The sequence below is a fragment of the Rousettus aegyptiacus genome, unplaced genomic scaffold (genome assembly GCF_014176215.1).
Source record: "Rousettus aegyptiacus isolate mRouAeg1 unplaced genomic scaffold, mRouAeg1.p scaffold_m13_p_14, whole genome shotgun sequence".
NCBI lineage: Eukaryota > Metazoa > Chordata > Mammalia > Chiroptera > Pteropodidae > Rousettus > Rousettus aegyptiacus.
Genome location: NW_023416289.1, coordinates 55,239,553 through 56,231,743, shown reverse-complemented (window position 1 = coordinate 56,231,743; position 992,191 = coordinate 55,239,553). Strand labels below are relative to the sequence as shown.

The 992,191-nt window shown below is 44.6% G+C and overlaps 4 protein-coding genes, 1 long non-coding RNA gene and 1 other non-coding gene across 33 annotated transcripts; 2 read left to right on the top strand and 4 right to left on the bottom strand.

The window, feature by feature from the left end:
• Window positions 1-36,198: 36,198 nt before the first annotated feature.
• Window positions 36,199-563,064, bottom strand: MCTP2 (multiple C2 and transmembrane domain containing 2). Of its 13 annotated transcripts, XM_036232007.1 has the most exons (27): window positions 562,872-563,064; window positions 482,201-482,310; window positions 461,542-461,768; window positions 458,586-458,624; window positions 263,692-263,776; window positions 216,925-217,017; window positions 169,425-169,963; window positions 157,728-157,790; window positions 156,460-156,568; window positions 140,948-141,090; window positions 140,070-140,146; window positions 139,433-139,544; window positions 135,620-135,655; window positions 124,686-124,850; window positions 122,361-122,491; window positions 112,918-113,104; window positions 110,566-110,659; window positions 101,969-102,071; window positions 100,459-100,561; window positions 87,155-87,256; window positions 85,053-85,127; window positions 83,055-83,174; window positions 63,040-63,162; window positions 60,481-60,522; window positions 51,553-51,662; window positions 46,709-46,818; window positions 40,572-42,833 (listed from the first exon to the last, which is right to left on the bottom strand). In XM_036232007.1, the coding sequence occupies exons 7-27, from the start codon at window positions 169,893-169,895 to the stop codon at window positions 42,646-42,648; spliced, it is 2,664 nt and encodes an 887-aa protein (XP_036087900.1). In that variant the 5' UTR covers window positions 169,896-169,963; window positions 216,925-217,017; window positions 263,692-263,776; window positions 458,586-458,624; window positions 461,542-461,768; window positions 482,201-482,310; window positions 562,872-563,064; the 3' UTR covers window positions 40,572-42,645. The 13 variants fall into 13 exon arrangements, 11 of the variants coding, with proteins under 11 accessions (XP_015978922.2, XP_015978925.2, XP_036087902.1 ...); XR_001594232.2 differs by lacking the exons at window positions 216,925-217,017; window positions 263,692-263,776; window positions 458,586-458,624; ... (1 more) ...; window positions 482,201-482,310; window positions 562,872-563,064 and adding exons at window positions 36,199-37,032; window positions 38,280-40,562; window positions 201,914-202,059 and having other exon boundaries at window positions 42,736-42,833; XM_016123436.2 differs by lacking the exons at window positions 216,925-217,017; window positions 263,692-263,776; window positions 458,586-458,624; ... (1 more) ...; window positions 482,201-482,310; window positions 562,872-563,064 and adding exons at window positions 36,199-40,562; window positions 201,914-202,059 and having other exon boundaries at window positions 42,736-42,833.
• An 82,989-nt stretch (window positions 563,065-646,053) lies between these two features.
• Window positions 646,054-672,935, top strand: RGMA (repulsive guidance molecule BMP co-receptor a). Its single transcript, XM_016123441.2, has 4 exons — window positions 646,054-646,333; window positions 655,390-655,505; window positions 665,990-666,504; window positions 670,650-672,935. The coding sequence occupies exons 1-4, from the start codon at window positions 646,320-646,322 to the stop codon at window positions 671,358-671,360; spliced, it is 1,356 nt and encodes a 451-aa protein (XP_015978927.1). The 5' UTR covers window positions 646,054-646,319; the 3' UTR covers window positions 671,361-672,935.
• Window positions 649,494-653,645, bottom strand: LOC118611405. The gene is made up of 2 exons (XR_004954346.1): window positions 652,617-653,645; window positions 649,494-650,653 (listed from the first exon to the last, which is right to left on the bottom strand). It is a non-coding gene; the product is annotated as an uncharacterized LOC118611405 (long non-coding RNA).
• Window positions 672,936-680,750: 7,815 nt separating the features above from the next.
• On the bottom strand, window positions 680,751-779,128 carry CHD2 (chromodomain helicase DNA binding protein 2). Of its 11 annotated transcripts, XM_036232003.1 has the most exons (42): window positions 777,013-779,127; window positions 776,376-776,459; window positions 771,540-771,608; window positions 763,912-767,043; window positions 763,441-763,573; window positions 747,905-748,136; window positions 744,428-744,514; window positions 742,836-742,897; window positions 738,216-738,323; window positions 736,087-736,227; window positions 734,753-734,886; window positions 733,634-733,859; window positions 732,829-732,929; window positions 731,826-731,870; window positions 731,495-731,673; window positions 729,622-729,746; window positions 727,251-727,467; window positions 725,144-725,233; window positions 724,070-724,260; window positions 719,206-719,394; window positions 718,863-719,025; window positions 718,374-718,526; window positions 716,966-717,037; window positions 714,090-714,239; window positions 713,233-713,381; window positions 712,150-712,246; window positions 711,582-711,674; window positions 708,428-708,598; window positions 707,378-707,553; window positions 706,165-706,206; window positions 705,492-705,631; window positions 701,115-701,253; window positions 700,791-700,941; window positions 699,534-699,656; window positions 698,057-698,185; window positions 697,037-697,177; window positions 695,328-695,462; window positions 693,077-693,255; window positions 691,158-691,257; window positions 688,745-688,958; window positions 684,855-685,101; window positions 681,416-681,749 (listed from the first exon to the last, which is right to left on the bottom strand). In XM_036232003.1, the coding sequence occupies exons 5-42, from the start codon at window positions 763,500-763,502 to the stop codon at window positions 681,416-681,418; spliced, it is 5,487 nt and encodes a 1,828-aa protein (XP_036087896.1). In that variant the 5' UTR covers window positions 763,503-763,573; window positions 763,912-767,043; window positions 771,540-771,608; window positions 776,376-776,459; window positions 777,013-779,127. The 11 variants fall into 11 exon arrangements, with proteins under 11 accessions (XP_036087892.1, XP_036087898.1, XP_036087896.1 ...); XM_036232002.1 differs by lacking the exon at window positions 763,912-767,043 and having other exon boundaries at window positions 759,752-763,573; window positions 777,013-779,128; XM_016123423.2 differs by lacking the exon at window positions 763,912-767,043 and having other exon boundaries at window positions 771,540-776,459.
• LOC118611553 lies at window positions 689,489-689,616 on the bottom strand. Its single transcript, XR_004954512.1, has one exon. It is a non-coding gene; the product is annotated as a small nucleolar RNA SNORA30/SNORA37 family (small nucleolar RNA).
• Window positions 779,129-780,108: 980 nt separating the features above from the next.
• On the top strand, window positions 780,109-885,578 carry FAM174B (family with sequence similarity 174 member B). Of its 6 annotated transcripts, XM_036231994.1 has the most exons (11): window positions 780,109-780,385; window positions 783,416-783,499; window positions 821,491-821,877; window positions 824,139-824,278; window positions 830,694-830,950; window positions 831,438-831,562; window positions 836,726-836,850; window positions 859,012-859,186; window positions 860,168-860,738; window positions 876,376-876,507; window positions 883,796-885,578. In XM_036231994.1, the coding sequence occupies exons 9-11, from the start codon at window positions 860,269-860,271 to the stop codon at window positions 883,797-883,799; spliced, it is 606 nt and encodes a 201-aa protein (XP_036087887.1). In that variant the 5' UTR covers window positions 780,109-780,385; window positions 783,416-783,499; window positions 821,491-821,877; window positions 824,139-824,278; window positions 830,694-830,950; window positions 831,438-831,562; window positions 836,726-836,850; window positions 859,012-859,186; window positions 860,168-860,268; the 3' UTR covers window positions 883,800-885,578. The 6 variants fall into 6 exon arrangements, with proteins under 6 accessions (XP_036087887.1, XP_036087886.1, XP_036087888.1 ...); XM_036231993.1 differs by lacking the exon at window positions 824,139-824,278; XM_036231995.1 differs by lacking the exons at window positions 821,491-821,877; window positions 824,139-824,278.
• Window positions 885,579-992,191: the final 106,613 nt, after the last annotated feature.

Sequence of the window (992,191 nt, the reverse complement as noted above, 5' to 3'; positions counted from 1 at the left end):
ACACGGGCCACACTTTGATAAACGCTGAAGCATGGAAGAAAACGTGAACTGTGATTTGGGCTTCTGCACGAAAGCTGTACAGTCATGGGTGAGTCACGTTTCCTCCCTAAATTCAAGTATTCTCATGCATGCAACTGAGGGGTATTTTAGTTAGGGATAGGATACCTGTCTCATCACAGAAAACCCCAGACCACCTTATCTGAGAGCTTCGGGGTTGATGTGGTAGATTTATGAGCAGAAGACCCAAACGCCTCCATCCTTCTGTACAGCCCTCACAGCTGAATTGAATTCCAAAAGAATCAGAACGCAGAGCAGACTAAAAACAAGAAAAAAGAAAAAAAAAAATCTATGCTCCCTTCTAAGAAGCCTTTCTAAAGTTCGCCACCGTGCATCACAAGTACATTCTTTACTGGAAGAACCAGATGCGAAGACGCGGCCAGGAAATAGAGACATTATTATTTCCGACGGTAACAGAACCAGTTAAGAGTCTAAATTCTTCTACTAAGAAAGAATCAAAACTGGATATTGGGAAGCTGGTCATACCTGCCTCATGGGTGTGATACCTACTGTATTAGTTGGCGAAGGCTGCAGTAACAAAATCTCTTAAACAAGGGAAATGTATTGTCTCGCAATTCAGGAGGCTAGAAGTCTGAGATCAAGGTGTTGGAAAGCTTGGCTTGTTCTATGCTTCTTCCTAGCTTCTGGCGGTTTGCTGGCCATTTTGGCGTGCTTCGGCTTGTAGACACATCACCCTACTCTCTTATTGTCACACGGCTTTCTCTTTGCGCTGATCTCTGTGTTTAAACATCCTATTTTCATAAGGACAGAGCCATATTGGGTTAGGGTCCACCCTGATGACATTATCTTAACCATCTACAAAGACCCTATTGCCAAGAAAGAGCATTTCGACATCTTTCAAGAGGACACGACTCAGCCCCTCGCACCTCCTCAGCCACATCTGCAATGCTCTGCCACTCCACCTCTCCGGCCTGTGCTCTCTGAGCCCCATTCCTTAGGCTCCTTCAATTCCAGAGCTACACTTTCATCTTTGCTGGTTTGTCGTCATCCTTGATTCGCGGCCTTCAAAACTAGAAGCGCGGGGTCCACCTGTTCATTTCATGGACTCAGACCCAGACTGTCTGCAGATCCAGCTCCCCACCTGCTCCTTGTCCTTCCACACACCCCCGGGTCCTCGACCCTGAGAGCTCCCCTGCATTGACTAGTCTTCCATCGTTAACTAACCTCCTGGCTGGGAACCCTGATTGCTCAGAACTTCCGGATCCCCGGATAACTCTGGCCTCATGGCACGCTGCCGCGTAGCTGGCCCTATTCAACTCCTGCCCGACTCGGCTCAGAAAATGAGAATGTAAGATCGTCGTTGCTAGGCAGGATCCTTTTGGGGTTTGTTGTTGTTGTTGTCGTTGCTGTTGTTTTGTGTCTTTGGGGTTTTGTGGGGTTTTTGTTTTTGCTTTTGATAAAATAGATACCACTTGAAATACACATATATATATTTAAGCCATGGCTCTCCAAATGGGCTGTGGGGGTAGACTATTGCTTCCAACAGCAGAGGATGGCATCAGGTAGGATTAAGAAACTGATGCACTCCTCAGAAGCCCATATCCAGCTTCGAGTCACAGTTTCTGGAAATCAGGGATTGAGAGGGAAGCAGGGCCTCCGAGAGGACCCACGAAAAAAGAGGTGGCTCTAAATCAAATATTTTTCAACGTATTGGAATTGGTGGCAGTAGCTGGTTAAATATTAAGCAGAGAAATCTCCATCTGACTGTCACGGGAGTATGAAGATGAGAGAAAAGGCTGGTTTTACAATCTCTGACATGGTGGGAGGCGGATAAGGGGCCAGCCACAGAGCTGGGATAATTTATCAGGGGGTGGAAAAAAACCCAAAAAACAAACAAACAAAAAAACAGTGGCTTCCAGAAAAAGGTTCACAGATGCTGCCTTCTAATTAATTTTTTTTTTAATTTTAGAATACAATTTTACAGATTCCCTACCTGCAAATGAACACCTCACACCCAGCGTGGTATGAGCGGAAAACCCGGGGAGGCTTTTTCCGTGGCTTACGACTCGCTCCGGGCCTCTGGTTTGCTGCTGCTGTGGGTTGCCAGAAACCAAGGGAGGAGAAATTAAATTAAAACAAAACACAAGGTGTCCTGTATGGGTTTCCGCGTGGTCTGGGCCAGGAAATGAGATTGCGTTCTTCGGAATGGCACAAGTAAGTTTCACAGGCTGTCTCTGTTGTGTCTGAGAAATAAGGAGTCTGTAAAAATTCAGAGAGACCCCGGGGCCACGAGTCCAGGGACCTGTCAAGCACGGTGTTGTCGACTTCATCCAAAGGGAGGTTGTTTGGAAAAAGAACAAGGAGAAGTGTGCGAAATTTATAGCGGCTTTTCATGCTCGCTCCGGCTGCGCTGCTGGAAATGGGCTGTGGGAGGGTGGAGGTATGCAGACCAGTCAGTGTGGCCGCGAGGCGGGCATAGTGGACAGTGAGATGCTCGTTACAGGAGGTGGTGACAGTCCCCGCTCACGGCATGGATGTGGGCACGTCCCGCCCCCTGGTAGGCCTGGTGTTCTGGAAATCTGTGAGCACGAGGGAACAAGGAAGTCCAGGAAGAAGTCACCTGATGGGAGAGGGAACCAGGATGCGGTGGTCATACCTCCATGGGGACCCCACCCCCACGAATCGCACCCGTGAATGGTCCACTGCCCTGAGTGCGAGCAGACATGTGCCTTGCTTCTAGCCAATAGAATAGGGTAAAATTCGTGGATCCCATGCCCATGGGATAACGTTACGTTATGTAAGACTCCATCGGAGCAGACTAGGGGAACAGAGCCTCCTGTGGGCCTTGAAGAAGCAAAGAGCCACCCGGCAGAGAACTGTGGACAGCCTTTAGCATCTGAGGCTGCCTACAACATGGAGCATCCCCCGAAAGAAATGATGATCCTTTAATTTTAATTTTACTGATCAGGTGAAGATGTGCATTTCAGTTTGTTTTGACTCAACATATCCGGTAGTAAAGAGTGTTACATTTTCCCGTAACAATCAGAGGTAAGGCTCGAGTGAATTCCTGGAGGCAAATCTATATAACAAAGTGTTTCAAAGCAATCTCATCATAAGCTCAGATATCTCTTTACTTTTATAATTTCTTTAATGTTTATTTTTCATCATTCTACCCTTGAGGATTCCAATAGTTTCACTGAGATAACACAAGGAAAACTATTGGGATCAACTTCTACTCCCTTTTCAATAAAAACAAGATGCAAAATCCTAGAGAACAATAATCTATCATCTATCTATCTATCATCCATTTATCTACCTACCTACCTACCTACCTACCTATCTTTTGATGTTTTTGGCTTATCACCATAGGACAGCAGAATTAGTTTGTTGGGATGAATGAAAATTTCAAGGGAGAGGTGAACATAATGAGACCACAATTCAAACTCAAAACGCTCTAGCGGGCAATTCCAATTGTGTTGAATTTCTATAAAAATAATTTTCTTTCACAAAGGTTGAAGGTTTGGTCCAAATCGTTCCACGAATATTCTGTATTCAGAGTCAGCTGTTTTTTGAGCAACTGCACTTAAAAATTACATTGCTGTTATTGATACGGCTTATCACAAAGGCCCTAGAATAGATCTATCAGAATAGATACTATGGTTAAATGGACTATAAAATATGTAACACCTGGTAAACAAAAAAACAATTCCATTGGCTTCAGACAGCACCAGGAACTAAATTCCTTCTTGTAAATCTTCTACTTAATTGAAAGGACCACATATCCATTCGTTTCACATGTCCAAAAGAAAAAGTTGGAAAAATCATCATTAAAAAATGTTAGGTACATTTTTTTTTAAAAAAAAAATCAGTTCTAGGAAAATCAACAAAATTAAGAAGGGTCCACACCTCCTTCGAATCAGTGAAACGGCAGCACCACTGGGAATTGAGTGGTGCTTTAGGGGAACCTGACTGTCGGATCTGTTGCTGGCTGTGGCACACCAGGCCCTTCCGGTTCACCTATCGCACCCTCCCACAGAGGGGATCTAATGGAAATTCTGGACCAACTTCACCTGAAATGTCAAGTCTGACCTAATAAGCCTGAACGGAAGGGCTAAGGAAGACATGGGAAGGGTACAGATCGATGCGTTAGGGTCGATCTCTCGACATCCTCCCAAATTGCCGGAAAGGCAGCAATTTGAAGTGTGGCCAGGGCATGGCCATTTCCACTTCCCCTCCACAAAGGAAGCACAAGGCAAAACGTCAACGAAAGCGTCCCGATACGGTAATGGTATTCCACATTAAGTCGCTCAAACAAGAACTTGTTTGTAGCAAGTCATATTCAGAAAAGACTAAACCTTTCATGTTCCTTTTTATTCTTGGTGACGGCAGTTCCTTCTTCCTGAAGGCACTGACTCGAGGTCTCATTTTCTCTCTGTGCTTTCCACAGAAAGACCCTGTATAAAGAATTCCCCCATTAAAAATAAGTAAATGAAACATTTCTAGCCATGGAACTTAATTTCCCCTCAATAGACCCTCCACATAGGAAAATTTAAAAATGAGAAGGAAGGAAGGAAGGAAGGAAGGAAGGAAGGAAGGAAGGAAGGAAGGAAGGAAGGAAAGAAGAAAGAAAGAAAGAAAGAAAGAAAGAAAGAAAGAAAGAAAGAAAGAAAGAAAGAAAGAAAGAAGCTGCCTTTTAAAAACTTCTCCAAGTATTTATACCACTTTGTTTTTCATTCACACGAGGGAAATAACAAGAGGTCCTCTGATGAATGTTGCAGATCGCCATGGTTACGGTTCAGAGATGCGGCAAAAGCAATTATGGTGGAACAGAAGAAATGCACCTCTTTGTCAGAATTTCATAACAGCTGTAATAACACTAGAGCACCCAAATGAATGTAAAATAACTGAAATATTGTGGCATGTTAAATGCCAGCACATTAAAAAATTGTATTTCAATGTCACATTATTTAAAACGACAGGAAGCATTAATTCCAGCTGCACCAAGGAGCTTGTTAAGAGATACGGGGTGGGGGATGTAACCCAGCATTCACACAAGCAGGAGACTTCCACGCGATGTATGAAATACAATACTGTTTGGGGGGAAAAAAAATGGAATGTACAAGAGCAATTTAATCTGATATTTAGAATTAGTTCCTTTATACATTATTAAGGGGAACCCTCAACCCCCAAGGCTTTTAGAGTACTAGAGTAATCACCTAATTCTTTCCTTGCACTGTGAACTCCTAATATTTACAATAATTAAAAGTTTTCCTATTGAGGAGTGTTATTCCCATTTTATAAGAGAACCCAATGTGGCAACGATGCCATATTGTTCATCATGATATACTGGATTTGAGGAGAAAGACTTCTGTGCCCACAGGAGAGTTTGCAGATGCCTTTAGTTTTCAGTGAGAGAAAATTCTCTCTTTCAACTCGAATAGCTCAAAGCTCCTGGCTTTTAAAAGTTAGTGGCTGAAGATGTAGGATCTAACGGTTATGAAAAACCACCTTTTTGTATGGAATTCTTCAAATATCATTCCCTTTAGAGTAAAAAAGAAAAAAAAAATGAAGTAGATGAGTTGTTCCTCAGCCACCAATGCAGACTGTATTATTCTAACACAGTCTGCCATTCCTCTAACTAGAACCTGTGCTCTAACTAGAACCAGCTCATCCACTGTCACAAGAACTGATTAAAAATGGACTGTATGGACCATATATTTCAATGGCCAATATGATGAGTCTTTTTAATGGTCCAGTTATTCCAGATCTGCCTGTGATTTCTTACACTGGGCTAGAAGAGAAGCAGTCGTTGATAGGATCAGTATGAAATAGTCTTCACCACGGAGAAAACGTAATTTTTAAGAATAGCTACTACTTCTTAATGAGTTATCATTTGGGAAGATAATGCGTTTACACGCCCTATCGTGATTCCTGTGACAATCCCGGGACTGTGTCAGGAGAGACACTGACATTCTCCTGGCAAATGACACAGCTAAAGCTCAGCGTCGACAGCCATGTTCGGTGTCTATACACATCTCTCTCTGATATCCACCCCTCGAGACTTCACCATTCCACATCTCAACTGGCCAGGACTCATCCTTGCACAGACAGAGAGTTGAGTCTCTCCAGAAGAATCACACTGGCTAAAGCGAACTAACATTTTAGATTTCTTTAGGTTCCTATCCCAGTTGCTGTTGCTGCATAATGAACCACCCCCAAACTTAAGATAACTTAAAATAACCATTATGTTATGCTCAGGGGTTCTGTGGGCCAGGAATTCAGTGAGGGTGCGGTCAGGATGGCTTGAAGGCTGGGATGGAGGTGGCGGGTAACTAACTGCATGGCCAGGGCTCCTTCTGAAGGCTCCTTCGCTTACTGTCTAGTGTTTGGCCTGGAATGACATACACTGATTCCTCTTCATGTGGATCTCTGCCGGGCTTGGCTTCCTCACAGCATGGCAGCCTCCCACACAGCAGCTCGAAACTCTAACCCCAAGCATTTCGACAACACAAAAGCGGTATTGCTATTTATGGCTCAGCGCTGGCACTCACACGGCACCCTGTGGGTCTAAAGTTTCTAGCCCTCTCCTCGTCAAGGATGGGAGAAGAGATGTAACCCCTCCATGGGAGGAAACGTTCAGGGACTTTGCAGCCATGTTTTAAAGCCGCCTCTGCTCCAAAACAAAACCGATCCTCACCTCTGGATACCTGGCTTTAACGAAAAGGCTAGAGAGAAATCCAAAGTAATGATTTGCCTTTGAATAATTAAACCAAAGACTGTATGGTGCATGGTGGATAAAGATGTTTACCTTTGCTTCCAACATGAGTAGAATGATTTTAGAAGAAGTATAGAGCACTAGGGGTGATTCAGTATTGGGGCTTCTACAGTCATGTAAGGACAAGGGGGGTGCAGGGTCCTGTTTGCTCTAAGCTGGTCCCAGCTGTTCACCATGCCACCATCACCCCGTCCTAACAGAAAATCCTTCAGCAACCCTTCCACACAGCCCCTAGTCTTCAAGGAAGCAAATGTCTTATTATCCCCCTTTTATAGATAAACCCACCCAGAGAGATAAGTGAGGGGTGATAGAATCTGGGTATACCCCTAAATTTAGGTCATTAATCTTATTTTCAAAGGTTTTTTCCAAGACTACTTCTTCTCCTTAAAGTTTTAAAAGTATAGATTAAGACTCAGCCACATGACGTTTGAAATTCAGGGAAGGATAGTCTACTAAGGAAAAAATGTGTATATAAACTTTTAATTGAGATGCAGGAAAAGGTTTTGAGATGTACTATAGGTGAACAGTTTGAAGCTTTTTTCACCCAATGAATAGATATGTAACCAGCACTCAAATCAAGACATAGAACTTGGCCACTATCCATGACCATCTTCCAGACACCCCTCACCCCAAGTGGTTCAATAGTATGAGAACTATTGGGCTTAGATTCTTTGTAGATCATAATTTTTTTTACGAGATTCATCAAATTTCCTAATTTCCACCCCCTTCTAAAATTCCTTAACCTTTTTCTATTTGATGTTTATTACATCTCATTGCTTGCCAAGATGCTGTGATTACTGAGCATGCATTCGTGTGTACTTAATAATTCAATATTGTGTTTTGTTTGTTTGACTTTGTAAAGGCGATACGTCTGCAGAAAATGGAACAAAATGGAAGGTCTGAGGTTCTTGTCTCAAATAAGTCCCTAATTGTCTACATGACCTTGAGCGAGTCAGTTGGCTTTACTGTCCCTTAATATTTTTTCTTCAAAAAAGTTGGTGTAGAAATACATAATCCCCAAGATTATGTCCATCACTGAAACCCTCCGTTTTAAGCCATTCACACTAATTCTATGTTATCGTATTTTTATAGCTTTCTATGAAAGAAAACCATATACATAAACTTTCCATAAGGCCCTGTCCTCCAAGAGATGACCATCCTAGGGGAAAAATAAAAATAAATAAACATAAAAATGAAGAAAGTCAGAATATTTTCAAATTGCAATGTTTAAAATGTGCTTGTTTGCCTGTTTACTGTCACATAAACGAGTGCCACTTGATGGCCGGGTAACTGCAAAAATAAAAATGCTATTAATCTGGGCAAACGTGGGCACTTACTGGAGTGATTTCCCTTCTGCCTTCGGCAGAACAGACTGGGCGGAAGAAGCGATTTGAGCAACTGCTGCTGTGGCGTCTCTTGGAGCCAGGGGTAGGACTGGGCTGGCTTGTTCTGTGCTCTAGACAACTGGAGTATGAAGAGCGAGGAGGCAAAAAAAAAAAAAGCCTGGATTTTAAAGCGAAGGTTTCGTTTCAGAGTGCGGGAGCCTCGTCTCTTATTGTGTGCTCTGTGTTCCTGTCAGGTAAATGTGCTTGCAAAGCGCCTCGATTAGAATTGAGGGTTGTCCTGGGCCAGAATCCACACAGCCACAGGCCTTTTTGTGAGAATAGAAAGGACAGCCTCGACTCATCGAAATACTGGACACACGTGTGGGTTTGGCTGGGAAAAGGACCTTCCAGCAGCACAAACTTCTCCTGCGTCTTTCTCCTACTTCCAGGATCCATTAATAATTCTTCCATACTTCTATAGTAGAAGGGGAGTGAATCAGCACTGGTTTCCTATCAAGAAGAAATTCAAAGACCTTGGAAGACAGCACAAGTATCCTAGGATTGATTCCAGAGGCAGGAAGTTAAAGCAACAAAAGGAAGTATTTGTTAGTTGGATACTGGATTGCCAGTATCATTTGGAATTTTCTACAAATCTTAGGGGTTCTTTTTAGTGGCACTGGAATTAGTTATTTTTTTTCTACTGTCTCTATTTTCCTAATCAAAATACAGGCTTCATGGGAGAAGAACTAGGTCTCTCTCATTCTCTGCCAGACACGCAGCATCATTAACGGCAAATGCGATCTTCACCTGGGAGCCACTTTATACTTTAATAACTAATTATTTATATTGGTTGATACCAATCTTACAGGGATAAAGGAAAGTGTGCTCTAATTTCCTTAACGACAAGATTGTCATGTGGTTAAGTGAACAAAAGTGTTTTACAGGGACAATGTCTGAGGATGTTCTGTTGAGGAATATTGCTGGATAAACCAAAATATGTGGTCGATACCTCATTTTAGGATGATTCCTAAAAAATAATCTTTGAAAAGTCACCGATAGATTCTGCTTCCAATGTAACTCGGTCGTCTGGCTCTAATGTTGAACAGTAAAGTTTCCAAGGTCTTAACATATTGATCGGTTGTTGCCTCTGGGTCGTAGTTATTAATGAGGAAGAGAGAATTGGGAAGCAAGCGGTCAGGTTAAGCAGGCTTCATTCGCAGCAGCAGTGACGGCTTGCGGCAAGAGGAGGAAATTGAGTTGAAACACTGGGGGCTTGGACCTGCCTTCCTGTCAGTTTAGGGGAGAGAAACAGAGCTGTGGACGAGGGTCCGTGGGCCCTTCAGAGAGCTCTTCAGCCCCTCGTTCTGCCCTGGACAGAGGTGAAGGGATTCTTGGGGTGCTCTGAGGCTAGTGGGTTTGCATGCATTTCTCTCTCTCTCTTTCTCCCACCCTCCCTCTATTTTCTCTTCTCTTTCTTTCCTTCCTTCTCACTGATCACACTCATATTGTCACGTTTTTCCTATTTCCATCTAAAGCTGGACATAAAGTCCATGAAGGAAGGGATCATTCTGTATGCAGCGCTAGATCCTACACTAGACTCTGACATAGAAAAGAACCTAATAATACTTTGTGGGCGGGCGAATTCCACAGAAAGCAAGGTGGCTGGTCAATGTGATGTAAGGAAATTAAATCTCAAAGAACAGAGGCCACCCCATCTTATATTAAAAGCAAAGAATCTCATTAATACCTACTCCCATGAGATATATAAACTTGCCTAAAACCCACAAAGTATGAACAAGTTAACTGTTCCCTCTAGTCCTAGACTTAATCACATAATTGTTCCTTAGGTTGGACAAGCATCCATCATTAGGGACAGACAGGATGTCCTGTCCTGTGGCTATAGACCACTGCAGTTTCTTCCTTCCATGGAAAAGTACAAAAAGGAAAAAGAAAAAAGAAATTATCAGGCCACTAGGCGAAAACATTGTTGAAATACCACACTCAATGATACCTCTAAAAATGTTGAGTAAAGGAGGCTCTTCCTGCCTCAAGCTTTTGGTTGTTAATTCTCTGGCCAAGGTTTAGCGTTTTGGCAAAGATAATTATTTACTTACCAAAAATCCCCTTCCCCACAAAAGAGAGCAATTTAACAAAGCAAAACTGGATCTCTAATGCTGCTCTTGGCCCACAGCACACACAAGAACCGAACTGAACTCAACAGTCCCTGATAACCACACCAGTTGATTTTAACAACGTTGGCTTGACGGACCTCTAGCCAAAGGGGCACTATTAATATCAACATCAAACTCTTCTCTTTTTTTTTTTCTTAAATTTTCTTTTACTCTTATACTACCATTACTTTGGCTGTGAGAGGGCTAAGAAAATTCGGACAGTGATAATAGACTGGTCAATTTCGCTTGTATTTCTGAATAAAATGTTGTCTCTAAAACCATTTTCAAACCTTATGCTAATATTTTGCTCATGCTGCAAAGCTAATATTTTGAGGCTATATCACCGCCGAAGACATCCGTGTCTCATCATGTGTAATTGTCACAGTTTTAAAAGTAACATTCATAATCGGACGTTTTGACTATCTCCACTGTTCAGCCTTCACTGTAATCCTCACAAGGCAGTTTCGACGTTGTGCTTGAAGCCATGTGATGGATTCTGTCTTCTGCTTCAGCATCAACTATGAAATAGCAATGCTCATCCCTTACGAGTAGTCTTGAAAGAGACACATGGCAGAGACATAAGACAAAATTGAATTTAGAAAAGAAAATGTGGGCAATGCTGAAATCAACTGGATGATATACTCTTTGAGTAAGACAATGAATTTCTACCCCTTGTTAACAATAAGTCGTTTTTCTAATTCTGCCTACACAAATCCCACATTCCACCGCGCTCTCTCTGGGATCCCAGTATCCCACAAAGCTAGGACATGTGTGATTGTCATTGAAATGTCTCTTTTTAAACAGGATGTATTTGACGTCTAGAAGAGAGAGAGAAAAAAATGTTTTCAAAAAATTCAAAGGCTGAGACAGTAAAAGATAAAGAGAACTAATAAATGAGGGGCAGTAATTTCAAGGGAATGAGAAATTGACAACGAGAAACCTGCTGATTCCTGACATGACATGGAGATTGTCTCACTTCCCAGTCGCGTAGAGGATGGCTGTGTCTGGTGTTGGCTGAGTGCATGTCGCTCACGAGGACTCAGTCTGCCTCCGTGATTGACAGCAGAACCAGGGGAGACACTGTGATGCCCCTGTCACCGACATCCCTCCGCTGTCTCCGTTATGGGACATGCCAATGACAACCGACCCCAAGCCTCTATATCCAAGATTTTCTCAGGGGTTTTCTCTTGGCCGGAAGTTCTGGGAATGTAACATGTTCTGAAAGTAGTTCTCAGCCAACGAGCAGTGGGAATTAGAGTATAAATACCCCCAATTTCCTCCTCGCCCATCTCCCAAGTTTCCCGGGCAAGATGGAGCTCGTGTTGCCTGGCAGTAACTTGCTCATACGGGGGACCCACTGGCCTCACTCTCCTCCATTCTCTCACTTCCCCGTGACTCTACTGAGATGCTTCTTGGGAAACCACTCGATCCTTGTCTCGAGGTCTGTTCCTAGGGGAACTGAGCCCAACAAGACAGGGACGCTAGTCAAAGGCAATGACCGAGTTGCTCCCCCAGCTTTCATAATACTCCCTTTACTAAGTGAGTTCTTTGCCTGAGTAGACCACCCCCCCCCCCCCATAGCTCTGAGGTCATGGTAATGGACTGAGTTGATTTCTTCCCACATCAGCTCTCCCACTCAGCTTTTAAAGTCACAGGTATAAGCCTTGAAACAGGCAGAATCATAAAATCGCATTTTCCCTCTTACCTTCGTCCTTGCCTTTTTTTTTTTTTCCCAAAGGAGGTTAATTAAGGACTAAGAAACATAGAGAAATCTGCATGAGCACCAAAATCAAATGAATGAGTCAGTGTATAATTTCTATGTTAGAAGAAATGGTGCTGTAAACGGAATGTTCTTTGCCCCTCAGTTCATATGCTGAAATCTACCCCCCCCCAAAGGGGTGGTGACAGGAGGTGGAGCCTTTGGGTGGTGATTAGGTCATGAGGCTGGAGCCTTCGGGAATGGGATTATTGCCGTTTTAGAAAGACCCCCCCAGAGCTCTCTAGCCCCTTCTGCTATGTGAGGACACAGTAAAAGACACTAAGGAACCAAAAAGTGGGCCCTCGTCAGACACCGGACGCTTCCAGGGTCTAGATCTTGGTCTTTCTAGAACTGGATGAAATACGTGTTCTGTTGTTGTTAAGCCGCCTGGTGTACGACGTTTCGTTGTAAAAACCCAACGGACTAAGACAAATGACAAACTTCACGAAAGGTGGCGCAAGGCATGTCGTGCGTGAAGTCTGCCTTTCGTGAGCCAGAAATCGGAGAGGCAAGAACAGAAACGGACGGACGAGCCCGCGACCGTGTGCGGTGGCAGCCTTGTGGTCGCGCAGCCCTGACCTGTGTCCCCACGGGCCACTCTTGGCTCCCAAGGGTCAACGACGCCAACTATCAAAACCAAGTATCGTCTTTTCTTTACTAACTTACAGAAAAAAAAAATTATGCCTCTGGATAAGACTTTTTTCTTTCTTTTTTTTTTTTAGTTTTGCTCCCTTATTTCTTCTAATACCTTTGCTACCTACTACCACCTGTCCTTTCTAGAATCAAGCATAACAAGGATTCTTATTCAGCGTTTTTACTTTACCCAAAAACTCTTTATACAGTGATTACTACTCGGGAGGCACCGCCGAAGGCGCTGGCTGTCGTGGCAAACAAAACAACGAAGTCCCATCTCCCGTGTGCTACTCATGCTGCGGTTCATTCCCATCTACCCGTCACGTCTCGACCTCAACTTCGCTTCTCCCGAAAAGCCCTCCCTGACTCCTGGATGCCACAGGTGGGCTTCTGTGATGTCCCCGTCGGCACGGCGATCAACTCCCACAGCATCTCTTTGGCTATGGTGTGTTCGTCTCTGCGCGAGCAAGGAGGGTGCCCATCCTCCTCGCTACTCCATTTGATCACCGAGCAGAGTTTCCGGTACACGCTGATAATGTCATTTTCATGCCGGGGTCGGCATTTGTTTTGTGCTCATTATGTGCCTGACGTTCTTCTAAATATAGTATATAAACTAACTAACTCATTTAACCTCACAAGTAGCCCTTCCATAGTTACCGGTATTATCCCTATTTACAGAAAGGTAAACGGAGAAACAGAGAGGCTAAGCAACACATACAAACAGCGAGTAAGGGACGGAGCCAGCATTCACATCTAGACCATCTGGCTCCAGAGACCATGCTCTCGACACCGTTTCTTGGCTAAATGAATCAGAATAAGGGAAGGCAAGGGGGTCTGAATAAAGCTGATGAAAGTCAAAACCATTTCCCCACGCCACACACAACCGGCAGAGGCTGGGGCTGGGGATTCACTCTGCATCTTCTGACTCCAAATTTTATGTGCTGAGTGACTGTTCTGCACTGCCCCTTCTATTTTAAATTGTCTTAAAAGCAAATGCATTTGTGTTCTCTGCGGACACAGTTTTAATAAGTCTATTTAAATATTCATAATCCGAACGCAAAACTCCCCTGCTGCAGTCTTCTGTGATTCACGGACTTCAGTAAGTGGCCTCTGCTCTTTGTGGGGAGGACCTGACGAACTCACTGGCCCCATATTGATCCCACTTCCTATATGATCGGACTCTCGGAGCGGACTGCTGAGCCACAGGGTTAGAAGAGTCTGTCATCGCTTCCAAAATATTAATTGGATGATAACATTTTTGCTCGACGGGCAGCTGGTTCATAACCTCATTGGGAAAGTACAAAATGGTGATAAAAAAAAAAAAGTGTCTCAATTCTGGGAGAAATGATAATGTTGCAGGATATCTCAGGAGTTAACTGACCTGGTCGTTTTTTTCTCCCTTAATCCTCCCAAATTCACATTCACTGAACATCGTTAAACCTTGTGATGTTTTAAAAAATCCAAACCTTTGATTCCCTGGCATTTCTAAATCTCCTGTATTCCTGTCGAAATCAAATACTGAGTTCAGGTCTTAAACTTTAATCAGAATTTTCCTTAATTACCTGAGGTTAGGAAAATTGTATTAAATTTATATTCTTAGTGCCTAAATTACCACTATTTACACATATTTTCTGAATAAACTCATTGAATGAATGAGTGACTAAACGAAAAAGTTATACTAACCCTTCATTGCCCTCTACGTTCTTCGAAGCAGAGATCAATAAACATTTGGTCTGGAGCACAACATTTTCTACCACGATTCTGACATTTATTTGCACGGCACACCAGCAGAAAGCATGGTTCCCTCTCTGAAACACCATGAAATGCAAAATATTTAAGGTCACGTAGTTTTCAAACATACGCATTATCACCCCAAATGAATAGCCACTCCACTCCCCTTCACCCTCTTTGGCTGGTTCTTTTCTCTTTGCTTTGCCTGCTTCTAAAGGTGGGAGTGTCCCTATTACCTTCTCTTTCTCTTCGTTTATCCAGTCCCATCGTTAAAACCTCCTTTACATATTGATAACTTGCAAATTTTCACCTTCATCTCTGACTTGTCCTAGTAGTATGCAATTCATTTATCTAACTCCCTGCAATGTATTCCTTTCCAGAGTCGTTCCCACCTCAGTAAGTGACTATTTCTTGGGTCATAATCCCAGGAGTAAGGTTGCCAAGTAAAACACAGGAAAATAGGTATTCTGCAAGTTTATAGATGGTAGTTTCAGCCAGAGTGTTGTATGCAGGGAAGGCAAATCCACACACACACACACGCGCACAGAGAGGGAGAGAGAGAGAGAATGAGAATGAGAATGAAATTGATCGATTGAGATTGAACGATTGGCTAGCACAATTATAGAGGTTGTCAAGTCCAAAATCTGCAGGATGGGCCATCGGGCTAGAGACCTAGGGAAGAGCCAGTGCTACAGTTCAAATCTGAAGGCAGTCAGCTGGCAGAGTTCCGTTCTGCTTGGGGGAGCTTAGTCTTTGTTCTATTAAGGCCCTCAACTGATTGGATGTGGCCCACCTACATGATGGATGGCCATCTGCTCTACTCAAAATCCACCAATGCGAATGTTAACCTCATCCAAAGACACCCTCACAGAGACATCCAGGATACTACGTGACCACATATCTGAGCACCACGGCTCAGTCGAGGTGACACACCAAATTAACCATCGAGGACAGTGCTCCAGAAATTCATCTCCTCCCCAGAACCTCGAAATGTGACCATGTTTTGGAAATAGGGTTGCCATGAATGCAGCTAGTTAAGAGGAGGTCACAGAGAAGTAGAAGGGGTGAGAGACAGCGAGGCACTGGGAGGAGGTCACGTGACGATGGAGGCAGAGAGGGAGGTGGTGCGTCTACAAGCCAAGGAAAGCAAGGGATATCCGGCCACACAGCACGGTTCTGCCAGCCTTGATTTCAGACTTCCGGCCTCCAGAACGGAGGGAATAAATTTGTTGTTTTAAGGTGCCATGTTTGTGGTGCCTGGCACCCCTGGGGAACTAATACAATTCCTACGTTGCCATCGGGTTTAGCGTAGAGGAAACAGAAATCTTTTTGGCTAAAAAATACATGACTAGTCAGAATTTCTCTCCTAAGGGTGGGGAAGCTGGGGCAAGACCACCGACTCCGACGTGCTCATGACCTGTAGTGTGGAGAGAGAGAGAAAGAGAAAGAGAGACCAAGCAAGGGACTGAGCAAAAAGCCCTGACCAATGAGGAAAGAGTGTAAGATGGACCACGACCAGTTGGGGGCATCTTTAAAAGGAAGGGTGCCTGCCACTCGAAGACCCAGGGCGCGAGGGTCAGACATGTCTTTGTCGTTTTCCTCTTTGGGTTCATTCTGGAGAGCTTTTCAGAGAGGTGCCTAAGAGTCACGCGGAGCACCCCGGCCTTGCCTCCTGCAAACGCAGGAGTAGGAAGGAGGAGGGGAGAGGAGGATTTGCTGCTGCCCTGAAGGGAAGAGAAGGCGTCAGATCTCAGCTGGTGAATGAGACCTTACGGGGAAGCTCGGGAAGCTCGCAGGGCCGGGTTCCTTCTCCTCTGTAAAGAGTCTACCTGCAGGACACGAAGGGGCTCAGTGACAGACACATCAAAACGCCATTAAACTGTGAAATGGAACACAGTGTGAAAATGGATTTCACCTTCTTGGCGGATCAATCTCTGCCCCGCGCCGGGCTCGAGTTCTTGGACAACTGTTTTATAATGGGTTTTACTTATTTTCCTGTTGCCGTTCTGACTTCCTTGGAGGAGGGTGTTATTTCAAAACGCTCCTTGACGGCAGGGAGAGAAGCGGGCTGGGTTCCCAGGGAGCGCCTGGCCCTGGGGTGCCCCTGCCGGCTGCTCCACAAACAGAAATCGGTTTTGTGCAAGGGAGGAGTGGCTGTGTGGTGACTGCTGGGACGCCAGACGCCCAAGGACGAGGAGGACATTTCCAGCTTCCCTGGGAAGGGGGAGAAGTGAACATCGGGTCCATACAACTACAGACAACAGCAAGCGTTGGGGGCCCGCACCTCTCATGACTTAATTTAGGCACCGAGGGCAATAAGAGGTTGCTGCCTTGTGGACTGGCTCTTATGTTTTATTTCTTTTTCCTTCAAAGAGTGTGTGTGAACTTTTGTATGTCAGACTTAATAGTAATGAGCTCGAGTGTCTCTTGTTTGTGGGACTTACAACACTCTATTTTTCTCTTCAGCCATCTTATTTGCACAATATTCTAAGAAGCGGACCCTTCCAAAACTGTAGCAAAATCAGAGAAAAATCATGATGAAAAGACCAGTGTGGGCCCAGCATCCAATAAGCCAGAGGGACCTGCGTTGTAGGACAGGCAAAGCCAATGAAGTCGATGCTTGATGGTGTTTTGTGTGGCCCCCTAAGACCACAGTCCATCAACTGTGGAAAATGTGCTTTTGAGGATGTTCAGATTTGAGCTTTCACAACTGCGTTCCCCAAATCACATTCCTTATAAGTCGTCAAATTAGGAATTCAAATATATTTGATATATCATTTTAGATAAAATCTTGTTGTAAAAAAAAAAAAGGCAAAAATGCCTTTTTAACACAAAAATAAGTCTATACCAGAAGTAGTTACTGTATCATGCTTAATGGTGATCAAGTAAGTTCTCTTTGAGTTTAGAAACGTGACAAAGTTACCCCATTTATCTAGTGTTATTTAAAATTATTGTGTAAATAATAATGATGAAATTAAATACAAAATGGAATAGCTGTGATAAGAAAAGAGATAAAGAAAAGTTGCCTGTAGATGATGATTGCCTACCTAAGAAAATTCAGTAAGATCGACTGAAGTGATTAAAATACAAAACTGATGATTTAAAACTACATGTAAAATGCCAGTAATTTTCTGTATTAAAAATATGCCTACTTTTGAAAATAGAAAAAAAATAATTCTTCCCCTCTAAAAATTTTGTACCTAGTTCCAATCATAAACATAAAGTGAGAATAATAATCCTTACAGGAAATGTGTTGAGTTCCTATGAATAAAACTATAAAATATCATTGTCATGTTCGCACGTTGAGATTAATATTGCAAAGACTGTAAATCATTCCAAAATAACTTATGAATGTCATGAAAGTCCAGGAGGAGATTTTAGAGCATGAAAAAAGTCTTCCAAAAGTTTATGTAGAAAAATAAACTGGAGTAGTTCAACTGGCACTTTTTAAGAGGAAGAGTGATAAGGAATGACATGACCAATTGTATGTTAATCATTCAATAAGGAAAGACTTTGAGGACCTACTGTGTGCGCTTTGCTTGTGGGAGAGGGAGAACAGGCATGGTTCTTGCCTTCAAGGGGCTTACAACCTATAGGAAGAGAGAGAGAGTAAATAAAATGATGACACAGATACTGTAAATATCGAATTACAAATTATAATAAGTGCTTTAAGAGATTGCAGAGGAAACGAGCCTGGTGGTACAGTTATCCTCTGCCCAGATTAGAAGGCACCTCTCTGACTGGCACGGAAATGGTGTCAGCAGTCTGCCGTAGACCACACCTCACGCCATCAATATTGATCTTCCCAGGGAGCGACGTTTGACATGCTCAGGGGTGGAAAGAGCAAGAGAGTCCTCAGAAGAAGGAAAACAGGTGCGAAGGCCCTGCAATGGGAAGATCTTGGTACAGTCAGGACACAAAAGGTCGGCATAGCCGAAAAACGCAACTCCCCGGAGAGACGTGGGGTGAGTAAGGATGGAGGGAGAAGTTGGTGGGGGCCGCAGGCAGACCGTGGAAAATGGAACAGATTTTATTTGAGGGCAGTGAAAGTCTTCCTAAGGAATTAAAATTAATGTTTTAAAGAGTTTTTTTGTTGTTGTTTTTGTTTTTGTTTTTTCCTATTGCCTGTAAGAATGCATGTAGGGAGACTAAGTCACGTGAGAGGCAGTACTCCGGGAGAAAGACGGTGGTGTAATTAACCAGGTTGGGGGCGGGGGCAACGGAAAGTGGAAGAGTCTCACAAATAGTTAGAAAGGAGAACTAATAATATGAGATTGGGCGACTGAGAGGATAGGAAGTCGAAAGATTGACATAAAGCTGATGTATTTTGAAGTTTTTTCACTGCTAGAGGACAGGCTGATCATTGACACAGAACAAAAACACGGAAACAGATCCATGTGCTATTATCATAAAAGAGACTTGGCATTGTCGGATACTGAAAAAGGGGGATTATCCATAAAAGATATTTAGGCGATTGACTAGAAATTATTAGTAGGAGGAGAGAGAGCTGCATAAGGCCAACACCTTTCTCACGATCGCCACCAAATAAAAAACTTTAAACGTGGTCAAAGACAATGCGGGTTTGTATTTCTGCTGTTTTATTTCACGGCGTTTCTTCTTTGCTTTTTGATCTCAGGAGCAAACGTTACATAAAAATACCCCTGCGTGGGGCTCATCTCATCATCCCCATTCGACTCCTCTGGCTTCGTACTTCCCAAACCCATCCAGCGTCCACACGAATGTTCTTGAAATATGACTACGCAGTTAGGGTTAGCGAGTGGTTGAAATACTAATATACGAGAAGCCCTTCAGAAAATCCCTACCATTTTGTGACCTCTCAAAGAATAGTAAGTAATATTAAGCTCACTATTAAGTTGTTCCATCAAACATATTTTTATGTCCTTTTTTTTTTTTTTTTCAAGATTGTCTCCATACATTAGGGTTCATTTTTCGTTAGGTTGAACCCTAGTCACTTTACAGCTTTTGTTGTTATTTTAAAATATATCTTATTTTCTGTTTCTTTCTTTCTGTCTTTTTCCTAAAGGGTTATTCCAAGTCTAGAAGAATGCTATTGATTTTTAAATTTTATTTTGTATGCTAAATTTGAAAAAAAAATCTTGGATTATGGAGGGTTTTTTAAAGCATAATGTCAAAGCCAGAACACATGAGAAAAACATTTTTTTTTTTTTTTTGGCCAAGAAAACCTATCAAAGTCAAAAAAACATGAAAATTCAGGAAAAACATATTTGCTATATATATATTAGAAAAGAAGCTAATACTCTATATGAAACATTACAAAACAAAAAGGAAATTTTCAAACATGGGCAAAGAGCATAAAGAAACAATTGGAGAAGAATGAGAAATATCCAACAAACATGAATTAATGTTCGGTCTTAATATGCAGTCAAAGACCTGCAAATTAGTAGAGGTAGGCGGCTTTGCATTAGTCGAGACTCATGTCACGGTGACAGAATCCCAAGGCAACGCGGATTACGCAAGAAGGGGAGTCACTGAACCAGCTCACTAGGGCACTTGGGGATGGTTCTTGCTTGAGTCCCAGGCGGACCCAGGAGCTCACATCTCACAGTTGTTGTCTCTATTGGACGTTATGCTACAGGCTGATTTCTGTCCACCTGGCAGATGAAAGAGCTGCCGGTCACTCGCCCCTTCCAGCCTAGTGAACTGAGCTAAAAATCTAACCGCTCTCTTCACTGCCTCTCTGTGAAACCTAGAATAGATTTCAGTCCCAACTGGGTCACTCGCCTGTCCTGAAGAGAGAATACGATTCCACCGGCGGAAGACAAAACTTGCAAGGGTAGTTCTCGATTCACCAAAATTTAACAACCACGGATGATTATAAATGAACAAACAAAAACCAATCCACGGACTGACCACGGAGCGAGTCAGACATGGCGCTGGGAGGTTGACAAGGACGGACTCCACTTCGTAATTTTCTTTCGGGCCCCGGTGGCAGCAAGACCTCATTACACCGAAAGGCAGCTCCCCAACCACTTCTGGGGACTGCAGAAAGACGCAGCTCCCTCTTGAGGGACAAGAGCAAGCACTGGAAGCATCTGAGACAAGGGACAGTTGATCTAAACTCCGAAAGAGCAGGTTTCTTGGTGAACGATGTGGTTTACGCCGAAGGTTACTTACAAATGCAGTCTCACTAGCTTTTTTTTTTTTTTTTTTTTTTTTTGGTCTCCCCACTAAATTGACATGTTGGCAGGTTTGAGGCCTGTGTCCTTTAGAAAGCCCGCTGCACAGCCTGGAGGTTTAATTCAGCCAGAGAAGCAATAAACAGCCCGAAGGTCACTGGGAGCCTCTGCTTCGAAGGGAAAATATTTTGTTTCCTAAAAGAAAAAAAAAAAACGCAAAACGCAGAGAAAACTGAGCCTACAAAGGGATGACGTGAAGACTGCAGAGAGCGAATAATGAAATTCCATATTCCCTGGGAACTTTTCAGAAAACCCGAGTTCCCTGTGGCAACAGATCCGCCACCTTCTACATGTAAATGCCTACAAATGGTGGATGCCCCTTGCAGTCTGCATGGAGGGGTGAGAGAAGTCATTCCGGCCGGAGGGTTCTGGACCCCCCTCTGTGGTCGTGGGGACACCTGAGCACCCAGGCAGAGAGAGGAAAGGTAGGGAAGTGCCCGCCAGGCACGAAACGCGTGGAGCCATGGGGCCGCCTCCTCTCCGCTTCTTTGCCCGGACTTGGGGTTCCACGCGGGGTGTCATACTCCCTTAACATCAAGAAATTTAAATGCTAAATGTCAGCAGCGGGGAAGATTGCGAAGTACTGGGTGTTATTCTCAATTTTCCTACTTAAAAGGCTTTTTGTTTTCATAACACCCAGCAGCAAGACCTGGCACATAGCGGACTCTCCCAAGTGTCGACCGACTAACCCGACGAATGAACAGAAAGAAATCTAGGCCACGCTCACCTCCCATTTAGCTTATTTTCGTTTAACTTCACGCTCCTTCTGTACGTGCCCCTGCAAAGCCCCTGAAGTAGATGCCAGGAGACGTTTAGGGAGGAGGGTGTGCATTCTCACGGTATGATACGGAAGGTTACGGCTGCCGTCAGAGAGGAACGAAGGGGTATATAAAGCTGAAAGCAGGAAAGGTTGTGGGGATAAGAGAGAAAATGCTTCTTAAAGAGTTGAAATATGGGAAAAGCAATACAAAATGAAGGGTTGCCATGGGCAGGGGGAAAGAGGGAGGAAGGGAAGGAGAGAGGGAAGGAGGGAGAGAGGGAGAGAGAGAGAGGAAGAAGGAGAGAGAGAGAGAGAAGCTATTCAAGATCAAGGCAAGGGCATGCACTTAGGATGGAAGAGTAGAGCAATTTGAGTGGAACTGACCGCATTCCTGGGAATGCACTGTTACACGGGGCTGGAAAACGAGGTTGGGCCCAGCTCCTTCCTAAGCGGGCCAGCGTGCTCCCTTTGCCGGAAGAGAAAGCTGCTGCCTGTTGCCCGTGTTATGTCTGTGCATTGCTCTGTGTCCGCCACCAGACTGTAAACACGGGGAACTACGTGCGAGTGTGTCTCCTAGTCCACAGAGTTGCTCCCGAGGGGAGGGGTCCCTTGCTCTAGGCCGCTGCTCAGGAGACTTGTAAGGAGAGAGCCGTGTTAGAGCTACACTCCCCCCCGGCCTCCCTCCAGCGACTCCATCGACACACCTTCCCAGGGAAGCGGAGGAGGCCGCGAGCTCTCAGACCCACTCTCTCTTGGGAGTCCTCCTGTCCGGGGACGGTGGGGATGTGGCTTGGCTCCTTTCTGCCCCAGGTCTTACGGGAGCCGGCCTCGGCCCTGTGGAGGGAGGCCTCTGGTACCCGACGCCCGCTGTGCCTGGCTCGGTAAGTCTGTTTGATTCTGGGGCTCAGTGTTAAATGGGAGCCCGCTTGTCCTCATCGGCCTACAGCAGGAACAAAGAGGTATTTTCTAGCCCGTTCGCTGACACCTGCACCTGTCTCTCGGTTGTTTCTGAACTCGGGTTGGGAAGAGGGATACCGCGGCCCCCTTAAATGCCATACAGCTCTAAGAGGGGGCCCTCAGAACGTGCGTGTTGACTGAAAGAACGAACTCATGATTCAGTTATTAAAGACGAGTGGACGCAAGGAGCATTCCAGGCGCCGCCCTGTCTCTCTGCTGCTCTGCCCAGGCCCTGCTGTGACCACGAGCACCTGACCATGGATTCTTATCACGAGGTCATTTGGGGTCACGATGAATATATATATATATCACTTTCTCTTTCCCGTTTTAGAACATTCAGTAGTCCTTTTTATGTTCTCCTCTTGTGCGTGAAACCTGTTTCTCAGTTCCTGAAATACTTCTCGTCACCTTTTCTTCTTTGAATACCTCTCTTGCCCCACCACGAGCATCTCCTGCAGCTGCCGCCTCGCTAACTTCCTGCCTCCGCTTCCGCGGCCAGGGATTTTAGTAAGTCAGGGATGCGGGTGCTCTTATAGTTAGAGTCCCCACCTGCGCAGAGACATGCTTCTGACAGGACGTAATGTTTGCGGTGGGGAAACTGAGTCTTTGAGTTCCTCCGGGTTCTTTCGCATAGTTTACTGGCCAGGAGGATGTTCTACAAAGCGGACCGAAAGCTAAGATTTTTTTTTTCTTTAATTCACATTCGATTTGCATTTCGCTTCATTTTAAAAAGCACAGATCCTTCTAGAAACTGGATATCGCATTTTATCCAGAAGGGCACGCCAACTCAAACAAGAAATCCTCCTGAGATCACTAGGACGACCCCGAGTTGCAGCGTGGGGATAGGACTGAAAAGTGGAAGAGATTAAGAGCTCAGTTTCTACAGATCTCTGGGCAGAAGTGTCAGTGTAGAAGTGGAAAAAAAAAAAAAAGAAAGAAAGAAAGAAAAAGAAAAAGAAAGAGGGTGGGAGAGCCCATTGAAAATGAAAAAAAAAAACAATTAAAAATACATTGAAAGTAGAAAGAAAGAGAGAAATCATTCCTAATTAATTCTGGAGCCCTGCTCAACCCCAGCCTCTTTGTAATCCTACTGGGAACATCTTTATTGATCTGGGGTCCTGCAGTAGGCTTCTGACGCTTATCTCAGCATAAAAACAGACTCTTGTGATGAGCGGTGATTTAATTACATGGCAATCACGGTTAACAATGCGCGGCGAATACCAAAAAAAAAAAAAAAAATGCAGAGCAGACTGGCAGTGAGCTTTGACTTCCTGCAAAGTTTCTGGCTAAAACTCCACTGCTACTTTTCTGATAGGAAAAAAAGGAGAAAAAAAAATTCAGTGACATGAAATGTCAAAGAACTGACTTCATTGATCCAATCAGAAAGCATAAATTTTAAACTAATGATTTGTATTACATTAGTAGAACATGTTTCTGAAACCTGAGAAACAGATCTAGAGTTAAGCTTCTCCACAGAATCACGTAGCTTTAAAAGGCAGAGAATATCTCTTGTCTTAGATCCCCAAGGCTCACTTCATGCTTAGACCATCGTCAGTATTCAAAAATCATCTAAAGGAACTCATGGGAATTGAATACATTTTCACAGCAAGATCCTTTCAGAATAAAATTTCAAGAGTCTTCAGATATGTTATTATACATAAGCTGTTATATATGTCAAAGCACATATTTAAGTCTAGGAATCTTGAAAACAATAAAGTGCCTTCCTGTCTTTACCACCAGACTAAGTTCGATTAATCAAAGCTAATTACTAGGTTAGAAAAATTATGTCACAGTGTTGTCACCGGTTGTTTTAAAACATTTCAGCAGATAAATATGTAAGCGAGGGGCAAAAATTTGTGTTTGACTTAGTGCCATGAAACCTGGCTAACTGAACGGGGTAGAATGGCTCTTCTACCATTAGCATGAGATGCTAATAACGCGAAAGCATAGCATAAAAAAGAATAAATCTGTAAGAGTGAAGAGAGTGGAGGGAGAGACATCCCGGACAAGAGCTACTGAGAAATGTGTGGACGGGCGGAGCACGGTGCCGTCGGGGAGGCGGCCGTGCCGAGGAGAAGATGAGACTGGGGGAGCCGCCCACACCAGTGGAGTGGAGAAGGGAGCGACCTGGCTCTGAGCAGCCCTCAGAGAGCTCAGCTTGGAGCTGGCAGGGTCTACGAGGGCACAGAGGAGAGGAGGGTCTGGGAAGAGGCGGGGTCGACGGGCATACAATAGTCCCAGCCCGTAACACCGGAGGTTTCTTCTTTGGAGAACAAGAACGCACTTTCTAACGAGAGTTAAGGCAGAGCTCGGAAGAGTCAGAGGCACAGGGTCCAGAGCCGGACTGGCTGGATTCAAAGCTTGGCTCTGTCAGACTTTAAACACTTCCCTTAACCAGCTGTGCCTCAGTTTCGTCATGTGTAAAGTGCGGGACGACAGCGGTCCTACTTTGTAAAGTCGCTTTCCTTATTCTGGCATTAAAGAGGACTCTGCCCAATCCACCGCAAGCACATGCTGCTGGTGGGCACGCCCTTCGCGGATTGACAGAGACCTCCTTCCAAAAACGGGCTTATCAGGAAAGGGACCTGCAGACACTGGAGTGGAGGAAACCTACGGCTCTTGCCTACACCAGTCAATCCCGTTCTTCATTCCAAAATGAGAAGAATCAGCAATGTCTGCAGAGACCTGTGAGGAAAACGGGCAACGGGAAAGAACGGACATGGGAGAAATAGATGATTCTGCAAGACAGATGAAAACTCAGAGAAGCTAATAGAAAAAAGAACATGGAAAAATGATTTAGAAATTAAAAAACACGATTGGTCAAATTAAGTAATTAATTAAAGGATTGAAGGAGAAAAGCAAAGAGGTTTCCCAGACTGCCAAGCAAAAGAGAAAATACGAAAGAAAAAGACATAAAAGATGATTCCGATCTTTTCGAATATACTGTCTATACTTAACTCAGTAAAGAAGAAAAAAATGGGGGGGGGGGGTGGGGGAAACTCCTGCATATATTATAGATAACAATTTTCTAGGCCTGAATTGGACAACAAGGTTTGGTTTGAAAGAGTTCACTTCAGCTTGGGTGCCAACAGTCATGAATTGAAAAATGACACAGATCTGTGTAAGTGTCAAGGGTGGAAAATCTTCAAAGTGAGCCAACTAGCTAAGTCAGCTACAGGGAAGAAATATCTTTAGATACCAGAAGTTGTCCTACTTGCTTGGGTGTGGGTTTAGGAAATGTATTGTATAGGATATGAAGATGGCCAGTGTCTGCTTCTGTAAGCTGCTCACTTACTAACCAGAGTGCAGTACGAGGTGATGTATTTGTATTGCATTAATGGTCGACTTCTGCTTTTTGTAAACTGCTCACTTGTTCAATGTAATTTAGGGCTTTGTGAGCTGCCTCTTTTGAAATTGTGAGAGTGAAGACTTCCCAGTAAATCAGTAACAAGGAAGTGATTCCTTGAGGCACCAAAGTCCCAGGAAGAGGCACAACATTCCAAGATATAGATGACAAGACTGTCTACCAGGCTATGTTTGATCTAGCAATTCCCCAGATACATTTATCTTTGTAAAGGACATTACCGGTTAACTTCTGCTTTCTGTAATTTCCTTACTCTCTCTTTGTTCTAAGGTGTGAGGCTTTATAAAACTGCCTCAAACAAAGACCTGGGGCTGATCTCCTCTAACCCTGCGTGGTAGAGAGTCAGTCACCGGCCGGCTAATAAAGGCTCATGATTAATCTCGATTGGCTCCGTGGGTCTTAGATTTGAACACACCACAACATAAGTTGCTATAAAATTTCAAGAAAAGACAGAGAAAATTCTTTAAAAGGCTGACGAGAGAGGAAAAATTTTGCCCACAAAGCAGAATCAGATGGCAACCAACCTTGTGTCACCCGCTTGACGCAATTCTTTCAGAATTCCAAGGGAAAACTATTGGGGACCTAGCACTGAACTGAAACCTGTGAACTGTGGACAAGTGTAAGTGCTAAATAAATACATTTTCAGACAGTAAAGAGCTCAGATACTTCCCTTGCTATCTATTCTTCATTAGAAGGATGTTTCTGCATGCACTGCAGCATAACCATAGCGGAAAATCAAGAAAGAGGGGACGTGGGGCCCAGGAATGTATAGATATGACCCAAGAGTAAGGAACAGAGAGCCCCAATATGAGGGAGTGGTGGGGGGGGGGGGCGGATGAGGTACAGTGGAGGCAGGCGGGTCAGTGGTATCCTGATCTCAGATACGGAGGAGCTGAAACACCGACTGAAGTTAACGGAACAAGAAGGAAAGGCATGTGGTTTAAAGAATTAAAGAAAATTCTTAGATGGCCTGGATTCACTTCACGATATAGACATCTAGGTATTGAACAACACGGATCATCTTGTATCAGAACAAAAAGGCATCATTTCCAATAACTATAAAAACGCCTTGCACTTTTCCAAAGAGCTCGACCATTTGCTGGCTCCCTCTTCTCCCTTTCTCACATCTTTTTATCCTCATAAAATTGCGAGATTTTACCCACACGAAAATCCCCACCTGACGAATTTAAAAAAAAAAAAAAAACAAGGCACAGTTAGATTTAACTGACTTAAGTTCACATAGCTAAGCAATTAACTTTTCTTGTGGTCGCGTGTGAAAAAAATTCCCTAGAGAACAAAACCCAACCACGTTCCTGTCCTCGTTGATAGCCGGTGGAGGGCGTGGATGCCAACGGTGGAATGTGTGTGCGTTGAGTATTAAAATGCCAAACTGGTGCACACAGCAGGGACTCACCTTTGTAGCAAATGACAGCGCACATGTCAAAATGACAAACCTATTAAAACGTGATGGATTCCTCAGGCGAACGCTTCTCATTAGCCTGACCTGTGTTGTCTGTTTGCTGAAAAGCATATGTGTGTCCCCAAATGTGCACGCCTAACGTCGCCTCAGCAGACCGAGTTCGAGGAAGCTACCGGAGAGTGGCGGAAAACAGAATCAGAAAGGGGCGGGGGAGGTGGTGGAGCCTTTAGTGGTTGTTTTCGGATTTGAGCTAAGATTCAGTTCTGCCTCCGCAATGCCCAGCGTAACTGGCACTTCTATCATTATACGGTTTCTAGCTTTGTGGTTTCTGGTTGTGACATAATCATTTCCTAGTGTGAGTTAAAGGTGATGAAACGTTACGGTTAACATTTAAGTACACTATTATCAGTTACTTCGATTCGTTTATGATGGCCCAAATGCACAGAAAAAAAATTTCCCCAAAGTAATCAATCTAAAGGACTTGAATTTTTAGTTTAAAGCCTCTATTTTTGACAGCTTGTTCAAAAAAAAAAAAATTATGTGATTATGATTGCCAATTTGCGATTTTCTGAAATGACAGGATACAAGTATAACGTGGCTAATCGAAACCGAGATTTGGGGAAATGATAAGCCCCAACTGTATTTGAAAACCAATTTCAAGGTCCACTTTCGTTGAGCATGGTTACGGAATATTATTATACGGAATAGTGTTATAGTATTACTGTTACAGAATAAAACCGACTAGTCCAATGTCGAGGTCTTAAAAAACGCAAACATTCTTGCACTATAATGGTGTTTATAGTTCTAGTCATATATCATTCTATTTCTTATTGGAGAAACTGAGTTAGGGTGTATTGCAATTATGTTTCAACAGTTAACATTAGTGCTCGGCATGAAGAATAAGTGTTTTGGATCCTGGCTTTTGTTCAGCTGACTGAGGCTGCCCCTGCTATAGGAAAGCATTTTCTTCTCTGTCACATTTAGAGTAGGATTATCCTCCTTTCATCCTTTACCTCTGGAGCTGACAATTATTTGGTTGTAAGGCTCCCCAGCAGAATTTTAATGACGCGGAAGACCTTTGAGATAAATAAATGCCTATAACTCTCATAACAACTCTTTCGAGCATTACCGCTAACATTTAAATTAAAGTTTGTAAAAGGGCAGATTCAGGTCAAGAACCTGGATTTTCTGATTCCTGGTCTGATGTTCTTTATATCATCCCGTGCTACATTTGGATCCTGGCTTTTGTTCAGCTAACTGAGGGAAGCCTCCTAACTTGTCTCTGTTATATAAAAGCATTTTTTCTGTCCTTTAATAAGGAAATTTTCCCATTATAAATAGAATGTATCTTTCACATACTATTGCTTTTAGTGATGTTCCGATTAAATAAGGAATGTTTTTGGGTGTGAATGTGTGCATGTGCACACACATGTGAATGTATGAGTGTAACCCATACAAGAAATTCTTCTTTGAAAGTAAATATGGATGACAGAATTTCTTAAGAAAAAAAAAAAAAGATAAAAATGCGCTCCTGGCAAAACCGGCAATAAAAACCAATAACATAGGATCCTCTTGAATGTATCCTATTGTTTTGGGTCTAAAAATTTAACCTCATCAAAATTAAACCTCACTGAGTAGTTCTGATTATCAATCTGACTTTCGGTTTTTAATAAGTCTAGGAGGCTTCATACTTTCAGACATTCTCACTGTTCTTTATTATACTTTTAACCAACGGTGAAGGAAGGGGAGGGGGGTCTGGTGTGTAGTGTTTAGCGAATATCCATCAAATGCTTCTCTTTCTAAATAGTTTTTTTTCCTCCAATTTAGTTACTGTGATATGAAACTTCAGTAGTTTGTATTTTCTGTTGCTTATGAAATTTGAATATCTATAGACAGCATCAGAATCCACAATATAAAAACAGTCGTTTAAAATTTCTCATATGTTTTCATTGTCTTCCCTCACATTATAACAACTCTTATAAAGAAGATGGAAATGAATCTTCGTTTTCTAGAATGCTTATTTTCTCTCATTATAACAGGTACTCAAACTTCTCGCTTTTACATAATTTAATGTACAGGGATTGAGTTACGAGATCTTTACATTTTTGAAAAAGTGAATACTGAGCAGTTAAAGTATTTTAAACGGTTCTCAATATTCGTAGTCTTATTTATTTATAAATGATATACGTATATGAGTATTAAAATAGTATATACATCATAAAGCATGTCAGAAGGGGAAGTTTATTAAATTAGATACAAATAAATATAAATAGGCTGTAGAATATAGTAGAAGTAAAATAGTGTTAGGCTACAGAATATAGTAGAAGTGAAATAATTTTAGCCTTGTTGGAGTTCATAGATATAGGCTTGAGTCCCATTTCCACCCATTATCATTATCTGGCATCTATATATACTTCTATATTCTGTAATTTTTCCCAAATAAGTTCATAAAGACAAGCAGAGAAACTATAATAGCATAACCCAAACTCATTTACAGCATGTCACCCAGACTGCATGGCCTGACATCACCATGAACCCTGAAATACAAGTGGAACAGGACAAACTGTTGATGGTTTCAAAACCTACATGTTATCAGCAGAGAAGGCACGGGGCATCTGATGGGCCTGATGCAAAGAACCCCCGGTTTCCAGGAGGTCCTTGGAGACATGGCAGGCAACTTGAGAACAGCACCTGCCCAGTAGATGGCCCACGGTAAGGTCTGAGGGAGCCGGAGCTCTCTGGGCACGATGAACGCCTCAGGCTTCAAAACCGAAAGACCAAAGCCTCCTTCTAGGCCGAAGTGCCCCGGCGAGCTAACGCTGCCATGAACGGAAACGTAATTGAGCAGGACGGGGGCGACGGAGCCAAGACAAGGCCTGGGAACCCGCGGTGGAGACAAGGAGAGGGGAGCAGAGCCACGTCTCCGAATCGCCTTGCGGTGACGACGGCTACGAAGTTACCCGGCTCCCGTCTGCAGGCCAAAACTTGGGGGAAACTAATTTTAGGTAAGAATACATACCAACATGTCAAGTGGATAGCCATTTGGAAAATAAATAAATAAATTACCGCGTACGGCACACCAAATGCGACGGGGGATCGACGTTAGGCCTGAATGTGAATGCGACACCGCGTCGTGGCGCCGTCCACTCACCCTCGGGAGACACATTCCACGTCCCCCCAGGGGACCCCGGAAACCGCGGAGAGCCCGCACCCGACATACGCCGTTCATGTTTCCTAGACGTACGAACCTATGATAAAGTTCCACTTATAAATTCGGCATAGCAAGAGATTAACAATAACAACTAATAACCGAATAATTATGATATAGTGTCATAACGGCCACGTGACTGTGCTCTAAGCATTTTCTTGCACTGTACCTTCGCCACGTTCCTGCGAGGCCGTGAGGTGATTCGACGCCCCCGAGGTCCGCGAACGCCGCGGTCGTAGGCCCCCGCGGACCTTCTGGCCCGACGAGCACTTCGCAGCTTCCCTCCGGCACTCCTGAGCAGCCGGCACCGCGGCCCTTGCGCTCTGAGGCCATTATGAAATAAAATGGGGTTCACCTGGTAAACACCCGGCCGGCTTCTAAATCAACGCTCCCCTAGGCCGCTTCTCGGTTAACTTACAGGCAGGGAGCAATGGCGTGGCGGCCGAGGCCTCGGAAAAGAATGCGTCACGTCTCTCGTGGAGCACGTCACGCGAGAGTTCGTCCCGCATCATTTGGAGGGCAAGGTTCGTGTCACGCGAGAGTTCGTCACGCAGTCTTTCCGCAGGTGAGAGCTCACCACCTGCGATGTCGTCTCGCAAGATTCCCGGCACGTGAGACTCCGCCGCGCGGGATTTCGTCTCGCGAGATTTCGTCCCCCATCGTTTGGACGGGCGAGATTGCGTCGTGGAACATTCCAGCAGGCGAGGTTCCGACACGCGAGACTTCCTTACGCGTCATCGCGACAGGCGCGAGTCCGTCACGTGGCATGTCTCAAACGAGGATTCTCGAGTGAGGTTTCATCACACTGCTCAGAAGCGTGCATCTTAAAACTTATAAATTGTGCATCTAAGTGCTTATTTCTGCAATTTTCCATTTAATGCTTTCAGACCTCAGCTGGCCGTAGGTAACTGACACCGGAGAAAGCCAAACCGCGGATGGTGGGGCGGGGGGCGGGGGGCTACAGTAAAACTTTTAGGTGTGCACACAGGAGAACATTGAGGTGGACAAAAATTTCTTAGGCCAAGATGTAAAAAAGCATAGATAATTTTAAAAAGAATAAGTTATACTTCTTTAAATGTAAAACTTCATTAAAAGATAGCATTGACACATCGAAAAAAGTGACAAGTCAGAAAATGGGGAAAAAAAGGGTTGTAAAACCTCCATAATTGGGGTTCTCGTATTCCCATTCGAGAAGCAAAGGAACTCAGGTTCCAGGAAGGTAAGTGTGTTGCCCAAAGGCACACAAGAAATTAGCACCATCGTGCCAAATCTTGGACTTGAACCCGCCATGTTTTTGGCTCCAGACCATTGAGCTCACCCAGCTCCAAGCCAGCAATAATCAGATGCTAACGAATGGCAGCTGGAGAGCGGATAACTGGTTTTCATGTCCGTATAGTCCCAATGTGGGGTCAAGCAGTCCTCTGAGTTTTTTCCCTTTAAAAAAAAAAAAAAAAAAAAAGACCTGTCCTGTATTGGGGCATGCCTTGGAACCAGATAGAGAAGGACAGCTATAAAGGACAGGTGGAGAAACAGAATAAGGTGGCAGTTTTACAGAGGATCAGGACATTGGGAGAGAAGTGAGAAACTATGTTTAAAAACTTAATGGGACATTAAGTTTTGGAAGTGGAAGGTGATTATCATGTATACTCCCACAGGACAATGAATAATCAAAATCTAGGCTAAAAACTGACATTAGGAGAAAAGGGGGCATTAATTACTAAATAAATGTGACACTGTTTATTTGGAAATCTTATAAAGGAACAGCCAGTATGAATACTCAATAGAAATGGATGGTTTGACCAAGCAGCAAGGGAACGGACTGTCAGGAGGAAATCTCATCATTCACAAGTCGATAGTTCTAAAATTGCTCAGACCCCATAGTATTCGCCCCCACCCCCTGGCTCCCTGACTCTTTTGAAGTGGTCCATGCCAAATCAAGAATTGGAGCACCAATCAAAACCTTAAGCCCAGACAGAACCCGTTAATTATGCAAAATATCTTTGTAACTGACTAAAACTATGATTTCAAAGTACCTTGAATATAATTGACAATCAATAAATAGTAGCTACTGGTGTAATTGTAACCAGGCCTATTGTCTTATAAGCAAATATACTGCTACAAACTATGAAGCTTAAACGTGAGAATAGGGAGTGGAAGGTGATTATCAAGAAATAATCACAAGATCCATCTGCTATTAAAAATAAGTAGTAGAAGATTCAGTGGGACCTCACGAAGCTCCGATTTTAAGTTTAATTCGCTGGGGGAAAAAAAAACCAAATTCGTAGGTTGAAAATGACATATTTCTTAAGGCGGTAATAATGATAAACACAACTAGATCTAGTTAAAGAGAGGTGTCTGGTCAGTGGGTGGAAGAAATCGAGGTGACGTGCTGTCCTGTTTTTAGCACCTTTATTAATGATTTGGAAAAGAGACTATACATCGCAAACATTTCAGGTAATTTTTTTTAACGAACTATCTATCACACAGATAACAGGAAAGAGAAGAAATATTATTCTTGCATGATAAGGGGCTTTTTCTCTAACCAGTGCCATATGTTAGGTAGCACTTCTAAACCTCCTGGAGCAAACGTTTCCGCACCCGAGAGTGACAGTAAGCACAGCGAGTGTAAGACTTTCGGAGTTTGAGAGGCATGCCTGTGCCTCTGCCCTAGCAAGCTCGGCTCGGCCCAGAAGTGCGGCTCTGCTCGGCGGGAGACCCTGCCCCTCGGCACTGCTGTCTGACCTCCTCTCAACGTCAGAGACTGTCTCCTAGCCGTTGCTCCCCGAGCTCAACTCAGCGTGCAGCGCATACACAGCGCGGGCGAGTCAGGCCGCGATTAGAAAAAAAAAGAAAAAATCAGTCTGCTGCCTCCCTTCACCGTGCGAGGCACATGCCACTCGACTCCGTTACCCGTTCTCTGCCGGACCACTTCAGCTCGGGCGGGCCCTTTAAGGGGTAAAGACACGAAGATAAAAACAAACTCATGACGAGCGTGGACCACTGTGCAGGTCACGATCACCGCATACCGAATCAGTGCTGCCAGCTGTTTACCAAGCAGTTAAACAAATGAGTTCATGCGTTTTTACCTTTCCAACCACTTGTTTTGATCTAACGAAAATACATGCAGAAGAGAAGGGTGTAGGCAACCTAATGAATTAAGGGAACGGAAAACAAACTGAAACCTCAGGGCGTCTCAGCTCTAAAGACTGGCCTCATAAAACATTTCCCAGAGAAAAGCTGGATTAAATAATAAATGAGTTTGAATTCTGGCATTTAGCAGGCTACTCGCATTGGGCTCCAAAAACACCCATTCTTCATCCTGAGCTTTCCAATGCAGCAAGAGGCAATCTTTGAACGTTTGCCTGCAAACACAGGTCCTTGGGTTCTTAATTGAAGCCTGTGAATCAATTTTTGGAGAGAGATGTAATTTCATAAAAACTGAGGAATATATGTGGCATATGTGTACGCACGCATATTGAAGGGGTCCAGAATTTGCCCCGGTGGCAGGATAGTATTTCTAGCTGAAGGCGTTTAAGAGTCAACAGATAAAAGAAAAAAAAAAATTTTTTTTTTCCTGAATACCTTTATCTGAACAAAAGCAGAGCCTCCCCCCTCCCCCCAATAAAAAAAAACAACTCAGCTGTTTTCAATGCCCTTCCCAGCCGGGAAGATCGACGCTTATCCCTGGAAACAAGGAGAAGATGCTGCACCTGAAGAGATGTGGCCACGGAACTACTGCGTCTCTGCTCTAAGGACCCGTCTATGTTCCCTAAAGGTCATTTGGCTTCCCGCAGGCCACTTCTCCCTTCTCCCTCTTCTAAGTCACCTGCCTTCCCATCTCAAGGGCTCTTTTCCTTCTCTTCACCTGTTAATACAGCGTATAAGCCTCTTTTTTAATGCTTTAGTAGGAAGTCATTTTCAGTACTTCTGACAACACGCAACTTTACAAACTGATGACTGATCGGTGCTAAAAATAAAGTTGGATTTCAAATGCAGTAAGACTATGTGGAAATCATCTGTTTGGGGTTTATTGTTCAAAACGACTCCCAATCTTACACAGTCTTGAATGTTTATTTGAATTGGTTCTCTCTTTTCATGTTTAAAACGCTTAACAGTGATTGGCCTCGGTTTAATTCTAAATTAGGCATAAAATTATTATGCCTCCTAGTTTTTCTTTTCTTTTAAGTAAACGTGCAGAAAAGTACACAAGGCATAAGTTTACGGCTCAGTGAATTTCACAAAGTGAACAAGTTCACGTTAACCAGAGTCCGGACCAAAACCCCCGAACATACTCCGTCATTACTCTCCCAGCCTCCTGGCTTCTAACATCACAGACTGTATGTATTTTGCTTGCTTGTGAACGTCACGTAAATGAGAGCACACACTGAAATTATGTGCTTTTGTCTTGTTTCTTTTGCTTAACATGGTTTGTGAAGTGTGCCCATGTTTTCGCATGTCATATTAGTTAGCTCTTCATTTCATATCTATGTGTAGTATTCTGTGTTAGAGTCGTATCTTTCCCATCAACTCGGGTATTGATGGACACACACTGCGAAGTTTAGAATAATACAAATAGTGCTGCTATGAATAGTCTTGGGCATGTCTTTTCCAGAACTTATATACATATCCGTTGCATGTATACCCCAGACTGAGACGGGGAGGGGGGTAGGGGGGAAGCTCAGAAGGCATGCATATGGTTGGCTTTCACAGATGCTGCCAGACAGTTTTGCGAAGTAGTCATACCAGTTTACGTTTGCACCACCAGGAGCATGTGAGAATTGTTTTCCCATATCTTTAAAAACACTTGATAATGACGTTCTCATCTTATATGCACTTGTATCATTTTGTGGGTTCAATTTGCATTTGGCTGATAACTAATGATGTTCGGACCTTTCGGATAGGCTCTTTTGTAAAGGGCCTGTTCAAATCTTTAGCCTATTTTCTTCTGGGTTATCTGCCTTTTCTTTGTAGAAATTCTATGTGTATTCTGGATAAAAATCCTTTTTCAGATTATGTATAGAGATTGCATATCTTCTCCAGCTTTGTGGCTTATAATTTCACACCCTTAATCATTCTTTGAGGGAAAAATTAATTTTAATTATCTCCAATTTATTAATATTTTTCCTTTAAAGGTTAGCATCTTGACTCTAGTGTAAGAAATCTTTGTGCTCATCACATAGATGTGAAAACATTTTCCTATGTCTCTTTTCGAAACCTTTATTTCACCTTCCACTTTTGAATCTGCAAATTTATATGGAATTGATTTCTTTGAATAGTAGAGGGAATAGGTCAAGATTCATTTTATGTGCATGGATACTAAAGTGATCCAGCATTATTTTCCAAAAATGTCTTTTTCTTATGCGCTGCAGCTACGTTACTTTTGACATAAATTACGCCACAGGTTACCGGAATGCACGTGAGTCTGCTTCTGGTCTTTGCTACTTCTTGTCCAACACCACACTGTCTTAGTTACAATAGCTTTATAACACATCTTCGTCTCTGCTAGTGTTAATAACCTGCAAGATGGCTTTGGCTAGTCTTGAACTCTTGCTGTGTCTCCAGATGCATTTTAAAATCAGCTGATTCTTTTCTGCAAAAGGCTTATAATTTTTATTGGGTTTACATTCAATCTATTGACATCTTAATATAGTGAATCTTCTAATCCATGAATTCCTTTATTTATTTTCTTCCTCTCATTATTTTTTCAGTGTAGAGGTTTATGTAGCTCTCATCTACATTCATAAGGAATTTTGTAAAGTAATTTTCCATTCTTGTACCACCTTGTTTGCATTTGGGAATGAGGATTATGCTGGCCTCATAAAATGTGTAGAAAACTGTTTTTTTGTTTGTTTGTTTGTCTTTTTTTTTGCGATTTCAGAGTTGGTGGGGCTTTTTTTCCTATTGTATTTAGAGAAATTTTGTATTTTTTTTTTTAGTATTAAAAGAGCTATTACATTTACAGTACTTAGAAAGCACCTGGCATTTGGTGTTATAAAATGTTAACTATTCTTATATGCTTGACGATCTATTTTCCCCAAGTAAATCATTACATTAAAATGCCAGAACAAAATGGCAGGCTTTATTAAAAAAAAAAAAAGAAACCTATATAAAGAAGTAGCAAGCTTAAAATAAAGCCATTCTTTAGAAGTGACCCTTCAATTTTCAATCATCAATTGACTACTCATAATATTTTCAGAAGATATTCTATTTCAATTTTTCAACCATTCGGCTGCCATAAAAGTTAAGATGAATACCACATAAAGGAGAGGTGGGTTTCGACAGTGCATAGTTTTAAATAATAAATATGGTTAACTCCATCTCACGCACATGAAGGATTTTCTTGTAGCTAATAGGCGTACACTGAGCTCATGACTCGACTACTTTTTTTCCTTAGTAATTTTCTCCCACAGACTTCCTCTCCTCCTAGCTTCTGCACTGTCTCCTCTCCTCCTAGTGGAACTTTGTCTCCTCTCTAATTCTACTTCCAGTTACACTCTCAGCTGACTCATCTTTACTCACCCGACTTTGAGTGCCGAGTTCAAACTCCTGAAACATGTAGCCTCCATCGACTTCTGTGAATGTCGGCCCTTAAGTATCTCTCTCTCGAGCACGGTGCATTTATTCTCTTTGCTACCTATCCATCCACATGTTCATTTACCTCTTTGACGTCCCCAGTTAGAGGCTTCTCGGGCACTGCAAGTTCAACACCATCGAAAACCGTGACCATGCGGTTCCCCCCATGGCGGCTCCCACAACTCCCGCCCTCAGCGAACGGCAACGCCGTGTTCCTAGGCCCGGGGATGAGAGGACTGGCAGTCGCCCGTGACTCTCCTCCCTCCTCTACCCCAGTCAAGTGCCTGTTGCGTCCTGCTCACTTTATCCCGTAACCATCTCCCGGTTTCACTTATGTACATTTTTTTTTTCTCTTTTTCCAGTGCCACTATTTGAAAGCCCAGGCCACCGTCAACTGATCAGCAGTTCTACAACTGGCTCTTCGCTGAACATTCATAATCGCTCGCCTACCCACTGCAGCCGGAATGTGCTTTTTAAAACTCGAGAATGTTATACCACTACTCGAAAGCATCTGTTTAATGTCTGGCTCTATCAAAAGAATGTAGCCGGTTTTGTTCAGCTAGACTACCAATGATAAATGACAAGAAAAAGAATCAAAAATCGTTCTACGGCTCACAGATATTATTACCAGAGCTTATAAATAATATCACACAATATAAGCTTTGCATTTCATGCAAGAAATCATTTCCTAGGCTAGACCACACTAATCTACAGAGCTCAGCCTTCGGTTCTGAGAGTCACACATGACAGGGTAGGGAAAGAAAAGTCATCTGTGACTCGGTCACTTAAACACATGTTGACAGGGTGTCTATTAGATGCCAGACAGGATGGGCTATCCTGCGGAGGAGAGCAGGGGGTCGAGGCCTCTGATAACTATGAGCGATAGCAGAAAATGGCAGATGCTGGAAAGATACACAAGATGTGGGAACGAAAAGGGACAGAATCTCATCCAGCCAAAGAACTAAGAAAGCCAGCCGGGGGCAGGACACTTTTGAAAGTTCTGAAGGAGAGTCGGATACACAGAAACTGAGAAGGAAGTATTCTCAGTGAAAAGAACAGTCTAAGTGAGGATTAGCCTGGCATGATGGAACTGGCGCCACGGCCATGATTCGCGAGAGGGTCCCGAGGCCTCAGCGACTAGGGTGGGGGCAACCGGAAATGGGCAAGATACCTCGTCAGCACTGGATCCGCCACGTTTCGTGGATTGTGAGATGGGGGAAAGGGCATGAGGAACCAAAAGGGGGGCGGCCAGGGCCCCCCAGCCCGGAAGATGCCAGTGCTGACGAGGAGAATAAAGAAGCTGGAAGGAGACGAGGGCGTCGGGAGCCTTGAAGACACGGAGGGCGGGGGAAGGGTGAGTTTCTGACCTGCCGAGGTACAGACGCCTGCAGTCGTCCAGGCAGGGCCGGAAACGGGCGTGTGACGTTTGAGAAGAGAAGCACGAGAGTTTGGCGAAACTTCGATCTTCCTAAATTATCTTTAATTATCGCAGTGTGGGTCCGTAATGCACACATTTTACCTAAAGCGTTCTGGACTCTTTCATACAAGTTTCTGATGACCTGTATAAGTCTTCACATTCCACAACTAACATTCGTTTTTGGCATCCGGTGTCCACTTTATCAATTAATTGTTTTCCACACGCAGCTTATTAAAGGTTGACTTGGTCCCGTCATTGCATCCCGGAGGCTGTTTGTGGCCTAAACTTAACACAGAGAACTTCAGTTGGGCTACAGAGAAAATAAGTCTAACTAATGACGCCTGCCTTGTCAGGCAAATTATTTCATTTTGAGATTCTATAGAAAGAGAACAACAATAAAGTATTGGTTCCACTTTTAAATAAATAAGGGGTTATTTTGCTGCTGAAAGTTTTCATTCAAATGACTGATCAGATCTCACATGTCTGTTTAAAAATGTCTGACTTGGGTCGTTACAAAATGACAGACTATGATAAACTAGATGATAGTTGGGAGTGAGACAATGAGCCATTGTTTACACAGAAGATTGAGTAACTGGTTTAACAAAAGAGGTTCCTGGGTATCTATTGTATGTACAACTAAGAGATTTACTGGAGCTTTTATAATTTCTGCAAGACTCCTTTCTAGCCAGCTTCATTAACTTGAAGTAAATCAAATCATGCAGAAATCTGGCTCAGCCAGAAAGCAACCCGGGAAGATATAATATGAAGAAAAACAGACACGGGATGATAAGGTTTAGAATCTTTGGCATTTTTCATAAACATTTTGTTTGAAGATTATTAAATTACAACCCAAAGAGGGAGGGGGAAAAAAAAAAAGCCTCGCTATTAAATCAGGTCTCTTTACCTCAACTTTTCTTTACAATACATACATATATTATATACATACACACATATATAACTGCACATACAAAGTATGTGTCAACAAAATATAGTCTTTACAACTCACATGTCATTTCAACAGAAAGAAATGTGCATACATCATATATATGCGCAAAGTTGGGATTTCTGCTTGGAGGGTGCATTGCTGTGAAATGGTGGGGTTTGCTAGGATGGGGCTCTGAGTTATATTTTTATTATGGGTGACTTCATATGCCGGTAAGAGGAACAAGAGATCGATTTGGGCCGCTGAAGTATTTTTACTTTCTGTTCAAAAATGCAGGCAAAGGAAGTGGTTGTGATGATCAGGGAAGAGGCCTCGGTTTTCAGTCCCTTGCCCCTCAGACTTTAGCTTTCTAAACAGCCTCAGAATTCATTCGTTCCTTCCTTCCCCCTTCCTCCTGAAGCCATAACATTGACATTTTATTTTGAAAACTGACAAAAAGTAAAATAGGAAAAAACGGTGTTTTAAGGCAACCAAATACTTTCGTGAAACCTTCGCTTTTTGGGTGAGGGCTCCCTTTGGCCCTTCCCGGGGCAGCCGCTGCCAGCACCAGACCGTGATGGAGGCTGGGGTCCAGCACCGACTAGTTCACTGAAATTCTGTATATATGTCTTCGGTAACCATGACTGGGCGATTCGCAGAGACTTGGGCTAATCGGTCCTGGTGATTACTTAAAACTCCGTTTGTAATATAGATTATCTGAGTATGTAGTGGCTATCAAAGACTCGTTAGCTCAGAGGGAAAATAGAAAGAAAAGCTGACTCACAGGAACAATCGTCCGAGAGGCGTGTGGGGCTGGGGAGTGAAAACAAGCGAATCGTCACGAGAATCTGCCGGAGGCGTGAAAACGAGTCCCAAGTCACTTTCGGACCCAAGTGGCCTGCCGGCTGTTTCCGAGGATGCTCAGACCCCCGGCGGCCCTGCTCCGTCTCCTGGACGAGGAGGGATGCTCGTCTTTCGGTCTCTCTTTGCCGGGCTGACCCGCTGTGCAACGAGGACACCCATGCATGTGGGTGCACCCGCGCGCGCGTGTGTGTGTGTGCGCGCATATGTGTGTGAGTGTGCACGTGTGTGTACACCTGTGCACTTGAAGGAGGGGTGGGGTACAGACAGGGCGCCACGCGACACGCATTTCACAATGACACCACGGGTACCACTGAGGGAGCGATGGTATTGGTCTAATCACCCGCACACAGAGGAGGCGCCGGCGTCCGAAGCCGTGCCCTAGAGCCCGCTGCGCTTCTTGCGAAGGGGGCTCTGGCTGCCGCAGGGTCTCAGCTCCGCGTACTGCACCTGTGAAAACAAACAGGCGTGACGCGGGCGGGATGGTAACCCTAGCTGGCCGCGGTGTGCGTTAATGGCTCCCTCAGGACCCGCCGAGGCAAAGGAAGGAAGGTTCAAAGGTAATGAATCATTTTCTAAACACAGGAACATGGAGGGATTAATTACAGGAAGGATTTGAGAAGTCATGCATCATTTCTCGAAACCAAAATATTAAAAGCAGATTTTTCTAATGAGATGCATGGGGTTCTACCTGCTCTCCGCGCGGCTAGAGGGTTTCAGTTCTGTGTGCCCGTTTCCACCATAAGTAAGCTTAATGCGCCCTCTTGGGAATGTTTATCTTAGGATATGATACAGCAACTGACTCAGAATTATCCATTTAAAGGTATCTAAAATGTTGGGGAGAAAAATCTCTGCAAATTATACACATTTATTTTGCCAGGGAGGGAAATAATGCTGAAATTGATACTGGCCCCAGACTTATATAGATTTCTCTTGAAAATGAATTTCATTTCTAAAGTAATGGCTAAAACATCTGTGATAAATACGAGAGTGGGGGAGTCCCCCGCGGCACAGACAGTGCTCCTGGCGACACACGGAGGGTCTCGCTGGATTCTCGCACAAGCTCCCCCCAGTGCTCTGTGGCCGCGTGTCCCCTTGCTCCCCCAGCTCCCGCTGGAGGACGGCGCTGCAGGCTGGTGGCTACACTGGGCACAGACAGTCCTCGAGGCGAAGGGGCTCAGTGGCAATTTGCACTCTGGAAGGACCCAGGCAGAACCTCGCACCGCCACTCAAGTGATGCTGCGTTGCAATCCTATTTATTGCTTTGGTGTGTGAGCTTTGATGGGCTGATGGTGGAATGGCTTTGTTAAAGGATTGGGGAGCAGATCACATGCATTCAGGACTTTGAGCATTTATGCCACACTCCCTAAGGACACCTGGCCCATCACATAAGCTGAGCTGCACTTGGTAGAAAGCATATAGGTAAAAAAAAAAAAAAAAGGGGAAAAAAAAGAAAAAAAAGCACGCTTTCCTTAAGAGTGTTTTGTGATGGCCCCGTGGGGGAGCAGGGGATGAGATGCCTGTCAGTCTTCAATGCAGAACAAGCAAGGGCCAGGTGACTACTTTATAACCGTGCAGTGCAAATGTTAAGGAGGGACTCGCACTTACAGAATGCACTTTAATAGATAATCATATCGTAAAATGACGGTTAAAGGAATATAGCATCATGGAGTCTATTTTAATCTCTAGGACTTGGGACGAAGGGGAAAGAAACTCTCGGGCCCTTCAGCCCGATGTCCCCGTAAGCCGCCCAGAGCTTCCAGGGAGCCAATTACGTCACAGTGGCTCAGAGACGAAAATCGGTATCTGATTCGGGGCTCTCTCCGATAACGAGGGATCGCGTCTCCGGCCGTCACGCTATCTCGTGCTATGGTCTCCCATCGACTGCATCCCAGATACTGCTGCCCGACCCCCCTTCCTCTGGGTTCACGGCGGCCTGATGTGCGGGGCTCGGATCGAGCCGCCGAATGGGGCTTCCTGGCATTGTTGCCATGGCTAATCTCCCCGCAGCCACAGAAACTGGACGCCGCTGGACTAAGTGACCATTACCTGTGAATAATACCTCTGATTGATCTCAAATCATTTCACGCCGCCTTGGCCTCTCTGTGTATTAACGTAAGTGGGGGCTTTGCCCTAAGCATCTCTAAGTCTTCAGAGGGAAAGAGATAGAAGGAAGGCTGGGGAGATAATCGGGGCAAACAAGAATGAAAAGATTAATCCTTTTGTCCCTTACTTCCCATAAAACGCCTGCCATGCGGAAGAGAAGAAAAATAAGCGGGCGCCCCCCGGCTGTGGCTCGCACCGGCTCCCACTCGCCGAGCCCCTCTCATTCCCTTTGGGGGGGGCAGGCAGTCAGCACAGGGACAACCACCACCACATTATCGCCGCGCGGCGTGAGTCCCCGGTCATTCTTAAGTAGCTCTTTTTCGGGATAATTTTCCCCAATCATCTCATGCTTGGGACAAAGGTTCTCTCGCCACCTCCCTGCAAGCCGGTCCTCTTTAAGGATTTCCTGATTCTTTATCTCAGTTAATCACAGGCACAGCCTCGTGGTCCCCGGGCTCTGAGGCTGGCCACGCTTCCGTGCTGGGGCCGCCGCTGGTGGCGACCGCTCATTACATACCTTCTGAACATCAGACGGAACCCTGGAGAGGAAGTCCAGGAGTTCGTTATTGTCGATGGCGTAGGGGTTTCGAAGCTTCTTAGTAAATTTATTTATGCCTGAAAAACAGAAACGTGGGAGATCTTTTTATCTGTCTGTCCGTCCGTCTGTCTGTCTATCGTCTATCATCTCTTTAAAAACTCACCTAACTGGGGGTCGGGGGGTGGGGGAGCAGCGTTCACAAGTAAAAATTAGTGTGAAAACAATTACTGGACCTCGAGCCATGCCCACGCTGCTGTCATGCGGAATCATGACAAATGCCTGTTCTTGGAGGGAGGAAGGGGGGATGCCGGGGAGCGGCTCTGCCTTCTTCAGCTGTGAAAACCCCATTACGGTCCCAGCGGCGGGGCGGCAGAAACACACACCCAAACCGTGGAGCTCGCTGCGTTTGTGGGCCACACTGATTAACAGCCTCCTCTGCTAGGGACACAGACGTCCCAGGTGGGAAGAGGCCTTCATTAGCCCAAACAAGCCTCTGCTTGGGGGCTCTGGACCAGATGTGGCAGTGGGGGGTGTGGGGCGGGAGTTGTTTTTCTGCTGTTAAAGAGAAGCTGCAGAAATCTATCTTCCCCCCCTCCGACTCGTTTTCACAGGTTTCTCTTGGCTCACTGCAGAACAGAACTTGACATGTTGACTGTACTTTGAGGCTGCAGGAAACTGTGAAGAGTTATTATTGGAAAATTATCTTACTATGGTTGCTAACTTAATTTATGGGCCACAACACTGGTGCGTGGGTTTGTCTAGGCAATGGCGTTCGGGCTAATTTTGGCCGGGACAAGGATGACGAGAAGAGAGTTCAACGTCTCAGATGTCTCTGGTGGCTGCGCCTTGGGAGCTTGGGGACATCCAGGACGAGCTCTGCCCGTGGTTTCCTTATCAGAGGGGACCTCCTCTAACCACCCTTTGTCCATTACTCTGCTCCTTGCCTGTACCCAGAGCTCACGAACTAGGGTATTTTCACCATATGTCAGCCCTTTTTTGTGCTGAGTTTCAGAAGCTGGAAGACTGAGCAGCCTTCCGAAGTTTCGCCACAGAGCGCTCGTTTACCAAGGAGCATGTCTGAAGACCTTGCCAGTCCGGGTAATGCGGAATGCAGCCTCACCTGAGGTGTTAGCCCTGAGTGGCTCCTACTCTGAAGCCAAGGTAACGTTTAGCCGTTCGACTGCCCCCAACCCGTGCAAGGTCTGATGTTTTTTCTTATCTCATTAACTATCATTTTGCTTTCATCTAAAGATGGGACTTCCTGCATGGCATTGTACCTGACACAATGCCAACCTCCAGACGTTTCTTTAGAGGGGGTCGACTTTGCATCTGCTTCGCAAACGGCAGCCAGCCATTGCCCACGAGTAAACGGTAGCTTGGTGGTCGGTCTGGGAAGACTTCTTGCCAACGATCCTGTGCTCTCAAGTCAAAGCCGTACTGTCTTTCTTCCCTCTACCCCAAAGCGAGCTTCATGTTTCAGCTCAAATTTCTCCCAGGCTTCCTTTAAACTAAAATCTCACTGTGTTATTCTAAAGACATTAATTGTAGCATGGGCTTTTTGGCAAAAGAAAGCAGACGAGGCAAAATGATAAAGGGAGACAAAGACATATTGAGGAAAGATATAGCTTCTATTGTTAATTATATATAGTGTGCGCATCTGGAGTCTTTACAATGAACAGCAAGGCAGGGATAATATCGCAGCCGATCAAAACACTGCATTCTTAGTTACTGAGAAGATTATAAACCTGCACAGTAGCTCGAATGCACCAATAAGGGCAGAAGTAGTCCACAATGCACTGAGACTGTCTATGCTCGAAAAACTGAGTTAGAATAAAAATTATAAGGCACTCGGAGTGCATGCTTCAAAAGCTTATCTTACTTTTTCTAAGGCGTTGCAGGCTCCAATGTCAGTAACTGCGTGAGATCGCGTGTCAACAGGGCGCCATGCACGTGCCTGGTCGTCTTCACGGGGCCAGAGGGTCAAGGACAAAGGCTATGGGGCAGGAAGAATACTGAGCCCTGGTTCTGGCTTCGCCGTGTATTGGCCGTGTGGCTTCAGGCACATCACCTACCACTCCTGTGCCTCGGCTTTCTCACGTTAAAATCTGAATAATAAAGACCTGCCCTAGGTTCCAGGAGAATCACACTGGACCACGCAGGCAAGAGGATTCTGTAACCTGAAATCGCACCATCATCACTGCAGATGTGAATAAGCCAAGACAACGGAGGTGGTGACAGAGGGGACTTTGCACTAATTACTAGGCACGTGATCACGCATATGAGCTCGGAAGTTGTGGCCTTATCCAGTAGCGTATGTTCAGATTTTTAACCTACACAACACAGAGAGACAGAGGGCACATCTGCAGTGGGTTTTTAGTTATAGCCCCCCCCCAAAAAAAAGTAAGTGGGGTCCAAATACCAAGGGATTACTTAATGGTCTCAGGTCATAGATAGAATATATTGGTGGAGCAGAATGAGCCCGTCAGTCAAAAAAAAAAAAAAAATCACCTGGAGAAAGTCAGAGAGGAAAAATTGAATGGCTGCTTTATACATATGGCCTCTGGAGAATAACCACTTGAAACAGAATCATAGCACAGTTTTTCAGGTATTTATATGAGTACCTTCCATGTAAGAGGTACTGTGCTATCGAGAGATGCAAAGTTGACTAAGTCATGGTTTCTTCTCCTGGACAAAACAGAGAACCAATGGATTGTGCTCTCCTAAGATGGTCTACTTCTTAGATTTTAGAAGTTACTCAACATCCCTATGACGTTTCCCATTTCTGAATATCTAGGTCTAGCTTTGTTTGACATCGGGATTCTACTTTCGTGGGTTCCCTGTGACAAGATCCACACGTAATGGTTTTAGAAAGGTGGTAGCTTTTACCCTACATTTTCACACTCTCAGCTTTTACTTAACGGTGAATGCACCCATTTCTAATTTTTTGAGACACCTCCAGACTGTTTTCTATCGTGGCTAACCAATAATGTACTATAATATACTTAAAACTAATAAAATAAAACTAGGAAAAAAAAAAAGTTGAATGCACGTCATCACGGTGCCTCCTCTTAGTAACCTCTTGGAACACCTTCACCTCTCAAGATCCCTGATAGTGACGATGGCTGAAGACTCAGCACTTGTCACAGGAGCCGAGTAATAAAAACCCGACTGACGCGAGCTCCCGTGAAGAAGGGGAAGACGTGCCGACGGCTTCTCCGGCAACCGCTTTGCCGCGGCGGGCTCTCCTCGGATCGGCCCCCAGCCCGCCCGGCAACAGATGCGAACGTTCGCAAAGCACGGAGCTGCTCGAGTTTTGTCCAGTTGCTGGCCGGCATAGTAAATTGAGTCACAAAACTTATTTCCAGTTCGCTGTTTTTGTTCCTGCCTTTTAAAAGCGGCCGGACTTTACACGGGCACGCCATTGCCCTGGGTACAGGGTGGCTTCCTCTCCTTTGCAGCCCCGGTTACGTGACCACTGAGGGCCCCTTCCTCTCCCCTGACTGCTTCTGCATTTCGGCACTGGGTCGGGTTAGTTTCTCCTCCAGGAGAGATGACGTGTCAGGAGCAACCTGGCTACTTTTACGAAATATAAAGAGCAAGGTACGGGTGTTTGCTCCCTGCCTGAAGAACAGTGTTTCCTCAAAATCACCGGGCCGCGCAATCTATCATTCAAGAGAACTTGTGACTGTGACAGCCAAAGGGAAATCCCACGCACGATCCCACTGTTGCTCCATCGCAGTCACGCGAGAGCCCTACGAACGGCCGTGCCGCCTGATCACACCACGGGCCTTTCCGGGGCGGTCCTGCGAGTTCCGGTCCCCCGTGCGCGCTCTTTAATTCCACGCTTAGTCGCCAACAGGAGCGCATTCAAAGTTCATGGCCGCCCTTTAAGAAGGAGTGAGCGGGCCTTACCTGAGACGGACTGCTAGCCAAACGGCCGAGCGGGACTTACCCCAGACCAGAACGATGCACCGAAGCGGGACGAGGTACAGCGTGGCGGCGGCGGCCGCCAGGACCAGGCAGGCCAGGAGGGAGAGGAACGGCACCGTCCAGTTGAACGTGCTGCGGACAGACCACACCGGCGTCAGGCTCCGGAGGCCGCAGCGGCCGCCCACACGCATTCACCCTGCCACGCCCATTTCTCAGTCACACAAGGGGGAACGATCCACCGGACACGTCTCTCTACAAACCTGGAGACGAAAGTTGGCCAGAATGCTTGGGTGCTGGAAACCCTCCTTCGGGGGGTCACCGGACCAAACGCCACTGAACTTCTTGGAACTGGCTGTTCCCAAGAGGAGGCTTTGGCTCTCAACAGTGATTAGACGCTGCAATATTGTCGTGATGGCTTATGCACAAAGATCTTCAAAACCAGGGGTCACTTTAGGTCACTTGAGAGTCGATACTTCCCTCTCAACTAACGTGCAGATGCCAGTAAATATTTAGGAAAGGAAGGCCGTTATCACAGTGTTTTAGCGCTTTTGTGTTTTCTAGCAACATATTTCGGATTTCCAGACTCATTTCCCGCAGAAGATGAACAGTGCCCTGAAATGGGGGTGGCGGGGGCGGGGGGCGCATGTGACTATAGACCAAGCCACGGATCACGCTGGTGCTGCTGCCGCACAGGCTCACGGGGCCCGGGCTCCTTTAGCTGCATCTAACACCTACGCTGACTCGTGTGGAAATGGAGATCCAGAACACGGGATGCGGAACTGAACAACGCACCGTGGGAAGTTTGCGCGGTCCCAGAACGTGATCTGTAAACCCGTGACCTTGGAAGGGCCCTGTGAGTGCCGAGACTCTTCCTCCTTCCTGGTCTCCACCCTCACGCACACGCTTGTCTATTGACCCGTGCTTAAGGGTGACGTGCTGAAGGCCCTCTGTCGAAGAGCCTGGGAGAGAGAAGGGTGCTCGCCAGCACCGTCCCGTGCTGCCTGGGAGCCCCCGGCCTGGACGCCACATCTAACTCCTCCACCACGCCAGGCCTCGCCAGGCCCTCTCTCCCCTTTACCGCGGAGCAGCGCACAGGGCCAACGCTCTTCATCCTGAAGGCAAACGATTTCTTACATGTGTTCGCAGACTTTTCCCATCATCCTGACTTGAGAACTCCCTTAATTCTAAGAAGGGAATCCCTGATTTGGACAGTAGTGAGACAAATGAGCCAAACCTTTCCATCGATGGGAAAAAAAGATCGATGAACTCCTTCCGTTCATGCAACGATTCAAGTTCACTATCATGTCCTAAGAATAGCATTTTCAAAATTTTAGAGCACGAGACCAAACTGGTTGTGACCAAGTGTGGTGAGGGGGAGGGCGGTCCTCCTCTAGGCCGTCCCCCTAGGTGACCACTGCGCGTCGATGGAACCGTCACCTTCCTCACCCCCCAGGCTGGGACGAATGGAGTCCTCCGACGCCTCTGCCCGAAAACGGAGACGACCGGATCTCCGCGGCTGCGCATTGTTCTCCTGTAACGCACGGCGGTGCGTCCTCTCTTCCACGCGGGCGCGGTCGCCACACCCACTTGTGAGCCCTCGCCCCACACCTGGCCCCTGGCCCTCTGCTGAGGTTTTCCGCCTGCGTTCTGGGCCCCTTCCGACTTGTCTCTCTTAGATTAAACACACGACACGTGGATCTGCCCTTCCCAGGGCCTCGCCGTGATCGAAGCTGCATGTCACCTGCTTTCTCAGTGCTCAGTATCTCTTAACGCCGCTTTCTAGCCAGAGAGGCACGACTTCCCGTGGATGTGCCGTCGAAGCCCTGAGCCGGAACGCTTGAGGGGGTGACTTTGCTGTCGTGCGTCTACGTTAGTTTCAGCATCTGCCCTGTGGAGGTCTCTCTACCCCTTCAAGGTCACAGTGTTGGAGCCACCGCTCCACAGTGATAGGACGGATAATATAAATCGCCCTTCTGCTCCGTCCTGCCTGCTGCCTCGGGTAACAGAGATGCTACCTCTTGATTAATGTTTTAGCCTGATGTGTATGTGCCTTTGAAATCTGTATGGCATTTTAGCAGGTAGAAGAAAGCAAGCAGTTTATTCCATGCACATGCAATATGGTGGGGTGCCCCCGGCAGCAACTGGGAGGCCTCGCGCCCCTAGTTGTATGTAAGTCTATTCATTTGCTCATTGCCAATAGCTGGGTGAAGGTTTTCCTGGTCCTTAAGCTCTGCGTTACAATGGAATTCCAACAGAGTTACATATGACGCCCGCCTGAATGTCCAGCAGGAACTGTAAGGTCACTGCGGCGATGAATGGCCAAAGAATTAATGGGAGCCGAGCCTTCCTGTGCGGCAGCTGGGCAGAACAGTGCCCTGTTCATGGCTGGGAACGCGTCTCGGACACGGCCGCCGCAGCTGCGCCGGGCACAGCTGGCCCTCAGAAGCTCCGTGGAGCGGGGGCCTGTTTAAATCACGCTGCCCTCTCCTCCCGTCAGACACATTTCCTTGACCATTGTCGCTGCACAACGGCCGCGTTTGTCTGTGCGAGACGGCCAGGCACTGGGGCGGCTTGACCAAACAGCCGGGTCCTCGCTTCCTCCGTCCGGCCCCTCTCCGCAGCCTCTTACCCCCTGCTGCCGGCACGCCCCTCGCCTTTTTTTTTTTTTTTTCATTGCTATTTTCCATCCGCAAAGGCCCTGGACGATCTGCCTCAGCGTAAGGCACTGCGGCGGCCACCGCCCGTGGCATAGCCGCGCTGGACCTCCCACCTCTCCCTGGATCTCGCACGGTCTTGGGCGTTGAGCCTGGGCAACGGGCTCCCACCTGCTGGGGCCCCGATTCGTCAGCTCTGGCCCAGCCATCTCTTCCAGTCCTCAGAGATGCTGATAAGTTGTTGCCACTTCGGAAATGCCCTCTGTCCGTCTGTCCCTCTTCTACGGCTCTTTCCAGGCTGGTCAGAGCTCCCCCCGGCAGCCCGTCTGACCTCCGTCCAGCGTCGATGCTACTGAATTCTAATCGTCTTATTATTGTCCTTCTCCCTCATGAGAAAATGGATCTCTAGAATATGAAGATGTCATAGTGTGGCAGTGAGGAGCCCAGGTTCGAATCCGAGCTCCGTGGCTCAGCAGTTGTGCGGCCTTGGGCCACAATAGTCAATCACATTGTGCCTCAGTTCCCTCATCTGTAAACTGGGGATACTAACAATCCTTACTCCACAGCTGTCGGAATCATCTAACCCAATTCTTTCAAGTAACTTCTTTAAGAGGTTACCATGCGTGACGGGCTCATGACAGTGTCTGGCTGGTACACGACATCAGTTGATATTGCTATCATCCTTGTTATGGACACGTTTCTCATTCTTAGACCAAGTCGGTGCCGGAACCTCAATAACTGATCGTTGAATGAGTGAATGAATTAAAACCTATAATGTCCTCACTACTTCACAATTTTCTACCGTGACTTCTGCTTTTGTTAAATGATTCTGAGGGTAAATTCAGGAATCATCTGCCAATTTACATGAAACAAAGAGGAACAAAGCAGATAGATAGATACACGTAAGCAAAAATGGTACTACTGTGTAATAGTTTCTTCTCTTAGGACCTAGATAATGGGAATAATAATGTGTAATTTCGGTAAAAACTCACCGAATTTGTGTAAAGATGGTTTTTAACCTATTTTTTAAACAAAACAATGTCGATAATTAAAGAGTATTCAAGGGCAATTTCATTTGATAAGGAACTGAGAAAGAAGATATTTCCTGATGTTAATTATCATTTATAGATTTTCCTGTATCTTGATAGACAGAACTTTCACTTGGCTTTTAGTATTTTTTTTCTCTTCTTTACTCATGCAATTTCTAAACATTATCTTCTTGGCTTAAAGAAACTAGATTGGTCAATAAGATAACAAATAGTATTAACGAATCTTTAGAAAAAGAACGTGGCCAACACAATTCTGTATTTAAAGGGGGAAAGAAATAAGTTTACAATTCAAAGAAAAAAATTAAAAACTGCTCTAGTCATTGGTACCAAATGAAGACCAACTTATACACAGTTTAATTATACATAAAAACACAAAACGTAGGGAGTCTTTCTCAACCGGAACTTCTTCAGAGAACTGAGACCTTCTGCTCTGCGGTAGGGAGTGGCAAGCTATGGGTTAGATTTGAGCCAAATCTAGCCTGCCACCTGTGTTTGTAAAGAAAGTTTTACTGGAACACATCTCACACCCATTCATTTATGTATAAACTATGACACCTTTTAGAGGTAAACAACAGAGTTGAATAATTGTAACAAAGACCAGAGAGCCCACAAAGCCAAAAATATTTCTGCTCTGGCCCTTTACAGAGAAAGTCCATTGACCTCTGCCCTGAGGTCCTCACGCGCGTGTTAAATTAACTTCACATCTTTGCATCTATGATGCTACTAGTTATGCACCGTTGTTTGGAGACGTGAGAAAACATTTCACGCAAGGCATTGCCGTGCTCGGTGGTTCTCAGGAGAAGACTCCTTTAAAGCATATTGGCTTCCCTTTCCATTTGTCAGTAGAACGATCTAATTTTTACTCTAGTTTATCACCCAAGCCAGGATCTTTTCGAGCGTGCAAGGGGGCAACATTAATAATTACAATGGGATGACGTGTGTAAATTGGGCCATATGGTCACCCCAGTTCTGAGGCACTGCCCCGCTGTGGAATCGACAAGCACAAAGAAGAACCCAACCAAAGTTAACAGCATTTGCTGGACACCAAAGCATTTGCTTTCGGTTTCGGTTTCTGTATTTTCTGACCCCGCCCTCCCCACCCCCACCTGTCCTTGTGGATGACAATTCTAATTCAAACGCCACAACCCAAATGTCCAACTTACTTTTTAATTCTTTCTCCAAAAGAAGCGATTTCCTCCAAGACGTTTTGCACTGTTGAAACAATATCCTGCACCATATAGATCCTTTCAATTAAGCCTTTTTTCTCGGATTCCTACGGGACATAAAAGCAAGACTCACCTCAGTTCCTTTACTTTAATTGCCCTGCTACGAAAATTCTCATACCATGGTATAATAGCATGGTTATCATCGACAGAGTGACTCTAAGAGATGAGTTACATTTTTCACAACTTAAATATTTACTGATTCCAAAAGGTCCCTGCCCACTCATTCAGATGCCACCACCCGGGGTGAGCGAGCCTCAGATGCCGCCTCAGCGTCATGAGGTACTGCGTGCAAGTCCCAAGAGCTTCCAGGAGCTTCGCTTCCCTGGGAGCTCAGGCTCATGTCGGGGAGCTCTGCAGTTCCTCTATTTGGCTGACCCCCATTTCCTCTCTGTCTTCAGGCTCTGTCTTCAGGCTCTCTGCCAGCTCATCCTCCCCACCTCCTATCAGATACTTCAGAAGTGATTCTAGCAGGTAACAATGTTCATGTTGGACGACATGTTCCCTGGTGATGTGGCTTCTTCGCCAAATACTGCTGCATTTCCCTTGTGTTTTAAGCCCACTGAAGCGGGCCTAATGAAGACTCCAGTCATCCTCTGGCAACCACCTTAAACTGGAGTGAGCAGCCAGAGAGAGGCGACAGTGCTCCGGACAGTGCCTTGCAGGGGACCGCATCCTACCCAGGCGATTTCCAAGGAGGATGCCCAACGACCGACCACTTTGTCCTCATGGAATTTTATGCAAATGTAAGTCCATGTTCTTCTGTCTCTAATTCTTCATGTGATGTGGAATTCAGCTTTCTGAGAACATCATCTTTATTTTGAATATAGAAAATCTTAAATATGTCTTACCATGTTAGGTAGCAAATGCTTATAAAAAAAAATAAGAATAACTTAGAAATTACTCAAATGGAGAAAAGAAGGTTCACAAACAGTGGGATTTTTACACTATGTCTCATATTCTGCTACCATTCTAGCTCCCTTAGAAAATCTGTCACAACTTTTTCCTATCTAGAATTTTCCTTGGGTTAGATCTGTACTAAGTTATTGAGCAAAAGTTTCTGAATTTAAGAGACCATTTCTATAACCTTCTGCGCAGCAAAAGAAGAACAAGTTTCACTCTCGTCTTGTATCTTCCATTCCATCAAAGCAGACCCACGGATGGAGTGAGAGGGAACCCGGCAACTACACCACAGTGACTGTTGGTAAAGGCGCCAGTACGGGAAATACGTCAAGGAGCACAGACTTCCCTTCTTGTGTCTGCCCTTGTTTAGGAAGATGCTTGGCTGAGACAGACCAAAGAGAGGGGCAGAGGTGAGGATGGACTGCTGCGACCCCCTCTCCAGTTCAGCGTGCGGGACGGTTTGAGTAACCTCTTACCGTCTGGTCTGCAGTCCGGTACCCAGCCATTAACCACAGAAGGGAAAGTCAGGCTCACTGTGTCCCTCTGGCAATGCAAACTGACAAGACCTTTTTACCTTTTCCCCTACTTCTAAATCCCTTGTTCCCCTTTCTCTCCTGCCAGCTTTACTTCTTCAAGCAGTTGGCATTATAAATGAGATATGCTGCCAGAGGACTCAGCTCATACTCAGCAATCCGCCAACGTCCATTAATGGGCGTGATGGTAAAAACTCTTCTCTGTCAGCCAGGGCAGGATTCATGTTTATAAAAGGGGATTTGGAAGCAGAGGGCGAACGTGGCTTCCTCTTTTCAGCAGCATAGAGTTTAGCCCAGAACAATTTCTTGGTAAATGCCTCAAATTTCCATGTGGCTCAACTTCATAAAAATTCCCTATTTCGGTTAACTCATTTTTTTTTCCCCCAATGAAACACCCAAATGCTGATGCTCTGGTTGTAAAGAAAATAGGAGTTCATACACGAATATAATAAACGATTCTCACAATATTCTCTCCCTTTTTAATGAAATTTATATTAGAAGGAAAAAAAAAAAAACGTAAGCTGTACCAACTCCACAGGCCCACGTGTTTTGCAAATAACAGGCTATGGAGTCAGAAAGAGCAGGGCTCAACGGGGACCTCGTCTTCTACTAATTTTGTGATCACGGCACGTCCCCCGCCCTTCCTGAGTTCCAACTTCGTTATGTGGGAAGGAGCATTAAACATCATAACCCATGTAAAGCACACGTCAGTCCCTCCCCTGCGAGGACGCAGAGACGTCAAAGGATGAAGGACCTTTGGTCTAGTTTTGAAAAGACGGAGGTTAATTCGAGTTTCAAAAGCAACGATCTTCCCAGACAAGTCCACTCACGTTGACTTTGTCACACGAGAGCTCATCTGGCAGTTCTGGCTGCGTCATGCTGGCTTTATTTACACGTTTCAGATTGAACCAGGGAATGTGGCGGTAACACAGTTTAGCAAACACAACGTTACATCTGCTGCCGCCACCGGATTTCCACGGAAGAGTAACAGAGATTCATTCAGAAAGACAGAGGTGCTGTCGCGTGTGCTTACATTTTTTCTTAACACATGAGGCTTCCAATTTATAGAGGGAAATGAATAATAAACATAGTAATGCCCACTGGTATGACTAGACAAACAATAGAATTGTAGCTAAACATATATTTGTAGATGCTAGATTTGAGAAGGAATGGATTTTACTTTTCGTTACAAACTTGAAAAAACACAGGGTATGCAGGATTCCCGAAAAGGATCAATGCAAAATTTCTATCTCAGAATCTTCCCAGTAATTTCAGCTATCTAGAATAGAGGCGCAAAAAATATATAACTTTAGACTTCAAACGGGAGTATGTTTGGTCTGTTTCATCCTACTGAATATTAGAAGCCTACAATTTGAAAGCTTGAAAAATTATAAAGATCGGAAATAGATTGAGCAGCATTTAGCATGGAAAAAAAAAAAAAAACCTCTCCACATCTGTCATAACAAAGAATGAAAAGCAGTATTTCTGATATACAAGATTAAAAATTGCTCTCTGGGAATCCTGGCTTACTGCGCTGGGAACTGTCTTTAGGGAGCCTTCCCATGAGACGTGTTGTGTGTGCACACGCACACACACACACACACGCACAGAGTCAACTCCATGCATAGTGGATATTATTAAAAAGAGGGGGGAAAATCACTACTCTTTCAGGAGAGTACTTATCTCTCAAGCAGTATTTTTGCTTTGGGAAATGAGTATAGAGCAGACTGTTTAGACTTTGAATCGGTATCATTCTGTAAGCGGTTTCAAACTGCTCTCTCTCTCCGTTCATTACGCAGCGCACGTCCACACGGACTGGTATTTATCAACGCGGCTTTTGCCCGCGACAGGAATCTTATCTGGTATCGAATGGGAGGGCTGAGAAAGTAAAAGCCATGAAAATCAGTATCAAGAGGAAGATGTTGATAAACTACAACTGAAAATTGGGAATCATTTAAAAAAAAAAATACATGTTTGGAATTTAGACTCTCGGTCTGGGAAGACTGATTTCATTACAAGTTTCTCCAGGCCAACTGACAGGGGCCAGGTCGCCGCAAGGCGATGGATGGGACTAATGGTCTTCTCGAAGTTCACACGACTGTCCTTAAGCACACAATGAGCCGCAGTTGCTGGTTTAGCTGTGTGTGTCCTTTGACGACCTTCGAGGTGGGCAAGTGAGGAGGGTAGGAGAAAAATCATGTCTGCGACCGAGCAATGCAACGAGTACTTTTTATGACGCTGAGACGGGGCTCAAACACTACTTCCTGTCACCCAGCCACTTCCTGTGCAGCGCCCAGGGCCGCGTACCAGCTCTGACAGAAGCGGCAATCGCACTTCACTCTGGGCACTCACTCTGGGCACCTCGTTTACAGTTGCCGGTGGTTTCCCTCATGCAGAGAAAACACTCTATAAACGTATAACGATGCAGAAAAATGAACCGATAAATTAATGACAGGTCTCCTCCATAATAATGTGATATGGTAAAAAAATAAATGTAATTTAGGTCAGAAGAGCTGGATTTGAGCCTTGCTACTATGCTATCAAGTTAAATTCTCTTAATTTGGGTTTGTTCATTTGCAGATGGGGAAAATAATATCTAATTTAATGGTTTATTTTGAGTGCTGAATGAGCTAAAGCACATAAAAACAGCCTGCAAATTGCAAATACTCTATAAATATCAGTATTTGTATAACTCTAACTACTTACGTAACTTACTCAAAATGATCTTGTTTTAAATTATTACTTTTGTGTCATTTATTACTTATATTATTACTTTTTCCTTCAGGAAAAAAAGCAGTGTCCCCTACCTTTCTATCAATTATCTTGTAAATTATTTATTAATTATCTGTTCACTTATTGGATAATTAGGACTTAAGGCGAGCCACACTGAAACAGAGGGAATTCCATTAAGAAAGACAAGAGAAACAGCTACAATCTTCAGAAAAACAATGACTTGTGGGCAATTAAGATATAATAGCCAATGTAGCCTACAGTAGCACGATGTAAAAATTTAGGCAATGGGAAATCAAACATCTAGATGCGTTACGGTCTGTACAATCAGAGTCTCTGATTACATTCTGTTAGACAGTTCACATTAGCTAATAGAAAGAGAGATAATCCATCCAATTTCCACTCTACTATATCATATTTCATAATATTTGGGAGTACCTTACCAAGTATAATCTTTAAAGTAGAAATGTCAAAGAAAATCCACAAGTACTAGGAATATTAGTGAGCCTGACAGTAAGCAGGATAAATAATGCCTCGAAAGGTCAGATTGCTAGATCGCTTCTGGATTAATTCTGGATTACTTCTAAAGGTAATGAAACCAAAATATTTTTAAGAACGGGGGTTTCATATTTAAAAGGAAAACTTGATCTAGTTGATGTGTCAGAGAAAAGGCTGCAGGAAATAAGGAAACCAATCCCTTCTCATTCGAACATGCATAAACTGATCATTAAGAATTGGCTCCACTCCATTTTAATATTAAAATCTTGAAACTAAGATGGTATGGTAGAAATGTTAGCAATTAAATTGCTTCGGCACTAAAAAAAATCATATTTAATCAAATTAAAAGCAGTTAAATCAGAATGGCCATTTACTTTATTCCCCTGAAAATTATCCATAAGCAGGTCCTCTGCAATATGCCCTATATATACAGATTGCATAGGCTCTAAAAATGTGTGCGTATTCAATTATTGTTAATCTTTCAGAGATATTCTTTGATTTTTTTTTTTATCTTCTTAAAAATACCACACCTTATCATCTTAACATACCACTGCTTAGGCAATATCAAGAGCTTAAAAAAAAATCACTAATCGTACTGACTTGCTGTTTTGGATATTCCTAAGAAGTCACAAAGGAATCGTACGCAAAGCTACTGTCACTGTTGGATTGTGAGGAGACGTCCTCTGAGAATGACGGTCTCCCCTGGGTGAGGCATTACAGGCCAGGTTCTCTCTCTGGAGACATGAGGCATGATGGGCCCATCCAGCTCACCCGAAGGACTATGCGCATGAATCTACAGCAAACTCCTTCTGAGAAGGCTCTGCCCGGGAGTGGGGAGGGGGCTGATCGGTCTGGATGATGGAAACTATCTTCAAATACTGAGACTGACGGTTTAAAAAGTACGCAAATTTTAACAATGACATCCTAACTTGTGAAAAGAGGATATGCTATAATATTTATTGGCGTCATTTCATGATAACATGTTCCACGACCGATCAGAAAAAGTGTATTAGATATTCTGCATTTTTTTAAAAGAAAATCTATGTGTTTTTTTTTTTACCCATAATTAATATAAAAGGGTAACTTCCCCCCGCCCCATTGTGAACTCACTGATCATCCTAAAAGAACAGCTCATTCGAGCCCTGTTTCTGAGAGCTGAGCTAAAAACCAACCAACCCGCAATGCAGTCATCACTGTGAAGTTTTTTATGATAGCAGTAGGCAGGTTTATTATTATTGCATGCCCTTATGATTTCTTCTTCCTGATGTTAATAGTAAATGCTGAAATAGTCTATGTAAGTAATTGTGGGGCTGGAAAAAGAAAGAAACTCTAATGCAAGTATTTATACCTTCCACAATGAAAACAAGATATTATTGCTTTGCATGACCTTTCTTAAGTAGGAACACAGCATTTTGCACAATACTTTCTTGGTTCATGCTTCAATTACTGACCTTTACTGTGTAGAAAATTAATGCAATTTTCATTGTAATCCATCCGTACAAATAAGGTCCACGTAGAAGAATTCCACGTATGGAATCTAATACAAATAGGAAATGTCAGCTGATTGCTGTTGGCTGAACCCTAGCCATTATCTGTGTTCTGGGGTCCCCAGCAAACTATACTCGTAACGAGCAATTTCTTGTGTGGCCTATCAGGTATAAGAAAGAAAGAAAGAAAGAAAAATCTCCTCTCTTCAAAGTTTTGTTTGTACTTTTAGTTCTCCAAAAGCCAAAAACTGGTTCCTGGAAATTTTACGTTATTAACTGAAAGCACACAAAAGGCAGGCGGGCGAAACTGCGGAGTCTAATTTGGTTTCTAACGCAGGTCGCTGCCGCGGACCCCCGACAATGAGAAGGGGCGAGAGGCTGCAGTCGCGTCGTTTTGCAGCGAGCCCTGCGCCAGACAGCGAGGGTGTGACAGAGCCCAGACCGTGCCCTGGTCTGTGCATCGGAGACAGGCCGAACACGGGAACGCGTCCGTCTCCCGCGGAGGCTGTGCCGAGGGCTGCAGCCCGCTTTCATCTCCACAGTCGCCTGTGATGGTATTCGGCAGGAAGGGGCCGCTGGCAATTAGGGAGTGTCACTTTCAAGACGGATCGTTTGGATAGAAAGGAGTTTACTCTCTTCTGGCTTGGAAGGAAATGGCTGTGTGTTTATAATTTGTAAACAGTTCGTCTCTCACTGGGCGTGTAACAGTTCCCAGAAGCAGGGTCTGTCATGTCTAACATGCACCAGAAGCCAGAGGGGCTGCGTGGGGAAGCCCTTCGACGCTGCACGTGGGGGAGGGGCGCGGCCCGGTGCCCGTGTGTGCAGGCCAGTGAGGCGCACGTCTCAGCGGTGGAGGCTGCTGCACGTGGAGGAGAAATGATAGATTGCAGTACGGATGTGGGCGATGTGTGCTCCGGAAGTCTAAAGTTGAAAATCCCTGCAGCTTCCCAGTGTCTTAGGGAAGTAAGAGAGGAAAGACAGGGATGAGGACAGCGAGGTTCGCCAGCGTCCTCTGTCAATAGGAGGCTCGTGCCAAACAGGAGAGGCGTGAACAGGAGTCAAAGTCCCATTTTAGGCTTATTCCTCTACAAGACTTCATGCAAATAGAAAATCAAGGAAGCAGAAAAACATGACCACGCTGCGGCTATTAAAGAGCTTATGAAAATAAATATTACAATCGAAGCATCTCAGGAACAAAACTGCCCGGCGAAAGTGAGGAGGGTCTTGTTCCTGACACCCCCGGGGCGGGGCTGCGTGGAGGGCCCCATCTGCCTCAACGCAGTAGCTCCAAGGCTCATCCTCGGAGACGCTGCGGTTCCAACTCAGCGTCCTTGCCCAGAGAGGCTTAAGCTCAGCCCAAAGAGCTCCACCTCCAGACGCGGGGCCCCCAGGCCGCCCACGAAGCACCTCGGTGTCAGGTTAGACCTTGACAGCCACTGGTCTCGATCTGTTGCCCGCTGATTTCCTGAACCCCACTTTGCCGTCATTGTCTTCCTGTTGGATGCTGACCTTATCGGATGGGCAGATATATGTGGGTTTATTCTATGAGTTGAGCCTTTAAAAATGTTTGGCCCAAAGGAAAGAAATCTTTTTTACTTCTAAGCCTTTGCTACTAAAATTTAGAATTTTTCCTAGTGTAGGTTTAAAATAATTTCATTAAGACTTGTGTTTCCTTCGGTAAAACATCCCATTAGCTCAGCTAGGACTGTTTCTAATGTTCATGGAGTGATGACATCGCCCAGAAGCCACTCACATAAATTCATCAAGAAAAAAGTTGCATCTGTGTGCCCTTTATTCTGAGTCAATTCACATTTAAGAAATATTTTACTGCTTTATTTTATTATTTTGCTATTAATGATCATTTTAGCACAACAAATAAGATTTACTTTGTAATTCACCCAATTTGCTGTAAATGGGCAAAACCATCTGGCTCTCTTGATTAATTTTAAGGCTGTTCATGTCACGGAGCCAGTGTTTTCAAATTCCTTTTTATTTCCTGGGAATTCTAGATTGGATACTTAACTCTCGAGATTCCCCCCTTTTGACCTTTTCCTCCCCCTCAAGCCTCCTCTAACGAGCCCCGCAAACCCACAGGTTCAAGGGGACTGGAAGTCCATTGAGCGAGTAGCATCTCATCTGGCATTTCTTTCTTTCTTTTTTTTTTTTTCTTTTTTCATTTTATTCCAGAAGGTCTGTCTGAAAGCATAATGACAACAAAAGCAGCAGATCTGAGAGACTCTCCCAGGAGAAGGGAAAGGACAGATGTACACAGACGTACAGCTGAGAGCGGTGCCGGCGGCAGCCGGGGAAGTGACAGGCCCTGGCGTGGGCGGCCGCCCCGCGGCGCGTGGGCGGCCGCCCCGCGGCGCGCGGGCGGGAACCCGCAGGGGGCGCGGCCTCGCTCCCTCACTTTCCTGGTGGCTGCCGCGGCCACGGCTCACCTGCGTTTCGCATGCCAGGGAGAGGGCGCGTCTTCCGCCGCGCCTCGAGGCAGGCCTCCTATGGGTACGCTTTTTAGAATGGTTAGATCTCTCGTCACATTTTACCCCTTTTCATCCTCATTTTTTTTTAATTCTTAGAATTAAATTACGAGAATATTAATAGACACGTCACTCTAGAGTACTAAGAAAAAAGTCGGAGTTTGACTCAAGCTGGAGGAATGCTACCTGCTGAAAATGTCAATGTCCCTGTGCACATTCTTCCGTGAGCACACCCACCTTGTCATCTTCCTCGTCCTCATCCTCCAGGTCGGTGCTCTCCTGAAAGGAAAGAGCACAGTTGGTTAATACAACACCAACTGAAATGACCAAATGCACATTTTTTTTTAAGTTTTCCTACATAATTTAAGCACTAATATTTTTAAAATGCCTTATGAGCTCTCTAAAAAAATAACACTTTTAAAGTTCAGGGACACCGTGGCAAAGCTATCAACAATATGCTTAATCTACATAAAACTTAACTATAAATAAAGCTATTAGGAGACTGCCCTTTGAAAGCATCCAGCTTTAAAAATGCATCGCCGAGTCATACTTTCTGCAAACAGTTTTGTTCTCATTCTGACAAATGAACCAACTGCTACGTTAAGGCCGAGAATACCATACTCCGTTTGTGCTAAACTCATTGTTACAATGATTCCTCTTTTCCTTTGGGGCCATTACTGAAACATTAGACAGTAGCAAATGCATTAGTCTGAATATAATCAATCGCAAGAATAAGTTACAGGTTTCTGTACGGTGTCATTACTTTCCTTGGGCTTCGGGTTCGGGGCAGGGGGCAGGTGAGGGAAGGAAACTCAGGCTCTGATCTGGACTAACGGGTGCCTGGCTTCAGTTCAGGGGTCACAGCACCAGCTGTGATGCGAATGGACTGGTTTAGAAATCTCGACTATTTAATAGGCAAATTTCAATCAAATCACAGCAATACGTATAAGCCAGCGCATGTCGGTTCACGATGAAATGGGTTCAGCAGCTCAGAAATGCTGGGTGGTGGACAAGCAGGGTTTCTTCTCAGCTTGAACACTTACCTTTCTGCTTAACCTGGCAGAGGTCAGGCACACTGTTTAGAATTCATTGTTCCCATAGAAAAAGGATTTGTCAATATCATGCTCTTAAAAGGGAAGAACTCCGAAGTACCCAGAGAGAGTTCCACTCGACTCCACCTCACCACTGGGCACCTCACCACTGGGCAGTCGTCAAGCAGTTTCTCGGGGGCTGGCACCACGCTGGCCCCCAGAACACCCACGCGCTCCGACCAGCAGCTTGTGCCACATGCACTGATGCCGGAGAGCTAACCTGTGCACTGTCGGCGGCAGACACGTTTCATGAAAGCAAACGGATAGAAACGAATACAGTGGAAACATGGTATGGGAGAAAAAATGCCGATTGTGAGTTAGAAGTCTTCAGCTCGAGACAAAGTCTTGCTGTGTGACTTTGGGCAAATCGCTGTGCCAATCGGAGCCTAATTTTATCGAGCATAAAATGAAAATAGTATTTCTTGCCTCCTTCATGGGTGCGTTGTCAGGATTAAATCAGGTAATGAACTGGAACTGTTTTGTAAATTAAAAAGTTTCATATACACATATGCATTTACAGGCATATGTGCACAAGCATAATTGTGTGCCCATGTATATGTTTATATATACTATGAAGACATGCACATACGCACATATGTGCACACATATGTGCTGTAAGTATATACATCATACATATAACTTAAAATCTGATTTAAAACTGTAAAAATGTTAGCTGACAGCATTTTTATTACAGATGTTTCTCTGTAAAAATTTCTTTCATTTATATCTCTGTGAAACTTAATCTTTAAATGAATCTGTACTTTAAAGATATTTATTAGGTGGTTCTAGTATCTTTAGCACCCTCATTATTGAAATATGCCCATGCCTACTGCATTAAACAATCAAAAATTCAACAAAATGAAATTTTAAACTTGCTTGAGGTTTTACTCCCTGATAAAACACTCATTTCCCCCGCCTCCCCTATATCCCAAAAGACACGACAAATATCCCTTTAAAATATCCATTATGTCAGAGATTTTTCAAAAAATAATGAGACTATTATAAGGAAAAATAGGTGAGGATGATCAGCTTTTGAGTCTTGAAAAACCCACGTGAGGCTGATCTGCTATCAAGTCTCAAAACCTCAGATTAAAAAACACAGCCATGGTTCTTGGATCCGGAATGCCAGCACTGCAGCGTGAAGCAAGTCGAGAGCTCGTGTCCCCGCTCACGCAGAGTGGAGGGCCCCGCAGGCTGGGAGGGGAGGGCGGGGGAAGGCAGCAGGAGAGGAGCTGAAGCAAGCAGATGCTGTGGCGTCCTGAGAGGAGGCCTTTCCAGTGCTTCCCTCAAGGCCACGGCGAATCCGAGATTGACAACGAAAACTCAGGCACTCGAGAGCACAGGGACCCAGGCCCGCCCGCTCTCAGCGAGCCACCAGGGGCTTCTCCCTGGTGGCTGAGAAGGTCCCTCACAGTGACCACATGGAGAGCCAGACGTGCTCTGGTTCTGCTAGCGTGGAAACGATGCCCGCGAGCCGGAGGGCTCTCCTCGAGCTAAGACCGTGGACCGAGCCTCGGACACCTACGATGCCACGGGAGGCAGGCTCCGGATCGCGCCAGACGGGAGAGTCTCCCTGCAGCGCGGATCCGCGTGCGGGGCGGCCCCGCGAGTCTCAGGCCACACGGACCTGGTGCTGCTGGTGGTTCGGCATTGTTACCACACTCTTCCCCCGGCACGCGCCACAATCACTGGAATCGCTGCTCACCTGGCTGTCCTGCATGCCGCCGACCTTCCCTTTCACGGGTCTGATGAAATTGTAGACGAAAAGCAGCAGTAATGCCAGGGGGATCATGTACAGCTCAAAATTCCAGACGGTGACCAGAAATACCTGGAGAGAAGACACGACCAGATCACTGCCTGAGGAAACGGTATGGGGCCATCGTAAGTCCTGGTTACCGAGTCGAAAAAAGTCACCCGGGGGCTCTCTCCCAGGATACAGCATCTTTTAGAAACCATCAGGTGAACACACACACACACTCAAACACACATACTCACTCACTCACCGACATTCAACAATTAATGTAATTTTAGAACTCGCAGTAGAATAAGGAGGGCATAGAAATGAGTTACAGTCACATTCTAGAATGGAAAGATACAGCAGTACAAATACAAAAATACATGGTCATTATTTTATGGAGCGAGAGTGAACTCGTGGGCAGATTATTTCAAAATTTAAGCCTCACTTCCGTTTCAAACTCGCAGGTAGTCCAGAAGATGAAATAAGATAATTTGCAATTATCAGCTGTCCACTCATAAGTGCTGAAAAAAGTCACACTTATACCAACTTAGAAGAGGTAAATTATTGTATCTCGAATACTCAGCTATATTGAGCAGTATTGCTTTACCTATTACTAAAAACTTTATCTACCGTTTCAAATTTTTTCTCTTTGTAGATATATGTTTCTGGTTTACTTTTTAGGTGCTATTATAAATTTAATCATTTCTTCCACTATGTTTTCAAACAGGTAATTGTTTGCATATAAAAGCTAATATTTCGTATATATTACTTTGTTTAATTAGGAACTTTACCGAACTTTTTATTGTTCCAAATAGCTTTTCATTTCATTTCATTCTTTAGGGGTTTCCAAAAATATAGTTCCATAATCTACAATAAAAAATTGTTTGTTTCCTCTTTTCTAATATCCACAAGTTACTGTTTTCATTCTTAATTTTATTACTACTAACAAAGCAATGTTAAATAAATGAAAAGCATATCATTGTCCCTGAATTTAATTAAAATGCTTCTAGTGCCCATTTTGAATAGACACATACTTTCTTATTAATAAGCGTAATATGTCACAAAGTGCAGTGATGTGAGTATTTCCCCCCAATACTTCGGCATCTCCTCATTTGAAATTATTTTAAAATTCTGTCTCTCTGCCCTTTGTGAGTGGATTTAAGACTAGAAAATAGCCAAATTCCATGAAGCTAAGTCTCTGAATAACTCTCAAAAGCCCTATTAAAAAACAAAGAAACAAACAAAACGATGTCAAGTCCTATCACTTGATACATTATTTCCTCAACTAATCTGAGAAGTAGACACAGTTCATTTTCTTGTGTCATATATAGGAGCCTGTGAAACGCTGCTAAGTGTACATCAGTTTCAGATTGTTAACCACTGTCAAGGGTTACAAACCCAAATGCCCACACAGGTCAAGCAGGTAAAACGTAAGGAAGTACAGGAAGGAAAGGGTCACTATCATGATCATGCTTCTTGCAGCAGGTGGATGACTATGTCTAAGTCGAATGGACAGTGATACATAAACATGAAGAAAACTACTTAGAAGGTAAGGTTTGTTCGGTCTCCACCAATTACTTCTGTAGAAAAGCGCTTGGGTCCTTCGTTGGTTCAGTAAGAAGACACTTGCTCAGGTGTCACTTTATGCTTGGCCTCGTGCTGGACAGTGGCGGTGCTTAGGTGAGGCCAACAGGTCGGTAGGGGAGAGACGGCGTACCCACAGAGACATGACGGCAGTAAACCCTTTCAAGGGCTTCGCGTGCCTGGAGGCGGTAAGGATATCCAGCGGGGCTAGATCCTGGAAGGATGGGGCTGGAGACGAGGTCAGGGAACGAAGCAGGGGTCGGTTAGTGCAAAGACCTGTACGTCATGGTACTCGGTTGAAGATGTGATCGTACACTACATGGGAAGTCATTTATGGATTTTTAAGTAGAGAAATAATAGGATTTAATATTTAACTAGGTAATTCTGTTAGCAAAGTACCCTTAATTATGGGAATGGGGTGAGGAAATGAGAAACTGAGAAAATTTTTAGGAAGAAATTGCCCAGAAGAAAGGATAAGGGATATTTTTTTTTAAATATATATAGGCTTTTGTGGGTTCCTTAAACATGGCTTGGCATGTGACTAACTGCGGGAAGTCATGTGGAGAAAGGCCATGGGTTTTATGCCCCGGTACACTCGCCCACTCAGGAAGCGCCTGAGTCCCGGACAGCCCTTCGCGTCGTTCCTGCTCCCCTCACCCCTTTTGACTGGCCCCTGGAAGAGGCCCCTCTCTTCTGCCCCCCACCCCTGGGATTGCACACGCGATCGGCAGGGTTGACAGGCACCTAGCTCCCTCTTCAACCTCCACGTACCAGCAGCCACGGAGCGAGCAGGTGGAGCAAGCCAAATACCCAAATCATTCGAGTTGCTGTCAACATGTGACTCTGGTGTGTTTGTAACCGCAGTCCTCCCAGCCACCCTCAGGTTAAAATGTCCACAGTCCGAAACCTCTCCCTTTATCCCAAATTTATTCCTTTCACTAAATTTCTTCCTATGCGAGGAACCAGCACTGACTTCAGAAATCCTGATCTGTCAGAAAGCAACATGAACAAAAGGCAGTTATGAAGGACCTAGTTGTAGGAAAAATAATGGTCCCCTACGGATGCCATGCCCTCTTCCCCAGAACCTGTGAAGATGTCACATAGCAAAGGGGAATGATGGTTACAAACGGAGTTAAGGTTGCTAATTGTCTGACCTTAGCATGGCAAGAGCGTCCTGGATTATCTGGTTGAATCCAATGTAACCGTAAGAGGCCTTAAAGGCGGAAAACGGAGGCAGAAAAAGACAGAAAATGTGAGGGCAGAGTGAGGCCATGTGAAGTCCCTTTGCTGGGATCTGGAGATGGAGGAAGGAGCCATGAGCCGAGGAATGTGGGCGGCGTCTCAGAGTTGGAAAATGAAAGAAAACAGAGTCTCTAGAATCACCAGAACAAAGCACAGCCCTTTCGACACCTTGACGTTAGCCCAGCGAGACCGGCGGTAGACTCCCGACTGCTGCTGTAACTGTGAGATAATGAGTGTGTGTTGTCTCAGTCCCTTTCTTGTGTGGTAATTTGTTAAAGGACCAGTAGAAAATTAATATAGTAGTATAATGTAAAAGGGGTGAACACACACAGGGGAATTAGGAAAGGTCCAGTCTCCACTCAGAAAGAGGCGAGAAAAAATACACCCCAGTAATGCGAGAACCTAAACTCAGATCAGATCCAGAACTGAAATGCCCATTCCTGTCCTAACCCTCACTGTTCTCCTCTGTTCTCTAATAAGAGCTTCATATTTCAACCTGCATCTCTAAGTCAAGTTCTGGTTGCCATAATATGTAGAAAGTTCGCCGAATCAATATTAAGTGTGTTTTCTTGAGATCCAGGTGCATTGAAATATACCGCCTTCTGGTGCTTGCTTGGCATGTCCTCGGCCATTTCTACATGATATAGAATGACCAGGTCAGTCCCCTGGGGTTAGGCAGGGACTTGTCTTGCCTTGTCTCTTGGAGACAAAACTCCATCCACTTGTTCTAGTTTTCTGTGGCAATAATGCAAAGGGTAGTTTATTCCTAGTGCTTTTGCAGAAAGATACCTGGATTATGTATTTTTCACTTTCATTATCCATTTATGACGATTTAAATAAACAAGGTATACAATTTTCAAAGTGGCAGTTTCACAATTACATTATAGTAAATATTTCTATGAAGAATGTAGGTAATTCTATTCTTATTTTAGAGACATTCTATCATAAAATTCTATGTAATTCTAATATTAAATATAAATTGGAGATCTTCAGACTGTACTTTTCTAGACATCAAACTTTACTGACTTTTATTTTACCCTTTTAAATGTACTATGGGATTTTTTTAAACAGAAATTAAAATGCTTCTAACCTGTATTGATACATACGTTTCTTACTAAACACGTCATCTTTTTCTCTTTTAAATATGAAACATTTATTAAAATCCCATTGTTTGCACCATGCTACTGGGCACTCTATACTTTATGTTTCTTGATGATTTTATGTAAATAGAAAAACTGACGGCCCAATAAAAATGCCCACAACACTCATAAAGGCAGAGCAGCTAGTTTGAAAAGTAGAAAAGCACTAAACTAAAAGAAAGACAGAAAGCTTATATTGTGCTGCGACTACTGGCTTTTTTTTCCGCCTAAAATGATCTTAATTTCAGGTCTAGAATCAGACAATAAATTTCTCATGCGTTTTTGCAGAAGCTGGTAATTAATTGAGCAGTTGAAAGTCTGATTTTGGTAAAGACATCTTTCAAAGCCATCAGCAAATTCTCTGGTCTGATTAAGGGAAAAGAGGGGAAAAGAAAATCCCTACACATTTATTTATTCCCCATGAAGCTGGGTATCTTGAAGAGGTCAAGAAAAAAATTCCATTAAATGGACCGATAAGTGTCTCACTCATTGCAGAGGCGTAATTGTTGGCAGCCTCCGTGGTGGAAGTCCGATGGGGCCCTAATTGTACTCTAAGTGGACACAGCATCCTCTGAAAGTGTTCTCTGACTTTGGGCACACGAGCATGAGGCTGCAGTTGCTACTCAAACCTTAAATTTAACACGACTTTCTCCTGCGTGTTCGTAGGAAGATTGGATCAGAATGAACACAGGAAAAAAAAAAAAAAAGGCTCTGGGTAATAAAGCGAGTGAATCTAATTAGCATTAGTGCAGTGAGAGCAGAGCAGTTCTCTGTATGAAGTTCACCACTTGCAGCTCTATTTCTGGCTCTCAATGAAGGAGGGTTGCAGGAAGTTCACGGTAAGCCTGCTATATAGCTCGGTACATACTCGGTGTGCTTAAAACAGACAAAGGTGCCTTAATTCGGGAGCCCTCCAACAGTGATGAACAGGCAGTGCTATTTACGGCAAAGTACAATTCTTTTAGGAATCATTATCAAGAATGTCTTAGATGGTTAATCAGATAGACTGCCTATTTGCTTAATCAAAAAGAAAATTGTGTTTGTATCATACTTGCCACTAAAAACAAAAACGATGCCAAAGTTTGGATCTTCCTTTCCTGAGTTAATGTTTTTAGGAGTCTCGGATTTATTGTGAGCGGGAGTCCAAGAAGCTTTCCCACAACACTGAGACAGCACTGTGAACCAGGAAGAAACCCAAAACACAGTCTGTAAGCATGCATGTGCGCGCACACGCACATACTCACGCACACACACACACTCCTCCACTTAAACCGCCATTAGCTCACCAAAATAAAAGTTCGAATTAAAACCCAACAATTGTTGGCCTGTTATGTTCAAAATCTGTTGCGCCGTATAAATAAATGAGCTCGAAACAACCACCAGAAAGAAAAGAAAAAAGAAAAACCGAAACAACAACAATCCCATTTAAAGATGCTATTGGAATTTTCAAATCTCTAACTTCAAACAAAAAAAAAAACAGTAAGTCTGATGACATGAAAAGAAAATAAAGTCTTCATCGGCTTTTTTAGGATCTGATCCACTTAAGCACAGAAAAAAAAATATTTGAAAAGGTGCTTAAAAAAATAATAAGGCAGATGTTCAGGTCACAGCAAAGCCAGGAGGTTGTTTATTTTACTAAAGCTATGACATGCGCAGCCCCGAATTAGGGGTGGCACTGAGGCTGGGGCCTATCTCAACTATCGCCACCTGTTCGCCCTGAAAAATCAATCGAAGTCCCACTTTCATCGCACGCTCCTTCTCTCCAGGAAAACTGAGCTGCATCCTGAGACCTGGGTTGCTCAGAAGAGATGGACTTGAAACCTAAATCCGAGGTCTCGCATTCCTACCCTGCTCGCATTCATATAAATGGAGCACAGTAAGACTAGGCTTCGGGGGCACTGGTAGAAATGGGAGGGAGAAGGGGGGGAAAAGCCGAAAGGAAAAGAGAAAGAGAAAAATTCCTCCTTCTGTTGGTGTCGTACTGAGCATCGTACCTCCTTCTGGTGAATTCCAATAATTTCTTCAAAGGCTCTTTTTTTTATTTCCTTTCCTTTCCTTTCTCCCACCCCCTCCTTCAGAACCGAATCCTGTGCTACATTTTCTGTGCAATAAGGAGCGATCCAACTCTGCAAGTTGAAAGCGAGGGCAGGAAAGCCGTCCCAAGTGTTCTAGTAATTAAACGAACGTGCATAATGAACCATATGCCCAAAGGGCCTGTGCTTCGTGTGGGCCAGATTTTTGTTTGAATTTTTAATTTTTATATACAGATGAAACGTTCGCTGTAATCTGCCGAGGGTGCGGGAGAACCCGCAGCCAGGAAGAGTGCGAGGGCCGGCCCGTGCACGAGCAGGAGACGCTGGAGAAATGCTTCTCCGAGGACGCCGGTCCAAATGTGTTTTCCCCCCTCGAGCGATTGTTCCCGTCATCTGCTCAGAGTCGTCAGGAGACGCGCACGACCGATACACTGACAGCTTTATACAGTATGAATAAAATGCAGCGCCGTCAGCTGAAAAGTGTGAAAATCCCATGGGACAAACAAGGATTTCTCTTTAAAAAAAAAAAAAATGCCTTCTACACCCATCACTCAGACTACCATCTTGAATTACAGGAAATCCTCCCAAGGAAGCTACGTCAATGTGATATTGCAGGCTCTGGGCCACATGTATGAGCGATCTGAACTGATCTTAGAGGAATTCCTACCTCTCACTGATGCCACTGCACAGGGGGGTAGAAAATGCTCAGGGCCAAGCGCGGGCCCGCCCTCCCCCCGCCCCCCACAGCAGCGCACACTGTGAACCTGAGGAGTTCAACGTGCTCCCTCTAACATACAGATCCCCAGTACTCCCTAAACTACTGTGGTGGAAGAGCTGCTAAAACCTTCCTTGAAGCTTTTCCGTGTCATTGAGAAAATACTGAGCTATAATCAACAGAATGTACGAGACACAGAGTCTGATAAAATGACTGTGTCAGCTCCGGGACACGCGGCCAGCTGCCATGAGAGCGAGCATTCTCTAGTGCGGGGAGGAGAGCTTTTTAAAAACGTGCCCGGACGTTTGAAGCGTAAAATGACGGTCTGGACAAAGTTATCAGGTGCCATGCGTGGGTCGGTCTTGTACACACCTAATTCAGGATAAATATTTTGGAATGGAGTGACTGTGTGTGTGTGTGTGTGTGTGTGCACGAGTGTGCGTGTGTGTGTGTGTGCACGAGTGTGCGTGTGCATGTGTTGTGTTGGTAGGAGAAGAGGCACAGAGGAAGATCTGAAGTTCACTCTTCTCCAAATCTTAAACTGAAATAACCTAAATGCAAAATGCCACCCTGGGCCTCGCGGCACTGAGAAAAGACGGAAAGACGCCTAATGGGAAGTCAGTGTGAAACCTTGGACTCTCTTCACCAAACACCCCCCTTTTCCGAACACAGATATGCTGCCGTTTTCACAATGTAAACACCAGAATGGAATGCAAAGCATTTAAAAAGAGCGAGTAATAATGGAGCTGTAAATAACATCTCTCGTTGCTTTCCCTCTCAATTCGGAGTTTCTGCCTTTGACACTGGCTAGGTTACTTGATCTAGTGGTCTCGGTGGAAAGACAGATAAACTTCAACTGCAGGCAGAAGACAAAAATTGACAAGGAGTGTCACCTTTCCTGACTGTTTAAATCCTTTAAGGAAGTGTCTGAGCAATTAGAGAGGGAGTGTAATCTTTGCAGAGTGCATTAACACTCTCCGACCTCCCAGACAATAGATCAGACCTCAGACACATAATGCTTCCCTAAGGCTTTTTAGCCCTGGTGTTTGATCTCTTAGTCACTCTGCCTGTGATACTACAGGTATCACCCGGTACAAGGCATTATTCATGAGCACTGCTGTCCACTAGCTGACACTGACCGCAATCAAGCAAAAAGCAGGAAAATCACCATAATCCTCAGCAGTATTTCCTGTATCTTTAAGAAGGGGGTGCGGTGCGGGTGAGTCCAAATTTCCAGAAAATAGTCTTTCACGAGTCTCTTATTTTTTTTTTTCAAGCCACAAAGTCCATTCTGTAAAAGTGCGTCAGTTACATTAATATGCATAGGTTGCTTGATGAGCACGGGGTGTGCGGGGCAGGGTTGGGGTGACCTCCTAAACATTAGATGCTTTTCATCGATAAGCTGAACTTCATAATAGATTCATTGAGGAAAACATCATGTGTGATAAACAACACTGTGATATGCAAAAAAAGAAGAAGAAAAAAAAAAGCAAAAAAGGGGGACTCAAATAAACTCCTTGCACTGCAAGCTTTTACATCTTCATTTATCCTGCAGGGTACGCGGCAGGGCGCACTGGGCTGGCTATAACCTGCTTCCTGATGAACACATCCTGTTCCAACTGCTAATCTCACAGTGGAAGCCTGGCTTTTACCATTTATTATAAACATTTTCAAGAACTGCTTACCACGATACATTTTTTTTTTTTTTAACGGATTAGATTCTGGTCAGCTGCTAACAGAGCAGAGAACTGAACATTCTCTACACGGAGAGTGAGAAAGAGGTTTTCCGAGGCTCTGACTTGCTTTCTTTCCACTGTTCTCCCTCATGAGTAATTGGAATAGCAATTGAAACAGAATATAACAAGGCTGGGAGGTTTCTTTTCTTTTCTTTTTTTTTTCTTTTCCCCCCTGTTCTATTATAAGAAATTCTGTATCCAATCGTATAGCTTTATAAGACCTTACTGGTCTTGAACTTCACTGTAAGACCGAGTGAAATGTTCAGAAGAGAGAGACTGAAATCATTTGCTCAAGACTCACCACAGTGGTCCGTTGATGACACTCAATATCTAAAGCCTAGAGCATTTAAACCAAAATAATTACATTTTCTTAGGATCAAGGCAGTTCCCCCTTGCAAATGTGCACTGTAAAGGTTGTTTAAACGAAACTACAAGAAAAGAGCGCTGAAAATTAGCTTTATGTCTAAGTGAGTCACTTTAGTGTTAGTGTTTTCAGACCCGAACTTACAAAAAAATGGCAAATGAAAATATATATTCGCAAAAAGCGATTTAAGAACTTTTGAACCTTAACTAGCAAGAAAGAATGATCTACTGAGTGTTTTCACTTTGCTTTGAGAATGCCTAATGTCCAAAATGAAATAAATAAAATAATTGAAGAACAATGTTCTCATATCCACTCTATATTTTCTAATGTTTTAAAAGAAATCGTTTATGTTGTATTTTTATCCCTGGGTAAAATAGCTTCCATGAAATCAGGGATCCCACTCTGATTACATCTAAGCTTCGACAATTAGCTAAGGAAGGAGATGTCCTCTGGAGGCAACTGGATTTGATATTCTGGTTTCGATACGCATCCATAGCACTACGCCTAAACTCTGAAAACTCAAAGGGAAAGGATTTTATGAAGCTCACCGATAGAATAGGCATCAAATTTTAGCTACAGGTCAAGAAAGAAAGAAAGTTTTAAAAAATGGCTTAATATGGTTCTTCGCCATAGCAAATCCGTACCAATTTAGCAGTAATCTGGATCTCGCCCCCCGTGCATGAAGACGGCACGCCATAGCACACCTGAGAAGCTTATTATAAAAACAGAGTTTACGCGACATGAAAGTTTCCTTTTTCCCTAATGTAATGATTTCTGTTTGTAGATGATTCTATTAAATTAAAAATAAATTGCTGAATTTAAATTCCCCCAGAAAGCAGTCCACAGAAATTTACCGTTGGGATTTTCATCATTTATGAGTTTCTATCGCCACCTGCAGGATGTCTTGAAATGAACTTGAGCAACAGTGAGGCTATTTTGCTATTCTTTTTCTTTTCCCTTTTCCTTTCTTCTCTTCTCCCCCCCCACGTGTGTGTGTGTGTGTGTGTGTGTGTGTGTGTATGCGTGCGCACGCGTGCATGTGCTAAATTTCCAGGAATCGACTGCTTTTCTTTTGAAAACATTTACATTACTGAACTTTTAAAAATCACGAATGAAATGTAAAATTAAACTTAGTGAAAGAGATGTGTAGTTGATCGAAGCCACAGGCGGCTAATTTGTTAACACATCGCATTGTCTATTCTGCAAAATAAAAACCTGAGGGGGAAACCAGCCTTACCAACAAATGTGAGGTCTTCAATGGTTTCCAAGTAAAGCAAGCTTTGGCTATGGCATAGTTTACAGGAAAGTTTATAGCTGCATGTACCTGGCTTATACCAGAGAGGAAGAATGTTGCTTTCAGCAAGTTCATGTTCGGTATGCTGTTGCTCTTTAAATGGAAAACAAACGTAAGATAATATTTCACTGTAAGGGTTATAGTAGCCCAATAATGTAAGAGTAAGTATTAATAGCAGAAGTCCGAAATTAAACCCCTCCAACACACAAAAACACAGATCGTCATCATTATTGTCATTGTCATTGTCATCGTCATCACCATCACCATCACCATAAAGTATTGATGGGGAAGATCCATCTGCAGGAGGAGATGGGTCAGGCACCCGATGTAACAACACCAATTTCTGTTCCTCCGGGGAATGTTATTCCTCTAGGGCAGCAACTCTTCAGACTTATAAAATATTTTCCAAACATAAGACTTGAGGGAAAATGGATTTTTAAAAATTTTTTAATAAAAAAAAGTCCATAGCTACTTTGTCGATGCGTTTCATGTTCAGGAACTGAAACCACGATTACAAAGTTCATGAGTGCAAAGGTCAAACACTGCCAATATGGTGTAGAGGCCGGAAACAAGTCATGAAGCCTTGGGAAAAAATCACTTTACCAAGCCTTTGATTTCTGCCTCAATGGATGAACCCGAAAGACCCCACAATTTAACATTCTGTGGTCCCATGCTTTTCTAGGCTTAAAACAGCAGTTGTGGGGGTCTGGTTTAAACACTAATGGACCTAAGAAGTCCATTCTTTCTTTTTGTTTTTCCTTGACAAAATGAAGCATCCTTAGCAATTAGTTGAAACAAAAACCATTTTAAAGGTTGGGCATAAATAGAAAAATCACTTCGAAGGGCCCAAAACATATGGATTTAGGGTTGAAGAACATCCCAGTGAGATTAAAACAGCATACACTGCACAGAAACACGGCTTGATGATGACATAGTGAATCGGATTTTGATTTAATTGTCTCTGTGTCTTTTTTTTTTTTTCATAGAAGTGAAATCCAGGATATCAGGCCAAAGAAAATCTTCCCCCCCAAATTAGCTGTTATTTAAAAAGCCAGTGACACAACTGCAGGATTGGGGGAGAGACAGCAAAACACACCTTCCTAAATCATAAATCAAATGGCAAGTGTACACTACAGCTGCGTAAACTCTAACCAGACCACAAAGAAGGCCTCTCTCCATAAATATCAGATCAGGCAGCTAGAATGATTACCAGGCGCTCTCGTAACTGTCACCTGTGGTGGGTCTAATTACAGGCTACCTCGGCGAGCACGCCTGCATCTCACGGCAATAAAAGGGCCATCGGCTCGCCAAGCCCAGCCAGGCAAGGAGAACACAGGCCACCTGATGGGGAGCCCCGAAGACCAGCCAGAGGGACTAATAAAAATGACAGCTTAGGAACAAATGACAAAGCTTGGACTACAAAAAAGGCAATATTAAATTAGCCAGAAATATGAGAGCTGAGCACGGTTCTTCAACAGGTCCAAAGCGAAGCAGAAGATTGGTGTTAACTGTTTTCACGCACACCAGGCCTCTATATTCCCCTCCTCTTCCTCCGACTCTCTCCTTTCCCTCTCTCTCTCTCCCCCCATCCCTCTACCCTCCATCCCTCCCTCTCTTTCATCTCTAAATATTCTTTTCCATTTTTGCATCATACAATATGTTTGCACATCCATGTGTCACATATGGAAACGGATGAGGGTGGGGGAGCACTCAGGTCTGTAAGAATCAAAAATACCCTGGCCCCCTCCCCCGAATCAGGGCCTGTTGGTCAGGGTAAGAGATTCGCCAGCTTCCTTCCTCCTCCTCTAGTTCTCCCAGTACTGCCTGCCTTTTGGCCATTTTGCTAATTAGCACCATCCTCTGGATGAGCAGGGTCAAGAAAAAGCTAGGGAAACGCACCTCGGCCACGGTTATAATGAAGTTGGTAGGCTGTCTACGGATTGTGCCCTCTGACGGGGTCGCGGGCTGTACGGTCGGAGGGGGAGCTGGAATAAAGGGAAAGCAGTATCTGGGAGCAGGTGGCCTGCACTGCTCCCAGAGGGCTTCCAAGAAGCACTGCTTAGATGCCTGCTGTGTACCCAACACTGCAGTCAGCAGTGAGGACATTCACAAAGATAAAAGACTGGGCTTTGGCGATTCTGCAGCTCACGATGTCCTAAAACAATCTTTCAATCGTTTGGCTGTGTTACACGGAATAATTTTTTAGCGTATGACATTAACCTGAATCTCTCCTCTTTAAATTTTTTTTATTTTTCAATTACAGTTGACATACAATATTATATTATTTTCAGGTATACAACATGGCGATTAGACATTTATATACCTTCCGAAGTGATCATCCCGATAAGTCTAGTATCCATCCGACGACACCTCACATAGTTATCACAATATTACCGACTATATTCCCTGTGCTGTATTGACATCCTCATGACTGTTTCTATAACTGGCCTATTTTTGACGTGATGAACTTAGATTATCAGGCCAAACGTGAGAAGGACTATCGTAGCCTTAAAGGTGGACCCACGTGCTTTGGCACTTGGAGGCTCCATGTGCTTTTATTAGACTTAGGACCAGATTGAACATTAATTACAAGGCACGTAATCCGAGGGTTTGCATTCCTACCTTGTCCTCCACCCGGACCCTCGGCAAGTCCTCACGTCACACGCCCTCTGCCTCAGAACGGCAGCTCTGTGGGCGCGTGCGCTCAGGCCCGCCGACTGAGGCCTTTCTCTGAGCTAGAAGCGTCGCCTACGGCAGTCACAGCGGACCATAATTCCCGCCCCCACCTGTGGCTCGTGCCGTGTGCTTAAAATATTTCCATGCTCGTGATCTCTAATTTATCTCCAAAGGGCACATTTAATTTTTCGTACGGTGTGCTTTAATCATGGAAAGGTTACTGCTTTGATTTTAAATATGAGAGGCGGATGGTAGAGGAAAGGTAGAGGAGAGAAAATAGAGGGGCAGCAAAGGATGTGGGAGAGTCTGGGAGGAGGGGAAGATGGGGTGAGACGGAGGAAGAGAGGGGAGGAAGACAGACGGACAGAGAGATGGACCGGTGACTGCCTGGGAGGAGCAGCCCACCTTCGTATCTCCGCACGTGACAGTGTGTGCGCAGGGGGCGGGCGGTGCTTACGGAAACAGGGAGGGAGGGACGGGCCGAGCAGGAAGGTGGCCGTCAAGCCCTGGCTGGCTCGGAGGGTAACAGGATCTCCAGTCTTCTCTTTCTCCACGATTTAAGATCCCGAAATCAGGATCCTGTTCAAATCAGTGGGGTTTCTCCGCGCAGGAGAGTGAAGCAGAATGAATCCACTGAAACCTGTGAAAAACCACGGCTCCTAACCAGAAAGGGCAGAGAAGGCAGAAGATGTGCTCACAGGCGCAGCCCCACAGAAAGCGCGGGGCGGCGGCAGGTAGTGGCAGCAGGTTCCATACGGGGCCCGGCCCTACAACACAGACGGGGGAGTCAACCGTTCACTGATCATCTAACGGGGCCGTGTGAAGACTGGCAGCGTGTGATGCTCTAAGACTGACAGAATAAAAGTCTCCTGCTCACTAGTCAAAACTGGGATGCTCCCAAAACACCAGCTGATTTCAGTCTGCGTAGCTGTGATTCTGTCTGGAAGCATAATTCAATTATTAAGTTGAAAATATAAACATGAAAATATGCTAAAATAGTTAAGGTTGTCCTTTTAAATTTTCAACAGATAATCTTTTAATGCAATTACTGTAATTTTATTAAATGGCATAATTAGTTAATGCCTGAGAAGCTGTCAATACAAGGGGCAATTATGTTGTAAAAATTATAATCGCAATTTGCAATAATGGATTGTTCTTATGAAAAAAAAATGCTGAAGAAACTTTAACATATTTTTGAAAGTATATTATGCAGGTCTCAGTGAAAAGATTTGGGAAATCATCTTATAAACATTAAATAAATCAAATATAACCTGCCAAATATTTTAGCATATTATATATTTATACATTTTGCGTGTGTGTGTGTGTGTGTATATCCTCTCCCTCTCTATTATATATATACATACACACACACACACACACACACACATATATATATACACACACATATATAATAGAGAGAGAAAGAGATAGAGAGAGGAGCATTTAAGATGTCTAAACACTATCTGTTCCTCCAGACAAAATCATTATTGTAACTATGGTATTTTTTTAGCTTTACAAAGTGTTGCTAATCTTTGAGTCCCAAATACACAAACACCTGCCGAACAGGCAGTGATGTCTGCTTTGCACACCAGTTGTGACTTTTGGTGGAAACAGCCACCGAAAGTTTAACCAAAGGCAGGTACATCTAGTTGTGAATAAATTGATGGAACTTACAGGAAAAGTAAATCGTTTAGACACAGTTAACACATTAATATCTAAAGCATCAAAAAGACATCTGAGCAGCGTATGTTAATACCGCATCTGAAAACAAAATTAACACTGTAGTTGTCATTTGCATCAAAGTAAATTCCATGTGAATATTCTCTGGGCCACAGAAGGAATGAATCATGGATAGAAACAATCCTCGAGGTCTCACACAAAATTTTTACTAAACCGTTCTCACAAAATATGCAACAGAAAAATTTTTTTGTTTCCAAAACGTCCTGTGCTTCTTTGTGTGTGTGTGTGTGAGAGACGAGTTGGTTCTGTCACTGCGGCTATTGTTTTAAGTGTAATGTGAAATGACTTCTCAAAATTCTAGGACCTAAATGCTAAGAATTTTGTATATGGTGACTATCAGTAAGAAAGTGAAGAATTGTATTTTTAACCTTATTGGGGTGGGGAAGGTTGATTGATGCTTTAAATTATGTATCATATTGCAGGCCCTGTCAACTCTGAAGAATAAATTCTTCATTTTTCTACACTCAAAAAATTCAGGGGGAAAAAAAAAGTCACAGATGTTAAAATCATGGCTTTATGAAGATTCCCATTGATATATGGTAGATTTAGATTACTTTTAACATCAGATGTCCAAGAAAAAAAATTTAATAAAATAAGGAATCCATCAATGCCCTGCAGACTTGCCTCCCTTAATGTAATAGGTGTGTGCCTGAGAGATTGGTAGAAACACAAAACCACGCAAACGCAGCCCTTTCTTATGGCTTCAGGAGATCGTTGCTACTTAAAGTAATCTGAGGGTTTATTATCATATGGAAAAATAATGCGCGTGGGCCATGAGATAACTTCGAGTCTTTCAATAGATCTACTGCGGTTCGTAATATATAAGTACCCAATAAAAACAAAAAACAAAAAAGCCACAGATGTAATTGGTTCTACAGTACAAACATCACAGTGCAAAATTATCTTTCAGGAACGAATTCAATTCTTCTTAACTATCATCAAATAATGTATTCTCTCTGCGACGTGGGGATATACTATTTAGCGCGCGCACACACACACACACACACTAGAAATAGGGGTCTAGCTCTCTGATCACTACTGTTTTAAGATGTTTTGAAGGAATGTACTGGTGGAGATAGTTAACTCTTCTCTACTCTAATCCCTTGTTCTGAACAACCTGGCATTCTTTAAGAGAAACTAAAAAGCACAGATTCCTTCCATGGCCCCTTCGTTTACTTGTTTTTAGCCTTTACGCTCTCCCTGAAAACCATGTTATGTCATCTAAAAGCTTTCCCAAAAAGTGGAGAAAAAATAACTCAGACTCCAATTTCGGCCTCAGCCGAGGGCCAGACACTGAGGTTTTCCAGACCATCACGCGGGGCTCCAGGGGCGCCGCATGCATGTGATTCCCAGGCTCTGGGCTGTGCCCCAAAGATATCACAGACGTTTCCACCTTTGGCTTCTCTAATTCTGGCTCCACCTCTTGTGAGCATAATGACTATGACTGAGGATCACGTCCACTCACACGAGAGCTCCTTTACCCCAACGCACCGTGGAACAGGCTTCCCTCTCATTCACGACATCTAAATACACATCTCAAATGACCACTGCGGTGGGCCCTAGAGTCGTCATCATCTGCGTAAATACAAGGACCACAATCACTGCATCCTGGCATCAGTGAGAGGCAGTATACTCAATAGCTGTCGTGAGAACGAAACAAGTTAACGTGTGTAACATGCTTAGCAAGCACTGAAACATTAGCTGTAAGATATTCCTAGACTTTGAAGTCTGGGCATATCTATAAAATACCATGTATATTTACAAAGATATTCGTAGGGAGATATACAGATGTCTTTCTTGTAGGCATTGTATTTTAGTTACACTTGGCCTCTCTCAATAAACTAACACCTCATCCTAATTTACCTTTCAATTGGAAAACTTGAGAGTGTGACTTTTTGAGCATATATATATATATATATATATACATACACATACATACATACATACACACACACACACACACAAATAAGCAAAGATCACAAGAAAATATCTAGAAAACTTAGAGGAAGGAGAAAGACTCAAAGATACAATGAACAAAATTTTCCATAATTATCCTAGAAAAAACTGTCTGTAAAAGTGTGATTTGGAATTGTTTAACCACTCTAAAAAAAAAAAAAGCCTAAATTTAATTTCTTGCAAGAATAATGGATTCGACAGCACACAGAAACATTCACACTGCAGGGGTCAGTGACTTGAGGAGAACTCTCCTGTCTTCGTACTGGAGCTACGACCCCCACGTACGTGAAGAGGGGAGGCTTAAGCTTGAACCGTCTAACAAGATAAATTCTCCCGTGTTTGTCCATCTCCTCTGACTGGCCGCTGTGTGGACCTAGACCTTAGCAGGCTGCTGTCCTTTAACTCCTGCTTTCAACAAGATATGATATATTCCTATAGGCAGCCAAAGGAATTCTTAGAAAAATATTTGGTTTGCTTTCATGAAGTCCTAAAACTAAGAGCCAGAATATACCGAACAAAATCCTACAGCATTCTTGCTTTGTGTCATCTGGAAATACAGACGTCTCCGTGATGTGAAGAGGCCGTTTTATGTTATCTGACAACACAGAATGAGAACGAAATTCCTCCACTTCTGCCCTTAGCTTGTGATGCTGGTGCCGCTTCCTGTACCTTGAGGAGAAGGCAAAGCTCCACCCGGGACGCTTCAGCCAAAACGGTTCATTTCACACCTGCGCAGTGAACCCTGCGCCATCACTGATCCTAATTTCTAAGGCAGAAGGCCTTCAAGCCCAGTCCCGCTGGTTAGTAAATTCCTGCCTTAAGACTTTGCTTCACATCACCACGAAACTGCTCTCCCCCTGTAATGCCAGGGCAAGCGGCTGAAGCATGAACCAGTGATCACACTGATGAGTAAAGACTGGGCAGAGCGTCCCGAGCTCAGCAGACCACAGGGCATCGGTGTGCACCGCCGATGACAAGCACGGCGCCCTCGAGAGCGGAACGGGAAAGAGGAGCAGCCAGACTTCGGTGTCACGGCCTCCCTTCCTCTCTGGCCCAGGTCACCTGAGGAGTCAACATTCTGCAGAGGGACAGCCCTTAGCGGAGTCACGCAGTGTCAGGGGCACAGCGCCATAGCCGGCCGCAGCACGGCCCGACAGCTCTCTACGGGCAGCTAAGTCCGGTCTGCAGGTGAGATCCATGAAAGCAAAGTGTTCTCCGAAAAAATGAAGGCTACCCATAATCCTATTAAAAATAACAATAAGCGAGACCAGAATATATTTTTTAGTTTATCCTAAAAAATGCATTTTTTATATGCTCTTGCTTTAAGAGCAGAAACAGTTCTGCAGAATGACCCGCCATGCCAGTAGCAACAAAAACATTCTCTAATAAAATTACGCTTTGCCAGTGTAGGGAAGGGAGATGGAGTATCCACCAAAGTAAATGGTCAAGGTAAGTGCAAGATAAACGCAGAGTTTCAAATGAAAACTGAACACCAAGCGTGGTTAAGTGAGCACTCTTCACCCAGCACCTTCGGGACAACCCGGGGAGAGCGTTTACACGTGCACCATTGCTAAGTGACTCGGCATCTTTTCAGTGATGTGCGATGGAAAATGTCCCCCACACAGTGGGGCTTCCCACGGTCTCATGAAGCCACGCGTCCCCACAAAAGCACACTTTTTGGCAGACCGGCAAGATGAGCTCCATCTTTACCTTTCTTTCTCGGGGCCTCGGATTTGAAAGGCCGACGTGGTGGCCTGGGCCTGCCGGCCTGGCAGACGGAGGGACCAGGCAGTGCGGAAGTGGCCCCACTGCCAGAGCTCCTTTCCCGCTTGGAAGTCCCCACATTAGACGACCTATTGCTATTCATTTGCTGTAATCTTTCTTCAGATCGGGCCGGCAGCCCATTAATCATTCCTGTCATGCCACTACGGAACGCAGTGCAATGGATCTGTTTTTCTAAAAATCACAGTGCCAGAGACTACGCTCGAGAAAAAGGAAACCCTCTCCTTGCAGAGGCTGGGGACTGACTGGAAGGAGCCACCAATTGCGTTGCTTTGCCCACTTTTGCCCAGAACCACACGGAACATTCTGTGGAAAGTTCTTACGAGAACTAAGGTAGAAAGGGGAGGTAGAGAGGATGAAGAGGGTCCCAACACATGAAGCCCCGAGCTGAGGATAACCTGAGAAAGAGAAGTAGACGAATAAATGCCAAGAGAAAGACAGATATGAATTAATAAGGTCCTTATTCATGATCCTTATTAAAGCCAACTGTTTTAGCATACTTCAGACCGAAAAAAAGCATATTAATGGTCAAGGCTGAAGCCATCATAGGGTCTCTATATCCTGAAGCACTGAAAACACTAAAATTAAGTAGACCAACAGAATGCTCACCAATGACGAGGAAAAAGTCTCTTAAGGAGCTGGCATACTTGCTCCGTAAGGTGGACGTGGCCTTGAGCTCACTGACGTCTTGGGCTAATTTTTTTCTTTTAATGAGGGGTATACCTTTGGGATAAGCGAGAGCACTGGCAACGGAAAACAGGAGACAGAGGGACCGTGATCACGGCCCACATGTCATATCAAGCCCTACTGTGATCTTTGCACAGGACGGAAGTTAATGGCAGGATACAAAATGTACAAGATAAGCCACTGAGAGGCTTGGCTTCTCCGCCCACGTTTAATCCTACCAATCTGATCGAGGGCAAGACCCTTTACAAATGAGGGAGAATCCCAGAGATGTAAAAGGAGGACATGGTGCCAACCCTCATGTCCTTGTAAGATCCTTGGGCTCTCCGCGGTTGGCTTAGGTGGTGTTAAGATCTCTTGCAGTTCTGAGACTGCGATTTCATTACCCTTACGAGGCCGGGCCGACGTTATCAGCGAGAAGTGTATGCATTTCACATATATTACTGTTCTCGTGTGTGGTGTCGAGTCAACGTGTGACGTGTAGCAATCAGTTATGTCTCAAGGGGTGTGATATAAATAAATGTTTTTCATGTCAAAGTTAGTGAATGGTTTACTTAAAACATAAATTAGAGCAATTTCATCTTAATTTAGTCATGTGATTTTTTTTTTAACTTTCGTTTTTCAAAAAACACTGGCATTCACTGGAACAGAAGGAGAGAAATATGCACAATGTAGGGACTACGCAGACATAGTTACAACACTACCACAAAAACATTTAAAACCATATAGAATATTGACTCTCTTAAACTTGCCAAGAGGTAGTATATGAGTACGGTTTGGGTAATTTAAGAAATTTCCGAGGGTAAATCTGACATAAGTACTATCTTAGAAAGACATCTACACAATCACCTATGTTATAATATATTTTCGAAAGATGAGGAGATAGCATTTTACATTTTAAAGTTTCCTTACAGGTGTGAACCTCAGCAAGGTTGAATGTATATTATTCTGCTTCATGTCAGTAAAATGAAACCTACCCGCATTTGGATTGGGGACTGAGAAACAAATAATTTGAACATAAAAAAAAAGGAGCTTACCACGAATGCTATTGCACTTCTCCATGTGGACTCCCACTGGAAGCAGCTTTTAAGGAACTGTATTGTATTCCATATTGCCATGGTGATTCTTTTCACACGGTCTACATCTCTTGATAAAATCTGATAAAAAAAAATGGAAAATAGGGAACTAGATTTGAATACTCCAAATATTATCTTTAGAGCGGGCATCTTGGTCATTTAAATTGTATTTTGTATAGCTGCCAATGTAAAAAAAAAAAATAGAAAGAAAAATTCCTAATGTTTTTTTTCTAATATTCTTTTTAAAATATGAGCATCTGCAGAGGAAAGGAAAACCCAATGCATTTGATAGTTTCTTTAATGAACAATACCTGCTTCAATAATGTTCATCAGAAAATGAGCTGGCAAAAGCTAGAGAAGCCAGACACCGTGTGTGTGTGTGTGTGTGAGAAAGAGAGAGAGAGAGAGAGAATAACAACAGGTTTCTCTCTTGTCCAGCTTAGAAAGAAACGGATAGACTTAAAGAAATGTACAAGTATTCTAACCCACAGAGTGGAGAAGCAAAAGCCTACGGAAAAGTGTAATTCTGGGAAGGGATTCAGCTCTCTCACCTTCTAGCTTGTCTGACCCCGGGCCAGTTTCTTACTCTCTCTCTCTCTTATACAACAGGGCTGATATTAGTGCTAACCTTGAAGACTATAGAGAGAACTAAAAGGCTTACACATGTGCCTGTCACATAGTATTTGCATGATAAGCACAAACTTCAATTCTATGAAAATTTTGGGACGCCTAGTGTTGGGGGACACCTAGTGGCGAGAACCACGCAGGGGGACTCTAATACATCCCAGGATCTCAGTCCCGGGCCCCCTGGCGCTCTCAGGTCCTGAAGCCACCCCAAGTGGAGGTCTGTGTTTGGCAAAGGAAATATCGTTTCTCCCGGCCGTAGACAGATTCATTTCAACTTTCTTGCAAAGCAGCTACCCCACCTACCTCAACTCGGGTTTTAACTTTCAAGTAAACAGACAGAAAGGCAGCAACAATAATAACGAAATAAGAGGCTGACTCAGATTACACAAAATAAATATTACACTCGATGCTATGGCAGACCAAAGCAAAACATTTGGATGCTCCCTCAGAAGACAGTTAAGGCCTTTTCCAAGTGTTTTCAGTTCACGGGAAGCAAAAGGATGATAAGATGCCTTTCTATTTAGCTGCTTTATGGCATCCACAGCTGCTCACCCCACAGGAAGTGGTGGAAGTAATAAACACTTTTAAAGGGGACACTTTGTTCTTTGTTACACAACTGAAGAGGGACAATACGTACAGAGTGAAATCCTGAACTGAGTCTGAACAGGACAGGGAGGTACACTGAGAAGAAATGTAAAGGTCATGCTAAAAAAAAAAAAATGTGAAACTTCCCCGGCGGGGCCCGGAGCTTCACTTTTGGTTGAGCTAATGAAAGAGGAATTGAGGCAATGGGCAGAGGGGGAGACAGGTAATTTGAAATGAGGTACGACACCCACACATCTCAAATTTAGACCATCCAAAATTAGTAAGAGCTGCTGTGGGTGAATCTGAGGCTGGGTTCACTAAATACCTTCTGCATGAATTTCTTTATGAACTCCACGGGCAGGATACCTCCCCGAAACTTCGAAAGACGGAGGTAAAAATGCCCGTGATGGAAGGGGGAGCGCAGGGCAAACAAGGCCAGCAGAGTGTTTACGGAGGCTGACGCTGGGAATTTTTGTTTACAGGATGATTCGGGACATCAATGGAGGGCCGACGCCTTCTGTTTCACCCGATAGATCTGGTTTAAGACCTTTCTTATTAGGCCGACTGAGGCCCTTGTTTTAGAAGGGAAGGGGAGATCAGGAGAAAGGAGGGGAGAGGTGGGGACTGAGAGGGGGGAGGAGGAGAAGGAGGAGGAAGAGAGGGGGAGGAACAAGCAGGCAAGGACAAACAGTACTTGGGTGCTGGACGCTGAGGGCACCACCAGGCCGGTTTACTGCAGGCACCGACCTTTTTGGACAGCTTGCGACTATCCTCAACGAAGCGCTTTTCTCTGGGACTGAAGGTCCTAATACTTGCTTTGACCTAGAAAGACATCATTAAAAGGTATAACGTCTCTGTGGACTTCGTTCTTCTCCTTTCTTCTTCATGGCTGAGAAGAATTTAGAATCCAACACCGTCTGAGCCCAAGGCCTTTGGCAGGGAGCGGAGAAAAATGGTGGCCCCCCCATGATCTGCATGTGTTTCTGGGGATCATTTCATGAGCATCATGTCACTGGGGTGGGGCAGACTGCATCTTGGGGACTCCAGAATGTTTGCAAATCAGTAGAGGTATTTTAAACTACTGCAGATTGGGATCTCAAACCGAAGTCTCTAGAAAGTAAAACTTCCTTTCACATCGATGTTTTGAACTAATGCTTTCACCAACAAAATCTTGCATGCGAAAATCAGCTTCCAGCTTATAAAAACATCTTTTCCACAATCTCATTTCTTCTCAATGATGTGGAAAAATAAGTAGATGAGCCATTTTAGCCCCACTGGATAGGGAATGAACTGAGGCTCAGAAGGGTGTTAGTGGTTTGTCCTCATCAACACACTGAGGAAAATTTCAAAGAACAAAACTCATGTCCCTCTCCTCTACATCAGATGGGCGACTAAAAAATTACTTAATTAACATATTTTCTATTTAGGACTTTTCCCCCTAAAACAGGTTTTACGTGTGTGCGTTGCAAAGGTCAAAGAAATAGGGGGAAAGAGGAAGTAACAACCAAGGGCATACTGGAAATGGTGCCCAGAATTCTAGCATTACTGGAAATAAAATATGCAATTTCCCTGACATTGATTTTAAGAATAATTTCTTAAAGATACCAAACAAGAAGCATAGGAATAACTTCAGAGTCAAAAGATCTGAAATTGGATCCCGATTCACTCATTTATGAGCAAATTGGCTCTCCTGTTTAATTCCATTTGCTCGTGGTAAAAAGGCATTAATGATACTGATTTACCAGGTTTATTGTGAGGGGTAAGTGAAGTAATGGCAGGGCCTGGCACATTGCAGGTGGCCAATGTTACCCTACGCTCCTTTACACCGCCAACTGGATTAACCTGGGCTCTCCTTTCCCTTTCTAGAACCTTCTGCTCGCGGCTAAGTAGACCACTCCCCTGCCCGTATAGGAATCTCACCTCACATCGTACTCCCATCAGGAATCCACTGTGCCAAGTCCCAAAACTATTTATGCCAGTTTTACTCATTATCATTATTATCATTCTATATTTTAATTATTATACAAATCATTGAAAGACAAGCAGGGATTATAAAGAGTTGAAATTTATGTTGTTCTAGAAAGATTTAATAAAGGTCAGTTGCTAAAAATATACTGTTATTGAGGTAGAGATTTTATGAAAAAACAATCTGGAAGAATTATAGATTCAGATAATTCTCTAAGTGTCTTTAAAATATATCTCTACTGTAAAGAAACTGAAAGTAGAAATTATTATAGATGTTATAAGTATATTTATGCAAGTAATATGTTTTAGAACTAAAAATAATAAATCCATGTTTCAAAAAAAAGGTTTCAGGCCCACACCCTCAAAATTGGCACACGAATGTGTATTTATATATTTTACATTAAACTAAAGATTCAAGAGACATTAAAAACTTTTTCCTCCTTTCACAGTAGTTTCCAACTGAGTAAGTACTTGTTTTGATAGTGTTGGATAACAAGACATTCACTATAATTATTAAATGCTATGTCAAAGGCTTGAAAATATCTCTGTCCAACAACCAACTAGAAGATTTCAGGTAACAGCACTAAAAAAAATAATTTTCTAATTTATTTTTAAATTTTTTTTCCTTGACACTTAGATAGATAGATTGAGAATTAAATACCACCAACTGTACTGGCTCAATAAGATTAACACCGGTTGAAAACTGGAGTGTCCAGCATTGATTTCATGGCTGAGTTTTAAAACACTGTTCTCTCTCCCTCTTCCTCTTCCTTCTCTCACTGTAATAATTCTGAAACATTTTACATTGATTTGAGTCTCTCCATGCTGGTCACCTTTCGCTTTAGGTATACAGAAGCTGGGAGGTATGGGCCAGTCAGACTTACCGGATTATATATGAAGTCCATTTCCAAATAAATAAGTCCTTTAAAAGCTTGTTCTAAATCTTTATTCTTCAATACGTAACAATTTGTTTGTCCATCTCGAATCTGTCATAAGTAATAGATAAAATACAAACTTTCTATGAGGTTTAAATGAAACAAACTGGGTCAAAGTTAAGAATGTAGACTGCATACACAGATGAAGCAAACATTAAGCAAATATCACATCCATCATAAATCAACTTATGAATCTAGAATGTTGTTATGACTGTTAAGACGATAGAGTTAAAATTACCAGGCTGAAACTAATATGTTAATGGGAAATTAGTGGTACAAATTATTACGACATTTACATGGGCTTTTCTTCAAAAATTCCAGAGGTTATACATTTTTATTTATTAAGAAAATGATATCCTACAAAATCCCTGGCCAGTACTCAAGATTGCCAAGGTCATGGGAAGAAAGAAGACTTGGAAACTGTCACAAATCAGAAGACTGAGGAGATAAGACTAAATGCAGTGTGGTACCCGAGGTTGGATCCCGGAGCAGAAAAAGGACATTAGTGGAAAAGCTGGCGAAATTCAAATAAAGACCAGACTTTAGTTAACAGGAATGTACGATGTCAGTTTTTAGTTCTGACACATCTTAGTATGGCAGTATAAGATGTTAACAATACAGGAAACTAGCTGAGGTGTATATGGAAACTCTGAATTATCTTTGCAACTTTTCTGTAAATCCAAAATAATTCCAAAATAAAGAAGTTATTAAAATATTTTTAAGGAACAAATAAACTACTTTTAATAAAACAATTAGTGTCTCACAGCCATGGGATAAATGCAAATTAAATAAATCAGGATAGCTAAAGTTTAGGTCCAATCCAAAAACATTTGAAACGCACAAAACGCTGACGACCCTTTAAAATAAACAAGTCCCTCTGATATCCTCTGTTGGCCAGCATATCACACCAGTTCCATACAGTAATCTAGCTGTGGACCCCAGCATGTAAGGCGTCTAAGAAGAATGTTTCCTATATCATTTGGGAAACAATTTGGCTCCAATTAAGGCATTCTCTTTTCGGAGCTGATAATCAGCAACGCTTTATTATACATAGTAGTCGTGTATGTATTAAACTTCGGGCTTGTAGGAGGCATACCTGTTAACTCCAAAGGAACACCAGAAAAATTTGAGCTGACCAAAAGCTCCATTTGAGGTTGTAATGGTCAAGGATTTGCAATAACAGAGGAAATGTGTAGCCATGAAATCTGAGCCATATTTTAAATGACTATTGCTGTCACTACAAACATTCTGCACAAGTGTTCTCATAAACAGTGGTGGAAATGAGTTGAATCAGTCACGGGGGGGCAGGGTGGTGGGGAACAGAGCCATTTCACTTTACAAGGGAGAGGTCACCTTCCTTCCCAAAGTCACCCCACCTCTCTAGATTGAATAGATTCTAAACAGAAAGATGGTTTTCCTGGCCAGTGGCTGAGAGGAAGGGGGTGCCCCATAAAGACCTGGTTTCCTTCCTAAACGGTGTCCAAACAGGATTCTGAGCTTCCTCTTTTAGCCACAGTCTCACTTAATAAATTGTGGGTGTTAAAGTTGAAAGAAATAAATACAGCAACAGCATGACAATTTGCCAAGCTGACTTTCGTCCAATTTAGCTTTGCTTCGACTCACAGGCATTGTACTGTTATCTTAAAGTTTCCATGATTTCTTAAGGGTTAGGGAAGGTCAACAGAAGAACAAGAGGTATCAGTACAAAAAGAAATATTTTATAGTAAAAGAAGTTTCTAGGGTTCTGTTTTTTTGTTTTTTTTTTTTTTGTTTTTTGATTTGGTAAATCATCGTTTCCGCTTTCTCAATGTCCTAGTATTGTGTCAGCAAAGCAAAAATCCACCTGGGGACATTGAAGCAGTTATTAAAGAGAGAAATGTAATCAAGGCTATCCATGCTTGGATAATATATATTATCTTAATATACTATCATATAATATTAATATAATATTTTATTTAATATTAATATATTATCTTAAAATATATAAATAATAGGTTTAAAAGTGTGTAAAAAGTTTAAAAAATGACAAAAAAAAATTAAAGGCCCTTTGAACTTCCATGAATACCCTAGTAGCTCCCTCCAAATGGAAACTAGATGGAAATTTGGCATGTATCTTTCCGAAACTTTTATTGAGAATTTATGTTCACAAATATATCCTAGAAAAAAGTATTTAAAAGTTTTTGCCTAAGTGTCAAACTGTAAATATTTCATTACTTCATTTTGTATCTATCAAAATAATTTCATAAATTGTCTGTATGAATATATAGATCTGCCTCATTTCTTTAAAGTGACATATAATATTAAAAATATAAATAAACTACGATTTAATAATTCTCCTATTGATGAATATTTGGTCATTTCACTTTGTCAGGTTGTTTGTTATAAGGAATATCTTTTGGGGAAAGGTAAAGAATAAGGAAAAGGGACCATACACTACTTTGTGGCATATATTTGGGTTAAGAACAGATCAATGCATTTGAATATTTAGTATTATAATTAAACATTGGAATGGTAATCAAAGAGAAATTTTTTTTTAATATTTTCATTATCTACAGTCTGTATATAATTGAACTTCCAACACAAGAATACAGGATAAAAAGCTCTGTAACAACCCAACTTGCCAAATTCCTATAAGTGAACATTACAGGAAATGAAAGCAAAACATATTTTTCCTATCAAGAACTGTATTATTTATAGTTAGAACTCAAAAAAATTATTTCTAGCAGTTTGTAATTTTAAAATCTCTATTAAGTAGGACAATTAAAGCACGGCTAAAAGAAAACTCAGAGCAGAGAATCTACATATGCTTTCATCTTCGGGTATGAGACAGTCACTTTATTTAAGGACTAAGTTTAATTGTGAGATCTCTGCCAGCCGAGGCAAAAAAAAAAAAAAAAAAAAAAAAAAAAAAAATGACAGTTTTCAATGTATGACAACAGGAAGTCTCTAAGTTCATCTGGAGAGTCTTCGTGGGCTGACATCTGGAAGGATTTCATTTCACTCAAATATAAGGGTCACTGGATAGAATAATAGATACTATCTTTAAATTCAGTATTACCAGAAAACTCTTCAAATTGACTCATCGCACATCTCTGCACACCTGCCTCTTCACAGGTGAAGAGCGCAGATGCTAGGCAATAATTTTAGGACAGCATCTTTGCGGGACGGTAATGTATATTTAACCTAATTAGGGAAACAACTTCCACAAAAATGGGTCTTTTCACGTCCCTTTACGTTGTTTCCAGAAATAACTGATCTATCAGAAAGTTTCATTAAAAGTATGCTAACAGTTAATTCCTAGTTAAATTAGCCAGTAAATGAAAGAGGGCAGGAAGTCTGTTTCTGAGTAATAAATTAGAATTTTGGAGCCAGAAGACAAGTTACAGAGAAGAGAGTCTGCTTTAGATTTTCATCTGACCTGAAATCATCTTTAAACTATTCACGCTTTCCTTGAATTTTAAATCTGCTTAAACAAGCCTTAAGTAAATATAAAAAAACTTCTTTTAAGTTAGGTGATACAACTAATTTTTGAGTCAAACAGATACTATATTTATTGTATTAGGAAACTAAACTATTTTTAATCAGGGGTTGGTATGTGAAACAGAAAATTCTTTTTCTCACCTGAAACTCTTTTTAAAAAATTATTATTATTATTATTATTATTATTATTATTGTTATCATGTTTTACTATAAAGTTCTTTGATATGACAAGTTACCAACTGATTCAATAGCAAAGTTAATCAGAATCAATATGAAGAAATAAAACCACCAGGTGGTTTGGGAAATGAAAAATACACATGTAAGATCCAATCCTAAACTAAAGAGCCCTATCGATTGCTTTGGTTTGACTGTCACAAAAAAATGGAGAACATTTGGGCGTGAAGAAGCATTGTGCAATCACTCTTTTAATTCCACGCAGAAAGAAAAACACTTTAACGTGACACCACCACGATACACCAGTCGGCCCCAACTAATACACATGCAAAGTGACGCGGACAGACTTGTGGCTGGACGAGAGGTAAATAAACACACTTTTCTTGGTGGTGATTCACATTCATGTCCCCGCTCAGAATCGCGCCTGTTTCCAATGGCGTGAGTTACACACGGCACGAGATTAAAATGTCTGCAAGGTCACCGTGCGCCCCGACACAAAGTTGACCATCAGTCAGCAGAGGCAGCACTGAATTCATCACCACAAACCCTCTCCACTTAATCTCACCTCTTCTTTCTTCCAAGGCAATCCATCTCACCCACTGCCTGAGTCCTAAACCCAGCTCTAAACTTCGGAGGTGCCAGAGAACCTCGATGCACCAGTATCGGCCTCTCTTATCAGCTCCTTCCCCTAGGATATCCACTACCTCTCCAAAAGTAATGTGTATTAATTATAAGAACCATGTAAAATTTATAAAAATGATTTAAAAAAAACACGATTTTTACAATATTTCATTTTAAACATATAAACACATCACTACTTTTTAATGTATATTTATATTTATCTTAGAAAATAGGATCATGGTGTAGAGGCAGATGGGCTGAGTTTAAATTCTGGCTCTGCCCCAGACGGGTTGGACAACTTTGGCTAAGTTGCATAACTCCTCTGTTCTCCAGATTCCTAATCTGTAAAATGTGAATAAAAAGAAAAAATACACATCTCGAAGGTCGTTGTGAAATAATTAGCGAAAAACAGTAAAACCAGTAACAAGAACATAGAAGTTGCTTGTTAATAACATCGTTTTTATTCTTATTTTAACTTCTATACTTTGTAATCATTTGTCTATTAATTTTTTAAATGTATGGGAAACATTCCCCAATGTAATAATTGATTCTTCTACATTATTTAGAACAATACTTATGAATTTCTACACTAAACCAATCTCCATTGTAACTCACTGATATGGTTTGCAATTTTTAACAACTGTAAACACTGTGATAATTTTAAATATAGATATCTTTGATTCATTCCTAAAAATGAATTCCTGGGGGTGAAATTGCTGAGCCATAGGATGTGCCTGTTTTTATGGTTTTGCCCTCCTAAAATGCTGTATCCATTTATACCCTGAGCCTCAGTGAAAAAGCCGGTCCATTTTCCTTGCAACTTTGCCAATCATAGACATTTTTATTTAATATACAACAATTTCCTAGGAATAAAATGGCCTTGGGTTATTTTAATATGTGCTTTTTTTTACAACTAATGAGACTGAACATTTTCTTTCATATGTTTATTAACAGTGGGCCACGGTAGGACTGTGAAAACGGACAGACTTGGATTCAATTCCCATCCCTGGCATTTAGCATCTGTGTGACTGTGGGTAATTACTGCATCTCTCCAAGCCCCAGTTGCCTCTCTGAAATAGATACCTAGAATACAAATAGTCAAAGATATGTGTATATTAAATTTTTAATCCATTTTATTAAGGCTTGTTCCAAGTCATGCTCCCTTCGACAATGTTTGAGAGTCCTTTTTCTACACTTAATCATCACTGCTAATGAAAAATCTTTACTATATTTATCAGTCCGATTGCTTAAAACTAATTTGATAATTTCAGTTCCTAAAACAAGGATGACAAAGACGATAGCTTATACTGTAAGTGCCTATTGTGTGCTATACCGTAATCACTTTACGTTTGCCAAACCATTTATATTCTCACCACAGACCTCCAATACAGGTGTTATAATAATTAATCTTCATTTCATCAAGAAGGGAACAGAAACAGAGAGGTTAAGTAACTTGTCACAAATCACACAGCCAGTTAGGGGAGAAGACTGCGTGCCAGCCCAAGTGATCTGACTCTATCTTCTCTTCAACAACCATAATCGTAGCTGAACGAAGTCTGAGCCCTTCAGAGGCTGACTGCTTAGGCTATTCTGATCTCTACCTCTCTAACTTTTCTGCTAGGTTGACTTGTCCTCATTGATTGAAAAAGCACACAAAACTTTATGTTAGTGATATTATCCAATTGTTTTTATGCTGTAAGTATTTCTCACCAGTCTATCCTTTGTCTTTTAATTAACAATAGTAATTTTTGTTTTTGTCATATTGAGATCTTAAAATTATTTTCTTTTAGCATTCCTGTTTTTCAGTTTGCTTATATAGGACTTCCCATTATTCTAATAGTTTTATTTATGGAGTTAGCTTCGAGTGTTTGACTTTTAATTCATTTTGAAATAGTTATTGTCTTTGGTGTAACATATTGATGCATTTTTCCCTGATAGATAAGCAACCAATTTCCCCAGAATCACTTATATAATTATCACTTAGCTTATCCTTCTCTCAATGATTTCATGTTTCATGTTTATTATATATGAAATGATCCAATTACTTGGTCTTTTTTCGGGTCCTTCAAAAAAGTTCTAGAACTTCCTCCAATTAGTCTTAAGCATTATAATTGTTTTTGTTTTCTACTATTAGACTTTTGATGCTTTTTTTTAGGTTTTTAAAATATTTTTTATTGGATATGGTCATTGACTTTTGTTTTTAATTTTGATTGTATTTAAAACTTAGTGGCCTTTTTTATTCCAATATGCTATCTATTAATTTTCTTTATATTTATAAATAATATCTGATGTTATCATATAGTACCACAAATAGTTTTCTTCATTAAATATTTATTTTTACTTACATTTTTGTGTCAACCTGACTTAAGAGGCTTAATTTTTAATTGTTAATTTAATGATTTAATTTTAATGTTTATTAGCATATAAATTCATTAAATTCTTGCACAGGTTCTATTCTAGCATAAGTACTATTGTTATCTTTATTTTAAAGATGAGAAAATACAAGTATGATCTCTACTGTTTCAGCAATAAGTCTGATATTTGTAATATTTCTAATAGGTTTCCTTCATCATTTAAGGCGGTACTCATCAATTAATAACTTACTAGACAATTTTTTCATGATCAAGAATGAATATTAAATTTTATCAGTGTCCCTTCCACAAATATTAAGATTGTCACGTTTTTTCTTTTTTAATGTCAATGGCATAATTACACAATTAAGTTTGCTAATGTGTTGAATCTTACCGACATTCCATGAAAGATATATAATTTCCTTTTTGTAACTCTATGATTTGATATCAGGAAATAAATTCATAAATTTTCCATTTTCTTTCATGTTCTTAATAAATTTTGATAATGTAAGAATTGCCTGTACCTTTAAGGTTTCAAAAAACATTTGTTAAATAATTTGAAGCTGTTATTTTCTTATTTCAGGGAAGGAAGGACACACAGAGAAAATGATAGAATTATTTGATAACTTTTTCTGACATTTCCATACTTATTTTCAATAAATAATGCATTAAGTACCTAACATTCCAATTCCTCCCATTATATTAAGATAAGTTTCCTTGCCATTTTTTACATATTAATTTCTCCAAATGGGAAGTCGCATTATATTTATAATTAATTCAGGGAGACTTGACACCTTTACAATGCCCAAGTTCTCTCAAGGTATGTCTCTGTTTAAAATTTCTCTCATACCCCTCAGTAAAACTTAGCTGTGTTCTTCACAGTGACCCCCTGTATTTCTCAATGTTTCGTCATTCTTAATAGTGTACGTTTCTCTCTTTTTTTTATTAGTCTTTAAATTACTGGCCTGTTTAATTACTCTTTGCAGAACTAATACTTGAATTTATCAAATACAATGTTTACATATTTTCTACATTATTGCTCATTTTTTTATCTTCATCGATTCCTTTCTGATTTTCTTAGTTTTATTTATTTTAGCTCCTTTTGTTGAGATGCTTAATTGATTTTCAACTATTGTTGTTTAATTATAAAAACATTCAAGGTAAGAATTTCCTCTGAATGATACTTTTGGCCCTCATCCACAGTTTTATGTATACTATTTCATTGTTAATTTCTATCATTGCAGTTTTGGTATCTACATTAGCTACATGGGATTTTTTTTATAACAGGTGTTTTCATACTTGTTTCATTTTTTGTTATTAATTTCTATTTTTATTGCACTGTGATCACAATACAGTTTCTGCCTTTTGGGCATCTACTGCAGCACTTTGGACCCACAATGTGATCAATATTTGAACATGTTAAATGAATATATGAACAAAATATTTTATATATTCGCATATGTGTATATACACACACATACATTAATCAAGCGTATTGTTTATCTTCTGAAGTTTGAGAACGACCACTTTAGAATTGCCTAAAATGCATCTGAGAACTTGCTTTAAAAAAGAAAGAGGAGATTGCAGGGTCTCCTCCCTGTGGGATGATGTGCAGAGCCTTTCACTGTTAACAGACACTTTGTCCAAGACAGACTTCCACGTTCTACTTTACAAAAACATCACAGCCTTATTTATTTTGGGGTTCTGATATTTTTAAAGCTGGAGAGACCATATATATTATTATTCCGTAATTCTAACTTTGTATTTTTTCTTGTATTTTAAATAATTTTCACATATGTACACATTTGAATGGGAAAAAAATTCACATAAACATTCGTGTTTGTTATAACCTTATTGATAATTGATTCTTTTAACCCATAAACTAACTAACCTCTTGTATGTTTCTGACTTACCTTTTATTTACATTTACGTGTGGTACTTTTGCCCTTTGATTCACTGTAAAAGGTTTTCCCATTTAATAGAAAAGGTTAACCCATTCAGCATTCACCATCATGCGTGACAAGCTCAGATTCACACGTGCCACCTTGTTATAGGGCCGTGGAGGAATCTTATCGGTTATTCTTCTTCCTTAACCTGTCTGTCCTAACCAAATATCATCCACTCCATATACTGCATATGGTTCGTGATAATTCCAGCACGTCGAAGACTCCTTTCTGTCGTCTCCAGAGCTGATAGAGAAACTCGTCTTATTTTACTGTTCTTTCTTCATTTCAATGGACACAGTGGATCAGGTTTTGGTGGGGAGGAGAGCTGAATGACTGTGTTCAAAAATCACCATTTTGGCCCTGCATTGGGACTACTTTTAACTTTCTTAAAAATTTAGTTATACATTCATAAATATTAATACAAAGTAAAATATCAATATTATTCATTTTAATGGCCAAGATTTAAGCATTAACCTAAAAAATGTGATTGTGTAAGTGTGTCTATTATAACGTGCAAATCTCATCATAGGTGAAACTTGGGCAAATACTTAATTGGAAATGCAAATGAAGACTTGCGTGGACATTTATTTGGTACGAGCAATTATAGAAAATTTGTCCCATAAAACTAATTAAGTGAAGCTGTTATTGGTGCAGCTAGTTATTGTGCACATGGATTCATGGAGAAAGCTAAGGCCTGGGCTTCCGAAGATAGATTTGCATTTTGGCATGGCTTACACAAGAGGACTCAAATTTGTTTTGAAATACTAGAAAGATCTCAGCAAACTGAAGATGATTTCTTCTTGATACTAGAAAATAATAATAAATAAATGCTTTTCTTGTTTTACTAAAAGCTGATTTTCAGTCTTCCTCAATTGGTCTACTAGAAAAATCTGAGAAGATAAATATTTTTAAATTAAAAAAAAAAAGAATGACCTTAGATAGAAAAGAAGAACCTAGCCTGATTTTCAGGACAGAATTAAGATCACTTAATTGAGGATAGAAATGTTAAACAAATCTATTGAATCATAGAATTATTAGGCGATGATGTCTATACTGAAAATGTTTTAAAACTCTTAAAGGTGCTTTCTGTTTTCTGATGTACATGTACTACATTACTGATTGGCAGATTTAAGAAAGAGAGTGAAAATGGGCAAATAATAGAAATCTTTAGATTATAATCCATTCCAATCACACTTTTTTGATTTTTTAATCTTGTGTAAAAAGTTTCGCATATCTGTATAATCATTTAAAAAATAACTTTTACGAAAAGTTGAACGGAAATGAAATATATAAAAGGGTAGCTCACTGGCCTGGATTCCTTCCTTTCTCATGTATGTCTAAGCTCACATATATGGTTTGGACAATTTGCCACCATTTATAGACATAGTGATTCTAGAATATGTATTTTAAATGAGCCAATAGTCAGCCAGACAATTCACCCTGATTAAAAGATATAGTGAATTCAGAACATGCTCTTTATTTAACAAGCTTAAAGACACTTAGCAAATTACCATTTTGAGAAAGATTAAAAGATGAAGAACAGTCGATATTTCATACTTAAACATTTTAAAATGTAGTTTGCATTTCCTCTAAAAGCGTAAATCAAACTTTAGTTTATGACTTGGTTAAAGAAAATGTATTCTCACAGAAGTTATTCACACTCTTCTCCAAAAAATGCAATTTTTGTTTTTAAATATAAAATAAGATATAATCGGGTACTATTCCATATCCTATAGCTATAATAGTAAAGCACCGATGGATTCATTTTTGTGATTCTCTCTAATATTAAAAGAGCAGAGAAATAAATCCTTCTAAGAGGCACAAAACACAAAATCTAAGAGTTTTTTCTTCGATGCTTATTTCTGGAGTTTTAACCAATATTTAGCCAATATGGCAGTATAACACCCTCTTAGGAGCGCAGACTTTGATGTTAGCCTGCCTGATTCAAATCCAGCCTCTATTACTCATCAGCTACGGGAGCCTTTTGTGCCTCAGTTTCCTCATTTGCAATGATCATAATAATAAAGCATGCCTCACCAGATTGTCAGAGAATTCATGATTTAACAAATGATAATACACAGCACAGGGTTTGCTGTTAAGCATTACTCAATAGATATTAAATTAAAAAAATAAATAAAACCTAGATCTAAATAAATTTTAAAACATATCCTCTATATCAAAGGTTAGAATTATTTGAAAACCAAACAAGCAACAACATAATAATCAACTTAAAATTTACCTATTATAGATACTGAGGGTTTTGACCAATTTTCGTCACATTTAGGCCTACACTCTGGGTAGAGAATCAACTGGCCTGGAGAGTGCATGCTGCAGGTGGACCATCGGGAAAGCCCACATAGCTCCAGGTAGTGGTCAAGGAATTAGAAACGAATCTGAATTGAAACAGCCGCCCTGAAGCATCTTATTTCAGGGTGTGGGGAGCAGGCGTGGCGAAGTCCCTAACGGGAAACATGACTCAGGTCACGATGCCTTTAGGCAGTAGAGACCTTTCTCACCCGGGCTTCTTTCTGGACGGGCCACCGTCCTCTCGTGTGAGAAACAGACAGTGTAAACCAAAGGAAGCGCCCCACGGCGGGACGCCCTGCATCCGAGCGGCGTCCCCTCACCACCGCAAAGGAGCTGCAGTCCTTCAAGCTTTTAAGTGACCAGAGTCATACGCAGTCCTCCTCCAGGCCACCCTGCCCCTGTGTCTTTTCTTGCTCCCCATCTGCTGTTCTCCACCGGGCTCGCCCCGTTCCATCTACATCATCCGCCCTGCTATTTCTGGAATTTGACAGTCAAGGCCTTGACTCAGGGCCTTTGAACTTGAAGATTTCCTGCCTGGAAGAGTTTCCCCAGATCTCCTCCTCAAGTTCTCAAATGCCCCCTTCTCGGCGAGGCCCCTGCTGGCCAGCCCACGGAAAACTGTCCCCCTGCCCTCCACACGTGTCCCTGGCATCGCCGTCCCCTGCCTCACCGTCTACATAACGCCTTTCACTATCGTTGGTTTTGGGGTTTGTTTGGTTTTGGTTTTGGTTTGTACGTTGCCTCCTGCAAACAAAATATAAGTTCCAAGAGAGGAGACAGCTTCCCTGCTGTCCTTTTTAGTCATCGAAAACGATGACGGGCACAAACTGGGGACTTGGTCTGGAAAAAGTTAGGGGGTTAAGGGGCCGCGTGCACTGAAAACGAGTGTTCCACAAACCATTCTAGCATGTGTTTTGAAGGATATGGTTTGGAAACGTAATGAATTTAGGTCAGCGGTTCTCCACTGGGAGTGATACTTGCCCCGCCTCAGAACATTTGGCAATGTCTGCAGACACCTTTGATCGTCACAATCAAAGCCGAGTGGGCACGTGCCGCTGGCATCCGGGAGGCAGCAGCACCCTGCAGTGTTGCCAAAGATTCGTCTATATGAAAGAGGAAAATATATCGAGTGTGTGTGTGTGTGTGAATGAAAAGGGCAACTGAATTGCTCAGACGGCGCTAAAATTGTGCGTCGTGTTCCGCTTACATGTATTCTTTTAGGAATAACTGACAAAGTTGTGATTTTTAAAGAAAACGGGGGGGAAGGGAAATCCCAAATTACCATCCCGTCCTCAAGAGCTGGCGCGGCTGCGGGGCTCGGGGCGCTTGGCAGGTGCCGGTTCCGCGCGGCAGCCGCTGCGCCACTGCCGTCCGAGCCGCAGCCTCAGGGACATGGGAACTGGAGGGGCGGGGGGGATGAACCGAGCGATCCAGCTCAGAGGAGGGACAGAGCGGAGCAGCGTCTCCCCATCTGCGAGCACCGCGCGAGCTGGCCCCGTCGCGTGGTTGCATTACAGATGGCTCCGGCCATGGAAACGCGCTCACGGCTTTGGAACAATAAGTCTTTGGGAAGAAATAAATAAAACCTTATTGACGGACAAGGCTGCACCAAATTATAGTCATGGTTGGATGAAAAACTGGAATTCTGTCACGTAGAAGAGTACATTTCGTACAAATATTAACGTCCCATTAACAGGTGACCGGGTCCCAACGTTCCTTTGGCCATGAGGTCATTACGTGGTGCTTTCTCCTCTAAATTTTATGGGCTATTTTTCCACTCGGTTCTTAGCTTACTCTGGCAAGCTGTCTCTTAGCTGAGCTTTATAAACATCCCTCTTTTTCAAAAGAGGCTCTCTGCTTTCTTCCACAAAGCGTTTTTGGAGACGGAAAGCAAACATGGCTACTAAAAAGGCAATTAGAACTTTAGGAGAAAATAATCTTTTGTAGAAGTGAGAACAACTGTCCGGTTACCAGCGATTAATCATTGAAGAAATGGGCAGCGAGGAGGTAGTAAAGAAATACAAATATGTTTTTTTACTAATAAATAGAAAACCAGTCAGAGGTATGTATTCCTTGAAATCAAAGAAAAACTCCTGTCTTTAGATGGAAAGGTTGAGAGTGAACCGAAATGCTGGTCGAATGGATTTGTTGTTCACACAATATTCAACTGACGCACAGAGAAAATTGTGTTACTTTCTGCCTGAAATTACCGAAAATACTGGATAAGGATAAGGAATAAACCAGTTGTTTCCTGCTATGGCTGGGAGCGTATTTCCCCTCCCCCAGGCGGACAAAGACAATAGCTACTCCAAGCCATACAAACTTTTCCACTATAAAATGACTCACAAATTGTGTATGAACAAAAGAAACTTACGGACAGCAAAGGAATGGCAATTTTTCCAAGAAAATCGGGGGGTTTATCTCCATCTTCATCAAACACTGTCACTTCCAAAACATCATGGATATCTTTAACGGGGCTGAACAAGAAACACACCACGTATTACACACAAAAACACACAAAGTAAAGTCTGTTCTGTGAAGATCTGAAAACACGGTCTCACTAATTAAGTCTGTATGTCCTTAGAGTATAAAACTACCATTTAATTAAATTCCAAAAATTAAATCAAACTGACTATATTCCCAAACCTTCCATCATAGAAGATTCAGTCATCCATATTAAAAAAAAAAAAAAAAAGGCAACGTTTTTCCTATGACATGTTCCATGTGTACGTGCACTCGAGTAGGACTGTTAAAGAAACAGGACGAAGAAAGGGTGTGGGAGACGGAATGAGGAGGGGGAAAGGACAGTGATCTCAAAGTAGCTTCTAAGTGAGAAGAGGAAAAATGAGATTATTTTAAATTCATGAAAAATTAATTTCCTTAAAAAAATTTTTTTAAAAAAGGTGGTCAAAATCATTAGTCACTGAGATCCAACAAAAGCTTCCTACCGTTGAAACACAACATACCAAAAGCCCGACGTACATTTAGAAACAGTTTTTATGCTGACCAGAAGCCAGACAGCAGCTACAAGTTAAAACGGAGCTACGGTCACTGGCATTGTGTTCAGCTAACAACGGACTCTTACAGAAGGCAATTTGCAAACTCATTTAGCAAAGTTCATCCACTTCTCGTAGAGCCTCCGGAACTTTCTACTTGGGAATCATAAACACCATTCCAAAGAAAACGTTATCCTTTCAGTGATAAGTCCGAGACAGTCACAGCATCTCCTCAGCATTAGGAGGACAGGGTTCCACCATTTATTCTACCTGAGTTCATCGGGGCCGCCCCTTGATGGTTAGTTAGGTGCCTCGAAATCTAAAGCAAACTAGGAAATCTATCTGGCCTCCTAAATGCTTGAATTTAAAGTGTGGACAGGGCATCGCTATGGAGCAGGTCATCCAGAGTAGCTGGACCATAACGAGGCTTTCTGAGTCTTTGAGGAATCATAAATAACCCGTATTTTTTCTAAAGACTCTGGCAGAATACCAGCCTTCGGGCATTAAAATAATGCTGTCACACATAGCCCCTTGAATTTAAGGCAGGTGTACATTTGTAATTTTCTTTCACCCTGGAATAAACTTGTCTGGAAGCTTCCATCTAGTCACAGATTAATTTAATCACTAAAAGATCTACTTTACAAATGCCTCCTGTAACACTCCCTTGCAGTTCCAAATGGTCTCCTCTATTATTAACACTAAAGTCTATAAAACGAAAGGATAAAAGGTTTTCAGAAGAGGGGAAAAAAGCCAATAACATTCATTCTTGGCACGTAAAAATGGACAGAAAGTTCCACTCAAGAACCCCAGCCAGTCCCAAACATATCAGGAATAATTAGTCTCTAAGTTAAAGCCACCCCTTGATATTCCAAAGGCTAAAGCACTTACAATGTAAAAACTTTGTTCCACTCAGGGTTGAGGGTTTTGTAAATGGTATGCGTCTGAAGCCGGTCATTGCCCAACTCCAACAAGCAAAAAGGATCGCTCTTTCCTGAGAAGAGAACACAGACATCGGTCAGAGACAAATGAATCTCACAAGTGACAGAGACCAGGTGAACAAGAGCCATGTGCTTTTGTAACAATAAAACTGTGCTTGCCGAAAGAGTGACGGCGAGCCTGTTGCCAGCAAGCCCCGCGCAAGCCACGTGTGGGAATCTGGGAGATGAACAGAGCCTGCAAAGCGTCGTAACTTGAAAATCATTAATAGATGGAGGCTGACACAGAACCCAGATGCAGCCTCGAGAGCCCCTGGCCATACGGGTTTCGTAGGAGCAGGCGTCAATTTGTCATGTGAGAGAGTTCGCTTTTGTCTTTTGTTTTAAAACAGAAGCTCATCTCTGTTTCTGTCCTAAATTCCCTGAGTCAAGATAGATCACTGTTCTGTAACTGGAAGCCTCTGACAACATATAGGTTGGAAGGAAAATAAGAAAAGGTATAAACACGGCTACTTGGGAACTAAAACTGCTCTGGGGGGGGGCACAAAGAAATTGTCACCTTATATACTAAGTACATCATGAAAACACACATGTTAAATTTTTCGGTGCTCATAAATGTGAAAGTGTAATTCCATAAAGTCAGAGCAAAGTTTTACCTTAAAAAAAATAAAGCTCAACCCTTACTTTTCCTACCTTTTTCTTTTTTTTCCCACCCTACCTCCAGCCTCCATAAGAAAAAATATATGTGTGTATGTGTGTGTGTGTGTATATATATATTATATATATACATATATATATATGTATGTATATACATATATAATTAGAAAATCTCAAACCCAAAGCTGGACCAAGAGAGTTACCGTGTAACAATTCTCTCCCCTTGTGCTGTGGTTTGGCAGAAGGATCTAGAATGGGAACTGTCAGGGAAAGAATGAATGGCTCTGTAATGTCCCTAGGACGTGAACACATTGCCTGCCTTTGCAACACGTTAGCTATGTGCAAAGCAGTGCGTACCGAATTAATTGGGGGCATGAGGACAGAGGCTCCTCCAGCGAACGGCCAAGGAGACCCCGGCCAGGGCCCGATGCAGAGAGTGCTCAGGCCTCTTGACCTGCTGGCCTCCCACTCAGGTCACCAACCTTACATCTAATTCACTTAATAACCAGGAGCTCTGAGACACGCACAGAGAGAGAGAGACTGGCACGTGCTGGCGCCTGCACGAAGATTACATTTAAAAAGAAAAAAAGAAGAAGAAGAAGAAGAAGAAGAAGAAGAAGAACAGATGCACGGGTAAGGGTCATAATTAAACAGCAAATTCTGTACCAGTGATCAGTGGCCGGGACACTTAGATGCCTGGCCAAAGCTTCCAAGCCACTGCAATCATCTCAGTGGCCGTAGACAACGATCAAACCATGCACATAAACGAATGCGTTAGGATCGCCGGTAATAAACAATGGAGGTGATCGCTGTCTAAGTTTAGCAGAAAAATAATTTATTAAACTCATAACAAATGGTTCTCAGAATCATTGCAAACGTTGCAAAATCAGGCTTGAGAAATCGCTAGAAACCAAAAACTTGCTTAGGAATGCATAGGCACAGGAACCTCGGTCAGTGTCTCAGCCCAAGAGAAGTTCTGATGCGGCCCCCGCTTCCCAGGAAAGCCGGCCCCACGGGCCCTCTCGTCCCTCTCGTCCCTGGACCCTGAGAGCGGCTGTCTCCAACACGAAGTCTCCACTTCCGCTCCTTGGCCTCGCTTGATGTAGGTGTCAGGGCTTCAGATGAAGCATCTGAGGGCCAAGCACCCAGGCCCTCATTGCCAGGGCTCAGAAAGGGAATCCAGGCTTCTTTGTCTCCAGAACTGAAACTGGACTCTCACCCCTTCTCCAAAACATATGGTGGGCGATGCCCCCAAACTAGGAGGGATTTCAATCAAAATCGAGACACAAAAATGCATCGGCGCCTGTAAAGTCCTGGTTACTTACAGACCGCTTTACTCTGGGGACAGGTTTGGCGGGGCTCGGGGCAGGGGCTGGGCGGGGAGGTACCTGCCAACGCAGACGACAAGCCAAGGGCGTGAGGGGACAGGAGCTTTCGGCGCAGTGCTCAGGTGGCGGATGCTCTGGCTTCCTTAACCCGAGCCGGAGCAGCTACTTAACCGTTTGTCAGACTGTTAGTAGGTGTCAGCGCTGCTCCTCCAGAGACGACAGCATGACATTCCATCAGCGCTGGCTCTGGGGACGTCATCTGACACTTTTAATGAAGGCCCCGGGGCAACTCCGCACGGGGCAGAGACCGGCAGCCCCGTCCTGCGCAGACACAGGTGGCCCGGGCTGTGGCCCCCGCTCTCCGGAGCCAGCGCTCTCTTAGCTGCCCCAGCTAATGAGGAACAGACTTCCTCCCAGGAACGGGGAACTTCTGTTCCGTGTCTCCAAGGCATGCACCGCACCAACCCTCTGAAGATCACCCCGTCAAAGCTCATTAAAATGCTGCATTTATTAATATTACGTTATAAACAGGAATCGAGGAGGAAGAAGAAACAAAGACATCCAAACGTTTATAGAGTAATTTATGGACACTTTCTGGGTTGATTTCTTTCCTTTAAAAGGTTCCAGATATATGGGGACTTTCAATAAAATTTAAATAGCAAGTGTTTTTATTTGGGTTAAAAATAATTTTCCCATTAATAAGAGAAGTGTTCGAATGATTCCCAGCGGCACCAAGCGAACACCGCCAAGCGAGCTGACATATGTACGCTCGGGTCTGTACTTTTCCTCTTTGTTCCGCCTAATGTTACAGGGAAAACACCTCGATGACTTCTTCCACATCCAGGTGCCATGTCACCTTGACACGGTCACACCGCCGGCAATTCAGCTTCACGCTGTTTTAGCACCTTCTGCGCGATAGCCTCGGCTATTTTCAACACCGCTTTAAACTTCATTTATATTCCTTGAACGGCAAGTAGAGGTTTCTCATTTAAATAATTTTACCTTTAGATCGGTTACAGAAGTTGAGTGACAGGTGATAAATGTACTTTAGAGGTCACAGTCTCCGTCTGACAAATGTTTATTAAACACCCACTCTGCTCCTGGCACCGGCCCAGGCCCCGATGTACACAGGCCGCCACGTCATTACCTGCAAGGAACGCTCACGATGACCTCTGCTTCTCAGCAAATGTCGCCTTTCCTGAGAAAACTTCCCTCGCGCTCCCTGGCAACGGGCCGAGTGGCCCCCATCTCTGATCTCTGACTTCCCTTGTACCTCTTCTATTCCGCGTCTGTACATTCCTGTTCCAGATGTAGCCCCGTAAATCATTTAAGGGTCCTGATGCCACCCCTTCCAAAGGGTGCCACGGCCCAGTGCGAGGGGGCGGCTGGGACACGCGGGCTCCCGGCGATGGGCGCGGGCTCCTCCCACTCTGGGCGAGAGGCCGCACTTTGCGCACGTTCTCATTTAATCCTCTGTGAGGTAAGGAATGCCTGTGCCACGTCGCGGATGAGGAAACTAAAGTTCAGAGAAATTTAAGGTGGTTGGTGAAGGTCCGGGAAGAATTCATAGTGGAGGTGAATCTTAAGCATGGTTTAGGAGGGGACTGACTTAACTAGCTGAAATGTGTAGGTCCTTCTTAATGAGATACGGACAGACCACAGCCTTCAATTTGTTAACAAGAGAGATAGAGACAGACAGACAGACAGACACACACACACACACACACACACACACACACAAACATACATACACTAAATAGCAGAAATCAAGAAATGTAAGATAAGTAGATAAACTCAGAAACTGGCTTGAAGCCTTGCAGGCCATGCTCCTGACCTCAGCAGTATAATTCTCATTAGACACTATGGTTCATGCGAGGGCAGGGACCAAGTCCTATTCCTCCCCATGTCACCAGGGCCTACCACGGACTCTCAAACAAAGGAAGTGTATTTGCTGAATAAATTAAGATACTACTAAGAACCCAAGCGCCAAGATCGAAGTGGTTCCCCTGCTGATCCAGGGAACAGCAGACATGAACTGCATTCATTCGCTATCATGGTGACAGTAAGTTAGGGACCCCCGCGTCTTCTAACACTTCCAAACTTTACACTCACGGGAGTCCACGATCCTTGGCAGACCGTGGAAGCAGACGGCCTGTCGACGAGAGCTCTCCGTACCGAGAACTGGAAGCAGCTGAATAGCTATAAGTGATTAGCAATGCTTACATTTCCAAAATTAGGGAAATTATAAGCAAAATAGCAACAAGACAATAACTTGTGACATTCCTCGTAAGCAACTATACTCTAAGGAAATAAATTGAATGAAGACTGGCAATAGCGTTTATCGAGCATGTAACTGTGTGTCGGGCATGTTCATTTCGGTGTTAACCTTCAAAATACCCAGGAGGAAGAAGAGGCGTGGCGTGAACTCAAGGCCAGGCGGTGGTGGTAGAACCAAGGTATCTACACGACGGGTCTCTGTTTCTATGCACCTCCACCATAACCCAGAGATGAAAGTGAGGGGCAGTGCCACGAAAATGAAAGGCAAAGAAAAGGGGGACTAATCTTCACTGAACTGATTCGCTGACTCACTGAAGGCATGAGTCGCAGCGCACGGAAAGGGCTCGGGGACCAACGCGGGGATGGAGAATTTTACCAGTCATGACAGACCAATCCTGCGTGGAGAACAGACCGAGAGCTCCCCCTGAAGGCGCTGCCGGGGAACCGGCACACTGGAAACGCCACCCAGATTCTGAGCAAGGTCCAGGTCTGCGTTGGTGACACACACCAGCCACCTAACGTCCCTTAAGTTGAGGCGAACTTAAAACGCAGTTGGGACACTGGACCGGGGGGCACTCTGGAACTAGTAAAATACGTCGTTGTACTCCGGACCGGGCACTGTTGTGGACCCTATCTTGGTCATTTATCAAATAAGGCTTTTTCTTAATAACCTGCTTTTTTCCTTGGCTGAAAACACAGTGTCTTCTCCATTCCTCTGATATTTTCAGATGATGTTAATTCGGTAGTCATCTTATTAACACTGGAAAAAAGAGAAAGGGTCCAAGCGACAACCTGACCACCAATAAGCCAAGAAGATCCGGATATGTCTGAAAATTTCTTGCACTTGGATGGGTGGATTTTTATATGGCAAAAAGTGCCGAAAAGTCACAAGGAGGAAAGAAATGTCCATGGCAACGAGTAACTCCAAATTATGAGTAAAGATGGTATTTCCAGTTTTGCTCCTTCATTGCTTCCTGATAATTCTTCAGCTTCTCGTCATGGTATACGGATTACTGTAGTGATAGGAGCCTGAATATTGAGCTAGGACTATTGCAACCTATACCATATGCTGTGCTGGTCTCTTCCTGTCCCACACTTTGATGTTAAGAACATGAGAGAAGAGTCGCTGACGAGGCACTGAGTTCCGGCAGGCGCGTCACGCACTGGGTGGCCAGGACGGCTTCGATACCGAGATGCGGAGGTGACCCCTACACGTCACGATTCCAGCAGCTTCCTCGCAATAGTCTGTCAGTTCCGATAAGTTTCCCGTGAGTGTGTTGACCATCACGAACAGCGTCCTCCCTCCCGGGCTGCTCTCTCAACAGGCAAGATAAACGTCATCATTCGTACTGAGATACAGTTCTGATTGGAAAGCATTTCAGTATTCAAACAATTTTTCTATTTACCTACTGTCCTCTTTATTATCTTTTTTATAGTCTATGAAATAAGCTTTGCATTCTTCCCAGCGCTATTAATTCAAGAGTCTGATGATTCCTGGCCAAGTAGAAGAGGGCCCTCCGAGGGCCTCCGCTGTAGACAGGAGAGCCTCACATGCTCATCGTTCCTCAGCTTCGTCCTGGACAAAACGTTCCTCTCTCTCATTTAATCATTAGAACGTGGTCATTTTCTTTTCAGAACAGCTAAGTTTTTAGACTAGCAGCGGCTGAGTGAAGCACGTTGGTCTCATTAAACATTACAGCTATGCTCACCTTGAGTCTCAAAGCACAATTTATCATGTTTCGTGAATCAAGGCTGTGGCCTGGTTTACTTCAGGAATAATGACATCGGACTGGATGACCTACCGCTTAAAAAGTTTAGGTTACATGGGGCGCAAGGTGTTTGTGAGATGAGCTCTAATAGAAATATCTGACAGGCTCTTCTATTAGAATAACTATGTATGGCTATCTATATATAATACTGACTATGGAGAACATTAAAATATCTTTTACCAATTTTAGAGGGATGGACTGCAAAAGAAGATAGATTACTTGAGATTCTTTAAAATAAAAAGTCTTCTTACTTATATACAAACAAATGTCAGGCATGTAAAAAATGCCAAGCTATCTATAAATCTAAATGTATTAATACTGAACAGATTCTATCACACAATAAAATAGAATGTTTATAAAAGAATTTGAAAAAATCAATAAATATATCTTTTTTCTACATTAGAGCATTGAAGACTGTACTTATTGTAAATATCTTAATATTAGTAATAAACAAAGATTTTGTTTGAAAAGCTATACTAATTTTTTTCTTTATAGAAAAATATTTTTAATTTTTTAATGGGAAGTAAATTCCCCTTAGTACATGTGTGTATATATTATATATGTATTATGTATGTAATATATACATATATTACTCTAATGTTCTAAAATACTAGCAACATGATGAGGATTCAGTTTCTCCAGTTTAATTTCTGTTTATGACTATATAATCATAACATCGATAATCACTAATGAGGCATACCCTTCCACTTCGATCACAGTGGTATGAGTAATCGATTTTTTTTTTCTACTTGGTACTGGCAAAGATATAGAAAACTATAAAACTGGCAAACCGCTGACAGCAGAGTTTACCAAGTGCGTTCAATTCCTTCTCTAGGACTGTAAGCTTAAACTTCACATGGACCCCGGCCAGGATCTGCCCCCTTGGACTTCTGCTCTATCAAGTATTCTGACTCTCAGTGGAAACAAACTTGAAGTACCAGCTATTATGATGATTTGGTATTGTGGATTTTCTCATAAATAATACAGAGATAGGAAAGCACTGGGCATTTCGTCAGGGCCCGCGGTATCATCTGATTTCTAACTGCTTTGGTACTCATCCTTTGGGACTCTTCTCCATCCACTCTAGATCTATCTGCTGAACATCCCGAATCTAAAGAAAACAACGAAATGATGCCGGCATTGTCCCCCAAAATGATTCCTTATATTCGGGTCTTTACAAAGATCATGAAATACACAACTGCAGAAAGAATTTTTGGAAATATTGAGATTGAGACAATATTTCCTGAGATATCAACAATCGTAGGTTTAAAAAGTGCTGTATCTAAACGTTTAGATGGAAGTAAAAACAATTGGCTCTGGAAAACTGGAAGATAACTCTAAATGTGCTTTAGTGCTAGCAAAGCTACTAATATAATAAAGGCACTAGCGAAATATTTGAATTAAGTGTGTTCATAAACTGTATGTTTTGAAACAAAAGAAAAATTTTAAATCAATATAAGATCATAAATATTTGAAACTAAATTAATGATTATTAAAGGTAATCATTTGAGTATTTCATTTACAACCCTGAGATGTTTTATGTTTGTATTTGCCAAAAAGCATTTTTAGTTCTTCCCACTGGGCACTCCCTTAAGAGTGAGATGGCCTATCAGGAGTTTATACCTCAGTGAATTCTACTGGTTCATTTTTGGGGGAGGGGCAAGGGGGTGCAAAAGAACTTTTTTAAAACTAAGTTTAGATTTTCCATCATTTTTGTGATATAAAGTGCTTAAAATTAAAATTCTCTTTTCCAAAGTTTGAGTTTCCTCAAACTCAGCCTCAGAAGTTCGGAGGTTCAATTCAATGGATTGTTTCTGTCAGAAACAAAGGATAAGACCACATTCTAAAAATAGGAGATTTAAAAGAAAAAAAAAATGCATCACCATGGCAGTCAGTGGAGAGGCCCCCTCCAGGTAGAATGGAGCTTCTGGATTACTCTCCCCTCCATCAAGCGTAATTGAGCACAAAGCAAGTCTACTCTAGTGGATGTCTAAAATTTCAAGAGAAACTCTGAACAAAACAACATCCACTGCAAAGTGGTCCTGTGGCCAAGACTTGGGTCACTGTTACAGAGAAGAACCAGCCAGATCCACTTTCAAGCTCAGATTTGCAAACCACGGGCTCGTAATACTGTCAAGAAGGAAACCCTGAGCACGAACACTGCAAGGGGCCCAAGGAAGGATGCCGAATCTGTCTTCGAGGTACCATAGAAAAAAGGCTTATCGAAACATTAAAGAAGTCATGACACCAAGAATCCAGAAATAGCTCTGAAAACCACATGGACTAGAACACTATTGAATCACAGTAAAACCACCTGACGAGAAATAATTTTGTGAAAAACGTGCATTCAGTGAAAAATCGTTCGCCCGCGTTGTCGTCTTCCATGCTCTATTGGAAAGAACATGATTGCTGGGTGCATGCTTCTGTTTACTAAAACATATGCTCTTCTTCGATAAGATCATTTCAAAGCAGGAACCATTAAAAACAGTGAGTGCAGAATGCAAACAAACGTCCTATACCTGAGAAGTCTGCTGCCAGGAGATCCACCGCCTTTAACACCTTCACTTGCAAAAGGCCGATGTCCTTCATATCCCTCAGGGAGTTTCGGAGGCCCTGAGGGGGAGGAACGGAGATTGTCTGTGAAAATGGCTTTCTCATGCCCTGTGTGATGACACACAGTCCTACAGAAAGTGCGTTCTAGATTTACCGCCACCTTTCTCAGGCGGTGCTTGGGACGGTTCCGCAATGCATCCCATCAGTCGACAGGCATCAGCGGCAACCAGATTCAAACTGACTGAGAATTAATTACCGACAGCTTCAACAGGAACAGATTACAAACACGTAACGATCTACTTTCAACATCGCCCCCTGGTGAAAGCGCAGGCACCCCACCGGGAAAATGTGCGTGGAACTGCATTTACTCTCTTTTCCCCCTTCTTTCTCTCTAATGAAACTTTGAAATCACCCAGAAAGGCACCATTATCCCAGCCCAGTTAGTACGAACTTTATGCATACAAGAGGCCTGGACCTGGATCCTGCATAGATACTTATTACCATTGAAAAGAGCAAGGGATGGAAATAGAGTGAATTTGGTGGTCCAAGTTTCAACTGGCTCAATAAATTAGAAACTGAGCATTAAGTATCACCCTGGACTGACGTTAACTTTGGGTTTACATGAGCCAAAGCTTGTATGTACTGATAATTCTTAGGCACGCACAGCAATAGTTAGATGTCTATGTACATCACATCCTTCAGAAACTGTGCACGAGAGGGAGGAGGAAATACTGTCTCTTTGCACACCTCCAAAACACATCCATGGGAAAGAGATGCTGCTTTCAAACCTTTGGAGAAAGCATTCCCACCGTCATTAGATAACTAAAACCTGTGATAAGCGGACCTCGGGGATTTAGGGAAGGATAGAAAAATCCCTGTTATTGAAGCACTTCAGAGTAGAATAACAAAAGCTTAATAAGTTAAGGTTTCCCTAGCCTAATATGCACCATATCTAAGAATTTTAAAAGCTGTTTCTGCTCTGTATTTTCAACCTAAAACAAACAAACAAACAAACAAACAACAACAAAAACTAGTGTTTAAGCTAAGATGAAAACATTTTAAATAAAATACTTTTATGGCTTAGAGGTGGAAATGCCTTTAAAGACCATCTACTCTTATGACCTAAAAAATCCAGGATTCTTTCCCTCTGGCCAGCTCAGTACCTAAAAAAAAAACTAGATATTTTTATTTTGATTAGCCTCTTTCAACCTCTTTTCATTTAGTGCTTTGCAAATCCTGAAGGCATTATTCAAAGCGGTCATTATAATCTTATTCAGTGTCATACCATAAATCCATGACGCTCCTCAGGAATTTGGTAAATTTTGCAGTTTATCCATGGGAAAATATGGGGAAACATTTTATTTTTTACCAGCGAATTTCCATTTGCTTAACTAAAGTCATGAGAAAAACATATTAACGGTGGATTCTGTTGAAACATCCTTGGAGGATGCCAAACTCCCGTGCAGAATCTGTTCTGACAGTGAGATGGGTGGCGAGGTTTCATACTCCCGAAGATAAAGAATTTTTCGACTGATCAATACACCTGTCCGGCGAAGGGTTTTGGAGGCACTTAAAGTGCATGCCGAGGACAACACTCCCATTAAACAGGGATTCGTCTTCGCTTCCCGTTCGCGTCACTGTCGTAAAGCCCGCATTCTGTGCGTGGCAACAAAATAAATGTACCAATTTATGAAGAGGACGGGATAAAAACAGGATGCAGATAACACACGAAGGGGACAAAGCCACTTGATTTGAAAGTGCTGAGTCGGCTTTTAAGCACATGGCAACTACTTAGGCAAAAGTCTCACTGCCAATAATACGCAGCGTGGCACGGAACAGCCTGTCGTGCTTGCCTAGGGCTTTGCTTTGCTTTAAAGGCACGAGCACTCTCTCACTTGACTCTGAGGTTCTAGAGGAGTACCTGTCATACAGCGAACATTCATTCATGGTAGTTTAAAACAAGGCTACTTTTGTGAGCTTCTGTTAAAATTCCTATTTACCTATGCAGACATGCTAAACAACAGTTTGCCCCCTCGAGGAATTCCATTTTCTCCAAAGAGATCCTGAAAACTAAACATTCAAAATACTGTTGTTGGCTTTTCAAATAGCAAGAAGGCAGACTCTGATCTACGTTCACCTTCTCGCTAATGCAGTGACTTCTAGGTCTGATGTCTTGTTTTATGAGCAATGCCATTGAACTTTAGACAAAGATCTCTTTTTATGCAGTTTTTCATCTCAGAGAGTTTGGAGCAACTCAGAAGTGGTGGGGGGGGAGGGAGAGGAGGGGAGGGGAGCGTATAACAAGGCGAAGCACTCACGTATCGCTGGGCAATCTGCTTTCTTTCGCTGGGGTCTGCCAAGGGGCACACACACAGGTCCGAGATGGAGACTCCCGCGCAGGGAGTAAGTGTGACCAACATCAAGAGAACCCCAAGGCAGCTGTCCAGTGGCAGCTCCAAGCAATTGGCCTGCTTGAGTGGGAGGGCCGCGATGTCCACTTTACACCTGGAGAAGTTACAGGAAGCGGAGAGAGTGATTAACACGTGACCGCTGTGGAGGCTCCAAAGCATTTCTTTATTTCATCGTCTCTGAAACCTCGCTCGGTCTGGGCACGGGTTTATCAAGCAATGAAGGTTGCAGGGGCTCCCTGTCTTGCAAAACTCACTCCCAGCCTAGCACACTTTAAAATCAAGGCGAGGAAGAAGTAAAGAAAAAAAAAAATTAAAGAGAAGGCAGCATGGACAGAATGGCAAATGGAAGAGAAGAGTTGGATCTTTGCCAAATGAGATCTGCAGAAAGACAATGAGATCGGGAATGAGAGGGGAAAAAAGTTTCAAAGTTTAAGCGTTAGGGCTCTAAATGACTTCTCCGTGCTTTGTCTTTTGCCAACAAAGAGAATAAAGGCTCCGAAAAAAAAATGAGAAAAGACAAGAGACATGTAAGTGGGAGAGGGTTAATGAAAAAACCATTTTCTTCCAGATTAATGCCAACTGGCGAATTTTTATTTAAAGAAACGTGTTAAGGTGTTTTCCTAATAGGCACGGTTCCGCAGGGTTTCCCCGGGTGGCTTTCGTTTCTGGACAAATGGAGCATGAAGTGCTGTTGATTGATCCCATTTCGGCAGCGCTGCCAGGAAAGGCGGCCCCATCTGCTATAAATTGCATGTTTTCCACCCCTTAACAGCCAATGTTCGGGGATGTTGAAAACCTCAAATACATTTCGATACAGAAGCCAACACCAAAGAGGGCGGCCGAAGTGCTAAGCCACTTACTTGCTTTAGCACTGAACACTCTGGGTCTGCCTTGGACCGCAGGAGGGTGAAAGAGAGAGAGAGAGAGAGAGAGAGAGAGAGAGAGAGAGAGAGAGAGAGAGAGAGAGAGAGAGAGATTGATTCTCACTTGCCCTCCATATTTATTAAATAAGATGAATATTCAAGACTTTATGAAAAGCACTGCCTCTCATAATGTGTGACCAGGGTGGATTCTTACCCTAAATTTTCAGTGGACTCTGTATGCGTGCATATAATTAGAAGGAGTAGACTTGCCTAATACAATATAAAACAATGACACTTACTAGCCATGAAAATACATAAAAAGTTCCAATTTAATAAATTTGAAAGAAAGCTTGCGATCACCTTCCCAATTAAAAAGGAAAATATCAATAATGTTAAAAGTCTATACCAATTTTTGCTAGAGAATGAAAGCACTTTAATATTGACAGATACTGATAAAATTCAATATATGTTGGTGTTTATTTTCTGATTAACACGGTGACCCCAGTTATGAGAAGAGGTTTTGCATGTGATCAATTCATTTCATATTTCTACTAAAGATGTATTACAAAAAAAAAAAAGAATCCTCTATGATTTGAATCAAAACAAATTGTTTTTCTAGTGTAATAAGGGGCCTTTCAAAGTTTAAGCTTATTATTGTGAAAAGAGGGTTTACTAAATATTTTTATTCCATATGCAAGTATGTAAGTGGGGAATTAATTTTGCTTGGAAAAAAAATTTTTGCTTTAACTATAACATTTCTACAAAATGAAGTACCCTCAAATTTTTAACCAATATAGCAGTTTACTAAGCATTATTTTACATTGTTATATACACTTTCATTTAATAAAGCTCTTGTGGAAAGACAGAAGATGAAAATTTGTAAAAATTGCCTCTGGTGGTCACTTTCATTAGTCTAAATTAGCAGTAAACTATTTAGGGCACATTCGTTTTAATATCATTAATAATGGCCATTTATTTTTGTCCTTCAAAATTTGCCATTTTGTTGTGGTAGTAGTTTTGCTGTTTTTTTCACAACCAAAAGTTACTTAAACAAGAGCTCAAGAGCAACAAATGTGTGGGCGTCTAATAACGCATAATTAGGTAATAATAAAATTTTTCCTAGATTAATTCAAAATGGACAACATTAATTCTAAAAAGTCATCTAAAAGGACTGTGAATAATATTAGCATATTTACAATAACTTTACCAACTCCCTCGGTGACTATCTAAAGGTATAACGTACTCGAACAGAGCAGTTTATTTTTTTTAAACAAAAGATGAGTAATGTACCAGACGAAATGCAAAGCAAACAGTGGGTTTCTTCTCAGAAAATTACACATTTTCACAAACTTTCCGTCATTTGTCTACTGGGAAACTTCTGTACCTACCTCGTTTTTAAACATTACTTGGATAATGAAAAAGGAACACTTACATGGAAATAGCTCTGCCTATTTTAGATAAAAGAGCCCCGTAAACAACAGATTGAGGGTTTCACAGCACAAACTGAATGGATTTTACATTCTCAGTTAATTAATGAGAGAATTCAGCCAAATACTTACTTTTACTCTCTGGGGACTTGAAAGAGCAAATTAAACTGATGTGTCAGCATCATGTCAATCAAAACTAAACCTTGATCCTCCGCATGTGGGTTATGACCCAGCCTCTTAGGGTCCCTGACCCATCCTGTGGATTGATGTCTTAGGTCTTAAAGAATTCATTTAAAGCTACCTCCTCTGGACGGTTATCAACCAGCCTCCCTCCAAAGCTGACTTCCTATAAACCTTCTACAACTGAACTGCTCTCTCAATCTCTTCCATCCATCTGGCTTCCCCATTTATTCCCACATTCTGGGGAGGAAAAAAAAAAAAAGGAGAAAAGACAGGAGTAACAAGAAATGAATTTCATGCAAAACCCTGTCCTCCGGGCCACCATTTTACTCTATTTCAGTCTCGGTCCACATCGCTCCAGCCCATCCTCACGTGTGAAGGACAACCAGAACCTCTGGAGGTTAACGAGAGGCTGGAAGAACCCCAGGCTCGAAAGGGGTGACTGTATTTTCGGCAAAAGCAGTAGAACATTTTTTTTTTTTTTTTTACACAAGGACTTTTTCAGAATTTCAGACACTTTTACTACAATACTCATCAAACCTTCTACAGAGAGGTAAGTATCATGTGAACGAGTTTTATTTTTAGGCTCAAGTAAAGATAAGTACGCTAAAATCTGGAATCCTTACGATATAAACATTCTGAAATACATTCATTAAATACATGTTTGGGATAAAAATCTTGAAAGGAGAATCCGAGGCTGCTTCTTTCATTTTCTACAGTGTGCCAGACTCTACCCTGAGAAAATAGTAAATAGTTTGTTCGATCTCTTAACTCTTTTTAGGTGCTACTGAATGAAGCGCTACAGAATCGGCTCTTCTTTAAAAGGATTTCTTTGATCTGTAGTTAACTGTTGTGGGCAGAGTGCAGCATTAGCCTCCACTAATGCCCGGACGACAGACCCGCCCAGCCTCCCGGGCGTATCCAAACACAGGAATCCTTCCTTCTTTCTCATTTCTTTTAACACTACTCACTCACTGTGCTGTTCCAGAATTTTACAGATGTCATTATATATTCTTTTTCTTTCATCCCCTAAATTTCTTCCCAAACTCTACACAAACGGCGACCTTTTATGAGCATTTATGAAAACTTAGCTTACTAGTGTAGATGCGAATTTTCTTTGAAAAAGAAACTTAGTTTTCTGATATGTGGTGTAAAGGCTCTCATAATGAAGTTTTCAAGTATCATTAAAAAGTCACGCCAACTTTAATAAATGATGGGCACTTAGATCATTTTTCCTATGAAGGGTTAGAAAGTAATAGTTCTGGTTTGTGGGCCCATATGATCTCTGTTGCGACTGCTAAACTCTCCCCTTGTAGCATGAAAGCAGTAATAGACGATGTGAACAAATGAACGAGGCTGTCTTCCGATAAAACTTTACGCAAAAACCCCAGGCAGCCATCTGGGCATGGCCGAGCAGGCCTAGTTTGCTGATGCCCGCTGACCTAGAGAAATGCTAATAATTTAGAGGTGGTGAATTACACCAATGGAAGTATTTTAAAAATTTACAAGATCGACTGCTGACAGTATAAACACATTGGTAAAGGTCTCAGAGATGATGACCCAACAATAATTTTTTTAAAAATAACTTTTGACTCGCCATAGCCCAAGAAACCCTGGCCGATGTAGCCAACGATGTGTTTGTAAATAAAATATATGATAAAGCAATAAACCTCATGAAGCTGTTCTTCCATCTGCTAGACCGATGTGGAAGACACATGCTCAGGGCATCTATGTAAGCCATGTGACTGACGCGCATTAGCAAATCAGATCTGTGCCCGTGGCATCATGTGTGACCTCGTGTGCGAGGCAGGTGGCGATATTTGGATGGCCATTCCGAAGGTGCTGCACCCTGGCCCGTAGGTGACCGAGAAATTCTCCTTCCAAGACCAGACCATAAAACATTCCGTTAATAACAGCTCCACTATGATAACAAGCTTTACATTACAGAAACGAAAGAGCAGAGTCACCAATGAGTTTTTGCCTAGAGAGGAGGAGCTGCCATGGCTGATCTGCAGGCGGTGGAATCTGCAGGCTTTGTGACCTCACGCTGCTCGGCTCTCTCCCATCACGTCGCGGCCCCACCCACCCGTCTCGATCCCTTCCGAGCCTCTCAGAATGTGATCTCCCCTCCTCTCTAGGCCTTTGCCCATGTTGCCCACGTTTCTGGGAAGTTTCGTCTCCAACGTCCTTGTAGGGTTAACTACCTCCCATCTGACGGGGCTCAGCTCAGACCTCTGTTCTTCCAAGAAGCCACCCCCTCCCACCCCCGAGGCACCGCCTGCTGAATGGCTGTGGCCCAAAACTTACTAGTGCCTGGGATAGGACCCATGCCCATGCCATTTCCCCCTTAACCCTTGCACTTGGCAGACTGTCTGATACACGGTGTGCTCTATATCTGTTGAATAAGATGAACAAAGGATTACCTGCGATATAACAAAACTCAAGATCAAAATGTCCAAATTATAAAGCTAGTGCTTTTTAGCTAATGATCTAAATCTTTGGCTGTCTCTATTTCCCCCTCTACGTAAGACAGGAATGGAAATATATTTACTAGGTACCTCCCAGTTTGAAAAGTTCATGGTTCTATTCACACGAAGAAAACAAGGGCTAAATTACTTTTTTTTTCCTCTGCAACAGGCGTATATTAAAGCTATCCTCTTTAGTCCACAGGCAGTTAATGTGCTGACGTAGCATTCTTTCTGACCTCCTGTTCTTGTCTTTCTCCATTAATCCCACAGCATTTTAATGTTTTAATTCAACACATAATTTTACCATATCAGTCAGCCAAACCAGCTCAAGTTTCACTTGCCATGATAGCTTTTAACCTCTTATTCATTACCATAATTCTATGTTTTATATTACAGACTGGTCAGCTTTTAACTTAAATGCAAGGGGCAGAAAAGAGTGTTACAGTTTTAAAAGCTGTAAATCTTAGAGGCTAAGGAAGGAGGAGAACAGGAAGAAAACGGTGAACGTGTCAAGCCCGGTTGTAAAAGCAGATCGACGACATGGAGTGCAATTTGTCCAGAGAAAGAGCCCAGCCCTGAGTTTCCACAGCATCGGGGTCACTAATAAACGGGTAGAATGTCAGAGTCACTTTCTAAGGCACCCTGTGGGCCTGAGGGTTGAGACTCTGAGGCAGCCCCGTTAAAATGGGCTTGAGCGTTCTCATTCTTAAATTAAGTCTAGACTACAGTATAACAAATTAATCTCTAGCACCACCTTGAAATGTAATATATACTTCCAGAAAGTGATATGATTATTTTGAAAGGGTACCGGTTGACCATGGGGGAGTCTATAATTTATATTCTTGCCTTTTTTTTTTTTAACAGTTGGAACGGGTTAATCTTAGCTTTGTTTCTTACTCCCCTCACCAAAATTGCACTGTCTCTGGGTGACTGATAGACTCTAAGATCAGAGACGGTCTTTTTTTTTTTTTTTTTTTTTTTGCTCATTAATAAACTCTAGAGCTAATAGACCCCATTGTTCCAGGGGACGTTGGAACTGCTCGACCTCCTTCGTCTCACCAGCCCTGACGTCCTCAGAGGTTACCGGTGGACTCAGGTGCATCATGATGTGGGATTTCACAAAGCTCCAAATGACTCCGGAGAACCCAGACGCGGCTGGCTGCCAGGCAGGACCATGTCTAACTGCCACCAAGCTAGCAACCCACCAATGCCAATGTGATTTTTCTCACATAGCCGACCCGTGTTCCAGCTTTTGATCCACAGCTACAAAACCCAGCATTGTTCAGACTAACTTACACCGTTTGGTCCTTCAGTCAACAAACATCCTTCTCACTATGTCTTCAAAGAAATTCACTGGTCTCTTCAATTTAAAAATATTTAAAATGTCTATACTGTTTTGAAAAAAAAAAAGCTAAACTTAACTAGTCACATTTCATGTACTTAAATGGCATGATTTCAGTTGTAAATGTTGTGGGGATCTAAGGTAACCATTTGGAAAATTTTCACAATTCATCGTAATAATGACATCTACCAGTGGAGAGCTCAGAAATACGTAGGCATCAAATAGACATTGTTGCTGATAGTCACGGTGACTCTGCCGGTTGGCCAGAGACCCCATCGCTCAGGCAGGGAACCAGATTCCACAAGGAGTTCACTGCCCAAGGTCACACGGCTCACAGGCCATGTGGTTACCAGCAAGCTCAGGATGTCCAGCTCAGAGGCTGCTGTTCCTTCCTTCATGCCAAACCGCCTACGAGGGGAAGTATCACTGACAAGAATTTCCTCAGAGGCCATGCAGAGTTTTACATTCTTAGCATTGGTGTTACGCGACAGGACTTGGGAGACGGGTAAAACTCATTCGCACGGTAAGAAGTAATCCTGATACAAAAAGGTGTTTCCAACAGTTGGGAGATAAAACAACCGAGCCTTGGAATTATAACAACAAAAATTAGATAAAATGAGGGGGAAAAGTTTAAAATAAGAAGAAAGAGTAAGGAACTGGTCTGCAATATGCAAATGCTACAACAATCTCTCCTTTAACTCTGAGAAACAGTAAATATATTAGGGAGGTCTCAGCGCCCTGGAAGTTTGCTGCCGAGTACTGCTGTGTAATCAGCTCCCGAGAGATGCTTTTGTTACTTTTTGTACCTCAGGAGAGGAAAAAGGAAGAGGATACCGGCCCCCCTCAAAAAAAAAAAAAAAAAAAAAGTCCTTTAAAATCCACGAAGAGGAAGGACAGAATAGATACTAGGGCAGGTATACTTCTAAGTTACAAACAGGAAATGGTTAAAATAATAAATGAATACCCAAATGCCAAAACATGGAATGGCGGGGACATCTTAAATTAGTTTTTGTGTCTGTGCAGAAACTGAACACTCATTGGGAAAAGCGTTTCCTATCATGAGAAAGAAACACGACGGCGCAGTGGCTTGTGAAATGAAGAGGGCGTTGTGCTTGGTACCAGCTACAATCAAACGTGGGCCGTTCACCACCGGAGGTCCAAATGCTGCCCATTCCGATGACGCCTCGGGACGCGGAGTTCTCTGCGCGCGCACATTTACATAACCCATCCCTGCTCCGTGCGCTGGCACCAAGTTTCTCACCCTCCTACCAGCGGGTGTCGGCAGGGCACCGGTACGTCACAGAGGTGACAAGGGTCGGGGGTACTGACAAGCGTCTGAGGTGTCTCAGTGACCCTGTGTACGTGGAGGAGGGAGAGATGAGACCGAGCTAGAAATCTGACGGGTAACATCTGTGAACTGCTGGGCCACAGCCGGGCCTGTCGCGTGAGCTGGAGTGGCCCACGAGCTAGTTTGCTACCGGAGAGCAGGAAGCCGGTCCAGCAGACAGCCAGTGAAGCCATGACTGCTCCCTGCTAGACAAGCATGGAGCTGGGGAGCAGGGGGCTGCGCCAAGCAATGCGACCAGGCCTACGAGGCGTGGAGGACGAAGCGCCCGGGTCTCCACTGGAGCCAGCGCTGCCCTCCTGGGGGGTGTCTGCGCGTGCGTGATGCAGTCAGTGCGCATGTGCTGTGCTTCTTGGGGTGTGAGTATCTTCCACATGATAATTGGGGAAAGTCAGCAGGGTCGGGTTGGTGACAGCCAGATTTAGGGGACGTCCTGCAATATGCCAGACAGTCCCGGGTGACAGGCTTGTCGGTGAAGAAGCATTAGAGGGATGGCCCGTGGGTTCCGAACCCCCCACGCGTCTCCCTCTCTCGGGACGAGCCGCTGAGGTGGGATGGGGTGGCACCAGCAAGGAGGGCTCACGCTGTGTCAGGCGGGCACTGCGCGAAGTATTGCACATGGAAAAGGTTCTGCACCAGGTCCCGGGTTATTTGGGGCTCATCCCACTTCTGCCTCTAAATTCTATGTTTGTTTATATATATATATATATATATATCACTTTTCTAGGCCTCTGCATTTCCTCATCTATATATAAAAAAAAAAAAAGAGGTCTTTTTTTTTTTTTTAACCTGTAGTTTTCAGCAATAAAACTCTCCCTTCGCATGGAACTCTAAATAGGTAAAAGCTGAGATGCTCTGGCCCCAGGGTGGGTTTCAGGAGACCCCACGTTCTCCTAGGGGTGATCGGAGGCATCTCCCTGAATTCAGGCTTCCAGAGAACTTAGTTTGAGAAAAATGACAGGCGACTGTTGAAAGCCCTTTCACACACTTCTGTTCTAAACTTAAGATTGGTGGACAAATCATATACGGGAGGAATGAAAGGCAGAGAGACCTGGCGGAAAGGACTCCGAGCTTGCAAACACGGAATCCCGCTGCTCTGAAGTCGTCTGTAAACCTCCTGCACCCCACAAGGCTGCTGACTCGCAGGCTGCTCGGGTCAGAGAGGGTGTCCGCTCCCACCGGCACTTGCTTCGTGCTTGCTGGGAGCCCGCCACGGTGCAGCCACAATCTCATCTACTGGTTTTCTTACTGCAACCCCACAAGGAAGCCGTAATACTCATAGTACTGTCCGTGACATTTGAATTGATTACATTGGGAGGGTCCAAAGTAAAAGAAATAAAAGAAAAATAGATCCGGCCTCAGTAGATTTCATTATGGTTTGCCACAAAGTCCATCAACAACATTGAAAATTTGTCCATTATTTTGGGACACCTGGCTTCATATTGTTACTAAATTATATAGTATTTCGCTAAGTAGCAAAACCAAAATTACAGGGTACATTGGAAATGTATCTAAACACATACTATTTTCTTGCTTTAATCAATACTAAATGACGTTTGCCAATTAAAAAGCACACGTTTTCCCTAGGCTCAGGCCCAGCTTACTTCTAGCTCCTTGGGATGAAAACACGAGGTTTTCATCTAAGCCCAATTGACAAAGACCAGCCTGCTGCAGAAGCCGGTCGCTGACCCGGCTCCCGCCGCTTAGAAAGCAGAGTGGACTCACGTGCCCAGACGCTCCTCGTGCTTTTTGCTGTCCTTTCCCCACACTTCAATGTCCAAGATGCCCATCCTGTCAGAGAAGTAGTGAAAGTCAAACTCTTCCCGCCACTGCGGATTTGCACTCTTACACAGTGTCTAGAAAACATGCGGTTATAATGTTTATTTTCTTTAGATGCCATTCATCGCTACAGCAGCTACACACAATAATTTCATTTCTAAACTGCAGAAGACTGTGACGACGCGCCTGTCTGTCCCTTACAATGTTAAACTTTCCTTTTTGGAAAAAAAGGGACTTCCAAGTTTAGGGGACTGGCAAAACGTCACGAGTCTTTTAGCCGACCCCCAGATTTAATCATTCATCCACTAAGTTAAAAAAAGAAACCATAAATTACACATACATAAATACACATATAATATATATGACAAATCTCAGTAGACATTTTACAGTCATCCTATCACAGAAAATACTATTAATTGGTTAATCGAATGCAAGTAACATTTTTATTGGCACATTCATTCAGCACTGGCTTAAGAACTGTATAAATTAATAGTTTGGGGTCTTAACATCTGTCGGATGCATTACGCAAGAAACCCATAACTTATATATTGCTGTCTGTTTCTAAACCTGAGTGTACTGGGTCCAGTCTCTAGAGGGACAGAAAGATTAGGAAATTCCACTGCAGCCAAATTTAAAAATTAACGAGATGGTCTGAAAATTCCACAAGTGTTTTCGTGTTCTCCGAGAGTGATTCCAAACTGCTTATGCGTTTGATTCACTGTCGGGATTTTCATTTTTGTTTCATTTACACAGAGATTTAGATGGTGAATGACAAGTGAGCAGAAATGCGGGCCACCGAGGATCAGGCTCTCAGGGCACAGCATCCACTATTAAATCTTAGCGGCAGCTAGTACTGCCTGAGAAAAAAGGGACAAGTCGGACCTCAGCTGTAGCCAACATCACATAACATCATTTAAGCTGTTTTTCACATCGGGCTTAATATATCAGATCACAGAATTTAGAAACCACAAAGGAAAAAGAAACTATTAGACCACAAATTAAATGCAATATCCCCCAAGGGGGAATGTAGCAGACATTGGACTAATTCTACACTTCTCCTTAGTCCAGAGGGCTAAATGTGCCTGGCGATGAATAATTTTTCTATATATCCTTAGCCTGACCCCGGCTGGCTAAACGGATCTTAGTGGAGGGATGTGGTTACCCTGAGCTCACTCTCTGTGAGGTATGGCCCGAAACTACCTGGTTACAATAATTATCTGCCTCATATTTCTGCCGTAACTCACCCTCAATTTTTCACATTCTTTATAAACGGTTTGTCAGTGTGAGCTTCAATTCTCTAGTCCTTGTGTTAGAGTAAAAGACGGTCAATATTTGATTTTGCGCTAAAAATTGTACCGCAGAGACAACCTCTCAGCTCCCCTAAATCATCTTCCAACTCGTCTGCGTCTGTTATGTCGTCTACACGGGAAAGCCCGAAACTGCAACTATGCTTGGGTCTATTTTCAAAATCTTCCACTGATGTTTTTTTTATTATGTGGCTTTTGGCAAGTGACTTAACTTTCAAGTACCCTCGTTCCCTCGATCCATAAAACATAAGAAATATTCCTGTCTGACAGTTATGTAAAACTAATTAATTACCATGGTTTGGAGACTATGGTTTTTGAAATAAAAACCACACCAAATTACTAAGATTAAAAAATAATGGAATTTGGATCAGCAGAATAAGATGATTGATTCTTAAAGACAGCTAAAAATGCTATTACTTTTGTTCAAAACAAATCACTTTCAATACTTTAGTTTAGTTTTGTTTTTTTTTTTTATCAGCAAAAAACCAGGAACACTAGAAGTCTATTTTTGGTATAAATACTAACAAATAAGAAAAAGCAAACTATATAATTTTGAAAAGATTTTTAGTTACCTTAAATATTGCAATCTGAATATTACATACATATTACTTTTATTTTTGTTGGATTTAGAAAACATTTAGTTATCTTTTCCCACATTTTACAAAACAAAGTTTGCTTACTTATTTTCAAAATGAAAATAAATCATGCATTCAAATCTATTACTCAGTAAGCTTCCTCTAGCTCTAGTTCCTGCATTAAAGTACACTAAGCAATGGAATATCCATATTAATTGACTGCATCTGTACAATTATTTTGTTTTCTGGGATAATCCCAATATAGTTAGGAGGGCTAAAATAAATTACTTCCAGTCTTGTGAAAGTTAGAGTGGGAAATATTTTTCTTTTTTTTTTTTTTTTAGATTTATTTTGAAGGATATTGTCCTCCTTAAATTGACAGAACTTACCTTACTTTTATACCTCTGATCTCCCAGTTTTAACTGGACAAACATCTCTGCCATGTTTCCTCCTGAGACATTCTTTCCTTCCAACAAAGTTATGCTTATAATCCCGTTCCAGAGTTGGTTCTTTTTCAAGGAGTCTGAGAGTCGTAGGTGACGTATCAAAGAGGACTACACAGGGAATAAAGATGACAGATCAACTTGCTGATAATTCTCGAGTGCGACCTTGGTAATCACAGGCATTCCGGCTTTTGATATTTGATTATGAAGAGCCCTCCCTGCCTGGCGACAGTGCTATTATTCTTCATTGGCCGTGAAAACCTGCAATCACGGTTTATGCGATTTCCTTCTCAAGAGCTGGACGTGTAGCAATATAGGGGAGGATGAACGTGAGCACCTTGTGCGTTTGGCGCTGGCCTGTACTCCCACCCAGAGCTCTCCTAGAAACGCTTCGACTGGGCCTTTGGCTATTTTAATAGTAGGAAGGGAAGAAAGGCATTCTGGGAAATAGAGCTATAGGAACAAGGCACTGCTTTGGAGGGAGACGTTAAATACCTCTGGGCATTTAGAAAGAATGGTTTTGAATGTATCCTCCACACTCGACTCTGTCCCCACTTCCCTTCATTGCTGGGGCTACTACTAGAAAGCGCACACCACTGCGAGGTCCACAGCTCCAGAAAGAGCCTGCCTGAGGTCAGCTGGCCAGCCAGAGGAGCTCTGCGGGCCTCGGGGGTGGAAAGGCTGTTATGAAGTGCACGGCACAGGGCCTGGAACCCAGTAGGGGCTCAGTAGCTGTCAACTTGTTTTTTCCTTTTCTAAAGTATGTGACTCATGTCCACTCACACGCCCCTTAAACAGAATACAGAAAGAAAGGCAAACATCCCCGACTGTTAAATTATAGAGAGGATGAGCAGACTTTATTTTTCATTTCCACTTGTAACTTTCAAACACACACAAAGGCAGAGAGAATAGTCTAAGAAATCTCCACGCACTTATTCTCCAGATTCAACATTTTGCCAATCTTATTTCATCTATCCCTTTGCTGTTTTTTTTTTTCTTTCTTTCTTTTTTCTGGTTGAAATATCTAAAAGCAAAATCCGTACTTGTTTCTACGTAAGTGTCATGCCATGATCATAGTCAACCAAAGTAGCCATAATTCCCTAATACCGTTAAATACCCAGCACATGTTCACAGCTCCTTGACGGTCTCAACGATGTCTTTTTATGGTTAGTTTGTTTGACTGAGGATCCCAGTACGAGCCACACGCGCCGCGTGTAGTTGGAGGAGTTCATTTACGTCCTCCATTCAGTCAGCGAGACGGCACAAGCGTAGACTGCTTTATTGGAAGGAGAAATAAATGGACTGAAGAATGTAAATGGCGCCGAGCATCGCAGTAAAGCAATGAATTTCCAACACTATATATTCATTCCTATCACCTGCTCGATATATCTTTGAGATCGTTTAGACACCAATTTGCTTGGACACCAGTTAGTCACAATTCATCACATGAAGCGGTACGTCAGTGCCATATTAATTATATAGCAGCTTATCTCATCCAATACACGTCACTCTGCCACTCGGGGTAAATGATGCAACAATGCCACGCCAAGTATGTGGCTGATCATTTTATAACTACCTTAAATACGATACATTTAAGGAAATCTTTGCTCCCAAACTTCACACGCACACACGCGCGCGCGCACACACACACATATACACACACACACACAGGTTTTGGGTGAGCTGAGACAGAGAAGGGAGGGCAGATGAGAAAAAAATTTAATTTTAAAGAGAGAAAAAAAAAAAAAAAAACCCTCTCCTGTGCATAAGGTGAGAAATTCTTTCCCAGCTTCTATTTACAGGTAGGTTGTGGATCTGATCTATTCCATAATGAAAGTTTATGAAATAGTTAATGTCAAGCAATTTTGTACTTAAGAACAACACACGCATATATAAATACATATGCATAGGTATTTCTACATCTAAATGTGTACATGTAAGTGTAGATACACTTCATACATTTTATAGCTTTTTAAGCACGTGGGCTGAAAACTTCTATCTTTTAAAAGAAAATGAGATTTTGATTCATATGTCCTGCCGCAACTTCCTTTTTTTGTTTTTTTTCTTCTTAAAGTTTGACTTGCCAACCAACAAGCTAATGCATGACCTGTCCCATGGCCATGCTTCAAAGTTCCGACAGATATATTCCTCCCTAAACACTGAAACTATTTCAAAATCCTTTTTATAAAGAAGGAGTAATGTCCACAAGGGATCAAAGGGCATCCTACAGTCTGGCAAGTGCCTAAGAAAAATGGCAGTGCTTCCATGAAATATGCCCTAAAATAATTTTGCGGCTCGGTATGTCCTAATTTCAAATTGCATGTTTATCTTGGAAAGGCTTCTATCTAACTTGTCCATAAAACAGCCCCACTTAGCTCCATGAGCTCTGTGGAAATGGAATCCAAAGCTGGTTATTAAGGGGGCCGAGAGATAGGTTCCATATGGCGGAACAGCATGGGAGGGCAAGGCTCAGGCCTACGCCAGGCGCGGCTTGGCTGGGGCTCCCAATCTGTCCGTGGACACTCGCTGCATTACACCGTAACATCTGGATTATTGCTTGTAATGTCCCTGGGAAATATCCACTTCCCATCAAAGGCTTTATCTATCTCAGTCGGACTTTGAACATTTTAGTATTTAACGCACTCGTGTTTGATGTGACAGACTTGTTCTTTGCTGTCCAAGATTTTTCCCCCCCCTTACTAAATGCAGGGCTAGGAAAAAAGCAGTATTTTTTGCACAGTTCACAGACTGAAAAGAACACAAGACCTTTATTCTACTTATTTCACCCTGAATGTCTCGGCAAAGCTCACTGTAAGGTTATATCCAGATAAAGTCGCATCTGCTCACAACGCATTCTGGGATATGTGTATGGGCTTTAAAGGAGTTTCTTAATTAATTTAACATTTCTCTTCCACCCTAGAGACTTGTGGTGAGGCTTAAGGGCACGGTCTGGCTGGGAGCGGCACCTGGGCCATCCCATGCGAGCTTGGACGCAGAGCTAGGCTCTTGGAATCTTCTGTGCCCTTCAAATACTCCCTTCCTCCCCACAGTAAATCGACTGACTCCCCTGCACTCACTCTTGTTAGCTCAATAGCTCAGGGTTTCATGTCTGTGCTGGAGCCTGTAAGTGAAATTTGTCATCTTAATGCAGCTTGGAATGTGAAAGGAGAAAAGGAAATGACCCATCAAAGGAGAAGCCCACCCCACCTGAGCTGAAACAAACGGGGAGAGAGAGAGCAAAGTTTCTGGGTCCTGACCCTCATTTCTCAGCAGACATAACGGATAAAATATAGTCCATCAGGGTTTTGTTATTCTTCTCCTTCTCCCAGAGGATCGGAACCTTTTACTATTTCCATGTTGATTCATTCATAGCCTTTCTCTCCCTCCGCCCACACCCCACCATACCCACACCCATTCTTCTATACAGAAAGTAGTTTCCATTGGAAAGACACCAGTCCGTTATACCAGCAAAAACGAGGTGTGAGATTTCACTCAGTAATGCACAGACTTTCATAAAAAGTAAACAGCTTCAAAATCATGGCAGCCCCACAGACAAGAAAGGCAGGCGAGAAAGGAGATGAGGCTAGAAGGGCAAGCTGTGGGGCTTCTGCTTCCAGGCAGAGGAGCCTCAGAAGGTTTTGAACTACGGACAGACTCTCAAGACGGTGAGCAGATGGTCGTTCCCGGGACAGGGGATGACTCCATATGAAACGGATCACATTCTATGAGGATCGTGGCCAAGTGGCATGCTGGAGAGACAGCGACGTGGACTCCAGTATCCCACTGCCCTGGCATGACGAGGCAGGAAAACCCAGAGATGACGGACAGGTCAGCTCGGTGTCTCCTACTTGTCCTGCGCCAGGAAGAGGGGCAGAGAGGACAGGAGGAAAGGAAGATTCTGAAAGGGGGGCACGCAGACTCGAAGCTGGGGCCTCAGCCTGCGGTCATCAAAAGCAACATTACATTCAGCTCTGCTGTGGTCCAGGATTGATGGCGCTGACCGATTTCATGGGGTACTTGTGCAAAGTATTCCCTTGGGTATTACAAAATACGAAAAAAAAAGAGATAAAAATTTAAAAGAGAGGAGGTGAAAAAGTATTTTCACAAGATTTTCCTAGTAGGGCGTACCTGGCAGGTGCCAAATGCTCTACGGGTACTTTTGATACCGTTTCGGTTATGGAAGTACAACAGATATACCAAGGTTGCCAAGGCATCTTGTTTTGACCCTCACTCGTTATTTTTCCTATGTCATTGTAAGAAATTAGGGAGCCAGTGAAAATGAACGCATGGGAAAAAAATAAGTTTGTAAGTAAGTAAAATGAAGAATCAAACAAGACTATAACCATGTCGGCACTGCTTCGAGAAGCTAAGGGGGAACATTCGGCCCATGAAAGATTTCTCTGAAGTATTCATTTTGAGCGTTTTCAAATGTAAAACCACTGCTTATTGTCAACAGCTTTTACGGTGGGACGTGACAAGGTCCATACGTTCGTGCAACAGCATCCACGGAAAACCTCCCGCCAGGGAGCTTCCCTGTACCATCTGAGGAGGGTCCTGGAGGCATAAATTCTCCTGGAACTACGCAGAACTCTTTGCATAACGACGTAAAGAAAGCCTCTTAAATTTCCCACACGGACGTGGTCAGGGAAGATGAGGTTGAGATTCGTAGAAGACAACTGCATCACGGTCCCAAGGATGCAAATCATCTACATGTCCAAAGATATTAGCTAGAAAAGTTTTATACCTGCTTTAATAGTTTTTAATTGAGGGAATGCCATTGCTCAATTTTTGCACTTAAAAAATACAAATTAGGTTATGAGAAGATTTTTTTAAAAATTGATAAATTCTACAAATACCCAGTGACTCTCAGGGTTCAGAACAAAGAAAATGCTTCTATTAAAACATGAAGAAAAAAAAAGAAAAGAAAGGTCACGTGATAGATTTTTTTTTTTTTTGCCTTGACCTCTAGGAAACTCAAGTTCAGTGTTGTGTTCATAGGCAAAAACACTCATCGCCTAGTATTTCCGGATTCATGTAAGTCATCCTGCTGGCTCACCCTTCTGCCCACGTTTCTACGTCTCTTCTTCACTTAACATACTTTGGCGCCGTCCCGTCCGGGACTGGGGCTCCGGCGAGGCGCGTGAGGCCCCCCTCTCGGGTTTCTGCACCGACAGGGCTGGCAGCTGGGCCGGCAGGCCAGCTTACGTGTGCTCCCTGGGCACCCCGCCTGCCTCGCCCTCGTCCTGGCCCGACCTAAGCCTTGGCGTAGCAGTGCTAGCTCCTGGCCTACCGGGCCTGCTCTTCGTCCGTCTCTAGCTTTGCCTCCTACTCTTCCAAGCACCCCATTTTATACCCTGGTCTCACCAGAGACCCTCGAACATGAATGTGCTTCCGAACCACCTGGAAGGCTTGCTAAAAGATTTCTGATTCAGGAGGTCTGAAGTCTGCATTTGTAACCATTTTTGGGTGACATGAGTAGTGCTGTTTTAAGGGTCGCACTTTGAAAACCAAATTGTTTGGAGCTCAGTAATAAAATAGTTTGGAGCTCTCGCCACGTCCCACATTATCCTTCAATGCCACGTCTCGATTCACTTCCCCTCTTCCTCGTTCAATAAGGTTTCCTCCAGTTTTTTATGCCTGTCCTCAGCATTCAGGCCACCCGACCCAGCTTCAAGGACAGGATATGGGTCCAACTGTACCCTCTGAATACCTCTCGACCCTCATTGCCTTGCCCGAGAATGACTGAGGCCCCCCAGAAATGAGGAAAGCCTCTAGAGCTCATTCTGCCCAGGATAATGCTGCCCCCGACTTCATGACAAGGCAGCAGAAACACTGGGGTTAAAGTACTCAGCAGTGAGCCTGTGCTGCGCGAGAGAGAGAGAGAGAGAGAGAGAGAGAGAGAGAGAGAGAGAGAGAGAGAGAGAAAGGTATAGACAAACAGACAGACTGATAAATTAGATTAGAGATATATAGATAGATAGTACAAGCAGATATGTGGACAGACAAATAAATTAGGTAGGTTAGATTAGATATATAGACAGACAGAGAGAGACAGGTTTACAGATATATAGAGATAAAGACATATATGGCTGTTTGGGGGTATGCAATTCTCTAATCCTTTGCATTTAAGAAGATAAGGTAAAAGGTGTGACTGCGGGTGGGTATTCGAGTTAAGAATGTGTGAAAATGACAAAACAAATGAACGAACAAACAAACGAAAAGCAGTCTATTAATTGGGAAAGTATTCCAGGCACAATATCCTCCTTTTAGTTCCTCAAATGGGCTGTACTCATGCAAGAGGCTTTTGCCTGTACTACTTCCTGGCCCTACAAAGAAATAAGAGGTGCGAGATCAATTAGAGAACGGGGTGCGGTGACAGAGGACATTCCCTCAAAATTCTTGATTGTCTTCTTTCAATTTAAGAGTCACCACATTAAACTAGCTTTGTGGCAACGTACCTACCGGGGGCTAAGTATGTTAAAAGCACACAATGCCAGCCACTAAGCCAAACCCTTAGCAAAACAAAAATGCCTCGAAATATGCTGTCTGCCAAGTTCTTAAACCTGCGATGAGGTCTTAAGTGAACTAGTCTTTGCCGAGTGTTCGGAAACAAAATTGACATTGTCGAACTGTATGACTGGTCAAAAGCGAAAGCACACAGTGATGTGCTGAGACTTGCCAGCTTTCACTCATTTGGCCAGGCAGCTAACCCACAGAGTGGGTCACCCCAGGGACAGGAGGGGTCAGGACTGACAAGGGGTGCCACATCACCCCACGGCAAGAGAGCATGATCCACATAACATTCACAAGAGCCGACCAGCACCCTGTCACAGAAGTCGACTGTGTGACGAGTCTGAGGTCAGCAGACTTTAAAAAGTCAAAGTGGAAACTCATGGGTCTATGCAACAGGACAGCCGTCGGGGTTCAAGGCCAACCTAAGCACAACGTTCCCACCAATTCCACCTTGCGAGGCGCTTGCTGCCTGCCCTACGCCCCAAGCATCAGAGAGACAGAAACAGAGGGACAGACAAAGCAAAAGGAGTGAGAGAGAGAGAAAGGGGGAAGAAGCGAGGGAGGCCACGCTTCTTCCATGCAGAGCCCTTGCCATGCAATTCATGATTCTCATGCGGTACTCACACTTAAAAAGTGTGCAAAAAAAAAAAAAAAAAAAAAAGCCAATTAAAAAAGGGCTTACTTAGCCCTGTATTTTGTACTGGAATCCAACAGGAAAAGAAAAACATCCCAGGTGTTGACAACAGAAGGCACGTAATCCTGAGACCTGTTCTCACAGGTGAGACTGCACAGAGGGTACTGAGATAAGCCAGGGCAGGCGGCAGGAGGAGGTGTCTGATGCTCTTAGGCCAGGGTGGGGAAGGGCTACTCTTCCCTGTCAAGATCCAGAGAGTCAGCATTTAGGAAACTTACAGGCCACTAGGTCTCTATCCCAACTACTCTACTCTGACACTGTCCGCCAGAGACAATTTATACACCAATGGGCGAGCTGCGTTCCAGTAAAACTTTATTTGCAAAAACGTTATTTGCCTGATTTGGCCCTCAAGCTGAAGTTCAATGACCCCTGAGCTACAGACACAAAATGAGTAAATGCCAGGGTCAGGGTCACCTGATGGATAGAAGCTGACAAACCACGGCAGGTCTGGCTAACGGAAGATGCAAAATGCAGCCCATGTCCGAGACGCCGGGTGAAACAGGGAAAGGAGAGGCAGACACGCCCGGGCTTCTCCTCTCTCTCATCACCTAGTATCCTGTCAGTTCATTTCATTGCGTAAAGCCAGCTGGAGGCCAGAGGACAAGGGCACCCTGAAAATGCACCCTGCAGAGATCAGCCTCTTTAGTAACAGAGAGGAGTAGAAATAAAAGGGTGTGAAGCCAAACAAGCCAAAAATTGGCACCACTAGCCAACTAAGTTCATATGGAAAAAAAAAAATGTTATACTAGTAGAGGGTGTATCTCTTACCTTAGAGAGGTCCTGTGTCTTACCGCAATCACTGACATATAACTGCATAAAACCATGAATCAAAAGAGGGGCTATCTAAGAATATACACTTATCTCGGTGCAAATTAATCTAAAGTAATGGAAGGCCGTAACGAAAGGGGTATGTGCTCAGCCACAGCATCTATACCGACCCAAATAATAGCAGGTGTGAGCGCACGCGCATGTGTGTGTGTGCGCATGCACGCGTGACCATGCAGATTTCTGAATACAGGCAGTTATTCATCAGTTCCATTTTTATCATTATGTTTTCCCATAAGACCATTTGATGTAAAAGAACTAAGTACTGTTAATTTTCTATCTCTGTAACTGTTGGAACATTTGAAAGAGACAAGTATCCGAAACATATCTATTCAGAGCAAAGACTATGTATATATAATAAATATCCAAAAAGAACCAGTTATCTGAGTCAGCCCTATTGAATCAAATTCTCAAAGCTTATTTTAAAATGCTCATCACATAAACAAAGGCTTTGACATGAAACCTAGACCTAAATTTGAAGGCCATCTCTATTTACTCTATTAAAATCAAGGTCAGTGTCATAAGGGAACAGGTTAGAAGAGAGTTTAAAAAGACTGCTATTCTTGGCTCCTCCGGATGATGCAAAATTATAAACGTAAGGGTTTAAGAAGCAATTACCTAAATAAAGTTATTTTAAGAATATGATTAAGGTGAAAAAGCCAAGGGCATTTTATAGGTAACACATTACTTAGAACTGGCAAAATTTTAGAGAGTCATAACTAAGTAATAATCTTCTTCATGTTAAATTTCTGCTATCTAATTTTTAAATATAATATAGAAATCCTAGAAAAAGAAGCTTATAGTTTGAAAATACCAAGGTAGTTTGCTCAAGGTATTTTAACAACTTTTACAGAGGGTTAATCGCAGTGTCTACAGATTTTTTCACATGACTCATTTTCAAAAGCCACGTTAGAAGGCGTCCCACTTGCCTCTCCAAAACTGCAAATTCTAATAAGTAGCAAAGCGTCAACCTAACAGTTGAAATCCCTCACCAGTATATAAATTACGTCTCTCACATAAGATCATAAATAGCTTTCAACGAGCTCCATTCGGCTAAGGTTTTATTAAACATGGGTACAAAGTCTGGGCATTTATTAAGTCTCTGAGCCCAGTGCACCGAAGTCAAAATTCTAGAAACTACCGTGACAGGGAAGAAAGAAGACAACAGCTCAGCGGTAAGACACACTCTGCAATATAGATATAAATACTGCTCTCCAGGATCCTCTGTTCCTTTCATATTTTTGAGATCTTTACCCAGGCCGTCAGCATTTTTTCTCTCCCTCTTCATTCCTTTGGCCATTCTTCCATAACCTTTCCTGTCTTCCCTAGACTACAATATTCCCCAAGCTCACAATTTTTCTCTCCAGCCTTTATGTTCTTCCACAAACTGCCAGTGCTCTTCCACAGGCCAGAGCTCCCTAACTAAAGATGGTTATTGATGTACAGTACCGGTGTTTTAGTGCAGCAGCAGAATCAATAAAGGAGAAAATACTGCTTTGTCAGGCTTCACCAAAGCATGCTGGGAAACTTTACTGCTTCAGAGGGCTACAGAAACTCTTAACACAGGAGAGCGAGAGCTGGGCTCCCTTCCGTGGTGAGAAGTGATGTTCTTCTACCCCCTAGTGACTAGAAAGGAATAAGACAAAAGCTGGGGGGACTTTTGAGATAGAGAGCTTCCCATTATTATTTATTGTCTCTTAATTGTATTTCAAAAAAAAAAAAAAAAACCAGGAGTCTTGGAGACCAAGTGAATTGGGTGGATAACGGAATACCTTAACATAGTTCTTTTCAAAACGTTCAAAATGCAAAGGATGTACATTTAAGTAAGAGTCAGAACTTAGGTTTGGAAAGTTTGCCTTTCTTCCTAAATGACTAGCGCTAGTCAGATCACAAATCTCTCTGTCTCTCTTTTTCTCTCTCTTACACACACACACACACACACACACACACACACACACGCACAAGCTCTCTCTCTCTCTTTTACAAACTCACAAAATCTTTATTTTACAGAGAAGTAAGCCATGAAGTACAGCAGTGAGGTCAGAAACTAGAGGTGGTATATATTTGTGTACATGTGTGCATGTAAATAAATGCATAAACAGAGATTTCTGACACACACTCGCAAACACAAGCACACCACCATGCTGGTGATTTCTCCTTACAAAGTAGCCCAGCTGATGAATTACAATTTTTAAAGTTTTCTTTGATTATTTGTACACTAATTTCAACATGTAGTCACTTGAGTTATAATGTGCTAATTTAATAACCTGATAATGATGCATTTCTACCTTGGTATACCTACATTTTTTACAAATTAGACAGTGGTGAATAATCATCTAAAAAATACTAACAATGTAAAAATAAAAATCACTTGTAATTCATGAAGAAATACTTAAAGAAACTCTCACCGAAAAAAGCAATAAATGTTTTTTTTAGAAGGTATAAAATATATTTATAAAATATATGACATATTCCTTTCAATTAATCTTTTCATTGTCCTTATAACAGCATAGCTAGTTTCCATCTAATGGTAAATAACTTCTGAAAGGACTAAATCTAACCACACTACAGTGCAAATAATCTAAGCTTAATGAAGTGTAACACTCTAACATGGCTGGTACATACAAAATGTCACCACTAAAACAAGCGTGAGTTCAAACATCTGGCTATGCCCTTATGAAATGAAATTTTGAAAGGGAGGTTGTGTCCTTATTCATGACAGCAGCGAGAGAAAGAGAATACTGTTACATGTATAAGTGGCGGATAATACCGATCATGTATACATTTGTGTTCGCTACAAACATGAACTTTTAACCAAGTGAGGAAAAGAAAAAACAGCTGTATTTACCTTGCTGGCACTTAACCGTTTCCGATTTGACCAACGCTAAAGATCGTGTCCAGGGAATGGTGGGACGTGGCAAAATGAAAGAGAGAAACAGAATCATCAACAATATACTTATAGTATTCTGTTAGTTAAATGGTGCAGATTACAGTCAAACAACAAATGCCCAAGTTTCAAGGTTACAGAGGAAACATGTTTAAATGAGAAAACAGTTAAAAACAGAAAAATCATATTTCTGTAGTTGTTACATCTTTTCCTCACAGAATTTTCAACAATGGAAATACAAGGACATATAAACACTGCTCAATCCTTATATGTTTTTAATTGCCTTAAAACATTACAATTTTTCCCCTAAAAGCAAAATGGAAAGGCAGATTTCTCCTACCTGAAATATTCAGATGATATTACGAAGTTCATGGACACTGTCAATTCGTGTTTAGGTTTCTACAGTTTTAGATACTAGAAAAATAATTTCATTTAACTCCACTAATTAAATCTCAATGTTCAAAATAATAGGGGGAAAAAATCTGAGTCTTTCCTGCACAATTAAGAAAAATAAGATAATATAGCACTGAGAGAGGGAAGAAAAAATTTTCTGAACAGCAAGTAACTTCACCACTGTTCTCTTTTGATCCCTCATTTGTCATGCTAAGGCTGCTGAATTTCATCTACAATTAAAATTCTATCCTGGCAAAATCCTCTCATTATTCCTGTCACCGTCCAGTACTGCAAAGCTCTACTCTGGCTGGTTAACCAGCTAACTGGATGTTAAAACTTGGATAAATTTGGGAGATTACAACTCAATTATAAATCTAATCGAGCAGACCACATTTACTATTATGCTTAAGGAAAAAAATACCTTTAGGCAAATGACCTATCCACTTTGCCAATACGTCTTCCCAATAAATTAGAAACCAGAAAATAAATAGTCTTTGAGGGAAATCCGCTTACATTCCAGTGATCAGCAACTAGAAACGCTGATACAGGAATGACTTGAAAATATTCTTCATTAAAAAATACTTCCCCTGGTGAAATTGTGATTTTAACATTCAGCGCATGACACAGAGCTGTAATACTATACTTTGGGTATTAAAATCAGTTCTTTTTGGATTTTCCCAACAACACACTGACAATTATTTTCACCCAAAACAAACACCAAAATTAATTACCATCTTATAGGTACACACAAGGCTATTTAGGGCCTTCTGACATATAATTCATTTGTTTTTTATAACAATCATAAAAGATAAATAAAATAGATACGGAAATAGGAAATGACTAGTATTGCCCGCTTACTATAATACAAGGAGCTGCTGTATATCAAGTGTCTACCCCATGCCAAGCTCTAATTTGATAGTCTGAATTTTTACAATTCTGTAAAATAGATAACCTTTTTTTATCCCACTTCACACACAAGGAAACTGCAGCTGAGAGGGGTTAGGTTATTCTGTGAATTTGACCTGATCACTAACTTCTTAAAACTAGAAAATAGTAGAGCCGGGATTCAAGCCCAGGGGGTCTGATAAAATTGCCGATAATTCTAACTATAATCCTATTTTTGCCAAGAAAAAGAAAGAGATATCAGGTTTGTCGTCCTACCAACCAGCGCCATACCTTCTAACAGTACCCTGCCCCTATACACTTAAGTTCCTGAACACGAAGCTTAACTTATAGACATTTTACAACAGGAAGATTTTTTTCCAGTTTGGTTCTAAAGCAAAAAAAAAAAAAAAAATAGATGGCCTCAGTGACAACAAAAATAAACATGAGTACAAAACTGAGAATTCAAAGTGAAATCTCTCCATCAGGCTTTAAATCAAAACAGAAATTTATAAACAAATTATTCCCAATCAGAAAACTATTGTCCCCCCAGTCTCAAGTGTTAGTTATTTCTATTAAAAACCCCAATATAAAAATGTCTTTAAATATTAACTTAAACTCAATTTTAAAAAGCAAACGTTTTCTGATATCTATGATATCCAAAAGGCCCTGATATGCACTATCAGTTGAATAATCATACACAACCCAGGATAAATTACTCCTTGCCCAAGTGTACTTTGATTAAGTATATAAATGGCAAAATGAAACTACCAATTGAAATATATGAGAGCAGGCAGGGTTTCTGTATTATAATACCGGCGTAAAATATATACCAACTATAGTGTATGCTAGACCTCTGCCAGACAAGCAAAGAACAAAGAAAATAAGGAAGTGCGTGAGTGAGCAGATACACAGCCTGACAAACTCTCAAAAACAGGAGTGGGACCTGAGAGGACAGAAAGGCCAGACTAGGGAAGAAGACAAGAGTGGCTACTTATAAGACTCTGAAAAAAATATTCTTTGAGATGTTTTACAAAAACAAACTCAGGCTGCATCTGAAATTAATTTCTCTGCAATTTGAAATAGATTTTAACTAAAATAGCGCTGCATTAAAACTCTGAATTTTTGCAATATTTAAATATATTTTAAGTGTCAGGATGACTGCTAAACGTAACTCAATATTCTAGAGGAAAAAAATCACGAGGGGGAATAAATTGCAGCTATTATACAGCTTCAGCATGCAACCATTTCCATGGCAAATTATCCAACTTAACAAGCCCCACTTAAATAAGTAAGAAATTATTAGAACATATCAGCTGGCGATTACTCAGCCACGTGACAAATGACACTTATTTACACGGCATGTCATTTTAACCTGACATCCAGCTCACTTAACTAACTGGTCACCTGCTCCTCACACTGATACTGACTCCCACGGCAATACCGTCAAGAGTAAGGAAAGCTTAAGAAAATCCCTTCATCATTATGTTAGATAGAAAAATAAATTTATTTTCAACAGCAATTCAAGACATTTCAACATCGAAATACTAGCTTTATAGAGGTCTCAAAGTTTTAACAGTGCCACTTTTGAAAAAAATAAATAAATGGAGTTTTTTTTTTTGATTATCAAGTTATCATAAGCAAAGATTTCAAATTAAAAACAGCAAATATTTAGTTGACCCTCAGACAACTGAAAAGTCACTGTGCAGTTTTCCTTCTTTAAGCCATTTTCTACGAGTTTACTAGTAAATTGGCCATGATTTTCATTATGAAAACAAATTACAACTATAAGCAAAGGTGAGGTCAAAATGAAGGATCTTCTCCTCATCGACCCCACTGACTCGATTGAAGAAGTATTACTGGAGGCCTAATTTATAAACAGGCTTCAGATTTTAAAAATGCTATATTTTAACACATCTTAGTCCTTTTTCAGGTAAATGTTTTTAGCTGACTTTAAAAATGCCTCTCATAAAAGTTACAAAGATACTTTTTGTTCTTATTTTAATTCTTGGAATTATAAGGTATAATCTCTGAATATAAAACAAGATTATGATGTGTATTCACATATTTGCTCATAAGAACAGAATCCAAATCAATAATGTACAACACTATAATTAAATCAGCGAACGGCTTTTCATAACTGAATAATACCCAAGTCATCAAGGACCTAAGAAAATTGTAAATGAGAACCTTAACACTTGGTAAAATCATATTTCAGATGACCTGTTACAAGCCAACCATGAGCAGCATATGCATTTTAATAATAGCAAGACTATCCATATCCCTAGCCAAAAGAGACAGAATGCCTTAATAGATTTTCTTTCCAGAGATTCAAAAGAAAGGAGATATATATATATATCCACATATAGGTTCTTTAAGTCTCTATAAGATTATTTGTTTCTCCCTAAAAACAATTACAAAAGTATCAGTCATCTGGTAGCTCAGTAATCAAAGGAGAATTGCAATAAAGGATTTTTTTTTTTTTTAAATCACACTTACATGTCTCTTGAAATCACCCTGCTTTACTACTAGGTTCAGATTTAACACAATCACTCCCATGTCATCTTCTAAACTGTTTGGGTCTTCCAATTTTAAAATACGTTCAGTCGTTCTAGGAGGAAAAAACAACAAATACTGTTAGCCCTTATTGGCAGTACTATGCAGTCTTATAACGCATCAGGAATTTATGGTAAAAGCCTCCTACCTCTGAAGAAGGGTCAGACACAAGTTAAAAAAGCACCAAATTCAGTGAAAATAAACTAACATCTTCAGGGTAGAGAACTTGTTTGGCGTTGCCTAATTCAACGGCTGATTAACTGATTGTTCTCCCTTACACCCCAAAGAAAATTTAAATGCTTGTTTTAATATGAAGATACGCAGGTTAACAAACCCAAATATTAACAAATGGAAGTGCATCATTCAATACACATTTTACAACACATTATGGAGGATTTAATACCTGATGAGTACATTTGAGAGCTAAAACCCAAAAATTATAGAAAAATTTACATTTTAAAGCATGCTTTCAATTATTCAGATTTTTATGTCACCTGATCTTATAAAAACACTATTTTCACTTTATCTTGAGTTCCCACTAAAATTCATTAATAATAATTAGAAGGTAAAAATACAGTACCTGTTAAGTTCAAGATCACTGAGAATGACAAACGCAGATCCCATGAAATCAGACGTAGTCAAATCTCGATCATATACCTTAAGAGAGGGCCAGTAACACAATGAATATGGAAAACCGAATGAGTTTATCAAATTATTAATAAATGTAATAGGCTGGGAATTTTGCATTCAGTCTTCTAGATCTAAAAATAATTTGCACGGTGCAGTTAAAGAGGAATTTAGCCAAGCCGATGGTGAGAACAGAATTATTCGAACTTGCCCATTTTGCCCACCACAGCCAAAACAACAGCAGAAAATACTTTTAAGGCAGTATTCACGTGCATTAAAATGTCATGCACGATAGACCGCTCTCTGTAGTTTAAATGGTCTCTCATTAAAATTTAGTATTTTCCACAGTGAGCAGGTCTGCCAATTAAATAGAAATTTGCTAAATATTCTACAGCAATCCCATCCTGCTCAACTCATGCAGTATTCACCCAGATGTTAGAGCAATCGATGCTTACAACGGGTAGCTTAAAGCTCTATTAAGTATAAAGATATTCCTAATGAGAAAGGCTTCGGTACCCGTCACTACTGCACTAGCAGTAATAATTCTTCCACATTCAGTAAATTTAAATACAATCGATGGAGATATTATTTTCACTCCGATTTTCTGTGGAGTATACAGCATTGGTCTGGGCAAAAAAACAAACAAACAAACAAAAAAACGTAGTTTTGACAAAAGGGTGCAAAGAATTCTTTCCATACTAGTATTTTTAACCTAGAGCTTAAGAAGAAAAAAGAATGAATTTGGGGAAGTTCACTTGTAAGAAGGCAAAGATTGCTGAAATATAAATGTTTTTTCATAAAAGAGCAGCTTTGAAAGCCATTTGTGATTACCTTCACGCGCAGCTTTTGATCAAGGCTTTGTATTGGCAATACGACTATTTCATCCCAAACGGGGTTCAGATTCTTATATATGACTTTACTTTTGTACAGCGTCTTCCCGTTCAGCTTAAATTTCACGTAGGGATCACTTGTGCCTTTAAAGGGGAACAAGAGCAAGACAGGTTTTTTACAAACACACGTGAAAGCCTAGGATCCCCGTTAAGTAAAGATTCTTTCCACACTGGGCAGGCTCGGAGTGTCCGACTGCGCACACCCAGGACAAATCTCTCCGCGCGCAGGGACTGAAGGCCCCAGAGGCGGAGAGGAGGGAGCAGTGAAATAATTTGGGGTAAACGACTGATTCTTCTTTGCCTTCGGTGGCAGAATACAAATGGGCTTCTTGAGCTGCTTCTGTTTCGTTTCACTGTGGGTATGTCATCACTATACTGCCCACAAAAATTTAAGAAATCACACCCGCTGGCACCGGCCAGGGGTCCTGGGGAGAAGTCCACTCCCCTTAGGAACAGCGGTGAGTCAGTGTAAAGGGAAAGAAGCTGTTTTCAAACATTCGGCCAGATGGCTGACTCGACAGAACCCTGTACTTCAGAACATAATCATAATAAATACATCAATCTCTGGAACCACTGGCTCAAAAGATGGGGTGAGGGGACTAAGACTGGAAGCGGGGGCGTAGAGATTAAACGGACAAAGTTGCCATTCTTCGCTGCCTCCCGCACCTGCAGTAAAGCAGAGAGCGTTGCTTCACCCCGGCCAGCTGAACAGCACATCAGCCGGGCCCTCGGCTGGCCTCGGGGCGACACCCCTGACCCGCCGACTCCTCCTGGGGAGCTTTGAAACGAAGGCCAAAAGAAATGAATAATGTCCCTCCAGCCACTATGTCCAAAGCAGAAAAAAGGGCCGATGACGGCCCCTCCTCCACACTTTTCAGATCAATTGGGGGGGGGGGAAGCCTGCACATATAATATGTGGATTATGCGTTGTGCCTCTGTGTTACGCGCATGCGAGTGTGCCACCATACGTGGGACACGGACCAGGGACGGGCACGGCCGTGCTTCCACACCTAGTGAACGCCGAATAAAGAAAGCACAGTGAGCCATGGATGGCGGAATAAATGCAGGCCAGCTGATAGTGCGAGGGAAAGAGAAAAAACCTCATGGGGGGGGGGGGGCGTTTACAGTTCATTGTGAGACGCAGAACCGTGCATAAGTACGCGAAGACCCACGCTCTGTTCTGTTCAGCGGCTCCTCCCAGGTGCCTTGGACGGCACCCGCCGTGGGCCCCCGTGTGTTTGTTGACTGGAATTCCTGATGCGAAAGTAGAGCCAACACAGTCTAAGAATCTTAGATCAAAAATTAATTAGGCAACTCTGTCACATTTACCAAGTTGTTAATACCCATCATTACTTCAAGCTCTTTTTTTTTCAGCTCCTTTTCATGTTTCTATTTAAGCTGCAGAACTAAAAATTTGTGACAATGAAAGCCATACACTTCCCAACTCTTTAAACCGAAAGTCACATCTCTATAGAGTAAGACAACATGCATTTTTTAAAAATCGTAACTGATGGGCCAAGGTATAATTTTGACACGTTAGTCTTCCGGTAGTATCACGAGGCTACTACCCTTACGACAACACAAAAGTTTAAACTACTAATATGCACATGTACGCATTCGAGTCCCCCGTTTTCAGGTTGGCGGCACAGAGGCAGAACTTTCTTCTAAATGTGGACACACACACACACACACGCCGTGTAAGTGGCCGTTTGGTGGAACGCTCACTCGCGAGCGGATGGTCTGCCCGCTGCCCCCCGCCCCTTCTACAAGAGAACACCTCTGGCAAGTCAGACGTCAACAATCATTCTGAGATAGATAGATAGAGATATATATATATATATATATGTATATATATATCTATATATATAAGAAGCGGAGGAAGAACTATAATAAAAAGAGGCCTTTAATTAAATGAAATTGCCACTCTGGGATCAGGGCTTCATGCTTGTCAGCGCACGCTCAAAATAAACATCTCAGAGCCAGGGCCCCGTGGTGTCGCGTTCTCACAGGCAGAGCATGCTGGGTAATCCCCAGGCATCTTGACAGCTACATAATGTTCAAACTGTTTCACGGGTGAATGGCGGCAGTTGTGTGAAAGAAAATATTAATGTCTGGAATTAATAGAAAAAGGGACCGGGGTTTACAAAGCCAAACAAGGAAAGGGTGTCAAGTTAGTGCGGCGTTAATTGTTAGGGAAAATCTGAGAAAGGCGGGGGCACGGGGTGATTTTTCTCTCCGAGCATCAGTGCCTCACTGTCAGGGATGTGACATCTCAACTAGGCGGGCTCTGAAAAGGGGCTGGCCCTTCAGGAGTGCGACTCCCAGATTATACGAATGATGAGATGACACCTGAATGGGTGGACTTTAACCTTCCTGCACTGGGAGCTCCGGAAACAATGAGGCTCTCTGGAATAAAGAGGTGGCGTGGTACCCGGGGAGGAGAATGAGGCGAGGAGGCGGGACGGTGTCCCCCGGCTGGGCTGCCACCGTGCTGGGGCTGCCGCTGACTCTGCCGTGTGGACCCCGTGGAGTGACACGACCCCGAACTTAGAACATCGAGGTGTTGAGCGTCAGCGGCCCGAGCTTCCTGCTTCACCCCAAACACACTGTGGGGCTGCGTGTCCTGAGAGAAACTGACAGCCACTCATTGGTCCTCCAAAAACGCCGCGCCAGTTTACGCTCCTGTCAACAGGTGTGACAGTCCGTATTTCCGCTCCTGCTCAATGACACTATGGACTGTCGAGTCTCCCTTGACTCTGCTAACACCCTCATGTGTCACAGACTTGTACAGGTGACATGCATACATGGCTCAGTGCTAGGCACTGTGGGTGGGGGCAGGGGAGGGAGGGGCCGCAAAGGAAAGCTAATGCCAGATTCGGCTCTTCTGCACCTGGCAGGCAGCGGGCATACTGTAAACATAGCACGAGAGGTAAGTATCAAAACAGAAGTGAACTTGAGAGCCACGCCGGTCCACGGGCAGGGGAGGTTGGTCTGGCTGGGGTGTCAGTGGCGGCTGAAGTCGAGATGGAGCAGAACGCAGGGAAGGACGGAGGTCATGCAGGCAGGAGGGACTGGCACTGGAAGGGCGAGAGGGGAAGGGGACCAAAGCGACTCGATTTGAAGAGAGCCGAGGAAGCACCTCGATCGATCCAGAAGTTAAGGGGGGAAACATGTGATGAGAAATAAAGTGAAAAAGGCGGGTGTGAGTCAGAGGCCAAAGTACCCCAAAATAACAAAATAATTAGGAGTTTAGTTTTTGTTCTGTGAGAGGTTTATGGTGGTTTTGTTTTTTTCTGGTGTCTGTTTAATATTTTAACAAATGTTAGACATGCACTGAACTCCGAAAGGTATGAAATAAAAAGTAAAGGCCTCTATCCGCTTTACTTTTCCTCACCCCCATTCCTGTAGTATACCAATTTCTTGGGTGTTTTACAGGAAAAAATATGAGGATTGTTTTTACCTTGAATTGAATCACACTGTATGCACTGAGCTTCACGCTCTCACAATTAAAGCACCGTCGTTCGTATCACCAATTGGTTCTTTTATATCAACTGCAAGAATTTCCATTGCATTGTTGTGTCTTAACTTATGAAACTAGTCACCAAACAATGAACATTTATGTCACTTCCAAATTTTTTTTACTAGTACAGACAATACTGCCATAAGCATTCACGTATGACTATCTTAGATTTCGCAAGTAATTACGTTCAAAAGAAATTTTTAACATTGGAACTGCCAGGCAAATTAATATGTGCCTTTTCTGGTTCAGACAGACATTGTCACACTGTTCTTCCAAAATCTATTAAATTTACAGTCCCATCAAGAGTATATGTTTTGCATGTTTCTTTACATGCTGACCAGCATTGAATGTTGTTATGCACCTTTATTTTAAACCAATGGCAGATAAAAAATGCTATCTCCACTTTTCTGTACTTTTAACATTTGAGTAAATCATTTTTTGGTGACCTGCATTTGTACCTCTTTGTCAGGGAAATTCTTGTTCTCTATGGATTCCTGGTTTTTCATTTGCTTGTGAATTTGAATGCGTTCTTAAAATTATCAAAATCAACCATTGGCTATAAATCTGTCATAATTTGTTTAAACTTACATTATTTCTTGCAGTAAGTTATTTTGATTTTTCTTTAGCCAAATTTACCAAAGTTTTATTTATGGCTTTGTAGTTTAACATTCTGCTTGGAAGAAATTTTCTCACTGCAAGATTTTAAATTAGTTCATCTATGTTTTCTTCCACTGATTTTGTAGTTTTTCATTTTTTTACACTTAAGCCTATGGTCCATCTGGAATTATTTCAGTGTGAGGAGGGAAGGAAATCCAGGTTTGCTTACGAGCAGGAGAGTAAAATGATCAGAGCCAAGTTTTAGAAATATAAATCTGGCAGCAGCTTATAATTTAGAAGGCAGAAGATTCGGGATACAGCAGGAAAAACTGGCAATTGAGATAATACAGCACGGGCACCGAGGACCGGGGAGAAAGCTGTGTCCACACCGTAAGCGAAAACCCAGGGTTTTACAAGCGTAATCCACGGAATGTTCCTCCCCAGAGAGCCTCCATGGACTGAGAGGATTATGTCTTCAAAACCATCGGGAAAAGCTGTTCACCATTTCCTCACTTGGAACTTCACAATAGAAAGGAAAATATTAGGCTGTGCCAGGAACTGCATTAACAACAATCAACAACAATAAAACAGCTCAATACTTTCCTACTCTCTATTTCATAACATTATTTAAGCATAGAAAACATCTGACCTGGAGCACCTATGAACATGATGTTAAACTCTTCCAATTCAATACTCTGGAAGGTAAGATTTATGCCCAGAATTGCCTAATACACAGGGTAGATGTATTATAAATACGTGATAAATGAATGAACTTTGACGTGAGATAGGCCTGGGTGGACTGAAACCCCAGACTTTCCTTTTAACAAACTATATTACCTTGGGCAACTTAACACCCTTAAACCTACTGTTTTAACCTATAGGGTGGAAAGCGCCAACCTCACAGGATTATGCTGAGAACTGAATGAACCAGCCATTCACCGTGAGGAAGCCCCATGGCAAGGGCTGCTCCCTTCAGGACTGCTTTGCAGTTAGCAGTGTAAAAAGAAATACACAGCACCGATGAAACAATCATTGACTCGATTTCAGCTGTCCAAGACAACGCATGCTGATGATTTGTCTCCCTGACGCCCCTTCCACTGCCATCTCTACAGGTGTGAAATTTGCATCACCTTCTCTCTTCATAAGTTGAAGAGAAAATGCTTTATCTTATACACTTCTTATGAGGGTCCCATGCAGCTGGGGAAAATTGCCGTGAAACGATCTGAGCTGTCCTGGAAGAAAAGGGATGTATAAAAACTAAAAATCCCTAAGTATTCATGTTTACTGGCCGCCACCCTACCTACACGCCTATGGCTCTTCACTGAGGATTTCAGAGCACTCTGCACAATGAGCTAATGAAAATAACGGTGAGACAGACACATGAAAACACAAATCTTTCATCAGGAGAGTCATCGAGAGCCATAGTATTTGATGCTTCTGTTCTCCACTTGGCATTTTACTTATCATCTTAAGAGGCCGTTACTGCGTTGAGAGTGTTATGGAAAAAACAGCCAGTACCAGCAGGCAAAGCGGTAAACAAAACAGACAATATCACACAGGCTTGCTCAAGAACCATGCGAATGCGCAAACAAAATAAAACTGTAACGGAGCTCTAATTACAAATATATCCCTTTGCTTTTTTTCTAACATAACGATTTGCAGCCACGTTAGAAAAAGTAGAAAGCCAAGATGCACAAAGCAAAAATAAAAAAAAAAAAAATGGACATTACCACCATCCATAAATCTAGAAAAGCTTAATATGTTGATATATACTTAGACTTAACGCACACACACACACTTTTCACGAAAGAAATCAGCCTTGGTTTCATGTGTGGTACGTGCCTTCTTCAGTCAGTAGTGCATCGGCCTCCTTCCACGCCCGGAAGTGTATTGATGGTTGTTTATGCATATAAACGTGTATATTTGTGCATACATACATATATGAAAACTTACTACCTAATACTGTTTAAAAAAATAGCATTCTAATTTGAACTGAAACTTCCCTACAGTGAATGCAAAAGCAGTATTTGTAGGCAAACTTACTTATCTGCTATCAGCAAAGCTCATTTGCCAAATTAAAAACTTTAACCATATAATCTGTCCAAACAAAAGGTCATCTTAGGCTAGAAAAAGTTTTCTAATTAAATGCATTTCTCAGAATAGTTGTTTGTTCGTGAAAGGAAATTATCTCCACATGTTTACACTAAGTTCACATTTTGTAATATTTGATAACTCTTGTCGAGAGATCTTAAGAGTTCAGATTCAAGCCAACGATGATTTACCAAGACTTTAGGGAAAATGATCTACATATAGATGAATTCGCCCTGCATAGACAGTATTTGGAAACGTATAAAAGGTATAACCTTGACTTCTTTTTTTTCCTCTATCTGAAGAGTAGTAAGCCTCTATTTATGCACATACATTTAGAATCCTCTCAATACATACACGTATTTTGACTTGTTTCTTTTTGCCAGAAAAAGAACTAGAACTAAGCTGTTTTCACATGCAATCCACGAATTCTGACTTTCTGCGAGGCTGGCTAAAATCAAACGGCCAGACCTGACTTTTAAAAAGCTGCTCCACCCTTTAGCCGCTCAGCTGAGACTTCCAGATCAGCTCGTGTCCAGCTGCTGGTCGCATTCTCATCTGACCCCCTCCGAAACCACAAGGGGCTTCCTGGAAATGCAGGGGGCATTTTTCCCCAGTCGCGTGGGAAAAAAGACACAACTTTTTTTCCCTGTAGGGCAAAGTCTATATTACTTAAGAGAACAGTAGGTTCAAGTCTAGAGAATTCCAAGCCTGGTTTTATCCACTAAAATTGAATGAAGGGGTCATCACATCCCCTGGTTCAGCCTGGCCTGTCCTTCTACAGATGGTGACTGTGTGATTCTAGGAATTGTTTTTTTGTTGCCAATCATAGAAAAGTTTGTTTTGTTTTGTTTGTTTTTTGTTTTTTTTCCCCTAACCTTTGGCAGTCCTCTCACTCTCCATGTTTCGTCACTTAGCACAGCCTGGTTGAACTATTCCAGAACTTTCCTCCGGAGTATGACTGACCTCCCTCCTCCAAGGCAGCCCACCACGTGTAGAACCCCAACAGCATCCTGGGCAAGGTCTGCCCGTGGGCAGATGCTGTAATGTCAGCAACTGACCAAAATCCAGTTTCTGAAAGAAGTTCTGGGAAGTTCTTGATGCACTTACAGTAGGATGAGTGATTAGAAATTACATATTTTACCAAAATCTTGTTTAACCATGAAATGTATATGGAATAAATAATGGGACATAAGGGCACTATGGGGGTGAGGTCTTCCTGGGGCTTTCGGATTCAACCCCTGGCGCCAGGACCCCCCAAACCTCCTTCGGCCCTACCCACCCGCCCCACCCCAGGCTTCACCACCGTCCCCGACTGTCAGGCTCCTCCCACCTGTCTTTCCCCTAAAAGTGTCTCTTTTTCTCTCTCTTGTCAGCCCCCTTCCAGGCTCTGCAGCCTCGCCTATGACATATCCAGTCTCTTCTGCATTTTTTTTTGGCCCGAGACAAATTAAATATTTAAAATACTGTTTTGGTTTAGTCCTCATAATCGATTAACTAATATGACCCAGAGAGCTTCAAAGCTGTTTTTAAAAGTTCTGATCCAATAACTGCCTAAATGAAAATAGCTATAATTTTATAAATAGATGAAAGGAAAACACTGTCGAATATTGATGAATTCAGTAAAAAGGCCCATTTGGTGAGCAGATGATTGCACGAGTTGGCTTTGGGGGAAGTGGCCATCAAGAGGTGCCGGTGTCCCGTTCTTGACCCGGCGGTGAAGAGCGCGGGGGGCTGTGAGGTTCTGAGAGAGTCACGCGTGGCCGTGTCTGCACCACCAAACCCCGCAGGACCCAGGGACAGCTGGAAGGCGGCGGCGGCGGCACGGAGGAAGGGAGAGGCAATGCTGCGACGTGGAGTGACCGGACAGGGTTGCGGGGAAGGAACATGGGCAGGAGGGAGGCGGAGGGTCGATGGACGCGGCAGCTGCCTCCAGCCCGGCCTGCTCTCAGCGTTCGGGCCGCGACAGCTTCGCAGCACTCGCTGCCAACGCGACAGCCAAAATCGAAATTAAGCCACATGTCAACGACGGACACATGGAAGCACATGGCTGTGCCCTCTGCGTACGCCTCCCTCTGTGCGAGACACATACACACCCTCAAGCTGAACGCGCAGTATTGACATTACACACCATGAAACAAAGTAGGACTCCTGGGAACGCGGGCGCCATTATTCTGGTACGTGAACGAACGGCTGATGGAGGCGCCCGCTAGAGAGAAGTCCCACTCACCCATTTGGAAGACATGCTCAGTTAAATTCAAGTCAATAATCTTCTGCAGGCGGCAGGCATAGGTAACAACAGGCCAGCGCTGCTCCCGGGCGCTTCTCAGGAACTGGGGTAAACCCCACTGAAGGAAGGGGCAACCGACGGGGAAGCGGGGGAGCATCAGGACCGTCTGACCACCCCACGAGGACGCACAGTCCCGAAGCGACACCCGACCACAGGGTTCTCCCGAGGGAAGGGCTCAGGTGCAGGAATACGTCAAAGGCCATTAGGACAGACAAACGTCTGCATCATAGCGGGATAGGAGCAGACGGAAACAGCTTTGAAAATCCAGCCCCGCTTGCTTGCGGTGGGACCCGGGCAGCTCTCCGCACACGGCGGGGGGAGGAAAACCAGCCGCGGCCTGCGCCTCGGGATGAGCGTTTGCAGCTTTAAAAGTGTCATGTTTGCTCGTGAAGGACAGACAGTCTGATAAGCTGCCCAGATGTGGTTTTGGCTCCCACACGGCGCCCAAGGATCTCGCGCCATCTGCTGTCCGGAGCAGGGACTCCCGCGTAAAGCAAACCCAAGTTTTGCAGAATCAAAACTGCTGATGGTGACCTTTTGAGACAGCGAAACTGGGGTGCGGTGCTGGCTCCTGAGCACGATGACACATCTGTGGGCGTCAGAGGGACACCCGAGAAGCCGAGCCGACTACACACTGCATCTTCACACACGATTAAAGAGTGGCGATCACACCATCAGGGAAAGGAAAATTCAGTCCTGGTCCATTAAATAGCCATTTGGCAAAAAGTAACACCAAGTTCCTACTCTGGGGCAGAAATCAAAATAAACCTGAGACGGATCAAAGAGATGAATGAAAAAAGTAAGCCCAGCCAGAAAAGAGAATAATCATAGGTTAATGTGTTACCTCTGAAAACAAAACAAAAGGCCTTTCTAGGTACAAAAACAAAGGAAGTAACTCTCTAGAATATAATCATAAGGCTTGAAAATATTTTTTGCAACAAAAACTTTATAAACAAAATTAAAAGGCACCTGACAAGTTAGACAAATATACGTGAACATATCCAAGAAACAGAAGAATGAGGAACAGCAATAGCTGGAATAGGCTATTTATATCAAATAAAAAACAAAACAAAACAAAATAAAACGGAAGAAGAAGAAGCAAATATCTCTTAATCAAACATATCCAAGGAGTTCATCAACACAAATCAAAACAAAAATAAGGTCATGCTTTTTCTGGATCATATTAACCAAAATAGTGACACAGTTTAGGTGAGAAATGGAAAGTAGACCATTTATATGCTACCAGCAGGTGGGCAAAACGGAGAGGTGAATGCGGGAGTGAGCTGGAGAGTCTGTAATGAGAATCCGGAAATGCTCAGATCGTGAGACAGAAAACACTGCAAAGAAATAAAAGAAACTGCGCACACTGATTTAGGCACAAAAATGTTGGCCGCGGCATTATTATTAATAATAATACTGCTGAACAAACCTAAACCACAACATTGATTCAATGAAGAATGGTGTGCTATTAAGGTTTTGATCTCTTCTCAAAATAATTTTTTTTTTAATATGGAAAAAATATGTGTGGCGAAAGCCGGCAAGTTATCAAGCCATTTAAAGTCAAATGTTATTTTACTTTAGAAAAGAAAATAGATTTTTAAAAAATCGGATCACTATTGTACGGTCAGTAAACTAAAAAAAAAAAAAAAAAAAAAAAAAAAAACGGGTCAGATGCCTTCGTCCATGCCCAGCTTTGCCAGGTCAGTTGCCGTGAAATTTGAAGGGCACTTTCTAAGTCCTGATTCAAATAATAAACCTTTAGAAACTAGCTTCACCTTCCTTTCTCATCGTTGCTGTCGCGCAAACAGAAATTAGGAGCTGGTCTGAGAAAACACCCTCGACCACCACAACCCTTTGCCCTGGCTGGGCAGGAGAAGGAGACGATGAGGCAAAATTTATCTCCAAATAGAAAGAGAGAGATAGAGATAGAGATAGAGACAGAGACAGAGAGACAGAGACAGAGAAAGAAGCAAAAGATATCCAAAAGATAGAACAAATTATCAAAAATTGGGAAGAAAGGTCATTTGAAAACCAGCAGATGCCCCATGAGGCACCCTCTTTCCCAGAGGGGAAGTGGAGTAAAACACAAATGAGAATAACTATAACCAGACGTAGCAATAACAACAGCTGACGCCTACTGCATACCACGGCCACCCCCACCCCACACCCCCCCACAAGCTCACACACCAGGTTCACCCTGGTGATCACTGCCGGGTGGTACCAGAGCTAGCATTCCACATGGTCTGTGCCCAGAGTCCCTGACCCTTACCCGCTGTCTAGTGCTCCCCGACACTGCAGGTCACGGCACAAGAGAAAGCTATCGTTTTTGCCGGGCGCAGCAGGGAATGTGGAAGAGACTGCTGGGGGGCTGGGCCAGGCTCAACGGAGCTGCCCGAGGGCCGAGGGGATGACTCCCTCGGTGCACCCCATTGGGACACACCTCTTGGGATGCTGTGTGGCTGGTCCCCCATGTACTTCTGAGTTCTAGAAACACCCCCTGTCCCTCGATCACAGCTGTGTGGATAAGAAAGGGGCTATGTAATACACCCAACAGGCTCAGGGGGGCCACGTGGCAGCCCTGAAAAGCTCGGTGACCAAAACTAACCCCACAAAATGGTCCGATCATAAATTCTTCACTGGGCAGGCCATGCGGGTGGCCGCGGCCCAGGCATACAGCTTCCTTAGCAAACGCCAATCTTTCCCTAGGTGAGGCCTGCCCATTGTTCTGATGTACGTAGGAAAACATACCTTCGAAATGACGGGCGATTTTCCTTTCCAAAGGCCCTGGAGGCACAACGCAGGCACCAGGCCGCGAGAGCCCCAGGGCATGAGACTACAGAGCCCTTCGGTGCCACCTTATCCATCTCCACGGCTGTCGGTTAGTAACCACCCTGTCCCCGCCCACAGAAAAGAAGCATGTGTTTCTCCATTTCACCTCTTATGCCACTTTGTTTTCTGTCATCTTCGTAATCGACCACCAGTGGATTTCACGTACCTCCCTCCCTTTTCTCCTTCGATTCTCAACGCATGTAAGGAACGGCGAAACTGCCATTCTCCAGAGCATCTTCTCACTCTGTTGAGATTTTGCTTCTGGGTGTGTCCTCAAAATTTTGGCTCAGATAAACTCTTATAACAGCTTTCTACTGATTCAGACATTCTTTCATTGACAACTTCAAAGAAAGGATTATGTTTCTCTCCAGCTCTAATACAAGAGTATCTTTTCTTTTTTAAAAAAGAACTGAATAATTTTTAAAATGCCCTCAAAAAAATTAGCCTATTAAACAACAAAAAGGAAAACAAATCTGAAATCAGAGGTACTTGGCATTTGAATTTCCTAAACACTCATTAGATGGCAGACTTTTCACACTAATGGGAGATCTTTAAAACTTTTAGTCTATGGCCATGCTATATGGCTGAACCCTGAACAAGCCGTCCCATTCAATCTCAGAAGCTAAGCAGCATCAGGCCTGGTTAGTACTTGGATGGGAGACCACCTAGGAAGACCAGGTGCTGTAGGCGTAAAAAAATAAAAACATAAGGGATTGTAAGCTGACAAGGTCCTTGCAGTCTGTGAGGTCGACCAAGGGTTGCCTTGCTTAAAAAAATAAAAATATAAATATAATACAAAAAAAAAAAGAAGAAGAACCATCAGCCCTCAACCTTCCCACCTACAGCCAAGCAATTTCTGTGGTCCCTGGAATGTTACACTGAACTTCAAAGGACTTTTCCTCCCCTTTTGCAACACTGCGAAGTGGCCACCAGAGGGCACCAGCAACACAGCCTTTCACTGGTCCACAGCTGGACGTTGCAGCAACTGCCTTAACCCCAAGGGCGCACTGTAGGATTTTAAAGCAAGGGCTGTTGTCTTCCAGGAACGAATGCTTTAGGACGGAAGAGGAGCTGAACGTTTTCCCCAGGACGAGAGGCCTGCCCACGTCACACAGCAGAGCTCACGTCGGGCCTAGAACACAGGGCCGCGGGCACGAGTGAGTGTGGCTGGCTCTAAGATACCAAAGCGGCTCCTTGGCCACATTCCTCTCCCTGGGAAAGTAAGTCGGGGCTAACCTCCCACTATCGTCAAGCCAACAATGAAGCTGTTGAACTTAAAATCGATTGGCCATGTCACAGCCCTTCTGCTTTACCGAGGTCACAATCCAAGACCCCAGGAGTTATTAGGCAGCGGCAGATTGAGAACTTAAAGCAGGGACATGTCTGTCTTGCTTGGTCAAAAACAATTCATCTTTTAGAGCTTCCTAGGGGGAAGAATGGGAAGGAAATCGGGAACTTAATGGAGTAAAAGGAAGAAGTTAGGATGAAGAAAGGCAGAGTAGAGGGACCGAGCACAGGACTACAGCAGGGAAGCAGGAGACAGACCCACGGACAGCCACCAGACAGTAACTGGGACAGGCAGGGAGGGCTATGCTTTTTCTCCTAGCGGAGGCTCAAGAAGGTGGGCTCAAGGCAAAGCCTGGACACGTTACAGTATTCAGGTAAGGCTCCTTATTAGACCCTCAGCAACCCGAGCTACATTAGCATCAGCAGGGAATTTGTTAGAAATGCAAATTCTCGGGCCCCACCCTTGCCCTGCCAAATCAGGAACTTTGGGTGTGGACAACGTGTATTCTCCTAAACCCTCCGGCTCATTCTCGTGCTCGCTTGAGTTTGAGAACTGCGGGTCCAAACAGAACTGTATCAGATAAAATTGGGGGGTTAGGTTGGATTCCGTGGGAAATATTGCTGCATCCCAGACACAGGAGGGGGGGGGATGGGAGCGTATGTGACAATAATTAGGTCCTTGCCGTAATCCACAGTGGGAGCTGGAACTTACTCTGCTCCCTAACGTAGCACTTGCGAAAATCAGGCCAAAATTAATACAGTTACAGCATGAGAAGGCATGCCACACCCCAGAGTATAAAAAAAGAATTTGCTGGAGGGGAGGGTATTTTCTTAAGAATGATTAATCATTTCTCGATAATGATGACTCTTCCCAATGAAAGGAAGGAAAGGAAAGGAAAGGAAAGGAAAGGAAAGGAAAGGAAAGGAAAGGAAAGGAAGAGGAAGAGAGAGAGAGAGAGAGAGAGAGAGAGAGAGAGAGAGAGAGAGAGAGAGAGAGAGAGAGAGAGAAAGAGAGAAAGAAAGAGAAAGTCAACGGGAAGATCACCGCTGGGTATAAAGAAACAGGTGCTGGCATGATGCAGTTCATGACTAATCACCTTATAAAGTATTTACCCTTGGATTGTAGTAGGTTTACAGAAGATAAAGCCAAATCGTCACGTTTCAACCCTGATGGAGCTGGGCAGATGCAGATGGCAGTGGCCGGGGTTAGAACACAGACCGAGGTCTCTCCTCGGGCCCTGAAACAGCGAGCTACGGGGCAGTGTGCATAAACCGCGCTGTCGTCTTCTCACGTGTGCAATGGCTCCCTCAACATCTACTAAGCAGAAAGAACATCTCCTGAGGTCTTTCATGTCGATAACTGGGAAAGAAACAGAAAATATGGGGACACTGGCAAAGGGGCCACCAGCCCTGGAAGAGGTCCAGGGCCTGTGTACCTCCCAAAGTTATACACCATTGGAGATAGTTCAAAAATTTGAAACAGGCCAGTTTTTTAAAGGGTTGGGGCACTTTTTTCCCAATAAAGTTGAATGTACTCTCTATGGATCACACTTCTAATTTGCAGAATAAGTTGTCACAAAACAAGCTCGGTAGTGACCATGATTTGATGGAGGCCCCAGTGGACACTACGGGTTCAGAGCAGGACTCGGGATGTTCGTGGTTTATACATATAGAGACTTCACGCTGCTCTATGATTGTGCCCCTCGGATGCAGAGCACAGCACAAGGATGACTGAGGAGAACATGAGCGAGCTGGAAGAGCAAACTGAGGAATTCTTTCTGAAAGTGGAAAGTCATAGGAACACCTACTAAACAAAACAGATGAGAAAAGGCCACAGAGGAAAACAGATGTGTTTGCCTGTAGTGAAATGTGAAATCTCTGATTGGCAAAGGAGGCCATAAAAACGGGGGATAAATACTTGCGACGTAAAACTAATGAAAAACTATAAAGAATTACAAATATTTAGAAGAGAAAACTCAACTGAAAACTGGGCAGAGGCTACAGAGAGAAATTCACAGGAGAAATACAGATGACCATGTTCACACTGCTATTGAAGGAGTACACATTAAAAACGGACTTGGCACCTGACCACGAGATCGCCAAAAACTATGGAAAGTGATACAAGTAAATATTCAAATAGGGGGCATATTCGCGTATTATAGAGGAAGACGTACTACACATTTTGGAGGGAAATGTGCCAGTATTCCTAAAGCTGAAAAATACACATTCTCCTGGACCTTACACTTACATTTCTAGGTTCTGTCCTAGCCACTAACAACAGCTAACTTTTATTAAGTGCTAAAATAATATGAACATTTTTAGTATCATTTTAATTTTTTAAATGTGTGTGTAAATTCACAGAAACATGCAGAAAAGGTGAACGAGTCAATCACGTACAGATAACAGATGTTTTCCTGGGGTTTCAGGGCAGAAGGGGTGCAGTTCAAAGGGTACTTCCATCTCTGCGCATGTTTGATGACTACACTGAGAATGTATGCTCATCTTTCTCGTGGATAATTAAAGCAGGATGAAGGGAATGTTTTCTTGAGCAGTTGCTACGTGCCAGACATAAAGCTATTATAGTCATCTTAGCTCATTTAACACGACTTTATGTGAGGATGATTATAATTATTGTGACAACGAATTTAACAATAGTAAAGGACAGTAAGTTTCAATATGCTTAAATAACTTGCTGCAAATGCCTTGATGGGCAGAGAGGCACAGATGTGAGGCCCAGCCGGTCGCAAGCCATGCTGAGGCCGCTGAGAACATCGTCCGGGGGCACGGGAGGGGCAGAGGGAGCTCTCCCGGTGACAAACGGCACAACAGGGCCGGGCCTTACCGCAGCGGTCCCGGATGACCAGGTTCCGGCCCTCCTTCAGGTGTATGGTCAGCAGGTAGGCAAACGGGCTGGGGAGGTTACTCACGCCATCGCCAGCTTCCCCGAGAGCCTGCACGGACGGAGAAGCAAGTTAAGTCGGTTGTCTCGGGCCCCCGGGAGAGAATTTCCGAAACACTTCTACATTTGCGGGATTAGAACGGCTCATCTTAACGCGTCATCGCCCCCTCACTCTGATGACTTGGCCAGTCTGCTTGGCTGACCCGTTCCCTGTGTCTTTGCAGCGCGGTGGGGTTCCTACCAGAAGTCAAAGGCACTGTGATACCTCTGCAACAGTACCCCTCCTAGGAGCATTGGGTAAGCGGAAAGCCAGCATCAGAAACAGGCTCGGCGTCGCTCACGGATGGCAGGATTCTTTTCTCGGGCGCTCACGGCGGAGCGGCGAGAGAGGAGCGGGCAGGCGGCCGCCATGGGCACGTGCCCCGCTGCCAAGGCAGATGTGACGTGTCTCCCCCCGCTGCCCCCTCCTTCTCGCCAGCCCCCGCCGACGCGGGCGCGCCCCTCCACGGGTAATAAACACCGTCGGAACCGCTCCGCGGCCGGCCCACTGAGCCCACGCGTCCGCCCGACACGCACAGGGGACGGGTCTGTCGCCGTCCAGCGCTGCCCTGCGTCCTGCACGTCTCCCCATCCTCCCCCGCCCCCGCTGCGCTGTCTCCTACACTCGCCCTCACGCTCCCGCCCCCCACGCACACCTCAATGCCGTTCACTGCTCTCTCCGGGACGTAGCCCTCCGATGGGCCATGATGTCCAATCAAGTCTGGCTTTGAATATTTATTAAATGAATCCAATTAAAGTTTTAAGCTAGAGTTTTGCACAAGTTCAGTTGTTTGTCTTTCTGACGAGAAAGGACAGATGGAATAATGTCTTGTTCAATTCATCGATCCTGTGGCTCAGTCCCCTCTGACAGCCTTCTTTGGAAAGTTTCCTCATCCATGTTTCAAAGCGTTTCAGAATGGCTCTGTCTCCCCTACCATCTCACTCAATTTCATAGCTGCTCTGTATTTTTAGAAGAATCTATCCCAGACTGACGAATCAATAGACGCTGAATTAATCTTTTCCAGCTATAATTTGCAAGGCCTGTCTTTGTAGGTGGATACGGTCGAGCATTCTTAAGAAATAAATGAGGCAAAGAAACACAGACCTGAACATTTGATAATATGTATATTACAGACTTTAGTGTTTAGCTGTTTTAAAAGAATGTCACTCACTGATTGTTCTTCAAAATGCTGGGATGTCATAGAAGCACTGAGATCATCATTTCCACAGAGCTTCTGTAAACAAAAAGAAAAAAAAATCACCTTGCTTTAAAAAAGCAAAAGAATATGAACCTACAAGGACAGCCTTTGTCGGGGCTTCCCCTTCGGACATCTGCCCTGCGCATAAGCAATTTCATGAGGCACCTGACTTCCTGCGTGTGTGGCAAGTCTTGGCAATCAAAGGTTGACTCAGTGGAGTCCACCTGGCCACAGCCTCTGCCTTCTTAGTCACTGATCAGAGAGCAGATAAGGCCAGCTCTGCTCTCGGGTCGCCCAGCACCCCTAATTCATCCGATGCTTACTTAACATGAGGGCCAAGTCACCATGTCTCGCCCGCCTGGCCCCCAGCCACCAAGGGGAGATGGCAACTCAGGAACCAGAGAACCAAGCTCGTTAGTTAGGTGGGAGACATTTCCAAATGGGATCTTAAAGACCTTCCTCAAATCAGACCTTCACGGGCCTAGCCCTGTACAGTCATCAACCAAAATGCAGGCGATGCATATTCTAAACAAATGACCTCGGAATGGGAGGTCTCTATGCTTCCCGATCTAAATATTCCTCAGAGGCTCAGCAAACGATTCCCCAGGGCAAGTGAAATGTGTGATTCATTAGTTGCACGCGATACAGTAGACGTCTCCACCATATCAGGCTGAATTCTGAGGAGTTCTGGAAGTCTGTGAAGGCTTCCAAGCTGGACGTGAGGTGGGCGGCCGGCACGGATGGGCCGGGTAGAAGGGAAATGAGCAAGTGGCCGCCCGGCCTTTGGGCTGTTCTGGTCCGACTCTCACATTTAGCCAGGCCTGATGTCTTGTATGAAAAACAAGGGATTTCTTCCTCCAAAGAAACGAAGGCTGGGCAAACTTCAAAGAAATGGGCAAGTTTAGAGACAGGAAGCATCCAGCAGAGACTGCTTAGATGCCCATGGACCCCTGGAGGTAGAAGTGGGGACCAGAGGCATTGTGGTCACTGGCCCTTCCCGCCCATAGTGACCATCGGGGAGGTCCTGGCACAGGTCAGATCCTTCGTGGATGGCAGGCTGCCATCCAAGACAGACAGACAGACAGACAGACACACACACACACACACACACTTTCTGTCTCTCTCTCTCTTCTCTCTCTCTCTCTCTCTCTCTCTCTCTCTTTTTCTCTCTCTCTCTCTCATGGAGCTTCAGGCAGCACTAGAACCTGGGGTTCCCAGGCAAGAGGGCAATTCCTCTGCCCCCAAGGGGGATGGTGAGGAGCTGCAGACAGGCAGGGGCTCTCTGGTCTACCTCCTCTGCACATAGTGACATCAAGAAACGCTGCGGCTAGGCAGGAGCAGCAGCCCCTGTCCGCCAGTGGGCCTGGAGCCTCGCGAGCCCCCCCAGGAAGAGGGGAGGCCCTGCGGCGCGTCGCATCTGCCTCCTTCCCCAGCCCCAGGTCTAACGGCCCAGGCCTCACACACGTCGCCCGGTTCAGATGAACTTATGCAGGGTTACGGGTGGTTTCGGAGGCTTGGACGTTTTCTTCAGGCCCAGCTCGCCCGTCAGCAGAGCGCCCGCACTGGCCCGGCTCGCACTGTGCACGCGGGGCTCGGCCTGAGGGACGAAGACAGGAGGCGGCAGCGCCGTGGCTGAACGCCACCCCCGCCCCAGTCTTGGTGTCTCTGCGGAAAGACACCCAAGGGGGCCGGGCAGGACTGTCTCTGAAGACCATTTACGACAATTAGAACCTTATTCGGCTCGTCTAGTCTCAAAAGGGTTGTCCCTGTGCCTTTCACGCCGCGCACTGCCGCTTCCTGGAAGGGCGAGGTCGTTAGCGGAGGGAGGTGGTGGCCGGTACGTCTCGCTGTCAGAGAGAAGGGGGGGTGCTGTGAAAGCATGGCCCTCCCGCTGGCCCCCCTGCGCGCGCTGCCAGGTAGCCCCGCCGTCCGTGACGGCGTTCATCGAGTGGCCAAGCGAGGCCCGCATAGCCACCCTCATTGACGCGCCACCGAACACGGATGCAGGGCTTTTCCTCAAGTATGCGATGAGTCTTCACGACAGAGTGGAGATGAAACGCGAAGAACGGCACGAACTCCACATCACGCTGGTTTTCCTCACAGAGAAGTCACAGGACTCACAGTCGCGGTTCCCGCGGCCGCCGTGGCTGTCGCGCGCCATGCACACGTACCGAGGAAGCGCGGCGGTCACCGCGCGGCAGGGGAGAGCTGCCGGCGGGCACGGGAGGCCCGGGAAGCAGCTGCGGGGGGACCGCTCCCCCCACCCTGCACGGAGCCTCAGGCATCGTCTGCCGTCGAGGCCGCATCATCTCCACCTTCTCTGCAAACCGAGTAACCGCCTCGGTGAGTCTGCATTAAAAACGGCGCGCGGCTCCCCACCCACCATGGTTAGAACCTACGTTCTCGATGAGCACGATCGAGCATTCCGAGGGTTTTAAATGTTCACTTTAAAAATAACAGAGCAAAACCGACTCTGTCCGCGTGTCACTGTAGCGCTGTGACTGTCGGCACGGGGGCACACCTGTGTCACCGCCACCAGGGCCGCGGCAGAGCGCAGTCCGTCGCCCCCCGAGTGCCTCCGCCGCCTCGCCGAGGCCACGCCGTCCTCCCGCCCCTACCTGCCATCGCACAGCTTCCCCTTTTCCGGAACGTCGCCTGAACAGAGCCACGCAGCGCACGGGTGCAGGAAAGGCGCTGGCATCTTTCCCTCGCAGCCCTTCCGAGCCGGCATTGGTGCAAACAGCGCGCTCCCTGTCGCTGCGGCGTCACGGTCCAGTCACGCGGGCCCCCCATCTTTTATCTGCTAAGCGTTGGTTTTAACAGCCTTAAACAACGTGTTTCCAAAGACGTACTCAAGAAAAGACAAGTACTTCTGAACATCATCAATGCTTAAACGTGTTACTATGACAAACTGTCTACTTACATACAAATATTCAGAAATACTGCATTGACATCGTGGTGTGAAAACGAATGTAAGACGAGTCGTCTCACGCGTGACTCCCGCCACCACCTTCCAGATAAGTGGGTTTGGCGTTTGAGTCCTCAGTGGTATTTACATTCTATCTTGCGAACTTAAGATTTATGGGAAGGTGGTCCAGTTGACCTTAAACAACAGGGGAGAGTCAGGGGTGCTGCCCCCACAATGTGGTTGAAAATCCACGCATAACTTTTGACCTCCCCCAGATTTCACTACACCAGTTGCCCCTAAGTGTCCACAGGGGAGAGATTCCAGGTCCCCTTCTGGAGACCAAAATTCACAGACGCTCAAGTACCCTGTACAAAATGGCACCAACGCACACAGCCGGCCTCCCGCAGCCACAAACTCCCAACGCAGATGAAAACCAGTTCAGATATTTATTGAAAAAAAATCCTCATATAAGTGGATCCTGCACAGTTCAATTCCACATTGTTCAACGGTTCTTTGTATGTGCATTCTCTTTAGATAAGAATACCTTGTCTGCAAGAATGCAAATTTATTAAAATGCAGCAGGATATGGGTAGATGTAAGATTAGATGAGTCAATCAGTTAGAAAAGAAAATCTCTTCTGGTCACCGAGGATCTTAAGAGTAAGACACTGATGTGAATAAACAACGTGTTCCTTTTGTGTACACTAAACTTGTACAAATACGACCTTCCACGTGGCTGCAGGACCTTACCAGGAGGTATACACAGGAAGCCAAGTTATAAACAATCTAAGCCATTACTGGCTGTTTATACTTCAGTGGAGGGAGACATACACCCACATCCAGGGAAGTCGAAGGAGAGGGAAAAGCTGACTGGGATCGCTTATATACAGTCCCTGAAAAACACTCCATTAAAGTACATGAGTAAAGCAAACGATCTATATGATACATATTTACTTACTTACTTAACCCACATCTCAGTTATTGAGAATATGAATCCTCTGTGCCACACACACAAATACCTACAGGGCAAAGGAAGCAACAAAATAAGCGAAGGGAATCAGATGCATAGACAGACCATCCAGTGATCCCTGGACACAGCAATAGCATCAAAACCACCCCACGGCAATTCAAGGTCACGATTGAAGTGTCTGCTCAGAAAAAGTCAGGTCTACCAGATGGCCAGTCTGCTCATATTCTATTTTTGCACATCTTTTGGGGAGGTTATTGACCATAAAATCAAGGTATACATATTTAGTTTTCCCCTACCACAAGATTGTTCTCTAAAAGAGATTCCCCTGAAATACTATCTAAGATACAAAACACAGGTTGTGCGTGTGTGTGTGTGTGTGTGCGCGGATGTGCATGTGCATGTGGACATATACCCCACTCACCCAAGTAACGGCATAAAACAGTGCTCAGCAAATTACAAGCCAACACTAGGTTTTATAAAGTTCCAACTCTGAAACACAGCCGCAGCTATGCGTTTACATATTGTCCATGGCTGATTTCACGTCACAGGTTCCGTGGTTGTAACCAAGTCCATATGGCCCCACAAAGCTATACCTATTGGTTGTCTGGCCCTTTAAGAAAAAGTTTGCCACCCCTGATTCAATAAACTTTCCTTTCCATATCTGGTAATATTTATCCACTGATCTTCCACACATTTCTTTTTCACGTTTTCTTAGCAGTAGATACTTTAAAACAATAACGGCCCCCTTATATGTGTTTAGCAATTGATAACTTACAAACACATACTCCTATTAACTTCTCATAAGGAGTCCACGGGTGGTCATTAGCACCACCGTCTCACAAATGAAGAAGCCAGAGGTAAGAAGCTAAACGGTTGCCAAGGCGAAGCAAGAAAGCCGGCCCTTCACCCGAGCACCCTGGGCATCTGCTCCTTTCCCGGCGCCACAGGTGGACCCAGGACCAGGAGGAGCCAGAAACAGAGCTCCCCGCCTGGCTCGCTGGGCAGCCCTTCCGCGCGGGAGCAGCCGAGGCTCCGGCGTCCGAAGGGCTGGTAGTTGGTCCCCACTCCTGCTGCTTCCTAGCTCCGTGCCTCTGAAAAATCTACTTAAAGTTTATGACACGGGACAAGAAAGACGCTTAACCTCATAGATTGTTAGGAGGAAAAGTAATTCATTCGAGGAGATCTACCGAGTATCTTCTCCAGGCCACGCACTGTACAAGGCTCTTTACACACGGAATGAAGCTAATAGATGTCGTCCGCTGAGATAATATTTGTATTGTACTGAGCAGAGTTCTTTACACATAACCTCTCAGTAAGTGGCATTAGGTTGGTATTGCTATTCTATTATTATTATTATTATTATTATTATTATTATTATTTATTGATACTGGATGTGCTTGGGAAGACTGGAGGAAAGAAGGTCGGTGAAGGTGGTCAGTAACCCAAGTCCCTCCCTTAGTCCTGACCATCCCGCCACCACTGACAGACACTCTTCTCATGACGGAAAATGGAGAACTGGCTGACGAAGCCACAGGGCTGAGCCGTCTCCCCATCTACCCCCGCCCTTCAGCCAGCGCCTGCGTCCTCCCCAGCCTGCACGCTGCAGACCCCAGCCTGCCCTGCCCGTGGGCAACAGTGCACCGAGCCCGCGGGGTCTCTACGTATCCTGCTCATCCAGCGCCCCAGGTGGCCTTTATCGTCTAGCAGAGCTTCCTGGCAGGGTGGGAGCGCACACCTGAGAGCCGCAGAGGGAACTGCGACAGCCGCCGGCCCCGGCCCTCTGGCCCCGCACACTGTTCCCCTGCTCCTCCCGAAACAAGCCGGGGACTTCCCCGCCTCCCTGGGGCCTGCCCACTTGCCGTTTTCCTCTTCAGAGGTGCTTCTTTTGCCCGACAGGCACACTCACTTCCTCGCCTCCTCTAGGTCTTCGCATAAACGTTGGCGTCTTGGAAGAGGTTTCTCCTGAGCACTCTGTTCTAAACTGTGCCATCTGCCCCCCGCCCCAGCATTCCCAAGCACCTTTCTCTGCTTTGTTTTTCTCCGTTGCATTTATTGCTTTCTGAATGCGCCTGTAGCCTGCCACCACTAGGCAGGATCTTCACGAGGACGTGGATTTTCGTCTGCCTCGTTGACTGCTATGTTGCTAGAGCCCAGGACGGGATCGGCATGAAGTGAGTAGGTGCTCAGCAGATGGGCAGGAGGGAGGGACGTAGCAAGCCTCGTCCTCGACGGACCCTGGCATATGGCTGACGCACCTGTCCCAGTGACACCGTGAGGCTGAGTCATGATTGTTGAGATAAAACGAGAATAGCAAAGAACACGTAACTGACGTGGAGAGCCACTGACACGCTTGCTTCATTTTGTGAGCTGCAAGTTGCCTTTTCTCCTCAGCGATGTGTCATTCTGCTTCTCTGTGGTCACCAAACTGAAGCTCTGTGGTTGCCCAGCAGTTTCCAGAAAGATTCCCAACAGAGTTCTTTTCTAAACCTCTCTACTCACCCACACAGACCAGCACCAAAGGGAGTTGCTTAAAACTCCAACTGCCAAATAAAATGTTTGGGAGGGACATGCCCTTCTGTGAGATTGCACAGATCATGGGAAGATAATAATCCTTCTGTTCGGGATTACTTATTATTGACCACAATGAGAAGCCCAGTTGACCACTATCGTTACCCTTGATTTTTAAAGGTCACAGTAAATGCAGGAAAACAAATGTCTTCTTCTGATGACCGACTTTTTTTAGATCACCAGCTCTGAATTCTCCCAAGCTTCAGGACTGTATTTCCAAACTCTTGTTACACACACAGCTTTGCGCCTTGGATAAGGATCCTGGCTCTGATGCTTACTAGTTGGATGACATTAGACAAGTAATTAATGCTCCTTGGCTACCTACGTCATTCTGAAAACATGATGCTACAAATAACTAAAATAATGCTAGTAAGTACAATCATAATCACAGCAGTGAGTCCTTGTGGGGAACTTGTGACCGACGGCCAGGGACAAGGCTAAGAGCATTCTGTTTTTCTAGCCTCACAGACGTGGCATTTAACTACTCGGTTTTACTTTCCATCTATCCGAGTCTTATCCTCCTCGAGCCTCTCCTGGCCACCTTCCCAGAGCGACGGATCCCCAGCCACCCACCGGTTACCGAGCACTGACTAGGGCTGCCTGGCATCATCCGGCATTTTTCCCACTAGCTGGTCAGGTCTCAAGTCCGTCAGCAGTGCTGCGGACAGGAACCGGAAGCGACTTTCCGTTTTTTCTAAATACTTAACTGATTCTACAAGGCGTGAGAGAGCATGGTAGTCCCTTCTTCTTCTGTGGTTTCGCTTTCTGAGGTTTCAGTTCCCCGTGGTCAACCACGGTCCGACAATATTAAAGGGAAAATTCCAGAAATAGACGATTCAGATGTTTTACGCCGCGTGCCCTTCTAAGCCATGTGATGGAAGCAAACGCTGTCCCGCCCCGTCCTGCCCGGAACACGAGTGACCCCTCCATCCGACACACCTGCCTCGCCTCGTCTCGTCACGTGGGCGCTGTATCGTCTCACGCCGCCACAAGGAGAAGGGCGAGTACAGGGCGCTAAGATAGTTTGAGGGAGAGAGAACACATTCGCATAACCCTCATTACAGTGTATTGTTATAACTGCTTAATTTATTATTAGTTATTATAGTCTCTTATGACACCTAATTTATAAGTTACCCTTGATCGTAGGTACGTACGTATAGAAAAACACATAGTCTATATAGGGTTCAGTACCATCCGTGGTTTCGGGCACCCACTGGGGTCTTGGAGCATATCCCCATGGATAATGGGGCACCCTGTACCTTGTGAAACAGCTAGTGGGGTGAATGCTGACTGTGGAGAGAGGTGAGAAGAAAAAGCAAAATAAGAAGAAAAGAAGGAAAACTAAACTACTCTCCCTCTGAATCTCCTTAACTCTGCCTCTTTATATTTAGTGTAACGCTTGGGGATGGCTTTAGCCCCCCCCCCCCCAGGGCCCCCACATGTCACCACCTTCTCCAACCCAGCTGAATTTGCTACGGCCCCACAGCACCTAGCAGGGGACTGTGGCTTGAAGGTTGGCTGCAGAGATGACGTGGATCAATACATTTCACATAAGCAGCGCTTGCAGGAAGCCTGGGAGAAGAAAAAGAAGACATTCTTTCTACTTTGAGGACTTCCAACCTGACGAGAGAGGCCAGCTCCTAAATAATTAATACAAGGCGGTTGCGGAGTCTGCCATAGTGTCAGGCGCCCTTACCGCGTCCCAAGCCCCAGGTCTTGATGATGAAAGCAGTGAGATGAAGCCAAGAGGCCACCTTTCTCCCACCAGAAGGCCTGACACACAGTCTCCAAAGGAGACAAGCTGGTTGCCAGGCAACCATAACACACTATCGGCCTGGCTGAAAGTGATAACATAAAACCGAGACAGTAATGTCAATCAGAAAAAGGAGAAGCCACGCAAAGAAATCTAAGTAAGAGTTTGGACTTGCCTTTGAACTCTGTAGAGAGAAGAGAAAGTGTGTCATAAAGCTTTAATGAATCCTGGCTGCATTGGCCGGGCAAATCGGCATGTTGATTTGAGATGGATGTCGTCGGTCCATGGTCACATGGTCGTCATGAGTCAGTCTTCAGAGCCAGACAGTTAACATGCGTCTTGAAGCCTGGTGACTTTCTCGAGGCCTTACCCAGTGACGCCCTAGCCCACTGCCAATTTGCCTTCTCCACCTCCTCTGCCTGTTTCTGTCCCTTTCTCCCTCTACAGATTTCTACAGAAGGCAACCGTGCTACCCGCGTGCGGATGAAGATGGGGTGATTACACTGCTTGTAGAGTCAGGAAAGGCACCAAAGAGAAGGAAGGTTTCAGCTGGGGTGAAAGACGTGAGAAAGTTTTGGTAAGAGAAGAATGAAGTGGATATGGGAGGAGGCCGATGTGAGAGGGATAAATAAAGATTTTGTAGAACATGAAAAGTGAGAGAAGTGAAACGGTCTGACATTATTCACAGGGGCTTTGCTCGAGCAACTAGGTGATGCTGCCAAGAAATGATGGTCCGTTCAGGGGGACAGAGAATTCTGTCGACCGAAGCCGAGACAGGGTTTCCGCGGGACGCCCAGTGTGACGGGAACAGGGCTCAGGAGAGCCTGGCGCAGCCTTTTCTGCTGACATCTTTCTTACTCCGGACCTACTTCGCCCCGTTCTGATTTGTCGGCGGCTCTGAGCACGTGCACGGACACCTCCAGGCGCCGCCGGCCCCTGCGTTCTCACCGCCTTCCTCCGCTTCCCCCATCTCTAACGTCCTTCTGTGCCTCGTTATTCCATTTCCGCGTAACTGTAAGCCAACACTTCACGTCTTCTGCTGGCCCTGGCGGGACTGGAAAGTGACCGGAACATTCACACGATATCGATATTGGGGGTCGGACCTCAGAGCTGCAGGCTCAGCCAGAAATCAAGTCAGCATTGGGCACAAGGCAGGCGAGACAAACCCCAGGGGTGCCCTGGACCACGGGCACCGCGTCCCCTACCTAACCTTCTAGGAAGCTGCAGTCACAGTAAGTTACACCAAGAGTATTTGGCAAACGTGTGATTGTCCTTACAGGTGACTTCCTCAGCTTCCCGCCCCCCAAATTTACATAGCCTAGTGGAGAAGATAAGCGAGGGAGTGACTCCCTTCTGACCACCTGATAGACTTGACTCTCAGGTAGTGGGAGGGACCGGACAATGCAGATCCCCCCACCCCTCGATGCAGGGAGCGGGGCACGGGGACAGGGAGGAAGGGGCAGCAGAACAATGCACGGGACCCCACGTGGTCTTACGAGTCTGATTAGCTATAGCCCAGCCCCTCTTTCCTTTGCAAAGGGCCACCGAGCGGATCAATGACACTCAGGTGGCACGGGAAGAATCAGGCTTATTCTCTATCACGCCCTTCCTGGGGCAGGGAAAGAGAAGCAGAAAATTCTTTTGCAAAATGAAGGGTTCTTTAAAGAAAAAAAAAATGGCCAATTTAAAAGGAGAAATAAAATTTCCCAGAATAACCTATCCTTACAGAACTCCGCGTGTTCCAGCCTCTTCTGCATTTAGCCTGGAGAGAAAATAACCACCGCGCTCATCCCTCTGCCACCGCTGACCTGCGCCTCGGCACGGCCCGCCTCCCCAGACCGCCGTCGCTCCGGAAAACCCCCCAAGGCTCGCCCCCTCCCCCTCAACATGTTGGCCAAATCCCTTCACCTGTCAACTCCCGCCTCTCCGTGCCAGCTCGGACACTGCCTCGTGCCCCACGACCCGCTCTATCTACCGGGACACAAGGTCTGGATGTTTTGCACAGACAGTTCCAAATCCGTTTGCCTCTTATGCTACACTCAGCGCTGCGCAAAGCCGTCCCCCACCTGATCGCAGCTCCGAGGCAGGGTCTCTCTCACCCATCTCTGTTTCCAGTCATAACCAAGGATGCCTTTGTTAGAACAGACATTCAAATCTTTATATTCAGCCCAAACTATTGAAATGCTAATGGAGTTTAACAGCATTGACTTACAACAAATTCTTCTAACTTGAGATGGTCAGTATATCAAAGCCAAGAAGTCTACCCATTTTTTTTTCTCATTAGTTAATAAGTAATAAGAAGTAAAGATTAACCTTCCATTCATTATTTAACGTGTTACCTTCTTCATATTAAACTAGTTAATAATTCGCTTAATTTATATTTTGACTAGTAAAAATCTATATTTCAAATTTATAAATGCAGTAAAAAAAAATCATAAAATTCTTGCAAAAAGAATCTCATAAATATCAGTGGTAATGGGAAAAAAACAGGTAGTCGTTTAATGGGTAGTTTTGTTTCAACATAATAATGCTTCCAAAAGAATCTGACCACAAGAATCCTCCTCAATCCCATGCCCCAATAAAAATGAAATATATGACATATTTAATAGGCTTCGATTCTAAAAATAAAACCAAAAATCCCAGTTGAATAACCAGTGTTCTATGCAATTATCACTCTAACCTGAAACACAGAAAAATTAACCCGTTTCCTCAACACTGGAACCTACTTCATTGATGTAGAAATTTTTTTAAAAAAAATACGATTAAATAGATCATCAAATCACAATCTGGTAATTGAATTTAAATTAATCTCTTTCTAGAAATATAAGATTTTCTCATAATTATATTTGGCTGTTTTATCTTATGGAAATATTAACGCTTTGTAAAATTACGGAATTACTAAAAATTTGTTTCCTTTCCTTTTGGGCTATTTTTTTTTTTTTTTTAGAGAATGCAAGTGAAAGTCACCCACAGCTAAGTGTGCACACATGCACGTACATCCGAAGTAGGAGAAAATTCAGTCTTTGGCAGTCAAAAGGAGACATGCATCCATATACATTTCTTAGGACTGGAAATATAAATTTTTGCGTATTGTAGGCCTGGGCCATAGTGCAGAGAGATATAGAAACAGAGAGACAGATACATACTTAAGCCAACTCAGAGGAAAAGTTATGCTTTTAATTTCTTTGCCAGCAGATGGAAAAAGAAAAACTTATCCAATAGGGCTTTTAATGCCTTGAAGTCTCCTAGAAAGGCTATTTGTAAAAGTTTTTAAATACATAGAGGTCAACCCCAAAACTAATGGGAACACTGGGTGCAATCAATATTACCTTAATTTAAATTCTTGTAAATGACATTCTCTCCATCCAAGCTAACCACGAAAATAACTCCTAACCAAATTTCCCAAGGGCACCCAATGCACTTAAAAAAGAAAGACAAACAAAGAGAAACAAAGTGCCCAGCCCAGGCTCACCTCTGGCTCTTCCAGCACCTCGTCCCCGTGGGGCCTCTGCGGGAGCAGCTCGCACGCGCCATTGCTGGACGCCCTCCTGTCCTCGGCAGGGGACGCGAAGGTCTCCTCGGAGTCTGTGTCCGGCACGTGCAGGTGGCCCGCTTCCTCCTGGCTCCAGTCCAGGTCTTCTTCAGACTGCTTCAGGGAGCTGCTGCTGCTCTTGGGTAAGATCCCCGCTGTGGACAGGCTGCTGGGCACCGAGGTGTAGGACGACTGTGGCCCTGAGTAAGGCCGGCCCTCGGGGGCCATGGCCTTGGCCTCCAGCAGGTCAGGGACGGAGAGGCTGAGGCGCCGATCCAGGTGGTGATGCCTTCCCCGTACGTCCAGGGCTTTGTCTGGGTTCTTTTTCACCTTCTTCTTGCCCAGGTTGAGAAACAAGGGCCGTGTCTTCTGTTTGAATGAGCCCCAGACGGACGGTTTATCCAGATCCATGGCTGCATGAAGACTCCCGGAAGCCACTCTGGGAAAGAGTGCGTCTCTGCAGAAAACTTCAGGGAGTCCTAGGACACAGAGCATGAGACGACAGAACGTGAGACTTCACCGTGGCATCGGGACCCATCGCAGTGGGAAACGTGACTCGAAATCACAGTTTCCATCAAGGCATCACAATCGAAACACCCGATAGTTATGTCTACAAATATAAGGAAATGCTTATTCAAGGACTTTCACCTAGCATTTTATGTAGCTCTCATATTTGTGATTATCAGAGAATAAAGGATAAAGTGGTTTTATTCCATTTTTCTGGGAACCGGAATAAATTTTGCAAAATAAATTTTGCAAAAGCATTCTGACCATAATTCCCTCGTGTGTGTAAGCTGCACAGAACCAGGTATACAAACTTATAAATACAATAATATGTGCCCTCTCCCAAAAAGTGTTCTTAGACGTGCCCATAAACCTAACACACTGGTCTCTTTGATGCTTGAAAATATCACCACTCCAGTCAACAACAGTACAGCCTTCAGAATAAAAGAAACTTGAGAGAATAAATCCAAGGAACAGCTAGGTTTGAAGAAAGGGCTTGTGAGATAAACCCAACTACCTGAGAATTAAAATATCTTCAGTGTTCCTCACTCCAGAGGATATTTAAAAACAAACTTGAACGTATTTGTTCCATTTCCCAGCATAACATAAGTTCATGGATGATTGTCATAGACGTCCAAAGGGCTACGAGTTCAAGCCTAACCCAGGTTCTACAAGTCGTCAGTGCTAGAAGCTCATTCTCTTCACAAAACAAGACACCTATGCGCCTCTACTTGCTAAACTTCAGCTTTCATTTATTGGAAGAAAATAAGCTTTCTGCTTCTTCAGACCACTAAGAGCAGGACAAGCCTTTACAGGAAATGGCCCCTAGCCAAGGAGCTTAATGGAAGTTTCATTTATCATGGTTTTACCCGAGACATCCTCCCCGGCTGCCTGCTAGCGACTGGCCAAATGGAAAAAGAACAAACCTTTTGAATGTCAGCCCAAGAGGTTCTTTTCGAAACTGGACCACAACCACTATCTGAATAAGAAACACAACAAAGGAGAGAGGTTCTGGGAATGACAGCAACATAAGTCATCACTATGTGTATCGGAATTATTCAGCGACACAGACTCATCTGGTGCTTCTCAGAGTTCTCCCGTAGTGCAAATGTGATGAAAAGGCCTTGCTTTCGCACTCAAAATATCAACTCAAATGATAGTGCAGCAAGTAGTTATTACTAGACAGAACGTGTCATTACTGAGATATCATTTTAGTTAACCATCAAAGTTTTTTTTTTTCTCACCAGTAGAAAGAAAATTTCATACCACATCCTGTTAAAACGGGGAGGGGAGAGAGGAAAATCTAAACTAAATCTAATCAAAGTGAACATCTGATGGCGTATGCTTATGGGAAAAGATTAAGGCCGGTGGCATTCTACACGACTGGTCAGCATCCTGACAGAACTGGGGGAAGAATCCACGCTCCTGGGTATAGTTAAGTGTTCTCGTCACAGAAATGGCCTTGCCCATATTGTGCTAAATTATTTCCTAGGTATCTCCCAGTTGTGTAGTTATTAATATATTTCTTATATTTTCATTGTGAATTCCTAGTGTACAGAAAAACAATTAACTTTTTTATACATGAATTCTAATTCCAACCACCCTGTTGAGTTCATTTATTAACTCCAATGATTTGTCTCTGAATTATAATTAATTTTGGTTTTCAATGTAGACTTCTAAATTATTTTCAAATAAGGACAGTTTTGTTTCATCTTCTCCAAAACACCTATTTTTTTTTCTGCACCAATCAAGGCTTCCAAGTCAATATGTAACAGTGTATAGGTAATAATAGTTTGTATCTCTTATCTTCCTGATTAGTTTTGCAAGGGATTTATCAGTTTACAAATCTTTTTTAAAACTAACTTTTTCTTTGTTGATTTTATTTATTGACTTATATTCTTATTGTTTACTATTTCCTTCTTTCTGTACTCTTTGGGTTTGACTGACTAATCTTTTTAAAAATTTTTTACATGGAAAATTGGATATTGATTTTCAGACTATACTGTTTTCTTATTTATGCACCTAATGCTATAAAGCCCCCTCTAAGCACTGAGTTAGTTTAATCTTACACATTTTGATATTTCATATTTTCATTAAAATGCAATTACAAATATTTTCTAAGTTCCGTTTTGAATTCTCCTATGGCACATGGGATTTTTTTTTTAGAAGTATAGTGCTTACTTTCTAAAATATATAAGATGGTCTAGTTACCTTGCATTTTGATTTCTAACTAAATTTGTAAGGATTAAGTCAGAAAAGAATTCCTATGTTTCATTCATTTCTCTATGGCACAGTTTACGGTTAATTATGCAGTTGAAGGGTTCTACAGGAATCCTTTAGTTGAAGTTGGTTGACTGTGTTGTTTACACATATGTTCTTCTGATTCTTTTTCTATCAGTAAGGAAAAAAGGACAAACGTGGAGAAATGGTAATAATGTTGAGTTGACAGAACCCAATAAAGGGAATAAGGTTGAAGAAGGTCAGAATTGAGTCCAGCTCTATTAAAGAGTATGAGGGTCATTCACTCAGAAGTCCAGATGTCCAAGGGATATTCTAAGCTAAGTGTTTGAGAAGTTCAGGTGGAGAAGCCAAGTTGGCAGCTGGCCATGGATACTGGAGCTAAGAGAGGGGTCAGGTTTAGAGATAGACTTGAGAGAGCCCGGCATTCAGATGCTAATTGGAGGCATAGATATGGGTGGGATTGCCAAGAAAAAGTATAAGATGAAAAGATGGAATGAGCTTTAAGGAACTCCCGCACTTAACAGTCTGTTCAAGCAGGATAAACTTGCAAAGGAGAATTAAAACACACACACACACACACACACACACACCACCACCAACAACAACAACAACAGCCAGAGGGGTGGGGGAGGGGGAGTGTGGCATCACCTACGACAAACAGAACTCAGAACGGAGAAGACAGGAAGGGCGTTTTATAGAGGAAGTGGTCAAGCACATCGGTGCTGATGGCAGGTTAGTCTCCTCCAGCCCTGAAAGCACCCACGCGATGCCTTACAGATTATACGTAATCTTGGTATGGCTTGTTTTGGTGGCATCAGGGGAATAGGTTTGGAAGGAAGGGAGAAGCACCGATAATGGCACAGCTTCTCTGGCGACAGTGTTCCATCAATAATTATTTGTTGACTGAACTGCTACTCATCACTTGCCCCCCCCCACACACACACGCCCCACACTTTTCTTGACTCTTTTATCAGAATATTTATTATCTGCCATGCAACCACAGACCCAAGTTTTGAAAGTCAAGAGCTGTGCAATAAATAATGGCACAGCCTTCCCAGGACACACCAAGTGTAAGAAGGTAATTCACTTCTTCACATAATTGCGCTTAATGGCCCCTCATCAGACCACAAAGAGAGCTCTTAATCAGTTCCCGCATTAGAGAACAACCTCAAATGTCCTGCCTCAACCCATCAGCGCATCTCAAGGTTTCTTGATCTAGAAATTTACCTGCAGAAACAGAACCTCCAAGTGCCTTCAGGATATCACAGGCAGAGGGATATTTCGAGGGGGAGATGCTTAGGTCCAGTAAAATCCTTAAGCTACTTGAGTTACTGCAGACTTGCAGAAGCTATTTTGGGATATTAAATGTTATCAAAAGGCTAGGCTAAAAACAAATGTTCGTTTAGAACAAAGGAACCCGTATGCGTACCTCCCTACAGCATTTCTGGTGTGAAACAGAGCATGCGCAGTTGTGTGTATCCATAAGCCGTTAAATTAAGACACATTTTTGATAACACAAAGAAAAATCTTTCGGAGAAATGGCTGCACCTGCCAAAGCACGAAGGAAATTTTACATAGAAATACCTATCTTTTAAATAAGCACCATAGTTTATAACTTCTAGAATGCCAAGCCAATGGTTTCTTTTATAACATAACCTTTCGAAGCATTTCCCAAGTCCATGCCTATATCAACAGAGCAGCCGACACCTATTATCCAACTAAAGAATAATTACACCTCTTCCAAGCAGACAGGAAAACACAACAATTCCAACACGCTATGGATGATTTTATTGATGACCTCTGAAGATTTGCGACCAATTTCAAAACACATACTCAAAGATAATCACATCATTATACCATGAAGGCAGTCTCGTATCAAGATAAAGGGACCATGCTTTCCTCAATTAATAGCGATGGGAGAATCGGCTGGAAGAGACAGACCAGAAGAAGAAAAAAAAACTTAAATATACTGGGTGATGGAAAGGGAAAGAGCGAGAGCTGAGGGGAGGGGTGGCTGCGCAGAACCAGGCTGCCATTTTTCTCTTGTGCATCAGGAAAGCGCCCTCGGACGAGGGTGGCAGGGAACGGAAGGAAGTCGGGGAGAGAGGCACGTAGGGGTAGCACCGTCCACACAGAAGCCAGATGAGGTGCAGAAGGTCCAGAGCAGGGCCCATCTCTTGGGAGGGCCGCGAACAGCAAGGAGGCCAGTGTGCTGGGAGCAGAGACAGGAGGAAGGCTGGGCGGAGATGAGTTCAGAGGGAGCAGGAGGTCAGCCCAGACAGGTCCCTGCAGGCCACTGCGAGCGGACTGGGACGTCGCTGAAGGGTCCACAAGCATGCCAATGATTCCTTACCAGTCCCTACTACGCATCCGGCCCTGTGTCCACTGCTTCACATACATCATCGGCAATGTCCAAACTGGTCTCACACGATATGTATTTCTATCCAACTTTACAGATGAGGAAAATGCAACTTGTTCGTCCTGTGCATTGTAAGAGGGTAGTTATCAGCCCCAGCACCCGCCTCCAAACGCTAGCCATGTCTCTTGTCAATGCGACAACTGAAAGCATCACGTGCAATTTTCAAAAGTCCCCAGCAGGGACACCACCTCCGCCAGCTGGAACCGCTCGCGCGCGGTTCGTGCCCAGCCCGCCACGCCGCTTGGTCTCCCTCGCTTTACCCTGATGGCAGGAAGCGGGAGACTGGACCAGCATTTGTAAGAAAGATGGACGGATGAGCAAAACACTTTAGAGTTGGACTATTTTCTCCATCGAAACCGTTTGTTTTGGACATCCCTTCTTGTTCAAACTCTAAACAATATCACTATCAAACATACGAGTTGGAACAGAATTGTCCAGGCCAGAGAATAACAATATTCTGCAGGCAGAGCTGAGCCTTGAGAGCAAGATTACCTGTGGACTTGGAATATAACGGCCTCTGTGGAAAACACTCAGGTGAGAAGATATTCTTGAGCATTTAAGGTATATTAAATGTGCTTGGAGGAAAAACTAACATGAAATACTATGAAATTGTACATGGCAGGGCATAATCACATGCATGTGAGCCTTAAAAACTCAATCCATATAAAAGCTGCTATATTCACGAGACTGCTTACATAAGAAACACTGAAAATTAATTTCAAAACATCAGTTTTCGGTAAGTCCTTATAAGGCAATCATTGAAAAGACCTGACTCAAGAAACTCAAAGTTGTAGGGATAAATCTATATTATTATTGGCCTAAGATATTAATTATGCTTACAACTGAGTTTGATCAGAACTTGAAAATTAGTGAAATTTGAAATCAAGCCCAAATCTTTATAATGAGATTACTGAAAAGATACAACTCAGATAACCAAAGTTCTAGGGATAAATCTATATCATTATCTGCTTAAAACATTAATTATGTTTACAATTGAATTTGAAGGGAGCTTAAAAAATGGGCAGAATCTGAAATCAAGCCCAGCTAAGCCTAACTGCTTTAATAGGAGACATTTCAGTGGATGCTTTAGAAATGGCATTTGATTCTAAGAGAAGACAGTAATGTAGCTGGAGTAATTAAAAAGTCCCCATACTAATAGCTTAAATAACAATGTTAGTTGCAGAGTACCACTGACCGATCCCCAATCAGAACTAAAAACTGGCAGACATGCTTCTCTTAAGTCCTAAAAAGCTACCAAGAACATCTTATATACAAAAATATTACGGTACTGTATACTTGAAATAATAAAATTTTAAAAATGATACAGATCTGAAAAAAATTATGAATAAGAGCCTTTTAATAATAATAATAATAATAATAATAATAATAATTTTCTCAGGGCTGACTCTATTCTCTTATACCCTAAAAAGCAATTAATGCTGAGCCGTTACCTGAGTGACTACTGATTCTCATCAGAGAGGCACAAAAACTGCCCACTAGACATTTGTAATCTAATGGCGAGGATTCAGTGGAGAGCAAGACAATGTGTAACACATACTATAAATGCGCAGAAATAGAACCGAGGACAGTATTTCATAAGGTGTCAGTTCTACGGTCGACACAAACGGAGCCGGTGAAGGGGAGCGCAAGGTGCAGGGACTTCCTCAAGGGAGAGGGAAGTGGTGATGGCAAAAGTTACAGTTTCGAAAGAGGAAAATGAAAGTAAGGTCACATTCACGCCGTTATACTCAGAACCAGAACAACTCTTTTCTGCAGTGGCTGAAAACAAACAGACACACACAAAAACTGATGGCACAAACCGCTGGCATAAATGCGGAGCGACCGGCGCTCCCCAAAACAGCTGACGGTGATAGAAACTGGTGCAGACGCTTCGGGAAACAGTTTGACAGTTTCCTATAGAATGAAACATGTAATTACCACTGGGCCCATCAATCCCACCATTGGAATTTACTCAAGAGAAATTAAAACAGATGTCTACGCCATCACCTGTACATGAATGTTTATAAAAATTTTCTTCAGTGTCGTCAAAAACTTAAGACAACCCAGCTTTCCATTAGCTAGTGAGCGGATTTTACTGATAAGGTACTACAGGCAATGGAATACTACTCAGCCACAAAAAGGAATAAACTTCTAATACAAAACATTATGCTAAATGAAAGAAGCCAAATGCAAAAGGCTAAGTGTACTGCATGATACCACCTTTTATGACATTCTGGAAAAGGAAAAACTATATAAACGGAAATAAGATCAGTGGTCGCTAGGGGCAGGGGGAGGGCATTACCTACAAAAGAGGACAAGGGGACTTTAGATGGGTGATAAAAACTTTCTATATCATGACTGTGGTGGTCATTATAGGACTGTCTATGTCTCCCAAACTCAGTCAACTATATACCTAAAAAGGGTAAATTTTAGTCTATGTAAATTAACCACATTGAGCCTAATCTTTAAATTACATAAATGCATACATACGTAAACAAAAACAAACTGAATCAACTGGATTTCCATTAGGTTGCAAAGTAGTACTTCCAAACAAATCAAGATGACACAATCCACCTGAGTCTTGCCAATGTGGAAAAAGTCACATGTCACAATGACACTCCCCAAATCTTACAAATCCTTCGAACATTACCGGCAGCCCCTTTTGCACAATATTTCAAAAATGCCTTACATTGTTCTGAAAGAGGTATTACATTTACCTATTTCATATTCTAATTAAGCATTTTCATTCCTTCCCTTGCAGAAGTAAAGACTGGAAAGGTGGGTCTGACTCAAAGGTCAGATGCTGGAAGAGGGAGTCTGGTCCCTCGGTGGAAACACCCCCCGCCCACCGCCCCGTGGCCCTGGGCCTTCACCGACTCCACGCCTTTCAGGTCCTCCTCTGCCACTCACATCTCCCCCACCCCACCCACCCACAGGCGGTGGTCTCCAAAGCTGGGTATGAGCACCTCAGTGTGGGCAGGAGTTAAATAACAGAACTTCTACACATATTTATCTTTATTTTAAAATTGAAAGTACTTGTTGCTAAATCTAATACACAGATTGATTTGCCCTTTCGGTAATATCTCCTGAGTCAAGACTCTGTGCCAAGAATTAGTCCAAGTGCTGGTAATCCCACATGGATAAAACAAAGTCCCTGAACTCAGGGAGCATACATCCTGGCGGAGGAGACAGATAAAAAATAAATTATAACAACAAAAATACAAATAAATCACAAAACGTACACAAGCGGTTACCATAGTGAAAGGTACTGATGAAGAAACACAAAGCTAGGAAAGGGACGAGAACGAAAGTGGTCCCCTCACCTGATCCATTCGCCAGCCAATCCCGAGCCGCTTTTAGCTGCTCTGAGGGCAAAATGGATGTTCCATAGCACTGGGCGGGGATTACAAGCCACGCTCTCTCACGGTCAGCCAGGTGTGCTGCACACTGCGAGACTGGAGCGTGTGTGTGTGCATCTACACAGGGGCACACGTGCGTGTGTGTGCCTGCATGTCTGGCTAAAGAGATTTAAAGACGTCACCTAGTTTCACTGAAAGAGATCCTTGCAAAGAAACTATGCACTAAAGATAATCCTAATAATGAAAACCAGACAAAAGTGGTAATTATACTCCTAGAATGAACTTTTTAAAATCGAGTGATTAAAAATGTTAACGATGACATGCTTAATCCCATTGGTCTTAGTAAAAAACGAGTATTTATTTATTAATAAATTGAGTGAAAGCAAAAGGTTTTAACACAAGGTTTTAAATGTTTATATACTGCTAATTTCATCTCCATTTCATCCTTCCTTTTTAAAAATTGTCTATTAAGGCATAATTTATTAACATAAAATCTACCCATTCTAAGTGTATAATTGAACAATACTTAGTATGTTTTCTGGGTTATGCAGTTGTCTCCACAATCTGCTTTTACAAGTCATCCTTCCTTTGCAATGTTTCTTTTGTGCAAATTAAAATGTACATATTACATTAGCTCTGAACTATGTATACACGAGTCCCAGGTAAGTAAATACACACATACAAACGCATACAAATACATACAAATAGGGTATGTGTTTTACAATGTTTAAAAATAGAAGCACATGAACCCAAAGATGGGGACTACGACTTCAGGGCCCCAGCTACAATGTCCCCCAAGTCCATGTGTCCCCTTAAACGAGCCACACTAGACTCGGTTCCTTTCCCTGTGTCTCTTACGCTTTCACTATTTGTAGAGAATTCTCGGTGCCTTTTTCTGCACTTGAGTGCACGTGATCCCTGAGCAAATCGGAAGAAGGGCAAACACACAGCTCTTGTAGAGACGAGCGTTTTGACAATGGCATGGTCAGAAGCAGAGTTAGTGCCTCGTGGCTAACTGGAGATCTCAAGTCCAATGAGATCACACACAAGCTCCAAGATTCCAAGCTGAATGACAGACACATGCCATGAAAACAAGTTATACATCAGCGCTAATGGGCATCAAGGTACCCCAGGAAGAAATAAGAAAAAAATGACTCAGTTCTACAAATAGCTGCTCACTGCCTAAGCAGTTGCTTTTATCTAAAAGACAGTGAGAATCGGGCCTTTCTTTTCTGTGGCTGGTTAGAACTCAAGACCCAGCTGAGAGTTTCCTCTCCGTGACCTCATTTACCCTGACATCACCTCGGCTTCACCTTTTCACACTTGGGACGCTTTCACCTTGATTCTTTCCCTTAGCTTTTTTGGGGGGAGTTTACTTTTGTTTGTGGTGCATAACAAAATCCTTAAGGAAAATAAAAGGAAAGTCGAATATGGACAACTGAGTGAATTAATAGCTTACATTTGTGGGCTTTTGTGCCAACCCCTGTCTTAAAAACCTCTATTTAAATATAAAATAGAGTTTTCAGCCAAAAATAGAAATTTATACTGTGTCCTTCCCTGTTCAATAAACGGCTGATGGTCACAAAGATTGAAGTCAGGAGTCCATTTTGTACTACTACAAAGAAGAAATAATAATCTAGATTTTTTTTACCCATAGAGGAGTCATATACCCAATTCATTTTGCAACTAAAGTAATATAGTACAAACCTTTTTAAATATCCCTTGAGAAACAATAACTATTTTAAATGCATACTAAATGGAACATATAAACACTGCAGCTATGACTTCCATAAATCTTGCAGAGCGAATGCTGGATTTAACTTGCAGAATGAAGTTAAAATTGAAGTTAAAATTAAGAGTGACTTTATAGACCGTGGATCTTGATAAATGATGCTCGGCCACTATGCTAACCAGCGATTTCCTAGTCATCCCCCAAAAGCAAGAGTTCATGTTAGGAGTTTAAAATAACAGACTGGCAAACGTGCACACATGCACACACACAGACGCATGCACACACACCTACAAGCGTGCACATGAGAAGCACAAAGTAAAGCTGTGGCCTTCTCACGGTTCTTTTCAAACGCAGCTCAGCTGGTTGTGTGTACACAGCAAGGCTTTCCAGCCAAGCATGACCCTCAAAAAGTAGCCTCTTTTGCAAAATGGCCTTCTGGCAAGGACCTGAGCCCCGTGCAGTTCAAGCTTCAAAGTTCAAGTCGAAGTGGCACAGTTTACCTTCCCTTACGTGACCTGCGTGCGCCAGGGCTGTTTTGAAATTCAGAACCAAAGGTTTTAAAAAGGAAGTATTATACAATACACAACAACCTAAATAGTGTCTGTGTCAGCATCCCATAATCAAATGTGTCACAATTCACATTCAATGGGATAAACAGACCAACTAGTTTCATAAGAGTTCAAGTCCGAGTTTGCTACCAAATTAAAAAAGAAAAAAAAAAAGAAAACTTTCCATTTTTGGAAGCTTCTGAATACTGAAATTTCAGATGAGACTGAGGCAGCAGCAGTAACCACTGAAGTAACAGAACAGAACAGCAAGCGAGACAGACCGGCAACCCCCAGCACCTGAGCAGCACCTGAACAGGTGCTCTGCTCTGCAGGCGAAGGAGGAAGAGTTCAGTGGGCTTCTTTTGGGACGTTAGCCAATGATTCTCCTTCCAGCCCGCCTGTGCAGTTTGGGCACCTTTTCATGGTGCATTTTTATTGAGATCTTGCAAAGCTGGGATGTGCTCTAGGCAGGTGGGAAGGGAGGCATCCCCCAGAGTGGGCTGCACGTGCCCCAAACACAGTCCAGGATGGCCATGGGCCATATGAAGAAAATACTGGAACTTCCATGCAGACTGATCCAATGCGTCCTTTTAATTTCTATTTCTGCATACATTTAATAATATATGTAATATCAGTACCATAGTACATATGCATAATTTAGAAGTAAGTATGTAAACTTACTTTGGGTGTGCCTGCTGATAGGATGTATTATAAAAAAAATAAAAATAAAAAAAAAATGGAGAGAGCATTTCTAAAGCACCTGAGCAATTAAATCCTTTAATCTGTTGAAAAAAAAAAAAATAACTGGCAATACTAAGAAAAGAATTTGTTTCCCCCCTTTGGGCAACAACTATTTTCAGAACCGTGTCTCTTCTTTCAAAAAGAAGTATCAGGTGACGAACACAATACAAACCAGACAAGCTGAAACAGGCAAGATGCCTGTTAAAAAATTAAAAAAAAAAAAAATGCAAGTGTGACTTAAATAGGGTTTTCAGTAAATACCGCTGTCACCTCGGCTAAAGGGTGTTTCTCTTGGGAAATTCATTAGGCATTAATTTCAATAAATGATCTCATTCGTCTCCAGTTTTAGTCTAACGTTTGCAAACTACCTTATGCACTGCTTCCACTTGCTTCCTCCAGCCCATTCATGTAATTTGCATTTTCAACAGTGGACACAGATGCCTTTCTGTGCACCCAGGTGATGAGGCAAAGATAGGAAAAAAGATTTACATCTCCTTTGAGAGAGGAATCACTCATAACGAGAGCAGAGATTCAAACTCACAACATTAAAACAAATCCATTTATCAGGTGACCTGTAGCCTTGATTTAGCTGTGACATCATAAATTACACAGACGGAAAAGAAACGCTCATGAGATTGGAGAGCGATGAAAACTCAATATGCAGAAATGACCATAAACACGCTTTAAATGGCAATGTTGCCAAAAATGGCATGAGTTTCTTTGTGAGGCTCAGGTCATTGGAGTGATTGATTATACACTGCTGTTGCAGACGCAAAATGTATAGGAGATAGGTTGAATTTGGTCTGATTAATTGTAAACTCTGAAAGTTCCTCTTTCTAATAGACTCCTAGGATCAGCTTTCCAAGGCGGACCTGACCTCTTATACATTCGATTCAGTGGCCAGCTTGGACAGGGAAGCTGCTCTCTTGAAGCCTGTGTTCTGGTTGGAGTGTGTAAGTGTGGAGGGGGAGACGGAGCCATTTCCCAGAGAAAGGGGTGACCCACGAGAAGACACCCACATGACAGGAAGTAGAAACATTAGGTGTCTGGGTAAGAGGATTCTGTGCAGAGCCCCCCGCATCAGAGGAGGCGCTGGGAGCAGCCGAGACTTTAGATTTTAAGCAAGCTGGGAAGTCATGGCAGTGGGAGGGATACGGAGCCGAAGGTTGTATCGACTTGTTATATGTTTTAAGGGCCACACTGGCTGCTGTGGAGAATGTGTCCCCTGAGAAGCAGGGTAAGAAGAGTAAAACCAGCTAAGTGAAAGAAATGAAAAATGCTTCTCCAGTTTTAGCTTTCTACCTATTCAGATTTCGGTAACTTGGATCCTCAGCACTGCTGAAAATAACAAGCCCTACCCCACATCTTACATGACCCACTGCCTGCTGCATCCACACAGAAAATACGAATAAGAGAAAGCTATGCTTCTTTTCAAAAAGGCCCTTTTCTTCATTGAAAATCACGCTCACAGAAAAGACACCAATCCCTGAGATAGTCTGTCTTCCTGACATTCAGTAGGGACATTATAATGGCCTCCTGATCTAAACAAAGCCATGAACTTTGTGCAAGCATTTACTGGGACTTGCATTTCCAAGGGAAAGGAGCTCGCTGTGTGTAGGGAAGCAGCTAGGACGAAGTTAAGTATGTCAGCAATGAAAATTGTTACTCTGTCAGTGGACATGGGGCAAGGGTGTATTTTACTTCCGCCCTATGTCAAGAAGTATCCTGGACACTAGAACAGGACCAAGAGGAAAAGACAACCATCTTCATGAGATTTGAGAAAAGAAAATTCATCCTGCTAAAATTCGGACTGATATACTAACAGAGAGATCAGACCAGCTGCAAGGTTGACAGAAAACTTTCCCCCAAGATCACACTGTGGCTGCTAAACAACTAATACGCCTGCTGTTGGGCGATTGTTTCTTGCACGCCAGCTCCCCAGAGTCTACTTCATTCCTCCTGTCTCCTGAGCAAAGATTACTGAGCTACCCAACTGTGACACTGCCCTGGCTTCAGGCCAGAGCCCAGAGCTGGGCCCAGCTTCCCCTGATTCTCGCTTAAATCCATCCAGCATGAGCCCAGAGCCCTCCCCTTCCCCTCCTACAGAAACACCCCAGGATTCCTCAGGGGCACACTCTCCGTTTGCTATACTACACATATGTTCTTGGAAGTCTTATCTAAGTGAGATGGACCAATGTCAGGGAAATCAGGCACCAATAAATTACTACCAAAGCATTATTACATCGGACGGTGTGATAAGGGCTATGACCAACTACTTTAAAAAAAAAAATTAACAGTTAACTTTCCAGCCATCTATATCTATATCTAAATGATTATTCATACCAAAGATCTCAGTTGTACAGAAGAAAACCATCTCTCTATTACAAATAGTAACAAACCTAAAGAAAATTGTTAATCCTGTATCTCCCCTAGGTCTCCAAAGTACCTGGTGACCAAACTTGAAAGTCAGTAGTCTTCCCAAAAGACATATTTGAAATCATTTCTGCCAACGGTCGTGGCAAGACTGGTCATCTCACCAGAAAAGCAGGTATAACTGAGATCGAAAGGTGAAGGACTATTTTATTAGTCGGTGTTATCTACTGAATGTTGTCTTTAGAACAAGGAAGAAAAGCATGTCTGATCTCCCAACAGGTGACTTTGCCGAGCCTGGCTTCACAGTCATTGGCTTTTCCTAAGCATAATGTATCTTTTATAAAAATGGCAGATTAAATCCATTTGAAAACTTCACACTTTAGAGAAATAAAGCAGTGACATTGTTTAAATTGCAAGCAATGCAACAGAGTTGGAAAATTCTGTATGGTTAAGTCATTAGTTTCTAAATGAAGACATCAGTTACCTGAGGTTGTGGTTAATGACAAATGAATGGACAAGTATGACAGCTTAATTCATTCATTCACAAATATATCTGCAACTTAGTATTTATTCAAGTATGAAATCTGTTTTCATAACATTTCTATAGCTGAGTTTTGTTCATCTCGATTTTATCCACATATGAAATAATTACTTCAAAAAACACACACATTGGCCACATTTGTCAAATTTCTAAGCCCAGTGGGTAATTGGTGTGGGGACAATAAATAAGTGGCCCTTTATAATGCAGTGACTATGGGCAAGCATTGCACTGACTAGCTGTTGTCCAAGACTTTCGTGAATCCTCACAACCACAACAGAGGTGGGTAAAATGACTCTGATGAAACAAGACATCGAGAATCAGAATTAATATTAAGCAACCTGTCGGCTAGTAAGAGGCAGTGCCAGGACCCGAACCGGCTTCTCTCCAGCCACAAAATCCCTGCTTATCCCTTAAGCTACACTGCCATCCAGGACGGTGGATCCCCAAACCTCGATGCCAGATAAAGCAGGCATACTTTTAAAGTAAGAATTTTAAAAATTTGCATGGACATTGTGGATGACATTACAATTGTTGGTGCATTAGGGTGGGAAACAGTACAGAAGATTAGAGAGGCTAATTAAAAAGTGATGGGATTTAAATATCCGACGAAGTATAAGCAATCATAAAAGAAAGCAATGAGAAGGTAACTACACGAACATCCAAATACTACGACGGAAAAGCATTTGCGGCCACGGACCCGCCATCACAGCATTCGAAGCGTGCTGTGGGGTCACCCCCTGCACCCCTCCCTCTCTGTGCACACATGTGCGACCCTGACTTATCAGCTCAAACTTTGAGCCACTGAAGGCGGAAGCAAACGGCGAGCTGCAGAGCATACAGAGCCACGTTGTGAGCAGATGTTGGGCTCAACCCACCAATGCGCTGTGATATCACCAGACTTTTTTTCCAAACTACTGAGAAAACTCTCATTCTCCATCTGTGGACTTTAACGGTTACGATTGTACAAATATTGCAATAGAATTAGATCAGTGACACGGAAAGTCAAAGGCCTTTCGTACTGCTCATGTTTTTATGGGCTACAAAATACTGGAGTGCAACGGTAACGAAGCCATGGTTTTTTTTCCCAGTAGGCATTAGCTCAAGGAAAAACAGGCACACCATTCATTCTTCTGAGGCACTCGGACGTCGGTAGGAGATAAGAAAGCAGTCCCAATACAGGGCGATGTGATCTGCGACGTGTTAAGAACGAGATGCTAATAGAGGGCAGAGGAGATGCATCGACCCGTCATGGTGGGGCCTAGACCCGGGAAACAGCAATTAGAATGGAGGCGAGGGGACTGACCGAGAAGCTGAGTTATGTAATCTGGTGATGCTACGTGTTAGGAGGGCAAGGTGAGGTAGAGAAATAAGAGCAAAAGCCATTTACAGAAGGCGAGATGAATGCCGTGCTGAAAATGTTCGGCTGGAAGGACTCAGAAGTTGTCAAAGCTGAGACGGACTATAGTTCGACTGGATATTCAGGCTGAGAGTTTAGGAACAGGGTCTGGGATGGAAATGAGGAGGATAGGAAGCCTCTCCCCTTCCCAAGTGGTAAAGGGAAAAGAAAAATAGGATTAGGGAGAGAATCACAGGCATCACAAACTTTTAGCGGCAGCCCAAATGAAAGAGAACTCACAATGAAAACTAAAGACTGCCCAAGGAGTCACGGGGGAGCCAGGGAAGAAACGGGAGCAGGACCAAGGAAGCCGAGAGAGGAAGACGTTCCCAAGAGGGAGGGAGCGACCATTTCAATCGCCCTGGAGAAGTCGGCCGAGGGAGGCTGCGGCCCATCCGTTGTTTCTGGCTGCTGGGAGGGCAGTAGACACAGAAGCCAGAACGCAGAGAGCCGGGGAAGCAGGAAAACAAGGCGTGACAGGGACGCCCTCTCGAGAAGCTTTGCTGTGAAGACGAGAGAGACGTTATGTATTCTTATGCCCGTGAAGATACAACAAATACTATGATTTGATTAAGAAAGTTAACTTTTTAAAATCTAGTCGTAGCTATATATGAGTCGTATTTTAATCATAGGCCCTTCAAACAAATCTCACGATTGCCTTTTCCCCTATATTTCAGTTTTCATGTCTTATTTTGATGGCAGGTAATGCTACCTAGTGTGAAGAGACTGTGGGTTACGCTTACATTAGATTACAGATTTAACATTTTAGAATTAGAAAAGATTAAACATTTTTACATTCAGAGACAAGAAAACTAAATCAGAGACATGAATGAAAAAAACGAGGTTTCTGTTTCTCTTCTCAGTGGCACCAGCGTAGCGATCAGCACTTAGTGGAGGCCTAAGTCACATTTGTTAAGTGGAACTGACAGTCGAATGGCTAATTAGAATAGAAACATGTGTAGAACCCAGCTTTTTTGACTTTCCAGGTGATTTTTTCCAACGAGTCAAAAGCCTGTCTTGTACCTGCAGTAAACTTTTTTAAAAATTTGTGTTCGATGTCATTAATCATTAGGAAAATGCGAATGAAAACCACGAGATAACGCCTGACACCCTTTAGGATGGCCACTATTTAAAAACAATAACAAGTGTTGGTGAGGATCTAGAGAAACTGGAAGCCTTGTATACTGTTGCTGGGGTGGCGATGAAAAATTGTGCAGTCGTTATGGGAAACAGTATGATGGTTCCTCAAAATATTAAACGAAGAACTGCCATATGTCCAGCAATTCTGCTTCTGGGTATATATCCAAAAGAAGTGAAAGCGGGGACTCAGAAGAGGTATTCGTACACCTGTATTCATAGTCGCATTATTCTCAATAGCCAAAAAGTAGAAGCAACCTAAGTGTCCATCCACGGATCAATAGATAAAACACGGTATATAAATACAATAGAATATCGATCAGCCTTAAAGGAAGGAAATTCTGACACACGCTATACCATGGATGAGCCTTGCAGACATTACGCTAACTGAAGTAAGCCGTCGCGAAAAGATGAATACTGTATGATTCCACTTACATGAAGTGCCCTTCGACGCCATATTCACAGAGACAGAAAGCAGAACGGCGGCTGTCAGAGGCTGGGCAGAGTGGGGGCTGAGAAGGGGGTGTTTAACTGGTGCAGAGTCTCAGCCGTGCGAGATAAACCCAGTCTGAAGACGGACGGCGGCGACAGTTGCACAGCGATGCGAATGCGCGTAAATACCACTTAGAAACGGTTAGAATGGTAGATTTTTATGTTACGTACATTTGACCCCAATTTTTCTAAAAAAAAAAAAATTAAAAATAAGTTATAAAATTAATTTTTAAGCCAAGTCGGAGTGACTGTATCGATCTACATAAAGCGATGCCTTTCGAGAGGATGCGTTAGGTAAAATAAGACGTATGCTGCCATAGCAGGGTCACAACCTCAGGTGACCCTGGTGCCAGAGAAGAAGTGACAAGGACAGAGCCAGGCTGAAGCAGGGTGGACTGTGGCGAAGGCTGCGGCGAGCTAGAGAGGGCACAGGCTCCCACAGCAACGGTCCCTCCTCGCCGTCGTCAGGGCCTGTCCTGATCGATTTTTCAAGAGAGTCTCCCAGCCCGAATGTTTTGGTGAGATTTCCACATTTCTACACACTGTCAGTCAAACGAAAGTCATCCAGGGGGCACTAGTTTCAAATAATTTTCCATACCCTCTTATATCGTTATATTAATACCAACATATTGTTCTCATTTGGATATTTGCTAAAACTTGACTATGAGGACATTTTCTACTGCCTCTCACTCTATAAATACTCAACACCAATTCACATTAAATGAAATAACAGAGACAGCTTTTTTTCCCAGAAAAGATAATTTCTGTACTAAAACTGTTGGGCTATGCTGTCGATTTTGCTATCTTAGTCCCTTCATACTAAATTCTATAAATAAGCATACAAATCAAAATGGATTACTTCAGGCCTCTCTTCTATAATTTTTTTCTGATTTCATGATGCTTCTCTGAGTGACTTCACCTTGCAGAGCTCATGTCATTTAATGCAAATGAGACAGAAAGACCCTCACTGAGCTAATAAAAGGAAAACTACACAACACTCAGTCCCCATAGTAGGGTATAAATTCACTTAGCTAAATTTGTTTTGAAGGTTATGCCATAGTGTTAGTTCTTTGGAGAACCCACTGATTTGCCTTAATGTGTTTTTTAGATTTAGAGTGTATTAAAGAAAATCCATACAAAAATGCATGGTCCACAGGCTTCTACACTAACTCCCAATACATGCTCACCATGGGAAATTTTAAATTACTCCAGGATCACAGGTGACAAACAGAGCGTCTTGCACAGTTTGCACAAGGTGACAATCAAGTCCACGTAAAACAAATGAGTTATAAGCCTAGCAAATTTAGTATAGAACTCATCTCTTTTAGTGTTGTATTTGTAGATATACCCATGAACAGAAATAGAAACCACTAATTTCCATTACTGTAGCCATTAAAATTTAATTTTTGGTGCTATGCAACCACCTGCAAAATGATATGATATAATTTTAAATGGAAAACACAGAAATTACAAAATAGTACCTAAGCTATGTTTGTAGTTCTGTAAAATGATATATATATGTGGATTAGACTGGGCGGGAACACGGAAAAACATTTAATGGCTAGTTTTGTTTTTTTTGTCGAGGCAGAGAATATTTGCTTTCTTTCTAATTTTCTATATTTTTATTCTTAATTTTTATTCTACATTTTTATTCTTAATATTGATGTAATGCTGTTTGTGTAAAAAAGTAATGTGTGCAGTGATATTTTGTGCCTGTGTGTGTTTGTGTGTGTTCTACCCCAGCAGAAAGGAAAAATTCAGTCCAAAATAATCTTGGACGACAACTCGATTTCAGATGGCCAGCTCACAGCAACATGGCAGCTGCCTGAAGAGCTATTACTGCCAAGGACTCTGAGGCTCAGCGGGAAACACCATGTCACCAGCATGAGCATCCGCCCTGAGAGTTGGAAGAAGGGCTGTGGCTTCGTGCCAGGTATTTGCCGTCTCTACCTGGGCACTAATCTCCAAACACAGGTTCTGCTGAAGGGCCACGAGTATTCTAAGGCGTTCCTCAGAACAATCCACCCAAGAGGCCTTGGCAGCTCGAAAACATGACAGAGCTAATTACGCCTCATCCAACAGCCAGCGTAGAAAAACCCATGTAGACAGTTTTAGAATATTCTAAAAATAAAATCTTAACAATGAATGCAGTCACTTCCTTCACATGGTGCAGACATGTGTCAGGGAATCATGACAGGCATCTATTTAACCTGTTTTATTATTAAGTTGCTATAATTCCTACTCATTTTCAATAAACTGTCCTCATGTTTATGGTCTCTGTGCAGAACAGAGGCTTCCAGAGGGAGATTGGCCTTCACGAGCCTCTGGGCACACAACACACATCTTTAGCTAGCATGTAAGTTTGGGTTCTATATTTTACCTAATCAATGTCTGCTTTCCTATGAAGTTCTGTGCAACCACCTCTTTCTGCTTTGAAGGAGCTGAGTTGTACTGTTCTGTCCACAGAGTCAATCAACAAGAAATACAGAGAAACTGCTCAGGTGACTGTGAGCACGAAGACGGAGCATAGAGGTTCTTGGTAAGACACCTGCACCTTTGCAAAGCCTCGTCGGCTGCGTGCACCCCATTTCCATAAACACAAAACGATTCAGGCTTCACACGTGATTTTTAGAAAGCTAAAGCTAATCCATAGTTGGAAACGGTCAGACTGAAAGAAGCAGCCCTCATTCCCAGCAGGCGTCCCGGCATAGCCGGACAGCATCTCGACGGCGCGAGAATGTGACAAGCTCGTGTGTCCTCTGCAGAAAGCTGAAAGCACCAAGTGAGATTACACCGTTCAGGACGAAAAGGGAAGTAGAGCAAGCTCTAGGCTCACCTAACTGGCCCCTGTAATTGGGAAGTAAACACAGAGGGAGCTCTTGTTAGGGGCAAAGTTCAGTGGACTCCTTGTTTTGCGCGAGGAGGAAGGCTCGCAACCCCACAGCAAAGACGTCACCTGGGGGGGCTGGGCATCACTTCCAGGATGCTCAGACTCGCCAGGGACGACAGTCATGCCTGAGTGCAGAAGAAGGCTGCAGCCCCTGCAGGGGAAGCAAAGAGGCCCGGCAAACATTTGGGGTGAAGGTCTAGTGATTTTGTTCTTTTTTTGGCTCAGGGCTGTTAGTTATATAATCTGTTCTCCCCACAGATCAAACACCTGGCTCTTTCAGGTCCCAGATGAAGCCTTACCCTAAGCCCTAACTCCGACCCTGACTCTAACCCTGACCCTGACCCTGACCCCAACCCAAGCTCTGACCCTCTAGCATGAAGTGGCACTTCTGCACCATAATCCCTTTTCACCTCTGACATTCATTGTGGCTTTCATGATCGGAATCATCTCGCGTTTTTCACTTGTCTCTCCAATTCACTTCCTGCCGCCCACAATAACTAAGTCCTCTGAGGACACAGGACTGCACTCCTTATTCAGATCTGCATCTTAGGACTTAGAAGAATATCTGGCACATGGCGATTAAGTTTCGATGGGATGAATGAATGAATGAATGAATGAATTCAGAGGCCAATTCCTTCTACTACTATCATGATTAAGTGTTTACCAGAACTCCACGCCTGCCTAGAGACCAGTAAATTCTGTCAACCTAAAAAGTCTCACAGGTAAGCTCTTTACTAAATGTTTAATTATTAATTAAATAGTGTTGGGTAATGCACTTATTGCTCCACAATAAGGTGTGTGAACAGCTTCATGCACCGGATACAGAGCATTAAATAAGCAGTGACCAGGAGTCCTGACACGCCCTCCTTAGAGGCCCGGGTGTGACCATGGTGAGGACTGAGCATACTTTAGCTCCCCTCAGGTGTTACCTAATCCTTTCCTAAGAAAACAAACCACTCCTCTTATCTAAATCTTTACAAAACCATAGTCAACAAGTTGACAATGAAGCCCTTGACCTCCACCGCAGGGTGAAGACAGGGAACTGATCCCTCTATCGACAGAACTGAAGGATCCTGGAACCGGGCATGCCCGCCAGAGTCCACAGACCACCCCTTCCTCTCTCCCCCATTGACGTGTGAACTCCAGTAACCTGGGATGCCACTGACCCCTGAGGGTCCTGGGCAGAGCTGGTGTCCCTCCTCCAGCATGTCAGGATCAGGAAAGGGCAACAGGCGAGGCCTCCGGGGATGCGGAATCAATTTGCGTGCATCCGATCACCTCTAAACCCATCCAAATGTCTGAATGAGGCATCGCTGCAAACGAATTAAAATGAAACACGCACACACACACGCACACACGGTCTTACCTTGCCTGTGAGTTAAGAAAATACTCTTAAAAAATATAGATCAACGGATATTTCCTTCACTCATATAAAATAATGGTGTATTTGGAGACTATATTTCTAGAGCCCTGAGTGACCCATTCAAAAAACTTTGCTCAGCTCAAAGAACTTGTCGTCTGAAAATACCCACAGTGGTCACGCAGGGTCGCACAGTAGCCGGCGCACGTCAGCATCTCTAAGGCCTCCCCACGGCGGCACCTCTCAGACGAAAATGCTGAGGACGTTGGCGTCCGCGGCGCGGCCACCTACCCTGTGAAAAGGTCACACCGCCGTTTCCCACCCCTTTGGCTCCCTCGGTGCCGCTGGCAGCTCAGCGACGCTGACGGCGCCATAAGGCAGCCTACACCTGCGAGTCCCAAGGGACCGCCCCCAGGTTCCCACGGTCTCGCGAGACCGCCCCCAGGTTCCCACGGTCTCGCGAGACCGCCCCCAGGTTCCCACGGTCTCGCGAGACCGCCCCCAGGTTCCCAGGGTCTGGCGCGCCGCACTCTGCGGCTCGTTTTCGCAGGCCGCCGGCGGAGAGAGGGCTCCGCGCGACGGCGACCGTCGGAACGAGTCCGGCCGCCGAGCCGGGGCACCGCGAGCGCATGTTTAAATATGAGGCGGCATCGGGTTCTAGGAGGAGAGGCGAACCCGGCACCGCGCGGGTCAGTAAAAGCACAGGGAGTACGAAGCCGCGCCGAGATTCGGGTCAGGCCGCGCGAACTCCGTGCACGTCGCTGTCGCCTACTTTCCCGCTTCCCAGTCTCCAGTCCCGAGAAGTGCAGCCGCGGGTCGGGCCTTCGCTGAGTCCCGGAGGCCGCGCGACGTGCAGGAACAGACATGAACGGTGCCCGCCCCGCCCCGGGGACCTTGACGAGCCTCTCAGGGTCGCTTCCTCCCTGTCCTTCCCGATCGGGCCTTACGTTCCTCCCCTCTCACCCTGGACAGACCTTGCCAGCCTTTAAAATCCTCTCTGCTCCCAGGAGGAAACCACTAGTAATCTGTGAAGACGCAGCTTGACGCTCCAAGGAGATAAGATGTTGAAACAATGAACCACTTCTGTTTTCTCCACCGCCCCACGAAACACAGGAAGTCGTAATCCCTCCTTTTTGCTTTCCTTTTTTTTCTGAGGTGCAAGGGGCGATCAGAAATACAGGCAAGTGAAATGAACGCGGCCACTGGTTAGCTGTCACCTTCCGAAGCCAGCCCTCCGAGGCATCCTTTCGTCATTTAGGGAACAGTCAGGTTCCTCCCAGCGGGCCAGGCTTTCATCAAATTATACTGGAATCACCAAGAAAAAGCTAAAACCAGCACCATCGACAGAATGCATACATGTCCAATACCTGCTTTCTGACCTCAAGACTTACTTAAAAAGGGGAAAAATCCCTAAAGGTGAGAGTGAACATCCAAATTTTTATTAAAAAAAGGAAGGTTAATATCTCACATCTTAAAAAAAAAAAAACAAATGGCCCCAAGTTGCGTAAAATGGACTGAGTAACGTAATTTTTATTGTTCTCCAAGACGTGTCTATAGTTATTTTTTTAGATGCCGTAATTTAGTACGAGCTCCTGCTCAAGCTTTCTTTTTCGCCCTTTCTGATGCTTATTCTAGTTAGAAAAAAATGTGGAATGGCACCTCTACAGGGCGAGGTGTCTGATCTCTGCAGAAAAGCTACCACGAACTGGTGGGCGCTCACTTATCCGTACCTCTGCAGGTTTGCCGATCGCAGCCAGACTCCCTTTTTTCCCTGAATAAGAGGAATTTATGAAGTACCTAGTACATGGAGGGCACTCTGCAAGAATCATCACTACTATGCACAGCCCCCAAGGTATGTATTTTCATCCCCATTTTACAGACAAAAAACCTGAGCACTCTGGAGATGGTGAAGCCCGGCACATGGCAGCGCCGGTGGTGAGTTAAGGGAACCTAGCGTGGGCCTCCGCAGCTGGCTCCCTGGGGTGGGTGTTTCTCACGTGGCCCCACCCCACGCCTTCCTCATCAGGGGTGGCCTCCAGGAAGGCTTGCTGAGTGGAGAGAGGAACTCTGAAATTCCCTCTCCTCAGTCACTTCGGCTCCCACGAACTGTAGGGCTAGTTCTCCTGATCTCAAAAAAAGATATTTAGTTGATGAAATCAATCAGATAAGAAATACGAAAGTCTTTTTAAAAAGCTTTAAAATGTTTTTTAAAAATAAAGTATTTTTCATATTCTCATGTCCAAGGATAACTTTTTTTTTTTAATGACATTTTATAGACGACTATAAAGGTCTGTCATGTCACTGACCGATTAACCTTAGTGATGTTTTCTCGAGGTGTGCCTTTAGGAGATTATGATTGTGAGAGAGGCATGCAATGAAAAGTGACCCAGCCCAGACCAGACCACCTCCATAATAGAACTAGTAAGTTTCTATGCTCATTTTCAGAAAAAAAAACATTTATATGTTCATATACCAGCACAGAGTATACATATATTTGTGTATGTAAAGGGGTTTTGCTCTATACCGCTTCACACCACACTTTATCACATAATGTTAAAAGCAACAGTAAAATTGACGCTTTATAAGTGGTAACTAAGTGACCCACAGCCGCTAGCAAAAAATAACGTTTCACAGGCGGGGGCTGGTTTTCCAACTGGCAGATTTACCGAAGATAAGAGAAACTACTAAAATCACACCAACGAGACATGTAGAGTTGACCAAAATGTACAGAATTTACAACTAGAATTCACATGAGAAAAATACTTAGTTTCACCAGAGAAAACCCTTCATCGTTCACTACACGTGCTACGGTGACTGGCTTCTCACCGGAAGGAACGCGGACAGTGCTGAAGCGTATGCTGCGCGCAGGCACGTGAGGCCGTGCTTGGGGCTGGCAGGGGACTGCAGGGCGCGAGGGAGCTGCGCCTGCACCCCCCCCCCCCGCTCCCCCTGTCACCATGTCGGCTTCAGCATCCGCTGTCAGACCCTAAGAGGCCACACTCTCTGTCCAGACTAAGGGAGGGTTCACAGGCGTCTCAGAAGCCCTCTTGGAAATAAGGAGAACATTCAGCAGAAGTAACTCCAGCTTCTCCAAGGCTATTCCGACCACGAAATCCTTGTTTCTATACTGTGGACCCTTAAAAAATCTCATTTGATAAATGGGCCTTCTGCTTATAAATGAACAAATGAATGAATGATGAATGAATGAATAAGTAAGTGAGCAAATAAAAAAAAGCACCTAGATCAGATCAATAGCCCCACAGGAATTTTATCGGGGTTTTGACACATCGACATCTGTATGTATTTAAAAAGCTTACGTCAATTTAAAAACAGAATTGGTGAGGTCGCTCTCACGTGAACACTCAGGAACTGCGCGTGCTGTTTAGATGTGAGTGACGGCTTGCTTTGTTCCACAAATCTATTACAACAATTCTTTGTTTAAGGCCTCACTTGGGTCAGACGAAGGAGGGAGACCTTTCCAGAACATCCAACTTCAGAGAGTCCCAGCCTCGCGGCAGGAAACTGCCTGAGGGGACATATCCCTCCAGACCACCCCAAGCCCTCTGCAGAGGGTCCAGCAGGGCTCCGGGGCGTCGCTGGAGCAGCTGAGCAAGCAGCCTGTGTGGGGCAGGCCTTCGGCTCTGCATTTGCCCTGGGGAGCCAGAGCGGCTGCGCCTGAGGACGCAGAGATGTCTGGAATCCTAGTCTGGCTGAGGCTCTCCCCTTCGTGGGAAGCAAGGCAGGGTGGAAAGGCTGAAATCAGATGACAGAGCTGGCAATGGAATAGTGGGGTGCGGGGGCAGGGTGAGGTGTTAAGGTTCCATCCAGTCGAGTGACCCTGCCCGAGTTACTTGCCTTTTCTGAGCCTCAGTGTTTGCTTCTATGAAACGGGGAGGACTCTCACCAGTAAGGTTCCTGAGAGAATCAAAGTGAACAAGATCATGCTGCATCTAGCAGCTCAGCCATGTCAGGGAGCTGGCAGAGTATGTGAAATGTGGAAGCAAGTCTGTATACCGTGTAAACTGGAAGAAGCAAAAAACTTCCACTAAGGTAAAAAATAACTATCACTGAAAAGGCACATATTGGCGACTGAACCCCAAACCTAAGGAACAAATTAGTGATTTAGCATCTCGAGCTCATGGTGATAAAGGTAGATATTGACTCAAGGCCGGGAGTTGGAAAGGAAGTAGTTAATAAATGACTGAATGAGAATCTTATTAATGACCAGGCAGGATCGTGCCTATGTGTTCAAACTGTTTTGTTTTGTTTTGTTTGCGGGGGATGGGGGGGGGAGTGTCACATAAATAGTTTATAATATTTAAAAACAATTCATCCTGTATCTTCTCGATTCTGCCATGTTTCTGGTTCAATGTCAACACAAGAAACTTCCAGAGAACCTTCTTTCTCATTCCTGGCTAAGACTAAATGTCTCCGTGGCAGCTTACATGAGATTTAAGAGAATGAAAGAAAGACATGTCGGAGAAATCGTACCTGTTTAGACAGGCCCAAAATGCTAAAGGCAACTTCCACTGCGGACTCCTACAAGGTTCAAAACGCTCATCTGCGTGGGAAGAAAGTACTTGACAAACACGACAAAGAGAAGATAAGGAGGAAGGGAGGGGGCCTGCATGGAAGGAGACACTCAGGGGATGGAGAGTGGAAATTATGTGGCTTTTCCAGAAACAGACAGGCAGTGAGCCGGATAAGCGTGTCACCGTAGGACAGAGAACTACAGACGTGTTTAACTGGACAGACTCGGTTACCAGCTGACCACGTGAGGGTGGCAAGCTTGCAGCATCTCTAGAGCCAAGCTGGTTCAGGTGGGGACATCTGGAGGTGGAAGAGCTGACCCCAAAGGTCATGTCCAGACCACGACCCTAGAACACTAAGCTGATTTTCTGAATATGAAATCTTTCAAATTAGGCTGGACGATTCTAACAATAATGTGGATTATTTGGTCCAGGCACTATTGTGTCCTGATTTATACCTAAATTCTTGGGCTAAACCCTAACATCTCTCATAATGTTAAAAATAGTTCCCCAACCACCACCACCAAAAAGAAATATATTACACAATAATTATTTATATTTTTTTCTGGTTTGATTTGTGGCTTTTGTTTGTTTGTTGCACTGAACATGATCACACTGACACAGAGATGTTAAATACTTTCTTTTCGGTTTTCCTGATCAGTTCACAGATCTCTCATGAATATTCCTGTTTGTTAGCTGACTTTTAATGGACAAAGTTGAAACAGGCTATCCTAAATTTTCAGTTCCTCACAAGCACCCAGCCCTCAATTTCATAGGAGTAATTTACGACAAACATGCTATATATAAAAAAAATGGGTGAGTGTCTTTAAGAACAGACTATAAATTAAGAGGATGGGTGGTAACCATGTCGCCTTGTGACAATGGTGCGGGCTCAAATTCTGAAAACCGCTTTCAACAAACCCCTTGTGATTCTCCTGCTCTGCCAGCTCTGTTTGCTTTTGTACACTGAGGACCTCCCTACAGCAAACATATTAAACTTTTCCATCTTTCTCATCAAAAGAATTGGGGCTTGTTCCTACCCAGTCTAGCCAGAAGAAAGGTCCACAGTTCTTTCATGGCCTGCTTCTCACTGACCCACTCTCCTTGGAAGACAGCATCATTCAATTGTTCAATTGCATTATTCGGTTGTCACAGCAGCTGTATTCAATCGGTTGATAATTAGTCAATTATTCAACAGCACCTGAAGACCAGTTCTTCCAAATCTCTGTATTGCCAACCTCTTTCCTGGACTTCAGACCCTTGTCCTAGCCAACTGTCCATCCAAAACCTCTGCCGTGGAGTCATCCAGACACTTCAGACTCCCAATGTCCATAAAACTCATTTTGATTCTCTAAAAATAGTCTCCTCCTCTCGTCCTGACTTGTGTTACTGGCACCAGCCCAGGGGCCCGAGGCACAGACCTCAGCCTCGGCCCCTCCCTCTCCTCACCCGCATCCACCTGGCCACCTCTGTGAGGCTCCCAGGTGTCCCTCCGATCCTCCTGCACCTCCACTTCCCTCGTGCCTTAAGCCATGGCCTACGACCTTGTTTCCCAACTATGAGAACTTAACTCCTCCCCGGCCGACTCTGCCCCCACTCACCCAGAACACTGCAGGGCAACTTCTTTCCTGTCTGTACAAATCACGTCTGTCTGGTCACTGCTGTGTTTCCTTCCAGCAGCTAACACTAACACTTACACTTAGCACGACTGGTCAAGCAATAAACGACTATATGAATGAATGAATGAATGAATGCATGCATGCATGAGACAGCTGGTACTCTCAGAATTATGTTCTGCCTCCTGCCATAAACTCAATGCTTGTCTAAACACTCATCACTGGAAGAGAAGTAAAGACGCAGTCACCCGAGGTTCACACCCACAGGCAGACCATCATTCTGCACGCTCATACACGCGCATCTACAGCGGCATAGTCTTACGCTGCCTGACTTGATGGGGATGTTCCGTCATAAAGTACACAGAACTGTGGATATAACAATTATTTATGTCAAAAAAAAATGCTTTAAATGCAAGACACTGCTCTTCTAGACACTCTCCACGACATAACCACAAAACACACCGTCACCTTCGAGCTCTCTGTCGGCCTTCAGGAGAGAAGCCTCCACGCTGGTATCCAGATCCGGTCCCACGATCTGAAACAAGGCCACTTCCCACAGTCACGCACTGGGGAAATCCATGTGAGCGCACAGTCACGCAGTGCGGGGGTGGGGGGGCACTTCCACGTTGGGCAATCACGCACACACAGTCATGTCCATCTGTTTATGAAACTTCACAAATCTGCCGTAGGAGCGAATGACAACAACATTCTTCCTTTCTAACCTGGCATTTTGTCCCTAAAGGAAAACTTGCTAACCCCAAGTGATGAGCAAATGACTAAGGTTCTTAAATGAGGCCATTCCCAGAAGTCTCGGGCCTGCCCTCAGGCCTCCTCCCCAATACCCACCACATCAAAGACACGGGCAGCAAAGACTCCGCAGGGCGGGATGCAGCAGGAGGAGGCGGAAGGCGCTAGAACCACAAGGCCTGTGCTTAAATCCTTACAGCTGCTGGAAAGAAACCTCCCTCCCTTCTCTCTTGACTCAGGTTTCTCGCATTTAAATGGAGGTGATAATAGTCCCTCCTGGTAGGACTGTACTAATGATGAAAAGAGTTCATCATTCTTAGCGCAATGCCCAGCACAATCTGAGTGCCCAATAAATGAGAGTGATAGTGACATAAATTACAATTACCATAACGCTTTAGCAGCCCTAGAACTAACCTCTCTCCAGTCCTACCAGCTCTGCTGGGGGTCTTGTGCCCTCCCTCAAGGCTTCTTGAGGGAAGCTGGAAGGCTCCTTAAAACACAGATGGCTGTGTTTCAGACACAGAGCTTCCGGCGCGGGGCCTGAGGACACACGCTTCTGAGAATGTGTTAGAAATGGTCTGCAAGGACACGCTCAGAAACCAGGGGCTTCGCTGAATCGGTGGAGGAGAGTGCGGGGGTCCCGACCCGCAGGGCTTCCTGCGGCCTCCACATACCAGAGCGCCCTTTCCGGACTCCTCCACCTCGGCAGCCCCACCAGCAGTCCCAAACTCAGCTCAAGCGCCAGGGGCTCCAGGCCTCCCCACCCGCACCTACAACACTGGGCTGGCATCACTGAAATCACGCCGGAAGCTCCCTGGCAACTGGGACCTTGCCTTACTTGTGCCTGGGACATCGAAAACCAGGAGAGCTGACGGCCAAAAGCACCCCTGGAGAACCGACTGAACTGGAGGGTCCTGGCGACCACCGGCTCAGGGGCCTTCATCTCTGACTGCTCACTAGACATGAAGTGCCCCAGGCCCCCATGAGCCCAGGGCCCCTCCCAGCCCAGACAGCGGTCTCTCCTCTGTTCAGCGGGCCATGAGCCCTTGGCCTCCAACCACACTGCTCCTCTCAGTCTTTGAAGGTCATGGAGCTCTGCTTCTGGCCACTCAGTCGCATAGGCCCCTACTGAGTGTTCCGAGCTGCTGGAAGATGCTGCGTGTTCTCAGGGCGGGGTTGGGGAGCCAGGCTGCAATCAGGAAGCATCTCTTTGTAAGCATTTCTGGTAAATTGCCCAAAAGGATCTCAGCAGACCCAGAACTCTACAGCAAATCGCTGTACTTTCTCTTTCTCATTCAAAATCACTATTCATGTTCATAGCTAATTTTCTATTCTTTTTCTTCAAGAGGATTCCCAAATTGCTTACTGTTTAGGTCTCACAAAATCTGGATCTGCCCGTTGCACGCTCCCTATGTACCCTGCTCCTTGGCCCTTCAGTTTTCCTGGGAATTCCTCTACTTCGTCACCACTCCCTGCCCTCCCATGACAGCATCTTAACCAAGCCAAGCACACTTTCATAAACACCTCTAGGCAGGACCTGAACTGCTTCTAAAGAGAAGTTAGAGGTGTGTGGTCAATTTCACTGCCAAAAGCAGGATCCAGGGAGAATGTCCTACCTGATTTCCCAAACGCAGACAAAAAGACTTTCTTCAACAAAAAGCACTTTCTTCAACACTTTCAGCTAAATTATATATAAAACCCTTCAATTTCTGTGTGTAATTACTAACAATTATAAGGAAGGTTTTAAGCAAGCAAGTGTTCTCCATGTCAAGAAATACTATTTAAAATTCTAAGCACTGTTTTCATTCTCATCCTATACTGTATAATAATTTTAATTTGAAAATCACTTTTGTGGTTTACAAGCACTTAAAGAAATTGTCAGTTGAGTTGTTACGGTTCATTTACTCAAAGGCTAAAGTAGGCATTTCAGGGTTCTGAGTAAGCACACTGCCATACTCTGCATTTCCAGAGAAAATGTAAGAATAAAATCGATATATTTTTAAAAATAAATATTAGCTATAGTCATTCGTGTGTGATTTTAGATTTATACACAAACACAAAGACCTTTCGAGGTGACAACAGTGACTTCTATTTACCTGGAAGCTATGTAAAGAGTTCAAGCTAAAATCCGTTAAAGCATACAAATAAAAAAAGACTAGCTGTTACTTCAATGTACAAATACGCAAGGAATACATATACGGTTTTACTAATTTGCCTCACTTGGATGTATCAGGTGCTTAAAATATGTTAAGGAAGACACACAATAAGTTTCATATTTTGAAGTAACTGTATATCTTCTTGTCCCAGAATTTCATTCTACTTGTTTAACCACACAAGTAGAGTAAAAACAGTGCTCATTTTATTCATGATGGTTACTTTCACTGCCAGGAGGTGGATTGTTTTATGAATATAAATTCTTATTTCCATTAAATTAGATTTATACTATCTGTCTCCCAGCAGCATGGAATGGTGAAAAAACATGGGACCTGCACTCAGCGATATCCACATTCAGTTCCCAGGTCCACCAGGTACCTTGATCAGATCGCTGGATTGTTCCCCGCCTCAGTTTCCCATCTGTGCGGGGGTGGGGGAGTGAGATCTAGTTTGTACATTTCCTGCAACAAGATAAATTGCCTACCATGGTGCGTGGCAGACTTGATTCTTAAAGGCCTTATTTTAAGGACAGTTTTGATAATCCTTGTCACTGGGTGACAGACCCGGCTAATGACAGATGTTCTTCACAGATTCACATCCTCCCTGTGTTTAAGTGTTTATTACCAGAGGTTAAACAGGAGCCGAGAGAGCAAAAGCACAATGCACCCCTGGTCTCCCTCTAAACATCCACGTGAGGGAACCGGCGCCCTAAAACTCCCCTTTATGTCAACACCTGGGCTACCGAACAGGACACCAGCCCGGCTCTCCCGGATGCTCCCCCTTAACAGGTGTGAAGAAAACATCTGTGAAACTGGAAGGCTGCTGACCCAAGCAAAAAATAAACCCTAATGGGTGTCCTAAGGCACAGACCTGTCTGCGACTCCGTGTGTCACTGAGGCAGGTTGTCTGAGGTCCCCACGTTCCCAGGGAGGCTGTTTGGTGACTGTAAGAACCTGCTGCCGATGTCACATCTAGAGCACACTCACGGAAGCGTCGGATGCGGCTGAAACCCTCTGGCTCGCACACACGTTCATTCGGATGTTAGAACCCAGTTAGTACAAACGCGAGTATTTTTAAAGGCCACCAGCGGGCCATTTGCTACGCAAATGGACAGGGCGATGGGGAACTAACTGCGGAAGCAATTGCTTCTCAACTTCACCAACATCACTTTTTGTTTAACGTGACGAGACGCTGGAACCCACACAGCTGTAAGGCTTTCTGCAGCTGCACAGGGACGCACTGTGGGATCCCCGGGTCTGCACGACGCGAGCGCATCGAGTCCCACCGGAGCGCGGGACCGACCTCTGCAAGCGTCCGGGCGGTGGCGGCGACGGTGACGGTGACGGACCCCGCCGCGCCCCGAGGGGGCCCAGTGCGAGCCCTGCCGAGTGCAAAGTCCCGGGGCAGCCCGCGCCCCGTCCCCAGTGCGCTCTCCAGCACGTCACCCCCGGGTTTCCGCCTCCCGGCCTCGGCCCTCCTTTCTGACGCCTGAACTTTGTGACCCCGGAGGAGCAGCCGCACTGAATTCTTAGCCTGGTCCCTCACTCCCCTCTTGGGTCGAGGGCAGACGCCCCCACCCCGGGGAAGGGCGTTTAGCCGCCCCGGCACCCGCCCGCGCGCCCGGCCAGGTGCGCCCGGCCCCGCCCTCACCTGTCCGGGGCCGCCGCGCGCCCCTCACGAGCGCGGGACCTGCAGTCGGCCCGGCGTCGCCGCCGCTCGCCTGCGCAGGGAGCCGCTGGGACGCGCCGGGGGCCTCGGCGACCGCCGCGCGACTTCCTCGGCCCCGCGCGCCAGCCCCGCCTTCGGGGGAGGAGGCGCCGCGTCACCTGGGAGCCGCCGCCGAGAGCGCCCGCTGTTGCAAGGCCGGGCCGCCCGCTCCGGCACCTCGCCACCTCGCCACCTCGCCACCTCGCCACCTCCCACCCCGCCGGGCCAAGCGGAAGAGGCCGCCGGCCGCCCCCTCCTCTGCGTTGGCTCACAGGAAAAGGAAGACGTGTCCGAAAAGTATGCCAGTGACTGGGGAGTTCAGTGCACTCGCGTTTCAGTTCAAAGTCAGGAAAGAGGAAGAGTGTGTCTTGCCAACTTCAGCTTGCTTAATGACGTGTCTTCGGTGATCCTCGGCGGAGTGCACCTTGCACCATCTTCGCCACCGTGACCCTGACAAGAGGTTATACCCGAGCCAGGTGCATGCGTGGGGTAAAATGTGATCCTATTGAATTTTCAGAAATTTGTGACACACTTCATAGTACCCCTGGTTTAAAATGAGGAAAATCGGGCCTAGAAGCGTGAGATACCCCTCCTCCCACTCCCATCAAGTTAGTGGCAGAGTCAGAGCAACCCAAGGCTTGTGACAAATCTAGGCTTTTCCCACTGTGCTTTTCCCGCAGGCTGCGCCCCTACCTTGGAGAGCAGAAGTAACCGAGGGAAAATACATTAAAGGAAGAAGAGAAAGAGCAACGAGGAGAAACAGCAACCATACCTTTAAAGCTGACTAACAACTGAATTAAAATAGTAAGCCAACCCACAAAGAAAGCTTTTTCCTTCAGACTCCTGCTGCAGTGGAGTTTCTGTCCTGTGGTTCCAGCTGCCGAACCACAAGTCAAAATTGACTAACAGCATTTTTCAATCATTAAATGCTGTAGAAAGCGAAACATCTAAAGATGCAGAAATCTAAGGTCATACCTCCCCCGCCTCATCATAATACACTTCTCTGTCCAGATTCCTTGAGTTTTTTTAATTGTCCAAACATGTTACCTGCCTCTTTCTAATATGTTCTATCCAAGGAACAGTCTAATAATGCAGTTGCTTTAACCAGTTTAACTTCACTACAAACCCACAAGCAACACTTAACACAGCAGTTGGACTCATATGTAGCTGGAAAATGTTCAATACACAGTTGTTACACTGAATTTCTTAATTTCAACAAGTCTTGAACCAAGTTTTATATGAAGACACTGTCAACATGTCATAATTGTTACTTTTTGAAAATAAAATCTGCATTTATAATAGGCAGTCGCCTCTGTCGCGCCTGAGGAATTCACATGAGCAGCAAGATATCTGGCCTATGAAGAAACAACCGCATCATCAATGTGATGATTAAAATGGAGATTTCTCACTCTCCACACTCGTATTAGAGGCCTGCCAGAAATGATTGCTTTTACAGCTTAGGCAACATGCATGGCTGCATCGAAATCTATTTCACCAGGTCTTTAAAATTCTAAATGGCAGATGTGCCATCTGTGGGTCCGATGCGCTCCTTGCTGTCACAGCTGATGCTGTCTGTCATACATGTAGAAACACTGTGGCAGAGGTATGTTAGCAATGTCGCTGTGCCTGTTCGAATGAGCCAGAGCAATTTAAACAGGACGAGTTACAGTTGCTGTCGTCATCCATGAGGCTGAAGGACGCTTCTCTAAAACAGAGAAGACCCAGCCTGTAAATGCACAGGTGTGAGGGTTCCAACACTTCTGTGCCCCTGGGGGACCAGGACAGGCCTGTCATGTCACCCACCAGAGCTGGCCATGCAGCCAGTCCAGTCCGTCTCAAACCGGAGAACTCGAGGCGAACTTTAGGGATGGCAGTCCCCTGGCCGCCCAAGAGGACGGTTTCTGAGATCTGCTAACAGTGACGAGAGTGTCACACCCAGCATCCCTCACACCTTCCCCCGTTAGTGCTTCTTATCATTTCTGGACCAATACAAGCCGTGCTAAAAAACGGCTGAGATAAAAATGTACAGAGCTAGACCTACCAGGGTACAAAACCGATGTATGACTCAAGCAAAATTTTGTCCCTTATCTAAGTGGCGATGTTTACAGCGTGTTATAAAGAAACGTATGTACTTTGCTGATGGCACTGAGAGAATGACATTCCTTTTATCGTTAGTGCAAAGACGTTTTGTTATTATATTCATTCATACTTTTTCCTATCGTATAATTGCCATGACAAGTGATAGAAAGCATATTCCCTTTTTCAGAGAGGACAAATTTAGTGACTCATTTAAGACTAAATTCTGCCACTTAACCGTGTTTTTCTGCAGATGATCAGTATCAGCTTCTTGGACAAAGGAGTGGCCCTAACAGAAAAGAAGTCTACTTTCTAATTACTCAGAAAGAAGATTTATTACAAAGCCTTTCTTTAGAAACCAGCGCCAGTATTTAATTGTCTTATTAATAATAATCCTCTCTGGCAAATTATTTCAAATACCTAGACATACTCTGAACATAAGCTAATTAGCTTAAAATGTTCACAGATAGTAAGTCACTCAAAGTTTTACATTTATGTATATTATAGATCTTATGGGTAAGAATTTCCATGGCCAGGTAATAGTTGCTTTAAAAAAGTTAAAATTCTTAGAGACGTGGAGAGTGACTCTTAAGAGACATTGTCCCCCATTATTCAGATAGGTAAAGCCCAAGTTTCTTTTTTTCGGTGAGGCTTAATCTTGCTCAAGGGTATTCCCTGGCCACCACCACTTTTATGTCTGGTAGTGGGAACTCCACTTATTTCGCTAACCGCTAAATAGCCAGAGCAGAGGACCTCGCGTTCCACCCTTTCCAGCCTCGCCGTGGCCCCGCGTGGAACCGCCTTTGCTGGGTTTCTCGGGGTGTTGCCGCAGTGAGGAGCATCTCAGGCTCAGCTGTGGGAATGGCTTGTCGAACGTGAATGTGGAATGCTGGTCAGGTGTCATTGCTTTTAAAATTCTGGTGCCTGTGTTAAGACGATCCCAGGCAGATGTTTCCAATCATCTCAGGAATGCAAATCCAGGCTTCCCCGCAGCAACTGGTTTGTTTGCATCCTCTGGGTTCCACAAATAACACAAGTGAATTTGTTTTCATCTCTGACTTGACTACTGGGATGCTCGGAGTGGCCAACCTCTGTCTAACATGCAGAGATGCTTTTCTGTTCACTGTATGACAGAGGTATAGTTTTCTACCTCAGTTTCCTACGTCTGAGATGAAACTAAAGGAATTCTCAAGACGAGTATATTAGGATATTAATCAGTTCTCCATGCAATAAGATATGCATTCACTGATTCACATAACTAACGAGGATGAAGCCACTACAACTAAGGTCACAAAGTTAGATACCTGCAGGGGCCAGGATGGTGAAATAAACCCAAGACTGTGGCCACGCATTCATTTCAGGTGCTGTTCACTCTCAATGGGCCAAATAATGCACGTGGCCGGAAGTCAGGTGGCCATCTGTATCCCCTGAGCAACAACGCGTCAAGCTCAAAGGCAAACGCTGTAGATGTAAGACAAATAAGAAGTGACAGCTCCAGCCTCCAGGGGCTCCCCGTTTGGTGAAGGGAAACACACGGAAACAAATGAGCGCAACAGTGTGCCTGGGGGAGGAGGCTCCAACCGCAGCACCTGCAGGCCCAGCCTGGAAAGCACAGTCAGGTACCAGAGACCAGGATTAAATATAAAGGGCACTGGCAGGACCCGACTCCGCGCAGCCCCAGGAGCTGAGAAAAGAGAGCTCCGTGGGGACACGGCCCGCGTCACAGAGGAGCACACATCCCGCCAGCCGGAGGAGGGCAGTCCCGGGATCGGAGCCCGGCCTGCTTAGCAGTATTTCCATCATTGTTTATTCAAGTAGTCAGAAAATTAAAATATAGATGCATAAGGGGAAGTACTTACAACACTTTTGGATGAGGACATGAACGGATTTTGGACTTGAGATCTCCAGTCTATCTTTGTGACTGTTTGGGACATGTAATTTGAATAAGTTTTAATTCATCCAGCCTCCAATTACTAGCTATAATAATGACCTATGAAGAAAGTACTGAATCACTAATTAATGGACTGAAAAGTAGTCACAAAACACATGGGCTTTATTAAGTGCATAATGATAATATTTTCAAGCCAGCCTGTTATATAATTACCTGTTTTACAGAATTTTTATAATGCTTATTGTTGCCACTTCCTAAGAAAATTTGGACCAATAAGAAATAAAATAAAATACTAGTAAGAAATGTGACCTGAAAACTAAATGAATTTCTTAATTTCCAGTGTACAGGTGGCTCAGTCTTTTCTTTTTTCCTGAAAAGATTAGGAAATGCCTAACTATACTGAAGATTATACGTTCTATAAAAGGCTCGCGCTTAGAAAACAGCTTTGCTTAGGTTGAGATTCCTAAAAGCTAATTTTAAAATGAAAAATGGGAAGGATAAATCCCTATTCAGTGAAATACAAAATATATTTAGATCAATGAGAGTTTCCCAGTGGATTCTCTCAATGGCAGACATATCTGGGTGTGGCTTTGAACTTTTACAACGACCTTCGCACCCCCCTCAGCACGGCTTGTGACCTGTCTCCTGGCTCCTGGAGCTTTTCGGTGGACCCGGGCCCTACTTGATGAATTGCGAAACGCGGCTCCACTTTTTAGCACCTCTGTTTTGGAAACCCGGCCTTATATTTCAGACTGAGTCTGCTCCCCCACACACACTCACTCACACTATGCGCTCGAGAATTCCGTCAGCCTAGGGTGGGAATCCAAGTTAGCTGCTCACACGGGAGATGAACACACTGTGTGCCTGCATTGGGCTTTATGTCTGTAACGCCTCTAGACTGTCTCTCTTCCCCAGCAATGAAAACTACTCACTTCTCTCGAGAAGCAAGCAAACCCTAACACGCCGTTATTTGGCCTGAACAAACTGCATTTTAGTATGCTGCCTGAATTTCGGTTCTGTTAAGGAATCCTTCTCTGAGAGCCGAGAGTCAGCAGGAATGGGCCAACATTTAAAATGCTTGCGGGGACGTAGTCCTGCTGCGTGCCCATGTCTTGCGTGGCTCTCAAGTGCACGTTTTATCAAGATGTGCTCCGGGAGCCTGTGTTCCCAACAAGCTGGAAACTTCCACAGCCACTTTATGATGAAATGTGGCAGGAAAATAAAGGACAGAATTAGCAGCACCATGAAAAGTGTGACCAGACGCCTAAAGGGAGGAAATTAAAAATGAAAAAAGTAAGTGATCAATGAACAGCGTGGGGAAACGAGCTGGAATTTAAATTGGCAAAACTAAAAACCATCAGGACAAGAAAATCAGAAAGTGTGAAGACAGATAAGATGGACCATAAGTCAAATGGGCCCAGTACAATCAGAGTGCATGCACGCTGCGTGCAGCTGTAATGTAAGTCAGACAAGAAAATGGATTTTTCTTCTCTGCGATAACACCTCTCCCAAGATGTAGCCGTCGCTGCAGTTGCTGGAAATGCAATGACACTCTGCTTAATGAAGGCTCACCTTTGGGCAAAGCTTCCCTTTGCAGAGGCCTGTGGGGATAGCATGAGGCCTTTGAGCATCTGGGCAAGTGCGCATGTTTGCGTTAAGGATCGCGCCGCTCACGATGGCCCATCTGCAGCACAGACTCCTCAGCACCCTTCGACCAGCTGAGGTTGCTTCTGGCTCTGTAGCCACAGAGGAGCTGCACCCCATCCTAAGCGAACATTAGCTGGGTTCTGGGCCTTAATGGACAAGTCGCTACCCACAGGAAGACGCTGCTGACTTTACACTGGAAGTTTCATCCTTACCTACGGCTCTGCTAAGAAAAGCCGAAAAACACAAATTCTTACAGATGTTGGTTTGCAAAGTGGTCCCATTTCCCGGAGGGCAAGGAGAGACTTAAAGGCAGAGGCAGCCACTCCAGACTGGTAGGTGGCAGTTAACAAGCAAGGGAACTTATATATGAGGCTTGTGCCCTCCAGAACCTTACAAGTTTGTGTAGAAGCCTTAAAGGGGTTCAGTCACGTATACTGTCAGATGGTCTCTACAACCCATTGCTCTCACAAGGCTGCGTACTTGGAATTGGCCCCTGTTGTGGGAACTGTGGGCAGAAGGTGCATTCCAAGGATGGAGGAGGGGCGAGGGGCCTCAAACTGCCCAGGTCTAGCTCATGGGTCAACTGGTGGTCACGTCTTCTCCACGACTTCCTCCAACAGTGGAGTAAAAACAATGTTGAAATGAGCGCGCAGATGATGCAAAACCACCTCTCCCAATGGCAGAGGAGAGAACCGCCCCTCCGCGGGACAGAATTAATTTGTAAAACTACAAACAGGATTTATTTTGCATTGCTATTAATGGTCAAAAATTTACCAGAGTTGGCATACAGTTCAAGGCAGTGAAAGGCTAAAATCAGACAATCTGGAAGGATTTGCTATAGATATGCAACACAGTTTTCCATGGAAGAGCATATTTTTCCTACACCTTAATGAAAAAAAAAATATTAACATTTATTATCTATGTGTTGTCACAGTGCTAAATACTATGAAATCCTCCTAGCCACCTCAGAAGATTAGTTATTAGTACCTAATTGTGTTAAAGAGATGCTCTGAGTTCCTGCTAGTAAGATGGAAAACTGGGAATTATTTCTATTTCTATTTCTACTTCTACTTCTACTTTTATATTTATATTTATATGTATATTTAATGATTCCAAAGGCTACGACTCAACCTATAGAGTGTATTGCCTCCCAAGGAACCTAAGGCACAGCGAGGGGACAGATAACACACGGAGTATGGCCTTCATCCAGGTTCCTGCACTGGAAATGTCGTAAAATGCCGTGGTACATCTGTCACCATCTAGAAGCTGGCATTGGTATTTACTATCACCTAAAGTCCAGACTTTCTTTAGCTTTTGTCAGTTTTTCCATGAATGGGCTCTCTGTTCCTGGACCCAGTCCGGGGAACCAGGTTACACTGAGCAGCCACGTCTCTCTATTCTCCTCTGGTCTGACAGGTTCTTCGTTTTCCTGACCTTGACCGTGACAGATTCAAGGTCAGGTGGGCTGCAGACCGCTTTCCAGTCTGGGTTGCTCTGCTGTTTTCCTTTTGCTTAGACTGGGGTCTAATTCTGGGGTAGGTACACTAGGCAAAGTGCCTTTACTGTCACTTCCTATCAAGGGAGGGTGCAGAGTACAGAATATCCACGTGATATCCAACACACGGTAACTTCTCAGGAATTTTAAGAACACTTTCGGGTCTTGTTCGGGCGTTTTGTCATGGGGAGGGAGAGCTCAAAGTTTAGAAGGTGGGTACGGCCGTCTGCTCCGCGGCCTGGCTGTTTCCACGGTTTCCACGGTCCATGAGTCAGTGCCTGGCATGCTCTGCTGTCAAGGTCCTTCTCCAAACAGGAAGGGACCAGAAAAACCACCAGTCCCATTAATCGGCGCTTGGTTTATCACTGCGCCAGGCAAAGGGGAACGCCGGGGCTTCCCGTAATTTGCAGGGAAACTCTGCTAAGTCATGCCTCGCCCCTCCCACGGCGAGCCCAGTAGAGTGTGACAACACTTCCTGGGCAAATGCAGGGCCGCAGTGTCAAAATGAAGGACACCCAGCTGTGCCTCAGACGCCCGGGTTTTCCCAGTCCCTTTAGTTAACACTAGCTATGGGTAGGTTTTACAGAAGTCCCTGTTGCCCTCTTTTGCAGGATAAAAGGATCACACCTCAGACAGAACCTCCTACGTGAATCCACCGCGGCAGACGTGTTTTCTTTAAAAAAAAAAAAAAACAACAAAAAAAACCTACAGGTACGATGGACTAAAACTAACCTCTCTTAAGGTTTATTTTTTTCTTCACTTATGGAGCTGTACATAGGCAGTTTTTCTGTACAGGGATGGCAGATTTTAAAGAAATACATCTCTGCACACAGGGATCTTTTCATATGAAACAGAACCCATATGCTTAGGTGAGTTTGGGAGGGGCTAAGGAACAAAGGAAAGTGAAATCTGTTATTTGCTTATTTAATGAGCGGTTTAAAATAGGCTCTGCCTCCTTCCGTGTAGGGGGCCCTGGCAGAGACCGAGCGCTGTGCTACAGGGATGTGCTCCAATGCACAGTCTAAGCCGTACTCTGGCTTCTCAGGAGCTGGAGAGGAAGAAGGCGGGCCCACGGGTAATGCAGATGACAAGGATTTGCCACCTGGAATTACAACCGCGCTTACGGACACATTTCCCAGTGGTGTCTATGAATAGGCTTTTGCTCTGTTTTGGGTTTTAATTGGAGAGTAGGGAGACTAGCACAGATCAAACCATTTAACTAAATCTTAAAAACAAAAAAAAAAAAAATTTAGCGAGTCTATTAACTGGCTGAATTCCATTTCAGTTAGAGAGGCTAATTCGGAAAACATTATCAAAGCAATCTTTCACAGAACATTGTAAACCTGAAAATCTATTTTCTTGGGTTCAAGTATATTGAATATGTTCTTGGAAATAGATCCTACACTAGTATTTGTTGGAACGCTGACTTTCAAAAAAAAAAAGTTGAGGTATAAATTTTGCCAGAATTCCCCCATGAAGCCATTTGAGCTTAGAGTTTCTTTTGAAGGAAAGTTTTTAACTAAAATTTCAATTCGTTTAGTAGATTCAGAGCCACTCATATGGCCTATTTCCTCTTGCATGAGGTTTATTAGTTTGTCTTTCAAGAAATTTGATCAATCTACATTGTTAAATTCTCTTGATATTCACTAGTATCTGTGGAATTGTCTGTGATATAATTTTTTCCACATCTCATCTGACTAGTTTGTCTATATATTATCAATTTTCTCAAATAGCTTTAGTTTCATTTATTGTCTCTCTTGTTTCTTCTATTTCATTGATTTCCATTTTGATATTTATATGCTTTCTTCTACTGATTTTGGGTTAAATGTGCTCTTTCTCCAGATTCTTAAAGAAGAAACTTAAGTCACTGACTTGAGAAATTCATTATGTTTAATAAGATTGTTTAGTACTATACATACCACTAATGTTTTAGGCCATCAACAAATTTTAATGTTATATTTTTATTTTTGCGTGATGTTTAGTTTCTGTATTTTAGAAACTTTCAAAAGATCTTTTTTTGAATTCTAATTTAATTCTAAATTTATCATAGAACATACATTCTTTGCATGATGAGAATGTTTTCCAGTGTTTTGAGATTGCTTTCTGGCCCAAATTATATCTTTATAAATCTTCCTGTGTAATTGAAAATAATGGATTACTTTATACATGTCAAATAAATCGAGTTTGTTAATTTTGTTCAACTTTCCTATATTCTTGTTGATTTTGTATATGCTTATTCTATCAATTATTGAGGAAGGAGTATAAAATAAATCTCTGAAAATATCTGTAAATTCGTCTCTTTTTGTAGTTTCAGCAGATTTCGTTTCATAAACTGTAAAGCTCTGTTAGGTGCATAAATGTTTTGTCTTCTTGACTGACACTTTTTCATCATGAAATCACCTCATTTTTCACTATCATTATTCTTTGAAATAGCACTTTTTTTTTAGTGCTCACATGGTATATCTTTTCTATCCTTTTATTTTTATTTATTTACATCTTTATCAAGTTCATTTCTCCTCGGCAGCATGTGTATAGGTCTTGCTGTTTTAGCTAATCTGACATTTTGATTTTTAAGAGACGTGTTTGGGCTATTGGCTTTTATGTGATCATCGGTATGATTAGGTTTAAATCTATTATCTTGCTGTTTGTCTTCTACTTGTCCTGTGTGTTCTTTGCTCCCTCTTTCTCTTTTTCTACCTTCTTTGGGATTAAGTGAATATGTTTTCGTGATTCCAGATTGTCTCCTTTGGGCTCATTCGCTGTATTATTCGTTTTGTTATTTTAATCATTCCTTTATGGCGTGTCTTGGAACTTCATCTACTTTTAAGTGATATCACACACTTTATACGTGGTATAAAACCTGTAATAACACACGTGCACTTTCCCCTGCCTGACTTATGTGTTACTGTTATACATTTTACTTAATAAGAAAAATGGGCAAAGGTAGAGATAAAAAGAAAAGAAGGAGAGAAGGAAGAAGGGAGGGAAAAAACAGAAGGAAGGAAGGAAGGAAGGAAGGAAGGAAGGAAGGAAGGAAGGAAGGAAGGAAGGGAGGGAGCAAAGGAGTGTAAAATAGAGTTGTAATCCCTCATCTGCAATTGCAAAACCAAAGAATCTCTGAAAGCCATTTTCATGACGCATTTTACAGCAGCACCTGAGTCAATCTGGTGGCAAAGCCTGACCTGAGGGGCACAAGCTGGTTCCAGTCTTCCTCGCTGCTAATGTCATTATTCGCACCCTGGGCTGCAGCAAACTGTGTGGACAGAGTTACTACAGCAGGCCCCAGGCTGCTGCCCTTCCCAGGGACCACTTGCGAGGCCGTCGAATGGCATTTAGGGACTTGGATTTTGGCATGTACTCGGCAGGGGTTGTCGTGTGTCGAGTCCCCAATAAAAACCCTGGGCGCTGGGTGTCTGATGAGCTTCTGTGGCAGACGACGTGTCACAGGTGTTGACACGATTTGTAGCTGTAGGAACTAAACATCCCGGGTGGCCCCGCCGGGAAGGGACTCTTGGAAGCTTATTCCTGGTTTCCTCTGGACTTCGCCCCTTGAGCCTTTTATCTTTGCCGATTTTGCTTTGTGTCCTTCTGTTGTAATAAATCATAGACGTGAGCTCGACTACGTGCAAGTCTTGTGAGTCCTCCCAGCCAACCCCCAGACCGCAACGAGGTCTTGAGAACCCCCGACGCAAGTGTGAATGTGACTGATTGTGCAGCGTGCCACCCCGGAGCCAGCGGGACTGTTAGGGACACTGTGTGCAGTGGAGAGCTTGTCTGAAGATCCCGAAAGTTCTGAATTCCAAAACACATGTGGCCTGTGATTTTGGATAAAAGATTGTGTACCTATGCCCACAAGCACACATGTAATAAAATATAAATAGTTGGCATATATAATTAGTTTGGATGTCTTCATTAACTGCTGGTCCTTTCCAGGTGGGATGAATGGTGGCACCTTGAGCCAGGATGCGATGATGATGAAAAGTCCAGTGATGATAATAACTACAGCTAACATTTCTTAAGTTCTCAAGCCCAGCATCAGACACTGTTTACAAGCTCCACAGTAACTCAGCGGAGCACATATCATTATCATCACTTTTCCTGTTGAAAATAAACTAAGGCTCAGAGAGGTTATGCTGCTTGACCAGTGTTAAACCGTGCACAAGACTTGGAGACTGGCTCTCAACCCACGTTAACGTGGCGGGACCGCCCGAGCCCCAATCGCGGTGCCACAGGAAGCGACTCTTCCTGCGCAGAGCTCATTTCCCTGTTTTCTTTCATCAGCCTCTGTCTCCATCGCTCACAGATTCTCTTTTTGGATTTTCACCCGTCTGTTCCTCCGGCATATTTGCTGAACAGCACACAGACCACTGGCGTCTCTCAGTTGCTCAGGGCAGCAGGGTGGCCGCGGACGTGTGCTTTCCTGTTCCCTCGCGGGGCTTGTGTTCCTTTACCAGGTCTTCACCAGCGAGTGTTGACTCCTTCTCACACAAGTGACCTTGTATTGTAGTAATAATTTTCTGAGTGCTGATAAGGCAAACGTTACCAGTCTCAGGTGTAGTAAACAAAACTAAGTCGGAGAGAAGGAAAACGCAGGAGTCAGAACGGAAGCCGCGAGCCAGACCTCAGGCCAGACGAGGACCAGGCAGGCGAGGGAGTGGGTTTGAGGCGGGCGACTTCTCAGTGGCGTGTACTTCATGCCCCAGGCTCACAGCTTTCTGAGAAAGCTGTGAATGACTTTGGAAAGTCATTTTAAGTTGGCGGAAATTGGCTGCAGCTGGAGATTGCCTGGTGGGTTTCAAAGATACAGAAGCCTGGGCCACAGCCCTAGAGGTTCTGACTTCATTGGTCAGGGGTGGGGTCCGAATATCAGGAGTTTTAACAACTGCCCAGATGATACTAATGTGTAAACATTAAAAGTTAAAAACAACTTCCCTAGGAAATATCGGTTCTGCCATATTTTAGGAAGGAGGCATTTAATTATTCACTTGAGTTTCTACTATAACTCCAGCCCTGTGCTAAGTGCTGGGGATACAGATGTAAATCAGACAGAGGGAGGAAGATTCACATATTGATAATTAATGAAGTGACTAGCATATCGATAAACGTATGTGCGGAATGATGTTAACTGTGAGTGGAGGGCAATGAAGTACCAGCACAAAGGGCTTCATTAAGAAAACTGAAATCAGTTTTGAAGAACGAACATGTCTTCTCGGCAGAGACTGGGGGAGAGCATCTTAGGGAGAGGCGTGGGGCTGGGAAGGGCCGCAGTGCGTATTTCCAGGTGATTTCGGGCAGCTGGAGCCTGGCCTAGGTGGACGGCGTGTAAGGAGCTGGGAGAAGTGGGCTAGAATTGGGATTTTATGCTCAGACTTCAGCTTGCAGACCCTGGGGAGATACTTGAAGAATCTGGGAGGAAAGTGATACAAATGGATTCAATCAGCAGCTACATCATGAGGTAGGAAGCCCTGCCTGAGAAATGTTCTCTGAATAGAATAATCTGTAACTGGAGATTATATCTAGAATAGTCTCCAGATAGACATAATCAAGACACCAGAAAATAGAGCAATCAAGACGCTAGCTTCCTTCTCCTTAGCTAGTTCCTGATCTTCTAATTTAGTTTTCAAGGGAAACGATGGATGAATTCACCTCCATTCCAAGTCTACCTGTTTTGGACTTGGGAAATGTGGGTAGAAAAAGAGTGAATGGGGAGAAAGGAGACGCCAGATAGGACAAGGGAGGAAGGAAATGGGACAAGAGGACGCTGAGGTTTGAACCAGCGCAGAAACGGCGAATAAAAATTAAAGCCGTGAAAACAAGTTTCCCATCCGTTTCTTTCTGATTTTTCACCCCCATCTCCTCTAAAACCCACTTTCAGGGAAGGCCAAAGGCCACATCTAGTGGCCTGCACTGCCCCCTGCAGGTAGACGTCTGGAACAGCAACAATCAAAGCTCCACCTGGATTTTATCCTCAAGATGCAACATCAACTCGCCCTCAGGCTGGGCCATCATATTACTTCTTTGCTCTCTACATTTCAGCCTCGCTTTTCATGACTACATTTAATAATCTTTAAAGGTACTTTTCCCCCTACATTTTCCATCTCCGAACACAGAATGTATCTTGGAAGTGATCTTATCAGTTCACTTGGCGCATTTGATTTATTTTCCTTTGTGACGCGTGAAGGAGCATCTTACGATTGATGTCGGCTTACACGTGGAGAAACATGGCTATATTTATTTTGCATATGTCAGAGGTGTGGCCTGATGGGAAAGACGTCATACTTTGGGGTGTGAAAGATCTACCAGCGCCTCATGTCCCTTCTTTCTTAAATTCTGCATCTCCACTATTTACTAGTTTGATTTTGGGCAAGTTAATTATCTCTCTGAGCCTGGACTGCTTCATCCATAATACCACATATAGTTTTCTGAGAGTTAAATGAAGTTACATATCAAGTCCTCGACTGTTTCCTGACTAGTACATTAACGTGCTCGGTAAATAACTATTCTCACTTTCAAATTAAAGCCTCAAAAACTGAGAGCTGCCTCTGCTGTTACCTGAGTGAAAGGCCTCCAGACGAAAACACTCTCTGTTCTCAGAATGTGCCACTGAATCCCAGATGCGATCTGGGCGGCTCCTTCCTTGGAATTTACGAGAACTGGTGCTGAGCAGCTCGCTTTATGTAGGTAACAAAAGGCATGAGCATTCAGGTGGAGTCTATGAGGCATCCGTTTTAAAGGCACCTGTTTGGAGGTTTAAAGTCTTCAACAGAACCCAGCTAGCTTTACCCACATAATTCAAAGCCTCCTGTCACCAAGCTGTGCTTTTTTCCTGCGCCCCAAAAACTGCCCAGACTGGTTTCTGCTTTATTCTGATACACCCGGGGGTGCAGGGCCCGGCCTTTTAAGTCGAACCGCTTCGCCAGTATTTAAGGTGGCCGAACAGAAATGAAATGGAAAATGGCCATGATAACAGGTAACAGGAAGGCTGCCCGCTGCATGCGGTCCGTGGCTCTCCCTCGCAATCACGGGATAAAGTAAACCACGTGTAAGGCGGCTTCTCTAATTGCTGCCACAGGACATAAGCAGCCTGGGCTTGGAGCCCCCGTCAGCTCCGCAGGGAGGCAGCTCAGAGGGACCCCCCGAGGGGCATGGAGCTTTCATGTCTGCCAAGTGGCTTTCCCTCGAACGCCCTAATCTCCCTTCTTTCTTAAGTGGTGTGAAATTGTACAGTTCAAGTTCTTAGCACAAGTGCCAGGGATAAAAGTGCATCCACGGACGGGAGGACGTCGAAGCCCTTCCTGGTGGCGGCCCCGTGCCCCGGTCTCTCCCCTGAAGCAGCTTCGTGGTGTCATCCGACCCTGTTCCTGGCCGTTATCAGATGTCATGTTCGCAACGCGCTTTCCAGAGCTATTATGCTCACTTGATACCAGGCAGGTAATATTAATGAACGAAGCAAATGGACGATCGATCGATCAATCAATCGATCAATTGGTTCAATAGTGTCCTAAGCAGGATGACTTTGACGAGATTTGTCCCTGAAGGAATTGAGGGGACGCCTGCCCAACATTGCCCGATCTCCTAGCTTTTTAAGAGCTGTCGGTAGCCCACATATTGGTGTGAACTCTGTAGATGTTTAAACGCCGACGCAGGTGTTAGGAGGCCAGCACACTGTCCCCATGCTTCCTGGGACCCACTCAGGGTGTCTCACACCTCCCACCTCTGCCACGGTCGAGGCAAACCAACTGGTGAGTTTCCAGAGGGAAAACGATTCCTCCCGTCCCCCTAAAAGCAAGTTCATAGCATTCATTTAACAAAGAAGGTGCCGGATGGGAGTCTGCTTGTCCCTACCTTACAGCTGCGTGGACGGGAACCCTTGTTTCTTTGCCTGGCGCCATTGTCCCTAAGAGCGTAGCAGCAGACTGCTGCACGTTTAGGAGAAATCTGCAACGAGATGAGAGAAAGAGTTTTTACGTAAAGTCAACGGCTCATTTTTTGAAACCGTCTTTTATTCTGAGATTTTTGTTCTGAAATTAAAGCGATAGAGTAGATGGTAAAAGGTTTTAATGGGAGGGTAGGTCTGTATTTGACACTGTTTGAATGTGCATCTTAGTACTCTACTTAAAAAACATATTTTCTAAATATATAAACTTTTGGATTTTTATCAGTGAAATATATATCTTTTACTATATATGTTTCTACGGATAAAAATCCAAACATTGGGAGGAACTGACAAAAAAAAAATTGATGATCATTCTTTGTTCTCCCCTCAAGACACTAGAGCGAACTTCAACTATGAAATAAATTTTGCAGAAAGTCCAAAAACAAATTCAGCAGGATGAAAGATCAAGGAACACGCCGGAAAGTCCAACTGTAGCAGCGTGTCAGTCCGAGTTCAAGTCAGTTGACTTGCAGCCAGTGACATCGGCTCTGTTCCGCTGTGTCTATTTCGAGGGCGAGCTTGAAATTCACGGCTTAGCAGAAAAAGTAAAATATCTGCGGAGAAATGGTGGGGAATTTGTCATTGTTCAAATGCGGGACTCAGCCTGGAGTTGAATTTAATATCAATCTTGAGGGAGGCGTGTTTGCAGTGGGACAGAGAGTAAGAGAAATGCGCTGAGGATTTATTGAGCGTGCAGTAAAAAAATCCATTTTTGTTTGGCTATTTTTCTTCTGCAATAAGTGATTAGGGGAGGAAAAAAAGAAAAGCTTAAAATTGGTGTCAAGGTCTTTATTCCGCCCTTTGGGGATTAGCTGGAAGATGAATATGTTTGTAATGCATCGCTCCTGATGAAGTCAGAAAGATGGAGGGCAGAAAAGCCCCGAGCCGGCAGGCTCTGCGAGGAGTCAGCCGAAGTCCTTCCACGGGGCGATGTCCCATCAATGAATTTTTACCAACTGAGTTTGAGACGCAAGCTGACTACAGTCCTTAACCAATTCTATGAGGAAATGAATGTTACAAAATGAAAATATATGACTCTTTCCTGCCTAAGATTTACAGAGAAAGGCATTTTTTCTCATCTGTTATCAAAACTTACAATACTGGCAAACATCGATCTTTGTCAAATCGTGGGTTTTGTTCTAAACCGCATTTGAGCGATCGGACTGGCGGACTAATTCCCCCTGTTCCCACAGCAGCTAACGAAAGCTCATCCATCCTTCTGCGACACATGCGTTTTACAGACAATACGGCGCCTCGAAAACTGTCCATTGCTCTTCCCAGCACCGGGTGGAATCGAGAGGTGCAAAGACGGCAGGTTTCCTGAAAGTCCTCTCTTGTCACGCTCAGTTCTAAGCGTCCCAGGACGCTCCCCGTCCTGCTGCTGTTTGGGGCGCCGAGGGCTTCTCTCCTCTCTTCGCCTCAGGCAGAGCCGGGCCTTCGGTCTCGGTGACCGTCTGCGCCGAGGAGGGATGAGGCGACGGGAACGTCGCTCGGTGGGGAACGCTGAGTTCACGGTCCCCCGCGGTCCTGGGAGTTGCGGGGTCATTACCAGCAATGCTCCCCGCCCACGTGACGTCCTCCTGCTTACGACACATCAGTGGATCGCATTCGCGACGCTGGAGATGAGTGAGAGCCTGCTCGACCATCCTGAGCCCAGTTTCCGTAGTGGAATCTGCCCTCCCCACAAGGACGTTTTGGTCACCAGTTTCCTGCATCTTAGTCCTTCTCATTTCCACAGACGTTTCTGGCCTGCTCTCTCTTCTTACCAACCTGCACAGTGGCTGTAACAGCCCTTTGCATCCTTTAAGGCCCACCTTTCCGAGCTCGTACCTTTTCCCCACCAAGCCCCAGGGGTTTCCTGTTTGGTCCTTTCCATTCATGCTTAACCCGGTTGCCAGATTAGCCAGAACTCCTCCCTCCGGGGGTGGGGAGGACCCTATGACTTTCACCAGCGCTCTCCAAATCAAGTCTGGAAGCTGGAACTTCTGCTTAGAGGCCAGTTGCTACCTGAAGCCTGCGTTAAATAAGTCCGTCGCTTTTAAGGGCTTGGTCTGTCGCACATCTGTTCACTCCTGAGCTTCTGGTCCGGATGCCACCTGGTCACACAGAGCGATGACTTGGCGTGAAACGGGCTGGACCGCTGAACAGGGAGGCTCATCGGATCCCAGACCCTCGCCACTCTCAGGAGCCGTGGTTCAGAGCGCGGCAGTGTGTGGCCGACGCCTTCCTGAGCGGAACTATTCCAACCGAAACCGTGCCCGCCTCTTGCAGGACGTAACGTGTGATCCAGACAAGGGGGCTTGAGGGCCGGCGTCCAGCTGTTCCAGAACACGGGCTCCCCCGGTTTCTCCTGATTGTCGGCCCCGCTCCAATGGCAACTTTTCACAGGTTATCAGCCTTCAAGTCAAGAACCTGCTCCATTCATCTCCAAAGGCCTTCCACGACTCAGGTGTTTTATTAAACGATTTATTTATACGTGTGTACTAAATTTATATCTTAAGATTTAAAAGGCAGCAGGTAAATATTAATTTGCTCCTGGAAGTGAATATAAATAAAATTTTATAAAAATATATTTTTTAAAAGTGTTCATCGCAAACATGGATTTCTCGAAATACATCTCTTTTTTGGGCCCTTTCATCTCGCCTTCCTCTAACGTCTCTTTCTCTCATGTCGGCCTTCGCCTCCCCTCTCCAGCCCCCGACTGTCCTCGCCCAGGCAGCCAGGCTGGCATGACACATGCCCCTCTGTGGATTTATCATCCAGTGTCACGACATGCGTGCACACTTTCACAGATTCTTAAAATTGTACTCGCATGTCTGAATCTCACTTTCCTCACTTAATACCTTAAAATGAACCCTCGAGTCAAGCGGCTCAGCTGCTCGGTTTAAGGGCCGCACACGAGTTCGTGGCGTAGAGACCCCGTCATTCGCTCGGCCGTGACCCCATCGAAGGGCATCGCTCTGCCCTGAAACCTTTGCCCCGCTGGATGATGCTACTGCTGACGATCCCAGCACGCACCACGATAACACCCCAGAAAGGGAGAGATTATGACTCCCGTATGCAAATGAACGAACTATTGCTAAGACAGGTTGACCCGGTTTCCAAATGAGAAAACTGTAGCCAAGAAAACTGAAAACGGTCACAGCACTGAGCCAGTCGGAGCCAAATCCTGTCTGCTTCACCGCGCCACATGACACAAGGGTGTCCTCATTCTGCCTTCCCAAAGCTCATAGGCCACTCGATGGAAACACGCGTGACTCTAAGGCACCTAATAGATCAAGGACGTGGCAGGGGAGATCGAACGTAGCTTTGAAACATGAGAAGAAAAGATGGTTTTCCATTTACTTCTTACGACTGGGTCTCTTAGAGTGCCATGGTTTATTACAAATTTAGGCCCTGGCGGCGGGGGGGGGGGGCAATATGGCAAACGACAGTTTCAAAGAAATAGATTCCAACACAGGACACTTCACACTCGCCAGACGAAACGTAACGAGCATCGCAGATTTCTGGTTCCGGGGCGGATGGATTTGCTTGAATAGGACCAGACCTCCTGCTGACAACTACGTAAGAAGCGATTCTTGGAAGCTGTTGAAGAGAAGCTACGAGGCGAGACTCGCGTGACCGTGACCCCTGAGAAGGGAGAAGCACTTGAGGGGCTCCACATTTATCCTGGCTTTTCCTGTGAAGACGGTGCCCAAGAGGAGAAGAGAGGCCGAGCAGGAGATGGTGGTCTCCGTGGAATAATGTCTGGGAAGTTAGAATTCCAGATCAACGCACTGGCTGTCCATTCAAGGGCAAGACCCCAGAGACCAGGGAAGTACAGACAAGCTCCATTTCTAATGACCTCTCGTCAAGAGTTCACTGGGTGGTCCCTAACCTAAGTGTGGCAGGACAGTAGCCCAGAGTCCAGCAGATGACAGCGTCTGGGAGGCACGGATTCCAAGAGCGATGGCTTAGTCCCAGGGAGTCCTCTTAGGCACCGCGGACGCCTGCGCAGATTGTCACCTGCACAATCACAACGGCGTTATGCCCGCGTGAACGACACCCCTGCAGCACTGTGACCAATTGTGGCCGCACTTTGAGAACCACCATCTTAAAATTACTGACTCGATAACGATAGAATTTTGCGCAATCGCTATGATTTCTTTCCTCATTTGAAAATGTTGGCAGTCGTCGCGTTATTTTCTTTTGAGACAGCAGACTAAACGATGAATTCGGCTTATCATTGAGCCTTGTGACGATTCAGTAGTGACAACAACATTCTTGAAATTCATGCAGTTTCTGTCAAGATTCCCTCATGGGCAAGAAAAATGGCTGAATGGACAGATCAAAGTCAATTTATATATTTGTTGAGACCTTACCCTGAGCCGGGCTCTGTGCTATGAGCCTTACAAGCAGCAAGATGCTGCAATCTCTTAGGGAGACTTATAACACGGACCACAAGCCAGGGATCCTTCTAGAAGCCACGCTATAAAATCCTCACGCAACGGATGGGACTTACACCAGTCTTCGGAGAAAAGCAAGAGGCGGCTGATTATCAGGGGGCTGAAGAGTGTGAGAACGTTTGACCCTGTCTCGGTATCACATGGTAGTAAAGGGGACAGATTATGATACAGAAAGCGAAGCCCTAATCGGTCGCATCGCCCCGTTTGGAGGAAGAGCGCGTGGGTGGAATGAAGAGGTGCGGAGCAGATGCGACGAGATGGGCACCGATTCTCTGACTGCCCGCAGCAGCGTCTTCTCTGCTCCCGACGATGGAGCAGACGGAGGCAGACCCGTCTGGGCAGCGCACGCAACACTGGTGATTGTTTTCGTTCGTACACCGATGATCTCTCATTCCTCCCTTCGATGCGTGCAGACTTCTCACTACACCGAGCGTGCCAGTATTCTATTTCTTGTAAATCAATTTCTTGCCATTCAGTGCACTTTCTAAAACTTGATGGGATCAGTTAGCAGAGAAAGCCTCTCTAAGGACTATACACCTTCTGGAGTACTAGAAAGCTCCGTTTACAGGCCTGTGAGGCGGAGGGCCAGACTCCAGGATGTGCTCGTTTGGCTGGGTGTGCAGGAGTGGGAAGTGCGCTGGGAAGGTCACCTGGCCACCTGCCTGCAGACCGATCAGACCCCAACCCTACCTCATGCTTCTGTGAAAATGAAAACCTGTGTATGAACAGATAGCAAAGAAAAACAAAACACAGACACAAATAGTAATGGATGTTTACGAGTAAGGGATACAGGGCCTTGAAAGAGGAGAAGGTTCACTTGGTTCTGAGCGTCTGCAAGGACTTAGCGGAGACGTCTAGGCATTCATCCGAGAGGGACCTGGAGGGATGTGGCAGTGTGCCACAGGCAAAGATGGAGTGGCTGAGGTTTCGGGCAGAAGAAACGGCTGGGCTCTGTTAATTCCACTTGGTGACTGGCTATGTTCTGGAGGAGTGGGAAGCCTTCCACACGAGGGTTACTGGTTTTATCAGGGATTGCCAAGGGGTCTTTCCCAAAGCCTGTATCCTTCTGTGATCACTCCTCAAAGCGGTGTGGTTTGGGAGGAGCAGAGGAGAGTATACCAAGAAACGAAGAATTATACGACGCGACTGATTCATTCAGGAGATTGCAGCCACGGACCAGAAAGTAGATCAGGGAGAATTTTAACTAGTGGCAGAAGCAGATGTGACCTCCTTGTTATATTTCCATCTACAGAAGTCCAAGTACGGTGATAGATCTGAGGAAGTGTGGGTCGATTTAAGCATGTCACCAAGCAGTCTTCACCTAGTCACTGGAGAGTAAAAATACATATTTAGAGGATTTATGAGTTAGAATCCAAGGCACAGATTTCAAACAAGCCCCCTAGTGGATTGTAAGGCAGCCAGCGGGAGAGCTTATTCCTGATACCTGGTTCTCAACTGCCCAGGAGGCAAAAAATCTGCATTTGTTTTCAGCACCAAGTTTCTATGAAATCAGAGACATTGCAACGTTGCAACTATCTACAGATAATCAGCCACCGTTAGCAGTCATGCCTGCACAATTCGATGGGCATTTCAATAATTTGTTTATTTTCTGGGCCATTGAGCTCTTTTATGCACATCATGCATTCTCATGTTTTGCCACGAGATGACAGCAGAGCCCTACGAAATAACGTTGATGCTACTTCATGAATACAGACACGGGGTGGCAGCAGAGCCCTACGAAAGGACGTTGAGGTTAGTTCATGAACGTAGCCACAAGGTGGCGGCATAGCCTTACGAAATAACGCGGGGATCTTGAAAAGCCAATCCCTTGGTTTAAAACAAGCCTTTAGTTCTCAGGATGCCAAAGGTGATTGTTTAAGGGTAGAGTCCATTCTGTGTCTTGCTTTTTTTTCTCGTTTCAGGTAAAGCAGTATATCTCCTGACAGGTCACAACCAGGAATGTAGACAGAAACCTTTTATGGCTCGGCTTTCTTATAAAATGGACAATCTCCATTGAGCAAGATGGCACGGTCCATCTTCATCACACATTTGTGACATAAGGTGAAGGCTAGAAGCGGGTTTTGAATGGTTTTGCGAGGCGCAGGTTGTGGCAGAATCGGTTCCCCCAGGGTGATGCCACATGGACCTCAGGGGCTGGAGGCCAAGGCCTCCGCCCTACCGGGGCTCCGGGTTTTTCGGGTTTGGGTATTTTTATGTAGTTTATCAGTTCTCATTCAGATCATTTACTGCAGGATAAACAAAACACAACTATGAGCCAAATTCAACCTCTGCCTGCCAGCCGGTAGCTCCTGTCTTCCGGGGAGACTTAGGGAGGACAGAACGAGGCCCAAAGGGGTCAGTCAGGGACAACGGGGGGCCAGGCCACCACAACACTTACAGTTGGGTTTTCTCTCTTGAAAAGCCCATTTAAATCATCTCCAGAAGCTTTGTCACTATTATTTTCTTTAAAGAGCATCCCCCAAAGTGTTCACTATTTGGATCTTTAAATAATATTAAAACTGGTCCCTTATATTATTTTCTTTGGCTTTTTTCTGGCAAGGAAATCATGTTTCTACTTATGCCATAGAAGTATTTCCGTAAATAACAATTGCCATAACATTTCTGTGTGACTAATTTCATTTTTCTTTGTCCATATTGGAAATGTATTTATCTTTCCTGATTATAAAAGTAATACATGCCTTTTGGGGAAAGAAAGTAGGGGGACCTCAAATATTTTTGAGCCATAAAAACGTAGAAAATCAATGTACCTTAACACACCTCCCTCCTCTACATCATCATAGTAGCTTTGCTTCTGCTTTTAGAGGCTTTTTTTGGTCCATATGAAAACATCAATAGGAAATAAACAAGCAAATCTAATTATTCAGTTTATTTTATTAAAAAATTGGTAATATTGGTTTGTCGTCTGCTTTTTCACACAATAATATCATTTGGTGACTTGATTGATACATTGATTGGATTCCTCCTCTTCAAAGTTTCGATCTTCAGCAGAGCAAACCCGCATCCGAACTGCAGGCCCAGTATTCACAGGCAGATCGCTTTCAAATCTCGTTTCTGTCTTTAGTGATGATATTTCTTTCTTTCTTTTTTTTTTTCACAATTGTGTGTAAGGCTGGCTTTGGTTCGGTATATATAATATTTTTTTCCGTGCATTTTTTTTTTTTTCCAGTAGGATGTGAGATTAGACTGCAGGGTCACCCTATCACGGTTTTCATGTGGACTTTCTAAAATTTGATTTTGCCATTATGCCGCTCATACGGAAGTGATCGTGAATGCTTGTTCATTTTTCTCTGGGACATTAAAATGGTACAGCTATGTAATCTTTTCTTTGATGATGTGAAGTGAACTTTTATCCTTGGGCCTGGTGCTTTTCATGATGAAGCTTTTGAACAACTGTCGTATTCGGTTTGGCTTAGTTTTGATTTTGTTCTCAAGCCACCCCCGTAATTCTCTCCCACTCCCATAATTCTAATACACGGCCGGGTTTAAGAAATGTGTTTTACATTTTAATAAATTTAAGCATTTGTATCTGTTTTATACATGTATGTTATGTCTGTATATACATCTATGTTCATAGTTGCTTGTTTTAATACTGCTGAATATATATGTGTTCTGTTTCCGTTATAGATATCCCTTCCTACATTTCATGTAAGACTTTTGCCTTTAAAATCGTATCTGTTCCTCATTTTCTACACCCCAGTCTTTCTGCTTTGCCTAAACCAGGCAGAGGTTTCTGTATTCACAGAACCCGGCAAGTCTCAACCATGTTTACATTCTTTTCTGCATATTTCTTTACCAGGCAGCGCCTCGGCCCTGAAGAGTGTTCGAGAGTAAACACGCTTCTCTATGCGGGCTTGGAGAAGGGGTAACCCAAGCAAACAGCACGGGACTCCAAGCCTTTGAAAGCTAATATTTAGCAACCTCTTGTGTTCTTCACTTTCAAAATATTTGTCTCTGAAAATAATGTGAGAACGAGTCTGTCGAGGGGAAGTCAAAGAGGACAAAACCCCATAGTCGAATGTTTCTCTCTCTCGGTGTCTGAGGCCGGGACGGATCAAAGGGACACCGTGTCACCTGCCGTCATCTGCGGCAACAAAGCCTGTACCCTGAGGTGCCCACGCCACACCTCGGTCGCACTCAGAGGGAAAGGCCTCTCAGGGTTTTCGTTCAGAGAATCTCAAAAGTTATGTGGGATGGATACTATCATGCGGCATTGAGACGGGGCATGCCCTGTCACGCAGCTGTTTTTGGTGCTGGAGTTTCAAATGCGGTACTTTTAAAGAAAAAATAAACTCTTAGGTGACAACAAAAATGGATTTTGCTATCAGATTTGTGTTTTAGGGAATGAAATGTTGACTGATTGTGGTTTGGGTTGAATAAAGTGTAAACCCCACGTTTACATCAAGTTTTAAATAACTTTAAAAACTCCTGATAAAATAAAACGCATTCTTTGAAGCAAATTTAAAAGACTCCTTAAAAGAGTATTAAAGTCTGTCTAAGTGGTCGACAATTTTAAGATTACAACCAGATACAGACAGGTGGCCAGTTCTGTGCTTGGAAGGGCTAAGTGAACTCAAACCCATTTTTATCGTAATTCTTGAAAGTGAAGAACCAAATGTAACTCACATCTCCAAGGAAAGAATTAAAGTGATCTCCCCAAACTGGATGCAGGTTTAAAAATTGAAAGCGAACCTCATCTAAATACGTGCTTATTAATATTGCCACTGGAGATACGAGCTGTGAACTAGCACGCTGTGACCCGACCACCCGCCGCGACTCCTTCGTCCGACGGGTCCGTGGTGATCGTAAGGGCACCTTCTGCATGTCAGGCACAGCGCTAAGGCTCCGGGTAGAGTCCTGGACAAGGCGGAGCTCACCCCTTTGCTCGTGGACCTGAGAGTGTGGCTCGCGATGCGTAAACAAGCAGGACCCGTGAGACAAAGGGCGGAGATGAGAGGAGACGGGGCCCACGGCGGGGCCTGCGACCCGTTCTGGGGAGTCGGGAAGTGGTCCTGGTGGGTGATGCGGGCTGTGGGCCGCCAGGGGGGTCCACACTTTAGTCTCTTCTCCAGAGGGGCTGACGCCCACTTCGCCAGACGGTTCTACGGGTGCGCAGAGGGGAGCCCGGCACCGATACTGTGGCCCCCCTTTAAGGTGGAGAGGCACGCCGGCCTCAGTGAGGGGAGATGCCGCAGGGGGCACGTGTCCAGGCTTTGGAGTGCCTGGGCTGAAAGGGGCCCGCGTCCTCCACGGCCCCTGCGCAGGGCTGGGAAGCAGGCTACAGTCCGTGTGACCGTGTCCACAGGGACCTGGGGATTCGGGCTCACTCAGCCTGCTCAGTTGTCTGATGCTGGGGTCAGCGACGTGCGTTTGTCTCGGCTGCAGTGAAACTCAGTGCGTGGCAAGAGCCCGTTGGGCCTGGTGTGGCCAGCGACCAGGAGGTGGGACGGCCTGGCTGTACAGGGTCATTTCAGGATCCCAGGAACCTCGGACAGGCTTCCGAGCGGTGGCCTGGGCTGGGAGAGAAGAAGGGACTGACCGCAGAGAGGACGCGCCGCTTGGCTCTGCTTAGCCGTGTTTCCGCTCGCGACTCACTGGAACGAAGGTTTAGTTCGTTTTTACAAAGTGTGACGACCTCGCGTCTTAGGGTTGAGCTACACGTCTGCATTCGGTCATCTAGCAGGCGTGCGTCCTTGGATAATGCGACCTCTCGGGGCTCAGCGTTCTCTTGTGAGAACTGGGTAACGGCACCCGCATTAGGGAGTTACTGTGAGGATTATACGAGCAACAGCACGTACGTAGCGAATGCCAGCAAGGCCGCCATGGATGCTCTGGGCAGGGATCTGTCTGATGGTGCCCAGCGGAGTCACGATGTTCAAAATCTGCACAGCCACAGGCGTCAGCTCGGGCAGACGCACAGTAAGAGGGCGACGACAGCGCCCACCGTGCTGGTGAGGAGGCAGACACCTGCCACGAGGGTAGAGCAAACACGGAGCAGAAGAGGGAAGGTTGCGACAGCTCGGGGTGTGGGTGGGGAACCCAAGGTGTCAGGGGCACAACCCAGCTGTGGCCCTGGAGCCGAGGGACGAAACCCGGGCCTCTCTGGAGGCGCAGCTGAGCCCAGCACAAGGACCGGGCAGGAGAGAGTGCAGCTGGCTCTGGGTCCTGCCTCCAGGGTGCCTGCTGCTCACGGCCCCCCAGGAGAGGTCCGGCGTGGGCTGCTTCCCAGGGAGCTCTCGAGCCCTGACAGACAAGGATTCCGCAGAACTGGGAAGCTGCGATGCATTGGCCCACGGAGGGAACCGGACACAGAAGGTGACCCTTCTGAGCCCAGGGTCACAAGGCTAACGGGCCACCTAGCTCAGATGTACTGAGAGCCGCCACCGTCTGGAGCACCGCGTGCTCAGCACTGGCACGTGACCAAGGCCACTTGCAGCCGACGCGTCGGGGCTTCGCCTGGTGACCCGCCTTCCCGCGCGGTGCCCGGCAGGCTTTCCCTGCACAGCTCCGACTCCGATAAATTATCTCACTCCCACGACGAGTTCACGATGCGGGTGAGGGAAAGAGAGATGAAAAGTAGGAAAATCTACCGAGACCAACTCACAGACGGTTTTTCATATCTTTGGATTAAGGAAAATGCATCACCAATTAATTTGCAATGGTAGGAAAAGAAATTAGATGCTGTAATCACAGCTAGTTTTTCATTCTAACGTCAGCTTCCACTCCGGCCTTTGACACACACACAAAATTGGATATGAAACATCGCTCTTGCTGAGGTATGGAGTGTGTGTGTGTGTGTGTATAAATGCCAACCGGGAAGTGAGCATGGCCTTCTGAGATTATAAGACCTTAAAAAGCAGCATCTTTATAAAAACTGTTCTAAGAAAATGTTAAGAAAGGAACGATCTTACTTTTATTGCCATGAAAAGATCTTAGGTTTGATCGCGCTGAATCCTTTTATTTAAAAATACAAAACTACAAGGTCAGAGAGAAGAGGCTTCAAGGAAGGTGAAGAATGAGACTTGCTGGGAGAAAACCCCACGGCCGCTGATGGTCCTGCATGTCTGTGTGAGGAGACACCGACTGTCCCCATGCGTAGTGACATGTCAAGGCTGTTTGTTGAGCAAGTGGCCTTGGAAGAAAGAGACCATGTCTCCTTCTGGAGCAGAGAGCAGACGTCCTTGCTAAGAGATCCACGCTCCCCCGGCTCAGGGGTCCCCTCCTGTGACTCAGTGTGCTCTGTGCACTGTGACGCAGCCAATCTGGTCCCACCTGCCCCACCCACTGGGACTTGGGGGGCGAGGGAAACAGATGCCAACACGCTGGCTTGCTGCACTGCGAGCAATAAGGCCCCCTGCCTCTGACCCACGACCTCGGGGCTTCTGCCAGCGTCCACGAAACAAAGGCAGCCAACGAGCTCGCCTGCAAGTGGGTCGGACCCCAGCTGCCCAGTCGCCGACGAGAGCAAGGGCCGGAGGCAGAAGTTCCGACTCGTGAGCAGGTGCCGCAACGTTTGCTGCTCAATATGCGGGTTGCAAAGCGGCGCCGTTCTTTAAGAATGTTTTTTAAATGAGTCACAAACACATGCGCAAACACAGACACACACACGGAGCCACCGTCGAGCCTCCTGCAGGTCGCAGGTGACCTGCTCCTGTGGAGAAGTGACATCTTCAAGCTCACTCTGTTGCCTCGGGTTGCGCACGGAGCTAGAAATCGATCCATGCCAAGCGCCTGGTACTAGTTCCAGGATTTCCTGTTGGCATTGAGAATCAGAGGCCTGGACGCCCCTTACTCACACCCGCGGCCCTGCTGACCTGCGCTTTGTCCCCGGGGTGCGTCTGGGGTTTATTCCTCCTTCCCCGGCATCCCGCCAAGAACCCGTTCCTGCGCGCCCGCAGATCTAACCTCTTCAAGGCCCCCCGGGCTCGTGAGGACGTGTCTCCTCTGCTGCTCCGCCTGGCGGTGCTGCTCTGGGCGCCCAGGCTTTCCCTGCTGTCCCCAGCGCTGCTGCTGCCCTCCCCACGGCCGCCCCGGCGGAGGCCCCTGTTTGCTTATTCTCCTGAGCACCTCTGCCATAAATCCTGTGGCCCTCACCGCCTTTCATCCTGTCTGATGAGCTGCTTGGTATTCAGAGCGGCGGAGCGGAGGCCTTTCTGTCTCGCTGCCCTGACAGAGACACGTGCTTCTGTCGACACCACTCACGGCGGACACCCACCCCATCGTTTCACCCACGGGCGGGAGGGTGCACCTCGGACGCCCGACTCCCGAGAGAACCATGACATCAGAGCTGCCTGGCCGGGGGAAACACAGGCTCCGGGGGGACAGCAAGGGTCTTCCAGGATAACGAGCGAGGACTGGCTGTGCACGGGCGGCTGTCCTCCGTGGCATTCAAGAAAGCGTGTTGGTCAGGGCGCCCGCCCGGCCCCGACTCTTAAACACGCCAGCCACAGCTTCGAGGACAGCCATAACTCAGGCTCCAGAACCCACGGCGACATCGTGCAGACGGTCATTAGTCCTGGAATCCCTTAAAACCTTTCCAATCCGTTTTTGAACAAGAGCACGCTTTTATTTCTCTGTCTTCTCTCAGGAGCCGTGAACATTTAGCAAACAGAAAGAAAATCGAGGCAGCCCAATGATGTCAGGGCATGGTCACAGAGACCTAGAAATACTTCTTTTGCATGAACTGGGACGTTTCGTGGAAAGAAAAGGTAGTTATTTTTTTACGTATGGTACTAATTCTATTGAGTGTACACGCGACTTTCCTCCCCAGAAAGAACTGTCCACTCTCTGGCAAGAAGGGCACTGCGGTTATGTGTTTGTGAAACCCCCTTGCTATCGCCTTTTGCAAAGGAGAAGCTCCGTATATACTGTGAGCCTGAGAAGCACTGCAGGACACAGTGCAGGGTCTGCGGGCCAGCCCTGCCGAAGGCCACTGAGGGGCACTTCGCTTGCTTCTCAAAGGCACCTCTGCCTGCCTTTCTCTCTGACCGATGGAATGACGTGGGGCAGGGCAGGGCGGTGGGACCGCTGAGGGACCCCGCGGAGCCTCCACGCGGCTATCCTGTGCAGACTGCTTCCTCTGCGACCCTCACTGGGCCTCAGCCGCCTCAGCCGCCCTGAACCCCGAGGAAGCTGGCCATGCTCCATGGACAGCCTCCCTGCTTCCAGTTACAACACCGTCCCGTCAGGCTCATCTCTCAGTATGTGCATCGACGTGCACCAAGGAGGGCCACTCCTTGTCCTCGACGCCATGCCTGCACCTCTCCACACGCCCACACACACGTGTGCACACATACACACATACGTACACACACGCGCACACACACACACGCACACGTGCACACACACGCACAGAGCTACTGAATTCCGGGCACTTCTGAGGATGAAGTCGAGGTTATTCAGGATCCTTGTGGATAAATTGGGCCTGTCATTTATGGTTTCCCCCACTCACACCTCCCGTTAAAATCTAGGCATGGTTTTATGGAATCGTCTGTTTGGAAAGGTACACACAAACAGTTACGATTGGATTCATCCCTCTTCCCAGGTGAGGAACGGTTTAAGCTGTGTCTTCCATGATTTAAGGGAACACAGACGCCTGTCATCTCTAGAAGTCCCTTGAAAGAAAGTGGAATATGTTCGTTACCTGGCAAACAATGTGGAAGGAATGAGTAAGCTCCAAAAAACTCAGTCCCTAAGGCAGAGTCTGCCGTTGCACCCGCATAACCTCATGGCACCCAGGAAACAAGAACTGTGTTCGACAGATATCAGCCCCATAGAGGCCAGCCTCCCGGGTCGCATCCCAGGCTGGGTTATTCAGAAGCATAAAAATGAAGCTATCTAGAACATCATGCGAAGATTCTTCCCTTATGTGGTCTCGAACTTTTTCTTGTTAAATATTTATCTAAACATTGTTTGAGATTGTTTGAAAGGGTGGGCAATTTATTCACTTCTTTCCATCAGTGGTCTTTGCCTGTGTATGTGCATCAGAATCCCATGACGAGCTTTATCAAACCTCCACTCCGGACTGAAAATCAGAACCTCTGATTTGGGTCCTAGTTATGCAGAGTTTAGCTCTCTTAGGGCAGCTCTGATCTACAGCTCAATCAAGAATCATTGATTCTGACCTTCTAATGTACATCCTGGATTAAGTCTCTCCATAACAGAGTTCTGTTTGTGGATACCGTAGTTTGGACACCTCCCCTTCCTCCTCATTCCTGCCCATCACTCCTCCCTTTCAAAATAAATGCTTTTACTGTATCGTGTTTTGGAACTTGACAAACATCATAAAAGACAGCGCTATGAAAAACTTTTGTTGAATTTACTGGAAAGATACTGAAGACATTGCTCATAGCATTTTCTTTTAATAACCCTCATGTAAGAACTGCCTCTATATCGTAATTCTAGAAATAACTGGATCTTTCTTGAGTGCTTATTTCATTTTTGTCATATAGGTCCTGCGATTACAGCAACGATTGCACATAATTTTTTATTATTTTTGTTATGTAGTGAAAATTCTTTCAACTAAATTTTGAGCCTCTTTAATCAAACCTCTCCACTTTTTTCTAAACATTTTTATAACATTCACTCCATCAAAACATGTATAATCCACTTTTATCTTCAGCTGGTGTACTGTGTGTATATTTGAAAAATGCCTTAAATTCAATTAGATTTAATTTAATCAGTTAAAATATTGAAAAATAGCAGCTCTGAATGAAGAGAGGGCAGACGACTACCTTCCGTTCTCTGTAAGGTTGGTGCATACATTAACCTGGAATTACTGAGAATAATTTACATTGCTCTCTGGGTTTCCCTGTTTATAGTCTACTATGCTCTAACGAAGCACTTGAAGTTACAGTCAGAATCCACAAAGCATCTTTCTATCTATTATTGCATTTGACCTCCATGAAGTTCTGAAATAGGGCAGTTCATTATCTTGATGATACTGAAGGAAGATCATGTTGAAATGCCTACTGAGAATATTAAGGAATGTTAAACTTTTCTTTTTAGTTCCCTGCTCTAGACGTGAATCGAATCCTCAATTCTTTCCATTCTACAAAATTTCAACCAGACTTAGTGACAAGGAGAAGAAGAAAGTACTCTCTATTTTCATGTTTTTCTATTTTCCTTTTGGTCCTACATGATTTTTGTTGAAAGGGTTTTACATAATGAAGTTTCCCTTGGTTGTGTGTAGATAGGAACTGTGTTAATACATTCTGTACAATCTTCTACTAGCCAAGAGAAGTCATTCTAGAGATATTTGATATGTTAAATCTTATGCACAGCAATTTAGGACAAATATTTCTAATTCGAAGGCCAAACCTCTTCTAAGCTAAAGTCACTCTAACTTCAGTCTTAGAAATACAATGTCATCCAGGAAAAGAGTACACATCATATCGTATGATCTATACAACTGAAATACTGACCCGAGAGTCTTGGGGCTAATGCATTGTGCATCTGTAGAAGAAGAGGCAATAATAATTCAGGGGTAGGGAGCTAGTTAATTTTCAGTGAGTTTATTTCTTGGCAGGCAAACTACTGGTGATAATTTTTGCAGGTCACCTCCTTCACACTTGCCTCTGCCTGTGTTAGACAAGTCCAAGTCAGCACATGGCACTAGTGAGCTCTTGTTTATGGATAATGATCCACTATATTTATGACATCCTCTGGCTGATACTAAGTGCTCATTTGCAGGTGTCATTGAATTTTGATCATTATTATTTTAACGTGACTGATTAATTCACTTACAAGAGGCAGAAGCTAAGATGAATCAAATTAGAAGCAAAATAAGGTATCAGTTGTTCAGATTATGATGGGGAAGTCAGGTTGAATTAGTGAAGTTGTCAAACATAAATGTATTAAAAGAGAAATTTACTGTTATGGAAGAATAAAATTTATTTGTCCCTTTAACCAAGGAGAGATTTTTTTCCAACCAGTATGTGTGTGTGTGTGTGTGTGTGTGTGTGTGTGTGTGTGTGTGTGTATGCAAATAAATAGTTACAACTATTCCTGAAAAGTGAAAGTGGAGAGTGCTAAATGTAAGGGCGCAAAACTCAGGTTTTAACATGCAGGAAGTTAGGATAAAATGATGGTGGAAAAGAGTGAATAATGCAATTAAGTAGACGTAATGGAAGTGCGAACCAAATTGCAAGGAGTGATACAACTGTTCAAGAGAGAAATTCAGGATTCCAACTCTCCATAGTGTTAGGTCATGTTACAACTTCCACTGTGTTGAATGTTCATGGACGTCATGAAGTCTCTTTCTGTCCCCCTAAGATTGTAACACACTGTTTTCTTCATTTTAAAAATTTTAAGTAGAAAACCCTTTGAAGTGTATGCTTTCTCTTCCTTGACAATGAAGTGAAATTATAATGTAAGGATCAACTAAACTATTCGTCCTTGGGTCTCCAGTGACTGGCAAAGGAGGAAAGAATGAGTAAACTAAATAAATGTAAATGAGCAAACTAAATAACTGTAATAGCTTTTTGGTGTTGGCTTCAGGCTGTTATTAAGTGCACAGTGCTTTGCTAACTATACAATAGGGACGTCTTTAGTGGCCTTAGTTATAGGGCTCATACTAAATGGACTCACTCAATGAGAAATGAAAATAGTGACATCTACAAGCAGTTATCTCAGGTTTATTTTTAATAACTGAAAATTTTAAATGACCTATGGCAGTGTTCCCAGATGGGAAATTATTTAGCTAACTTATGTCACAACAATATAATGAAATGTATCCTAAAATATAGTGAAATAGAAGATCATGTGATAATGTGAAAAGATACTCACAAAGTACATACTCCTGGGTATAAAAAAGGATTGGGGTGCATGACATCCCTGGATGACAATAAAAAGGTAAGAGATAAGGAGAGAAAGAGACAAGAAGGAGAAATAGCAAAATACTAAATTACCTCTATGTGTTGGGACCATGAGTGAGTGGTTTATATTTACCTCTTTTCCAAATTCCTAAACAGACATGTTTCTTTTTAAAGAAGAGGAGAAAGTTATGTAACAACAACAACAAGGAACAGAGCCGGCCATGCACATGTGCGTGAGAAGATAAACTGGTTGTTTTATCACGGCTTCCTACCCGTTACCGGAACCTTGCAAGGTAGCCGCCTCATCCTGACCTTCTGGGGGAGGTAAGGAGCCCCGGAGAAGCTCTGTGACTTGTCTCAGAACATGCAGGGGGTGAGAGCTGGAGCCACGGGGCCCCGGCTCTCCCCTCAGGCCCCTGTGGGGAGTTTCCACATCTGTGGTTTTCCTCTCTCCCTTTTTTATTATGCTGATGACATCGTGTTCTCTTTCCCTTAGTCTTTAGCAACCCGCTTTCTCTTTACTGTCTCTCCAGCTCACTCACTAGGCAAATATTCATCGAACACTAGCTAATCTATGTGTGCCTGGGTGTTATAGGAATAAGTTAGACATGTGTCCAAGCTTCAGCGGGTTCACACCCCACTGCGCAGCTCAGGTCAGGAGTCAAACCCAGCTCTACATTGCCACGTGCTCAGGGAGGGACCGAAGGCTTCGAGAGCAGGGGTAGGGGCTGGGCATGTATCAGGAAATAGGGATCGGACGACTTCATTTATTAGAATTGTGCCTGAAATAAAAAAGAACCACACAGGAGTTGTCCTGGGCCAGGGCTGGGACAGTGCCGACCTCAGAGACAACGCTGTAGTCGCTTTGGCACAGTTGAATCTTTTGCTAAAGTAGTATCTTGATTTTTGGGGCATTATTGTTAATTTCGTTGTGTGGTCTTCCTACTTCCTGATTTTTGCCTTTTGGGGAAGGAAGGGCTGTTTTTACCATTGTCTAGTCCCACCAGATTAAATGAAATTAAATGCGTGGATAGAAATGAACCCTAAAGGGAATTTCTTAATTCTTACTTTTAAAAATAGATACTTTCTATTATAAATTTAGTAAAAACAATATATATTTATTTTAATTTTAAATGAACTTACTTCTTGTACTCTAAAACACAAACTTAATTATTTAAAATGTTATGATATAAACATCTGTGTTTTAGACTTATTAAAAACATACAATGATATTCCTTTTTGATAATGCTACAATTTACACTTCCCACAGCAGTCACTCCTTTCCAGTCTTTAACTTTCTGACCAGTTTCTGACTCTATTTTCCACAGTTCGACTTGATTTCTTAGAAGTGCTTGGCAAATGTTCCTTTTTTGATTTTTTTTCTGAAACCAACCTTAAAGAAAATATAAAGTCTGCTATGAAAGTGACAGATATAGCCTAACACTCTTGTACAATCACTCAATGCCTTATGCAGATTATTATTAAAAGATATTAATAAACTTGATGATTGTTTGATGTGTTTTCTGTTTGATGTGAAAAATAACACCGTTGAGGAATTGTTAATGTTTAATCAATACATATGGATTTAGATCATAGATGTAGCATGCTTTCAGCTTACGAAGTCAATCTTTTTTGCGGAAGTTGAGGAAAATACAATTTATTTAGCACTAACAGTATTTTGTTATTGTTTCAGTGTAAGATAGTGTAGGAAGCTGACATAACCATGTAACAAGCGGTGTTCTATGTTTGACAATCTTTGGCTTATGTTTTTCTTATTTTCATCATTTTCCTTTGGTTTTTAAAAGCGATGTGAAAGTGTCTTTCCTGAAATTTGGAGGCGTATTTAACTGAGCTATCTTTCTGACAATAGAAAATGTCTGTTTTCCTTCATTTAGTGTTCATGGCACATAAACAGTGTCCTGAAATGACATTCCTGGAAATGTTACATTTGGCAAAAGCCAAAAGAAGTAACATCAGAGGAATGTGACGTTTTCATTAGAAATGCACGGCTCTACTACAGTCACGATGACAAGAAGGAATGCAGGTGCTGGAGTCACACCTGGGTTCAAATCTACTGCTGCTACTACTGGCTGTGTGTTTGGGGACAAATCTCTTAACCGCTCTAAGACTCAGTTTTCTCATCAGTAAGATAGAGAGGACAATATCGTCTCACTGTGATTGAGAGGATTAAATGACATGCAGTGTATAACGCTTACGGCCTGGAGCCGGGCAGGGAGTCAACAGACCTAAAGTCAGCAAACATTTTATCAAGGAGACTGTAGGCACCCCGCTGTTCTATCTTGTTTTATCCTGCCTCTGTCCCTTACCGGCTGTGTGGTTTGGGGCATGTCACTTCACCTTGCTGATCTTTAATTTTTTAATGGAAAGATGTGGTTACCTAAAGCCTGACCTGCCTGCCTCAGGATCTGTATTAACCTGCAAGATTCTTTTCAATCTTAGCCAAGAAGTGTCCTTCTAGAAAGAAGAGCACCGATCAAGAGTCTGGGAATGGAGGCAGACCTGCAGATACAGTGCGGGATTCTGCTTGCGCTGCAGGGCTGGGGGATGTGCGGTTAGCTGACAGCTGACATTTTGCTGTTCTCGGGGTGGCCCCCGGCCAGTGACCCAGCCAGGCGGGGGTGAAGCCAAGGGCAGACCCTTCTTGGGTGGCCCCCAGACAATGAGTGATTAAGCTGTAATGCAAGACTTTGGCCACGTCCCCCCCCCCCCACCCCCAGAATCCCTCTGATGGACAATCTTTGCTTGGGGACGCCCAACGCATAGAGGCCTGGCAGAGACAGCAGGCCTGCAGCACGACAGCTCCCGTTACCCCACCCTAAGCCTGCCCTTGTCCTTTCTCAGCTGTCATTCCCCAATAAACCTCCTCACTCCCATCTCCATCTACGCCTGTGCCTGGAGCACCTCGCCTCAGACAGGAGCCACAGCTGAAAACTCAAAGGGATCCAAAACCATCATCGAGATCGGGCAGGCCGTGGGGGCCAGATCAGGCAAGGGGTTCAGGACAGCCTGAAGTGGAGGTGGCACAGGGCACGGCACCGGCTAAGGCTGTGGGGGAGGGGTGGGGAGAAGGAAGGGACGGGACAGCCTCAGAGAGACTCCCCAGTCTGCGTCCTCAGAGGAAGTGTCAAATCATGCACCTAATGTGAAAATGCTCTGCTAATTCCAAAGCTGCCAAAATGGAGGCAATTTTTCGCCCACGTGAGGGTGTACTGTTTACGCCCTTTCGAATCGGGTCGCCTGCCTAACAAGATGGGGGGTGTGGGTGCTCGGCACTGTTCGCAGTCATCCTGTCACTGGCAAAGTTAGTGTAATTTAAAACATCAGCCCTAGAAAGTTTGCTCTCTGCTTCCTCAAATCTTATGGCCAGAAGCCACCAGAGGTATAGGGCCCCGGCCGGGCCCGCTTCCAACCCCCGAGTCTTCAGGGGGCGCTCCAGTGGCCCTGCAACCAGCGTCACAAGCCGGAACCGGGCAGACCTGGGGCACGGGAGTTCTAGAGTGGGGATGGGACACGATCCCACTGTCATCCCCTCAAGAGGACCCAGACCTTTAATCCATAAGAGCCAAATGATTCATGCCTAGCCTGTCACTGCGAACTTTACGCCTAAGAATTAATGTGACAGCAATAAAATTCAGAATCTATGAAAGGAACACAGGGTCTTTGAGGCACGTGGATGTCAGGGCTTTACTCTGGGCTGCCAGCTCCAGATTCTTACCCTGAGGAAAAAGACTCCTACGTTAAGGGTTTCGACGACCCCAGTTTATGCAACAGAAGATAAAGAAGGCGGAATTGTCTGAATTTGACCTCGATAATTGCATCTTTCTATATTGATCCTTTATAAGGAACTTTGTTGAAAAATAAGCAGATACGTAATGGATTGTAGAGCAAGAACAGAATACATCTGTGGCCACCTCCTTGAGCTTGAACTTCAACAGGCATTTGGTAAAAGAGAACAATGCGCTGTTACGTTCATTGCGTTGGCGCTCTGAGGACGAAGGCATTTGCTAGCTACATGACTTTGCTTCACTGTATCGGTAAGATATGTATCTGCATTTCTTCTTTTAGCCAGGAGCACCTTACGTGACCAATTTTATAGGACCTCTCAGTTTAAACATGTAGCAGGACAAACTAGCTATAAAAGAATACCACACCCACGAAGCTGTGTTTTCCACCATAAAGATACACCTAAGAACCGAAAATGTGCAGAAATGTTCAAGTCATAGGGGCAAAGAAAATCTGTATATTCAATCTTGGAAAATGTGAAGAACATGATGAAAATGTTTTTAAAATGTTGCTTGCTAGTTAGGAATATAAAAGTGGTGAAATTTTCTTCTCATTATATGTGGTGTATTAAATTTAGAAATATAATAACATTTCAACATGTTTATTACAGTATAGATTTTTCAGTTGGACTAACTTTTTATTAGATTTTATGTCTGCTGCAACTGCTACACATACATTACACACTCAGATGAATTGTAGAACGCACCCTGGGGACTGTAGCTTAACTACCACCGGTAACCTCTCTGAATTTTGACCTTTCCTCTTCAGTGTTAAGTAAATGGGTAGAACACACCTTATGATTAACAGAAGAAACCTTTTTAAAAAAAGAGGAAAAGAAACTCAACTTTTGCCGCCTTTGCCTAATCAGCTTCATTCTTTAGCTACCGCTATCGAAGGCTCTTTCTCGGTGCACTTTTATAACTTTTATCCATTTCTGATACATGGTGTTTTATTTTTCAGAGGGTGGTTTCTGCAAGGGGGTTGCCTAGACTCTGGTGCCATTGCTACCGCTTAGTTCTGTGACCTGACCCGTCTCTGCCCTGCACTCACAGTCCCCTCATGCTCGGACGGAAAGGCGGGAACTGAATCGGCCGGCACGTTTTGCTCTGATGTTTTATAATCTGTCACTCTTTCCTCGTGCGTCTTTCTTAATTTTGCACATTTACTAACACAGATAACAACTTTACATGAAACAGAAACCTGAGGCGTCTGAAGAAAGCCAGAAAAGGAATCTGACACCGTGCGACGCTAACTCCCAGCCACTCCTGCAGAGCCTGCTTAGGGGTGTGTGACGCTCGCTAGCCTCTGAAGGGAACTTTTGCAGCATCAGACTCGGAAAGATCCTGCACGTTTCGTAACCCCTTCAGAGGTCGTGGAAGTGGAATCTCACCTTCGTTACTTTGTGCCTTGAATCCATGAGATTTGCAGCAGTATGGAAATTTTGACGGCAAAATTATTCTCTTTTCCTAATATGCCCTTTACTTGGCTTTGCTTTGTGCTTATAAGCAGAGATGCACTTGGATTAGCTGGGTCATTTGGGAAAGAATGTCTGACAGATGTGCGCCCTGTGATTCATATATTGTTATTGCTGAAGACATGCCATTTTTTTCATCTTCGGCAAGTTTGACAGTTGAATCCAAACACATTTTCATTGATTGCAGTGTTTGTTATATTTCCAGATTTTTTAAGAGCCCCGATGATTACTGTTTCGTGAAGAAAGTTTCTCTTTCCTTCAGGAAGCCCTCTTAAGCCAGTGCTACTCTCCCCCACAGAGCCCCTGTAGAGTCGGGTCGATGTGTATTCTCGACGGTTCCTTTCTTGCTCGTTCTTATAGACAACTGCTGGAAAAGGCAGCCAACAGATGTTTATAGACCAAGAATGAACTGGATTTTTCCAGTTTCTCAAGTAAAATACTTGAGTACTCCCCAAAGATCAAAATTTGTTTTGCTTTCAATATCAAGAAGAATATTTTCTTCCTTTCCTGTTCTTCCTAGAGATTATATTGGTCTAGTACCATAAGTAATTTCTGTAGTTGCATGTGGTCATGATATGATTTATATAAGTGGCACAAAATGTATCATGGAAATAGCATAAGTACCAAAGGTGACTGCTTACTAACTGCGAGGTGTTTGGGTGATAACTAACCTCTCTGAGACTCAGCCCTCTCGTCCGTGACCTTGGCCACTACCGTCCTCATGACATTCTCGTAGGAATGAAATGGTGCGTGTGAATTTGTAGAAATGTGCCTGGCAAGTAGTACACTCAACGAATGGGTGAAAAAAGGTGAAGGGATGAAGTAAAACTTAGTAGTTAACAAAATTGTCCCAGGTACGTAGAGTAGAGCGCAGGGAATATAGTCAACAGTACTGTGAAGGCTGTGTGCAGAGCCGGAGGACGGACGAGTGACCAGGGGACCACTTCCTAAGCTACATAAATGTCTAACCGAGGCCCTGCACGCCTGAAACTGACGCAAAATAAAAATTCTTTAAAAACAAATTAAATGAGTATTTTGGCATGGAGAAACAACTAACTATATTCGTCTGAATCATAGTAACCATTTGACATAATATTTTATAATCTAACTTAAAAAACGTAAGTGGGGAAGAAAAGTTAGACAAAATATATTGCTCTGGAAATTTTTCTCTTTTTTTCTGGGAACTCCACACGTTAATGATGCACTGATGATGAGTGAACTTGGTACAGGGCATTGGAAAAGCTTTTCCCCCTGCCCCCACCCCCATTCTCGGGATTCAGAAAACTTTTAAAGCTTCCTTCTTTTTTATAGAATCTTAAAGGCAGGTGGTGTGAATTAACTCATTAGAACTTGCGAAGTGCTTTGTAAGCGCTTAGTACCAGCGTAATTATGGCTTCCCACACTGACACTAATCTGAGACAAACATAACTTCTAATCCCAGGAGCAGTGACAGGAGCCTCCTTAATGGATGCCTCTGGGGCAATTCTTACATATTAAATAGAAAGATACTAAAAACCAAATAAAAATCAAGGTACGCTCTTAGAGCAAATGTGGATCAAGTATTACCAGAATTGGTGTCTCTTTTGTTATTCCCAAACAGAAGTCACATACTTTCATCTTTGTAGAACTGGCAAGTTTTAGAAAAGCTAAGTTGAAATCTTTAAGGATAAACTTTTTCAGGATTACAAAGTTTCGGCCAATTATAAAAGCTTAAAGGATTATGCAATAACTACTCCCCTGAAAACATTTCTAGACTATAGTGTATCTGTCAAATGTCACTTGGTGAAAATGTGTTTACTGTAACAGAATTCAAGTGGCTGAGTTAGCCACTCATCAACTCAGGATCAAAGACACTACAGGGCTGGTCTGAGGTGAGGCTGGGGTACGACACAGGTGGCTCTTATGGGGGGTATTACGCAAGGACTCCTTTTAAGAGGACAAACATGAAACTAAAGATACTTTTAAATGACCCTAGTTCCTGACAGAGATTGAGAACTTCGGGCACGAGGCGGCTAATGCCCAGTGGTGCCCTGCCCGATGCCAACGAGCTGGATCCTGAAGAGAGCAGCGAGGAGGCCCTGGCTTACAGGGTCTGCCAGTTTCTGTAAGTTACCCGCCGCGGCTGATCTCAAGCTCCCCATGTGAAATCATAAACAGGGAGATGGGCACAGACTCTAGCAGGCTCGCGCAGGCCGGCAGAGCGGGCTCGGTGCACCTCTGACTCTCAGGCCGCCTGTGCCCGCTTCCTTGTCAGCTAGTTATGAAATGGAAACTCTTGGGATTCATCGTTTATTTTCAAACCCCTACGTTGTTCGTTTGTTTGTTTGTTTGTTTGTTTTTAACAGAGGACATAGGTATACATGCGGTTGAAGTAGACAGGTCAGAGGCGGAGGGGCTGTAGAAGCTGGGAGGATGTCATTTACACCATAGTCTAAGGGAAGGGTGCCCCCTGGAGTTGTGCGGGGTAGAGGCTGCACAGCCATATGTGGTGGCCCTGCTACCGCTCTGTTTGCTTAACTCACCCCCCCCACACACACACACATACAGCAACGCGGGAGGCATTACCTCATCCCTACTGCTCCGCGTAGGGCAGCTATTCCAGCCCACTCCCCTCCTCCAGTCTAAACTGGACCTGCTGCTGTTTGGGCTCCGTTCTTTCGGGATCCCCTCACAGGCCGTGTGAGCAGGACTGGAGGGCATCGAGAGAACAGTGTCGAGGGCATTCTGACAGCACAGCTCAGAAGCTACATGCGAAGGTGTTTTGGGGCGCCGCCTGGGAGGGCGAGTGGAGGAATCTCGGGGTGCCCACAGCCCTGTCACCGGCCCATGAACACTTAGGCACAGTGTCCGTTATTTGGGGGAGGAAAAGAATAAATCAGCGCTTCTACATGAGGCTAAATTACCCTTGAAAGACTCCGTCAGTGAGTTTGCTTCCCCAGCTGAGTCATGGCTTTCTGAGCGGCCAGGGGGCCTCACGGACTCTGTGGGTGGCTCTGCATGGGGCAGTAACCCAGTGCTAATCCCAGTTACGTGGAAGAGAGCTTTTTGAAAAGAACAAGCCCAGTTGATTGATGGTGTTATTTTGGCCTTTCGTGGGGAGACACTCACTCTGGGAAGCTAGGGAGACAGACTCTCTGCGTGGCGCTCTGTGCTCGCAAAGCCAGGGAGGCCTCCCGAGGCAGAACGACCCATGCCCAGCGTCTCGGGCGCACTGAGCCTGCCACCTCCAGCTGCCACTCCGCACGACGGTCTGTATAAGCACGGTGTGGGCAGGAAACCTGTGAAATCTAACATTTCAGGGAACCTGGAGAGTCTAGTAGTACAGCTTTCATTGGGAGGGGTAGGGTCTCTCCATCCCAAGTGAGGATTACAGATTGGAGGTGTTTGAAATAATAGGCAACTAGGTAGCCTCTGGCCAGGTGCTTGTTTAGCTGCAGAAAACTGCAGGCCCGTCCTGATGCTAGCACTGCTCTAAGAAGTTCTTGGGAAAACATCCCTCTCCTCCCAGGGCCACTAGGCCCTGAAGAGGGAGGGGAAGCAGGGAGAAATAGCAGACCACATCTCCTCCTGACCTAAGGAGAGGCAGACCAGAGAGGCAGGGACAGTAGGAAACAGCAGCTTCAAACAGAGCAGGACAAATCTTCACACACTATCGCATGGAAGGTGTGTGATCTGACCCGCATGGCTCTGAGGCTGGGAGAGAGATGCTACAGTGCGGGGTTGAAGGCAATCACTGGAAAAAATAAACGAGAGTGTCTGAGACGCTGTTTGGAAAATACATACGCATCATGGACAGAGTGCCTGTGGGAGCCAGACTCTTTGTTAAAGCAACTAAAAAAAAAAAAATAACCTTAAATTTTTCATCATCATCGTATGAGGAGGTTATTATAATTCCTACTTTACAGAGAAGAAAACTAAGGCTCAGAGGAGCTTCGTTAAGTTGCTGAAAGGCACACGGGGAGTCAGCAGAGCCACATCAAGCAGCCCGCAACACTGAAGCCACGAGGTAACCAGTTGGCCGAAGCCACGTCGTAACCAGTCGTAGCCACCGCTTATTCGTGGGAGCTGTTCTAATACGCCAACCCCCAGATCGTGGCTATTAGTCATTTCCTTCCGGGCCGGAATCCCTGAGCAGGGCAGGCTGCAGATCTGGATTGGGGAGGCTGTCTTTCTGTGCTTCATTAGTCCACTCGGATCCCCCCCCCCAGGAGCCCTGGCCGGCGAGAGCCACACACCTACTGTTTCAGAAGCAGACGGCTGCTTTGCCCAGCAGACATTTACGTGGCCCTGTTTTGTAGCTTAAAATTCAAGGCAAAGAGAAAGTCCAAGTGCTAACTTTTGGTCCTCAGGCAAAGCCTGAGACAGTGCCTAGAAAGGGGCTTTGAACATCGTGAGAAACCAGTGGGTCACTGGACTCCACTCCGAATGGCTGCGACTGCGGATTTCTTTGGGGTGGGGAGCTGTGCTTGCCGTCCGCCATCCCTGCAAGCAAAATCAGGGCCATTCATTGCCACGGTCTCTCCCTTGCACACACACCCGTTTATGAGCATGAATCACAGATTCCCAAATAACAAGTATGAACTATTAAAAAAAAAAAAAAAAAAAGAAGAAGAAAAAAGAAAAAAAAACACCCACCACATAGCCCAGGCCTTCCAGCTGCCTATCAAGTGGATTCTGACCAGCCGAGGGGAGGGACAGGGTGGCGGAGCTATTAAGTCAGTCCCCAGGAGGTTCGACACTTGAACAATTCGTAGTGAAATTACCAGCTGAACTTGGTTTAGAACCTGGCTCCGGCCCTCCGTGAAAGGTGTGGTGCGAGAGCCCAGCGGTTCGCTGTGGGCAAAAGCCTTGCTGTGGATTACTGGGCTAAGGATCAGGTCTGGGGTCTGGGAAAATCGAAAGGGGCAGAGAACGACCCAGTAAGGAATACGGTGGCAAGATGCTGTGCTCGGGGTCATTCTAACTCCCTTCCCAGCCTCTAGGAATAGATTGCTGTTAAGCCCAATAAAACTGTGAGATGCACAAGCCAGCTGGCTTGCAAAATAGCCACACCGGCATCTTGCTTTGGGGTATAGGCCCAGCTCTCAAGTGAAATTTACAAGGGGCTTAGCCCTTGAACAGGGCAGCTCTCCTAAGCACCTTCCTCTCCCCGTTGAGAAGGCTGTGTCCTGACAGGGCAGGTATGCTGCCCTACCTGGGGAAGAAATGAATAAAATACGAAGGCTCTGAATTTTCCCCATCTTTAAGTCAATCATGAAATATGAATTAATGCTCACACTTTATGCTCGTAATTTACTATAGATAAAGTGCTACCACAGGTACTATCTTCTTTAATATTTACAGCTAACCTGTGTCTGGCACTTGTAAGTCTCATTTGACAGAAGATCAAAGAAAACGCCCAAGTATTCGGACCAGCATGAAAATAGATGGCATAAAAATCAACTCTAAGGGCTTTGTCCAATGTTTATCAACCCCCTAGGAAACAATTTAGGGTCAGATCTTTTAAGAAAAAACCTACCAAAAGCATCTTTCCTTGAAAGTCAGAGTCCCTGTCCCTGTTTATGTGGTCACGCAGGCCATCCTGTTTCCCTTTTCCCCCAGGCTGCCAGGAAGGCCAGAGCAACAATCAGTGGGCAGTTCTTGCAACTGTATTAGCCCTCGTGCTGCATGCATTTCCTTTCTCCTTTCTATTACGTGCCTTTTCCCCCTTTCTATTCAATCTGCTTGTATACGGAGACCTCAGCTTCTTTGGGAACTAGAGGCCAGCCGTGAATAAATATAGGAATATAAGGAAAAAACAATAAACAAAAATGTAAGTGGCAGAGCCTGGCCTCCAAGGCAGGCCTCCTGATGCCCAAAGCAGCACATTTTTCACATTCACACACTGCCCGGTTCCGGTGCGATTCTGCCAGAGGATCCTCCGGAACCAGGTGTGCTTGGTTACTTAGGGACTGGCTGACAGAAGACCTGGGCCGGCGTGGCATCCCCACCAATGAGCCCTGACCTGCCTGACAGAAGGGAGCTCAGACCTTATCAGAGCTAAGTGTTCTGAAAGTTGCTGGCCACATGCCATTGATAGTCTCTCTCAAGAGCAACCCAGCGGTCTCTCCCTGAAGGTGGAAATTTAATTACAAGATATTTACAAACATATTTGGAAAGAACAGCGAGGCAGCTATTGTTCAATTAGATGGGAGCTGGTTTTAATTGCCTTCCTGGCAGCAAGTCCCCTCGGGAGGTGGGTGCTTGCACAAATGAAGACTGAAGGAGGGATTAGGAAGGGAGCTTTGGGTCCAAACGTCCCTGTCACCTACCATGTTAAATCCTAACCAGCTGACAGGGCTGGTCTCAGCTCTCTGAATCTGTCTCCGTAACTGTGATGTGATTTAAGGTGTGCAGAAGCCAGGGGGCTATGGCTGCCCTGGGCCAGAACGACAGGAGTGTCAACAAGGTTCTGCTGGACAATTCCGTACTCCTCAGGCCCTACCCTCCAGGCGAGAAGCCTGTGTGTGAGCACGCATGTTGGAGAACGTGTCTGCACGTGTGAGTGAGGACATGCGTGACGGAGCGTGCGTGTGAGATTGTGTGAGTGCATGAAGATTGGTGAGTGTGGACACATGTGTGCATGCATGGGGAAACGAGTGTGTGAGTGTGTCGGAGGGAGTCAATGTGTGTGCATGTGAGCATGTGATTGTGCACGAGTCTGTTGAGTGTGTACTTGCACGTGTGCCTGAATGTCTGTGAGTGTGAACTGCAACGGTGTGCATGAGTGTGAACATGTGAGTGCGCATGAGTGGGTGTGCGTTGAAGTGAGTGTGGGAGTGTGTTCCGAGTGTGCACACGTGTACGCGCATGCGCGTGTGCTCGCTGGCATCTGTCCAGTCGCATCGGTGGGAGGTGTGGGCGCGTGGAGCAGGGTGGCCAGCTTGCCTGGCCTTGCCCCGAACCGGCAGGAACGAGCGCACGGAGCTAAACGGTTAACCCCGATGAAAACGCCCCCCCGGCCCCCTCAGACCCCGAACCGCCCTTAAATGGACAGGGGAAGGCAGATGGGCGCAATTCCCTAGCATCAGGGCTCTGATGCTAGACCGGCACGTGGAACGGTCCGCAGCCAGGTTCCCAAGGAGCTGCCCACCACCCCGCTGTGCTAGCGCACAGAAGGAATTCGGAGCTGGAGTCACCCTGAGGAGCAGTGAGCCCAGTGGTGTCATTTCAGCTGTTAGAGCCGAGTCGCGGGGAGGCGTCTTGCTCCCCTCGTATTCGGAGGGCAGAGGAGACTCAAGCGCAGAGCTGAGCCAAGACCCAGAGCTTCGGGTGTACGTTTAGAGCGAGATTTACCCTGGTTTCCACAGCGACGCCTGCCACCCCACGTCCCGTCCTGCCTTCACGCTAATCCCTTCCTTGCCAGCTCGCTCACGGCGGGGTTATTTATGCGGTGTTATGACTGGCCTCTTTTGCACCTCATTCTATAAATCACTGCCCCTTAATCAACCTTAAAATTGCCTTAAGTATGTTATTTCCCTGTCCAGAGACATTTGGTGGCTTCCTATTAACTACAAAATAAAATTCAAGACATTCAGTTTGCATCCAAGATCCATTGCAGTCTAATTTCCACCTTTTTAATTTCCTATGTACCTTTCCCTTTATCAAAGCTGGTCTACTAATTGCATAAATAATTCACTGTACTTATTCACTCTTTCATTTAACAAATGCTTACTGAGTACTTTCCATGTTCCAGTCAATATGCTAACAGCATGATAAAGACACATACTTAATAAGCACCTACTGTGCGCCAGGTACACTTCTAAATTCCCTATATGAAATAGTTAACGTACAGCCTTTTGCACATTCTACTGCAGGGGGAGACGTATGTTTACAGGACGATACGGTGGCGCCTTTTGGATTTTGCAACGTATCAGCTCTACATGTGATCTTCACAACAGCATTAAAAGGGAAGTGATTGCGTTGAACCCATTTTATAACTGAAGGGACTCAGGCGCAGTGACAGTAACAGATAGGTCTATCACAGGGTGAGTTTCGGTGTGGGCTGAACTCCGACGGCTTGGACGCACCGTCCTCAGCTCCACTACCAAAGGGCTATGCAAGGAACCTCCTGTGCTGACAAACCCCTGCTGCCGGATGCATCTAGAGCGACTGCTACAGAGAATGTGGTTTGGCACAAGGGAGGCCTGGAGAGCCTTCATCTGAGGGGCTGACTACGGAGGCCCTGGAAGAACTCTGCACACACAGGAGTCACATTAGAGAAAGGCTTTTCTTTTAAAATCAGAAAACAGCCCTGACGTCTTTCGGGAAAAAAGACCCACAGCTGCGGCCATCTCCCACTCGCCCTCCCGCCAAGGCTACGCTCCGCGGCATATGGTCACTCCCGCCCCATGTCGTTCCTTCCGGCCGCGTCTACTGACCGTGGTCTCGGCAGCCTTCTTAACCTGGGACTTCGTGACACAGTACTGGTTAATCCACGTTCGCACACTCCCTGAAATCCCTTCGCTCTCTCCGCGAGAAGAGATCCCTGAGCTGAGCTTGAATTTCCATCAGTCACACACCTGGCCCTGAGCCTTCCATCTCAGAGTGGTGACTCTTGGCCTTTTAGCTGGTTTCACATTTGTCATATCTGAAGGGGCTTTATCACAGTTACTATTAACTTCGAATCAGCCAAAAGGGCTCAGCAGGTCCCAGTGAACCAGAGGTATATTTTCTCCCTTTCTTTTCTTCAAACCTTCTAAGAATAGCAACAGCAAAACAACCAGGAAGCTCCGAAGCCTTCATCCCCATTTATGTTACTGCTGGGATGTAATTGGAGTAGATGCACTAAAAATGTCAACAGCGAACAGATTGCAAGGGGTGTTTCAATCGTCCCAGCATGAGACAAGCTCTCCAGGAACATAATCTTTAAAATAGTTGGACTAGACCATGTTGTTTCAAACCCAAGTGAGAAGTGCCTTGTCCTTGTCTGCTGGATATAAAACTGCCCACTGAGGTACAGTGAGAAGAAAATGTTCCTTTTCCGATTCCGTCACCCAGGCGGAGGCAACTCTGATTCCCGTTTGTGGCATCTGGGCATGGTGTCTCCACGTCTTCAAGCAAAATTTCTTACCGCTCAGGGCTGATTCAGAAGATTCAGTTCCTGACCAGTGAGGATCCCCTAGGCTATGCCAGGGAAGGCCTCCCTCCACCCCCGACGAGGGAGTTGAGTGTTTCGTAAGATGGACAGCCAAGCAACAATCCAGAGTGTCATCTCATGCTGCCTCCTGCTGCCCTTGAAGTTCCGGCGGGACTCAGGATGCCTTTCACTTCCTGCTCTGGGCCATTGTCAGGCTGCCGTTACCCACCAGCTGCGGCCCAGCTGCGGCCCAGCTGCCACATTCCACACCAGAGGTGGCAGGCATCATGCACCTGGTGTGGCAGCTGATTTGCCCTCTGCCTCCGACCGTGGTGCATTAAGCCTTTGGGGTCTTTGTTTTCAAAAAAGCTCTATAATTGTCAAATATTATTACTGTCTAGGTGAGAGGCGGGAAAACCAGAGAGGTCAGGAAGACTGCAGAATTGAATGAAACCACTAAAAATGTTCCTCTTCCTTTTTTTTTGGTCCCCTATTCTTTTCTTTTCCAGCTACCACTTTAATTTGGATTCAGACTAGCAATCGAAGTGTTGAAATGACCATCCCCATATACATGTAAATTGATACAAATCTGGAAACACTAACCATATTAAAAGAAAACCAAGATTGTTATTATTTCTTGCAATGATTTGGGCATATAGGAATAGACTGTGAGGCACATGTGGCTTATTATTCCTAACGGCTTTTAGTCTGATAAAATTAAAAACATTATCCCCCATATACGTGGTGTCAATGTGACCAGGAATAGTTGTGTTTCCTTTGTGGTAGCAAAATATGTCAGTGCGTGACCATCTCATCCCGGTAGATATGAGAGCTGTTTCTACAGTAACTTTCCGACTCTCTCCTCGCGTTAGTCTCATCCTTTCTGATAGATCCTCTTATTTCCAAGTGATCTCCCTTCAACACAAGTCACGTCAGGTCTTTGTCTTGTTAGTTTTGTAAAATCCTTAAAGGAGATCAAGGAAAAAGCAAAGGCAACCCACTCAAGCGTAGGAAAGGATTTCTGAATGTCTCCTTTCAATAGCTAAATTGTTGTTGTTGTTGTTTTAAAGCTATGTTAACTTATCTACCATTTCTTTGAATGGCGCACACAGATAAAAATGCTTGTCCCAAAAGTAGAAATCCTTCAAGAACATATTCATACAATAACTCATTCTTAAATAAGGTTTCGGACTTTTGGAAGAGATTCTGTCAGCGTACATACCTTCCACCATCAATTTTCATTCATTAATAGCCAATATGTCAAACTTAGAAGAATTTATTTGTTTTCCTGGTGTTTTGCCATCTTTCTAATGTAAATACTCAATAACCAAACCCAAGGCAGTATTAAGAAGTAGAAGCTTACACAGTGCAAGATGCCACGTGAGCCCCAGGTTATTTAGCTGAGCATTATAACCCACTGGAGCTTTCTCCTCTAATTGATTCCAGCTAAACTCCTGAGACCTGGCTGGATTCCAAGCCTGCTGGATTAATATTAGCAGGGCAAGGCTTCTCCCAAAGGGAACACTTGCTGGTAAGCTAAGAGTTATTTACCCCGTATGAATTTCTAAACATATTTTCAAAATTGATTTCGCTAAATGTCATACGCTGAGGTAGTGTCTAGGTATGATTTATAGTTGAACAAGGCTCATACTACATAGGATTACCATATTGCATAAACTTCCTCTTGCTGGTGTAACAAATTACCACAATTTCAGTGGCTTAGAAGTGCACGAGTTTATTTTCCTACGGTTCTGGAGGTCAGAAGTTCCCAACGAGTCTCAATGGACAAAAATTAAGGTGTCAGCAGGGCTGTGCTCCTCCCGAAGGCTCTAGGGGTGAACGGCGGCCTTGCCTTATTCGGTTTTAAGAAGCCGCCCGCACTCCTTGACTCACAGCCTCGTTCCTCCCTCCGCAAAGCCAGCAGTGTCGGGCCAAATCCTTTCTCAAGCTTCCACCTCTCTGGTGGCTTTCTTCTGATTTCCTCTTTTCCTTTTAGGGACTCTTGTGATGGCACTGGGCCTCCCTGGATAATCCAGAATAATCTCTCTATGTTAAGGCCATTTAATTAGCGATCTTGATCCTGTTCGAATCTCTGTCATGTCACTAGCTCCAGGCATTGAGAGGTGGACAGCTTCGAGAGGCCGATATTCTGCCTGTTACACGCGGTAATAGACATTTGCCCGTGAGTCTCATGGTGGGCACTTTTACTATTTTCTCCTGTTCACCTGCTTTTTTCTTTTTTTTCTTCTGTATGGCTCATTTCAAACCTTGTAGTGGGAGGAAACCTGTCGGCATGTGTGGGTGACGAGAGCGAGGTGAGAACTGGATGTAGGGTCTGAGGTTACAGGAAATGGTTGTTTATGTAGCCCCACTGGTACTCAGGGGATTGCAAAATGAAGCGTTAAATTCAAATGTTCTGACTCACTATTCCCTTGAGAGAAGGACTTCAGAAAACACAGGTGTGCGGTCTACTGAGCGGGTGGTTTCCTTTCAGTGTATTTCTGTAGAAATAAACTTTGACATTTTACCCCAGGGGTTGCAAAGTTTTGCCTCCCAAAGAGCCCTCCGGGGCGATGTGCGTTTTAGAAGCTTCAGGCGTGAACCTGTATTCGGGCGGGGTGTGCCTGCCCTGCGACCACTCACTCCTGCTCCTCCTCCTCTCACGCCGGATGGTGCATCCTGGGTGTTTCCTCTGGCCCCTTCTTTTCTTCTGACTCCTGAATGCTGACCACTCCTGGATCAGCCTTGGGCCTCCTGCCCTAACTCGAAACTGTATCCCATGGCTGTAACTATCATCTAGATTTCAGTGACTTCCAAATTTCCACTCCTGACCTCTCCTTATTACCATCCGAAGGTCAAAAAATCCCTCTTTGTTACGTACATATGGAGGTTTATATGGAACCTCTTCAAATAGATTTCTATGGCTTCTCTCCCCTTATTTTACTTTTTCTGCATAGAACTTCCTACTATCCGATTTTCTTCTCCCTCCCTCCCTCCCTTCCCTTTCTCTATTTAGTTTTATTCCATGCCTGTTATATTTATAGGCAAGAACAGCGCCCGGGCCATCGTAATTGTCTAATGAATGAATGTGTTTAAGCAAGCGAATGAAAACATCTTCTCGAGGAATTACCAGGATTCAATTTTACAATGAATCCTAAAAGTTCCGAACTGGAAGAGACCTTACGGATCCCTGAATATGCCCAATCCACCTATTTAACAAATAAATAATGAGCAACAAAAGTTGCATGACTAGGAATATTTGAAACACTGTCATTTTCACTTAATGTGTTCTATGTTTGTACAAAGTGATTTATTCCAAATGTCCAAATAGTTATTCTTGGAAACCACGAATTACTGTATTGTAATTCATTTGGTGCCAGTGATCAAGTGACAATGGTCACTTTGTGCAAGCCTTCTCTCTGCTCAAACCAGTCAGTCAATGGGGTCAGAGACGGATTTATAATCTTAACATGGTAACTCTCAAAGGATTTCAGTAATCTGATTCTAAGAGGAGAACGTTTTTGCCATTAAATGTTTGCAGATATTTAAAGCAAGAGTTGCCAAAATGTAGCCCAGAAACCAAACCTGACCCACCATCCATTTCTGTAAATAAAGTTTTATTGAAACACAACAATACCTACTGTTCATGTATTGTCTATGGCTGCTCCTGCACTACAAAGGCAGAGTTGAATACTTGCTTCAGAGCAAGAATGTCCCTCCCAACCTAAAATATTTACTATCTGGCCTTCTGAAAGGTTGTCAACCCCTGAAATAAATTATTCTTCCTGCAACCTCCACTCTCACAAACCTACTCCAATTTCTTAAACTACGGCACTTTCCTACCGAGAAAAATTTTAAATGCATGCTACCTATTATCCAAGTGTAGAACAATTATGCTTCTAAATGGAGATGCAGACAATTTGGTATCTTTTAGGGTTTTGATTTTTTTTTTTTTTTTTTTGGTCCACTAGTCATTTAAAAGTGACAACAAGTGTAAAAACAATACTATTTCATGAGTATATACAGCGGTACTGAGCTCTTTAAGGGGGTATTTTATAGCTTAGTTTTTCCAACATCTCACTTTTAAAATCTAGATACTGAGACTAAGAACATTTGAGTTGCTGGAGAGATACTTTCACTCAGTGGCATGAGTGAGATTTATATTCAGTCTTTGTTTACGCCCAAGATGATAATCTTTGCAATCGATCACGATGCTCCTGCATAGTCAGCCTCCTTTCACATCAACACCCTGTAAAGTATTCTGAAATCGCTTTCTTAGTTTTTCTCCATCAGAAAATGCATTGTCAGTTATCACAGGGTTCTGTAAGAAGACATTTGAGATTTGCCCAATTCCTGATTTTCTGTTACACAGTTGTTAAGCCCTGTTTTCTTTTATTAGAAATTAATTCAGAATTACCAGATCCTGAAAGAAATGAACACTCTATGAGTATTTACTAACCCCATATGAGTGTGGAAATTATAGTCATTAATCAAAAGTGTGAGGTAGATTTTGTTAACCCAATCTTACAGTTGGGGAGAGGAAGGAACAGAGAGGCTAAGAAACGTTTCTAAGTTTACAAGGGAAGCACTAATCAGAGTCCCTACTCGGATCAAAGTCAGTTTGCTTCTGGTGAAAAACTTACTACTTGGGTGGCCCCCAGTGAACCACATCTTCTGGTCTTCACTCTCTTGTGTAGTTTCCTCCCACATTGACTCAGCTTGGCCATGAGACTAGCTCTAGTGTGATGCCAGTATAAAGTAAGCTGAGGCTGGATACATGTTTGTGCATTGTCCTTTTGGATGGCTAGCTTTGGAGCACTAGCCCTCAGAATGCATGCTAGGAGAAGCCCACCTAGCCATGTGGAGAGGCCACATGGAGGAAAGGCCCAAGTAGAGCTCCCAGGGGACAGCCCGCACCACCTTGCCAGCCATGTGCATGAGCCATCTCGGAAGCAGATCTGCTGGCCACAGTCACACTGTTCCATCTGATGCCATGAGGAGCAGAGACTCAAAGTTCTGGCCAAATCCTGAATTTTCAACAAATGAATGTTTCTTTTCTATGTTTAAACTTCTCAGTTTGGGGTGGCTTATTCCTCAGCAACAGTTCACCAAACATTTCTGATTACTCTTTCCACTCTCCTGCGATGCCCTGGGCCACAAGTAGAACAGCCAAGATTTCTGAACCAAGGTTGTATCAACACCTTCCCTTTATAGGTCTAGGAAAGCATTAGACCTAGTCAACACCTTGCCTTCTATGTGTTGCTTTATAGGAAAAGAATGCGAGTCAATCACTGACAATAAGATGAGTCCCTTGTCTCTCTCTCTATCCTGCTAGTATGAAAAGGTCCCAGAAACTCCAAACTTAGAAGGAGCCAGGTGGCTCTAAGGTCGAATCCTCCATCAAACTTGTGGCTTTAGCCAAGTGACTGGACCTGTCTGATCGTCTGGTTTTGCATTTGTGAACTGTGAAACATATTCACTCTCGGGGTGTAGGAAGGGTTCAGCACTAGTGTGTATATGGTCCTAGTATCGTATCTGACCTATAAAAGGTTCTTGATAATATATGATAGCTGCTATTGTCACTTTAAGTAATAGCTAGCGTCTTACACAGTTAACCGTATGCAAAGGTATGCTCTCTAAGTAATGATGCGCTGTCTGAAGTATCCAGTTTAGGTCAGGGGGTTAAGCTCTAGCCCTACATGACCCTAGATGCTGTGACCGAGGTTCATAAGTCCCGTCCACTGACAACAAGAGGCGAAAGATGCAGCAGTTGTTCCTAGAACCCTCTTGGGCTTCCCCATTTCAGGCAGTGACCCCCCTGGAACTTTGAAACCTGGAAATATGAAAGCCAAATTGGAAATGACGCTTAAAAAGCATTTTCCCCTCAATTATTCCTGCCCTGAGAATTCCATTATAGCATAATTCAGCTCTCAAGATATGCAAATTATTTCTTCATTATTCTCCTTGAAGTGCTCATGATAGATGGAAACTTTGAGAATGAAATCCTTGATGAGGTCTGAGATCGTTGAAGTGGATAAAGATGTGGGCGGGGAATGGGCAGCATTTAGAAGAGGTGACACCTGAGTGTCTCAGATGGCGCATAAACCCATCTGTGATAGGTGAGATTTTGTAATTCTCTTTGCAAAGTGCCCCTCTTTCCAAACTCTCTGTATTTAGAGCAGTGTTTCTCTCTCTCTCTCTCTCTCTCTCTCTCTCTCTCTCTCTCTCTCTCTCTCTGTCTCTCTCTCTCTCTCTCTCTCTCTCTCTCTCTCTCCCCTCCAGGGAAGTTTAGGCAGGAGATGCAGCAAAGAAGTAAAAAGAGTCCATTGATATACATGTTTCGTATCTGGAGCTTATTCTAAGACCACTGCTGGGCCAGCCTGCTTCTTCTTCCTGTCTCCCTCACCACTTTGTGACAGGTTTGACTCAGAGAGTTCTACTTTCGTTAGGCCAAGCCTAGGCACATTTTGTTTGCAGATGTGTTCATTGTTCTAGGCTGGGTTTTGGAGCAAACTAGACATCTTACTGGAAACGCCACACTGCAAATCACAGGGTGTATCAGAGATGCTGAGTGAGGAAGGAAGCATGGCGACTGCTCTCCTGCACAGACCTGGGGGCGGGGGGACTCCTGCCTCTCAGAGCAGAGGTGCGCTTGGTTGCCCCAGGAGGCGTTCCGCCTGGGCTCATGAATGAACCTGCAGTCCTGCCTCAAGGCCAAGGTGCGCTCCTGCCCACACGGCCCTTCCTGACGCAGTCGCTGCTCTCCTCACAGGCAGCACCACCACCCCTTCCCACTCCACGTCCTCACACGGGTCCTTGAGACACGCTGCAGTCATACCAGACTGTCAGGACCACGCTGTGCTCAGAACTAGTGATTTCCTCCAACAAGCAGGACGCAGCCCTGGAGCCAACCCCTTCGTGCCTGCTCCTTCCTTCCTTTTGAACGGATTTCCTTCCCTCGATGTTTCTCTATCTCAGCCTTTGCACGAATGTGCTCCTGGCAGGTCCACCCGGCAGACTTGCAGATGCGCTTAGTCACATGCAAACTGCCTCCGCATACCTGGGGCTGTTGAGATGCAGAGATTCGAGGAAAGTGTTCTTCCAGTCCTGAACAGAGCCCTGTGTAGCAGGGCTCTTTTCCACACGCACGTCTTTGTGACTTGTGCACCCCCGTCTAACCTCATTTCTCAATGCTTCTCCATATATATTCACCCCACCTATGGAGCTGCATTTACACGTGCTGCTTGCGCTCACGTGTCTTCTCCCCCTTTCTCTACCTGATAAGCACTTACTTGTCCTTCAAGAGTCAGCAGAAATGCTTCTCACGGTGATAAGAGCATCTCAGAGATGCTTCCATGCTGCCTTGTGCACACCTGTACATGTCACTGAGCCCATTACAGCCTAAGTGTATTTTTACTTGTTTATCTCCTACTTTAAATTCTGAGCCCCTCAAGGGCACAATCTGTCTTATTGTTTTATGCCTTGTGCCTGGCAAAGAATTTGACACGAGTATGTGCTCAATAGTTGTTGACTGGAAATCAACACAGATGTTCACGTTTACATCAAACAAAACAATAACTGTAAATGTCACCTGGAATCATCAACGACGCAAGCTGAACGAGATTGTCCCTGTCTTCTCTGGGAGCTGCATGAATGAACATGCACGTGGAATGCATGTTTGGACTACTGATTTCAACGCAGTTAGAAGCCAGTGTCTGGAATATGGGGTGTGATCTGAACACCCTCAACAGCAGCAGGGAAAGCAAATGCAAAAGGTGACCATAGCCATCTGCACTTCTGGGCCCTGTGCTTTTTGAGGCTCCTAGAGGACTGTGCGAATCCCTCTTAGCAAATTATAATATCGCCACTTTACATAACTAAACTGAGGATAGCAGCAGACATGTTATGTTGAAATAATCACAAGGAACTTCAATGCGACCTCTTGAGAAATGGCCACAACAGATGAACAAACAAACCGCTAAAATGGTAAGTCAAAACAAGACAAAACAAAACCAATCACCAAGCTTTAATGGCATTTTCACAGGAGCTCAGGTCCCCCCGAAACTGTAGCATATGATACAGTCATATCCTAATGGCCCTTGCATTCTCCTGTCCTGAGGTCCTTGGGGAGTCCTTTCTCCAAGACATAGTCTGGAAAGGACGGTACTATCTTCAGTCTGGGTGATGTGGGAAGCCAAATTCCTAAACCTACAATCACCAGCACACTGACCCTCAGAGCCTTAGCCAGAGTTTGGCGGTGCCTTTTCACGTACTTCTTCATAATCCCCAGTTTTCACATCGGGTCATTTATATTCCTCAAATTGTGGGTGATGCAATTTTGCTCAAGTTCTTAAGAGGGCTGTTTATGTCATGTGCCTTTTATAGGAAAAAAAAGGAAAGCGAATGCTTGCTAGATGGCTGAGCTGTCCTACAAAGAAGGAATAAGGCAGTTCCTTTAATAAATTTATAAGTCGACGTTTGTTATTTCATAAAACAAATATATGGAATTTCATTTTCTGCAACAAATGGCTTCTTGAGTCTATGGAATAGTTACATGTAAAATTATTTTAATAATAATATTAAAATAATCTAAATTCTAATAATTCTAATTCTTTAAGTTTTTCTCCCACTCCTCTCCTGTCTAATCTTTGCCTTATTCTTAGATTTATTATTAATTTTCTCCACTTTATATTCACACATTCTATTTAATTTTACTATTATAATTTCTATATGTTCTCTCTTGTTTGCTGAAAGTGTCTTTAAAATCTTTTTTTTTTTTTTTTTGGTCCATGGAAGCAATACCGCTTCAATCATGTATGTATGTATATGAAATAATATATATTTTAATGGTGATAATCCGTTGTATAATCTTTTGATAATATACACATAACTCATGCCCAGATTTATTTAGCATTTGTATGCTTTGGTTCTTCAAACATTTTCTTTAGGGGGAAAGCAGGCCCCCAAAGACAGGAACAGGATCTGCCTTCTCTTTATCCTAATCCTAACAGAGTGTCTGGCACTTCCCAAATGGAGTACAAATATTCGTTGAATGAATGCATGAGAAGAAAGGTGACGAGGACTAGAGAACAGCATTGCTTCACAAGAGGCATGTGGGGGTGGCCAGGAGAGGAAACTTGGTGAATGGGATTTCCGAGATCAATCCATCTGCCTTTATAATACGCCACTAGGCCGAATAATATTAATAAAAGAAAATTGATTTAAAAAAAATCCCAGTCTGAAGCATTTTTATCCACATTATCCAAACAACAACAATGGCAACACCCCTGAGCCTCCATTCAGTTGAGGTAATGGACATCGATATACGTAAGAAGGTCCAAACTACATGCTACTGGGCATCCAGGAAAGAAAAGAAGCCAAGGATACTCCACACGTGGCTTCCCCTCTTAACCCACTTAATTCGATCATCATTTTCAGATCCACTTCCCACCAGGGCTCAAGGGAGCCTCCAATTTTATTCCATCTCCATTAAGACACATGGCTCCTTTGTCTCTCAAAATAAGAACGAGGCTCCTCAGACAAATGATGCAAGAGGCAATTAAGTGCACATCAACTGCTTCCTCAACTTGGAAGAGAAGTCAGCAGTATCTAAAGAAACAGCTCCGCTTTTCACAGTCTCTCCACCTGGACTGTATTTGATTGCTTAAGCCCTTCCCCCATCTCCCATAGATTTTCTTGAAACAGGTAAACTGCCAACTGGGGCAGGTCAAAGCAGGCTTTTTGAGGAGCTGCACGTTACAATTTAGCATGACTTCCTCCCCGCCAATCTCGCAGAGGCGCGGTAGGAATAGATGAAGTGGCAGGCACAGCGCTAAGTAGATTCGGCCCCTGATGACTTTTCAAATATTTCTACCAGGTTTTCAGAGCAAGGTCTGCTGCCAGTCATTGCGATTCACTGAGGAGGAACTCTAAGCGGGAAAATAAATCACATGCTAATTTTCTAAGTCAGTCAGAGGGAGGTGGGGGAGAAACGCATGGCAGGGGGGTCAAGGAAATAGATTAATAAATAAGTACGTTTCCTAACAAGTGAAATATACCTTTTGAAAGCTTCCAGAGAGGCTTCTTTGTTCAGATTTCCAGGTTTCCCTGATCCCCACCCCTGAATATCCTGCCATTTCTCTAACATCCTTATTTCCTAAAGTAAATTAGTAAAACAGAAGTTCTTCTCTAAAATAAAGTCAGCTTCCAGAGCGGTCCCCCCAGAGCTGCCCGAAACAAGCTGGAGCTTCGGAAACACTCTCAGGACTCAGGATAGGAAGAGTCATTGTTCCCATCTTGCGGGCCCTGCACGAAGGCTGATGTCCCTCCAGCGTCGTAAATTATCTTTCCAGTAAGGGCACCAGCCATGTGTTGCAAGTCAAGGACAAAGGGCTGGCCACAGACCCATTTGAAGTAGGGTAAGCTGTTTCTGGAGCACTTGGTATGTCTGTTTTCTGCTGAGCCTCTGACCTTCCTCTCTGGCTTTCAGAGTCTGTACTTTTCAGTCCTTAACTGCCAGACTGGCCCCCTCCTCTCCATCCCACCCCAGCTCACCGAAATGGGCCACCTCGGACCGGTACCACATTCACTACAACACTGGGGATGTAAAATGCTAGGGATGTAGAAACATCCCTACATTCTGGTGGTTGAGAGCTCATATCCTATCTGGTTTTCAGCCCCCCAATCAACCACTTACTAGTTCTGTGATCTTGGGGCAACTACGATATTTCTATGAGCCTCATTTTATCACATGTAAAATGGGGATTATAATAATATTAATTGTTCCAGTTTGAAAATTAAGTGCACTATGTGTGATGTATAGACGGTAGTGTGTTATAGACACACTACCTGGGCAATATTCAATAAGTAGTTCTATTATTACTCTCGTCATTGTTGAAAGAGAATTTACCAGAAAAAATTTCTTAATGGTAGATGGATCCTTGTAAGGCACTTAGGAAGATACTGGATGAAAATAGTAATGGGCTAATAGTCATGGGCTAATTCTATTTTCATCTACCTACCTCTTACCTATCAATCACCACATAATGGGGCACACGACCCAATTTCAGGTTTGATGCCTAAACGACGGACCTCTCCTCCTCCCTCCTTACCTGACCGCCAGCGGCGGGTGCCGCAGTCACCTGCTCCCTTTCGAAACCCCGCGCCCCTCCGTGCCTGGCCTCCCGGACGGCGCTCTCCTCCCTCCTCCCCTCGTCTGCCCCCTTCGTCAGTGTCTGCGCGTCTCTGCGACCTCGGATACCGATCCCCGAGGACTTGCTCCTCCGTCTCTTTTATCGTTACTTATTTTTTTCTAGATGATCCCCTCTATTCCTGTAGCTTTAAGTGGTATTATTAGTGTTTTTAAAAAAATACCTAAAGGTATATCTGCACTTCAGAATTCTCTGCAAACTTTAGATACATGCCTAACTGCCCTGCGCATATCACTTACATCGATTATCTCAAAATTAACCAGACTTAACGTAATTTTTTCTTTCCCCTTTATCAGAAAAATGAAGTATTTCAACATCCCATCTTCCTCGTCTTTGTAAACAAGTCCACCATTTACCCTGCTACCCAAACCAGGAACCCTGTATTTACTCTTGATTCCTCCCTTTTTCTTTTGCTTATTCCCCTTTATCAGGCACATCTTACTGATTCTACTTCGAGAATACATGGGACATCTGTCTGCTCCTTTTAGTCTTTTGTGACACCAGGAATTCAGCTCCCACTTGGAATTCTACAACTGGACTCTTTGCTTCCACTTTGCCCATTTTTAATAAAGTCAGGTGTGAATGCTGTGTGGAAAAGGGGGGTCAATCTGACCACCTGGGGCCATGGATATGCACAGAGGAGCCAGCACGATCATCTTTCCGAAGGGGACGATTTGAGCTAACTCTTGAAGGGAAAGAAGGCGCTCACACAGGAGATGGCCCAAGACAGAAAGGACAGGGTTTATCAAGGCATCAGATGGGGAAGGATGGCAGAGGATGGAATCCGTGAACGATTCTCTATGGCTAGCGGGGAAGCGGGGCACAGGGGATGGAGCAGGCTGCAAAGTCAGAAGCCAGATCCGAAAGGCTTTGTCTACTGTGCTAAGCGCTTTGGAATTTACCCTAAGGGCACTTTGGAATTTACCCTAAAGTGACTCATTGAAGGATTTTAAACTTGAGGATAACATGATTAATAAAAGCTAACATTTGGTAAGGATGTGCCAAGCAATGTTCTAAGTGCTTCGCATGGATTAAGTCATTTAATCCTCATGACATTCTGATGAGGCAGATGCTATTAATATCCTCATATTCCAGTAAGAAAACTGACTGTGAAGTACAAGTTCCTCGAGGACAGGTCCTTCATCTGTTTTAAAATGGGTCCCAAGGTCTTATCACTGGGTCTGGCATGATGAAGGAATGAATGAATGAGACACAGAGGTTATTCTCCCAGAGAAGGGCGTGATATGAAAAGGGGTCCTCTGACTCCACTATCATTACGTGTACATTACAAAGAAAAAGGCAATTTGAGGTGGAAGTAGATGACTAGAATATGATAGACCTGGCAGGAACCTAACACTAGAATTGAAAGCATCTTTCTAATCCTTAGACTCAGTGATGAGGATGAACTGCCATCTTTGAAATCTGAAGATCTATTAATGGCATTTCCTAAAGTGTGGTCCAAGAGTTATCTGCTTCAGAATCCCCTGAAAAGCTGCTTAAACATGCACACTCCAGGATTCATCTTTAATCTATTAATTCTGGGGATGTGACTGGGGAAGCTGCAATGCCAATCAATCGCTATAAGATTCTTATGAGAAATGAATTTTGAAATTAAATGGTTTAACATCTTAGATCTTCTCGGGAATGTTTTTTCAGAGAAGTGACTCAATGTGTACATTGTGGTATTCTGAAGAATTTTCATTTTCTCTATTTCAAGAGATGCCATCTGTCAAATCAAAAAATCTAAATAAATTTGGCTAATTTTTAAAATGTCATATTTTATGGATCTTCCAAAAGTAAACTAAGTCTTAAGCAGAAATAAATGTTTCACACACATCTAAGGAATTTCACAATCCACAAAATCTATGTGCAGACTAAAATTTCATGCCTTTCTTGCTAGACTATTGTCAAATCTGAAGTTATCATACCCCAAGGAAAATTAACGTATGTAAAGGGTATCAAGGTAATTTTGAATGCATTTCCAATAAAAATAAGTTTTTGGACATTGTTGAAAATATGCATCATCTAACACTATCAAGAGAAGCTAATAGATAGTTTGCATCAACTATAAAACAGTAATAACCTTTTCTTTGCTTAAGTTCTACTCAAACACAAAGCTCGAGACAAGCACTTGAGCGCATGTGGATTGCTTTGAGAAGGGAACTCAAAGAGGAAAAGCCAATACACCCTCAAGTTGGTTGTACTAAGTACAGCGGTGGCTGGATCCCAGAAGGAACGTTTTAATGAAACACACGGAATAAATGCATTTCAAAATTGCCCTCCAGTTGGACAGATGAGGGGAGCATTTATTGACTTCTCACGCTTCCAGGCACGTACATGGGACAGAATGGCTGAATGGGTCTCTGCACCCACTCTACGCGGTGGTGGCCAGTGACCCTGGGGGAAGCTGCCAAGAGTTTACACTTGCACATAGCTGTTGCTGTAATAATGGCTTCTGTAAAACAGTGGGCCAAAAATGATGAATGGCCCAAGAGGAGTCTGATACTTCCTTTTTTAGATATTTAATAATTATCAGAAATGATCCCCTAGGCAAAGGAGTGTGGGTGTCTTTTGTTTTTTCTCCAAATACGTGAATTATAAATATTTTATCTCCAGAGATGGTTTTGTATTTTTAGTTTGGATTATGTTTAGGCCCAATTTCTTCTCCTGTGGGCCTGATGGGAAACATTTGTCCCTTTATAGTTAGTATGCAAAACTTGGAAAGAACCCATGAAATAAAAGCAGGTTAAAATAAATTCCCTGTGAACTATGACTTGAAATTGTTTATTCGGTAACTGAAGAGAGCCTTGTTGGACACTGAGCAGATTATGAAGTTGCCACCAAAAGGATTTCCAAGCGTGAGTCTCTTTTAAATCATTCTGATGGTAACGTAAGCTACGGCAGGCTAGCACCGTTTGAAAAAGTGCAAGACGTGTCCCCTCATGCCTTCTTAGGATAAGCACAATGAGTCATTTTTTCTTGTCTGGATGGTCTCAACGTCCTCCATATCGGCTTCCACTCCGGGTCTCGCTCTGTTTTTCTCCCTGCCCCTCACTATACTCCCTCCCTATTCTCCATTTTTTTTTTTTTAACAAGAAGAAAGAGAAGAACATTATTTACCTTTTGTATTATTGCGCCAGTGTAGATCCATTTTTATTTACCTATCCCTAACCCTGCATTCTTCTAGAAACTGTTTACTCTGTTAAAGCTGGTTTATAATCTGGGTGTTGCATCTGGATGAGAACATAGAGCCTGGAGTTTGTCACCCCTGGTTTGAATCCTGGCTCCACCACTTATAAACTGTATGACTCTGAAAGGCCCCTTAACTAACTTGTTTGGACCTCATGCTCTCTTCTGTGAAACGGGGCTGAAGATAACATCTCTCTTTCAGGGTTATTGTGAAACCTAAATGAGGTCATAGATGAGAAAAGGTTTAACATGGTGTCTGATGTTTAATAAATATTTGATAAACATTAATTATCATCATTATTTAGTCCACAATTTGTTTTTTTCATCTACATCCTTAGATGTTCTCTGAGTTTAAGAATAAATGTATAGACAGGATCACCAGTAACAAGAACTCGAAATCAAACTTGTCTACTGGCTATGAACCAGTACACTTTGACTCGTGATGTTAATGAACTTGATAAGCAGAGAATAGCAAATAGAAATGAGACTGAGCAAGAGCTGTCTAATAACAAATCTCAACAGCAGAAATGGTTCTTAAAAGAAACTTTGAAGCGAAATCTCTAGGTTTCTGACCCTGTTGGGAAAAGGTAATAGAGAACTGACCTTCCTTGGCTGAGAACTTCGAATGTGAAGAATTCTTCATTGAATTTCTCAAAGTTGTACATAGCAATCGGTTTTGTTGCTGTATCTGCAAAAACATAAAAAAGATGCAAGCTTTTGAAGAAATGATGATTGATAAGCCCTACTTGGTGCTCTTCAAGTACAGTCAACACCACACAATACAATATCAATGGAGTTTTGCTTGAGTTGGTGGTTCATATGGGCGACGTGAAGGCCAGAAGAATAAGAAAATGAAGTCGTTCTGGGGTCTAAATTGTGAACTGCAGTAGAGCACACGTATTAGCCAAGCATATGGGTAAACCAAAAGCTTTTATACAAAAGTGGGAACTTCTCAACTACTTATTAAGACCACTTGGTCGCAATATCGGGAAGGCAGGACTAGACTATGATCAGAATGGGGTAAACAGGTAATCAATGGCCTTTGGCTCTATTTGGAGAGACGCTATGAGAATAAATGGATGGTCAGCTTGAAAGATGAAACAGAGGAGTTAGGAAACCAGGAGAGAAAGCCACTGGATGCGATAAGCAACCATACTGCCACCGTAAAGGTGTTTTCTGCCAAGAACAGTGCTGACTTGATCTTTATGGATACATGATAGTATCCCAGAATTCTTGTTGAAACCCTGTAAGAAAATTGCTTGAAGGCAGACTTATGTTTAAGTTTGAGGTTTGATCATCTCAAGGTAGGAAACAAAGCCTTTTATAGAGCAACCTTATCTGAACATGGATACTCTGCATCATTAAAATCAACATACAGGTGTACATGCTTCTGCATTTTCAGGAAGTTACATCTCTAGACCTGCTAAGGTGGGCCTATCTTGTCCTCTCCATCAATCCACAAAGTGTTTCCCAAGCAGCCTCTCTGTAGTCATATCACCTCTCTGCCACGGCCAGTCATACCCGCTGACCTGATCGCTCTCATCGCCCGGTGTAAGTTCTTTGTAGCCATCTTACTATTCGAAATGACTGTTACCTATTTATTTTTGCTTGAGTATTTCATGCCTCTTTGCAAAAGTTAGTCACTGTCCGTGAACATTCTTTTCAAACTTACACATATAACTCAAATTTATTTAGCATCTCTCCCCAAGTTAGCGCTTTGCTGATCATTATAGGAAAATGCGCCCCACTATTTTGGCCGGTTTACTCATTTAAACATTTATTACTTAAGCCAAACCAATTTCCTATGCCTGCACTACCCACAATGGTATTCATTAACCACATGGGGCTCTTGATCAGTTGACATGTGGCTAGTTCAAATTCAGGTGTATTCTAAGTGGATTGCACTGGATCGTAAAAACATTGTATGCAAAATGAATATAAAATATCTTCAATAATTTTTTGAGTACATGTAGAAATGTTAATATTTTGGATAATTGAGGTAAGAAAAATATATTGTTAAAATTTAGTTCATCTCCTTTTTTTAGCGTGGCTAGTAGAGAATTATAAATTGCACGCACAGCTTACATTATATTTCTAGTGGACAGCACTGGCCTTTGTAGTCCCAGTGACATTGGTACATTTGAAGTACACTGTTGTACCTAGAGTGTATGATATTCTGTTCTGTAAGACTGGTAAACGTCATTCACTTCCATTCCTAGAATGTATACCTAGCAATGGGTCTTTATGAAATGACGTCCATTAGGAATGGCGGGGGGCACTCCAGCAGCTGCTCTGTGAGGTCAGTCTGGCGGCTCAGTATTGGGACTTGCTTACAACAGCTCATTGTAAACCAGACTTGGCCTTTCTTATGTGCTCTGTATTTGTAGCAGCAATTATAGCTTCCAGGGTCAGGCACTTTCAGGCAGTTAATAACCAGTTTGACTAAAAGTCCATCAGCTTTTTAGCCTTTCATTAAATGCTAGGAAATGCCTTACCCCAAGGTCAATATTGCTTAGCTCAGTCATACTTTATGATTGAGAGAAAGAATGCTTTCCTCTTCATTGTCAATAGTATTGATTTGAGCTTCTTTGGGTGGCCCTGGCCATTTTTATTTGCCCTCCTTTGTTTTTAACTGCCAAAGAGGTGACATCATCTTTCCTTTCACAATATGGACATTGTTGCAATACTGAAAACCTAGTACAAGGAGATCCACTGTCAGACTTTGGACCTCACCTCTTCATTATTACTGTAAAGTGACTCACAGGGGAAAGGAGGCTCACGCTGTAAACCCTACAAGTCACCAGCCTGATAAACTACCATCTTGACCACCGGCCACAATGCTCTCGTTAACTCAAATAGAAGAGCAGGTATGACTAATTCTTCCCTTTACCCGCCAAAAATAAATCACGGCACCAAGCTGGAAGGAGACACAGACTTTTCCAAGACGAAGAGTTGAGTTGGAGGCTGAAGCCTTGGAAACATTTTGAAAATGAGCCAGGCGGCCTGAGCAGGGGATTAGTGAACAAACTCTCAGGACCAGACCCTGCCCTGAAAGCTGAGCTGGCAGAGGCAGCTGCAGAGACCTGTAGGATATGGTGGCATCTATGGGATTTTATTAGATATTAAATATGCATTGATCTCTTCAATAAGTCACTCGTTAATTCATTTATATACGCCTATGTCCTTCAAAGACTTTCATAAACTGTTCGTGTTAGGGGATCATTCCAGATTTTCCAAAAGCCATGCATCTAAAATTCACAGCAGCTTATCGACAAATATTTTGTTTGCATCTGATTCACTAAAATTCAACTACTTGACTCAATCAATGCAAGCAGTGCCTGGTACCTAAGCGGTAACAGGAAAACTGGGTGTTGGGGCCAGATATATGGTAGATTGAACTCTAATATTTCATTGTGTGTTCCGATATCTTCATCTGTAAAATCCGGGGGCATTAGTAGATATTTTAGAAGATAAAATATTCAAAGGACCCATTAACAGTGCTAACGCCTAGTGAATATCACCATAACGACTGGGGTTAGCCCACAGTAGAATGAAATGGCTGAAGGTTTTTAATCTTTTTGCTCAGAATCAATATATTTATGTGGCTGGTATAGTGTTTTACAAATATGGAGCACCAAGTAACTGGTTACTTTTATTATTACTGTTATTATCGTTCTTATCTAATCTCGGCATTTCTGGAATGATACAGTGTTCTTTAGCAGTAAAGACCCAGTTTGGAAAATTTGTTATTAGCATGATGACGATTTAATTAATGCAAAACTTCTTAGGGCAATCTCAGATAAAGCTCTGTTAATTTAATAATGTACAACACATTGCTGTGGGACAAGCATCTGTTCTTTGGACAGACTGGCATGGACAGATGAAAAGGACACATTCTGGAGTGAGAACCCTTGAATCTATGTCCTGGTTTAGTCATGTAACTATCATATGACCTGAGGCACGTTACTTAATCTCTCCATGCTGAGGCATGGATTCCTCAGCTATAAAATAGAAGAGCAGTTTCAGAGGGATATTTTACATCCATGTTCATGGAAGCATTATTCACAATAGCTAAAAGGTAGAAGCGACCTAAGTCTCCATCAACGAATGAGTGAATAAACAACTTACGGTCTGTGCATGCAATGGAGTATTATTCGGCTACAAAGGAAGGCAATTCTGGCACATATTACAACATAGATGAACCCCGAAGGCATAATGCTAAGTGAAATAAGCCAGTCACAAGACGACACATACTACAGGATTTCATTTAAAAGAGGTACCTAGAGTAGTCAGATTCACTGAGACAGAAAGTCCAATGGTGGTTGCCTGGTTCTGGAGGGAGGGAAAATGGGAAGTTGTTTAACGGGTACAGAGTTTCAGTTTTGCAAGACAGAGAGTTCCGGAGATGTGCTGATGTGTTGATAGTTACACAACAGTGTGAATATATTTACTGCCACTGAACCTGACACTTAAAAATGGTTAAGAGGGTAATTTTTCTTACGTATATTTTATCACAATTTTAAAAATTAAAATAAAAAAAGAATAACAATATAATTTCTTTATATTTATTTTGTTGAGTGAATTAGGGGATAATGTCTTTCATGACGTAGCCCAGTGCTGGGCACCTAGGACGTACAAGTCAAATAAATTGTAGATGTTAAGAAAAAATACAAAACAAAATATCAAAAACAACCACCCACGGAATTTCTTTGCATCTACAACTTCTAGTTCTGAGCTAAGATCGTTAAGGATGAAAACAAGCCTAAGTAGTTCCCCCAGACCAGGAGTGAAACAGCTGTTAGAGGCAGGCCATGGTGAGGTCCTTAGCAAGACAAGACTCAATCTGAGCAAAGATCAATGTTGAATTCTTGGAGTCTAAGACAGAATCCTACGTCGAGCCAGCAGGGGGCGACAAAGAGGGGAGGCAGGGTGAATTAGAACAGGCGGGGGCAGGGAAGCCAGAGGGAAGTCCTATGGATGGTGTCCCACTGTGGCGGGAGGTCACTGAGTGTGCCTCCAGCCTGCCTGAATGCAGTCCTCTGAACGCAGCCCCTGACACTCAACGAGGCAGTAATTTTCCCTCATTATAAATGCTTTTCACAGGCCTTCATTCACTTGGACGTACCTTTTCCCCGAAGCTTGCCAAACAGTTCTTGACAAAACATGCGCCATTAGGAAGATAAAAAATATACATATTTCCTAAGTCACTGAGATGGTTCTGTACCTGTCAAGTTAGCAGGGTCTGTCCCACACCTGGACATGCCCACGCCCAGCTGGGGCTACTTAAGGTCACACAGCAGCGATTCTTCTCGAAGGGCTGGGTCAAGTTGCTCCTTCAGCTCACTTGCACTGTCCCTGCAAATCTGGCCACCCTTCCTCCTCCTGATCTAAAATATTCCAGTTTTTAATTAGTTCCAGGCCGGTCGATGTGACTGCCCCATCTGCACAATGCACATGTGCCAATTCAAAGTCTGAAGCCGATGAACTAATACAGCCAACTGAAGACCTGTTGAAGGAGGCAAATGGAGCCACACTGCTGCTGGAAAATTCGCCCGGAGCGCCTGCCAGCCCCGGGCCCTTTCCAAGCCGTGCCTGAACCACAGGCCCGTTATGAAAGGGCTGCTGAGTTCCATATTCTGCCTCCGACTCTCCAGAAACCAAAGGACGATTAAAGTGTGGGATGCAAACTCCCTATAAGCTGGGGATGTGTCCCAGGCTCAGTGACGTCCTTGGCTAAGCACAAAGTAGCAGAGGTCATGGCCCAAATCCATCAAGGGCCAGCAGAATGGAGAAAAAAATTAATGCAGGTACAGTTCCTTTTCGACATGCAGCCTCATTAGCCCCTAAATACAGAGCCAAGCCATTGAGTCCACAGCTCAGTTTCACCTGGCTCTTTTGTGCTTTATAGTGTCAGACTTTTGTGTTCAATATTGTCCTTTAATTGTATTCCTTTCCACTTCTTAACTATAAAGAGGAAAACATACATATACATATAACATAAATACCTGTATATGTGATACATTCACATTATATTTATGGATATATATACATTATGTATTTATATAAAATGAGATGGAACTAAAGCCTTTACATCTAGTGTGTTCCTTCATATTCTCCTGTACCATAATACAAATGCTAAAATCATAATCCCAGAAATAAAACAATATTCATCTGATAAAAAATTTCTCATATCGGCAGGGATTGTGTTTGGTAGAGCTCGGTTTGGTTGTATTAGACATGCGATGAGTGCTAACTTTTCCCATTTTAAGTGCTGCTAAAAATTACTTTTAATTAATCCATTTATTTATTCGCCGTGTACTTACTGTCTACTATGTGTCAGGCTCAATCTATCTAGCAGTGAATAAAAAGACTCGTAGATAAAACTCCCTACTTTACAGAACTTATATTTTCAGAATATTATTTCCCTTCTACTTATTTCCTTCCAAAAAAAGTGAAAATGAACATACCCAGAATATTTACAATCCTCAGATGACTATTGCTAGCTCATCATCACATCATTATGACTTCTCTTTGCTTTAAGATCATCATTATAAACTGTGAATTACCTCGACCCTGACAGTTTCCTCTACGTCATTCTCCTGTCACAGGGGAAAAGGCATTGACCCCCCCACAACTGTGCCATCCTACAACTCGCTGACCTGTCCCCCAAAGCCTCGTCAGGGCTCGTTATGGTTGGATCACACTTTCATGCTGGGAGTACACACTTTGCCAGCCTGGTCCAGGCACAGATTCTGGTTGAGATAGTAGGAAAAAGCACAGACACTTTCACTGAACCGAATAAGACAAGCGGTCACAAGATGGCTCGCTGCACAACCCCTTTAGGGAAAAAGTAAAACAGAAACTCCTCGTGCCCTGGTGACGCTGTTGCACAAACATCAGTCTCATGTCTCGCTGGCAGTTCTCCTGTTACTGGCTCTTCAGCATCCTGTAGAATTGTTCCTGAATGCCACCCAGGTCCAGGTTTAAGGAGAAAAATGTCACATTACATCTCTCAGGATTTCTTACAGTAACTGCCTTCTCTGTACTATGCCACAGAGTCTTAATTCCCAGTACGTGACCTCATCCTTGCACATAGCTTTTTCTAATTCCTGAATATCTGGTTTCTAAAGAACACTGTCATCACAAAGCAGGAAGTGTTTATAGAAGAGAATCAGGTAGAAGGATGGAAATTATTTCCAAGATCAGTCGGTACTGAGGCAGTAAGGAGAGTAAAAGAAAATTGGGAAAAGAAGTCCACCTTTTGGTCTGGCTTTGCCTAGTTGGGATCAGTCAAGCTTACCTATGACCTGTGGTGTTAACCAGGCCTGTCAGTTAAAACTAAACATGTTAAACAGTGGCAGCCAGCCAAAAACATAAATTCTGCCCCAAACTAAACACCGCAGAGGGTCTGCCTAGTTTCAAAATATCTATGCCAACTGCGCAATACACGGCACGTTGTGGGCATGATTGTGCAGGAGCACTGGGAGGGGCGGCCTGCTGTAAGGGGTCAGTTCTCGAAGGCACCGGCCCCCTAGGTTTGGGGAAAGGTCTCAGGATTTGTCATTACCTCCTATGAAATAATCGAGGCTGGGTGTGGGGAAATGGCTAATAAAATGGACCATTTAACTTGGTAATACACTCACTGAATAGTTTCAAGAAAGGAAATTTATGGAGATCCCCAGGGGAGCTAAGGGGAAGGACTGTGGGGAAGTACATGGAGTTTGTGTGGGTCACTCTTTTATGATATTTGAGGCTACAAGTAAGAACAGAACACAGGGTTTTAAGAAGGTTTAGCTTAAGGAGATGAAGATCGTTGTTTTGTTTGGTTGTCTGTTGTAAAATTAAAGGAGCTCTACGAATATCTCACATGGCACTGGATTCTACATCCCAGGATAGGAACGGCATGGGACATTCGGGACACACATGCATATGCCAAATGACTTAGGAATGTGGGAATCCATAAATAAAAGGGCACACATTGTCTAAAAATAAATACGTGTGCATATTTCACTGCCTTTGTTTAACAAATATTGTTGAGAGATTTCTATGTGCTGAGTGCTGAGAATAAAACAATGAACTCTTCTCTCCAAGCACTTAAAATTTCACGAGAGATTTAGACAAGCAAGCGGGCAGTGAGGAAGGATGGGACGAGTGCTATCGTCAGAGGGACAAGCATAGAGGTATTCAGGTCAAGGTATTTAGGAGCGTCATCTCACTCAGTGTTGGGGGGGGTGTCAAAGAAATCGAAGAAACCTTTGGAAGGGTCTAGAGGACTATAGGGGTCAACTCAGTGAAAGAAAAGGGGAAACAAAAAGTTTTCTGAACACAGGAAATGGCTCCTAGATGGAGAAATCATGGAAGACCTATTGGATAAGAAGACACCTGAGCAGAGACCTGGCGAAAGTGAGGGAGTCCGACGGTCACATGGATTTCAGGAAAAAGGTCCTCAAGAATGGTGCGCACTTGCATTCGGTGAGAAAGACAGTGGTTTCACAATCCACAGGCCCACTGTCCACAGTCCAGCCTGATGTCCGGTCCTCACTGGGCCAGGTTTCCCTCCATTAGTTCTTGAGGCACTGCCCAGTGGGTCCTTCCATCCTGCCCTGTCTACTGTGCATGAACTTACTACTGCTGGACTCTTCTTCAATTCCAGATCAGGATTTTAGTTTTCTTGCTCATGAGTGAACGGCCCTGAACCAAGGTTTTCCTGAGGCATTCTTGTGCGGCCCAGCCACAGCCATTTCTTCTCTCTGCTTTGTGCCAGTGCCCTGAATTATCAGCCTCTGTTGGTAATTCTGCTCCAAGGGAGGAAAATTTCTCTGCTACCATGAATGACATCGATTCCCATTTAAACCTAAATGGCCTGGGTCCGTTTCAGTTCTCTACCCACCTCTAAAGAGTCTTCCGGATCCCCAAGGTCAGTTCTCTGTGGTAAATATCAAGCCGATCCTGTCTAGAAATCGCAGTCCCTGAGACCTCATGACCGTTAAACCCATTCTGTTTCAACTTCTTTCTAAGGGGCACATGACATGGATATCTAGCAAGCTTTGTGATTAAAATTATGTAAATTAGGATAATTCAATTCAATATGCAGCATTTGAAGGTGATCTGGGTCGGAGGGCACTGCATGGAAAAAAGTTTTGGGAGTTCTGGGTGGCGTGGCTGCAAGCTGATGTCCATGGACTTTCCCTCTCTTATTTCCCCATTATCTCTGTTGGAGCAACTGATTTATTCTTGCAAAAGAATCAGGATATTGTCCTTCCTCACGGCGAAACTAAAATGTGCATCGGGTAGACCAAATAGTTCAATGTAAAAGAGTGAAACCATATAAGAAATGGAAGAAAACGTAGGTGTATCTGATTTTGGGGTGCGAGTCTTTTTAATCATAACCCCTAAAAGGGGCTCAAACAAAATGATTGGTGAGCTTGAGGATCAAAGAGAGAAAACGTCTCTATACCACTTGACTTCTTAAGATTAAAAGGCAACTACATATTAGAAAAAAAAATGGATAAGTATGAAGAGCACTAATAAAAAAGCAATATTACAGAAATATCAATAAGAATAAACTAATTCACAAGAGAAAATACAAAATGTACATATAAAAAAGCTCAACTCCGTGATAATCAGAAAACACAAATCAAAAGGTAACAGCGATATGTCATATTAACTAACACTTTAGCAAAAGTTAGAAATTACTTAATTTTTATAGTGATGCAATAATAAATAAGTGCCAAACACTGCTTGTAAGAGTGTAAATTTGTATGGTTTTTCTAGAGAGTAATTTAAGAAAATGTATTAAGAGTCTTGAAAATGCTTATAATTTTTGACCTGATATTTCTCTTTTCAAGAATTGGACCAAAAAATATGCTTAAAAATGTTCCTTTTTAAGGTAACTACACCAAAAATAAAAAAATGATCATATATATTGTGATAGGTCCAAATAATGAAATGTGATACCAAAATTAAAATTCATATTTAAAAAAATAATTTAGTACTGCTAGAAAGCGTCTTGCTAAAATGTTATATGAGAGGCAGGACACAGGAGTGTATGTAGAAGATGATTCTGGATTATCTTCAAAGAAGACTGGACAGAAAAAATAACAATGTTGTTATAATTACCAATGTGTGATTATGAATAATTTTTAAAAACTTAGAAATTCCTTAAAATGAGCTTTTATGCATTAATTATTAGGTAAACACAGCACATCCTATTGTAAAAATTGGAAATAGTTGAATGAATGAATGCATTCCTCCCGGCAGTTTTATTCTATTCTTAGAAGGGACCTGGGGAGTCTCTACTGAGCTGTATTTGTGACATGGTCTTGTCACAATTATTAGAATAGCTGCTAAGAACTTGAATAAGGATAAGCCATGACAACCAGTTTTCTGGGGGGAAAGTAAGGCGACTCTGGAAAATCTTACAGAATTAATAAATATATGTAAAATCGGCTATGCAAATTATAAAGCCTATATTATGTTAGGTGTGTTACTTTCCAAGACGACGTCTAAAACATAAAAACCCACATTATTACAAATCTAGATGAACACCCGAGGATAGATCCACTTATAATAATGTTCCAATAATGATGTTTTTATGTCGTCTCTGCTAATTAGTTTGTAAGATCTAATTATCATCTCGACAGCACAGATTTCATCACTGGTTATGCAATTGTTACTTTTCTTCCATAATTTAGTATTTCATTGATTATTGGTGATTTCTGGTTGGTTGTGGCTTGTTCCTTAAAAACAGGTGTTATTTAAAACCAATATTAAAGAAAATGTATGTATTATTATTACTTTTATAAATAAGGTTTTGGAGAGAATCAAGCAATGGTGGTAATAGTGGAAATGTCCCCTTCCTGGGGTGGGGGTGGGGGCAGTGATAAAGCAATTTTTACCCCATAATTGAGAAAGAGTCGAGATGCAGAACTTTTCTTGGGACGCAGGTATTTGCAATTTCCCTAAAGAGCCCAATCTTGGCTTTCCTACAGTTACACAGTACGGAAGACATCTAAAATCTGTTAGATCATTGACATATTCTTTTGGACCAAGCTTCCCTCCTTGGTTCCACTCATCTCATGTTCAGATGTATTTTCCTAGGGAAGTTCCACATGAATAAACTATAGATCAGGTTCTCTTCTCCAGCTCCCCTCTGTGGTGACGTCTGTGTATTTCTCTTTATAGTGGTGTTAATCTGAATAACACTCAGTGTGTTCACATAGCACTCCAGGAAGAGCTTGAGGTGGTTTAGAAGACTGAACAAAAAAACAGATGATTTAAAAGCTACAAAAGAAGCATCGACATCTTGGAGAATTTCTGATTTAAGGGAGTAGGTCAGAACATCTCACTTTATTTGTCAGGTTTGTTAGTAGAGCTGCCAGCGAGGCAGAGCCCCCCTGGCAGACATCTGTGCTGAAGCACGAAGATCTCTGTCTCTTTGCTCACCGAGAACAGGAAACATTTTGTCTCCAACAAATCAAGTCTCAGAACAGTGCCAAGTTTCATGGCTCGGGAAGCTAGTGACCCTTCCGTCTTCTGCACCAGTTGCCGCTCTCTGTGGAACAGCTGAGCGTCCATATCCTTGAGGCACCAGCAAAGGGCACTCTGTTGTTCCTGGCACAGCACGCAGTGCCAGGCCCTGGGGGATTCTCAGAGCTCTGCTGATCAAGTACTTGGTGTTCGGCTGCCAGATGAGAAGTGAGCATCCAGAAAAATATCTTGGTGACTCTGAAACTTCAAAGGCACAGGGAGGGTGTTTCATCATTAATTTCCCTCTTTCTACATTGGATAATCCCCTCTACATTAAAAAGGAGGCTACGGATTTTTATAAATGAGTTATAGTAATCCAGGTCTTAAGAAATTTGTATTCGAACTGTCTTTTCATGGCTCTGTGATAATGAAGTCCAGACTGCTATATACTTTGCTCTCCAACAGCCATGCCACCCATGCATTTTAGTGTCCCTAACCTAGTCCAAATGTTTATGTGCTATATCTAGTAGCATTTGCATTTTAATAGTTGCAAAATTATTGCAGCGATTGCTAGCAAAATGAACTATCTTTCCATTTGATAGGTGTTACATTTTAATCTGCGTTAGGTTCTATTGCTTGGGTTTGATCCAAGTAATAGTTTGATCCATAGATACAATTTGCATGTGTGCATGTAAATATGTGTGTGTGTTGTGTGCGTCTGTGTATATATACTTATATTATCTATTATCTATTTTTTTCTCAAGCAGAACTTATATTTTGATATCCAACATGAGGACTAAGCTAGACCCTTTATAAAGGACCACACATGCCACATGACCGTGGTTTAGGGCACTCTTTCTTCATCTCCTTTGCTGTCTTGCAAAAGACGAGTCACTGGAACGAGAACCCAGGGTCTAGAACAACATTCTTCTGTGATATTGTAGTGCGAGCATTTCTCGTGGCAGTCTAGTGACATTTAAACAGCAGCACTGATTCTCCTCAAGTCTGTGAACTGTGTCTTTGTCTCCTCAGTGACGGTGGCACATCTGAAGGGCTTACCGCCCCTCTTCACAGACCAGAGGAAACTCTGCCAGCTTTCACTGTGGCTAAACGTGCTACGCTCCAAGCCGCTTTGTATTTCCTGGGTTTACAAGGTACGGCACTGGAATACCTGATCTTAACACATAAACTCCCTAAACTCTCCAGCAGAAACTGCAGTGTGTCTTGAATTTGAGTTTTAAAATGGAACTTAATTTGTGGTGCCAGGACACACTCTTCAAGGTCAAAGTTGACAGGATGGGAGAGGCGTGCTCCATCCAATCGACTTTCCAGCCGAGCGTAGATTCCACCCTCACAGGCCAAAGTCAGCAGAGTTGAGAATCATAAACAGGAGGCCTGGAACAGTCCCCTCAAGCTTGGGCAACTGAAATCTGGCAGGGAGAGTCTGACGAGCAATTCAAATAGGTCCCAAAACACATCTGTGGAAGTGAGGAAGGATCCAGCAGAGCCAGTCAAAACCAGCAAGGGGGTGTGGGGGGGTGGAGTGGGTAGATAGGAAAGGATGAAAATTGCCTTCTTGGCACAAAAGTTAACCAACAACATGTGTCAAATGCCCAAGATGGGCCAAGCATTGTGCCAGGTAGCGTGCAGGAAGGGAGAGGTGGCTATGAGCCTCAGACTGTGCCTTCGGAAAGCTTAAATCTAATTGGTCTGTGAGGTTGAGGGTGCCCAGGGGTCCACACATGTCACCTGGGCTTCTCTGTTACTCTGATCCTTCTGACACTCTATTTCCTCATCAATATTATGAGCTTACAGGCTTAATTTTTGGTCCAATCATATCCAATAATAATTTGCAAACCCCAGTCCCTTACCATGCTTAAAAAGTATTAGAGGAGGCTAAGGGAATGCTCAAAAAAATAAAATAAAATAAAATAAAATAAAATAAAATAAAATAAAATAAAATAAAATGGCAAGTGAAAAAGTGGTTAAAAGTTGAAATGTTTCAATTAAAGCACTGAAAGAATTAAGAAATAAGTCCAGAGCAATGGTAATGACAAAAACGATAGACTCAAATGACCCTTGATAAGGAAAGAAGAGACAGAACTCTAAAAAAAGTCCCCAAGGCTAACACGTTAGAGGGGCGTGGCAGAGCTAAAGAGGTGGAGGCCAGTGATGCACCCAGCCGGCAGGACCCATGGCTGAATTTTCAGAAGTTTTGCGAGCCGGTTGTCAAACACAGCCATTATTAAACAAGAAAATATATAAACTTACAATTAAATAAATTATCGTAAAAATGAAGGCAATAAATATTCAAAACTCATCACCTCCTAATTATTTTACCATATTTTACTCTCATCTATGCTCTTGATATTATTTGTGTCTGTCTCACATATACGATGAAAATATTATACAATGGTGAGCTGCTTTGCCACTCTTCCTAACTACTTCCAGTGACATCAAACTGGTTGTTTAAAAATCAGCCACAGTGAGTACTTATACCATGGAAATCAGCTAAAGCTAAAAATATATAAATTACATAAAATCATAAATACTGGGGGCGGGGCAGGCATGTCTTTGCATGAGCTTGGTTTATTATTTTGTTGGTTGTCTAGACTTAAGAAAGAGATCATGGAAAAAGTATTTACAATGCATATTAAACTTAAAATATATCAAGTCTTTATCTGTTACATTGTGAATTGTACAAATATTTAAGGAAAATTTTTTCCGGTGTTGGAAAACTGGTATCTGATTCGGCAAAAGAATGAATAAAATTTCAATGTACATCTTGATTATTTCATTTTCCTCTTTCTCACTAAAGCAAGAGAAAACATCAGCCAACATTCATTCTGAAACTACGCTCATTCATCCGTTGCAGTTATAGGTTGGCCATGGATACGAGAGCTCAGGAAAAAAAATCAACAAAAGCATCCTGTGAAAATCAATTATAATAAATTCATGTGCCTACATATATGTCCACATTTTTTTTCCAGAGAGATGGTTATTTATTAAACATCTACCAACTCATCACTGGATAGAATCCATGCCATATTTTAACAGTGAAAAACTGATAATATATGGTTGTGGAACTTAGTGATAAGACTGTAGAAATAGAACGTTAAACAATTGACTTCACCTGCAGACCGTGCAGCACGCTGTCTCCTCAGTGAGCCAAATGCTAGGCCCTCTGTGTTTGATCGCTATAGTGTAATAACTGGAGGATGCTATTGCCAATGAGAAGTTAGAAGAAATGCCTGCTTTTGTTTTATTTTGACTATTTTTCGCTGTGTCTTTATACAAGAAGAACGGAATTGTGATTTGACTGACAGACTAAGGAATGTATGTAACATATATTTGTGGCTCATAAACACAAATGTTCCACGTGACGGAGTTAAGAAGAACTATCATTCTCTGCTGTGTGTGTTCACTCGCACTCACACGCGGGGAATGAACTGACGGCGTGAAGCTCGGCTGCTTGCGTGTGAGCAGGGGCTACCTCTGAGGTCCCGACCAGCGCATACTCCAGGGTCACAGTCTAGACTCGGAAGGTGAAGACATATGTCCCAGGCGGGGTCCTGGCAAGTGTTACAGGGGGCTTAGCTACCATCGGCCTCCATGCCTATCCAAGGGGAGCTCGCACTCCAGAAACCCAAGGCTCTGGCACACCGGATCTTGCTTCCTGGTGGCCATCACTCACCCAAAGCGACAGCCCCACCCTCATGCCGCGCTCTGCCTTGTTTGGAGCCAGTGAGGAGAAGGCAGTCGGCTGTCATTCATTCAGTAACCTGTGTCTCACAGGAAAACAGAAACTTGGGATGAGTTAAAGATGGAGAAATTCTTATCTTCTTTTATGACTCTGATTCGGTCAAGGATCTTGGTCAAATGGTTTCCACAGTTAGTCTCTCTCAAACACCTGTCTAAAGACACAGGGGAGCGCAATTTCCCTGCACAAATGAAGCCAAAATGCAAGGGTGGGAACAGTTGAGAGGTGCATAGAGAAGGGGACTACGAACCTGATAAAAACGTGCCTGAAGCTCACCCAATCTCCAGACTTTTTACTTGCATAAGCCAATGACTATCCTGTAATACTGGCGCCAGTTTAAACCATTTTTTTCTCTTACAACCTGAACCACCTTAACCGACCCTCAGCAAGATGTGGCCCTGGGGTTTGGGAAGCCTGTCAGTAACTCAGTGCTGTAAGGAAGAGGAAACACTTTCCCCTCCGCCCACGACCCTTCTGGTTTCTGGCCACCTCGCAATCTCTTCACCGGGGAAGATGTGAGTAATGTTCTCTGCCTCCAGCATTCCTCTGCCATTGTTACGTGTGCCCCAACACAGCACAGTCCTTACACACGGTGTATAGGGACTGTGCAAATCACTTAATTTCCCTTTGGGGTAGGAGAAAATAAAATAAGAGGCAATAGATATGAAGGATTAGCCAGATTCACTTAATAATTAACAGAAACATCTGAGTGGTTCAAATCCAGCCATTTCCTGTTAAAGAATACTGGATGATGATGATGATGCATCTTAGTTTTGTTTTTTTTTTGACATGTGTTTTTAATAATAATGATGATCATATGAAAGCCACCCCACAACCCCAACCAATGTTAATAACAAATAGAAACTTGCTAGTATGAACCAGGGTTTTTTCCCCTAAAGCCAGAGAGTGCATTCTTGGGATGACCGAGGTTCAATCCCCAACATCAAAATCTTGCTGTTCTGAGCACTTCTCTTCTGAAGGTATTTCCCTTAGTGAATAGAAAATTATTCAGTTAAAAATCCTTTTATGCCTTTACTCTGAATTGCAACCACAGTTATATAGAAATGTTTTTGTTTATATTTGAGACACCTTTTCCCAATACTTTCTATGTCTTAGTAAATTGGTATCCATTTCCATATATTATTATTCTTTTTTACAGATGAAGCATTTTGTCAGCTGTCAGGTTAAAAACGTGGTCACGTTATGACAGATAGCTTATTCACTGGGGAAGCTGATGCTAAGGCCTTTCAAAAGAGCAGACCACAGCAAAGCCTTGTTCTTGACATTGCATTGGAGGTGATGATCTTTGACACCTTGACTCCAAACTCTTTCCACCACGTCTCCACCTCTGGGCATGTCCCCAACCTCACATTGTCACCCAGCCCTCCGGTTCTGGCTTACTCTCTCAGCTTGGGCATTTGTGACTTGGCTTGCCCTCTTACATAATCTGCCAGCACGAGGGGCCAGCCTCGCCCTAATTAGAAGCCACTCTTCCATTCTACATGCAGACCTATACCTCTCACTTATATTCCGCGCAAACCAAACTTTTGTAGTATAACAATAACTTAGATCAACTTAAATATTTATAAACTATAGATATTGTTCTATATAATGCACGTTCAATGTAGAAAATGTCAGCAAGGGGAAAAAAATACCCAAATTCCATATTCCAAAGATAACTGCTACTAATATTTGATGTACATATGCCCAGATTTCTTTGTGTATGCATAACTGAAACATGTATTAAATGTTAAATCCATATATATACACACACACACATGTATATATGTATGGATTTGATAGATATATTCTAAAATAATATAGATATACATTCCAATGTAATGTGCATATGATTATATTATACGCATGGTTTTATAAACTACTTTTTGATTTGGCACAAATGGATTGGATTTCCTTTCTGGTAAACATACATGTACTTCATCACTGTTAATGACTATGGGGTAATCAGTTAGATTAATAGACCATAATTTACTTATCTGCAATAAAAAAACATTTTAATATGATCCTCGGGTTTTTTTTTTTTTTAATCATGAATGTTGCTGACATGAATGTTTTAGTGTTTCATTGCCTGGGATTCATTCTTAGACATGCATTTTCAATGTAAAAAGATATGGATCCTTTTTAGAACTTTTGATCCATATCCGTATTTTGCTCCAGAAACATTATACAAATGTACGCTTCTAGCAGCGGCAGATGAGTCGGATTAAGTTTAACTGTAGTTGTTGTTCTCACCAGAATAAGCATCTAGAGGGATCATGAAGATTTGTTGTTGTTGTTGTTGTTGTTATTTTAAGCAGTTAATTACTATTCAAACAGATAAATCGTGCTCAGTACCATTATTCAAACCATTGCCTTGGAAAGAAAATAAAATTTTTGAGATTATCAAGGACCTGAAATCTTTAATGAAATCAAATGAATTCATACCAAATGACCATGAACTTAAAAGAAATCAGACAGAGGATTCATAAAATATTCATAGAGCAAAAAAAAAAAATGAAAATAATGTAAGCTACTTCACATAATTTTTATATTGGGGATACAAGATTTATATCCAATATACTCATTTGTGCAAGTTCCAAATAGGAAGCCTTGTCTGAATTTCCTCTTTGGTCCCGGGCCTGCATTTCTCTCCTAGTGCAATACACATTTACCTTAATCTACACAGCTTCACGAACCAGCACCTTCGACGCCCGATTTCCAGTTCTTCTTCTCAACCTTGCTATTTCTGTCACAATCACATCTCCTGTTTTCCAGGATCGACCTATCTGGGCCGCCATCAGTGCATCGAAAATCATCGTTGGTCCTCTTTTCTATCCCCCCAACCGGAATCTGGGCCTCACGTGCTTCTCTGAACACGAGACAACTGCCGGCCTCCGTGCTACCTGTGTCTTTCTCACTTCTCATTCACTTACTACTCACGACGAATTAGCCTTCCTGAGTTGTGACTCTGCCTCAGTTATTCCCATGCAAAATGCTGTAAACGACTCCTGGCTGCTTACCGGATTACAGCCAAATGCCATCATCCGGCATCGCATGCCTGCGCACTTTTACCGACCCACCTCTCCTCAAACGGTCTCCAGGCTAGCTGAATCGGATTATCGTCATGCTCTAAATGTGGCCTAGATTTATTTCTGAATATTTGGTCATATTATTCATCGTCCTAGACACTTCCCTGCCCGTCTCCCAGCTCCATATCCTCACTGTCTATTCTACCTGTAGTATCGCTTTAGTGTTTCAGCTCCGCTGGCAAACTTCCTCTACGCTTCTGTTCAATCCTCTGGGCCTTGATATTTGTTTTCTTATCTTAGCCCTGTGGTTGGTCTCCTCAGTTGTTTTTGAGCAGGAGCTGTGACTGGTTCTTCTTAAGTCTCCTGCACTCAGCCAATGCCTCAAGTATTACATTTGCTCTATGATAGCAGTGGCAGTGGGGGAGGTAAGAAAGGCTAGATGGAGAATTCAGTGGGCTAGTGCATATTAAAACATGCCTTAATTATAAAAAGTTTTAAAAATGACTCCTTCACAATTGAAGTTAAAGTCACATTAGATATTCCAAGTTACATGACATATTATAGGCTTTTAAAAATCCTACGATCTAGGAAGTGATCATGGATTTCCCCCAACATAGGTTAACTCTGCAATGGCAAGTTTTTGATTTAAGTGGTTGCTTTTCAAAGGCCAGTATCATAATAAGGCCTTACTTTATTATCCTTTACAGTGATTGGCAATACTGTTCAAAACCTCCCCTCACCCAAGTAGCTAACGTGACTGATGCTAGCCAAGCTGTGGATATTCCGAGAGAGAGAGACAGAGAGACAGACAGACAGACAGACAGACTTCCTTGGTAACATCATTTATTCTTTCTTCTCCAGGTCTCATTTCTGGGAAACCTATAATAATTTGTCTTTGATAACGGGCATGGTCCAACCGCAATAGGGCTATGAGAAAAAATAACTTCCATTACTAATTAAGCTTCTCCTCTAGCCTACAGCTCACAAAAGGAAGGGGGAGATAAGACAGCTGAAATAGGTATGAATTTTTAAGTTTTGTTTTCATATCTTTACTCTACTTTTGAAAAAGCTTAAAAGCTCATATTTTGCTGGTAATTTAAATACCTTTCGATCACTAACATTAGATTAATCCATTTCTTAAGGCAGTAAATTTAATAAGAACTCTCAGTCTTAGATTACTTGATTTTGTGCCTGTGATATAATTTTTAATATTGATACTATGGCATGCTGCTCAGCTGCTCAAAAACTTTCAGTGGTTCCCTCTGTCCCTAGGATATAGTCCATGGCTGACTTGATAGTCTCTCTTACAGCAAGCCCTAGTGTATCCTTCCATCCTTAATTCTAGATAAAAGAATCCAGACATGCAATGCCAGGCTACAATATTTGGTTTCATTCAGTAAGCAGTGGGAATCATTTACAGCTCTTGGTATAGGGAGTAGCTGAGTCAGAGACATGACTTGGAAAGATTAATTAGGCATAAAGCAGTAAACATGAGCTCTCCTCTAAAGGGGGATGGGCACATTCGCACCTTCTCTTGGATTCCTTTGTTTCACTATTCTGAATGCTGATTCCAGCACTCTAAATCCCACTCATCATCCTTCAAGGCCCCTATTAAATGCATGATACATTTCCAGTTTATTTCACCTCAGAGGCACACGTTTGTTACTTCCTTTTCAGACATTCTTTAGTGCAAACTGTCTGAGCCATCCATGAGGCATTCAATTTGCTATTGCTTTGCTATATATCATTGTCATACATTATCATTTAATGGATTTTTAGTGCGTGGTATTTGTTTCTTTGATTAGATTATGCATTTCTTGAAACCTGAAATTATATTGTACACATCTTTGGAGCCAACTAACAACTTTACGTAACATTGTATTTACTGGAGATACATTATCGGTTTGGGGCAAATATTGATAATGCATAATGAAGTATGGGAAAGATGGTTCCTTGGTTATCTCTGGCTCCCTCTAGTGATGTCCAAAATATAACATGTAACTGCACATTCTCATTTCATCTCATCCGCTGTAATTTTACAACTACCAGCCATGACTCAGAAAACAAATTCAGCTGCCACCGAGAAATAATAATTATAATTATTATAGCACAAGTGTATCTCATACTGTATGCCAGGAGCTGTGAAAGACATTATACAGAGTATCTCATCTAACCTTCACAAAAACTGTGTGGGATGCTACTGTTCTCCAGTTTACAGTCAAGGAGAGTGAGAAACAGAATACCGAGTAACTTGCCTAGGGTTAAATGGTGGGATCTTCTCTCATTTTCTTTTATTTTTTCCAGCTTCATTGAGATATAATTGATATATGACATTATGTAAGTTTAAGGTGGACAAAGTGATGATTTGATAAATGTATATTATTGCAAAATGATTACCGCAATAAGGGTGGTTAACCCATCCATCACCTCACATAGTTACAATTTGAGTGTCTGTGTTTGTGTGTATGTGTGTGTGTATGTTGAGAATTTTTTAAATCTAGTCTCTTAGCAACTTTCAAGAGTTGGCCGTAGTCACTGTGCTGCACATCAGATTTCTAGAACTTATTCATATCATGACTGGAAGCTTGAAGCCTCTGACTACTTTTGCCCATTTCCCCACCACCAACCATGCCCTAGGAACCACTACTTTACTCTCTGTGTCTATGAGTCCATTGTTTTAGCTTTCACGTGAGATGATGCAGTATTTGTCTTTCTCTGTCTAACTTCAGTTGGCATAATACCCTCAAGTTTTCATCATGTTGTTAGAGATGACAGGATTTCTTTCTTTTTTATGGCTGACTACTATTTCATTTTGTATGTGTGTGTGGGTGTATGTGTGTGTGTGTGTGTGTGTCTATGAACACTTAAGTTGTTTCTATGACTTGGCCATTGTGCTCTCTGTTAGATTGGGTATTTTGGAGTATTACAACTATTGAATAATTGGACTATTTGGCTGATGGGCTTTATTTCTCGATCTTATTATACAACTTAATCAAGAATGTATGCTCCTGACAAAAACATTTGCATAACAGGCAGTACTTAGTCTAGTCTTAAAAGCATTGAACAACTTCATATAGCAAAAAAAAAAAAAAAAAAAAAGACAGGCAAAAGCATTGTTCAAATGGCCAATGTATTGTCAAATTTCCAAAAGAAATAACTATCTTAGAATAGACCTTATTTTGTATTACTTTGCATATAAATAGGGTTAATTTAAAAACCATTGTTTATTATCATTTAAAAACAGCCTCCCTTTAAATGTTCATTTTATTAAATTAATGACTCATTCATTATTACATCAATTTGGTTATAATGGACAATGTTTTGATACCTGAGATTGAGATGTATGATTGTTATTTGCAATTGAATGATTTTTATAGTAACATTACAACTTATGTGATTTCTCATTTGTTAATATTACAGCTTAAACTGAATTAAGATTAAAATAAAGTTGTTTAAAGTGTGAAAGGGTATACAATGTTAACATTAGTATTGCCCTCTTATTCTGGAGAGATTGAATCGTACCAATAAACAATGAATTAAATACATAAATAAAAATAAAAATATCTTTCACATTCTATGTTACCTCCTTGCAGGTGGCCTCATATGAATAATGGTAAATTTTCGATATAAATATATTTTGAAATTTTACATTGTCTCTAGCTAGACAGCACCAATACTTTGGCAAACAAAACAAAACTTAAAATAAAAGTCTCTCTTTTGCTCTCTTTTTTTCCCCCTGAGCATACATTATTATTAACAAGAGGCATCTGGTTCCCATTAACATTGAGAGAAGAGATCTGTCTTAGGAATTATGATTTAAGTTGAATTATAGGCCAGGAGAATTAGCCATCCCTTCTGCCTCACATGCATTTGTAGTCATGCTAATCACCAGCGGGGAACAGATGTAGAAGTCTTTGTAGGGCAAGTGAGTCATATGTGCATGTGAGATTCAGAGCATGAGTGTGAGAGAGAATGTGTGTGTGTGTGTGTGTGTGTGTGTGTGTGTGGGAGAGAGAGAGAGAGAGCGAGCGCGCGTGAGAGAGCGCGCACAAGCGCACGCTTGGAAATTAAGCGGTTCTATTGCCTTTCGTAGCAAGCATTCCATCTACTACGGGATCAGGTCTTATAACTTCTTATAACTTCTACATAGTCTTATAAAAACTACCTTTAGGGATGACCCAGATGCTTGGAAATGCAGTTTGAAAATAAGCGATTTCTCATCTTTAAGCAATGTGGAATTCGAAGTCTGTACAAGAGGTGTGTGTGTGGGGTTGCGCGTGGGGATGCCCTGTGACAGCAAAAGACAAAGTGAGCGGGAAGTAGAGTTGTTTATCGCCTAGAGCCCTGAAGCCTCAGGAGGCAGACCTAGATTTGCAGCCTATATCTGCCAATCACTTGCTGTGCGACCCTGGAAAAACTACTCAGCCTTTCTGAGCCTCCTGTAAATTACTGATACTTGTTTCACAGAGATGTGGTGAGGATTAAATTACATCAGATCTTCCTTTTGAAACGCCTTTAAGAGTGCTCAGACCCACAGTGTGGCTGTATGCTGTCGACACAAGTTTGTTTCCTGTTTTGGTTTCTTTCACTTTACCTTTGGAAGGCCCTCGGTCTCACACCTGATTAGAATACCTGCACATAGCCACGTTATCCTCGGATAATGGCAGGACCTGAATACCCTCGATGAAGCCAGATAAACAGAACAGGAGCTTCGGTTCCCCCAAAACTATTAACGTAATGGCTGGTTCATCAACTATCCCCTGGGCCAGATGGGAGTTGAATACTTCAACCTTGAGGTTGTTTATGAAGACACTCAGTTACCTTTGCTGCCAAAGATAGAAGAGCCAAGTTGAATGACAGTTCCTATTTTTATGGCCCTGAAATAGAAAGCATTTTGGTGTGCATGTGTATTTCCTTTGCTTTTCTTTCCTCCCTCCCGCCCTTTCCCACCTTTCAACCCCTTTTCCATAAAAAAAGAAAAGGGGAAGAAAAGGGGGGAGGCGATTTGGAGTTGGGAAGAATTTGATTACAGAAAAGGTCAACTAATTGTCACCTTTTAATAAAATATGTGCATAACCTAACTAGGGAAAACTGTTTGAGAAAAATACTTCACTCATATGGCAACCTTATGAAGCTGAAGTCTTCAAAAGTCTGTTGTTGCTAGAGTTTGACACAAAGCACTGAATGTCCTTTGACCAATGATTCCAAGGTAGAAGTTGAGAGGAGGAGAAGGCTGTTCCTCACAAGGCCCATTTGATATTCCCACAGGAAAAGTTTTGTGATGGTCTTATGACTAAACACTGTTGAAACCAGTGGCTCGCAAAATGCAGAGTGATGAAATAAGGCTTATTTCACACTCTTGCTTCATTGGGTTTGGGAGTGAAGGGTTATAATACGTGACCAGCTGGTCTAGGAAGGCAGTTGAAAGAGTAAAAGAGAGGTCGGATGTTGCAGAGTGAGAGACTTCCCATACAAGCGAATGGAAACAAGAGCGATGCAAGGCAGGATGGAGCAGGGACATGGGGCACCTTGGCATGTCCGTGTTATACGAGTTGTTACCTCCTGTGCTCTGCAGATGATGTTTGTGAGGCGTCCCTTGCATGAGAGCCATTGACAAGCCACGGTATCTTTAGATATTGTCTTCAGTTGTCCAGGGATGGGAAGCAAGGCTCCAATTAAGTTGTTATAGGAGAAAGAAAGGGATTATTCTTGACTGGAAGCCAACTGTCTGCCAAGCACTATGCTAAATCGTGCTCAATCCTTTCCATTTTACTCAATCCTTGACAAGAATTCAACACTTTTGAAGTTTAATTCCTTTTTGTAGATGAAGTAGCTGAGTCCTAGTGCTATTAAATAATGTACCCAAGTGAACATGGCTGATGAGTGATGGAGATGAGATTTTAACCCAAATCTGGCTGAGTGTCCTGCTCAGTTCCTCCCATCATAGCAAGTTGTGCCATGAAGCAAAGAAATAACTGCTTTATCTGGAATCAGAGATGACTTTTCTAATCCAGTGTTTCCAGGAAGTGCTCTATGGAATGCTAGTCTTAAGATTTATTTCCCCAAAAAGTTATTTGTTAGCTGTTGCTATTAAGTAATTGTTTTTTTTTTTTTTATATATCCTAGGATGTCTTTTCAGAGATTCAGATGCATATTAGCTTGCTTAATTTTTGGACAATTCCTATGTTAAAAGAAATAAAATGATTTAACTCTGTTTAACTGAGCTTCAGAATTTTCTTTTGACCTAAGTGTAAGTCTGAAAAACTTTGTGTTCTACCCAACACTTTAAGTGCTGTTCCAAAGACCAACAGGACACTCTTGATCTTTCTCCTGTTGGGCTATTGCCACTGTCAATGAATGAACCAGTTCACAATCAAAAGTTCATTGGAGACAGACACTGTTCAAGAAAAGAATAAGGGTATCTAAGGCATATGGATATGGTACATGCTCTGTTGTAGGACCTGATATACAGGGTTAAAATCTACCACTACCTCTTCGTGAATCAGCAAACTTGGACAATATTTCTAATGTCTGAGTTTTGAGTCCCTTGTCTGTATGATGAGGATAATAAGCCCTAGTTAAAAGGATAGTTGTAACAATTAGATGAGATGATAGTAATTCCTGTGAAATGTTCTACAAGCCACGAAGAACTGTTATTATTTTTAACCTTGCTGTTCCTTTAAATACTCTTGTTATTTCTTTATGTGTCCTTCCTTTGACTTGATAGGAATGGAAGTGAAGCCAGTCCCAGGCCTGTACGGATTATTACTATTGGGTCAGAAAGACAGTGAGATGTTTCCTCATTTTCTCAATTTGATAAGTAATATTTACCTAAAACTGAGTCCTATCATTATCAGGTCTAACACTGAAACACTACCCCGAATTGTTTTTGTAGGTCAAAATGGATGAATATCAGCCATTTCCTACAGTTCTATCTAAAACATGTCTGAATACGGACAAGTCTAAGGGCCCCGGCACAATTCTTGAGTAAGTAGATAATTATAAAAACAGAATCTGTCATATTAAAACTTAGATTTTTTTTTCTTCATGAAATTCCGATGACATATTTGAGGCTATACATTGAATTGGGGTTTTATGGGAGAGATTGCATGACTTCTTCACAAAAAAAGGCGGCCTGAATCTCTGCTCACATATGAGGTTGACAAGGACATGGAGATTTTTATTCGCTGCTCTGCCACATCATCTAAACTTGTCAGTGAAGTTGTGAAGCGAATGGACAACTGTTACATGAGTATGTACATTGCAGATGTTTACATCTAGGAAGTTCGAAGCTCCTCACGTGTTTGATGTCGCCCACACCAATTCACACATCAAAATCCATCTCAACCACTAATTCCATTGTAATATCTCCCTTGAATTTCAAGTCGAGGTAAAACTCTTTGTTTCTGTTCTTTGTAACTTGGATTTATAATTATTACAACACGTACGAGTATTTAAAAAGTCGCCCACATGTGGACTGTAAGATCCCTGGGACAGAGATGAGACTTAGCATAGGCATCTGTAAGGTCCTCGGGAGATGGTTGTTGAACTGGACTGTGTACCTCCAGAGGTCTTTCTCGTGCCTCGGTGATGACCGATGTGGCGGGAGGAATGCCAGTCTAGGATCTTTTCGATCAGAAACTCAGAGCCCCCAGGGCACAAGGCAGAATCAGCTGTCCCTATCACTCTCAGACCTTGGCCCCAAGAATTTGCTCCTCTGATACAAAATGATCACAGAGGGTAGATGTTAATGATGACCTTGTCTGTATTTGGTAAAGAAAATTCTGGAAACCTGTATGCAAATCAGCCCAGGCGCCCAGCTCGTGATAGCCTGCCAATTCTGTTCACATGCCTCCTGTATCCATCCATTCCAAGTTTTGAAAAAGTCAAAGGAAGCCTAGAGATTCCAAAAGAATTCTCAGCGCAAAGCAATTTGTATGCGAGAAAGGTCTTTTCTCTCTTTAAATTAGGCCATTCTTTTTAGGTCGTATGTGGAAAGTGAACCAGAAATACGAAAACCAGATAGTTTTTCACACCTCAACACTTGGGACCTAGTTTGGATTATTGTTTCTAAGATCATTCTAAAATTTCCATGTAGCTCCTAAAAGAAACTCATTATTAAATGCACACACACACACACACGCACACGCGCGCACACACACATGCATGCACGCACATCTCCCATCTTCCATTCTTATCCTTGGTTCATTTATATCCTTCTTGCCTTCCCTAAACTTGGGAAGTTTTATAGCAGAGACTGAAGACTGGCTATGTCAAACATTTTCTTGCAAAAAAATAAATCAGTAGGACAGTATCCCAAAAATGTCACCTTTTAGCCTGAGCTGGAGTCAGTAGAAGCAAGTTGCCACTAGCTAGTATCTAGATAGGAAAAGTCAGTCTGATAGAATGCATTTGAGGACAATTTGCCAGAAGGAGTGAATATTGGCAGCTTAGAGGGCTCTCATAAAAGACAAGTTCTCACTCGGATACCAAGTGTGAAAGAAAGGCATTTCAGGCAGACAGAATAGAGGGAAAGTCCCATTTTTCTCTTGCTTTCTACTCCCTGTGAGAATCAGAGTGCACACAAAACGATGAAAACAATAGGCCCAGCTGCAGGGGCAATAAGGCAATGTATTAGGGAGATGACATTTTTAATGAGAAACACTTGCTGGAAGAGAACAAAGGGGCTTGTTTGGTCAGAAAGATGCTCTTGACTCTCCTCTGAAGTGCATGAAAAAGTCATTTCCCTGACGCATCATAGCCTGAGCAGTGGAATTTCCTCAGGCTCCAGATGTTGTCCGGCACAGATGATGAACAAATGGAGCAAATGTCCTGAGATTTAACTCCCCAAAAAAGTAACACCAGGGAATTTTATGAGTTTTGTGGCCAAGAAAATCATCAGCAAATAATGAGTTTAAGAAAAAAAAAGGCTGAGGTTGTCAATATGTTACCGGATATACAGAATTATTCATAATCATTTAAAATCAAATAGGGAGATCAGTTTTCAACTTAGAAAAACAGAAATCGTGGGTGTAGCTGCTGTAGCTTGGACTTGCTCATTGGCCTTCAAAAAGTGATTCGGCGACTATTGTTTTGGCTGGATTCTCAAAATGATCAGAAGTAATTTATTGATAGTTGGTGACTTGAAAATCTCAACACAAAGATTATTACCTTATAGTAGTAATTCAAATGTTTCCAGAAAGGGCAATGCTGCCACTTTGGCTTAAATTTCACTTTGAGGAGCATTCACTCTATCCTCAGTCCTGGACAAGCTCACACACACAGGTGACACAGAGGCGTCCAGTGATAGCTTTCTAGAACAAGGAGAAGGTGCTCGAGGTGCCTCTCTGAGCTAATGACGGGAGCTAAGTGAGCACAGGCTGGTGCTCCCCGGAGCCACCAGGAACTCCACATGGGCTTTCTGCAGGCCGCTCCTCCCTCGCCAGCTCCGGTGGAGGCCTCAGGAGTGGTTCAAGGAGGGTGTTTCAGGTCTGGATCTATGGACCAACTATGTTTGAAAATTCAGAATAAAATAAGCCTCTGATCTGACTGTCAAATCTGTTCACAGGCCCTAAGTTATGGGCACAGCTGCACTTGGGGGGGCTCCCGTTAGGACAGCTAACGAAAGAACAGGCATACAGTCTCTGATGCAGCCACGGGCAAGAGGGTAGCAGCAGCCAAAGGACGATTATTGCTACTCCCGGGCCCAAAGGGCCAGACGTCCTCTAAATGTCTTATCACTCTCCTGCGTAAGAGGATTCTAAGCCACCTGTCATTACCAGGGTGACTGCCACTTCATTATCAATGGCAACAACTATGTTTGTCAGCACTTACCACGCACCCATCACTATCTACTGCTACGTGTAATCGTCAATCCTCGCCAATCGTCACCAAAGCAAAGTCTATCATCCATTCCTGTATGTCAGGGAGGAGACATGGAAGCTTAGAAAGGGAAGGTAAATTGTCCCAGGTCACACATCCAGCTAGTGACAGGGAAGGTGCTATTGGTCCTCAGCAGTTGGTGATCTAACCAAGCATAAATTTATAGGCCATGTTTATGCAAATGGGCTCAGCAGTTGGGTGGGGGGTCTGTAAACCAAGGGGAGTGGCCACATAGGCCTGGGGATTACACCACAGAGAGGCTCTCTCTGGCTCCAGGAAGTGGTTTTTAAATAAACCTCTTTGAAGCAGTAAATCATCTTCCGACTCTTAAGCAGATGGGTGATAAACGAAGTCAATGAAGTAATGTCCGTACATACATTAACCTAGCAGCTGAAACGTGTGTGGGGGGAGGGGTGCGTTTACTCTGTCAGTGAGATTGAGTAGGAATGCAGCAAGCCAAGGCCGAGGCTCTTTATTATCCCACATCAGGACCGCTTTCACTGTTGTCCGTTTGCTGATGCCGTCTACCTGGCATTGGCTCAGTAATGAGGCAGAAAATGAGGAGGCTCAGGACCAATTAACACATGCCCCACAGATGTTTACTGCTGTGTACAGTGAAGACAGCCTCTGAGGCCTTCCCAACAGCCGTTTCCTTTCACAGCAAAAAGAAGCCCTTCCAGCGCAGAAATCAGGTTGGCCTTGAGCCAGCGAAGGCAATAGTGCTTTCAAAGACAAAGGACAATCAGTTTTTTAATCCCGAATGACTGAATTCTGATCGGTGCTTTCGAATACAGGAAACGGGCTAAGAAATACAGTTTCCATGCTCTCCATCTACTATCGTAGCTATTGAAGACAATCTTTGCTCTGCTACCCACGCTGTGCATTTCCCCTAGCATCCTCAAAGCTAGCAATCTCAACCACTTCGTAATAAAATTAAGACCCTTTACTTGTTTCAATATTCAACCAAAATGTCCAATGACTACTCAAAGTGAGCACCGGAACAGCAGAGGCTAAGAATTTGAGTTTCGGGATGAAAATAGGTTTGTTTTGAAAAAGTGATGGTAAGTTTGAGATAAAGTAATGCAAAATCACTCAAAATAGGTCAAGCAATACCTGAGGAGGGATTGGGGCTAGTTTATGGTCCTGAAAGGCAGGAAGTGACTCTAACTTTCAAAAGAGGTTATACCTGAAGACAGAAAGCCAGCCACATGTTTCTTCATCCATTCTTCCTTTTGTCACCTGGTCTCATCTCTGCCTCTTTCCGCATGTCTGCTCCGTGCTCGCTCCCTTTCCAAACCAGCTGTCCCCACATGGCTGCTCACACCTCCACCGTATACCCCTTCCCAGTTCATGCGACCAATCCAAAATGACAAAAATCACAGCTTGGCAATTAGAATCTCCCGGAAGAGAATTTGACTGGCTCGGTTTGTTAGCTGCCTATGAAATCCTGCCACTCCCCCTTCATTTCAACCAAACCAGGGGCCCAGGAACCTGGTGGCCAACATACCTTCTCCCGAGACGGGGATACGCTATAGATAGTAAAAACCTCTCACACTCGTGGAGGATTTAGAGTCAGACCGAATATAATGTATAGCTCTTACCCACTCAACCACTTCCCAACTCTGTAAGTGTACAAGTTCCAGAACACTCCTGACTCTCTGCTTTCCCCTCTACTAAAGGGTACCCAACTCACCCTAATTAGTGCAGTGTATCATGAAGAGTCAACAAAATCTAGCCTTAGAACAGTGCTCACCAAGTGCTGACGATTACTGTTTTAAGTGCCAGTGAAGAAAACTTCTTGCTAAGGTGGACAAGGCAGGGGACATGATCCCCATTTGACAGATACGGACACTAAGGTTTGGGGAGTTTTAGTGATTACTCAATCTTTGCATAAAATGTAAGCAACTAAACTAGGACTGGATCCCACAGGGCTTCCCGTATACCATGCTGGAAACTCCGAGAGAGAATCACTTCTGTGGCAAATGGCGAGTGGGGGCTGAGGGAGGGTGGAGTGGGTCTCTGGTGAACACCCGAGTTTACTCACACTATTCGAATTCTCTCAGAGGAGCCTTTGGATGCCTCCTCTTTTGCAGCTCTTCCTTTCTGGGCGTCCCTATGAGCCCTTAGATCATAGGCTATTGGGATGAAAGTCTCGTCTCTACAGTGACAAAGCAAAAGAAATACTAAGAGTACATTTTTTTCACATAGAGGTCAATCAATTCTTGTGCCTCATCTTTTCCAAATAAAGTTCTCCTAAAATAAACACTGATGAAGTGGGCTCAAGAGCATTAAGCAAACACAGGGAAATGAGGGAATGAGGATTTTAAATTCTTCAAGCAGAAGAATTTAAACCCGAGTGTCTTGAAAACTTTAACGGAAACGATCAAACCATTTTGATGAAGTAGCCCTGTGCTGGGGGAGCACACACCTCCTCCCCGCGGCTCCTTCGTCCTTTCCCTGTGGTCGCATGCTGTGGAGGAGGTCAGCATGAAGCCATGAGTACCAGGAAGGGAGGACAACATGCTGAGGATATTGGCTAGGTCGGCACTCGCCCCATTGTCACAGTTTAGCACCAACCCAGCAAAAAATTAAACTGCATTAGCTATTTATGCAAAAAGCTATGCTATAATTTACCAGGCCTGAGAATTAGAAAGAGACAGCAGTGAGGAATCATAGCTACATACGCGGCTATAAAGCACTCGGAGTTCTAAACACTAGACCAGTGATGAAATGGGTGACGTTAGGACATTTGCGGGCTTAGGCGACCTCCTTTGTAGACTGAAAGAACAATCAAAATGTTAGTGTGCCGAGGGCTGTGCAAAGCCAGCGTGAATGCATTCAGTGCCAATGGTCAAAAGGGTCCAGATCTGTGGGTGGGCAGACAGAGCAGGAGGAAGCTGCTAGCCCGGGCAATGGTCCTTCAGTCAGGCAGTGCTTGCAGAGCAACCCCAGTGAGAGGTCGCCAGTCTCCTCCTAGACTGACTGAGAAGTTAGATGGGGCTGGGGCCACAGGTGAAGATGTCTGTAGAACAATGAGAGAGCCTGAGAAAGACAGAAGCATTGGGGACACAAAAGAGAATTATGGAGGCACAAGGCATAATAATACACCGGGAAGAGCATGCGCTTGTATAAGCTGCAAATTCAAAGTCTGACTGTGCTCTAGGTCTTGGGGTGGTGGTTCTCCTTCTGGGGATGAGGTAGGATAGCCACTCCCCCTTAAGCCAAGCATAGCCACATGGTTTGCCTTGGCTAATGGAAGGATGGAAGTGATGTGCATAAACCTTTAAGAGCATATCCCCCTCCTGCTGCTGTAGAGACAGTAGAAATACATGTTGGAACAGAGCGCACATCACTATGGGTCTCTGAAAGATCATAGTGAGCAGAGCTCCCCTGATGACCTGCACTAAACATCCAGCATAACTCAGAATTCAACTCTGTTGTGTGACCCACTGGGTTTGGAGAATTGTGTGCTTCTGAGCATGACCTAGCTATCCTGATCGATGCTATTAGGACTGCCAAAATGTGTGGAGGCCTTTGGAAGGTTCTTTTAGGTTCCCAAAGCACTGATGATCAGCTGCAAACTCCATGGGCTCAGCGGCAGCTTTGACACGGGAGACAAAGCGTGAGGTTCTAGTTTGCCAATCACATCTTTATTCCTGGTTTAAGCTCCCTCTTCACTCACCCTGTCTTCTGCCTCTGAGCTTTGTCCCTAGTCAAACAGAACTGTGGCGTCAGGCTTGCTTTCTTTGTGCCGCTCACAGAGCTCTCAAGATGGGAATTCTCCACAGGAGAAGCTGGGAGTCTTTCCTAACTCCAGATGGATGGGCTCAGAGAGAAACTCGAGAGAGCCGGTCTCCTCTAAGTCAGATCTTAAGGCTGTCTGGTTACAGAACTGAACTTGAAATAAAAATGCTGGTTCAAGCACGACTCATTTTCAGTAATGGCAACGTGAATTATTTGGAAGAGCATTGGATTTAGAATAAACAAATATGGTTCTAACACACAGGTGCGTCTTTGTTGAGATTGGATGAACTCAAGATTCGAGTCCCTGAGGAATTTCCACAGGAATCGTATGTTTTCTGGGGGTACCTAGAGGCTCCAAGGAAACAGGTGTGAGGAGAGGGGGGCCCTGAACAGGTGGAGCACCGTCTCCACCTCCACGTCCCCAGAGTTCCTCTGTCCTTATTATCTTTTGCTACTGTGCTCCTCCGGAAGACACCCGTTAAGAAAGTTTATTTTGCTCTCAGTTTTTACGATTTTATTTTACTCTTTTATTATTTTATTTTATCTGATCCTAAGCTACTATCTCTCTACACCTTTTTTGAGGAGCAGGCAGAAACAGGGGTTTGGGGAATCAAAACTATTGGATTTTAATCCCACTTTTACTTTGGTTAAAGCATTTAATGTGTCTCAGCCCAAAAATTGAAGAAAATAATACTTTCTTTATAATGTCTTTTAGATTTAAATGTATGTGATATGTGAAGCACTCACTGAAGCTTGGGGCTCAGTAAATACTACTTCATTGTATCTTTTCACTTAACCTAATTTTTTTCCATTATGACTGACTCAGAGGATCTTAGATCAACTTTCTCCTCTTCTAAATAAGCAGAGCCTAAATGATTTTTTTTTCCATAACTGAGATGATTGCAAATTTTTTAACAGAGGATCTTGTATTACTTAGGAACTTCTCACTTGTTCACATAAGAATTAAGATAAGTATATTCTTCACAAATCTCAACATGCCAGCAAATCTCATCAAACCATAGCTACGATAGCTATTGCTTTTTGTGAAAGAGTGATACAGTTGTAGAAAAAAATTTACAAAGAATTTTCGTAGGAGTCTTATATTATTTTTCATGGGATATTAAGGATGGATAAGTTAGTATGGAAAAAAAAAAAAGCGAGACCTTGAAATGAGCCAAACCAAACAAACAAACAAACAAAATGAGTATCATGTCTAGCTCGCCCTTCTAAGCTATCTCAGCTTTTCATTGCCTTTGACCTATTTTACAATTCTATAAATTGTAGAAAACTGATAATATTGCAAATAATTCTTGAAAATCCACTGTGTTTAATGGAACATAACCAATTATTGTCCTGTGGATAGACCCATGCTACCGCAATTTGTAAATTCACTTTAAAATTCTCAATTCCTCATAGGTGCCTCTGCTCTTTGAAAAAAATCTCCTTTAAACCAATTATAACATTTTAGCTATCTTTGACACATGTTCATTTTATATTTGTATGAGGCACGATTTTAACATTTCTTAGAAAGTATTCTTTAATATTTTTAAAGACAGTTTGCTCTTCTGACTTTGACTGGAGATAAAGAGGAAAATAAAAGACTGCATATTATTTTTTATAAGGTTTTTGACTCTAAAAAAATATCAAAGATTGCCATTTTCCTTTCTTCACCTCTAAAAAGAATGAAAAGTATTAATGTTGGGGAAAATCTCAAGCTAGATCTTTGGGTTTACAGTGAATCTGCAAGAAATCAAGAAAAGAAGATTATATAGTTAAAGTCTTGAGGAAATTCACACATTTAAAAGTGTTTTAGTTTTACGTATCTTTAAAACACAAGTATAGGCAGAGGGTTTACTTTGTAAGTCGAGTATTTGTTCCTTCCTTCTGTGTGCGAGATCATTTTCGTACAGGATCTCTCTGGACCAGGGTTTTGTAAGTGGATTGGGGGAGGACATCTGGTTTAACAGAGTGGGATGGTCCAATGTGATTTCCTCCAAGGAGGCAGGCAGCCAGCCCCACTGTGGGTCTTTCCATTATCCATAGTGTCTCTCTTGCTCAATGATATGCAGCTGAAGAAATTGTTTGGGAGAAATGAGACCCCGGGGAGAACAAAAGGAAATTCAACGTTGTAAATTAAGAGACCTTCATGGTCTTTCCAACCAATCAGAGTAAAATAAACAGGGTCATGAGAAGAACACAAAAATCTGTCTGGAAAATCCAGTATATTCCCAGAAATGTCGTTTTCTTCCAAGATTGATGAACTAATTTTTTAATATAGTAACTGACACATTAATAAAGAACTTCATAGTATTAAATGTATTTCTTAAGTCTTAAAAGAGACAAAATTTTTTAAACGATCACATATTTATAAGTGGGAAATGATAAGGGTATAAGGCGAGAGAACAAAAAATAAGTTTCAGAAGAATAAATTGAAAACAAAGGAAAATTTTATTACTTTTTAATTTCATTTTTTGATCCAGAGAAATGACAGCTATATTCTAGATGTAGTACTAGTAACGGGAATCCTATATTTTATTATTATTTTGTGTTTTATATTTTCTCCATTAAATTCGGGATGTTAAACTATCTTTAAAATAATTGATCACTGATGGCCATTGAAAACACATGTAACACTCCTAGGGCCGTATCTATTACATACGACTTACCATCTCTGCGATAAACATGTCCCGCCCCCCTCAACGTCTCCTCCTGTCCTACTTATTTTTGTTTTTGTTATTGTTATTACTATATTACTGTTATTTTATGTGTGATAAAAACACAACATGATATCTACCCTTGTAGCAAATTTTTTAAAAAGACAATATGGTATTGTTTACTATAGCCACTTTCTGGACAGCAGATCCCCAGGACTTCTTCATTTTGTATCTGCTAAAACACTGCCCCCTTCTCCTCCTTGTTTTGGATAACAACCATTCTAACATGTATGAAGTGATGTCTCATTGTGGTATGCATTTGCATCTTCCTGATAACTTGACAAGTAGTGATGTTGAGAATTTCCGTATACCTCACAAAAGCCAAATTATCGCCGGAATAAGAACACACCTTTCACATTTCTTTCTCTACCATTAGCAAAGAAACTTACTCTTACTTCCCTATTTAAAAAAAAATTTTTTTTTTTGAAAAACCTCTTCACCCCACTTCTCCCTTTAATGACTGTGCTATTTCTCTGTTTTCCTAGATAATGACATTAAAAATTTATCTTTACTCAATATTTGTAATTCCTTCTTTCGATTATCTCTTGAACCCATTCCAATCAGGTTTTCACCCCCCAAACTTCACTGAAAATGCTCTTGTCCAAGTCATGCCTACATGGGCTGGCTAATTCTTCACCTACCAGCACTTTTGACAGAGTCCATCAGCCTCTGTTCCCTACGGCTCTTTCTTCCCTCTAAGACTCTCTTCTGCTTTCTTTCCATCTCACTGCCTGCTCCCCCTCGGTCACTCTTTTTCTTTCCTTGTCTCGCTTACTTTTGATCTGTAGAGCATCATAGAATGCAAACTTGAGGCTTCATCTCTCTTCTGTCTTCAAGAATTCCTTGAGTGAAGTGATTCCTTTCATGGCTTCATGTTCCATCAAAGTGCCAGTGCAGCTCAGTTGCTGGTGAGGGCCATCTTTCTGGCTTGCAGGTGGCTGGCTACCCTCACTATGCGTCCTCTCACATGGCCTTTTCTTGGTATGTGCACATGGAGAACAATCTCTTTTTCTTCCTCTTCTTATAAGGCCACAGATATTATTGGATTAGAACCTCATTTAACTGTGATTATCTCTAAAAGCCCTATCTCCACACTGTTACATTGAGGATTAGGACTTCAACATATGAACTTCAGAGGACATAATTCAGCCTGCAACAGGGACATCTAATCCAAGACCTTCCCTGCTACCTGAAATCCAGCCACAAGCTGGCCTGTCCACCCTCTACTCCTTCCCCAGGGACTGGAGGAACAAATGTCCCTATGCTGGGTCTTAGCAATGGGAATAGTGTCAGCTTTTCAGAGTTGTAGGACAATAAAGGAGCTGGTTGAGGTTGCCAGGGTCAGGGCCTGTAGGTATATGCGTCACCTTGCCATGAGAGCCCTGACCTCTAGTTTTCCTTTCCAGCCTAGATCCTGGAGGTCAGATGCTAGATCTATGACAACTGAAGAACTGTGGCCAAACCAAGGCCACTGTCCTTACAGCTGACACACACCCAATTCCAACAATGATAAATACCCTTTCTATTAAAAGTAATAATTCTCCTTTTGTTTGAGAAATAGTCCTTTGGGATTTCTGCTTTTGCTCTCAGCAAATTCATATGAGGAAAATTGAATCCACATGTGCTGGAGAGAAGGGGGTAGGCTAAGTAATTAGATGAGTCTCAGTCTCCTAGCAGCCAGGTTAAAGATAGGAAAGGAGGCTTGGGCTTTGTACTAGAAACTCTTCCTTTCGTTGGGACCGCTGAAGCCCTATGGATTATTCATTCTTCCCCTTGGTGTCTCCTTCCCAAAACCACTCATCTAGTGTTTAATTATCCCAGGATCTCATTTGCAGTTGGCAAATACCTTATCCCAAGTGTTAACCACTCGAGGTTTAATGTGTGCCCTCATTAAATAGAGGGGATGGGACTCTACTGACATTAATTTCTAATACTAGGTAAATAGGAAAAGATATTTAAATGTCAGTAAATATACATGAATATTTATTTTTTAAACCCAAGACGATTATTTTGTGTTCCATAAATCATTCACTATATACAGCTTATTTCTCTCATGTATACATTTGGCCCACACTTAGACTCTCATTAAATATTAAGTTCAGTTATCTTTTTTCCAGCAGTACAGCAAAATGGTTAAGTGAAAGGCATCTATACTGTTGTTATAGGTCACAACCTCTACTGCTCGCTGATCATTGGACAATTAACATCGCTAAGTCTAGGTTTCCTGGTCTATAAAATAGACAATGTAATAGTACTTAATTAACTAAGTGTCTTCGGAGACCTGGAAGTGATTCATATGCCAGTATTATGGTGCCTGGTATGTAGCAAATGACCAATAAATGTTAGTTTCACATCTCCTTGAACCCACTGAAGAGATGTTAAATGGGGATAATATTTATACTTACAACACAGATTTCTATATGATTACATGAATACATGCATATGTAAAAGAATGTAAAACATTTTCTGACCACAGTATATATTTCATAATAATTAGATATTATTCTTCTCCTGCTTTGCCTTGTTCTTGCTCAAATGACTCATTAGTTTTTCTGTTTCTCCTAAAAAATTATAAATGATAAATGAATGTGTTTTTTGTAGTTAAAGAATCTCTTCAGTTTCTTTTCCCAGATCTTTCTAAAGCAGGGACTATCAAACCCAAGTATTACCAGCCAATGATAAGAATTAATACTTCTTGCTCTAAACATAATTTGAGAAAATTATGCTCAGCTCCCACTTTCACCCTCAAATGCTTACACTGGGCGAAGCCTCTCTTGGGCAAACAGATTGTATACTAAAATTAAAATTACCTTTCAAGGCTTGAGGACACAATTCAAAAGTAGCAAAGATGATTTTAGGAGTTATTAAGGGGAGAGTCTGCTTTCCTATTAGAATGTCTGTATTTCAAAAATTAAAAGTATTTCTGTGAAGAAAGTTTTAAGAGTATCTCAAGAACAAGAATCAACTTTATTTAATATTTGGAATTTAACTGGCTTTGTATGACTAATTTGTGCAGACTCTGTGACCAATTGCTTTTAAATTTATAAAGCTAAGGCAGGAAAATTGGTTACTGTTTCTACTGGAAGGCAAATATGGCAGGATTGACTAGATATGACAGATGGATTTTATTAAATTTACAAGTCTAAGTGAAATGGCTAGTTACAATGGAAAGTCTTAATGACCTGAATCATAAATGATATTTTCATTAACCATGGATGAAAGGGAATTTAGAACGTAAATTGTCTTAAAAGACCATCACCTAAAGTGCCAGGGACTGGTGCATAGGAATGTTAAAACATCTATTCTAGACATGTTTCCCTCAGACAAGCTACAATATTTCCATCATCTTAACTCTCTGCAGTTTTCTGCATGCCCCTTGACTGACAGAGTTAGGGAAGAGTGGTGGCCAGGCTGTCAGATGCTCCATAGAGTCAAGGTGAGGGCTAAGTTTTACCTAAACCAATGAACAATTCTTCAAGGGTCCTTACAAAGTAGAGAGTCAAGTAGAAAGCTAAGATCAGTAAATCAGAAGGGGGATCTGAATGGATCAGTCAATCAAAGAGATGGACCCAGATAAGGTATCGATATTTAATCTTAATATACAGAGGCAGGGGTCATATATTTAGGGAGATAAAGAAGCAAGAAACGACATTTTGGGTGGGGTGGGGGTGGGGTGCCAGGTTGGATGAAATATGAGATACGATATTGCTTGTGGCTGGCTTCTGGCATTCTGCATGACTCTAGCATGTTTTATGAACTGGAAATGGAACTGAGATCATCTCGTAAATGTAATGCTCTGAATGGTAGAACCAGGAATTACTATAACCATATCTCTTCATTATGTTTATTTCTATTGTAAATATTAAGAATTAACCACAGATACCAAAAAAATATAAAATATCAAATTATACATATTTTTAATAGCCTCATGCCATCTTTACTTCAGAAATCGTACCTTTCACAAACTCCCCAAAGATAGGGAATGTGACTTATTCACCTATGGAGATGACACAGTCCTAAACAGTACCTGAATTGTACTTATTAAATGAATAAAGAATAGTTATATATGGTAGGATTGAGTTATCTGTATCAAAGGATGAGCCATTATTTTTATCGTGCAAGTTATTTATTTTTCATTGTGAGTAAGGAGTGTGTGCTACAATCTTTGCATAACACACATGGCATACACAAAATCGATGTGTATAAAACACATGCAAATCAAATTATTTTAAGAAATAATTTGAAAATATTGGTACAGTTATCTAATATAAGGCTATTTTTGCTTCCCATTATAGTCAGTCATAAACCTATGCATAGGGAATTAAAAGGGAGTAACATCTGGAAGACCAAATATTTTTGTGGTCTTTGTTGGCTTGGCCAAGAGAAGGTTTTTCTAACTTGACATGGGAAAGCTTTCATGTAAACAGCAACAGTAATATGAGTCCATGACTGAGTGAAATTCCCATGTATAGGAAAGAGACATAATAAGGAAGCAACAAGTTATACAGGAAGCTGAGTTAATTGATTGTATTCATATGGGACAGGGTGAGAGCTAAATTTATTTTGAAACATTCAAATTTTAATGATAATCAAGAGACTAAACATTTATCTGTTAACTTTCTATTGTGGTTTTTAAAAATCCTCTTGGTTATGTAGAAATATTCTTTTATCCTAAAACTATTAAAACTGTTTTTCTCTCGGTTTATTAATAAAGAACTGGATTCTTTATGGACTAACGGGCTCCTTACCCTTCTGATAAAAGAAGCAAGGAGGGAGAAGTGTGAACTTTCACTTCATTTCTCAGTTCTCAGAACTTCATGGTCTTTCTCTGTATCAGTAGTTAAGTGTCATCAGAACCATCACCTTTAAATTACTGCTGATCCCATTTTCTATTAGGAATTATTTCCACCAAATAAATTAAAGAAATGCTACCCACTCCCCTTTCATCGGGCCTGTGATTCAACACTCACAGTTGAAAACACATGAGATTTCTGGACTTAAATATCCCTTCGTTTTGCTCCATGAATTTTGTTTTCTATCTATTTTTTTTTTCAACATTCACCCTACACTCTGGACATGTAGGTCTCCTCTCTATCCTGAAAACATACTCTTACTTCAAATATCGTACTTCATGTATCTTCATCCATTCATCCACCAATGGGTACTTAGGTTGTTTCCATATCTTGGCTATTGTAAATAATGCTGCAGTGAACATGGGATGCACGTATCTTTTAAAGTCAGTGTTTTTGTTTTCTTTAGATAAATATTCAGAAGTGGAACTACTGGATCGTATTGTAATTATATTTTTACGTTTTAAGGAATCTCAGTACTGTTTTCCACAATGGTTGCACCAATTCTCACCAACAGTGCATGAAGTTCTCTCTTCTCCACGTCTTCACCAACACTTGTTATTTCTCATCTTTTGGTAACAGCCATTCTAACAGGTGTGATGTCTCATTGTGGTTCTGATTTGCATTTCTCTGATGATTAGCGATATTGAGCATCTTTTCATGTGCCTATTGGCTATCTCAATAAAGGGAGAGCCATTCCATGTTCATAAATTGGAAGACCCAGTATTTTTAAGATGGTAATTCTCTCTAAATTGATCTATATATTTAATATAATTGCTATCAAAATCCCAGAAAGTATCTTTTTAGAAATTTATAAGCTTATTCTGAAATTCACATGAAAAGTCAGGGTTATTTTTGTTGTTGTTGTTTTTAATTTGGACATGTCTCCATCACTCCTTGAGGACTTCGTAGCTTTCCAGCAGTGAAATGTGCCAGGTTCAAACAATACTTTTCCTGAGCCAGTCCTGGGTGGCTAATGGTGTTTAAAATCAGAAGCCATTTTTTTTTCTTTATTGACTCCCTGCTCCAATCAATCAGAACTCTAAAGAATGTCAAATCTACAATAAATCTCTCCAATAAGTGCTGGCGAGATGAAACTTTTCATAATTATCTGGAAACACCTGAGATTCCTGTGACGAACATGCTGGTGAACCAAAGCAACGAGGGGGAGGCCTCTGGCCCTAACTGGCGTTGCTTCATCGAGTGGCATTTGTGGGTCACCTACATAGTCATATTCACTCTCTTTGACTGTAAAAATAATTACCTGCCTCCTAAGAGTTCTCGGAAAATTGATTTGCTAATACCTTTAAAGAGGCTTGAGGATCAAAAGTTCTATGTATATGCTAATATTATTATCTCAAATGGTGCTCTTGCTCCAGACTGAAACCTAGATGGCTAAATCACAGCATCATTATGAAACCAGATATGATTCACAGTTACTTTAATGCTCAAGCAACACAAATCCTAAGGATGACGCTGCAGAAGAAACATGCAAGAAACAGACTAGCATGAGTGGCTCCCTGATCCTCAAAATCCAGGTGTGCATTTAGTTGAACCAACATTCACAGACTCTATCACACCTATCTACTATGTATAAACGACAGGGCTTAGCCCCATTTTCTAATTCTGTTTCGCTTTATCACTCTCTATTATTAATTCTGAACTTGGAATAATCTCTCTCCGAGGGAAAATTAAAGTGTGCAGAAGGGAGAATTGTGTCATGTCAAAGAGAATCTGATGCAGGCAATGAGGAGCTCTGGGTTCAAGCCCCGCTAATAATGAGGACTGATCCTAGGTGAGACAAGTCACCTCTCTGTGACTTTAGTCACCAATCACACAGAGAAGAGGCAATGCTGTGGCTCTGGCTGCACAGGTGATGGGTGATGCATGAAGAATTCCAGAGACTATAGTAAGGGGCAGGATATAATGGGCAAGTGAGAGAGAAGGAGGTGGGAATCCGTGTACTATGAAGAGTGACTCTGAAGCCCCCTCTGGGTCAATCTTTAGTTTTTAACCACCTATGTAGTCATGAGAACAGATACAGGATGGAGACTACTTAGGGATATTTGAGGGCTGAACCACTTCTACTCATCTGTGTGCACACCCTTTTTGCAATGTGATCTTGCCACTCCTCCCAATAAAAACTAGGATGTTTTCTCCCCCCATGAACTTGGGCTCACCAGGGAATTGCTTAGACCAAGAGAACGAGCTTCAGCAGATACTATGTGACTCCCAAGCCTCAGGCCTAAGAGGCCTAGCAGGGTTAGCTCAAACTTGTTATACTCTGAGACAACCTCACTATAAAGGTGTCCAGGAGGAAAGGCCATGTGGGAAGAGGCTCAGCCACCCCCACCAGTCCTGCCATTCCCTGCTGTATGAATGAGCCTTGGGCAGGGCCAGCAGAGGAACCACGAGACCCACCCACAAACTCATAAGAAATGCCTTCTCATTGTTGTTCAGTGCTGCAGCGTGGGAGTAGAAAGCTGAGAGCAACGGTCTCTAACAGAAATGTTTATTGAGCACTTATTATGGGTCAGGCACTTGTCCAAGCCCCTTCAATATAATAATTCATGGAAACCTCTTAATAACCCTAAGGGTTAAGTACCATTCTTACTTCTGTTTAACAAATGGGAAAACTGCAGATGCTTTTGCATATACTAAGTGGCACAGCCAAGATTCGGTCTCATGTAGTTTCGGCTCTGAAGCCCATCTTTTAATCCCTACACAATGCTACACATGGTGGGCATTTTCCCAGTGGCCTGGAGGGCATCTCTCTGGTTTCTGAATTTTTGCAGATGTCATTGGGCATGTGTGGCAATAACCTCTTATGCACAAAACGCTGTCCAGCAATCTCGTGTCAAAGGAAACCAGTAAGCTTCCTTTCAGAAGGCCGTTGGACTGTGGGTGTGTTTGTAGAATGCTGAAAGACCATTACCAGGCCTGAGTGTTCCTCCTGGATACGCGCTTCGCTTGGGAGAGGTTGCAAAGTCAAAGGGTCCAGACATGTACGTCTGGGACAGATACAAGGGCAGGGCTTGCATCACCAAACGTGCTTGTCTGGAATTTCAGAACAGGTCACCTTAAAGCAGTGAGTCAGTAATGCAGGGAACAGCCACACATTTTCCCAATGTACAGACCAAAGAGAGAGTCACAGCTGTAACGTGATCAGATCTGACAACAGTACAAATGAAGTGCCAAAAGCAATTACCTTCTATACACAGACAGATAAACAATAGCCCACCCTCAGGATTGGATGCAGGCAATCAAGAGGGGAAATTCTAAAGGAAATGTGGTGCCGAAGCGTCAAACCTAGACAATGAGTTTCTTTCTTAAGACAATGACAAAAAGGGTCCCGATAAAGAATGAAATATCCCATTATGCTGGGATAATTGCAATGAGTAATATAGCCCTCTTCATTGAACTATAAATGAGCATCATCTTTTATAGAGTGGAAAACAGAATTGCAGATATGGAAATGTGAAGAAGCGAAAATTAGGGACTGGCTTATTTGGATAAAGTTCCATCGTTTATGGATGGAAGTTAATGACCATGAGGTGCTTTTGTGTCCCCTCTTATTTTAAAATAGCAGTGGGACATTCATTGAATGCAACCCAAACTTCTTAAGGAATTGCCCTGGTTAATATGTTTAAACTCTCACCACTGAGAGTTTTATTTTAAAAATTGAAACCACTTCTGAAGATAGAAATTGAAGAGTTGAGCCCAAAGTAGACGCATCAGCAAGAGTATTTCCAGCTTACAACATACATTGTAATTCTGTAGAGCAGTAATAAGGCAACTCTAGGTCTCTATTAAATATGACTAAGTAGAAAGATACTTCTGGCTCAGGAAGGATTCTATGTGTCAGTAACTCCAGCTATTCCTTAAGAATCTTTGAAAATATGGGTGTCAGGGTAAACACTGGAAGAAATAAATAAAAATAACAGCAGCCAGAAGCTTTAAGTGCTTATTTACTATATGGTTAGCAATATGAATAATAGCTTACAGTTCTTGGAACAACCTAATGAAACATGTATATTTTGCATTTTAGAAAAAAAAAAAAAGAGGCTCAGAGAACAAGGAAGTTCTAGAAGTTCAGACCAGGTAGCACTTAGATTCACACTCCTGGATTCCTAGGATATGTGTAAGAAACTGGATTCTTTGGCCCCATCCCACATCAGTACCCCACGCTTAGCTCCAAATATCTTCACAATTATGCTTTGACTTCTCCGTGCCTCCACACCAAGTCAGCAATACTTTCTTTTATAAGCCCAGCCCTATTTTCCGTTGGAGCTAGTTTTTAAAAGGGTAGGGAATGCAACAACAAATGTAGTCCACTATCTTGAGAGAAGTAAAACTATTCTTATTTCCATGTATTGGGGAACCGGCATGCTACTACGTCTTCTATCTTTTTAGTTTTTCATCATTCGTTTGATCTTTTTTTTTAGTTGAGCACCTGCTATGTCCAAGGTGAGACGACATGTATTAACGAAACTACAACAAACAAATGTAAATGGTCCCAGCCTTAAACAAAGAATCAGAGACAAATATGGAACCATAAGTCAATATTAAATCATATAAAATAGAATTCTATGATGCGATAGAGCTTCATTGTCCCATATGGTAACCAATCGCCACCTATGGCTATCTAAATTTAAATCAATTAAAATAAAATGAAAAATTATTCTGTCACACTAGCTACACTTTTTAAATGCTCAATAGCAACTTCTCCTCTAAACCCAGGCTGGTTTGACCGGAGCCTGACACCCTATCTCGCCCCTGCCAGATGCTTCCTTTGCCCACAGGTCCTGTGTGTAGTTTGACAGAGCACTGCTCCTTTGATGCCAAAATCTTCACCGGTGTGGGCCTCTTTTTGTTGTTATTACCAACAGCTGCTCAAGCTATATTTGAGCTCACTACAAGCTTTTGGTTTGTTCATTGGATAGCTTAGCTCTCCATAAAAGTCATCCCCTGGAGCTGGTAATTTCCCTAGCTCGTGTCCAACACACATTACCCATTCTCCTTCCTGTTTCCTGCCAGTCACTTGTGCTGAAGTCCCAGCATGCCTTGCCCCAGAACGTATCTGACTGATGTGAGTCCAGCACATCTCCATCTGCGCTTCCCAAAGGAACAGTGAGGACACACAGATAGGTCTCATTATGGAAGTATGTGAACTGAACCTACCATTCTAAACTCTATTCATTTCATCAGATGTAAATGAGATGTCTCTGCTCTGAGAAGCCCAAAGAAGAGAGCAGAGAAAATCAATAGTACACTTTGAGAGAGTCTCTAAGAGATAGCCCTCAATTCCTACTGACCACTAAACAATTTCGATTTTCGCAGAACTGGATTGTGTTATTCTAGGTTACTCACATGTTTTGTAACTTGGACATTTGACATAGGTATTAGGAAAACAATTTGAAAATATAGAAAACTAGCGGTAAAGATGTGACAGCAATCAAACTCATAGGTATGTATGTGATGTATGTGGATAGACGATTGAGAGAGAGAGAGAAGGAAGGAAGGAAGGAAGGAAGGAAGGAAGGAAGGAAGGAAGGAAGGAAGGAAGGAAAGAAAGAAAGAAAAAAAAGAGAAAGAAAGTGGATGGATGGATGGATGGATGGATGGATGGATGGATGGATGGATGGATGGGTGGGTGGGTGGGTGGGTGGGTGGATGGATGGATGGATGGATGGATGGATGGGTGGGTGGGTGGGTGGGTGGATGGGTGGGTGGATGGATGGGTGGGTGGATGGGTGGATGGGTGGGTGGGTGGATGGGTGGGTGGGTGGGTGGATGGGTGGGTGGATGGGTGGATGGATAGATGGGTGGGTGGATGGGTGGATGGGTGGGTGGGTGGGTGGGTGGGTGGGTGGATGGGTGGATGGATGGATGGATGGATGGATGGGTGGATGAACAGAGATTCATCAATGTTGCAATCCTCTTTTCCATGCACTAAGGCAAATGCCCTTTCATACACTCAACCCCTCCTACTCTGACTCTGTCTGGGGAACCTTTGGCGGCTCAGCTCCTGGGCTCCTATTTGCTTCAGACAAGGTATCTGCTGGATTTAGAAAGATCAGGAAGTCATTGGCAGGAGAGTTAACCAATGTCTATGGAAGGAATTGGATGGGAATTGGGGAGGAAGATTGGAGTAGGGTGAATAGAGGAATTTCATTGGGAGGATGACAGGCTGGTGTGTGAATGGACAGGAAGACATAGAGAGATGTGAAAAGAGGACATTAAAATCAATAATATTTTTTAAGTAATGTAGTAAACATTCATATCACTTCCAGTTCTTTTTCTATTCTGGGCTGATTTTTTTTAAAGCTGGATACTGTACTGAGATGCAATTATAAAGAGTTTCACATTGGTGTTGTTCAGATGTGCAACTGATAATTTGCCCTGAAAATTTCAAAGACGAAGAAAGGTCATGTGCACGAAAATATTCACCCAAGCGTCGCTGATGATATCGGAAATGAGACCGCACGCTGCCAAGGTGCGGTGCTCGACTGGCTCGCAGAGAGCACCGTCGACGCCACTGCTAAACCTTACTGCACTTCCGGCACGCGCGGTCTTCCCACGCGCTCCGCATGTAATAACTCACTCGGTTTTCACAGGAAGGTTGCGAGGTAGGCACTGACTGCTGCCAACTTTTACACGAGAATATTGAGGCATAAACGAGTTAAGCTACGGATCACAGTCACGAAGCTGGTGAGTTGCAGAGCTGGCATTTCAAATCCCGGCTGTCTGATTTCAGAGTCAGTGCTTTTAATCGATACGCCATGCTGCTGTTAATATTGTGTATGACGAACACGAAGCAATAAGTGAGAAAAAGTCACTTTGCAGAACCAAAATTGAATTTGGGATGTTTTAACCACAGACACTCACAAATGCACGCGGATATGAGGGGGGTCTGGAAGGGAGCCGTGTGTGGTGGAGGGGTGATGGCTGATCCCCCTGATTCTTTGGAACTTTCGTTATATTACAATATGATTTTTACGAAGGAAAGCATAAAACCGAGGTAACTAAATACAAAATCAAACTCCTAATTATTTTCATCTTCTCCATATGCTTAATTTTATACGTTTATTTGAACATGTTTTTCCTCTTTTAAAAAATTATCACATTTGTCTTCTTCAGTAGAATTTTTTTTAAATGGTAATTAAATCCACATATAAACATATGGTTATGTCTAGTTACACAATTAATGTTAATATATGGCATGTAATCATCATCTAATTTGAATTATATAGCATGTGGTGACATAATTATAATATGTAATGATGGAAAGATCCTTATTTAAGCCGAGTGAAATGACTATAGTTCGAATTGGATGATTTCTAAGTAATCATTTCCTAGGTGGTTTAAGGGCTCCCTGGGGATGAGGACAGGCTGAGCTCTGCCACATGTTCTGAAGAAAAAAGAAAACAATTTAAATACATAAGAAAATAAAGTGATGTGAAATGTGATGCTTCTTGTTTTAATAAGACAGAAAAGAAAGAGATTTGCCAACGGTTATTTTTAGACTACTTGTTAAATAAAAATGACTTTCAAGCTGAGACAAGAAATACATCACTCTGGGCTGCCATCTAAGGTTCGCCTCATGGGCGCACCGAGAGCACATGCATCAGACACAGACGGGCTCGGAGGGATACACTGCGATCCTGGTCGTCTCCCTCCGCCTGCCCCTCCACCTCTGGTCCTCATGACTATTCTTCTGGGCCAAGCAACCTGTTACAAAGGTCTCATCTTTCGCAGAAAGTTCTGCTTCCGGAAGGGCACCCCCAACTCATAGCCACAGTTGAAAAGGGGGATGTGAACTCCCCTGTGCCCTGGAGAAAGTGATGTAAGTTCTTGGGGCCCTGGCTAACGACTGGAAATGCGTAAGTGGACAAAGTATCAGGTATCAAAAAAAATGAGTCTGGGAGAAATAAAACAAACTGGGGAAGGCAAAATGAAGGTGTCCCCTCAAGCTGAGCTATTTAAGTTGTGGCATTGCCTGCCAGGGAGGACACTCTCGGCCACTCACGTTTAATAACTGAAAACCCCATGAGCTGAGGCATTGAAGATGAGATACGGCGTGACTTGTGTAATCAGAAGTGACCTTCGCACATGGAGGCAGTAGAATAGTTTTGCTTTGCTTTGATTTCTTAGAACTTCAAGGGCTGCCTCCACACCGGGGCCTAGAGGCTTGGCATGGGTGTGCCCCTTGTTTTGAAGTTGTTTTGGTTGTGTTTCTCTTTCTCTCTTTAAAAGAATTCTCAGGAACACCTTAGGAAACCCGTGGCTCTTGCAGAGTCCCAACAGCCTCCAGGTCAGCCCGGGAATTCCAGCCTCTGACCAGGTCCAGCTCCTCGCATCATTCAATCTGCCAACAGATGTCAGCCAAACCAGAACCAGCAATCAAACCGAGGAATACAGTGGAATGCGACTCAGGACCATGTTGAAGTAGAAATTGTCATGACCTCAGAGCCAGGCAAGTCAGTGTCAGCTTGGGGGCCTCAGGGGTCCACCCCACCCAAGACCAAACCACCCTGGGGGAGTGCAATTACTGTTTGTCATTTTCTCCTTTGGGCGGGGGCCTCAAAGCGCAGCCCCTGACCACTGAAGGCCCTACAGGTTAGATGACCCTCTCCAAGGTGGCATGAACAGGACCTGAGAGAGCAAGAGAAGGGTGGGAATGGCATAGCCAGGCCCCTCGTTGACCTGGGCCTCCAGGTCCCACCAGCCCTGGGGGGCGGTGATTCCCCATGTTCCCGCTGCCCTCACACGTGCTTAGCCCACCCCATCATCAACATCCCAAGACCAGATGTGTTACAATGATGAACCTACATTATAGTCACCCAAAGTCCGTAGTTTACATGAGGGTTCACTGTCGTGCTGCACACTCTGTGGGTTTACACGAATGTACGGCTTGGATCCATCACCACAGTATCAGCTTCACTGCCCTAAAATCTCTCCGTGCTCCACCTCTTCATTCTCACTCCTCTACCCCCACCCCCAAGTGACCAGTGATCTTTTCTGTCTCCTTCGTTCTGCCTTCTCCAGAACCTCATTATAGTTTAACATCGTATCATATGTAGACCCTTTGAATCAATTTCTTTCACTTAGTAGTACAGATGCAAGGTTCGTCATGTACTTTCATGGCTTGATAAGGTGTGTGGGGGAGGATTTTAGCATAAAAACTGAACCACAGAAAAGTTTTAGGACCAAAGATTTTTTTGGAAAGTTCTGCATGAGGTTTCTTAGAATAACTAAAGCTTAGGAACCACATAATTGTGTTGAACAATTAGATCGTACACGTGACTGTGAATATGAATAAGCTTAAATAAATACTAACTGAAAGCCCAGCTCCACGTGAAAAGATGTATGTCTCCCTAAGATAGAATCTCCTAAGGAAGGTCCTCTCAGAACTTCTATTTAAAAGTGAATAATAATAGCTCAAGTTTATTGAGCACTTACTGTATACCCGCTATTGTTCAAACCATTTGATTTACAGGTGTCAATATTTCCTCCACCTCCACAGATGAGAGACTGAGGGACAGAGCAGTCCAGTCACTTGCCCAAGGTGGTAATTCCATGATAAAAGCAGGTTCTGCATTGAGATAAGACTACACTCTAATCGACTACCACACAGACCTGCCTTTTGAGACAGAGGGAGACAGGCCAGGCTCATCCGAAAGTGTCAAATGAATCAAGCCTTGAGAAATTGTTTAGCAGTGACAGTCACGTCTCGGGAACTGCTGCTGAATAGAAACAGAGACAGCCAGACAGCTGCTTCCTGATCTGATGCCCTCCCTTTCACAGCCACATCCATTACGTGGATCACATTTGAAAGCAGGGCTATGCTTCTGGATCCAGGCAGCTACTTTGAATACAGAAAATACTCAGCTATTCATTGCTGTCATAAATTACTCTTGGCGTGTCATGAAAGGCTGAGGATGTCGCCAAGCAGGAACCTGACAATATAGTCAAAAAGTTCCCCACCTCATCCCAGCCCCAATCTGCACATCGATTATTTCTACAAAATCAGTAAAAAATATAAAATTTTAAGCAAAACTTAAAAATCAAGCACAATGCTAGTCACTGACTATATAAATGTGTATGTGTGTTTAATATATTAATTAACAGTTGATAGCCAGAGACTGTGTCTTCAATCATATGGTAATTTGTCCCTGGAGGGAGAACTAATATATACTCATTGCTGCTCAAGGAATAGCAATATTTGCAATGTGATTGTTTTATAAGTAATTTAGGTCATTTGTGAAACAAATAAATAAAATATAGTAAAACCAACCAGGAAAAACTCATGTTTCATAATGGTATTAAAAACGAGCATCTGCGAGTTACACAACTCATTTAAAAAGGCTAAATTGTTGACTGGCAATTTAAGGACATTATATCCTGCATAGAAACATTTGCCTTGGATTATTAATCAGGATTTTATGTTTTAACCCTATATCAGATTAGTTTTTTTTTTAAATTTTGATCAGACCAACTCAAATATTATTGAATATCATAATCATTTGCATATATATCCATGTTTTGTTTATTTTGATAATGATAAAGAATTTAACAAATAAATATGCCTTACAAAAACAGGCTTTCTTTCTTTAAGCTCTTGATAAAACTGTGGAATTCTGACTACATTATACATATGTAACTAATGATGTTTGTGGATTCGCTCATTGATTCATTCACTAAACATACATTTGAAAGCTAGAAATATGTTCCAGGCACTGTGTTAGCTACAGGGGAATAAAATGATGAACAATATAAATATCCTCTCTTGTTTAATGGAGCTTATGGTCTTGAGTAAGAGCTGGCAAATTTTTTCCTGTAAAGAGCCAGGTATTGCAGGCTTTGGGGGCCGTACAGTCCCTGTTGCAATTACTTAAATCTACAGTTATAGTATAAAAGCAGCCATGGATGATAATTAAATGAATGAGCCCTTCACAGGCCTGTGGTCTTATCCAAGGAGCCAGCTGGGTACATGAAGTAACTCTGTGAACTCTGAACTGCAAATTACGATTGGGAAATGGAAACTGTCTTGCCGTACCTAACTCAACCATTGTTTCTTGATCTCTACTCACAAGGGTGGTTCTAGGGATTGAGGTTCAAAGCCAAAGATCCCTATCGTTTTTTTTTTAAATCTCTATCATTTTAACGTAGGATAAATTCTACTGAAGTTAACAGGGTTGCATTCTTATCTGTCTCCTTGTCCCACTGGTTTTCATGTCATCCCACATTGCCGGTGGCATTCTCATAATGATTCTTCTTACGCTTCCTCTGGATTTATGACATAGCTTCCTGATTCTTGCCTTTTGCCACACAGATCTGCAAAGTCTTGCTTCTACTGGTTAATGTAGCATCAGGCCAACCTGGGTGAAGAAAGGACCAAGCCCTCGTTCCTCAGGTTGGGCTCAGCGGCACTACACCTGGTGTGTTCCAATTTGGACATGTACTAAATCTAACTACAGTTCTCTCCATCCTAGTCTCTTGACCTCTACTGGCAAATATCCAACTGAACAAGCAGCAAACAGCCTTGACTTTTGTAAGCCCTTTTGGCCAGAAACTGCCTAAAAGCGTGGCTGTTAAAGCAGACAGGTGACCCAGTGATTTTAGCTGCTTGGCACATTAAATTTATAGAGCCTTATTCCCCAGTTCTTCAATCGAGCATATGGGAGACAGACAGAAGATGTCCTAATAGCTTCTGTCATTAAAATTTCTGTCTGTGTGAGCTCACAAAGCCCCTTGTCTCTGTTTTAAGCTGGGTCCTGCATTTCAGCATAGCTGTTGGCAGCAAGACAAGGTTGAGTCCCTGCAGCTGGTCCTCAAATGTGCTGTGCTCCTACCCCTCAGTTGGAGAATTGGAAATTGGTCACAATAAAGAGCATCTGCTATTTGGATTCCCACAAGGCAATATTATAAAATATCTGCTTGTCAAATTGTATGTGGGTTGATTATACGTGTATTCATTACTCTGTCACTGCCCAGAAAAAAAAATAGGCAAAAAAAGCACAAAACTATTTGCTTGAGTTTTAAAAGAAGCTACTATGTAGGTGTTCTTTTTAAATTAATGAAGCTAATTTTAAACATTAAAGCTTTAGAATAAGGAAAATAAAGACGTAGTCTGCAGAGAAGAAAATAGATGTATATAATGAAACCTACTATCTAAAAGACTGCAACTGCTAATGGGAAAGGTAAAATGAGGCCAGTGGGAGGTAAAAAGCACGTTTTTGAGATTGATCTTTAAAGAGACTTCCAATGTCCGCAGAAATGTGTATTCCAGAGCCCAGGAAAGTAAATTTATTTATTAATTGTGTAGTAATGTATCTTTTTCTCTCAGCATCAAACTCTAATGTGATGTCTGAGCATTTACATTCTATCTTACCAGGAAAGATTTCAATATGTGACTTTTGGACGCAACAAGGTGTTACACAGTACAGATGGAAATTCACAAGGGGCCTGCTAATACTTCTTAGTCAAGATGACACCTGGAGCAGCAGGAAGAGCCCTGAATTAATTTTAAAATGGCATTAAAAAACCAGTTACTGTGTGCCAAGCACCTTGCATGCATTCCCAAAATCTTACAATGTGATAATCCTCTTTACATAGAAAAGACCACTAGGAAAGGTTAGTGGTGTGTTGGAATAAACTTATACTGGCTTGTGATAGCTGATTTTTAACTTTTAGGAATTTTGCGAGTCAGTTGGTAAACATAGCAGTTTTTTAAAAATAAAGAATATAAATGTACTCTTAAATTAAAATGAAAAAGGCAATTCTTAGAACTCAATTCCTACTTTACTACATTTTACTAACATTTATGCTCTAAAGAGCATAAAATCACTCAAGCAACAAGTCTTGAAACTTAGATTTGAATCCAGGTTTTGTCTAACCCCATACCTGTTACAACTGTATGCTGTAAAAACTACAGATGCTGTGATAAAGTGCATCTCTGCCTACCTCCACGCATATGGGATCATCTTGTTGCTTAAAGTAGACCACAATGTAAATATGTATACTACAGAAAATAAAAAATGCCGCAATCAACAGCCTAACTTATTTTGTTGCTTGTCTAGACCTAAGAAATGTATGGAAAAAATAGCAATGATTCCGATTAAATTTTTTAAATGTTATGTTCACAGTCATTGGATTATGAATAACACACAAATTAAGAAACTATTATTTCAGTACTCAAAAACTATCATTCAATTCTGCAAAAATGTCACTTAGGTCACTGACATGCAAATGACATTCTTGCATATGTTTTTATGGCTTCATTTTTATTATACTTGTAAATGTAAACAAAATATCAACCAACATTCATTTCAGAGCTATACCTGTTAGTCAATTGCAACCGTAGGTTGGCTATGAGTATAAGAATTTGGCAAAAATCAATAAACATATTTTGTGATAAACCATTGGCTATGGGGAATTTATATTTACATAATATAAATATTATATATTCATTATTATTTACAAAATACATGCTATATATCTTTTATACCAGTAAAATTTATATAATAAACTTACTAATGTACATACATACATATTTTTTCACATTTAGCGCACACAACTGAAAAAGGCTCAGAGAGACTACTTATTTCTTCAAGGTCATAAAGTGAGCAACTGTTCTGGGACTAAGCGTGGGGAGAAAGAAGAGCACCTGTCAGAGGTGGTGAGACATTTCTAGGCCCCAGGGGCTCCTGGGCTCATTCTCACTGGCTAACTAACGCTTGCCTTTGAAACCCTGCCTCCATTTTTTTATGGAGTGTGTGTGTGTGTGTGTGTGTGTGTGTGTGTGTGTGTGTGTTTTCTGGCAGTTATTGAGAAGGGTTGGTCTAAAAAAAAACCCTCAACATTGACCCTCCTTCTTCAGATTTTATAATTAAGTATGCACACGTCTCATCAAATCAGATGTATGTGGGTCAAAAGATGTGGGTCTTCTGACGTTTATGTCCCTAAGACCCATCCGCACTGTCAGCTGTCTGCCTCTTTTCCTTTCCTATAAAGTTTAACAAAATAGACACACAAAGTTTCAAATAAATCATCTTCTGGCTCTTTTTAAAGGAATGCTACTTTCAAACTAAACACGTTCTTTCAGTGATTTCCTATTGTAGGAGCTAGCAATTAGAACAAGTTAGGTGATCATTTTTAGTTACAGCTTCTTTCTTATCATGTACAGGAATAAAATAATGAAAAGACCTTATATTTTTATAGAACTTTAAACTTTATAATATACGTTACTACCACTGTATCTGTTGGTAAGATATGTGGGATAGGTCTCATTTAACATAAGAGGAAATAGAGGCTCAGGAAGATTAAAAGATGTCTCTGTAGTTATAGCCTTATAACATTATAACTCAGGTCTTACTTTCCATCATCACAGCAGCACACACACTGTAGTACAAATGTGAACAAAATCCCTCAGGTTTATTGAGCATAGCAAGGCAATAAAGAAAGATTATGGAGTCCAAATAATTGAGCAGCAAAAAGCCCATCAGTTAGTTCCTCACTCCAAAAATAGAAGCACTAGAAGAGGAAAGACATTGGAGGTAAAACTTTGTTCCTTTCAAGCAATTTTTCTTACAGAAATAAAGGTTGCAGCTAGCTGTGAAAAATCCCATCGATTCTTGATGTAAATTCACATCACAAACGAGCTGATTCTTTCATGGCATAGTCAGCAGAATGGAAAGTCGTTGAAAAGGTAAGACGTATTAGGTCATTCTTACTATGTATGAGGAGTTACACCGTGTGCCAGATGTTTTACTTAGTGTTTTAGGTCCCTCATCCATTAATCGCTAAGAATATTTCTAGGAGGCAGTCACCATGATTGTTCCAGTTTATAGATGAGAAAACTGAGGCTTAGAGAGATTAAATAACTTGCCTACAATCACTCAAGCAACAAGTCTTGAAACTTAGATTTGAATCCAGGTTTTGTCTAACCCCAGAACCTGTACTTTTAAAACCTGTGCTAATCTACAAAGAAAGTAAATTGCTCATTGTTGATGAATCCTGAGGCATTTTACAGCTTCTTCTTGTGATTGAGAAGTTTATGTATACTCGTTAGGAAATTATGTAACTCCAGGGGCAACCCCAGTTCAGGCGTGTGCCCTGAGACATAAATGTGAAGCTGTGTGTTAGGACCAGCTCAACCTACAAGAGAGGAACCCACAGGCTACACAGACCAGCTATGTTTTCTTGGGCAAATGACATCATCTCTGAATCCCCGTCTCTTCATGATGATATCTGTACTTTTGAGAGGATTCACTGAGATATTGTATTAAATTATATAGAATTGGAACATTTGACACGATTGGTAAATACTACTACATTCTAGAATATTTTGGTCTTGTGTCATAGGAATACTCACTCCAGGAAGGTCCAGGCAAAATACTCTAGGTTCGAGCTGGACCCTGAGCAAGATACACCCCCAGTGGTTGATGGATCACTGCACAGGAAGGGAAAGAGCAGGTCTCCACCATGTTCCAAACTCCACACCTCGCAAGCCCAGAAGTGACACTGTATGGTAGGTATGTGGACTCACTCAGAGATAAAATTACGCAAATGTCTTCATTTCTCTATATTTATCAGTAATCGTGTCAGAGTACACTGTGATACTTTATATAAGATAAAAGTGGATTCTCAGTAATGCTGAGCTAATTAATCGATTTAAAACATTTTTGAAATCTGCATCAGCAAGTTGGTGTTGTTTAAACTTCAGTGTGCATAGAAATAGTATGAAAATGCAAATTACTGGGCCCCTAGAGTAAAGAAGGTCTCAGAGAGGCCTAGATATGTGCATTTTGGCAAGATGCTCAAGTGATTCTTTTCTTATTCCCTCCCATTGAGATGGATCTCAATTCACACTTTGAAAGACCTTGATCTAGCTTCTAGGTATATTATCTGAAATATAAAGGCACTTGCTATCATCCTATTAAAAACAAAATTGAGCATTAGATATTTAACTATGATTATTGCCTTGTCTTTATGACAATTTTAAATTTAACTTACAGTTTTTATTTGCAACAACTTTAGTGTCTATAAGTAAGAGATTATGTATGTTCAAAATAATGATATAGGAAATAATATAGCAACTACTATGTGCAAGACATTTTCATACATTATCATCATGCAGTGCTTCTATAATCAGCATGAATAATAACCCTATGGCTACTATAAATTAGAAAACTGAGGTTCAGAGAGGCTAAGAAATTCCCCCATGCCAGACACCTCTCAAATGCCCAAACCGAGATTTAGAGAGCAGTCCAGCTATCTGAATATCAATATCGCTTCCACCAAGCCATGCCTAACCCCTGTCACAATTCTCAGCCTGTTGCATTGCTTCATGACTCCCAACAAGTAATGCAAGTCCACAGTCCTTCAAGGATAGAGTTCGAAGATAATATCATTGGGATCGTTTTGTGATAAGTCCTCTTTAAACCAAACACGTTTAGCTCTTTTTCGTTTAGAAACAGGAAATGCCCGCACTTTCTATGTATTGAAGAGAGGGGCTGAGGAATTGTGTGACCATCTCAGGCAAATGACACCACCAACTGCCACCACCCCGACAATACAGGAAATGGGAAAGAAAAACAAGAAGAAAGAGAAGAGAAGGATTGAGAGAAGGAGAAACATTAAGGTGCTCACTTAGATGAGTGACTCAAAATGTGCCTTCAGAATCTAGAACTTAAGTTTTGCTTTTGAAAATTTTGTATCTTTTTAGTGGTGGGTAAGTAGGATGTGCCCTACTTATCTAAAAGTAGCTTACAAAATTAACCTGGTATAGACACCACTTCGATCTCCTTGCTTCTTTGTCTTTATTTCTTCCCATTCCCATACGGGTGGTTTTCTGAGAATAGCTAATGTACTGAGGGTGCTAAAGAAGACAGGACCGATGCCAATAACTAACATTTTTTTCGAATACAGTCAAAGGTGGGCCAGAGGACATCTTTGGTTGAATCTCTTACATACAACCTCCTACTCTCTGCAAACTATTTGTAAAAGCAACTCCAAGAAAGACAGTCGAAGGGCTGGGAACAGCCCCAGAAAAACTGTTTCACCCCATCTCTGACTCAGATACATCCTGCCCAGGCTGGAAGCAGATGTTGCCAAGACAGCTGCAGAGAAAAAAAATGAAGAAAAACCCAACTTTTCAAAAGTAAACTTCTATGATTTAAATGAGAGGTAATCAAGGGGTTGAGTTTGGACAAAGACTGAGGTTCTTGTGTAGAAAGGGTAACATGATTGCCCAACACCTCCAGCAAGTCAGTTCCCACTGCCAAAACCCCTGGGGACTAAGTCTACCAGCTCTGGCCGGGTGGGTCTCAGTTACACCCGACGCCGCATGTTCTCCTAGGGGTTCACCTTGATGACAACACCAGAGTAGCCAGGCTGGAGCAGAGTGAAATCTAAGATGCGTTTCAGTTCCTTTTATATTTTTAGACTAGTAAGTAGCCAATTTTTACAGTATTTACTATTTGTGCGGATTATAGAGGCACTACATGATTATAATACAAAAGTGGAAAACTCAATAAACCATCAATGGAAAAAGCCATCCAGAATTGTACCATCCAGAAATAACTGCTATGAAAAAATTAATACACATACTTTCATTCCCTATTATGTGTATGTATATATATGTTATTTATAAATATTATAAATGACCTCATGTTATATAATATTTTAATACAAATTTTCCACTTTACATTATTAAATTTTTTTATAAAATTGTATTTTAAAGTTCTTATTTCTTTAATTTTCCCTTGTTATTTCCCTATATAATGATAATTAACATTGAGTGCTCACAGTAACTGCTATGTGTGCATTAAATTAAAACAGCAAGTATTAATTTATATATAGACAAACTGAGACACAGAGAGATCAGGTGACTTCCTTAGTGTCACAGGGCTAGAAAGAGGTGGAGCCAGGACCTAAACCAAGTGATCAGACTAAAAAGCTCATCCTCACTAAATACATCTGATTTATATATAACCCACTGTTTTTTGAAGATACTGTTCTCCGACTGTAATATTTCAGTGAGTTAGCATTCATTCGACACACAATCATTGGGTTCCTACACCACACTAGACCTTGTGCTAGTTATTGAAAAAAATATATTGTTAAAGGAGATGCAGCTCTGATTCATTCATTTCTTTATCAAAGAACGATTTACTGAGTACCAAATGTGGGCATTGGACAAGATACTAGAGATATAACAGGGAACAAAATGAAGACGGTTCCTGTTTCTTAGAACTGACATGCTCCGCGGGCAGACAGGAAAGAAAAGCGACGCAAAGCAAACAAAGACATATTATACTGTCGGGTAGTGACTCGTGCTATGGAGAGACAACAAGGTGAGGGGACAGACTCGAGGATGCGCGGCATTTGAACAGAGACATGGGAGAAGACAGGGAGCAAAGCATGCAGCTGTCTGGAAAAGACCATTTTGCAGCGTGCTATAATCCAGAGGGGGATACACACATAAACATGTAGTAGGAAAAGCATGTATAACCCATACGGGAGAAAGAGCCAGGGCGAGGCCGTAGAAGCAAGAAATACCCGTGATAAGGCCTAGGAAGCCATCAAAAGTGGCAGAGAGGAAGGCTGTGGGTGCAGGTATCGCAGAGGATAAATGTCAAAAAAGTCGATGGAATCACATTAGGATGAACTTGAAAGTCAGATAATGTCTTGATGTAGTAAAAAGCTTGTATAGTCTCTTTCATCTTTAGAATTCTGTCATCGACTTGTTCTCTAACATTTAGTTTATATTTTAAATTCTAATGAGGTTATAAATGAAGTGATGTTTAGGACACAGAAGTCATAAATTTGTTTCCAATAATGAATAGTATTGATGGAGTAATGCGAGTAATGTTAACACGGACTGAAGAAGAATCGGAAGACTGCTGAGACAATATGTTCCCATGAACACAGCCCCAAATATCCCTCATCACCTTACATGTGGCCATTCAAGTAAAATATTTTTAATAAATGTTTTTATCCCACACATTTTCAAATAGGCCTTCTTGAGAACTGTCAAGACGTTGAGCATAGTTCCATGTCTACAGTAGCACGTGAGAAGTATTTACATACAGTCTTCTTTGAGAGTCTACTGGAAAAAAAAACAAAAGGAGCATCCAGGGAGCCAGGTTACCTCTGCGGCTGACGTGTCTACCTCGTACAGATGGCTTTGCTCTGCTTATACATTCATCTCCCCAGGATTAATTGTTTAATGGACTTTATGATCTTTTAACAATGAATTTTCATCTGCTATTAATCATCACACAGATTAATGTGTACTTTGACTTCAGGAACTATTTTTCACCTCATGAAAAACAATACAAGGGAACAGAAAAAGTGGAGGACAAGGAATGTGGAAAATATTTAGAAAGAGAAACTCTTGGATCTTTATAGAGTCAAAACATAATGCTCCAAATGTTATTTTAGGTTATCTTGTGTTGGTATTAGAAAAATCATGCTAAAATTGGCAAATAATTTTCTGTGGCAGTATTTGTGACAGTCTCATACATCTACGGAATTATCGACAGAAGTTGAAATCTTGAGAAATTACACACTATTCCCGAATTCTATACGCCTTGCTGTTCTCCAATTTGCAGAAAATCTCTTTGTAATCAAAATGGGACAATACTTGCTTTTCTTGGTTAATTTTAAACTTAGATTAGAGAGAGAAATCATTTTAAAATGACATGTATATCTTTTAGAGAATGTATTTTAAATTAATAGTATATATTAATGAACTCATTTTCACAATATTTGACATAGGACTAGTATGTGTGCTTGTGTGTGTGTATTTACTACAGATGGGGACTACTAAGTGGATATTTCTGTCATTTCTTTTATACAAATTATATCCATGCTTCATTATGTAAGATCTCCAATTTTGGTTTCTTTAAAGGATGTCTGGAATTTAAAGATAGAAGCAAAGCTATATCAGTGCAGAATTGTTCTAGTTTTAATTTTTCCTTAATAATATTCTTATTTAACATTTTTAAATTAATTTCCTTTGTCAAGTTTTTTCCAAAGCATTTAACTTAGTCTCAGAAAAACAAATTTCCTTTTGAACTATTTAATCGCTTTGAGTGCTTTTTTAAGTCAAGTAATCACAAAAAAATATATACCCTACACAAACAACTTTGGAAGGAAAAAAATAAAAGCTATCTCTTGATATGAAAAGAAATGTGTGCACATTCAATGCACTATGGGCATCCACGAGGGATCACAGTGTCATCCTGGGAGCTGGTTAAGTGAAAGTCACTTAACAGAGCTTTCTATCACATTTAATACAATACATAAAGAGCAAGAAATTTTTTAATGCAATTAAAGGGGCAATTTTTGTAAAGGAGACTACTTTATGTCCTAATCCAACAAGGGAAAATTCTTCCCTTTAAAGACTTTGCCACTACATTCAGAACAAGACTGTCCCTAACTGCTAATAATACTGAGTGGATAAAATCCAACATTATTGCAGGAAGGGATGACAAGGTGACTTAGCATGCTAATTTAGGAGATAACTCATCTAAAGTAATCTTGAATGGGCAGCAGGAAACTTAACTATTAAATGTCAATTATATTGTCTTTATAGTATAAAATATAAATTTATCTAATAGTGGTACTCACTTTTCATAAAACTATAAATTCTTATTAATGGAAAGTATAACTCAAACATAAAGAGAGTTAAATATAATAATATAAAACAAGACTTAAAATATGCTAACATCAATTTTGGGCAAAAAATGAGGAAAAATGGCCAGGATCATAGAGTATTAATGGATCATAAGTTGATAAATGTCCCTCAAGGAAAATCTGGGAATGCTCATTAAAAACGTTTTTAAATATATACATCTATTACTCAGTACTTCTAATTCTAAAAATTACTACTAAATAAGCAAAAAGTTATGTATTAAAGTTTTCAACAGAATTACATATAAATGAAGAAAGGAAAAAAAAAGAAGTCAATGTCATTACTGTTAAGCTAAAATGTGTTATTCTGAGCTTACAGAATTCTGTGCTTTTCAAAATGTCCTTTCTACATTTTAGATAAACCAACCAGCAAGCGCAGAGAACATGCCAAGTGCCAAGCATTGCGAGATGCTGGCTCTGCTCACAGTCCTACGGGATGCCAGTCCAGCCATCTTCCTATTCTCTCTTCTCATGACTCAAACTAGAAAGTTCCCGTGTGTTACTGTGGTAAAGGGAGTTTAGAATGGGGAGAGGCTGGAACGAGGAGACCAGTTAGGAACCTGTCGCAGCATAACAAGACACAAATCACGATGGCCAGCGTCAATGTGGTGAGAGTAAAAATAAAATGAAAGGGTTAGAGTCAAGAAATATTATAGAGGTAGAAATGCCAACACTTGGTGATTAACTGGATTTATTTTGAGAATTTGGGTCGGAGAAAGAGATAAGTCAAGGAAACATGTCAGGTTATTTTTTGTTTGTTTTTTTAGTGTCTGTAAATGGGCTCAAAACTGTGCCACTCCTTGTTCATCTTTAGATATGATAAGGTAGAAAATGTCTAAAAGATCGTCAAGAGGAGATGCCTAAATAGCAGTGAGATTACAGTTCAGAAGAGAAATTGCATTGGAAATACAAATTGGTGAACGATAAGCATGTAAAAGAAGTAAATAAATCACTCGAGGAGAGCTTATGTAATAATAGTGAGGTGAGGTCAGAAAAGACCACGGTGCTATAAAAGTGTCTGGCAGAAATACAGTTATCAGTTAACAAGTGCATGAAATCATTAACTAATAAAAGGATGAACAGACATGGAGAGACCGATCTCTTTCTAATGAACTGGTAGATGTATAAACCAGTAATGATCATTCCATGTGTTATAAACAAAGTGCTATGGAAATAAAATTAAATGTATTCTGCAGTGATTTATTGAACTTTACAATAGAGTAGGGTGAGCATGGAAGATGTTATTCTTATTTTAATCACTATAAAATACAATGGAGGCTACCGGGGGTGTTTTGTCCATGGCTACAGGGATGCAATTCGTGATGATAAATCCAGGAGTAAAACCGGTTTATTTTTTTAAATATTGAGTAAGGAGTTATTAAAATACAGATTTTATTTATTACATTGGACACAGAAGAGAGGATGGAGTAAAAGGAGGGATAATTTGCTCCTTGGACCATGATGTAAAATCACAAGAATCTGAAGGCAGCTTTGCATATTGAAACCATCTGAAGGGAGTAGAAGATTGGAGAACAGGGGTCCTTTCTGCCCCCTTCCCTACCACCCCGCAGAGGCCCCAGAATGGGCTCCTTTTTTGCTAGGTTTACAAACCCTTGGGTCTGTTTTCATCAGGGGTAACACAGCAAGATTTGTATTAATAATTCTGTTCCCCAAATGTATGACCTGAAATTCCATTCAGATATGCAGGTTGTTGATAGAAATTTTGCTTGGAATTAGAAATGCACTACAGTTTGAGGGCTCCTTTGCCCTTTTAAATCAGAAAGCCTGTCCATAGTGGTCTGAATTCTCTGAGTTGTGTTAATGGGTGTTTTAACGTGTCAGAAAGGCAAATATTTTTAATGCAAATAATTATTCTTTCTTTATCCATCAACTACCAACTCATTCTAAAACATTTATTTTCCTTATATGGATGTGTGCCTCTCTCCACCTACTTGAAGATGTAGGATTAGGTGGAGGGAAGGGATCAGTATCCTTCTTAGTCCCATCGATCAGTCTGTCCTAAGAACCTCTCAGGACTCAGGTTACATGGGACTCCAGAGCATATTTCTCTTCCATTCTAAGTGGCATTCCATTTTTATAGAGAGTGAGAGGGACCCAATGACTCTCAGTGCAGTCATTGCAATTTCAGGAAAGAGAATAGCACTGCCTCTCAGGAATCCTGAAGAAGGGAAAATCAAGTAAAAAAAATCGAACAGAGTAATGTTAATTTCATATTTCATAGTAAAGCACTGCCACAGGGAAAATCTTAACATGGAGTGCTGTCACTGACACTGTTCTAGCAGTTATGGTCAAGGCGAAAGATGCTCAGACACGGGGAACCCCTCTCAATTGTTCAGAACTAAAGATCACGAGCTCTTTATTCAGGGATCTTAGCTATGGGGATATTTCCTAGGAATGACATTTCCCCTTTTATCTAGTTTTTGGTGCAACATCTTGCTTTCTAATATAGACCTGGACTACCTGTGCAGTTTCTATTGCCTATATCTGGGAATTCAGCCCCCATGTAAAAAGTGAAACACTCTTTAAACATCCATTATGCAAGAAGCTAAGCCAAGTGGAGACACTCTGGAGAATGAGAAGCCACCTGAGAAGGACTAAGGAGCTCTGAGACATCATATGTGTACATGAAGAAACTGTCTTGGAAAAAGATTTTTCCACTTCGGTTGATGCAATTTTGGTCAGAAATGACCACCCAATAGAGCCATTTCTGCATTCCTCACCCACAAAATCATGAACACAATGAAGATGATGACATTGAGACTCTAAATTTTGCGGTAGTTAGGCATGCTGCAAGAGACAATTGAAAGAGTGAGCAGATAGTATTACGGATTCAGTAAGTCATTAAATGAAGCCATCTGCTAAACCGAAGAGTTTGGTGGGAGAGCGTAAGCTGGCACAGAATCCAAACTATAAAATTTTTGGTGTGCCCTGGTAAATGCTGTTTAAAGAAAGGTGAGCATTCTCAACTCTTGTGAATGACAGGGTGACCTAATTTGATTTATGATCAGAGATGGTCACATTAGGGAAAATGTGGATGATGGGCAACCAAGAGGCGAGGCTAGAAGAAGACGGAATCACTTGTATTTTCTCTTGAAAATGGCCATACAACGATGATGAAGGCAAAATATGGGGAGTATCACATCCTGGAGAGGAGCGGACACAGCCGAGAACCTTTAGTGATAGAATTACACCTCTCTGATTGGAAGGAGCTAGATAACAATGGTTACAGATGACTCTAGAATGCTTAACCATTACCTAAGACAGCAGACTCACGAGAAGGAGCAGGTATGGTGGGCCAAGGGGTGGTTATTGAGTGTGCTTTTAGTTGCATTGAATTTGAGTGTCTGTGAGACTTGTAATGACTGCTGTCAAGTCCTGGAAAAGTGATTGTATTGTGGTTTCATTCTACTGTGATTTTCATCTTTTTCTTACATTTCCTAATTATTTTTAATAGTGGTCAGAAGTCCAAGAGATATTGGTTGCTACTGCATTCTCGCTAACTATTCCATACAGATTCCTACATTTTAACGGTCCTAATATCTTACCAACCCACTTTTCACATTTGGTATTTTTATGATCTCTAATTATAAGCATAAGATCCAGGTAATGACTGGGTTATATTTTCTGCTAGACAAATTATATACATAATTATAGGCACAGGTTCACTGAGATATTGAACTATCTGAGGCTTCTATAGAGAAGATAATTGTCAACCTTTGCACTGTAATTAAGTCTAAATGGGAATCCTAATCATTTTCCAAATGAGCAAATGGTAAGCCAGTCTTGATTGGCTGTGTCATGGAAGCAAATAAAATGGATTTGCTGCATAGGTTAATTAGTCATCTATGAATGTCACAACCCTAAGAAAATCCTACATTAATCTAAGCGCTGAGCTAATTAGTAGTACATTGTTGAAACTCTATATGATTTTACCTGGCTTATCCTTAGAATTCTAGTTTTTCTACAGTTTTTCTTCTTTCCCCTGAGTCTTTCTTCTCATAGTGATTCATATGAAGTCAATTAAATTTTCTAACCATTCCAGTATAGGCAGGAGAGAGTAGAAGAAGCAAGGATTTACAGTGAGACAGAGCTGGATTCAAATCTCACACAATTTTATTCTTATTAGTGAAAAATTGGACTGTTTAACTGCTAACCTCTCTCAATTTCAGTAGTTCATCTATGAACAATATGTGATTCATCTTACTTTTGATGCACTCCCAAGTAAATTACAGATATTAATAAATCTTTCCCCTAAGATTTGCAGCATACATATCAATAGCTGTAGTTTAATATTTGTTTATATGGCTATTCTTTGGATGTGAAATTTATACACAAGGAAGTTCACAAATCTTAATTATATATTTGCTGACTTTTGAAAATGCATACAACTGTAGAACTTAAACCCCTGTCAAGATAAAGAACACTGCAATCACTCCAGAAAGTTCCCCATCCTCTCTCTAGTCAAACCCCACCCGACCCCCTGGAAACAGCAGACTTTCTAATATTTTTCCATTAGTTATTTTTGTCGTACAGTGTCATGCGAATCTAAAAATCTAGTTTATAACTCTTTTACATAAGGTTAGTTACATAAGATTTTATCCAGCATAATGTTTCCAAGGTCTACCCATGTGGCCATATCAGTATATTCTTCCTGCTAAAAGAACTAATAAGCCCTGATATTTCTGTTACTTGATATAATAGAGACATATGCCTTCGTGTCAGAGTACAACATGGGTATTCCTGTTTCAAAGACAACTTTCCTCGGGGTGGCTAACATAGTGACTTTAGGCCCCTATCGTCTATGGTTTCGCCTTTTCCTAAGGCCTTGGGACTACTGCATCTAGTAGCTGATGTAGAGCAGGAAAAGAGGGCAGAAGGTAACCCCCATTGTTTAAAAGCCCAGCCCAGAAGAGCCATCATCGCTTCTAAGTGCATCTCATTGGTGAAGGTGGGTCACATGGCCATATGTACATATAAAGGTGGGGACCACAGACCCTGGGTGGGCGGCCTCGTTCTTGCACTTGCTCCTCGTGACGGCAGGAGAGTGCTTTTTTGATGGAAAGCTGGTCATCTCTGCCACAGTGTCTGACTTCGATCCTCGCACTAGGCTCTTTACTGGGCGCCTCTGTAAGGAGATAAGGAACACAAACCCTACAAGCCAACGAAATAGTGTCCACAGATTCTGTACCTCATGGATCTTGAGGTCAAGTCCTATGTATCCTACTGCAGTTACCTTACAAACTTGTCTTATTGATGACCATTTTGCTGCTTCTATGGGCTACTGGGTGGCTGCAAAGGACGTTTTTAACCTTACCTTTTCTTGATTTAGATCTCGCTCACCTCTGCTAATCTGATCAAATGTTAGCTCTGAGAAATCATTTGCTTAGGGAAGGGTCTGCCTGGTACCCAGAAGCTATTTTCAAGAAAAAATTATTTTCTTTTCCAAATCATTGTTACCAAGGCCCCTGTGCATGTATCGAGAGATTTACTACTGGCCCTTTGCTAGGAATTCTCACATATATTATTTAAATTAATTTTCAAAATACATTATAAGACATGCATTATTGCTGTTATTCTAGGATGTAGAAGACTCAGGTCCAGGCATTAAACGGTGATATCCTAAGACATAGAGTTAGGCAATGACCTGGGATTTGAATCCAGATGATGGGCAGTCTCACAACCAGAGGGAATGTACAGCTTATCTGGGTTTTTTTTTTTTTTTTCATTTCACAGATTAGGAACTAGAGACCAAGAGCACATGAGTGATTTGTCTAGTGTCCCAGAGTCAAACGTGGCAGAACCAGGCAGAGCCTAACGCTTCTAAACATCTATGGTGTTACTTTACTTTTCCTTTAACAATAAAATGTTGTACGTGTCAACCATAAACAAAAGTTGACCAGGTATTCTGTCAGCAAAGTGGATTTACTAAGAAAAAAGAAAGGACTGCAACCAGGTAAGTGCTTATCGAAGGGCAGGGGAAGTTTAGGGGAGGGGCTGTTGTAACCACTGAGCTCTCCTGTGGGGCTTTCCCTACTGACACAGGATGCGAGAACTTCCCCCACGGGCCCTTCCCGTTCTTGTCGTGGTTAAGGTCTCTGTAACAGATGCCGCCAGACATATAGCGGCCCTTCCACTGTGCCTGAACTGACTCCTCATTGACAGTCATTGGTTGAACAGCCTCCGTTTGGGGGTAATCTATCACTACACTCTCAGCTTCCCCCGGAAAGCTGACGTCATGTCAACCAGCTATCGCCCTGAAGTGATTTGACCCACTTTGTCTCTGTCACATGCTTTTTTCTTTTGAAGTCTCCCCAATACCCATTTGGCAGAGACAAAAAGACTCGGACAAAACTGTCCCCAAGTTCAGTGGTATGGATTCACTATTTTGTCTGATTGTGGGTGGGTGCAATCGACAGTGTTTTCTGCCTCGAGAATTGGCCTTTCATGTTTACTAATGTTGTTTTTATTGTCTGTGAAAAATAAAACCCACTTGGCCCAGTACTGGCACTATGCCACATTTAAGTGCTGTAAATATATTTTCTTCAATGCTATGCATCTTTTATTTACTATAATAAAGGTGATAAACCAATATAGGTTAAGGCATCACCTACGGACTGAAAATAAAATGGAACAACATTGCTGCCAAGAAAATAAAATGTCATTGAAGGCAACATATGACATCACTTTCTTGTGTCTCTAGTTGGGGGCCTTATAAACACCCAGCGGGAGCCCTCTGGGGCTCATACCCGGGAAGAAATGGATCTGAGTGCTGAGAATAAAAAGGGAAGAAAAGCGTATTTGACCACTGAAGAACAATGACACACAATCCTGTGAGCCAGTCAACGAACCACTCGAGGGAGATTGCACTTGCTGAAGTGATATATAATTTGTGGGAAGCCACTAATTGCAACTTATATAATAATATGGATTTAAATCCTTCCATAAAAGTGGCCTGCTTATTCAAAAGAAGGCTTTTAAAAGCTGCCAAGCTGCCCAAAGCTCTTACCTGTGGTGAATGGCATTCTTCTGGGGGAGAGAATGAGTTTAAACTGCTTACATTGACAACTGATTGACAACTGGACTTAAGTGTTCCATGGGGTTAGTAGAGACTTTGGCCAACACTAGAATGTAGAAGAAAGAAAGAAAATGAAAGAAAAAAAATGAAAGAGAAGAGAAAAGAAAAAGAAAAAGAAAAGAAAAGAAAAAAGAAAAGAAAAGAAAAAGAAAGGAGGGAGGGAGGAGGGAGGAAGAAAGAGAAAAAAAGCTGTTGTTTCCTGAGGACAATCTCTTTTCAGGACACATATCTACTTTTATGGATTATGCTCACAGTGGGAGGGCTCTGCTAGGTGTCTTTTAAAAAAAAATTAAAATAAAAACAATCAGTTCCAAAATACTTACTAACCAGACTACTACCTACTTCCTAGAAGTCAATTCGTACATGCTTTTTGAGTAATGAATAGTTACCACCTACTGAGAACACACCACGTATCCCACACTTAGTAATGTGCTCCTTACAGGGCCCACGAGGCCTTGCACATTCAGGCCAAGCCTGGCCTATGCCTTTATTTTCCTTATGGCTCTCCTGGGCTTCTTTGAATTTTTCAGGCATTCACCCACGTTGTATGGTCTTCCCTCTCCATCCTACTCTAAGCCTTGTCTAGCTATTCATCCATCATTTTTTGGCACTCAACCAAAATGTCTAGTAGCAGGTGGATCAGGGATTTCCTACCGTGACAGTTACACATTCCCCCTGAACTTTAACCTGTATATTGTGACAATTCTCTTCCATGACTCCACGGACTATGTAGACGTCATGCTATGAATTCCCTAAACAAAAGAGGTGCAAAGTCCTTTAAGAGTGAACCAGGCTCTCCATGACACTGCTAGCTTTGATGCATTTAATTGTAACCCCCCAAATCTGGTGTAATCCCAAGATATGGTAGGTATAGCCCAGCAGTGGTTTGAGCAACCAGTTGAGCAAGAAGAACTCCATGGGGACTTGTTGGGGCAAAGATGAGAGGGACAGAAAAGGAAGCAGGCAAGACTGGGAGCCTGGGGTAAAGTTACAGGATGAGCATCAGCATCCGGCTGAGGAACTAATTTTGTTCACTTATTAAAAAACACACATGACAGCTTTTTATAAACCAACTTCAGGAAAATTGCTAAAGCCCAGAACTATGAAAAATGAATTTCATAAGGCAATTAATGCATTATTTCTCTCCACGATGATCTCCTAGTTCAGAGAAAAATCCGGTTACGTGAGAGACATTTATACGAGTATAGAGAGATTCACTGACATGGATGCACAGCACAGAGAGAACTGCTGACCCGCAAACTGGAGAATTTCTAAAAGGAGTTATGAAAGTAAAGTGACCCTGGAGAAATATTGTTCTGAACGTCAGTTATGTAATACATCGGAACAGGCCAGTGCTGAAGGGAGGAAAATGTCCAGAATGCTATTGTAGCAGTCCAGGTTCCAGTGGGGTAATGTTCGAAGAAATAATGTTTGGCATCCGAAGCTGACTTTATAAGTATTCAAGAAGAAATTTGCTTTCCTGCCCATTCCTTGTAGGGGCTCATCCTCTTTTGTGGTCTGCAGTCACCTCAGAGCTCGAGATGCCCAGAGCTATGGTTCTAGTTCTAGCCTTTGACAGAAGTATATATTCGTATACTTCATCAATCCACACTCATTCAACAACTATCTACTGGTCATTTATTGTGTTTCAGGACAAAAGTAGATAGTACGAGGACCCTGTATAATAGATACCAATAATTGAATGACTTCTTTACCCACCTAAACCTTTAGCCTGACAGTATCCAATACCTTCTAGTACGGTGTCACGTTGGGGGATGGCAGGTATCATGATGAAGTGCTAGACAACGGCTCTCAAACTTGAATGTTTACCAGAATTACCTAGAAGGTTAACACAAAGATTGCGAGGCCCTAGTCCAGAGTTTCTGGTGCAGAAAGTCTGGATGGAGTCTGAGAACTTCAATTATAATACATTTTCCAGGAGACGCCGATTCTGCTGGCCCAGGGACCATGTTTTCAGAACCTCTGAAGACAGACTGGTTTCCCATTTCTTCTCTCCCACTGCTTAGCTCAAAGAAGCTGGCCTTCCTTGCCAATGCTAGTAATACCACAGGTTGAATTTTATATGGCCTAGCTCTAATATGTGGACTTTAGTCTCCAGAGGACCGAGTAGAAACTTGTTAGATTTCTTTGACGCTCTTTCTTGTTGAGGGGTAGACATTTATTAAATAGCAGCTGGCATATGAAATGTCATGGTTTCCAGGGGAAGAGAGGCAGCTTTTGAGATGATGGTAGCAATATTCAGCAGCAAACTTTCCTTGAGCATTGCCAGATGACAGCTCTACATTGTGCCTTTCACAGATGTACCCTGGGAAAGGAGACAACCTTTACCCAAGGGCTTGTACCCCTCAAGTTAAAAAGGAGATTTAAGTGTTTAAAACATACAAAATTTTTTTTACTCAAGACAATAACAAATGTATTTATTATGAAAAGAAATAAAATTGAATCTCCAGTTCGCTTAAATAACCACTGCTATAAAGAAAGACCTGCCTTCAACCTTAGAATAATCACTAAGTGATCTACATGAATCTCTATGTGCCCTTAATCAGGCGATCAGGTGATCAATGGAGCAGAAAGAACAGCCTTCCACTGCCAAGCAGTAAGTTCACATAATGGGGGACAGAATATGGACTCACTATATTAGTTGCCCTGTATTTGCATATCGGGGTCAAACTTTAATGCGTACACTGAAATGAAAGAAATTAATTAGCACAATGTTCTGCAGGACTATTTGGCTTCAAAAAAGTTTTGAAGCAGTTTTGGCTCAATTGAAGTATGCATGAGTGTTCCCTCTCAGCACAAGTCTGGCTAGGTCCAGGACTTTGCAAAAGCAAGGTTTCCACTTTAGAAGAGTAAGGATGCACAGGTTCATACCTGAATGATCTACCTTCAGCACAGTGCTTGGCACATGAGAGCCAGTCCGTAAGTACTTCTGAATGTGACTTTAGTAGACAGATAAAGAGCTATGGGTTTTACTCGTGACCCTGCAAATTCATTTGGCCTTAAAACATTCCCCAGTGAAAAGCCTATGATCTTGGCCATTTATTTATGTATCTCTTATTTTGCCATGATAAGACCTTCACAAGTATAAGTTATAGAAGGGTGAACACTACAGGGTCCTGTGGAGGAAATGTCTTAAATAAGAGGTCATTTTTCAAGATGCTTAGCGACTCTAAGCTTCATCAGGGCTAACTGTAAAACCTTGCTTTTCCAGATGGTGAATGGATGTGAAAATTTTTATAAGCGCTTCTCTTCCAAATATTAAGAAACTCTAATTTTTTTCTTGTTATAAAATGTTGATGTTCCAGCCATTAAAAATAGTGCAATATGAAAACTTGCTGATCTGCTTTTTGTCAAGAGAAGAAAACAACGTGTTTGGCACAAGTCATTGATTTTTCCAGCAATATGAGCAATAAAGGGACTAAATTCTTAGAAAAGTTCCAAATTCAACCCCACCTGCCTAATGTTTCCAGAAGATCTTCAATATTCAGCTCAGAATCTGGAAACATTTATAATTTGCAGTTCTTAATGAACTGATGGAAAGAGAAAGGAAGATGTTGATAATTTCTACATTTTATAAATTATAGGTATAGGCACCACTCCTAAGCAATTATGAACAAAATATTTAAACTCTTGGCCTCAAGCTACCCAACTATAAAGTAGGTGAACCTAATTACCTGTGTCTCCAAGTATTTTAACAAGTAATAGTAAGGATGATGATAATAACCCCTATTTGAATATTAATATTTTCTGCATGTTAGAAATTATGACAAGATCCTTCCTTGAATTAGCTCATTTGGTTCTTACTATAAGCTCAGATATGTTCTACAATCTGCACTTTACCAATAGAGAAAACTGAGGCTTTTAGCAGATAAACAACTTTTCCAAGTCAATAAAATAGACCTAAGGTTAAAATTTAAGTCTGTCTCACTAAAAAATTAGTGTTTGTAAACAATTCCGTAAATGATATATAGACTCTCAAATTAAAAATCATTCTTCTTTTTTAATAAACCAGTATAGGATCACATGTTTGCAACTAAATACATAGATGATGGATAGATAGATGATAGATAGATAGATAGATAGATAGATAGATAGATAGATAGATAGACAGATCATACACACATACTCTCTCACACACACACCACTCTTTATTTTCAATTCCCACAGGCCACGCTTTTATTTCCATGACCCAGAATAGATTCTTTCTGTGATTCTAAATATATGGATTAAAATCACAGCTCAGGGGGGAAAAGGAAAAGAAAAAATCTTGGTCACTTTTAGATATAAAATGACTTATTTTTGTAATTATTATATCCAAATTCAAACAAATCCAAAAAATTCAACTTATCTCACAGTTAAAATTTTTCCTCCCCCAGCCAGGAACAAACCTAGGTTTGGAGGGCCTAAGGCACATATGTCTTGGGGTAGAAACTATTTGTAAAAAAGGGTACACAATTTTAAATATAAAACTAAGTACAAACGTGGAAATAACTGTAAATCAACAAGATAGTGAACTAGTATGCTTCAGGTCCTCATTCCCCTAAGGAAACATGAGATAAACAGCTAGAAACGGACTAAGCTTTACGGAGCTCTGGAAACCATTGGAAATCTACAGCAACCAAAAGTTGCATTCAAAATGGTAGGAAATCTTATGGCGCTTTTGTTCATCCTGGCCCCGCCTCTTGCTTCGCATGGCATGGCATGGTTGGGAGCGAGGGGCCCAATTCTCAGCTTTCTTCCTTGAGTTGAGCTACTGTTTTAGCCTTGATCTTTGTAGTTTCAGCCAAACCTGAGACAGGAAAGGCCCATTTTACAACCCATTATAGAGTGAAAAATGTTAGAACAGGAAGAAAAATATCATTGAGTCCAAACTATTCATTTAACATAAGAGAAAATTAATAACCCCAGTGTCAAGAGGGGTTGACGATGGACCACAAAAGTTTAGTCCTATTATAGAGTATAACATTTCATACAGCCATCATCTTCACACAGTCTTCACCATTACATAACATTTAATAACTTTCTGGGCTGAGCAAAATGACTATGAACAATCCTGGAACCAAAAGCAGTGTCATCTTCCCCAGACTTATAAATAATCGGAGAGAGCAAAGAACTGGCAGGAACAGCAGTGGGTGGTGAGGCCCAGGGGAAAGCTGGAACACACAAATCACTCATCCCAGCCATACGCGCCTTTGCATAGACCACTCCGTGGTCCTCCCCGCGCTGGTCAAGACAGAGAGACAGTGTCCCTCCCTATTCTTGTACCTTCCACCTACCCTCTGAAGACTAAAGAAGGGGGAAAAAAGTAAAAATAAGACGCAGGGATAAGTATTTTCTTAAAATAAATTCTGGCTACTTCAAGTACTAAATATTAGAAAACAAACAAACAAACAAATACTTGACATAGTATTCGTATCTGGAATCTGGCTCCTTACCAAAAATACTGCCAATTTTTTAAAATAGAACCATCGAAAACAAAAGAGATTCAAACTGACAGCAAATATTTATGACGTTTCCTTGAAAGGCCATCTCCGTCGCAGCAGAGATAAATCAATATTGGTTGTGCAAGACTTCAAATGTATGAGTAAAGGGTCAAAGCTATGAGAAGCGCAGCTTCTCAGTAAATTTACATCAACAAAGACATTTAAAGTGGAATTGACTCAGCAGGGTATATAATCACTCACATTCGAGAAGACAAGAGCGGGCTCTAGCCACTGCTGACAGTGGTCCTCGACCCTGGCTGCACGCTGTAAAAACCTCTGTGGCTTTCCACATCCCAGATCCCGCCTTTGGAGATTCTCATATATAGGTATGACATGAGGCCCATCATGAGGGGTTGAGGGTGAATCTAGTTTTGTAACTTGGATAACTGGATAACTGGGTAGACGGTAATTTCATCCACTGAGAAAGAGTACACTAATTAATAGAAGACTAGGTTTTAGGAAATAGGAGGAAGACTATAAATTTAGTTTTGGTTGTGTTCAGTTTAAAATGTCTGTGGCTTTCTATGATCAATATGTCAAGAGAGAAGATTTTCATTTTAATTCTTAAAATTCTTAAAACGCTCTTGCTTCGCTCTAGAGATAGACCGTTTATTCTGGTGAATTAGTCCCTGCAACTTTTTTACTTAACCTCCATAAATTACTTTCCTAGTGAAGATATAGCATCTATATTGTTTTCTGGATATTTCAGAAAAATACTGATTTTAGAAAGAAAAAGATAAAAGCTGAATGTCTCAAAGGTTTGACATATGTTGTTAACATTTCAAGAGTTGGGAGACTCCACATTTGACCTAGTTGGAGAACCAATGGCATTAGTATCACCTGAGAACTTGTTAGAAATGAAAGTTCTAAGGTTTCACCTTGGATGGACTAAATCGTGATCTTCAGGAGGAGGGCCCAAGAATTATCACTCTATCCTACTTCCAGGTGATTCGGATGCATGTTAAAATCATGCATCCGAAAATACTTCTTTACAACGGCCCAGTGCATTAGGAATTGTCTCTAAAGATCTGTTTAATTGTGAACTACTGACTTATTTTAGACAACCATTTACCTGGTTTTCTGAACCATACTAAGTTATTTCCCTCCAAGATAAAGGTATCTCGCAGGTGGAAAGCAATGACATTTGACTGATTCTTTTAAACAAACATAAATTTTGAGTACTATATATATGTCCCTCCCCCAAAGACCTGTCACATTTAGATCACCATTGCCATGTCACGGCAACTAAGCTATTATTTTAAAAACTTATTAAAAGGTGTAGCTCTAAATTATCAATGTAGCTTTACAAACATGTTGATAAAACAAAGATATAAATTCTTCTTGAGAATAGTTTCTCCAGTATGGACAAGGGAGCCTGGCTTGTGTCAGTGATCATTACAGGAAAGAACAAAATAAGAAAATGATATTCATTGTATATCAGAAATTGATGTTTTAACAAATTAATTATGTAATTCAAATTTCCTCACAGCCTTTGGAGTAGATATTATTGTTCCCATTGTACAGATTAGAAAGTTGGGGCCACACACAGACTCACCAGCGGGGTCAAGATGAGAACCTAAGCCTGTTCTCTGTCAATAATACATCATGACTTCATGTAGCCTCAATTAAATGAATATATGAGCCTTTTGAGGTTGTAGCAATTCCAGCTATGGAAACATTAACTCCAGAGTTTGAAAATTGAGTGTAAATTAATTCTTACGTTACTGTTCCTTTATAATGCTGAACTTTGCAGGAACCAAAAAATGATTTCTAGTGTGGTCCCCAATCACAAGGAATGTTGCTTTAAAATGAACCAGAAGACAATGCAAGATAATCAAAACGAGTTCCCAAAGGTGTAACACAGATGTGAAGGACTTCAGAAGTCTGGAAAAGAGAAAGAAGTCAGTGTGTCCTGTAGGCCTTGGGGCAGGATTCCTGGAGTAGGAATAAGATAGACCTGGGAGCTAAGAAATATTTAGACAGCTGGAAGAAGGCAGCCATGAGAGCTACTCCTTGGCTAAGCAGATTAGTAATATAGTTGATCTTGTTCAACCTGGAGATGATGAAATTAGGTTATTATTTCCTCCTTCTAGAGAGAATTAATTGAAAAATGGACTCTTGCAACTTCTCAGAATATAAAATTCTGCACAGGTTGTATTTGGACTACTGACAACTCACAAGTTAATACTCAGAGTAGAGAGGTGAGTAAAGGCTGTTTGATGAGCATCCTCTAAAAAGAGTCAGAATTGCTTTCCCTCTGATTCATGTTTCTTTCTTACCAACAGTAATGTAATGTTAGGAAAGCTAACACATACTGTTTTTCAGTAACAAGTGGATTTCTTTTGGCTGGATGTATTTATTTACTTTATTTAATTTTTTTCCTGCAAACTTGTGTTACTTTCAGTATAGACAAATACAGTAAAAGAGCTAGGGCTTTGAAGTCAGACAGGATTAATAACAGTCTACTGGGCACTGTGCTGAGTGGACACTAAGCCAGTCACACAGCGGCAATTCTGGGTTCAAACAGGGCAACTCAAAACCTAGTTTCCTTAATCACTATTCCAGCTTCTCAACATGATTCCAGATATCAATGCTGGGTGAGCGAAGGCAAGTAAGTCAATTGGACTTCAGTTTTATCTGCATGGCAGAGGTTGGTGGGGGCACTTTCTCAAATGACTCTTAAGATCACGTGAGAAAATTTATGCAAAGTCCCTCATCCAATTATCTGCTTTCGGATACTTAGTGACAAAGCACCTCATGTTCATCTCATCATCACCTTCTTCTGCACCAACCAGACACCCCGCTTGCCCAGCGAATGCCATCAGAGAATAGAACCTTCTTTAGTTCTAAACCTAGTGTCTGCAACCTCCCCCCCCAAAAAAGAGAGGGTTGCTCTGACATGTTATTTCTTTTATTTTATTTAACTCAGGGAGTAAGAACAATTGATTATAGCACTATCAAGTAGGAGAGTTGGTATATATTTTCTATGAGCTTCTATTTCTTTCAGTCTCATACTTTCAAGATTGGTTCTTAAATGTGATCTTGGAAGCTTTATCAACACTTCAGGCCCCTACTCATCAAGGCATTCTAGAGAACATTCCTTAGCAGCAGTTAATCACTTATTTTAAGACTACATTGCTAATTTGTATACTATGGAATATAGAGAAAAAAAGGTCCAATTCTTTTTTTCTTTTTCCTTTCTTTCTTTCTTTCTTTCTTTTTTTTTTTTAGAACAGCTGTCTTCGTACACAACTGGCAGCTGCTTTACAAATTGCCCAGCCATTAAGTAATTATTTCCTCATCAGAAGAGCAGCTGGGAGAGATGGCCTGCCTCCCTCCCTCCCCAGTGCGACCCCTGCTTCCTTCTGCCTCCTCCTCCAGCTGCCCTGAAATGCACCAGGCCTAGAGAAGTGCGGTAGTGGTTTTCTTCTTGTAATTCAAGATTGTGACTAAACATTCTGATTGCTGATTATTTTTCAACAGCCCTAAAGAGGAACAAATGAATGACTTCGTGGTGTGGGATGCTAGCTCTCTAAGCAACATGAAACATTGCCTAGGATACTTCCCTCATGTTATTGGCAAGGAACTTAAGAGCAAAAAAGTGGTTTGGTCAAGGTCCTGCCTCGCGAGTGGCAGAGCTGAGTCTCAGATTCAGGTCTTACCACTTCTGGCTCAGTGGAGTGCATTCTCCACTGCTCCATGAAAGTGGGTCTGGACCATGAACTTGCCTCATCTTCCTAATAGTCATCTACTGTCTGGTGCTAGAAGAAACAGATACAATGAGTTACATTTTCCCTTTTTTGTAGAAAGGAGGAAAATAACGTTGAAAGTTGAGCAACCGGCATATACCTTTTTTTTTTTTTTTTTTGGTATAATTGACACATAACACGATATTCATGATATTCATTTCAGGTATATTATATATTGATTCAATATTTGTATATATTATGAAATGATCAGCACAACAAATCTAGTTAAGATCCATCACCACACGTAGTTACACCTTTTTTTCTTGCAATGAGAATTTTTAAGACTTACTCTCTTAGCAACTTTCAAAAACACGGTACAATATTTTGGTTTCCATTTTGTGTTAGGCAAGTGAAGCTTACTCAGGCTTGGTACATACAGGCTACTGATGCTCAGCCCTTGGATCTGACGCTCTCTGGCACTCTGGCTGCTCCAGGCCCTGGTCTGCGTCACCTCCCCTGTGACCACCCTGGCCCCTTCCCCTCCCTGCTTTCCCATGATCCAGCGACTTGAAGGTTAATGCTCGGATCTCCAGTATCTGCTCCTGCGTTATGCTGCTATCTCTTCATGCCTCACAAATTTTATATATTTTGATGATCATTCCTGATTAGAAATAAATTTTACAGCTACTAAGTGGTAAGCTAGGATTTTAATTAAGGCAAAAATAAAGACCAGATGGAATGTGTTGAACAAAACAATAGAAAGGATGAAGTGAATTTAAAAAGAAACTTTAATTAAAATGATCGTGTGGTGAATTGTTATAAAAAGAGACAGAGGGTTGGTTAGGAGCTAGAAAATGAGCAGCGACTGCCCCCACGTCATTCCAGAATTCCCCTGTCATCCTCCTGGGTGTGCCCGGGCTAGAGACTGTCAGACTTCCCATCTTCGCTCTCTCCAGCCTTGCAAGGACTGTGAAATTATCTTTCATATTCTGTTGATAGTCCATGGCAGAGACCATGATATTACCATACCAGAAAAAAAGAGTAATTGAAAAAAAAAAAAAAAGCAAATGTAGCAGGTGTGCTTAAACTAAGGAAATGGCAATAAAAAAAAAACAGAAGTAGAAAATATTAAGCCTTAGTTATAGCACCTAACAATTTACATACTTCCCATCAACCCACCAATCCAGGCCTTTTAGTATGAGACATACATTGTATGGACCTGATAATGAAAATCTACAGTCCATAATTTGCAACCTCCAGGCTATGTTATGCCAAGAGCATTTTAAATAAGGCATTCCTCAACTTAATTGTATGAGATTTCTTCACATTCTAATTGTGTTATGAAAATACACCTTTCTATCTTAAATATGCACAGCCAGATCACTTTGCTTTTCTCCTAAAGTATAGCAGAAAAAGAAAGAAAGAAAGAAAGAAAAGAAAACACCAGTGAGTTTTTACTTTGCTATGCACCCAGGAATCCCAAATAGAACTACAATGGGGGCCGGAATGGCATGTGCTTTTTCCCTGTGAGCGCCCAGGTCAGATGTTGGGATTTCTTACTTGTTTTCAAGGTTACAATTGCAAATAATAGCAACCTGGCTCAGAAAGATAAATGTTTAAGGCAGTGATTCTCAACCAAGGGCAATTTTGCCCACCTCTCCAGAAGACGTTTGTCAACATCTGGTGATATTTTCGGTTGTCTCAATGAGGAGAAGGCTATTGGCATGTGATGGGTGGAGTCCAGAGATGCTGACAAATATTATACATTGCCCGGACAATCCCTCCACAAAAAAAGAAATGTTCTTCCAAAGATATTAACAGTAATAGCATTGAAGTTGAGAAACCCTGGTCTAAGGCAATATCAAAGGCCAATAGATTAAATACATCCATTATGACACATTGCTTGTACTCTCGTACATGAGAAGTCAAAGAGTTTTATTTGGAAAGATCACTGGTTTATGTGAAGGAAATATGTACTGTGTGCTCTTGTCTACAGGAACCATAGCTGATTTCCACAAGAGCCCTCGCCATGTGAACTGTATGTAGCCTTAGAGACCACAGAGGCCTCCTCTGCTTAGAAGGCTGACAACGCTCAGTACCCAAACAAGGGCCTGGAGACCAAGCCAGGGCAAGGATAGCCTAGTCAAGTCTACCAAGAACAGAAAGCGTCACAGAGTGGCAGCAAAGTCCTTAGAGGGCCTCAAGGAACAAGCTGATATCTCAAAGTCGAAAGAGCAGAGAAGTCCAAAGATGGGTAGATGGGTGGCAAGGCCAAGTACAACACGTTGGCTTCAAGCGTTCCTTCCTTGGTGAAAGATGGTGTGGGAGGGCCAGTTCACACAGCGTGAAACACGTGCGACCAGCTCATACTGGCATGACAAGATTGTCACTTCTACAGCTCACAAGTCCTAGATCTTCTGCTTCAGAGATGGAGTGCTATTAGCTCAGAGGATGCAGCTCACTGACAGACAAGTTCCCATCTCCGCTTTTCTCAGGGGAAACCCCTCTTCTCCAGCCACACCCCTACGGGTCTCTGGGTTCCAGGACAGCAAGCTCAGCGTTAGTCACAATGGCGAGTCAGTGCCTGTGAGCTCTGATTCTTCTCCCAATTGGGTCCTCAGGGTTGAAATGAAGCCAGACACTACGGAGCGAACCCTAATCCCTCAGAGTTTGGAGGACTGTTCGTGTAGGATTTAGTGCTGACTCAACCTACAGGTCCTGACATGTTTCTTTGCGGGGGTGGGGGTCGGCAGCAGAAGGGGGGATGAAAACTGAATCGAGCCCTTATGAAAACCTTCAAAGACTTTTCCCATTTCCACAACAATATACTATAGAAAACCAGCACAAGTCAAACATATTTCTCCAAACGAATATTATAAGGATTTCCAAAATTTTAATTTCATTCTAAAAATACACATTGAAATGTAAAGCACTTCTCTCTGGGTTTTCTGAGATTATTTTCTACTTTTTCTTGACATATGTATTTTCCAGATTTTCTACAATGATATTCCTCCTCGGAGGGTGAAACAGGAAGAAGGTAATAGGAGAACCACGTACCTTCAAACTTCACTACCCAGAACTCCTCTATTCTACCTGGGTGGCTAGAGCTGGACATCCATTAGTGTATTTACTGAAGAACTTTGGGTTGACAAGACCAAAATGTAAATACAAACATACATACAAACATACATACATCGTAATAGGAATTTGCTTTTCGAATTTTTACAGACACAAGAAAAACAAGGCCTTAAGCAGATGGACGAGCCTAAATGCCAGGGGAGAGTGGAAGAATCGACCCCAGAGAGGGCGGTGGAAATAGTGTTGGGCTCACCTGCGCGTCTAAATCACTCATGATGCTTCCACCCCTTAGCCTATAACTGGCTCTGGAATGGGTCTCTAATCTAACTCTGCCCTAAGTGGCTGGAGTCTGCCAGCCTGAGGGGGAGGACAGTTCCCAGGATGGCAGAGCAGAGACCTATACAGAGCTTTATGATACCAGGCAAGCCCTGATCAAACCACCTGCCTTCCTGTTACGTGAAATAATGCCTGTCCTCAGTGTCTGGGCCCATCTGAGGCTGCTTTCTGTTACTTCCTGCCCAGAGTGCCCTATCTGCACGAATGCCAAAGCAAACCCTTCCTTCTTCACATTTTACCCAAGGTATGGGCTTACTTTGTCACCTTACCGCACTAGTACTTTTTTCCTTTTGTAAAAATTAGGGTATTGCCTCCTGTATCTTGATAACTTGTCCCCACTTGTTTTTTCAATGTTGTTATTCCTTCGAGATAAAGTTTCACTTTCTGATTTTCTTACATCTGTGCATAAGAAACAATGTGATTTACTGCCCTTAGCTGAAGAATTATGCACATAAACCACATATTAGCATGTTGACTTATTTTGACTAATGGAGCTCTATTGAAATGGAAATTTTTCATTCATCTGAAGGATCCTGTGTCAATATTGCTCTGGAAAAAAAATACCGGCATACAATCCAGTAATAAGGACACACACGAGTGAGCGTGCGCACACACATTGTCAGTACTTCGTTGGTACTTTTTCACTGTTTCCTTGCCAACTTAAAAATGTTTTATTTAATGAAAGACAGAAAAATTTTTTATTTAATGAAATACAGAAAACTACAGAGAAAAATGTAAAATTTACTTGTATACCTAGATTAACAAATATAAACACTTTGTCAATTTTAATTTAAAGTGTTCTACATTAAAGAAATAGAGGATTGAGTTTAAAGTTAAAGTTTGTTCCCAGGCCCATTTTATCTGTTTTCCTTCCCAAAAGTAACTATAACAAAGTATTTGTTAAAAATATTTTAAAATACATAAAAGTCCACATGAATGAATTATAGTATCATTTTGTTTCTTTTTTATTAATGCATAACATTTCTTTAATGTGAATACTAATCTTCGATCTGCTACACGAGTTGTGCATATATTCTCCTAGTTTGTAGCTTTCTTTGAAGTTTGATTAGAGTGTCTTCCTTTCCTTTTATTCTCTCTCTTTATTTGATTTCTTAAACTTATTTATTTTTTTTGATTTGTAGCTTAGGGTCATTTTGTCCTGTGTAAGAAATCCTCTCCAACCTCAAAATCACATAGATTTTCGTATTTTCTTACTAATTTTTAAAGTATTTCTTTTATGAATTCATTTATGTTTGTCTATATGTGTTTATTCCAAATGTCTTTTTAAAAGTCTTAACTATGATTTTTTTGTTTATTTCTAATTTAAAAGAATTGCAATCAGAGGATACAATGTGTATGATATTGATACTTTGGATAGGGATAAAGTTTTTAATCACAAGATAAAAAGTAATGATCATCCCAGAGAGACATAAAATATAAAATTGCTTTTAATGCCATTTACCTTCAATTAATTTTCTCTACTATAATTGCTAGACCGGCTTTCTTTCAATTAGTGATTGTTTAGTATATACTTTCCTATTACCATATTTTCAACTATATTATTTTGCTTTAAGGATGTTTCTTGTCAGCAATTATAGATTTGACTCAGACCTTGCCCATTTGTCATGTTATTGTTCACTAGTATTTTAATGAACTTAGTTTTCCTTATCTCAGAAGTTATTATTTTTATAATCAAGCAATGCTAATTTATCTTTAACAATCATTCAATTTGTTCATTTTTTGGTATGCTGCTCTTCCATGTTGAATTTTCTTCTTTCAGAGATCGTATTTCATTGTCTAAAAACGTTATTATTTTTCTCGTCCTGTTGTAGGTTTTGCGATTCTCAGTTGATAAGTATCGATCACTCTTGCACGCTGTATCAGTTGTGTCAGCATCCCTAGCAGACGGTTTTAAACTTGCCCCAGTCAGGGGCCTTATTGGTTTCATTAAGCCAAGAGCTTTTGTTTTAATTTTTTTGGCCTAGGGTCACTGTACCATATTAGTAGTCTGAATTCAGAATTCACACCTACTTACGGTCCTGGCCGGCTGACTCTTTTTCCACCCTGGGCCTTGGAGGCGGGCAGGTTCTTGGCCAAGAACAAGAGTCCTAGCACTGGGCAGCAGCAAGAGTCCGCCCACACCCCTGCCGTCCGGGCCTGGCCATTCCCTGGTCTGCCCTATGAGATTGTTGGCTTTCATGTCCATGCACGACCGACTTGGAGTTGCTTCTCCAAATGTTGCTCCTGGGGATTGCCTTTTATGGGGCATTTAAACTTAGCTACACATTTAACAGTTCTCACTTATTTATTTATTTTTTTAGCTTTTCCATGTGCCCGAAATGAGAAAGGAGATTTCTCCCGGCAGCTCAGTCTGCCTAATTGACCACATGATCCTTCAGCATCCTCCAGAGCAGCCCGTAAGTCTCCTAGAAACTGCTTCTTAATGAGGTCAAAATACAGCTAAAAAAAATGGGAGAGACTCTCATAACTCCCCCCGCCCCAATGTACATGTGATTTTCAGTGCTCCACTCACTGAGGGATGGGGGCATAAAAAAATCACCTATGTCCATGCCTCCTGTTTCTACGTGAGACTCCTTCCCTGCCCTATGGACTGCAGCTAACAGCCACTAGAGAGAAAGGTAAAGGCTTTAACGCCCCTGAGCCCTTCCTGGTCCACTCCGCTGTTCTCTAATTATGCCATTTACCCTCAGGGCTTTCCTAAAGCTGTTGCTGCTTCTAGAGCAGAAGGTCAGGATCCGGACAACGTCTCATTGTGTGCCCTGAACCAGCCACCTCACTGACAGCCTAATCCCTTGGGGAGAGTCAAGCCAACTGTCTTGGACCTCTCCTCAGAAGACTCATTTCAGTTACTTGAGTCCAAGGAAATGCCCCATCAGAATCTGCTCCTAGTGCTGCTATTTAACATAGGTCACTCTTCTTAAAGAGAGGGCTCTTCCCCCAGGAAAGAGGGCTATTTCCCCAGGGGAGTGAAAGGCAGGAGGAACGGTGCGAGCACAGGCCCCGAGGAGTAAGAAGGAATAAGATTACTGACATTGATATTGGCTGGGCCAGAGAAGGTTAGCTGTGGGCTCCTCCTGGCAAAGGATTGCCCCTTCTGTTCCCACTAGTTCACACTCTCCTTTGCATTGGGCCAAGGTGTTTCCCTCCTGCCTTTTCTGCAGGGACTCCCAGTAGGCCTTATAAGTAGGGGGACCCTAGTTCTAGTGTGGTCAGGATACGGGACTTTCAGTATTAAAAAAAACCAAGACAGTCTCAGGCAAACCAAAATGGTTGGTAACCCTACCCAGGACCACGATTATGCCTTTTTGACCTTCAACAGGTGCAGCAATTGGCAGCCAAGCATCTGTCCCCTTACGTCCTACACCCAACTATTTAAGCACCTGTTGCTGCTTTGAGTAGTTAATCTCAGCCTTGACTGCCATATTTCATAGACACCTGGAAATTTTTTTAAATTCCTGCTGCATAGGCCACATCCTAGGCAATTAAATCAGAATTTCTTCGATTAGTACTAGGCATCCTTATTTTTTTTTAAAGCATTCCAGGTGATTCCAACATACAGCCAAGGTAAAAACCACTAACTCAGAGCAACAGAAGTGACTACTAGAGTTAGGCAACCATCACCTTGAGTTAACTCTAATTTGGAGGGACTGTAGTTTTTTTGTTTGTTTGTTTTTGTTTTTAATCTTGATGGTTTAGGACATATGCCTCCACATAAGGGTCATGAGGACTTGGGTTTGTCAATATTTTGGAAATCAGAGCCACTAAATCAAGAGATAAAATTAAACTCAAATTAAACGTAGAAACGCTGTCTTTCCAACATCCATATGCCTCTGATTTTTTTTTTTTTTTTCTGCATAGATTTCCTTTTGGTTGGTCAGATCCCAGGGAACAGGGCAGTCTCCATTTGCAGGAGTTTCATCATGTGAAGAGGATCTCTGATTTAAAGTCAGCCAGTAACACTTTAAATTAATGGTTCACTGCTGTTAACAGCTGGTAGACCTCTCTGAAGTCGGCATGAGTAATCTAAATTCATTCCCATCAATAACCCTCCCTGTGGTGTGCCTCCAGTTGTCCCTAGGGATGCTGTCACCATTTGGAAGGATTAACCATCCATCTGAATGGTTAGCATGCATGGAGCTGCTTGCTAACATATGAAAGAAATTAAAAAAAATTAAAAAAAAAAGGAATTAGTTTGCAGATGAAGTACAGATTCATGCAGGAATGTCAGTTTTCAGAGCATCTATAAAGGTATTAGGTAGGCATTGAACTTAGGCCCATGGAATATACCTAGGACCTTCTATAAAGTTAAACTTACCAGCATTTTTCGCTTTTAATATCTAATAATAGCCTACAGCAAATAAAGAAGAAGAAACTTCAGGCTCCAATAACCACAAATGTACCTAGCTGAGTTTGAGTCTGATTCAAAGGGTATTTTGAAACATTTTTCCTACGGATAGTCTTTCACCAGTGGGTCTTAAGTGGAAAAACAACACAGTTGTGCCTGTCTGCTTCTATGAAGAAGAGCATAACTATTTTTTAATGAGGATAATACTCTGAAAACATTCAATCATTGCATTTAATCCTAAGACATCCCCAGTTACTTGTTTTCCCTTGGTTTCATGTGAACTAGGCAGGTGAACTCAAATCACATGCCTGCGAAGGAGAGACCCTGAGGCTACTTGCCTTACGGAACACAGCATTTCAGAGCATTTCTGAATAAACTGGAAGAAATAAGTAGAAAATATGCCCCTGCTAATCAATGAATGTGTGGAAGGAGGAGAGGCAGAGTAAGGTAAATCGAGAGGTCCCATGTCCTTGTGCCTCCCTCTGACCAGAATCCTGGAGAAGGTGGGACCTAGTTAGGGTCTGGGCAGAGTCATAATACTTCCTGTCACTGTCAGGGTCTAATTAGCCCTGTGAATTGTCGATGATAGAGGGTGGGGTAGCTCCAAATGACTATCAGAAGTCTTGGCCTGTGCACTTTGACTTATGTGAGTGGTTATTTCTTATACTAGAAGCTATATTGCTGATTATAAGGGTTTCATCAGAGCTATATCCTATATAAGTCTCTATAGCCTTGAGGGCAAATCTGGAAGTATGCAGGGTAAGGATAATGATATAACATATAACAATACAACACAATACAATACAACGCAATGCAATGCAATGCGGTTGTAGCCCCGACTCTATGTGGACTGTTCACAGCAGCAGTGACAGAAGGAAAGCCTGACCAGGCAGATACGGGACAGCGCTTGGAGACCAGCAGGCCACAGAGGACAGTGCTGGGACCCATGTCCACAGAGACTGCATGTCCTTCCCATCACTCCCATGAGGTCAAGTGCACCCACCCTTCCATGAACCCTGAGGTCATCTTCGGTAGAACTGTGGAAAAGGGAGAGCATTTGAAAGGCTGAGTACTTATCTGAGCAGAGACAGGAGAATTATCAGAAAGGAGACTGCGAAGGGCACTGTTTAAACCCAAAGAGGTCAAGACGCATTTGTCATCAGGTTAGCGCTGACACCACTCCCGCTCCCGGCCCCAGCCCAACACTAATCAGGCTTCAGTGGAAAAGAGAAATATTAGATCGGTTATAAGAAATAAGAAGTACAGCCTTAACAGAAGCAACAGAAAATGAATTCTCTGTTTCTCCCTGTCTATGAGACTTAAGGCAAAAATCATTTACGCATTTCTCCACAAATGTCCTATTCCAGGTGCCATCCTGGGCACTCGGAATGCGGTGAATAAAGTCAGTGTCTTCGAAGAGGGCAGCCACAGTCTCTGCTTCTCTCAGTCTCCTGTTCATTCTAAGGGCCTGTAGTCAATACACTTATTTCATTGTTATTGTGGAGAATTAAATGAAAGGATGGCATAAACGTAAATAAGACTGTGGGAGATTCTGGTGAGTCACTTTTTCATCCATAAAACAAAATCGACTTGTGAAAATAAACTCCCCAAATATGTAACCCACATATCACTCCATTCCCAAGGATCCTTTCCCTGTCATACTTCTGGGGATGTGGAGTGTCTCATTTCTTTCCTACTCTGCCTGGCTGTGCCGACTCCACACCACGACTTCTCTGTACCTGCACATTCATCTTCCCATTAACCAGCACTCATCTTTCCCTAGAAAGTAGTCCTAAGTGCCACTAAACCAAAACTGCATGCGGCTATATAATGTATGTTAAGACTGGGAATACCTAGAAAGCTCGAGAAGGGAGTGTTTTATTAGAAGCCTGCTTATGTTCACCACCACCCCTTTTAAATATGTGCATTGCATCTCTGTGTTGAAATCTATCCTTCCTCAAATACACTCAATAATATTATAAAAACTATATAAGGTGCCAGATGGGTACTGGACTCATTGGGGTGATCAGCTCGTTAGGTATATAAATGTCTAAACACTATCTTGTACACATGAAACGAATATAATACTGTATGGCGATGGCAATTGAAAAATAAATTTAAAAAAATAAAATGATAAAATCTATCCTTTCTTACTCTCTAGCAGAGAACCACATTCTTCAAATTTTAACTACAAGATTTCTCATCCTCTTCAGAAAAGCTCCAGCCCCGTCCCGAGAGACTTTTTTCTAGGACCCATTTTGCTCTTCTAATCAAGGAATCTGGGGCACGAAAATTCCTTAAAATACACAATTGTGAATTATTTCTATTGTTTTAACAAAATGTGCAGAGGTTTGGCCACAATAAATGCATTAGCACTCCAAGCTCAGCAGTACGTTCCAGGAAAATGTTCTTGTTCTAAGGTTACATTTTCTCCACGACTATAACGGGGACATGATCCCCTACGCCTTCTTCAGGAACGCCTTCAGTTTTCCCCCTTCAGTTTCTGGAAAAATACACGCCTACACACATGACTATGTGCACCCACACATTGGTTCCCCGCTCTAATTCCTGGAAACGCGCGCACACACACACACACACACACACACAACTATACACACATACACAACAATGCAGACACACACACATTCCAAGGACAAACAACAGTGTTTCGAGAGGAATTCAACTTGTGGTTAGAATGTAAAGAAGGCATGGGACTTCTACTTTCATAGCAGCAACAAAAAACAGGATGAGAAAAAAATCCGTTTTCTATAGGACTGTGGGAAAGTGAAGACTGAAGGAAGCCTTGATGAATCCCAGAGAACAGGACTTTCTGAGGCAAGAAAAACACACAGCAGTTTCTACAACTGGGGGAAATAGTCTGATGTGCCTTAGCCGAAAACTCAAATTATAAGCCAAATGCCCATTAGCAAGAGAATGTATAAACATATTGGGGTACAATAATACAATAGCATGTTATTTAGCAGTGAAAATGAAGTACTGACCCAAGTGACGATATAGATAAATCCCAAAACCATTATGCCGAATGAAAGAAGTCAGACCCCCCAAAGTACTCACTGAATAATTCCATTTTTATGAACTTAAAGAGCCCACAAAACTCCTTATTGTTGATAAAAATCGAAAGAGAGATTGCTTATGGGATATGGGGACAGACTAGAAGGAGACCTAAGGGAATTTTCTCGGTTGATATAATTTTTTAATATTTTATTTGAGGTTTCATTGACGCACGTTTAATTTATCCAAATGTACCAAGTTGTATTTAAGATCTGTACATGTCACTTTCTACGTCAATTTTGTCCCAGTAAAAACACACACAGAAATACATGCTTAATATTTGTGCATTTCACAATAAGTCAATGATACCTTCAATTTCAAAAAATAAAGGTATTCAAAAATCCATAACTTTTCCTTACGTTTACAATAGCCTCTAAATTATTTTAAGGAACATATTCTCCATGATCCCTTGTGTGGTGGTGTGAAAGGCCCGTCGTGAGTGCTGATGGGAGGCGCGCATGCGCACACGCAGTCTGCAGCCTTTCCGGGCTGACGTCCCATCGTGGCATCTCTTACCCCACGCCCTTCTCCAGTGGACCTGTGTGATAAGGCCAATGGTGCCAGTTCCAGAAGCACAGGCCTGAGAAAGGTTGCTGTCTGAGACGAAGCCTGGTCACTTACTGCTGCCGCTTCCCTAGGCGCCCGTGTGTGCTCATGATGGCAACCAGCGCTTAAAGAGTAGAAGATTTTCATTACTCTTAAAATTTGGCCACGAGTCAACTTCCCCACACCCCAGCAACCTGATTAAAGAGACCAAGTCATCACAAGCTCAGATAATCTCAGGGACACTCACTTACTCTGTAAAAACTCTAAAACTAACATACATAATGAAACTGGGAACGTCCATAAAGGCTAGCTGTCTCTTGACCAGAAGAGAAAGATGTTCTGAGTCTTCTCTGCTAGTGCCTGATGGAGGTGAGACCTGAGAACTCCGGAGAGAAGGACAGGGAAAGAGTTCTTCAGGAGGCTTGTGTGCCTGTCTGAACAGTTGGGCAGGACTTGCAGTGGTTGACAGATTAACTATTTCCTCTGTGAGAAGTGACCCATAGATGTAATAAATCTCCTCTTTACCCAGTGACAGGGGTTTGAGAATGAACTTTGGTTTTCAGTCTCTCAAACAAAAGAAAAGTTCATGGAATTCCACACGGTCTAAAGGGGAAAGAATAGCAGTCAGGCAGGAGGCGAGAAGGCATTTGTTGGGAATGTTTTTCCTTACACGTGTGAGAGATTTTCCAAAAGTAACATTCTCCAATGCTCTGAACATCCAAAGGCGCAAATATGAGCTGCGAATGCAGGAGCTGTTGTGCTCAGCTTGAGGCGATGCCAGCATGGAGGAGGGCACAGCCAGGAACGGCATGGAGACGTGGGACCAGAGCTGTCAGGGCCCATCTTCTCCCTCCTCTTCGGAATCTCCAATCGTGTGAGCAAATAAGGTCTCTTATTGTTTGTGCAATTCTGGATTAGACTTTCGCTTACTAGAGGCCACAGAACCCTTCCTGATATCCTGCTGAACATATGTTTTATTGAAATTATGAATGGCATTTTTCTGAAAATTCACAGTTACCTTTTGGGAAAGGTTAATCATCTGAAGAAAAGGATTTTTAAACGAATGCATTTAACAACAATAACCTTGTGTTCAGAGTAACCAGAAAAAAGTATGTGAGGATTACTTCCTAAACAGCTTACATTAATTATAGGAAAACTTCGCTAATGAGTTTGCCAGAATCACCTAAAATTATACTAGTTACATCTAATCATTAATTACGGTTCCTGGAAAACCCTTGCAGGTTATATAAGCTGGTCATTCACTGGCTGAAATAATATGGTCTCTCTCTGAGTATCAGTTGCTCTTACAAACCCCGTGAGGATGAAGGTGGCAGCGGCATCAGGAAAACCCATCGCCCTGGTGCACGTGGAAGCTATCCCAGGCATCCCAACTGCTCTGCCTGTGTTTCGCAGCATGAGTTCACTTCCCTTAACCATACTTCATGCTCTCCAAAAATAACGTGGAGGAAGCATACATTAGGTGCTTAAAGACACACCATCTGTTTTCCTTCTCTGCCAAGAGAGGAATTCCTTATTAAAATGAAAGCCTCAGGTCATCATAGGAAGCAGAAAGTGAAGATAAATGTCTTCCCTTCCGCCCCCCTCCAAAGCACATGTACAGAATGTTTCTCACTCAAAGAAACAGGTGGAGACACTTAACCTGCACGCACGGGCCGTTAACTGAATGCAAGTCCACAGCCTGCGATTCATGAACATAAAGGAGATACGTCTGATGAAATATCAGGAACAAAAGCTGAAACGCTGAAACCTTGGCCAATAGACTATGGGGTCCTTTAAGGTAGAAATTTCTGTCCCTCCCAACCCTAGCTCTGCCGAGCTTGGAGCAGATACAATAAATATTTGCTAACTGCATAAAAATCAAAAGACCCACAATTGTTAGGCCAGCAATCTCAACCATCTAAGTCGCTGCTAAAACATGTAGGTGGTTGAGATTCTCCCAGATTCATTAAATCAGAATGCAGTTGCCCCCGGGTGAGTCTGACAAAGTAGCCATCTGCACATTTAGCTTATACTGAAGCAAAATGTTTTAAAATAATTCTTGTAGTCCATCGCAGTGCGTATCAAGGAAAATTTTTAGGTAAGTAATAGAATCGAAGCAATTTAAATTAAAACTGGATATCGGTGATACAAGTGTGAGAAGTAACTTTGAAGTTAAGGGATTTTAAAAAATATCTTTCCTAAATTAATTTCAGCAAAACTCAGGAATGCTATGAAAATAATTTAATTCCCAAACCCCTTAGATTAGACCAAACCACAAACAAAATATTTAAAGAAAATAACTGTTGTTACAGGATTTTGAGATGAGGAACTCCAACTTGGAGATTTCATTTGTAGGCTTTCAAATTATTGAGTTTCACTCATCTTGAAAATTACCCTTTTTACTAAGGCCTCTGAGAACAAACCCTGGTGTATTACAGCATACCAAACATGTATATCAACTAGATCACCTTGTCCTTTGCCCAGGAAATAAAACATGACTCCTGGTAGATGGTGCTGTGCTCTAAGCCACACCTACCAAATTAGAACCTGTTTCTTAACAAGATCTGGGGCTAAGAGTGAGCACAGGAAAGCCTGCGAAGTGCTAGGCCAGGCTAAGTGTATCCAGACTGCTCCCCATCTCCGGACCGTTTCAGCACCAAGTCTGTGCACAGGAGGAATTGGGGCCATGTGGATTGCTTAGAACTCAGCAAAAGCTGCATTCTTAAATTGAACCCTTAAAAAAAAAGTCTTTGCCTTTACGTCATCTGCGTTAGGACCAGGCTTTCTGGCAGAGGCTCACAGTCTCAAAAATACTTTATGTCTCTGGAGAACAAATACATCTTTTTCCATTTTGCCTTTGGCTCAGGAGTGAGGACCTGTGTTATGTTGCGTGAAGGTCTAGTGTGAACGGATGGAATTGAGAGCAGAGCTCATGCCCCATCTAGACAGCTGCTCTGAAATTAGTAAAGGGAGAGCATCCTCTGTGAACTCTCAGGAGAAAAGACCAGTGAGGGTGGGGGAACTAAGTGTTTAGGCTGGAAATATTTTCTCCTTGTTTGAACTGTGATCTCGGCTCCTTTAGATAACATTCTCCAGTAGAGAAAGCCCTATTAAGAAACATAATTTTCCATGGTTAGCAAGTTAACCAACCAATCTATTCTGCCCTTCCTACCCTTCAAATCTCACTCTATAAGAGAAATCAAAACTGTCCCTCCACCCACCATTTCCTAACCCACTTCCTAAAATCCCATTATGCAATAATTTTTAACAGCTCTCTAATGCTTTCAAAGCATACTCTTTGTTCAGCTGTAGAATATCACCTGCTAAAATGATATTATTTCTTTGGATTTTGTAAAAATGAGTGGCCCTGAGCTAAGAATATGAGCATAATATTAGGACATTATATTAATAAATTTTCATATTCCAAAATAGAGGATGAATTTATTCCTGAAATATACACAGCAGAGATTGAGTCTTAGTTGCTTCTGCATATCTAGCTGTCCAAGTATTTGTGAAAATACTCCATTAGCAGTACCAGAAACTGAGAATTAGCAAATGTGCTTAAATCTATTATACACGAATTCTCATCACCTATAAAAAAGAATATATTATGTCAGAACCTTTGTAATTAGAATATTTTTGGTTTCAAACATGTTAAGATAATCCTCCTTTTCTCCATGCTTAAAATACGTACCAGTTAATATTGGGGAGAATTAAATGAGGTAACACACCATGGTCCTAGTATATTTTCTGGTACAGAATAGGAGATCGAGAAAAGTTGTCCGTTCCTCCCCCCATCTCAAACATAGAGGACTGAGGAAAATTTCATGGAGGAAGGGGCATTTCAGTGAAAACTTAAAAGAAATGACAGTTTGTATAGTTGAAGAAGTTGGGGACTTTCATGCTGAAACACGAATAAGCAAATTCAAATAAGTATGGAAGTAAGCAGAGACCAGCAGGAAGAACCATGTGACCAGATGCATTTAGAAACATAATGAGAAATTACTCTGGTAAGACAGGCAGAAGGTAATTTGTGAAGAAAACTCTCTTGCAATAAAATAATCTTGAATCAAACTCTGGATTATGATTTATAGTTGTTACATTCCAACAATATATGGAATATTCCAATTCATTTGTTTTCTTTATGCTATGAAAATTCTTACCTAGAGATTTCTCTTTGCTTAGGAACATGGAAAAACATGTTTTTCCTGCATTGAGCAAGTCTATTCTGCAGCAAGACAAGAGACTGCTTTTTCAAGTCACTGTCCTAAGAGCTTAGGAGCTGAAAAGATCTAGCTATGGTAATCATCTCATCTCACTGATGTTCATTCTCACAAAGTTTGTTACTCTTGGGGGTATTTGACAAAAACAATATGACACAGAACAAGTACTGGACTAGCACAGACTAGGACCTAACATGTAGAAAGTGTTTGCTGATTTATTTTCTTGGTTTTGGTTCCGATCTAGCCGTCCTGGACCATCCTTATTACTACTTGACTGAGTTCCTTTGGGCAAGTCTTGTATAAGATCTCTGAACTTTAGTTTCTCATTTCAAAAAATGGGGGAAAAATGGAATTATAATCCCTACTTCATCAGGATGCTGAGTAAATAATATTAGATGGCCAAGTCCAAAATATGGTCATAGAGAGTGGGCAGACAATAAAATATGACTGGCTCATGATCCATGATTTCAAGGTCAAGCAATGCTGTGAGTGGGAGCTCCTAACTGACTCACTACACCAAATCGCAACCAGATGGTCCTTAAGGACCTGTCAAGTTCAAAAGTTTTGTGTCGATCATTTTCTTTCTTTCTTTTTTTCTTTTTTGGTTTGGACATTGGTGATGAGTGGCTTTTATAAATCCATTCTTTCTGATCTAGCTCAGAGAAAGGAAATGTTTTCACAAGTTTATACAAATGTCTTTTCATCCTTTTGGGAATATCTGTACCCTGGGCCTCTGGGGACGATAATTGAGTGCCCCAGCACCCTTTTAGGGTTAATTCTCTGAACCAAACTTTATAGTGGAGAAGATATATACAGAGACAGCCAGAAGAACTATACTCATGTCCTTTTCTCTCTCACGCCTAGATGTTTCTTTCTTTAATTATTCCTGGAGTAAAGTACACATAACTGGGTTTCCATGGACCAGAGGTGAGATCATAAAAAGAGAATGGCTCTCCACCAATAAAAATGATACCATCCTTCACCTGTTAAGTCCATTGTATTTATACACAATACATTTTAGCCTTTGTTACACTACTTGACTATGTTAAAAGCACAAGCTAGTGAGTACCAGATGAGAGCGTGAACAGACATGTAAAGACATCTAGACTTATGTGTGCATTTACTAACTGCATTACCTGTTGTTGGACTCCCAGAGAGGGTCTCATAAAGGAGGGTAACTGTGAACTTAGCTAGTGTCTGTCTTAGTAACAACAACCAGAAAAAGGGGGTTTGTTTTATTTCACTTTGTTCTGGACACTTCCTATAGATACAATAGAGAAAACACTGACTTGAGACCAGCATTTTAATAAATCTTTTGCGAGGTAGAACCAGTTCCCTCGTTGGTAAAATACTCTCCCTGCTTCTCTGCTCTGGGAAGTTGCTTTCCAAGTGATATAAAATGTGTCACGTCCCTCCCAAGGAGCATTGGTGCAGCCAGCAGCCATCTGGTTTGATTAAATGGGTATCTTTAAGCAACTTGAACATGCGTATGCTACAAATACCAAGGGACATTTCCATTTTGCTTACAAAGAGATGGGCTTGACTGAAGGTGAAGAGGGTTCTTTAGCAGGAAGAAACTTCTTTCAAAAATCCCCAAAGCAGTGCTTTATGAGATGTATTCACGGACACCCACCATTGCTTTCGGGTTAACAGAATGAATTGGTTTTTCCACGAAGTTTTCACAGTTAGCAAATCCAAGGAGTAATATGAATTCCAAACAAAATTAGAGGAATGTTCGGGGAGTTTTCTGGGATGCTGGGATGTGATGCTCAGCATGGTGCCGTAGTTCTTGGTGATGTTTATGGAGCTATCCGGGAAAGGGAGAAGCTTAGCAATCGGGCTGGGTGTGCCTCGGGTCCTTCCCACTTAGGCTGTGTCTGGTGCCTGCACACACAGGGGTGGCTTTGTGCACACATATCCCCCGCACAGACACACACACACAGAGCGCATTGCGAAATAACGTGCCAGGTGCTCGTAGTGCACTTTGTTTGGCTGCCGAAGCCTGGAAACGGAGCCAGGACACAGTGCAGGTCAGATGGCTTTTCTTTCAGCCTGAGAAGCAATTTCTTCTAAATTAAACGCCAGGTGTGAAACAGGTTTTCTTCTTTATGCTTCTCTACTGTGAATAAACAGAAATTCCTGTGCAAGTGCAAAATGATCCCTGCATAATTCATCCCAGTGCTCCGTTTTCCAGATGTGCAGTCGCTAGTGGACTCTCGTGTGGGCTTCGTTTCTTGGAGATGTCCATGCAGCCGGATCTGACGCCAGCGCAGCTCAGCTCAGGCCTCTCACCTTCTCCTGGCCCTGCCGCCAAAGCTCCCCGGAGTGCTGCTGTCTGAGACCCTCTGCTCTTTGGCTGATGTTCACTTTTCATACTTCACTTTTTATTCTTCAAAGGCGAAATTGAATTTACCTTCATAAAGTAAATTGTTCGATGTGAAGGATTTCTGGTTTCCTCTTGCTTGCCTCTGGAAGGCCTCTTCCAAGATTGAGAAGGAACTTCTGAAGTTTTAAAGACTGTTTATTTTTACTGTGAAAGAAAGGAGCTGTAGAATTGACTTTTCCCCACTGGCATTTTCGTGCCTACTGTGTGCCAGGCAGGGCTAACTAAACATGTTACGGATGTCATTCGCATATAACTTTGCAGGAAGATGAATGTCAGATGATTACTCAGTGCTGTCCAGCATCCTCTCCATCTCTCTAGTGAATGTACTTTGGAAAGGATCATGGACTTTGCTGGAGGCTGTGTGGGTTTATATTGCTGCCCCAGTATTCCCAAGCTGTGTGCCTTCGGGAAGCTAACCTAACCTATCTGTGCCTCTTTCCCTCACCTGTAACATGAGCATTGTAAGGGCTATTACAAGGGTCAAAGAATACATGTAAAGTGTTTAAAGCAGTGCCTGGCAACAGTAACTATTTTGTAAATGTTCTCTATTGCTATGGTATCCTACTTTAATCAGCACTAAAAGTTGCCATTAGTATCCTTATATTTACCTAAAAAGAAATGCTGAATCTTGGAGCTTTATATTCTGCTCCTCCCTCAGCCAGGAGCTCCTTGAGGGCAGAGATGCTCTGTTACTCATTTCTGCCCCTCTGAGGTCTGCATATGTGTTTCCACAATAGCTTTCACTGAATGAAAGAACACAAACCTGACAGATGATGTTCCTGTGGGACTGCAAGAGGGGAAAAGGCACCTCCTCAGTTCTGGCGGGTAAGGAATGATCAACGGGGACACTGCCTGCCCGAGTCAACCGAGCCCTTTCTCTGGGGTCTTCTCCTGTGCCATCTGCCATTCCCAGCCTAACAGTTCAGTTGCGCAGAACTAACACAACACAACCCCTTCGGCCTAACGTTTCATTAGCAGCCTCACAACTTCGGAGGAGTATCGGAACGGAAAACACTTTATCTCAACTTCAAGTTTCTATCCTCCCACAAGGAAAGCCCACTGTGATCGTTTTATTCTTCTTTCTTTCTTTTCTGCACTACTACATACGAGTCAAGTGGGGCAGAATAAGAACACACTTAGAGACCACCAATTTCATTAGGGTTCTAGCATTGAAAAGCCAAATAGAAGACATGTAAAAGGGTTTTGGATTCCTGGAGCCAACTCCAATATGTGTGTGGAAAGGTCCCCCATACCACCGAGCGATGCTCTGCAACGCTGGCTGGATGTCCCAGAATTCGGCTTACTCCTGACACTATGTACCCACAGATAACATCATGTCGCTCAAGTTAAGGACTCAGTCCGGTGAGCCTGACCACCTCATCCCCCACTTCGGAGATCACCTGTCAAGCCCAGGTTGTCACCTATGCTTCTGACCGACGGGCTACAAACTGGAGATTCTAACCATCCCTCCTTGGGTTCAACTAACTTGCTAGAGCAGCTCACAGAACTCAGGGAAACATTGTTCTTACCACATAGCTGGTTTATTATAAAAGGCTCTACTACAGAAATAGCCAGATGGAAGAGATGCATTGGGCAAGGTATGGGAAAAGGGCGTGGAGTTCTCGTGCCTTCTCCAGGTGTGTCATTCTCACAAATCTACCCCTGTTCTCTAACCCAGAAGTTCTCTGAACCCCTTCCTTTTGGATTTTCATGGCAGCTTCATTACACAGGCATGATTGATAAAATCATTGACCATTGGCAACTGATCCAACCTCCGCACATTCTCCCCTCTCCCCTCCTGGAGGCTGGGGGTAGAGTGAGACTTAAAATTTCAACCATTCAATCCCACGGTTGGTTCTCCTGGAAGCCAGCACTCATCCTCAGATATAGTCCAACTGTCCGCTTATTAAGATAAGAAACAACACCTTTTCTGCTCCCATCACTCATGAAGTCCCAAGCATTTTAGGAGTTCTGTGCCAGAAACAGGAAAAAGCCAGATATATACATACTATACATCACAGCATCACACAAATGCATGTGTTGAGAGCCCATGTACCCAGTTGTCTTTCTAACGATACCACCTAAAAGGTATTGCCCTGAAAGTTCCTGAACTTGCACATTAAGGCACCCAGATAACCAGCAAACGTCCCTCACTTCACGAAATCCAAACTCCTCACTGAGAGATGAGAATCAGGGCCGTTGGCTGCAGTCCACCTTTCAGGCTATCTTTGCCTCGTGCTGATCTGGGGAGGCTCCCCAGCTAACATCGCAGAAGGATTCAGCCTGGAACCACAGTGCCTCGCCCACAGGGTTTCCTCCCTCTGCTCTGGTTGCCTGCACCTTGACCGTGACCTCCTGCTGCTTGCTTGAGTGTGTCTCAAGGCCTGCTCTCCTTTATCTCAAGCACAGCTAATTCATCGCCTCAATATTAGCATTGTCCTCAACACAAAATTTCAAGGGGAGAAAACTAAGAAGGTGGCTGGGGAAAGGGATGACATGACAAATTACACGTAGCTGACTTCTTGTTGCAAAAGTGCCCCTGGAGGGAATTTTAGATAGAAATCTATAGCCTGGCATCAAAGTGAACATATATCATTTTGTAATTAATTTGGAGAAATGAAAATAAACATTAACTATTGATTCCAATTAGCTTTTGGGTCTAAATTAATTGTTGTCTTACCTGAGAATTCCTCAACTAGTAGCCGGGAGGTTGGGAGAGAACAATGCTGTGAAACTGGCAGTGTGAAATTAGGGCAGCAGCCCGAACGATTCCTTTAATGATTCTGCAACTGCTCTTCTGCCCGCCAACCCACTCAACGTTATTTCCGCATGAAGTGCAAAAATCCAAGGATCTTAGGCCATATTGCAGTCACAGTCCTCAGCCAAAGGCCAGCATTTTAAAAGTCATTTAGAATTTAGCGTGTTTTTCAATTTATTTAAAAAAAAAGAAGTTAGCACATGCATGTTAGTGATCATTGCAGTTAAACGTCTATAAAACACACTTTCTTGCTTCCTAGGCTCGGGGTAGGGGGACGCGGGGGGCGGGGGGGGGTAGATGCTGGGAAGCTATATTTGTGAGAAGACCTAGGGGTCTGGTGTCCTTCATTTGTCCCCTTGGTTCCAGGTGTGAAATTCACACTGCCCACGGAGACCCCTACAGTTTTACTCACTATAAATCCTTAAGCCCATTGACCTTGACTCCTATCTCAGTGAGCCTCTTCCAAAGGCCTTTATTTATTACAAATGCATTCTTTTCTCTTCTCCTGTTTACCCATCAGGGATCTTTTCCAGTTCTTTGCTAACATGGCGATAAATTGTCACAGACACAGAAATAATCTGATCTCGACACTTATCATTTGCAAATGCTTAGCTTTGTTGAGAGAGCAATGGGTTTTCTTAGTACTTCTAAGGCTGGCCTTTTTATATTGGGAGCCAAGACAACTGGAACAAAGAGGTTGTGTGTGTGTGTGTGTGTGTGTGTGTGTGTGTGTGTGTGTGTGTGAGAAATCTGAAGAACCGGATGTGAGATTCCTACCACATTGGGGAAAACCCTTTGTGATGCTCAAAGGGAAACGTAAGGGTCGGCAGGGAGGGATGAGGGCAATGATTGCAAACCAAGTGTGCTAGCTTTGCCTTTGAAATTAGAGCAGAGTAAGAGGGACTTGTTTCTCTGCACATGAACTGTCAGTGAGACAGAGGTTTCCAGGGAAGGCAGAGTCCCATCTTCACGGGGTGCCCAGTGACAGCAGAGCAATGGCTGATGGAGTTTCTTGGGCTGGTGGGCCTGAGGCAGCAACACAGGGGTCTGCCTGCTTTTCTATACTACAGAAAAATGTCATGCGGGCTTACTGAGGCCTCAAGATAAACACAGAAGGACTAATCAGGCTTATGGACTGGAAGGGGCCTGGAGCTGGCACAGGAAACTGCAGAGATTGATCCAAAGACTGATCTACAGTATACAGAACCCTCAATATCCACTTAAATAGGGAACTAAAATAATTCCTCTCGAGGTCTCTCTTTATTTGGGCCACTCAGCTTTGAAGAAAATTATTCAATAATTTTCCCATAGGGAATTAGCATTGAAAGGAAAAATGAAGAAATGCCTTGAAAATTGTTTCAAAAGTGGACATTGCTTAATTAAGAAAAGAAAATGTGATATGTAGAAATCAGATATCCAAGTGACGAGTTTATGTTTCCTTCCAAATTATAAAATATCTAAAATCCAAAAGGATATTATGTATCTCAATATATTAAGTTGTTTAGTTTGCTGACAGACAACCATGCTGGAGATTCATCAGCACGTACGAGAGGGCCCCTCACCCTCTGTGTAAATGACCCAGGCAAACCGGATCCGTGCGCTGAGTGACAGCCCATGAGCAGGGCTGTGCCAATGGTGTCCCCCAGGTAGAAGCCCACCCCCCCACTCACAAGTGGGCCCCTCTCCACAGTGACACGATTTTATTTACTGGTTCACATCATCTAAAGAAACAAAAATACAATGGAAGAACTGTTCTTTAGGCAAGTTTTCTCAAAAAGGAGCAGAAACTAAAACTATTGCTCAAATTCTTGAATGTACCTGGGTCAACAATTTAGCTCCAAGTAAACTCTCGGAGCATAGAAAGGCACTTTCCTCGCTTTTCTATAGATTTCAATACATTTCAGGGGGTTACAGTTTTGACTAAGATGGAAAAAGGTTCCCAACAGTGCAAATGAAGAAAAGTGTATGTGATTGTGTGCTGAGCGTGTACACACCATATCTAAGATACACATAGTGTTTTTGCTCAAAGGGATTCAAGGCAATTGTTTTATTCCATAGAAAAAGAAATGATACTCTGCTTTTTTCCTAATATCACTAAATCCTTCATATGCCGTCATCAGAGGAGAAGAAAAAAAAACACACACACACTTTACCCTTTGAAAACTCTGAGATAAACCAAAATAACAAGGTCAATCTGACTGGTTCTGCTCCCCAACAAATAAACCAATTAACCCAGACCCAATCATTACATAAATCAGTTGCTCTTTTCCAAGTACAGGCTAATATAAATTCAATAACCTTGAGAATTTTAATTTTTTTATCTTTAAATACTTGTGGTTTTTTTGGTTTTTTTAATTTGGTGATGGAAGATTTCAGTCTTTCCAATGTTTTACTCACAGACACACACTGAACAAGAACTTTTTGATATGTCTGTGAGTCTTCCTTTTACAGTGATTCTTGGAAGTTCCATTGAGAAAATCTACCTGAGTCTAATCTATAATAATTTATCCTCTTTTCTATCAGAATATAATTGGATAGATGTAATTTGTAAATATAAACAAGCACAAAGATGTTATTTAAATAAGTCATCCATGTTCACTATCAAGGAGTATCTTCACATGTAGAAATTCTATCTACCAAATGGACCCAGAAAAAATGACTGATACTCAGTGCATGGTTATAAAATCTCATGACTGGTAAGAAATGTCATTTCCTGGCTGACCAGAAAAATTCACACACACTAAGGTCCCAGAGAAGAGGACATCCTGCTACTTAAAGGTACACAGATATGATCTAGAGAGGTCAATTAGATGGTTCTTGTTTTCTAATCTCAACAAAGCTGATATGGATAGTAAAATACTATGACACATTAAAATAAATTATAAACCCAGAGTCTTTTTAAACTTTCAGACAGACATTAACTTTTAAGTTTATTGCCATATTCATTTAGTTGTGTTAATGATACAAAAGTTCGTAGGTATTAATCGACACTTCTTAATACACCTATATATTAAAAAAAATTATTCCAAAACCATGATATCAAATGAATGATACAAAATCAGAAAATTTCTAAGCAACTTTTGTGATCAAATCCACATCCGGGTGGCAGGAAATTGACTACAAGAAGAGATCAGAGAAGGGAAGAAGTGATATTTGTACCACTTCCAATATGACTAAGATGTTCGTAAACCACAGGTAGATAAAAAAAATAAAACATTTTGTACCTGACATAAGCAAACATAGCAGAGTCACCCAGACTTAGCCTGGACCCCAAATAATAAAACCTTCACTGTTTCCTGAAAGTCTGAACTTTACAAAAGCATTTTTATTCCTGATATTTGCTGTGCTGATGCCCAAAGATACATCTTGACCTTTGTAAATATAATATTTGTGTGAAAAAACATGTGTTTTTTTGGGGGGGGGGAACCTTGGACAGACAGCTACAACTAGGAAATCACGGTACTTTGGATTTTTCCTTTTAATTTGGATTGCGTTTATTTGCTGAGCCATTTCCTCTGAAGTCTGACTCCCTTATACTCACTTCCTTCACAAATATTTCTATCTGAGCCTTCCTTTGACAAAACACAGTATAAACTTAAGCATTTCTTAAACAGCTGTTTAAATGAAATGCCACCAATTATCCACTGTCAAAAATAGATATCTAAAATAATTTTAGGTTAGACTATTTTTCATGATGCAAACTTTGAATTTTCTAATTAAAAATTGCATGTACATTTGAAATTAGAGAACACAGAATAATTTCTTTCAAAAAAATTATAAACCAAAGCCAAAAAAGTCACTTATATATACCTGTATAAGTACATATGTAGTATATAGTATACATACAGATGTATACATAATATATATACACTGAAACAGTATATGTGTATATATATATGTACAGATATATAGGGAGAATATATATGAGGGATATATAAACTGTATATGGAATATATATATTCTATTTAGAAATTCATATTGGTGAACATTTATGTTATATTCAACATTTTAGTGTAATAGATAGGCTATTGATTCTCATGTATGTGAAACTTTTCTCTCTATTATTTTCTTATGTTAAATTTCTAGAAACAGAATTGTTGAGAGTCTTCACAGACTTGAAGTATTTGAAACATATTGTCAAATTGTCCCACAATAAAGGTTCTACCACTTTATACAATTTATAAAAGATTGTTTCTCCTATTTTTATATCATTAAATGTTAATAATTTAATTTTTTTCCAATTATGGAATTTGTCTAAATAAATTAATTATGGCATTAACTTTTTAATGCTAGTATTTGACTATATTGGAATAAAATAACAAACATTTATGTTTAGTTTTACTTATGTTTATTATCAAAATTTATTATAAATAAATTCTCATGTAGTGATTGGCAGTGTTAGCACTCAAAAATCTTGATTGTTTAATATTTAAAATTTTATATTTCCAAAGATATTTACAGAAATAATTACCAGTAAAAAGTTATAGCTACTAATAAGCACATCAAGTTGTTGTTACTATCATTTAAAAAACAATTATCTTTTGAAATAGAAGTTTCAATCAAAAACACATGTTTGAATTCGCGAGTTATTCTTTCCTACCCTGCACATCAATTGCCACTTGAGTTTTAGCCCTGACATATATTAGGCCGTATAGATATATTCCATGTACAAATACACAAATCATAGTCACGGTAACAGTGATCCAATCTTGAATTTTGATTCTCTGGGGAGTTAGCTTTGTAGTTGGAATCCATATGTGTTAAAGGTCAAGCAAGTTATGGGATCGAGTAATAAATATTAACTCAATTTCCTGGTTGCCCCTCCTGTACTAAAGACTTATTGATATCTGGTCCACATAGCGGTACTCTGGTGCTCTAATATTTCAGTAAGAACTGGTCCCTGTTCACCCATCCCACACTAACATGCACAAACCCCTAAAAGGAACCAGATGTGGAGTGCATGGCTCGGGGCCTCTGGTAGAGCCTGCATGTTCCAGAGGTTTGCTTCATGGGGTATCTCACCATTTTAGAAGGGGCAATTAATTTCCTCACAGCACTATGCAAAACACCATGGAATGCCAGGGACCTGGGTGGTTTTCCTTCTGTAATACTACGTTCACACATTTTGTAAAATATGACTTTAATAAAAAACATGACAGCCTGACAGCAGTGGTCAGTAAATCAACCACGTGGTACATAGGTCATTCAGATTTCATGCTGGGAATTAATGTGGCCCATACCGTGGAATGGTGTCAGTTAGTGAGCCCGCCAGGAACTATGGGAGGATGGAGGGCGTGGGGTGTCCTCATTTACCCATTGGATTTTTTCAAAGTCCCCTAAGTGGTTTCTTAAAAATGCAAATTAAATCTGAAATGTGAGAAGAACCCCAGAGACACACTGAGAAGCTAAATTAAAGTATCACATTTGGCTTATAGATGCCTCACATTGATTAATTAACAGAAAAAGAAATAAAACCTGATAACTGAGAAATATGCTGCAACTCTAATGACACAGAGGTAATTTCTATTTTGAAAAGATTAGGGATCTATGCTCCTGATAGGCTTTTTGAAAAATTGTTACTTTTTTTTTTTTAATTGTTTTTCTTCTTATTTGGTCTCCTTTTTATTTTTGCTCTGTGGCATGTTCTCAGTAAGGAGTAGCATCCTTCCTTCTAGGTTTGGCAGAGCTCCTTGCTCTTGGCAAGGATCAAGAAATGTTGTTTCTTTTTCAGAGATAGCGCCCATCCCCGTTCCCTATGGGCAGGGGTCAGGGAGTCTCTGAAACAGCACACAAACACACATGTGCATGGAAACACACGGACACACGCACATACACACACGTGCACACACACATGTACGAATGCACAAGCCATTGACTTGGAAAGCATTAGACATGTTGTTCACTCTTACACATTGTACAAGATAAACCTGGTGAGATATTTTAATAAGTTTACTGAGTAGCCCTAGGTTTATTTAAGGTTATTAGGTTAGGTTGTTAACTATCTGGTTAGGTTATTAAGCCTGATACCCAAGGTGTTCAAGGTGGAGCCCAACCACATTTAAAGCACTATGTGACCAGACTGACTGCTCTCCTTCAAGGAGATCCTGGTTGCCCACCTGTCTTAGAGACCTCGTCACCACCTTGCTGGTCTCCCCTTCATCGGGGACTTTTTCCTCCCTCAACCTGGGACTCTATTCCTCATTCGCTGCGGGACCTCAGCCCAGCTCCCCATTTATCCACACCTCTCGTGAAGATGAAGTTTTCTATAAAGCAACCAGCACCCTTCCTGGAACAAAGCAGTTAATTTCATGCTTGGCTTCAGAGGGCCACAGCAGAGCACGTAGGGCAGTCCCTCTGGCTAATCAGCATTTGAGTGAAGCGTCATGGAGACCAAAGGAAATGCTGTTGAGAAATAAGGAGCTAGAGGAGACATTTTTTTCCTATGACAATGGTGGAATTTGTTTCCTACTTTTGTAGCCCGGCAGTGCATGTAGGATAACCCAGTGTGAGCGAGTGTGTGTGTGAGAGTGCACTCGTGTGTGCATGCACATGCACGTGTGTGCATGCATGTGTGTATGCACATTCATGCTCAAGCATCACACCCTCTCTCTTCTAAAGCTGCTTCCACACGTCCCCTCAGCTTTTGCCCTTTATGGGGAAAAAGCCGGCAGTCGATAATAAAAAAAATTTCACCTGCACTGGAAACATTTGACCCCATTACGCCACCAACAAAATAAAACAACACAAAAGGCCAGCCTGCTGCATGCTCTCTCTCTCTCTCTGGAGCTCCAGACCATCCGACTGTGGGAACAAAGCCTGATTAAAAAATTTTGACAGCACGCCACCTAGTTATGATAGCTCGGAGAAAACATCCCTTTCATAATAATCTTATTAGGGGAAGAGAGTGGTTCTTTTTGTCTCTCTTTTGTGAGGAGCCATTTATTTTTATGGATGGTAAAAGGAAATAAATTATCCTGAAATGGCTGCTTGGTAGATCAGGATCCGTGCAGCTCATTCTGCGTTTATAGATAAGCAAAAGGTCAATTGAATGTTATGTCTTTTACTGTGAGGCACAGTTAGATGCTGTACCATGTGGCGCGGGGAGGGGCAGCTAGTTGGATGATTCAACTGTTTGTTGAGTCTCCTTTAGAGACTAGTTTGAGGGGAGATTTCTGTGCCAGAAGCTGTCGGGGGAGATGCCCATCAATCACCTGTCACCAGGCATTTGTTTTGCTGGTGGGATTTAATAATCTGCAGGAGATTAGAATGTGTTGTTTTTGTCAATGTGCAAAGTATACAGATAATTCTTCAGACCCGTGTTTGACAGGTTCCAAAGGAGTGGCATATGTGCCCTCGAATAATGACTTCTTTCTGTGTTCTTCAGGCATTGAGACATTTCATTAAAACATAAAAGCTGGGATGTGTTTGGATATCGTGGGGAGTATCTGGGTCCAGAGCCCACTCTGAGCAAAATCAAGGATTTCTGAATCAATTCCTCTCCAGACACCAATGGTGTAAAATCACAATCAGCTGTCACTTGGGAGTACCCTTGTTTTCCTAACCACATTTCTTACTTATTCAATAAATATTTAATTAGTAGGCACCATGCACGTGTCTCTACATGCCAGAGCCAGAGAGAACACGGCCCTTAAAATGTTTTATTTCTAATAGAGACAGGAAGGAGGATTAATCCAATAAACCCTGAGTGTCTTTTGTATGCTAACTCGCCAGCCATTGAAAATCTAATAGGGAGAGAAGAAAGGTCACTAACACTTAGTGAGAACCTATAGTGGTTCAGACAACACATCAGGCACTTGTGCAAGACTTTTCTTATTTTACCCTTGCAAATATGCTTATCTCGATCTTTTTGAATACAAATAACTGAAACTCGAAGAGATCTTGGCAATAAGAAGTGACATCAGGATCGAAACCCAGATAGTCCGGCTGCCCCAGAAAGAGCTTCTCAGAGGGAGTGGAGTTGAACTGAGTGCTGAAAAGGCACGGGGTGAAAACGCAAACACGAGAGACGCTCGGAGGACAAGGAGAGCAGGGAGGTGCTCTGGGAAAACGGGAGTGGCCCTCACCGCGCCGGCCTGTGCTCTTCTCAACATGGCAAAGAAACCAGTGAGAGCAAGCACGCCTCCCCTGGGCTGGGCCCGGCTCCGTCTCGGGAAGGGGTAGGCGGGGTGCTGTGATACCCCGGACAGAGAGCTGATAGGCGCCCGCCCATGCCAACCACTGCCTTGCCCTGAGCTCTCGCTGTGCGGTGGCCCATGTGGTTGTCACTTTCCTCACCATGGTCTCCGTCCCTGCCCCTCTGACCTTTCTTCCTGGGGCTCCCCAGGCCCAGGTGCAGGCTTGCCTCTGCCCTCGAAAGTGACATTCTCAGAAGTTCAAGTACCACCTCCCTCTGTCAGCCCTACCCCGGTGACCTCGAACCTCTTCTCAGGCTTGACTTCCAGCTCTTGACTTTCCGAAGTGTCATTTCTAACTTCGAGTCACTCTTGTGAGCCCTCCTTATTTCCCAGTCCTTCTCCCCAGCTTGGCTCAAGCCCAAACCCCATCCAACCAGACGACAGCGGTCTCTTCAGAGCACTTCCCTCTGGTTAGTTCTTAAAGCCCACGCAAACGGTGGTGAAGCTGCGCTCATAGGCAGGTCTCTTACTACTTTGTGAGCGCTTAGAGACCAGTGTGATTTCTCTTCACAGTCCAAGCACCTATCACTCTCTAAGCTCTCAGTGACGGTGGTGGGATGAACAGCTCGTCCTGTGCGCTACTCCCAATCTGTCCTGCGCACAACTGCAAATTCAACTTGCTAACACCCTGCTAGGAAAATTCAATGGCTACCCATTGTAGACAGAATAAAGCTTAAACGCCATAGCCTTCCATTCAAGCCACTGGCAAGCTGGCCCTGGTTAAGGCTTTCGGTCCTGTCTCTTACCACTCCCCAAGGGTAACTCGTCATTCCGGCAAAGTCTGCCCCTCCCCTCGCCCATCATACCTCTGCCTTCTCGCCTGCCTCCACCGTATCCTCTCCTCTTCTCTTCCTAGCTAAATCCCACTCACCTTGCAAAGCAAAATTAAATCCCATCCCATTCACAAGTCTTTCTAGATTTCCTTAGCCTTAGGTCATCATGCCTTTTTCTGAACCCCATCAGCATTTAAAGTCTAAAACACTCTATATACATCACCCCTCAGCTACCTTGTCCCATGAGGCATCCTTTACGGGACTCGGACTTTCCTCTCTGCTAGACTGTAAACACCTTGAGGACCAGGACCCTGGCCCACAGGATATTTATACTCTGATGTTCTCTGCACATGCAAGATGCTGAATAAAGCTGACATGATATTATCACCTTCTAGAACTTACAAAAAAAAAATTCTTCAAAATGCACCCTTTCCTTCTTGCATGAGTTAGATGCCAATCATTATTCAAGACGCAGGTACAATCCAAGTCAACTCAGATCCTGCGAGCCAAGCCTTTGCAAGGTTGCTTCTGAGGCAGCCACGTCTGCAGGGCACATACCTGTCTGACTAGCAAACAGCGCTGGGTGTGTGACATTTCAACGGCAGGTTCAGGTAGGGTCAGCTATTCAATTACAGTGTTTGATACCTGTAATGAGAGCCACTTGTTCTTTTTGAGCAAGTGTGTTTTTTTTTGGGGGGGGGGGTGGGCAGCTTTCTTGTAATCAGAAGTTCTTGATGAGTCACCACTTGGCCTACTTTCCATTGTGTCATTCCACTTCATACTGAAATTCATTCTATACTTGCGATACATCGTGGCCCAGATAGTAAATGGTTTAAGCTAGAACATGCTGCCCGATCAATGGTACACTGACTTTCTCAGCTTAATTAAATATCTACCTGGAGGGATTACAGTCAAGCAGTGGCTGAAGCTTGAAATCAGACCCACGGGCTTTTGCATACTTCCTGCACCTGAATGGCCAGGATGAAATGCCCAAAGAAAGAAGGCTGTTGTTTTGAAAAGAGGTTGCATTACCTGCCCGTCCAGTGAGCTGAATTTTCATCATGCTGAAAATCTTAAGCTAAGCAAGACTCTGGGATCCTTGCAAGGGGAGAAAGGTGAGTGGGAAGTTGCGATGACTTGCAATAGGAACCCCTGCCCCGAACACTGATACAGGACCACACTCTCCCCTTCTGAACTGTCTGTACAAGAAATGCGCAGACTGTGAAAGAAGGTGGGATTTCAATCTCAGCTGCTTTTAACTCTTTGGCTCCCTGAGGTTTCCCCCAGACAATGACCTCGTGTTTCAGAGTCTCATATTATCATCAGTCTGCTCCTAGGTCAAAGATCTTCAGATGCATACAGTTTGCCAGCTAAAGGGCCACTTCTGAGTTTTCCCATGTCCTCTGACTTTCCCTTCCGAGAGGCAGCTGACAGCACTCTGGTCGTGACAGCATTTCTGTGGCAACACACACATACCTTAAGACGGGTAATTAAATTTAATATTAACATCTATATTTACAATTCCAAGAAGCCATGTAATTGTGGTACTATTTCTAAAGGAAAAGTATTTTTCGGTCAGATTAAAAATGGCCCCACACCTTGACAGATGTGCAAGTCCATGATAACCAAATCTGTATCTCACATTCACTTTTACTGATGGCTCTATGATAGTTTTGGCAAAAGTCATGGCATTTGGGATCAGATGAACCAGATTTCAAACCCCACACATGAGACTTTGGAGAATGCCCTTAACGTCTCTCTTCCCTCCTCTCTAAAAAGAGGGAATGATACCTGGTTCCCAGCTCTGTGGTGAAGATGGAAGACAATGGTTTCAAAGTGCTTTGTATAATGCCTAGCACATAGTATGTGTTAAATAAAGGGTAGTTACTCTGTTCCTTCTTTTCTAGCAGGGAATTAGATGGTATCCATACAATGCCAAATGAGCTAGTTACTTTAGTTTGTAAACATGTTAATAATCGACTACTAATAAATAACAAAAGGAAAAATGATGGCTTATTGGCGTCTCGTACAGCTTATTTAGAAGACGATCACTGAATTCTTGCCTGGTTGTGGCTGTTGCACCAGGAAGCAATCATCAGTGACCCCTACATGTGGTGGACAAAGAGTGAAGAGGTAAGAGAGACTGTTAAACAAAATATAAAAGTGCTACATTGGGTCCCTTCATTTCATTGAAGAAACTGGTGTTTTCTAAATCGGCGCACACATGTGTTTATTCATCACGCTTCTTTAATTTCATTACATCTGTCTTTCTCAATTGCTCAGCTGCAACATAGTCTCAAGTATTTTATGATACTTAATTTCAAGAAAATTGTTTCACCATGGTAGCAAAATAACAACAAACGTAATGGAAGATATATTAAATGTAATTCCCTACTGCACAGAGTATCATAAATGCCATCAATATTTATAAGACATATAAGTGGAAAATCAAAGATATCTGAGGCTGAAACAGGGGGACATATACATACAGGGTCCCTTCCTGATAGAGGGATTTTCTCTACTTTGATTAGAGGAAAACATTCTGAGATGTTTCTCTAATATCACATTCATCCAACATGTCTGGAAATTACTCTCTAACTCAAATGCACCCCATTTTTCCCATTAGATCAATTATTCTTACTTACTTTCTTAAAACAAGGTTGCCTTTGGCCAGATCATCATGGTATAACAAATATGACAATATCTGACAGAGAGAGTGGAGGGGAAGTTAGACCAAAAATCAGGCATTTTATACAGGTCCACAATTATAATCACAAAAGAGGAATCATTGGGTAAAAAATGGAGTTCAAGTTTTGTTGACTCGTAGTGAGTCAATGGGTCTTTTTTCCTCATAGCTACTGAGTATCCAGCCTAATAGTCATGAAATAGTATCTCTAAAATCAACAATGGAGGGAAATGTGTTATTTTGATAATGTCATAATAAACTACCACTGCCATTTTGGCCAGAGCCTCATGAGTCACCCAAGAAGTGGCAGAATCAGGAGTCAAGAAGAGACACGTTCTGCTACGAACCCTGGTTCTTTGTACTCCCTCCTGCTGCCTCTCAGAATTATTGTAATTCACTTCGTATGGACAAACGCCCTCCGAACAGCTGTTGGTGGTCTGTTTTCCCCAATGGCATTCCAGGGAATCTGCTCCAGACATGGTTTCAAAAAGCGAACACACATTTAGCAAAGAGATGATATATAAAACGTTTTTATTTTGGGGAAAGAAAACCACAATAAATTTAATCCACCATTCAATTCTGTGCTAATTTGTTGCCCTGGTCCTGTGCTGTGTTCTTCCTCTGTGGGGGAAATTAGGATTAGGCTGTGTGTGAAGTCTACAGCCACAATCTCCTAAGACAGTGTCTTCTCAGAGAAGAGGAATCACTGAATATTGCTGACTGGCAGCCTTTTAATCTTAGAACTAGTACCTCAATGTCAGTAGTTCCCAAAACAAGAAAGAAGAAATACGAAGACGAGGCTGACTTGGAGAAAAAGGTCATCCCCAGTGCTGCCGAGAGCTGAGTGAGCGGGCAGTGTCCACGAGCAAGCCCACTTATGTTCTACCTCCTCTGCGCAGCGGGGTCATCCCGCCAAGTGACGTTCCCATCGCCAGATGTGCCGATTCCCCAGAGGGACGCACAGCTCACAGTTCATCAGGCACACGTGCAGTAAGTTCCGAGGGTCACCACTCCCCCAGGTCAGCATCTTCCTCGCTTCTCAAGTAAACCAAGCATGACAAAGGTGAGTGTCTTTACTCTGAGCTGCTGTGCTCCCAGCCTGGAGGCCTCCATCATGTACGCACAAGTTAGAAGTAACACATCACCCCAGTGTCGCACATGACGAAATACTCATCCTCAAGTACTGTAAGCCCAGCAACGTCAAGGTAGAAAAGCACAAATTCATAGAACATTTTCCCACCTAGCCTTTAACAACCCTTAGAAATATTTCTCAACAATCAGCCTGTACGGGTATATTTTTCAAGGTAGATAGCACAATGGAATACTGACTTGAAATTTTGTGAGTTAAATATAACTGAGCTGCATCTAAATGAGAATCCTCTGATTATTGAGATCCAGTCGTAATTGCCCCCTGTAAATGTAAGTAGTGTAAATGGTTACCTATTAGCAACTGGCTTATTGAATCACCAAAACAGTCAGAGATTTTGACATTATACCTGAAACTAGTCCCAGACATTCTTATTTTAGTGGAATTGCAAATTACCATGGGATCCCTTTCACAAAGAAGTCATTTATCATTATATGTCTTTTGTTATGGGCTGAAGTTTTATTTGTTTTGTTTGCTCATTCAGACAAGGTCAGCTTGGAACTGGCAGGGGCTTTGCCTGTTTCACTGTTAAGTGTACCCCAGGGGTAAGAATGATGCCCACCATTTGTTAGATGAATGAACCAGTGAAAGTCCCCATACTGAAACTGTGCCTTTCAGTGGCAACTTTAACCATTGATGATTATCTTGCATTCACTGAGGTTCACAGCCATGCTGTCCTTGCCCGTGCCTTCCTCCCTCACGGTCACCCCTAAAAGCAAACCCACGCTCCTGCCTGTGGTTGTTCTCCCCACTCCCTCTGGTAGGGGTTTCCAGAGCTGCTGCCTCCAATCTTCTTATTTAAAAGTCTATACAATATAAATATATGTCTTCTTCCAGAGTTCTTTGCTACATTCAAATCCCTTTCCGTGTTTGTGCATAATGTTATATATCTTATAATGCCTTGAAGTACGATATTTGATGCTTTTTTCTTTCGATTCATTGTATCATTACATTTTAATCTCCAGGAACGATTCAGAATCTCTGGGAAATAAGAGGGCACATAAAGGGATGTAAGCCTCAGAACCTTGTGAGTGTCACTGTCTATGATTAGCTCACAACAGCAGTCCTCAGAGTAATGCAGCTAAGCCTTTATCGAGGCTTTTTCAGGTTTTTGCAGTTTGAGCATAATCTCCCCGGAATGCTCTGAATCTTATCCTTCACATGACCTTGCAAGAAACCAGAATACGCAGAGACTCAACATGGGATGTGCTGGACAACCTGTTTCAAAAGTTCTGAATGGAAGTTCGCAAGGATTCAAGTAGTAGGTGACTTCTATTAAATTGCCCTTGGAACCTGGTGTTATACCCATGTTTCCTAAGGATTAAGATACCATAGCTATTTCACTAAAAAAAAAAAGAAAGAAAGAAAAAAAAAGGAAAAAAAATCCTACTTTCTATCTCACAGATAGATAAAACATTAGTATGGAGCTCTGTCCTTCAGATCATACCTGTCTCAGGCTACACTTCATGGAATTTCTTCCCAGCTCTGAGAATTAGGTTTAGTTACTGTCTCTATTTATTTCTCACCTTCCTCATTGATAAAATTGTGTTAATAACAGCATTTGCCTCATAAAGTTGTCAGAAGTAAATGAGAGAAGCCATGAGAGGTCTTGACGCAGAGTGAGCCTAAAACGGGCACACAGTAGGTCTTCAATAAATGGCAAGCTTTTGTACTTGTGACAAAAGCCTTCCCTTCTCAAAGAAATAATGTATAGGGTTTGGGAATGAGGGAACTAAGAGGTTTATGGGGAGAATAATCTGGAAATTAGATGCGATTAAAAATCTAAAGGTAATAAGGTGGTGGTGAAATAGTTCTGGACCAGGAGTCAAAAGGTCTGGATTGAGTTCAGACTCTGTGGCTAATTAATTGTGTGACTTGGGCTGGATGAGTATTTTCTAGGCACCTATACCATTTGCCAGGCGCTGAGGATTCAGAAACCAGCAGAACACTGTCCCTGTTCCCCAGACTTTCACAGGCCTCTACAAGAGAAAATTATGTGAACCCAGGAATAAAATACTTTGTGATTCACACAATAAAACAATTATAGAAAAGGGAATAATTTATATTCCCTCAAGAGGCAAAGAATGCTTCCCAGAAGAGGGTTTGAAATAACACTTGAGTTAACTGATGTGAACAAATTGAGGAGAGGCAGTCAAACAGACTTAGGTTAAAGACTCCAGCCAGCACCTTAGAGTTGAGCAAAATTGGGTAAGTTATCTACCCTGCTTTGAGCCTCAGTTTCCTTTTCTCTAAACCACCTGTCTTGCAGTATTCTTAGAAAGGTCAGAAATAATACATAGAAAGCATCCAGTTAGGATCATTAACACAGGTTAAGTATTGGGCACATGGCAGAAACGCAATTACTGTGCATTCCTTCCCTCTGAAACCCTTTCGACCCTCACACGCTAAACTTCCATGCATCAGGCCCAAAGGAATGTTATGTTGTCACCTCCGAGTGCAGTTTTAGAAGCTGCAATGAACTTTACTGGAACTGAAAGTTTAATGTGGAAAGTTTCACGAATAGTTGTTAGTTCAGGTAGAGAGCCTGGGTTAATAAAGACATGCGTATATTTCCAAATTTCACCAGGTTGTCTGCGAAGGCCAGGCAAAGGTTAGCATTTTGTTCTGCCTTTCATTTCTCTGCTATTTCTCGTGAGAACGTATTCCAACCAACAAATTATCAGTCCTGTTTTCTCCTTCCTGACGGGCAGGACATAGCACCTGGCAGTCTAAGCCCGATAAGAAAACTTCTCCTTCTAGAGAAAATTCCAAGTGCATCTTGACTTTTTCCACACTTTGTGAATTTTTCCCCACGAGCCCCTCAAAGCTGACAGATCTGACCCAAGAGATGCCCAGAGAAAGCTTAAATGCATTATTTAGAGAGGATATTGAGTAGAGAGCCACCTATGGGACTCGTGTCGCACAAACAGTACTTAGTTCTGTGAATATGCTTACTTTATACATGCCTTATTTTTTAAAGGAAGCTGGAGAGGAAATGTGGCTAGGGTTTAAATGGTAATGCAATGATTCCTCTAGGCACAAATTAAATAGCAAAAACAAGGTACACAGCTTCTGGATTAATGTACCCGAGTGCTATATTACTACAAAGGAGCAGGGGAAGGGTGGTGGGGAAAGGAAAGAGAGAGAAAATATCTGAAAGAATAGAACTAGACAAGCTTCCTTATCCTCTGCTTTGGCCCCCCAAAACTGGAGTTCACAAAGAATTTTTTCCTCCACACACTAAAATGCAATTGTTTCTTTAAATTTTTCAGATCTCAGAAACTGAACGGCATGATCTTCCATGACACTTTTCCTCTAAAGAGCCCTGTAGTGGATGGTGAGCCCACTGACTGGCAGCATGCATTATTCATCGGGTCTGGAAAGAACCTAATCATCCGGTCTGTGTTAATGGCCTGTAAATAGTTGTTTTTGACAAGAACATTTAACACCAGCAAGAAGGGGAGTTTGAGAAGGGAGGAGGACACAAAACTTGAAATAACAGGGTTGAGAAACAGTTTGGAGCTTACTTATTATGACAGCTGGTGGCTGATTCTAGAAAGGCAGCCTTTCAGCCTAAAGCTCATGGCAGATCAGGTGAATGGTGTCCTTGAACTAGAGAGAAAGTTAACCAAGTCTCATGGTAGAAAATGAGAATACATCTACAGCGATGCCTCCTGGGAAAACAGGTACAATGACCACACGTGCTACTGGGTAGAGATACCCCCAGACCTCACTGCACACTACCCCCACCCTGAGCACACTGCCCCCGACCCCCTACATCTGCCACTTTCTCCCTCTTGCTCCAGGCTGGAGCTCCTCAAGAGCAAGCAATCTCCCCTTTGAGCTTCCCCAAAACCTCCCACATCCAGTCCTTGTTCAGCAGACTGTAGAGGAAAGGGACCACCTGGCTTTGGTCTAGTGCTGTCACTGGTCAATCTATATCAGAAAAGGTGTTTCTGAGCCTCGGTCTCCACTTTTGGTCATGGGAACAAGTAATACATATCTACCAAAATCGTTCTGAGACTTGAATGGGGAAAAGGAGGTCAAATTCCTGATATGGTGCCCAGAGTGCATTTAGTTCTTAATAAATGTGACTATCCTTCCCCTTCCCCTCATTTGCAAGTCAAAAATTATAACATTCATCTCGGAGATGTTTGAGATGATGTTTGAGAGAGCATCACAAAATGTTGGCAAGGTGGAGTAAGTTATTTATTTATTTTTTTGTAATTCTGGATATTTGTTAGGAATGAAATTCTCTATATTTATTTCTCTAAAAATGGAAAAACCCGATGACCAGAAATAGAGAATTAACATGTGGCACACAAAGTCTTGGTGAAAAAGCAGAGGACCGCCAGCAGTCCCCAACATCACCCTCTGTAGGACAGTTCTGATAGGGTCATTCCCACTTCCCTAAAGGGTGGCTCCTGTCTTGGAGCTGCCTGATTTCCAGCTCCTCACACAGTCCCTCCTCTTCATTGCCCAGAGGTCCTTGGATCACTCTGCATATACTCACAAATCTTCTGCCCTTGGCCTCTTGCTGATGTCACTACCTAAAAACCTAGGTTCTTTCTTGAAAGAACTAACTTTCTTGCTCAATGTTTCATCCCCTCAAGTCTCTCAAAGTCACCAACCCAAACAGCCATTCATTCTCCTTGGTTCTTGTCATCTAAGAGACAAGATGTTTCTCTGAAGAAGGGAGACTATTTCCTTCCCAACTGCATGTCACAGAGCAAGACTGTTTGTGTTCTAAGTTCCACAGGGTCCTCTAGGGAAAACTGTCTCACCCTGGTCTCCTGTCTACCTTGTCCCTGCCAAAAGGTTCCACCTCGGTCCACGGAGATCTTCCTGAAAACAGCATGCAAGGTTGGTTGCCTACCCCCCAGCACTGCCCAGCTCCATCCCCCTAACTTTGCCTCCCAGCCCACGGATAAAGCTCCTTGCAGGGCCTCCTCCCTGCACACAGTGAAAACGAATCTACGAACGCTGTCCCACGACAATCACAACACACGCACGCACGCTTGATTTAACACACAGAGTAAAAACTGATTCACATTCACACGAGAGATTCTTCCTGTTACTCATTTTCACTTTCTTTGCTCTTAAAATATAACTCAAATGTTGTGGCTCTCTCCTCCCATGCAATGACAGCTGAGCTGTTCTAAATCAAGCAAAGTTAATCCTTTCTCTAATTTAGTTTAAAAGCAATAGCTATTTAGCCCCGCTTACTTACTGTTGGCTTCACAGATACCAAATATAGATGCTTCAAAACTACTCTATTCAGTGACTAAACTTGAGGAAGTTGTCTTAACATATCTAATGGGGGACAGTCCCAACCTGCAGTGTAGACAGTCAATCTGCTCCTCATATCTGGTTGTTTTTTTTTTTTTTTCCCAACTAAACCAAGCAAAAGCAGGCTTGGTGCCTAGTTAACTCAAAAGTCTGCTATATTATGGTCCTGGCAACCAAAGTGAATTGAAGCAGAATGGCCCCCTAGGGAGATAAAAACAAGGGGAAGTAAAAAAAAAAATTGTAGAATTTATATCCATTTGCTTAATCGCTACTGCTAGCTCCTTGGTGCATGAAAGTAATAGACAGCTCATTGTATTCATGTCTCTGAATACAATTTATATTCACCGCTTTATCTCTTTTCACCCACGGTACATGTTGGTTCATCGTTTCTTCTTTCCTTGCAATACCTGCATTATGAGGTCTTCTCCCTGGCAGCTCCTTTCAAGGTTGTATCAGATCATTAAAATGAAGAACGCTCCATGAAACCAAGTTAGAAGCTGTGTTCTGCACATTTTTTCCTCCAAACAATTCACATTTTGCTCTTTATGCCACCTTCAGTTTCAGTAATTGAAAGATAAATATTTTTTAAAGGGGAATCTTAATTGGCTTTTTATAGGGGGAAGATTGCCTCTGGAAAGCTTTTACAATAATAGTAATAGAATAACAGAGATCTGAGATGAGAAGGATAAATGTTCTTATTTGGCCCTCACTCAGAGGCAAAATGCTATTTAATTTTTTCTGACTCTCCAATGTTAGGGCCTGTGTCCTTCACCTTTATAACCATTTCTCAGTTAACAAGTGAACCTATACCAAAAAATCATATTTGTATTGTGCTCAAATGCATGCAATATAAAATCTTAACTATTTTTTAAGTGTATAGTTCTGCGACATTAATACACTCACATTGTCGTGCGACAATGGCCACATTTATCTCCAGAACTCTTTTTATCTTCCAAAACTGAAACTCTGTACTCATTAAACAATAGGTTTTCATTCCTCCCTTCTTCCAGCCGCTAAAAGACACTGTTCGATTTTGTCTTTATGAATTTAAACACTCTGGGTACCTCATATAAGCAGAATCATACAGTCAGTATTTGCCTTTTTGTGTCTGGCTTATTTTAAACAACACAGTATTTAAATCAAGGGCAATACGGGAGAAAGAGATAGTTGGCATCGTAAAACATACAGCCCTGGACTTAAATCCTACCTCTGCCACTTAATTCCTCTGTATTCTCAGGGAAATTCCTCTAAACATATTTCTTTATCGGCCCCAAATGATGACATTAGTAATGGGCTATGTGTCTGTCAGAAAGACTAGTGAATCCATAGTGTGGTAGAAGATATAGGGCCGGGTCCCCAACACGCCTGTGAGGAACCAGGCCACACAGCAGGTGAGCAGCGGGAGAGCGAGCAAGGCGTCATCTGTATTTGCAGCCACTCCCCAGCGCTAGCTAGCATCATGGCTTAGCCCCACCACAGATCATCGGGCATTAGATTCTCATAGGAGCACTGGTCTCTGGTGCCAAAAAAGTTGGAGACTGCTGATATGGAGTGAATACTCAATAGATATTATTTCTTCTTCCAGCCACCAAGCCTAAGAAATTTAAGAAAATCGGATGTCTAACTCTCGAGTTAAACTTCCACTTCTGTGCCTATGAGACATATACTGAAATTGACTCTCTTTAAAATGGGAATGAATAAGAATATCTTCCTCCACATTTATTGTGGTAATAAAATGAGATTAAATATGAGAGCTCGATATATAAAATTCAGGAACAGTTGGGCCAGTCTCAGCGGGAGGGATTCCAGAATTACATCAGACGATCAGTGATGCATGTGATGAAAGTGATACAGTTGTTGGCATCCCCAAGACAAGAGAGGAGAAAAGATGATGCAGCATTTGTAACTTAAAAGGAGAGGGGATGAGCTCATTAAAAACAAACAAACAAAAAATCCTGTACTTCCTGAAATAAAAAATACTGTTGATTAGAAACATAAGTTTCGTAGACTTTTTATTTTATTGTTGGAATAAAGGGTAAAGGTCATCTACACCAATATTATTCTCATGCAAAGGGTAAGGGATATTGCTCTATGTCCCTAACTTTTTTCACCAATAGATGGTTGTTTTACTATAATCCTGAACAATAAGCCTTGTTCTTGCATCCTAGCCAATGCAATGAAGCTTCCTCTTGTGCTAGCATAGTCTTATTATTGAGCTCCAGTCTACTTCTGTCATTTCCAAGATGGTGTGATCACTAAGAAATGAGGCTGAATTGTACAGTCAATAGAACCTCACTTTAACTGATAGGGTTAAAAGATTTTGGACCTGCTCCCCATGACATGGGAAAAGAAAGATATCTGAGATTTCACCTTGTGTACCTGTGAAAACTTATTTACAACAAAAGTTGCCATTGACTCTAATCAAGCATAATATTTAAAAGTTGAAATTAAATGACCCATAAAAATCACAGAATAAATAAATAAATAAACATACATATGTAACTCAGACCCTAAGAAACAGTAGCTAAGAATTCTGCAGTGTGGTAGGCTGAATAATGGCCCCCTAAAGATATTAGGTCTTAATTTCTAGAATTTGTCAATGTTACTTTATTTAGAAACTTAGGGTTTTTGCAGATGTGACTGAGGATATCAAAATGGGGGAGATTATCCTGGATTATTTGGGTGGGCCGTAAATGAGATCACATGTGTCCTTTTAAAAGAAAGGCAAGGAGATCAGACAGGGACAGGGAAGGTGGCAATGTGAGGAGGAACACAGAGATTCGAAGATGCTGGCCTTGAGGATTGGAACGACTCAGCCACAAAACAAGGATGCTGGCAGGCACCAAAAGCTGCAGGAGGCAAGACAGGGATTCTCTCCTGGAGCCTCTGGAGGAAGTGCAGCCTTACGGATTCCCAGATTTGGACCTAGTGGTAGGTTTCAGACTTCTGGCCCCTAAAACTAGGCAAGAATAGATTTCTACTGTTTAAGCCACCAAGTTTATGGTAATACTTTCAGCAGCAATGGAAAACGAATACAAGCAGTATCAAAAGACGGTATAATCTCTTCTCTCATGGATCTTACAATCAAGAAAAAAAGAGAAAATTAAAGAAATTAAACTGACGGTCACATAGGATGGGAGACATAATGGAGAACAGGGTGTTTTGAGAACATATTAGCAGTGGGGCTAAATCCAGCACTGGGGGTTAGGGAGGGCCATGCTGAGTGTGTTTACAATGAGCTCTAAAGATCTAAAATTAGTAGCAGTTACATGGAAAAGTACAGGGTGGTCATGAAAGTGTGGTCCACCCTGTACAAGAGCCCAGAGGCCACATTCTAGCCCTGAAAATAGTCCCGTGGGCCAGTGTGGAATGAAGCGAGTGACAGAGATGAAACGAAGAGGCAGGCAGGCAAAGACCGTCTTATGCGAGGACTTGTAACCATGGCAAGGAATACAGACAGTATCTTAAAAGTAATAGGAAGCCACTCAAGGTTTCAGGTCAAGAAATGATGTGTTAGATTTCATTTTAAATGGATAATTTTGGTGTCACTATGAAGAATGAGTAGAATTAGACTGGAGCAAAAGCAGCTGAAAAGACTGTGGATGTGGTCTGAGCAAGAGATGACTGTGACTTGCACCAAGGCCAGGGACAATGGCACGGGGCCAGAGGGGAGGAGTAAACAGTCGCAAGAGAAGTTAACTTGGCAGATGGAACAGGACTCTGCCACTGACTGGAGAAGGGGTGTGAAGTAGGGTTGAGGTAGCTCCATGGACTGAGGTGTGAAATGCCGACATTTCAGGATAATTACGAGTTTGGTTTGGGATGTGTTGAGTTTGACATACTGGTAAGAAAATATAAATGGAAATATTCGTTTGGCAACTAGACATACAGATATGAAACTCAGTGTCAGTATGGTCTAGAGAGGCAGAATGGGGTTTACTTTCTCGAAAGAGGGAAAAGAGGGAGGACATAGGGAAGGGCTGAGATAGAGACCAGACGACCACTCAGTGAACAACTGTACAGTGAGCTCCAGTTCCTGCGAAGCATCGCCACCCCGAGGGCTTTACCCACCAGACAACCTGCCCAGTACTCAGGAACTTGCTACTACTGGGTTGAATTATGTGCCAACGATCACCTCTCAGTTGACTAATTTTAAAGTTCACTTCCTCTTCACATAAACACATACCTGCAGATTCTTTTTTAAACCATCATAGAATAAAGCAATAGCTTGCTTGGAAAATGTCTATTATGAAAGTGAGTACTGGATTTTTTTATGTTAAAGTACTTGGAAGAAGGATGAGGAGGAGCAGGTGAAAGAAAGTGTGATAGCGCATAAAGGTGATAACTGCAAATTATAAAAATACTGTAATTCATGGCAATTTAACTTAATACACCTATCATAATTTTATAATATAACACTTTCAAATAGAAAATTGGACTATTTAATATCCCTCTGGGTATTTCAGGTCAAAAGAAAAATAAAAATATAGAACATTGTACCCAAAGATTAATTTAGATTTAATGTTCTATAAATATGGATAAATTTCCCACTTCTATTTTTCACTTACATTGCTTCATTGGCCAGAAGGAAAAGTAGATTTCTTAAAGAATATGTTACACAGTGCCTCATAATGAATTCATTTTTTCATTCGACGATGAGATGACCAGTATTGCAGAAATGAAAAGATGAACAGAAAATGATAACTGCCTTCATCGCTCACAATATTAAAAATAAATATGTTAGATGTTGTAATCAGGGCAATAAAATCCGTTTAACTAATGTGGCCAAAAGTTATTGAGTGCCTATTGTATGCTAGGTATTGACCTTCAGATAGAAGCAGTGCACTAGACAAGGATTCTATACTCAATGAGTTTATCTTCTAAACAAAGTACTTTTGGGAGCAGAGAGAAGAGAGTAATGCTGGATAATCTGCACTGAAAGGTAAAGGGAGCCATATCTTCTACCAGGACAAGGTAGTGGTTGGAGAAATTGAAGAAAGTTGCTCAGACAAGGTGACATGTGCTTTGAAGTTTGACAGATAAACAGGAATTCACCAGCTAACGGTAGAGGAAGGCATAGAAGGCAAGACTCATAACAAAACAATGTAGAGATGAGAAAGTACCTAACATCTTTAGAGAATGGGGAACCAACTCATGTAGCTGAACTACTGGAGACTAAGGCCAGATTATGAATAATATTAAATGCCATACAGAGTGACTTGGGCTCCAAGTATTTCTAACCAACCAGGAATGAAATTAATCTGTTGTTAATAGCCAAAGAGAGCAGAACCCTCAGCATATCACACAGATCACCTGGTGTAAATGTAATCCACACCCAATCTCCATAATAAGCAATTAAAATATATAAAATGAGTTTGTCTGTGGTGTAGATGAGATTCATTCTTTAACTAAAATTATTGCTAGTTACTGATTGCATCAGGAGATAAAGTAAATTCTCTGTCCCAAAGTTCTAAGGCTCTGAGACAATTTCAGGCTGATCCTGTCTAGACCTGTACGACTACTTTAGTTCCTTTAGAACTTAGGACTTTTATGATTGAGAGACTTTGCAGCACATTTAAAGAAAAGCTAAAAATCTACTGCTGAGGTAAAATTAAAACAATCAAAGACTTTCTTTTACATTCATGTCTACCTTTATGGCTTCTCTTAAACCTATGGCTTTTGCAGAACCTTGGATTCAAGCAACAATAAGAGTTTTTATGGTTGCCCAACTCATTATTTTATCAGCCACCCAGCAACACAGCTAGCTTCTAGCTTCTCTAATATTCTTGCTAAACTTTAATTAATATACACCTTTTACCATCATTCCCATAATGAAAGATAAGACCATTGTACTATATCAAACAGTAGAAAATTAATTCTGTTTGTCACTGCTTTTTGTTAGAGAAAATACTGTATTTCTCTCCACATAGAATATTTATTTGAGAATAATTTTACAGCTACATATAGCCATAATCTTTCTTCAAAATGATGAATTTCAAAGGCCAAGACTTGTATGATAAAATCCCACTGCATAATTTAATAATCTAGAAGCATAGTTTAACCACTGTTGGGTTCATAGACTCTGTGTACTAAGAGCAGACATGAGCTCAGACTTTGCTAGTGATTAATAAGTACAGGGGTATAAACAGTAATTATTCATTTAAGGTCCAGATCTCCTCATTTAATTCCATCTTTGGGTCAAGATGCACACAGACTGTTGCAAATTGTCTCAACACCTATTAAAACTGGGAACACTATGGGGTGGCAAGGCCCATAGCTTGAGAGAAAGGAAGTTTCATGGCTTCTTGCACTTAGCCAGCAGAGGTCTAGTGGTATGATGTAATCCTAGGCACAAACTGGTTTTTAATGTGATGTGGGTCACACCCCAAGCTGACTCTACGGAGGTCCAAGGGGACAGGCCATGGGACATCTTTCACTGCCAGCGCTTGGTTCAAGGTTGATGGCTTGACCAGCATGGCTCTGGGGCTTTAGGAAAGAACAGTGGCTGGTCATGAGCAACAGCATCTGACAGCTGTTTAAAATTCAGGGATACTGTGCTCTGTGTTTAGAGAGCATTGGTTCTACTTTTTCATTCTGTCATGTCTGTCTGTTTGCCTGTTTCTGAGAACAGCTCAAGGAACAGGGTAAAAAACAAAGACACGTAACTCTACATCAAGAAGAGCAGCTTATAGAAAAAAACACTCAATACATAGGTCAACTTGCTGCATCTACACAAGGCCAAATTTCAAAGCAGTTTGATTTTTCCCGACTCAATCATGCTCAAGTATCATGGTGGCACAGTCCTGGGGAGGAAAATTATTTTAAGTCTTTACAAGGGAAAGTGACCAGAATGAAAATTAAGTAGTCAAAGACTGAAAATCAAAACCAAACACCAAAAAAATGTCCCCCAACAACGATATTTCACATTTACCCCCTTATTTTGGTAACTTGGCCAAAAGCAGCCACCATGAAGGCCGACGAGGCGAGTGGAGTGTGGACCAAACCAGAGGGAGATGCACCGGAGACGAGGGAAGGGGGTGTGAGGCGACCGGCATTTACCGCTCAGCAGGCACGTGTCAGTGGCTGCGCCCCACACCCATCGTTTTGCATGCACAGCAGTTCTGTGAGATGCTGTTAATCTTTGTATCACCAACAAAAGCTCCAGGGGCAGTGAAGTGATGCTATTTACACAACAGCCAAGAGTGATGGCGTCGGGATTCAAACGTGAGCGTATCCAGCAGGAAAGTCTTTATTCTCTTGCGGCGTCTCATGCTGCCCTCCCATCACCGACGCCTATTCTAGCCGAAGCTGGAGTGATGTGCGGAGGGTGTGGTTGCAGAGGAGGTCCACCATTTAAATACAAACCTCAGTTCTCACTTGTGAGGTTACACTTGGCGGGCACCTGACACATACTGCATCTTTCCCCCGACTTCCCCCTCTTGGCGTCTCATGGGCACTGTCTCTGAGCTCCTCCCAAAGCACTTGCTCCTTGGCGATGCTTCTTCGGAGCACAGGGCAAGGAGACGAGGATGCGGGGAGGGCGCACAGAGGAATCTGCTGGCATCTAACACACCCTAATGCGCTATAACTAAAGATACGTTTTCATGTAAAAAAATCCCCAAATGTTACAAGTTAGGCAAGAAACAAACTTAAAGAAGAACAGAATCCCTGGACATAAAACAAAATAACCTATTTTTTAAAAAAATAAATCTTAGAAAAAGCTTCCATCATTTGCATTTTCTGATAAATTACCTCAAAAGTCTGTAAAGCAAAACTTAAACTGGAAGGAATACACCAAAACATTAGTAGTTTTTCTTTTTCCTCTGCGTGGAAAAAAAAAATAGACTTTTTTCTCCCAAATTTCTTTAATGTGACATTCTCTAATATGAGTCTATATTACTTTTAAATGTAAAAAAAAAAATCTAACAAACTTCAGCTTCAGTTTAAAAAGCAATAGGAAAAAAGTTACTGCTCTGACAAACTCACCCCAAAAATTCTTACTGGGGATTTGTGATAGACATGGCATGTGATAGAGCTTTTAAGATTATCTCTGACATGGATTGAGTTACCTTAGTCAATAAATTTCAGTTCAGGGAGGAATTTTCCTCAAGGCTTCTTGGCAATATTCTTGCATACTTTTCACGTTTCCCCGGATCCTGGACGGGACTCTTCCTCATTTGTTCCTATCTACCAATTTCTCACATTTTATAGCGATACCACCCAGAGAAGAAGTCAGCTGCTTCCAACCCAACCTGCCCCAAGCCACCTAAAGCAGAGACTTCTAAATCACAGAAAAAGAGCTGAACAAATTAAGAAGGATTCAAGCTAAGGGACAAAGATGGAATCATCCAAATAAAAATTTAAATAGCTGTTGTGCCAATTATGTTTCATTCTTTTTATTTTTAGATTAGTTTTAGATTTACAGGAAAAGGAGCTTGCTTTGACAGAATATATACTAGATTTATAGAAAAAGTACAAAGAGGGGACAGAGTTCTCACATAGCTTACACCCAGTTTTCCCTATTATTAACATCTTACATTAGTGTGATATACTTGTCATAATGCATGAGCCAATACTGGTACATTATTATTAGCTAAAGCCTATACTTAATTCAGAGTTCCTCAGTTTTTACTTAATGTCCCATTCTGTTCTGAGGTCTCATCCAGGGTCCACATTACATGTAGTCATCATCTCTCCTGAGGCTCAGCTTAGCTGTGACACTTGGTCAATTACATTTGAATCTTTTGAAAGCTGGAAGAGATAAAGAACATTGTTTCTCCAACACTTTACAAACTTAGGTATGGCTAGATATTACCGGGAAAGTATCTGAATCCCTAAGACATATAAGAGTTACCAATATTCATCCAAATGCTAAGCAAATTAGAAAACGGAAGAATAAAATTGCTAGGATATTTACAGAAGAGAGTGTTCTTTATTTCATGCAGCTGTATGATAAATTTTTGAGGGTTAGGGGAGGCCCATCTGGTTCACATCCAGTGCTTTTTAACAAGCAGAATTCAAAGACAGGGTCCACCCCACAGGAGAAAACAGAAATCAGCCAAATGCCTAATGTGGTCATGAAACAGCATACACAGTGTCATATGGCACACAGCACCTAGCATAGTGCCTGGCACATGTGTCAAATGGATGAATATAAATAAATGAACAGAGCCCGAGAAGTGACTATGGTACAGGCTCCTACAGCAGAATTTAATTTCAAAGGGTAAGATGATTTATGTGCAATGTGAAATCTACCATCAACTTTAGAAGAACATAAACCAAACTCAGAGCACTGCGATTTTTTTAAATCTGAGCTTATGATCTTAAAAAGATATACACTACAGCATACAAAAGGAGTATCATGAATTGCTTCTGCTTTACCAGCTGTGTCGCTTTTAAAGGAGTTAAACTCCTTGAGAGTTAGTTTTCTCATTTGTGTGATGTGGATGGTAATAGTTGCTATGTAGATTTGCTGAGAGAACTAAATAAGAGTAGGTGGCCTACTAGAAAAGCAGCAAATGTTGACAAAACATCATCATCATCATGAGCATCATCATCACAGGTGAGAAAATAAATTTATTTTATTGCTACCCCAGGGTATCACACGAAAAGTAGTGATTCCTCTTCTAAGCCCTTGCTCCTCCCCACTGCCTCTCTCCAGCATGGAACTTTCATCTCTGAAGGAGCCATATTTTATCCTGCCATCTGTCTGGCAAATTCCTAACCATCTTTTAAGATGTGCCTCAAAAAGCATCTGCTTTAAAAGCTCTTCTGTGTCCCTTCTTTGTGCCTCCCTAATACCAAGCTAATATCTTGATATAAATCTTATTTCGGATATTGAAATCGTGGTTCATATCCCAGTCTTTTGGTTGGAAGCTCCTGAAGAATGGGGTAGAAAATGCATTCTTCTAGTATACACAGACCCAGCATACTGCTTATATGAGTTTTCTGGGGCTGCAATAAAAGACCACAAACTTGGTGGCATGAAACAACAAACAATTATTGTCTCATAGTTCCAGAGGCTGAAAGTGTCAAATCATGGTGCGATTAGGGCCCTGCTTCCTCTGCGATCTCTAGAAAGAACCCCCTGTGTCTCTCGGGCCTTCCGCTGTTGAGCGCGCCCCTCGGCATTCCTTGGCTTACAGCCGCATCACCCCGTCATCTGCGTCTATCTTCACAAGGCGCCCTTCCCGCTATGTGCCTCTGTCTTCATTTGCCGTTCTCATCTCCATGTGTGTGTTTATCTCTGTATCTCTTTTCCTTTTCTTATAAGGGCACCAGTCATTTTGGAGAAAGTGTCCACCTTATTTCATTATGACCTCGTTTTAATTTGCATCTTAATTATATCCACAAGATGCTATTTCCAAATAAAGCCACATTCACAGATACCAAAGGTTAGGGCTGCAACATTTATCTACTTATGGGACACGGTTAAATTCACAACACTGCCCAACCCACAGTAGGTGATCTATGATATCCTGATGAGGAAATAGATGGATCAATGACTAAAGAAACAGTTTCTACTCTCCCAGTAACCAGGTGCAGACATACAGGTGGTAGCTCATTCTTCTGTAACCACAACTATGCTTCAAAATCCTGCGGTTTCTTGGCACCCACAGAATCCTGCCTTTTTAAATCCATGATTAAATAATCCCATGCTAAATCTCACAGTAATTCCCTTCCAGGGCTTCATATTTGTACCCAATTATGGAAAACCCAAGCCAGACTCTGAAAGGCACAATTTTCAAACTGTTTTTTCCCTTTGAGGATAGAAGTTTGCCACTAGTTTTCCTCAGTCCTTAACCCATTTAACTATGTAGGCAGCATTTTAATTTTCTCACATTTTCTTCCACACTAGAGCAAAATGAAAAGTAGTACTGCAGAATGTACAAGACCCTAAGCTTTCCAGTGTACTGGCTTCTGACTTGCACATTTCCTCATCTTGATTCAAATTATAGAGAGATAGTAGTGGCTTCCAAGGTACTGAACCCTCATGAGATGTTTCACTTTCTTTGCCAGCATTAGCCCTTTTCTCAACCCTTACTGACTGGCCTCAAAAAAAGAAAGAAAGAAAGAAAGAAAGAAAGAAAGAAAGAAAGAAAGAAATAAAGAAAGAAAGACAGAAAGAAATAAAGCCCTCAATAAAGAAAGAGAAGGAAGGAAGGAAGGCAAGTAAGGAAGGACAGGAAGTCGAGTGAATGGAAGGAAGGACTTAAGGAAATGGAATGACAGGCAAGAAAGACCACGAATAAAGAAAGAAAAAGTAAAGTAAGTGACTTTTCCTTAAGACAGTAAATGAAGAACACAGTGAGCCTACTTGATGATTCTCCTGGTTCTTCATACCACTTAGCTGGCATGTTATGCTAAATTAGGTTATCTGTTTGCAGCCTGGGATGAAAGAAATGATAAAAGCCACAGGCAACTTCATGCGCATTTGCTTATACTTATGAATACGGCAAAGCATGACATCTTCGGAAATGTTTGCAATCCTTCTACTGAGGAGGAGAAATACAGGTGAGGCATTGTGGGAGAAGAAGTAGCCAGAGCCTGAAGAAAGAAAACATAATTCTGATGGACTCTCTCCAGAGTATTAAACGCTGGCGTCTCCTGGGATGGTGTCAGTTATGGTTCCACCCAACCTGGTAAATGGAACCTGATTCTCGGTCCAAACTATCAACAAGAAGCCCAGCTGGACTTGCAGAAAAATGAGATAATGATATATTTCTCTCCTTAGCCTTTGGCTCTTCACTCTGAAAAGTTCTTTCTTTTCCATGATCTCCCCAACTACATCTAAAGCAGGCATCAGGGACTCAGCACTCCTGAGGGTTAAACTTCTTTCTGTTGTCAGCTTCCCTTTTGTCCAGATACAAGGTTAAGTGCATACCACCTCCCGATTGGATTTTTACTATTAATCTATTCCTTTGTCCCTAGTTAAAAGAATTAGTTTTAATTGGCCATTTTCACTATCTTTTATATTTTACCATTCAAGGTGAAAGAAAATACTGCTTCTTTCTCCCCTATATCTTTAATATTTATATTCTTATTTAGACTTAGATTCTTTCCAAAATATCAGATAACTATATATAAACCTATCAGAATCCCCACTGGTTGTATTATCACATGAAAATTGGCAAAAAAAAAAAAGAAGAAGAAGAAGAAGAAGAAGAAGAAGAAGAAGAAGAAGAAGAAGAAGAAGAAGAAGAAGAAGAAGAAGAAGAAGAAGAAAAAGAACAACAACAACAACAACAACAAAATATGAAGCCTTACTCCACTGACTATCCAGAATTATCAGGTAACTATTTGGTAGAATATTCCAGTGTAGCCATCTGATTCTGTAATTTTCTTTTTGGAAGGATTTGAAATTATCGATTCAATGTCTTCCATAGACATCAGACTATACAGATGTTCACTTTAGAATTTTATCCATTTAATCAAAATGTTCAAATATATTGAAATATAGTTTATTATATGTTCTAATACAGTTTACACTTTCCTCTAATAAACTTTTTAATATCTGTAGCATCTGTAATAGTGACATTCCCTTTTACATTCCTGATATTAGTTATTTGTGTCTTTTCTATTTTTCTTGATCATTCCTGACAGGACTTATTGATCATATTCGGTTTTTCAAAGCACCAATGTTTGGCTTTCTTAACATCCCTTATTGTATTTTTGTTTTATATTCTATTACCGTATCTTTATAATTTCCTTCCATTTATTATTTTTTATTTAATTTGCAAGTCTTTTTCTACATTCTTGAGTTAGATGCTTGGATAATTGATTTTCAGGCTTTTGGATGTTTATAAATATGTGCAATTAAGGCTATAACTTTTCCTGAGTGTGAAGATTTAGCTGTATCCCACCATTTTTTAAATATCATTTAGTTTAAAATGTTTTCTAAACCTTATGTGATTTCAGTTTTGATCCATGGGTTATTTGAAGTGTATTTGTTAATTTATAAAATTTACTATTTTTTTTATTGTCGATTTATAGTTTATTTCCACTGTGATAAGGTAAAAAAAATTCTGAAGGAATGAAATTTTGGGGTGTTGAAAATTGTTTTTATGGCTCAACATTGTTTATTTCCTAATAAATGTTCTCTCAGCTCATGAAAAGACTATACGTTTTGCAGTTATTGGTTGCAGTATTTTATGTACATAAATTAGATTCGGTATGAAAATCATATTTTTAATAGGTTGATTTTGTCTGCTTGTTCTATCAATTACTATGAGAACTGTGTTATAATCTCCCAAAATGATTATGAATTGATATGTTTATCTTTTTAGTTATATTTATGCTTCATGTATTTTGAGACTATATCATTAAGAGCATATGAATTTAGAATGATTCGGTCTTTCTAGTGAATTGTATCTTTTATTACTATGAAATATCACTCTTGATCTTCAAAAATATGTTTCCTAAAATCTGTATTATTTGTTATTCACATTGTTACATCTTCTTTCTTTTAAGTAGGATTTGTTTTATGAATTCTTAAATTTAATGTATTTCTTATAAGCGGCATACAATTGTGTTTTAGTCTAGTCTAAATTTTTTATTCTTTTTAACTAGATATTGAGTCTATCTTCATTTAATACAATATATAAATATAAATAACAAGAATAAGATATTTAATTCACTGTTTCCCAAGTGCCTAGAAAAGTGCCTGGCGCATGGGAGATAGGCACTCGTTAAAAAACACGGAATGAATATATAAATAAATATATGGGTGATGAATATTGAGAATTAAGGATTCTGAACAATACTGAGAACATGAGGGAGAATGGATTAAAGAAACACAAACAGGCAAGACACGCTCCATTGTTCACTTCAGGATCTGTTATTTGAGTTAACACGCCTCACGGACCAGGTACAAAAGCATGACCACTGATACACAGAGGAAAATTTCCCTTCTAAAGCCATCAAGGGACAAGAAAAAAAGAAGCCTTTCTCATAGTTCATTGCCACAGGGATCTCCAAAGCCCAGTTTGCATAAGTCAAAAATCAAATTTCAGCAGCACAGGGTACCAACTATTATTCTCGGGACTCAGGGATATTTAAGACAAACTACTTTGATACAAAATAAAATCCAAGCCACTCTTTGGAATAATCTTCATTAAATAATCTTCCAACACATTTCCCATAGTGCTTTATTTTTTCATAAAGGATTCTTCTCTGTTGTTTGTTCCAATTTTCTAAAGGTTTTTCTTTCTATTCTTCCCTCTCCAGTACTTCTGGCCAGATTGGAAAATGATGACTCAGGGACTTTAAAATTCAAAAAATATATCAAAATGTCATGTGCACCTGAAGTCATTCTCATAGTCCCATCTCTCTTATCAGACCCAGAAGCTCTGGAAACGGGAGAGCTAGAGCCTGTCACGGGGCCACTGCACCGATGGATGTGTCTGAGGTTCGCCAGGCCGCCATCTCCGCGGCCCTCCCACTGAGGCCTTTCTCAACGTGACTGCCACGAAGTCTCACATGTTTCTCCAGGAAGCCTTCTAGATGTCCACAATGTGAGAATGCTTGATATGGGTTCATGAATATAAACTGGGATGTAGCTGATCATTGTCAGATTTCTGACTGCCATTATACTGGCCCCCTAAGTGCCAGAGACAAGAATAAAGGAGGGAAGGAGACCACAGTAAGTTCACTAGCTTTCTTCATTAGACTTTTAATTGGGGGAGGAAGCAAATGCCTAAAGAGCAGAGCTGACATTTGCTTGCCTGATCTTTGGAAGATATTCATTCATCCATGTAGTTGCACCAACTGCTCCCACTTAAAGTCAATAATCGCACAGAAATAATCATTGTTATTAAGGTTTATGAAAGGTTAAATGTTACGAAGATATGGACACAAAAGGTATCTGGCACAGTTACCCTGTCTTTTTTTTTTTTTTAATCTCATTTAATTTTGCTTTCATAACATCAGCATGTGATCCAAAAGCCTAGTGGAAATCTGCAGTTGCACGTGTGGACATAAATCAGCTAGATAATTGAGGTTTAAAAAATAGACTTTGGACCTTGCCAAATCAATCAATAGTTGAGCCTCAAGGTATGCCTTGGAATCATTTGTCTGGGTAATTCTAGCAAAAACAACAAAATCCAAACATTTTGTGGGGAAGTTAATAAAGAGCTCAAAGTGGGCATATTCATGCACCACAGAGCCAATCAAAACAAAAAATGAAATGAAGTAAAATAAAGGCACAACAACTTCAGCTCCAAGAGAAGACAACATCTCAGGATCCTGGGCTGTTTTTCCCCGTTCTTTCCCACTTCGTTGCCGGGTCTGTATTGTTTCAGATCTCCTTGGATTTTGCCCCTCATTTCCTGCCATCGACTTGGTTCTTTCACTTGAAAACAAAACTTAATGTTCCCAGCCATCAGCCCTTGGTGCTCCTTAGATGTCGCCTTTCCACATGCTCTGGACTTGGCAGTCTGTGGTTATTTCCAGTAATTGCCCAGCTCTCCTAAACCCAGGAATCCCCAGGGATCACCTCCCTGATGCACGTGCTCTGATCCAGCTGCTATCAATCCACATTCTAGCCTTTAGGTTCAGTCCTCCTCCATGATACAGAATAAATAGAGCTGCATCAAACACTGCAGACCTTAGGAACCGGGGCTCTCTGTGAATGATTTACAGGGCACAGTAAGATCATGGCATATTCAAATTTAGTATTTGGATCCTGTTTCTCAGTCAAGAACCTCCACTCGTTCTCACTGGATGCCCATTATAATTTCTGGACATTGCCAGAGTAGACACAAACCCTAAAGGTGACGGAATATTTTGCCCCCAATTGCCCCTGAATCAGCTACAGCCACACTAACCACATTGTCCCTCAAGAAATCCCTAAGACCACCTTGCATGGAGCGCATTTGGAAAGCCCCAGACCAACTGTTTCATGCCACCTCCACCTCCAATCTCTCCCAAGGCATTTTGCCAGGCAGTGTTGGAAGAGGTATGCCACAAGCAGGAGTTGTGTTGCACGGTCAGCTCTGAGAAGGAAAATTTGAAACTAGAGGAACCACTTGGAAAAGCAGATCTAATTGGGAGACCTGAAACGTGGCCAGGTCAACTGGCTTCACATGCCATTCCCAAGGCTCACGAACTTTGGCTTCACTCTCACCCAACTGGCATCAGCTCAGAGAACACAGGCCACTTACCAGCAAATCAAGGAACAGATTTACTCTTCCTGCCGCACCGCCCCCTCCACCTCACCCCCCAGAGGAACAGCTGCACCTGAACAAACTTGCAAGGTTACGTTGATGAAAACCCTCCCTGGCTCCCACTTCTAACAAAGGCCAAAGACAAATCAAACCCAGGTTTTCTGGCCTTTGGCCCACTGCCCCACGTCCTTGCACCTAGTTCACTAAACTTCATCATTCAGCCGGCCCAGCAAGGCCCACTTCAAGACAGGAAAGAAACGTTCTCGCATACCTCTCGTTGCATCTACGCCAGTTCCTTTTGCACCTGGGAGCTCCTTGGGGGCCCCTTAATCGAAGTCTGACTAAGCCTGACCTTGCCTTGGTTTATGGGGGTAATGAAATCACAGCCCCAGGTGGCATGGCTGCAGGTGCGCTTGCTCAGCCACTCAGAGCCTTGTTATTCCTGTAATTTGTCACATGCTGTCTCCTGCTTGGGGTCGTACTTACAATCTAATGAATGCGTTCTCTCATGAAGACAAATCTTGTCCATGCCAATCCAATTAAATCTATAAAATTAGCCTGGAAATTTTAGGGAAGCGGGCTGTAATGTAGCTTTTTTTTTTTCTTTTTCTATTGTATATTGTTGTACCAGGACTAATTATGACTTTGGAAGCAAACAAGTTGGTGAAAAGATTAACCAGTAGATGTCATAAGACTTGGGTTTTATTCTAGTTCTATAATCTGATCTTGAGTAGTTATTCTTCAGCTGTAATAATTAATTGTCAGATAGTTATGTTTGGCAATCTCGTCTTGATTAATTTCCAGGCCAGCTCTTTCTGATTTTTTGACCTGATAAATATCCTGTTTTTTCAGAGGGCTTCTATAGATACTGCCTCTCATGAGTTATCTGTACTATAATCTAATTTAGGGATTTGTAGACATTTTATGCAAAGAGCTGAAAAGTAAATCTTTTTGGCTTTTCAGGCCTGGATGATCTCTGTTGAAACCACTGAACTCAGCCACTGTAGTGTGAAAGTAGAGATAGGAAAATGGAAAATGCATGAGGCACCTGTGTGGCAATAAAACTTTATTTACAAACACAGAAGGTGGGCTGGATTTGCCCTGTGGGCCATAATTTGTCAAACCCCTGTCTAACTTGTCCTTTGATGTTCCAACTCAGGTTGTATAAATATGCAGAGGTTTCACTTTCTATTATGTCTGCTTTACAGGTGAGGAAACTGGCACTCTCTTTTATCAGAATAAACTATATATTTGGATAATCCAATTAATCAAATAACATTTTGGGGAGGAAAGTAACCCATCAAACTGGTAGATGTAAGTTGAACCCCAAAACTGCATTGGAATTTTGAATTTTTCCAGTGACTACAGTGGCCTTAAATTTAATCTCAAAGAGTGTGTGAATGTGGAATCACATCTCTCCAGCCAAAAGCTCCTCAAACCTGTATTTCCTGTTGGGCCTGTCACTTGTCAGTCTTAAAAAAAAAGTCATGTTCTTGCTGGAACTTTCAGCTTAGTGTCTCTGGATAATACTGCGCCTTGCCTGTCTATGGATGCCACTTTCTACTGGAAACAAGGGCTGGCCAGAATGTCCCTGAGCATTGCTCCTATTGAGTATTAATTCTAAATATTTAAACAAATGGGTCACAAGTCTGAAATGAAGTCAGTAAAATCTCCTGAGGCACGGTCCCTTCTGATGGATGAGCTAAAGTGAAAACCATTTCAGAGCCTACTTGCAGCAGAATAGTGAATCCTGTTTCTAATCATTAAAGTTGAAATTATAATAGATAGCATTCTGCCCTGCCATTCATGAGATTTAACTCTTCAGGGGTCATCATAGATATACCCTATTAAATAATTCAGGCCAGACAATTCTGACTTAGTAAAACTGAAATGTCATTTTAGGTTTGAATTGATTTTCTTACTTGAGGACCGTTTAGGCTTACAAATCAGAACTGCCTTGTATCCGCACGTCGGAAGGAGGTTGACTGTCCCAGGGTTAGTTTAAAAAATGCAGATTGATGGGCAAGGTTTGTGCTGGGTCACTATAAATAGCCTTCTCTTAGGGGCTGAAATTATTCATGAGCATCCATGTGTTTTGTGTTTCTTGCTTAACACTGTGGCAGGTGGGGACAGGAGGAGAATGTAATCAGCTGCATGAACAGAGTTAACAGCTAGAGGAGGCTGGGGGTGGACAAGGGTAAGGGCTGGATCTAATTTTACAGAGATTTGAATCAATAAACCTTGGAACTAAATGACTGGCTAACGGCAAGGACACCCAAGTTTGATGTTACCCACAGCCCATTTTTGAGAAGCTATGTATTCTTGAAGCAAAAGTAACGATCCATAAAACCAAGTGCCTGTCTCCTGACTATGAATGTGGCTGGTTTTGGCTGCCTCCTGTAATGACTGCAGCTTCTACAGAAGGGTAAGTGTGCGACTGGCATAGGGATGAAAGAGTCAAGAGAACGAGGTTCCACTCCTGACTTAGATTCCTCTTAGCTCTGTAACTCTTATCAACGGCCATTTCTGAGCTGCAGATCCCACTTCTATAGGACTCTTCAGTGGTCTTTCAAATTTTTTGAGATGCAGAGCACTTCCTTCAAACAAAACATTCCCTAGACACCATGTAAACAGAAGAGACACAGAATCGAACTGAAAGGGGTGGGGAGTGGGGAATCCAGAAAAAGAGAGGCCGAACTTCTCATTTTCTCAACTTGGTAGAATTGGTCAAGATATTTTTAAAGACCCCTTTCCCGAAAATATCGAGCCTGAGAAGTCAGGAGAAAGGCAGAGCCAGCTTTTCCTCCCAAGTCCCCCTTTGGCACTGCTCTGCGTCCATTCTTCCCATGGTTCACAAACTTTAGGCCTTATAAAATTCCTCAGCTGAAATGCTGGGAGTGGGTCTTGCTTTCAAAGATGACCCAGAATGAACCACACTGAAAAAATATCATTTTTAGGACTTGCTTTCTGACTTCAGCACAATCCTGTATGTGCACACTAATTTTGAGCACAGTTAGACAAGGAGGGGTGGAAGAATGGTGGAAAATGAATAAAAGAAAAGATTCATGAATTGATGCTAAACTAGTGGACCTGGAGGGCTACAGCTAAAACTAACATCTTAATTTAGAAAACTGGCCACGTCAGGTTACACCAACATCTGAGAGCCTGAAGCAAAGTTCCTCTACCCTTATTTTTCTTACCAAATTTAAGTTTCAAGAAACCAACTGATGCCTCTCTGGCTAAGGGTTACATTATTATTGTAAACATGTATTTAGTGTCATGGAGGAGCTGTCCTTTGTCATATGGACTTTTATTTTTTTTCTCAACCCTGGACAATAAGACAGTTACATAATTATTTTTCCAACAAAAAGAAAATATGCCACCTTTTACCAGAAAACAAACTTCATCTTGATAAGTGATCCAAGACAAATATCCAGAGAAAAACCTCCTTTGGCCTCAAAATTCTGTGGCCTCAATGTTAAATGTAAAAAGGTGATCTAAAACCAAAAAACAAATGTCTGAAGTTCAATTAATTTTCTTCTTGCTGTTCATTAAAGGCAATGAGGACAGTGACCTTAAGAGTGTAACATTCCTTTAGACCAGAAAAGGAATAATAACCAGCCCTCAAGATCGCCATTGAATGGGCAAAATATGCATTGGTTATGCATGCAATTACCTAAAACTTTGTTATTTTACAAAATTGAATTTTTTCCTGCTGAAGTCCAATGTTAAATAATTAAATGCAGACTGTACTTAATGTTGTCACACAGTAAATAGCAGAGGTTATGGAAATTGTTATGGCTCCACAGTCATTAATATTCCACTAGTGTTGGAATAGATTAGCAAGTGAAGAACACAGCGGGTTAGGATTATATGATTCTATTCAAACCCCACATAATGAACGTGGAGAGGAGTGATTTGAATGTCTAATATCCGTCACTCAGCAGAAATAAAAAGAATTCTCAGGCTCACTCCAAAGGCTTTGAAAGAGCTGTTTATTTCATAAATTTTCACTCACTTACAATTATAATCAGACCTACTAAAATAAATTGCTAATAATCGTCAAGCTAAATGAACTCATTTTTTCCTCTAGAAAATTTCTAAATTCTCCACGCTCTCATGAGAATTCATATTTTGTACCTCTTTCAAGTACAAGGCTTCAGAACAGCTGCCGGCCAAGGGGAGGCAGATGTGCTTCCATTTTAATGCTTCCCCACACTCATCCCTACAAGGACCCATGGTCATCCTGTCCCTCGTGAACTTAATAGCCAGATGTGGTTACTTTTATTTTCTAGGGGAGATGGCTAAAATGTATAAGCATTTATGTAACTCTTCACTCAATTGTTTTAGGTGAAGGTAATCAAAAGGAGTTCTATACTGCAATTAAGGGATAAAAGAGAAATTTCCTAATTCGAAGATGAAAGAGCAACATCTACTGGAACCCTTGATGGTGGGGGCATGGAATCAAGCAATAAATTGTGGGGAAAGAGATCAGCAGAAAATAGCGAATTTAATAATGAGCTCTGGTGAGGAGGAAGAAAGGAAGATGGAATGTCATACGATCAAAGAGCCATGGGGAGAAAAGTGTAACTACATGGAGATTGCACAGCCTCTCTCCCGCAATGTCAGGGGATGCCTGTCCGAGAATATGATGGACCATAATTACGGGGAAGTAAAAGCAGATTTGTCAGTCATTTACCCAAGACTCTCTGACGGGGCTTGACAACAATCACCATTTTTTACTAAGCCAAAGCTGTGACACTACTCTGGAATATGAATACAGATGGTATGAAAAATAGGGATAAAGGGGACAAAGGTTTCTTTCAAAATGAGTGTCACTCATTTTTAATTATTCCAAAACCACCATATTGACATTATAGGATAAAAGTAAAAAGACTTTGCCCTATATCTAAGGGACTACAGCAATAAGTAAAAATTCCTTGTATGATGAAAATAGTAATACTAAAATATAATAATTTTTAAAGAAGTGAAGGGGTAGGAAAATTGCTTTGAGTTTCCTACAAGTCCACCCCACTTGGGAAGTGGCTTCCAATCCAGATTTTACTGCTTCTTGCTTCTTCCTGCTCATACAAGGTACTCTATTCCCTGTGGAGCCTCCGCTCCGCCCCCAAGGGTTTCTAGGAGTGCCTATAAGATGCATTCACGTACTTACATACATGCCCATCAGCACGCATGGAACATCACCACTAAAACCCTGGGGCACTCATCTCTCTGCTAGGTACCACTGCTGCTATCATCTGTTGAACACTACCAATAGCTGTGTCTGCTGCACTTGCCACACACTGCCACTACTGTGAGCTGTGACCACTAGTGCTAAGACATTCCTGCCACCTTCCTCCACGTTTCAAAATTCCATTGGAGGTAGCCGCCACTTCCGTCACATCCCACCTAATACATCCTTAGTACATCAAAACTCTGTGGTGCCCAAGCTGGGTAGGGAGCTACGCAGTGGCTTCAGAATTCTTCCTGTTCTTAGTGATGTCTTGTGCCTTTCTCTTTCTCAAGTATATAACCTCAGGCCATGTTCATCTCGGAAAACGCAACATCCTTATTGAAACACAGCTGTTCACACTCTTTCTCTTATATAAACTAAATTTGTGACATTGTGTTGAATCTCTCTTTAGAAACTCTTTTCCTTGGCTATAATAGTCAAATCTGACTCCACAATCCTATGATTTCATTCGATATTGAAATGAAAATCTTGTCAGAGCAGCCCCTGCCAAAAGCCTCACTCATGTCCATTTCATTTGTCTGCATGAATTCTAAATATAAGTGTTGGCATCTCTGAGGCTGTAAGTGCTGCTGGCTACGAGTGTCAGGAAACTGACATCTCATGGGAGCGCCCACAACCAATGACTCTGAAGAGTTGGAGTATAAATCCCCCAGCCTGCTTGCCCCTCAGCTCAGTTAATTGCATTCCTCGCCTTCTATACAATTTCTCAGACTTTGCTTGCAGGATCAAATACTAATCACCCAAGGTGGCAGCTGGCTTGATAGGGCACACTCTGTTGCTGCCTTCCCTTCCTCGTGTTACTCCCTCAACTCTCTGCATAGCCCAGATAAACTATTTGTATTTAAATCCTATCTCAGGGTCAGCTTCTAGGGGAATCCGAACTAAGACCACATAGATATTAAAGTAAATTCAAAGTATTGTTTCAGGTATCTGAGTCTCTTTACATTTTCTCTTTTCTCTTAATCTCCAGAGAGAGAACAGCTGAATGAAGTACCAATACCCTGGGAGGCACCTGCATGAATTAGATGCTATTATGTAGCTGCCTTGCCTGCCGAGTAAACAGCTTGGCGTGCCAGTGTGTAAAACTACACAGTCCTATAGCTGCCTCATGCACCCAGCAGAGTGTTCTGTGTACATTCACATGGCAGCGTGCTGCGCAATTCAGAAGCCCTCAGAAGAGCCATGGGTTGTGATTAACACAGCGAAGGTGGCCTTAGAGTTCCCAAATAGCTGGGGAGAAATACAAAGCAAAGAAACTCCCAGAAGGTAAAGAAAGAATGCATCGTTTAATTTTGTGAGGACAACAACACCAGGACCTGAGTCATAACTGATTTATAAATGTATGCTTATATAAATTATATATTGAGTCGAGATGATACAAGTCTGCTTTGTTCAATACAGTACCACCCAAATACTCCCCTGTAGAGTTTTGAGAACTTGAAACATGAAATAAATGAACTACAGCTAAATACACAACTCATTTCAAAGATTTAGTATAATAAAAAGAATGTAAGATATCTCAGTAATTTTTTACATGAATTACATGTTTAAATTATAATATCGGAGATATGTTAGGTTAAATAAAATATATTGTTAAAATTAATTTCACCTATTTACTTTTATTTTTTAACATGGCTACTAAATAATTTATAATTACCTATGTGGTTTACATTGTATTTCTGTTGTATAATGCTAGTCTGAATTGTGTTGTGATAACAGATAAAGTAAATTCTCAGTAGCAAATAATACTAGAATAGTCAATTTCTTATTCATGGTCTATATCTAAAAATGGTACAAAATGATACATCTACAAAACCAAAGAAGAACTCTACAAGTCTCTCAGGGACATGGATGTTGGAGGGACTGTCATTTTGATCAGAGAGATGAAAATAAAATTTTCTCTGTTGCCCCAGAAGGCACAGAGAATTCTGGGGGATCTCGTGGGAGCACAAAATGTTTTGGATCAGAGGGAAACACATCACTCTACTCATAGTCTATTGTCAGAACTTGTCATAAGACTCCACATGTAAAGGGGATCAGAAAAATGTCACTTTCCCATGCACCAGAAGACTAGTCAGTGTGGATATGAGTTCATGTCCTAATTGTCTACTGCAATGCAATATATAAATTTCCAATCTCCTTCATTTCATTCTAGAGTATAACAACAGGAAAGTGGCAAGATGGCACCAGACAATGTTATCTGACATTTACATCTCGACAAGGACCACTTAAGAGATGTATTGTCAGGTAAGGGGGAAAAAACCTGAGATTGAGGAATTGGCCACAGACTAATACATTAGAAGTCAGAAAACAAACTTGGCCTAAACAGCCCAATTTTTCCTAACAGTTTTGATGTATATCTCAGGTGAATAAAATGAGATTAAATGTCACTTAATAAAGGCCAGAGAGCTGCTCAGACAGAACGCACAAAGTGAACTCGAAACAGTCCAAAATCCAATGATCGGGGAGACCTTGTCAGAACACTTACAGTGGCTCTGCCGCCCCGGAACAAGGTTGTATTTAAGCAGAATTCCAACACATTAATTTAAGATGGAAACACTGCCATTCTCAGGTAGGACTCATGAACTCACTCCTTTATTACAAGAAAAAATATAATGGAAAATCATTATTACTTGGTAAATAGGAGATTCAAACAAGGAGTGCCAGCTAATCTCAAGAAGTATTTCTCAGATAAGGAGACTTGAGGAACCCCACATTGTGTAGGAATAATTTGGCCAAAGAGATCATGATGCATGAGCCTACTTGGCCAAGACCAGCTACCTCCTGATGTAGACCTGTAACACTGCCCATGACCTGGTTCTCCTCTCATTTTATGACCAAACCATCTATTTTCCATTGCTTTCTCCAAACAAGGTGAACACAAGTGATGAGATTTCAGGTGGCTGAATTGCATTTACATCCATTCCACACTGCCTCTCTGAGATAACCTCCAGAAAACCTTAATTACAGTTTTACATGTTCCCACAGCCTTTTGGCATATATGCATTCACAGTATTGCACATCTTCGCATTTGTACAGATTTTTGCCAGTGTAATTCTCAGAGGGCTCTCATATTTATTAGTTCTCAGGAACACCTCTCTATGGCCCCCCACAAAAGAAAATGCTCCCCAATTTGAATGAAGGCCACAAGTTTATTTCCTATGGCAAATTATGTGCATTTAACTTAAAGTTTTGATATTTGGACTAGAAAAATAAAATTGAAAACTAGTCCCAATAATTTTAGATGATATGAAAGATCTAATCAAGCCAATGACCAGACTTTTACTCAAAAATAATTATTAAAGATGGCTTTAAATTTCAAGCTTTTTGTCCAAATGTCAATTCATTTTTACTGAAAGTTATTAAGATTTTTATCTACATAGAACAAATTGTCAAGTGTTTCATCAGAAACATCTGTCACACATACATCTATAAACATTTTAATAGAAAGAAATCTGCCACTATTGAGAAGTTTTCAACATGATGCTGAAACCTGGTCAGCATAAATCCCCCATTGCATTGGCTCTGGGTAGATTTGGAATGACAGATATATATATACCAGGATAAATGGCGTCAGCAGCATTCATTTTTATAGGTAAAACAAATGGTTTATTACAGTGCATGGTTCCAAAAAGGATGGATATCCTCCCTAAAAAAGAAATACACCCTTGACTAAAGTGCAACTATACTTAACATTCCCTCTTTTAATATTCGTAGAAGATTAGAGTGGAAGGTACCTTTGGGGTCTAGTCCCACTCTCAACTTTTTGGGTGATGCATTGCCCTTTATAGGCCTTCCAATTTGAAAATGCAAATGATACCAAGACTGGTAGCAAGTCGAGACAATCGTTTTCTGGTGTCAATTAGTGTACACCTAGGACCAGGAATCCTATGTGGTATGAGTTATTAGAAGTTTTACATGGCCCCGAGCCATCAATTTTCATCTTTGTTTCTCCTCACAAATAAACTAGGTGAGAAGAATCCTATGAACGGTGGCTTAGAGTAGACTCTTCTCAAGGACAGAACTATGAAGACAGAATCCAGTTAGGAAATTAGGAGCCATACTGATCTCATGCATGGCCAGGAACCAGCAGGAGCTGAGGAACACCTGGGCCGGTGGCATCAGTTCCTTTAACCCTACTTCTGAATGGAGTTCACACCGACTTGACAAGTCTTGTTTGGTTTTACAGGTTAACGTCCAGAGGAAAACCTGTTTCCAGCGGAGCCTTATTTTTATACAATGCCAAAGCATGGGTTTTAAATAAAAATAAAATTATCTGAATAAATTTGTTATAATAAAATTCATTTATTGTTTCATTTGCCCCAAATATACCTTATAGCCTCTAATGATCATTTATTTATTCATATAACAGGTATTTATTGGATGCTTACAAGGATCATTTTAGTCCCTGATGGTAAAAAAGTAAACAAATCAATAAGATAGAGCTTTGCATTCAGAGATCTTACATCTTAGAAGGAGCACAAGTGATAAATACACAAGGCACATGTAAGACATAGATATCTACACAAGAAAGATCTTTCACACAGTGACAAGTGCACTGAAGAAAATAAGAGAGGGAAATGAGATTAAGAGTGCCTGGGGAAGGCGATTCTAATTTTGATATGTTACACCATAGAAAGCCCTGCTAAGGCTATGACATTTGGATGACATTTTGCATGGAAGACAGCCAGGCAAAATCTGGGGGAAGTGAGTCTCAGGCAGAAAAAAACATCAAGTAAGACATGTCAGCAGTGGAAACATGCTGGAGATTTTGAGGAACAGTATCGATATGGAAAGCAGAGGCCAATAAGCATAGCACCTCACAGGTCAAGGAGAGGAGTGAAGATTTATTCTAATGCCATGTGCTGGGCCATGTGGATTACATGAACACACTCTCTGTCCTCCTGAGTCTTTCAGTCTAGACTATGGGGCGCAAACATGAAACAAAGAGTCACAAAAACAAAAGTAGAACTACAGACCGAGGCATGCTACAGAGAAAGACTCCAGCTTAACCTGGGGCTTTTTAACCAAAGAACCTGAGGGCTTCTTGAAGGAAATAACTGCTAAATGGAAACTTGAACAGGAGCTATATAAGTATAACCAGTTATATTAAATCTATTATTGTAAGTATGGATAGATGATAGATAGATAGATAGATAGATAGATAGATAGATAGATAGATAGATAGACAGATGATAGATAGATAGATAGATAGATAGATAGATAGATAGATAGATAGATAGGCAGATGATAGATAAATTCATAGGATTCATTTACTTTAATTAAAATTAAAAACTGGTGACCCTAATGAGGCTTCTGATGAAAAAAATGACAAATTTTCCATCAGACAGAATCTATCCTATCACACATGAACATTTTATTATCTTGGCAATGACAGATTGATTCACTATACAGGACTTCATAATATTTAAAATTAGGAACATGGCATTACAGTTCATGGAACTGATTACCATAATTACAGTTCATTTGATCTTGATTGCTTTTGTAGGGACTCCTGATTAAATCTGTCTGTCCTTGTAATTCCTATAGCTTGGTTCTTGCAAAGCTAAAAATTTCTCGAGATAATAATTCAGTGCTTCTCTTTCAGCCCTTTCCTAGTTCCCATTCCGCATTGTGATGGTTGTTCTAATCATAAATGCATATTTTTTCAAAACTTAGAGTTGTAGTAGACTTTTATGGTTTGCAAAGATTTTCATTTACAGTATTTAGAGACTCAGAACAACCTGAGGAAGGCAAGCATTATTAGTTCTATTTACAGGTAAGGAAACTGAAGACCACCTAGGCGAAGGGAACCGTCCTAAGCCACATAACCCTTCCGTGTTATTTTCTCTTCAAGTTGACAGAGAATTTTAAGAAGCTGGACCCTGTGCAGGCAGAGAATCATCCATGCATTCTTCTTCACCAACAGGAAAATGCACGTGAGACTCATTTTGCTTCTTTACCAAAAGAGAGTGGAGAGGAAGTAATGACGCAGAAGGACAGAGGGTATGTTCTCAATGAAATGCACAGACATTCTGACTATCCTCCAACTTTCTGAGCTCTCAGCCTACCCTTAGAACCGAGATCCTAACAGCTAAATAAAGAGTTTGTATCTGCTTCCTAGGGCATAGAAAGGCTGGAGGGGAGGAGGAATTTGTCCCTCTGCAGACATTAACCTCTGAAGATTTATGTGATTTAAGGCCCCTGCCCTTTGAAAAATAACTTGGCCAAGATGGCTCAGTTAGGTGGGTCGGAGTAACAGAATTCTAAGGAACGAAGGCCACCAACATGAGGGTATTGGATGGTGGAAGACTTTGGCCATGGGAGGAGAAAGGCAGACTCATCTTTGGGGGTATAAAGTTTTTAGGAAATGAAGAAGGAGAAGTTAGTCCCCTCTTCTGTTGCTACAAATTGCTTAAGATCAACGAAAACAACCGCCCAATAAAGAATGCTTTTCCCTCCTCCTCTGCAGTACAACACACAAAGGACCACCCCACCCTTCGGAGCGAACCATCTCATTGAGATTTATGGGATAAAAGAGAGTCAGATTGTTCAAGTCCTTACAAAAATCCTTGGCACAGATAGGAAAGATTCTGGAAGAAGGAAATCATGATGTAATGGTGATTATTTTCAATAGTCTCACCCTTAACATTCTGCTATTTCCTTTTCTTTCTTTCTTTTTATAATTTAGAATCATAGCCACTGTGGTTATACAGTTCTCAACTTGCTTTGGTTATACCTTCGTCTTTAAAAAGGCATAGAAAAGCATTCAAATGAGACATAGTGAGTGAGAACTGAAAAGAGAGAACAAGTTATTCAAAGCTTTAGGGGGAAGCTAAAGCCATCTGTGCCGCTGGAAACCCAGGCTGCATGCACTGGGGTGACATTGTGTTAAAAAAGTATGCCCACCCTCAGTGCTGAGCGAACGTCAGCGTGCACAACCAGATGAGGCCATTCCCTCCAAGTGTCCCTAAAGATATCCTTAACTGAGCAAACCAGCAGGCTGATGCAGGGGGGCACTTCCCCTCTGGGGAGTGGGAAGCCCTTCTCGTGCCCTTGATCAGCTGATCTTAATCATTCTGAATCAGACAAATCAGCAAGTCCATCACTTAGAGATTTAATTATCTTTTCTTTAATCAAATCCTATAATGAATGATTCCGGGAGGTTATTAATTTTTCATTTCAGAATGAGTACATGAAGGCCACCAAGTATGAAGTTCTGTCTTTGAAAAATTGCATTCATACTTTGGGTTTGTGCTGTGAATGGATCAAACATTCTCCTGATTAACATGCTGAATCACACTGAATCTTACCAACAAGGGCTTAAAGTGAGGTGATACTAACATGCACCTAAACATCTGTTAATTGTGGTACGGTAAGTCCTCACTTAATGTCCTCCATACGTTCTGCAACTTTAAACAAAATTATGTATAATGAAACCGGATATCATGTTCTACCCAATTCTCCTTGTGAAAAATATCAGGGCCCTCACGTTGGGACCATTCCTTCTTCTCGACTGCAGGAAATAAACACATCATGATGCTACTGACCGCGGTTTGCTATAAAAGGTCTCCGATATGCTGTGAAAGACAAATTAGGCTTCTGTATTATTGTTTACAATTTAATTATGAGCAAGACACAATAAGCATTTATAGTATTCTGCAAATAGCTGTGACTACTTCCTTACAAGCTGGTTCTGACAACATGTTCGCATAAAATTCAGTTGTAATTTTTGAGTGAGTGTTCAGTTCCTTTGGAGCTTCTGTGTGCAGGTCTCACTCATTAGTTTTCAGTTCTGCATTAGTAGAGCTGGCTTCTCTCCTAGGAGATAGGGACCAGATCATATTCTTCTTGGATATACAGAACCTACTGTGTGTGCCTGTTTTTCACGAGATTTCTTGCTATTTTCAATCCTACCTGACATAAGAACAGAGACATTTCTCAAAAGTTCTTGATCTTTGAAAAGAAATAACACTAATCAAGGACTCTCTGGCAATATAAAATTTTTTCCTATTTTTTTTTTTTTTGTCATTTAATGATTGGCGCTTCATAAATGTACATGAGATGAATAAAGGACACTCAGGAGCAGCTCCACGCTCTGCAGATCTCGTGTTACTGCAATGACAACTCTTTCCCACGTCTACCTCTGTTTTTCTTTAGCACATCAAGGTTTTATGTTTTTAACAGCGTTTTATCATCTCTAGTCCTTCTGTTTACAACCATTTCATTAGTATCTACTAGGTGCTTTAAATTATCTTATATATTTATTTTTATGTTCAGTTCTTTATTGTCTTTCTTCCTTAATGTCTGAACTCCGTGAAAGTAGAGGCCTGTCTGTCCTACTCATTGTGAGGTCGTTGTCACCTGAAGAACAGCAGGTGCCAAATATATGTATACTGGATGGATAAATGTGTAAATACACATTTACCACCTCAACAACTGATATTTTGGGGTTTTTTCCTTCATCCTAGTGCTTTCCTCTCTATTCAAACAACACCCAAGTAGTACCTGTTTGCTTTTAAAACAAGAAAAAAGATTGGGAGGGCTCTCAAGTTAGCCATTTCTTGGTGGTGATTGATGGATTGACATTTTCACTTCGCCTTTCAATTCTACCCTGAATCACTCTTCGTTCTAATTCAGACTGCGCATTGACAGGTGCTTCTGTAGCAGATACTGGGTCAGCTCCCGGTATTGCACAACAAAGCCTGTTTTCCCAGCAAAATCTGAGACCATCAGTAACACATCTATTCTCCACAGCCAAGATTACAATTTTTTCTCAGTCAAATTTCACTTGCTTAGGATAAATCTTATAGGGTATTAAATCTGACTTTCTGATCCCTCCCAACAAAGCATTTAAAAAACTATCAAAGGGACACTGTCTTAGTCTCATACATTACAGTAAGCCCTTGGTAGCAGCCATTAATGCGTTATATGATGGGGAATGTTGTCTAAAGATAAAAATAGAAAGGCGAGCAGGAATCAGCTCAATCCATTTAATTTCACACATGTACAGCCACTGATGTGTCTGCAACAGAGATTAGACAATGCCCTTATTGGCAAACTTATTATAACTTTTCTCGAATAACAAACCTCTAATTAGTTTATACTATGGCTTTGGTGCAAGTAGAAGGGAAGAATAAATAGTAGTTGATCCCCAAGGAGCCCTCTTGTTTAAAAAAGCTTCCCCATTAAGAAGGCAAATATCAGATAGAAGTGTGTGCAGAGAAGGATTTACATTTCTTTTGTTTTAAAATAGCTGGAGGTGTGAATAAGCGGAACAGAATGAAAGCTGTTGTCAGACCCTTTCTCTTTTATGCCTTCAAAGCTAAAAGGAAAACCCTAAATTTGTTATAGGCTCTCTGTTAAAGTATGTTTCCTGCACAATGTTAACCTCTACCTGAGCTCTTCGAACATTTGTCTGAAACGAGCAAGCCTCACTTAGGACAGAAAGCGCTATATAAAAAATAGCCCTGTTGGCATCCACCTGTGATTCTGATGATATGTCAAAGCCAAGACGCAGAAAGAGCAAAGTCAGAAACACCTTGGGATAAGCAGAAGAACAAAAACAAAAGAGAAAGGGGGAGCTCGCAGCTGGTGAATCTATCAGATTTTTGGAGACTGACGTCTTTTCACAAGTTTGGGTATGCAGGAGATGCTTTGGGAAGAAAAGACAGGACCTACTGTGCACAGTTAAGACGCAACCCAAATGCAGTTCTGAGAACTACATTCAAGGAGAGAATGATTGGACGGAAACAGAGGTGGCAGGGGGACAAGGAAAGGACAGGGTTAAGGCTGAGAACACTTCAGTCTTGCCACAAGGAGCAGGTGCACATGAAAGAGTTCCCAAGGATCCTGTCCTATGCATTTCTGTAGAGATACTGTGAAATCTGTGTTTTTCTTTGACATAGTGGAAGAAAAAGCAGGTGCTGAAAGGCATAGTTATTTTAGATGTTTTAATACTGGAATGCTTGAATATGGTGTATTTGCTCATTTAATCCTCACTATCTGTTGCATACCCCCTTGTGAAGTCAAAGGGAATTGTGCACAAGTATAGCGAGGGTACAGGCTAAAAAGTCCTTCCACGTGTGACGTGCCTGCCTTTGCCGATGCCTGAATCTTATGCTGGCTGAGATTACCTCTGTGTCTAATGGGAGAGGTGCTAAGAATTCTGAATGCTGCATTATCTTGCTTTATAACTGTGTGGCCTAAGAACAGAAAGAGGGCTTAGGGCTATAATTCATAGTCATTCTTACAGATCTTTTAACTCTTTCCAGTCTCCAAGGAGCTTGCTTTCCATTAATGTTTCCAGAAATAGCTTACTTTACGTTGTTAAAGTGCTTCCAGTGATAGTTTCCAAATTATTCCTAAGCTAATTATTAAAAAATGATTACTCAAAAAGCTTTCCCCACTTTAAATTGCACTGTTAAGTGCCTTGTAGTAAATATGAAGATGGAGCTGTAGCCATTGGAAGACTCTCTGCTTGTGATATGGCCAATTCCATTAAGTCAATCTCAAGTGTACTCTAAAATGTGTTTTCATTACGAGTTACGGCACTAAATACCATGGGAAAATATATGCAAATCAGTAATATTAACTATGCCAGTTAAGATGAGCCAAACTAAACTAATGAAGGGGATATAGCCACTATAAAGCTATGTGTTACTTTTTTCAAAGGTTAATTAGACTGCCTAATTATCGCAGACTGAGAACATATTATTCTCTTGGAAAAGAAAGCATAATTAGACAGGCATCCCCCACAAGTAAAAACAAGTAAATAGGAAAACTCCAATCCAAAGTGGTTTGCTTCTACTGAAATCCAAAGGATGTCTCAATGCTTATGTAAATAAGAGTGAACACATGTGCACACACGTCACACATGCACATCATACACACATAGCACAATAGTTGCTAAATGTGCCATCTTACAAGTTTACAAGGTATAGGGAAGTGCTGTCTACAAATACACGTTTATAACTTATAATCTGTATAACTTATGCTTCTCAAGAAGATGAAAAGAAAAAAACTCGCCAGGGAAGATATGTGTGTGGGACATTTCTTGCTTTGGGCTGCCTACCAACAATCCCCCTTTTTGTTCCTAGCAGTACCCCAGTTTTCCTTCTGGAAAATTATCTGTTGCACCTACATTGCAGTTCGACCTCTCCTCCTGCTTAGTCCTATTTCCCTCACCCCCTTACAGGTAATATTTCTGAGAAAACTCCCCAATAAACCACCTACACACAATGTCCACTTCAGAGTCTCAGGTAAGATTTCCTTTCTCAGGGAAGCCAGTGTATGGCATTTGTGCCAGGATGGGGCCTAGGAAGCAGAAACTAACAAGGAATTTTGGAGTTATATCACTTGCCTGCTATAAACCGATCCCATCCAACAAGCTGTCATGCAGTCCCTACCACCCCACCCCCAACAGCCCTTGGCTCTCCAACACAATTACAGAGAATAGACAAATACTGAAATTAATTCTTATGCCCAAGCTTCTCTACCATCAGCCTGTAATATAGAGAGCTACCTGGCTCCTGTCCCTCCCTGCCAGTTGGGAGCCTGAAAGATAAGCCCCTGGATTAAGGATTGCTGCTCTATCATCACAAATGTGACATTGGCTTTGGATCCTGAGATGTTTGCAAAGATGCAAATGTTAACATCTCTCTGCAAGCCTAGAAAAGGATTGGAGGGGACACTATAGCCACCCCAGGGTTCCGTAGCCACCCCCAAAGAGGAGACATAGGTGTTCACCCCTCCCAGCCAGGAGGCAATAGCAAAACAGGAGTCAGTAAAGCATCATTCCCAGCATCCGCATGATCTCTCACGTGGCCCAGTGTTAACGGTTTTCCAAGATCTCCGCTCGCTCCCTCTCCTTTCCACAGCACAGCGACATTTTCAGACCGGGAGAATTTTCTCCTTCATGTGGACCAGCTCACCCTCTGATTCCTCTTCCTTTAGATGCTAGCTCCCCGGCCCTAATTATTTACCTCCATAAATGAGGAAAGACATCAAAAATTGAAAAAACCGAAATGGCCATTTCCACTACCAGAGGTCAGAAGCTGCTCAAGGCTAAACGTTACAAGGGCATTTGATGCCTAATAAAAAGCAATTTACTTCTCACAACATTTTATCAGAGAGTCAAATGGAGTTTTCCATTAAAACGAGTCACCTCTTACACTTTCCCTCATCGAGTCCATCCCCTCAGTGACAAAAGGGAACAATGCCCTCCTACTGGTGTGAAGTGGACACAGCTTTGCTCTGTACCAGTGGTTCCTGACATTAGCCCACATTAGAATCTCTTGGAAAGCTTCTCAAAACATAAATCCTAGCCCCCACCCCCTGAGTTTTTGATTCAGTCATTTGGGGAGGGGACTAAAGATTTGCATTTCTAACAAACTCCCAGGTGATGATGACCTTGATGGCCCAGGACTCCCACTATGTGGATCACTATTTGTACCATACTAAGTCTCTACTGTGGGTACAGGGACAGCAGGTAAGCCCAACCAAATGACTTATCTTTGAATCTGCTTGGGATAAAGATTTACATTTAAATAGACCATAGCCGCAAAATCTATGTGAAGAGGAGCGGATGTTGGGGGAAATTCTGACCTTATGATATTGGCTTTCTCATGCCAACCCTCATCCACATGAAACCAATGAAATGATGTCGAGGGCGGGGGAGGGGTGTTGGTGGCAAAGAAAACCGTCAATTATCACACCTGCAACAAGATATTGTTGCCTGAATATCGTTCGGTTCAATAATCTTATCAGACAGTCACTGAAAGTCCAGCCAGTGAAAGGCTTGTAATTGTTTTCATTCACCCTGAAAACTAAACGCTGGTTCAGTTGAGAATTCAATTGATTTGCAAACAGTGTTTACTCCTTTCCTTGTTATCGCACAGACAGCCAATTAATGACATTAAAGATTAATTAACAGGGAAGCTTTGCACTACCTGCCAAAGAGATGATTACACTTGAAGTTCCATGTTTCTTCCCAGAGAGAGAAATAACCCTCAGTAATTAAAGGTTCGGTGGCAGCTTTTGTCCTGGGTGCTGAGTCAGGACAGGAAAGGTTTCTTAGAAAGCGGACGAGGGAGACTCAAGCGCAGCTCAGTCTTAGCTACCCAGTGGTACCGGTCAGTGTGAACGATTCTGTGAGGCAGCAGATGGCTCTACCTCGCCAGTTAAGCAGGAGTCATCACCCAGACCCTCGGAGCCTCTTCCCTGCACCTGCCTAGCTCTCATAATCTCATCCATTTAACTGGAACATTCTATTAATCTAAAACCATCTCTTCTCAGATGACTAGGCTGAACTGCTCATTTTTCTTTCAAAGAAACTGGTATCAAAAGTAAGGTACATTCATTCTAAAAATGCGAATTAAACAGAAGGTTTTATCGGGGTTAGGAGAAGGACATGATCTCACCAGAAAACCCTAGACCACTGCTGGTAGCTCACTCCAAGAAGCATTTCTGTTCTCAGTTTGTGCTTTCATTTATGTTCTATCCCATTAAATACTCTCAACAGCCTTGAGAAATGGCCTTAGTTTTTCTACAGGTAAGGATACTGAGCCGACAGTGTCAGGGTTCCCCCCAATAATGCCAACATGTCCTTTGAATGACTATGGACTTCTGGCACTGACAATACTTGAGTAAGGGAGTTGGCTGTACAGTCCAGAGCAGGTAATGATGGAAATCTTATACTGAGAGAAAAAATAAAAAGATGTAACTTCTAAATGTAGATAAGCAGCTAACCAATTAAACAATACTCAGTTAAATAAAGACTACAGCTCATGGGTCAGTAATGTGACTTTGCAATGCAGCTCCAATCCAGGATACTTTTGAGAGTGACAAGAAACAAACAGGAACATGTGGTGACCCCATGACTAGCAAAGTGCTTCAAAAACAAATTCCATGATCACCAATGGTTTGGGTTTTAGTATTCTAGGTATTGCAATTCTAGCTGCCTTGGAGACACATGATGCTATAGTAAACATATGTAATATATTTAGCCAAGAAGAATTTCTTATACGTTTCTGTTTTAAAAATTATCGGAAGAGCTATATAATCATAAAAGAAGGAGAGAATAATGTCAGTTGAAGCGCTGAAAAAAATTTTATGGAGGATGTGACATTTAAGTTCCAATTTGAAGAACTAGTAGACAATCTATGGAAAGATAAAGAAAAAGTACATTTTGAGGTGAAGGGAATTGCTCGAACCAATAATAAACCAAAGCAATATCATGGAAGTAGCAAGTGTCATGTTATTCCAGGAAACAGTGAGTCGTTCTGACTTTAATGGCAATTTTTATACTATTCTAATTTTTTCCCTCTTAAAGAATAAATGAATGAGGACTCCACAGTAAGTTTAATAGCATATAATGTTATCCTATTTAGCATCAATTTTCCCAAGAACTTAAATGTTTATGAAGTTGCAATTAATTTCAGATAAAAGATAAAGTTTGCTTTAGGTAATATTCAAGATAAGAATTATAATGGTGATTTAAAAGGCCATTGGTTGCAATACTTGATAGCATTGGATGTAATTATCACAAAGACTACTGAGCCAGCAGAAGACACTGCAAATAAGTAAAAGCCTAGAACTGGAAATAACTCAGACTGATAGCTATGTTCCTGGGAACAAATTAAAGAGTAAATGTGCCCATTCAAATTAACAGATAACAGTGCCTTTCTTGGGCAGTTAAATGTTAAAGTGGCCGTATTTAATTCTCCACTAGTGGGTCATGATGAGATAAGCAGCCTGTACTTCCGTGATTGCCTAATGCTAAGGAAGCACCCCCAAGTTGCTGACCTCACAGGAGTAAAGGAGAACTTAGGAGAATCTTGAAACATTCACTCAATATATATTAAATGAATGCAAAAAATAAGTCCAATTCAATGCTAAAGAAGTTCCCAGAAACCAGCATAACTGTATCTGGTTACTTGATATATGGAATAGAGGAGACACTGCAGGGCTGTGGGGAGAGGGTGATGCTGCATTAATTGACAGCCACATGGGACAAAGTAAACCTTGGTCACCATCTGATACCAGGCATGCACATCAATTCCAGATAAATTATGTACCTAAATGTGGAATGAAAACAATAGAATGTCAAGAGAAAGATGCAGGAGAATATATTTATGACTATATAACAGGGAAGCATTTCTAAATGTTTCAAAAAACTCTGAAGATAGAAAAAAATCTTGACCTTTTGTCAGTACTGTTTCCAATCTTACTGCCTGGCCTCTCCTCCATTCCTCCAAAATTTGGGGGACATTCTTAAGTTGCTTAAAACTGTTGAACACAAAGGAAAATGTTCAGGGACAGACTCCTAGTTGCCAAAATGACAAAGATTTGGCCAAGATAGGAGCCAGATGTTGCAGTGAGAGATTTTTGTTTTCTTTCACAATGGGGAGAAGGTGAAAAAAAGGTTTTTTTCCTTCACCTCCAAAATGGGGATCAGACTCGTGTACTTAGTACCAGGAATGAATCAAAGAAGGGGGTGGCCCTTTCAAAGGCAAGATAAACAGGGATACCATAATATTAAAAGTCTGCTCTCTTAGCCTTTGACGTTCCCCAAATGAGACAAATTTGTTTCCAGATCAACAGTTAAGTTTCAGTAAATACTTTTTTTTCTGCCAAGTTCACCCCTTCCATTCTAATCATCTAGATAATTAGAATGGAAGGGGTGAACTTGGCAGAAAAAAAAGTATTTTGTCACCTTGGAGGACTTTTCATCCCACAAAATTCTCTCTATAACACACTTGTCAAATGACCATGATATTGTTGAACAAAATTTATTTTATGGAAGTTCTCTATTAAATTAAGCCAAAATGTCCTTTCCTGTAATTTTTGTCTTCATTCTGAATTTTGCCTTTGGGCCAAGCATATTACAAGTATAATCCCTCTTTACTTTGACAGTTCTTTAAAGATTTAAAAACCACAAGAATATTACCCACCTCCGGCCTTTTCTTGTCAAAATTAGAAACTTATCCCCTATAATCACATTTAATTTTGTAGTCAGTATCTTTTTTCTGAAGACCAGTTAAGTGATAAAGCTTAACCTTTATTTTTGGATTATAAAAATCAATATATATTCACTGTAAAAATAATTTTTAAATCCAGATAAATATGAAGATAATAAAAATCATTAATTTCATTACTCTGATAAAGTGCTAATATTTGTTGTATATTTCTTTGAACTATTTTCTATGCATATTTAGAAGTATAAGTTATATATTTTTTAAATTAGTACATAACATAAATGCTGTTTCAAAGCTTAAAAGTTCACTTATTACATAATGGACATTTTTTTCTTATTGAAAGAACATTTTTTTCTTATAGACATTCAGTTCTGGAAAAAAATGGCCTAGACTCACTTATCCCTGTTCAAAGTTTAACAAAATACCCTGGAAATTATTTAACAGACAATGATAAAAGGACTTTGAGAGCTGGGAAGAAGGCTACCTGGCTAGTAATCTTAAGACCTGAAGAATAAAAATGCAGTGAGTTTCATTGGTTGTCATCTTATGTCCCATATATCCCAGACTGGGCTCTGCAGAGACTAACAGCCCAGAACCACTAAGACGAAGACAAAACAAAACAAAACAAATTGCAAGGCTATGTCCTCTGGCTAAAGGACTGGGCAAAGAAGCCCACTTCTCTCTCTTTCCACAACCAGCAAGTGGTTCGATCCGCCTGTGGCCGAGCAGCAATCCCAGGCCAGCCTCATCCCCCTCTACGACCAGGACACTCACTGGTGGGCAGCCCAGTCTGCTGACGGCAGCAGTAGCAACGAAACTTATATCACTTATCTCCACCCAGTTACACAAGGGTGCTCAGTTCCACTGGCTTCTGCCCCCCACCAACACCCTCCAACACCTGTATGCACTCGGAAGGTGGCCCAGTGATACCAGGTAACCCAGGGATGTGTCTTTCACCCTGTAGATGTCACCAGCAGGGACTGCACTGCGGCCCCACCAGCACCAGGGGCGAAAAAAAAAAAAAAAAAAAAAAAAAGCTTTATAAGGGCTCTGAACACTGAAGTGTTGTTGCAAACAAATCTTATGGAAGTAGGACAGAATTTATACGATAAATCTAAACAAGATTATTCCTTGCTAAAATAGAAGATTTAAATAGAAACAAGGGTCTTCTAACATAGTGACCAAAGTACCCAAATAAAATAAAACATTAAATTGTGCAAGGAACCAAGAAAGCCACAATTTTAATTAGAAAAGATAATCGATCGATGTCAATATCGAGATGAATCAGGTGTTAGAATACTCTGCTAAGGATTTTAAAGCAGATGTCAAAAATGTTTAAACAATTAATTACAAATTATCTTGAAAAATAAAGAAAAAAATTGCCAATTCAGCGAAGAAATAGAAATTATGAAAAGGCAGCAGACGGAAATAATGGAACTACAAAAATAAAATAACCAAAATGTGAACGTGGCTGGGTAGATTCAATAGTAGAGTGAAGATAACAGGATAGAATCAGTGAACTTGAAAACAGATCAACAAGATTTACTAAATCTAAACAACGGAGAGAAAATAGACTGAAAAAAAATAAATGAACAGAGCCTCAGTGATCTGTGGGACAAAAGCAAAAGACCTAATATTTGTATCATTGCTGTTCCAGAAGGAGAAAGAGTATGGGACTGAAAAATATTTTTAAAAAGAAAGAATGGCTGAAAATGTTTTAAAATAGGCAAAGGCATAAAATCTACAAAGTCAATAAGCTAGATGAATTTCAAATAGGATAAACCTGAAGAAATGTACATGAAGACACAACAGAATAAAACTGCAGCAAGGAGAGAAGCAGGAAAGAGCCCAGGGCTCAGGAGCCAGGCCTGGGAAAGCCGAGGGGATGCTCTCAGCCTCCACATCTTTTGTCTCCCCTCTTTACTAAAGACACTTTGCTCCAGTGGGAATGATGCTGGATCTTTACTGCAGCATTTACAATATGAGCTTGGGTAAGTCACTAAACCTCCATGAGACTGCTTCTGCTCTGTAAACGGAGAATACAAAAACATTCCACAAAAAAATTATGACAATCACATGAGAAATTATAAACCAAAGCTCCTGGGATACAGCAGCAAACAAACTTTGCCCACTTTCTCTCCCATTTTGTTCTCTTCCTCTACCTCATCTGCTCTCAGAGGCTGACACTTAATCTTTGGCCACGTGTCAAATCCGGTCTTCACCAGTGACCATGATGAAAACACAGAATTTTGCTAAATGCTCAGATAATTATTATATATATTATGCTCTTTTAATTTCCTTTTTAAATAATCGAAACTAGGTGTTTAAAACATGCCAACCTTCCCTTTTATAAAATAATACCTAAAATGTGTTAAGCGCTTAGAGAGTGCCAAGATCTGTAGAATATATATGATTATAAAAGGTAAGAACATAAATGCTCCATTCCAGGTGTCTTTGTCAGGCAGTAATTTCCTCCACTTCTTTTCACATGACCCCTTTGTTCATTACTGAGGTTTGCATTTTTTACACGAAGTCCTTGGGATCTCTCCTCCACCTAGTCCTGAACTACTCAAGATGTCTGGCAAAGAGATCGCCAAGGGTAGGTGCACATAATTAGGATCAGGTGGGCTGTCCTCTTTACTCACCCTCTTTCCATCTGTTTAGGTCCTCGCTTGTCATCTATCATGCCAGATAATTGATTCCAGATCGAGGAAGTTTTCTCTTGTATCTCCCCAACCATAAGCTGAAACTGAGAAACTAGCCATTTTATATTGTGACCACTGTACCCTTTGGGATAAATCAACTGTAATTAAACATGGGACTTTTACAAAATGACGACGGGGAACTTGGGACCAGAAGGACACATGATGAGAAATATCAGCACACATGCACAGCCCAGTTGGAGAATACTGCCTAGCACCGCTCAGCTAACTTGAAGGGCATTGATGAAGGGATTCTAGCTGGCCAGATTTCTCCTGGAATTCGTAAAAATTCAAAATGACATTTTGTGCACAAGCAGACAAATCCACAAGTCAGAGCAAAAGACAGACTTGCAAGTGCGGTGCCTTCTGTCTGCTGAGTTAATGCGCTCAGAACAACTGTGTAACATGGGCTCGTTGTGACAAAAGATGCCAAAGGCACAAAGCATCCGGAAGAAGAGGTTGAGCCAGGAGAGCTGCCCAAAGCCCTTCCCCCACACTTCTCCACATTAAATATGGAACTCAAACCTACTCTACCGACGCAGCAAGTTTTCAGAGAATGACATAAAGCAACAAATGTAAGAATATTTTAATAAGATAAGTGATTCCATAAATTATATAAATGTCTAATTGCTATGCTGTACAACTTAAAATTATATAAAATATTTAATGTCAAAAAATAAAAATTAAAAGGAAGAAAAGTGACAATAGAACTCTAAGGCATTTTTTTTTATTACACAGGCTGACTTAAATTATATACTAATTATTTAAACTATTATTCAATCATTAGTCCTTACTAAATCTGGAAATGTCAACATCAAGTAGCATTTATTTAAACATTACCTTTTTGTATTTATTCATTATTAAGCTAAAATCAAGTTGAATAGATCCAGTTCCTTTTCGCGAGGACAATACAGTCTAAACTGAATCCAATAGTGTATACAAACATATAATTAAGACCAATAACTGTACAAATAGCTGTGGTTACATAAGTAATAAAGTATTTGCAATTTGTTTCCACTTAACAGTACATTCTAAACTAAAGCAAACTGCCAGATACCGTCTCCCTACCCACCCACTTCACTCCTATCAACCCCTTAGCTCAAATCTTAGATGAGAAAATGTCATACAGGTAGGTGATGAGCAACTTAGCTTTATTATTATGCTGCCATATTATGCTGCCATATTATGCTGACTTTTTAAAGCACCTGTAATTAATGTGTCTAAGTAGAGCCTGAAGACAGGCAAAAGAGAACGAATTTACATTTCCACTGATGTTTTATTAGCTGAAATCAGTCAGTAAAATATTTATCATGAGTGTTCTATTACGGCCCTGCAAACAGGTGTGCAAGTGCCATGTTGCCTCCAAAGTGTTGTCCAATGGCCCATTTTCTGCCTTCTGCACTACTCAAAATTGGGTACGGCTCGTCTCACAATTGAAGGGCAGCCATTTCCAGAAACTCGTCCAAAGCTGTTGCCAGCGATCAAGGGTTTCACGTGCAGACAGAGTCCAGTGGTCCGGGTGGGTAATTAAGCACTTCTTGCTCTGCATCACCCACCAGTGTTGTCTTTAAAACTAATATGACACCCTTGGCCTTATATTCTTTGCCAGTTTTAAGAAAGGGCCCCAGGTATGCAGTGCAGCACGCAAAGCTCTTCTTGACTTGGAGCCTCCCATGTCGCCTACCTCAGCTCTCCCTAATCTCTCATTCACACCCTAAGCTGTGGCCCTATTAAATCAAACATATTATTATTACCTGAATCCTCATCTATCCAATCAGAGAAGGAAAAAAAAAAAAGGCAAATCTGAAATTTCAGAGAACAGGTTTGTAAATAAAAACTTAAATGGTGTTATTGTCAGGGTTCTGATGCCCTGTTTTCCTCTAATCTCAGCTCTGCCAGTGATACCCTCTCTGGCTTCTTCACAAGTACTTATTGCAAGAATCTATATTTTTCCTGTCCAGAGACCTCACAGGTCAGCAAAATTGGAGCCTTAATGATTTTCTTATAAGCTTTCCCACACTCTTTGTCTTGGCTTAAACCTCAATGTAGTATCATTTATCATAAGTTAACTATTTGACCTTCACATTTAAACCAGGACCTGGCAATGCAGCCAACTACAATGGTGAGGAGAGCTGAGAACCTAGCTTTTCTCTTAAAAGGGCTCATTTCCAGTGGTACTTAAGTTTCTTTCTAAGCAGACTCAGAAATTGGTTTTAGTTTTATTGGCATTAGATATCTTCTCCAGAACAATGAATAGACTGGCTAAATACCTGTCACTGTATTGCGTTCACTTAACATTTCTGCATTTCAAAAAAGAGAAGCCTTAACCCATTTCCCAGATGTCTGATCCGGAAAACTTCAGATAGAAGAATTGATCCTAGAATTAACACAGCCTTTATAATGGGCCCTTCCTGGGAAATGACTGAGGAATGAATGAGGTGGCCTGAAAGTGCTGGATCCAGATCCACGCCCCGTCACCCCATCACAGTGGGTAGAAGGGTGGCCAGACTGGAGGGGGACCTGGGCCACTCTAGCTGAGGATGGAGCCAGTGGTGACCCAGGTGTCAGAACAGAAGCAACTTTTCACTGAGCAGCATGGACTTCTCTGACAGGGCTGGAAATTCTGATGTTTGGGTATAACTGTTTCAAATTTCAGTCACGGGTTCTGACTTTAAGAGCCTCAGGATCGCCTTTGTCCTGGCAGCTCACAGTGGAGAGGATGTTTGCTAAATGGCCTTCCCACTGATGGTCTCGTTCTTTCCTGCGAGCATCCCGATTGACTGAGGACAGAAACAAAATCATAGCAATTACTTCCTCAAGGATTTTGTGGAAATCCATCCAATCAGCTACGGTCTGTTGACTATCTAGCAGAGTACCTGGGCCAGGGTAACTATGTAACTGTTAGTTCTCTCCTTGCAAAGATATCATTGTACATCTTCTGCTGTTATAATGTAAGATAAAGTCATAATGATTATATTCCTGAGAGGTCCCTAAAGATAAAATTAATACATAACAAATGCCAAAAAAAAAAGAAGTTTCATTTTAGTCATTTTATTTTAACCTTGTTTTACTTGCCTATGAAAGAAATAGCTTTTATATATCTACTTTCAAAGGTGCTGAATATGTATAACCTACATGTCGGTGAACACCTTCTCCCCCCCTTTGCATCCTATTGCTAATTTACCAAGACATTTACATACCCAGAGCAAATTAAGTTAAAAAATAGAAGTCACAATTAAACTGAATGAAGATAAAAGGAAACAACATGTTAATGAAAACCTAATTTACATACTGTTCTGTTTGGCATTCAGAGGAAGAGGAGAACAATGGGTATAATAGAAAGATTATACCAAGCATTGAATTTCACATGGATCATTTGATATTCTACCTGTGCTGTGAGCAAGTCATGTTGCATTAGATCAAATTCTGATTTCATTCCATTGCCAAATATCCTATTGTCGCAGACTTGCCTTTTGCCTCTTCGTTACAGGGATGGAATCGCAGGACGAACCCCTGAGAGCTTGCTGTTTAACGGCCTGTGTGTGCATATTTCACAATCTGCCATTGTCACAAGATGCTCTGGTTAATAAGCAGATAATGGGATATGCAAATTTCATGTGCCTGATGGGGAAGGAAAAGCGTGCCTTCTCACCTTTATATAAATACTAGCCAACTTCTTTGTGACCATGGGAGCATCCCCGCCTGAGTGATTTATGGAACATTCTGTCCAGGCAGGGAGAAATGCCCTTTTGCCTTGGGAAATATAGGTCATGGATAGTTTTCTGGCAATTACAGAAGTTGGAGTATGGGCAACTAAGAAAGATTGGAGGATAGGAGAATATTTTTTTAAGGGCACATTAAACTATAAAATAAAATAAGCCCCACACTGCAAAATGTTTTTGAACAGCCCCAGAAGACTTATAAAATATGAAGCCAAGGTCTGAATAAGTCTCAGGGATGCTCACAAGAGGTCAAATTGATAATGAAACTCATCAGAGGCCAAACTATAGCGATTCAGCCCCAGAGAGAGTAAGTGCTTTAGAGATTTTTTAAATATCGAGAGTTACTCAAGTTTCCGTATCAGCCCTCTCTGGGGCAATGCCCCACTGAACACGGCATCATGATGAACTGGCCCATAAACTCTCTGGTCTGAAGCAGAAAAAAGATGTGGGCTTGATGGGTGACGTAAGGCATGTCTCTGGTCTCCGTTTCCTTTTCTATACATGGAGGTAATAACTGTACGGCCTTTTCATAGGATCGTTGTAAGGTTTGAAACCTGGGTAGTTTTTCTCTGCCCATATTAACCCCCTCTCTACCCTTCTCCAGCTTCATCACTGCCCTGGAGACTCACCTAGATAGATTTCTCTGGCCTGTCCCTCTGGCTTCAGGATGGGTTTGGCCACGAGTAGCAGAAGCAGGAAAACAGAAGGAGAATGGGTGTGGGGAGCATTCCTTTGGCTCCCTCCTGCAAGGTCACCCTGTGCTAGTCATGTGCTTTGACCTGAGGTGGTGGCACCTACCAGGTCACCATCCCCACCTACCTTCTGTTTGTGGGTTCCAGTAACTGTCCCCTACTTTTTAACTAGCCCAGGCCCTCTGTGGTTTTGCTATACCCTGCTCATACCATCTTAAGAGGTCTTTTATAAAACAGTACTGAGATTATTCTAATTTGAATGTACTGTCTATTTCCAGCTGGGCAACTCAATAATGCACACTTTAAAAATATTTTATGAACTAATACATGTAAGAGTTTTGATTTAAAATAACAGAAAGAATTTCAAAGCCAACTGTCAGCTTCTCCATTGATAATTCTTCATTTACAGTCCCTTTGTTACAGCTAAATAAAGCAGCCACGACACTCCTGCAGACCAAAAACGATGTGCATGTAGGGGAACAATCAGATGAATCAGTTCCACTTCCAGTTCCTCCTTAGCAGTCAAGATACTAAAACCTGTATCACCAAGCAAACGAGGGACATACATCTATCTGCCTATAGTTTACCTGTTAACAAATATTACCATGAAATATCCCTCTAAGGTTCAGGCTTGTCTCTGGTATGCGATTAGCATCCCATGCACAAGCATAACAGACCCTTGAGCCAACTGCGGCTGCAGTGACAACTGAGACAGGTCCCCTGTTTAGACAGTGGCTCTCTCCAGCGCCACTGGAAGCCCAGGGTGAACATTGTATCTGAATTTCTTTTCCAAGGGTCCTCTCTGGCTATAGGAGCAGAGAGCTGCCTCTTGCCTGAATCTCAAGTTATCAAACTCAAGAAATTCTCCAGCTTGGCTTGAGACCTCTGAGGCCATGGAAGATGGAAACTTTAAAAAACGAAACCTAGTCATTATACCTCCGCCATGGACAAGACGTGGCATTTTTCAGTAGTTGTTGTTGATGGGCTAATTCAGAACTTGACTTTCGCATATAGATAATTTGAGTATGGAAACACCACCGTTATACAGATAGAGACAGCCAATTTTTAATGAGGCAGTGGTGGAGCGTGACCTGAATTTGCAGTCAAGATTCCTGAGTTAGAGGCCTCGGCATTCCTTCTGATTATCTGTCACTTCAGGCCAAATTTAATTTAACTCCATTCACTTTCATCAGCTTCTTAGCACGTATGCTGAGCCCAGGGTGCTCAGTGCGGGTGTTAGCGATGAACAAGCTGCAGCTCTTAGGCCCCTGGGAGATCAGAGTTTGGTGGGGGTTGAAGTGAGGGCCACATAATTAGCCAGATAAGGCAAGTGGTGGCGAGTGCCATAGAACTACGCTGCTGGAAAGGAGTCCTCAGAAACAGCATCACCTAGGAGCGTGTGAGACACGCGGAATCTCTGGCCCAGTAGTAATAAGAATAATAGTGAGAATAGGGATGGGAGGAGGAGGAAACAAATACATATGCCCTGAAAGAGAATGCGCCAGACTTTCGGCAGCCAGGGAACGCTGATAAAGGATAATCACGAGTTCTCAGCATTATTCTTGCAGTTGTTCTATAAGTCTGAAAGCATCTAAAAGTAGGAAGTAAATATTTTGAAACATATGTCCCTTTGCATCTAACGCCCTTCACTACACCCTCACTCTCTTGCTCTGCTGACTCACATTGGGTAAGATCCTTCAGTTTTGATCTTTGTGGATCTGCCTCACACCACTGACTCCATGCTCAGGAGTTGAGGATGAGGACTTCTGTCAGACACCAAACAATTGGGGAGCAGCTTCCATTTGATGAGTAAAGTTCAGAATAAGACAAAGGAACGTGAGTCTTAATTCATGACCACATGTGGAAAACTCCCCAGCTTCCTGAAACCTGATTCTTGGTGATATTCTTCAAGTGAATTTCTTCAATCATATTCCAACATTAGTTGTTAGTGTAAAAATAAGTGATCAGATCTCAGGGGAGAAAAAAAGCTGGAAGGGCCTATACTGAACACTTGTTACAGAAGATGAGAAGAAATGCAGATATTAGCCTGGGTTTTCTAGATAAGTTGAAAATTTGATGCTAGACCTTTGTGAAATGAGAAGGCACTATTTACCTATTCCCTCCAACATCCTGGCAAGCGTAATGAATACAGATGGTTCACCTGGAGTCTGAAATGGCAAACAGCAATCGCCCTCCAACAAGATGAATGTACAGCAGTGCAGAGCTAGACTATTTCATTTGTCAAAAAGAGGCGATCGGCATTCATTGACTACACTGAGCTTCTATCACCTACCCATTTTTTCTAATGTGATGCCAACTCTTCAATGATGTTTCAATTCTTAGCATTCCAGAATTCTCTATCACATTCTCTGCTTCCAGGCTTACTACTTGGATTGCTTGGCAAATTGGTAGGAGGTTGGAGAAGAGAGAAATTATTCCATGATGATATTTGACAGCGGACATATCTCTGAGCAGTCTGCTGCCCAACTCTTATCAAAAGCCTTGACAAGATAATTGATATTTATACTGGATGGTTTGAAAATCAATCAGATAATCCACTTCTCAATGTATTCCATGCTTCATCTATAGGTTAAGCCAGAGAATCAGAAAAACTACATTAGTTTGTGGAAAACTGCCCAGGCTCTGGAGCACTCCTGTTACTAAGTTGCACACTTGTATCATGCCTCCCTGGAGATGCCACAGAATCTGGTTATTAAAATCTGCGTCCATTTTATTATAAAGTCATTGCCTTCCACATTGCATGACACCTGGCTACTATATACTATATAGAGCCACAGATGGTAGCTTTCAGAATAAATGCCAACAATATTTTACTTTTCTAGAGAAACTGGCTTATGTTTTCTGTGTGGCCAAAGGGACCCATAAAACTGAAGATGGTTTGCTCTCGCTTTTACCACTAGGAAGCTCCAAGGCAAATTTTCAGTTAAATTTTAACAACAGTGTAAGAGTCTATAGTATTGTCCGTATTGTGATCTTACTTGCATATTGCTCTTCTGATTTGTTTTTTTCTTGGTTGTGATCTTTTATTGGTTCTTTATGTTTATCTGAGTGAGGGAAGGAAGAAAGGGAAGAAAAGAAGAAGGGAGAGAAGAAGGGAAGAAAGAAGAGAGAGAGGAGAGGAGAGAAGAGAAGAAGAAAGAAAAGAAAAGAAAAGAGAAAAGAGAAGAGAAGAGAAGAGAAGAGAAGAGAAGAGAAGAGAAGAGAAGAGAAGAGAAGAGAAGAGAAGAGAAGAGAAGAGAAAAGCTACCTATGGCTTGTTTTCACCAAACAGGAACAGCAGGCTTCACCCCCACAAAAGGGAAACTGGGAGCTGGCTGAGCAGGAGAGGGAACCTTGGCCAAAGGAACAGGAGAGTTGCTCAGTCTAAGCCGAAGTAACTGTAACGCTCTCTGTTTTATGCTTGCGAGACACGCCACTGAATTGAATAAGCTTTTAACTCCTTCTTACAGTTCTAAAGCCACCAGCTCTCACACAAGCGAGGAACAGTGAGAAAGCAGCAGACAACGCTGCCGTGCAGGGTACATCTCCGGGGAGCTGTCTACCTCCACCAGGCAGATGCGATCTAGAATGCCCCGAGTGCCTCAGCTCCTATCCTGCTGTGTGGTTGTTCTTCTTGGCCGATCCTTCTCTGGGACGGCCTCATGAGTTTAAATGACAGCAACAGAACCTCAGTAGAGCCTAATAAAACATGGGCTTAGAAATATATTGGGGCAAATGAAACATTAGTAGGCCCCTGAGATATATAAACAGAAAAAACAGTATGGTTTCTCCCTTCTTTCCTTCCTCATTCCATTTTTTTCCCTTCCGGAGCCTGAGTTGAGATGGGCATGAAAATCCCCATGGAATTGAAGTAATATCCCTTTGCATGTAGGATTTCATGGGAACATTCTCGCAGTTGTTAGGGTCCTATCCAGATTATGAACTAGTCTAATAAATTAAATTTTAAAAAAAGGAAAAGAAAGAAGAGCCACAGTCCCTGGGTACAGTTGATTGCTACCACTTTGCAAAGGCAGCCACAGCTGCAGCAGGCAACAGCCAAGAGGAGAGCTACACCAAAAACAATGCTGCTCCCAGGAGTCCGCATTTGCTTGTTCCTTCGGCTGGTGTGTTATCTTTCTCAGACAGGAACATAAATAAATGTTGCCTCAGACAGGAACCGCAGCATCAAATATAAAAGCCGTGTGTTTGAAATTAATTGTTTTCTGGCACCATTCCGTAAAAAATGACATGCTTTCGATTGAAGCACTCCCATGTCAAGCCAATTAAACAAGAGAGCGACAACTGGGCCGAGGTCAATAAAGGGTGCTGGCCATTGCTCAGCCATGAGACAGGCTGTGCTGGTCACCATCTGTGGAAGCAAGTTAGGCTGCCTTTTTCAATAAAGGTTGTCAAGACCCACTGGAAACAAGGCATCAAATGCAAGAGAATTAGACCTTCAGAAGAAAACCTTCCCTTTCTTCTAGTTCTGGTCTCTCGATTCATCAGTCACCTCCATTCTTACCACTTCCTATTCTTGGGGAGGAACTGGCCACTTGACAAATAGATTTATCTGGTATGAGGGTACCTCTGGCTTATCCTGCCCAGAGATAGCTATCACTAAGACATACTTGATTTGAACAGCTTAACTGAAGTATAATTTCAGGTCACAGAACTCATTCACGTCAAATGTACAACTCGATCATGGCACAGTCACCACAGCCCAGCGTTAGCGCATTTCCGTGGCCCCCAAAGACCCCTTGCACCCACTTGCAGGTTCGATCCCAGTTCCTAGGCCTAGTGCTGGGCAACCACTGGTGTTCTTTCTGCATCTATGTATTTATGTGAAATCTGGACATTTCACACAAATGGAATCGTGCCAGGAAGGAAGGAAACTAACAAATATCCAGCATGTCAGATTAAAAAAATCAAACATGTAACAGAATTCTGCTCTCTTTCCTCCTAGAATTATAATGGATTTTTTTTTTCACATTTAAATCTCTGATTCATTTAAAATTTATCCAGAATAAAGCTCCAACTTTTCTCTTTTCCAGATGGTGACCCAGTTATTTCAATTCCCATTTGTTAAATAACCCACATTTTCTCTACTGGTTTAAGATACTACCTTTACTTAATAGTAAGTTCCCTAAGGTTTGCCTTTGGTTTCCTATGTTATCCTATATTTTTCTGTTCCATCTATCTCTTTATTATATGCCATTGCTACACTTCAAAAATTGCTTTCCTATCTGGTAGTACTAGTCTCCACTGCTCTTCTTTAAAAAAAAATTTCCTTGCTATTTTTGTTTGCATATTTTCTCCCAACAAACTTTAACTGTGGCGGAAAAGAATTTTATGACTCCAAGTAGAAATAAAAGATTGATACATTTGTCTCCATGATTAGTAAGTTCTTCGGAAAGACAAACTGAAAGAAGCAAATAAATATCTATAAGCAGAATCAAAAGACAAATGACAAACAGACAAATAAATATTTGTAACTCATATCATAGATAATGGGTTTATCTCCCTAATATATAAGGAGTTCCTAGACATAAAAAGACCAACAGCTCAAGAGAAAATAGGCAAAAGATATGAATAATTCAGAGAAAAGGTCTGCTAGTGCCCCACTGTTACACAGCCTCAAGCTTATTCTCGCTCTGTTCTTTCCCTCTTATCTGAAGGCAGCCCTAATAGTGAGAGCAGTAAACAAACTCAACACACTTTGGGGAAATGCCCCTTTTTTCCTGAATTAAAGCTGGTCTTAGAAGGATGATACTACATACAAGAAAGGAAGATAAAATGATTTCTACATTTGAGGGGCTCTTAGTAGTTACTGAAGCCCACGGACAAAGACCACTAGAGAAACCCACTTATATGAAGTATCAGTACTGTCTCAGAATGGGGAATTTGGAAAGGGAAGTTACAGGATGGTTTTAGGACAGTTGTTAACCAACTCGGAAGGGGCTGATCAGAACTTGTAAACTAGGGAGCTGCTGGAAGTCAGCAGTCTTATCTCTGGAACATGTGGGCCCACGCAGAGTTACTGGTGAGGCAGGTGTTTAGGGTCCAACCTCGGAAACACGTTTGAAGGAGCTGGCATTTGAATAGCTTGTTTTGACAGTTTTGCTGCATGTCATTGTTTGAGACATGTTATCTGTTTTGTGAGTTACAGTACAGGATTACAAATTGTGATTTTTCTGTTTTCCTTTCTCATGGTTTATATAGCACTTTAATATCCAGCATAACTAATCCATTAGATATGTACTATAATATTCATTTTATAGATGGAGAAACTGATGCATTATGATATTTAGCATTTCATCTAAATTCCCACAGTTATTAAGTGGTGGAGTTGAGTTTCAAAATCACGTCTGTCTAGCTCCAAAGCCTGGGCTTTGACCATCTACTCTGTATGCCACTAAAGTGGGAATTCTTCACTTGGGGTACATGAGATACCTTTAAGACAATTCATGACTTCTGCATATTATATGTTATGGAGAGAGGGAAGAGCATGCATATACACATCTGATTCTCAACAGGCAGGCGAACCAACAAAAAAGGTTAAAAATCTTTGCCCTAGAGAAGTCGTCCCCTGAAATCTAGGACAGCTTGACCCACATTAGGGTGAGGAGAGGACATCTATTTGTTTCAAAAAACAAAATGAGCAGGGTGACCTCTTTCAGAGCCATTGTATGACTTGGGTTTCTCATTTTTAGCTTCTTTGGAATTAAAATCAAAATTATTAGCTTCTTTGGAATTAAAATCAAAATTAAAAGGAAGCAGACAATGACCTTGGATTGAGAACTCATGGAAAAAAGGATCCATGGGTTTCATCCAGCCAGTGCAATTGCCTTGGGGAAGTCACACCTTGAATCTGAAAGTTATTGAGTGTCTCTGGCTCTCTAAATCAAGTCCACTTATCCCAGATAGATCCAAGAGGAAAGTGATCTTAAAAGAATAACTCTATTCTCTATGTGGTTCGTGCAAATTTGAAATAAAAATTAGACTTTCACTTTCTTCCCAACAAGATTTGTCTCAGAAGTTTGCCTTTAAAAAAAAAAAAAATTTTTTTAAAAAAAAATTAAAGGAATAGGATAATAGGTGAGTTTGTTTTCCCCAGAGCAAGAAAACTTAGTTTAACTCATTTGTTCGCGTGACTGGTTTTTCAAGTACAAATAGCAAAGGAGTTTGGGAATTAACAAGAGAAGAGATTACAGCTCATGAAAAAAAGAAAACCCTGTGTGTTTCTCCCTTATGGCTTGTTGCAAACTATGCTTTCCAAAACAGAGTGAATAAAATTTCTGGAGGGGAAAGATTCTAAGCTAACAGCAACAGCGAAAATCTCCCTACAGACACAAGGATTTAGCATGATGTGTTAAAAAGGGACAGGAGACAAAACAACCAAGAAGCTCAGAAGACAGTCAAAGCGAACTGCCTCTACTTTTTGAAACCCGACGATTCCCTGTTTTAGGCTTCACATCAGGCATTTTTTTTTTCACATGCTTATCACATTATTGCGCCCAACCCGCAGCTGTTATGCACATTTCTAGATAAACGTTAATTTATAATAATGTATTGTTTGTCACAGACGACAGGGGGGGAAACTGAACTCTTTCTGTCCATCTGGAGATGGTGAGCAGCTGGTTAAAATCAGGGATTCGACATAATTCATTTTCTAAGTATCTCAGCGCCTCCACACACCAGCCCAGCCATAACTGCTCTTTCCCTGGAATACATGTTGGTCTCTGTCCCCACTATTCTTCAGCCATCTGGTTGGGGGTTTGTCCTCAACCTTGGAAGTTTTGCCTCCCGTGAAACAAGTATGTAAGAATTCACGAGAAGAGACTCTGTGCCACACTAGGGCAGAGGTTCTTCAATCGTCAGATTCTGCAATTAACTATAACCACACTGCATGCATGCCTGAAGACCAATTATTCATATTATAGGGGAAACACAACAGCAAATTTGTGGCTGAGAAAGATTGTCTAGATCATGCCTGTGACAAAACCATTAACACGCATAAGAAACAAACCAAATAATAAAAATAATAATAAAGGGGGCAAACACAAATGTGCTCTGTCTCACTCTGATTGTTCAGCTGGTGGTGGGTCACATCCAGATTACATGCCACTCAGAAAACGGAAGCGGGTCTTCACTAGAAACTCTCTCTGAGAGCCAAAAGATGAACCCGTAACTTTGGAAAAGCGCAAATGTGTGTCCAATGAGTGCATTCTAAATCTTATCAGAGGAAAAGTACTAAAACTGAATACCTATGTTGTCTCAAAGCTTTATCATATACAGTTAGCAAATTTATTTTACTGTACTGTCCTACTAATACATGTAATTTACATTTCCCGTAAATCCACCAGCTAAAGTAGGGGGAAAAAATAGTGAATCTGGATATAAAGAAATAGTGACCAGCTTAGTTCCTCACCATCAAAATTATTCCATCGTTAGTTAATAAATTCCAAGGGTTCAGGGTTTCGAAGTTTTTTCTTTCATGATCATTACGTGCTTCCAGCTTTGCTTTTGTCCATGTTTAGCATACTAGTGAATTGGAAGACAAACCAGTCGATAGAAGCACAGAGAGAGTAAAGGTGGGAAGATTCAGAAAGGAGCATTTAAAAAACGTGTGAGACAGTGGAAAGTTCTAACATACACGTAATTAAAGAACCAGAAAGATGGAGGATAACGAGGCAGTATTTGAAAAGATAACAGGTAAGAAAGTTCTGAAATAGACATCAGACATCAAGCCATAGATTTGAGAAACTCTGTAAAACAAAGCAAGGCAAATTAAGTAAACACCAAACCTAGGAATTTTGTAGTAAAATCTCTCAAACCAAAGATAAAGAGAACATCTCAAAAGCAGCCTAAACACGGATTTCTACCAGAAATCTACAGATATCATCAAACATAGGGTAGAACTTTCAAATTGTCTTTCATAAAGTAAGAGAAACAAGACTAGCATATCTGGTTTTCTCAAGTGCTTAATAGTTCCATGTCATTTCTTTAGGCCTAGTATGGCCTTCCAGTTTATATATTTTTTCCACATTTGACATATGGTCCAAGAAGTTTAAATATCTGAGTCTAGCCTCAGAATCCATGAGTACAAATGCAAACAGATGTTTCTACCAGCCAATACGGACTGAGATTTGCTTTCCTTACTCAGAGGTTACTAGAGGGAGGGAGTGTTAATTTATAAAACTTGATAGTCTTCCTAAACACTGCTAATCTAAGAGTAACACAATTTTGTAGAACTTGACAAACTGATGCTAAAATCAATATAAAAGAGCAAAGGCCAAATATAACTAAGACAATTTTACAGAAGAAATACAAAGTTAAGAAATTGATATTAATACATACTGAAAGTATAGTGATTAAACTATGTGGTATGGTAAATTGAATATGGAAAAAATTACGTAATATTAAAATAAATCCATACATATATTAAAAATTGACATATGGCCAAAATTAAAGTGAGAAGGCATACTCTAACAGGATGATAGTCTAGACAGTCTAAAAATCCCACTGTGGAAAAACTAACCAAAAAAAAGTGGAAATATACATGTATACATACACATGCACAAACATACAGACACACACACACACACACAGTTTAATTTTAAAAAAATCTTTTTATTGGCAAGAAGGTAAAAATATCCTTGAAAACCAAATATGTAGTGAAAGTGTGAAACCAAAAGGCAAACAATGTCTGAATTTGGTTCTTATCCCAGATTCATCAGTCTTGATGAACTACGGTTCTTATTTCCACGCTTACATGTAGCACAGATGACAGGAGAATAAGCCCAGGTTTTTCCAAAGGTTGATGGTCAACTAAGAAATACCTGTCTAAACCTGAGACCCCAAAAGCCTACTTCGTCCATATTCTGGTGAATGATGAAAAAAAGTCATAAAACCAAAAGGAGAGCAAGAAATTTGCCAAACTCTGACTCGGTGTTGGGTAGAGTGGGAAAAAAAAAAAAAAATTCCTCTGTGGATTTGTAAACCTAAGTCAAACTTTATGAGAATTTGAGGGCAAAGTCACACTGTATGTATCCAGAGCACCTCCAGCCAAGAATTTATATTAAAGCTGTTATTGTTATTGTTTCCTGTACCTACAACAAAGGAAGTATAATTTCTCTCTGGAGGAGAAAGTGCCAGCAGAAAAACAAATAAGAATATATAAAGAACAAACACAGCATTATAAGGAACAACTCGAGATATTCCAACTACCAGACACAGAATATCAAGTTTGTATGCTTATTCTGCTTCAAAAAGTAACAGGTATTTAAAATATTTTTAAAAACACGAAAATAACATGAGACTATAAAATGTGACCAAGATGAAAAATAAACGGGCGCTTGGTGCAAAGGAACTGAAGCATAAAATAAAATTAAGATCGCAAGGCATCGCTCACGCTCACTGGAATTCCACGGCTTCGTGTGAGAAGCAAAAGATGACAGTGAGTAAAATCAGCTTGTGCGAATCCTGGTTCTATCACTCAGGCTTGGGAAATAGGCTTAAGGACTCTCAGACTCAGCGACTTCACCTGTTCAATGGAACTAAGGATAATACTTATCTCGCAGGCTTGTGAAGGTCTTTAAATGAGATCATCGATGTCACATTTTTCCTTTGAGCCAAGCACAGTCAGCGCCTAATAATGTTTGCTGCTACTCTCGTTCAGGCACGAATGACGATACTGGAGCGATCCAGTTCAAGTGCATCGTGCAGATTCAGGCAATGGTGGGAAGCTCAAGCAGATATTCCAGGAGGTTCTCATGTGTGTGCACAAAGCAAAGTCAAGGAGAGAGAGATCAGAAAGTATGAAACGACCACATCATACAATATGTGCTCTAAAAGAGGGGAAAACGGGTGAGTTCATGATGGATTTCACGAGCGACTGCCAATTTGTCCCCATAAGCAATAACTATTTGCAAGAAGAACTAAGGTAGAAAAACATTTTTAAAATCAGTGTACAAAAGTATGCTCTTCGATGAAAATTTTTTCTTCAGTGACACTCTTACAAAAAGAAGTCATAAGTCAGAATTAATAGGTAAGGAGAGGCAGAGGAAGATGAATTTCTCTGGACATCACAGTATAACAGGAGCAGAGAAAAAATTAAAGCTTGAAACTGGAGGCAATGAGGTACAGTGGGGAAACCACGTGACTTGGCCCTGCACAAATGTATTTTAGACTCAGTTCTGTCCCTAAGTAGTACTGTCTCAAGGAAATTGCCAGGAAAATCCGGGCTATCTCGAGTAATCCCTCTGAGTCTTCGTTCCATCCACTATGACATACTACAACATAAAACTTGTGGGCCTCCATGATCACTTTGGCTCTGTGTCCATAAAACTCTAAACCACAACAAATCACCCATAAGTTTCCAATTTTGCAGGAATTTAACTTGTGTGAGGAACAACCTATAAAATTCAAGCAAAAGAAACGTGTTTCTTTTTGTCTCTGACCTAAATGGTTGGCATTATCCTGCAAACACAGGCAAAAATATGTGTGAAATTGAATCATTCTAGCATGGGAAGATATATTATAGGAATATCCCAAGAGGAGAAAAAAGGGGGAATTTGAATGCTTCTGGATGCTGGGTAAGGAGCCTTTACTATAGATTCTGATATCTTATCAATTGCTTATAATTAGACGGAAAATAATTTGTTTTATTTGTATTTTCCCTTCTCAAATGCACAATCGATTCTATAATTCTAGCTGAACTAGCTAATTTTGGCCAGTTTAAATTTAATTATTATAAATAAAAAATGCCAGAAACAGGCACTCTTTTATTTAAAAAAAAAAAAAAATGCTAATATAGTGTGACTTCATTCTTCGCTTCTGTTGTCATTTTCAACACCTGAAGGTGTAACTCGAAGAAAGCATGCTGTATCACGCTCCTCTGTGGTCTCCCTAACAACTGGGATCACACCAATAAGGAGGGCTGGCGATACTGACTTAATTTTTCTGGAAACACTGGGTGAGGCGTCTTTGGCATGAGTGAGAAGTTCCCATACTGTCTGTGCTCTGGCTCGGGCTCCCTGGGAGTGATGTGACCCGTATCTGGGTCTTCCTTTCAACATTTGATGGCTCACTGTTAACGTGAGACCCAGCCGGCCTCCGTACGCCTAGAATAACTAAACGGTAAAAACAGAATAATTATTCTGACTTCACGAAGTTGTCATGAATATTAACTGAGGATTTATATCAAAATGCTTAGATAACTATAAATCAGCTTATAAAATTAAAATAACACTATTTTCACTAATTAATTTTATTATTTGGCATAAAGAATAGTACGTAAAGAAACCTAAGGCCCTGCCTTCACTCCAAACTCCAAGTCAGAGATTTATTTTATGGTTGGTTCCAGTGATTGCTGCATACCTCTTCCTTGAACTTTCTGGAAGTGAGTTCAGTTGATTTCACTTGAGTTTCAACTCTTGTTTTCTTAATTCATTCGGATAAAAATGTGAGAGTTGCCCCCAGGCAACTCTGTAAGATGTTCCTAGCATTGATTTCTATGATCCAGTGATCCCATAAATGACCCTGACTGTGAAATGTTGATTCTCCATTTGCTTTTTTTCAGTCCTGCTTCCAGATCACCCCAAACTTGACACTTCTAGCAGCCAAGAGGAAGGGAAGGGGAGAGTCATGGGAAGAAAAATAGGCCTGGCAGAGTCAGGGACACGACTGTTTTCAAGAACTTTGTCCTTTGTTGCTTTCCTCAGTCAACTCAACTAGGTCTCTCCACTTGTTCTGAATGTAAGAGTCGAAAGTTTTAGTCACTATGCAAATATGTGGTACTGAGCTGACAGTCTTGTTCAGAAGGGAGCATCTGCTGAAAGGGAGGGAGGACATGTGTCGAGGTATGTTAACAGAAGTAAACTGTAAACATATGTACAGGTTCAAGAAACAGACGAAGATGCAGAAGTATAGAATACTTTGTGAAACTTCAACTACTGGTGATGGAGATACACCTGGACCACAGTGGGACCTTGATCAAGTACCTTACGGTTTCTCAGTGGCCCGGACATTAGTGTTCTCACCTTCCAATGATATTAAATGATAATGATATTATAAAAGTGACAAACTACATGAAAATGAAAGAAACAGCACTAAATAACAAAACCACTTATCATATGGTTGGTTCTACCTCAGAGGAGTCTGGGAATTATGCCAGACAAGGGATGAGGTCATGACAGAAAGAATCTGTGTTTTGTACAAAATTATTAAATTGAGGATGCACAGGGTCAAGTGAAAACCCGCTCTTTCCTCCTCTGGTTTCATGGCCACAGGTGTATAATGAATCACCCATGTGCATATCCACAGGATCCTGCCTGCCGTAACCAATGACCGCCACCTTCCATGCAATTGAAAATGAGAAGGCTCGGTCTCATAGTGACCTGGTGAGTTTTCAGGCATGACTGAAGACGCCCCTGCAGAGAGGTCCTCCATGGTCTTTCTGTGACCCCAGGACAGTAGATGCTAAACATGCTGAAATGTAACTTTGTTTTCCTAAAACTGAACTCAATTAGCCCTGGACCTCCAGTTTTGCTTAGGGCAAAATCAAAACCCCAAAAATCCCCTTCTTACTTGACAATGAAAGGTAATTCAGCCCCTTGCCAACTTAAAACATCTCTTTTCATTCTTAGTAATTAGTTCTGATTACGTAGTCAAATTCAAGTATAAAATTTGTTCTTTTGCAGATTTTCTCCATCACCTCCTCTTCATTTCATCTTTCAGTACAGAAAAAACATTGTATTTTTCTTGGGGCACTCACTCATCTCATCTTACAAACTAAACCTCACCTTGGCTCTCACTACGAACGGTCAGCCCCTTAACCTGGTCCTAGCGTAGCGCTTTTACACTCATAAATGAAAAACAAAGTTGATTACAATCTCAAATATTATTGATATTTTACACCACCATGCCTATTGACTGTATATTAGAAGAAAGCCATATTTGTTTCATGAGTATTCAAAGGAGTAAGAAAAGAAAGCAAAAGGTAGAATGGGAAGAAAGGGAAACTGAAATGGGCAGAAACCCTCTCTCTGCCACTTCTATATGCACTTTAATTTATTATATACAATTAGCCTATTAATGACATTTCTGTTGGTTCAAATTTTTCATATTAATGAAAAATTACCTATTTATACATATGCAAGTATTTCTGGCAAATAAATTATTAGAAGTGAATTGCTGAGTCAAAGAGCAAGCATATTTAGAATTTTAATAGATATGTTGATTTTCTATCCAAATTGGTTGTATGAAGTGCTCATTTTCTACATTTTCACTGCACTGTACATTGTTTTAAAATATTTTGCTAAGACAATACGCAACATTACTTTATGGTGCATTTGTTTGATTATCAGCGGGATTAAACATTTTTTTTCAGTTATTTATTAGCCATTTGCATTTTTGCAACTGTGAATTGCCCACACAAGGTGATGGTTCATTTTTTATTTAGTTGTTTGTCTTTTTCTTATTAATTTATAGAAATTCTTTACTCTGAATATTAATCTTTGTGCTTTTTGTTGCTGAAAAAATATCTCAGCTATTCACTTATCTCTTATTTATGACGTTTTTCATCCTACAATTGCTTTGAGGTTTTGTGTGGTAAAACCTTATCTTTTTCAAGATTAAATTTGATTTTTATATTTTTCTTGGGAATGCCTTCCCTGGTCAGAACTATTTAGTTTTCTAGAATTGCTATTGTTCTTTGCTTGCTTATTTTTTTAAGAATATATTGAAAAAGATCTAGATTATTTTTGTGTATGGTGTGGGGTATTTTTTCAGATAGATAAGCAGTTGCCCCCAAAATATTTATATCAATCTATTATTTTTATTTCTAAGGCTAAATGCTATCTTTTTTACACGAAGTTCCCATAGACATACGGGTTTATTTCAAGGCCTCATTGCAAGGAGCTGGAGCAATCTGAAAGAGTACAGAAATTCAGTGGAATAAAACTACATATAGTAATTACTTTATTCCACATTATTAAAACCAAAAATACTATATGCTTCATCTTCTGGAATTTTCTGTTTCCTCTGACTACATAAATCATACATCCCTTGGACTTAGATCATCCATAAAAAGAAAAAAAAAGGCAGATTTCCCTGAGACGATTCGGCTACAATGTCCCAACAGACTGAGCCAGCAGCAGAGGAACAGGTAGACGAATGTCTGAAAAGGCTGCTGAAATATTTGTGTTGGGTGTAGTTAGGTCAGAAGGCCTTTTCTCTCTCCGATAGCCCGGAGAATGACATCTCACTTGAGAACCCAACCATCACTTCTGGGTATGCAGGTGCTTGCTGATGCCGACAGCCAGAAGAGCTTGCTGAGCCTGTCCTCCTGACACAACTTTTAAATGTGACAACTTTTGAAGCCAAGCTCTTCGGATTTGGCCCTTCTCAACAGAGAACTGAGCCGACTAAGTTGTGACCTTCTATGTCCTCCACGGTGAGGGATTCTTTGACTGATACAGATCAGTGTTCCACTGGGAACATACCCCTTGGCAAAGCAGAATCAGCCTCCAGTCCGGGCACGCGCAGTCAGCCCGGATTACGGGAACGGAGGGGGTGCATTGGTTCCTGTGCTTACCGCCAACTGAGCCAGGTTTAAAGAAAGTCCTGGATTAGCAAGGCTGTGTGGCCAACAGAGGGCTTTTATGTTACCAGATAAACATGTGCTTTTTCAGGTCATATCATGCTCAGGAAATCCTCCCAGTTCAGGGTACTCGCCCAGCGAGGATCTGACGCTTCCTGGTGACTCAGACGACCGCGCCAACATACTTAGGCAGTCTCTTTGCACCCAGAGGAAGGCAGGACCATGTGCAGGAGTGAAATGGGGCTGAGAGTGAGCATACCCTGTTCCACCGCAGTGGGGCTTCACTCGGTGCCAAGGAAGATACCACAGCCAATTTGGGAGGCCACAAATCTCCTCTTGCAATTAGGCCAATAGAGCTAGTGTATATTTATGTATGTGTGTGGGTTGGTGTGCATGTTGAGTATGAAAAATGCTATAGTAATACTTGTGGTGTCTTTGACTCTCCTTCACTCCACGTCCCATCACTCACTTCGTTGGTGTTGGTGTTATTCTATTTATACGCACAACAGCCTGGTTCACTGTCAGTGCTGCCCAGTATGGGAGCCACATGGGGCTATTCGGACTTAAGTTTAATTGGCATAGAATTAAAAACTCGATTCTTCAGTCAGACTGGCCACATTTCACATGCTCAGGAGACACACGTGGCCTGTAGCTGTCATAATGAACAGCACAGATATAGAACATTTGCATCATTGCAGAAGGTTCTATGGGACTTATAGCAAGTCCTGATGTAAGTCCTTCCATGTTTTGTTATATATGATAGGCTCTGCCTTCAAGGAGCATACAGCCTGGAAGAGAGACAGACAGTAAGCAAACATTCTCTCAAATAAATCAGCAGTGGTTTATGAAGGTGCTGGGTGTTCTGAGGGGGCACAGCGTAATCTCTGACTTGCCTGGAGCATCGTAGGCAGCTACTCTGAGGAGTGAAGTTTAAGTGGAGGCCTGAAGAATCCGGAAGAATGGATTCCCACTGGAAGGTGTGCATCTGTGGCATGGTGCCGGGTGGAGTGGGAATAAGATGTTTAATGTACAGGAAGAGAGAAGGGCCAAAAGCAGAAGGTGAACAAGATTTTAAAACACCTCTGGCCTTTCCTGCCTCTGCTTTGTTTCCAAGCCCAAATAAATTCTGCTCTCTGGTTTATCCTGCTCCCCGCTGCATCCCCAGGCTAACGATCACAATTAGGTTTTACCCGAGGTAACTCCGGCTAAAAAAAGTAAGAACTTCTAATAGCTACAATTTAAATTCAACTAAAACTGCCATCCTTTGCCCATCCAGTGGAAGAAGCCAGTCTCGATTTGCTAACTGCCCCCTGAATGAAGAAGAAACAAGGCAAAGGCAGGTCATGCTTGTGCAGGTGAATCTTAGTGAGGTCACCTAGAGAAGCACAGAGTCAGCGGTGACCTACAGATACGAGGAGGGAGGAAGAGAGCACTACAAAAAACCCGGGCTTCTCTAGGAAGAGGCGAGGGACAGGAGAAAGGAGACCAGATGCAAGTGAAATTGACTAAATACAATATTTGTAATGTGGCTGTAAAATTAGGCTGAGCTGGCAGTTTTCGTCTGAATATTATTTATGAAATTATTTTATGATTTACATGCTTTCCCCCTAAACAGATGTTTCAAGAACAAAATCGTAAGGGAAAGCCAGCGCTTACAACAGAATTTCCAAATAATATGCTAGTTTGCCTAATTGAAAGAATAAATACAGGGTGGAACTGAGTATGTAATTTTAATAAGCAAATAACTCAAGTTGGAAAACAGCTACTCTCCATTGTTTCTTTCCAAAGCAGTGAAACAAAAATGAACTTTAAGCTAGCTATTCTAATGATAGAAACAAAGAAATGATAAAAATTTTTCAAACAATTCAGATTTTGTTTTAATCATTGACTGAGGAGAGATTTACATAAAGAACTATTAAGCAAGAGAAGAAGGAGAATGCATAATGTGCCATTTTTAAAAAGAAAACCAGGAGAAAACCCTTACAGAAATAGAGAAAAATTACAAAGGATAGGCACCAGTTCAGGATAATAAGTAAAATACAATTCCATTTTGGTAAAATTAAAAACAAACAAACAAACAAAAAACAGAACTCCTGTACGTGTGTCTGTGTAACTGTCTTATCGGATATTTCTTTCTTTTTTTTTTTTTGCATTTCCCACACTGTATTGTCTCATTTGTGTGTAGTTGGCCTTTTCCATGAGACCAGGCCTCTGCCCTTATCTAGCACACTGTAGGCATGGGATGAATTGTTGCTGCATAAATGACACCAACTAGACCAAATGGTTAAGGGTGAGGGTCATGAACTGTGTGTGACCAGGGCTTTTTCTTTGAGAAGAGGTGTCATGTGGGCCAGGAAGGCTATTTACAGGACTTGGAGTCAACATCAAAGGCAGGACGGGCTGCACAGTTTGCAGGACCTAATGCAAAATAAAATTTTAGGGCCCCTTGTTGAAGAATTAAGAAATTCAAGATGGCAGCTACAGAGCATTAAACCAAGTGCGGGTCCCTATGTAAGCACAAGGCTGCAAGCCCATGAAGCCTACCCTTTAAAGGCAATCAGGGGTCCTGGACAGATTTTAAGCAGATGCAAGCTGATCACACTCAAGAAAGATGTTTAAGAAAGATCACTGCAGATGCAGGAGGCCTGCAGGAGACTGGGAAGAAAACTGCACTAATGATTAGGAGGGCCCGCTCAATTTAGCCAGTGGCAGAAGGGTTGGAGAGGCATAGAAGGGTCCAAGAGAAAACCAAGGAATTAGGAACCACCACCACGATTGTACTCAGAGTAGAGACGAGGAAGGAGAGCTGAGGAAAATGGGTGGGGCATGAGAGAAAACTCGTAAGTTTCTGCCTCTGGCAACCAAGTAAACTGAACAGCAGCAGAGCCACAGCCCACAAGGACATCCAACATGCTCTCGAAAATGACAACACAATGTAGGAAGTGATAAATAACATGGATGTTGCCATGAAAGAGTAGAAATAACATGCTAATGAGTGCAGACAAGACAGACATTTTCTTCAAAGAATCTGGGAGAAGAATAGGAATTGCCCCATGTCAAAGCTGGCATTTATGCTGCAAATTAAAATGTTAATTTTTGCATAAAGACCAGTAGGCTGGAGAGTCCAAGAGCAGTCTGGTGTGTGGGGAGGTCCAGGGTGAGAAGGAAGCACTGTTATTTTGGATCATAGCACTCTGTGAGCCAGGTAAATCCTGTTTACAGGTGATAAAAGGGAGGCATAAGGAAGCAAGGTGACTTTCTCAAGGTTACAAAGAGAACTAGAAAATAATATCACCAGACTCCTTATCCAGAGTTTTCTCCAATTGACCATAGCTTCTCCTCAAAACATCTTCTGTAGTTTAGATTGTTTCGATAACTGATTGAATTATCAGCACGGCAGACTCAACAGAAGACAGGAGAGACGCCAGGGATTAGGACCACCGAGAATCCTAATGGTAAGCAGTCAAATGCTGGAACTGAGCTGGGCTGCAGGGTTAACTTAATCTAGCAACAATACATTTCTGGCAAAGACTTGCCTCCTGGTTTTTTTGATCAAGCAAATTTCTGAGCCAAATGCATCGCACAAGTGCTCACAAATCCATGGACGGATTTCTTTTCAGGTTATGCCTGAATGCCCAGTATTGTCATGAGAAAGTGCTTGTTGGAACATTTGCTTCTTTCTTATTGATGAGCAGCTGTAGATGACACAACTCTAAGACTCAGGAGTTTCCATCCCTCAGCCCTGTCAGTCTGTTCTGGTTTAAGATGACTACATAGCTGTTTTATAGAACAAGAGGCAGTCAAATGGGAGAGACAGATGGTTTTATTTCTCGAACCGGCTTCATTAAAGATTACTCAAAGCATTGTCTCACTTGCCCTCGCATTTTACTTTCATTATGGGTTGGAAGTGGGAAGCCATTTTTCATAAGGCTAATCTTTAGTTCATGGTGGTACATCCTACAAAAGTGGCCATTCGTTATCAGACCCCTCTGGCCTTAGCTGCCCCTTAAGTTTCCATTCATCACAGCAAACCCTTGGAAAGCCTGGCTCTGCTGTTCCTGAGGCCTTCACAGTGGAATCCTAGGCCCAGAGGAGGAAATGGTCAAATAAAGACTTCCCAGAATTTTTCAAAAGGAACCATAGAAGCACTGTTCCTGAGAGAAGATCATATGATATATCATCCAAATAATTTTAGTACCTCCTGGAACACTTTTTAAAGTAAAAAAAGGTTTTATTAATAAATACATCAAATTGATAAATACAAACCAAGCCTAAATGAGAAAAAACAGGACATATTTTCACTCTCCTCTTATCAATGTAATTTCAAAGGTAAACCAGCAAACTTTTCCTACTGAAATAAGCACTTTGCGTCACACGCAAATATATGTCCACCAAAGGTAGAAATAAAGTATATCAATCAACTGGCTACAAAATCATATATTAGCTTTCTCACACCCCCTTTAAATGTTTGAATCATTTGACCCTCACAGATAGTCTCGGATGTTCAAAAAACTGGATTTATTTTTTTTAACTTAAAGTCAAGGTCACTGAACACTAAAGGAATTGTTATCACATCTAAATACATTTTACTTTGGCTTACTCCATCTACCATGTCTGGAATTAATAAATATTTATTAAATAAATAAGTGAGGTGATATATTAAGTTCATCACAAGTTCATCTGGCTGCCTCTGATGTTCGTAAAACATTGTGTTAAAGAATAAATTGGCAATGATAGTTATCGTGAGCACTTCTATACAGCAAAGAGAGAAGAGAATGACCATGTCAACATTTACTATGTACCAGGCAGCATTCTGAGGTCCTTCATATACATTCTCTATTTTAATCCTCAAAACAATTCTATGAGACAGGTATTGTTACCTTCATCTTACAATTGAGTAAGCAAAGGTTCAAGTTAGTGAACTAACTAAACAGATCAATCCCATGATGGCCCAAACCCATGGCTGTCTGACTCTACAACTCAACCCTTTTCTCTTTCCAATATAGATAACATCTACTTTGCATGGATCAGCCAAAGGAAAACTCTTAGCATTAACAGAAATGTTCAGATATAAGAAAATTGGTAAGGAAATTAAAGTTTGAGGACAATAAATATGAACTAAAAATTATATATGTAAATACACACATACACATACACACAAAAACTACTTTTGCATTATGTTAGAGTCTTAAAAAATGTATGTGTCCCAATGTTACCACTAGCCATCTTTATCAAAGAGCATTTATTAAGTGTGAGTTCTTGGATAATTTCTTGTGTTACTGACCAAAAGAACTACTCATTCCTTGTCCTGTCCTCTTGAGAGTGTCATCCCCCATGTATTAAATCGATGAGAAGTCATTTCCATAGCTCAAGAAGTCTACTAATCAGTAAACGATGGGATGAGAGGCCATGTGAGGAGAAACAAAGTTAAAATGGTCTCAACAGTGTCCCTCTGGATTTCTACAAAATCTTTTAATAAAAGCAGCTGAAATTTCATCCTGGCTCACAAACTTTCATTATGTGTCCCAAGTACTTCCATCTTATTTTTTTCTTTTTTCTTTGACAACTACCGCCAAATATCAAAGTCTTGAAAATACTGGAAAGACTGTTTGCTTTTCATTTTGTTCCTTTCTCAGGTTCCTTTTGCAAATGTGTTTTGGGCACAATGTTCCTTAGATACACTTCTTTGTAGTTATTTATTGAAATGAATGTTTCCTTATGACAATGTTCAGCCATAAATGCCACCAGGCCATTAAGATTTAAGGCATATTCCTCACTTGGAAGTCCCCCTGAGTGTCACTGACCTTTCTTTATGTACTGCAAACTCAGGGATAAATTTTTAATTCTTACCACAAACCCGGTAATGTCAGTGGAAGCCCGGAATGAGCAAATGCAGAGGTAGCGGAGGTTTTGCACTCAGTTAAGGATTACTCTCATCATTGTTCCTACAGTAAGCAGGCAGTCCTTGAAGCCCCGTCTCAATGTCCCTGAAGCATTCGTCTGCCAAGGGCAGGGTTGTGCCTGTAGCACCTTTTGCTCATGAAGTGATATGAACACCATCCTAGGATATCGCCTGGCCTAAAGCTGGTATCTTTCTAGAGACTAATGGGACTTGGAGCCCACAGCCCTGAATGTCAATTCCAGTTCTAGCTTTTAGTAGCAATTAGTATCATAATTAGCTAGAAAGATAATTTTGATTCATTGAGCATCTGTTTTCTCATTTTCTAAAATGAGCCGTTCATACATAACTGTGGGAAAACTAACAACAACTAGGGCGTTGTTTTGAATACAAAAACCTGCCTGTAGATAGTTCTACTTTGTATAACTAGCACACGACTCTCTGAAGTGTTCATTAAAATGCTCAGTTTTATCTGAATAAGCCATGTGGAGTTGATAAAGATGATATCATTGGGCAGAGCCTAAGTGGATGGAGACATTAGAAGAACCAGATTTCTACGCACAACAGCAGGTAACCCTGTCTCAGGGAGAAGGGTTCTAGAAACCCAGAGAGATGAGACAGATGGAGGGAGGGTCACTGAGGAGTACTCGAGGATTTGTGGGAGCCAGAGCAAGTGCACCGGGGAAGCTTAAACACATGGGTCCTGCACAAAGATGGCCGGGGAGGGAGGGTGAGGCAGTGGGGCTGAAATTCTGGTGGAACCGAGCCATTCATATGTGCAGAAGAAGGACAACAGTTTCTTCCAGCACCTCAGGAATCACAGCCCTGGACAGAGGCCTACAAAGAGACAAAACCCATATGACAATTCCCAATCAGCGAGAAATATGAGTGACAAATATACTCAGAACTTGTATCTCAATCCACTCAAGTCTTCACTGGGCAAGAGGGCAAGCAGCTCTGATGCCTTGAGGCAAAATTATGCCATACCCAGGTGGCTGCTAGCCACATGTAGGGTTTTTCCCTTTGTGTAACTGTTCCAGAAACTGATTGAGACAATATAGAGTAACAATAATCAGCTCCTTCTTGAATGTGGATACAAACAAAATGTGTCAGAGGCCAGGCATTAATGGAATGTATATATTCATCCATCCACTAAGCAAGGCTTAATTGAGAGCCTGCAATGGCCGAGCACAGTTCTAGGGTTGGGCATCCAGAGGTGACTATACCAGCCTCACCCACTCAAGAAGCTCAAGGTCTACAGATAATTCAACCAACGATGAACAGACAGAGAGGTCAGCACTTTAAACACACTAAAGGCATAGAGTGGAGGAGCACTGGGCAGAGCCTGGGTTGAGATGGGAACAGCCAGAGAGCCAGAGTTCCCTTGAAATCATGATACTTGAGCTGAGTCATGAAAGACTAGCAGGAGCTGTCCAGGCAGATGGGGACAACTGTCTATCTGCAGAATAAGTAGTTCCAGAACATCCCTTTACTGGATCACCAGAAGGGGCAGGGGATGGGGCATGTTAGGCCGAATGTCTCACACAAGAAATAGTGAGGACTCCAGAAGAAACCTGGCTTCCCAGTGTTGCTCTGTAGAACTAATAAACAAAATATCACACACACACACCATGTGCTTTACTCCCTCTTCCTGGAAAGCAGAGGGAGAATACTGTGGGAAAAGAGATGTGTTCTTTGAGAAAAATTGACTTTTTTTTTTCATCCATTGATACCAGTCCTGAGGGTGTTGAGCTGTATAATTCATGTTGGGTTTTCCTGGGAAACAAAATCACCTAAAGACTGTGAAATTATGCATTATGTTACTTTCCAAGGGATTAAGCACCATCCTGTTTATAAGGGCACAAATTCCTGGGGTTCCACATTTTTGCATCTGTCGTTAAACTAGCTACCCCATGCCAGCTACGGTCCTAAAGAGACATGGACTTACTTCAGATCTGGTGTGGACGGCAGTCCATGCAACACCAAACTGGGGTACACAGTACAAAATCCCAAAAATACATGGGAACCCCACGTCTGCCTTTCAATAGAACTAATTAGTTATCAAGACTCTTACAGCGAGTATATCATATGGGTTCCTATTAATTCTAAAAGATAGCATCGATGTCAACCTTCCCTGTCACTGCACCCAACTAAACTCCCTCGCCCATCAAAGTTGAACCCGAATCCTCAATGTCTCTAAGAATTCTTAATTCCCATTTTCCATAAATTCCTACAACAAAGGGAGTGTGCCGCACCCAATTCAGCCCCAAATTACTTTATTGTTGTGGCTATAAACTGTTACCTTGACCTCACAAATAGATTTTAAGTCCCCTGAAGGAAAAGAAACTATACCTTATAAAGCATCTGCTTCCTTTACACTGTCATTAAGGGTTGACCCTCTCCCCCTGATTTCTAATACCCTATTTTTGTCTGCCCATTAGACTTCCCAGATGGATGTTCTAGGAGAACCAAGACCTCAGTACATCTACAGGTAAAAGCATCTTTCTACCAAAATAAACTCCTGTTTTGACTGCCTCTATTTCCCTTGAGCTCTGGTTTTTCCCTGTATTAACCTATCTGGCAGCCATAGGTGACATTATTGACTATTTTTCTTTTTCTTCCCATCTCTTACATTCATTTCGTTCTTTCCATGACTAATGGCATTGCCCTAGTTATGACCTTTAACATTTCCATCAAGATAACTACAGAACCTCCTAACAAATCTTCCTTTAGCCATTCTCTTCCAAATGTATTCATCCATATGACTCAGATTAAGCTTTCTGTAGCACCATGAAAATGGTCTCCATCTTGTGGCTTCTCATTTTCCACTTCATAAAGTACAAAAACTTCCTTCTCTAGCATTCAAAACTCCCTAGATTCCAACACCCACTTTTCCAGCTGGGTATTTTCTTACTTCTCAGTCCATACCCTTTATCCTAGCAAGGCTATTTCTGCTGCCTGAAGCTCCCTGGTGCCTCTCTAGCTCTACATCATAGCTCAAGACATTACTTTCACATTAAATTCTTTTTCCAACTATCATAATCTGGCTCTGTCTTCAAGGTATACTTAAGGTACAATGAACTCTTCATACATGAACCCATCAAGGATTAGGCATTGTGTTCTTTGCTGAGGGTATTTCTAAGTTAAGCGATATTATAATGTAATGCACCTAATACATTAAAGGTACTATGCTAAATGTCGAAGGTTTAATCTAGTAAGCTCAGCTTCCATTTATTAAGAGTTCTAAAGCATAGAGACGTGAAAGGTAGAGTTAATTAATCAATTAATACCAGAAGAAAATGTCCTTGGTGTGAAGAAAATCATGGCTCTTTAAACTGAAAAGCACACTGAATAACAAGTTAACACATTTATAAATGCCTCATATAAAACACATTCTAGTAAAACTCTGGAATTCCACGGATAACAACAAAAACAAATTTTTCAAAAAAATGAACAGAAGTCCCTTTTTAAAAAATTTATGTTTGGCTTTTCATCAGCATCACTAGATAATTACTACAAATGAGAAGCAATATGTTTGAGGTTTCAAGGGTAAATTGTTCAATTCCAGGATTCTATGCATGAACTAACATATCAGTACAAGGGTGAAATACATATACATACATATATCAAAAAAGAAAAAAATATTTTAGCCATCTAAGAATGCAGATGGCTTAACACACCAAACCTCTGAATCACTCAAGAAGACACTACAGAAAAATGAAAAATTAATTACATGATAAGGAAAATGATACAATACCCAAAAAAATAAATTACGGTACTTTTAATAGTAGTTGATGCATAATCTTTATCAATTGAAGAAAATATAAGAAAATATAATATAATCCATTATAATAGATTATGACATAGTAGGGAGAATCAAAGAGATGGTGTCTTAAAGTTCTTTCTACGGTCAGAGAAAAATACAGTGACTAACTTTATACAATGATAGAAAAAATATGAGTTTTAAAATGTGCATTAGATATTTTAATATACCAATTACCAAAAGTAGATATTGAACCACAATTTCAAAACATAAGAGAAAGTTAGAACTTAGGAACTAGATGGTCACTAAAATATAAGTGCCCACCTGGGTCAGGCACAATGAAGGAATTTTATGATGTGCAAATATTGCTACAATACATAGATCAATTGGAAGTAAATTCCATTCAGGTGCTAAAATGGACAAAGAAGTCTGACGCACTAATGGCCCATTTATTTAGGTCAAATGACAAGAACACTAGAAAATCTAGTTCTCAGCACATGCCATCGGGATTGAAAGAAAGTTGAAGATGTCTAATCAACCTTAAAATCCTGACTCGAGCACCTTTTGAGTTGCGACTTACTATACAAAATTAGTAATTATTACTGTTAATGCACAAAGATCATCTGGAATCTCAGCTGTGAGAAATGGGAAACTAAACTTGACTATTCCCCTAATATAATTTTCTAGAGTCTCTAAATAAAACTATGCGTTTATCTGCAAGATCTTTCCAGAAAATTCTGCTCCATCTATTTATTTGTCTGAGTCGATTCTAAAGCTGGCATCATTCCTCTTTGCCAGGTCACTCTGGTCTTCCCTCAGTTGATTAAGATAAGTTACTCCAAAAGCCCAGAGAGCAGCAAAAGTGCTCATGGTGTGGGCGCTAAACAAGATTAGAAAAATGAGCATTCGAAGCGGCCATTTAATCTTGAAGTTATACTATAAGAAAAATGTCTTTGATTCCCAAGTGATATTACACAGATGTCTGTGTGAGATAATAGATGGGAAAAAGAATGCAGAAATGACCAAAATTAATGGAGTGGTTATCACAGAGAGCCCACTCATTGACTTAAATCTGATTTTTCTTTCCATGTGGCATAGGAGACTAAGGCAACTGGATAATCGAGGAAAAGAGAGGGCTTTGGAAACAGAAGTCTGAATTGTGGACACTCTGAGCAGGACAGTTTGCACTCCTTGTGCACTGGTCCTCACCTATGACACTGACATCAAGGGTAAATCGTACGGATCAAACAAGATAAGGTGCAAAATCTTTGATCAATTGCAAGATGCTCCTCATCTGATCATTTTTAGAAGTCATGAGATTTACAATAAAAAAAAAAATCTCTGCTCCACATACTAGACAATAAGTTAGATGTTCATGCAGAAAGAACAGACAGGTGAGAAAAAGGCAAAATCCGAGTCCACTGAAGGTGGACACAGGCTCTCCAGCAGCACTCAGGGTGGGAGGCGGCACTCAGGACAAACGATCACATTTTGCCTCCTGAAGTCAAAGTGAGGCCGGCAGAGACCTGCCTTCCTTCAATGTGCCTGACCCTGGTAGGCAGCATTCAGCTGGTTCTTACTGATCCTTCCTTGGTCCAAATTTTTTTCTCCCTTGTTTTCCCATTTTACATCTCACTGCTTTTCTGAATGATTTGATTAGTAAATTATTCAGTAAAGCAACCATAAATTATTCTATGTCATCCATTTTGCAGCCGCAGAAGGAAACTGTTCAAAGCATCTCTCTCGGCTCCTGCTTGCTGTGCACCTGGAGCCCTGCACCACAGAGTGCGGTTCCACTGTGGGTTGCGCCTGCAGGTGGCTCTGCGAACTGTTCGGCTTCACCCAGGCGCCCATGTGACATGAACATCTAATCAACAACTCACGTTTGCTGCGCTTTAGATGAAAAACACATATTAGCTGTGAGAACTTAGTTATTTCACCTCTTCTCCTCAGTTTCTTTATCTGTAACATAAGAATAATAATAGCACCTATCTCATAGGAATGTTAAGAGGATTAGATGAGTAAATACTTGTAAAGCACTTAAAAGAGTGTCTGGCACATGGTAAGAGCTATATATGTGTTTGTTAAATAAAGAAATATATCATCTGTGGGTAAAATCATAGATGAATCAGAATAACAAACTTTTAAGTGAAGATGAACATATATTAAATTTTTATTGTAAAACAATACCCCAAGGGTGGTTGTCTCTGACATTAACTACGTATTTGTCAAAAATCCATAGAACTTCACAGCTTAAACACTGAATTTTAATGTACGTGAACCTGAAAAATTATTTAGGACAGGGGATCCCACGATGGAATGCAGACTGACAAATGGATCTAACTATATTACAAATATAATACAAATGAAACAATCTTACTGAAAGGGGAAGGAGGAGAAAAAAAGGTGCTGATTCAAGTTACTTTGGAAATGAATAAAATATGTAAGACGAAAGGCAAGAGAATCCATACTATACTATAAGAATTGTACTGTGGTTGGCAAAGTAGTTTCCTCCCCCACCCCCCAGTGTGGGTCAGCCTCACCCAATCAGTTGAAGACCTGAATGGAACAAAAAGGCTGAGTAAGAGGGAATTCCTCCTATCTAAGTGCTAAGCTAGGACATTTGTCTTGTTTAGTGACTGATTTTCATAGAACTATTCAATTGACCTTATTCTTCGGGTCATCCAAGGAAATATGTAAGAAATGACTGAACAGGTAAATATGTTTTTCTATTTGTGCAGTTTGTTAGTGACCAAGGATTCCAGGGAAAATCCTCTTGATGATCCTTTTCATATTATTTGGCACAAGAACAAAATTTAACATTACTCAAAATTCCCATTTCTACAACTTAGTGCTTATAGCCAATATGACAATGTGACTGCGAGGATGCATTATACTTTGCATGTCCTGAAGTTCTTTATCTTGTCACAAAACTGAAGCCCCAAGTCTTTCTTCCAGAGTACAAAACAGAAATCATCCATTCAAAGTCCCAAATGTACCTCCATGTAATTTCTTTTCTAGACATTTCTAAGCCATTCTGAAAAAAATACCTTTGGAAACAGCATGGCGTCCTCAATATTGTTTTTGTCACAAAAGTTTCAGGACTGTTGCCTCTTGGAGTCAAAAGAAGTCGCCAGGGGATGTGTTGGGTCTGGGGACGGGGGAGGGTGAGAGGGACAGAGAGCAAAATAAAACTCCCTTTGTTTGCCAGTGTTTTTTGTGCCGAAGTAATACACCTGGGGATTTCTCTTTCTGATGGCAAAGACAGCAAACTTACTTCAAGCAGTGGGTAATTCTAGCATTTTCGAATAAACAGGATATTTCTTGCCTCCTACACAATGTCTAAAGTAGATGCACCACAGGTAGAAATGGCTCTAACACACCACGAGTATCATTAGTGTTAGAACCTACCAACCGCCCCACTGAATGCAGCATTTCAAAAAACAACTCCAAACCACGCACTATCAACTTCCAGCTCTGCTGGCCTTCTTCGCTGCCATCATTGAAGCAGAAAGCCTGCAATAAATCACTTTTGTTACTTAGCCGACTTCTATTCAGGAAAGTAAAGATGTAGATGGTGATTCTGAATACTACTTTGTTGGTATTCAAGGTGAAACCTCAGGTAAAACTCTGGTACACCTCGAGAAAGTGAAAAAGAGGCCACAGCAGAGAGTAACAAATAAGCCAGCATCCTCCATGACCTGCTTGTTCAGACAGCTTGAGGCCACGGTTCACTTCCCCGAGGATTACAAGACAACCCACGTCTTCCACAGCATCTTCCAGAGCATCTTCCAAGGGTTTTCTCACCGCCCACAGGACCACAACCTCCTCAGTGTTCTTTCTAAAGACCGAAAACTGTTCCACGCACCTTAAGTCGCAAAAGCCCAGAGAAGGAGACCCAAATCCGAAGAGTAAATTCAATTTCAAACTCATAACACACAAGGGAGAGCCTCTCTTCACGGAGCTATTTTGAAGAAAGGGCACAGCGCGGACAGCGGCGCCACCCGCCCCCCCCCCCCACCCCTCGCAGGAGAGGACAGCGCTGCCCGGCCCCTCGCAAGGAGCGGGGTAAGTGATGGCTGGCGGCCCGAAGGCCACAGGTCCGGTGTTGGCTCTGCCACTTGTTGTCCTTGTATTATTTGGGAGGTTATTCCCCGTCTCTAACGCTTGCTTGTACTGTATCCAAACTCAGACTATACATAAACGGATAATAATGAGAATGCTCTCAGGACTTACATGTGTTAGGCAACGTGCAAGGCACTTTTTTGAAGCATCTCCTCCAATTTTTCAAATGTCAAGAAGGAAATATTATTGCTAATTTGCATGTGTAGATATTGAGCTTCAAAAAAATGGAATAATTTGTCCACGTCATATATGGAGTACGTATGTGTGGAAAAAAGATTTGAATCTCCATATGTCTCCAAAACTCATATTCTCTCTTAAAGAAATATTGCCCTTCTGGAAATATGTTTCCTCCTTCCCTCAGGTTGTCCTGAGGAGGTTATCGGAGAAAGTATAAAACTGCTCTGAATGCACAAAGTGAGTGTAACATAATAATGAATGCCTTTCACACAACAAATTATTGATAATTGTCGGGAAAAGAGAGCAGACAAGGTGGAAGGGAGGATGTCTTCTTAGGAAGAAAGAGATACAGATAAGCAAAGGAAACTCAGATTCCAAGGATGAGTAAATAATCACAACCATGGGTTTAGTAAGGGGTGACTGAGGACTCTAGAATCTAAAGCCTTAAAAGAGAAAATTCTAGAAGTTCAAAGACAGAGGGAGCTTCCTGGAGAATACATTCTCGGCGGCACCCCATGGGACTCCATCATCAGAGGAGCCCGTGCCAGCAGGAAAGCCCTCTTTCTTGCAGCACTGGTCCTGGCTCTGGCGCAAAGGGAAAGCTCTCTAACCACAATGACTGACTTGCAGCTTGTGTCCCAAAGAAGAATGTGGCCTTCAGGAGCCAAATTATAGGGTGACAGTAGTTTCCAGCCATAAACATCCAGCTGGCAGTTCAGGATGAGGGCAGCCCCCATCCGGAGGAGCTGTTACGCGTGTTTAGTATTTAACGTGCTGTCCAAGAGCCTACTTCTAGGGGACTGTACAAATCTCTGCAGTGTCTCCTCACAGTTTGCTGTCTGTCATTGGAAACTGACTGTGAACAAATAAATGCCTTTGTCATTACTGATGTCGCTGTCCCTTCCTTTCTCTGACTTTGGAATGGTAGTTTTGTTGGATTGACTGCCAGTTTCTCATTTCCACTTGACATATATTGTCACTTAATCACCCAAAAAGGAGACTTTTGGGGGGATCTGACCACAGAAGTAAAATGGTTATATGTCACATATAAAAATGTATTTTATATATTCATTTATATATATGCATTTATATATACACATATATACATGTATACATATGGCAAAAAAAAAAAAAGTAATTCCCAAAACCTAAGGAAATTTTTGTATTCCTAGCCCCCTTTGAAACAAAATAAAATAAAATAACTGTGTGCGTGTATGTGTGTCTGTGTGTATGATAATTTTTAAATGAGTGACCACGGCCACATGGCCATGGTGGTCGCACGTACATGGCATGGGAGCCAGAGAGGCTGCCTGGACACCGGCCAATGGCTGGGCCCCTGGCAGCTGAGTCCCAGAAGTCAGGACATGTCAGCAGTGCCAGCATTCTGAGCCACTCAGGAGTGGGACTAGCTAAGGGGGATAAAACCAAGAAACTGAAATGTTTCAAGTCCATAATGCAAACTTGCCCCAAATTAGAAATAGAAGATTCAGTTTCTTTGTCAGCAACAAAGAGAGAGAGAGAGAGGGTAGCAGGGAGGAGGGAATACAAAGGAAAGGCCCCCCTGGAGGGGACAAGCCCTGGATGCTCACACATCCCAGCTACTACAAACTCAGCGTAAAATGCAGGTAGTCTATTCTGTGCTTTTGGAAATGAAAAAAATAAGACATGGCCATACACATGTGTCAGTTTTCCATAAATAGTCTACTAATGGTTATACATTTATAATCAGGAAAAGATACAATTATCCAAATATTATTCTCTCCAGCATAAGAAATTAGAATATGCTTTACATGGAGAATGGTTATCTGTTTCTAATAAATTGGCTTCAGACTCACTAATTTTGATGAGACTGTAAGCTCTAGCTGATTGACTTAGTGATAGAATGTACCCGAGTTCCAATTTTTAATAATGAATTGTCCATCGTGAGGGATTGCTCCTGGGTCGCCCCATCCCATTTTGGTTATCATCTCACTACTGCTGGGTTCTTCACATCAATCCCTCATACATCCACATGCAGAAATTAATGAATAATTCAGAACATCTCTTATTTTCCTTGGGAAAAATAGCTACTTTGGCAGGAGATAGTATGAACGAATGGAACAACCGTAGGCCTTTTCCGTGTGGGATAAAAGACCAGAGATGAGTCATGAAATGCCTCTGAGTGGAACTTCTAGAATGAGGCAGCTTTCCAAGGGCCAAAGGGGGGGTGGGGCAACTGGTGACCCTTCCTCTGTTTCCAAAATGCAGAAGTTAGAGAAGATGATTAGACCAGCAGTAGAGACTGGAGCATCTAGGGAGCTTGCTGTAAACTTGCAGTAAGTCTTGGGGTTAGAGCAGTGTTTTCTCCCATGGCATAGTGATATTGTCTATTTTGGTACAATGAAAAAGATACCTCATAGTCACATAAAACCATCTGAGTGCAAGGGATGACAAAGCACATTGCAGGTCAAGCCAAGTACATTTTGCTGAGGTACTGTCTGTCTCTATCTCTAGCTCACTTGCGCAATCCACGAGGAAATCAAGGCAAAAGATAGAAACACATCTGGTACACTGCAAGCTACAAAATTAGGGAAGATTCTTGGAAAAGACCTTTAGGTCATCTGGTCCAATATTCTAATTTTACCTCCTCATTGAACAAATGAGGCATAGAAGAGAGAAGTGAGTATCAAACTAATCCGTGCCACAGCTGTGCCTAGATACAGCACAGGTCTCTCAGTTGCTGAGGGGTATTGCTGTTTCCCTACCCCTGCCCACCCTATGTGGCTAACTGTATCAAAGATGAACATGAGATATTCAGATAAATACATAACTTCATTAAGGTATAAATCGCATAACATAAAGTACACATATCAAAAGGGTGCGATTCAATAGTTTTTAGTATATTCAGAGTTATGCAACCACCACCGCAATCCATTTTAGAATATTTTCATCATCCTAAAGGGAAATCTCATTCCTGTTCATGTCCACTCCTCCAACACCTGGCCCTAGGCAACCATTTAATCTACTTTGTCCCTGCACATTTGCCTATTCTAGACATTTTAAATAAATGAAGTTATACGATATGTGATTTTTGTTAAGGACTTTTTTTCACTTAACATGTTTTCAAGGTTCATCCATTTGAAGCATGTATCAGTACCTGATTCCTTTTTATGGCTGAATAATATTTCTTTGTGTGGATATACTACATTTTGTTTTTCCATCCATCAGTTGATAAATATTTGTGATGTTCTCTTGGGGGGCTATTTTGAATAATACTTCTATGAACACTGGGTTATCTTTCCACTTTCTTGATAGTGTTCTTTAATGCATAAAATTCTTGAATTTTCAAGTATAATTTATTTTTGTTATTGTTCGTATTGTTTGTAGTTTAGGGATCATAACTAAGAAACTATTGCATCAGCCAAGGTCACAAAGATTTACTCTCATGTTTTTTTCTAAGAATTTAATAATATTAGTTCTTACATTTAGACCTTTGATTCATTTTGAGTTAACTTTCGTAAATGGTGTGACATAGAGGTCTAACTTCATTTTTTTGCATGTGTATATGTATGTGAATTGTACCTCAATAAAAGAAAAAAGAGCACTGTACGATATCATTCATATCAAATTATAGAGAATGCAAATGCATCTACATGGGCAGAAAGCAGATAAGTGCTTATCTTGGGATGGGGTGAGGGTAGGCAGGGGAAGGGGATAATCAAGGGGCACATGAAACTTTAGGGAGTGATGAATATGTTCATTATCTTGCTTGTAGCGATGGTTTCATAGCTATATACATACATCAAAATATATGTGCAGTTCATTGTATGTTATGATACGATTCCCTATTATCATACCTCAACAAAGCTGGAAAAATAAAGAATAAATGATGGGGTTCTCTACAGATTCAAAGATACTTAAAAGATATATTGACAATAGATTAGTAATCTATAGGGGTAGATAAAGCAAGACTGTCCAAGAGTTGATTATCGATGAAATTTAGTGATAGGAATCTGGTGGGCCTGAAGGAGGGGGTTATTTTCTTTATCTTTATATATATTTGAAATTTTCTATAATGAAAAATTTAAAAATAAGATATACATACATATATGTTCTCCTCACACAGCACAGATGTAAAGAGAATATTGCATACCTCTATTCCATTTTTAAGCCACAGAGGCTGTGTGCTGTTCTTCATGTGTCCTAAACGATTGTCATAAACCAACAACCTAACAACTACACTGACAGTTCCTTTCTCAGATATGCCCAGATATAAAACTGGAATACAGCACGAAAGTTTGGGCTATCTCAAGGAGACTTATAATTTGTATAAATTTTAAACAGAGATCTCTATTATAAGTAGCAGATAGAAACTGAGTTACAAAATATAATGTCGACCATTATTCCAGAATCAGTTGAGCAAAATGTTTTGGTTTAGAAACTTTCTACTTCTATATGGAAGATATACAACAAATTGCTATGAACAGTGCCAATTTTACCCATTCTAATTAATCAAAGGACATAATTTATTAAATCAAGACAATGTACTAATAAACCTAGGAAAGGAACCACTTGTACACTACCGGGTCGTACTAGCCTTACAGGTCATTTCCAGTCTGCCACTGACCAAATTCATGTTAATAATCACGTCTCCTTAAAGAAAGATCTGCACTCTGCCCAGGAACAACCTTAATAGTTGATGAATAGACTTTTTTTTTGGCGATGACACCTGTAAAGTTGTTTATACACAGAGATACAAAGACACAAATTCATTTTGTCTTCCAATTTATCCTTTAAGTCGCTTTTTCTCTAGTAGACCCATTTCAAGTGTGCATAAAACATCTATTTTTGCCATACCCTCCAACCTGTAACAGTCACGACCACTTCCTGAATGCCTTCTTCGGTCCTGGCACTTACTAAACACGTATAGGTACCAGGCCGGTCCCCACGATAATCATGCAAAGGACATATCACCTTTTAAAATGAGGAAACAGAGGCCTAGACAGAGTAAGCCCAAGCCCACTCAGCAATAAGTGATAGCGCTAAAATTCACGCTGGCTTTAAATCCTGTGCTCTACTATATCCTTATCTACCACCTTTCCGCTCACCACACATGTCGACAGAACTGTGTTACCACTTTCCAGGACTTTCACTTTCCTGATAACTGCAGTATCTAGTGCCCAATACATAAGCCTGCCCCTCCGGTACTGCCCACATGCAGAATGCAGAGGTCAGCTCACTCTGCAGAAGTCCACCTGCCTCTCATTCTGAAGCCTCAATTCGTAGTCACTTTTGGCAACAATAGGGGTAAGATTTTGTTTTCCACTTACCTTATTCCTTTATCCTAACTTCTCTGTTGGCTTAAAACCCAGGTAGGGAAGAGGGTGTTATGGGTGGGGTGTAGTCTATGAGCTGACATCATCATTTCAGAATATGTGCTCCTAAACATGGGTGGTTTTGACTTTGCCTATTGAGCAAGAGGGCTCCCTATGCAAATCAATACTGTAAGCACACATGGTAGTTGTTTAACTGGCATGCACACGTGCACACATGCACACGCGTATGTACAGAGAAGTTAGGTTAAGAACGTATGTGTTAATTTGCCTCCAAGGAAAAATTTTAATTATAAATGAACCTCTTTTATTCCTTAACTAGGCCCAGTAGGACTTCTCTTTGGCAGTACCGACCTTTTTTTTCCAGCAGTTGGTTAGAAATGGTCTTTGTAACTGAGAGCAATAAAACTATTTTCATGTTAAAAAGGAGAGGGAAAATCTATTAATCATATTGAAATTCTCCCCCATGACAATGTCTCGTTAATATTTTATTTGGGCTTCTCTAACTTTTTCCCCTGGTTAATTACTATCAAGACGCCCCCCTCGCCTGGAAAACAGAAAGCAACAACACAGCTGCCGTGTTACCTGGACCAAGAGGCCTCACAACCCACGCGTAGCTCGTGGAGGACAGGGACGAGCGAAGCCTGCCCGGCACCTCCAGCACGCCCTCGGATACAAGGCCCTGGCCGGCAGCCCGCGCATTTTCTTAGCAAGAGGAAAACTATTTCACGGCATGTTCGATTAGTAGCTGTTCTTTAGCTCTTAAGTAGTAAAAGTCAATAATCAGAGAAGTCAGATCGTGACTTTAAACTCACCCAGGGATGATCGGGTCAAGACTCGGTGGTTACCAATTACTGCAAAGAAGGAGAACAAGTTTATGATGAGATGGTCCACAACATTAATTAACAGCTGCAAATGCAATAATCAAGGATTCACTTCAGTGCTTTATGACTCGCATTTCCATGTTAATGATCATGTGGAGAATCAGAATAATTGTCGGGAGTGGAGACACGGGGAATTACCTAACTTCTAGGGTTTCACAGACGGCAAACAGATCATCGGGGACCACGACCACACATTCCACGGTTCATGTCAAGGTGCATCTTATGTGTCACAGCCCCAAACTCATATACCTGTGGGGTCACTTAGGTAACAAACATAAGTGACATGGGCTCCGGTTTACTAGTTCATGCTACTTGTCCTCTAATTCTTCAGCAGGGCTGGCTCACCAGTTTGTGGAGTCAAATGCAAAATGAAAAGGCAAGGTCCTTTGTTCATTAAGCAGGAAAAAAGTGGTATTAAAGGTACTAAAACATAAAGGTTTTTCCTTTCTCCCCAGTCTTTCCGTTTCCATTTCCAGCCCACCACCATCAACTTCCTCTACCCGTCAAGATGGTTTTTATTTGTTTTTTAATGTTGCATTTCCTCAGGCACAGGGATACTTACGAGATGAGTACAGATTCCGTGGTGTAAGGCCTAAAATTAAGGTCCAATATTCTGTAATGCCTTGACACCATAGGAGGGCCTCGAGTGGCCTAACCTCTCTGCTCTTGCAGGTGAGGTCCCCTCGCCAAACAACCTTTCTTATCGTGGGGGTCAGGCACTGCCTGCTTATTCCTGAGTAGCAGGTTTCAGTTCTCTGCCATCCACGGAATTATTCAAACAACCTCGCCTCATCCTCCTGGGGGAACCAGAAATCGCCTCTCCCTTTTGTTACTACAAAGCATGCCTCCCACAGCCCCTGCTTACTCACTCTGTTCTCAAGCGCAGCTCTGTGACATGTGACTCCCTCCTCCCTACACTTCTGTCGTCAATCTCATCTGCCTAGTGTCGAGTGTCATGTGTTCAGCCATCCCCAGAACGCCAGGGTGGGACTCTCTGCCTCACTCCCAGGGTGAGAAGGAAGCAATCAAAATACTCTAACACACCCCTCCCTGCGACTCCATGGATATGCCTGTGCACATGCCGGCTCATGATTCCTCAACTTCCAGGACCCGCTGTCCTCAGGCTGCTGACCAGCACACTGTGCCCAAGCACAGTGAGGAGGCAGAGCCAACTATCCTCTCTTACCATGAGCCCACCACCTCAATTATGGCAGATGAACAAGCCCCAGGGGTATTGATATCTCTGGGCCAGGGCATGCTAGGTACCCAGATTGAGATTAGATGAAAGGCTCACTCCTGTCAAGTTACACACCAAGAGCATCTTGGCATGGCCAGCCCAGGGAGGAGACAGCTGTGGCTATGCCCTGCTCCAAGATGCCATGGGACATACATGTCCAATCCTGACACTTCTATGCCCATGCCTAGGCCCCCACTGAGGGCAGAGGGTGGCAGTAGTCGTGAGGCAGGAGCAGGGCAGGGCCCATGGAGACGATGATATCAAGCCTGAGGAGTCCTAGGGATGACAGCCAGAATCTTCTGGAAGACTGAGATTGACTATCCCATGGCTGAATCTGCCCTCCTTTCTATTGTCACATGCAAACAGTCTTCTTTTTGGAGGACAAATATCAAAACTCCCACATGTTCCTCACTATCTACAAAGGGACACATTTCCAGTCCCCAGGTATGGAACACTGGGAAGACATTAAGATTTGAAACAAAAACCAGCTATTAATCCTTACTGGCACGTGACCTTAGAAAGTTACTTAACTTCTTGGAGTGTGTGTTGCTTCATCTGTAAACTGAATCAGTGATATAACATTGCAGGGTGGCCATTGGAGCAAATGTAAAAGAACCTGGCTCTGTGTGGAGATTGGTTAACAGCAGGTAGAATATGTTGGAACATCTGCCCTTTCCTTACAACCTGGCCCCAACTCTGCCCTGCAGGCCATGGACTGAATTACTTATTATTAACTCTGGGTTCCACGTCTACCCAATTTCCACATATAAAAAGACTCAAATTGGAAAATATATATCTTTATAACCATATTGTGCGGATTGACTGACTAATTTAAATTCTTTATGCATTAACAGGGAGGAGGGCAATTTTGTGGTTTGGTGTTCCTTGACCGTGAGCCAAACTTTGAGCCAGAACCTCCACCTTCTGTTGAAGGACCTACTACATGCCAATATTTTCAAAACATGCTCTCATTTTATACTCACAGCAACTTCGCTATGCTACTTTTATCAACCGAAGAATAGAGAAGGTAAGTATCTCACATCAAGAAAATGGAAGACTGAGGAGTCCAACCCAGATCCCACTGCCCTACGAACTTTCCTAGATAACGCTGTTCGCATGGCAATATGCTACATGAAAGTTCCTGATCTGAAACAGTATAGCAGGCCTCGAATGCACTCTGTCATACTAAATCAGGCCTAAGGAGGAGCTCTTTGGCAAGTACAGAATCATTTTATGTTTATTTAAGGAATTCACTCAGTATGTTTCTTTAAAAATAAATGTTGAGAGAATCTACTGGCTCTACCAAACATAAAAATGTGAAGACAGTAAGACCTGCTGTGCTCTATTTTTTGAGAGACTCAGAAATGTAAATCTCATAGCAGATATGGTCTTTGTAGAATCCGTTGCTTGGTTTTCTTTTCGCTGTGCATGTTAAAGTTAATTTCATATCCCAAAATGTCCTAGATCAGTGTTAAGGACAAGACTGTTTTTCAAAATTTAATTTGGTAGAAATAGAAATGTTAATAAATTTATGTAAATCTTGTTAAGGAGGAGAATACATTAGGACTATTGTGTTGCAATACACTTTGGTAGTTAGAATGTAACAAAAACGCCAACTGTATCATCAAAGTGATGAAAAGATTCACTCACCTCTTCATCTGTGTGATACGCTCGGGCAATGAGTTCAGCGAGAGCAAGAAGAGTAAGTAGGAATGCTGTCAACAGAATCTAGAGACCAGACAACTTTTCATTCTGTGGTTCTAGTTGGGAGTGGTGCACCAGCAAGACAAAGAGGTGGTGAGGCCAGCACCATACTGGGAAGTCACAAGGTATGTCAGAGTCAGGGAAGATGAGCCAGAAGCCAGTACCCGAGGTCCCTGGAAACAAAGCACGGGAGACAATCACTGGGTGAGTCAGCAAGTGTTCAGAACGACATCTTTCAACCAGACCACTGCTTATCCGTGGCATCGACAGGTGCTACCTCAAACATGACATTCTGAAAGTTAGGCTGTCTAGGTGTGCTGTCTGTGCACTATGAGTGATGGTATCTCCAACTCTCTTACATCACTCTTCAATTTCTTTTGTTTACCAAGTTCTATTAAATTGACTTACCAAATATCTCTAGAATCCTTCCTTGTCCCTTCTTTCTTCCTCTTTCTCTCTCTCCTTCCTTCATTTCTTCTCTTTCTCTTTTTCTTTCTCTCTTTCCCCACCATCCACCTCTCTCTCCTGTAGTTCTTATCACAACTTACCCAAATCACAGTTTCCTTATGACCCAACTTTGTACTTTTGTTCCTATCCCCCACTACCTCCAATGCTAATCATGTTACTTCTCTGCTCATAGACTTGGAGCATACAACCTACAATGCCACGCTGGTGTTGATGCTCATGCTGAAGCTGAAGAAATGCTTTGTGCCTGATACTGACTGTGGCAGGCCCTGGGGATACAAAAAATAGGGCAGAGCTCTTTCCCCAAAGAGCTCACCATACTTTGGGGAATCAAGTCACCTTCATCTCCTACCATCCATCTCTACTCACACCCTATTCCTGCCATAGCCTACCAATCCATGCTCTTTAATATCTTCTTGCCTCGATCTGTCACTCCGCGGCCTGGAAAACTTCTATTCATCCTTCAATACTCAACTCATTTATTATCTTGCACATACAGTCTCTCTCAATTCCCTAAACACAATTTGCCTTGTGTGTGTTTTCAGAGTGCTTTGCATTTCTCTTTGCACAGCACTGATCCCATTAGTTATAAATATTTGCTTTAAAATCTTTCTCCTCTACTGGACTTCATCAGTTTTTCAAGGGCAAGAATCATATTCTGTTCACATTTGCATTGCTCAAGAACTAACGGAGTGTTGAAATGTATGAGGCATAAGAAAAACATGCTTTCAAAAAACAATTTGTTAATTAATGCATGAATTCAGACAAGGTTTGGGAAGTCAGATTGAAATTTGACCTAAAATAACCATGCAAGCATCTGTATTTCACTTAGTGTATTGAAGACTGAAGATGGAATGCCAGGGTAAACACCCAGAATTTTTGGCAGGTAAATGGGCGATTCTTAGTGTTAGGAATGTAACAATCATATTTTTAAATGATTTGAGAAAAATCTGTCCACCGCATAAATAATTTCCTTAAAAACATTCAAGTCATATTTCTAATTCTTATCAGTGAGCTCATCTATTCCTGTCTCTTTACTCTTTTCTTTGGACTGGTGTTAAATAGATTTTATTAGATAATTTTCCTCTATCTAATGAAAGGCACATATCAGGGAGGTGGGAGATGGATCGAGCTCTCCTTCACCCCCCAACCCAAACCATCCTGCGAGCTTCCCCCCAGCTTGGATACCAGACACAGAGAGAAAGTCAATAACTGACAGCAAGGAAAGAATTTGAAGCATTGATCATCTCTTCTGCTTTGGGAGTTGAGATAAAGCCAAAGAATTCAGCACCTTATTAACTCTGCTTGGCCCAGAAGGGAGAAATATTTTTAAATGATTTCAGATGAGAACTGTAGAAGAGATTTTGGGCAATTTACTTTAACTCAGGGTTCCTCATCACTATTGACATTTAGGACCCAATAGTTTTCTGTTGGGAGGATGGGCAGGGCATTGTCTTGTGCACAGTAGGATGTTCAGCAGCATCCCTGGCCTCTACCTATCAGATGCCAGTAGCAAGCTCCAGTAGTGACAACCAATAATGTCTCTATATATTGTCAAATGTCTCCTGGGATTGGGGGGGCAGGAGTAGGGCTAAATTGACTCCTGGTTGAGAGCCACTCATCTAACATCACACACAAATAAAAATGCCTCTAACTTCATTATGAAAAGCTGGATTTTCAGATGCTTTAATAATGAAAAAAATGTAGAATAGTGTGAAATTAATATTTAGGCAAATGATGTTCTTATTATCCTGAAGTGATCATCTCTAAAACCCACTGAAGGAACATGGAACAGAGTTTGACATAATTTAAGGTCTATTTTGGATGGGAACTGAAGGCAACTGACTGTGTGGTAAACTTCTCCTTCCTTGATATTTCTGGAGGGTGTACTGTGGCTTGCTCTGCGGCCAAATCAGAAGCATTTGAGCAGAGTCTTGACAGATGGAGAGGATCTTGCCATTCAAGTGAGTTTACAATACAGTGATGTCTGAGATGAAACAGTCTTACGTTCCTATAAAAGAAATCTATGGAAAAAGAGAGGCCAGAGAAAGGGCTTGGTATGTGGGATGAGGCAAAGATGCAATAATTCAATCCAAATATTTTTGTAAATACCCTACAGATACTAATGAGAAGCATTGGAGAGTATAACCAGGAATGAGGGTGATCCTGTGTATGTTAGAATGAGCACTCTGAAAGCAGAGGGGGGATCTGAGGCAGAAGAATTTGGGGACAAAGAGACCAATTAGAATACCCTGTTACCATAATTCAGGAAGAAATGAGCCTTAGGACATGAGAGGTAAACAACTGAGGGTGCTGAGAGTTGCAGGAAGGAAAAGGCAAGGGAGAAAAGTGAGTGTTCCACTTTTTTGGATGCTAACTGGCTCATCTCATAGGTATACATGGGCATTATGAATTATACATCAGCTTGCTTAAAACGAGGGCACGCCTCTATTAATTCTATAACGAAAGACTTAGATGCAACAACATTGGAGAAGAGCTATAGTGTGTGGGAGCATCAGTACTCTGCCAGGCACTACCCTGGATACTGTGCACACATCCCTCAAGGAATGGATGCCAGGAGCTCACTGGTGCCCTTGCCCATGGGCATCCTTGCCCACGCACCGCCTGCACAGGTCAGCCCTAGGGGTCTCCCAAGAATGGCCCGCTGTGCTCCATTTCTCTTGCCCGGCAGCAAAATGAATCACTCTTTCGGTGACATCAGCCCTGCAAATCAATTTGATGAGTTAAAACAGGCTCTACTAGATCAAAACACAAGCCAAGGGTGTCAGGTCTACTTTCCTCTGATTTTCATGGATTGAAAACTGCTCCAGGATTTCTGAAGAGAACAGCTCAGGGCCCCCCTGCTCAGTAGCACTCTGGGCTCGAATGAGGCCAGACCTTGGGGACAGCCATGATGCTCTTGAAATGTCAGAGGCAGCACTGCAGAGCCTCCAGTCCTTCGCTGTGGTCTGGGCAATGGGTATTGATTTCAGACACTGTTTCAGAGCACGACTGAAAGTGTGTGCCTTTGCAGCTTGTCGAGCACTCAGGCCTGTCTTTCACAACAGGCTTTGCACCCGCAGCCTCGTGCCTGGTGCCTTTGAAAGCCGAGCCAGGCCCTCTGAGGCTTGTTTCCTCACTCCCTGAGATTCGATCAATGATACAGCCAGTCAACATTTTCATTCCTTTAACAAGCGTACTCGAGAGTGCTCAGAGCAGGAGGAAAGAAAGGATGAAGGGAGTGAAAAATGGAAGGCCTCCAGTCGTTGGTGTGGACAAGATTCAAGCAGAATAAAAATGTCAACAAGCTCTAATGTCTCTGTCTCCAGTACTTTTTTGGGTATGTTATATTTGGGGGAAAGTCTGTGTTTATCCAACAGACATTTATTACACATTATGGTAGGCTTTGAGCTGGGGAAAAGAAAATGAATACGGAAGTCCTTGCCTCAAAGAAATCTGCAGTCCAGAAAGAGAAAACAGATATAAATACAAATGCTGAGAGAAAGCAAAACAAATTGTTAAGGAGCTAAGAAGCAGGGGCTATTGTCTAAGCTGCACTGATGCTGGGGTGAGTAAGAATTTTCAGGCCAGTCCCAGGTAGATTATTAAAGGGAGCAAATATTAGGATCAAAAGAGACATGACTGTTCGTTGTCTGGTTGATGGTGAAATCCTAATATCCATAAACATTTGAATTTGAACTCTTCAGATAGATCAACTAGCTAAATATATTCTCTCCACATTTTAAATCCAAATGACACTTGAGAGGTTATGTTAACCTCAGAGTTTCCAATTTTTAAACCCTAACTTTTGAGTATAAGATACAGTTCTGCAAACCATCCTTTCCTGAAAAGGTACAGAATGTGAGAACAAAGCAGCCTTCAAGTAGGGATGTGGGCCCAGAGCCGTGAACGTGTCTGACATTGAAAGTGACCTTGAGGTTTCGCTCTTCAATTTCAGAGAACCACAGGAAGAAAAAGCAAAATTAATGGTGGAAATAAAGTAAGATAGGTGTTTAAAATGGTCTAAATGCTATCTATTTTTAATGATCTCGGATGCTAGAAAGGAAGGAAAGTCAGAGTTAAAAATAACCAGTGAATCTATACTCAGTACCATATTTCACGAAGTTTCTAAACTTCCCCATCTCATCTTTCACAATATCTTAAGGGTATTAGTGTCTCCAATGCTTAGGGATTAGACAGGGACAGGGAAAAGAAATGCATAGGGGAAGGCATATAATAAAAGACTACTAAATGTAAGCTAAATTAATAAAGCCAAAGGTCAACCAACATGTTTGAAGAAGAAAGTCAGACCATTTGTTCATGCATTTCATTCATTCAGTCACCGAAACTTTACCGAACCCCTAATATTTGCCAGGAGGTGAGCCGGGTAGTTGGTGTTCAAGAAGCTTGTCACTTAGGAGGTGATGCTAGAAATGTCTATTGATTCAAAATTGTGGATAAACCATCTTATCTTTTTTTCATAAATTAAAAATAAATAATAGACATTCTACTTCTACTTCTCTGTCATTCATTCAGTCAATTAATTGCTTATATAACCAAGATTAAAGCATTTAATTTTACCAAGCATTTTCCTCTTTATACCTTCGGAGAATACCGAAACGAATATTATACAACCCATGCCTTTAAAGAGATCCAGTCAAGAATCTCTAGTAATTCCAGTTAATTGTGATCAATGCAATAATTATTACATAAACAAAATGCTATAAAAGGTACCAGCAAGAAGTGGAATGGGTGGGGAGGGATTTTAAAACTTTCAAGAAAAAAAAAAAGGGGAGGTAGCATTTGGTCTGGATCACCAAATACGTAAAAGTAGAGGAAGAGCATTCTTGACTGACAGCAAGACCTGCTAAGAGGCAGAGGTACAAGAATGCACGGAGAATCCGGCCAGGGGTGCCGAAGGACAATGTGCTTTGGACAGACGATCTGCCTGCACGCCACAGAGTTAGGCACCAATAGTAAGATCTTGGCAGCTCTGCCAAGTAGTTTAGACTTAATTCAGTCTAGTCCACAACAGGGATGCTTTCAGACACCTACATCCATCCTTTATCAATCAAGGCTCGTAACATTTGGCCCCTAAAGTTTGGACCAGGAGCAGACACCGAGCCACTTCACTTTGCTTAGAGAATTAAACACTACAGTCCTCTATGTTGGGCTGAATTGTGAGTGGACAGTGGAATGTTTAGCCAATGGGGACACACAAGACACCACTAGAATGCCCTATTTAAGGTTTGTCATTCCTCCATGCATTTAGTCAACAGTTTTACATCGGTTTGTGCGGGATGCCAGGAACCATGTTAGACCCTCGGAGTATAAATGGTGAAGGAAATAGGCATGTAAGGGTTTGATAGAAGAGTGGGGGGAGCAGACACTGTAAGTGCAGGGTGCCAGAGAAGCTCCATAGCAGAGACCTGTCCTGGGGAGGAGGGGCCTAATCTTAAGGAATGAGTTGCCTTGCGGTATTTCATTCGACAAGCCCACTTGGAGGAGGTCCAAGCAAAGCTGATGGCCAGCATTCCGCCAAAAGCAGGTCTCATCACACAGAGTTGCTGCATATCCCATTCATGTGCTTTCTCATTTGAATGCGCACTGATAGTGAGGGATGCAAATCCTCCTGCACATGACAGAATGAATTCCAGAGTCACCATTTTCTCTGTCAGCCTAGACAGTGCTTGAATCCTGCCCATAAAATTCTAACTAGAAAGGAAAACAGGTGTGTGTCATGCAAAAGCTGTGACTGACTCCATCACGTCTGTCAGTAGATGGGAAATTCAACTGCAACTCCTAGATATAATTACCTATCATGTCTTGAATACAAAATTACTGCTTTCACAGGGGAGATGCATTCCAAACACAAATATTATAATAATGTGAAAGGATAGGACAATAGATTCCATAAATGAAATGGATGAGTAGTAGAGATTTTCTTTCATTACGATTTTATTCTACGCCTTATAATGACACACACACTACAAACCTATAATCACCTCTGGGATGGGGTTTACATATTGGATTTCTTTTCCTATATTCACAAGTTCTTCCCCAACTTCACGTGTTACCCCTCACAGCTTCCTGGGAACCTGGAAAGAGCATTAGACCAGGAAACAAGAAAAGTGGAGTATTTCTTAGATGATCGCAAACTAGTTTTTGCAGGCAAAGCTGTTGAAACCCTGCTCGATGTTCTCACCCTTACCATGTGAACAGTAACGCTCTCCCCACTGAACTCCCAACCTGCTGGGAAAAGCGCTGGATTTAGAGTTAAGAGGTTAAGGTTTGCATTTGGTTTTACCAGTGACTGGCAAATTACTTTGGGTAAATCACATAATCTCACGGAGACTTAGTTAATTCACCTGTCGAGGGGACCTAATTTTACCTGCTTCATAAATTTGTCCTGAATATAGTAAGCCAAAGTGTTTTATAAACCACAACTACTTATGGTAGCATAAGGTATTATTAATTAGAATCAAAGCAGATCACAAACAAGATCTTATAACTGTAGTGTTTTGAGGAGCACACGCAGTGCCTGTGACATTGAATTTCTAACGCAGCCAACCATGCTGTGTGTATTTTCTACAATTCACTGTAACCTCTAGGATGTTTAGGACTATGTGCTTTTATCATCAGCTGGGGAAAAGACTGGAAAATTTGAAGCAGCAAGATGCCCAGCCAGCCCGACTTGACTTGACCTGGGCATGTCCTAGAAGATTAGGTGACGCAAGGACTCGGCAGCTGAGCAGCAATGGCCCGGTGCTGCTTCCGTACTGGGGCAGGTGGGACGGAAGAATAAGAAGCTCCATTCCAACTCAGGAATTCTAAGGTTTAATAGCACAAGGGCTTCATGTCATCTTCCCTCTGCTATGGTCAAATCGGTCCAGCGCTCAGACCAAGACTTGCACAACAAGAACCAGCAGGAATCTTTCTAAATGATGACACATGAGATTGAACTTCAGAGCAGCTTTTGAAGGAGTCTCAGTTTCCAAACCCAAGTTCATTCGCTTCACTGCCTCCCTCAATCTGTCAGGCATTCTAGAAGCACTCAACCTTCTCCAGACTCCAGACTGACCCATTGATCCACTGCACAGTTGACCAAAAAGAGAAAGACAATGCCGTCCAAATATCCCCAAGTGTCCCCAGCATGCTGGACATCTCGACCAAGAGCAGTAGAAATAGCACTGGCATGTTTCCACTTTGGCCTTGGTTGGAGTGTTGCGTGTGGGGCTCCCACCACACCCTATGCCAAGCCAGAGCATGAGGACGAGGGTATGAATTTTGCAGCCTAAGTTCCCTGGGGTAACTTTCAGAGCTCTGCTTTAGTCGTTATTTTTTTAAAGGTCAAGATTTACATGTTTATTTTGACTGGTGTTTCTTGGCCTAATCCAGATTGGAAAAAAAAGGAAGAGAAAAGAAAAAATTGACACGAATAGATTAATAGTTTGCAAGTGAAATTTACAGCTCAGTTTGGGAAGTCTCCAATGAGAACCTTACTTTATTTCATTGAAAAGGGCAAGAAAGAGTGACGTTTCTGCTCAGGCTGGGGCTCCCAGGGCGCCGAAAGCCAAGTCCCAAAAAAGAACATCTGGTTGGCGAACACAAAGGAACACAGCACCTGCAAATTCATGTGTTTACTTTGTGACTGGTTGTCTATTATCTGCAAAAAAAAAAAAAAAAAAAAAGTGTTTGGAAAGGGGCTGTTCAGGCCAAGAAAGAAAGCATGGAGTGATAATGCAGGCTGTTTACCTTGGAATTCTCCCCATCCTAGCATGGGCAGACCCTGCTGAGTCAAGACAGTTTTGAAACATTTTTCTGCCTAGCACCTCTTTGCTGAAACATCTACAAGTTTGGAGTTAGAGACCAGAGGAGGAACATTGGGGGAAAAGAGTGTGGCAAATGACTGCAGAACTTCCGGATGCGGTTTTGATATTATTTATTCCTCTGTGATGATTTTCTGGCAGGCTTGTCATTTCTTAGCCTCTGGAAGGAGTTGCACATATCAAAAAACAACACCAAAACAGACTATTTTAACACCCACACTTACAGGAAAGTTTACCCCAGGGGCTCAGAGTGCTTCTAAAGAAACAAGAAGGCCTGCTGTGTGCAACTCTGCCCTTGGCAGCTGTAGTTGTCACAGTCCCGAAGACAACTTATTGTATCCTTCTTCAAAGCACTCTTGGTCTGGAATGAAGCATATCCCAAAGGGGCCTCACTGAAAGCAGCTAAGGGTACTCCGGCAGAAGCTTCCACCCTAAGGCAAACCCCCTCACTGCCAGGGGCCCCTAAACCCAGCACCATCCCATCAACGCCCTGAGTCAAAACTGCATCAGGTGTCTGATGGGCACAGTGAACACACTGGGTTGGGGATCATTTGAAGCCTAAAATGAAGGTGTGGAAAGAAGTATGTGGAAAAACAACAAAACTCACATTTATTGGAGTCTCAGCTTAAGGCCAGTCTAGACAACTAGCACTCCACATGCCTTTTCTCATATAATTCTAACAACTCTACTCTCCTTATTTCATAAGCTGGGGAAGAGAAGCTTAGGGAGGTTAAGCAATTCTCCCAGGGTTGTTACTCAGCCAAACGAAAGGCTGGGGTTTCAACCCAGGTCTAGCTGGCTTTTTTCCACTACATCCCTAAAATTTTATCCACAAGTGCATGAGATTGGTATCCAGAAATTCTCTCACACTGTAGTAGTTTGGTTGTGAACTTGAAACGAATGGGGTGGGTGGGGAAGGAGATGAGTGGAAGCAAGCAGGAAGAGAAAAGATTATTTAATTGGGCAAGGCTGAAGCCCTGGGTTGTGGTCTTTGAAGAAGATGCCAACCCCAAATGCTGCTGCGCCGGAACAATAAACTCTGACTGGGGGAGCCTTCGAGCCATGTGCAAAATGGCCTTTTAATTAGGGAGCGATTCCCTGTTTCGCCTTCTCCGATGGGAAAACTGACTCGTACATAGTCCTTGAGCACAGTTCTGAGCTCGGGCTTCTTGTGCGAGTTCTCAGTGAATGTGATTAGCATCCCATCTGCCACAACTATGGAGCTCCCAGCAACTTCACTTCAAAAAAAATAAGTTTGAGTTTATGTTTGGCTGAACCTTTTTTCACTGTGTGGCCTTGGGCCAGTCAAGTGACCTGCTTGTGTCCTGATAAGTCAAACCAGCTGGCAAATTGAGTAAGAAACAGGGGCCTCACTGGAAAACAGATGCTACAGCTGAGCTAAACATTTTTTTTTTTTTTTTAGCAAATAAATTGGGGGCACAAGGGGAGAAGGGAGTGGAGAGTTGTTTTGAATATTCAAGAGAAGTTCTAAGCTTAGAAACAGAGCGTGTTTATTGGAACCTCTTTCCAGCATGGTTACCAAAAGTAGGTCTTCTATGGTCAACCTGGCCGCCCACTCCGGAGATGGGGAGCAGAGCCCCTTGGCAGTGTTAGGGCCCAGAGAACCTCAGCACACCCTGTGGGGTCACAGGTGGCCTCCTTTAGACAACTTAACCCTTGAAGTGAAGCTGAAGATCACTGAAGCTGTCCTGGAGCCTATGGAAAATTGCAAGCCCTCTTCGCCCCGGCACTCCCTACTCTCCTCCTCCCGTGCTTAGTCATGGCCAGCACCGCCATTGCTACCTAGCATCTGAGGTGGATTACTTGTTTACTAGGATGTAAGCTCTTCCAGGAGACCAAAGTTAGTCTGTTTCATTCACTGCCGTGTCCCCAGTGCCAGAGACAGTTCAATAACTAGTCTGTTTTCTCTGGCCTGAAAAGCTGGGGAGATTAAGTGTCACGGTTAAGATACACAGGGAAGCTACCAGTATGCTTGTTAAGCAATTGATCTGGTCAATTTTTAAGTACATTCCACCAGATGTTCTCAGTGTGGCACAGTGAGATTACTGGACAGATGCTTCTGACATCAGAGTAACAGACTACAATGACATAGAGGTCATATCACTCACATCCCTGTCACTGGGACCAGACTCGACATTTACAGCCTTGTTCCTGCTCCCTGCCTCCAGGCTCACTGTGCTCCAATCTGCTCCAACCTGCTTCCTGCAGGCTCTTTCTAAAATACAAACCTGACCCTGTGGTACCCCCAACTGCTGCTCATCGCCTGCATGATCATTTCTGAGCTGCGCGTAAGGCTCTTTTTGATCTCTGCCGAACCCATCTTTCCTGCCCTCCTCCCTGCCCCTACCCCCATCATACCCTACCTGCTGGCCATACTCTCCCCTCCCCACCTTGCACTTTGCTGGACTTGCCATGCTCTCTCTGTCTTCCCTGCCCGAAACTCCTTTCTCGACTGGCCAACAAATACTTGCTCCAACCCCAACTCTTCTCTGAATCTCTTCCTGTTTGTTGCTCCCCATCCCACAGAGATCCCTCCTGCATCCTGGGAGGACCCCTTTGATACCGTGTTGCACTGAGTTATAATCACTAGGATATTACTCTTCCCCACTCAGTGGTTAGGGTCTCAGGACAGGTATTTATCTCCTTGCCTAGCCCAGGGCTGGGCATGTGTGCAGGCTCTCTGCAACTACCAAATGAGTGAGAAATCAAATCAGTTTCCTTTCTCAGGTTTAACAGTTCCCTGGTGTCCTCAACCTTTACAGATCATTTTAGTATATCAAATTGGTAGAGAAAAGCTGCTCTAAAACTAAAAAATAAATAAATAAATAACTCCTTCTGTGAGAGGTCCCATCCAGTGTGGCATTCTACAATTTTCTAATTCCCAGATAAAAAGGGAAGGGTAAAAGATAAAAGAGTAAAAGGCAAAAAGTAAAAGATAAACCAGGGCATAATTAAAAATTTTAAGAGTTTCTTTGAGCAAAAATCAGTTCCTTTTGGGCAGCACCCAAACAGAAGTGGTTAAGAGCACTGCCTGGACCGAAGCCAGGGAAAAGACTTGCACAGAGAAGGTTCAGAAACAAAGACAGCAAATTATTTGACTGGCTATCACATAAAGCCGAATTGGTTATTTGTATATTATTATTCTCAGCATTTTGATTTTGTAACCTCGAGGACTACAGGCTTTGATTTTAGTTTGCTTATGTAAGCCACTATGCATTAAAGCCACCTCAGTATCCTTGTTTAACTAATTAAACAGAGGTCTGAATTTCTTTAGCTTAAAGGACTAAATCAAGGTGCTTACAACCAAGGTGTGTTGCTGAAAAGTGCAAATGTACAGGTAGGAAAGAATGCGGCGGGGGGCAGGGGGGGTAGAGGGTAGTGAAAGAGAGAGAAAGAAACATCAGCCCAAGGGAATCAAAGGACTGCGGTGGGTGTAGATTCAGCCCCTCCCAGCTTCAAACCTCTCCAAAGTTCCCAAGGGATTTAGGGCCTCCTGGTAGTTTCTGAAGACTCTCCCGGAAGTCCTCAGAGGGGTAAAAGCCTGTATGGGAGCAGGAGAAACCTGAGGGTAGTTGCATGCTTATATCCACCTGCATGGCAGACTCTCCACTGAGAACTGGCTCCTCTTAAAGCACAAGTTGACACTGAGCCAGGATTTCATGAATCTCACAAGTAACTACAAGATCCTTCAAGACTCTATTTTCACCCCTGAAAGTATACCTATTGCAACACCTTTTTAAGGGCTGGTCTTTGTGTCAAGACAAATCACTGCTGAGGGGAGAAACACTTTCAAAAAACAATTGCATTTAAGGTGGGAGGCAAGAACAATCTAAAAACAAATGAGTGAACTTTACTTTCCAAATGAAATATGCCAAAGAAACACTTGCTTTTCCTCCAGTCCTGGGGCTCACTCATTTCCTTCTCAGGCTCAAGGAAGAATCGGCAACAGAAACACAGACATTGTTGTTCAAAGCCATGTCCCTTTCCTTCTGAACTCGCATTTGACAGGCGAACAGGCAAGTTTCTGACTGAGGAAGCTGACAATGGCTGCATGTGGATTTAGAAGAACACTAGTTGACTCAAAGGCTTGGGTTGGGGGCCTTTGTCTTGCCAGCTCCCCAAACCTTTCTCATTTTTGCCCTTGCTGTTTTCTTCTCCCATTCAGCTGCCACTGAAATTACTAAAACGATATCTCTTCCTGCCTCTGTGAATCTGAGCTTTTCTCCTGTGCAGCTCAGGTCTAAGCTTGCTTCTTAAACAATGGGTCTAAGTGCCATGTGGGCAGGGACTGTGTGTTTTTTAGTCAACCATGCTTTGGCCCCAGCACCCAGCCAGCACCTGGAACAGAGCAGGCACTTAGGAAATGTTTGTTGAGGAATAAAAGCTGAGATGTATGGTTTTCTTTGTGATTCTTGATCCCTTTGATGCATTTTCGGGCCAAGCAAAGATAGTCTAATACCCCAGTGCGTATTCTTCAAAATGCCTCTGCAACTGCAATTTCCCAATTGACTGTGAAAAGAAAGAATAAACTTCCGTGACCACTAAGGAAGAGAGAGAGAACTTGCTAACATGGTCCCAGGTTCTGCAAATCCACTTGTGGAGATGGAGCAACTCACAAATGCCCATCCCAGGCAGCCTGGTAGAGAGGGATTGCTGTTACTTTAGTCACTGTTTTTATTCAAGGGGGTAGTTTTCCTTGGGATGCTTTTGACTCATTGATCTTCCCAATGGATCATATCTCCTACTTGAAAAATAATCAGTTATTTCAAGCTCTTTTACTTCCTCACCTCTTTCTTTTTAAAGGCCTTAATTTATACTGAAGTTATCAGTGTTGGAAAGTATTCTTTAGGTCCTACAATTGAAAATCTTTCACAGGTCTTTTAATATTTTCTTGGCTGCTGTAACAAAGTGCCATGAACTGAGTGGCTTAAATACAGAAACTTATTTCCTCCCAGTTCTGGAGCTAGAAGTCTGAAATCGAGGTGCGGGCAGGGTTGGTTCCTTCTGAGGCCTCTCTCCTCGGCTTGAAGATACCTCCTCTCATGTCTCTGCTCATCGTCTTCTCTTCGTGTGTCTGTCTCCGTGTCCAGATGTCCCCTTTCCACGAGGACACCGTTCACATTGGATTAGGGCCCTCCCTGAGGATCTTAATTACCTCTTTAAAAGACCTAATCTACAAATAAAGTCACCTTCAGAGGTACTAAGGATGAAGAAGCCTCATATTATGGGGGGGGAGGGGGACACAACTCAATTAATAACAGTCTTTCTGTACTATTGGAAGCACCTATACTGAGAGTTACATGGACAGCATAAAGACGCTGTCTTAAAAAAAGAAATCCCCATAATGCTGAAAATTAACTCATTGTAAAGATCAGCGACTCCTTTAGCTCCAAACTTAAATAAACACACACACACACACACACACACACACACACACACACACACACACACACACCATATCCCCAAATGCCAAAATGCCCTCTAAAGCAACTCTAGCCTGCCTGAGGAACTTCCCCACTCCTGATTAATCAATAACCCCTTCTCCTGGCTTCTACATTATTGGACAAAATTTCCCTAAGTCAGGCCTGTGAGCTCGAGGTAAACCCACTGGCTTGACTATTATTAAGTAAACCCAACCAAAGAGGAATGCTTTCCCAACCACGGTCAGTAAGTTAGCCATGAATAGCAGTATGCAGCCCAGGAAGTCAGAGAGAAAGCAGGCTCACCCTTCAAGCTCACACAGAGAGTCACCAGCACATCACTTCTGGGCTGAGAGGCAAGAGCCAAGCTGCGGGGCTGAGCCAAGTTCAGTGGTCAAAGAAAGACACCAACAGATTACAGGCGGCATTCCAAGATCAGTCAAGCTTCAATTCTGCTGGGAAAGAGGATTGAAGAGGAGCCGTGGAGACATCCAGCTCCACCCTGCTAGACAGAGTTCTGTCGGCTCTGGCTACACTAAAAGGTCAGTAGAATGTGTCTTTTGGTGGGTACCGGAGGTCCTCTTAAAGGCCCCGCTATTTTGTCTTAAGTAGGATAGACAAGACTCTCTGAGTTCCTAGAAAAAATGGAACAGATGCCTTCCTCTTAGACTTGAAAAACTAAAGACATTTTCCTAAGAATTAAAGACATTACAAATTTCTTGTTTTCTATTATTCTTCCTGAACAAGACCTTTTAAAGATATTTTTACAGATCGATCAAAATGGCGGGTAACATAGAGCATGGAAAGTAGTTAGAAGCAAACTACGTTCATGGGCAGGCATGCTCATGCTAACCAATTTATATGCTTTCATCATTTGTACTTTACATCTGTCAACCACAAAAACATGTGACAAAGGGGGAGGCTCAGACCATAAGAGTTTCATAGATACACTAATTCTTCATGGAGCCAGTACTGGGTGCCAGGCCCTGGAAAAACGAAAGCAATGAAACAACATCCTGCTTTCTGGAGCTCCCAGTCCAGTGAGCCACACACACAAGGAAGTAGAGAGTGACCCCAGGAGGGGACAAGGACCACTAAGATGCTCTGACTGCCCAGGCGCGTTATTCTGGACTATCCAGAAATACTGGGGTAGAGCATTAAGTACCTAGGGGATGAGGACAGATCATCTGGAAGACCCAGGAAAATAGCAAAAGTCATTCAAGAACTCAGTCTGTCCCCCAACCCAACTACTTTGTCAGATACAAACCCAAACTTTTCCTTGTTTCTTGAGAAATCATCCTATTCTTTCCTTTCCCGGTACAGCTCAAACAGGCTGGAATGTCAATCCATTGATACTCACAAACATCCATCATCTTTTTTATTTTAATTGAGATATATATAAAAAATTGAGATACATATATGTTTATGTAAATAAAACAAATTTCAAGTGTAAAGCTCAATAAATTTTTTAAAGTATCTGGTGAGTAAGCATTACCTAGATCATGACACAGGATATTCCCACACCCACAAAGTACCTGGTGCCTGTCCCGTGACTCCCTACTCCTCAGAAATGACCTCCATTCTTATCCCCATCACCACTGATTAGTGTTGCCTGTTCTTGAACTTCACATGAATCACACAGAACACAGTCTCTTGTGTCTGGCTTCTTTTGCTCATTTTCATGTCTGTGAGATTCACCTATGTCTCTGGATACAACAATAGCTTGCTGTTTTTATCTTTGTGATGGATTCCATTGTATGCATATATCACAGTTTCGTGTGTGTGTGTGTGTGTTTTGTCCACTGTAACGTTGATGGATATTTGGGTTATTTTCAGTTGGAAATATCATGTATAACATCTATTCAAACACTTATGCCTGCTACATATGCATTCATTTCTCTTAGGTATACCTGAGAGTAGAATTAATTATCAGTCAAAGGATACAAGCATACGTAGTTTCAGTAGATACCACAAATCAGTTTTAGAAAGCAGTAGTACCCACTCACCCTTCCATCAGCAGTTATCTGAGAGCCCCAATTTGGGCTATAATTCTGAATGCAAGTTCCTCTCAGCATCTCGGTATATACACTAGGGGTCCATCCTAGATGACAGAAACTTGCAAAATGTCAGATAGACTCACAGTGTATCTATCTTCTGGCTCATGTGCTAGTCCCTCCTGCAAGAAGACTAGGTGCTAATAGGGAGGAGAACTAAGCAAGCTATGAAAACAACCAATCAATGGACATAAAGCTGGACTCTGCCAGCTGGCCAGCCTGTTGGACCTGGGCTAACAGCATGTATTATGATGGTTCCTCGGCTAATGGGCTTAAGGACCAGAAGGAGTGATGTGGGATCAACTGGGCGCTGTACACAAATACTGGTGGCTTTAGATACCTTCTCCTGGCGAAGTTCTACAGAGACGAAAATCACTCAGAAGTCCTTCTACTTCATCAGGGCTCAACCATGTAACAGCAGGTCATAGCTCCATGGGGAAAGTGCCAAGAAAATAGTAACAGTGAACTTGAATCTCTCTGGCAACCGGCACTAGAGCAAGGTATGCCTTTCATATTTATTACGATATAAAAGATGAAAAGCAAGACTGAACCAGCTAATCTAAATATTCTTGCTGAGCCCTCAAAGACTGCTCAGAAGACATTCAAAGATATTACAAATGACTATTCTTCCAAAGTTCTAAATTTTCCTAAATAACAGGGCAGCAGGAGAACATATTTAACAGTGCATCCTTTAACAGTATAAAGGTTAGTTACAGATAGAAAATACGACAGTCTAAAACTCTTCACATATATTAGCCTTTTCTTTTTAAAATGGGATTTTGAATTGATCAGGGCTAGTATTATCGTTATCAAGGTTTCTTCATTCACCAAAGGGGCTGTTTCTTGATCAAAATAAATCCTAAAATAGAATGTGTAGATTTCATAAAATTGATATGTCTCCATTATTAAGAAAATGCTAGATGCTAATATTGTTAAATTTATTTTTTTAATCAGATAGGAGATGGAATTAAAGGAATATGAGCATTTAGGTAAACACAGGTGTTCTTGCATATAGGAAATAATAACAATACTTGGAAATTTCAAAACGCGTTCATCTTTGGCTGGACTAATGTCCTTGAGTAAAAGTCTAAGAGAGTCTTCTGAACTTTTAGACAGGTGGTAAAATTCCTTACTGATGTGATAACTTCTAGGTGCCTTGAACAGAGACATTTACTTTGACAAGAGCTGTTTTCCAAAAGAATTCATTTTTTCAAAAAGTCTGGTGTTCGAAAATTTGCATTCCTATTTTGAGAGGAAAGGTGTTTTTATCAAAACTTTAAAGTCTTTCAAAGTAGGTTCAAGTTCAGGTGAAGAGTCGGTGTAAGGGAGCAGGAAGGTTTCTGCTTTCTCTAGAAAGAATTACAGCCAGGGAATAGCTGAATCCTGCACAAGCTATGTGCGGGACCTCTGGGCTGGCCCAACAGTCTGCCTAGCTTCACTTACACTGTGGAAATACCTATAGCTTCAGACTCTGCTGCAGTCCTTTCACTATAATTATTTACTGCTGCAAAGTCAACAAAGCTTAGGTCGCCAGGAGCCCAATTCAATCATGGATACAAATAAGCAGCCTTCATACCCCAGGGCCAAAGTGCTAGCTCCCATCCCCATTTCCAGAGGTACAAAGTCACAGACAGTCTGAAGTTCTGATACTCAGCTTTGATTTATGTCTCATGGTTCAAGAAAATGGACTGACCTAAGAATCCTTGTCTCACTCAGTTGATCAACAATGGCAAACATATCTGGAAGAAATGGCAGCCATAATACCACCCTCACATATTAAAGGGAAAAAAGTCCTTCTTTCTCCATATAAGTAAACCCATGACCATTCCAGCTATCATTTCTTCATTACTGCCTATGTCTAAGAGTAACCTTGCAGCTAAACAAAACCAGCAGGGCAATTACATTTCAAACTTCTCTTGGAATCTAGACTCCATGGTAACCCAACACCTCCTGCCACTGACCCCCTGAGAAGGAAATTGGTGTCCTCTGCCAATGGAGGAAGTGAATTATCCCCAGAAGCCCTAGGTCACAAGCTGACATTCCATTCTGATTATGGGCAAACTGGTTCCCTGTTTCATTATTTTACTATTAACACCAGTAAGCAGTGATTTCATTGACCCAAAAATGAAGTCGTCGGAATTGTCTCTTTAAGAGGAAAAGATTATTAAAAATATGTTTAAATGATGGTCAGTAAGGGGGATGCCTGGTTTATAGCTGACTGCCTACAATTCTCTTCCAGCATGTGGCCTAAGTTCCTACAGATTTCATCAAGATGTTTGCCAGAATATGCTCCATGTTTTTAAAACACATATCCTAGATTTTCTTTTTAATTCCTCATTTTCCCAGTCTGAGAAAAATGAAATTAAAGAAATTGTCCCTTTAAGCCATGAACACTGGCATGGCTGCAGAGGTTTGACTTTTATTCCTGTATCTGACAACTTTTTGAGTGTTGGGCAAGTTATTCTCTCTCTCTCCCTATGTTTGTACTCAGATCACAAAAAAGATGTAGAAAAATCATCCCAAGCATCCATAATAAGGAGGTATTTGTAGTGATCTCTTATCAGAATAAGAGAATTAAGTCACACTACAAATTCTGGGTACTAGATTTCTTTTTAGAGTGATGAAAATGTTCCATAATTGCGTGTTCATAATTCTGTGAATGTGCTAAAACCACATTGTGTGAATTGTACATTTAAATAAATGACTTGTATGACATGCGAATTACACCTCGGTAAAGCTGTGAGGTTTACAAAAAGAGTTAAGTCATAATGATAGTTTATCATATGATTATTTTTAAGAATTAAGCAATATAAACAACTGCTTTCATCATGTTAATAAGAAAACCACAGGCACCACTTGCTCTAAAGCCCAGGGTGCCAGACCTAGATTTAATACCTGACCTAATTCCTCTTTCAACCTCTCCCAGAAACATAATCTTAATCAACCAGCCTGGAATTTTCTGTTCAACATCAATGGAGTAGAGGGGGTAGGGTGAGAGTGACTGTCCCTTTAAGACACAGCTGCTCAAAACACGGACACTGATATATATGCTGTTATATATACTGCTCGTTTTTAAAGATACTACTAACTCTTCAAAAGCAAGGTGATCGTCCAACTGTTTTCCTGGTCATGTTGGACTTTACACTGATGCAACCATATTCTGTTATCCAGCACTTTTTTGACAAATGCTGTGGATATGTAAGAAGGCCATTTATTTGCTTTGTAATCTTGGATACTTAGCCTTGCTGTACCTCAGTTTCTTTGTATGTAAAATGCCAATAACTATATTCTCAGAGTGGTTGTGAGAATTGAAAAAAATAAAACATGCAAAGCATCTGCTATGGGGCCTGACAGATAAGGGCTGTTAATTAAATTAATTAATTAATTTAATTAATTCTTAATATTATGAAGAATGTTGAAGAGGACCATAAACTACAGGTGATCTGAGCAGTTAGTTTGATGAGTAAGCCACATACTAGGGAATCAGAGCAGGTTGTGTTACGACAGGCCCAACCAAGGCAGGTTCACTGAATAGGCAGATACCTCGACCCTTATCACCATGCCTTTTCCAGGAAAAAAGTTATTATTCTGCTGACTTGCACCTAGAGTGAATTTGTCACTGCTGGGAAATGATTGCATGGACCCAAAGCTTGTGTTCATTTCCATCTGCCTTAATAGGACTTTTTTTTTTAATCCTCAAATTATGGCTGTTTATTTTGATTCTATCTAAAATCAATCTCAAAACTTAGGAGGGTGGGATTCCAGCTCTTCTAATGCCAGAAGCATGATCGATTAGGCACTCGATACACTTAAGGAAGTAATTGACTGAGGGTGTTCGCTGGGCTTACAGGCCACCTAGGCTAATATTTTTAAGCACCAATTTGCATTTAATTACACCTTAAATCATTTCACTCCAAAGGTTGTGTGTGCTAATAATAACATATTTAGCCCAACTCATCTTTCAGGGCAAAGAACCTTTTCGGTTTTTAATTGAAGGCATAAAAAAAGGTGAAAGTGTGTGAACCTGGCTAAAACAGGAAGTGTGTATTTTCAAGGAATAAGCAAATGCTCCCTTTTGCTCAGGAAATCACACGTCTTGGCTAGACACTCACCCAATCACTTAACAACTGCAATCTCACTTAATTCTGTCACGCCTCCTAAGAGCGAGGTGGTACTTTCCCATTTTACAGATGAGAGCACTGACTCTCAGAGAGGTTAACTTAGACAAAAGCCACACACCCCTCCAAGTGTATCCAAGCAAGTTTGTAGCTACAAAGCTCTCGTTGTTTCTGGCAGGCTACGCCATGACCCTTCTGCCCAGCCGCAAGCTTGAAGCCACCGCGTACAGGTCCCACTCTCCTCCCTCACTACCATCAAGCCACACCACCTCCCCACACTGGGCCTCTGGCAACCCTGAGCCCCCGGCACACACACACACCCCTAATGCCTTTTCAGATCCAACTGCCTTAAAGCAATCGAAGAGTTGCTGGAGACAAAACAATGGTTTTCAATTCATTTCGAAACTCACTTTCCTTAATCCTTTCATTAACCAAGATGAATCAATAATTTAATACAAGTCACAATGTAGTTTTCAGAAGACATAATCCTTTCTTAGCATTCACCATCTAACAAAAGCACTAGTTATCTGTCAATCAATTTGCCTTGATAAGGGACCTTATCTCTCTCGCCACAGTGGTCCCAGGTGGAGAATGCTTCCTGAAGGTTGATGGAAGAAACACATTATCCCCCACATGAGGTGCTATGTGACCAGGTGGTTATGATGTGAGATAAAGCAAGATACTGTGGCAATGCATACTTGCAATGGGTGGGGACGCAGGAACCGCATTCTAAGATGTGATTCCTTGTTCTCATCACATAGATCGACTTGCTTGGCACCTCTGTGTCCCAAAGGTTGGCAGCTGCATTCTGAGGGAAAGAACACAATGTTTGCCATCAGCACACACGCGCTCGTGTCCTGGGTCTGCCACTCCCCAGCTAAGTGATAACATCCGTGTCTCTTCAGTACATTGAGTTTTATTTAGTTGTCACTTGCAAATGACTGTACCAATTTCCATTTCTGGGCTGACTCATTTATACTCAGCTACACTCAATATATATTCTGTCTAATCCTTACAAAAACTCTCAGGTATTATTTTGCCCCATTTTAAAGATTAAGAAACTGAGACTGCAAGAGATGAAGTGACTTTTCAAGGGTCCCCATGTTTAAAAGGTCGATGAGCCACATTTCAAGTTAGGGTCAGTTTCCCTCCAAAATCCACCCTCTTTCTACTCAAATTCACAGCCTCCCTTATAAAGCCCCTGTGGGGGCCTGTTCATAGAGACACATACACGGGTAGGATGGGGGGAGAATTGGGAGCCAGAGAAGGCCTCCATGGTCCTCCAGGGGACAGGCCCTGTGACACTGACCCCCAGGTGTGGGCCTGGCCAGCACGCAGCCCCCACCTCTGTGTGGCCCACCAGCCAGCAGACAGCCTCAGCGGGCAGTGCCAGTGTTCCCAGCACATAACTTCTCAGGCATCTCAGTGGTATTCTTCTGCAAGGGACACAGACGCCCTTCCTCAAATGTGCCCAGGCCAGACAGACGGTCCCAGGACATAGTGTAAGCAAGGCAACAGGCAGTATGTCCAAAGTGCCAGCTTGTGCGGCAGCAGCCTTGCCAGACCGATACACTGCTCTTGCCTCTCGTTCCTCTTAATTTAGAATTCATTACGTCTCTCTTTTCATGAAAGATAAACCAATAGCTGCCCTTGACAGCTGTTTTCTCTGGGGTCATTCCTTCTATCCGCCCAGCTACTCTTTCTTTGGGGATTTGAGCAATGTAATGTTAGTGCTATCAATTTCATTCAATCCTTCCAGTGTAGTCTGCAGGGACTGGGGAGGCAGCCAAGCCAAATGCCTTTAACTGTTTGTGTGCTGTGTAAGCCAGAGGGTGGGAAAGAAGGACAGAGAGAGCAAGGTTCTAAAAAAATATTCTCGTATCAAATCTACGGGAAGTAGACAAGAATGAGGATGGCAGCAATTTGGAGGGTTCGGATCAACTTCAAGCAGACCTTGCTTCATTGCTGGGCCCAGTGGACACTACACAAGCTACAGGCCTCAAAAGTGACACCTGGAAACAGAAACAGAAAGAGCAGATACGCCTAGCAAGTTATTTGCCAGTCAGAGAGGGGGTCCATCCTTTGCAGCTTTACAGAGCTCAATCTGGCAATTTTGTTGTGGATAAGTTTCAGAGGAAATCCAGACCCACGTGAATGATGGGATGTCGGGTTGGTGGTGGGGAAAATGAACTTGGTTTTTCTGAGAATTGAGTGAAGGGGTCAGCATTTGACAAGAACTATCTCACAGCAACCCTGAAAGACAGATGAAATGATCACCACTTTTCAAGCGAGTAAAGTGGAGCTCTTGGGGTTTCGGTAACTTGCCAAAGACCATGCAACTCAGAAATAAAGAAGCTAGGCTCAGGTTATAGGCGAGACTAGTAGTTCTCAGCCTGGGCACGAGGTGAACAGTAAGGCTGTACCCCAGGGTATTTTGGCAATGCCTGGGGAAGTTACTGGTTGTCACAGCTGGGGTGCTACCAATAGTATCTACTGGGTAGAGGCTAGGGATACTGTTAAACATCCTGCAATGCACAGGACAGTCCCCACAATGAAGAATTACCCAGCCCCATGTGTTAACAGCACCCTGGTTGAGAAACCTGGGTGAGTCTGACTCAGAACCCATGTGGCTGCGAAGGTTGGGGAGACAAATGAGGGGACAATAAGAATCGCTCAGAACAACTATTAAAATTGCATCTGACTTTTGTAATTTTCAGTTCTAATTAGGGCCTTGGTGCCTCCCAAATTTAATGGGACACATGGAGAAGAATGATTTCTGTGCATAATTATAATGGTTTGTCTAGTAGGAACCACATGGCCAAATCCCAAGGCACACACAGCCTCGAGATTTCATCCCTAAGTTCTTTCTGTGCCTGAATTGAATTAAACATATAGGAAGTATTTTTTTTAAATGGTGACCCAAAAAAAAGAAAAGCTCGTGTAAGAAAAAAGAAACACAGTTCAGGTGTGGTGGGGCAGAATTCATCCGTAATTTGAGTCAGCCAGGCGGTGACCCAGGCTCTTGTCCCCCGGCAGAGCGTGCATCCCCCACACAGGTGATGGAGCCACCAGAGGCCTTTCTTCTATCCAGGGAGGAAATAGCTAACGTAGAGACCAAAAAGAAAAATCACCTGGAAACAGATTATGGTTAGAGATAAGAACTTCTCACAGACATCTGGAAATAGGAGGGCCTCTCTAGTGGGGCCAACTGAAAACCTGTTACTTAAATATGAGTGTGTTCTAGTCATTTCCCTGCCTCTACCCCACCGAGCACTTATTAAAGTCCAAATCCCACCCCTAGCAAGTGGGGACCTCCTGACCTGGCTCTAGGCAGCATTACAGATCCCTGCCCTCATGCAGACCCCAAACCCTCCTCCAGGCCTTTGGTCGTGCCACACCTTCTCTCAGAAAGGTTCCCCGAGGCAGCCTTGACCCATTTTAACCTATATTGACCTCAGTTTCCTTATCTGCAAAATGGGAGGATGAAAGAACAATGCTTATCTGGTAGCACTATCACTGAGATGAAGGTAATAATGCATGTGAAGCACTTAACGAGCACCAGGCAGAGAGAGAACAGTCCATTAAAAAAAGAAAGAAATCCTTTTTAGGGAAAGATAACCCTGGGGCCAGTATGAGGCATTTGGCTTTAATTCCATGTAAATGAACAGAGAACTAAACTGATTCATCCAGAATTCTCTAGCCCCATTTCCTCTGCCACAAGGGGAGAAGGGTTTGAAACTGGGTTTGGCCAGAGTTAGGCTGTAAAATGCCCTCAGGAACCAACTGTTGATTGCAGGGAAAAGAAGGCCCCACACATTTTCTAGCAAATGCAAGCCAAATAGTAGCAGCAATTGATGGACGTGAGTAGGGCAGCGTGCCACAAAAATTGCCACGATCTGTCCTGGAAGACAAAGAACTTTACGTTTTTAAAAGAGGTTGTTCTTTTCTCAGGAACAACCAATTTCCTGATCTCCTTCTCCGTTTAGGGAATGAGTTGGGGCAAAACTACAAAATGCTTTTGCTGGAGTCGCACATCCCCTGCACTCCTCCTCCTCCCTCCCTCCCTCCCCGCCTGTCCCCTTCCCTCCAGCTGGGGACCGCCTTCTCTGGTATCCACTGCTGGCTTCTCATTAGCGCGGCAGGGAGGCAGGGAGATGTAACCAGAACGGGTGGGCGATGGTATCAGCCGCCCCAAGTGACTGGCACTTTGACTAAAAGCGTCCTCCTGCTCCTGCACTGTGATTGAGTTTCCCTCTCCCGCCCAGACGCCCCTCCCTCGTAGAGGCAGTGTCAGTGCCAAAGGGCCTGGCGCTCACCGCCCAGCCTGCAGCGCCTGCCAGCACCGAGCAGCCTGCAAGTCTGGATTCAAATCTCTCCCGGTTGGGCAGACAGCTCTGGTAGCCCTCACTGGCTGGGGGCGGGAACCAGAGGGACCTGCGGACAGTCCCATTTCCCTGGGCCCTGGGATTCCGGGGTTGAGATACCCGGGAGAAGACGGAGGAGGTGACACTGACACCTCGGTGGTGGACATCTGGGCAGTGCCAAAGGACCTGGATGAAGCAGGGGGCGGAGCGAATGCACAGCAGAATGGTGGCGAGGCTGGGGAGGGAGATCGGCACCAGAGGAGTCGGGACCCTGCACATAGTCTCAGGTGTACCTAAAAAGCCCCATAATGCTGGTGACTGACAGGCAGAGAAACCCAAAGGGGGGGTGGGGCGGGGGGCGGAGAAAGGTTTGTGCTGGACAGAGCGAAGCCGCTGCTTGCAACCTTTACACGAAAGTCAAAAGAAGCTGCAACGTGCAGTGCAATGTTTGCTTCTTATCATCCCCCTCTGGTTTCCTTATGCTAAACAAGCTGTCAGCCAATGAGGTCACTTTAAAAGGACGGCTTAGCAGAGCCGAACCACTGCTATGCTGACCCTGCTTTATTAGCCAAAGGCAGCTCGACTACAATCCAACTAAATTTCAGCAGACGGCTTGGCCATTTCATATACCCATGTGTCTTCATTTTATTTCCAAACACTAATATATGTGGAACCCACCCCTCCAAGGAGAAAGGGAGGCCCAACATCTGTTGGGATCCTACTGTGTGCCTGGCGCCTCTGTACATTACCTCATGGAATCCACACATTGCCTACTGGGCAGTTGCTCTCTTGCCATTAGCTCAAAATATCAAGGTGGAAAGCTGGGGATTGCTTGACAATATCCCCTTCCTCACCTCTGCAGTTGGCAGTCACCAAGCACTGTCAATTTTACCTCCAAATAGTTCTCATTTTGATTCCACCCTTGCTCAACCACCCAACTTCTACTGACATTTCAAAACACAGCATCATTAACGCTTCCTCCCAGGGTTTCGGGTAGAGTCAAACTCTCCCTCCCCTGTTCTCCAGCCCCTTGATCATGTTTCCCTTTATTCTTTCTGTCATACGCTATAATTTTTTAAGTACCTATCTCCCCTAATTGGCTGTCAACAGCTGGTAGGCCCAGCCCGTGTCTTACGCCCCAGAGACCAGCCATCTCTGTCCAGCGCAGGTGGAATGAGCGAAGAAACTGTGATTCAGAGGAAACAATCACGGCCGCAGTCGAGGGGCCTGGACTCACCCAGGCCGACGCCTGCTAAACCTCTGCGTTCCAATCGCCAGCCTAGTGTCATCCCAAACCTACTGGAGGGAGTTTGAGATTCTGTCGTTCATGCAATTCAGAAAAGTCCCCAAGGCAGTAAATGGCAACCTCAAGCACATCCTCCCCTAGAAACAATATAATGGATGGATGACTAAACTGTATTCTATAATTGGTTCTGAAGTTCGATAATATTATCTATTAGGAAAGTTTTCACAGATTATCCTAGAAAGGTCACCATCTTTGTTTCTGAGTTTCAAACGGCCTGTTCGTAGAATTTTGGATCCCAGTTTCAGATCAAAGTGCTTGCTATATACTAGTTTATCTACTCTTCATAACAATCCTATGAAATGAAGGGAGAGACGGACGTCACATAGTCCCTTTGAGAGTGATGTGTGATGCTACGACCGAGGCATAGGTCACTTAAGAGCGTAGTGACTAGACCTGTTCTGAGAAACCTCAGGCTCTCGACACAAAGGCATCGCATGTCCCATCGGAAGCCTCCTTATCACAGCACCAGAATCTACCCAATTACATCCTTCCTGTGGCCCTCACAGGCTCCCGTTTTCACATACCATTTCCCCTTACCCTCATGTTTATAAAACCAGCAGGTGACTCTTCCTCTCAAATTCCTGCATTCTTCATGCAAGGGACTTGTGGGCATTTTATGAGCCTCTCCTAGCAGAAAGGGATGTCTAGTTTCATCATCAAATGACCTTCCTGAATCACCAGATAAGTGGCCTCTCCCACAGAGAACACTCATGACCACATCCCGTCCAATGTCAAGTTGTCTGAATGGCTCCCTGGGCTTTCAGGGATCTGTGTCCTCACCTGTCACAGAACATAGTTTTGTAGACCCCAAGATGAATAGAAGTATGCCTACAGCAGAGACTCTGCCTCCAAGGTATGAGAATTCACCCACAGAGGTAAGAAGGACTTCAGTTTTATTTTTAAGCTTTTCCAGTCCCTCTATTTTTCAATAGAATGGTTTTTAAAGACCCCAAGAGTTCCAACCCTAGCCCAACATATCTCTGGCCATGAAGAGAAGAAACTGTTGTCCTTTACGATAAGGCATTTTTCTTCGATATTACCCATAGACCTATGTGGGTGACTTATATTAAGTGTGCCATAGGGATGACTAGATCTCAGATTAGTCTGTGAAAATGGTATATTGGGTGGAATGACTTCTCTGGTCCTTTCCCAAATTAGATCCCACATTCTTATCACAAATGCTTTAATTTTCCTTTTGTTTCTTTAGTTGGACAATGAGACACAATGAGCATTGGCATGGAGCTGAAACACAAGGACAGGTAGACATTTAAAGGAGAGGCTGTGGGTTCTACAGTTTCCTACAAAGTCTTTTGGGGTTAGAAGTTCTGTTGTTCACCTATCTCCATTCAAATTTGAAGATCTGACTGGAAATTCTGAAGAGATATCTGGTCTTGAGACTTCCTTTCAGTTCTCTGCAGAGAGTCCTTGGGGCCAGAAGAAAGTGAGCAAAATCATGGAACAGCAGCGGAATCTCTTCCCCAACTGCGCTTATCAGAGGCCTCTTCCCTTCCGTAAACAGCACCAGATGGAGTTTAATTGGGATCTTAAAAAGTAAATAATGTAAAACCCAAGTTAGTGTTTTTTCCTATCACCTAGTGGGCGAGAAGCTTTGAGTAAAATAAAGAACACTAAGCAAGACTGCTTTGCCTAAGACCAGCAGTAGCTGAGGGTGTCCTGGCTGGGTGGGCCTGAAGTTCTTCAGTTAAGGCTTACTTCGCACTGCGGCTCTCTCTAAGGCCCTGGAACATAGTGGCCTCCACTGGCTATCAAAGTCTCCTTGTCAGAACACACATTTGTAAACACGTTTTTCTGGAGCAAAAACATTTCTTAACTAGCCTGGGTTTTCTTCATAGCCTGTGACCAGAGACCCAGGAGACTCATGGCTATTTTCCCAGTGTGAGCACAGACCTGGTAACTCAGGAACCCATCTAGAGGCTGGGTAAGTTCTGTTATCCCAGTTGGCTCATCCCAAATCATACAACCTTCAACTTTCAAGCAAACAAATCCCTTATACATAAACCCTTCGTTTAAAAGTCAACAACCATTAGACATTATAGAAATAGAACAGCCACAGCAGTCTCAACACACAGGTTGCTATTTCTTAGGGTCACCCATATGAGTCATATTTCTGTAACTATAAAGACCACTCCACTGAAGGGACCGACTCACCGTCCTGGAGTTGTAATGCCCTCTGTGAGCAAGCTGAGGGATAACATTCCTGGGTGCCAGGTTCTCTGTCAACTGAAAAGCCATGAAGAGACAATGAAGTCCCTCTTGCTCTCACCCTCTCTAGCTTCTCCCCTGAAGAAGCACACACAAATTATGGTTCAAGAAAATGATTTGGTTAGGTACCCTAGACCTTCCATTTAAAATGTCAAGGGCACTCTCTCATTCTCCTATCAAATTCCCAAAAAGGTAAAGGTGAACAAGCAGACACACACACAATGACTGAGAAGCAATCTCTTGGTAAATCGAGTGGCATTTAGAAAGTTCTGCCAACTTTACTTAGTAAAAACAACCAAAACGGTTGCATTTTTCAACCATATGGAATTATGTTCCTTTCCCTTCGTTAAAGAAGGTGGGAACAGACTTTATCCCTCGCCTCACGCAGGGCCGCCCAAAGAGCTGGGATTCATCCAAACTGAACGTAAGCTGGCTATGTTCCTCCTGCATAACTGATGTCCTCGGAGTGACCACCAAGGCACTCTAAGCTCATCACCCCGCTTAACTTGCTACCTCCACCAGAGTCCTGAAACTCCCAGTAAACAAGACCCCAGGGAGGGCGACATCATAATAGATTCCCTACCAGTATAATTCTACGGGAAAGTCAGAAACAAAAAAGCTCGGGTAGCTACTTATGATGAAGACTAGACCTCATTTATCGAATCAGAGTGGCAGAAATACAGGTCTGAGAGGACATCTCACAGCAGTGTCAACCTGCCACAAACGGGGAAGTGAGCCGAGAGCTATCTGACTTGACCGAATTTCAGCTATAGAAGCGACTGAGGAAAATCTACACACTCTGTATCAAGGACGAAGAACAAGAGCTGGAAAAAAAAAAAATGGCAGATCCTGAGACTTAGCTCCCTTTGTGGGGCAGGGAGCAGGAGGGTTTATGCAAATGGTCTCTCCTCCCACCCTCTCCCTTCAGCGGGTCCCTCTCTCACCTTCTCATCTGAAGGCCGCCCGAGAGCCCCTCTGTAGAATGCTTGCTTCAGTGCTTCAGTCTTTTAGATGAATGTGTAGCTGAGAAAATGTCTTTATCAAGATGAGACCTTACTATGTCCTGCTCTAGGCAACTTCACCAGTGGGCTGATGTTTCTTTCTTCCTAAACGTTCTCAAAATCACCAATATATTAACACTCACACAGAGAATGTGGTCCAGAAGCTGTGGGCACCGGTTGGGTGGTCATCAAACCTCACAGTGACCCTATGACATAAATAGTAGCATGACATGGTCCATGAGTTTTAGACCAAATGGGAGAAACGCCCCCACTGTCCAGCTCAGGGAGATCGGCCCTCTCCCCAGAGGAGGGCCATTCCTGGCTTCGTCCATTTTTAGCGCCCATCCTGTTTCATCGTGCATGTGGAGTAAGACGTTTCTGCAAGCCCACACACAGTTTGATGCTGATCCCAGACACTCCTTTAGAGCTGAGGGGTTGTACAGCAGCTGGCGGTAATTTCCTCGATGCCTCCTGTCTTTGGAGTGTCTTCAACTCATTAAACACTTCTTGATAATCTACTGGATGGAAGTCACATTTCCAAGAACCCAGAGAAAAGCACATCTGCCTCTCTGTTCTGCAACTTACTGGGGCCTTGGCGAAGAATAAGTAATATTAACCATAATAATCATGACCTTCCCCCAGGATGAGTTCTATAAGGAACTGTGTCTACTGAACATGGAGATGTGCCGACTGCTTCACACTAAAATTTTCTCCAGCTTTTCAGTTTTGCAAAAACCTGGAATCTCCCCACTCACTAAGACAGCTTAACCATCTCCTGTCACAAGGATCACCTTTGTCTCCCTTGGACAACCTCCTTGCAGTGCTATTCATGACTCCGCGGTCATTTCTTCTCAATATGACCTTTAGCCACTGCCCCTGCCAGAGGGACCTCCCCTGGAGGTGTTACAGTCATGTGGTACATGGGAACCAAATTGAATAAATAGAAAAAGTGAGAGAAAATTATCAGTGAGTTCCTTCCTTGTAGGCTTTATTCGCCTGTATCTGTCTGTGGTTAACAAAATTTTTTTAATGTCATTTCATTTCATCATCACACCAGCTCTGTGTGATCAGCTGAATAGGTAGAATCATTCTCATTTTACAAATGGAGAAATTGGTGCTCACAGAGGTGCCTAAAACACCTAATTGGGAAAATAAATCACTTTCTACCCAGAATGATCCTCCCACCTCCCAAACACCCCATCCCTGATTTGGGGTGGCCAATATTTCACTTCATGGCACCTTATCAGAGATTTTCACAATCTAAATTTCGGTAACCTCTACCATATTATTCCCATTGGATTTTTCCCCTTTTATAGCGTTAATCGAAATTTCTAATTATTTGTAACTCATTTTTGGTCTGTTTTCCCAACAGAGTCATCAGCCCTGTTAATGCAGGGACCATCTCCATCTTGATGAACATTGAGATCCCAGCCCAACCACTGATCCCAGCAAATGGAAGATAGTGAAATAAATATTTGTGGTCTTTTGACTCTTAATTCTGTATCCTTTCCACTCTAATATTCTTGGGGAAAAATATATCTTCAAACTGATCCTAATATGTAATTCTAAAACCAAATTTCATCTTCATTACTATTCAGTCATTAATTTGGAACACTTTTTTGAACAGCATGAGGTCACATCAATAGGAGACGTGCTCTAAGAATTTCAGGTACATGGACATCTCGGAAAATCGTGATACTAACCAGTATAGGTCATGCTCTAAGTTCCCTATGCAAAAATTAACTCATGGAACCCTCACAACAACACTTTGAGGTACGGACTACTCTATTATCCCCATTGTGCAAGTAGGGTCATTGAGAGGTGGAGGCAGAGTGCTGCCCCCTGCCCTATCCTTGGGAAACACCAAAACTGTCCCTTCAAGTTCGCAGAAGCCTCCTCTGGTGCTCATGCTGAGCCTGCTGTTCCCCCTTAAAAATCTATTTGTCTCAACACATGTCTTGCCTGGGAGGGCATAAGAAAGCCGCATCCCAACTATGGTCTGAAAGTGCTCTCTCTGCCCTGCCCTCCCTACCCCCTACTGCTCTCACCTCCTTCTGTGGCCACGGCCTCCAGCCTGCACCTTGGCAGAGCTGCCCTGACTTTACGTGGGAGGCGCTTCACCTTGAGGGACTCAGGTGAGGGCTGTGTAGAACGCCCAGGCACAAAATGGCGGGGGCCTGTCTGTCCCAAGCTGACACGGTGGCTCAGAGCGTGGTGCAAGGGACCTGATGGGCTGCCTCTGTCTAATGAGGTTATCTTTACTTGTGGCCAGCATTGACCCTTCCTAGCTTCTCTTAGCCTGGGAGCCCCACTTCTCTGGACCCAACAGGTCCTCTAAGCAGCTCTAAAAGGCCTGGGGAGGCCAGAGGGACTGGGCAAGCTTCAGAGATATTCTCAGAAGCCATGTAAATTTGGAACAAGAGTCCTGGCACCCTTGACCTATTTCCTTCAGCGACCTCCAGACCCTCACTGGTTTCCCTTATCCTCTTTTCTCCTTCTGACTACTCTCTTACCTTTCGCAATGACAAGCTCCTTCTGCTTCTTACTTCTCTAAGAAACTGCCTACGCCAGGGCAGGGAGAGAGAAAGAGAGAGCGCTTCTCCCTAATTCAAGACCCAACAGGCCACAGAAGCTGGCACTTCTTGGAGGCCAGCGATCCGAGCTGGCCTTGCTCTCTCTTCCGACTGCTCTCCCCCAAGATCAAGCTTCTAAATCCCCACAGCCTATCCAAAGAGTCTTCTCATCTCCTGTCCCTTGCCCCACTTGTTCCCTTTCTTTGTAACGTCCCGGGCTCACAGCCCACAGACCTGTAGATAGAGAAAATGCCGCTGCCCAGCCTTGAACTTTTACATGCTTCTTCACACTTGATCCTAACTCCCAGAAGTGCCTCTTGCGTCTATCAAATCTAATAAAGTTTGCCAGAGCCTTCCTTGGCCCTGCTGCCCCAGGACTTTAAGAGTGGCCCTGCCCTTCCCAGAGGACATGAGCGGTGGGTTTCTCACATCTCACATTCAGGATGAAGGAGGTGTGTTTGCAATGAAATCATCTCCCAAGGTGAATGGTTATGGAGAGAAGCAAAGATACAGTATTTCAAGGCTGTAGTGATACCATAATTCGTGGTGTCCCTCCCTCCTACTTTTCTGGCCATTCTTCCTCAGCCTCGTTTAGGATCTTCTTCTGTTTCCTTAAGGCACCCTCACTTTTCTAGTCTTTCTCCTTGCCAAGCTCCCCCATTCCCAGGGAGTGATTACATATAAGCAGATAATTCACCAATTCATATCTGGAAATCAGATCTCTTCTATGAGCTCCAGACCTGAATGCCCCCTTTTTTCAATGGTACCTCAATTCGTGCCCCAAATCTAACTCACAATCTCCCTCAGTGAGCCAACACTGGAGCCTCCTCCAGTGTTGGCTTTCACAGGACATAGCCTGTCATTTTCCACCACCCTGGTCACTTTTCCAACCATTTCTTCCCAAGCCCCACCCCTAGTCCTGGCAACCAGCACTGCCCATTGGGCATCCTGACCAATGTCTACTCCTGCCTTCTTCTAACTTGTACTCCACACTGAAGCTAGTGTCTTCTTTGCTAAAAAAAAAAAAAAAAAAAAATGATGTGATCATTTCTCTCCTCTGTCTAAACTCTTTCTGTGGCTCCCCAAGGCTTCTAGGATAAAAACCAAGGTTCTAAGCGTGGTCTGCAAGGTCTCATAGCACCTTAGCTCCTTTCCTGCCTCAGGAGGTACCATTAGCTCACACACGTCCCCGCTGCCAGGTGCCCCTCACAACCTGGCCTCTGAGGGTGAAGGCTGGTTCTGTTTGCCCGACACTTTTTGTATCCCCAGTACCTAGCTAATGCCTGGCACGCAGGTGTTCAACAGATATTAAAATAAATGAATGGGTGAATGAATGAATGAATGAATGAGGGAAGACAAACTATTCCATGTTCCAGAAGCACAAAGAGTGGCTAGAGTAAGCCCTGGGGCCCAAAGCCAGCTCTAATCGGATGAGCCTCTAGCTCCCAATACAAAACATTGGGGCCCTAATAAAGACATAAGCAAATAAAGAAGGAGCCCCAACTTCCCCAGGAGAGAGCTGGCAAAGCCTGAGGCATTTGATGGGGGTGGGAGAACACAAGTTCATATTTCTCAGAGCTAAAAGCATTTGTGACCCCAAGGGAGACCACTGTTAAGAGACACCATTGCACTATCTCGTTGAGCCAAGCATGGCCTGCCCTCCTCCTACAAGGCCTGACCCCAGCCCTGAGGGTGGAGAAGCAGAAGTGGTTGTAGACTTGGAACAGAAGCTGCTTCGGGGCAGTTGCACTCAGAGGCTGCTGCAGTCTAGGGTCACAGCTGCCTTGAGGGCTGGGCGAAGTGAGGCAGCAGGAAGTCCTTTGGCCCCCAACTTCCTTCAGCTTGGACTGCACTGTACCCACAAGAGGATTCTTCTCAGCTAAGGCAGCGGAGACTAATGAGTTTGCGAAACTGTGGCAGAAGGGTCAGCAGGTAGCCATGACTGCCTTGATAACTTGAGTAAGAATTTGGTTAGAAAGCTGAATCACTATGGGTTGCAATGGGATTACTGCATACTGAAGGCTGAGCCCACCCAGAAGATGACAGGCTGGACCCTGTGCTCAAGGTCTTATAGTCACCTGACTGCATAACGAAGGTACCAACCCCTGAGAATGTCAAGGACAGAACATTCTGATGGCAGTTGAAGACAACAGTTGAACCAGGGCTCAGAGGAAGGCAGAATTCACAGTTCAGGGTAGGACACCCCAAAAAGGAGCTCTGAGAGGAGAAACCCTTTAGACCCTGGAGATAGGACTGGAAAAGACTTCAGGAGACAGGATGCAGGCACAGGGTCCAGGGAACCCGGGGGGCTGAGGACCTAAAAGGGCCAGTGGGCCAGAAGGCAAACCGACCATTCTGTGCCTCTACTCAGGCCCTGCCTTGGAGGAAAAAAAGCCCACCCTTCCCCAACCACTGAACTAACAGGGTCGCTGCTCAATGGGCAGGACTCATGGCTGCCTCTATCTCTGGGGCTGAGCCCATTGCTCTGCAAAGGGCGTTCAGTGGGGATCGGGGCAACATCAAGTCCAGAATCATCCTCTCTATAGGCCAAAAGAACTCATTTGTTTATTCATTCAACAAATACTTATTGAGCACCTAGTGTGTGCCGGACAATAGGAATATAATAGTGAGCAGAAGGCTAACCCCTGCCTAATCGAGATGACAAGTAACTCCAAATTTCTTTATAGCAGGTGTTTTAAAGGAGTAGTAGATGACACCCTGATCCATTTGTAGGGCTTCTATAAGGATAAAGGAGCTGAAATCTGAAAGATGAGTGAGAATACTTAGTTGAAATGGATAGAAGGAGAGTGAAGACAATGTGTTCTAGTTCGAAGGAACTGCAGAAGCAATGCCTAGATGCAGGGAAGAAATGCAGCATATTTAAGATGCCAACGGTGGGCCAGATCTCAGAGAGGCCTGGGAGAAATGAGACTGGCAAGGCAGGCATAGGTCGAACCGTACATGCTCTCAGAGGTCATGAAGAATGTTTATTTCTAAAGTTCATACTGAATTGTTCTGGTCTTAATGCTGAAGCCAAAAGCACAAGCAGCCAATGCAAGACGACAGTATGGGTTGAACACAGGGGGTTAGAACATGTGCACATCATAGGAAAAATGAGCATATGTGTATTCATAACTTGTACCATAATCCATCGCTATTAAGAAATCACTCTACATTTGCAACTAAAGATATTAAATACTAGATAATTTACTCATCTCCAAACTGAAGCGATTTGCTTAAAGCAAAGAAATTCTCCTAAGTATAAAGGGAAAAAAACAAAAGAAGCAGAAATAATTGGAGGAATAACAAAGTAAATGAAAGTTAACGATGATGATATGAATCTATCCAAATACTATCTGTACATGTGATACTAATTAATACTCATACTCATCCATTATGGAACTTGAAAAATTCATGGTGAAATTCATCTAGAAGACAACATGGCCACATCTGTCAGAGAACAGATGCTCTGGCCACTCCAGATTGTAGAACAGGCAACATGACAACCACTATTCAAGCCATATTTAAATGGCTTAAAGAGGGAGGGAGGGGATTGCCGATGGTTTGGAAAAGAGAATCTGAGAAATGCAAGCATGACGGAGTGTGGATGAGAACACAAGTGCTAGACAGAGCCTTCTCCTCCTGCCCCTGAGTCCTCCTACTTACGTCTACTGACCTGTAAGCGCTGACGTTCCAAAAATACTTCCCACCCTGTCACACCTGCCAAAGCTTCTCAGGATAAGCTTTCAGTGGCTCCTGTGCCCCAGCTCCACAGAGGCCAAGGTTCTGCGCATCACTCTGAGACTCTGACAGCCTCACCTCTCTTACCCCCAAATCCAATCAGGTGCATCTCTCTCCTCTTCCTCCAAGTACCCAGCTCACTTCCTGCAGCTTATACATACTGGAAGCTACAATAACCCAAAGAAAGAGATTTTGCATATAATGTGTCCATTCACAACTCTGAGGTTCCCTTAAGCAGCCAGGTCATTGTCTTTCCAAGCCCAGGCTCTCTACAAGGGTTTAAAGATGGGCTCAGTCAAAGAAGGTATGAGCAAGAGAGCATTACTGCTTGAAAGGGCTTAGCTGTTTCATGAAGAAACAGGCACTCTCTGTTCCTCTGTCCTGACATCTTCTCAAACTGGGATTAGCCCCACTCTGTATTACTCCAAAATGAGCTGGACTCAGCTGTGATGCTTACGAAAATGAAGCATGTCCTTCAGGTTTCTTTTAAGAAGTATAAAATCTGAACTGATTTAAGAGGCCCCTCTCCACCCTCCTCATCCCCCTGGGGCGGCTGTCAGGAGTCTGGCTGCTCTGCTGCCTAGGGAGTGTCTGCTACTGGCAGAGGCTCGCAGAGGCCCGGCTGGGTGTGTGCAGGGCTCACCCACATCCGCCTCTGTGAATGTCTTCCCTAAAACTCCCCAGGCTCATCTCTCTTCCCTGTGCTTACAAGATTATGAAGCACCGGGCAGCTCTGGTGGGGAAAAATCAGCAGGGAGAAGTGGGCGCGGGATGGAGGAAGGGAAGGGCAGACCCTTCCCCAGAAGGCGCTGTCCCCATCCCCAGGACAATGGCTCGTCAGCACTACAGCCTACACGGGCCTAGGCACCAGCCTTTGCCCACCTTCCCCTGCTGGGCAGAGGACCCCATCTTTCAGATCTCAACCCTTTTTTTCCACCCAGAAAACCTTTTTCATAACAGAGACCAGCCCTGACCCTGAGAATCCAGCGGAGGGCAGGTTGTCACCCACACCTTGAATGGCTGGGGTTTGCATCTCCTGCATCCCCACAGACCCTTTGAGAGTCTTCCCCAAGCAAGAATTACCTGGAAACCTTGCTATGCAGCTGCATATTCTGCTCCTCATTCATTCTTATTTGTCTTTGGATGACTCTATCCCCTTCCTTCTCCACTCCTTTCTCCCCTCCACCTTTCATCTTTATTTTTTCATGAGATGCTGTGTACTTAAAAGGATGATATAGATCCTGCTTATCACTCGTACGCTCTTATTTTCCTTGGTATGCACACTCACCCCACCCAGGCCGCAATGCCCCAAGAGATACTCTGTGTGGGCAGGGGAGTATTTCTGAGGGCGTCATGACATTTTCTACCAGGGCCTGAGCTCAGGACCAACCGTTTCTTTCAGAAGGCTGACAGCCTTCCTTTCTTCTCACTCTTCTTTCGAAACCCATTTATGTGTTTGCAACACAGGGAACAATGAGAATATTTGTAATTGGAGCCTCTTGTATAATTTCTTTTATATATTTAAATGTTATGTACTTCTCTATACCTTAAGTTGAAATAAATCCGCTAGACATTGCAGAAAAATCTCTATAATTCCTCACATTATTGTCCACAAACACTAAGCACCATGCCCAGTAGTGACATTTCATGGAAGGGCCCCTGAGAGAACTTGACTTGCTCATCACACCCTACAGAAACTCCGAAATTACTAAGAAGTGAGAGCTGGAGCTGTATTCACATTTTCAGTCCACCATCCATACTTAAGACCTTTAACTGGGCTTAGTTTATTTTGGCAAATCGTGCTTTTTTTCTGAGTATGTGCTATGGACTAAGTACCATTTTATATTCTGAAAAGCGTGAGACCTTTAACGTGGGGTGTGTGTGTGCGTGTGTGTGTGCATGCATATGTATAGACGGAGTCACCAACCAGCCATCCAGAAATGTTCAGACAGAGGGAGGGGGTGGAATGCATGCTCTTCCATTCATTCCAGGGTTTTCATCTTGTGGTTTACTAGTGCTTCTTTTTTGCCTTAAGAATGATGGGAATAAAGAGGAACTGTTCAGTCCTTCAATTTCTCAGGCCCCTGAACAAATACTCAGACACGTCTCCAAGAGCTGATCTGTTGGCTTGATTGGTTCCAATGCCAACATCATGGCTCCTCCCAGGAAGGCAAGAGGCCCCTGCAGGCCCTCCCTCTTTCTGGCTGGTCCTGGTTCTTTGGCCACCAAGTCTGGGATGGCCTCCAGGTCCAGGAAACCCTGGGATCCAGGTTATCGATGGAGGTGCTGTTTGGCAATTGAAGGTGGGGCAGGAGTCAGATAGGGTGAGGAAGAGGCAGAATAAAGTGGCCTGGAAGAATGTACTCTTTTGGATGAGTCCCAAGCCCCTCACACTAATGTACCCCAACTCCTGTTCTTCTGTTCATGATCTGCTCTTTCCAAGGCAAAATATCATGGGGGTGGGCCCTTATGTGTCTTTTCCTATGAACTTGACTTTGATGATGAGTGTTAGTGCTCCTATCAAGCCTGGGCCTCTGTGGTTTGATGCTGGATGTCTCACCTCCAGCATCTCACCATAAAACACTCAAGGGCTAGAGCCTTCCTCCAACTCCCTTGGAGGGAGGGTCCTCCAGAAAGTGCTTCCAAGAGAAAACGGGAAGGAAGCCCCAAAGCAAGCAGCAGAAGATACTGCTAGCTGTGAGTAGACAATCAGAGCTCACCTGGAAGCCTCCCAGGCCGAGCCTCAGGGAAGGAAGTCCCACCTTTGGATTCTGAATCCTCTCCAGCCAGGCACCCTCAGTGGTCTTTCTAGAAGAGAAATCATGCTGCTACCCACAAAGCACTGTGTCTCACAGTTCTCATGGGATTGTTTTTATATCCGGATGGGCCAAAGGAAGGAATCAGCTCAACCCCTAATGGCCTGATGACACATGCATCTCTCATCACTGTCTGAACAAAGGGAGGTGATGAAACTTTAGGTGTATACAGACGAGTCTGAGTAAAAAGGGACTCTCCGGCCTGGGTCTTCCTTTCACAATAAGTAGGGCTTAGATGTAAAATACTCCAGGCTGTTCTGGAAGTTGTATTTTACCAGAGTATTTGAGGAAAAAAAAAAAAAAGTCACAGAAACTCTAGGTCTTTTCTCCGCTAATGTAAATTAGAGGGCTTGGGGTCTTGACCCTCAGGGGCCCCCTACAACCCAACACCCAGACTGTGAGAGCGCTTCCTGCGGGGACTCAGCCTGGCGGTCCTCGCTCCACAGGGGATGCTCAGTCACCACAGGGATCTGAGCATGTCGACGCCACGCACCATGGTCAGGGTCCTGTGCTGCTCTTTGCAGTAAAACTCTACTTCATAACGTGTATGCTCTGAAGCAGGAAAATGGAGCTTCGAGCTCAAACTTGTGGAATTTTCAAGGCATTTTCATTCCACCAGCATTTATTGAGTACTCATTATGGGCCCGCTTCACGGATGGGAAGTGGAAGCAACAACAGTCCCTGCCCTCAAGGAGTTCACAGTCTCATTGTGAACAGGCAGGAACAAGAGGATCCGAGGAAAATCTGTCCCTCTCCTAGGGCTGAGAGACCCCACACCAGGGAGCAACAGCTCCCTCTTCTCATTAGCAAGTGACTGACAGAAGTTGCAATCCCCAAGGGAGATTTTAGAAAAGACCATTCCTTTTACAAATCTCTTTGCCATTTGCTATGAGCCACAGAAAGGTGTATACTCAAGTCTTAAGGTTTTGCCCAATTAGAATATGTTCAGTAAAGAGAGAGAGAATTTAGACGTAAGCGCTGGAGACAATTCCCTTTTGCTTTTCCTAGAGTACAAAACAGTGTACCGTCAGCAGCGGTCTTTTTGCACCAGGGATAGGACGAAATGAAGCTGGAGTGCTGTAGGTTCTGCTGGAACCAGTTCGCTATAGCATTGTTATTATGGAGCCCGTTGGAATGGGAACAAGACTGTTTATGTGGAAACTTAATAAGGAATGTATCCGTTAGCTCTAAAAGTAAGGTCTATGAAGTAAATTCATACAAAACTAGGGAAAAGTTAGTATCTTAAAAAGGCAAAGCCTTTCATTGTTTCACATGGATGAAAACCTTAAGATGCCAGTTAGAAATGATGCTGGCACATGAGTAATAGTTTCCGTCCAGTATTCAAGGTCGCCTGCCAGGGTAGAAATCACAGACCTTAGGAGGTATGTTTTTGCTGCTTTTTTAAAATTCACGTCCCTCCAATGAAGGTATTAATCAGATCTGAGTATATTGCAGAATCCTGAAGATAGAACTAGAAAGTCCAAACACCTGTCCCTAACCTCCACCCCAGCATACTCTTTCTCACTGATCTGCTCCATCAGAGCCTCCAAGAGGCTTTAGGGTTCTGCCCCGCTCACTGGAACAGAGATGCTAATTCCCAGTCCTTCTGTGGGATATTTTCCACTCAGAACTTTTTCCCAATTCACTGTCCTGGCTGACTTGTCAATCTTTCCCAGGCTCTTCCTGCCTCCATCCTCGTCCTCAGCCCAACTTTCTGAAAACCACAGGCCTAGTATGGGGACTGGCTTGGCTTCACATCCTGGGCTGTCCCACAGCCTGGCTTCTAGGGGCCTTTCTCCAGGGCTGTTAACCTGGGCCCATGCCTTTGATGTCACCCTGAGCACGGGACAGAGCCTCAGGAGTTGGTCTAATGACAAATATAAGGTGCCTTCTTCTGGAAGCCATCTCCCTCCTATCTTCATTTCCAAACAACACGAAGGAGCTCCTACAGGCCCCTCTTGGCCAAGCTCCCAGCTCTGAAACTAGGCCCTGTTCTGGCTGCCCTCTCTTCCCGGCCAAGTCCCCCAGGCCAGGCCTCTCCCTGCTCAGCAACACAAACTTTGGGAAAGCATCTCTCTGGCCATCCAAGTGGAAGACGCTCTGACGGCTCCCATCTACAGAAGTCTGACGTATGTGCCTAATCTTTCTAGAATAAAGGAGAAATAAGAAAAATGTCCCGACTGGGACAACTCTCTTGGCAACATGTAACAGTCACGCTGAGCAACCACTGGCCAGTGACACTTCTCTGATGAAACTAGGTCTCCATGGGCAAAGGAGCTCTCCCACAGGGAGGTCTCGGCAGTCCCCAGGAAAAAGCCCCGAGGAGGACCTACAAATGCCTTAGGGTCCAGGATGGGAACCCTTGCTCCTATCAAGGGGGGGCGCATCCAGAGGATTCATTGTGCTGGGATGGATCGCAATGCAAAAGGCACATGATGTCTTGGGGAGGGTTTAGCAAAATGTTATAAAAAGGAAACAAAAACCCAGCCAGACTAGCACTCACACAAGAGAGCTTCCTTTCATGCAGCAAGAAGACTATGACAGAACAGGGAACAGAAACGGAAAACAGTTTGAGCATCTCCATCTGTCTCTCTCACGCTGGGCTTGCTGCGCTCTCTCTGCAGCAATGTCTAACTACAGTCCCTAAACTTCTCAAATCAAATTCTCTAGGGAATTCTCACCTGAAAGCTTCCTTACCCACTGAGATCACATGCCCACCCAACATAGCAGGGACAAAAGAGGACCACCTGGTAGAAACATGGCTCATACAATGAACCCAGGAATAGAGTTCCAAGATGAGACAACACCTGTGATGTGCTAGAGAAGGAAGGCCAGTGTGAGCTGCCGAGCGCCCTGCCACGTAAGGACTGAAACTGCTGGCCGCATAGAGCAGCATGGCAGAAGTCACAATTATGGCCTCAAGAAAGGGTGAACAGTCACTGAGAAATCAAAGAGCCTGCAGACTGAGAAAAGTCCTTAAGGTCTTGGCCCAAAGAAAGTCTCGATGGCCTTTGATGGTTGCAACGAGAGGCAGCAAACGGAAAGAGAAACAGAGTAGCTGGCTACCTGGGCAGAAAGACTCTGTGCCTCAGTTTCCTCTTCTGTAAAGTAAAAGTGGTCCATATTTCACAGGGATGGTATAAGGATCATATATGTCCCTTGCTTGGCCTATACTGAGTTCATTGTAAGGGCTCGCTATACCTTTTCAATAGACCAGCAGCTCCCATTATATGAGGGGCCACGATCCCCGCTCCGGTACACGTCACCTGTGCCGATTTTCGCTCAGCAGATCTTAACGCACACCGCCCCGGGGTTTCAGTGACTTGGGTGTTCTCCCAGCTTCCCATCTAGCTGGACTGGGCACGAGGGCCCCACTCCGCTGTCATTCTACTCATGGCCTTCTGCACAGGGCCAGACGCACAGCAGGTGCTCAGTCACCTGCCCAGCCAGGAAAAGCGATTCGACTGGGGAAACTGAGGGAGCCGGCTTCTGAGCCCCAGCTTTGTCCAAGTGAAAGATGTCATGTCAATGGGCCTCAGTGTCCTTGTCTGTAAAATGAAAGGCTTGGTCTTCACGTCCCCTAGAGCCCTCTCTTGAAAAATAAGCTAATTTTTTTTTTTAAGAGAAAACACACTCATCTTCTGAATTTAATAAACTGAGAACTATGGGAAAGGTATGCCCACAGAAATATGTTTCAAAGGTGTCATTAGATTGCCAGAAGAGGTAAATATGACCAAACAGAGTAGTTCTATAGTTTTTTAAAAAGTTGTCCTCCTAAAGCTGGAGATGTATATCAAAAGGGGGAGAATTCAGACGTGAAATTGGCTCTTCCTTCCTCTCCAGTCTCCACTCGTTCTTTTCTTAATGAAACAAATCACACAAACCTCTGCTCTACGGGATTTGAAGTGTACCCTCCCCCATCACACAAACCTCTGCCTGGGAGGGTACGCTTCAAACTCCATAGTGCCCAGACCAGTGCTGAAAACCAGACTCACACAACTTCAGCTCAACCAACTGCTATGAAATCCTCAGTTCATGTGCCTCAATGCCCCCTCCTCCAAAAGGCCTTGCCTGGGCAGAGTGAACGTTTGCCCTCCTTTCCCCCCTTGCCCAGCCATACTTGGGTCCACCACGTGGGTCCTGCTGTTCCGTCCACGTGGGCTGGCATGTCTGCCACCCCCGCTAGACTGTGAGCTCCTTGAGGGCAGGGACCGTGTCTTCCTCTCCCTACATGGAGCATCAACATTTTCATACAGCAGCCTATAGGTGACTAACAAATATCTGGGACACGTTTTACTCAGGGCATTGGCCTGGGTGAATGGTACAGAGTGGTACCACTCATGAAACTGAGGGACACAGACGAAAAAGAAGATCTGATGGGTGAAGACCATGAGTTGGCTGCAGGGCACTGAGTTTGGTGTGCCCAATGAAAGGGTCCAGCTGGGCAAAAGCACTTGGAGATGCAGGGCTAGAGCTAAAGCGAGCAGCTGGGAATATGTTGGGGGGACCAATGTATTGGCTAAGTGCTAATACAGGCCTGTATGTGACGAGCCTAGTAGATAATGGGGCCAGGGCACTGAGGCTATAATTCTAAGAGGACATGGAGGTTGGCTTGGAAGAGCAGAGAAGCAAAGGGAGAATCCGAAGCAACAGGGAAGAAGAGGGAGGAGGGAGTTTCAAGAAGAAAAGGTTGGAAATTGAGTCAGGGTCTTTAACAGAGTGGTTTTGAGAGAAGCGCAGCAAGCCAGGGCAGAGCAAAGGCAGCTGAAGGGGCAGCGGCCGAGGGTCAAGTTCTGTCTGTAAACTGAAGAGTGAGGAAACAAATTTGAGAAATGACAATGCAATGAGGAAAATGGGTACAGCAAAGATTCTTTGTAAACAGAAAAAGAAAGCACACGAGACTTAGCAATTCTTTTTTTATTTTTCTTCTTATTTTTCTCTTTTATGGTGGAAGTAAGACTTTCCACACTTGTCAAGCTTTAACCAGGAGACAAGGAGCTGAAGTTTCCCAAGGTTTCTTCGAACTTCTCATGTTGGCCAACTCCTGCTCCTTTGAGTGTGCTACTTATCTTACAAAGGAATGGCAAGAAAGGCAAATGCCATTAGGAAAAATCTCCTCAGAAGGACAAATTGGAACCCGATGTCCCCCAGCTCTCTGTCTGGTCGCACGGGGCACAGGAAGTGTGGATGCTACAAGAGGCTAAAACAGAAAAGCTCCCTTTCCCAAATCACAGGCTTAAGCTACACATGCAGACCAAAAGATAACCTGCCATACGCTCAAGGCCCTCTTCCTTTATATCCAGTCTGCTCAGAGGATTGGGCAAGAGCCGTGGACGAAACGGAGACAGCAGGAAAGCACCTGTCCTCCGAGAGTCTGTGGCCTAGCGCGCACGTCATCCCTGTCACTCCACGCAAAAACTCCAAGGTTCTCCTGATTTTTGGAATTATCCAGACTGAAGCTTGAGGACACTGACCCCACTGATTAATTGCCAGCCTTAAGTAAGGAGCATAAACTCCCTGAGTCTCTTTACCTATAAAAAGGAAAAGAAATTCACATTATTGTGTGAGATCTGAAGTAATATATTCAGAATACTTGACACGGTGGCCAGCAGACACACTGTAGAGTTGTCATTGTCCCTATAGATATAGTGTGGGGGTGGAGTTCTTACCCGATGTAGCAAGGCTGGCAGGGAAAACGCGAAAAGCTTCTTGGGGAAAGTGGAAATTAAAATTACCCTTAAAAGATAAACAGGATTTTACCTGACCAAAATGCTCCCTGCGAAGTTTCATCTACTCATCCATCCATATATTCATTCATTCATTCATTCATTCAACAAACATTTTTGGAGTGCCTAGAATGCACCAGGCACTTTAAGAACGTCAGTAGCATGTACAGCAAGTCTTTCACCTAATCTCATGCCTGATGCAGGTGTTAACTCTACGGCGTGGGTACTTGGTCCGAGAAAGAGCTCAGCAATCGTGGTTTCCCAACTGGGTGTGGGAAATGAGCCAAGCTTCAAGTCTGGGTAATTCCTGGTTGCCTGTTCCTTACATATATTAGAAACGCCACAGAGGAAATTATCTGTGCCATGAACCTCTAGAGCCATTTGTTGCTTTTCTTAGTGGGGCTTTTCCTTTTCTTTTTAGCTTCTCTGGCTTTTCACAAATCAAGTGTGTACACAGTATAGAATTTCTGCTTAAAATAAAACTTATTTTCCTTTCCTGTGTAATGGCTTTTAAAGCATTGCTTAAGGACATCTTTTTGTTGAAGTTCTTCACTGGAAAACGACTTTTTACTCCCCACAGAGGGCTTAGTCTTCACAGCCAAAGTACAAACTAATGAATGTGTGGAGGTGGAGATGATTTGGTGGGGGACAGAGGGAGGAAAAGGGTTAGATTAGACCTTTTTTGCTGTTTTACCTTTCCTGCCCAGAACCTCACATTTGAAATAAAATTGAAGTGCTTATGAAGTTTGACTGGTCTAATATCCAGTCTTCCATGCTTAACTTTTCTAATGTTCTCTGTAAAATGCAAGCACATGCTTTCTCACCTGTGGTCACTCTTTCTCTAAGAGAAAGCCAGCAGGTAGCCATCTCAACCCCAACTGAAGCTTCAGCTAAAATTCCTGCAAAGGAAAAATGTGAAGCCACTCGGAGTCTCTAATCTGTTGAATCTAAGCCCTGGAGTTTGAAGAATCCTGAATTGTGGACCCGTCTCTTCCTGGAGCGCTTTTCACTTGGAACCCTTATGTCCTACTCAGAGAAGAAAGGCCAGGTCCTGTCTCCTAGCTTCATGTGGGATGTGGCAGAACTGCAGTGATTACTTCCATTAACTGTGGCACTAATGTTCTGTGGCTGGATTCTGTCACCCATCGTGGTTGGGTGGCTTGGACCGCCTCTCCAGAACAGAGCCATGCTCACCCTCTGCAGGAAGTTAGCTGGAAAGAGAGCCTAGGTACCAAGTAACTGTCTTCGGAGAACTTTCTAACGGAGAAAGCACTTATAAAGCAATAAGTGAGACATATTTTTCATCTTTCTGATGGGTCATGATCAAAATAAGTGGCTACCTCTTATTTTGCCAGGTGCTGCTCTGGGTGCTTCTTACATGTATTGACTCACATAATCTTCAAAACAACCAGGAAAAGTCTTGTTAATCAAAAAGTGATCTGTGAACCAGTGGCATCCCCACCACGTGGGAGCTTATTAGAGATGCAGAATCTCAGACTCCACCACAGGGCAACTACAGCAGAATCTGCATTTAACAAGCTGATGTGTGTTCATATTCCAGTTTAAGAAATGCTGCTCTAGTTACTGCTATTGTCCCCATTTTATAGATAATAAAACTAAGGCACAGAGAGGCCAAGTAACTTGCACAAGAATATGCAGATAGTAAGCGGCAGAGCCAGGATTCAAGAAATGAGGGTACGGAGCTCACGCTCTTCACACCACAAAACGCTGACATTTAATCACCATTTAAATATCTTCCAAAAGCAACTTCTTACTCCCAACTCCCGCCGCAAGTCCAAGCCCCCTTCTCTCTGTTTCTAGTGTCTATCTAAAACACTGGTGTCATTGAACCTCCCTGCATAGCATATTCAATGTCTCCCCAAGGCTTGTAAGATTGGGTTTCAATCCTTTGTCATAGAGGACAAAACTTCATGAAGTCACTCTGACTACATGGCCACAGGCAACCGCACTACCTCTGTCTTTCTGCTCCCTCCACTCACGATGATGTCCAAACTCAGCACGAGCTTTGCATTCGGTCACAGAATGAGCGTACGCTCTACCTAAAATGCTCTTCCTTCTCCACCTGGCAAAAGTCAGGTACTCCTACGTTTCAGCACGGAAGCATTTCCCAGCTCCCTCAGCTGAATTTTATCATCTCAGGCCCTCTGCTCTTGTAGCATCTAGTTCATATCCCGTAGGTAAATCTTATGTGTAAGTATGCATGCCTTTCCTACTACTCCAAAATGTGACCTCCATGAGAAGGGGCCATGCCATATGTGGTTCTGAGCCCACTGTGCCCACTACAGTGTTTTACCCGTAGTGGTGAGTGCTTCTACTGTGACTCAATGAAATGTGTGGGCTGCCTGGTTCTATTGATGAATGTGGAGGAGGAACATGTACAAAGTGAACCCTCTGCTTGAGGAGAGAGAAAGTGTCACCTTCCAGAGTGTGTTTCCACTCTCATGGGCCTTGGAAGACGGAGCCCAGACTACTTAATGAAGAGTGTCCTTGTAAAGGGCACCGGCTTCTTCACCGAGCCTTCAGATGGAGATTGGAGAGTACGTTTTTGCCACATAGCCATTCTCTTCATATCGTGATACTTGGAATTCCCTCAACGTCCCTTTAGACTGCAATGTTCTGTAAGCTAAAAATGATATTGTGCATAAGGCCAACACCCAGGCAATTTGACATGGGACTACCCAGCCCTTTGGGATAAAGAAGGAATTATTTCAGTTATTCATAATCGTGGGTCACCAGTTACTCCAAGGTGCATTTCCTTTCACTAAATTTCAATACTTATGCTGAGCCAACTTGCCCTTTAAAATAGGAAGTCTAGGCATTGTGGGAAGTTATCCTGGATGCAAGAACAATCCCTGGACCGTAGAGATTGTAAATGCTACATGGCAGCATTTGTTTTTGAACAATCAAAAAAATTTCAACTCTCTTCCACTCAGGGCCTTCCATACTGTCAGCCCCAGTCTTATTTCTCAGTAGCTGTCAACCCTGTGAAAACAGAGTAGACAACTGCAACGAACAACTCGCCGTGCTCTTCCATGTACCTGCAGCGCTGCCTTCGACATGCCCACTTGTCATTATTCTAAAGCCGACCAGCCCGTCAAAGTCTGGTTCTGCTGGCGCGGAGCAGGCCAGCTGCAGATCTGTGTCACGAAGGTTTCTCCCTCACCACACCCACAGTGAGGCTCTCCCTGCTGCCTCCCTCATTAGTAAAGAACTTTTGAAACTCAATGATAATTGACATTTAACACATCTGATCACATGTTTCTACCATCTTGATGGCAGGAGCTAAATTATATTGCATTCGTTTCTCCACTCATTGCCTGGCACCTAGTAAGTACTCAATAAATGTTTGTTGGATTAATTGAGTGACTACAGTTCCCTGCACTTATATAAATGCAAATCTGTGATTGTACATAAACATATAAATATATCTCTGTGTGTGTGTATATATATATATACACACAAAGTCTTCCCTAAGTGAAAAATTAAATAGTGCCATATTAAAATGAGATCAATTCAAAAGAGTAATAATGTGAGTAAAGTCTTATTCATACAATCTTTTTCTGTTAATATTAAGAAAATAATAGTAGTTTCAAATAAGATGGTACTCACATCACCTTGCAAAGTATATGGGAAAGTAAGGTAGAAAGCTCAGGTGAGCCAGAATTTGCTCCACAAAAGTAGCTTTTAACCTCAATAACTACTGCTGACACGGTTGGAGGTAGCAGAGGTATTTACAGGGATACTGGGAAATGCCATGGAAGAAAAAGTTTTGAGTCAGAGTGGACAAGTCTTTTCCAGGCAGCCCTCAGACCACAGAGTCACCTTTTTTTGTTTTTTTGTTTTCCTAAAATAAGACTATAAAGACTTTCTCTGTGCCAAGGTTAGAAGGGACTTGAAAAATATCCTCTTACTAACTGGGGGCATCAAAGTCCCAATTCCCAAGGTGCCACCACTATGAAACCTTGCATGAGAGCAGTCAGCAGTAGAAATAGTTTTGAAAGTAAACATTTAGATTCTGCATTCTGGATATCTGAACCCAAACTCCTTGTTTTAAAAAATTGCTGTAGAGACTGCAATCCCTTGTAACATTTACCTTGTAGTGAGAAACACACATATTGGTGCTTGGAGCCCAGCTGCCTGGGCTGGATCTGGATCCTCCCTTTGACCAGCTACAGTTTTTAGCAAGTAACGCAGCCTCACGATTATTCAGTTTCCTTCTCTGTAAAATGGGGATAATGATATTTTATAAGGTTGCTTTGAGAATCAAATATTGAAGAATAAGTGTGCTAACACTGTCAAGTGCTTAGAAATGTGCTTGGCACATAGTAAGCGCTGGTATTAAACAGTGAGCAGCATCCGATGCAGAAGTGACAGCATGAGTCAGAAAAGGACAGAAACAAAGATATGATATTTGCATCATCGTCTTTTGTGAGCCGTCGGAGTCTTTGGCCCATTTTCACTGGGTTGTTGTTATTGATTTCTAAGAATTCTCTATTCTAAATGCAAATCCTATGTCAGACAGTTCATTTGAAATTAACACATTAAAGGCCACTTTCATTAGTCATCAGGGAAATGCAAACCAGAACTACAATGCTGACACTCACATACCCACTAGACTGGCCAACATGAGAAAGACAGATGACACCAAGTGTCAGGGGGAAATGTGAAGCAACCACAACTCTCGGTGCACTGCTGGTGGGAGCGTAAAATGATAGAACCACTTTGGAAAACAGTTTGGTAGCTTCTCATAAAGTGAAACATTCACCTACTGTATGACTTGGGTATTTACCCAAGAGAAATGAAAACATATGTTTACGCAAAGACTTATATAAGAATGCTCAAGCTGCTTTGTTCAGAGAGTCAAACACTGGAACCAACCCAACTGTTCATCGACAGGAGAACGGAGGACAATACACGGTATACTGATATAATGGAAGTGACGAGGAACAATGACAAAGGTAAATCTCATAGACTTCACATTGAGCAAACGATGCCAGACACAAAAAGGTACATATAGTGTACTCTTATTTATGTAAAGTTCAAGCACAGGCAAAACTAATGTGTAGAAATAGAAATGGATTGCTACCTCTGGGAGGAGGGGGATTACTGGAAAGAGCCAGAAAGGTACTTCCATGTCAGTGTCCCTAACTGGGAGTGATTTTGCCCCCCAGGGAACATTTAACAGCATCTGGAGACATACTGATTGTCATGTCTCTAAGCATCTAGTGCATGGATGCTGTTAACTGTCCTACAATGCACAGGACAGCTCCCCACAGCAAAGAATGATCTGGCCCCACATGTCAATAATGCAGAGGCTGAGAAATTCTGGTCTAAGGTGATGGAAATGTTCTATATCTGGGTTGATTACATGGGAGTCAAACACATTTGACAAAATCATCAAACTGCATATTTTGCTAAATGTAATTATACCCCAGTTTTAAAAGACACTGAACAAAATGACAAAAGGAACCAGATCAGGACGGAGATATCCACTTGGGCATATCTGGCTTCATTATTAACCTCTTGAGGAAGAACTGTCAGTTTTACTCTACCGATGCTATACCCATACCAATATTTTATGTATTTGGCTTTAGTTAACCACTAATAAATGTGTATAATTCATCTGAAGCGTGAGTTCATTTATTCTCCACTAATCCTTTTGAATGACTATATAAAATCCTGAGCTAACCACAGTTCCCTCTGGGGTTGAGAAGAGATTTAAACCGGAAAGAACACCATCAACGTCCTTACTCACGGTGATCAGAGAAGCCTTACACACGATGAATGGGAAACAAATACATGGGTCTCGTTCCCCAGAACCATTTGGAAGATACTGAAAGATACAGTTTTTGGTAGGTTTTTAAAAAATATTTCAGAAATGGGTCCATAGAAGAGCATATGAAGCTAGGAAAAGTGTTTTCTCTTTTCCCAGAACATCAGGGCATGAGCAAACCCAGCCACAGATCACTCCTTGGTCCAACAGCCAGGTAAGTGAGAATGCAGGATGACTACCTCATCAGACGGCATACAGCTGAAGCATTTAACAAGTGGTGTCACCTATAATAAGTTAATTGATCATTACTGCAACTCTGAAAGGTAAGGCAGGGCACCCTTTAGTGAGCCCTTAATCTTCCCCCAAGGAAGCTGAATCTCAAGAGTTTAGAAACTTGCTAACGTTATAATGGAGAATTCAGAACACTAATCTATCATCCTGTGGAAAGGCATGGATGGACAAAACACAGAGCAAGTAGTCTGGAGGCCAAGGTAACATGCAGCGTGGAGCCTAAGCCCCCATTCTATCTCTAGACCATATTCTGGTTAACAGGGGACCTGAGTTTATTGTCCACAGAGCCCCAAGCCCTCTTCATGACCTATATGAACCTCTTCTCCAGCTCTAAGGAGAGACCACGCCACCAGTGTGAACATGCCTAAGTCTAAATGGTGCCCACAGGGCAAGAGAGGAAGATACAGATAGTCTGGGTTTCCAGGCTGGGTCATCTACATGTGGGGCACACAGGCTCCTTGCAGCCTAGGATGAAGATTAAGGTGAGAAATAAAGGGGCAGTCAGGTCAGTGGCCATTTTTCCCTGTGCCACCATGTTCCTGACATACAGAGTCAGACATCTAAAATTGAACCTAGCCCTCCATGTCATCATGAAGATATATTCGTTAAAGTAGAACACAGCACTGTTAAGTTTATAACTTCCATTTTGTCAATATGTGCGTCTTCTTTTGTCAAGGCCCTACAAATATTTGGGCAGGTCCAAATAAAGTCAAGTACAAATGGGAAATTCAAGGACGTATAGTTGGGCTGTAGTACCAGGAGCTCTAGTTTTTAGTGAGAGTAGTAAAGGGGGAGTAAAGAGATTAAAAGATTTCCCGATTTCCTAGAAAGTCCCATCCCACCAGTCTTGGAAATCTCCTAAATTACTATTGTTTTCCTCTCCCCACACCCCTTTCACTTCCCTGGTAAAGTAAAAGGAGTCTGGGGTGACTGCTTCATGTTATTTCTAGAATACTTCTTGCGCTACTTAATTTAGTGGGAATACTATTAATACTGGCCCGTTAAGTTTGGATACAGGACATTTCATGGGGAAACTCTTCATTGAGTAAGTTTTCATTCCTAACTCTCTAAAACATTTAATATGGCTGCTCAATTTTATCAAATAATTATCCACATCTATTGAACATGATTACTTTTTTGTTATGGTGTGTTCTGTTGGTATGAACATTAAATCATTATGCATTTCCTAGTATAAATCCTTTTTACTTATTTCAAAATATTGAAATGTTAGTATTTTAAGATCCGTATCTCTTATTATAAACGATGTTTTCCTATAGTGTTAATTTTTCTTCTATTTTTGTCTGATATTTTAAAGCCAAGAATAGTTAATGAAATACTGTATGGGGTTTTTTTGTTTGTTCTTTTTGTTTTTTGGTTTTTGTTTTTTGAAATTTGTGAGAATTCATTCACAAATCTACCCAGTTTTGGAGATTTTTAAAAATGCTTTGAAAATTTTTTAATTTTTGTGTTAGATATTTGTCTTTTATTTATGGATTTTCTTAAATCATTTGGGTCATTTGTATATTTCTCTAAAAATCATATATTTTATTGATTTTCAAAAATATTATCGTAATTGTACATAATTTTTATAATCATTTTAAAGCCCTTTATCTGACCAGCATTGCCTTTCTCACTCTTACATTGGTATATTTATGTTGTCTCTCCCATTCCTGATGAGACTGGCCAGTCAATTTTCTAGTTTAATAGTTTTCAGTCCTGGCTGCATATTAGACTCTTAGGAGAAAAAAATATTTTTAATTTAATATTTCTTATGTTGTATTTTCATTCTTTTTATCTCCAAGTATTTCCTAATTTCATTTGTGGTTTCTTCTTTGACCCATTGGTTGGGTGAGAGTATGTTATTTAATTTCCACGATGTTTTAATTTTCCAGTTATCTTCTGTTATTTATTTCTAGTTTCATTCCACTGCCATTAGAGAAGATGCTTTGTATGATTTCAAATTTTTTAAATTTATTGAGACATGTTTTGTGGCCTAACATATGGTCTATCTTGGACGATGATCTACAGGTACTTGAGAAGGATGTATATTGTTTTTGGGGGGTGGGGTGTTCTGTATATGTCTGTTACATCTAATTGATTATAGTGCTGTTCAATTCTTCTATTTTCTTATTGTTTGTCTAGATGTGCTATTATTAAAAGTAAGATATTCAAGTCTCTATTATTATAGAGCTATTTGTCTCATCAGTTCTGTCTATTTTGCTTCGTATGTTCTAGGACTATTTGGGGTTTATGTATATTTATAACTGTCATATCTCCTTGATGGATTGACCCTTTCATCAATACATCATGTTCCTTGTTTTAACAGTTTTTACTTAAAGTCAATTTTGTCTAATATTAGTAAAAACACCCCAAACTCTCTTTTGGTTACTATTTGCACGTAGTACCTTTTATCCTTTCATTTTACCCTACTTAAATCTAAAACGAATATCTTGCACACAGCATTAAATCCATTCTTCCACTTTCTGCATATCGATTGGAGAATTTAATTCATTCATATTTAAAGTAATTGCTGGTAAGAAAAAATTCTGCCACTTCACTTCTTGTTTTCTATATGTCAATTCATTTTTGTCCCATAATTCCTCTAATACAGCCTTCTTTATGATCGACTCTGATTCCTTTATTTACTTTTTTGTGCATTTTAGTTATTTTCTAATTGGTTATCTTGGGGATTACAATTAATAACCTAAATTAAAAACAATCTGGTTTCAGTTGGTACCAACTTAGCTTCAAAAAATACAAAAGCTCTGCTCCCATAGAGTTTCGTGACCCCCAGCCCCCTGTTGTTACTGTCACAAATTGCATCTTTATACATTGTGTGCCCATAGACCTTTCTTGCTTCATTTTACTTGGATTTTATTAAGCTTCCTGAATGCGTAGTTTTGCATCTTTCATGAAATCGGAAAAGTTTCAGCTATTATGTCTTCATTCTTTGTGCTTCTTTATCCTCTTTCCTTCCAGACTCCCATAGTACGTATGTCATAGTGTCTTACAATGTCCCACAGATCTCTTTAACTTAATTTATATTTTTTCCTTTCTTCTCCTAACACTTGATAATTTAATTGATATAACTTCAGGTTTGCTTATTTTTTCTTCTATTTCCCCAAATCTATTGTTGAAAACTTCTAGTGAATTTTCACTTCAGTTATTGTACTTTAAAACTGCAGAATTTCTATTTGGTTTCTTTTTATAATTTATTTTCTTTATTGCTCTTTATTCTCTTTGGTGAGATGTCATTCTCCTGGTTCCCATTAGCTCTTTTAACATAAATAGGGTAGCTGATTTAAATTTAAAGTATGAAAACAAAGAGCCTCGAGCTTACTAAGTCCTGCATTTGGGCCAAGGCTTAAAGATAGGCAAAATTTGAAGGAGGGTAACTGGAGGAGAGAATGTTGCAGATTGAGGAGAGGAGTCATTTCCCTGTCACGAGCAAAATTATCAGGAAAAGACAGAGCTGACCAAACAGAGCCCAGGGAGGTCAGGCTGGCCTCTCTGGTCACACATGCCTCTGTGTTGATGTGCTACATGAGGGGAAGAGGCCACAGGCATTTTTGTGTCCTAGTCCTTCTATGAAACTTTAGCTTTGCTTTCCAGTTGTCTCCTTCCGAGATAAATTTAGGGACACGGTCAAAAGAAATATTTTTCTGCCCACTGAGGGCTAAAAGTAGAGCAAATGAAAAATGCATTAAAGTGATGCTTCACCTGTAGCAGTTTTTATGCAATAAGTTTCTGTAACTTGAAATATAGGGCACAGAATCTTAATAGTCTGCCTCCTGAGCTGATTTAGGAACAGACCTGAGATCATCTCCTCTACCACCACCAGCAGAGTCTCCAGGAGAGATCATTCCAGAAAGTTTCCCTAAGCTGGCGCATTGGTGCCCAACTTTCCTGTCTATGCCAACCACTATGATTAAAAATGCATCCAAAGCTTCAGACAACTGAACCTTCCTCAGCAACGTAGGGGACACTTGGTGTTAGGAGGTGGTCACCCCACGTGGAGTCGTTGCAAACGTTGCTCCAGGTGCTAAGCAGCCGGCTGGAATGGCTCATGAAATTCTACCCTTCCAGCTCCCAACACAGTGAGAAGTAACCCAGGGAAGCCAACAGCCCTGTCCCACCTGTGGAAATTAATGGTGCCAGCTCAGCATATTGGCAGAGAAAAGAAATTTACACAGCAAACAAATCTGCTGAAAAATTGGAAATATTTGCTTAACAGAAGCACATTAATTAAAGTCACTCCAAGATCAAATTACTTTCCCAGTCCAGGCGATTTCACCCTGGAGGCCAGCAGACTTCTATTGGCAGAGTATTGATGAAAAGCTCATGCTATGTCTAGATGTACCATATTAGGGGTGTTAATCTTAGAAGTGGCCCATAATTTTTCTCCTACACTCAGTGTCTTCATTTAGAAGAGTTTAATTCCAATACAAACAGTAATAAGGAACTAAAATCATTGATGTATGTCTTTCCAATATCCATCTTTGGTTAAGAACTTTTCATTTCTATGGTCAATTAAAGCTCACCTTAAATAAAAAGTTAAGCTCATTTCAAATAGACTTTCAAAGTTACTTGGTTTTTCAAATCCTCCAGAATTTCAAAGGAAAATAAAGGGCAGAGCCAAAGCCACTTCACTACAAAGGCAAGCAAATCACCAAATGTGTTTAACATGAGGGTTATAACAAAGGCGAGAAATTAGCAATTCCAAGAAGGGCCCCTAACCTAGCACCTGAGAAAGAGAAAGGTATTTTGAGGGTCAGGCCAAGGTCAAGCTACGTAGGGATGTTCTTCAGCTGTTTGCAACAGCTGGTTAAGGTTTCTCTGGGCCCCTGCAGGTATGTGTGCGGCTTAGACATCGATTTCTCATTATAACCCTGAAAATAACCCACATTCAATTTGCCACAGCATTTTAAGCAGCCCAAAGAGCTACCTTTGCTTTGCACACCTCTGCTTCCTAAGTTCAGCCAGGATGCAACAAGACCATCTCAAACTCTGGCTCAGGTGGGCTTCCCTTGCAGCCCTCTCAGAGATACAGCCCAAGCCACAGGCGGGAAAGGGAGAGCACATCAGATCAGGCCACCTCACCCCGTGTACCCAAAAGCTTTAGGGTAGCAAGAGAAGAGTGGCAAGGTATACCTGGCTCTGCCGGCCTCCACCCTGCTCCCCACCACCACCCCCCACGTCCCCCCACCCCTCCCACTCCCCTCACTCTCCACCCTCCCCTTGCTGAAGAGAGCTCGGAGCTGTCCACCAATCACCAATCCTGGGCAGGCTGTCTAGACAACAGCCCAGATGCAGAGATCAAGGTGAATATCTTTCCCTCCTTCGCTTCCACTACGAGTCCCCAGAGCATAAGAGCATGCACCCTTCTATTGCCTCTGGTCACTCATCTCCAGCCTAGGACAGTCTACACTTAATTAGACACCCAAATCACATCGACAGCAAATATTCCAAGACGGTCCTCTGTGGGCAACAGACAAGCTCCCTACATCCTGCCAGAAATCATAGATTTCATGCTTTCCACCAAACCAACCTCCTCAAAAAAGTTACAAAACTCATCCTGCACGGGCGCAGACACACACAGGAAAATAGCAGGCACTCAGATGGGATGTGCAAAAGCTTTTTGCTTATTTTAGATCACAGGAACCCAGGGCAAGTAATGAGAATTTTGGGGTGTAGGAAGTTGAGGATATGGGGGCGAGGGGAGACATAAGGGATACCGGAGGAGGAGCGGGGAGGCCACTTATTTGAGCACCGAGGTTCCAGGTACTGGTCTGGCTGTGCTTTTTCTTATTTTTCTCATTCAATCCTCACATTATTCCTCTGTGTGAATTCAGGATTCCAACTATGGCTGCACATTAGAATTACCTGGGGATTTATTTAAATACTACAAGTGCTGAGCTCCAAGCTGGGTGAATTAAATCAAAATCTCTAGGGGTAGAGCCCATGCATCCATGGCTTTAAAAAGCATCCCAGGAAATCCCACTGTGCAGCCAGGATTGAGGATCACCTTGCAAAGAACCACTAAGTTCCTTTCTACTCTTCTATTTTTGAAATATCTCCCGTGAAGGCAGGGAAGAGAGGCCAGCGCAGGTATCTGGAGATGGCCCCCCGGGCCAGACTCATCTCCTCCCACCATCTGACACTCTTCCCCAGGCTCTAGACCCGCCAATCTTGCAATAAAGTGTCACTCAGAGGAATTTGGGATTTTCACTTTGCATGATTCAGTAAAGAACTGAATTGTAGTGAAATTTTGCTTTCTTAAACTCCTTAGGTTCCTAAGTCTTGAAAATACAGGCTCACACATCTTAAAAGATCTGCAGCTTTTCAAGTGATTTTTTTTTCTTTTTCACCAAGATATGAAGCCACCATGCAAGCTCTCACTCTGATTTGACATGCAGTGATAGCCAAATGTCATTTTGAAAAATAATTTTTTTTGGCCTAGGAGAAAATGCATGCTCTAGTTCCTGATAATTGATTTGCAAGGTTCTAATTTAAGCAGCAAATTGCTCCTGTTGCCCAGGTATTTCATATCTCATGTGAGCACTTATGTAGAAAACTCAATATTCCTTATGCTGACCAGGAAATGACAGGAAGAATTACAGCATAAATTTTGGATCATTTCTCTAGTTTCTTCTTTTCTTTTTTTCTTTTTTTTTAAGTATTATTCTAAGAGGCCTTGATAAAAGATAGATCAAGGTAGTTAGAAAATAATGTTAATATTGTCTTCTAAGTGGCCTTTTACCCTAAGAAAAGGCTCACACTGTCTCCAGGCATGGATCACTCCTGATAGTAATACCACCTGAGCCCAGAACTAGACTATGCTTGAAGACTCCCATTTATGCCCAAGGAAATGAGACCCTGAGGTTCACTGAGCTGTCAGTGATGGAACCAGGGCAAGAAGCCAAGGTCCTCAGCACCCAAACGAGAGAGAGAAGGAGTAGTGGACCCCGACCAGGATTTCCAGCCTTCGAATCTGAGTTCTGACACCTGTTCCAAATGGAAACCCATGTATCTCTCTCTTCAGGCAAAGGTCTTCTTGTTCGTAGAAAGAGCGGGTTAGGGGAAAGACTCCCAAATGTCTTTTTCAGATTGAACACCTTGTGGCCTGAGAGCCCCCAGTCCAAAAAATAGTTGAGGCACCAGCCTTAGGGCCAGACTGAAGTTCTGGGTCCATCTAGGACCAAGGTTCTAGGCTGTTGCCAAGAGAAACTGCTGCCAACAAATAGGAAAGGGGAAGGTGGAGGAGTCGATGATTCTGTTATCATTGTGTGGGCTTGGCCAAGTATGGTCCAAAACAATGGTTTTATTAGGCAATATCATTTCTGTTACCATGATTATTATCTAATACTATTTATGTGCAGTATGCAAGGTATAGAAGAGACACAGTCACACAGACTCACAGACACAAGCATATGTACACGAGACACACCTTTGCTCTATTCAAAGGTTAGCAAAGGGAAGGGAGGACAGTGTAATGGGCGAAAACCTCAGCCCTCTTTTGTGGACTTGGCAAGTGTTCTGTACATACCTGCACTGAGGAAGCATTGTTCCTAGTTTACAAATTGGGAAACTGAGGCTAAGAGAAGTTAAGTAACACAGGTTGCATAGCCGAGTTGCTTAAGACAAAATTCAAGTCCTTGTCTGTCAGAAAATTACAGGGTCACAGGACTTGGCATCTATCCCTGCCTGGGGAAGCCTAAGGGCAAAAGGCTTTGGTGGACTTTCCCTGCTGGTGGCACAGCTTAGAGTAGGCTTTCCTTCCACAGGCGGCCAGAAAAAGCAGATGGGTTTGGTTTGGTTTGGGTTTGTTTTCAGGGAAGAGCTGGGCAAAGGTTCCATCCAAGAGGATCCCACATATATTAATTATTCTAGCCCCCTTCAACCTTTGTATTAGGTAAATACCTCTCAGGTTCTACTTCAGGAACACCTTGATGTATATGGCCCCTCATTCATCCACAGAAACTTTAGAACCAATTTGTGACAGTCCAAAGAAAAGTCCAGTGGGAATTATTATAGACCAAGTTGGGGAACATTAACTCCTTTATGATATCCATCATCCTATCCATAAACATGATTTATCTTTTCATTTATTTAGGACCTCCTTAGAGACCTAAATGGAGTTTCATTTGTATCTATAAAAAATATAGATAGATAGATAGATAGATAGATAGATAGATACAGATAAAGATACAGATACAGATACAGATACAGATATAGATATAGATATAGATATAGATATAGATATAGATATATTTCCTACAAAGGTCTTAGGTATCTGCTTATAGATTTATCTCCCAGGTAGCTTATTTTAAATAATACCTTTTTAAATCACATATTCTAAAGACTGCGTAGAAATGCAATTTTATTTTCAGTATTCACTTTATATCCACATAAACAACTAATAATTTCAATAATTTATCTGTAGACTTTTGGGATTTTCTGTATGGATATTCATGTCCAAATAATGACATTCTTTTTGCTTCACTTTCACTTAATGTGTTGCTTTGTATTTTAGTACAAAGTTTAAAATATGCACATAGGGTAGGCATTCCTATCTTATTTATTTAAAGTATTTCTAATGGTTTATCATTAAGTATGAGATGTGGTGTAAATTATTTTGAAAATTGCCTTTGTCAGATTTCAAAAGTTCTCCTAGTTTGCTAAGAATGCATGTCATGAATAAATTCTAAACTTTGTGGAATAACTTTTCTACATCTATAGCAATGATCATGTGGTTTTTCTCCTTTAATTGTGAATAGCATTAATCAATTTCTAATTTAACTCTATCTTAGATTCTGAGTTTAGCCTGATAAAACCTGTTTTCTACAACATATTTTGCCTGATATTAATATAACCCCACAAATGAGCATTCATGGACTATTTGCTAATACATTTGTTTCTATACATATATTTTCAAACTTCCAGTGTCCTAATGTTTTAGGTAAAAAGCATGTAAATTGGTTTTATTTTATTTGTAATCTATTCTGACAATCTCTCAACTGGCAAGTTGAGAGTATCGTGTATATATAGTTAATGCTGATATATTTTAATTCATTTAATTCTTTTTGTGCTTTCTACAAGTTGTTTTTTTTTTCCTAAGTTATTTTGTCCTCCTCATTTGCCTTCTTTAACATTGATTATAATTTGTTTTATTCCATTTTTCTCTTTACTTATGTAGAAATTTACCATTTTCTCTCTCTTGATTCTTGAAAAACTTTATCTGTGGAAGTTCTTTGAGACCCAAGTTAATTGTTTTTTCACCTAAAAGGATCTGCATTTCCTTAAGCCAAGTGGCAGGAGGCAAGACCAAATCATTACTACTTGAAATTCAATTAATTCTCAGCTTAGAGTCTTTTAGAACTTTAGGATAGTATGCATTCTAGATCCAAGCCATGTGAAGGCCAGATTGTGGTTAAGAATTCTCAAGGGACATCATGTTTATTTTTGATTTGGGTTTTGTTTTTGTTGCTGTTGTCTTCCTGAGTTAGAGCCAAGATTGATTCAGGAAAGTTTATTTTTGTAGGATTGAGTGTATGCACAATCATTGGTTCCATCAAGGCCTTTCTCTTGTTTATTTATTGTTTACTCACTTGTTTATGCCCATTTATCTTCATTTCACATTCTCACTCCCTTCCCTTATGTAGCCAACTATTCTCATGTGTTTGATGCATATACTTAATTGAATAGTGTCCCCCCCAAATTCATGTCTACCCAGAACCTATAAATGTGACCTTACTTGAAAATAGGGTCTTTACAGATGTAACCAAGTTACGATCAGGTCATGGTGGATTAGGGTAGGCCCTAAATCCAATACGACTGGTGTCCTAAGCAGAAAAAAACACAGAGAGACGCAGACACGCAGAGGAGGAAGGAGGCAGAGACTGCAGTGATGTATCTATAAACCACGGATACCAAGGATTGCCAGCAACCACCAGAAGCCAGCAGACAGTCATGGAACAGATCCTTCCTCAGAGATTCCAGAGAGAACCAACCCGGCCGACACTGGTTTCACACTTCTGGCCTCCAGAACTGTGAGAGAATAAATTTCTGTTGTTTCAAGTCACCCAGTTTGCGATATTTCCTAGCAACCCTTGGAAACTAATGTAATGAAGAGCCTTCTATTCCTGTTCTTGCAGAAACACAAATTGCTTCATACAACTGTATTTTTAATTTACATAAACGATATTGTGCTGTGGATCGCTTTTGCTTCTTTCCCATCCCCATAGCACTTTCTTTGTGACATACCATGGCATTCACATGTTCCCAATCCACGCACAGTGATGGGCACATGGAAGGCTTCAAGCTGCCTGCCACCACAAACAGCTGGGATCAACATCTGCACACACGTCAAATGACTAGTATGATCATTTATTTTGTTTATCTACCCAAAAGTAGGATTGCTAGGTTCTAAGGACAATGCATATTTAATTGCAGTAATTACTACTAGATAGCTTCCTGGAATGGCTGTACATTTTTCACTCCTAGTCACAGTAGTGAGGGCTTTTCTAGCTTCACAGCCCTACCAACTCTTGTCATTATTTGGATTTCTACATTTCCCCCAAAATGAGTATAAAGTACTGCCATGTTTTTATTCACATGCACCTGTTTAGTAATGAGTTCAAACAACCCTTTCAATGCCTACTGGCTTCTTTTATAAATTGCCTGTTTGCGTCCTTTGTCCATTTTTTCTGTTGGGACCCTGTGTTATTCCTGTTGATTTGTAGGAGTTCTTTGTATATTCTAGATAAGAAGTTTACAAATTTTGAGCAGGAAGACGGGATGAGTGGTAACTTTTACACTCTTAAAAATAATTTAGAACTCCAAGGGCTTTGTTTAGTTTTGTTACATCTAACAATATTTACCATTATAAAAAACAAAATTGAAAAAGTTTTTAAAGTGTCCTTACCTCATTTTAAGAGAACAATAATAAACTCATTATATGTAAACATAAATAACATTTTTATGAGAAATAACTGCTTTCCAAAACAATTAATATAGTGAGGTGAGAAGCAATGTTATTCATTTTTCCAAATCTTTTTAATGTATGACTTAATAAGAGACAGTTGGATACTCACATCTGCTTCTGCACTCTATTGTACTATTTTGGTTGAAATATGTGAAGATATGTAATTGGGAAAAAGAGTATTTTAAGAGCTTTTGCAAATAATTTTAGATATTCTTTTTGATAATACACTAAAATTCAACAAGTGGTAGTTTTGTAGAGGTTATTTGCAATGTGAAATTCAAAATCATATCAATGAGCTCTCTGCACACTGTTCTGTAGAAATACACTGGTCTCTCTCATTCTTTCCATAGGTCTTTTAACCATGCCTGGTTCCTTAGCGTCATTCATTTGCTCAAACACTTATCACTGCCAACACATACCGTCAGTCCTTTTCTCTGAGGTGATAGGCCCATTTTATTCATTTCTGGGACAGCAGAGTGGGAGGTACTGGGATGAGAGGTAGGGAGTTTACTTTCAGTCTCAGACTCTGTTCTGAAAAGCTACCAAGTCTGGCAGCTGAGACAGCAAGGCAGCAACTCAGACCCCACACTCAGCAGCAGAGGGCAAGCTCGGCCTGTCCTGTGACCGCCTGCCTGGGAGACCAGAGAGGAAATGCTGGGCTGGGCTTTGAGCCCTACAGACCCAGGAAGTGCCAATACCAGACACACTCCAGCTGGGTGAACACCTCTGAGGCTCAGCTATCATATGTGCAAGACAGAAATCATCACAGCAATCTTCAAATGCCATTTACTGAGCACCTGTTATCTTCCGGACTGGAGCTCCCAGCAGTGAACCAACCAGACAAGTCTCAGCCTGGAGGAGCTTATGTTCTGGTGATGAGCACACATGGGCCAGCCCATAGTGAGAAGAAGGGTGGGAAAAGTGGAGAACAAAAGCCACATTTGGCTCACAGGGATGACTTCTTACTACTGGAGAGACTCAGACATCATCTAATCGGCGGGCACCTGTCTATCTGATAATTTTCCTCCCCCAGAATCCCAAATAACCATTGAATGACAATCACACTGACTTGATGCCTGTTTCAGTTAGCTCATACAGAATTATTGCAGCTAAATAAAATATTAAGAGTTCTTGAACATTCAGCCCTGAGTACCCCTAGAGTCTGAACGTCATAGATGATTCATTAAACCTTCATCCTTCAATACAGCGGGGACATTTAAGATTGATAAATTTTAAACAAAACCATCCCCTTCCTCCCTCTCCCTCTCCCTCCCCCCATCTCTCTCTCTCTCTCTCTCTCTCTCTCTCTCTCTCTCTCTCTCTCTCTCTCTCTCTCACACACACACACACACACACACACACACACACACACACACACCCTCTCTATGCCATCATTAAGGCTTCATTCTTTTAAGTTCTTCAAGGAACTTGGGTCTCCTAGGAACGCATTATAAAATGCAAATAACCCAGGAGGAGGTTACACTTAATGCCATCAACAGTTGCACCTGAGTTAACAATTAACTTTAGATAAAGTTCACAGCTAATAGGGTTTTTGTAGATGTCACCCAGTTAAGATGAAGTTATACAGAATTTAGGATGGACCACAGTCCAATGATTGATGTCCTTATAAGGAGAAGGAGATCTGGACAGAGACCTGCTCAGAGAGAAGACAATGTGAACACACAGAAGATGACCATGTAAAGATAGAGGCAGACATTAGGCTTATGCTGTCATAAGCCAAGGGACGCCAAGGATTGCCAGCAAGGAAGAATTCTTTCCTAGACCCATCCAAGGGAGTGTGGCTTTGCCAACACCTTGATTTTGGATTTCTAGTCTACATAACTGTGAGAAAAAAATGTTGATGTTTCACAACAGAACAAGGTGGAAATATTCTAATTTTTTCAGCCACTTCTTGGCTCGCTCTGACCGGAAGGCATGCTGGTACAAATATGCAAGTTCTCCCTTCCCCCTTTCCCTCCTCCCAAACTCCCCTTCCCCTCCCCCACCCCTAATCACCCCTGCGAGCCTTCAAATGGTTAAATGCTGGAGAAGTGGCTTTTAAGAACAGCTGGAAACAAAGTGCTGCCCCAGGCTGACAGCAACCAATAAAAGGTCAGGAGGTTGAGGGAATCGTTTTTCCATGGGAATAATTTTGTAAGGGAAATGGTAAAGTTATTTGAGTCACCAGGTGGGACACATAAAGGACAATCTTTCTTGGCTCTCATGATGTTTGATTTTGCCTGTCTCTGATTTACATAATGAACCCAAAACCTCAGTAACTGAAGTGACTTTTTATGTATAATGCCTTGTATATATACGCGCACATCATACTTTTTAAAATTTTGTAAAATAGTGTCACCTCTTTGGGAATAAACATGGGAAAAGGGAGAGAGGGACATAAAATGCTCATACCCTTTGACCTGGTAATCTCACTCTGGGGAATGCAACTCCAAGAAATATATTTAACAGGGGAAATAAGTTTTATGTGCAAAGATGTTCACTGCAACATTATTTGTGATAGAACAAAAAAAAACGAAAGAGGGTAAGTTAGAAGATTACTGCACATCAACATGAGAGAATATCATGGGCCATTAAAAAGTAAAGTAACAACATGGGACATGTCACCTTAAAAAAGCAGACATAAAACAATATGCACAGGATGATGGTAACTGTTACTCTATAGTTTGTAAAGACAGAAAAGTGTGACGACAATGAAAAAGTTACATCGAAGTAGTAGAATCACAAGATCCTCTACTTTTTCTCAATTTTGTTTGATGTTAATTTCTTACCTCTGACTTAAAATGTAATTTTTTTAGGGAAATAGAAATCTTCATAAATTGTATTGACGGCGCACCATCACCTCTGTGAATATACTAAAAAAATCATTAAATCATACACCTTCTTTGGGAGAACTGTTTGGTATATGAATTATATCTCTATAAAGCTATTATGAAACATTTAATTTAGTTTTTAAAAAGGTGAGCCACTTTCAAAGAAGAGCGGAAAACATCTTCGTTTCCATTTCCAATTAAGAATGCCATTCGACAGCTGATCGTATGGGGTATTTAAGAAAATTCTCAACACAATTTATGAATTTGGTGACAAATACCATCTTGAATCACATTTTAACCAAAACACACCCGATGTGTTTAAGGGGACAGGATCCTCCCTGGTCCTTCTTCAGATAGAACAGATACCAGTGGGGTAAACGTTCTGAAATCAGACAGATGGCATTCAGATCTCAAAACCACAAGTTAATCACAGCATTGCTTTGGGCAGCTTTCTTATCCTCTCTGAGTCTCTGTTTTTTCTTCTGCAAAATGGAACCAATTCCACTTTTCCGATCGAGTTGTTGTGAAAATTAAAATGCACCATGCACGTAAAGCATCTGGGACACAGATAATATTCAGAGGCTGCTGTGTTTGTATTGGACTATAATACAGAGATGCAACTGCATCAAGTTTTAAAATTATTTTCGATTTTGTTCAGGGCCCAGCAATGCCAAGTGGTTCTTCTTCCCTTAGTGAGTCTGGGATGTGATCCTCACACATCTGTCCATCAGAGCTACATCTGTCTGAACTACCCCCTGAGGGGGCTGAGACATTTTCTAGGAGGCTGACCACTGGGCACTCATCCCCAAACACCTGACCCAACAGCAACCATCTCAGTTCACTAGAACCTGTGAAGGAGACAAAATCTTTATCCATCCACAGCCATCTAAACTCCAGTTGAAGATTTTCACTCACAAGGAAACCAACTTCCTCCTAAAGGGAGTATCTTGCAGCCTAACAACAATAGCATGGCCTTGAGTCATAAAGTACCAAAGTTGAATATTGTCTCTACCCCCTTACAACCTCAGTCAAGTCTTAGATACTCAGTATTTAAAACACAATTCCCTCCTTTGGAAAATGGAACTTAACACTATCCAACTCATATTGTACAGAAGGTTAAATGAGACAAAACATAAACTTTCTCTGGCACCTAGTGAGTGCCCAACAAACGTTAATATTATGCTCCTTTTCTCGGTACTCTTTGATTAATTGGCTTCTCTTCTGCCAAGAGAAGCTCATTCATCTTCTTCGTTCTCTTTCTCCTTCACCCCCAGCCCCACTCCCATCTTTTGATTTCTTCTCCTTCCCAAAGCAATAGCTCCCAAAACGTAAGCCTCCAAATGTCAGTCAGCACCAACTTGGCCCATGCCATATGGCCCCGCACATCTCCCCATGATCTCATCCAGCTGGACTGTTATTTTTATAGACTGGTATTAAGGAGCATAAGCCAGGAATTTCATACACACTGCCATGCCGGGTATTCTCAGGCTTGCACTGCAGATGGAGCGTTCCTAGAATTTTATGGTACAACACATGGGTCTCTATCCTCCTCTTCAGACCCCACAGTCTCCTGGGCCCAGAGGAAAGTGGTGAAAGGCTCTGTGCTCCACTCTGCTCTTTCTCCTTCTCACTTGCCACATGATCGTTTCCTGCCCTAGTCACAGCCAGCAACGGCGGCCACTGCTCGGAGAGCAAGAAAGAGAGAGGACTGCCAGGGGAAGCAGGGAATGATGCAAGGGCCTTGGGCATCCCACCACAGACAAGTCATTGGTTGAACAACCCATACACTAGGGAGCTCAGCTGCTCGTCACTGGAACTATGAGCTTAGCATGGAGGAGGGCCGAGAGAGTAAGCATGCCTATCCCTCAACTGACACTGAGGGGAAAATCAAGAATTTCACAACTATTGGACATGTATGTAATAGAATAATCAAAACCATAACAATTCATCTGTGTAAATTATAAAAACATAAGCCATGGCTTTTTTGTTCTGTAATTGTGTAAAATACGTATACAATTTTTCCCCCAAAGTGGAAGAGGAACGAGGAATGCAAAGAAAAGATAAAAATAAAAAAGTGCTTTGTTCTAACATGAGGAAAGGTAGACAGTTCAATAGCACCACCACCTCCCCTCTCCCTCCCCACTTGCTTGCTCGCTCTCTCTCTCTCTCTCTCTCTCTCTCTCAATATCTCTCTCAATCTCTCTCTCTCTCTCGTGCTGCTTTTCTTGCTTATTACAAGCATTTCTGACTCTCAGTCACTCAATATTTGCTATCATCAGTTGTGGTTTCTTTCTTAGTAACTGAAGTTATTTGAAAACAATGTCGGCATGAAACTCTTTCTTCCGCCTCCCTGGCAACCACTTCACATGCCCTGTCTTGCCACCTTTCCTGCCTTGCTCCTTTGCTTCTCTCTCTCCTCTATCTGCCTCACCCCTCACCTGGTTGGGAATGTCCCTGGAAGAAAAGGGACAGCGTCACCAGTGTTTGTACATAAGGAACAACCACCGTGCCCTCACCCACAAGAAAGGGCTCAAGGCCAAGACCAGCAAGCATACCAACCATCCCTCTGAATACTGTGACGATGCCGTGTGTACAGCCCACTGTGGCAAGCCCCAGATGGCCACACAGATCCCGTCTCAGCATCTTGTGTTTCTCTTACTCAGAGCACATGGCACAACAAGCTCAAAAAAAATAAAGGGCTTGTCCTGAGCCTGAGGTTCTAAGGCCTCAGAGCTCCTCAAAGAAAGATAGATGTTCACAACTACTTCCAGCATTTTAAAAATGCTGATAAAATTCATGCATTCACCCACTGGAGGACTACACAGACTGGCTAAACTGCCATATTTCTCTGCTTTGGCTCAATATGGTATTGACTCAATCTAAGATAACCAGCAAGCTCACTCAGATCATAACCCCGGAGGAGACAAATATATCTCTTATTAATATAAAAAAGTGAGAAAAATAATGGCTACTTAGCAAAATAGCATGTTTAGTGGAAGAGATGTCCTTCTATACATAGGACTAGAAGGCAAAGAATAGTGAATGAAATGGTCCTTAATAGAGAAATAATCAGGGATCTCTGAATTCAAACTCATTCTAAAAGACTTCTTGATCAAAGGAAGCTCATTTGGTCAAGACAACTATAAAAATGACCCTAAAGCAACAGACAATATCTGCTATTAGCCTAAAACTCCACATGGCTTTCCAGGAAGTGGTACAGTATGACATCTTGATGACCCGCTACTCCTAGCACTGGGAAATGAAGAGTAACCATTTCTGCCTCTTGACCCAAATCCTCATAGGCCAAGGATGGCCACTAAGAATTTCCTTGTGTTGAATGAATCATATCTAACAGGCTCCAAAATGAACAATACAGAGAAATACATAGTCTGGATCAGCAGACAGCTTCAGACTGCAGAGGAGCGATTTAAAAAGGCAGCACTCTCTAGAAATGCATTTCTTCTGTTAACCTATATGGCTTGGCCATCTTCTGAAATCTCACCTCCTCCAAAAGCCCAGATTAGTGGTGATTGTGGCAAGCAATTCTGCACCTGTCACTCGCCACAGATCACATGGAGCTCTGCATATAACAGGTGTCATGTCAATAATAATAGGTATAGCTGTTATTTCCAACTCACACTTGATGTGCTAGGGCCCCCAGCCCCTCCCAACTATTTTAGGGAAACATAAAAAGTGTATCACATGTGTTTCCCCAATAAAGCATATGACTGACCACGTCCTCACCTCTTCGAGGATGTCCAAGGTGAGGCTACGGCTGCCTGCCTGGCTGTGCCCTGCATCGACGTATCTTGCCCTGTGCCCACTGACCGCAGAGGACCCACGCCTGCCCAGTACTGTTGCTTCCTGCATAGCCACCGCGGGTGCTGTCCGTTATGGGGACCACCAGGCCATGTGCTACAGAAACTCTTTCTCAACCAGCAAAACAGATAGAGGCTCTAGTGCCTGAATGAACGGTCTCCTAAAAGGCTGGGCTGATCATCCGCTCTTTGAAACCCTGGAGAAACCTTTCAATCCATTAATCTGACAGCCCCACCCGTGCTTCTTTTAATAAGGTTCCATAAGTTTTTCAAAGAGGTCTCCAGCTCCTTGAGAAGAAGCTCCCCAACCCCACTCTACCCACTCCAACTGATACGACTGTTCCCTACTAACCCACAGTTGAGTTAGCTGGGAACCCCACCACACTGCCCGGGCCCCAGATCTGAGACGTCCTGTCGGTAAGATGGGGCGGTGCTGGGAGAAGGTTCATGCTGCACTGTCAGTTCCTGCCATGAAAAGCACTTGATGAGACAGCAGGAAGAGTCACTAGCTGAATCACCGAACGGAACAAACACATAAACCGAAACACCCGTGGGGAGTTCTGCGTGGCAGAGGACAATCCTAGAGCCCCAGAGGGATCATTTCAACCAGTGCACCTCTTCCCTAGAGAAAGAGACTGCCCTGCCACTGAGCAAATACGAAGGTGGCAGGCATGCGAACTCCTTCCAGGCCTCTGCTAATCTGGAGGATGATCAGGATCCTTGGCTAGTCTGGAGACTCCCACAGGGAAGCCAGAGCACAGGCAAGGGGAGATAGAAAGAGGGTGACCACCCCCTGGAACTGGCCAGCAGACTGCAGGGAAGTGCTTCATTCGCCATTCACTGCAAGTTCAAGAGCAAGAACCTACAGGGCTGCGGGGAGCCTGCCCGGCAGTCAAATCAAGCAGAGGGGAGGTAAGGGGACCAGACCCTGTGGTTCTATTATGTACTATGATACTGAGTACCAGACCCAGCATTATCTGATTTCATTTTCAGCACCTTTGACACGTCATATTTTCCCCATTTCACAAACGAGGATGATCAAGATAAAGGATGTGCCTAGGGTCATAAGGCTAAGAACAGAGGGACTGGAGATAAGAATACACAGCTGTCTAAATACATAGTGCAGTCACTGCGAAAGCTCACCATTGTGCTCCAAGAGAAATAATGTTTTACTTAAAATACAAGGACTATTTCTTTGCCTCCTTAATCAGCAAGCCCAGCTCCCTCCCAGCCTGCACAGTCAGGCCTATGCTGTCCCCAATCCCTCCCACTTCCAGGCAGACCACTAGCCCACCTTTCACTAAATCTCATCCCAAACCCAATGCAGGGGCCCCCATCTGGAAGCATAATCCCCGTTAATACGCTATTGTTCACCAGTAATTGCTTTCCTTGTGGCTCCACCTTTTCTAAAGCTGTGGGTAATTTCTCCCAGCTTCTATCTTCTTGAAGCTTTTGTTTGTATCTTTAAAAGACACAACTTTCTAAAGAAATAATTAAGGCTTTCATGCCCCCACACTTTTGACAAATATATTTTGACCTCGTTTCATCCCTTTTGGATGGGAGCTGTTTTCTGGCATCTTAAAGGGATTTCCATTCAATTATCCTCCAGAATCCTCTTTCCTCCTCTGTTTTCTTTCATCACAAAAAAAGCTTCCCATTTGCTGCTGAAGGTGAAATTAGGTGCTTGCCCATTCGGCACCAAGCAGGGTTTTAAATTGGATGAAATAATAATGCTTCTTTGAATTTCAGGGCAGTCCTCACAGAGAGAAATTAGAATCTACCCCATGAAGCAGCTCCCTCATTTGTCGCCCTTCTATTCTCTCTGTGCTAGGGGAAAGGGGCAAAGGAAGAGCTGGAATTCACACAAAATACAAAGTCTTTAAAAAAGTTTATTCAGGAGTTAGAATAAAGGCAGGGTGATTGTCCCTCATCCCTGGATGCTTCTGGCCCCTGAGCCGAGCTTATGCAACCTCATCCTCAGCCCCCGTGTTCCGCCTGGAGGAAAACCTTGCGAAGTAGGACTAAAGAGTTGTGAGTGAAGTCTGGCTGTGGGCATTTTCTTTTTAATAGAGCAGAATGAATTGAAAAAGAATGATGATTAAAATCATACAGGATACACTGGAGGTGCGGGGCACGGTAATGAAATGAAATGGTGGGGAATAGTTTGACCTGAGCTTTTGCCCTTTAACTTGAAACAGACAGCTCCCCCCAAACATTGTACCCGAATACAAATAGCCTCCACAGATGCTGCATAAAGCATCTAGAGGCCTCCACTCCATCTAGGACCCCGCAGTCTACACGCGCACGCGCGCGCGCACACACACACACATCATACACACACACACTCGAATCCTAGATATTCAAAAGAACTCTTTGCAGGAGGAAACTGGAAACTGGCCAGGTGGCACCCTCTAGTAAATGAAGTTATTTAAAATAACTCTGATGGGAAGACTATCATCCAAGTGCCTCCTGTAGCATGCCTGAAATACCTTCCGCTGACGGTCATACTGTAATGACTTCATTCCTAAAGAAAAATACGGCGTATGTAACAGAGTAACAGCAAGTCTTCGGGATAAAGTGCTCAACTTATAACAACTCAGGGATCTGCCTGTCTGATGAATCCATTGTCATCTAGCAGAGGAAAAGGCCTAAGTGACTGCACAGAAAAGAACAAGTTTTGACGATGAAGAGGTGATGCCAGGTGGGAATGGAGGAGAGTGGGGGATAGGAGGGTAGAGTAGGAAGCTTACAGGAGTCCTACTGGGGGTCAAGGGACAGGAGAGAACCAAATATCATAAACAAGCCCCCAAAGGCAGCTTTTCCTGCTTTCTAATTGTGCCCAAGGCCAGAATGGGTCTTATTCTATTAAATCTCCTAAACCTGGTACCTCTAATGCGCTAAAACCCACCTACAGAAGAGTCTTTTATGTTTCATGAGCATATCTGTTAAAATGAGAAATACCCATGGTCTAAATGGGCCTCTCCATTTAGAGCATCTTCCTTTGATGAACACAATATCCCCACAGTGGGTACCTCTGAAGTTACATTAATCTTTGGGCATTGTCAAAATGGGGAAATGGAAACATTTAAAACAACAGGTTGTTCTTAAATGTACTTGAATATTTGCATCCCCCGGGCCCTCTCTGCCAAAAGAAACAAAAACACCCATCCTGAAGGGAACACGGCTTCCCAAGTTTGGCCATACCTGCCCAGCCTCCCTGTTTACAACCACATGCCAGTCGCTCAGCTACTACCTGAACTAGCTGTTCTCAGAAAGGTAAAACACAGATTGCTGGGCCAGAATTTTGAATCCAGTAGGTCCAGGCTAGACCTGAAAATTTACATATCTATCCAGTTCCTCGACAACACTGGTACTGCTGTCTCAGGGACTCTCTGTAAAAACCACTGACCTTAAGGACAAATTTTTTCACCAGTGAGATAGCTGGCCCAAGTAGCCAATCCCAGAGAACAGGGATCCTGCTAAATATCCTATAATGCACAGGACCGACTGCACGAATCCTTCTCACCCCAAGATGAGGCAAAATTTCAGGGATTTATTTCTGATCAGCAGATAAAGTACTATTTTTATTAACAAATTAACTACATAATAAAATATTTACTTCTATTATATAATTTGTCCACTGTTATTGTCTGAAATAGACTTGGTATTAGGACTTAATTCTAATACCTGTTATAAGGAGTAACAGCTACTCACAAAAAAACATGTAGATCTCATGCAGTTAAAGTGTTATTAAGTAATTCTCAGTATTTTTCACTATCAAATGAAGGCATGTTCTTTCCCACCACTGCACTGGCAAAACAGTGTTCTCATCAAGTAATGTTGAAACAATTAGTTTTATTTCTCCTCAAATTGAATATCCAAATATCTATTTGCTTGGTTATAGGAACAAAAACACTTTTTGTTATTATTTATTCTTAGATGAAATTCAATGAACCATATATGGCATTTTCAATTCAATTGATTTGCAGAAAATATAATAGAAATTACATGGAGAAGCAGAGGGAGGATGAGCTGCAGTGTTTAAGCAGAGAGAGACATTCTCCACCAAATCAATATTCAATCTCCTTAGTGGCCAGAGAAGCACATCCTTACAAATAAAGGATGTGACTTGGGGGTTATGTTATAAGGGGGAGGGGGTGCTTTTAAATATTTTTCTTTGCAGAAGAGAATCTAAGATTTTTGAAAACAGAAAGGCAAATGCCCCTTGTTTGGTCTGAGTGATCAGAAATCAGGGTAATGCATCTCAAATGTCATTCATTCAGGGTATTTCTGCTCCCTCATTTTAAGGACAATCCACTTTCGTTCACTTTTCTCTTTATCTGAAGTTATCTTCTCCCTGTCTCTATAAACCCTCCTATAATTGAAAATGTGCTGGATGGGCTAGAAATAGAATAATCCAAACCTCACTCGCCCCACTCCCCCAACACCAACACACACTCAAGCCTCTTCTCAATCCCAACTGTCCCCTTCTCCATCACCTCACACCTCACGACACTTGTATTCAAAACAAGGCCAGCCATCAGCATAGCTCTTATTAACTAAACAACTGAAAAGTCCGCTTTGAGGACGTGGAGAATCACGCCATCCCTTTTTTCAGCTGTTCTATCAACTTCACTCCAGCAGTTAGCACCCTACCTTGCCTCCTAAAACTAACACAAAGAAAGGGTCTATTTTTATTAGGGTATGTTAATTAGTATAACAAAGAAACCACCAGATTGCAAAGGCTTTACAAAAAAAAGGTAGTCCTCACTCACTTAACATTTCAATGCATTTGCTCCTGGTTGGTTGGAGAAGAGAGGTTTGTTCAGGGACCTGAGCAGATGAGGCTCAGCCAGCTCCCACATGGACTTTACAAGCTTGCCTTGGGGTCACCTTCCTGCAGATGGGTAGAAGACACACAACTTCAGCTCGGGTGCCACCGATGTCATTTCCACTCATAGATGAAACTAAGTAACAACTCTGCCCAGGCAGCCACTTCCCAGGGAGGATCTATATTGTTGAAGGGTCTGTGAATCTGGAGTGGTACCATGCTAGAAATAGCATGCATCATCATCTTCACCTAATCATTTCAACACCACTGTGCGGGGGCTGTTATTGTCCTCAGTATTCTGATGTGCCCCATAGCTCTGTGGTAGCAGAGCTCAGATTTGAACTCAAGACTGTGCAATGACAGAACAGATGTTGTTGGTATGTTAGCACTTTTCCTAGAGTTCAGGACTACATCAATCAGTGAGCAGTACTGACTAAGGGAGGAGGGAATGCATGATATGTAAATGAGAGGGAAATTTTAGGTGAAATGTATTTAGAACACTGTATCTAAATGGCACCTGAAGTAGACCTGGGTATTTGGAAATAACTTGTAGATGATATTTTGGGTAAAAATAAAGTGGGCGGAGGGAGTAGAATTTAAAGAACATAAATAAGTCAGCAAGAGGAATACAGGAATCATAGAGGAAGCAAGAAGGAGGAACTGAGTTTGAAAGTAGCTTCTGCAAACCCAGAGTATCTGCCTCTAAAGGAAGGTCTGAACGGGGAAAAAAAGAGACTGCACTGCATTTGCTCACTCAAGATTTTTCTGGCAAGGTTCCTTTCTTCCTCTGGTGTCGTGGTGATCCTGAAAGTCAACCAGGTGTCCATGAGTTCATGATGACCCCCCCCCCACACACACACACACTTTTACTCTTCAAATGACTGCACAGAAGGAAACCTCAGAGGGAACAGGGGAGTCAATGTCAATTGTATGTTCACACCTATTCTCTGGATTGTAAGAGATTTAGGGAGTACACACGTGGGCAAGTTACTCTTCCCAAGTTCATGGCCATCCTCCGTTTGCCACTAGGGGACTTACATCATCACCAGATGGTTAGGTTTCCTTGACAACCTTAACGTTGGGAGTATGCTGTGTCTGGCCTTGGGTGTTCAGTGCTGTTAGCTAGGGGTTCTTCGGTTTCAGGATGTCTGTTCCAAGACTCCAAGAGTGAAGTAAGAAGGACCAAGCAAACCCAGGTAGGCTGGGTAATGTACCATGAAGCCAGGTCACAGAAGTATCCCCCAGGTCTGAGGAAGGAGGGGAGGGTCTGCAGCGCCCAAGGCAGGAGGCTCATGAACACTGTCCTCTGGAAACTGGCCATTAGGACAGAAGTGTCTGGGGCACCTGTCATCCTAAGGGCCGCCAAAAAGTTCTTGAGCCTCTTCTGTGATTTGATGATAATTTAAATGCTCTAATTTTATTCCCTCAGCTGTTCTTTGTCAGCTCAACACACCTGCCTATTTCCATGTCTTATGAGACCCAGCACCATCTGCACAGAGACATCAATTTTAATAAAAAATCTGGTGGAAAAACTGTCATTTTTATCCCTAAAACAAAAATAGATATATGCAGACTAGAATGCCAAGGTCACAAGAATATTTTTTTAAGAAAAAGATTCTGAGTAAATGCCATACCTTAACCACTTCGAAAACTGTCCCCTCCTCCTCAGATCTGGGGTTAGGGTGGCCTAAGGTACGGGTTAGATGTTCACTTGTTTCAGGTGTTCAGAGTATTTCCGGGGAAACTTGAAGAAACCCACCCATGGATCTGGACCTCTGAGTGCACATGGGGCTGAGCGCGGGGCTGGGATGAGGGGGCACTGGACACAGTCTGCATTCACAGACCCAGCCCAGGAAGAGTGCTCCCAAGCTCCTCTTAGTCCCGTAACGGCAGGAACCTTAGGTCCAAAATCTAAAGCCCTCAAATTAAAGATGTGGGAGGAAAAGGAAGAGTCAGGACAGAAAAAGCAGAATAGCAAATCACAATTTAAGACCCTTTTGTTTTTTCCCAGAAGCCCAACTTCTAGTAACAATGGATGACAAACACGGCTTCCCTTTTCCATGCCGATGCAGTCGATAAAGCAAGCGGTAACTATTCCACTTGGAGAGCCTCACTCAGGTTTTATTTCACATCTGTAAGAATGCGTTTTTTAGGGAGAGGATAGGTGAAAGATGGAGAATCTTAGGACAATTTATAGGTTTTTGGTGTGGGGGTTTGGCTGTTGTTGCGTTGTTTGTTTGTTTTGTTTTGAACTTTTGCTTTAATAAGAGCTTCAGGTGTTCCCATTTGGAACATAAACTACATTTTTAAAAAATTAAAAATTCCTTAAAGTCCCATTGGCCCAAAAGCCGGGGGGCAGGGGGAGCAGACAGATAACCTTTAGGGAGATGATAGCTTTCTGGCAGGGAGTGAATTGTCCAGGGTAATGCTGTCCAGATTCCAGTATGAAAATGTGCACCAAGGGGCCTGCAGGAGATCTGGGAGTTATTAACTGCAAAAGCCACCTCCACACTTCTCAGTGCTGCTTGCAGCTGCGAGAGAGAATTCTGAAGGCAGGATGCGAGGTGCCATTGTTAGCAGAGGCCTCCTCTGCCTGCCGAGAATTGTGTGCATCTTGCGACCTCCCTAAAGTCCCCACTAGCCAAGTGCAGGTGTTTTTAAGGGAATGCAGACTATTCCTAAAGTGATGAAAGAAAATGCCCTCCTAACCTGAAGGTGTTTCCAATTACAGCAACTAATTACCAAAACTGCTCTATATTTATCACCACAAACAAAAACACAAAAGAACGATTATCAAGCAAAAGCAGGTACTAACAACTGAGTCTAGAAAGAGAAAATAAAGAGAAGGAAGGGAAGCAGGAAGGGAACTAAGTCCTGTAAAACTTGTCACAGGCATGTATACACTTATTTTAAATCAGCCCTACTCTTCTCATTCATCCCGCGAACATCCACTTGTGAAATCTCAGGGCACGAATTCTGCCAAAAGCATCAGCAGTGAACTGAGGCAGTGAGGGAGACAGCGAGCGAAAGAGGAACCAAGGCCAATCATTTATGGATTGTTCACCTGCATCTCCCATGCTTCCCCTTGGCCCATATTGATCTCCTGTCGGCTAGAGATGTCTGTTATTCCAGTTTTGTCAGCATCTCCAGAGTTCTTTTGCCTAAGCTATGATTTTGCCCACAGCTTAGAAACTAGTATGTGGATTTCCCAGCAAAAATTGGGTTATCTCTAAAATAGAGAAAAAATTTCCTGAAATTCAAATCCTTGCACATGACACAGTTCACGAAATAATTTTTATACCCACTTTTCCAGGCTGAATTGTGCCCTCCACCCCCGAATTCATACACTGAAGTCCTGAACTCCAGTGTCTCAGCATGTGGTCTCATCTGGAAACAGGACTGTTGTAGATGTAATTAGTTAAGGTGACATGATCAGTGATGCAGGAGCCGATTTGAACCCCAGTCTGCCTGATGTCTTAATGCTACTTTTTATCGATGCTCATCCTCCATGAATCCCACGAAAGCTGGAAGCAGATCCAGTCTGTGAGTTCAGGGGTGGATTCTCAGGTGGAGGGAAAACTGAGCTCAGCCCTGAGGGCAAGGACATGTGGACCAAAAGAAGAAACCAGAGAAGGACATCCAAGCAGAGGAATCCTGGGTGTGGAACCAAGGGACCACCTGGCTCACTGTCAGGGAGCAGCATATCGCTCAGCATGGCTGGAGCATGGGGAGCAAGAGGGGGAGAAGTGCGCCCTGGGCTCAGCGGGGCCAGAGTTCATCCGGGGCTTGGATGCCATGGTGAAAGTCTAACCGTTGTCCTACAGGCTGTGAGGAGCCACTGACCACAGTTAGGCAGGACACAAGCGTAAGCTAGGGAAGGTACACACACATCTTAGACTCTGGGGAGCACTGACAAACATGGAAATGTTATCCAACCTTGCTTGACTGCCTGGCAGATGTCAAAACTGGTAAACTGGTACAGCTCAGGTCCCCGGGGTGTCCAGGCTTCAGCTCCAACACATCCCAACACATCTGTGCACAGTATCTGTCTGCTGGGCTCAGGATCTAAGCCTCACTATCAGACAACCAACTTCGTGAAGAAGGCATTTCTGATGTCAGTGACAACAGGATGATCATCCCAAGCAAGCAATTACAATGCAGGATTGAAAAATGGTCGGGTCACTATTGGGGAGGTTGTGAGCACTCCAAGGTTACCCACCTCCCTCCTCGAGGCCCAGGAAGACAGAGCTGGCCACAGTCCCGCACACTCGCACCCTCAAGCTAAACACCCAAGGAATGTATCGGAAAGGTGAAAGTAAACATGACACAAAGCAAGGGGAGAGACACCTCCATCTGAAGTTTTGGCTGCCCAGACTGCAGCTGGACCACCGCCTGGAGTGCAGGAGGGGGCGACATTGAGAGAACAGATGAGTTTAACTTCTCTAGCAGCAGCTCCATCCTCAGGTTCCTGCTGGCATACCTGTGGCTGAGTTTAGGTTGACTCCGGGAAGGCTGTTTGCTCCCTGGAATCCTGTGTATTTTGTGGTCAATAGAGTGTCACAGTTAGACCTACGCTTCACTGTGAAAATATTCATGCTTCACCAGGGGCGCAGGAGGGTGGTCAGGAAAAGAGGGGTTAGGCGACGGGGGTGGAGGTGCTCCTTCAGTGAGCTCTAAAACAAGCAATGGCTGCAGCACTCTAGGCTCGAGCAGGCATTGCAGGATGTTTGTGTCAAACACTAGCAAGATTGCTTCCCATATGTCTACTTCTAGGTTTCCATAAACTGGACAATCTTTTTTCAGCAAAATAAGTTTTCTATGGTTTACCCAGCTGAAGAAAATCAAAGAATCAAGCAAAAATTTGGGGGAGCTGGGGAGACAGAGCTAACAGCTCATGTAATTGTGCTTGATTTCGGTTCAACATTTATCGAGAATCTACCATGAGCAGGAACTAGGCAACACATTTTATGGCCTAAAAGCTTGGCCCTCTCTGTTCTCAGGGGCCATTCAGGACCTGCATGCCTTCCAGGTACTGAAAGGCAAAGAGTACAGTGTTTTAGTGCATGGACCTTGGCTGCCTGGGTTCAATCATGACTCCCCATGGCTCAGTTTCCTCATCTGTAAAATGGATGATAGCAACAACACAATGAATCCCAGATGATGTTTTGTGTAAATATCCAATTATTTCCTTAGGGCAAATTACTGAAAGGAACTTTAAGATTTTGAAGCTCCACCTAATAGTATAGAATTTCTTCAAGTGAAGAAATATTAACCAATGCGTATGTTAAGGGAGGGAAGGGAGGGGAAGAAGGGAAGAAGAAGAAAAAGACCCCCGCCTCAGTTAAAAAGACTTTGTCTCCTGAGCCGTTCCCTCTGCTGAGTTTGCTGTCCAGTCACTTCCTTAGTCACTTCTCTCTGTGTCTGCGCCAAACCATCCCTGGGAAAAGCAAAGTCAGACACTCTCAAATCCCAAGGTTGAAGAAGATAAAGACCCTTAAGAGGCAGGGGCAAAGCAGTTCAGAGCTTTTTGTTCTCCTGCCCCTTTGTCACAGCGACTTCTCCCATCTCAAAGGATTGCAACAGCACCAAGAGGCTGACACGGTGCCCATCCCGGTTCTCACAGACTTCTCCAAGGAAAGACAAAGCGGTGCTGGCACCGAGGACGGCCTGCAATGAAGGGGACTGAGAAAGAAGAAAGCGCCAGGCGGATCTGGCTGACCCAGTATATTCATTCAGTTGCTGCAGCAACTCAAAGTTAAACAATGAGGAGTGGAGGGGACAGCCATTTTCCTCATTCGGTCCAGTTGTCATGGATACTGGGATTTTAGAAGTAAAAGGGTGAAGGATTTTCTTTACGCTTATAATCAGTGCCTTTTTTTCAGTTACTTGGCCTGTGTCCTTGCTCCAGGTTGGGGACCTTCCATCCTGAGTCTGACTGCAGGAGGCTCGGGAATGGGAGTATTCTCAGGAGATTTCTATAAAGGTGACCTTCTGGTCAGCAGCCTTAAAATTTGTTCCTGTCTCGTGTCAGCCAGAAAAGCATAAGCATTAAAGGAAATTTTCACCCGCCGAAATGTTCCCATCTGCACGCCAGGGAGGCTATCTTTCTCCTTGAACTCTTTCCTCCCGACGTTCTGATTCTCCCACAAGTGCTCACACATGAGCAGTCGCCCAAGGTTTCAGCTTTGCAATACCCCCTACCCCGAGAGACTCCTGCTAGCTTCCTTCCCTGCTTCCTCCTCCAGGATGTTGCAGGAAGAACACAGCTGAGCTCCCTCCTCTGACATTTATTGCCCTGAAACGATGTCAGTGCCCCAACAATGTCTTGCTGAGATGTTCAGCATGCTATGGTGAGAACAGTGTCTGGCTCAAGACTCAGCTCTGTCACTCACCAGAATGACCTTGGGCAGAGTAATTAGTCTCTCTGAATTTTATTTCCACATCTGGTAAGATGTAGCTTATAATATTTTCCACTTAGCATTGTTGAGGTATTAAGTGATACAATGCGTGCCATATTGGGGCTTATAGGAGGCATTGCAGAAGTGAGAATGTCCTTGCCCACCTCTTCATCACCCACTTTCTCCACATGTACACACACTCACACTCTCACACACTTTAACACACAATCACAGTTAGAGATGGAACTGTTGGGGAAAAAGTAAAACTTTTGTTCAGGCTTGAAGGGTGAACAGAAGCCATTATTCTCATGGAGACCATTTGAGCATTCACATTTAACTTCTAGCTAATGCGGACGTTCACATGGTGCACTGAGTTAAAGAAAACACAAGATAAACAGTGATCAAATGAACTGAATTGTCAAATAATTTCCCCAGGATTTCAGAAAGAAATAGATCTGATTAGACATTGCCTCTCTGCATTCATGTATAAAATGGACTTGCATCTATCAGCCAATGAAGGCAGAAGTCAAGAGTAGATCTTCCTTTCTCAAGAAGTTGGGAAGATATTGGGAATCACTTTTAACGCATACTTTTAATGCATTTACTGTGAGCCAGACACTGTTCTGAGCACTTTCCAAGGATCATCACATTTAATCATCATTTTAACTATGCTTCATAGAGAAGGAAACAGAGACAAGGAGAAATGAAAAAGAAAATATTAGATACTATCACAAGGGCAACAGTCAGAATTAGTTCTGCCCAACAGGGCGATCATATAGAAGGGAAGAAAGAAATAGCGCTGGGAGTGTAGCTTGGGCCAAAGTCAGGAGGCTCCTGGCTGGGGGTCACAGCAGGTTGATAGTCTGTCAAGAGTAATCAACGGGTCAGAGCTAATGAGCAGAGCAATACGCTAAGATTTCTTTCAGATTTTAGACATAAAGTGGAACTGGAAGTGAAGACAGTAAAGCCACTTTAAGAGGACACTAAGGAGAGAGCTGGCATCACCATCACCATCTTTGCTCTACCAGACCCCCTTTGAGCCTCACAATGTCCCCACAAGGCAGAAATTATCATCACTATATGATGCCTTATTATCTGTCATGGGCATGTTTTTAATCAGCACCCCAAATAATCTTAAGCTATTACTCCAAATAATTCTGACAGAGAGAGCTCTGACAGTCAAAAAAATGATGGCTGCTCTGTCCGCCGCCAGCCCTCCCTTCTCGTCCTCCCGATTGTTCAGTTCCCCTACCCTCACAGTCTCAGTGAACCCCCCACCCCACTGGCAGGGTAACAACCCTGACAGTCTCCACGGTCCCTCCTATACCTCTAGGCTGGTGAGGCCTTGAGATACAAATGATTGACTCAAGTTTCTAAATAGAGACACTGAGACTTGGAGGAGGTTAAATGCTTTAACCAAAGTCCCTACTTTCTTAAGTTTCCCAGCTCGACATCAGTCGTCCTTTGGCACAGCGGTGCCTCATATCCACCTGGCTGACAGCCTGATCCAAGCCCTGCTCCTCCTGGTGACTGGCCCCAGACTGGAGTGGAATAATAGTGAGGGCTTGTGGGGCTCGATCCCCAGGAGCTGTCCCTCAGCACTCCAAAGACCCCCGCCATCAGCACCATTAGTTACAGAATGTCTACTGCTGTGCCCCGTAATCCAAATTGGGTTCAAGCCCCCAGCCTCCGCACTCCATTGTAATGCTATATTTTTATTCAGCACAAGATCAGAGCTCTGCTAAGACCTCATGTTGCCAACATAAAAGAAGAAGAAAGATTTCGTTAATCCCAAAGAAAATGAATTGCTCTTATATTTTCCTAGAAAAAAAAGAAAAGGAAAACATAAGGTTATTACATCCGCCTCTTAAAAAAAAAAAAAGCAAAAAAATCCCTGCCATCATGAGATGGTTAAAACATGCGGCTTAAAGAGTCACACAAAGGAGAGCAATTACACACCCCTTCACCTCTTGCCGGCTTGTTTTATTATCCTGGATATTCCAACTGTTTTTTCCTGGGATGCTTTTGGATACGATAATCCCTCCAGCCTTGAAATAGAGTATCAGAGAGGAAGCACGGTCAGAGTGGAGAAGATGTTCACAGGATTTGAGCAAAGAGAAGAGAGCAAAGATAAAGAATGAGTAAGAAAAAACTTGCTTTGAAAATATGATATGTTTTTATGAAATCCGAGACTTCCAGAACCAGAAGGGACCTTGAAGATAACTAGTGAGACCTTCTCATTAAACACACACACACACACACACACACACACACACACACACACACACACACACACACGAGCTAGAGAGGGGGTATGCTTTGTCCAAAGAAACAGATGCTTCATTTAGCCCTGTTCAGAACAGACTCTTCCTGGGCATCTCCCTGGACAGACCACATCACTAGGGGACCAGCTCTGGCCAGCTTTTGTCAGTTATAGTCAAAAGGCCACCACTCTACTCCTCTTAGCATGCTCAAGTCCCTCTGCTGTATTTGCTGCCCAGCTCACCATCCGCTCCCAGGAATGCCAGGCAGTCTCTCCCTCAGCTCAGCGTACGATACAGATTTGGAGTATCTTTCAAATGAATTGAGGTTTTGTTCCTTCCAACCTGTGTTGAAATTTACAAGACTAAAACAAAGGCATTCACTGTGCCTCGCTCTTGGCTCCACATGGGACACCAATTACTCAACGAAAGCACACTTGGGAGAAAGTGACCAACTCTGATTAAGGAGCCCCATGGGAGGGTGCTGAAAACAACCTTTTCTTTTTCTTTCACCAGTGGTCACTCTGCCTCCGTGCTGCTGGGCATTTGCAGATACAAATGAGTTGCCAAATGGACACCATTGCTGGAGTAGACCCCAATGCTCTGGGCACCTGCCATGTGCTGAAGCTGTGTAACGTTCTCTTCGTACCTTCCCTCTGACAGTTCTGCAAAGTTAGCATCATTATCCGCACTCAAAAGGTGGAGGACCGAGAGCCCAGAGCCACAGAATCAGAGAGAAACTAAGCTAGATTATAACCCAGTTCTGGCTCAAAAGCCATGGCCCATTGTTCCAGAATAAACCAGGAATCCTAGAATCATGGCTTTTTACAGCTGGAAAGGATCTTTCCTTTTACAACCAGAAAGGATCATGTTCATCTGAGACCCAAACAGTGAGGGGAGTTGATTAAGAACACGCATTTGACAAGTTGACCAGTACAGACCTAGAACCCAGGACTCCGAGGCCAGTGCTCTTTGCCTTTTCCCATCTACTTGCTCATCTACCATTGTCTTGGGCTTCTCAAGGGCCTCTCATCCCTCACTACTGACCGGCCTTGTCTATACTGAACAGGCAGATTTTATTAATTCTGAGGTGGTTAACATCTCTGTGGATGCAGCCAAAAATAAATATTAATTTTCCAGCTGCAGAAAGAACAATCTATGTAAGTTTCAACTGAGGACATTTGCAAGATCACATGTGTGGAGGAAAAGTAGCTATCATTTTTGCTTCCACATAGAGTAACTTTGGAGTAATCTCTGGAGATCCTAACATACACCTATATGGTAAAAGGCACTCAGCAATGTGCTGCTTACGTGTCAGAGAACTTGTGGCCACATAGCAAGGTGCCTACCTGGGTGCTCACCATCAGCCTCACGGTGTGGTGGGTTGGGATCCGACGCAGAGAGCTCACATACATAGAAACACAACCAAGAGCCTTCAGTTTGGAAGGAAAAGCCCTGGAGAGAAGAACTAAACCACAATAAAATAAACAAGGACGGTCCTCTTCCCCAAGCCTGAGGAAATCAGGTTGAACCAGATGAAAATCAGGCAGCAAGCCAAATCAACTCTACCTTGCCTGCATAACCGCTCCCTGTTGCAGTTTCATAAGAATGGATACCCTGCGTACCAAGTAAGCAGGTTCTCTGCTGGCAGATGTTTCTCTTCTGCAAGTGATAACAGTGAGGAGGCAGGCAAGGCAGCTGTGAGTGGAGAAGGGTGACCGTTTCCAACCCTGGTGGCAGAGAATTAAAACTCTTTGTACTAAAAGGAGGAAATATTGAGGTCGAACTTTATTAAACTCTCCAAGAGAATAAAATATGGGGTAAGTAATGCTAAACAGTTTTCTCTTTTCATCCATTAAGGGCAAGATAAGTGACAAAGTTCTTAAATTGTAGTAAGAAATGCTGCATTTAAACATAAATCGTAATGGAACAAGTGACAAAATTTAAATCAGTTTGATTTAGTTCAGCCCCAGAGCCTTGGAGCTTAAAGTTCATGCAATGTCATACTGCCTGGGTCTAAACTTTGATCTGGGCCCTTACGGGATGTCTGACTGTAGGTCAGGCATAACCACCCAGGTCTCAACCTCATCCACCACACGAGAGTCACAGCACTGGTTTTTTCTTCCTTCATAGCATCTGGGGAATGAGGTACTAAAATATTTGGTGTTTATGGCACCATGATCACTTTTCTGAGTATTCCACGTGTTTATCTTATTTAAGCCTCATGACAACTCTACAAGATAGTTACTCCTAATGCATGCACACACATACAGAGAGAGAAAGAGAGAGAGAGAGAGAGACTGCGCAGAAAAGGAAACAGCAGCACATCAAGGTTGGACAACATGCCCACCATCACTCAGTGGTAGACAGTAGAGCCAGGATTTGAACCCAGGCAGGCTAACACTGACCCCTGTGTCTCACAACAACACCATCTGTCATTCACATAAAAGTTCATCCTGGTGCTTGGCACCTGGCAAGTGCTCAGGAGCCTTCAGCTTTTGTATTGCTCTGATAGGCCCTGAGCTGTTAGAAATCACTGCCAAGCAAGGCCTCTCTACAAAATTGGCTGGGACACTGAGATCAGGGCTGTCCAGAGACCAACAGATGCATCTGATGGCAGTTTAGGGCCTTATCCAGCCATCAGATGTGGAGTCATTGCTCTTTAAACCAAGCCTCTGAAACAGGGTAGACACAACATAGAACGTGGGGGCCAGTGAGAGCTACGAAGATGATTCTTTGTTTTGCTCTGAAGTCTAAGCTTGGGATTATAATCTTCATCTTAAAAGTCAAGTTAGATTCCACCCAAAGTGCTGACCGCATGTGTTCCTAGGAAAGTGACATGTCTTCTAATGCTCAAGCTGACAAGTGACCTCCTAGCCAGCACCAGCTGGGCCCTCCCACAGACTCCCCCTTCTTTACAGTCCACAGGCTCTCAGCTGGTGGCAATGACTTGACCAGTATGCGCCATGGTCTGTGCCTTTTGCACCCCTGGGTCGCCTTGGATAGTTTTAAGGGTTGACTCAGAGCTGGCAAGGAAGAGCACACTGTGCATGCACATCGCAGCTGCTGCTTCTCACAGCACACCACCACCCACACGGCCTTACACAATGAGCATGTTTCACCAGGAGGCCCAGGTGTCTGCCAGCATTGTTTATCGGCCCGTGTTAAAAAGCCCATGGGAATCTGGCTTCCCTGCCAGCCAGCTAGGCCTCGTTCCTGCTCTTCTTGACATTCCAACTGAATGTCACAGCAGGGCTTTACGAATAGAATTTCTAAACCCACACAACTGCAGAAATAAACAAGTATAGCAATGCTACTCATTTCTTATCAGTAGCACTCCTTATTTAGTAGGCGTCAGTAACAGGGATTAATACCAAGGCACCAGGTAATATTCATTATCGTTTTGCTAGACCGACCTACCCTGGTCCCTGGAATTGTGCCCTTTTGCTCAGAAAGAGAAGAAGCTATTACCTATGAATGTCTGAAAGGCAGCCCAAGGCCCAGGACAGAGGCCACAGGAAAGTATGCTACAAGACGAGGGACTACCTATGCCCTACCGCATACACAGACCCTTCGTGATAGAGTCGACTCAGTCTCAAAGAACCCGTGACTCTCCCTATAGGTGACTTCTAGTTCTCCCTTGGCAGTCTAAGCAGCAAGGAGAAGCCACACTAGCCAACGGATTCTGAGCTTTCTCCAGCACCACTCTCTGTGCTCAGCACTCTATAGTTATTATTAATCCTCACAACAGCCCTATGGGAAAAGTTGGATATTTGGAACTGAACCCATATAACTTTTCCCATTTAAAATATAAGAAGTATATTATTGCATATTGCTTTAATATAAAAAAGAACTTTCTACCAGTAGAGCAGTAGAATAACAAAACAGGAAGAAGCGAGTCCACTTTCAGAAGAAGTGGCCAAACACAGGGTAGACATCCACGTAGTGGGGCTATGCTAGGTTCTGGCTAAGGAGGAACCCCGTGGGGTAGGGTTTCAGCTCTAGGTCCTTTCTTTCAAAGCTCAGGAACCCAATTTATATAAAGATTGTTACATATATTTATCTTTTAAAGATGAAGTAACTGACGCCTAGTGATGGCGATGTGGGAAAGGAGAGGGGGCGAGATGAGGAAGTGGGAAGCAGCCGGAAGGAGGGAGAAAAGTGGAGGCGGGGATCTATCTGGGGCTCCCTCCCAAGTCTAGACTCCCCCAGGTCAACCCCCTGAGCTGCTAGGGCTCCAGAAAGCCCTGTTGGAAAGCACCAAACTTTAGATCAGTGGTAAAAGCTTGACAACCCTTCTTTGTCCTCTACCGGTACAAATGTCTACCAGGATGCCAATAGTCCCTTCTTAAAAAGGCCTGCCCATAACTCAGGAGGTAGCCTCCCTGTGAAAGGCAGTGACAGCAGATGCATTTGTATCTGTTCAAATTCTTTGTTTACAGTTGCCTGAGTAAAGAAATATTTGCTATGTACAAAGTCCACAGAACACCATTAAAGAAGAAATTCAAAATAACCTCTAATCTACCTCCTAGCAATAGCCGTTGTTAGCATATCCGGTGTATCACCTTCCATCCACTTTAAAATTCATTTACTTTCATAAAATTGAGAGCCTACTGTGTTTTCATTCTCACTTACTGTGTTGTGAACATTTGCCATGTCTGAAAATAATTTTTCAAGGCATACACTTTCCATGTAGTTTTCATATGTACTTCTCTGATTTCTGGGGATATTATTTTCTTATATTCAGTAAACGTTTTGACTTTTTTCTACTATTAAATCATTTGCTAAAATAAATGGAAAATTTTTATATTTAAAGGTGAGTTGGGTTGCTTTTTCTTATTTATTGTGGCCTCGTCAATTTTATTGCAAGTATTTTGTTCAGCTTGGTGATAATTTTTTAATTGGGTTTTAGTTTTTTAACAATTAGTTTTAATTATGAGCATCACATCTATGAATAATTGTATTCATGATTTTTCCACTTCTGCCATGCCTTCAAAGTTCTTCTGCATGCCCAAAGAATTAAACATTTATTTCTCCTTCTTCCACTTTTTTTACTTTATTTTTTCACCTTTAACTCTTTTCTATTGTTTCATCTTATTGTTTCATTTGCTGCTTGTACTGCTTGCACTGTAACACACCACTTGGGCATTTAGCCCAGTTTTCATCGCCGCAGAACAGATTAACTTTCTTCTATTGCTGTTTTAGACATTAGCCTATATTTTTAAATGTCTTCTAATGCCAATTATTACAATAATGCCCACACAAAAAAAAACCTGGCTTACTGGTGGCAAGTATAATTTGAGAAAGACTGAAATTTTTTTTCACATCTCTCAGACAAATAAAGATGAAACCCATATATCATGAAGGTAAATATCCCTCATTGGAGCCCCCAAACCCCAAACCTATATCTAGCCACCATGATTTCTTTAAAATACATGAGTCCATCTGGGAAGAATTAATAAATATTTTTACACATATACAAACCTAGATATTTCATACAAAAATATCCCATGTAGCCCCCATCCTCAGAGCCTTTGGATAATTAAAAGCACACCAAAGCACTGTCCTGAATTTGCTCCCAGTAATTTGCAGGGGAGAAAATAATTATCCTGACAATTAGACCCAGAGAAGTGTGCTCCTTGTCAACAATGGCCAAAGATGCTTCCGCATCACCTTTTAACAGCTTAATTAATTTGCACACTGATTAAATCTCAAAATCAATCTAGGAACCTACCTGTTAATAAAATGATAAATGAGATTCATGCGATTTTTTTTATCCTGAAGCCTTCATACCCAGCTCATTTGCATATTAAAAACCCTTTGCATATTTCCCCCAGAAGCTGCTGGCTTCCAAGAGCCGCTCACAATGAACAGCTATTGCCATACATTCAATTACTCTCATTAGCCTAAATTCCGTGCATTCCATCCAGCAGATTGGTCATCATTTTTACACAGACCATTCTCTGCCCTGAGTGACCACCCTTCACTACAACCTTAGATATTTTTGATTCCTTTGCAAAACAGGAATGAAATCTATCTGAAACCAATAGTGCCTCTCAGGACCGAGATGCAGAGACTTCTCTCCCACTACAGGGCTCCTTCACATTGCGCCAGCCTCCCAGCGCCCTGCTTAGACTCTGTCCTACTGTCAATCAGGATTTCTCACAGCTGCCAGGCAGCCAGATGAAACTCTCCACTTTGGGAAGGGTCCTTGAAGCCCACACCGCACAGCTTCAGCTGAGCAAAACAACAGACCAGCAGGGTGGGGGTTCCATCAGAGGCTGGCTTCAGGCAAGAAAGTGCAGTAACCCAATAACATATTCAAAGTGTAAACAAGTTTTGGGGGGAAGGTAAATGGGGAGGATTAGATTGCTTTTTTCCTCCTCGTTTCCTTCCTTCATTCCCCTGCTTCAGCTACCATTGCAAATATATTGAAATGACACTGGATATGGATTCTACCCTCCGGGGAAAGAGAGAAGGCGGGGAGTGCAGGGAGGGAGTTCGATTTGAGGAGCTCCAGCAGATCGCAGCACCTCACTTAAATTTCACAACCCCATGAGATTAGTCTGCTCAGTCCCTGCTGACATGTCAAGAACCAGAAGCTCAGAGATTTGCAGAAAGCCATCCATCGTGCAACAGAAAGAGGGAGGGGGGCCACAGCCAGGGGGCTGGCTCTCTCTGCCCTCCTGGCACCTTTTTCCTTTCTCTCTCTTCCCTGACTTCCAGGACCAGCAAACAAACACACCCAGGCAGGCAAAGGCTGCACTTGGGCAGCCCCAAATTCTGACCAAGGCACCAGTGGGAGCAAAAGATTAAAAAAGTGAGCCGAGGGCCTTTGTAATCACTGTTCCTGCTCAGAAACTACTTCTTGCCTCACCAGTGTTTCTCTGAGGCTGATTGATACTGTGGAGCGGGAAACCCATGAGAAAGTCCCTTTCCCTCTCAAAACTGAGGGCTTCCAGTACGCTCAGCAAATGTGCCAAAACTGCCCTGCCCCCCGCCCCCCCCCCACACACACACACCAGCTTTCCGTGGTGAATGCCTGCGTGGGGCAGGAAGTAAGCCTGCCAAGTGCTGTTCTCAGCTAAACACTCCCCAAGCAGACACCAGGTTCCCATGTCAATGCCAAGCTCCTCAGTGCTTTCTGAAGGCCGTGGGCTGTGATGAATATGTGAGAAAAACAAACACTTGTCCCAAGGTTGGGAAAGAAAGGAAGAGAAGCTTGGAGAGAGGCTCCCCCAGGCAGGCCTGGGAAACCCCAGGGGTCTAATTGAAAGGTTTTAAAATAGTAAATATGAAATCTAAACCCAGATGGTGCTTTTTCAAAGAAGCAAACCACTCATTAAGCTGATTTCTTTGTGTAAGATTACCTTCAAAACAACAACAAGAAGCCAGCCTTCCTCCACTACTATCTTGCTGCCAAATCCCATTTTGATCACGTAGCTAAACAGACAGGAGCCATGAACACAGTGGGGGTCCCTGGGAGGAGGGGTTAGATGTACTCTCAATTTGCTACTTGGGATGAAGCAATATTAGGAATATTGTTGACTCTTTTTGTACCCTGGGTCCAGGTCTCAAAACCTTTTGAAAAGGGACCCAAAGGGGGAAAAGATGAAAGCCACTAAAGCCACGTGGACCTAGAGAACTCTAACAAGGTGAGTTTAGAGACTGGGAGGAGAGAACAAGGAAAGAAATGTCCATACTCTGCCTGCCCTACTCAGTTCAACCCACCCTGGTGTGAAGTCATGCACCCAAAATCATGGGGCTCCCCAAAGAGGAGCAAAGCTTCCCACCTTGTTTATTCGGCTTTCTCTTGGCTTACCCCTATGTGTACATGGGGCACTGGAAAGATGCAAATAGCTTAGACAGAACTGAGAGTCCCAAAATTCCAGCACTCCTCCAGGGGACCTTATGATCAACAACACTGCACCCCAGGAAACCTACATATACCATATTTCACCAAGTCAAAGATGCACCATTGTTTTAGAGGCTGCCTCAAGTGGACTGGGAGTGGGGAGGGGAATGCCACCATTGGGACTACGACGCACCATCAGTTTTAAGAAGCAGACTGATTTCAGAGCTCTTAATATGCAAAAAATAAAAAAAAATAAATGAGCATCTTAGAATCAATGAACTACATTAATACCGGACACTTACTAGGAACATAGCCGATGTCAGGCCCTGTGCCAAATGCTTCCCATGGATTATCTCGTTCACTCCTCACAACTATAATTATCCCCATTTTTTAAATGAGGAAAGCTGGTCTTCAAGAGCTGAATTAACTTGCCCAACATTACACAATGTGGCCAGTCTGCACATTCAGGCCTGTCTGAATTCAGAGGCCACATATTTATACTTATGATGCCCCCAAAATCCCCTAGGATGGAGCTTGGAAATACACATTTTCAGCCCTCACCCCTTGAGTTTCTGATTAAGTCTCCAGTGCTGTGGACAAAATTGCATTTTTGGCATCCATGTCGTTCTAATAAAGGTGGTCCCGGCACCATACTTAGAGAACCTGAAGGAAGTCACCACACACAGGTCCATTAATGTCAGTCCTGGTGTATCATCACGGCACAGTGAGTGCTGGAAGATATCGTTTGATGTCTTTAAAGGAATAGCATATAGCCAACGAGGTACAGTCAATTCAGTGGCTTGTGGCATGTTAGGAATTCTCTAAATACCTTGAAAGAAATATTCTGCCCTGGTGCATGAGCTCATGCACAGCTGAAAAATCACAAAGCCATTCCATCCAAAACCAAGGTCCTACTCAGTATCTGAGGATTGGCATGAATCAAGGGCTGGGCCAAGAACATATGTCCCTTTGGGGCTGCCTCATGCAGACAAATTTGGGTACACCGAGCACAGCGGGTGGGGGGGGGTTGTTTCTTTTCAATGCTGTCTTCTTTGGAACATCTCCTACAACTCAGTACCCCCACAGCAAACAATACGGAGTCTAAAAGGTGGGGATGATACAAATTCTTTCCACTGGAATGGTGGCTGACTCATGAACCAGAGATCATGAGCCTCAAATAAGAGGGACATGGGTGTGAACCTAGCCTTGCGACTTTGAGCATCTCTCTAAACCCAAGTGCTCTTCTGTAAAACAGGGATTACTAATACCTCCCTTATGCAGTTGTTGTTAAGAGAAAATGAGATCTCAGCCTTCAAGCATTTGACATAATTTCCTAGCACCCATTAAGAATTCAGTAAATGTGACTTCCTTTCATTTACTAAAATAACACATGTAGTGCAGTGTTTTTATATGGACAAAAATAATGGATAGAGAAATCAAAGATTAGCAAAATAGCAACTTCAATAAAAGGGCTGATCTCTCAGTTGGTAGTTCTTAAATTTTTCTAGTGACTGACCAATTGTTAGGGACACTGGCTCTGGATTGCTGACATTTGCATCCTGGGTTTGTACCTTAAAAGTATCCCTTATCTTTTCTAAAGACAAAACCCAGGAAGACTTGAAAACGAACAAAAAGATAACTGGGTGTTCTGGCTATGAATATACTCTGGGGTACCTCCACCTTGCATTGACTTAAAGCTATATTACAATCCTGTATGTTGAAGAAAACTTAGGGTAATGTGAGTCATTCCTGCCCATATAAATGCAGACGTGTCCCGTAGAAAGGCAATTGATTATTGCCCTGTGGATATTGACCAGTTCACATCTGTTTCAGCATTCCTGACTACGGTACATGCTCTAATCTTTGAATTTTCCTTTGAGCTTATGACATCTTACTGATCCTCTTATTAATTAATGAGTTAAATAAAATCTTGGACATGTGTTCATATTCTATTTATGAGAGCCATGGTTTTACTTTTTGAAAACATTGATTCTTTAACACTAAGCCTCTGTTTCCTTATCAGTCTGATGAAAATAATGAATGTCCACTTCATAGGGTGGGAATGGGGATAAATGATATAATCCATACACAGCACTGTGTCAGGCACACCATACATATATAATTAACACTAATGAGCAAGACCGTTAAGCTGTCAAAATTGTGTAATGATTAATGGATAGAATGTTCTCAATTTTAAATTGTTCTTCAACAATTTTTTTCTTAAATATTTATCACCTATTATTGCTTCCTTAATAGTAAGCACTCACAGAACAGATGAATAAATAAATAAGCAGCAAATGAATATTGCTTTAAAAATTTTGGAGGGATACAATTATGATGAGTTTGAGGGCTTGGATTTTGGATTTTGCTTATTTTTTAGGGACACGTGCCCTTGATTGCAATCTTATATTGCTTACATTCATCATAAATTCTCCTACTAAGATATTTCTAGTTCATATGATGAAGATTGTATTACTATTTCATAGTGTCCCCCACAGAATACAGGAAATTCCAAATGTTCCACACCTGAACACGGAAGACCACTGATCTAGGGGCTTCCTTAGAAGCGGGAGAGGGGGGGTCAGAGTACCTACTCCTGATAGAATTATTTTATAAGAATGTGATCCAGTCATTTAAGCTAATCTGGGATTAGGGACTCTTTAGAATGGGGACTACTTAGAAAAAAGCAGGGAAAAAGGAAGAACAGCAGCTACATTCAAACAGCACTTAATCTGTTGATTAATTCAGCAATGAATATTCCACCTGCTCAAGATTCTCAGTCTAGTCGGGGAGAAGGACAATTTTCTGGAAAGCTTTCCAAAATATAGAGAGTCTGAAGAGCTCCAGCAAGGGTAAATAGAGAAAGAAAAGATGTCACAGAAAGGATATCATGCTCTGTGATGACTCTTGAAGGAAGAACTGAGTCTAAGAGGTAAACAAGTGAGGGATTGGTATTGCAGGCACAGAGAGAGAGCAAAGGCACAAAACTGTGAAGGAGCCTGTGGATGTAGGGAAAAGCAGGGCCTCTATGTGGCTTGAAATGTCGAGAAAAAATGACATAGAGCTAGAAAGGTAGCATAGAACCACGTCAATTATAACGAGACATTAGAGTCCCATGACCCCCAAGGGAGGTATTACTGTCTCCATATTAAAAAAAAAGAAGAAGAAAAGAAAATTTGAGACCAGTGAAGTTTGAGGACCTAAGACTATGTATAACTAGAACTGGGTTATTAAAAACCTATGGTTTTCTTCAATGTGTAGTATTGTAAACACCAAACAACCATAAAGAATCAAGGGAGACAACTGAAAGCCCTAACTAAAGACAAATTTTAAGACTATGTCTCAGTCATGGAAAAAGTGCCCCTTACTTACACTGAAAATATAGACTTGCTCTCTGGACAAACATGGATGCCCAAGCCTCCTAGTTGTTGCTTAGCATGGGCCGTGCTAACAAATGAAATCATCCACAGAGTGCCTTGCTGTTTCCTACCCAGCTGTCTTCTATTTCCTCAAAGCCGTTCTTTGCCAAGGAGGCTGTAGCCTTTTTGCACTACCACATGGACATTGGAGCTGGTACAAGGAAGGAGCTCTGGAGACTGGTGGGTCTTGGGTCATCCTGAGCCCTGAGTGGGTCACAGCCAAAGCTGTCCTTGCTAGAGATTAAGAGGGTTTCTTTGGTTAATCTTTCCATGCCATAGGCCTTGGAGAACATCGCGCAAGCAAAGAGAAGACAGCTAAGAGATATCCACATGTACACACCCACTTTTATACAAGTGACGGTCAGCACCTGGGCAGAGCTGCACACCAAGAGCAGCTAAAGCTGCCTGAACTGCATGGCAACCCTCAGATATGTTCACCCCAGCTAAAGAACAAGCACAAATAAAGGTTGCCTTTCCCTCATTTTCTCCCTCTCCCCCCATTACCATCTGCAAGAGGTCTTTAGACTGACTGCCGGGCCGGAAAGGTTGACAAAGAGGCTCTCTTGGACCAAATTCTAGTCTGGCTCTTCTGAAATTTCTTCCCAACTAGGCCACAACTTTAGACTTCGTATCTGTCTTTGAATTCCCCAGTTTTAGAAAGAATCTTGCTAAATCAGTTTAACCAGAATCCCCCACCCTCAATATCTGATCACTCTGGATACCTGATCAAATTCCATATTCCCCACCATTCCTCAGGTGATGTCTGTTCACCTTGGTCTCACTTCAGCAAAAATCCCCCCTTACTCCTGATGTTCCCTCTTAGTAATTTTCCATCCACTGACCCCCACACCACTCATTAACTGTAAATCCCACTTGTCCATGTTGCATTCACAGTTGAGCCCAGTTCTATTCTGAAGTCTCTTTTCCCCTATTTGTTCCTAAATAGAATCTGTTTCCACCATTTTAATTATTGTCCAGCTCTGGTTCTTCTTTCACAAAGTTGGCAGGAACATGAGCTCCAAGAGTGGACCCCACTCATTCAAGCCATGACTCCGACTTTCCAATATGGCTGCCGATATCCCAAGTACAAATGTTGAGTCTCTTTCCTTTGTTTTCCCACCACTCCCACTTGAGCACAAAGAGGAAATGCCAGTCAGTCATGCAGCAAGGTTCCAGTGCACATTTGAAAGAGTCGGGACCTTTTTTAAAAATCCTCTACTGAAAAAGAATTAGAGAGTTTCAATCGTCTTGTATTATAAACATTTCTAGGACAAACATCCTTGTGCATAACTCTTTGCTCACTTGCCTGATTATTTTCTTAGAAATCCCTAAAAGTGAAAGTGCTGAATCAATCATTTGCACTCTCTAAGGTTGTTGATCCATATTGCAAAAAAAAAAAAAAAAAAAAAAAAAAAAACACCATCTGGAACAGCTAGACCAACTCACCTTCCCCGCAGCAAGTTAGGAAAACACCCATTTCCCACACCATCACCAATTCTGGGTATTGTAAAACAGTCCACCTTAGTTTACACATTTTCAATAAAGCGCATCACTGTTCTGCGGCGTCTTGACCTCCATCATGCTTGGACAGAAGCCCTGGGGCAGGGGAGAGAAGGACCAGACAGAGCCAGGCACACTAGGTACACAAAGTGCCTCTCCCTGCCTTTTGCTCCAGGGCAAAAAATGAAAAAGCCCTGGGGACAATGTCTTTATGGGCCAACTGAAGGTTGGAAGAACTTAAGGAAAGAAGGGGACTAGGGTGTCTGAAAGCACCTCCTGCACACTCCCAGGTAGAAAGCACTACACACACACACACACACACACACACACACACACACACACTTGCCAGTCTCCTCCATCTCAAACAACATCTGCTAGTGAAAGCTCATGAAAGAAAGAGGAAAAGCAAATACAAGGGCAAGAAGGGAACAGCTTAGACCTGCAGGTTAGAAGGGCAGTCGGTTCCCACCAGGGACCCCCCTGTCAGCTGCAAGCTGCTGCATTTGACATTTCAATGCAACCCAAGGAGGAAAGGGGGAGGGAGAGGAGGGAGCGAAGGGGCAGCCTCCAGACCTGAATAGGGACAAGGGGGAAATCTGCATCTCTTTAATTCTGCCACTTGTTTCTTCTCCTTTTTTTCCCTCACCAGAATGTGACATTCGGGAGCAAAAGGGTTTTCTCTCACTCTCTTTCTTTTTCTTTTTCTCTTTGACATTTAAAAACAATATACACTTGGGTGCTTTGAAAGTTGGAGAGAGGTGGGGGGAGGAGGGAAGAGGAAGATTGTTTCTGGAAGAATTGAACCTCAGGAAAGCTGCTTTCATCTTCCCTGTGACTTGTCCCAGCAGCCGGATTCCTTTTCATTGCTTTGGAGGGGAAAAAGTGAAAGGACTTGGATTCTGCAAACAAAAAAAGTAAAATCTGACCCTATTTAGTGAACGTACTCTCTGGCGGAGGAGGGAATTGCTTCTTCGTTGGCATGGCTCTCAGAGCTTCAAGGAACAGTATTCTCCTGAAGCAATCCTCAGACAATAGCGACAGCACCTCAATAGGGGCTTGGGGGTTAGGGTGGGGTCGGAGCCAGCCTGTCAGCCCCCATCCGGGTCAAGCAAGACAGCTGACCCTTGAACAACACAGGTGTGAACTGTGTGGGTCCACTGATATGTGGATTTTTTTCAATAAATACTGTAGATGTGTTTCCTCTTCCTTATGATCTTCTTAATAACATTCTTTTCTCTAATTTACTTTATTATAAGAATATAATACATAGAACATCCAAGATATGTAATAATTGACTGTTTATATTATTGGTAAAGCTCTGGTCAACAGTAGGCTGTTCATTAAGTTTGGGGGAGTCCAAAGTTAGACACAGATTTTCCACTGCATAGGAGTCAGAGCCTGGAACCCTCGCATTGGTCAAGGGTCAACTGTGCTGCCCTGGAGCCTTTGGCCTCTGGGAACACCAGTGGGTGGAACAGAGAACACATTTAACAATCACATTTGTCTTTTCCAATTCCCCTTCTCCTCTCCCCAGTTTACAGATGAGAAAACTGCGTCCAGAAAGATTAAGTGTGATACTTAAACTCACAAAGCTGGGTGAAGTCGGTGCAAAACTCAAGTCCTTTCTCTTCCAAGAATACTTCCATGTCACTGCTCCCTCCTGGGTCGGTTAAAAGAGAGAGTGAGCCACAATTCCCCATCTAAGTCACACAGTCTCCCAGCGACAGTGGCTTTCTCCACCCACAACAGAACAAAAATAGCAGGGATGTCAAGTGAAACATTCCCCTGGGGGAAGAAAGGGCAGGAATATCAGCCGCATTGAAGCAGGAAATGGGCAGGCTTAAAATTGAGAGGAGAGAACAAAGTTTTCATCCTGAAGTCCTCAGGGACTTCAGGTGGCTGAGTCTGGAGAGGTTTCCTGACCTAGCACCAGGAACCCTGAAGACACCCGGTGTGGCGGAGGGGTGCGGGGAGACATGGAACTGGGTCACTGAAGGAGCCCAAGCCTGAAGCAAAGGTGCACAGGTGCCATGCAGACAGTGGTCTTTTCCCAGCTTGCCCAGACCAGCAGCGGAAGTGCCCACTAAGGCCACAGGGCACCACCCTAGCAAGAACAGTGCCAGGCATGGGAGAGCAATATTCTCCAGCTAGCCAAAGGGGAACAAGAACCCATTAACATGTATATTTATAAAAATATGACCTTATTCTATACCCCAAGCTAGTGAAAGGAGACACGTGGTTTATATAAGTTATGTCTAGACCCTCGTTGCAGTGTTTTAAATCCCTTTAGCCTCCACATAAGACCAGAAAGGACAAGACTAACTCAAAAATACTATTTTCTTACAGTAGAAAATATTATGTAATGGAATAGAATTTATTTTAATAAGCTTTTAGTTTTAGAATGATTTTGGCTTTTTTTTTAATTGGCAATAATAGTAGAGGCCCAGTTTCCCTTATTATTAACATCTTACATTAATATGGTACATTTGTTACAATTAATGAACCAATATCAATGCATTATTATTAACTACAGTTTATAACTTTATTCAGATTTCATTAGTTTTTATCTGATGTCTTTTTTTCTGTTCCAGAATCCCATCCAGTATAGCATGTTACATTTAGTTATCACGTCCCTTCAGGCCTCCTCTTGCCTGTGACAATTTTTCAGACTTTGTTTCTGATGACCTTGGAAGATTTGAGAGGTACTGATCAGGTGTTCTGTGAAATGTCCCTCGACTGGAATTGGTCTACGTTTTTCTCATAATTTGACTAGGATTATGCATTTTGAGAGGAGCACAGAGGTAATGTGCTATTTTCACTACATGGTATCAGGGTACATCCTACCAACCTGACTTGTCACTGAAGTTGACCTTGATCACCTGGTTGAGAGAGTGTTTGTAGGTCAGGTTTCTCTACTGTGTAGTTAGTTACTCCATTTTCACTTCTTTCCACACTGTCGTCTTTAGAAAGAAGTCACCACATGCAGTCTATATTTAAAGAGTTGGTGATATGCTTTACTTTGTTAAGAGTGTAGTATTTACATAAATTATTTAGACTTCTGTTTGGAAGATTTGTAATAAACTATTTTTTAATGTAGACTGAGATTACTATTTTATCATCTGCATTTCTTAAGAAATAGGTGACGGAGGATATCAGAGAAGTTCTCAAACTGTGTTCCACAAAGCTGTAGGAATCCAGGGAGGAATTGTAGGGGCTTCGAGAGAAGGGAGGCAGTGAGCATGACTCCGGTCTCTGAAAAAGTTTTGCTTGATAGCCAGATTGAAGTTTTAACACCAGTGCTGTTACTAAGTTCATGAACTTGAGCAATGGATTTCACTGATGAGCCTCAGTTTTCATGTACATAGAATGGCGATGATAAGGCCCTCCTCCCATCATGGTTGCGAGTAGTAACAAAATGACAGACACAGAGCGTGGCCCAAGGTAGGCACTAGGTACATGATGGCTACTGACATGTTTAAAGGTTGGAGAAGTTATTTCTAAGTGTATCATTCTATAGAACCTGCTTCTCTTTTTCATAAAAATTCTCAAGTACCATTCCAAATGGGAAAATCACTTTGGTGTCAGAATTTTCTTCCTAGCTTTTCCATAGCTGGTCCCTAAATTCTGTCCAACTTTAAAACTCTAGTGAATAGGACTCTTGAACTGAATGGTCTTTTTGTCCAGCAAGAGAAGAAAGAACACAGCTGGACTGTACCACCTTCCTAGCTGCTCCCACCCATCCTCCTCATTCTGCTAGAGTGACCTTCCCAAACCCCAAATCTGTGTGTGCCTTTCCTTACACACCCTTCCAGGATTCCGCCTTCACAGAGCTGGAGATGGGCCAGAGGCCTGGCTGGACATCCGTCCATTCGATGCACAAAGATCATTCAGCATTTACTCTGCATCAGGCGCTGTGCTTTCCTGAATGCGCTGTGTCCCTTTCCGCCTTTTTCCTTTCTTCACACATGTAGTTCCATCTGCTCTGCCTTGCTTTCCTCACTCCTGATCATCCTCCAGAGGTACACCAGCTGCCACTCCTTTAAGAGCCTTCCTGAAACCAGAGCCTGAGATGACCCGCCCCACCCATGCCCACCACTGTGGCCCTGAGCCATACCCATGGTCCCCTGACCGCTGTGCTCATCCTGTCTCCTGTAATCCTTGTTCTCCTACTGAAATCCTCGCATTATTCAGGTCTCTATCCTTGAAGCTTGTTCTGTGCCTGGGCCAGAACAGATGGTCCATAAATGGTTCATTGAGTGAGTGAGTCCCCATTTCACCGCTGATTAGCTAGGAGACCTTGGGCAAGGTATTTATCCTCTTAAAGTCTCAAATGTCTTACTTTTAATCTGTAGATGACAGTGACTCCTCCTCAGATTGTTGGCATGAAGAGAAAACCAGGCAATGTGTGTCAGATACTTCTAGGCCTGGCCCACTCTGGCCCAATATGGATAACCGATTCTGATGAACTATTCCCATATCTCAGTAGGGAGCTCAGACATGGATTGTGTGAGTTATGAAAGAATGAATAAAAAACTCCAGTGATAGATGCCAAGGGTGGGAATGTGAAGCAGCAATGTCTAGGAAGAATAGGTCAGAATATCCAGCTGAGTGCTCCAAGCCTGGAAAGTGTCCTCGGCCAACCAGGAGAAAAGGAAGGTTGTTCCCAGGGAGCCCCTCACTGTGACTCACGGTACGAATTTGATGCTTCTCCTGCCACTCCCCAAAGGCAACAGGGGACAACCAGGACCTGTGCACATTCCCCCACCTCAGGTCTCAGCAATGTTGGCTCTGGCCTTGCCTGGCCCTCCCCTAGCTATCAAGAGCTCTGACTAAAGACAGGGTCAGGAGCACACGAGACAGGATAACAAAAGTCCCAAAAGGAGGTGGCAGTGGGGTGAGGAAGGGGAAGCATCTGGGCAGAGAGAGCAGTGACACCGGCAGAGGTATATGTCCTTGGCCGAGGAGATGCTCACCTGTGTCAGAAGCTTCTTTAATTATACATTTGAGAAGAAAAGAGGCAAGAAAGTGTCTGGACCTGGTGGCCTCAGAAGTCATGGAAATAGCATATTCTTACTGGCAAGTTTGAGGCTACTCTGTTGTCATTGCCCCATGACAGAAGCCAAATCCTCACTATTTATGTCACTCATTTAGGCCAAAGCCTTGCCCCCACCAAACCCTCATAGTAGGTTAATATAATCCTTGAAAAGTGACATAGTGACCAATAACTGCCCATCAAAGCAGTTCTTTAGTTTTGAATTTTTAAGGGCAGATCTCTTTTCAAAGAGAGTAGCTGTAGGCAGAAAGGACCAGTCGTGAGAGTCAAAAGACCAGAAAACAGCCTGGCCCAGGTGCCTGAAGTCATCATCCTGGTCCTGAGTTAATAGCTGGGCCAGGACACAGTGGAAAAGTGTGTCTTCAAGGATGCCCTAGATGTTCAACACCAAGGAATGGAATAAAACCCAGAACGAAATGCATCTAGCAAATTTCCTCCCCAAATGGCATATGTACGTCCATACAAGCCCAGCCACCAGCCACCATCACCCTGTGAAACTGACATGGTCAGATGTCATGCTAGCAGAAGACTTTCGCTGAAGCTGAGTTAAATGAATTACATCATTTTGCTGTCCAAGCTTAATTCCTGTGAAGTTACATCATAAAACCAGGGCATTACAAAGGATTAGGGGCCAAAGGAAGGTAGATGTGAATAAGGTTTGCATATGGCCATGACTCACGTTTAAATGTGGACCCTCATGACTCACCAGTGACACCAGCGTCAACTCCATGCAGCAGAGCACATTGTGGAATTCGAACCTTGTCCCCTGCTGCTGGGAACCCTGACAGGCCCCTGGCTTAGTCCAGAAGTGAGAGAAGCCACAAACAGACTCACCTCCCCAAATGGAGCCTCTGAAGGTAGCTCTGCTTATTCTAGAAGACTTCAAGACCATCTTTGCCCCAAAAGTGCTGCTGTCTGGAATGCTGGTAGGTGCTATGTGGCAAACAAAGGGTCCCAGAGGCAAATATACTTTGGGAAAGGAGTCAGCAATGGGCCTCCTCACTGCAAGCCTCCTTGGGGCCCTCAACCTGCTAGTGCTCGTCGTGAATGCCCACAAAGGCAGCAGAGCATGCGGCTTTTTTCAAACTTGGCTCACTGGGGAACCTGTTCTGAAGCAGAATCCAAAGAGGTTCGTGCACTGAACAACACCCTTGGAAAAGCTTTTGTAGCTGTGGCTTCTCCTTTCACTGTCCTCCCTTTGCCACAAAGACAGAGAAGCTTCCGGACGTTTGTGTGTCTAACACCTCTCCTCCTTCAGACCTGCCCAAATCCTGCAGACCTTGCAAGAGAGAGGCAGAACGAGGAGGAAGAAGGGAGAGTAAATCAGAGATTAGGAGAGGGAAGAGAGGGAAGAACAGAGGGAAGGAGGGAGCGAGAGACGTGAATGGAGGAAGGGAGGGCACTAGGACGCTCCAGCGCCATGGACTCTGCCAGGCGGGCTCGCAGTTCAGGCTCAGTCCAAGACCACCATGTCCCTGAACTTCCTTTCTTCACTTCAGGCATGAGGATTTCCCTGTGCCCTCCCTGGCCCTGAGCTGCGTGGCAAGTCAACACAATGTTTCTCCCACCACGTGGCTCTGGCAATGCCAAGAACCAAGAACTTGACGTTCCTCCAAGCATACTATGGCAGCCTACCCAGTACCCATTCTCCCGTCCTTCCTTAATAACAGACCTTGATTTAATTCAGGCTCACAATGTGCTCAACTAAAAGACTATATTTTACTGCCTCTCTTGAATCCAGGCAGAGATTGAGAAGTCTCTTTTTAGGGGGCTGATCCAAATGGAAGGAATAACCTTTGCCCATTTCCCCTCTTCCTTCTCTCTGCCTGGAACATAGACATCCTGGCCGGAGCTCCAGCAACCATCTTGTGACCTTGAGGATAAAAGTCACATACCAAGGATGGCCAAAGCAGAGAGCGAGAAGTCATCTCCATGCTAGCCTTGAATTGTCTGCTCCTGAATTTCCATATAAGGGAGAAGTAAGCCTTCATTTAATTTAAGCCACTTATTTGGTTTTCTCTTTTAGACAGCTAAACTTAAATCCAACACAACAGCTCTGCTGTTTCATGCCTCTGAGTCTGCATAGCTGTTCTCTCCAGCAAGAAGAGAGCTCATAAACAAGGGAACAAAGGCACAGAGGTAAGTGACTTTTCCAAGGCCACAGCAATGTCTACTCTGCCCTGACCACTCACTTCTCAAAGTGTGGTCCCCCAGACCAGCAGCAGCCTCCCCTGGGAACTTGTTAGAAATGGAGCACACATTTCTTTAATAAAATTATTTGACCCACCCCCATCATCCACAAAAATGTCACTATTCAGGGAACTGGCCTCTTGTGCTCAGCTGCCCAACTGCTCAGTGACATCAGAGGACAATATCTGAATAGAAGCAGAAGTCTGGGGCCTGATTCCCTAGGTGGGAACTCAGGGAAGTATGACAGCCACTTCTGTGTTCTAACCTGGGTCCCCCAATCTGTTTCACATCGACAATGACAGCACTTCTGTCTTTTCAGGTGGCCATAGGCATGTGACAGTATGAAAGGCAGATACCAATGTACAGCAGACTTCCATAAACAGTGGCTACTCACCCAATGGTCATGAAAAGCACTTTAGCCATGGAGTCTCAAAGCCAGCCAGTGACAGAGTATTTCCCCCAGTATTCCTGGCAAAGAGCTGTTCCCACGTTTCTTGTGACAGATGTGGCTCTCACTTTTATGCCTTCTTCCAAAAAGTCCTGTGGACCTTCTGCAAGCCCTTTGTTCCCAGAGAAGCTTAGCAAGGAATCTGCAGAGCTGCTGTGGGAAGCTATCCGGTGTAATCACTGGTCCTCCAGCTGGGCCTCCAGCTGGGCCCAGGTGGTAAGGACGCAGGCCCAAAGTGGGCTGAGTGAACCCTGCAGCAGCGAATAAAGGGGTACTCAGCTTAGTGGCAGAAACCTCTACTCTCTCAGTCTCAGGCAGGGGGGCTGAGGGCTTGCTACTCCTCTGCCCAGGCTCTGTTGGTGCCTCAGTCAGCTAACCTCAGGATGAGGACTGGAATTTTTTTCTTTTCCATAAAGGAGGCCAGACACTGCATGTGAGTGGCTCCGTGTGCGGGGCCACCCTGGAGAGTTCCCTGCTCTGATTATAGTGCTACTTGGTGGGAATGGGCGGGTGGGGGGGGGCGGGGAGGGGGTCTCATACTAAGGCAAAGTCAGGGTCAATGTTTCAGGTGCTGAGATCCTTGCATTTCTAACACCACCACCCCCACTCCACCCCCGCCACACTGATGCCTAGACTGCTGGACCACAGACCGCATTTTGAATAAGGAAGACTCAGTACACCCAGGTTTGAATACTTCCCCACCACTCCCAGCTGAATGGCATTGAGAAAGTCTTTCACTCTCTGAACCTGTTTCCCCCTCTGCAAGGCAGAGTGATAATTAGCACCTAGTCTATCAGGCGGTAGGACGCTGAGCTCCTGAGTGAGTGAGGGGAGGAGGTAGAGCTATACTGCAGCCTATGCTTTCTGTAAAGCAAGAGAAAAAACCCATAAGGATGTTCTAGGAGGGCCTGGGGCCCAGCAACATTATTACTGCCAAGAGGCCATGTGACAGCATGAGTCTTAGAATCAAACAGAACTGAATGACTCACTGAGTCTCAGAAATGCCTCTGTAACTTGGGAGAGAAGACCTAAAGGAAGGTTTTGTTAGGAAGTTTAGAAAAGAAAAGAGAAACTTTTAAAGTGCTTAGCACAGGGCTTAGCATGTACAAGACACTCAATAAATGTTAGTTACCCTTTTTCTTATGTTAGTTTTCAATCTCATAGCTTCCCAGGAAAAAAAAAAAATGCAACTATAAACCAACAGGGTCCACTATGAGCTTCTGGGAGAAATTATTCAATGATCCATGAGCATGAATACTTGTCTCTAAGTCACACTTATTACTCGGGATCCTGTGGTTACAAGTGACAAGACCTTCAATTCAAACTGGCTTAAAAGGGTATTTTGGCTCCCTTAACTGAAAAGACCTGTGGTGTTCAGGCAGCGCTGGACCTAGGTAATCAAGTAATAGTGCCAGGAACGTATTTCTCTCTATCTCTTTGTTCTGCTTTTCTCAGCATTGGCTTCACAGGGTCTCTGCATGTGGTGACAAAAATTTTCTCCAGCAGATCCGTGTTGACAGACCTCACAGAAAAAGATTCTCTTTTTCAAAAGATCCAGAAACAAACAAACAAACAAAAAACACGCCAGGGCTGATTCTTACTGGCCCAGATTGAGTGATATGCATGTCCCTGAGTGGACTGCTATGACTTGCTCAGTCCTGAGTGACAAGCCTGGCTGGCCACCAGTCACTCTGATAGAGTGGAAGAGTGGTGTGTTCTTCTCCTAAGGCTGTCACAGCAAAACCCCACAAACTGGATGGCTTAGGCAACAGAAATGTATGGCCTCGTGGCTCTCAAGGCCAGAAGTCTGAGATCGAGATGTCAGTAGCTGGCTCCCTTTGGAGGCTACGAGAGAGAATCTGCTCCATGCCGCTCTCTTGGTTTCTGGTGGCACGGGCACTCCTTGGTGTCCTTTCACTTGTAAGTACATTTCTCCATTCTCTGACTCCACTTTCTTCTCTTCGTTCCTCTGTATCTTCACACTGTCTTCTTATAGTGACACCTATCATTAGATTTAAGGCCCGACCTAATCCAGTGTGACTTCATCTTACCTAATTACATCTGCAAAGACCCTATTTCCAAATAAAATCACATTCTGAGTTTCTAAGTGAACATGAATTGGGAGAGGGGGACATTATTCAACCCGGCACAGGTGGAAAACCAGAAGAAAATTGAGGATGGATACCAGAAAAAATAAGATGTAGATGCTTGGCAGGCAAAATCCAAAACCAACAGATGTTCATAGTACCATGTAACTCACCAATTATCAAATCATCAAAATAGGGGCAATCTTAAATCTGTTCTTCCAGTGCCTAGAAACAACTGTGCCTAGTTACACACAAGAAATCCCACGGAGAACTCAAGTCTACAGTAGCCAGAAATCTCTCTTTGATGGGAATGGTTCTTAGAAGCTGAGCTAAATTTATAACAAGCCAGGAGACTGGAATTCTCTTTCAGGCAAATTCACAGTCCCCCAACTGTTCTGAATTCACATGTGTCTAAGATATTGAGAGCTGTACCCTCCAGGGAATTCAACTTCCGGTCCATACGGCCCAGGCCCAGCTGTATCTAAAAATGTAAAGTTGCTTTGTGAAGGCAAAGTCAACTATTTCTGAATCTCCAGCCTCAGGAGGCATCCCCTCCAACTTGGCTTAACTGGGCTCAGAATAACCATCACCAAGACTCTAACCCAGTTATAGATTTTGCTTCCTTTCCCCTCTGCAGAAAAAAAAGAAAAAAGATTAACTTTCAATCGCTTGGGGATAAAAGATCTAAAAGAATTTTAATCAAACTGTTAACAGTGGTAATCTCTGGATGGTAACATAAAGAGGGGCAAATAGAATATAAATTATTTTTGAAAAAAGAAAAATTAATAAAGGGATTTTTAAATTAAAAGTATCTCTTAGTGGTTTTGTTAAGGCCACTACACCATATCAGTCAGCAAACCACCATTGATTTAAGATGTCTATGTGAATAAAAAAATTTCTTCCTCAAAAACAACAAAAATAACATCTCTAAATGAAAAGAAAGCAGTGGCAACAGAAAAGTACATGTGAAAAATTAAAAAAAAAAAACTCCAGTCAAGTGATATTTTACATTCTTATTTCCTCCAAGAAGCCAAGATTTCCCATTTGGTGCAGTGATACTCCCCAGGGACCTGAGACCCTGGATAAGGGTCAAGATTTCCTTGTCTGACTCATAATGTTGTCACTTCCCAGATGTGTGACGCCAGGCAAGTCACTTTACCCATCCGAGCCTCAGTCTCCTCATTTTCTAAAAATATCTCCACTATCCAACTATATTTATATAGTTGTCATAACTCTCAAAAGGGTCCACCTAAGAGCAAGAGATCTAAAAAATCCTTTATTATGTAAGCATGTGTAACATCCTACCAGGCCCCAATAAAGCACATAACAAAAGGTAATCCTTTTCCTTCAAAAAAAAAGTCTTTTTTGCTTATTTATTTTAAACTCAGTTGTGCTGAAATCATCACACTTAGCCCATGAAATGTGATCACCTCACTCCACTCAGGTTTGTACTCTTATTATTTATTTATTCCCTTTTAGCTCCATTCCCCACTCCCATCCGCCTCTACCCTGCCTATAGGCAATTACTTTATTCTGGATAATATATAGCCTTTTGTATCTTTCTTTAAGAGCTGTATACATTTGCACATGTGTATTTTTAATTTTCATAAGTGGCATGTTTACTGTTTCATTTTGCTTCCTAGAGTTCTCCCTATGCCCTTAGAATCTAGCTATGTTGTATACCTGATCTGTTTCCTTGAGCTGTGGCCTTGTACTTCATGTGCATCCACCTGTGCTTTGCCAACCTGGTCTTCAAGTTTGATGGACAACTCCCTACCACTAAAATAACACTGCAATGAACATCTTTGTTCGGACTTCTTGTACAGGCTGGCTCCCAAGGCAGGTGCATACTCAGTTTGCTCGCTCTCCAGGCTAACTTCCTTGCAGCCACACCACACTTGGCATTATCCAGCTTTCTAATAGATATAAAGAGATAGTCATACAGAAACATCTCACTATTGTTTACTAAAGATATTAAGCACCTCTTTGAGTGTGTGAGAGGAGAGAGACTCTTCTTCTAAAAATTGATGTTCATATCCTTTTCCCATTTTGTTAGGCATTGCTCTTTCTCCTGTTGATTTGAGGGGTTTCCTGTATAGTCTGGATATATCTTCTCCCATTCTTTCATCTAGTGACTTGATTAAACAGAGATCCTTAATTTTCATGTAATCAAATTCATCTCTTTTTTGTCTTATGGTTTGCTCTTTCTGCTGGGCACTTCTTATCAGCACTCCTATCTGCTCCCCACACCGTAGCCTGCCCCTACACCTGCCCTAGCAAACAAAACTCACCTTGTGGCTTCAACTCTCTTGTTGGCTCAAGGATGAAACCAAAGCACCTTACTCTGGCATACAGGGCCCTCTACAACCTAATTCCACCTTTCCTGCCTCTTTTCTACTATGTAAGTCCCCACTTTCTTCCCAGCACCCGCCATCCCTCTTCTACAAGTCTGCCTTGCATGCACTGCCCACCTCTTTAAGACACCCTCATCCCTCTTCCTAGCAGATAAATGTGAAGGTTCTTCCAACTGTTGCCGTTGCTTTTAAGTAGTTGAGGATTTTTCCTACTCTGTATATCCACTGGTATTTACACATTTAACAAACATGGTTTTCACTTGAGGAGACAAACCTTTGACACATGACACATTACACAGTATTGTCATTATAGTCATAACCATAGAGTACACAGTAGAAGAAACCATCTCATCTCCATTATACAGGTTGGACAGCTGAGACTTTATCAAAGAAAAACAGTGCCAGGTACGTATTAAAGGCAATAAGACAGATTTTATTCAGACTACTACCATAGAGGAGAGAGACTCCAGTATAACCTGAGCTCAGTTCCAGCTAAGACAAAGGTAACTTAGGTTTTTTTTAAAGCGAGAACAAGAAAGGAACAATAACAGGGCTGTGGGAAAGTGAAGGAGCAGTAAGAAAAAGGGGACGACGTGGGCGATGGGGAAGTGGGAAATTACAGAATGGGAGTGAGAGGAGAATTACTGGAACTAGTTTGGCAAAGGGGGCTGAGACGGACAACACTGCACTTTCTTCAGCAAAATCTCAGCATGAGGCCTGGGGTCACTTTCAGGGACATGGCCTAGTGCAGGCAGAAGCCAGGCGACAGTGTCTTAGCACAGTGTTCAGCAAGACCTTTATGCCACATAGGAGTTTATTCTCATACCTTCCAGTGGTTAGGGAACCAGCATGTGGCTATGCAAGCAGCAAGGCAAACCTTAGATTTAAACACAAACCTGCCTGATCACAAAGCCTAAACTCAACCCTGTTTTGGGTTGGTATTTGTAAATTCACTGAGATGCTTATTTGGAATGAGCCCTGTGGGAGACTTGTGAGGAGGAGGGAGGCTCTTAGCTGGTGAGGCTACCCAGCTGTCCTTGGAGTCATGTGCGGGTCTCCCCTCATACTGAGGTAGCAAGAACTCTTCTGAAGTGACATAAAAACCATTTTGAAAAAATCGCTGTAGAAATTTGCCAGCATGTGAGAAAAAGAAAAAAGAAACCTCATGGAAAAGTTGAATGAATGATTGATTTATGGTGTAAAAATATGCAAAAACTATTTGTTTCTTAATGGGAATGTAACTTAAGAGAAAGTCTAAATATTTCCTTCACAAACATAGGCACAAACTCAGAAGTTTTGAGAGGAGGACCTATCAAATGTCACCACTCTGAGACACAATGAGCTCCTGAGTAGGTGTTGGCAAAGTGCAGCTTTAGGAATCACCTGGAAATTAGCCAGGAGGCACTTCACTGCAAGCCACACCCTTAGCCAAAAGAGACGTTAGCAACACTATTCGGAGGCAGAGAACACCAGGTTGTAAACTCAAGTCCCTCTTGGAGTCTAATTGAGATAATTACAGTTTGCTTCCTAGGACTCTCCCTGCGATCCACCTGGATTTGGTTGTCATCATTACTGCTATTCTTCTAAATTACCTACCGGGTAGGGCAGAATTACAGGGCCAAGCCTCCTACAGGGAGATCTGAGGGTTGGGGGGGAGGGGTCCTCTATCAGCTAACTGGTCCTCATCTGATGAGAAACAATTGTTTTGCACAGAGCACAATGCACCAACATTTGCTGTAATGTCATCGGAAGAGTGAGTGAGTGAGTCTCATGTGGTTTTTCCCGTCCTTGCACTTTTTTCCTGTCTCAGGCCCAGAATTTCTCCTCCACAGGATTCTAGAACACCAGCTGGCCTGCCTCAGGGGCAGCATCACAGAAAAGTTAAGAACATCTCACAGGCCATCAGAAGAGTGGCTAAATTCACATGCGCACCAGGCTCAGAAGAGAACGTGGCCCCAGTGTGTGTGTGTTCAACAGCATCAGCTCTCGCTTGTCCATCGGGAGCAAGCCACTAGCCTCTCTGAGCTGGGCCATGGCCAATGTCACCCAGTATGACAGATGAGAATGGACAGTGCTTATCTACACTTGACCCTTGAACAACATGGGTTTGAAGTGCTTGGGTCCATTTACATGCAGATTTCTTTAATTGACCTACACTATTCAAAGCTGAATTGTTCAAGGTCAACCGTATATGTTGCTGTGAAGAAGTGAGGTGTTATGACAAAAGGCAGGCCAGGGAGAAAATGGACCTCAGGGCTCTCACATACTGGCTGGGGGGTCTTGGGTCACACACCTCCCCTTTCTGGGCCTTCATTTCCCCACCTGAGAATACATCATTTCTTAGTACTTATATGTCTAAGACTTCTAACCTCGGTCTCAACCTAGCTGACAGGCTAAGTCAGATTTTATAACCATCCCAACTTGTGCTATTTATATCTATATTGGAAATAAACTGCTTAGATTAAAGACTAAAATGTGAAAAAGATACTGAGAGATCCCCTATAGAGACCTCCAAGAGTGATGCTGAGACTGAGAACTGAGGAAAGAGAGAAAGGAAACAAATTCTTTAAGCCAACTGGCAAAAAGTGAAGAGAGAAAGTATTTGCCAGGAGGCATTTCATAAATCTATAATGGAAGGGCTATTCAGAGATGCCCTCAGGGACCTAGCGCTATTACTGTCATAGCTGCAGGCGACCCCGTAGTCCCAAGACACTTGGTCCCTTAGAGAGGGACTGGCTGAGGTGCCACTGGGGAGCGAGCTTTTGACTTACCAGCCTTAGCACTGTAAGACTCAGGCATGGTGTCTTTCCCAGCCCTTCATGACAACCAGTTTTGACAATTAAGGTAAGCATCGATGACGTTTGCTCACCATTGGACTATGCTCAGCCTTCTTTGGCTGCGGGTTGTAGACTGACAGTAAAGAGGAATGAATTAGATCTGAGAAGGACTAGGGCCAAGCACATTCATGTAAGAGCCAGCCACCCATCAGCAAGAAAGGTGGGGCCTCGAGCTCAAGGCCGCCCAGATTCCAGATGCATCCTTCCCTGCCTTTCTGTCCATACACAGCAGAGAGAGGCAAACGCAGTGCCTTCCAGGGAGGAGGCACGTCTCTTTAAAATGGAAATGAACAGTTTTGAGCCCCTAATGGCCAGGAGTGGAGCCTCTGAGGGCAGGAGACATTATGACTTGCTGGTTGGCAGTCACCAGAATCCTCTTCCCCGACACACACACACTGGTGATGGCATTGGGCTTGCTCTAAGTATTGCAGCGTACATGGGTCTGTCCCAGCCGGAGTGAGAGGAGCACCTGCAGGTGTGGAGAGGATGTGGGCATCGCACCTGTCCTACCCACATACCAGGTTCAGCTCAGTGCCCTCTGGCGCCTAGACATGTACTCAGCACACACTTGCCACTCAGCAAATGCTAGAGAAGGAGGGGACTCACACCGACACAGATTCTGGTCCTGTCTATGGTCTTGGACCTCTCTGTGTCTCAGTTCCATTCTGAAAACTGTGATCATAACAATACTTGCCTCCAGGGCATATGACTTATAATGGAGTAATATATGAGAAACACTTAGTCAACTCCAAAAAGAATAAAAAATGAGGACACTGTCTCCTTCTCATTCCTCCCTAATATGCTGTTATTAATATTTTATGTCTGATCAAGAAAATTTTTCTACTTTCTCACATTAAAGTGACCACAAACTGGGCTCATAATATACATGTACATCACACACACACACACACACACACACACACACACACGCACACACACACACACTTTGCCACCTCAACCCTAGCCTACCCCGAGGGTTCCCTGACTGGCACCAACACCCATCCGGTCCAGCACTGAGCACCCGGGCAGTCATTACTGACACCACTTCCACTTCCTGGTCTACTTCCAAACCTTGAGCCCATTTCACCCCTACAGAGCTTTCAAGTTCCTCCTCCCACCCCGATGTAGGACAGCACCTCTCTCGCCTGGACTATTCCAGCTGCCTCCAAGTAGTGGCCTTCCCCTCTCCTCCTGCCCCCACAAATTCACTCTCCCTACTCTGGCCAGAGTGAACTTTTGGGCAGCACATCTGATCACATCACTCTTCTGAAGCCCTTCTGCAGTTCAGGGCAGAGTCAGACAGGCCTCGTGAACTTGGCCCCTGGCTTCCTCATCGACCTCATCCCCAAGCACTCTGACCCTTTGGCTTCCTGACTCCCGTCACAGGGCCTTTTACCAGATCTTTTTCCCTCTTTCCTCAGCTGTTTGCCAAAACTTCTTTCTGCCTGGAATTCTCCATCCTTCTCCACCTGGGAACTCCCATCCTCTCTGACTCCCACGCAAACGTCTTTCCTGGAGTGATCAGTCCCTACAATGACCCTTGACCCTACTCCATAATTGCCAGGCCCCCTAGGAGTGGAACTGTCCCTTAGCACCTTACATCTTTCATCCTTGCCACTTACCATAGTTTTTAATTATATATTTGAGCAATTTTTCTTACCTAGGTCTCTACCACCAGATTAAAATTACATCCATCGGGAGCTGTAATTACATCTGTTCTGTTCACCTCTGTATCTTTAGAGCTCTGCTGGGTACATGCTAGGCAAAGACTGCTGAACAAATGATCCCATGGGAACCAAAACTGTCTTTATTTTTAACATTTTTAAAAAGCCTTTCCATAAATACTTATTTTATCTGAATGGCCCTCGAGTAAATATGCTGTTTATCATTAATCTAAGGTGCTAGGTGTCAAACATGGCAGCATATTATATCGACTTTCAAAATATGCAGAAGCCCAGCTCCCATCCCCAGAGAGTTTGTTTTAAATGGTCCGAGCGGGATCAGACCCTTGTAATTTTTTTTTTTTTTTTAATTCCCCCATCTGACTCGCCTGCACAGCCACGATGAGAACACTGGCCTAGGAGGTGCAGCACGGGTCCGTCTCTGGGCCCAGGCATCAGGAGCCAGTGGTGGCTTCAGTCTGACATAAGAAACCCATCTGACTGAAGCAGCAGCACAGCCGTCAGGCAGGGGTAGGGGGAATGGGTTCTGGCCTTTAAATAAGGAACAAATAAAATCCAGGCTACTTGTCAGTGTTGTCGCCAAGCAAGGGACACAATAGAAACCAGAGCAAAGGCCTAAAACCTGCAGAGGAGCCATCGCATGGGACGGGGCCGGCTACCAGGGGAGCCTGGGGCACATGCGCACATGCACTGACCTCAGGCTCCACAGCACAGGCCCCAAATTCAGTGCCGACCTGCTTGCGAGGACAGAGTCCTAATGAACTGCTGGTGCCCTCTGCTTTGTCCCAAGCCCAGAATGTGTCTGACACATCAGCTTGAAATTCTTCAGGGCCTTAAGTGTGCTGAATCTGGGGACAACATAATGACAGCCAGAGAAATTCCACTATAATTTTCAAGGCCCATTTAGTTTGATGCTTAGAGAGTAAAGTCTTTATTTGTTCAATTCTAAAGTGCTGAAAGCCCCTAATAGACAAAAGGGCTATTTGTGAACCTGGCCCCCACTCCTTCTCCTCTTATGGGCATCTTGGTCAGCTCAGTGTGTTAGTTGTTTTTGTCTGTTTTGTGTGTTGTTCTTGTTGTTAAAGTTGGTTCTGTGTTCCAAGAAAAAGACAAGATTCACAATTTGGAGAGAGAGCAGCCCTCTCCTCTCTGGTCTGGAAGGGCCAGCATCTCCTTGGCAATCAGCCAGCCTCATTTAGTGTCCTTCCTAAGGATGGCAAAGGGTTGTGCTGATTAAAAACCTGCAGACAAGGCCCCCTCAGGAGGCGTGGCAAACCTAAGAGGACTCCAGTGGCTGAACAAAAGGGACTACCAGTAGCTCGCACCCCAGGGGTCCCACGGTAATAGGGTCAGATCTGCCACAAAACTGTCCTGTCCTCACCCACTCCAGGCATCAGCTACCAGACGCCTGGGCCCCAGGCCTGGGGAGGCATTTATAGTAAAACTGACTTGCCCCCTAGATAGTGCGGGTAGCAAAGAACTCCTAGCCAGGGCCCCAAAGAAGAAATTGGGGCAGAGAGACATAGCAAAGGTGTGTTGCCAGAGAGTTGTATTCCTTACCAAGGAGACAGACAGATTCCTGGGGGGCAAAGAAGGCCAGCCAGGGAGTCAGGACCTCAAGAATTGGAGGGCCTAACTTGACTGCAAAGATCCTAATGCTATTCCTGTAATGACCATGAAATGCTTCCTCCCTCACCTGCCCCTGAGCTGGAAAAAGCATGTTAGGTATACATGCTGTGTGGTCGGCCACTATCCAGTCCCCCTTCTCCTTCATGAACTGAACCTTGATTTTGTCTGGGGTGCAGTGTGCTCCCCACATTGCCTTTCCTGTAGGGGTGGTGTATACACAATTGTGGCCAACAAGACACAAGTGGAGGGTCTGGAGAAAAACGTGCTCTTTGCTGATACAGGCTCCTGTTTCCCACACATTCCCCAACCTTCCCCTTTCTGCTTCTTCCTGCCTGCAATGGGGATGCAAAGTTGGGGGTGACCACAGAGCTACAAACGTAAGCATAAAGGTGGCAGGGCGGAAAGGCACAGAGTTTAAATTTTTAAAGGCACTTTGGAGCACCACTCCAGCCCTAGACCCGCGAGCTTAGCCTACACGAGACACACAAGCCCACTGCCTATTGTACTTTTCTGCCACTTGCTGTGAACTCAATACTCATCATCTACCACAAAATATCTGCAAGCCAGAAACCAAGGACCCTCGTGAATTCCCCATCTCCTCTGTGCTGAGACGAACCAGTTTTCACATATCTGTCTTCATAGCATCATCCTCCTCCAACTGACCACAACTCTCCACCCCGAATTCATTCTCTACTCAGCCACCAAAGTGATCCTTTCCAGGTACAGATCTTCTTGGGTCATCCCCGTGTGTAGAGCCCACAAGGGCGCCTTCCACACTTACGTCCTTCACCTGACCCTCAGCCTGGTGGCTCCACACCTCCTCTCCTGATCCTTCCCCCTTCTGGGCTCCATGCTTTCTTGCTTTCTAGTGCAGGGGACTCCCTAACTTGTCCCAAGTTAGAATCACCTAGGATTTTTTTCAAATTTAACGAAATCTCTAGGGTGTGGCCCAGGCATTAGTATTTCTCTAGGTGACTCCAGGGTGCACACTCCTTCGGGATCCACTGTTTTCTTAAGCAGATGCTGCCCTTGCCATCTACTCGTGAGCCTCCGTATGTGGCCCTCCTCCTGCCAAGACCACTTAGCCCAGCGTGCCATGCTTCTTCCTCTTCTCCCTACACCTTCTCACCCTCCGGCTGACATTTCGAATGTCACTGTCTTGGGGAGCTTTTCCAGGCTCCCAGACCAGGGTGGGTGGCCCTATTCCAAACTCAGTGTCTGCTCCCCTCACACGACTTTGACCTCTCACAGCTCAGGTCCCTACTATTTCACTTGTGCTGTGTCCCCAGGTCGAGCACACTGTCTGGGCTTAGTAGGTGTGCAACACATTTGTTGAACGAAGGGATGGCCAGTATCAACTCCATCTCGTAGATGAGGATTTAATACTCTAAATCTAAGATCTCCTGCTCTGTGTAACAAAAGAATACTCAAACCCAGAGGTTAGGTCTCTCATAATCCAGAGCTGGCAAACTCCCAGTGCGTCAACACCACCTGGACAGCTTGTTAAGCACAGATCACTGGGCCTCAGCCCCACAGTGTCTGACAAAGTAGATCTGGGGAGGGGCCCAAGAATTTGCATTCCGTCAAGCTTGCATGTGATTCTATTGCTGCACATCCACGCTTAAGGACCACTGCCCAGGCTCTCCTTATGGTACCTTCCAGCCATTGGGTACATTGAGGGACAGGGAAAAGTCAAGGTCAATTCAAATACACCTTTAATCTAACAACTATTATTTTTCTTTTGTTTTTTAACCCTTTATATAAGAGTTATATTCATACCCTTAGAATCTGGTGTTCATGTCAGGCCTATGAAGAGCCTCCTTCCTCCCCCCACCCTGCTAACAGAGTGGGCCCAGCTGTGACAAAGCTCAGAGTCTCTCCAGGGCGCTGGCAAAGGATCCAAAATATATTGACAGTCAAGTTGCAAAGACGTGTGGCAGGTCCTTTCCAATCCCAGCATACCTTGACTTGTGTCCAGAAAAGAGACAAGTATAAAATTTTGCCTGGAGAGAAATGGGCAGATGGCAACTACCCACCCAACTTCCCCCACAGCCCTGGACATTTCCAGAAGATTCCCAGAACCACACTTTCAAACAACCTACGGTCCATTTAATATCCTGCTTTATCCACTCTTTCTTCTTCCCGTCAGTATATTTCAGCAAACTGTCATGAACAAACTTGTTCATATCTTTAATGCACATTTGGGTATGTGAAACAAAGAATACAGATTCTGCACCATTTATAGCTGGTTCCACCCAGATAATTAATATTTTCAACCTGGGAGGTTTGTTTATATTTTGAAGTCCCAGTCCATCGATCTGATGCTCATATTGATATCTGTGACAGGTACAGTAGATGCAAAAAGGAAAAAAGAAATCATAACTCATTTCAGGACTGAGATTGCCATGTCAAGCGATCATAAGTAAAAGAAATTCCATGAAAAACATTGAGAAATTTGAAACTTTTTTTAACAAAAATCATTGTGTAGAACTGGGTTGGAGGGTGGGGGAGATGCCTGGGATAGATGGGGTTTATTTTAGCTCATTAATAGCCAGAGCTAAAACCACATACAACACTTATTATCTGCATTGCACACATAGGAATTTTGGAAATAATTGTGCTATGACTGAGGTTTACCCCAATACAACCTGGGAAGAAAGCATTTGTGTCTATTGTTCTAACTGTTAATTAACCATGTCAACAAGATTGTAGAGAAAAATGTTTTTAAAGCCTCTTAAGAGGGCAAACACATTTAAGCACCTCTAAATACTTTAGGAATACCCAAGGATTTAAACTGACAATGATAAACAATCACTAATTATAGTCATTCTTAACTGGTTCTCACCAAGGATCTCTTTATGAGATAACACTTGTTAACCTAGTTTCAACTATGGTATGTATTTAAAAAAGATTAAGTTCAAGTTAATTCAAATCTGCATTTATCAAGTTTCCTATAATGCATCAAATAATAAGACTGATTATTCTGAAATATGCTATCATTCATACTGGCTCTTCCCCAGTTAACCAAAAATAAAAATGGTAAGATTTAACTCTACATTCAAAATCTATAACCAGAGAAAAATAATTTTATTATACATTGTATTAAAATCACTAAGATGTCCCATGACAAGGACCAAGGTATCACACCATCTCTGTATCCCTGGCACCTAGTGCAATGCTTACCCCACAAAAGACCCCGATACACATTAGCTGAACAAAGGAGTCACAGAAAGAGCATGACCTCTGTGATCGATTATTCCAGGTGAAAGGAGAAGAATTAGTGTCATCCGTTTTTGAAAACAGATTTCACTCTCTTTCACTCCACAGTTCAGATGAACAAACACTAAGTTAAGCTTTCTAGTTGCTTTATCTTACTCAAGCCTCAGGACAACCTCTCCATGTACCCATTTTACAAACGCAGGCAAAGGCAACAGGGCTGTGACGTAGGAGAGAGAAATGAGCACCCAGGACTGTCCGGCTCTAGGGCCCTCAACCACTGGGCACCATGCCTCCAATTCAAGTCCAGCCTGGGTCCATGCCCAGGGACCTAGGGTCTTAGCAGTTCTGACAACTTAAGAAAGTAAAAGACTCTGAAAGTAGTGTGGGTATCAAGTGTGAGGAAGATGGAAGGGGTGGATCAGGGAATGAGAGTACAGTAGATGAAAGAGGAGAGTTTTGCATGAAACATGCAAAGTATTGCCTCATTTTTTCTCCTTTGTACAGTCAAAGCAATGTGGCCATGCAGCATAACAGCCCCAAACAATCCACATGAGTCTCATGCCCCACAAAAAAGAAAAAAAAAAAAAGCTTTTTTTTCATTGTCATCTTTGAGCGAATTAGCTGAGTAAGAAATACAACAAAGAGTCCAACACGTTCTTAGTAATAGTATTGTTGCTATTTAAGTTAGGATTACTTAGAGTCAAAGAGATTTTGAAAGGAGAACAAGAAAATAAAGTCAGAGCATGTGAGCACTGTTAATGAAAAATGGGGGAAAGAGCTACAGTTCAAGAAAGCGAGTGTCAAATTTCAGGGGGCATGCAAAGCTCCTGTGGAGGCCCTTAAAAACAGATTCCAGAGTCATATTCCCAGAGATGAGGTTAGTTTGTGGCCCGGACTCTGCATTTCACCCCCAGTGTTCAAGCGACTTATTCATTTATTAATCTATATATTGAGCACCTACAATATGCATGCCAGAGTTCTAGATGCTGGGGATACAGCAGGAAAAAAGAAGAAAAAAAAAAAAAAAAACACTTAAAACCCCTGCCATTCTAGAGGGAGGAGACAGGCAATACTAACTAGATGAATTTACAGGTAATGTGCCAGGTAGTGGTTAGGGTTATATGTGGAATCAAGTAGAGTTAGGAGAATAAAAGCCATTACTTCTTTTTATTGGATGTTCAGAGAAGCTTTTCTAATAAAGAAACAAAGCAAACGTCTATACAGATTTCTAGGGGAAAATATTCCACATAGAGGGAAAACCAAGTGCAAAGACACTCAAAATTCTGGTACCACTGATTTAAACTGATTCAAAGAGTACTCGCTACGTGCTGGACCAACCCGTGCTCCTATGAGAACCTAATGCCTGATGATCTGAGGCGGGGCTGAGGTGGTGATGCTACCGCTGGGGAGTGGCTGCAGATGCGGATGAAGCTTAGCTTGCTAGCTGACAGCCGCTCATCTCCTGCTGTGCAGCCCAGTTTCTAACAGGCCACGGACAGTACAGGGTGGTACCGGCCCACAGCCTGGGGATTGAGGGCTCCTGCTTTACAGCAGTGATCTTATACTGATGATTCAGCAACTCTGCATTGCTAATTATTATGACTCCCATTTTACTCCATGACTAAAAGGGGAATTTGGCCACAGATCTAGCAAAGGGTGGAGCTGAAGTATGACCCCAGTGTCTGACGGAATTTCCCTAAGCATAGCGCTTTAGGGGAGCCCACTGTGGGGAATGGGTCTCTCCTGATAAGTGGTGAATATGCAAAGAAGTAAGTAGACCATGATTTAACTATATGATAACACATGAATGATATTTTTAATGATCTGGGTGAGTGCAATACAATAGGAAGCAAAAGAGTATGCAGAATTGTGTAGACAGAATGAACATAACTATGTGAAGAAAAAAATGTGCAAGAGTATAAAATGAGAGGGAAATGTGCAAAAATCTGAGCTTTGTGGTTGCCTCTAACTGGTACATTTCTTTAACTCTCCACTTTTTAGTACTTCCCAAATGTGTCTATTGTGATAAGGAGATCTTTCTTTGATCAACAGGGGGAAAAGGAAAACAACTGTGAAGGCATGCACAGCCCTCTGCTTCATTGGCCCATGCCTGGAGTATTGACTTGGAGCCCCCCTGCACAGGTGAATGGCCACTCCGCTCATGTTAATATCTCCCGTCACACTCCCTTCCTGCACGTGTCCCTTCAGGAAGGCCCTGAGCCGGGATTAGCCAGTAGTCCCCAAAGCCCAGGTCTGGATGATGTTCACCTCGGTGCTAAGTGAGGGAGGCGGGGAAGGAACACGCGCTCTCTTCACTGATCACATGGGCCAGCCAACGGCATCACCTTTCACAGGAGATATGAGGGCTCTACTCGCAAATCTTTCAGCATTCCACTGCTACAAATTTCTCTGGCTCTTATTAATAAAATATAATGGTAATTCTTAGAATAATGGCCTATTATCCAAAGTCACAGAATGACAGAGCGATCAAAATCAGAATGAATTATAGGATCATAGGGAGAGGTGGGTACATTCTGGCTTCTGGAGGAGCAACATTAGGCCCATGCAGCAAATCGAAGAAATGGTATTCAAATCAACTATTTAAATTGCTAGAAGAATAAAATAATAGGTTTGTAAATCAAGTACTAGCCCAGAAATGGATGATGCACCAAAGAAGTTAGGTGGACATTTGATAACTGGCCACAAACTGACCCCCGTCCAGCCACAAACTGACCCCCGTCCAGCCACAAACTGACCCCCGTCAAGCCTCATTGGTTTAGTTTTCTATATGTGTTTACTTCCTTCTCCTTCCAAAGTGTTTTTATTTTAATTTTGCTTTGTTCGAGTCTGAGCTCTGGGTTGACAGTTCTAGATATGGTTTCTTTCTCCATCAGGTAAAAACCATTCCACACATTTGACCAAGACCCGACTGGGCCATTTTCAGGCTGGTGGCCAATGCAAAATGCTTCGCTGTTCTGTTTTGTTTTTCACTGGGTACTTCAGAGTCAGCCTCCCTCAAGCATCTGCAGGCCTCACTGTCTGCAGGCCTATCTCTTTTGCTCCATCTACCCCTCTCCCTGCTTTCTCACCAGGTCCCAGCATCATCTTACCGGTTGCCCAGGGTCCACAGCTGAGATGACCACCATTCCTGCTCCTGCCCTGGGAGGGCACTTGTCAGCCCTTAGTATGTTTCATCTCTTCCCTCTTCTCCAACAAGAAGCACCTGTAAAACAAAATGACTTTTTTCCTAAGAAAGAACATCTCAAAACATAATTTGAATGCATTATTTTGGCAAGGATGTCAGGCAGATGATGTTCCCACCAATGCCTGTTTCTCAAATGATTGTACTGGAAGAAGAGAATGGTCTCAGAAAATGCCAGTGTTCCATGCAACCAGAGATATTTTCTGTTATTTTCTGGGATTAGTAAATCTGGGTCAAATTTCTGACAGGACCAGTCATCAGGGGAAAAGAAAGAAGCAGAGAAGCCCTAAAGAAAAATCTTTATGGTGAAAGAGGGACCATCGTCTTCTGTAGGGTTAGTCGGTGACACAACGAACAACACCTTGATTAACCCTGTGATCTACGCCAATGAGAGCATCCTTCCTCCACGTCTTCTTTCTAAGCAGAGGGAACTAAGCTCCTTACAAGGGCAACTGTACTCAAAGACATAAGCTTTATCTGAAAAGTTCATGAGAGTCTTACAGTCTTACTCTGCACTATTCATATGAGCTGGTTAATTTGGAGGAAACACGCTCCACTCTACCTTACTCATCAGCGAAGTCTAAAAAAGGAAATAACAGCAGACAGATGGAGGGAGGACCAACGCTCAAGGGGAGATGGATATGGCCACCAGTCTACTGGTTGTTTCTTTCTTCCCCTATCTCCCAGCTTAGATTCAAGAAAAGCCAAATCCCAGAATTTCTCAGCAGGCATGGAGGGGAAAGGACCCAAGAGCAGTCATCTTTTTATGACCAGAGGGCCAGGAAAGGGGGCCCTATGAAAAAAGAGAGTGAGGAAAATTTACTGTTTTTTCTTTCTTTCTCTGTCCTATCCCAGACAAACGTCCCAGAGCTATACTCCCATGAGGGTAGCAGCAGCCATAAAAACACCTGAAACAGAGAGGAAAACTCTCTTTTCTGACTAGAGGAATGAAAAAGCAAGAGGGAATCCTGGCTACTTTTTTGTGGTCTCTTTCCTGTTGCTGCTTCACCTCAGAGCCAGAGCCAGTCACAGGAAATGCACAGCAGTGATGGGAGGCTAGAATCTCATCTTTCTAGCCTAAGGCCCAACACAAGGGAACCGAAAGGGCTGGGGAGTGTTGGAGGAGTTGTGAAAAGGATGGAATCTTGAGAAATGGGTCACAAGAAGATGTGTATGAAGTTCTACACCCATCTCTCAACTGTGCATATGCAGATCTGACCTCAAACAGCACTGCGACAGCTTTGGGGCATGAACTAAGGTCCAGATCATCAATCAGTTCCCAAACATTTCCCCAGAAGGAACAGACAAGCAAAGGGTCCAAAGAGTGCAGTGAATATTTGAAAACTGAACTAACATACATTAGGGCAATGAAACTATTTTGTATGATACAATAATGATAGATACATGTCATTATACATTGGTTCAAACCCATAGACCATACAACACCAAGAGTAAACCCTGATGCAAACTGTGGACTCTGGGTGATGATGGTGTGTCATTGTAGGTTCATTGATCGTAACACATGGTGCTGGTTGTTGGTGATGAGGAAGGTGATGTGTGTGTGAGAACGATGGTATTTTCACTCATTTTTGCTGTGAACCTAAAACTACTCTAAAAAATAGAGTCTAACTAAAAAATAAAATAAAAATAAAAGAAAATTTTAAAAAACTGAAATAACATTGGAACCATAGGCCACAAAAGGCAGCTCAGGGCTGGAAGTCTGAAACTAAGGAGAAGCCTGCCCCAACTCCTGTGAAAAAAAATCAACCTATCAACATTCAAAAAAAAACCCAGAATCTCATAGCACAATGTTTGAAATAAAAATCATCACTGGTTCACACTGAAATAATGGCTAAAATTTAAAAATTAAGAACTGAACAACACCAGTTGCTAATGAGGATTTGGGGTAGTTACACTCACGTAATGCTGGTGGGAATGAGATGTGTGCAGCCACTCTAGAAAACCATTTTGTATAAAGATAAATATACATTTATTACACTACTCAGCAATTCCACTCCCAGGCATTTATCCTAAAGAGATGAAAACTTACATTCACACAAAAATACAAATATTTACAATAGCATTATTCATAATCACCAAAAGTTAGTGACCCAAATATTCATTATCATGTAAGTGAATAAATTGTGGTGCATCCATATAAATTTACTGTATGCAAATTTTTTATTAACAAAAATATACCCCTTTGAAAAACTGTTTGGTCACACTTACTGAAAGTGAACAAAAACATACCCTATCACTCATATTTTTAACTCCTAGGTATAGATACCCAGTGGAAATGCATACATATATTCACCAAAAGACATGCTTTGTTAACGTTCATAACAGCCCTATGTTGTGACTAAAACTCAGAAACTATCCATATGTGTGTGCATTAACTGTACAGTGGATGAATAAGGTGTAGGACAGTCACTCAGTGGAACACCATAAAAAAAACAAGGATGAACACACCATAAAGTCAAAATGTGGATGAATCCCACAGTCAATGTCATGTGGGAGAACTAGACATAAAAGGGAATATAATGTATGATTTCATTCAAAGTACATACAGAGGCAAAGCTAATTCTCAGTGTCAGAAGTCAGGGTAGAGCAGTTACTGTATCTTGATCTAAGTACTGAGTTATAAAGGTTGCTCAGTTTTTGAAAATGCAACAATATGTAAATTCATGATTTGTGCACTTTTCTATATGTTATACCTCAATGAAATTTTTCATTAAAAGTTATTAAACATTTGTTCCAAATAGTTGAGTCAAGTGCGCCAAGAAAATGCCCTGGGAGCTTCAAATAATGGCTGACACACATGTGTACCAGTTTGAGACATACAGTCATAATGTTAACAAATCCTCATGGTCTCCTGGAAATGACACATGCTTTCCAGTGCTCCATGGATTACCCAAAGACCTCTGGATCCCTTGTTTAGTTTTTTTAAATTTTACAGCTCTTTTCTGCCAAGAGTAAAATAAGGAGTTAGTGTTATCTTGGGGTTGCAAGTAGTTAGCATAGAAAATTGGACGATGCAATGATTGTGAGTTCCCTGTGCGGACAAAATATTTCTATGATTATTCCAAATTAGCAATATTAAAAAAAATGACTAATATCTGAAACAACATATATGAATCTCAAATGCATTATATTCAGTTAAAAAAGCCAAATTCCAAAGGTTGCATAAGGTATGAATAGACAACCGAAGGACAACCACATTCCTGAATTCATATGTTGCAATTCCAGTATGCTGACATAAAAAGAACTCTTTTTTTGATCACTCTTCCTTTTCTTGCTTACCCGTATTTTTTCTGTGTGTGTGTATCAGTCCGTATGAACTAGGCTTTGTTGCAGTAACAAACAATCCCATCTCAGTGGCTTTAAAACAACAAAGTCTGTTTCTCATTTGTGTCATAGTCCATGGTGTATTGGCAAGGGCTCCACTCATCACAGCTACTATGAGGTCCCAGCAGGTTGGCATGCCAAGGATAAAAAGATTTCTGGGGGTCTTGTGTGTCCTTGAAATAACCTATATCACTTCTGCTCTGACTCTTTGGTGAGAACTATTCAAAGGCTCTATCCAACCACAATGGAGCCAAGAGTCACAGTCTTACCACGTGTTCAGAAAGGGAACCAGGAATATTTGTTGAGTTGCACTGTCTGCTACCATTCCCTGCTAAATTCAAATTCCCGTGACAAAGAATACAATTGGCTCCATCTGACCGTGATGTCCTTTACACTTCAATCGACTAGCTTATTGGCTGGTGGGGAATGGGAAACTGTACATTTCACATACGTCTGGGAACATGGAATGGATGACGAAGACGGGAAGGCAATTCAAGGGTCACAAGCCAAGCAAATAAACCATAATATATAGAAATAGCTCCCTCGGGTATGGATGAGTTGGAGACAGGACTAACGGATTAATATGCACAAAATAAAGGAGTACATACAACTGCCGGGGTGAAAATGGCAATGACAGAGCGGCTGGTGCCCGTTACCAAAACTCAACCTCCCACCAGAGTACTCCTTCAAGGAAATGTTTCAACCTGTAACTACTGACACCCCTGCAAGGTAGAAAAGCTTCTCAGTCAGAGGTAAACCATTATGGAAACTGAGCTAATAAAAGCACACTCAGATTCTTCTGCTGCTCCACGACATAATTTATGTACTAGTCAGACACGATTTTCATTTAATCAAGAGCTATCTTGTCCAACCTTTCAACTGTGAGTAACTTTGTACAAGATGAAAATAACCTAATCCATCATGATGATAGAAATTTTTCTAGTTCTTCCAGATCCTTTCTGCCAACAAAATGCCAGGAATCTTGCTTCCTTGGGTGGTTTATTAAAATAGAGCAGACCCAAATTGTATTAGGGCTGTGAAATAGCACGTCCTGCCCACCAACTAATGCTCGCCAGATGTGCAAGCTCAACCACATCTGCAAGCACCTGCTCTGAGGAGTGGGCCTCCAGAGCCAGGGCAGGGAGAACCCTGCCATTGCTTTTTTTCCCCTCCAACTGATGTACTCTGGAGCAAAAAATATATGTCAAGATGGAGAAGGGGTGTTGTCAGGCTGAGAGGGCAGTATTCAAAGTGGAAAGATTTCAGTTAAGGTTTTTCTCACTAGATTTCTGCAAGCATACTCCCTGGACTTCCACACCCATATATTTTGAGGCTGAACATCAAAGTTCCTATCGCCACCACCACAATGACCTTAGGTAAAGCCCTTAACTTCCCTGAGCTTTATATTTCTAATCTAAAATATAGGAACAACTACATGTACTTGCAAGTCTGCTGTGAGGATGAAATGAGATCAAATATGAAGAATTGCTTTCCACAGTAAGAGGGACATGGTAATTGATTGATAAAGGTCCAGTCCACATAAGCATTTCTTAAACTTGTAGGTAGGGCCAGAAAACCTGGATTTCTCTTCAACTCTCAAATCACATCACCCTTCACACACCCATCTATCTCTAGCTCTAGCTCTCTTTCCAACCCTCTCTCCCTCCCTTTTTCCCTCTTTTTCTCCCATCTTTGTCTGGGACTGTACTATAATGCAAGGGTTGGCAAGAGGGACAGGAGAAGCAGTCAAGGCAGTTCATTTTTCAGAAAGTAAAAAGTCAGAAACAGGTATAAACACAGAGTCATAGAAGCCCGATCTCTCCACGCCACTCTCCCCGCTCCTAAAGCATATGGCAGTGTCAGCATGAATCAGTAGCTCTACCCACATATCCCTAAGCAACACATTGTTTAATTTGGTATGTTTTTGAACTTTATATAAATGAAAGGATACTTATATATTCCTATATGACTTGCATTTTATAGTCAACATTACTTTTTTGATACTTAATCATGTTAATAAATGAGGCTATAATTTATTCATTCTCACTACTATATAATATTCCATCATATGTCTATAGTATCATTTATTCTACCACTGATGGACATTCGTGCTATTGCCAGTTTTTTGGTTTTTGTTTTTTACTATTACAGAAAGCACTGCGGTGAACATTCTTGTGCTGGTGTACATCATCAAAGGAGTCCCCAAGGCATGTAGCTAGGAGAACGCTGCGGGGTCACAGGTTTATGCATATTTTCAACTTTAGTCTATAGTCCCAAATTATTTTTCCAAAGAGCTCGTTCCAGTTTACACTCTGATTTCCAAATTCTTGGCAAAAACATTGAAATCTACCTTGGAGAATGTTATTCCTGCAAGTAGAGGTTACTGAACACTGGCCGAGTCGGTTCCCACACATGCCACCTGGAAGCTCACAGTCACAAACATTCCTCCAGGGGAAGGAGAGGTTTTGTCGTGTACATAATTTTTAACAAAGAGAGTCTTGAGATGAGTGGTTTTGTGGCCCCCTGGCTTGAGGATAAAACCTCCCCAAGATTAACTTGTACTGTTCAGTTCATGAACAGTACACTCTGTGGCTGCTACTGTTTATCACATGGGGGAATGATGGAAGCTGGCCTAAGACTTTACTTCCAAACCACCTACCATCGACAGACTCCTCCAGCTAGTGTGACATCTTTGAGGACACGAAGCATACTTTTCTACCTCTTTTGTATCTGTAATGCTTATATGGTGTCTGTACATCATAGGTACTCAATTAAACTTTATATAATGGGATTAAGAGTTAATCATTTTGGCAGATACTGCTATATGTTGTTGAAATCTGTCTCCTCCACCTTCTGGGCACCGTGCTAGACTATATTTCTCAGCTTCTCTTGCAGTGTGATATGATCATGTGACTAATTCTAGCCAATCAAATGTGAGCAGAGGGGACATCGGCCACCTCTAGTACTGGTCTGTCAAAACCTCCTATAGGATCCTCCACGCTCTCTCTTTTCCTGGCTGCCAGCTGCCTAGATGTTTTCTATCCCCCTCAGTCGCCACCTGGGTTCACATCATGAAAAGTGGCAATGACATCTTTTTTAAATCAACCAAGGAAATAAACATGTTTTTTCTTTAAAACAAACAAAGCTGTATGAGGGCCTCTTTGAGCGTTTTTTGTGCGATGGAGAGAGCCGATGAGCACATTCGTGATTCAGAGCCTCAGGTGATTTGCTGCTCAGCTGTCCAGGATAGCTGCCAGGCTGGCTCTGAATGAAGTTCTATTTCTGATATTATGCCATTTATACTCAGATACCCCTTAGTGTGTACTTGTTATAAACAGGAAGCATAATGAACAGTGGTGTTGAAATTCAACAAGGAAGTAATAAGGTATATTAATTATCTATTGTAGCATAACAAATTATCTCAAATCTAGTGGATTAAAACAAAAACACTTATTATCTCACATTATTTCTATGAGTCAGGAATCTGGGCACAGCTTAGCTGGGTCCTCTTGCTCAAGATGTCTCATAGGCTGCAATCAAGCTATCGACTAGGGCTGCAGTCATTTTAAGCCTCCATTGGGAAGGAACCCACTTTTAAGCTCACTCTGCAGTTATTGACAGGATTGTGCTTTTCATGGGCTATTGGACTGAGGGCCTCAGCTCCTCACCAGCTGTTGGCTAGGGGCTTCCTTAAAAGGTGAACGTGAAGGCTTCCTCACAACATGGCAGTAGCTTCATCAGCGTGAGCATGTGAGAAAAGGGGAAGAGAGAGGGAGCAGAAGACAAGTCACAGTCCTTTACAACCTAATCTTGGAAGTGACATCTCATCTCTTTCTTTATAAGCAGCTACATCACAAGGTCTGGGCAACACTCTAGGGGAAGGACCACCGAGGAAGCTGCCTTCCACATCAGGAGCTTAAAAGTGGTAATTCTACCAATTTGCTCCCAGATTTCTCTGAGCTTAACATTTAAATTTCATTTATCTAGTCAAAAGCCTTAATATCCCTTCAAGCTATCTTCAGCATTTCAGAAGCCAATGTTAAAGTGAGAAAACTGTAATGAGAATTATATTCTGTGTTTCTTCCTTTAGTGAGAATGATGCTATCCACTCCTGCAATGGGATACTTCAGAGAAATAATGGCAGGTGGCCGATTTTCCTCTTTTATGTCAACACTTACAATTAAAACTCAAACTTCACACCAATTAACTAGTTGATTTTTAAGTCAAAACTCAGGAATTCCGAACATGAGGTAACAAAAGTAGTCTTGCCTATTTTCAATGCTGATACATAGTTAAATTTCCATCTGCATTTTAAAATTGTATTTCTCAACTAAGTAAACTATGTAATTTGTGAATATACCTGTTGACAAATCACACTTTTCTTACATAATTAATTTTAAGTAAATTAAACAGCATGCACCACTTACTAGATAGGCAAATTACATTTTAAAATTCTTATATTCAATTTTTATAACATGCAAAAATGACAAAATGGCTTTTTTTCTTTTAATTCCCACAGGATGGGGAGAGGTAACAGATTTATGTTCCCAGAAGGAGGTTCCAGGTGCAAACTTTTGGGACACACCGCTCTGTCTTACACACCCTCCTCTACACTCCAACTCAGGCGACATGGACAAATCGAACACCACAATCTGTTTCCATGGCCCTCTGAGCAGCACGGATTTGGAAATATCAGTACCCAGCAAACCCAAACATTTTAATGAGCCATGGCCCACTGGAATGACAGAACCCTTCTGACACCACCCTGTGTCTAGTCACCACCACATGAGCCTTAAGTTCAGAACACAGTTTCCAAGCTGGATTCGGAGTCCAGGAGAAACTGGACTAAGTGGAGAGCAGGGAGTCATGGCAGTCTAGCGAAAAATGGAGTGTGTTGGAGGAACACCAACTGAAGTAGGAAGTGGGGTAAGAGGCAAAAGCTGAAAGGCACATCTAATCAGTCCGGCAACCTCGCAAATATTTGAAAGTGCAAGGTCATTCTGAGTTCCACAACCACGAACATCTTCAGATGTTGAAATAGCTTTTGCCAAATGCCGACTTGGAAAAATTGTTTTTCCTCTAGCTCATGAAGAGAGACTAACCATCTATGCATTTACAAAGAGAAGTATGACCTCCCAGGGTATACAAGCATCCACTTTGGGGCTGGCATAGTCTCCACCCATGAGCTAGTTTTGCTCTATCAGCAAATATTTATTTTCCAAGAGAGTGTCGAGATCCCTGAGAAGAAGTCTCTGCCCTCAAAGAGCTTTCAGTCTGGTGTGGGAACAGGCAGGGATACAGATGATTATGACACAATGTGGACTGTGGCCTTTTATGCAGAAGCAGTGACCAGTACACTGCAAAAGCACATGACCCTAGCCCGGCTGACAATGGGGGTTTGGGGGTGCTAATTAGCTATCATGGAATTGACAGTTTAGCTGAGCCCTCGAAGGGGAATAGAAGTGAGCCGGAAAAAGTAAGAGGAAGGCACAAAGTCTCTGTGTACAAAGCAGCAAGAGAAGGGGCACAGTCAGTGCCTGGCGGGGATCGGAGCATGCTGCCTATATTAATTGTATCCTCAACCCCCATGCAGGTGCTGCTATTAGCCCCAGTGTACAAATGAGGAAACTGAGGCACGGGGATGTTCATTGACTTTCCTAAGGTCCCCCACCTAGTGAGTGGCTGCAAGTAGTTAAAAATGACTGGAGCGTACTGGGGAAAGAGTGGGAGGCACAGGCTGCCCAGAGATTTAAAAGCGGGCACAGGCCGGATCACACCTCAAGTCAGGAATTTACAAGCATCTAAGCAACCCCTGAAGGGGGTCTGAGGTGGCGATGCTAGGAGCCGATGTGAGCTCTCCAGAGCTCACACATGTGTGATGTGGAAAATGTACTGGAGACAAGTGAGGCTGATGGTAGGAAATGAGAGGTGATGCTGGCCTGAGTTAGAGGAGTGGCAGTGAGGAGGACAGGAACTAGGACTCCTGGGACCTTTAGTAAGTACAATCAACAGAACAGTAGCTGCTGGGACAGGACAGGAGGAAGGGAGGGAGGCATGGAGGCCAAATGCCAGGCTCCTAGCTTGGGTTCTACACAGCTGGTGGGGCCACCGGAATAAATCTCTGAGATCCTAGAATAATAAGACTGGCTCTGTTCCTCGACTATGTAATGGCACCAGGATGGACACCTGGAAGAATACATCTGCCCTGGAACTAGCCCTGCCAATGTGACCAGAATGTTCCCAGACACAGGCTCCTTCTCCTTTCACAGTGTTTGGGAGAACAGGGCCAGTGCTGATCCCTCTAAGTCCTCCTGGTCTGTGTCTCCAGGCAATTTCTTTTGTAACAGGGCCTGGCTTTGGTCATCCCAAGAGGGATGTGAAACTCCAGGGGACTTGATCAAGAATGAGCAGATATACACAGCTGCTTCTGGACTTTTCTATCTTCACCCAACATGCCAAATCCTTTCTTGAACCCAAATCATGTTTGGCCCAGGCCTATTTTCCCAAATGTGGTTTTAAGTGAAATTTAATCTGTCCATTTCTGATTCTTCTATACTTAACTCATTCACATGGTGTAAGGAAACAACTACTTGACATCCAGGAAAACTTCCCAGACATTTCATGACATTTTAAAGCCTCCTTTTCTTTTGTATAGGAAGAAATAACTTGTCAAGTATAAACAAACCCTCCCCAAGATGTTTGAATCTGACTTTAAATGTTTTCTCAGATGGAAGTAAGGGAAGAGGAAACAAGGGATGGGGGAGGAGAAGTAAGCATAATGAAAGAAAGAACACAGTTTGAGCATTCGAATAAAACCAAAGTACTAAAAAAATAAAAAATAACAAAATAATAATAAAATAAAATAAAAAGAAGAACAGGAACCAGTGATGTGATAAGAAATACCAGAGTCACCACTGGCTTGCCACATTCCCACCCCATTAGCCTTACGTCCCTCCACAGAAGGCACTTGAAGATGATGAGAACAGATAAACCTAGTAATAGATTTCCACTTCGTGGCTATTTCCAATTATTGTAATATCTACAAGTCACCTGAATGTCCTGAATGAATCACTGCTTCTCATGTTTTGGCCCCATAGTCTGCCATAATAAAGAAGTCAGTAGATACTTAAACCATTTACGATTATTTTTATTTGGACAATTTCTCTTCTTGGGAAAGAAACCCTAAACATTGAACAGAAACAGTCATTTTTTATGACTGCTGACACATCTGGGGTTAGGAGAGAAGTCTGCATTCTTTCCCTTCCTTAGGCCAATACTTCAGAGAGCTTGCTTTCAGACTTCTGCACTGTGCCCCTCTCTTCTTTCTAGAACAGTTTAGCCTCGCCTCTGTCCTCTTCTGCCAAGCCATCGCCCAGGGCTCACCTCTTTATAAACAGTCCTGAGAAGCCAGGGGTCAGAGCAGGCGAAAGTCTGTCCGAGGAGGCACTCACAGATGACAAAATTTAGGGAGAATGTATGCTACAAAGAAAGCGAAAGATGTCCACTGCTCTCAGCTTCAGCCCCTCCCTGATAGGTCCCCAGTGTTCCCAATGTTCAGTGTTCAGGGTGCACGGATAGGTCCCCAGTGAGGGAAGAGGCTGATGAGGAATTCATCTGGGCTGATTTGCAGAGGACAACCATCGATTACTCTGGGCTTGTTAACTCAGTATCCTCTAGACAAAATGTAACAGAAAAGATTACAGGGTGAACCAGCTGAAGCCACTGTCACCAGAGGCTCTGTCCACACATCAGAACACCGCAGAAAGACAGCAGGGCAGGAGGCAGTCCAAGCGGGATGCCATCTGCCACCTCAATTGCTCCATCTTGTTTTTTGTCTTATCAGAGGAGGTGGCTTGCTCTGAGGCTGTGACTTACTGCTGTCATCAGCATTACTGAAGACGTGCTCCCTGCCTTCCTCTTCTCTCCCTTCCCCTGTTAGAAAAGAAACACTGATGTGGCCAGTGATTCTTTCAGACTAAGGAAGCACTGTCACCATTTTCGTTTGTCTGTGGTATTTATTCATTAATTTGTGCCCAGCCCTTTTCATATAGAATTTGAAGTAGTGACAAGAAAACCAGAAAACAGAGACTGTAAATAAAAAACACCAGAATGAAGGGAATACGAATTGGATTAGGAAGTATAGGCTTCCAGCTCAAGGTGGCAGCCTGAGGCCCACCCACTCATCATCTTCTGTCCCTCCCAAGAACCTCCGAAATAGAAATGCAGAGGGACAGAAATGAACACACCTACATAGCAGCTATGTCATACGGAGACTCTAACGAGCTAAAATTGAGCCCATATTGACATAGTTTTAAACCCTTTGAGCCTTCCACCGTGCTACTGGCCCAGTGAGAGGGAGGGGAACGCTAACTGGCTTGAATAAAGAGAAAGCTTATGCACATTCCCACAGGGAATTGTGCCTTCCAGCACCAAGCCAGACAGTAAGCCATGCTGACATTTGCCTCTTTCTTTCTGGCCAGAGGAAGAGGAAGGTTGTCTCTACGCAAATTGAAACAGGCTTCATTAAATGGAACCATTGTACTGAACTGAACATGTGGCATAAATTCCACCAAGAGACCCAAAGTCAAGTCACCATCAAGTTTTTTCCTGAGAGATCCAGCAACCAAGATTTTCCCTGGAGATGCTGAAAGGGAGCAGCTTGTGAACAACTGGGGAAACAACACCAAACAACCCACAGTTGCCACAGAGAAGAGATGGAAATCCAAGGCCAATTCCAGACCAATCCACATATTAGACTGTCTTCAGGCTAACTACAGTGATCCAAATCCCTCATCTATAAGACCCGGTTTCCTCTTCTGTAAACGACCATAATATTACCCATCCCATGGAGATATTGTGGAGCTTAAGTAAATAATGCATAAAACATTTTAGAACAGTACCTGCCATATGGAAAGTATTCTATAAGCAGTTTTTATCATTATTATTCTTTCTACACAACATTTACAATTTTTAATTTTAATTAAAATAAATATTAATTAAAGGGCTATAGGTAAAGAACAGTATTTGCTTGAATGTTTGTGTGCTTATTTGTTTGTGTGACATGCAAGATGAAGCCAAATTGACAATCACACTTAACATAGTGCCTGGAGCCGGGCAGCCGCACCATAAACTTTTGTTGATTGAATAAGTGAAATGAAAAAAATATTACTAGGTTCCTGGAAATAAGAAGAGTAAATTAATAAAGTAAGGCAAATAACTCTGAAAACTAGGACAGATATATAAACAACCAATTGGCAAATTCAGACAGGGTACCAAAAGATTTTCATGAAATTCTCCCAAACTAGCTCAGTCAGCCACAATGATGTGACTAGAGTTAGGTCAGACATGGTGCTAAATAAAACCAATTAGGCTGATTAACTGCGGTGAGTCATGGTAGAATGATAGCTATTATGTCAATATAGCTTGGGAAGAAGCAGCTGTACTCTAATTGTGGCACGCAAGATCTCAATAGCATCATAAGTATAAGTAAACACATTAACATAGTACTGAAAAACCAATTTCTTTTAAAAGACCCTTTAAAAACACCCACAGTACTGAAAGCTTCTCTAAAGATTTTTTAAATAAAATGGCAACAGCACCCTCTTGGAAAGAGCCATAAGAACACATCAACTTAATACTGATTAAAAGGCCAAATATTTTATATTTCTAAAGTAAAAAGCAACTGAAAACTTATTGATATAGTTCTTATACTTGATGAGAATACTAACAAAATCTGTACTTAAAAAGTTTGTAGTTCTAAGAGAGGAGTTTTTTAAAAAAGTACTAGAGCCTTCTATTTCAACTTATTCCTGTCGATGTTTCCATAGGTTGCTCAGCCAATAGGAAGCATCATATTGCATTGAGTTAGCCTAAATTCATCTTCCAAACCATCCAGTGAGGGAATTTTATTAGAATCATCTGGAAGGCTTTTTTTTTAACAGCCATGCTGAGATCTCACCTACAGAAACCAATTTTCATTAATCCAAGAGGGCCCAGGCATGGAATTTTTAACAAATCCCCAAATCTGAGGACGACTGTTCCAACCTGTATCAATATATGCCAAAGATAAGGCCCTAGAAAGCATGTCTAAACTGGCACATCAAAAACAAATTTTTAAGCTTCACTATCCAATACAGTAGCCACTAACCACACGTAGAATTTAAGCACTAAAATATAGCCAATGTTACTGAGAAACTAAATGTTTTATTTTATTGTACTAAATTTAAATTTAAAGGCTGATGCTCAATTTAATTATTAGAAAATGTTTAAGAATGTTTGAAATAGCTTGGGTATGTTAATCTATTTTCTCAACCACAAATTTTGTGAACTCTAATACAGATCAAGTGTTTCTGGTAAAGTTAATGCCTGAATTGAGACATGCCAGAAACATAAAATGCACATTGGGTTTCACAGACTTCATACAAAAAATAATGTGACTATCTCAATTTTTATATTGACTTCATGTTAAAATAATATGTTTGATATATTGGGTTAAATAAAATATATTATCAAAATTAATTTCACTTGTTCCTTTTTACTTTATTAACATAGCTACTAAAAAATTTTCAATTATATGTGTATGTTCCAAGGAAAATAAGCAACTTATAGGCAACCTTATCAAAAGACACACAGAAACTAAGTATCATGTGAATAATAATCAACACAATAATAGCTGAATCAGACTAATATTTTAGACTCTAGAATTATCAGACACAGAATGTAAGATTTTTATTTAAAGAAATAAATTAAAATATGAACAACAAATAAAAGACTTTCTAAACGAGTAAGCATAATTACAAAAAACCCAAATAGAACTTCTAGAAATGACAATCATGGCAATTGAAAGTAAAACCTCAACAAAAATATGAGACACAGCCAAATGGAAAATTAGTGAATGGAGAGACAGATACAAACAAATTATACAAAACGCAATGCTAGAAACATGTTTGACAAATATGAAACTAACATTAAGAGACATGGCAGATAGAGTAAGAAGTTTAACAAATTTTTAAATCGGAATACCAGAAAGAAATGTCAGAGAAAATGGGCAAAATATGAGAAAATAATGGGCTGGAATTTTCCAGATTTATTTAAAGCCATTAAGCTTCAGAACCAGAAATCACAACAAATCTCAAGCAGGATAAACTTCACAAAACATAAAAGAATGGCAGAAAACCAAAAGAAAAGAGGGCCTATTAAAAGCAACCCTCAAATGAAAATAAAAATACAGCTTATCAAAAGTGGTGGGGTGCAGCAAAAGCAATGCTTAGAGGAACTTCACAGCATTTAAAGCATGTGTTAGAAAAGAAGACATTTCCCATAATGAAAAGTGAAGTAAAAGACATTTTTCTAAACTACTTCAGATGTAACCATGGTAAAAGAAAAACTGAATTATATTTGCTATTCCCTCTATAGAAAATAATATTACAAAATCATTGCCATATGAACAGGTGCTCAAACACTGTACTGCCAGAAATGTAAGCAAAATTATAGAGATATATCAGACAGTTATAAGCAGCTCCTACTTCACTAGAAGCCTCTTCTCTGAACAGACCGCAACTCTGCCCAGTCCAGCAATTAAGAGTGTCAGAAAACTCCACCAACAGCTCTCCTCTACACCCCTGAAAGTGCACACCTTGGCCAAGAGCCTGGTGGTGACTGGGCTCTGGAGAAACATGTATAACATGGAGGAGGAGCCTTCACACTGTTTTGTTTGCCTAAGGCTCAGAGTGTAGCCTGTGAGAAATGCCTAGGGAGCTGCCTTTCTACACTGCTGGGGACCAAAGAGTATCATTATCTGATTCCTGGGCTCCAATAAAAATAAAACCAGAAAACAGTTCGGATATCTTTAACAAAGCTGTTTCAAAACACAAAATCGAATGTGATGGGGTGTCATAACACATCCATCGGCAGGTCCTCACTGAGCATCCATGGGGAACCCAGGTCTGGATTAAAGCTTCTGGAGCCATCATTAATGAATTGCCCAGTTTTTCAAACTGAAAGGACCTTCTCAGAGTTTTCCAGACAAGCTAAGTTAATACAGCTTTGGGGCATTGCTTTGGAACAGAGGATGGGAATTCAGGTCCTAGAGGCTCCCAGTATGCTTTATGTTGGCAGCTATGGGTTCTGAGTTCAAATTGAAAGCCTCAGGTTCACGTCCTCACAGCTCCAAGTGTAGCAGAAAAATAATACTCGTTTATAAGTTGTTCAACCAAAACTCCTGATATGAACACTTGTGGACCTGATTCATTTATGGGTCAACCACCTATTCCTGAAACAATTACTGTGACCAGGAGAGTGCCACATTCCTGCCACTTCTAGCTCCTTCTACAGGGAGAATATATGGAGCTGGGAGCTAGAAACGGTCTCATAAATTCTAAGTTCTAGAATGCTTCCCTCTGTGTGGAAACTTGACTCAACCTTGTTTCAGTTTATAGATTTTCTTTCCAAATAAAACAGAAAGCAGAACCTCTCTATCTAGGATAATGCAGAGGAGTGGGTTCTTAGAAACAACTCCCAGGTGGCTGATGCCATTAAGGACAAAAGAAGCTTCAGGAACCCCTGCTCTATGACCACCAAGTAGAATCCTCTATTTCCCCAGCCCACAGACCAGCCTTCCCAAAATGTCCTTCACTTATTAATGGATCCCCCTTCCTCACCAAAAAAGACAACGATTCCCTGATTAATTAAGTTTGAGAAGTTTTTGGCTCAATAACGTCAAAGAGTCACTCTTGCTTATAGGATATTTCAGAGGCTTTAGAATTCAAATGTGTACTTGGAGTCTCCAGAGGAAAACACCACGTGCAGAATTCTCCAAACCTATTTGACCATGAACCTTTTGGAGCATCTCTTGGGACAGATATTCCCTGGAACAAACTCGGAGACATGTTGCTCTAGAGGAAATAGTTCATTTTCTGACCCAGCCCCACCTTGCCCTGCCCATAATTTTAACTGAGATCACAAAGCAGTAAAAGGTTACTGAGGAAGGCTGGTTCTATCTCTTAATCTCCTCTCTTGGATGTTTATGAATGAATATAAAAACACAGAGATACACCTCATCAAACCCCTAGCTTCTCAAAAGAAACCCTTTCTTCACCCAACCTGTTACACAGTCACTTGAATAAAATTGCAAAAACCCTGCACTAACTTCAGCTCTGGTGGGAGGAGAGACCACTCATGGGCTACACTGAGAAAGTTTTTGGCCTCTGCGGGAACTCGCGTTCACCTCTGGCAAACCTCTGTCTGCAGCTGCAGAAGATCAAGTCAGGTTCACATCTGTTCCCCAGACACCCAACACCCCACCCCAGCTTGTCCATCCAACAAAGCCTGGCCAGGTTTTCACATTTAATTCCTCTAGGGCCCCTGGCTCATCTCCTCCCTTCTTGCGCCTATGAATTCTCAGAGATCAAAGCAGCAAGTTAGCCGAAGCTTTGTTTGCTCAGCAATCAGCAGAACACCTTAAATTCCCAGCTTGAAAGGAGGCTGAAAGGAGGTCAAACATACTCTATTGTTGAGAAACTTAAAAACAGCAAGACATGACCAAAGTATTAGCAGAGGAACTTCCATAATTTCTCTGGGCTTCAGGGTCCTGTGCAGTTAGGGACTTTTCCCCCCAGCAAATTAATAAAAGAATCTGATGGGAAGGTAGCCAGAATTTTCTTTGGAGGTCACTCTGAGTTGACTCAGGCAATGCACTGATTTTGAGATGGAAATTGGGAGCTACTGCCACAATCCAATGGTCAGCCTCAAATTAAAATAAGGTATAAGAGATTCATTCTGCATTACTCTCGTAAGCCACTCAGCCCATGTTCTGAACTGTTCCTCCTCCCCCTAGCCTAAGTTCACAAAATTTTATGGCATTTGAGAACTGAAAGGTCATCTAGTCTGGAGATTTTCAAAGTGTTTGACCACAGAAAACATTTTTTCCAAACAATATATTAAACAGGAGCCCAATATAAAGTAGATAGAGTTGGGGACACTGGGGGATGGTGGACTGGGCAAAGCCTGGACTTCTATCTACTCAGCCACCCCCTTTACCATGTGGCTTTGGACTCCCACAGTTTGAAAAGTCCCTGATGAATGCAACCCTTTCAGTTTACACAAATGCTTGAGACCAAAGATGCAAATGGGGCTCCCAGAGTCTCACATGCTCCAAGTCTTTAAGTTCTCATTGAGAGTTTGCACCTCTGATCTTCACATTAAAAAAAAAAAAAAAATCTCCAAGGTGGTCAGCCTACTTTCAAAACGCCCCTGTCCTGTTCTCAGCATCACTACACCGCTACCCCGAAATACCTGGGTCCCCTGACACCTGCCCCGCCCACTCTTATCCCCCAGGCTCTTCAGTTACTAGATCCTGTTTCCTAAATTCAGTTAATCACCAGAATCACCTTGGAGCTTATTAAAAATATAGGGCCCAGCACTAGACCTAGTGAGTCAAAATTCCCAGAGGTGGGTACTAGAATCTGTGGCTTAAATAAGCACCCAGGATGATTTTAATGAACGGCCAGCTTTGGAAAGCATTATGCTACATTTAAATTGTGTTCCATGTCCACCACCAAAGTTAAAGTATTCTTACATTTAATCACAGCCTCGTTGCTATAGGACCACGACTTCATATAACTTTCTCTGGACATCTTTATGGGATTGGTGGAGGGTGAGTCTCTGCAAGACTTTTCACTCATGTATTCTAAAATAGACTTGTACAAATATTTATCTATAAGAAGTGTGTGTTACTGCACTTAAAAAAAAGAAATGTTCAACAATGAAGAGATTGATTTAATAAATGTTGGCATATACCTGTAATGTACATTTACTAAGAAATAATGTTTAGTAGATTAATAACATGTAAATATGTTCACAATATATGTAACACAAACAACACGTTATAAGAACAAATGTATAGTAGGAGTCCATTTTTTCATGTTCATAAAAAAAACTGGAAATATATACAAGACAAACTTAGCATTATCTCTAGAATGATGGTGCAGTTAATGGCAATGTTTAGTTCCTTGCATTTCTTTTAATCTTTTAAAATTTCTATAGAGAACATAAATCTTGGAATCTACAAAAGAGAAAAAAAACAAACAAAAGTCACCTTAAAACAATCTTTGGGACAGGGAAAAAAAGCAACAGATAGGATCAAAATGATGATTCAAGATATTAACTACTTACACTCTTGACCACAACTCTTGATGATAAAAAATAGTTTTGTTATTTTTGTTATTATTGTTCTTAGAATAAATTCACAAAATCTCTGGAAAACAGGGAGGCTCACCATCCATAGACCAGATACAGTAAGAAATTTCTGGAATAGAGAAAGCAGTATTCTGAGATTCCCAGATGCTTATGGAAAGCAATCATTTGAAGGATGAGGATCAAAATAAAATCTCCTCGTACATAGAAAAGGAAGATTTTTAGTATGAGAGAAAAGTTAAGATGTTTGAAGAATCTAAGAAGTCTAACTTCTGGTCATTGGGAGGAAAAAAAAATAAAGAAAATAGAGGAAGGGGGAAAATAAAAAAAAAAAAAAAAACAGAAAAAGTGCTCAACAGAAGAAAAACATGAGCATTCAGATTAAAATAGCCTGCATGTTCAACAAAGTGAATAATATAATAACAAAAATATTGATCTCTTTCAGAACGAGGCCCTGGGCTAAGTGGTCTACATGCAGTATGTATTTTAATTCTCATAGGAAACCTGAGTGTGGAATCATCATTTTTTTTATTTTATAAATGAAGCAACTGATTACAGATACTAAAAACACTTTCCAAAGTTAACACACCACCTACCTGGCACACGAAATAGTCTCCCTTCCTTAGTTAATAATCTTATAGCCAAGTGGAGTTTACATTTGCAAGATTGTTTCTATTGTATTCAGATTGGTATGAAACAATAAAAGTCTCTTTTCTGTTGCAGGAGAATGTTCTTACCTTTGTTTATGGCCTGGTGAATTCTTAAGTGTGTAGCAAATCAACACTGGCTAGCTCTGAGAGACAGGATGCTTGCTCACAGCTGCGCCATCATCAAGGGACTTTGGGAGAAAGGCCTTGAGCTAGCTGCACATGGCAATGCAAAGAGACCATCTGCGTGATGCCAGCTCTCACCTTGACTGCAAATAGCAGGAACTAATACCTGCTAGACCTTCACTGGATCACTTAACCTTTCTGAGACTGCGAAGATAATGCAATGTAATGAAATAATTTAGTAAAACAGCCTCATGCGTAGCATATAGAAAGTCACTGAGGAAAATAAGTATTTAGTTGGCAAATAAGTGATGTGCTTAGTGAATTGTTAGTAAGTTGTGTGACGAGGCAATCTGTTCCTGTCAGCACCAATATCAAAAGGTAAGGTTTTCTCCTGGATTCAATTTTCTTTCAGAATGCAGAGATTAATCCATTGATTATGGAATCTACACTGTGAGAAGTATGAGAGGGGCAGAGAAAGGTAGAAAGAGGGGGAAGAAAGGAGGAAAGAATGGGAGAGGGTAGGAGAATAGAGACAGGGAAGGAGAAGTCACAGGCTAATAATATACCAAACATTCCCACAGCACCTCCTGGGTGTCAGGCACTGCTCTAAGTGCCTCTTGTGTATTCTCTCATTTAATCCTCACAATAACCTTATGAGTCAGGGAATCATGTTATGTCCATTTCACAGATTGGTACATCGAGGTGCAGAGTAGTTAAGTAACCTACCCAACATGCACACAGAGCCAGAACTTATAGCCCTTCTTTATAGCTCCAGAGCCCAGGTCCTTTGCTACTACATCACTCTCCCCTCAGGAAAAATGGAATATGAAGAAACTTCCCAGTTCTTCCATTGTTCTCCTGGGAGATGGACTGCACAACCAATTAGGGTCTCTCTCCTTTGTCTGCTCAATCCCAACTCTGACCGACTGCACTTTATTGGAAACCTCAGCTCACTGGTCTACCTCCTGTGAAACCAGTTCCCCGAGGGCAGAAATGCATCTTCCCTCTGTGAGTCAGAGTTGCCGTATCCTCACACCTGACATTCATCAGACGCTGAATGCAGCAGGGCTGTCCTGGGATCTGGGGGCATGAGAGTGCCAGCGTTGCATTTCTGGGAGGCTGGTATGTTTGGAATTGTCTTGTTATTCTGACAGAAACTTCCAGCTTTTCCAGCTGCTCCGGGGAGTCAGCATTCGACAAGGCAACACGCCCGCTCCCCAGTACTGACGCAGACAGGGCCATTCTCCAGGACAGTCCCGATTTCATGAAGCTGATGTTTTCTCAGTCTAAGCAATTAGCTAAGTTTTCAAGAGTTATAACTGTGTTTTATTAAATCAATACAATAATTTTTATACAGATAAACTCGCAAGTCAGAGAAAATCCTTTAATGTCTCACAGATCTCTCTTAGCCAGTATTCTCACAATCTTAAGGAGGCATGATCTTAAGTCAGTAAAGACAAATATGTATATATTTTATATATTTATTTTACATATAAATATAAAATATATACTTAGAGAGTGATGGAAAACACATTTTAAATGTTTTTCTTTTTAATTAAAGAAGTATTATAAATCGAAAAGAGTAGAAAATGCCAATAAGCAAAAAGGGAAGGAAAAAAATACCCTGCCAGAAATAACTACTTTCAGTGTTTTAATGTATACTCTTCCAGACTTTTCTCTATACATATGCATTTATACAAAAATGTGATTATATATACTGTTTTTAACCTGTTTTTTCCCCCTTAAAGTTGTGAATAACATCATCCTAGCTTTCCATGCTTTTTATCATTGCTCTGACTATACTTTATTGGAACTTTCCATCATTTTTTCTGACTTCAAAGTATTCTATAAAATGAATGAGTCCTATTTACTTTACCAATCCCCTTCTCCTGGACATTAGACAATTCTGATTTTTTGCTCTTAGAAAGAATTCCTCACTTAATTATCTCAATAGTTTAAACAAATACCACTCATCTAAAAGAAAGGAGCTCAAAAAATACACTATAAACAGTGGTCTGAAATCATGTGGGATCCACTTTTGTCCTAAATTTCATTTTCTATCTGGATTTTTTTATTTTTAGATTTGTCCTTTCCTGTCACCAAACCATCCATCTGTCCAAACATTCCCTCACTTGATCCTTATGCCCCTTCCTAGCTACTCATCTACCAGTTTCTCTGAAATGACTTTTCCTTTCTCTTTTGTTAAGTCCATTTCCACTATCTCCTCTCTTTTACTTTCATCCATTCACTCTTTGTCCTATGGACTCATACCGTCCTTTGAAGCCTACTGTACAAAAGACGCATGCCAAGATCAAAGGGTGAGGACACCACATCCTGAGCCCCAAAGGAATTCAGAATCTAATTGGAGATGCAAGGTACATATACGCAGTGGCGTGCCAGCAAATTGGCTCTCTGAGGGGGAAAAAGCCTTGATGTGTGTGTGCATGTGTGTGTGTGTGTGTATATGTGTGTTTGCCAATTTCTACACTATAAAATATTCCCACCGTTGCCAAGCTACTAACGTGACATTGCTGAGACCAGAGGTGGAAAGAGATGCACATAAACCAGCTCCAGGACATGACTGCATGTGCATGAAAAGCTAAAATACATGCATATGTGTGTATATACATGTATGTATATGTGTATATACATATACATATATGTATTTTAGTATGCATGTAAATATAACCAAACAAGACAACCACAGCAGATATTTCTGAGTAGGCAATCACGTCATCATTATCATCACTGTCTTTATCAGTAACATATATCAAGCATTGACAATATATCCTGCCCTGTGTTCATGCTTTATATGCATTGCTTTGCAACACACTCCTAGGAAGAGGTATCATTATTACTGCCATAATTTTATCCTTGCAAAACTGGAGTCTCAAAAGAGGAAATAATTTGCCCATGTTCGTTCAATGCGGTAAGTGTTGAAGACAAAATCTATCTGATGCCAGAGCCCAGGCTCTGATGACTGCCCTCTCCTGCCACTTCTTGCCAGAGATCTAGGCCTCAGGGCTCCAGACTGTGGGTTCCCAAGGGTAAACTGACCATGAGTCCAAAGGAGTGGATTGGAGTTTCCTGTCAAGCCATGTGACCAAGCTTGCTTCCCCATTACACCATTTCTCCAGTACACCATGAAGGCTGCACTGTTAGTAACATCCAAAGGTGCCCTTCAAATAATGATACAATTCTCTCTTTATTTAGTTACCTTCTCTTTCCTACCAAAAGCCTTCCCAGGTATTTTTTTCTTTAACTATAACTTTCTTATGCCTGTTTAGATTTATCTCCTGGATTCTTTTTTTATTATTATTTCTATCTCCCTATCAATATTCATTGATAATTCTTCATTATAAAAACCTGGGAGTCAAAGAACTGGTATAACTAGGAGGAATGCGTATCTATAAAGAGACAGATGAAAGGCCCAAGGAGCTGGCCACATTACGATGTGTCAGCAGGATAAGGTTGCCATTCAGAAGGCACACACGTGTGTATAAAGGGTAATGTCAGTGTAGGAATTTTGCAATAATTCTCTCATTCCTTGGCCCTGGGGAGTCTGAGTCTAGTTCCACAGAGAAGGACTTTAGAAAATTGGACAGGATTCAGCAGAACACCACAAATATGATTAAAGAATTGAAAAAGGAGACCAACAATGGCAGGTTAAACACACCAGGAACCTTCCTGCTGATGTTGAAGGCTGAAGAGAAAATGAAAAATCATTTTCCATTGAAGGCAGGAATGAGGAATTAATATTTCTTGAGTATTTACCATGTGCTGGGCACTGTGTTTGGCACTTTATGTACATTAGCTCAAATAACTTACAGTTGCCCTTCAAAGTAGGCTTTATTAATCCCCAGGCTTTCATATGGGTAATGTGGTGTCCGCAGGGAGCTGGGAGCTTGTTCCAGGCCACACAGCAAACACATGTAGATTCAGAAGGCAAACCCTTGTCTCTTGGACTCTAAATCGTGTATCTTTTCCACTTTAAAGACTGTCTCCTGTTGAGAGGACAGTTTCTCAACTGTGGCACTACTGACTTATGGAACCAGATAATTCCTTGTTGTAGGGCTCTTCTGTGCACACTGTAGGATGTTTAGCAGCATCCCTGGGCACTACCCACTAGATGCATCCCAACCCTCATGAGCTGTGACAACCAAAATATATCAACCAAAATACATCACCAATGTCTCAGGGCAGGGGAGCAAAATAGAGGTTAGGTTCTTAACCTCTAGTTAAGAACCACTGAGGTAGTAAGGAAAGTTCATACCATATCTAGTACCCGCTGCTCTCCATTTCCCATAAGAAATTTTTTAAGGAGTCATTTTGGTCTTAAATAAGTAAGAACATACTGACTGTGTAAGCTATTAACTTTGGCATGTTTTGCTTTACAAAATGGTGGGCTTCCTGAAGAATGAACAAGATAACCTGTAACTGGTGAACTGGTATTGATTGGGCCAATTGAGTGACAAGTCAAAAACAGAGGCTGTGATAAGCCTGGCCCCCTGATTCTTCTATTAAATGGCTGATGAATCCCAAATGAGGGATTTCAAGGACAACAGAGGATGTATGGAGACTTTGAAGACCCACTCCTGTAAAATAGCTAATCGAGGGGTCTGGCTTTCATATTTCATTGCTTTTTTGAACAGGGCAGGCACTAGCTGTTTGGTGGACAATTATCAAGTCCCAAGACTGTGGGAGAAGCCATTTCCACACCCAGACAAGCAGCTCAAAGCATCAGCAGGTCAACAGCATGGTTATTAACTAGCAAAGGCAGAGAGGAGATAAATGGTTTGAGGTACTCTCCTGCATTTGCCAGGACCCTGTGAATCTCTCACTTGGGTCATTCCTGGTCAGAGTGGTCTTCCCTGATATTGTTACAGGTTCCTGCTGTCCCCACAGAGAGACCTGTGTCTGGACTAGTGGGAGGCCAGAGCAGGAAGTGCAGTGATTGAGTCACTCAGAGGTGGGGGTGGGGCGGAGGGGGGGGGGCGGCTGGCCCCTCTGAAAGGTACTCTCTCTTATTTTCTTCCAGCTCAGAAGCCCTGCCACTAAGCAACCAGGCTTCCTCTGAAGCCACCACACACATGGCAAACCTCTTCTCCCCACCCAGACCAGCATCGTTCCTTCCAGCAAATCAGGCCTCAGGGCGTCTGTGTTTACACCTTGACCCATGGCTGAGGCCTATTTTGTCTCCCTCAGCTGTGACCCTACCTCCCAGCATCCCTGCCTTGTGTCTGTTGACTTTTCTCCTTCCTGTCTTCTCACATTTGCTCTGTCTTCTCCATCAGTAAATGGCATTTCTTGGGGTAGGAGGGAGGCCACAGACCACAGGTATGTGTCCTGTCTCTGCCGGGCCGTGGCCCATTCCAGTCAAAGGCAGATGCCTGTGGTACCCTGTCCTAGTGGGCAGGGAGGAACGCAGCCTGGTGTGTGGTCAAAGGAAACTGTGCTTCTTCCTGGCTGCGTGTTTGGGTGGCAGCTCTCTCCTTGTTTTTCGCTATTTTTACTTCAGAAAAACTGCCTCTCCTGTCTGGGGTTCCTGCCCTGCTGAGGGAAACAAGGTGGTATGGGAACATCAAGTGATCTGAGCCCACAGGGTCCCGGGCTCTAGTCCTGTGCCGTCCCTTGCATTCCTCCTCTGGAAAGTGGGGATGCAAGGTGAGGGAGGCGAGGACAGCCTCGCGATTTGGCTCTCGTCAGAATGAGGTGGCCGAGCCAGTGCCACTCCTTAATGCCAGCTGCCTTCCTACCCCACCCTCAGGGCCTGAACCACAGGAAAAGGCACCAGGGACCCTCGTTACTCATGCTAACATGTGACCTGCCACTCCCAATGCCCAGGAAGAGGGGCTCCCTGTCAACTTCCATGTCCTGGATTTCTGTTTCTTAACAAAACCATCTTGTTACATTTTGAATTGAGCAGTAAGATCCTCTTTTAAACAAAAAAGATAGGTACATCACTTTGTAAGTAAGAGTAGGGAATTTTAAGGAGAGGTGACTGGGGAAGAAATGCTCTTATTCGTAACAAGAATAACTACCCTTTGAGCACTTACTAGATGCCAGACATGGGCTAAGTGCTTTACACATTTTCATCATATTCTTTCAGCTGTGAAGAGACTATTGAGAGTTCATTGGCTTAGGTGACCCGAAGGCCCAGGGGTGGTCCTGGCCCAACTCGGCCCTAGAGTAAGACAGTGAACGGTGTCATCTGGCGCTGTTCTTCTCTCCATCTCTTTACCTCTCTCTCTGTCTCTGTTTCTGTATGTCTCTATCTCTGCGTGTGTTTCTCTCAGTTTCTTCCTCGTTCTCTGTCTCTCTCTGTGTCTCCATCTCTCTGTGTATCTTTATGTCTATCTCTTTCTCTGTGTCCCTCTCATATGCTCAGAGGTATGTATGTGATGTGGGTGTTTTCACAGAACTTTTGAGTCTGAGTTATCATCTGGGATTTCTTTCAGGCTCCATCTGCTTCCAGAACTGTGTGCAAACAGAAATATCATATCCAAAGCTCAGGAAAGAAGAGGCATAACATTTTTGTCTGACCTGAAAAGCCAGAATGTGTCAAAGGAAGTCATAAAAAGGAAGGAAGAACAAATTGTCAGGCCTTGTCACAGCCACAAGGAGCCTCGCAGACCACGCTGTAATAAAACCAGTCCCTTCATGTGCAGCTTTCCAAACACCATGCCTGGTCTAACAGGAGAACGTGCAGTCCTGGGTTCAAGTCCTAGCTCTACAGCTTTCTACTGTGTGATTCTGAGTAAATTACTTAACCTCTCTGAGCCACAGTTCCCTTCATTGCAAAACAAGACTAATAATTCCTACTATGGAAGAGTGTTGTGAGGATTAAACTCACGTGAAACCTTGAGCATGGTACCTGGCATATAATACGGGTCCACTCAGTGGTGATGGTACTGGTGGTGGTGGTGGTGATAATAGTGGTGGAGGTGATGAAGGTGGTGATGACAGTGATGGTAGAGGTGCTGGTGATGATGGCAGTGGTGGTGGTAACAGTGGTGACATGAAGATGGCAAGGTTGGAAGTGGTGACCGTGATGGTGATGGTGACTGCCATGCAGGTAGTGAAGGGACAAGGGAAGCAGTGGTTCAGATGTTGCGAGTGGAGGTGGTGGCAATGGATGGAATCTGCCTGCTCATTCCAATGCTTTCTACGACCTACATGCACTTTAGGAAAACCAGGTACATCAAGCTCCACGTGTCCCTGCCTTTTAGACACACTTCTCCCTGAGAAATTTCCGGAATCGCCATTCAGTATTCCAGTTCCATCAGCCTAAACCACAGTAACTGAGAATCGGTAGCCCCATCTCGGTAACTGTGGAGCTAGGCTCGGGGCTGGGGCTGGGAGTGCCACCATGAACAGACACGTGCATTCTCTCACCTTTCACTCATTCCTATCCCTTCCCTTTCCTGCCTCCGAAGTGCTAAGCTTTCCAAGCCCAGTCGGATTTCCTTGCCGGCTCCCCTGCTTGTCTCCCCATCTGCCTTTCTTCTCTGAAGACCTGATTTCTTGGTTCCTGTTGTACTTGAGATCGCACTTTAGGGAAATCCAAAGTGAACAACAAATACAGATTTTTCTCCTTAAAACAAACCAAGAACTTCCTCCTGCTTTGCTCCAATGTTATTGAGAGGAAATTCCTCAACATTCAGAGAACAACTCTAAAAACCAAGGTGAGCCTCATCACTGCCAAACCAAATTCTCAGAAGCACTGAGAATTGAGTGAGAAATTTTTAAAGACAATATTAGCCTAGAGTTCAATTCACCCTTAAATGAGCTGAAGGTTCTTGAGAGAGAGAGAGAGGGAGAGAGAGAGAGAGAGAGAGAGAACAAATTGTCTATGGAAATCTCAAAAAAGTATAATATAAGGGGTGGAAACATCAGATCTGGAACCAGAAGCCTGGGTTTAAGCCCTGGCCCATTAGTAGCCCAGTCTTTCCAAGCCTCGATTTCCACATTCGCAAATCTGGAATAAGTGTGAAAGTGGCCTTCCTTGGGAAAAGACACCAGTTTTTACACAGTGAAGAGTTCTACAAAGATAAGCCCTTTTTATTCTTCTGAATCATTCTAGAGCAACATTCTAGAAGAATCAAACTTTCAACCGTCAAGGCAGGGCTGTCCCAGTGCAATGTCCCTGACCCTACCTCGATATGTTTTCAGGTCCCCTTCTGAAAACCTAAGTTGTAATGAGGTCAGTGATAAACAACCTTGAAAGAGGGTTACAGCAGGCCCACACATTGCATTGGATTGTGGTCCATGATGAGTTTATTAACAGAAACCTCTGGTGTATTGAGATTAGGGAAGCAGCAAACATTTTGCAGGGTAACTTGCATGTATATGTATCTTCCTGGGCTTGGCAGTCTATTCCTGGGGAACTTTACAAGAAAACAGGGAATGGAGTAATCTATCTTTGAGAGCCAAATCCTCTAGAACAGAAGCACATGGAAGTCAGGAAAGGAAGCTGAAACTCATGGCAGATTTAGCAGCCTGGATTGAATGCCCAGCTGAGCCCATGTAGAGTGTGAAGAGGTGACAACAGGTACTGCAAATGTGCCCCTGCCGGTCCTTCCTTTTCTTCCTAAACTGCATACTCAAAGCCTGCACTTCCAAGTCTACATCATCCTGCAGATTAAAGGAGATGAAGCGCAATGCCTGACTCCAAGTAGCACCAGACAAATGTTGCCTGCTGACTTTTGTCAGTGTGGCTTTTGTTCTGCCCCTTGATCATAAGGTCTGTGTCCTGGATGAGAGCCCAGATTGAAGGTGGAAGGTAAAGCAATCAACCAGTGTTTCATGAACACCTGTGTGGCCAAACATCCTGCCAGCATGTGGAAGGCACCAGGTACTCTCCTAAGCCCCACACCTTAGAGACTCTACAGGTTCAAAGAGGCTGGAGAAATCACTGAAGAGAAAAGAGTCTGCAGAGAAAACCAATTCTGCAGAGAGCAGGACACTCAGCAACCTGAGGAAGAGTGTGAACATCACTCACCCAAGTACACAGTGAGCTTGGCAGCAAGCATAGGGTTACATTTGGGAAGAATGAATGAAAGAATGAATGAATGAATGAATGAATGAATCTTACTGCATGCACTGTCACCTGTATGTGTCAGACCAAAATGAAATTATCCAAATCACCGAATAAAGCACAGAGCACCAAGTAGGTTCAAGTACATTGGCTAAGTGGGACTGGGCAAGCAATTTAATTTCTCATTGCTCAGTGTCTTCACTAGTACAATCGCAGACCTTGTGATAGCTCCGTCACAGAGTTGCCGTGGGGATTAAACAAGGTAATTCATGCAAAGCACTTAGGACAAAGCCAGGATCAAAGCAAGAATCAACGAAAGAATGGTAGCTATCATCATTATCACTATTCAACTGAATCAAAAGAATGGAGCAGCCAGAGCTGAAGCAGTGAAATGTGGACGCTGCCTGCCTGTAAGCCATGGACTCTGCCACAGACCTGATAAAAAATGTCAAATTAGCAGGTTCCCTCATAGTGCCTCCTTCACTGTTATAACAAGGAGTGCAACGGATAGATTTGTGATGGTCCTTTTTGTTTCAAGTCTCCATGAATGGAAGGCAATAATCAAATGTATCCTGATGGGTACATCATATATACACGTGTGTGTGTGTGCATACATATATATACACATACAAACACACACACACACACACACACATATGGGGAGAGAGAGAGAGTCAGTTCCTGTCATCCTACATATGTTGTTGCTACTTGTGCTCTGTTTGCACGTCTTCCCATCACTCTGGCTGGACAAATTTGATATCTTCATCAGCTGGAAAACAAACGCCTGTGAACTCAAGTCTTGGGAAGGTCAGCTCGAGAAGCAGCATATTCCTAGCAACAGTTGCCAGGGAAGATTATGAGGGTGGACTCAACTCCCAGTAGGGATGAAGATATGGAGGACTATATAATTGGCATTTGTCTGAGTGGGGCGCTTGGTGGGTTGCCACTTTGAAGGGCATATGTAATCTCTCCGGTTAGCATGCTGCTCATTCCCTTTGTTAAGGGTTCTGGCTTGCCTTTTTGTTTTATTTGATATCATGTTGTTTTCCCAAAATATTAGAACTAAACAGTATCTAGTCCAAAGTTTCCTAATCCTGTTAGACCCAACATCCCATTTTTACAGCAAATTTTTTGCAATATCCCCTTTGTTATTATAGATGTATAACCTACCAAAGTACATAATTTAAAAAATAAGTATAATATCCTATAATATAAATGAGAAATTAGGTAATTTATAATGAGATAAATTTCAAATATGCTTAGAAGACCTAATACACAATTCAGATGCTTATATGTAGTTCTGATACGCTATCCAGGTTTATTGTATGCTTTTAAATACAAGCTAAATAAGAACATTACCACTAGGTACAGAATCCCCAAGGATGCAATGCCCGCGAATGCAGAGTGAGAGAGTGCTGCACGAGCATCTCCAGCACTAGGAATGGCATTGTCATCAGTGATATGATTTTTCAAAGTGATAAACAACTCTTGGTAAAGCTATAAACAAGACAGAGTACATGCATTCTTCCATTTCCATAGCACCTGCCTTTCTAGGAAATTTAGTGTATATTAAAACCATAAAGCAGTGGTTTGATTTCATGTGTAAAAGAGTTGGGTTCAAAGCCCAGGTGATTAAAAACAACTTATTTTGAAGAAAAAAAAAGTTGGAAAGACAAGACTCCAAATGCTTGTGCACAACAGGATTGTCACGCTCCCGGTCTCCACCCATTAAGTGCCAGTGTGCCCCTGCCCCGTTGTTGCGACAATCAAAATGTCCCCACAGATTTTCAAAATGTTCCCTAGGAGCACTAGTGATCTAGTCCAACCCCACTCATTATGAAGGTGAGTAAGCTGAGGTTCAGGGAGAGAAAAAGTGATTTGTGCAAGGGAAAGCCAAGGTGAAATGCAGACTCTCCTAACTCTCAGGTCTAGGATCAGGACGCTTAGCTGAAATCCTGTGGCTACCCCTCTCTCCCTGGATGCATAAGCATCAAGCTGTGGGGTGTGTTGACATTATCCACAGTTCTATTTTTCTCCCTCTCAGTCCATTTTCAAAATTAACCTTAATTTCTGATTGCCAATAATTTCTTATCATAAACTAAGTTGTGAGCTATTTCAAAAATCTGCCTTCGGCAGAAAGGCATTGTTCTTGGAGAAAAGAGTCTTTTCTTCACCTGGTGATTATTTCACTTGGGATGGATCACAATAGAGTTCATCAACACCCAGCCAGTGGAGGCAGATAGATAAAGACCATGCGGCAGGACACAGCAAAGTCTTTATTTCTGTATTGTTCCAATTTTAGTATATGTGCTGCCGAAGCAATCACAAGAGTTTCTATTTCTCTTATATACTCTTATATATGTAAAATATAAGAGTTTTATCATCTAATTTTTTAAATTATTAAATGTCATATATTCACGTTATTGTTATTATTGAGACATTAATTGAGTGACGCATGTCCAAAGACCATGCCCAGGAAGTTAATGAACTGGAAACTAGACACCAAGGGAGGAGGAGGAGAAGGCAGAGTTGATGGGAGAGAAAGGTGAGCTCAAATTTGGAGGTGCCCATAAGACCTCCAAATGGAAATGCCCAGCAAATTTTTAGCAATGTGACCCTAGCTCTACAAAAAAAGGGGCTTGGCTACAGCCCCATATTTGGGGGTCATAATGAAGGAGAAGCGAATTCGTATTAAGTTAAACGAAATGAAATCATCCCTGAAATAAGTGGAGTAGGAACAAAAACAGGCTATGGATAGAACACTCAGGAAAGCCCATGTCTGAGGGCAGACGGGGGCAGAATGCCAAGAGAAGATGGGAAGGAACAAGCAGGACAAACACGTGGCCAGGCGTTGATCAGAAAAGAAGAAGCGCCAAGGCCACAGCCTGGCGCTAAGGGTTTGACAACATATACCACCTTGCTTAACACTCGAAATGATACTAAAAATGAGAGGATAGTATAATACCCCAATTGATACTTGAAGACACCACAGCAGAGAAGGGTGACTTGCTCACATATGCACAGCTCATAAGGCGTAAGTAGAATTCGAAACCAAGTAGTCTAAATGCAAAGAGTATACTTTGACCTCCAGCTAAACTAAACTGAGTACTAAAAATTGTGCCTTGGATCTACCATTCGAACAAAATGCCGAAAAAACCCAGGGTTTTCAGGGCGATGGCACCTGCTCCTGGCGAGCAAGTCAATCTAGGGAAGCACCGAGGATGAAGGCCAGCTCCGTCACTCTCCACTGGCATGAGTCTGACCCTCGTGCGGTCCTCAGCACAAGCGTGAAGATGGAAATTTCTCATTATGGATTACACTGCATTCTCAATAAAGTACAAATTACTCCCCAACAGATCTTCCCAGACAAATGAGTAAATGGACGAACAGAGAAAACATGTGTCCAGTCTATTATACACTCAGTGAATCCACTATTAAAACGTGTAAAGCAAAACTGATTGTATCACTAACACTGGTAAGTTCTCGCTCCTACCCTTAGCAGCCTGGTCATCCACATAAACCAGCAATGCCCACACTTTTAGGAAGCATTTTCTGGCAGGTAGGAAGAGCTCCAACCCTGCCCCACAAAAGAAAACCAAATCTGGAATATGGTCTAGGCCATCCCCCAAGAATGGTTTCCTGCCATATTGAATGAAACTATCCTTACAGAAAGAGGTGAAATTCACTGTTTGTCCTGAACTTTGAGGTGTATTTGACTTTGCCAATCTCTTCCAGTAGATCTGGAAAGGGCCCAGGCATATGAACTTTTAGCTACCATCCCAGATAATTTCTAAGCAGGTGGTCCCAGAAGGAGCCCTGAGACACACAACTAAGTGGTCGTGCTTGGCTGGCCTCTAAGAAGGAAGGAGACAGATGCAGAAAATGAGAATAGAGAGAAAAGGGCCTTTTATTCTTGGAGGCTAAGAGATTAGGGGACAGGCGATCCAAAGATTCAGAGGTCCAGCTGCTTCTTAGAAAGGGCACTCTGATCAATGACTGACTCTCCCACCAAAACATAAGCCCAGGGATCTGTGCCTGCTGCTGATGTACAACTACCCAGATGTTTAGCACATAGTATGTTTAACACAGTACTTCTTGAATGAATGACTAGTGAAGGAATAAATGAATATGTGAGTAGTGGCACTGTAGTGGGTGGCTTAAAAGAAGTTGAGGGCCTGAAAGGCTCTTACTGTGGTCCGAGCATGGAATAAGGGCCTGTGCACAGCAGGCAAGTGAGAATGGAGAGGTACAGAATTAACACTCACTCCAGCATATTTGAAGCCAAAGAGACCCCCACAGTGCTCCTTGGAGGCATTTCCATATTTCTGGCATATTCGAGAATGTCTACAAAACTAAAAAACTTATGAGACAGTCGAGACTGAATGAACTGTATTGCAAAGCCAGTCCTCCACCCCACCTCAACCCTGGGAAATATTATTCTCCAAGTACAGACAGCTGGGCAGTGGGATGGAACTCCTGCTTTCTCCAGACCAGAACACACCCAGCCCAAGCAGGCACGTTCCTAGCTCATTCCAGCTAGAGGTTTCATTCTGGGTTTGGCAGTCATTTTGGGGTTTTTGTGTCCTAGAGACATTTAACTCTGTACTTAATTTAGGTTTAATAGGCAGCTATTATATTAAATAGAGACCAGCTGAACTGATTATTTAAGACATAGTTATGGTTGTTTAACAACTATGTGGTTTGACTGCTACATCTCAATAAAGGTTTTCCAGTACTCGGCTATTATTACAGCTTTGTATTCAGTAACTGTCCCCACCTAGCCACTGCCTTCTCTTTAACTATTGCCTGAGAGCACAGAAGGTCCCAGGTCTGCTTCATCCCGCAGTTCCCAGACTGCTGAGTGTCTGAGAATCATGAGTATCCACAGAGACCAGGGAACTGGAGCTGAGACCACGTGTGGCTGTGCTGGAGGGCCTGGTCCTGCTGACAAGGAGCAGGCTCATGGCTGCACGCCAGTTCCAGCCCTAAACAGCCTGTCAGCAGGATTCAGGACTTGCCTCCCAATGGCAGTATGGCTTTGCTGGGAAACTCAGGCCACAGCTGAGCCCAGGAGGTGACTCAGGCACTTGGGACTCCTCTAGGAGAAGAGAATCTGTATGTAAAAAGAGAAGTAGGAGGAAAACTATAAGGGTACTGACCCTCTAGAAGTTTCCTCTAGCGTGGTATTACTTAAAGCGTGATTCATAAACCAGCGCCTATCTGAAACCTGTTCTTACTGGTCCACAAATCAAGAATGATCATTTAGGAACTTGTGTAGCAACTTGAAACTGCCATGATATCCAAATGTGAGATCAGTGGATCTGGCTAGTCAACCAGGGTATAGGCCAGTTTGGACATTGTCAAACTCATGCGCAGAGAGGCACTTGGCCAGGCTGCTCTCAGACCACATATCTGTCTGTCAGAAATTGAAAATGTGAAAACTAGTCTTTAGCTCAGACACTTTGGAAACCACTGCTTTCGTGCTATTTCTCACCTTATTTATTTCCCTGTTCTGCCTGCATGCTTTGGGGTACATAACAAGACTTTTATAATCTTCTTTAGGTACATTTAAAAATGAGTAAAATGGTGTTATGTATATTTTACCATAATAAACAAAAAAAAATCTTTCTTAAACTGCATCCTGTTTCTAGAATCAAACTGAACCTATCTGTTCCTTAAAAAAAAAAAATCAAGACTATAAATATAGTAAAAATCACTGGATCACATACTTTAAAAGGGAAATGTTATGGTATAAAAGAATGCTTTCATAGTAAAATGATATGAATTATATCTCAATAAAGCTGCTATTTTTAAAAAGATAGATGGATAGATGGATGGATAGATGGATATGTACACAGATGGACACATAAGTAGATATGTAGGTGAATACATAGATGGATACAGAAGTGGGTATAGAGATGTACATGTAGATGGATACATAGAAGATATTATAAGAATTGGGTCACACTATTATAGAGGCTGAGAAATCCCATGATCTGCTGAGGGCTGGAGAACCAGGAAAGTCAGTGATATAATCCAGTATGAGTCCAAAGGCCCAAGAATCAAGAGGCCAATGGCATGAGTCCCAGTCCAAGTCCGAAGGACAGAGAACCAGGAGGGCCAACGTCTATGGGCAGGAAAATAATTCCTCCTTTCTCCACCTTTTTGTATATTCAGACCCTCAATGATTGGATGATGACACCTGCATAGGTGAGGGTGATCTTCTCTACTCAGTCTACAATTCTAATATTAGTCTCTTCTGGAAACACCCTCATAGACACACTCAGAAATAATGATTTACCAGCTATCTGGATAACTCTTAGCCTAATCAAGTTAATGAAATTAACCATTGTATACTCATTCAGTCATTCAACAACCATATATCAATGTCGACTATACCTTACTCGCTCACCAGTCTGGAGACTGAGAATTGACATAAAACACAGACCCTGCCCTCTGGGTCCAATGCGAGACAGTAGAAGAGAGAAATATGTGCACAACTAATTATGACTCTCCAGATTGAGGAATTAGCCAGACATATGAACAAATAGCACTAAGAGGAAGTAATAAATGCTTTTCTCATTCACATCAGGGACTCTACAAGATTGCTGGAAAAAATTTATCACTCTCCCCTTCTAGTTAACACGGCTACATTTAGACATGGTTTTTAGATACAATGTTTTGACCTCCAGTCACTTCGCCTAGGTCCATGCACGGACCAGGCTGCTCTCTAGTGCATGAACTTGTCAGGCAAATGAGTCAACCTTCCCCACCCCATTCCCCCAAACTAAAAGTTTGGGGTCTGCTGACTTTGACTATAACTAGCTTTGACACACTAAAGCCTGAGACAAATTTAGGGGAAGAGGGCCTCCCTGTGAGCTTATCACAGGCCAAGATACTGATCATCAGAAACACATTTTTAAATCTGAACCTCTGTATAGGAAGGAAGGAAGGAAGGAAGGAAGGAAGGAAGGAAGGAAGGAAGGAAGGAAGGAAGGAAAGAAAAAAGAAGGAAAAAAGAAAGAAAGAAAGAAAGAAAGAAAGAAAGAAAGAAAGAAAGAAAGAAAGAAAGAAAGAAAGAAAGAAAAAGAAAGGAGGGAGGGAGGGAGAGAGAGGGAGGGGGAGGGAGGGAGGGAGGGAGGGAGGGAGGGATCAGCATAAATCCCAAGGACAGAAAAACAAAAAAATAACAGCCCAGGAAACGTTAGGATAATGATGCTACAGTAGGATCTTTTTCCTTCACAGTCCAAAGAGAATCACGATCTAAACTGAATTGATAGGTAGAATGGTGAAGGAAGTCATTAAAAAGACAGACTTCACCAGGAACTTTTCTGATGAAGAAAATCAGACGTTTGGACGCAATTTCTCAAATGGGGTTTATTTCAGGACTTGACAATGATCAGGTAAAGCCTTTGAGAAGTGTAGCTTTCTGAAGGATGGGACAAATCGGAGGTCAAGTTGGAATTATTTACACTTATCAGGGTGGGCCTAGCGTGGATGATTTAAACCAATGCACCCATCAGTCTCCATCTCCACTAACCTCCCAGGGCATACTTCTTAGCAGACTCACTTAATGACTCAAGCTTAGTTGCATTTTCTGTTCAGAAAACACTTTATGCCCAAAACCCTTACTTAAATTTGACCCAAATATCCTACTCTGCATGTGTATTTTTTTAAGTTACTTTAGCTAAGGCAACTTGTAACTGAAACCATGCTTACTAATTTTTGCTAGAACGTTATTGACTGATTTGTGAGTCAAAAAGTTAGTTTTAGCCAGTTCTGGCCTAAGTAATATGTGCCTTTATCTCCTCCTCGTGTTACAAACACAGCACTGTTGTCCATCACAGACCCCCAGCTCTCAAAATGCAAGTGTTCACCATAAATTCAGAGAGAAAAGACTGGCCTGAGTGTCTGCTTCACCCCAGCCCATGTTCCCAGACAACTCACAGGCATCTCAGTCTGTGTATATCTCCCCAAAGGCCTGCTCTACAGACCTGCCAACAGCTGAAAGTTATAAATAGGACAGTTAGGGAGGATGGGGGATAGAGAAGCAAAATTTAATATGGATTCAGATGCAATGAGCCAAGAAAATTCTTTGGAGGAACGAAGAAGGGAAATATCAGTGGTGTACTTCTAAAGCCAAACAGAATGGTTCACGTTAGCTTCACCAATAAAACCTGTTGGTCGCAGGGGGTAACTATCAAAGAGAACCTGAGAGATTACTCTAACCCAATGGCATTACTTGGGGAATGTCACTTCCTGGGATAATACCTGATCCAGATTAGTGGCCTGGTGTGTGTAGGGGAGGGGGGGCGGGGGGGGGGAGGCACACACGTAGGCCTCTCTGGAATGGGAATTCCATGGGGCACCTGAACCTTGGCACACTGGCGCACAATGAACTTGAAGCATGGCCTCATGACCAGGGGTGTTTGTTGGGGTGACTGATTAACATCTATCTCCCCACCTGGATCCTAAGGTCCATCTCTGTCCTGCTTGTTATTGAATTCCCAGTGCCTCCTACAGTGTCTGGTGTGGGGTGGGTACCACCATTCCATACCTCCTCTGCGTGGCCTGGCCAGCCTCTGCACCAAAGCACGGGCTTCCGTCCCCCAGCCTCTCGCTTTACGGTGCTGTGATTCCACTTCCCCGTCTGTCTCCTCTCAGGAGGTTTATAGGCTCTTCTTAGTCAGTGAGCTCCACAGCCCCAGTGCCTGCAGGCTCGCCGACACTTGTAGAATGAATGAATTGCTCCCTAAGAAAGACACATGATTTAAAAAAGCTCCAACTCATGATGTTTTCCTATTACATACATTAACAATTTCAGACTTCTTGGTTTATTCATGATGTCACGTAGCCCTTCCTTACAAGCATCTTCGGCTTGGGGACCACGAGGAAGCTGAACAGCTCAGGCAAGCTGACTTGTAGGAGAGATTAGACATGGAAGAAGGGAAGCAATACTCTTCTTGGTATCCTGAGTTTTTTTAAAAAACGAGTGGTTCACACCAAGCCCATGATAAGTGAAAACCCTCAGACTTTGTTCCCCATTTATATCCTTAGGACTGTCATCCTCCATCCACCACCGGACCTACCTACCTACCTACACTGGGCCATCAACCCAGTAGGTGAGGTCCTTTTGAGTTACTGTCTCTACGGGAGGCCTGCCACCAAAAGCCACACTCTTCTCATTGGCAAAACCTTGTCCCATAGCTCTGTGAGGCTGCTTCCACCTCGGTTCCTACTAAGGGTGTTCTTGGCTTGTTCTCTGCTCCCAGGAAGAAATAGTCTGGTCCCTCTGTGCTCTTCAGGGGCACAGTGTATCTACCTTTCTTTCTGTTTCTAGGTGACCCCAAGGTCACTGACTGTGGCACCCCTGCCCTCCCTTGGGGGTGGCATCCACATTTCTCCAGAGGCTTCCCTGCAGAGCCTTGCTCCTGCTGTGTGGGGAGGACCATTAGGTACAGTCTGAGTGCATTTTCTCTCAAGAATTCATTTTAGAAAGGTGTCTTTTCTAATACCCAGACCTCCCAGTGGGGAGTGTGTGGGAAGGTTCACTGTCATTGTATAGTTTTTCGAACTATATTTAATGACCCTTTAACAGGATATAAAATTGATTTTGAGGGCTGGACCAGCATTGAATACACAGAGTAGAAGTCCATTCATTATAAATAGGAAGAGTAAATATTGAGCATCTTTTGTTTTAGTTGTAGATGAAAGAGTGAGAGAGATTTATTGTAAGGAATTGACTAATGTGATGGTGAGGGCTGCCTAGACAAGTCCAAAACCCATAGGACAGGTCAGCAGGAAGGCCAACCTAGACCTATCCGGTTGAAGCTGCTGTCCACAGATGGGATTTCTTCTACTTCATGGAAGCCTCAGCTCGGGTCTTAATGCCTTTCAACTGATTGAACCAGGCCCACCTGGGTTATCTAGAATAACCTTCCTTACTTAAAGCAAGCTGATTACAGACTTTAACCACAACTCCAAAATACCTTCACAGTGACGCCTAGCTTAGTGTTTGAATTACTGGGGACTGTAGCCTAGCCAAGTTGGCACAACAGAACAAATGAGGGTTTTTTTTTTTAACTGTGAAAGATTATGATGGTATAATTTTATGTTAATATATTTGAAAGTCTCAATAAAATGGATCATTTTCCAGGAAAACACAATTTACTTCATTTGTCACAAACAGAGGTAAAAAGAAAAAAAATTGCAATGACCAAAAAGCATGGAAGAAAGCAAACCAATTTCAAAGAACTGCCTCCCCGCAAAAGGCTTTGGGGTCAGACTGTTGTCACAGCATGTTCTTTCAAATGTTCATGGAACAGATAATTCTCACATTATGTAAACTCTTCCAAAGTACAGAAAAAGATGGAACACAATCTAACTTATTTATAAATCTAGCAGAGCATTAAGACCAAATCCAAAAAAGGATATAGCAGGAAAGTGAATAATTTCGATAATAAACAGATACGAAGATTATAATTAAATCCTAATTAAATATCAGTGCACTGAATCTAACAGGACAACAAAAGACAATGACAGCTTCTGGGGTGACACAGTAGATTACACACACCTCTACCATTTGCCACAGCAAAGATGCGCGCACTTCCTGGGGGCTAAATGGCACCTGCAAGGAGGACTGGTGTCTCACCCAAGAGGGCAGCCCACTGAGCAAGGAACATCCACTGCCTTACCCCCCCCACCCCCCATGAGAGGACAGACTTGAGTTTGTAAAAGGGTTGACCTGGGAGTAAAAGAATCCTTTCTCCTACACCTGGGAACAGTGACATAAGGAGCTCCAAGTTTTCCCCAAAACAATCCTCTGTGTGTACCATGAGATGACCAATATTCTCACGCCTGCCACGGAGGGAGCACAACAGCCAGTAAGAAACGGAGGCAACAGAAGCCTGATGAGTCAAAGAAAGTCACTCTCCTTCCCTGCTCCCTGTCCCATTGCACTTGAAATGATGAGAGAACAAACAGAACTAAGAGCCAGAGGTTCCACGCTGAGCCTGTGCAGACGAAGGCAATAAGCAAGATTCAGATAGAATTTGAATTTGAGATTGAAGCATTAAACTGGGCTGAACATTAATAACTCAGAGGCACCTGAGTGCCGCAGAACCAGCATGCTATCGCAGGCCCAGCAGGGGAGGCAATCTGGCAGGAGTGTGACTGAAAAAAATGCCAACGCACTAGTTATGTTCTTCTTTTAATTGTCTGTACTTCCTGAATTTTCTACAACAAACAGATATTACTTTTATAAGCAAAAAATTTAAGGTTGAAACCGACACTGGATTGCATGGAAAGGAAAAGTTTGCCATGTAAGGAATACTTGAAGGAGGTTGTGATAGAGAGGATTTAGAAGGTACTTACTATCACATATCTAAAAAGGTGTCCTTTGTAACCATCCACTCCATAAAAACATAAGCTATAAATAATAATAGCACTGGAAAAAAGGATAGGCTTACTCTATGATCTCACAGATGTCAGAACAAGGGTCACCAATTTCCAGCCTCAGGGAGACAGATTTTGGTTCCTTGTGAGGACAGCCTTTCTTTCCACTGCAGCAGCCCCACATGGATCAGGTGTCTGTCCATTTTCTACACTAAGCTGCATTACCGACTTCTGAAGAGTGGCCTCCATACCCTATCAAACACCAGCGTTCTAGGATTCCTGCATACCCGGGCTGGCCTGCCCCTGGCTGCTTAATGCTAAATCCAGCTCACAGCTGCTCTCATCAGTAAATACTCTGGACTTGTGCAAAATCAAGTACATGACTATTACCTTACCTCCAAGCACTGTCTCCTTAGGCTTTTGGCTTTTCAACTTCCCTGAGCAGGTCCTTCACCAGAGGTCACATTTGCCCAGGTGATTGCAAAGGACACAAGAAGAAGTGGCACAATTGCCTCTCCCTCTGTTCTTTACAGCAGGATGGTGAAGCAGTTTGGAAGAAGTCGGACTTCACAATGCCTTGGAAGTGATGGTACGATCAGCAACAGCAAAGTCTGACTTTGCTGGAACACTTTGGCACACTGGCTGACATTGATTCTGTATATTTTCAGCAGCACAGACTACCGTAAAGTAATAAACATATCTTGTATAGTGTTACAAAGACTCAAACCACCATAGTGTCCAAGTTAGAGTTACAAGTAGATACCTGGCAGGCGCCCTGACAGCACAGAAACCCTGTGTTAGCCCCCGACCTGTCCAGCCTCAGCTCCACACCATTCCTCCAGCTCCCATGTTCCCAATCCTCCAACAAGCTCATGCCTTGGCTTGGGGCAGAGGCCTCTCACCCTGCTCTCTGCATCACCCCTCAGGAATCCCCTCAATTTTCCTAAATGTCTCCTGGCCCACCCAACTCACATTTTGCTGCTTCATCACTGGCCTCTCCTGGTGAGCTGGGCATGCCTCTCTCATAGGCCTAGTGACGCTTCTTGTCATTGCCTGCTTCTATCTAGACTGAGAGCCCCTGGGGGTAGGACCTCTGTCTTCTGAACTCTATGTCCCTAGCAGCCTGCCTGGCATACAGTGGGCTCTCTGCAAGTGTTGGCTAATTGACTGAATGCAACAGCCACACCAGCGTAAATGTGTTCCCTTTGTTTAGTCCATGCAGCAAACAGTGTTCTGAAGCCAAAGTGACTGTGTCTGGCAGAGCTTAAAACCCTGATTGCTCACTCTGCCTTTCGTAACTCTCTAAAGCACAACCGATGCCCCCAAAAATCAATCAAGGTGCATGTGATTATGGAGCACTTTGGTTAATTGCAAACTCTATCAGTTTCCATAAAAAGCTGGCATTTTATATACAGTTGAAACAGGCCACTGGTTTTGAAGATGCATGTGATGTGGTTTCCTGATGGGCAAAGGAACGTAGGGGAATATTTATTATGCTCACGGATGACATTCCAGCTATTGTCCATGTTCCTTTTTATGGCATCATAAAAATTACTCTTTACGGTCAGGCTGGTTGACATCTTCATCAAATCCCCTAAAGTGCATTTGTGCCAATAAGTAACATTCAGCAACCTTCAACAAAGGTGTATTGAGTGCCCACTATGAGCAGGGCACTGAATAACAGGATTTGTCTCCAAAGCTTTCAAATCTGCTAAAAATGTTCTCAGGTTCGTAGCAGTCAAGACAAAATATATATATATATATATATATATATATATATATATATATATATATATATATATATATATATATATATATATATTTGCTCTAGCCTCCCCTCTGGGGCCAACTGGGTGAAAATGCACCTAGAGCCGTCCAGGGAAATGAAACCTCCCTTCATGGACCTTCCAGATCTCCTGAAAGGATCTGTCTCCAGCTGGCTCTGGAAAACTTGGTCATTAAATGCTGCACACAAGCCCTGTCTCCAAGCGGCTGAGCTTTGGGGCACACAGCAATCCCTCAGCCCTGGGAACTTGCCTTGTTAGGTCCCAGAGACTGGGGAAGCACAGAGGACCACCAGACCTCTTCCTACACCAAAATTTAAGGCACCTTCAAAGCAGAGGGAACAACACAATTAGTTAACCCCTTTGAGTTCCAGTTTCTTCATCTGCAAATGAGGATAATGCTGTCTTACCCCCTCTTCCCCCATGATCACCACCCAGCTACCATGCAGAAGTGGCTGAAAAGATAAAGAGGACTGATGGGGAGGAGCATGTCAGTGACAGGCATGGAGCGGGGAAGGGAGTGTTGATGACGGATCACACCAAGGCTTCTAGCCTGGCGGCCACATGACTAATGATCCTGGTACCTCTGAGCGTCAGAATCCAATCATGCCTGATGCTGGCCTATTCTGGGCTTTTCAGTAATAAAAACCAATAGCATTATTTTCCTTTACTTAAACCAGTTTGAGTTAGAATTGAACGCAATCATCTTAGCAGCTGAACTAACCCTGTATTTGCTTTGCCCCATAGAATATATGTCAGAAGACTGCTCATCTTTGCCCAGGTTGCTTTAGTGCTCAGTATTTAGTGCCTTGCCTCTTGGGCAACTTGACTTTTGAGACATCCTGTGCCCTTTCATCCTCCAGGGACCATTGTCACAAGGCACCTAAGGCCTCCTCTGGCCACGCTCCCCCTGCAATCAACAACGTCACCTCTTCTAGCCCTGAACTCGGTATTATTTGCCTTTTGTGACTGAAAGGAAAATGAAACAATCCACTCAAAAGCAAATAGCAACATTCTTTAAATATGTTTCTTTTCCTTGCCTGGTGCACAGCCCTGTCTGTAGGCTACTGACGGGGACATTTAAACGGGTGAGAAAAGCTATTGATTGTTGACATGCTACTTAGCTCCTTGAGTTTCGACTATCAATATCTCCCTCTGAATGTTTAACAATTTGCCTTCTCTCCACTCCAGTCAGACAAGTACAGTTCCGACCGTGGGAAAGAAAGAGGAGCTTGCTTACCCGTCACATGAGTCAGATTCTTTGTTTCAGATGATTTGGGTCCCACTGGATCAAGATTTAGCCCCCAGGACCTACTATCTTAGGTATTCGCCTCCTAAACACCTGCTCTGATACCGAATACACTGAATTTGAACCTACTTCCCTCAACCAAAAAACAGGTCCTGCTGACACAGGTGCCTCGATGCACCACAGCAAGGTTTTCATGCAGGTCCAGGGGCTGACCCTGATGGTGACACAGTTTCTCACGCGATTACGAGGGATTCAACTGCCTCTCTCAGTGTCATCAGGGCACTGGATGTGAGAAATTTTAAAAGCAAATACTGTTGACTAATCAGGCTCAGTGTCTACCTATCTGTTGCCTCCATAGGCAACCTCACCCACTATGGAATTGATTTCTGCTCTGAAGCTGATGGTCCCCAGCTGAACTTATGCCTGATATGACAATGTCTTTAAGCCCCAGACTGAAGCTCCCTACTGCAGAGCATTCTCAGATGACATGTAGACACCTCTAACTCAATATGTACAAAACTGGACTCAGTATCTTCCCCCGAAATCTGATCATCTAACTGTATCTCCTGACTCAGTCTATTGAACTACCCATATCCTATAACCATAGTCATGAAAACATCCTCGACTTCTCCCGTAACCAATTGCCATCGTCAGAGCCTATTGATGTTACATGCTTGATATCTCTCTGTCACCCGGTCCTCTCCATCCCTACAGCAGCCTTGGCCGGGCTAGAACAACAGACCTCTCATTGATCTCTCATTTCCTCTCCAATCTCCTTTTCACCCTGTAGAGTGATCTTACAATGCACACTCTACTCTGATCTGTCCAGTGCTGACCTTCTGGATAAACTCTACCTCCAGCTTCTGTGATCTAGCCAGACAGACCTGCCTAGAATTCCCCAAGATTTTTCACACATCCAGCTTCATTTGGGCTATCTGCTCCTCCTGAAAGCCCTCTTCAGGGTCACCCTGCCCAACTCTTTCCCCTACCCTCAGTGTTGGTCATTCATGTCTTTTGTGTCTGTAAGTCTAATCTTCCTCTCACCCTGCACTCATCTTGTGCCTTGCAGCCCTTCACTTCTGGGTCAGTCTCACTTATTAGGGATGTGCGCTCCATAATTTACCCCCTGCTGAATCCCCAGCCTCTAAGCAGCATTCAGTAAAGTCTTTCTAAGGATCAGAAGAGTTTCTGCCTCCTTCCCTCCTTCCTAGGATAGCCCTCACACTGACCTCAGAATGCAGCCGGTCTTTGTGCCCAGACCCCTGTGGACAAGAACCCTTAAGGTGGTTCAGACTGCTGAGCTAAAAAGGAAGGTACTCCAAAGCTTCCAGCAGGGGAGCCTACACTTTAGAGGAAAGAGAAAATGGTGCAAGCCCCTCCCCTATCCCCAGCAAGCCCCTGGAAAAGTCTTCCTGTTCTCCATGCATTTTCTCTGGTCACCTAGGAACACTGCTTGGTATTTATGAGTGCAGGGAATGTTGCTCTAGCAGGCCTTTTTTCTTTTGTTTCTTTACCAGAACATTTTATGGTTTAATGCTTGCTCTTCTCAAATGCAGGAATGTGAGTGGCTCCCTACTGTGAAGACTGGTCTTCATTCCCACAGGGTCACTTCACCTGGAAGTAATCTACTGGATACTATGTTCAAGATCCTCAATCTGACCTCTGGAGAAAATGTCAGGATGTGGCCCTCAAACCCCAGAGGCCCCAGCTCAAAAGACAGCTTAGCTACCAGATGAAAATGAGAAAAGGGACAAAGGAGAAGAATCTATCCTTCTCGACAAATTCCCAACTACCACGCAATGTTCAATTATAAGGTATTGTGAGACACATTTCTTAAACTGAAACTTTCAAATGAGTGCATTCATCTCAAAAATCACCTCACTGCTATCAACCTTTGCTCAAAGCACTGGGACCACAAGGTCAGCAAAGGTCTGGAGATAGGTGGTCAGTCAGGGCAGCAGACAGACTGAGGCAGGAGCAGAATACATCAGTCAGTCAACAGTTGGCAAGTTCCTACTGTGTGCCAAGCTTTGCAGGTACAGTGGTGGCCAGGACAGAAGAGTCCCTGCTCAAAGAGTATCTATTCCCCTGAGTGGTAGCAGACTGTGGAGAAGACTGGGAAGTGCCTTAAAGCCAAGAGAAGTCCGGATTTCCCTCGAGAGACAACCAGAAGTCATCAAAGGCTTTAAGCTAGAGAGCAACATTTTTGAATGAGCCATCTGGCTTAGGGAAAGAATGGATCATTGGAGGACAGCACTAGAAGCAGGAAGTTAAAAGTCGTTGTAGTAGATCCAGCAACTGAGGAAGAGTGTTAGACAGGGCTGGCTCTGGGGATGGCAGTTTGGGAATGGATTTCAGATGTACCTTTAGGGTACACCAATTAATGCAATGTAGAAGACAAGAGAGAAAAGCATTGGGGTGTCTCCTCACTTGAGCAACGAGGGGAACAATGGTCGCATTTATAAGATAGAAAAGATTTGGTGCAAAGAGAAACTATTTGGGGGAAAGGGACAATCCAAATCTTGTGCTGGACATTTTAAGTTTGAGACATTGGTGTAGTGACATCAAGAAGCTTTTATTAGATACATGAGTCTACAGCTTGTGGGTGGGGATGGAGAGTCTGAACCAGAAAGAAACTTAGAGACTACGGAGCAGAAATAAGATGATAGCTTATATCCCAGAAGAGAACACAATGAAATAGCCCAAGCTTTCATTTAGTCAACAGGCTTGTTTCAGAGTAAAGGGAAGCAATCACCCTCTGCAACAAATTCCAATTTTCCTGTGCACTGGGAGGTGGGCAAGCCGTCCACAAATACAGTCTGAGACCCTGACCTTGTGCCCTCAGACAAGTCACTGTACCTGTTTAAGCCTCAGAGTCCCTGTCTGTGAAATGAGAGAGTTCAACTCGACAACGTAGCTGTGGTCTCTTCGGTTCCTCGCCTTGGAGCCCAAATCATTCTTGTGCTTATACCCTTGGACTGGTGCAATGCTGGGACAGTGGTCACAAGTGCCTGAAATGGTCCCTGCCTCAGGAAACTCTCCCTTAAAGCTGGAGACACCAGACACTAAGGAGGAATGCCCGTAAAGTGCATGGCAGTTGCCTCCAAAGGTACTGACTCATTGAGAAGGGTGCCATCCTCCTCTCAATGCCTACCTAGGAGAGCTATAGACATAACTTGTTCTAATGATGAGCAAACTCGTCTCTCTTTGGGAAGAAAGAAAAATATTTCTTTGTGATGGAGGCAGCTGGAAGCCACTGATCATTATGCTACAATCTGTGTTGTAGACAAGGCCACCACATCACCTAAGGGAAGAGAGTTTAATAAAATTATCTGATAACCCATTGTTCCTTAAGCTCAGAGCCCAGCAATAAGATTCAAACTGCTCAACAATTACTCAGTGTAAGAGTCTGGTGCCTGCCATGGGGGATGAGGTGGGGGGTAGGAAGAAGAAGGAGGGGAGGATGAAGAGCAAAAGACGATGCCTCTGAAACAAACTGTAAATAACTATTGATTGTTTTTTAAAAAATAAAACAAATACACGCACAGTCTGTAACTAAAATCCAACTTAAGTGACAGGTGAAGACGTGGGTATAGGGTAGTAAACCGTGCTGTGATTTGGCCATAAGAGGCAATGAAGTACTGATTCATGCTACAACATGAATAGACATTATGCTAAGTAAAAGAAGCCAGGTACAGAAGACCATATATTACATAAGTCCACCTACAGGAAATAAGTGAAATGTCTAGAATTGATGAATTCATAGAGACAGAAAGTGGATTCATAGTTAACTAGGGCTGTGGGGGAAGGAGGAATTGGGGGGGTGATAAAAATATTCTAAAATCCATCATGGTGATGGTTGTACAACTTTGGGAATACACTAAAAATCATTGAACTGTATCCTTTAAATGGGTAAATTGTATGATATGTGAGTTACATCTCACAAAAGCTATTATATATATAAGTGTGTGTGTGCATGTGTGCATGTGTGCACGCGTGCACGCACCAAGGCTCTTCTTGTTGTATTGTGGAGAAATGGTTATAAATACTGATTAGCTCTAAATGCTGGTAGATGAAATGCTAACTATTAATTCGACTATTAAAGTAAGAGCCACTCCTGTGTCATAAGAGAGCAGACAAATCAAGAAATGTTGCTCTCAAAAACTGCTTGCTGAACTCATTCTATTCCCAGATTCGTCTGGGGGTTGGAAGGCATGTCACACTGGCTGTTTGGGAGATGGGATAAATGAAATGCATGCTTTATGATAAATGTCACTTCTGTCAATTCTGGCAGCTGCAATATGTGCAAGAGCAGAACTCTCCCCGTAGGGTGTAAAGGGAGAGCTGTGCTTGGAGGAGCTGCGGAGCAAAGCCAGAGGGATGCAGCATGCTAAGGTGGAGAAGATGCTGAAAGGACACTCGGGGGGAGGTGGAGGCAGGGACAGGCCATAGAGATTGAACCACAATAAAGCAAGTGTGATGGATATTAAAGCTGGACTCAACTTACATTCTGTCATGATCTTAACATCTGATTTTGCCAGAGTCCAGTCGTCCTCAAACTTGTGTGTGCACCGGAGGCATCTGGAGGGCTTATTAGAACACAGCTTGCTGGGCCCCGTCCCAGAGTTTCTGATTCAGTGAGGCTGAGAATTTATACTTCTAACAAGGGCCAGATGATGCCAATGCCGGAACTAAAGCAGCCAATCCGCGGATCATACTTTGAGTAGCAACAGTGAAGGGAACCTGCCAAACACATTCCAGTGCTGGATGAGATCACACTGAGGACTCTTCAACAGGCGTTTAAGACAACTCTTGAGATCTTTCAAGGGCAGAAAGGGTTAAGGGAGAGCTGTCATTCTGTCCTGGGAAGACCAGCCGGGGCCCTCGTGCAGTTTAGACTGGACTCTAGGCTTCTCGTGTATTGACTGCAATCAGCCAAATTACCCTCATAGCAAATTGTCTTGAATTATTGCAATAGTAATAGGTGCAGCTGGGTAAATAGTGTACAGGATGGTGCAAGTCTATATTCATTAAGAGGTTGTCCACACTGTGTGTCTCTCACTGAATCTGGCTCAAAATGACTTGTTCCCATCAACCTGGTATTTCTCAGTACTTGTACATCTGCAAGCTCTTCCTTTGAGGACACTGGGAATCTTCATGCATTTGTTACAGGTCTCTAAACATAGTCTCCAAAGTTTCATCACATATATTCATGGAGTGGCCACAGAGACGCACATCCCAAGTGTCTCCAAGCTTCTTAATGGCATGTATGCTAACTGTTTAATATCTGCTGAAGAGAATGAAACTCATGATTAGAAACAAGTTACTCTCAATTACAGGCTGCATTAGAAGCAAATTAATGAATTTGAAGCCTTTGTGTCTAAAATATAAATTCCATTTTTTCCCAGCTTTATACAGATATAATTGTCAATTAAAATCATATAAATTTAAAGTTTAAAATATAATTTGATATACACATGTATTGTGGAATGATTATAATGAAGGCGGTTAACACATCCATCACCTCACATAGTTACCGCTGTGTGTATGTTGAGAACATATAAGATCTACTCTCTCAGCAAATTTCAAGTATTCAATACAATGTTGTTAACTTTAGTCACCATGCCTGAGAGAAAGGACTATTAGGAAACACAATATTTTCTTAAGGAAACTTTCCCCGTGATGGGATACAGCAGAGAGGAGCCATGGTGGAGCTAATGGAGATTAAGATTGACCATGCAAACTCCATGGAAACTAAGCCATGTTTCTTTTATGTAATAGGTTTGGTAATTATACTAAAAAGGTAAGAAAGTCCACAGCCTAAGGGGAGATCGGGATGGGTATTAATGAGCAATACAGCTAGAAAATGGGGGAATGGGACAGCAAAGAATGTCCATCTTTCCCCGACCTGCCAGGCAGGGGTGATACGCAGAGGTGGGCAATAAGGTGTCTTGCTGTCCTGTTGGATGGAGCGACATGAAGATCTGCCATTAACTAAGGCCCAGTTTCCCCAGCCTCTGAGGCTCTGTGCTGCCTCTCTGATGGTTCCAATGCCCGTGGAGCCTCCCATATTGTGGAGGAGGTTACCAGTGGGAGCAGGTTGTGCTGCTGTACCAACCCCGGAAGTCAGCCTGACTCCCTATGGTACACACCCTACAAGTGAGAGCCTGGACCAGAACACTAAGTCAGGGAAGGAGGGTGTAAACCTGTCTGCACTGTCTCTGTTCATGGGGTTCTGTCTGTGTCTATTAGATCAAGTACGTAAGTGGTGTGTGCTTACTAACTGGCATCTACTTAATATCACTGAAGAATTGTGTCTAAAATTATAGTAGTAAGACTTTTCCTGTATTAATTATTTTGATCATCTTAACTTTTTAAAAACATGCATGGTATGAATCTTACGGATGAAGAAAATATAAGGCTCAAAGGTAGGAAGGGACAGATTCAGGGTTGGAATCTGTCTGCTTCTAGAAGTCAGTATCTTTAACTGAAGAAATAACTAGACACTAGGGCAAAAAGAGGTACTTCAACCTATGTTTAAATTCAGATACGTGAGGCTCTGAGAACTCTCAACCTCTAAACGATTGTGCAAAATTTGGCAAACAAAAATCAGACCTCTCTGAATTACATCCTGCCACTCTGAACTTGGCATTTTGGTTGACTTTGTCTATGACTTTCAGTGGGTCCCCTGACTTTCCCCAGCGTGCACTACCTCCCATGATTGTCTTTACAGGTGCCAAGATCTTTGGGCCTCACACTCACCCTCTCCCACCTCTCAAGGCTCTCCTGACCATCGGGTGGCCCAGCAATGGCAAGTTCATAAATTAACAACCAAATCCCAACCAAAAATGTTTTCCCAGCCTTAATGTCTGTATTTTGTCCCTGTTAGAACAGAATCTGAAATGGCAGATTCACCATAACAATTCATATAGCTTAGGCATCAAGACCCCTCTTTTCTAAGGGTACCTTCTAAGACCCTTTATTCAATTCTGTACTTATAATTTTGTTTTCTCAAAGAGGACTCCAGAAATCATACGAACTTCAGGCCACCCAAAACCTAAATCTGTCCTGCAGAAATTACTCCTTTATCTTGGAGTTCTCCTAGTCAAGTAGTAAGGTGCCACCAGGAGTTCACAGTTCATGATATCAGGATTAAGCTTAGATCAGAGACACAAGCCCCACTGCGCCCCATCTCTTCTCCTGTGCATCAGTCTTGGAGCCTTCCCCCACCCCGTGGGACACACTGGCCTTGGTCGGCCCTGCTGCACTACGGCCTTCAAGCCAAGGGAAGGCCAGAGCTCCCAGCTCAGCAATTTGCCTGGGCCCCGCCTTATTCCAGCTGTATCCACTGGACTCTTGGGGAAGGGCCAGCCAAAGCCAGATGATCCGACATGATGAAAAGGGAAATTCTCAGCATTTTTTTCTGCAGCAGACATTTGCCAAATGCAATGCAATGAGGAGAAGCAGGCTGAGGTTTTCTTGAGCAGCCAAATGCATCTTCAACCCTAACATGGTTCAAGGAGGAAAAAACTGGGTCACATCTAATTAAGTTGAGTTTCGGGGGGAACTAGTGTCTGCTGTGGACAGAGCAGGGGGCCAAGGAAGGGATGCCAAGGAAGGATGCAGGACCAAGCTTTCAGATACTCTCCCAATGCATACGGACTTCCAGTTTTGGAAAAACGTCTTCATATTCCCAGAAATGACCCAATGGAACAATCAGATTACATTATTTTCTCCAGTCATCAATGCACAGTGATGGTTCCAGATGGAAAGGGCCAAAATCCTGTTTTTAACTCTGTCTTGACTCTCACACTAACCAATTACCCACAGTTTCTCATAACGCGGTTTCTCAAATACTCATTTTTCTTTCTCACCAATGACAAAGGAGATTTGGGGGGCAGGGGAGGAATGTCAGTCTGTCAGTTTGAACTTCCCAAGCCAGTTTCAGCTGATCAGCTTCTACCAGGAGGAGTGCCCAGAAGGCTGGCCAGAGCCCCGTTTCCCCCACAACCGGTAGGCAATCTATGGCTCTAGAATCACTTTCTAACATATCCTCTCAGGAAGCCTGTGCATTTCAGTTATCAGAAGCATTAGATCATTTGGTCATGCTAGCAAAGCCAAATACTCCTTCAAAATTCAGCTGGTCACCTCCTCCATGAAGCCTGTCTTACTGCCGCCCACCTCGAGGCTGCATCAAGCATTTTCCCACCTGAACTTCTTAGTAGAATATATGATTTTATGTAACTGTCTGTATCAGTTCTATCTCCGAAGGCTTAACATCCCCACCCTCCCCTCCTGTGGTTCTCCATCTCTACCATCTTTTAGAGTTCAAAGAGACCTTTCACTTACTGCCTGGTTTAATTGTTATGCTTATGGGTTGCCATTTTATAAATAAAAGAGATGAGGCTTGGAAAGACTATGTCAACACCTAGACCTACTCTCAGACCTTCTGATTCTAAGTCTGGTGTCCCCACTTCCATGGTTCAGGGGCTATAGATAATAAGGCTTTAAGGAAATGAAGATATTGGAAGGGAAAAAATGAAGATATTGGAAGGGGAAAAAAGACTCCCTGCCCTCAAGCAGAGGGTTGGATGATAAATTATGGGCAGAGGTGCCAAAAATATTACACAGCCACAAATTAAAATGCCTGCAGAAGCCAGACAGGTACTGTGAATGGCTGAAGCAGCCCAGGTGGCGACTCTGACCCACCTGAGAAGGCGTGTCTTCCTAAACTGCCAATCCTTTATTCAAAGCCAACAGAAACAGAGACCCAGAATTACAAATTTTATTTCTGTAGTTAGAAATCTTGACTTTACTATAAAATCTACAATATTTTTAATGTTGGCAGCCAATCCAAAATTAAAAAAGAAAATACTGAGGGCCAAACAAATACATCTGCAAGCTGAACATAGCCAAGGCCACCAATTTTCAATCTCTGAGGCAGGCCCACTCCCTGGACATTGGCTCAACCCATGAAATTAATCTAAGTCAGCTACAATGTCCCTGCCCATTCACATGGCACCATCTTACCAAGTAGAAAATGGGATGAAACATCACATTTCTTGGTGTGCTTGCTGCCTGCATCACTTTGATTGCTACCTCTCTTCAAGGACAGGAGTTTCTGAAGATTCCAACTCAAAAATGGTGGCCTTCAGCAACAAGGCTGCCACTTCAACCTTACTTTTTGCTCTTCCCTAATGCCTTTTTCCTCTGAACTCACAGGAGAATAATCTCATGACTTTGAGCAACCAATAGGTCATTCAGATCAGTCGGCCTCCCAGAAGGAGGTTATTTTTTTTTAATTTTTGCCTGATTTGGCATTTATTTTGCTTTTATTAGATGTCCAACTGCTTTCTCATATGATCCCTTTCAGATTGTTCTGCAGGTACCCCACAGAACCTCATAAGGGATTTGCATAATAGTGAACCTTTCACATATATGAAATGGTAGAACAGTGGCCTCCCAAACCTTCAGCCCACTGTCTCCTCCCTGCCCCTTTGCAGACATTTTCATCTTAGAATGGCTGAAAGGCTAGGTTTCCATAGGCCACCATATCTCTGCTGCTTCTACCACTGCTGAGCTCCTGCCATGCACCTGATCCCAATGAATCCTCACAACAATCCTCTAAGACAGGTCCTAGTTTGATCCTATGCTACAGCTAAGAAGAGCAAGGCCCAGAGAAGAAAAAAAGTTCAACTAGCAAAGCTAGGATTTGAACCCAGGTCAAAGCAATTCCAGAGTCCACACCCAATGATACCAGCTGTATAGTCTTCATGGGTGTTATTAGAATCCCCATTGTACAGACAGAGAAAGCGGTCTGAGAGATTATAAAAAAGTCACAACCAGTTGTTAAAAAAAGCAGATTAATGATTACATCAGGTCAACAATAGGCTCAGACTCAAGGAGCAGCAATTCTAAATCCACTTGTAAATTTTAAAGCAGGCTTAGTTGAAATGGAAAAAAAAAAAAGTGATTGCAATAAGCATAAGAAAAAAGTTTAATGCTGGCTTTGCTCTAATCCCTGCTAATCGTGTCTTTAATTAAAAAGCTAAAATAAAAAACAAGAGGTACACATGAGCTTAGTATGTTGGATCTTTCCCTTCGTTTGTAAGTCTGACTTATCTTTTATTTACAAGTTTGCTCTTGTCTCCCAACTTCTTGCTACTCGATGTGTGGTCCATGGACCAGCAGCATCAGCAGCATCTGGGAGTTTCCCAGGAATGTGGGACACAAGGCCCCACCCCAGACTCCCTGAATCAGAATCCGAATGTTAACAAAATTGCCAGGTGATTTGTGCACGTAAGAAATTTTGAGATGCACTGACATGACCCCAAGAAATCTCAAATATCAGCTTTTTTGTGAATAATTCGCTTCTATGTATCTGAAGATAACATTGACCAGTGAGTGCTGACTGTTAAATACAAAAACTTTCCCTGGAAGCACAGCTCCCAACAAGAACAGCCTGAGGGGACCACAATGAAATGTCTCAGAAACCTCAGTTTGCAGGTGAGTGAGTCCACTTTTGGAGGACCTTGAATTATATCTGAGTCCTCAGCTCCCTCATACCCAGCCATCAGCATAACCTGCCTCTTCACCCAAGAAGCCCACTCATCCTTTTATGTGTGCTTTGGGTCTGTTTTTCACAGAGCCACAGGGAGGCTGTCATGGCCTTCAAACTCCTTGCTGAACGACTGGAAAAAAACTGATCTTTTGCCACATGGAAAGAAATGCACCCAAAAATGAAGTAATTGGGGAATAACAATGAACCTTAGGGGCTGTCCATAAAGCAAACCTAGCATGGGTTTGAGAATGTCCTTATAAAGCCATACGGTGATTCCTCAGTGTCCAAGCTGTGGGTGGTATGGAGCTGAGACCAGAACCATGGAATCCTGGGTTATAGAAGGTCAAATGGATTCGGTCACAGGCCAAATCTGCATTGAATCCTTGCGGAAGACACACGGGAAGGGACCCTTGGCTGGAAGAAGGACCCAAGCCCAGGAAAGCCAGGAGCCTTCTCCAGGAGGCAATGCTCAGTTTTGGGGGGGCTCTGCTGGAATTTCATTATCCTGTGCACTCTGTACAGATGAGAATTTAATAATTAATTAGGGAATAGCTTGCCCAAGAGCCCGTGCAGGGGGATTATGTAAATCAACCAAGATATGGCAAGGGGCTGAATATTTTATAGTATGTTTAATTTGCAAATACTACCCACCCAGAAGGCTTAGGCAGGAAACCTATCATCATAATAATTATTATTACTCATGCAAAACTACTTGAGTTTCCATCTCCTTTCAACTGCTTTTGCCAAACACTTCTCCCAAGAAATGTAACATTTTTTAAATGAAAAAAAAGTAACAAATGCAAAAGAATATTAGAAATGAAAGGAACATGTTTGAATAAAATAAAAACTAACATAGACCCTATCTTTGTTTAGCCTGCAATTCCTTTAAAACTCAAAGAGCTTCTATCCCAAATTTTCTCTCATATGCACTCTGAGTACCAAATGAGCTCAGAAGCTTAACCCCAGATGAAACAGATGCATCATTCTTTATGTATTCTATACCCTACTTACTGCACTAATTAAGCCACCCATTGATTTTGAATACACCAATATTCTTCCTATAAATTCTCCTCTGGTTAAATAAGCCAGAGTAGTTCTCTATTGCCTCATGACAAAAACTCTAACTGCTGTAACTTGTGTGGATAATAGTGGCTGGAGAATTAACACACCCCAGGGTTTCTAGCTAATTCCATCTGCTCCACAATCACCACCATCACCACAGGTTGAAAAGTCAGTCACCTACAACAAGGTCAGCCTGTTTTCTGTAAGATGCCAAATTATAAATACTCTAGGCTTAGCAGCCCATACAGACTCTGTTGCAACATCTCAACTCTGCTGTCACAGGAGAAAGCAGCTGCAGATACTATGTAAACAAAGAACACGGCTGTGTTCCAATAAAGCTTTATTTACAAAATCAGGCGGTAGGCCTTAATGTTCTGCGGTAGCATTTCTTAAGACTTCACACAATTTTATTCTTTCAAAAAAAGGGGGGGGGGGCTCTGTGACTCTGAGCATGAGTCCATGCAGACCTGACTACATTAGATTAAACCAGTGGCTGTCACATTTGCCAGTGTCTGGAGCCCAGGGTCATTGGAACGGGGTCTCGCAGTTAGAAGGGCCCCATTATCACACTCGATCTAATACTCTGCTGTCACTGTCTTGAAATCCTTAATAATTTTTGTACAAGGGGCCACACATTTCTATTTCGCACCGGGCCTCCCACAAATTCTGTCGACAGGTGTGACAGCGACATAGAAAATATCGAAACTCGTGACAACCGAGGCGCCGTTTCCCTCAGTGGGTAGAGGCCAAGATGCTGTTAAACTTCCTACGGCGCAGAGGCCAGCCCGCACAGGACAAAGAATTATCAAAATATCGAAACTGTAGTTGCCCCACCCCCCTCCACAGCCGCAGTTTCGCTTACCCGCTGTCCACTGGGGTCCGAATGTATTAAATGAAAATTTCCAGAAATAAGCAACTCCTAAGTTTTAAACTGCTCCATCTTGAGCAGCTGGCATGAAATCTCGCGTGATCCACTCCTTCCCGTCAGGGATGTGAGTCTCCGTTTATCTAGCGTCTCCAAGCTGCAGATAATTCCCGCCAGTCAGTCTCGTGGTATCCCTTTCCCGCCAGTCACGTAGCTTTCCCGCCAGTCAGTCACGTGGTATCCCTTTCCCGCCAATCACGTAGCAGCCCTTCCTGGTCAGTCAGTCACGTAGTAGTCCTTTCTCTTCAGTCACGTAGTAGCCGTTTTCCCCTCAGTCACATAGTAGTAGCCTTTTCCCGCCAGTCAGTCACGTGGTATCCCTTTCCCGCCAATCACGTAGCAGTCCTTTCAAGGTCCATCACATGGTCAGTCACATGGCAGCCCTTTCACGGCAATCACGTAGTAGCCTTTTCCCGCCAGGTAGTCACGTGGTAGCCCTTTCCCGCCAGTCACGCAGCTTTCCCGCCAGTCAGTCACATGGCAGCCCTTTCACGGCAGTCACGTAGTAGCCTTTTCCCGGGTGTCGGTCACGTGGTACCCCATATCTGCTAGTCACATAGCAGCCCTTTCCCACCAGTCAGTCACCGTGGTATCCGTTTCCCGCCAATCACGCAGCAGCCCTTTCCGGGTCAGTCACATGGTCAGTCTCGTGGTAGCCCTTTCTCGTCAGTCACGTAGTAGCCGTTTTCCCTTAAGTCAGTCACTTAGTAGCCCTTCCCAGCCAGTCAGTCACCTGGTAGCCATCTGGTTTATCAGATCGACTGTCCCAGGTATTACAATGCTTGTATCCAAGTCGCCCCGATTTTACTTCAATAATGGCCTCAAAGCACAAAAGTAGTGATGCTGGCCATTTAGATACCCTGGAGGAGAAGCCTTAACATACTCCCTTTAAGTGAAAAGGTAAGTATGGGCACGGGGGGCGCAACTACATAGAGTTCATAACTCTCTGTGGTTTCAGACATTATCTGGGGATCTTGGAACATATCCCCAGGATAAGGGGAGAAGACTGTAGTGCCAAGGTTGAGAAACCATGGGTTAAACCACGTGTAATTGCCAATATTCTACCATTTTTTACCTACAAATAAAGTCCTTTTGCATGGTGCAGGCTAATTTAACCAGGTTTTACATCTTTATAAGGCACAATAATATTTACAAACCAGGAAAAATTTCTCTATCAATCTATGCAGCCCTGGTTTCTTTTCATTCACCACAAATACGTCTCTTTAAATTTGCCCCCAATTTGTATACGCATGTATTTATCTGTTCCCCGTTTTTTGTAGAAAAGTAATACATGCAAATAACAGCAACATTTAAGATTCTGAAACATACTCAGTAAAAGTAAATCTCTCGCCTCTACTGTCCCCATCCAAGTTCCCCTTCTCAGAACAATCTCATTTATCATTCCCCACCACCACCTTAGACATTTTGTAAAACGGGGCATTCTATACACGTGGTTCCACTCGAATTTTCTTTAGGATTTTCTTTATCTGCTTGCCTTAAACATTCCCCAATGACCCCCCCCCCCACCCCCCAACCCCATGCCTGGTCCAGCCCTTGTCTGTTTCCCAGTTTTCCAGGGTCTGCTACTTTCCTAAGAAGGACTTCAAACATTCCAGGGCCTTCTCCAGCAACTCTGACTCCTGCTGCCCCTCTTTTGAAATCCTAGCTGAATAAGAAGTAGCATTCCGTTTTCCATTTCCTAGTTTCTCTTCCTCAACGCTCTTTGTCACAGAATGTATTATTGCTCTATTTAAAGTCTGTTGGGACCCAGCATCTGTCAAAGTTGTTGAACAGAATAAAAAGCTCTTGAGCTTAATTCAGGCCAAACCTCTATACATAGATTTGGCCCTCATTTCTATTTCAAAAAGAGCAGGAAAGAGAGAGCCTGATGTTGGAGGCTCTAACTTCCCCAGAATTGATTTTGACTTGAAGAGTGAAGGAGGGGCCACCTCTCCCTATGCCTGTGAGTGTGGGTATATGTGACCACGTAGGTGCTCATAAACTATTGATGCCACTTTTGAATTAAAAAGAGAAAAAGACAAGCAAAAGCCACCAGAAAAGTATAAGCAGGCAGAGAACACCAGTTCAAAAGAGTGATTAATTATTTAGAGGTATTTAACCACTATCTTAACTCAAGGGCAACATTTCTAGTTGGGAAAAGTGAGAAGCCTGCAGGAAAATGTGGCTCTGACCTGAGAGCACCAGGTCCCTGAGAACCTGCCATTCTTTTCCTTCTTGACCTTTGAACTCCTAGACCACCACACTTAGTCTCCAGGAGGAAGGCTGTGGGCTCCAATTTCCCCCAACCCTCCAAGGAGGTTGAGAATGAGATGCCCCCAGGCTGCTTGATGTCAGATGTGGCAGCTCCGTGCTGGAGAGAAAGCTGCGCCACAGTACCGCCTGATGGGGAAGTGTGGTGTCAGAAACCTAAGAGAGTCTGCAAGCCACCTCACCTAAGCACTACTATCCTTATATGCCAAGATGACACTGACTGGTGCAGAGAGGGGTATTATGGCTTGGGAGGAAATTATTCCGCAAGCTCTTCTAGCTGAAACTCTCTGCCTCCCAGTCCTGCTGTCCTTCCTTATCCTTCAGGGCATGGTCGGTCCTACCCAGTTCTAGCCACATCCCTGTCTAAACGGATGCCTTGAGATGGTGATGATGCCAGGGGAAAGGGTGAAGGATAAGCTAGAGGCAAAGGAATAGGAAATAAGCATTTCCTAAAGTAGTCTCAATTTAAGTTCCCAGACTTGCTGTGCTAGAAAAACCTGTGCAGATTTTATGTGTGTGTGTGTACGTGCTAAAATATACATAACATAAAAATTACCATTTTAATCATTTTAAAGTGTACAGTTCAGTGCCATTAAGTGCATTCATACATTAAGTATAAGCATTACCACTATCCATCTCTAGAGCTTTTTCATCATCCTAAACTGAAATCTGTACTTATTAAACATTAATGCCCCATCCTCCCCTCTCCCAGCCCCTGGCAACCACCATTCTACTTTCTGTCTCTATGAATTTGACCACACTATGTTGTACCTCACACAAGTGAAATCATACAGTGTGTCTTTTTGTGACTGGCATATTTCACTTAGCATTCTGTCTATGTTGTAGCATGTGTCAGAATCTCTTTCCTTTTCAAGGCTGAATAATACTCCACTGTACGTATGTACCACATTTAGCTTATACATTCATCCATTCATGAATGTTTAGGTTGCTTCCATCTTTTTGCTATTGTGAATAAAGCAACTAAGGACACAGGTCTGTGAATATGCGTTCAAACTGTGTAGCTTTTAAATATATATACACATATACATATATACACGTATATGCACATATATACGTATATATACATATATATGTATATATATGTATACATATATGTTCCTCAAGTCTTTTCTTGTGAAATTTTATTTTACTAGCTTTGGAGTGGGTCCTTTCAATGAGATCCTGCCAGACCAAGTTTGGTAAACAAAGAACTAGGTCTCTAAACAAATTGCACTAATCCAATGCAAGTCCTCTTTTTAGTTCCTTTGTAATCAGATGGGTTCCTTTGTAATCTCTGATGATAAAAGTAAAAACACAGTTGCCATTTTATAAATGTCAGCTACAACAGCCTGCCCGAATAACACAAGTCTGATTTTCTTGTTTATAATAGGGAAACTGAGGCAGAGACACAGCCTGAACACCAGGATTCAAGCTCATTTCTCTGACTCCAAAGATCTTGCTATTTGGCTCATGTACTGTATTGCTCCGACTCCCTTCAACTTGTGGCAGCTCACCTGGGTAACATCCAATGCCAAGAAATATGGATAAAAGGAGAAAAAAAAGTCTGCACTGCACAGAGGCTGCTGCAGAGTCAGCTCTCAAAGGACGAGATGCAGCATCTGTCAGCGGTAGCTGTTTCTTCATTTCTGGAAAGGTGTCAACCGCAGCTTGCAGGTGGTGAGCACGGCTTGTGTTTGTTTCTGTGGTGCTAGGTCAGCTTCCTACTGTTAGTGCAAAGAAGCGAAGAAGACCTAGAACGCTGGCTGCCATTTGTTGCCCTCCGACCTCCTGATTCAAGATGCTCTTCTTGGTATTCTATATGAGTGAGCGTATTGAGCCCTCACCAATCCTTTGAGGAAAGGCCCTTTCCACTTTACAGACACGAAAGTTAGGGACATTGCATGATTTTCCCATGGTCACTCAGCTAATGCCAGAGGCAAGATTGAAAACCAGGGCTTGCCGACCTGGCCTTTTGTGTTCTCTCCTCCTCATGCTTTGCTTTCTCACTCCTTTCCCACTTTCCATTTCCAAAGCAGCCCCAAGGTCATTTCGTCTCACTGAAGCATTTCACAGATAAAAACTTTTGTCTAACCAAATCTACAGTATGTGTCTGAGCTCTTAGAATACTTACTACTAATTGCTTCATAAGATTAAATAACTGGGCATTTTCAGAGAATCGTAGTATGAGTCCATCACACTTCCCGTGATATTTTACAGACCATGTCCAGTGCTATATACATATTTATCTGAATAAATTATTACCAACTAGATGAGGGGAGGAATGAGTGAATGCATACTTCTCACAGTATGCATTGAGTAGATCTGTTTAAGTACTGTATTAGAGTTCTTCAGAGAAACAGAATCAGTATACATATAAAGAGAAATTTATTTTAAGAAATGGGCTCAGGTGATTGTGGGAGCTGGCAAAAAAACAAAACAAAACAAAAAACTTATTGAGCAGATAGCAGACTAGAAACTCAGTCAGGGTCTTTGTGTCTCAGTATTGAGGCAAAATCCTTTCTTCAAAAACGTTGGTCTTTGCTCTTAAGGCATTGAACTGAGTAGATGAGCCCTATCCACATTATGGAAGATAATCCACTTTACTTAAAGTCAACTGATTGTAAACATTAATTATGTTTTTAAAAAATACCATCAGAGTAACATCTAGACTAGTGTTTGACTGAACTGGGCACCGTGACCTGGTCAAGTTGACACAAAAAATTAACCATCACGAGCACATACTTCCCAAATCCAGAGATTTATAAAAATATAACTTATCATGAATACTATAAAAAGAGAGAAAAATAAGAATGTTACAGATTGACAACTGTTAATAATAAGATTACTATGAACTTGTAATCCCAAAGTCTAGAGTTGGGATGTTATTTCTATTTATATCCTGCTTACTTACAGAAAATATTTGAAGAATCAGTCAAGAGCAAAAATCCAAAAATTATCAAGAGACCTAGAGTTGTTGAGCTTCACTGAATTTTCACTCTAGTAAGTAATAAAATTATATACTATTTTATCTTCACTGTCATAGAATTTTACAACTATGAAGAATCCCCAGTTGGAGACACTGTTTTATGTAAAAGAAATCCAAGACCAGAGAGAAAAATTTACTGATAGTTTATACCCTACTAAACCATGTGGCCCAGCCATCCTTGGCAACCAGGTCACACTCTGAAATTAACCCAACCTAGAAAAGGAATATTTGTGTGTGTGTGTGTGTGTGTGTGTGTATGTGTGTGTGTGTGTGTGTTTCTGTTGAATTGGGTTTATTCCAAAGCCAGCTTTCTGGGGATCAAGAGACTTACCCTTCATATGTTAATGAATCATTTTAGTTTTCACAGATGTTGGTGGGTTAGTTAGGGAACAAGTTGGGTAGAGGGGGAACCCTAGTTAATTGATAAGAATGTATATATATCAGCCAATGAGATCCCTCCCAAAGGGTCCAAATTTGAATACCAAAGTAAGATCTTCAGAAACAGCTGTGACTTAGTCACTTCTTAGGAAGCTCATCTGAAGACTTAAAAGAACTCAATATCTCTGTAAGCTTCCCAGGGTTCATAGACTGACAAAGTCCTCCAAAGCCTGCCAGGAAAATAACCAACCAGCAGTGCTTGATCTGTGGACATTGGGTGCACTTGGCTGGAGGTGACAGCACTCCATTCATATTTTAGCAGCTTTGGCAGCACTGTAGAAAGTGGGTACGCTCACTTGCTTCCCATGGTGGCAGGTGTAGGTGTTTCTGGCTTAAGCCCAGCAGCAGAAGTGAGGAAAAGATTGTACGGGAAACAGGCCACATGCTTAATGGGAAATGCACTGGATGTGGATTTGAATCCTGATTCTCTCATTTGTTCCTCAAGTTACTTAACTCCTTGGAACCTCCATCCCCGCTAAGATGGGGCTACTTACACCCACCTCATAGAGTGTCATGGGGAGTGAGGAAACATCCATAACATATATAGCATATTCTGGCAGGGTTGGTGCTCAGTAGATGATAGCAAAGCAAAACTCAAACCGATCCTGCCTCCAGAAAAAAAGTCAGCGAGCCTGTCCAGCTTGCCAAGTCACCGGGCCAGAATATAGCCTGCCAGCTGGCCCCAAGTATTCTAAATTGTCAAGGACAGGCTTTTGTGGGTGCTGTTGCTTGCCGACCACATCCCAGCTGTTCCCCTGCAGCTGTGGCTGCCCAAACCCTCCAACTATTTTAATGGTCAGATCAGCCTGCAAAGCCTCATGGAAAAGTCTGCTTTCCCACCACCATGTTCTGTTTTCCAAATTAATAAAACAACAGTGAAGAAATGTGTTATTTGCTTTCTATTCCTGAGGCTGATGGTTTGCTTATTCAACCTAAAACACACACACACACACACGCACACACGCCTACTTCGTTTTGCACTGGGTTTTTAGCTTAAACACATGTACATACTATCAAATGTGGAAAATCAGATGACTTTCTCAGTATGTTTTGGGGCTCCCTCCCATGCTGAGACCACAATGTTTGGTCCCTTCCCTTTCCAAGCTTCTCCTCATGACTTCCTTGTCTTTGTAATGAGCACTTCCCACCTCTGACCCTCGGATAGTCCTCCATCTCCGACTTCTGCAAAGCACTGGGCTCCCATCAGCCTCGTACTTCCCAGTACACTCTCAGCTTCCTGGATCATGCTCTCGACGACACTGTGCCAGGATTAATAGACCCTTCTAGCTGGTCTTCCACCGCCTGTCTCTCCAAACCATCTTCCTTCCACCTACATAAAGTGCAGCTTCACTCACATTACTCCTCTGCTCAGTAACTTTCCATGGCTTCCTATTGGTTGCATTCTGCAACCGAGGTTCTCCACAACATAGCCCCAACCCCACGTCTCCATAGCACTTATCTCTCTTCCAGTACTCATACTCTAACTGTACTTAATTACTCTTTATTGAGCATGCCCACCTTTCGTCATCTTTATGCTTTATTCATGTGATTCCCCCGCCTGAAATACTCTCTCTCCTTCCTTATCATCTACACACTAAAATCAAATCCACCTATCATGAGACCATCTCAAGTGACGCCTCTTCCATAAAGACTCTCCCAGTCCTTCCAACTAGCTATCAACCTGCCCATCTTTTAATCCTATAACAATATTTTTGCATTTTCCTTCTGTCACTTGTTCCCTTTTATCTTCAAGCATCAGTTCCAAAATGTCTGTGGGGGTTTCCGAGCTGCAGTCTAGTTGGAAGAGAAGGCTGGAAAACAGGCCTGAAACCTGCATTTGCACAAGCACCCTGTTTCACTAGAATTTGAGGAGAGAGGATGATGAGATGGAAATTGGATCTGCTAAGGCCCATCCCCTCCCCCCCACACACACCCAGAGTACATAGAGGGAAGCAAATAAACACCGAGCTTTTGGAGGGGGGGGGACCCCACACATCCTAGCCACTGAGGCCTGCATGCTCTTCTTTCCTTTCTCGCACTGGACTGCCAGTGTCTTAAGGATGGAGGCCATGTTCCTCAAGTAAATGCCTGCTACAGGGTCGCGCACAGGGCCTGATGCAGAGTAAGTGCGCGACAAAATGTGTTGGCTTTCTTAGAGCAGGCAGTGCCTCTGGGTGGCATCCAGCCTACATAGCTTCTTCCCGTCTGTGCAAAATAAGTAAGTTCCCAGCACCCCTTCCTTCAGCGGGTCTCACTGAAGCCAAGGGTGAGACGATCAGCCCCTCCTCCTCTAACAGATACCTGTGAGAGCTCCTTTTGCTTTTGAACCGGTTTGTACCCAGGGCAATGCAATGGGGTGGCACCCAGTTCAGAGACAGCCCCCGATGCCAGCCCTGAATAAAGAGCAGTGCCAATTCACTTCGCATTGTTTTGTCAGCTGGGGAAAAATTCTGCATCAGTTTCACCAGGAATCCACTTTCTGAAGGTGCTCTCCCACCCAGCCAGGCACCACTCCTCATTGGAAACAGAGACAGCAAATTGCTCCACACCCCGGTAGCACTGGCTTTCCCTGAGCTGGGTGTGGTGCCTCCTTCCACCAGCTCGAGTCCCGTCGGAGCAATCAACGCAGCGCCTTTCTCTGTAGGCGAAAGCTCTCCCCATAAACTAAGTGCTTCCACAAGAGGCGTGAAGGGAGATCCCTCACCTAAAGAGAAAAGGAAAGAGCAGGCAAGAAGGGGCAGAGACCCCAGCTCTCCCGTTTTCTTCTTTGAATGTGAGGCCAGATTTTAATCTCTCCTTTGGCAACACTGCACACCGTATAAAAGAGAAACTTCTAAATAGGGATATTAGCCTTGTATATATAAATAGGGATATTAGTCTGTATTAGACATTCACACACACACACCCCACACACTTCTTGTTTCTTAATGCGCTTTTTTAAAAAACTCTTGAACTCAGGTTAGCGTGTTCCCTGTTCATATTTTTAAGAATTCAGGCCCTTTGCAGTAAAGAAAGATAAGCATTCCCTAGAGCTTTATATTAGGGATTGTTGGTTGAAAGCACGTATATTTGTTAATTTGCACCCTAAACACACCCCGCAGCCTCATTTAACTCTGAGTGTTCATCTGTGTATTGCAACTGCCTGTGCATGGTTCCAACTTAATCAAGTACTTAATGAGTAGCATTAATATTCCTTGTCTTCTCCACGGGAGCTTATGCTCATCAAGGTAAATAGCTGCTGGCCGCCTGTGCAGCCTGTGGTTGAGCTAAGAATTGTCTGTCCTTATCTAGACAGTGGATTGTTTGTCCCCCAAGATGGTACACTGCTGGGTACTTTCCAAGGGCCTCATTTTAAAAGAAGCTGTTTCCACTTACAGATCTTTTGAAAATGCCAAGCGACTTGGAAGAGCAGTAAGAAGTATATTATCTGGGTGACAGCCGTTTCAAAAGTCTTGTAGTGTGCCTATGACGTGCCAGCAGGCACTGTGCTAAGTGCCGGGAATGCAATGATGACCCCGGGTCGTCCTATTTCCTGCCCTCCTGGCTGCTTACAGTCTGGTAGGAGAGGCCCACACTTATGGAAGGGTCACCCTAACGAGATCATAATTGCAAAGTGAGATCGGCGTTAGGAAGGAAAAGCGTGGAGTGTTAGGAGAGCCATTCCCTAAGGAGGAGCTGTTGGAGCTGAGCTGACAGGTGCATAAAGGAAGAGATCAGTTATTCACCAAATCATTCACCAAATATTAGGGCCAGAACACACACACACACACACACACACACCATCTGGTACAACTCTATCTACAGATGAGGAAACTGAGGCCCAGCATTGCCTCAATTTATCCAATGTCTGGGCCAAGTTTTGAGCTAAATATAGAAACCAGCCATTCCAACACCCAACCCCTTCCTACTAAATCCCATGGATTTTATTTATATTCCATGTATAGATTATTTCAATACACTTGACCAATAAGATGCAAACTATCCTTTTAAACCACATCCCTCAAGCATCAGTAATGATCGGGCTTTAATGCAGATGATGCCTTTTCATTTGCAAATCCAAAGAGTTCCCATCATACCAAAATTGAAGACAGGGTGTTTTCTGTAGGAACGGGAAGGTCGTAATCCTGTCAAATGCACTGGGGAATCTCTCCCGTGTGATGCTGATTTGGGCGTGAGCTGTGTGTTCAGGCTGACTTAGGCCCCAGCTGGCCTTTCACATTTGCACATGGCGTTTGGGTGCCTCTTTGAGGTTTCACTGCAAGGGTCTTTCTCTGGACCCCCGAAGCCTCTGGGGATTTACCGCTGCTGAAGAGGCCGTGTTCTCACAGTGGTGCGTGTGCTGCATGGTAAAACATTCTTCTGAAAAGCCCGTGAGGATCCACTTGCAATCTGTTCGCGTGCGTGTGAGAGCGTAGAGCGAGGACTGGAGGGAACCGCCGCGGACAGCCTGACCCGAGGTTACCTCCAGCGAGCGGCTGCAGTGGGAGGCGGCGAGATGTGGTCTTTTCACTCTAGATAACCCTGAATTGTGCAAAATCATACGCAAGAACGTATTCGTGTATTACACTTTTCATGCATATGTATTATTTTTTAAAAATGTAAGATTCTTAAACAAAAATAACATTCACTAGAACAAAGGTGCGTCTCCGCGGAGAGCCACAGCGTTTCCCCGGGGCTGCGTCTGCTGCGGAAACCTCACAGCAACTCCCCCTTTCCATCCTGGAACTGAGGGTGGAAAGGGTGCTCCCCACGGCACCCCAGCGGGAGCTTAGGAAAGTCGGGGGCACCTCGAGGTTCGCCGCAGTGGCTCACGACCCCTAAACCCGTGCGTTTAACGAAGCCTTGACTTTTCACCGTGCGCACCCACCCCCGCCACCCAACGGGTGCTGGTGCGGGAGGGTGCGGCCGCGGCGGGGCGGGGCGATCCGAACCCGCACCCCCACCTCCTTCCCCGCCCGCGTTCGCCCCCCACCCGCGCCCGGGGCGCCCGGCCCGCCCCCTCCCCTCTGCGCGCAAACGAACCTCGCAACGCCGCGCTCGGCAGCGGCGGGCGGGGGCCAGGCGAGGGAGGAGGTGGCCCGAGCCACCGACTCCGCAGTTGTCTCCCGAGCGCGGGCTGCTCCGCCCGAGCCGCTGGGCTGGGGACGCGCTAGCTGTTGGCTCCCGGGCCAGCTCCTCCAGGCGCTCGCAGCCATGCAGCCGGGGAGCAGGCGGCGCGCCCCGGGCCGCTGCTGAGCCGGCCGGGGCGGCGGGGACGCACGCCTGCCCAGCCCCTCCCACCTTGCCCCGGGGCCGACGAGCGGCCCCCAGAAACCCACACTTCGCCCGCAGCCCCGCCACGCCACCCCCCGCGGGCCGCAGGGGCTCATGCGGCCGCCAAGGTAAGCGCGGGTCGGGAGAGGGCGGACCCAGCCGCGACATTGCCCCGGCCACCGCTCCGCGTGCGTCCTCCCTAACGCCGCGTCTCTTCTTGCTCCTCAGCTTGCCCGGTCTGGAGCTTCGCTGCGCCTCGATCGCTTTAGCTCTTGGCAGCAGTAAAGTTTTTGTGGTTTGGGATTTACTCTTTTTTCCTGAAAGGCTCTCGCCGGGCAGCCCGCAGCTCGAGTGGCGCGACTGCCCCGGCGGGCGTCTCCCCCACCGTTCGCGGGCGGGGAGCTCCTTTCTCCCACGCGGCCACCCCCTTCTGGGAGCCAAGGACGGAGCCGTCCGCCGGGCCGTCCCGCTGTGAACCCCCATTGGCCCAACTCGCCGAGCCCCCTCCTCCTGCCCAGCGCCGGGCTGCCTAGGCCGGCGGAGCCCGCGCTGAGCGCCGTCTCGGCTCCGGTCCCAGCGGTGCTTTGCCCGGGAGCGCCAGTGCGCGGGAAGGTGCGAGACTTGGCTTGAGTGCTAAGGATGGAGCTCCCGAGTGGCCCCGGCGACACTAAGTGGCCAGGTGAGCCCGGCGGACCTGGCACGACCATGACTCTGCGCCTCGCTGGTGCGGTGGCTCATCCCAGGGAACCGACTGGGACAGGGGGACAGGTGTATTTAGGGGGAGGATCAAGGTGGGAACGCTCGGGGGCAATTCTTGATTGCATCCTGTTAATGTAATTATATTAGATTTGCTCGGAGGTAGAATCATCTCCCCAAATTGAGATTTTAATGGGAACCTGCGAGCTGCTATTATGTGGTGTGGTTTCAGAAGGCGTTGGATTTTATTTTATAAATCGCGTGTCTTACGGACGGTTTAGGGGAAATCGCGCCATCTAGCGGAAATGGTGAGCGGCGCGTTCCTTTTAGGCTGCAAAGTTGGGTGTTCTCTTAGGCAGGTTAACCGCTGAGCCGGGAGGGGGAGGCGGGGGCAACCAGCTTCTAGGGAAGAGTAATTCCTGGCGTGTCTGCAGTCCTGCTGAGCCCGGTGGCCCAGATGCCGGGAGCTCAGCACACTGAGCCCAAGAGACAATTGCAGGTCATGCTGAGTGCCAAGTTGTCACCTCAAGGAGTTCCATCACCTTCTCCATCTGGCTTTAGGATCCTCCAACAGAAATATAACATAAAATATTGCCTGCTGATAAAAAAAATACTGGTTCTTCAGACATCAATAGCAGAAATCTGAAAAACCTTCACATGGACCTTGCTCTTCTCCCATGCATCACAAACGAGTGATTTTTCAGGCGAATCTTGAGTGATTTTTCAGGCAAATCCCTAGAAAAGAGATCGACTGTGCTCTGAAGGGCAGCTGAAGGAGAACTGGGAAAGGGTCTCATGCCAATCTATACAGGAATGGTGCAATGTACCCACAACGGCATTTTTTCACACATACAAAGAAGAGGTTTTGTACAGTTCCACTAACACAGCAGGTGACAGGCAAGCCCCCTTTATAAGGGCCCTGATCTCCAATCAACGACTGGGGCAGACTCTGCCGGGTGGCAAGCAGAGCGGAGGAAGGCTCTGGGTGTGGCACCCACACGCACACCCAGGCAGCTCCGCTTCTCTGTGGCTGGATTTTGCTGCCACCTTCCAGGCCAAACGGAATTAGCAATGAGTCGAGTTCTCTCCCCGTTCTGAAGGGGACAGCGGTTCCTTGTAGGCTGGTGTCATGTTTTGCTTGCAGTGAAGACTCTGCCCCAGTGAGGTGCTCTGAGCTGCGGTGGTGGCAAAGGAGGTCCCAGTCTTTTTTTTTTTTTTTTTACTAACCCTGCCTCCTTCCTCGTGGCAGTCAGGTGCTTAATAGACATGTGGAATGGTGGGTGGCTTGTTCGATCAACCCTGCCATACTGTCTCAAAATGTACCCATTTGCCGATATTGATTTAACAACCAGATCTGTGACAAAAATGGTCTTGCAGTAACCTGGCATCTTTTTCAAGGAGAGTTTATCTGACCTCTGCTGAGAAACCTCTGTCTGCTTTCTCTCCTTGCAAGCCTCTCCAAGGCATGACTCGCTGCCTCCCCAGCGTGTATAATAAGAGAGAATGGAGGCATGAGAAGCTCCTATCCTAATAGGACCCTCGTTCAGCTCTTCGGTCACCCCACATGAGACCAAATACAGGAACTTTTAAATGAATAGATGCAAAATAAAATGAACAGGCACTGAGCACCCCTAACATGGGGACAGGGAGTTTTTCAAGCCATGCTCCCAGTGATGCTGGCTGCTTCCAGGAAGCATGCAGGAACAGTTGCTGGGATTTCTATTTCTCAGAAGATGCCCAGTGAGGTGAAGGGGTATAGCCCGGGTTCTGCAGGTTTAAAGTGCTCTTTTCCGTACAGCCTTACTACCGAACGAATTAAACTCAAGCACTTGCTTTTACCATGTATGGTCCCAGAATTTGGTCGCAACTTAGGAGGTCTGGAGAGGTCTGCCATCAGAGGAAAGGGAAAGGATAGTCCCAAGTGAAACTGAACACAAACTAACAGGGATTATCAGAAACCAGTGCAGGCTCATCGGACTCTGGTACTTCTGTGAAACGAAAAGGTACCACTCCTTTTAAAGATCCCTGTTCTAGAACTTGACGTAATTCCCAAGGGAAGCTCAACTAACTTATAAGTGTCTGTGGCATTCCTGTAGCTCTTTAGAAGATGGTTTTGCTTTTCAAACAATATTCATTATTTATTCATTCAACATTCTGAATTGAACATAAGTTTACCCTGAAGAAGGGAGTTCCGGGCTTCCCCACCTGCCCAGTGTCCAGCCCTATTCAAATGACAGGCACCAGGCAGTGGAAAAACTTAAGGGCTGCCTCACCCAAGTGTGCACACAAGGTCAAGCTCACCTGTAGACATTATGAGATTCCTGATGGCAGCCCGCACAGGTCCAAAACTGCTCATAATCCCTCACCGCTAAGTTTGGCACGTCATTTTGCCCCCAAACAAGGAATTTGTGGGAGTTTAATTTATGTTGTTTTACATCAGTGCAGCTAAAATAGTTTGATGTTTAGATTTCAACATACTGACTTCACAATGCTTCCCTTACTATCCTAAAGCACACCTGGTTTTGTATCTTTGGGTATCTCAAGATCATACGCTAAAGAAAAACATTCATATGTTTTTGTTTTTTTTTTTTCTGGGAAACAGTGTATCTCTAAATATATTCCCATTTCTAATACATAATCCGTCATTATACATACAGGGCATATAATTTGACTAACAACAACAACAACAAAATAAGCCCTAGGTGGAGATGAGAAACAGCTATGGTTTCGTGGGGGAGACATTGAATCTGGTCTCACACGGCCTGGGTTTGAGCCTCTCTCTGCTGTTTATATTCTTGGTGACCTTGGACAAGTCAGTGTCCCTGAGTCTCAGCATCCTTACTGATGAACTGCACATGGCTGTACTTACCACATAGTTAAGATGACTCTACAGTTACATGGGAGACTTTCTCACAATGGGAGTTCAACAGAACTTGAGTGTAACTGATAATGCACTTAGAACCCACCAGAAGTCAAGGTTGTCTGGGAGACCTTGGGGGAATTCTGCAGCTTTCCCCGCAGTTCTCACGCATCACAAAGACTCTAGCAGAATCAGGAACGTGGTAGGCACTTCCTTATAATCCAAACAATGGTTCTTATCCATGTTTAAAACTAATATTGGCAGCTACTTATCAACACCTACTCTATGCCAAACATCTGTTCTAAGTGGTCTGTTACTGTATTAACTCATTTAATCCACACAATAACCCTCTGAGGAAGCTAAAGCCTGTCCCCAATTCACAGGTCCAGAGAGTGTGCCTGTCCTCAGCCAGCATGCTGCATCGCCTCTCAAGGCAAAAGTGAAGAAATCTCCTCAGCCTCCCACAAATTCAAAAAATAAAACCATGTTGGTAGAGGGGAAAGTCACATACATTTGACACATCGGTTCTTTCTGGATTGGCACTCGGTCCCACTTCCCATCAGCTGGGGACCTTCTTTACTTCCGCTTTGCATAAGCCATTCTAAACAAGTTTGAATTTGATGAATAACTTGGTTATCTGTTCGTATTGCTAAATGTCTATGGCATTTGTGCTTGGCACCAAATTCATTAGTCCAAATACTCCAGCCTCCTGCTGGTTGAGAGAGAGAGACACACAGACTTACTGTCAGTTCAAACACTTGCCGTTTGGTGCCTAAATGGTTCCAAGCTGGTGATTCTCCCAAGAACTTACTGGAATGAAGAGAGGTAAACGATGGGTTGTCTGTTCTTCATGACAGGAACCTGGTCGCGTCTTGGTATGGGTACCTAAATGCTGTTTTAGAACAAGAGGTTACAAAAGTTATTTAAGGTGCGGTTTCAGGTATAAAATATTATTGCTGGGGATTATTACTGAAGAATTTCACACTGACCCTAAAACACAAAACTGCCACTCTTGAAATAACATTTCCCACTTGTGCAGCAACATGTTTACTTGGCAAATCCAGAAATATTACAGACGAGGCTCCTCAGAGTCAGGTGTGGGCAAAGCCAATTAGTTACAGAGCCAACATTATTTCACTAAATCCCTAGCGTCATGAGACTGTGGAGCTGGGAGACCAGCCCCCTGCCCAGGGCAGCCAGGCCATGATTCTGCAGATTAAGAAGCTGAGGGTCCAGAGATAGGACACAACACCCAGGGGCCACAGAGTTAAAGCCACCCCATATCCCATGACTCTCTCCATGTCCACCGCAATGTCTAGAATGTCTCCATCTCAACGCTGACAATTAAGCAATTCAAAATGCTGTGGCTTTTGTACATGTCTTTATAGGCAGAAGACATTGCAAGCTTTCAGACCAGATAGTAGCTGTGCTCCAGAGTCTCAGATGGGAGGCTCAGGAAGAAGGGGGGGGGGTGAGGGGGGGAGACTTTCGTATATAAAACTCCAGTTTTATACGAGCCTATAATCCCGGTAGGGAGAAATGGGAGAAGTATCCAAAATAAATTGGCTGCTCTAGGAGCTTCCTGAGAAATTCAGAGGTCAAGGAGAGGTGTGAAAAGAGGGAAGGGGGCTTTAAACCAAACACCAGGGAAATGAGCCCCCAGAAACTATTAGCAGGTCACCAGGGGGCTCCAACCCATCTGAGGCTGGGAGAACACAAAGGGGGTCCTTGCTTCTGCTCAGAGCAAGAGGACGAGCACGTGGGTGGAGTAGGGTTAATAGAGGCAGAGAGAAGACCAAGCATTTCTGTGCCTGGGAAGGAGCTAGTGAGCTCAAAGGAAGGTGACATAAACGTCCAGAGTCCCCCGGACCTGCCACCAAGCCAGCCAGGTGATCTCAGGCAGGTTACTTGCATTCTGCAATGTAATTTGGGATAAATGGGAGTTGTCTGACTTCTGACAGGAAGGGACAGAATAACGGTCTTTAAACAAAACTGAAGGAAGTCCCAGTGAGGATGTAGATTTTTGAAGACTTCTGGGCATCCCTCACACAGACTGCTTTTCGTCGAATTCTGTCTGTGCATACATCTGTGCATTCCCTTTGGCTGGTAAACTCAGTTCTTCTCTCTGACTGCTTAGCTCCTGCCATGATGGAGGGTTCGTAGGACTATTTAACTGAAAAATAAAGTAGGAACTATGTACAGGGGAGGGGAGCAGGTATGAGGTGGCCAATAGTTTTTGGTAAAAAAAAAAAAAAAAAAAAAAAGCTAGCTAGCTTAATTCATTGACTTACTGATTGATTTTAGATGTGTTTATATCTATCTCGAGACCACCTGGAGGGAAGGGCGCGGTGATAAAGATGGCAGTGATACTTGGTGGCCAAAACGTTCTACCGCACCAGGCCTGCACCCAAGGACGTACACATGGGCCCCCCGCCCACAAAGGGAGTCCACCTATCTAGGAAGGGTCACTTTTAATAGCCGCTTTGAGAGAATATTACTACAAAGTAACATCGTCAAGCACTTTTTAACGTCCCAATGAGCTAGACGAACCACAACACACATTCTGAAAAGAGATCATGAAACCGGACCAATCTGTTAGCATTCTGTGAGGAGGTAGAAACGGGCCTGGAGACGAAGGAGAAACCCAAGGATGAATTATGTTTAGACTTCCAAAATTCCTCCTGACAAAGTTCCACCCCCAGGGTCGTTTATGATAGTAAGTTGTTCCAGAGTGTGAGGGAAATCGCCACAGAGCGGAATTGTCCTTAGAGACAGGAAACAAACAAAAAAAAATAGGATAAACAGGTACTTTTCTGGCTGAAGAATTATAAACAGCGGGGATCCCCAAGGCTTACTGGTGCTCCCAGACTTAGTTTTAAATGTTCATATTTCATCTGAAGGAGAGAATGTTCAGATGGATCCAGGCCTGCGGATGAAATGAGGGCTCTGTAGAGAAATGGCAAACAAATGATGATTAACTGTGGGACAGGCTTAGGCGTTAGCAAGAAAAATGCATATTAAGCTTTTGCAGGGGCAAGCCTCAGTTAATACATTTAGGAGAACATAATCCAAACTTTCAAGAAAATAGACTCTGTCCAGTCTGTTTATAGTCACAAAAAGGGATCTTGGGGGTCTTTTCAAAATGTTTGCTAAAGGACGTCAGGACCAAGTGTTCAGAAAAAATGCAAGAGAGAGTCTCTACCCTGAGGCCCAGGCTGCAACCTGGGGGAGAATGCGTGACAGGAGCTGTCCGTCTGAAGTCAGCTACAGTTTGAGTGACACGAGTTTCTACGGCGAAAAAGTGCTGAGTTCCAAAACCCAACATTTCAAGAATTTCTTATTCTAGCAAAGAATTGGGGAGCTGTCAACAAGCTGGTTGGTTTGGCCCGTATGGACAGATTCCTCCAGGTCAGCACAACCCCATCTTACTCCTCTGTTTGGGGATAGATTTCTCTTGATAGTCTAAACTGTGTAAAGGCCAAATCTCTACTTCCATTATGTCCAAATTCAGCCTTACACATTTCTCCTTGTGAGAAAAAAAAGCCCTTGGCATCCCTTTCCCAAATTATTTGCTTCTGCCATGAGAATTGGATCTCCTCCGCAAATGGTGGCCAAACCCCTGGCAGACACACTTGGGGGGAGAGGAGGGTCCCGTGGCCCAGTGTCCCTCCCAAACTGTATCCCCTTATAGATGGAGGGACTGAGGCGTAGAGGCCAGACGTCCTGCTGTCGAAGGTCCACTCTTGGGCCAGGACAGCCTGGCAGGGGCTGCATGCAGGTCTTCTGGAGCGACACAGCCTCTCTGCTGTGTTCCTGGACCTGGAGATGCTGCTGCAGCCGGGGTGGTGACTTCACTGGTGGGAATGCTAACGGGTCCCTTCTCCCTCATTAGCAGGAGGCTTTAGAACAACTCGTGAAAGGCAAAATCCAGCAAATGGTGTTAATTGGTGGACCTCGAAGGTGCCTCTGTGCAGTCTGGCTCTGTGCCCTGCCTCAGTGTGCCAGGGCTGTCCTGAGGTTCTGAAGAATAACTTGTTGGGTTTGTCCCAAGAACGAGACAAGCTTGAGAGGAAGGTTATTTGAGACCTGGATTTTGAGGTAGTGTGGACTTTTGCTGGACAAACCTGTAGCATTTTGCAAACTGGGGTATGATCATTAGAGCCCGTTGGACTGAGGCCTTAATATTTGAGGAAAACAGGTTGGCGCCCCAACTGCGAAGACAGGTGAGCAGCTGCTATTGTGGCGTTTTGTCCTCAGGGGACAACAGCTTCCTCTTGCTGCCTGGCACAGCTGGCTGAGGCCTTAGTCCCCTTTCTTACCTGTTTTGGAGCAGCCAGATTCAGAAGTATTACTGCTCAGGGTTGTGTCTTCACAGACTGAGGGCTTTCTTCCTTTGCCCAAGCTCGCTCCCCCAGAGCAAGCCTCCCTTCCCGGGGAGGGGGCGCCCCGCAGCGTGTGTGGCCTTCGGCAAGTGGGGACTGCGATAGGGCTGAAGAGAAACATCTAAATTGGATAAAAACTCTGAATTTTTTCCCAAAGAACCAGATGAGTAGGCTTGGAAGTGAGGTGAGGGGGCCAAGGGAGGAATTGGTTTGACTAAAAACACTTGCTCTGGCCTATTTGTGTTCCATCCAAAAGATGTTTCTCAGGGGAAGCTGCCAGTCTCTTAAATATCCCGAGAGCAGCGACTGAAGAGCTGCAGGGCCTAGGGAACCCTGAGCAGGAGACGTTTTTCGCCTGGAAAAATTAGTGGCCGAGTGAAGGGAAGTCACCACCCGGATGGCTTCCCAAGATGGGCCTCGGAGGCAGGGCCCTGAGCGCAGCGGGGACCGCGGTACCCACACCTCCTCCGGGGAGGCCGCCGTCCTCCTGCCGCCTCCCACAGGCTCGCGGGCCCAACCAGGGCAAGTCCTCGGCCGCAGCGCGGTGCTCGGACGGGATGCTGCGGGCGGCCGGACCCCCGGAAGGGTGGGCGGCCCGGGGCCGCGGCGCGCGGGGCCTCGAGGGCGCTCGCGGCTGAGGTCCAGCGGGACCCAACTCGGGACGACTGGGAAGGGGATTCTCGGCCTCCGGCACCGGGGACACATCTGGGTGGGAGATGTCGCTGGAGGCGTCGGGACGGCAGCCTGGTTGGAAAGGGGACTTGGGGTTTGTCTCCAGGCACAGTCTCTACTTGGGTTGAATATTTACAGGGAAGATTAGGGGGGAAGTGGGGGGCTGCCGCCCTTGCCCTCTGCAGGGCTGCCCGGCCCGGGGTACTCGGTCCTTTCGACGCGGGGAGCCGCGGGGCGACCTGCGTCCCGGGGCTCCCGAGGTCCCCGCGGCCCGCGCCGCAGCGGGGCCGCCCAGGTCCCCGCCCAGCTGCCCCCGCCCCCCGCGGGCGGCGCTGAAACCCGAGCGCGAGGGGGCGGGCGGCGCGGCCGCGGGGGTGGCAGGGCCGCGCCGGCATTGGAGGGGACCCGGTGATGGATGGCGAGGGCGGGGCGCGCGGGGAGGGGGCGCGCCGGGCGCCCGCGACCGAGGGGGACCGAGCCGCCCGGCTCGCTGCTCCCGCCGGCGGAGCGAGGCTGCCCGTTCTCCGCGGTGTGACCGATTTTCCGCTTCTTCTCCTCTGAACTCTTCTTCCAGGGAGAGGCTAGTGCTAACAGGCCGAGCTGGATGGATGGGTATGGGGAGAGGGGCAGCGCGACCAGCCCTGGGATTCTGGCCGACTCTCGCCGTCCTGCTCTGCAGCTTCCCAGCAGGTAAGGCGCCGGCGCGGGAGCGGGGCCGGCCGCCCGGGCCTCCTCGCCGCCCCGGGCCGGGGCGCTGAAGGTCGCGACGCCCCCCGCCCCCGCCCCGGGGACCCCGCCTCCCTCCCCCGCGGGTCTTTGTGTCTGCCGCGCCCCGCCGAAGGCGCGATGGACGCCCGCGGGAACCCGAGGGTGGCGGCCCCGCATCGGCCCGCGTCGAGAAGGAGCGCGGCGGGGAGGTCGCAGGGGTCGGGGATGCCTCCCTCCTTCCGAGAAAGGGGGATCCTGGGACGCGTCATTCAGGGGCCCCGGAGGAGGGGGAGCAGGGCCGGCGCGGACTCGGAGCAGGGGGCACTTTCCGCAGCTCCTCGCCCACCAGTTTGCAGACCTGTCGGGCGCCCGGGGGTGGAGTCGGGGGCGCCCCCGAGGTCCTGGCCAAGTCGCCGACGCCCCCAACCGCGGGAGTCCGTCGCGGCCCCACGCGGGGAGCCCACGCACTCCGCGCAGACCAGCCCGTACCCCTGTTTGATAACATCCCGCGTCGCCCTCTGTTTGTTTTTATTGTGTCAGAAAGGGAGAGAATTTCAGAATTAAGGCTGAAAAAGCCCATCTGTTTCCAATGAATCCCCCATAGTTTTTCACAATGTTTTTGGCAGATTGCTGCTTTCAAATTCCTCCGAGCCCGGACCTCTTGTTTTTGTTGGGGGAAGGGAGACCAACTCCACAGAGAAGCATTTGTTCCTTCCCAAACGCTCCAATTTCTTGACTTTTTTTTTTTTTTTCCTTTCGGGGGGAGGGGGAAAGCACGAAACTTAAATCCCCGCTCTGTTTTCTTTATAATGTTTCATAAAACTTTATTTCATTTTTGCCATATGCTGCTCACAGCCGGGAAACGCTAGTTAAACCCTTTATGCCCATTTTTCTTTTGCTAAAAGTACAAATAAAACCCAATGTCATGGGCCGAAGGGGCCCCGTTGCAAGGCGGGATCTCCCGGCCCTTGCCATTGTGTTGCGGGCTCGGAGGTGTCTTCTTGCAAAAAAATGCGAGTTTGTTTCGCTCCGCAGCCCAGCGCGGATGCGCAACCCCTGCGCACCACCGAGTTTTGCAAGAAAGGACTTGAGTTAGACTGGGATTGGGTTGTTTTGTTTTGCTCCTCAGCCAACTAGGTTTCAGGAACTGGCAGAACTGGGCCGGTCAGGCTGCAAGTTGGGGCTCCCGGCGGGCGGGCGGACCATGCAGGCCGCGGTAAGGGGGCAGGGATCAGTTTACCTTCTCGCCCCAGCCCTGATCTCGGCCCCCGGCGCCTGCCGGGTCCAGCGCGTCCAGTTCACTCAGCAGCTGCGTCCCCAAGGGCTCCCTGAAGAGCCGCAACCTGCTCCCACCCCTGGATTCCACTGGGGAGGCCCCAGCCAAGGGCAAGATGGGGGGTTGTCAGTCTCCCCAAAGACCCTTAGACCCCTTTCGCCCTAGGCCCGGAATGTTAAAACCTCCACAGTGGGTCAGACAGCAGGGGGTCCTACTCCCCCTCACACCCCTTTTTAAAAGGCAGCTTCTCCACCTACTGGAGGGCCTGGCTGAAAGGCCGATTTGGTTCCCTCCCCAAAATTGAAAAATACAATCAGAGAGGACCCTTTTCTTTAAAAAGAACTTTTCCTTTTGGGGAAGCAGGAGTTTGCCATGTGTGCGCAACTCGGTTTGACCCAGATAAAGATCCAGCCCATTGGAAGTTTTATCAGATGGGTTGATAAATGGCTTTTGTCCCCTGGCTGCAGTGGGGGATGTGATCTCAGCTCCGAGCTGAAATCGAGAAGGGGGGCTTTGAGGCCCTTAAAACAACACCTTCCCGCTCTTAAAGTGGCAGCACTTGTTAACTTCTTGGGCTGGAGAGGGAGGAAAGGAAGGGCTGACAGAGGGACTCAGAGGCCGAGGGAGCTGAGGAGGGCTGCTGGTGGTGTTTTTGTTGTTGTTGTTGTTGTTTTTAATTTATTTTTTTATTTTTTTTATTTCTCCAACTTCAAAACTTTATTTTAAAACATCCTTCATAGTCTGAGGAAACTGGTGGGTTATGTAATTCACAACCCAAATTCCATCACTTTTATTTCCAAGAAGCCCATTTCTTTTTTGGCGTCGAGGCCGGTAACCAAAACCCGGCAGATAGAACAGATATCTAGCTGCCACACTGTCACGCCAACTGGCTAATGTTCTCATTTGAGGCACTGACGGCTGCATTTAGTCAAAATCGCCCCCCTTCCTGAAAACTGAGCTTTCGGTATCCCCACACTCGATATCCTGGGGGCTCCGAAAACTTGTGCGCTCAAGAAACCTGGGTGAAAAGACAGAGTTTTTGAAGGAAGAGACGAAATGGTCATTGCCGCAACAGGGAGATAGACGGACGGTCGCACACTGTGATGCCCTGGTAGAGGCTGCCTCGGGGCGAAGTCATAGAACCCGCAGGTCTAGGGGTGAGCAGCGCGGGTGTTAGAGAAAAAGGAAAGCTCCGGCGAGCGTGAGACACAGGGGTAGCCAGGCGCCCCGTGTGCCACGGCCTCTCGCACTGAAGACAGGTGGACCGCGGCCCCAGCAGCTGTCTGAAAGCATAGGTTTGTTCGGTGTTAGTCAACTTGAATGTCTGCCAGCAGCAAACCCAGAGGAGTGCAAATTAAATTGGACATAGTTATGCGGAGAGAGATGTCTTAACCTCTGCTAGACTGAGAGGGTTTGTGTCTTTGGAGAGTGTTTACACGTACTCACTCAACGTGCAGGGCACACCTACTGTGCCTTTAGTGGATGGACAGCGGCCACGTCTGGCTGGGGGGAATGGGGCAGAAAAGGCTTTGGAACTGCCTTCCACAGATAGCAGCCTCTTGAAAGCACAATTAATAGATATTTTATGAATTCTGAAACCATTAGGCCTTCATGAGACGGATCGCTAAGAGAACCCGTCTGAGGCACATGTTTTTGGTATGCGGGTGAGTTTCCTATATCTACGTATGGATGCCGCACTCCAGCACGGTTGTTTTCAAAGTGTGGTCCCCAGACCAGCCCCATCAGCCTCCCCTGAGAACTCGTTAGAAATGGAAGTCTGGGGCCACCCCGAACCTGCTGCAGCAGTCACTGCAGTCCACACTCTAGCAGGCCCTCCGGGGGCTTCTGGTGCTCTCCCAAGACTGCAGACTGCCGTTCTAAGAATTATTGCCCTGCAGCAGACTTTCTTTATTTCTTTATTTCTTTCTTTTCACTTTTAAACTGAAGCTATTTTAGACGCGTTAGTCGTCAGTGGAGAAACGAGAGCTTGGGGAGACCGAGGCCCTCTGCGGCGCAAAATGCCTGTCACGTCTGTGTCGTTATAAAAGTGAGAGGATTTCTCTCAGAGCTGGTCTCGGGACATATGCAAGCGAGTCCACCTGCCGACCTTGTCGCCTTCCCGTAGAACTTTATGTCCCAAAGAGAGGGAATGAAATGATGTCCAACTGCAAGAGTCGCATGGCAGCTGGGCAGGCTAGCAGGCTGGTGTGCGACACACCAAGGCTGGTGTGCGACACACCAACGAGTCCGCAGGGCAGGGCTTGCCTCCCGGGGGGGGGGGGGGTGCAGGATGCAAAATCCTGCAGACAGTTGGCCCTTTAGGCCGTGAGGGTGAATAGGGGAATAAGAAGTTGTCTGGTCTTCTAGGAAACCTCTCTAACAGGTTGGAGAAATTGCCAGCAGTCACCCCAAAGCTCAAAAGAGAACTGAGGAGACAGAATCCATGGGCTCGGCTGAGGATGCTCATGAGATGCGAGACAGAGTCCCAGGACCCTGTGGAGGTGGTGGGGGGGTGGGGGTGAGGCGGGCAGTTTACATGTTGGTGGCATGTGGATCCTGGTAAACAGCCCCTCTTCAGAGAAATATGCAAGGCCTCCAACAGAATTGGCCAGAGAACCCCAACTTTATGTTTTGGTCAAATGGTGATATGCCATGCGGTTTTAATACTTGGCTAAATTCAACCTGCCAAAAATCAAAGACATTATTTCTTCTACTCTTAGTAGAGTAGAAGGTGACCAACTCATCCGAGTTTACCCACAACTTTTCTAGTTTTAAAATTGTGCTTGCAACTGTGAAGGCCTTGCTGTGATATGGGTCTGGCCACCTGCGGCTGGGCCTCCTTCCTCTGCCCTTTCTTGCCTGTCCCGATTGTCACCTTACTACAAGCAGCTGCCCAGCCCTCGGGCCTGCCTTCCTGTACCACCCACCCACCCATGGAGCTTCCAAGTGAATTGCAATCTTTTTTTCCAGAAAATGCTTTCTGGTTATAAAAACAATCCTCATTTTTGAACCTAAAGGCTGAAAACAATAAGAAAATGAAAATAACCCAAATTCCACCCTCCCCCAGACAACCCTCACTAATGAACAGTCGCAAATGTCTTTGAGACATAATACCTTTCCATTGTTCTCTCCAAAGTATGATTATATGGAGAAGAATAATTTTTAAAGCTCTTCCATTTATTGAGTGGTCGAAGTATACCAGGCGCTCTTCTAAATGCTCTAAGTACGTCACCTCACCAGATCGTCGCCTCTCCCCCTTGAGAATCATCCTTCCCCCTGTGCAGATGAAGAAACAGGGTCAGAGAGGTTGCCCGATATTGCACAGCTAGTTAGCAGCACAGCCAGCAGTGGAAAGAGCCCAGACCCCTGCCTTCTTCCACATACCTGATCCTGGATAAACACGCTCATTAAATTTGCTATGTAGCCTATTAGACCCTGCTCTATGAGCATAGATGGCTTTCAAGGTGGGGGGGAAAAAATAAACAAACTTTGGAGACAGGGTTAGATAGCAGAGCGAAGAGTGACTGCATTTTCCACGGACCTAGCCTTTTTGCCGCCTCTGCCGTCCCGTCCCTCCCTGGCTTAGCATTCCAAGAAGATGCCACCCAGCTGTAGCTCAGGAAAACCAGGGCTGTCACTCTGCAAATGTTCCCGACTCAGGGTATGTCTTTTGGGTTTTGCTTATTTATTCATTTCATGCGCCATTTCACCCAAGCAGTCGGAATACTGAGACGCCTATTAAAGTCATCCCTCTGCGCCCAGGTCCATGCAGAAAGGGGCCCATTATTGCTCCCATGCTACGTGTAAGTCTCATGATCACAGGCTTACACGACTGTGTGTGTGCTCCGGGCGCGTGCCCAGCTGGCCTGCGTTTGCCCTCCCACTGCAGGAGGAAGGTGGAGGAGGTAGGCTCGCCTGCGGATGGTGGTGAGGGAGAAAAGCCACTTCAAATGAATGCTGACCTGGAGCGGTCAAGCAGATGAGCCCGAGGTTGCTGCAGGCAGAGCCAGGGTGGAAATTTAGCATCTCTGGAGCCAGTCCTAGACTTTGGAAAAGGAGTTATGCCTTAAAGTGGAAAGGCCGAATCGTTCACCTGCAAGCTTCATTTCTATCTGAAAAGCAATGTCTTTCTTTGCCCGTAACCACGCCCCTTGTGGAACCCAGGGTAGCCTAGTTCTCTGCCCTAAGCCAGGATGGTATTGAAATGGAATCTCATGTCTAGCCTTGCCCATCGCAGGTCCCTCCTACCCAGAGAAGCCCTCAGCTGCCTGACAGGCCGCCTGTGGCCTGGAACACCCTGTTTGCTGTCCATCTGGCTCCATGTGACCCCACTGGGAGCTGGGGAAGGGTGTCGAGTTTGTAAGCTGAGGTGTGCTGTCTTCCTTGGCACTCGGTGTGGCTTCTTGCGACAACTTGGCATGTGTGGAGGCCGGGGCAGAACAGCCCTGGCTGGGTGTGACCAGGGACAGTGCCCCCTGCCTCAGCTGGCTGAGTGGCATTCAGCCGCCTCTGCCCACACTTGGCAGGAAGTTAAGCCCCAGCTCCCCAATCCACCCTCTCCCGCTCCTCAGGTCACTTGAGATTCTTCAAGAAACTTCCTCTCCTCTTGCCTCGCTCGTTCTCCTGTACACCAGCTCCTAAGGGAGGCCCCAGGAAATTTCCAGCGCATTCAAGGGGTGGGAGACTCATTGGAGTCACTGGCAAGGTCAGTTCCCTGGGGCATTCTTAGGCTGGACTGGGACCAGATGCCTTTTCGGAAACTTGATCAATTCTGGCTGCTCGTAGGTTAAGTAAGGTATCATCTGCTGTACCTGGTGAAAAACCCACCCCATCACCTGGGTGTGCCCCCTGGTTGTTTAGGGCCGCACAGTGGAAGGAAATTCCTACAGGAGTGACAGACAGGCAGCCTCAGGCATCTCTCAAGCAAGGGGACTCGGGAACACTGCCCAGGCCAGAGTTCGCTAAAGACTGGCCCTAGGTCTGTTTACTGTCCCCTCCTAAACTCAATAGTAAGGGGCTGGAGAGGGTGGGGAGCGGCTCGCTGTTTCCGCTGCTGGGTGCCACGCTTGGTAAGGCAGGGTGTACCCCCCCCACCCCCCACAGCTGGTGTTCCGTCCCCACCCCCTTCAGGACCGCGTGGGGGCTGTTGCCTCGGCTTCAGGGCTGCTCTCCCTCTGTTCTGATTGAAGCCTCCGCCTCTTAAGTTACACCGCGCCCTAAGATAGCATTCTCATCGTGCCGTGTTCTTAACTGAAAATTATCCGGGGCTCCACGGCCACCTGGATCTGGTCTGAAATCCTTAGGCTGGAGTACGAGGGCAGAGTCAGAACGAAAGCCGCCGGGGTACGTCCACAGAGGGATCTGAACACGGGATGGTGGCCAGGCGTGCGGGCACAGAAAAGGGACCCGCGGAGGCACGCGGAAGTGGCTTCCACCCCTGGGTCTGGAGGGACAAAGGGAAGGGGAGCTTGGGGGCCCAGGTCGCTGAAAGGGGTCCCTGTCTGACCGGTCTCAGTGCTTTGCAGTAGCTCCAGCCGGGTGGTGGCAATAGAAACAGCCTGAGGACAGAAATTCAACCCTCTGAACCAACAGCCTCCCCTTCGTCTAGTGCCCCCTTGTGGTAGAACCTGACAGGGAGCTGGGCGACGGGAGAAACCAGGCTTTCAGAGGCCCTGCCCCGCCAAGCGGAGGAAGGCCGGCTGAAGCTGGGCGACATCCGCTTTACCACGGGCACGGCCGGCCCTCAGGGTTCGCGTGTCTTGCCTCAAACTCCTGGCTGCACGCTCACCAAGCCGCACGCTGCCTCCGGCCGACCTCGGCTGTGCTGGACGGAGGCCTCGTGTTTCTGGGACCCCTCCTGGCATTGCCCATCAGATCCCAATGCCCTTCGACACCTGGCTGAAACCCTGCTTCCACGGTACCCTCTCGTCCTCCGTTTGTGCATCTCTGTTGTGGTTTAGTATTCAGATGAAACGCGCTTGCTTTACATTCTAGAAGTTTCCGTGGCCGACCGTTCCCGAGCACAGCAGCTCGCTGGGGCTCATTCCAGGGACAGCGTCGAGCACGGTGCCTGGCACACGGTAGCATCCAGAACTTTCAGCAAGTCACGAATCCAGGCAGTTACCAGGCAAGGCACCGAGTCTTACAACAGCTACTTGACCTTGTCCTGGGGCTTGTTTTCAAAATGAGCCTTTTACTCCTTTAAGAGGCAGGTTTTTCTCTTTCCTGGCTCACCCCCGCCCTCCTACTCGCTAGTGAAACCTGATCTAATCCCTTTGCACGCGGGTAATTTATTGGTCTATTGGGCTTTTCTTGGTGGCAAATTGCATTGTCTTTATTCCTGGGTTCTGGCAGTGGAGCGGCTCACCACATCCCTAAGGCTCCTTGCTCGGGGGCCATCCTCACACCCCCCTGGGCACACAGCAAAATAAGTTTGATTGGGCTTCTTTGTTATGCAAACAAGGAGGTAATAATCAGGCTATTATTCTGAAGGATCGGGCTTGATTAACAGTTCAAAGGAGGTCCCTAAGGCAGCTAATGCCGCTCTGTGGCGTAAATATTTTCACCCCGCCTGGGTTGGTACCGTTGGTTCTCCAAGCTTCCTGCCACTGTTTCTGTTTCTGAGAGGCTCTGGGTTGCTATTTAAAAGACAGCAATTAAGGCAGGCGAGCTCTGTGGCCACGATTTCTCCCTGCCGCACATCAGTCCACTAGGGAAGCAGCCTAGAGCCCAGTTCCCCCCAAAATGAAACGTTATATATGTGGGCAGGAGGTGGCACTGAGCTAGAGTGTCGTGGCGTGGCTCACAGAGCAGCTGGGGGGTGAGGCTGAAGAACGCCACGGGGAAGCCAAGGAGCCGTCCAGTATTCACATTTGTATTGGAGCCTTTTCCGTGTGGCTGCAGAGAAGGATCAGCCCGTGAAAGGCCCTAGGAAGCAGGCGTGGATCCAGAGCTGGAGCATTTCAGAGCAGGAGGGACCGGCCTTGCTCTAGCAGAGTTCCAGTGGCAGTGGGGACCGGATGTCCGCCAGGCAGGGGTGCTGCAGGGAGATTTCCTGCCGTGGAGGGTGGCTGGAGGTGGAAACCGGGGACCTCTGGCATCCCTCGGGCCCCAGATTCTAAAACTCCACAGTGCACCTTGAGAAGCCAGCATGGAGGTTGGTCCCAAAGTGATTATTAGGGCTCCTGATAAATCGATTGCGCAGAGAAGCAGGAAGCTCTTGCCCTCATTGCACGATTCGGGAGCAGATCGGTCCAATGGTTGCCAAGGATCCACTCTGTCCCCAGTAAGTCTGGGAGCCCGCCGTGCTGTAGGCATCGCCTGCACCCCACCCTTTGCCCCAGCTGGCCCGTCTTTGCAGCCTCTGGATTCTCTTTCCACCACTAGCTAATCCTGAAAGTCCTATCTCAAGCGGCGCCTGGGTCAAAACAAAACATGCACAATGGACTTCCAAGGAGCACAGGTTCTGTGGGGCACCTTTGCATTTCCCTGGGCATCTGGGGTGGAGCCCCGGGTATGAGAGTTAGCAGAGGCCCCCAGAGCTGTCCCTTGCCAGAGGCCACAGTGGCTAAAATGGAAACAAAAGCGCAGGAGAACTTCCTTCCATTCGGGTCCTTTAACCCCTCTGGCTCCGTGCATATCGGCTGCCTCGAGCCACCAAGAAGTGGCTGCAGGGCCAGAGGAGCCCCTTTGCCATCTGCAGGAACCAGGCGGGGCGGAGGCGGCTGCCTCCCATCACGCTGACATCCCCAGGGCGGCTCGCTCCGCGCAGCTGGCCTCCTCTCTGCGCTTGCTCGAGTCGCAAGAGGATCTGTTTCAAACTCTCAGACTTTCCTCTCCTTGCTTCTTGGACACTCACATCAGAAGAGGCCAACCAAGGTTTATGGCCTGGAATTCAGGTCTTGTGCTTTTTTTATTAAAGATACTGAACATAAAAATCGGCCCCTCCGGGGTCTCTCTGGCAGATGACGACGCCACAGCACAGTTTTTCCTTTTGATGCCGGGCCAGGTTACATTCCGGTCCCTGACCTGGGGAGGCCTTCGGCCGGTGATTTAGTGGACACGAGATGGCAGGACGACTCCACGGGGGGGCAGGGGCCCCCCGGTTCACCACCCATGGGGACCGACCAACCCTGGCACCCCCGAGGCCCTTCCCCGAGACCCCCAGGGAATGATAATCCCGTGCATGTCTGTTTTAGGCAGACAGGCCCTGGAGAGCTGCGTCCCTGCCTGGAGAGGCGGCAGAAGGGAATGGGAGCCCCCGATTCCAGTCCCAGCTAGTCCCTCTCGGTGGCCCCTTGCAGGCCATGGCCCCTGACCTCCGGCTCCTCCACGTAGGATGGTGCTTGTGCTTCCCCTTAAACTCCTAGGAAGATGTGCGAGGCCTCAGGGTTTCGAGCGGCTGGGGACACCCGGGAGGCCAGGTTACTACAGCCATGGCTTTCAGACGTAGCCATTTATGGCCAAATATTGCTTAGGTCTCAAAGCTGGTGACTTGTTTTTTAAAAATCACACAAATTGGGGCAGATACAAAGTCATCACTCAGCTGCCTCCCAGCTTGCTCTGCTGAGCAGGATAGAGAGGCTGGAGGCACGTGGACGAGGTGACAGGGACCAGGCCCTCTGTGGCCAGGGCTAACACAGTAATCGCACTGGCAAATATTCAGTGAGCTTCAGCTGAACGCCGGTGACCTTCTGAGCCCTTTAACGGCTCCAGCAAACTCCCACAGCAGTTACTATGTATTCCCCATTTTCCAGGTGGTATGAGGCATAGAGAACTTGAGCCATTTGCAAGGTCACAAAAGTGGCGGATCTTGGGACGCGCATTTAACACCAAGGCTTAATTACCTGCCAGGTTCCCGTTGCTTTTGCCAAACTCTTGGGGACAGCTTTGAAAGTGTTAACCGATGTCAAAGGCCCAAGGGCGGCCTGTCCTGCTGCTGCCAACCGCTGACCAGTCCTCTCCACAGGGGCCACTGCCAAATTCGCAGTGTGCCTGCCTTATTACAGGCTTCACAGAAGAATCTGGAAGGCCTACCAGGGCAGATCCGCCCGTTACTACCACCTACACGGCGGAAGGGGGCGGGGGTCCCCATCTGTGCGAGAAAGTACAGTGTGGGCGGTGCCGTCTCAAATGGGGTGTCCTCATGCACGCGCCCCCCGTGACGGCGTGTCCCGGCCTTTCTCCACAGCCACCTCCCCGTGCAAGATCCTCAAGTGCAACTCTGAGTTCTGGAGCGCCACGGCGGGTGGCCACGCCCCGGCCTCGGACGACGCCCCCGAGTTCTGCGCCGCGCTGCGCACCTACGCCCTGTGTACGCGGCGCACGGCCCGCACCTGCCGGGGCGACCTGGCCTACCACTCGGCCGTTCATGGCATAGAGGACCTCATGAGCCAGCACAACTGCTCCAAGGATGGCCCCACGTCGCAGCCACGCCTGCGCACGCTCCCGCCCCCGGGGGACAGCCAGGAGCGCTCCGACAGCCCCGAGACCTGCCACTACGAGAAGAGCTTCCACAAGCACGCGGCCGCCCCCAACTACACGCACTGCGGCCTCTTTGGGGATCCGCACCTCAGGACTTTCACAGACCGCTTTCAGACCTGCAAGGTGCAGGGCGCCTGGCCGCTCATCGACAATAATTACCTGAACGTGCAGGTCACCAACACACCTGTGCTGCCTGGCTCGGCCGCCACCGCCACCAGCAAGGTAAGGGTGAGAGGTTGGGGCTGCCCTGTGGGGTCTCAGCAACCCGACCCAGACGCTGATTGCCAGCAAATGAGCGGATTGTTTAGAAAGGAATGTTCTAGAGATTCTTAATATTGCCTGGAGTGAGATATTTTATTTAACTGGGCAGAATAGAACAGGGTGACATAACCTGGCATACGTAAAAGGCAGTTTGTGAATGCGCCGTGCCTGGCTAAGGACGTCTGAGGGGGGACCTAGCTTGTTCTGTGTGTGTGCACGGGCATGTGTATGTAAACACACGTGTGTACACACTGGATCCAGATGTAAGACGGATTTCTTACTGGGGTTAGAATCCAAAAATAAGCACTCCCTAGAGCATTCCGTTTCAAACCTCCATTATATTCTTGTCACCAAACTACATTTTTGTGGGACGCTAGTGTTAAAACCCCAGAAAGAGAGCCTGTGGCCCAGGCGGTGGGACGTTCCCGTCCACCCCGGTTCTCCTTCCTCCTCACATCCGAGGGGCTCCCCGAACTCACATTCAGACTCAGCCTCTCAAGAGTCCAGGCAAGGGGTCACCTGTGCCCCGTCAGGGCCCGGCCCGCCAGGGCCCCTGGGGTTTCCCGGTTGGCAGCGGGTCTGTTTTCCTAGGAACAGCACATTGCAAGGGTGCCAGGCTGGCCCACGGGGGCGTTTCTGTGCCTTCCCAGCCCTCCACGCCCCAGGGGAGGACAGTGAGGTGACCTGGCAGCTCGGAAGATTCCTGCCGGCCCCCTCTGTGCCAGTGGCCCTCGCAATCGCACGCTCGAAGTGGGGGGTCTCTTTCTGGGACCCCCTGCTGAGCAGAAAACAAAGTGGGTCTTTGCCCCATGGATCCTCTCAAGGCCCTTGGCCCCAGGCTGTGAACCTAATGGGTGGCAGGATTACGGCCGGCTCTCTCTCTGGCCTGTCCCCCTCCCAGACCTCTGCAGACCGAGGGGGGCCCAGCTGCTTTCCCCGCAGCCCCTTCACCTACCCACCTCCCACCGTAGAGCCAAGATAAATGAGCCTGAGGCTGCAGCTTCTCAATCCAGCAGCAAACAAGCTCTGGGAGGGGACCCTACCTCCTCGTCCCATCCTGGCTGGGGCACATGGCGGGTGGGGCTCCCCCTCCTGATCCTGGGTGGTGTAAACACCAGATGTGATAACAGAGCCAAGGGAGGGACTGTGGTTAGTGACCAGTGAGGCTGGGCCGCTACCCCCAGTGCCCGGGGCCTGGCCCCGCCTTTTCGCGTAGGCCTCCGTCACTCAGGTGTTACGCAGGTGTTACGCAGGTGTGTGCATTGGCTCATTCATTGATGCAGCAGACATCTACCGAGCTCCTCTTTTGAGCCAGCCTCTGTGCTCAGGCCTGCCTTCCTCTCACAGGTTCCGGGCTAATGATGGAGACCACAGGCCTGGGGACAGCCTGGGACCTCCAGGGAAGTGAAGAGAAGCTGGCGGGGGTGGGGGGGAGCTCTCATCTTCGAAGCGATGGGGGCTGGGCCTGCCACACCGCAGGGGAGCCCTCTGCCGGCCTAGGCCTGTGCTCACTTCCCAGGCTGCGGACGTTATCCAGCCCAGCCCAGCCCAGCCCTGTGTTCTTGTGCGTGGTCTAGTGTTTTCCAGCTCGGGCTGACATTTTAGCCAGCTTCCTGCCCCCGGGGGACCGCCCCACGCCCAGCCCTCTGCGCCTTTCTCCTTCCAGCTGTACTCACGGCACCCCATTTTACAGACGCAGAAACAGAAGTAGGGAGCGGCGAACTCAGGCCTCCGCCTCCCGTCCCCTCTCCCCCTCGCTCGTTCGCCTGTAGCGCTGACCAACACGCTGCGTAACTGATCTGCGCAGTCTGTGCCCCCCAGATGTGCGCTCCATGAGGACAGGGGTCTTGGACTGTCCCAGTCCGTGTGGATTCAGGCCTGGCATGCAGCTGGCACTCCGTGAACAGCTGATGAAACCCGGCTCTGCCCCGCGCCCAACGCAGTGGGGAGCCCGAGGCCCCGCGGAAGGGGGCGCAGCACAGAGAGGAGCGGCAGCCGCGCCCGTGGCCCTGCTGGCAGCGAGCCGCCCAGCTTTCGACAGGCCCCCTTCATGCCGCTGCTTGTGGCTGAGTCCCTGGCACAAGCAGCCTGTCAGCCGGCCAGGAGCCTGTCTCCGCGAGAGGTGGCGCTTACAGCAAAACCAGCCTTTCCTGTTCCAGGAGACGCATGCCACTTGGAAAGCAGCCCCCCGCCCCCCCGGAGTGTTTGTGTGGCCCCACACACCAGCAGGGACACCAGAGTCCCTCACCCTGGCCCCTGCTCCAATGACAGGGCCACCCACCGCTCAGACCACCCTGGCTGCCCCACCTCCCGGCCCCCTGCAGGGCTCCACATGGGGTGGGAGCCTTGGTTGGAGGGAAGAAAGCAGCAGGCGGTGGAACCCGAACGAAGCCGCCGTTGTGGGAGGCCAGGGCTGGTAGGGTAGTGGCGGTTCCACGCGGTTCGATGCGGAGGACTCGAAGCAGGGCAGAGAGGCTGTGGCCACCTTCAGCTTCCCGCAGCCACCCACAGAGCTCGTGCCCCAGGTAGGCAGCAGAGCCCCAGGCGCCTTCGGCCCAGGGGCACCAGCTGGCATCTGGGCACGAAGAGGGAATGGGGTGGTGGCTTCTCTCCCATCCAGTCTTCGTAGTTAAGGTTTTGGAGGAAAGAGCAGCCAGGCCTCTCTCCCAGGACGACGGGGGTCGGGGACTCACACACACACTCCCCAAGCTGTTTGCCTCCCGTCCCTCTCCCGGGCCGCCCACCCTGAAGGTCTGTGGCCAGAGAAGCCCAGGAACTGGAAACCAAGAGAGTGACCCCGGCTCTGCCTCTTGGTGGCTGTGTGACCCTGGCCACGTTGCTGTACCTCTCTGAGCCCGCGTTGCCTGTCCGTAAAACAGAGGCGATGTCACCCTCCTCTGCACTACCACAATAGATGCAGTGCCTGGCGCACTGACCCAGCGAGTGAAGCTGTGTCCATGGTTCCCAGGAGGACAGTGACGGACACAGCGAATCTGCGTCTGTCTCCGCCAGGGGCTCCGCCCAGCCCTTCCCCCAGCTGTAGGCCCCGGCGGAAATGGGTCGCCCTGCCCTGGCCGTGGCCGGGGTTTTGCATTCAGCGGGGAGCCCCCGCCCTCCTTTCACTGACCGGCATCTTGTTCCTTTCCTGCCCCCTGCTCCCCTCCACAACCCCGCTGGGTAGCCCCTCAGGGCAGCCTGCGGGGCCTCCGCCTGCCTGAGTGGATCTGCCCTCCCTCTCTTCGAGCATCGGCCTCCTCTGGTCCGCCTGCCCTTCTGTTCAGCCAGTGGCTTGCAGTTTTTTTTTTTCCAGGAATCCCGCAGCAAGTCCACTGGCGTTAGAGACGGCGTTAGGTGGTTGTGGACCTTGTGTGTTCCCTACTGCTGCTGTAACAAGCACCACAAGGTGGTTCAGACAGACAGACAGACGTTTATTTTCCTATAGTTCCGGAGGCGAGAAGCCCGCAGTGCATCTCGTAGGGCTAACATCAAGGTGTCGCAGGGCTGGTCCTTCAGGAGGCTCGAGGGGAGGATCTCCCCACTGCTGCTTTCAGCCTCCGGTGGCTGCCAGCATCCCTTGGCTTGCGGCTGCGTCACTTGAATCTCTGCCTCCGTGGGAATGTGGCCTCTTTCTGTGGTCAAGTTTCCCTCCGCCTCTATTTTATAGTCTCCAGAAAGTGATTCGCCATATAGGGCTCCAAGGATTGGGGCTGATATCTTGGCGGGGGAGGGGGGAGGTGTCATAACTCAGCCCATTACAGTGGATTAATGACATTTAGCTCTTAATGAGCTGCGCTTTCTTCTTTGTGATTCACCAGTACGTGTAGCAAATGAGCTGCTCTTCCATTTAGGGTAGCGAGCGATCTGAAGTTCCTGTTCTAAGTCAACTTTTTTCCAAGTAAAAAAAAATAAGGTGTTTTAAAGAACAACAGTGAGTACGCAGTGACAGTGCAGGTGGCGCGGAGCGCCGACCCCAGTGGGGAGGGGACGGCCCGGGGCATCCCGAAGGCTCCTCTCATCCCCCTCAGAGCTTCCTACGCACGGGCTGGGGCCCTCTGCCTCCGCAGTCCCCGGCATCCCTGACCCCCTCTCTGCCCTCTCCCTTGCAGCTCACCATCATCTTCAAAAACTTCCAGGAGTGCGTGGACCAGAAAGTGTACCAGGCCGAGATGGACGAGCTCCCGGCCGCCTTCGCCGACGGCTCCAAGAATGGCGGGGACAAGCACGGGGCCAACAGCCTGAAGATCACAGAGAAGGTGTCCGGCCAGCACGTGGAGATCCAGGCCAAGTACATCGGCACCACCATCGTGGTTCGCCAGGTGGGCCGCTACCTGACTTTCGCGGTCCGCATGCCGGAGGAGGTGGTCAACGCGGTGGACGACCGGGACGGTCAGGGCCTCTACCTCTGCCTGCGGGGCTGTCCCCTGAACCAGCAGATCGACTTCCAGGCCCTCCGTGCCCACGAGGGCCCGGGCGCCCCGGCCGCCAGCCCCGCGCCCGCGGCCCCCGACACCTTCCCGTACGAGACGGCCGTGGCCAAGTGCAAGGAGAGGCTGCCCGTGGAGGACCTCTACTACCAGGCCTGCGTCTTCGACCTGCTCACCACGGGCGACGTGAACTTCACGCTGGCCGCTTACTACGCCTTGGAGGACGTCAAGATGCTACACTCCAACAAGGACAAGCTGCACCTGTACGAGAGGACGCGGGAGCCACCGGGCCGGGCAGCGACTGCAGGGCTGCGCCCAGCCCCCCGGCTCCTCCTGGGCAGCCTCCTGCTCCTCACCCTGCTCCCTGTGGTCCTGGCGGCCCTCGCTGCATAGGACGGAGAGCTAGGCGCGCTGCCTGCCCCCAAGCCGGCCGGCCGCTGCAGAAGGGCTGGTGGCTTCTGGTGGCCCCGAGGTCTCTGCAGGGGTCAGAAGCCAAGGCAGCTGCTGGCCGGTGAGCTGTGGGACGGTTACCTCGGAGCTGCTGGCAAGTGCTGGGGGGCGTGGGGCGGCCCCTCACCCTCTCTAGGGCCCAGGACAAGGTCGTGGTGACTGACTGGTGCTGTGATGTCTGTGACAGTAGAGCAGTGTGTGTGTGTGTGTGGGGGGGGAGCTCCCCTCCCCGCACCCCACAGTGTGAATGTGCAAAACCGAGCCCCTCGGGCTGGAGCCCCAACCCCGCCAGAGACGCTGGGGAAGGTCAGAGTCCGCTCCCCCCGCCCCCTCGCAATGCACTGAACAGGCCCGGCCGACTGCTGCACGTCCCCGCCGCACGCACACACTCTTAACACGAGCACACTCACTCACACTCAGCCGGCGGGGCCGAGGCTGGACCCCCAGGCGGGCCCCCTTTCCCCTGGAGCACTCCCTCCCAGGGCGTTGCTGGGGATCTTCGGCAAACTGATGTAACCCTCTGGCCCAAAGGCTGTGCCCCGCGGGGACCTTTCTGCCGTGGGCTCCCTGTGAGACCCCACGTGTGCCGCACCTGCTGCGGGCGCGGGCTCAGGCCGATCCCAGGCCCCCCGCCTCGCGAGCACATGCGTGTCGACACGTGCTCTGAGCAACGCCACTCCGGGGCTTGGACGCCCTCCTCTGGCCCTGTTCCCCGCTGGCCCCTACTCCCCACTGTGCTGAGGAAGTCGAGTTTCTAGATGTCTGAACAGAGAACTGCCCCGTGATTTCTGTCCCTTCCTCTCCAGCAGATGGCAAGAGCCCTCGGACTGGGGGACTTGGGCTGCAGGGCACAGGCGGGAGACCAGTGGACAGGGCCAGCTGGCCTGCCCTGATCCTGTTTTTTGCCCACCTGTCCCCAGAGCCCTGCTCCCCTCCTGTCCACCCAGATCTGCATTCCGGGGAGAGGAGCAGCCCTGGCAGCGTGTCCCCGTCTGGCCCCTTCCCTTAGCCCAGGGCCACACGGCCCGGGTTGACCATCTGGGGAGGCCCAAACCGGCCCCACCTCTGCTGCTGCTCCAGAGACCCCCAGGGACCAACGTGTGCCAGGCTCCGGAGGGCGACCCTCCTGGAAGCCCCACAGCCCCTCACTGTCCCTGTGCCCCTCCCCCACCCGCGTCCCCGGTAGCCCCTCTGCTGCTCCCCAGGGACCTCTCATACACTGGCCCAGGAGGCTGCGGACTGGTCCCCGCCTCCCCCCTCCGAGGTCCCCCCTCCTGCCAGCTCCAGGCGGGCGGGAGCAGCGAGGTTCCTGCTGGTTTTTAGCCGGTCCCCTACGTTGGAAGTAAAAAGTGAAGCACTTTATTTCGGTTGTGTTTGATCGCGCTCTGCGTGGAAGTGGGGACCCCTCACTGCGTCCTTGTGGCCGTGCCCCGTGTGGAGTGTCACCGCGTGTACATACTGTAAATTATTTATTAATGGCTAACTGCAAGTAAAGTTTGGGTTTTCTTTGTTTTGTTATTTCCCTTTGGACGTGTTGGAGTTTGTCTTCTGAACAGACTGGTTCCTTTTGGGGGTGGAGAGTTGACTCTGGTGGTGGGTGTCGCTGCAGGGTCCCAAAGGTGTCTGTAGGGGTGCAGCTCGTGTTTGTGCGTGGGTCTGTGTGCATGAATGTGCGTGGAGGACGGAGCAAATTAACAACCACAGCCCCTGTGCCTCTCAAATCACTTTTTCTCCTTACGATGAGCTGCCTTTTGGGGCTTGAGGGACCCAGGCTCCGCGACTCCGGCAGAGGACAGACGGCCATGGTGCAGAAAGCAGCAAGTTGCCCTGTGGGGCGGGGCTGGGCGTGCTGGCCTGGGCTCCGTCCGGGACGACTCCAGCTCAGGGGTCAGCCCCAAGCCCCGGACCTGGGATTGTCACCGCCACCCTCGAGGTCCCGCTGGTCACATGAGGCCTGGGGAAGAGTTATGGTCCCACGGAGGGGGCGCCACCCACATCAGCATGAGGAGGACCAAAGCACGCTCGGGGCCAGGGTCACTGCTGGCTGTCACGACGTGTCATCCTTGAAAACCACTCAGTGAGCCAGGGCCACATTCGTGCCCGTTTTGCACAGGAAAAGGAAACGGATGGATCGACGTGGCGAGTTCCCTAGCGAGGCCAGGGACGAGACGTACACCTAGGTCCGTTTTGCCTCCGAGTTCCTGCTCTTAGCACTGAGTGCCATGGGGCGGGCAGAATCCCAGCACCTCCACTTTCCTGGCCGTGTGACCTTGGGCAAGTCACGTAACCTCTCTGAGCCTCCGTTCCCACCCCTAAAATGGCGAGTGCCTGCCGAAGGTGGTTGTACAGCACTCAGGGCAGAGCCGGGCACACAGCGACCGTCCTGCGGTGCGGACGTGGTCATCCCAGAGCAAGAGAGGTTAAGTGTGATGGGGCGGGGGGGTGGCGGGGGCACACAGAACCCCGAACCTTGGGAGGGCCGTGAACCGGAAGGCTAGCAAGAGGAGTCCAGAGGGGACACGTATCTCAGGCCCAGTCTGAGGAGGAAGGCTAAAGGGGAGAACTTTCTAGGATCCAGCTTACACAGGCTTCCAACGAGAACAGGAAGTGTGGGCTCTGGGAGGAAGGAACGAGCATCGAGGGGGCCAGACGAGGTCTGAAGACACCCACGTGTCCCCCCACAGCTGCCCGAGCTGTCGGCACCCATAGCCCTCGCCCCACTCGGTGGTAGCTGGGACCAAAGGACGAGCGGAGGGGGCCCCACCGAGCCGTGCGCACCAGGTCAGCACGGAACACGTCACTGAGACGCCAGGGCACACAGGGTTTCTTCTTAAAAGAAAAAAAAAAAAAAAAAAAAAAAAAAAACCTCATTCACCATCAGATGAAAATGCTATGCCACTTGCCAGAAACGGCGTCGGTCTGGACCCAGTTCAGGACCCTCCACTTAGGGTGGAATTCTCTTCCACGCACCTCGCTACTAGTTTGCCTCATGGAAGCTTGCATCTCGTGTGGAGATGCAACACCGGAGTCCTTAGCTAAATGGCTCCCAAGACGCGGCTTCGCCGTGCACCTCGCGCGCGCCGGGTGGGAGCAGAGGCTCCTGGGCCAGCTCCCCTGCGGCCCGGCAGCCCCAGGTAGGCGCGTGAGCAGATGCAGGTGCAGCGCGGCCGCCCCGCCCCTCCCCCCACACTCACTGGTGTGTGGCGGGGACTCCTGGGAGGTCTTGGTTCTTCCACCAGAATTTACAAGGCAAGATGACAGGAGAGAAGAAAGCTATTAAAAACAAACAAACAAGGGCCATCCATGACGAAGGGGCGAACTTGGGTGGCGGGGGTGGGGGGAGGGGGATTACCAGGCACTGGGGCAGGAGTGGGGCTCAGCAATGCCAGGGAGCAGCGTGCAGCACGGGGTGGTCTTGGGCGGCAAGCTGACTTGGCATCCAAGCTGGCTTCGCCTGCTGCTAGCTGTGTGGTCCGCCTGGGATTTTTTGCGCCGTAGACTCCTTATGTGTAACACGGAATTACGAGTACCTGCCTCCCAAGGTCACGCTAGAAATCCCATGAGCTAACCTCGTGAAGTGCCTGGCGCACGGGCCCTGGCGCAGTGCAGGGCAGGGCGGTCCCCTCCCTCTGCAACTGCGTGTGCGCGTCTGGTCAATGACTCACGATTGCACGTGCTGGCGCGGGGGGCGGGTGGGTACAGCAGAGACCCCCGCCCCAGGCCACCTGCTTTCTCTTTGGAGAGACAATGAAGTTATGACACCGAACGACCCATGGTAACAAGGAAAGAGAGTCCCAGGTTCTGAGACAGATGGAACCCGGACTGGGGGAGGGTGGAGTCGGGGGGAAGCTGGGGAGCCACCCATGCAAAGATCTGGGGAGAGACACGTGAGTGCCAAGGGCCTGGCACAGACCAGGGTCCACAGTGAGGCCAGGGAGGCGCCAGCGCCCGACCTGACTCTCTATGCCAGCTGCTGTACGAAGCCATTCGCAGTTCTCGGCAGGGGAGTGATGCTCATGACTCGGTCCAGAGGCTGTCGAGCTAAGGGCAGGGCCCTGAGGAGAGAAAGTCAGGACTACAGCACAAAGCCAGCCAGAAGCGGGGAGGCGGCAGGCCTGCAGAGGGGGCACGGATGGCTGGCACTGGGTGTCGTATGGAGGAGTGACAGAACTTGAGAAGGGACTAAGGCAGAAGTTGGGGTTCCAGTGACGCAAGCCATGACAAGAGGGTACCACGGCCTGCTGGGGAAGACAGCTGGAGACAATGTCGGGGCACCGGAGTGTGCCAGGGCTCTGGGGACCTCTGTGGGGACAGACAGGGATGGGACCTGGAACGGCAGTGTCCGCGAAGGCTGCTCGGAGAAAACCTAGCTTGACAAAGGACGAAAATCAGCAGGTAGCTGGGGATGGCGGAGGAGGGCTGAAGGGACCGTGGCCCTGGCCTGCATCCTTGGGGGCCCAGAGAGCCTGCCTGCCCAGCCGGCTGACGCCCCGGGGAGGCTGGGCCATGGCTGGTCACCACCGCCCCCTGGGCCTCCGGCTTGTGGAGGCCGGCCTTTCCCTGCAGCCCCTACCCCTCTCTGCTCTGCCCCGCCTCGTCTCACTTCCTGCAGGGACAAGCTTCATCCTGGGCTCCAGAGCCAAGGGGAGCAGCCTACCTGGGCAAGGCAACGAGAGCCGAGCCAGGTGCAGGTTAAGGCGCTGGCAGTCAGCAGGCCGTCTGTAGGCATCTGCTGCCCTCTGCTGGACCGGTCGAGCACCACACTCACTCTGGCCGCCCAGGGGAATGGGAGCTGCTGATACAACACAGCACAGGCCCCATCAAGGCTGGCACGTGCAGTCTCCAACCAGCCTCAGGACAGACACTGTCCTTTGATGATAAGTGCCGAGCCCACGTCACCTTGTGTCACCTCGGTGACCTCACCCCACAGCAGCCTAGCGAGGGGCTCTCGTGATCCCTAACTTAAGCAGCAGAGGAAGTCCTGCTTCACACCCAGATGGGCACACCTCGGACCCACCCACACACACCACGAAGCTCTGCTGCCAGCACCCTGCCCCTGCCTGCTGCCTCTCTTCTCGCCCACCTTTCTGTCCTCTTGCCAGCTCATCTTGGGTCTGTCTCCACAACCCTCGGCTCGGAGGCCACAGGGCCTCATCCTGGTTTGTCGTGCCCCCAGCTCCTAAAACAGGGTCCACCCAGCCCACAGCAGAGGCTCGAGATCTTGGCCAAGAGGAAAGCTTTCTCTGCCATAATTGCCAATAGTCTGAGCTGTACTTTCCCCGTAAGACTGTGAGCTCCTTGAAGGAGCCTGTCTCTTGTCCCCGAGCCCAGACGGTCCCAGTGAAGGCGAGGCCAGCCACCTGGGCCTTGTGCTCCCCTAGAGCCAGCCCTCTTCCTGGGACCGTCGAGGACCTGGGCTTGACACAGCGGCTCTGATGGTCTCTCTAGCTCCAGTGAAGGCTGCTGGCACAATGCTACACAGGTCCAGCCCAGCCGAGCCCAGCCGAGGACTGAGGCCCACTGTGGCCCTCCGCTGTGCTAGCTCTCACTTAAAACATTAATCCTAGAAGCTGCCTCCTTTGTTTGCAAATGGCAAAGCCCCTGGTCCAGCCAAGCACAGGGCCAGACCAAATGAGAACACACTGACCTTCCTACCCAGCCCCTTCAGGCCCGAGCGGTGCACAGGTCGGCCAGGACTGCACTTTGAAACCACAGTCCCCTCAAGCCAGGAAGAAGAGCTTATCATGTGCGAACCCTCCATGGGGCAGCTGGCCCCAAGGAGTGGGTATTATTCGGTATCTGAGGTGACACAGGCTTGTCCATGTTTCCACACAAAGCCAGGTCACACAGCCACAGAACTGAGCAGGACATCCTGACGTTCAGCCTAGGGCAGGGTCCACCAGCAGCAGTGGGGCGGGCACGGCCAGGCCCCAGGTTCCTACAGGATAAAGACAGCTGGTCTGGGGTTTTGGTCAGGACAAAGCCTCTGTGCCTTTAAGAGCCACAGGTTGGAATCTGAGGCCCAGATGGCTCTGGCCAACTGCGAAGCCTTGTGTTTCAATAAGTGACCTTTCTGTTGGCATTAATTGAGGACTTGCTTGGATGCCAGACGTGTGAGGCCCCGCCAGGGAGGAGGAAGGGGACCCGGGCCTGCTTCTTCCAGTAAAAGGCAGGCGTTCTGGCAGCAGACAGCTGAGCGGCCTCAGCGCTATCGTAAACCAAAGCGAGCTGATTATTGCAACACTTGCTCTTAAAGTTTCCCCGGGCTGTTCCAGCTGACTTGTGAATTGCAACACGACTGCTGAGTTTGTCTGTCGCAGGAAGAAGCCTCCACCGACTCTTCTGAGTCTTCGACTTACGCACGCGCAGTTGACAACGGCGGGCTAGCCCTCACGCACAGGGTGGGCCCCCGCAGCCAGGTCTCCGGGACACGTGGCTTTACTCGGTATCAAGAATTAGCAGCTTCGCAGGGACTGCGGTTCGGCTTCACAGTCGCTCAGGCATCGGCAGAGCCCCTCGGTCTGGCCGCCTCCGCCCGCAGGCCGGGCCGCCCGTCCCCTGTCTGCGCCTTGCTGGACGCCGCGCCTGCTCCTGCCAAACTGCTAGAGTTAACATTTGGGTCAGTGTTTCCATTATAAAAGGCTTTTTTCCCCCTTCAAGAATATATGACCCAACTGTCAAATTACCCTCAAGGCTGCAGGCTGGCAGACGCGGTGTTTTTATTTCCGACGGACAGAGGGGGCTGCAGGACCTCGGGGTGGATGCGCCCGGGTCTTCGAGGCACCTTGCGGGGCTCCCAAGGGCCTCCCACCGGCGTGGGAAACCACGGGCAGCCCTGCCCAGCTGCGGGCGGCGGCTCCTCCAGGTCACCTCCATCCGGTGCAGGGACTTGCAACTGCTCGGTCAGGGGACTGAGAAACCTCAGCAACGGCTACTCGGGGAACACCTTAGAAGCCCCTGGTGTCAGGGCCTGGACCCCACACGACTGGTGCTGAGCAGGGGAAGAAAAACCACTTTAAAAGGCTCCACTTCACAAGCTGCCCAACAATCTCGACGACGCGGCAGCCGGTCACGAGTCACGCCACCGCAAAGCCACGTGTCCGCCCCATTCTAAAAATCCTCAGTAACACTTTTTAATGTATAATAAGAATCAAAAGTACAGCAGTTTTACAATGTAGGAAAATTTAATACATACTATATAAACAACATTATTTACATCAGAAATCACTAAGACAGTGGCATTTTTCACAAATATAAATTAATTACTGTTTAGTCAACAGGTTTTAAAAGTCCACAATTTTACAATAAAGAAAAACCACCTGTCCCCCGACGAGGGGGGCCCAGATGGACTAAAGCAGCCTGGACCCTCGGCCTGGCTCTCCTCACCCGACGCGGCAGCCCCCGGACAAGCCAGAAGGCCACGGGGGCTGGGCCCTGGGCCGCTGCCCCTGCTGACGAGTGGGTTTTGGTCTGTAGGAGTTCAGTGTCACTGTGTGGATTCTTAACTGTGTTTGCACCGCACGTCCTGATGCAGACACAGCTAGCGAGTCTGCAGCTCGATGTCACAAGTGTTCTGGTTCCCACGCAGGGCTCAGGGAATGACTACAAGGGGAAGGAGCCCAGAGGCCGTTGGGCCCGGCTCTGAAGGACCGCAACAGTGAGCCTGGGGTCCACTGTGTCTTTTTCCGGGGGGACAGAGACTGTGTTAATCCTTGTTTATGCTCGGGTTTCAGGTGAGGCTAACTCCCCTCTTCCTCAGCCCAGTGATTAAATCTTTCAAAGCTAGGCTCCGTGGAAGACCATCCTTACAAATTCAGGGAGTGGGGTGGGGGTGGGGGTGGCAGCTTCTCCCATCCACAGCGAGAGAATTTCTACCTGTGCAAATTTTGGTTTTTAATATAAGCATATTACAGTATTCATACTGACTTAGGTCAATGAGGAAGTGCCTTTCTACCAACCCACTCTTCAAACATACTTCAACACCTAAAACAGATGCTTTCATGGGGATACTGCAATTTTGTAATCAATTTAACACTGATCTGGCTGATATTGCCTTTTGCTACATTGTATGGCACTCTAAGTCCCAAATGCAAACAAAAGGAAGTTCCTTTTTCCTCATGATGAGAGGTCTTTGGGAATAATGCACATCTTCTATCAACAACAAAAAGCCTTGATGGTTTTTGAAACGCAGGGCCTCCGCTAAGCGAAAGGAAATGTGATGCCTGCCGGGATGTGGCCTGCCCTGACTCCCCAAGGCAGGGGGCGGGGGGCGGGGGCGGCTCACCCCCGGCCCACCGCACCCCCACTGCTCCCAGAGCCGGCAAGCCAAGCACCCTCCTCTCTGGTGTGGGCAGCCCCGAGCACGGGGTGATGCCAGCACCGCCCGCAAGCAGCTGACCCTGTGGTGGCCAGGCAGAGGCGCGACTTCCCCCACAGCGCGCCCCCGGCGATGGCCTGGCAAGGCCTCCCCTGCAGGCCCGTGGGTGTAAGCCCAGGGTAAGGAGCCCCAGGCACCAGGAGGAGCTAAATGAGGTGGGGGTCCCCTGGACCACCGGCGTGAGCCGAGAGGTCCCGGGCCCTCCTCTGGAACTCCACACAGGCCGGCCCCGAGCCTGCTCCCGCAGGGGGTCACTCCCGCAGGGTGACACGGCTCAGGGAAGTCCGTACCAAGGCACCGATGCTGTTGGCCCAGGGTACCAGAGAGCCAGGGATATGAAGTCCCCACAGGCCAGTTCAGGGAAACTAATGCCGTGTGTGCCCAGCGGAAGGATTTTCGCCAGCTCCGAGCCCGGACACTTACAGGTGCATTGCGCTCGAGTCAGTCATTCTGCCTCCGTCTAGAAGGGCCTCTGGATGCGCTAACAATACTGGCAAGCTCGGTTTAAAGTGAACGACGCGGAAGGCCCAGGGTCAGTGAAATGAAAGGAGTGTGCCTGACTGCCGCGGCCACCTTGCCTCCCCGCCCCGACTCGGTTGGACTCTAGAGTGACTCACTGTCTGTAGCTCAGTCACCCTGTTCTTGGACACTTCCTATCGTGGAAAAAATTTTAACTTGGGGTTTATCCTTTTACTTAATCTCATTCTAAAAAATAAAATAAAATAAAATAAAAGAGCTCAGTTCTAACGATCTCTACGCGACAGCGGAAGCCTGTTCGCCACAGGTGACTAGCTCATCTCCATCTGTCTAGCGCCCCCCACCGCACGGGCGTGAGGACGTGTGTGGCTCTGGGTCGTCTCCTTCACGCTGTGACATGGGAGCTGAAATGCAACGCAAACGCTGACCTGGCGCAACACGGAAAGGCCCCCCCCAGCTCCTGCCCCGCCCCCGCCCCACCACGCCGGGCCCGCGGAGCTGCGCGCCCCAGGGCCCCGGAGACGGCGCGCCCGGAGCCCAGACCTGCGCCAGGTACCGGCCGGAGGAAGGAGTTAGTGTTCGGCGGGGAGGGGCCCTGGGGGGCTGCCGCCCTGCCCCCGACGAGGCCCGCGCGCACCACTTCTCCCACGAACGCCTCCGAGGGGTGTCCCCGCGCCCCCTCGAGTCCCCACGCCCCGCTCCCCAGCAGCAGCGTCGCCGCGGCGCGGTGCCCCGAGTCGCGCGCTGTCCCGCGCGTCGCAGCAGCCTTCGCGCGCACGGCCCCTCCGTGCCCGCCGCGGCCAGGTCCCGGGTGCGCGGGCCCTGGCGACGAGCCTCTCCCGACCCTAAGATCCCCGCTTCGTCCACGCGGGAGGCACGGCGCGTGGCGCGGAAGCCGCCGCCGCCTCCTGGCGCCCGCCGGAGCGGGAGGCGGAAACCAGCCGGACGGGCGGGGGCGCCGGAGCGCAGGAGTGGCGCCCGGGCCAGGGCCCCCCGCGCCCTGAAACGCCCCTCGGCCGGCGAGCTGGCGGCAGCAGCGTGTCCAGAAACTCCACTTACTGGTCTAGGCAACGGGCTCCCGTGGGGCAGACCAAAAACATCCGGTGCTAACGACGCTCGCGCTCCCCTTCTCCCGAGCCGTCCTTTATGTTTTCCGAACATTCCAGTTATAATCTGGGTTGTTTTTCTGTTCTAGCGATCTCTCCAAAGGAGACCTGTGATCCAGGGGAGACTTGGAATCGTGGGGAGACTTCTGAGAAGGGGGTGAACGAGGATCTGAGACTGCGGGGTGCAGGGGGGGCAGGGGCTGTTTGTACTCCCCCAGTTTGTCTGTGTGGAAGGTGCGGTAATGGTCTGAGGGTCCCTGGCCGTGATAGCCCATCGGGGGGCGGTGGTCAGACATTCGCCGGAAATCCTGCTGGTGGTAGCTCTGGGCCCTGAACTCATCCGCTCTCCTCCGCTTGGAGTCGTGATGGTGCCTGAAACAGAGAGGCAAGGGTGAACTGGAAGGCCAGAGCCAGACCCTGTCCCCTCGGCCATCGTCCACTGCGCTTCCTCGGAGTCAAGGACACTTCCGAAGGACTCACGGCGAATGCTCGCTCACATGACTGGGAATCCGGAAAACAAAGGTAATGCCAAAGGACTGTTTTACACTTATTGGCAAAGCCACGTCCTATGAAATGACATAAGCCTCATCAAGTCTGCAGTGAAGCAAGTACACACTTGAATCACTGACGGCTTTGTACACTCACACTCCCTTCAGGAAAACTGGCAGACTTTTTCATATTCCTTGACCCAGCCCAGGAGAAAAAGAGCCACAGAGAGCATTCTGTTAAGTCATGAGTAACAGCGAAAACCACAATCAACCTAAATGTTCGACAATAAGTAAAGGGTTATTTTTAAACTTGACTCAATGCGAAGAACGTTAAAATGTTTAACTTCTACCAAAAGAATTGGTACAAGTCAATGACAACCCGATTCAAAAATGGGCAGAGGACCTGAACAAACATCTCTCCCAAGATGATGCACACGTGGCCACTAAAGGCATGAGATGCTCAACACCACCAACCATCACGGAAGTGCAAATCAAAACCACAGCGAGGCACCTCTTTGCACCCACTAGGACAGCTGTGTTACAAAATAACAAAATAAACCCGGCAGATCAGTACTGGCAAAGAAGTGGGGGTGCTGCGACTCTTACACACTGCTGCTCGGGACGCAGAGTGGTCCGGCCTCTGCAGGAAGGAGGTAGGTGGTTCCTAGGAAAGTCAACGCAGACCTGCGGCGTGACTGGCAAGCCCACCGCCGGCTCACGGCAGCACCGTTCACCACGACCGAAGGCAGGACGGCGCACACGTCCATCAGCAGCGACCGGCTAAATGAGACGTGGTACTAGGTACAACGGTGAAGTACCGGCCTAGGGAAGAAACGAGGTACTGACATGTTCTACGATGTGCGGGAGCCTCTACAACGTTATACTAAGCGTTTGAAGAAGCCAGTCAGTCACAAAAGGCCCCATCTTGTGTGATTCCAGGTATGCAAAATACCCAGAATAAGTAAACGCACAGAAGCAGGATACGGACTGGTGAGTGTCAGGGGCTGGGCAGAGGGCAGAATAGTTAGGGATTGTGTAACGGTTACAGGGTGTCCTCTGGAGTGACCACAGTGTTCTGGTACTTGACCAGGGTGTTGGCTGCACAACACTGGGGATGTACTAAATGTCCCTGAACTGTGCTCTTTAAAGTAGTTCATTTATGCCACGTGAATTTCACCTTAGGAGACAGAAATACGGATGGTGGCTTCAAGTTCCAGTCAAGATGGAGTAACGAGGACTAGACTTACCTTCCTCCTGAAACAACTAGAAAGACACAGAAATGTATACAACGATGGTTTTCAAGACAGCATGTCAGACGTGACCACGAAGAGCAGTGACTCCTGAGAGATGGGAAACCAATGAGATGAGCCTCATAACTGCCCTGCTCTCTGGCTGAAGACAGCTTCCAGGTGTGAGCATGGGACGGGAGGCCCGGAGGAGCCCAGCACACTCCCAGAGCTTAAGAGTCTGGGGCGGAAACAGAGCCAAGGCAGCTGGAGTTTGCAGGGTGGAGTGCACAGAAGGCAGTCAGCGGTCTGCAGAGGGGTCCCTCTTGAGTGGTCAGTGAGCACTGATCAGGGTGCCCACGTGAGGGAAATACCCAAGCCCAGGGAAAGAACCGCCTGGAAGATCAGAGGTCCAAGTGCCCTGTGCTCACGCAGGGCCCGGCTCACCAGCCACACCGAACACCTCAAGCCCTGAGGGGGTCTGCGTTGAGCGAGGACAGTGGGGACGCTGGCCTGGGGAGTGGGGAATAAGGAGCCCCTGCCTGAGCAAGGCTCCGTCCAGTTCCACCTCCCAAATCTTAACAGCAAGACCTGAAAGAATGAAACATTCCCAGTAACCTGACAGTGTCTCATGATGAAGCTCCAGAATATTTACAGAAATCAGAAATTCAGCACTCAACAGGTACCTAATAAAAAATTACTAAGAATGAAAAGAATGACTAGGTATAAGATCACGATACGGAGATAAATTAATTAACTAAAACTGGCCCAAATGACAGAATTATCAGACAAGGACATAAAAACTATTTTAAAACTGTACTCCAGATTTTGAAAGAAAACAAAGAGACATAATTTTTTTTTTTTTAAAGGCCCAAATACAACTTCTAGAGTTAAAAAACAAGATATACCAGGTGGCCCTCAAGGCAGGTTAGACTGTAAAAACACTAGTGAACAGTGAAGATGCAGCAATAGAAACTATCTAAATGAAGCAGAGAGAAAACACGATTTAAAGAAATAAACAGTATCAATGAGCTGTGAGACAAATTCGAGCAGGTATAATTAGTATCTTCAAAGGAGATGAGAGCATGGGGGTGGGGGCAGAGAAAAATACTTGAAGAAATAATGATAAAAAAAAAGTTCCAAATTTCGTAGCAATGATGAAACCACAGATCCAAGAAGGAAGGTCCCCGGGCTGGTACCATCTCAGGGTCCCTGCTGCCCAGCGTGGCTGAGAGCCCGGCACAGAGCTTAGTACTTTTGGTTGCTGGCTCTCATAAGGCTACCTCTCCTCTCGCTTTCTTCAGAGGAAGACAGAAAACTCTCCGGCAGAAAACCGGAGCTGACATATAAAACCTATGACCTGGCACTCAAGGCCTCCCAGCCATCCACTGTCAACCTTCCGGGCGCCCACCCTCGCCCTGGGATGCCTACTCCACTCCTCTGCTGAGCCGACGCTTCAGAGCCCAGAGCAAGGATCGGCAGCCTCCCCTCGTCCTCAGCCCGCAGGAAACACTCCGAAGTCTCTACCCGCAACCACTGATCGGGACAGCGTCGGCTGCTCACGTCGCAATTCCTCCCAACACCCCACAGATGCCTCGATGGCCTAAACGCTGGGCCGCACCTGGGACTGTGCCTGGGCACGTGACGAGATGCTCACTGCCTCTCACGGGCACACTGACGCCTCTGTCGCCTGCCCACCCCCCAATGAACGGTAAAGCTCTCGGCAAAGCTGAGCTCCCGGTGCCCCAGGGCCTCCCGCACACCTGTCGTAGTAATCTCTGTGTCCCCGGTGGTCTCGGTCACTGCTGTACTGGTCGTAGGGTCTCTTTCTAGACAGGTTGTTGGGCCGGTAGCTCCCAGAACGGTGGCTGTCCATGTGCCGCCTGTCCCCGTAATGGTGGTCCTTGTACCAGTGCTGCTCATACTGATGGTGCCTGTCACTGCCCCACGACGGGTTGCTGTTGCCACTGCCATAGCTGAACTTTCTGTCCCTCTGCCAGTCTCCTCGATCTGCGGGGAAAGAAAGCACGGTCTCATCGTTTCCAGGAGTAGCAGCTCAGGTTCACTCCTACTGAAGTTTAAACCGAAAGGCTGACGTGTTTCAAAGAGACATTAAAGTTCCTCCTTCTTGGCCTGTTTGCTGCTGGTTAACATACCAGTAACGAGTTCTCCCTAATCCCCCAAATTTTAAGGCGAAAGAAAATCCACCACCATTTTCCCCTTCTGAAATCTTAAAAACGATTGCTTTTATTTTCTACCTGCTTACTTTTCTCATCTGGGGCAGACCATTAAAATGAGATGTCACTCACAAAACAAACCAAACACTAATTCAAAAAACAGCAGTGCTGAGTTTCACACCTTCAAGGTAATATCCTCTGTTCACGTGTCTGAAATTTACCTCCTTGTACCGTAAGCCTCGTCTCTGAAAACCATTCTCGACTATACTTATTGATTCCGCTATTCTTCCTTTGCTCATACCAAAAAAAATAAAAAAAAGAAAAAAAAAAAGAAAAGAAAAAAAGAACCCGCTCTTACAGAAAGTGATTCCTCTCAATCTGGATTTGGGTCAGCATTCTAACGCTCAAGGATAGGGAGCAGAGAGGAATTTGTTTTAGCCTCTGTAGCCCCCATTTTCCTCCTCAGAGAAGAAGCGTACTTTCAATCAGAAAAGGTACTGAAAACACACATGTCTGGGAATGGAGGCTAGAGGGAGTTTAACTGTGGCCCCAAGTATATGTCCACTCAGAATCTGTGAGTGTGACTATGACTTTACTCGGAAATAGGGTCTTTGCAGGTGATTTCAAGGTGAGATTATCTTGAAATCAGGCCAGGCCCTAAATGCAATGACAGATACGTCCTTTGGGCAGAAATCTGGAGGAAGGCATGCAGAGGTGGAGGCAGGGATTAGAGCAACGCGGCCACAGGTCAGGGATCACAGTGACTGGCAGCCACTACTAGCCAGGAGACAGGCAGGGAACGACCTGATTCTCCCTCACATCTTCCGGAAGGAACCAGCCCTGCTGGCACGCTTGACTTCACACTTCTGGCCTCCAGAACTGTGAGGGAATAAATTTCGGTTGTTTTAAGCCAGCCAGTTTGCGGTGCTTGGTTACAGGCAGCCTTAGAAGCTTGCAGAGACTTAACCAGCAGGAGCCATGTGGCCTCACGTGGGAAATATCTACCTACGGCTATGTTAAGACCAAAGACATGTCATCGAATAAATGCTTCTCTACTCATTTTGCCCGTCTTCCAGCATTTTTCTACAGAGCCCAAAAATAGCAGTATCAAGGGACACTGTGCAGCTTAGAAATTTATACCATTCAAGTAATGTACAGTCCACCAGTGACTTAAATCCATTGCCCATCCAAGCTAGATCAGGCCAATGGGCTCTTCAACCTAAGGACGAACGACAACAAAGAGACACCTTCACAAAGCGAAAGGTCGCAAAAATGGCTTAAAACCAGACAGAGAGTAAGATTTCACACTGGGTGTCAGCGTCTGTGGCACAGATGCTTAATATTCAAGCCAAGCCATTTATTTCCAGAGAAAGCAGACAGTGGTCCTCTTTCTTCTCAAACCCGCTGTGAAGTAGGTCACTGGTTAGAAGTGCTGAGCTACTAAGGAGATGGCTGAGGAATCCAGCGTTTAAATAAAAGGCTACAGTTACAGCTTAGTAAGAATTCTTTCAAAGGATCAGAATAGAAAATCGGTGACGTCGCGTGAGTAACAGGAAACCAGTCTAATCCCAGGAAATAAAATCGGCATAACTAACATGAGCAGATCTGAGCCCACAGAAATATTTACCAGCCATCTTCTACAGTCATGACCTTTTCTCGCCTCGATAACATCAGGATTGACTGACTTTGAACTATTTAGATTTTTAAGAATAGGAGACATGGAACTGGGCTTCCACGTACTTTCGAGCAGCTTGCAGAAAGAATGACACCGCCAAGGACAGTAAGAAAGGGCAGGGAACCAAAACAGAACCTGTTTAGACATCGAGGAGCAGCCGCAGCAAAGGCAGGGGCGGAACGAGCGGGAGTCCCAGGAAGCCTCGGGAAGGGCAGGTGGCTGTGCGGCTGCGGCTTGCACTCCGCGAGGCTCTTCCCCCTTCTTACTGCTTTTGTCTTTCAAAGCGATTCATGCTCACTGCAACCCAGGGAAGCGACCGATGGAAAATTATTTGCTTCCTCCATCTCCCTGCTCCACTCCTACCTTCCGTAAGTACTTGCTATCGTGTGTGTGTTCACAGCTTTCTGTAGGTTTATACGGATACGTTACTCAAATACGTACTCTGGAAAAGTGGGGTGGGTCCTCTACATGTTAAGCATAAAACTGCCATGTGACCCAGCAAGTCCACTCCTCGGTATATACACCTTTAAGAACTGAAAATCAGTACGCCAATACTTGCACGCAAAAGTTCACAGCAGCATTATTCACAATATCCAAAGAGGAGAAACATCCCAAACCACCACCAACTGATAAACCGATAAACCAGCGGGAGTGTATGACCATCCAACGGAATATCACTCTGCCACGAAGAGGAATGAGGTACTGGCACACGTCACGGCGTGGATGAACTTGAGAACACCACCGCGCCCAGTGAAAGCAGTCAGACGTGTGCTGTGCGACTTCATTTACAAGCACTGTCCAGAATACACAAACCCAGGGAGACAGGAAGCAGACCAGGGGCCGCGGGGCTGAGGGGAGGGGGAATCCGGGAGAACCTGCTGAACGGATATGGGATCTGCATTTGGGGTAACGGAAGAGTCCTGGAACTGGGTAAAGTGCCCCCGTACTGGTCACTTACAATGGTTAAGTTTACGTTATCTGAACTTCACCTCAAGGAATTTACACGCGGATTTTGTTGTTGTTGCTATTTTCCCCCTGCAATGTTTTACGACTGTAAATCCAATTCGTTCCGTTTACCTGATAGTGATACAGAATACAATTGTCTTATTAGTCATCTGACCCTTCTCCTATTAACGGACATTCAGGTGATTTCCGGCTTTCTGCCATCATAAGGCTGCGACAGCATCCTTGTACACGTATGTATGAGGATGTTTTTATTTCTACAGACTGACTCCCAGAAACAGAGCCTACATACCTAGACATTTCAGATTATTTTCTGGAACGACTACCGCCATTCACACTCAGCAATTTATGTGTACATCACATTTTACTTTTTGCTGATCTGAATTAGTAAAAAAAACTGGTTAACTCATTATTGCTTTAATTTACATTTCCCTAGTAACAATGTTAGTTATCGTGTTGTACTGGCCATTTGAATTTCGTCTTCTGCATGAATCCCCTATTCCTAACCTTTGCTCATTTTTCCATTTGGTTATTCTTTTATCGACTTTCAAGGATGCTTGTAACAGTAACAGTTTTAACCATTTAACCGTCAGGTGTAACGTAAACTGTTTCCCTCGGTCTATCACTTGTCTTCTGTGTGTTTATGGGGCCTATGTTCTTCTCGAAGTTGAGAGAATGTCCTTTCAGATGTCTGTTTCAAGCTTCATCTCATTCAGGAAAAAGAAGACAATGAAGTGACCGCAGAGAATAAAGCACGGAGGCCCAGCCAGCTGCTGTCTTTGGAGAGTGAAATGATTCTTCTCGTCACCACTTTTAACGGCTTCACTTCATGACCTACCTGCATTGCTAAAGTGTCTCTTATTGGGGTGACTGTAGTTATCCCTTGGGTGTCCATGCATCTGGGGGCCGTGGGAGGCAGGCAAATGAGACTTCTGGGGGTGAAGGCTGTGCGGGGTATGGGACTGAGACATTAGGGAATCCCGGCTTGAGCCCGAGGCCTCCGGTCGGAATGGCTTCTTACCGCCAATCACATCATCCTTCTTCTTCTGCTCCTGTGAGTAAAAGGAAACCAGAGACTCAAGATGCAAGGTTGAATCCTTAAGGACGGTGTAAAGATCGTCACCCCAAACAGCCCCTCTCGCCCCTCTTGGCTCCTGACCAGCTGTTCACTGCCTCGCCAAGAAAAGCTCAGAGTCCCCTGAGTGCCACAGCGTGAACGGCCGCACAGAGCTCGCGTGGCTGCTCTGATCTACCCGGCCAGCCTCCCCTGACGGGGACCTGTACGCACACGTGGCCACTGCCGATGTCCCCGCCCGGGGCGCGGGACAGGTGCCCAGGCTGTGAGAGCTCTCAGAGACTCCTGCGGACCCAGTAAAACCAGGACCATCACCTTTCTCAGGCTAATCACCTAATCAGCACAAACAGCCGACTAGTTATGTCAAAGTCATCGAGCGAAACATCCAAATGTTTTAACACTACTTTTTTTTTTCCCCATTATGGCAAAGGATAAGAATGGAGAGGGCCCAGGGTTAGAGCTGTAGGAGAAAAGCCCAATGTTGCGTGAGATGTCCGAGAGCAGTCTCTCCGCCCTGCTGAGTGACAGATGCCACCGGCACAGCTCCAGGGCAAGGATGCCGCCACGGGTTTCCTTTAAGCACCAGCTACCAAGTCCCGGCCCCACTGCCCGGGGAGGACCTGTGAAAGTGCTAGATGACGTCTTCACCGCAAGCAAGACGTTCGCTATGAAAACGTCAGAAAACGCGGTTCAGAAAAAATCAGGAACGTGAAGTATAAAATGTACAGTCTCACTAACGAAGGAATTACTGTAATAATTTGGTCCAAGTCTTTCTAAGCCTTTTTATGTTTATATACAAATACAAATACACACACACATATACATATATATGAATATGTGTGTGTATATATATATATCTTTAAACGAAATCATTTGGTACTCTTTTTTCATTTAACGTATTGTGACAATCTCATGCGAATATGTATTTCCACAATATTATGTTTATGGCTGAGTAACACATTCTCTGGTATGAATGTATCTTGACTTTTATTTATTTATCAAGCTGATTCCAGTCCATTTCTTCCCGGTGGACGTTCAAGTTATTTCCGCTATAAACATGTTTAAACCCTTAAGCATCTTAAACTCTCAGAACTGTTTTACTCTTTGATGGATCTTACTGAATCATCCCCCAGAAAGTCTGTGACAACGTATACTACACCCCCACGGGCAGGGCACGGCTTTGTTCAACTTACACTAAACTTCGGATACCTAGACTGACGGAGCCCTTTATAGCATGTGTTCGATTTCAAATGCTCATCTTAACTTTCACTCTTTCCCAGCTATTCCATTTCCTCCGAGGGCCCTTCTCGACTACTCTTTCAAAGACTCCTTATGATGCTGAAAATCGACATTAACGTTCAGCAGGATTAGTATATGATTTCTGTACATTTCTGCTGTATCACGTATCACATTCGTCCACGTAAATCAAACTAGAAGGAACAGCTCGACACAGTGCTGGGCGTACAGTATGTCCATGCGGCAAACACGTCCGAGCCCAGCTCCAGCGATGGCTCCACGCCAGGCGCTGAGGGCAAGCGGAGGACGAGAGATGTGACCCTCTCCTCCGTGGAGGAGGTACCAGCTGCTCCACGACAGGCCCTGAACTGGGTAGGACCCACATGGCAGGTCAGCAGATCTGCTAATGGACGGGCCTGCGCAAGGACACTGCCCGCCACAGCATCGAGTCACCGCCGTGCCCACCCCCGGACACCAGGTCTGCTCCTTCACATGAGCGGCTGGGACCCGCCATACAGAAGCTGGCCCAGAAAACACTCGCGAGCTGCATGTAGAAGCCACACTGAGACCTGAGCATGTGGAAAAGGAGGCCTGATAAATATCTGACTCCAGCACGTAAGAACACAGGGTAGCGACTCCCCGTCAGTTCCGACACCGTCTGGTTCCAACACACTGGCCATTTGACCCTCGGGTCTCACTGCTGGCTGACCATTACTGGGGCGTGCTGAGCAGCTGCACGGCCAACACGCGGGAGGAGCCCGCTGGACAGCCCCTGGACCCACACCTCCATCCATACAGTAAGGACAGAGACCCGGGGACCAGTCCAACACCAACCGCCTATGACTCTGACCATCTCCCCACGGAAAAACTGTCACTGAGGAATTTCCTTGGCACTGGTTTTTATCTATTAGTATGAAGTAGGATTAAATCTGTATTTTACCTCCTCTTCTTGAGATCTTTTCTTATGAGCCATCTTGTATAACTTATGCAATTTTCGAGCATCAAATTCTGTAAACTTGGAAACAAAAATCCATAGGTTCCTTAAAAAACAGAAATGATACTGGTAAATTATAGAATCTTTTAAATTACTTTTTATTCTCTTCATGGATGGCAAGCTATCAAATTTTACTGTGGAATACTCTCTAGGTGCAGAAATGAAGTCACAGCAATATTCTTCCAGGTCTTTGCATCAATAATCTACTTTCTTTTTTTTTTAATAGCCCTCCTTTAGATGCGACTGTCAACAGGGTTTGACTGAGGGGTGTGGAGACCAGGGCTCTCTGTGTCACGGTGAAAACCCCCCTACTTCACTGGCACCCCGGGCTCCGGTCCAAAGTCCGTCGGTCCGTCCTTCCTGGCTCTGCCGCGCAGAGCCGGCCGGGCTGGGCCCGCGCACACTCGGCTGGCTGTCCCCGCGTTGCTGCCCCTTCCTCCCGCCCGGTCGTCACCACCGAGGCCTGTGGTTTCCTCCTTCGCACTCCCAGGGACCCCTTCCCTGCGATCCCACTACGCGCGCCCTAACAAGCGCCGGTGTGAACGGGGCATGCTGCCACCACGAGCGGCGCTGCCGAGGAGCGGGCGGCGGCGTCTCACGCCCACGGCCCCCGACGCGCGCACCTGCTGCGGCCTGTTTCCGGGATGCCGTCCACCCCCCTCCCGTCTGCACAGGCTGCCTCTAGACCCTGACGACCCTCGCGGCCCCACTTCCGAGCCTCTGCAGAAGCCCGAGAACACCCTCACCGAAGTCCACTCCACTCCACAGCAGGCTCAAGTGTCCACCTGCCTCTCAGAAGACGCGCCCCCGACTACGCTTCTGCACGCACCACCCCCTCCTCCCCCAGGAAGCCCCACTGCACCTGGTCGGGCAATTACCACTCTATGATGGACAGTGTCTCGGGAGCGGGCAGGGAGCTTCCTGCGAACTACTGCCAGCCAGGACCGCGGTGCCCCGTGCATTTAAACACGGACGGGCCTCGGCGCACAGCAGGGAGCCGGACTCATGGGCGTATGTACCGGGATGACAGGACTTTTGGTTTCCAACAGGGACTGACCGAGCCCGGTAAAAGCAAGCCGGACGGCTCGGGACGGGAAGAAGGTGGGAAGAGTATAAAGGGGCAGAGTAACATTTTAAAACAATTCTGTTTTTTAATGGGTGTGAGGCATGCTACGGATAGCATACCATGAGACGTTTTCTTAAATTCATTTTTTACTTCCAAACCAATCCACTGATATTGGGCTTACTATGTGAAAATAATTACATTAACCATGAAGTATATGAGGTTAAAGTAACTGGATTATGGAAAGAGATGAATGTTACAACTGTCTTTGAGAAATTTATTGTTTTCTTAAATGATCAAAAGTGAAATATGTTAAGTCATGATACCTGACAAACTAAAGTTCTGGATTACCTGTATTAATTCAATTACTCCATTATTAAAGAGAACAGAGAATTCAGTTTTGGTGGTTTCAATCTACTTCCCCTCCTGTGTTAGTAGAGAGTTAACCAATTTAGTGACCATCTTATGTGTGAACTTCAACCTGAGGTTAGCATAGAGTCAAAGTGGATGTCTGTCCCTTTCAGGTTTAAAGACTGAGTCTCTAAGCTGAGAATAGGCCATCATATCCATTACCGTCTTTCTCTTATAACATGATGACATCATCCAACCCATTAAAAACACAGGGCTCAGTGGAATGGCCTATTTCAAGAAAGTGAAACGGAAGCCCGCAGGAATGTTGCCAAAAGATAGCTTTTGTTGAGAAAACAAAATTTCCTTTGGGTGGCCATGTCACCTTCGTAAAACAAGGGAGACCCACACACTCTGTGCAGTCAAGCCGGGCGACGGGGGCCCAGGCGGTTACCTCCGCCACAGCTTGATGTGCTCCTGGTCTGAGTAGGCTTTAAGGCACTCGGCTATCCGGTCTCCGATTTTGAGCAGGCAGTTCCGCGTGTGCTCCAGCTGCTCCTGCACGTTGAGCCCCTTGTCAGGCTTGTCCAGCTGTTTCAGCGCCTTTTTCACGGGCCTCATCCTCTCTTTACACTGGAACAGGCCAAGAGAGTGCGGTCATGAAACCTCTGCAGCGAAGACGTCTCCTCCTTTGCTTCCTGTACCCTAAATGCCCAGGAACACACAGCCCGCCCTCATGCCATGTCATCGCCGGGGAGAAGCAGGTAAAGCCAGTGGCACAAGTATCAGCGTCAAGTCAGAAAAACCTGCGGTGCAAGCCTCAGCATCACCGCTTACGGCGATGGCCTGGCACGCCTGACTTGGCCTCTGAAGACGCTGCTCTGTTTCCCCATCTGCAACAGGGGCCTGACAACCTCACAAGGCCATTATGAAGGTCAAATGAGATGCAAAACTACAGGCCTGGCCCGAAAACCTCCCACCGCAAACTAAAACTGCAGGGCAAGATATTTACAAGTTCGTGAGAAAGTAAAGGAGGGGCTTCCGGGTAAGAATGGTGAACAAACCACGAGAATCTTCTCCTCCCTAACTCCAACCCCGTTAAAAGGACAGTAAAGAGATTGCCTTAAAAAGAGATGACCCCACAAAACAGGGAAAATAAGAGAGAAAACAACAGGAATACAATATTGGCAGCTAGGAAGTTACTTAAAAAAACCTGAGAACACGAAAGCCAGCTATGGAGCCACCAGATTTATACTGCAAAATTCCCCCAAAGGCTAGTCAAGGTCTCTGGACATAGGACTGAGAGTTAAGAAATAAGGACTGGTTTTTAAACTGCTTACGAGTAATAGGTACTCGGATTAATAATAGACACCCAGATATCCGACACCGCCAACCAAAAAAGATCAGGAAGTTTATTCTCTGGAGAGGATGAAAGAAAGATCTCCGAACTGGGCTACACAAGAGGACGAGGTTACTGTACCGACAACAGCATTACAGAAATACGTGGGATCGGAGGGTTAGTCCCTCGCTCCTAAACGTGAGCAGACAACCTAGGACTAGCGAGCCACGCGAGGGAGGCTGTAACGTGAACAACAGAAAACAGAATGACAGCCCAAGATTACCGAGCCATGTGGAAAAATATCTAACATAAATGATGGATAAATAAAAAAATATTCACAGAACCACTGGGAGGGGGGAGTAAAAGATCTTGGAAATAAACATGACAAGAAGAATAAAAGTCTCAAAAGAAATGATGGGAGAGAAAGTTGAGGAGATCCCCAGGAAAGTAATTTAAAAAGCAAAAATTGAAAATTAAATAAAAAAAGAAAAGAAAGATAACCTTAGGGACCACGTCCAGAGTCCAATATCCAAAAACAAGAAGTTCCATAAAATAGAACAAACTGGAAGATACTTGTATTGACTGACAGATAAAAGATTAGCATCATGAATTCCTACAGAAAAGGTAAGAAAAGACAAATTACTCAAAATAGGCGAAGGATATGAACAGGAAATTCATTGGAAACATGAATGCCCAATAGATACGAAAATAAATATTCGACAGCCACACCAGTCAGTATTTCATACCCTCGGAGGGCAGTAAAAATCTAGAAGTCGGAAATCACGACGTTTCCGAGACTGGGAAGCAACGGAGACTCACACTGGCTGCTAGAAGGGGTGTGGCTCTCTACGGCGGCTGCGAGGAGTGACCCTACGGCATCTGATGAAGTGGCAGGTGTGCACGCCCCGCTACCCCGCGCTTCTGCTCGAGCTGTGGGCTCCACGGCTCTTACCCACGAGCGAGCACAAGGACACACCATTCCACCGCAGCCTAGCTGTGGCGGGAAGCACCTGAGAAGACCCCGGCGTCCGTCGACATAGGAAGGACACTTCCAACGTCATAAACCAGCAACACAAACCGGTTATCGACATGGGTCACTAACTCCCAACGTGCAAATGCCGAGAGAAGAGAAGCGGGTCACAGGACGCCCTGGCCGGCTCCCAGTCCCATCGAAGCCTCGTCCGCGCACGCCCTCCCACACCTGCCCCGTCTCGCCGGGGGAGACGGAGCGCGTCCTTGGCCATGTCTTAGCGCCGCCCACCACCACCAGGCGGCAAGGCCGGTGGGCTCGCCACTGCTCTAGCTCGCTCAGCCAGGGCCCCAGCCTTGTCCCATGTCATGGCGTCCCCTCCAGTCCAGGACTTACTATGCTGAATGTCTCCTGGTCCAGATCATCTTCCTCATCCTCGCCAATGGGGACAGGTTCACTTCCTGCTGTAATATGGACAGGACCCTGAGATCGCTTTGATTTACTCGAAGATTTGGCATCACCACCTTTAGGCTTTTAAAAAAGAGTCACAAGGAGTCATTGTCATTTGTGTAATCCTGCCTTGCAGTTTGGACTTGGTACCTATGTCACGTCACTACAGCGGGCAAACATGACAGCCTCAGTTTATAAACAGGCGAAATAAGGTCTTCTGAGAGACATCACGAAGCCAAACCTACGTGAGTAACAGCTTACACACTATTCCCATTTCTGCCTCTAAACACACCCAATTATAACTGAAGCTTCATCAGTTCCATTCGGCTGCCATTCCCTGATCCAGAAAATGCACAAAATCATCATGAAGAGATTAAGAGTGTAAACTGGCAGAGATCTTGTACAGTATCACGTAGCAATTTTTATTAACAGCTGATAAATGAATATACACTGACCTAAGAATTGGTATTAACTAAAATATTGTACATGATTGGAATCTACGTGAATTTGCATGGACGAATCTCATTTTCTCCATGAAAGGTTGCAGAAGGATGGAGATATAAGCATATATAGATATATTTCAAAGAGAGAGCATCAACAACATTCATGATGTGTGCATGAAACTCAATATATAGTTGACAAAAAAAGCCACTTGAAGTAAATATGGAAAAACATTAACAAAAAGTGTTAACATCTGAGTAGTGGATACATGTTTTTAAATTGCTCTTTGTACTTTTAGTTTTTGATATATTTCACTTTAAAAAAAATAAAAGTATCTTTCTGTGGAAGCACAGACAAAGATATCTGTCACAGGATGGTTTATAACATGAGAAATTGGAAAGCAATTTCAATATGAGATGTTAATTGCTCCCAAGCTGTTATAACCAAACAGAATCTTCCTTATGTTCTAAAAACAATTTTAACATGTATTTATTCACTTGGAACGTTGTTTATGATATGTTGCTAAGTGGGGAGAAAAGACTCCCCAAACAATCTGGTCTGATTTTTATTTTATATTTATTCTTATATGGAAAGGTACTCAGCAAGAAATCTACTAGAGTTTATAACTGGATGGTGGAATTATAGCAGTTATTTGTTTGCATGTTTCAATGTTGATTAATTGCAAAATAATTTCATCATAAGTCAGCAAGTGTACATGCAACACTTAACCAGACTTCTGTGGTTTGGAATGAACTTTAAAACCCCCAAAGTGAAGATTATATAATAGCAGGGCTTTTCACCCATTTTTATTCCAAAAGCTTAACTCTTGCTAGCATTTGGTTAGAAGCCTAAATCCTTCAAATATTCAACTTCATCCACGGATTGTGCTATTCTATCATGAACCTGAGAATATATTTTAAGTAGCTACCTGTAAGTGCGGATTCCTCTCACCTGTCTTATCTCATTCAAACAGCCCCCTGAAATATGCAGAGTGCCGCGGAGGCCTTCTCTGTGTACGAACACCCACACCTGCACATCCCTTTCTCTCTGCAGGGGAAGGCGTGGGCCTCCCTCCGACAGTCCCAATCTTCCTTCTCGGATGTGCCCACAGAAAGACGATTATTGCAGGACCCTCAAACCCCGTTCCATTTCTAAATTCCAGAAGGGAATTTCAGCGGCTACAGGTATCTCAGTAAGAAGAATGGCACTGATACCTTCTCTTTCTTATCTTTTGACTTCTTCCGTTCCTTGTCCCCTTCTTTGTCTTTCCTAGAACTCATTTGTTTCTCCTTGTTCTCCTTGTTCTCTTTCTTCTTCTGTTTCTTTTTCATTGGACTTTTTTCTAAGCCATCATCCTAGAAGACAAACAGGGCTATGAGGTATGGCTGCAAACTTCACATTTACTCATTTACTTTCTGGAGCAGGAAGCGCTGCCCCCTGCGGTTCATCACCGCGTCTGTCCTTGGAAGCTCGTTTTCAAGCATACCACCTGAAAGCACTCACACGATTCTACACTCTCTGGTAATAGCCAGAGAAGCTTTCGGAGGCAGATGTTCTTCACTTCTGTCTTCTGTAATTCTCACAGCAACCCTTCAGCATAGTCATTATCATTTCCATCTCACGGAGAGGAAAAACTGAGGACCAAAGAGATCATGGCTGCACCTGTCGGCTAATACCTGGTGCAGCTGCTAGCATGTGAATTCATGTGTGCACGACTCAAAACCGTGCGGGTTGCTATACCACTGCTGATCCTCTTGGAGCTAATCTCAAAGCACAATTATGCTCGAAGAGTAACAAAATAAAACCCACTAAGTTGCCACTCACTGAAACAAAACACTGAAGAACACTAGTTTCTATTCCACTTTGCGGGCCTTGGGCCAAGCCTGATCCAGACAGGTTTTGTTTGGCCCAACAACAAACTGACTGAGAGGGCGGCTGTGCCTTGCACCAGCTCCTCGGTTAGCCACGTTGCCAGCACTGTCGTTCCCAAAGCAAGGCTAATGTCAGCTGCCATTTATCATTAGAACTTGCGTGGTCCCCTTCATCCAGTATCTGCGAGTTTGCAGTTGCTGACTGAAATGAACAACTACACGCCTTTCTCACAGGTTAAAGACAAACGCTGTTTCCTTTATTTACTCTGCATGTAAACCAAGCACCTTGCAAATGCTTTTATACCAGTTGGCACAGTAAGTGGAGCTTACAATGTAACGCTCAACTGAAAGCGAGCCGCATACCTTTACTTCTCCCTCCTCCGATGGATTGTCTGAGAGTCTGGGAGACGAAAAGTCAATCGCATGCTCATCTTTCAGCCTGGGGGCTTTGTTTTCCTTTTTTACTCGAGGCTTCCGCTTTTTTAATTTGGCCTGGAAAGGGGGAGAAACTGATGATAAAACTACCAATCAAGTCTCTCAACAGAATGGCTGGAACACATGACTGTCTGTAATAGTGACCATATAATCCAAACGAGAAAATTCAGAGTAAATTCAAAGAACTGTGGCCGATTTTAGATGGTGCAGATATGACTGTAGGTCTTACACATATCCTGCACCCCACCCCACCTGCAGCACACCCACACACCACACATACACACCCAGATGCACACATCACACTCACATGCACATACACCCAGACACACACACAGCACATCCATACACATCCATACTGCCCAGATTCTTGAATCTACTGATTCCGATTTTTAGAATTCCCTCAAAGATAGAATTCAAAACAAAAAACACTTTATGTACAAAGATACAAATAAAGACAATATATAAGACGATAACAGTAAAAACAAAACCAAAACAAAAAAGTCTACAGCTATGCCACTCTGAACAAGCCCGATCGATCCCAGCTGATCTCCAGTACTTGGATGGGAGATAACCTAGGAGGACCAGGTGCTGTAGATGTTTTTTAAAAAAACAGAAACTATACTAAAACCAAGAAAGAGATATGTATGCACTCAATCAAATATGATAGAGTAACTTAACGCAAGTATAAACGTGGTTAATTGGTCTCTCCAGAGCCTAATTTACAGTACACACTCAACATATATATTCTCTGAAGAATGACACTATTTATGATACCATTACGTGAAAAAGGACATGGTAGGAGATCGGGATAAATTTTTCTCCTAAAACGTGTTTTGTTTGTAATACAGAGAAATTAATACAAACAGCATAGCTCCAAGAGCACGTAAGGAAACGGACAAAGGCTGCTGCTAGCACTGGATGTTAACTTCTTTTATCTTTTAAATATGATTCCCACTTCTAGGTCTGAACTGAAATGAAAAGTTGGGGAAATAATCGGAGCTAAAGCTCAGATGAGTTCATTAGCAACTCGGTTGCAATCTTTCACTAAGCAAGAAACTCATCATAACTGAAGTCCCATTTCTGAATTAACTGTGGACTCCAAATGTCCACTTTATCCCTGGACCCGTTACTACAGTGGTCCAGAGTGGCACCGGGAGAGAGCAGGACTATTTTGAGACACTATCTGAGGAGAGCGGTTTTGTACGAAAGTTGCCAACACGGTTAGGTCAGTAATTAAATGAACGTTCCTATTATTACCGACCAACCACCAGTGCTGGAATGGCACAAGCAACGCCTGACTACGAGGAGGCTCCGTCCTGTGCGGCGGCCTGAGCGGCACGACCTCCCCTCCCTGACTCTGGAGGCCTGGAGCCTCCGCCGCATGGGGACGGCCGGCTGCACTCACCTCTTCCCCGCCCGACACGGCCCCCTTCTTCTCCAGACTCTTCCTGAGCAGCTTCAGCAAGTAGTCTGCTCTGGTCTGCAGCTGCTTCCCCTGGGGCTTTTTATCTGTCTCCACGGGCAGAATCTTCAACAGGAAAGGAAGAGAAGCACCCGCCACCACCCACGTCCCGGTTAGTGGATCCGGATAAACAGAGACGGCGAAGAGCTGAGCAGTCCTTTCCCTCCCCGACCACCCGAAACACAGATACAGCCTCAGATCCTATCTCATGTCCATGGCTCCCAGTCACTGACAATCCCTCATGAGCCGTTCTCGTTTTACAAAATGGGATGGAGAAATCCAGCTCTCCCACTGGCTCCTACCTGTGCTGTTAACAGGGTAGAACAACTCAGGTAGGAGGGGCTTGTGGCTTCATCTGCTAGAGCATCCCAGCCGTCGTGGATTTCCTCCTTCCAGGAGCAGGGAATCCCTGGAGCTAGGTTAAAGCTTCGTTTTAGATTGAAAATGCTTCTTAGAGCATTGCCGGAGAGCACTGAGCTACGCCGGGACAGGATCCGTCCCTGCTACCACGGTTGGACTTCTCAGGCCAGACTGGATTTGGTCTCGGTGCTTATGGCAGGGTGCTGTCACCCTTAGAGCATCGCACATGGCATGAGCATTGTTTGACGTGCCAGGAAAAGCCCTGCCAGGAGCACAACATAGAGCGCATCCTATGAAAACTGAGCCAGTCAGCTTCCCCTGCTTACAGCTCTGGGCACGGCCTCACTACCTGGCAGCCCGATTTGCGACGGACAGGGTGGGAGGCTCGATTTTGTGGGAGAAGTAAAGCCAATGTTTAATTCCATTACAGAAAACACCAAGGCGCAGTTCATTCTTTCTCCATATGCACAACTGAAATATGATCGTTTCGAAGACAGTTTTAAACAAAGGGCCAACAACTAAGGCCGAGAGATGCTTTTATTACCAAAAACCTCACCCTGGTATTTGGTGCAATGAGACTGACCTATCACAAAAATCAGATCGAGATTTCTCCTAGAATTGTCCCAAAAGTTTACCTGGCTACTACCTTCATCTAGAAACGGTGCCACGGTCCACTAAAGAAGGTACATTTCCAAGGATAAAGCAATCCCAGGAATTTATTATTGTACTAATTTCCAATTTGATAGCCGCTCCCCCACCAGAAAATAGTTAAAAATAAGTAATCGATGAAAAAAACATTACACGACACGTCTAGAGGTCTCCGGTGTTCAAGTCCCTTACTTTGTCAGTTAACTTAAGCTCTGGGTCCGTTTTAATGAGCTCCCAGTTCCCGTAGCCATGTTCGTGAATCCCCAGCAGGAGGCGAGAATCCTCTTCCACTCCCCACTCGACATCGAAATGTGCAGCTTTGACGCGACAGGTCAGGCAGTATCTAAAGGGGTTTCGAAAACGGGAGGACTTCAGAGGAGGCGCCCTTCTGATTTGGCAGGGAACACAAAAGAGCACGGACAAAGAACTGTAACACGTTGAAAGGCCAAGACGACGAAACGTCGGGTTTGTTTTCTCGCGGCGCGACCGCCCGCGCGTGGACACACCAGCACTCACTTTTTTTTTTCTTCAGGGTCCACGGGGATAGACTTATGCAGCATCTCGAACTCTTCTTCATGCTGTATGATGGATTTCACATTAACCTGGACCCCAGATATCTTGATTGTTGGCCCTCTCTTTTTCCCTGGTCCTTTCCCTAAAAAAACACCAATTAATTTCACATTAAACAAGAATTTGTTGAAGCTCCACAGGTAACAGATGCCAGCAAACCAAGGCCTATGCCCTCGAAATACATGTCTGATTCAAATTTTTGACCCATAAGGCAAAAAAAGTTTCTCAATTATTTTTTGTAAAATAACCTCTAAACAATTCAGTTTTTTAAGATTTATAAGTTTTGAATCAGCTAGTATTTTAATTGTATTGCCTTTATATATATATATTTTAGAACCACATAAAGTTAATTTTATTAACTTTAGAACCACATATATATATATGTGGTTCTAAAGTTAATAAAATTAACAAAAGATTCTTAAAAAATAACGTGAAGTTTTTTTCTTCTATTTTTCTAACTATCCCATTAACTGTTTTTAAAAAGTGTTTTAAAAATGGTCTTCTCTGCTAAAAAAGTATGAGATCGAGTCCATACCTAACACATTTGAAATGATGAACAAAAAAAAGTCATGGAAGGTTCACACTAGCCCTAGTTTCAAATTAAAAGAATCCCAGAAGTAAAAATGAAATTCAGTCAACTTTAACCAAAGAGCCCGAGCTGAAATCCACGACAATGACACTTCTCTGTGACAGAAACGACAGCTCAGAGCCTGAGAAAAAACTTCATTTCTTTTAAACATGCAAGTGGATGAGCTGGCACTATAATTACAGACAGTTACTTAGGGATTCTTAAGTAATCCACTAGAATTTCACTTCCAACTGCTATTCCCAACAACACAGAAGAGAGCGGGGGCAGAATGCGGTAAATAGGAAAGGCCCTGCTCTGAAAACCGGAAATCTGGGATTTAGTCCCAAATCTGCACCAACTGCCATCCCGGCCTTGTCCCCTCTCGCTCTGCTTATTGACCTATATGGGTCTCAGTCTCCTGGACTGCAACAGAAAAATGGACAAAGGATAAAAACACAATTCGCAGAAAATAAAACTTAAGTGGTTCCTAAACATATTAAAAAACACTCGACCTCGCTTATGATAACAGCAAATTAAATATATACACATCCCATTTTTAACCTATGAGGTTGGGAAAAATAAATAAATTCGAAAATATGTCAAAAAGACTAAGAGAAAACAGATACTTTCATTCAATGCTGGTGGGAGGAAATGGTGCAAAACTGCATACGCACAGGGTTATTTATCACGATGCTACAAAACAAAGGATTGAAAAGCTAAATGCCCATTAACAGGACAGTAATAGTGTATACCCACAACAATATTGCATATCCCGAACACTAATATTGCACATCCATAACACTAACATTGCATATCCATAACTGATTAGGAAGTTCTTTAAAAAAAATCAGGTGGTGGAAAAAAGATGAGCCATTTTTAATGAATGGTACTGAGACATATAGTTACCATATAGAAAAAATAAAACTGGAAAGAACGGAAAAAACTCCAGGTGGCTCAGAGATGCAAAAGTAAATGAAATCACATAGGAACAAGGGGGTAAAAAAATCACGACTAATTCCTTTATATCCTGGAGGTAGAGAAAATGTTTTTTTAACTGACTCAAAACCTAAACTCAATAGGGTAAAACATCATAAACTTGACTATAATTTTTTTTAATTTTCTACATAAACTACCATAAGCAAAATAAAGAGACAAATCACAAACTAGAGTAAACTGGCAACTTTTATCAAAAAAGGAAGCCCTCAAAATTAAGACCAACAGCTCAAGAGAAAACGGGCAAACATTATGAATAGAGAGTTCACAAATGGCCCTCAGAAAAGAAGCACAACCTTGTTCATTTAAAGAAAAATGAGATGCCATTTCTCACCTACCAGTCTGGCAAAAACCTGAATGTCTGATAACACACTGTTTGTGAGGCTTGTAAAACAGTATATACACTGCTGGTGGCAATGTAAGTGCTATCAGACTTATGCAGGAGGGTTTGGCAACATCTAATCACATTGCATGTACATGTTCCCCAAGACCCAGCTATCCCACTTCTAGAAATCTATCCCAGAGAGGCGCTGGCAGAGGTAGGAAACAGCATATTTGTTAGACTGTTACTCATTGTGGTTTTATTTATAATGGCAAGAGACTGGAAACGACCTAAAGACAGAGTATGAATTCACACGTGGTGGAATATTGCGCAACTGTAAAAAGGAGGAGGGACGATCTCCGCATCGTAACACCTCTACACAATAATACGGAGATCTCCGCATGTGAAAATAAGCAGGTGCAGAACAGAACGCACGGCACGTTGTCTTCTGTGTACACGAATACTGGCTGCCTACAGGAGAGGAATGAAACAGGACTGGGGGACTGGGGTAAAAGCGAGATTTCCCACATGACCTCAGTGGAGTATGCCAATGTTTTACATAATTAACAACAACAACAACAACAATAATGCTAAATCAAAATGAGACAAGGAATCTTTAAAATTGAAAATACATGAAAACAAGAGAGGCTAAACGATACTAGATATTAAATTGGTGGCATAACCACACAGGGAAAAAAAACAACCTCGCGTAATTTTAAAACACACTATTTTGACTGCACATTGCTAGTGGGATGTATTCTCAGAAGAAGAATTGCAAAGAAATCAAACTTTGCAAACATTACTGTTAACGGTTAAGACTTGATATTTAGAAATGAGCATAATACAGGATGAGGCAAAGACATGATCATGTTAACATTTTTAGGAACAAAACTTTTCAACTTAAGAAGAGAGATATTAATAATCTTACATTTGAACTGGAACTGTGAGCCTGGACTCTGAAAATGCTAAATCCCAGTTAAACAATGGCGGGAGGAAGCAATCAGCCAGATCCTCAATGCCAAGGTGCATGAGACACAGGGGTGTGGGAGGGAGGGGCTTTTTATAAGAAAATATCTTCAAAATACGCTGTGAGATGGACAGAGAAAGGCATGTCGGTGTGCGTGCTGCAGTGTTTCTATTAAAAGGAGAAAGAGAAAACGTTATCTACTCATTTTTTGTACATAAGTATTCCTGAATTTCTAGAAAGAGGCAAGAAATAGGGAAACCTGCCTTTCATTTCTGAGCCATGTGAATGTAATACACAAAACAATTACAATGAGAAAAAAGGTTTACTTTTGGATGAATTCTGGGTGCTATGAAAGCACATTTTTGGATCATCGTCTAAAACACTCAATTATTTAAGTTTATTTACCAAAAATACATCTAAAATTTTTTACTGCATTTAAAGTACTTTTAAATTGTTACTTCAATAATATCCTTAGAAAGAAAATCCCAAGGCACAAATAAATACTCCTTTACTTAATGATGACAGCTCACACTGCAAGCCGGACCCTGTGCTAAGCACTTTGCGTGCATGGACTGAAGTAATCATCGTAACCCTTCGAGGTTGGTACTGTTACTCCATTTTTCAAATGAGACCGTTGAGAGGCCACCCGTCTCAGGTCCTGCAGCTAAAAAATGACGGAACCAAGATGCCAGGTAAACGGGCCGCTGCCAAAGCCAGAACACTGGACCCCGGCCGACACGGGCTCCTGTGCGTGTCCTCCGGCACAGGGAAGAGTGAGCGACGAAATGGGGTAAACGGCGCGGACAGACCGCAGTCCAGCGCATCGTAACGACAACCCCTCAGCTCTGCGAGGCTCAGCCTCGAGGGTGTCGACCTCCCAACACCCACTCCTTACAGGACAGGCAGAAACATTCCTGGTGTGTGAGAGAAAACACCGCGGGACAAATCCAGCTACACCACAGTGAGATTTCTGTGGCTTTGGAGTGTGGAGCTACACACTCCAAAGCCACAGAAATCTCACTGTTGCAAAAATGTTCACAGTACTTTATTCCAATGAATACTCGAAACTCTTTGTCTGTCACAACGAAACAACATGCTGTGTGGATCCCAGGTAATTAACTACCAATAGCTGTGGTCCGTAACGTCCTAGTTTACTGCCAAAATACAGACGTGTGCGCTCCGCTCTGCCCACTCAAGTCTTCGCAATATCCAAACCCACTTAAACTTTCTACAGCCACGTCAAGGAACCACTCATCTCGTTCTTCACTCTGCACCTTCTGCAAATCGACCTTGGCTGCAAGTTAACCTCTGGGATCTCCCAAGGCTGTCTGTGCATCAGTACAGGCCGGTCGGAATGCGGATCTCGGAGGAGCAGCGAAGCATGGGAGACGCGCCTGCTCGTCTGAGAAAAGCCGTCAGCAGCGGAAACGTCGTTCCGGGCCGCAGAGAAGGGCTGGGACCCGGGGGACTTACCCTCGCTGGCGTTCTCTTTGAGCTGCTCCTCATACTCCTGCATTGCGGACACACAGCTGTTGTGAATCAACTCGCCCAGGCGCTTCAGGTCAGCCACGGACTTATCTACCAGCTCGGCATCGCGTGCTATGCATTCCAGCCTGGGGACGGACAAACACGGGGACACTTCAAGGACCCGTGCCCGCTCTTCTTCTGTCCCACACGACACCACCTGGTCTCACGTAAGCTTGCTCCTCCACACGCTTTTCTCTATATTCCTAAATCGATCATTACGCATTCCCGACAAAAACCCCGTCACGAGGAGGGCTGGCTGATTGCCCGCGTCTCATTGTAAGGAACCGAGCCTTGAGCACTCTGTTCACTGACTGCCGGGCAGCGGCAGCGGCAGCAGCAGCAGCAGGGGAAGCGACGCCCGTTTTGGGCCCCTGGGCTTCCCTCGTGCCCGTCTTCCTTCTCCGGCCTGCTTTCATGCACTGCAGTGCTGTACTAGAAGCGAAGGACAGTTCCCTCCACAGCATGTTTTGCTGATGTCTAAGTCACATGGAATACGTGACTACATCAATGTCTAAGACTCAGGCCATCAAAAGGTGCCAGACCTTAAACGGAAATAGCACCAAAGAAATCGCCATGTAACGCAAGTGAAAGACAGATAAGGAATTCTTGCTAAGCTTACCGTTCAAGGGGGAGACCAAACTTCTTATACGCCTTGATGAACCTAAGAAACACGTTAAAAAACAGAGACTTTAGCTATGTTAATGCAAACACATCCTATGATAAAATATGAGCCAGGTAAACTGTCAAATATAGACTGGGTCAATCCTTACGATACACGATAAATGAATGAACGTTAAAGGACTTTGAAAATGGCCAATTTAAAATAGTATGTGCTGAGATCTATTCAAACTAAAGATCTATTCAACTTTATTTCCAGTGACTGATCATGAAACTGCCTAGGGACATAATTGAGAAATGTGACTTAATTCTAATATCACCCATTTTACAAGGTGCAAGATTATGAAATGATTCGATCACCACAACTAGTGATAAAGCCCCCAGATGATTAACAGGTCTATTCAGTCCAATACTGTTACTTTCAATTCCCAACTGCAGTATTTTTCATTATCTTCTGGTCAATAATACAACTATATGCTTTTTAGGACTGCCTCAAATATTTCTGGGAATGAGGTGAAGTATAATAAATACATAATTTAAAGCTTCTTGAGTAAAACTATTTTGGAAAATCTGCTGACTCCTCCTGCCCAACCTTATCTCCCACCAAAAATCCAACGCATCCTTCTAACAAGCCTTCGCCCTGGACCACGCCAAAAGCCAGTCCGTGTGTCATCTGCGCCCTTCCTGACGTAAGCTGACCACTAGCATTGTCCATAAAAAGCAAGATGTCACAATACGTCAAGGGCCTCACTGGGACGTGACATGCCAGACCACTGTAATGATCTGGTTAGGTAACAGGGTAAGGAGAGATGCTATGGGGGAGACTGGAAATAGGGGGGATGGTGACAGAAGAAATTGGGAATGAGTGTGACTAAAACTGAGACACGGCACGAAAGGAACAGAGTGGATACGAGGAGTACGAAAGCGTTATCTGTGAAAGTCAACCCGAGGGTTATTCCTCAACTCTGCCTTTCCCCTTCTGGGTATACACGGAAATATTTCACATCTAAAATAATATGACATTTGGGATTGGCTTCAAAATCACGCTGTGATGGAGAAGCACTTCTGGGATGGCGGATCACTCGGTCTCTCTGGCCCTTCCTGCAGGCGCTGGCCTCTGCCCTCCCTGCCTTCAGGGCCGAGGGTCCAATGAGCCCGAGGCTGCGGGCCCGCCCCTCCCAAGGAGCCTGAGCAAGGGCGGAGCCGCCACCCACCTGCGGATCTCGGCGTCGGTGAAGCCCTCCACCAGGTCCTTCCGCACACTCCGCGGGCGCCCTCTGCGCTTCGGCTTCTTGTCGTCGTCAGAGTCCTCCGTCTCGCTCTCTGAGGCAGAGGATCTCTGCGCCTGCCTCTTAGACTCGGTATCAGAGTCACTGTCATTTGTCTGAGCCTAAAAGGGCAAAGTCACATCGTAGTAAGTGCCAGGTCCAAGTGGCCTAAGGACTACTAAGACCAGTGCATCTTAACTCTCTGGTATTCAGAATTTCCCATCAGAGCAGACAAGTTTTCTCTGACAAATAAGGAGGCAGATGTCACAGAATGGAGGGAGACCCGCTTCCACTGGGACATTCCCACTTCCAGAGGTAGAATGTAACGTAATAAGTACACTGGAATAAAAATATTTAGGTTGTAGGTGCAGGCTGACTTCATTGGGCAAGTCACTTCACCCCTTTGTGCCTTTGTTTTCCATTTATAAAATGGAAATAATAGCACCTATACTCAGGGCCTCCCTAGGAAAGAAAATGAGTCAGAGTAAACACACTGACTTATGCCTGGCACACAGTGAGTGCTCAGCAAGTAACAGCTAAGATCTGCATGAAGCCAAGCCTCTCATCGCCAACAAACTGGGCAGTAACTACCTGCTTCCATGTTGCAAAAATCAACCTAGACAGTGCCTGTGCTGGTGCTTTCTAAGCTGCGAAGTACGTTTCCATAGCATCTTATACGTATTTACACTAAGTGCTATGAACAAACACTTTAAGGTTAAAAGAGCTTTGCCAATTAGAAGCAAACTGTTAGGATCACTGGTTCTAACCACAACGGCAAAACGCAAACGTCAGTCAAACTCGAAGTCTGTTCGGCCATCTCGCAAAGAGCCACCGTGCGGAGAGGAGGCGCCTCGTGCGCCCGGGGCGTCGACCCACGCTCCTGACGGAGGCTGCCCAGAGCTCGGCCCTGAGCCCGCCAGGAAAGGGGCCCTCCCTGAGCACCCTGCGGCCCTTACGGCATCGGAAGGGCATGCGTGTCTCATCTCACTCGGTCACCTTTTTGGTGGAACTCCGAATTCGAGGCAGCATGTAAATCTCTTCGAGCTCCTTCTGCCGCTCCTCCTCCTCCACGCGCTTCCTCTGCTCCTCAGGGATGATCTCATCCCAGTCCTTGTGCGGACGCTCTTCCAGCTCTTCTTCGTCTTCCATCGTTGCGAAGTTGGCAACCTTAAAGCAAATGGACAGCTGATGTGTCCCCATCTCCCAAACGCCACCCACTAAAACGGCAACTCACAGTGTTTTTAGGCTAAGTGAGGAGCCGTGAATAATAAGGAAGCCTGCAATATTACGTAACCAAAGCACAGATTGTCTACTAACCCCTTTCTCATTCCCCAAATCCATCTGCCAAACCCTCGAGCTCATTAGAAATTGTGCTGAAGAATATGGAGACAGATATAAAAATATAAATTCTTTTAAGTCTTATTGGAAGATTTGTTGTTTAAACCATACAATGGCGTAGTGGTTAAGGGCCAGACGCTGCCTAGAATGTAACCATGACAGCACGTGTATTTTCACGCTACTAATTAGAAATTTTAGATTCAGATTACAAAATGCAGCAAATTTATACTAATCCATTACGCACTCACAGTTCTAGAAATTATAAATGGCTACTGAATAGAGCTCATCTGGAATGACGCCTAACTCAAAGCACTGGCTATCACCTAGCCAACTAGTTTCCTTGTTCTTTTTTATCAAAAGTGTGGAAGCTAAAAATATGTGGTAAGTTCACTGCTCAAAATGCATTTCAGTCTTAGGAACGAAAACGAGAACATAAAATGCTAAAAATCCAACAAACCTGAACGAATATTCCACTTACATCAAATATTTTCTATCTGATGTCTACTTGCAGTGAGGCGATACATACCCCAGAGGGAAAACCACCTACTGACTCGCATTTCAGCCTTAGACTATGGCCCCACAGAAATGGCCACCAGCCCCGGCTGGCCTCTGAGCACCGGTGGACAGGCCCCAGGCCAGCGCGCCACGTTCTCTCTGTTCCCTGCCACCCACGCTTGCCAAATATAATAAAGTACAGAAGGGCTATTGGAGGTTTGACGCCTTGAAGTCAGTTGGAGCTGATAGTGAAGTCAGAACTTTCAGACTGCTGACCAAAATTAACTCCAGCTTCCAACATGGATATCATAATCCTCACAATCAGATTTTTAAAATTCCACGACGAAATAAAACATGTAATTCCGCAGACTGAAAATTTAACATTTCTCCATTCTCTAAAATGAATCATCTGACCAATCTCTTAAATTAGGCTGTCTGTAATTACGTCAGGTCTAACTCTTAAAACAGCCATATGAAAATGATGATCGATTAATACAAATATGAACACTGCGTGTACGTATGTTAGTGGTTCCCACAGCTGGAAATTAACTCTTCCACGGAGCGGCGTGGTGGTTAAGGGCCAGACACGGCCTAGGACGTAACCATGACGCCACGTGTGTGACCTCGGGACATCTACTTAACCTCTCTGTGCCTCAGTTTCCTGTAAATGAAAATAACATCCACTGCGGGAAGGGCTCAGAGGTAACACATGGAGAACACTGCGCCCAGTGCTTGAAGCACAGTAAGAGTTACGTGAGACCAGCTGCCGGAACGTAATGGCCAAAAGGGCTTTAGAAAGACAAGAAAGAGTCCCCAGGACTGTGACTTCTGGTCAACCTGGAGTACACCGAAATTTACACTGAAACACTCACTCGACTGTCCAAGCAAGACAGCATCATGAAGACGGCTTCTGTCTAAGAAAGAGACAGCACTCACGGGAGGGGAAGCCAGCTGAAACTCTAGTGAGTCGCCTTTATCATCCTCGGACACGTTAACTGATCCTACAGCTCTCTGGTCTACTCAACTCATTGCGATAGTCCAGAGACGACTTCTACCTGTGGCCAGCCTTGGACCTCGTCACACAACACTGCTTCCTTCCGACCACGTGCCTCGCTCCTCCCTCAGTCCTAATGGGTCCGCCACTCCAAACCATCGCTGTAACCCCCGAGTCTCCCTGCTCCGCTAACCTGCACGGAGCCGACCCACGTCAATCTCTTCAACCACGTTCTCACTCGAATCTGCCACTCTGACTCTCCCATGCCTACCGAGCCATCTCCCACCCTGGGATCCCCAACTGATCTAACTTCTCTGACTGCAAGGCCTGCTGAAGAAGGTCACACGACCAGCTGACTGGCTCCAATGGGAATCCTGTCTTCTAAATTCAGCTCTAGTCCCTAATCAAGTTTCCCGTACAACTCCCGGCCCCAGCCATGGCCATCCCAAACCCCTCCCACTCCTCAGCAAACACCTCACTTCCTTCGCTGCTAACTAAGGCCATCAACAGAAACTCACACATCTCGTCTCCCCTCCTAGTCCCTAAAGCATACTTTCTTCTTCCTTCGAAGGCCAATGCTCCATCTCTGCTTCCGATCACACCCCGTCCAGTCTCTCCTGGGGTAATGTGCCAACGTGTTTTCCGTCTTTCCTTAGAACCTTCAATATTTCCCTATTCTCAAGTTCTTTCCTGAACCTGGAAACACGGTAACATCTTTAAAGTCCTTTGCCTTTCTTGACCCTTTTATCCTATAAATTACCTTCACGTCACTCTTCGCTAGCTTTTTAATAACATCCATGTTCAATGCTGCCACCTCCTATTTATCGGGTGTCTGGCTTCTGCACTTATTTCTAAACTCATTTAATTTTGTTATAGCAGATAACACTGGCTATCCCATAATCACCCTTACAAAAAGATCCCACCAAGTCATGAAGAATTTCCCATCGCCTTCTGTGGTTATACCTTTGACCTCTTAGTCATCTGATTCTCTCTCCCCCACAATCCCTCTGCACCCCTGGAGCTCCACCGCAGCTAGGTCTCCACCCACCCCACTGACGGCACATCCTCTGCACACACTTCTCCTCCCCCGCCCACCGGCTCCGGCGGGACGGACCACTTCAGTGGTTACCTCCGCGGGGAGGGCGGCAGAGTCTACAGGCACACGGAACGCTAGAGCATGACATTCGGGACGTGAGGCAACTTGGGCAGAGGGAGAAGCAGGACGCCTTGCACCGGAAAGTGCTAACGGGCCCGAGTCATGACTGGTTACGACTGGTTTAATGGGTCCCTACTAAGGACTCCCTCCCGCGATGATGTCCACACCTTAAACTGTGACAGAAGCTCGTCTGTCGCACTTGTTGACACTTCGTTCTCTCTGGTTTCGGCCAAGCGCAAAATCTCATCTATGTCCATCTCCTGAAAGAAGAACAGCAACAGGGACACGGTGAGACGCCGCCGCCGGTCAGCACTGAGCACGGACGGTGCCGACGCGCCGGGCGCTCTTCTCTGACGCTGCGCTTCTCGCTTCCGCGCGCGGTCTCGGCTTTGCAGCCTTTACGTCTGATGCTGCACGCTACTACTTGTACAACGACAACGTGAAACTTCAGAGACCACGAAAAATAAAACTGGAGTAAAGCCCGAGGGCGGAATCCTCGTTTGCTTTACTCATTTTGTCCTGTTCGGTGTAGTAAAAGCTTTGGGCTCTATGAGGAGAAACAATCAAAAAAACAAAACAAAACAAAACAAAACAACAACAAAAAAACCCAAAACTACGTCTGTCAAGTAATTACTGTTTCTTTATAAAAGCTGTAGCATAGACTCGGAATCTGCTCCCAGAAAAATGTTGACTTTCGCAGATACTTGTCAAGAAAAATAAGTTTTCGTCAATCACCTGAGGCTCTGATTCCTCCCCTTCCATTTCTTTGAAGAGATCCTCTGCTCCAAATTTCAAAATGGCTGTCAGCTCTTCTTTGTTAAAAGGATTTGAACTGTAAAAGTAAAATGTCATCTCTTAGAAATAAATGTCAAGTAACCTCTGTGTGGCTCTACTACATGCCCATCCCTCCATGAAGGGGTCAAATTACTGGTAAAAATATAAATGCTGTCACAAGAAAAATGATCTCTCACAGATTCTACTTCTTTTTAATCTACAGAATGAGCCTGTGGCGGTGAACCTAACCTAGCAGAAGACTAGGAAATCGATTATCTTCCTGTCGGCTCACCCACTTACTACACAGTTAGACAAGAAATGCAATTAGCGACACGAAAAAAGAGCGTTCGCTTTGTCTTTCGATTCACCAAGAATTTTTCAACTTCCTCGCCTCTGGTCCTAAGGAAAAAGAACCTAGCTTCTTCCACCCGGGCTCCTTCCTCTCTGAGGGAAGTTGTCTGAAAATACTGTGCTGAGGAAAGGCTCGTGTCATTTTGCCTGTAACACAAGCTGCAGGACTACCATGGAAGACACTCGACAACTCAGTCTGTAAACTCTCTGAGAGAGACAGCTGTGCTTCCAGGTAAAGCCACCTGGAACTTGACTACTTTCCTTCTGGACCCTTCTGTTTAAATAGGACAAATACCAATCTCCACACAAACATTTTACCAATAGTAACAAAATAGCTGTGAAGTCAATCTAGTCACTGCTAAAAAGTTCAAGGCAACATTGTGCCAAGACGAAAGCCTACTGGAGAGCACACTGCTGTGCCGGATGCCACACGCAGAGCCAGAAGCAAAGGGCAAGAAGGGGCAGGAAAGAAAGAGCACATGGGCAGAGGACTAAGGGGCAAAAAAGGGGAAGAAGAAACAGGGAAAACATAATAAAATGAAAAAGCCGTCCTGCAGTCTTGGCTCGGCCTTTCTCAGATAAAGAACTAACGTCTGTTGTACAAAATCCTATTTGAAGAATTATATCGAATTTGATGTAAAATCGGTTTGCCTCTGCCACCCCTCCCCAGCCCCCCATCTTTCTGTCACGCACTTGGACCTTCCCGAGTTGTTTTCCAGGACCGTCCGGCCAGTGGTATCCATGCGCTGAATCACCAGATGGTCCAACACCATCTTCTTTTTGGCCCGTTCTATGATCTCTTCCTCCACGGTCCCCTTTGTAACCAAGCGGTAAATATTTACCTGTAGGAAAAGGAAATGTTATGTTTATGCATGATCACACACAGAAATAAAGGTACCTTTGTCCAAAACCAAGAAAGGAAATAAAAGATCTGTTCTCTACTATCACACGTGACTACAAGCCGCCCATCCAAGCAGACGGCTTAAGCAGGTATTTGTATTAGCTGCAACAGACTGCGCTCTTAAATAAAACCGCCTTTAAGGAATTGTTATTACCAGCTCGTTCTAATGAGAAAAATCTTGCGAAAATCGTTTCACCCATGAAACTTAAGAGTTACCCAAAACTTAAGCTGAATGTGAGCTCGACATATGAAGGAAAACAAGCGTGTGCTTTTCCAACACATCTCAGGGCTAAGATTAGTCATGCGCAATAAAAATAGACCATCTTGAACAATGTTGGAACATTCAATGACTTTCCCACATTAAAAGAGAAAATCTCAGTTCTGAGTCTGTTTATCACAGACCTCTCTTCGGGTAAACCAGGAGGTCACCGGTGATGTACTTTTCAAACAGTGCAACAAAATAGTTCCATAAGAGGCTTGTCTTAGCCCCAAAGGCAGCTTCTCTGTACTAGTTAACAGACAAAACATCTACTCTCGGGGTAATGAAAGCAAAACAGGAAAGAAAGCATTTTGCGAACATCCTCAAAGGCCTAAAAAACCCCTCTCCCTCTTCCCTGAGCCGTAGCCAGAGCAGCCTCTTTCCACTGACCTGTTTCTTCTGACCAATTCTATGGGCTCGGGCTTGTGCCTGCAAGTCGTTCTGGGGGTTCCAGTCAGAGTCAAAGATGACGACTGTGTCCGCTGAAGCCAAATTGATTCCCAGGCCACCAGCCCTTGTCGAGAGCAGGAAACAGAAGTCCTGTACACAATGCAATATACTACTTTATGCAGTGGCCTTCTCAGAAACAGTCTCACAGTCCAATAAGCCCTTACACCTGGAAACCCCTGCAGGTGTGAAGAAAAGTGAGATATGATGGACAAACTTTATGGAGGCTAAAAGAATGTCAGGGACTTGATGGCAGAGTGAATTTTTATTTGATTAAGAGGTAAGAGTCAGCGCAATGAACTAAGCAGTCAAGTAGGATCTGACAAGGCAACAGGAGTAAAAGAACTGGTGTTCTCGCCGGGCTAAAACCGCTGTAACGAGCATTAACAAAAACCGGACAACCTTATTTGTCAAGGGGGTCATTCCAGCAAGGTGCCTAGATACTGAGTTTCTAGGGAAAGGCGGACGATGCCACGTGAGGCAGTCAGAACAAACAAGAAAACTGTGTCTGCAAAGTCCGTCCATTTGCCGGGCTGGTGGAGAAAAAGCAGCCCTGCCCTCGCGGACCACGCGAGGAAGTGCTGAGAAGCAAAGGAGCCTCTGTCAGCACGGAGCTTGTACAGAGCACACCACGGCAGGTGTGGCTGAGCAGCCACGCGTGAGGGAGCCCGGACACCAACATGGTCCAGTTTCCACGTCGGTGACCACAGGGGCTGGGCCGGCATGCGACGCCTGCCTGCACCTGAGTGCCCAGAAAAACGTGGGCAGAAGCAGAGGATAAACTACATAAGCCATAGAAAAAGAAGCCAGATTTCTATTTTCAGGGAATTTGATCTGACCGCATTCTGGCATAGAACTGGCACTCGAGAAACCACTGGATCTGTGTTACGTCTATCTGGGGTTTCAATGGTCATATGCGCAATTTTTAATGTCGTTCTTTATCAAAGATAACATGAGCTATAATAAGATGTCATTTGTGTCTATTATCAAGTTGACAAAGGTTAAAAATTATGAAACTCAGTGGAGCTCAGGGTGAGGTAAAAATGGAAACATTCATACCTAAACAGTATGAATGTAAACTGTTTGGAGAACGAAACTTAGCAAAATGTATCAAAATATTTTTAAAAAGCTCATATCCCCTTCCTTACTTAACCATTCAATAACAAAATGAATAAACAAATAATGGCACAGGCATAATAAAATATTAGAAATTTAAAAATTTTAAACATTTCATGACATGGGAAAAATGCTCAGAGTATAATTTTGAAATAAAGGCGACAAAAACCTATATGCAGCATGATCCCAGCAAGGTAAACATATAAAGAAACAAACGGTTTCACCCAATATTAAGAGAAACACACCCAAATAATGTGACTAGGAAGTTGTGTACTGGACGGGAGTTCTGTACGATTTTTTTCTGGATATTCTTCACCAACTCTAAATTTTTGAAAATGTACATATAACACTTTCCCCCAATAACAAAGTACTTCATTTTTTAAATTAATTTTAAAAGAGTCAGGTTTGCAGAAAATGATAGAAAAGTTGTATTCATGGGGCAGGGGCATCAATTGAGAACTATTACAAAAGCAACTTCAGTTTTTTTCTGAGAAAGGGCAATACGAAACATTCGACTCACACTATTTTGAAACTACAAAGAACGCAAAACCAATTTCAACAAATACTGAGGAATAAAAAATCGCTGACATTTATTGAGCGCTTACTACGGCCAGGCAACGTGCTCAGCGGTGTATGGTGATTACTGCGTTCAATCTTTACAGCAGATTATGAAGCAGAGATGAGAATTATCATGATTTTACAGTTGAGGAAACAGGGAAGAGGAGAGAGGAGGAATGGGAATTAGATAATTATCAACATTTTTGGTAATTCGATTCCTTTTCGTAACTAATCAGGGCCTCGGTTCTGAAGAGATCAGTGCCCAAAGCTCCTTAAGGAGAACCAAAATTGCAGACTGAAGAAGAATCCAGAATATTACTGCCTATGTGCAATTCTAGAGGCAGAAGGCATACTGTTGAGACAGACATTTAGTGTCTCAAACTCTCTGGAGAGCAGAAAGCCGAATCTGTTCTATTGATACGAAACAGCGGCTCAGACCTCAGAAGCGCTAACGTTCTCTCCAGGACTCGTCCAGGTGAACTTCTGAGGCTCCACACACTCCAACAGCGCTGCCTTCATTAACCCTCTTCTCCCCACTTCTCTCTAATCCTCTAGTACTTAATGGTTTGACGTGCACGAACTGCGAAGTTACCATGGTTTCTAACTTGTCCCGAGTGGCTCTTCCGTGTCTTAAAAATGAAATACCCTGTAATGGTACATTTGAGCTGGACACTAAATGTTGCTGTAAGCTAAAACAGGAACTTTTAGCCACATCATGCCAGGGTCCAACAAATCTGAGACATGGCAAATATACTTTTTCAAGACTCGAAGACACCAAAAATTAGAGATCAGAACCCTCTGATGCAACATACATGTTAAAATTAAGCTTATGGGCCAGCCTTCCATCTTGCCTGGCCTCTCCGAGGCCCAGAAATGGTATCTGGAAGTCACCAGAGAACACAGAGCAGAGAGCAGGACGACTCTCATTAATGCATGCTAAGGGAGATAAACAAGCATGTGTGTGCTTTTTTAGAGTGACGACCAACTTAAGAGGCATCTTTTACATGAGCGATTTCTCACTGCTGTCTGGAGATGGGAGAATTACACTGTGAATTATTTCCAAAACAGAATCCATTAAGCTAGAAAGGCTTTCCCCTCGATACAGAGCCCAAGCTGCCCCAAAGAGAAAGTCATGCGTGGTGTACCTCAGACCCATCTGCATTGAAGTGGTCCAGCGCCTGTTTTCGAATTTCTCCCTTGATGGAACCATCCAGACGCTGTGAAAACAAATCGCGAGAAAACCATAAGGAAGGAAGACCAGCTACACTCAGAATAGAAACACCAGACTTCGACCTTCATCGGCCCAACACCCACTGGGTAAAAATAACAGGCATGCACTGGCAGTGTGCTGTCAAGGGGCTGTGCTCACGCCGCACGCCGCCTTGCCCCACGCTCTCCGGTTTCAAACTGAAGGTCAGAAGCTTCTGATTCAAGGGCTATTTGGGTCTATCCAAGGATCGGAACGGCTGCCAGGACCTTTGAGGAGGAAGAGGGCAACCCAAGCTGTGCTTAGAGTCTTTGTTGGCTTCTTCTCCACTAAGCACTGAAGAGACAAGGAAATACTACACCCCTGGTCACCTAATTAGTTCTGCAGAAAAATGATGCTTCTTAGCTCATGTGGCTACAGGTTGCCTCGTTATTCAGTGCTACACAAACCAAAAAATCACTTTCATCATTTAGTCTGGAAAATATTTTGCCGTAACACAGAAAACGTTAAAATTAAGTTGATTGTATATCCCAGCTTTTCCAAAAAATTGCACTCTAAAATCAGAGCAACGTGCTCGAGCAACCAAAACACATCTTTGAGAGAGCCTCTGGCATCTACTGCTACGATCCATTATTTTATTAGAGTGCATGTCCGCTCTGAGCCACAAGAAAAAAATTAGCACAGAGAAATCGAGCACGTAAAATAAATAGTACAGGTTAATTACCTGTATGCTGTACATTCACAGCATTTCTCACTCTTTAAAATCATTTCCATATTTCTTCCCCTCGTAATCACCACTTAAGATGAACAAAACCCCTCATTTTATAGAAGGCAAAACTGGCCCCAGAGAGGATGTCAGCTGGCTGGGGGCAGTCAGGGAAGGACCTGCATCTACCTCCCCAGCTCACAGCTCTGCCTCCCCGACCCAGAGGCACCCGAACACGGGGAGGATCACACGTGGGGACCCCCTTTCTCCTTCCAACGACCAAATCTACTCAGAGCCTTAACCCAAAGGCAAGCTTAAATGGCAGGTTCATGTATATGATATTAGAAAACCCAAGCGTTCACATTTAATATTCCCATTAATAGAAGACATTAGGCAGGATAAACCTGAGTGGACTCCAGCCTACTTATTCCCTAAGAAGAAATATAATGCATTCTTATTTGATGTGGTATCAAATAATGAGCTAGATCGGAAAGCTCACGGGGCTCAGGGGGATAATCATCTTTTTGGAGTGTGTGTGTGTTTTTTTTGTTGTTGTTGTTGTTGTTTTTAAATAACAACCACAGCAGTGAACTACATTTTAAGACAGCTGCCGAAGAGACCCCAGTCACAGCATCCTCACCTGGAAAGGGTAGTGCTTGATAGTCAGGTACTCAGCCAGGATGTCCAACATTCTCACCATCTGAGAGAAGATGAGGACTCTGTTCCCCCTGTCTCGCAGTCTTGTCAGCAGTTTATCTAACAGAATCAGCTTCCCACTGCTCCTGATCAGGGACTAAAGAATGAAAAGACATTCCGATCATTGTGTGCAAAAGCAAACTTCGATCTGCCCTTAATCTGAGAGTTCATATTTTTTAGAACATCTTTAAGATTTCCGAAGTCTTCTCCAAGCCGGCTGAGAAGACACTCCTGAAATGCTCTTTACTTGCTGTCTGTGACACTACGCCTTCCAGATTTTCCTAGCGCTGTAACCTTCCTCATCCGGTTTTTAAAGCCTTTTGATGCTCCTTAAAGAGTCATCGAGGAGGAAAAGGAGCATTTTGATATAAAGACCGTCTACGGAAACGAAACTGTCTTTGCAAAGTAATTACAAACAAGGTTCAGAACGCACCAGGAGAACCTCCTGTCCGTTTTCTCTTTCGTTCTCTTCGGGGGGCTTGATCAGGTAACAGTGGTTGCAGCATTTTTTTAGTTCCATCACGATATTAAGGAAGCCAGATGTGCTGCCTCTTGTTCCTTTGGCAAGAGCCTTGTAATTCCTGGTCAGAATCCACCTGCAAATTAGGGTGGTAATGTTATTAGCATCAAAGAAACAGAGCTGAGGGTATTCTGTAAAGTACTCAGACTGAAGGTGAGTCTAATCAGCCCTCTACACTCATCTGGCAACTGTCTACCTCTCAGCTTCGCGGTACCGGTCCTAATCCCATCCGGACTGAACCGGGCCAGTAACGTACTTGTAATACTGCTTCTGAAGGGCCGACATCTCCACCCTGAGGATCTGCTCCACTTTGGCAGGAAGGGACTTCTCCACGTCTTTTTTCACTCTCCGGAGGAGGAAAGGCTCTAGCACCTTATGGAGACTCTGGTAGCCATTCTCTCTCCCTTTCCCATGGTCCTCCTCGAAATCTTCCCAGAACTCAAACCTAGAGATGAAGTAGTGTAGTGCCACTTAGTTACAGAGGAGAAAAAAGCATTTTTCCAAGAAAAATGTCTTTTAAAGGAACTAAACAGAAAAACATATGTAAAAAAAAATGACTCTTCCCTATATAGATAAAATTCAATAAATCACTAGATCTTGAATATGAGAGGAGGAGATAAAAATGCAAGGGAAAACCAACTGAATTAATTCCACCAGTCCACGTGGATAACAGTAGGTTTCCAATTCTGAGGCTGGATCTAGAGCTCACAAAATATTTCAGTATATAATGCATTTACTATGCACATAAACATGCTATGGATATAATATAGTGCAGAAAAAGTAATCATAAGCTATCCTTTAATAAGCTGCAACTTCTTGGAAAAATAAAATTCAGAGGTAAAAGAGTTATTAGTGGCAGTATTATAGCTGTCACTGTTCACAGGTACAAGTTATATAATTTCCATCAATAATCTTCATTGTTCATAGATTAAAAAGTTAACAGATTATAATGACAGTACGCAAGACTATATGGCCCCCGAACAAGAAAAGCAATACAAGTGATACAAACTTAATACTAAAAGAACTTAGGGAGACAAATTTTATTAATGAATTTAACAACCTGTCACCCATAGTAATTCTGCCCCAAACTCTGTAGGTTAAAGTTTATCATGTTTAAACCTTAATTCGACCATCTTTGGTTCACTAAAGAATTCACGGAAGAAATCCAGAATGGGACATTATAGCAAGTTTCTTTCCAAATGAAGGGAATTTATTTCATGAGAATTAAAAAATCCACGCTCTGCCTTCCACCAGCGCGCCCACGACGCGCAGGGTTTCGCGTGCGGACTGCAGCCCGGCAGGCGAGTGCGCACCATCACGCGGGAGGCTGGGCCCCTGCTCCGTGGCTGCTCTCTGGCACCCGGTAGCTAGGCTCTGCTGAAGCCAGTCAGGTCTCAGAATGACAAACTCGAGCACCTCGACATCACCCAGAGCCATGTAAGACTCAAAGCGGATGCTCTGAGAAGATGAAAAGTCAAGACGGCAAATGCCAGCACCGCCGCCAGGCACGATGGCATCAGCGGAGTCTGCTGCCACCTTCGAACCATCATAAACGGCCCGCATTTCATCATCGGCCTTCGTTAACATCCCACAACTGTTAAACCTTTGCCCAAAAGGACCAAATAAAAGAGACAAAAGAGCACACATCATCACAGTCAAAAAACTTAGATCAACTATTGATCCTTCAAAAATTAAAAGGGATTATGAAGAGATACTAAAACTTTATGCCAACAAAGACAACTTAGAAAGAATGGACAAATTTTTAGAAAGACATAAATTAACAAAACTAAATCAAGAAGAAACAGAAAAATATGAATCAATCCGTAACTAAAAACTGAATTAGTAATTGAAAATTTCCCACAAAGGAAAAAATAAAGCCCACGCAGCTACACTGGTGAATCCTATCAAATATTTAAAGAAGAAATAATACGAATCTTAACGAGTTCTTTTGGAAAAGGGAGGAGAAAACACTTTCTAACTCATGTATAAATGCCAGGCAGACAGCATATGCGCGCACACACACAAAAATCTTTAACAAATATTTGCAAACTGAACCCAGTAACACATAACTAGGAATTTTACTTCTTGACCAAGTCAGATTTATCCCAGGCATGAAAGGCTGGCTTAGCATCTAAAACGTAACTGATGTAACAACCACACCAGTAGAATAAAGGACAAAAACCACACGGTCATCTCAACACAGAAAACAGCATGCGACAAAATCTAAGACTTCATTATAAAAACTCTCAAAAATTAGGACAGAAGAAAGCTTTCTGAGCCTGATAAAGGGTTATCTACAAAAATTCCGTGGCTAACATCCTATGCTCCTGGCACTTCTCTTCACCAGGAAGGTTCTAGACCGTACGTGTAAGGCAAGACATGAAAGCCACTCGTTCACACTGGAGAAAAGCTTAACTGCCTTTACTTGAAGAAATAAACAAACAACAACAAACTGTGGAAGTAATTTTTGCAAGTTCACAAGATATACGCTCAATATACAAAACTACTATACTATGAAAATTAGATTAAAAAACAACTCCGCTCAAAACTTAACAAAAGTACAAGACTGACACACTGATAAAACTAAACGCTACTAAGAAAAATTATAAAAGAGCTAAATAAATGGAGAAAACTTTCCATCATTATGGCTGAGAAGGCTTCATCTTGTTAATTCTCCCTAAATTAATATACAAATTCAACACAATGACTGTCAAAATTTCAGATTTTTCTTTTCATTTTTATAAGCTGTTCCTAACATGTATATGGAAATACAAAGGACATAGAATAGCAAAAATAATTTTGAAAAAGAACAAAACTGGAATTCATACTTTCCCATTTCTAAATAGTACAAAGCTGCAGTAACCAAGACTGTGTGGCATTGGCTTAAGGACAGAACTATGTTTCAATGGAAAAGAACTGAGAATCCAGATATAGACCCTTAACATTTATGCTCTCAACTTACTTTCAACAAAGGTACCAAAACAATTCAAAGAAAAAAAAAAAGATACTGGGAAAACTTCCAAAATCTCTCCGCAAAAAAAAAAAAAGAACTTAGGCCCTCACACCTCACATTATAAACACTTAGTCAAAATGGCACACTGACCTAAATGTAAGAAAATAGAAAAGGAAGGCTCTTTGACCCTAGATTAAGCAAATTTCTTATTTTGTATGGTATTAAAGAACGATCTATTCAAAAAACGATAAATTACACTTCATCAAATTAAAAAGCTTTTCTTCTTTAAAAGACAACATTAAGAAATGAAAACACAAGCCACATATTGAAACAAAATATCTGTGAATAATATGCTAAGAAATCATTTGGATCTAGAATGTTTTTAAGAAGTTAAAAATCTCTTCAACTCATAAAACAATCCAACTTTAAAATGGGCAAAAGATTTGAACGTTTTACAAAAGATAGACAAATAGCTAATGAACATGTAAAAAGATGTTCAACATTATTGGTCATTACAGAAATGCCACATCAAAATCACAAGGAGATACTACTGCACAGCCACCAGAATGCCCAGAGTCCAAAAGACTGAAAATACACCAAGATAATTAGAAAAATGAGCAAATGCAAACATTTCTGGGAGAAATGTAAAATGGTATAGTCTCTTTGGACAACAGCCTGGTAGTTTCCTGAGACATTAACTATACACTTTCCAAACAACCCAGCAATTCCACTCCTAAGCATCTAACCAGGATAAATAAAACTTGTGTCCACATAAAGACACAACAGCCCCAAACTAATGCTATCCAAATGTCCATTAACTGGTGATTCGGTAGGAATACAACAGAATATTACTTGATAAACTATGACATAGGTGATTCTCAACACTATTATGCCAAGTGAAAGAGGCCCAAAACAGAAGACTACTTATTAGGATTCCGGAAAACTGATTAGTGATTGCCTAACAGAGGAAGAAGCAGAGATTAAGTACAAAGAGGCAAGAACGAACATTCTGGGTGAATAAAATGTTGTGAACTTAAAATGGTGTATTTCATGGTTATATATATTTCATTAGGTTATTTAAAAAAAATTAATAGCACATGGGGGAAGGGACCATTTCCGTGTTGTTCACTAGGCTCTCCCAAATGCCTTGATCAGTTTATAGCACATAGGAGGCACTCAACTCTCCTCTGATTTAAAAATACATATTTATGGAGCATTTCTCTGTCAATTTGACAACTCTGAACTGTTTCCTGCGTGCCCGGCGTCATGGCAGACGATGCGGACCATCAACGCACAAATGAGATGATCTCTGCTACATTTGAATGCAGCATTCAGGGACATGAGACGAATGAGGGAAAACAAGAAAGGACAGAAAAAGAGAATGACGCAGGGTAGGGACATGCATGGCGAACGGGCTGCTTTAGGCGAGAGGGTCCGAGAAGACCTGTCAGAGGAGGGGGTCGTGAAAGGGGATTACCGGGTGACTGGCCGTGTGATGAGCAGTGGCACGGCATGCGAGGGAACAGAGAGATGTGGCCGGGAGGCCTGAGGCACGGTGCGTGCGGGAGACGGCGGCGTGAGTCCACACGGCCAGGGGCCAGGAGGAGCGGGCTCTCCCGACGCGGGGTCACGGACGTGATTTCATTTTAAGACGCTTCGAACCACCACTGGATACTGTTAGGTTTCACGACAATGCCGCCTATCATCTCTCTCGTAAAAATCTTTTCGATAAAGACATTCCACAATTTACTAATAAGTTAAAGAGTTGAGTAAAGACCTAAAGCTGACCCTTGTCATCAACACTTTGGATTTCAGACATTTCTAGTACTCGTCAGACTGTGTACCTTGTGTGCTTCATTTCAATTACACTGATTGTCTTATAAGAATAGTGCGAAGGTCTGACAGGTCCTGCTCACTGATTATTTCCCCGAAGCAGTAACTGATTCAAACGTGTGGTAGATAAATGGCTTTCCTCCTTGACAGGCTGACTTCTGTGCCTTCTCCCATCTCCCGTGGAACATTTTACCACTTTTCTTCCTGCCTCAGTTGATGCTTTGCTTTCCCCGAATCATGCCATCGGTTCTCCCTAAAGTCTACTGGAAAAGTGAAACAGCATCGGTATTCCAGACATTCTAGCACGTTGTGAAAGACAGAGGAAGGAGCTTACTTCTCCGGCATAATAAAGTGCAGCAAGGACCAGAGCTCTTTGAGGGAGTTCTGAAGAGGGGTCCCCGTAATCAGGAGCCTATGGTTGGACTTGAAATCAATCAGAGTTTTATACAATAAAGAGTCATCATTCTTCAAACGATGGGCTTCATCCACTCCCAGAAACGCCCAGTTAATACTGCCCAGCACAGTCTAAAGTAAAAACAAAACAGAACGAGCCACCAGGTCAGAAGAGAACCCAAAAGTACTTTCATCAAGTGTTTATCATCTCTGTACAGATACCATCACAGAAACATTTTCCCTTCACTGACTTCAGGTGGTTTAGGACTCTTCTGTGTATGCTGTTGGTTGCCAGCTTGGTGTCTACTCAGAAGAGCACGTCCTCATCTAAAAGGTATGGGGGCGGGGGGGGGGGGTCTCTTAGGCCAGGTATTGCTGCGTGCCCCAAGGCAAGAATACAAAACTTGGCATGCTGGGCAAAAACAACACAAAAACAAAAAATCTCGTGATTTTTGCGGTCTCTCCTGCATTAAAGTTCTTCTCTGCCTGTTCTCCGCCCCGCCCCTGAAGCACAGAAACACCAAGAGCCAGAAAACTGAACACGTTCACACTTATTGTCACGAGTGGGATCACCTGCCACGTCCGTTTCTTAGTAACTGGAGAAAGGGGAGCATTTAAAGAGCTTCATTTTTCTCTTTTTTTCCCCTCACAGAGGCCCATCCACACCATCTGCCCTGGAGAAAATGCCTTAACAATATGCTGGGAAATGCCCGAGATGGTGCTCAAGCCTAGTGTCCAGTGACTGACTGGCATCTCAGGAAGCTACTGGACTCGACAACCTTCTGTCCTGTTTAGTTTAATTAGACTAAGCTACCTGCAATCCCCTTCAATTGTAAGGTTCTGTTTCTTTTTTTTTTTTAAATCTATAATCTTAATATTCTTTGTAGAATTGTTTGTTTGCTTGTTCTAAAGACATAAACAACAACAAAAATAATATGGCCAGTGTGGGGTATAGACCCCACCATTTCAACAAGTCACAAAACAAAAGTAAGCCTTTAAGCTACCAGGTACACACCTTGTCTTTTAAGAGAATCTCATATGTTGTAATAAGTGCATTGAACTTCAACCTTTTGGTCTGAGAATGAATCCATTCATATTCTCGTATCTGTAAGAGAAAATGGCAATTAATAAGATACAATTTCTATTTTTTACCTTTCTATATCACTAGCAAGTCTTGTGACAGATGTAACTGAAACAAGCCAAATAAAAAATAAATCTGATTAGAATTTAATGAACACCTCATACACTCTAAATTGACCTAAGCAACCATATTATAGAGTAGTAGAGTTAGAATTAAAAGCTCTTATCACTGGGCAGCAAAAACTTTACAGCTGGAATTCGAATAAAGTAGAGCTCCCCACAACCCCTAAAATCAACACATTTGATCAAAAAGAAAAAAGAAAAAAAGCACACACACATTTAACTGGCAATTAAACCTTGGTGACTTGCATTTATCTACAGCTCTCCCAGAATGAGAATTTTCTTAAGGAAATATATTTGATTATTCTTTGAGCAGGGCAATACTTTTATTAATAAATAAAACAAATGCCAACCTCTGGCTTAATCAGAAATTTCACTGATCACAGAGCAAAAAGATGTGTCCCTCAAGAAAAAGCAAAGGGAGGCTTATGGGATGAAAACGCACTTTAACGGGAGTGAAAATAATGCCGTTGTGACTGAACACAGAAACTAACACACTCATAATGAGGGGTAAGTGGCCGGCCGGCCAGCTCAACGGCCCCACGACACAGCTCCTGCAGTCTGTGGCCAAGTTAGGAACTGGGGAACAGGACTAGGGGTACACGTGGGTGATCTCCACCAAGTGGGAGACAGCAAAGAAAGTGTCCCTGACTCCACAACTTTTCACGGTTCACCCTTTCACAGTGAGTGCATTGCTTAAAGCCATTCTATATAATCTAGAAAGGTTTTCCGTAAAAAAGGTTAAAAAATGAATTAATAAAGTTAAGAATATGCTTAGAAACTGTAAATTAGGATAATAAAATCTGCCAATGTTTGGGTTAGACAATGACAATATTTAATAAAAATAAACTTGAATTAGCATGATACAATTACAAAGTCTCTCTCAAAGGTCTGAGGAGTCATGATTATCTTGCTCTTTTTATAATTAATCCCCTGGAAACACTTTAAGATACAGGAGTGAAAGAACAAAGTCTGGGACCAGACACCTCTCTCTCTCAACCCCACACCCTAGCTGGCCTGGGGACAAGCATTGAACTGAGTCAGTATCTTCATCAGTGGGTTGCAGAGAACACCATCTACTTTGAAGACTAACCTGAGGCTCACAGATAGTATATGTAAAGCACCCGGCACAGGGCCTGGCAAATAATGGATGTTTAATCCTTTTCCCATTTAGGAAAAAAAGTGCAGCTTACTACCAGCATTCATTTAACATCACACGTGGGAATGCTATGTTTTCTAGGATCTGGCATTCTCAGCGAATGAAAAATACTGTATGGTGTAAACGGAAATACACACCACTACAAAAAACAAAATGCAATAAACAGAACGATGTCATTTGTTTCCAAAGACCATCGCTGTACTAGAGCGATGTGAAAACAATAACGGAAGACATTTCGTGGCAAACTGTGGGAGTGAGGTTAGGACTATCGGCCACGTGTTACCTCAGGGTCAATGCCGCAGCCGCAAGGGCTGCTGGAGAACATTCTCGGGGCAAACAGGAAATGGGTCAAAAACTTAATCATTATCGAGAAATGATCTGCCAATCAAAAATAAACCTAAGTCCTGTGTTCCGACTTCCTGATGCAAAAGTCAAGTGATATTAACATTCTGTAAGGTATTAACTCCATCTTATGATCCTTTCTAAAGTGGTCTTAGAATTATAGAGGACAGAGAAGAAAAACTTAACACGGCAATCCAACTAAGAGATTCCCACTCACGTACTGCCGTTTCTTTTCTTTAACAGTAAGCACGTGTTTTAAAAAAGTATCTGAGTTGCATTTCTGGGATACATAAATCTCCCAACAGCGGGGCTAGAGCACAGTGTCAGAATCATGATTTTACTAAAAACTACAGTGGCTTTAGGTCAATTTCCAAAATACATTTATAACACAGATTCTATCCCAATTCTTTTATTTACACACCGTATTTCTGCTCATCAGGTCACCTATGTAAACCACTACGTTAATCTCTGGTGCCCAGATTTCAAACTCCCTCTGCCATGAGGTGAGGGTGGATAAAGGGACGACTATAAGAAAGGGGCCATACAGCTGGTGTTGGTGGAACAGGTAGGAGAGGAATGATATGGTCTGGATGGTCTTTCCTAGGCCCATTTCATCAGCAAGGATTACACTGTTACTTCTGCAGAAAGAAAAAAATAAAAACAAACAAACAAACAAAAATTAGTTCACACACACAAGAGTAGGTGCATGAAGAGCAATGACACCGATGTCTCAGGATGTCACCAAGCGAGACTGCCTGTGAGCCTCGACTGTATTTCCTCCCATCTGCAATTAAACCTCCTACCTAAGAAGAAAGCAGAAGCTATATACAGCAGAATAAGTGATCTAAGCATAATAAAGGTTTGGATTATGACAGCCTATTCAGACTCTGTACTTTGTATTCTGCTCTTGCACATCCACCCCTTGTAACAGAGAAGGCAGGTTTTGTTACATCGGTGTGCGCAGCACATGACCTTGGGGTCCATCCATGCAGAAAGCGGGGTCAGACAGATTGCCCGGCCCCACTGCTGGTGAACCGCACCGCCTGACGGTCACGTGCCTTGGCCTGAGTTACCCGCCCGCTCCAACGCGTGCCCCTGGGGTGTTCGACACTACATACGGCACTATGCTGCAGCACAGAGGTCACATGAAACCCGCTACAGTCTACGGCAGCTTTCTGAAGCCTGCTGCAGACCCACCGAATCGGAACGTCTGAAAACGGGCTCGGGACCGTGTGCTTTTAACTGGCCTTCCTGGATACTGATGCAGGTGTGTTTCCTGCACCACACTTTTGAGAAACATGGCTCTGGCAGAAGAGCTGGATTTCAACGGGACACAAACAGGAAGAGGACTGTGCAGGTGTTAGAAAAAAAATTAAGAAATGGCCAGAGTTAGGAAAGTATGTTCAGGAAACAGAGAACAGTCCATTTGGCAGGAAATTAGGAAAACGTGTATGACATAAGGTGGGCCACTGGAGGTTTATGCATCTATAACACATGCTTAAATCAGGGAACCACAGAGAACTGGAAGCAGTCTACAAGACAGCTTCACTGATCAGAAAAATAAGACTTTTAATTCACCAAGAAGAGATCACAACTTTTAAAATGCATTGTGTTCCACACAGAATTGCTGGTTTTAGGGGGGGCGTACAGCAAAGAACAATGCAGAATGTACCTAGGAAAAGGAGAATGAGGAGGCCATACTCTACCAGCCCCAGGCACATTTAATTTCACGTGCTGTTCAGACACCGCGTATTTCTGAGTGATCCCTCTCCTGCTTCGCTCACCTTTCCTCACCGATGGGGAGAAAACGGTGGCTTTCTCCATCCCCTCTCCCTAGCAAACTGCTACTGTCTGCACACACACACTAAAGCAGAGCCGAAATGACTTGCTTGTTTTCTGAAATTAGACCAATGCTACCCATGTTTCATCTCTCTCTCTCTTTTTTTTTTTTCCAAGATAAAGGTGGTTTTGTTACAAAAGTGAGGATGATTTCACAGGCTGCACCTTCGTCTGTGTGGGAGCGGGGGCGGGAACCTCACTGCTCTTCACATCCCCATAGGAACGGAGCTGGGCTTTTCCTGGCCCAGATACAAAATGCATGGGAAAAAGACATTTTCTTTTCTTCCAAGAATAAATGCTTCTACACCGAGGACTGCGGCATGTTATTTTGCTACTCAGACTCCTGAATAACATATTCTGACACAGGTCTCTGACGATGACAAATTACCCCCATATAACTAAATAACAAAGCACGGTTTTCTCTCGTTATGTGAGTGGGACTGGTTCCAGGACTCCCGCAGATACCAAAATCTGAGGATGCTCAAGTCTCTTATTTATATAAAATGTCACAATATCCGCACGTAACCTATCTACATCCTCCCATATACTTTGTCCATCTCTAGATTACTTGTGATACCTAACACAGTATAAATGCTATGCAAATAGTTGTTATACTGTATTGCTCAGGGACTAATGTTGAGGAAAAAGTCTGTAAATGTTTAGTACAAATGCAACCACAGTACATGTCAGCCGTAACATAACTTTTTTCCCCAAATATTTTTGATCTGCAGTTGGCTGGATCTAAGGATGTGGGACCTGCAGATACAGAGGGCTGACTGTACTGTCTTCAGGTTAAAATGTTTCACACTTACATAGAAACTCCCAGAAGGAACTCCTGAATTACATAATTGTTTCATTTCCATTATGTACAGTAGAAAGAAGTAATTCTTTGTGTCTAACAATAAAGAAGCCAAAAACAGGAAAGACAATTCCAAACACATTTTTCTACCTACTTGCACCAGGAATGAGCAAGCCAGTTGAGACCTTCTAGCTGATAGTCACGGAGCTCGAGATTCTCCCCTCCCAAATATGCCGGCTGTTTCTTTAAAGCCACAAACCGTGGTCTCTGCTTCAGGGCCTGAAAAACAAAAGGTAACAAAGCCCGGGGCCTGGAGAAAGCTTTCTTCTTGTACCTACGTCACAGTGCTAGCCACCATTTATGTGATCGGCAGCCAAACAAAAAATTCAAGTTTCACATCGCCAACCCCACCCCACCTGCTTTCATCGAGGTCCATATTCCCAAACCAGATTGCATCTGGAAATTTTTACTGAACTTGCCCCTTTCCAAAGTCTGTGAACATCATTAAATAGCATCTCCATCACCTCATCTCTACTGTATGGCAGTGAGTCTCCTATTTTCGTCTTGATGTTCTTACTCTAAACATGACAAATCGATGCTTCTGGGAAAGTCTGTATATGAGTCTCCTATTTTCGTCTTGATGTTCTTACTCTAAACATGACAAATCGATGCTTCTGGGAAAGTATGTATATGCTAAATGCAGCAAAACTTCACCATTGTACAGTCTGAAATGCAGCCCACCTACCTTGAAACCCCAAGTGCATGAATTTGGTTTTCTGAAGGAAAGGACGCTTATACCCTAAAGGTGTCAGGAATAACGGTCTAGTAAGGCCAACTCTCTATGGTTTGCACAAAACGTGGATTCTGTGGCCACATCAGTTTGCGAAACAATGCATTAAAAAGTTGTATAAACTCCATTACTAGTGACCTTTTCAAAGTCCAACATGCTTGTGTATACTGTGCATTTATGGGAGAAGTTCCCTCAGGAATGCTTCCCAAAGTTATTTGGCCACAGAAGTCCCTGCTGCTAGTTCCCTTGCCCTCACACATCATCCTGGCTGGACCTTCTGGCTTTGATAACTGCTTACCCTAGAGTTTCCTACACACTGCCATTTGAGAGAGCTTTCTGAACAAAACACTCTGTCCATCCTGCTGCTCTATTCAGTAGGGAAGGCACATCAATACCCACAGGATAAAATAAAAATATTCCTCTAGGTATTCCAGACACGCACGCCTTAACCTAGGTGCACTGGTCAACATCGCCTCCCTCTCTTCCGACCCCGAGGTCTCCAAGTCCTCCTACCTACATGAGAGGAACATCTTCTTCTTAATAGATTTCACAGGGGGCAACACTCTGGGCCCTGCTGTCTGTCTACCTAGCACCGATCCAGTCCCCAAGGACCAGGGCAGCTCAAGGACCACAACTTCCTCGTCAAAACCCCTTCAGTGATTCCTGGAGCCCAGTGACTTCCACCTCTGTACTTCTCTGACCACAATCTTTATCATACTCACTGACCCTCAATGACACAATGCTTTTCAGACAGAGGTTTGACTGATGCCATGAACTTGCACGTCAACTTCTCAGAATCAGCCCACGTCTTACATATACTTTCATTACTGAGGACTCGAAGACACCACATTACCCATGTAAAGAATTCCAACCAAGGAAACCAACCAACCCAGTAAATAAAAGAGCAGATACGTTTGGTTTCTAACTCCAGAAACACTCTCCTTTCCCATCACTTCTCTTTAAAGTGTTTGAATTCTTTCAAGTATTCTCTAAATATCCCTAATCGGGAATACCTAATTCTGTAAAACGCAAGCTTTTAAGGAGTCGGAAAAGCCAGCACACAACTTGTCCTCTCTGTTTCATGATTCTTCTTTGGTGTCAAGGTTAAGCCATCTTTATTCACTTCCACGATGGGAACGGCCACTTCCTTTTCTGATATTTACTGTTCCCAAGAGCTATGTGACCAGCCCTCCAGACACCTTTCCCCTGAAAAAACCAAAGGCAGCCATCACCGCACCTTACACTCTCTTGTCGGGATGGTTTTTGAGTTGTTCCGACTATGGAAGCTATCAATGCAGCTCTGGAATTTCTTTCCAATCAAGGCTTCGTCTTCCCAGCTGCACTCTGAATAGGGCAGCCCCATCCATTTGCATAGATATTCGGGTTCATTTGAAGGTGCCGGCTTCCGACTGTGAGCTATTTCATATATAAACACGTACAGATCAGCAACAGTCCGTTCCGTTTTACATATAACCAATGACATGCCATGTGGCCAGATTGTAAATATTCTGCAAAACACAAACTGCTCTTAAACTGCTAAACATTTACAAACAAGATCTCTTGCTTACCTGGAAAATCCGTTTGACCCAGCGTAGATTTGCTTGTCTTCATAGCTAGACAAATGGAAGACAAGATGGATCAGTTATCACCATAACCAAGAACAGTGACATTTGAGGTCCTGTGAATAAAATTATTCACTCTACTACCTCGCATCTTAAAAAGAAGAAACGGCCTTGTCCCCACAGCCCTGTCTAGTTATCGCCCCATTTCCACAACAGAACTCACCAGGAGTGCTGTTTTTACTCACGGCTCCCCCCATTCTCTCTTGAAGCCACCCCAACCAGGCCTGCAACCCCACCGTGCCGTGATGCATTTTCAACGGCACACATACTGCCAGATTCAAGGATCAAGTCTCAAGTCCTCACCGCTCTGACCAGCAGCACTTCTCCGTCCTGAGCCATGAGAATCACCTGCCTTTCAGAACACCACTCTCTCGGCTCCTGGATCTCGCTGTCTTTTCTCAGTCTCCTTTACTGATTTTCTGACTTCCAGAAGCTAGAACGCTCTCAGATTGCCTACCCTCACCACGTATGTTATTTCCGATGATCTCACTGAATCTTAGGCTTTAAATACTTCCTATGTATTGATGAATTGCCAGTTGTAAATCTCCAGCTCAGACTAAAAGCTCTAAACGGCCACCCGCATGTATGCCGCCTCAGTCACAACGCTCTCCGTCTAGATGGCTAAGAAAAGCCTATCAGACTAAATCTCGTTTCTGCTCTGAAAACCAGCTCTTCCTTCACCCTTTGTTTCCATAAATGGCACCTTCATTCTATTTCCTCAGGTCAAAAGCCTTGGCACCATCCTTCACACATCTTTCTCTCATTCTCCCACAACCAAATTGACCAGAAAACCTCATTAGCCTTTCCTTCAGAATAAATCTGGGCATCTATCTGTTCTCAGAAAGTAAACCTATAAAACGAACTTTTTAATTTACATCACTCCCAAAAGCAAAGCCATTATTCCTGGAGCTCAAACAAACACTACTAAAATAAGTATCCACGTACTCACCTATTACTCTTTCTACGATCTGATACTGTTTGTTCAACTCCGAGGCCAGCTCTTGTTGGCAGTTGAAATATTCCACGTCTTCAGGAGAAACTTTCCCTAACCTGTAGAGGAGAGAGGAGTGCATACTCATCACATCTGGAGGTTCGCACACGTCCAGCAGAACAAAGTCAGAGGCAGGAAAGGAACCACATCTGTACTTCTAACTGTCCCTTAGTGATCCCTTACGAGTCACCAGAGACTTTACGGAAACATACTTTTAGGAAACGCTGACGACCTTGGACTCAAGACACACCAGTTGCTCTCCTTTCTCATGTAGTCAATTAAAAAAAAAAAATCTAAAAAGTAACTATGGTGTAATAAACTCATATATCTAAACAGACCACGATAATAAAACTGACTTCCAGATTTAAAAATAGAGCATTTTTTAAAAATAAATATGTGTGTGTGTATAGGCTTTAAGAGTGACTAAAATGTGGCTTTCTTGAAAAAATAATTATTAACACCAAACCTCTATAATAGGACAACAGCAGCAACTTCAAATTAGCTATTACTACACATCTGAGAATTTTAAATTTCTGTGCTTTTCAACCTGCCTGTCTTACAGATACATATTTTCATTTTTGACTCAAAGGAAAAATATGTGATTCAGTGAGGTGGCACATTTTACACAGTGACTTAAAAGATCTGTCCCCAGTCACAACACAATAGCCTGATCCCCTCACACTGAAGGTGTGTGTCTAGGGCTGGACCTCCCTTCCCTCAGGCTGTATCCATGTATTTTGTTAATGCGCAAGGGAAAATGTACCATTGCTTAATTTCATCCTCTTTCTTCTTGAAGTTCTCGAGTTTTTTCAGGCCCTTCACTTTCTGTTGCTGTAAGGATTCTTCACTCTCCCAAGTGCTATGGATGTAAGACCAACCCTTCCACTTGATGAGGTACTGCACTTCGCCTTCATCCTTTTCAGAGTCAAAGTCCCCACTGGGGTCTCCATTAGCTTCGATCGCATATACAGTAGTAGAAGCTCCAGTGGCTACAAAAGGATTCGGCATTTAATAAACTTTAAACAATATATGAAACCATACACTGAAGAGTTTCCCAAGTCTGAACTGTCTAAAGAATCTCTTTTTAGATAAAGCACCAAAATCTTTTAACTTGAAAGTAGCAGAAATCCACAAACAACATAGAATACACAAGTTTGATAATTTCAAATATTTTCAAAATGCAAACCCAGTTTTCACACTTTAAAATGTATTCCAAAATTTGCTAGTGAAATCAAAGAAATCATTGTGTCCAAACACAATAAAAATGTAACAGCGACATTCTTTTGTTTTGATCCCTACTAACACAGAAAACAAAGCCACCCCTCCAGGAATATTAAAAATAAGGTGAGAAAATAAAAATCCCCCCGCCAATGGCCCATCCACCTAAAGTGCTGTTAATGCTCAACCTCAAGTAAGGCTGGATGAAAAAAGGAGACAAAGAAAAAGGAATTAGGTATTATGTCCCTAGCTCCTACATGGAAAGATTAAAGAAGCTGAGTTATGAGGTATCTCAATTTAAACACAAAAATCTATTCACTATCACTCAATAGGTATTTAACCAGCTTCATACTTTTCAGAAGGAGAATGAGAAACAATTAGCTAAAGGTTCATTTGCTTAACGTCAATAAGCAAGAATCTCTGCTACAATGCTGCTTTATAAGATATTAGCACAACCTCACTAGTTTAATTTTGAAATCTAAAGACATATTAAACACATCGCTGTATTTTCAGCTCTGAAACATGAGGACTGGGTCAGAAAACATCCACCTTTCACAACAAATACGGGCATGAACTGAAATTCATCATTTCAGAGTTAAAACACATAAAATGTAGGCCTTGCTGGGCAGACATAAGTAGTAATTTGCTTCCCAGAGACACACACCTCCTTTCTTCCCGAGCCTCGAGTCTAAGACCTTTTCGATGGTTTCACTATTATCCTGCTGCTCATCAGCTCCTTCCCCAGTCATTTCGATGAGGTCATCCGAGTCAGTCTCGAAGTCATCGTCTTCTTTGTAACTGTGTGAGAAACGATGCTAAATCAATGAGAAACCATCTTTTCAGAACTTGCCATCCATCACATCACCGGAATAATGAACCATACGTACCCTGTTGGCTCCAACGTGCTGTCTGATAGATCAGCCACACACAGTGGGCCTGAAGTTCGTTTTTCTACTCAATGTATTATTAAGTGGCTGGAAGGCTAACTCGTATTTCAAAATAAAAGCAGACTACATTTATAATGATTTGTGTAAGGATGTGTATTTTTGCTTTTTAGTCAGGTCATTACTACATAAATAAGAAAACTACAGAGAAAGAAAACGCATAATGAATTTAAAAAGTTGCTATTATGCAAAAGAGAAGTAATATTTCCAAAACTAAATGTTTCAACCCTGTATTATTTTGTCTTCCAATAAACATGAATATGAAATTTAAGTATTTTCAAACTACTGAGAACTTCAATAAACACATTTCCATGGTAGTAAAATATTCGAATGCAACCTTCCACTGCATATTAATGACAAATTGTTTGGGAGTCACACGAGGAAAACACACTTCTCGATACGTACACCTACAGGAGGGAAAGGTGCTCTCTCTACATCGGCTTACTCGAAGCCCAGTCTGAGCCTGGAAATTATTCACTGTGCCGGTTATTAATATCCCCAGGACTCAGTATCACCATCTCTAAGTAGACCGAAAGAAGCCTGCACGTCTTCTAGGAGAAAACTAAGTGCCCTTTGATTCACATAAAGTAAAAAATTAATGTTTGCATGTACCTATATTCCTTTATTTCATTTTCTGGTAATGCTTCATATGCTATCAGTAAGTTTAATGAATTATACCCAAATATCAATATGTAAGCTGGACTTAAAATTTATCTGATTCGGAGAACAATTCAGAAGGATACAACCCAACATCTCTCTTAAAAAAAGATGTTATGAAAATAACATCACTGAGCTACCCTGACAGGACATGAACTTCAAGCAGCTCTCTTAATAGGAACGAAGGCTTGAAATAAGCTATTGTCACTCTTTCTATAGTCTCATTGGCCAACGCCATTTCTTTTTACAAGAACGCAGACCAAATTTCCAGATACCACCCCAGGACACAGGTCATCATTTCTGCCTATCAGATGCAAAATCCTGGACTGAGAATCAAGTCCTAACCAATCACACCATCACCCTCACACTAACGAAAAACTTCTGGGGCTCCCCCTACCTAACATTTTTAGCCGCTCTGCGACGAGTCTGCCTCTTGGGGGCTTCGTCATCTTCATCGTCGTCATCGGAAGACTCTTGCTTTTTTTTCTTCCCACGCTGAGTTTTAGGCTGCTTTTTAACGCGAGGTTTGGGCACTGTTCTAAAATGAGAAGAGAAAAAAATAGCGGTTCCTCCTCTGTCATCTGGAGTCAGCTTCTAATCTACGTAACTGTATTTCCCAGAGAAGAGGTACGTGCATACGGAGTTTAACCAGGAAGACGGCAGAAAGGTCCATTCCTAGATCCTGTTCCCTGAGATTCCAATTTGCTGGAATTCTGCGTTTTCAACAGGAAAGGGGTTCTAATGTCAATAATCCTCAGTCATTTCTAGGAGAGACGGTGAGTTCTGGGGCAACGGTTCTCGACTGTCCCTCAGGCTCGCCTGATATCAAAGTGCACATGCAGCATGCTACTGACAGCATCCCGTTGGTGAGAACCTGGAAACATCGCACTTGCAAATATAACAATTTTACTTCAGAGAACTGATCTTACACCAGCTGAAGCATACTGAGGTATTCACTGTAATATTATTCGTACTAACAAAAGATTAATAACAAAGGATTAGAAAAACTATAAATGTTCAATAACTGTGAACTAGTTCAAGATAATACTATGGAGCCATAAAAAAAAAGGGGGGGGAGCTTTCCATGTACTGACATGGAAAGATTTATAAGATAATTAAAGAAAAATGTGCAGAGAGGTGCATGGAATGCCATCGTCTGTGTCCAGGGAGTAAGCACAGGCATCGACCATACGTATCGCTTTCTTACTGTGCGTAAAATGCACCCGGAAGAACACCTGAGACTGTGCCCTGCCACAAACCGACGGAACGGACCGAGGACACGGCCCCGCTGGGGACTCCCACACACAGCCAGGGCTGAGAGACACAGTCCAGGAGCTCGCGTGGGGAAACCCCAGACACCCTACCAGTGGTCAGAAAGGTAAAAGGGGAAAAAGGGAGGTGGACGCTCACTCACGACCATGTTTCTCTTGTACCTACTATAACCGAAGCTACAAAGATAGATGATCGACGATTCAATAAATTATGGATAAAATCTAGAATACAGAACTGGAGTGGCGTTCCAGCCCTGAGAGCTTAAAACCAGATGAAAGGAGACGAAACTCGGGAGATGGATTTCCTTGGGGGGGTGGGCAGGGGAGAGGGATACAACGTCCTAAGGCAGGGGTAGGCAAATGTTTGCTGAAGATGGCCAGAAAGAAAATATTTTTGGCTTTCCCAGACAAAAGGCAAAATTGAGGCTACTTATGAGTTACTTATATAACAAAAAATAAATTTTCATACATTTTTGACAAAATTCAAAATAACCACTGAGTGTATTTTTTGTGATACATATCTATTAATGAAAAGAACAGCATTCTTTTTGAAAGGATAACATTTCACTTGACTGGGATCCAAACTGAGGGTGCCCTCTCATCAAACTATGGATGTTCGCCTATAAAAGCAGGCCACGCGAAACTGGTGGTGAGTGGGATCTGGCCCCGAGGCGACATCCTAAGCAACACTGCAAGGAGGTAAATTTCCCTGGGCCTCTCTGCCTTAGGCCTTCCTTCCCCATCATCGTACCCTATGTTACCATCCATCTGATCAAAAATTCCCAGCTTCCTGCCTCCTCGGACTCCTTCCTTCCCTGCATGGATTCTCTGCTTAATGTCATACGGATTATCTGAACATGGTGATGCTTTCAACCAGACGCTGTTTTAAACTTAAGAATCAGTTCCCCAAAAAAGAGCCTGTACTCAAGTCAAATAAATACACAGGGAGCTTTTTTTTTTTTTTTTTTTTAAGATAGTCTTCCCTCCTAACTAATCCACTGTGGAGCAAGAGACAGTAGTAAGAGTCACTCTGAGCTACATACCATGCAAACACCCACAATCAGCATCAGCAGCCCCGTCATCCAATCATCAGCTAAAGAGGTGGGCTGGCAAGAAGGGAACCACAGACGTTCAAAACCCAGATCACAACATACTGGATCCCGTCAATTAAGGCCCTCGTGCGAGCACGACACCATTTTGATCTAACACAAATCAAGCTCGACCGGCAGCAGAGATGTCTGAGCAAACACTGCACCTTCTGGGGACGGGTCTTCTGGCTTTCACTTTCTTTTGCTCTGGTTCACTCTCTGCACTGGTTCCTTGTTCCTGCTCATCTTCTGAGGGCTCCCGTTTCCATTTTTCTCTGTGATCAAAAGCAAAACGAAACGGATTTTTCCTACGTGAATTCTTCCAGGTTGTTTACCACGAATTTTGAACTAATTACCCAAAAGGCAGAACAGGTACATTTTAGATATTATGCTACAAGAGACTTATTCTGGCTCCGCCTAAATTTTGGTTGTGTTTTTTCCTGGACTGTGTTAATACCTTTTCCTATATCATCTCTGGTAGCAAAAATAACTGAAAATGGAAACTAAGGATATATTTTAAACTATTTGTTCTGTAAAAAAAAATGCTGTTAAATCTCTCATATTCTACTTTGATTTTACTACTATCATTGACCAGATTAAAGCCATGATATATAGTCTATCAGTGGTTCTCAAATATTAGCATGGATCAGGACCACTTAAAGGGCTTAAAACAGATTTTTGAGCCACCGCCAGAGTTTCCTTTCCCATTTGGTAAGTCTAATGTGAGGCCTAAAAATTTTAACAAATTCACAGATGATGGAGAAACTGGTTAGAGGCTTCTTTGAGAACTACTATAATAGGTATTTTAGCATCTTTAGAATACGTTTGAGGAAATAGTCCCTGAAGTTATTTTTCAATAATAAACGTACCACCTACTAAATTATCTGCTCAGCTAAAGGTGTAGTTTCTAGTAATTGTCAGATGTTCCTCTGTTCCTTGAGATCTTAGAAGGCTGGAAAGAGCCATACACTATGGGAGTTCTACTACTCCAAACAGTTTTCTCAAGTTTATTTGAAACCCAAACAAGATATCACAGGGACTTAGCTCATTTCTCACCTGCAGAGAAGGAGGAAGGGACACAGGCCAGCCACCAAGCATGAAATGTTTGGGGGCAGGGAATTTACGGGCAAGTACCTAGGGTTTCTTAGTACACAAGAGAATTACTACTGTGCCTCTTGGCCTGTGTACAGGAAATGAGGTTATGCTAAAGACAACTGTTGCAGTATTGCAAAGTCCAAGCGATATTCTTCAAGGAAGAATGGGTCAAAGTAATAGCAAAAGCTTGCTGCAAGAAGGTAGCTGATCTGTTGATTGCTGAGTATCCTCCTTAAAGGTGAAGAAACCACCCTACACCTGAATTAGTGTAGATTTTAGGGGAAAAAATTCAAGCCTTCCATGAAAAGGCAGAGGAGCACTTTTATGTACATTACTTAGGTTCTACTAGCACTGTTTGTTTCAGGTCAATTTCCCTAACAGCAGCTGACTCCTTGTGGGCAGGGCCATTTTCTCATCTTTGTACTAGAACTTACTCAGCTCAAAGGTAGGCAAACAGAGATGCTCCTTTGTTAAATAAAGCAATAATTAAAAACTGAGCCATGTCAGTCATCGGTCAGGCAGGCAGGGTGCTTGTAGAAGCAAACGAGTGAGACACTAAGGTGTCTTAGCATTGTCGAGCATCCTTCGGTCTCTCTGAAACAAAGACCTTCTATCTAACTACGCTCTGGGCACGTGTCTTATGCTCCTTCCCCAGAGCCTAGTACAATAAAGGGTTTGCTGACAAACCCGAGGAACATAAAGTGACGGCAAGCAGGAAAGAAAAGGTGTCTCCAGCAACTGGGAGACTGGCACACGAGGCTACAGTCTCTCTTGAACCAAGCCCAGAACAGCTGACCCTTCGGAAGGCGTTCACGCAGTCACGATGGAGAGAAGTGGTTTCACAGGAAGAACGCGAACGATTAAGACTTCAGGGACAGATGACCGGAAGAGAAAGAGCCTCAGTCGGGTATTAGTTGTAATTTACGTAACTCTGCCAGGAATTGAGACTCTCAATCAGGGCAGTTCTAGAATTTTCCACTTCGATGGCAGATTTATAGACTCATGGACAACCAGGAGGACTTCAGACTCTTCCGAAACGTGCAAACACTCAGCAGATCTACTGGCCCGAAGGCCTCTTCCCAGAGGAGGAAACTAAAGCCCCGTGGGAACAAGTTAGGCAACGCGCCACACCCCCTGCCCTGCGACGCTCACCCCCAACCCCATGAAAACCCGGGGATCAGGGAAAATTACGGCCAGGCTTACACAATCTGAGAGGAGCTGAACAACCAGCGGCCTGACGGATCTAACTGATTTTGTATATATGTGTATTTGAAATTGGCTGGATTTTAAATTGTTTTACAATTTTCAGCAACGGGATAAAAAAAGTAGGTTAGGATCAGCAATATTAAGCCACTGTGTAGGAGAGGTGAGGTGAAAAGATCACTTCCCCATGGTGCGGGAACACTGTGCTGGCCTAAGTTCTAAGGTTTTAAAACGCTAATTAACATGATTCAGGGGAGTGAGCTCCTTCTAAGAGTGTATTCTTCAAAAATGTCAATGTCAAACGTGCAAAGCAAGCCTGTGAAAATGCTGTAGCGATTAAAGAAACCTGACAACTAATACAATACCTTGTAGTGGAGGTGGAAAAATGTAGTAATAGACATTACTGGGTCAAGTGACAGCAATGGGAATATGAAGCAGAATTTCGGCGACGCTGAATCTGTTTGTTAAACCTGCCCTGTGCTTACGAAAGAGAATACGATTCTTAGGATACACGCGCTGACGTGTTTAAGGGCAAAAGGCCATGACGTATGGACGTATGAATGCTGGCTTAAATGGTTCAAGAGAAATAGTCCATGTGCGCACACGTAAGGAGAACACCCACGACCACAAAGCCAGTGGGCCCCAATGGGAACCGGTGGGAAGGCCAGGTAAAGCACCAGGCTTCCTTTGTGCTACTTCTATTCTCACGACTTCTCTCGAGTTTGAAATTAATTCCCCAAAAGCTGCTTTTTAAAAATTTCAAAATCTGTGGTACAACCTGCGGGGTTTCAGGAAAGCGTATCTCAGAACTCCCCGCCCTCTGAGTGAGACTCAACCCTGAAGCCTGCGTGCCACACGCGGGTCTGTTACACCCGTGCAGATCGCAGAGGGTGCCGCTGGCACTGGGCCCTGCCACCTGAGTCCTAGCAGCTGCAAGATTTCCTCCAAGTCATCTTACTAATTAAAATGGCCCGGGAGAGCTCTCCGGGAGCCAGGCCCTCACCAGCTAAAGGACAGCAGGATGTGAGGCTGGCCCAGGGCCCCAGACAACAGGAGCGAGGGGACCACCTCGACTGTGGCAGGAAGAGCCCCCGGGAAGGGAGGCAGCAATACAGACAACACAGCCCGCCACTCGCAACACAAGGGACTCGGAGGTTCTGCCCTGGGAAGACCTGAGAGCTGCCAACTCCGGAGAGCTCTTAGGATTGACAGGAGGGAAAATGAGTAGACGCCGGTCAGAGGAGGAAGACTGGTGAGCTGTACACGGCTGGAAACGTGGGCTTCCGCGCACCAGCGTACAGTCGCTAGAATGGGAAGTCGTGGGTTTCAGGCACAGCCCCACCTGGGTCCCAGTCAAGAGACTGCCCGAACGCAGGCGGATGGTGGAGGGGAGAGCACATTCCTGGACTTCCCAAAGGGCCTCAGACGGCCGTTTAGAATGATACACCGAGAACACACTCTCCCAAGCAGGCCATCTGACTGGGGCGGAACCACCACCTTCTGAGATGCCGAGAAATGCAGGCTTGCCTGCAGTTACTACTTCTCCAACTCTAACTAAATATTTAGAACACAAATGAAAATTGCATGTGCCCTAAGCAAAATGATATTAAACACCTGACTCAGCATACTTTCTATTAACTCTGTTAGGTCAGCAGAATAAGTGTTACTCCATTTTGGGCATGAGGAAATGGATTTTAAAAACCCAAATTACTTAGCCTTAGGCCAAAAACGTATTTAAGATTAATTACTAACATTGTGTAATAGAGACTACATAACTGGTGCTGTCGCTAAGGGCCACAGACAACTGTTTATCATGAAATCCCCTGAATTTGTGTGCAAAGTTTTTAATATTTACATTTTTCAGAAGAGACGGGCTGTGGAATCCAGACTGTCAAAGGGATCCACACCCCTTCCAAAAAGATTTCTTTCTCCGAAAACCAAACAAAAAAATCAAATACTTTTCAGAATTTTTAAATAAGAACTATATAACCTGTTATAAAGTTCACATTAAGCCCGACAATTAAAATTGTCTATGAATTGCAATATTTGAATTAACAGAAATGACAATGTAAAATTTCACACTGAGACAGGTGTCCGACCAATATAATTCTGCCATGCTGACACAAAGGACGAATGGAAATGAAAAATCTGTTCCTTGCTTCATCAGAATAGAATGCTAGAATGCCAAATACCTATATATTTGGTATCTGTGCACGAAAAAAAAAATAACTGAGCTCGTTTGGGGTAACCGGATAGAATAAGCTGGGGTTTGCCCCCAAGGAGGAGCCCAAGCACGAGTGAAATACTTACATGTGCAAAACTGAGCAGCCTGGGCTTCCAATGCTGCACATCAAGCTGGACAGTGACCCCAGGTGACCCCAGACGGAGCAGCCTCTGGGACCCAGACAGGCTGACGACAGTGACAGCGGTCCCAGAGATGCCGCCATGCGCCGCACCACCAGCCTGCAGTTTCCCCATGAAAGACTTACTGTTTTTTCAGCTGCCTCTGGCCTCTTCTCTTTGGGCTCCCACTGTCAGACCCGCTACTTGCCTTCAGTGTGTAAGGGGGAGAAATGATCACAGACTTTAATTTACAGTTCGTAGGGACACCACCGCCCCCTGGTTCCATAATCCACTCGATATGACATTATTCCACATGAGCTTTTGGACAGAAACCTGCGCATCTGTCTGGTGGTGTTCACCCTTCCCCTGGTTTGAAGATTGACTTCTGTATGTCATTACCACCTTATCTCTAACACCAGGGACTATTTCCCTCCACTCGACTTCTAGAAGAGCACAGTCCCATAAAATTTCCTGGGATGATGGCAACGGTCTGTATCTGCAATGTCCAATATCACAGCCGGCGGCCCTTGAAGTGTGCCCAGTGTGACTAAGGAAAGGGACTTTTCATTCCACTTGATTTGTATTGTAAAAGCCGCTTATCTAGTGCTCACCATACTGGATCCTGCAGATGCAGAATATCCTACGGAAATGCCACAGCGGTTAGTGTGCCATCAGAGGCAGTGGCTACGGATCTACTTCATTCTAGGCTCGTTAAAGAGCGTGTTCAGTCACGAGCCGAACCCGCTCCGCCAACACTGCTAGGCCCAGAAAGGCACCAGAACAGCTCTTTCTCCCCAAAATTAAGCAAAATGGCAAACCAGTCTGATCGCTCTTAGTCTTCTGCCCCTCGGACAATGTGTTAGTTTATATACAAAAAGGAAAAAGATTTGCACAGCTATGTGACTTCTAACACACTGCTCAGTCACCTGGTCCTAGATGCCATGGAAAAGGACAGCCAGGGACACCCAGCTCAGAGGTCACTCAAAACAAAACATCATAAATGCAATGTGCATGTTACGGTCCACTGACCTATTACCATTAATATTCAGCTTTTATCAGAAGGATGATGTACTGTTAAGAATAGGAATGTCCTCCTAAAATGCAGACAGGGCACGTTTCACTGAGAGACAAAAGAGCATCTCTCCAGAATGCAGTACACAAATCTAGTACAGCGATAAGAATGCACAAAAATATCACATAAACAAAAAGGTGAGAGCAGTCTGATTCTACAAAAACAACAGAACCCAGGAAATGATACTAATTTTAAAACCACCACTGCATTTAATCTCTCAATTAGATCGGAGTATGCATGAAACATTTTATACTGTACACTAAAAATAAGCCAGGAAACTAAATTTCAAGAAATTAGATAAAATAAAATACATCACGATGTCAAGCAAATGCTCCTTCCTCAGAAATAAAACTGAAACTACTTATATTGTTACATTTGTTTACCAGGAGAGTTACTCATTTGACAAAATCGAGATTGAGAAATTAGATATTTAAAAACTTCTTGATACAATCAATTTCACCATGAGAAACGTTAAAAAAAAATAAAAAATGAGGCCAGTTCTGTCATACTGACACTTTACTGAAACATTTGCCATAAGCTCGCAGTAGTCACTCAACTCCCGCGGCCTGAAGTTTAGTCTTAATGGTAACACACACTCAGACTGGGAAAGGATGAGGTAAGATAAGGAGTTTAAATGTGTCCCCTTTAACAGTCTTTTTTTCTTACCTCCTCCTTAATATTAAATCGTGACGGTTCTTGTCTGCTTCGGTTTGACCGCCTCACCCCATAAACATCAGGGTATTCTTCCCACATCTGAAAAATTAACAGACCATGCATCAACCTTTTTTCTTGACCTCCATCTACTATTCTCATTTCTGGAACACGTATGTTAAGAGAATTCATGTAACTAAATAGCAAAAGGATTATTTTGTTAGTTTTGTTTGAGACTACTATAAGGTATTATCCTTAAAAAGAATAAGGCAAATTGTCCTAATACAGGTTAAAGTTTAACAATGCCTCCACATTACTAATGGCTATTAGACTATATAGGATACTGCTTACCCATGATTAAAATATAAACTTACAGTTGAATAATATGGCAAGGCAAAAAGAACTGTTTCCATTAAAGACAAAGTATTTACTGATGAATTTTAAGTACCTAATACTTTCTGTATATTGACCTATCCAAGAAATAAAAAATAAGCAGGGCCCCACCACATCTAATTAAATAAGAATCAGGATGTTTGTATATTTCTTTAAATTTCTCAGCACATGTAACATGCCAGATACATGCAAATTAGGTATGGCTAACATCTGGCTAGAAGTTCTCAGAATGAGAACCACTGCTATTTCCCTAGCACATGTGATTTTATTTTCTAGCAGTAATTTACCTTTTGCTTTTTTATTTTTAGGAAACGTCCTCACTAGTGTTCAAAAAATAAAATTTAGAGGAGGAATTAGTTGAAGAGAAAACTTTTCTCACAATACAGTAACACTATCTTATAAAGATTCAAATCAATACATCTACAGAAAAGATGTACAAGCTCCCTCCCTCCCTCCACAATCTCTAATGATTACAGTCTTACCCCCAATCTCACTCTCCTTCCCACAGGTAACTGCTGCTAAGTATATAGTGTGTCCTTTTAATAAAATCAATTACATAGAGGCAAAATTCATTTGAACAAATTGTGGAACACGGAAGTGAAAATGTTTAACAGGAATTAAATATGTAGAAGAGATGCTTGACAGCTAAGATGAGAAATGTGGGTTTGTCATCAAAATGTAGGTGACAGCTAATGTCATGAAAATATCTGGGAAGAGGGGAAGCCAGTGGATGAGACACAGGATGTGTGGAAAGTGGACCCCCACAAGACAAAACTGACGAAAGACGACCCAGAAAAAACAGTCACTAAGCCAAGGGAGGACAAGCAACGGTGTCTTTAAAAAAAAAACAAAAACAAAAAGCTACAGAAAAACAAGGTCTCCAAAGAAAACTAGCGAGATGTTCCAGGATGTAGGCATTTTAGAACTAGAATCCACTGTAATCGTATAATCCAGTGTCCTCAGTTTATGAAGGTGAAAAATCCGGAATGACCTTGAGAATAACCTCAGAGTCAGAAGACAAAAAGTTCAAATGCAAGGAGTTAGGGATAACCAAGTGGTAAGAATCTACGCCAAAGAGGAAGCAAATGCAGAACTCTGAACCCTGGCAGAGAAGGGGGACAAAGCCAGTCTGCCACCTCCACACCCGCCCTTTTTGAACTTCTGCTAAAGCTATGAAAATTTTTCAGCACAGGTACGTACAGAGCTTTTATTAACAGGGGTGACTAAAATATTTAAGTGACACTATATCAATTAGTTTTACCATTTAATCATTAGACATTCACGCTCAACTGTTGGAACTTCATTACAGTACTTGCTGTAATGCGGATGGCCTGAAATCATCTTGAGTTCCTGTATGTCCTTTTGATATGTAATTCAACTCTTCAATGAAAAAGCTACTGAGTGAAAGGGACAGAAAATGAAGCCTTCTTGAGAAGTCTCCTTTTTTGGAATAGCAATCATTAAAGTCACACAGTCCAATCTTTCTAGCTGGCTGGGTATCCAAGTGTTAATTTTTTTTAACTTTTTAGAACTGATTACCTTAACTTTAAAAGTATGTTTTAATATTTCTGCCTCACGCTGCACTTCTATCTTGAAATTATAACCATTTCCCTTTCTTACCTTTTTAAATGAAATTAAATAGGTACGGTCTTAAAGTTAACAGTTGTGAATTCTATGGTTTCCTTCAATCTCTACGAGAAACTCTCCACTGTACAGACGAAAAGCTGTAGGCCAGACTTATCTGTCTATTATACTTCATTCGAACATGTGTTGCGGTCTTCTGGAAAAAGCGCCTGATCTAGAGTGCACAGGAAACCAGGCCTAGACATCGGGCTGTGAAAATCGCCAAGGCAAAGACTCTGCCACAAGTCTGGGTGGTCCGCCTCTGAGTTGAAAGACGCTCAGAGCAAGACGTGTAAGCAAGAACTTCTGCATGCACAGTCTTTGATTTTGGTGTGCCTTCCTCACATGCAGGGTCTTTCTCAATGAATGAAATAAGTCACCACTTGAACTACTAAACTACCTCTTGTGAAAGGTCCGCCTAATGCAGTGAGCGGGCAACGAGTCACGGCACTCGGGTGTGTGTCGGTCACTGCACTGGGGTGCACTGACTGGCAAGGACGACTCGCACCGTCACGGCACCCAGCCTCCCACCAGCTAAGGGTCACTTAACAAGAAATGGTTATGCTGGGAACAGAAGAACCTAATTTAGCATAGTTCATCCCCATTCTGCCTCAAGAGTCAAAACCAGTTTTGCTTTGTTTTTTAATTTCATGTTTCTTGAAACTATTCTACAGAACTTGCAGGTAATTTAAAACTGTACTACTATGAAAACCTGAGTTTGCAGATGTAGGTTTGCATCTTAAAATAAAACCTGATTTAGCATAAAGTTTTTAATTTCATTAGACATTACTAAATTTCTAAAAGCAATATTATTTTGTATTTTCAGTGATCAAAACATAATTCTCTCAAAATGGGGTTTTAAAAGATCAGCAGTATTCTTATGATTAAAAGTCAGTAATTCTTTCCAAAAGGAATGCATCCCAAAGTTTGGGCATCGATGAGAAAAATGCTATGCAACTTCATTTGTGAAGTTTTGCATACTGGGCTGGAAAAGGTTGTTAGGCAAAGAATACCTACCTGCCTAGGCACAGATTAACTTTTTCTCTGTGAGAAGTATTTCTCTTCCATTCTTCTGATCACAAAAACTACCCTTTTCTTAAATTGTGATTATCCAACACCAAGCTTTACACCTGCATTTCACAATCATCTGTCAATGATTCTCTCTGGTTTTATACAGTATTACATAAAAAAAAAAATTAACCACCTTTTTAAAAATGTTAAAGACCAAACCTATAGAAATTTGTCCTTTTGCCCTAAAATTTGATGGTGCATATGACTATTTTCTTTATAGCCTATATCTACTATATCATTTAGCAAGGTGAAAAGCAGTCCCCATTCATATCCAGAGAGAGTATACTTGGACAGGTAACTGTGGTTTTCCTTATCAAGGAACATTAATGAGTCCTCCTAGGGAACAGAGATCTGCCACCTGACCCCGGCCAGCGGCCCGCTTGTACTGGACAGCGTAGGAGATACCTTCTTCACGTCGGCTATCCGCTCCTTCTTAGAGGCTGGCTTCTCTTTGGCTTCTGGAAGGGCTGGCTGGGATTTGGAACCTGCCGATTCACTCTCGGATTCTGACGGACTCTCTGAAGACTCAGAACTGCTATTTGACTCGCTGCCATGTCCACTTCCTGGATCGCTGCCTTGCTCACTTTCCGACTGGCTGCCTGAGTCTGAACCCGAAGCTTCTTCAGATGCTGAGTGACTTTAATTTTTTAAGAGAAGAGATTTTAAAAGATTTAAAAACTACCATATAAATCTGTTTTTAAAAATCTTAGCAGTAAAATGACAGTGGATAGTGATTTTGGTAATGTAAGATCAAAATTTCCAAATTAACTTTGATATCCTTATATTGCAAATCATATTACTATCAATCTCAATATTTCTACTGGCCACCACCTCAAATGATCACACGATGCCATATACCAGCTAATTTATATAGATTAGCTCTTTCACAAAAACTCAGAAGGGAGATACCAGTCTCTCCTCCATTCATATTAAAAAAAGACGTGATGCTCAGGGGTACTTAAGTAACTCTCCCAAATAACACAGGTAGGATTTTAAACTGGGGTGATCTGTCTGAATCCACTAAGTCATATTTGTTTTATATCATGCTTCCCTCCCTCAAGACAAAAAACGAAACAAAACACAAATTGAAAACACCAACCAACACAGAAGAAACGAAAACCAAGGCAGGGTTACCCAAAATAGTAAGAATGCAATCTGGCTGCAATTATCCAGTCTTCTCAACAACAGGTGCAAATCAGATCTGTCTGGGCAGCTATGTAAATACACACATTAACCTCAAACCAGAGATCTTGCCTGGGAATCTCCTGTATCGAGTCCCAGATCTGGTAGATCAGAACGAAATAAACAAACAAACAAAAAAACCCCAAAAGAGCCGTTCTGACTCTATGGTGAAGGCCTAATCCCATACAGACGTCTACTTCCTACCACACACCCCTGGCCCTCCCTCATATTCCAAACACTCCTCAGAGAAGCAACCTAAGGCAGGTGACGGAAGAAGCCACAAAACAGAATGACAGAAGGCTGAGGAAGGATTGTCAACCCTCTAATAGGGACCAGGCATTACGCTAAGTGCTTTATGTGTATCACTGTGCTAATTCCCCAGAACAAACCTATTAGGCTTTACTATCCCCAAACGAAAGGTGAAAACAGATGTTTTAAGTAACCTGGTCAATGACAATACCAGAAGCATGAGGGTAGAGGGAAGGTGGGGACTGCACCTCAAGTCTGGCCGTAAAGTGCAAACTGTATTTTATCACGGGGAGTAACAAAACCTTAGAGATTTGGAAAATAAATCTTATCCCTGTCACACCATGTCCAAAACTAGTCATGCATCCTCGTAATGGTCACTTGCCAATGTCAAGGCCTCCTGGTACTTAACTGACACAGTAAGAGCCGACTAAAGGCATCTGAAGTCACTTATTCTCCACCTGTGACCAAGCAGAAGGTGGTCAACAGGCAAGAGAAAAGAGGAAGGCTGGATAGTACAGTGAGAAGGTGCAGGCTCTGGCACCCATGGGTTGAGCCTCAGCCATCCTCTGTGACATTATCAGCGGGGTCATGAGAGCATCATCGAATGACAGCTATGAAAGTGGCACTCTATGAATGCCAAAGCTTTACCTAAACGTTACGAATTTCGGGATTTCACCCCCAAGCTCAGATTCCCCTTCTAACAAAGCTCTTCCCAGCGAGCACCCACTAGTGAGTCGGCACCGCACAGTTCGCAGCACTAGCTGGGATTTCCTAACAGTTTCCCTTCCACCGCTGCTTACGGAAAGGTAGAGGCAGCTCCAGGATTTCCTGGTCAGGGGCTTAGAAGGCGCGGTCTGCCTGACAGGGCCGTCAGGAATGACCTGGAAGCTCCACCTGCACGGCCAAAGCGGATGACTGCCTGAAAGATTAGGGAGCTGACGCCGCCCACCTCCTCCTGGACACCCTAGGCCCGGTCAGCGACAACACCCGATCTCTGATGCCCAATGAAACCCGGTCTCGGCCTCTTTCTCAGGACTTATCACCTCACCACTCCTCCCCTTAGCCCCGCTGCTGGAGCCACACTAACCCACGTGCGGGGCAGACTGAGCCCCAGTACCGCTTACGCATCAGGGATTACCTTCTCCAGGGAGCAATCCTGTGTGCTCTCCAGTCCCAAGCTCGGTGCCTATTAGGTATTTGCACAATACTGTCGCAGCGCCTCTGCCATGGCGGTTACTTACCGCCCCTGGGAACGGAGAGCAGGCAGCCCCATTTCAATTCGAGCTCCGGCCCGCAGGCTCCCAAGGCTCTCGCCTCACTTTTTAACACATCCTGGCTGAGATGGCTGACTCCAAAGTCACAGCTGTTACCATTTATGCAACGTGGCCTCCCATTTGTCCCATCCAATACAAGTAATTTGTCAACTGTCGATCTCCCTAATAGACCTGAGAGCTATGCAGTCGTTCATGCTTCTTGTGCCTTGTATGCGAGAAAAGGAAACGGGCAGGGAGCTGACTGACTGTGCTAGAATATGGGATCTTCTCAAAATTCATTTGAAGCGAATGGTTTAGTTTTTAAACCGCTACTGTAATGCTTAACTCTAGATGAGAGATTAAGGCTGGATTCACACTGTGGCAATCACCGCCAATTTTAATTGCCGTAGAACAACAGTTCTACTGCCATGAAATACAAAACATTCCAACAAGAAAATGGAAAATCTTCAACTACCAACTTAAAGAATCAGAAAGTCACGAAAAGCTGCATTAGTCTGAACAGATCTAGGACAGTCTGGTCGACCAGAAATCCTTTCAGTGTTTTGTGTGAAAAGCAGTAACTTGTAGATGGAACAGAAACGTCCAATGTCATTACCCACATTACGTTATGTATGAATATCACTCCCTTCAACTGCTCAGAGTATGAATACACTATATGTTATTTAACTTGTCCTCTTAGTAATGGGACATTTCAATTATTTTTAAATTGTCCTCTTCATCAATAAACTACAAAGACCCTTGGTACACTTCATAGTTCTATTATTTCTGAGAATAGATTTCCAAATTTTTCACTGTAACCAATAAAACTATCTTTGTATGTATCTTCGTGTGCAGCTCTATATTTGTGTAAGAAAGTGTGACCTCTAGACCTGTCACAATGCATACGAACCTTTTAGGAAAAAAACATAGCTATGTTTCTCTATTAGCACCTATGCACATAAATGCATTTTGATCACCAAACTCTTAACAGTGATTTATCTTGTTGGATGGGTTATTGAGACATACTAGTAGATTCTATGAACTACTTGTGTAATTTCAAAAACAAATAGTAACTATGAAAAATCCAAGAAAAGATAAACAGCAAATTCACAATTGTATTTACCTATAAGGGGGAGAGGGAGGCAGGCAGGGTCAGAGAATGATATAGGTGATGTTTTATGACTGACGCTAGGTGATGAGTTCACGGTTGTTCAGTATATAAGTATTATAATCTTTTTCGATGTCTAAAATGATTCCTAATAAATGCAAGCAAGGGATGCAAGTAAATACTCCCAATACTACACATGAGCTGAAGATTTAAACAAGAGTAAGACCAAGTGTTTCTTAATTATTTTTTAAATTAGCAAGTCAGATTTAATAGAAATATTATTCAGTGGGATGAAATGTTTTCTAAAAAGCCTTAATAAAAACTCAATTAATTTGATATTTCTAAAAGACAAGTTCCTAAATGTTGAAATGGAAAATTAAAAAAAAAAAAAAACTAAATACTTCCACATTTATGGCACTAACGGTATAATTATTCCCTCATAGAACAGGATGTTGCTTGAAATATGTAGATTTGCTATTAAGACCTAGTTATAATACTAAATACTAGGAATGCTACATTTTTAGTTTGTGATGCTGACTTAGAGTAGATGTGGAAAGTCCGTAAGACTGACAAAAAAAGGATCAAACTGAATTAGTGGATGAGGAATCCTTTAAACTTTCACCTAAACAAAAAAAATTATCTGCTTTCCAATGGCATTAATAGTTATAATACAATTAAAAATTAAAATTTCAGAATTATCCACTATTAACACAGAATTCTCATGAAAAATAAGTATCTGAAAATTATTCAAAATCTAAGTTGGACACATTTTATAATCTTTGATTGAACAATCAACACAAGGGAAATACACTGCAAAAATAATTGAAAGGGATTCAAGTCAATACTGAGATTTCAGATTCTAACAAAAAACTAAATGCTTATGAAAAAAAGTTTAACGTTTGTTTTCACTTGTGGATAAAAGGGATTCGGTTTCTCTTCAAGATCCTTTCCGCAGCTGGCAAAATAAAGTGAATATGTATTTCTTACAAATGGACTTTGAAAGCAAGCTGCATCAATAGCTATTGTGTTCCATTTTTAACTTTTTAACGGTTGCTTCCTGAATGGCCACGAGAGGGCAGCACAGCATCACTTCCTTAAAAGAGCAAGCCTGAGGGTTCTCTGCCCAAGAGCTGCCATTTCGGCACTTGGATACTGTTTACTTTCCTAAACTTACAAAATGGCTGAACTGCTTGGCAGAGCATGTTTTTTGTTGTTGTTGGTGGTGGTGGTGATGGTGAAAGAAAAATCCAGTAAAAACACAACGCAATCTACATTGGAAACCCATAAAACTTACTTCCAGACTCACTCAGCTCTATCAATGACGGAACAGCTAATATTTATGGAGCACTCATGGATCAGGCACGTGCAAAAGTTCTTTTAAGCCTTAAAACAAAGATGACAAATCGTCCTCATTTTACAAAAGAGGCTTAGCCCAAGAGTGTGCATAATGCTGTCATCGTCCCCACCCCCAGGGTCTGGACTATGGAACCCTCACTATTTAACCTCTGAGGTGGTGCGGCTGGTCCCACCCTATCATGCAGACACTCTTTAGTTAAGCCGGCTTATTAAACCACCCAAGGTTGATACAGAACAATTCCTTCTAATCACTTCTATTTGTCTTAAGATGGAAAGGCAAAGATAACTTTAAGACCTGTTCCACCTCTGGCCCAAGTCCTGTGATTCGGATGACTAAGCCGCATTATAAACAAGGTTAAAAGCCAAAACATTTATACATACAACATATGAAGAACTACACATCAAAGAAAAATACAATAGAAAACCAGGCAAAGGAAATGGACAGAAAAGAAACTGAAAGGGCCAATAAACTTATGAAAAGGTAATTAAACCTCACCGATAATTTGAGAAGTGTATATTCCAACAGATTATTTTACACTCATCTGCTTTGCAGAAACTTTAAAAGTCTAATAATATCAAATGATAGTGAGAAAGTAGGTAAAAATAGTACTCATATACCTTTATCGAAAAAGTAATCAGTAGAAGCTCTGGAAAGCACCTTGACATGATACAATAAACCTCAAATATCCATGTGAATCATGCGATTCAGTCTATGGGTATATAACCTATTAAAATGATCCAACTTGTGCTGAGGGTGGGAAGTATTAAATTGTTCAGAGCTCTGCTCATAAGATCAAAAAAAGAAAATCTAAATGTCCATGTATGAAAATGTAAACATAAACCGTGAAAGTCATACTATGCAATTAATTACAACCGACTAGGGATGAATTAGATCTATAAGTATCAACATGACAATTTTAAAACTATTTTTTGTAAAATGCAAAATGTATCATGTGAACCATGTATGTTCTTAAAATCTCACCGTTTTTACATGCCGAGTTCATAAAAGTGACTAGAAGAAGAGGGAAATAGGATTTCCTTTTTAAGGAAAGTAGGAATTCCTTTCAGCCTTTTGAGGCCTGTCTTTCCTTATAAACTTTCAGGCTATAATCTTTAGACTTTTATAAAACACTAACTCCAAAATTCAAAGGAGATCTTAAAGACCTGGCTGCTACCCTCAGTGGTAAATAGCATTTACGCCCAGTGCCACAGAAAGCAGGTGCGGTCCCTGGATCAGGAAAGGCGAAGGCACACGACTTTCTTACTGATGACCAACGTTCACTGTGACGAGCGCTTGGCTAAACATCTCAGACCAGTTTCTCAAGCCCAGGATTAATGACGCTTTGGGCAAGATAATCCTCTTTGGAGAGGTCCTGTGTGTTCCCCGATGTTTAGCAGCATCCCTGTAGCCTCCACCCACTAGAAACCAGTTGCATCCCAACTGAGAATATCTCCAGGAGCTGCCAAAAGTCACGGATAAGGCTGGGCAGGGGATGTTTCTAGTTGAAAACCGCTGCTTCAGAAGCATTATTTCATTCTAACTTCCTTAAGATACACGCCCTACACAAGAACTATTGCCCTAGAGGTCACGCACATAGAACTGACTCAAGCCTGGCTTCAGAGCTGACCACGTGGAGGGCTTAGGGCAATTGGCTATCTACCCTACCTTACTACTTTAACTTCTAAAACCTAATCAGCTGTGGGCCGGTGCTGCAGCATTCTTGAGTGATTCTGGTACAACGCCTACTTGCAAACTAAGTTTAGAACAACAACAAAAAGAAAACTAGAAGCAAAGCCCAATCTTCACAAAAGGGAATCAACCTGCACAAGCACAAAGTTCTTCCTGGGTCTCCAGGACCCACCCATCCACCTTTCCTCAAACTACCCCCATGGAAACCACTCCAGGGGCTACTTGATTCAAGATTAACCTGAGCCTTTTGATGTAAAATTTTGGCCTTCTAAAGAGCATTGTGTTTCTGGCATTACTCATACCTACGATGCACTCTAATTTTGAGTTTCTGTTTTCTTTAAAATGAAAGATCTTAGGAAAAGCCAAATGAAGAATTATTCTGGATTTTTATTATTTTCCTCAACTTCCTATACAGTTTTTTCTTCCCCATCTAGTTTAACAGCAACTTCTGACAAAATGCTTAAGTGATCCTGGAGTCACATTCCCTGGGTGTGAATCCAATTCCACCACTTATTCCACCTTGTGCCTCGGTTTACTCACCTACAATATAGGGATGATAATCACACCTCACACACTAGTGAGGACTCATCAAATTACCACACAGCAAGGCCTCAGAGCACTTTCCAGGCTCGGAGCAGGTACTCTACATGACAACTGTTATCGAACCCTCCCCAAAGCAATCAACTTCAATAACAACATCTCTCACCCATTTCATCTGTTGGTTTGATTATTGAAATGCAAAACTGCAAGCACAACAGGCAGAAACAAATTTCAGAAGTAGCTACAAATCCTTTTAAGCATTTAAGTCAACTGAAGGAGAATGGCAGAGGTATAAAGGACTCAGCAGGACACAGGGCCACCTACAGACCTGCAAAGGAAGAGTGACCCGTGAGAGGTGACCTGGAGAGCCGGCTACCCCTACGGAGGTCACTAAGTATTTCGGCTACACTAACCCTCACTTTAAATAAAATCTACATTTCAAAAAACTTTGAAACAGTGCCTGAAACAGAGGCAACACTCGACGCAATGGAAATCTACTCTGGTATTTTTCTATAAACTGTTCAACACATGCTAGTTTCTCACGACGAAATCTAAAATCATCACAGGCACTGCTGGACTTAATAACCTACACAAAATGTGATACCCTAAGGTTCACCTTCATCTTTTTTCTTTTTCTATGCTAGTTACAGCTCACAATCCACCATCAGTGGCAAACACCCCTCTCTAACTGCTCCAGGGGGCAGCTGACATCCACTGATACAGACCCTGGTGTTAAAGATCCTTTATCAGCTGGAGGGAGTTCTTAATGGACTTAAGTGACAGCATTCCAAGTTAATTCCAGAATCCACGCTTCTGGAGGTTATCTAAAAAAGGAAGAGAGAGCACTAGAATTTAAAGCCACTTGAGGTGAAAACATTCCAAGAGTGTCCACATTGGAAAGGTATGTTCACAGCTGGATCTGGCGTGCCACTCAATGCTGAAATTCCTCCACCGAGCATACAACTCGCCTTACCGCCAACCCCACCCCCCTCGGCCTCCAGACCTCCAAACTAAGGCTGCTGTTAAAACTGCCCTAAAAAGGGAATGGAGAAAACGAGACAAGTAATGGAAAGACCAAGGGTTAGAAAGGAACAGAAAAATAAGTGCTCAGTCAGCAGATTTGAAACACATGGAGACACATGTAAATTTAAAACATATGATGGGGAACTTCTAAAATTTAACTCAATCCCAGGGATCAGGCTGGGCATAGTATTCTTAGAAGCTCTTCAAGTTCTCATGTTAATAAGAACGAAAAAGTAGATCACAATTGTTTAATAAAAATTCGACCAAGTAAAATTTAAAGATCTAATTGGCTTTACTAAACACTTCGTGACTCGAACAGCACCCCATCTAGCAAGTAGAGAAGAACTTCAAAGAAGTGCACAAAGTGGTAAGCTTTTAAAGGCAGCAGGGGGACAGGAAAAGGAAATTATTAGGAAGGAACCCATTGTTTCAGGCAAGGTCACTCTAAGGAGAACCGGAGGGTTCAATCAGCGGATTGTCTCCTCATGCTGACCAGGAAATTCCAGGGTTGGCTGGTTAAAAAGTCACATTCCTAGGGAAAGTTGAAACTGTAATTAGGTTAGGTATTAGGTCTTGGGTTGCACATAAGTGACTCTGTTTGGGGCTTTTTTTTTTTTTTAAACACAACTGACTCATAACCGACGGGGGGCAAAAAAAATGGAAGCAGAAACTCACACACAAATACTGAGACGATAGCTCCAGCATAATGAACTAGACTGTAGGTATGATGCTAAATTAAATATACACGCTATGGTGCAGAAGGATTACCGAAAGCCAGCCCCAGCCAATTAAACACTGGCTGTACGGTTACTGCTCTTACTTACATCCACACGACACTGCACCGTGGCAGTCACTACATCCACTCCCCGTACAGCTTGAGGAAGTAAGGCAGAGGGTGAACCACGCCGATAATTGCTTGCTACAGAAGGGGCGGGGGTGGGGGAAAGGTGTCTGCTCAGAGTGACTGCCAAGAGCAGGGCTATGACTCACACGAGAGGCTGTTCTAGTCCAGAAAGAATCATATGCTACCTTCAAAAGGCTGGCTTTCTCAGGGGGGGAAAAAAAATCCTGAGATGACTGCAAAAAAAACATCCAGTTTCAATTAACTAAAAGGGATCTGCCTCCTAAAATCATTTTAAGCTCTTAAGCTCTCCTAATTGGCCCAGGCAGACACCTGTGGGAGACCAGGATCCCAACCACAGCCCTCGGGGACCACCTGGCTCTTACAGAGGCACTCGGTGCAGGAGGATAGGAATGCAAGGTGAAGCATGGGGAGTGATATCATGGACAGTTTACATGTATGGAGCACTTTCGGTGTACCGGGATCTTTGTTAAGCACTTTATAAGCATTGCATTATTTATTCTGCATTACCCAATGAAGATTATTACCCACATTTTAAAAACAAGAAAATTTCCAAGTCCAAAAATGAGTGTGCTTCACTGGCCCAAAGCAGGGGGAAATTTTTCAGTACTACAGAACACACTGCGCTGCTACCTATTTATACACACAGCTCTTGCCGGGCACTAAGGGAAGAGTTAAAAACAAAAATGACAAAATAACTCCTTGGAACTGAATCCAACGTACAAAATTAGGCCTATTCTTAGAGTGATGCCTTATCCAGAGTTCTTCTACAACATTCAACCCCTGAAGATCAGTCCTCCAACTGTGGGGACTCTCCGGGAAAGGGAATTTCAATACTTTTTATGAATTACAGTCCAGCTGATGTTACTAAAATAACATAAAGGTGAGCCTTAACCAAACACGTTAACAATAAAATGCTATATTGGAACTGTTTTGAAATGTAGTGCAAATGGCTTCCATTCACCTCGGTTCTCAAATATTTATTTCCCAAAACAATGCCTGCTCCCCCACCCCGACCCCCCACTTCATAAACTGCTCCCAAAGGTCTATAGTATAGTAGTAGCTTTTTTACCTGCCCTAGGGGGAAAAGGTCCGAAAAATATGTAAAACAAAATGTTCCGACACTGTGCTAAACAGATCCTGGCATGTGATGATGGGAGTCAGCTTTTGTTGTCCTGTCTTTACACTAATAACGCTAAAGTTCCAGAGCAAGTAGTAATAGGCAGTTTTGCTGAGGTATAAAATTGACTTCGAAGCTCGGTCAGGCTGAAATGCAAGAGGGAATTACTCAGCTACAATAGAGAGTAACATCTGTATACAATAATTTGTATGCAGAGTAACTTAGGTGATTTAAAAAACACTGCTTCTTTGCTGAAGTAACCCCCCTTTTCAAGAAGGACAACTGAGTTCTAAGATTTTCAGGGAAAAAAGCTAAAAGATCTTAAAAAAAAAAAAAAGTAAAAAGATTTACTAGATGTCCAACAAAGCAGTCACTCAATTTTTATGTCAGGAACAACTGTACTATTACTACATTTTATGGGAGAAATTATCAGTGTTTGGAAATCTCAGGTGGCCTAAGGTGGTAATCTCTCACAATTGTGAGAACACTGTTACACGGTGGGGGCACTAATTCTTAAAATCTGTGAGTTTCAAATACTGTCAGGTAAAATTCAACTAAACTTCGATTCAGCTCTCAAGCTGAAACTTTTACAACTGAAATTCCTTTTATCAAATACTTTGCCCACCTTTCTGTGATGACTGTATCTTTCAACTGGAAACTGCAGATTTTCAGAAAGGAAAAGAGAGAGGATAGATAGCAACCCTACTCCATTCTGCACATGGGAGGAAAACCCAGAGAAGCCTCAATGAAGATCTTCCTAATACTCTCTTGTTCTTTAAAAAGTTAATTGGCTCATACATGAATTGCTGTAATGTGCATTTTAACTCGTGCAGTAATGATATCTATGTTAGGTTAAAACATCTTCAGAATAGTTTAGATCCTAGAACATAATTGCAATGCCTTAAGTCTATCCCACTTTTAGGAATTTAAGGGCATTTAACAAATATGAAAATTTTTAATACAGCTATTTAATCTCAAAATCGGAAAAGCACTTTAAGAAGTTGGAACCACCAGTTAATAATCAAGTTCTACAAGTATTTTCTCTAAAGCTGTTACATGTTATATATAATTTACCTGACCATATAATTAAGAAAATCACAAAATCTTAATAAGCGAGTCTGTAAAACAAACTGAAAACCCAGTTTCACCTAAGGTTTCCAAAAACTATCCAAAGACTCCTTCCAAAAAAAGCAAAAGTATAAATTTATAAAACCAACTATTACAGCGAAATTTATCTTTCATAAACTTCATTCAGAAACGTGTAAGATATGCTCAGGTAAACATCTCTAGGCTCAGAAGGGCTACATCTCTTTTGAAGTAGCATATTTTACTCAATAAAAAAATTCTAAACTACGACCCCAACCACATGCCACTTCACTCCTGTTACTGCTAAAAATTCTCCAATAAGGGGGGGGGACTTCATGATGGGTACATTAGAAAAACGCTAATATAGCCTTTCCTTCGTGCTTGAACTCATTACTTGTGACTGTATAAGGTTATCGTTGGTAAACTATATTTTTAAACCAAAAGTCCTTGCAAGGGTTTCCAAACAAGGTAGACAATAAGCATCACCACAGGACTGAAAACTTCCAGAATGGGGGATCAGAGATGTTTCTCAAGCTTTTGTCAAGTGGTTGTACTAGCGGTTAAGTTCTGGGAGTCAAATTTCTGTAGCGAATACTATCAACACTTTAAAATAATCGTTTTCTGACACTCGTTTGCATAGTTATGGGTGCCTAATGCAGTATTCTATTATTTTTAGTTTAACTTAATAATTACAGTTATTAAACAAGTACAAATTTCTACGCTATTTTCTACTTAACTATCCCGTTATTAATCTTAAAAATAAATCATTTTGCACATACTGACCTGAGTTTTTCTCCATCAAATGCCAATTCAGAAAATGTATGGTACCAAGTAAAAATGCACGGGGACAAGTTCAAATAATCTTCCCTTGGTTTATGAGCCATGTATTAGACAACAGCTCTAACACCTGTTAAGACGTTTCAATTTAAATAAAATTGTTTCCTTGACTAACAGTGAAATGGTTTTGGTCAATGGTAGCAACATTAAAACTAATCTCTTCACACTGAACAGAAAAGAGGGAAAAAGATCCGCTAAGACACAGGGAAGAAAAAATGTAAAAACTGACAGATTTTCTACCTAAATGTTTCCGAAGGTAGAAACTGCTTCTAAAAGAAAACCACTCCCGGGAAAGGTTAAAAGACGACGTGCCAAGGGTGTGGGCGGCTAGAGGGAAAGGCGAAGAGGACTGCCAGGAGAGAAATCGTTCCGGGAAGCTGCCGCCACCGGAAAGCCCCAACTAGATGTCCCCTCCCTTCCCTTCCCCCTCCCCTCCCCGCAGCCGGATGGCTCGACAGGCGAAGAGGAAGCGCCAGGGCTGCGCACGCAGCCCAACGTCACCGCGTTCGCTGTTTCGGCGGCGAGGCGCCTGACGTCACGGGGCGGGGCCTGCCCGAAGGCCTCCGCTGTTGACCTGCTGTTACCAGGCGCGCGTACAGCCAATCAGCGCTCGGCGCCTGCGCCGGCCGGCCTTTGAACTCGGCACGGCAACTTCCTGCTGTTTGGCGAGTACACAGTGCAATGCAGTATGTCTGTCAGCGCTGCGGCACAAAGGAACAGCCATTTTGTGACTGAGCTGGACCTGCACCAAGATGCCAGGGGCTCAGAGAGCTGCTGCCAGGGCTAACGACCAAGCTGCCCTTTATTTTAGCACCAGAGAACTCAAAGAGGGAGGGGGAAGAAAAACAGGTTTTGGTATTTCAGGTTCCAATTCGCTTTATTTTCATCTTCTCAAAACCCCCGATTCGTAAGAATTAACCAGTGTCATAAAATGGCTGCCACTTAAACTGTCTTTTTCAGTCCACAAGCAACTGCATTATACCTCTTCTAAACACCCCCAGGCTTTTTGAATAACTGCTACAAGTCTGATTAAAAAGCAGATGATATTCACAGGACCTCAGGTTATCAAAATAAACCTGCTTCAAAGGCAGATGATTTGCAGACAAATTTAATAAACTTTCAGGTAAGATAAATTGCGAAGGCAGAGAGTACCAGAACACACAGAACTCTGTGTACACACGGTTCCATTCTGATTCCCTTCCATCCTGTTTCCATTCTCTGATATTACTGAAGTTGCCAGCAAATGTAAATTATTTAGATAAGTGCATGATATATATTTCTACACAGGTCCATCACTAAAAGCTTGTTTTAAATATTTAGATTTACAGACACCAAATATTTTCAAAATCTTATTTTTGAAAGTAAACTTACTATTCAAAAATCATGATATACTAAGTATAACATTATACTTAAATATTAACCTCAAAAGAATACAAGAATAACGAACTTACATAATCACTGTGAAATACTGCAATACTTCCAGTAACAGGAAAATATCAGGTTAACCTCAACTTGCACTCAATCCTTTCAGATCCTAAAGTAATTCTCAGACCAAAATTTACTTGACCTGCAAACTCCTCCCTTCCTCTCCTGTGGCTCAGGCTGCAAGTGATTTTTGTAGTACTCCCTAAACACCAGACTTTGTGCCATCCAAACAGGTCCTTAAAGGAGAAATTCTGATGGATTAAGAAACCAAGTACTAGTGAGAAAGTCTCCTTCGTCTTAGCTCACTAAAAATAAAAACGTTAATCAACAATAAAACACAGCTAATATCTTTTAGCTTTACAATGTTAAAAGGAAGTGATGTCATATTTATGTACACGTGTTAAGGTATGCAATTTAGGGTAACAATAATTTCAAACTCCATCTCTTCAAGGAGTCTCTAGGATATTTTTGGACAATCGTCAATTATATAAATCAATATATACTTGATAAAATGCATTTAAAAAGTAAAGTTCAAGCTTCTTGTTAAGCTGTAACCCCACTGCCAGGAGGCAACTGCATGACTTCAAAGCAGTTTTCCAGGTGAGAGTAAATTATTACAAGAAACAACAACACTGCTTGATTTTTTAAATTAGAAAGTAGAGTTTGTTCAATGTTAACCACAAACCTTGCATAAGAAAGCCAAAACCCCTGCTGAGACTATGCAAATCACACACTCAAGGGATTAACAATTTTAGGTACTGAATCTTTAACAATTTGTCAAAGTACATGGGGATTCCTGATTCTTCAGATCGCTAGTACTTCTCGGAATAATCAGTTTAGGATTATAAGTTTTCCATCCTAAATCTAACCCAGGCATTTCAGTTCAAAAGAAAAGCAGTCCAACTCTGTGACAACTCAATTTGCAAAATAATGTGGAAAGGTATTTTTGAAAGGGTCAAATATTTTAAATCTAATCAAACGAAATTCAACATCTGTAATAAACCACATTAAAAACTTTCATATTCACTAACCTAATAGTAAGTTATATTTAGGAAAAATTTTATAAAAACAAATGTGGGAAGAAAAATGATACAATCATCACATCCTTATTAACTGTATGATTTTAAATTTATAACATGACAATTTATAAGAACACATCAAGAAATGCATTCATATGTACTTTCAAAAATTAACATACAGATCATACAATAAAACATCACAAGCTTTATTACTTAGTCACTAATAAGGTACTCCAACAAACGTGAAACAAATCATGATCTGAACAGAGCATTTGTAAGCAAGCTTCAGGAGATAAAAGCATTCCAGGAGACACTGTCGAAATAAATCAATAAATTTAAAGCAGCTACAACTAAAGTGCCATGATAAGACATACTACACATCTACTAACCAGAAAGCATTGTCTGAATATAAGTATACAAATGTAAACCTTATAATATTTAAAATGTAAAATATACAATTGTCATCACGGTAACAAACACAAAACAAGTGTATTAAGTAAGAGTACTCCACGATTTCTGGGATCGCAGGTTTAATTTCATAAATGCAGGAACTGTAACCATCGAAGTAAAGGTTTTGATAAATCATATCAAAATTTCCTAAAATGTCAAGAGTATCAAAAGAAATACAGAATCAAATAAAAATATAAACTGAGAGGCATCAGTCAAAGGGTCCTTTTTGCAGTTTCATTTTAAAATGTACATTTTTTCATTCATATAACTTTCTCAAATGTCTATTTACTATAATTTACTACCACAAGGCTCCTCTATGGCCTTCAGTTACAAGTTTGGGTATCCTAGATTCTTCAAAGAAAAAATTTGCCTTGTATGTAAAATGGTGCAATGCAGCAATGGCTAAACCGACAAGGTCATTTTTCTACAGCACAAAAACCTAAAAACTGAAATGTATTGACAGAAAAACTGTAGTTTACAAAAAAGTCCCCCTTGAATAAAGGTACCTTATCTTTAGACTGCTGTAAGAGGCCTTAAGTCAACTCAACTTTCATAAATTGCTACCAAAAAATTAGGGTGTGGCATATTAGCAATCTCAAGGTCACGCTTTAAAAAACGAATCCGAATTAGTAAAATACTTAAAATAACACAGACAGCTAACCCAGTCTGTCAAGGTAAACAATGTAAGCTGAGGTTTCCCCCAAAAAAAAGAAAAAAAGGAAGAAAGTTGATAGCTCATACCTCGATGCATTGCTGTGTGGCGAACTGTCCTCCTCTTGGCTTTTGTCCTTATTTCTCATCATCTTTTAATTCTTAAATATTAAGGGGGAGGGGGAATCTGTGTTTGCTTTGAAGTCCTGTGCCCAGGTATTTACTGTCAAAAGTTGAAAGAAAGGTAAGGTCCCAGCTTCTATCGATGGTTTTTATTATCAGGAACAAAGTCCTGACCATGTAACGATATTGTTATAATACAACAGCGGTAAGCACCAAAACACAAAATATTTCTATTTTTTCCTTTAGGAAAAAAAAAAAGGATAAACCGAACAGTGGAATCACTATCAATAAGGAAAGTTTCTCAAAGTAACACACTGGGTACAAATAACAATCTCTGTATCTTATTGCGTCATCCAGGAATTTCTCATATTTACAGAAAATAAAGCAAACTTTTAACATATAAATCTTTAAAATTACCACTAATGACTATGAACTTACCTGATCCATGTAGTAGGTCCAAAGCAAGAGTCCTAGCTAGTAGTGGAAAAATATCAGATCCCAGATAATTAAAAATAAAAACGAAATTCTCCGTTAAAAAACGAAAAATAAATAAAAGAATCCTCAAATATGTTAACTGGTCAAAAAAAGAAAGCGACAATTAATACTAAAACGGGTACGGAAGAAAAAAACCTCATTAGGAGAGCGCACAAAAATGGAGGTGCGCCATGGCTTCTAAGCTGGAAAAAACAACGACCTGGGCTCTCAGTACGGCTGCTTCTTTCCAACAAGGCACGAAAAGAAAGCTCCTAAAAGCTGCTTTTCTCCCTAAAAAAGGTTCGAATCGACCCCAGCAAGTCACTAAGAGAGGCAGGGGGCTCCGGGGGCCCCCTGAGGCTGCCCGAAAGTTAGGGAAAGTTGCGTAAAGTGAGGCGAAGGCAGGGAGCAGAGCGCGCTCTCTCTAAGGCACAGCCGCCATCTAGAGCCTCCTTCCCAGCTCTGAGAGCTCTGCCTTTGATTGACACTCTCTACATTTACCCCACAACTCAGGTGATGTACCATAGACCCACCCCTTCATCTCCACCAAAAAAAAAAAAAAGAAAAAAAAAAGATCCTCCATCCCAGGGAGCCTAAGGACCCCCACCCCCACACCTCCCTGCCCCTCCAGACCACCCCATCAGGGGGAGGGGGGAGGGTTTCTTAACCCCCTCTGGCTCAAGCACCCTTTTTAAGCCAGAGAGAAATGTAATTTGTTCCTTTTGTCTAAAGATCTGCTAAATATTTCAGTCTTTGAGCTAAAATAACTTCCTCTCTGGACAGGAAGTGGTGTTTTATCAAGCCATTTTGAAAAAGGATAATTCTTAGATAATTTTAAGCTCATCTTAATTACTAATCTTTTAAAAAATTAACCCCCCACATGGGTAAAATGGCTTCTAAATAAAAGCAAAATCTTAATTTCATAAATTAAATTCAAGTTTTGCCTTCTTTATGAAGCCTAAAAATTACATAAAGACAGTTTTAGGGGGAATTTTCCATCCCAACTGGAAGAAAGGGGTACAACTCAAGAGCGCCTCCCTAGTGTTCAGTTGCATTAGAGCAAAAAATTAATGCAACTAATTTTTATTCGATAACCTCGATTTTTCTTTGTATTTTCCCAAAATTCTTTAACCCATTACATAACCTTGCAAACTTTACCCCCCTACCCATCCAAAAGAACTCTCATAGCCAGAATATATTTACTTCCCACACTGATTAGGCAAAACAAAGTTCCTAAATTCAAGAACATGGTACCACCAGTCACCTTTAAATAACAAACCCAAGAAACTCCACCTCCAAAACCAACACAACACATGTCCCAACCTTTCCCTTGTATTTTAAATCCAGTCCTAGGCACGTACCCATTTCAACAATGGTTAAGGTAATAACAATTGCTCATATCTGACAGCAAGTTATCAAAGTAACATCTCAGGGCAAATTCTCCTAAAAATCAAAACCATAGGACGATGGAAACAAAATCATTACTAATGCCAAAAACAAATTATTCAACGCTTTTTCTCTCAGCCAAGCACCCAAAAAAACATTCACATCCAAAAAAATCAAACTTTCCTTACTCAACATGATGTCAGAACAATGTCCTTTCCTCAGGATATCCAGTAGATTTATACCCAACAAAAGCAACAAGCTGAATTTAGGTAATGTAAAATCCATAATCGAACCCTAGTTTCAATTCCATACTTTCTACAAAAGGTAGTTCTGTACACCAAGATCGAAACCCAAAATTCCACTTCTGATTTACACAGATCAACCGCCTCAAATCAATGAGAACACATACTGTCCAGGTTTTGATGATGAATGGGTGTGCTACAGTATTTGACATTAATTGCAAACACACACAAAACAAATCAAGATGAATATTTCTTGCTCTCTGTATAATGCAGAAATATTATTAATTCATTTGGTCTAGCAAATTAAAGTATACCACACACCTTTATAACAGTTACCGAATTGGTATTTGATGATTATCAAAAATTAAAATGGCAGTATTCACCAGAAAATCAAATATAAGTAATCTATGACATGGTATGATTCATTTATTCTAAATTCCTAAATGCACATAAGAAAAATAAAAAATATGTATGGTACCAAGTAAAAATGCATGGGACGTTTCATATTTACATAATGTATATATAGACATTATTGCCACCAAAATTCTAAGTCCTTTTATGAATACCCTAAGGACACTTCCCTAATAAATCTAATACTTCTTCCCTTAATATTAACTAATAAAAGACAGTAAGAGGCATCAGTTTAAATGTTCAGATGAATATTCTATTGCAAAACATTTTATTTATAATATTAACATCTAGGGAAATGTGACCTTTTATACTTCATCACTTATCCTGACTTTTGAGGGAAAAGGCATTTTGTGTTAAAAGTTCATTAAAATTGCATGGCAAATTAAAGATTCTATTATTACCCATTGATTAAGTTATTTTGCAATATGTTTTAAGAAAGCACAAAACAGCATTTCAACCAAATGATGATCTCTTAAAGCAGAAATAAATTTCAACAACTTTAAAAAGAAAAATCTTAATCAACCAAGTACAATATTTTCCAACACACTATTTCCATGTACCAGCTTTATTCAGTACACTTTACTGCCGGGCAAAAGTAAAGGTCAAGGTGTTATTTAGGGTGATAACTGAACATTTAATGAAACTCCAGCTCAAAAAAATAAACCCAAACTGAGAAATTTTAAAGTGTCAGAAATTTTATTAAAGTTAACATTCCACAAGGTCATACTCATACAAAATCAGACTGAAAAAAGAATTCCAAGCATACAAACTATCATCTCTGTTAATGTACCATCTTTCTTCTCCAAATGTCAAAAATGGACTTGTTTTAATGATACAAAAAGTCTTTAGAAAGTCAAATCCACTGTCCATTTGTGTTGGGTAAGAAACCTATTGTCTTCATTCATTTCATGAAATCCATGTTAAAAGAACCCTGTCTTGGTTGTATATTATCACAGCACTCTTGTATTAATCCATTTTCCTCTATTCCCCAAAGTGGACTGCCATCTTGATTTCTCAGTGGGAGGGTCCATTTGAGACTCTTCAAGCTGACTGGGTGCTTGATGAAAACATTAAAAGAAAAAATGCTGTTGGAATACCAATAATCTTATTCCTTCAAACACAGAACATCCACCCACCTTGAAGATACTCTTACCATACACAGTTTTAATTTTGTAACAGCTTTAAATTAAGAAACTGTCTAAAGTTGTATGCACTGCACACACTTCTCAATGAGAGAATCAAAGACTGTACAGGAGTAACAAAGTTCTACAGTCAGATATATATGTAACCATAAAAAAGTGGCAGTAAAGAGATCAATTTTTACCAGTTAAATGTAATACTGTAAATTGTTATACTATCTATGTGAGAAATAAAAATAAAAATTCAAATTAAAAAATCCTGGAAAGCTAAATTACAGCAACACTATGGATTTTAAATCTCAATGCAGAAAACTTTCCAAGCTTCTTCAAATAAAGACTACTTATGTAAAAGAATCTTAAAGGATTTAAAAAAAGAAAACCAAAGCAGTGGATCATAGCATAGTTTTCCAGTCCAATAGATGTTCATTAATTTTGCTTAGATAACATAAATGCAAAATACAGATGCCACCATCTTTAGTTCCATATCTGAGAATGCAGGCACTATGTAGCCACTACAAAAAAATGTTTTTAATGCAAAAGAGCCTGGCTTATTTGATATTTGCCATAAAACGCTATCAGATTTCAAATACAAATAAGATACTCCACTGCCAAAAAGATGTTCCTCATGGAAGAACAAATCAATTACTTAAATAATCTGAATCAAAGAGATAAGTGGCATACCAGAGATTTTACCATTAAATAAAAGATCCTGATTTGTCAAGATCGACATAATTACAAAAGTAAGTTTTAGCCCTAGTCTCCTCTATAATTTTGTAGCTCTCAAACAAAAGTAGAGTTAGTAAGGGTAACTGACTAGGAGATTATCAAATATAAGGGCATTTTTGTTCATTAATCCTACAATTAGGATTTGTTGCCTATACAATTAAAAAAATCTACTTAATAAACTATTCGATTAACCAAGAGATACTACCATTCATTAAAAAAAAAACTACTTAAAATGAGTGTCACAACATTAGCAATAAACACAAAACATGTTCCCCTCTTGATATATTTTGCAGATTTCTCTCCAGCCTAAAAGTAACTCGTTCATTTCCCACATCAATAAAATGTCTTCAATTTGAATTGTTCGTTCTTTAAAATTAAAGGACATGTACTTCTATATAGGACTACAAAAATAACATCATTCCTCTTGCAAAAGTTAATTATAAACCAATCTCTCCCCAATCTCTGTTCTGATGTAAAATCAAGCTCTAAATGAAATTGGGGATATAAAATACTATTATGATGAACAATGACACTAATGCAGTGGTTTTAAGTAACAACTTTGTCAATAGCTATAGATGCAATTTATTTAATTTAGTTCATGAAATAAATCAGTGCTCTACATTCTGCAACAGGACAAGAAAAAGAATTTATCAAGGACTTTATATTAAATCCCTTTCAAAACCAATTATTTTTTTTTTAAAAAAAAGCTAATGGCATTAAAATCACCCCAAAATACTAGCATATTGGTCATGCTATCAAATATAGTCATATATTTAAGATGGGTGAAAAAAAAAGGAATGAAGAAAAAGAATGCTACAAGAGAAAAGTAGACAATTCTTTAACATTAAAAAACCATGAATAATCTGTACTCCAGTAAAGCCCATCAAAAGCCAAAAATGAGAGTCTTGTTAACAAGCAGAAATGCTAAGTAAGACAAGCATCAAAGACCTAAAAGAATAGTGAGGGATTTAAGAGTAACTCATTTATTCTCACCTAATTCCAAACTCTTACAAAACCTGAAGTTGCTAATAAGCAAAGTTATGTTAAAAAATTAAAAAGAAAGCAGGCACGAGTTCTGGGAGCCTAGAAATATTGATAACAAAATCCACAGCTTTTCATCTGTGTAAAAGAAATAATAGCAGTACCTACCTCATGTGGCAGTAGTGAAACAAATGAGTTACATGTTACATTTACATGTTAGTATTATTATTCATATTACCTGGCATATAGAAGACCTCAATAAATGTTAGCTATTACTCTGATATGCCACAATAACTAAAGTACTCGGGGGCCTACAAAGTAACCTTACTAAATCAAAATAATTCATACTCCAACTGTAATGATATCTATAAAGAATCCATAGAACCATGGAATCAATTATTTGAAGACAAAACACTTCCTGCTTTAAAAAGAATTTAACCTTACACTACAGACATAAGAAATGATGGTTTGATCTAGAATTCCATTATCAAATAGACCCAGATCTTTCCTGCACTTCACATAAGCTAAACTAAGCTTCAGGCTCATACTATGAAAAGTTAGGATACTTTTACTATTATGATGCTCACTAGTTTATACTTTTAAGGAAAATTGCTTGTTCTAAGATTAACAAGTCCCACAAGCAAGGGAGAGGCTACTATGGTAAGAAGGTAGGAAGTTACTACTGCCTCTTAAAATTCCCAAATATTGTACATCCAGAAATTAAGAATGTAACATTGAGTAAGGTCTTCTCTTTAAATTCTCAGTTATTTTATTCGAAAACACTGGGACATTGTATATTAAAACGAATTGTTAGTTGAAATGCAAGCAAGTGATTCACTACTGGATTAGGTTTAAGAGGTGCTCCCCCTAAAAGAAGCAATCTCTTTACCACTACTTCCCAGCAAACACCTAATTCTAATAGCAACGAAATGCGGGGGACAGGAAGAAATACATGGAAAAAGTGATTAATGATTCTTTTAATTTTAAAGTTCGATTAATTTTAAAATTAGGTGGCTCCAATAATGCTAATTATTAAATCAATGTAACTTATGAAATTATTTTAAACTTAAATATTTATTACAAAACCAAAGGGACAAATGGATATGAAATTACAATCCAGAGCAGAAATTGATCCTTTCCATCATGTAATTAAGGTTTTCGGTGCTTACGATTTGATTTCAGTCTTCTTTGTACTGGTCCTTAATTTGAAAACATTTAATAGTGAATTCCCTTATTTTGTCTTATTACCCACAAATAGCTTGAATCCTAAATAATATTACAATAAACAAGCCTGGACCTAATACAGTGGGCATAAAAACTAATTACAAAATGATTTGAGACAAACCAAACAGCTGATAAATTCTGATAATGTCATCTTAATTTAAAATTTTACAATCAAATCTAATCTTCCCCTCCGTCCCTATTATTTAAAACTTGACTACACATGTTGCTGAGAGTGAAAATTAGTTTGTCAGTTTTAACTTCTACTGAGTCAAAGTTTTAGCTTTGAGGCACACCTAAAAATCAATATTTGAAGTATTAAAACTTAAATTTTAATAAATTTCACTTTTATTAGACCCAAAACGCTAGCTGATAATATTTAATAGAAACTATATACAGTAAGTGAACAAGTATTTATTGAGCATCAACTATATACTAGGCAATTAATCTCTTAAAAACATGTTGAGGTCAATAATTGTGCTACATGAGAAGTTTTAATCTCTGCCCTCATCATCCCCATCAAAAAACAAAAGAACTTTTCTATTTTTGCAGACCTTAGTAGACATTTATACAATGGAAGTTGAAGTAGTAATAAGAAGCAAAAATTATCAAGAATCTAGGTTCCCAAATGATTCAAAAATGATTACACTTAAGAAACAGGTAGTATGTAATCATACCTAAAAAGTTCTGTAAATAATTCTTTTGAGAATCCATCCAAATTCCTTAATACGGTTTTACCATTAATTGTCCCCAATATTTCTCAGGTTGAGAGTTAGAAAAACTATTCCATAGCAATTGCGACCAAGTCTGCTAATATAAAAACTTACCCCGGTGTTAGCAGAACTTTTTGTTGGGCTTTGAAAGTTTTAAGAAAAGGTCTGAATTACTCAGTTTATCAGAATTACTACACTGAAATCTATTTAAAAGTATGTTCTATTATCAAAAGAAAGCCCAAGAGCTTCTGAGTTCTACATAGATAGGATAAAGCTGACAATATAGACAGACCTAGGAAAAGATAAAGCAGCTTTCCTTGTAAGACAGTAAATATTCCAGGGTTTGTGAGCATTAGTTTCAACTATTCCCAACTCTGCAGCTATAGTGGGAAAGCAGATACAATGTGTAAATCAAAGAGCATAGCGGTGTTCCAATAAAACTTTATTTACAAAAATGGGGGGAGATTTTTTTTTTGCCAACACTCAGATCTTAGGGTGGTGTTATGAGTAACATATTCAAATGTGAGTTTCTCTGCAGTGTACTTTTGCCCCAGTTTAAGTCAAGAAAGTAGAAATAATATTAGGCTGGAGTAAATTGATAAACTTTTAATAATAAACCTCATACATATCTAACCATGTTGGTTTTATATTTTTATACTGTTTTTGAGCTTCACTAAACTCCTCTATATGTTCAGAATTCTGACTCACTCAAAATTTCCAATGTCATACCTGAAATTAAAAAAAAATTTAAACGTAAATTAAATAAAACTTACTAAATGCTTCCACCAACATCTATAATGTAGAACGGTCCCTTCAGAGATTCATTCTCAGGATTCACATTACTGCAGAAAACAAAAAGAACATAATTTTATGCACAGAATAAAAGATTCTTAAAATGCCATGATTTATTCACAAACATATAAGGATCACTCGCCCCAAGTTCAAGACACATGTCATTTATGAATATAGTCCAAGCAGAGGACAGAAAGTTCTAACCCAGAGGATCTTAAATTTGGCTGCACAGGAGGAGGCTCATCTATAAAATAAAGTACTATAAGAACACACAGAAAAATTTAAATCTCAATTACCAAGAACTCCAATAGAGAAGGTAAAAATTTGGGCTCCCCAGGTGGATCTAATGGGCGGCAAGGGCTGAGAACCAGCTGTTCAGCAGAGCCAACATCACTCCTTAACAGTATAGAACTATTTTATCTTCTGGTGTTTCATCTAATCTACTTTCAAGATGTCTAAAGAAAAACTTCCATTACCTATCTGCAAGGCGATGTCTCTTTTATTTCACATTATTTTGTACTCTAATTGACACTATCATAAGATCAAATGTTAGAAAGGAATCCTTAGGCACAATTTCAAACTATTTTTATTACTAATTTTATCGACCTACTGGATTCAAACACTGACCCTTTCTAAAATATGTCCTGGAAAACAAAAATATCACATCCATACTTTCACAGGACTGAAATACCTCATCAACTAAACATGGAAGATTTGTGCTCCGTATCTCAAATACCTTCTGAATGCAGGTATGTAATTTTTTAGTCACTCTGGTACCAAAGTATGATTATAATAATCATAATAATATGTAGAGCTACCAAAAAAGCTGTTTAAAAGTTCAATGTTAAACTATAACAATTTAAGAATTTTGAGAAAGAAAAAGAACAATTTAGAACCTAAGGTAAAAATAAGCCACCCAAATGCTTTTCCATGACCAAAGTTTCAAATTTTCAAATTATAAAGCAAGTTTCTGATTTTCTTACCAAACCTAAATCTCTTTAGTCATCCTGACTAATCATAACGAAAAATTTAGCAAAAATCTGCTTCAGAATTACCTCTAAGAGTAAGGTGCTAAAATATCCTCCCAACAAGTTAACAAAGCAATCTATAAGAAACAGCATTGTTTATTTTTAAGTTTTCAGGTTTATCAGACCTTATAAGGAAGAAAGTATTTCTGAACAACAACAAATCTTAACCAAGTAAAATAAACTGATATAACCTCTAAGAGTGAAATTGTTTTAAGGAACATTGGTGAAATGTTTGAGGGAAATCTCCTTCACATTAGTCTGTTAAATGTGCTTATAAAAAAGCTACCTATCAGTACAAGTATGTACCTCCAAATTCTCCATTTACCAAAAATAGAAAAGGACTTGGATCTAACCTTACGCCATCTCCAAAATTACTGACACTGATGTAATCTCCCATATCTCCTCCTTTCCCAAAAGCGACCGAGTGTTTTTGCCTTCCTTTGCAGGGGTGGGAGAAGCTGATTTCATCTTACACAGACTACAAAAGTATATTTTGTCCATATTCCTACGTATCCTTAATATTTTACAGTATTATAAATTTCCATTTAATATGAAATATAGGTATAATGTAAGTAACCATTTTGATTGCTTGTCTTATTTATAAAACAAAGATAGTTTTAGTAAAGTCTTGTCATTAGCCCTTTTATGCTTATCTTAGAATATTTGATTTTTTCACCTTTTAAAGTCCTTAATTTTTAACATTTAAGAATAAAATCTGAGAGCACTATGAAATATAAGAAATCTTCCATAAAAATAAGGTAGTAATAAAGAAATTAGAAAATTCTGCTACAACTCACAAACCATTAAAGTTAAGCAAAATATCTAGCCTGATGACCTAAATTAAAATGATTATGATTACTGCTATAGTACACATCAAGGGTGTAATTATTTGGGAATTATTCCATTTCAAATCAAACGTGTAAAACTAGATAGTTTAGTGTTTTGAAAAATGCTACTTAAAAGTTATGTTAAAAAACCAAGTCACGGTTTTAATTTTAAGTTCATAATATCCTTGAATTTAAATCATAATGTTTAATCACATTCAGAAATAACCACCAATTTGAAAATTAAGTTTGTATTGAGTCACTCAATCTGGAAAGGAAAGGTAGCTGGTAAAAGTGAGGATATTTAACATAGAAATTTCTTGAATGAAATGAAATAGATGTCAGGCATGTAAACTATAAATCCTCATTTATAATCCCAATGGCTCAGCTGCAAAAGTTACATTAAATATACTAAATATTATTTAAATGAATAGTTATAAAAATCCAAACAATCCCTTTATTGCATTTTAATCTTGTTTAAAAGACAATTTCACAACTTAACTGCTTTTTAAGACCATCTCTCCAGTGTTTGTATTTATACTATTCATTAATATTTTAGACTGCCTTAAATTAAGAAAGTATGCTACTGTCCAGATCTTGTGTTATTCAAATAGTTTCTCCACAGAAATAACATGATATACAATGCAAAAATTACAAAAATTATTCTTCAGTTTGAGTAACAGAATTAGACACTGCTTACTATTATTTTTATTACAGAATTTAAGACTAAAAGGTATCTTGAGATTGGAAACTCCAAATGCTTTATACAAAACAAACTAAGAGACTAAGGTATAGTGACTAAAATGTCAAGATTACAGGGTGAATTTTCATTAGAAGCTGGGTCTCCTGCTTGTTGAATCTCAGATATATTTTGACTCATCACATACCTCTACCTCTCATTAATGTAGATGATAGAGATGTCATCAAATTATCTTTTTCAACAATTATGCCTCTCGACAAAGAATTAAATCTGAGATAAAAAGTAAATTGGTTGTCCATACTTCAAGTGTTTAAATAACCAAGAAACTATATAACAGTAAACTATACTTAAAAAATGTATAAAATTACCCATTTTACATAATCTAGCCTCTAAATGGCATGCCGTAGTTCATGAAAACCTTGTGATAAACTATGAGTATGGCTTCTTTAATTTCTATAGAATTTCAGGTAATTTTTAAAGCAGTTATTATCATAATGACAAATGCAGTCTATCCCAATTACCAACTTGATCAGATGATTTTCTTTTGATTCAAGAATTAGTTCAAAATGCTAAATTAAAAACAAATAGTTAAGCATTCATCACTTTCTCTAAGCAGAAAATAGTAGTAAACTAAATAATTTACCTCTCTCACAAAAAACAGTAATTTAAAATAGTATCAACGTTTATACTGGCCTTCATGTGCCCATTATTTTTGTCCATCAAAAATGTTGCCCATTATATAAGCTTGGCTCAAGCAGCAAATATCAAAACATTAAGTCTAAGCACTATCATGGAGGCTGAAGTACATGAGATCTTTCTAAAATGCAATCTATTATAACCCTTTATTCTTGGTGACAAAAAAGAGGTTGTATATCATTAAGTTGGAGATTAATTTAGTACTACATCAGTTAGATTTTTCTATAATTATTGATATTAGAGTAAAAAAGATAAAAACATTTAACATTTCTTTCAACCGTTAATCTTTTTATATTGTGGGTCAAATTAAACCTTTGGTAGGCCATTATAAATTTCTTGACAACTTATAAACTCACAGTACACGTATACATTTGTCTCTTAAGAGGCCCAATTCTCAATTTTTCTAAGTACCCAACCACATCTGAATGACGATCTAATATCTAGTCATTTGCACAGAGGAAACCTTAACGTTGACATTTGTATTAAAGCAGCCTGGGATAGACAACGTATTAAAGTTTTGGTAAGTTATAGCTTTAAGACACTATAGATAAATAGCCAACATTTCGTTTTCTTTTGCACACTATAATAAACACAAATTTGATCAAAGTGCAAAAGACTAAAAAGAAAAAATTAGGCTAAAATAAAGGCAATAAAAATATTACCTTTATTACTTATTTCAATTAAAGGAATAAGGAAACACCAACAGGAAAAAAAGGATTTTCTTCATAAATTTCAAGGACGAAGGTAAACTTGCCCTTATACTGATTAAGAGTTATTTGGCTATTCTTAAAACTTCCTAAGATATGGTATTGTATTACATATTTCCTCTGGTAAATCACTAATATTGGCTTGACATTAATTCCCACATTCAGTGTTAACTTATGAATAAAGACTATTTCCTAAAAATTATCAGTGGGCATTTTTTCCCATTCGCTTTATATAGTTTCAAGATATAAAAGTATTGTATGCATATTGAAAGTTACTTCCTTTTATGATTTAAAAATAAGACATGGAGATCTCTTTAAAGACATTATTGTAGCTTTCATTAAAATGTCATTCTTGTACACTTGTTTGAAAACAAACTCATAAAAATGTGTAAAATATTTAAAATCCATGAACTATTAACTAGAATATGAAAGTGTCCATTTAGTATTTGACATATAGTTCTTTCAAGAATGGTTAAGATGAGCAAATGCAAAATTCTAGGCCATTTCTAAAATATGATCAATATTATCAAAAAAAAAATGGCTGAAGAATGTACATTTCAGATCATAAAGGCATAACTCTGATTGATGACTCAACTACTGATTTAACTATAATCCTGAAGCACTATTTTATTAGAAAGTTCTGAATGTCGTACTGCTGATATAAACTACATGTATCAACTGTTTCAATATTAATACCAAAGTGCTTTGATGTAAGGAAATGGAATTTGATGGGCTTTTTTTCATCTTTTTCAAGATAATCAATCTAGTTTATGCTTCACTGACACACTCTAGTTATTATATTTTTCTACTCAAATGGTGATAGTTATCACATTTCATATGGTGGATAAGAACATTTACTTACTTGTTATATAAAGCACAGACTTTGTCACAAAGATTTCCTTTATCATCAAGGATAAAACTCCAGTCTGTCTTCAAAATGGTGTATCTTTGGAAGAAAGAAAACAACATTCTAAACAATTTATTGATGCAACAACTAATTGAGAGTAGAGATAACTGTTTTAAATATTTTATCATAAAAAACCTCTATGATCTATGCTCCAAAACCTGATTTTTAAAATGTTCTTCCCTAAAATCTATTTGTAGGAATAAAAACTAGTTCAAATTTTCCAAAAAAATTTGTTTCTGTAAATATTTAAAAGATTAAACCTGTTTGCACAGTATATCAGAGAGCTAAAAAGAAAAAGTGTATCTTTGGTTTATGGTTTTCCTCAAAATGTCTTTTCTTGTCCCCAAAATTAAACAAAGGCGTAAAGGACCTTCAATATTTTAAACTATTCAAAAGGCACGTTAAGTTACAATGGCTATGCACATACACTTTAAATTCAATGAAAAGGTTTAAAGGCTCCGTAAAATTATTTCAGAGATTTTACTCATGTTCATAATCACTACTTGCTGGAAATGTAAATTATCAAAGAACAAAAACAAAACCTAATACACTTATTTTTATGTTAAAGTAATAAAAATGTACCCAGTCTTACCTCAAATAAGAGCTGTATTTGTTCAGAACCATCATCGACCAAATTTAATTTTAATCTTGTAAGTTCCCTTAAAAAAAAAAAGGAAGATGATATCAATATTTTGATTTTTAAACATTTCTTGGCATAAGTTTCGGTGTGATGAAACAATGAGAAAATATTCCACAGACATGATCTATGGACAAATTCAAGAGATGGCTCATCCACACACTACCTGTATATTTAAGTTTACAGTTATTTATCTTAATAGCTATCAGTCTTTGTTTTCCTCATCTTTTGATTGCATGGACAAACACTTGAGATTAAGGCAACTAAAAATTACAGAAGATTTACATCTTTGGACAGATTTAAAATACGACCTTGTTTTTATTTTGCATTTGATACCAGGCAATACACAAACACAAAGGAAAAGTTTACCATACCATTTTCACAAGCTGATGTCTTAACATTTCCCTTACCATCTAGAAATATTTTTTATTATGAGCAATTGAAAATTAACTCTTCCAGGAGAAATTATTTAAGTTAAAATGGCCACTGGTTACTTTAAATTTTTAATTCACAAGTTATTTGATCTCACCAAGCAGGATATTAGCTTTGTTTTTTAAACAAGTCTAAAACACATAGTATCTATGACCTTTACTCAATTTCAAACCAGGGTCTTGAACATTTTCAGTCTCTCCCTTCCCCCATTACTCATGTTAAAAAGATCTTATGAGGTCAAACTGCAAGCAATTATTTTGCATTTCACTATTTAAAGGATTCTGAAAAACTAAGATTCAGAATGCTCATTTAAAACCACTTTCAGTGCTCAAAAATTTGAAAAATGCTGATTTGAACGACCAAAATTGGTACTTAAAACAGATCCTGTAAAATCAAGATATGCGCAACTGATGTAACATGCAGCACTATATTAATGCTATTCGGAAAATAAAACAATTTTACTGACAAAAATATGCTCAGAAATATGGCCAATTACATCAGTATCTTTGGTTCTGTAAATACTAGGTAAATTGGCCAAACACTATTTTTACATAAATCTGCACCTTTACAACACAAGGGCTACCGCAGAATGAAGACAAATATATTCTAAAATACACAAAGGTTTTTGCATTTGTGGTTTGTTTTTCAAACCTTAAAACTTAAATTCCCTCTCAAACAATTTTTTCAAATTCATGGACTATACAGAGAACTCTGCAAATTTTTTGAAACCAACATGTAGTATTAAAATACTGTTCCGTTTTAAGCATATCTAGATTTTCATGCATGCAACAAATGCAACAAATATGGCTCCTCTTCTTCACCCATTACGAGAGCAGTCCTACTTTAATATTTATACTACAAGAAAGTAACTTCACAAAGAGATTTGGTGTCAGAATATGCCTTTGTAAAAGTTTTGTCGACCATGACTTGTGAAAATATCAATTATTTTTTACAATAATAAAATAACGAACTTAAACTTTTAAAAGTCTAGGAACTGACCCAAGTACGTTTTAACATTCAGGTGTGGTGTGTTACAGATAACGGCTCCTTTTGACCTTTAAAAAAAGTACCAAACAGTACATTTGATCATTATTCAAACATCAGAATACCAAATAACCTCGGCAAAATAAACTATATTAATCGAACGTCATCGCCATCATAATTAAAATCTAGTTCCATTAAGCAGCCTTGACGTTATAGTAAACTTGTCTTCCTAATTTTTGAAATACCAGAAGCACTCCACTTTGCCTTTTTAAAAGACAACCTTAACGTCATAAAGGTTTTAATAAGCAGCAAGTACCTTCTCATCTGTGATACTGAAGCCGTTTTCAAAATCGGCTTTGAAAGAGTTAAGAGCCAACACCCAAAAGAAAAAAAAAAAAAACCCAAGTTTTATTTTTCTTTAAGCGTAGCCAGGGTTCCATTGTTCTTCTAAATTCGACCATCAAATGAGTTCCCACCTTACCAGAAAGAGGTTAAAAAGCTCCCCCGTTGGAGAACCTGTGAAGGATTTTTCTTTTTAATCCTAAATATCAAAATAACTCACCAGGACGGAAAGGGCTCTCCTCTCGCAGTCCCTTCGGGCTCCCGCCTGCGGTCACCTGCCGCCGCCCCTTCCCCAGCGGAGCCGATCTCGGCGGCGAGGCCGTCCCCCCCCCGCCCACCGCAGGGTTGCAACGGGGACCCCCGCGCCCCCCGGCCTCGGGGCGCTTCCCGCCCGGGGAGCCAGCCTACGACGCCGATGGGGTAGCTGGAGAGTCGGACAGCGAGGCCCTGCCCGCCGCCCCCTCCTGCTCGCGCGTTCAAGGACATTTTGCTTTTCCTCCCAAGGACAAAGGACAATAAAAGGGGCCGGGGAGCCACTCACCGGGTCCGAGCGCGGCTGCCGGAACCTTGAGGTCGCCCGCACCCGATGCCCGCGCCTGGCCTCCGCCCGCGCCGGGTCCAGCAGCCGGGGCCCCGGGGAGCCTCCGCGGCCGCTGCCGCAGCGGCGCTTTCGGCGTCGCGGGCCCGGCCGCGCCGGGCGCCTCTGCCGCGAGATCCGACCTCGGCGCGCGGACGGTCTCGCCTTAGCCGTGGCCGCTTGGCTCCCGCGAGCCTGCGGGGCGCCCGGGCGCAGTTCCGCGCGGGCCAGCGGGCCCCGCAGCCGCGACGGAACGCCTGACAGCTCGGGGTGCTGCTGCCTCTCCGGCCATCTTGTGCCGTGTGTGTGTGGTGTCTCTCTCCCGTCTCCTCTCTCGGCTTTACTCCCTCCTCCTCCTCCCCCCCGCCCCACACACCATACAACATGGCCTCTTCGCTGCGGCGGCGGCTGCGGCGGCGGCAACAGCACCGCGGCGCTCCTACCCGCTCCCCGCCTCCCGCCCGCAGCCCCGCATCCCACTGCGCACGCGCGCGGCCGCCCGCCCACCGCGGCCATTGGTTCTGCAAGCTTCCTGCCACGCCTTCCCCGGGAGGCCTTGCGCACGCTCGCTGGCGTCTCCCGCCCTCCCAACAGCTACTTTGATACTATTGGTCAGTTCTGACCCCACCCCTTCAGCTATCTCCGTGCCGATAGGGTGGCTTTAGTGTCATTCACTTCCCCTGGATGCTTCTGGTTTTTTGGAGGGGCCCCGGCCAGCGATTGGCTGGTGATGAAACCTTTGGGTTTGAAGCTGAGCAGTTGCTTTGCGCCCCGCAGTGCGGACCCCTCAGGGCTGACTGAGGGGTTCCAGGCTCGTGTTATCCAGACCGGGGTTTATTGATACAGTGCCTTGGAGATAACGGCTTTGCCTCTGGAAAAAGCTCGAGATTCGGTGCTTCTGCGTTCAGATATTTGTGTCCTTAAAAAAAAAAAAAAAAAAGGAAATGACTGACAGGATGACGAGCAAACAAGACGCAAGTTCATAGTCCTTGGGTAAGCAGCCATATCTTCTCAGCTGTAAGACTCAAAAATTTTCTACTAAGCAACCAGGCCTTCACTCAGGGTCACAGAGTCAGAGCCTGTGGTTGTACAACCAATGCACGTCTCCAGTCCAATACCTGACTTGACTAGCCTTTTATTTGAGGGTTTTGTAAGCTTCCTGTTGCCCATTTATATGAAACAGCCTATTAGTAAGTACAGTCTCCTGAGGCCTTAATGAATCAGGATCTCATAATCCTAGTTGAGCCAGATACCACCCTTTAGAGCAGTATTTGTTAACTGAGTAGTTGAAACCTGCATGGTCACCATCTACCTGTCCAACCTTCTCACAGAATCAGGCAAAACAAAGTTTATTTCCTTTAAGCAAATCTCCTTTTTTTCCATTTCTACTTCCTACTTCGGTCTGGAAGCATTTCTAGGCAGACCACAGAAATGACTGAAAACCTACTTACCTGAAACAAGTGGGAAAAGATAAAGAGGTGGCTCTCTCCCACTGCCAGCGTTTTAGAAATCTTACTCCATTTGGCAATGGACCTGGAGAAAAGGAAAGGAATGAATCCCAGATGCTCTTAGTTTCAATGGGTATTTTTGAGGGGAGTCGTCCTGGGGCTAAATGAGCAGCTTCTGAAATTCTTTTGAGATTCTGACCCTGGGTTAGAATCAAAAATGTGAAATTCTCATAGGGCCTGGGAACTAGTTCTGGCACTATCTTCTAAAAATGACACGATTGTTCATCGACTTGTTTCAATATGGCATCGGCTACTTACGGCAGAATTAGGATTAGAACCTGACTCTCATGACTTACAGATCTTGGGTTCCTTCTGTGTAACCTGGCCACTCAGCAGTATAATTTGAGCTCTTAAGTATGCAAACAAAAACAATACTTCGTTAACTGAAGTTAAACTTTCTCCATTTAATTTCCAAGAGTCATATTCACAGTCTGACTTTGAACATGGAGACCAGCAAGGCATCTGTTTTCTCTGAAACAGCCCCATAATGAACCCTTCCTCCTCATTCTTCCTGGCGTGTTCTTGCTGTGCTATTGCTCACTCCCTTCTTCCCCTCCTACCTCTACCTGAAATCCACCTATGAGTCTACTTTTCCAGATTCATCACCAAGTACTTCTGTGCCAGCAAAACAGGCCTGCCTCTACTAAAGGTACTGATGGCTGAAAATCATTGCGTTAGCTCTGTGCCAGGCATTGTTCGAAGCCTTCTTTGTAGAACAACTCAGTTACTCAACACAACACCCCTATGAAAGACCATTATTATCTCTCTGTGTTATCTGTGTTAGGAAACTGATGCACAAGGAGTTTAACTTGCAGAGGTACACCTTGCTAAGTACAGGAACCAGGATTGAGCCCAGGTACTGAGACTCCAGACCCAGTCCCTTCTGCCTCTCCCAGTTGTTTTTTGGAGACGGTCCCCTTGCCGGATAGGTTCAGTTGAGTCTTCTGTTGTGTAGAGCTGCCTGATTTGCCAGCTTCTTTCTCCCCTGCTTCACTGAAGTCTTCCACCTTCAGAATTGGGACTCCTTCCAATGGGAAATGTCAGATCCATTCTAACGTAATTCCCAGATCTCGTCCCCATCTCGTTACTGTCAGTCTCCTGGCATGTCACCTGGGAACCATCTAGCTCTCATTTTGTCCCATAGTTCAACTGTGGAGTGACACCTCCTAAACATACATCTTGGGAGGCTTACGCCAAACCTCTTTCCTCTCCCAAGCTTGCATCCCACACAACCCCCTTTTCAGAGAAGGCCCTTATCTGCCACATTGAAACTTTATTTCCTGTCTCCCAGGACCACCGTGATTTCTTTTGTCATATATATATACACCATGTCGTTAGCCATTCCTCGTTAAAGCGAGACTAGCTTTGTCCTAAATTAAAAGCACCTGACACCTGGCAGACCCGATCCTATCCCCTCCACATTTCCTTTGCATGCTGTAATCTGCCAGTGAAGTGAGAGGAGATCCCTCCCTTCCCCAGTGGGCTAGCTTCCATTAATGCTGCTTTTTTTTATGGGTGAAAATGAAGAGTGGATCCCTTAGCTTTGGCTCACTATTTTTTCCCTCTCTGTTTCCTGTGTGTGCTCTGAGTACTCCTGGTCCTATTTGTATCCAAAAGAAAACCTGAATGGACAGAGACTATTTCTGGAAGGATGCAAGGATCTGTTTATCCTGGTCACCTCCAAGGAGAACATAGAGGGGGTTGGAGAATAGGAATGGGAAGAGCAATATGCATTCAATGCCTCTTTGTGACTTGAATTTTGAACTATGCAAAAATTGTTTTAAATAAAAGAAAAAAACCTCAAATATCTGCTGAACCGAAAGCTGACACTATTGTGGAGGAAGGTAACTTTTTTTTTCTTTTACTTTTTAATTATCTTGTGTCAGCTGCATTTGTCACGATAAACACCTTTAACATTTTTTTTTTTTCCTTAACGGATTGAAGGTCACACAACACTCAGCACTTCCAGGGCTGTAACCAGCACCTGCAATGTCCCCGGTTGATAAGGATTCCTGGTACAAGAAATGGGGGAGCAGCTTCCCTTCCCAATGTAACATGGCCTTACGCACTGCAGAACAGGGCTTCCTACCATGCTCCCTGTTTCCGTGGAGCTCTCCCCAGGTCTGTCTCCCCCTTTCTGCCCTCCTCCCTTTCTGTAGCAATTAAAGAAAAGGCAGAGACACCAGCGGTATCTGCTTTTTTCTTCCTGTTTTTTTTTTTTTTTCTTTTTTTCTTCTCTGTTTCCTGTCCTCTGTGTCCATCTCTGCCTGGAGTGTCTCCTTTAGGTGGTCAGCCTGGCTTGTCATTGAGGCTGAGCGAAAACCCAAGATGACCTTGACTCAAATCAAAGACAGTTTTTAAACACAGGCCTTTCCAGATTTCCTGCCGCTCTGCTCCTGCTCTTTGCAGTTGCTCTTGCTGCTCATATGCTGCAGGACTTAAGACACAGACTCTGTCTTATTTCTGTATACACCCTGCTCCTTCACGCGTAACAGTCTTTCTTTCTCTTTCCCAGGTTACATCGCACACAGGGTTGAAGCTCATTTGAGTCCCAAAATGGTATCTTCAAGCAGTTAACTGAACTTCCTCCATGTGTCAGGTACTGTTTTAGAAACCGGGGATGCTGCGTGGACAGGGGTACTTGTTCTCGTGGAGCTTACATTCTAATGGGGCGGAAGCTCACAAATAAGAAAACACCAGGTATTGATACGTGTTATGATGACGGGAGCTTAATTTCAGTTGAGTGGTCAGGGAAGGCCTCTCAAGGAGGTGAGAGGTAGTGAATTCAAAGGGCATGAAGAAACTTTCAAAAGTAATTTTGTTCATTATCTTTATTGTGCTTATGATTTCACAGATATAAATACATGTCAAAAGTTATCAACTTGTACACTTTAAACAAGCTCAGATTATCGTGTATCAAGGTTAAAATTTGCATAGGAGTTTGCTTGTTTACTTAAGTTCCAATGGAGCATCCTGTGATGATTGTAGTACTCTTAAAACATTTGTTCCTATTTCTTTTTTTTTTTTAGCACACATGTATTTTATCCTTTGATTAAAAAAAATTAATTCTCGATTTAAAATTCAAAAGGTGCAAAAGAGTATACAGTGAAAAACCACTCACGTCCACCCTGCACCCCTCTTTGAAAGCAGTTAATGTAACCAGTTTCCCAAGCGTCCTTCCAAAGATATTCCAGATTTTATTAATCAGAAACACACCGCTAAGATAAGTTAGAGTATGTTACTACTCTATCTGTCAGCTCAAAGGTTGCAGGATCAAGGACATGTTCAATATCAAACAGACTGGTTTAGTCCCTTTGAAGCCATGCCATTAGGACACTCCCTCGCCTAAAAACATGACCATCTCAAGTATTTCCCTCACAATGCCTACTCCCCTCTCATAGCTCTTAGTACCCACACATATCTCCATCTGGGTGTGTTTCCTACAGAACCTGTTTATGCCAACAGTTGCTTATGAAACTCTCTTTCAAAGCAATTGCTTTTCCTCCATGAATTTCTATGAGTTAATGACTATGCTAGTCAGTATTGAGTTATAAGTTAAGATTTGTTGGTGTAGGGATCACACATCCCTGAGTAAACTCCCTGTGGCTTTACTGAAGATAAGAACCTTGACTTAGCCTTTATTTACCAAAGCACAATTATAGATGCTCAAATAACAGCCGACTGAGGATTTGCTATATTGAAACCAGCCCATCAAAATCCCCATCAACTGTAAATCAAATTCCATTGACTAGATTAGGAGAACTTGATATGGAACAAGCTTCAACATGATATAGCCAAAGTAACTCATTATAACTTAATGTACTTTTAATATAAATATAGGTTTCTATTTATTAGAGCTCCTTTAAAAAGTAGGTCACACCCTCTTTGTCGGTGGTCAAAAATAGATCTTGCCCCTGGCACTCTGATCTGGAATGCTGGAATGTTATGCAATAGCCCCTGACCAGCCAACCAGAAGTATCTCCATCCTGAAACTCCTTGGTACTTTACTTGGGCTCTTATGATTTTAGTGTGCAGTAGAATGATTCTTCCACTTGTGTTTTCTCCTTACTATGTGTAGGCACTAGGAAGGGAGTGGGCAGAGGCGGTACAGCAACAAGCCAGAGGCCTTGGCATCATCAGCTTTGGGATCCAACTTGCACTTGGCCTTTCCCCAGTATCTGACGCCAGCCAGGTTCTGAACCTCCTCTGCAGTCAAAAATCATGACTCTCTTTCTCTCTGATCTGAGATTCCTCCTTCCTTTTCCGTTGGGTGTACTTGCCCTGGGACATGTCCCCTCGTTACTTAAATCGAGACAATGGCAGGCGTTCCACCGGAGTTGAAGCCACCCTATGCCAACACAATGACTGCAGTCTTTTCTCAGGCCAAAACCCCTTAAAAAGGAACCCGGCCTTGAACCAGTTTCTTTCCACCAAGCTTTGAAGCCCCTTCAAAATCTACCTGCTCTGTTTGTTCTCAAGAGACACTGTGCGGTTGTCATTTGCATTTTGTCCATCATGTGCAGTTCTTGTCTGTGGCGAGGCCAGTCTGTTAAGTACCTTCTCTGCCATAGTGAAAGTAGAACTCCTTCTCACTTGAATCTTGAACATGAATTCAAAGAGACTGAGAAGAGCTGTGACTGATCATGTCAGAAAAAAATTGGTTCTCAGGAGATGGTTCTACACCGTCTCCAAGCCTCCTAGTTCACGTCTTTTTAAAATTTGGCCCTTGAGATTTTCCGTTGTTCATGTGTGTTCCCCTCACGTTCTTTCAAAAACAATGCTTTTCCGAGTTCTAACCAGAGCATGTTCGTGTAGCTTACCACTAAAGTTTAAGTTATTGTGCTTATCCTCCCCGTTAGACCTCGAACACTCTGAGGGCAGGTGTGCTGTCCTTGCACACTCCCCCAGCCCCTGCAGCTTTCCTTTCTGGCCACCAGGGCAGCCCCCTGCTGTGCAGGGAGCCCTGAGACCACAGCACGAAGAGGTGCTAAGAAACTTGTCCTTGAGAGTCGGGCATCTCAGTACGGTGACAGGACTGGCATTTATGAAATGACTGTGGCTGACACGAAGCAGAATGTGATTAAGTATCTAATTAGGGGCTAAATAATAAAGATGCTATATAGTCCAGAAATGAAAAGACCGGAGTGGGTAGGGATTGCCTGGGGGAGTTTCTTGGAAAAGAGAACTTATCCTCAGCAGTGAGGATGTGGATAAGCAGAGGTAGAGGCGCTGTGGGGAATTAACAGGGCTATTATCAGTTCCCCTACACCATGCTTTTGAGAAGTCATACTTTTTAAGGTTATGTGTTGACATCGCTGTTCAAAGGGGGATAAAAAGAAGAAACATCAATGCAAAGCTAGCCTGAGAAAGGTAGGTAAACCAGCAAACTACATAACGCGTAACCAGCTTTGCTTAAAAACTATGAGAGACAAGCTATACTTCATACTGCACTTAACAATTAACACAACTGATCGAGTAGGGAAAATGGTTTCCATCTCCTTCAGCTTCAGGCTTGGAGATCGGAAAGCATTTTGTACGACATGACCGCGTGTAAGGGTGAAGTTGATGGCATCAGCCAGATCCATTAGACATAGTTTAAAACTATAAAAAAGAGAGAAAGGCAGAATTCTAGGAGCTAATATTTTCCAGGGCACTCAAAAATGGGAAGACAGATAAAATCTGCAGGGAGGGCTACTGGAAAGTTGTTGCTCAGCGAGGAGACGCAGAGAGGTGAGGGAAGCCTGAAGGTCAGAGGGAAAAACCACAAGGTTGAGTAAGAATTAAACTCAGCAGGTTATGTTTCGCCACTAGGCTACAGTGCCCCTGGGCTGCTGTCTTCCCTATAAGTCTTCAATTCAGTCTATTTATTTAAATAAATGAAAATAGGGAAAGAGATTTGCCTTAGCAGAGTTAACTTTATACCCAACTATTACATAAAATAAAACTTAGGAAAGAAAACTACTTAAAGGAACCCTTTAACCCTTCTTTCTCCTCAATCTCATTCAGAACAGCTGAAGAACTCTCATGTTCTGTTTGTTCAAATCTTTAGTTGTAAATATTACAGAGAAAGACCCTGAGTGCAGTGCTCATGAACATGATCTACAGCTGAATTTGCCACTGAGGGGGACGCAGAAGAGAACCATGAAGACAAGAAGGGCCTGTTTGGCGTTGGCGGCGGAGCGCGGAGGTTGGGTTTCAGTACCTGAGGAGGAAGTAGGATAGAAGAAGTTCTGGTGGGGGCCGAGCAGCTTCCTTGTAGTGTTGAAACTGTGGCACAGAGAACCAACAGCCTCGGGCCTAGGAAAAAAAATCTTTAGGAGAAGCAGGCTATCACAAAGAATCAGAAGGGTGGACATACCAAGCCGGTGAGACGTACAGCAGCCCAGGGCTGGGAATGAAAGTGGATTCCTCTGGCTCTGGAAAAAGAAAACACTTCCCTGGCTGGGAAGAACCTGGGGTCACTCCCAAGGCTCATGTTTGGGAGAGCGTGGCTCCCGCGTGTAATCGGGCAATCGACCATTCGTGGCACTATTTTGGAAGCATGGAGGCTGTTCTATAAACTAGAATTGTACAAAGGGTGAGCCGACCTTGACGATCACGCTTTGGTGGTAACTGGACTGTATAGGTAGATCATTCTCCCTGGATCAGCTTGGAGGGTCAAGCAAACCAGAGAAGAATACTTCCCCCCAAAGGCTACTTAGATGATGAGGAAGGTGTGCCTGTGACACACTAAAATACACATACGCCAGAACCACTTTGTATAAGATCATATCTGCTTTGTAAAAATTGTGGTAAGTTACATATAATGTAAAATTTACCACCTTAGTTATTTTTAAATTTACAATTCAATGACAATTAAGTATATTCACATTCCTGTGCTATCGTGTAACCGCTTTTTAAGAGTTTGTGAAGCACTTCAGATTTTGTGATCCATTCGATCACTCTTGAGAACATTGATTACGTGCATTTAGGAAACTGGGAACTGCCCATAAGTGGACATTTATCATTAGCAGAGAGCTGGCTTTGAACCACCGGTGTTCCTGTTGTTCGTGGGGTCTGGAAGCGTCTGTTATCAGCCCAGTGTTGAGGCGTGGGAGCATGACTGTGTGCAGCTTGGTATGTTACCTGAGAGGTGAGATTATGGGGGACTGAGAACATGGGTCTGGAGCCAGACTGCAGGGCTCTGGCTCGAGGCTGTGTCACCAGCTACGTGACCCTGAGAAGCTGCTTAACCTCCCATGCCTAGCTTTCTCTCTGTTTAAATGAAGGTAATTATTGCTTACCCTTATTCGGTTACTCTGAGCATTCATGGAGCAAATATATAAAAACCCTTAGAACAAGTGCCTGGCACGCCGTAAGTGGTATGAAAGAGTTGGATATTGTTATTAAGGAGGGAGGGGCAAGAAGAAGACAGGTGGAAGGTGGAACAAAGGTGACGTTTCTCCTTTTTTAGGCTTGAGGGAGATGGAACCAAGTCAGTACGAGTCAGTCAAAACAAACGCAAAACAAGCCAGGGTAGAAGTGATTTCTATCTGTGATGGAGGGCCTGAACCAACTTGAGAGCCAGGCGTAGGTGTCCTGCTTGTACAGCTGTGATCGGGCACGCAGGGAGCTTTTCCTGTGGACCTAAAGCTGGAGATGCCCAGCTAGAGAGGAGAGGTGTGGAAGACGCTCTTGAGTGGGCACGGAGGATCTCCTATTGGGTAGAATGCCTCAGGAGGGCCAGGAAAAGGTTGTTCTGGTAACCTTGAGAAGGCCAGGATAAACAGTTGAGCAACTTTGTGCAGACCAGCTTGTGCTTCAGGTTTTTTACTCTAATGCCCTTTGCCATGTTCGTGTTCCAAGCGTCAGACACATGGCTGGCACATTAAAGGGCATCCATTTAATTCACAGAGAGAGTAGGATATAAATGGCCCTTATGCGAATGAAACGATGCTCAAAATTACTCATTACAAATCAGATGAAAAATAAAACTCCCATGAGATCTTTGTCGTAACAGATTGTCAAAACCCCCAAAGGTTGACAGTATACGCTGTTGGCAAGGCCGTGTACGAGCAGGCACCGTGATGCGTTGCTAGTGGGAATGTAAAATGGCACAGCCCCTTTGGAGAGGAGCTTGGCAAGGTGGAGCACCAGCTCTTCTGCATTCTGATGCATGTGCCAAACAGGTCTGGCCATCTTATCGACAGTCACGAATACTCACGTCGGACTAACTCAGAAGTTTTAGTGACGCAAGGGGGTACAGAGAAACAGACTGCATTCCTGTAGGTCTTGCAGATCTTCTTCAGGTTCAGTATGTAAATGCTTGAGAAAATGTGCAGAACAGAGCTTGCAAAGCTGGCCCTTGGCCGATGTCTGGGAACCTGGATTTCAGGAAGGTTCCTACCCTTCCCAGAAAGTGAGAGTGGCTCACTCTGCCTAAACTATCAGTACAAAAACAGAGGCTGTGACGAAGACCTGCTTTACTCCTGGGAGTCTGGATTTTGATGAGTACTAGGCATGGGGGCCTATGTGACTGGCACCCATTAAAAGTCCTGGCTGTTGAGTCTGTAATGAGTTTTCACAGTAGACAACATGTCACACACATTGTCACAAGTCATTGTTGGGGGAACTAAATGTGTTCTGTGTGACTCCACTGGGAGAGGACTCTTGGAAGCTTGTGCCTGGTTTCTCCAAGATTCCTCCTCATGCATTTTTTCCCTCGTTGATATTATTTTGTGTTCAGAGGAGCCTTGAAGTGTTGAAAAATTACCTTTATACTTGTGACTGACTACTTATGGTTTACCATTTTTTATTTCAAAAGCAAAAAAACAAAAGTCCAAAACAGGACTTCAGTCTTCACTTTGATACTTTAACTTTTCCATCAGAAAAGGATTTCACCAAGAACCTCCCCACTACGCCCTTTTTTAACTTTATTTATTCTGTGGAGTGACAAAACATTTTTAAAGGTGTCTCTATCTGGAGATCTAGCATAAACAGGTCTTCTTGGGCAGCTGCTGCTGCCGCTGCTGCTGAACACATGGAAAGACAATTATTCTTTCAATCTGTTAAAACAAATTCTGGTATGTTTTTTTAAAAACTTAATTAAAATAAGCCTCTTCAGCTCATTCAAATGAAACTGCAGGATAACTTTTCAAGTAGCTCTTATTGAGAAAAAGCTCATGGAAAAACAAGAGAGAGAGAGCAAGCAAATGTAGCTGTGTCTGAGGGTAGAATGTGGAGAAGCCTGCAGGTCGGGTTACTGCCCCCCTGACAGGAAAGGTCCCCGAGCCTCTGAGCCATTCCAGATTGTGATTCTATGTGAGGGATTCTCAAAGTTTCTGTGGTGTTCCAAACACCTTCCCTTAGTGAGTGGAGAAATGGAAAGTAGCATGCACGTTCGAACTGTCTCGTTGGGAATCCTCTTGGTTCCTTTATAGGATGAGTGTATCCTTAATATCTGAGTTTTCGTGCCATCGTTTCTGTTGAATTACGAGAACTTGTGTTTATGTATTCACAAGCAAAAAATGTTCTCATTTAAAATGAGAAGCTGAACCACTTTCCAAGACCTTTTTCTTCATTAAGAACAGCAGCAGAAAAGTAATATATACGTCCATGTCGTGCTGGCTTTCCAGGGCTCTGCTGTAACAAAATACCACATGATGGGTAGCTTAACGACAGAGGTTTATTCTCTCACCATTCTGCAGGTTAGAAGTCTGAGATCATGGTGTCGGCAGGGTTGGGCCCTTGTGCGGACTGTGAGGGAGAATCTGTTCCATGCTTTGCTCCTAGCTTCTGGGGGTTGCTGGCAATCTTTGGTGCTTCTGAGCTTGTGGAAGCGTCACCCTGCCCTCTGCATTATCTTCACGTGGCATTCTCCTGGTGTGCAAAGTCCATGTCCATGTTTCCCCTCTTTATAAGGACACCAGCCGTACTGGATTAGAGGCCCACACTACTCCAGTGTGACCTCACTTTAACTAATTCCATCTGCAACAACAACCCTGTTTCCAAATGAGGTCACATCCTGAGGTCCTGGAGTTCCAATTCTGACATAGGAATTTAGGCGGGGACACAGTTCAACCCGTGACATATGTGAATACATTTATCTTAACAAATAACTGCATGACGCCGTGTGAGAGGTCTTCCCTCTCTGTACTTCAGAGTCTTCATTTTTCACGAAGAGTGACCGTGACTGCTCTTCCCCCGAAGATGGTGGATCCTCAGGAGGCCAAGGACTGGCCTGTCCTGTTGAGTAGGCTGAGAGGGAAGCAGGGCCAGTTTTACTTCTCCTGCCCGGATGAGCGCCTGGGAGCAGGACAGTCCCCTCACCCCACCATCGGTGCCGGCGGTGGAAAGTCCTTTGTCCCACTCGCCTGCAATCCTCGCACGGAAGCTGTGCTTCGTCACCAGCTCTGCAGCGGCTCCCCGCACGGTTCCATCCCCACTGCCCGATGGCACGGCGCCCTCCCCTCTTCCTCCGCGGACCTGAGCAGCAGTCGCTGCTGCGGGTTCTCACACCTGGCTCCATGTGCTCCTCTGATTTAGTGGCGACTACTGCCTCCAGCCTCCCCTTCCCACGCCCTGTCTTATTTTCCCAGGACTAATAAGGGACAGAGCTGATGTTTTAGCCCAGGCCTCCGTATCATCCCCAGACGGTGGGTGTTTTAACTGCGCACTAAACATTTCCTCTTATCACATGTCCTGTTAGATCTGAAACTCTGTAATAACCATATCGTCAAAGCTTACCCAACGAATTCCTAATTCCTAGAATGGAATTCAATGCAATCCAACTTTTGGAGCAGGTGATTTGTGTAGCCAGTGGACCAGCTGTAAAAATAGGCAGTGATTGTGCTCACAAATGAATACTATCAAAATCTTACAATATATTTAATAAAACTTAGTAGACTGCATACTCACAGAAAAGCATTCAGGGTCATGAAAGCATGGGCGAAGAGAGACCTTTAAATGAAAAGACTAGTTCCCTCCCTGGATGTGGGATATAAGGAGAGAACGGCAATTCAGTGGGAAGATCAATGTGAAGGTTAATTTCATGTGTCAGTTTAGCTAGGCTGTGGTGACCAGTTGTTTGGTCAAACACTAATAGTCTAGATGTTGCTGGAAAGGTATTTTGTAGGGGTACTTAACATTGACAGTTATTTGATATTAAGTAAAGAAGATTATTCTCAATTATGTCTCACCAAGTCTGTAGAAGCTGTTAAGATCAAAACCTGAGGTTTCCAAGAAAAGGAATTTCGAAGGGCAGGGAATGGGAAGGGGTGGGAGGGAAGGAGATGTGTGTGTGTGTGGGGGGGGGGGGGAGAGAGAGAGAGAGAGAGCGAGAGAGAGAGAGAGAATGAATGAACGAACGGATGAATGAATGAATAAATATAAATCCTACTGGTTCTCTTTCTCTGAAGAACCCTGACTGATAAGATCAGATTCATTTTTAACAGTGGCCAAGAGGACAGGATGATTTGTTTGAGATGAACTAATTGAGTGGCTAGAAACCAAATTTTCAGCAATTTTCCACTCTGGGTAGTAGGGAAAGAGAGAAGGAGAAAGATAACAGCATTTGACAACCCCAAATAAGGTTTCCTACTTGGAAGTTCACCAATAAGACAAAGTCCTTCCAAGAAAGAGGTCCAGGATGTTTTCTTAAATCTACATACCTTGGATCCAAAAACAGAATTAATTCTCAACCTACCTCAGCAAGTAAATGCTTAGAAATTTCCATTGTAGACAGGCTATAAGCTTAAGGTGGACTTTACTTCCATTTCTACACAGTCTTTTAAAAGAGGCAATAAGTAGGCAATGAAATAAATTATGGATGACTCAATGGAGAGAACTGAGCAGATAAAGATAAAAAATGTCCATCTTCTGGACCCAAAATAAGCTAATTAAATCAAAACTCAAAAGACAAACACTAGATAAGGGGAACTATCTATTAATAGTATGGAACAGAATTAATAGTTTAATATTTAAAGAGGTCATAATAATCAGTAAAAAAAACACATAGATAAATGTGCAACGTATTCTATCAGACAATTCTTTAAAACAGGTTCTATTAATGGCTGGCAAACATTTGGAAAAAAATGTACTGTGTAATTAAAAAAAAAAAAAAACACAAACTGAAGCAACAATGAGATGGCATTTTTCACCTATCAAATCAGCAAAGATGGAAAAAAAATGAAATTATCCATGATGGAGCTGACGGGAGTAAATAACCTATGAGAAAGCCCTTTGGCAATATCCAAAAGCCTTGACCTAGTAATTCCTGTTCTGGGACTCCACGTAAAGAAGCTTTTAATCACAAAAATGTTTTATGCAGCATTATTTAAAAGAGCAAGCAATGGAAATATCTGACCAAAGGGAAATGGTTCATTCAGTCCTTCAAATATTTATTGAGTGCCTACTATGCAATCATTTCCTGAGACTGCTCAACAGTGACTAGCGGTTCTGGATGAATCTTCTTTTAAAATGTGGGTGGAATTTGTGTAAATAAATGAATATGCGTAATTATTCATAAGCTTCCGTACGCTTATACCGTCACCGGAAAGCTGCACGAGGAGCTCATAACCGAGGTGGCCTTTGGGGAAGGAGCTGGCTGTCGGGCAGGGAGGAACATTCCTTTTCACTGTACTCTTCTGTGCCATCTTGAATTTTTTAAATGTGAACATGGATTTTGTTAATGCTTTGAAAGCGTACGTTGTGTATCTAATCCTATTTTTCATAGAGATGTCTTGAGTTGTTTTCAGGTGATTTCATGGGTATCTCATCTTCCTGAATGTCGAAAGCTCTTCAAGGATAAGAGACTGTTTTATATTGCTTTGTATTCTTCCATAGCGTTTAGCACAATTTTGACACATAATGGGTATTCAGAAACACCTGCCGAGTAGAAGTAATGTCATTTTGTGTTCAAACACCCTGGGAGTAGAAGTTAAAATCTGTGACTCTAGGTATTGCCTCAAGGCTGACTTGTGTCTTTTAAAGCATATCACTTATCTTTTATATCATAGTTTGCTAGGCTGCCAGTGAGGAAAAATAAGATAATTGATGGCAATCTTTGATGAAACTCTTATAGAGAAATGCAAAACCCTCTTTTAATTTCTATGTATCCACCTGTAATCTTAAGAGTTAAATTGATTTAAAGATCTCAATACTAAGTAGGGAAATATAGATACTCTCAAGGTTTTAATATTACAAAAAAAAAAAAAAATGAAATTTTAACAGCCGTTATACATTTGTAAGAGATTAAGTTTGTTCTCCAGGTCTTTGATAGGTGTCAACAATCTACAGTAAATCCTTTGTCATCATACACAGTTTTTTTCCTTCATTGTCTTTCATATGAGATACAGGGTAATAAATTGAATTCACTGGTGAATTTATCCCTTTCCTACAGTTTCACGAATGAATGACAACATCAGTTGAAACTGACATCTGTTTTAGTATTTGATTCCCTTCACCAACTCTTACTCCACACACACACACACACACACACACACACACACACACTTGCCCATAGCCATTCACTTTTATTGCTGGATGAAGAAATTAGCTGGAAAACTACCAAAAGGAAGTGTATTTTACTAAATGAAGTTCCTGAAATGCAGCTTTTGTTTTTTGTTGCTTTTTGCTCTGCCAGCAACTTCCAGTTATGAGAAAGTGCATTCTCTGCATTGCATAGCATAAGACAGTTCAGGACCGTTCTAGAAGGTACCGCCACTGTCCATTACAAAGTACAAAGCCAGGGACATGCTTGAGGAAGAGAAGGAAGGAACTTTCGAACACAGTATCTGTTCTTGTTTCCGAATTCACACACAGAAGTAGTTTGATGTTGAATAAAGTACTGTCGGTGAAAAGGTGAACAGAAAATGCGAAAACATAGAACTGGAAGCAGAAGTGTAAATAAGGTCTATTAACAAGTGAGTGAGGACCAAGCTCAGTGAAAAAAGTAGTGAGTCAGGTTCTCCCAGATGGCCGAAGGGAACTTTGCCGCAAAATTCCACAGCAGTGCAGTTAGATTAGATGGTGGGACATTGGGAGATTTTATTACATGAGAAAATAAAGATTGAGATGCAGTTAACAGTAACCTATGTATGTAAGTCCCAGTGCACCAACTGACAAATTGTCAATTGCCAGACTGAGGCCAGAAATCAGGAAAGGCAGTGCAGTGAGATCTAGAGGGTATGCCATGTCACTGAGGGAGAGGGGACCTCAACAGTGTTTCCTTTGGTAAGAAGAAGAAAGGAAAAAGAGAAGGCGAAAATACAGGAAGAATAGAAAAGGAGTAAGAGTAAAGAAAAAAAGACAAAAGATAAAGAAATTCTCATTTCGCAGAGAATAAAAAAGAATGACAGTAGGAAAGAGGAAGAGGCAGAAGTTAACCTTTACGGATGTCGTTTCCTTTCCTCCTCTCTACAATCCCAAAGCGGTATTTTATCTCCAGTTTACAGATGAAGGAGGGAAAGTCCACACAGCTATGAAGGGATAGAGCCAGACTAGAACCTGACTACAATAATGCCTCCTCCTTTCCATAGTGTGCATGAAAATTTTCCACAATCAGCAAAGAGAACATCTGTTAGCTATGGTCAATCGGTGTAAATGCGTAAAGGGAAATCAGCATATGGGACATTACCTACAGAATTGTTGCTCTAACATTAAGTTAAATTTCACCTTTGGGAAAGAGGTAATGAAGGGCATGGAAAAGCTTTTAACTCCCTTACGTTAATCCTGAACACACAGGAATGAAATTTACAATCAGTCATAATGACATGCTAAATAGCTGGCCTTAAAAAAAAAAAAACTGAATTAGTCTATCCTAGAAATGAAAAGCTGAAGAGACGCAATGTTCTATAATAATACGTATATATATATATACTTATATATATAATATATATTTTACACATCTATATTATATATATATTTCATATACATTTATATATATATTTTTTATATATATAGTGGGGACTTGCTGATATTTTAAATAACCATTACCTCCCCCACCCCCCCACAAATAGAAAAAGAGGAATGGTAATAGTGTCTTTGCAACTACAGAGGCGAATTGTAAACACTCCACTCGGAATTTTTCACTCCCTCTCAAAACAGCACGTATCCCTTAAAGTTGAGGGATTGGCTCAATGCGGCCTCGTCCGAGAGCAGAGGGTGATGTGATGGGCCGACCTATTCCGTTGTCGGTGCCGACAGGATGTTATCGCTGGAAGGAGCCAAGGCACAGGCTCTATGGCAACGTCCAGCAGCTCGTTTCTCAGAGGACGGCACTGTGGTCCCAGACTCTCCCAGGTGACCACTAAGATTCCTCCGTTAGGCATCATTCACTCAGTCCCCCAAACTACTGTGTCCTCTCGCTCTAAAGAAGAGCAGTCACAGATGCCGTGGAAACCACCTTTGGACCACAGCTGCATCGCAGGTCCCTAGCTTTCCGCTTCAAGCCCTGCACCTTGTCCTTGTCGTGGCACTGTGCATCTTTCCAAGCTCCCATCCCCTGATCTTATTAAAAGTGAAAACTATATTGTCCTCTTAACTGGTTATGGTAAAAATGAGACAAAACCACCCTCATGAATCAAATAACTGATTTTTTTAAGTAATCGTTTTTAATTCTGGTAAAATACACATGACATAAAATTTCTCATCTTAACCAGTTCGGGATGTACAGTGTGGTATAACCGTCACCACCGTCCATCCCCAGAACATCTGGCAGTGCTGAAACTCTGCACCCCTTAAACAATAGCTCCCCATTTCTCCCACCCCCCAGCTGCTGGCAACCACCATTCTATTTTCCGCGTCTGAATTTGACTACTCTAGATAGTTCCCATAAGTGGATTCATACAGTATTTGTCCTTTTGTGACTGGCTTATTTCACTTAGCATAATGTCCTCCAAGTTCATCTACGTTGTAGCATGGGTCCGAATTCCCTTCTTTTTTAGGCGGAATAATACTTAATTGTATCGTATAGACCACATTTTGTTTATCCTTTCATCTGTCAACGGACACTTTGGTTGCTTCTGCCTATTAGCTATTGAACTTATTTTCAAAACCTTAGGTTTATATCGCAATTTTGAAGAAAGTTTCAAAGTACTTTTCAAGACATGATCTTATTCTAGTCTATGTGTCTTCTTGGTCGTAGTTATGGATAAATTCATAGGGTTATTTCACAAGTTTTGAAAGGAGAGTCTATTACAAAAGGTGGAAAACCACCGTGCAAAGCCCGCCACGGCCACCAGTCCATGGAGAGGCCTCATCAAAGGCAAGGAAGGCACAGAGGCATCCAGCTCTGTTTCCCGGGGCAGCCTGGGTGTGGGTTGCCCTTTGGCACACTGAGGAAGTCCAATGTCAAGTTGGAGCAGCCGGGCAAGAGAAGGGAGGGCTTGCCCTAGACCCTGGCATTTATAATCAGCTGCCCTGTTGTTCCATCATAGACCAAAAATATAATAGGTTCTATGTTGCTATAATATAAATGAGGTCAGAATACAAAGAAAATGAACTCCCTTATAATTTGTTAATTAAATCTGATGTTTGTATAGTACAGGACTAGGGAGATTTTTCACCATAATTATCTACTAGAGGAAAGCTTCTATAGAGTTAATAATTACAGAAGCAGCGGAAGAATATGACAAGTATTAGATGAGCTTATAAATATTCATTTAGTCATTCAACAAACATTCTTAAGGATCTAGGTACTAGCATGTACACATGGGTTGCCTCACTTTGATCTTGCAAGAATCCGTTGTGGCAGGAGTGTTTCATCACATTTTATAAGGTTAGTGCTGGGCGTAAGGCCGAGGGCAGCAGCGCATGGGGGCTCTGCAGGCGGGGGTTCTGGCCTACTCCCTTACCAGCCGGACCACCTGCTGAAGTAACTTCCCCACTCTGAGTTTCAGTTTGGACACTTCCAAAATGAGGCCAGTGATAATGTCTGATTCTATAAGGCCAGTAATCAGGGCTGAGAGCAAGTGCGTAAGCCTGGCAGACAGCTGGCGTTCGGTGCATCCCACCCAGCCTTCGCCTCAGTTTACCTCCCCAGCAACCTCATGCGGTCGATATTCTTAACATGCCCATTTGGTGAGTGAGAATATAGCAGCTCAGAGATGTTAAATAACCATCCGAGGTCTTATGTTTCGGGAGTACTAACAGGGCTGGGGTACGAAGCTGGTCCCAATCCCAGGTCTCCCCCATTTTACAGCTGTCTGTGGAGTGGGACCCCCTGGCCAGGAACTCGTGGTTCCGCGGTCCTGGGATGGCTGCGTATGGCTGTCTCGACTCTGACAGAGGGAGATGGACAGGCTGTGCCCAGTGCTGGGCGCTGGCCTAGGCCCCAGCAGGAGCGTCCTTAGCCACACAGCAGCTGTTGCCTGGGTACAAAACCTGACCCATCTCCTTTGCAAGCCCAGAGGCTCTTTTCCTGTGTCTTCACACCCCTCCCTCCTCTAGTCCTCTTCTCTCTCCCTCTCCCTCTCTCCCTCTCTGTCTTCCCCCTCGAGGCCACACTCTCTCTTCATTGTCCCCTAACTTTCTTTGCTTCCTACTAGTGTAATTTGGAATGGATCTAAATTATTCTGTGTTCATTAAACAAGGCATTAAGTTTCTCGTTCTAAGATTTTAAAAGCAAATGAACTGAATATTTGAGCCAGGCTTTTAAAAAGCCTGAAACAGTGTATCTAGGAAAATGTTAATTTTAGAATCTACATGGTACGCAGAGGAGTGTTCACTGCATAATTCTTTCAACTTTTCTGTGCGTTTGGGAATTTTCACAGTAAAAGGTGATAGTGAGGAATCAATGACTTTATATTTGTCACTTTCAACTAATTTTTGTTCTGAGGAGGGCCGGGATAATGGCCTCAGGTGAAAACGCTTTCTCGCCCATCCTGGCAGAGAACGTTTTTGAGTAGGGGTTTAGGGCTCCTCCATGTTGGAAGGGGGACAGCCAAGGGGCTGGCGGGGGAGCGAGGCGTGTTCAGACAAAGCGAGCACCGGCAGAGACACTCAGCTGTCAGCTGCTCTGGGAGGAACCGCTCACCGCGCCAAAAGCTTTGATCTCAGGGAAGAGAAAATGAGAGCGGAGCTGAATGAAGGTGCCCAGGTCTCTTCAAAACCTGAGGTAACCGTGGAGAACCCCATCTGTTGGTTCTCTGTCTGTTGGTCCACATCGCCCTGAATTATTAGCACCGCCTCCAGGTGCAGGAGTCACAGAAACAGCCCCGTCCCTGGGGCCACAGGTCCTGCTGGAAAAGACAGTAGTAGCACATTCACCCGGGCAGATTTGGAAAAGCTCGTGGTGTGTTTTCATTGCTGCTGCTTCCAGAATTCAGTGATCAGCTGAGCTGCTGTCTGGATGGTTTTCCTGAGCTGTACCTCCAGGTAGCTGTGTGAATTCTCTTCTGACTACAGCCCTATAGAGAAAACTCCAGCAGGCATCTGTGCCTTGCTGGCTGAGAAGCCGGGGAGGCATGCCATAAACTCCTCTCCCTCCCTCCCCCACACGTGTGACATTAGAGATCTCAGAGGGGCCTACACGGCCCTGCAACAAAAACACAAGCAGATTCATTACGCCGGCTTGTCAGAGCTTCTGGTTAGAAACAGCCTAAACAGTCATCACAGGAGACTGGTTAGAGGAATCGTGACACAGCCTGACAACAGGAACGCGTGCGGCCCCTTTGAAAAGACGAGAGAAAAAATAAACAAACATCAGAGATTTTTAAAAAATAGTTAGTTCTTTAGGTATTGACAAGGAATAATTTCCAAGCTATATGGTCAATTAGAAATGAAAAGGAAGCTACAGAACAGTGTATAGAATGTGCCCACTTGTGTGGTTAAAAATATGCACGTCTGTGGTTATACATGCAAGAATATCTTTGGTTGGAGGTACAAGAAAGGTTGTCTCGGGATAGGGACAGGAGTAAGAGGAAGATTCCTATTCATTAGATACAGTGTTTATTTTTCATCTCTATTAAAAAATGCTCTAGAAAAAGTAGAAACAAAACCAGATTCTCACAGCATTAGAACCATAGTATTCAGGCTACTGAAGCTCCCTTTTCTGACATGTGCGTCTCAGGTAATTAATTCACCATTGGGCCTGGCCGGTTGGAGACCAGCTTGCATCAGATAGGGAGGACCTGCCAGGGAGGCCCCGCCAGCCTGTGGCAGTATCCATTCTGGAAGCCCCACCATTAGCATCACCACCACCAGTGCCCCGAGGGCAGGTTCCCTTGGGCATTTACAGCTCTAATTTTTGACTTCCAGGCCCCTGGCTTGGTAAGACAGGAGGAAAAGGAAGGTCAGAGCCAACTTGGAGTTTGGCGTGGAAGGCGTGGCCATGTCAGGTAGGCGTGGCCATGTCAGGTAGGCGTGGCCATGTCAGGTAGGCGTGGCCGTGTACAGTCAATGCTGGTGTTTCCAGGTGGGCCTTTCCCAAGATTCCCCGGGGAGTTAGCAAGCTGTCATCTCGCACTCCCGAGGGTTCTGATACTTGGGGACATTTGACTCTAGATTTTGATGTCAAGTTGCCTGGGCTTCCTATCCTGGCTCCAGCATTGACTGGCTGAGAGACTTGGGGCATGATCAGTTTTCTAAGCTTCAGTTTTTTCATTCAAAAAAATAGGGAGGATGGGATGGGGGAGAATACTGCCACTAATGTCATAATGCCATTGCTAAAATTAAGCTTCAGTAGATGTTGCCCAGCTTAGTAAGATCATGGATTCTGGAGCTAGACTGCCTGGGTTTAAAGCACAGCTCTGCTATCCAGTGGTTTTGTGACTTCGGGAAAGTTTATTCACCTGTGCCTCAGTTTATTCACCTGTCAAATGAGCATGATAATCGTACCTATATCATATATCACAGGGCTTTCATGCGCTCTCAATAAGTTAACATGGGTAAAATGCTTAGGATAGTGCCTGGCACATACCGATTTTCGAGCTGGATAGTCTTCACCCTACCTTTTATTTTTGATAACGAGGAACCGTAGTCAGAGACAGACTTGCCCAAGAAGGAACTATTGATCAGTGACAGAGCCAGGAGTAAAACCCAGTCTCCCAACTCCTCGTCTGGAATAGTTTCCACTGTTTACTTTAGGCCAAAACATTGTCTTACATTCTGGTATAAGATTAGCATGAGGCGAGGAAAAACCTGTTTGGGATCAAATAAAACAATCTCGGGTTCAAATTCAGCTGTATGGCCACAGCCACGGTTGTCGAGCTCTTGAATCCCCTCTTCCTTGGGATTCAGGTGAGGACAATAACGTGGACCTGGTAGTGGCGATACGGTCACTGAGCTTCTGTGTGCACAATCCCTGGCACATACCATTTCTCAGGAAATGGTAATAATATTGATACCAGTTAATAGTGGGGAGTGGTATAGTAGGGTCAGGAGCCCCACATGTGCGGATGGACGGGTTTGATTCCTCGCTCTTCCAGGGCTTGCAAACTAACTTCAAAATTCCCCGTGTGGATAATTATTAACTACACAGACTCATTTTGGTAGCATTTATTTTAAAAACAATTTGGAAATGTCAGCACAAGCTCTCAAATGCCAGGGGTGTAGGGACCAGTTGGCTTTATGACATGTGCCTATGAAATATCACAGTAAATGTTTTCTAAGTTAGGTAATAACATTTCTGATCAACTGTGGGTGTGGTGACATCAGAAAAATACAAATTAACACCGCGATGAGGGCCAAAATCTGAAAGGCTTGATGATAGATATCACGCATGAGTAAGGATGGAGCTTCTGGAACCCTCGCACATTGCCGGTAGGTGTGCAGGATGATTAAATCGCTTTGGGAAATACTTTGATAGTTTCTTATAAAGTTAACTATAACCTTATCATGCTGGTTATTATTGTGTAACAAATTACTCCCAAATTTAGTGGCTTAAAATAGCATTAATCTTTTTTTTTTTTTTTTTTTTTAACCTCTCATGGTTTCTGTGAGTCAGAAATGGAGACAGGGCACAGCTTGGTCCACTTTGTCTGGGCCCAGCTGCAACACGGGAGGCTGGAGATGAGCTCCGCTGGTCACCTACATGTCTGTCTCGTAGATCGTGTTGCTGTGGGTTGGGGGCTACTGTCTGGAGTCCCCACATGTGGCTTCTCTGTGGCTTGGGCTTCCTCACAACAGTCTGCCTGGTTCCAGGGCAAACCCCCAAGAGAGAAGAGGGAGAAAGAGAAAAAGGGAGATTGGAAGAGAGAGAGAGCACACGGAAGTGAGGGAGAAAGAGAGAGGTCATGGAAATCAGGGATTAGATCCATTATTATACCCTCAGAGCAGCTTCAGCCTGGTAAGCAGCCTTGTATTTTAACAAGCGAATTTTTCAAAATGAGTGTTTTAGCCTATGTTAATTTTATGTGTCAACTTGGCAGGGCCACTGTGCCCAGATATGTGGTCAAACATTATTCTGGATGTTTCTGTGAGGATATTTTTGGATGAGATTAACATTTAAATTGGTGAACTTTGAGGAAAGCAGATTGTGCTCCATAGCATGGCTGGGCCTCATCCAATCAGTTGAAGAACTGAATAGTACAAAGACTGACCTCCCCTGAGCAAGAGGGAATTCCGCCACACGTGACCTTCAGACTTAACTACAACTCTTCCCGGGTTTCCAGTCTGTATAGTATGTGCGTGCATATTTTGGGCTTGACAGCCTTCATAATCACATGAGCCAGTTCCTGAGAAATCCATCCATTCTTCCTTCCTTGTTTCCTTCCTTCCTTCCTTGCTTCCATCCTTCCTTCCTTCCTTCCTTCCTTCCTTCCTTCCTTCCTTCCTTCCTTCCTTCCTTCCTTCCTTCCTTCTATCCTATTGATTCTGTTTCTCTAGAGAACCCCGACTAACATGTCTGATTTTCTAGTATTACTGAAGCCGTGGACTTCTTATCCATGAGTTTTTGCCTTTGGTTCATAATTTCAAATGGGATTTGCATGTAAAATATTTCCTGTGTTACTTCTTAATAGTAGACAACATGCCCCTATTACACAGCATTTACACAGTGGTCGTAAAGCCTTGTAGCAGGGTGGCAGCTTTCAGTGGTTTTCCAAGAAGGTTGTGAACAGGAGCCATTACATGGCTCATCAGTAATCTGTTGCAAAGAAGCTGTGCCCATCAGGGCAGAAGTAAATCTCTCATTACTAGAAAATGTGAGTCAACTCAAGTGAAACAGGGTTCTGTCAGCTTATAAAACTTAATTATGTTTTTATCTCCGTAAATTTGACCAGGTAAAGATGCCTGACAAAATACCTAACTTCTTGTTTGAACTGAAAGAAAATTAATTTCAAGAATACCATACATATGTATGTGTATACATATATACACACATATACATACATATATATACACACACACACACACATACACACACACACACATTGTGGTAAGAAATTATCTGAACTTATTAACTGTGTCTTCCATCAGGGATGTGTGCTTTAAATTTCTGTGTTTCCTCGTATAGGACAAATCTCAGAAAATTCTAAACTTCCCCCAAGAAGAGAAAATAGAGTAAGGGGGGGGGGGGATCAGTTTATGGCTTAAGTTTTTCACCCTAGTGGAGTTAAGGAAAACACTTCATCCTGAGGACAAAAGCTCCCTTGTTTAAGCGCTTCCCCAGCTGCACTTCAACTAAATATATCCTGGGCAGAGTGTTTTCACTTCTCCACCCCTCTCCTGGAACCAATCACACGGTGACAAACAGCTCAGAGGCCCCTGGGGACTGGCGCCGCGGAGGTACTGCCTTGGTTACCGGACGCCCGGGCCTGCTCTGCAGCTGCCCTGCCTCCCCCGAGGCTGCAGGGAGCCTCCGCGCTCGGCTGGGAGCAGAGCCCTTCACGGGTTAACACAGCGGCCTCAGTCTGGAATTCACGCGCCACCTGGGCTGACAGCATGAATGACTCATTGTTTCCTCTCCGAACAGTCTGAGGAGTGCTTCGTGGTGTCAATAGCGGAGGCAAAGTAAAATTGTTTTTTTCCCTTTCAACATGACCAATTTTCAAAATCCGAATATAGAACTGGAAAACTGGTGACTGTTTTTGCTGCGGCAACTGTAGCCAAGGTTACTGCTTCGCGTTGGTCTGTGGGGACAAAGGATTTAAATTTACTGTCTACAAACAGAAAGAGGCCTAAAGCCAGGGGTCCTTTTATTTACAGCCTGGGCAATAAGACGAAGCAAAGTTAGCTGAAACCTCCAGTCTGCCTGGATACAGTCCTGGATTACTCTTGATTTGTATAAATGGAAATTTTGATTGATCATTCCCTCAGCTAAATGTAAGATATATACATTGCAGTCCATGTATGTCTTCCACACTCTATTTCTAAAGCTGCATATTGATAATCATGACCCACCTTAAGTTTTCCTTGGGAGTGCCCTTCCTTGATTTCAGTGAGTTTTACACTCTTTAGAAAACTGGACTGGGAAATCTGCCTGGACTGTGGGATCTTTTGCTTTTCATAAATATATCTCAGTCCAAAAGCTCGAGAGCCAGACTATACTTGTTTCTACCGGTCTTCAGGTGTGTCATAGAAAACACATTTTGAGCTCTTGTTTCTCCATCCTCCTCCTTACTGACATTTTTAGGTGTTTCAATGAAAATAGTGAGAAAGGAAGATGTGGAAAAAAGAAATAAATGTGGGAAGGAAAGTAAAAAAGGCCCGCGTGGATTCAGGAGGAGGGAGGTTCTAACTCGAATCTGCAAGGGCAGCACGCAGCAGTGTTTCTCTCATCAAACTAAGTGACAGCCCTGAATAGATTCCAAGTCACTGTGACTTGGAATGAGGACGAGGAGACTCGATCCTGACAGAAGAGCGTCTATGCACAGGATGTGGCGATTAAATAGGGTGCTTAATAAAATGGTGGTAGTTGCCTTGAACTGATATTGATTGGTTCTCATGGCTTTTAAATTTTTGCAAGAACAGGAGACGGTTTTGGCTTTGGCTGGTTTCATGTGATATACGGGGTGACTCTATCCCATGGTTGGAAATTCATGTCGATTCTGAATTTAAAAGAATCAAAATTACAAAAGCATTTCCCTCTCCTTCAAACCTATGCTATAATTTAGCAGATTTTCTTTGATTGTCAGTATTCTTAAAATAAAGTCAGGTATCCAAATATTTACATTACCCTTTTTGAAGCTACTGCAAAAATTAAGTATTTCTCTGTTTTTGTAGACAGGACACGATTATTGCAGCATACTTATACAAACAGCAATAATCAAAGCTTCGGTTTCTCACATCTAACCACAAGTAAATGTGTAGTTAGTTATCTGAGTGAGCCTGTTTTACATCATATACAGTCTGCCAGTGATCTTCCTTAGCTACTGAAGATTTTGTGGTCCTTGTACAACACCATAATCAAACAGAGCTCTTCAAATACCTGGAGGACTGTGACTCGAGATGAGCACAATAAACATGACCCTACTATGTGAGATGTGCTTTGGGTCTTCCAGCTGAGTCTGCAGTGTGAATTTCCAGGCAGCTTCTAGGCTCTAAGAAAGGTGACTTATTTCCATTTCTCATCAGAACAGCCACCTTCCCCTCATCCCTTCTGAGTCTTTTCATCAGAACACAGCGTCAGGACTCTAACTCTGCTTTGGGTCCTTTCTATTGGGTGGTTCATTCTGCTTTCCTCGAGTCCAAAGTAAACTCAATTTACATAGCTGATTGTTTTTTCTCCCAGTGCACAGAACTCTTTCCTCATGAGTTTAATAAACATAAAATTCTCTGACACACCCTTCCTTCTGAGAGCCCTGTCATATACCCTTGCTTGTCAATGGGACTAAAAGGATGACTGGGTGTTCAAAAGGGTAGGATATGTCAGAATCATCCGTGAGACTTTTCCTGATTGATCCCACCCCCGATCACTTCCCTAACACTTCTAGAGTTTGGAAAGGACTAATAAGGCCAGGCAAAATAGTAATGACTTTGAAATCCCGAGCAAGGAGAAGGGGACAGAGGACTTGAGTTATATTTCATGATGTCATAGCATGTTTGCAGCACAAAGGAACACTTTGCCTCGACTCCGTGTTATCATTCCATACTCAATAACCCCATTAAAGGACAGTGAACACTCAAGGGGTTCTGTTCCACTAAACCAGATAGAATTCTTGTTGAAACAATGTAGCTCTAAGTAAGTAGAGACTTTAGAAGGAAATATTTTAAGATCCTTCCTTGTAAATAAAAGCTCTTTGGAATTAAAAACTATGTAATTTCTTAAGTATGGCTTTTTACAGAGGATGAATCAGTATCCTACTTTGTGCACACATCAGTACTTCTTGCTGGTGTTTAGGGAAGAAGAATAGTATTTATTTAGAAGCTCATTTGATACATAAGCATTGATAGGACTAACAATTTCCTCTTGTTTGTAAGTGTTACAAAATAGTTCTCAGTTCTACGCATCAAACATTGTTTATCTTATAAAAGGGTGCTGAGGATAATCCTCTAGAGAACTTCCTGCACGAAGTGATTATCTGTGCTGGTGTACATTCTATGCCTGTTGAGTCATTAAGGAAAAAGGGCACATACATGGACTTATCTCACTGGTATTTGATAAGATAGTTGCTACGGAAATATGATTATCATGTGCACGCACAAGCAAAATGCAGCAAATGTTAGAAGAGATGTTGAGGAGGAAATTGAAGGATTTGATAAAGGTACTAATTTGGGAAGTCTGTTTAAATAAATAGCTGGATTTAAAATGTAGAATCTTACCCATTTGCTGAACTTTTTATTTCCTTCCTTTCCTCCCTCAAAAAGCTTTTGAGTATCTACCCTAAGGGCAAGGAAGGTAAAGTAATAAGCAAACCTGCTGGATTTAAGAAAAATAGACATAGATACATTCTATGTTCATAATAAACACAGAGGAAATGCTTCATTCCCACCAAGAAATGTTCTCTCTCTCTTTATTCTTAAAAGATGCTTTAGTCTTTCTTTTGATACTGAGAAATAGTTTACTCCAAAACAAACAAACAAAAAAACAATACACACTCAATATAAATGACACCTCATACTTAGCCTAAATGAGGAACCAAAAGGGAGAGGCAGTAAGGTGGATCGAGAGCCCATGTCCCATCTAACTGACCCATCTCTGTACTGGGCACTTGCTGCCATGTGGAAACGAGCCTAGGTGGCCATATCATATCATTCAAGAGATGTCAAAGACCCTGATTTGTATGCAAATCCAGACTTTAAAATGTGATCTGAAATATTTTAAAACAAAAATTTAAAAAGAGCTCAAAACAAAATAGGTGTACTAGGTAAGGATTGTAAGTCACCAGTTTGAGACCTCAGATCTCATCTAGGTACCCTGCTGTGAGGTGCTGGGAATATATATCTATATCTAATCTATATCTATATCTATATAATTTTTTTAAAAATTTTTGCTCTCAAGAAATTTATGGACTGGTATATTAAACATGACTACATATAAACACACTCATCTATGTGTGTGCCATAATAGGGGAAATTACCAAGTGGCCTGGGAGCTCAGAGGAGACCAAATCAGACAGAATGAGGCGAGTGAGTGGGAGGAGGGTTAGGGAAGGATCCAGAAGGAAGGTATAGCTGAGCCGTTGTGCTCGTTGAGCCAAGCAAGCACAAACTGGAGTAAGGTCGTCCAGGCTGAGTATTATTGGCACATGCTAAGGCATGGAAGTCACCAGCAGCTGCCCAAGCCTTTTATCAAAGCTAAGGTAGGCATTTGACAGTCTGGAGGTCAGTGGAGGCAAGACGTTCTCACTGTCAGATATCTCCAAGGCTGTGTAATAAAGGAGGAGGACTGAAGATTGAAGACTGAACTCAAAAGACCACCAAAGGCAGTCATTTTTCTGGCAGTTCTTAGATACATTCGCATGATCTGGTACAGCACACAAATTCACTCAGCATCTGCTAGAAATTAGATGTAATTTCAAAAAAACCAGGAAGCAAAAATTTGAATAAGGATGGAAAATTTAACCCTCTGCATCTGGTAATACACTTCTCGTGGCTTCCTCCTCCTATTTGGCTCCCTATTATGTCTGTGGAAAGGGTGGACCAGTGAAATGGAAATTTGAACGCCCGCTGGCCTAAATCATGTCTGTATCTTGAATCAGGGTAAATACAAATCTAAATAAATAACCTCATCCCCACTCACTCACCTCATTCTGTCTGATTTGGTCTCCCTTGGGCTTCCAGACCACTTGGAGCACAGAAAGAGAAAGGGACCCCCTCCCTTTCTTTCAGTATTTACATTTGAAAACTTGTGGTTGAAACTTTTTTCTCTGCCCCTTTGAGACATATGTAAACCTTTTCAAAAGCTAAATAAGCCTCCTGCCAGCTTTACAACCCAAGAATGTCTTTCTTAGTGACCTGGGAGCCATCTCTTTGAAATGTAATCACCAAGGAAAATAACATCCCTATTTCCCAGGTTCTGTGGGACAGTAGGAGTCTAACTTCTGTAAGCGGCCAGTTCCAGGTTACAAACCTATCTCCTGTCATAAAAATATAAGAAGTTTGCTTTTCCTTTGGGTAAACTAATTAGCTAACCACAGATTACCAGCTACCAATTACCAAGTGAATTCAGAATTAACTATGTGTGAGAAGTGGTGCTGTCAAGTATTCCTGCCCGAGGACTAGTTAGTTTATCTTGAGGACAGGTATGAAAAAGGGGATCTGCTTAGCTATGTATAAGGGTGAAATTTTTTTCTGTCTTTGCTTCTCTCAGTGGATTGGCTGTGATACATATCATATATTGGTTTAATGCTTATTCAATAATAGAACTGTTTTCTTTCTCTTCCACTTTTGTGGAGAGATTTTTGGGATTGGCAGCAGACTTTGTTTTTAATTATATTTTCCCAAGACCCCACTACCAAGGTCGGTTGGGTTTGGGTCTTTCGGCTCAGAGTATAAGCACCTAAATGCCCTGATACAAATGTGAAAAATCTGTTCTCAAAGCGGAACATATTTCGGGCAAAGAGACTTTCGCACTCCTCCCAGAGAGTGCGTCACTTACAAGACATCACGTCCTCTGCAGTATTTACAGACGCAGCACAGCACAATGGCAGCCCAGCACAGGCTGTTCTGACCGCGTTTGAATCTCGGCTCCATCATTTACTAGCTGTGGTGCTTCTGACAATTACTTAGCGTCTTGTTGCCTTAGTTACTCCATCTATAAAAAGGGAGACTGAATGGAGTTGCAGAACCGGGGTACGTATTCCATAGCACAGTGCTTAGCCGAAAAGCCTCAGTAGTTAATTTGTATTCTTTAGAGACATTGCTTAAAGGTTTGTTATAAGCAGAAAAACTTATGGCATACGAAGGTGAATAAAACAGTTCCCATCGCCAGAAGAATTTACAATCTTATAATAACTATAATGGCACCATAATATTAATCTGGGTAGAAACTAACCTTTCAAGAAAAAGAACAATCAACAGGTATTTTTAAACCGGAGAGGACACGGCCAGGGGCTGTTATCTAATTGAGAACCACATAATTATATGGTCTCTATGGTTCAGCGTCATAGCCCAGTTAAAATTTCAAAAGACGTCTTCCTGAGCTAGTTTAACAGGAAAAACCAGAATTCTTATCAGAAGAAGTGAATATACCACCAACTTTGAAGTCAGAAGCTCTGCCACGGAAAGGCTAAGAGACCATGGCTTACACACCCTGAGTCACTCCCTGATCCAGACAATCTAACAGGATTTTTGTAAAGTTATAAAGGTAAATAAATGTTGATATGGAACACTCTTAAAGCCAGCCATACAACTCTTGCTTTCTGCTAAGCTCAAGGGCGTTCAACCGGCTTTGTTCCTGCCACAGCATTGAGACAGGTCGGAAGCCATCTTGGCTACGAAGCGGCTGCGGGCGCCAGGGGCGGAGGAGGCGGTATCCAGGCAACCCGAGGCGCGCGGCCACTGCGCAGCCGCACTCCGCGCTCACCGCCTGCCGCGTGGGCGGGGCTGGCGAGGCTGTGGAAAATTACAGCGGTTGCTCTTAAAGGCGCCCACCCATTTCCTGCCCGAAGCTCCTGCGCGAGTCGCCCTATTAAGCTGGAATGTGAAGCGCAGTCTCCATTTTACCTTCGTAGAGAAAATAAAATTCAGTTCGAAGTCATTTCCCAGGGTAGGACTGCTCTATAATCAGGCAAATACGCCAGAATGAATAGGCTGCTTCTAGACCAAGGAAAGAAACATTCAAAACACCCAAACTCTGATATATGGACCCTGGTGCAGAAAGAGCTAGTAAATACATAGGAACGGGACAAAAGGAACAACTTCCTGAATTAAGTCACACTGACTATTCAATAGGCTTAAAACTGCTTGGTCTCTGAAGTAAAGAAAACTCATTTTTTGACAGATGGCTTGACAAATTGTAACATACTAAATATTAACAGAATAAACGGCTTTGAGAGGTCATAGAATGGGTTCAGCATGCATCAGAAGATTTATTCTCTATAGATTAGTTTTTACAGAAGTCAAAGAACTTTTCTTCATGTTAGGAGCTTTTCTGGTTTACAAGTGACAGTTTGTTGTCTTTTGAAAGAAGAAGTAACGTAATGCGTTTGCAAAGTAAACATCTACGATATATTCTACTGCGCACCATGGCTCCGAAATCATTCCCCCTATCAAACAATATTTACTAGAAGCCATCCTGCAAACAGCTGCATGAAAAAGAAATGTATTCTTCCGGAATAAAGCTCAACACATTCAATGTCTCTTTAGTCTATTTCAAAAGCTAAAAGATCGTTCTTCTCTCTGTTCTCCCTCTGATGGTTTGCTCGGTGGCATTTTTTTCTTCTTTTTTGTAAACTGCTATTGGGCATACCCATCCCCTCCTGCTGTACTCAGGCTCTGACTGCAGACTCCACTGTGGGTATCAGAATGGATTGTCTCGAAATACGGAGGTGATGTTTCAGTCTTACCGTGGCCCTGGCAAATTGATTTTCCAGTCCCGGACTGAGCCATTTCCCCCCATGCTTCTCGACTATTTTTAAGCCACATTACACTTCTGTTCCAACTCCCTTTTAATATGTCCCTTTTTCCCCCCTAATGTAAATTCTCTCACATTCCAATCGCCACTGCTTAGGAATTTTTGACGGTCCGTTTCATGTTTTGCACAACGCGGAGCTGTGATATTTGAGAACTAAGCAAATGCTTTGCAGGAGTTTAGACACCTAGGGCAGTGTTTAGCCTGTAATTTTCAAGTTTGGATGGCAAAGGTTTGACACTTGTAACATTCTTACTTTCTAGAACCACTGGGATAACTAATTACATGTAACAAAAAGGTATGTCATGTAGAATTGTCATTCACTTTGAAGCTACAGGGGAGCACGATTTAATGTAATAGGAACTGTGCCTTTGAAATAAAAAATGTGCAGCTGCAGTTGGTGCCTCCATTTTTGGCCTACAGGATCACTTGCCAGTGCTAAGAAACTAAAAATCTGAAAAAGCCGCTTTTCAAAACAGATGATGTTTTTAACTTTTAAAAGTCTTGGAACGCCTAGTCTGTGATACACGTAATGGCTGCTGAGTTAGGTTATTGCAAGTGCCAGGACTGAGTAGTGTGCTTGCCCCTTTTCTTCTAAGACAAGTGACATTTTACAGCCCAAAGAGCTCTGCAGGGTTTCAGTGGCCCTAGGAGCCCTACAGTGCCTGGGGCAGGGCCTGGGGATAATCTCTTGTTACCTAAGACAAACTGCAGAATAGAGACGGAAAGAAAATACTGTATATAGAGAATTCAAATGGGAAGAGTCATCTGGATTCACCCTCACAGATCCAATTCTTACTGTGAAGTGGGTAAGAGGCTAAATTACTATAAATTAGAATGTAATTCTGATGGTTAAAATAGAATGAAAGTGTTTTTGGAAAAAAAAAAAGCAAAGTTCAAAAAAAATAATGTGTAAATAATTTAATCAGCAGAGTTGGGAGATACGTGGTTGCTTATTTACTAAAGATGATAAAATCACATAGTTCATCAAATTCTTTAAGAATTGCTGGGTCTGAACACAGGGAGACAGGGTTTGGGAATTCGGCCTTTAAGGTGAGGATGCCAGATAAAAATATAGGGCAGCATCTGGTGAAGTTTGAATTTCTGATAAACAATGAATAATTGTTTTTAGTATAAGTAGTATTTGGGACATAATTGCACTAAAAATATTGTTTATTGTTTACTGGAAATTATAATCTAACCGGGTAACTGGTATTTTTATTTGTTAAATATGGCAATCCTACTTTAAGGGCCTTAAAGAGGGCACACTTAAATTGTGTTTCTCCACCTGCATTAGAGTGGTAAACCACACCAAAAGCTTCCAGTTCAAGGTGCCAGGCTGAAATGTGAATGTGACACACACAACATACAGGAACATTGCCCCACGAAAGTGACAGATGGCTGCTGTGGATGGCCCATCAGACACTATCACGAGCAGCTACTGCTAACTTGGTCAATGCATTCAAGCAACAATTATTGAGTGCCTGCTATGCGCCAGGTATAAATACTGGGGAGGGAAAGATAAACAAGGTAAAAATTCCCATCTTTGAAGATTTCCTATTTTATTCAGGTAGACTGACACGTGAAATTATAATTGCAATAAATGATTCGAGAGCTGTGGGAACATCAAGACTATCTAAGGCAGGGGAAAAACAGGAAGGCTTCAAGGAGGAAGTGACTGTGAATGGAGACTAAGCTGGTGAAGTAGGAAGGGAAGGGACCTTAGGAGAAGGAACTGTCATGGAAAGGCAAGGAATATGAGGACATTGTGGGTTTTTGAAAAATCAAAAACGTCAGGGGTAGCAGGAGTTACAAAAGGGTTTGATGCGGATGTCTGATAGTATAGGGTGGGACCGGATTATAAAATGACTCTTCAGAGCTCAAACTCTCCTGTGGGCAGCTAAAATAGGATCAGGGCAGTGGTGGGAGAAACTGTCATAGGAGACCTTTTTAATTCATTTAAAAAAAAAAAGTGTGTGTTTTATCATCTTGTGTTGGATCCTTGGAACATAAAAATGAACACAATACCACCCCCTACCTTCTCGCTGCTCTTGGTTCTCCAGAGAAACCAGTCACGTCGACAGTTACATTCAGTAAAATGGGATAAGTGCTCTAAAGTGATAGAGGCAAACACTAGAGTGAATCGGGCAGTATGAAGAGAGAGAGGGCCAGCCAAGGCTTCCCAAATGAAGAGATACTGGAATTAGGATTTTTTCCCATTAATTTAAGGAAATTTAATACTTTATGGAAATGGTTAGACATTTTCCCAACAGAACAAAAAAGTATACAGTGAAAAGGAAACATTTCCTCACCCAGACCCTTGACTGCCAGTTACCATTTCATTAACATGATATAAATATATCATTCCTCTTTTTCTTTTTTCTAGGCAAATTAAGGCATCTTCTACTCAGCTTTTCACATCTTGATTTTTTTTCAGTTAACAATATATTTTGGAAATCAGTACATAGAAAGCTACTCCTTTTAAGAGTCTCATAATCATTGTAGAGATAAATAAAAATTTTTTATACACGTGCTGTATTGGACATGTAGGATTTTATAATCTTTTGCTATTACAGATAGTACCTTTGTATACATTCCCTTTTTGCGCATGTGTGGCGAGTATCTATAAGACACATTCCTAGAAATAGAATTCCTTGATCCATAGATTGCTGCATTTAAATTTTGATAGTTTTTGGGAAAATTCCCCTTCAAAGAAGTTGTATCAATTTATTTTACCGTCAAGATAGTAAAGTTTGAGCAAAGATCGTGTTTAAAGGGAAGATTTTATAGGTAACAGCAAACAACTCCACGGAGGCTAGAGGACTGGACAGACAACTGGCCAGAGATCGAGGAACCTAGCACAGGTAGAAGGTGGATTAAGGAAACAGAAGGGTTAATAATCATTACCATTTTGGGGGCCAGGCATGGTGCTAAGCACTATGTATAGTCCATCATTTCATCCTTACAACATAGAAAGAAATATTCTCAATTTGGAGGGAAGGAAACTGAGGCCCAGAGATATTGACCTGCCCGAGGTCACACAGTTTGTAAATGATGGATCTAAAACCCGACTCTGGCTTCTTCTGATTCTCAAGCTCCAGTTCTTAACCACTGCTCCATGGGGCCTTGAAAGAATGGGGAGCAGGACTTTGGGGCTATTTTATATGGGAGAGATAGGGAGATTCGGGGGAGATCAGAAGATAAGGATGCATAGGTCTAGAGAGCCTTGACCCTGGTGGGACCTGCCCACAACCAGCCGGCATAGCAGCCGAGAGTCTGGGGCCTAGAGTCTAGGACCTCAGACAACTAATATTCCCTGTTTGTTTCTGACAGGGCTGAGTTAAAAGGCAAATTTACAAGACTTTTCCCTTTCGTGCTGGGCAATAACTGTATCTGAGAGTGGAATCTGGATGTTTTCAAGAGTAAATAACTTTCAAATATTGAAAACAAATTTCTTCTTCCTCCGCCATTGTCATCCCCCTTCATTTATATCAGTAGCAGACTTTAAATTTTAGCTCCTAGGAGACAGGTTTCTAAGAGCTATTTGGCTTCCAAAAGCTGTTCCGTCAATTGTCACTTAAACAGACTAAATTTAAAATATTCATCCATTTGCTGTCTTGGGTGTCAACTCTGAAATCTAAATGACAAAACAAAAAAAAAATCTAGAGCTGTTTTGAAAGGATCACAGCGAATCAATCCCTGATAACAGATTTTAATCGCAGATGCACAGTGCTGATACTGCTAAAAATCCTCCTATTTATTGCTATGCATCTATAGAATTAAGACTAGCAACTGGCCTCAGATATTGTACTCCCAGAGACAACTCTCTGCACTGGGGTGTATTGTCACCAAATTGAGGAGCATTATAGTATAATAATGGTTGCCATATATGGTGCCTTTTAAAGCTTCAAATCCTTTCAAATAAATATTCTTAAACTGTGTTCTCCATCCTAGTGGAATGTATCTTATTACAGGTATAGGAACTAGAAAGACTTAATTTAAAGAGGAACTGGGATTGTTTAAAGTATAGGGGATGATCAGAACTGGTATCCCCCCAGGAAAGAGGGTCACATGCACTCAAGTAATTTTAAAACCATTACCTGAAGGCTTCTGATGGATATTTTCCCGTTATTCATGCATTTGTTTTCTTCTTCTTTACTTCTTTGTATCCTCTAAATTATTTTTAGAGAGCAAAGGAGGGACTGTAGCAAATGGAGTCTAATTTTATAAAAGACTATGGAATGGCTTCCTGGTAGGGAGTATCCACATTAATACAGAGGAGAAACCTTAGAACTATTTGGTCACCTTGCTTTAAACAGAGCTCTCTTTCTTTCCCAGTGGATAAAGGTCTAACAGCATATACACAATTTTAAAAAAATTGAAAATAGCTAATGAAATTATGTTAATATGTGACAATTAGAGGTCTTTAGCCTAAATAAATAAAACCCAAGTTCATTTATATTAGATCATTTTGGAGAACTACAGAGTTGATATACTTGCTGCACATTGGAGAAAACCAGCAATTAGTTTCTTTTGGAACACCTCTATACATAGAAATGAACTAGCTAAAAGGAAAAAGAGGTTTCTGTATAGTAATAGGTTGACAGTGAAAAGATTTCACTTTTAAATATCTAACTTGAAGTGAGATATCCATGTCTAGTACTTATTATACATCCATATCAAAATCAATACACCAAGAATATATGATTTATAATTAAAAAAAAAAACAACAAATATGTTTAGAAGAGAGAGGGTAAGCAAAGTACAAGAGATGGGATTTGAGCTCAGGTGGAATGCTGATGCACAGGAATTAGAAGATTCCAGATGGAACACCATTAACCCAACAGTTCTGGGAGTTAAAAGTTTATCAAGGAACCTTAAAAGTTCAGATTCATTATTTTACATAAATATGTAAAAAGCTTTTCATGTAGAAGTATTCATGCCAACATTTTAAGAGCAAAAATTGGCAAATAAATTGGATATCCAATAGTAAAAGAACAAGTAATGGTTAAAGACAATATAATTATCTGATAGACTGTCATGCACTTAAAAAATCATGAAGATTCTTATTTGATGTAAGAAAATACCTGGCTAAAAACAAAATGTAGGCTACAAAACTAGGTATTGTGTTATTTTAAGATAAATACACTTTTTAAAATAGTGGTCATTCCTTTGTGATGACATTCTGGTGATTTTTTTTTGGTATTTTTCTGTATTTTTCTGTTTCCTGTTGTATGATTTCCTTTAATATAAACTAAAACATTTTTAAGTTCAGTAAAGAAGGCATCAAATTATATATACAACATAATTTCCCCCAAACTTAAGTCTACACCTACAAGAACTAGAGTTTCTGAATTATTGGAGTACAGATTCTTTTAATTTTCTATTTTTGTTTTTTTTTAAATCAAATTTACTATACATAGTTGAAGATTTAAAATATATTTTCTTTTAAGGCAGCGATAGCGAAATTTTGGAGGCAAACAACTGAAGGCCTGAGGATGCCCTCTAATTCTTGTGCTTCTATCAGGGGCGTTTGTAGAAAAAGTTTCCCAAAATTCTATTTGAATCCTGTGTACACAAAGAGACAAAAAAAAAAAGAGGGTAGTCATTGCAAAATATAAGGACACAACGAGGCAGGCTCCTTCTGAAGAACTGCTATGAAGCAAGCTATATTCTTTGCCCAGGGAATAAGGGTTCTTATTCTTCAGATTCAAGGATCCTTTACACTCAGTGCAGCCTTTCTGTGCCAAATGATGGAGTTTAAAGCGAAACCTCTGAAGGCATGGATATAAAAAAGTGGCTGAAGTAATTCTCGCAAACCCCTGCGTGGGTCAAAAATCCGCAGTTAAGCCTTAAAATGTAAGCCTTGAGCTTCCCCCTCCTTCTTTTTCCCCTTCTGATCACGTTATACTTTCTAGTCGTCACTTAATGGCAACGCAGTTTTGATCAGAACACAAGTGTTAAAATCCCTACCAGACTGAGGAAACCGTAGACTTCTTCATAATCAAAGTAATGTCTTTCCTGAGCTACGTCACTGGAGCGCTCCTTCATTCGGGGTCCCTATTACAGAGATTTTTATTAATTAAATCTCCCAAACCTTTGGTAAGTTTTACTTAAAAGTCACATTCAGAAACTTGTCAGTGGTCTCCCAAATTAGCAAGAAGGAGAGAATCTGAATCCCAGCTCTAAGAGGACAAATTTATACATAATGCCAAGGACGAACGTCTCCTTTCTGCTAAATATACCATTGCAAGCAGAATGGCTCATGTTATTTTTACCCACATTGGCTCTTTTGCCTTCCAAGCTCATGTAATATTAAACGGGGATGAGGAATGAAAATTGAGCCGGAGCAATTGTCCAGGCAGAGGTTTAGGGGCGAGGTCCTTCATACCCATGGACTCGTATGAGGTGACTTTGCTTTTTATTTCCTGCGTTATATAATACACGACTACCAACATCTACACTTTTTTGGTATGAAATCCAAGGTGGTGATTTAAAATAACAGAACTTAGGGCCTTGTCACGCCTTCTCGGTCCCAGATCGTTTCCCGTGTGCAGGTCAAGCAAATTCCAACACTTAGGCAGGGCTGGAAAACTTTAAGACCTAGGTCACTCAGGGTTGTTGTTGTTGTTGTTGTTGTTGTTTTTCTATTTGGAGGGAGGCAGTTCTAACTCTTTGAACAAAAGCAGGAAACTGGAAAAGAAAAAGAATGTATTTCGATTCAACTAGGACCCGCCCAGCACGATCTGCAGCATTTTATCTCTGTCTCAGCGAGAAAACGCCCAGGTTAGCTTGGTTAGCAGAGCGCAGCAAATGCAGAGACGAAAGCCCAGCGACTCGGATAAGCTGGCCCCCGGCTTCGCGCACACGCGCCGTGGGACCCTCGGGGGTGCTCGAGCCCCCGGGGCGCAGTCAGCGAGGGCGGAGGGCGCGGCTGCCTCTTTCTCGGCCCAGGAACGACTGAGTGGCCCCCGAGGCTGGACAACAGGGCAGCGAAGCATGTGCCCGAGCGCACCCCTCAGTCCCTTTCGCCCTGCCCCGCGACCGCCACCCTTCGGTCCCAAGGGTGCCCGGCGAGCCCCGCCCTCGGCGCCGCCATCTTGTTGTTTTTCTCCCGGCCGGCCACGTGACGCGTCGCTGCGGAAGCCCAGGCACCGCCCCAGCTTCCGGCCAGACCGGTTCCAGCCGGCCGCGGCCCGCAGACGCGCGGCTGCCCCCTGGCGGCCGGCCGGGGCTGGCCGCGCCCGCCCCTGCGCCATTCCTGCCGCGGTTCCCCGCACGTCCGCCGGCGCCGCAGCACGGCCCGCCCTGCCTGGCCCGCCCGCCTCTCCAGCTGTGTTCAGCACAGTCACCTACATCTTTACGCGCAGTTCACACGTTAAATCGTCACACACTTGCATCGAGGGATTTTGGGTACGTGGTGCTTGGTGTTTCTGGTCTTTTAAACAGGAGCGCCCCCCCACCCCCGACCTGGGAGTTAAGGTCCCCGGTCCCCAGGGCGGGGCTGGGGGCGCAGGCCAGGGCCATCTCCCGCCTTTCTACCTGCCTTCACAGTTCATTGCTTGTCTGCCCTGACAAAGGCCCGTGCACATGGCGTTTCTTATTCAACCTGCACAACAGCCTCTGAAATGGCAACCGTTTCATTTATTAAAAGAACTGAAGCCCAGAGAGAGTAATTTGCTCCCGTGGCAGAACCTGCGTCGAATCTCGGGCATCTCAGGTCCCACTGCGCGTTGAGGTTCGCAGATGACCTTGCAGCATCACGGGGCTCACTGGAAATCCAAATCCTGGAACGTACACCATAGTGTTAGCTTGTAGTCACTAACTGTTAACATCTTGCCACATTTGATTTACCATTTTTCTCTTTCCGTTTATGTGAAAGTTCCAGAGCAACCTTATTTTAAAGTTAAGGAAAGTAAAGTTTAGAGAGGTAAATAATTGCTCAAGGCTCTCAGTTTATAAAGGGGGGAGCTGGAATACGAACCCAGGTCTGTGTCTGTTACATACATTCAAAAAAAAAAAAAAAAAAGTCAAATTGTGCCTTAACTGTTTGAAACAGACAAGGGAGCTGTCTCAAATGTTGAAAACCCTGCCTCCCGACAGCTGACAGTCTACCAGGCCAAATTCCTCTCTCTTGGCAAAACTTCTAAGTCAAAGGCTATTACGCGGTAAGGGGTCATCAGGGTTTTGGAACAGACTGTTGCAACAGCCCCTGAAGCGACTGGGGTCCATTAAAGGGAGCCATACCCCTTCCTGGGAGAGGAAGTTTGGGAGAAATGAGAACCGTTAGTGGGAACTGAATCACCTGCTTCTTATGATCCCATTTTCTCCCAGTTTTGGTTCTTTTAGGCTTTGATCCTCTCCCGACCTTCGCTTATCTCTGTGGCGATCTCTGTCTCCAGCTAGATTTCCAACGTCTCCTTTAGCGTCAGTGATCAGACTTGGGGGCCCTAGCTATTGGTCTTCCTCCAGGTGCCCCGTTAATGTCTCCTGTCTTCACTTGCCGGTGGTCTCATCCCTGTCCTGCTGACTCACATGGTTCCATCTTTAAACTCTAAACTCAAGTGTTCCCCTTGTCTTTTGGATGTTTCTACCTGGATATCTCAAAAACTCTTCAAAGGTCAGGGTGTCTCAAAGCGAACTCAAGACTTTCACTGCTAGCCTAAGCACCATTTAAGCTCCCTCCCCTTCTTGAGCTCCCCTTCCACCTTCCGTCCTGTCGGAGCAGACACTTGGGAGCCATCTCTGGCATTCCCCTTTCCTGTGCCACCCCTAGCCATAGAGTTCTGGTACTTTCTCCTGCCTCTCAATCTTTCCCTTCATCTCCACTGTCCTTACACTGATCCAAGACACGTCCTTCTTCCCTTGACTCCAATGACAGTTCTCTAACTCAGGGGTCTCCAGCTCCCGGGCTGTGAACCTTACTGGTCTGTGGCCTGTTGGGAACCGGTCACACAGCAGGAGGTGAGCTGCAGGTAAGCTTACGAACCTTCATCTGTATTCCCAGCCGCCCCGGCGCTAGCCTCATGGCCTCAGCTCCACCTCAGATCATAGGGCATTCGATTCTCATAGCACTGGTCCCTGGTGCCAGAAAGGTTGAGGATCGCTGCAACTGGTCTCCCCGAATCCACTTGGCGCCCCCTTCAGTTAAATTCCCAGAGCAGACCCACAGAATTGTGTCAAAATGCAAATCCGGTCTATTCAAATACAAATCCAATCTAGTCACCCAGCTCTCTTACCTTCCAGGGTTTAAAAACGTCAGTGACCTCCTCCTATTGCTTTCTGGATCTAGACGCTTATCCCTATGGCTCTTGAGGTTCTGCACAGCCTGGCTGCAGCTCCCCCCATCAGGGTGGGCAGCTCCCACCCTGCGCCCCTACTCTTTGGGCTCCAGCCACGGGAGCATGCCGTTCTTCTAACTGCCTGGGAGACTTCAACAGGCTGTTATTGCCTTTGCCTGAGTTCTCCCTTCTCACCTTTCATGACCCAATTTCTGTTCTTCTTTGGAGCTTGGCTCCTTTGTTTTTTGCTCATTTCTTTCTCAGAGACGCCCCCCTCTCCCCAGTGGTCAGGTTCTCCCTTGTGCACTCTCACTAAGGTGTGATATTTTATCGGTGTGATTCTTTGTCCATTTCATCACCTAGACCATGATAAGGTCCACAGACAGACTGTGTCTTCCGATCCATGTATTCTAACTGCGATGTCAGGCATGTAGCAGACATTGAGTAAATATTTATCCAATGAATGAGTAAATACTGAGTAACAAATACCGCTTAGCTGTGAGGACTCATTTTAATAACCGATTACTTATAGCACTATTATTGCCATCTAGTGGTGGCTGATTGTTATTACAGTGCTGGGCCCATTCTCGGTGATGGTCCTTCAGCCAGCGAGATTTCTCTCTGTACTCCTGGCTAGAAAGGTAACTATACTTGAGTAAAGAAAACCTAAATTCAGTTAAACTTGGTTGGTTAATTGTCTTGACTCTTAGTAAAAATTAACCATGAGTCTGATTGTTCGATCGTCCCAGGAATTTTTTAATAACCTAATCTTATCAACGGAAATGCGACGAGATCTATGCAGTACTCCTCGGAGTGAACTGAAGAGGCCCACCCAAATAATAAATTCAAGAACAAAGGCTGGACTTTGCACACTGTTCCTCTCAGAGGCTGTTCAAGTGAAGGCTTCCTGACATGACTGCATTCAGTCCAGAGCAAATCCCTGCCTCCTTGCATTCTCCCTAGAAGTACCTAACACAAGACTGAGTCCTAACAAGTCCTTTCTAATGTCCTGCCAGTGAGATGCCTTATAGTTCCCTATGATGACTGTTCGTCCTTGTTGCAGGGAACCAATAAACTCAACTTTGTCTCTAGTCATCTGGCCCAAGGGCATTGACAAAGATTTTCCTTTTTGAAGAAAGGCTTACTCGTGTATTTTTTAAAATATTATGATGGGTATCAACTCACTATATTGAGATTCTACTGCGTATGTTTAAAATATTGGTGTAACAATTTTATTTAAAAGTGCCATATTTTAACATATTGGAAATGATATAATTTGCAACAATTCAATTAGAGAATGAAAATTTGAGTGCTAACTTTAAAATTGTGAAGATATCCATAGATTTACAAAGTTGTTTTTTTGTTTTTTTTTTTTAGGGGGCACTCCCCCTTCAAAAATGTTTGCAGGCAACTGCTTTATATCACCCTTCCTGTATCCTGTTGCCGTCCATGATATCAGTTCTGAATCCTAGTGTCGAGGCCCAGGATCTGAGGGTTCCCACTGGTCGGTGTCTGGGAGCTACGTCTTCAGAGGGCTGGCAGCCTAAAACCTCCCGGAAAGGCTGAGCCTGTGCCCAGTTCCTGCCGGCATGATGGGGAGCCAGTTGCTCACATGTGACACAAGCGCGGCAGGGCTCCAGCATCTGAGAGCAGCATGTGAGCCAGACCAAGAGGCATCTCAGTGACACCCAGTGTGGGCCGATGACCTGGGCGGCTTCCGAATACTTGGACGCTGCACGTGAGCCAGGACCATCACTGAGAATGGTAAGAGGCCCAGGAATGTCTTAATTTCTGGCCAACCAAAGCTGTAGCATTTAGAGACAGATTTATAGCGATGGAACAAAAGAATTGCTAAATTTCTTACACACCTGAGTTTGTGGTTGCAGATTCACACCTACCCGTGGATCATTTCGCATACACTTTCATCAGGTTCACTGCTGATTGGAAGCCCTCTCAAGAATATATGGACCAATCCCAGACTAAGAACCTTTGTCCTAAGGATGAAGGGCGCTTGAGTGTAGCATCTTCATGCCTTTTTTATTTTTATTTTTTTACCTGCCTAGAAGGGTTGGTTGACTCAGAAGAAACTACAGAAAGAGAAATATATGTAGGGCTTTTCTGTGGCTTTCAGACACCACCCTGCTTCTTTCTGGCACTGAAAAAGCTGATGGCTGAACTGACCCATCAAGAACCAGTCAAACCTAACAGCAGCTGACGACTAGCTACATCCCCTACCTCCTCGTCCTCACCCACCCCACCCTTTGCTGTTAGAACTGCACAACATGCCTGAGGCGCAAAAGAAGCCATCGGCCACCTACTTGGGACTGGAGTGAAGACGACGGGCTGGTGAACAATCAATGCTTCCTCCGAACACTAGATAGTTCCTTTTCTCTGCTTCTTCCCTATAACTGTATTTCAGTGACAGGCATCCCTTCTAAGAGGGTACATAGCGTGCTAATGGAATGATACAGCATAGGGAGAGAGAAGACCATTTGAATGTGGGTGGGCATCCTGTAACCTTGTGTGAGGGGGTTACGGTTTGTATGAGTCACTGAGAGCTCGTCACCGACAAGTTGGTTTTTTGGCTGCCAGAACCATGCTACTGACCTTCGCTGGATACAGAAGCTAAGGCACACATGAACTTCATGAAACTCAGTGTCGCTTGCCAAACAAAGAACATTTTCAACCTTGGACCTCGAGTGAGGTAGCAGAAGGGGAACAAGCTCCGGGACGTGGTTACGAATCCCGGTGTCCTCACTTGCCGGTGGAGATGCTCTGGGCAGCTGGAACTTGAGGTTTCTCCAGTATAAAGTGGGGCCGATTATTTAGTATTATAGGTTTTATAAAGTTCTGGTAAATCAAAACGTTTTCTACATACAGCAAGTCCTCACTTAACGTCAGTAGGTTCTGCAGATTTAAGTGAAATGACATACTATAACGAAACCAGTTTTATCATCGGCTAATTGATACAAACAAGAGTTAAGTTCCTGTGGCATCTCATCAACTAGATAAGGAAATGATGTTGAATGAAATGACCCTGTTTGAGGACCTGCTTTACTAAGTCGAAACCAAGAGACCGGGGGGGGGGGTCTGCTCCTACGACCCGTGATGGGAAGGGGAGGACAGCGGGGCAGAGAAGAGACTGCCCGTCCTGGGTTCAAACCTGGCAGCTCTCTGGCCGTCCAGTGGCTTTTGAGGCCGCAGTGCACGTATCGCCCCGTCCCTGAATTGCAGCAGGCGCACAATTCCAAAGGTTTGCCAGTCTCGGTGAAAGGATATGGAAATCTGACTCAGTTCGCTGCCTCTCTGAACGGTTCCATTGAAAACTGCATCTAATTTGGGCTCATTCATAATTGTCATTGAGGAAAATAACTGCAGAAGTGGAGGAGCCCACCACAAGGCCTGATAATTACTTCACGGTGAAAACCCAACTGTAGGAACATCACGGTTGCCATAACGACCATGAGAGAAGCCTGGTTGCCCACGGTTACCTATGTTACCAGATGCCACTGGAGCTTGAGTCTTAGCTTTGAATGAGTCTTAGGAACATAATGGGGAAAGGCAGTAGGAACCGTTTGAGTGGGTCTGAATGAAAGAACCTCCGAGTGCCCGTGGGGATCCCCGACATCCCTTTTGTTCTGTTTTGTTTTTTAGTCACGGTGGGTTCACGAAGAGTCTATCTCATTACAGTTCTCCTTTTGGAGCCAGAGTCCTAAAACGACCCCTCTTCCAAAAGGCCTTTCCTTTTACTTTAAAAATCCTTTGCTAAAATTTGAAAATAAGTAATAGAAGTATGTGTGGTTCAAGCTTCAAAAAGTGGAAAAAGTCTCCAGGAAGTTCTTCCTATCCCCAGCGCCCGCACGTCTGCTCACTTCCTGTCTTGCCCCAAAGGCACTTTTATGCCTATCCGAGTCAATATACGATACACTCCTTTCTACACAAAAGAATATATAACATACACACGAGAATGATATGTCATACACACTGTTCTGAACCTTGCTCTTTTCCTCATAATATCTTAAAAGAAGCTGTCTCATGGCCATCCGTAAAGTGCTGCTCCAGTCTATCTGCCATGCCGAGTATTTCATTATTTGGATGTGCCGAACGTGTTCCGAGTCTCTGTTGACGACCTTCAAGGTGGTTTCCAGGACTTTGCTGTCACGAGGTAGCAGTAGCTAGCCCTACGTGAATGCCAGTTTGCCCATGTGCGTTATCTGTAGAGTAATTTCTAGATGTACAGTTGCCATCCATAGATCTTGTACTGATTTGCGTTCCCCCCAGCACTGTTTCCCCACAGACCCATAAGGAGTGTTTTGTCAAACTTTTGGATTCTTGCCAGTCTGGTAAGTGAGAAATGGTATCTCAGTGGGGTTAAAACCTGCATTTTTCTTGTCTATTCATGTGCTTTGCCTATTTTTCTGTCGTGTTCTTGGCATTTTTAGGAGAAGCTCTTAATATAGTAGAGAAATTAGCCCTCTGTGATATGAGTTTCAAATATTTTTTTTCCCCTCCAATTTGTTATGTACCTTTGAATTTGACAGTATAGCATAATGGTTAATAGCACAAGCTCAAGAGTCAGGCTGTCTGTTCAGATTCCAGCTCCGCCAACAGGGTGTGCAACTTAGGAAATGTGCTTCTCTGGGCTTCATTTTCCTCATCTCTCAAATGGGGGTAGTAACGCTAACCTCATACAGCTTGTGTGTGGATTAAATGCCGAATATATTTAAAGTGAGCACTGCTTTGTATAGAGTCTAGTAAATTCTGTATTTGACACCTGTTACAGTGGTACCCCCTTTTTCCACGTGGGACACATTCTGAGACCCCCTGAAACCTTGGATAGTACCAAACCCTATATATACCGTTTACTTTCCTATATATACACACCTATAATAAAGTCTGATTTATAACTTAGGCACAGTAAGAGATTAACGGTAACTTAATAATAGAATAGAACGATCAGAACAACGTACACTAAAACTCGCATGAACGCGCTCTCTGAGCATCTCCTTGTACTGGACTCACCCGCCTCGTGATGACGTGAGCCGATGCCGTGGCTCCGGGGCGAGGCGCAGGGAGGCGAGTGGCGTCGGCGCTGTGACTTCGCGGAGCACGCCGCTGGCCTCCCGACACACGCGGCAGGCCTTTGCAGCTTCTCCTGGGCGTGTCCGTTATCGGTACCTTGTGCTTTGGGGCCATCATTAAGGGAAATAAGTGGGAGCGCAAGCCGCGTCCGTCTGCGGCGGAACGGCGCTGGGCGAAGGGTGAGCCACGCCGCGGGCGGGCGGGCGGGCAGAGTGGTTTCCGCGAAGAGGTCCTCGCGTTGCGTAGAATGGCGCTAAATGCAAAATTCACGAAGTGCTTATTTCCGGTATTTTTTAATTTAATGTTTTCAGACCACGGCTTCCCAGTGTAACAAACTGCGGAGAGCGAGGCCGTGGACGAGGTAGGACGGCCGTGTTCTTTAAGTCGTTTGTCACGGCCCCTGCGTTTTGTGTCAGAGCTCGGAGGGCCTCAAGGAACCCGCCCTGTGCGCCCCTCTGCGCCGCACGTGGTTCTTTCCACGTCTTTCTCAGAGCGCAGCTGAGTGTCTGAGTCAGGCAGACTTGAAGTTCAGAGGCAGCTCTAGGACTTACTAGCTAAGCGATGTTGCCCAAGTCGTTTCGCCCTCCCCGGATGAAGATTAAAGTCATACCCATTCGTAAGGTGGCAGTGGAGCTGGGGCCGTGGCTGGCGCCCTGAGCGTGGATGCAAAATAAATCGTGGCCATTGCTTTTATGATAATGGTACCGGCACATTTCGGTCCATTTAATTTTACTTCTTCGTCTTTACAGTGGGCTGTGAGTCCCTAAGGGCAGGGCCTGTGTCTTGTTTTGTATCCCCAGAGATCCACGCCGAAGGGCCTCAGCAAACACTGGTTGATGAGAAAGCATCATTTATTTCTTTGTTCATGATAGACTCATTAAAAAAGGGGGAAAAAGTGTGTGGAATTGAACCGAGTCAAATTGAATTTCTTCGGGTTTTTGTTCCTCCATTTCTAAAATGTGTGTGGAGAAGCCGAGTGGCCCCTGCCCTTGGTCTCGGATTCTTTTGCAGGATCTGGTTCTCTGAGAGGGATGCTAACTCCAGATCTGGGCTGGCTCATCCTCAGACTCTGCTGTTTCACATCCTGACTCTCTTTCCTAATAAAGTTAATTTTCTCCCATTATAAATGTAATACGTACCCACTGAATAATCACATCTACCATATAGTCAACCAGACTTTTTTCTTCGCTCAATAAGAGCATGATTTATCAAGTTATTTTGCAAGAAAATAGGCCATTGTGTGATTCTTCATCATAGTTTGGTTTTTGTGGAGATTATTCAGTGATTCTTTGTAAAAATTTTAGCCATTGTTAGAAAGTGCTGGTGCAGGACAGTATGGCTACTGCTTTAAGTTAACCAAACATGGGAGATTCTGGACGGTTTGCAAGGGGAAAAGCATGTAACACGGGGAAGGAGCAGCCACAGAATGGGAGTGTAAAATGCAGGGCCAAGCCTTTCCCCGTCCATCGGATAGGACACAGTGCAGTGGGATCGGTGATTTCGGTGCCTAACAAGAGGTAGGAAAGATCCATTAGTCCAGTGCCTAAGTAACAAGGGCCGTTTCTTCAAATTGTCTATCTCTGTAGAGAGTCTAAGCCGCCTCCTCTTCCCCTCCACCCTAGGAGTGGGCCATGGATGGGATGCATGCCATAATCTCTCTTAGTGTTGATTCAACTATAAATTAAAGTAAAAAGAACATATAATTCTAATGTACATGTTTTCCCTTGCCCAGGTTGAAGCATTACACACATTCTGTTATGCTACAAATTCACTGTTATTGAGTTCTTAATCTTGACTTTTCTTTCAGTTGGCCTTAGTATGTCCTCAAGGAATTTTTTTTCTAAAAGGAACGTGCAGGACATACTTTCTAGTCCTTGTATATCTGAGAATGAAAAATCTTTCGACTAGATATTAAAATATTTGATTACAGCATTTCTGCTCCATATTTAATAGCTATTGCTTCATACCTCTTCTTTTTCTGTCTGCTTCTGGTCATTCTACAGTGTCTTCAAACAGCCGTATTTTGTAAAAGCCCAGAGATTATAGCTATGATTCTCAGGAAGAATAGACTGATATAAATTACTCCGGTGTTACCAAGCCACTATTATTTCTTTTCTTTTTTTTTTGCCACTATTATTTCTTACCTGTATTTTTGCAATAGGTCATCTTATACTCCTGTCCCCTACAGCCTAGCCTCACCCTAATAGCCAGAGTAATCCTATTAGAATATTAAGTCTGATGATGCTATTCCTCTCCTTAGACGCCACCACTGGCAGCCCGTCTCCCTCAAAATGAAAGCCCAAGTCCTTGCAGTCAGCTACGTTGTCCTCCAGTGTACCCACCCCCTACTCAATGTTTTCTGAGTTGGCGTCTGATTATTTGCCATTTTAATCACTTGCCGAACTGACATTCTTCCTAGTCTTCGTACTTGCCTCAGGGCTTTCCTCCTGCTAGTCTCTCTCCCTGGAATAGGCTTCCGCTTCCTGTTTAAAATCACAAATCCATACACCCCTACCTGCTCTTACCATCTCTTTCCATCCCCCCTCATATACTTTATCTCCATACTGCCTGCAACCAGCCTGTTAGTTGACTGTCTTCCTGCACAAGGTTGTAAGCTCCATGAAGGCAGACGCTTCTGTATGCTTTGTTCACAGCTATATAGTATTCCCAGGGCTTGGAACAGATGATGGTGAATGAATCAGGATCTCTTTCTCCAGGGACTCATGGCTCACTCGCCTCCTTAGTACGGAAACTGTATGTCCAGGGCAGTTCCCAGCCATACTGGGAAAGTGGAATTTTTGATCTTGGGCTTTTTCTCTTCATTCTCTATAGAGTCTTTCCCATTGTTCCTTCCTTGCAGTGCTGATATCCTGGGACACAACACTGTGGAATTGGATAAAATGTTGGTGAATCAGGTGTCTATGGGTTTGGGTTATTTTTATCAGAAATAACTATAGGAGATCATGGTATCTTTTAAATTTGTTACTATCATATAAAACACACCAGTGCTCTAGTGTTTATAGAATTAATAGGTAGCGATATACACACACACACACACACATACACACACACACATACATACACACACATACATACACACACACACACATAGGTATATATATCTATATAAAGGAGATATTGGTTTAATCACATTTACATAATTCAATTTTATGAGCCTATGTAAATTATGCATTGTTGACCTTTAAATTAATTTGGGCTTAATGAGATGGTTTCATTATGTTTAGAGACATAATTATTTTGTTATGTTGTTATTGTTTTCTAAGCTTATTCATGCTTTGTCCCCCATCAAGGCTCAAGTGTATGGCCTTTTTATCCAATATTTTTTTTTAGCTGTTTTCTGGTTTGAGGTTTGCAGAAGCCTGATCTCAACTGAGTTATGGTGTTACTAAATTGTTTAATTTTTTCAGGGCACACTACAACTTTTGCTTTCACTCAGGCTTAGATTTCCAAAAGAGTTAAACGTTGTGATCTGAAAATGGACTCAAAATGTAGTTTGCAACAGGAATCTTTTCATCGTGGCCACAAATAGAAAAGTGAATCAATCTAGAGCTTAGCTGAGGCTCAGCCTCGGGCCCTCTAGTGTTGGATCTTGAAAATGCAGAGTAATTTCGAGCAAAACATTATGTCCCATGGAGTCCCCTAGTGCCCAGAGTCCCCTGAGAATCCCAGGAAATCGAAGGGAATGAGGAGGATGCTGAACAGGCTGGACTCTGGCCTCATCACGTTCAGCTGCAGAAGCTCCATTTTTATATATTTTCTTCAACTTGGCAGACTGCTAAGCTCCTACTTGATACTCATTTTGGTGCTTTAAAAATAGAAGTTTTAAAAATTATAATACTTGAACGTAAGCATATGGAACCCAAGAAGTGACTGCTGTATACGTGTTCATTTATGTCACTGGATTTCAGGATTTAGGCAGTATTTCCTCATATCAAACGTATAATTTCTTGGGCTAGCCCCAAATAATGTTAACCTACGGTGGACTCGAACATCTGTATACTTTTGTTAAAAGAACACGTAACAGAAAACAGTGTTTATATGCTTGGGTTTCATGCACTTGTGGTCAGATGGCTAGGCTTGGGAACTCATTTGCAATACTGCGTTTATTGCTCATAATCAAGGTCGTCGATCCCACTGCAGGGAGGGCCCAGGGAGGCATGTCGAAAGCGATTCTGAGGTTTCTGTGCCGTGGCTAGCAGTGAACTGTCTCCTTTGTTGGCACGGGGAGAGATGCAGAGCGTTCAGTGGTCCGTTGTGAGCTCCCTGAGCACACTGCCTGATGCACGTTCACTCCCGTCGCAGTGAGGCACACCCGTGCAGGCCACAGCCACCTTGTCTGTGAGGGGAGGCGGCTGGTCTCCTCACCTCTTCGGTTATTTTCACATTTGTGAATTTATGGCCAGATGACTGATCTTCCAGGTCTCATTCAGTGTACCCTAACATGTTTCACTGTGCCCTCTCCTCTGCGATGGGCATGCAAATACCCTTCTCAGGAGGTCCGGCAGATTAAATGATGATGTATGTCCACCACAGTCCCCAGCACTTAGTAAGGGCCCAACAACTCTCTGTCCTGTGATTAGCTAGAATCATATGAAATTGCCATTTTTGTTGGTAGATGTGACTGACTATTGGTAATTTCATGTGGTTCGAGCCAGTAGTTTTTCTTTCATTGTAAACTGCGGTGCCTGTGAAGGGCTCTGCAGCATCCCGGCCTCATGGGCAGCATTTTCCCGTCTCCATGGCCAGTTTTCCCCATAATCTCACCCTTTTTCTAGTGACAGACCCGTGTGTGCACACAGGGCTGTGACAACCCTGGACCACATAAGAGGCCCAGGTGCCTGAGCATCCTCGCCCACCTAGCTCAGAAGCTGGCCGTGCTGCAGAGAGGGTAGTTGGGAGTGGTGGGCAGTGTCAGGGGCCTGCTCCTTCCTGGAACAAGCCTCAAGACACTCCGGGACGTACAGAGCCAACTGCTTCACCTTATAGCCCGAGGGGTCTCATTTTCCTGGCACAGTCAAGGGGCAAAGTCACACAGAGATCGGTGGGGTTCAGTGACCAGCAGAGGGTGAATCATTAAAAAATTTGTTTTTTCCCTGGTGGTAAAAGTGAATACATTTTTATTGTGGGAAATCTGGAAAATATCCAATAGCACGAGAAAGAAAATAAAAAGAATGGGATAATGAGACTTTGGAGAACTTTTCCCCCAAACTCCAGAAGTAATAGCATCTAAGTGACATGAACTTCTTTTTCTTTTTTTATCTTTTATTATTATTTTAAAAAAATTTATTTGTTTATTTTTATAGTGACATTGATTAACGGAATCCAATAAGTTTCAGCTGTACACTTTAACAGTAAGGCACATGTATGTTTACACTGGCATGAAATTCTTAAATAAGTTCCTTTTCTAGTGGCTACTGCCGCATAACAAACTACCCTAAAACTTGTGGCATAAACTAACCATTCTCTTATGTTCACAGATTCTGCGGCTGAGAAATTCAGGCTGGACACAGCTGTGACGTTCTCTCTGCTCCATGATGTCTGGGCTTCAGCTGACAAGACTAAAAGCTGGGCCGACCTGACCGCAGGGGCTGGACTCATCTGGAAGTTTCTTCGCTCACGTGTCTGGGAGGTGGTTCTCGATGATGACCGGAAACTCTCTCACCGTGGCTGCTCCGTGTGGTCTCTGCCTAGAGACTAGCTGGGGATTCTCGCAGCACGGAAACTGGATTCCAAAGTGAGTATCCCAGGAGGTGGGAAGTGAACGCCGTCGCTGCCCTCAGAGGCTGGCCATGCTCGTAGTGTCATTTCTTCTGTAGTGTCTTGGTCAAGGATTAACAGAGCCCAGATTCAACCTTGACCCCACCTCTTGATTGGAGGAATGGTAAAAAAAAAAAATTTGTGTCTCTGTTTTAAAGCTGTCACAGTTTTCTAGATGACAGTGCAGCCCAGTGGTTAGGTCAGGGCCTGCACTCAGGCTGCCTGGGTTTGGATCTCGCTTCCATTCTTACTGGCTCCATGACCTCAGGCAAGTTCATTGAGGTAGAAACTATTGCTGCCTCTGTTCTCCTCTTCCTGGGAGCACCAGTAAGCTATTCCCCAGCCCCTTATATCCAGAGCTGAGAGACTAGTTTTAGCTAGTGGGATGGAAGCCGCAATGCCACGTGTCATCTTGGGTTGAGGCAGTTAAGAGTCATGTGTATTCTCATTCTTCCCTGCTGCAGAGCATTCAGTGGATTCCAGCGTGGAAGGTAGTAGAGTCACAATACAGAAGGAGCCCGGGTCCCTGAATGGCTGCTGGCGTGAGTTCTTCCTCCTGTGCCCTCTGCAACAAGGACATGGAGGAGAGGTAGGCCCTCACCGTGTTGGGCCACTGGGGTTCTGGTGGTGTTTGTGATAGCAGTTAGTACATTACCCAACCTCTCTGAACCTGTTTCCTTATCTGTACGAGGGGGTATTAGCTGTAGCTCCTTTTGGGTGTCCTATGAATTAAGTGAAATTATTTACTGTGTAGTGCTCATAGGATGTTAGCTATTATTATTATTAATGAAAGTGACTACCGGTTAGAAGAGGGGACAGGTTGGGAAGATCGTGTCCTAGGAGGAATATTACAGGAGGATCGTCTATGGCATCACCATCATCAAGATGGCACCTGCCATTTACTGAGCGCCTTTTTGGGCCGGGCTCCGTCCAACGATGTGTCACCTGTACTCATTTCATTCCCCCGAGGCAGGTATTATTAACCTCGATGTCAGGACGGGGACCCTGGAGCCCAGAGCTGCTGCTGAATTGTGCAAAGTCACACAGGCTACAGCATGGGCACGCTTTAAATCAAGGCTCTCTGCCTCAGATCTTGACTCCTTTACTTCAGAAATGACATCGTTTGCATTTTGAGGAAATGTGATATGTAATTAAAGAAAAAAAAATTAAATCTAAACAAGGCCTCCACCTGCTTTGCCTCTCGCTGGGGATGTGTTAATGTTTCCCCTGTGAGCCCTTCTCTACTTCAGGTTGTAAGGATTGCCTTTTATGAATTAATCTCCTGGTGCAGAGCTTGGCGGCAGATATGAAAGGCCCCAGCTTCTCTTACTTTCCCAGAGTCCTGTTGCTTCTGTTTTGTTTGAACTCCACAGGCTCTGTGTGGAGTTGGTCAGTGGAGAAAGGGACTGGATTTCCAGAACAAAGTCCTTGTCTGAGTCCCGTGAGTTCCCCCTTTGGCTCAGGCTTCCTGTGGGCAGAGCTATTTTAAAGCCCGCTCAATGACACAGATCCTGAGGTGGGATTATCATGCCCAAGTGGCTTTGTTTCTTCACTTGTGCAACTTGCCAGAAGCAGCTTCCGTTTCTTCATTTCTGTGTGGAGTGAGGGGAGGTTCGTTTGCAGTTCCACGAGAACAAGAAAATCTCCATGAAACTTCTGAGGTGCTGGCGCTTAAAATCCTGAAGCTAGATTTGCTAGATCAACCAATGATCGATTTCTCTTTACAGTTACCTGCAGTTTATTGCCTCTTCCTCCCCTGTGAGATATCAGTTTTGTTCTAGTAACATAAGCCACCCTGTGGACCAGGAGGTCTGAAGGTGTAGCTTCGGTCATTAGCAACTCGGGGTGTCCCTGGGCTGCGTCGCTTTTACATTATCAGGACACTTCTGCTTAACGTAGTGCCCACTTGCCCTGTGCTGAGTTGAGACAGCAGGTGAAGACCAAGGGTTTATGATATATGTAATATATTACATATATTTCTGACACTGCTCCTCTTCTAGCTCTGACAACTCTGATAAAATTTTAAACACAAAAAGTCTCTTCCTTTTTACCTCAGATTACTTCTCTGTCAAAGGCAATGCTGAAGGCAAAATGAATAAAACCAACTTCAACATTTAGGGTTATCTTTGAAATATGTATGCATATGTTCAGGAAAAAAGCCTCGACTGTGCTATATGCTGCTAGGACAGTGGGCTCAGTTGCTTTTCTTCGAGAATATTATTGTTATTGTTATTACTATAATATTACTATATTAGAATGGAATTTTGTAGAAATTCTTCTAAAAGAAAACTTTGAAAACTATTTTGTTCTTTAAAAATAATGCTATTAGAGATTTAAAAAAAAAAAAAACAGCAGCAGCTTTCTGGCTGTTTCACAAATAACAGCAGATGGCGCCAGAGAGCCGAAGTGGAGAGGGATCTGCCCCCAGGCAGGAGACAGGCTGGGCGGGACCGGGCGGGGCACATGCATCCCCCGAGGCAGTGCGGGAGGGGCCGCTTTCTCCACATCCTTTCAACACGCGTTATTTTCTGTTATTTTCTTCTTGTAATAGCCATCCTAATGGGCGTGAAGTGGTCTCTCATTGTAGTTTTGATTGCATTTCCTTGAGAAATTGTTATGTATTTATTGATTGGCGAGCCACAGAGTCTTTCCTCTGTGGAGAGGGAGTGCAGCACGGTCTGGTGGTTAGGGGTATGGGGTGCGGTGTCCTTGTGCCCTAGCCACAGTGCTGGGGAGTCACAGCTGCTCCGAGCCACATGGGGTCGGGTGGGTTCATCATCACTCCTTCGCATTGGACGAATCCACGAAGTGCACATACGCAGCTCTCCGCACAGTTGTTGGCATGCAGCAAGTGCTCAGAAACAGAAACCTAGTGCCTAAGGGAGGTGCTTAGGTCGAGGTGGCCGCGAGGACCTTCCAGTCCCCTCCCTCAACACCCGCTTTTGCCCAGATTGCTGACATCCCGTCGTCTTTAGTGAAGAGGAGCCCACTTCGAGCCTTTCACTGAGTGGTTTCTAGGGTTCCTCTCAGTGCCGGAGTCTAGGACTGTCACGGGGGGGGGGGGGGGTCACTAAGCCAATCCCCAACTCTCATTCAGAACAGACCAGTGTACCGACATTCCCCTAGGGGATGCCATTCAGGGCTCTTGGTCCACACCCATTCTTCCAGAGGATGCCACACACACCAGGGCTCCCGCCAGCTAGAACAGACTGGTTAGGACATCTGGATGGGCCCTGGAGCTTCCATCTGCCCAGGTCAGCTTCCTCTGAGAAAGACTCCTCCCTGGAGAGGGTCGGCTGACTCGGGGTGTAGGAGCCGGTGGGCTTCAGGAAGAGTCGAGGTGTCATCATTACTGGAGGAAATGGGTCATCTGGAACTTCGTTACATGCGTTCGCCCTTTGAAATTTGAACAGATCAAGAACTATTTTGAAATAGTACATGGAGTTCATCGAGAAGTCAGGAAGCTTGGGAGGAGAAAGAGTCTGGGCAGGCCGCAGATCCCTTTTCCTTCCAAGGAGCCAGTGATGACTTTGGCAGGGCGATGGGTTCTGGGATCTTCGTCACAAGGTTTCCGTTTACTGCATGGGAGCAGTAAATAGGAGGAGATGGTATTTTTCTGCACAGGGCAATCAGCTTGCTGCAGAAACAGGCCAGCTTGCCAAGGAGGCTCGAGCTGCAGAGGGCTGCGCTAATGGGGCAGGAGCACGAGAGGAAGGGACGGACGGGGCTGGAAGGAAGGGCCCAGACCAGGGCCGACGGTGAGATTTCGGATGGCGCCAGGAACTGCCGGAAATGGTGATGCTGCAAAGACGTTCTTCCTGGGGCATGAGAGTTGCAATAGGAGGTTCCTAGCCATGCAGAGGAGCTGAGGAGTAGGGTCTGGGAGACCCCTTCTGGGGCGACACCGTTACCACCTCCTTTCCATGCAGGAAGATGCTCAACCCCACACTTCCCCGAGGATCGATCACTCACTGCTCGGCAGAGAACATTAAAAGCAACCATAAACAAGACATCGCAGATTTTGTTGGCTTGTAAACTTTAAGGATGAATTTCCCTCACATTTTATGAGTATGGGTTTTAAGCCTTCATAATGCCTGGCTGCAGGCTCCAGCACGAACTTTCTCCCAAGGTGATGCTTTGTGTTAATTCAGCCAGGAGAAGCCCTCCGACGATGCATGATGACTACGTATGGAACTGATGGAGATGATTATCTTTCTTTCATGGATGGCATGAACAAAACTGTAGGTTCTTAGAGCCGGACAAAGCATTTGGGAATGTGTGCCGCAGTTTCTTGCGTTTACAGGTTTGGCACCAAAACCTGATCACATTTGAGGCCGTATTCAGTGTTATCCAGCAGCCTCTAACACTTAAAAATCATTCTTTAATTTACAAGAGTAAAGTTTCTTTTGTTAAGTGGGGCAGTTAAATGAAACAAGCATTCATTTGTGTCCTAATAATAACCCAAAAATTTTCTGATGCCCTAAATTAAGAAACCTCATTAAGGAATGGGGCTTTTGTTCTCAAGAAGCCACAAAGCATGGCCTGTTTTCCTCTTGCTTAGAAGGACAGCAGCAATTACAGCTGGTAGCTTAGGCAGTGATTTTCTGTGCCTTCTCTGTGCTTACAAGAGATTGGAGTCATTAACGAGACACTAACAATCCAGCTCCCAGACTTCACTGGAATTCACTTCTGCCTCTCCTAGAGGAGGCGAAGAGGCCTCTTATTTATTGTGACCCTACCCCGTGGTGTGAATTCAGGCCAACGCTGGAGCAAGGGCAGATTTGCAAAAGTTGGGCAGACTAAACCCCAGCCACTTTGGCACAACGATGTCCCCGCCGGGTGTGTCCTCTACGAGGTTCCCACAGCCCCAGACAATGGGCCTACACTCAGAGCGCTGTGGAAACCTAGTTCTCCCTTCACTGGCCTTGTTTTCCTTTTGTCAGGGAATACACGACCTGAAAAAGGTCTGCTCAGTCCCATCCTGGTCACCTGGCTTGGCCTCGGGGCCGGATCACTCTTCCCTTTGTCATCGTGGACCTCTGTTTTGAAGCAAAGGCCTGGCCTTTCCCTTTGTGCATGCGCGGTGATTATTTTTCTTTCTTTCTTGGAAGATGCTGGGCCAGATCTGCACAGTGTACGCGAAGCCTCCAGCGAGGTGCTGGCACACAGTGGTGCCAGTTGCTTTAGTTTGCGTTGCCCCAGAAGCAAATCTTGAGACAGACTGTAAGGAGCTGGGAAACGAGGCATGGTGGGCGGGCAGCCGCCAAAGCGGTGTCGTGAGCCAGCTCCCACCCCAGGCAGCTTGAGCTCGATCTCGCGGGAAATGTAGGACCTCGGAGAGAATTATCCTGTTGGACGGGCCAGGGAGCCGGGGTGTTTACACTCCAGCTGTCAGTGGATGGCTGAGAGCTGATGGGCGCTGATTCCTCGGGTGCCCGCCGGTCTACAGCTTTGAGAGAGCCCTCCGGCAAAGAGATGGCCCTGGCGGTGGGCAGCTGGCTGGAGCAGTAGCCCACAGGTATGGGCAGAGCACGGATGGCAGCCGTCAGTCACGTCGTCGTCGTCATTCTTTCCTTCTCACTTCTGTCATGTTCCTCTACGGCGTTAGAGTTTGTCGCACAAACTTTCAGCCCATTTCCAGCCACAAGCCGTCAACTGAGATTCTGTTCCCAACTCTGTATCTTCCCTTAACTTGCCTCAGGCGGCATCACACCCTGGCGGTGACATTTGGTTTCCTCTAACTTTCTTGCAGAAAGGAGCTCAGAACGCAGAAGTGTGTCGCTGTGGACCAGCATGTTCCATCTGCCCAGCAGAGCGTAATCGGGGAGCAGATTGCATCGATGCTTTACAGACGCGTCTTCTGGACGTTCTAAGAGAGTAAGCAGCTTGCGCAAGGTCGCGTATAGCGTGCGCGGTGGCCTGCCTGCCTGCCTGCAGAGCCTGAGTTGTTCTGCCGGTGTCTGCTTCAGGAGGTCCCGTCTGGCCCCTGGCTCTGTGCAGGTCGCACCCTTCAGTGTTGGCCTCGGGGACATCTTTTGTGAACCGCTCTCCTGTGGAGCTCCAGGACCTTCCACCTTGGCACCGAGGGGCTGCATGTCAGACACCTCAGGAACACACACAGCCCATTTTCCCATGCGGCTCTTGGGGATCAGAGGCCGGGAGGCCTGCCCTCGGCCCACCATGGGCGAGGGATGGAGCAGACCCGTGGGCCGTTTGACTCTCTAGCAGTGTGTTGTCACGCTGCTGGGGTTTGGTGAAATAGGCACCCCCACCCCCTGCTGGGTAAGTGCAATGTGAGGACATCTCAGTGGTGGACAATACGGCTATTATCTATGAAAATTACAAAGGCACATGGCCATAGGCCCAGTAATTCCGATTCTGGGAGGTTATCTCTGTGTTTGTCTGTTAGAGAAAAAAACTTCAAGAGCAGAGCAGTGTGCTCAGCGTGCTATAACTGTGTAGAGAAAGAAAATGTGTGTACCCGATGACTTGCGTGTTGTCTCTGGAAGGAGACCCAAGGGACAGGGGACCCAACACAGACTGCTCCCAGGAGGGGAGCAGGGAGGCCAAGGCCGAGGAGGTGGGGGGAGAGGAGACTCTGCGCCCCCTCTAGGACCTTCGAATGCCAGATGCTATGGATATATTGAGTAGTTACTCAAGAATAAATAAAGATTTATTCTTTTTTGTTATATTGTATTTCACTCTGAGATTTAAGTTTCCTCATTTGCAAAATGAAGTAACGAATATCTATTTCAGAGAGTGATGACTCTTATGTTCGCTCTTTTATAGCACTTACCGCCGCCTTTGTACACTTAATTCGGGGAGTGGTTGACCTGCTCTGTCTGCCGCCTGAGCAGAGCACCTCGAGGCCAAGCCCCTGGTGTCGCCTGCTCACCACCCTGTTTCTGGGACGTGCATTTGGTGGGTGCTGAACGAAAACATTTTTTGGAATGAATAAGAATGAGAGTTTTTTGGAATGAATGAGAAACATGTCCTTTATGTCTTTGTTACTGCTGTCGATAGCTCCAAACCGCACGAGGCAGCGGTGCAGAGAGGCACAGGTGGTCTAGGTTCCGTCCCAGCTCTGCCACTGTGTGACTGCGGGCAGCTCACTTAACCTCTCTGTGCTCCAGTCTCCTCGTTAGCACATTGGGAGCTGCGGAGCTACCTGCCACGGGGGATTGCCGTGAGGGTACCAAGAGTTCATGCCTGTCCGAACACTTAAAACGGCACCCGGCACCATGTAAATGTGAGGTATTTGCACGACTTTGACCCTTTTACCATCATAAACATTCACCCTTGTGAATCTGGCGAACTTTTCAGACTTGCCAAAGACTTTTAGCTGGATAAGAATGCTTCTTTGCTTGATTCCCCTTCCAGTTCCTCCTTTCCCAAACTTAAGGTGCTCATCCTCTGAGTGCTCTATCTTATTATTCTAGAGAAGACCATCTTGGGAACGAAGGTCTCCTAATTTGGAGAACAGGTAGCCCCAGGCGACCAGGCAGGGGTTGTAAGTGGAGCTCTTTTGTCCTTTCCTTTCTCAGCACTTGGAGTCTTCGTGCAGTCCTGAAGTCCCCACAAGAAACCCCAGGACTCCCTGCTGGCCTTTCCCATGAAGCCTTGCCCATCTCATTTCCCCCCAGATACAGCTTGGTTGGGGTTTGTTAAAGCCCCCCACACCAGTTCGGCCTCTCCTCCCTGGGCCTTGTGGAGAGAAGGCGGGCACAGGGGGCCGGGAGCCCATCACCACGCCTCGGGAACCCTCTGCTGTGAGCTGAGAGACACTTTTGCTGTAAGCTCGCTGATGATTATTGCTGAAAATTGTGGCTTGAGTGGCCCTGATGGACTCACTCGAAGCAGATGGACAGTTGGGGTCTGAAGTGCTCAGCGTGGCTCCTCGGGGCGCGGGGCTGGCTCCGTGGGAGCTTGGCCGAGCCGATGTACGTGCACGGGGAGCGCGGCTTCGAGGGCGCTTTCTCAGCCTCCGTCTGCATGCTGATGGGCTCCCCCCGGTGCTCTTGACCCCTCGAGTTTCTGACAGGTCGGCTAAGCGGGGACCGCCCGCTGCCCGAGGCCCCCTTTCGTCTCACAGCTTGTGTTGCAGCCATGTGTGCTGGAAGGTTCTCTTGCCACTGGGGGCCGGTGCCGGCGGAGGCCGCTCGTCGGTGCCAGGCATTCCGCACAGAGTCCTTTGTGCCTGTTGGAAGTGTCTCCGTGCGAAGGCCCAGGCTCCCTTGTGCTGGCTTATTGGTGCTTGAACAGGTGGCTGTCACAGCCAGACTCGAAAGACAACGGGAGCTCAGCACGCTGGCGTCCGTCTGGGCTTGGAGGCCGAAGTGAATCTACTTTCTTTTCAGGGGTCTCTAGGCACATTTGCTTTTCTTCTTGTGCCCTGACCCAGAATAACATCTTTTCACAGTAAAATGAAACTTCTGTATTTGCCCAACAACCTCTCTCTGCCCCATGTCGCTCAGCCATGTGGAGTCAGCAGTAAACCAAACACCACTCCGTTTCAAAAACCGAAGGCAGGACGGTGAGTTGGCAGAAGCCCGAAGGAGAGAGAAGAAGCCCAACCTCTTCACAACTTACGATTTAGTTCCTTATCTGTCGGATCCTGGGGACAGGATGGAGAAAGAGCCGGAATCTCTGAAGGTGGCCGTTTCCCTTTGTTTTGAAGTCCCCATATCCTGGGGGTCATGCAAAAGAAAAACATTCCAGAGCTTGATCTTTCAAAAGAGGAAAAAGCCAAACACACACACTCACACACACACACACACGCTCATACACACACTCACACACACACACACACACACACTCTCTCTCTCACTCACACTCCTCCCGGTCTGCTCTCTCCACACCCTACTTCCTAAAAGCAAAACATGAAGCGAAGTTCACAGAATGGTGGGTCACGGGCTGCATCTGGCCTGCTGATATGCTTTGTTTGGCCCACACGGTATTTTCTTTTCTTTTTTTAATTCGAGCCAACATTTAAACAATAGGGGATTTCAAATAATAACTCGGAAAATCTGGAGTCCCCGACCACATTCGTAGTTGCAAAACCAGACGGGGCCACGAAGTTGCAAGCTGTTGGCAGCTTCTCATCCCATTGCCTGTCATCTCAGCGGGTCTCTGACCCCCGTAGGCACCTGAGTTGTAAATGTGTGCCATCTCTGTTGTAAAAAGACCTGGCAACGGACCGTCGTCACAGCGTGTTTCTGGATTACGTGTTCCGGAGCAGGGGGTATGATTCTGGTGGTCTTAGATTCTTCTCCAGATCTGTCTCCCCCACTCCACTCCCTCGACTGGTATTATTAACCCTCTTTCTCTGTTTATGGTAAGCCTGGCGGGTAAGCTTCCGTTTGAGTCTCTGCCAAGACCGTGGCTCGAAGAACTTCTCTCTTTGATTTTAAAGTATGAGGCTTTGTGAATTTATGAATATTTTTACTCGAATGGTTTTGAGAAAGAGGGAAAGTATAAGTGTGTGGATTTATTTGTAAACTATGGCATTTTCCCCTCAGTTTGTAATTGAAGTTTTAGATTTGTCCTGCAACCTTGAGCCATCTCAGCTTAGTAATTTTTTAAAAATTTATTTTAAAATTGTAGTTGACATACAATATTCTGTTAATTTTGGGTGTACAACATAATGATAGACATTTACATGCCTTATAAAGTGATCATCACGGTAGCAATTTTTTAAAGGAACTTGTCTGTTTCATCTAAGTTGTACTTTTTGACGTAAAGTTTCTTTTACCATCTGCAGGGTCTGTAAGTCACGCCTCCTCTCACTTCTGATCCTGGAACTCGTGTCTTCTCTTTTCAGTTTAACTTACTGGTTCTCACCGCTATTCAGCTGTACCCTGCCTCCACACAGACTGTCTGCCACCTTAGATTCCATCGGTTCCCTCCTTTTCTCGTAAGGCACGAACCGTCTTCCGGGCCACGGCACAGACATTACTGGGGCCAGTCGCCTGCCCCGAGGACGCTGCGCCCTCCCCCTGCCGCGCAGCCCTGCCCACCGGCCGCGTGGCTGGAGTCTCTGGTTCTTCCTGCGTTTCGGGACTTGAATAAACAGAGGCACCGCCGTAGTTATGGGACTTGGCATCTGCGCGTTCAGGGGAGGGTCATCCTGCGGGGTGAACAGTGACTGCTGGGGAACAGGAGCAGCGGTGAGCTGAGCAGGCTGGGACGAGGGTGGAGCGAGTGCGGCGTTGGAGGCCCCCGTAAGAAGGCGCCCCCTCAGCTTGCACCCCGGCCCAGGCGCTTCACTTACCTCGCCCTGTTCTCTGCCCCGGCGTTGGCAGATGAGGCCCCTTCCTTTCCTCCTCCCGCCGACTGCCCTCCGGGGGTTTATTCTTGCAGCCTCCGCGTGTCCCCGCGTGGGGAGCGCGCCCGCCTGCCCGGCGACCTGCGTGTGTCTGCGGCTTGTAGGAAAGCAGAGGCCGCGCCGTGTTGCTCTCCCTCCTTCCTCACGTTCCCTTAAAGTTCAGGGAGGGTCTCCCCTAAATAAAGTACGAACATCTTAATTTCTGCCCCAGGCTCTGTTCTTCAGGGGACCCAGGCTAAGATGGGACGGAAGTCTAAAGCAGAACGCTCGATGAGTTTGAATTTAAATTTTTACCTTTTAATGAGATGTTGTAATAGAAACAATCAATTGAGTTTTTTTTGAGGAAACAGTAGAGGCCATTAATTAAATGTTCACAGGCTGAATTTGCAGTTATCTGGGATCCGTATGCCTTTTGGAAAAACTCTAGTGACCGTTTAAGAATCAAGCAATTTCATGTAAAAATCCAGATTTTTGACTTCTTTTGGAACACCGGAAGGTCTGGCATCATAGGCCAGCGGGGGCTTAGAGCGCGACACTGGCTGCCCCCTCCAGATGGGCGGGCGGCTGTGCGCAGGGCAGCGGACGCAGTCCCGGCCCTCCACGGTGACCGTGTGCCCCTCCCCCTCGCTCACGGACCGTGCCTGGCTCCGTGTAGGCGTTCGAGTTTGAAGTCTCCAGAGTAAAGGGATAGGAATTGCTTCTCAGACGGCTTATATCAACTGTGGCTAATGGCTTATAGATTGTTGAATCATCTGGCCCCGTTAGAAGTGTTCTTTGATCGATGGCAGGAGTCAGATCAAATAATATGGAAAACGCGCCAAGAAGCCTCCTGTGTGTGCAGGGCAGACTATCCCCAACAAAATGACAGCTTAGCGTCAGTGCTCTGTGAGGAAGCTTGGCAACAAAGCTTCTGCGAGTTAGAGTATGTATACACACCACGCTACACACTGACATATAGAAAACATTGTATACCGCATTGTATACTGCATATTAGATAGTATATACTAGTATATCGTGTGTTACATGTGCAGTATATTACGTATGGGATCACGTATGTGTGTTTGTATATAAACAGACACATATATTTTATATATATAGTATTGTACGAATTCTGTGATGCCTCTTGGAATGCAAGGCGCTGAGTCGCTGGCTCCTGGCTGCTGGTCCTGAGTATAAAGCAGTAGCCAGAAAAGCGCTACGTGCTTCAGGAGGTGCTGCACCCCCCCTCTCAGTCTCCCACATTTACTTCCTCGTCTTGGTTTCACTTGCTACATCCTGGCTATTTTCCACAAGCAACCGAGCTGATCCGTCGTGAAACAGCATGTGGAAACCAGCAGGTGATCTTGCCACTTCGCGATGACTGACAGCCCCCTCCTCGCGGTGAACGGCGCTTTCATATTTTCAAAGTGCTCTCACATCTTTTATCTCAGCAGATCCGTCTGCTAGACCCGTGAGTAGGAGAGAGCAGGCAGCCCCCCGACGTAAGATGGAAAGCGGGTCACAGTGAGGCTAAGCGATTCGTCTTGCTGGGCAGCACGGCGTGTGAGGGGCAAGGACTCGGCCCCAGGTGCCCCTTGTTTTTCCACTAGACTGCAAACCTGGGACGTGATTGAGCTTGCTTCTCCGTGTAGCCGGGACTGATGGAAGCAGCATTTTTACAAACTCCGGGATGCAGCCCGGCAGTGAAATCAATCTATTGGATGTGGTACGATCAGTGTTTACAAGTGGAATAGAATAGAATAGCTAAAATCGAAGCATATGGCATAAAAAGGTAAACACTGTTTGATAAGACGTTAGATGTGAGTCGGCGGCTGCTGTGGTTTTCCAGGCCCAAGCTGTTGCTTGGCAGAGAAGAGTCACATCGCTTTAGACGTGGATTCTGGATGCGGTGAAACCTCATCAGCACTTCCGTCTGAGTCTTGGGGAGCTTAGGTCTCAGTGACAGAGTTCTGGGACTTGATAATCTGGGGCAGGAGTGCCCCTCACAGGTGATAGGACCTCCAGTGTGCCTGCCTATAGTATTGGACTAACAACAATAACAACAACAACCCGCCTTTCCCCCAAAACAAAACAGAACAGACAAAAAAACCAGAAGACTGTGTATCCCTGTCTAGAAAGGCTAGAGCCAAAAAGTTCATAAGCTGCTAGCGGCCAGCACATGCTAACATGATTTTAAAGAAGGAGTAGCATTTGAATGCTCCGAGCATTTGACAGGTGAAGGCATGGACCGCGGGGCAGACGGGGGTGGGGGGAGCCTGTGCTGGGGCAGGAAGAGGGCAGAAGCAGATACCAGGTCAAGGAGGACGGGGTCAGCCCTGAGAAGGCTGTCTTGTGACCAGGGCAGCTGCGGGTAGAGGAGTGTGGGACAGGTCAGGACACAGCAACCATGAGGGAGGGGAGGGGGCTGAGCATTTCCCAAACGGTTGACCAGGTCACTTACAGGCGGTTTGCGTTGAATAGCCTTTCAAGTGGTTACAAGTATGGATGATTAAGTTGTCACTTTACATCGGGGCACTGAGAAAACCCAATAAAACAAAAGCCAATCAATCAGAGAGAGTAGTTAATAAAATATAAATACTCTTTAACGTGGAGCGCTCTTTCTAATTGATTGCCTGTTTGACTTTTCTTGCAGATGTGCAGTGGGAGAATCCCATACTCATAAATCATAGTCAAAGGGAGAATATTGTTTTAAGGATCCAGTAGGCTCCATCTGTGGTTTTTACTGCATACGTCACAGTTTTCTCCTCTGTTGGACCGTACCTCTGAGATGGCAGTGGGAGTCAGGGGGAAAATGTGCGGATTTACAAACATTTGTTTCATGTAAAAGTTTTCAGCCAGCAACCTAAAGAAACAGTGGCATCGAAATTGATAACAGTGGTGAAATTATGATAGCTCGCTTGTGTAGTAAGGGCAAAGCAACATAGAGGAAGAGACGTAAAATGACCCGGGGGGCCTGTAAAGAAATAGTGGTAGAGAGTGGGGAGCCAGGGGTAGGCAGGTAGGCAAGTGAGATCGAAAGATACAGAGATAGAATCAATCAATCAATCTCTCTCTCTCTCTCTCTCTCTCTCTCACACACACACACACACACCAGAGAGAAAGCATGGTTTCCTAGCGACCTCGACCTTCTTCTTCAGTCCTCTTAGTGACTTTTCTCCCCCCCGGCATTGAACTCCCTTAGTCAAAACCCCATGGCTCTGAGGCAACTTGATTCCTCTTCACCCAATCTGACTTATGAAACAGACTCATAAATAGCACTAAACATTTCTATATATGTAAAATATGTTAACATACATGAATATGCAAATAATTCTGTTTAAAACATACATATGCATGTGAATGTATAAGCTTATACTCCACAGACCGCTAATGAGCCCAGGACTCTTACGGGGCTGGTGTCGCTGGTCACATGAGCGCACGCGGCCCGCGACACCAGCCCCGTCTGTGCTCACTGCGTTTCCTTCCCCCGGCTGACGTTCCGGCTGGCGTCCTTTCCTGTGGCTTCACTGAGGCCTCACGATGGGGACGGTGGCGCTGACCAGGAGAGGGCCGTGGTCCCGGCTGCACCGAGGACAGGCTTGGGGGACGGTGGGGATATGGGAGTGTCGAGTCAGAAGCAGCAGCAGACTGAAACTTCGTGATGCTGCTCTGGAGGGGGCGCTCCAGAGAGGAGCAGGAGCCGCGAGCGCCCCCCCCCCCTGTGCCGAGCGCGTCAGGCACGAGCAGCCACGCCCTGTCGCTCCTCCTGAGACCTCGGCGGGGCCACAGTGGGCCCCGGGAAGCGGGAGCCTCTGGGAGGTGCTCTCATTGACGTTGGGGGCTTGGCTTTGGGTGGGGGGGGCGTGCAAAGGACAGAAACATCTTCACGGGGAGTTTCCCGCCTTTGCCGCTGTGTTGGCCCAGTGGCCACAAAGCTGATATGGGATTCTGTCGATATTACAGGAACGGGAAAGAAAAGGGAGCTGTCCTAACTCCTCTGTCTGGTCCCTGATGAGGGGGCGGGAAGGTGCCTGTGAGGCAAAGCTGCACGTGAGACTGTCCCGCCAATGCCAGAGAAACGGGTCCTGAGGAGCCGGGCCTTGCCGGTCTTGGCTGCTGCCCTGGGGTGCTTTGGGGCTGGTGGCCACTGGGACTTACGGTAATCGAACTGAGCATCTGGTTAACTAAACTCTGCAATAACCACTGCACACGTTTTAATGGTGCGTTTCTGGGTTTTACTGGCATTGGCCTCTGGGGTGTAAATTGCGTAGTAGTGTGGGCCAAAATGTCCAAGATCGTCAGACTTCCTAGAGGGACATGAAATGGTGACCAGAATTTCGGTCCAGGGTGGCGTCTTCGGAGCAGCAGTCTGGTTAGACAGGTTTGGCTTCGAAGCTCTGTGCATGTAGGTCTCACTAAGGCTGGAAGCCTCAGTTGCCCATATCAAAGAAAGACGGTGGTGGTAGTGAGTTGATGGAGACTTGGGGTGTATGACTGAGGTACCCCATTCTCCAGCCACCCCTTGTTGTTCCCAGTTGAGTCAGCTAAACTTCAATTTGAGGAGATTCCTAAAATCCAGACTCGTGGGACAAATCTCATGGTCGGTTTAAGGAGAGGATTCTGGCCACGGCACAGCTTCATTTTTAAATCGTTCTGCCTCAGAAGTCGGCTTTCTCTTTTCTCCTTCCTACTACATTCTTTGGGACGTGGACCCTCATGTTGCCAGTATTGTCCACCCTCCTGAATTTTCACCATAATCTGGCCGACGGCATGTTTTTAAAATTTGGTTTCTTCACGCGAGACCAGCGTTGATGGACAGACCGTGGTCTTCAGCCACCTTTTGGCACCGTCCCCCTGTCCGCAGCCACCACGGACAGCAGCCCTCGGAGTCCTTTGTAACTGGTCAATAGTTTATTTCTTGCCTGAGGTACTTCTAATTTGAAAACCCTCATCAGGCTCAACGTTCTCATTTTCAGTTGGGGAAGCTGCTTCTGAAGGAGGTAACTTTCAGACACAGCCATTTCGGGAGGACAGTCTCTTTTGTTAATGCAAGGAATCGTACGGAAGCACACTCTGCGACCTCATTCTTCTCCGTTGCATGGAATGTGGTACGAGGTGGTAAAGTGGACGTGTGTTCGCCTGCCCAACTGACTGTCTCTTTCTTGTGGTAGCGATGGCCGGATTTCCTGGGGCGGGGGCTCCCCTTTTCCCTAGTGTATGCCGGTTTCTTGGGAGCTGTCAGTCCTGGACAAGGGGCAGGTAGGTATGTGCTCCAGGCTGGGCTGTCGGACACTCTTCGGGAACCTTAATCCCGAGTAGGGTTGACACACGAAAGAACTGTGTTTGGGTTTCGTTTTTGCTTAGCGGTGGGGCCCTGCTGAGCTGATAAGCTTCCCCAGCCCCCCGGACTAGCAGAGGGTCTGATTGTGACCTTTTGGGGACAGGCGATGCAGCTCTGCGTGCCATCCTGCAAGCCCTCCTGTGTCTCTCCGGCAGATTCCCGTTTTGCTTGAGGGAGGCGGTTTGGGTTGCTTGCACCGAGGACCCTAATTCATACTAGTGGTGACCTAAGTAATGGACTTTCTAAATGAAGTCGTCGTCCTTGGGTTGTGTTTCACAATGGCATTGAAAGACGAGATGGCTGGACACAGCCAGCACGGTCGGTGTCACGCGTCCATGCTGGGCTGTCCCGAGTCCTTTCAGCATTTACTGTCTGTGAAGACAGTGCCCCTCCCCAGATTCCAAGCCGCTTTCAGCCAGCACTGAACCTGTGATGCATGAAAAATGCCCAAGTTAATTTTCTTAACATCTACCTTTGGCTTACTCACGTGGAAAAGTCATTCCCTGCTTTACGATTCCTTCAGCTAAATTCAAATTTTAGCTTTGATTTTGTTTGCTTTCAGCCTTTTCTGGTCAGTTTGGTTAGATAACTCAATCACTTACGGCTGAAAGCCCTCATTTGCTTGTTCAGGAGGCTTGGAATGAAGGGAGAAAAGAATGAGTCCAGGAACGGCGTGTGACAGATATCAAGCCTCTGAGCTGTGAGGTTTCGACATTGTTCCCAGTAATACAGATGTGGCTGAGTGGTCCAGACGCAGCAGTCTAATCCCAGCCTTCTGGGGCAGGGATTAATGACTCGGGATGCTGGGTCTGGTGGCATAAGGCCGAGTTCTTGCCTGTGATCCTGGATGATTTTGTCAGTCACTTGCTCCTGGTCGTGCACACGGGCATCTGCTTAAAATAACTCTGGATTCAAGAAGCGAGGCACTGGAGCGAGGACTTCGCCCAGCCCCCACCCTCAGAAGCTGCTTGGACTCCTCTCTCGCCTTCTTCTCGAACCCACGAGGAACGGGCTGAGGGTAGGGCTTGTCTTGTCCCTGAGCTCTAGAGGGCAGGAGTCCCCCGTGAGTCCTGGGGGTCCCAGGCTGCTGCCTTGGAGGGATCAGACAGAAAAGTGAGCATCAGGAGAAGTCTGCAGAGAAAGATTCTATGTGGGTAATGACCTTGGAGCCGTTAGAATTAGAATGTAGGCCTACCAGAACAGGTGAGGGAAGTTCTTCCCGACAGCAGTGCATGCCAGCTGGTCATACGGTTACTTAGTTGTACAGTCTCATATTGTTCTTTATAATTTTCTATATTCCTCACAATATTATTACAGTCGTGAAGGCAGGGGCCTTAGAGTGACTTCCTCGGTATCAGCCATCATGGGGATAGTCGTATACGGTATGCTAGATAACAATTTGTACATGATTGTCTTGGCTTTTCTGTGTTCAGATGGTGAAATGTCCTTCCCTCAGCATATAGTCTACCTTAGCTTTGACCTTTTGGGACCAAGCTATAGCCAGAAACATCACTAATTGATTGCTTTTCACTCCAATAGCTCCTATGAGATGGACCAGGAACATTTAACTATTATAAACCGATGTAGAATTCTGTTCCTTTTCACCTCCAGCCACTGAGCAGCTGTCAGGCAACTTCAAGTCAACTCCTGGGCCTCAAATTTATGGGGTGAGTCATTGGCAACCTCTGAATGATCCCCAGTGAGCCAGTCACCTGGAACATGATTTTGCATTAAAAGCTCATGTGTTTCCTGGAAGGAACATGGCACCTGTAGCCACAGAGGCAGAGAGGGGGCACTGATGGGGGCTGGAGCATGAAATGGAAGTACTTCCAGCTAGGTGGGCGAGCGGAGCTCAGAACATAAATATTTCACTTTGATGCTCCTCTAAGATCAAGCTGCAACCCAGAGCTCTCTAATTCTGAGGACAAGCTAGCAGGTGGTATGTTTGATTTAGGAGAAAGTAGGTGGAAACAAACCCAGAATGCCACCCCGGAAGAGCTGTGGGCTGGGGCGCAGATCTGAGTGCTCCCGAAATCACCCTCACAGTGCCCACTGTTAGCCTCTTGCTTTGGGGCTCGGCATGAAGGAAATGAAAGTTTCTCTTGGGATGTAGACATTTCACTCGTTGTGGATTCCTTCCTTAGGAGCTGCTCTGTCTGGAAAGCCTCTGCTGAGGAGACAGGAGGGTGTCGCTGTGACCAGCGCCCCGCATCTCGAAGTGAACTGGCTCGGTCGGGTGTATGCCGCCACAGGGCAGGCAGGTGATGGGGAGCCCATGGGATGCAGGAAAACGGACATTGATAAAGACCCTGTGATGTGCCAGGCACTGTGCCAGGGTCAGTACCTGCGCAGCTCATGTAATCCTCACGGCTGTGTCAGAGAACTTTTTTTGAACTCAGAGGCAGAGGATTGAGCTAACGACACCTCACTGTCGGTCAGTGCGATGTCCCTTCCTTTTTCACTTATTTTCATGTATTTTTTTCTTATTCTCTGCATCCCCAGCCTTCCCGATGGCAACCCTTCTAATGTTTGCCGTTCTTATCATTTTATCGGTATTTTTATGTGTTTATATATTTTAAATTTACATAAATTGCACGATAGGTAACCTGTTTTATTATTCCCCACCCCCCACCACTCACCACTGTTTTTGAAACTTTATTATGCAAAAAATTCAGACATTTTCAAAAGTGGGATAGTATCATGGGCTCCGATGTATCACTCAAAGTCAAATGTAAACGGAAGGCCACCTTTTTTTCATCTCTACCCCATCCATTCCCATTCTTCACAGATTAGTTTGGAGAAAGTCCCAGCATCATACTGTTTTATCAATACACATTTTACTATGTACTTCTAAAATCTTAGTACTCTATATTTAAAATACACGATCATATCGTAGTATCAGACCTAAAAATTATAGATAGTTGCTTAATATCATCAGCTATTCAGTCTGTTCAAATTTTCCAAATTGTCTCATTCTTTTTTTGAGTTGTTTGAATCAAGATTCAACTAAAATTTAACACTGGGATTGGCTGATAGGTCTTCTAGGTCTCTTCTAACCTATAGGTTGGTCCTCCATTCCTAAAAATGTATTTATTGAAGGTCAGATCATTATCTTTATGGAGTTTTCCAGTTGGATCTTGCTGACTGGCTCCCTGTGGTTTATCACGTTCCTCTGCCTTCTGCATTTCCTGTAAATGGAGAGTACGGGAAGAAAGTATTTCAAAAAGGGACTTGCTCTGCTAAGAGAGAAAGAGAGGTCGGGAAAGATGAGGAATGACAAATGTTTGTTAAATGTAGCAATGAGGAATCGCGACTAAGCTAGAAAGCGCCGTTTCGGCTGTGACGGGCAGGAGCCATGGCCGAGGTGGAGGAGGGGGAGGCAGGGCGGTGGAGTCGGTGTGGGAAGGTGCTTTGAGGGGACGAATGACTCGATGTGAGTCATGTCCTTCGCCTCATCCTCCTGCTTCTAGCCAGGAATTTGAATGTTGAATGTGCTGGCTAGACAACAGCAGTGACCATCTTGGGACCACAAGGAGGACCCCCTCCTAGGGACCTCAGTCCCAACACCCTTGAGCTGCTGAACCAGGGCCAGCCGTCACCCACCTCTGGATACTTAGTTACATGAGAAAATGAAACGTTAGGTATTGTTTGCAGCTGAAGATAGTTTGTATCTTCAAGTATGTTTTACAGCTTACTGCTAAGGAACTGTTGCAAACTGTTATAAGAAGTGAGAAGGACACAGCAACCGCATGTTTTTGCTGCTTATTTGACACTAATGGCTACTTGCTGGGCACTTCGGGTCTGGTTTGCTTCTACTGCCTTGTGCCATGGGAAGTCTCAGTTTCCTACCTTGGTCCCTCTCGGACTACCTCAGAAATCTCTCTCTATATATATGTCCTGCTTTTATGTCACAAAACACAAACCTGGACACTCAAATCTTGCAGTAGGTCTCATAAAGCGGCGACCGGGTAATGTATGATAATGTACAATAAGTCCTATTTCAGGCGTTCAGCAAATTGAAAATACAAACAAAAATTCTCATGCAGAGGTCCCCGAGAAGATGTCTGTGGACCCCAGTTTGAGGAACACTGGCTGGATAAAGAAACCATCTGTCCCTTTAGGGAAGACACAGATGAAGTGACCTCTTTTTCATTTCTCTGTACCAGGCTAGGAAGGTTTTAAAGGGAAGGGAGCATCTGGGGGCTGTGTAAGGGCTTTGGGAATTAGGGTACTGGCCTGGACTGGTTAAGAGGAGAGGTGGATACTTGCGCTTCAGCTCAGCTGAGAATTCTCTAATCATTGCCCTGAAGGCAGAGGGAAGGGAACAAGGGAATTAAGCACTTGCCTTGACAGTAGGTAGATTAGGATGACTGTGCGTGTAAAGACCCAGTGCAGCAATTAAGAGTTGAAGAGCAACTAACCCAGTGCCCTAAAGCAGAGGTTCTCAGCCTCCGTGCCTATTAGAATATCCCCAGGCGTCCTTTAAAGGAGCCACTGCAAGGATGCCTCTGGAGGTTTGAATTAATTGGTCAGGGGTTGAGCATCCACCTTTGTAAATGTTCCCTGGGGATTCTAGTGTGTAGCCACCGGGGCCGACCACTGTTTTAAGGGAAGCTTTTTCTATGGTATAATTACATTTAAGGCCACCTGTATTAATTTATTCAGTGTGGGGAAGAACCAATCTTTTTCGAATGCACTGTGTTACCTCTTTAATAATAATAAAGAGTATTAAGAGCTGACGTTGTTATGTCAACCACTTTACATCCTTTTAATCTTTACAACGTCTCTGTGAAATGGATATTATCATCTCCATTTTACAAATGAGGAAACGGAGGCTCAGTGAGACCGAGAAATTTGCCTTAAATCATTTTAGGACAGATACATATATAAATGGAAGTAATAACTTGCTCGAGGTCATGTAAGAAAGAGAGACAGGATTCGAACCATGGCCTTTAGCTCTAATGCTGCCCCTGTTACTTGCTATTTCAATGAACATATTCAGCAAATATTTATTGGAGATGAACCATATATGTGCCTGACACTACATTAGATGTTGGGGATGAGAATTTGAGCACGGCAAAAATTCCACCTTCTCATCTAAATGGAAAGAGAGCTAATTTCAAAACAACGTGATCAGCACCATCAGGGGGACCAAATGCCCTTGTTTGCCTGGGTGCCCTGGTTTTCGTACTAAAAGTCCCACGTTCTGGGCAACGCTTCGGTCCTGGATGAACTGGGACGGGTTGGTCACCCTAGCTGTTACACACGAGCTGGGATACGTTTGCCTGGGATGGTGGGGGGAGGGGGAGGGAGGGCGCGGAGAAGAGATCAGGAACAACTTCATGGAAGAACTCCTGCCTCATTTATAGAACGGTTAGGAATGTTTTAGGTGAAAAATGGAGGGGAGCGAGGTTGGAAGCTGGGACCACACTGTGGAATTTGGACCCCGGAGGCAGAGTTCGCCTTAAAGGTTTCCTGCGAGGGAGTGTTAGGCTTACTCAGCGTTTGAGAAGACCACTGGCTAGGATAGCAGGGTGGGGTTCGCCTGAGGCGAGGGCAGGCCGGAGTCTAAGAGAACGTTGGGAGGACGTAGGAATATGAGACCCGAGGGTAGCCGGAGATACTGGGGGCCGGGAGGGAGGCGCACGAAGTCGAGGGGATTTTTTTTTTGTAGTTTTTTAAGTGATGAGAGACCAGAATGGGAAGTTTGTGGCAGAGGATTGCAGGTGCAGGAACAAGAGGAGGCGACTCGTGTCACAGAGCCTTAGAGGAGGTGGGGGAGACAGGTCCGGAGTCAATCCGCCGGGGTGGTCCTGGACGGGAGGCTCATCCCCGCGCCCAGAGGTGAGCAGGGAAGCAGGCAGCCCAGGGGGGTGGAGGGGGCCGGAGTGGGGCCGGGAGCCAGCCGCAGCGGGGCATGGGTTTGGGGTTCGCACTGGGGGGATGAGAGGAGGGGCCCCCTGGACCCATCTGAAAACTTAGCATTCCGATGTCCTTCCTTGTCCTTCAAAAAGCTCTGCTCGGGATTCACACATGAATTCTCATGAACGTGGAAACCGAACTCGGGCCTTCTCTGGGAGGCTGGTGACTCCAGTTGTGGGAATCACAGTGGGACGGGCATGGAGGGGGTCCCCGTGGACACGGGGTAGTGGGGGGCGGGGGGAGGAGACTCTGCTCGGAACTGCAGACCCCGAAACACAGAGACAACAGCAGGCTTCACGGGGAGGCTTCATGATTGCTATTTATTTTACAAACAGCCACCCAAAGAGTGAACCACCCCGTTCCTCACCCTTAGCCTTTCTGGAGAAAAGAATCTGTAGCCTGCTTAGTTCTGCCCAGCTGGTCGTCGCCTCTTAAAACCTTCATTCTGGGAAGAAAGCGAATGAATGTGACTTTGATGTGCATGAGACCTCGTGCGAAGGGAGCTGGACAGTGAGGGGCCACCCTTAGCTCAGAGGTGGGGCCCTCCTCACGTGATGCACCCGAAGACTTTCTGTCCTATTCAGAGCCCATAAACCGTTTCTCTGTGGGTGGCACTTTGTGCTGCAGCGTGATTGGCTGGGAGGGCTCTGTCAGCCAATATTATGTCACCTTGATTGTTGGCAGACTCTCCTGGGGGACACTCAAGACACTTTGAGAGAAACTTTTCTCTTTGGCAACAGCCTGCCGTTTCCATGGCTGGACCATGCTAAGCAGATGCGAAGTAGGCCAGCAGAGCAGAGGCCTGCCCCGGGGGCGGAAGGCCCAACACACAGGTCCTACCCTGGGCCAGTCGGGCAACCTCGCGAGCTCTCTTTTTCCTGGTCTTTGAAGTAGAACCACAGTCTGAGCCCTCACTTTCTTGCGTTGTGAGAATGAGTGTTAAGCAACTCGGCAAAATTTCGAGTTCTTTGGTGAATAACCGTCAAGTCCTTTGGAAGATAGATTTCAGAAACAGATGAAATGATAAAGCAGAACTTAAATGTAACGATGTTATTTTTGCGAGTCGAATAAGCAGTTGTTGCCATTCTTAGAGATCTGCTCATTTAAATAGTTCTTTCATTTGATATTGGCAGAACATTTTCAACCTGATTTTTTGAACAAGCAATAAACTCACACGGTTCAATATTTTAAATGTACGAAAGGATATAGTCATCATTCTCGCCCCTGTCCCAGCCATCTCGAGTGCCTCCCCATAGGTAGGCTGACCAACGGGTCCTGGTTTTCCTGGGACTTTCTCACTTAGCACCGGAAATTCTGCGTCCCGGGAAAAACCTCAGGCCCTAGCAGACTGGTCCGTCTCCCTGTGTCCTATGTGACCAACGTTAGGAGTTTATTGTGCATCTGTTTGGAGATAATTTGACAAGAGCAATCATAGTATTTTAAAAATCATCACAGGTGGTGAAATAAGATCTCGTAAAAAGCTAGCGCGTGATGTTGGGGTGTGGGGAGCCCATACTAACACGGGGGCCTAAATCTCATTGTCTAGCAATTGTTTTGTAGCCTTCTCGCTATGGAATCGCTATCCTGGACAAGAGATCTTGCTCTCAGGCCTGGGGAAGAGTCACATAAACATTGACAGTCTGCCGCCTGATTTCCCACAGCCGTGGTTGACCAGACTCCATTATCCTGTTGTTTATAATTTATTTTCATAGAGTTAAAAAAAGCATTTGTGTACTGGGGGCTTGGATTTCGTAAAAATGCTTATTTGTCACGTTATCTTTTAGAGTTCCCCATGCGAATGTAACTGATTTGGGAAAGCCCAGTTTCAGAGAAAGCGTAACACTGCCCTTTATCAAGTGTGAACTGAGAAAGACATTGGAAGGCCTTTATCGGGCTAAAAATAGCCCTAGAACTCAGTGTATTTTAGCTCCGGGACTTTCACAAACTGCCTGGCAGACCGGCACATCATTATTTTATGGATCAGGCACCAGTGTTCCTTTTAAATGTTCTAGCTTCAGGCTATTTTACTTGCATGCAAAAAAAAGATGAATTATTTATAAAAATAGGCATGAATATCACATGATGATACCCTCGTTTCTAGCGAGGACTAAAATGGGCTGCAGCTGCTGCTCCGTCAGCTCCCCGGGAGAGCCGGGCAGGAGCAAGTGGCGGGTGGCGCTCCGCCCTTGGGAGGTGCCGATGCCGAGATGCAGGATCTTCCGGGAGGATGCTCAAGCCTCCCCTCCATGGTTCACGCTCTCTCTCATCCTCCTCCTCTCCCTCCTTTCCTCCCTCCCTCCTTCCCTCCCTCCTTTCCTCCCTCCCTCCCTCCTTTCCTCCCTCCCTCCCTCCTTTCCTTCCTTCCTTCCTTCCTTCCTTCCTCCTCCTCCCCGCCCCCCCGTCTCCTTCCTCCCTTCCTCTCTTCCTCCCTCCCAGGAAGAAGACAAAGGGAAGGAGAAGAAAGGAGAAAGAAAGAAAGAAGAAAGAACAGAAAAAAAGATCACGAAAAAACGAAACCCCCCCCCGAAAGAAGAAATCAGAAAAAGAAAGACCATCCTCCTCCCTCCCTCCCTTCCTTCCTTCCTTCCTTCCTTCCTTCCTTCCTTCCTCCTTCCTCTCCCTCCTTCCCTCCTTCCTCGTTTCTTTTTTCCTTCCTTTCTTTCCCTCTTCCTTTCTCTTCCCTCCTTCTCTTCCTTCCCTCCCTCCCTCAGTCTCACTCTCTCTTACAAACTTCAGGAAGCAAAGTAGGAGTTTCTAAACTCAATTGTGGGTTGGAACTCTTTGTATACAAGTCATCTGACCTCTCTGAGCCTTAGTTTCTTCATCTGTTACAGGAGGTGATAATTGTGTTTTTCCTCCAGGCCTGTGTGGGATGTAAGGTACCTGACACTGAGTGAACACCCAATAAACACTAGCTGTTGCAAAAGCCGGTCTCCCGGGAAACGCATGGGTGAGGTGTGGATGTGGGCTTAGGAGGGACAAGAGCCAGAGGCCACGTTACCTGAGCACAGAGAGGCTGGGTAAGGTGACCTGCTTTTCCGGGTTTGGCTCAGGCTAATCTAGTTTTCTGAGGGAAAGGCCTGCATCCTGGGAACCCTTTCGGACTCAGGCACGCCGGAGGGCTGGGCACTCGCCTGAGTTAGGTCGGGTTGAATTTCCTCTCTTTCCTTCTTCCTCTCGTCTCAGCCACAGGTTGAATTTTAAACAAGCGGTGCAATTTGAGGGCAGTTTAGAAGTTTACTCTTCCCATGGTGGTGATGGCAGTGGTGTCTCTGGTCCAGAGATGGAGGAGGCAGTGATTATGGCAGAGTCTGTAGGACATCCCCTGGACAGTGCCTTGCTCAGTAGCTAGGCCTCACTTTGGCTTTGGTTCCGGACGTCCAGCCAGACTCGGCCCCCCTTTTCCCGCCTGTCGGAACGGGGGTCACAGCCTGTGCAGCACCCGTTTCTTCCTTTCCTCCTCTCAGACGGAACCTGCCCTCTCCTTTAGTTTTCCTCAGGGGGCTGCCCACACCCTAGTCGCACAGCAGGTCCAGTCCAGTCAGTGCACCACATTCCCCTTGTGGGCCACCACTCGAGGGGGACCTGTCATGCCCAGAGATGGGCATATTCCAGGGCTGGAAGAAGGTTTTTCCTCTCACCTGCTGTACGTGAACAAGAATGCATGCCAACCTGATGTCACTGCAGCGATCTCGTGACCAGGAGGCCACCCCCCTAAGTAAGGGTGAAGCCAGTGCTGCGGGAAGCAAAGCAGGGAGAAGGAGATCCAGGGTCTCTGACCTCATGAAGCTGCTGGGTCAGCCGCCTACTGGGACTTCCTTTATGTGAGAGAAGAGACTTCCTTTCCCTTTGAGTCAGTTCAAGTTGGATTTTCTGTTTCCCATAGCAGGAAGTATCCTAGTTGAGTCGCTGCTTTTTTCACCCCCAAGCCTGATTCTCTAAGCTCAGCGTTTCTCAAACTACATTTTAGTCTCAGGAACTTTTTGGTCTCTTTCTTTTTGATTTCTTGTCTTAAAAAGATGAGGACCTCAAAGAGCTTTTGTTTCTTTGTGTAATGCCTAATTGATATTTACTGCGTAAGAAATTTAAAATGGAGACACCTTTAAAATATTTATTAATTTATTTAAAAACAAAATAGTATAAATACATTAACATGTTATATGAATAACATTATTATGAAAAATAACTGTAGCTTCCCCCAAAATTAGAAGAGTGGCATTAACTTTTTTTTTTTCAAAACTATTTAATGTCTCACTTAATGGAAGATAGCTGAATTTTCGTATCTGTTTTTGCATTCAGCCCATTATGAGTTGTTTTGGTTGAAGTATGTGAAGAAAGTCCAGTCTCGCCCAGTTGCGCAGTTGGAAAAGGGAGATTTTAGGAGCCTTTTCAGATAGTAAGCATATTCTTCTTTGATGCTACCTCAAGACTTCCAAGTAGTAGTTTCTTTACAGATTAGTTGCAATGTGAAAGCTAGAACCATATCAAGGAATTTTTGTACTCTTTCATCAAAAACCATTAATTTATCTTCACTTTAAATAGATCTTTTACTCACATGTGATCTGTAACATTGTGCATTGGCCATTTGGGAAAATTTGCTGACTTATGCAGATCTTACATATTTTGACACATTTTATTATATAATATTCAAACCCCACACTTTTAAGTATCACCACCACGCTCATCAGAAAAGTCCCGAAGTCTTGGAAAGCAGTCCGGCTCATGGCAGAACGCATCCAAATTGACAAGGTGTCTAAAAACTGAAATGTTTGCTTTGAAGATTTGAATTTCTCCATTGGCTAATCCTGTCAGCCGTCATCCTTGAGGCGACAGGTTCGTTCTGTTCATTTTTGAGACGCCTACCAAAGACCAGGTCCGAAGTGTGTCAGGCACTCTTCCGATTAAAAATGGCATTCCATGAAAAAAGTGGCACGTTCGGTCTGCGGCTCCACGGACCGCACGTGCGCTTTTTCTTGTGACAGGTACCGCGCTCCAGCGTGCAGCAGAAGTGACTTATCCATACTTCCCATTTCATCATGCGAAATATTAAAATGATCCGTTCTCGAGGGTCAGGATTTAATGATTCCGTGGGCGTGTCCGTGACATTCCGAAGTGAACCGGGCTCCGGTTCTTTTTTCCCATTGTGCGCAGTCCTAAAAAACGCAGCCGTCGGGAGTGCGGCCTGTCTCGATGGAGGCTCAGGTCCCGTCAGTGTGCATTGCCAGTGCTTCGGCCCCCTCAGCGTCGATGTGAACTTAGAGAAGACGCCAAGCAGAATCTCAGTACAATGGGATTTGTTTGGACTTTGCGGGTTTTCTGAGAGGATCTCAGGGATCTCCCCAGGAGTCCGCAGACCGTGCTTTGAGAACGTCTGCTCCAGCGTACGGTCAATTCTAGAGGCGACTCAGTACGCTTCTGATAATCTCTCTTTTTCTGAAATCAGCCAGAGTTGATTTCTGTTGCCCGTCATCCATGTTCCGTGTTAGAAAATGTCACCGTTTATGATTGGTTGAGTTAAAATGTTTAAGGAACTCTTGGGAACTTTATAAGTAAGTCCTTTGTTGTGATGATTTGCACAGGAAATAATTAGGAAGAATTAAAGATTCTAAAGTTTCACTTTTGTAAAAAACTCTATTATTTATGCTTTCTACATTCTTGGTGTTAAGTTAGTGTTACATAATCAGACACATCTATGCAGGTCCATGAATTATGCTAAAATAAGAATAAAGGTATTCGTATTTTCTTCCTTTTTATGGATGCTTCCAGTGACTAACCATATTGAGCTAAATATTATTGTCCTCGTCTTAGACATTCAAAAAAAAAAATTCTTGGATTAGGCCACTTAGCTTTCAAACCTCTCATCCTGGTTCAGAGGCTCCAAAGCCCAGTACCTCTTTGCTCTACCATGCCAGAATTTCTGATAAGAACAGATATCTGAACCTGTGGTGTCTGAGGTTTATGCCTTAGGGGGCAGTGCTACAAAATCATGGATGCCAGAGCTGGTTCTTTAAGGAATTTCTTTATAAATGCGATCATGATGATATGATTTGATGGTGCCGGCTCTGTACCAAAGCAACATTTTTTGACATCCCATAAAAGCGGTATTTTAGAATTGGAAGAGACTTGACTCCTGTGAGCTGTCCAAATTTCTTACCACTGGAGCATGCTGGAAGAGTCAATGTGCATTTCAAGTAGTATTTCTTGGGTGATGACTTCTGATAACCTGATTATTGTTCATCCCATGAAATCAAAATATATCACATATGGTGGCAGGCATCGTCTTAATGGAATAATCTCCACTTCCTGATATTCACACCCTTGTGTAATCCCTCCTTTTGAATGTGGATAAGATCTGTGATTTTCCTCTAACCAACAGATTATAGCAAAGGTATTGGCATGTCACTTCTGTGATGGGGTCTCATAAGATAGTGACTTCTTTCTTACTAGCAGATTCTCTTTTTTTGCATTCTAGAGTTACACATTTTAATGAGGCCAGGTGCCATGAACCTACATAAGGAACCGAGTGTAGTCTGTGGCCAACAACCATTGGAGAACTGAGGCTCGCAGTCCAAGAGCCCATGGGGAACTGAATCTGGCCAACAACCATTGATTGCGCTTACAAGCAGGCTCCCCACTCCAGCCTTCAGGTGAGACCACAGCCCCAGCTGGCAACTTGACTGTACCCTTGTGAGAGATCCTAAAGGAGAGGATGTAGTTAAGCTATGCTCAGATTTCCGACCCACACAAATCGTGAGATAATATTTGTTTGCTGTTTTAAGCTGTGAAGTTTTGGGGTAGTTTGTTAGGCAGCAATAGCAAACTGATGTGCTCTACTCTCTTTATGTGTTTCTTTCTCTATGAAGTCCAGGAGTAAGGCGTTTAAGGTCAAAGTGTCCTTGTTATGTGCGTTTACTCGTTTACCCACCACTGGAGAGTTTCCTGCCAGGACCCCTCCTCTGGGGGAAAGGTGGGACCAGAGGCCCTCAGCGTACATGATTCCTGCTGCTCCAGGAAAGCCCTCCTTGTCCTCCCCGCAGTCCCGCCTTTGGGCCTCACAGTAGAATCTCCATAGTGGGCTTTCTTCACTTAGGCATCGTTTTAGCTTGCGAAGCCGAGGCAGCAAGCCAGTCACTCCCTGGGGTCTGAAACATCAGCCCGGGAAGGAGGCTGTTAACACCCCTCCCCCCCCCCCCCCCCCCCCCCCCGCCCCCCCGCTGCTGTCCACAGGGGGTTATGAATGCGAAACACACATCCCAACCCAGTTCATCAGCTGAGCTGCGAAAACGTCAATAGTTGAAGCCATGAGACACACACACACTTTTTGAAAGAAAGAGGGAAACTGAGATACATATACGCAGTGCATATGGCAACAAGCAACCTGCTTCACTGCAGAGTCTTCCGTTTCTCCATCGGATGTGGGGGTTTACCTCCAGGTCTCAGAGTCTCGGATTCTTAGTCTGGCACAATCTGGTTACTGAGAGCTGGCTTTCTGGGTCCTCAATCGACTGTTAAATGAGACCAACAGAAATACCTGGCCCCCAAGAGGGTTGTGGGATTAAATAAAATAAATAAAATGTGAACGAACTCTGGGCACAGAGAGTGAACCTGATCGTTATCACTTCTTCCAGGGCTTCCCGGTGCTCTGGGGAATTGGGGCTCGCGCAGAGCGGACCGCAGCCCGCACCGGCCCGGTGGCCTGCCCCGCCCACCTGGGGCCGCGGCCCGTCGAATGACTCCGTGCAACGTGGTGGCGGCGGCGGCGGCGGCGCGGGCTCTTCCGGGCGCTGCAGTTTCCTGCCAGGCACAGCGCAGCCGCCTGGGCCGCGGGATCGCCGGGCGCAGGCCTCCGCGCGCGTGCGGGACCCGGGCTCAGCCGCGCGCCCGCACCATGCGAGCCGCACCGTGCGAGCCGCTGCTGCAGCTGCTGCTGCTCGCGCTCCTGGCCGCGCCCGCCGCCCGCGCCAGCCGTGCGCAGTCCGCCGCGGCGCCGCAGCCCGAGCCGGGGCCGGGGAACACCACCCAGACCCAGCCCGCGCCCGGGGACGCGGCTGCGGGCGGCGGCAACGCCAGCAGCGACGACGCCCTGGCGACGCGCATCTCCAGCCTGCTCCGCGACCTGCCCACCCTGAAGGCGGCCGTGATCGTGGCGTGCGCCTTCGCCGCCCTGCTCATCGCCTGCCTGCTGCTGCGCGTCTTCAGGTGGGTCCGGCTGCCCCTCGCCTTCCCCCGCGGGTCCGCGCGCCCGCGCCGCCTGCGCGCACGGACGCCCTGGGCGCCGGCTCCGCTCCGAGCGGCGGCTCCTGACCCAGCGCCCAAGGGGTGCGCTCGCCTGGTTTCCCTGGCAGCATTTTAGGAGTCTTCTTCCCCTTCTACATATAAAATTGATATTGGATTCCCCTGAACTCTCTGTTAATGGGTGACATTAACAATAAATAGCGCTCTGAATTTTCACGCCCTTATAGGGAATTTATTTTTACACCCATTTCACAGATGGGGAAAAGAATTCCGATGCGACACAGTGGTTTCTCTAAGTAAACTCAGCGGTGGAGGTAGAATTTGAACCCGGTTCTGCCTGACTCTAACCTTAACCACCTCCCTCCCCTCTGTCTGAGGCTCCCTCACACCCACCCTGCCTTTTTTTATTCCCCACCCCGACCCGGTGCTATGAAAATAAGCAGTGTCCTGTGTGTGGGGATGTCCCCAGGCCGCCTCTTGGAGGTATGCTTTGGATTGGAGCTGGGGTCCAGGATGCTCGGTGACTTCTGGTGGCCTCAGTGACTTTCCGTTAGTGGAGGACGCACACAGCTCTCCTACACCCCTGCCTGAGCTGACCCTGCGAAAATTGAGGGATCTTGCCGAGGCTTTCGTTCAAGTTCAGGGAGAAAGTGTTAAATCAGGAAGGATGCTGGGGTCCCCGGAGTCATGAGATGGGGAGAGCTACAGTGGATGCAAGGAAGATATGTTCCCCTAATGCCTGGGAAATCCTGTTTCTTCTGCAGGAAGTGAACCAAGTGTGTCCTGTTAGGTGGGCCTCCAGGAAGTGTGTGTATGTGTGTACACACACAGTGTACTTGGGTGTTTGATCAGCTGTTGGAGGTTTGGGGCCAAGGGTTTGCTCTCCCTGGGGGAGCATTTTCAGTGGCAGGAGCAGAAACCTGCCCTGGAAGGCAGGATGGGATGCTACGTGTAGATTTGCCGTTGTTGATGTGTGGCCGAGTCAAGGTGTTTCCTTGTGGGTCTGTGGGATTAAATGCCAGTAGACCTGAGAAAAAGGAGAAGGGGGAAGTGTGGTCCCCCATTCACCCTACCATCCCCTGCTCTGGCTCAGGCCGCATTGTTCCTCACTGTGCTGGTCCCCTTGATGTGGGAATTAAATTGTCCCCCTCCTCACCCCAGTCTTCCCATTGGCCTTGCCCTCTGCCCGCAGGCTTCAATGGCTCCCCGTGGCCGTTACCTAGACATGGCGTTCGGAACCCTACAGACTAGCCCCACCTTGCAGCCATCAGCCAGCCCTCCTGAGCCTTCTGTCTCGTGCCCCTTTTCTTATATTACATGGTGCTGGCTTGTGCTTTCCCGCCCCTGGGCTGGTTCTTGCTTCACACCTGCCAAGACTGCATGCAGTCACCAAGGTCCAGTTCCCAGGCTCCGTCCTCTGGGTAGTTTTCCTGGACACCCGAGTGAGGCTGTGGGGCTTCCTTTCTGGCCCCCTGCCACCCTGGCCTCTGCGTGCTCCCTGCAGTCCTCACGCTGTGATGAGCGGCTGGGGTTAGTGCTCCATTCCGACTCAGCAGACAGCCCTGGAGGGCAGAGATAGCCTGCTCGTCCCAGGGTCACTGCGTCTGACTCTGGCCCGGCATTTATTGGATGCTCCATCCTTTGCTGACTCCTGGTCATTCAGTTGCAGTGACCATTGATGCCTAGGGCAGCTCTGGGCCTGGACGTTTGAAACATTTAGTTCAAAACAGGCTGCTGAGCCCACAAGTCGGTGTACTTTTTAAGAAGGCATTTGAACTATTTTGCCAGTCTGCTCCTTATTATCCAGGAACGGGGGAGAAAAGCAAGCAGCATGCGACCAGATGTGAGGGTCCTGGGCCGTGTGTGTGCGTGGGGGAGCCAGCACTCGGGCTGGTCCTTGCGTGGGGGAGCCAGCACTCGGGCTGGTCCTTGCTGGCTTGGGTGTGGTGTGTTGGGAGAAGGTTCTGACTTTATAGAGAAGCCTGTTATGGGTTTGTTCTGCCTCCTCTTCCTGGGAAGGCACGTCTTGTCGGGGTGAGTTTTCAGTGAACAGCTGCCCCTTTGGTTTCTGATGTAGACAGGAAGTTATGGCATTTTACAGCTGAGAAAGGCCTGAATGGTACACAGTCCCTACGTGTTCCTTGGCAGAGGAGAGAGATGCATCTCCGGGTCTGGAGTGTGTCATCCACTCGATTCTAGAACATTCTACAGGTGGCCAAGGCAGCTCCATCTCACTGCTCTGTGGTTTGTGCTGTGACCTTCCCCCCTTTACACGGTCCTCTGCATGGCTCAGTTCATCAGGTTCCCGCAGGTGGACGGCCTTCTTGCCTCCCCCCTCTCCCGGCCCCTCAGCGGGCAGCTACCACGTCCTGGCCATTCCGCGCTGCAGTAACCCCGAGGCTGTCTCAGTTGCGACCACAACCTTTTCCCGCTTTGAAGCTTCTCCACCTGCAGCTTTCTGCCCTCCCTGACTCCGTACTTTATCGCTGGGTCTCCTGCCGCCAGCCTGTCCCTGCTCCCGCCATCGTCCCTCCTCTGCTCCTCTGGTCTCCTCCTCCTCTGCCCCCGCGTCCCCACCAAGCCGGGCTCCTTAGCGCGTGGGAGGCCGGCTGTCCACCACCAGGGCCTCTCCTCCAGCCCCAGTCTCGGCTCTGCCCGCTGCTCCAGCCCTGCTGGACTTCAGGGGTCCTGCAGAAGTGTCACGTGGCCTCGGGCCTGCATGTCTTGCCGCAGTGTGACCCTCTGCCTGGAACCGCCTTCGTTACCACGGTCACACTGCCAGCTGCTTGCTGTTTGCCCCCCTGTATCACCTCCTCTGAGAAGCCGCCCCTGCCTGGGGCCCTCAGCCCTCCCAGAGCGCACTGGAATTTTGACTTTCTTATGTGAAGTCAAGAATGCCATTGAACGTGACCTTTTGCCATACCAGGCTGAGGGCTCCCATGAGCAAGGCTGGGCCTTAATCATTTGTGCCTCTCAAATACCTACTGTGGCTCCAAGCACAAGCTGACATCTAATAAAGCTGTTTCTAGCAAATGAATGTTGAACTTTTAGGTAGTTTACATTGCTGATGCTTCTCAAAATGTCCTCTGTGACTAGAAGCATTGCCGGTGCCGGAAACCTGTGGGGTAGGGGTTTGTTTGGAAGGTAGGCCTCCATTTTCTTAATGATGCAGATAAGGGAGGAAGTGTGTAGTATCACTGCTTATAAAGTGTTGATCCTGTTCCATTTGTTTTCCCTGAAGGAGTCACTTTCCCAAACAACAGAAAAAATGCGGATCCAAGGAAATCGTTAAAATTAGAAGCAACAATTGTGTATCGAAGTGAAAAAATACATATACCTTTAACCAAGCAATTCCATTCCTAAGGTACACACATTTTTCACTGTGATACACATCCATTGCTTCCGATTTGATTAATTCGAAGAGGAGGCAGAGATGCATGGACAATGACGTTCAGAGCACTCTGTTTGACAGTGAAAAGGTTTAAATAACTAAGTATCCAACAATTGGGCGTTGGTTAGTTCTGGTAATCCTTACAGTGGAATACATGCAGCTGTTAAAAAGAATGATGTTGCTAAAACACTATATTTTGTTGAGTGAGACAGATTATAAAACAGCATGTTTAGTATGAGCTCATTTAAATAATATAGATATGAATGTGCAAAGAAATCTGTGTGTGTGTGTGTGTGTGTGTACACGTGAATGTGGGTGATTATGTATTTGTTACTCGTGATATATTTCTACATTGTCTGAATTTCCTTACAACGGACATCTGCTTGTCATTTCTCTCCCTGTCTGTACACTCAGCTCCTTGCTACATCCTCAAACATGTTTTCTTAAGGACTCGTATAAGCACATCTGGGGCGGACATCTAGGAGTAGGATTTCTGGGTCCAGGGGTACACGCACTTGACTTCCTTGAGTATGTGCTAGTTTACCCTCCCACCCGCAATGCTTGTGGGTTCTCAGATCTTCCCATCATGTCCGACACTTAGTATTATCAGACTTTCCATTGCTTTCCACTCATATGGGTATAATTCAGTACTCACTGCTGTGTGTGTGTGTGTGTGTGGGTGTGTGTGTGTGTGTGTGTGTGTGTGTGTGTGTGGGGTGTACGGTTCTGCTCAGCTCACAAGGGAGCCATTCCCCCTAGGTCAGGTCATGTTCCCCCTGTCTCACAAACTTGGCATGTTTGTGAGAGCTGGAAGGAGATTAATAAAAAGGCTGAGTCTAGGAAGTAGAAAACTTGGGTCCCTCCAGTTTTTAATGTGGTGGGTGGGGAGCATCTGCTGGGATTGCATGGGTTCAGGGATGACGTGCATAAGCCGCTGGCCATTGTTCTCAGCGCCTTTTGCCCCACATGCTCTCTTAGGTCATCTTCGAGGTCTGTGGGGATTGACTTTGCTCTGGTGTCTGATGAAGAAGGTGGAGACAAGTCAGGAACTATGACTTGAAACTATGATTTTCCTTTCCTCCTGAGCGTCCCGTGCCCATCTTGGCGAGTCCCCTTGCTCCCCCACTCAGGCTGCCTTTCTCCCAGATCTGTTGGCTGCACACCTGGCCACATCTTACTTCAAAAGCTCTGTGAAATCCTCTTATCTGAAAGGAAGGATTGTTTTGATAATTCTAGGGGACGGGGAAGAAGACAAATTCTAGGCTCCCACACTTGCATCAATGGCAGAGGTACACGCCACCATGTCCTGAAGCTGCTGGGACCAGAGAACGTTGATTCCTTTCTTTACTCAGTCAGGTCTTTGAAAAGGAAGGAGAACTTCCTGCTTAGCCCGGTATCCCCCAATTTCCCATCATCTGTGTACTGACGTTTGTAATAAGAATAAAAGTTACAAGAAAATATGAAGTCCTAGCTTTAGAATTTGGGGTGAGTTAACCATTCTGAAATGTTTTTGGTTATTGCTCATTAGTATAGCAATATTATTTTAATAAATTGGTCAGAAGAGCCAGTGTTTTTTATGACTGAGAGCGACGGTGGAGCTTGCTTGACATCAGGAGGTCCTTTTTGATTATTTGACCAAGGCTTTTTCTTTTTTTGCATTAAAATGGAACACATTTTATAGTCCTTACAATTGTGTTCATGTCAGTATAATCGTGGGAGGAGTCCTGCAATAGCTTTGCGAATGCAGCCTGTTTCATCTGGCTTAGCTCGATCTTTGCAGAAATGCACGCATTTCCTCTCCGTCCCTTGAGTGCACGTTTTGTTCTCAAAATGTATGATTTTGTTTACTCAAATATTTGTGTATTCTTTGGCATCAGGAATCACTTAGATGCGATAGCTCCATTGTGGCGAGAGCATGACCTTTCCGAAGGCACTTGCCTTATCTTGATTCCTCGGAATCCGCTTTCCTGACTGTAGGACTTCCGGAAGAGCATCCGTCCCGCAGGTCTCATCACCCTCTTTGTTTATTCCAAGAAACTGTTTCTTTTTCTTCCGGTGTTGCAATGTCTCTTGTTCAGCTTTCCCTTTTGCAAGCTCCATCCTCCTAGTCTTTTCTTCCGTTTCTTGTCTCTCGATCTCTTTCACCGCCTCACGTTAGTTTGCTGGGGTCGCCATGACAAAATAGCACAGACTGGGTAATAAAAACGACGGGACTTTATTTTCTACAGTTCTGGATGCTAGAAATCCAATGTCGAGGTGCCAGCGAGTTTAGTTTCTTCCGTGGCCTCGCTGCTCGGCTTGTCGTCGATGGCCGCCTTCTCTCTGTGCCCACACATGGTGGTTCCTCTTGACCAGGGTTTTGAACTGGGGGAACAACTGTTGAAGTGAAACCAACTCATCGTGATTTAATTTAATTAAACAAAATTTAGTGGGTTTTCTTTTTTCTTCAGTTTTACCGAAATATACAACATGATGTAAGTTTAAGGTGTACAGCATAATGACCTGGCTTACATACCTAGTGAAATAAGTTTAGTTAGCATTCATCATCACATGTAGATAAAAAAAGAAGAAAAAATGTGCTTTCTTCTGTGATGAGAATTTTTGGGATTTCCTTTCTTGGCGACTTTCAAGGCACCACAAAGCGCCGTTAGCCATAGTTGTCATGTCATGTCATGTGGTACACTACATCCCCGCCCTCATTTGTCTTACAAATGGAAGCTTGCACCTTTGGCCACCACCATCCAATCTCCCCTCGTTTAATTTTATGTGTCACAGTGAAGAGTGTTAAATAAATTTCATAGAGCCCAAATCCAGATTTTATTTTTAAAAAGGAGGTAGTGCCTGCCCTTGATTTAGTTTTCTACCAAGTTAAAAACAGTCACAACACATGGCAAGAAGATGGTCCCTCGACTGTTTCCCACGTGGGGAGGAACTTTCCCCCTTGGGATCGCTTGGCAGTGTCTGGAGACGTTTGTGATTGTCACGACGTGAGGCGGAAGATGTTCCTGGCGTCTTGTGTTTAGAGATCAGAGATGCAGCTGACCACCCTACTGTGCGCAGGACAGCCCCTGGGGCAAAGGATGACCCATCCCAAGATGTCACTAGTGCCAAGGTGGAGAAACCCCCAGAGTCCCAGCCGCGAGGCCAGCTGGTTGTCTGATGCGAGCCGTTTACTGAGCCTTTCTGGGCATAGTTTCCCATCACTAACTAGTACACACTTCCAAGGGCTACCGGGATGTTTAGAGGGAGATGAAATCAACCAAGTCCTGGCTCCCTTTTAAGCAGCCACATGTCCTACCATATTTAAAATTATGATTCCGAAAACATGCAATTTATACCCAACCTTTTGGTCTTGCCTGAAAAAGAGGTGGCAGCCATGTGGCCAAAATAATCAGGAAGATACATCTGCTTCTTAGCTGTTTAAAAATGAAACTGATGACTCTTTAGCCTGCGCGACCCTCCCAGGACTCGTGGGACCCCATGTAGGAACCCACCCCTCCTTGACTACTGAATCCCCTGGTGACGGAGGTGTCTCATGGCTGCTCTTATTAACAAACTTTTAAAGACTCAGGACCAGCTACTGATTCCTTCTGTTGCCAGCCGTCCCAATCTTTTTGGCACCACGGACAGGTGCTCCTATGAGAATCTAATGCCTGATGATCTGAGGCGGAGCTGAGGCGGTGATGTTGGCGCTGGGGAGCGGCTGCACATAAATGAAGCTTTGCTCACTTGCCCGCTACTCACCTCCTGCTGTGCAGCTCAGTTCCTAACAGGCCATGGACTGACTGATCCATGGCGCAGGGGTTGGGAACCCCTGTTCTATGCAATTGGAAAGGGAGGAGAATCTCTCTTTAATTTAACCCCGAGCCCTCTGGCTTATATAGCTTTACCTGTACATACACACTCTTGCCCATGTACGCATCGCGTTTAGGGGCTTTGCAAACACAGGTCCTCCCTGAGACCCGAGGGACCTCCAGGGGTGTGGGGGACTCTAGTGTCAGTGTCCAGATAGCACCTTCTTCGTAGTGTCTCAGGAGCAATGCCCTCCCTGATTTAAGCAGAGAGGACTTCTTGGGCTGTGTCTAGTATTTTAGTTTTATGGCTGGTGTTTTGGTTTTAACCATTTGCAAAGGGAATTTCTGTAATCATACGGCCATAGTTTCACTTTAAAAACATGTACTTAAGCTAAGGGCGATCGGCCAGGAACCCAGGCGTGCTGCGCACCTTCCTGGGCATGCAGGGAGAAGGGATCCGCGCTCACCGGCTGGCGTGGGGGGAGGGCTGTGGCGCACGGCCTCGCAGCCCCTCGGGCGTGGGGCTTCCTCGCCTTCAGGGCTCCCCTGACATCCTTCCCTCCTCCCGTTGTACAAGTGAGGAAACTGAAGCCAAGAAACAAGAGCAGTTTGTTAAGGTCACCCAGTGAGTTTGTAGGAAAAGTAGGACTTAAGTCCATGGGTTCCGATGGCTTGGCTTGGTCCTTTTTGGGACTCCCAAGATGTGGTGGGCCGGGTTTTGAACTGGTCCAGCTGGGTCTGCCCTGCACTTAGCCAAGGGCCCCGCAGAAAACACGGCTGAATGGCTCGTTTTTCCCCGTGTATTTAATGAGACCTGCTGTGAACGTAGAGGGTGCCGCGGGGAACGTATCAGAGGTGGAGGAGCTTCCGTTTTGGTCGGGATGATCCCCTTGGAAGATGCCACCTGGTAGTTAAGAAGCAGTCAGATTCTACAGAGGAGTGATGTAGCAAAAGCAACGCTGTACAAGCTGCAAAAGGCAGGCCCCCGGGGCTTTGGCCAGGGGCAGAGTGTCCTGCAGAGGCCAGTGGGGAGGAGGAGGGTCAGGACTTAACAGGCTGGAGGACAGAGAGGTTCCTGCAGGGCCCATGGAGCCAAGCAGGTTTCGCTCTGGGTAGAGTCCGAGAAAATGTTCGCTCGGAATCATGCGGACATTAGGCCTAATAGCGGCTCCTATTGACTAAGCCATTCCTGTGTCCCGGGTTCTGTGCGAAGAGCTTTATGTGTGTTTCCTCATTCTTACGACGGGTGAGCTGTCGGAGTCCCCAGTCTACGGAGAAGCAAGGCAAGGTGCAGAGTGATGAAGTGTCTGGGTTAGGGCCACAGGGCCGGTGAGGGGCAGGAGTCTGCCTTCCGACTCAGCCTTTTCCATCCTTCTGCTGCTGCAGCTGGACTTTGGAAGACGGGGATGTCAGCTGGAGGATTTTGGTATTTGCAGTGGGTCAGAGGAGCAAATGGAAGGTTTGAATGCAGGAGTCACAGAATCATAGGGCTGCTGTGGAGATGCTGGCCTGTGTCAGGTGCTTAATCACTGTTTGCTGAGTGAATGGGCGAACAGTGACGTGGCTGCAGTGGGAACGCAGGATGGCTGTGGAGACCCGTGGAAGGTGCCGGAAGCACCTGTAGAAGGGCCTGAGTGGAAGAAGAGGTAGGTGTCGGCATGCCCAGAAAGGCCCGGAGAGGGCCCCATGGTGACAGGGGTGGTCAACAGAGTAGACGGCTCGGTGGGGGAGGATGAAGCACAGGTGAGATTTGCTCTGGGAAATGCCAGCGCACGGCTGGACGTCTGTGCCTGAGGTGGAGAGTTCGGGAGCTTCTGCTGAAAAGTGCCTGTCTCTCAGGTGAGGGTAGTCGGCGGCAAGGACAGACATTCCCACGTGTCAGGGACAAGTAGGTGCTGAAAGGATGACTTATGACATGTGTCCCGAAGTACAGTGACCCCAGAGTTTCCAGGCCGGGTTGGGCCCCCTGGGCCTACCAGAGTCCTTCTTGGTCTTCTTGCCGCTGCCCTTGAACCATTGGAGCTGCCTCTGGGGGCCGCCTTCCTCGCTTTAAGCTCCCCTTAGCCGGCACCTCACGTGAAAGTGGCAAGGGCCCATCCCTTGGCAAACACACTCGAGAGCCGGAGGAACCGGTCTCGGGGCATCTGCCGCTGCCATGTTTCACGTGGTTCCTCAGACAGGTCAAGCCCGGGGTGTGCTTATTTTGTCCTGGAAGGATGGGAATAGGGTCCGTCCCTCAGGCGTTGAGAGAGGAGAGGGAAAGAGAAGGAAGCGTGGGGGGCAGACGGCGGCGGGACACCATAGCGTTAGGAAGAAAAGCCCTACGACTTTAACCGCGCTCGTCAGGGTTACCTGGCCCCCGCCGTGTGATCCCGGATGACGCGTGAGCCCCACTGGGCGCACTGAGCACGGTGTGCTGGATGTAGCATGGTACCACTTGGTTACTCCTGAGGGGACAGTGCCCATGGGGGGGGGAGGGGCAGCTCAGCCGTAGGATAATGGCCGGCACCTCGTGTTCGCGACTGAGCTGCCAGAGATCAGACACACGGAAGACCTCAGTCGAGCCTGCGTATCATTCCATCTCTCTGGGCGCATGATGTTTAGCTGAATGATTTAATGTCGCTCATGCTTGGCACTCATGACCAAATACATCATGGCCAGGAAATTGAGTCAGAGGTTGCAGACTGATGGCCTGCCGATAAGTTTTGTTTTGTTTTGTTTTGATCCGTACAGTGCTTTTAACTGAGATAGTTGAGCATACTTAAAAATTGAGAATCTTCCTATCAAAATCTAGATCTTCTGCTTTCTTGACGGAATGCCTGGAGACGCAGGGCCTCTGTCCTGTGTGACAGTCATGGGCAGGAGCGGGGTGGCTGCTGCCCCATCTCCGGGCTTTGTGAGCGCCCCTCACGGGTTGGGTGTCCTTGACTTGAGGACAGAGAGTTGGCTGCCGCATGGCCGGATATCACTATGCGTGTTCTGGTGCTTACGCCATACCGGGCCCGCTTCGCTTGCGGGGCTCCGGGGCGTTTGGGCCTTTGGTGTAGCGCTGTGTGTCATTGTGCTTGACCGCTGCTGGTTCTGGAACGAGGGGCCCTGGCGCGGTGGGGAGGGGGCAGCCCCGGGACCAGGATGTGATGGGGCAGTGGTGCCGGCCCCGTCCGGAAGGCTCGCGAACACCTGTGTCCGGCAGGGCTTGGCCAGAGCTGCGCCAGAGCCGGGCTGCTCGAGTCTGAAACTCTGCTGCCCTGGAGGAAGAGGAGATGCTTCCGTCTCCCGTAGCCGAGTGTTTGTCTCAAATCGCCTCTGGAGCAGAGGGAGATGAGATTCACATGGCCTTGGGGTTTGCCTCTCATGGCTGGTTGACACTGCTTTAAAAGGCAAGTGTCAGCTGGGTGCAAGGACCCTGCCCAAGGCAGGAAGGGGAGTGAAGCTGGTACTCGAGGACGGTTCCCTGGCTGCCCGCCTTGGTGGGAGGCAGTGGTGGCTTTGCCACCTAAGCCCAGGGGACGTACCTGCCTCCCCACAGGGTGGGGGCTGGAAAGCGAGTTGTGGAGTCAGGTTCTTTCTGTCTTTCAGCTTCCTTGGTTTTCTGGAAGGCTGTCATGTCTTACATTCTGAGGACGGAGGTTCATGGTGGAGGTCAAAGGTCGAAATGGGGCGGCCTGCGTCCTGAGGGCCTTGGGGCTGGGGCAGTCCTGTCTAAATGTCAAGGTGACACATACTCTTCGTGACAAGTAGTGTGGCTTCGGCTGGAAGCTGGTCCTTGAGCTACAGCACTGCTTAGCGGGCTTGGGAATGAAAACAGCCGAGGTAGAGGGAAGGTGTGAGTGGCCCCCGGACGACACAAGGCAAAGCCACACCGAGGAGGTGACGTGCGGCCTCAGGGCAGAATGGGACAGGGAGAAGCGTCTCCTGCCCCAGAGGAGGGCCGTGGAGTGGACTCGCCTTAGTCCATTTAAAATTTTACCCTAATTACTTCGACTTTTGTTTATTTGTTTGTTTGTTTTAAAAATAGGTCCTATGTTCCCATGACTTGGAATTCACGAGGAGCCCGAGTGTGTGGTGAACAAACCCCGTCCCTCGGCCGCCCGGCTCTTGCTCTGCATGCCGGCAGTTTGCTGTGACTCCCTCCGGAGAGATTTGATAAGCGTAGACACAAAGAAAGGCAATATATGCACACGCGTGTGTTAATACGTATCTCCCCTCATTTTTGTAGCAGTTTTATATTAAGATATAATTCACAAACCGTACAGTCCACCCATTTAAAATGCCCGGTTTGTGCTGCACAGTCGCGGGCTGTCACCCCAGTCCGTTTTTGGGGTTTTCACCACCGTAGGAAGGAGCCCCGAGCCCACCAGCAGTCCCTCGCCACCCCCCTCCCAGCCCCGAGCCTCGGGCGTACGCTCACTGGGAGCTGTTCCCCTTCATAATTTCTGTGTTCCAGAATTTCCCTGGCTTTTCTTGCGACCCCTCTCCCCCTTCTCTGAACGTTGGAATCAACTTATCTAGATTCCCCAACAAAAATCTGTCAGTATTTTACGGGATTCCATTAACTCGTAGGTTCGTTCAGGAGACCTGGCGTCATTCTGTAGTTGAAACCTCGTGGTCAGAAGCGCAGGGGCTTCCTTTGGTTGCCGGCCGTCCTTGCTTGCTTTCGTGGTAGCGGGGCGCGGCTGGCTGCTCGTCCGGCTGCCTGAGGGGCTTCTGCCGCGTGCCCGAGCAGAGGGTGGCATGCCAGGTGTCTGAGGTGGTTTCTCACCTTCTTGCTGGAGTGTGCGGAGCTCGGCTTCTGGTCTGTGGTAGGTCCCGATTCGGGGTCTGGTTACCGGGCAGGTTGCTCTGTGCCTCCTGGTTCTGTGTCCCTGGCCACACGATGCCCACTGGCCGGAGGCTGGGGTGTGACCATGCGTGCAGTGCCTGGCACGGAGGGACGCCCCGCTGTGGTGGCTGCTGTCACCATCACCCCAGGGCAGCGGTGGTGTGGGAGGGTCACACGTAGCCGGTGCCCTGGAGCAGGGGCGGTGCCCAGGAACGGAGGCCGCAGGAGTCCCACGGAGGGGAGCCGGGCCTGGCTGGGATGTCCCGGCAAGGAAGGCCTCACCAGGGGAGAGGGGAAAGCCGTGGCCCCGCGGAGCGGGCGGGCAGGGGGCACGTGCATATCTGTCGCCGGAACCCTGCCTAACCTGGCAGGCCGCACATGGCCATGAGATTAAGGCTTAGGGTGACTGATTTGCCCAGAGGCACAGAGACAAAGAAACTGCAGTGAGATCGAAACCTCAGTCCCTGGACGTGCCACCTGTGGACCTGCCCACGGCACCCCACGCCAGGCTCGCAGTGACAGGCCAGCCCTTACAGGCTGGTTTAGTTTCGTTTCTGCTCGCAAGGAGGGCAGGGAAGGAAGGCCCTCCTCCAGCCCGGGTCAGCTGAGCGCGGCTCCCTCAGCCGGTGTTTGCGTAAGCCTCGCCTGCCCTGCTGCTGAGCAGCTGTTGGAGGGCCTTTGAGTAAGCGCACCCTCCGGCTTCAGGATTAGATTTCAGAGTAAAAGCATTTTGAACGTCTCCTCTGTCTTGGTAGAAATGCGTTTTGGCCCCAGTGGAAGGATCCTTTGTCTCTTCTAGAACCTTCCTGGTCTCACCTATTCCTGTGGAGCCCAACGTAGACATTTACGTAGAGCCACCACTTGCCACCTCTTTGTCGAGGCCGCCCGGTGCGATGGGACCCTGTTGCAGGAAAGGAAAATCGCAGCGAGGGGCCACGCCGTCGAGCCTGGGCCAGGCGTGCCTTTTATTTGTCTTTCGAGTCTCCTTCGTCGGCAGGAAGTGCTGTGCCCAGTGGCTTCCGAGAGCTGCCCTCCTGCTGCCCCCGCCCCGCCCTGCGCAGCTGAGGAAAGACCCGTATGTGGAAAACCTGGGCTGTGAGCCCAAGGGCGACTCCAGACCCCGGCTCTTTCTAGACCAGGTGCTTCTTCCTCGAGCTGCGTGTGTGTTTCGGTGAGGGGAGAGCTCTGTCCACAACGCTGACCTGCTGCCCCCTGGAGAGGCTCAGGTGACCATGTAGCCTTTGCCTTCTGCACAGTCCAGTGTAAACAGTCCTGTGACTTTTAGCCACCGGGATGTGTGTCTCCTCGGAAAACCTGTTTACAGGTAGCCCGAAACAAAAACGTTTATATCATCACTAAGACATTTTTATTTGTGTGGTTCCTTGTTTGTAGAGCAGAGAAGAGTCCAGGGGTTTTAAAGGGTTCGAGGGAATAGGAAACTCACATGTGGAAGGTTTAGTAGTAAAATGTGGGAAAAACCCAAGACGGTGATTATTTCTACAGCCGCGGTTTCAGCCTGTGCCGTGCCTGCCGCCAGTCTTCGAGACCCCCTGGCAGTGAGGTTTCTTTAGGTTGTATGTGACAGAAAACCTGGCCAAAACTTGCTCTGTTGAAAAAGAGAGTAGCTTTGCAGTTAATCGGGGCTCGACTTCGTAGGAGATTGGGAACGCGGTCTCTCTCCCTCTCTTCGGGCGTCCACGAAGGGCTTTCTAAGTCCTTGGGTTCACGGACGTCTCCTTTCGGATGGTCCAGATGCTTGCCAAGATGCGTGGGGGCTGCGTGGCCCAGGCGCACGGCACGGTCAGCAGAAGGGCGAGTTCCAGGCCTTTGCCCCGCCAGGTGCTCCCTCCGCGTGGCTGTGACTCATCCGGGTAGAGACAGGGCTGTTTTCCTGAGAAAGGTGTGGTGTGCGGGTCCGTGTGGATGGGGGGTGTGACTCCAGTGTGAGGGCACAGAGGTGAGCGGTTTTCCTTCTGGCTTTGTCTCGGGTTCTTTGTGGCATTTGGAGCCATTTCTGGGCTTAAACGTCGCCCATCCAGTACTGGTGTTGGGGTGGCCAGGGATTAGAAATCATCTGGGGCAAGATGCGAAGATTTCTTTTGCTCACTTGGGGGAGGTTGGAGAGAAAGGAAGAATCTGTTGATGGAGAGAATGTGGGAACAATGGTGTTTCTAAGGTTAGCATTTACACTCCTGCACAAAGCCTGTTTCCAAAATAACATTGTCTCAGGGCCACTGAGCTGGTGACCGCCCATGGCCCTCATCTCCTCCACTGGGCTTGGCATTGGCAAGTCATATTTTTGGTAAATCATGCTAGGTAACACCAGAACAAGTTGATGTTGTTAAGAAACTGTTAAGAAACCTCGAAAGCGAACTTGTGTTTTCATTATTTCGCCAACTTATAAAGTCCCTGTATGCTAAGGACAAAGAGCTCTCACACATGTCTTTGACACGGTCTCCACTGGGAACAGCTTCCAGTCTGCAGGAAGAATGTTTGGAGAATGTCGTTCTTCGATGCCCCGTTTATGATTTTTTGAGTCGGCTGGTTTCTCGTAGATAGCACGGAATATACTTAACAAAGAGGGACACCGGAGAAGATAGGCATTTGGGAAAGAGTTCAGATTTGGGAAAGAGTTCAGATAGTGGAGAAATCAATGCGAAGAGCATCGGTAGTCCCGATAACGGTTGTAGTGCCGGTGGCCTCGTGAGTGTCCAGCCCCGATAAGTGCAGCGTCCTTCACGTAGAGAGACCGACGCTGGAGCCGAAGGCCTTGTCTCAGCTCTTTCCCCGCGGCCCACAGTGACCGTCTGTTATTTCAGAGGTAAAAGCTTAGTGTCATAACTCAGTGTCCTCATAAATCCTCATAACGGATGCAACATGGACTCATTTTTACAAGTCCTGGTCATGTGAGAGAGGCTGTAGCAGTTTGATTTCTTTATTATTTTTGCTAGCAGTCATTTTTGCCGAGAGCCTCCTGTCTGTAGGCTTGTTAAACGCATCATTTCATTTAATCCTCCCTCGCCTGCGAGGGACAAATATTATTCTTATTCCATTTTATTTACGAGGAGCCTGAGCCATAGGGAGATGAACTCACCTGCCCATGACCACACAGGCGGACAGTGGCCAGGCCCTGACTCAGGCCCCGCCTGGCCAGCCTGCGGGGTGGTGCTTTCAGTGCCAGCCATGCTGCCTGCGCCGGAGCAGCGACCGTCCAGCCCGGCAGGGCTAGGACAGGGAGGAGGGGCGAGGGGCGAGGGGCGGGCGCGTCATGTCTGTGCTGGGTCCTGTCCTCACTGAACATGTCATCTTTGCTCATCATGGATTTTCTTGGCATTCATTTTAAAATACTGCATTTGGGCATTATTGATCTGGACCCCTGGGTTTTCCAGTGCTCAGGGCAGGTATAATCACCTCTGCTTCATGGTGAGGACCATGAGGGTTAGCGAGGTCAGGAACCTTCCTGGAGGTCCCATGGCTGGACGCGAAGGAGCTGGGGGATTTGCCAGGTCTCCGGGGACCCCGGCTGGGGGCCGCAGCATGGCTTGCCTCGGTGGGGATTGTGGAGTTTATAGGAATGTGCATTCCCTCTTCCAGGTCGGGAAAGAGGTTGAAGAAGACGCGAAAGTATGATATTATCACCACCCCGGCCGAGCGAGTGGAAATGGCCCCGCTGAATGATGAGGATGACGAGGACGAGGACTCCACAGTATTCGACATCAAATACAGGTGCGCGTGGGCACAGCCGCTACTCCTGGGCTCCAGGGCTTGGGGCGGTCGGATGGTTTACCTTCGAAAACCCCGCAAGGCCAGGCGCGTGTTTTTGTTCTTTGGCCAAGTGTTTGACCTTCAGATGTGCTGCTTATGGGGGGAACTGCGGCCATCCCTTCCTAGAGTACTTAGCATCCCAAAAGCCGACAGAGGAGTACTTCCTGAGAAGTGGTTATTTCCTGCTTTTCCCGGATGTGAACAGTGAGAAGTCAGCTTTGTGGGAGGAAAAGGAGGGCTGAGATTCAGGCAGGGGCTTGTTATGCCCTGGCTATGGGGGAGCTGGTACGAGCAATCGCCTCTGCCACGCACCGTGCACACACCTGGAAACTTCCCTGTCACCTGCTTTGAAATTGAGTCTCGAGAGCATGGGATGGGAGTTAAGGGTTGCTTCCTGGATGGAATTTACCGATGAGCTCCAAAGCCAGGTGTATTTCCTCGAGGTAGCCTGTAGGGAAGTCAGAATGGTGTTGTGACTTCGGGAGCGTTGTGTGGTTTTGGGTGGCTTTTGGGATATGCTTTGGATATGTGGGGTTCTCAGTGTAAGAGCTGGAAGCAAAAGTACTTTAGAGATGAGGCTTGGGGGCCCAGAGAGGGGATGTTTCTTGCCCAAGGTCTCCGTTCCTAGTAGAAAAGTGAGAGGCAAACCTGGGTGGACCCAATCTGAGCTCCCTGCCCCACCCCCCGCCACCCCACCACCCCCAGGCTCTCCAGAGAAACAAAACCAATAGGACGCATATCTATACATAGAGCGGGATTTATTATAAAGGTTCAAGCCTGAAGGCCCAAGAACCAGGAGAGCCAGTGGCCTAAGTTCTAGTTCCAGGTCAGGAAACCGATGCCCCGGCTCAAGAACAGTCAGGCAGAGAAAGCGAATTCCCCCTTACTCAGCCTTTTGTTCTGTTTGGGCCTCCAGCGGATCGATTAGATGAGACCCACTCACATTGGGGAGGGTCAGCTCCTTTACTCGGATTACCAAGATAGTTGTTAATCTCACCCTCTGGGCACCGTGAGACTCTGTCGTGTTGACTCATAAGATACAGTTCTTCCATGCCTGGGAGGGCACGTCTTCTGCACCTCCCCGACGCGTCCCCCAGCCCGTGGCTGTGCGTGGACCTTGGCCTTTCATATAAACCAGTAGCTGGATTCAGCAAAACAGCGTTTGGGCCCTTAATTAGAACTGCGTGGACTCTATCAGTTTAGGGAGAATCAGCACCTTAATGTTGACTTTTCCTGTCTGTGGCCATGAAATGACTCCATTTTTTAGATATTTTCAAAAATGTCTTTCAGTACTTGCAAAAATTTCTTCATAAATGTATTATAAATTTTTGTTATATATATTCCCAGGTATTTTATATTTTGAGGTATATGTGCTTTAAAGATACTGTTTTAATTTATACTCGTGTGGGGAAAAAAATAGCTATATTATCATATTTACATATATTACCGATATTGCAAATAGAGTTTGTTAATGAATCACACCTAAATTTTATAAAGAAGACAAAAACATTAAAACACAGATTGATCATAGATAGCAGAGTAGGGGAACGAATCATTAGCTATAATTTGCATTTTTGTTGAAGAGCAGAACCCTTTAAGAAGAATCAAAACTATTAGTAATATTCATTCGTTTGGTAAATAATGTACATATAATAAAGTTAGTGATTGTACTAATTTTATTGCTAAGGCGCTTTATCTGATTCCCATTCAGTGTACAGAAATAAAACTTAATGTGAAGAAAACTATTTCCTCATTAGTCACAATAAAAAGGGTCCCCCACATCCCGCACGCCTGAGAGCGTCATGGCCTAAGTGGATTAACGTAGTGTTTTGATTCTGAGCCACTGAATAGAATTTGATCCATATTTGGTGGCTAGAATCACTGCTTGGGGGCTGCGATATACTGAGCCATTTTTGTGGTAGCCTTAGGTCTCACTAAATAAGAAAAGACCCTCAACAAAGAAATGTAGCTATCAGTCTGTCCAGAAACTCTGTCTGTAGAGTCTTTTTGAGTATAGGATAGGGAAAGAGGGCCCTTTGTTGAGTACATGGATACAAGTGTTACTGTCGCTGAGGACTGCGGAGCTGATACTGTGTCTGGTGTGCTGCAGATAAGGTACATACCAAAACCGCTGTCAGGCTAAGATGCTTCCACAGTTTGTCTCAATTCTTCGAATAATGGAGCAACTTCCTTTAGTGGGCTGACAATTACTGCTGTGTTGACATGGCTGCTGGCTGTGAAACTCATCGCCAAAGGCAACTGAGCTTTTGGAAATTAATTTTTTTTTCCAATCTTATTGCGATGCAATTGATGTACATTACCGTGTAAGTTTAGGGTGTGTAGCGTAATGACGACACACCCATATCGTGAAACGATAACCACGATACGTTTAGTTAACATCTGTCATTTTGTATAGTTACAGTTTTTTTCCTTGAGATGAGAACTTGTAGGATCTACTGCCTTAACAACTTTCACACAGACCACACAGCAGGCAACTACACTCGTCACGTTGTGCATTCCCTCAGTTCTTGTCTGGCTCAGACTGGGAGTTTGTACATTCTGACCACCTCTGCATGACTCCTCCACCCTCAACCCCCTGCTTCTGGTAGCCACAAATCTGATTACTTTTTGTATGAGTTTGTTTTTTTTTAGGTTCACATATAAATAAGTAAGATCCAGTGTCCTTGCTTCATTTAGAACGGTGCCCTCGCCCGAGGGTCATGCATGTCATTGCAAGCGGCAGGATTGCCTTCCTTCTCCTGGCTGAATAGTACGTGTACGTACATACGTGTACGTACACATGTATGTATACACACAGCTCGTTTTCTTTAGCTAGTCATCTGTCCACGTCCTGGCTATTGTGAATAATGCTGCAATGAAAATGGGGGTGCAGATTCCACTTCGGCATCGTGATTTCATTTCCAAAGGCAAATGAATAAAGCGAACCACCCGGGTGGTGTTAAGGTAACAGATGATACTTTCGTTTTTGAGAGTCCCCTTTGCTCCCTGCTCAGTCCCGAGCACGAAAGCAGGTAAGAAACCGGCCTCAAGGCGTGCTCTGGAGCCATTTCTTTGGCCACTTCAGCAACAGATGCTCCACCTCTGTCTGACACAGCGTGGAGCTCTTCCGCACATGGCAGCTGTTAACACGGGACTCACTGGGCCCGAGGCACCTCCCTGTCTCTCCTCCACCCCTATTCTAGGCGGAACCGCGGAGCCCAGCAAATCTACTTTTATTAGTCGTCCACCCCAGATCATCCGCCGTCCTGCAGTTCCGTGTCCGGCAGGGTCAATCTCCACGCCTGGGTTTCTGCTCCAGGGCTGCCAGCTTCTCTCTGCTGTCACGTTGGGGACAGCTTTTCCAGCCAGCCACCGTCACGTGATTTGAGACCTTGTCTCCAGTACCTTTTTAAAAATATCATTTTCTCATTTTTTTGTTCACCGTGTCCAAAACTGCCGTTAATTTTTTGAAATAGTGATCTAAAAAAAAAAAAAAATACAGCAACCTTGCTAAACTATTTTTCTAGTAGTATAACGGGATGTTTTGGGTTTTCTGCATAGATGTATCATCTTAGACTAATAAGGGTTTCCCCTTCTCCAAGTCCTTCGACATTTTATCTTTTTTTTTTTTTTTTTTTAGCTTTTTATACTCGCTTTCGGCCCCTAAGTCATTGTTAAATAGGAGCGATGATAATGGGAATCCTGTCTTGTTCGTGATGTCATGGGGTATTGCTTTTACCATTGACCCCTAAGAGTAGTGTTGGCTATGGGGTTTTGTAGAATTTTTCCCCCTCCATTCCTAGTTTGCTAATGCCAGATTTTATTAAATGCCTTTTCTAGCTCTACTGAGATCATGCTTTTTCCTTTAATCCGTTAGGGTGGCGGAATTATATTGATCGATTTCTCTAATATTAAACCAGCTTTGCATTCCTGAGATAAAACGAGCTAGCTCATGGCCATGTTGTCTTTTTACACACGTTGCGGCCTTCAGTTTGCAGATATTTCATTCAGGACTTCTTTGTTTCTCTTAGTGACTAATATCGATTTGTCATTTTCCCACTTAGTAATGTCCTTGTTAGGCTTTGGTAAAAATTTGACTAGTCTCATAAAACAAGTCCGAGTGTGTTCCTTATTTCCCTTTTCTTTGAAATAGTTTGTATCAGATTAGGATCGTTTCCTGAATGTTTAGTAGAATGTGCCAGAACTGGCTGGGAATAGCCCGATGCTTTCTTTGTGCAAAGATTAAAAAAAAAAAAAAACAAACTAATGATGTTCAATTCTTTGAGTAGTTATAGGACTATTTAGTCTTTATTTCTTCTTGGGTCGGTTTTGATGGGTTGTATTTTTCCAGGATCTTGTCCATTTCATCTAAGTTTTCAAATGTATTGTCCTCAAGTTGCATCCTCAATCAGCATCCTCTAATTATCTTTTTAATCTTTGTAACATGTGTAGTCGTGGTTCCTTTTCACCCTTAGTATTGAACATGTTCGCTTTTTCTCTTTTTTCTTGATCCATCTTACTGGGTGTTTAACTTTATTAGCCTACACAAAGAATTTAACTTTCGGCTTCTTCGACTCCTCTTTTTTATATTATCATTTTCAATTCCATTTGATTTCTGCTTCTCTTCCTTGAGCTTTCTCTGGGCGTGTTCTGTTCTTCTAACTTCTATTGACTCTTTAGCGTGTTCATTTTCAGCCTTTCTTTCTTGGAATAAGGGTTTATTCTGAAACTTTATTTACTTCGGTGCCTCCCACAGGCTTCCCTTGTCATTCCCTTGTCACCTGCCTCCCTGTTTGTTGGGAAGGACTGGACTTCACATAGCTCATGTGAGATGCCTGTGCTCTTTGTGGTCAAAGTAATATCAGGATTTGAGTGAACTGTGGGGGGGGGGGATCACTAGACACAAGACCACCTTTGTCCTCAGGCGCAGAGACAACTGGTCACTCAGAGAGCTTTCCGTATTGCATGTGTAATGTATGGTATAGAGATAACAGGTAAGAAAAAGGGAAAATCAAATCACCTGCGCCCTCCCTGCTTCACTATAGCCGCTAGAGTGTGTGCGAGCGCACGCATGGACTTTGTTTTTTGCAGAAATGGGACCATGTGGCACGTGCTGCTTTGGAACGTCGTCCACCTGAGCAGCACATCACGAACGACTTTTCAGGTCTTGTTCTTTGACAAGAACAAGAAATTTAGGTCCAATTTTATATTTTGTTTAGCGTTTTTGAGAACTTGTCTGCCGCATGTGATGATCTCTTAATAGGTACTTTGTCCTTCCTGTTTGGACAAAGCTCATCTCGACTTTTTGCTTCTCTCTGGGAAACGGTACGTTTAAATCGGATGTGGCTGGATGGTGACCTTGGGTGATTTTATGAGTGAATGTGAAGAGGAAAATCACTTTCTTGTTGCCAGAGCAGTAAGGCAGTCGCCTGGCTCTCCCTGTTACACCCGCAGTTCTGATAGTATCTCGTGGCTCGGATCCGGCACACGGCGGCCAGGCAGGAAGTGGAGAGAAGGCGGGCAAGGTGAGGCCGCAGACAGCCCTCTCCTAGGCTCCCATGCAACCGAGATGTTACGATTTGTGAGACAAGACCTCCGATGTGTAGGGCTAGATGCTGGGGCGTGGAGGAAAAGTTGGTAGAAATGACATTCCAACTCTACTTCAAAAGGCTAATTAAGAGAGAGAAATGATGACTAAACAGAGTGCAGAGAAGCCTGGGGCCTTGAAATTATTCCATATTTCAAAAGGCACTTGAATCTCGATTGCATGTGTTTTGAGCTTGGTTGGCCTGCATGCCGTTGTGGCTGGTGTTTGGGGCCTCTGCGCGTCCCTGATTTATTACGGGAAACTTTTGTGACACCCTGTGGGTGTCCCCCAAGACGAGGCAGATGTCGCTCTTCCGTTTGCCTGGTAGGTGTCCCCCGCAGCTGTGACAAATGCAGCCCAAAGGTGCGGTGCTGCTCCTGCCAGCCTTGCCTTCCCCAAGAGGGTGGCCCCGATCCCCTGCTTCTTCGGTTTGGAAAAGATGTGTCCTGTGGGGGTGCGGACATCTGTTCTAGAATTGCCTGCCTTCCTCCCTCTTGTGGATAGAGCTTCCTGTGGGAATTTAATTAGAAACTGATGAGATTTCCCCCGTAATGCCGGGGGCTATGCCTGGCATCTTTTCTTTGGAACAAAGGGCATTTGGTGGCTGTTCGTAGCAAGGGGACCCTGGAGGCGAGGCTGGGAGTAAGAGAAAACAGACTTGACTTGCTGATACCTAGACCTAAGCCTGGGGCTCGGGGTCCCCTCCAGCACCCTATGGCAGTTGCTGAGCATACTCAAGGCAGTGCCCTCTTGAGTAGCTGGGCTCAGAGGCCCTTCTGAGGATGAGGAGCAAAGCTGTTTAGAGCATCAGTGTGTGGGCAGTGTGAAGGTGATGAGTACTGCGAGCTTCTGAGGCCTAGGGGGAATCAGAGGGGACTCGATGACCTGCAGGCTTCCTCGTAGGTGCTGGGGCATCCTCCCTGGGCCTGAAACAGCAGTAACGGTCACCCCCACATCAGTGTGAATAAGACTGCCAACCCGTTTCCTTGCAGCATGTAAGCTTTCTTTTCACTCATTGCATAGATATTTCTTACTTTGTCTGACACTGTGCTTGGTGTGAGCTCAGATGAGGGTCCGGCCTGCAAGGAGCTTCCAGCCTAAGCCAGAGATGGGAATCAGATAATTACATAAACCAAGGTCGGTAAATGGGACCACATCTGGCTCACAGCTTGGTTTTGTACAGGTCGTAAGCCAAAAAGGATCTTTGTGTTTTTGATGGTTGAAAAAGAAAAGAATAATCTCATTTCATGATGTGAAAATTATGTGCAGTGGAAATTTCAGTGCCCATAAAGTTTTATTGGAACACAGCCACACCTGAGCATTCCCGTGCCGTCTGGCTGCTTTCGTCCCCCAGCAGCGGGGGGCGTGGAAAATACTCAGTGGACTGTTACAGAAAGAGTTTGCCGAGCTCTGGCATTGACACCCGCAGTCGTGCTAGGAGGGAGGAATGCAGGAGAAAAGAGGTTGTGGACTGGGGATTCGCCTGGGGAGATGGGACGGGATCCCGAGCGGGGAGCAGAGGGAGGGGAGGAGGCACCTGGAGGAGTGGCAGGTGCAGTCAGGAGGTGCCCTGGCTGGGGAGTGTGGCCTGCAGGATGGAGCCGGTAGGGGAGGTGTCACAGTGGGAAGGCGTTGACTTGCTCTTTTCTTTTTTTCTTTTAGGTAAAACCTGTTTTCCATCTCGTTGGCATCCTGTGGAAAGTTGGTCAGCTGCAGCCCAGGGTGCGAAAGATCTGGACGCCATCTTGCCTGAGGTGTTGAAACCAAAACAAACATTATTTATGAAACTGGCACCTTTTTGTGTGTTGAACATCTGCTCAGAATGTCACCACAGGGGAGTCGCCTCTGCCGCCCTCCGGACACCCCTTTAAAATGTCACCCCTTTTTCCTCCTCGAGAAGGTTTTTGCCTTGTTAAGGGGCAAAGGGTACCAACACGTTGGTCTTAAAAAACAGTAATTTGAAATCAACTGTTGACAAAAGTGAAAGAGATCAGAAGTTATCAAGAACGTGAAAAAAGCCTAAAGGACGTCCACCTGCATGTTCGGGACTTCCGACGTCTGCTGGCCGGGGTCTGCGATGTTGTAGACACCTGGCCCCTTGGTGGTCTTCTGGTCTTGGTCAAGTTCTGGCCTTACTTTGCTGATGGCCATGCGAAAGTTCAAAGTGAAAGTGCTTAGAGCTGGTCAGCCCCTAGGGGAAGTGTACACGCTTGCCACTCCTTTCCTTTTTTAAAAAAATATTCCGCAGAATTAGGCATGGCTAGTTCACAAAGCATTTTGAACATCAGGGGAAAGTGTGTGTGCGTGTGTGCGTGCGCGTGAGTGCAGGTGTGCGTGTGTGCAGGTGCGCACGTACATAGAACATACTCTCTCCTCCGAGGGGAAGAAGAAAGCGCCAGGCAGCCTTTGGTCAGTCGCGTCCTTCTGTGTTTCTCTGCCTGTCATAGCTCTTACGTTGTCAGTCTTAGAAATCTAACTGTAAAATTTCACTGTGGCAATTTAAATGAATGACGATCTGGTTGGCTGAAAAAGTAGACTGTCTTGGGCTGTATTTGGAGTTGGGGTAGGCCAGGCTGGACTAGAAACCCACTGGACCCAGGAGGAGAGTGCAGGAAGGCTGTCCCCACGGGCGTGGGTCAGGGGTCGAAGTGGCTTCTGGAAGCAGGGACTCCGGCCGGCCTCTCAGGTTGGTAGTGGCCTGTTTCGCTGTTTCCGCAGAGCCAGTGCTTCTGCTAAAGTCCACTGGCAGAGCTCGCCTTTGGGCCTTGGGACTCTCTTCTTTCTGGAAAGGTTTTTTGTACTTTTTTATTTCCTTTTTTCTTTTCTTGTATTCCGCAGGGTTTGTGTCTATGCCTGTTAATGGTCTGCACCATTGCTCTGCATGAAAAGAATGGCCATTCCCAGCTCACCCCTATTTTCAGATTTTCCAGTATCCCAAGAAGGGGCTGCTGGAGCTGCAGGGTCACCTGGTCTCTGAGGACCCCTGGGCGTGCTGGCCTCTGCAGGAAAGAGGGGACCGCCGGGCAATCACTCTGAGATGCTGCTGCCTGGAGAGCGCGTCCTGCCGGCTCCTCCCGGGTTTCACTTCCTTTGTTGACCTTCCTTTTCCTTGTTTCTGTCTTGTTTGCCAGAGGGGCGGGCCTGCTTTACCTCGCCCCTCCACAGTGTCCTCGTGGGCCACCTAGCAGCTGTGCGCCCTCTGCACCTGTGAACTGGAATTGCCCTCGCACTCGCCTCTTTTGACAACTGCAGCTGGTTGATTTGTGGGAAAGCTGGCTTCCTCTGCCTTGTGCACAGACGCTGGCTCTGCTGCCCAGTGCTCACCAGCAGGCCTGGCAGAAGTGGCCGGAAATGACCTTCCAAATTCTGGAGCTTCAACACTATAGGCTCTTAGGCTCTGAAATAAAAAAACAAAACAAACAAACAAAAAACCCTTTGGCATGAATCATGTGTGCACGGTTTGGATGTTTTGTGAGATGGAGCCCAGCAAGGCATCTTTTGGTGATCAGGGAGGGGTTCAGGCACAAGGCTGGGGGAGGTGGAGGCGGGGCCCAGTGGGAGGTGCTTGCACCTGGTGGTTTATAAAAAAGCTTAGAAACGAACTGGCCCTTGTGGGAGAGAGGGGAAGAGCTGTTTTTCCACATACACTCTTAGGCCCGTCTGATACATTTCCTGGAAGCTGCTTCTTTGGTTAGGAAATATTGAGCTCTCATTGTTTCTGCAGGATCTTGGGGGCATCTCCCAAGAACAGAGCACCAATCATGTCAAAAACTGCTGTTGTTTTTGGAGGAATTGTTATTCCCACGTGACAAATGAGGACACTGAGGGCTTGAGTGGGGAGGTCACTTGCACAGGTCTCACACTGAAGAAATGCAGCAGGGATTCAAACACGGGTCCGGCCGACTGGCACATTGCCTCCCGCGTGGCTCGGCTTAAGCTTTCCTGGAGTGGGGCTGGGATGCGTCCAGGCTGCATCTGGGCCACAATGAGTCAGCTCCAGAAAGAAAAGCTCATTGGCTTCCATTCTGACGCGGCTTCCTTGGAAGTTAGGGAGAAGCTTGGGGGTGCGGTCTGCCTTGCTCCCCTGAGGAGCTGATCCTGTCCTCTGCCTTCCACAGTGGTTGACGGGGCTCTTTTCTTGTTTTTAGGTTTTTTTCATAGTTGTCCTCTGTGCCTTTCTTCTTCTCTTGAGCTCTTCCCTTGTGGTTTGCTGTTTTCTTTTACTGTTTTGTTTAAGTTCCTTTCTCTTTGTTCTTTGTACATTTTCGGTAGGTTTTTGGTTTGTGGTTACCATGAGGTTTTTGTATATCATTCTTTATAGAAGTCTATTTTAAGCTGATAGACATTCAATTTCAAATATATTACATTTTCATTCCCCTCTCCATGCTTCATGTTATCGATGTCATAATTTAGATCTTTTTGTGGTGTGTATCTCCTAACTACTTATTGTAATTTGAGTTGAATTTGAGACTTTTTTTTTTTTAATCTTCACAGTAGCTTTTTGTATGTCTGATTTAACTGTGAGGTTTTCCCTTTCTCATGGTATCATATTTCTGGTTATGGCCTTTTTCTTCTTAAAGAAAACTCTAACATTTCTTGTTAATTAAGCTGGTTTAATGGTGATGAATTCCTTTAGTTTTTGCTTTTCCAGTAAACACTTTATCTCTCCTTCAATTCTGAATGATAATCTTGCTGGGTAAATTATTCTCGGTGGTAGAGTCCTTCTTTTCAGCACTTATTTTGTTTTATTTTTTAACATTTCATGTTTTAATTTTCCCCTTCCCCTCCCTTCTGGTAACCACTAGTCCATTGTCCATGTCCATGAGGCTTTGTTTGTTTGTCCTGTTCATTTGTTGCTTGTAGGTTTATATTCCACATATGTGATATCACGTGGTTTTCAACCTTTTCTGTCTGGCTTAGTTCGCTTAGTATGATTATTTCAAGGTCCATTCATGTTGTCGCAAATGGCAGTATTTCATCTCTTCTTACGGCTGAGTAATATTCCATTCTATATATGTACCACAGCTTCTTTAGCCAGTCATCTATCCTAGGACACTTTGGTTCTTTTCAGCACTTTAAACTTATCCTGCCACTCCCTTCTGACTATAAATTTGATGATGAGAAATCAGCTGATGCCCTTAGAGGGTTTCCTTTGTATGCAACTCGTTTTTTTCTTGCTTCCTTTAAGATCAGCTCTTTCACTTTTGCCATTTTAACTACACTATATAATGGTGTGGATATTTTTGTGTTCATCTCATTTGGAACTCTCTGTGCTTCCTGGGCCTGGATATCTGTTTCCTTCCCCAGGTTAGGAAAGTTTTCAGCCATTTTTTTTTTTTAAAGTTTCTGTTCCTTTCTAGCTTTCTTTCTGGGATCCCTATAATGTGAATATTTGAGGGTTTGATGTTATTCCAGAGGTCCCTTAAATTGTTTATTTGTTTGTTTTTTAATTCTTGTTTCTTTCTGCTGTTCTGATTGGTCGGTTTCCACTAGCCTGTCTCTAGGTTGCTGCTCGGTTCTTCTGTATTAGCTAATCTGCTGTTGATTCATTCTAATGTGTTTTTCATTTCAGTTGCTGTATTCTGCTTGGTTCTTTCTTATACTTTTTTTTTTTTTTTTTTTTTGATGTTCTCCTAAGTTCCTCTGTTCCATCCTTAAGTTCTGTGAGGATCTTTACCAATATTTCTTTGAATTCTTTTTCAGGCAAATTACTTATTTCCATTTCCTTAGGGTTTCCCCTTATTCCTGGGGATGCTTCTTATTCCTTCATCTGAGAGACATTCTTCTGTTTTTTTTTTTTCATTTTGTTTGACTTTTTTTGTTTGTTTACATGAATTAGACGGAACTACTGTCTCTTTGAGTCTTGAGACGTAGCCTTACATGGAAGCGGCCTCTGTGTGCTGGGTGGCTTTGGCGGGCTGGTAAGGAGCCCAGCAGGTGCCTAAGAAATCCAGAGCACCAGCCTACGAGCAGGAGCTGTACCAGGCGGGGAGGTCAGATGCATGTAGTGACATCCTGTTGGTCCTGCTTGCTCCATTCGTCCAGGCCGGAATGGCTTGGGCAGTGTGTCCAGAAACACACAACTGTGACCTTGCAGGCAGGGTGAGGTCCTGGATAGAGCCCCCGCCCGCCCTATTGAGGTGAAGGGGGCCTGAACCGCCTCCTCTGGCTGGCGGGCTCCCCGGGCCCTTTCTGCTGTCTCTGTCCTACTCGGGCTTGTTGCACAGAACGTGGTCCAGGTGGAAGCAATCCCAGGATGCTCTCCGGCGGGCCGGCCGCGCGCGCTCTGAGCATGCGCGCACCTGGCGCGGTGCCTGCCGGGAGGGGCCACGCGCTCAGGGCGGCCAGGTGGCTGTGGCGACGCCCTGTGCTTCCCGCCGGCCCCCCTTCTCTGGAGGCGAAGGCTCCAAGCAGCATAGCTGGGAAAGGCGCCGTGGTGACCCCACAGGTAGGCCGAAGCCCCCGAGTAGGAATCCCGCCGCCCCCGTGGGGGTCGGGGTGACGCAAACCGCCTCCTCAGGCCCCGGAGAGTTCCCGGCCGCGAGGGCGCCCTCGGCTTCCCCCGCTTCTCTCTGCTCTTTCTCTAGTTTGTTGTCATAAGCTGGCCACTCAGGGCCTGGTCGTCCCTCAGGAGTGACTGCCCCGTACCCAGGTGTGTGTTTGGTTTTGCTCACGCGAGGGCCCGGCGCAGCGTCCTCCTGCGCCGCCGCCGTCTTCTTTACCCCTGTGCTGCATTGTCTATCACGAAAGAATTATATGGCTGTTCTTACGCTGTGTGGGGATGGCGGGGGACGGGAGAGGGGTTGTTGCAAAACAATGTTTTGTAAAGACATTGGCACATTATCCCCCAAAGGGATCTGTGTTCCCTCCTTGACCCCCTCGGTGGAATTCCTTTGTTTGGATACCGTTTTAATGGGATCAGGAGGAGATGACCTCGAAGAGCAGGTTCCGGGGGATGGGGCATACCAGTGTCCTGGATTGGCTAGTGAGACTTAAGCATCCAAAGCCATTTAAAGAGGGGTGGGGCATTTCCTGGGGAGGGGAGGGGAGCGGAGCATCAGCAAAGAGCTTTACAGCCCGACTGCATGGAGGCAGCCACACGCGCGCTCCTGTGCGGCCTGAGGCTTCCTCAGCCACCCGCCCTCCCCACACGCCTCGTCCTGGAGCAGATCCATGAACTTGCGGGCCCCAGTATTGCTTGCATTCTCACCACTGACATGTTCTAGGCCTTCTGAGGGTGTTAGCATTATGTCTTATGCCTGTAAGTGGCTTCGTCCTTTGAGGGGGAGCCCAGAATTGTCCGCTGCAGCCCAGCAGTGCAGAAAAAGCGCCTGCCCCGGTGAGACCCCGGACCGCTTCGCAGAGACAGGGAGACAGGTGGGTGCCAGCACTTACCTGGCAGTGCCGGCATCTTAAAACATCCCTGTGGCTTTTATTTATCAGTGAATTCAAGAATACTCGATGTGGACTCAGTGCATACAACACACAACGTGTGCAAACAGGGTTTATTTGCATTGTTGCTGGGAACCAAATAGACAGCATTCTGGGTATTTGTCATGAGCCATACCTGGCATTGCTACATGAGTCCTTAGTCCATGAACTGCCTGAGCGTGACTCTTCTTGTAAAGTGTCTCAAAACATACTCATATATTGTGTTCAGCCTTCTTTAGGTTTAGTTTTGTCGGCTTATCATCAAGCTGTGTTTCCCACGGATGGGTTTTTCGATGAGCTAGATCGGCGTGGACGGGAACGCGGTGAACTCTTGTATGTCTGTGGGTAAGGCAGGGGGCCCACGGGCTCCGGTTTAAATGTTCAGCTGGGTGCGTTGGCGCAGGGAGCTGAGAATGGTGTCCTGTTGCAGGCAGGTGAGAGTGCTGTGGATGATGCATAGTGGAGTCTGCAAAAACAGCGGGGTGGTGGTGGGCGGGGTGGGAAGAGGAATTGCAGCGGACACGGACCTCCCTGCGATTTACGGCCTTGCTGCGCATGAGCTGTGTGAGCTTGGCCTCGCTTTTCTCACCTGTAATATGGGAGCGAGCTTACCTCTTGGGTACTGTGATCATTAAGAGAAATAATCCAGCGAAGTGCGTGCTGCACGTGCTTAGCACAGGGTCACTCAGGAAACTGTGACCTCTGCCACCACCACTGGTAGTGTTTGAGTCCCTCCAGTGTGCCAGGTGCTTGTACATTCGCTTTTCTAATTCAGTCCTTTGGCGCGTCCTTTAGGTAGGTGTCATCCTGGAACCAGCCTGGAGTTCTGCCTCATTTCCTCTGGCTCCGAGCTGTTTCCTCTGAAAACTGTGTTGCCTTCCTGGCCTCTTCACAAGGTAACGAATCTCACATCAACACCCTGAGTCCAGCCAACAACATGACCAGGACAGTCTTCATTTTGCACTTGGGGGAGCGGGACCTGGAAGGTTTCTTCGCTCTGCAGGTTCCCCTGGTTATAAGGGACAGGTCACAGAGCATGAGTTTCCGCTTTCCTCTGAAGGGAGGAGTCAGGGTCCTTCCCTTCTGAGACCATAGAAACTCACTCGTGGGTGGCATAAGACATCTGAACTCTGGGTAAGGGTCCATGAAGGCCACATGTCCTGATTGGCGCCCCGCACTCTGGTGGGCCGCACCCCGGCTGTGGTCTTTGACAGGTGACTCGGTGGGGCAGAGGGACATGCTTCCTGGGCCCATGCCATTCCCTTTCCAGATCTCAGCCTAGAATGCTCCACTTACATGTCCCCGAGCTGGCTTCCGGGGCATCCTGCGTAGGGCCACTCGTGCGCCTACACCCAGCCAAAGTGTGTCCAGGTGTGACTGAAATGGGCCGTGCAGGCCGGAGCGTCTCTCATAATGCAGACCGACCTGGGATGGCAAGGAACGGGGACGGGCTGCAGGCCAGGGGCTCAGCAAACATTGAGAGCAGGTTGGCTCAGCTCACACCTGATTGGAGCTGTGCAAGGGGGGAAATAGTGCCTTTGGTCTCCGTTTTAGATCTGATCTCATCAGCATCGTCACATGGCAGAACCAAGAGCAGGCGGATAAGGAGACGCACACACGCAATGAAGAGCCTGCTCTGGGTGCCTGTGCGCTCAGGACAGGCTGTTTGCCACACTGGGGTCTGGTTCTGGCGTCTTCCACGTCCCCTCTTTTTTCTTGTCACACATGCTAGGGGTGTGCCTTGAGATCGTCAGTGTTCTGAGGTCGCGTCATTTGTCTTTGTATTGATTCCGTCTCTCACGTAATAAGATTTTGAGGCCAGTCTTGATTCAGCCGGCCTTGACATCCAGCCCTGTTTTCTGACGCTCTTGCTCTCCCTCCTCGTTCTCTTGAGGCCCAGGCGAGCGTCATTGTACTTTTCTCTCCTGTACTTGGAATCGCTATCCGAATATGGAAAATAATTAGCGAAAATGTTCTGGAATGGACCGTGGAGAACAACAGAGTTGTAGAAGCACCTCACAGAGTCATTAATGAAATGGAGTCATCTCCTTTTCATTTGAAAGCTACCCCAAGGGAGAATTAGTCTCCCTTTGTCCACTGGAGACCCCCCAGCTCAGCTACTTCCTGGCTGGGTCTCTGACAGAGGTACTGCCATTCTCAGCTGCTCACAGGGCTGTGTGTGGGTGTGCGTGAGAGTGTGAATTAAATGCGATAAGGTGCACACAGTAGGTACTCAGTAATGGGATGTCATCGTTTCTCACATCCAGCAGATATTCACGGAGCCTCCAGGCATGACATGGACTGCTGGGCTGAGAGGTGAATGGGACAGGCACGCCTCTGTCTTTTGAGGCTGGTAAGAGTAGGAAGGAGAGGAGGTTTGCACACAGCTCCGTCATGGCCATCCCCTGCCAATGAGTAGCGCATCAGCTATGATTTATTGTGCTTTTAATAGGTTCCAGACACTGTCTTATGAGCTCAGGCTCTAAAGCCCAGGCTCGAATCTCGATTCTGCCATTTGCTCAAAACCTCTCTGTGAGCCTCTTTCCTCACCTGTAAAGGGGAATAAAAATAGCATCCACATCTGCGGGGCATTGCGAACTGGATGTGGCAGTATCTTTAAAGTGCTTACACAACCGCTGGGCACACAGCACCGACTTGTCAGTGTGCGTGGCAGCACTCTAAAGTAGCTTCTGTGATCACTTCTGTTTTACAGGGAGGAAACCAAGGTTTTGGTAATGGACTCAGTCAGGTCCAAAGCCCCGGGTGCTGTGCACAGTGCTGGGGCCGGGTGCAGGCTTGGAGGCCGAGCCTCCTGCAGCTCCTGTGCCTCTGGGGCCTGCCAGGACTGCAGTGCTGTGGGACCGCAGGGGCGCAGAGCGCGCCGGCGGTGGGTCGGGGTCCCCTGCACTGCGTGTCTCGCCTCTGGGCCAGGCGTTTGTGGTGACTGGTGCCTGGGAGAGTTGGGACTAGGGATATGGCCCGTGGGCAGAGCGGAGAAGGGGGGGATGGTGAAAGGAGGCTGCAGAAGGGTCTCTTTGGCCTGGACCATGCAGCTGCTCCTCCTGGGGAGGCAGAGCTGGGCTGGAAGGAGCGCTGGGCCTGGGGAGGGGTCTCGCCCCTTCACATCTCCCCCTTCCTGTCCCCCTCACGGGCCTTTGAAAGGGGCCAACCTCAGGCGAAGTGGGCCCACTGTCCACAGGGCTCCCTTACCTCTGGCGGCACTAACTTTTTCCCTAAGAGGGGTTCCTGCTCCTTAAATGTGGGAGTCTTGCTCAGATTCCAAAAACTTGGTTCCATTCCTTTTATGGGCATTCGGGAACCTGTCGGAACATGTGTCCTAATGTTGTCTCTAAAAGATGTGACCACTGTGTAGACATGATCCAGTTCCTTGTCTTCTAGATTCACTAAGACGAAGTTACGAGAAAACATTTCAGACTGATTTAAGTAGCAAGATCTTGAAAAAGTGAATTTATTAAAAGTGATTTTTTTCATTGGTGAAATTTTGGAAGATAATTATAAATGAAATAAATTATCTAGAAAATAACAACACTTAACATTTTGGTGTGTTTTCCCACGAACGCCTTTCTCCCCTCCCTCCCTCCTTCTGTCCATCATTTGCAAACATTTTTCCAATGCCCACTTGTGCCATGCACTGTGTTAATTGGAAGGTAGACACATTTTCCCTGGGGATGATGGAGTAAAGGGCTGTGACAGTGACAGAGGGGCCTCCGAAGCCCTGACGAGGTGGGGACTCGCTCTGCTAGGGCAGCGAGTAAGCTCTGGGCTTCTTAGTGGGTGCCTTCCCACATTTTTCTTCTATGAAATTGAGTTACATAACCTATTTTTTTTCACTTAATATTATGAACATTTCTTGGTGTCCATAACATTTAAAACAACTTAAAAAGAGAGAGAATTGTAGCCTGTAGGATCACACCACTGAGTGGCCCTGTCTCAAAACTATATTGGCCAAAGCTATGGGTGCGAGAGGCCCGTGGCAAAGGACGAGCGAGGTTCCCTGGGGTCAGGGCTGGCCCTCCAAGAAGAGCTCAGATAACCGTCAGCTCCCCTCCTCTTCCTGCTTCCTCCCCTTTATGCCCCTTCCGGTATTTTGGCCTGAAACCTGCAGAAGAGTGATGGTTGCCTGGCTCACCTGTCACGACCTGGCTGGGTGCACTCCTGACCCTCTGCTGTCCCTTCTTTGGCAGAGCAGCTCAGTGACTGTCCCCATGTCACTGAGTGGAGCCCACGAATGGCAGCTGCTCCATGTGGAGCCTGTCCAGTGAGCGCCCAGTGGGCAGTCACCTGAGGCTCCTTGCCCATGACAGACGGACGCATCAAAGCCCCACCAGCTTGCGTCCAGCTCCCACTGAGAGCCCCCAGTGGTCCTGATGTGCAGAGGGTTCAGAACCACCGGGATCCATGAATTCTGTTCCTTCAATGGCTGTCGTGTGAGGTGTGGATTCAGTTTTATTGGTTCTCGGATGCCCATCCAATTGTCCTAGCACCACTGACCTGAGATGCCACTGCTGTCATACACCGAGTTCTGCATCAGAGTTTGATGTTTGAAGCTTTTGCTTTGTATCGCTGTAGGATTATCGGTTATATTTGGGACTAAATAGCTCCTAGGGTCTGGGAAGGTTTGGCCCAAAAGTTCAGGCCCAAATGCTAGACCTGAGGCCTGAGTGCTTCTGAGCAGGATGATAGGCGGGACCTGTCCTGTGTGTCTCCAGGCCAAAGGGACACTCGGGGATCATGGAACGCATGTCCTCATTCTATACTTGAGGAGACGCACACAGAGTTTATGGAAATTCCAACTGTTTCCTCCACAGGAAGGTAAATGTCCTCTGAGGCAGAAGGGGCCATCTGTACCCAGAGCCCTACGCAAGACTCAGCTGGAGGCCACTGGCTTCCTCTTCTTCCAGTTCTTCCTTCTACACCTGTGCCTCACGGCTTTCCTCCCCAGCTGAGGAGGGTGCGGAGGGGTGTGTCAGGGGCACACCTTCCCCAGATCCGGACTGGAGAAGGCCTGACCTCCACATGTGGGGCAGAGAAGGGATTTGGACCCATCCATAAATAACATCAGATCCTACTGACAGGCAACACTGCAAGGGATTTCCCAAAAGTGGTCAGTTCAGTGACCAAGGGATCCTGGAGTCTGAAAGCCTTGAACTTCACGGAGGGGGACCAGGAAGCTCTGTGACAAGTGGCGATCCCAACTCTTCGGCCATGTCCAACTTCAGCTTCTGCTGCTGGGCCCAGCGGCTGTATGTTTCTCAGTCTGGAGGCCCTGCCAGAGTGTGCCCAGGCTGAGGCAGGAGGTACCAGGGTTGGGTGTTCTGTACAGGGGCCCGCTGGGAGGAGGAGTACCCAGGCCTTGGAGCACCCACAGCCAGGACAGTGGGCCCTCCAGGAGGCCCGCTGAGGCCAAGGCCACATGATATGTGAAGATGCGTGATAACTCACTATAGGAGCCCAGATAGAGTCACTAGGCCGGTGGCCTGAGACTCTGCATTTCCAACAAGCTCCCAGGTGAGGCCAGTACTAGTGGTCCAGGGAGCCATGTCTTAAAAGAGCGAGACTTCAGGTGACCTTTTCCTGCACCCTGCTTCGTCGCCATCCCTTGGCTTTCTGAACCCAAGCCCTGGAGGTTTAGGCCACGGTCCCATGATCACCACTGACCCATCCCCTCGTCTGCCTCCTGGGTGCCCTGGCTCAGGGGTCAGACGTGCTAGATCCACAGACCACCCCAGACACCTGAGGCCAGAAGGCCAGCATGAGGGTACGACTTGTACTCTAGAGGGGAGCAGGGAGCACGGACTTGGGTGGGGCGACAGTTTCCTCCCTGTGCCCAAGAGAACCATCCTGGCTGGAGAACCAGGGTTTCCAGGATGGTGAGTGCTAGAGAAGGTCCCGATGTCAAAGGATGGGCCAAGCAGCCTGGTGGGGAGGGTTGGTCGTCAGCCCGTGAGGATGTTTGGCTCTCCCCAGCGGGCAAAGGAGACTTTAGAAGGTGCTACCCAGTTCCCTTTCCTTCTCAGCAACCTACACGTGGACAAAACTCCGATTTGGAGAGTGAGGGTCTAATCCCTGAGGAAAAACGCACATCCCCTGCAGGGCCCACCTGGTACTGCAAGCCAGAAGGTCAAAGGAAATGTTGCTGGGCACACGTCAGCTCGCCTCCTAGTGCGCCACGGGCGGGTGCCAGGCCAGATGGGCCGGGGCCGCGGCTGGGGTCCCCAGGAACCGGCGCAGCACACACGCTGCAAAACGCTGGGATTCACGGTGCGAGTGCTCAGCTCGAGGATAGAGAAAGATGGGACACGGTGCAATTGCAGTGCTTTAGGCCAAAGGACCACTCCGTGTCCAGAGGAATGATGATCATGGAGAGAATGAATACAGCGAAGTATTTGGAAACTAGCCAAAGCAGCGAGGCACGTTGGCGCGAGGAAGAAACAGACGCAAAGGGGAGAGAGAGAAAGCACCCCGGAACCTTTGATTACAACATGCAAGGAGTTGCACGTTCGTACTTTGCAAGTAGAGATAAAGAATCACAAAGCGTGTGCAAGAACACAGTACACAATGTAGGAGAAATTTTTTAAGTGTCTTGAAGAATTTCAGACGTTTGCTTCTGGGATACCTCAAATGCGTTCAGGGCCTTTTTGGATGTGAGGGTCTAGATGGTGTAAGAGAAAAAAAATGGGTTGTTGGGCAGCTGGGTAGATTCTGAGGACAGCGGAGTGGCGGTCCCTTGGCCTGACGCCCAGGAGCGGCAGGCGAGGAGGACCCATGGCCGGTGAGAGCTGCCTCGCTCAGGTTCTCTTGTAAGTGCTGTGCCCAGGGGCGTGCGAATGGCTGCCCAGTGGGCGTTTTGGGGGTGGCACTTGTCTACATAGACACCTCTCTGGGCGCCAGGCAGGAGGGCACGAAGCCTCCGTACACTTGAGAAAACCAAAGAAGACGGGGAGAGGAAATTTGTATTTGAGAAAAGCACCGTGAATGTCAAGCTTCTCTCACCTGTCCCCCCAAATGGGCTCGCCTGGCCCGTGTCCCAGCCGGCACGCTGGAGCCCCACCTGCCTCTTTCCAGGACCCACCTTCTCCCAGGCACCGCCGTCATCCACGTCATCTTTGAGGTGGGAGACGTCCAAGTCATCTTTGATTCAATGTCTGTCCTCTCCCCTCCCTGCCTCCAGCCAGCTGCCCACTGGTTCCTGTCACTTCTCCAGCCATTGTAAGTCTCGGCCCTTCCTGTCCACCCACAGCCTCGGCTCCACCCGGGTCCTCCTCCTGCAAACCCAAACCTCTGCCCTTGCCCAGCCGGTCTCTCGTCCCCCAGGCGCTGCTGGTGCTGGCCCTGGGCCTCGCGAACAGCACCGTCAGGGGGTCGCCTTGCGCACTGTTTGACTCTGGGGCTCCTTTGCTCAATACACCTTCCGTGGCTCCCCATTGCCAACAGATTAAAAGTCCAAACTCTTTAACTTAGCTTAGGAGGCTCTCTTTTGCCTGCTGCTGGCTGCTCCTGCCTCTTCCTCCACTAGTTGTCTGCACAGCCCTTTGGTGTGTGTCCAGCCCATGTCCTCAATTGTTCCTGGCCACGCCACACACCCTCCCTTTCCAGTCAAGATCCACTTGTAGGTCCCCTTTCATTTGACGATGTCACCCACTGGGGCCACCGAGCCCATCCCCGAGGATTTTCTTTGTCAAGGTTTCCTAGTCCCTGGAGGTTTAAGATCTGAGGAGCTCAGACACAATCCCGCTCTGTGCGGTTCCTTTGGAGGCCTGGAGCTTGTGCCCATGGGGATCATCTTGCCCACCCCACCCCCATCCCCGGTTCGTGCCTCTGTCCATCTGCTCCCTCTGTTTACCGAGTCACCCTGGGTGTCGGATGCAGCCAAAACTCAAACGCATGCAATATTTGGGGGCAATCTTTGACTTTCTGGAGGATCTGGAGATGTTCTGGTGAGGGCTAAGCTTGTATATCCCAAACACACACACACACACACACACACACACACACACACACACACAGTGTTTACACGGGTGCTTTACACGTTATGTCTTTCGAACTTTCTTCCTGCCCCCTTTCCACTGCTGTGTTTCTCTGGCCCCAGGTCGGCGTCCAGCCTCATGCCCTTGCTCACTCTTTTTTACCCACCCTCTTGCCTCGCTCTGCTTACTCCTCCCATCCCTTTCCCGCAACCCGCCCCCCCCCCCAAAAAAAAAAACATCCCCGATTCCCCTGCTTGTTGCGTGTGGTGCATTCTCTCTCTTCCCTGAGCCTTGCCGTGGTCCAGGTCAGGCTCCGGGGGCCTCGCCTTCTGCCGTAAGCACTGGTCAAACTCTCTTCCACCCTCCCCCATGCAGATAGTATTCTTTCTCTCAGAAGGTGACGGCTATTCAAATGTTCCCCAGGCACGTGTTTCTGCAGCATCATCAGAGCACTCGCTGGCCCAGCCTTCCTGGTGATGCCCCAGCTGCCAGACAGACGCGGACTGTTGATTCTTTTTGGGCTGAGTCTGGGGCCTGGCACTTGGGGGGGGGGGGCCAGGGCAGTGATCTCTTTTGATCGTGACCATGACGGTAACGTGAGGACCTGCCGGGTGGGAAGTGACTTTGGGAGTGTTTTTGGGGAATGGAAAGTAGAGTCAACCACCACTTTACTGTAAGAGCACTCTGAAAGCCCCCAGCGATCCAGGCACTCTTCGTCCCTGAAAAGTCTTGTACAAAAGGAGGAGACAAAAGAGGAGGAAAATGAAGTGAGATCTGGAGAGGGTCTCCCAGTGTGCCCGCACGCAGGGGAAGTCCATCCCCGCAGCAAAAGGAGAGGGGAGCCGCCGGACCTGCTGCCCCGCATCGCCGGGCTTCATAGGAAGTGCTGTGATTTCATTCATTCGGTCGATGCAGACACTGGGTGAGCTTTACTTTGTGCCAGACCACGTTCTAGGAACTGGGAACGCCCTGGGGGACACGGCAGATGGGGCTGTGGCTTCCGTGGCGTTTGTAGTAAACAGCAGATGTGGGGGAGATCAAAAAGCCTGTTGTGGTGCTGAGGGCTCTAAGGGGTGACGACAGAATGACGGCCCCCTGCCTAGTGCTGACCATAAGCTCAGGTGGCGGTCGGCTCTGAATCTAACTTGAAGGGACAGGAAAGGACGTGGCCAGGACGAAGGCCATCCAGAGGTGAGGCTCAGGAGATGTGTCCCCAAGGTGGGAGGTGTCCAGAGTGCATCATAGGGGCTAATTTCCTATCAGAGAGCCTGGAGCTGGTTTCGCAGGGTCAGACCCCCTCTCTGGGGCCAGGCGACCCGACTCCCAAGAGATCCTCACAGCTTCTTGCAGAGAAAAATGTGGGAGAAGAGGGCGATGGGTCTTAATGGTTCTAAAAACTTAGGATTTTTTTTATTTCACTTGACGAGAGGAGGCCTCTGGCATGGACACAGCTGGCTTCGTCGGGAACCTGCATCTGGGTCCAGGTTCATTCCAGAAAAGGGCACAGCGAGCGCTCGTTGCCACAGAGAGCGGGGACGGTTTCTCCCCGCCCGGTGGCTCAGGCATTTCCACAGCCTTGCAAGGTGCACTCCCATGAAGCTTTCCAGGGAGGGTGAGCTGCCGGGAGTTCCTGGGGAGGGAGGACTTACAGGGTGGCTCTTTCTTTGTAGGAATAATTTGAGGCCTAGGATGACGTTATCTCCTTCCAGAGAAAACTGTTCTCTGCTTCCGAGAAATGCCTGCTGGCAGTGCCCCTGCGGTCATGTTCACAGCCGCAAGCCTCGGGCACCAGCCCGATGGCACGAAGTTGAGCTGCAAAGCCACGGAGGGTGGGCCGAATTCTCATTCTCTTTTGCTCTGTGAGCGTAGCCCTTCGGGGTTAGTGCCAAGGAAGTGGGGGAGTGCTCGTTAGGGTCCCCCGCTTTTGGTGGGTCCTGGCATGTGACTCCTACCAGCCCGCCGGAAGCCCAGCTCAGTTCCTAAGCGGATTCATCTGGACCTACCAGTACCCTCAAGGCAACAGCAGCTTTGAGAGCCAGGTTTACTGCTCTGGGTTCTCTTCTCTAGCCTCTGCCCAGGGATTCCTCACTACCTTGTTATCTCTTCGATGCCTTTAAAAAGGTTGTTCATTGTAAATATCCAACCTTCAAAAAAAAGAAAGGAACCATCTTCAGGGGATGGTTTCAATGGCCTTGTGGGCCATTTCCAGAAGCAGAAGTCTGAGTTACTTCTCTTGGCTCCTCCTTGCCCTGGGGCTTCTCAGGAGATGCCCACCCTGGGGAAACGGAGTCCAGCAGAGTGTGCTGGGTGGAGCGGGCAGAGGGAGGCAGGCTGGGTCCCAGAGTGGGAGCGGAGGCAGGCGCATGTGGGCCTTTGGGGCACAACTTGCACAGAGGTTAGCCTTAAATCAGAGACCCGCCCACCTTTCCAAGAGGGTTTGGAGGGTCCAATATCTGGACCATGCATGGTAGCCTCCAGACCTGGCGTCTTCAGTCACCAGCAGCTGTCCCTATTTCTCTAATGGGCGTTGGGGACAGGGACAGCCCAGGAGGAGAGAGGGGGAGTCAGGCGTGCAAGAGGGGCACAGAGACCTGGGAAGGTCAGTGAGGAGGGGTCAGACTTCCCGCAGATGCAAGGCGCTGGCAGATTTCTCCAGGACTCTCACCTAAGCCTTTCGGTAGGATATTCTGGTTTTGTTTGTTTGTTTTTTTATTTCCAAGTGGAAATTAAATTCCATTTGCATTTCTTCAAATTCACTCCAATTCTATTTTTTTTTGTATATTTACATACATGTGTGTATGATGGGGGTCATCTTGTACCTTCTGACCTGTGGCCGGCTTCTGCCACGTCTCACAGGTTTCTGTGCCAGTGAACCCTTATTTGGCATGGGACACATTGCATTTAGGTCTCTTTTTATAACTCACTAGAAAGGAGGGAAAGAGGAGCTATGGATCCTAAAACCCAGACGATTTAAGTGATAGCGAGGTGCCCGGAAGGCTGGAGATATGGAGATGAGCTCAGGGAGAACCGAGACACAAACTTGAGTGCGGGCATTTTTTTCTGTGGTGAGTGAAATGCTGTACACTCTGCAAGGTACGTCGTCTCCACAAACCCCTACACTTCTGGAAAAGTAGTAACAATTCCTTTGTGGGCTTGTTTTGAATTTGAGGTTCCTCTGCCATCTCTTGGTCCTGCAGCGTTGCTGAGGGCATGGATGGGCTTCCTGAGGAATGTACTCTCATGTAGCTGACTAACCATTCTATCCTGGGATGTTTTCATTGTTATTGTTAATGCTTTGACAAACACCCTTTTATAGGCGTCTTCTGGTTGTCTTCTCTTATTTCTAAGGACAGATTTCTGGAAACGGGGTCATGGGGGCAAAGGTTCTTGGTATATACAAGCATCGACTTTGATTTTCCTAGAGAATTTGTACTAGCTTGCACCCCGGGAACCCATATGTGATTGTGCGAGTCTTGCTGAGTGCTCCTGTGGTGATGTTCCTTGTACCGATTCCGCATGCCCAGCCCTGACATAAACCCAGCTGGGTGCTGGAGACAGCCCGGGAGGAGAGAGGAACCAGGACTGCTGGAGGGGCCTACAGGCCTCACAGAGAAGGGGCAGATACTGGGGAGGTTATCTGCTGGCCATGCTGATGGCCCCTGCAACAGAAGTCTTTCTTTTTTTTCTAATGGTTACCTCGGTCTTGGAGTTGATCAGTTTTGGATACCAGGTAGAAAGAACCAGGCTTCCGAGCTTGCAAGGCCTCCTCTGGCCCTCCATAGCCTCTAGGGAGAAGCACGCCCTGTAAGAGTGAGCCCGCTGGCTTTGTCAGTAGCTGCCTGGGGTGGCTTGGCTGGCATGGGCCCTCTTTAAGTTCATAATTTCACAGCTCTGCTTTCGTTTTGCAAGGAGCCAGTCTTGATCCATTCATTTACTCATTCATTCATTTGACAAATATTTACTGAGCACCTACTATGTGCCAAGTCCTATTTTGGGCTCCAGGTACACCCCAGCCTACAGATTTCACATTCTCTGGAAAGTTTTCCTGCATGAGGGTGTGTTTAGGAATCTCTCACTGGCCTGAGTCAGCAGAGCAGGCGCTCCCTCCCCTTGCACCACGGACTCCCCAGCCTCTCTCCCCAGGTTCACTAGTGTCTGAGAAAGGATGGTGCCCTCCGGGACTCGTTTCACCAGCAGCCCCGAGCACGGAGTTTCTTTAGCTTCTATCACTAGATTTTGGGGGACTGGGCAGATCCCTCCTTCAATTGTATGCCTGCAGGGCAGGGCAAAGCAGAGCTCAGGGTCTGCACCAGCAGGCTTCTGTCAAGAAAGGAAAGGGGGGCTGGGGGGGCGCGAGGGGGTGGGCCGCAACCCGGTCACATGCAGCATGTGGCATATTGGCCAGGCGGCCCAGATGTCAGCTAAGAGAGTTAGAGCCGTTCACGTAGCCGAAATGTCAGGACCTGCAGAAGTGACGTCGCTGGGGTTTGGATGCCTATCTTCAGAAGACCACGGCAATTAAAAGAAAAACAGGCTTGACCCAGTCACAGTATCTTCTGGGTGTGTTCATTTGCATTTTCTTTCCATTCCGTGGATTAAGAAATGGGATGTATAATGTATTTGCATGATTGCAATTTAGCACGTCTCGAAACGTGCAAGTGACTGAGCTCCATGAGGACATGCCTGTCGCGGGCAAGGCTGCAGTGCAGGAGGGAGGCGGTCTGCTGGGCGGGCCCCCCCTGGCCACATTGGGAGGTGGCGGGGTGGGGGTAGGGGGCTCTCACGTCATCTGTGATCACATTATCAGCAGTGCTGAAGTTCTACAGAAGTTCGAAGCACGTCTGTATTTTCCTGCCAGTTTCCAGAAAGGGCCCTTCCACTGTCCCCTGGCTCTAGACTGGCATCATGCCACCTGTGTTAACAAATGGGAAGCACAGCCCCTTCACCGTTCTCCCCAGACAAGTAAATCCCAACAGGTATTTCTTGGTCTCTTCTGTAGACTTGGCAGGATTGCAGTCTTCAGAAACGTCACCCATGCCCTGTTAGGAGGTGGATGTGCTCCAATGTAGGTCTAAGTTTGCATGTCTGGACCCCTAGTGGTGCTCGGGCAAGTAAAGGCCTTTCTAGTCTCCCGGTCAAGGGGGAGGAGGGAAGAGGCAGCCAGGGTAGGGTGTTCGTGTCTAGAATATCTTTCCCAGGGTGCGATTGCTGTGCCCTAGTTGCCTGCTCATCTGGCCATGAGCCTTTCTCTGACCTGATTCCTAGAGCTAGCTGTCTCTGACGAGGGCTTGGCTGGAGCACCGTACTCTTTCGCTTAGAAGACAGTTTTGGGGGTAGGGAGGGGCCACCTCAGGTCTGCTGCAGCTCCCGTGTTCAGCGTTAGAAGCGGATGGGCGAGGCAAGGTGGCTTCGTGCCTTCCTCGGGGCGAGGTGTCTTAGGCAAGCGGGCAGTTGGCACACATCTCCCGGGACACACCTTTCCTTCTGCCCCCATGAATAAAGCAGTTAGTGAGCGTGCCCCCAGGTACGGGCATATTGCAGGATATCTTAACAGGGGCTGGGGACAGAGTATATGCCTCAGGTTCTGCAGTGCGCAGTGTGCCAATACATGCTTTGTGTGCTGTTTAGGAACGTAAGCTCTGGGCAGCATCCTGGAGGGTTGAGGACGGCTTCGCAGCTGCTGGAGGGGAAGTGTCTCCCCTCAGGCCAGGCACCCACCCACCCCCTGCGTTCCTGCTGGTCATGGGTGGTGCTGTGCTGACAGCGATAGTCTTCTTCCCAAGATGCAGTTCTCCAGGGGAGAATTCTGGGGAAGAGGAGAAGCACCTTGCCCTCCTTCCAGAACTCTTTGGTGCTTCTCTTTCATGCACCACATGCTCACCATGTCCCTGTTCCTCCAGGGCCTGCAGGAGGAGCTTGGCTGATGAGAACCGGTTGGGTCGCTGTATTTGATTCCTTTTACAGAGCCCCAGAAAGGGTGCCATTGTTTCTAGGAGGTCATGGGAAACAGACGCAGGGCTCGGCGGTAACGACAATACCGAGACCAGCATGAGCCTGGGCATCCTGTGGCCTTGCTCAGGCCCCGACACCCGCGAGCTCGCCAGACTTGTGTTAACGGCACCCGTCAGAATCAGACTGTCTGTGCCCAGAGCCGAGCAGCAGCCGGGCAAGCGGGAAGAAAGGGCACAGCCCTGCGACAGAACGTTGACACTTGCCATGTGGCAAATGCCCAGGGGCAAGGACTGGCTGCTGCTTGTGTTTCGTGTTCACTTCCTTCAACAGGAGTTAATTCACCTGCAAGGCTATCGCAGGAGATGTTTGTTAAATTGAAAAACAGTCCTCACATGCCTCCTTCGAATCACATTTCCAAATCTGCCTCTAAATTCAAATGGAAAAGCACGAAGCTAAGGTGGCCACCTCCAAAAGATTTCAGAAGACGTTTATGAACATGCAGCCCTTTATTTACACCACCCCCGAACTTTCTCTTTCCTTCAGTGGTCAGTACCCAGAATTGTAAGTAATCAAGTAACTAAGTCACTTAGTCGACTGATAAATTCAGGCCTTCCACATCATGTTAGGGTAGGCCAAACTGCTATAACAAATAAACCCAAAATATAATGGCTCAAACACAATAGACGTTTATTTCTTTCTCACATAGAAGTCCAGGGCAGACATTCCAGATGGTTGGAATTAGCGGAAGATGTTCTCTGCCCTAGGGACCCAGGCCGATCTTTAATGAGTGGCTTCCAAGACTGCTATTGTTATAGTTCTGGGTCACAGAATGTGAAAAACACGGAGAACAACACCCGGGGGGTTTGGGGGGCCCCCCTGGAAGTGTCCCACACCCCTTGGCTCACACTGGGAAGAACATAGACGTGTGGCCACACGTGACATTGTGACTGGGAGACGGGGCAGTAGGCGGTCAGCCCTACATACACCTGGCAGCCTTGGAAACAGAGGATGGGTTTAGGGTGTCGAGCAGAGAGACTTCCGCATTTTGGACTTGGAAGAGATGTGGGAGGCCTGCTTGTCCCCTGGCCACCCCTGTTCGGGCACTGACCTGCTTGCTCGAAGTGCTCCAAGACCCCAGTGCGTATCTAAGCTGACTTTCTGATCTAGGGCGTGGAGGAATACCAGGCAGACGTGTGTGGGAAGAAGACGGGGAAGGTCCCTTATTTTCAAACACGTTCTCTGTCACTTGACAGAAACGATGACGCAGAGGAAGGAGGAAATAAATCCAGAGCAGTGACTTGCATGGGGGGGGGGTGCATTCTTTGCGGCTCTGGGGGACGGGGCTGGTGTCGTCCCCATGCTTGAGTCATCCCAGGGCTCTCAGAACCGGACTGTGTCACTGATGGTATCACAGGATCCCTGGACACTGCAGCGGCTTCGGTCGTAACCGCTGGCTCTGGCTGTCAGCCGCAGGGCTGCTAGGAGACTGACTGTATTTTGAGATCCCGGAGAAAAGACAGCATCAACCCGCGGCTGACTTGGAGTGAGGCTTCCCCGCGTCCTGTGTGCCTGCCTTGTGAACACTCTTTCTCTTTAGCCTGGCTGAGTTCACTTCCTCGTTGTTCTTTCTCCCGTCACCCCCCTCCCCCGCCCCCACTCCCATGGTCCCATTAACTGAACCTTACGTAAAGCCTCGCCCGTTCTGGCCTAGTGGTGTCTTTGCTCTTGGCCTTGGAGGTCTTCACTCCTGCCCTTGACCTCGCATTCCCCCTCCCTGTGCGGACCTCCCCAGCCATCCGGCCCAGCTCACACTCCCTAGACTTCTATCTTGAGCACTCGTGGGCACTTCTCTGTTGCTTGGATTCCTGCGCACGTGTTTTTTCAGTGTTAATCACGTCCAAGTGACGGTGAAGCTCCTTCAGTGCTGGGAGTCTGCCTTGCTTGCTCCCTTGGGCTTGAGCGTGGTATAGCGAGCATGACGTAAGTGCTCGTGGGTGGCGATGGTCACGTAAGAGCTTGGGAGGCTGCAGTGGCTTCGAGCTGGAGATGTAGAGGAATGCCATTCTTGGGCACTAGAGATTGATAAAGTCCCTCTCCTGGGCTCCTGCCTGGTGGCCAGGAGCAGATTCGGCCAGGGGAGAGAACAAAAGAAGGAAGGGCTCCCCACTTCGCCTAGTAAGCGTGAGCTTGTCCCCAGTGGCCTGGGGTCCCAGGGAGCAAGCAGTGCCCTGCAGCATGGGGCTGCCCGGGCAGTGCCCGGGTGCCAGCATCTGAGGGACGTCTCCGGGGGCTGCTGGAAGCACTCAGGTCCATGGATAGGACGACAGCTTCCCAAAGAGATAGGGAGGCAAGGGCCACGAGAATGAAGGGGCCACCTCCAGGAAGGCAGGGCCGAGAGCGGGCGTTGGGTCACTTTGCCTGCCCCTGCCACCTTGTCCCCGCCAGTGGCCTTTCAGAGGGTGCTTTTAGCCCCGAGTGAAAAGAGGATGGGACAGGCAGGCGGAATCTTTTATTTTCTGTGTCTGAGGTGCATGTGTGTCTGATGAGCTCAGGCTCACCCTCCTTAAGGCGTCCCAGTCTCCAGTCAAACCCCAGTCATTCATGAGGTGGGGGACAAGCTCAACCCTATCTGAGACTCAAGGTCCATGAGCCTAGGATTTCCATGCGGCCCACGGTGTTTCTTTAGCAGGGAAGGGCTCAGCAAACACGGGTGTCTGTGGTTATGCTGTGCAATTAGACTTGGGACCTGGATGTGGGGCATACCTCCAAGCAGGTTTTCTCAAATTCCCTCTTCTCCCAGCATCTCTCCTACAGTGACTGGCCCTGCGCCCCCACCCAGGGACCGTGAGGTTTCGCCTCCTCTACCTAAAAAGTGACAGGAAGTATGCAGGGGTGAGTTTTGGAGAAACACAAGATTCTGGAATGACATCCATAGCATAGACTCTCGGCTGAGACGGTTCACCCTGTGCCTTTTCTATGGTCCAAATTCCAGTGGCAGGACTTCTAGTGTCTAGCTCTGTCAGAGGTCCTGGGTCTGTTCTCTGACAGGCCACGAAGAAACGGGGAAGGAAGGGGGGGGCCTGTCACCAGTCTGTTCTAATTCCGACTGTTCTAACCCTGACACTCCCGAGGGGGCTGCCAGAGCGCCCGGCAGCCCCGGGGACACCACCCATCTCCTAGGGCAGCACTTCCTAAATGGCCAGCTGCCACCCAGCAGTGGGTTGTGGAATAATTTCGTGGGTTTTGAACAATGTTAAAATAATAACGGAAGACGTCAGAGTGCACTGCACGTAGTGGGAGGACTACTGCTTTGAGAAACTTGTGTTGCATCTCTGAGGACTCCAGGGAGTGTAACGGGTGCCCACGTAAGATGTATTTCTCACTGCAGTCCTGGCTAAAAATAAAAAATAAATAACTAAGCCCTTGAATGACGCCCCTAGAGTGTCTCAGCTGATCCCGACTGATCCCGGAGTTACGTAGAGAGTGAAGCCCAGAACGGGTGGGAGAAAAAGATCTCAGAAAAGGGGTGAGCCTTTTGATCTGCTTTCGGGACTGGATGTGGAGCAAACATGTCCTGAGCCTGAGGTCCTTGGACCCCCCCCCCACCCCACCCCGCCGGGCCCAGGCGACCGCCCTGAGCCTCCTGGAGCAGGCCCTGTCTGGAAAACCGAATTGGAGGAGCTGCCCTTGGGGAATTTCAAGAGCGTCAGCAGTTAGCTTCAGAAGTGTGAATGACATGTCCAGGGCTTTTCTTCATCCCTGCGATGCCTGTGAATTTCTGAGATGCACAGACTGGAAGAAGAGAGCCTGCCAAGCTCGGGAGAAAGGAGAGACATGCGGGCGGCCCGCCCTCCTCCTGCCTTCCCTCCTCCCCCCACCTCCCTTCTTGAGCACCTTCTTTCTGCAGGGGAGTGGGGTTGCAATGAGAACAGGCAGCCTTTGGGGTTCTCTGGGCCCCCCTTGCTGGTAGGTCAGACCCCCAGTGGCCTGGGAAGACCCGACGGGAAGCCCTCCAGGACGGGAACTCATGGTGTGGCTTTGCTACCACATACAGGAGTGTAAAAGTAACCAGCAAAGACGGAGTGGGCAGAGGTGGGTCCTCAAGGGAGGCGGGCTCTATAGGGTCCACAGGGAAGAAAGAAGCAATAAGAGAGGTGTAACCGGCGAGGGAGGGTTTCTTAGCGTAGCCATTCCCTCAGGAGCCAGGTCTGCGTCACGACTGTCCCAAAGTGAAGCATCTTGGGGACGTCGCTCGTCATGATGCGCCCAGACTGCAGGTTGAAACCTGGCTGGGAACCATCGCGTAAAGCGGTTTCCACAAGCGCGTTCTTTCTCCACGCCTTCGAGTTTGGGGCCGGGAATTTATTTCCTGTTTCCATCTTTGTTTGCCTTTCGGTTTACTCATTTTTGAGCTAGAGGAGGTGGGAAAGTGGCTGTGCACTCGGCCACCGCCCTCTCCGACGACCTCCCACGTGGCAGGGAGGAGGCCTGCTGGGGCGGGGGGTCCCTGCGCCCCTCGATCATGAGGGAAAGAATGAGGTGTGCTGCTAGAACCCAGTGAGACGTTAGCACCCAGGCATGCGTCTGCACAGACTCTGTTTGTCGGGACCGCAACCCCTACATATCTCCCGGGGTTACCTCACACCCCCGCGGACGGTCCAGGGTCATGTTTTTGGAACTCGTGGCCAGCACGTAGTCTACACTCATGGAGTCTTTCCCAAATGCGCCCTTTCAAAACGGAAACACAGAATTAAGTGAAAGAGAAGAAAAACGCATCCCAAGAAGTAGCTTCTTCAAAAGAAGCCTGTCCCCCCTGGATCGGAGGGTGGGGCCAGTGCTTCAACCCCGTGGCCTTTCGCCCTGGGGGCTCGTGGGTGCCATAGAGTCAGGTAGAAGGGCATGTGACCGTTAAGACCTGGCCAACCTCTGGTGGCTTCCGGGGGGTGAGTGTTTGCTCTGGGTGGACAGAATCATCTTGGGATTCAGAGGAAACCCAGGGGGAGCACAGCATCCACACAACTGACGATGCCCAGGAGCCTTCGGTGGTGCCCATCGGCTACTTAGTTTAGCACTTGAAGACTGTTTTCTTGAAGCGCTTGGAGGCTGTTCTGACCTAAACCTCTCTCTTAGTGTCTCCTGTTCGTTTCCTCAAAAAGCCTCGTTCCCATCAGTGGCTCGGGTTGTCCCCTGTTCCTGTCCGTTTCCCCCCTATGGCCCTGGCCACCTTGGTCATCGGCCGTCGTCCGTTACAGCCGTTTCTGTCTGTTATCCTGGGTTCCATCCACTTCTAAGGACCACTACCTCTTGCTCTGGCTTGTGTTTGAATCTTTTTTTTTTTTTTTTTAAAGCAACAGCTTCTGATTATGAAATAATTTATACTTTTTACAGAAAACATGGAAAATACAGGAAAATAGAGAGAGGAAGAAATCATTCATAATTCCACCCTCAGAGACAGACAGCCGTCTAGGTCATCTGTTTTCTGTGTACGTCGTCTGTGATATGCAATGGTCTGTAAGCTCGATACCATGCTCTCCATACAGTGTCTCATTTTACCCAGTTAAGTTCGTCACACAAGGATCTCCCCTGCCGGGCCTCTTCCCGAACACTGACCATGCGCTACCGCATCGTGTGAGGGAGTATCGTCATTCAGTTGTCCGCGGTTTCCGGAAGGTGCTGCTCGTGTGCACCCCCACTCGCGGTGGGGGGCGGGGGGAGCATGCCTGTGCCACTCCGTGTGTCCGTTTGGTGCCTGAAAAGGCCTCAGACACCCGTGAAGGCAAGAGGAGAAAGGCCCGGGTCAGCGTCTCAGTCGGCTGCGGGATTCTACGGAAGTGTGGGGCAGGGGCTGGGGAGTCCCCAACCCAGATGTCTCGGAGGAGGAATTTGGAGACAGGCAGGAATGGGCTGGTGAGGGGGGAGAGGGGGCATGGGCAGCCGGGGCTGTCAGTCAGCTCTGCTTCCCAGGGGCAGGTGGTTTTGAAGGAGACCCGAGCAGCGTCCCTCTCCCCGTCCCTGGACACCCCACTCCCACCTGCTTAGCTGTGGGTGCAATTAAAACACTCGGCAAGAAATGGTCTCATTTTGCTCGTTTGCCTTTTTCTCAATAACCTTGAGGTCAAACGTTTCTCACGTATTTCGTTATGTACTTGTGTTTCTTCTAAAAGCGGTATGTCTGGCTTCTCTGTCTGTCCATTATTATTTTCCTTATTGATGTATAAAAGTATTTGCTACATTAAGCCTGCGAGGTCTTTGTTCATTTCCTTCAAATATTTTTCAGCCAATTTATCATTTCCCTTTCTATTTTGTATAGGATGTTTTTGGAATGTTTTTAAATAACTCACTCTTGTATTATAATCACTTTCATTTCATGTTCAGAAAGCTATTGCTCACCCAGGCTTTAGTTAAAAATACACCATTTTTTTCTTCTCCATATCTTTGGATTCTTTTATTTATTTATTTACATTCAATATACTGGGTTTTTATTTTGGCGTACGGTAGGAGGAAGGGATTAAATTTTATTTTTTTCCTCCTCAAACAGCCACATTTTCCAATTTCACTTTTAGATAATTCCTCCATGAACTACTGCTTTTCTTGGCGATTCTTTTCTTAGATTTAAACTTTCAAAATCTATGTATCAGATTCCAATACTCTGATTCTATTTCACTGGTCTGCAGAGTTTTATGTCAGCACCATACTATGTTAATTATCAGTAACAGTAGTGTTGGATCTCAGGAAAAGCAACCCCTTGACAGTCTTTAAACAGCTCTTAGCTATTCCCACCTTTTCCCCCTTCCCCTTTCCAGATAAGCTTTAGAATCTTTCACCAAGTTGAAAAAAAAATAATAATTTACTGGAATTTAATTAGGATTGCATTTTGCCTAAAAATTACTTTGGCAAGGACTAACAGCATTGTTATATCTAGTATTTCGATCCAAAGTTATGTCTTTCCTTTAACTTTTATTTTTTTTATCAACCTTTGTAAAAAGTTTGTGTTTTTAACATGTCTTGAACATTTCTCATTAGTGTTGTTTCTAAATTTTTTTCAATGCTCATATGAATGCAGTTTCCCCCCTGTATTTGGTGCTTATTGTTGGGATGTAGAAAAAGGTATTGATATGGGAGATCGTGATATATTTATTTTGTATCACGCCGAGAATGTCCCAGTTATGCTCTGATATTACTTGGGTGCATATTATTAAAGTCTACAGATAAACATTTTCTCTCTTCATTTGTAACAGAAATGTAGCTATTCTAGAGTTTGATAACAAGTTGGCATATTGTCCTGTTGTCTCGAGGGTTCAATTTGCAAGTTATGGGCTGAATTTATTTTGAAAGTTCCAATAACCTTAAAAGACAGCATACGATTTTAGGGTTTATCAAAACGAAGACTGGGTTTAAAAACTTGACCACTGCCGTTCTGGGGTGCCCAGTGAGCAGGGGGCCTGTATTTCAGGGTGGTCCCAGGAGCGTGGTTACTCCGTGGTGCCAGGGAGGGCAGGTGCACAGGCAATACAGCTGGAGGGGGAGTGAGGCATGCTGGGAAAGCTGAGAGTACTGCCCAGGCCAGGGGCCGGAAGAGCCTGGGGCTGAGAAAGCGCATGCAGGCCGGCAGGAACCACGTCCCTCCCGCCCCCACACCCCCCAAGACAAGCCAACCAACAGAAAGCAGCCCCAAACAAACAAACAAACCCCTTTGGAACTTTCCAGAGTCTCGGTCATGGTGCCTTTCCAGCACCCGCGCTGGAAGGAAAATAACCTGTTTCCTAACTATTGGTTCGTGAACTCTGAGAGGCACGTGCGGTGGGGGGGGGGGGGAGAATTAGAGGAGGCAAATGTCTCATTTAGAAAATCTCTGCGTTGTTTTCAAAAACCTCCTTTTTTAAAGCAAAGTGTGGGTGCTCTGGGCGTGGATGGATTGCATCCCTCGGCGTCTTTGGGACCCCGGTCACAGAGCTGCTTAGCGCTGGGCCGGGCACCGCCAGCTGCTGGGACACTTTCTGACCAGCAAACTGTTTTAACGCCTTTCCTCGGGCCTCCGCCGTTCGCTTCAGACCCACAGTGGACTGGCTCAAAATGGTAAACCAAGGGAATCCCAGTACTGAATTACAAGTTAACTCAGAGCACAGACAGGAAAATAATTTCTAGTCATCCCAACTTAATATCTCAAGAGTTAAAAGAGTGATAAGCAGAGCCCCGTGGGACACAGTCTATGGTGCTGGCTGGGGGTAGACATGGGGCTGTTTTTTTTTTTCCAGATTTATAGCATGTGTTGTATTGAACACTATCAGTAGTGTTTACGAATAAGTGGAACCAGGGATTTGCTGTTTAGAATAAGAATCTGTTTCCCGAAGAACAACCCATGGGGAAGTATTCTCTTTTCCAAGTCTATATATGGGCAAGGCCCATTGCCTATACTAAAAAACAAACAAACAAACAAACAAAAACAAACAAAAAACTTAGCATTTAGGTATTTAACTGTTGAGTGAAATATACAGCATAAATAAAAGATCGGCCAAGGGTGACTGTGTTCTCCAAGCAGACAGCTTGGAGCATGCACACAGGAGGGATGCAAATGTAGCTAGCTTCAATTTTTTAAAAAAAATTAAGGGAAGCTAATCTCTCCCCTTTAGAAACGTGCCTAACCATCCGTATTAGTCATGCAGAAAGAGAGCAAGCACTCATTTTTTAAAATGGATTTAGAGTGTTACAGAAATAATTTCTGTGACTTGCCCCACATCTCCTGATTGCAAAGCTAAGCAGGTGAGGAGTAAGGCTCTCAGCATGGGAGCTCGGGTCTTCTGGGGAAGACTCCACACTCCGATTCCTGACCTCCAGAGTCCTGTCGTCCTTCAGGGTGGGTACGGGCAGGCAGAACTCACGGCGATAAAGCGTTCACATGAGTAAGAGATGGCTGACCCAGCCTCGTTATAAGCAGGGTGTGAGTTGGGGGAGAGGGTGGGATTTTAGCACGGTGTGTGGTGGGGGTGGAAGCAACCCTTGACCCTGCCACCCAGGCACACTGGCCGTGCTTTAGAGACAGCAACTGTGTGTGTGTGTGTGTGTGTGTGTGTGTGTGTGTTTGTGTACACATGCACAGGCGCATGCGTGAAGAGAGAGCATACTAGATTGAATTTAACACCAGGGACGCGGGGCCATTTTCCCTTGCAGAAGCCCGCAGCTGGCTCGGGGATCAGCAAGGGCATGGTCACTGCTGGACTAGCCCAAGTCCGGGGGAACCACACAGGGTCAGTGCTCAACAGCGACCCCGAGTGGTAGTGGGTCCCAACAGCGAGGGAGCTAGAGCGAGCCGGGAGGACTCTAGTTCTCTTTCCCAGTGATATTGGACAGAGCGGACCCAGTCCTCACGTAGGAGGAGCCTGGACAGCCAGAGAAGGACAAGCGAAAGTTACACTTGCCGAACCGGCTGCCGGGGGCCAAACGTCCCGGCCTCCTCCTCTCCCATCAACTGACGCGCTTCTCAGGCAGTCTAACTGGAGGGAGAGAGGGTGTCGAGCAAGAACAGCCTTCAGAAATCTGATGATAGCTCTGTGCGTGCAGGGACGGGAGCCCCTGGGGGCCCAGGCAGGCTGCCAGCAAATTCAGCGGAGGGTTACCTGGGGGCAAACTGCCACTGAGTTCCCCCCCTAAGGGGGCACCCCTTCTTGAGGTAAATTAACCTCCGACTAGAAACACAGAGGTTGGTCTTCTGGGTGCTGCAGCCACAGGGCAGGGCACAGCGGGGTGCCGTGATGGGCCTTAGCTCTCCAGGAGGAGTCGGGGGAGGTTCTGTGCCCCTCTTCCTGGGAGAGGAAGGCCTGAGAAGGTCATCCAAAGCCAGCAGGGCTCTCCGGGTGTGAGGGCTCCAGGGCCAGGCACCACGTGGGCGAAGTCTCCATTTCTAGAACCAGGTGCGAAATCACTGGGCTTTTTCGAAAACGAGCGCTAGAAGCGTAGAACAGGGGTGGGCCAAAAACAGCCGCCTCGGGGCCCGGCCGCGCTGTGCGCGCTTGGGCTGACCTCGGCAGGGGGGTTGCCGTGTTTCTGTCTGTTTAGTTTGGGGCCCGTGGAAGTGGGTGGGTGGGGGGGTTTCCGTCCCGCGTCCGGCGGGAGTCAGCCTGAGAGCTATCAGCAGGAGAGCCCTTTTATCTCACATTTTGGAAAGAAACCATCACCAACCAACCAGAAAAGTTGTACCGAAGTCAAATTCAGCTGGGGAAAGAGGAAACTAGAGTTTCCCAGAGGCCCTCTCTCCACTTTAACCTTGGTTGTTCTTGGGCAGCCCTGGGCATTTCCCTCCCAGCACTTAGAATTATAAATGTGGACGGCGGGTGATTATTTGATTAACGTCTGTCTCATCCCTCTAGACTGCTGGTTTCCCGGGGGCAGAGAGCCTGTTTGCGCATCGCTTTATGCTCACAAAGAGGAGGGTCCACGAAAGATTCGAGGGACCTAAGTACCTGTGTCCAGGTGCAGGTGGGGAGGACGTGGTGTCAGGGAGCGGTCGGAGGCCACTTCGTTTTGTGTCAGGGGTCCGCTCAGAGTGTGTGGGGGGGTGGCACGGTTCAACCGCAGCTTCAGAGCTGTGTGTGGAAAGCGGCCCATCCCCCCCAACGCACATCCGTTCTGGGCTGTAACCCTCCTGTGCCCTCCCGTCAGCACTGACAGGGGCAGGCGCAGGGGGAGGGAGGGAGGCAGGGTTTTAGGGGCCCCAGAAGTGTTTGGGTGAATGGAGAGAGCAGTTGCCGTAGCTTGAAAAGGTCACCCAGACAGATGGGTTTGGCATCTGGTTGGGAGCAGAGCCGGCTGACGAGGCCGCAGAATTGAGGAGAAATTGGCACTCCCTCGGGAGGTCCTGGGCTGAGGGCTGTGCCAGTGGGTGGACAGACATTTCCTGCCGCCATCTCTCTGGGACCTCCTTGTCTCCCCAGTGCCGAGCGCCCCACCACGATACTCCTGGGGAGCAGCCACTCAGGCAAGGCTGCTCCGCTGTTCGGCAGCTGGGCCCCAGGGACCAGCGCCCCTCAGGAAATGGCCCCAGGCTGCCGATCCTCCCAACTCGCTTCTGGGAAGGAAGGCTCTGTGTCCGTCAGCTGAATTTATAAGTTTCTTTGTTTTTGTTTTCATTTTGTTTTTTAATGTCAAAAGATTCTAATCCCCTGTAAACCAAAAAACTAAGAAAGCACCCAAGCAGAAAGGGTGTGGGTGCTGTCAGGTTGAACCCGGGAGGAACGCCCTCACCTTCTCCTCACAGCAGGATTCAGAAGTCCCCGCTCATTTGGGGGAGAGCAGGGGCGTGGGCCTGGCCCGGGCCCACCCACCGGTAGGGGCAGCAGAGTTTCCACTGCTGCTTGTTTGTCTCTCCTGTCCGGGTGGGAGCGCCTGGGGGCGGGGGGCAGGGGGCAGGCAGGGTCCGCCTCGCGTGTTCGCTTTGTGTTCCCTGGGCTGCTGCCCGGCCCCCACCGGGAGTCTTTAGTTCATGCTTAGGGCGTGACAGAACTTTCCAAGTTGCGGGGGAGTGGGGGGCCCTCGCGTGCTGTCACCGGGTTCCTGTCCAGGCAAGTGGCAATGTGAGCATGAGGGGAGCCCGGGGACGAGGGTCTGGGTCAGGGCGCACCTTCTCCTGCCAGCGTCCTCGACGTGTTGGAGGCGGGGTGAAGACAAGAAAGCGGGTGGGGTTTCAGAACATGACAGGCCACCCGGGCTTGAGGGCCCCTTCTCGTCCCCCCGAGTCCAAAGACCTCATTTTACGCTGGAGGTGGCTGTGGTCTGGAGGGCCCCGTGCCTTCCCCTGGCTCTACGCCGGCCTTTCTGAGGCTGAGTCTGGTGTGCTTTGATATGTGGCCCGGAGGGACGGTCACCATGACCAGCTGACCCCAGTCTGCGACCGCTTCTGTGGCTCAGGCGGCTCCTTCGCGTGACGACTTCCCCGTTGGGCTGACGCACGTTCCGGCTGTGAGGGCCCAGGCACGAGGGACTGGACGCCCAGCGTCGGCAGGGGCAGCTCGCCTTGGGTGGCCCGCGGGTGGCCATCGAGACCAGAGCACCGAGGGAACGACGCAGGCGGGCTCCCCCCACAGCGCTTCACGGCCCGAGGAGCAAGCCCAGGAGTGGGGGAAGTGCCCTCAGGCTGGGCCGGGTTCCTCCCCTCTGGTCACCTTCTGCAGCAAACCCCTCCCCGCTCCCGCCCCTGCTGACTGCCACGAAGCCGGCTCCCCCACCTGGGCGGTGCTGGGGACCAGGATGCTGGGTCGGGTGCTCTAACTGCTGACCGGCAATGCTAATTCCAGGGTCAGGGCCTTGGGATGGTCTGGCAATAGCAAAGAGGAGAGGAGAGCAGGGGCCTGCCACACCCATCAAGTGTGAATAGCAACGGCACCTCGGGGGACCGCGCCAACACGGGCAGCAGAAGCGGCCCCGATGCCTGGGCAGAGGTAGACGTGGGCTTTGTGCACTGTGAGGAGCAGAGTGCACAGCCTCGTTCCTGTGACTCTTCATGACCACTGGTCAAGGAAAAGTCCCAAAGCCCAAGAAGTGGGGCCCGGAGGGCTCTTGCTCACTCCACTGAGTCGACGGAAAGGGAAGTGGCACTATTGATTCCCAAGGACAAGTCAGTCAAGGGGCGTGGGGGAGCTCCAGGCGGGATGCCCGTTGTCCTCCGTGGACCGCCAAGCCCCGCCCTCCAGAAGGCGAGGCTCCACCTCTGCTCAGCTGCGCGGTTGGTGGGACAGTTGCTTGCAAATCTGTCACCTGAGAAACACCAGGTATTGCCCAGGGAAGAATGACACCCAGGTCCAAGGAAAACATTCTGAAATGCCTGAAGAGATGGGGGGAGAGTCAAGAGAAAAGCAGCACATGACTCCTCCCTCCGGCAGGATTTCTGGGGTGCGGCATCAGGGATGCAGCCTTTGCATGTAACCCTGCGTGCTTAGCACTCCCGCGGGGGGCCGCTTTTGACGGTGCCCTCAAAGCGTGGCAGATCCGCGCCTTGTGGAATGGCACCCAGCTCGCCCCAACTGAAACGTCTGGATGTCACCTTTGACCCCCAAACAATCAGCCAACGAGTCACCCTTTCGCAGAGCTGTCTGCCCACTCACGCTCGCCCACGTACTGGCCGCCAGGCACCGGCACTTCTCCCCCGGGGCCCCACCCGTCTCCCAGTCTCTGGGCTCAGCCCTCGCAGCCCTTTCCATGAACCACTGGCAAGTGATTGTCGACCAGCACCGCGTAGCACCCCGTCTCTTCTTGCCTCACAAAACCTTCAACAGCTTTCCATTGCCCGCAGATGGAAGTCCAAACTCGCCAACTTGTGCTGAGACCCCCACCCACCCGGTGGGGGCCCACCACCCGACTCTCTGGCGTTGCCCCTGACTCTTCTTCTGGAGGCATCTTCTGTTCTCGTCCAGGTGTCTGCTCAGTTGTCCCTGAGCCCTTCCCACACACTCCCACCCCCGCTGCCCTGCCAGAGCCTCACATTTCATTCAGATTCCAGCTTCCAGTCCCTCCCTCTGCAGTGACCCGGCACTCTTTAGGGGATTTGTGACTTGATGACGTTCCCCCCTGACGCCTTGCTGCCTTGCATGGTGGCCTGCATTTGTCCCTCTTTCTCTCCAAAGACACTGTAAATTCCTCGAGGGCGTGGGCTGCACTTTAATGGCTCTCTGGAGCCTCAGGCTTCAACAAAGGGCCTGAAGACCGTGCGCACTTGCTCGCCTTGCTGGCTTATGGGTCACAGGTGTTTTCCCCCACCACCCCCAGGACCGGGTCTAGGGTTAACGGCGACCTTTCAGTTGAGGACGTGTGTTTGCCGACTCAACGCACAGGTCCAGTGTGGGCTGGAAGACACCTGGGCTGAGATGAAATGAGCAGCGAGAAAAGGAAAGAGAAAAGAGGGGACCAAAGGTAGCTTCTGCGTTCCCAAGGGAAGAGGGGAAGCGCTCTTCAGCCGTCAGCAAAGAACACGCCCTAACGCTGCCCCAGCCCCTGCACGGACATGCCGTCACTGTGCAGAGTGTTTGTCACACACGCCAAGGGGGCCCGGCCACCGGGCTGTGGGTCAGCGGAGGAGCCGGCGGGGCCGGGAGGAGTGTCACAAGCACAACTAATACCCTCCGTTTCGGGGGAGCGAATGTTTCAAACGGACACAGCGTGACCGTCACCATCCAGAGAGGAACGAAAAAAAAGACTGTGGCCGCAGACACAGAGCTTCTGGGCTGGGGGCCGCAAAGGACCCTGGCCCGTTCCGTCTCTGCCCGCCCAAGGGGCGCTGGCGGTGGCCGTGTGGGGAGGGTCAGAAGACTGCACATTTGTTTCTGTCAAAACGGAAAGACTCTGTCAAGTGATTCCCAGGGTCTCCCCCTCTTTAACCGAATGCCATCGTGGATGTTCCCACATGCCAGCCATTCGGGGCATGGGCGACAGCCCACCCTCCACTGGATCATCAGGGTCAGGGATGGTCTCTACTATGAAAAAGGTTTTCTGAGTGAAGAAAAGGGGGTGCGACCTGGAAGATGGGGTCCTCTGCTCTGCAGGAGGAAGGCGGGCAGAGGCTGGGGCCTGCAGCCTGTGTGGGCTGAGGGGCCAGCCGGGCATTGACCTGGGGGATGAGGACGGCACCTTCTGGGGAGGGATCCGACCTTCCTCTACCACATGCCCACTTCTCCCGGCCCATTCCCCCCACCCGAGCTGCTGGACAGCCCATAATCTTGTAAGTGTAGGGAAGAGAGAGGGCGAAGGTGGCGGGGGGTGGGAGCGGGGGGCAGCCCAGGGAAGACAGCCATGAAGGGGTGCGGGCGAGCCCTGGCCACTCGCAGCCTGGCCTCCGGGACGCCGCGCTGGCCCTGAGCGGAGCAGCCGGACTCCGCGCAGCGGCCCCAGGGGGGCGTGGCGGGCAGAGAGGGGCCTCGCGTCCATTCAGATGGGGAACACTCAGAAGCATCCCTTGAGAGTGACAGGTTGCCTGCTGGGGTGCTCGGCCGTCTAAGAGACCACCGACCCCCCAACACCAGCGACGATCACACTGCGGGTTGCAGACCATTAGTAGGTTGTGAAATCAATTTAGTGGTTCGCAGCCAACATTTTAAAACCGATTAAAAACCGAAGCTTCAGCGCCCTGCTTACAGAAAGGGTGGTTTCTTTTCCTACTGTCCTGTGTCTGTCTACATCTTTCTGTATCTATACCTATACCTATATTATATCTAAATATCTGTTCAAGGTAATTGTGAAAAGTTATATTTATTACGATGGTGTAGGTCAAAAAAAAAAATAAAAACAACCGAAAAACTGTAGCCTAAACTAGAACATCACCAGCTGGACCCGGCTGGTCTCGGAGTGTCGCAGAGAGAGAGAGAGAGATGGAGCCTGAGGCTTGGGGCCTTTTTTGGCCTCGTGGACTGGGATTAGGGGAGCCCCCTCATTAGGCCCTGTCTCTTCCTGGGGAGAGGACATGCTGGGGACACCTGGATGGCAAGGACTGTGATGAGACATCCGAGTGTGTCTCTCAATGCTGCTGCTCCCCGTTGCTTCGGGGCTCACGTGAGCTTCTGAGATGTGCAGACCGGAGGAAGAGCCCGCTACAACTTGGCAGAACAGGAATGCGGCACCTTGTCGGGAAGTTGCCAGTGGCCTTATAGGACCTTGGGGATGAGCAAGGAGCCAGCACTTGTCTTTGCTAAAAGTGTGAAATCCAAGTTGCGCCAGAAAAGTGGAAATGCCAGGGACTCTTCTTCCTGGGGGACTGGATGTGCAGGGCTGCGCTGGGAGGCCATTGGAGAGAGCCCGGGGGGCTGGGGAGGGGACAGTCCCTGCTGACTCTGCAGTCGGAGCAGGCACCTCTGCTAGCTGCAGGCTACTTTAGGGAGAGGCAAGAGGGCAAGAGCTTGATCGTTCGCTACAAACACGCTGCACAAATTGCTGAGGATTAGAGAATAGCTTCCAGAATGCTGAGAGAGAAAGAGTATGAGTGGGGGGTGTGTGCGCACATGTGTGTGCACGTGTGTGTGCACATGATGCTCATGAGTGCTGTCTAGTGACAGAAGAAAAAAATAGTGTTTCCTCTAGCACACTGACTTGAATATATACTGCATGCTTAATTTACTTAGAATAATTTCATTCAAGATTTCAGGACTATTTGCACTTGTAATTGCTGTAAAAACCAAGATGATTCAAGGTATGCGGTGCCTTGGGTGTGGGCAGCAGTCAGGAAAACCTGAAACTGGGATTCCAGCATTTAGCAGAAGCCCTGGCTTTTGAAGCTTGGATAACGTGTGCCTTGTTCTTTGCTTCTTTCAAAACCCCTTTTATTTACCCACTGATAGAGACCCTTCCCTTTCCTCCTCATTTCCCTCCCTCACCCCCTTCTTCCTGTTCCCACCCCTCCCCCCTTCCCAGGGCTTCCTGTTTCCTTGGCTTTCAAGACCCCATGAGGAGGAATAAGGAGAAGGCGCGGATTCAGGTGCTGGCTCTAGTCTAGGCTGCTTCTCAGTTGACGGTAACGTCCGTTTACTCCCGTTCGGGAGTTATGAGGATCCAGCCGGCCTCCGATTTATTACTGAGCTGGCGCGACAGCAAAGGAGATGTGCCCGGTGTTTACGTCGTCCTCGTCATTTTCCTCATCCCCGGGGACGCCCCGAAGCAGCAGGGACGGCTCGTTACTGGCCGTTTCTCAAGGCTGATTTCACAGGCACTCCTGGGGGCCCCGTGACCGTGCCTGGGTGCGGGGGGTGTGTGGGGGGGATCTGAGAAGGACGGGGGCCAGAGCCGTGCCTTCTAGACGTCTCCTATCTCGGGGACACAGACATAAAACAGTGACAGCTTAGGATGACATCAAGAGTGTAGCTCTCGGAAACGGAATTTCACTGCTGCTGTTGCTCTAAGATGCGGTGCCTTTCGCCAACGCGACTTCTGTGTTCACGGGGGACACATGTCTAGACCCCGAGGAGCGCCCTTTCCAGGGCTCCCACTGCTCCCACAGTGTGCCCTTGCGTCAACAGAAACTGTGCCTCCCGGGCGAGGCTTCTCGAGACATGAACAACCCAGAAATCGTACCGGCAACACAGTGTCTCTTTTTTTTTTAAAAAAAAGTTTTACGAAAATGTGAAGCAAACCTCTCTTACTCCGGTAGTTAAGAGAGGAGTAGGAGCTCAGCCAGGATTCGTCATCAGCGGTTTGAGGCTGTGGCGCCCAACTTCTGCTCCGAGGGGCCCTAGAGCACCACAGCATATTAAAAAAAAATCTCAAAGCGAACAACACAGTGACGTCTGCCTGGCAGCGCACTCCCAAGTTTAGACCTAGCTATCTATTCACGGAACGATCGGGTGTTTGGGCCAGGGGCCACGGCGAAGGCTTGTCGAGACAGTGAGGATGCCTCAGCTAGGAAGGCTCGGCCCTTTTCGGCTTGAGCGTGGCGCCCGCGTGTACACACACGACCGGATGGCCACGTGGCCACATGCCTGCCCACAGACACCCCTCTCGCGTATCCCCGCTCAGTCAGTCTTGCCATTGTCGATTTGTTTTTGCACAGTTTTGCCAACGTGGCCTGCGCTTGATCGTGTTTCATAGCACCTGTCTATGGCCATGTCTCCTGACTTTCAGGCTAAGAAAGAGCCGCTTTGCTCAGTGGCTACGGCAAAGGCTGAGTTTCCAGCTCGGGGGCGGGCCTGCAGGCGGACCCACCGAGGCTGGCAGAGTCTGCCTTTATGCCCTCTGGCCCCCGTCAGTTCTTCCCTGAAGGTCGCCAGCATGATGATCTCTACTGACCCTTTTCCTCTCTCCTGTCAGCTCACCCCCTCGCAGGCCTGTCCCCCTTTGCACCCCTCCCACGACTGTGGATCCTGACGTCCAGGGCTTTCCCTCGACCGTTGCCTTCAACTGCCATCAGAATGTTCCGTTGCTAAAGTTCTCAGTGGTTGGGGCTCAGATTCTGCAGCTTGGGTGGACCCTCTGGTTTTAAAGACTCGGTCCAGACCTCCGTGTGGAGGCGCAGCAGCTAACAGTCGAAACGCCCGGCAAACATGGCATGAATCAATTTAGTGACTTGATTCCCACCACCTTTGCACCTGAGATCCTCTTCTTGCTACCTGGTCACTTTCCAGGGGCTCTCCCTGCCTCAGCTGAAAAAACACTTGATGTGGGAGGCTTGGCAGGCCCAGCAGAGGGTTGTGGCTGGGGCAGGCTGGCCCCTTGGCGCAGCCCCTGTCTTGGCTCTCGTGCCTTTCTATGCAGATGGCCAAGGGCACGCAGCCCACGGGATGGGGCCGGGCTGAATGGGGCCGCATACGCTGGAGGCAGGCATCTTCTCCCATCTCATGGTGACGGGGAGAGGAGACCCACCGTCTCCCAAGGGGGAGGTGCCCACATCCCACCATGGGGAACCTTGCGGCTTACCGAGCGTGTGCAGGCGCTGGGGAGGCACTGGAGAAGAGGCCCTCCCCGCCTTTGACACACCTGGACCCCGCTCCCCCGCCGTCCCCCCACATCAGCACCGAGAGGGCATTTTAAAGATGGAACGAGACCTTGGTCTTTTCCATTTTGTGAGGACCTTGAACATTAAAAAAACAAATCGAAAAAGAAAAATGCCAAAAATCAGTACAAAATTGTAGGTGGTATATTCTGTCTAAATGCTGGATCAGTGAATGCTCCTTGCCGCAGAAAGGTATGCGGGCAAGGTAGCTCTCCATGTGGAGAGGTTTACGGCCTGTGGTTTGAGGCCCTTGGTGAATGAGGTTCAGAACTCACAGCTGTCTTGGTGCCCTGCTCCCCTTCACCCCCTGTGTGAGGTCCGGGCTCCTTTGGGGGGGTCTTCTGCCACAGCACCCAGAGCCCCACTTTCCTGGTGGACCAAAGCCTACAGACAAACTCTGAGCTCCTGGGCAGGAAATGGTGCGCTCAAGTGGGCCGGGCCTGGCCTGCAGCAGGGAGGGTGTATTTGCTGGGTTGGGATGGGGACACACCCAAGGGAGTGCCTGGGACATGCCCCCCCCCCAACCGCCGGCCCATCACTGGGTCATCTGGCTGGACCCTCATCACAGCCGGGTCAAAGGAATGTCTACGAGAGCTTTCCCTCGTCCTGTGGCCCTCGCAGACCTGAAGGACAGCTCCGCCCTCAGGACGGACCGACTGCTGGTTCTTTCTGCTGTGGGCAGCAGCCTTGGGCTCACTTCCTGGCGCTAAGAGCTGCAAGGACAGCAGCTGTTCACAGTGGCTGCCTTAAAGGGGCTGACGGTTGACTTGAGGGCAAAGCGCACTGTGAATCACGGCCACAGAAGCCACAGCGAAGGGTGCCATGCTCGTGACAGGATCACAGGAGGGGAAGCAGAGGGGACCCTGAGCCGAGGACTGACGAAGAAAGGGCTTCGCCCGGCCAGGACGAGGTCATGACACACGCCATGAGGCAGGCGGGGGCGCCCAGCTCGGGCAAAGGCACAGGGCAGCGATGGAGCCAGGACAGGGACGCCGGGGTTCCTGAGGGTCCCGGACACGAGTGGGAGGTGGGTGTGCAGGGGGAATGTAGGTGGCAGAGGCTGTTAATCCCCTAGAGACCCCGAGCCGCTGGCAGCGAAGCGGTCAGACCGGTATTTTGGGTGAAATTCTTCTTCTAGTATTTTTTTTTTACATTAAATTTATTGAGATAACATTGGTTAATAACATTTTATAAATTTCATCATAATTATAACTCGATACTCGTATATACTACCGTGTGCTCATTGGGTGGAATTCTTTGGCTGCAGTCTGCGGGAGGCAGGTTTTAAGTGTTGTCTGGGGCAGCGGCAAGGGTGCAGACTACTGCAAGGGACCAGGCAGAGGACGAAACCCTGAGCGCGGGCAAGTGAGGGGAGGGCTTGAGTGGAGGAGACGGGCGACTGCACGTCAGGGGTGGCCCTGGGTAGAAGCCAACAGCTGAAAAAGGAACTGAGTTGGGGGCTGAGGGTGACAATTGCTTTTCAGGAGAAACAAATGGTGCCTTGGAGTACACTAGGGAACGAGGTGTTGAGACAGCTGGGAGCTCCTGGAAGAGCTGACGTGACTGAAGAGCAGACTCGGTCCCTTGGGGCCTCGGGGAAAAGGGAAGGGAAGATGCCCGCAGCTTCTGGCCACCCCAGGCTGCTGGGCACCAGCGTTCCTGAGGCTCCCGTAATAAGAGCCCATTGAAAGATGTGCCTGAGACACAGCTGGCTGGAGAGGTCTCTGGGGACAGATGTGTGAGGGACAGGCAGAGGAAGCAGACGAAGGCAGAGGGGGCTGTGGGGCAGGGCGGGGGGTAGGGGGAGAGGTGGCGGGGGGTTTGGGAATCCAGAGAGCACTGTGAGGAGGGCTGTCAGCCCTGTGCCCACTCCGCCACCCGCTTGCCAGCGAACTGCGCCCAGGCAGTGCCGGGAGCCTGCAGGGTTGGCGATGCTTCTCCCACTGCCTAGCACTGTGCTCGACATACATTAGGTCCTTAATGGACGTTTGGTACACCCAGTGAACACGAGCACGGCAGAGGCCAGGAAGGGGAGGGCCGAAAACATCCCAAGGATTGGGCAGTGGGGGCCGAGCACTGGACAGGCACTTGCTAGGGAGCGGAAGTAGAAGCCAATTTTAGCAGCCTGAGGGATGGAGGAAGCAGTGTTTTGGAAGTGGGTGAGTAGGGCGGGTAAATAGAAAACAGTGAAACTCTCTTTTCTTTTTAGAAGTTCGACCTTAAGATGGGAAGGAGAGAAAGTGTAAGATTTACGGTCGGGGCAATTTTTTAAAATGAAAAATAACTTTTATTGCCCTCCCCCCCCAAAAAAAACCCACCTAAAATATTGCATGTTCTTTGTATAAAAGCTAGGAAAAACATATAAGGAAGAAGAAAATAAGAATCACCTGTAATTTTTATTCATTAGAAATACATGCTATTAAATCTTCGAGGTCCTTCCAGATGTGGTTTTTGTTTTCTGCTGGAAATGGCATCATGTAGTAGCACATTCTTAATTTGCCACATATCATTTTCACAGAATATTTCTTGAATACCTTTCTCTGTCTGAGCTACTGTTCTTCCAAAACATCCTGTAAAATGTCGCTTACCTGCCTGTCTAAAATGTATAATTTAAATAGTTCAAAATGCAACCGGTGAAGAGCATTTGGTAAAAAGTTACCTTTTATCGCTTGTCTCTGAGTACCTTGTTCTCGTCCCTGGAGGCCACTGATGGCCTTATGATATCTAAATTGGCAATTAGATAATATTTAAATGCATGAATCTTCCAAAATTTATTAAAATAACTTTCCATCTTATGTATTTAGATGCCACTTAGTTTTATTTTGCTATTAGGAATATCCTCCTAGTTAAATCTTTGCACACATACTTTATTTTCTTAGAATAAAAATTCTAAAAGTGGAATTTCTGGGTCAGAAGGTAGAACAAATTAGGGGAAAAAAAAAAAAGGTCCAATACCAGATTTTACCTCCAAGGAAATTGCTTTCAACTGACACTTGCACAGCAAAGCTCGATCGTTCCCATCCCTGCCCCACGCCCCCCACCCCCAACCAGCAGTGATATTAAAACGCGCTTCCCCCACTGTCCCAACTGAGTGAGTGAAAGATAGACGTGGGTGAGCACCTCTAACCCTCACCGTGACTTGCTCGTGAGGAGAGACGAATGGCCCCCTGGGATGCGAGGCGAGACGAGGTGCCTGGTGGGATGGCTCTGCTTGCCGACCTGGCTGACGAGCGGAGAGGAAGCCCTGTGGCGGGCAAGGTGGCTGGGTTGTCAGTGCGTGCCAACCCCAGGGGACAAGGCCCTTCTTTGTTTCCAGAAATCTCCAGGCAGAAAGGAGGGCCCCAGGCCATGAGAAGCAGGAGGCCTTTGAAAAGGCCAGGAACCCATAGGCGAGGTCCCGGGACGGGGGGTACGCAGGCCTGACATTTGTTTGTCCACTTGTTCCCTTTTGAAGAGTCAGTCCTGCGGGTTCTTCACGGACAGCTTCCAGCTACACTGGGAGGACTTCCAAGAGCAGTGAAGAGGGCCTCCATTGCTCCCGAAGGCGGGAACGCGACCTCTCTCCAGAGTCTGCCCCAGGCGCAGGCCCCCGGGTTGAGAACGTCCGTCCTTGTGCCCTCCAGTGCAGGACTGCGGGATTCCTGACTGGGGAGGGGAGGCCAAGGGCTGCTCGGCGGCGACAGGTTCGCGCCTGAGAGGCGAGGCGGAGGGAACACGGAGGAGGTCTGCTACCCCCCATCCGCGAACCCCGGGTCCAGCAGAGTTGGAGGGTAAGCCTGGAGGCCAGGATGTGCCGGATGGCCCTCTGCATTCCTCTTTTCTTTGAGGCTCTCTCGAAAGTTCCTGCTTCAACTTCTCCCTGGCTTTTTTGTACACTGTAGACACTAGACTAATCTCTCGAGTTTTTCGTTTTTTGTTTCCCTAAAAATATAAGAGAGGGAGAGAGAGAGAGGAACAAGATGATTTGGTCCACGGGATGTATTTCCCCGTCTTTGGGTTAGGACTGCTGGGGCTCGCCCTGCGCTGCTTCCGGTCTGACTCCCAAGTTCAAGTTCGGGAGGCCAGGTGCCACCCGTACCCTGCAGGAGCACCTTCAGCTTCAGGGAAGCCCATGGACCATAAGCTTCCCTGAAATTCACATCCCAAAGTGCAGTGGGAGTCCCGTCTCGCTGTTGCAGGTCGCTTGTCCCCCAGTCATTAACTCCCAGTATTCTTTCAAATATTATTTTCCCCGAGGCCTTGTTTTTTTGTCTCAGGCGTCATGTCTTGCTTGCAGCCCGCACTCCAGCTGGGTTTTTTTGTTTGTTAGTTTGTTTTTATCGGTCTCTGTGCTAGTTTCCGAGGGCGGCTGCAAAACGCGATGAGCCCAGACTGGGTGGCTGAAAACGACAGGTGCCTTGCCTCACAGCTCCGGCGGGCGATGAGAAGCCAGAAAGCCAAGGCGTCTGGCAGGGCCGGCCCCTCCCGGAGGCTCCGAGGGGGAATGCGCTCCCCGCTGCCGCGCTGGTCCAGGGCGGTCGGGGGGCAGCAGCCCCTGGCGGCCCTTGGCTCGTAGATGCGCCGCTCCTCCCCCCGGCCTCGCCATCGCCTGGTGTTCTCCTCTCTGCACACGTGTCTGTGTGCACCCCCTCCTCCCCCTGCCCCACCCCAGCCCGCCGCGTCAGGACCCCGGCCGGCCGTGGGGTTCAGGGCCCACGCGAATCCCGCCTGACCTCATCTTGAGCTCGTTGCATTTGCAAAGACCCTATTTCCAAATTAGGTCACATTCTGAGGTTCTGGGTGGACGTGATTGTGTGTGTGGGGGGGGGGGGCGGGGGGTGGTGGTGGGTGGTCACCGTTGAAACCACGGCCCTCTCTGTGCTTTCAGACACTTCCGCCCACCTGTACTGTCTCAGAACCGTTTTTCTCAGGCCCCGTGAAGATAGAGCACCTCGCCCTCGCCCCATGACCCTTCATGGACTTCCTGCTGTCAACAGAATAAAGTCCTATCTCTTTAGCTCAGTTTTAGAAGACTCGCTGTCGTCTGGTCCCAACACGATCTTTTTCACATTCCATTTCTTCGGTCCTCCTCCTCACACCCTCCGGCCTCCGCCGAAGAGTCTTCTACATTGTTGAACATGTTGTAGGCGCTCTCGCCTCCCGCTGGCCCTCTGCCCCTTGCCAAGGTGCTCTCCTTCGCAGACAGCCGTGTCAGAGCGTACCTTTCCTCTCCCGCGAGCGCCCTTCCTGCCTGCCGAGCGGGAAGGGCTCGCCTCTGCTCCCTGATGGACTGGCCGCCACACTCCTCACCGCTCCTCCGTCCAGAGCGATGCCGTCACTACGCCGGAACTGAATTCTCACCCGGAGATGCGGCCCGTGCCGTATCCTCGTCTGGTTGGGCCCGCGGTGCGTTGAAAACGGTGCGTTGAGCCGTGTGGCTCCCCGGTGAATGCCCGCGGATGTTGCTGCCGGTGTGAGCGAGGGGTTGGATTTAGACTCGCGGCAGGGAGGGCTTTCGTGTTTTCCAGGCGTGAGCCGAATCGCTCCGTGCCTGCTGCCCTGCGACATCTCGAGCCGACGAAGGGCCCTGAGCTGAGATGAAATGAGGGGAAAGGAGAGAATGAATGGTGGCTCCCCTGAGAGTTAAGGGCGTGGTCTTTCCAAGGAAGGGTGGGCCGGCAGAATCTCCGCCGGGGGAGCGAACCCCAGAGCCCGGCTGCCGAGGGGCGTGGGGGTGCGTGTAACGGAATCCTGGGGCCTGGCTTTCCCCGCCCTCCCCGGCGGAGAGTCGGTGGGCAGCGTGGCGGCAGGGGTAGCAGGACCTTTCCCGACCAGCTTTAATAGATGCCCTGAAGACTGGGAAGCAGCCAAGTTTCGATTCCAAAGACGATGGGTGTCTTTTGCTTCCCCCTCCCCATTGGCGGTGACTGACCCCTGGCAGCCAGCTCTCTTCCCAAGCACTGAGTCTCTGTGGGGACGTTCGAGGCACTTAGTTCAAAGGTTTCCTCTAAACTTCTCGCCTTGCTCACTCTGCCCTTTCTATCTGATGATGCCCGTGTCACCTCAGAGGCCCACGGCCACTGTCCATGGCGATAAAGAGGCGATCCACTCAAGAAAGAGGAGTAAGGGCATAAAGCATGTGGCGGAGAATCCTGGGCAGATGCTGCAGGTGTGGGCTCCAGGCCGAGCCCCACTGACATGTGCCATTCTGCATTTCCGATGCCCCAGGACAGGTTTCCAATGTCAAAACCTTTGAAGCCGCCAGGGCCCTTTCTTGCTGCGTCTTGCCAATACTGCATGTTGTAGGTTTAGAGACTCGAGCTAAAGACAACGCCCGAGGGAGCATGCTTGCCTCTGGAAATGTCTACAGGCAGCGTGTAAAGGTAGCTCTGATCCTTGCCTGGTTGACTCATAACGCGACACAGGTGGTCTTAGCTGGTTGGGTTCAGGAAATCGTTACATTATTGTAAAAACAGGCAGCCCTCAGCTCCGATAAAAATTATAGTTTCTTAGACATTTAAAAGATTTGCCGGTTTTCTTCCTGATAAGTTGTCAATTTGAGTATTTTAGCCGTCAATATTTAACAAGAGGAGGGATGATTCAAATTTCCTTTGTCAGTACGTCTTCTGTGCAACATATTTTTTGGGGTCCCAACAGCAATTCTGCTTAGTTTCGAACAAAATAAAACAACAACAACAAAATAACCACGTAAAAAGGAATGACTCAAGTTTGAGTTAACCTTACCCATCTACATAAAGAAGATACGTGCATTCGAAATGTCCTGCGAATCAGGGAGGGGAGGGGACGCACGAGGTAAAGGACGGACTGTCTGTGACTCTGCTTTTAAGCTGTGATTTTTCTGTGCTTCTCCCTATGACTCGCGTTTTCTGCCTCCCCCCCCCCCCCGCCAACAAAAGTATAAAGGACATTTGACACACAAGTCACACTGGAAAAGATCTTGCGATGGTTCAGTGTCCCGGCTGCGACTTGGAATGGGCCGTTTGGGTTTTTGAAAAGATAACGTGTGCCCAGGTAGGCAGGCCCTGCTGTGGAGTGTGGGGCCGCTGTCCGATGTCAGGGCCGGAGCCGGCGTGGCCAGTCGACGTCGCCCTTAGCTCCATCCGCGGTCTCCACTGACAGAGACCGGGCTGGCTCAGCTCCCCGTCTGACTTCAGAAGCAGCAAGGATTCCAGGTAGCTGCTTCTGTGTTTCTTTTTCCAACTAGACAGTGAATTCCTTGAGGGAAAGGATGACCTGCACTCGGCTTTGCATCCGCGGGGACCCAGCTCAGTAACCGGCGCGCCAACACCCTGAGACATGCATTTATACACACGCCGGCGGTCTAAACGCAGCCGGGCCCTCTGCGAGCGTGTGGCATTCTGCACCCGTTGTCCTCCAGCGCGTGCATGTGTTTGCTACGGCGTCGCCCGCGGAACCGGGATCCTGACGCACAGCAGGGCTGGTACCCGGGGCTCTGCGGCCGAGGCGCCAGAGGAGCTGGGGCACCTGCGGGGAGGGTGGAGCCGACGGGAACCTGCGGTGCTGATGCGAGGGGTGGCCGGCGGGGGGGGGGGGGACCAGTGTCCTGCTGCTGCTGTGACAAATGGCGACACGATGAGTGGTAGAACGCCGCACATCTAGTATCTTACTCTTCTGGAGGTCAGAAGTCCAAAGTGGGTCCCGCTGGACTAAAATCAAGGTGTTGGCAGGGCTGTGCTCCTTCGGGAGGCTCTAAGAGAGAAGAGTTTTCGTCCCTTTCCCTTTTCGAGGGGCCTCGGGCCCCCGCTGGCTCATGGCCCCCGCCCTCCGTCTTCAAAGCCAGCATCTTCAGGGTCCCTCTGACTCTGCCACTGGCCTTCCCGTCTCACTCTCGCACTTTCCTAAGGACCCTTGAGATTATGTTGGGCTCATCCAGATAATCCAGGATAACCTCCCCATCTCAAGGTCACCCGATTAGCAGCCTCAATTCACATCTGCAACTTCGATTCCCCCTTGCCATGTAACATAACATATTCACTGGTTCTGGGGAGTAGGACACGGTCATTCTGGGGGAACGGCGTCATTCTGTCTACCACAGAGGGCCGCTTGGAGGCCGTAGGGTCCAGCGCCCTCGTTCTACACTTGAGGGAACTTGGGCCATGAGAGAGTTTCTGTGAATTCCAACTGTTTTCTCCACAGGTAAATTCCCTCTGAGGCTGGACCACCCATACCCTAAACCCTAAGCCAGACTCAGCAGGAGGCCGCTGGCTTCCTCTTCCTCCAGTTCTTCCTTCTACACCTGTGCCTCATGGCTTTCCTGCCCTGCTCGGAAGGGTGCCGAGGGACGTGTCGGGGGCTGGGAGGCATGTCTGACCCGTGTCCAGACTGAATGGAGAGTGGCCATTTCATGGGGTCAGAGAATGGGTTTGATAGGAACCTTCTTGTTCCGCAGAAGTATTAACTCTGAGACAGGAAACTGCCAAACACCCGGCCGCAGATGCTGAACTCACGGAAACCCTGAAATTTCTTTTCTAGGAGGTCCCCAGAGGGGAGCAAGAGGGTGAACCCCAGCTCACTGGCTCCCAACTGACCGTGGCATTTGCCGCCTGGGCAGCTGCTGTGGGTCTCTCAGTCTGGAGACCCTGTCAGACCAGGGCTGGCTCCGGGCGCAGGAGGGTTTCAGCTGCTGGGTGTCCTCTGAGGAGATGCTGGTGATTCTGGTATCAGAGCCCAAGTGTGAGTCAGCAGGAGGCACAACAGCAGGTCTCCCGTCAAGGTCAGGGACAGAGGAGAAGACACAGGGGGACTTACTGCGTGAGACATTTACTTGGAAAGAGCAAAGCATGATCTAGGGGAGCAGATCCCTAGGGTGGGGAGTCTGGTCTCATTCCTAAAGTCCCTTCCTTCCATGTTGCTCCATTCTGTGTAGCTGACCAGCCCTTCGCCTGCACCGATGTACCTAGAGATGGATGTCAGCAAGAACCTGGTCCCTGGCCAAGGACGCGAGGGCCCAGGGCCTGGGAAAGTGGATTCCTCCAAACTCTGCAGCCAGTCTTGGGAGGAAGATGAGGCACTGAGGGGAGACAGTTGGGCCCACTGAGGGAGGCCGCTCCACCCTCTGGAGGAGGCCGACCGGCTCTGGGAGGGTGTGGGACCACAGAGTATGACTGGGTTCTAGCTGGGAAAGTCACCTCCACCTAGCAGTGCAGAGTTACCCTCTGTCCTGAGCAACTGGCAGGTGGAGAAGAAGCTCCGGCCCCCACGGGGGACTGTGGAAAGCGGGGCAAGGCGCTTCCCACCCCGGTGAGAGGGGAAGCCCTGGGGCTGGCCGAGGGCACTGCAAGCACCACATTCCTGACCAAGACCCAGCGCTCTCCGAGAGAGAGGGCGCGCGGGATCCAGGGAAGCGTGCGTGGACGAGACCGGAGAGAGCGAGCAGACAGGGCCCGGGTATCTGGCCAAGGCCGAGGCCGCTTGTTCTGCTGGTGTCGAGGTGGCGGAGGGTGAGCAGCTTGCGTTTCTGAGGAGGAGCAATAGCAGGGAAGATCAGGGCCGGGGAGAGAGGGCTGGAGGGTGCGGATGCCGCCCTGCCCCCCACAGCGGTGCCAACAGCCGGCAGGCCCTGGGCAGGGGAGAAGCCTGACGCACGTTGTCTACGCCCTCCGCTGCAGACCAGAAGGCAGGGCCCCTTCCTCTCCCAAGGAAGAGTCAGTTCAGAAGCACAGCAGCCTCTGGCCCTGAGGAGGCTCCTAGCCCCTTGCCGCCAGGGCCTTATAGGCTTCGTAGCCGACGCTTCAGCAGGCGAGCTCCCTAGGGCGTGCGTGGGCGGCCTGAGGGAAGGCACATGGCAGCCGGCGAGCAGCAGGACTGGATGTCTCCTGTAGCCAGTTGACGCTCCAATGCCCTCCGAACGTCTTCTCCAGAGAGTGGGTAGCAGCCACCAGGTACCTTGTTGGGCCCTGGCCTCTCCTGACAGGCGTTTCTGGATGGCAAGGCTGAGAATGAGGGTTTTCTTTTGGGAACTCAGCGTTTGGCTGGAAAATGTAAAATGACCCACGCAGGGCCTTTTGTCTTCTCTTGGGGCTCCTGACAGCTTCTGAGATGTACAGACTGGAATAAGAGAACCTCGCAGAAGTGGGGGGAGAGGCAGGGGTCAAGGTGCTTGGGCCTGAAACAAGGGTGCAGGAGCAGCCTGCTCGACCCTCTTCCTGGGCGTGAGAGCTGAAGCGTCAGCGGGAGCCCATCCATGAAAGCTCACTGTTTCGGGGAAGGGGCGGCCCCCTTTGCAACTGATGAGCTTGGACTGAATACGGCCAAGTTTGTGTTTCTCAGAGGCACCCCGGAGGCCCCCGACTGTGTTACAGCCTGTGAGCGAAGGCTGGACCTTGAGCGGAGAAAGTCCCGTGGACTCTGGGGCCAGGAGAACACCCTAAGATGCGTGGATGGAGGCGGGCACTTCTGGGAGCTGGGGTGGGCCTGGCCCAGAGACCCCGGAAGTCGACATGGCATTCTCAAGTTACTTCCAGGTTTACTGGAAACCAAGAAGTTACGAGGGTGAGGAATCGAGTCATTTCTAGAAGTTCTGTTCAAAAAACCTTGGTTAGGTTTCTGTTTTTAACCCAGTCGGCCCGGGAGGTTGGTAATGGCCATCAAGTAGCGTGTTTGAAAGCCCGGCGTGGCCGGGCCATCGTCCTTCCCGGGAAGTTGGCTCTCGTTCCGGACGAGTGCGGACATGATTTGTTAAGGTCTGTCCTGTAGCCATTGGCATTTCCTGTGACCACGTTCAGCTTGTGGGCTCACTTAGTAAAGCTGCCGGTCGTCATTGGGTCCTAGAGTTTTTCAGTCAAGAGCGGCTGGTGTGGAAAGGCAGTAAGGAGTAGCGAGTGGTTAAGAGCATAGACTCTGAGGCCCGGGGCGGGCTGTGGGTCTCTACTGTGCCCCTGAGTGTGACCTCAGGCAAGCCCCCTTAATCTCTCTGTCCCTCAGTTTCCTCATCTGTAAAATGGGGATAAAGTAGTATTTTACTCATAGGGTTATTATGAAGATTAAATGAGTTAATAGATGTAAAGTATGTAGAACTGTGCTTGGCATGTACTAAGGACTCAAATGTCATTTACGCTCATCTCTCATTGTATTCTAGTTCTTTGAACAATGTAGTTCTTTCTTGTGGATTTTGCAATTTTTTTTTTGGAGGAAAATTTAGTTTTTCCTTTTCCTGTCCTGACAGCATACCCAGGAAATAAGATGGCTTATGTTTTGGGACAGATGATTCTGGAAAGATGTTAGGAACAGTATATGGGAAAGGAGTCTTCTGGACCATTCATCTATACCCAGCAGCCAGCCCTGTGCTCTTCACAACAGTGCGGACTTGGTGAATCCGTGATAAACAATTTCGGTCCAGTCACCAAACAATTTGGGGTCGGTTCCAGTTCCGGAGTCCAGGAGAAACGTCTCTGGAGAGTGGCCAGCGCGGAGCCCCAGTGAGTCCCTCCCACCCTCTTGTTCTCTGGTGTTCTCTGGAGCTGGGAGGCCGGTTCCGACAAGCGTCGTAACCGGGGCTGTAACGCGGCAGTGCTTCGTTTGGAATTCTGTCTGCGCGCTCGCTGGCAGAGCCTGCCTGCTGTCCTTCCGACCCCGCAGAAAGCGGTCGCCTCCGCTCCGGCCAGAGGCCTGCGGTTTTCCTAGCCAGCCCTGAGATTTCCGCCGGGACACTTGATCTCTGCTAGAAGGAGAAAAATAAAAAACGCCGTAGCGGGCTCACTGGCCGTTTCTTCCAATTGATGGGGTAGTGCCTGCAAACACGTTTTGAGAGCACGAAAAGTGGCGGATTGGTCTCCATGATAAACGGGACTTGCTGTCCCCTATTCTGAAAGTTAAACTGGCCAGGAACAGAGCGGGCCCTACCTAGGGTTTTGTTCCTGGGGCAAACGCGGTCGGGGTTGCATTCACAGGTCTTAAATGTTCTACTGTGATCTGAGGGGGGCGGGGCATAGTTACCATAATTGACAAAGAACTTTTTATTCGTATAGAGCTTTCGATACGTTTGCATCTAGTGTGTGTACACGTGTCTCACTTGCCAAGAGAAGTAGGGTGCGCGTGGTGGGGCAGCTGGTCCTCAGGTTCTCTACACCCTTGGGCTGCTAGCTGCTTCTTTGGATGAAGGAGCTGTCAGAGCTTTGGGAAGTATAACCCCAGAGCCTCTGGTGGCTGGAGGGGGGTGACCTTGAGGGTCGCATGCAAAAACTGGCCAAGGGCTCAGTCTGGCATGGGATCTCTCTGCCATCACGGCTCTCCAGCAAGCAGTCGTGGTTGACCCCAAAGACCCACTCCATTGGAGGAAACGTAGGCTCTGCTTCTCCAGTGGCCCCAGTGGGGCGTGGGCTGGCAGTGGGGAAGGGGTAACAGTTGAGGGAACTTCTACCCTCCAACACCCAGGGTTGCCTTGGACGGAGGGCTAAGGGAGATATACTTGGGGTTTGTCCTTTGTGCTTCCCTTCCCCCCTCAACCCCGCTTCTGAAAGAGGGCGGGGGATTGTGAGGGAAAGCATGAAGGGCTGTGGGGTGGAAAGAGAAGACTGGAAAGGGGTCGGGAGAGCCAGACCCGTCCAGGTGACGGGGAACGTGGGGCCGTGGCTCGGGGGGTAACAATGGCTGTTGTTTTGAGGGCTTTTTTATCTCTCTAGCGTTGGCTAATTACTCCACCTGGGTATGGATTTCTCAAGCCACAAACCCTAGTGTTCATGAGACACTTCCTGTACCTCGATTTCTATCCAGGTTTCCCTTTCATACTAGTGTTGGAACTTAGTTTGCGATAATTCGACGCATCTGAATTTCCTTAGCATGCTTGGAACTTGGCAACTTTATTCTTTCATAGCCCATCACCCTTTTCCCAGGGGTTTGCATCTAAGATCTGGGGAACGTAACAGACATTGAGGGTGGGGGTCATGAGGCAGGGAGTGGTGGTCCTGGGAGCTAGTTCCCTTGGGGCCCATCCCGATGATTTGGGCGGCTATGAGTCTTCTCCCCGCCACTGCTACTTGTGGGCCTCTCAGCTTCTTTCTCTTTAATTCTCACGAGGCTGCAGGCCCTCTGGCCGGTTTCAGCCCCGGGACAGTTTCGTGTTGGGCCGCCTTTCCGTACAGGCTGGTGGGCAAGTTCGGGGGCATCGCCGCTTGCCTGGGCCCCGCTGAGCCAGGGTGGGCCTCGGAGCTGCTCTGCAAAGTCTAGCGGTCCTGCTTTTCTCCCAGCTTCGGTGCTGGCCTTGCCCTGGCAACACCCCCCTCCCTAAGGCATGCACGGGGCAGGGAGCAGGAATGGGGTGTTTCCAGCAAGTCTTCCTCCAGGCCTACTTGCTAGACCAGAACGTGGCCTTCCGACCCTCTGCAAAGACACTGGTTTCTCTTTTCATCCTGTCTCTGACAGTTTGGCCTGAGGGCAGGGAGTGGCTGCTGCCTGGGCAGAGAGGAGTGGCCGTTGAGACGCATGGACAGATATTTTCAGTCGTATGTGTCGCGCGCACATTCTCACTGCTTCAGCTCTCGCGAAGTGTTTGCCGCATCCCTGTTCCGTGACCAGCAGCGCTGAGACCCGTGCGGAGGGAGGGCGTTTGTCCACTATCGTGCTTGGTAAATGGCGGAGGTGGGGCTCAGAGCCAGGACCCTTCCTCTCCAGCTCCTGGTCTGCGCTCTCCCCCAGGCTCCGATCCCCGGAACGAATGCATTTTTTTTCATACAGGTATTCTTTTTTTGGGGCAGTATTATAGTGCCCAAAGCTTTTCCGCATTCTCCAAAGCTCCTCTGAAAGTAAATACAATGGTTAAATGTTTTCTGAGAAAGCCATTCTCCAGGCTTTCCTAGGAATCTCCTTAACATGCCTCAGAGGATCCAGAAGCCCCGAAACCCTCGGTCTACACCCTCTGAGTAGACCTGCCTTTCAGTGGCGTTCAGTTTAATGATTTCTTACCTAATTCTGTGTTGTTGTGACTGTTACTAATTTCCATAGTGTTATTTTTTTTACTCCTCAAATGCACTGTTTGTTATATTATTAGTTTAATAGGTTACTGCTGTGGGCTGGACTTGGAAACAATGCAACCGATTGTATTGTTTCTTCGGGAAAACGTGTTTTGAGTTCATCATCCAATGTACAGACATCTTTTAATAACTCAATCTGGTTTTTGGTGGGAAACTTCTTAAGTTCTGATACTAAACTTTTGAAAATTTTCTCCCTGCTATTGAGAAAATGTGTTTTTTTTTTTTTTTTTTTACTTTAGCCTAAGAGTTTAGCTCCTGCAATAGTATGTACTATTGAAGAATGCAGGCATGAGGAGTCTATAATAGGATTATCAAGAGAACTGGACAGTTTTTCCTGTCCTCATCCCAGGAAGGAGAGGCCGGCAGCACTGGATTTCTCTCATTTATCACCTTAATGTTTATTTCCTTCTTCTAAGATTTCTCCTTAGTCATGATTTTTGGCATGTGCGTCACAAGGAAGACGGAAGAGCTTGAATGAACCCGGCCGCCGCAGTGGCGGGGAGAACAAGTTGCTTTTCATCCAGTGACAGGTCGCGCTGAGGGCAGGGCGTGGCGTCTCTGGCTGAGGATGGCTGACGCCCGAGTGGGTTTTTCTGAGGGGATGGCAGGAGGGGATTGAGGAAGGCTTGCCGGAAGGGGTGCAGCCCCAAGACGGGTTGCATTTCCCCCGAGACGGGGCGAGGAGCTTGGGGTTCCGTGGCGAGAGCAGCCCCCGCCAGCTGGGCGCCAGCGCCTTGCCACCTACCTGGAGAATTCAGGCTAGAGTGACACTTCACGGGCTTCTCCGCAACTCCCTGGGCATGGGTTGAATACATTTGATGGGCGTAGGTCGCTAAGTTCTCCCTTCCCCCGGATTCGGATGGCGTGCGGTGGACGCGTCCGGCGTGCCACCCGCGTGCCTTCGGGTCCCTCCGGCCCGTCACACCCCTCCTGCGCTTCCGGTGTCTTCACCGACCCCCACGTCCCCCCACCCCCGCCACCTGGGGATTTACTAGAAACACGACCTGCATGGAAAAATTTGAAATTATGCATAAGCCCAAACCAGAATGTCAAGGGGCCAAGGCAAAGGGGGGATTTTTTTTTTTTGACCCTTTGACTTAATCTTGTCCCCAAATAAAAACCAACCAAGGTGGTGAATCAAGAAAATGGGAAAGGAAGATTCACATGATGCCGTAGGAGGAGGGTCGGGGAGGACGTGCCTGTGTCATCAGGGGAACAGCCGAGGAAGATGCCGGGGTCAGGGCCGACCGTGGGCCGGGAGGGCCTCAGCCGGCGTGGCAGGCCTGCAGCTGGGACCACTCTGCTGGGGAGACTCACGCTCCGGAATCGCCCTGCAGGAGCAGCCTGAGCGCTGCCCCCCTCACCCTGTGGGCTTAGCCTGAACGTGCACCCCTGCCTGGCTTCTTCTAGTCTCTACCCTGCTTACCCTGTTCTCTTAGGGTTTTGTCCTGGGAGCTCCGCCTTAAGACAGCATTCGCACATGAAGCTTTGGGTCAGGGTCCGCTTCTGGGCAACCTGGCCTGAGTCACTGGTTCTTCCTCAGCCTGAGCTACGGTAGAGGGAGTGCCCGGGCTTAGCTGCTGCTCGCCTACTGGTCCACATGTAGAGGAGTTCTAGACAACCTTTTGTGAAAAGCCTCCCACCCGGAGGCGTCACTGATCTGCCTAGCGACCATTGGGCTGGGTGACCACCAGGCCCTAGAACAAAGACAGGTCCCTGGATGAGCCCTCATAAATACTGTTCATGGTAGCCATGCACTGGCCTCTACCACAAAGGAACCAGGCGACAGGCGATGTGAATGCAATCGTTAAATAACAGAGTGCTATTGAAGGCCCGCCTCTAAGGGTAAAAGCTGATTAAAAAAAAAAAAAGTGACAAAGACAGAGGAACCTAACAGTGAAGTACTTAATAGAGATGCTCCGGGTGGTAGCAGTTCTGTCCCCAACTCAGCGAGTTACTACCCACTCCGGAGTGTAACAAACCACTCTGAAACGTAGCCGCCACAAAGAACAGCAGTCATTTATGCTGCTGAGAAGTCTGCGGCTTGGGCGGGGCTCCGTGGGAACGGCTCGTCTGTGCTCGGCTGGGGCTGGCTCGCCAGGGGCCGGAGGTTTCCCTTTGGGCCTGTGCCCTCGCGGGGCTGGCAAGTCGGTGCCAGCCTTCAGTCCCTCTCCCCGCCTGTCTCTTCAGGGAGCAGGTGGTGCTTCCTCGCAGCGTGGTGTCGGGGTTCCTGAGCCAGCGCCCGGTGGTCCGAAGGTGGCCACTGACGGCTTCTCAAGACCCGAGCCTGAAAACGGGCACAGTAGCACTTCCGCCGTATTTTACTGGCGCAGCCGTCACAGAGCCCAGCTTGAGGTGGAGGGGTCGCAGACGCTACTTGTCAGCGAGAGGAGTGGCAGCAAAGTTTGCTGCCGTCGTTTTAAAACTGCAGCAAGCATCTTCCATGGGGGCCAGGGAGCCGGAAATCCGAGAGCCACCTCTGCCCCTTCTGCTTTCCTCATCCTTGCTTTCACGCACCACGAAGACCTGCTCTTTGAAAAGTTCTGGTAAAATACACACAAAGTTCACTGCTTTAATGATTTTTAAGTACAGGTATACCTTGCTTTACTGCACTTTGCAGATGACGTCTTTTTTTTTTTTTCTTAATAAAGTGAAGGTCGGCAGCAACCCTTCCTCAAGCCAGTCTGTTGGCGCCATTTTCCCGACAACATTTGCTTGCTTTGTGTGCCTGTGCGGCATTTTGGTCACTCTTGCAGTATTTCAGACTTTCGCGTCATGTGTCAGGCGATCTGTGATCAGTGGTCTTTGATGTTGCTGTTGTAATTGTTTTGAGGCACCGCGAACCATGCCCGTATAAGACAGCAAACTTGACCGATAAGCATGTGTGTGTCCTAACGGCCCCCCTGGCCGTCCATCCCCTCATCGCTCTCCTGACCCTCAGGCTTCCCTCTTCCCTGAGACACAACAGTATTGAAGTTACGCCAATTAGCAAGCCAACGAGGGCCTGGAGGTGTTCAAGTGAAAGGAAGGGTTACACGTCTCTCTCTTTAAATCAGAAGCTAGAGATGATTAAGCTTCCCGAGGAAGGCGTGTCGAAAGCCAAGACAGGCCGATATCTAGGCCTCTTGTGCCAAACAGCCAAGTTGGGGATGCGAAGGAAAAGTTTTGAAAAAACATGAAAAGTGCTGCTCGAGTGATAAGAAAGCAAGCGAGAAACAGCCTTATCGCCGAGGAAGAGAAAGCGTTAGTGATCTAGATAGATGATACAACCAGCCAGAACGTTCCCTTCAGCTGAAACCTAATTCAGAGCAAGGCCCTAGCTCTGTCCAGCTGTAAAGAGGCTGGGAGAGGTGAGGAAGCTGCAGAGGTCGGTCCGTGAGGTTTGGGAAAGAAGGCGTCTCTGCAACCTCAAAACGCAAGGCGAAGCAGCAAGCCGGTTACCCAGAAGATCTAGCCACGGCAACTGATGAAGGTGGCTACTCTAAACAGCAGATTCTCAGGGTAGGTGAAAAGGTTTATGTTGGAAGAAGATGCCACCTAGGAACTTTCATAGCTAGAAAGGAGGAGGTGACGCCCGGCTTCGAAGCTTCAGGAGACAGGCTGGCCCTCTTGTTAGCGGCTAGTGCAGCTCAGTGACTTTAAGTTGAAGATAGTGTTCACTTACCGTTTGGAAAATCCTAAGGCTCTTAGGAATTATGCTAAACCGACTCTGCCTGTGATCTACAAATGCAACAACAAAGCCTGGATGACAGCACATCTGTTTACATCAGGGTTTCCTGAATATTTCAAGTCCGCCGTTGAGAGTTACTGCTTAAAAAAAAAAAAAAAAAATCCTCTCAAAATATTGCTGCTCATTGACAGTGAGCCTGGTCACCCGAAGCTCTGACGGAGATTGTTTTCACGTCCGCTAACGCTATGTACGTTCTGCAGCCCAGGAGTGATTTTGACTTTCAGGTTTTCCCATTTAAGATAGACATTTCATAAGTCTGTATAGTCGCCTCAGATAGTGATTCCTCTGATGGATCTGGGCAAGGCGAATTGAAAACCTGGAAAGGATTCAGCACGCTAGATGCCATCAAGAACATTTACAATTCATGGGATTGTAAATCCCACGGTCAAAGTAACATTAAGAGGAGTTTGCAAGAAGTTGACTCCAACCCTCGTGGATGACTCTGAGAAGTTTAGGACTTCAGTGGGGGGAAGATGTAGTAGCTGAAAAATGACTGCTAGAAATGTATTGCTTGCAAGAAATTACTGCTTGGCTGTAGCCCATGGGAACATGACTGTGTCTTATAGGAACACAGGCTGTCACCCACAGGGACATAACCTTCTCACAATAAGCTTTCTGCTTCTGTACCCCCGCTTGCACACCCGACCTGTGGGTCGATAGGTAGTGAATAGAAGAAAAATAGATCTTTGTGTTCAGACAGAATGAAGAATGGGATTTAGGGCTTAAAAACCCTGTTCCTCTACATTTTGGGGCTGCTCAATTTGGGGTCAGCGTGCCCCTGGCAGACCCGGCTGGCTGAATAAAGAGTGTGTGTCCTATAACTCACTGAGTTCTGGTGGTCCGTGTGTCTTTCGGAGGCTGGAAGCTATAGCATTAGACTGTGACATAGACTTTATTAAGGCATCGTTCTCCCGGTTTTCTCTATTTCTTTCTACGTGGTCTCCTTTAGTTCTTTGAGCATCTTTAACAATTTATTTTTTGTCTTTTTCTGGTAAATCCAATGTTCGGCCTTCTTCAGGGAGGGTTTCTTTCAATTCCTTTATTCTTGCCAATGGGCTGTATTCCTTGGTTTCTTTACATGTGTCTTTTGCTGCTGTTGCTGGAAACTGGACATTTTGAATGCTAGAATGCGGTAACGCTGGAAACCAGATTCTCCCTCATCTCCAGGATTTGTTACTGCTCCTTAGTGTGGAGTGTCTTTAGAGCCAAGGCCTAAACTTCTGTCTCTTGCTTCGTGAGATTTAGCCCCTCCCCACCTCCCTTTGCTGACTGAGCTCTGGGTAGAACCCTCCTGTGTGACGGTTTCGACTACGACTTCATCGTCTCCTTAATGCCTGTTCACCTTTTAGGTCTTAACGCAGCCCTCGCCTCCTATGGAAGCCTTCCTCGGTGCGCCCAGGCTGGGCGCCTTGGTTTTTCTTTTTCTAACACGCGAATTAAGCATTCGTTAGGGAAACGATTTGATTAATGGCTCTCTCCTCAATGAGACTGTAAGTGCCGCAGACATTTTGTTTGGTTTGCCACTTAACATTCCCACCGTCTAGCACCGGGCCTGCCGTAAGGGTCGAAGAACGGTTCCCCCAGCAGACGAGTCCGTGCCCGGACCCCTGTAACCTGAGAGTGTGGTCTTATTTGGAAAAAGTCTTTGCAGATGTAAATAAGGTTTTGAGATGTGGAGATCATCCTGCATTATCTGGATAGGCCATGAATCCAATGCTAAGTATCCTTATGAGAGACACTTAGAGTAAGAGACGGAAGAGGAGGCCATGTGACCACAGAGGCAGAGACTGGGGCGATGTGACTGCAAGCCGAAGGATGCTAATAGACACCAGACAAACCACAGAGACCGAACGGTTTACTTGAGGGTTCGGTTGTTATTAGTGAGGCCCCACTCGATGACTACAGTCCCTGGACAGCCCCGGCACCTTCTCTTGCCGAGCCTAGATTGGGCTCAGAATCCTGAAACACTTATTTTAGCCCAGTGACTCCAAAATGGTGAAGACACTTTCTGCTTTTATTTGTTGGCTCAGACAGTACAGTACTTTCTGCCACTGACTGTGTGCCGTACATTTTTTTTTTTTCCCACCACCCCGGTTGGAAGGAATGGTGGTTGGAGCATCTCGTTCTAGACTTTTGAGAGGGGCCACCGAGGCTGCTCATGCGGCCTTCGCTGGCACGGCTGGGGTAGGGCCGTTTGTTTGGCTGGCCGGGTTCTTGTCTAAAAGTTGTGGTCTTGTTAGGATGTCCCTCTCCGGATCCTTTGGTTAGAGAGGGTGGGTTTTTGTTGGAGGCTTTTATTGTCTGTGGTTGGCATATATATATATATATACACATACAGGGCAGGATGGTTGTCCTCTTGCAAAGGCCACCGCTCGGCCGGGGGAGCCCCTCTTGTGGCTGCAACTCGAGCTCTCTCCAGGCTCCCGTGACCATTCCTGCCGAGCCCCGTTAGGCCTGCTGTCCCACCAGACCCCCACGCGAGCCCTGGTATCGCCCCTCGCATGGTTCTCTTAAATGTGCCCGCGCCCTTGAACGCGAGTCTCTCACCGAACTCTACAGTCGCTCTGTGCAAGTGCTCCGTCCGCATCTCGCCGGCAGCACAGCCGTCATGTGGCTGTCTACATCCTGGCCGAAGGAAGAGGTGTTGGCCGAGTGTCACGTGGAATCTCCTGCGACCCTCCCGCAGGGCTTAGCCTCCCTCCTTTGCCCCCTCGTTTTTTCTCCTGCCTGGGATGTGATGCTGTCGTCCACCGCGGATGGCAGATGGCGAGGTCCTGAGCTGGAGGCAGGAGACCAAGAAGGGACTGAGAAGGGCCGCGGTGTGAATGCCGTCGAGGCCGGTGCTCACCCGCGGCGCGATGTTGGGCGAGTCGCTTTATCTTTTTGAATCTTAGTTTCCTTATCTGTGAAGTGGGTTTAAATAGTTGCTCCACTGGCTTACTAAGAAGATAAAATGAGATGATTTTATGCATAAGGGCCTTGTAAATGCATGCAAACAAAAGGGGTTCAATAAATATTGTGAATTTGCCTTTAATGAAAACTTCAAACATTTATACTCCTGCAGGGAAGATGCACGGGCTATATTACTTTCACCAAGGGAATAATAACACCTTAGATTTTCAGTTTGCAAAGTGCTTCGGCATTTATTATCATATTTAATACATGCAATACCTCTGTAGGGAAGGAGGCAGCTTGGCATGGCCATTCTTTTTTTATTTTTTTTTTAATTGGAAAAGGAAGAGCCACAGAGAGGGAAATGACTTTCAGAAAGATACTTACCTAACTAGCTAACTAATGAGCGACAGAATCGGGCCTAGAATTGCCACTCTACCTCTACGGGAGAGAGAGAGAGGGCGCCAAGCATCCTTATGGGGAGAACCTTGTTATGTTTTCTGTTTAAATTATTTAAAAACGTCCCGTGGTGAGTGGATCTCAGGCCTCGGGCGGCAGAGTATACGGGGGGGCAAGTCCGCACGTTGTTCCCCGAGGGAACTTGCTGCACAGTGTAGGGGCAGCGGGAGGACTTCTCCGGACGTGGAAACCGTGGGCGAACCCCACAAACAATCGTGGAGAAATCAGGGGGACCCCTCAGCGTCTGTCGTGCCTGCTGTGTAGCATCCACGTGGCTGCAGTAGTTTCTCTTTCGAGTTGGGAACTCAAGAGAGAAAAGAAAGAAAGAAAGAAAAAAAAGTAGAGAAACCTGAGCGTTGTGTCCTGCAGCGAGCAAGGAACATGGGCATCTGAGCGTGTGAGCCGGGCGACGCCTGTCTTTGAGGCCCCGGGGAAGCTGTCCCCTGAGCTGGCAGCAGACAGGCAAGCGGGCTGCCGGCGGGTACCCTAGAGCCATGCGCTGTGCGAGGGGGGCTTCCCAGCCAGTTCGGATGGAAGGCTGGGTTGAAACCGTGACCAGCCGGTAGTTAAGAATTCGAAGGACAGAGTTTTAGATGGCACCTGGCTAACTGTTGCCACAGTTACCTTTGCTTAGTGAAAGACCCACGAGCGGTGGAAAGAGGTGAAAACTCATCACGGTGGGGGAGGCCGGGACTGCTATCCACCCAGGGACCGAGCTAAGGAGAGCTCACGGCTCATTGTAAGGCGGGTTGGTGCGACTGGCTGGGGAGCAGATCCCTGACCTCCTATAGCCGAGTGCCTCTGGCCGGCGGCAGAGCCTCTCTGCAGGGGCCCTGACCCGAGGGCCGAGGGGGGCCCTGACCCGAGGGCCGAGGGGGGCCCTGCCCCGGCCTGGCTGCAGAGAGCAAGCGGTTTCTCTGCTCCGCCCCCCCCCGCCCCCTCCTGCCGTACTCAGTGACTCCTGTGCGCGGTCCCCACACCCCTCAGATGTCTGGCTCAGTCTCCCCTTCACACCCCGCTCCTTGCCCACAACACAGCGCCTCCTGCTCCTGTTACAAGCATGAATGTGCCCTCTGAGTCACAGAGGAGGCAGGAGTCACGAGACGGTGGGTCCTCATCGCCAGGTATCGAACCCACAAACCCACCTTTGCTCTGTGCCTGCCTGATATAAGGCGGTCCCCTGCCTCCTATCTAAGCCGGAAAGTTCTTCATTTCAAAATAGACAAGTTAATCTTTTATAGAGTGTTTTCTGCCTTCTTAAAAGAATCCTTGTCAACTAGCAGTCTCCTGATTTTTTTTCTAGAAGTCCTAAAATCTACTTCTTGATTTTGAAAGTTCTTCATTCACCCTGAGTTGATTTTTACACACGTCGTAAGGTATGATTTCAGTCTCATGTTTTGCCGCGTGAAGTCTAGTTTTCTGTCTGGTTCTTTTTACCGAACAGTCTCTCCCTTCTCTGTTCAGCTGTACCCTCTCTTTCATGCACCAGAGTTATGACCAAGGATGGTCAGATTCTGGGCTTTCCGTTGATGCCACCAGGAAGTTTATTGTCTATGAGGATTACTGTTATTGGTAAAGTTGGTAGAATTTTTGGCCTATTTATCTGAGCAACGGTTTTAAAGAGTTTTGTCTATTGAGGAATTTGATCTGAAATATTGATACCGAAGAAGCATCACAAACAGCTACGAAAGAAGGGGGCAGGACCACGTTATATGATCAGGTGGCGTCGTGGTCATTGTGTAAGTAGAGTTGTGGCAATCCTATTGTAGGTGTTCATTAATATCAGGCTCATTCTATCAAGGCTCTTTGTGGGTTAGAATATTCTGGAGCAGAATTCTCTTTAGTAGGGTCAGTTGCGTGTCTGGCTGTTATTTGGGAGTTTCTAGGAGTCGGCCACACTAGCAATAACCCAGGAGAACTTATGCTACGGGGATCAGGGGACCACCTTTAGTAAGGTGTGGCATAGGACGTGGTGAGCTAAGTCCGGAGTGTATAATGCTAAATAGTAACGAGAAGTGTGACCGAAGCAGAACGAGGACGAGTGTGCAAAGGAGAGCATGGCGCGTAGGAGAACCGCGATCCGATCCTCGTGGGCAGGAGCTGCCGCCTGCACGCGCTCATCGGCTCTTTCCGAACACCTCGCGTTAGAGGCTGGCTTCTGTGGACTGCTGACTTCTGGAAGTTCTGGGGTTTTTTTTTGGAAGTCTCACTTGAAGATCTTTCTTCTCTCCCTCCCTCCACCCCCAGGTACCTCATAAAAGTGGAATTGTGTAGTGTTCATCCTTCTGTATCTGTCTTGCGATCTAGCATAATATTCTCAAGATCCACCCGTGTTGTGTTGTGGCATACATCAAAATTTCTTTTCTTTTCATGGCTGAATAATAAGCAGCCTGTGTTTTAACAAGCACTGCAGGCGGTTCTGACGCCTGCTCTAGTTTGAGAACCACTGACCTGGAGCACCGCTTCTCAAATGGTACTGTACGTCGGAAGCACTTGGGGAACTTGTGAACATGTGGGTTCTGATTCATTAACTGAGTTATAAGTTGATTCATTAGTGAAGCCCAGCATTCTTCATGTCAGACAGGCTCTGAGTGCCTAGGGGTGAAAACCACTGTCTTAAGCCTTCACAGTTGTGCCCAGCTCACCCTGAAATGACAAGGGTGAGGATCGGTCTCAGCATGGGGTGGGGTCGGTTGGAGGCTGGGTTCTATTTCTGCCTCATGGACCGGAAGATATGGACCTTGAGCCCCTAACATTCTCCGACTTGGCCTTTCTGGGCTGGGAAGTGGTCGCGAGCCTCAGTAAGCACCTGGGCGGTGAAGAGCTGAAATCCGGGGACCTTTTAGGCCTCTTGCTGTTGATTACTACACACCATACGTGACTTGATTGATCTTTAGTCACTGCCCTGAGATTTCTTGCCAGCTTCTACAATGTGTGGCCTGGCAGTGCAGGAAGGAAGGGGGGTTGTGGGGCATGGCGAGGCTCCTTGAGTCCTGGGGAAGGGAGCGAGAAGTCTGTCAGGATGTTGGAGCACGGGGTGGGGCCAGCAGGCCTCAGGGAGAGGCGGGGGTGGGGGGGGCAGGCCAGCGGCCTCCCATCAGGGACCCTGAGCCGGGCAGGACGGCAGAACTTCTGTCTTCCTTCCCGATGGGCTGAATCTGACATGGCACTGGGGAGCAGGGGCTGAGGGAAGGACGGGGCTCCCCTGCTTTTGTGGAAATGATGCCAGATTTGTGTTTTCAAGGCAACGGTAATCACCTCTGAGCGAATCCAGCCGCAGAATACCCGCAGCCCAGGACCGTTCAACCTAAGGCTGTTCCCACAGGAGAGATCACCGCGGACCACCCCAGGCTGGTCCAGCCCGACCCCTCAGATGACCCAAGCTGTCACTTGTGTGTGGTCCCAGTGTAGGAAAAACAAAGATAGTTGGAAGGGTTTCTAAGTAGAGTTGCTGCACGGGAGAGAAAAGGAGTGAAATGCACACTAAGGAAATTACGGTTAGTGTCACGAAACACTTTGGAGACGTCGAAAATGTTGTTTGAAAGAATTCTTAACGACATTGCAATGTGGGCATGATTAATAAGGATAAAAAGGCTCAGAAAGCACATGTATAAATATGTACATATACATGCATATATATTAAACTACGTATGTATATATGCACACACACACATATAGAGAGAGAGAGGAGAGACTGATAGAAAATGCACTAAGAATGACAATGATTATCACAGTGGTTGTTAATTTCCTTATTTATCACATTTGTATTTTCTACATCATTTATAATGAGCATACTCTATTTACAACAGGAATTTAAAAACCATATTGCAGGGAAGTGATAAAAAACAAAAGATGCAATTTTCATCTATTTTTAATCTTAGAAAACCACAGACAATTTTAGTGCTCGATGATATTTTAAAAGTTCCGCTGTCATCCAGCCCCGCGGCCGGGCCCCCGGTCACCCAGGCAGCAGCCGCGATCCCTGGTCTGAGCCCGGGGACTCTCCCGCCCCAGGGCCTCGGCACCGGCTGCGCCCTGGGCCTGCAGCGGTCGCCCGAGGCGTGCGCGGAGCCGGGCGCCTTCACCCCGTTCAGCCCTCTCCTCCGAACTACCTTCTCAGTGAACTCTGTCTTTCCTGGAGACTCCACGCGGGACCCTCCACCTCCGACGGCATTTAATGCCCCTCTGCCCGCTTTGGTCCTTCTGATGAGCGTAGGCTGTTGCTGTTTAACGTTCTCCTTCCGTCTTTATGGTCTGCCCCATTCAGCATAATGTAAGCCCCAGTGGGTTAGAGATTTTCATTTCCGGCCCCCTCCCCCCCACTCCTATAGCTCCAGCTTCTGGAACGATGCCTGGCACTGACTCTTAAAGACCAGTTGTTGAATGAGTAAAGAAAACAAACAAAAGAAACCTCTATTTTGGGCCTATAAAATTGTAAAGGATAGGAAGCTTATAAATGTCTTTCCACTCTACTAACAAATTAAATCGAAACCATTCACAACAAACGCACTTACTGCCCCTTAATGATAGCATCCGGTGGTAGCTTCTGCTATTTGTGTGGTTTATAGATGTGATTTTCAGGAAATCTGAATGTGTTCCGCAGTGCCGGGAATATCCTGTTATTTGGCGGGTATGCTCGAAAGGAGAGGCGGCTTAGCTTTGGAATGGCGTTGCGACCTGGTAGACTCAGGGCTGGATGTTAGATTGCTGGAGACCAGTGTAGAGAAGGCTGCACACATCAGTCAAGCATTGGTTCATTTAACATGCATTCATTAAGCATCCATTATGTGATGAAACCTGGGGACACACAGTGAACAAGAGAGACATCCATCCTTCCTGGTGTTGTGTCCAGTCTCAGTGCGGACACAGATTAAGTACACAATAATAGTGTGACGAGATACTATGGAAGCACAGAGGGACAGGTAAGCAGATGGGGGACGGGAGGTCTGGCGAAGGCTTCCTGGTGGAAGGAGCATTTGAGCAGAATAGAGAGGAGTGTGTCCGGCAGCAGGGCGTGGGTAGCGGCGGAGGTGGAGAGGTGGGCAGAGAAAGAGCGTTCTAGGAAGGACCCCGAGGCACAAGCGGCCAGCATTCTTCCAAGGAGCTGGAAAGCTCAGTGTGGTTTGAGTGCGGACCGTGACCACGCCCGTGTCCTGAATTCAGCCACTTCTCAGCAGCTCGACCGCCGTCATGGCAGTGCAGGAGGCCGTGACCTCTCTCCTGGACCACTGCAGCTCCCGTCTTACCTGGACTCCCTGCTCCTACTGTGTAGCCTGTTGATGCTGAGGGCGAGAGGAGCAGCCCCTGGCGGGCAAGAGCTGGTCCACCCTTCGCAGCTGGGCCACAGTGCCCTTCTGTCCAACATAAACACGTCACAGAACCACGAAACCGGGCAAGGCCACTCGGTGACCCTGGCAGGCGGAAGACGAAAGCAAGACCACTCTGTAATCATATCTGAACAGAGACAACGACGCAAGCAAGCAATGTCCAGAACCACAGAAGTGGCCCGAAGAGGCTCCCCTGCTGGCCGATGTGAGTTACTGCCGCTTCTTTACCAATCACAGCTTTAGCTTCACTCTGTTCCTCCCGCCTTGGAGATAAGATTTATTAAGAAATCCGATCACGGAGTTTCTCCTGCTCCCCGACAGCATCGAATCCAGAGTGAACCCCACTTGCCTGCGTCTCCCGCAGAATCGCCCGGAGCCAGCCCAAACGCTGTCTTGTCGCTTCTAACCCCCTGCGGCTGAGATGCCGCCGCTGTTCCCGCGGCGACACCTGGTCTTACTCACTGTCAGCGCGGCTCGCTTGACCCCGCGGCGTTTTCCTGGGGGTCGTGGGCTGGAGGATGTGGACAGACATCCGCCGACATCTTAGCGTTTTCCTATGCCGGATACCGCGGCGGCTCCCTGCGACTCCCAGAGTCACGATCGAGTCGCCGGCATCCCCCGCCACGTGACTCTGCCTGCCGCCCACACCTCATTCATCCACTCGGCACGTACTGCCGACGATCTGCGAGGCGCCAGAGACCTGTCTTAGTACAAGCGCATGTCACACTGCTGTGCGAAGAACGGGTTGGGGCAAGACGCCAGGGCAGAGGGCAGGGAGACCGTGCACGAGTCTCTTAGACCCACGCGTCAACAGCGTTGGAACTGAGGAGGGAGAAAGGTGAAGGGTACATGGCCAGGACTGTGCTAAGTGAGATAAGTCAGCCAGAGAAAGACAGATACTGTATGATCTCACATACACGCGGGGTCTGAAAAAGCCGAACTCGGAAGCAGAGAATAGAACAGTGGTCACCGGGGGCTGGGGGTGCGGAGCAGGGGAAGTGGGGAGATGTTGGTCAAAGGATACGGACTTCCGGTTGTAAGAGTCACAAGTGCTGGGGACCTAAATGCACAGCATGGTGATTCCAACTAATAATACTGCAACATACACCTGCAAGTCTCAGCATGAAAACCAAATGGTGGTTGTATGGCCAGATGGAGGTGTTAGCTAACGCTAGGGTGGTACTCATTTTGCAATACTTAAATGTGTGAAACCAACGCTTCGTACACCTTAAACTCACACAACATTATCTGTCAGTTATATCTCCATAAAACTGGCGGGGGAGGGGGGGAATCCAAACGTAACATCTGGGTTTCTGGTTTGTGCGACAGGGGTCCTCACAGTGTCGTTTTCCTAGGAGAGGGAATACAGCAGAAAACACAGGCATGCTGGGAAAGGCAGTCACTCTGCTGGGCTAGAGAGCGTCTTACCTGCTTAGAGGCTCCCTTCTAAATGCTCTTGAGAAGGTGGGCCTCGGGATACCCTGGGAAGGACTCCGGGAGCCCTTGGCTGCTTTGGCCTGTGGGCCGGTGCCTGTCGCTGCGAGAAATTGTCTGAGTAATGTACCTATTTCAGGTTCGAGTTTCTATGTTTAAGGGAGACATATTTCAGTGGAGTCAGTAACTTATTTCTTATGGCCTTCTGGGCTTAAATAAAATGATGATTAGAGCAGTTCAGGGTCCATGAAGTACTACAGGAACAGCTGCCGTCTGCCATTGCTCTCGCTGGTAACTCATTTACTTCTCATAATGGGTTTCCACATATATGAATTGAGTTAGAATGTGTGGCTCATGCTCAGAGGAACCAATAAATGACTTGCTTTTGTGTTATAACCCTCAGAAGTAAATTATTCGGTATTCATTGCTTGTAGGGTTTAAAGAGAAGCTAAATTTATTTTGATTCCTCCACCCTTCACTCTAGGACATGTTTTAATGTTCCCATCACAGAGACTTTGTGGAATTGACTAATTGTGTGTTTTGCATATTTATAAACACTTTGTTATTTATTAACGGGCCATTTCAGGGATAAAATTAGCACTTTATTCACATCACAGCCAGTTCTCAAAGGCGCTCTGACTCACGTCAGAGGAGTTGCGATCTGGTCTCACATAGGGAAAGCACGGGCAATGGTCTTCTCAGTAGGTCCAAAGGAGAGGCGAGAGCTGCCCAGGCACAATTTCATCAGACTGGTTCTCTAGCTAGGGCTGCGCTGCCCAGTGTGGTTTTGCAAAACTTCACAGTTAAAGAGAATGAAAAATCCAGTTCCCCAACCACGCCAGCCACATTGCAAGTTCTCAGTAGCTACATGTGGTTCGTGGCCACCATACTGGAGAGTGCAGGACGCGTCCACCCTTGCAGAAAACTACTGGACGGCACTGCCCTGGACTGTATTGGTGCTAGGGTCCCTTTGTGGTTCCCCGAATTAATAGAATGTGGTTCTTATAAACTGATTGGCCAGTAAGTCGGGGTGGGGCACGGGGGGCTGGGCGGCGTTAAGGTACGCCGGGTTGTATTTCAAATCCTGCGTATATCCAGAATTCGATTACTCTAACCACCTGCAACCTGGTCCCATTACTGTCAACTCTCACCTGGATTTATTGCAACAGCCTCCTAATTCCTCTCCCAGCTTCCGGCCTGGGTTCCCACAATCTCTTCATGTAACAGCGAGAAGGAGCTTGCTCAGAACCTTCCAGAGGCTTTGCGTCTCACTTGGAGTAAAAGCCGGCACCCTGACGGTGATCTCCACGGCCCCGTGTGTCTGACTCTCCATCAGACTTCAGACAGCCCCCTGGTTTTTTCTGCTCCAGTCACGCTGGCTTCCAGCCATGCTTCCTGAGAGGCTCCTCTCCCAGATAACTGCTGTATGTCTCGTTTCCGCACTTCCTTCAGGGCTTTGCTCGGAGGCCTTCCCTAGAATTTCAGTCCTCCCTCACCCCCACATTTCACACTTCCCGCCCTGCTTTCCTGACACTTGTCACTATCCACAGACCCTACGTTACTAGCGCCGTTTATTTTCCGATCTCTCCTAGAAGCTATGCTCTGCTGGGGAGGTGTTTGCTGTGGCGTTCACTGTTATACCCCAGCACGCAGAACAGCGCCTGGCGTCTAGTAGGTGTTCAGTAAATATTTATTGGATGAGTGAATGCATTTTGTGATCCATGGGCTCACTGGATGAATGAGGCGAATGAGGAGGTATGGGTTTTAGAATGAGCGAGGCTCTGTCTCATTCTTGATGAGGGACTTTAGTCAACTGGCTTCATTGCTCTAAGCTTGTTTCTTCATCTGTAAAATAAAATTATAATGCCTGGGTGGAAGGTTTGTCATTAAGATTAATTAGGGTGTTCCTAGCACAAAGTCTGAGTACAGTAATGTTATTCCAGGAGCTGTGAAATGTGGCCCAGGGCTTTTCCTCATCTACTAGTATCTGTGTGAAAACATGCTAGTCTTTCTTCCACTGTACATTTAAAAATGTTATGCTTTTATTTTAATAATAGAAAATGTATATATATAATTTTTGGAATATCTGTATGATGTGAAAGCCAGCAATCAATGTTGATAGTCTACGGATGAATGCTTTCTAGAAATTCACATAGAAAGCTGCCGAGGGAAAATCAGATCAGCCTGTGTAACATGCTTGCTGAACTCAGAAGGCGCCTGTACCGAGCGGATGGGCTTATATTCACATTCCAAGAGGGAATTCAGTTTAACAAAACGCTACAGTCTATTGGGCCTAACGTGCTGAGTTAATGCTGTTCTGAAGTTTATCGTTCTTATAGTTACACAGGGGCCACGTGGTTACGGAGTCTACACCTGGCTTTATGTTAATGTGCATTTAGGAGCGTACCAGAGTCCCACCAGCAAAATAGAAACGCCTCTGCATATCTGAAACCGGGGCGATTCGACACAGGGGGGTGGTCACACGGGGGGTGGGATTGCTGACACCCACATCGGGTGATGGCATGCTTTGGGGACTGGCACCAGGAGGAAGCTCCCTGACCCCGAGGCCACCAGGCAGAAGCCGAGATGCCGGGGGGCCTGTCTGCTTAGCCGGGGCCTTGCGGAGGGGGCAGACCTTTCCAGAGAAGCCACCCACGGCGGACGGGGATGCGAGGAAACTCTCTGGCTGCTCCCTCTGGCCCCCCGCTCCTTCGATAATGCCCCCCACAGGCTGGCCGCGCCCTCCCTCTGCCCCTGCGCGCATGCACGCACACGTGAATCGACCGGACGAAGCGTTTGCGTTTACAACATAGGTCAAGGGAGAAAACCAGGCCATGGAACGTCACGGTCTCAATTTTGCTAAAAATAGGTCTATGTCAGTGTATGTGCATAGAAGAATACCTGGAAAGATGCATGAAGACATGTTGGCAGGTTTTTTCCTCTAGTAACAGTATGGATAATTTTTGTTTTTCTGCTTGCTCTTCTGCGATTTTTGATTTTCTACAGTGGACTTGGATTAAAAATAGGAAAGAAAGAAAAGAAGGAAAAAAGAAAGAGAGGGAAGAGAAGGAGGGAGAGACAGGGAGGGAAAGAAGGAAGGAGGAAAGGAAGGAGAAAGGAAGGAGGAGCGAGCAAGCAAGAGACAGTGCCGAGCCGACCGGACAGGGACGGAATGAGCAGAACAGAGGGATTCGGCACAGGTGGGCGTCTGACAGATCTGGGCTGCTCTGTCCTGGCCGAGGAGATGCTGTCGCAGTCTCCCCATGCGGCCTGGTCACCTGTTCCCTCAGAGGCCCTCGTGTCTGTCCAGGGAAAGCGGTGGCCTTGGCCACTCCTCAGGCCGCAGGCCTCGCAGGTCGTCCCTTCCGTCTCCCAGGCCCGCAGCTGGGTGGGGAGGAGAGGCCAGGGCTCAGTCAGTCTGGCCCGGCCGCGCAGGTTGTACTTTTATTAGACAGAAACCCAGAAAAAAACCCTCAACCTGGGGAAAGATTTCTATTTAGAGCTGGGAAACTAGGCCACTTCTAAAATCAGTGACCTACATTTCCTGCTATAGAAATTTAAGATGAAATATTGTTAGGGCTTCATGCGGCCACTGAAACTCCATCAAAGGGCGAGGTGAAGGAGAAAGGGAGGAAGAAAGGGAGGGAGGGCGGGAGGGAACCTAAAAGAGTTGCCATGTTTGAAATCTTTTAAACCAAGCTAACAATATATAATAATGGAAGAAAAATGAATATCCCAGCTGTGTATTTGTTTTCTTGGAAGAGCAGTGTTTGCTAACGGCGGCTCCTTCAGCAGGGGGAAAAAAAAATAAATCCATTCCCACTCTGAGGCCTGTTAGGAAAACGACAGCTTCCCCGGGCCCCCGCCAGCAGCCCACAAAGATGGGTCTTGGTGTCTCATCCTGACCGCCAGCCGTCTGCTTTCTGTCATAGACTTCTGAGAAACTGTTTGCTTGATCTCATCGATCCAGGCTCTTTCCGCTGGCACCCTGCGGAGCATCTAAGGTTCACAGGCTCCTGGGGCCTGAGCGCCCATGAATCGTGGTGGTGGGGGTGAGTGGTCGTCCGGAGAAAGAAGAATAAGATGATGGCTGTGCGCAGGGCTTCCTGTTTTCCGTAGCTGCCTCGTTGTGGAGTCTGGGGGTGGGGCGGGGCGGTTAGAACCGACGTTTGGATGGTGATAACTAGAGGAAAAACACCCAGGCCTGTGATCATTTGATCCACCGTCCATTCATACCAGGGTTCTCTATGATTGGTCAAGTGTAGAGGCAGAGAGGTCATGGAATCCACATCTGCAGTAGGTATTTCTAATATTCCCCATGGTTCTAGGTCTGTCCTAATTCTGGTTCACTGAGCATGCGAGCCTTTGTACTGAAGCAGAAGAAGTAACTTGACGGGCATGCGCCTTTAGACGCTGAGGCTGGACCCCCCGGCCTCCCTGTGCTGCGGCACTAAACCCAGCCACCTAGTACAGACGTCGGCATCCCGGGAAGGAGCATCCTCTGTCAGCCTGGGTCCCAAAGCAAGGACGTCAGGGAGCAGCAGCCCCTCCCCGAGCCCAGCCCAGGCTGGTCAGAAGGATAGTGAGAGCAGGAAATCATCTTTTGTTGTTGCTGTGACCGAACCTAGGGGCGGTCTGTCAGTCTGTCCTGAGGCGGCATCGTATCAACTTATTACTGAAACCACTTTGTAGTCTTTGCCGTATTCCCTAAAAAATCGAAAAGAAAAGCCTAAGCAAAACAAAGAAATGGGTGCGCGCGCTCGTCGCTGGAGATGCAGCAGGCATGACGCGGGCCCAGTCCCCCCTCTCCTGGAGCTCACGTGGGAATGCAGGTGACCCACGCGTATTGGGGTGCATCATTTCCTGGGGCTGCTGTAGCCAATTATCACACACTTGGTGGCTTAAAGCAACGGGAATTTCTTTTCTCTCACAGTTTTGGAGGCCAGAAACCTAAGTATCAGCAGGGCTGAACTCCCTTTTTAAGGCCCTTGGGGAGAATCCTTTCTTGCTTCCTCCAGCTTCCGTCTGCATTCCCGGGTCTGCACCCCATTCCACCAATCGCATGGCCTCCGGCCCTGGGCCTCTCGAAGTGGCCTCTGCCTTTCTCTTATAAGGACACTTGTCATTAGGGTTTACCTGGTTATCTAGGATGATCTCAAGATTCTAATCTACGTCTGCAAAGACCCTTTTTCCAAATAAGGTCACGTTTGCAGGTTCTGGAGGCCATCATTCAACCGGCTACATGAGTACTTTCCCAGGGCCAGCCACGAGGCCGGGCGGTTTAAGTTCAGGTCTTGCCTGACTGTTCTCCCATCAAGCCTCTGAAGTAGGTTTATTGCGCCCGTTCTAAAGACAGTGAAACTGAGGCGAGCTAAGTGACTTTTCCAAGGTTGCACAATGGTGAGAGGCAGAAGACACACCCAGGTCTTATTCCTAGGCCTGTGGAATTCCATATGTGTAGATACTTACACACACCTCCAAATAAGTGTCATCTTCTCTAAACCACTGTTACCTGAAAGATTTCTGGAACCCCTCTGCTTCTAAAGTACTTTATAATCGACACAGGGAAAGTCTGCCTACTTGCATTATTGTCACGACTTGTACATATGTGGTTTGGGGCGGCTTCGTTTTCATACGATACCGCTCCCAGGTTAAATTCCACTTGCGGTGGCCAGCCCCTTGCGCCTGATGCATCACAGCCTATGGATCCCTCAAAGCACCAGTTACTCAGGAGCAAAGCACCCTGGTTAAATCCAGCGGAAGGCCTTGCTCTGCAGTTGAGAGGTCTAGCTAGAGACAAGATGATGGGGAACGTCCCCAGGACAAGACGGGTGGGCACGCGTGGAGCTGCTGTGTCCCGCCATGCCCGGAAGGCGTGCAGGCGTGGCTCTGTGACCAGCACGAACACAGGGAGTTCGTCTGTGCGTGGAAGGACGTCCTCTCCCCGCTGGACTCACTCTGGGCCATGCGTTATTGGTTCCCCTCCCCACCAGCCATCTCCCTCTGTCTCCTGTGCTGGAAATGCCCCCTCCACCTCCTGGAGATTGAGGATGAAAAGGATGAGGGTAGCCGTCATGCGACCAGTGCAGCCCGGACCGCCCTGCCCCTGGGCTCGTGGCCTGGTCACCGGCGCCTTTCTCTGACTCTCATGCCATGGGCGCTGATGGCACGCTGTCTGATGACAGGAATCATAGCAACAATAAAGTGACATTCGCTGAGCACCTAGCGCATGCTGGCTATCTCAGTTAATGCTCACAACGGTGCTATGAGGCCGGTATTATTTTTATTTCCATTTTACAGGTGAGGAAACCAAGGTACAGAGGGGTTAAGTAACAAGCCCAAGGGCACACGGCAAGCCACATGGAGGCAGGATTTGAACTCGGAGCCGCGTGCTTAACCCCTGTGCTGGGCTGACTCTCAGTTGAAGGGGCAGCTGGGAATCACTCCTCTCTCCCCGCCCAGGAAGCACTAACTAGGTGCTTTCTAGCCCCTGCTTGCCAGTTCTTCCCCCAGTAGGAAAGAGAGTTCCCCTAGGTCAGTTCCCTCGGGGCTTCAGACTGTGGGCACAGAACCGAGATTTTCCCGTGGGAAGGTGGACGACGAGTTTGCTGTCTGGGAGGAGGGGACACTCGGAAGGCCTCGCTTCTTTTGGAGCGTGGGGTTGACCAGGGTCCTTAAGCTCTGATTGGCTCGTCACGTCTGCAGAGGGTGTGGGCTCGATGCGGGGTGGCGCGTGGGCTGCGTGCTCGCCACCCCTGCCTCGGCGGATAACGAGACGTGAAATCAAACAGGGAAGAGGACGCTAACTGCTAGACCGGGTGGCGGGTACTGCTTTTCAGGTGATTTGGCCTTGGGTGTCACCCCACGGGGTAGAAAGGACGTGTGTCTGGCACGCATGACTCCAGCGACGTCGAGGGAGCGGCTGTAGGTGCCGGTTTTCCATGGCTTTCGACGTCCTGCTTGCACTGCGGCACCACGGGTTAAGGGCACCTTCTAACTCAGCCCAAGTTCAATGGCTGCAGACTCGTGATGAACCGATTTACATTAAATGGGATTTTACCATCTGTGGTCTATCACTATAAATGTCATTTCTTTTTTTCCCCCTTTTTACCATGTTTATTTCAGATCTTTGCATTTTTAAAAATAATTTATTATTTATATTTTAATTACAGTTGGCATACAATATTAGTTGCAGGTGTACAACATAGTGATTAGAGACATTTACGTAACTTATGATGTGATCACCCCAGTAACTCTAGTGCCTATGGACACCATACACAGTTATTACAATGTTATTGATTATATTCCTTATGGTATACTTTATATCCCCATGACTATTTTGCAACTACCAATTTATTCTTCATAATCCCTTTACTTTCGGTACCCATACCGCAAACCCCCTCCCATCTGGCAACCCTCAAGATGTTCTCTGCATCTATGAGTTTGTTTCTGTTTTGTTTTATTGTGTTCTTTATATTCCACATGTAAATAAAATTATATGGCATTTGTCTTTGCCTGATTCACTCCACTCAGCACAATACCCTCTAGGTCCATCCATGTTGTTGCAAAAGGCAAGATCTCATTCTTTTTTTATGGCTGAGTAATAGTCCATTGTGTGTGTGTGTGTGTGTGTGTGTGTGTGTGCGTGTGTGTGTCCATTCATTTATTGATGGACACCCAGGTTGCTTCCATATCTTGGCTGTTGCAAATAATACTGCAATGGACTTATGGATGCACATGTCCCTTCGAAGTAGTGTTTCATGTTTCTTTGGATAAATACCCAGAAGTGAGATTAGTGAGTGGGTCTTTTGTCTCTTGTTATATATAGCCTTTGTTTTAAAGTCTGTTTTGTCTGGTATAAGTATTGCTACCCTAGCTTTTTTTTTTTTTTTCTGTTCCCATTTTTATGAAATATCTTTTTCCATCCCTTTACTTTCGGTCCATGTACATCTTTTGATCTGAAGTGAGCCTCTTGCAGGCAGCCTGTGTAAGAGTCTTGTTTTCTTATACATTCAGCCACCCTATGACTTTTGATTGGAGCATTTGATCCATTTAGGTGTCTTGTGGGGCCCAGGGACACAGTCTTCCCTGGTCACTTGAGCTGGGTGCCCCTGGTATGGGTCGTGTGTGCCCTCCTGCTGTGGTTGAGCCTTGGTTGCTGTTTGCATGTCAGTGGAAGGGACTGGCCCTCAGCGTGATAGGCTGTGAGGACTGGCCTGTGTGGGGCTGACCTTTTGGAACAAGATGTGCTTTAGCAGAGCTCTGGAGCCTGCCCCATGCACCCTTTAGGTGTGTTGTCCTTTGATGCAGCCTTGGGTCGCGCTCCTGCTCATTCAAAAGCTGGCTACTGGGTGTGCCGGCCCAAAGACTCCCGGGAGGGCCCTGACACAGGCCAAATTCAGCTGTAGACCATGCCCTGCCCTGGCCCACCTGTTGAGGGTTACCAAGCAATCCACAGATGGCTGCCACCTGTGCTGGGCTTAGAGGCGCTTCAAGAGGCTCAGCCATGATCTGAGACCGGCTGCCTCTAGCAACAGGCTCGGGGCTGCTCAGCAGGAGGTACGTGGAACGTGGAGGCCGGACGCTGCCTATTTGGGTTTGGTAAACCTTTGAGAGATTTTAGAAAAATTTGCAGTGTGAGCCAAGACAGGCCATTTGTATGGAAAAGCCTCTAGAGGCGGCTTGGGTGGGCCTGCAGGTTGGGAGGGGCGGGGCTTCAAGGAATCACCTGGGCAGGGCGCATCGTGTTAGCCAGTTGATGGAAACTCAGTATGGCGGCGCCTGGGTCTACAGCTGGGAGGGCTCAACAGCGGCCTCTGCCAGCACTTCTGTTTGGGAGAAAGTTCTCTCCCTGAAGCCGGACAACTCGGTCCCTCCTTGTGTGTCCCTGCTGCTTTTCAAGCAGCTGCCTCAGCGCTGGAGTTCCGAGCGAGCGAGTCCGTCAGCAAGTAAGTCCACATAGGCCCTTTAAGAGGACACCTGGGACTCTAGCTGCCCTCTGCCTCAGCCACCATCTCTGCTGGTTTTCACAGCCAGACATTGTGGAGACTTCTTCTCAGCACGGGGACCCTGGCTGGGGAGCCTGAGTCCCTCGCTCCTCCGTGGGACCTCCACACCTGAGTCAGCCCTCTGATCATCAGCCGCCGCACGCGGGTGTGGGGCCAACTTGGTCCACGTCCTCCTACCAGTCTCGAGGTGGCCCCCTCTGTACGTCCTCAGTTACAGGACTTCTCTTCAGCTAGACTTTATGGAGGCTCGTATTGATGGCTATTCTGTAGTTTAGTTGTAATTTCGATATGGTCAGGAAAGGAGGTGAGCGCAGGCTTTCCCTACTCCACCATCTTGACCGGAAGTCTAAAGGTTACTTCTCGAGGAAGGCATTCTGTATGCACAGGTTAAAAAGAAAGACTGATAAGTAGCTGATCCCAGTCATTTGATTTCTGTCTGTATTGTTACTCCCAGTTTTTATCAGAGCCTTCCTTGAAACGGTCCTATTTTACCTGTCCTGGTCACTGGGAGTTAGGGGCTCCCTTGTTCACCAATAAACGGAGACCCTGATTGTCCCCATAGGAACAGCTCGGGAAGCTAGTTTGGGGAAACTTAACGAACTGACACATTTCAGTGCCCTGGAAGTGTGTTTCCTGATGCGGTCGGGTGGGCTGGAGTCGCTGTGGGCCTCTCCGGGTCTGGCGGTTCTCCCAGGCCTCACAAAATTGTGCTCTCAATGAATTAAAGCTATTTCCGTTTTGCTAGCAGTGGGTTCTCTCAGGAGATCAATATGCTGTTTTAAAGACGAGGGAAACTGAGGCTCAGAGAGGTCAAGCAATGGAGTCAGTTTCCTCCACTGTGAGGCCGGCATCCAGCTCGAGTCCGAAGTCCCCTCTGTGGCGTGCCCGCCCGCGGGCTGCCTCCCACCCCGTCCCATGACCTGTGTGTGTCCCTTTCCTATTCCGTTATTTTCCTTGAACGCAGAGCGCTGCCTCTTTACAGTGCAAATCCGATCACCTTTTCCCTTCGTATAAGATTACTCGTGGTTCTCCATCGCTTTCCAGACAGAATGCAGGCATGGCCTCTCGGGCCCGAGCTGGCCTTTACTCTACCCGCCACCGCGGTCTCCTGCCCGTGCAGCAGTCCCTCCGTTATTCGCGGTTTCACTGTCTTCAGTTACCCGAAGTCAGCTATTGTCCAAAGATATTAAATGGGAGATCCCCCAAAATGAGCAATTCATAAGTTTTAAATTGCAGCCGTTCTGAGTAGTGTGATGAAATCTCGCGCGACCTGCTCCGTCCTGCTCGGGGTGCGGTTCGCCCCTCTGTGCAGCATCTCCACCACTAGTCACGTGATGGTAGCCGTCTTGGGTGTCAGGTGGACTTCTGAGGTATCTCAGTGCTCGCGTTTAAGTAACCTTTCCTTTCCTTCATGATGGCCTCAAAGCTTAAGAGCGGCGACCCTGGCAATTCAGACATGCCAAAGAGAAGCCATGAGGCTCGGCGTGCATCGTCACAAGGTCCGTAGGAGCCTAACGCCAAGTCGCGGTGCCTACGTCACGCGCCTCACTTGGTCTCATCGTGTAGGTGATGTATCATCTCGCATCATCATCGTAAGGATGAGTATAGGAACATGAGATACTGAGAGAGATCATATCCATATAATTTTTATTGTGGTATGTTATTCTATTATTTACTGTTGGTAATCATACTGAGCCAAATTTATAAGTTAAACTTTATCATAGGTATATATGTGTAAAAAAACCATTACGTATTATATAGAGAGAGTTTGGTACTATCCATGGTTTCAAGCATCCATGGGGGTCTTGGAACTTATCCCCTGAAAATAAGGGGGGGGCTCTGTACACACACACACACACACACACACACACACATATTTTTTGACAAAAGGAGGGAGGGAAGGAGAGAGGAAGGAAGAAAAAGAAAAGGATGCAGTCCTTGTGATACGATTGTCGATCTGGTCGCCAAGACGGCTACTAAGTGACTAAGGGGTAGGGTGCATCCACAGTGTGAAGACGCCAAAGGGGTGATTCACGCCCCGGGCTAATGGAGTAGGTCGTGCAAGATTTCGTTGCACGTACTCAGATGCATGCGTGCAATTTAAAACTTATAACTTGTTTATTTCTGGAATTTTCCATGTGATATTTCCAGACTGCAGTTGACCGTGGGTAACTGAAACCGCTGAAAGCAGAACCACGAATGAGGAGTGACTACAGTAACATAAGATTTAACATCTTAGCCCTTCTCTTTTTATTAAACGGTGGGTGCGAACACTGGATTGGGAGCACTTTATTACAGACTACACTGGACGGATTCTGGAGGTCACACCGAACCTGAGCACCTAAGGCCGGGGAGTTCGATTTGGGTCCAGAGAAAGTCAAGTCTTAGTTGGAAGGCCCGTTCTGGGCAGGTGGATGAGTGGGTTGCTCAGAATGCAAGGTCTCAAAAGACAGCGCCTTTGAACTCTCGTCATGACCCTCAAGAGACTTTCACGCTGGGGTTCAGAAAAAGTTGTGGCCAGGGCCACATCCTTGCCAGAGCTTCACTGCTGAGTGCCGTGCCATGGAAAGTCACCTCTGTGACTGCCTTTTCTTCCTTGCCAGGCCTGATGAGAATGTCTGTGGGCAGTGCACTTCGACAGAGACAGTGATGGGCTGGCACTTCAAGAGCAAGCCGAACACAGGTCCGGACATGTGTCATCGGAGGGGCTGGAGGTCTCTTCTCTCGAGAGAAGACTCAAGAGTCCAAGGTAATCATCTTCAAATCAATGCCATAGATAATTCATAGAGTGGAACGCTATGTAAATTACTGGGGAAGGAGCCCACGATGCACTGAGAATTGAAAGAAGCAAGTTGCAGAACAGTGTGCTTAGTGTGTGTTCTCATATTCTGTGCAGAAAAAGCAACAAGGATTCATCCGTATGTGTGCACATGTGTGTATTCATATATGTATATATATACACAAACAGACACACACACTGTTCTGTATGTATGTACTGTTCCAGAGGTGGGGCAGTTTATAAAACTCAGTTTTTCGGTTTATAAAAATGAATTTTCTTTCCTCTCCATATCCACACTCAGAACAGGAATCCCCATTTCTCTAAGGGTAGAAAACCTGTCAAGTTGCCACCACGGGCACTTACTCTTTGCTGGTCTGAACTTTGCTCTTTTGGGTGAAATGTCAGTTAATTTAAGGTTCTCACCTTGACATTCTCTTTCGGAGGCGGCCAGGGGAACGTCCTGGTGGGAGGGTGCGGGCCGCGTATCTGGTCGTGGAGTTTCTCTGCCAGCTCTGTCCTGGGCCGCCTGCAGCTGGGCCGGGGAGTAGATGGCACCGTCCCCTGCTGCTTGATCCAGATAGGCCTGGTGATGCGGTCTGTCCCTAAGCAGTGGTCTCATTAGGTTCCCTTGGGCCACGTTGGCTGCACGCCAACTTCCTCTTGCAGGTGCCTCTCAGAAGCCCAGCCTTGGCTCCTTTAGTGTATAACAGTGTCGAATGAAGCACTACTAGCTGGCCTTTACCCTCCAGCTCACCACTGACCCCGTGGGACACCTCAGACGTGCGGGGTCCCTTTCCATGGGCCTCGCCCCGCAGAGGATTAATGGCTATAACGATAGAGGTGGAGTAGTCTACCCTCTCATTCTTACTGTTTGGGGGCCGCTTCGGCCAGTGTTCTGCCTTCAGGAATCTGAAATCAAGGGGAAGGCACAACTCTTCTGTATTCAAAGTCACTCTAATCTCTGATTCAACACTCTAGCAGAGGGAGGGGCACCCGGGTCGTACCCTCTTTTTTCTAATCAGTGACTCTGTTTCCCCTACTGTCCTCCAATATATACAATATTGCACTGTATCTACAGCACTGCGATAAATATGGATTTGTCATAATACATTCAAGAACATGTTGGTTTTTAAATGATTTCCCTTATACAAAAAGTGCTTCTTAAACATTCTTGTACATGATTCTTGGGGCACATTTGTAAGAGTTTCTCTAGGGTTGTTTTGCAAGAAAGAATTGTCTGGTCTTTATCCCTTTGTTCCTGGCACAGAGCTTCAAAAGCCCTTGGAAATTCCAGAATGATAGGAGTGTCTTTGTTATGCTAATGAGAGTCCTAGGTAGCTTCAGGATGGGGGCCGCCTACCAGAAAGACCCTGCATTTGAGGGTTGGGATTTTTAGCTGCCTGACCTCTGGGGTGATGTGGGGGTGGGAGGGGGGTGTGGAGATTGAATTCAAGCACGTGGCCAATGATTTAATCAATCAATCAATTGTCCCTGTCGAATGAAACCCCAACCCAAACTCTGGATGCTGAAGCTGGGTGAGCTTCCTGGCTGGGGAAACACACTGCCGAAGAGGGAGGGGGACGACCTGCCCTGTTCTCCATGGGGGGTGTCGCAGAAGCTCTGGGTCTGGGACCCTCCTGCACCCTGTCCCGCGTGTGCCCTTGGTGAGAAAGCTGTAATTGTAAGTCTAGTGAGTTCCGTCAGCCGCTCCAGCAAATTCCTGAACCCGAGGGGAGCTGTTGAGAACCCTGGAGTTGACAGCCAGTCACTCGGAAGCGTGGGTGGCGTCCGAACTGGGCGCCGTCCTCTGGGAGACTTTGTCCTTAACCTGTGGGGTCACCACTGACTCTCCGGCTGGTTAGTGTGAGAACAGTACTGCAGTTCACCGCGTCGGGGCGGGGGGGGGGGGGATGCCGCCGCACAAGGGCGCATGCCTACCAGTGGGATTACTGCCAAGTCGTTCTCTAGTGCTCGCCCCATCAGGGCGTTGCAAGTGTTGGCCCAGTTCCTCCTCGCCCGGCAAGTGGCGGGCTTTCTAACTTAGGCCGGCCTGGCGGGGACCCTTGCTTTCTTACTGTGGGTTTAATTTGAATGTTCCCTTTTCCCCGAAGAGATTGGGCATCTTTTCATATAGTTATCGGTCGCTCAGTCCTCCTCTTTTATAACGTGCCCGCTTATCTGTTTTACTCATTTTTCCCCCTGTTAAAATCAATAAAACCAAACCTGTTGTTTTCTTATTGATTATATATACATGATTTAGTTTCTGTCTTGCCTTTCCACTTTCATTGTGATGTCTTTTGAAGAATTTTGCTCTAGTAGTGTTCATTAATCTTTTTCCTTGTGGTTGGTGTTGTCTAGGTCTTGCATAAGAAATAAACTCTCACCCTCACTGTCTTAATTTAAAATTTTGATGTTTGCTTTTAAGCATTTACTCTACCTGGAATTTATTTTCATGTACAATTTGAGGGAAGAGCCCACTTTCCTTTGTTTCTCCGTGAATAACCAATTATCCCAGCAGCTCCTGTTGATTAGTCTTCCTTTGCTGCTGCTATAAATCAGCTCTCCACATACGGGAAGGCTGACTTCCAGCTCCCTACTCGGTTTTATTGGTCTATTTGTCCACTTTGTGCCAATGCAATTGTGCCACCATTGTTCCTTTTGGTATCTGTGAAGACAAATGACTCCAACTCACTCTCACGTCTCGGTTTTTCTTGGCCCTTTGTTCTTCCGTATATAAACATCCAGAAATCAGCTCGGCAAGTTCTAGTAAAATAAACTCTTAGAATTTTGAAAAGAATTTTATTAAATCTTAAGATGGATTTGGAGATCATTGACCGTCATGTGGTAGTAAGTCCTTCAATCCGTTGACATGGTACGCCTCTCCATCTATTTAATGTTCTTTAATAACTTTCAATGTAGGTCTTGAACAATTTCAATTAGATATGTTCTTAGATATTGTGTATATGCTGTAAACTGTGTGTTCTAAATCGTATATTTTTAAAAGTATATTTTGAATAGTTTTTGCTGGTATATAGAAATGGAAAATATTTTTATATTTTAATTTTATATCTAGTAACCTTCTTACTTTCTTAATTCCAATTGTCTGTAGATGCTTTTGGATTTCCTATGTACATAATAGTAAATCCAAACAATGTTAGATTTGTTTCTTCCTTCCCAATCCTTATTTTCTTTATTGAAGGAAAATTTTTGTTCATGTGTTTATTCTTTGTTTTTTTTTTTTGTTTGTTTGTTTTCTGGGTGCGTGCATGCGTGTGTGTGTGTGTGTGTGTGCGTGTGTGTGTGTGTGTGTGTGTGTGTGTGTGTGTTAGCCCTCAAGAGCAGAGAGCCAAGTTAATTATGCTTCTCAGCGCATGGTGCATCATCATAATTATTCACACAAGGCACCTCTCTTACATCATTTATTTATTTCTCATTTCTAACGCTCTTGCCTCCCACTGCCCTCTTCCTGCTCCAGAGGCAACAACTCCAATATGTTTAATGTATGTGTTTTCATTTGTATGCATTCTTAGAGGATCAACAATATTGTTTTCTAGGAATATGTTTTTAATTTACACAAATATGTTGCGTTATATTGATTATTCTGTTTATTTTTGTATTCAACAATATGTGAATACTTTATCGTTTTTGCTTCAAAGTAAATGTATAATATTTTGCCTCCTCATTCTCTCAGTGATGGATACCTAGACAACCTCTGCCACACAAAGAAGACTACAGTAAATATCTTTGTATATATCCCCTTATAAATCTGCATAAGAGTATACCTGGGGTCGCTCATTAGGGGTGGAACTGAGTGCTCATAGGAAATGCATGTTTATAATTTGATGAAATCGTTCCCATGGCACTTCAGAACAGCTCTCGCCAGCATAACCTGGTGTTTCTGTATCTCTGCATCTCCTCCAACACTTGGCGTTAGCCATTTTCATACTTTTTGCCAGTCTAATAAATATAAAGAGAGATTTCACTGATATTTTAATTTGCATTTCTCTGATTCCTAATGCGTTTGAGCACCTCTTATGTATACTTGTCAGTTTTGGGGTTTCACTTTTGTAGAATGCTTGCTTGTATTTTTCTCATTTTTCTGTTGGGTTTCTATCTTGGTGATTTGCAGATGTTCTTTGTATATTCTAGATATTCCCTCATCGATTTTAGTTATTGCACGTATCTTTTCCTAGTCTGTCTACTTTCTATCAAGTTTGTCCATGATTTCCTACACTGAACGGAAACATTTAATTTTCATGTAATCAGTCTTATCCATTTTGTTTGCCTTATGATTTTGAAATTTTGTTTACAAAGTCCTTTGTTGCCCCTGAATCACAAAAATGTTCTCCTGCATTCTCTTTGATTAATTTTATTTACATATTACCTTTCATATTTAGGTCTTTGATTCATCAGAAAACCACCTTGTATGTAGTAGCAGATTTAAATTAAGATTTAATGACACATTGTTTTCCAGTTGATTTATGGTGTCTGCTTTGTCTCATATTCAATTGCTATACACACGTGTTTGAATTAAAAACTTATAGGTTTGACCCTGAGCTTTCTATTCTCCTCTATCGGTCTACTTACCTAGTTTTTCTCTACTACCAAAATATTTTTTATTAACATGTCAATACGGCTTTGTCGATTGCCTCACTCTATCTTGAGAAAAGACTCTTTCTTTACTTTTAAAGGGTGGCTTACCTATTCATGAATCTATTCTTTTATGTACATTTTAAAGTAAATTTATTGAGTTTCTCAAAAAATCCAAACAGAATTTTGATTACATAGGATTTGTACATGAATTTGGGTAAAATGTATGCATTTATAATGTTAAGTTATGCCATTCCATAAAGTGAAATGAAATGCCTTCATATTTATTTAGCTACTTCACATGTTTTTTATTGAATTTTAAAGTTTCTCCGTAGATGTCTTATCTATGTTTGGTGAAATATTTTCTTTTTTTACAAATTGTATTTTCTGTTGTGGACATAAGCCAATGAGTCGTATAGGTTAAACCTCTCTTCTGGGCTCTGATTAGGTGTATGTAAGCCCACTCTAGTCTTAGGATTCTTAATCTTTTGTACTTTCCACCTGTTTTTCCATGTGCTGTCTTTTGGATAATTTTTTAGCTGTAACTGCCACTTAATTCTCACTTTAGATATGCCTAAGGTGCATATCAGTGTGTTTTTAGAAAAGAATTCCCCCCATATTATCTTTCTTTTTAAAGGCAAGTTTATTGAGATAGAATCTACAGACAATAAAATTCACCATTTTTAATTGTATAACTTGATCAGTTCTGACGAAATTATTCAATAGTGTAACGATCGCCACAATCAACATATGGTTCATTTCAATCCCCTTAAAATTTTTCCTCGTGATCCTTCATAATTAATTCCATCCTCTCCTAGCTCCTGGCAAACATTGCTCTATATTCTGTTTTTATAGTTTTGTTTTTTTCCAGAATGCCATCCAAATGGAATCAGATAGTATGTAGCCTTTTGCGTTTGGCTTTTTTCACTTAGCATCAGGTGTTTGCGATTCATCCATGTATTATGCAATTTATGTACTGGCGCTTGATTCCATTGTATTGCTGCATAGTATTCTACTATATGAATTTGCACTGCTTCCAGTTTGGGCTTTTATGAATAAAAATGCTATGAACATTTGCTTGTGGGTCCTTGTGTGGGCAGACATATGTTTCATTTATTGTGAGTGAATACCTAGGAGTGGACTTTCTGGATCACATGGCAAATGTATCCTTAACCTTGTACAACACCGCCAGAACTTTCCCAAAGTTTCTGTGCCATTTCACATTCCTGCCAGCCGTGTGTGAGAGCTCCAGTTGCTTTAGATCTCTGCCGGCACTTGGTGTTGCCAGCCTTTTTAAGTTCAGCCATCATAATGAGTGTATAATGTTTCTGAAGTGCATTTTCAATTTCAGTTATCATATTTTTTATTTCTAAAGGTCTTATTCATTTTTAAAAAAAATCTGCTTCGTCGTTTTTAGAATGTAAGCCTTTAGATTGAAAAACATATTAAACTTACTTTATATTCTGTGTCTGACCATCCCAGAATATACCATTTTAGGTCTCATTCTGTTATCTGTTTCTTCACTTGACTCTGATCCATGATTTCTTCTTGTTGACTGTGAGCCCCTATTATTTGGAATTTTATCTGAGGGCTGCACCGAAGACGACTTCCTTCAAATAGGGAAGGCATTGCTTGCTCTCAGATGTCTGGGGAATTACCAGCCCGGGACTATTTGAACGAAATTCTCAGCTCGAGGTTTTTCAGATTAACCAGTGTTGACCGGTAGTTTGAATTCAGCCTCTGAATCTGCAGGAATCTGACTGGAGATGACAAATTCTCAGAAGAGATGGTTTTTCCTCCCTTACTCATTGCAAAGGTTTCAGACGGGTCATTTCCTTGCAATCCTTAGAGGGTGGTGGGTTTGTTCTTGGGTTCACTCTCACACTGAATGGATAGCTTTTAGTTTCCCAGCTTTTCGTTGGTCATCGCCGATTACACAGTCTACTTTGAGGGGGCCCTGGGCTTGGCTCCACCAGTGGGAAGGACAGACAGAAAGAACATGAAATGGGGGCAGGTAACCAACCTCGTCACCTCCGTCACCTCTGAACGCTATCTCAAACGAAAGTCACTTCAACGTAAGGAATGTAAACACACCCCAAGGTGAGGAAAAGCAAGGGCGAAGGAGCAGGAACGAAATCACTGCAGGTTCACTTGACGACACACCACCAGTTGACTCTAAGGCCTTGCAAATGTCTTCCTGCATCGAGATTCACACATCGTTTTCTCTTTCTAGGAATGTGCTTGCATTCTCTGCCGCGTGCTGATAGAGGTCAGCTAGCAGAGCATTTAATTCCTCTCCTTTTTTTTTTTTTTCAAATATCACTAGCGTATGACGGAAATAATATGGTAGAAACTTACGCACTCTCACTCAGATGGGAGAAAACATCTGGGAGTGTCAGTTCTCGTCCGTGCTGGTGGAGGCCGCGGACTCTCACGGAAACAGTGTTCCGTAAGCGTTCTTGTATTGCTTGCTTGCCGCCTGATGGACTCGCTAGGATAAATTACTCGAAGCAGAATCGTGGGGTTGAATGTGTGCCGATTTTAATGTTGAAGAGGTATTCCCTAATTTTTCTTCGGTTGGTCTCTTATTAGCAGGGCGTGGGAGTTCTTTTTCCTTCATACTCTAGTCAACACTGGACGTAATTTTTTTTTTTTTAATTTATACATAGTCTTTTGCAGTCTTGTAACAGTTATTGTGTATAAGTCAGTTCTAACTCTCATCTGTCAATATATAATTAAATTCAAAGTCCTAACCCCTGGGCCGGTTTTATTTCTTTCAGATGCTTTCTCTATTTTGTCCATCCTTTCAAGGTGGTATTTGGGTGCAGGTACAGGGGTATGTGACTTCCCGGCAGTGCGGCAGGTGACTAGTTCACGGAGGGGACATTTCGCTGTGCTCTGGATTCCCGATGACTCCCCTGGAGCGGTTCTTTGTCCTGGCTGCTCACTGGGCATCTTACTGTCATCCGCTGTTGCTTATGTCTATCAAAGGGGGGGCCTTGTTCTACCCCCCGACCCCCAATGGCCAGGCCCCATGTAGGTTCTCGTTTGCCTTGAAGACCTTCAGTCTCGCCACACCTTCCACCTGGGCCAGCCCCTCTGAAACCCTCGCCTTCAGGGGGCTCACCTTGCTCCTCGCATGGTAGTCTCTCTGCAGGCCTGCTGACCCATGACACGCCTACTTCCTGCCTCTCTCCCTTCGAGGCCAGCGCAAGGCCCCTGGCTGCTCTCTCGCTGGGGGAACATCCTCAGAGTGTCCCGGCTAACATGCTGAGGCAAGGCAGGTGAGCTGTCCAGCCCAGCACATGGTGGGGGCACAAAAGACATCGTGTTCCCATCCCTTCTCCGTCTGCTGCAGGGAGCTGTACGTCTGGCTCTGATCCTTTGTCCAACCCAAATATGCTGGAAAAGCACATTAAACAGGAAGAAGAAACAGTTCCACTGCCCAGAGATAACCACGCCTCCCTTTCTGATAGACATCTGCCTCTATACTTCCTTCTGTGGAGGCGTATGTGTTTTAGGGTCGGGGTCGGGGGAACCTTCTTTCTCCTGCCTTGGCGTTTCCTAGAGGAAACACCAGCCTTTCTCTAAAGCCTCACTTCACCCTCTAAAGACTGCAGACGAGTCGGGGGCTTGGAGAAGAAGCTGGGCCTGGAGAGCTCAGCACGGCCCACTTTCCCAAGGTCTGCAGAGGGCTCCCCATGCTGCCTTGGGGGCCCCCTACTATGAGTTGTACAGGGACTAGATCTGGTCTTACTGAGGGGACCTGTGTTTGTCCAGTGTCGCCTGTGACCGAGCAAGCAAGGCAGTCTAGTTGTGGGGCTCTGTACTGGGAAGCCCAGGATAAGTATTTTTTCTCTCTCTCCCTCCCTCCCTCTCATTTATGGTTTAATCCCCTATGGATGGATGGTCATTAAGTTGTTTCCATGTTTTACTATTAAAACGCGGGCTTCGTAAACATTTTTGCACATATTTCTTTCCTGCTTATCTGACGAACACATTAGGATAAATTACCAAAAGTAGAATCACTGGGTCAAATGCATGCTGATTTTAAATGTGGAGAGGTAGTACCTAATTTTTCTTCAGTTACTCTCATCGGCAGAGTGTGGGAGTTCCTTTTCCTCCATACCGTAGCCAGCACTGGCTATAATTAACTTTTAAAAAGTCTTTGCTCATCTGCTAGCTGAAATATTGTTTTAATTTCCATTCGTTTTATTACTAGTGAGCTTGTGCATCTTCTTCAATTTGTTTTTTCTTCTTTAATTTGCCTGTGCATGTTCTTGGGGAAATTTTCCATTAGGGTGGTTTTTCCTTCTTCTTTGATTTGTAAGAGTTATTTTTGTGTCGGGGACCTCAGTCCTTTGTTGATGGCAGGTCAGTGTACTGATTGAGAGCCTGACTTTTCCAGATGTGACTTTCGACTAAGTTAACTGAAACTCCTTCATCCGTCACTTGTGCGTCTCTCAGTTGGTTCATATTTCATGGGTATGAAATAAGAGTCTTCCCCTCTCACACTCCCACCTCAAGCACACTCCTCCAGGGGTGGCTGAGGGACGCAGCACTGGTAACAGCCAAGAGGACTGGATGTCTTGACACGGTAGTGACATGTCCAGGAGGGCAGGGACCATAAAGAGAAGAACCAGGCGACACTTCAAAGGCCGGATGTAGAAAATTGGGGGCAGCTGTTCTACTCTGTGGGATGTGGGCAAGAGAGATGGGCTAAACATTTTTTTTTTTTTTAAGGAATTTCTTCTGGGTGTTGTAATCTTTCCTCTGTAGACACCGATACTCCGATTTCCTCTCCCCATCACCCTGAGCTATTTATTAAATAAAATTCTTTTTCCGAGCTTTGATTCAGAACCGTGTTTCTTTAGTGTTTACCTCTGCATGACACTGGATTTAAAGAAGGTTCACTTGACCAAGGATTAATTGAGATGGGGCATGCGAGTGAGTTGCCTTTGTCAAATAGTTTTCTTAATCTGTAATGCGTCTTTAGGTTCTAAGTTTAGGTACCAAGTTTCCTTTCTGACATTTTGCCACAAAGGGAAAGATTGTTTTAACTTTAAATATTTAAAAATAGTGTCTCCCACGCTTGACTCAGTGATGATGTACTTGTCTGCAGGCAGCAAAAGACACAACACAGAGGGGCTTACGCAGTAATCAAACATATTGGCTCTCCTCGAAGGAAGCCTGGCGGTGGCACGGGACCCAGATCAAGGACTCAGCTCCCTGGGTCTTTCTGTCCCACTTTTCAGAGCATCAGTGACATCTTAAGGTCGATTTCTCTCATTGTTATTGGACACCTGCCAGTAACAGTCAGGGCTTCGTTCTCTGCCCCTCATCTATGTTTAGGGGGGAAAGAGAAGAAAAGAAAGTATGGCCTGCCCCGTGGCTGCCTCTTAAGGAAGTTTTCTTCCTAAGGAGCCCCATCAAACATCTCGCCATATCTCAGAAGGTGTTGGCGCCCCCTCTCTGAAACGATCGTTGGCAAAAGGAGGGGTTTTATGCACTTGGCTTAAATCAGGGGGTTCTCAGAGCGTAGTCTGTAGACCAGCAGCGTCAGCCCTTCTTTGAAATGAAGACTCCTAGGGCCCCACTCTAGGTCCAGTGAATGAGAAGCTCTGACTTAATAAGCCCTCCAGATGGTTCCGGCGGCCCCTCGAGTCTGAGCCCCATGGGCTCAGGGCGCATCATGGGAGCCTGGTTGCTTTATGCCCCTTGAATGGCGTGGGCTGGTCGAGGGAGGGAGGGACGGCCCCCGGAAGAAAGCCGAGGTTCTGAGAGAGAGGAGGGAGAAAGGGGCGCTGCAGGGTGCCAGCGTCCACCGCGTGGGGCACACGGCCCAGCATTCAGAGCCCGGCTGACCTCGAAAGCCCAGCTTTTTCGACCGAAAGGGTAATATATGCACATAGTAAAATTTTCTAATTGCGGAAAGGCGAAGGCGGGCGTACGACGTTCACGATTCTGTGCTTGCTTTTTCCATCCAGCATATCAGGGAGCTCGTCTTATGACGAAACCCATAGACCTCTTTCGCTCCTTCTAAAAGCTGTAAATTATTCCGTTTTGTGAATGTTTCCATATTTTATTGTACTCCGTCTCCTACCGATGGACCTTTAAGTTGTTTCTGCTCTTTTGCTAATATAAACAATGCTACAGTGAACATCCGTGTTCACATCGCTTTGCATGAGAGAGGATATGTGCATGTGGAATTTCCCGCTCAAGGGCAGGTCCGTTTTAAATTGCTATAGGTATGTGCAAATGGTCCCCTACTGGGGGGCCCAAAGCCCACCAGGGTGGGGGACCCATATCCTACCAACTCTAGGTATTAGCACATTGCTAGATTTTTACTTATCTGATAAAGAAAAACATTATTTTAATGTACGTGTTAAAATTTATCATTTAAATTGGCATTTACTTACTTATGAGGAAGGTTGGATTACTTTTTTCATGTTGTCTAATGCTTAAAATTCATTTGTACATCTTTTTTGAGGGCCCAGCCACACACACATTCATATTTCTGTGGTTTCCTCCAAGCTTTCTGGCTTCGGTATCATGGAAAGAAAGGGCTTCTCACCACTACGATTTTAAACTGATGGTCTACTAGAAAAGAGATTAAATGAAGCATTTTGGGAGAGAGAACGAAGGTCAGTGTCATTCCACGTGCAAACATGTGGCTTCTCCCCGCTTTTCAGGAATGCAGGTCTTGGGCACGGAGTGGCGCAGACACATTCCTCTATTCCCCGGGTGCCTGATGGAAAGGGCTGGGGGCCCCTCCATTGAACAGTTGGGCATCGCGTCGAGCCCGAGCTTCTGGTGGAGACCCGAACTCTCTGCCTGTGGGGTGGTATTTCCAGTTCCAGGCCCCGGGGCTCCTGGGGCTCTGGCGGAGCCGCGCCCCGCCCCCCACCCCCACACACAGGGCGCCTCCCTCTCTCTGCTGTTGTTTGCTTCCCATTCCAGCACCTAGTCGATCCTCTGTGGATAGCTTTCAAAGACCAGCTCCTCTGGGTCTTGTTAAAACGCTTTATCAATGCCCATCTCTCTCGGCAGGGGTGACCTTTAGCTCAGCTGTTGCTGTCGCTACCTGACTTGGATAACCTCCAAAGGAAGGTTGCCATGGCGATCCTGCATTCCGCTCATCCAAATCTGCCTTCTGTATCTTATTAACTGTTCCCTAAAAAGGAAACCACACGGAGACATGAAGATGGCGGTCGTTCGCGTGGACCTGGAGTGTTCTCCCGTCCCTCCCCCTGACCCCGGCCCTGGTTCCCAGCCTCTCCTCCTCTGCCATGAGGACAGTCGTGACCCCGCTCGGCCTTTTCGAATTCTAGCTGTCATGGCAAATGCTTACATTGTAGGGGGTAAAGGCATGGGGGATGGTTATGCCAAATGTCAATTCGCCTTTTAAAAGGCATTTTTGCAGCTCCAGTCTAACAGCGCTGGCAAATGTCAGAAGTGGGTGCGTAATGAGGCCTTGTTAGAGACACTAATTGGATGGACATTCTTTTTTCCTTCTTTTTCTTCTCTCTCTGTCTCTCTCTCGCTCTCTTTCTCTGTCTCTGTCTCTCTCTCTCTCTGTTTCTCTGTCCCTCTCTATGTCTCTCTCTTTAAAAAATTTTTTTTTTTTTTTTTTTTTTTTTTTTTTTTATTGTGGCATTTCTCTGCTCTTCCCGGAGACTCTGTTTTCGCAATGACTCTTATTAAATCTGAGGAGATAATCTCCTTTAAACTACAAGCTCGGGGCTCCTTGTTCTGGGAGAGGAGCTGGAATGCACAATTGCTGCTGGGAACTTTCAAGGGGTTGTTTTGTATTCACCGCATGGTTAAAAGAGGGGAGAAGGCAAAAAAAAAAAAAAAAAAAGTGACGCTCACAGAGAATAGATCAGGCTCTCAATCTTCTGCTAATAGTCAGTCTGGCAAAAGGATGATTGGGCATCAGGGAGGATAAAGGCCACTCTTGGAAAGGGCAGCTGCTGCCATCAGGCCCTCCCCCTCCCCCCACCCTCCCGGGCCTTGAGCAGCAGAGGCCCACGTCCTCTCTGAGAGGAGGGGACCACAGAGGCCTGACCCTCTGGCCGGCACCCAGCGGGGAGGGGCGGGGGGTGCCAGGCAGGCCAAGAGAGGGCTCTGTTAGGTGGGGTCAGGACCCCCGCCTCCTTCCTGTAGGCCTTTCCCACTGTGCGAGTTTGTTGGGGCCCCCATCGGGAAGCCCCACAGACTGGGGGGCTTAACCAACGGACACGTATTTCCTCCCTGTGTTGGGAGGTCGGAAGTCTGAGACCAAGATGGCGGCACGGTCGGTTTCCGGGCGCGCGGGTGGCAGCTGTGTTCTCTGCGTCCTCCACGGCTTCCCCTCTCCGAGTGCGTGTGTCCTGATCTCTTCTGCTCACAAAGGCGCGCGTCCTCTCGGATTAGGGCCCGCCCCAGTGGCCCTGTTTTAACCGAGTCACCTCTTTAAGGACCCTGTCTCCGAATACTCCCACACTCTCGGGCCCCAGTGCGTAGGACTGCGGCACACGCATCTTGGTGGGGCACAGTTCAGCCACCTGCCCCTGCCCAGGACCTCTTTCTGGGCCAGTCTTGCCCCACCCAAGCTGAGTGTGTGTGTGTGTGTGTGTGTGTGTGTGTGTAGAGGCAGAAGAGCTAAAATTCCATTCTGGAACCATGTCTCAGAAGCAGGCAAATGAGAAGAGTGTCCGGAAGCTCATTTTTACTGGGTGTCAGTTGCCGTTATGATGGAACGCCAATAAAATTTGATGTTTAAATAATGCGATAATCCGCTGTTAAAAATCTACTGCTCCAGTAGAGTCGTAGGTTAGGTCACTCCTTACATCCTCTCCCAGCTCTCTGTGCTGCTCTTTTCTTGCACTCAGCAGAGCCCTAATTAATACATTGCTTGCAGGATTAATAGTCTGTGGTCCATCCATTCCTGGCCGTGGGAGCTCCATCCGGGCAGAAACCACAACTGTTTCCTTCACCCGGCATCCTTGCCACATTGCACAGGGAATAGATACATTTTTATGCATTCTTTCTTCTCTTGCCATTAGAAAACAAATGACCACCGCATCAGCTGCTTTCCTGGCAAGTCAGTGTCCAACTCCTGTGTACACCTAGAAAATCCACTCCCAGGTGCTAAGGGGAGGGGGTGCGGGGGACTCCACTAGCGAGGGGTCCCCACCTCCTCCAGCAGCCGGCCTTGGCCCCAGAGAGTCAAACACTGGTCCTTCCCCATGTTTTCTAAGGCACTGACACAAACATTGATCTGTTAGAAAAACTTCAAGGCTAGAAGGAATTACATTAAGGAAAATAAACCCTTAAAATTGGCCCTGGGGTTTCACTTGCTTCAAAGCACATCACCCCTGAGGTCTCACGGGGCTCCGGACGCGGCCCACTCCCTCCTCGCCGTAGCAACCATTTTTTGCTGGGCCCTAGGCCTGCTCCCAAGCTCTGAGGTTTCTCCTTCCACAGCTCACCCCCACTCTTACCCGAGGTCTAAATTTAGCCTCCCCCCATCCCCCCCCCCACCTCCACTTATGTTGGTGCTAGTAAAAATCAGCCAGCCTCCAAAACTTTTTTGGGGAGAAAGCCCCTAACTCCTGCGAATACCTCATGCTACATCATCCAACCTGAAGAGCCACGGCCCAGGGAGAGCATTTGCATCCGGGCCGTTCGTTGGGCTCAGCACAGCCTGGTTCAGGACACCTGGGGACTTGTGTCTGCACCCTGCAGGAGAGGCCCCTGGAGTGTTCTCTCCCAGCGCCAGGGAGCGCCCATCCCAAAGAAAAACCACGACCTCTGTCCCAAAGCCATTAGAAATGAAGGCTCTGGACTTCGGTGTCTCGTCATCCGAGCCCCAGAAAGACTGGGGTTCAGCGTCGGAGATCCTGGTGTTGTCGATGTCTAGGGCTAAGGCGATACTCTAGGGCACTAAGGGACAGTAGATGGGTCCGGAAGGCTCAGCTTACAGCAAAGGGTGGTAAGACGGCCTGGTGAGGAGTGTCTGGCATGGAAGCGACGTGGCCTGGGGCCCCTGGCGCTTACCGGGGTGACCCAGAACTTGTCCTGCGAAGAGGTGCCATGGAGTGGGGAGGAAGAGAGGGTTCCAGAACCTGCTCCCGGTGGTCATTGCTGTTCTTACCCACTCCCTTCACTCCACAAACTCAGGACAGAATCAGGGCCCAGCAGGTCAGGACATAGAGACAGGGCCTCCCTGGGGACACGGAGGACAGCTGAGGCCCGCGCCCCTCGATGGAGTCAGCTGAATTCCCTGCGTCCTGGGCCCTCCCCATGGACCAGCCACGACGCTCTGACTAGGGGCCATGACTGGGGAGCAGTGGCTGTTCTTGTCAGCCCCAGCTTGAGTTCACTAGTACTTGTCCCACGTGGAGACGCAGCGGTGGAGGTGGGTGTTCAGGGGGCAGGGCAGCTGGGCCACTTTTTCGTGTTTGATCTCGGCAGAGGCTTTGGGACAGAAACGCCTGTGTCCTGGGTCAGCCATTCGCTCGCTCTGTGACCTTGACAACTTGCTCCTTGACCTTCAGCCTCCTCATCTGAAAAGTGGGGAGGACAGAGCCCATCTCATGAAATCACTGTCAGAATGGAATCAGGTGACGCCTGGCACAGGGCAGGCTCTCGCCTCGTCACAGGCCTCACTGTCATCATCGTCACTGTCCCGGGAGTGGGGGGGGGGGGCGTCGGCCGTCCTGTGACGGAGCAGGGCTGGGGCTGCACACGCGACCTTTGACACATGGCGGAGGAGCGTGTGATGCAGAAGCCCAGTGCAGTCGTTCCAGGATGAGCCCCAAGTCCTCTCCCACCGGGTCTGCTGGTGACAAGTAGTCCTTGGACATTTCCTGGAGGCACATGGACAAGATGCCTCCATCAGGCCGCTTTTAAAAGAGCATCTTTTTGAAATCTCCCTCCCACGCTGGTCTTGGGGAGTTGAAGTAGCATCAGCTGTTCTCGGTGCTGTGAACTTTGTGAAATCTGGCCCATTATAGAAGCCGAAACACTTACTGGATTTCCTTGAGGGAAATGGCACAAAATAACAGAGTGGCTTAAGAGAAGGGGGAAAAAAGGCATTTTGTTCTTTCAAGGAGACTTTCGAACACTCAGTCCAAACATCCCCGTAACTAATTCATTACTTTACACCAAGCAGACATCTTTTAAATTAGGCGGAATACAAACGAGTCTTGTTTTGTGCCATTAATTTCAATGGTTTTACACAATATTTGAATCACCGGCTTTTCTTCTTCTTTGGAGTCAGACCAAATTGGGCCGAATCCACTTGCATTAAAAGCCATTAATGGGACCCAGCCAGCCCCATCTTGCAGATAGAATGCCATATGCTTCGGCTCACCCTCCGCCCCCTCCTCATATGGAAAAGTAACACGCAGTCCAAGAATAGAATGCACCATTCCTCTACATTTGCATTTCTGGTCACCTCTAACCCACATGCACTTTCCCTTCTGGACAGAGGCGGAAAAGTTCATCTGGAAAAGGCTCAGAAAGATGCTGAGAGTCCGAAGGGATGGGTTTTGTTTTGTCTGGCCCCTTCCAGACTCAAGACCTCAACTGCAATCGGTTCCAAGGGTTCATCCATAATATGGCACTTGGAAGGATCCCATTTTCACTTTTTCAGGAATATGTTAGGCCATTTAACTTGAAAGCATAACATTTGACTTTCCGTTACGGTCAGGAGGCTCTACAAATAACGAGGTAAGTGGTTCTGGTCCATTCAAAAGCATTTAAACTTAATTCGATGCTTCTTGGGGGATCTCAGACTGGAAAAGCAGAAGTACTGTGGCCCAGAGGAGACCGGCAGATACGGCATCTGGATCGCATCTACAAGTAGAAGAAGGCTTGAGTCTTTGGAGAGGCTCGATGGAAGGGATGGGTCATAGGGAAACAAGAGGAAATGGCTCATTTTCCCCATTAATTCAGTTCGGGGTCATTGAAAGAACATCAGGCAGGGAGTTCTAGTCTTCTCTCTACTGTCGACTGGCTGTATGACCATGAGCAGATGCTAAGATGATGTTCCTCATTTACAAAATAAAAGAATTAGGTAGACCCGGCAAGGTCAAATAGATTTCGTCTCTCCTGCAGTCTTGCCCTGGTGGGCGTTGGCCGAGGCCGGGCTAAGCAGGCGGGGCGGTGAGATGAATTCGACGTGCGCTTGCTCACCACTTACGTGGTTCAGACTCGAACGTCTCCAAGTTTCCTTCCAGCTAATCATCGCGTCTGTTCGACAGTCGGCCTCAAGAAGCCTGGACGCCATGTGAAAACCTCTTCGTGACTGAAGAGGAGCACGTCAGCCTCCGATCCATTCTCTAACCCCCCGGGGAGACTCTGCACACACTCCTAGGTCCCGCTGCCTGTTGCTGTAAAGTGTTAGTTCCCAGCTAGGGAACAGTTCTAGCAACATACCATTTGATGTCATGGAAATGCAGGTACAGCTAATCTGGAATTCTGATTTTAAGGAGATTGTAAACCAGAGGCAGGGGGCAGATACTGGAATTGCGTCTTGTTTAGGTTGCCCATCTTCTTGCGGTTCTTTAAGTTTCAGTCAGCCATAATCATGGCCCTTGAGTTATCAGATGTCTATTTTCTGGGTCCTTAGAGATTGGGCTCTAAGAAATCTAGGCGTCTGAAATTGCCTGGCCCTGTAGGATGGCCTTTCGAGCAAACCGGCTGGACTGTTACCTGTAACAGCATAATAAACACAGGACTTTCTGCCTCTTTCCAAGCTGAGATGTCAAAGGCCAAGAGCAAAACAAAAGCAGACAAGCACCCTCACATTCCAAAGCCAGGAGCTGGACATCCATGCAGGCCTTGCAAAGGGGATGGACCTAAAACGATTGCCCCTCATGCATCCGAAGGGTATGAAATCATTAAAACCGGCAATTGGACAGACAAGATACTTTGAGGGAGATTTGTTGGTATGCAGTATGACCCACCCCAATCCACACGTCGTAGGGAAGAGGAGGCAGAAGAAGCGAGAGAAGCCATCTGGTGGACCACCTGGAAGCTACTCTTCCTTGGAACTGGGGGCGCCATGGCCTGTGGCCGGACGTAGGTCTGAGTGAGAAATTAAGGCACCAGAGCTGGGAAGACTGGGGCTGCTGGGAGGCGATGCCACGAAAGTCCCATGAGTCAAATGGACGTGAGGAGGAGATCTGGCCCGGAAGTTCCTTGAGAGGAACTTTGCCCAAGAGGGTGACTTGGAAGGGTGGTAGACCAGATGTGTGGTGATCCTTGAGTGCTTGTATTTTCACACTGTACACGCGCTGCGTGTGTGCGTGGTACTTAACGTTAGTCAGGTGAGACTAGACGGTGTTTTAAAACAGTCTCCAGTGGCTAGACACAATGAAGGCTGCCTTTGCACACAACATGTCCTGTGAAGGTGGCTGCAGCATTCTGCTCCACGCTCGGGGACCCAGGCCGATGGAGGTTCCATCACCTTGTGGCTGTTTCATCTGGATCCTGCCATCTCTTTGGGCACCTCGGAAGGGGAACAGACAGCCATACGGAGAGTTGTGTGCTGGTTCTCATATGATTTATTCCAGAAGTACCATGCCACTTGTGCCTGCAGTCAGTTACCCAGACCTAGCTACAGATAGGCCCTGGCTACCTGGTAGTGAGTTGGGGGGAGTGGGCGAGCAGCCGGAATCCTTGGGGACCACTGCCGCCTTGGACGCACGCTTTCTGGCGGTGGCCTTTAGTGTCCAGTGGTGCGGCTGGCCCCTGGCGTCTGCCTTTATGCTTGCTTATTTGTTCGTTTGTTTTTTTCTCTTGAGCTAGCCAGATTTCTAAAAGAAATATCTTCTAGAGCATGAGTCCTAGTAGCCAGTGTTCTGGAAGAGGGATGAAGGCTGGAATGGCGCGGGATGTGTGTGTGTGTGTGTGCGCGGCGGGGGACGGTTCTAGCATTCAGTTCGCATAGTCACTCGGTCCCTCAGTCCTCTGCCTGTGGCAGGTATCCACAGTCCTTTGCTTTTCTCTTGCCAGGGTTGGGTGTGCGAGGGGCCACCATTCCGTTTCCCAGAGGGGAGAGGAAATCAGAGGGTCTAATCCCTTTTTAAAGGTCTCTTAACCGCTTTTCTTGTTTTCAGCCTCAGCTTTATGCCCACGTCCTTGGCACCTGGTGCCCCCTTTCCCGCTGCAGCTTACCATGCAGCCAGGTCGGTTCCTATCCATCCATCTGCTTTTCATCTTCCAAGTTTCTCTTGTTTTCTCTCCTGTTCTTTGTGTGCAAGGAAATTTTGCATCCCTTTTTATCATTTTAATAGGATTTCTGATGGAAGTGGAGGTAAATGGATGCTTTTAATCCTCATCTTTATGCAGGAGACCTGTTCTCACAATTTTTAGAAAACCTCTTTTCCTGTTGGATGACTGTGTCTGGAATCCAACGGCATCAAACCGTTCTCGCTGGAACTTGGGGCAGTTCTGTCCTGCTGCCATTCACAAAGCACAAAAGGGCATTTTACTCACCCTGTCTTCCCTCTCTTTAGCAAGGGTGACAAAGAGATTTCTTAGCTATGGAGCACTCTTGCAGATGACAGACCATGGGTAATTGGAGGAAGCTTGGTGGAGTAGGACTGCCACACGTAGAAAGGAACTTTTCTTTCTCATCATCCAGAACAGACATTTATTCGCTAAGTATCCCCTCAAGACTGAAAACTGCTGTGCTGTGACTCTGCCACCACGAACCTTCAGAGCGAACAAACAGTCTATGATGGCTTTGTCATGACGGACTTTCTCAGCTTCCAAGAGGCATAATGACGCTTAATGTTTCGGGAGTTTATTTAATGGTTTGTTTAAAGCTTGATGAGTTCCCACTTTGTTCTCTTTGTAGAAAGTCATAAAAGACCTGATTTCCAGAAACACATTGTAATTTGGCTATTTTTTTTCTCTTCCCTTGACAGAATGCAGGGAGATGTGGGTAGGGGTGGGGTGGGGGGTGGGGGGGTGTATGTGGGACACAGGAACAGTCAGTCGCAGACGCAGCCTAGAATAGGCTCTTACAGTAGAAATAGGCCATTGTTTGTGCTTCCTAAGCACATGACAAGACAAATGTTTTGTGCTTGGGGTTTGGCTTCCGATCCCTGGTATAGGGTTTATAAGGTTACCGGGACTTGGTTCCTTAACACGGCTTTTAAATTTACTTGGGGTACCTGTGCGTCATCTCGGGATGACTACATTGGGTTTCCTGTAAACATCTGACATTATCCAGTCGCCCGGTGCAGAGCTGAGGCCCTTCTGAATTAAGCTTCGCTGGCAGCTGCTTAGTGTCATGCGTAGGAGCCATGGGCTAGAATGACAGAGCCAGCCGATCTCCCTCATTCCGTCTGGGCCAGCCTCCCGCCTCCAGCACGTGAAGGAGGAAACATTTGGTTTGAATCTGGCCCGTGGTTTCGCGTTTCCTTGGGAAACCTCATTGCAATTCCGTCGTGGAAGTCACTTTGTTCTTAAAATTCTCTCGGCGTTGGCAAGGACAGCGCCTGGATCAAAGGCAGGCGGGGCCCCTCTTCGCACCGCAGCTCTTGAGAAAGAGCTGGACCTCACGTTGCGCATGCTGTTTTCCAAAGAGGCTGGGTCCAAAGCCAGCATCTGGTACAGGCAGAAGTGTAGCCCGCGTCTCTGGTCGGGAGTGACTCTGCGTTGCCGGGGTGCGGCCAGGGGCACCACTCAACTACACGTCTCTCCATCTCGGTCCCACCTCGTCTCTTCTAACACCTTTCATCAGCCCTCGCCATTGTCATGGCAACCTGTCCCCCTAATTGTTTCTGAATAGGCACCACTCTGCAGAATCGGCTTCTCCGTCCTCTGCTCCCATCTCCAGATATGATTCAGGGGAGGCCTTCTCGTCAGTCCCCCTCACCCCCACCCTCCTTTCTTTGTAACTGAGGCAAGAAAGTGCGCTGGGCTTCCGGACTGGCTTTAGGATTCTGATGTAGATTCCAGCAGGAAGAGGTGCTCAGGTACGATTTGGAAGTAGAAGGGAAACAGAGGTCATTCGCGTTTCTGCAGGTTGGTGGCTGTCGCGCGAACTTCAGGAGATAGTAGGCGTGAGATTTCCTAGGTCTTTCCTAAAGTTTATCCACGTTGGAGCTACGGGGAGCTATGGGGAGCACAGACCGTCAGCTGCGGTTTCCAGGGTCCCTCTGCTTTCTCGTTTCCTGAAGGTTAGATGTTGCTTTCCTTGGCTCTATCCTCTTTGTTCATGCAATAGTGTTCTAAAGCTCGAATTCCCGACATTAAATACCTTTCTATTGGAAATACCTAGAAAGGTTTCCATTTTTCCGGCTGGATCTTGCTAACATATCTGAGTTTTTAAAATACAGAAAAATTGATGAGAATGAATGGTCTTGGGTTTTCTTAGTAAGAGAGAGGAACATTTACAAATCTGAATGGTAATAATTGGGGTCGATCTGAGATTTGGGGAAACTTGGCTCAGGTTTAGCAGGAGAGCTTGAGGAAGAGAGGAGAGGCAGGCAGGAGCATCTGGGTGAGAAGTGAGATTTCAAAATTACTTCTTTCCCCCTGCCACCAGACAAGGAATTCTTGACAGTAGAATGATCGACCTCAAGCAGAATAAATGGAATGAACAATGAGAAATGTAACCAGAATGGAAAAAATCATCTTCCTAATATTGATGCCTGTGAGACTGTAGGTGGAGAAGAAATGATTGAAATAAAGAGATTTACTCCGCAACAGGCAGAGGTGCACCCATGTAACCCACGGCAAGCGGGAGCAATCTATAATCGCAATGAAATAATGTCTCTTTAATGTTTTACCGGGCAAACCTTCCGACCCCTTTTAAATGAATATCAACTGCGGCCCATTCAAAATAGCCCCTTTGGAGTTGGGTTAAATGATAAGATTTGTCTTTCTCTTATCTGAGGAGAAGCGCGGAAGCCCTCCTCCCCCCGCGGCCCACAGGCACTTCCCAGAAACATCTCAGGCTGCGTCCTGGGTTAAGGAGAAAGCCTGCAGTTCTGATGCATTCGGCCCTGGAGGTGCGGTTGTCAGTCTGCTTTGACGCGTGAGCGCGTTTTCAGTCTCTTCCATGCAGGTTTCAGTTAAAAGGCAGAGCCTCATTTTGAACTTGGGGTCTGCTGCCTTATTTTGCACAACACGATCAATCCAGATAAGGGAGTGAGTACAAAGGGAGGCTTCGCAGGGTAACAGGGACGAGTCTCTTCCGTGATCGGGTTTGAGAGAAGCAACTTTAGGGGTATCTGTGGTCCAGACGGCTCCTACTGTTTGATCTTCTATTTTCCTCTGAAGTTCGAATCAATTCCCTGCTGTGCCAACTCCTGGCCAGGCGGGGGTGGAGTGCCTAGGGGATAGGGTCCAGGAAGTTCTAGTTTTTGCCCACCTAGGCTGCCCAAGGAGAGATTTCTCTGGAGAGACCCTGAGAGACCCCAGTCACTCTGGGGCCCACGCAGGGTGCCGGGTCAGATGGACGAGAACGGTGATGAGTGGGCACGAGCCGGGGGAGGACGTGGCAGGTTGAGCCCAAGAGAAGCAAGCAAATGAAGACGCTACGTCTGAAGACGGGGCGCGGTGACATGCTGGCTCAGGACACGAGAGGGAGCAGACGCGGCGCCCTTTTATGCCGAGTGTAGTCATAGGGGTTTGTGGTTGCTTGACTGGGCGTCTTCCATGTGTAACCTTGTGTCCGACTGTGGGTGATGTGTCAAGGTGTCTGGCTCCCTCTAATTTCAACTTTTTCTTCTTTTGGATAGATTTGATCAAATAATTGACGGTTTGGAGGGAGCTCGTATATTAGGATAAGTAATGAACACGTTGATAAGTACATTTGTTTAGAAGCTATTGAGCAGATTTGTGAAGGCATCATATTGGCCCTGTAAATGTGTGGACATAGCCTGCCTGTGATACTGGTAGAATTAAAAGTGTCAAGGAAATCAAGAGAGCGGGTCTTGTATAGTAGTAAGGAATGGGTGAAAGACCTATTTAAAAAACAAAAACAAGGATACCGCCATTAGATGTGGAGCGCCGAGGTCCTACTAGCCACACCTCGGAGGAAGGTGCCGTGGAAAAAAGACTCTGGGGATGGGGGGTGCCAGGGACAGACCTGGAGCAGAAGGAAGCAGGCCGGCACAGCGGGCCTTGGTGCAGGGAGGACCCGCCTGTGCCGCCTCCCCCTGGCACGGCGGAGACCGTTCCCCACAAATCAAGGGTCTCGTGAATCCCAGTGGCCTCACTTGGGGCAGCATTGTGACCTGGGGGGGAGGCCGGGCATGTGGCAGCAGAGCTGATTCCCTCGGTAGCTTTCGTACATTGGCAGCGGTGTGGCAGTCGGCTGCTTAAGGCATCCTCTGTCCCGTGCTGCTTACCGACAAGGATGAAGCTTTCCCAGAGGGGTTAGTCAAGGAAGCCAGCTATCAAAGTCCCACTCCTTTTTAAAGTTCCAGCCCATCTGTTATCTCCTCCGTGAAGCCCACTCTGAATCCCCCAGTTACTTGGATTGGTGCCTCCTTTGCATTTCATTCCACCGTCACTGGGGCACGATTGTCCCTCCCACCAGTCCTGAGCTCCCGGGGGCAGGCGCTGTGCATCCCGCAGCGCCCGGAGCAGGACTGGTTCACGGCTGGCTCTCAGCGTGTCTGCGACGTGGAGTGAATGACTGGAAGCAGACATGCTTGGGCACACACGCGGAGCCCTCTCTCGTTCTGGTGGGCGGGGCCTGTCCTTCATCATCACCGGGCATCTACTGCACGCCAAGCCCCACCCGCTCGCTTCCACAGCAGCCAAGTAGGTGGGCTGAGCTGCGTGGAAACTGGGCAGAACGCATCCCAAACCGACCTTCGCCCCTCGGCCTGAGACCGCAGCCAGGGAAGAAGGGTGTGAGTCGTCACGCAGCGAAATGACATCTGTGGGTGAGGGATTCAAGGTGAAGAGCATCTAAGCCGGGAAGGTCTTCTTTTCTTAGTTTGCTCGTGAGAGAGCAGAGGCGGGCCTAAAGGGGCTGGTCCTGTGGTGAGCAGGCAGACGCCGTGGGGGAAAGGTCAAGGCCTGGGTCCTCGAAGGTCCCCAGGGCCCCCGCCGCTGCTACCGTCCACCTTGGAGTGAACGCCTCCTTTTCCAGGAGGGCTGTCGCAGCCCGGGTTCTGGCCGGGGCAGCTGGCGACATCGTGCAGAGTCCACAGCGAGGCCCCACGGCCCCTCCCGCCCTGCGTCTGTGCGGTTCTCGCCCTCCATTCACGTGCGTCTGCCCTCCACTTTGTTGGCTTCCCTTCTCCGTTCCACGGTGGCCTCTGCCGGGGGGTGGGGGGCAAGTCTACGTTTTCCTAGCAGCCTGCAGTTGAGCGGTGCCCCCCGCCCCATCCCCAGATGCTGGGCCAAGCGGCCCCGCGTATGCAGAGGGGAAAGCGTCCTCCCGACTTCCCGGCAGGTTCAGAAGGCAGCGGCTGCACCCACAGGGCCTGAGGCTGTGCAGCCAGAGGCTGTCACTGTCACTGCACTAATGAGCATTTCCACTCAGTGGGCCTGCGGGTGACAGCTAGGGGTGGGGAGGAGCTGGCAGCCGAGACTAGCGTGGGAACAGCACCCGTGGGACCTCGCTGGGTCACTCACCGGCAAGGCTAGCAGAGCCCCCAGGGCCAGGAGGTGGGCTGATCGAGGCGAAGCTTGGGGTCTTCTGTGTCGCTTTGGAACCTGAGGACTTGGGTTCAAATCCTTGGCTCAACCGCTTCCTAGCTTTTTGACCCTGCGCAAGTTAAGCGACCTCTTTGCCTCAGTCTCCTCACCCGTGAAGTGGGAATAGTAACAGCAGTCCTCCTGGTGGCGAGGGTGTTTGGGCGAACAGGCCAGACAGGGCCGCTGTCCCCGCGGAGGCTGCCTTTGGGGCGGGGAGGCAGGCACTGTGGCAGCCAGGCATCTGCTCCTGCCGCAGGCACGTAGCAGCCCGAGTCCTGGGGACTGACATGGCAGCAGCAACCACAGCAGCCGCCAGACAACGGGGAGCCATGCCCGGGGCCAAGGAAGGAAACCCCCGGAGGCCGCGGGGAGAAGGGCGACCGCCAGCCGGCGGCCGGAGCTGGGCCGCTGCGGGAGACGGGCCGGGGTGTGGGAACTGGGCCCGGCTCAGTTTCCCGGCTGCGGCTGCAACTCAGCGCCCTCTGGGGGGCTTCGAGAGATGCCCAGGCCACACCCCAGAGCGACCACATCAGAGACCTGGGGGGCGCGGGCCTAGGTACCGATGGGTTCTGAAGCTCCACGCCCCGCTCGCCGCCCCATGACACCAATGCGCAGCCGAGCTAGCCAAGGTCTTTGGGGTGGAGCTGAGGTTTCGATGCCTGCTCAGGCCCGGGATGAGCCTCCTGCGTAGGGCAAGAGTCGTGACATTCTCCGGGTAGGTGGAAGGGCTATACGCAGACCCTACTCGCCAGCTCAGCTAGAGCAGTAAAATGCTGGCCATCTACGGGGGCCCCAGGGTACATGAGAATCCGGAGCTGGGCTGTACCTCCGGGGACTGCCAGGGAAGTGGTCACCTTGCCAGCCAGTTGCCAGCGCCCCAGGTGCCCCAAGCAGAGACATCAGCGATAACGCTGAAGGGTGCCCCTTCCACCACCCGGGACACGGGGACAGAAAAATCAGTCCCCACAGAACATTCTAGAAGGGCAAGCAGACCATAAACAAGGGAGCAACAGTCAATGTTTCTAGTGAGATCCTGGCTGTGTAACAGAAGGAGGTTTTTTTTTTACAAATATGATGTCTCTGATTGGTTTCCAGAGACAGTGATTAAACTTATCTCCAGTGTGGCCAGGGTTGAGAACTAGAAAATAAATAAAGTAATCCAGATAGTCTGTAATGACTGGCGAGCAGGGTCACGTGATACTTAGTAGACAGCGAATGGCCGAGGGTGAACGGGGACGGACTCCCAGGAGGTGCCATCCAGCCTGAGACGTGGGCGACGAGGACGAGGCTGCCTGCAAGGAGCTGGCGGTGGGGGGGGGGGGGGCTCTGCAGTCAGGGGGCACAGTGAGCGCACAGGCCCCGGGGCTGCACTGAGTCCGGGCAGTTCCAGGAGGAGCAAGGAGGTCTGAGGGGCTGGAATGCAGTGAGCCCATGGGGAGGAGGGTCGAAGACCTCGCGACACATAGTAAGATGCTCAGAAGTGTCTCCCGAGGCCGAGGAAGAGCCACTGACAGGTGTAAGCAGGAGAATCATGGGAGCAGAATCTGGAAAACTCACAGGGGCGAGCGCTTCGTTGGCTCCCCAGCCCTGAGCCTCCCCACTTCCCCCTTCCTCCTCCCTCACCCTTTATTTGTATTTTTCACGGTAACTTCGTGAAGGGGTGGGTACGCGTCTACGCATCTACAGCCGAGAAGTGGCTCATCCGTGCGCCCCGGGCTCTTGAGTGGCAGGCTCCTGGATCACGGTCACCCATCCAAGTGCTCCCGCCCAGAGAGGCTCCGTAGCACCAGAAACAGCCGTGGCTGTCGTCACAGCGCCTTAGGTTCTCACCAACCCCAGCTGTTGGGATGGGGAAAGCACCATCTCGGCTTTTCTTGAGCTCCACAGCTCAGCCCGGCATGGTGGTCTCTGCAACACCCAGCTTCCGTTCAGCGCTGAGCATCCTGGCGCTCCAGAGCATCCTTCAGACTGTCCAGCAGCCGCACTGGGACACCCTCACTTTAGAAAATAAAGGCGCCCTAGACTAAAGGGAAGGGGAGTTTTGCAGAGCCAGCCTCGACCGGGCTCAGCGCGGCGTTTGGCTCTGGAGTCCGTACTCCTCCTCGGCCAGGCCTGCCCTGCTAGGGTCCACGTGGGCCCAGGGCCGTCTGCCCACAGCTTGGCTGTCATCATCTCGTTTTCAATGACCTTGCCAAGGGTTGGCTGCTCACAGCTGGTGCTGGGTCAGCTTTGGAGAAGCCTCTTCGATATTTGAATGTGTCGTCGTGGCTGGGGCATGTGGGTCTTGCTTGACACAGTTCTTCGAACCTCTTGGGAGCCCTGTTTCCCACCCCTGGTTCTAGGGGGAAGTGAGATGGCTGAGGAAGTGGTGAGGGCAACTGAGAAAGGCTACAGGGGACCTCTAGTGACCTTTTGGGTGGCTCTGTTGGGTTTCGGCTAAAGACAACCAGAGTGATTCTAGACAAAGTGGATAACCTCGGGCTGGACGGCTGCTGCCTGCCACCTGGACTCCTGAGGATAGAAACGAAACTCCAACCCTCAGCACGAAGCCCAAAGGGGTTGCAAACATCGCTCCTAGGCAGTGAGTGACCGCGGACACCTCCCAGGGTGGCCCGCCATCAGCACAGAGCCTCTGGCAGTGCGCTTCCTGGAGGGCTGGCACAGAGCACTCCCCATTGTCCCCCCTTCTAACCACCTCAGCGCGTGGCCCCACGTCAGGGCTCAGGCACCCAAGAGGAGCCGCAGTTCCGCGAGCTCACCCTGTGCATGGCGGTCGCCAAGGGGAGGAGCCCTGCAGAGCGAAGGCAAAGGCAAAAAGGCGGGTGGAGGCGGGAGGAGAAGGTGACGGCCAGCAGCTCTGGCAAGACGCGGAGGCCGGCAGTCCACGTCATCGAAGGCGTTTTGAAGGGCGTTCAGGAGGCGGCACCCACGTCGAGAGCCCCATCTGACTGGCACCGTTCGTTCCTGCTCCTGGACAGCAGGGGGAAGGATTTATGAGGCCCCCTCCCCAGCTCCATCCCCCCGGGCGTGGTAGAATCTGAACGGCTTTTGCTCTCCCCCACAAGGAGCCGAGATTTCATCTGTGTTAAGGGACATGTGAGCTGGGGTTCAGTTCGCACTGAGGTTCCCTGACTCCGTGAAGGTGATGCCCAGACCCACAGCCGCCAGGACTGGGCTCAGGGTCAGGGTCTACTTTACAATAACCCAACCACAAGGCTTAACAGAAAAAGTCCCGGATTGGGGATCAGGAGACCTGCATGCAAATTCTGCCAGTGAGGAGTTATGGGGCTTAATTTTTTTTTTTTTTTTTGGCCTAAGTTCTATGACCTACGCGGTGGAGATAATGATCGCTCCATCTGTCCCACTCACATGATTTTTGGGGGAGGTTCTTGTGACGTCATAGACGCAAAGTGACCTCGTTAATTAGGCAGCCCTCGACAGGCGTTAAGGATTTAATCCAACGAACATTTATTGAGCGACGGCCGTGCGCTACGCACCACTCCTGGTGCCGCGATGGACAGAGATGCATCGAACACGGTCCCTGCCTTCGACAAGCTCACAATCTAAGGACGGCCACAGGGCGCGCGCACGGTAACTATGATACAAGGCAGAACACGGTAAGTGCCGTGGCCAAGGTATAAGTAAAGTGCTACGGTGGTTCAGCGGGGCGAGAGCCCGGTGGTCGGCAGCGCGCTTCCTGAAAGACGCGGCTTCTGCGTGGGCCTCGAAGGGAGCAGACGAGGACGTCCCGGGAGATGAGAACAGCAAGACGCAAGGCACAGAGGCCGGAGACCCAGGCGTCCCTTCCAGGAGTGGGGCCCCAGGGCGCTAGGGAAGAACGGGGCCCCGCGGGGCGGTGTAGAGGGTCACGCTGACTTGCACGTTATTTGGGGGTGGGGCAAGGGAACTTGCAAAAGCTTGCGAACGGCTGGAGATAAAAACTGCTGTGCATGTTCGGGATGAACTGGGCAAGGTGCGGGCGTGCGCGGAGGAAACGTGCTGACGTCGCCCACGTGGCCGGAAGGCCGGGGTGGAGGGAGTGGCGGGGACGGGCAGGGAGAGGCGTCGAAGGTGGCTTTCGGGTCTCAGGCCTGGGTGGCCAAGAGGATCGCGGAGCCTCCGGCAGGAGGAGGGAGGGATCGCGGAGGCCGGGGAGGCCGCGGACGCGCTGAGCGCGGGGGCTGCCGGGGCAGGCGGGGTGCGCGCCCGGTGGGCAGCGTGCCGTCCGCGCCCGGAACGCGGGGAGGGGCTGGGGTGCGGGCGGGCGCAAAGGAGGGGCGAGGTTGCCGGCGTGGGGGCCGCCCGTGTTGTGGGAGAGGAGGAAAGAGGGGAATGATGGTCGGGTCCACCTCCGCTTCCGTTTTAGATCAAGGTAAGGGTGTCAATAAATAAACCATAAATACGTAAATAAACAAATATATAAATAAATCAATCGGTGTTGGAAGGGAGGAGAAAAACCGCGCAATACCATGGTGTCTGGGGCACCAGAGAGACAGGGAGTGTCCAGCGGCGGTCACCGTAGAGGCGAGAAGGGGCCTTTCGAGGTGGCCAGGGGGAGGGTGCAGAGTTACTGGTCCCTGGGGCAGGGAGGCCGAGTCGGGGTCAGGAGGGAAGGCCCGGCGAGCCCGGGGGCCCCGTCCCAGGCCTGGTGGTGCAGGGAAGGTGAGCGAAGAGGCCGCAGGAGCCAGGATGGAGGGAATGAGCGTGAGCTGCCGGACAGAGAGGACGGAGGTGGCGCAGGAGTGGCCGAGGGCGTCAGGGAAAACAGCACTGGCCAGGGCATGGGTGCTGCCTCTTCAGGAGCGGGAGGAAGCAGGTGAACAGGAGGGAAGCCCTCGTTGTGGCCAGCGCCATCTCCAGCAGAGGAGGAGGCAGGTGGCAGGGGTCATGGGGGGCTTGCGGAGAGCGGAGGAGATCTGAGGGGCTTCGGGGCGTGTGATGGCAGGACAACAGGCAGGTGACTGACAGGGTCACCTGGCTGCGGCTGACTGACTGCCCGTTCCCGGGACGGCCGTGGCCCCTGGGCACGGGGTGCACGTTCTGGCTGGTTGACCTACGCCAGGTGCTGCAGCGGGATCTCATTCCGACTGAGCTGTGAAGAGGAGCCGGGGGACGGCGACATGTGCATCACCTTGGGTCCCCAGCCTTGCTCTGGCGGGAGCCTGCTGGCAGTCCCGCCCGTTCCCCAGGGCACTGCACCGCTAGCCGCAGAAATCAGACGTCTCCCAGGGCCTCCGAGATCCTCAGGACGGAAAGGCCCGGAGAAGTGCAACATACGGGACCAGTTATTCCCACTCCTCACGATGCGATGCGCGTCCAGACCACTTTGCTCCCACGGAGGGTGTCAGGGACCGTTGCCTTTATAAATATTCGCTTTAGAATGCACATCCCGCATCTCAGACTCCAAGCATCCTCGACAGGAGCAGCGAGGGCAGAGCTACGGGGAGACGTGGAGTCGCAGCCATGGTTCGCAGCGACGGCACCCACGTGTGGGGTAGACGGCCCCGGACACCCCCTTGCTGCCTCCGCCGGCTTCCCGTCAGCCGTTACTTTAGACTCGACGTCCCGTTCCGAATTGCCGTTGATTAGTTATGTCCCGTCTCCTGTGCTTGGGAAGCAGATCTTGATTACTTAACTCCCTTCGCCTTCAAGATAACGTGTTTTTTTTTTTTTTTTAATGTGTCTTTCAAATACATTTTAAAATGCAGTTCTTTATCAGGCAAGGGGCTCCCTCTAACACATCAAGCTGGCGAATGCTTGTCAATGGGTGACTCGATCCCAGCCCCTCCGTGATTGGCGTGGAGCCCAGATTTCTCCTGGGGAGATTATGTCCAGCGTTTGGATACTGGATTTGGCTTTGGGTTAAAAAACAAACAGACAAACAAAAAGTCTTAACTATTTATCTTAATGGGGGGAGGGAGAGGGAGGGATCAATTTTGCAAAATTCTAAAATCATTGCGCCTGGAGGAGAAGGGGCTGGAGGTGGGTGTTGGCAGCTCGCCCCGCAGAGGTGAAAACCCTTCAGCCTTGGAGCTTGGTGCTCGCCACTGTGACCATCAGGAGAGGAGAGTGACCAGGAGTGTTGGTCACATGGCAGTCCGGCCACAGAGGCCTGGCTGCGTGCTCAAGGCGGACAGCAAAGGGAGTGGTCGCAGAGACACGAAGCTAAATGCTTCCCGTTCTCTGAGGCCCCCACCAAGGCAATCGCATGCGTGTGGGAAGCGGTGACATTTATCTCGGGCAGTGCCCTTTCGAGCTTTCGCTGTGGCCTCCCCGGTGGCAGAAGTGAACAGTGCCGTCGCTCACGTGGCGTTCTGCCAGGGCAGGAAGGACGCTGACCCCGAGGATGCCATCCCGG

What these genes read in the sequence shown, in the direction of transcription:
- CHD2 (XM_036232002.1), bottom strand. Translation starts at nt 759,852, where the DNA reads ATGGCTCATAAACCAAGGGAAGATTATTTGAACTTGTCCCCGTGCATT. An exon ending in CAGAGGCAGCTGAAAAAACA is followed by an intron (nt 738,324 to 742,835) that starts GTAAGTCTTTCA and finishes TTTTGATCACAG; the next exon opens with AGAAAAATGGAAACGGGAGC. An exon ending in CACTTTATTATGCCGGAGAA is followed by an intron (nt 719,395 to 724,069) that starts GTAAGCTCCTTC and finishes CTTCATCTCTAG; the next exon opens with GTTTGAGTTCTGGGAAGATT.
- MCTP2 (XM_036232007.1), bottom strand. Translation starts at nt 169,895, where the DNA reads ATGGATCTGGATAAACCGTCCGTCTGGGGCTCATTCAAACAGAAGACA. An exon ending in AACGGTTAAGTGCCAGCAAG is followed by an intron (nt 124,851 to 135,619) that starts GTAAATACAGCT and finishes TTCCCTGTGTAG; the next exon opens with TCCTCTTTGATACGTCACCT. An exon ending in GTGCATCGTTCTGGTCTGGG is followed by an intron (nt 42,834 to 46,708) that starts GTAAGTCCCGCT and finishes TCTGTTTTTCAG; the next exon opens with GCATAAATAAATTTACTAAG.
- FAM174B (XM_036231995.1), top strand. Translation starts at nt 860,269, where the DNA reads ATGACTCCGTGCAACGTGGTGGCGGCGGCGGCGGCGGCGCGGGCTCTT. An exon ending in CTGCTGCTGCGCGTCTTCAG is followed by an intron (nt 860,739 to 876,375) that starts GTGGGTCCGGCT and finishes TCCCTCTTCCAG; the next exon opens with GTCGGGAAAGAGGTTGAAGA.
- RGMA (XM_016123441.2), top strand. An exon ending in GCTCTGCAGCTTCCCAGCAG is followed by an intron (nt 655,506 to 665,989) that starts GTAAGGCGCCGG and finishes CTTTCTCCACAG; the next exon opens with CCACCTCCCCGTGCAAGATC. An exon ending in CCGCCACCGCCACCAGCAAG is followed by an intron (nt 666,505 to 670,649) that starts GTAAGGGTGAGA and finishes TCTCCCTTGCAG; the next exon opens with CTCACCATCATCTTCAAAAA.